The following is a 1,022,458-nucleotide window of genomic DNA, read 5'->3' on the forward strand; positions in this document are numbered from 1 at the left end:
TTCGATATGCTCGACCTAAATGCTGTAATGCGAATATTGAGAAGTTATCTGCGATGAAAGTAGCTGCAAATAAATACATTACATAACTTATTTATTGCTATTACACGATTTTTTAAATTTGTATTCAATATTCACACATAACACACCGACGTTCTGTGAATACCTCAGATGTTATTAATATATTTTAAAGATAAGAATTACTTATGTCGTGAAATGATATGAATATATATATTCAACTCATGTACAACTGATGGTATGAAAATATATAAACAACTGATGAATTGTAATGTAACTATTTTACATAATTTTCATGCATTGAGGAAAGTAGAATATCATAAAAGAATCTCACCTGAACGGGTATCGAACTCACGATTTAAACACTCGGTGGTGTACCACTGAGCTAACATGACCGCTTTTCGGAATCTGCTTCTGAAATATAACTGAGCTCATACGTAAATGCTCTTTTCCGTATGGAAATCACAATGACGAAACGAGAGTGTGAATACATAGTCTCGAAATATTGTATCATTAAGTATTTCAATCAATGTTACTTTTTTCTACACTTAATACCATTTCAACATGTCTTATTATATTTAACAGAAGGAAAAACATATCTGTACATCTTTTCCCGATTACTAAGGTTGGCTTTGGAGGTTCGAACCAGCAGCTTTAGTTTACTGTTTTCCGAAGATACCCGAAGTTGGACTTCGAAAGTGTTCGTCTCAGAACAGCTATCATCATATCGCTCAATCTGTTTGGTATATGGTATATGTTTTTATACGTGTAAAGTCAGTATAACAATTCATTCTTTAAACAGCTTTTCGTATGTATTAATATTTCTTTATAAAAACTGTTTTTAATATTATTATTACGGCTCATCATTTTCAGATTTCTTTCGCGAGTCGTTGACCAAGTCGTTCGCCACCAGCGTTGCCAGACTCACAGCTCGGAATTATTCCAAAACCTGATCGAACTTATGCTAGATTCGGTCAAATTATGCTAGATCCTCATAATTACTAATTCAGGAGTTTTAAAAAAAGGAAGTTGAGATACGATAACGTAACTTAAAATACACACAGAGGAAGAATGCATGGATAGAACTCAATACTTTACGCACCAAAATTTTAACTCAACTAAATTACTGCAGTCGTTGTCAGACTCAATGGCGTATATATCGTATAAATGAATGCAAAGTTTTTGTTTACATATTTTGAAAGAAAATTACTTCGCAGCTTAAGCGGAGTTGGGAATCGTCTGCTGGGGGGGGGGCAGATTTTTGATCGGTCTCGGAGCTGTCATTTCAGGAATAAATATGATCATGAAGTCAGAAATAAAGATGGTGAAGTTGCCAAAAAGTTGGGGGGAGAATGGCCCCCATAGCTCCGCCCATGTCTCGGAGTTAAAGGATTAGAAAACCCTGGGTGGAGCCACAAAAAAAAAAGCCCAAAGCCGTTCCGAACTTACTTCGGAAAATAAGACTGCCTGTATGGTTTACCGAGTGTATGAATCAATGGAACAGGATACATTTCTGCCGTTCTTTTTCTTCCCACGACCAACTTCTTTCTCATCTCCAGGTTTTACGGCTTTTTGATAACTTGCTGAAATTGTGCTAGATTTGGGCAGGATGCTAAAAGCAAGATGCTAGATGCTAGAGACATGCAAATTATGCTAGATCTAGCATCATTATGCTAGATCTGGCAACGCTGTTCCCCACAATAGGCGTGTCGTGCAAGTAACCAATCACACGTCAGGTACTAGCTTTTACCTATTGCTTCCTTCTCACAGCTCAGAACATTGGTAACTATGGATAGACGTACAGCAGTAATTACTTTATGGGAGTTGGAAGGTTATTCTGCAACTGCAGCTAGCAGGCGAGTAGGTGTCCCGGCCTCTACAGGAAGGCGATGGATTCGGAAATATGGTGCTACAGGTCAGACTGGTAATTTACGATCTCCTGGTCATCCGCATGTGTCAACCGAAGCCCAAGATGCGAGATTAGTAAACGAAGCCCGGTTAGACCCACTAAGGACGTCTGGACAGCTAAGGGAAGCTTCTCTCTTTCCTGGTAGTAAGCATACAGCTCTGCGAAGGCTTCGTCATGCTGGGTTACGTGGCCGTGTTGCTGCCGTGAAGGAAAAACTCTCAGACGACCACAAAATTTACCGTCTCGCGTTTGCACAGGCGAATGTGGGTCTCAATTGGGAAAACGTAGTTTTCTCAGATGAATCCATATACACAACATCAAAGGAGGGACGCCGTTTTGTGTATCGTCCGAGAGGCACCCGATATGACCATGGATATGTGGCTGCTTGCAATCGCAGTGGCCATGTGTCTATTTTATGTTGGGGTTGGATTTCCAGTCGTGGAGCAGGACAGCTTCATAGAATTGAAGGACATCTGGACAATGCTCAGTACTTAGACATTATCAATAATATCATGGTGCCATCTGTACGAGTATTTCAGCCTGATGGTGTAATTCAGTTCCAGCAATACCAGTCGCCAATACATACTTCCCGTGTGGTTCATGAATGGTTCGCAGGGCACCCTGAGATTGATTTAATCGACTGGCCGCCTCGTGGAGCAGACCTCAATCTCATGGAAAATATGTGGGCAGAAGTGAAGCGTACTCTAAGGGAAAGTTGGCCTGAGGCAGATCCACCAAGAACTCAGGATGACCTGTGGCATCTTGTTTCCGAAGCATGGCTGGAGGTAGGGGAAGGAGATAGATTTGTCACCCATGTAATAGATTCCATGCCCAGAAGAATGGGGCGTGTAATAAATTCAGAAGGGTCTTGGACACAATATTAATGTCCCCGCCTTAACTCCCGAAAAAAGCCCTTTTCAGGGCTACCTAAACGCCTCTGAAAATATTTCTAGAAGTAAACCACTCCTTGTATCCGATTTCTGTGCAATCCTACTAACAAAAGAATGATAATTAGCTGTAGGCTTTGAACTCAAGACCTCTTCAGTGGCAAGTCCGTACTCTACCAGTGAACTAACATGAACACGCAAACCCAACCTGAAGAAACACGACTTTCAATTTCTGGTATTCGATGACAATGATGCTCATATACTTTGCAAATGTTGTATTCAACTTGGGATATTCCGCAACACACACACACACACATAAACAAAGCGAAAGAGAGAGAGAGAGAGAGAGAGAGAGAGAGAGAGAGAGAGAGATGAATACACAAAAGTATATTCAACGTATTCGAATGAGACTCTAAGTAACGACATTCCGTTCTAAAGAGAATTTGTGTTTCTTCCCGTGACGTTAAGGGGATCGGGAAAAGTTATGTGTCTTGAAGCAGGATACGACTTTGGATACTCTGTTTATACACTTTCTATATCCGTAGGAATATACTGTATTTCACGAATATAAATAACATACTGTAATGAGAATATTGAGAAGTTAAATCTGTATGACAAATAGCTGCAAATAAATACACTACATAACTTATTTATTGCTATTAAACGATTTTCCTAACTTGTATTTAACATTCTCATATATAATACCGACCTACTGTGAAAATTATCTCAGATGTTATATTTTAAACATAATAATTACTATGTTCTGCAATTATTATGTTATATATAAACAACTTATGTATTTTAATGTAATTATTTTATATAATTTTTCATGCATTGCGGAAAATATAATTTTAAAAAAAAGTATTGGCCCAGACGAGAATCGAACTCTCAACCATATGATTTGAAATCCGACAGCTTACCAATGAGCTAACACAAGGACTTCTAGAACTAAGCTTCTAGCGATGTATAATGGATCTCATGATAATTATGACATTCATATCCATTACAAACGCAGTTTCTGTTCTACTTTGAGTTTTATTTTAGTACTCAGGCGATAATTATGTTCTATTTCTTAATTTTGAGCATTCTTTTACATATGGAAAGATTCTTTAACGTATTTAAATGTTCCATTACGTATAGAGAGCTAAATGACAAACAAGCATGTGCTCACATTAATAAAAACGTTTCGAAATATTGTATCATTTAGTATTTCAATCAATGTTGCTTTTTTAAACACTTGGTAACAAGTCTTATTATATTTAAAAGAAGAAAAACACATCTGCAAACTTTTACCCTTTTGCAAAGGCTGGCTTGGAGGTTCGAACCTGGCTTACTTTTTCCCGAAGATACCCGAAGCTGGACTTAGAAAATTTTTGCCTCAAAACACCAATAAAGAATGCGCTCAACCTTTTTGAGACAAGGTGTACATATGTTTCATTTATGTTATGTTGCTAAAATTCGTTAGGAAACAAGTACGGACTGCGCCTGTGTGCCTGACAAAACGTAAATGTACTGGATAATTATTTCTTCACTTTCTTCCAGAAAAAAAAGTAACCCATCTCATGTCGGCTAACAAAAGGAGGTAGCGGACCAAAGATAGCCGTTGTTTACCTAAGGTCGTTACACAGCAGGGGTTTCATTCAGTCAGAGGGAAAAGAAAAAATAATTTAAGGTTTCTACATTTGTTTTGAAGTGCAATATACTTCTTCCTTTTATTTTAAGAAGCATTTCCTTCTCATTTGTCTGCATCAGAAAAAAATGCAAAAAAACACTAGAATTTGTTTATTTACCCAAAGTACGTACTAGATCACTAGTTCAATAGTAAAATCACTAAATCTAGTACGAAATCATAAATGTGGCATCCCTGGGTTGGAGCGAAAGTAATGGTTGGAGTAAAAACTAGTCCGTATTTCTACTGCGTTCTGTTGTTGAATTCACAGAAATGTTCAAAAATAAATTCAAGAAGTAAAACACGATCCTACAAAAGACTGTTTACTTGCTCACTGGCTTTAGTATTGTGAACTGAAACTCAAGTGCGCAGTCATTTTGAATACTTCTGTCCCTTTCTACTTTACAACTTGAGGTGGGATGAGGGTCAGGATAGATCTAGTGATATACCGCTAAAGGAAGTGCTTCAGTACAAAGTCGGAAGCGGTATGTATTGTTTATACTACTTACAACGTTACCGTCCACATAAAATATAAATTCACCCTTTCTCCCTTCCCTTTTTCGAATACAATGAACCGACTCTTTTGCTGAAGAAAGATGCTAAAAGAAAATTGAAACATCTGTGTCTAAACTTTCTTTGAAGCGCAATCTTTTGTATTTGTAAGGTTTTGCGAGTGTTTTCGAGATAGTCAAATCTTTTACCATGGACTCCTGCTGCGAACTGACCGTGAGTAAACACCCGATCTCGCTGTGCTCAATTTCTCTCGCACACGTGAAATGGGTTTGTTGTTTCCAAACCAAATAGGAAGTTACCTTGTGCTTTTGCATTTCTGCACGCACACCGGTACCATTGTTCTTTTAATGATCAGAAGAAATATCAAAACCATCCGATATATATGATACAAAACAGCTAACAGGGGGAGGCAAAGATAAAAGTAGGTTTATACCAAGTTTTCCGCGTGGTACCATTATGGAGAATAAATATTTGATAAAGTCACGTAGATGCGCTTAAACCTATTCCATCTGTCCTTATAATTTTTCTGGTCTCATCAATTTCTCAGGAGAATACGAACAACATATGTCCAAATTCCATATATACTCTTTCTAAACTAATGAGTAAACTCATTAAGAACACCAACTGATATCAATAAACAGGAAAGAAAACAATACTTTATACTTCTATCATTTGGTACACATCTCTATGAAGCACAGCTTGTTTCTTTTCGAAATAGTTCCTTCGTGTCACAGCTGTGGTTAGTTTTGTTTTGTGTTAGGATGAAAGAGAGAAATGCAACATTTGCTTCGCGGTGAAGCTATATATATTATTAAGATGATGCACAATTTAACGGGTAGTTAAAGTCCGTGTTGAGAATCGAACCAAAGCTATGTAAGACATGTTAATATTGGGCTCTTTTGTGGTAAAAGTGAACTTCAGAAACATACAAAAGACTTGAAACATCAAGCTAATGTAAAGCAATTGAAAAATAGCCTACCTATCGCTGCATCTTTTTTGTGGCTAGGAACATGCAGTGTGTAGCAACAAGAATCTTATAAGGACTTTTTTTTTTTCGAACATAACATTCCCTTCCACACCATAAAAGACAATATAATGTTTGTTAAAAGAAAGTGCACATAATATTTTTAAATTTTGTTTGTGATCCTATCATGCATAATTATAAATAATGCCTTTCATACTACGAGAATGAGTTCACCTATACGTCATGGCCCATCTAAAGCGGGGCCGAGGGGCCTAAGTGGTAGATCGTTCACCTCTGGTGCTTGGGGACCCTGGTTCGATCCCAGCTCGCACCAAGGGAACTTTGTGGTGGACAAACACCGTGTGCGTGGGTTTCCTCGGGGTTCTTCCGTTCCTCCCACTTTCTTCATTCCACGATTTCACTAATTTCTCATCATCACCCCTCTCCTTTAGCCTAACCGGCATAACCGTGGGACGTAAAACTCAAAGATTTCACTTCATTTTTTCCCTCGAAAGCGATATCTTTCAAAATTATTTATTGTTAGATATTGTAAATTTACGGTATCTATTTTAGTGGACGGGAAATTTTGCATCTAATCGGATAATTTCATGGCTTCTAACAGGAATTCGCAGTTACGAAATTTGCATCACTGTCTTTTGAAAGGATGCCTAGAAAAAATACTACTAGAAAATAACTGAAAACACAAAATGGATTTGATAGCCAAATTCACGTCATCTTAGTGCGTCATCATTTTTCTTTAAATATTTGTATTTAGTATTAGATTAGAGTTTAGTGTCCCTTTCAGCATCAAGGCTATATGAGACGTGAACTTACAAATTAACGTGGGTTCAGAACCACAGGAGTTCCCATCGGAAATCGAACCTAGGTCTCCCGCACCAAAGACGCGTACGCTAATCATATGGACAAGGGTGTTCGATATTTAGTAATGTGTACATAAAGTTGTGAAATTGCGCTTGTATAATGGAATGCAATTCCTTCTACTGACATAAACCTTCACAATACTTAGCTGGACAAAGTATCTTTAAAAAGAAAATGTCACTCTTTATGTTTCAGTTCCTGGTTCGACTGAAGGATGGAACAAATTGCAATGAGCGTTTTTGGATCCTACTTTGTGTAGTTGATTCATCATAAACTTGGTATTTGATACGGATATGAACTATTACACTTATTTGGTGTTTATTTCTAAATAATAAGTCCTAATACAACTTCATAAAGTTGTAATTCTTCTTTAGTTTGTATCACTTTACACAATGACAAATCCTAAAGGTGTGTTGTATCGGTGCAGTACCAGTTTTTCACGTTTTTCAAAATGTTCCAAAACCCAAAGAATAATCTTTAATTTCTGATATTTTAGTCGTCACAAATTACAATTTTATAATGTAGTCAATGTTTATAATTACTGGGCAGTTGGGCGTTTAAACTAATGACATCATAATAAAGTCAAAACCATAATTTTGAGTTGAATTGATTCTGAGTTTAACGTCTCGTTCAGCAGCGAGGCTATGTGAGACGTGGACCTACTGATTAACGTGGAATCCGAACCACACGAACTCCCACCGGGAATCAAGCCCAGGTTTCCCACGCCAAAGGCAAGTGTGCTAACCGTTAGCCACGAAGGAGCTCCACCATAATTTTAGTGGGCGATAGGAAATATCTCGCCAGTACTTTTACAATAAATAAAATTTTATAACTATTAAAAAATAGTGGTAAGAGATTTTATAATAGCTCTTTTATTTATGAGATATGAGTATTTTGAAAAAAAAAAACTAAAGAATAGGTTGGCGGAACCACAAAAGACTCGTAAAATAAACTTTCTTATAAATACATACGCACCTTACTCACCTTTTATAATTGCTATGCTTACGTTCTCCATAAAAACATAAATTCTCTTTTAGTGATACTTTACACAAGATCATGAAGTGGATTCAAATTTAATTAAAGGCAAAATACAATACAATAATCCTCAAATATTGCCTCAAGTGAGTTTAAAGATTTCTAAGCACTAGTGCGAAACCGGGCTCTGCCGTTGCGATCGATTTACAGATCTTGAGACGAAAGTAAGAAGGGACTTACGCACACAGTAAGTAAAAACAATTAATATGCCTGTAACTTTCCCCCAAATGGGTGTATCTTAAAACTAACCTCACCATTGTTTTCCTAATTAAATTCTACCCGAAATTATGTATCATATTACCCTATTCCCATTTTGAAAACTTGACCTTAATTCAAAATGGCGGATTTCAAGATGGCTGCCATCAAGGTCATATCTACCATACGACTTCCCCCCAGGACTTATATGTATCCACATGGTTTTTCTTCACTTTTCTTCATTAACGCTCCGTTTACAAAGGGTAGTAAGGGACTTCTGTAGTAATCTCTAATAACATCACAACTCTTAAAAGTTATTTAAAAAAAAATAGAAAACATGCACCATGGCAAAAATTTGTCATCACAAGTAATGATGCATACATGTCTTCTATCAGCAAAAAAAGTTTCATTGAAATTGGAGCCGGACATTTGAGTGATGTCCCTTGTGGGATGTGATTGAACGTGACGTCAGAACACATCGCCCCCCTTCCCGGAATTTACGGGAATTAGGTGACCTGAGTGAGCACATGTGGTGCCAGCTCTCTCCAGCGACCTATCAAGGATCATTGCGTGTATGCCAAGACGTGTCGCCGTTTTTATCCATGCCAAAAGTCGACATACTGACAATTAGGTAGGTAGTCATGATGGTCTGGCTGATGTGTGCGTATATTTTAACTCGTACATTTTGTCTCGACTCGAATTTCGAGACGTCTCGACTCGAATTCGAGTCGAGTCGAGACAGAGACTGTCGAGTCGAGACACGAGTCGAGACAGAAACATATTTTCGAGTCGAGACAACATTTTCTCGAGACGAGTCGAGACAGGCTTAAATCTCGACTCGACTCGACTCGAATGCATCTCTATTTATAAGAAAAGAAGAGTACATGATGAGGCATAAAATAAAATATTTAGCCTACATCAATCGTTTCTCTGTTTAACAAGTATAGTTCGTTAAGAAAGTCTACAAATGTTAGTCAAGTTTCGAAATTTTTGGGAAGTCCGGACCCGGTGGACACCCCTCGTGGATACGCCCCTGAGCATTGCTAACTAGTCCCAAATTCAATGTGACGTTCCCCATCATACAGTTTTATGTGGAAATTATCAAGAGGATAAAATATATTTATTTTATGAAAGAAATAGGTTTATACTAGAACACAGAGGGGGAGAGCTATTCTACATACTGACTTATTAATATTTGATTCACAAATTACTGTAGAAGAAGCCTTCATTATCTATATAAGCTAAGAATTAACTTGTAAATGCGGGTCTACTTTCATTTGTTTTCTCCTCCACTAGATATTTTCTTTCTTATTTTGTAATTCTGCAATCACTTTTTTTAAATTGTCATTAATGATTTGGTACAGTATGGCCCCATAATTTAAAAATATGAATGCATAAAATTAAATTCCATTTGTTAGTTGCTAGTGAAAGAAAATTCAGAAATCTTATTTAGCGTGAAAAACCTTCTCGTTCACTGGAAACTGTGCTGTGTTGCAGAAGCGGTGGACCAGTCCCTTTAACTTCTGAGATAGGGGAAAGGAAACTTAACATTTGCTCCAATTGCCGCGCTGAAGGAATCTGGTCGTTGTATGCTCGCTGCAACACAATATAAATTAGAGACTCTGTGACAGATTATTTTTCGCTTTTTAAAACGGATTAACGGAACGGACAGTTACAGAAGTAAAAAATAAGTTATTTAAAGTGTATATATGCAAGTATTAAAAAGTATTTTTTTCTGTTCTACACTACTATTGATGATAATATTTTTTTTCTTGAAATACTTTGGTCGTTGTGCAACGCTGCAACACTAACATTAGCCGCCACTGCCTCAAATACAATATCTAAAATTGTAACCTTTATTTAATAATATTTACAGTCTATTAACAGAAATAATATATTTATTTCGGTTATGATGCGTAGTTTTGCTTCAATTGAAGATCAAGAAAAACGATTTCAAAATCTTTTTCGAGTTCATTCATTGTACTTGTATTATGTTCTAAAAGACACCTGTGATGAAATTACCTTGACAAAATTACCTACCTGCTAATATTTTGGTGACAAAATTACCGGTGACGAAATTTCCGACGACAAAATTACCGCCGCCCGTAGTGTAGGCCTACATTCTATTACACTACGCACTATGCACTTACAGACTTGAGAACTTGGATGTTTTGACGTACACTATGTGACGTCAGTTCCGGAAATAAGCATGCTTCGAATCGTAGCCATCGATACACAATCCTGAGAGGGCTGACATCACGAGGTTCATACGCCATAACCGGTAGGGCCAAGTCATTGATATAGCACTCTTGCTTGTCTGATGTTTTATTGTATATTGTGAAAATATAATACATCATTGTAAACAAAATTACAGCAATTGTGACTAAAGCAATTGTGACAATTTTGAATATAAAGTTAAAAGTAAAAAAATAAATTAATATACTTAGCTTAATCTCTAATTATAATATAAAATTCATAATTCCAGCATCATCTTTGATTTATAGCTTCATCTACGGTATAAATAGAAATTAATTTTGAAATCTGTTTCGCTTTCCTTTGCTGTAATTTATCGATAAGGATCGTGAAAATCATAAGTGATACAATAATTATTTATTCTTGAACCGGAAAATAAAAGAATTTATATTATAGCCTGGGAAGATATGACAGATTCATTATTATAGACTGTAAGCAGCCAATATGAATCAAAAGTTCTGAAATAGGCTTCAATTGAATATTGTATGCCCATACACCTACAAAAATCTGTTTTCAAGGAGTGTGCACAATGAAACCCTGCAAAGAACTTGTGTATAATTTTTTAGTGTATAAATGCATTATGAACAGTGCATACATACAGCTACACCTTGCACAATGCCTGTTCCCAGGAGTGTAGCCACGGGGTGCTCATTGGGGCCAGCCCCCCAAATCACCAGCTTTTAATACATCATCGTAAGATTACCTCGCTTCAGTCATTTAAAAATAACAAAGTATATATATAATTAATAATTTACGGTAAAATAATATGGAAAAATAAAGTTTTACCATACCAATCGAAAAATTGTATGGTATTTCTTCCTTATATCGATCGGAAAATAATATGCTGTACTTTTTGTGACAGCAGATTACACAATTTACTACGATTTATATTTGACAGTTTGAAGACAAACGTTTTAACAAGGTACTATAAATACCACCATAAAATATTGGTACTAAACTAATTGAAAATGAAATCAAATCTTTGAGTTTTAAGTCCCACGGTTATGCCGGTGAGGCTAAAGGAGATGGTGATGAGTAATGAATGAAATGGTGGAATGAATAAAGTGGGAGGAAACGGGAGAACCCCGAGGAAACCCACGCACACGGTATTTGTCCACCACAAAGTTCACTAGGCGGGGCTGGGATCGAACCCGGGTTCCCAAGCACCTGAGGTGAAATCTCTACCACTGAGCCACCGCGGCCCCTGGTACTAAACTAATTAGTATGTATATTATATTTTTATATGCTGTAACTAGTGCTTAAAAACATTTTTATTAGATGAGAAATTTGGTGAAAAATAAAGTTTTTTATTCAGTTTTTCAGTTTGGATTTCATTCGCTCTTTTTAATGCTACTTTGTGTAAAATACGAAGCGAAATATAGCTGTTAATAAAATAATTGTGTTTTATTATCACGAATAGGAAATAAATATTTTTGTCAGGAAATCTTAAAGAAATTAAGTGCAATTTCAAAGAAAATTAGTCTCATGTATAATGGTAACCAAGAAAGTTCTGTCGCTTCTTCTAGAGATCTGTGTTTCATTGGCCCTCACACCGTCAGTTGAATGCGAATGGAGATGAGGCGCAGGTGAGTTGTTGGTGTGGGTATATCCAACATACTGCCTGGTTGTGTCAGTTCAGTTACACCGTGAACTTGCGTAAGGAACAGTGAACATGGGACCTTCACAGAGCGTCATAACAGCGTGGTTGACTAACGGATGGTTATCAAAATTGTATTCAGAGTCTCTGATTAGGACGTAGTATTTGACGAAGTTAATCACATGTGACTAATTAATCTAGAGCAGAGGCTAATCTTTTTTTTTTAACCCTCGGTTTAGAGTGCGAGGCAACATTTCGTATTTCATATATTTTCATTTTTACAGACTACGCATGCGCTGATATACTTTTCCGTAGTTGCCACATTTATTTTTCTCACCCCGGTGCATTAGGGTTATATAAGAAAGGAAACAATATGTTGCAGAAAGGAAACAATATGTTGCATATAGACAAGCTTCATCATTCTATTATAATATGAATTCAGGTGTACTGCAAGGGTCAAATTTAGGACCACTATTATTTATTATATATGTAAATGATCTTCCAGCAAAAATAAAATATTCTACATGTACAATGTATGCTGATGATATAAAATTATATAAAATAGCTTCAAAAGAAAGTGATATGAAAAATTTACAAGAAGACATAAATGCCATATTTGAATGGAGTAAAGATAATTATTTAGAACTAAATGTAAAGAAATGTCATTATGTAAGGTTTGGAACTTATAAAAACATACAGAACTACAAGTATTTTTTGAATAATGTTGAACTCGAAAAGAAACATCAAGTTAAAGACCTTGGTATTGTTTTTGATAGTAAGATGTCGTTTAATGATCATATTCAAATTATTATGGTAGAAGCATATAAAAAACTAGGTTTCGTTATTAGAAACACAAGAAACTTTACAAATTTAGAGGCTATTAAACTGTTGTATTATAATCTTGTTAGAACTAAACTGGAGTATGGGTCTATAATTTGGTCACCGAATTATACTTCTTATCAGAGACAAATAGAAAATATTCAGAAAAAATTTTTACGTTTCCTTTTTTATAAGAAATATAATTTTTCATCGTATAGAATGGGAATTTCTTATAATGAAATATTACAGGAATTTCAGTTTATCCCGTTACATAAAAGGCGCAGATTACATGAACAAATGTTTCTTTATAAACTTATGAATGGAAACATTGAAAGTAGGGACATTTTAAAACAGATTTACTTTAATGCAGGTCAATGTAACTTAAGAACACGAAACTTTTTCGTAAATAAAATACCTAAGACGAACCGTTATAAAAATTCACCACTGTTCAGAATATTAAGCAACTACAATGACATGGTAAGAAATCATGATTTGGATTTCACTTTCAATGTTAACAAGTACAATATTATTATGCAAAACGCATTAAAAATATAAATTAATTCTAATACATAGCTGCAAATTTTGAATGTATATGAAAGGTAAATATGTAAACAGTGTAGAACGTATGTTTATATGTGTAAAGGTGAAGTATATATATATATATATATATATATATATATATATATATATATATATATATATATATATATACTATTTATCAAACCATATATAAATGTGTGTATGTAAAATTGTATTTATATATTTATGATTATTATTTTTTATATTCCTTTGTAAAGTTCTTTGTGTATATTATGTGTATTTTTTTTTCTTTTTGCTTAACTATAAGTTAAATTGCAAATCAATTGTAGTAAAAGCTCCTATAATTGGGGATGATTGTCCCTGTTGGAGTTAGATTGTTAAATAAATAAATAAAATAAATAAATAAATATAAGTTAATCATACCCAAATCATCATTTTTGCTGTACTCAAAGTTGACTCTGAATACCAAAAAGTTCACCTTCCTTAGTAAAGATTTAGTATTGTAACTAACTAGTTTGTGACTAACCCTTGATTAACGAATTCTCTCTGAATACCGCCCCTTGAGTCTTAGCTAAATCGCTTTCTTGTACGCGATAACGCATGTGCGTAAAATATTGTGAAGATAGTGTATTCATTTGGAAATATAATTTAAAAGCCCATAAAACTCCGCTAAAGCGATTTGTGGTAGTTGAGCCATAACTAAATTGCTTTCTTGTACGCGTCAACGCATTTGTACAAAATTTGTTGAAGATCCTTTGTTGTTTTTGAAATATAAATGAGGCGACCTGAAATAAAGCACTCGAAAACACCGCTAAGCAAGTTTTGCCAAAACTTGAGACTAAGGTAAATCTCTTTATTATACTCGAGAAAGGTAGTTTTAGGTCTATTAAATTTCATGATGATCGTAAGAAGTCTTTTAAGTTAAATTTTTTCACCCCCAAATGAAGTTACGAAAATTCCACCGAACTAATTTGAGGTATTTAAAACTTTGCTAAAACGCTTTTGAAAATACGTTTGCGAAAAATTTCAGTTGCATAATTTGTTCTTTTATAAATAATATTGAGGCGCCCCTAAAATGAAGCGCTCGAAAACGCTACTAAGCTAATTGTGGGTGATTGATCCATACCTAAATCGTTTTCTAGTACAAGAAAATGCATTTCTATAAAATTTTGGGAACATTCTTTGTTGTTTTTGTAATACAAGCGAGGTGCTCCTGATTAGATTCGTCCTAAAACGCCACTGAACAAGCTTTTTGAAAGTTGAGACCAAGCTAGATGGATTTCTCGTACCAAGAAACGTTTCACTACCAAATTTCATGTAAATTGTTTCAACCGTTTTCAATATAATGGGTTTTTAATTTTTGTCCATTGTAACACGAAAGCCCTTCCTTTGATGACGTCACATTTTTGTCCACAGGCATCGGTGGCTATGTTCGAATACGCACTTATATCTTTCGGACACGGCCTCAGTATCAGACTTCGCAAAATTTGCGGAGCGCAATGCACCACGAAACGTGTTTAAATCAATTGCAAGTGCAATATCTATAAGGCCACTCTTGGAGACACACCCCTGCTACCAGTCTAGTGAAAAATAACATACTCGTATACTAAAATGCCAATTTTGCGTTTAGTTGACGTCAATAATTACAGAATGAAGCCAATTTGTTTGTAGTGATGAATACTACACACGATAGCTTCAATTTAAATAACTGATCCGAAGAGAAAGACGAATTCAGAACGATACTTATTTTGATAATTTGAAGAAAAAGAGAAAGAGATTTGTTGTTTACATAGGGAAAGACGAGCTGGTGCATCTTACTGTTTATCCGATACTGGCACTGGTTTTGAAGGCAAGAGTTAACGACGGTAATCATTTCACATGACTTGCATGTAAAAGTCGTTAGACACGTGTGTAATGATGGTTAGATATTGGAGGGAAAATTCGGTTTTAGTTGTACCAACTATTTGACGTAGGGTACAAAGCTGTAGTGAAGAATACGGAAAATAAGACCGTAGACTGTTTAAAAATGTCTTTTGTGACTGAAGTACTGTATTCTGCAGGTGTGTTTTCTTATTATTACTACTCATTCCTACTTTTAGCTATTGCATATCTTACATTTTACTAGTATGTCGAAATATTGCATTTTATGTTAGTAAGTCTCGTTTCACATTCTGGAACTATGCTGTACTTCAATACTGTGCGAATTCAGTAATACAACTCGATGAGGTAATAGTTAAGAACAGCTACTTCTTATCTCCCGTGCACGAGGATACATCTTATTGTTGCACTACCTAAACACCCTAAGTACAAGGGCAAGAACTCAGTCTATTACCTGATTTTTAACATCCTAGATAGTCAATGAATAATTCCTGAAAGTATGGCGTTTCTCGTCCTCCCCTAAATGGGAAGTACGGCTCCTTAACTATAACCCTCGATGAAATAAAAATAGCGTGCACTTTTACTATACGGACCTATAGTATAAGTAGTAGTAGTACGAACGGGTTAGAAGCCCCGCAGGGGTTGGTTGAGTTCTGTTCTCATCATAAAATGGGCAAATTTAAGACGTCCAATTTTTCTGTATATTTTACTATCTGTGAATCCGTATAGTAAAACTGCACCAAATATAGAACGTAGGCAGGTCTTTAAGATTACCTCGACTCGACAGTGACTAACCAATTCATCTGACCGCGTTCCCGGAGCAGTCTAGAAACCATTTCCCAAGAACGATTGAATTCATCAGAACAGTCTAGGAATCAGTTCCTCGGAACAGACAGCCTGTTACTCTCCCGCAAAAATCAATCCTACGCTCTTCCTGGAGATTAGAAAAAGTCTTTGTTAACTGCTTCCCAAACTGCTCTGGAAACCGGTTCAGATTAATCAATTCTAAACAGGGTTTGAAAAAACCCGAGTTTTTCGGAAAGAAAAACACCTGGGCCCATATGTTTTTTTTTTTTCGAAATATTTCAATGTCTTTGGATAGAAATGTTAAAATGTGATTCATGTTTCAAGTTTGTCATTGTCACAACATGCAATAGTTTTCTATTCACTGTTGTTTTGAATAACAATTATGAAATTTTACACAGGATCGCAGAGAAAATGTATACAGCAGATTTAGAATGCCTCGTGCTTCTACTGTCAAAATTTGAACTTAAAAGTCCGAAAATTGCATCCTGTAGCGTGGATATGCACGCTATTTTCGTAAATGGTCGCCATTTTGAAATTTTACGTTGGATCGCCGACAAAATATATATAGCTAATTTAGAGTGTCTCGTGCTTCTACAGTGAAAATTACTACTTAAAAGACCGAAATTTGCTCATTGTAGCCTTTATACCCGCAAATTTGGAAAATAAAAAAAATGACCACCATTTTGAAATTTTACATTTGTATGCCGCCAAAATCTATAATTTAAAAGACCGAAAGTTGTACCCTGTAGTGTGTGTGGTACAGGCAGACGAACATACAAATGTGGATGGAATCATCCCAGGAGAATCAGTGACGTTCGCCAAATATGAATACCAAATATATTAAGTTAAAACAAAGATATAATTCATGTTTTATAAACCCTGTTCTTAAACAACTGTAATTCACAGTTCTCCAAAATGTGGATAAACTAATATACTTTAATGGAGTGAAAACCAGTTTCTAAACTAACATAACCCAAATTATCCATAATGTTCAACTACGATATTTATTTGTCAGCTAAAAATTTCAAAACGAAAAAATGTAAAAAGCTTGTATTCTGAAGTACATGGGGAGCTACTGTCCCCCAAACCCCTCTAAAATATAGCTGGATAAAGTAAACCTTATAAAAATATATCTCGTAATTTTAAAAAATAAAAACACTCACCGCTAATGACAGAGATCCAGCATGGCGTAAAAATTGAAAATATCTGTTTACCCAAAGCGCTGTGCCGTTTCCAGCAATCAGTAATACAATAGATTTCAGATGCACATATGATGAAATATGTGTCTATTAAACCACCTGATTCGTTAACTAGATTTTCTAAGCAGGCCTTCCGACAAAATGTGAGCCAATCGGAGGCAGTTTTAGTACAAGGTTTTCGCCATATCAGCACACTCATAAATAATAAACTCATAATTACTGATTGCACACACAAAAAAACAAGATAACAAGAACGCTTGCCCAATACTCAAGTTCACATTTCTGAAAAAATGTTCCTTTCCGCGTCGATTTATTAAAGCGAGCACAGTTCCTGTTAATACAAACAAGAAAAACCAATAAACACCCACTTTCACCATACGTTGGAAATAGCTCCAGCCTTCGACCACAACCATCACAGGTTTTCTCTAACTCAATTAAACCAGACATTGCTGCAAAGCGATAGGAATTAATATCCGAACTTAATACAAACTTATTAAAAAAAAAAAAAGAATTTTGTTGTATCAAATTCATTAAACGGTTTTTGAATCACATTTACTATCTCAATTAGCCATGAAACGAAAATTGAATTACGCACTCACATGCATTCCACCAGCACACACACAAACTACAAGCAGACAGAACATGTGACATCAGAGTAGCAAACTACCACATGACTACGTTGACACTTAGTGGAAAAAATATGAACTACCACTAATTTATGTTTCAACCAAGGATGTCACATCAAAGGCACAAACAGTTTCAGGAAGTGACTGAACCTATAAGAACCGATTTTAAGTCACTGTTCGAGTCAAAGTAAAATCTTGCCACCCCCACCCCCCACGATTGGAATAGAAGGATAGGGACCGAGATGTAACTTATTCGCTGCTTTTCGCTATTATTATTATTATTATTCCCTCACTATGGTGGTCAGTGTTGAAACCGGAAATCTTAGGTTTCGAACACTTCAGGTCTGAACTGCTGATGGGCAAAACGATTCATTTCGGAGAATCGATTCATTTTCTTTGATTCACTAAAATGATTCGATCATTTAATTCGTTCATATGAATTGGTCGTCCGCGCATTCCTTTTGCGCAAGTGAATTGGTTGGGAATGATTCGCTCATTGAATCAGATAGGTTTCCGCGCATCTCTTTTGCGCAATGAGTTATTTGATCATATGAACTGAGTGGGAATTATTCGATCATATGAATCGCTTAGGCTACTGCACTTCTTTTCTGCGCAACTTCATAAATTCCTTGTGAGAAAATGCAATCTCATGAATCATCTTTGCCACATGACACGGACAGCGTTGCATTGGGGTGAGTGGAGTGGCTCGGGAACTCTTAAGCTTCAGTGTAATTATGAAGTTTCAATAATATGCTGTTGCTCTATCCCCATTGTTGTTATTTTTGCATCCTACTTTCATATTAGAACTTGAGGCAAACACTAGAACTGTTGCAATCTCCACGTTTTTCTCTCAACTTCAATTTTTCGAGATAGTATTGTGTTGAAATATACTCCGTAAGATTTTCACGGGATATGAGCAGTTATAACAATTTATTTTTAACTTCTTATTGTTGTACATATTAATATGGGGGAAAAATATAGAGCTCTGTATATGCGACATTCATGCTTTTGGTTTTAAATACAGAAAGCATTATACAATGAGTGATTCCATTTCAAATCGTCCAGGGTGGTCCACACTACTGTCTCAGATTTAGTTCATTTTTTAAAATAAGAAACTACATACAAAATTATTAGACCCATATTTTTTCTTTTTGCTGAAAAAAATTTTTTCTTCGATATACAGCCTTCCAAAATGGCCGCCCTCCTCTCGGATTGCTCGAAAAACTGAAAAACATGTCAAATTAAAAATTTTATTGTAGAGAAACGAGTGTACTTAGTAACGTAATCGCAATAGCAGGAAGAGTGTAAAGTTGTATGTTTCGTTGGAGAGCCAAAATTCGTCTATTGGTCCAATAGGAATCGCGCAATTCACTCGCAATGTTGCCAACTTTGATGAAATTTTTGTTAACTTAAACCTTTTTTTTTTTTTTCTGTCCTCACGAGCAATATCAACCATCTGCTTCTAGCATCGAAATCTACTCCATAAGGTCGCTTGAAAATGTAAAGGACTTACGTTTCTGATTATTACATCTCACGTTATAGCATGATGAAAAGCTGAAAATTTCATTGAGACGCCATGTTTGGACGCCATTTTCTCAAAAACCTCACCTTTTAAAAATCTGAATTTTTTACATGTATTGGAGAAGTACCTAAGTATTTAATATCCGTTAACCGTTCATGCGGCTGCAGCCCCTAACATTCACAATTAATTATTGAAATTTCGATTTTTGTACTTGCAATGTAAATATTTCCTATTGGCATTTAGGTCCTATACACAAGGCGATTTGAAAGGGAGTATGAAAATTTTGAGAGATGAATCCTGTCATCAAATCCAGTAGAAAAGTTCCTATAAACATGAGTCGAATTCCGCTTCGTTTTCGAGTTACAGGGTTTCCAACTCGGGATCCAAAATCGGTTCGGGACAATAAAAAATAAAATATATATATATTTCGCGTTAAATCAGAAACTATCTGTTAAAGCTTTGATAAAGTTCAGAAAGTTGATTTGTATCAATATGTTGTTTTTTACGTGCGTTGCAATTCAGTTGGCAGTGTTGCCAACTTGCTAGAACTTTTATTTGTTTCCAAATGACACTACGTGGATTTTATTTGATATTTGGTATTCATTAATGATTGCAAACATCACACGAAGCACAATTTTCCCTCACATCACCACAGTTTTCGAAAACTTACATGTATTTCATTAAAATGTTTTATCTCGTGCGTTATTGATAGTTTGTGTGATTCGGTGACGTGAACACCGTCCTAGTGTTCTGTGGAACCATGAAATTTTTTTACACTGGTAGCATGACATTGTAGTGCAGTAGTTAAGTGTTTGTGTGAATAACAATGGGGAAGTCCTATTACAGTAAGGACCGTATTAAATGTGTTGATTATGCTAAAAGCCGTAAGATGATTGTGCACAGAAAGAATTCTAGACAAAAAATTTATCTTGCGGTAAAATATATGGATTGCGTACAGCGTGTCAGCCCAAACGTACTATTAGGGGAGGATGATTATTTGTGTCTTGTACACAAGGCGATTTGAAAGGCAGTATGAATAATTTTGAGATGTGAATCCTTCACCGTAGTCAAGGTTTCACCGATAACGGCCGTTTTAATGGGGGCACATTCATGTTTAGCATGTTAACTGTCTGGTTAATGGTTTCCAAATCCACATTCAGAGGAACAAATTCTTTATCTTGCTGGTGCATAATTTCATATTTACATCTTCTTTCGTGATCACCAATGTACCACACACATTCACGTTGTTCACGGTAAATATTCAAAGCACTCTTTACACGAATAATCATCCTTTCCTAATACAACATTTTGACAGACGCGTTGTACGCAATACATATATTTTACCGCAAGATAGAATGTTTGTCAAGAATTCTTTCTGTACACAATTATCTTATGCCTTTTAGAATCATCAACACATTTAATACGGTCCTTACTGTAATACACTGAGAAAAAAATTGTAGGCGGCGCACTTAAAAAGATAGGTTACATGCGTAATTCCTGTCATTTTTGGACAACGTACAGCAGACGTATAACTGAAAATGCATGTTTTATAATACTTTCTGTATAAGTGTTCCATCTATACGTACTTTCTGTATGAAACCATGTAACCGGTCAGGATCTCAGATACAAATGGACGTATATAACATATAGCTGAAGAAGGTAACATAAGTATATGCATGTGATATACGGAAAACTGTTGGGATATACGGACATCCTGCAACGACATGATGTAACATCTAAGGGCAGTGCCTATGTAACATACGGATAACGTATGCTCCGTACTGATTTCTATAGTAAGCAAGAGGATACCGTATATTTCTACAATATACCGCTTACGGAGAACGGATTTTTCTCTGTGTAGGACTTCCCCATTGTTATTCACACAAACACTGTAACTAGTGCACTACAATGTCATGTTACCAGTGAAAACAATTTTCATGGTTCCAGAGAACACTAGGACGGTGTTCACGACATCGAATCTCGTAATAAACTGTTTCGTGGTTGCAGCAGAACTTCTTGATTATGTTCGAACTTGATGCGTGGAGTTACGAGAGGTTTTGCAATAATAAAAAATATTTTTCTTCATCTTTTTTTGATTTTACTAATGATGGCAAACATCAAGTGAAATCCACACGTAATGTTGCAAACTATCAATAACGCACGAGATAAACCTTTTAATGAAATACATGTAAGTTTTCGAAAACTGTGGTGATGTGGGGAAAATTGTGCTTCGTGTGATGTTTGTAATCATTAATGAATACCAAATATCAAATAAAATCCACGTAGTGTCATTTGGAAACAAATAAAAGTTCTAGCAAGTTGGCAACACTGCCAACTGAATTGCAACGCACGTAAAAATCATCATATTGATACAAATCAACTTTATGAACTTTATTTAAGCTTTAACAGATAGTTTCTGATTTAACGCGAAATATATATATTTTATTTTCTATTGTCCCGAACCGATTTTGGATCCCGAGTTGGAAACCCTGTAACTCGAAAACGAAGCGGAATTCGACTCATGTTTATAGGAACTTTTCTACTGGATTTGATGTCAGGATTCATCTCTCAAAATTTTCGTACTCCCTTTCAAATCGCCTTGTGTATAGGACCTAAATGCCCATGGGAAATATTTACATTGCAAGTACAAAAATCGAAATTTCAATAATTAATTGTGAATGTTAGGGGCTGCAGCCGCATGAACGGTTAACGGATATTATTTACTTAGGTACTTCTCCAATACATGTAAAAAATTCAGATTTTTAAAAGGTGGGTTTTTTGAGAAAATGGCGTCCAAACATGGCGTCTCAATGAAATTTTCAGCTTTTCATCATGCTATAACGTGAGATGTAATAATCAGAAACGTAAGTCCTTTACATTTTCAAGCGACCTTATGGAGTAGATTTCGATGCTAGAAGCAGATGGTTGATATTGCTCGTGAGGACAGAAAAAAAAAGGTTTAAAGTTAACAAAAATCTCATCAAAGTTGGCAACATTGCGAGTGAATTGCGCGATTCCTATTGGACCAATAGACGAATTTTGGCTCTCCAACGAAACATACAACTTTATACTCTTCCTGCTATTGCGATTACGTTACTAAGTATACTCGTTTCTCTACAACAAAACTTTTAATTTGACATGTTTTTCAGTTTTTCGAGCAATCCGAGAGGAGGGCAGCCATTTTGGAAGGCTGTATATCGAAGGAAAAATTTTTTCAGCAAAAAGAAAAAATATGGGTCTACTAATATTGCATGTAGATCCCATATATATATATAAAAAAAATTAAATCTGAGACTATGATGGGGACCAATTGTGGTTTGCCTGGACGATTTGAAATGGAATTGGTCCAATGAGTCTGTAGTGTTATATTCATTTCTAGTGGGTATTATTTGCCCAGGTCATATAAACTTTGTAAAGTACACATCATGTTAATGGATTTCTTTTGTTGTTGTAAGTCAGAGTTATACCCTGTAGGGTAAAGAAGATGCGGATGATTAATTAAAGTAAATTGTTATCTCGTAGTCCATTCTATTCTATCCTAGAGGTCACCGTGGCTCACTGATAAAATTCTTGCCTCCTTTGCGCGGGGTCCCTGGTTTAATCCACTGCTAAGTAAGTTTGTGGTGTACATCATCATGTCCGTGGGTTTTATCGAGTAAACCACTCCCCTTTCCTTCCACACACTCATTCCAACTATTCTTCCATCGTCATTTACTTGCCTTAATCATTCGTTTTCCTTAGGCTAATGGACGTAAACATGGAACGTTAAACTGCAATATTTCTATTATATTCTAAAATATGTTCTATTTTATTCTTGACTGGAAAAGATACTGATCTTCGAGATTGAGAAAAGGAGGGAGTTTACACATGAACATATATTTAATACTATTGTGATAATTTTAAAAGATTTAGCTCGGGGAGACTATGAATAAACGCAAAATCAAATAAAATTTTAAAGTTTTACGTTCCATGATTACCATCGTGTAGACTAAAGGAAACGATAATGATGGAAATGAATGAAATGGTGAAATGAAGGAAGTGAGCGAAAACAAGAGAACCCCGAGAAAATCCACACATATGGTGTTTGTCCACCATAAATCCCACTTGGAGCAAATAGAAAACCAGGGACCCCATCCACCAGAAGTGACCGCTTTGCCACTGAGCCACTACTACTTCAATAAGCAAGAGATGAATGTATATTTGCGAAAATACTGGTAACCCCAATTGAACCCAATCTGAGAAATGCCCCGGGAGAAACTTCTTGGCCTGGCGGATTTTCTCCCGTACCTGTTATCATCAGTGTTTGTCTACATTTCTAAGAGAAAACCGTTAGTTAAATTTCAGTTGAGTTGATTTTCAGTTTAACTTCCGGTTCAGCAGCGAGGCTATATGAGGCGTGGAGCTACTGATTAATATGAAATCCGAACCACGTGAGCTTCCGCCGGGAATCGATCCCGGGTCTCCCATATCTTGTTTACATGGAAGCTCAGAAAACTATTTGTGTCTTCATGTATGTTTCAATAGAAGTAAAGTGAAAAGTAGGTACCACTAAGCTTCGTTCCATGTGGACAAGTGTTTTTACTGAAAGATGCAATACACTGTCTTCCCAGAAAGAATCGTTATTCGTCTTTCTACATATACATTTTTAAAATCAATTATGTACAGTACGAATAATTTACAGTGCTCTTTTTCTGTGTAAGTACTGTATTTAAATTGAGTATAATATATTACTTTGAGTTGATTATAAAACATTAAAATTGACCTTTTTGGCTACTGCAGTTGAAAGTGATGAAAATAATTTTATCCAATGCACGTACAGTATCTTAATAAAATGGATAAATGCTTATGAAGAGTATGTTGAAATTAACTACGAAATCGTAGTACATCTAATTGAGCAACACTGCCAGTACTTCACGACAAGAAGCAAGCAACAACAAAGTTTATTCTGAAAATAATCTAACAACGCGGCTTTCTTTCTTCCTAGGAAACAACCCTACCACACAGAAAAAAAAAAATCGCACGCATCTACAAAAGCAGGAAGAAAAGACGAGCGTATGGTTTTCTTTCATTTTCACTCCCCGTGAACTGCAAGCGCATTTGCAGAAGCAACCTCACCAATTGTCCCACACAAGCTGGCAGTTTGTGATTCTCATTTCATTTCGATCACAGCAAACAATTCAGTGGGAAGTAGAAATGATTCATTAGAAGAATCGATTCATTTGTGAAAAGAATCATAATTCATTTGATTCACGCCATGATTCGTTCATAATGATCGAATCGTTCATGATCGACACAACACTAGTCTGAACAGAAGGATAAAGCCCCAGTTGAAACTTGGGCCTTTATGCCTCAGATTAGGTCAAGTATGTTAGGGCTTCAATTAGCTTAAAGTAGGATAGGCTAAGTTGGGTTAGTTTAGTTTCGGTTAGGTTCGATGTTCCTGCACCTGCTCTGCAATACTTAACCCAAAACCTATTCTTGAAACACTGAAGCCATTTCAAAAAGGCACTTCTTTCTATATCTTAACCGTTTTTGCCCTGTGAAAACTAGTAAACCAATTAAAGTGGGGACTGGTTTCTACCTCCACTTTCGATTTTAGTAGAGAAATTTGAGTGAAGGTAGAACCTATTCTTGGGTTGCTTAATCGATTGCTGATAACCAGTTATCACGTTTTGCCCTATGGCTACCAACGCTAAAGACGAAGACTTAATTTCTTCGGATGACATTTAGTATCTTCCTCAACTCGTTTCATGGCTCCAGAACCGGGTACTTTGTTTTGGTCTAAATTGTGATAAAGGTTTAAAATAAATTTTCTATTTGGCAGAACAGTCTGGTCGAGAGAACTCTCCGAAACTCTTAATCTTAGCTTAAATTAATCAAAATTACATATCTAGTAAATTTTTTACACACACCTTCGTATTCCCTAAAGACCGATAACGTGCAGAAAGATTTGCAATATTAAAAAAAAAAAAAAAAAAAAAAAAAAAAAAACAGCAGGAAAGGTTTCAGAAGGTTATATATATATATATATATATATATATATATATATATATACTTGATTTATTGAGATTTTTTAAATGTGTGTAGGGAAGTGTCTTACAATCGAGAAATTTTTGGTGTTGCATTTTCTCGTTTACAAATTTTCTGAAATAAGATACCTTATGATAATAATTACTTCTATAGAATGTTGGCAATATTTATTTAGATTAACTCAGATGAGGATGAGGATTTACAGGCTTAATTAATTTATTGTCATCTCTGGGCTTATGAATGTGTACGATAGGAGGTTAGCATCGTTTAACATACAATATCTTCAAGGCAGTTGCATTTTGAACCATTCCTGTTCGGGAGAAGTCAATTGTTAGGATAGGTGATCGTGAGAGATGACGGATTAACTTATAGTAAAGTATCCAACAGGCTAAGGCAGGCGAGTGAATCTGAGAGCCTTAGAAGTACTTACTATGCAACAGGACCTTTCCTATAAGAACTGAAGCTTTTCTGGTGTCGTGATGAATATAGTTGTTCTTCGGTAATCTGCCAAGTAAACTTCACGTCGTCCAAAGTTTCCAGAACTGATAAATTATCCAATGGTGTCTTCACAACGTGGAATTCACCTGGTTGATTATCCAAGAACAACTATATTTAAGACCCTTCCTGTTTCAAGTCACTGAACTAAGCAAAGTTGTAATATTGCTGTGCAGCAAATGAGTAGCAGACATTTTATTAATGAATTCCCTCTACAACTTAAAATATTTATCTCTCATCTACATTTGAATTTGGACTTTTTATGGCTTGTGCTCTGTTCGAAAATCAGAGGCTCTCTGGGCACATTTATTATCTTTGAAAGTAATGATAATAATAATAATAATAATAAAAAGATGAACATATATGAAGAAAGTATAATAATGAAATATTTTATGTAATAATCAAATTTTCAATGCGTAATAATAGCTTCAATTTCTGTAATTTATTCCCTGTAAGGTCTTTTTTTATAATACCGTAATCCGCTGTATAAAGCAGCGTGAATGTATAAGTTAGGCAATGTAGAAATGAAATGTATTCCTAATTTGTATATTTTCGGCCTGAATTTTACTTCTTGGTACGTTTCTTTTATGTTTACGTTTCTTGGTACCTTTATCTTTAATGGTTACAAACCTGCATCCAACTAGTTTGTAATAGCTTAGCAATTATTTGCAGGGTGGAAAAAAGTCTTTTTTTAAAAATCATTTTTGTTAATTATTTGATTTCACCCTTTGACTACCACTTTTTTCTTTTTAATATAAACATTCTTTTATATGTATGACTCCTTTAATGTGGGATATTCCTGACATCTGTACACAGTTTGGAAACTAAACACAGTCTCATGGTCACATCTGACCCGATGGGAGAACATTTTAGATTTTTTAAAAAATAAATTCCCAACGATTATTCACATGGGATACATGTATCCTGTTGGTAGTCAAAGGGTTAAAGCAAATACTACTTCTCGTACAATACAAGTCGCGATAGTATTAAATGTTAATTATCCCATTTAGGTAAAAGTATTTAGGTTGAATTTTGAATTAATCCCCAATCATTGTGCACAGCAACGTTTATCAACATTATTTTTTTTTATATATATACAAAAGTTACTTATATTTGGCAGGGGCATATTTTTAAAAAAAATGGGAACTAGCTTGCGGCACGAAATACATATAAAGTACATAAATTTTGACTAAAGTTATAAAATCTTAAAGAAAAGAATCGGAGAGGGGATCTGTCCCCTCGAAATACGCCTCTGTTATCTGGAAACAAACAAACAGACGCGCACACAAAAGAATTTTCGTCTTAAATGTCCGTGGTGATCTCCCCGGTGGAATAGTTAACGGTTTAAAAACCTTATGTTACGACGAGAAGAAAGCAGGATTCCCATTACCCGTTCAAAAAGGGATTTTCCCTAATCATCCTCTGCATGACATTCGTTTTCATACTGTGCTGTGCACACATTTGAGTCTCATTGTATTATGATTTTATCTTCCATAATCGAAATAACAGAACAGAAATGGAATTTTACTTATTTTCACTTTAAATTAATTTATTTCGGAATATGGTTTAAATCAACGATTTTTATTTTAAAAATCAGGTGATACAAATCTTTATTTAAATCAATCCCTCCTGGTGTTTTGCCAATTGACATCAAGCACAAATTTTACTGGTAGCACAATACGTATTTTTATTTATTTTTCAATGAATAACCGTCAATGCTAGGTGCCGATGATAGTCAATGTTCTAATCTGGGCAACTCGTTATATAGCCCATATGACCATATCATTCGTTGGAACATAAGAATACCATTTGATCAGCAATATGATGTTCTTGTGCTTTCTCGCTCGTTCACGTGCACGGGCAAAAAGAGAAGATGTCAAGGAAAATGAAAGAGATGGGAAGCTTTATGCAGTTCATTGACATTTCAATCTTGCACCGTTCTCCATCCTTAATTGAAAGGAGTGTTTTCGAAGCATCCGATACTTAATACTGAGAAAGGTAATTTGGATAAAAATTGGGATGACATGATCAGAAATTTCATCAGTAAATATTGAGACTAAATCTTTTTTTTTTTTTTTTTTTCCTTTCTTACATACACGTATTATTAAAATAAATTTACTGAATATAAAATTATGATTGACTTGCTTTCAAAGTGTTGTAGCATATACGTTCCGTTGTACAGAAAAGGGTGCATGTCCAACCGTGATAACTAGAGACCGGATGTTAGGCAAAATGCCTATTCTTTAATATTAAAGATATGATCAAAATTAACGTTTTGAAGTTTATATGGGGGTTATATTTTCAATTTAAGCCAATTTTATTTTGCCTATTTCGCCTCTTCCTGCCTAAATAATTGCTTTAGTGCCTAATGTTGCCTATTCTATGCGATTTCTTCAAAATAAGACTTTATTGGGAAAAATATATAATTTAATATATTACGAAAGGATTCTGGAACTTTTGAGAAATGTAAGTGCTGTTTGTAGTAATAAGATGCCACAAAACTTTGGACTGCTGTGTTACTGATAAAGTACTGTAAAACTTTGAACTGTTGTCTGTACTGATAAAGTGTATAGAAATTGGACTGTTATGTGTAGTGTTAAAGTGAGTAGGCCGAGTAGACACGGGTCTACCTAAAAGTTTTGAAAAATGTATAAACGCTAAATAATACAATAAAGAGTAAATATATTTCCCACTAGTTATATTAATAGTAGATAATTATTTAACAAATAGCATCAACCACTACTGTAAAAGAAATTTCCTTCTGTAATTAATCAATCAAATGTGTATGTGTATTCATAAGCGACGGAGCAGGCCTACCTAAAATTAAAATCATAAAGCCTGTATAGAATGTAGGCTGTATAGAATGTAGAGGCTGTATAGAATGTGTTTACCAAGTATACATGAAATACATGTCAAGCTTCGTTTTTCTATATACAGTAAAAGAACTTATTAGCAAACAGGCATGTTTCTATATTCTTTGAACATTATCTATGACTTCAGTTTATTTTTTAATTATATTAAGATTTTATCGTCATTATTTCGAGTTATTTTAGTGCCTATTTTTAAAATTTTAAATGCCTATTTGCCTGCCTATTTCCCAGGTTTTTAAAGCCTAAACATCCGGTCTCTAGTGATAACGGAGAAACGAAAAGAGAGAAAAAAACGAAACTTTGCACGAGCCAACTGTAAGGAGGGGGACATCTTTGCACATGTTAAAGAGAAACATCCAACAAACAGTGTTGCCAACCAGACATAAAGTTACTTTTTTTTTTTCGAATGACACTGTCAAATTATTACGAAAACTTAAAATATCGCATTTATTATTCATTGTTGGAAACTAAGGATGTTATAATGTAAAGATTATATTATTTTGTATATACCAGAAGGGCTTTTTTTTTTTTCAGGGAAGGCAGAGATGGAGGAGTTAAATTCAGATATAGGTCAGCTGTCAGAAAAAGTAGCGTCGATGAAGATGCAAGTTCATAAATTTATAGAACAGAGGTACATTAATTTCTTTCCTCTGTTGAATGAGAATGTTGGTCTCTTGTCAGAAGTTGGTGACTTGTCTGAGCAAATGAAATCACTACAAGCCAGGATTGAAAATCAGGTAAGGTTGATTCATTAAGATTTTTAGTATATGTTAATTTTAACACTTTTCATCAGAATATTCAACTTTAAAATGTTGTTCATCGTTTATTGCTCGAATTACAAATTAAAATGGGAGTCATCTTGAACATCCAGGAATCGTGCAGTAATTTCATTAGAAGAATTTGCATACATGTGAACTTGGAAAAATTTCTCCAAGAGCCAATCAGTCTAGTCTCTCTTGTATCCCTTACTCCGCTTCCTGTCGCTCTTTTATAGTGTTCATGTTTCTGAATGCTTCTAATGTCTTAAGGTTGTATGTGCGTTACGGTTGGGAATGGGTGTGTCATTGTTAGGAGGTAATCAATAATACATACAATCTACCACTTAACAGTGTATTTTTTTCATAAATATCACAATTATTATTATAAATATTCTGTCATTATTCGCAAGGTCACTTGCCACAACTGCGATGCTTCCATGCACTACAGTCTTCAGCTAACGTTTTTGTTTTCACGTACGATTTTTCTGTTTTGATACTATTAGTTGTGGCGTCCTTCTCCCTCCCTCTTTTTCCTGCCGCCACACCGTCTAACATGAGAAAGCGCGGTGGTTCAGTGGTAGAGTGTTCACCTCCGGTGCTTGGGGTCCTTGGTTCGATCCCAGCTCGCGCCGTGTGGACTTTGTGGTGGACAAACACCGTGCTCGTGGGTTTTCTCGGGGTTCTCCCGTTTCCTCCCACTTTCTTCATTCCACCATTTCATTCATCTGTCATCATCACCGTCTCCTTTAACCTAACCGGCATATACGTGGGACGTAAAACTTAAAGATTTCATTTCATTTAATTTTTTCCGTCTAACATGTCCCTCATGATAGAGTTCCTTCTTAGCCGATGTCCCAACTTGTTTTTGTTTCTCTTTTCAGTTACCGGTACGTCTAAAATTGCTCTTTTCTCCCCACTATTTATAACACCTCATTTGTTTTCCGTCCGACTAAGTTACTTCTCTCCATTGTTCTCTACACCAGCATTTCATAGATTTCTTTTTTTTTTCTTTCTTTCTTTTTAAATCATACTGACTTTTTCGTAATGTCCTGATTTGTGCCCCCATATAGTGCAATACTCCACACGAAGCATTTATGAGTCTTTCTCAGCTTTACTCAAGGACCCACAGAATATACTTTCCTTCTTTCAAATACTTCTTTCACTGTTTCTTTCCATACTTTTTGTTCTACGTTCGCACTTCATGTCAGCACTAACAATACTATACAGGTATTGATATTCGGTAATTCGACGCAGATGTTTCAGTAACCAGTTGTCATCTTCCTCAATGCGTGCAGCTTAAGAAATTGCGCAGCTTGCAGTACTAGATGTTCTGGTCAGTTTTTTCCATTGCAGGCATATTTCTTGAATCATTGCAGTTGAAATCCTTGTTAAGAAAAAAAAAAGTGCTTCTTTTTTTTCGTACATTTTCCCTCCACAATTAACATAGTACTTATTCCCACTGTTGTTGTTTGTTAGCTTTTGTATTGGCGGGGGGAAACGGTGTATTGGTTTTATCTCTATAATGGAGTAAAGTAATATCGAATTATCTAGTTCTACAAGCAACATATTTTCTTGAACAGACATTTGTCATTGAAACGTCTGCGTCGAATTACCGATTCCCCATTTCGTTGCTTCACGTGAGTACATTTCTAATTATTAAAATATATGCATCCTCTTGCATCACTAAATAAAGTTAGATAAGTGTTTATTTCTGGTTTCTAGTTCTTCATTATTATTAGCGTTTAACGAAAAAAAAAAAAGTTTGTCGAAATCGAGTTTTTTTTTTAAATGTAAATCTAAAACAGCGTTCCCCAACCGTTTTCAACTTGCGGCACACTACTGGTGTAACTTGAATTCTCGCGGCACACTTATAGATATTATTATTATTATTATTATTATTATTATTATTATTATTATTATTATTATTATTATTATTATTTGTAAATATAAAATACCGTGGTATTTTTTGTGATTACTGATCTCCTCACAGAGATGAAAGCTCGATCACTGTTTTCCCCCGTGGTAAATCATTATGTTTATATTTCATTCTAATTTAAAAATAGAAAACAATTGCAATGGAATACAGGATTCAAGTTTTTAAAAAAATCACTTTCTTTTTCGAAAACTGTATCCAACCTTTCACCAAGAAGAAAGATCACTAAATAACGAACGAACAAACAAATCTCTAGTACTTTTAAGACGCAAGTGTAGGTAATTTGTATTCATGTTTGCTTTGTCGAAAGGACTGAATGATATTTGAAAATTTCAAGTTACGAAATAATCTGCAACAATAAAGAAGCAATAATGGTCCTAACAATGATAACAAATGATGTATTTGGATGAAAGAAATGAAGAACAGAGAAGAAATTACAGGGGTTGATATTTGATTTTGAACTGTAGGGAAAAGAGAGAATAAAATAAATAAAGAAATACTATTGATTATTCCATCGATTGTGACAGAAGCTGCTTCGTTGACATATTTTATCAAAAGCCTGAATGCCTGGCTGTATTTTCCTTTTAAATAGGGAATGATAACAAATACTTTTTTTTTACAACATAAAAATGTACAGAAAGGTAACACGTTATGAAACTTACAATTTATTAACATGATTAATATACGTTACAACTTTTAAAATAATATATGAAGGTTAGAATTGTTCAATAATATTAGTAATGTAACAACTTTTCAATAATAGCTAGGGGGGCGCGGTGGCTCAGTGGTAGAGCGTTCACCTCTGGTGCTTGGGGTCCCGGGTTCGATCCCAGCCCCCGCCAAGTGAACTTTGTGGTGGACAAACACCGTGCTCGTGGGTTTTCTCGGGGTTCTCCCGTTTCCTCCCACTTTCTTCATTCCACCATTTCACTCATCTCTCATTATCACCGTCTCCTTTAGCCTAACGGGCATAACCGTGGGACGTAAAACTTAAAGATTTCATTTTCATTTTCAATAATAGCTATTAAAAGTTACAAATTTACAAAAATAAGTAAAACAAATTGGTTCACGAAGCAAAATTAATGTGCAAATATCCGTCAATTCTGGACGAATAGTTGATCAACACGCCCTCATATCGTGTCCCCAACAGTTGTGACCTGTTCTTACACTTGATTGTGTTCATTGCAGAAAATCCTGCTTCACTTAAGCAGGATGTTGAAAAGAGAATGATAACTTTTCACAGCCTTTGTAGGATTCTCCCCGTCGGAGAGAAATCCAGATGATGCCATGTCTTGCTGTGAGTGCTGGAGGTTTAAACCTCAGTCATTCCTCACATCAACCAATTCACTTTCTTCCTAGAAATTTAATTCTGCTGACTGTAGGACAGAAAGCCTAAAGGGGTTCCTCACAGTAATGTATGTACAATAATATATTACAATTAATCTTTTCCATAGTAATGTGAAATTCAAATTCACATTTATTCTTATGTCTTCCAATTTGGTTGGCACAGAGTTAATATTTTTTTTTTTTTTCGATTTCCTCGCGGCACACCAGCAGCCCAATCGCGGCACATCGGTTGGGAAACGCTGATCTGACAGTGACTGTGAGACACTGATCTATCACTGACAGTGGAAAATGAACAAGTAGGATACACTTCCATGAGTCTTAGAATTAGTGCGATTCCAACATCAGCTACGATTGTTACTGTCAAATAAAAAAATGAACAGAAAAAATTTAGCACTAATGATGCCCATTCGGAAGTCAGTGAAAACTTCGAAAAGCGTAATGCAACAAGGAACAAAGCAATGAACTATTTCATACGTTCACAAGAGAATGATATCCTCAAGATTTTGAGTTCCATCCCCATCAATCAAAATAAAGCATACTCTTTAATCCTGAGTTTGCTTATAAACAAGCAGGTGGCATCAAGAGGGCTTCACTATCATATTGTCCAGCTCAAAATGCTTTTTTGCAGGGTGTGAACAGCTTATTCTCCAGTTCCAACAAACATGTTTCTTAAAGGTTCTGTGCTTGACAAACAACATTAAACACGTTTATCAGCGACTAAGAGAAAACGAGTCTTCCAAAATACATCAGACCAGTATAGATGCTTACATACATGTTCGCCCATGTTGTGGTTTCCAAGGGGGGGGGGAGGCAAGTACAAGTGACGTTTCAAATATAGTTTCAAATTTTTGCTGTAACTAATGTAACAATTCTATTGGGTTTTCGATATTCCCAAGTACAATTTCCTCTTAGGGGAGGCAAGCGCCCCATCTTGCCCCCCCCCCTGATGGGCGCCCTTGCTTACATATCTAACAAAAGAAAACATAATGTTAAGAAAGTACTTCCTCATGAACAGATAAAACAACGGCAGTATCAGGTTGGGAAGAACAGACAGGTAATGTGTCGAGTTGTCAAAGTGCTGACCCTCATTGGTTAAAGAGGGCTCACTTACAGAGGAAAAGGAAATGTAGCAGCCTATAGACTGGAAGACACAGCTACAGATCATGAAAACTTTTGGATATTATTCCTTTGTTAAGCAAATTTGATCTTCCGCTTACAAGTAATTTAGATAAGATTATCGAGAAGAGTCATATACGATAAAGTAAGCAGGATGATGGTCGCATAACTTTTATAAAACATGCAAGGACAATATTCGGATTTTTTCAATTCAGCTATCAGTTACACGTGTGGTTCAGTTGATTTTGAAAAATTAAATGAAATCTTTGAGTTTTACATCCCACGGCTATGCCGGTTAGGCTAAAGGAGACGGTGATGATGGGTAATGAATGAAATGGTGGAATAAAGAAAGTGGAAGGAAACGGGAAAATCCCGAGGAAACCGACGCACACGGTGTTTGTCCAGCACAAAGTGCACTTGGCGGAGGCTGGATCGAACCCGTGACCCCAAGCACCAGAGGTGAACGCTCTACTACTGAGCCACCGCGACCCCCACAGTTGATTTTGAGTTTAACGTCCCTTTCAGCAGCGAGGCTATATTGAGACGGGATCTACTAATTAACGGGGAATGAAAACCACATGAGCTCCGCCGGAAATCGAACCCAGATCTCGCACGCCTAAGGCGCATATGCTAACCGCTTAACCACAAAGGAGCTCAGTTACACATGTGTGTTATGTTTATATACTCAATCGTGTCATATATAACCTGACAAAAAATTGCATTGATTCTGTGTCATTGTTTGTTCTGCTGAATGGCTGCGATATTTATGCGTAAGTATTATCTGCGAATGGACATTTGGAAGATCAATTGTCAACAAAGGCGTCTTATAATTATTGTGGAAACAAGATGGTGGACCAAACACACTGTATTGCAGAAAAAGTTCGGTCATTTTTCGAACCCGAAAAGTGCTTTGTAATGGAGTAGAGCATAATAATGAAGAAAATTGCTTGTACAGAAAATATCAACTGAGATGCTAGTGTAAAGTGAAAGGATATATAAAAGATCTCAAGTTCAAAACAATGCGGACAGCACAAATGTTCCTGAGAATATTTCAAGTGATGATCTCTCTATGAAACTATCTCCAAATACAGGGTGCTGGTGTAGTCCTATCGGATGGTGCAGACTACTCTGTCCCAACTGAAAGAGTAGAGATTATTTTGAATCCGTTAAGAATGCAGCATTAAGCTTTTCAAAATGGGCCAGTAACAAATTAGAAGACTTAGAACGTGATGTCTTTGTTTCTACTGACCTGTCGACAATCCGCCTTCGGAGGTGGACAAAGATTTTTTTCCTATGAATGTGAAGATGAAGCTGCTTCTATCCAGTGACCAGGTACTGCATCGAAGCATTCAACACAATATTGGATACGGTAATTTTGAGTATTTCTTCAAGATTCAAGAAGCAATATACTTTGTGGATTATTTAGACCCTAGACACTTCAACCAAATAACAGAACTTCCAGACACGGCTTTCGATAAACTTACATATCCTCTGAAAAACTTCAGTAAAGAAGTTTCCAAGGATTCTATAAATGTCTTCTCTTGGACTTTTCAAGGAGGTGGATATCCTTGAAAGTCAGTTTTGATGACGAGTACAACTGAGAAGAAATGACTGTGCTGATGGTGCAAATGATTCAGAATTAGAAGAAAACATATTTCTTCCTAAGCGAATGCAAAACGTGTTGTAACTTGTCCAATGTGCTGCTTTTTATTTTGCAGAATTTGTAATTTGTGCAGCAATACATATCCAGGTTTGCTATTAGCATACAAATTTTTATTGACTTTGCCCATTACTCAGGTAATATGTGAAATAAATTTTTCAAAACTGAAATATATTAAAAATAGGCTAGCGGGTACCATGTCTTAGGAACATTTGAAAGCATTTATGTTGATGTCTATTTAAAAAGGTTTATTAAAATAATTCGAATGAAAAGATGATAGACACAGTATCATCAAAAACTAGTACGCTAAAACATCTGCTAATTTTGTAATGTAGTATACGTACTCTTTGAACTTCGTATAATATTTTGAACAATTCAGAATAATATACTGATGAAAGAATATAGGGTTCTAATTGTCAATTGTTAATACTATTGACTTACTGTAGAAAGAAAACTGTGAAACTTTGTGACATTGAGATGCTGATGGCCCTTGTGGGAAAAGCGCCCGCGCCCCTCTAATGATGCGTATCCGCCCCCTGATACAAGGGCTTCCTCTGAAAAATTTAACAGCTCCCCCGACCATTTTCCCCCCTCAAAGAATTCGATTCAATATTTTGAGCCCCTTTTGACCTATGATGGTCTGCGACCACAATTAATGAAAAAATAAATTTTAGATGTCGCTTTAACCCTAGAATCACATTTTTTTTTTCCGAAATTGTATCACGGGTACGCCATGGTCAAAATTAGCCCAAAACCAACCATATCGCACATATAAGGCGGCAAATGCAGAAAGAACAGATATTGATGTAGCTTTTGCATATTTGCTAAGTGAATGAATGAGGAATCACAACTGAAGAGCCAAATTCACTGAGGCCCCATTTGATGACCTGTGGCATCCCTATCCCCATTTTGAACCAAAGTGAAACTTGATATTGGTGTTGTGTTTATTTCATATGAGTCAATGAGCCTGAACATGAATATGAGGATAAATTTGCCATTAGATCCCCGTAAGTTCCCAATTTAGGAATGCCTGAATTTTTAGTGTAGGTGTTCATATAAAAAAATCAATGTTACTGTACCTACAGTGTCCAATCAAAGTGAAATAACCTCAGCTGGAAAGAGAGTAACCATCAACAACAACATAATGTAATACAACTTTTGCTGTAGTGTCTCCCATAGGTCCTAAGAGGGAGGATGAGAATAAGTAGATTAGTGGATAACTGCAACATTTGAATAAAAGGTACATTTCATCCAAGAAATAGAAGCAAATATAATGCAAATGAAAAATGAGTTTCATGTAAAAAGTACAAGTATTTCAACATGTGAAACAAATAAGGATGAAAGGAACATTGTAGTACGTACTTCAGTCCTTGTCACGGTTTTGATTTGTAACCACACGAATGTTGTCATGATTGAATATTTTGCTCAATACTTGTGCTGGTTTTGGGATTCTCGACAAATATCTTCCATAACTTAAGTAATATAAATAATGGCTGCGACATGGGAGCAAGAGCCAACTGTTCGCAATCCATTTCTACAGTCGCAACAATACCTAATGACACTTTTGTAACCTTCTGTATTTGGTTTTAGATGAAGCATTTGTGTCTTGCTTTGTGTATTGTTTTGGAAACAAAGATTTTATGAAAAAAGAAAAACTGGATATGCTAATCTCTTACAAGGTTTTTGGTGCTTAAGTGTGATTATTAGAAGAAAAAAACTTTAGACTGTAATCAAGATAAACTATTAATATGTTTTCCTTTTAAAAGTGATTTGTCGTGAGGAACAAAGGTGATATAACGTAATGGAACTTTTAATTGGGAAAAAATCATAGTTTAACCCTTTTAAATCCCGGCTTTCTTTAGGTAAATTTAGACTTTCAGTCAAGCGGCTACAGCATCATTCCTATTTATCGTAGGATCATGGCTCATACCTAGTTCCCCCCCCCCCACAATACAGCAGCCTTTCTAATGGTACCATTCACATTTCCCTATCATGTCCCTGAGGTGGGTAATTTTCAGAGAAATCGGGATTTTCCTCTGATTTTTTTTTAATTTTGAGCCCCCCTGGACCCTCCTGTGTTGACGCAGAGACCTGAAAATCAACTGAAAAATACTAAGGCATGTACTAAATGTGTGTACCAAATTTGAAGCTTCTATCTTGAATAGTAAGGGCGGGACAAATATTTATCAGTAATCACCACAATGCCCCAGATTACCACAAAAGACCCTGATCTCAGGTAAAAAATTGCCTGAGACATTCATATTCATCCTAGAATCATGGTTCTCCAATCATTCTCTTTAGAATAGAACTCCCTTTCAAACGGTACCATTCACATATCTCCATTGTGTATCTGAGGCGGGAAAATCGCGAAGAAAGGGATTTTTTGGTTAAAATGTCCCTTTTTTAAACTTTTTACCTCTCTGGACCCTTCCTGTGTTAGCACAGAGATCTTTAAAAGTCTGATAAATACTACTCGGTGGAGTGAATGTTTGTGCAAAATTTCAAACTTCTAGGTGCAAAAATAAGCCTGCCATAAAATAATAAAAGTATTCCTAACCCAATTTTTTTTTTTTTTCAGGATCTCAGGTAAAAATTTCCTGAGACACCCGTATTTACCCTAGGATCATGGTTCTTCAATCATTCTCTTCAGAATAGAACTGCCTTTCAAATGGTACCATTCACATGTCTCCATCATGTATTTAAGGCGTGAAGGTCGCGAATAAAAGGTGTTTTTACGTTTTTGTCCCTCTGGACCACGCAGAGATCTGAAAAAATCTGATAAATACTACTTGGTGGACTGAATGTTTCTACAAAATGTCAATATTCTAGGTTCAAAAGTAAGCCCGTCAAAAAATAATAAAAAATAGGCCTAACTTCTACATATAATAAATGTAGAGAAATTGAATTTTAGTCGGTTTTATATAAATTTAGAACACAGTAAAGAAATAACCTAGGTATTCACTGTTACCTATTAACCATTAAATGAAAGCAAATCAACTTGAAACTTTCGATACCTTTTATTGTAGTAAATTATTGTTATTTTCAGAGTTAATTACAAAGGATCATAACAAGGTAGTATAAAGTATCAAAGATCCTGGGTTTTAGGATCGTGCTGTCCAAAACATAAAACATTCCAACCTAGATTGACAGCATTTATATGTAACATAAATATTACACAGTGTAATTATGAATGTATCCAAAGAGTCATTCGCCATGAAGATGAATTTCGAGAGAAAGCGATATTAAACTCCCTCCTGGCCAACGCCATAGTGAGACCTAGTTAACCCTATCTTGCACTATCGTAATTAATCAGTTATGCATACTTGTAATATACGACTTATTGTACTTACATAATTACAATCATTCCTACACTATAAAACAAAATGTAACGACGAGTAAAATTCGCGATTACACAAAGTGGCTTAAACACAAGTACACTTTTGCCGTAAGTTAATTCAGCTAGGTGAGATAAGTCTCGGAGCTGATGTTTTACTTGCCCTACAGACCACGGATGGGTCTTCGCGGGTTATGAAGTGCGGAGAGATCTAGCTCACGCATGGGTCTGAATCGTACTGATTTTCGAACAAAGCGAAACAAGTCGTTATAAACCATCTCAATTCTCTTTCACATTACAAACCGTAACATTGACCCAAATACGTCATAGCCCTGTATCCTATTCCACTTTGGCCAAAATATTATTTTTGATATTTCTAAACTCGGTCACCGCTTTCCATCCATCTTGTAATGAGGACGCTTAGATGAATTTCCGTCGAAGAACCTGTTTCTTTTGACTGTGGCGTCACGTAAGATTTTCTGTGCAGTGTCTGTTAATAGTTTTGCGAAGAATTCTCTTCCGTGTTAAGGACGGTTATTGTTTTTGCTTTGTATAAAGTTACTTCTTTCTATTGTTCACTAAAGTTTTTAATGCCTCTCTTTTAGAAGTTTTTTGAATAAAAAAAAGAAAAATATTTTTTTCTGGATGTCGTCCCTTTTCTCCACTGGAACGTGGTATAACAAACAAAACATTTTTTAAAAGTTATGACGTCATCATCTATGTCTCGACGCAGAAATGCATGAAACTACACGTAACGTGTTCTACAATGCCTCTAGATTTTTTTTTTTTAATAAAAAGTTTTATGGTTCTTTTTTTAATCGAATAATGAAGATACTACCTTAGTATCTAAAAATAGGTACTAGAACTCCAAGGGTTGAGCGCTTAATTCCAATTTAATAACTGCGATCAGCATTGTGGCCTTAGCAATTGCCAAGATTGGAAACGGAAGAAACAAAGGCATTGCCAAACAGGGTTTGCCCAAGTGGGCCCAGCCCAAAAAAAAAAAGTTTTTTTCGGGTTGGACCCACCTAAAAAAAAAAGCTTTGAAACCAACCTGAATTTTTGAGTTTTTTGTTAGTATATTATTGGTACAACTAAGGTAATCACATTGAAAGTGATTTTTATGATCTTCGAGTTTCCTTGTGCGAATTCGATGCTTTCACGTTAAGATATACAGGGTGCGGCACGTAAAACCGGCCCGTCGTAATATTCTGGTATATTGTGTTTTTGGCAACACTTAAATAATCTACCTTCCTACCAAGAGATGGCGTGTCGAGGTCGGGTCGACTTACGTTTGTCGAAACCAGTTGAGAAAAAGGCCTCGTTGTGTTAAGCCGGGTGAGTGTCAGTGTGTGATAATGCCGTATTCGATACCCGAGCGTGTTGCCATTGTTGAAGGGTTCATTCTCACTGGATCTTTTGTGAAAACAAAGAATTTGTTTCGGGAAAAATTTCCAGGACGTTCTGTGCCAGCAAAAAGCACCATTCAGGAATTGATTGAAAATGGCGGCGTACAGGATCGGTTCAAAATGCTTTCAGGAACAGACAACCATCTGTCTGCACACCTGAATTAAAGATGCAGGTGGAGGAGATAATGACAAGAAGTCCTCGAAAGTCAACCAGGAGATTGAGTCAACAGGTTCATGCGAGTGAGAGAAGTTGCAGACGTAGTTAATCATATCCAATACATTACATTTCATTTTATATGTTCACTTTACGGGCCGGTTTTACGTGCCGCACCCTGTACAACATTCAGCATAAGACCTTTGTAAAGTTCTGAATGCACTGAATGAATGAATAAATAAATAAATAAAAACTTAACTTAGCTTGAGATAGTTATAGAGCAAAGTAATGTATGGATTATGCTTATAGCCTATTTGTAGTACAATATGCAATTTTGTACTTTAGAAAATACTTTCCGTGAATAGTGCGCTCGGCGATACCGAGGGACGTTATCCCTCATACGTTTGACACGTTGAAGGCAATAGGTGCCGGTACTAATAGTAAATATGTAAATACATTAGTAAAATTATTAGTATTCTTATCTTTGATGTAAAACACAAGTATTCTGCAGTAAAATTTGGTTTTCCAACAACAACAGTTTAGTTCAGTCATTTGTTGCTACTCTTCAAATAAGCATTCTATAGAATCAACACCAGCAAGTGTAAAAATTCTTGTCAAATTTAAGAAGCTTAATGTTCGGAGTTCCGAAGACTGTATAACGCTTACTGTTTCAAGTACTGAATTCAAATTTCCGTACTAGTGGAAGTTTCGATGTACAGTAAAGAAACCTGTATTTTCGAAAAAAAATCCGCCGTGAAAGAAGTGCTCGGGAAATTTCCGCAATTGAACGCAGAAGCTTCGGAAATAAATACTTCAACAATAAAACTATTTATTTTACGCTGGAAGTTATGTATTTAATTTCATTTGAGATATTTGGAAACAATTACTTTATAAAATATCAATTATATCTTTGTTAATTGTTTTAAATTAATTTTCGAAAAAAAAATAGTCTTGCAACAAGTGCTCGGGAAATTTCCGTAATTGAACGTACAAAGTATCGGAAGTGAACTTCAACAATAAAGTTATTTATTTTACGCTGGAAGATGTTAATTTCATATAAGACATTTTGAAACATTTATTTATTTCATACAGCATGAATTGTATCTTCGTTTTAAATTAATAGACCCCTTTTGGTATTCATATTTGGCGAACGTCAATCAGGTTTCTGGATGACTTGATCTACATTTGTTCGTTTGTCTGCCGAGCTTCTTCATGGCTAAGAGGTTAGTGTACGCGTCTTCGGCGTGGGAGACCCGGGTTCGATTCCCGGTGGGAGCTCATGTGGTTTGGATTCCACGTTAATCAGCAAGTCCCGTCTCATATAGCCTTGCTGCTGATGGGGACGTTAAACACAAAATCAACTCGTTTGTGTGCCTCTACCACATACACTGCAGGGTACAGCTTTCCGTCTTTTAAGTTAAAATTTTCAGTATAGATTTTGACAGCATACCAACGTAAAATGTCAAAATGGCGGCCATTTTGTTTTCAAAATAGCGAGTATCCACGCTACAAAGCACAATTTTCAGTCTTTAAAGTTGAAATTTTAACGGTGGAAGCACTAGATATGCTAAATTTGCTGTATAGATTTTCTCGGCGATCTAATGTAAAATTTCAAAATGGTGGCCATTTTTTCAAAACAGCAGAGTAGAAAATTGTTGCAAGTTGTGACAATAACAATCTTGAAATATAAATCACATTTTAACACTTTTACCCAAAGACACTGAAATATTAAAAAAAAAAATAAAATAAAATAAAAAAAATAAAATAATATAAAATAAAATAAAATAAAGCAGAAAAAAACAATTAAACCCGAAAAACCCCATATGGAGCCAGGTGAGTTGGACTTTTTTAAAAAAAACGTTTTTTTTTCAAACCCTGTCGCCAAAAAGCGCATTAGCCATTTGCGGCAGAACTAACTTCCGACTTGGGTTGAGAGGGTATCATTTGCACATGTAAGTCTCATTCGTTAACATTTGTTAAATTTGGTTAAAAAACCAGTCTGAGCTTTTAGTTTTAGTCTGCAAGCGTAAATAGGTTGTGGCATATAAGTCCGAGAATATGTATATGGTATTATTAATATCCTCTTGTAAAAATTAAAATTTTCTTTGTCAGTAAAATTGTAGTTAAGCATTTAGAGGTGAAACTGTTCTTTTACTTAACTTCTACAAATAAATAAATAAAACCTACCTCTTATGCTCAGTTCTAACAGGTTGAAATACTGCTTCCCAGTGAAATAACCTTATTTAAATACAACTACCAATTAGTATACCAAACTTCCATTTTTATTAATCACTAGGTCTTGAATGCACTGTCGTTTTCAATGTCTTGTCGTTGTCTTTAACATATTGCATATTAATATTACTTCTTTCATCCAACATTTCAGCCAAATAACATATCGCCTGTTTATATTGGAAGGATCCACAAAACAATCTTTTCAAATATTTTTCGGTCATTCGAGGAAAATCTTCAATATCCTGTAAAGAAATACTTTGTAGAAATAAACGGAAGTTTTCTTGTTCGCAATTTCTTCTGTTTAATAAAGGCTGCAAACTTATTTTAGTTTCCTGAAGTTTTTGCAGATTCCATGTTGCGGTGATTGCGGAGCGGTTTTTATCTGGTGTCACACGTATGGAGAATTTATTGTGTAGAAAACTAGCAATTTTATACTACGGACCGATACTAGCTATCATTTTATTGTCAATATATTTCATCCAACAGACGATACTTTTCTTTCAGCATTCCATGTGTAGCTTCAACTGCACAACGAATTCTTGTAAGAAACTTAGTATCATTTGCATCTGCAGTTGACAATTGTGACTTTTTGCCTTTAAATGCAGGCATAGGAACTTCATAATCTTTGTCCTCAATATAAGTTTTACAGGGACTATGATTTAAGCCATTGACTACTAATTTACCAATGTAAAACGTACAATTCTTACGTAGATAGGGGATCTTGTCCCACAAGAAAAATCGCAATAGACGTTCCTAGCTGCCGATATTCGTTTTTTCGCAACAAATTCACACAATCGCAATGATTCATTGTTTCGTGTTTGTCTTAAAATGACATGGGTGTTCATTCCCAAATAAATTGTTAATTATCAACAGTTTCACTATATACCAAACAAGAGATGGGGGCACCACAGGCCATTAAATGGGGCCTGTGAATTTGACACTTCAGGTGTGATTTCTCATTCATTTACTTAGCAAATATGCAAAAACTACATTAATATCTCTTCTTTCTGCATTTGCCCCCTTTTAGGTGTGGTATGGTTGGTTTAATTAATTTTGATCTTGGCATACCCGTGATACAATTTTGGAAAAAAGAATATATTTGATTCTAGGGTTAAAGCGACATCTAAAATAATTTTTTCATAATTGTGCTCGCAGACCATCATAGGTCTAAAGGGGCTCAAAATATTGAATCAAATTTTTTGAGTGGGGAAAATGGTCGGGGGAGCTGTTAAATTTTTCAGACGAAGCCCTTGTATACACCTATACATACATCCAAGTTCGTACAAAATCGAACGAGCCATTCTTGAGAAATAAATTAATTCCACTTTTCCAATTTTGCGCCATTTCTCTTGAACCAATGCGAGTTGAGGTATGAAACGACAGGGATTAATGTATCTTGGTGATACCTACATACCACCCACTTGTCTCAAGATTCGTCTGGGGCCATTCACTATACTTATCCACCCATGACCTTTCTTTTATGGTCTAACATTTCTCTCCACCTATGCAATCAAGTCAACCAACTCGATATGACTTGCCCCTCCTTTGTCATGCTGACAGTATTACTCCACTCCTTCATGCATGTTGAGCTCCTCCGTGGCTAAGCGGTTAGCGTACGCGCCTTTGGCGTGGGAGACCCGGGTTCGATTCTCGGCGGGAGCTCATGTGGTTCGGATTCCACGTTAATCAGTAGGTCCACGTCTCATATAGCCTCGCTGCTGAAAGGGGCGCTAAACTAAAATCAACTCCTTCATGCATGTTAGTCATCTATAATTCCCTTACTCCTTGTAAGAACAGTCTCTCTTTCCTAAAACCAGTCTGTAGAAATATATGTGCCTTATTATTTCCAAACAAATTGTTGACCTCCATTTCAATACACCACAATATTACATCTGCGGTGCGCAAGACACCGCTTTTCATAGCCTAACATTGAAAATTCGTCACATTCTCTCTTTAAATTAATATTTAATTTGCTTGCAGTCAAAGACTACATTAAGGAAATTTGAGAAGCTCCGTAGAAGTATTGAATTTACTTATTTAGATAAAGTGATTCTATCTTTATGTGAGGGACGGGTGCTGTGAAGGGTCACACAGCAAGTGACTGAAGCCATTCAAAAAAAGTTCTTAAAGACACAATAAACAAGGTAGATCTGTTTGCAGAGAAGGCTTATGAATAAACTCGGAAGATGTTAATTTGTTCGTTTTTAACGTACAAAGAGTGAAAAAGTGGGAGTCGGACTGGACCGAGACTCGAACCCGAACCTCCAGCATACCGTGCCGATGCGTTAACCACTATGCCACCCAGTCCGACTCCCAGAACAGCCACCCAGTCTCTCACTCTCGAGGTCGATGATCTCCACTCAGACCACGTGGGTTGTACCACAGACCCCTGCTGTGCTTGGACAATCCTTGTGTCCATATATCGGTTGTGATTTCTATAGATATTAATGAAATTGGAAACAACCGATTCGGTGTGGTTAACGCATCGACACTGCATGTCGGAGATCCCGGGTTCGACTTTTGGTCCAGTCAGTCAGTTTTTAACTCGGTACGTTGTTGAATTCACATCTATAGAGGATATGGTGTGTAAAAAAAATCGGTTGTTTCCTCTTTCATTATTCGTTTTGTTTACGTACTTTCATATTAATGTATAATAATAAATCAAACCTTGGTAGTCTTCTTTTTTAATTTTCAACTTGAATTTTTGGTAACTCTTAGCTATTACCTTTAACTAGGGACGAACAATTTCGACGAGAAACAAGATTCCTTTCGTCACATTTCTTTTGTTATCTTCAAGTACTTTCCCAAAAGAAAACTCTGAAAAACAGGATGAGTAACCAAGAATTTTGAGAAATAAGTAGAACACAACAAAAGTAATATAATCGGTAGAATTTCTCGTCGAAATTTTTCATCCCTGGGTAAAGGTAAGAGGCAAGAGTTGCCGAAAATTCGGGTTGAAAACAAAAAAGGAGACGTCCCAAGGTCAAATTTAATTTTGCTTTATTAATATACATTAAAACTCAGAAGATATTCGTCTTGTTTATCTGTCGTGTTATGATTACTTCAAAAAATCTACACAACAAGATACAGGAAAAACAACAGGATATAGAAAATCAAATTTGTGAAGTTGAACTAGCATTAACCTATTATATGCTCTGGGAATCCTAAACCGATTGTTATATTCCTTGAATGATTTCTGCAACAAACCCTGTTGCCTTCGACAGTCAGATACTAATGAAGAGCTACGGTTTTACAAATATTTTGTACATTTATCAGCAATAATTTCTTGAAATATTGGTAATCACTGCATACACACTAACAATAACAGTGTATTGTGCAAGAAATGCAAAGCTTAACTTATTGCGGAAATTGATGTCGAACGAAAGCAGCTATGCTAAGTTTATTTTAATCAAACAGTTTCAGTATGCGCTTGATAACTTTGTCGATGACTTCTGAAAAATTCTAAATTGGACTTTTCTTTCCTTTCAGAAAGTTTCCACAGGTAGGAAAAAATCTTCACACGTGTAAGTTTAGCAGTTTTTAAAAGTCATCAATAAAGATGTCAGAATACATTGAAATTGTTTTATTAAAATATAACTACTTTGTTGTACAGGATAAGTCTTACATTTGACGCAAATACAGATCAATCAATCTAATAGTTACATCGTGTTAACCGTATATGTATAATAAATATATAAAACTAATTCGTAATGGAAATTTACGGTGGAGCGCTCACATCTCCTGTGCTTTGTCGCAGTTTCTATTTCATCCATGTACGCTCAGTGCTAGGGATATACCGATATATCGGTATCGGCAAATGGACACCGATATTTATCGATACATTTTCCGAACTATTGTCAACCGGAATATTAACAGTGACACTTATATTTCATCGATTTCTTTATCCATGTGTACCCCTTTGATATGCACTACTCGCACTCAGCTGATATTTTTAGTCCTTCGATGCCAAAATAGTGAAGAAGAAAAGCCAAGGGTCTTCAGTCAGGATCATGGGCGCCCAAAGAAAATTTTCTGGAAGGGGGGGTTCCATGGTTGCTATATTACGTATACATTTTCGCAGGGTGGATTGATTTAAATCAGTCTGATTTAAATCACTTGATTTTTTAAATAAAAATCATTGATTTAAATCAAATTCCGAAATAAATTAATTTAAAGTGAAAATAAGTAAAATCCCGTTTCTGTTCTTTTATTTCGATTATGGAAGTTAATAATCATAATACAATGAGGCTCAAATGTACAGTATAGTATGAAAACAAGTGTCATGCAGAGGATGATTAGGGAAAATCCCGTTTTGAACTGGTAACGGAGCAATCCTGCTTTCTTCTTTTCGTAACATTGGGTTTGGGTTTTAAAATCGTTAACTATTTCAACGGGGAAATCACCATCGACATTTAAGACGAAAATTCTTTTTTGTGTGTGTCTGTTTATTTGTTCCCAGATAATAGGGCGTATTTAGAGGGATCCTATCCCCTCTCAATATATATATATATATATATATATATATATATATATATATATAATTTTAGGCGAAATTTATGTATTTCATGCCGCAAGCTAGTTCTGAGTTTTTAAAAATAGGCCCCTGCCAAATATCAATAACTTTTGTGAAAAAAAGTGTCATTTTGATAAACGTTGCTGTACTTTTTCCTTAATGCTTAGCCTTTTAAATTATATCACCTATTTTTAGGTGATAAGGTAGAATCTTCATTATTCAATTAAAAAAGTACCAATAAGGCTTTTTACTTCGTTTTCTTCAAGACTAGAGGCATTTTAGAACACGTTACATATGCTTTCACGCCTTTCTGCGTTGAGGCATAGTGTGTGATGACGTCATAAATTTAAAAAGATATTTTTTGTTATGCATATTATTATTATTTTTTGGCAGGTTACATTTTGCATTCAGAAGACTGAAATTTTGCACACTCGTTCAGTGCATCCCTTAACAATTTTCAGATTTTTTCAGATCTCTGCGTGGAAACAGCGGGGTCCAGAGGGGCAAAGCTTTTTTCGTGATTTTCCCGCCTCAGATGGAGACATATGAATGGACCGTTTCAAAGGCTGTTCTATTCTGAAGAAAATGATGTACGTACTATGCTCCTAGGATAAATAGGGATGTCTCAGGAAACTGTTACCTGAGATCCTGTTTTATACGGGAATCTGGGGTATTTGGGGAATATTATTTTTCGTGGGCTTAGAATACTTTTGCACCTACAAGATTGAAATTTTGCACATTTACTCAGTGTACCCCTCATTATTTTTCAGATCTCTGCCTTAAAACTGGGGGAGAGGTCCACAGAGGTTTAAAAAAAAAAAAAAAAAAAAATAATAATAATAATAATAATAAAAAGATATTTTTAACAGAAAATTCTTTTTCGTGATTTACCCGCCCGATACATGATGGAAACATTTAAAGGGTACCATTTGAAAATTTGTTTTATTCTGAAGATAATAATGTACAAATCATGATCCTAGGATAAATAGGGATGTCTGCGGAAATTGTTATATAACATCCGGGTCATCTGGGGCATTTGGGAATGTTCTTAGCTCACTGTTAAATAATTTCCTCACCCTTACTACTCAAGATAGAAGCTTGAAATTTTGTACACACATTTAGTACACCCCTTCTTAGTATTTCCCAGTTGATTTTGAAATCTGTGCGTTAACACAGGGGAATCCAGAGGGGATCAAAATTTAAAAAAAAAAAAAAAAAAAAAGTAAAAAGAAATGCCAATTACTCTCAAAATTTCCCTCTTCAGGGACATGATAGGGAAATGTGAATGTTGCCGCTTCAAAAGCTGTTCTATTCTAAAGAGAGTGATGTATGTACCATGATCCTAGGATAAATAGGGATGATGCTGTAGTTGCTTGACTGAAAGTCTATAATTTACCTTTAAAAAAGAGCCATAATTTAAAAGGGTTAAGAAACATTGCTTGGGATTGATATAGGTTAACGATTGGGGATAATTCAAAATTCAACCCCAGTATTTTCACTTAAATGGCATAATTAGCATTTAATACTAATTCCTAACGCTTTTTCTTCAGTTTGCGACTTGTATTATACGAGGAGAAAGATTTGATTTAAATCAAAAAAATAGATTTAAATCAAAAAAATCAACAAAAATGTTTTTTTTTTTTTTTTAAATCATGATTTTTTTTTACCCTGCATTTTCGTGAGCCCGTTGAGTCCCACCCTGCCCTGCTACTTCGGGTGCCCAGGGTCAGAATAGCAGATCTGTTGAATCCCAAACGAGACAGATGTTTCGATTCAGAAGAAAATACTATGGAAAAAACCCACAAGACGCTTACTTTGTCACCATTTTCTCCTACTTACTGGTTAAAAACAATTAGTTCTAAAGTTAATAAATAAATAGTGTTACCGTTTTCGACTTAGCTTAAATAACCCTCTTATTTTTGTATGGTATACATAGCAACACTTGGTTCAACAAGCATAATTTTATAAACAATACTATAAACGGTAGTATCCGTTTGCATTATATGTATGTAATAAAGACTAGTAAATACAATGTAACTACGAGCTTACACGAGCTTTTGTCCACGAGCTTCCACGTCGAAAATGGCCTGAAACAAGGAGATGCGTTGTCGCCATTATTATTTAACTTTGTGCTGGAATACGTCATAAGGAAAATCAAAGATAGCAACCAGGGCCTAGAGTTGAACGGCATTCACCAGGTTATGGCATATGCTGATGATGTAAATTTAATAGGGGATGATAGGAGAACAGTAGAAATAAATGCAGAGATATTATTAAACGCTTGCAGGGACATGGGTTTAGAAGTAAATGCAGAGAAAACTAAATACATGGAAGTGCGTCGGGACCGTAATACGGCAAATTATGGATGCGTTAAAATATTAAATAATACTTTTGATAAAGTGGATACTTTCAAATATTTAGGATCAATATTAACAGACGAAAATCATATTCACGAAGAAATTAAATGTCGACTAAAAGCAGGGAATTCGTGTTACTATTCGGTTCAAAATCTCTTGTCGTCGCGAATTCTGTCGAGGAATTTGAAGCTTAAAATATACAAAACGATAATTATGCCTGTTGTTCTGTATGGCTGTGAAACATGGTCACTTACTCTGAGGGAAGAACATAGACTGAAAGTATTTGAGAACAGGATCCTGAGAAGAATATTCGGACTCAAGAGGAACGAGAATGGGGAATGGCGGAAGCTTCATAACGAGGAACTACATAGTTTATACGGTTTACCCAACATTGTTAGGGTCGTCAAGTCTAGGAGGCTTAGGTGGGCAGGTCATGTAGCTACAATGGAAGAAAGTAGAAACGCTTTCAAAGTCTTGACTGGTAGACCCATAGGAAAACGACCATTAGGAAGACCTAGGCGCAGATGGGAGGATAATATTAAGATGGATCTCGCAGAGATAGGAATACAAAATAGAAACTGGATCCAATTAGCTAAGGATAGAAGTCAGTGGAGAGCTTTTGTGAACGCGGCACTGAACCTCCGGGTTCCATAGGCCATAGAGTTAGTTAGTTAGTTAGTTAAATACAATGTAACTACCAAAGTACATTATCACTCTAAATATCAATCACTGACTCTTAGAATTAATTTTACACTATTTAAGTATTTGCTGCTCTTTAGTTCATTTTATGTGAACTGGATTAAATTTAGAGGAAATATAGTTTTTGTGTAAAACCTAATATGAAATTATGCTTTTTGTCTTTGTACATCAAATTTTAGCCTTACAACTAATATACCCTCTTACAATGTTGATCATTTCATTATTCTGAAAATTCCTGATAATCTATAAGAAATGTGTCCAAAAGTATCGGTATTGGTTATCAGTGAAAAAGTGGTATCGGTACATCCCTACTCAGTGCGCAACTTATACCATGTTCGTATATTTTCATTAGGGCATTTCTATTTCATTTGCTTGCATACTTCCAATTCATTCAGTTTAAACAAAAAGTAGTCTTAAAATTTACTGTTGTATACTTATATATTTTCCTAATATTTTGAATTGTCTTTTCTTTCAGACCAAAGTTAATTTACAGAATTCGACAGGGGAACTCAAACAACTTTCTGAATCACTACAAGAGGTAAGCTTGACGCTTCAGACGGTTGATTATTTAGTACAAGTTGATAATAAATTGTCGGAGGCTCGAGACGCCCAACTTCATGGACATTATGTGGAGTCAGCGAAGAGTTTGGAAAAAGTGCATGAATTGTTGCAAGCTCCTCCAGATGAGATTCTGCCATTAGATATTATTCAGTGTCTACGGAAAGATTGGACTGTTCAGCGTGAGAAGTTTTTGTATGACTTGGGAGAGATTTGGCGGGAGTGTATTCGTTGGGAAGAAACGAAAGTGGACACCGATCTTACAAAAGTAGTTTTGATAGTGAAATCTATTCGACCAAGTGAAGTAGAAAAGTTGTTACAAGCGTTGAATCACTTTAATGATTTAGACTTCAAAGCAAGACGCTTTAGTATAAGGTTCTTGAATTATGTTTTGAAACCAGTAATTTTACACGAGACTGTTCTACGTTTTGAGAAGAAAGATTCGTGTTCCTTCTTGGAAGTGGAAAGCAAAATAAAGACACCACCTCGTCCTTTTCTGGAAGTAATTTCGAACTTAAAGGAAGCGTTTAATTTCTTGCATGCTCACTTTAGCATTTCTATATCGCAAGAAGTGTCTTTTTTGAACAAACTGGGAGAGTTTGTTTGTGAAGAATTTTGTGAGTGCTTCATCAAAAATTGTTTATCAGCTACAATTCCAAGCCACAGCAGTGATTTGGAAGAATATGAAGAAGTCATTAAAACAGTAGAAGATTTTCAAACTCTTCTAATGGCAATTGGTAAGTTTGTTTTAATTCATTTTATTATAGCTATGTGTATGTACAGTAAACAGTCTAACAAAGATTTTCGTCAAGTTTACATTCCGGGAAAACCCCAAGTTTAATGTTTCGCAGAAGGAAGACTTATTTTTTTATTATTAGTATGTTAATTATATACGTAAAACTGTAAATATTGGGATCAGAAAGTGTGCCTCGTACTAAGTTCCATGTCATGAAGGGATGTAGAGGAGGATGCTGTTGTAAAGCTCGACACTTTCTTAACCTCAGCCATATTGGAGGTGGACGGTCAACAGGACGCCAAGGCCTCTTTTCCTTTTCCAGGGTTGCCCTAGGTACACACATTATCTCGAGACTCGAGTGCTCCCCAGAGTTTCTAGGTGTAGACGACGGAAAATTTATCAGGTTATGATCATTCTGGAAATCGAACCGGATCCCCCATGTTGCAACCAGATGTTCTACTGCCTTAGCCACCGAGACCAGTACTGAGAACATTTTGATTCTTGAGTGTTCTACACTGAAATAGATTTGACAAGCTAATAGTTTAAGTTTGTATCGGATACAAAGTCAGGCAGTCCCTTCAGAAATTGTTAAACAACACTTTTTGTAACCCTAGACCTTAAGTGATCCCTTGTGATAAGTGGTTTAAAGTTTGGCTGATAAGCAAACTTTTTGATGCGGAGTGGATTGTTGAAAACTACATGCTTTCGTCTATTACCGTTGTCAAAGATAGGAGAGGTGTGTCAAAGAGGACAGTAATAATAGCATCCTGTAGAGACCGCTACTAAAAAAGAACATAAACTCATGATTGAGGGGCCTTTTACGATTCAAAGATGATAGTTTTCAGAAATATGTACTTTGGATGTCAATACATTATTTCTTGCTTTGCTGCATTCCAGTACGAAATAGTAATACCCTTAGTAAGGATATGAACTTTTAATGTTAGTATTAGTTAAAGTAATACTATTAATAGTAGTATGTAGCAAGAGAATGTAATAGTTACAGTAATACGGAGCAATAGCTGCGTTGCTTTTCACATCATGGATACTTTTTTTCTAACCAGTTTTCAACTTGTTACGAATTTCACCCCCTCTACTCTCGCCCGCCCCTGCGTTCTACGATACTGCTGATTGCAACCCAAATTTGTAGTATTATTTTTTCTTCCTTACGGCGTAAGTTTTATTTGCTTTCCGATCAATTATTGCATGAACTAATACGTCAAGTGTAGCAATATTACTGGCTTTTTCAATTACTGTTGGGAGGCTACCATGAAGAGCCAAACCTACTGGTCCAATTTGAAAAATTGCAACAGATACGAAAAAATGTAATAAGAGGAGAGTTGCTGGAAATGATAGGTTTTCAACCTAAAGTGTTGCAATTTTTCAAATCAAACCAATGGCTTTTTACTTTTTTTTTCTCATCATTTCATTCATTCATGCGTTGTGTACAATTTTAGATATATGCCACATCGTAATATGTATATTTAAATATGTTCAAAATGTTCAGGTCTTGCACACTTTATTGTAATATGATACAAAGTTACTTGTATCGTGGCATAGTGAGTGCTAGGTCGAGAAAATATAATTAGTCTAGGCATCAACTAACAAAAGTGCTCTTGTTTTCGAGTTTAAGAGCAAATCATATAACAAATCGGCATCCGATATTTTTTGAATATATACTCATCACTGATCATAAAAATGCCGTATGCCAGGGAAAAAAACCCTCACAAGAGGGGAGGGGGGTAAAGCCGATTTCTATTATTCACTATATCTCCGTAACCAGCTAGAGTGTCCGAATTTTTTTATTTTGTTTGTCCAATTGTGTTCTACAACTTAATTTTAGTGCATTTTTGTGCCAAATATAATAGTTTTGTTATTATTTTCATTTTTACTCAGTATTGGTTGCGCGTGATATCAGTGTTTAGCCACAGAGTCTTTACAAGATCTAATTCGGAAAAATGTTTCCTCTAAAAGTTTTTTTTTTTTCTTTTCTTCATTTTATGCTTTTTCGAAATATGTACACTTACATCAGTGTAGGACTAATAGTGCCTGAGTTAGAAGCGACTTTATTCTGTTGTGTGCGAAACTAATCATGGCGCGGTTCAAGAGTTACCTTCCCACAAACGGTAAATATTAGCAGCTGATGATGATTATTATATATATATAATCGTATCTGCCTGCAAGTAAATAATCCTGATTAAGTCTGTCTATAATATAATATAATTAAAAATGTCAATTTTAATATCAATTGAGGCGCTTTTTGCAAAAATAACCCTTGTCAAAACAAAATTTCTCTGAAGAATGAAAAGAGACCTTTCTCTAGTACACACTATGAGAAACTCTGCAAATCTGTTTCTTTATACATATCTCTGATACCTTGTAAAACATACACAAACATGCAGATTTCTATTCGTTTTTTTGAAAAAAAAAAATCTTGTTTTAACAAGGGCTGTTTTTGGTACAAGTGCTTCCATTTATGTACTACAGTGGTACTGAACGAAATAGAGCAGGAACCAGGTTCTAAATCGTCTTCCAAGAGAGAATGATGAACAATTTGCCATCCATTTTATATATATTTACCACCTTTCCCTCTTAATACTAACTGTAACGCTAGAAAAAAAGCATAAAATAAGATATGTCTAACATACTTTGTAAATAAACTGTTAAATCTTATTTACATAAGAAACACTTCCCTATTATTATGATTGTACGCAGTTGCTATAATACAATAAATCTAAAATAAGAAACGTAATAGAAGGAAATCATATGTTAAGAAATCTCTACACAAGAGAACAAATTGTTTGATTTCTAGAATTATTTCCCAGTAATGTTATGCTACTCTTATATCTCGAAAAAGATAAAGAAGTTTGTGTGATATTGAGTTGAGTTGAGTTAATTTTGAGTTTAACGTCCCTTTCAGCAGTGAGGCTATATAAGACGAGACCTCCTGATTAACGTGGAATCCGAACCATATGAGCTCGGACAGCTACACATTAGAGGAATATACACGAAACCACGATTCTTACAGTTGCATTTTAAACTTACACACTCAAGTTTTTCACTCAAGTTTTTGACGGCTACTTATGGTAATATCTAAACAAGCCTTGGGAATATCTTCGAGTGTTTTCAAAGCTGGCTTCAGAATTTGGTGCTCCAAGTACCAACCGGAGTCTTCTGGCCTTGGTAGATCGATCTTACACTTACCAGCGTTTTCCCAAATTACTGTTTGGTAATGGGATCTCTTCATAGGATTCAAAGCAGCACTAATTGGAGGTAATCTCTCCAGGCTCCATTTTGCTAAAAGTATTAACCTAGCTTCATCACAGGTCTTCGCATTAACCTTGAGGAGCTTTCTAAAAACAGTTCTACAGATTCAATAGCACTTGCTAATAAAGGAATCTGTCCTCTAGGGAAAATAAAAGGTCTCTAAAGAAAGTAAGTTCTCCTTCCATTGTACTTAGGAAAGTTCTTTCATTCTGCAGAGAAATTTTGTTTTGACATGGGTTATTTACCGAAAAGTCCCTCAATTGATTTTAAAAATGGATATTTTTAATTAGATTATAGACAGACTTAATCATCAGGATTATTTACTTGCAGGCGGATTATATATATATATTGTTACACAGTTGTGCCTCGAAGTCCTAGGCCGGACTCCAAATTATAGGGCGCTTCGTCCCACGCATTTCTGCCTTTTCTGACGTAGCTCGAAGGCGACGTCACGAGCCTCATCGAGCATGGGAGAGACTTCTTCACGCGCATGCTCAATAGTGGTTAAGACTTCTAGTATTTCTATGATTTCTTCTCTATCACGCCGGGATTGAAATTCCTATTTTACATTTCTTTTTACAGTTTTTGTTTTATACCTGGTTCTAACTACATAATAGATTTCATATATTTATTGCTCTCGTGGTATTCCCTAACTATTGCCTCTAGGACCCAGCTCTGTGATCTGAGAAAAATCAAAGCTAGGGTCATACCACTATTCCATGCGTGTGGTTTGGTGTCAATGAGACATCAGGTTGATAATTCAATCTGGACCTCACCTGACTCCGTTCTCCCTATTTCTCTTTCCCTTACTGCATACACAATTTGAAACGCGCGGGCGTCTCGCCCTATAATTTGGAGTCCGGCCTAGGACTTCGAGGCACAACTGTGTAACAATATATATATATATATATATATATATATATATATATATATATATATATATATAATCATCATCATCATCAGCTGCTAATATCTACCGTTTTTGGGAAGGTAACTCTTGAACCGCGCCGTGATTAGTTTCGCACACGACAGAATAAAGTCGCTTATAACTCAGGCACCCTTAGTCCTACACTAATATAAGCGTACATGTTTTGGAAGAGCATAAAAAAAAAAAAAAAAAAACTTTTAGAGGAAACATTTTTCCGAATTCGATCTTTTAAAGAATCTGTGGCTAAGAACTGACATCACACGCAACCAATACTGAGTAAAATTTAAAATAACAACAAAACCATTATATAGCACAAAAATGCACTAAAATTAAATTGTAGAAGACAATTAGATAAACAAAATTTAAAAAAATTCGGATGCTCTAGCTCCAGTGGTAACTGAGATATAGTGAATAATAGAAACGGCAAAAATTTCGGTTTTCCCCTCCCCTCCCCTCCCGTGAGTTTTTTTTTTTTCTGACATCCGGTATTGTTTTGATCAGTGATGGGTATATATTTAAAAAATATCGGATGACAAATTCTTACATGATTTGCCCTTAGAACTCAAATTTTTAAGCTCTGATGCTTAGATTAAATAGGAAATTATGAATGTGAAATATACTTTAAGTGTTGAATTGAAAAATACGTGGATTGTTTCATTAATAAAACTTTATTATTATTATTATTATTATTATTATTATTATTATTATTATTATTATTATTATTATTATTATTGAAAATCTCAACGCAAGATTTGCTGCAGTATTTTAAATTGGACAGTACCGGTAGATGCTTTTATATATATATATATATATATATATATATATATATATATATATATATATATATATATATATATATTCAGAAAGGGATAAGCCACTGTTGCTTTAACTCAATTGTACATTCATGTTGAAAATTTAATTCTTTCTGAAAAAAAGTCCGAATGCCTTTACGGGACCGTATTCTCTGTTTTATTATTTCAAGTTATGCCTCTGTAAATTTTAAATAATTTGTTTTACAATGAATGTCTCTTGTGCATAATGCAGTTCTACAAATTTGTGACGCATTGTCAATGAGAATATACACTGGAACGAATATGAATGAATATGAATAGGAATACCAGCAGCGTGTAACATTTTTTTTTTTCCTTTGTGGTAGAGGAAATGGTGCGTTGTTATTGTTTACAACCTCCTTTAAATCTTCTTTCCGTAGGAGGTAATTTACCAAGGGATGGTAGCTTCTGTTTGTCGGTTGTGCTAAAGTTTCGTTTAGTTTCGTGTTTGTCTCATTGATCATATCCCTTTCCCATCACCTGTTGCGTTCTTCGTACGTAGCAACTTACCTTCAGATCTATTCTGTAGAATGTATACTTTATTTTCGATTTCTCCACATGAACTACATAAATAATTTCTGGTTTCATCTTTCCGCCTTTCCATATATATGATACATTTCGTTCGAAATATTGCTATAGCACGTCTGTGTTTCCTCCGAGCTTTTCTCTCCTCATTTATTTAATTTTTACTAAGGTGCCGAAAAAATTTCCCTTCGCAATCGACTTTTAGATTTTCATTTGCCTCTGGTTTTACTTCTTTACGTATCTCTTTCGATTTCTTGATTTTTCTCTCCATCAATTTGACCATATTTATCTCTTGCAAGCAGGATTGTGAAAACGTAAATTTTCTTTTTAAACCCAACCCAGTGGATTATTGGTCAGAATTGGATTTTATTAAGTTTTCTATCTATATTTAAAACCATATTCCTACTTAAAATACTATTTAAGCATTCATATTCTATTGTGCACATGAAACTATGAAATTTCTTTGTGGTGCAGCAGTGACTTACCTCTGACGTGGGTTTCTGGTTCGATCCCAGCTTCCGCCAAGTAGGCTTTGTGGGGAAAAGACACTGCATAGGTTTCCTCGGGTTCTCCAGTTTTCTCCCACTTCCGTCATGCCACTATTATCCATCTCACCGCTACAGTCTCGTTTAGCCTTATTACATAATCATGAGACATTGAATTCAAAAAAGAAAAAAATGTCGCACAGAGGAATCCGTGAAACTCATCCGCGTTTTGCGGTACACACCTTGCACTATTGACACTCGCGCATATTTGGATTTCTAGAGAGAAGGAAGTGTTAGGGCTGAATCTGCTATAGTTTTGGTGCACATGTCTTCTTTTAAAGAAGAGAAAGAAGTAGAATGTTGAAACATTCTAGAAGTTTGTGGAACATAGTTTGAAATAGAAGATGTGATCTTGAAATTAGTTTTATACTGATATGTTTTTGTGACACTGATTAATATTTAAATACATAGTAAAAAAGTGGAATGCTGTATTCAGTAGACGTTATATAATTAATTTTTAGCATTGCGGTAGTTTAATAGGAAGGAGACAATTTTATACAGTAACAAAAAGCTGGGTAATTTCATATAGTATAATATAGGAATAAAATCATCTTAGATTCAGACCATCTACCGATCAGAGATAACTGTGGACTCCATTGTTCTTAATACAGTAACATATTTATAACAAATTAAGCATGCAGCAAACACCACAGAACAACTAAGGAGCTGCATCATTTTTCAACATATTTACTTCATGTAACACTTTCGTGTAACAGTATTAAACTTTCTAGTACAAAATTATTTTACGAGCATTGTCTAGAATTTAGTTACTACTTAAACTCATTGTTTATTAAGTTTCATTCATCATAAAAGATCGTGATCATAATTGATAGAAACACTTATAAATTATATTGTTGAACTTAACTGCTATTGAAGAGCTCCTCCGTGGCTAAGCGGTTAGCGTACGCGCCTTTGGCGTGGGAGGCCCGGGTTCGATTCCCGGCAGAAGCTCATGTGGTTCGGATTCCACGTTAATCAGTAGGTCCACGTCTCATATAGCCTAGCTGCTGAACGGGACGTTAAACTCAAAATCAACTCAACTCAATTAACTGCTATTGAAAATTTTAACACTTTTTTTTTTTTAATCGTATTGCAGGGTTTCAGAATCCAGCCAATGGAACGATTTTGGATTATGCTAAAAATGTGGATGTGCTGTTTGCTAATAAAATGTGCCAGATCATTCTGGATAAAGCCAGGAAAATTATGTTCAAAGATCTTCATGATGTGATGGATATTCATCCTGAGGTAAAGTATGTAATTACCATAAAGCACTTCTGTATCCAAATAAAAGTGTTATATTTTTTATATAATTTCGGTTCTCGCTGGAACTTTTCTTAGTAACACTTCTCTAGGTTGCACATGTTTTTCATACATAACCATCTTCGATAGGGATATTCCTGGAAGATTTGAGGCAAACTAGTCCAGGAAATCTAGAGCAATTTTATCCTCAACCTGGGCAAAATTGCAACACAAGCCTTTTAAACAATTTTCGATTCAGGAATTACTACTGAATAACATATTCAAAATCCGACAAAATCGGAACATGGGAACACCCCCAAAAACGGTTTTCAAAATGGCGGACCATGGTTTTTCGAAAAAATCGTAGACATTTACGTTAGCGGCTCTAGTAGCCCTCTTAATTGACACAGAGACATGAATTATACTTCGTTGGAACGCTCATAGACCACAAATTCCAACGAAGTCACTTTTGTACCCATCATGCCCAACCCGTAGAAGAAGAAGAAGAAAGTCTATTTTTTGTTTTTTTAAAGTGATATTTCTTGGATTCTGGCAACACTGTACGTCCTCATATTCCGACAGAAAAATTCCCGCGCGTAGACCAGAAATTGGTAACAATAATATAAAAAAATGAAGGACGTAGATTCAACAGTAAGGGAGATAAAAATTCGGAACCGCGGACCAAGGAGGGTCTCTCTGAATTCCTTTTACTGTGGTCTAACTTCTGTTTCCTAGATCTAGCATCCTCCCTAATTGTCACAGAGACATGAAGCATACCCCGTTGGAAAGCTTATGGAATCCCCTTGCCAACGACGTATCGTTTGTGCCACCTGTACCCAACCTGTAGAAAAAGAAGAAGAAGAAACCTTGAAAAAATTGGGGAAATCTACACTTTTACCTTTCTTGGACTCTGGCAACCCTAGTAATTGTTGAGTACAGGGGCACAAACGATACGTCGTTGGAAAGGGGGTTCCATAAGCTTTTCTACATGTCATAGTCTTGCATGAACCTAGGCACTGAAGAACCATGGCTGATTCCCTTACACGTTTGTGTATCATCTGCAGAAGCCTAGTTCCTGACGATAACCTCATCACACTTCAAGAAAAGGGAGCTGAAGGAGTGAACAATGCCAGTGAGGCTCGCGGTAGTAACATTCAGCCGCTGCAGGTATGGTGGTTCATGTCTCTTGTCGCAAACGTTACATTGATAAAAAAGATATTGCGATTGCCCTAAAAAGAAAAACGTCATCGCCGATTCAAAAACGAGTTAATCGCTCTTCGGATGGGTCCTTCAACAGCAACAGTGACTGCCTGTTTTGCGGAACACCTGTCTTATTTGATGACCGTCACGTGTTGAAATCAGAAAATGTGCGAGTGAAAACACAAGCATTGCCACACAGCATTTTAAAGTGTTGCAATGAACGAAACGATACTTGGTCACAAACTGTCCGAGGTCGAATTGAGTACTTCTCATCTGATCTTCATGCAGCAGATTGTGTCTATCACAGATCATGTAGTATCAACTTTCGAACAGGTAAAGCAATTCCTCAACAATACTGCACCGATAATCAGTCAGCGTCAAAAAAATTCCGGGCTGGCCGACCTACAAATGATGAGAGAATCCGAGCATTTCAGCGCATCTGTAGTTATTTGGAAGAGCACGATGATGAGCAACTAACTGTGGTAGAACTTGTTACAAAAATGGGCACATTTCTTGAAGGGACTGATCACATTGCATATGACAGACAGCACATGAAGCGTCAACTAATGGAGTACTTCGGTGAAAAAATTATAATTTCTAGTGACAGTGGAAAAAACGACTTCATTACAGTTCGAGAAACTGCCAATCACATCCTACGGGCATATCGTGATTTACCACGAGAGTATGATGAAGAAAAGGAAAAATAGAATAATTAAAACCGTAGCTCGACTGATCAAAAGCGACATAAAATCCAAACTACATATCCTTCACCGCAGCGACTTGACCATTCAGGAATCCCTTCAGTACATTCCACCTAGCCTTAAACTATTCTGTACTACACTTTTTGACGGAAAGGACAATGAAACCAAAATAGCATCGATTGGCCAGTGTTTGATTCAAGCAGCCAGACCAAGCGCTATATTAACTCCTCTGCAGTTAGATGTTGCTGTGCAGCTGCACCACCACTATCGATCGAAACACCTGATTGACACGCTGCATCACCTGGGATTTTGCTCTTCATACGCGGAAGTGCAGCGGTTTGAACGCTGTGCTGCAAGTACATTTGGTACTCATGTGATCGAAATGTCAGCAGACCAGACTTTCCTCTTTGCAGTGCATAATGTAGACCATAATCTCCAAACGCTGAGTGGTTTAGGCACATTCCATGGTATGGGAATGTTGGCGGCCATTACTCCATCCACTACTATCAGTCTAACCATTCTTCGGAAGCCCGTCTCTGATGCTGATATGAAGTCCCTTGCCAGTGTTCCCATTCATGCATATACTGAAGCCAAGGCTATTCTTGAAAAGGTCAACTGTGAACTGGTAACAGCACCATCACCGAACGAAAGCTCCCTGGATATTTTGTGGAAACTTTCCTGGCACTTTCCGTCACGCACACCAAACTGGTCAGGAATGATGCAGGCCATTCACGCAGATCCATCTCTTCATCATCCAGGGGCATCCACTGTTCTCTGCTTACCGATTATTGACCTCCATCCATCTGATATGTCATGCATCTATTTCACGTTAGTGTACCTGAATAATCTTGCGAGAAAATATAAAGTCACACCAATCATCACCTTAGACCAACCACTGTTTTGGAAAGCTTCACGTATCCTGCATGACAGAGCACATAACACCAGTATTAAGGACACGGTTCTCCTCTTGGGCTCATTTCATACTCTGATGAACCTTCTAGGAGCAATTGGTTCTCTGATGGATAGTTCAGGCTTATGTGAAATCTTGCATGAGGTTTATGGAGAAAATTCGGTTGTACATATGTTAAGTGGCAAGTCCGTAGCAAGAGCCTTCCGTGCGCACATGATAGTTGACCTCACATTAAGTGCATTGCTTATGGAGAATGATTTTCTGGAGACCGATAACGGAACACACAGAACTATCAACGATGCTTACTCTCTCTACCAGAGTCTGATGTCGGGTGAGATTACTGTAACTGGAGCTAGTTTTTCACCTCTTCTTCAAGAAGCCCGAGAAAAAAATATAACGAAAGTCAAAACTTATTAACACACCAAAAACAAGTCAGTTGTGGCTTGCATACCAGCGCATGTTGACTACAGCAAGGAAACTTGTGGCAGCAGACCGAACAGGAAGCTGAGAGGATCACCTTGATGCTATAGCAGAGTGCATTCCCATATTCGCTGCAGCAGGACACTTCAATTATTTGAAGTCTACGTGCTTGTACCTGCAAACAATGTTAACGCTGCCATCGGTTAATCCAACAGTTCACGAAAGCTTTCAAAATGGGTTCGGAGTTATTAGAAGAAACAACCATTATTGGGCTGGGTTGTCCTCTGATCTAGTCATAAAGCAGGTTCTGATGAGATCGCTAAAATCCACTGGGAGTCTAACCCATGGGAGTGCAATGTCGGAGATGCAACAATCTTTGTGGGTGCTCTCAATGCCAGCATGCTCCGAGTACAATCTGGCGATGCAAACTCTTACTCACACAGCATATGTCACTAGCGAACAACATAAAGAAGCCAAAATGTCAAGAATGTCACGTGATATCAGTGACACACGTCGCATTCTTGTACGACTGCAGCCCATCTCACATTTGACGGAGACAAATCGTTGAGAAACATTGCCACTGGCGTCACAGCGGATTCCTCGGTCAACGTCCATAATTTATTTTCAGTTGGGGCAGAGCTTGCGAAAAAACTATCTGGCAAAGACCTGTTCACTGTGAAGTGGAAACGTGCAGATAAAGTCAAAACTCTAGCATCCCCGAGTAGTGTTAATATCAGCAGCGATATCTCCGTCGATTCGAATATTTTGTTTCAAAGACTGTTAGTTGTCGCTAATGCAGGCAGCACATCTTTAGAGGAGACCTTAGCGCATGAATTATGTGCCTACCCACCAGCTTTGAGTCACTCAGCTGATGCGTAAGGCAGACAAAGCCCCACTGGCCCATACGATACTAGAATTCAGCAAGCAGCAGACCGCACAGTTTGAGGAAACGGAGCCAGACAATATTCTGTATGTCATAGACGGAGGATCTCTGTTACATAGACTACCATGGTGTAAAGGCAGTTCGTACGACAATATCGCTACATCATTTGCTGAGTATACGGTTCGTAAATATGGCACATCAACCATCGTGTTTGATGGGTATGCAATTTGCTCACCATTGTTCATTGCAACTGTGCTACCAGGTGTGCAAGAACGTATTGTACTTGCAAAAAGCATGGCCTTCTATGTGCCATTGCTTGTGGTGTGTGCCAAGAAACTGAATGTTTTAACTGTTTAAATGAATAGGATGGGGACAGTGTTAGCGTAGGCAATGACGATGTAGATGTGTAATTTGCCTCCCAAAGTCGTTTTATGTATATTACTTATATTAAAGCGACCTTTGATTTAAATAAAGAAACAAGATGTTTTCATGCGTAGAACGATTATCAGGGTTGCCAGAGCCCAAGAAAGGTAAAAGTGTAGATTTTCCCGATTTTTTCAAGGTTTCTTCTTCTTTTTCTACAGGTTGGGCACAAGGGGCACAAACGATACGTCTTTGGCAAGGTGGTTCCATAAGCTTTCCAACGCGGTATTCTTCATGTCTCTGTGACAATTAGGGAGGATGCTAGATCTAAGAAACAGAAGTTAGACCACAGTAAAAGGTATTCAGAGAGACCCTCCTTGGTCCGCGGTTCCGAATTTTTATCTCCCTTACTGTTGAATCTACGTCCTTCATTTTTTAATATTATTGTTACCAATTTCTGGTCTACGCGCGGGAATTTTTCTGTCGGAATATGAGGACGTACAGTGTTGCCAGAATCCAAGAAATATCACTTAAAAAAACAAAAAATCGACTTTCTTCTTCTACGGGTTGGGCATGATGGATACAAAAGTGACTTCGTTAGAATTTGTGGTCTATGAGCGTTTCAACGAGGTATAATTCATGTCTCTGTGTCAATTAAGAGGGCTACTAGAGCCACCAACGTAAAGGTCTACAATTTTTTCGAAAAAACCATGGTCCGCCATTTTGAAAACCGTTTTTGGGGGTGTTCCCGTGTTCCGATTTTGTCGGATTTTGGATATTTTCATCAGGTGAGGCACCTAAACAAAATACAGATGTAAAACTAAAGGTTGCAATTTTGCCCAGGTCAAACAGTATTTTGACTCGACTGAACAGGTTCATCCAGGAAACTATGAGTAGCAATATTACTTGTTACTCTGTGCATTTTTTCACTTAAATTCTGTTCATAGACTTTAAAATTCCAACTGGGAATGTCACTATTTGTGTTTAAAAGACTTATTGTGCGTCCTATTTATAAGATAGAACATCTCAGTCTGTGAGTAACGCTAATATGCAAACTTCATAACAATTAAAATTACGGTTGGATAAACACGTAGGCGAAAATAATTAAATATTCTTAATTTATATTATAAATGTAAGACGCCTTAGGTTCCTGGTTTTATCCCAGTTCCTGCCAAGTGTACTTTATGATGGACAAACACTGTGTGCGTAGGTTTTCTTTTTCGTTCCACTTTCATCAGTGCGCCATTCTCATACACGTAATCATCACCGTGCAGAATAGTGGGATGATAAAAAAAGACGCCGCAGTCTGTCAGTCACGCTAATTCTTAAGGCCCGTTACACAGTCAAGCGGAGCTCCGCGCTCCGCGTCCCGTCTTCCGCCCTCCGCACTACGCGTGTGTGCTTACACAGTCATCCGTAGCTACGCGCTACGCGTCACGTGATTATATACAGGATTCTTCTCAGTCAGTGTTGCGAGTCAACATAAAAAGTTCGAAACGACAATAGTGGCATCTTAATATTTCTGTAAGAAGAGAAAATGAAGAACACAGAAAAATAAATGTCTCAAGATTCATCCCTTAGTTTCTCAAAGAAGTTTGAAGGGAGCTTTACGTCTGTGGTTAGATTTGCGAGAAGACGAGAAGTACTTCAATAATTTCCGTACGTCAATTCAGTCGTTCGATGACCTAATTGAAAAAAAATCCATCGAAATTATAAAAATGCAATTTAAATAAAGTTCATGTGCACGCTCTTAAAATACAGCACTTAACAGATACTGTTTTTTTAACAAATGAAAATAACCTATGTTTGTACATTTGGTTAGAACTTCACATCCAATCAACTATTTAATAGTAGAGATAAATTATTTGCCTCAATTTATCTTTTTTCATTGTCCATACCTTCATTTTTACAAAAAAAAAAATCTTTTACATATCTCGTTCCATGCCTGTTCACGAATGTCACGCTTTTTGTGTTTCTCACAAGAGGGATCCCATTAACATGGTGTTAATTTAACCTCCGTGATAATTGAAACTGAAACTGAAATTTGTTGAAAGAAAGTCTAAAAATTACAATAGTCACGTACTCTTAACAGTGGTATATTAGAGGCACCACATGTACAGTTCCAATTAAGCAAAGACATTAATTGAAAGTTCCAATTAAACGAAGACAATATAGCTAAATTAAAAAAAACACTAAACATATGAAAATAGTATTATAGAACAGTATAAAATATTATTTAGCAACTCACTATCAAAAATAAGAAAAGAAATCTGGATCAATTTGCATTTTGCTTTTGCTACCATGCACGTTTCTTTTTAAACTTTAAAGAGAAGTGGCTGCTCCGCGCGCGGAGTTCCGCTTGACTATGTAAGCACCCATTTGCTCAATGGCCTTATCTGCCGCGCGGAGCGCGGATAGGGCCACGCGGAGGCCTCCGCGTGACTATGTATGCACCCATAAGAATCAATAGAACAATCTTGCCACGCGGGACTCCGCGCGCGGAGCTCCGCGTGACTGTGTAACGGGCCTAACAGTTTACAGTGAGATTGATAGTTACCGCTAACTGAACTGCCTCCTACCTGACGCCAAGAGATATCACTGTTGTACAGGCACTTTACAGAGAAGCCGAAAGCTTGGGAAGCGATCCCAAGTAGGAGTCCCGATGGGGACACTCGGTCGAAAAGATAAAAGCCTTTTCAGAACTAGCCATCCTGGTTTTTTTCCTGGGTTTTCCTCATTCCAAGCAAAACCAGGCAAATGCCAAGTTAGTACCTAACATACAGGTTCCAGGTTGCAACTTTCCTTCCCTACTTTTTCTGCTGGTGTCATCGCCGAGTGACGTCATCCATCATACATAATGAACTTGAAAGGTCGTAGATGCCTTTATTTATTTATTTATTTATTTATTTATTTATTTATTTACTTACTTACTTACTTACTGCCAGTGGCGTATTTACGCTTTTGTTTCGGGGGTGGCTTTACTAATTTTATTTCTGGAAATGTGAAAATTTTGCAAGATATTTCATTTACTTTTAAAAAGTAAATAAAATTTCGGGGAAGGCTTAAGCCCGGAAGTTCCCCTTAAATACGCCACTGCTTACTAATATTAGTATTATTAGTATTAGTATTTATAAGTAACTCATAACAACAATAAAATATAATTTTAAATAGCAAACCATTTAGTATTTAAAAATGCTATTGAATGAACGAAAAAATTGGCAGTACTCGTATATCCCAAACGTAACAGCTACTGACAGTCTTCAGGCATTCCCCAATTTTCACAACACGTATATGTTTTTGAGTTAAAATTAGTAGGAGGCAAGGAGGTGTAAATTCATCGCATTTTAAAAAACTTGTTTAACAGTATTTGTTTTTTAATGCAGCTTCAGGGCCTCTCTGGCCTTCCTTATCAATGTGTCTACCTTCACTCCGTTACGAACTACTAACTGCTCCTTCCGAAAACTGGTTAATTGTAAAATATTAAAGGAATAGAACGTTTTGCCACTAACAAGAAGGAAATGTAAGATATGAAACACCAAACTTCCTCTTAACAGTTTCACATGTGGTGCAGTTTCCGTACACCTTCAGAAACTGTGGATTGAACTAATGTATATTTTCTTAGCAAAGGTTTTCTGTTGAAGCCGCTTTTAAGGGATGAATGGAACCTATAACCATATTTTAGTTAGTAGGTAGCGAAATAAGACGCATTGATAAAGGGGCCTGAGAAATCCTGAAACTTACGTTTTGATTTTTATTTTTAGGATGCAAGGTAAGAATAGTTCCCTTTCTTGTCAGTATTCCTAAAAGTTATTAGATTTTTACGAATATAGCGCGTGCTTTCTTTGAGGCTCTCCAATGAAAGCAAAGGGCTATTGCTTGAGATTGAAATCAATTACGGCCGAGAGGAGAATTCATTCCATTTTTAAAAGAAAATGTTCAGCTGTATCTTTCCTAGAAATATCCCTATTTTCATAAAGCATGGTGTGTGTTTTCTTTGAGTTTGCCCAGTAAGCCTGTTGCTTTTCGTTGAACTCGTAGATAAGGAGTGAATTTACTTCAAGAAAACGTTGTAGACTAACTTTAGGTTATTATAGGTTATCATATGTTATTAATCTTCAAAATAAACGTATTGTTTTCCTCAGCGAATAGTTTTAATCGGATTGAAATCTTTGTTCTACGTCCCACGGTTATGCCGGCTAGGCTAAACGAGACGATGATGGGAAATGAATGAAATGGTGGAACGAAGAAAGTGGGAGGAAACGGAAGAACCCCGGGAAAACCCACGCATATGGTGTTTGTCCACCACAAAGCTCACTTGGCGCGAGCTGGGATCAAACCGAGGACTCCATGCACCGGAGGTGAACGCTGTACCACTGTGGCCCCCTTTCGTAAAATAAATTCCCATTTTCATAAAAGATTACGTATTTTTCCTGTAACGCATAAGAATTAACCGTAGTATTTGGGGCTGAAATGAGTGAAGGGTAAAGTGGTAAAATAATAATAGTGTAATATGACACATATAGGACTGTAACAAATTCCCTGCAAACTCCAGAATAAAGGGGAAAACTTAGGGAATTAGTAATAGTAGTACTTGGATAGCCAATATGCTGCTTATTATCTGTTGAGGTGAAGAGTGGAGAAAAATACAGAATAATAATAACAGAAAGAACGCGCTCGCTTCTATTGCACGGCGCCACTAGCATAGATGCTATCTTGAACACGAAACATGACCATCTCTTTTTATTGTCGTACCAGAATTTAAAATCAATAGTATTTTCTTTCCCTCAGTCGTTAGTACTTTACGGAGAGTTAATCTGTTGAAGTTTAGCGTTCGTTTTCACCACCGTAATGCGAATTCAAATTTCAATGCTCTCTCTTCAGAAATCGAATCCGGGACCACGTCCACAAAAAGCACGCGAGCTAGTCACCAGACCAGCGGGGAGAGTACAAAGGAATTTTTACCAGATACTACTAAGGAAATAGTAGATAATCTCGTACCTCTGTTCGTGAATTCTTGGCACTTCACTCATTCATAAAGAATTTTAGTTTGGATAAAATCAGGAGCCCTGGTACCTTACTCTGGAAGGTTAATTAACGTCTGTTATAGTTCTAAGTAGATGGTGAGCGTCGTCTTTCCATGCTACATTAAAAGTCCTTATTTTTTAACAAAATGGAAATGCTTTAATACACTAAAATTTCGTATTAGTTTTTTTAGTTTTATTTTTATTTATTTATTTATTTTTGTACTTTTTAAAATACTATGTTATATTCTAGAATATTTTATTAACCTGTTATGTTCCAGTTCTTGGCTTAGCCGAGTGAACGTTAGAGTAATTTCTTTAGAGGAGTCCGGACCTACAAGCGTGCCATGTACCGGTAACCTAAAAGAGATAACAAAGGTAAAGAAATTATTTTGAAATATTTGATGGAGAAATATAGTGGCTGAGAGTACTCTTCGACCGAACTATCCTGTCTTCTGGAGTGGCATTGTTGGCAAAACAATTCAAGAGCTTCTTTGGGTAGGGGGCATGGTGGCTCAGTGGTAGAGCTCTCACCTCTGGTATTAAGGGTCCGTGGTTCTGTCGCAGGCCGTGGGAATGTGTGGAGAACAGCATTGTGCCTGTGAGTTTTCTTCGGATTTACCCATTCCCTTCTACCATTTTTCGTAATCTTTTACTTTCACTAATCTTATGTATTTCTATCTACAGGGCATAACGGTGGGACGTTAAATTAAAAATTTCATTTAATTTTTCTTTAGCCTAAAAATCGTAACTATCAGTCACACTATAAATTTAATTTTTTTCTTTCTTTCTTTTCCTTCCGTTTACTTGTTGGCTGTTGCTCACTTGCAGTGAGTGAAAATTCCTCCAAGGCGTTCAACCCTCTTAAGACTCACGGTATATACGGTATTTTCCAAAGTTGTCATGCTCTTATAATCTCAGTTACAAACTTTGAGCTGTAGTGTTCTTTTATAGTATTTATTTATTTATTTCCGAATTAGGAGCCACACGCATCATTGTTTCCTGTACTTGAAGAAACCAAAGTATATGATGAGACACGAACTGAGGATGGAATAAGGCCAGATGTCTTACTCAGTGAGAAAACTTTCCAGATGCCAAAATGCCAGATAAGGTATGTACACTAGGGGGGGGGGGGGACTTCGAAATATCAGTAACCAATAAGAAGTATATTATTTAGATCAACGTTGAAATAGTTCTTTATAAATTAGTAGCGAAATTCCCTTGATCACTACTATATAGTAGTAGAATAACGTTTGCAATAGGGAGAAATCATTGCAGTGATAATAGAAGGTTAATTCTATTTAGAAATCGTTGGGATGGAAGGAATAGAAACATATAATTATTTACTGACTGTTTTTCCCGTCTTTTAAATTCACAATAATTTCAACTTGTTATGCTGCATTCTTTGTTAGATGTTAGAGAGAAGTGATCTTAGTCACAGTTCTAAGTATAGAAAAAATACACTTCATAGAGGAACATCCACCAATATCTTCTTTTATTGATTTCTTTTTCAAATAATCTATTGAATCATATTAAGCACTAATTTATATACATTATTTATTACCAGGTTGTCTAAAAAGTATTGAGCGTTTGTAGATAAAAGTTGAGAGTACATTTATTGTAATTTAAAAATACTATTATGAAACCACTTATGCGCCATTTTGTTCTATGACTTTCTGCCATTTTTTCAGCAACATCATAATCCCGTTGCTATAGATATTCAGTGGTTTCTGGTCAAAAAAGTGACACACCTCTTGTAAAACTAACCTAACACCATCCAGGGAGTTCTGCAGAGAACGAAACAAATGATAGGCTGACGGTGCCAGGTCCGGTCTATAACAATGGATGCAGTAAAACCTCCCAGTCAAGTTATCTCAATTTCTGACTGGTCGTTGAAGATGTATACGGTCTGGCATTGTCAGCGTAATATACGACACCCTGTATGTTGACCAGTTCCGGCTGTTTCTCTTGAATTGCTAGGTGTATTTGCGCTGATTATTATCGACAGTACAGGTCCGAATCTGTCGTTCTGCTTGGCAATAGCTCGTGATGCACGATTCCCTTCCAATCCCATACACATACAGGATAACCTTCTTGGGCATCAGTGTGTTCGCTTCAGCCACAATATTTTTTCGTACATTGTTGTCGTGGATTATCTATTTTTCATTACTTGTGATCGTCTGCTTTTGAAATGACCCGAGTTGATTACAGTTCAGTAGATATTCACAGATAGGAATTCGATCGAGTAAATGTTTTTTGAGTCAGATCATGTGACACCCAGACGCCGGGCTTCTTTCTGCAAATGGTTTAACAGTGTTTGGTGATGGTTATTGGAGATATCATGACTGCTTACATGCTGGTTTTGCGCGACTTTTGTCAGAGTATCATGTACTTTTGGTGTGATTGGTCACTTACTGCAAGGAGCAACTTGAACATCGAAATTTCGAGAACGAAAGCGACAGAACATCTTTTGGCTGTTGCTTTTGACAACGTATCTCGCCCATAAACAGCACAATTTCTTCATGGACCTGCGCAACGTTCGCACCTTTACTGAAATAAATTTGTAAAATGTAGCGCAGGTTTTGGATAGTTCACTCATTCTCGAGACTCAATACCTTACGTCTAATTACAAGAATTCCAACACTTTTCACGCATGTAGTACTTCAACTGTCAGTTGTCAAAAGATGTTAAGCTTGAGCAGCTGCGACTCAAGCTGTCTTGTGCGCACTAACATCGTCTCATACACAAAAGAATTAATACTTTTAAATTACCTTATATATAACCGCTTCAGGCAGGAATATTTCGTTGTTGGAAGGGTCAATTGGCCGATGGTAGTACGCTCACCATCGGTGCGAGGGGTCCCTGGTTTGATTGGGATTGTCCCATGTTTCGTACATTTTCAATCCATCAATTCTTTCATAATCATTTACTTTCTTTTATTATCTTCCTTCTTTAACCCACATATCATAATCGTGGGACACAAAGCAAGTGTTAAAATAAAAATAAAATAGTCGTTCTTTCTACTTTCGAAGTCTTCAATGTTGGTAAATCTTTCAACTAAATAATGCCACAGTCATGAAATTATATGTATCACTCTTAGTGATAAAGTAGAATTACTCATTGCAAGGATTAGTTGTATTTTATTAATAGTGTTTATAGTGGCAGTAGTAATTGTAGTTGAGCGTTCATTTTCAGCGCCGAAGCTACATAAGACATGAATCTACCGTAATTTGATTGTCTTCTGTCTAGTCTATTGCATATGCCCTAGACAGGTATTTGACAAGTTATTATTTGTACTATCAGAAATATTCAACAAATGAATATGGCTGCTGCAAGTTTGTAGTTTCGTGTATATTCACATTCAAAACATTTGGTGAAATTTCACTTCAAACCAAAAATTGTGGAAAATTGAAAAGTTCGTAACATCTTCAGTTATTAACGTAAATAAATCTTTTTGTTTAGATGTTGGGCATAGTAATGTTAGGCATTCTAGGTAAACTACAATTCAAGCGCCCTCTTGTGTGATTTCAACATTCTTGGAGGTAATGATGTGAGTGTAAATCGTAAAACTTTCTTACCAGCAGGAATCTACTTAAGTCATTCATTTTTTTTTTCTTTCTTTTTGCAGCAAATCAGCAAAAGAACTGCTTGAATTAGCCCACGAAGTTTTAAAGGATGCAGTTCAAAGTGGAACGTTGTGTTCCATAAGGCTTTTTTATACTGCAAGGAATATCTTCGAACTTTACTGTGCTGTCGTTCCGACATACCATAAGGAATTTTTAGAAACCTTACCTCAACAATCTGGTGAGCAGTGTTTAATTCATTGATATTTATAGTTAATTGTTGAAATGAAAGATGATTGTTTGTACCTGATCTTTTAAGTAATAGGATCCAGGAGGAGACTTACCACAACATAAGTATTTAAATTAAAATTACCAAATGAAGTAAACTTTCTCTCAATATGCGTTATGCTATAGGCGATCTGTTTTTCAAGCATTTGTAATAGTGTTATATATAATCTATATAAAAACTACGCGCGTAAAACACATTTTAAAAACAATTTCAACTGTCACTTCTTTGCATAACCGTATTTGCCGTCATCAAGCAGCTTTGACTGTCAAAACTGAGACTAAGGGAGGAAGATGTGAAGAGGATTGGTTTTTGGGGAAAAGGAAAGTGATAATTTCACTAAGTTACGAATCGATACAAAATGTTTCTGTCACCAAATTAATGTGTGTTAAGTGTTGAATGCTTTACGTGAAGGAAGTGGCTGTGAATTACGTTGTGCATGTACTTGAAACGGGATTTGGTCACATATTTACATCTGATAGTTTTTGATTTGTTTACAGTAATGAGTTGCCATATTCTGTTTAAAATAATGTGTTGCCGTATTTTGATCTTGTAAACTGGTCAACATAATATTTTCATTTTGATGTAGTCAGGTTAGTTATTACATCGGTCTGAGTTGGTACGTAACTTTTAAACCGAACGCACTAATATTCTGAAGGAGTGGTTTGTAGAGTTGTTGGCTCTTCTGTTGGAGAGGATTCCTGAATAGTGGGAAGCTTAAGTTAATTTTGTTTGCTTCGCCATGTATGTAGATCCACTGTTTGCTGGCAAATTTTTATTTATGGTGCGTAAGATTTATTGAAGTTTCTGACCACATTCTCTCGAGTAAGGGAAGAATAATAGAAAATAGCGAAATAGATCAACCAGTATTTGGCCTACAGCTGAATCTTCTGAAATGGTTTAGAAAATGTATACAGTCTGTTGTAATTGTTGGTAATGTGATGATATTTTAACTAGGATAGTTATGAAAATAGTATCCGTTAATGTCTTGGGACATTTGATTTAATAACTGAATAGCTTTTTACTACTTTGTGAGAAAAGACAACTGTGATAAACCGCGAACCTTCAATATACGAATAGATACGACAAAGGACCGTCAAGGCAACAGAAAACTCATTAATTTATGAAGTGTCTTCCATTGACGAAACTTACTCGATTACTGTCAATCAGGGTTGTTTTGTTTAAAACAAGTGATTAAAACGTTTAAAACAAAGTTTGTGTACATTTTAAACATTTTGTTTTAAACACGTGTATTTTTTAAGACTTGTTTTAAACATGTTTATTTTATTTTATTTCTGTAAAAAAAATCTGCCAGAGAAAGAAAATTATCAAAAAGTGCTCCCCATTCAGAAGGCTTTTTTCTTCCCATGTGAATGTTTTGATTTCTCATGGCTTCAGCAGGTCAATGTGATGATTATCTTCATTTTATTCCCCGAAGGTTGGACTACTTGTAGAACCTTATATTAATAAATAAATAAAATAATTATCATGGAAACAAATTATTGTGTTGTATTCAGAAAACAAACAAAAGGTTATTTGCTAAATTGCGGTTCTGGAATTAAAATAATGCAGACATTCGTTGATACGGTACGTGTTGGTTCTCATTCTCCGTACAACTTGGAATCGTTTAACATGAATTTTACGGGAAGAAAAAAAGGACATTATTTGGAGCAAATTTATTAAAGTAACTTAAACTCCATCACATAAGAAAACGACCATACGAGCTCGTTGCAAAACGTGCAAGAAAGAGCTGTTGGTTTAGTTTAAAGAATGAAGAACCATTATGAAAAATGCAATGCTGTGAAAAAACTTTTAAACCCAAACTAATGGTAAAAATGTTGATCAGAAAATTGTTTCTGATGATTCTAAAGTCAGTGATGTGGTTGACATGCAATTGGGAACTTCAGATAAAAATTAATTTTGTATCAACAATATCTTTTTCATTATATTATGAAAATTTTATTTCGTCTCTCTTCCCCATCTCAGTTCTAAATTTTCTTCAAAACTTTACACCTTGGCATAGCTTGTATGAAGATACCAGGCGAGAAAGCGCAAGGTATGGCAGTCGCCCGCGTAACTAACTATTAAAGTGTGATACTTATTGTAACATCAGTGCCGAACGTCAGTCTCTGGAACAATTTGATCTCAATTTGTTCGTCTGTCTGTATGTATGCACCACGCTACAGGGCGCAGTTTTCGGTCTTTTAACATTAAATTTTGAGAGTAGAGGCACGAGACATCGGAATTTGCTGCTGAGATTTTGACTGCGAACCGACTTAAAATTTCAAAATTAGTGGTTCGGATCCCACTTTAAACCAAAAGCCCTGTTTCATATAGCCTTGCTACTGATACAAGACTGTGATCAATCAAACTAATTTTATGCGATTCGTACAAACTTCTGTTGCGCGATAAATTTGACTCTACCTCAATTTTTATAAGATATTTTTAGATATGGAGCATTCAAAGCACAAGGGATCCAAATCCATTTTCAGAAAGGTTCACTTTTCTTCAGCAAACGTGGTATCTTTGTAGCCAAGGATACAAAATAAATGAAACAAAACCATGTGAAGTGTGTGGACTAGAGTTTCATAGAATAACCGCTAGACAAGGACGTTAATAGTGGAGGAGGAGGGCTAATTTCCTCCCTTCTTGCTCATAAATTTAAGATATTAACGTTTTATTGTGTATGCTACAACGTGGGAATGATTATTCTCTGTTTCACCTTATGAAGAACTAGCAGCGTTCACCCCGCTTCGCTGCGGTCACCCCGGAACGCAATAAACGTTGTTACTTAGATAATTTTTACTTTTTCGCTTTCAAGTGATATGATAAAAACCATAGAAGATTGCAGTAAATGTTAACATTATATCGCCTGTCATTTATGTTAACCCGCCCCGCTTCGCTGCGGTCACCCCGGAACGCAATAAACTTTGTTACTTAGATAATTTTTACTTTTTCGCTTTCAAGTGATATGATAAAAACCATAGTAGATTGCAGTAAATGTTAACATTATATCGCCTGTCATTTATGTTAACCCGCCGAGTGACACGGTCATGCGGGTTGCATATAAATACGTTTATTTTTACCTATGATGAACTAACAAAGGATTTGTACGTTATGGACACTTGAATGGTCAATTATCTCAAGACACTGGTAATTAAAAATTAAAGTGATATGATAAAAACCATCTAGGGTCCAAATCCTAATAACCCCCCAAAAATGAAAGAAATTGGTTCAGCCGTATTAGCGTGATGAGGGAACAAAGGATTTGTGCGTTCTCTTTTATATATATAGATATAAAACGGAAATACGTCAGATGCGTCAAACTAGTGTAGCCAGTAGCAAAAAGTGCACTTTTCTGTAAGAAAAGATTAAAAACATGTGCATATAGTCTCGTACAACAAGGTTACGGTTGCCTCTATTCGTGGAACAACAAGTGGGAAGTGAATGACACAAGTCACTTTATGTAGATATTTATAACAGTATATTTAATTAAATAACTTAATAGTGTGTGTAATACAATTTTCTGTATGGCCAAACGGCAAAGCAGAATGAAAAGATTTTCGGTTTGTATTAGACCACAATGCCAATTGAGATTGTTATCATATTACTTTGATTATGACACTGTACCAAGAAAGAAAGAAAAAAAAGTATTTCACTAGCCACTCAACTTAGAAAGCAGAAATTCGCCTTTTCTTTTCTTTTAATAAGTAGATAGCCTTGCAATTTTAGTTGTTTATAATTCCTTCAGATTCTACAGCCTTCTAACATTCAATTTTCTTACACACTCCTTGATAAAAAAAAAAAAAAAAAAAAGGAATGCAATTCTATTTTCAGATCCAATTCTATCAATCAGTATCATACAGCGCCGTAACTTAGATTTTTTTCGGGGAAGGGGGGGCAATCATTAATACGCGCATTTGGTCCTCCTAGAAAAATTGTTTTTCTAATTCTTGGGCCCCCTCTTTCCATCTTTATCTTACACTTTATGGCTCCCCCGGAGCCTGAGGGTACTCCCGCACCGCAAGGTCTGCTGGGCCGTTAGTACGCCTCTGACTCCATTCCATACATGACAATTTAATTAAGGGGACAATATTGACAAACCTCAAAGCTATACGAATTAATATTATTTCTAGGACACCCAATAGTAGACATTTTTTTACTGAAATGAGCCCACGACTTATTTTATTTATCTTTTGTGTGCTGTTTTGTTTATGTAATGTAGTGAACTTGTTTGATGCTTCATTTATAATTTCATGTTCATATCGTATATCTAGTAAGAAAATTTTGTCTTAAAATGGGCCCCCTTCAAACGGCGGGGAGCTTTCCTGGGAGGGCAGTTGCCCCTCCTGTCCCCCTTCACAAGTTACGGCCCTGGTATCATATGTTTATTAAAAGTGTTAGGTTTGCTGATTTATTAGTAGAAAAACGAGCCGGTATAAAACCAAAAATGGTTTTGGTGAATTCAGTTAGTGACATAATTTAAAATGTTTTCCAAGATTGTGGTAAAAACAAATTAAACTGTAGAGTTGACTCGCGTGGCAGTTTATAAATTGTTCGAGTGTCCAGCGTAGCTAGTACGTTCAGCTAGCACAATAATATAAGTACTGGCAACCCTAACTGTAGCCGATGACAAAAGAAAAAGCATGACGCGAGTAAGATTGTCAAATTCACTCTTACTTAAATATCAGAGTATCGAAAAACTTTTTAAAATGCAGAAACTTTTGCAGCAGATAAACAAAGCAAGTAAGACTGATTGTTAGAGTAACAATAGAGGTATGCAAACTCATTCTTTATCAGTTAAACTTCTTACGATAGGGTAAGTTTGGCAACATGAGCTCAGTTGTTGCCACGTCGCTGGTCGTCGGAAGCGCTACGCATGACAGTTTTGATTCATTTTGATCTGTGCTAGTTCAGTGAATTTTTGGTGCGCGTATCTTCTGTTTTGTTTTATTTTGTATATTTTTCTTGTTATAGTTACTTCGTGTGTTATCTATTTTATTATTAGTGTTGTTATTAGTTAATTTTGTGTTTAACTGCTATAGTGCTGTTTTTGAGAGAATGACTGAAAATTCCCCACATTGTTATAAGAAGCAAAGAAAGAAAGGGAAACCTCTTTCTACTGGTGAGAAAACAATGTTATTAAACGTGTATTCATATTTTCGAAACCAGGCAGTGAAGGGGGGTATTGAAACTGTTTCAGAAGCAATGAGGAAGACCACTGAAGCAACATTAGTGGGAATCACAACTATATCGAAAGTGCGTCAGGAATTCCATCGCACTAAAGGAAAAGTTTCTACTCCACGCAAGAAAAGACCAAGCGACAATAAAAATACAAGGCTGGAGAAATATGACTCTTTTACCCAAGCAGCAATACGCCGCAAAATTCATAAAATGTATAGGGACAGTGAGCTTCCTTCTTTGCGGAAAATTCATCGTATTATTGTAGAGGACGACGACCTGCCTACTTTATCATTATCAACGTTGCATCATCTTCTACTTGACGTGGGATTCAGCTTTATGTCTCGTAAGCGCCGATCTCTGTTGATTGAGAGAGAGGACATTATCGCATGGAGGCATCGATATTTGAAGAATAACGGAGGCAAGAAGGTAAGTGCATTGTTTATACTGACGAAACCTGGGTCAACGCTGGCCACACAAAGTCAAAGGCATGGCATGATACTACTATCAAAACAGCTTGGAGAGAAGGTTTGTCCTCAGGCGTCAAGGCACCTTCTGGAAAGGGGGGGAGGGTAATAGTTATTCATGCAATGACTGAGAGTGGGTTAATTCCTGGAGCTGACCTTGTTTTTCGCGGCACAAAAACAGGCGATTATCACGGAGAATTAGATATAGCAAAATATGAACAATATTTCCAAGAAAAACTCCTTCCGAATGTACCACCAAATTCCGTGATTGTAATTGACAATGCTCCCACACACTCAGTAAAGGACGAAAAAATCCCAACGAAATCATGTAGTAAAAAAGAAATTGTGGAGTGGTTAAAAACTAAAGGTGTTGAATGTGATTCAAACTGGAACAAATTTGAAGTAATAGAAATGTTAAATAAGGTTGCTTCTAATATAGAAGTCTCCTATAGAATAGACCGTATTGCAAAGGAAGCCGGACATGAAGTACTTCGTCTGCCCCCTTATCATTGTGAACTCTTTCCTATTGAACTTGTGTGGAGTAAAGTTAAGGGCCATGTTGCTTCAGAAAATAAAACATTTAAATTGTCTGACGTTCAGATTTTGCTCGAGGAAGGGATAAAAAAATTAGTTCAGAAGACTGTAAAAACTATTTTGAACACATTAAAAATATTGAGAAAGAAATGTGGGATGCAGATGGACTGATCGAAATTGTACATGACAGACTCATTATAGATTTAAATAGTGATTCAGAAAGTGAAAGTGACGAAGAAGCAGCCAACAGTTTCAATGAAGATCAGGACCTGGACCTGGATGAAGACGATTTGGGTGTTTCTTGCTCCGAGAGTAAATTACGTATGGTAAGAACTTAAACTTCTTCTTCTTCTTTTATTTTTATTATTATTATTATTATTATTATTATTATTATTATTATTATTATTGAGTCGCTTACCGCTGCGCTGTTTGGTTTATGTTCTTGTTTTCTCTCTCTCTCTTTCTCTCTCTTTCAAATCGGCCTCCTCATACTCATTATAAGTGGCAACGTCGCGCTCGTTGAACGTCATTTCCGTTTTATATTCTTCATAAGGTGAAACAGAGAATAGCAAGTCAAGCTCCGAATGCCATAGTCAATGATGCATAATTACGTTAAAAAGAAAAACTATGACAAGATGCAATCTCGAATTTTATATGATTGCCGCTAGAGAAAGGCGTTCGTTTACAGGTCATCCGCCGCCTACTCTGAATTTCAGATTTTGGGGGCAGTAATGTAGATCTAGAAACTTTTAGCTGAGCAAAATCCAACATTAAAAATTTCAAGTCCTTACAGAGAATAAATACGGATATTGATCAGTTATAATCCATTTCCATTGGCCGTAAAGAGATATAGGCCTCTATTGCTCTCTTGTATATTTTTTGGCCCAAAGATTCCAAATGTGTCTATATTTTCGAATTTCGGTCCTGCTTAAAATTCTGGAAATTGGGCCTAAGCAGCTTTCCAGTTTTAGTCATTTGTATGTTCTCCGTATTTATTCGGTGTAAGGACCTCAAACATGTTCTGTTGGACTTTGCTTATCAAAAGATTTCAAAAACTGCCTTACTGCCCCCAAAATCTGAAATTCAGGGTGGGGATGGGGGCGGTTGCCCTTCTGTTCTACCGACGCCCCTGTCTAGCGGCTGTCATATGAAATTATCCCACGCCCGTTTGCATGATTTTAGTTAGATTTGTTTTGGACTCTTGACTGCGAAGATATTACGTTTTGAAATAGAATTCATTTGCTGAGCAAAACTGAACTGAACTTGAAAATCGATTTGGATCTATTGTGCTCTGAACTCCCCCAAAACAGTCAATTACGTAGGCTTACAGAGAATGTTCTAAAGTTAGCACAACATGAAGTGTGCTTCAAACATTACTTTTCGAGAATTTATTATTTTAAAATAATTTTATTAGCATCAGTGTTCTGAAATAATAATCAAATTTTGCAACAAAAATCTCGCTCGTCTCTACGAAACGCGAGCTTAGCCCTAAAGGCATAATTTTCAGAAGCGGTAACTCCGAAATGACTTGCTTTAGGACTAAAATAACTGCACAACCGTATTTCTGGTATAATTCTAGCCTTAAAACATATAACATGACTCCCTTTGCATTTGAAATTTCGAATACCAAGCAAAGATGTCCGCCATGATGCTTGATAACACCATCTGATATGTCATACCACTTCCAAGTTTCATTATTCTCCCTCAACCCATTCTCAACACACAAGTATGGTAAGGACTTTTGTTTGCCATGTATATTGATAGATTATGTGAAATCTCCATAGTGGGTAGATTTTAAAATCTACCTGAAAAGCTTATTACAAGCAAGAAAGTACTTATGAGTCACTGGGAAGAGGATGTAATAAAAGGGGGTCATGATATGTAATAAGTTGAGAGTTAGTAATCTATTCTGAAATATTCTGTACTCAACACAATGTAGTCTTAACCATGATAAAATAAATGAAAAAATTGGTTGCAAGAACAAAAAAGTCTTAATAAATACGTTATTACACGATTTTGAAATATGTTTAAAATCAGTTTTAAACTGTTCAAAATGTTTAAAACGTATTTTTTCGTGTGTGTTTTAAAACATGTTTAAAACATTTTGAACACCTTTTTCATGTTTTAAACACATGTTTTGTTCTTTTTGAAAAAAAAAAAAATTTTTCCAACCCTGTTGTCAATATATTGTTTCTCATTTTGCTCGAAAAGAGATTCAATCTGAGGATTTGTATACGTTCTGAGGAATTTATGTATTGTCTTATAGGCACATTGAGGAGACTGTATATTGCCATTGATCACCGGAAACTTACTTTGGGACGCTTCTTTTTCTAGCCTGATTTTAAATGTTCATCTGTTTTTTCTGCATGCGTCTCTCACTTTCAACATTGTGCGAGGACTGGCATGTCACCACATCATAGTTTTTTTTCATTATTATTTTTTTCAAAAAGTCCTCTTCCATTGCTACGTTGTCAGCAGCGAGGCTATGTGAAATGTGGGATCCCAACCACATAAGCTGGGAACTCACGCAAGTGTTTGTATCTAGTAGAAGTATAAGATTAAAGCTCAGAAAAAAATAGTTGGTGAAAACGAGACAGAAAGTACTCTGCAAATGTGACAGCTTGTTAATGTTCATTGCACTTACATGTTAGAGCAGCGTTTCCCAACCGGTGTGCCGTAAATGAGCCGCTGGTGTGCCGCGAGGAATCGAAACAATATTATTAATTTTATAGTAATGAAATTGCAAAACGTAGGGGAAAATGTATATTTGTATTTCACATTACTATGAATCTACAATTTTAAGTTTCATACCGGGTTACTGTTCTATACATTTCTAATGCTGAAAAAAGTATTTGTTATAATTGTTATGACCATTATCGCTTCTTTATTGTTGCAGACTATTTCGTAACTTGAAAATTTAAAATATCATTCAATCCTTTCGACAAATTACCTACATTTTGTTTTAAAAGTAAGAGAGGTTTGTTTGTTTGTTCGTTATTTAGTAATCTTCCTTCTTAGTAAAAGATTGGATACAGTTTTTAAAAAGAAAGCGTATTTTTAAAAACCTGAGTCCAATATTACATTGCAATTGTTTTCTATTTCTTATTAGAATGAAAAATAAGCATAATGACTTACCAAGGGGAAAAACCAGTGAAAGAGCTTTCTTCTCTGTGAGGAGATCAGTAATCACAGAAAACTACCACTGTGTTTTATATTTACAAATAATAATGCCTATAAGTGTGCCGCGAGAATCCAAGTAACACCCGTAGTGTGTCGCAACTTTAAAAAGGTTGGGAAACTCTGTATTAGAGTAATAAGCGTGCAGTAACTGTTTTTAGACCTGTGTATGTATCACATGTGACATACTTATAACTGTTGAATATACAAATAGCTGAGTGTAGCTCGAGTCGGTCTACAGTTCATGACTAGTTCATATCTTTGATAAGATGATGTGTCTTTGTTGTATGAATCGTCCAAGTATTTTTTGAACTCAGAATGAAAAACAAATCAATTACTCTCTAAATATCAATAGACTCTTGTAATGAAAGTATGTTACTGTTTGAAACATTTAAGTCGTGCAGAAGTTAATAATGAAAAATCAGATGATACAATTACGATTATGATTTAAAATCCACAATCTAATAATTAGCTTTGTAACGTCACAATTTAAAATAATGTAACATTTGATAAATTCTATATTTCAAACTTCTTCTTTATTTTTTAAATATCATTACTTGCTGCCTGCATAGTAGACCAGCAATAAGATCTCAGAAAAGCTCCATGTACTATTATTGCTACGGAAGCTGGAAATTGCATTGAGTTAGGTGATGAATGCGTGAATTGGTTCGAATTTTTGCTAACTTAGTGTGTATCTTGTATGTTTGAAATATAGTAACTGCAGTGTATCAGTAATTTGTTTTTCCAGACCACATTTTTAAGGTATTTACTCGCACCGTTCAAATGAAAAGGCTCAAAAACACGACATTTACACTTACCGTTCAAATGAAAAAGCTCGAGAATGCGTAGTCTATTCTCAATTGACACCGCTTTAAAATATGTATTTTTACTTGAATATTCTGTAATATTACCTATTGAAATATCTAAGTCGGCTGATTCTTTCCTAACAGCAAGTGCCACCTAGATTGTAACCAGAGTGAAGCACTATTAAAAACGCAAGAATTCCAAAATAAAGTCGAACTATTGGCGCAATACTTATTTGTTTGTTGTACTTTAATTCTTTTCTTAGTTGTTTAAATAGTATTTTAACGTGATAACGAGAGAATTAATATTGTTATTTCCTATTGAATTCCCACTTTTGAATTTTTATTTACTTTTGTGTGACGTAATACGTCGGTAGATTCTCTTATACGGTATTTATGCGGAAATTTCATTAATAGACTATAAGAATAACTAGATAACATTGAAACTTCCGCGTAAATATCGTATAACAGAAATCTGCCGACGTGTTGTCACACATAAAAGTAAATAAAAACAATCCATACACCTTCATAATACTGATATACAAAAGTGAAAAATGCGCAACTGGACCGGGAATCGAATCCGAGTCTCTGATTTACTGTGCTGATTCATTAACCACTACGGCAAGATCGTCCAGGCACAACAGAAGTTGATATATTCCATGTAGTGTGAATGGCTGAGCATTGTCCTTAAGAATATATGGCTGTTCCGGAAGCATAGTGGTCACAATAAGCCAAAAAGCTGGATTCGATCTCGGTCCAGTCTAGCCTTTTTTCACTTCATATTTCATTGAATTAGCGTCTATATAGGAACTGGTGTGATATAAAATCTGTTCTTTCCTCCATATTTGATAATGTATTGGTTATAATACTATTTTTTCTTTTACAGCAATATTTCATAACAACTGTATGTACCTGTCTCACTACCTGTTGACACTGGGTTTCGAATATAAGAATCGTTTCCCTCCTGTTTTGCGCGAGCACACAGCGACCTTTGTTGATTTGGTAACGGAAATTCGAAAATTGGGCACGGATATATTTCTCAAGCAGATGCAGCGTCAGAGAAAGCAGCTTTTAGAAATATTAAGAGAATCAGGTATGTTCTATATTGTAATACTGTACAGAGAAATTCTTGGTGGAAATTAGTAATTATCTTTCGCTATGTCTTTTTTCGTATATACAGTAGCTGAACTTTTGTAGTCAGGGCTGCTTCCTTGTCCAAGTTTTCAGTTAAGGATAGAGTTCGGTATGTTGTTCAGTAAGGTTATGTAATAATTATTCGGAACCACCAATGCACGCAAGACCTAGCAACAGTATATTCTGACATTTACCTAAAGATTGAAATTGACGCATTTGTTAGATCAGATTATTAAAAAAGATGCGTGAAAGACCTTGTTGATTGCGTCTGTAACAGTTTCTTGTACCTTTCTCCCACTCAGTTTTTCGCCTTGTTCTCAATCACATGAAGATCGAATCTCTTTATAAGCACGTTTTACACGTTTGATGCAAGAGTTCTAAAATTGAAATACGACATCTTGAAATTGATTTCTTGATCTTAAACATTTGCAGGGAAGGAAATAAAATTTCACTAAAATTTACCGTAAACTGAATAACAGCATAATTTCATATGAATAACAGCGAATGAGCAGACATTTGGTTAAGGCTAACGTTTGTAAGAGTATTTCACCCAATCACATAAGTGAACTACACAGAGAGAGAACGACAAAATTAAAATATTTGGTTTCGTTTGATGCAAATAATAATCACACGAAATATATCTGCACAAATGATATAACTTCAGTTCGTCCATGAAACTTAAGATAAAAATATATATACAAGTAAAACAATGGTTAGGTTTTGTCTTCGCATACGTGCTTAAGGTCCCACGCGGCTATATGATTGAAATTGTTATGAGTACACACCTTCAGCGCAGGAGACCCGGATTTGACTCTAGGTGGGAGCTCATATGTAATTTCAGTATTGACAATGCCATGCTTGATTATTATGCATTGTATATTAGTGAGTAAAAGAAATGTACATAGGAGACAACAACACATTTTTTCTTACATCATATTCAGTATAGATGAGATTTCAGTGTAAAAATTAAGATTGGTTCCGAAAGTTACGAAGGTTAAAGTTTACTACAAAATTAACAAATACAGGATTCCCACATTCTGGGAAATCAGGGAATGTCAGGGAATTGAAAGCATGTCAGGGAAATCGTGCATTTTGCGTAAAATGTCATGGAAAGTCAGGGAACATAAATGTGGAAGACAACTCATGAAGTGTAAATTATGTTTCTTCAAAACTATCACAGCAGTGTGTGAACCATTTTAGAGGAAATTCCAGAGTCTTGAGCTTTGTCTGTTTCCTGTTTTCAGAATTTCTCTCTCTCTCCCTTAAGGAATTTAATTGAGTCGTTGTGTCAAACAAAGCATTATGAAACTTGCTGACAGTGCAGTGAAGCTTCTTGCTTTGGAATTGACTGGAAATGAAAATTTACTAGAAATAAGAAAGGTGGACATTGGTTTTAAGACAGTGAAGAACTGAAAACATCAGAAAAAGATAAACTAGCTTTCATGCTTAACTGTCGAAACTTTTTGCACAATGAGGAAGGTTGTGGATAGGAGCTATCTGAAGTACAAACTAGTACGTGCTCTGTCAATTTTGGACCCCAGGTTACAAAAGAACAATCCAGAAATTGCTCAGACTAGGATGAAATGCATTCTACAGACTCTGCATGAGCATAACAGAGTATCTGATTCTGTACCTGAAAAACAAAGTATTAATTTATGTCTTTGTGCACTGAAATCTCGGGGTCTCTTGCAGTTGACTTCAGAGAATACGAAGAGAAGATAGGCACTTTCATGCAAAAGAAATTTCCAAGAAACAAGAATATTGCGATTTGTGGCATATTGTGAAAATATGTTTAATATTATTCCATGACAATACCTCAGTGGAGGGCGGGTTCTCAGTCAATAAGACACTTATTGTAGAAAACCAAATTGAAGATTCTCTGGTAGCACAGAGACGGGTGCATGATGCAATTATGTACTGTGGAGGTGTGGAGTCTGTTCCTATTGATCGAAGAATGCTTCTCTCAGTTCTTTCAGCGCAGAGACGCTGTGATGAATACCTTAAACAGAAACGAATCCAAAGTGCAGAGGAAAGTAAAATCAAAGGTGAAAAAAGAAAACTGGATGCTGAAGTTAAGAAATTGGAAGCAAAGAAGAAACAAATGGAATTATGGTACAAACAAAACGCTCTCTTAGAACAAGTTCAAGACCTGAAAGCAAAACAAAATTCTGTTTAAAAATGTAAATGTGAGGATTAACATGTCTCGGGGTGGTAACTTTAGGAGTGATACTATTAGGCTTAGGGGGGAGGAGGTAATTTGCAATGTTAAAGTATGTATTACTGCAGTGGTTAAACTTGTTGTGACCGCGACCCATATTAAATATTAAAACTATTTTGTGGCCCAGCTACTTTTATTCAAACACACATCGTGGTGCATTCCAAACCAATTAAATTTTGAAAGTCATATTTTTAATTTTTCCATAGAAAGGTAACTCAGAGCTAACAATATTTCCAACGTAATGCCCTACCCCGTGACAGATTTTGACTTACCCATTCTCTTTCCATCCTAATCCAGCATCTCCACTGATTGTACAATCACGAAAGAAAGTATATTTCCGTTGACAAAATTTCTTTTCCTAATAACTCAACAAAAAATAGCCTATTAGAGTACTGCTTTTGGCAAGTTATTAAGTTATAACTAATCTAAGGATAGCAACAAAAATATCCAAATTAATTCATTTGTTCCCGAGTTACTGACAAAAGAAAATTTGTCAACTGGCAAATACTTCCTTTCCCATGTGTACTACAAGGCAGGGCTCTGAGCAATTCTTACTCTTCACCTCATTAACAATCGCTTCGAATTTTCATTTCCTGAATGGTACTTACTTTATAACATGTGTTTTTGCATCAAAATAAAATTTTCATACTTAATTTCTCGCGACCCACAAAAGCATGGCCCGCGACCCACACTTTGAAAAGCACTGTATTACTGTATCATACATATATTATTATATACTTATGTTGGGCTATTCAAGACCTATGCCGTGTACTTAAACGCTGATTGTTTACTATTAAAATTATCCGTATAATTATTAATAAAATGAGTATCGAAACTCGTCTCAGGCCTATTTCAATCTTTAATATGCGTATAAGTCTCTGGGTAAATACACATACACATGACAACCACTAAGGTTCAGAGACGTCAACTTCTCAAATAATACAATCTTGTATTTTATGCTTTGTAGTTTCTCCAAGCTAACTACTCATCAAATGATACACACTCAAACCTCTTTAATCATTTAAAACTACTACCAGAATCTCAGCCACATATGGCTCAATTCTTACAACTCAACCTAATTTTCATTACAAACGTAAACATGAATATAGTTACGTCCTTCAATTGTTTTTGCTATAAATTAACACCTTGCCCGATAAAACGTACACTCATGTCCAAAATGATTGTCGCATATCTATAACTGACTTCTTGTAAGATTAAAATTTGATGATTTTGCAGGGTACTTTTAATACTGATACTATGTGTATAATCGGGAAATGTATATTTGTGGTGAATTTCATAGGAAAAGAATTGTAAATACGAAAATTAGAATGAGTAAAGCAAAATGTTGCTAAATGGACAAGAAAGTTTTATTTTCGTTTTATTGTTCTTATTTACTGCTTTTTTGACATGAAATTTGCCACATACATGTATTTGCCGATTGTACACATAGTAACATTATAAGAAATACCGGGCGAATTCGTTATCAAATTATATTCCTACAAAAACATATTTATAGACATGCGACAATAATTTTGGACATGAGTGTACGTAACATCTTATCGGAATACTCACCTAAACCCTAACAACTTACATGTTAAATTTTGTGTAAATAACAATTATTCATATGGAACATGTAAATGGTAATTAAAGGTGTGTGTTGGACGACTATGGGGATGAAGGAAGCCGTTAAAAAAGTGTATGATAGAACTTACCCCATACCTTCCCATTTTTGTCAGGGAAAACAAGAATTTGTGTCAGGGAAATTGATATTCACTTTTTTTTTGTGGAAACCCTGAAATACAAAATGTAATATTCAAAACATTTGTGCTAGGAAAAATAAAAGTAGACACAGCTTTATTATATTTGGTATCCACTGCTTGAAAATTTTGTTCATTTATTTAGTGATTTTCTTTTGTTAGTATACTGAGTTGACACCACTGCAAACCGTTGACTAGCGAAAACCCATCATGAGCATATTATCATGACGAGTGGGCATTTGGCAAGTTTTTAATCCTGTGTTTGTCTTTTTTGTTGATTTTATCCTATAATTTCCCACCACTTTTACCATAACGAATAGAAGTAAAAAGTTGAACACACTGGAGATACAGTAGAACTGCAATTATCGGGATCAATTGGGACCGGACCCCATTCGGCTAATCAAAAATTCGGATACTTTTTTTCTTCTTCTTTGAAAAAGGGTTTATTTTAATTAATTAATGTATGTATGTTGAAAATAGGAGAAAAAACTAGTTTTAAAGAAAAAGAGCTTTTAATTAATTAAATGAAAAAGCAACACTTTTACACGTTAAACGTATTTACATGTAAGCGACGTACAATGCTGTACAGTACATGTTTAGCTGCGCCTACGCTAGCTTCGCGGAGGGAAGGACAATAGCGCGCGTTGACAGAACCATTATTTTGCGAATCGCAGTACGTTTCCGTCTTTTTTCTGAAATTTTGAAAGCGATTCGGATAGTCGAAGTTCAGATAATTGGAGTTCTACTGCATAACGAACTTCGGTCGTTCTTCAAAGCGGAAAACCGCAACGCTGCTGTCGCACCCGGCCCAGTCTTGTCTAGGAAAACGAATTAAAGGAACATGATTTGCTGTACTTTTCCGCAATTCCATGGTTAACATTGAAACATTTCTAGTGATATGAAATTTTATGTCAAATGAAGGTTGCACTAAAAGCCCCTCACATTTTTTTTTCTCTGCAATATTATTATTATTATTATTATTATTATTATTATTATTATTATTATTATTATTATTATTATTATTATTATTATTATTATTATTATTATTATTATTATAAGGAATATTTAGTGTAGAAAACAAGTTGAAAGCTCCCTTATGTTTAGTTTCTGATACGTGTTACAATACCATCTTGTTTCGTTTCAGAATGTAAATCTGGATATAAAAATTCAGTTAAAAATATAAAATAAAAAAGGAAGAGAACCCTGGGAAGACATGAAACTTTGCATAAACTTTACGTATGTGATGCTCATTTCTATGAGAAACTTATTTTAAAGTGATTTTTTAAAATTATTGTAACAGGAGAAAAAAAAAAAAGAAACAAATTACACGAAATAAATTAAATGTAGTAACAGGCATTGTACGACATTTATTTCCAGGCTTACCATCACTTTTCACAATTTATCAGAAAAGCAGGAAATAAATTGCCTGTGAATAGAAAAGTTATACGGTAACCAAATCTAATAGGAGCGTTGTACAAACTAAGGCTGGTTAATCTAACTCCCATGACGTAAAAATGTCAAGTAGACATCAGAATGCGACATGTCATTCTTTTATAGTCTTGACCCAATCATGACAGTAAAACCGCGGAATTGTAGAAGGTTAAAGAAAGAGTTTTGCTTATCCAAGCTCGTATTTATTGTTTACTTTATCGTGATTTTTTTTTTCATACAAGTTTCAAACAATCTGTAACGGTTATATACATTTTAATGTTTGTTTTAATACTGTTGTTTACATATAGTGTATCATGTAAGAGAGGTGGTCTGAGTTTTAGATTTGTGCCAACCATTAAATGAAAATTAATGCAAGTAAATCCGATTAAAAAAAGTATTTGAAAATCGTGTAATATATCATTTTTCGTAATTGTTAAGTAGCGTAATTTCCTTCCCTTCTGTGAGTCTAGTTTATAAGTGGTTATTATTATTATTATTATTATTATTATTATTATTATTATTATTATTATTATTATTATTATTATTATTATTATTATTATTGGCCGCAACAGGTGCACAATATGTAGTGTCTCATCATTAGTCTTTTACTTCCTAGGTTTACACACACTTGGAGATAATCCTAAATTGCCATCTTCTGTAGAGAAAGCAGTACGCCAATGTTTACGTCAATTGGAACTGCTTCATACAGTATGGCAAAATGTTCTTCCAGCTAATGTCTACTCAAAAGCTATGGGTAAGTTGCATGCTTTAGATACAAAATAAAAATATTCTTTGTAGTATGAACTTGTCCAATATTTCGATTACGATCACGAATCTGTAGTTCAAATGTTGAAAACCTAGAGAAAGCGTATTCTAGACAAGTGGAATGTAGGATTTAAGTAAAGGACTAAGGTGATAGAATAATGATAATACGTCGGCTATTTTGAGGATGTGAGCTGAAAAATATATCAATTTTTATTTTGAATTCAGTAAATTGAGTCTGTCATCCTTTTTCATTAAATACGTTATTTTTTTGTTACCATAAAATCGAATTTTGGTTGTAAGACGTTGTAGTGGAAGATTAAGAAAATGCGTACTCACCAGTCATGAGTGTTTATACAAAATTATTCCTGATATTCTAGGCTCGTACGCGACTTTATTTGAAGGAAGATGATGCGTTAAAAGATGAAAATGTATAACAGAGGCGAAATTGTAAAGACACACAGAATAAAGAAAACAAACAACGAGGAATTTGGTAGTATGTTTAATTGAAATTTAGCATTCCTTTTCAGTACGGGGTCATAGGCGGGAGGCATACTTTATTTATTTATTTATTTTACATTGAAAATGATATAATTAAACTGAACAAGTGAAATGTAGAGGGAAGAATAATAAAATTGGAGGAGTAGCACCCCTACTTTTCAACACCGAGGCTGATGAGATGAGATATTGTATTTAAAATGGGATACGAACCATTACTTCGGGGAGGAGAGGCACGGTGGGTCATTGGTAGAGCGCTTACTTCTGGTGCGTGGGGTCTGGTTCGTTCCCTGGCCAAGTAAGTTTGTAGCGGACATCATCATGTCTGGGTTTTCTCGGGGTACTTCCGTTTTCTCCCACTTTCCCCTTTCACCAATTCTTCCATCATCATTCACTTGTCTGAATCATCAGTCTCCTTTAGCCTAAAGGGCATAATCGTGGGATATTAAACTGAAAGATTTCGAACCATTACTTGAATAAATAAATAAATAGAATAAGATAGTGTGTAAATTTCGCTGTCTGTAATAACACAAAATATAAGAGAATTTGGATAAATATTACTCATTATTAGTACACAAAATCAAGAGAATTACAAGAAGTTCATTAAAACTCCTGATATTCCAAGATTAATATAGAAAAACATTTAGCTAAATGTAACACTTAATTTACCGGGCAACACAGCTTAGTGGGGTTTATGAAGTAGCTTTTAGTTGTGATAAAATTCACACTGGTAACATAAAAAGAATATAAGAAATTGAAAGAACTTATAGGACATGCAAAATAGAATTTAGTCTGTCAAAACTAAAGAAAAATCATCACAAAACTAAAAGTTTTACAAGTGTAAAATAAAATCGATAATAATATAGTAAGGCGGGCTCTCGCGGCCCACAATATTAGAATCAAAAGACTACAGTTAAATTTAGATAGTGAAACTAAATCAAACATGGGATAATTCATTAAGTATGACTTGAGTTTGTCTTCGGAAAGGAAGATAATGAAAAATATATAGTCTGCCTGCGATGTAGAGGATCAGTCATGAGGCGTTTCACATGAACATTGTGAACAGTTACAGGAATGTATTGCAGACACACTACCGCTTAAAAGTTTTCGAACACCCCAAATTTGAGTGAGCATCTACTGTGGAACGTTTTTTTGGCTTACCGCCATGTGTCCTGTATTAAGCAGTGCTTTCCAATCTCTCCCTTATGGCGACACCCTATTAGTACAGACATTTTTACACGACACTAGTTCATTCGTTTTTCTCCATATATTAAAGATTTCGGTGTAGGATAGCCTCGCTTCATCAATACAGTACGTGAAGCCCATTTTTAGGTTTTCATTATACAATTTCGGTTTCACGTTCTTACGACATTAACCCTTATAAATTATGGCTTTTTTGTAGGTTAATTATAGATTTTCAGTGAAGCAGCTATTATCCTAGGATCATGGTTCGTACCTCATTGTCTTCAGAATAGAACAGCCTTTCGAACGGTACAATTCAATTTTCTCTATTATGCCCCTAAAGCGGGAAATTTTGAGGAAAAATGGGGATTTTTGTTTTAAAATATCCCTTTTTTAGAAAACCTTTTTGCTCCTCCTAACCCCCATGTGTTAACGCAGAGATCTCAAAATCAACTGAAAAATACTAAGGGGTATGTGTACAAAATTTCAGGCTTATATCTAGAAAAGTAAAGGAAAAAATATTTACGAGTGTGCTGAGAATATCCCCACAATACCCAATATTCCCATGTGAAACAGGATCTCAGATAAAAATTTCCTGAGACATCCCTATTTATCCTAGGATTATGGTTCGTACCTCATTCTCTTCAAAATAGAACAGCCATTGAAACTGACTATTCGCCAGTGTTGGGTAAGTTACTTGTAAAAATGTAACGCGTTACAAGTTACTTTACTCTCTCTTAAAATGTAACGCGTTAGTAACGCGTTACTTGCCCCCAAAAAGTAACTGTTACTTTACTTCGAAAGTAACGCGTTAGTCCGAAACTTTAAAAATGTGAAAAAAATTATGACTTCAATTTTCCGTACTACTATTACTACTGCTATTATTATTATTATTATTATTATTATTATTATTATTATTATTATTATTATTATTATTATTATTATTATTTTATTATTATTATTATTATTATTATTATTATATTAATTATAATAACACTGTCTATAAAAAGAAAGATAGGTTGTTTGTATTTGAATACTAAAAAAATTGTTGATTGCCAACCTCGGTAGTCGTGAAGTCTAGGAGTCAAGGACATTCACGAGCTTCTGAATTTGGATTGAGGGTCTAGGTTGAGTATTCGGGCTCGAGCCAAACACTGTTAAAAGTTATAGGGCACTCGCCAAATATCTTCAAAACTGCTCGGCCCGGGTTTAGAATTGTCAACGACTCGAGCAGCTCGGCTAACAGCTCATTCACTATCGACCCGAACTGAGAAGTGAGCCGAGCCAACAGCTCACCCAACCGACTCGGCTAGAGCCCTCGGCCCAGTTGAGCCGAACCGAGCAAATGGCTCATCCCTACCAAGCCAGCTCGAGCCGATGGTTCACCGCAAGTGAGCCGGCTCGAGCCATCTTGAGTTGAGCCGAGCCGAGCTGAGCTTGTTATAAAAAATCTCTTGTGGTCTCGTTATCGAGACGAGACGAGATGCGAGCAGTGTCCCCTCTCGTGAGCAACACTAAAAGCATTCCATGGCTTTCGTTTTCGAGTGTAATCAGGCCATGATTTCAAGACGACTTAAAACAAACGAGCCATTTATCAAACTCGACTGGACTCTAAACTCGACGCGAGAAACTGAATCGGCTCGGAACTCGACTCGAGGATATTACCCTTGACTTGACTCGAAACTCGACTTGAATGCGAGTTGAGTCGAGTTTTAGCTTGATGGTTGCTTATTGTTATTCTGCTAAACTAATTATATAATAATAACAATGTTGTTATGTAAAATTAAAAATAAAGAGTATAGAGAAACATTACACTACTCTATAATCAACGGGACTCTAGGATAAGCAAATTGATCTGAAAGAACTCCAATATTACGTACCATCAGCAAACTATTTTCTAGTAATAAAGTAGGCCTTCTCATCAAAACACAGTTTATTCATATTAATCCCTTACTGTAAATCGTTAATTATGGCACCCTAGTTGTTGATAAATATTTTCCGCCGGGGCACTTCAGACAAGTAACTTTTAAATTCTGTCCACCATCATCCTCAGTTCTTAAGAAAAAAGTATTCTTTCAAATGTTCGAACGGCAAAATATTTTCGTTCTCCATCTTTATAAAAACAACAGCAATCAAGGTAAAATAGATTACCGGTATCATTGCACTCCTAGTTCACTCACTGAATGTATTTATTTGGAGCTGTCAAAATCTACGACAAAATCTTCCAGGTGCTTGCAATCAGTACACGTGATTTCCCTAAGGCTGTCCTTGATCTTCAAAAAACAGCAAGTGGCACTACTAACTTATCTGTTTCTCTGTGTGTCTGTGACTGTCAGTCACTGACATACGTAGTTCATGCTCGATTGTTTCATTCTGAGAAATTCACTTACAGGAAAGAAACATTTGTTTCCGAAAAAAACAAAACAAATATACATCTATTGCACTTACTCCGAAATGTAACGCGAAAAAAGTAACGCAAACTAGGTACGTTACTTAAAAATTTGTAACGCGTTACCGTTACAGTTACTTTGGAAAAAATGTAACGCGTTACTAGGAAACGTTACTAAAAAGTAACGCGTTACTTGCGTTACGTTACTTCCCAACACTGCTATTCGCATGTTGCCATCATGTATCTGAGGCGGAAAAATCGTGAAAAAGGATTTTTTATTTTTAGTTTTTTTTACTTTTTTGTCGCTCTGTATCCCCCGTGTGTTAACACAGAGATCTGAAAAAACAATTGAAAAATACTAGAGGCTGCACTGAATATGTGTACAAAATTTCAGTCTTCTAGGTGTAAAAGTAAGCTCGCCAGAAAATAATAAAATAGGCCTTACAAAAAATTAGTTTAAGTTCTGACGTCATCACTAGGGTCGCTTTTCCGCTTAAGCACGCTAGGCACATGCCTAGGGCGCAAAAGATTTGGGGGTGCAAAAAATTGAAGGGCGAAAAAAGAGAAAAATTAAAATACACTTGTGCAGAAAACGTCATTTCCGTTCCGGTTGAGCTACCTGATTACAAACAAACTAAATCTCGGCGGCTAATGTAAATGTGATACGTATAATTTTACTTTTGTTAATTGAAAATAGAGATGTATATTACTTGATAAATAAGAATACTTAAGAACAGTTGTCTGAGGATAACTTAGGAAAAATACGTGTTTTCTGTTATTAGCAGACAAAATTCGAGGCTGTAGAAATAATTCCTAGTACACTTTTTAATTATAATAATTTACGAGAAGCCTATAAATACAACCTCCGTCCATTTAAAACTACTAGATTGTCACTCAATATGATAAACTGAACATCAACGTGATGAAAGAATAAAATAGAAAAAAAACAACAATTACAATATACTATTGATGAGTTCAGTGTATTATTATTAAGAGCGTCCCCAATAAATTTTAATCTCCTGTACATGTATGGGATTATCTTGGCCCATTTCATTTCAAATCGTACACATGATAGCCAAATGTGTACCATGACCGTCTTGAAGTTGTATGAAATATATATATATATTAAAGATGGACATGACCAGAGTACAGAAACAAAATAGTTTTGGTCTCTGATGATTTGCAACAGTGTTGCAGCCTCTTAAAGAATCACCACTGATAGTTACTTTTGCAGCAAAGTGAAATTGGCGTTTTGAAGGTATTATTAAGAAAGAAGAAAAATGCCAGAAACCTTTTTTGTTCTTTATTTTAGACTATGTTTTCAGCTCTTCCAAACCATACCAAACAGAGACATTAGAGGTGTAACATAAACTGTAACAAAATTGTTGAACTTGGAATAAACTTTGTTGTGCACATATTTCTGATATTTCCTGTGTATAAATGAAAACACATAAGATTTGTTTTATGCTAGAAATGAATACTATGGAAACATGATATTACAGTAAAAATATTATTTCCTACTTATCTGTACACCACAAATGAGAATTTAGCGTGAAAAAAGTGAAAATTTCAAAATTTGACTATTTTCAAAAATTAATATCTCAAAAACACCATCTTGAATTTTCATAAAAGTTACACAAAGCATGCACATGACATTGTTCTCCAATCCTGTAAAGACAGACTTGGTATTATTTTTCTGTGAAGAAAAGTACGAATTTTTATATTGCACCTTTCACAAGTTGTGAAATAATAGTAAAGTAGTGAACAAAGTGTGGGATTGGCAATACTGCTTTTGATTTAAATTCCACATCCAAAGTGTTATATCACCATAGTAACAGAAATTTATGTGAAAAACAGATTTTAACATGTTTTCTGGTATTTTATATCTTGATGATATGTTAACGTTTAACAACCCGAAAATACCATATTTTGAATAGTGTTTAAGAGAACCTATAGTGGAAGCGTGTATGTAGTGATCATCGTTGTTGTTCCAACGAACAAAAATTGTGCATACGAAACCATAGTAAACACGTTTCAAAGTATAGTATTTTTGGCTCTTAAAACGTAAACGCAACAAATTAATAAAGAACTACAACATTTTCAAAATTGCTTTCTTTCCGAATTGTTATAACTGCCTTGGTCTCGTATGCGTACATCTTTCAAACAAAACTAAAATATCGTACTTCACCTTCCATAGTTTTGTATCTACTGTGCAACATCTACTACAAATTGTCATTTAGTATGTTATTTTAAGAATTATAATTAGATATATCATCTGCAGTGTCTTAGATACAAATGTCACCAAATTTTATGCTTTAGATAAGATTGCCTCTTACACACGCTTCTCGTGCCAAAATAGATGCACAGTAGATGCTCACCAAAATCTGACGGTATTCGAATACTTTTGAACGATATTGTAGTTTTTATAATTTTCTCGGTTGTTTCCTCTATTAGTGATTTTCTTTTGTTGTACCTTTTTTTTTTTTACCGCACTTCGTGGTATTGTAAAAAGGATTGCATAAGAACCCGAGATATCAGAAATAATTTTGTACATGAAGTAATGGGTATGTTTTTTTCATCTATAAAAGAGCTTCAGCACAATTTCTTTAATATTGCAATATAAAAATCTCAATAAAAGAGTATATCAGTCAGTAATTATGTATTGTTTCTTAGTGCTTCGTTCCAAATTGTTTTCTTTTCCCATCATTTTTCCTTCTTTGTCTATCTCTTCTTCGTAATGTTTTCTGAGAAAGAAGGAGTCAGTATTAACAAATATTCTTCTGTAAAGCACAATAATACTCCCTTCCCTTGTTCTGTAGAACAGTTTCTACGATAATTTATATATAATTCTGCTTGACAACTATATTAGGAACAACTACTCAGGGAACACATGATTGCAAATATTAATTTAAACAGTAGTACATTCAGTATATTTATATAGTTACCGGAAATTTCAATTGGATGCTCGCTGATGAAGGTGGGTAATTTCCATTGAAACTTCCGGCAATTAAATAAATACATTGAAGTGTACCAGAGTTTAAATCAATATATCTTGAACAATTAAGTTTTCCAGAGTGAAGATAATTTTCGGTTCATGGTTCCATTATCGCCGAGTCATTAACAGTGTCTTACATAAGCGCCATCTGTTAAAATAGGCATTTTTCAGTGTTCTCTGTGAAATCAGTTGAAAAAACTAGGATAGAAATACAAATTTAAAAGGGTTCGTAGCAGCTCTTCACCCTTGAGAGTAACTATGTGTTTCTGTCACACAGTTCAAATCAGTTGGGGGTTTATGTGGATTTTCCTGAAAACTATATCACTGCTGAATATGACCTACATTGAAATCTTGTGTGCTCAGCAGTTAACAAAGTAACTTGAATTAATATATTGTGTGAGAGAGATCCACTAATTTCAACAACTAACAACTGTTAATTAATGGTTGTCAGCCTCTGGCTTATTTCTCATCACTCTAAACTTTGCAATGACCACGTTGCTTGCTCCATAAATTTGTTCATTTTATCGTTTGAAAAGCTTAACTACAAATGAATCTTTTTCCTTTGAATAATTATGTAAAGACAGCACTTGACACTTATAATTTTTAAAGAGGCGTTTACTTTATTGATTGCGTCTGTAAAAGTTCTCTAGTCAATTTCTTTATTTTGCGGCCCTTTTTTAACTAGATTAAATCACGCACGAAGATCGAATCACTTTATGAAGATATCTTATACTCTTGGTGGTAGGGTTCTGAAACTGAAATAAGGTCTTTTGAAATGGTGAAATATTTCAGTTTTAAATCCCACGGTTGTGCCAGGTAAACTAAGGAAGACGGTGATGAGAATGAATGAAGTAGTGGAATAAAGAAAATGGGAACAAACTGAAGAACCCCCGAAAAAACTCAGGCACATGGTGTTTAGATACCATAATAAAGCCCACTTGACGATAAGACCTTTTGATAAACTGGTTGTTTATGTATAAAGTTATTTCGTGGCGATTTTTTGATGAAGATACTGGAAATTTAACAGTTCTTCTGTAATGCAAGTCTCTATTAGACAATACTTATTAATTTCTTCATGTAACTTAAACGTTGAGTTTTCTGAGCTGACAGATGTGTGGAATAATAAATTCGTGTTTTCCTTTCCAGGAACACTCATAAATGGCTTTCTGGAAGAATTGACTATTCGAGTGATCACAGTTGAAGATATTCCGGCTGATATAGCATTGGATTTAGTAACTGTCTTTAGGATTGTAATCAGTAGAGCACCATTGGTTTTCGCTGTAAGTATAATCTTAGTGTATTAACTAATTAATTAATGCAGGAAACAAGGAAAATGAATATTTGTAGACACCCTGTTGAATCCTGTGAAACATTATTATTATTATTATTATTATTATTATTAATAATAATAATAATAATAATAATAATAATAATAAATCTATGCCCGCTCACCTCAATTTTGTATTTCAAATGTCGTTACCTAAACTTCATCTCAATCCTGAGAGTAGAGATGGCTATTTTTGTAATCGGGGCTCTCAATCCTTAAAGCCCTGATTACGATCTCAGCAGTAAACGACATGAAAATTTGGGAGATCACAACTTACAGGGGACTTAACAGATATACCTACAAATAATAGTAGTCTTAATGTGTTCCATATCTGCCTAGTTTTCTTTTGTACTAAGTGACTAACGCTGCCTGCTTTGTGTGGGTATAGTCCAAGGTTCAGTGACCGGTTGGAGTACTTATTTCGAATATAAAACCGAGTAACAATCCGAGCAGTTTTAAAACGTAGGTCACATCTCACAATTTTGGTTCTGAGAAGGGATTTAAAACTCCAGAAATGCCTGAATCGTTACTAAGTTGAAACAGCGACAGTTACATCCAAGAGCTAACGTTACTTTAATTTCAAACTAAATAATTGCAGTATAATTACTAGTAAATGCTCAAGCATGCACATATAACAAAAAAGAACTCACCTTGCGTCCGCTACTATTGCGTTTCACTTAAGAAATAATGTCTTTCATTTTTGAGACCGCGATGGAGCTTGCGATGGTCGTGACCAATCCATCCGTAAACCAGCTGGAAGCAATCTCTAAAGAATTAGTGCCTCTTGGTTTACGGTCGGATTGATCGTCGTCAAAACCGCAGCACAGGCTGAAAAATCAGATAAGATTTCTTAAATGAAACGCAATAGCAACGTATGCAGTGTTTCTTCTGTAAATAATTGTAAACGTAATATAATTGCCCAAATGAAAAGGAGACTTGTGTTATACCCAAATAATAATTTATTACAGAATCTGTGAAGTGCAGTTAATGTGTAAAATGACATGTAAAGGTAATTGGCATTGATGTTGATACTGATCTCAGCGTATACGTAGGAAGTGGATGGCTTCAATGTAGAAACTCGTGGGTTGGTGATGGATCCATTGTTTCAGATTTAATCCACTTTCTTGTTATAATGGGAGTTTGTGGTGGACAAAAGTAGTAATCGCATGACTTGGCCTCACTTTTTGGCCCCTGGGTCCCTGCCTCAGGACCCATGGTCCCTGGCCCAGTGTCAATGACCTAGGGGTACCATGGCCCACCCCCTAAAATTTGGCAGGGGTACATAGGACCACCCCCAGGACCCATGGTCCCTGGCCCGTGTCAATGACCTAGGGGTACTTAGGACCACCCCTCTAGATTTTGGCAGGGGTACATAGGACCACCCACCCCTTAAATTTTGGAAATTGCCAAATCTAAAAATTGGGTGTGGTAGCCTAGGACCACAGTATGTACCTCTATCAGTATTGGGTGTCTATGTCGTTCCCTTTTATGAGTAAAAAATTGCCAAAAATTCAAATTTCGGAGGTTTTTGACCTAATTTATCCCCTTGGATGAGGTATTATTACCCTATATGGTTATATGGGCGTATACAGGGATTCATTCCCTTTTATAAGACATGGGTATATTAATGCACCCCTTGAAAATTTTTGGGAGGGGTACTTTGGCCCACCCCTTCAATTTTGGAAATTGCCCAATTTAAACATTGGGTATTATAGTATAGGACCCTAATATGTATTATGATAAATTTGGGTGGTCCACCTCGTTCCCTTCTAGGGGTACAAAATTGCCAAAAATATAAACGTAAGCAATACGTAGTACCACGTGTTTGGTTTTTGGTCGATTTTATCCCCTTTGATGAGGTTATTATCCTATATATATAGTTATATGGTCATGTATAGGGGTCCATTACCTTTCATAAGATATGGGTATATTTGTGCACTCCTTTAAAAATTTGGGAGGGGTACTTTTGGCCCACCCCTTAAATTTTGGAAATTGCTCATTTTATATATTTGGTATTATAGTACGGGACCCTAACATGTATTATAATAAATTTGGGTGGTCCACTTCGTTCCCTTTTAGGGGTACAAAATTGCCAAATTTTAGTACAACCACGTGTTTGGTTTTTGGTTATTTTATTCCCTTGGATGAGGTCCTATTACCTTATATGGGTGTATACAGGTGTTTATTTCCTATTGTAAGACGTAGGTACATTTGTGCACCCCGGCAGGAGTGCCTTGGCCCACCCCTTAAATTTAGGAAATTGCCCAATTTAAACATTTGGTATAATAGTATAGAACCCTAATATAGATCACTATAAATTTCGGTGGTCTATCTCGTTCCCTTTTAGGGGTACAAAATTGCCAAAATATAAACGTAAGCATTACGTTGTACCACGTGTTTGGTTTTTGACCTAATTCATTTCCTTGGATGAGATCCTATTACCTTATATGGTTATATGACCATGTATAGGAGTCCATTCCCTATTATGAAACATAAGTACATATGTGCACCCCCGGGAATGGTACCTTGGCCCGCCCCTTAAGTTTTTAGAAATTGCCAAATTTAAACATTTGGTATCATAGTACTGGACCCTAATATATATTACTACAAAATTTGGGTGGTCCACCTCGTTCCCTTTTAGGGTGCATTTTGTTCCGCTTTAGGAGTGAACCTTGCAATCGTCCCGAGTTTGATTCTTGGAAATGTTGAATTTAACGTCCCCGCGAAAACGGTGAGAGATGATAGGACGAAACATGAACTTACTTGACTGAGGATTGAAGCAGTGACCTCATACAGTAGAGAGACAAGCACTGAGCCATCGTACACGTGTGTTGATTACTATGCAATGGTCCCGAGTTTGATTCTTGGTGCTAGTGTTAGAAAAATTTAACGTCCCACTTGAAACGATGATGAGAAATGAGAAAACATCATAAACTTACTTGCTTGCGGATTGAAGCAGAGAACTCACACATCAGAAAAAAAAAAAACGCTGAGCCACCGTACTCCATTCAGTGCGAGCAGTTTTGCGTATGAAAAGAACATGAACAGATTATGTTACATTACTACACATTTCTGCTTGTTGTTACGCATAGAAGCTTGTTATTGTGAAATTGCAGAATCTGCTTTTACTACATCAGCATTTTTTCTCAGCTGACGGACTTTTAAAGCTCAACTTTACATTTATGTCAAAGACAGTTTCGTAACATATCGATAAGTGTTACATTTTTTCAATCAAGTTTAAGGAAAATGAATCACATTTTAGATGTGTTAATTTGAATGTCGTAAGAAACTAACGAGTCAACGGTATGATGTCATTATCAAAATTGCGATACTAGATGTCGTAACGATTGATGTGTAAGGAGAAAAAACGTGAATAATGTCACAACCAATCAGATTGCTTCTTACATCACGTTTCGGCTCATGATGAAAGCTGTGTTTTCATTGGTTCTCCGTGATGTCATTGATTCATTTTCCTCGTTTCTGATTGGCTGATAGTGATGTCACTTTATAGTTGAACACGTTTTAGACCTAAATAAATTTCTTAATTTCATTTTCAAATCCTACTTCCACGAAGATCTTGAATGAACGTAGGTGTACCTCTAGTGACAGCGTGACTTTACTCCGTTCCTTGAATTTGAGGTAAGTATCGACTGCGTTTTCTTAACATCAATGGAGTGTTTTTTGCATGAGGATAACATTGTTATCATTGTTTTATTTTAACACGAAATATTTAGCAAATGGAAGAATAACTTGACCGGGGATCGAATTAGGAAGCCCACACATTAGAAGTAAGCACAAGAAATTTGTTGATTTTGGTTTAGCGTCCCTTCAGTAGTGGGGTGCTAGGAATACAGCTTAATGTTGAATCTGAGCGCATACTGGGTGTTGAACCCGGGCCACATCCCACACATTAGAAGTAAGCACGAGAAATTTGTTGATTTTGGTTTTAGCGTCCCTTCAGTAGTGGGGGCTAGGAATACAGCTTAATGTTGAATCTGATCGCATACTGGGTGTTGAACCCGGGCCAGAGGTGCGTAACGCTAACCACTTAGCTCAGTTTCTGAAAGTAAACAAAGAAACTACGCACGAATTTGTTCCCTACAACGTGAGACGTGGACCTACAGTTTAATGTGGGATCTGATCTCCCGCCGAGAAACGAATTCGAGTCTTTCTTGCCTTAGCTCGAGAAAAGCAAGCGCATGAGATTTTGTTTTCGTTTCATGTTCGTCATACGTTTTAAAGTTCAGTGTCAGAGGAAAAAATGCTTACTACTACAATGATTCTTTCAGCACAGTTAGAAAAACAATTTCATTCATTCTTTTTATCACTACAGAAACTTAGGTCATTTACATGTTGATGTTGGTCCGGGTTTGACGACAATAAAACGTTTCAGTAGTAGAACTATTTGAGATATGATCATTCTTTTAGGATTGATCGTGTAGTCATTTTGATAATGTAGTGATCTCTGAATTCAATTTTAATTCGTGCTTTTTTTTCGTTTTAGATATTTGTTTTTCTTTGCCTATTCCTTTTTTTGCTTACCTTACCTTTTTTCCCTATTTGAATATGGCTACTTCTGGCTTTACTGTCTTGCGAGAAATCAATAGACATTATCGGCGTTTTAATCTTGAAGGACGAATGCTGGAAATTCAAATTAATGCTCCGACCAGTGGCACCGATATTGTGGAGTGGGTTCAGGCCTCCTTTCAACAGATGTTGGATTATTTATTGGAAAACGTCGACGAATCATCGATGGTTGGATTATCGATTTTATCCCACGATGAGAAGAACAAGCCATTTTATCTATCTTTCCGGCATGCAAGTAATTTGACACTGGAGACTTTATGGGCATCCTTTGATCGCATCCTTCAAAGTAACGATAGTTTTCTCATGAACGAACCGTTCATTGTCCATTTTCATCATGTGGATGTGCCCCGTGGATTTGGATTGGTGCGTCGAGGTCTTTTATCAAACGACGAAGTATTAAAACGCAAGAAAGGCATTTTACGTGTAAAAAACACCGACAAGAAATGTTTAGCGTATGCGATTGTGATTGCTATTGGCCTAAAGAAATATAAGGATACAAATAAGAAACTGTACAGACAATATCACAACCAGAGAAAGTGTGTTGTTATTCCAGCCGTACATGAACTTTTGTCCAGATCATCAGTGAATTTAGAGCATGGGGGATCCGTGGAAGAATTACGACAATTGCAACGCTACTTGACAAATTATAAACTTACCGTATACACTAGCTTTTCCGGAGAAGATATTCTGTATGAAGGGCCTGGTGGCGAAGACAAAATTCCAATCAATTTAATGTGCATCAATTCTCATTATGACATCATCACGTCATTAACGTCTGTTTTTTCTACCAACTACTATTGTGCTGCATGCCACAAAAAATATGATCATCGTACTGCACACGTCAAGAACTGTTCGGCCATGTGTGAGAAATGTTTGCAGAAACCGCCATGTAGTAAGACCAATACGGAGAAGCAGTGCCTAGAATGCAATCGTGAATTTTATGGTGAAACATGCTATACAAATCATCTGACTGTACCATATCATAAAGGCCAACCAATATGCAAGATGGTGAAACAGTGTGCCAAATGTCTACGCATTTATTCGTTTGTCCATACAGGGGAAAGAAAACATGATTGTACTGATTATTTTTGTAATGTGTGCCATAAACACGTTACGTCTACCCACCAATGCTACATGAAGCCTGATACGACTCAATTAAAGCCTGGAGTTCCATCAGTGTTACATGCCAAGAAAGCTATGATTGTTTTCTATGATATCGAAGCCACACAGGATACTTTCTTCGATGAAGACACGTTCATTCATAAGCCCAATTTACTGGTGGCCCAACAAGTATGTTACAACTGTGTTCAAGATGAGGATATACATCATCCGTGTGAAGTTTGTGGACAGCGAGAACATATTTTTCAAGATGATTCGATCAATGCCTTTCTTGCGTATTTACGTCAACCACGACCCAACATCAAACTTATTGTATCTTTGGCACATAACTGTAAGGGATATGATGGTCATTTTATTCTTAAATCTTTAGTGGAAGAACATAAATTGAAACCTACTTTGATCTTGAACGGAGCAAAAATTTTAAGCATGAAAGTGAATCACTTATCGTTTATTGACTCCTTAAATTTCATGCCAATGGCTTTAAGTAAATTATCCAAGGCATTTCATTTACCAGCGACCAAAGGATATTTTCCACACTTTTTTAATACTGCTGCAAATCAAACGTATGTGGGAAAATTACCGGACATCCATTATTATGGTGCAGATGAAATGAAAGTGGATGAACGAGAAAAATTCATGACATGGTATAACGAACACCAGAACGATACGTTTATTTTCCAAAAAGAATTGGTGAACTATTGTATCCAGGACGTCAACGTACTTCGATTGGCTTGTATATCTTTCATGACCACTTTTGAACAAGAAACTCACGTCAATCCTTTCCTGGAGGCTATCACTTTGGCGAGTGCGTGCAATTTAGTATTTCGACGAAATTTCTTAAAACCTAATACTATTAGCATTCTCCCTGCACGTGGATACCGTCACAGAAACAATCAGTCACGGATTGCTTTGCAGTGGCTTGCCTACATGGAGGAAAAAGAGGGTCATTCAATTCAACATGCTGCGAGAGGAAAAGAAGTTTATGTTGCTGGTTTTCATCTGGACGGTTACTACAAAGATCCTGACACTAAAGAGAAACACATGTATGAATTTGAAGGGTGCAGATTCCACGGCTGTCCTCTATGTGTCCCTACAGGCCGTGATCAACCCATTTATGAGAACTCCGAAGAAACAATGAACTATCGCTACGAGAGAACACAGCGTAAAATGAAGTTATTACGATCCATGGGATATAAAGTACATGAAATGTGGGAATGTGAATTTCGTCAAGTGTTAAAATCCAATCCAACATTGGCCTCTTCTTTAAGCACACATCCTTATACTAATAAGACACCATTAAATCCAAGAGACAGCTTCTATGGTGGCCGTGTTAATGCCATTAAATTGTACCACGTCGCAAATGAAAATGAAGGCGAAGAAATAAAATTCTTGGATATCGTCTCCCTGTATCCTTATGTGAATAAATGTGGACGGTATCCAATAGGGCATCCACGAATATATCTACAGGGAGATCCAGAAATGCCCGACATTCAAACTGTCAACGGATTGGTCAAGTTGAAGATCTTGCCTAGCAGAAATGTGTTTCATCCAGTGCTGCCATTTCGTTCAAATAAGAAGTTGTTGTTTCCACTTTGTGCTGCCTGTGCCACAGCATTAAATCAAGATTCTGAATGTACACATTCGGACAGTGAACGAAGCCTAACAGGAACATGGGTGTCCTATGAAATTCAAAAAGCCATTGAACTTGGGTATCAAGTCATTGAAATTTACGAAATTTGGGATTACGACATCACCGTATATGATCCAGAAACCAAGACTGGCGGATTATTCAGCGAATACATTAACACATTTTTGAAATCTAAGCTGGAAGCTTCTGGATGGCCTGCCAATTGCGTCACCGAAGAAGAAAAGCAGCAGTATATTCAAGTGGTACAACAACGGGAAGGCATAACTTTAGATGCAGCAAATATAATGACAAATTCAGCACGTCGTAGTCTTGCAAAACTCTGTTTGAATGCCTTCTGGGGACGACTCGCTATAAGAGACAATTTCAGCCAAACGACCATCATTAACGACCCCAAAGAACTGTATCAGAAATTAACTGCTCCAGATATAAAAGTCAACCAAATTTTACCTGTTAACGATTCGATGTTATACCTTTATTGGCAGTATGAAGATGATGTTCCAGTACAAAATCACAATGCTAATGTTGTCCTTGGAGCATTTACAACGTGTCAAGCTCGTCTGGAACTCTACAAATATTTAGAACTGCTGCAAGAAAGAGTACTATATTTCGATACAGATTCCGTAATATTCACGCAGCGACCATCACAGCCCACAATAGAACCAGAAGTATTTCTTGGTTCAATGTCAAATGAACTGGAATCAATTGGACCAAAAGCATACATTAAAAAATTCGTGTCTGGTGGCCCAAAACAGTACGCCTTGGAAATCTACAACCCCGACACGAAATCAACCAGTTATGTATGCAAAATTCGTGGATTCACACTCAATTATACTGCAAGTCAAAAGCTAAATTTTAACAGTCTGGAGCAAATGATCATAAATCAATCGAATGAAAAAATCTCCATTAGCACGCCGCACAAAATTTACAGAACCCACGATCATCATCTTGTCACAAAACCTGAAGAAAAGAAGTACAGTTTCAACTATAAAAAACGCCGATTAATACCAGACACATACGAGACATTGCCCTATGGGTATAAAAAAGCCAGAACAGAATAACAGCCATATTTTTCCCTAATCCCACCAACATCACCTCCCAAAGACGGGGCAAAGAATCAACGCAACACGGGACATGCTTCAACGAGGCCACAGCGGAAAAACAAAACTCAGATGACATCACCTTGCAGAAACCCGTGGAGAAAAAAAAGGAATTCAGGTACGTCACATTTGCGTTTCTTTTCTCACCTCACTCTCTCTTGATCAGTTAGTTCGATGTTAATAATCTGTTTTTCTTCTTTCACAGGAAACAAAATAAATATTACCATGTATATTCATATGTTTTATTTTCTCTTTACAGAATTTGTACCCGTCACGGACACGTCTTCCTTTGAAGAAAAAAGAAATTCTGTATTCTATTTTACATGCTAAAATAAATGTACAAAAACATGATTCTGTGTTTTTATTTCACATCCTAAAATCAAATTCTTTTTCCTGTACTGCGATTTCAATTTCTTTTTTCTGAATCAGTTTACCGATAAAATAAATCAATGTTTTACGAAAAAAAAAATCAAACTAAATTTTTGTTTCAAAAAATTTTTAGTGTACGAAAAAAAAACTGATTCAGAAAATTTTTGTGTACGAAAAAAAAAATGTTTTCAGAAAAATTTTTTGTGTACGAAAACAAAATTCTGTTTCAGAAATTTTTTTGTGTGTACAAAACAAAAACTGTTTCAGAAAAATTTTTATGTACAAACAAAATTCTGTTTCAGAAAAAAATTTTTATGTACAAACAAAATTCTGTTTCAGAAAATTTTTTGTGTGCAAAACAAAAATCAGTTTTCGTCACGAAACTGCTCCGACTAAATGAATCGATTCATTCTGATAGTGTTGGCAACACTGGAAAAATTTCGGTAAGTATCGCTCAGACCCTGAGTTACAGCGAACACAACTAGATTCGAACCAGCAACCTTACATGTCTGATTCATCTCTAAATACAGCCAACTAAACAATAAGATTATGTGTATACGTCAATGCTTTGCACTGAGTCAACAAGGTTTTCTTCAAGGTCAAAGTTGCACACGAAGTAAAAAAGATGACAACGCAGATCTTCTATCTTTCTATATGAAACATAAACCTAGTATAAACTGCTCGCACTGAAATGTGTAATGTAACATAATCTGCTCGTCTTCTTTTCATACGCGAAACTGTTCGCACTGAATGGAGTACGGCGGCTCAGCGCTTCAATCCACAACGAAGTAAGTTCATGTTTCCTCCTATCATTTTTTCATCATCGTTTCAAGGGGACGTTAAACTCAACATTTCTTAAAACTAACACAAAAAATCGAACTCGGGACCATGACATAGTAATCAAAAAACTCAACTTCTCAATCGAGTATGGTGACTCAGCTCTTATTTCTGATGTGTGAGACCTCTGCTTCAATCCGCAAGCAAGTAAGTTTATGATGTTTTCTCATTTCTCATCATCGTTTCAAGTGGGACGTTAAATTTTTCTAACACTAGCACCAAGAATCAAACTCGGGACCATTGCATAGTAATCAACACACGTGTACGATGGCTCAGTGCTTGTCTCTCTACTGTATGAGGTCACTGCTTCAATCCTCAGTCAAGTAAGTTCATGTTTCGTCCTATCATCTCTCACCGTTTTCGCGGGGACGTTAAATTCAACATTTCCAAGAATCAAACTCGGGACGATTGCAAGGTTCACTCCTAAAGCGGAACAAAATGCACCCTAAAAGGGAACGAGGTGGACCACCCAAATTTTGTAGTAATATATATTAGGGTCCAGTACTATGATACCAAATGTTTAAATTTGGCAATTTCTAAAAACTTAAGGGGCGGCCAAGGTACCATTCCCGGGGGTGCACATATGTACTTATGTTTCATAATAGGGAATGGACTCCTATACATGGTCATATAACCATATAAGGTAATAGGATCTCATCCAAGGAAATGAATTAGGTCAAAAACCAAACACGTGGTACAACGTAATGCTTACGTTTATATTTTGGCAATTTTGTACCCCTAAAAGGGAACGAGATAGACCACCGAAATTTATAGTGATCTATATTAGGGTTCTATACTATTATACCAAATGTTTAAATTGGGCAATTTCCAAAATTTAAGGGGTGGGCCAAGGCACTCCTGCCGGGGTGCACAAATGTACCTACGTCTTACAATAGGAAATAAACACCTGTATACACCCATATAAGGTAATAGGACCTCATCCAAGGGAATAAAATAACCAAAAACCAAACACGTGGTTGTACTAAAATTTGGCAATTTGGTACCCCTAAAAGGGAACGAAGTGGACCACCCAAATTTATTATAATACATGTTAGGGTCCCGTACTATAATACCAAATATATAAAATGAGCAATTTCCAAAATTTAAGGGGTGGGCCAAAAGTACCCCTCCCAAATTTTTAAAGGAGTGCACAAATATACCCATATCTTATGAAAGGTAATGGACCCCTATACATGACCATATAACTATATATATAGGATAATAACCTCATCAAAGGGGATAAAATCGACCAAAAACCAAACACGTGGTACTACGTATTGCTTACGTTTATATTTTTGGCAATTTTGTACCCCTAGAAGGGAACGAGGTGGACCACCCAAATTTATCATAATACATATTAGGGTCCTGTACTATAATACCCAATGTTTAAATTGGGCAATTTCCAAAATTGAAGGGGTGGGCCAAAGTACCCCTCCCAAAAATTTTCAAGGGGTGCATTAATATACCCATGTCTTATAAAAGGGAATGAATCCCTGTATACGCCCATATAACCATATAGGGTAATAATACCTCATCCAAGGGGATAAATTAGGTCAAAAACCTCCGAAATTTGAATTTTTGGCAATTTTTTACTCATAAAAGGGAACGACATAGACACCCAATACTGATAGAGGTACATACTGTGGTCCTAGGCTACCACACCCAATTTTTAGATTTGGCAATTTCCAAAATTTAAGGGGTGGGTGGTCCTATGTACCCCTGCCAAAATCTAGAGGGGTGGTCCTAAGTACCCCTAGGTCATTGACACGGGCCAGGGACCATGGGTCCTGGGGGTGGTCCTATGTACCCCTGCCAAATTTTAGGGGGTGGGCCATGGTACCCCTAGGTCATTGACCCTGGGCCAGGGACCATGGGTCCTGAGGCAGGGACCCAGGGGCCAAAAAGTGAGGCCAAGTCATGCGATTACTACTACAAACACCATGCTCGTGGGTTTTCTCGGGTTCTCCCGTTTCCTCCCACTTTCTTCATTCCATTTCATTCATTTCTCATAATTTCCGTCTCCTTTAGCCTAATTGGTATAACCGTGGGACGTAAAACTTAAAGATTTCATTTGTCATTTTTGCTATAACGGAATATGGAGCAGTGCGAGAGACTGCTTGCCGTACATTTCCTGCATCGTGCGATAAATTTCTGAAGCATGCACGCCTTCTGTACTAAGAAATTGGATAATAGCTCGTTTCGCTGATCTGGAGAAATCCATAATGTACCGACCACGCAAAAATAGCTTTACCCAAATAGCAGGCGATGCTGATCGCTTCAAGTTCAAATTGAAAATCACACCGCACTATTCTTCAGCAAACACATTTCTCCATTAGATGCAACGCTGTTGCAGACAGAGTCTCCTTTTCAATTGGGCTATTCTTATATAATAGTTCTGTGTAAACAATAGATTATTTTAATGTGATGCTGGAACTAAAGTTCATGTTTTTAATAGAATTTCATAATGGAAATGTAAAAATTTACATTTTTAAAGAATAGCATTGATTGATAACCTATTTTACATGTAAACTGTGTATTTCTTGGCGTTACTATAAGGAAATGTATGTGTGGGGTGGAATATCAACAGTGGTGCAAGTGGGGATATTGCTTTTCTTAGAAATCTTAAAATAAAAGTTTGTAACAAAGCAGAGGAAGGATAGTTATTTATTCAATGTTTTGCCAAATATTTTTTTGCCTTTTAGACTTATAATTTCGTAATTATTGTACTTTGAAATATTGGAGAGGTAGCGAGATTTCGAAGTTTGATTACTTATATTATTATTATTTTTAATATTATTAATGAAACTAGGGACACCCTTCAGCTTCAATTACGAAGCATATGGAGTTTCCTTTAAAATTGGGGACGTTTGGTATCCTGACCAAACTAGGTAGTTCTGCCCGTCTCTGGAACTTTACAAACTAACCCTTCTCAGGAATTCTTTAAATGTAATTCGCAAATTTTTCCGAAACTAGGTTTTCTTTCTCTGGGGGTAGGCAAGACACATGAACACTACTAGGGAAGCAGTTGCTCCTGTTCAATTAAGAAACGGAGTAGTTTTATGATGTATAACAGAGTAAAATAAAATATTTATCTTAAGTGCATTGTAATTTTATGCTTCACAAATATTTCAGAATCTGTTTCCCTGAGACTTTCATTAGGGACGTTGATCGGAAGAAAACTGTCTCATTTTTTCCTGTGTATACTGACAGTCTTTTCTCCAATCTTATAAAATATATCTGAAAGAATTTAACACAAATAATAATGAAAAACAAATAATGTTAAGTTTTTATTAGTAAATACTGAATGTTTTTGATAAAAACTTAACATTTATTTCTGATCGACAGTGATGCGGAGTTGGCGTCCGCACTGGTCCCAAATGTGTTCAATTGGGGAGAGATCAGGTGGCCTTGTTGGCAAGGGAAGAACCTTAACATGACGTATACAGTACATAGACAAACTTGCCGTGTGTGACCGAGTGTTGTCTTGTTGAAAGATTGTAGCAACATGCTCGCAGAAAGAGTAACACATGCGGGCTCAGAATTTCACCCACGTATCACTGTGCCGTCAAATTCCGCGATTTCTACGAGGGGTGACCGAAACTCATATGCAATGGCTCCAAATACCATGATAATCAGTAGTAACACCGGCATACTGTTCCACAATATGTGCTGGATGTGATCTCGCTCCGATGCCGCCATACATGAACACGATGGTCATCTGTCGTAATGCAGAATCGAGACTCATTACTGAACACGATCCGTTATTCACGAGAATTCCTTGCTACCAAATACGAGACTACTCCACACACTTTCATTTATGCACTGGTATAAAGGGCAGATAAGCAGGGTACAGTGAACCCACAATCCAGCTGATTCCAGTTGTCAAAACTCGGTGCAGGATGATACAAGGTGTTGTAGAGAGTCCACTACTTGCGTTCAGATGGCAGGCGCAGCCGTCACAGGATTACGTAATGCTTCATGCACAATGGAACGATCCTCCCGTGTTGTGTGGTCTGTCGTGGTCGATCGGAACCTTTACGTCGTGCGTTGGTGCTTTCACGTATCCACTGGCCTCAATATTATACCACAGTTATATCAGAATGCTCTACATGTTTGGCAATCGCAGGAAATACCCAGTTGGCCTTGTGCAATCCCACGATGCGGCTCCATTTCGAACGCCATCAATGCTGGTAATGCTCTCTAAAATGGCACGAGGTATTATGTGTTTCTTGACTTCCTGCACTGTGCAGACTCATTCTTTCGCGCTTCACTGCTGACTGACACGACCAGGGCTAAATTCCTTACTGCTGAAATTAAAATTACTGCGCTCTGGTGACCATTCGTGATGTTCTCGATCTTCGAAACTCTAATCGTTTACACACCCTGCTTAGCACTACACATCTACCGAATTGTAGTTAAATTAAACGATTTTGTTTTTTTCAAGTGAGTGTATAATAGATGTAAGAGAACTGTGACAGATCCTCGAATATCTTGATAGTTACGTCACTTTTAATTGCCATGGATAAAAATACCGAGGCACGTTTGGCTATTATGATTTTAGTGCCCAAGGAAAGTTGTTACAGTTGATTTAAGCTTTAGAAAACTGACGGGGAATTTATGTGCTAAACGAGGGCTCATTAAATGGTTTTACAATTCCTTTAAATTTTAGTATGACATATATTGCATTTTTAATGTTAGTGGAAGTGTCACCGTATTTACAAATAATCCATGGTGATATAAGTCTTGTTGGGTACAATAAAATATGCACTTACCCCTTGTTTGGTAAAAATCTATTAGCAAAGTGTATGTGACTATAGCAATGGTTTCCAAGCGATGTGCCGCACAGTAGAGACCTGCACGGGCCAAATTTTTCGGACCGAACCCAATCCAGCCCGTGCAGGATTGGGCCCAGCCCAATTTTGGAGATTTTCAGCCCGAGCCCGATAAATTTTAAAAGTTTCATTTTGTAACATTTTTCACGGACACACTTCTTCAACGTTTGCCTTTATTCTAATTATCATTTAACGAAAGTCAATAATTATTAAAGAATTGCAATTAATCGACCCCAGCCCGGCCCGGCCTGAAGAGAAATCAGTGTCGGCCCGCCCAAGTCCGGCCCGGCCCAAAGAAATAACAGAGTCGCCCCGCCCAAGCCCGGCCCATGCAAGTCTCTACCGCACAGTCCCATAGGGCGTGTTGGGAGATTTTAGAATTTAAACATCATGAAGTATTTAATAATTAGTTAAAATCAATTCTGAGACAAACTGTACCAGTCAACATCTCAGCAGCAGCAACAGTGCTCAATACTTTATAGAATCTTATATCTTACACGATTATAATGTATTAGTAGTACAAATGAAACAAGTGGGTTGCAATGTCGGAGACATTCAATAAAGTGGATCGTCAGTCAAGAAAGGTTGGGAACCACTGGTCTATAATGTGAGAGTAATATGATAAATAATACCTAGGTAGAATTATCTATTAATTTTCCACAATTTTAACACGAGCTTTGAATTTAACTTCTGCCCTTTTGTTCTAGGACCCTGGTGAAGTCCATCGTCATGTAACACGATGGCAGAAGTTTCAAGAGCTTGTTCTAATTCTTGGAGCTAGTCTGCGCGACATTGAAGATCGTTGGGCGGATGGCAAAGGACCTTTGGCTCATGAATTCACGGTTGACGAAGTAAAACAGCTAGTTAGAGCTTTGTTTCAGAATACGGAGAGAAGATCAGTTTTGTTAGCAAAGATAAAATAAAATTAAAAAATCTTAAATTGAAATTTCTGTGTTCATATTAAATTTATTTATAAGAAACTAACATATATTACCCGCTTCGCTGGGTTGAAATGAAAATTTAAATGGACAACTCCGTATCTTGTGTGTTTAGTACCCGTGAAATATGCTGTTTTCGTTTTTAATGGCATCGATTTAAACGGCATCGGAAAGATCATTGATCATCTCGGCGACCCCGAAAACCATGAATTCGACACTAATATTGGGCATTTTCGATCATTTTATTATCTCCTCCTCTCCCAAGTTGCGGAGCTGAATTTGGTTTTAAACGGGATCGAAATTGTCAATCTTCATCTCAGCGACTCTAAAAACTACGGATCTGACATTAATATCGGCCATTTTTGATCATTTTTATATATCTCCCCCTCCTCGTTTTCTGTGTTGCGGGACACGACATCGGAAGTGTCACCGGTCATCTCAGCGACCCCTGAAACTATGAATTCGACACCAATATGGATTATATTTGATCAGTGTCATGTACTTCGCTTTCCCCCTCCCCTAAGATGCGGGGCTGAATTTGGATTTAAACAGCATCAGAAGTGTCACTGTTCATCTCGGCGACCCCAAGAACTATAGATTCAACACTGATATCGATCATTTTTGACCATTTATATATATATATATATATATATATATATATATATATATATATATATATATATATATATATATATATATATATATATATATATATATATTTCCCCTCCCCATGTTGCGGGCCATCGCATCGGAAGTGTCACCGTTCATCTCAGCGACACGAAAAAATGGATTCAGCACTAATATAGGTCATTTTCGATCATTTTTAAATCTCTCTTCCTCCCCTCCCCCAAGTTGCGAGGTTGAATTTGAATTTAAACGAGATCGAAAGTATCACTGTTCATCTAAGTGACCCAGAAAACTATAAATTCGACACTGATAGTGGCAATTTTCGAAATTTTTATATCTCTCTTTCTCCCCCTCCTTCAAGTGACGGGGCTGATTTTGGATTTAAACCGGATCGGAAATGTCTCTGTTCATCTGAATGATCGAAAACTATGGATTAGACACTAACATTGGTAATTTTTTTATTATTATTATATATAGCTCCCCCTCCTCCGTGCTGCGGCGCACAGCATCAGAATTGTAACTGTTAATCTCTGCTACTCCTAAAACTATGGATTCGACACTAATATTAGTCTTTTTCGATCATTTTTAAATGTTTATCTCCCTCTCCTACGTTGTACCCTCCCCCTCCCCAACTATCAGGTCTGAACTTGGATTGAAATAGCATCAAAAGTGACACTGTTTCTTTCATCGACCCCGAAAACAATGGATTCAACACTAATATCGGTCATTTTTGATCATTTTTAAATTTCTCCCTCTTCCCTCCCCTACGTTGCATCGTCAAAGCGAATAGCCAGAAGTAATCCCTGCCCCTAAACTCATGTATGTTGAAAATTTGATTAAGGTCGGTCGGGTGGTTCAAGAGTGATGGTCACAAAGGCACCCATTTTATTTTATTTATTTATTTATTATTATTTTTTTTTTTTACATATATCTCCCCTTCCCCTAGGTTGGCTCGTCAAAGTGAAACGATAGAAAACACCCAAGGCCCGACCCTCATATATGTTGAAAATTTGATCGAGAGTGGTTGGGTGGTTCAAAAGTTATTAGGTTTTATTAGTTTTTATTTATACGTTCCCCTCCCCTAGGATCTACCGTTAAAAAGAATTTACAAAAATATTTCCAGATCCGAACCTCATGTATCTTGAAAATTTGATTGAGATCGGTCGGATAGTTCAAGACTTATTAAGTTACAAAAACAGTCACTTTCAGTCTTATATAAATTGATTTTTATATATCTCCCCCTCCTTCTCTCCCCCTACGTTGCTCCGTCAAATTTAAATCATAAAAATGATCCCAGGCCTAAAACTCATCTATGTTGAAAATTTTATCAAGATCGGTCGAGTGGGTGAGGAGTTATTAAGTTTTATTTATTTTTACACCCCCTCCCCTCAGTTCTACCATCAAAGTGAATAGCCTAAAACCAGCCCAGCCTTGAACCTCATCCATGTTACAAATTTGATCGAGATCGGTCGGGCGCACAGTGGAGTATTTGTGCTGAAAACCTGGCCAAAACTCTTTGCCCTGATATTGCAGTGTTAGTTTTGAATAAAAAGGTTATATTTGAGTAAAAAAAACAGTTTACACATTATAAATACTCAATACTATAATTGAAAGTGGTGATAAATAATATATTCTTAAGAAGCTAAGAATTTGTGAAGTTGGACATGAAAACATACATTATTGAATCAACATGCACTGTTATTTAATTAGAAAATGGGTGCTAGTGGAAATAATGGAATCTTTTCGCATCAAAAATAAGATATTATTTATTAATTAAAATAACGTATACATGATTAATTAAATACATACAAAATGTGTTTGAAGGAAATATTGTGTTGTACGAAATGACATTTGAATAAATTTTGCAAATCGGAACTGGAAATTAACGATATTAAACCTAGTAAACTTAATTGGCTTGAAGAACTTGAGAAATAGTTTGTAAACAAAAACGACAAACAAACAAACATGTACATGTACCTATAACCATAAAAAGTGTAGAGATGTCAATATTTACATATGCATACAGTTCTTTGGGGCTGAAGTTTAGATGTCCTCATCACTTTCTTCTTCTAAACTCCGAGAGGAGCTCCCTTCAGCTGGTTCTGGTAGAAGAAGTGCAAGTGTCTCACTGCTGAATGGTTTACTCTTCTTCCTGGAGTAGCTCATGAAGGGGTCACTAGTTAATAAAAGCCGATTGAGGACATCTCGGTTGCATACTGTTCTGTTAAATTTCCTTAAAAATTTAGTTCTGTGCATCCGGAAATGTTTGTTTCTGACCTCAGCGGCTTCCTCGGAGAGTTGTCGGTGCTATTGCATGTCTTATTACAGTTGCTCCATGCACTAAGACCTTATGCAATGTCGGTGTCATGGGGTGCCATCCATAATGCTCTACGTATAATTTGGCTGTTGCATACGTATATTTTTCAAACCTTTTCTCATCAATGTGGTATCCACTTGTTATTGTTTCCAGGATGACTTTCAGTCTGGTGATCAAATCTAAGTGTATTCCTGTAATTTGTGAGGCTGTAGCTGCATCAGGAAAAAAAAAAAAAAAAAAAAAAAAAAAATCTGGCCGTGTTTCCGTCATTGGTGCTACCAAATCCCTGTTTAGGTACATCAACTAGGAGTCCTAATTCTTCCTTACATTTCATCTGGATTTCCTTTTTTCTTTCACTAACATTCTTCTTCTCTTCCGGACTTCTCGCTTGCCACTTCTTGATGTTCAGTTTGTATGACAAATGGAGAACTGACTTGAGGAATCTAATCCTGGTGTGGAGGATTGAAAGACCAAATTTCAAATTTTCAGGGTTTACAGCACCACGTTTTTCAAGGTTATTAAAATCTTTTGACGTCAACCCACAGATATAACACCTTGCAGTTGACGTTGTTCCTGATGCCGCGTTACACACTTTTCCGTCAACCATTATAAGTAAAAGCGTGTGTTTGATGATAGCTGGGTTGTCACCTAACTGAACTTCAGTGTTCTTTAACGCTTTTATTTGGTCTTCAACATACTTGTTCTCTTCTACTGTTATGTCTGTACTTTCATGTACAAATCGTATACGTATCGGTCTGCACAACCTAGTGGAAGAAGGGGTTGGGTTTTGCCAAATAACTTTTTTCTTATCCTTTACGTTTGCCATCAGTTTAAGGGGAACAAACGAACTCTGGAAAATGTTTGCATCACTTTCACTCAAATTCTGGAACTTTTGCTTAAATTGTGACTGCTGTGACCCATCATACCCCCATTTTGAGACCAATTCTAAGTTTTGTTTCTCTTCAACAGAGACATGTTCCAATACTTCCTCCAGATACTTACATAATCGGGAGGTTGTGTGGTCTAGCAATGCCTGCAGTTTAACTTCAGAGAGTGATTCGGTAATGGTAACTGAATTCTCGGGTGGATAGCACTGCTTTTTAGCCTCCTTTACCAATGAATAGCAGGGATATATCTTTTTATTTGCATCCCGTATGACTTCATACTGATGTTTGGTTAATTCTGCATCTATCAAAATGCCTAAGGCCTCAGTAGGTGTATGTTTCTTTATTTCAATATGCTCGGAACTTCCTAATACCTTTTTGAATTTAGAAGCCCTAGTTGGGGTTTCCGTGATTTGTTTAAACAAATCTGCTGCATCAGGATTACCTGCAGCACTCAGGCTCATGGAAGCAACGAATGTTAATTCTTCAGGGGTAGTCTGCTGTCTCAACTCTTCAGTTTTCCTTCGTTTACTCCTTTCGCTGGACTCTTGAAATTCCTTTTCAGGGCGGCCTGGAACTCTAGATGAAAATGTTGGCACCTTTACACCACCCGCCAACCAATCTCCATTCTGCTGCAAAAATCTTTCCTCCTTGTTGTGTGACTATGACCATGTTTGTTTAAATTGGGTTTTAAAATATTGGAGAGACCGTTTCAGGGAACTTCTTTGAGCTTCGGGACATTTTGTCATTTCTGCTACTCTGTTTTCCATGTATAGTAACTTTTCTTCAATAGCTCTGATTTCGCATTCCTTAACTAACTCGTGGAGTTCTCACCTTTTTAAACCCTTTCTCCATTTTCAGAATCCTAAAAAAATAAAAAAAATAAAAACTGAGTATACAACGATAATAATGTTTTATACTTATTAAATATATTTTATGTGAAAGTAAATTAAAATGACGGCTAAAGGGTTCCGTTTCTGTGCATTTCTGGCTCGTATGTATATATTTTGTATATAAATACGTGTGTATATATTTACAAAATCAATGTTTTGCAGTTCTGTTATTTATATTCATCCCTTTTACGCACGTACATACTATATAATAATTTAATTTTTGTGTTTCAACCTCATTATGGGCAGTAATTATCACTTCGATTTACTGAAAATCTATCTGCATCATGTTACAAAACTATATATATAAGGAAAAAGCAACTGGTTGCGGGAAATTTTATTTTTGAATCAAGTAAGTAGTATACCACTGATTCAGAATATCAATGGGATAAAGCTTGACAGAGCTTGACACAGTGTTAGAATCACTGTGGCAGTAGCGTAGCCAGGATGTGTGTTTGGGGGGGGCCCAAGTGCTGTTATAGGTACATATAGAAAAATTAGAAACTAAAAAATATATAAACATAAAAATACATAAAAAATTACAAACATCAAAGTACCAAAGTACATTGTCGGACCTCTTTGGGGGGGGCCCGGCCCCTCTGGGCCCCCCCTTCCCTACGCCACTGCACTGTGGTAATAAATGTTCTGCAAAAATTTATAGTAAAACAAGTATTCTATGTTTAGACGAATAGAAAAAATAAAAGAAATAATAGTAATGTAAATATACGTACATAAATCAAAAGCTCTTACATTCCGTTACGTCCAAGAAAAGTATGACGTTGATCCCTTTATATACAGTCTCACAGAAAACTATAAACTGATCGAATACGAAAAGTATGAACTTGTGAAACACACATCCGCGCAGACTGATACCCAAACATCAACTGGGGTTGTGACCCACCAGGAGTGACTCAGGCACCGGAAGTGGGTATTGTGTGTCTCACAGATATGTCCCCTTGGCGCGGAAGTGCTTTTCACACCTATGTGACGGATTTTAAAATTTGCCTTTTTGGCCAGGTTTATGGCCGTAATACTCCACTGTGGGGCGGTTCAGGAGATTGAGTCACAAACAGTGATTTTCAATTTTTTTAATATATATATATATATATATATATATATATAGTTTTTGTTTGTTTGTTTGTTTGTTTGTTAAGTTTTCCTAAGCTGACGTTATCTCAGTATGCTCGTAATCAACAAAATAAAACTTTAAACTACATACTCAGTCATCATGAGACCAAGTTTACGTGACACTTTACTAAGAGGCTTTAGAGTACGGGAATCTAAATTTTGTGTAGCGAATACTGCTTTGTAACTGGTTAGTAGACTTCCAATATTAAAGAATGTGTTAGAATGGAACGGGTTTACGGGGTTCCTTTGAGCTCCATTCATTTTGTTTTATGTTATTAAGTTCTTTTACGAGATGTATTTCTGTTCTTTAAGTTTAAATTGTAGGGTTTTACGTCCGTATACAATACCAAGGTTCTGAAGGGTGAGATCTACTGCCCGCACGCCATGAGAAAAGCTGTGACGTTGTATCACATGTGTCCATGCTATCGATTTCACTGGCACGGGGATGGCCGTTTCATTCGGGCACAAAATATCATGTGATGAACATGCTATACTCTAAAATGGATTCAAGGTTGCCACGTTATAAGCAATTGTTGATTTTTAAAAAAAGAAATACCAGGAAATATTGAACTTAGCCTAAAAACCACTGAATACATTTTAGCAAGACTTTCACTGATACATGGCTTAGATATCAGCTGGAAAAATGGCTACTTTGCGTTTCTTTCAAAAAATCTCTTCTAGGGAAAGGGGGTATTTTGACATTTGAGGAAAAACTGATGTTACACATGTTGATTTCTGGTCTTTAAAAAATTCTGGGGAGAAGAAATCTCAACATCTGATGATTTATGTCCGAACCAACCCTCTTGAAGGAAAAACTACTTCTCGTATATCCCAGAAGATAACTTTCCTCTGCAGTGACCTTGCATTTCTTTCATCTGATTCTTTGCAGATCTTGTTCATTGTAGACACAGAATTACCTGTTGCAATTGTTGGACGTTTGTTGGAACAAGTGATAGGGACAATGTATTGCTTACTTTTAGCGTCTTGATCATTTAAATCGATAACTTAGTGATTTCCCTCCCTTCACGGTGCATTATTTTACCTTTCTTCCCCATGTTCTTACTAAGATTTTCAAAAAAATCATCACGATAAAAGAATGTCAACAATAGTAAGTCAGCAATAATAACAAGAGCAAATAAAACATAAACTAAAATAAATCCGCAACCGACACACTACAAGTATTAATACGCTGAACTGACAACTTACTGCGACAGTAAACTAAATTTCTATTAGCGTGTCCCCCTCAGAAAGTTTCAAATAGCGTGACAACTCTATTTAAGTGTCCCATCGTTGGAAATCATCGTTCATTTGGTGTACCGAATTATTTATTTTTCAACAATAATTGGTTTCTACTACTATGTTCACTTATTTGAGTTTTACATAGGTTCTGAATTACGTACATAAGGAACACTGTACGCAGAAAACAGTACCTCATTATTTAAAAATATTGCGGTTTTTTATTGGTACTTTCCTTGTGCAAATTTTCGAAGGTCAGTGTATAGGGTTATTCAGAAACCGCGCCGGTTCTAGTGCGAAATGAGGCACCGAATGAATCAAAAAGTGAGCTACTTATAAACAGTTCATTGAAACGGTTTCAACAGTGAACATTAAAAGTTCTGGGCGTCTCGTAGTGGTCGTTCTGAGCAAAATATTGCAGTGGTTCGTGACAGTGTGACTGTTAGTTAGGCAGTCATAGCGAATTTCATGAACGGAGTTATTACATGCCAACGCAGTAGAGGTGGTCATACGCCCAACATCATTCACCATACCTGAAATCGGAATGTGTGATAAAGATGTTTATGAATTTTATTAATGTGTTTTGAAAAAATAAAGTTCATAATTTGATGTAAAAATCGGTGCGCTTTTTGAATAACCCTTTATGTAAATTCACCGCACCGTGCTGGCAATCTTTGATACCTCAGCGCTCTCACAAGAAACAGCTAAGCATAAACCATTTTACACTCCAGATTCTGAAAATAGTCGTCCATTTTGCAACACACTACCCCGTTACCCCTCTATAGAAATTTCTTGTGGGGCGTGGGCTGTCCTATTAACGTGGGTTCCGGTCATAACCGTGCAGGTGGCGGATGCACAACCCATCTTATTAGATCAGCCCTAACACTATAGGCCATTCCCTACCACAATATCTCACGTCCAACAGAGCTGGAGTACAAGCTTACCCCGCCGACTTCGCTATTTATTATCTTGTGCGTTTATTTAGTGGTATAGAGCAGTGCCGTGGAAAATCGACGCATGGGACGAGAGTATATGACGGCGCCCCCATATATATGCTCCAAGTAATTTTTCCTTTTTTCTCTATGCCGAATTTTGCGCCCCCTTATTTCGGCGCCCGGAGCCGTCGCTCCCTCCCCTGGCACGATACTGGTATAGAGGTCATTGTATACGTACATACTGTTGTCAGTGGTGTAATGCTAGAATTTTTGGTAGGTATACGCTCGATCGTTTTCAAAATTATAGCGTATACGTAAGGCTACTTGGCGTATACGCACCCCAATATACGCCCATTCTTTCGTAAATTTAAGGTGAGTATACGCTGGACTACAAAAATTTTAGGTGGGTATACGCCGTATACTCTCGTATACCCCCCATTACATCCCTGACTGTAGTACAAAGCATATTTTTACTGGTGGATGTCATTAGAAAGAAAATATTTCATTTGAGTTCTGCACCAAGGCTGTTTGAGATGAGGACGTACGATTAACATCGGATCCGAATTACATGAACTCCCGCTGGGAATCGAACTTGTCATTAGATAAGAGTAGGAATGCTGAATGGTATTCTTTTCATAATACTAAAATATATCCTTGGATATCTATCTAACGTAAATCGATTAACACACTGAAATTGATACGAAGAACATGATTTTTTTTATTTGTTTATTACGACATTTTGTTTTGATACACTTAAGTGGATGTTTTGTTGAAGTTGACAAAAAAAAATTTTTTTTAATATATAAGAAGACATGGGCAAGTACATGAAAAAAATCAACTCTTCTTTTTGACTGATACTGAATTTATTTCGTCACATTCTTTTCCTGTTAGAAAACCAAGGAAAACTTCACGCTTTGTATCACAGAACTATAAAACCACATGAATAAGGGAATGTGAAAGTTGTCGCAATTTGTGTCTGTTTTATTACAAAAATATAAAAACATTAGAATACTAACGTGACCCTTTTTTAAACTATTTGTAGTGTGGTTGAAAGATTTCTTCCTCTCCTTCAGTGAAGGCTGAAGTGTCTCGTCTTATGCATCTTGTCTATATCACAAGGAACTAAGCACGTCTCGAGAGAACTACTGCTTTATAATATAGTTGTACTGAGTCTGACGGGCAAGCATACACTTCTTCGATCTACTGTACATACGTGTAGTGACACGTGTATACCACGTGAAGAAGTGGTTTGTATGGCTTAATATTCTCAATCAATATTGAAATCGTAAGTAATAGTAATTTCTGCCACTTCAGTTTTAGTAGAGGTATTAGATTGGAAAAAGATTATAATCTTGGAACGCTTAATTGATTGCAGAAAACAACAACTTGCTATTTTTGACCGTTTCTAGTCTTTAGCGATCACCGTTGGTTTTCTCTGCCACAGAAAACCGCTTTTCGCTATCTATTATGTTTTTTATTCTATGTTGATCAACATTAAACCCGAAAGCCGTTTATATCTGAAACTTTCGGTCTGAATGAGAGGTTAAGAAATAAGATATTTCCTATTCTTAGAAAGCTAAATGGATTTTTTTTTTTTTTTTAAGCGCGTCTCGCCATTTCTTATTTTTAGTTTTGTGTTGATCAATACTGAAACCGAAAGTTTTAATGGACTTCCATCACTTTCAATTTTAGTACAGAGTAAAGAATATAGATGAAATGGGATGCTTAATCCATTGCAGAAAACCACTTGTCCGTATACATATGTTACCGTTTTTGCTCTATAGTGATCAACGTAAAAACCGGTAATTATTCATTTTTGTTACCTGTTTGATTATTGCCTAACTAATCGAACTCGATTCCTATCTTTCCCGTGCTCGTGGGTTTTCTCGGGGTTCTCCCGTTTCCTCCCACTTTCTTCATTCCACCATTTCACTCATCTCTCATTATCACCGTCTCCTTTAGCCTAACCGGCATAACTGTGGGGCGTAAAACGCTAAGATCTCTCTCGATTCCTATCTTTCGATTTACTACTTACTAAACAAATTTGGTGGTAATGTATCAAGCAATCCTTAAGATGTTTTCATCTTGCAGGCGAACGGACAGGGTAAATATATCATATAACAGAGTTTTGGTAAACAAATATTCTTAGATTTGTTTTAATTATAGTACTTTCGTATACAGAACAAAGTTGTTCCTTATTTCTGTCCTCATGAAGATTCGAAAAAATTCTACTGGAGGAGAAGTTACCCGTGCCAGGGATGAAAATGTTCTTCTTCAAGGGACATACATTTTTGTCAAGGGGAAATCCTTGGCATCTCTCCATCAACGCTGGGAAGAATAACCACTTTAAGCGATTTTGTAGTGCGTCCAGTAAGAGAACGTCTCTGACAGCTCGCAGTGACATTGCCACTACTCGCGTGTCAAGGTTTTTTTTTTTTCGGTGCAACTGTAGTGGCAATTAATTTAATGGTACAAGACAGAGTGATCGTGGTTGGTAACACTGGTATCAAAGTAGGGGCTGCAATGTCCCACCTCATGTGGTAAGAAACGCCAGAGACCATCTCTTGTTGGCCATGCTATAGTTACAATTTAGTAGCATCTATGTACCCATATTTTTATTTTTTAAATGAATTCAGATGATTAATTTCTTTGGTGTTTGGGAAATCGTCGGATATAGATAACAATCAGAGACTTTCTAAAGCATGACTTTTCCTGAAGAAAGAAGAAAGAAAATTAATTATAAAATCAGAAACTAAACTATGAACAATGGAGAAAGAATTGAAAGCGTCAAGTGGTATTAGAACAAGATTCAAAATTTATAAATCTCAACAGAAAGAAAGAATTAAACACACAAGGCTGTTGAAACAAACTGTAGAACTCTCAGTTGTATAGTGAGGGAACTCAAAATCGTCTTTTTTCTGTTTTCTTTTGGTTAAAAAGCATGTATGTTTTCTATAACTACACAAAGTTTTCAACATTTGCCAAGGTATTACTTTGCTCTGAAACTAACATTGCATTAAGTAATGGAATATGACCTGAATATTTCAAACCGCAAACAACAAGATGTTGGGATTGATTCACTACTCCTTTTTTTTCTTATGACTTCTATTATATCGAGTGCGTTGTTGCCAAACTTAAAATTTTGAGGAACTTAGAAAAATTCAGACGCGCAAATATATTTTGGGGAAGTGTACAATAATTCCAAGGTTGACGAGGTAATTTCTTAGTATAATCTGAGACATTTATTTCATTCGATGTTCATCAGAATTGAATCCAGAGCAGTACACGCAGAATATTCCTATTAAGACTTAATAAAATGCTTGCACAATAACTCACTCCATATGCAAATAGTTATTTTTCAGGTATGTTTTCTAAAGGTTTAACATGCTATTGCTTTAAACTATAAATTTCAGAGTCTTGATATTTCTATTTGTGTCACGCTTATTATTAGCAGGTGCTTTTGTGAAGGACCTATCCTGGGATATATTGGGATATCATTGCTAATTAGGATATATTTAATATACTTAACGATTTATCGTTTAAAAGTTTATCTATATTTATGGAACGGTACATTCTTTTAAGAATAATAATAATTAAAAACTACCAAAGTCTCGTACCGGTATACAAGATTACGAGTTATCCTCCTGCCAATTTTGCTATTAAGTCAGCTTGCTGCCTTTCTGTTGTATACGTAAATATTTCATGTTTCTTGGTAGAAGAGGTTACAGTGTTTCTAATAAAGCATGTTTATTAATAAAAGTTGAATTTGTAGTTGCATATGTTTCGCAGACACAACGGAGCAGTAACTTTAGACCTGTATAGACTTTTTTTACTTACTATTTATGTGTATATGAATTAAAAGCGTCGCCAGTAGTGTATATATTTGGATTCTTGTTTTGAAGGATGTTCAAAATCGAATTTTGCTCTCCTGCTTTTGGAGTGAAAAAGCCTCTGCTTGAACATGCCAGTTAATTAGGTCTTTATATGGTCGAATATCTTATTTTCTCTGCTTCGTGTAACTTGATTAAATTCAGGTTTTATACCTTCAAAGTATCATGTGCATGAGTTTACGGTTTCTAATTTTCCAAGTTTATCCCACATCTCAAGTCACTGTAACTCAGGGATGCGAATAACCACTCGCCGAGTTGTTTGATGAAGGCAGAAATCTACGTCAATAGACAGCCAGTAGAAATAAATATCTACATATACCTGTAAGATAAATATAATAAATTTCTAATTGGATAATAATTGTGTTAAACGTACTTTCAATAATAACATATTTTGCGGAGAACGAAAAGCATTTTGAAGACCCCACACAATAGTTAGTTATTCAGAGATGTGTCGTAAACGTAAGTTACTTCGTGTAGAAATTAAAATGTCCAGTGATACTGAAGTTACAAGCACGTGAAGATCTTACTGCATAATGTTTCAATCGTTTATTGTCCTTGAAAAGTGAGTTTTCGGTTATGTATCCGAAATATTGGAAACTTTCAGCTTGTAGGAATACAAAAAGACTAGTATTATTTTCATCTTATAATGTGTATTTCCTCAAAATATAGAAAATAAGAATAAGCTTGAACAAGTTCTAATGAAGAATAAAGAAGCATTTTCTTTAATGCCGGGTAGGACTCATTTAATAGAACACTGACTCTATTAAAGGAGAGAAAGCAGTTTTATTCGAAATTAAGGCTCCTCTCGAACGATATAAAACAAATAATGGAAAAATATTAAATGATATGGAAGAACCTGGACAAATAGGAAAGACTTCTTCGTCTGAATACACGAGTGCACCAATATTACACCAAGAATCAGATGGGTTTTGGAAACTCGTTTTAGATGCGAGACAAATTAACCGAATTTCGGAAAAGGACACATATATTAAATATTTTACCGAGAATTACGGAATCTCTAGCTCATTTAGGAAGAAAGAGATTCTATGAGAAGTTGGACCTTAAATACTCCTATGGCCAATTGCCCAGTCATAACGATAGTCAAAAACTTCCTTTATCACACACAAAGGACTTTTTTTTTTCATTCAGGCTGTTACAGATTGTCTGGCTCAGAAGTGACCACTTTCACCTAACCTCACGCTCACTCGACCTCAAGCTCACCTCGCCGATCTGACCTCACGCTCACATCATTCTAACCTCACGCTCACCTCTCTAGTCTGACCTCACATTCATTCAACCTCACGCCCACTTCGTGAGGTTGAGGTCGAGTGAGCGTGAGTTCCGAAGTCGTGAGCGCCGATTTCGTGAGTTTGGGCACGGCTCTTCCCGCTAGCCTATTGGCTACCACGCGCACCTTTGGTGCACAGGGTCGTGGATAGAACTTGCGATATTTCGATGTATCGATCGATAGTTTGAAATGTCGGGATTTTTCGATAGTTTTCAGTATTGTAATGTTACTGGTCATCACCCTATGCAGCTCCTATCTTTCCAACTATCTAGTATCGTGCAACGGAAAACTTCTATTTGACAGGGATCGTAAGAACACGCATCTGTAGATTATTTCATTCCTGATTCGTTGATATCGAGTGTGACACGTCGGATTGGGAATTAAAGACGACATACTGTGGCCAACATCCAGAGGGCAGCTTGACAAGTTATCGACAAATTATTAACAAAAATCTTAATAGACAATAACTAAAATTTAGAATAGAATTGATATTGTATTATATCAAACTAATATTAATACAAGCAACAGATACAAAAGAAAACAAATGAAAACAATCAAGGATTTCTGATGTAATTCTTGGCTATAAACGTCTTCGATAAGTATCTTCTACGACGAATCTCAATTTTGTATAAAATTTCCATAATTGTTATTTAATTTATGAATACTAGTAGTAAAAAAATAAAATAAAAGGTAGATTATGAGAGGTTAGATTTCATAAAATGATGCATAACAATATCAGCAGTAGTAGTTGAAGTAGGATGGTAGATACTGTTAGTAACAGAAGTGCGATGATGGATGATGCTAAGTTTATCATTAGCGATCCAAGTAGGCTGTTAAAGTCATAGCGAAAAGTACGATGCTAGAAACAATAACATACAGATTGTAAGTTAAGCAGCTCCTATTCTCCCCAAGTTAATAAGCATGTCTATCTCCACGAAAACACAAATAAGTATCCACAGGGTGTCTATCGGTCACGAATGTCACGAAAAAGTCACGAAATCAGAAAATGGTCATGAAAGTCACGAAAAAGTCACGAAATTTAGCATTTGGATCACGATTTTTTTAAACTGTACAAATGTAAGTACAGATTGGAAAATTTCGTTCTATAAAACGTCAAAAACCACCACCAAAATGTTTATGGTCGGCTTTAGATGCTACCAAATTGCAAGCAAAGTACGTTTCTATCGCATGGATGAAAATTTGACCTAATTTGCACCCAAATTCGCTCTTGAAAATGTTAGGAAATTTTATGATTTTGTGAAGAAAAGGTCACGAAATATCATTTTGGATTTTTAGTAGACACCCTGATCCATTATTCACATATGATGCGATTTGCCTCTGCGGTCATATCCAAGTAATTCATTTGTATTTCATATTTACTATGTAATATTAAACTTCACCTTTAATATATTTTTAAAATTCGAAGATGACATATTTGTGTTCTATTTAGACAGCCTTAAGAAGAAAATCTGGAGAATGGCTACGAAATTCCTCGATAGATATATATTTTCGCTTCGATACCCATGAATCACCGCAGCACATCCAATATTTCTTGTATCTAATATACATTGCAAAAAATCCACGTAAAAGAAAGACGTATTCAGTGATACTCAGAAAAATGTACCATCATTTCAAAATACATACTGCAATCCTTATAGACATACGGAAATTTTATCACATATTATTGCATATTTAGTACTGATAATTTTGACAACATTATCCATATGAAGATTATATCCCGTTTGAAGGCTTCGGTGGTGTTAAGGGAATGGGACCCACAAGCCTAAAAAAAATAAGCTATCGTTTTGTTTGGCATATCTTTCTATTACAAAAATATTCAATTCTTACTCAGGCAATGTTATCTGGTTCACTACAAATTGAAGATAGAATTTCCTTAATAATTTGTTTCGTTGCGATCCTTTGTTTTTTAGTCAGAAACACTAAGATTTAGCTAGTAAATAACATTAATCATAAACCACCAAATCTTTCTTTATTTTAGTCAATAAACTAAATTTATTAAGAAAGGCTATGATTTCTATATGTAATAAATCGTTCCCGGAACCTGGTAGTTATAGATATGCTACTTTAATTTTACCCTAGACAAAATTAAGGCATAATTATTTAGACGTAAGTGTTAATATGCAACTTCCTTCTCGATAAGTAAAATATAAAAGATAAAGGAGGGTCACCTTCTGATTAGGTGAAGTGTAACTCCCAATTACCTTAAAATTTGTTTATATTTTCACTGTTGCGATAGTACAGCGGAAGGTAAAGGAAGGAGGAGGAGAAGAAGTAGCACTGCGCAGTTCGCACATATTACTTGTAAATGAACATTTTTGTGATGTTCCTCGATGTCTTTGTTATTGCCCCCTCTGTATTCATTCATTTCTGACCTGTAACAAATCAGGCTGAGCGGACATGAGACAGAGAAGTCAAATAAGTCAAGGACTCATTAGTTATGCTGTAAGCCAGGGCTGGATTAACCCATCTGGAGGCCCAGGGCTATATATATATATATATATATATATATATATAATTAATACGTCAGTAGCAAAACATGATATGTGACAAAATCATATTTTTTGTATTAAATAAATACGTAGTACAAAACAGATCGCAAAAAAAGTTACAATAATATTGTAACAATCAAACGTAATCGTGAAGTTACTTCGGCCCCCATTATGGACTAGCGGAGACTTTTGCTATATATATATAATTTTGAATCGTTCAAGCAGGGTTCAAATTAATCGAGGAATGAGGGTGATTCCCTTCCGGCTCTTCAAAGAAGAATTTCTGCCTTACCAGGGAAATGTTTCTCCACTTTCATATAGTATATTTTACGTTACCTTATAAGAAAATAGGTTTGGACACACCGCTTGGTATATCAAGAAAGTTCCCCTCCTAACAAGCTTGATTGAATCTCTGAGTTCAAGTACCTGTAAAGGTAATCAAAATCTATTTAAGATGAACTGGATGCGATGTTGAATAATTATAGAAAGCATATTGCATCCCAAATCTGTGAGGATTTCTATTCCTTGAGGCTGATGAAACGAAAGATAATTTACGCAAAATTCGATACCATTAATTTTGATGTATCAAATCGAGGAAAAGGCGCCTGAAAAATTTTGGAGTTATTTTGAAGTATCCGATATCTTAGCAGCAACGCTTCTTGAGTAGTTGGGAGTACAAAAATCACTCTAAAAATCTTGTGTACCAACCGTAAAATGGGGCGTCATTTATAAGTGGGTGTATGGGTGGATTGCAGTGGCGTACGCAGAATTTTGTCAAAGAGGTTCAGACACTCAATTTCATTTCGTTTTAGGACAAGCGTGATATACTCTATATTTTAATATAGTATACGTTTAATTTTCCATAACATCTCGCTCAAGGGAGAGCTTAAGCCCCGAAACTCCCTCTTGCGTACGCCGCTCGTGAGCTGCTGTGCTTGATCGAAAATAATGAACCCAAAGCAAATTACTTAGGTTGCTACTCAAATTAAGGCTCATCACTAAGGCTGCCCACCCACCCACATACAGAGACATGTTTTTGAATTTTAGTGAATAATTTAAAGGCAATGTAGAATTTAAAACAAAAGCTAGATAGTATGTACAAAATGCTATCATATGAACTAATAATTGTTTTGAAGACATTTCGTAAAGTGTATGAATTTGGGTGTCCATCAGTTATGACGTCATAAACTGAACACCCAAATTTATAGTCAATAAGAAAAGGTTTGGAAGCAGTTATTATTTTATTACATAGCATTTTGTAGATATTACTTGACCTATTTTCTACCTTTTGTATTATTTGTGTTATTTGTATTTTCTACCTTTTGTATATATATAAAACTATATGAGCTGACATAAATTATTGAGCACTTCCTATAGGGCTACAATGATTAAATTTGGCATGATTGTAGCTTTCCGGTACTAACCCACAGGAAAATTGACAAAAGTGAATATTTTTAATTTTTAAGGGGTCTAAAGAGGGGATGAAGAATTTCCCCATGTTATTTAAATGGGCATTTTTGGACCTATAATCTCATGTTTTAGGTGCTTAGAATTGGAATAAAAACATGAAATTCGGTATGCTGGTAAGTTTTCGTTAGCATTACCGAAGTAAATCAGTAAAAATTAAAAAAAAAAAAAAACAACTTTAGGGTGGTTTTATAGGGAACTGAAAAATCTTTACCATGTTATTTATATAGGACACCTTTTACACCCCCAAATTACTGAGCACTTCCTGTAGGGTTACAATGATTAAATTTGACATGATTGAAGCTTTTTGGGACTAACCGATAGAAAAATTGTCAAAAGTGAATATTTTTAATTTTTAGAGGGTCTAAAGGGGAGATGAAGAAATTCCTCATGTTATTTAAATGGGCCTTTTTTTGGACCTATAATCACATATTTTAGGTACTTGGAATTGGAATAAAATCTTGAAATTCTGTATGCTTGTACGTTTTCGTAAGCGTTGCTAAAATGAATCATCAAAAATAAAATAAAAATCCAACTTTAGAGTGGTTTTATGGGGAACTGAAAAATTTTTCCCATGTTATTTATATGGGACGTCTCCTACACCCCGAAATGTTTAGGCACTTCCGGCAGGATTAGAATCATGAAATTTAGCATGATTGTAGCATTCCAAGACTAACCGACAGCAAAATTACCAAAAGTGAATATTTTTAATTTTTTAGGGGTCTAAAGGGGGTGAAGAAATTCCCATGCGATTTAAATGGGCGGTTTCTTGGAATACAAAATCTTACCTTTCAGACAGTTGAAATAGGAAATATATATATATATATATATATATATATATATATATATATATATATATATATATATATATATATATATATATATATATATATATATATAATTGTGGGTTCAAGAGATGCGAGGCCGTAGGCAGAGCAAATACTGTGTGTGGGGGAGAAGCACCCGGATTGGCAAATGAAGGAAATATAAAGAGCACGTTCACGAAATTCACTGTTGATTCAAAGGCCGATAGATAAGAAATGTGGGGCCGTAAGCCGAGTAAACGCGGGGTGGGGTGGGGGGCGGAACCCCCAGCTAGCCAAAGGCTAGTCTTAACTATATATAAAACTACATGAGCTGACATAAATTATTGAGCACTTCCTGTAGGGCTACAATGATTAAATTTGGCATGGTTGTAGCTTTCCGGAACCAACCCACAGGAAAATTGACAAAAGTGGATATTTTTAATTTTTAGAGGGTCTAAAAAGGGGATGAAAAAATTCCCCATGTTATTTACATGGGCCATTTTTTGGACATAAAATCTCATGTTTTAGGTACTGAGAATTGGAATAAAAACTTGAAATTCAGTATGCTTGTATGTTTTCGTTAGCATTACCTAAGTAAATCAGTAAAAAAAATTTTAAAAAAATTCAACTTTAGAGTGGTTTTATGGAGAACTGAAAAATGTTTACCATGTTATTTATATGGAACAACTTTTACACCCCCAAATTACTGAGCAATTCCTGTAGGGCTACAATTATTAAATTTGGCATGATTGTAGCTTTCCGGGACAAACCCACAGGAAAATTGCCAAAAGTGAATATTTTTAACTTCTAGGGGGTCTAAAAAGAGGATGAAGAATTTCCCCATGTTATTTAAATGGTCCTTTTTTTGGGTGGAATTGGAATAAAAACTTGAAATTCGGTAAGCTTGTACGTTTTCGTTAGCGTTATCTAAGTGAATCATCAGAAATGAAAATTTCCAACCGTAGAGTGGTTTTATGGGGAACTGAAAAACCTTTCCCATGTTATTTATATGGGACGTCTTCTACATCCCAAAATGTTTAGGCACTTCCGGCAGGATTAGAATGATGAAATTTGGCATGATTGTAGCATTCCAGGACTAACCGACAGAAAAATTGCCAAAAGTGAATATTTTTAATTTTTAAGGAGTCTAAAGGGGGAGGGGGTGAAGAAATTCCCATGCTATTTAAATGGGCGTTTTCTTGGGATACAAAATCTTATCTTTTAGATAGTTGAAAGAGGAAAAGAAACGATAGAATTGTGGGTTGAAGGGGTGCGAGGCCGTAGGCGAGCAAAGAAAGTGTGTGGGGCCGAATCCCCCGGATGGGCAGATTCAGGAAATATGAAGAGCAAGTTCACGAAATTCACTGTTGATGCAATGGCCGATAGATAAGAAATGCATGGCCGTAGGCCGAAGAGACTAGGGGGGCTGGGGGCGGAGCCCCCAGCTAGCCAAAGGCTACTGTATATATATATATATATATATATATATATATATATATATATATATATATATATATATATATATATATATATATATATATATATATATATATCAGAATTAACAATGCATAGATGCATAGAACCATGATTTCAAGATCTCCAAAAAATGCTAGATCTTTTGACAAAATGTGTTTAAAAAAGATAGCTACTTTCCAACCGATAATGTAATATATTCAGCACCGTACAGCTAATACTATTTTGAGCAAAAAGAATTGCTGTACTATTACCGTGTACTATAATAGTTTGAGCAAGATAAAACACACCGAAATAAGTGACAAAAATCTTGTATTGAAGAAGCAAAAAAATTTGTGTGGATATTGGAAGATCTGTCATATACTAGTTTGGTATTACCACAAATCCATGCCGTATTTTGGTAATTTCTTTGGTTCTATGCAAAACAAAGACAACGAAGCTGTTTTAATCAGTGAATCTGAACCAATTTGTTAATGTTAGATAATGTTCCCAAAACTGTATGAAAAGCGCGTTCTTTGAAATGAAAAGTTGAAGAAAAGATAATACATCTAATATAAAAATAATAATAACGACGGGTTGGCAGCTCTTGGAGTATTGTTATATGACTAGAATATGTTTGATTCGAGTATTATTGAAAGATGTGATTAGAGTGTCACTGAAAAGGTTTCAGCTTTCAGGTCATTTGTGTGTCTCAAAATTATTTTTTGTTGACATATTTTATCAATACTTCAATGAGTTCATTGACAGTGGATTTCAGATAACTGAAAGTGTGCGCGAAAATAAATGATCCGAAATTGCGAACTGAATTATAAATATTGTTAAAAGTGGTGAATTTATACCTCTAGTGCTACGCCCCTTCTAGAATTTTTCTATTATAATAATTTTTTGCAAACATTTTCAGAGCGAGTCATGATATGTTATATCCTACACGTGCCTCGTATTTGTAAACAAAGCTACATGCTTCGCTACTATTACTACAAGCAAACAGACGACCGATATCATTATCTCCGATGGGACACGTGACTAGAGGAACAGTAGCGCCCTCGTCACCCAAGACAAGGGTATAAAAGTCGCCACTGGACCTCCAATGGCATCAATTTCGACTGGTCAACTCTCCTCTCTTAGCTTTCCTGGAGCTCTGAGATATCTAACCTAAAACAAACCACTTTGTTTGGAGCTCTGTAAGATCTTAAGCCCTCGCTTTGCTTGCTTGGAGTACTGGAAGATCATAACTATACCACTTAGCTTGCCTGGAGTTCTGTGGTTCCCTAACTGCACTCCTTAGCTTGCCTGGAGCTCTAGATTATCCTTTCCTTGGCTACGTGAGCCTAGGGATCACCCGTTTGCCAAACGAGAATCTATATAGAAAACATTGAAATGATCTTCGGACCCCAATTATAGCCATTTGTGTTACATTTGTATACAACAGGCAAGGGTGCAGATTTCTCTGTAAATTTCTTTTGGGGGGGGGGGGCATTCAGATGCAGAAGGCATATATGAGGGTTTTAAGACAAATTGTACTCAAATTATGCCAAATATTGCTTATTCACAAATACGATAAGGGGGCCCACATGAGCTTTGTGGGGGGCCCTGCTCCCCCAGGATCGCGCCCTTGAAACAGGATTTTTATAGTAAAAGGTTGTATGAGAAAGTCAAAAATCCCGTGTGCTAATTGCTCTATTTACCTCCCTAGCAGGGTGTTTTTACAATATTAAAAATAATTGTAACATATTTCAGTGAAGACAAGGAAATCGAACGTTCCTTTCCTACACTGAATAGAATAAAATATTCTTACGTAATTTCGTGAGAAATGAAAAGCTAAACTCGAGCAATATTATCAGTGATCTAGTGAACACATATCGAATTTCAGTAAACATATGGAAGAGAGAAATTTGTAACGGCCAAAGATAAAAGACTAGTATTGATTTACAAAAGATAAAAAGTAACCTTTGATTTAACCATTTAACTGGTTATGACGTAGTACTAGGTCATGGTATATGTGCAGTAGAAACGGCTACGACGTAGTACTACGTCTTGACTAAATAGTCACTAATGTTCAGTGGCAATGACGAAGGTTTCTCTTGCGAACTTTTCTTCTTACATTTAAGTCGGAATAAAATCAGTAGATGGCTCTGAATGCCCATAATGTGCAAATGACATTGGATTTGGATAACAGATGACACATTGTTGCTCTTAAGAACATTGCTGCTGCTGTAATAAAAGAAGCAGAAACTGCATTTCAAAACAGTAGCGAACTTCTTGGTGAGGTGGGGACGTCCTTGTAATAATTTTGTTTATTCTTGTGTGCTATTGTTTGTGTGAAACATGATATCATTGTTTCATAGTTGTATAAAGTAAGAATGGCGTCCACAAGCAGAAAAGAAGAAAGACGAGGTGTGTGATGAAACGTAGACTGCTTGAAGATGACAGTTCAGATGACGATATGGATGACTGGTTCAATACAGATGATGAAAGTGAGCCAAAGACGTCAGAAAGTGAATATACTGATGGTGGTATTGATAATTCCGACAGTATGAGTTGGAGTTCCAAGCCTTCGTCAAGAAGCTGCTTTCAATTTGCACAAACTACTCAAATCCGGGAGATTTTTTGAAACGTGAAACATATTGTGGGGAATGATAGCTACTTAAACACTTATTTACACCAGACTGTTTCGTAATTCACATCCAATTCACAACCAATAAAGGGTTAAACATGACCTCTATTATTATCTTAAACTATAGGTTTTTGGATGTACCCTACCCCTTTTAAATACCAGAAGCCGCTACTGTATCTGACGTGTTTCCATCTTCAGGCATTTCTATTATTTTGATAATCAAATGTGTATGATTTTTATGCTTTGACAATTTATTGTTTGCTCCTCATATATTCCCAATTGTGAGCTCATGGCAAATTTATATGGATGTTTCGTTCATCAAATTTTATAAACACATTTAGGTTCTATGTATATGGAAATTCGCGCCTAAACAGTATGGCGTTCGCCGTATTAAATTTTTCCTGACACTGTACAGTGCTGCAGCCCTAAAATTTTCAAAAAGTATACGCTGTTTTGTGAATATCCGCCTAATCTCTTTTGTGATCGCAGAGCAGTAGGGAAAATACAACAGATTTTTCGCTTGATCGATATACAGTATTTGAACAGATTCTAAAAATAGAATAGGAAACAAAGTGATATAGTCACTTATGACTGGACTCATGACCCGATTAAATAAATAAGTGAACAAATCCAAACGAAACAGAAGTAATATACGTCTTGAAGTAGAAGATATACCCTAATGGAACAGAGCGTGTACAGTGTGTAACTCCGAATACCCTCAATTACATCTTTAACTATACAGCAAGTGTCACTCCTGCTGAGATTATGATGAATACATGGACAACTCGTTTACCAAATTTTGTCCAGCCATGTAGATTATATTTGGGGATTAACATTAACAACATTTGTAGACATCAGAAACATTGCCCTTCATTCAGTTTATCCACAGCTGGGCAGTTTTATTTCTTCATTTCATGGAATGAGAATATTGGAAAACTTCTTCAGTGTATTGACTAAGTACACGTAAATATGCTATTTATCGTTCTAAAGAGTTAAGTTTAATGCATATGCGTTAAGAACTACACATAATAGATCAAAGGAGGTTGCATTTGAAGTAGGTACTGGATCTATTTGTCAAATTCGTTATCTCTTTCAAGAAATCGTGATGTTTGATATATTTTATGATGTTGAACACGTTAATTAACAATCATTAGTTTATAATAAGTTGGCAGCTTTCTTTTCGATATTTAGGACTGAAATGTAAAAGGATAAAGCGTTGCTAAACAGTGTGAAAGCCAACCCATCCATGTGACAGAGAAATTCTCTCATTTTAGAATAATAATTCATATGACGTGCCAGTAAGCTATATTTTCCTCTTGCTTTCCACATGCTAGGTAAAGCTCTTTTCGCTCTCCAGTTCTAACAATTTGTAAATTATTTATACTTTCTTAGTGTCTCAAGAATTAGCATTTTTCATTCCTTATGCTATTTTAAGGACGATTTCTCCATGTTTTTAACACCTCTTTATTGGAAAATGAGATGTAAGAAAACTTGAAGAAGGGCTGTGCAGAATACGGGATGAAAGTAAATGTTAGAAAGACAAAAGCCATGGTGATTGAAACGAAGCGGTCGGTGTCAAATATAGAAATAGGAGGGGAGAAAATAGAACAATTGACTAGTTTTCGATACCTGTGTAGTATTATTAGTGATGATATGAAGTATGTACGCGAAATAAAAGTAAGGATAGGAATGGCGAAAGAAGCCTTTAGGAGGAAGAAAAGACTATTTTGTGAGATCTTAAATAATGAGTTGTGAAAAAGACTCATAAAATGCTTCTGCTTTATGGATCAGAAACATGGACATTACGCCAAAATGATGAAAAACAATTGGAAGCTTTCGAAATGTGGACGTTGAGAAGAATGGGGTCAAGCGGGAAACGAATTAGAGAGTGTTAGAAATGGTAGGAAAAAAAAACAATTTTAGATATTATTAAGAAGAGGAAGAGAAACTGGTAGGGACATTGGTTAAGAAGGAGATGTATCATGAGAGATATGCTAGAGCAGCTTTTCCCAACCGGTGTGCCGCGGCACAGTGGTGTGCCGCGAATGGGTCGCTGGTGTGCCGCGAGGAAATCGAAACAAAATTATTAATTCTATAGCAATCAAATTGCAAGACATAGAGAAAAGGGTATATTTGTATTTCACATTACTACTATGAATCTAAAATTTAAAATTTCATACTGTGTTACTTTTTTGTAGAACATTTTTCTGTACATTTCTAATTTTGAAAAAAAAAAAGTATTTGTTATCATTGTTATGACCATTATTGCTTCTTTATTGTTGCAGACTATTTCGTAACTTGAAATTTTAAAATATTATTCAATCCTTCCGGCAAAGTAAACATGCATACGAATTACCTATATTTGTGTTTTAAAAGTAAAAGAGATCCGTTTGTTCGTTCGTTATTTAGTGATCCTCCTTCTTAATGAAAGGTTTTATACAGTTTTCGAAAAGGAAAGTGTATTTTTAACAACTTGAGCCCTATATCTGATTGCAGTTGTTTTCTATTTTTAAATCAAAATGAAAAAATAAGCATAATGATTTACCACGGGGAAAAAACAGTGGTCGAGCTTTCGTCTCTGTGAGAAGGATGTCAGTAATCAGAAAAAAATACTACAGTATTTTATATTTTCAAATAATAATAATAATATGTGTGCCTCGAGAATTTAAGTTACCCTGAAGTGTGCCGCAAGTTGAAAAAGGTTGGGAAACGCTGTGCTAGAGGATATGGTGGTAGGAAAGAGAGGGAAGGGGAGCAGGAGACTATAATTAATGAGCGACATGAAAATAGAGAAATCGTACGTGAAGACGAAGAGGTTAGCGGAAGACCAAGGAGCATGGAAGGTTCTCACTTGCGTCAAGTAACCTGCCAATAATGGCAGAACACCGATGATGATGATTAGAAAATGAAGACTCTTCTAATAGTTCAGTCAGGCTACTAGTTGTCGCTAGGTTGACTACTTCCTACCTAACACGAAGAGATGTCGCTAGCATGCAAGAATGCTTTGAGCAACAACTAGTAGCCAGAAAGATGATTTTATATTTTTATGTATTGTTATCTTTCCTTTAAGACCTCTCTATTAAAATCCTACATTCCATCCCAGATGAGCCTCCCCGCTGATGTAGTGGCTAGCGCGTGCATCTTTGGTGTACGTAATCTGGGTTCGATTTCTGGAAAATTCAACTGTCCTCGACATTTGAGTGTTTGTGTTCATTTTATATGAAACAGGAAATGATTTTATCTCACCTTTTCTATAGCAACCGGAAGTAGTTTAAAACTAGTAGAATATATAGCCTTAATAGTGGTTCCACACATTAATAGTTTTAAGAAATAGGGGACGATGGCTCAGGGGTAGAGTGTTCATCTCTGTTGTGTATGTTCCCTGGTTCGATCCCAGCTCGTAAGAAGTTACTTTAGGTGAACAAACATCCTATGAGCGTGTTTTCTCCGTGTTCTTCCATTACCTCTTGATTTTTTCGCTTCGCCATTTTATTCATCACCATCATCACCACCGTCTCTCTTAGCATCAGAGCATAATTCTGGGACGTTAAACTAGAAATTTCATTTGGTTTTCTCGCGGTTCTCCCGTTTCTTCATTCCACCATTTCATTCATTTCTCATCACCGTCTCCTTCAGTCTAGCCGGCATAATCGTGGGACGTAAAACTGGATGATTTTATTTCATTTCATTTTTCATTTTTGTAAGAGATAGGCCTATTAAGAAATTCTTTTTGCTATGGGGTCAGCCTGATGAAAAGATTCCGGTCTCCACTATTTCCAGTTTTGGTATCGAATCCGCGTAAGTGTGTGGGGTCCCTGGTTTGATCCAAGCTTATGCCAAGTTGGCATTGAGGTGGATTTATACTGTGTACATTTGATTTCTTAGGTTCTGTTTTTTTTTTTTTTTTTTAAGTGGGGGTGCACTGGGGTTACATCTTAAAATCGCGACTTTTGAAATGTGTCCTTCCTAGGGAAGGAGAGACGGAAAATGATATTATTGTATGGGACAGCGAATTGCCTAGGACCAGCCCTGAAAATCACCACAGTCAAAGGAGGAGTCTGAAGGGAGGGGGTGTCGGGTAACTCAGGCGCAGCTGCAACATGCAGGTTCTAAATTTCTATCATTAGACTCGATTTATATTTATATTTGCCCATCTGTCCGTAGATCTGTTCCACGATAACCCCGTAAAACTTTATCCGATTTTGATTAAAATTGCTATGTGCCTTCCTCACATTTGCAGAAGAACCCTATTGTTTGAGGTTGCAATAAATCAAGTGTAAGGAAGTAAAAGGGGTCAAATCCACCCCAGTAGCAAATTTACACATGTACATGCAAGAGTTTTCCAATATAAAGTACGTAAAATAATCGATTATTACAAAACTTATTGTATATTTTCTTTATGGCAATCATATAAAATCCCAACAGCTTAGAGTTAAAATCTGCCAAAAATGAAAGTGTAAATCCATCCCACCCCCTATTTCAAAAATATGTCCCACAATAATTTTCGTGAAAAGATGTTCAATTTTGGCGCAATATGCCGTACATTTTCTTTGAGGCTTCCCAATCATCCCCTCTGCAGTGAGTTAAAATCAGCAAAAAATAAAGTGGTGGTGTCGCATCCCTCTGATTTTTTCTGTTCCATTCCACGATTCAGCTAACTTCAAGGATTCAGTTCTCTTTAACAATAACTTGGGATATTTGTGATTTTATGTCTCTCTTCGACACCGAGGATGATAATACAAGCTGTGGATGATAATGTGGAACTAGAATCGCATACGAATATAACCAAATCTTAGCTACGGATTCACTACGTAACAAAACCCTACATGCAGTGGCAAGAAGGAATCCTCCTGAATATCTTTATAATACATTATTTACATGCAAAAGAAACAAACAATGAACACGCTGCAATGCTTTTTGTGGCGCATAGGAAATCACACTTCGGAATTAATATATTCATCACATTGTTTTCATATTTTAAATATTCAGTTGGAATCGATGACAGAAATGCTTGAAAAAACATAGTCGCGATATTGGTCCCTTTTTTTCGTTTGAAAAAGTTTGCTTTATTAAGAAAATGAAACAGTCCGTGCTCTTGCTCTTCCGTCTTTTCTTCTTTCTTAAATTTATTGTTTTGTCAATCATTTCTCCAGCAAGTGTATAATAGCAAATACAATTTCAGGACTATGTACCTACTTTGAGCGAAGTTTCTGTGCTTTAAGTGGGGTCCGCGGTAGCTCAGTAGTAGAGCGTTCACTTCTGGTGCATGGGGTCTTTGGTTCGATCCCAGCTCGCACCAAGTGAGCTTTGTGGTGGACAAACCCCGTGTGTGTGGGTTTTCTCGGGGTTCTCCCGTTTCCTCTCACTTTCTTCATTCCACCATTTCATTCATTTCTCATCATCACTGTCTCCTTTAGCCTAACAGGCATAACCGACGGACGTAAAGCTTGAAAATTTCATAGGAACACTCGGTATATCGGCAGACGTATATCATAAACGTATCTAAGATGCTAGGAAGTGATTTGAATATTTCTTTTGGATAGTTAGAAAATGTTTCGTATTACGTAGTTGTCTCTCTTCCCCCTTTCTTCTTTATTTAAGCAATTAGTTTTTATTCTGTTTGTGGAAAGGCAGATAAACGTGTGTAAAAAAAAAAAAAAAAAGAACTGTTGATTGTTATAACTTTCTGTTGACTGTTAACTTGTGAAAGAGGAGATGGATCACAGTGAAAGGAATTCTTTTCTTCTGTTTTGGACCCTCTTTTGAATGTTCCCAAAGGGAGAAGGGAAAATGAAAGTCAGAGCATAACACGACATCTCTTCACCTCTTTTGTGTGAAACCAGTTAAAGATGCTGGCAATGATATACTACTCGTCGACCGATTAACAGATAGAGAGGAACTGGATAGAAGACTGTTTGGGGGGGGGGTGGAAGAGGAGAAGAGAAAAGGTGCAAAGGCCATGAGAATGTTGTTTGCTCATTTTCAAGCTACTTTTACTTGTTACAGTACTTGTTCCGGTAATCGAACTGACAGCTTTCTGCGCAAAATTCTTAAATATTCCACAATATTAGCATTTAATGAAAAGAAAAAGAGAGAGGTCAAAGATAAGGCATATACCACTCAATAGTTTTCATTTAACTAAATAAAATGATGTAGGTGAGTGTACATTCTTATGCACTGTTCTTGAGAAAATTTAGAAAAATACCCCAAAAGGAATATATCGTATTAAATTTTGATTAATATAACTAATTTCTAAAGTAATTTTCTGTTTTGTGTGTGGGGCTGTGAATTTTTTGTTTGAGTAATAATAATAATAATAATTCAGTGCTGGGAACAGCTCTTAGGCAAAAAAAAAAAAACAAAAAAAAAAACAGCATTTTGTAAAATATTAATATACAATCATTACAATAAACTAGATAAAAATATTACAAAGTAATATTGCAATATAATTATATATAAGATAATGGTCAAGTATCTAGGTTAAGATCCTTGTCAGGAGGTTAAAGTATTCAAATTTCCAACGTTCAAACTCTTGGTGAATGTGAATGTATATGTATTAAAATTCTAGACGAAATGTAAATAACTAACGTAACTACTATGCTTGATGCTTTATTTACGGTATTTGCCAGTCTTCGGCTAGCTGGGGACTTTGTTCCCAGACCCCCGCACTTGCTCCGTATACGGCCTCGCTCTTCTCATATTCCTAACATATCTCTAATCTTAAGGGATTTCAAGATACGGATATCTTATTATAACAATTGCAACCCCCACTTTTTCTTCCCCTCTAACAGAAACATCAAAAAAGTGCTGAAACATGTATTTAATTAGCATGTCTCTACTCTCAAGGGATTTAGAGAAATGGTCATATCATTTTAAGAGTTACATCCACACCCTTTTTCTTCCAGCCTTTTTTTTTGTTGTTGTTGTTCCGGCCTTTTTTCTTCCCTTCTAAGTGAAACATATAAAAACGCTGAAAGCACGTCTAATTATGTATTTTAAATTAAAAGCCTGAATACGAACTTTCTGCCTCTAACCGTAAGGGATTTCGAGATATTGGCTGTATTATTTTAACAATTTGCAACCCCCTTTTTTCTTTCTTTCTAGGAGATACCGAAAACGCTGAAATCTGAAACACATCTTTGAAAATTTTAAATGAAAAATCTAAATACCAAATTTCATGTCTCTAACCTTAACGAATTTTATGATATGGCCATCCAATTATAATAATTGTAACCCCATCTTTTTTCTTCCTATGTTTTTGTCCTTCCCTTCTAGGGTAATAATATCAGAAAATGGTAAAACATGTCTCTACTTATTTTAAATGAGAAGTCCGAACACTGCATTTAAAGATTTCGAGATGCCCTTTTTCTTCCTTGTAGGTCAAATATAAAAAAGAAGTTCATACACCTAATCTCATTACTAACTTTCAGAGATTCCTAGGTATGGCCATTTTAAGATAATAATTGCCATCCCTCTTCCCCGTCGAATTTCAAATATCCTTCCTTAGTGGGACCTTATGTTACAAATCCTATGTCCTGTGCAAATTTCAAGATACACAGAAAAGTACACTAGCCATTAAGACTCAATTACAGTGTCCTGACACATTTCATGCATTTACAGATTTAATAATAGTATTATTTTTGAATCCTTTCGCTGTGACGTTTTACAGTTCTGCTGATAAGAGGACAAATTCTCCAGGCAATCAAATTTGTTGTGCAACAATTTATGAATAAATAGAACATAATAGACTAGTGTGTGAGTTTTTAGTGATAGCATTTTATAGTTAGCTAATAGATTATATAGTATCCAAATGCTGGAGACAAATATATTTGTCTATATGTTATATACGTATATATAAAAAATATTTTCTGCCTTTAAACGCTTTATTATTGTTATTGTCTGTTTTATAGCACTTGTATTGTTTTATGCCTTTTAGTGCATTTTTTGGAGTCAGTTTTATATATATTTGAAGTTTTTATTTATTTATTTATTTTGGTTTTGGAAGTGCGTTTTTGAAGTTAATTATTTTTCTTACAAGTTTTTAATTTTTTTCTATATTTTCGTTACCTTAGTGAACTAAAGATAGCACACTAACTCCTTATATAAAAAGGGTTTCCGTACTAAACATACTTGAAGAGATGCGTAGGAATTAATTAATTATTTTTTAATTATTATAGGTAAGAACCTTTCTTGGGAATAGGTAAATTACATTGCTGGAAACCGCATCAAAATATCACATAGTCTAAAAAGTAGTAAGCCTCTTGCTTACAAGATGGCGTTAGTGTTCCAAATCGCAGGGTATGTAAGTCACATCGGTGCGTCTTAACGTCATAAATGACATCTAACAAATGAGCCTAATAGATGTGCCAAAAATGTTGAAATTCTCAGGATCAGATGTATTGCGCCATGAAGATCAGTGGACCTTCCGCAAAACAGCACTGGATTTTATAATTTTATTTCTATAAAGGTGCAAATGCTGCACAAGCTCGTGTGCTCTGAAAATATCGATGTCTAAGATGCTCTTCGCATTGGGCCACCAATAACAGAAAAAGTGAATGATATTTTAGCAAAAGTTGGGCAAGAAAAGCGTGTAAACAGTTATGGCATCGACAATCGATCACTAAACAGTTTTAAAACATTTGGAGTTAATTGGCTTTAATAAAGTTTTCACCCATTTAGTTTAATGCAACCCACATGACTTTCTTGAATTTCTGGTTGCAGTATTTAAGGATAATTACTTTTCCAAATACTTTATACATACCGCTCGATCAGTGAAACCTGCATTGAAATATGACCAACGGTTCTCGATATAGTAGCGAACAGCCCTGCAAATATATATACAGATAAAATTGAGAAGCTCCTTTTTAAAGCCAGTTAAAAACTGTTTGTAACTTTTCCGTTCTGTCCATTATGCGATCTGTATTGTAGATTTTCACAACTTCCGGCCTGAATAGATAGATAAACGTCAAAACAACTCATTCTTAGAACGTTGAATACTTTTTTTTTTTTTTTTCAATATTTCGTATCGCTTTTAAAACCAAAACCAAACCACCTGGTTCAACGTATTCGCACGAAACTTTTAACTTAAGGATTCTCAAAGGAAGAAAGAGTTCGAATTTTCTTCCTTCTTCAGAAAATAAGGGTTCTTCACTGAAGAAAGAAAGTAAATAATTGGGATTTTTGGTGTCGTACTACTTGCGACAGTCTTAGGTGCGACAGGAACTGTGTTAACTGTCCTGTGTCCTGTGACCGATTCGACCTGTTAACTGCCCTATGAGTCACCGATTCGTTCATACTAAGATAATGCAAGATATATTGGTCCCCTCTTCTTTAACTTGTTTCACGTTAGTGTGATTTAGAACCTAACAAAATGTACTATGGAAGATTTACATCCCTAGAGGTCACATTCCAAAAACACGGTGTATCCCAAGAAATTATTACACAAGTTACAAATCTCTCGCAGAACTTAACAATTCATCTAGTTATAACGGATTATTTCATTGCTATACGACAAACTTTTATGTATAAGTCAAAACAAGAGGGAAGGCGAATTATGCAATTAGTTTACGTTTTGGTAGCAACAAGGGAAGGTAATTTAAAGGGTTTGTTTGCCTTTTGAATTGTTTAGAGTGTATTGCATTGTAATTGGTGGGATTGGTTGGGAATAATCAATCAAATGTAAAATATCTCAAAAGCTGTCTTTTATTATTGAAATGTTTTTCTTGTTTTATTCATAGAATCTGTGGAAGTGTAAAAAGTGAATGGTTGGCGAAACTGTTACACGTTTAATTTTCCAAAATAAAATATATTACTTTGCTTAGTGAGTAGTTAGATTTGAATTAAATTAAATACAGAAAGTGGTGCTTTTCAAGAAAGGGGATATTAAAATTGAATTTTCAATAATTAATTACATAGAAATATACTTTTCATGGAAATATCCCTATTGTCTCGTTAAGTTTGTATTTTATGTCAAATCTAAAAATTAAGATGTTTTATTGACACTTGCAGTAAAGGCGAACATATCACTGACACGTACATTTTTCATAGTGAGGTTGTTCGGACGCTAATAACGCCAGAGGCAAACATATTTTACGAGAGGGAATCATATAATCTCCCACCATCTCAATGTAAATGAATCGGTCGCTCATAGGACAGATAACAGTTCCTGACGCTAATAGGACTGTCGCTTCTAGGACTAATTGGGATTTTCGGCTCTTCTCGAAAACTGTTCTAAATATTTTGTTTACGTGTCAAATATCAATATCTCATTAACAACCCTACTGTAATGTGTCATTTCCAGTGCCGGTCTGGCTACGTTGGCTACTTGGCGATCACCAAGGGCCCAAGGCTCGAGGAGCCCCTCAGGCATCATCAGGCGCAGTATTTGTAGGCCTTGGTCGAATTTTCGCGATCACAAATGCTTTCTTGAGTCTTCCTACCAAAAAGGTTGCGGAAGCCTAAGTTCGTTTTTCCGAAGAAGTCTCGGAACCCCGTTACTCATATCAGTACGGCCCCGTGAGCAAGTTAAACTTCGTACTTAGCAAAGACCTCCGCTAGTCCATAACGGGAACCGAAGCAACTTCACGATTGTTTCAGTATTATTGTAACTTTTTTGCGATCTGTTTTGTACTACGTACTTATTTAATACAGAAAATATGATTTTGTCACTTATAGGGTGTTTCAAAACAACACCGACAACGTTTGGAAGGTGATTCCTGACACCAAAACAAGACAAAAAGTATAGACCAACTTGGGTGTACAAATGCTTCCTTTTGGAGTTATAGGCTGCAGAAAACTTGGAAAAATGAACTTTAAATGTCCATAGCTTCAATATTATGGGACCTACCTTAGTCGGTTCAAGACTTTACTTAGAAACTAGTATGTGCTCTATCCAAATATCCATATTTCAGAATCCTGCGCTACTTCTGCAACAGATTTTATGGAGGGAGTTTGAAGTACTCATCAACTACGTCTATCAAAATTGTTGCAGAAGTACCGCATGATTCTAAAACATGGATATTTAAATAGGGCACATACTAGTTCCTAAGTAAAGTCTTGAACCGCCTACGGTAGATCCCATAGTATTGGAGCTATGGACCTTCAGTTTTTCAAGTTTTTGGCAGCCTATAACTCCGAAAGGAAGGATTTGTGCACCCAGGTTGGTCTATACTTTTTGTCTTATCTTGGTGTCAGGAATCACCTCCCAAACGTTGTCGGTGTTGTTTTGAAACACCCTATATATATATATATATATATATATATATATATATATATATATATATATATATATATATATATATATATATATATATATATATGGAGGGCCTTTAGAAACCTGCACGAAGGGCCCTCAATTTGGCCAGTCTGACACTGGTCATTTCTCTGGGCTGGAAGTAGTAGTTTACGGTTTTTCTAAATAATAATAATTCAGATGATTTTGTTCATATTTCATAAATATATGTTTCATTGATAACCTGATAGTGTGACATTACTCGTTGTTCTTAAAAAAAAAAAAAAACTCTTGAGAGATTTTCCCGACGATTTTCTCAAAAAACACCCAAGTAGCTTTGTTTATATTTCATAAAGAAATATTTTATTAATAACTTCATAATATAGGATTTTTGATATGAAAAAAAAACGCAAAAGAGATATACTTTACTATTAGTATGTTACAACTATTTTCTCTAATACGATACATGCAATTTTGTTATTTCATAATTAAATGTTTTATTATTAACTCTAATAAGTCATTAATCCATTTCCCATGAAAAAAAAACAAGGGATAGTTTACTTGTGTTTTCTTTGGGGGAGGGGTGAGTTTCCTTCAGTCGAAATCTTGCCAAAATGCTTCATAATTTTGTTCGTATTTAAAAGCTTCAGTAAAAACTTCAACACAATATATTTTAGTTTAAGAAAATGGAAGCGAGGAGGTTTAGTATGGTGGCCTCCGCGTATATCTCTTATTTTGTTTGTCTTTGTGTACCGATTCACCCACCAAATGTTGTATGTAATAGGAATATCAAATCATCCTCTATATATCTACATATACTAAGTCAAATTAAAACAAATAGAAATATGTTTCTGTATATGAATGGGCAAACACCATGTGCGTGAGTTTTCTAGTTTTTAGTTTTTTTCCCCTTTTCTTCCCACTTTCTTCACTCCGCCATTTCAAGCTTGATAGTGTCCAATAAAATCAATATGTTCTTCTTGTTGGCGAAACTGTCATTATTATTATAAAATACACTTTGCTTTGTGAGTAATTTATTTTTCTAGTTCAATCATTCTCATCATCAGCGTCTCCTTTAGCCTACAACGCATAACCGTGGGACGTAAAATTTAAATATTTCATTTTTACTTCCTAATAATTGTTTTATATTTGATAAGTTCATTTATCTTATTATCCTTATTTTTTTGTATTTTTTTTTTAAAAAATATTTGTTATTGTTGACAAGGGTTAGGTATTAGCATTAATTGAATTTCACTCGTTTCGATAAAGGAAGATTAATTCCTCGTACTTATCTGTGTATTTTATGGAGATTTTACTGTAATTTGAGTTATAATTTAATATAAAATCAACATTTAAAAAGAATAATTTAATCAATTAAATCGAATTAATATAAATGTGTTGATTTCCTTTTGGATACGGCTGGCTGCGCATTCGCCGATAGGGCAATATATTATTATTACAGCATACAGAGAATCAAAACTCCAGTTCTGTCTCCGCTGCTGCGTTGATGCGCGACCTAGATAGTTTTTTGTTTCAGAACTGCACAGTGCCTCTCTCTGGCGATAACATTGGGAAGTAGCTAATGTTTTCAGTCAGTGTTTGTACTGCTCTCGGGCGAGCAGTAGCGTGAATGTTGTTAGTCTGTGCTGCGTGAGAATTCTGTTTTTGTTTTGTTTGTGTTTATTTTAGTCAATTGGTAAACATTTCAAAATGAGACGGAATGTGAAATTATTGCTCCTGTTTTCAATGGCGTGGATGTTCGCGATTGTTTATTATCTGCAAGTATCAAAGGAAAACGGCAAGGTAAGTGAAAAATCGTGGTGTTTGTCGGTGATAGCAGAATCACATGTATCTGTTGTTGTTCTAGACTTGTGTTGGTGAAGAGTAGTTGTTGGTGACCAGCTGAGTTAGTGTGCCTCAAGTTAGCACTGTAGCACATGACTGTTTGCCTTTATTGGTATGTTTCGCGTTGTTTAGCTCCATACAAGGGCGAAAACAGTACATATTATGGTAATAAATTCGTGAACGAAAATTAAAAACGATTCGTGATATGTGTGTGTGACAAAGCATTCTTATGTAGATTTTATGCAAGTTATAGAGAAGAATGTTACTGCTGGGGTAGACAAAATAAAGTAGATGGACAGGAAATAAAATGTACGCACGGAAAGATAACGTGCTCTATCCTCTTTAAAACACACATGAAGATTTATTTATCGAAAGAAAAAATGATGTTCAAAGCTGTAGATTTGAATATATAATTTATTTAGAAAAGAATCGAATTGCTAATTTTTCTTTGGCTTAAGAAATAGGAGTGGCAAAATATTTCTAATATACGTTAATGACCGTTCTTTTTCTTAGCTGCCCTGAGTTCAAACCTTATAACATACTTTATATCTTATCCAGACTTCTTATCAGAGATTATGACAATCACCAAATCATATTATATATGTGTGGAGCATGAAACAAGAAATGTCGCGTTAGCATCTTATAGCAAAGGCCCTGGGTTCCTGACTAGGTGAATGAGAATGATGTTTTTTCCTTACTTGCGCCTGATAGATGAAGGGAATTCGTTTGTTCGTTGGTTAGAGTTTTAATGTCCCTTTTCAGCAGCAAAGTGATATGAAATGTGGATCTACAACTTAACACGGGATTCGAACCACATAATATCCTGACTAGAATCGAACCCAGATCTCCCGCGCCAAAGGTACCCTATAGCGACGAAAGCTGAAGGAAGAATTGTAAAATTAGGCTAGTAGAACTACATTCATATTTTACTTATTTGCTATGTACGTATGTGGTCATTGTTAGGGATTCTCGCCTTCGCCACGATATGTGAATTGTAAATTGCGATTGATAAAATAAAACTTAGAGCTATAACTTTCAGAGGCTCAAGTGGCTTTATGGATGGACATCACCAGCCTTTCTTTAAAAAAAAAAAAAATAATAAAAAAAAAAAACCGGGGCGTTAGAGGGGGATTTAGTGTTAGATTATTGCAACAGGACATTTTTTGCTTTCACAAGACCGATACATAGTCCCTACTTAATTTATCTTAGCTCTGGGGAGAGGATCAACTCAAGGGCACCTCCTCTCCAAAGCCCATAGCAGAACATGCCGCGATCTGCGATATGATCGCAGAAAATTTGCCGTGCCTGTGCAGAAAAATTGTCAGAGAAAGAGGGAGAAAAAAAATTGCCAACAGAAAAGTATAAAAGCATGCCTGCTATGTGTAGATGTCTTAAATGCACAGACTACTTGCATAAATATAGTTTGAACTGTTTTTTACGTCGTGTTAAGCGTATTTTTAACAACCAGAAATGTTTCTTTCTGCTGGAACTGAAGATTGACGTGATTTTATATTTTAAATCTGCTTACCGCTGAAACCTTGTTTACCATGCTTCATGTAACGCTGTAATGAAAGCGTGATAGTATGATCTTGATTTTTTTATTTTGGAATTCCTGCAGAAAATTTTTGACAAAATCTTATCGCAGAAAGACAAAGGAAGTTCTGCCGTAGGGCTCCAAAGTATGCCTGGAAGAAACTCTGGTCATCATATCGGTTCCAGTAATTTGTTTCTGGCATAATCACAATTCAGGTGACTTCCTAGTTTCCTCTCGATGTCGCATCAATGCCGGAAATTCGGCCTTTACCGTCAATCGAATCGTTATCAAATATTTAAAAAAAATATATCCAATATCTAGGTTTCAAATCCACTTTCTCCTTTATAATATTAAGTTAAGGCTTAATTGGAACTCGAAGCTGCTGCTGACAATTACGGTGTATCAATGCCAGCCGATCCCTTGACAGCATGCGTTAGTCTTCAACGTTCAGCTTCACAAATGTGGAAGAGTTACTTGTCACATTTACGTAAGGTATGGTTGCTATTAGAAATATAAAATGTAATTTAACCTATTTCAATGCGTCAGCAAGGATAGGAATGTCAAAGGAAACTTTTAGGAACAAGAAAAGTGAAGTGTTTTACTAAGTGGGGCAGAAGCGTGAACATTATGAAAAGGCAATGAGAAACGTTGGAAATGTTCGAAATTTGAGTTTGAAGAAAAATTGAGAAGATTAACTGGATGGAACGAAAGTCTATTGAGGAAGAAGTGTTTGCGAAAATTTGAGCGCGAAGAGCAACACAGAAAATAGGAGGAAAATAAATAAATGATGAGATTATTTAAGAAGAAATTGTATATTAGAGATATTATAAAAGATTAGAAAGGGATAGTAAGCAACAGGCTTTCTTGCAGAAAATTGTCCGGGGAGCAAAATCTAAATGGGGGGGGGGGGCTGTACTGGGACAGTATTTGCTGAAGGGTGGTCATTAGGGTTGCCAACTCTGGAAAATAAAGAAACCGGCTCCCCCTCAAAATTCCCTATGATATAGGTCTAAGTGTGAAGTATCTCTGTTTGGACCCCATCCATGTGAAGAAAATGTACTATCGTGAACAAAAGTGGATTAGCACCTGTATTCTGCTTATCCTTAGTACATTCACTAATAAGATACATTGTGCTATAAATAAGAAACTGAACTCGGCATTGATCATTTTATTGTGTTTACCAGTAACGACCACGTCTTTAAAATTATCGAAAGAGATAAACTAAAGCATATTAATCTACGTGACAATTTTGGATTTGGAAAATGATATTTATTCTTTGAACTTATACTTCAGCTACGGGAAATTGCTTTAAGTTCTTTTTCACTCTCAATAAATGTATAAAATTCCTTACAAATAAATTTCAAATTTTCCCTGATACAGTCCCTGTAATCTCTTTAAAATTATCTAAACAAAATATATTAATCGTTGATAGATGGTGAAAGGTGACAATTTTGGATTTACAGAATGAAAGTTACTTTTAAAATCTATACTTCGAACTAGATGAAATTGCTTCGAAATAGATACAAATTTGAATAACCGGTCATAAAGGGGCTGGTAAGGAGTTTATACCAGTCACCGGCTTTAATCAAAATAACAGCAATATTTCCGGTCGGTGAAAAGCTGGCCAGTTGGCAACCCTAGCGGTCCAGCACAAGAGTGATATCGTAATATAATTTACTAGCAGCGTTCACCCCGCTTCGCTGCGGTCACCCCGGAACGCAATAAACTTTGTTACTTAGATAATTTTTACTTTTTCGCTTTCAAATTGCAGTAAATGTTAACATTATAGCGCCTGTCATTTATGTTAACCCGCCGAGTGACACGGTCATGCGGGTTGCATATAAATACGTTTATTTTTATACCTATGATGAACTAACAAAGGATTTGTACGTTATGGACACTTGAATGGTCAATTATCTCAAGACACTGGTAATTAAAAATTAAAGTGATATGATAAAAACCATCTAGGGTCCAAATCCTAATAACCCCCCAAAAATGAAAGAAATTGGTTCAGCCGTATTAGCGTGATGAGCTAACAAAGGATTTGTGCGTTCTCTTTTATATAATAGATTTTAGTTCCAGGGAGGGGAGGTTAGCTAAATTCGGTGGTTTTTATAATAAGTAAACTAAAGAGGTGACTTATTGTGTCAAAATGAAGGGATGAGCCGAGGGGTGGTGATAAGTGTATAGGTATACTAATATTTATAATGATGTATTAGTCCGATTTTTTATGGCCCTACCCGTCTCATAAATCTGTCAGTTTTATTTTATTTCCATAATTTTGTTGCATGTTGTAAACTTACCTACATGGAAGATAAGGAAACGATTGTGAATGATGCTAATTAGATAAAATTCCTCCGTCATATGCAACGTTGCATGTGAAGTAATGGCTATCTTTGAGATTGACGACTTGATTGCTATCGGCATTGACAGTTGTACCTACTCTACTGCCCTACCTACTCGGAGAGTCCATCTTACATCGTGCTATGAACATCAGAATTTGGGTGTTGCCAACTGGGATAAAGGAGATAAAGAATTATTGTGACTGATCAATGTTTGCACATACATACAGGGCTGCCAACTTTTGAAAATTGAAATACTGGACACTCTTCTGGAGTACGTATACTCTTTTGATTGTGACATCATCGATCGTCAAAAATGTCAACAACCTGAAAATGGTTAATTCATGTGAAATTGAGCGATTCCGAGTTCGAATTTAATAACTTAAGCTACTTTTGAAGCATTTATTATTAAATTTACTTATTTCAGTTTTGATTGAGTCGGCAGATGTAATTTTTGTAGTCTGTCATCAATAATACACTGTATTTAAAACAGAAAAGCAAATCAAATATAATTGGCAATATAATAATGGCATGCACAAAATATACTTGAAAAATAAGTCTTACCAGCTTCGCTGGGGTTGGTAATGTCTCATAATACATACATACTGGATCTGGATGCATTGTTTATTTGGAAGATGTAGCTGAGGATGAAACAGTGCGATTTGCGCTCTTGAAAATGTACTTTTGTTGACCTCTGGCAGTTTTGATAAGTTCAGTAAATATTCCTGCCTTCAACTCCAGCAAATTCCGCGCACAATAGGTCGATATCAAACCGAATTATAAGCTCTACTTTAGCCATGTTAATTGACAAACGATTCCTTCCTCGTCACTCCAAAATAATCTGAATAGAACAGAGAATAGGACTAGTAAGAGGAAAAATTATCGGACATTTAATGTCCGGTTTTGAGGTCGTACCGGACACCGGACAAGGAGATCAAAAACCGAACCGTCCGATAAAATACCGCAACAGTTGGCAACACTACATACATATCATTGAAGGAGTCTCCAATGCGCTTTTCCAGTTGTTACCCCTGCTTGTCTAAATGACAAAAGCATGCGCCTCTGGTGCTTTCCCGGTGGATTTGAACGTAAATTACATTACGATTGATTTGGATTCTACCTCAAACTGTAAGTCCACTTCTCCTATAGCCTTGATGCGAGTGAAATCCATCCTCGAAGTGCCTGGGCGCTAGAGACCTTCACGGGCCGAATATTTCGGCCCGAGCCCAATCCAGCCCGGGCCCGAAAAGTTTTGAAGATTTTCGGGCCGAGCCCGGCCCGGCCTGATTAGTTTTTTAAAGTTCTTGGTCCAAGCCCGGCCCGGGCCCGATAAATTTTCAAAGTTTCATTTTGTAACATTTTTCACGGGCACACTTCTTCAACGTTTGCCTTTATTCTAATTATCGTTTAACGAAAGTCAATAATTACTAAAGAATTATAATTAATCGGCCCCAGCCCGGCCCGACCCGAAGAGAAATCAGTGTCGGCCCGCCGAAGCCCGGCCTGGCCCAAAGAAATAATAGAGTCAGCCGGGCTTCGGGCCAGGCCCGGCCCGGCCCGTGCAGGTCTCTACTGGGCGCAACGACTACCCCCTAAATTTATTTTCCCTTCCCCCACGAAAAAGAGTAGTAGTAGAGGAGCTGGCGATATATTCTGGCCGTATGTCCTCCATCGGAAACAACATCTAAGGAAACTACTTTACAGATCACCGTCAGTTTTGACTAGGGTGTAGAGAATCAAAAGCTACAAACGGAGTTCGTTGATAAGCGTTACATCCAATTCATCTCAAGATATGGACAATCGAAAATCAGTCCCCCATATATTCTTATGCGATTATTATCAAAAGGATATCATCCTTTTTGATAGACAACCCGCAGTGTTGCTGAAAGTAGCGGGTTAGTATAATACTAAGGATTAAAAATTACTAATTTCTTCAAGTGTTGATAGAATACGACGTTACCGTAAAATAAAACTAAATGAATTTCTACTTGGTTTTTATTTTGTTCAATTAAGGGATTTCCAAATCCAATTTTTGAGGTCAGTTTATATTAAGATCATAAACAGTCAACAACAAAGGGGAAGGAAGTCAGCCAGAGACTATATGTAAAAGTACTTTCCCGGTGTTCGTCTGGTGGAACTGAGGAAAAAATCTGGGAAATACCTTAGCCAGGATGTTCTGTCACTATATTCGAACGCCAAACCTCTTGATTACGAAGAAGCAAGAGTACTAACAACCTTTACGACAAACAATATAGTAGTGGTACTAAAAGTGCATTGTCAGTTCTATATATGCTTTTTTTTTTTTTTTTTTTTTTTTTTAGCAACTATAGATCCAAATGTACCACTTGCAGAAAATTGTTTTTATTTTATAGTAAAAATTTACTTACATGTTAGCCAGACCCGTACTTAAATGGGTCCATTTTTCGAAAGGAGGTGGGCGGATAAGGGCCATTTTTCGCCCTTCAGACAACGGAAAAATGAAGTGTCCGATTCCGACAAGTTTGCAATGTATTTTTATACTAGAAGATATGTTACATATGTAAAGATAATAGATACGTGATAAAGAAAATAGTAAGTCATAGAAATGAGTGCCCAAAAAGAGTTCGTATCAGCGTTTTGCGACCTTTTGGTACTGTTTGCTGTCTTTGATGGAGGCTTATAGGAAGAAGGAGTCGATGAACCAAAATAAATCTGACTCGTCATAATATAACGCTGTGTAACCTTTGATATGAGTACTAATTGATTTTGGTTCAGTGTGTCCTTCTACCTATTAGAGAACAAAATGTATTGCGCGAGAGTATAGAGCGATGACTACCGTTTATACGCTGTAATGTACGAGTTCAACTGGAGACTCAATCTCTGATGTTATTTACCGATTGTGATTGAAAATACATGCTCAGTATGTCAATAAAATATATAAAAAAATGTATTGTTTGCGCGGATGTGTGTGTAGGGCAGAAAAATAGAGACAGCATGTTATGGAGTATTGAGAAAGCGTGTCATTTCTAAAAGTGGTATGAGTAAAAGTGCGAGCAGGAAAACCAGTCGCAGAATGGCATGAAATTCTGCAATATATATATATATATATAAGAATCATACAGACCACGCGATGAGAATTCATTGATACGTTATATTGCAATATTGAGGGAAAGATGAAAAACAACGACCAACAATAGCTACCAGATGCATCCGATCCAAGCTAATACATACCCATACCCACAAACACCCCCACCCCACCCCCATATATATATATATATATATATATATATATATATATATATATATATATATATATATATATATATATATATATATATAAAGCACTCCTATGCCTTAGTCTGTTGTTCAAAGAGATCGTTCGTCTACGAGTACTGCCGTCGACACTACCTGTAAGAGTCCTAAAAAAGAGTTAGCAATACCTCGTTGTCGCAACTCTAATAGCTGTTGTATAATATGTAAGCGTAAGAAATACTTAGTGGCTGTACCAAAAGCAGATCCAGCGCAGGCCTTTACAGAAACGGGAATCTATATTTCGTCGGGAAAACGCTGCTGTTAAACGCATCTTACGGAGTCCGTATTCCGTGAGGAGGCTCTGCAAGCTGTACGCCCTGTAAGTGAGAAGACAACAATGTCTGCAAAAGATATTGAAAGCCTGATAAACGATATCAGAAAGGTAGCACAGAAGAAAGGTATCGATTTCGACTCACCGGGACGACTTTCCGACTCCGATTATTATACTCTCATGGATATATCAAGGTCTGATTTTAACTGTATTTATGACCTAGTAAAGTCCAAAAATGCGTTCCTCAACACAGAGATCCTCTCGTACTTGTTTGGCAGTGTTACTTGTAAAGCTTCGAACGGGTCTCTCGAATGGTGTTCTGTCCACATTATTCAATGTCAGAAAACGAAGAATATCATCTTCTGTGCACGCTGCAGAACTTTGATGCAGAACTTTGTTCCACTATATCTTGGAACGGAACACATCACCAGAACACAGGTTATTGAAAACCATACGAGGCCTTTAGCACGACGATTATTCATTCCCGACGACGACAATGATACTGTAATACCTGTTGCTGATGGCACGTACATTTATATCCAGAAGAGTTCCCACTATTTCTTTCAGCGACGATCATTCTCGTTATACAAAGGAAGACCTTTGGTGAAGCCTATGATGTTGGTCACGATGACAGGTTACATTTTGGATGTCTTTGGACCTTACTTCGCGGATTCAAAGAACAATGACGCTAACATACTCACTCATATCTTTTAAAAAAAGATGCACACAATATCAGAGAGTGGCTGCAGCCAAAGGATGTTCTGATTGTTGATAGAGGTTTCCGTGATTGTTTGGCACTTCTGAAAGAAATGGGTCTCGTACCTGAAATGCGTAGATTACTCAATAAGCAGCCACAGTTTACAACAGCGGATGCTAACGAGCCGCTTCTTGTGACGAAAGTTCGATGGGTTGTCGAAGCCGTTAATGGACAGTTGAAAAGCTGGCGCACATTTGATAAAGTGGTACCCAATACGCAGATACCTTATATTGGTGACTATGTGCGAATTATATGTGCTCTTCTCAATGCTTTCTATCCTACAAGGATTCACAACACCAAAGATGATGAAATAATCACTCAGTGGATGCTGGCTTTAGTTAAAAAACCTAATTACTTAAAACAGATGGTCGACCAACAAGGCTGGGCGCGAAAAAAGGCAATTTGGGCTAAGTTAACCGAGACAGATCTTCAAGATTTTCCACGGCTAACTTGGGATGAGGTACGGCAATCAACTCTTGCCATATATCAACTTAAACAAAGCCAATCTTACACTCACGAGCACTTAAGTGACGAAGGTATGTACTCTCTGTACATACATCATGACGGTGCTTCTGTTCTCCGAGTTCAGTTACGATCACGTCACATAAGATCCAAAACCTGTAATATTTGGATCAAAACAGAGCAAAGCAACATCGCACACATACAGTGGTACTGTCAATGTAAAGTAGGCGCACGGGTCGTCGGATGTTGCTTCCGTACTATGGTTTCTGGCTTACTGGCGCCACAATTCCACCGCAGTTAAGAAACCAAGTCTAGAATCATCTACTCATACACTACAAGATGCCGCCGCTGCAGGATGGTCCAGTGGCGATTCGGATGACGACAGCAAGCATGATGCCTAATCTGCAAACTAGCTACAAGTGTCTCCAGCTGTCTGATTATTATCTATGCTTGATTATTTCCCATGTAATATATTGATCTCATAGTCGTAGTAGACTTCATTCTTCTTATTCTTGCTGTTAGTGTTCTATTTACTATTACTTTCTCGGATTCCAACTCATGACAGTAGTGTTTACGTTCTTTCATTAGCACACGACTTACGTCTTTGTTTATTTTTTTACCTCTCACTTATAGCGCTTTCCGTCAAAATATATTTGTTTTCTTATTTTTATGAGGTATACTATTGAAAACCATGCATTTCACATCTCGGGCCTGATGGGCGAAAAATGGCCCTTATCAGCCCACCTCCTTTACAAATAGAAAAGAATATGTCAGGGACAAATAGACCACCTGACTACATCACAGTAACATCACTGAACCACTTTATTCCTCATATATGAATTAATGTATATTAGAATATTATTTTATACGGGAAAGATCAATTTAAACTTTGATTTCCGAAAGAATTTAATACACAGCCCTCAAAGTATACATTATAATTATTTTATACGAGGCTTTTCGTAAGATCAAAAAGGAACGCAAGAGTTAGTGTTAAATGCAGACATTTCCACTGGGGAGACGAGTTTTCTGCTTGTTGGGGGAAGAATATTTTAAAGGAAAATAATTCTTAATTTTCGTACTTATACCTATCCCTCTTAACATGTGTAGCTTTGAATTATAAGTTTTCTATCCTTTGCGCAAGTTGTGTATGCTAATGAACAGAAGGCTCGTGCCAAGATTTATTTTGATAGAACTTTTCTTGTAATATAGATAGAATACTTCTTACGCTTATTGCCGTGTTTGATGTTATGCATAAAAGTTAAACATATTAAACCGAAATATGATATAATCTAGGGGCAAATTTTGAATTTCTGAAGGGGATCATCCCGTGGACCATATAATAGAAATACCACTAATTAACAGTAAAATTTTTCAAGTTTCCTAACTTCTTGCTTCGGTCGCTTCTGAGGAACCATATCGTGTAATCGAAGGTTGGGCATCTACATAAGCTAGAGATATTTATTGAGGAATTAATATGCAGGATGTTTTAATAATTCGCTGTATTTGAAAGAGACGTTTGTAATTTACAAATAACCATATTCGAGTGTGTGTGTGTGTGTTTTTTTCTTTTTAGGTTGTCTTGATACTTTATATCAGGGCATTATTAATTAATATATAAGTGAATATCTGAGTAGTGTTGCTAAGTGCTTTTCATTATCTCTAATATAATGCTATTTCTATGTGTACTTAAGTTCTCGTCTCCAGTATTCCATATACGTAAAAAATGTGGAATGCAACTAGACACCCTATCCATAATGTCCTGGCTTAGTGGTCCCACTAGAACCTGGCTTCAAGTGGAATACTTATACAAGTTGTTAAAATTTAATAAGAAAAAGGTAGTACATTTTCGCACAGATCCTAAAATTTGAAAATACTATCTTTTGATTATAAGTATAGCAGCTTGTGGAATTCTCGTCGGTGTATTCCTATTGCGAAAATACAAGCGGCGCTGTTTAGTTATGCAATGGCAATACTTGAAACAAGTTAGCAACTGGATTTTGTTCCGACAGCGAAGCGAAAAACGATGCATTTTGGCAGTGACAGAGAAAGAAAAACAGACATCGTTATACATTCTGTCGATCGTTTAGAGTGGATTTACGCACTGTTGGAAAGAAGAACTGTATGGACCAAGAGTGGAGTATCTGGACAGCGTTAAGAATAGAATGACGTATCAACAAAATAAGTAGGATATGTGTGATTTTTTCTGCCTGGATCCAGGTTCTAGACCATTTACCGTAACTTATCCAGGCGGGGCCAGTAAGCTAGTAGAAGAGGTGTAGGGTGATCTGTTTCTTTCTCCCGTGGTTCAAAAAGCGATATGGCAAGCTGGAGTAGAGAAAAATTAGAATTAGAGATACCAGATATTGAAGATCGATGCAATTATGGCTTCATTACATTGATAAAAATCCGTTATCCGGACAGCGGTATATTGTACAAATATACGGAATCCATATGTTTAATATGAAAATCTGTACGGAGGATGTGTTATCCATATGCTACCTACGTACTATCTGTTTCTCGCTTAGATGTTACATCATGCCGTTGCAATCTTCCGTATATATATATATATATATATATATATATATATATATATATATATATATATATATATATATATATATATACATCTACATCTGTATATGAGATCTTTACCGCCTATCCACAGTTCTTTCTTTCATACGGAAAGTATGTATATATTGAACACTTATACGGAAAGTATTATAAAACATGCGTCTTCAGTTATATGTTTGCTGCAAGATGTTACATATAGCCATACGCTAAGTCCAAAATCTACAGGATTTACGCATGTAACTTACGTCGCCACATACGTGCTTTTTTCTCTCTGCAGTTGTGTACATCAACTAATATAGTTACGATATAATACACTCTGACTTCATAGTGTCTGCGAGTCAGAGTCTTTATACAAATGTAGAGGTAAAATAGAAAGTGTAATCCTTTCCTATGTTCCTCGCCATTCGAGGAAAGAAAAAAAGTAATTTAACGTCTTATGTTTAATATCTGAGTACTAACGAAGATTGATGACACACTGGCGCAAATCCCAGGGGGATGAGGGGGACTGTCCCCGCCAATAATTCGATTTGAATTTTATTTTATTTTTTTTGGGGGGGATGGGGGAGAAATGTGATGATTTGTGTCCGACTTCCCCTTCATCTACATTGTCTCATATATAATACACAACAGGTTCACCTCAGAAATCAGATTTATCTACCGTAATATAAGTCTCGTCTCCCCCCATGTTCAATACAATTCTGCTCCCCTGTTCCTCCACAGTGTTGTTTTTCAACTTCATAAATATTTTGCATTTTCATAACATCGCTTAAAAAAAGTCTTACCCCTCCCCCTCCTTGCGCCGCTGATGACAAAAGCAAATAAAGGTAATAGAAGACTAGTGAAATGACAAGGGTGTAAGTACTTGGAAGACTAACAGGACCTTCCATGAGCATTCACTTACATAGCTTCAGGTCCAATCAGGGATCCTAGGTACCAGAAGTAAGATGTCTATCATTGAACCACTTTTTCCTCCGTTGAGTTAAAAAAAAAAAAAAAAAAAAATCGAATGCATTAGTAACAAGGTTACTTACTGCCATAAACTATTTTTTTATTTTATTTTATTTTATATACAGTACAGAGTAAGTGGTTAGTGTCCTGGCTTCGCATCTCGTTCTTCAATTCAATAGTTGCTGTACTGACTAAAGTTGTATCGGTGTTTTTTCATCGGTTGCCAAGGCGAACGTCAAGATGGTACATTCAGAAATAAACTCCAGTCGATTTTGTTCTATTTGCTTACTTACTATTTCGCTAATTGTTAGTGATTCCAATGTAGATTATTGGCCTTGTTAGTTGTATCAAAAAGTTAGGGCGGCTCTTGAGAGAGGTCAGATCGATAAGAATGAATATTTCAACATTACAACTTAAGGGAAGGTAACTTAAAATATGTATTGATTCTTGTGTACAACTTAGCTATAAAATATATATTAATAGCTTTAGCATGTACGGATATATTATTATTATTATTATTATTATTATTATTATTATTATTATTATTATTATTATTATCACTATTATTGCCATGTAATTCCCTTAAGAGCAGTGACTACTATAAAGTTATTGTAATTTGCTCGTGAGGGCAATCATCTTTCTTTTTTCTTTTTCTTTTTTTAAGTCTATACCTTGTTAAAGGTAACCTATATACACATAACTGTCACTCTGAGTAATGTTGCTTGAGGAAGATTATGCATTAAATCTGAGCAGATGAATCTAGAGATTATTATATTATTGTTCAGTTCTTTAAAAGCTATTGTCCTGGTTTTATTGTCTGCCTTGTCATAGTTTCGATCATTTTTTAACTGCCACTTTATCAGGAAATTAAGCCAGAGCGGGTCAATAGCAGAATCATTTCAGGAACAAAATCCCTTCTTTCTTATCTTCGTAATATAAAAAGTAGTTATGTCATGAATTATCCTTGTTGAGAATTACATCTCTTATCTTCCCATGAGATAACTTGTCACACTTTTCTCTCGCTAAAACATATATACATAACAATAATATTATTTATTAAAAAGTTAATTTGATTTCTTAAAAGAGTATTACAGAAGAAATTATGAAATTAAAATTAAATAAATGTCAGTGTGATTAGTAAGATTTCCGTGTTTCCTTAGTTTACGTCGTGTGTTGTGCGGGTGGTCTTGGGTTCAATTTTCGATGAGGAAACTGAACCCACCATCAAGAGGTAAATTGGGAAGCTACATTAGAAATGTGAATATTAAGAAAAAAAGTAGCGGAGAACGATTAGAAGCCTTTGAGATGTGGATATGTAGAAGACAGGTGAAAAATAGCTGAGTGAAAGGAGAATAGGGTGTTAGAAATAGTGGGGTGTGGGAGGGGAGCAACCATGAAATAGTATTGGAAGTAATTGTCAATGGCTAACAACGCTGAAATGATTTCTCTCATTAGATCAAGAAGTCATGCAGAAGGATCTGGTCAGATGAGACGTGGTGGGTGACCATTCGTATTTATCGGAATGCCTTGCCATTCCAACGTCATGAAGGCAATTGGGAAGATACTCGAAAAAAAAAAAAAAAAAAAACAGAACTTCAGCATTAGCGTTGAGGGAAGACGATACGCTGAGCACACATTGCTCCAAAGGCATGAGTGCCACAAGCTGGTTGGTATGCCGAGCCCCCTCAAGGGCTGTTGCATCAGGAGCTTAGTTTTTCTTTATTATTACTGGAAGTAATTAGGGTTGCGGTGGCGTAGTTGGTAAACGTCCACGCATCAACTAGTTGTCTAAATTCTACTTCCAGTGAGGTAGGAAACTTTCCTCATTCCACCCTTATTCCAATGTGACTCAGTTCACCTATCTATGTAAAATGAGTACCTTGGGGGGGGGGGTTGAGCAGGTACTGACTACTAGTGGTTCTTCGATTTTCTATCAAAGCTGATCTCGGTTTAACAGCGATTCGACTTTCTATCAAAAACTTGATTGGGACCCTTCTATGTTAACTTGTTTGGAAATGGGTACCACACAGATTGATTCAGTTATATTGAGCCAAATTTGAATGTGCCTTTTACCTAGTAAATGCCATGTCTCCTCTAATACATCAGTTGTTATTCGATCTAGAATCCACTTCTATTTACTATTGCCGGGCACAAAGTTTTCATTGCAGGTGACTTCTTTACAACTGGATCATGGGTATTACATCTCACTCCTTTTAGCAGGGTCTGCATAGACTGGAGACGGTACGGGCTTCACGATGGGACAGGCACCGCTTGAGGAGTTTGAGACACAATAGTCCCTTGAGCTGGCATCTGGACTTTTGACAAGGATGTCAGAGAAGGGAATTTCCGCTATATCAGTTTCCTGTTCTATTTGGCGATAAATTTCCAGCGATGTTTTCGCCGTGTGGCTGGATGCCTTGTCTTGGTGCAGTTCAATCTGGTTAAAGCCCTATCCGTACAATGGGAGTTCATCTAGTACATTTCAGTCAGGACATGAATCTGGTAGTAGCAGCATTGATTTTGACATTTCGCTCCGCCTTGAGATGACGCAGTTTGCCCCTGCAGGAGAAAGCAGCCACAATGATGAATCCTTTTGAGAAACGGTTCTAGCTGCTCGCGTCGGTATGGTGGACCCGAGACTCTGTTCTTCATATGTCCGTATAATAGATTTACAGTGGCTCCACCTACATGAAAATTACGCATTTTACACATCTCTGCGATGCATCAGAAAGGACCATAATGAATCCCTCCCACAATTTATTCTGTTTCGGCGGCATCAAAGTGCACTCGACCACACTGCTGTACTGCGTGACTGGTAGGATACCGTAGCTTGTCTAGGGGCAATTTCACGGGGATGGGTTGCGCATGCACGGCACAGTTGCACATAGAATTTGGCTCAGTATAACTGAATTACCTTCTATATAAGATACAGATGCTGCTTCGGGGAAAATCACACTGGTTCCAGTAAAAGCCCTGAACAGTTTCGGTGGAAAACTAAACCGGTTTTGGTGAATGCATTTTGGTTTCCGGATTTTCTAGAAACCGGTTTCCGTTTTTTTTAAAGGTTTTCCCTACCCCAGTTGACTGTACCTCCTCCTGCATGTGCCAAAGTCTCTAAAGTGTGGAAATTTACTTTCACCCAGTTCTTGGGCATCCTATGGCTTGTCCCAAATTGTGAGTATCGTTCACCTATTATTGGAAATAACTTGAAACTAGTTACAACTAAAAAGTTGTATTTGAGAAACGTTCAGGTTCTGCTGACGAGGGGAGGTATTCTTCTGCATCGATAAGTAGTTTTCAAGATATTTTTATATCTTGGATTGACAGCTGGACAGACAGACAGGATAAATGTAAAGTAATTTTGGTTAATAAACAAAACTCATTAATAAATTGTTGACATTAGAATGAAAGTTGATTGGTATTAAAATATTAACTAATCATTACTTATTTTAATTTTCCCTTATTGCTCTTGCTACATTTGCTTATTAGGATGTTTTGATACATTTTTGCCTGCGAATTACCACCAATAAAACATTCTTAATGGTATATATTTGTAAGCAAATAAAACGACAGAATCAAAGAATTGGATTCGTGCTTTCAAAGCCATGGGGTACAACACAGTAATATCTTAATTGACAATTACACAGAACTGTTTCTTTAATTCTATAAATTTTATTATGCGTATTTTGCATTTATTAGTTCTTATATTTAATGAATTGTGATTTACAGCTACATAAAAAAAGTCACTGTTACAGCTCGATTTTAACACGGCATATGAAGCAAGCAATCCTTAGAATTGGAGCAACTGAAAACGTAGGAAAAGCCGAATTTATTGGGAACGTTTATTGTAGCGATGGTCAAATATAGTCCCCGTGGCTTCATAGAATTGAACAAACATTGGTGAGATACAACACTTGATTGAGTTATTGAGCAGTGGGAACGAGAAGAGGGGAGCTGCAGCCCTCGCCACTTCGGAAGTTGTACGGTGCTTATTCAGTCAATGTTCATTTATATTTATAATCTATTTGTTTGGTCTTTCTAGATACAACATCTCAATTTGAAACTAAATATTTATATTCATTTTATTCTTGTTTCAATATACGCGTTTAACAATACAGCTTCCGCTTTAGACGAAATCCACACAAAAGAATGTATGTCTGTAGAGGGCAGTAACGTGCACAGGATATGGGTCCGGACCTCCCCCCCCCCCGAAATTCTGACTTCTCTGTAAATTTAGTCTAATTTTAGGGATGGTTTTACAAATTTTAATTAAATTTATCCTCATATTGAATTTGGACCCTCTCTCAAAAGCTTTTTACACCTCCCGAAATAAATTCCTGTATTTTGGAGGATATGCTAGTCTTAGTTTGAAATCCCAGTACACTGGCCACAGTAGAGGGCAGGCTACAAATAGTTGGAAGATTTCGATGAGTGTTGATATGTTTGGATCATAGGTTCTTGTCACTAATGCCAAGATGAAGCCAACGTCTAAGTATAATTAATTGCCGGAATTGGTGTATGGTGGGGCTGGGTTGTCGTTCTACAAAATTCCCTCGGTCGTGAGGTCAGTGGTACATCGGTGGTGTACGCAATGGAAAGCAGAGACTTCTTACAGCAATGGTACTCCAACAACGTACATATGAGAGTCTAGACAGAAAGATCGTTCGGGCCGTCTGATTGACAAGAAGGGGATTGCCAGTGCAATCATAGCTACCGCAATATCTCCTGTGGGTGCACAAACACCAAAGAATTTATTATTGTGTCTCCTCTAGCACAAGTATTCTTGACATTTCTTCATCTCCGAGAGTATCTTCAGTGATATCGGAAGAGGCTGCAGTTGTAAGGCGAACGAAGGGTAGTGGTAGCCAGTTTTATCTCTAATAGCAATGACCGTCTGTTTGTGTGTGTACGTTGACATGTGGGTGAGCGGTAAAATACAGTTTCTGTTCGTACTCGCCATACAGGACCCATGGTGGTATTCTGGTGTTGGAGTTATAAGCTATAATTTCTGCTCGCCTGTGGTCTTCATTCAGGAGTGAATGACTAGTGTGATGCATTCGTGATGTTATCAAGTCTGTCTTCCGACCTTATGTGAACACTGTAAAATCCCATCTTTCAGCAAGATAACGCATGTCCTATGCCGCCGACCCAGTGTGTTCTATTTGGTACACACTCTCTACTCTGGTCCGCTAGATACGTTAATGTTGTGTTCTGTTTTGTAGCGTCTCGATTTTGTTCTTCATATTTAATAAAATCTTGGATCAAGGTTTAATTATAGTGTTTGTTTAATTACAATTTTAATATACTAGTTACATTATAATGCTTGTTCTAGTCTTTCATAGTCGTATATATTTGGTCTAGGAATTAATTCGTGCGGTTGGTACGCACACATTGAAGCTGTAGTACAAACACAAAATACATAAATACCTTAAGAAAAATATTGTCCATCGCTAGCCACCACTTTCACCCATCTGTCAGGCAATGTACGGATTCCGTGGCGAAAGAAGTCCTCATCCTTGGAAGCGATCCAGTCAGAGACCCATGTTTCGATATCTTCTGAAGAAGTAAACCGCTGTCCAATCAAATCGTTGTTCATGCAATCGAACAAGTAGTAGTCCGAAGGAGCAACGTCTGGTGAATACGGCGGGTGGGGTAAAACTTCCCATCCGACATTTTCTAAATAGGTTTTGACCGGTTTTGCGACATGTGGGCGAGCGTTATCATGTTGAACAATAAGTTTATCATGTCTGTTCTCCCATTCTGGTCGTGTTCTGGCCAGAGCTTGCTTCAAACGCATTAATTGTCGTCGATAACGTTCTCCATTCATAGTTTCACCCGGTTGCAGCAGCTCATAGTACACCACACCTTTCATATCCCACCATATGGACAGCATAACCTTTGCACAGTGGATATCTCGTTTTGGTTGTGATGGACCTGGTTCACCTGGTTTCACCCAGGCCTTTTTTCGTTTAGGGTTCTCGTAATGGATCCACTTCTCATCACCCGTAATAATTCGATGCAGAAACCCCTTTCTGCTCTGTCGTTGAAGCAGCAATTCGCAAATGGTTTTTCGTCTTTCAACGTCTCTGTCTTTCAATTCATGTGGAACCCAATGTGACATCTTTTGAATCATTCCCATGGCTTTCAAGCGTTTGGAGACTGTTGTTTGATCAACGCCTAATGCTGCTGCAAGTTGTTCCTGCGTTTGACACGAATCCTGCTCGAGCAATGCTGTCAATTCTTCGTCTTGAAATTTTTTTGGCTGTCCAGCTCGCTCTTGGTCTGCCAAGCCGAAATCACCACTTCTAAACCGTGCAAACCACTTCTGACACGTTCGCTCAGCTAGAGCATGGTCACCATACACTTCCACCAAAATACGATGACTTTCAGTCGCACTTTTCTGCATGTTAAAGTAATGCAGCAGGACACCCCGCAAAAACACTTTATCAGGCACAAATTGCGCCATGTTCACTTAACTACAAACTGGTGTTGTTGACGCTTTAATCCACTGCCCTATACTACGAACGATACGCCATGACAGGGGTTTGCAACACATGTGTGGATACACGGAACTGTGGGACGCTCCGTTCGTTGCGCCATCTCTTGTCCACCCGCACGAATTAATTCCTAGACCAAATATGAAACGATATGTGACTTCATAGCTGTTGAATCACCGTTCAAATTTTCGACATAGATAAGCTTCGAGCCTGGGATGGTTTTTATCATTTTACTTTGAAGGTAGGAGCAGGGAGATTTTAAAAAATGATCGAAAATGGCCGATATTATTGTCGGATCTATAGTTTTCGGGGTCGCTGAGACAAACAGTGACACTACCGATGCCGTTTAAATACGAAGACAGCCCTTTATGTCCAAAATGAAACGTATTTTCTCCGTGCGAACAGTGGTAGAGCGTTCAACTCTGGTGTTTGTAGTCCCGGGTTCGATCCCCGCCCCTGCCAAGTGAACTTTATGTAGTACAAACACCATGTACGTGAGTTTCCTCGGGGTTCTCCCGTTTCCTCCCACTTTCTCCATTCCACCATTTCATTCATTACTCATCATCACCGTCTCCTTTAGCCTAACCGGCATAAGCGTGGGACGTAAAACTCAGATTTTCTCTCCGTGCGAAGAATGTGTATTCTGCTAGTAACTTATAAGAAAAATCGCTAAACACAGGGTTTATGTGGTACAGGTTGAAATTTGTCGATAATTGAGTGATTAAATATTTCGGTATTTGAACCAAAATCCTTCCAGTTTTAAATACTTTGAAGTGCATTTTGTATATCAAATTATATTAGATGTTCTAATAGTTCTCACAATGCAAAGTAAAGGATCTCGGAACAGCATTTGCCTGTTAGAATACTTAACGATGTTTAGATACAGACCATTAAACTAACTGAATGGTAAATGAGAAGCTGTCGTCGTAAAGAGAAGGCAACGAAGGATATAAGTCAACTGCATTCTCTTATCCAATGCAAGGTCAAAAGAATCTTTTAATAACGTCTGTATAATTTTAAGAAGAAAAAGAAAGTGATAACCGATTAAGCTAATATACGTATGTCATGGAGACAATTTCGTATATTAAAGGAATGAGAATTACGTGTGTTAGACTGCAATCAAGGATTTTACTAGAAGTATTTTGCAAGTAATCATAAAAAGTTGTTTGAATTCGCTGAATGGCTGAAATGGTGTAAAACTGGTCGTCAGTAGGATAAGAGTATTCATTTATTTTTCTACTTGTCTGTCTAGTTCATGTATAGTCTTGGTCAAAAGACCGTAGCCACCCATTGTTCCTTAAAGAACCTTGTACTATTACGCGAAACTATGATTAAATCGGATGACGTTCATAAGTCCTTAACTGCTTAAATTCTAAAAATTGAGCTTAAGTCCTAAATTTTAGCTGTTTTTCAATTTAGAACTTATGCAGCTTAGGAATTCTACAGTTTAGGACTTTGAAAATTGTGTGTGTTCCATGCGCTTACTTAAGTCATGGAACAATCTCATTAAGAATGTGACATGTGATGACCCTACACTAGACCAGCGAGAAGATCTATTTTAGATTATTTTTGAGTTAAGATAAAAGAGACTATAGGAAATAAATGAACGTAATAAATTAAAAGAACAACAATAACAGCTATAGCTTCAGCAGAATTTGAACTTGTGGTGGACATATCAAATGAAATGTGTATTTTAACGTCTCGCTATTATGCACCGATGCTAAGGGACATTGTGGTGATGATAATGAGTAAAATATTTGATTTTGAGTTTGGCTTCCATTTCAGCAGTGAGGCTATTTGAGACGTGGATCTACTGATTAACGTGGAATCCAAACAACATGAGCTCTCACCGGGCATCGAATCCGGGTCTCTCAGGCCAAAGGCGCGTACGCTAACCGCGTAGCCACGAGGGAGATCATAAATAAACGGAGGAATGAAGAAAGGAGGAAGTAATGGGGGAACCCCGATAAAACAACGCACACGGTGTTGGTCCACCATTATAATAATTACACTTGGGAGCGAAACCAGGTACCTTGCGTACCAGAAGTGAGCGCTGTACCATTGAGCCAGATAGACAGATCTTGTGATCGTCAATCTAATGCTTTAGATTGCGACAGTGCCAGCTGGCGACTGTATCTTATGGTTTCTACTTTGAGTTGTGTATAGTGGATTAAAGTAAATAAAGAAAGAAAGAAAAAAAACGCAACAAGTAAATTAAAGATTCGTTCCTCATCTTCGATCTTGCATTACCGCTGTTACGCTTTACAGCTCGGAAATTTTTTTTCTTTTTTTGAGGAAACAGTTAAGGAATTAATAACTTAAGTCCATCAACCGAGTACTTGACTTCGATTTAACAAGCATTAAGCCTTCTCAGTCCACGCGCTTTTCATACTTTTACCGCCTCCTCGTGGTTCAGTGATTAGAAAAAGATTACACTTCATGAATTCTTTACTTCCAAAAGAGAGAGAGAGAGGGAGGGATAAATATGTAGGATGTTTACTGTTTCTGCTGATAATAATTACACGTGTGGACTCATTGAAGTTGTTTGACAATATCGTGTGGGCTGTAAGGTAGAGGAGAAGTATAGAAAATAATGAAAGTTGAATGTGCATATAGGGAAGTCTTCAGAAGTTGTACAAGATAATCCCATTACTTGTTTATATTTTACAAATTAACGGAAAAGTATAGAGCGCTAACAGAACTTAGGCTTCAAAGTAGACTGTGCTGGCAGTCAGTCAATGAACGCAGCCAGTAGAATACAACATCAGATATATAAATGAAGAAATGGTGGAAAAAGAACCACTTCTTATTCATTCGCATTGTTCCTCTACAACTCTTTGTGTAGTTTTATCATTTTTAACTTCAATAATTAACTCTATGGCCTGTGGAACCTTGAGGTTCAGAGTCGTGTTCATAAAAGCTCTGTATTGACTTTTGTCCTTACCCAACTGGATTCAGTTTCTACTTTGTATTCTATTTCTGCAAGATCCATGTTAATATTGTCCTCCCGTCTAGTCTAGGTCTTCCTAATGGTCGTTTCCCGATTGGTCTTCCAGTTAAAACTGAAAGTGCCCCTAACTTAATTTCTTTCATCCTGGCTACATGACCTGCTCACCTGAGCCTCTTAGACTTGAGGACTCTAACAATGTTTGGTAAGCCTATAAATTATGTAGTTTCTCGTTATCAAGTTTCCGTGTGAATGTTTCTGAACAAGTGCCTTTTTTTACAGGATGAGGTTGTTAGCCTCACGCCAAATCCCCTTAAGCTGGAGGACCACTCCTTGTCGTCTGACGTATGACAGATATTCATCCTAAATTCTTAAGAGTATTCTCTTGGACCCTTAAAAAAAAAAAAAAAAAAAAAAAAGTTTGTTTTCATAGAAATACATTGAAAATCATAAATGGAATTGTTGCTTTAAAGTGTCTAGTTAAGAAGTTCTCACCAACAAGTTTCAACAAATATTACTCGTGCATGTAAACAAATAGTGCTGATCATACTTGATTTTAAAGAGAGTAGCAATATTGTTAAATCTTATTATTTTTTTTTTTTAAGTTGTTATTGAAGTTATAACGTAGGCCTAATTGACTTCTGTTCATTGATTCTTAACTTTAATTTACTTTTAAAATGAAATAAAAACAGTAAGAATAGTGCTATAAAAAGTAATGAGTGATAAAAATAAACAACTTTCACTTAAGTTTTAGAATACGGTATTTAGTTTTTGTTTTAAGATTGTGTCTAAGTTCATCTTTAAAACAAAAGCTCAACATGTTTTGGGAACAATATTGTTATGAACAAGTTTTAAAAATAAGAAAAGTTTTTTTTTTTTTTTTTTGAACTACCAATAAATATCTTTTGTTCGTGATTGTTTCTGAGTTCATTTGCTTATATATGAAAAAAAAAAAAAAAATCAATACATTTTAGCAGCAATATTGTTATAAAGTCGTCTGAAAACATAATAAATTGCGCAATCGTGTCTATTGTACATGTTATCTAAGTTCATTTATTTGTAAGTAAATGAAAAATTCAAAACATTTAGCTACACTATTAATATAAAAATCCTATAACAACAACAAAAAACTTTTTATTCAAATAAACTGTGCATATTTTTGAATTTTAAGTTCGCGTACTGTTTTTATTAATTAGAAAAATGAAATGAAATGAGATATTTGAGTTTTGGCGTTTTTTAGGCTGAGAGAGACTATGATTAAGCCAAGTGAATGAAGATAGAAAAATTAATGGAATGGGAAAGTGGGAGGAAACGGGAGTACCCCGAGAAGATCTACAGACACAATGTTGTCCACCACAAACTTACTTGGCCAGGGATCGAACCAGGGACCCTACACACCAGAGATAAGCGCTCTGCCACTGAGCCACTGAGTCCTCTTTAGAAAAACGAAAAACTTCCCCAGACAATAATGTTCAGCGGTTCAAGAGACGTTAAACTAAAAATACGATATAAAGTATGAAAAAAAAATGAAAATGTTTAAGATTCAGAAAAAGAAAAACGGCAAGAAACTAAAATGTAGTACACTTTAGCAAAGGTGAGCGTTGTATATTTGTCCAAAACCAGAAACCGAGGTTACAAGTTAAAATAAAGTAATATCAATCTCACGCCAAGGTGTATATCACTCACTCAACAACAATCTTTCAGATTAACGTCCCACGATTATGCCTTTTAGGGTAAGGGAGACAGACGATGATTAAAGCATGTGAATGATAATGGAAGAATTGACGGAATGAGAAAGTGGGAGGAAAGGGGTGAAACCCCGAGAAAACCCATGGACACGATGTTGTCTACTACAAATTTACTTTGCCGGGAATTGAACCAGGGACCCCAGGAACCAGAAGTAAGCGCTCTACCACTGAACCACAGTGCCTCCTCAGTCAATAACAGTAGATACAACCTGCTACTCAGGTTTTTTTTTTTTTTTTTTTTTTTTTTTTTAACATACACATGAGTAATCTCTTATAGCAGAATACGAAACAATTAATTTTTTATTAGAAACGAACGGCATACTTTTTAGCGTCATAAAAATTAGTTTTTTCTTGATTTTCCCGAAAAGTACGCATGAGAATTTTGCGTTCATTAACTCATTTTGTTCAGCTCGTTGTCATGTATCGCTTAATACATGTCTCATCTTTGCACAATGATATAGTTAAACAAAATGTACAGTTTTATCGATAATTACAGCTTTGCGCTCTGTCTCATTAACGATACTGTGTACTACCCTTTTTGCTAGTGTTATAACGAGAAAGTTTATTAGTGGATACATTTTTTTTTAGCAGAATATTTTCGGTTAACCCTTTTCCGACTGAATTATATTTGCTTACTATAATTTGATATGGTAGTAAATTATTGTAAATCGTGGATACATTAGACTATATAAAAGTACATTTTGCTTCTATTGTTGTTCAACAATGCTGAGGGAAAAGCGGACTTAGGAATCCTGTCAGGCGGATAGGCTTCGACATTATAACGCACACAGGATAAATAATGTATGAGAAAAAGAAAATGGGACTTAAAAATCCTGACAGTAGGAAAAGGGTTAAACCCTAATACTATTGTAGAGTTTGATTTGATTTGATTTTTAGTTTACTGTCTCTTTCAGCAGCGAAGCTATATGAGACGTGTATCTACAGCTTAACGTGGAATCCGAACTACATGAGCTCCTGCCGGGAATCGAACCCGAGTTTCCCATGCCAAAGGCGCGTACGCTAACCGCTTCGTATTGTACAATTTTAACTAATGGAGAAGTGTAAAATAAGATTTTGTTATACGCGTAACTTCTCGCCTTACACAATCGATGTTTTCCCACATACCCCCTTCTTTTTGCGGGGAAAGAACCTCCGAAGTTAAATTCCAAAACAAAACAAAATATCGGCAGTACTTACAGCAGCGTTTCCCAACCGGTGTGCCGCGAGGAAATTGAAACAAAATTATTAATTCTATAGCAATCAAATTGCAAGACATAGGGAAAAATGTATATTTGTATTTGACATTACTATGAACCTCTACTATGAATCTACAATTTTCAGTTTCATACTGACTTACTTTTCTGTACATTTTTAATGTTGAAAAAAGTATTTATCATTGTTATGACCATTATTGCTTCTTTATTGTTGCAGACAATTTCGTAACTTGAAATTTTAAAATATCATTCAATACTTTCGACAAAGCAAACGTGCAGACAAATTGCCTACATTTGTGTTTTAAAAGTAAGAGATTTGTTTGTTTGTTCATTATTTAGTGATCTTCCTCCTTTGTGAAAGGTTGGATACAGTTTTCGAAAAAGGAATTATATCTTTAGAAACCTGAGTCCTATATTTCATTGCAATTGTTGTCAAGTTTTAAATTAGAATGGAAAATATGCATAATTATTTATCACGGGGGAAAACCAGTGATCGAGCTTTCTTCTCTGTGAGGAGAGCAGTAATCACAGAGAAATAATACCACTGTATTTTATATTTACAAATAATAATAATAATAATAATAATAATAATAATAATAATAATAATAATATCTATATGAGTGTGCCGCAAGAATTCAAGTTACACCTGTAGTGTGCCGCAAGTTCAAAAAGGTTGGGAAACGTTGACTTAGAGTGTGATGCATGTTATAATTTGATATTTAAAATTACTATATAATGTCAAAAACTACAATAGATCACTTTATCGATTGAAGTAGGGGCGGATCCACGGGGTAGCCCATTGGGTCGGGACTCTCCCCAGAACTTCCTAACTCAACATACATTTGTACACTTTCTTAATGAAACTATACTTGATTAACAGGGAAATGATTGATGTAGCTTGATCTTACACTTCATCTATACTCTTTCTCTTATAAAAACAATCTAGTTCTATCATTTTTTTTCCGAAAAAAAAAATAAGTGGAAATATTTTACAATTACTTATCGTATTTTCGAATGCACAATAATACCCGTTCAATACTACATAGACATAGTGGCTTGTAGTGTTGGTCCCTCCCAACAAAAAATTCTGGGTGCGCGCCTGGATTCGACACAGTGACCCTTTTCCACAAATCTATTAAATTATCTGTTATCATGCTAAAAAAAAAAAAAAAAAAAAAAGAGGATAATGACTAATAAATCTATCTGAAGTGTTTACTCTATACATGTTGATCGCACAGTGATGAACTTTTTTTATTTATTTATTTATTTTCAAGACGTTAGAGAGCATAATCTGTATTATACAAACTCCCATGTTCACGGGACTTTTTTTCGTGCTTTTTTTTTAAGCTCTTACAGTTACTTTTCTTCTGGAAGCCATATTTAAATCACAGTTTAGGATAAAGTATGTATTATTATTTGCAGTGACAATGAGTTAGAAAATGGCACTGCTTGGAATACCTGATTTTCCAGTAGAAAACTCTTGTCTTCACTGTGAAAATATAACACAAACAGCTTGGGGAAGGTTAAATATTTACTTGTGACTGTTCAGAGGCAGCTAAGAATGTAGGGGAAGAGAGATGTAACATTTTGCAAGTTGTTTTAACTGACGTGTATTTACAGCATGGCATTCTCGAAGAATTTACTGGAAAGAAAAAAAAATGTTTTATTTTCTTTCTGTTTATTTGTGGGCACTGTTGAAACCTGAAGGAAATGGTAAATATTATTATACCTATGAAACATTATTGTTTTTGCTTTATAATTTTTTTTTCTTCCTTTAAAAATATAGTTGTTTCCAGGTTTGATATTTTCTCCTAATTTCATAACTTCTGTTGTCGATCTAGGATTTCTTTTTAGCTCCTTTAAGTAATTTCCGTGTTAACCATTCGTTGTGTTTCAGTGACTAGAATTTAGCTTTCTGTGTGAAAATAACCTTTTAAAAATATTTTGTGCCAAAATAACGAAAGTACAAATATGTACTAACAGATGTTATCATCGATTATTTAAAACATCAAGGATAGAAATGGCGAAAGAAGCCTTTAGGAGGAAGAAAATATTATTTTGTGGGACCTTGAATAGAGATTTGAAAAGAAAAACTCTAGCTCAAATGGTAGAGCGTTGGCTTCGCATTCGGGAGGTCGTGGGTTCGATTCCCGCTATCGACAATCCTGACTTGAGTTTTCCAGGGTTTTCCTCAGTCCTAACAGGCAAATGCCGGGATGGTACCCACCAAAACAGGTTCTGGCCGATACCTTCCCAAATCCTTTCCATTGTTATTATTGTTGTTGGATATCCAGTATAAAATGGCCTCTAAGCTGTATCTGGTGACTGTTAAATAAAATAAATAAATGAAATGCTTCGTGTGGAGATTTGTACTGTATGTGTCAGAATCATGGACATTACGCAAAAATGATGAAAAACGACTGTAAGCTTTCGAAATGTGGGTGTGGAGAAGAATGGAGCAAATTAGTTGGGTCGAGCGGAAAAGGAATGAGAGAATGTTAGAAATGGTAGGTTAGAAAACAACAATTTTAGATATTATTAAGAGAAGGGATAGAGGCTGGGTGGGACATTGGATAAGAAGGAACTGTATCATGAGGGACGTGCTAGAGGGTATGGTGGCAGGAAGGAGGGAGAGTGACGAAGGACATCGCAATTAATGGACGACACCAAAACAGAAAAATCGTACGTGAAGACGAAGGGGTTAGCGGAAGACCGTGGAGTATATACGCTTCTTAGTTGCAGTAGTAACTTGCCAATAATGGCAGAATACATATGATGATGATGATGATTACAAATTGTCTTCATGAATTTGTAAACATTATTTGCTCTACATATATATATATATATATATATATATATATATATAGATAGATAGATAGATAGATAGATAGATAGCATGCAAATTTCAAAACATTTAAGAATTAGAGGTTGCATATACATTTAGAGGAAACTATTTAGATGGTTTTAATTCCTATTATTATTATTATTATTATTATTATTATTATTATTATTATTATTATTATTATTATAAACTTAAGACGTCTCAGTCTGTCAGTCATACTAATTCCTTGTAGTTCAGTCTGGCTAATAGCTGTCGCTAGTTTCGCTCCCTCACATTTTATGTCTAGAGACGTCACTAGCTTGCAGGAAATTTGGAGACGAGCCAGTAGCTTCGCGGGAGTTAAACAATTAATTTTATTTTAAAAAGTATGTTTCACGATTGCTTATGTTGCAAACATGTACTGTACAGTACGCCCTTCGTAATCTGGTCATTTCTTGTACAGAGAGAGTTTGATTCTGGCTATATGGTTACTTGATATCTTGCGGGTTCCATTCCCAGTGGGAGTTTATATGGTTCAGTCCCACGTTAAGCTGTAGGTCCATGTCTAATATAGCCGCGGTGCTGAGAGACGGTAAACTCCAATGAAAGCAGTTGTACAGGGATTGATTGATTGGAGTTTAATGAAGAAGTTAGCAGTGAGATTGGGCACAGAAGGGACTGAATTAGTGAAACGTCGGATTATTATTATTATTATTATTATTTTTTTTTTTTTTTTTTTTTTTACCGTATGTCCTATGTTGTACTGTCGAGCTATGGCTTTTTACTTATATCAGATCTTGTAGTGTTACATGTAATTGTATTTTCTTATAATAATCGATTTCCTTTTTGTATTACCGTATTAATAGAGTCTGCCCGAAAAATGTATACACTGTTTAAGAAAGAAACTATATATCGTATTTCTTAATTACATTTAATTATTGTGCAAAAATGTGTTACAAACCTTCAAGTAAGCATATGTTTACATTAGATGTTCAAAATGTTGGCCGTTGGCGGCCAAATGCCTAACAGAACGACGAGCGGTCTGTGCAGCTACAGCAGTCATCAGGGCCGGATTTAGCATTTTGGCGCCCCTAGGCCCAATAATTTTCCGCCCCCTAGTCTGGTTAAAGTTACTTTCCTAAAAACCTTTATTAAAAATTATATCAGGCCTATATGTTAATTGCTTAAACACCACGATGCAATATTATCATTGCATTTTTTTTTTTAAAAGGAATTTACTTGGTTCTGGGCTTAACAAAATACCGTTAATGTATTAACAAAAAATTGGTGAACTTTACCAACAATTATTTGTTCCAATGAACTTCAAAATCCGAATCCTTAATTACCTGATTTTTAAAAATCAATTCAAAAAAATATGTTAAGTTATGGCTATTTATTTTTATTTCTATATATTTTTAAATTTTTTTTCTCTCGGCCATGCGCCCCCTGGGAGCTTGCGCCCATAGGCCCGGGCCTACCGGGCTTATTGGGAAATCCGGCCCTGGCAGTCATGTCAATGTATCAATGGAGACCGATGCACATGCCTCTGTAATCGTTTTATGCGCCTCAAACCTGTCAACAATGCGTTTGAGTGTTAGGCAGGTTGGTGATTCAGTACCAAACTCCTCTCCACTAAGAGTATTTGCACACGTCCCCGGCAATGCCGGATCCGGCACCGACAATGCCGGAACCGGAACCGGGGCTGCTTTGCACACGCAGCCGGCAAAACCGGAGCCGGATCCGGCAATGTCGGTGCCGGCGCTGCTTTGCACACACATCCCGGTAATGCCGGTGCCGAAAGGTAGTTTGAGTTTGAACGTGAAGGAGAGAACATGAGTCCGTTTTATACATTATATGAAAAGCTGCGTACATATGATTCGAAATTTTTTTATTAATTACTTTCGCATGTCTAAACAAACGTTCGATTTCTTAGTACAACGAATTAGTAATCATATTCAGCGCTGTTCAGATTTTTTTTTTTTTTTTTTTTTTTTTTTTGCAAGAGCCGTGTAATATTACAGACTGACTTGAATAAATGGAAGGGTCGTTCAATATCTGAGAAATAGCTCAATGAATCAAGTGACGTAGGAGCATTAACGTCTAAATCCCCAAATATCTTTTCTTTAGTACACAAAGGTATATTTGCTCTTTGTGTGTGTGGATGTGTGCGCACAAGGTATATGGCCTTCTTTTGGTTTCTTTCTCTTTTTTTCACTTTTGTTGCCATAATTTTAACATCTATTTAAATTTTTCAAAATTGAAACATGCTGAGATCAAGCTATTTAAAATAATAATAATAATAATAATAATAATAATAATAATAATAATAATAATAATAATAATAATAATAATAATAATAATAATAATAATAAGCTCTACAAAGGCAACATTGCGGCTGCCTATTCACTCAGTATACAATCGTTCTATGGAACAAATACCAGACAAGACAGAGTACATATTTTTATTACGATCTATAAGGCAAAACAGTATGCAACCACAAGAATAGAAATTTTCTTGTTCTGTTTGTGCATTTTCAGTTCTTTCTGTAGCTGTGTTGTAGTTTTTATTTACTTTAATTTTATTTACAACCTTTGTTATGCTTGAAAATGCCTACTTCTACGATTATGATGGATATTTATACCATACATACTGGGTTGCATAATTAACAGGATAAGCACTGGACAACTATCCTAGATTCATAATTTCTTCGTATCTCCATTTTGTTCATTTCCGCCAAGTTGATTTTTTAAAAATTATGACTTCATATATGCTAAGACATATTCTCTGTCAAAACGAATCCAACGACCCCTTTGTTTAAATCGTTTAAATAAGTTTCAGCTGTAGAAGATAACAAATTAATATACATACATACATGTGTGAAACTCACTTTACGCGTTGCCGTAGTTGGATAATTCAAACAAGATCCGAATTTCCCTTGCTGAGAATTTATGTAAATAGCAAGCCACTATATCTGTGGTACCTCACAGCCATTTTTATTATTTCATTCTTCATTATATATTCATATGATGTGAAAAAAAGAAAATAACAAACAACCTGAAGTAAACAAAAAATCCAAATACAGGAAAAGAAACAAGAATACACAACGCCTTGCCACTCACGTAGCTAGATTGAAGAAACCTATCAACAAGCCGGCTCCGTCTTTGCCGGCTGCGTGTGCATCTACGAATAATAAAACATTGCCGCCGACAAAACCGGAGCCGGAGCCGGCACCGACATGTCGGCGGCTAGTCCGGCTGCATTTGCCGGAGCCGGGAGTTCCACCGGCTTTTTTGCCGGGTCGGAAAGCGTGTGCCAGCTACCATTTGATTACATTGCCGCCGACTCCATCGCCGGCATTGTCGGAACCGGATCCGGCATTGCCGGGGACGTGTGCAAACGCTGTAACGCTGCACTTCGATGGCATTTCCAAACCTGATAAAACGCTTCAAAAGGTACTTAACGCTGCTCGAACGTCAAACGTGCTCCTGCCATTTTCTTATCTCATTATCCATGCTGACAGTACCGACAGCTGTTGAGCGAAAAACAGTATTACTGTACAACACAATTTTAACTGAAAACAATTAACAATGCCGACATCTGTTGGGGAAAAGACATACTACATCACTGGCGCAAATCCCGGAGGGGATGAGGGTGACATGTCCGGTACAATCTTGAAATTGGGGGATTGTCTCCCAATAATCCGATTTGAAATATGTTTTTTGGGGGGGAGAATGTGATGGTTGCCACAAAAGAAAGTGAGATTAAATTAATATCTCCCCAGAATAAACCTCAAATCTGCCGGCCTCCCAACGTTGAAGACAACTCTGTTCCCCTGAACCTCCATAGCACTGTTTTTTTTCAATGTCATAAATATTTTGAACTTTGCTTTAAAAAGAAATAAGGGAACGGTCTTACTCGTCTCCCCCCCCCCCCAATGTTGAAACAGATTTGCGCCGCTGTACAACATACTTAAATTTCAGAACAATTGTCAGTGTCAGTATCCTGATACAGATGAAGTGCGCGCCGAGTACGTGGGTGCTCTGGCCCGGGGCTCCATTCTAAATTGCCATTATCAAAAAAATAATAAGCAAATAAAACATTGAGACGGAAGTTAAAATTTCTAACCTCTGAAATATAATTATTTGCTTCAAATGTGTTTGTGCAAAGACAACCAAACAATACACTCCTCCCTTTCTTGCCTGTATCTGGCCTAGTCAAAGGCAGTTCGCACAATAAAAAATGGAACTATGTTTTGCAAGATTTTAACTAAAAGGAAATCAATCAAAAAAAATATCGCCACTCCCTGATATAACACGTCCCGCCATTGACATCGACCCACATAAGTGTTGTGAAAATCGGCGCTGTTGACAGATGACAAAGAATGTAAACATTTTTCTGGCGGACTCTGTATAATAAAATTACATTTTTAATGTGCTTCATTAAGCTCCTATTAGTAATATACTTATTGTTTAGGTTGAAAGTGAAAAAAAAAAGGTTTTAGTTTAACATTCCACGATTATGCTCATTAGGCTAAGAAAAACGGTGATTAAAGCAAATGAATGATGATGGAAGAATTGATGGAATTAACATGTGGGAGGAAAGCTACGAACACGCTGTTGTCCACCACAAACTTACTTGGCCGGGGGTCGAACCAAGGACCCTACGCACAAGAGGTAAGTGCTTTACCACTGAGTCACCATGCCCCCAATCGCTTACATTGAAACGTTGTATTATTTTTTTTTCAAAGAAATTCATAGATCTCGAGATACACAGTGAAAAGCGTTTTCTGGCCTATGTTAAACTGAGGCTGTGCTAGTTATTTTCATTTCCTGCTGCTGCTTAGCCTAAATAAACGATACGGAAAAACTGTATTTTTCATATCTTTCTAAGGTTCGTGACTGCACATTCTTTTTTTTTTTTTTTAATCTCGTTTTGCTGATTTTATTGGTCGATACCCACTCACAGTAATTTCGTCGTCTCATCCATCATCTCTCAGGAGTTAATCTTAATTATTCTGTCGTCTTGTTCTTTCCCTTAATGTGCTGTATCGTAGTCCTAATTTAAAATTTTCTTTTTCATTATACAATTCATAGATTTTTTTTTTTAAAAAAAAGGAGAGAAAATAAAAACCTCCACAGTGGATCAAAATGTAGCTACATCTGTTGCATTTAATATTATTTTCCATTTTCAATTTTGTTTCCACTATTTTTCTTCAGGGGGATATGTAATTACTTTTTTCACAATTCTGGTTAAAGAAAGACAATGAATAATAGGCTACAACATTCTTTGTTTTGTAACACAAATAAGAAACAGCAGGAAGAAAGACTTTTCCTTTACAGAGAAGATAAAAATGGAAAAAGTGAAGAAGTTACATATTATATTCAGGTAGCTTGGTATGCTATTTGCTGCTGGAAAGAAGGTATAGCGGGGGGGATGGTATTCAATTTCTAAATTTCACTGGCGGAAAAGGTAATGGAAATTTCCGCCCTACGGGAAAATAACTTGACTCCAGGTACCAGAAAAAGCTCAAGAAATGGCAAACGAATTTCTCTCCCCTTTTCTCCACGTTACAAATAGCATCCCTGTGTAGCACGATTATTCCTTAAATAGAAGAGGTGGAAAAGATTGGCAACTATAGGATAGCATAAACAAAATAGCTTAGACATTCCACAGAAAGAATGGAATACGTTGTTTCACTTTTCTTTTCAGCGCCGACGCGATATGTGACCTAATATTTATAAGTGGATCCGAAATACTACTCACTGTCAGATTATATCCAAAACGAGTATCACGCGATTTTACGAACTGTCACAGCAAATTTTTTTTCACATTTGTAATCATGTTTTCATAATGATAACCTGTTATTCGCAAAGCTGTATCTAATTTTGATATATCGATATTTTTAAATAAAACATACTATGTATTATTCATCGATCTTCCACATTTTATATTTTAGAATTTTTCGATTTTGCAGTACAGCATTTTCATATTTTTCGATGTTTTGATATCCGATCGATTTTCGATGTTTTAATCAAAGATGGAGTGGGTCAGTGGGTCGTGAGTCAACAGGACGAGATCAACTGTGACCCACCACCTACCATGACCCACTCTGAGCCACCGACCCACCGTAACCCACTACGATCCACAGACCCACTCTGCTCTGTGCATTGTAGACAGTATCTTCAATGGTGATTTTGGCTACGTTTTAATTTCAAGGCCTCCATTTTTTCCCTTTTTTTAATTTATTTCACCATTGATACCTGAGATAAGTATATCTAAGTGAAAAAAAAACTTCAGACACATTTTGATATTAATATATGTAATTGTAATAAAGCAATAGAACCTACTACTTGGCTTTCGAGGACAACCGAATTTTACACTTAAAAAAAAAAAAAAAAACTTTAGCTTTACCTTGATTTTAGACTTAAAATTTCATCTTATTTGCCACTGAAAATTATCTGTAATTCAACAAAGAAATAATTTACTAGCTGAACCTGCGCTCTCTACACAGCGCATCATTCACATATGAGCATGAATCTCCTTGCCATTCCTCATAACATTTGTACATGTCACTTTATAGACACAAGTGAAAGACGTGTTGATAAAAGAAATCGGCAAGGGGTACCATAAAGAGAAGATTTTTTCCGATTATTTTTTCAATATCTCGCACCGTTTGCAAGATTTGAGCCTACTTCCGGTTGCAGCTTCTAATTCATGTATGATCAGTGTTTTCTTTCTTCTTGTATGCAGTTGTAATAAGTAAATACATTTCACATACAATTAATTATAATGTCAGTGATATTTGGTATTCATTGGGCAAAACACTCCAAACAATAAAGATTCATCTTAGACTGGAGAAATGGTTATCCTTCGTTTTTCATTATAATTTGCCCAGGCAACAAACGCCTGAGAGGTATACAACCCCTGTACACAACTATGTGGTGTTGGAATGTATAACTCGCAGGGTGTGACGCTTTACTTTAAAATTTCATCACTTCCAGTGTATCCCTAAGAAAATGTAATGTAGAAATAACTGCAGTGTTTTTTTAAATATTCAGTTAGAACTGAACAATGTTCACAAATTTTGGAATCGACCAGTGAAAATGGCACGTTTCTAGGACTTGTGGTTTTGAGATCTCATTGTCAAAAGGATTGGAGACAAACATATAACTTTTCTTTGGAGACAAACATATAAACCTAGCATTTTAATATATAGATGATAATTACCGGTAAATTGAAGTTAATCATAATGTAGCTCATGACAAACACTTTACCATTTTATATAATAAAGGTCAGATCCATCGTTGTTATAACAGAGCGGTAATTGAGCGTTTTACCGTAGCAATTGAAACCCTGATTAGTGATAATTTCACAGCCTTGTTTTATTACAAGTGTAAACTCTTTAGTCAGTGGAGAGGAAGGCGTGGATCATGGATCAGAATTGATGATAGGTTTTAGTGGTTGGTGGGTCAGAGTGACTCATAGTGGGTCGCGGTGGGTGCTGGGTCAGTGGGTCATAGGTCATTGACCAACTCCATCTTTGGTTTTGATGATCTGATATCTACTGATGAGGATGGGTGGTCACGCTGTCTCCACTACCTGGATTAATGCATCAATGCGTGATAATAAACTATCAATATGTGTCTTATAGCATTTCTGTCTTCCATGTTAACACCCAAAAGTAACAATAAGACTGGCGAGAGATAATTACATTGAATTCCTTTAATTACACTCTGTGCTTCTTTTAAGTAGACATCCTGTTGTTCATTTTACAAATGTATCCTGACGGTGGGTAGTAGTGTAAACAAACACTTCGTCATACTTGAAGAGTGTCGTCAGTTCCGGCTGCCAATACATTTATCCAACACGTGATGAAATCAAAGGAATTCGACTAGAGAGCACCAACTGATGGAATTTTCCGGTGGTATTGTTCCAAACACGAGGTTTCCATATACAAGCAGAGAATTCTCAACAAATCATGTTCACATTATCACCATTAACAATGTGTTTATTTCGTGATTAATGGTTCTGATCCCTTTATTCCTAAGAGCACCAGAATAACAATACTTAGCTCTGGAAAAATTACAGGAATCTGAAAGTGAAGTATGGAAAGGATGAATACGCGAAAAAATATAGATACACGGTGACAGATATATAGATTGCTAGATTTTGGTTGCTTTCAGGCTCAATTCTTTCAGTTGGGCTTGCGTAACCGGAGATTGAACTCGCGACCCTTTAACTTTTTATATACGAGGCGTGCCCGGGAAGTAAGTACCGTTTTGGAAAAAAATATACTAAAGCAGGTTTGTTCAAGTCATATTTATTTTTACATGGAAGAGCACACAAACTATTTTTCGACATAGTTTTCACCACAATGTTCAAACACTTGTCAGATGACCAACTTTGTCACTCATCTGACATGGCAACTGGTATCTGATGAATTACTCACAACATGACAACAGAGTAACACGTGCTCTTCCAATTGTCAACTTGTTTCTTATTTTGCTCCAACTACAGAACATTTCCTTCCGTTGTTCTTATTCTCCTTACCCACCGTGGTCAGTGGTGAAAGAATGTGACAAGAAAAAAAGTTAACGTTTCTAATCCTTGGCGGTTTCACTAATTTTGTAATCCAAATTAAATAAACGTAGATAGCGAGGAAATGTAATAACCAAAGAATCCACAATTTAACTAAGTAGACTACGCCCACCAGTAACAGAACAGAGAAGGCTTTACAATACTTTGTTGGTATACAGTACAACGTGCTTGGCGAACATATAATCTTTTTCTGATGCTTCCATAGTTTATAGTATTGGCTTGTCAACAGCATACTCCAAACAGAAGACTGCGGCTGAGTCCCTGACAAGGGAAAAAGATATGTGACGTGATCTCTTTGCACTGTATTTGTCAGACATTATTACCTTTGATGCCTGAGTTTTGTGTTGTTTCTGTTGTAAGATATTTTGTATTTAATACGATAACCGAGGAAGACCTTTCGTGGCACCTGTTTATTGGTTACTTGATTTCTTTCGGTATACTCGTTTCTTGTTTCCTATCGGGACAACTTTCTTGTCACGAAATTCACAGGAGCAAGTGGAAGGAAGAACAAAGCCTTTGGTAATACGTGCTCACCATAGTTCCTTCTTTTCTGCAACCCACTTTTTTTGCTTTGTTCTTTCGTGTTTCGTTTTGTTTTAATGGCATCGTAGACGTGTATTTTCACAAAGTAACCAATATCATTTAATTTTGATAGATTCAAGTCCAATGGCTTTTCAACTGGTGATTCCGAAAGTATTCCTTCTTAGAAGGGAGAATTGTATCTTTCGAAAGAAATTTTGTTGGATTGGTGTGAAACATCCCTTTTCATTGCCGAGCGTACATGAGACATGATGCCTTTCTTCAGCTATATAAAAAAAAAAAAAAAAAAAAAAAAAAAAGTTGTTGATTTGTTTGAGTAGACGTGAGATTTCATAGAACTCTATAAAGAGAAAAAGTCATACGGTGTCTGAATTCACGATATTAATGGGCAATTGTAGTTGTCATATTATTTTCAGCTTAAAATGGAATTCGAACACCGTAATGCCCTGAAATTTGAAGTCTCTCGCACCGGAAATCGAAGACCAGTGGGGTGGGCAATTTGTTTCGAAAGAAAAGAGAACGTGCTTACAATGAAGGATAACCCTCCCCCATTCAAATAGTTCCTTTCAAAAATGAAATGAAATTTCAATTTAACGTCCCTTGCTTATGCTGTTTAGGCTAAGAGAAACGATGATTAAAGCAAGTGAATGATGATCGAAGAAAGTGAATGAAAAAGTGGGTGGAATGGTGGTGGAATGAAAAAGTGGGAGACTATGGAGTACCCCGAGAAAACTCACGGACACGATGTTGTCCACCACAAACTTACTTGGTCGGAGATCAAACCAGGGATCGTACACACCAGAGGTTAGCGCTCAACCACTGAGCCACTCTGGTCCCCATGTTTCCTTGTAGGAAACTAAGTTTGGAGAATAAGAAGCATTAGAGATGGAACTCAATTTCTTTATTTTTTTATGTTAACTGGTTTAAACTGTAGATAATGGTGATTCTGTTCTATTGGCAGCGAGCAGTTATCAGCTTTATTCTATATAAGCATATATATATATATATATATATATATATATATATATATATATATATATATATATATATATATATATATATATATATATATATATATATATATATAGGGTGAACGGTAACTATGTAAACAAACTTCAGCAGGTGATTCCGGACACCTGTACGAGAACAAGTCCTTGGAACATATGCGAGCTGATCAATAGTTTGGGAGATACAGAATGCCGAAAGCGTGGGAATATTAATTTTAGAGCTCCACTATCCTGAATGACAGAGCTAAGGCGGCAAGGTCACGTCAAAGAAACCGAACCTGCTCTATCCAAAAATGCCTATGATGAAATCGTGACATTCGTGTGCAAGGGATTCCCCAAAGGAAGTGGGGAATCCCCGGAAATTGTCTGTCGAAATGTGGGTCTAAAGTTGCACGGTTCGAAGGTTATACAAACAGTAAGCAATGATTTGTTGTCGGAAATGTCATATCGCCAACATTGTCAATATGGCGCAGGAGTGTACATTTGCTATTCCATACCAGCAACATCAGGCAGGAGTTACAACAGGGAAGAATGTGCTCTTGAGTTACCATACATGAAAGGGGGAGTCCTTTGCAATGAATAGAAATGGCACATTATGTAAGTAACTGTAATGCGAAGACATGGGACTTAGTCGTAAGAAAGATGAAAATAGGGTGCAAGAGCTCGAAACATATGGCATATGAAAGACTACTAAATAAGACAAACATGCGCGTGTATTCTACGAGTGGATCAAGTAACGAAACTAGGATGTCAGTCTTGTCTCGTTGTCTCGTCTCGAAGGCACGTCTCGGTTTTGAAATTAGACGAGACAGGAAAAGCTCTTGTCTCCTAGCAAAACTAGCAAGATCGCGAAAAAGTTTGGGTTCATGTGGACACCGAAACACTACGCTGGTAGGAATGGCCAATGTTCTGGGAAAAAATTGAGATATTGTGGGGGCCATCTAGGTCCATTTCAGTACAGATACCATTCAGGCATAGACCTGGTAGAACTGAGGGAAACCCTGACAACTGCCAGGATGACTGAATCGGAATTTAGGAATGTAAATAGTGTGTAGCATACACGTCCCTCAGCCAGCATCACTTAACTCGTATGATGTGCTTATTCCTTAAAAAATGTGAAAACTCGATTTAAGGGCCGTTCAAAAATTTTGTGGTCCATGATCCAAAAATACATCAAAAGAACCAATACATTTCAATCAAAAATTTTGCTGTAGGCTTTATATCTGGAGAACTACATACAATGTAGCCAAACCGAAACTATTAGTTAACTCATTATGATGTGCTTGATCCGTAGGAAAACTTGATTTAGGAGCCGTTCAGAAATTTTGTGGCCCCTGATCCAAAAATTAATTATTGGCCAAGATCACAATCTTTTGATGCATTTTTTGACCCTTGCTGAAATTCTCGGCCAAGATCGCAATCTTTTGACTCATTTTTTGATCATTCCTATGTTAGTGTTCCCTGCCAACTTTTACCTGCCAGTAGCTTAGATCGTCGTGTGCTTGAATGGATTAAAAACAATTTATAATAAATTTGTTATAAGTTGAAAGTTTTACATGAATGACGTATTGTTAGAGGATTTCGATCTATCAAGATCAGTGGACTGCAGAATGGTGTCTATTTGCAGAATGTCCGAGCTCGAATTCGTAAAGAAAAGTCACTCGGAATGCTCTTCATGTTGCACTTGTATATGACCCTCTTTAACAATGCGCTGCCTAGTGACTGTGTGGGTACTCCAGCTTGTTTGCTGGAAGTCTAAAGAGTTTGTGTCCATCCCTGTGTTGTGTAGCTGAGGTAAGTTTCCTACCAAACGACAAAAATTCAGACATTCATTCGTACCAACCTAATAAAGGTTTATCATTCATTTAATTTGAGTCATTGTTTATGAAATTAAATAAAATGAAATCTTTAAATTTTACGTCCCACGCATATGCCGGCTAGGTTAGAGGAGACAGTGATTGTGAGAAATGAATGAAATGGTGGAATGAAGAAAGTGAGAGGAAACTGGAGAACCCACGCACACGGTGTTTGTCTACCACAAAGCTCACTTGGCACGAGCTCTGATCGAACCAAGGACCCCATGCACCAAAAGTGAGCACTCTTATCACTGATTCACCGCGGTCCCCGAGCCATTGTTTGTGTTTTCATTATTATTCATAATAGTGATGGTATGACAGCATCTTGACAGTATTTCGTATTTATTTTACTGAATATTGACAGTCAGGGTAATGAGGTTGTGGCTAAACTTCAAAAGGACCAATGATACGACATTGTTGATCTTTGATATCATTTGCAGAAAAAATTAAGCAACGGTTTTACATGGCGCTTAAAAAAAAAAAAAACGTCGTTTTCCGCTTATGAAATCCACATTCTTGGAATTTCAAGATAATATCTGTTGAGTAGATTAAGTTAAATGGTGTCACTATGTAAGATTTGATATATATATATATATATATATATATATATATATATATATATATATATATATATATATATATATATATATATATATATATATATATATGAGTGTGTGTATATGTGTGTGTGTATTTACTGAGGAAGAATATCACGTTATCGTGATTAAAGCTATGTGCTGCACAGGAGTTGAAAACTTACATTTATTCACACACATGCACACTCTTTTATATATATATATGTAAAGGCGTCGCGTTTTGTGTCAGCGAACATTGAGTTGAGTTTTTTCCTATGTTAAAAACGTTTTTGATGTTGTAAGTTTGTTTTCACCGCACAATTAAGTTCCTGCGTTGCGCTAAATGAATTCCATTTGTGTAGTCAGACGAATAATATATATTGTCAATGAGACAATCTGATATACATATGTAGATCTGTAAGAGAGAAAGAATTTAAATGTTGTGGTGACGACAGTAAAAATTTAATGCTGTTCAGCTAATTATATAGAATAAAGTAAAAGAATGATCCTTAGTCACACGAATACAAACATCTAAGGAAACTTTTCTTTGTTTCTTTCTTTTTTTTTAAATTGAGTTATAATGTTTATGAGGACGGCTTTAGCATATGTGCAACACGTTTGCATCTGCATCATAATTATATTATTTAAAATAAATATTTTTTGTTGAAAAGATACTTCATGATTATGGAAGTTAAATGTACTAAGTTGGCCTCCTATTTGAATACTACATTCATAAATCATGTTAAGGTCGCATGGATAGTGCTAAAGCAAATGGTGAAACAAATCCCAGCACGAATTGCTTGATTGTTGTGAAATACAAATACTCAATTCGCAAACAGTAGCAAATACCTGTTCCATTGATTTGATTTTTTGAGTTTAACGTCGCTTTCAGTAGCGAGGCTATATGAGACGGGACCTGCTGATTAACGTGGAATCCGAACCACATGAGCTCCCGCCGGGAATCGAACCCACGCCAAAGGCGCGTATGCTAACCGCTTAGCCACGGAAGAGCTCCAGTAGCAAATACTTGTTCCATTTAGTTAGTTAACACAGCTTTCATATGAAAACTAGTCTTGTCTTTGTGACCAACAATTTCCTTATCATTGAAGGTGCAAATAAGTTTTCTTAATTTTTTTAACAGGTATAGAAGCAGGGGCGTGTCCAGGGGGGCGATTGCCCCCCCTGAAAAGGAAATTTCTTATTTTACATAGAGTTTGGAGGTTTTAAAAGTAGCTCTAAGTAGCAGTATTATAACCCCCCCCCCCAGAAGTCCGTCCTGGATCCGCTCCTGTGTAGAAGGAATATCAAGAAATAAAGGCAAAAGAAGTAGATATACTGGAATTGGAAACTGCTATATTGAGATTGAAGCTCGATATTGAATTCTATAAAAAGAATGACCATCTTTCCTCTGCAGGTGTGTTTGCTTTATCTTTCACTTACATAATAAATTATTATTTAAAGAAAAAAAGGCACAACGATATTGTATTTGTAGTGTTCAGCTCGTTCTGAGTGGGAGTGCTGTTTCCCTCCCCTTCGTTGTTCATGATAGAGGAGCGGGTGTCGTCCCACTTGCGATAGTCCTATTAGCGACAGGAACTGTTAACTGTCCTATGAGCGACCGATTCGATCTGTTAACTGCGCAATGAGTCACCGATTCGTTCATACTAAGATAATGAAAGAAGATAAGGTTCTCTCTTCTTTAACTTGTATCATGTTAATGTGATTTAGAACCTAACATAATGTAATATGAAAAAAATCGCTGTACCTGAATTTAATACGTGAGACTGCTCTCATTACATTAACAATATTTTATACGTTTTTTCTAACATTATATTTTTGAATTAATTTCTATGAATACACTGATTATATTAAGTGGAAAACTAACTAAATATTTAGAGTAGCTCCGCCTTTGTCTATGATTCTAATATAATTAAAAATTTCATGTTAAAATGATGCGGAACGTAAGTTTAGATTGAATATGTTTATGGCATAAGAAAGGAATCAGACAGAGGTAGGGGCGCCCGAAGAAAATTTTCTAGGGAGGAGCATCTTCATGGTTGCTGTATCACGTCTTGTATATCTGGTATTTAATATACTTGATTTGCTATATGTATTACGTATACATTTTCGTGAGCCAGGGGGGCGATCCTTGCCTTCCCATCGGGCGCCCATAAAAAGAGGGTGTCCACCACTTGAGGAAATCTGAAAACACGGTGTATTCGAAGAAATTATTACACAAGTTACAAATCTCTCGCAGGAGTTTCGTCTAATTATAAGAGATTATTTCAGATTGCTATACGACAAGCTTTTATGTATAAGTCAAAACAAGGGAGGAAGTCAAATTAAGCTATTAGTTTACGTTTTAGTAGCTTACAATAGGGGGGGGGGGATAGTTTAAAGAATTTGTTTACCTTTTGGATTGTTTAGAGTGAACTGCATTGTAATTGGTGGGATTGGTTGAGAATAGCCAATCAGATGTAAGGGATCTCAAAAGCTGTCTTTTATCATTGACATTTTTTTTTTCATTTTATTCACAGTGTCTTAGAAAGTCTAAAAAGTAGATAGTTGGCAAAACTGTTACACGTTTAAGTTTTTTAAAATAAAATATATTACTGGGCTTAGTGAGTAATTAGATTTGAATCAAATTAAGTACAGAAAACAGAGCTTTTGAAGAAAAGGGATATTACAACTGGATTTTCAATAATTACATAGGAATATACTTTTCATGAAAATATCCCTGTTGTCTCGTTAAGTTATTTCATATGTTTTATGTCAAATCTAACTTAGAATTAAAATAAGTTTTATTTGCACTCACAGTAGAGGAAAAATATATTGACGAACAGTATCACTGGCACGTACATATTTCATACCAAGGTTGTTCGGGCGCTAATAACGCCAGTGGCAAACATACTTTACAAGGTGGAATCATATCATCTTCCATCATCTCAGTGTAAATGAATCGGTCGCTCATAGGACAGATAACAGTTCCTGTCGCTAATAGGACTGTCGCTTCTGGGACTAATTCAGAGGAGCGTACTTAAAATCGTGGCTTTTAAGATAAGGGGGAGGGCAAATGATGGGCGGCAAATGATGCCATTCACGGGGCGGTGAATAGCCTAGGGCCGGCCCTGGTGTGTATTATTTATTTATTTATTTATTTGATTTCCAAACTATGCTGTGCGTAAGTATGAGAAGTGTTGTAGTACAGCTATGTTCATCCGTTGTTCCGTTTTTCTGTCAACAGATATCAAAACCAAAACGATTAGAGGTAACGAGAAATATTTTTATAGTCAATTAATGTCCCAAGTATAAGATAAGATCGATATTTCTCTATTCGAACCGGAAGTGGTCGAAAACAGGGGCGTATCCACGGTGGTACACCTCCCATACCTTCCAAACTCAACATTCATTTGTACACTTTCTGAATAAAACTATACTTGTTTAACAGGGAAATGATTGATATAGCATGAAAATTTGCTCTTACATTTCATCTGTACTCTTTCACTTATGAAATCAATCTAGTTCTGTCTTTTTTTAAAAAAAAATGTAGGTGAAATTATTTTATAATTACTTATCGTATTTTCTGGTGCTGAATAATACTCATTCAATACTACGTAGACGTAGTGGGTTGACTGAAAGAGACCAAGGGCGCCGATACTGGGGGGCCCGGGGCCCCCTATTGTGTTTATTAATATACAATATTTGGCATAATTTGAATGCAATTTGTCTTAAAATCCTCATATATATATATACCTTCTGCATCTGAATGGGCCCCCCTAAATTTCCAGACAAATCGGCGCCCTTCAAAGAGACCATTTCCGATTTTAACGGTGATCATTATAGAGCAAAAATGGTAATAGATAGTGGGTAGCAGTTTTGTGTAGTCGATTCAGCGTCTCAAGAACGAAGTTTATCTTCACTCTTTATCTCTTTAGAACTTCACACATTCCGGTTTCAATATATTATTCTAGTAGAACAAAAACAGTAATAGATAGAAAGAGAAATGTTTTTTGATATGAATTTAGCACCCGTAGAATAAGTTTCATCACGACTTTTATCCTTCTTTTCAAATCGTAAGTGGTGAATGTCTATTCTTTCCGATTACAGCACTGACCGCCACTGATAGTGAAAAATGGATGGATTCAGTATCGCGTGGATAGAAAGTGAAAAACGGAAAGATTCAATAGTGCGCAGATAAATAATGGAAAAACGAATGTATTCTGTATCGCGTGGATAGATACTGAAAAAAAAAAATTCAGTACCGCATGGATAGATAGTGAAAAAATGCAGATAGATTAAGTACCGCGTGGATAGATAGCGAGAAAACGGATAGATTTAGTGCTGCGTGGATAGTTAGTGAAAAACGGATATATTCAGTATCACAAGGATAGGTTTCCTCTCCGTCGTCTTTTTTTTTTTTTTTTTTTTTTTTTTTTTATACCTCTACTGAAACTAGAAGTACTACGACTTCCAGTTTTTAAATATTGGTTCGTATATAAAGGTTGTCCCCTAAAGAACATATCTTTTGAAATGCCAACCATTTCTATTCTATTAAGTTGGCAGCACTGAACGTTACACGATTTTCATCTCTTCTCTTTGTAGTTAAATTTTAGTAGTTACGGAGTGCCGAATGCATATTTTCGAAATACACTCAGCCCTAGCCAAAAGGCATTACGTTTGGTAACATCGTACGGAAACAAATGAATGCTGAATTGCATTCTAACCGGTTACTACTACTTCTACTACTACTACTACTACTACTACTACTACTACTACTACTACTACTACTACTACTACTACTACTACTACTACTACTACTACTACTACTACTACTACTACTACTACTACTACTTCTTCTTCTTTTGCTATGGATATTTGTAAGTACTAGGGCAAACTTACTTTAATGAAAATTTTAAAAAATAATCGTTAAATTACTTTTTGAATATTATTTTTAATCTTATTTTAACGAAAGAAGTGTTATAAAAAATTTAAAAATAATAAAGAAAACTTCCCTTATGCAGGGTTTGAACCCACGCCAACAATGATTTTGCTTACTAGCATGTTGCGCTAGCTCACTCGGCTACGAGGGTCGACAGCATTTCGCGTTTACTTTGAGCTATGACTCGTACAATGTCATGACTCGTGATGTCACCAACAGGATCGCGATATAAGCGTCATTCATTTTTCCTACATTGTTTCCAAGCGTAACCCCGTTCACAATACCTTATGGCTAGATAGAGTTCAGTGTATTTCGAAAATACGCGTGCCGAATAGCGCATGATCGTCATCTGTTTTCAGTCATGTTTTCTCCACAACATTTGTAATTAGTTTTCACTGTGGTGGCAGGAAAGAGTTGGCGAAGTTGACTACTATTAATGGATTATATTAAAACAGAAAGATCATAGTAAAAACAAAGAGGTTAGCGGAAGACCGTGGAGCATGGAAGCTTCTCACTTGTGGCAAGTGACCTGCCAATATTGGCAGAATACTTTTGACAACACACTGTTCCGTCGCTACGTACTCAATTCCTACCCGCACAGAAAGCAGATGATGTAAACTTCAGTGCTGCGAACTTGCTATTGTGCTGCCAAAATGTCTTGAGCCGTGGCAAAAATGCGAACTAAAGCTCACTTCCTCACGCATTGAGCCAATAAGGGTTCAGCTGTTGTTAAGCGAGAGAAAGCGAGTGGAATTCCTTCAGCCGATAGCAGCGCTTACAACGGAAGACTAGGGATCAAGTCATGTGGTATATCTTTAGAACAAAAATGGCGGGCATTTCAAAAGCTGCTTTCTTTATATAGACATCGTTTGGTAAGAATACTAAGAGCTAGGGGGAAACTGTTTTTAATATTGATTCATCCATCAATATCTCTAGAACAACTTCCATCTTTGATCGTACCCTCTATTGCAAACGGAGGTTATAGATCTACTACATTCGATTTGAGTATTGAATTTGCATAATTTGAAAATTGATTATACAAGGGTGGATCAAGAAGTCTTCGGCCTAATGCCGTTAGAAATAAGATCCAGCCTCGGAAATTTAATATGTTGTTTTGTAGTCTTTAGTAGGCTTGCACGTAAAATCTCAAATATCTAACTCGGTTTCTTTTCTAATTACAGGTATGTGAATGAACCATTTTGTGCCATTTGCTGAAATTGAAGCTTTCTAACCTAACACAAGTACCGTGCAGTGATAAAGTTCCTATTGAAGAAACAACTAAACACAAATCAAATCCATGAAGAATTGGTGAGTACGTTCCATGATTCTTCCTGATCATATTCAACTGTAAAGAGACGGTGTCACGAATTCAAGCTTGGCAGAAAGTCGTGTATAGGCACACCACGTGCCGGCCGCCTATGCACAGTGACGAATAAAAAAAAATCCATGATATTGTTATGGTTGATTGAAGAGTGACTATGTACAAAATCATAGAGGAGACTATCGTATCATATGATACGGTGCAGTCAATATTGGTTGATGTTCTACACATAAAAAAAATATCTTCTTTATGGGTGCCAAGAATATTTTTCATAGATCAGAAGAGGCAGCGAGTGGTTTGTTTCCAAGGACTTTTGGTCAGGATAAAGCGTAATCCAGAAAAGTTTTACAAGCAATTTGTAACCACGAATGTAACTTGGGTCCATCATTTCGATCCGGAGGCGAAACGGCAATCTATGGAGTGGAAACACCATAGTTCCCCGTACACCCATAAATTCCGCGTCGTACCCAGTGCAGTGAAGATAATAGCATCAGTCTTCTGGCATTTAAAGGAATTTTATTCATTGACTATTTATCACTTGGACAGACCATCACAGGTTACCATTACGCCAACTTAATCCGAAGCTTGCCATCAAGTAGAAACGAAGAGGAAAGTTGTCAGGCAAAGGGCTTTTCCATCAGGACAATGCTGCGGTTCACAAATCAGCAGTTGTAATGATAGCCATTCATGATGCTAGTGATTGAGCACCCACCCTGTTTACCAGACTTAGCCCCAAGTATTTCCGAATTTGAAAATGAAATGAAATCTTTAAATTTTACGTCCCACGGTTATGCCGATTAGGCTAAAGGAGACTATGATGATGAGAGATGAGTGAAATGGTGGAATGAAGAAAGTGGAAGGAAACGGGAGAACGCCGAGAAAACCCACGAACACGGTGTTTGTCCCCACAAAGTCCACACGGCGCGAGCTGGGATCGAACCAGGGACCCCAAGCACCGGAGGTGGACGCTCTACCACTGAGCCACCGCGCCCCCATTTCCGAATTTGAATGAGCTACTGCGGGAAAGAGATTTGACAGTAATAACGATGAGGAGTATTTTGACAGTCTCGACGAAAGTTTTTTAAATTATTTTTTTAAGAGTTTGCAAATTTTGGAACATCGATTGGCCAAGTGAATTGAGGTCCAGGGAGACTATGTTGAGAAATAGAAAGGCAATGAAGATCGTGCCTCTTTTCTTTCTACTATAAACCGAAAACTTATTGGTCTTCCCGCGTAGTTCCACAAATATAAAACTAAACTTGCTTGTTATTAGTAATAACTAATAGTGCAGCTAAAAGTTTAATTTCCAAGCGGATTACATTCAACTGAGTGATCTAGATATGTGGTCAGCAGAGCGGTTTTCAAAACCATTTTGCTGCCTTTCTATATCAAATTTCGCTCGCTATGCCTTAATTCATGTAGCTCCGCATTTGTTTCATTGTTTATTAACAATTCTGTGTGTTTTCCGGAAGGCGAATCCTCAGTATAGGCCGTTTCTCACCACTCCATTTCGTCTCCAACAGAAATGAATTCATGCCGCCGGCCCTGGCTATATTTATTAATTTGACTTGAAGTGGACTAACAAATCTGGCTAAATTCATTTTAGACCAACGTTTGTTTGCATACCACGTAGTGCCATATCGCGAATCTTATTATTAAAAGGGATTTGTTAAATTTAAATAAATCTCCCCAATTTGTTTAGGCTAAACAGTTATTTATTTTTTATTGTTTTATTTATTATGTTTTTAAGTAATCGTATATTAAGTTTCGACTCTTAAGTAACCAACATATTTAAACAAGTCAGTTTCTTTTGTGCCAATAAAGTTTTATTTCATCCCCATATAAGCAAATCGATTTGTTTTCCGACAGTTGATTTTTTTGAACTGACAAACATTTTTGGATCCAAAGATCCAATATACGTATTTCAATCAAAATTTTCTTATAGGCCTTATATCTGAAGAAGTACATATAGTGTAGCCAAACCCATACTATCACTTACTTCAGTATGATGTGCTTATTCCGTAGAATTACGATAACTCGATTTAGGGGCCGTTCAAAAATTTTGTGGCCTCTGAACAAAAATTAATTATTGGCCAAGATCGCAATCATTTGATCCATTTTTTGATCATTCCTAAAATCCTTGTTTGAGGGATATTTCGATAGATGAACAATGTAAAGTTTCGTTCTAATATTTTGAAGAATCTTTAGTTAGAAATAAAACACTAAACATCATGCTTTACAAGGGGGAATTTGAACCTGTTCCCTCATTTCGCCACGTCATTATCTTGAATTGGGCAGAAGATACGCATCCTATCGGTAATGCTTTTCATGAAACCGTACTTTTGTTTGTGTTTGCTTGTAATGGTGATCGTGTCGTAAGTTAATTATATAGTACAACTGCTTTGTCTTGTGTCGTCTGCCTGAGTAGAAAGCGGTTTTTGATTATTTTACCGTATTCCTCGCTTTATTCTTTTTTAGACATTGACCGTTCGGGCTATTATGTATAATCGAAGAGATAACGATAATTACTTCAGTGATTATGGTAATTACGATGTATTCATACATGTATAAGTATTGAATAGCCAGTTTCTACTTTCACCGATGAACTCGACAGATTCTGGAACAACTGCTGGTATTCGTGTTGATGACACGGACGCCTCAGAAGATAGCAGTTGGAAAAATAAACTTATTTGATTACATTTCATAACTTCCGGAATATATATATTACCAACGCAAAAGAGATAATATTATTCTGGGAACATTTTTTTAATTTTCTGGTGTACATTGTTAGTTGTTACATACGATGTAAGTTTTCAGGATTATATGATATATCAAAGAAATGAAATGAAATCTTTAAGTTTGATGTCTCACGCTTTTGCTGGCTAGGCTAAAGGAGATGATGATGATGAGAAATGGCTAGGTGATGATGAGAAATGAATGAAATGGTGGAATGAAGAAAGTGGGAGGTAACGGGAGAACTCCGAAAAAACTCACACACACGGTATTTGTCCACCACAAAATTCATTTGGCGCGAGCTGGGATCGAACCAAGAATCCCATGCACCAGAGGTGAACGCTCTACCACTGAGTTACCGCAACCCCACTATTATATGAAATGAAATGACTAGTTTAACGGCCCACGATTATGCACCGAGTCTAAGGGGGATAGTGATGATAAATGAAACGATGGAATAAGGAAAGTGAGAAGAAATGGGAGACTCCCGAAAAAAATACGCATGCGGTGTCTGTCCACCGGAAAAAAGCCCACTTGGCCTAAGCTAGGATCGAACCGGGGACCCCATGTATCTATGATTACCGTACATCGTATATTTACCAAAAAAAAAGAGAGTTTTTCTCTGTTCTATCGAAAACCACGCATGAGATTTTACGCATCACCTATACAGTTTTGTTTGCCTTAATGAAATGTTTAATCTGTGAACATTTATTTCTTGCGTTAAATGCAGTAGCGGATTTATCCCGGATCCGGGGGCCGTGCCCCCTAGTTTTTTGAGTGACAAAATAATTGAAGCTATTATTTATATTTCTTTCAAAGTTTATAATAAACTCATGATATACCTATCATAGTCGGAGTTCTGGCTGCCCCCGCAGTTTTTATCTTCTAGATCCGCCACTGGTTAAATGCTAATAATATTGTAGAATTTAATGTCCAGACATAAACGCCGCCAGGAGAAAAGGAGAGAGGGGTTTAATTACTGTAAAAATCTTATCGCATAGTAATTCCCGATAATTTTTACTAATATAGGTATTTCCTGTATTTCTTCGATACGACAAGATTCCCTTCACCTGGGTAGATGTAAGATAAAGATAATGTATCCAAGTTTACTGTATTTTATTTATTTATTTTGATTATAATAAACAAGTCTACTTGTATACGTGGACGCCTGCAGGATTTTCCCAAGGGGAGGCAAGAGACTAATTCCAAGGGGAAGAGCAAAAGACTGATATTCAAGATCAGTTGTGAATAACATATAGACAAGGGGGCAAGGTGGATAAGTGGCAGAGCGATTACCTCTGGTGCGTAGGGTGCCTGGTTCGATCACTGATGAAGTAAGTTTGTGGTGGACAACATCATGTCCGCGGGTGTTTTGGGGGGTAAATCCCGTTTCCTCCCACATTTTCATTCCACCAATTCTTCCATCATCATTCACTTGACTTAACCATTCGTCTACTTTAGCCTCAGGGGCGGATCTAGGGGGGCGATCGGGGCGATTGCCCCCCCCCCAGAAGAGGAAACTATATTTTATATATATAAATAAAACCCATCGCAAAGTTTGGAGCCCTTAAAAGTAGCAGTATGACAACCCACCGCCCCCCCCCCCAGAAGTCGGTCCTGGATTCGCCCCTGCTTAACCTAACGGGCATAATTGTAATACGTTAAACTAAAGCATTTCATTTTCAATACACAGACTTTTGATGCATGTGTGCACATAATACAAACATGATACAAAACAAACAGTTATTTACGCACATATTTTATTAGCTATAGTAAATAAACTATAGTACTTAATATAGTAAATATTTTAAGTAGAGTATAGTATCTGAGAGCAAATTAGTATGCTTTGACATGCATTCCCAAAAACTGGACATCCTTCGAAAATCCAGGAAAGGGGGCAACTGCTTGTGTAGCATCAGTTTTCATGTTACATTTATATCAACTTTCTGGAAAACGTCGGATGAGTATTACCCTCAACCATATCAGTTCACTGGGATATGTTGGTTGATTTCTCTCTCCTCTTTTAACTTTTTTATTTTATTTTTTTAACCATTGTACGGTAACAATATTATAGAAGTGCTTATATGCTAGCCGTACTGCAACACCGCATCTCTTGAGAACAGTGAAGTCAGGCAGTTGCGGGTGTGGGCATTATGGCAAGTGTCTTGAGGACAATTGGGAGCTACTTGAATGGGAAAAAAAATACTTGAAACAAAAAAATAGCCCACTTGTTCTAGATAGTCAGCATTAATCGGGAAGAGAGCCGATATGCTGAGCACACACACTTTAAAAGGCATGTGTGCTACAAGCCAGCTGGTAGGCTCTGCTCCTCCACTCCCCCCGTAAGAGCTGTTGCACTGATGAAAATAAGAACTTTCCGGTCGAAATGTTTTCGTTTCATATTCCACACACACTATTTCAAAATTACATTTGTGATAAGCATCAGTTTATCTTAGGTTCGTCACTCTGAACTGACTATGGTTTGAAAAACCTTCACTTAATCCCTAGAAGTGCCAAGCCCGTATCTGTTGTGAGTGTTACTAAGGGGGCGTCAAATTAGCCTGCTTCAAATAAATTGTAAATATATAATAGATGAAGTATTTGAGAACAAGATCCTGAGACGAATATTCGGACCCAAGAGGAACGGGAATGGGTAATGGCGGAAACTTCATGACGAAGAACTACATAATTTATACGGTTAACCAACATTGTTAGGGTCATCAAGTCTAGGAGGCTGAGGTGGGCAGGCCATGTAGCTAGAATGGAAGAAAGTAGAAACGCTTTCAAAGTCTTGACTGGAAGACCAATCGGAAAACAACCATTAGGAAGACCTAGGCGCAGATGGGAGGACAGTATTAAGATGGATCCCGCAGAGATAGGAATACAAAGTAGAAACTGAATCCAATTGGCTAAGGATAGAAGTCAGTGGAGAGCTTTTGTGAACGCGGCATTGAACCTTGGGGTTCCATAGGCCATAGAGTTAGTTAGTTTACATATAATAGATGATGATATAAAACTAACAAAAGTGAACATTACATCCAAACGAACAATATAAAAATCAAGAGCTCTTAGAAAATACGTTATCCTGTTAAAAAAAAAAATCTCAAAATTGGTCTTCCCCCATTGTCCTTGGTACTTCTAGGGTTAGTGCATTGGGACTGTCCAACTGGCTCCAGTCATTAAACCAGGAAAGTATAGTCTATTTTGTTTAACTAAGGTAGGTGACGGAGGACCAGACAATTGTTGAGGTTGATGGTCAGACGAAGCAATAGCCTACCTATTGTCCCTGTTAAGCATGGCGGAATTGTTTGTACTTTTGATAGGGGTATTGTTTGTTTCCCTGTAATGGGAGGCGTGTCTTAGATGGTGAATCCGTTTCGCAATAACGATCCAAAGACAGCGTTTTCTCTCCCAAATTGGCTATTATTCATGGTTGTGAACTTGTGGTTTTCTTTATTTTGTCTTCGGTTCAGGCTCAAGTTGACTTCTCGTGCGGAAATTTCTGCTTGTTTCTGCAATCCCCTTCCCTAACTGTAAATGTTATTCGGTAACTAACAATATATATCTTTTGCTGTTTCTTGTTGCCCGATCTATACATATCTTTTTCTTTTTTCCCTGGTAGACAGGCTCTACACATATATGTTGCCGGTAACGAAAATGTAACCTTATTCAAAAGTGTTTTCTCCCTCTTTCATCCTTAGTACTATTCTGTATTTGTATTATGTTCATTGATCGATGTCTTCAGTATCGTCATCATCATCATCATTATAGGTATTCTGCCTTTACTGGCAGGTCACTTGCTGCAACTGAGAAGCATCCATGCTCCACGGTTTTCCGCTAACCTTTTCGTCTTTAAGTACTATTTCTGTGGTTTGATATCTTTCAGTAATTTAGTCTCCTTCGCCCTTTTCCTCTCTTTCCTGCCACCATAACCTCTAGCACGTCCCTCCTGATACAGTTCCTTCTTAACCAATATCCCAACCAGTTTCTCTTCCTCTTCTTAATAATATCTAAAATTGATCTTTTCTCCCTCACCATTTCTAATACCCTCTCATTTGTTTTCAGCTGTATCCAGCTAATTCTTTCCATTCTTCTTCACACCCACTTTTCGAAAGCTTCAGGTCGTTTTTTTTTTTTTAAATCATTTTTGCTTAATGCCAATGTTTCTGATCCATACAATACAATACTACACACGAAGCGTTTTATAAGACTTTTCCTCAACTCTTTATTCAAGGTCCCACAAAATAGTAGTTTTTTTTTTCTCCTAAAGGCTCTTTCATCATTCCTATCTTTGCTTTTATTTCACTTTCACACTTCATATCATCACGAATAATACTACCCAGGTATCGAAAACTAGACACTTGTTCTATTTTCTCCTCTCCTACTCTTATATTTCGCTTCGTTTTCAATCATCGAAGTATCTAAAATTAAGATCATATTCTAGACATAGCTATAGATAGCAAGATTTTAACACTGTAGATGGTTTGCATTTCTTAGTCAAGATAAAAACCTATAAAATATAGTTTAAATTAATAATAGGAAACACGTATTTTATTGCTACTCAATATTTATTTAATCTTCCGTGCTGCTGTAGTGGCTAAAGCGCGCACTTTTGGCGTACGGGATCCAGGTTTGATTCCCAGTGGTAGAGCATTAAACGAACGGACAAATATTCAACTCATTTTACGGTATGTAGGGGACCATGGACCATGTAATTCTGTTGAAATCAAGAATTATATATTTTTTTTCACCATCGCCATTTTTCTTCTCTTCTATCGTCGCTCGAAAGTGAAAATACTGGCATTACAGTGGACGAAGGGCTTCGACCAACCAGAAATCACACATTTAAGATTGTTGAACATCCGCGTCATGTGTTGATTTGATTAAATGACATTGATTTTTGTGACATTGAGTTGATTTTTTCTTTAAATTGATTTGAATATACTATGCTTTGTGATAAGTAAATTTTTGTGATAGTTATAACTTTAAGGTTTATGAATCAAAATATTTAAGAAATATTAAATTTCTTTTTAAAAATCTACAATAATTATTTATTAGCGTTTAACGAAAAGAAAATTGTTCAATGATGAGACATATACTCTGTACAAATGTCTTAAGCTGAACAAATTTATAGGCGGATATGACTCCTCCATACTACATAGTTTATGAGAAAATAGAGAAAACTTTTTTTTTTTTCAAAACTATATCCATAGTGTCACAAGCGGATCTAGAAGGATGGATCGCCTTCTGGACGATTAATGTAGGTCTAATTTTTACATAAAATCAGAATAAAGTAGTAATGCAATATTTTATATATAGGGTGTTCTAAAAATGGTGCCCACGGACAACAGAACGCTATTCTTCAGGTCAAAATAAAGGGAAAATGCTATATAATGATATCCTTTTGCGGTATCCTTCAGCCGCGATAGAGAATTTTAAAAAATCACTATATGGCAACGTCGCATATTTACTTGGAACTATTAGTATTGCTCTGCAAACCGATCAAACAGTTACATCGATTGTTATGCTAACAAGTGGTGCTACTGTCAACGTCTATTGGCGTCTGACATCAATCAATGTAGTCTAGTTGATGGATTGGTAAATCTATACTATGTTTTTTTTTTTTATCTGCGATGTTGCCATATAGTGCAATTCGCATCTTCAGACGAGGACCCGAAAGGTAAACAATTATATATGTTTTTCGCTTTATTTTGGCGTGTAGAATAGTGCTCTGTGGTTTGTGGGCGCCATTTTCAGAACACCCAATATAGACCTATAAAACGGTAGCCTTTGAGGGGACGCCCCTGCCGCCCTCCTCGTGGATCAGCCAGTTCATGATGTACGGTAACCACGCCCCCTATTAAGATGAAAGTGAGACTGCACGCCATCTATTGAGATGAAACTGATATTGAGGAAGCTCTTCATTTATTATACTAGCAAGATGGCAGTACAGAGTATGGTTAATGAGATGTAACCCAAAATTGTGAGTACGACGAACTTAAACTTTATTTTAAAAAATGCAAGCTGTCCAAAGATCAATGAATTACATCGATTAGTCACATATGTCAATCAATAGATCACGTAAGCCACGCCATACCGCTTGAAATAACAACCATTTGTGGGCCTGAGCCGCTCCAACGCCATCTATTAGCGATCGGGTGAACTAGGGCTAGGTTAGTGACGAGTAGCCTACATGGTCAGCGCGCTGCGTCGCTCTTTCTCTTAACAGTCATAACAGAAGATTTCTAGAGCCTATAATTCCCAGTTTCTCACGATGCTGGGTGAACAATAATTGGCAAGCATTGGTCGGAAGACCCCCATTGGGAAACATCTATTGGAAATCCTCCAATAGATCACATAATTGAACAAAATGACACTTTTGATGGTAAACTGTGATGTGTAGTTTTCGAGGAACTCGAGAAATACTAATTTTTGCAGCGTTATAAAATATGGCATTGGTTGCCAATCTGAAGCAATTGATAGCTCATATTCTGCTAGACTATTTATTGATTTCTGTACTGTATATGAAAGAAATACGCTGTTAAGTATCAGATTGTATGCATTGTTGTTTGATTTTTTTCCTATCAAGTGACACACATTCCACCAACAGAGATGAATACAATCCTTACAGTGACACCCATTCCACCAACAGAGATAAATACAATCATTACGGCGACACCCATTCCACCAACAGAGATGAATACAATCCTTACAGTGACATCCATTCCACCAACAGGGATGAATACAATCATTACAGTGACACCCATTCTATCAACAGAGATGAATACAATAATTACAGTGACGCATATTCCACAACAGAGATAAATACAAGCATTAGAGTGGCATACATTCCACTAACAGAGATGAATACAATCCTTACAGTGACGCATATTCCACCAACAGAGATGAATACAATCCTTACAGTGACACACATTTCACCAACATAGAGAAATACAATCCTTACCGTGACACATCATCCACCAACAGAGATTAATACAATCCTTACAGTGATATACATTTCACCAACAGAGATTAATACAATTCTTTCAGTGACACATAAGCCACCAACACAGATTAATACAATTCTTACATGACACATTAGCCACCAACAGAGATTAATACAATTCTTACAGTGATATACATTTCACCAACAGAGATTAATACAATTCTTACAGTGATACATATTCCACCAACAGAGATTAATACAATCCTTACAGTGACACATATTCCAATAACAGAAATTAATACAATTCTTACAGTGACGTTTATACTACTTGACAAAACCATTTTGACAAAGCAAAGGATAATTAAGTTTAGCTGAAAGAAGGCTGAAACATTAGAATTCTAGTGCATTTCTATTTTTGGTGATGACTATAAAAGCATTTTCTCTCAAACTCAACAGTTTTTACGTCGTGAGATGCTGTATCTTGCAATAATTCCATTGGTTGTTTGGCAATAACGTTCGCTGAGCGCACTGTTAATGCTCTCATGAAAACATACCTTAAGGAGTGTGTATGCAACAGCTGTGTCTCAGTACATTGTGATACTTGGTTCTAGGCAATTGGCATGCAGTCAGTTCAATCGATTTTCATTACTGTTTCGTTGAATTATTGAAGGAGAACATGGATTCCTACCTCACCATCTGCCTTTATTGACAAACTTTGTACTTAGCAAACAATATACGTTTCCCTTCGAAACATTTTAAGAGCTTCTAACACTTCGGTGACAATTGCAGAGAAAATGCTAAATTAAATATGGACCTGGACTATTTTGCATTTATTGATAACAAAAAACCAAAGATCATTTTCAGTAAAATGTTAAAATAGACATAAATGTTCAATTTATATTTTGGATATGACAATTAATCCTTTATCGTCATTCGTTTGATTTTTTAACTGACTTAATAAATGGAGAAGGTTCTCAGTTCGACTCGTATGCGTATATTGCAGGCATGTTCACGGATAGCTTCGACACAAGTGCATTATGAAAGGGTATGCTTTATCGGTGATGCCATGTTAATTTAATCAGGATCTGATGATAATATTCGAAACTAGACCATGAAACTCCTCTACGGCTGACAATGTTGATACTGTCAATTATGTGTATCTTTACCGTACTTCTGTGTATCTTTACGTATAATTCCGTAATAAGGATGGCCATTTCCGGAAAAATGATTTTCCGGTTTCCGGAAATCACGTTTTCCGCTTTTCCGGAAAATTTTCCGTCTTCCGTTTCTCCGGAAATTTTTCCGTCTTCCGTTTTCAATTTTCCGGTTTCCGAAAAATATTTTCCGTTTTTCCGAAAAATGTGGCCATCCCTATTCCGTAATGCATAGACTGGTAAAAAAAAAAAAAGTTTGTTCACGCATGTTTCATAGCCAGCCCATTTTATAGGAAGTTAATGTCTTATCTTTAATTGTATATCCCTAAACTACTTGGCGTAACAAAAAAAAAAAAAAGAAAGAAAAAGAAAAAAAGTGAGAAAACAAAACAAGTGTTACAAAATTATTAACATTTTTTTAAAAAGTGTTAAAAAGTAAAGCATTACTCATTATTTCAAATGCTTTCCGATCTTTCCCTTTCTTGTTCAGATGCTAATAGTGATATGACTTTAAGTATGTATAGTTGTTAGCATCTGAGAAACAAGAAAGATCGGAAAGCATTTAAAATAATTATTGATCTTCTTAGGAGAAAGAATTAATAATGAAGGAATTCTGCTTTATTCTCCTTCAAATTAGAAAACGATGTAATTTGTAGGAAAGAACAACAGCAGAAACATTTTTTGTGTTTATGTGTGTGTGTGTTCAGAAAGTCCGATAACTCTGATAACGCTGATAGATTCTCGGAGAAAGATTGCTGATGACGTTCTTTATTATCGAGTACTCTTGACGTATTATAGAGAGAAAGAGAGGAAGAAAAAAAAAAAGATTCCATTGATTGGCTGGCGACCGAAAATTGAAGTTCACTCTTACAGGAATGGGTCTTAATTAGTTTCCCCCTCCTTTTTTTTTAATGACATCATTGGCGAGATTGTCAAGAAGAAAAAGAATTGTATTACCCTCCAAAGTCCATATTTCCTTTCTTTCTTTCTTTCTTTTTTCTTTCTCTCTCTTCTTTTTTAAAATCCTCCGGTTTTTCTGAAATCGATGAATTCCATCAACACAAGCGCCGTTGACTTTTAACAAGATTGGAAATGATTATGACGCAGGAGAGAGAGAGAGAGAGCTTCGTGGGTCTCGTAGAATTGAGAAGGAAATGAGAGTAGGCAGACTTGCTTCTGCTTCTGGATTACAAATATAATCTCAAATATGCAAAGCACGCACAGTGACACCAGCACTTTGGCGTGATCAAGTGGTTTTTGAAGGAGTAGATAAGGAGTTCTTGCAGCGCATCTCTTCCTTTCTGCACGACCATTAAAATCTATTGGAGCATCTAATCAAATTGGGTGCGAACGAACACTGCTAGCAAATACTTACAAAATTAACTCTCTAATTCTCTCGAAAATTTAAAGAATTCTATTTCTGCTTTCTCTTCCCTATATTTTGATATAGCTTATTGATTAGTCTGTAGTATTGTAGGGATACAAATTACAAATCTTCTGATGGTCTTGGTCTCGATGTCTTGATGAAAACTTTACTGATCTTGATAGTTTATTAAGGAATTTGGTTTGCCAAAACTCCGTTATACATTTACTTTGTCTGTCTGGTTTGCCGAGACTCCTTTATATATTTACTCTGTCTGTCTGGTTTGATAAAACTCCGTTATACATTTACTCTGTCTGTCTGGTCTGCCAAGACTCCGTTATACATTTACTCTGTCTGTCTGCTTTGCCAAAACTCCTTTATATATTTACTCTGTTTTGCCAGAACTCTTCCATATATTTATTTTGTCTGTCTGGTTTGCCAAGACTCGTAGTCTGTGTGTCTGATCTTGATAACTTTACTGATCTTGATAGTTTATTAAGGAATTTGGTTTGCCAAAACTCCGTTATACATTTAATCTGCCTGTCTGGTTTGTGGAAATTCCTTTATATATTTACTCTGTCTGGTTTGCCAAAACTCCGTTATACATTTACTCTGTCTGTCTGGTTTGCCGAGACTCCTTTATTTATTTACTCTGTCTGTCTGGTTTGTCAAAACTCCGTTATACATTTACTCTGTCTGCTTTGCCAAAACAGCTTTATATATTTACTCTGTCTGTCTGGTTTGCCGAAACTCCGTTATACATTTACTCTGTCTGTCTGCTTTACCAAAACTCCTTTATATATTTACTCTGTGTGTTTTGCCAGAACTCTTCCATATATTTATTTTGTCTGTTTGGTTTGCCAAGACTCGTACTGTGCCTGTCTGCTTTGCCAAAACTCCTGTATATATTTACCGTACTCTGTCTGTCTGGTTTGCCGAAACTCCGTTATACATTTACTCTGTCTGCTTTGCCAAAACTCCTTTATATATTTACCGTACTCTGTCTGTCTGGTTTGCCGAAACTCCTTTATGTATTAGGCTGTCTGTCCGTGTGAGAGACACAAAATTTCAAGAACTACTTGATGGATCTCCATCAATTTTTGTCAGGATGTAGAGGGTCCAAAGTTAGGAATCGAAGTTGTTGATGGAAGTGATTCATCCAGCGGAAGTGATAGAATTCAACCATTTCCAGTTTTAACATTAATCAGTATAGTACGAAAACAGCAAAATAGAGGGAGAAGCGGTTTCTTGCAATCGAGTAAATGTCTCAAGAGTACATTTCATGTCCATCCTTAACCATCTACTGTAACCAGAAGTGATACAACTGCCAGTTTCAATATTGATCTACACGACAAAATTGATAATATATAACGAGAAGCGGTTTTTACGACTTTCAAACTGTGCTGTGCATAAGTGTTCGAAGCTTCATAGGTCTGCGCGTCGTAGTTTACCCATTTCGATGTAGAAGGTCAAAAATTGGGAATCGCATTTGTTGATGGATAGAATTCGACCATTTCCGGTTTTAACGTTGATCACTGTAATAGCGAGAATCGATTTCTTGCAATCGATTAACCATCCCAAGAATACATTTTATCTTCATCCTTAACTCTCTCTTAAAACCGGAAGTGATAGAAATCTGCTACAACTTCCGGTTTCAATATAAAGCATAAAAGCGAGAAGCGGTTTTCTTGAAATCGACTTAGCGTTTTACGGATATGTACATCTTTGTTAACCAACTATTCAAACCGGAAGGGGCATAAATCAACCACGTCCAAGTTTTACCGTTCATCGTCATAAAGTAAAAACAGTAATACATAACAAAAAGTTTTTTTTTTTTTTTTTTTTTTTTTGCAACCAATTAAACGTCTCAAGAATATATTCCATCTCCATTCTAATCTCTCTACAAAAATCGGAAGTGGTACAAAACTATCGGAAGTTGACGCGTGCTTGGCTTTTGGCTTACGCCTTGCCCTTTCAATTCGTGCTTTCATACAATCTGCCTTTTGTTGTACTTGCAAGCGATACTTTAGATCCTTCACAGAGCGTCATAGCATAACTTACCGTTCATTGGTTATTGACTTGCCGCCAGAGTAAAACGCTTGCGTCAAGCTTGAATGGAATACTTAATGTAGTAAGGTTGCTCCCATGTAACTTCGTTACTGGAAACCAGCTTTCGACATGATTGCACGCTTTCCATCCAAGCCGGATACAAGCTTACCGACTTCCAGTGCAAGCTTACAGCAAGCAGTTTGCAGGTTGTATCTGCTATTAGGGTACTATCATTTCCGGTTTCAATTTTGAGTAAAATCACGTCATACAAACCAAATTCCTTCACGTAGTGTACTTGTTTGCACCACTAGCACTTGTTTACAATGTTAATACTTCTTTCAATAATATAAAATATATTTCTATCCTTCTAGGAAATAATATACATGTGTAAATCGGAAAATCGCGAGCTGTGTAATTGCACAATATATAGTATAGGGTTATGTACGGAATAGAATATCGGGTAGATGGCCTCCACGGCTTTGCTGTTTAGTCACTTGTTATTGTTCTAGAATCCATTCAACGAACTCTTTTCGCTGTGTTTGGTCAGTAGGCTTCAGTTCTTGAGCTAATTGAACTTTGTAAGCATGAAGATGCACATCTTTCATGAGAATATGTTGTAGAGAGCTTCTCGAAATGTCCAATTCTTGACCACGATGCCGAATTAATGTTCCTGGACTTTCAGCAACACTGTCACGAACTGCTTCGATGTTTTGTGTTGAACGACTTGTTGAAGGACGGTCAGTGTGTTTAAGATCACAAATTGATCCAGTCTCTCTAAATTTTTAAATTAATCTGTTCGCAATTGATGAAATTAAATCACTATTCCGAACATATTTTGTACAAAAATTGCTTACTGTAGCTGCCAAACCTTCTTATTTTTAAAGTATTGCTTAACAATGAAAACGCGTTGTTCTTTCATTTAGCACTCCATTTCTAATAACCTTGAACTGTCAACTGTTATGCTGTCTTTTTTTTTTTTTTTTTTTTGTTACCGCACAAATGACGCAAAATTCAAATCTTACCTGAATTTTGGGACGCCCTTTGTAGTTGTTGTTTTCTTTGTTAAAATGTAACAAAGCAAAATAAACTATAGAAGAAACTAGTGAAAAAATAATAATTTCTTCAGCTAAAATTAACAGATACAGGGGAAATTGAATAGTGTGGGTTTTAACTTATGTAATTTTTCTGCTAAAAAATTCAATCAAACGTAAATTTAAGCCATACATCTACAGTTACACACACACACACACACACACACACACACACACATATATATATATATATATATATATATATATATATATATATATATATATATATATATATATATATATATATATATATATATATATATATATATATATATAACATGTATCTACAGTTTCATGTAAACCCAAGAGTAACAAAAGGAGAAAAAAAGAGGTTATATGGAGTGGGCTGGTTTTCTCTCGTGACATTCCATGCGTGTGTGTATATATATATATATGAGTGTGGTGTATATGTGATTCTGCAGTGATAGTCTTTAATGTATTTTACGCACATGTGCACCATCTGCATTATTCAGCGGCGAAGCGATTGTAGATTAGAAGGAAAGAAAGAAAGAAAGAGATAGAGAAGGGGCGTTTATTTTTTAAAGACCCTTTTTGCGAACCAAGTGAATGTAAAGTACTCTTGGTATATAAATGTTTTTTCTTTGTTTTCTTTTTTCTGTTTGTAAAGCGCTGTCTGTGCACTGCATGTGTATGTGTTGACACGTGGTTACACTCCGGTGGATGCTCATTGAACCTCGGTAATGTTGTGCTTCCGGTTCTGTTTGGTTAAACGGCTACTTCCTTCCAGTTTTAACTTTGTCACGGATGCTCGTAATACACCCTTTCCTCCCCTATGTACTGCTCGTTTTTTCACACTTCTTCTAGATAAAGACTGCTTTTCTGTACTGTTTTGTGACATTGTTGGAAACTCTTCAATTACAATGGAAATACTAAATATTGTAGTTTTATGTCCCGTGATTATGACCTTAAGGCTAAAGGAAACGTACCACTGAATTTTTAGTTCATTCAGGTGTTCCACAGGGCTCAAACTTAGGACCTTTGCTGTTCTTCTTATGTATTAATGATTTATCTGAAGTAATAAAGTCATAAAAACTGTCATATGCAGACGATTTAAAAATTTACTGTATCATACATTCGGAAAAACTGCATTGGTTTGCAGAATGACATCAGTGCACTTCATAAGTGGTGTGAAATTAACAAGTTACCACTAAACATTGAGAAGTACAGTGTAATATCTTATACGAGAAAAAGAAATTACACGGAATTGAGTATCATATTAATGACATACCACTGCAAAGAGCTGACCAAATAACTGATCTTGGCGTATCAATAAGATCAAATCTCTCGTTTGATATTCGCCTAAATCGAATTGTGAATTTAGGCTTACAAAAATCTCGGATTTGTAATGAGACTTGGAAGTTAATTCAAGAACACTAATGTTCTTAAAATTCTATATGATGCATATGTACGTACCAAACTGGAGTACGCGTCCATAATATGTGATCCTAGTGCACAAAAATATACACACCAATTAGAAGCAGTTTAATCAAAATTTGTTCCCTATTTATTATGTAAAGACACGGGGATCCATCCTCGATACGAAAAATATCTTGAATTCTTACCAACCTATTCAATGCATTCTTTTGAAGCAAGAAGAGCTAATTTCCTTCTGTGTTTTCTGCGTAAATTTATACATAATGAGATAGATTCGCCAATATTATTGTCCGAAATGACCCTTCATGTTTCGAAGAGGAAAATGCGCTCGCGACTACATTTCATGAACCATCCCAGCGTACTAATGCATTAAATAGGGTATATCGTCCATTAGGAGAATGTGCACAATATATAATAGTGTCCAAATAAAGTGCCTTACAATAGATATATTTGATATACATGTAAAAAAAAAAATACTTTCACTACATAGTTTAACATGTAGAACACATGTAATGAAATGTATTCATTTATAGGAAATTCCAAAACATGAGAGCCTTCTCTCACACCACTACCAAAAGGGGACCTTCTTAGAACGATTATATGTATACTACTGAACACTGTCAATGGGTATATACTTGTTGTGTTCAATATACAATAAATAAATAAATAAATTATGGTTAAAAGTGAATAATAACTAAATAAATGACGTGGGAGGAAACGAGGGTCTGCTGAAAATTTCGTAGTCCAACCTAGAAGGAGTTCACGTGGAATGATGAAATTTTAGTTATTCTACAAGAGCAATACATTTCCTTGCACGGTACTCCGTACTTCAGTTTTTGCAGATCAGTTAAAACAATTCTAATGACTGTTTCTCGCACCACTGTTCCGCACCACTAATCATCTCCATATCAGACATTGAGAAACAGTCAGACGGAGATAGATCTGAGGAAGAAGGAGGGTGATATAAACAATGTCAGTTGTGTTTGCAGTGCTGGATGAACAGGAGCATTGTCCTAAACGAACACAATTCCTTTGTTCAACTTTCCGCGGTTTTGCACTTTCAGTTTTCTAGGTAGTGCAGAGTAATACTCTGCATTAAATGTCTGACCCTTAAGCAGGTAATCTATGAGTACGACTCCATCCTTATCCTAGAAGTATGTTGCAGACACTTTCTCAGCCGGATTTTGCCCCTTGAACTTCTTGGAGCAAGGGAACTGAGTGCCGCCACTCCATTTGTTGTTTCGTTTCAGTATTGTAGTGGTAGTGGTACAACCATGTTTCGTTCATTGTTACTGTTTGTGATAGAAATGTAATGTATTACAGTCAAAATGGAAGATAACTTCTTTTGATACCATCATTCTTTCACGCTTTTGATCTGCTGACAGATTTTTAGGAACCTATTTTGCCGAGAGTTTGTACATACTCAAATTATTATAAAATTATGCTATTGATGATGCGTTCCTGAGAAATTCCCACAATCTCTGCCACACATTATGCTGAGATTCTACGATTTTCAAGACTAATATCCAGGGCCGGATTTCCCAATAGGCCCGGGCCTATGGGCGCAAGCACCCAGGGGGCGCACGGCCGAGAGAAAAAAAATAAAAATATCTAGAAATAAAAGTAATTAGCCATAACTTAACATATTTTTTGAATTGATTTTTAAAAATCAGGCTAATAAAGCATTCTGATTTTGAAGTTCATTGGAACAAATAATTGTTGGTAAAGTTCACCAATCTTTTGTTAATATACTAACGGTATTTTGTTAAGTCCAGAACCAAGTAAATTCCTCAAAATACTTGCAATGATAAAATTGCATCGTGGAGTGGTGTTTAAGCAATTAACATATAGGCCTGATATAATTTTTTAATAAAGGTTTTTAGGAAAGTAACTTTAACCAGACTAGGGGCGGAAAAAATTATCGGGCCTAGGGGCGCCAAAATGCTAAATCCGGCCCTGCTAATATCATGAATTTAATACACTATTTCGGTGACCATCACTGTTTTTGGTCTTCCAGCTTGCGAAATCACAGCGTTTAAACTGTGTTACTCACTTCTTTACCACTGCATATGACGGAGGAGAGTCTCATAGTGTTTCACTGATTTCCTCATGAATCTTTTTGGAACAAAAATTTCCGACGACTTTCTTTGATGGAACAAAAATTTGTTGACAGATCTGGTCACGATGTTCGTGAAATTTGCTGGTTGACCCACATGATCATTTCAGGAGCCTGAAAAACATAATAATTTCGTTATTAATATGAAATTTTATGTTTGTTCGTACAGAGTTATGTGCTTCAAAACTAGAATTGTATCATTCTACCTGCACTCCGTTTTGGGTTGGACTATGGATTTTTCAGCAGCTTCTCGCATATATATACACAATCACTTTCAAAATATATACAATATATACAATATACACAAAATATATACAATATACAATCACTTTTATCAATTTTGGTATTTTTTACACTGTAAAGCATGTAACACTAAAGCACTAAGACTTGCAAAACACAAGTGAAATTCCTCGTCTCGTCTCGAAAACGAGAGGTAACTATCATGTCTCTCGTCCCGTTTCGAATTAAAAAGGGTACTTCTCGTCTCGTGTGCAACTCTATCTCTAGTTAGCTCCCCTCCCCCAAAAAATATCTCATCCCCTTTCTCGGGTATTTAAACCCAACTCCCTCTTTGCGTACGCCACTGGATGCACATACTCCTAACAATTGCTGGTACATATATTGTTAACAGTGACGCATATTCTGCTTGCAAATAGTTGGAAGCAGGGGCGTAAATAAGGGCCCCGCAGACCCCGCATTGCGGGGGAGGGGCGAAGCCATCACGGAGCCCCAAATCGTGATGTAGGACGTAGAGAAGGGGCCCCATTCCACGTTGTCTGCGGGGTGGCTCCCAAGCCCTTAGTTATGCCACTGGTAGGAAGCAACATTAAATTAAACATGAGTTTTTTACAAAGTATATTGCTTTCACGTGTCTTTTATGTTTTAGTGGTGAACATTTAACTAATTTTCAAATTTGTTCTTGCATTTTCCTTATTATTCTGTTATTGTTCTTTTTTTTTTTTTAACTGTATGTTTCGTGTTTACCAGATCCACCATTTGTGTATTAACATCAAACTTCGTTCCTGCCTGATAAATATTGGCTTTTAGCTTTGGAACCATTAGGGAAAAGCGAGTGGTCACTTTATTTATTTATTAGTGTTCCATGTTATATAGCCTATGAGTTGATTGGTCACGCGATGTGGTGACTGTTATGTAGACCTAAAAGCACGCTTCTGGAGCTTTTGTTGTTTTTGGAGAAAGTATATTACTTCTTTATTATTTTAAGAAGTGAAAGTTTAAAAACAGAAATTTGTAATGTTTTTAAGAAAATCGAAAAACTTGTAACTTATCCTTTTTTGTTGTTAACTTTCGTAAAATGTAAACGTCTGCAGAGTTACATTGTAGTCAGCTTGATTGATTGTGTTTTCGTTTGTGTTTTGTTTGGATTATGATTTAAAGCTGTATTTAGTATGTTTGTTATTTTTGTTATTGTGTCAGACATTAGTATTGACTTTTGTTGTTTTTGAGAACAATAGGCGCATAAAAGTGTTTTTTATTTATTGGAATAGTATAAGTAATGAATGAAAGGTATTATATGGAATATATATGGTAATTATGAAGAAAAGTCAGAAGGTAACTGGAAAGTATACAGTACAATCTGATTACAATTTTTTTTCTTTCTTGAGAAAATAAAGTAGCGGTATCACAGTGAACAAGTAGCTACTTCTTCTTGTAAAGAGCACTTAGAAAAAATTAATCATAATTAATTAAATAGTTATTAGCCAAACAATTTGTCTAGATTGATTTATTATTAACTATCTAAACAACTGTCATTGTCGGGTAAAAAAAAAAGATAGAAAAGTCCTTACTTCATTCTCTGGCGGGGCACGGTGGCTCAGTGGTCCCTGATTTGATCCCTGGCCAAGTAAGATTGTGGTGGACAACACCTCATCCGTAAATTTTCTCGAAATACTCTCATTTCCTCCCACATTCTCATTCCACCATCATCGTTCACTTGTCCTAATCATCGTCTCCCTTAGCCTAAGATTTCATTCCCTGGCACTTATCCTTTAGTGTTATATAAACCGCTTAACCATTATCGTAATGGGGCTGCATACACGGAAGGCGTTATTAGAAACTCGTTTTTTCGTATACACTTTACCCCCACCCCCTAATCGGACTTTTCCGAGCCGGAAATAGAAATAAAAAATACTTTGTACAGGGATTTATTTAGTAAAGATCTATGTACAAAATTTAGTGGTTCTAAGTATCTTTTTTCTTTCAATTCAATTTTCTGAACATTTCATTGCAAATTCACACGTTCTTACAGCTATGTTTTATGATTTCCGATAAATATGCTTATGAAACTAGACGAAAAATAACTGTGTGTGTTTGAAATGTATTCAAGAACTTTCGTAAATAATGTAAGTAACTTAAAAAAGTCTCCTTTCTATGCGCAAATCTAATGACAGATATATATATATATATATATATATATATATATATATATATATATATATATATATATATATATATATATATATATTGATTATTTGTATGCTAATATAGATCCATATATTGTGTAGTGCATATATTGTATGTTACCCTTCCCATATATGGCATTACTTATACGTGCACAATTAATATATAAACACAGACACAGACAATTAATATTATTGTTATGAACATAATTTTAATTAAAAATATTTGCTTTTAATTAAATAAAAGATGTCTTTCATTGGAAAAGAAGAAAAAAATCTGTGATATTTGAATGCTCACATCAGTATGTTGATATGAGCGAATAGCAAGCAATATACCGTAATATTTTTAAAATAATATTATGTGTTTGTTTGTAACATGATGTCATGGTATCAGTAAAGTTTATAGCCCTAACACAGTAGAAGCTCCTTTGTGATTATGTGGATAGCATACATGCCTTTGACGTGGAAGAGTCAGGCCTCGATTCCCGGCAGAAGTTCATATGATTCAATTCCACGTCTCATATAGCTTCGCTGCTGAACGGAACGCTAAACTCGAATCCAAATCCAATCTAACACAAAGGTATTCAAACTCTGGTGCGAGTATGACCAGCGATACGCAGCAGCTTCTTATGAGGGAGGGAGGATACGTAAAAAAAAAAAAAATAATTTCAAATAACATCGTCCTGTTCTGTGACAAAGTTGTATTAAATTTATGGCATGATTCTGTTGTTTATAGTAAAATTAGGCTGTGTATTGTATCACTGTTGATAATTTAGTCAAAACTTTAAACCCACTTCATGTGTATTTCCTCCCATTTTTTCTTAATATTCCCGTTCTACAAATTAATTTATCACCATTTACTTTTACGGGAGGCATAGTGGCTTAGTGGTAGAATGCTTACCTCGGGTGTTAGGGGTTTCTGGTTCGATTCTCAGCCAAGTAAGTTTGTGGTGGACAACATCTTGTCTGCAGGTTTTCTCTGGGTACTCCCATTTGCTCCCACATTTTTATTCCACCGATTCTTGCATCATTATTCACTTACCTCAATCATCGTCTCCCTTAGCCTTAACGGACGTAACGTGGGATGTTAAACTAACAAAAATAACTTTTTTTTTTACCTTTTAATTGTAGAATCACTTCTTTTCCAAACTTGAACAAATTGTTTGCTTTCATTTCACCATTGTTTTACCGAAAACTCCTTTATATATTTATCCTGTCTATTCATGCGTGTGTCCTTCCGAAACACAAAATATCTCAAGACTATTTGATGGTAGGGGCGGATCCAGGACTGACTTCTGGGGGGCCGGTGGGTTGTCATACTGCTACTTTTAAGGGCTCCAAACTTTAGGATGGGTTTTATTTATATATATAAAATTAGAAAGTTTTCTCTTCTGGGGGGGGAGCGATCACCCCGGTCGCCCCCCCTGGAATTATCCCTGCATGGATAACCTTAAACGTCAGCTAGGATGTAGAAAGTTAAAAGTTAGGAACCGAATTCGTTGACGAAGGTATATTCAAACCGAAAGTTGTAGAAATAAACCATCTTTTGTTTTAACGTTGATCTTTATAAACCGAAAACGGTAGTAGATAGCGAGAAGCAGTCCCTTTCGATTAATAAAGCGTCCCATACATTTAATGTCTATCCTTTAGCTCTCTCCTAAAACCGGAAGTGATAGAAATTCAATACATCTTCCGGTTTCAATATTGTTCTATGTTGAGCAAAAGCGTCGAAGCGATACGTAGCATACGTTATCCATATACTACATATCTACTGCCTTTTTCCCGCTTAGATGCTACATCATACCGCTGCATGATGTCTGACATCGAACAGTCTTCCGTTTATTTCATACGTCGGCTATATGTTACATACGTGAATTATGTGAGATCCTTACCGCCTGTATACAGTCTTTATCTCATATGTCGGCTATACGGAAAGTACGTATAGATGGAACACTCATACGGAAAGTACGTATAGATGGAACACTCATACGGAAAGTACATATAGATGGAACACTCATACGGAAAGTACGTATAGATGGAACACTCATACGGAAAGTACGTATAGATGGAACACTTATACGGAAAGTACGTATAGATGGAACACTCATACGGAAAGTACGTATAGATGGAACACTCATACGGAAAGTACATATAGATGGAACATTCATACGGAAAGTACGTATAGATGGAATACTCATACGGAAAGTACGTATAGATGGAACATTCATACGGAAAGTACGTATAGATGGAACACTCATACGGAAAGTACGTATAGATGGAACACTCATACGGAAAGTACGTATAGATGGAACACTCATATGGAAAGTACGTATAGATGGAACACTCATACGGAAAGTACGTATAGATGGAACACTCATACAAAAAGTACGTATAGATGGAACACTCATACGGAAAGTATTATAAAAACATACGTTTTCAGCTACATGCCTGCTGCAGAATGTTATATATAGTCGTGCATTAAGTCCAAAACTACAGGATTTACGCATGTAACCTACGTTTTTAGTACGTCACGTACTTTTTTCTCGGTGTACTTCGACCAGTTGGAAACCACTGATTTATAGTATCTGCTCACCTTCTTGTTGATCATCCTATGATACAAATATATTTCCCCCAAATTTGCGAAACATCATTCGTGTTTTTCATTGGAGCGAAGTGCCCTCCCATTCGAGGCGTCTGCGTATTGTTGTCGAGTGCTATTCTAGACGTCTCCGTTTGCTATTCGATTACGAGCAGGTTTTTTTTAATAGTTTTTAATTACCCGCCTCTTATTACTCAACATATTTCCTTAGAACTCGGTTTTAAAAACGCTAAATCACTATTCCCCTTCTCCATAACAGAGGCCATCTTTTACATCCATACAGAACGGACAGAATTATTTTAACTACATAAAATTGTATTCACTGAGAAAAAGGTCATACTTTATTTCTTCCAAATTCTTACGAAGAAGATTTTTTTTCTGCTGTGATATACTGTACTCCTGTCGCTATATACCTTTCTGTTTCGGTTTATTGTAGAGACAAAAACATTCAGAGCGATTAATCGTTGTTGCAATTGATTCTCCGGCCTCGGAATTCTTTCACTTTTTTCCCGTACGTTTTAAACAGCAACGAAATACTTCAGTACAGCTTTGATCGTAAATACACAACACACATCTGTCACAAATTGTTATTTAGCTGACGAAATTGTTATTTATTTATTTATTTTTATTTAGTGAATATTAATCATCTGCTTGCATTGAGTGAATAAGCTGAAAAAAGTTTTTTTAATGCTTGTTATATAGTGTTCATGTCAAGTTAACAAACACATCACAGCTAATATCATTTATCTTATTTCACTGCTGAGCTCCTGGGATTGTACTGGCTGCCTTTAAATAAAGTGTTCGTTTATAGAAAATATTTGTTTCCGTGTAATCTAATGCTTTATGCATAACTGACCAATACTTCTGGTTTAGTTTCTCGGTTGGGGCAGAGTTTTGGTTTGTTGAACTTTAGCGTCCTTTTCCAGTAACGAGGCTGTATGACGCGTAGACCTACAATTTAGGGTGGGATTCGAACTACTGTAATGCTTTCAAATATTCTCCCACCGGGAATAGAACCCGAAACCAAGTGCACCATAGCTACTCGCGGTAGCCACTACACCAGCGGGAAGGGTCCTGGTTCGGGTAGAGCTTTCGGTATTAGCATCGTGAGACAATCAGAAAACTACTTGCATTACAGGGAAACAATGTACGAGCTAAAGCCCATAAATAAAGATAGGAGTAGCCAGTGGACTAATCACATATCACGGCGGGAACCAATAAGCTAATCACATCACATCATCCAACAAAGAGCCTTCTGGTCAACCGTAGGTCTTTGTGGTTTGATACACGAGGGAGTTGTAAGGGAAAAAGGAAAGAACCTATTTGTTGTTATTTTTAATTTCTTCTCAATTTTTTGAACAAAGCTCTACAGTTGGCCATTAACTGGCATGCGATTCACATGCAGTGTGCCGTATGAATATTAATTCCATGCGTGCATACAAACTCCCCAGGCAATCTATTCGTTATAACCCAATCACGTCCTCTCAGAATGCACAAGCTTCCACATTACACCGGAGTTCCGTAATCAATATGAACACAGATCTTTTATTTCGTTCGTTCTGTTGTTTCTATCATTGTAATACACCGAAGTGCATGAAACTTCTCCATATTTAAAGTTCTGATATGTACGCATCGTGTGACTCAAGGTTTTGCATAGAAGTGGAGGGGACTTCAAAGGGTCAGAACTTGTTTCTCTCCAAAATTCTCTAGTTTAAACGTGATAAAATGGTATTTCTTTGTCTTTTCGTGATAAAGAGAGAGAGAAAGAGAATGTATGTGGTCTTGGTATGATACATCTTACGTAGTAAAATTGGTAATTTACTCTATTACTCGATCTTGTAAATCAGTGCACGAAACTAGAGTTTGCGAAATTTTACCTGAGTAATTTCTCGCCAAAATAAATCCAACAACTTTTTTATTATTATTGTTCTAGTTGTGTAGGTAATGTCGGTTGATAGACCGTCAATCGAATTAAACTATTGTCTTTTGTTGCGTAATGTCAACTTTAGTTATCATGTATCCTCGTGGCTTCCCACCGCGCCTGCAGAATATATGACCGAGATTTACTCAAAGGAAGGGCAGGTTGCCCAGTCCGAAGCATTAACAACGAGGGAGCTCTTATTATTCTAACTTTGTATTCTACGAAAAAAAAAAAAAAAAAAAATACTTTGTCCTAAAAACAAATGTTCGCGTTGACATGTATTTAAGCACACCTTTAGTTTTATTGGTTACCGATTTTATTGGTTATTGTTTTTCTCGGTCACAGTTAATGATTTGAAAGAATTAGTAAAACAAAATAAAATATGAAATAAAATACGTTTGGTTTAGTTTGTTTTTCAGGCCTTTCATTTATTTATTAATTAATATTTTTTCCTAAAAATTTTAACGCTATGGGACAACCATTAATGAGTGCTGAAAGTGATATTTATATATAAAAAAAAAAAGCCTGATTTATTGTGATACAATAGTTCTTCATTATTATAGAAAAAAATGCCTTTGAAAAAAGTAATGTTTTGTGGAATTATGCTTGTGATCAATAATTAGACGATTTTTGTCATTCCGCGGGAGACCACTAAATTGCGTTGTGTCATTCTGGCTTGTTCAATTGGAGAGAGGCGAATAAAAGAGAGAGGACGCTTGTTCTGATGAAGATAAATCAAAAATTGTACTCTATTTGTCAACATTGCCCAGAAGATAAATAATAATAAAAAAAAATCTTTATTTACATGTGAATGCATTTTCTTCCTATTATTATTAGTTCTTGCGCTTGAACCTTCGACCCAATATACATTAGAGGCTAAAATCGTACTTAATCAAAAGCTCCAGTTGTTTACTTTTAATTTATTTATTTCGTTTCCTCTTGAACCAACAGATGGCTACACAAATATTAATACTCAAATCTTAACATGGTCTTATGCTAATAATTAACAACGAGGTATCTTCATATTCAGCATCATCAATATTAAATCCATTTTGAAATAATTAAATTAATAAAATAGTTAGTTAGTTGGTTTAGTTAATTAATTAGTTAGTTTAGATAATTAGTTAGTTGGTTTAGTTAATTAATTAGTTTAGTTAATTAGTTAGTTTATTTAGTTAATTAGTTAGTTCAGTTAGATAGTTGCTTAGTTAGTTTAGTTAGTTAATTTAGTTAGATAGATAAATTTAAGTTTAGCATTTCGTTCAGCAGAGAAGCTATGCTGCCAGGCCCTACAGTTTAACGTGGGATCCGAACTACATGTACTCCCGCTGGGAATCGAACTCGTTTCCCACGCCAAAGGCGCCTACGCTATTCACATAGCCACAATGGAGCTCAATACAATCACAGTTGCAATTATTAATCAATCGTCACAAAATGTTACTGCAGAAATAATCTCACAAATATTAATTCTTAATTTTAAATATCAATACGGCCCTTGTCCTTGTTTAAAATAATTAAATTGAAACTAGCTGAACCTATGCCCTCTACATAGTGCATCATTCACGTATGAGCATGAATTTCTTTGTCATTTTTCACAACATCTGTACAAGTTACAAGTGAAAGACGTCTTGATAAAAAATCTATATATAAATTTGCGATCAAGAGATAAATTGTGCCATCTATAAATAAATGATGCCATCTAGAAATGAATTGTGCCATCTATAGATAAATTGAGAGATCTATTGATAAATTATGCCATCTAGAGATGAATTGTGCCATCTATAGATAAATTGTATCATCTATAGATGGATTGTTCCATTAATAGATAAATTATGCTATCTAGAGGTGAATTGTGTCATCTATAGATAAATTATGTCTCTATAGATGAATTGTGCTGAGATACATTATGGCATCTAAATATGAATTGTGCCATCAATAGATAAATTATATCATCTAGAGACGAATTGTGCCATATATAGATAATATTATACCATCTAAAGATGAATTGTGCCATCTATAGATAAATTATGCCATTTAAAGACGAATTGTGCCATCTGTAGATAAAATATGCCATCTAAACATGAATTGTGCCATCTACAGTTACAACAAATACAACATAATTCTTACTATTATATTTAAAACCTATCAGCAAATACTGCTCCAATACCTGTCCTCTGCTTTAGGTCCACTGAAAAAAAAAAGAAAAAAGAATGTAAATTATAGAAAGATAGCAGTGGTTTGAATTAAAATTAATAGAAATGTATTACTTTCAGTAGCTTTTAAAAAAACATATTCTGGAGGTTAAGAATGATTTGTAACGGTCAGTGTTTACTTTCTCTCGCATGCGTGTGGCATGTTTTATGGCTTTGACACAGCTAAATGTGACCTTCGACGTTGTCTTTCCGGTTATGTTAAGGGCAAGGTTTCAGTTAATTTCTTATGATATATTCCTATAAACCTGCGATATGATCTAATGTTAAAAATACGTTAATGGTCTCCAAAATTACAATAGAATTGTTACAGATTTTCACAGTTTTAAATTATTCTTTAAATGTTCGCCGACTTTTTTCTTAATGTGCATGTGTGTGTGTGTTAATGAATGGATCCTATAACCTGTTAATGTGGAGTTAGAAAACGTTCTAATAAAATTGTGGGATTTGATTTGTTAGTTTCCTTATTTGTTTTTATTGACTAAAATAACAATTTTGTTAGATTTCTAAAACCCTTGTAATATTATATGTATTTATCCGTAGTAATATATTAAAGAAGGTTATAGAAAGCGGTCACCCAGAGGGACTAAATCTTGTACACACGGAGATCTCATTTGAACTAGCGCCTACGAAGCCCTCTTCTTCTTCTTCTTCTTCTTCTTCTTCTTATTATTATTATTATTATTATTATTATTATTATTATTATTATTATTATTATTATTTTCGACTCGAGGGCGGGTTGAGCGTGTCGCACGTTCTGCAGATTCAAAAAGTATACAGTGTCGCCCATAATTATGTATATAATGTTTGACTGACTGTAGTATTTGTAATAGTGGACAAAAAGTTTCGATATAGCAACACTGTGTAGCCTGAGAGTGGAGATAACAGATAACGGTATCTAGAATATCTAAGAAGTCCTTCAAGTTAGACAACCCACACTACTGTATTGTATTGCAAGTTGTATAAGTTCAGTAGGTGTGTGCACTTGGTTCGATTTGAAGGTTCATTATCGATAGTTTATAGCTTCTACCGCTATCTTCATACAATTATATGTGTTTCTATTGTGTCGTGCTTAGCATTAGATTGACCTGCTACAAGTGATAATGGCAATCTGTTTCGATTGCCACCAGTTCGCCAAATTGATGCATATCCCTCTAACTCCTTTTGGGGTATTTATTAAAGACATTAATTACTCACGTCCCTCTATGATTTTCGTGACTAGATCCACATTTTATGCTGCTAGGAATTTCCCTGGAAACCAGGCGTGATGGTTAATAGCGAGGAGTTTACTGTATTACATTAACCGATTAAAATGACTAAGATTCAGCCAATTGTGGGTATGAAGAAGAATGAAGAAATTTTTTTGGTGAAATGGAGACTGGAACTGTATTGTAGATAATCCTGAAGAAGAGGAATGATAAAGTATTCAAACCACTATTTTAGAAGAATTTTTACTCTGAGGGATACGATAGAAAGTATGAAAAATCGAAAATGAGTTGGTTCGGCAATTTCAGTACCGAAGTTGTGGGAAATGTTGACTTAACAGCGTAACGTGGGATCCGAATCACAGTAGTTCCAAGCGAATGTCGAATTTGGTCTCCTGAATAGAACATGATAATGCTAACCATTCAGTTACGATATAGGATCCTGGAAGGAAAATGAGGGAGTGGAAGATGAATGAAATTGATGGTATTAACGGCGTTGAATACCTACATCATCTTTATTATTATTATTATTATTATTATTATTATTATTATTATTATTTGCAACTTATTGATTTGTATTAGGAGACATTTTTCTTTTTCTTTTGAGACAAACAGGGTTTTGATTCGATTGTAGTGACTTCCTTAAAGCTTGTTAAATGTCGTTTGTTTTCTCAAGATGCATTTGCTTACATATAAATGTAATACTACTCAAATTAAATTCGATTTCTGAATAAATATTAAAATCATACATTGTTCGAACCAGTTACCCTCAAATTGAAAATGTAAATAATTATGTTGTATTAGTACCGCTTCCTCCGCTGGAGGGGTTTAAGTTTTCTTCAACCCGGAAATATTTGGTCCTTTGGCAATCAAGATTTTGTATTTCAGCTTCGGCCCCGCCATGCATTGTTTGTTGTGTGTTCGTGCCGGGTGGATAGACATCATGGTGTATTCATCTCGCCTTTCTTATGAATTGTGTATTTCAGATCAAATCATCTTTTATGTTGAAAACTTGTAAAATACACAGTCCACTTTATTTGTTAATATTATATATTGTTATTAGTACAACAGTCATTAAAACGTAATTTAATTACAAACCCTAATGTGTAAAAGAGCCCTGTTCGGGTACTCACATACCTCACAGAATTCCAGTTTTACAAAGCATTAAAAAAAACAAAAACAAAAAAAAAACAAATAAATCAAAATATTAAAATTTTAGTTCCTTTCGAGGAAAAGAGAAAAATCCTTTTCTAAATAAATCAATAGGCTACGGAAACAAACAAAAAAAAGAAGAAGAAAAAACGGTGCAAGTACTCAACACCGAATAAGTAGTGGGTCGAGATGAAAAAAATAAAGAGGAATCACAGTTAGGACTGTAAGCTATCCAGATTTGGATATTGAAAATATATCGTAACTTGATCGATATCGAGATATCGATCAGTAAAACTTCGATATCAATATTACTGACATTTGAAAATATCGATCGATCGGTGGTTATATGCTAATACCGATATATCGATGATTAACATTTTTCGATATCAATATTTCGACATTTGAAAATATCGATCGATCGGTTAATATATGGAAATATCGATATATCGATGAATAAAATTTTTCGATTTCTATATTTCGACATTTGAAAATATCGAGCGATCGGTGGATATATGAAAATATCGATACCGTATGCTGATGAGTAAAATTTTTCGATATCTATATTTCGATATTTGAAAATATCAATCGAGAGATCAATACATTGGATTCTAATACCAATAGTGCATAGACACTCAATTCGTGGCAAGTGACTTGCTCGTTGATAGCAGAATACTAGTAATGATGGTGATGATACTTCTGTAGTTTTCCGTTTGGGTTAAAGACGCACATCTTTGTCACACACTTTTGTGTCATGAAAAGTTCTCTAATAAGTGTAAAATAGTTTCCGAGGCGCCTTAGTTGCTCACGATGTACTCATTGTATTTGACTGAAAAGGTAAAAAAGAATGAGAAGAAAATAACAGTATCTCCTCTCACTGAAGCTGTTACTGATGGACATCACGAGAAAAGAAGTTTCACTTATCAATGTAGTTAGGGAAAAAAAAAAGTAACCACCAGACATAACAATTACATTAGAGAAGAGGAATTTTTGTCATCCTTTTAAAAAGATAACGGGAATCTCATTAAAAATGTTTCTTATTGCAACATTTAAAAAAAAGCAAAAGTTATTTATTTGTAATGAAAGGAGAAAATGTCTGCCTACTCTTTTGAAAATAGGGTGAAGGGAGATTATAATAACAGCATAACAAGAAAGAAAAAAAAGAATTGACAAGCGTGCTAAATGAGGTTTATTTGTGGTCAAGTAGTTGAAGGAAAAGTTGGAAGCAGGAACTGGCTACTGTGGTGTTGTGCAGCAACCGGGGCAGCAGACCATCAAAAGAAGATTGGCCGGCCCTGCATTATTGGTGCCATCTCTTCTAAGTGAAAGTTGTTATTAGGTGCTATTAAATGCACACAAAGACATATATATAAATACTCCTATATACATAGTAAGTGGACATTGGATTTTCTCTCTTTTGTTGACTATTGTGCTCTGAGTTTCTTCCGAGTATTGTTCAGATGATTGCGTTTATTTTTCTTGTTTGTGCCTTCAAGTGATGCTTGTTCGAAATCACTTGTTGCCCGTTTTGTTTGTATGGTCATGTTTTCTTGAACGTGCGAGAAGACTTCATTGCCGGGTGAAACATTAAGAAGGATTATGTAGACCACAAGTTAATAACCCGATCAACTTTCCTTTATATTGTGTATAAGATGCATTAAGTAAAAACGAAACATCAATATACATCACTTGTTCACTGGAAAAAAAAAATGTGCTCGAGGGAGTAACGTTCCTGCTTCGTATAACATGTGTCCGGACTCCAAAGCAATGTCGAAAGGGTTTAAGTCACGTATTGTCCGTTTGCAGTTTGTGATATATTATTGATATTGAAAATACTGTCCTTCGTTTGGTATTATGGGTCTATGTCTGAATGCAATCAACAATGTGCCTTAAGCCATATTTCGTAACGTTTCTTCAGTTCTAATGGCTTATATCGACATATTTTGTAGTCTATTTCGGGTTACCTGAAAATGTATTTAAAAAAAAATCTTTTTGACAGAGCACCGAAGATATACAGGGTGTTTCAAATCAACACCGACACGTTTGGGAGGTGATTCCTGACACCAAGATAAGACAAAAAGTATAGACCAACCTGGGTGCACAAAGCTGCTGAAAACATGAAGAATTTAACTTTAAAGGTTCATAGCTCCAAAACTATGGGACCTACCGTAGTTGGGTCAAGACTTCACTTAGGAACTAATATGTACACTATCCAAAAATACATGTTTCAGAATCCTAAGGAACTCACGTAGCAATTTTTGCAGAGGGAGTTTGGATACGGGCGTATAACTTGAAGTACTCACCAACTACCTCTGTTAAAATTGTTGCGGAAGTATCGCAGGGTTCTGAAGCATGAATATTTGGAAAGTGCACATATTAGTTCCTAAGTGAAGTCTTGACCCGACTACGGTAGGTCCCATAGTATTGAAGCTATAGACCTTTTAAGTTCAATTTTTCTTTTTCTCGACAGCCTATAACTCTGAAATGAAGCATTTGTACACCCAGGTTGGCGGATACTTTCTGTCTTATCTTGGTGTAAGGAATCACCTCCCAAACATTGTCGGTGTTGCCTGTACAAAGGCATATAGCAAATAACTGAATCTGTAGTCTTTAATGGCGTACTTGTTTTGGAACTTCGCTTGAGGAAGGCACATTGACTTACTTGTTAGTAGTACAGCGCTCACTGGTTGGAAGAGTCCCTGTTCGGTCATAGACTGTGGAAGTTTTTTGTTTTCTGATGGTTAGCACCGTGTCCATGTATTTTCTCTAAGTTCTCCCTTTCCTTCCATATTTTCATTTTACCAATTTATTGGGGGACACCGTGACTCACAAGTAGAGAGCTTACCTATGGTGCCTGGTTCGGTCCCCGGCCTAATAAGTTTTGTGGTGTACAACATCGTACCCATGGGTTTTCTTGGCATACTCCTATTTCGTCCCACTTTCTCTATCCACCAGTTCTTCCATCTTCATTCATCGTCCCTCAGAGTCCAAAGGACATACTTGTGGGACGTTAAACTCAAAGATTTGAGGCACCTAGTATCAAAACTCGCCAATCCATTTCGCTTAGTTTCGAGTAATCTCGCAAAACGTGCAGTGGAGTTCCGTATACACGGGCACAAAGTCCCATGTTTTAACTAGTTTTTTAGTATGAAATATTAAACTTTTAAACAAAATTCTGTTTTCATGGAATTCCTTTAGATCAAACATATAACCAGCGACATATAACTCAATTTTGGTAATAATAATAATAATAATAATACCTGTAATAATAATAATAATAATAATAATAATAATAATAATAATAATAATAATAATAATAATAATAATAATAATAATAATAATAATAATAATAATAATAATTTGGCGGCTTTTGATACATTTGAAAATTTATTTCATTTTATTTCATTATTCCACCAATTCTTTCATTGTGATTCACTTTCATTAACCATCCGTCTTCTTTAGCCTAAAGGCCATAAACTAAAAGGTTAAAATTTCATTTCATCTCATTTTTTTCGAAGTTTGTGTAATAAATATGCAAATAAACAAAGTAATTGATATAATCGTACTCTGTTTATTTTACTGTTTTAACACATTCAAAAGTAGTCACTTATGTGTAACTAAATGGTAGGAAGTGCCTTTGGCGCCCATCGTTTCGAGTTCGATTCCTGGTTGACTCCTTGTGTAACATCAAGATCATGAAGAACTGGACTTAACAAACATTAAGATGAAATCCTAATCACGAGCAGAACTTCAATCCCGTGCAGTTGGTGGGTTCACAGACCACTATCGAAGACCATCAACCTCCACAGTATACACTGTTTCCAACAACATTATCTGGTCTTCAGGAGAGCCGGATTATAGAACGACACAACCGGCAGTGGCGGATTTAGAAACTAAAAAAATGTGGGGCAGCCAGAACCCAAACTATAATAGGTATATCATGAGTTTATGCAAATCATTTTAGTTTAAAATCCGTTTACGCACTTCGTCAACAGGAACTAGGAATAAAACATAAATAATTCCCTTCCAGTTACACTTAGACATGAATTACGAATTAGCAATTAATAAATGATAGGCATTTACAGATATGGTAGCTAAATAGATTAATCACAAGGCATTGCGCTTTATATGTCAAAAAATTGTAATTAACATTCAAATTAGAAATTGTCGCAGGAGATAAATGTTGAATATAAATATACATCTCATCACTGTTAATGTTACCCTAGAAGTGTCTAATGAAGAATAAAAGGCAACGATTACTATAAACTTTCGAAATTACCAAGCGAAGTAGCCGAAGTGGTAGAGCGTTGGCTTTGCATTCGGGAGGTCGCGGGTTCGATTCCCGCTGCCGACCATCCTGACTGGGGTTTTCCAGGGTTTTCCTCAGTCCTACCAGGCAAATGCCGGGATAATACCTACTAAACAGGCCCTGGCCGATACCTTCTCAAAATCCTTTCCATTGTTGTTGTTAGATATCCAGTGTAAAAATGGCCTCTGAGCTGTATCTGGTGATTGTTAAATAAATAAAATTAAAAAAAAATAGCTTCAGTTATTGTTGTCAGTCGAGAAACTGGGGTGGCCTAGACTCCCCCGGCCCCGGGCTAGATCCGCCACTAAGAGCGGGCCGCGACTCGATTTCCGTTGTTGACATGCTTTTTAGTTGCTATTCAACTATTATGAACTAGTTGAATATCAACTTGATTTAAGTAGTAGCCATGTTTTCCGTTTATAAAGTTAGGAATAATTGTATAGGTAGCAGAGACGCCCACAAATAAGTTTTAGGACGCAAACTGTTCCCACGTTTTTTTTTGGGGGGGGGGGCATGATTTTTTTTAAAAAATCTGAAAATGGCACAATTGAACTTTAATTATACTATAACGATGCTTTTAAGACCGCGAACTATGAAGGAAAAATTATTTCAAAATAATTAATTGTAATAACAAAGAATGCAATAATCTTTCGGTTGAAAGGACAAAATTGTACTAAGTTTGGGAGGGATAGTGATACATTTGGGAGGATTGCATCTAAGCATTTGGCGGCTCAAGATGGACATCGGTGGTTGGAAGTGAATATCCTGACTATGCATCAACTTGTTCAATGTGTGCCATTTGTCCGGCCAGGGCTCTTTTATAAGTTGAGAAGGCCATTATATTTCTTAATTTTATGATTTATCAATTCGTAAGTTACTCTCTTTAACATAGAGCGTGAAATATTGTATTCATTATATTAGCCAAAATATGTATTAGTAAGTGTTGTAATTATTACTATCACTATTATTATTATTATTATTATTATTATTATTATTATTATTATTATTATTATTATTATTATTATTATTATTATTATTATTATTATTTATAAAAGAATCCAGAAGAATATTTTTACATTGCGTATTGCTTGATGCTTGAAATCATGTTGAAAAAACTGAAAGCAACAATGAACTAGTGTAGTTTTTTTTCTTGTAGTTGAGAATGGACTCCAAATAGTATATAATTTTCGTTGGTGCTTTGTTATAATGACACATTTTGTTTTTAGCTACCATGAGAACATTTCTCATGATTTTTTTTAAAGGCATCTAAACCATTTTCTTTTCTTTCGTGGCATGACATGTACAGTAGTAATACTCATATATTTGTTCTCTAGTGTGAACAAATGTACAGCTTAAAAAGAACAAGATCTACGTAGTTAGTGCTCAGTTACAATAGAATGCTGCAGGTGTTCGTAGTTAATTAAATATTTTCATCTCTATAGATCAGCGTTTTCCAACCGGTGTGCCGCGGCACATTGGTGTGCCGTGAATGGACCGCTAGTGTGCCGCGAGGAAATCGAAACAAAATTATTAAATCTAGAGCAACCAAATTGCAAGGCATAGAAAAAAATGTATATTTTTGTATTTCACATTACTATGAATTTCTCCCATGGAAAAAAAATACTGTAATTGTAATATATTATTGTACATCTATTACCGTGTAGCAAACAGTATTTCGGTTGGTACACATTCCCACGGTTAGCTGCTATGTTACGCTTCAATTGAGAGTCATAGACTACTAACACAGAGAAATGGAAGCACTTGTACGATACGCGTCAAGTGAACGTTTGTAGAACACTCATTCGCACGTGAATGACAGAATAACACTTTGTTCAACAGGTGTGTTTTGAGTTCGTCGCATCGCAAGTTGTGTGATTGTAATAATATGCACAGGTTTTGGTTAAAACAGCAAAGTTAAAAGTACAAGACATTTGTTTTTTCGTTCGTTATTTAGTGATCTTCGTTCTTAGTGAAAGGTTGGATAGTTTTCGAAAAAGAAAGCGTACTTTTAAAAATCTGAGTCCTATATTTCATTGCAATTGTTTTCTATTTTAAAATTAGAATGAAAAATAAGCATAATGAATTAGCATAGGGGAAAACCAGTGATCGAGCTTTCATCTCTGTGAGAAGATCAGTAATCACAGAAAAAAAATACCATGGTATTTTATATTTTCAAATAATAATAATAATAATAATAATAATAATAATAATAATAATAATAATAATAATAATAATAATAATAATAATAACATCTACGAGTGTGCCGCGAGAATTCAAGTTACAGCCGTAGTGTGCCGCAAGTTGAAAAGGGTTGGGAAACGCTGCTATAGATAGAAATCTATATTATGCTTAGGATTTTCGCAGCCTTTGGATGACTACATGACCTCATACGGTTTTAAGTTATTTCTGGTATTAAAACGTCCGACGTAATAGAGTAAAAATGTATAAAGTATGAAAAAAAAATATTTATTTAGGATAGTATTATTCAATTTCATTTTTATTGTTTTTAGTTTTTCCTTCAGAAGGTTTAGTCCGTGTGTGTGTGTGTGTGTGCAAAATTTAAATGTTAGGGGCTGCATTGGAACACTATTTGCTAGAGGTCTGCACGGGTCGGAATTTTTAGCCTGGGCCCGGCCCGGTCCAGTGAATTCATAATGTGAGGCCCGACCCGAGTCTGAAATATGTTTTAGTATTTAGGCCCGAGCCGGCCTCAAATGATAAATCAGATGAGCCCGAAATAAGCCCGAATTAAGAAACTTAGTAAATAACGCAAAATTGTATTTTTATTTACAGCTATTAGAGGTTTAATTTTGCAGTTGTGCTTTGAAAGTTCTCCAGAAAGAACGGTCCAATAAATATCGTACAGTATATCTACAAAGTTAGCCTGAGAAATATGGTTGTAGATTTGAAAATTAATGGCCCGAACCAGTGCAGACCTCTACCGTGCACAAAGAGTGACACGTAATGCCAATTTAATTTATCTGAGCTATCCTTGGGGAAGAGAAGTGGGATGCGGACCACGTGATCTTCCACTGGGAATCGAACCCAGACGTACGCTAACCTAATAAATTACGGGTTCGACACTAGATGTGTGCAGTGCGGTCAGTCTTTACTAGTATTAAGGTGTTCTGACGTGAGCAGTCAGCCTTTATTAGTATTAAGGTCATAAACATCTTTAAAACTAAAACAAAGAAACCATTTGTATCGTTAAGGTTGAGTGCCTTGGTGAAATCTGCAGAGATTGTGGCTCTTAAAGAGGTTTGTTGCGTAACACAGGCTTATTGATTTCTATTGCAGTGTAGCGGAGAAACTGTTGATTGACCATTTCTTTCAATTACTTTAAAACACTTTTAATTAACACTTTTATATGATTTATTTCCTTTTCGTATACCGAGAAAAGAAATGGGTAAGCAATCACGAATACTTGCTTTATACAATATGACTTTTGTTTTATGTACGAAAGTGTTTGAGATGCTAGTGTTAGAACGTGCTTGAAGTTTACTAACTAACTAACAAGGGACTTTCTAGAAGCGTGTGGTGGATGTAAGCTGTGTTGTCAGTGAGTGCTCTCCAACTTTCTGATGTCAAATGAACGAGTTTGTTGCAGTTTTGCTGATGGTCATCTGGCTTCAAAGTAGGACGCTAGGGTTAAGGGTATAAGGAAACTCGTCCAAGAGAAGGGGAAAGGAGATTATAGACTTCCACAAGTTTTTTTTTTCTTCTTCATTTATTCTGTTCTTTCCTTTCAATAGACGGTGTTGGATTCCCTTAGGAACGACAGATCAGCGAAAGAGAGAGAGAGAGAAAAAATACTTTCCCATTTCATCTTAGTGACTGGCTGCACACGTCCGGTTTGTTCCATTGTTGCGAAAGTTAGTTATGGAGGATGTTCAGTACGATAAAACATACTAAGTTCACTTCATCTCCAACTTAGTCTTTGCTTAACTTAGCTGTATATTTGTCGAACTATGTGTGTATTGAATGGCCATGAGACATTACTGGCAATTTTCTTTGGATTAACACAGGTTTCATTGAATATTTCTTGGAGCACTCAAAATCATTCTGTGGTGATTTCTGTGAAAACTAAGAAGAAGTCAAGCGCCATTAGTTCAGTGTTTCTCAAACATCTTTCAAGTGGGGCCAATTATAAGAATGTTGTACTAACCATCCTACTCTTGTCGTCTTCGAAAGGAGACAAGTCTTGCATATGGCGGCTAAAAGATTTCACGGACTTTAGACGTATTTTCTGTAAGGGATTTGACCCTTGAGAAAAAAATGAAGAAAACTTAGAAAAGACATTTCACTCACATTCCCTCGACATTCGTCGGGGTTACACCCCCGTATGGGCGGCTCTGGTCCTATATACGTATGTTTTGAACATATACCAAGTATATCGATATACTTATATGTTTAAAATTGTATTAAATGAATTCATGTAATTATATATTAATAGCTTTAAATTATTAGCAGAAAACATTTTGGGCCTTATGCAGAGTCGTTCTGACGCGTGATTAGTACCATACTAAAGAGTTCCACTGACATATATTTTTTGCAGTAGTCAGGCCTTTAGTATGATTCTAATCATGCGTCAAAACGACTCTGCATAAGGCTCATTATTATTAATTTTGAAGACTATCAACAGTATTTTACGAGTATAATAACACAATAGACTTCTTGTTAATACGGGACCAGGCCGTGGTCGAATAATGTAAAAGTCGTTTAGAAATAAAATCACCATTTCATTGTCCCTAAATGTATAGCATCTCTATGATGGTTACAAGGTTTAAAGTATCATAATTCAATAAATTTAACTTGCCAAATCAGAATATTTTTTTCTGCTCCATTGACACTCAGTTGCGCGAAATACTGTGTATTAAATATTTTTTTTTACGTTTTTGCTCTTAAGTGTATTTATTTATTTTGATTTAAACCACCCCACCCTGTTTTTGAGACATTTCTTGAATTCGGCTTTTGATCTCGACAAATTACGTCCAAATCTAAGCAAAAATCGCCTAAACCTGTCCTGATTCAATAAATGAGTTCCTAATGGACGGACAGCTGGCTTTTGTTTAGTCTCAAACTTCATTGACTGCCCAGACTCCTGTGGAATAGAACCTGAGCTTGGAATAGAACCTGAGCTTGTAAGCGTCAAAAACTGATATACTAATCATTCTTCTGCTCTTGGGTACGGTATTTAAACTAACACAACTCTTCCCTAGAAGCGTTATAACCGTCCCATATTTAAAGCAAGGCGACTGTTCCCATGAAGTGTTAATAGCCGTTTGGTATGTCAAGAAACACAGCTCTTACCGAGAAGCTTGGTATTTTAAGCAACACAACTCTTCTCTGGAGTTACAGCCCACGGAGTGTTAGAGCCGTCTGGTATTTAAACTAACACAACATTTAATCTCTTTCCAGCCTTAGAAAAAAGTGGATGTAAACAAACCCACCTGACTACCAGTGAGTCGATGACCAGTGATTGGTTGTTGGTCTCACTACACTAGTATCCTACCGCAATATAATCCCTACTAAAATAATAATTTCTAATAAAGATATCTTAAATTATTCTGTCTTTTGTGATGATAAACGCAATATATATAATATTCAACAACAGATGTAGCTTTATTTCAACCTAACCTTTACTTGGACATGTAACATGTACTGCGCATGCGTATGCATTCGCGCGATGACCCCGCTCATTTGAAATGGTAGAATGCAGAGTTTCATGGCGACGATGAGTGACAATAATCCATTTTCGTTTCGTGTTATACAACATAAAAGAGGACAACAGGAACAGAGGCAATCTCGTTTATATAATGGTTTAAGAAAATACATATTTTCAACACAGCAGTAGTCATTGTGTTAATTACTTACCAACCAACCGTAGCCTTACACTTTGGAAATGATATGACGATAGTAAGCTAGCAGACGATCTTGCTGTTCACGTCTCTCGCTACCGAAACACGTGTGAGCCACAAAGTAATACATTTCGCTTTTTTTACGTCTACTTTGTTCTAAGGCTGGAAAGAGCGTACATAAAGTTACATTCCACGAAGCATTATAGCATGTCTTTGGTTGAATAATGTGTGGTTTGCACATTGGATATCATCCATTTCATTTCTGGCTTTCTAAGCGGGAGTTCAATACCTTGTAATTCGAGTTGCTCTCAAGTGTCTCACGTTGCCCAGGGTATTTGTTAATTAAGTTCAGCACAAACAAATACTATGTATTCTTTTGGACAGGAAGGTGTTTCGTATATAAAATTGTAATTGTTTATGGAGGATACGATATATATAAAAATTGAACTTTCTTAAAAATTTATAACACAATAAAAAAAAAATGAACTTTTTCGATACATGGATGTATTGCGGAAATGTACTATGCAATCAAGGTTTGTTCCAAAGAGTCGTTGGATTCGTAACAGTCACAAAAGATTTCTTTTCTTTTTTCTTTTTTTTTTTTCAAATTTCCTTTCCATCATTGATCTTCTTTTGTTTCCGTTTTCCTGGAATAAGCCCAATTTGCGGCTGCTATTTAGTCAGGGTTCGTCCTTGTTAAGACATTTTTCTCTTCAGTTGTGCAAAAGAAAACGAGAAACAGGTTTTAAGGCAGAAAAATCCTCTCTGTTTTTTTTTTTTTTTCATCTTTCTCAATTCAAGCGGAAATACAGGCTCTCTTTTTGTTGTTTTTCTTTTTAATAAATAATAAAAAAAAAGAAGACAGAAAGTCAATTTTCTGAAAAATTAAAGAAAATGCTCGTAAAACAGGAAGCTGGAAAAAATAATAAAATGTGGAGAGCTATGTTTGTTTTTTTTTCAGTAGAGAAGATAGTGACTAAAGAGGGTATTTTACTTGTTTCTTTACAATAGTCTATTTAAAAATAATATGGAAACAAAGCAGTTTAAAATTATGCAAGAACAACTGTTTAAATAGTATCTGATTTGAAGTCCACAAGGGAGAAACAAGGATTGTTAAAAAAATAAATAAATAAATGTAGAGGAAAACAAAAATTGATATTTGAGAAAGTAATGTTGTCTTTATTTACATCCTTGCCTAAATTTGAATAGCATTATAAAACCTGATTAAATTAAGCACTTAAATTACGGTAGAGTCCCTAAAACTCGGCACTCGACACTCGAAACTGATAACTCGGCCGCACTCTGGCAAGTCGAAAAAACCCCGCGCGCAGACCTGTTCAAAGGTCATTGCAGGGTGTTTTTCTGAGGTCTGTCTTATCAGGTAAATTACTATACAGTGTGTATTCATTAATTTTCATTTTCGTGTATAGTAAAGGCTCTATACCTTCATAAAGTCCATATTTTTCCTTTGTTTAAGAGTCTTCATCCCGGCGAAATTAAAATACCGATAATTTTACAGTAATTATGTGATATCTTCAAGTAGATAAAAGATAATTGAAATATGGAAGAAGAGCGCCCTAGACAATATTATTTTGCGTGAAGTACCGTTATCACAAGTCACCTAGTGGCTTTCCGTTTTCAGCTGTTTAGAAACGCGAAAATAAATGTCGATTTTCAAAATGGCGCGAAATCGAAAGCAGATAAGTGAGTCGTGATAACGGTTTCTTATGTAAAATAATATTGTTTAGGGCGCTCTTATTCCACATTTCGATTATCCTTTTATCTATTTGAAGATATCACATAATTACTGTAAAATTAGCGGTATTTTAATTTCGCCGGTATGAAGACTCTTAAGAGTAATTGGGCAGTTTATTCTCTGTTGTATTCTCAAGTAACCAAGACATATTCTCTATTCCATCTATACATGTGCAGTTTGTATATAAAGGATGCCGCCTTCTATGTGTGAGGGCTAGTGCCATAAATAAGTCATCGTCCGCGAGAACTTGAAGAAAACACCCCCGATAACTAAATGGCCAACCAAAACTCTCATTTCTAGCATTTGACAACTGCTCGTCAAGTCCACGTGGGGTACTTAGTTGCCACAGTTCCAAACGGTGTCCTTTCAGTCAGTGATTAGAAGATTGTTATTCAACACATATAGTTTTCTTATACATATATATTATACTCGATTATAGCAAAATATGGAGGCCTGACATCTGTTTCACATTAGTGATAGTATTGGGAGTGAGAGTAAGAGACACGAGACACAGTAGGTGCTGCGGCATTGCAACCCCGCAAATGCGGTCAAAAGAGGGATAGGGGGAGGAAGAGATACTGCTGTAAAATTCAGCAGAGGAAGTTCAAACAATTTGCCTAACTGCGCATCTATAGATGGAATACACAATACAAGTACAGTACTGTATTTTCTGAGGAAACATTCGTACTTATTCTTTTTTAAACTCATTCCCGATAACCCGACATTTTCACGAACTCGGCCAGCCTTCGGTTCATATTAGGTCGAGTTTTCGGTACTCTACTGTATATCATTGCTACCAGCGTATATCATAATGTCCCTGATGAAAGCAATGCCATTATTGCCGAAAGAGTAATATAGGGGTTGTTGTAATTAGTTTTTTTTTTTTTTTGGTTAGATTTAATTTTTATTAAAGTTCCAAACTATGCTATGCATAAGTGTCGGAAGTCTTTTATAGAACTGTTTTATATGTCTGCCCGTCTGTCGACAGATTTCAGAGCAAACCTTTAAAGAGATATCGAGATGCGTTTTTTTTTCTTCAATCGATTTAGCACGTCCCAAGAATTGGTTCTGTCTCTCTCATCCGTCGATCAAACCGGAATTGGTTAGAATTAACTACTTTCGGTTTCAACGTTTGATCGCCATACAACAAAAACGATAACAGTGACAAGAGGTCTTTGAGAATCGATTCAGCGTCTCAAGAGAGCATATCGTCACAACTTGTAGCACTCTACCGAAACCGGAAATTGTTCGAAAATAATGAAATCTTTCAGTTTTATGTCCCATGGTTATGCCGACTAGGCTAAAGGAGACAGTGATGGTGAGAAATGAATGAAATTGTGGAATGAATAAAGTGGGAGGAAATGAGAGAACCACGAGAAAACCTATGAACACGGTGTTTGTCCACCACAAAGTACATTTGGCACGAGGTGAGATCGAACCAGGAACCCCATACACTAGACGTGAACGCTCTACTGGTAAGCCACTGTGCCTACCGAAAATGGTTCGAATTTACTAGTACTTCCGGTTTTATTACTCCTTTCCATAGAACAAAAATCGTAAGAGATATCAAAAAACGGTTTGTGACAGATTCAGTGCCCCAAGAACGTGTTTTGTCTACTTTTATCTGACTGTTCAAACCGGAAGTGATAAAAATCTACTTATTTTTCGGTTACAACACTGACTGTATAATGGATAGACCAGAAATAGATAGCGATAAGTAGTTTTTTTTTTTTTTTTAATATAGATTCAGTACTGAAAAAATTTGTTTCACCTCTGATTTTATTCCTCTATTGTTATCGGAAGTGATAAACATCAATTAGCGTTTCTGGTTTCAATATTAATCTCCGTAGAACAAAAATAGTAAGAGATAACGAGTAATGGCTTTTCGATGTGGATTCAGTGTTCGAGCAACAAGTTCTATCTTTAATTTTATTCCTCTATTGCATCCAGTAGTTTGCAGATAGTCTGGAAACCTACACTAGCTTCCCACTGTAAAACGAAGCTAACTAGTTTAAGTTATTCATTAGTTCCAAAGTTAGAATGAATACCATTCAGATCATAATGCGTCTGCAGAAAAAGTGATATCTTGCCGAAAATATAATAAAACTTTAGTAGTTAAGCGCGGGAGATCTTGGTTTAAGTGTTGCTCACGAGACGAAGAATAAGATTTTCTTGTCTCGTCTCTAAATTTTTTGTAAAAGTCTCGATTCTCCTCCCGTCTCATTGTGTAAATTTATGTCCCGATGTTTTCCCCAGTGTCATCTGGAAAGGCTGTTAATTCAAAATAAAGAATCAAACAAAAATTCTCGTTGTCAATAGAAATCGCAGCTAGAGTACCATTAGAAAACACTGCTTCTTCATACTATAACATTTGTAACAATTATTTCTCTCTCTCTTTTTTTCTTTTTTTTTTTATTGTTCCTTCTTGTAAACGGTGCACAATACATATACTGTGCATGATGTGTGAATATATGTGTGAAACTCTGAATTTTAAAAATCTAAATTATATAGCATTGCTTGTGGTATCCCATGTTATAGATTATTCAAGTCATTTTGTTGGGAATTCTCTTTTGTTGAAATACGATTTATAGAATTTCTTCAGAAACGGTTTTTAAGAAAAGTGACGTGTAACCTATTTCCATGTGAATCCATTCGTTATGAAGTGGAATATCCGGTAACTGTCTTCGGCGATGCATCTTTTTATCCATTGCAATTTATTATTATTATTAAAACTGGAATACCCAGAGAAAGCCCCCACACATGATATTTTGTATATTATTATTATTATTATTATTATTATTATTATTATTATTATTATTATTATTATTATTATTATTATTATTATTATTATTATTATTATTGCATCCATATTGATTTAGCTTTTCTATATAAAATAATAAATAATAAAATTGATTGCATAGAACTAAGTTCTAATATATTTCTGCATGTTCCGAGGTCTAGAACCAGTTTGAGAAATAGTAGTACCATGTACTGTAAGAAAACACGATCTGGCATCTATATAAATCCCCTTTATGGAGCATGAGCTCTTGTGTGAAAAGATTCAATATGTCTAAAAGATTGTTTAAAAATACAATTTGTAATCTTATAAGCTGAATTAATTAGTGAAACAGTAAAAATTTCTGTATTTTTCTTTCTGTAAAAATAATGTTGTTTACCATGTACATAAAGGAACAATGTAAATTGGCAGAATATCTATTGTGTTGTTACAATAAATATATACGTGGGTCAGTCAGAAAGTTAATTGCACTCTTTCGTAAATATTTCCGATCAAAGGTTATTTTGATGAAACTGTGAGGCAACACTGCAGACATGTAGCTATATCATGTGACGTGGCTGCTTCACGAGGCAAGTGGAGGTATTCTGATAATCAGTCGTAAATATGTCTCGACAGCTGCAAGTGGCGTTCAAATTGAAATTGCGTGCATTAATTCGTTTTTTTATGAGCGAAAAGGTGTCACTGTACTGAAATTTATCGGCAGTTGCATGAAGTATATAGTGAAAATGCAATGTCACGTGAAGTTATCGCGGAGTAGTGCAACATGTTTGAGAACGGACGTACAGATATTGACGTGCGAACTTCCGACAAAGTTTAGGTGGGAACAGTGGGATCACCCTCCTTATAGCCCAGACCTTTCACCATGTGACTTCAATGTGTTTGGTTCCACGAAAGACGATCTTTCAAAGAGACGATACCATTCGGATGACGAGGTGAAAGCTGCAGCCCAAGAATTGTTATCGGGCATTGGACGGGATTTATTTGCAGAAGGCATAGAAAAACTTGTACACTTTTCAACAAATGCTTAAATAACGAAGTCATTATTTTGAAAAGTAGATTGTGAATGGCACTTTACGATATAAATAAAGTTATTGTAGAATTTATATCCAGTTTTATTTTCTTAAGCAATGCAACTAACTTTTTGACTGACCCACGTATATTACGGAAACATTTACTATAATTTGTCTTATTATTATTTGGCGTTTTAAATATTCTAGTTCCAGCAACTGTAGTCTTATTTCAGCATTTAGCCGATGCGGTGTAGTCTGACACATTAATAAAAATGAAACTTTTATTTTTACGTTCCACAATAATGCCCAATAAACTAAAGGAGATGGATTATTAATGGAAGTAAATGATTGAGAGAGATCGGTGGAATGAAAATGTGGGAGGGAAAGGGAGAATGGAAAACAGTACTTTACTCTTTGTTGAAGTTAAATTGTTTTCGAACATTTTCCCCAGAAACGACTCAGTCGATTTTGTTCGTATTTCACAAATAAATATATACCTTTAACAATCCTACTACATGCATAAATCATTTCTCTAAACAAATCCACACGGGTAATTTATTATTATTATTATTATTATTATTATTATTATTATTATTATTATTATTATTATTATTATTATTATTATTATTATTATTATAAGATTTTCTCCTTAACACGTTCGCTGCGGCAGTGTAAACCTGAGTTTGGATCTTAGTGCTATACGAGTCACCGTGTGTCTCGTTGAATGTTTGTCCGTCGGTGCTAGTAATGTTAAAAATCTGTACAAACGAAAATACCACAAACGCACAGAGGTAATACAATGCATAGAACAGCACCGCACAGAAATAAAGTATCGCACGAGCACGAGCCACTGGTGACTCGTAACGCAGCGAACGTGTTAATCACTTTAATTACTTGAATTACATTAAATTCATTGATACCAGTACCGGTATATCTACTATACGTCATGGCTACTAATGAGCAATGGAGAATCCATATCCTAGCTATTTGCTTAATACCTTGTCAAAATTTAAATTTTCGCTAAAAAAAAAATCATTGTTTCTCAACATCATTTGATTCTGTCATAAGAATAACAATAATATAATACAGTTTTCCTTATGTAAAATAATAACCTAAAATCCTCCCTCGCTGTAGAGAAGTGAACAATACCTTCTTAGGCAGGATTCCAGGCCAAAAGATGTCAGATTATTTGTAGATAGACAAAAAACGTGTCAGCAATAAGACAGTTCTTTTGTCGCCAGAGAATTTTCTGTGGGACCAATAAGTTATCGAGATGGCGTGAAAGGTAGTGGTCAATATGGGATATATGTTAAAGCAATATGGAGAGTGTAAAAGGATTTTATATCTCTGTCAAGTATTCACTTCCGACATCATAATGCTTTCGCCTGTGTGTGACATAAGTAATATCTTTTTCGTTTCACCCAGCTCAAATTTCCTTTATTTTTCTCCTGCTCAAATTTCGAACACTGCTACGGTAGTCATGTCTCAACACTTTATCTTAATTTTCTGATGGAACTTTTTTCAAAGGACTAACGATCATGCCCCATGAATAAAATTCTAATTGGGCGTTTTCTATTAATTTGTAAGTGATTAATCCAATGAAACTATTTTTAAACATATTCCTTCGTAGGATCTGTAGGAAAAATTACCTCAAATTTGGGATCTGCTGGGAATGGACACGTAATGTTACAGAATAATGGTACATCCCTATATATTGAATATGTGTTGCTAGGTTGGATTCTGTGCAAACAAATCATGTTAGATTGCAATCAGATCCAAATGGATTAGGACTCAAGAAATCTCTTGTGTTTTCTCATTTAGTGGAGTCTCTTTCTCTCATTATGTTAATATGATTATACAAGGATTAGTTAGATCACAATTAGTGACAGGAACTCTATTGTGGAATATGGAATAGAGAGTAATACATATCTCTTGAGTAAATAGTGCGTTTATATTTCGTTTTGTACAGATGCTTAAGTGTAACTCAGAGCGAAGGAAGGTACTCTTATGAATGTTGTGGTACTCACTTGTGGATATAACTTAGGAATAATTGGAACACAATTACAGTTTATATGTTCCACTGAAAAACTTAATGTTGGCATAGGCGTAATGCAGCATTTTGGAAAAGGTTTTTTTACAAGTTTTTCAAGATAACGGTCGTGCCAATAGTAAAAGTGTGTGCGCTTAGATGCATTCCTAACTGCCATTTTTCTACTAATTCGAAGATCACGAATCCAGTGGAATTATTTTCAAATATTCCATCTACGGAGTCACGAGGAGTCACGCAAAATTGGGATATTTATGTTTATTTATTTATATCCCAAACTTGAGATCACATTGGCGTACATAAAAACATAGGTTACATGTGTAAATCCCATAGTTTTTGAATTTCACCTTCACGTATAACAATATTGTGTATTTTTAACATCTTTACTTGTATTTCATCTTTATGTGTATTTACGGGCAATATGTGCTATTAAAATATGCACAAGCTAGCTAGAAGAAGAAGAAAATATAAAAAAGAACTAGAATTAATTTTCTTTTTTGATATTATAATTGATGTTCAGTTAACATAGCAATCTGACGATATGTGTTATTGGTCGTCATAGCAACGAGAGAGATAAGATATAACAAAGGATCCATCTTGTATAATCTACATGCATGTTATTTAAAAGGTATAAATGTTTACTTCATTACGTATTATAATAAAAGGTAATATCAAGATGGAGTATTTAAGTGAATTTTAGTAAATAGTAGACTAAATTTTAGACATATTCGAATTGTGGGCTATAATGTAACGCTATAAAATACATAAAAATAAGTCACATTATAAATTGGTGTTTTCAGTCACAGATTGCGTTACACACGTACAACCCTTTGTAACACCCAGCAGCAAACGTATAACTGAAAACGTATGTTTTATGCGTAATTTTCGTATAAGTGTTCCAAATAAACGAACTTTCTGTACGAAAGAAAGAATTCTATATAGGCGGTCAGAAGCTCACATACAAATAGACGCATATAATACATATAGTTGACGTATGTAACACATGTATACGTATCTAATATACGGAAGACTGTTAGATGTCAGACATCATGCAACGGCATGATTTAACATCTAATTAAACAGGAAAAGGGCAGTACGTGTGTAGCATATTTACAATGTATGTTCCGTCCATATTTCCGTAGTAAACATAAGGATTCCGTATATTTGTACAATATACCGCTGTCCGGGATTAGGATTAGGAGTTAGATTTTTGGGTTTTCGGCATCTGAGGCCATTTAGCCCGTCACGTTTTGAGCGATAACGTCCCTCGGCGAGCACACTATCCGGGGAAGTGCAAGGAAGAAAGGATTGGGGAAGGAAGGAAGCGCCCTGGGACCTATAAGTTAGGTACCATCCCGGCATTTGCCTGGTGTGAATGAGGAAAATCCAGGAAAACCTCATTCAGGGTGGGTGGCCTGAAAAAGCGTTTTACACTTTTTCGACCGGATAACGGATTTTTCTCAATGCACTTTTCTAGGCAACCAATGAACGCGCATGTTTCAAGATACTCTGTTGGATTTAGCGTCCTCAAGAAAGTACAAAAAATGCAATTAGAAAGCGTACACACTTTTACCATTGGCAAAAGGACCCAAAATTTGAGATAATTTTTCTTGTGACTCCATCGATGGATATGTTTTAAAGTAGTTCCTTTGGACTTAAGATCCTGAAATTAATATTAAAGCGTAATTAGAAATGTCTCCCAGCGTGAGTAGTTTTTACTAGGGAATGATCGTTAGTTCTTTGGCAGATGCTCTTCGATTTCTTTTACTTGAAATTAAAATAACATTTGCTGTTCAAATAAAGCAAATATTCAAATTGTAATAAACTGTAAAACAGAAAAGAAAGATTTCCAGCAGAACGCCGGAGTAAATATGGACATAAAGAAATGTAGCCTTCCCCGCACCCTTGCTTCATTATTCTATAATATAGTAGGCTCGCTGACAACAGTGCATAACTGTGACCATAAGCTCTGAAGCGTAGAAAATATTGAGTAGGCTCATTTACTTTAATGTTTTATCGTATACTATGATAATTCCCGCTAATTTCTCCCACTATAAACATGTATATACCCAACCGCGAACACAAAACGGCTGAGAAACCATGAGTTACAAAACAGATATTGCAGAAAATGAGGGAAAAGAGGCGGTGGGTCAGTCCGTCCATCTGTCCACAGAAATTAGAGCAAAAATTGTTAAGGATATCGAGATGAGTTTTTTTCAACCGTTTCAGCGTCCCAAGGACAGGTTTAATCTCCTCCGTTAATTCTTTATTCAAACCGAAAGTGGTTCAGATTAAAAATTTCCGGTTTCAACGTTTATCGCGTAGAGCAAAAATGGTAACAGATAACGATAGAACACATCACAACTGTCCAAAAATATTCTACTGAAACTGGAAGTGGTTCAAATTCCTTCAGGTTTCAATACAAAGCAAAAACTGTGAAAGATATCAAGAAGCGGCTTTTTGTAATCGATTCAGCGTCACAAGAATAGATTCTATATCCTACCTTAGGCCTCTATTCAGACCGGAAGTGGTTGAAATATATAATATTTTGTTTCAACTCTTATTGCCATAGAACAAAAACAGAAAGGGATAGTGAGTAATGTCTTTTTCATATGGATTCAGCGTCTGAGGAACAGGTTGTATCTTTGATGTTGTTACTGTATGCAACCAGTACTTATACATACACCACTTAAGTCTGACTATTTAATTTGTATAGTTTGGAAATGTTAGTTTCGCATTGTAAAACGACACTCACTTGTTTTAAATTAATTATCGAGCGCCTATTGCTTATACAACTCAACACTACACAGAAATTTGACTGGTTGCAGTCGAGTAGGCGTTCTCGTGACTTCGTAACAAGTTTCAACATTTTTCTATTTCGTAATATAAGTATGAAATGAGAAGCTATTTCCTTCCACAATACAATTAAAAATATGGAATAAATACTAAATAATAATAATAATAATAATAATAATAATAATAATAATAATAATAATAATAATAATAATACTTTTTTAAAAAAACTGAAAAATTGCTTTTATAAAATACTCTAAAAATATTTTTTGTCGAGCAATTCAGTATGTATTTTGCGCGAGCGAACTACTTATTTATCCCATGTCCATAAAAATTTTACCCCTCTGTATTAGAAAGAGTTCCCATTGCTTACTTATTGATACATACACAATGACTTTCCTATTTGGTCTAGTTTAACTTAGAAAAATTGAATTGTCAGGCTGAAGAAGGGAATAAGTCCAAAGACCAAAATGTTGAGAAATCGAAGAAAATGAATTTAGAGTGAAGCTTGTAGATGAAGTAAAGAGATAATGTAATGGTGTAATGATGTAATGTATATAAGGGCGGATCCAAGGGGAGGCTAAGGGGCTATAGCCCCCCCTTGACGCTCAGGTTTACACTGGATAAAATGGGCCTCAATTCTACTTTACACTGGATAAAACAGCAAATTATGGTTAGCCCCTCCCTTGATCATATCCTGGATCCGCCACTGCATATATATATATATCTTAGCTACATCTAAATTCAGACCTGGGGCTCTGCGAATCGTAAAAGTGTGTGAAATACTCCCGTAGGCTGCATGCCAGTATTAGATAATTAGTTTGAAAATTGAATATTTAAAAAAAAAAAATAATCTGATGATAAAAACGAAATAATGAAATGAAAATGGAAGCAAGCGGGAGAACCTCTAGAAAACCCACGCTGCACTCTGCCTCTGAACCACAGCAGTTCGGGTTTAATGTTTGATAATAAATTATTATCCATGTGAAATAATTTTACGCATTAAGCGAAACGAACTGCTTTCACACAAATTTGATTATGGTAAAAGTATCCTTTTTTGTTTTATTTAAAACTTACATACATGCCAGAAATTTCATGTAAAAGCAGTACTTCTGACAACACTGACATGTGTTTGATGTCACATGTAAACCGCGAATTTAGTTCACAATCTTGCCGTCTCCACAAATATTTCAGGCGCGTAATAGGGCCCTACTTGAAAATTACTTCAAAAGTCGTTAATTCGTTTTTAAAAATATTGTGTAAAAACGTGTTAACAAATATGGGCAACACTGACGATTATCTTTTATTTATTTATTTATGCATCTTTTAATTCTCAGCAACGCAATTTCTTGAATCTTTGCACTAGTTGGCTCAATTCTCCATGTATTCATTAAAGGCATACGCTGAGAAAAATCCGTTATACGGACAGCTGTATATTGTACAAATATACGGAATCCTTATGTTTACTACAGAAATCAGTACGGAGCATACGTTATCCATATGCACTGCTCTTAAATGTTACATCATGCCGGTGCTTGCAAAATGTCTGACATCTAACAGTCTTCCGTATATTAATACGTATATGTATGTTACATACGTCTGTCTATATGTGAGATCTTGACCACCTATATACCCTATACAGTTCTTTCGTTCGTATGGAAAATACATTATTTTGGAACACTTTTATGTAAAGTACGTATAAAATATACTTTTTCAGTTATACGTTTGCTGTACGTTAAGTTCAAAAACTATATTATTTACACATGTAACCTACGTTTTTACGTATCCCACATACTTTTTTTTTTCTTTCTCAGTGTATAGTATCTATTATACTTCAAGAAAATGTGTTAATGAACACTCAAGGTCACATTTTTGTACGACGTTACCTTCTTTCTTTCTTTCTTTCTTTTTTTAAATTTCACATATGTTGATTTTCTTTGTTATGTAGAGCTGTTTCTTGATATCTGATTGTAGAGAGTTGAGAGTTGTTAACTGGTTGTTCCATTCACCACAACTTCGCATTCACTGTAGAAGTCCTCTCCTCATTTTCTTAATTGCTCTCTCTCCTGCTCTTATCGCAAGTCTCCTTCGCTGATTGAAAATGACTCTCATCTTCTCTCTCTCTCTTGCTATGTAGTTACGAATAGTAGTCAGTCGTTAGCAGGCAAGCATTTGCTCCTTTTGTTCGAAGTTCTCTTCACAACCTTTGGTCTCACTCTAAACATTTCTCCCTTGTGCACCACTTGTTATGTCTTTCTTTTCTCTATCTTCATTGTATAGGTAAATCAACTTCGGAGTATTTTAAGGAAGATAAGGGGCTTTGGTGTTATCACTGCTCTGACATCATCATGGTAAATATTCTTTTCGTGAACGGGGTTATTTTCATCCTCTAACAGATGATGGGGTGCTTCTTGGGTTAGGTTTTTCATTACATTTACTTCTCTAGAGCAAGATTGGTCAAAGGTCTTCACTGCACTTTCTATTATTTTAGCGAAGGCAATAATATTCTTATGAAAAAGGAAAGTAATTATTGGGAAACAAATTCACTCCATTCTCTTTGCGGAGTAGGTTTGAAAAAAAAATATAACTATGTAACTATATAAAAATATAACTATAGTTTATATTTATATCGTAATATACAGTAGCTAACTATGGCCTATGGAACCCAGAGGTTCAATGTCGCATTCACCAAAGTTCTCCACTGGCCTTTGCCCTTAGCCAATTGGATCGTTTCTACTTTGTATGCCTATTTCTCCGAAACCCATCTTAATATTGTCCTCCCATTTTCGCCTAGGACTTCCTAATGGTACTTTTCCGATTGGGTTTCCAGTTAAAATTTTTAAAGTGTTTTTACTTTCTTCCATTCTGGCACCCGCAGGAGCTACACATATCTTTTTTTTTCTTTTGCTTAGCACGTAAAAGACAATAAAACTGTGCATTAGTTTTTCATTTCTTCTATAAAATATTGAATAGATGGCAGCACCTACTAATTTCATACCTTGTTTTATAATTTTTACACTTGCATTCTGAGCCAAGAAAAATGCAGAAAGAAGGCACGGTGGTTCTGTTATAATCTCTGCGCGTGAGGTCTCTGGTTCGATTTCCGGCCAGGTAAGTTTGTAATGTGACCTCGGTTTTCTTGAAATACTTTATTTTCCTCCTACATTCTCATCCCACAATTTCTTCCATCATTCTTTTTACTTGCTAAATCACGCGTCTTCGCTAGCTTAACGGGCATAATCGTGAGACGTTAAACTGAAAGATTTAATTTAATTTCATCAGGGTGTCTACCAGTCAGGGAAAGACAGGGGAAATGTCAGGGAAAGTAAGGGAATTTCATTCTCTCTCAGGAAAAATGTCAGGGAAAGTCAGGGAATTTCATTGTGTGTCAGATAAAATGTCAGGGAAAGTCAGGGAATTTAATTGTGTGTCAGATAAAATGTCAGGGAAAGTCAGGGAATTTCATTGTGTGTCAGATAAAATGTCAGGGAAAGTCAGGGAATTTCATTGTGTGTCAGGGAATAATGTTTCCCAGGCTGTGAAGAGTGAACGAATGCCACTAAAATAATCATTAATTACAGGTGAATGAATTGGTTCGTTTGTACGTTCGTAGAATATTGTATAAGCATATAAACAATGATGAAAACTTACAGTTCACTTTAAATACAAGTTATTTTTCATGAGTTATACTAAGAAAAAAAGAATGACAGAGTCAGGGAAAATGTCAGGGAAAGTCAGGGAATTTGATTATGCTTCCTTGGTAATCCTGTTCACATGTCAAGAATGCGTAGAATAATATATTAATAATAAATACCGGGACACTTCTGTTTCGAAAAAAAAAATAATAATAATAAAAACATTAAAGTTAAATGTGGGAGAACAAAACTATACAAGTTTTACATCCCCTACCTTTGTCATAAAAGCTAATAGAAACTAGACTCCCACCAATAATCGAACTTTGAGTGTGCGAATTATTTCGTTACTCGCGAACACTCAATATACCGTATACAGTATCTCTTTAAATATACTTTTATATAGGTAAAGAATGTGAAGAATATAGGTACGTAGATCAATATTTGTATTTTTAGTCGTATACATATATATCGCATCTGAAAACGTTTTGAAATGTTTACAACTTTTGTGAAGTATTATTTCTGACAATAGATAAACTTTTATTGTGAAAGAAATATATCTTTCTTCTTTTCTCTCTCTCTGTATGCATACCTCTGTGTGTAACCCTCTTCTATCGACAGCTCTTGAAAAGTTGAAGAACGAGAAAAAAAGTACTTCTTGTTATTCGAATATTAAGTGCCCCTTGGTAGCAGTAAAGTGGAGAACTTGTGTGATAGCTCTGAAGCAGGTCTTTTTTTTTTCTTTCTTCGACCGACGATCCAACAATAACATTCATCATTTTTCACATTATACTGGGTTCAAACTTCTTTTCTTTGCGAAAGGAAGAGGTTGGCGTCCTCGTAGTATCTATTTCAGAGAAACTTTTCACGATATTTTTGGTTTTGGCATTCTGTCTCCTTATTTACCTGTCCATTCTATTACACTTACAAAATATTCTGTTTTGTGCATGCATACGCGTGCAACAGAGATGAAGAGTTGCAATGTATAGAAGAAACCAAAGACCTTGTTTTTATGTGTGTGTTAGTCATAAAAATGTTTAAAAGATTCTTTTTTTGGAAAAGAAAAAATCGTGTAACTTTATACCGTTAAAAAAAAGCGTTTCGTTCATAGTTTTTTTTTTGTATATACATAAAATAAAAATAGATGTGTTCGATTCCTGAATGCCCTCCTATCTTTTTCGTAAAAGTACTTCTCCTCATTGGTAGTCCAATGGTTAGCGCACGTGCCTTAGATTCACGAGGTTGCCGGGTTCAATTTCCAGTGGACAAGCATGACGCAAATACCCTCACTACAGGTCTAGTGGTTAGCGCGTTCTTCAAAGTTGCACACTGTCCCGGGTTCAGCTGAAGTGGTAGAGCATGGAATGCATTACTGTGTTCGGATTGCATCTTAAACTGTAGTCTTAACGTCTTATATAAACTCGGTGCTGAAAAGAAACGCTAAAATTCAATAAACAGACACTAAATGAAAAGAAGACGAAACAGATTTTTCAAACAAGGTACGAAACGAGGCAGAGCTCTTCTAATAGAAATATATAGACTTTCCCAGTCGAGATAGTCTATCACTTTCACAACGCATGATAGCCTCAAATCTTGTTTTGTGACAAGCTCAGAGATTCCAAGAATGCGTATTTTGTGGTGTTCGTTGTGTATGAAAAAAATCCATCTATACTAGTGAATAAATAAATAGTATGTCTGTTATTAGATTTTCACACACAAATGACTTACAAGATCCTTAAATTTTGTACAAAGACAGATTTTAGCTAGATATAATCGTGTACGAACCAGTTCCTTCGATTTTTGACTCGAGGAGGGTTAAGGGATCAAACTTTATAGCACTTATGTGTATAGCTAATAGGCCTGTTAGTGCCTGAGAAATATGCAACATGCATTACCTCAATGTGCTGCGGGTTGTATAACCTGATATTTGTAGGGGCAATGGTGATAGCGGTGCTCATCGTTACAGATTTTATACATTTATTTAGTTTCAAAGATTTTGCATAGACATTCTCCTTTCTGTGCGAAGATTGGGCACTTGTATTATTTAATAAAATAAATAAAAATCTTTCGATTACGCAACGGAAATTATGATATAACAAATACAGTGTGTTTATACGTGGATAGCATGCGCCCCAGTATTCGCGGAGCAAATTGTATAACGTTGTGTTTGCTACAAGTTTCAAACTCGCTCCGTAGACATCTCATATAAGTATATAAAATACATCAACTTCAGATGAAGAAACTATCTGCCTACAACAGGAGCAGGAACAATGTGGTGGAAACTTGTTTCAGAGCAGCAGATGTAGAAGTGAAAATCGACAAGAACTGAATCAATGTCCAGTTTTGTGGCGAAAGAGCGGGATTGAGAATCGATTGCTATATAACCCTCTGTGCTGAACCCTCGGCTCCATTTACGGAATTCTCAGCCCGAGTTAAAGGATTTCTTTTCAGGCCGAGGTCGCTCTTTTCCTCTCTCCCGCTCTTCGCTTCCATTCGTAAGGCGATTTTGTTATTTCTTTTTTATATATAGTTTTTTTTCTTTTGGACTGCCATCAAAACCTGGTGTTTAAGAGACCATTGAAAGGCTTAGGCTGTCACCGTAGTCGCTGGGCGGTCCAACATCTGAAAACGAGCGCTTGTGCTTGCTATTCGGACAGTATAGTGGATATCTAGATTCCAAATTTCTTCGCAAGAACACGAAAGAAAAAAAAAAGCTGCAGATAGTTGAATAAGTAAATATCCAAATATCCTTTATCTAATTCCGAACGTTTTCATTGCTTCATTGTATCACTTATATGATTATTATTATTATTATTATTATTATTATTATTATTATTATTATTATTATTATTATTATTATTATTATTATTATTGCTCTTTACCCCATTCTACTGGATAAGCTTTGCATTTGGTACCGAAGAGCCAGTGACGACGCCAATTTTTAATCTCTTGAGACGGGAGCAGACGGAGGGAAAAGTATACATTTGGGGGGGGGGGTGAGATATTATGTGTATGCTGAAAAAGATAGCCTAATGTTAGTTGATTTATAATACAGTGCATTTCTGGAGGGGCAGTCAGGAGGAAGATGTAGCCAGCAAAGGAGCGTTCTTTCCTTGCCTCTTCTCTGTCATTGTCACTGACGAGAACGTAGATTTAATTCCCTGTGTGAGAACACCGAACGAACTATTGTCGTTCAGATCCCACTTTAAGGCCGGGCGTATACAGGATGACCCATAAGTATGTATATGATGTTTGAAAGACTGCGGTAAAGAAACTATAAATATACCACATTGACTTGACACCTAATCTTCCGTTTCAGGCGCTGCTATCGGCTGAAGGAATTCCACTCTCTTTCGCTAAGGCTCTCTCGCTTAGCAGCTGCTGAACCCTTATTGGCTCAACGCGTAGGTGTGTCGGGGTGTGAGCTTTAGTTCGCATTTTTGCCACGGCTCAAGACATTTTGGCAGCACAATAGCAACAACTTGAACCTAAAATTGAACATAAACACATTACTCTTATACCTTTGCTTACAAAAGAATTTTAATCTCGTTCTCTATGGTGTGGTCCACCAATGTACCATCCAAATCGATACATGTGTGGAGACGAAGAGCACCATTGTTACAAGTAGTTTTACAGACTCCTACTGGTATCCTGTGGAACTCTTCTATGATAGCTTTCCCTGGTTCGGCCAAACTGCATATGTGATGTTGATACGCCTTGTCCTTTAAAATATTGCATACGAAACTGTCAGGTGGTGGTAGATCGGGAAATCGAGCTGACCACTCCGCAGACCCACGTCGACCGATCCAGCGGTTCAGGAAAGTTTCGTTCAGCCACTCTCGCACTGATATGACATAGTGTGCCCCGTTAAGTTCCGTGTCTCAGTCCACTCTGAGGCTATACAGTGTTGCCATATCGAAACTTTTTGTCCATAATTATGGGCCATCTTTGACCATAGGACAGGACAGCTGACCGAGGTTCAGTATCGTAAACAATGCAGCAAAGCCTTTTACTGCGCCTTTCCAACGTTGTGATTAAGACACGCAGTCAATGCGATCAGGCCTCTCCCTCCGCATTCTGTCCTGCTTCCCTCTGCTTCGACGTAGCTGGCCTTCTTCTGGTCAATATACTGTCGGCCTAAGCTGTAGGTGTCGTCTAATATAGCCTCGCTGCTGACAAAGGACCTGAGTACAAGCCAATCAGTAAAGGATAGAGCGCTCACGTTTGATGGAAGGGGTCCCTAGTTCGATTCCAGGCCATGTAAGTTTATCTGGACAATATTGTATCCGTGGGTTTCCTTGAATTCTATCAATTTCCTGCTACATTCTCAGTCCATCAGGTTCTTTCGAAATTATTCACTTTCATCACTCATTCGTCCCCTATTAACCTAAAGGGCGTAAATGTGGGACGTTAAACTAAAAATGTAATTTCATGGACCGTCATTTCTTAGCTGAAATAGTAATTAGTATAATACTTCTCCAATTACCTCACGACTTTGGTTCAACAGCAAAAAAAAAAAAAAAAAAAAAAAAAAAAAAAAAAAAAGTGCTATCTTAGGAAATCAAACCTGATACTACGTATACCAAATATACGTTATCTCACAAAACAATATGCTTCAAGGCAATACACTTATTACTTCCAACTTTCTAAAGAGATATATTTACTACTTTTATTACTATTACAATACTTCTATTGAGACACTACTTTTTGCTAGAATTAATCTAGCGACTTTAATTTTACACAGTTTCATACGAACTAGAACTCTAAAATTTCGGATATTTACATTTACCCGATGACAACACAATATTTTAACATAATTTTCGATAAAACTTATCATTTTACTGTAAAATTAATATTTTTTAAAAAAATTACAGGGTGGTTCATAATTATGTACACGATGTTTGACTGACTATAGTATTTGTAATTTTGGACAAAAAGTTTCGATATGACTAAACTGTCTAGCCTGAGAGTGGGGACAACGATCACGGTACTTAGAACCGTTACCGTATGTCAAACAGGGTTGCGGAACGGTTGTCTCTGGAAGTGTGTGCGTTTGTATTCTGTGGAGTGGCCAGCTCGATCTCCCAATCTACCACCACCTGACTTTTTCGTTTGCAGTGTTTTAAAGGAGAAAGTGTATGAATACCACGTTCACAATTTGGCCGAACTACGAATAGCTGTCACACAAGAGTACCACAGGGTACCAATACGAGTCTATCAAGTTGCTTGTTACAACTTGCTCTTCGTCTCCAGGCATGTATCGATTTGGATGATGGACCATGCCATAGAGACCAGAGATTAAAATTTGTAAGAAAAGGTATGAGAGCAATGTGTTTAAGTTATGTTGCTAGATTCTTTACCGCAGTCTTTGAAACACCATATACATAATTATGGGCCATCCTGTAGTTTCTGCTAATTATATATCCTGTTCCATTATGCAACCAAGATACTCTCAAGTTGGCATGTACAGTATAACATCCAGGATATATTCGTGATTTAGTTCTGTTTAACATTGTGAAACTACAACCAACTTGAAGAGCTGATTGAATGTGAAGACAGAAAAAAAAACTCACTGATAGAACACTTACCTCTCATGCTAGGAGGTGTCTCTAGCTCGATTTCTTATCAGGCGAGTTTGTGGAGGACAATATTGTGTTCGTGGATTTTCTAGGGATCTCCCACATTCTCATTCCATCAATTCTTTCATTATTATTAACCTTCATTCATCATTCGTCTTTTTTAGTGTAAAGGGCATACTGCTGGACGTAAAACTAAAAAAAATAATTTAATTCATCTTCAATAAATAAATAAATATTTAAAAACACTTTCAAAAACATTTCTTTTATAATATGCACAAAAAAGATTTTTTGGTGGTGTAAAATGAAGAAAATGAATTAAGGTTGTAAAAGCGTTGGGCGTTCTAAGTGGTTCGCTATCCATTATAATCGATTGTAACCGTTATCGCTGTCCGTGATGATCAATTATACCCATTATAGTTATCCGTTATAATCAATTATATCCGTTAACGCTATTCGTTATAATCAATTGTATCCGTTATGATCAATTATATCCGTTATCGCTATCCGTTATGATCAATAGCACCTATTGCTTGTGTTGCCTTAGTCCCAGTTCTTCGTTTTACTACAACAGAAATATTTTTTCTTCTTCATTGTGCATTTTACGTTTTTCAATTATAATTATTTTCAGTTATTACTTTTAAAATGTCTTCAATATTTCATTAATCAGACACGGGTACAGAACTGTCTTGTGTCTCGTGTTTTGTTTCTGAGTCGATGTTGCTCGTTACCAACTTCAGGTACGTAAAAAGTAAAGAAAAAACTCTTCACCCCTATCCCACACCTTCTCCATCCTATCACCATGAAATTTGTAGACAGAAGGTTGTTTGCAATTCCTGTCATCTGATAACGATGTTAATAACTGGAGTCAATTAATATCCATTTGGTGGGACAGGTGTTTTGTGTGTGTCTGTTTTTCTCCTCGCAACGGCACACTTTGGGCTGTCGTACTTCATGGTAATTAGCAACAAAGGAGAGAGCTTGTTTCCCTCCCGATCTGTTTACTGTATTGGTGCATCGTTTAAACTCATTTGCTATTATTAATGGCAGATGAATAGGTCCCTTGTGTAGTTGAAAGTGAGACACTTGATGCATTGTATTGTTTTTAAGAGCCGGTATGAACATTTTGTTAATCATTTCCCGTAATCAGTGTTGTATATCATTTTTGGTTAAAATAAACATGGATTCACAACTAATAGCTATTCCCATAATGTGTAAAAGTGGGTTAAAACAAAGGGTTATCTATCTATTTAAAGTTTATTTCATCTGTATTTTAACCTTCGAAGGCTAGAACAAGATTATTTCTGTGTACTTTTATCTTTCGAGAATTGTTCATTAATTAACAAACTTCCATCTTCCAGGTACATTTTAGAGTCCGATTTACTTTTGAGTCATCAACGATTACATCAAATAAAATTTTAAAAAAATAAAAGAAAGAAGTTTTTGTCAGGAAAGAAATGCCAAGGCAATAATGAAAAAATCTTCTAATAGAAGCGAAGCTCATCTCATGCTCACATGGCTTAAAATCGAACCAGAGACATTATTTAGGGATCCAGGAAGGGTAAATTGCTCCCCTGGGTGTGCTGGGGGATAACATCGTGTCCGTGGGTTTTCTAAGAATAAACCTGTGTCCTCCTACATTCTCATTCCACTATTTTTTTTCATTATCATGCACTAGGGTTAACCATGCGTCTCCGGTAGCTTCCATGACATAATTGTGGGACGTTAAGCTGAAAGACTGCGTAATAAAAAATTCCCGGACATCCTGTTTGGAGTCTGGCTTCTCCAGAAACTTCTCAGCAGATGATCAGAAGATAGTTACTTATTGTTCATCATAGCTTAATGACGTGAATTGTTATCGTTAGTGTTTAATTTCATAAACTAAAAAGTAGTAGTTTTTTCATTAACACTTGATATTTTAATAAAAATAATGTAATCGTTATTTATTTTTTTCACTATTATCTTCTCCTATATGAACTGAAGGATAACCTCAATTTACCTATAACTACCATAAATACTGTCATAACTTTGGGGCAGGCTGTACATTATGTGGATAAGAGCAGCGCCACCTTATGAACTACAGAACACATGTGTTATTGCAAATTTAGGTGCAGAAGTGAAAGCCATAAACGGTCATCATTGAGTGGGACGAATACGAAAATCATGTTGCTCTAATAGCACTAGATAAGATAGTGAAGACAACCGGGAAGATTTTCAAACTTCTCTAGGAGTTGCAAATCTTTAGGAACGTTCGTCTATCATACTATCCAACGATACACTGAAACTGGAACTGTGAAAGACCGCACTAGGCAAGAAAGGCCACGAACATTGCGGATTTCAAGAGTTCGTGAAATCAGCTGCGGCGCGTGTGCGGAGAAATCCAGTATAAAGGCAATCAGTGATGACTTGCGAATTGTAAATTTCCAAGATGTCTATGTTGCGTGTGTTAATGCAAGCTTACAAACGACATACCGGACAAGCTCTCACTAGGCACAAACGAATCCCTCACGGATGAAAAATTTAACACTGTTGAGGAGGCATTCAATCCTCAAAACGATGGAGTTTATGTTACAAGCTCACAATGAGCTGCAGACAACGCTCCACGCATCCAGAGGGGTTATTATCTTGCTTCACTCAGGTGTGATGGAGGGTCAGTTATGAGGCTACTACCAGGCTCTAATTTTTAGACAAAGGGGTCAAAACATTAGCCAAAATATACCAGCAGGCTGTCTTGGAAAGAGTGGTGAAAGATATCAACATATCTCTCTCTCTTTCACGGCCAGGTTAGTAGCTTCCAGTAAGATTCGGTACCCGGCTAAGAGCACTCAAGACTGGTTGGGGAGGAGAGGAATGTGCCAGACTTAATTTCGACACCTGGTTGGTCTTGTTGTAGTCCATACTTCATTCCCCTGGACTATCAATTGTGGATTATGCTGCAGGAGATGGCCTGCAAAAAGCGACACAACAAAATTGACAGTTTGAAGCATTGTCTCAGGCAGAGAGTAGCGAATTTCCGTACAGTGCGTAATACAATTGATGCGTGAATTTTGTTCGTGCAAAGAGTGATTATTTTGAGTAGTAATTGGTGTTTCCTAATCACAGGGTATTTTCCTATATGGCATAGTATTCCGATATTACTATATCTCTCATCAAATTATGTCCGTTGATTGATTACTTTGTGACAATACTAGGTAGGAAACATCTTATGCATTTAGACAAAGATTTACGGTTCTAGAAGAAAATGTAAAATAAATAAATAAATAAATAAATAAATAAAACAAAATAAAATTTCAGGTAATATAACTTTTTAATCTTTTGAGAATATGAAGTTATCAATCATTTTTTTTATTATTTTCACTGCACTCGTCATGAAATTTCTTACCATACAAGTTTTAAAGTTAAATCGTATTTGAATTTTGAGAATTTTGCAGTGGTGCGAGATTTTTACTCATACGAGCGAAAATCCCACACCATTACCCATAAGAGTCCATTGTGCAGTTCAAAGTTCTGTAGAATTTTAGCTGTAAATGACTTCAGTTATCTGCTTCCATCCATTGTAGTACATTGTATTCCCTTATACCTTACAGTATACGCCTTTAGAAAAAAAATCACAAGAAAACTGGATAATGAATTAACACAGTGTCTTAATTTCGAGTTTACCTTTTAAAAAAAATGTTTCTGAAACGGATCGTTTGTGTTTGAGTCGAACTAAAAGCAGTGAAAGGAAAATTTGGAAGAAAATTAATAGGCGAATTGATTAGTCGCTTTCTGTTATAATCGGTGGATTTGAATAGCTCTTCTGCAGTTGACAGCCATTTTGTAGAACTTTTAAAAAAAAAAAGAGAAAAAAAAGGGAATATTTTAGTTTTCATTGTTCATAATTCTCACTCGTAGAGACAGATCCATAAATCGGAATTAATTTTCCTTCTGATTGTTTGAATTGTTTATCCAACCCATTAAGCTTTTCTTATACACTTAAATAGCATATTACACACATTATATACAGCGTACAGTTTTCTTCTGTATCCTTGTGAGGAGATTCCGTGTGAGATTATTTTCTCACTAGAATTAGAGGACGAAGAAATCAGCTGATCCTGCTGCTTGTGACTTCATTAAGTTAAATTGATATTATGGAATCTTCTTCGTTAGTATTCATAACGAGGAAAATTAATTAATCGTTTCTGGGCCAAATTTTAATTTTAGAAGCAAGATGGTTGGCTATTAATATTTTTTTCTAGTTTTTCTTCCCCTCTATTTCTTTCGTTCTTTACTTTCGGTTAATTACTTTGACTTTTCTTCCTTAAAGAAGAAGAAGAAACCCACATGCAATATCTAATGGCATTTTACTTGGATTTATGTTCCCATACTACGAGTTTTCCGCAGTCAGGTCACTCTATTCGTCTGTGTGAGAGCTATTTTTGCCAAGATGTTGTTAACTTGAGTGCCTAATCAACTCCTCCCTGTCGCCTCCATCGTTAAGGAAAAGTTTACAGATTTGGATAAGACGGTAATAGATTACAGTGTTTGTGGTCTCTTTGGAATCATCACGTTTAAAAATGTCCTTTAAGATAGTGTAAAATGTAATGTAATATTTTAAAGCTAATTCTGTAGAGACAAACAAACTAACTAACTTAACTAACTCTATGGTCTATGGAACCCGGTAGTTCAATCCAGTGTTCACAAAAGCTCTCCCATCTGCGCCTAGGTCTTTCTAATGGTCGTTTTCCAATTGGAGTTCCAATGAGAACTTTGAAAGTATTCCTAGTTTCTTTCATTCTGGCTACATTGTCTGTTTACCTTAGCCTCCTAGACTTGATGATTCTAACAATGTTTGGTAAACAGTATAAATTATACAGTTCCTCGTTATGAAGTTTCTGCCATTCCCCATCCCCACTCCTCTTGGGTCCCAATATTCGTCTCAGGATTGTATTCTCAAATACTTTCAGTCTACGTTTTTCTTTCAGAGTAAGCGACCAAGTTTCGCAGCCTGTAAAGAGAAGCATTTTTTAAAATTAAAAATTGACAGTTTTTTTATTTAAAATAAAATAATCAATCAAAGATTATAGCTGATAACGTTGCCGGGAGAGTGTTGAACTAAAAAAAAAGAAAAAGAAAATAAATAAATAAATAAATAAATAAATAAATACATGGATTAAAAAGTTGCCTTGGGACAAGGAAGTCTGAATTAATCTTTTCTAAAGAAAGTGAAATTATTATTATTATTATTATTATTATTATTATTATTATTATTATTATTATTATTATTATTATTATTATCATCATCATCATTAGGCTAAGTTTATAAAGATACAGTAGATTTTAACATACTTATGTGCGAGTATGCTTTAGCCTTATCTGCTGGTCTATAAAATTTTGTGTCCCATGGTTATGCCGGCTAGGCTAAAGGATGACGGCGAGAAATGAATGTAATGGTGGAATGAAGAAAGTAGGTGAACCCTGAGAAAACCCACACACACAGTATTTGTCCACCACAAGGCTCAGTTGGCGCGAGCTGGGATCGAACCAAGGACCCCACGCACCAGAGGTGAACGCTCTACCACTGAGCCACCGCATTCCCTCCACTGGTCTGGTAGCTAGCTCGGGCGCAGTTGTTCCGCGTGGTTCCGTGTTCAATTCCCGGACGTTGAACGCAGTATGGTGGTTCGAATTTCATCTTATATTATAGGTTCATTCTCATAGTGTATCTTGGTGCTGAAACAGAGACTTTAAGTTGTATCTATAATAATGATGTGTGAGAATATGTCAAATTGTAGAATTGTAGTTTTTAATTTTATTTGCTTAGAGTTTTCTTGTATGTAATTGTAAATGTTGAAACAACGTTCTGATTTATTCGTTCTTTTTCTTTATTTCAGGTAAGAAGATTTACAATAGATAATTAATATGTACAGTATTTATGCGGGGATGCAATACGTAAGGTATGTTTCTTTATTTCTATGTTCGTTGTATCTATAGTAATGATGTTAAAATTTGAATAATCTATTATTCGAATATTTGAATAAATGGATTCTTTGAATATTCGAACAATATTCGTTTCGAATAATTTTTTGAATACTTATTCGGATAATCAACAATTATTCGGATGTCTCGTAAGCAACATTACTTTTAATCCTTTACGTCCCGTCCAATATTGACAGTTCTTATCTAACTTGTAAAATGTTTTGTCTCTTGTACGAACAGGCGCTTGTACAGACAGGGTAAGTATCTGAAAGAGTTTTGGTAAGCCAGACTCCTTAAAAAGAATACTTGTGCACAAGCATGCACCCAGAAATTTTAGTCGGACGGAGTTCAAAGCTTAGGGGTCCAACTAGAAGACTGTCTATATTGTGTGGAACGGGTGTTATTTTGCATCGAAAAGGACGATAGTGATCCATGTAGCGTAATCGCTAATGCTCTCGCCTTTTGGTGCGAGCGATCCCGGGTTCGATTCCCAGAAGGGGTAACTCGGTCGAAAAAGTGTAACAGCTTTTTCAGACCAACCATCCTGAGTGACGTTTTCCTGGATTATCTTCATTTATACCAGGCAAATGCCGGGATGGTATCTAACTTTCCAGACCGCTTCCTTCCTTCTCCACTTCTTTGTTCCAAGTATTCGCCGAGGGACGTCATCCTTACACGTGACGGGCTAACATTGCCATAGCTGCCGGAAGCCCATAATTCTAATTCATAATACTAATCCTCCTAAAGGACGATAAGTAATTGTTAAGTGCTGCAAGTTATATTATCAGAGAAGATTGTAGAACTACATTATTTTATAAGACAAGAAAGAGTACAGATGAAGTGTAAAATCAAATGTTTATGGTGCACCAATAATTTCTCTGGTAAACAAATAAACAAATATAGATTTACAAAGCAAATGTATAAGGTGTACAAGTATACGTCAAGTTACGAAATTTTTTGAGGGACGGATCTGAATCAGGTGGATCCTTTATGTGTATGCGCCCCTGCTTCTGCTACAGTTTTGCACGGGCTCGGGCTGGGCCCGCGGGCTTAGGTCCGACCCTACTCGTGGGCCGGACTCGGGCCTACAAAGCATAGATCACTTCGAGCGCGAGCCGTATCTTTCTGGAAAACTTCTAAAAGCACGTCTAAATTTGTAACTTGAAATGCCTGCACTAAAAATCTGATTATCGTTGTCCAATTGAGAGTAAAGTTAACTGTGTAGTGGAGAGAAAAACTAAAAGTAACAAATAAACATACTTAGCTTATCTTCAAGTGAAGTTATTACATTGAATTAAAGGAACAAAAGCATTCCGAACAAGTTGTCTTTTTTTTTTATTTCTTCAAGACAATGTCAATTTTATTTTAGTTTATTATTTATTTATTTATTTATTTATTTTTTTTTTTGCTAATATCGAAAGCATTTCTTTTGCAAATTCTCCAGAAAAAAATGTTTAACATTCCAATTTTTCAGTTGTAAAAAGAGGAATCAAACGTTCTCGAAATTAAACAGCAACAATTACACTTATTCCCGTTTTTATTACTCCAACAATTCAAGAAAAAGTAAAATTGTTTTTAATTTGAAAACATGCTGGGAAGCTTTCTCACTTGTCGTTTTCATCTCTTGAGCTTAACTTAACCTTGAGCTTTTTAAGGTTTTAACAGTCATTTCTGCTTTTTTTTTAAAAAAAAAAAAAAACATTTCGCTGTAACAGTTTCATAACCATGCGGGAGAAAGTAATAGGTTGTTACAACTCTTCACGTTTCCCTTGTTACAACCATAAGAAAATAGTGAAATAAACACCAATTCACCAACTGTAATGAAATGACGTAATGTTACACAGATCTGCAACCAAAAAGCTGATAGCATAAGTTTAGCTGATTTTTACGCTTCTGGGTGCACCGCAGTCGAAAATGACCCCCGTTTCTTCCTGGGTCAAGTTTTTGCACAATCGAAAGGTAACATGGTCAAACAGGTAGCTGAAAATCGCTAAATTGCAAATGCATTACACGAAAATAAAAATGAACATGGAAGATTAAATGTATTTATGCTTCCCGAAACACGAAAAAACATGTATAGTGGTCCGGATGGGGATCACTGACACGTATCGTAATGCGTTATGAATGAGAGTACGAGATTACAAAGGAAAAACAAAAACAATAAATCTGTTCATAAAACGAATTTAGTAAGATTACATCTTAGATTTGTAAAACGTTGGTAAGTAGTTCTGGCTACACTATTTGTTGCTCAAAAAATACGAGTACGCAGGTTTTTGTTGGCCCTAATATTAGAAAACTCACATCCGACAAAGACTTAATCAGTTCAATGACTCTAACTCAAAAAGAGGCTTGGGTTGGCTTTACTGTGGACATCAAAACGTTTTTGGGAAACCGAAAGGACCCACAGGACAAAGAAATGGTGAAAAAATGTTGCACGTGTTCTGAAAGCCTAAAAGTCCATTTTCTCAACTCCCACCTTGACTACTTTCCTGACAATGTGGGAGCAGTGACTGAAGAGCAGAGGGAATGCTTCCATCAAGATATCAAAGAAATGGAACGACGATATCAGGGGAACCGGAGTGTTACGATGATGGCAGACTCCTGCTGGATATTGTTTAGGGATCTTCCGGCAGCAACCTACAAAAGGACAAGCTCCAAAGGAAGTTTGACCTTTAAAAAAAAAGACGATTTCATAAGCAACCTGATTGAAGATGGTATTATTATTATTATTATTATTATTTTGTCTTCACGTGTGTGTGTGTTTCTGTACATTAATTTGTGTTACGCTGTTAATGGTGTTTCTGTAAATCGCATATTTGTGTTCATATTTTTGTTCAACAATGACCACCCGTTTGTTCGAAACCCAGACGTCCCAGACCAAAACGGTTATCATTCCTGGGTTCAGCGCACCCCAACACATACGAATCAGTTAACTATACCGAAACAGCTTAGCATTGTTTTATTTTTGCAGACCTGTGTTATTTCTTCAGACTTTCTATTGTTGTCCAATGAAAAAAAAAATAAAAAGAAAGAAAAAAGAAAGAAAATATTGAAAGGAAAACAATATATAATTCAGTTGTTTGATTACGGTGTTTCTTGCCCCGATTTAGCGGGATTTTTATAGGTTTTATTAGGAGTTTTAGCGGAACTACGGTTTGAGAATTGACAATCCTCGGAAACAGTAGTTGTGGAGAGACGAATAGGAGTAGGCAGCTCGATATTGAAGATGTATTAAGTTATAACACTGACTACTACTTTGCATTTCTGCGTATTTTGTTTGCAACACAATGGATGTCGAAAATATAAGAACAAAAGTACAAAAAGGAGAATATGTATTAGTGGAAAATAAACGTTCCAAAAATAAACTGCAAAATTAAACATCTAATTGTTGTAAATAAAAATACAATTTTGCGTTAATTGTTAAGTTTCTGTAATTCGGGCTCATTTTATTATCGCACGCATTCGGGCCTAAAGGCTAAAACAAATTTCGGACTCGGGTCGGGCCTCATAAATTCAAGGGCCGGGCCGGGCTGGGCCTGGGCTAAAAATTCCGCCCCGTGCAGACTTCTAGTTTCTGCATCTAAATCACGGGCTTAAAAAAAAGCACGTGTGTTGAATGCCCTTAAGCGCTGGTGCTATGATCGCAGTATTAGCAACTGTTGTTAACTTTGCGTGTTAAATTGAGAATATATTCATTCACATCGTCATGAGAAACATTAATTATCATTGTCTCAAATTCAGATTTTCTGCTTTAATTACACCGAGCAGTTAAACAAGCTAAAACCTGAATTCGCTACAGTAACAATAGCAATAACAACAACAATGTCTGTCTACTAAGACAAGCACCATTCATGCTTGACAACTCTCATCTGTTTATGAGTTTGCTTGTCACCTAATTTTTTTTTTTCGTTCTTTACAAGAAATGTTGTTAACTTAGTTGATTTTGAAATGTACTGCTTACATTGTCACTGGCAAACAAGGAAGGAAGGAAAGGACTGTTTCCATTCTTGTCTTTCTCGTCGACAATGGAAGTTACACAAAATATTTTTTTGTTTTTAAAAAATGACAAACAACATGGAAACAGTGCAGTTTAGTAGTTGACGTTGCTAACTTTTGACTCGGGCTTTGCGGTATGTTTTCTCCTCAACTGTCCGTGATGGGTTCATCTGTTATGGCGTTAAACCCAGCGAGGCAGCTCTGCTGGTTTTAGTTAGCGAGCACTCTCTAATCGCGTGGAAAAAGACAAATAATAATGCGCCATGTATTTTGTTTTGTGTCTGCTGCGTGTATGCAGATGCTTTTAAATAATACAAAGTCCTTGGCACGATGAAGATATAGGGCAGCTCATAGTGGTAATTAGCATTATGAAAATTTTCTTACGTAATTTCTCTTCCTCTCTCTGTTGAGTTATAGTTCCATCCTTAGTTTATTATGTTCACCTGGAGGTGAAATTCTCATGCAGTGTAAACACGTAAATGCTACCAGCAAGGCATTGTGTACACTGTCCAGTGGCGTATTTACAATTTTGTTTCGGGAAGGGCTTTGCTAACTTTCGGGGCGGGCTTTGCCTGAAAATGTGAAAATTCTGCAAGATATTTCATATACTTTACTATAGTAAGATTTCGGGGGTGGGTTAAGACCGGAAGCCCCCTCTAAGTACGCCACTGACACTGTCTATTCCAAAGACTTTATCTTAAAAATTTCGTGAAGTTTCTAGTTTAACGTACCATGTTATGCCTTTTAGGTTAAAGGAGATGGATCGTTAATGGAAGTGAATTATTATAAAACAATTTGTGGAGGGAATAGAAAAAACTCGAGAAAAACCCATGGACATGATGTTCACCAGTCACGTGGACAGGAATCGAACCAGATACCATCAACACCAGAAATGAGTGCTCAACCACTGTGCAACCATGCTTTTCCTTCCAGCTTTATCTTAAGTTCTCTTAGGTTAGGGTAATAGAGTTTATATAAGTTCTGTATAAAAAGTAATGTCAACATTGTTACAGCACAGAATACCTGTTATATTCCTTCAGTGGAATCACCTCCAATCTCTATCACGTTCTGCCACACGTGTGGGAAGCATCGTAGTACGTCAGCACGTCAATTTTTGCCGATATCCCACAGGTACCGCCATATGACATGGATGATGGCTTCTCTTGTGTCACAGTGCTTCCCGCGAAATGGTTCCTTCATTTTGGCGAAAAAGTTGTCACGAACTCCCTGAAAACAATGTTGTGTACTCCCCTTATGTCCACTTCAATCTTGATCCACGAATGTTTGTTCGTCTTTTCTAAACATATCGTTATGATGCTTCTACTATCCTCCTGTACCAGTGTTGCCACAGTCCTAGTTCTGGAGTGGGCTTAAAAATAGTACCAAATTGAAACAAAAAAGGCTGAATTCATTATTTTATACCAGTGTATTACATGGCTCCAGAGGTAAAAGTGGATCTGAAAAGGTAGGGGGGACGCTAGACATCATGCCGTCTCCTCTGCCTATCTTTCCCCATTGTAATTTTTTTTAGAAAGTGGAGGGACGTCACATACATTTTCCAGAAGTGGGGGACGACGTCCCCCGCGTTCCCCCGCACTTTTACCCCTGCATGGCTCTATAACACGAAACTAAAAGAGGTAAAATTCTAGAACACTCCTTCTCCCCTTTCAAGAGTCCAAATCAAGAAACTGCTCTTGTAGAAAATTACTTTTTAAAAACATCCAAATTTTAAAAACACCATTTCTCACACTCCCGATGCAAAAATACACCCCCATACCATCACACTTCCTTCTCCATGCCTTACGGTAGGTTGAAGATTTGCAGGATCTAACTCTGTATATGGCTTCTGCCACACAATTACCTTGCCATCGGACTCATGCAGATTGAATTTTGATTTGTCCGTGAATAACCCGCCATTCCATCAAGTTGCGGACTTCTCAATATGAACTTTAGCGAATTTAACTCTTTTATCTTTGTTAATTTTACAAATAAAAGGCTTTTTTCTAGTTATTTTCCCATTAAACCCTTCACTTCACAAAACTCGCCGCACAGTTTCAGGATGCACCGTCTTCCCTGTGTCTTCATACAGCTCTACTGTTCATCTCAGCGCACTTATTCTGGAATTTGTCTTCACTTTCTGAAACAATTTGCTTTTCTCTCCATCATTCAGTTTTACAGGTGGACTTTTTTGAAGCACTGACTTAATTCAATCCTCTCTATTAAATTTTTGTACAATGTCATAAACGGTGCTTTAGCAAATAGTGAGTAGTTCTGCAATTTCCCTGTACGATAGACCTTTCGCATGGTGAAAAATTACTAAATGTCGTTGCTTAAACGTTGTATTTGGTCCCTTCCGCTCCATTTTCCTTTTATGCTTTCTCTCGGTCACACTAATCACTCGTAAACTAAGCAGATACACATGTCCTGTCTCGGGACAACTTAAACTGCAACTGGAACTCTTCCGCTGTCTCGCTTACTATTGATAAACAAACGTCAAAAAAACTGTCCGAATATTAAAGTGGCGTCCAAAATACGGTATATTGCAATTGCGTGCTCATAAAGTGGACTTAGTTTGCATAATTTAATTAACTGGTAGCATATTTGCTCGACCAAACCATTGCCTTTTTTGCTTGTTTTCCGTTGGGTTCCCATTTATTACTTTTTTCATGTGCAGCAAGCAAATTATGTGTAATATCTATGGTGTCCGAATATTAATGTGAGTCACTGTATAACAGAGACCGCAAATTAAAAGGGAAAACAGTTATTATCTTCGGTATGTATTGCAAGGAAACCAAACGCGTCCCTATTTCAAAGTGACCAATAAACCAAAACGGTATTATGGCCATATATGAAAAAAATATATAAAACGAGGAATAAAAGATATTGAATAGAATATTCAACATTTGATTCAACGTGTGTGTGAGTCATCGTCGTCTTCTTCTTTTAAGATTTCAGGCTAAAATTTCCACCACACTGCTTCTTTCTCGTCTCCTTCATGCGCGGCGCGGATCCGCCCATTTAGCGTCATTTGTTTCCCGTATTGTTCGAATTACGAATATTCCACACAAAGTTCGTAGCTTTATACGCTGCAACGTCACAATGAATGTTCAACATTTTTTTAAGAGTCCAACACACCGTATGAGTAACGTGAGATGTAGGAAATGTCTTACTGACACTTTTGAAGATGTGACAAGTATTTGTTAAATTGTGCTGAATTGGATAGAATTGTACCAACTTTTTCACAAATGGGGCTGAAAATGCCAGCGTGGTACCAACGGGCCGATGAATGACCAAAAGGGCTGAATTTGGTACAATTGTACCAAGTGTGGCAACACTGTCCTGTACTTTACGGTCTTGCTGCTTTGAGTGAATAACACAATTATTATCACTCGCCACATGTCATTGCGTCACATTCTCTTATCAGTTACACAGAGTAGCCAACCTCAGAGAGCAAAATTATGGATTTTCGTCTTCAGAATTATCGTATAGTACAAAAAATTATCGTAATATTCAGTATGCACGTGATAATTGTAGAAATAAGTATATTACTACTAACAATAGCAATTATATATAATAAACGTATCTAGTAATCCTCAGTTTCGAACTCCAAATCAGCGTCACTGCCTTCACCATTTTTAAAAAAATCCTTAACATTACTCTGAACAACAACAATATTTCCATCCCCTCGTAAACGTAATTGAGTTTAAAGAATGGATGCAGGCAGTGTTGTTGTTTGCCAATTCTCAAATCGTTATTGATTCATTTTAACGGGAATGACTGTTAAAAAAAAACTCAGTGTGTGAGTTTTATAATTATTTATTGGATATTACAGCGATACATTCCTATTATAATTAATCTGTACCCATTTTACCAACACTGATCAGAGGCGCAATAATTAAGCATATAGCTTAGATGTAATTAAAAGAAAGAACGCTGTTATTGACAGGACAGGTTGTCATGGGAAAAAGACTATGACAAAAAACTATCAGTTTGTTATTGACAAGATTATTAGTTGTTATGGGAAAGATCATTACTGAGTCATACACACGAAATTGGAAGATATGTACAAAAGCTATGGTTGCTGTTGATATTTCATGTACATATAAAACAGAAGAATAAATCGACGATATCTGAACACAATTCATGTTTATGGTTAGTAATTAGTAGTTGATATATTTATTATAATAACGTAGTGATTTAAAGGTACATAAACGAATCAGGGCTAAAGCGAAGTGTTTTTATAATATATTTCGTTTTATCTGGTGCCGAAGACACGGGACTATACTATACTATTTAGTTCCGAAGAATAGTAAGAACTGAGTTTATGTGTATACGTATTTTATGAGTTTCACTACTTTGAGAAGTGGGAAGAGAATCCAAAGAATTAGCAATATGCAGGATTCCGAGATTGAAGAAGTACCCAGTATTTCAAATGAAACCATATCTGGAAATGCCGTAACTGTGTCTGAACATTCCTATTCTAATCTTATTGATATGTTTAGTCAACTACTAGATGAAAAGCTAGAACAGAAATTTGATCAACAACAAAAATTGTACGATGAAAAGCTAGATGAAAAGCTAGATGAAAAGTTAGAACAGAAATTTGATCAACAACAAAAACTGAACGATGAAAAGCTAGAACAGATACTAGTGCAGCATAAATCTCTTGCAGATAAAGTACAAGGTGTGCAAGAGAATTTTGACCGCTTGCAACACAATTTGAAAGAAAATTTGCAAGTATTAGCTGATGAAGTTACCATCAAAATTACAAATGATATGACACGAGAAGTTGATACCAGGTTTCAACAATTTAGTAACAAATGGCAAGATAGACAGGATCAACTAACTCTAGAAACCGAGTCGATAAAGAAAGTCGTTGAAAACATGGAATCGACGACAGCCCAACAAAAAAGTCAGATAGCGAATATTACTGCCCAGGTCAATTCACATAGCATACTGATATCCAACATACAAGAGAAAATCAGATCGTTACAAGAGAGGGAATGTGACTACAATAATCCTATGTATAAGGAGGCTTTGGGTACTCCCAATCAACAGGAAACATTGTATCATCAACAGGAAACATTGCATCTTCAACAGGAAGCATTGCATCACTGCCCGAGAACTCCATTAATAGAAACTGACGGGATATCTTCTTCTAAGAGTTCTACTGATGATGGTTTAGTTGTGGAAAACCACAGAAGGCGATTCCAAAGTCCAGATCGCAAAAGGAGAAAGGAGATAAATAAGTGCGAAAGGGTTCCAGACCATTATCAACGCCAACAAAAACATAACTATAGCAAAATAAATGTTAAGGTCAGTGAAATTAAGGCCATGACTAAATTCAGCGGTAAGTGTGACGAAACCGCAAGCTCGTTTTTAGAAAAATTTGAAGCAGAGTGTGAAATTATGGGTGTAGATCAATCTAAATTTATGAAGTTGTTACCACATCTGTTACTTCCTCCTTGTTCCTTGTGGTTTAAGGCTATTCGCGACCATATAAAATCCTACGAAGAATTTAAACGGGCCTTGTTGGCTAATTACGAAAATGATTTCTTGTTAGCTAACCGTGATGCGATGGTGCGAACTCGACACTATTCACCTCGGGTCGATAAATCTCTTACGGATTTTACAATCAATGCATATAATGAACTTAAACTCGTCAATCCGTTTCAGCCCGAATCCAGAATAATCGCTTCCGTACGCATTCTATTGCCGTATAAATTACAACAAATTCTGTTGTCAGCTCAATGCGTAAACTTCAATCATCTCATAATTTTAGTTCAAAACTTTGAGAATCAATTCCCGAATCCTAATGGGAGTAATCGTAATCCATCGAATCCGATTGCCGTCAGAAACTTGAATATAACTAATGAAAATACCGAAAATCTTCGCAGCGATGAGAGATCACGTGACAATACTGGCATTGGAGTTAGTGAGAGATCTGTTATACGTACTGGAACTGGAGCCAATGGAAGATTCAATTCTAGCGGTAGAAATGGAACGAATTATAATAATCCGAGGAACAGTTGGACGAACGGGAGAAACTTTCGTGGAAGACGCAATTACAGTAACAATGTCATGCATACCGGTGTAACTCAAAACAGATGCAATTGGAGATCTCGAGATGGCAGGAACTGTCGGAATAGGACCGAAGTAATAAATGAAACAGGAAATGGATCAAGAGAAAATAACCAAGATTGTGGTGTTCAATGTACTTTAATTGACTCGTTTATTAATCATAATTTAAACTAAAACCCGCTGATATGGTTGGGGTTAATCCCATATCAGCTGAAGGTTCTCATGATTATTCGTCTCAATGTTCATCTAATAGTTTATTTGAGAACGACGTGATGTTAAAACGGGCAAATCTATAGGGTTTCGCAATATTGACGAACTAAAGGTATGGCAACCTTCGAAAATCACGAAAAACAAATGGTTGAAATTAGTTGAAACTTTAGTCAACCCTGATCTGTTAACTAAATTAAACTTGGATAACAATTCTTAACTTATTCTCTCAGATGTTATGAGTTGTGTTATGAATACTTCATTTGGACTTTATATTTGAGCAACATGTTATGATGTGATTAATTTATCTTATCTTTGTATTAACTTTGAATGTTATGTTTACCTTTATTTTACTTTACATGTTCAAAAGAGATTTGATTGTGTTAACTTGAAATCCATGACAGTGAACTTAAATTGAAGCTTTTAAATGTAATTATTACCTTCTGATCTTGTTGTTGACGTGTGATATGATGGCAATCTTAATTGTAAATAATGTTGTTTGTATATGAATGTTATCGCTCAATGTAAAAGAGGAACAATTAACTAGTAACTCTGTGTAAGTCATCAGTTACTTATAATTTTGAATAGACCCACAAATAATATTTTTTAATGAATCGACGCTTTATGATATGTGATTAGTAATAAAAGAAAAATGTTGTTATAAATGAATTGATATATATATGGAGAAAGAAGAGAAGAGAAAACTACTTATATTGATGTAATAATAATAATTAATAGGAGAGTTGATTTAGTAATAATTAGTACGAGGGCTATTCAAAAGGTGAATGTTTTGAAAATATACAGGGTTCTTTCCTTCACTATAATACTGTTACGGAATTCCCGTTCTGGGCGACATTCATACAGCGATACATTCCTATTATAATTAATCTGTACCCATTTTACCAACACTGATCAGAGGCGCAATAATTAAGCATATAGCTTAGATGTAATTAAAAGAAAGAACGCTGTTATTGACAGGACAGGTTGTCATGGGAAAAAGACTATGACAAAAAAACTATCAGTTTGTTATTGACAAGATTATTAGTTGTTATGGGAAAGATCATTACTGAGTCATACACACGAAATTGGAAGATATGTACAAAAGCTATGGTTGCTGTTGATATTTCATGTACATATAAAACAGAAGAATAAATCGACGATATCTGAACACAATTCATGTTTATGGTTAGTAATTAGTAGTTGATATATTTATTATAATAACGTAGTGATTTAAAGGTACATAAACGAATCAGGGCTAAAGCGAAGTGTTTTTATAATATATTTCGTTTTAATATCTACAATTTATTTGCGGATTCAAAAACTGTTAAAAGAAGCGTTCTGAAATTATCGTATATTCACTTATTATCGCAACACCATTATCGTATATAGCATTAAAGCTTAAATTATCGTATATCACGATAAAATATCGTATGGTTGCCAGCTGCAACTCCTGAAGTGCTGAGACACAGCCATCTGACGTGAGAACAGTGTTACCACCTGTGTTGGCAAGGTAATTTACTTGTTACGTATTTTACGTAAATTACGCGTAATTTACTAGTAATATACGTCATGTAGAAAACCAGTTTTTTACGCAGACGTAGAAAATTATATTTCTTTCATTAAAACTAAGATCATTTTGAATAGTCGGTTATATTGTAAGCTTAGTTTCTTATTTAAGCATTAAAACATTATTATCTTCTAAACATTATATTTAAAAGTAATGATTTCATGCCAAATCATAGTAATAAAAGATAATTTTGGATATCCCCTCGCCTGCCCACTACTACTTTCCACCTATTAGCGCACACCCAAGCACAACCATCCAATATATAAGCACACACATTAAAAATATGTGTTGGTTCGGATATGTTTGAAAGTGTCAAGTAACCTTTTGATTATAACAATTTATTGTTATACCTTTGCAGCTTTTAATATAAAACTCGAAACATTTCAGTATACTTTGAAACTTCTATTAGAAAAGAAAAAGAGATTGGCTGTTAGGCTCATTTCACCTTCATATTACACACTAACACACACATAACTAATACGAAAAATACTGATCAGAATATTGAAATAATGAAATTTTAGAATAAACTGATTTGTTTTTCTTCCACGTCTCAACGATATACCACTTCACTTAGCACTTGGACATATTGAATTTTCGATGTAAAAGTTATTAGATTCTCATTTTAAGCACACACAACTGAAAAAATATAAAAGCACCCAACAGAACATTATACTAAATTTTTCGGAATGAACTAATTTATTTTGCTCTTTTCTTCCAAGTCCAACAACACTAAATATATTACTTCAAAACTGAAGAAAATACTCAACAGAATATTGAACTACTTGTTTCTTCGTTTTGTATATATATATATATATATATATATATATATATATATATATATATATATATATATATATATATATATATATATATATATATGGATGGATGGAAAGAAACAATTTGTCTTTCTTCCTAGTTCGAATACTGAATATATTTCACTTGGTTCCAATTTTAAAACTTCATTTAAAAACTTTCTCATTTCATTTAAAACTTAGCCATTATTTTAATTCTAAAAAGAAATAAATACATGCCATTTCCATTATAGTTTAGTACAATTCGAACACAATACTCTTAATCACACTAATATTCATAACTTGAGTGGTCTTGTAATTTGAGGGTGTAGTATATTTGAAGTAGTTTCTTCGGACGTTCGAAACTGAGCCGGTTTCTTGTGACGTTATGGACAAAGGACCAATTTGAGAAAAAGTCTTTCAATTTGAGCTGAAGATGCTAGGATGTTCAGTAACTTCATAGCAAATTCCGACAACTCCTTATGTTGCCGAGTAGCGAAATACCAGAATGTGCGTGGTGTTGTAATTCCCTTCTTCATAAGTTCTTCAAAATTTCCACATTTTCCCCGATATTTCTGGTAGCTAGTTATTCCTGAAGGGCCGATGTTTTCCAACAGAAACTCCTCTACTTGTTCGTGGTGCTTTTTTCAGACATTATAGAAAGTCGTCAGAAATGGAGACCACGAAGGCTTACCACTGTTGTTATATTGCACAATAGTTTCTTTCATGGCTTCTCTGGCATAAAACTTTTCTCGGTTACAGAGGGTTTAAAACATGAAACATGATGAAATGGGTTTTGAACAGTCACGCATGCAAACCGTATTATACAATGCTACTTTACAAAGCCAATACAAAATTCCCAGTTTATGCTTACGGATTAAGTTTTGCAAAATCCAGCTAGATTCCATACAATTTTAGGAAGAATTTTTCTAAAGCTCAGCGCGTAGAACGTTTTCTTTTAATGTGTAGACCTGTTTCTAATTTTTTACGTACTTTACGTATTTTACGTAAATTACGCGTTTTTTACGCGTATTTTACACGTCACGTAGAAAACCTTTTTCTACGCGTAATTACCCAACCCTGGTTACCACTACGTTTTGAAATGAAATGAATTTTTTTTTAAGTTTTAGTCCCGCGGTTATGCCAGCTAGGCTGAAGTAGACGATGATGATGAGAAATTAATGAAATGGTGGAATTAAGAAAGTCTGAGAAAACGGGAGAACCCTGAGAAAACCCACGCACACGATTTTTGTCTACCGCAAAGTTCACTTGACGCGAGCTGGGATTGAACCAAGGACCCCAAGCACCAGAGGTGAACGCTATAGCACTGAGCCACCACAGTCCCACTACTACGTTTTATCCAACCTATCTAGTAAGATAAGGGCCAGGCTAGATTCAACGAGTAATTTACGGAAAGTAAATTTCTCCCCCCATGAGTTTGAGAAATACGAAAAACGATTTAAAATGTTTCCGCCTTTATTTCCCAAAATTTACCATTTCCTTCTATTCACATCATTTTCCTTCTAGTCTCTGGAAAAGTGACCAGTATTACTTGTAAAACGGGATAATATAATTAATTTGAAACACCATTTATTTTGTATGGTTGAATAGCAACATATCTTTAACAATCTGTTTTCACTCATTAACATTTTAAGAATTTATTGTGAACAATCATCGCTAGAACATTTCTCTTTTATTTGATTTTTGGAGGGGAAAGCACAATGACTCAATGGGAGAACGCTCAGCTCTGATGCAAGGGGTCCCTGGTTTGATCCCAGGGCATGCGAGTTTGTGGTGGACATCGTGTCTGTGGGTTTCCTTAAGGTTATCCTGTTTCCTGCCACATTCTCATTCCACAATTCCTTTGGTTAAACAAGGGCCAACTTCCAGAACCAATCATCAAGCAGGGCCATTTCGAGTATAAAAGCATATACTCTGTGTGTGTGGTGGAACTGCGAGCGATAATTAACTTTGAGTTCGTTCTTAACGATCGTACTATCAATGCCGACCTTTGTTTTGAACAATTAAAGCGTGTATATGCTCCTCTAAGTCAACTACTGTATATCTTGCATGGGTTGCACGCTGCTGCAATAAGATAACGCAAAATCGACAAAATCATACTCTGCTTGAAAATAGCACACACACACACAAAAAAAAAAAAAAATCAGGAATTTGATAAGATCAATCTGATGCCACCCCAGCATATAGTCCTGACCTTAGCCCTTCGGATTACATGGCGTACTTACTGAAATATGGATGTTTCTTTAACCAGCAGGAGCTGGAACCAGACTGACTTCTTTGTCTCACCGTATCGACGTGGAATCGAGGAACTGGGATAAAGGTTGCTGTAGAACGAGTGAGTTGAATAAGACACATATTATGCAAGCTATAATGCACATATTATTGCTATTTTCATTTTTCAGCTACCTACACTCCTTGAAAGGAAGTCTACGGAAACGTAGAATAGAAAATCGAACACATTCCTGGAATGTGCTCATTTTTGTCCTAATATGTGAAAGTTGAGGTTTTTGGAATGTGTGTTTTTTTTAAACAATCTTTCAATTTTATATAAAAAATCGCTCATCGAATTACGTAATAGTTTTATACATTACTTTTCTTTTCTTTTTCTTTTTTGTCATCTCTGCACTATAAAAATTACGGTCACATTTACTGACCGATTACCATCAGTTCTGGTTGCCAATCGATTACTCTAAAATTTACGGTATTAGTATTAAAGTTATGGTAATAGAGCATAAATACGACCTTTTTATGCCCTATAACCAAAAATTTTACTTTAAAACCGTAATTTTTTTTGAGTAATCTGTTGGCAGTTAGGATTGACGGTAATCGGTCAGTAAAAGTGACCATATAATTTTTACAGTGTGGGTCACTCCGTGCCATGTGTCTGTCCGTGTCTCCAGGTCTAGGACACGGGTCCAACTGTTTCTGAGTCACGGTAGCGTAACTAGGATATTTTGTTGGGAAGGCATGGACCCTTACTTCTGGCCATACTACAGTTTCAGCTTGTGGTCCACAATGTTCTAGGGGGGAGCAAAATACTCCACTGTCCCTGCCCCCCTCTAGTTACGGTACGGCTAGGAATGTGACGGAATTGAGGCACTGATTACTATAGCTCTTAAAGAGGTAGTAAAGTCCGGTATAGAAAACCAGAAATGATGATGATGGGAGACTATGTCCCAACCATATATCGCCTAACTACGTAGAAGTGAGTTAGCCGCTATGGCCCGTCGTGAGCTCTCAAGTCATAGACGTGTGCTGCAGTTGAGTTGGTTCCACTTAACGCGAACAGAACTTTCAAAAGGGGGGTTTGAGTGCTATTATAAACAGAGAAAGAACAAGGGGGTACTCAACAAGTTTAGTCTCTTTTGTGTTAAAGGAATGATGGCATTTCAGTTAGGGCTGCGAAATAAAGCAAGGAAAACTGCGAGAAAAGAGGGAAAGAGAGAGAGGAGTGGAATTCATAGAAAGCGAAGTAGATAATGGATGAACCGAACAACACTTGAGAATAGTTCGCTCCATTTCACATGAAATGTGTTTTGTTGAGTGGCGTACATTAATTATCTCTTCTAAAAACCAAATGAGCCTTCGTCCAAACGCCAGCGGATGATTAATGAAGAGTTGACAATAATCTTGTGGAGCAGTTTCAAAAGTTCTTTTCACTCCGTTACCTTTTAATCATTACCTCAATTAATCCGCTTGACGCTTTCCGAATTCTTCTCTTTATCTCCTGATTTAACTTTTAAAAAAATGTAAGAAAAAATTCCTTCTTGCCTTATTTTCAACGTTTATGTGATAGAAAATGTGATAGGGTTCTATTGGCAATAAACTCGGTATAGGAAGTAGCTTCATTGCTGCCAAATTAATACAATGCGATACTTCCGCCTCTATTATCAGGCAGAGGATTATTTTGACTTAAGGATTATATCAACGACTTTTGTACCTGAATTATTATTATTATTATTATTATTATTATTATTATTATTATTATTATTATTATTATTATTATTATTATTATTATTAATTAGTTTGTTTATTTATTTATTTATTTAACAATCACCGGATACAGCTCAGAGGCCATTTTACACTGGATATCCAACAGCAATAATAACAATGGAAAGGATTTGGGAAGGTATCGGCCAGGGCCTGTTTAGTAGGTACCATCCCGGCATTTGCCTGGTAGGACTGAGGGAAACCCTGGAAAACCTCAGTCAGGATGGTCGGCAGCGGGATTCGAACCCACGACCTCCCGAATGCGAAGCCAACGCTCTACCATTTGAGCTACATTATTATTATTATTATTATTATTATTATTATTATTATTATTATTATTATTATTATTATTATTATTATTATTATTATTATTATTATTATTATTATTATTATATCTGTAACAATCTTATTCGTTGATCAAAAAAGTTTGGACATCCTGGATATATTTAGTTAACAAGTTATATTATCAAATACAGTATTAATATAATTGCAATTCTTGTTATTGAGATACTGACACTGAATAGTGCTAGCATCGGCAGATGAAAGAAAATGAATGTTCAGTTAATGCTTTTACAATACAAATAATAAAATAATAAAAAAAAATATTTGTCATAAAGTTATTGTTCTTCGTGTTCAAATGCCTGTAAACGCGTACAAATACACATGCATAACCTATAAAAAAGAACTTCAATAACGACATATTTCTTTATTATGTACACTTGCAGGAGGAGGAGGAGGACGAAGAAGAAGAAGAAGGAATGCTTAACACTCACAGATGGAAGCTATCTACTTGTTTATATGTTTTAGGATCTTGTTTGAAGCTATAAATAGACTAAACGAGGGTGGAAGCAGAAGGGTTCTTGTAGTACTTCCCTCTTATGTCTTTCAACGAGCTCCCTCAAATATTTGCGCTAATAAATCCTCAAGAAATACGTACTTTGCAGTAATTTGACAGTACAAGAAATTTATTGATTTTTTTTTGTGTGTTATAATTTTCCTAGTATATATATCAGCGTTTCCCAACCGGTGTGCCGTGAATGAGCCGCTGGTGTGCCGCGAGGAAATCGAAATAAAATTATCAGTTCTATAGCAATCAAATTGTAAGACACAGGGAAAAATGAATATTTGTATTTAACATTGCTATGGACCTCTACTACGGATCTACTATTTTAAGTTTCAGACTCTGTTACTTTTCTGTATATTTTTAATGTTGAAAAAGTATTTGTTATCATTTTATGACCATTATTGCTTCTTTATTGTTCCAGACTATTTCGTAACTTGAAATTCTAAAATATCATTCAATCCTTTCGACAAACCAAACTTGCATATAAATTACCTACATTTGTGTTTTAAAAGAACAAGAGATTTGTTTGTTCGTACGTTATTTAGTGATCTTCCTTCTTAGTGAAAGATTGGATAGAGTTTTCGAAAAAGAAAGCGTATATTTTAAAAACCTGAACCCAACATTACATTGCATTTTTTCTATTTTTAAATTACAATAAAAAATAAGCATAATGATTAACCAGTGATTAAGCTTTTTCTCTATGAGAAAGAGGTCAGTAATCACAGAAAAGAATACCACGGTATTTTAGGTATAAATACAAATACATAATAATATCTATGAGTGTGCCGCGAGAATTCAAGTTATAACCGTAGTGTGCCGCAAGTTGAAAAAGGTTGGGAAACGCTGATATATATATATGATATAGGTTGTAAAACAACCAATTTCGATATCACGATCGTATGGATTCCATTTCTTAACTTAGTGCTGGAACACGCTCCAACAACATTTACAAGAAACAGTTAGAGGACGCAGTGGCTCAATAGTAGAGCATTTACCTTGCTGTGAGGTGTCCCTTGTACGTTGATAACAGACCATATGAATTTATAGTGAACATAATAGTGTCCGAAGATTTTCTCGGGTTTTCTTATTCCTTCCACATGCTTATTCTACCAAATGTTTCAGAATCATTCACTTACAGTAGTCGTCTATCGTCATAAGAACCTAACGTACTAAAAATAATACAAAATTTACCATTATTCTCTTGCTTGTTTTTCATAAGTGAAAGGAGATAATGAAATGCAACTTACCACAATCATAGATAATGTTATTTTACAACAGAAAATATGAACCTAAAGAATTTTCAGCGTTGCCATACATAGAAATTACAGTGTTCCCAAAATAACATTTCCCCCAAAATCTAAGTTAAGGCAACTGCATTTGATTACGTATCATGTTGTTTTGGAATCCTGTGAACTAATTTTTAAATAACATTATTATTTAATTTTAATAAATGTATGTTAAGACAATTTTGGTTATTACAAACTAAATACAACTATTATTTAAATAGTAGTTCACAAGATTCCCAGACAGCATGATACGTAATCAAATGGAATTGAGTTCGTTCCTCTAGTCGCTGCCTTAACTCAGATTTTGGGGGAAATGTTATTCTGGCAATACTGTAATTTCTATGGATGGCAACACTGAAAATTCTTCAGGTTCATATTTTCTGTTGTAGAATAACATTATCTATGATTATGGTAAGTTGCATTTCATTATCTCCTTTCACTTATGAAAAACAAGCAAAAGAAAGTGGCAAATTTTGTACTATTTTTAGTATGGCAGGCTCTTAAATCTAAAGGGCATAATCTGGGACATAAAACTCTAAATTGATGTAATTTCGTTAAAAAAAAAATATATGTAGTGGATTGATGGTAGAATAATATACATGACAAAACCTTTTTATCATCAGGACTATTAATTAATTCAAAAGTAAACAGTATAATTTTGTTTGTTCTACTGTGTGGACACAGAAGTTGTTCGCTAACTGGCAGAGAGAAGCCTTATTCTTATATCTCAAAGCTTGTTTTCTTCTTCCAATAGTTTTGAGAGATTTCTGCTTGTGTACTAAGTGTTTTTGCCATGCTGCTGAGCCGTAATGTATCGTATAATTTTGTTGTTCTATTGAAGTATTGATGCTTAGGAAACCAGTTATTAAAAAATTAGACAGACGCAGTAAAAATATCCGTTATTTAAATGAATATAAAATCCCAGGTACCTAATATATATATATATATATATATATATATATATATATATATATATATATATATATATATATATATATATATATATACAGAAAAATACACCTACTAGCATAAAATTCATAACCTGCAACTTAGGAATACAGTACGTCATCTCTCTCTCTGACTGATTTGGCCTCTTAGAACACATCTCGCGTCGCTGATTGGCCATGCAGACAGTTTATGAACCAAGGGCGAGAAGAAATGAAAATGATGTATCGTTAAAAGGCTGAAGGGTATCGAAAACAAAGTATTGGCCATGATAAGTATAATTCCCTACATCATAGCACTAACTGCTAAGATAGCCTATATGGATGTCTCGTCTCGGAAAGGTATTAAAATCCTGTCTCGTCTCGAAACGTATACTTCTTTCTATTGGAATAGCACTGGGTAGTCTCTAACTCGTCATGAAAATTTTGTTTCGTTTCGTCTCGTGGAAAATCCTAGCTGCTGCTCCTTTCTGATCAAACTACTATAGCTCGAAACGTTCATCTGCATTAACCAAACCATTGATACGGTTATACAGTCAATCTTGTCGTTAGTCGTCAGAGATGTAGTCAAGGACAAATCCGTGGTGTTCAGCCTCTTCTCCCGAAAATTGAGCTGAAACTGAAAGATAATACTATTTAATATGAAAATTAAATAGTAACATTCACATTAAATTATAAAAGTGGTAACAATCGGGCCACTTACCCGACTGAATTCCAACATTCGTTTATTCCTTGTATAAAAGAGATTATAGGGGTGTTTCAAATCAACAACCACGTTTGGGAGGTGATTCCTGACACCAAGAGAAGACAAAAAGTATACACCAAACTGCGTGCAGAAATCCGTCATTTCAGAGTTATAGACTTCCGACAACATGAGAAAATGAACTTTAAAGGTCCATAGCTCCAATAGTATAGGACCTTCCCCGCTTAAGTAATATAAGATTTTGATTACTTCCACCTTCCTTAACCCTACTCTTAACTGGAAGAATTGTAGAAAGTGGGGCAGGAACAGGATGAAGTCGGGTGAAGACTTCACTTAGGAACTAATACGTGCCCTATCCAAATATCCATGTTTGAGATTCTGTGGTACTTCCGCAACAATTTTTGAAGAGGTAGTTGGTTAGTACTTCAAGTTATATGCTCTTAGCCAAACTCCTTCTATAAAAATTGTTGCGTGAGTGCCTTAGGATTCTGAAACATGTGTTTTCGGATAGCGCACATATTAGTTCTTAAGTGAAGTCTTGACCCGACTACTGTCGGTCCCATAGTATTGGAGATACGGACTTTTAAAGTTCATTTTATCATGTTTTCGGCAGCCTACTATTCTAAAGCGACATATTTCTGCACCCAGTTTGGTCTATACTTTGTGTCTTCTCTTGGTGTCAGGAATCACTTCCGAAACGTTGTCGGTGTTATTTGAAACATCCTGTATATGGTATTGGCAGTATGTTTCATAGTATCGAGTTTCAAGATACAGAAAGTCTGTAACGTGTAGACTAAATGAGGTTGTGCTGTAAATTTTAAAGAATTCTCACTTCTGTTGTACATTTCTATATTGATTTGGACTTAGCTGTGTGGACATTTTTATTGCTGTTTCGTGCAATTGTCCGGGGAAAGTTGGTTCTTGATCATTTCGTTTTTTCTTTCTTTTAAGCAGCAAAGACGTTTAATCTTTCGCTTCTTTTCATGAGTACTAATTACTAGTACTTTTTCTAAAGTGCATATTATTATACAATTACCTCTTTATTTTGTTTTGTGTTCTGTGCAACTCTTTCATTTTAGCTTCCTATCTTTATATCATAGTTTTTTTTTCCCTTAGCAAAAGAACTACTTCAAAAGAAAAAGAAAGAAAGGTTCTATAAATATCGAGTGAAAGAATGTAATCATTTCTTTTGTTTGGAAAGAAACGGAAAGTTGAACAAAGTGCATGCGATTGCAGCTGTTGCATTGCATGAGTAGTGCCACAGAGAGTGAAAGTACAGTATTTGAAAAGAAGGGTTTTTAATTTTTTATTTTTTTTATTTTTTCGTGATTTGATATAGAATTTGTAACGAGAGAGTTTCATCTTCGCTATCTTTCCAGATTCCCATTATAAATCCTGTGCAAGGCATTTTGTTAACTATTGTTGTACTAACGTTAGTACTTGTATTTCCGTTTTTCTGCTTTTTTTTATCTGTTTATAATGCAGAAGAAACTAGATGAAAAATATGCCTAATTTTATTAGTTCATTTTTATTTGGGGGGGGGGGCAGTCTTTGTTATAAGAACTGATGTTCTGAAAGCGGGCTTCAGCCGAAAATATATTTGGAAATACGTACAATTCGTCATTATTATGTGTCCGACAAAAAGTACTATATAACTCGTTTTTCGTTCAAACGCGTTCATGCGCAATAAAGAAGCAAATTTTGAGATCCTATGTGAAGAAGTGAACAGAAGAGACACGCATTATCTAGACCAGTGCTATTCAACTTTTTTTTCTCGCGTACCCCTAGACAGGGGCTACCCGGAAGGGGGGAGCGGAGCGACGGCCCCGGGCGCCGAAGTAAGGGGGCGAAAAATTCGGGAGAAAAAAGGAAAAAAGATAGGAAAAATTGCTTGGAATATATGTATGGGGGCGCCGTCGTATACTCTCGCCCCAGGCGCTGATTTTCCACGGCACGGCCCTGCCCCTAGACACAGTTCACCATCCAATTGTGTAGCCTTGAAGCTGTTTAAAAGAAACTAAATCGAAATTAAGTTATTTAACTTAATACATATGTTTGGTTGATTAAAAAAGGGACAAATAGAGACCCAACAAAAAGACAATCTGTCGCAGCTCCAGTACGCGAGCGGAACGTACTTTATAATTTCGACTTCAGGATTAACAGTATGCGAGCGGTCATACGTGAATAAACAACAACCATATTATGTCTATCTTAAACTTTAGCTGCAGACAGATCCGGGGGTGCAAGTACACTTTGAATAATAGAGACGAATTTAATATCCCTGTTTATTTGTAAAATGAAGTTCAAAAGAAAAAGTAAAGTTACAGTTGAAGTCCGTCGGTTAATTTGGAGTTACAATTGCCGAAAAAGAGATTGACCGACGGACTCCCGAGCTATACAGTACGACGTGTGTCTACGAAGTTACAACAGTTTTTGGAGACACATCACCTTTATAGTAAATACTAAAAACGTGACAAGTTTCTGCAACTTACGTCAGATCTTATGACTATTTTGTACTTTGGTCACCAATGTTAACTTTCCATATACACCCTTTTGTGCACCCAACACTATAGCTGCGTGCGCACATAGACTCTAAGTATTTTCCCTTTTCGTACACATTTTTGTTATATTAAAAAAAATGACACATTGATATCCAGTGCTTAAGTCCTCATCACTTGTAAGGCCTGGTGACCATTTCCTAACAAACATCTCCAAAAATCTTTTTCATATCCTGTTCTGAATTACCCCTTTGACTTTGTCTCACCCTTGAAGTCTCTTCTACGTTATACAATGTAAATCGGAATTTTCCATTTCTATCATTGGTACTGAAGAACACACACCTTGAACAGATGAAATAAACGAAACATACATATATACAATATAAACAATTGGTAACTTCTCAATTAAGAAGGGGAGATCGGACGTCCTTTTAACATCCCATAGCATAATTAAATATGATTAATCAACAACAACAATCACATAATATTCAATTTAAGAAAAAAAGAAAAATACAATAATAAGATGTACGGCTGTGACAAATCTTTTTGCCAACCAAAAGACTATTTACAGGGGGATAAAGTGCACATCCGAAAAAAAATTAACATGGGAAACTTCAAAATATATGGAAGACATCCAGTTCTACTAAGGGGGATTTCCCCGTCATCCTCCTTGATAATTCGTACACTGAGGACAATGTTAAAAATTCAAAAACTAAAAGTAACTTTAGAATTAACCTGTCAATGAGATGACTGACCTTCCGGGACGCCAACTCCTCGATTCTTGGTCGAATCTTCGATAGTGCGAGAATCAGAGCTGATTCTGGATTCAAGCAATTTCTGTGCCTCATTTTCATTGATGTTAATGCAGAGAAACCCCTGTTCACACAAAGATGTAGATGAAAATGGAAGAAGTTCTGAAATAGCACTGTCACTAATTTCATTGTACTGTTTTCGAGATTAAATACAAAAGTCACAAATTGACAAGTTATCGAATTTCATTTGCAGTGAACTGTTAACCCCAGAAGCAGCATTACGTCCCTCCCTCCAGAAACATCTTCGCGTACTCCCAGGGGTACGCGTACCTCCGGTTGAATAGCACTGATCTAGGCCAATAATCGCCAAACCGTTGATCGCGGGAACATTTTCGGTAGATCGCGTTAACTCTCCGGTTGGCTAACCTTGATTTTTCCACTGAGCTGACGGTAATGGCAGTGGGTGCTGACGACAATAACTGCTTGTTTCTCCCGTGCAACTATCTTTGTCAGCCTCATCTCACAGTTGATTGTATATCGTGGGGTTGTGCACGTGTATATTAGACGTGTATGTTTTTCGTGTATACATTAGACATTTGCTAATTTGGATAGTTTGATTTCATAATGTAAGTTTATAGACAATAAACAAATGTAAGATTATTATTATTTTAAATTGGTAGTTCTTTTGGATGGTATTTAGCATTAGGATTTAAGGTGGATCACCACCCGGAAGTCAGTACATATTTTAGCTCATTCCCTTAATTACTGCGCAGTGAAATGTTACATATTATAAATATTGTCCTGAGTTATGTTTCAACTACAACACAGGATACTGATTCATTTGATTGTGTTTTTTGATGTCGAAAAAGGTAACAAATAAAAGAAAATATTTGATTCGTTTTACAATAAGCACACAAGATGGCACTTGCTGTCAGATCTTATTAGAAGTGCTCATTTTTATAAAAATGTTTATTTGTATGTGTAAAGTATTTTGAAGTAGGGCCGCGGTGGCTCAGTGGTAGAGCGTTCACCTCTGGTGTTTGGGGTCCCGGGTTCGATCCCAACCCCCGCCAAGTGAACTTTGTGGTGGACAAACACCGTGTGCGTGGGTTTTCTCGGGGTTCTCCCGTTTCCTCCCACTTTCTTCATTCCACCATTTCATTCATTACTCATCATCACCGTCTCCTTTAGCCTAACCGGCATAACCGTGGGACGTAAAACTCAAAGATTTCATTTTTATTTTGAAGTAACAATCTTATTACGAAATAAATATATTTTTTGACTGTTTCTCGTGTTATGTTTCACATTTTATTTAAATATTAATTTACATTTAAGGAAATAGATTTTGAGAAGAAACTTGCGCAGAATGCCATAATGCGTTGTTGCCATATTTGTACGCTTACTTGCCATATTTGTCAGTGTTTCTTCCAGACATGTTTTTGGGGGGGCACTGCCCCCCCGGAGCTCCGAGAGTGCCCCCCCCCCGGAGAGACCAAAGTAATACATCTATAATATAATAAATAGAATAGTACCAGCAGTGGGAAATAAATATTTTCAGAAGACAATAAACAGATAAACAAACGGTTTTAATTTTGCTACTTTACCAAGGTGTTCTAAAGCTCGTGCCGATAGTTGTTTTCTTTTTCATATTTAGCAATTAGGTGGTATCTTGTGTCTGTAACTGCCAACCTTGAACGGAAGAGTAACAATTGAACGTCGTGTTGCACGTATATCTGAAACGAATAACACATGTAAGTTATTCTGTTTAGGTTAATATTGGCGATTATAGTTTTGTGCTTTCAATTAGTGTGTCTTGTTTACAGGTGAGTGATTTGTTCAGTATGTCTTCTAACAAGAAAAGGAAAAACGAAAGTCAAACATCTATCTTGAATTTTGTTATAAAGGAAAAAAAGTTGGACATTAAGCTTGAAACATCTGTGGACCCTGGCCCATCGAATTCCTTGTCGACTGACTGTACAAGTCTAAGTGATAATACGCCAGATAAAAGTAAGTGTAAGGGAAATGCAAACGGATTAGAACAAGAGAAGGATGTAAGTATTGATGTTGAGCAGTCGAAATGTGTTTCAAAGTGTGCAGATGATAGGGCAAATATAAATGAGCAAAACCTTTGTTCTGTTGAGAAGAAGCGTTTGTATAATAAACAGTGGGAACAACAGTATGAGTGGCTGTACGAGGACAAAGTACGTGGAGGTGCCTTTTGTAAATATTGTGAGCGATATATGAAGAATGATCCTAATGTGCAGCAGAAAACGGGAGGTGTTTTTGTGACTCATCCATTCACAGCATATAAAAATGCATTAGGAAAAGACGGAAAACTGGAAAAGCATAATCATTCAAAAGCGCACATTGCAAGCCTTGAGATGGACAGGCTGCGAATGCAAGTAAAAAATAACCCTGTATACTCTCAAGTTCTTCGTCAAAGTGAAGCCGAAAAAGATCGAAACCGCCAATCGCTGGGAATGCTTGTTCGTGGATTGTACTTCTTGGTTAAAGAAGAAGTGCCACATACAACAAAATATGAGGCACTAGTGAATAATTTGCTTGTACAGTGTAGTTCAGAACTAGAAACGTGGAAAAATGAACAAAGTGAACGCTCTAACTACTGCAGTAAGAACACTGCTTCCGAATTGTTGAGTTGTGTTGGTGAAGTCCTACGTTCTAAAGTGACTCAAAAAATCAGAGATAAAAAGTTTTCGATAATGGCTGATGAAAGTACATCAATAAATAATAAAATGGCCCTTAGCATGTGTTTGCGATATGTAGAGGACAGTGCTCCGGTTGAAACATTTTTGGCGCTGGTGACCATACCTGATTGCAAAGCCGATACCATTGCTAATGCTATAGACATGAAAAATCACAATTTGAAATACGAAAATCTCATAGCGTTTAGTTTCGATGGTGCGTCTAACTTTTCTGGCAACAGTTCTGGTGTTCGCAGGATTCTGTCAACAAAAGCTGGCAGAGATATACCATATATTCACTGCAGAGCTCATGTGCTGTCACTTGCTGCTGCTACGTGCAGAAACAAGAATCCCAAAGTTAAAAGATTTTTCCATACATTGAAAGACATATACAATCTATTTAGTAGATCACCTAAGCGGGAAAACATTCTGCATGAAATTCAGGCAACCATAAACGATCCTATATTAAAAGTACCTGAATGCATTGAAGTACGGTGGCTAAGTCACTATAGAATTGTGAATGCAGTGAAAAGGTGCTTCTCGGGAATTTTGTTGGCTCTTGAGCATATTCACAAAGAAGGGGTTGATTTTGCGTCCCTTGCGGGAGGAATTTTAAGCGAAATAACCAACAAAAGCTTTGTTATCACACTTTGTGTTATGGATACATTACTAAGTGCGTTGTCTCACTTGAGTAAGCAGCTTCAAAATGCAACCTTGTCATTTTCATCTCTGATGTCTATGATCGATGCCACTAAAGAACATCTTACGAAGATAGCGGATGAATGTTGTAGCACCAATAGCGAATTGAGGACTATGATTTTGGAGGCCATGCAAAAGCCTGAAGAATTTTCGAAGACTTTTGTGGAAGACGAAGATCCTGAGAAAACGCTTAAGTACCTGAAGAGTTATGTGTTGCAGGTTGTCGAAGAGATATCAAATAGATTCAACGACCGCGCCCTTGGCCTAATGGAAAGTGCATCCTACTTCGAAAACATAGGCATGTTTTTAAGTATCAAGTGTGTAGATGATGTAAAGAAACTGTGCAACTATTTCGTCGATGTTGATATGGAACCGTTATGGGCAGATATAAAGTCATTTCAATTTTTCCTTCAGTCACTGATGAAGAGCACTGAAAATGCTTGTTTGGATATAGACCCCGTTCTTCCAAAAGTACTTGAAGTGAAAATTGGTTATGAAAATCTACATAAAATATGTGAATCGGTCATGTGTGTACCTATATCAACAGCCAGTATTGAAAGGTCTTTCAGCACAATGAACAGGATATTAACAAAATTGCGATCTCGTATGGCAGAAGAAAACTTGAAGCACTGTATGTTGATCAGCATTGAGGGTGAAGAAGTGCCAAATTCGAATTTTATCAATGAGGTAATCAATTCATACGCCAAAGCAAAGATAAGAAGAATACGTCTTCTTTAATGATTAAAAACAAACTACGAAGTGAATTTTTGTCATACGGACGAAGTTATAATGTAAAACTTTTATAAATGTCTATTGTATTTAATATTATTAGTACATTTCTATTGTATTTGCCAATTATATTTTTCGAACCGAAAAAAGAAAACTTTTACAGGCCATGAATAAATATTTTAACTTTATGGTGATGATTGGGATCATACACTTCAGTATTTTCGTGGACAAGAAATAACAATATTGACATTTTTACATAACTTTAGAAAAGAAGCTGCTAAGTTATACCGAGACCGCATGAAAATAATATGTGCCCCTCCGTAAACTACGTGTGCCCCCCCGGAAGATTTTTTCTGAAAGAAACACTGGTCACAATAAGAAAATTCCTGGATTCTAGCGTTGTAGTTCGAGATGCGAAATTTAGCTGTGAATTCCGGTAATGATCGAAAATTAATTTCTGCAGTAAGTATCCAAGCAGAATTCCATGATTACTTTCTTTATTATCTGGCATTAGTAAACACTCGACAATATCTGGCAACGCCACACTATGCAAGCAGCGTTTAGCATAGCACCAAGAACACCTAGTGATCCAACTTAAAAACGGTACGGTATCTCAGAAACTTCATAAGTTTGGCGATCCTTGATCTAGACTATCGATTCTAAGTCTATAGGTCACGACCCCATTAGTGTATCCTCAGTTTTTTTTAATATCCCACGGCTATGCTCCGGGGTTAAGCGAGACGGTGATGATAATGAACGGTATGGTGGAATGAAGGAAGTGGGAGGAAATGGGAGAGTCTAAGGAAACCTAAACACACACACACGGCGTATGTGTGTATTGAAGTCTATTTGGCGCGAACTGGGATCGAACAAGGGAACCCACACAATAAAGGCGAGTATTCCAGCACTGACTCTCAGCGGCCTCTTCTAAAAAAAAAAAAAAAAAAAAATGTTTCGTGGTGTGAAATTCTTTCAACAGACTGATCTGTTATATATAATTCAACTTTTTCTTTTTTCTTTTCTTTTTTTAAGGAGGGGAGGCATTAATGGAATATTCAGAAATTTAAGTTGGAACACTAAGTTGCTATAGAACTATATGAAGGGACAAAACAAGATTATTTTGTTGTATGCAAGTGAAAACTAAGTACAGAAAGAAGCTTCATGAATTTTCAGAAATGGACATTGAGTACAGCCTTGCTTGGCTTACGAAAATAAGAGGACCATTAACACACTCATTTTCTGAGCTGTTCTTTTTATACAAATTCATACAATATTTTTTAATACAAAGTTTACCCGCTAACTGCTTTCAGCATTTGAATTAATTTGTTTTAAAGATCTCTCCACCTAAAATTTTCATTAGGTTCATAATTGACTTACTAGGTATTATGAGCCTCATCTTGGGCCCTGCCTAAAGACAGATCCAGATATACTTATCTAACGTACGAGTTTAAACCATTAAACCATAAAGCAAAGGCATAGAAACCAGTGGCTTACAAGAGTTTGGGCAAGAGGCGTAGGTCTACTAAGGACTCGTAAATTTCTAATCTGACTTAAACGTTGAGCCTTTTGTTTTATTACTGTGTATATAGGTATAGACATAGAACATCTTTATTTACATGAAAACAACTACAGTGAATGATAATGTCTAGGTATTTAATACTGATATTCTGGGAAAAATGGATATCAGAACATCTGTAATTACACGGTTACGTTTAATTCCTTGTCTAGATTGCCTGGTAAGGAGGTGCTTGTATCCTTGAAAAACGGAAACGAGAGAAAGGAAATTATATCTTACCAGTCAATAAAATATGAGTCTGACATTTAGAGCTAAATTTTTATTCTCTATATCATTTTTTTTTTTACTTCATACTTTCGCACACCTTAAAAACTAATCGTGGAGTAATGAATTTTGTTCTTTAATGATGAAGACGTGTTCTTCCCTCTATACACGTGTTGACTGTGGAAGAGCAAGCATGTGTCACGCAAACTTGTAAAGAAAAGATGGAGTACTTTGGGAAATCATAATGAGAGTCTATAAAAGAATCATTACTAGAATGATTAATGGCTTTTAACTATTGATTTCGCGTCTTACAGTTTATTACTTCCGAAAGCTGTTTAAAAGAAATTAAAAAGAGACTTTTTATATCAAGCCTATTTATGCACGCCTTGCATGCATTGTTGACATCCTATCTTCCTGAGTTACTTATATACGGGTCTCCCTCATAGTGTTGTCCACGAGACAAGACCTGTATATCTCCCTCGTAGTATTGTCCACGAAATGAGACCCGTATATCTCCCTCGCAGTATTGTTCACAAGATGAGATCGGTATATCTCCCTCGTAGTATTGTCCACGAGATGAGACTCATGTACCTCCCTCGTAGTTTTGTCCGCGAGATGAGACCCGTATATTTCCCTCGTAGTGTTGTCCACGAAATGAGACTCGCATATCCCCATCATACTGTTGTCCACGAGATGAGACCCATATATTTCCCTCAGAGTATTGTCCACGAGACGAGACCCGTATATCCCCCTCGTAGTATTGTCCATATATCCGTCGTAGTGTTGTCCAGATGAGACTCGTATATCTTCCTCGTAGTGTTGTCCATGAGATGAGACCCGTATATCTCTCTCGTAGTGTTGTCCACAAAATGAGACCCGTATATCTCCCTCGTAGTGTTGTCCATGAGATGAGACTCGTATATCTCTCTCGCAATGTTATCCACGAGATGAGACCCGTATATTTCCCTTGGAGTATTGTCCACGAGACGAGACCCGTATATTTCCCTCGTAGTGTTGTCCACACCCATATATCTCCCTTGTAGTGTTGTCCTCGAGACTTAGAGTCTTTTTAAAATTCGAAACGAGAGAGAAATATGAGGATTCTCGCCTTGTGTATGAGACGAGTAATTTTTTTGCTTTCGTGAACAACACTAGTTCACCCAAACCTTAGATCTCAAACATGTTTTACTGTTAAATGATTCATAGTATGAAAAATAACATATACATTGATAAAGTGGTCGTACGAACACAGTGAAGAGCATTTATCAACGTTTAAAGATACACAAATCATTATACAAAATAATCCAATAATAAATATGGTTTAAATGTTGTTATATCACATACGTCATACACCTTTTATGATGGGGGAGGATTCTTCATAATTTCTCTAGTTGAAATTAAGAAAAAACGAGGCATAAATTGTGTACAGAGTGAGACGAGAAAAGGAATGCAATTTTCTCACTCTGCTCTGTACACTTTGTAGAATTCTCGTCTCGTCTCGAGTCTCAAATAGGTTTTCTCGTCTCGTCTCGAAAATTTTCGTATTACTTTTTAAATTCGAGACCAGAAAACTCCGAGAATTGAGACGAGATAATCATGAACACGTCGAGAATCAAGACGAGGCGAAGCGTGTACAAAGTTCACGAGAACGGAACGAGAATACTGAATTTCACTTCTCGTTTAGAGGGCAATCCTACTTCCTCATTCTTAGTCTAATAGCTATTTTTTTCAGAGGAAATCGGGTTTGATTTCCAGTAGGAGGGCATCGAATACACTACAATGGTTTGGATCTTACTTTGTTTCTGTAGGTCTCGTTTTACATATATACTCTAGCGGCACACTTGTTGACTAATGGTCAACATGGTTGGGAATCAGTTGGCCAACCAACAATTTGTGGTCGTTTATCCAACAGTTTATGTTGGCCAACCAACAATTTGCAGTCGTTTATCGAAAAGTTTCGACCTCGCGACTACCGATCACAGTTTTACTTTTTTATTAGGGGATACGTTGACAATTAAATCGATTGTCAAATGCTTGGCAAAGCAGCTAATTGCAGCGTTGGACCAGCGTTGGTAGTTGGCTAACCTTTTGGTTTCCTTTGTTGTTTCACCTACTGTCTATACTGCTAGAGTAACCTCGCTGCGTAAAAGAAATAACTGACTAAAAAAATGGTAGAACCTCGAGATATCCTACGGACATCATATTGTCCATCGCACTATGTGACTAGAATCTAACCAGGGACCTTTCATACCTGAATTTGAGCACTCTACCGTTAAAACATTTTCCTCCTGTTTTGTTTAAATCTTGAATACCACCACCACTTCCAATGATTTTTACTTGTTACGGTCAGTTTCCCGTAAACCAAACTAGAATCCCTTTGGTACAAACTTCCCCATTAAAGAAAGTAAAAAGTTTGAATTTCCAGTGTGTGCAAAATTGATTTAAAGAGTGCTCTGGAAGCAGTATCGAATACAAAAACTCTTCAAGGGTTTGACATCTGCTGGTTTACACATGAAAATTAAATGAAATCTTTAATTTAGTTACCCACCAAGGGTTTGCTTTAAAAGTTTAAACGCAGTGTATATCCTATTCTTGTCACTAAGTTCTGTAGTGCAATGTTGGTGATACAATTTGCGTACTTAAATTAAATACATTATTATGAAAAATTGAAATTTTACATGCTCATTTTTAACTGACTTAAAAAAAAGAAAGAAAAAGAGGAGATCCTCAATTCGACATATATATGCGAAGGGGACATAGATATGTTCACGCATAACTTCGACATATTTGTATCAATTTTGATTTTTCTTTTGTCGTTTGAAAGAGTATACTTTCTCGGTGAATCCATGTAAGTTTCAGAGGATCTAACAATAGTCTTCGGGCCTAGATCATGAAACTCCTCATCGACTAACAGTGTTAATAACTTATTTAACTGACATTATTGTGTGCACAGTGGCGTATTTACGATTTTGTTTCGGGGGGGCTTTGCCTGAAAATGTGAAAATTCTGCAAAATATTTCATATATTTTACTATAGTAAGTAAGATTTCGGGGGGGCTTAAGCCTGGAAGCCCCCCTAAAACGCCACTGTGTGTGAGTAGTAAGGGCGTGACTTGAGGACACTTTGGACTTTGACCCCGACCTTAATGACGTCATAGGTCAAAGGTCAATGACCTTGGCCCGGGGTCAATGACCTAGGGGTACATAGGACCACCCCTTCTAAATTTTGGCAGGGGTACCATGGCCCACCCCCTAAATTTTGGCAGGGGTACATAGGACCACCCCCTTACATTTTGGAAATTGCCAAATCTAAAAATTTGGTATGGTAGCCTAGGACCATAGTATGTACCTCTATCAGTATTGGGTGTCTATGTCGTTCCCTTTCATGGGTAAAAAATTGCCAAAAAGTCAAATTTCGGGGGTTTTTGACCTAATTTATTCCCTTGGATGAGGTGTTATTACCCTATATGGTTATATGGGCATATACAGGGGTCCATTACCTTTCATAAGGCATGGGTATATTAATGCACCCCTTGAAAATTTTGGGAGGGGTACCTTGGCCCACCCCTTAAATTTTGGAAATTGCCCAATTTAAACATTGGGTATTATAGTATAGGACCCTAATATGTATTATGATAAATTTGGATGGTCCACCTCGTTCCCTTTTAGGGGTACAAAATTGCCAAAATATAAACGTAAGCAATACGTAGTACCACGTGTTTGGTTTTTGGTCGATTTTATCCCCTTTGATGAGGTGTTATTATCCTATATAGTTATATGGTCATGTATAGGGGTCCATTACCTTTCATAAGATATGGGTATATTGGTGCACCCCGGGAGGGGTACTTTGGCCCACCCCTTAAATTTTGGAAATTGCTCATTTTATATATTTGGTATTATAGTACTGGACCCTAACATCTATTATGATAAATTTGGGTGGTCCACCTCGTTCCCTTTTAGGGGTACAAAATTGTCAAAATATAAACGTAAGCAATACGTTGTACCACGTGTTTGTTTTGGCTCAATTTATCCCCTTGGATGAGGTCCTATTACCTTATATGATTATTTGGTTATGTATATTGGTCCATTGCCTATTATAAGACATGGGTATATTGATGCACCCTTTAAAAATTTGGGAGGGGTACCTTGGCCCACCCCTTAAATTTTGGAAATTGCCCAATTTAAACATTTGGTATAATAGTATAAGACCCTAATATATATATATATATATATATATATATATATATATATATATTACTATAAATTTGGGTGGTCCATCTCGTTCCCTTTCATGGGTACGAAATTGCCAAATTTTAGTACAACCACGTGTTTCGTTTTTCACCTAATTTATTCCCTTGGATGAGGTCCTATTACCTAATATGATTATATGGTCATGTATAGGGTCCATTTTCTATCATAAGACATAGGTACATTGATACACACCGGAAGGGGTACCATAGCCAATCCCTTAAATTTTGCAATTTTTCCAATTTAAGCATTCGCTATCATAGTACATGACCTCAATATGTATCATAATAAATTTGGGTGGTCCACCTTGTTCCCTTTCATGAGTAAAAAAAAAAATGCCAAAATATAAACATAAGCAATATGTTGTATCACGTGTTTGGTTTTTGGCCCAATTTATCCCGTTTGATGCGGTCTTATACCGTATATGGTTATATGGTCATGTATATAGGTTCATTCCCTATCATAAGACATGAGTACATTGATGCACCCTTTAAAAAATTTGGGAGGGGTATCTTGACTCATCCACTCCGTTTTAGAAATTGTTTAATATAAGCATTTGGTATCTTCGTACAGGTCTTCAATATGTACCACTATAAATTTGGTTGGTCCACATCGTTCCCTTTCATCGGTAAAGAACTACCAAAAATCAAATTTCGGAGGTTATTGACCCTTTGATAAGTGTTTAGCACGTTATATGGTTTATTACCTTTATATGTTTTTGTTCTCTTTTAAATTTGGGAATTATAAAATAACATAATTTGGTAAACGTTTTCTAGGACCCATTGGTGTTCCTCTTATGGCCAAATATTCAAAATTTAAAGGTTATTGACCGGCTTTATTATTGAATAACTACAGGATTTATTACTTTTTCATAAGACACAGGTGTATTTGTGTACCAATCTTAAATTTTGGGAGGGGTACATTTCTTATTGTCATATCAATAATTGGTAATTGTTCTTAAAATTGGATAGTATTTCATTCATTGGGTAAATCATTATGATCACGTGATCAGTTATTGACCTATGATGGGATTAGGAGTCCAGGACATTGGTACATTTAAACTTTGTAGGATAATTTGAGAATGCGTCATTGGTATTGATTATTACAGCCAAATATAAACGTAAGCAATACGATGTACCACGTGATTGACCTTGATGAGGTAGTGTACAGGGATACATAGCTAACCTTATTGAATCTTATGACTCATAGTCTTAAGGGAATACATGCTACAACACTGGCAAAGTTATTGTTGATGTAATTTGATTGGTTGATCACTATCTTTCGTGCAATCTGATTGGCTGATCACTATCTTTCGTGGAATCTGATTGGTTGCTGAGTTTCAAATCTTTGCTGCATTCAGTTTTGTTTTAACATTTGAAAAGTTTGAAACTTTGGTTTGACATTTTTTCGTTTGATATTTTTAGTTTAAAAATTTTTGTTTCGAAATTTTTGTTTGAAAACTTTGTTTCAAAATTTTGTTTGAAACTTTTCGTTTGAAATTTTTGTTTGAAATTTTTGTTTCAAAATTTTGTTTGAAAATTTTTTGTTTGTAAATTTTTGTTTCAATTTTTTTGTTTAAAATTTTTTCGTTTGAAATTTTTCGTTTCCAAAATTTTTTTCTGTTTAAAAATTTTTGTTTGAACAGTTTTGTTTGGAAAATTTTGTTTCAAATTTTTTTGTTTGAAAATTTTTGTTTGAAATTTTTGTTTGACATTTTTAAAAGTTTGTGCACTCATTAGTAAAGAACCGGAACTGTTTAGAACTAAAACCTCTGGCAACATTGTGGTGCAATAGTACACGTCAGAACATGATGCAACGTCATCAGTTTTGCATCATATATAAGTATCGTTCGAGTTAGTATTCATGATATAGTATGTCTGCAGTTTCTATACACACGTGATGTGATGAAATCATTTACCAAGATTACTGATTTACAACAGAATGTACCTTATAGAATCTTAGCTAGCGAAAAAATCCCTACCAAGTTTGGATTAAGAATCGTAGTGAAGCTTGAAAATGATAAGAATATAATTTTACCAGCAAGATATTTACCCATGGAAGCATCAAAACAAGAAGAACTGCTGCGTTTCTTAAATACTGGATCTGTATCTTTATGTTACAAAGGATTCTTGGGTCGAAGTCATCAATTTGAATTTAGTACACAGCCAGATTCGTCAGCAATTGTGATGAAATCATGAATTCAAACGTCAGCACATCAGACATAGTTGTATGAATTTGGTTTGTCAGCATGACGTTAGCAACTGTGATGAAACTATAAATTCAAACGTCAGCACATTCCTTTCCAATGACGTGAGCCGTAGTTCTATAAATCAACCAATACACTGTCATCCCACGAAATCATTTGAGCAAGTGCTTTTCAGGAGGAAAGATGTGTACTTCTAACGATAAAGAGTTCATCTTCGCAAGCTATTATCCAATAAATATATTTCAAACAAAACATGTGATGATTGGTATCAGTGCTAGAACATTTGAACCAGTAATTCGATTGGGCAAAGCAGAACAATTTGGTGTACAACTGACCTGTGAAGAATGGCAAATATTATGTTCACGAATCGACCAAATGAACTATTATTTTCATGATGAGCTAAATGTGACCATAGTCAAATCATTAGGCTCAAATCATGAAGTGGTGCTGCGTACAGTCCTCGAAGAGAAGATGGTGCTGTTACGTAAAAAGAGTACATTCCATGTCCCTCGCAACATGGTGTATCTAACGGAAACAGAATGGAACAAATTTATCAACGTATTTCAGTGTGTTAAACATGCAGTGGAAGTGTGCAACAAAACAAGTATATTCCTGAAAAAGTACTATTTTGAAAAATGTGTTATGCATATTGTACAACATGTATCTAGATATTGTGATGGTTGTCAACATCGTTCGTGGGTGCATAACTGTATTGATAAACAGTTTATTTGTGATCAAATGGACATTGAGTTTCCACCAATTGATATCGCAATAGACCTTAAAAGACTTCAATTGGAATTAAAATTATACGCTAAAGACAAACTAGTGCAAGAAGCTCAAAATACATTGTATCGACAATATCCAGAACCACTATCTGGTATGGATGTATGTGGAGTGTAATAAAATGATCCATTTCAATGAATTGTGTTTTTTCATTTCAAGTACAACCCCATATTCTGATGTGTACTATTGCACCACAATGTTGCCAGAGGTTTTAGTTCTAAACAGTTCCGGTTCTTTACTAATGAGTGCACAAACTTTTTAAAAATGTCAAACCAAACTTTGAAACAAAATTTTTGAAACGAAAAAATTTGGAAACGAAAAATTCAAACAAAATTTTGGAAACGAAAAATTTCAAACGAAAAAATTTTAAACAAAAAAAATTGAAACAAAAATTTACAAACAAAAAATTTCAAACGAAAATTTTGCAACAAAAATTTTTCAAACAAAAATTTCAAACGAAAAGTTTCAAACAAAACTTTGAAACAAAGTTTTCAAACAAAAATTTCGAAACAAAAATTTTTAAACTAAAAATATCAAACGAAAAAATGTCAAACCAAAGTTTCAAACTTTTCAAATGTTAAAACAAAACTGAATGCAGCAAAGATTTGAAACTCAGCAACCAATCAGATTCCACGAAAGATAGTGATCAGCCAATCAGATTGCACGAAAGATAGTGATCAACCAATCAAATTACATCAACAATAACTTTGCCAGTGTTGTAGCATGTATTCCCTTAAGACTATGAGTCATAAGATTCAATAAGGTTAGCTATGTATCCCTGTACACTACCTCATCAAGGTCAATCACGTGGTACATCGTATTGCTTACGTTTATATTTGGCTGTAATAATCAATACCAATGACGCATTCTCAAATTATCCTACAAAGTTTAAATGTACCAATGTCCTGGACTCCTAATCCCATCATAGGTCAATAACTGATCACGTGATCATAATGATTTACCCAATGAATGAAATACTATCCAATTTTAAGAACAATTACCAATTATTGATATGACAATAAGAAATGTACCCCTCCCAAAATTTAAGATTGGTACACAAATACACCTGTGTCTTATGAAAAAGTAATAAATCCTGTAGTTATTCAATAATAAAGCCGGTCAATAACCTTTAAATTTTGAATATTTGGCCATAAGAGGAACACCAATGGGTCCTAGAAAACGTTTACCAAATTATGTTATTTTATAATTCCCAAATTTAAAAGAGAACAAAAACATATAAAGGTAATAAACCATATAACGTGCTAAATACTTATCAAAGGGTCAATAACCTCCGAAATTTGATTTTTGGTAGTTCTTTACCCATGAAAGGGAACTATGTGGACCATCCAAATTTATAGTGGTACATATTGAAGACCTGTACGAAGATACCAAATGCTTATATTAAACAATTTCTAAAACGGAGTGGATGAGTCAAAATACCCCTCCCAAATTTTTTAAAGGGTGCATCAATGTACTCATGTCTTATGATAGGGAATGAACCTATATACATGACCATATAACCATATACGGTATAAGACCGCATCAAACGGGATAAATTGGGCCAAAAACCAAACACGTGATACAACATATTGCTTATGTTTATATTTTGACATTTTATTTTTACTCATGAAAGGGAACAAGGTGGACCACCCAAATTTATCATGATACATATTGAGGTCATGTACTATGATAGCGAATGCTTAAATTGGAAAAATTGCAAAATTTAAGGGATTGGCTATGGTACCCCTTCCGGTGTGTATCAATGTACCTATGTCTTATGATAGAAAATGGACCCTATACATGACCATATAATCATATTAGGTAATAGGACTTCATCCAAGGGAATAAATTAGGTCAAAACGAAACACGTGGTTGTACTAAAATTTGGCAATTTCGTACCCATGAAAGGGAACGAGATGGACCACCCAAATTTATAGTAATATATATATATATATATATATATATATATATATATATATATATATATATATATATATTAGGGTCTTATACTATTATACAAAATGTTTAAATTGGGCAATTTCCAAAATTTAAGGGGTGGGCCAAGGTACCCCTCCCAAATTTTTAAAGGGTGCATCAATATACCCATGTCTTATAATAGGCAATGGACCAATATACATAACCATATAATCATATAAGGTAATAGGACCTCATCCAAGGGGATAAATTGAGCCAAAACAAACACGTGGTACAACGTATTGCTTACGTTTATATTTTGACAATTTTGTACCCCTAAAAGGGAACGAGGTGGACCACCCAAATTTATCATAATAGATGTTAGGGTCCAGTACTATAATACCAAATATATAAAATGAGCAATTTCTAAAATTTAAGGGGTGTGCCATGGTACCCCTCACAAATTTTTAAAGGAGTGCACAAATGTACCTATGTCTTATGATAGGGAATAGACCCCTATACATAACCATATAACCATATAAGGTAATAGGACCTCATCCAAGGGGATAAATTGAGCCAAAACCAAACACGTGGTACAACGTATTGCTTACGTTTATATTTTGGCAATTTTGTACCCCTAAAAGAGAACGAGGTGGACCACCCAAATTTATCATAATACATGTTAGGGTCCAGTACTATAATACCACATATATAAAATGAGCAATTTCTAAAATTTAAGGGGTGGGCCAAAGGACCCCTCCCAAATTTTTAAAGGAGTGCACAAATGTACCTATGTCTTATGATAGGGAATAGACCCCTATACATAACCATATAAGGTAATAGAACCTCATCCAAGAGGATAAATTGGGCCAAAAGAACAAACACGTGGTACAACGTATTGCTTACGTTTATATTTTGGCAATTTTGTAGCCCTAGAAAGGAACGAGGTGGACCACCCAAATTTATTATAATACATGTTAGGGTCCAATACTATAATACCAAATATATAAAATGAGCAATTTCCAAAATTTAAGGGGTGGGCCAAAGTACCCCTCCCAAATTTTTAAAGGAGTGCACCAATATACCCATATCTTATGAAAGGTAATGGACCCCTATACATGACCATATAACTATATAGGATAATAACACCTCATCAAAGGGGATAAAATCGACCAAAAACCAAACACGTGGTACTACGTATTGCTTATGTTTATATTTTGACAATTTTGTACCCCTAAAAGGGAACAAGGTGGACCATCCAAATTTATCATAATATATATTTGGGTCCTATACTATAATACCCAATGTTTAAATTGGGCAATTTCCAAAATTTAAGGGGTGGGCCAAGGTACCCCTCCCAAAATTTTCAAGGGGTGCATTAATATACCCATGTCTTATGAAAGGTAATGGACCCCTGTATACGCCCATATAACTATATAGGGTAATAACACCTCATCCAAGGGGATAAATTAGGTCAAAAACCCCCGAAATTTGACTTTTTGGCAATTTTTTACCCATGAAAGGGAACGACATAGACACCCAATACTGATAGAGGTACATACTATGGTCCTAGGCTACCATACCAAATTTTTAAATTTGGCAATTTCCAAAATTTAAGGGGGGTGGTCCTATGTACCCCTGCCAAAATTTAGGGGGTGGGCCATGGTACCCCTGCCAAAATTTAGAAGGGGTGGTCCTATGTACCCCTAGGTCATTGACCCCGGGCCAAGGTCATTGACCTTTGACCTATGACGTCATAAAGGTCGGGGTCAAAGTCCAAAGTGTCCTGAAGTCACGCCCTTACTACTGTGTGCATATTCATGGATAACTTCAACATAGATATACTAGTTTTTATTTATTTTTCAAAGGTTAGGAATTAAATTGTATTTCAAGGGTTAGGAAGTAGGAATTAGATTTCTGGACTTTTGGCATCTATAGCCATGTTAGTCCGTCACGTATGAGGGAGTCCCTCGGTGATCATATTATCTGGGCAGTTGCAGAAGAAATGTGGAAGGAAGGAAGTGGCCTGGGACTTATATGTTTGGTACCATCCCGGCGTTTGCCTGATTTGAATGAGGAAAACCCACAAAAAAACTCTCTCAGGATAGCTGGTCTGAAAAGGCTTTCCGATTAAGTATTTCCACTGGGGTTCGAACCCAAAACCGCTCGCACCAAAGGAAAGAGCGTTAGCGACTGCGCTGAAATTTGAAAGCTCCTTCGTGGCTAAGCGGTTAGCGTACGCGACTTTGGTGTGGGAGACCCTGGTTCGATTCCTGGCGGAAGCTCATGTGGTTCGAATGCCACGTTAATCAGTAGGTCCACGTCTCATATTGCCTTGCTGCTGAAAGGGACGCTAAACTAAAATCAACTCAACTCAACTAAAATTTGACTTCAAAAAGTGTGCTTTCTCGCATGATTTCAAAGAGCATGCACGTAAATTTTATCAGGATGTAATCAAAGTCTTTGGAGCTAGACCGTACAACTCATTAACAGCTGATAATTAATACTATGTATATGTTCACGTATAATTCTATAACGCGAAGACTGATTTTAAAAAGAAAGAAAAAAAAAAAACATTTGTTCGCGCATGTTTCGTAGACCGGCTTATTTTATAGTAAGTTAGTGTCGTACATTAAGTTTAGGTATCTATCTAAACTACTGGAGTGACGAAAAAGCAGAAAAATTTAACCAACTTGAAAAACGCACTAAAAAGCAGAAAATTTAAAAGAAAGTAATCGACTGCAATAAAAACGCTACAAAGCAGAAAATAATAAAAGCGCTAAAAGCAGAAAACAATCATAATAGAGCGCTTAAAGCTCATTACTATGTATTATTATTATTATTTTATTTATTTATTTATTTTTGAAATCTGTGCCAAAGCAAATAAATTGAGGCCTAATTTAAAATAAGCTTTGAGGATACGTAGCAAACAGCAAGTGATCAAGTCAGCAACCCAGTAGGTGCCGCATTTCTACAACGTGACACTCGAATTGACGCTTGACGTGAACCAATGAGCTCGCAATACGCTGTTGCCAAATCTCCGCGTAGAAAGTTGCTTTTAGTTTGGGAATATTGCTATATGTTGATAAGGTGCTCGTTTCACTAAGATAGGCGGGATTAAAGATTGCCTCCTGTCCCGAATTAGGGAGACATCGCGAATTTTAAGGAAATTTTCTTCCCGAATCATTTAGCTTGCAGGGTGCCAAATGATCCGAAGCACTTACAAAATATGCATAAGAAAAATCATTATTATCATTTCTAAATGTTTACCCATGATGTGTATCTGTGACTGTTTAGACGTATCGATATGATTCTATCGCTAAAAATTTTCATGCCGCAGCGGTGAAATCACCGCCAGTAATGTTATTCTTTGTCCAGTTCAATGGCTCATAACTTCGATTTAACTAATTGCCAACAACTTTATTTTTAATAAGTTGTTCCATGTTCAAATTTAGATGTGAGAAGCTGGCGATCTCCTCATGTTCGATAAGTGTGTCCCACTTTAGACCCCTACCAAAAGTGGAAACCCTACTCCCACATTACAGCGTTGGCAACGTCGGTTTAAGAGGGAGAAGGAGTGCGCCACAGCGGCCGGATTCAATTTAACATGGGATCTCAACCATTTTTTAGGCAAATCACGGTTTCATTTCGTTCTTTCGCAAAAATGTCTCAGTAGCGCACTAAATATGATGCATCTCATTTTAAAGGTGCAATTTGAACGCTGTGCGTGATATTTTCTTCTTATAAATACAGATAATTATAATCCAAATTCCCATAAGAAAATGATCAAAATCAGACGGAAAAGTCTTCTGTTTTTTTACAGTAAGGAAAAGAGCTAAAAACTCCGGACTTTTTTGAGAATGGAGTACAATCTTTGTATTTGTGCGCTACTGTACTATTTTTTCGCTGTTTCCAAAGACATCCATTTCAGAATCGATGAGAAATTATATCCTTCATAATTGAATCTACAGAAATCAGAAATCAGATTTTTTCGTGTTCACGTACTTGGCCGTATAACTGCTAGATGGCACTATAGTCATTCCTCATCCCCCTTTCCTTCTCAGCGGGAGCCAGTCCTTTTGAAAATCTACTTTGAACATCTTAACAGGGGCGGGAGGAAGGAAATCATTGTGAAGAACAGGAACTTCAAACACGAGGAATGGCAAAATTTATGACCTCTTTGGTTGATGGTTTCTGTTTCAGCAGTACAGTGTGTTTGTAGATGGTTTCTGTGAGAAGAAGTAATTTGTGTTTGTAGCGATAAAGTCAACCTTTCGACAAAAATTTGTGAAGGAGAAGCCGAACCAAAGTCTTCGTTTATCTATTCCAAGAAAGAAATGAAAACTTCCTGCAGGCTAAGAATATACATGCAAGAGAAAAAATAAAATACATTATTATAATCTTTAGGATAGATTAATTCCCGAAATATTCTTTGTTTACCTGTCAAAAAATCAAGAATAATATGGTATAAAGCTCTTTCATCAGCTTCCATCGTACAACATACTAGACACACACATTTATATACATACATACATGTACATATATATATATATATATATATATATATATATATAGTGGCGGATCCAGGATATGATCAAGGGAGGAGGTAAACCATAGTTTGCCTCTTTATCCAGAGTAAACAGGATTGAAGCCCATTTTATCCAGTGTATACCTGAGCGTCAAGGGGGGGGGGGCTATAGCCTTTATAGCCACCCTTGGATCCGCGCCTGTATATGTATACTATTTACAGTGCCGGAGTTACGTGTAAGCGAAACGAGCTATAGCTTAGGGCCCCGCTCTCTTGGGGGCCCCAAAATCTAAAGAAAAATTGGATTTCTAAAATATAAGAAAATTTAAAAAATAAAGTAAAATTTATATATACGTAGCAACAGTGCTTCCTGCTGTGTAGCCTACGTTCGTGTAATTAATAGGGCTCCTTCTACCAGTCTGCTTCCTAAATTATCTCTAGTTTCTTCATTGCTGTATGTAGGGTGCGTATGTTCATCTGGACACATAAAGGACCCCATTACCTTCAACAGCTTGGGGCCCCACTAAACCTAAATCCGACTCTGACTATTTATGCATGTTTGCTCCCTCTTTTTTCGAAGCAGTGCTTCTTTGATATTGCTTCCAATTTCGGCAGGTTTTACCAAGGGGGAAGAGTCCTTACTCATTCCAGGCATTCAAACTAGCGACTGGATTACTTGCTTCCAACATTCTGTCCCCCATGTTTCCCGGTCTGAATCAATTGTCTAAAGCCCATAAAACATTCAAATTCATATGTAGATGTTGCTCATCAGTGTCGACACCTAAATATTTTTCAATCAACGGTAGGGGTGTTTGGTATCCTCAATCTGTCTCCCTCTTATTAGCGGAGCGGTAGTAATATTCGTAGTAATTCTTTTAAAAAAAATGTTTTTTAATGTATGTAGTAACGCATAGGAAACTAAATTTTTATATACCCTAGTAGTATAGAAACGTACCATACGGTACCTTACCAAAATAAACACCCTATGCCAAGGACGCAAACATTAACAATAATAAAAAAAAGATAATAATAAACATTTTAAAGATATTCTTTCATTAATCAAGTCGCACTTAAAAGTTTAAAAAAAATGTTTATGCGTGACTAAAAAAAAAGGGATGCGCTCTCATATAGGCTTACAGTTACTTTATAAATTCTTAAAATGACGCGCTCCATTCTTTTTATTTAGTCTTGCATAAACAAAATTATTTTTAACTTTTTAGTGGGAATTTATTAACAAAAGAATGTCTTTAAAAGGTGTCTTATCATTTTTTTTAATTCGTTGGACACCTTTTCCAAATCCTAAAGTGATATGCAACCAGGGATACCAGGGCTGGTTAAAGGCTAGTATTTATTTTAGAATAAGGAAGTTGAAAATAAAAACATATTAAAATTTGCTTTTAAAATAAATAGATATATTGCAAAGTATGAAAGTAAGAATGGAATATTGTATTGTCACCGGACTTACATCGCTCTGCAACAGTTCTTAGTTCTATGACGTCAGGAAATAAGTTCAATTTATACGAACACTTATTTAATGTTTGAAACAAACACCTGTTACATCCTTGTACACTCATGTCTAAAATGATTGTCGCATTTCTATAACTGTCTTCTTGTAAAAATATCATGTAATAATGATTTTGCAGGAGACTTTTAATACTGATACTATGTGTACAATCGGGAAATATATGTGGTAAATTTCATTGGAAAATACAGTAATTATAAATACGAAGATTAGAATGAGTAAAATAAAATGTTGCTAAATGGACACGAAAGTTTTGTTTTCGTTTTATTGTTCTTATTTACTGCTCTTTTGACATGAAATTTGCCACATACATGTCTTTGCCGATTGTACGCATACTAACATTATAAGAAATACCGGGTGAATTCGTTATCAAATTATATTCCTACAATAACATATTTATAGACATGCGACAATAATTTTGGACATGAGTGACACATCTTTTAATTCTATTGTTAATGAAGTGGTCTATTTCCCCCAATAAAAACCAACATCAAGCAGGGCATGTGCTCCCTCCTGTCCTTCTAAGCCGGCCCCCAAGGCTGAATGTAACATTGCGGCTTTTTCCTGTTATAATAGGAAAAACTCAGGATGGTCAGCAACTGGTATCGAACCCAGGACCATTCGAATGTGAAGGCGAGAGAGAGGGTAAATCTGGTGGTCATATTTTGAAAAGAAAATAAGGAAATGGACTCCACTAAAAAAATGATTCACATTGTCAATACATTTCAAATCTTTGTCTGGGTTTTCTGCCTTTCAATTCCAAGTTTTTTTTTTAAACCACGAAGGCTCTAAATAAATTAGAATATCGACTCTCCCGTGTTTGTGTGTGTGTGTGTGTGTGTGTGTGTGTTTTAATATTGGCATGGTTCTTCATTTTATATCAGATTCTTCCCGCACTATTCTGTTATTTACCATAGGTAGAATCCTTTGAGAAAGATACAGGCGACAAGTGCTTTATTTCTCTATGGTATGTTTGTGACCGTTGTAGATATTTGAGTGGCTCTCTGACAGGGAGCTGACGGCTGATATCATGTTGGTCCCTCTTATTTATTTGTTTCTTCAGTTCTGTTTCTCTTTTAGCCAAAAGAAAAGAATTTCACTCTTCTGTCCCATTTACAGCCGTAACCATCCCCCTCCTACGCTGTCCAACTTTGACCACATGCAGGGGAAAACGAAGGAAAAGGACGGGTGCATTTGCTTTGACGGCATTTCAGCGACAACCCCATCTGTTGCCAAAATAAGGAAACACTTTGCACTGCGATATCTTCGATTTGTCAAGGTCACTTGACTCCCGCCGGCTCTTAAGCGGATTGGTCAAGGCCAAAACCCAATTTGACTACCGCACACATTAATTGATCGTTATGAAGCGTGCTATTACAATGTAGACAAAAATATATTTTCTTGGTGTGGAGTAAAATAATTATGGGAATTGTGTTGCTGTGACAGAGCTACATAAAGTAGGAAATTCAGCCTTGGGGGTTTTCAACATGCTTGAGATTTTTAGATGTAATACCTATGGGCTGTCGTAAGATATACTAAGACTGGACGCCCGATAACAAGATCGGACCGTCTGGTAACGCAGTGGAAGCTCGAACTCGTACAAAATTCGCTCTAATTTTCCTGCCTCTCCTTCCCCCTAAATTAAAGCAGGCGTACTGACTTATCTGTTCCTTAACTTTTGGAAACAGAACAGCAGCCTTTCTCAAGAAGGCTAGTCGGGAAGAACTGTTCTTGTAAAAATTAAATTATGTATGGATGTGACACATAGACTCTAGAAGAGGAAAAATGGAGCACGGAAACTTTGGTAATATAGTACATAGAAGGATGCAAAATTTAGCTGCATGGATAAGGTATCAAAATGATAGAATATTGGACATGGTTAAGAGGAAAAGCAGTACATTGAAAAATATTTCGAAAACGAGAGATAGGGTGATTGGACACATTATGAGACATGGTGGAATGACGCTGTGGTAGAAGTATAGAAGAACAAATATACCATAGTAAGGCAACGATTGAAATATGCATACCAAATAATACAAGACGCAGGGAAAGAAAGATAATGGAAATGAAAAGTCGGGCTCAGGATAGGCAAGAATGGAAAGTTGCTTTAAACCAGGGAAGAAAGATGTGTGAAAATGGAAAGTCTGGCTCTAGAGTGAAAAGCTGCATTAAACCATGGAAAGAAGGGTACATGGGAATGAAATCTGGCTCAGAATAGGGAAGAATGGAAAGCTGCGTTAAAGCAGGGGAAGAAAGGTACGTGGAAATGAAAAGTCGGGCTTAGGATAGAGAATCGAAAGCTGCGTTAGACCAAGGGAAGAAAGGCTCATGGAAATGAAAAGTCGGGCTCAGGATAGGGAAGAATGGAATGCTGCTTTAAACCAGGGAAGAAAGATGTGTGGAAATGGAAAGTCTGGCTCTAGAATGAAAAGCTGCATTAAACCATGGAAAGAAGGGTATATGGGAATGAAGTCTGGCTCAGAATAGGGAAGAATGGAAAGTTGCGTTAAAGCAGGGGAAGAAAGGTACGTGGAAATGAAAAGTCGGGCTCAAGATAGGGAAGAATGGAATGCTGCATTAAACCAGGGAAGAAAGATGTGTGGAAATGGAAAGTCTGGCTCTAGAATGAAAAGCTGCATTAAACCATGGAAAGAAGGGTATATGGGAATGAAGTCTGGCTCAGAATAGGGAAGAATGGAAAGCTGCGTTAAAGCAGGGGAAGAAAGGTACGTGGAAATGAAAAGTCGGGCTTAGGATAGAGAATCGAAAGCTGCGTTAGACCAAGGGAAGAAAGGCTCATGGAAATGAAAAGTCGGGCTCAGGATAGGGAAGAATGGAATGCTGCTTTAAACCAGGGAAGAAAGATGTGTGGAAATGGAAAGTCTGGCTCTAGAATGAAAAGCTGCATTAAACCATGGAAAGAAGGGTACATGGGAATGAAGTCTGGCTCAGAATAGGGAAGAATGGAAAGCTGCGTTAAAGCAGGGGAAGAAAGGTACGTGGAAATGAAAAGTCGGGCTTAGGATAGAGAATCGAAAGCTGCGTTAGACCAAGGGAAGAAAGGCTCATGGAAATGAAAAGTCGGGCTCAGGATAGGGAAGAATGGAATGCTGCTTTAAACCAGGGAAGAAAGATGTGTGGAAATGGAAAGTCTGGCTCTAGAATGAAAAGCTGCATTAAACCATGGAAAGAAGGGTACATGGGAATGAAGTCTGGCTCAGAATAGGGAAGAATGGAAAGCTGCGTTAAAGCAGGGGAAGAAAGGTACGTGGAAATGAAAAGTCGGGCTTAGGATAGAGAATCGAAAGCTGCGTTAGACCAAGGGAAGAAAGGCTCATGGAAATGAAAAGTCGGGCTCAGGATAGGGAAGAATGGAATGCTGCTTTAAACCAGGGAAGAAAGATGTGTGGAAATGGAAAGTCTGGCTCTAGAATGAAAAGCTGCATTAAACCATGGAAAGAAGGGTATATGGGAATGAAGTCTGGCTCAGAATAGGGAAGAATGGAAAGCTGCGTTAAAGCAGGGGAAGAAAGGTACGTGGAAATGAAAAGTCTGGCTTAGGATAGAGAATCGAAAGCTGCGTTAGACCAAGGGAAGAAAGGCTCATGGAAATGAAAAGTCGGGCTCAGGATAGGGAAGAATGGAATGCTGCTTTAAACCAGGGAAGAAAGATGTGTGGAAATGGAAAGTCTGGCTCTAGAATGTAAAAGCTGCATTAAACCATGGAAAGAAGGGTACATGGGAATGAAGTCTGGCTCAGAATAGGGAAGAATGGAAAGCTGCGTTAAAGCAGGGGAAGAAAGGTACGTGGAAATGAAAAGTCGGGCTTAGGATAGAGAATCGAAAGCTGCGTTAGACCAAGGGAAGAAAGGCTCATGGAAATGAAAAGTCGGGCTCAGGATAGGGAAGAATGGAATGCTGCTTTAAACCAGGGAAGAAAGATGTGTGGAAATGGAAAGTCTGGCTCTAGAATGAAAAGCTGCATTAAACCATGGAAAGAAGGGTATATGGGAATGAAGTCTGGCTCAGAATAGGGAAGAATGGAAAGCTGCGTTAAAGCAGGGGAAGAAAGGTACGTGGAAATGAAAAGTCTGGCTTAGGATAGAGAATCGAAAGCTGCGTTAGACCAAGGGAAGAAAGGCTCATGGAAATGAAAAGTCGGGCTCAGGATAGGGAAGAATGGAATGCTGCTTTAAACCAGGGAAGAAAGATGTGTGGAAATGGAAAGTCTGGCTCTAGAATGAAAAGCTGCATTAAACCATGGAAAGAAAGGTACATGGGAATGAAGTCTGGCTCAGAATAGGGAAGAATGGAAAGTTGCGTTAAAGCAGGGGAAGAAAGGTACGTGGAAATGAAAAGTCTGGCTTAGGATAGAGAAGAATCGAAAGCTGCGTTAGACCAAGGGAAGAAAAGCACATGGAAATGAAAAGTCTGGGTCAGGATAGGGAAAAATGGAAAGCTGTATCAAACCAATCGTAAGATCACTGACTTGAGAGGAAGTGTCCAACTAAGTGAATTCATTTTCTAACTGAAGTGTACTTAGTATTAAACATCTTAAGTAGTAATAACGACTGCACAAAGTAAATAAAACAAACAGAATATTGTATTAGTGGAAATCATTAGGGCCTTTAATGTAGAACGTTCTTGTGTCAATTAATTAGGGTAAAAAGAGAAAGTACATTTAAATACACATGAGAAAAGTAAAATGCATACATACGTCCATTGATTGTAACATCAAATTATCAGATATATGAAAGCACTTTATAATTTCGCTTTCTCAATGAAAGAGAACCAATTAATTTATATGTTTACAACACATACCCGTGGTAGGTAGGTACTTATGTGAGATTTTCAAAAAGATTGTTCTGTTTGTGTTTGTATAACATATACATGCATTTAAGCAATTAGTTATGCGGGTGCGAATTACAGCAATAACATTTTTTTTTTCAAAGTAGTTATAACGTGGGCAGAATTCACATGTAACAATTGCACTAGCTGTATAGAGTTACACCTTTTGAGCGAAGAACGTTTGTAATTATCCATGCATCACTGGAATTGTAGATAGTTTTACGGAATGTGATGGCGTGCGTATGTGTATGAGAACGGTGATGATGATAATGATTCTTTGCTAGCAAAGCACGAAATGTCGTTTGCATGAGCTACTTTAGCAAAAAAAAAAAAAAAAAAAAAAAAAGTAATTTGTTCTTTTATATAGTTTCTTTTCTGTAAGTTTATGGGAAAACTGTTGTCTTTTCGTTGTGAAATTAAATGAGAGCTTATGGAAATAACCCTGTTTCATGAGTTCTCCCACTGACAGCCAGATCAGAAACTTAACGCGTTTTTCTCTTGTCGTGCTGTAACGCCGAAATTAGTGCTTTTTTTTTCTGGACGCATTATTTACCCATTATTTATTTATTAGTTCCATGGAAATACTTCTGTAGTCCTTACCGATCACTGTTTACTTTGAAGAAAATTTTAACATTTCCAGAAAGTTAATAATGTTTGAAATAATTTTAAAATATCAATCCAACTAAAAGAATTTAAATATATAACTATTTCTTGCGTTATTTCTTTTACGTCCGTATGCAACACTGTCTTTTATGTCCTTATGCAATGGGTTTTTCTCTTTACGTTCGTATGGAACATTGGGTTTTTGTCTTTTACGTTCGTTTGAAACACGGATTTTTGTCTTTTACGTCCGTATGCAACATTAGGGTTTCGGTCTTCTACGTCCGTATGCATTGGGTTTTTGTATTTTATTACGTTCGTATGCAACACGGGTTTTCGTCTTTTACGTTTGTATGCAACTCTGGGTTTTTGTCTTTTACGTTCGTATGTAACACTGGGTTTTTGCCTTTTACGTCTGTATGCAACACTGGGTTTGTGTCTTTTATGTCCGTATGCAACTCTGGGATTTTGTCTTTTACGTCCGTATCCAACATTGGGGTTTTGTCTTTACGTTCGTATGCAAAACTGGGTTTTTGTCCTTTACGTCCGTATGCAACATTGGGTTTTCGTCTTTTATGGCCGTATTCAACATTGAGTTTTTGTCTTTTACGTCTGTATGCACTGGGTTTTGTTTTTTTTTTACATCCATATGCAACATTGGATTTTTGTCCTTTACGTTCGTATGCACTGGATTTTAGTCTTAACATTGGATTTTTGTCTTTTACGTTCGTACGCAACACGGATTTTTGTCTTTTACGTCCGTATGCAACATTGGGGTTTTGATCTTTTACTTCCGTATGCACTGGGTTTTGGTCTTAACACTGGATTTTTGTCTTTTATGTTCGTATGCAACACGAGGCTTCGTTTTTTACGTTTGTATGCAACTCTGGGTTTTTGTCTTTCACATCCGCATGCAATATTGGGTTTTCGTCTTTTACGTCCGTATGTAACACTGAGATTATAAATAATAGTGGTTAATATTAATGTAAGCTACGAAGCAAGACAGGGGCTTAAATCATCAGCCAAGATCAAGATTGGAACAGACCGTAATCCAAGATCAACCTCCACAATATAGGCCGTTCCCCACCACACTCTCTCGCCTCCAAGAGAACTGGATTATAATTTCTGTGAATTTGGTTTGGTAGTAGTTTTGATTGATTATAACGGCAACGGGGCTTCTAGAATACCTATGTTGTTTTCTATTATTCTCTCCTTTCATAATATCATTATTAGCTTTAAAATCATGATGCAGTCATGAAATATTAATTTAGGTTATGCAGTTGTACATCTAATTTAAGAAAAATATGAAATAGGTGCAGCCACAATTTCATGACTACGACGTCATTAGGATTAGAATTAAGAAATAGATTTCCGGGCTTTCAGTATCTACGGCCATGTTAACCCGCCACTTATAAGAGATGACGTCAATCCGCGATCACACTATCCGAAGAAAGGGAAGGAAGGAAACGGCCTGGGACCTATATGTTAGGTACCATCCCGGCATTTGCCTGGCGTGAATGAGGAAAAAACAGAAAATCTTCACTCAGGATGACTGGCCTAAAGAAAAGCTTTTGCAGTTTTTCGACCGAGTGTTCCTACTGTGAATCGAACCCTGTACCGCTCGCACCAAAGACAAGAGCGTTAACATGCTCTATGCTACGCAGATCCACCTGTGACGTCATTGTGGAATATGTAAACAATTTTTAGTACATATTTCATTATTGTTCCGTGATAGAGATATTACGTCACATCTTGAAATGTTGTAATAACTTGAAGGCGTAAAGTTGTGGCTTTAATTGTAACTTAATTATCTTTGTTACTGAGAACTTGTCTTTTGATTTCAATACTTGTTCGATTAGCTACAAGTTTTAATCTTATTTCCTTTTTTGGAATTCGGGTAACGGAACAACGTGGGAAGTTCTTTATAAGAGACTCCGGGTACTTTAAGAGTGGTAGCGAGATGTAAATTCCAACAATTCTATTGATAATAACTCGCACCTCGTTTAATTGAGATATGGAAGATTAGTTCGGGTGTAATTAGAGGTGGGATCGATACCAGAGATTCTCGACATTCGATAACATAGGCATGTGCGCACGGAGGGGAAGTTACGGGGCAAATGCCAAACTTAATGCTTTGGTATGCTATTTGGAAATTCTGTTAGGAAGAAATGGTTATAACCAGATTGAACTCTTGAAAAAAATCTGAAATCCCTTCCTAATTTGAAGGATAGAGGGTAACAATGGCTCAGTGGCTGAGTGGTTACTTCTGAAATGAAAATGAAATCTTTAAGTTTTACGTCTACTGTTATGCCGGCTAGGTTAAAGGAGACGGTGAAGATGAAAAATAATGAACAGATGGAATGCAAAAAGGGAGAGGAGACGGGAAAACCCACGCACACCGTGTTTGTCCATCACAAAACTCACTTGGCGCTAGCTGGAATTGAACCAAGAACCCCATCCACCAGAGGTGAACACTTTACCACTTAGCCACCGCGGTCCCCACGCGTTTACTTTGGTGCGGGGTCTCTGGTTGATCCCCGGCCACGTATATTTGTAGTAGACAACATCGTGTTCGTGGGTTTTCTCGAAGTTCTCCCTCTCCTCCCGCATTCTCATTCCACCAATTATTTTTTAATCATTCACAGGGTGTCTATCGGTGACGAAAGTCACGAATATCATGAAAAGTCACGAAATTTAGGTTTTGGGTCAAGTTTTTTTTTTTTTTTTTTTTTTTTTAAACTTCAAATGTAAACACAGATTGGAAAATTTTGTTCCATAAAACGTCAAAATTCACCACCAAAAATGTCTATGGTCGGCTTTAGACGCTACCAAATTGCAAGCAAAGTACGTTTATATCGCATGGATGAAAATTTTGCGTAATTCGCACGCAAATTCGCTCTTGAAAATGTTAGGAATTTTTATGATTTGGTAAAGAAAAGATCACGAAAAAGTCTCAAAATTTCATTTTGGAATTTAGTAGACACCCTGATTCACTTTCATTAGTAATACGTCTACTTTAGCCTAAAGACCATAAACTTGGGACGTGAAGCTAGAAACGTACTTCATGAATGAATAAATAATAATAATAATAAAAATGAAATTATAATTTAAACCAAAAACACATGTAATAGAAAATTCGTAGCATCAGCTTGGTGGCGGTTGTTAAAGAAAAATTATGAAGCATTGAAACGGTGAAAGACTTGGCCGTGGTTTAACTACTTGCACGAAAAATTTTTAGAGGTACAACCATATCGGTATCCTGATAACGATAGGTGCACATCGTGGATCAAAGTTTACAAATTTCGGGATTTCTATAGCATATTTTTGTGTTCTCGATAATTTGGGTCTCGCAATATAATGCATCTCTTTTAATCGTAATTAGGTACGCAATAAGTTTTCTTAAGATTCGGAATAGGTGGCAGTCCTACTTTCAACGGATAACATTTTTCTTTTTAAAAGGTTAGCAAAAATTGAACCCACTTATCACGGTTATAATGAGCTTATTTTGAGTTTTTAATTTTTATATTAATTTTGCATTTTTTAATAAAAAATAATACAAATTACTTTATGTACCATTTCATTTACATAAATGTAGAAAACACTTAAAAATTGAAAATAAATCATATATGTAGAGAAGGTCGGATCCAGGATTTTGTAAGGGGGTGCACCATAACTACCAAAATAACGAATCTCATTGAAACTCTTCAAAGTGGCATGTAACGATATTCTTTACACCTGACAACGCTGATACATAGAACGGAGGAGGGTGATTTTAAAGAGAGGGTCGCAAGTGATGTACAGGAAAGATTGTTTCCTCTTCCTGGGTTCTGTTTGCTTCCCTACTTGACAAATGTATTGTTTTGCGTGGTGAATCTTTTTCCTTCAACTTTCAGAAAATCGACTTAAACTATTGCTTTTGCAAAACTCCGTTTTCTTTTAAACCTCAAACGGAAACATGACGGTAGAAAGTTTCGGAAAGTGTTACTATTTTCACTGCAAGCTTCTCATTTTAAATAGTGTATATTTACAAGGAAGGGGTGGTGGTGCACGTGTACCGGTGCACTCCCCCTAAATCTGGCCCTGTACGTAATTATATTTAAAGAATTGAAAGAGATACGAGACTACTTACATTAATAATAATGATAATGGATCTAAACTACATTCTGATTATCCCTTTTCAGGCATATGAAGCGTAATGTTTTCAGCTTAAACCTACAGCATCTATAGTAGTTACTAAATATATTGTTTGTATTGACCGCGTGAGACCTCATTCTTCAACATTTGACAAATGCACGCGTGAAATAAATTTGCGTGAGTGTTTAAGCTTCCATGCAGTTCTAAGTAATCCAAACATTATTTTAACTAGGTTTACTGATTTCGAATTCCGTGAACCCGAGAACTTGTTTAAAATTGCGTGTGTGTATGAATTCTTTTCTCATAGATCAGATAACAGCTTTGACAGTTCTTAATCTCAGTATAATAAGAGGTTTGATTGGGAATCTTTGGTATATTCCCAGTAATCATTACAAGTTGTCGTTACTTTTTAACGCTACTTTTATGTAAAGTTCACATATTGATAGATAGCAGGAATAGTTTTTGTGTTGTAATGATCGTTGTTACTAATGCGAAAGGGAAAATGTGTAAAATCTCATTTACATGAATATGCTCCTTAAATATGTATGTATGTATGTAATGTCATGTCATGCAACATGAGATTCTTAGTTTTTTTTTAATTATGTATCATAACATACTTTATTTCACTTTTATGCATGAAACGGAAAAATTACAGAGAAAATGAAACGTATTCAGTAACCGCAAATCCTGTACGTTATATTTGCTGGAAACTTGTACAAAAATATCTTTCTCAAAGGAATTAATTCTTCTCTTCTTCCGACGACAACAAACCTAAATGGAAATTGAGATTTTTCACCTGCGTGTCTGTAGAATCTAAACCGCGTGATAGAGTATTATGAATGAAATTCAATAAATTTATCGTAACTACCAGGAGTAGTACTGATTAAATGACGTCATGGAAAGTTCAGTATGGCGGACGCCAAGCGCCATTTTATTAAAACAAATTGTCGCACCTAAAACCTAAATTGCTCAATAGAATTTGGTGAATAAGTTGGCGATACATTTTAAAACAAAATCAAGCAAGCAGACAAACAAACAAAGCAACAAAACTAAGGCATCATCATCCTCCTCATCATCGTAGGAATTCCACCATTATTGGCAGGTCACTTGCTACAACTGAGAAGCATTCTCTCGTTCCTGCCACTATATCCTTTAGCACGTCCCTCATGATACAATTCCTTCTCAGCCAATGTCCCAATCTGTTTCTCTTCATTTTTTCAATTACAACTAAAATTGTTCTTTTCTCCCCCACCGTTTCTAACACTTTCTCATTCGTTTTCCGTCTATCCAATTAATTCTCTCCATTCATTTTTACAGCCACATTTCGAAAGCTTCCAGTCTTTTTTCAGCGCTTTGGCGTAATGCCCATATTTCTGCCCCAAGTACAATACTCTGGACAAAGCATTTTATGAACCATTTCCTCAACTCTTTATTTAAGAACCTACAAAACCGAGGAAGGTTATACAAAGCGACCGCGTGTGTAACAGTCTGAGTAGCTCCAAAACTAATTCCATGTTGATACGTAGGGATTGGAAGGCCATAGCCCTTGAGATGTCTTGTGGTTCATTCTGATATTCATGAAACCACGCCTCAATGGCTTTATCAGTGGGAAGTGACTCATTGTTCTCTTGGAAAATCGCATAATCAGCTGGAAATAATGTCTGGACATTTCTCGTCTCACGAGACGAGATAGTGCCCTTTGAGGTGAGTCACGAGACGAGACAGACTACTTGTCTCGTCTCGTTTTGACACTCGTGAAATGACTTGTCTCGTCTCGTGTCTCGAAAATGGAAACAGTTTTTGAATTTGTTTAATAATAATTTCTTAACTCCGAATAAATTATTTGCCTTCGAAATGTATGCCAGCGTTTATTATTTCAAACCAGATCCCACAAAGAACATGGGATAGCTACCATTTTTTTAATGATTCATACAGACAGCTTTTATTTCCATTTTTCAATAGATTCAAGTTTAATTATTTTGTAATAGTGCTCCAGGTTCAAGTACAATGTTAAAGCATTCACCAACGTCAGTGTTTTAGATTTCATTCCGGGGGCTGGTGGGGATATCTATATATGAAAATCGTCTTAACTACAAGTTCTCTTAATGGCAGTTTTATCAATAACTAACCATTGTTTCATGATCTTTCTCGTTCTGAACAAAGACAGAAACGTGTCAGCCTTTTTCGTACTGAGCTTTGAAAGGATTTTGGTTTGACAATAAAATTTAGTTTTTGTTTTTTTTTTTTTAATATTGTTTTATGATGTTATTCGAGCCTAAGCCATTTTTGAAATCGGAAAGTCACATATGCCTCCTTATTTGTTGAAGTGGCGCCACAGGTTCTGAAAACAGGATTTCAGAATAAGTGGGGAAGGCTTACCTTTCGAATGTACCGACGGTATTGACAAATATTCCTGTCGTAATAATTCATTACTGGTTCAGTCGAAACTAAGCAGCCGTTGTGTCTGTTAACTAGACCAAACTTCGTTAAAAGCTGTAATTTTAACCACTTGGTACAACAGCTCTTTTTTGTTGGCATCATCCGCTCTAGTGTTGCCACGAAACGATACATTTCTCGTGTCTCGTTTACGAGACGAGACGAGCACATCTTTTCGAGACGAGACAACCTGAAGTCTCTTCTCGTCTCGTCTCGTGGCAACACTAGTCTGGATCACAGGATACATGTAATTACCTAAATTGTCACTGACGGTAATGCGTCCTGTGAGCGTATCATAGGACCCACAGAATGTCAGTAAAATGCCGCATATGGCATCAAAGCGACAGCATTATACTTCACAGAAGAGATGAGAGAATTTCGTGCCCCAACTTCTTTGAGCATCAGCCATACATAAATACGGCGTGTTGTTGAGAGTAATATCGGAGAGGACACATCAAATCTTATTATGCGTTTCCAGTCATGGTAGTCCAGTTTGGTTGTTCTCGGCACCATTGTCTTCGGGTTAAAAGATTGTTGGCGGTGATCAGCGGTTTGAAAAATGCAACCCATTCTCTTATGTTCAGGTTATAATATAACTCACCTCAGATTGTGATTGTAATAGTCTGTTCCATGTACAGATTAAAGTTCATCAGTCACTTTTGCCGCTTTCGCTTGACGGACCCCTGTGGTAATCCTCTTCAATGCTTGGCTATTCCTGTCACTGAGGCTTGTCTTCGTTAGAGATGCAAAAAAGCCGGAGTTTTTTCAAAGAAAGCATTTTTAAAGGAAAAAAACAGAAATTTTCGCTTTTTGTTAAAAAAAATATGATTTTCTTACCAAGTATCACTTTCGTTTTGCTGTAATTGATTCTACGATTTAAAAAGTTTTTACAACATTCACTACTTATCAGTCCTATGTTGAACCTGGGATTCCTTGTCTTTATTGATATCTGAGTGGCTAAGGAAAGTAATAGTAGTAATAGTCATATTGGCGACTCAAGAGGATCCCTATGTTTCCCCACATATATGTATTACTTATTGGTTTGAAATTTGACAGCCTTCAGGTGTATGACAAAGAAAAATATCTATTTTGCATTTTCGTCTGTGAATAAGAAGCATTGCAATTTAACCTCATTTTCTCTCCATCTAGACCTCACGTTTCCTAAGCATCATTCAACCTCTTCAACCATGAGATTGACTATGTTTACAGTAAAGATGTCATAAATCGATTTATGATACTGATTGCCTAATCATGAATACTTTGATGTTGCTTAATTTATGCATTTCACTATTTTTTTTTTCTTTTTTCACTGTTGCTTGATAACATTATAATAGAAGGTAAGAGCTTGTATCTAGTTCTTTTGTTTGGCTCAACCATCTTACAGTTAGCTTATGCAATATTACTAACAAAAAGTTTCATAGTGTCAAAAGGTTGTGAGTCGTAAAACGTTCTGGGAGTGTTGCTACGGACACGTATAAATGGATATACCTAGAAAAGTGTTGTTTTTAATTTCGCACTAAACTCAAAATGATTTACATTTGTTACAGAAAGGAAGAAAGAAAGAAAAACGAAGAGAGGAAAGATAAGTAAAAGTAAGCGCAATTCGTGGCTTTCATTTTGTTTGTGATGCATTTTGAAACGGTAAACGATCTGCTTGATGTAGCGTATAAATTCGCTTGAGACTTTCTCTGTGCAGAAAGAATATGGTGTTAGATTATCTTCAAGGACATTTGTTGAAGACGCAGACGTGCTTCACTTAACCATTTCCTCTGTCCGCTTCTTTTTGCATATATTTCGTTCACAATCTCAAGTTAATGGTACAGTCATTTTGGAATCTTTCACACTTTTTTTTCTTTAACGCAAATAAATTAGGATCCAGACTTTGGGAACCAAGACAGTACGATTTCCCATTACTCTTGTTTCTTTTTGAAAATTACGTACACACAAGCTTTTTTTGAACTCATACTGTCTCTGCTTTTCGAAAAAAGTTTAGTTGGATTATCTGCCGAGGCTAAAGGAGACCGCGATGGCCGTAATGAAAGAAATAGTACAATGAAGAAATTGGGAGGAAACGGGAGAACGCCGAAAAAACTCACGTGCACGTCTTTTGTCTAGGAGCCCACTTGGCACAATCTCGAACAAGGGACCCCACGCACCAGAAGTGAGCACTCTTAACAGTGAACCATCACAACCGCCATTATCTACTATACATATAGAACCAAATATACACACACTTCCCATGTTACCGTATACTACGCACGTAGTTCTTAAACTTGACGCAACGCTGCCACAAGTAGTTGCACATTCCGGCCGTCTATACGTCTAATAGTAACTACTTGCAAGGCAATATATTTTAAATCGAAAATGAAAATGAAATGAAATCTCTAAGTTTTACGTCCCGCGCTTATGCCGGTTAGGCTGAGATGATTATGAGAAATGAATGAAATGGTGGAATGAAGAAAGTGGGAGGAAACGGGAGAACCCCGAGAAAACCCACGAGCACGGTGCTTGTCCACCACAGAGTCCACACTGCGCTGGGATCGAACCAGGGACCCCAAGTACCGGAGGTGAACGCTCTACCACTGAGCCACCGCGTCCCTATTTTAAATCGAGTTTAGAAAATCTGAAATCTAGACTCAATGGGTCCTATCCAGAATCGTTTTGCGTGTGATTAACGTCATACTAAAGGCCTGACTACTGCAGGAAACATATTTTAGTCGAACTCTTTGGTATGGCACTAATTACGCGTCAGAACAACTCTGCATAAGGCCCAATAAGTCTAACAAAGGTGTAACTTGTAGCTACTAACAACCACAAATATTGTTGCACATATATAAGTTAGTATTTATTATTCCATTAACATCACAAGTTAGTAAGGACCTTATGCAGAGACGTTCTGACGTGTGATTAGTGCCATACTAAAGAGTTCAACTAACATATGTTTACTACAGTAGTCAAGTCTTTAGTATGACACTAGTGGTACGTCAAAACGACTCTGCATAAGGCGGCAAGAGTTTCCACCTTCAAGAGATTTACTAAATCCAATTTTCAGGCTTTTAAAACCAGTTTTATTATTCTGAATCATTCCGTGTGACATAGTTAATTCAAAGAGAGAAAAAGAGAGACCCAGCAACTGTGAAGTTGTTTCACCCTGGAAACAATAAATAACATTACAAAGGATAGGATTTTAAAATTGACCATGCCCTTTATATAGATAATGGTGTCATCCCATTCCTTTGCTGAAGAGATTGAGATCGGGATGGTGTCCTAGGTCATTGAGTTTTCGTTGGTTTCCTTGCACTTTCCCGTGTCTTCCCGTATTCTTATTGCACCAATTATTTCATCATTCACTTTCATTAATCATTGGTAAGGGCGCCCATGTTGTGGTTTCCAAGGGGGGGGGGGCAAGTGTAAGCAACATTTCAAATATAGTTTCAAATTTTGCTGTAACTATTCTAAAAATTCAATTCAGTTTTCGATATTCCGAAGTACAATTTCTTCAAGGGGGGCAAACGCCCCACCTTGCCCCCCGAATGGGCGCCTTTGATCATTGGTCTTCTTTAGCCTAAAGAGCATATACGTGGGACATAAAACTAGAAATGCCATTTTGTTTTCAATCAGGATTGCCAGTGTCGTAATCCAAACTTGGAAGCTTCCGATTGAGAAATGGGAACGCGACGGTCCAGCTACGTGTGAACACGCTCATACAGCACCTCGGTAAAGCTTGTGGCGTTGAGAGGACTCTTACCTAAAACAATATAGTTTCTCTATTTTAACATATAGTTCAAGGTAGAGGCTCTCTAGAGAAAAAAAGAAAAACTATGAAGGTTGAAAATTTGATGCTGAAGACAGCACATAATATCTTGGACAGGAAGGACTGGAAAGTAATAGAAACATATTAAAAGAAACAAGCACAAGGTATTTTGTGGTCAGGTGAAGAAAAGGAAAGAGATGTAATTGCCAATTTAGACTTTCTTAACTCAATGCTGCACGACAAAGAGAAAGGAGTGAAGTTGGAATCAGACGTGGAAGATCAAGAACAAGATAGCTGGACGATGAGAAGGAAGGACAATCATTTCAACGTGGCAAACAATATGGTACTGAGCTGATAGAAAGCTGAAGCCTTTTCTGTTACCCACCAACCTTTAATTGAGGAGAAAACAAAGAGACCCTTTCCCATAGAACTCCTCAGTCTTAGGCTCTGTTGGTGAAATTTTGCAAGAAACTGTTCTCTGATACAGCTTAAAAAAAAAAAAAAAAAAAGTATTATTCCACTCCGATATATCAAACGCTGATGGTGTAATTCTATCTATATTAACCAACATGTTCTAGGTATGTGCGGTAAAAACAAGATGTACTTATGCGTGCCAAAACAGTTGATGGAATTGAGTTACTTGGTTGCATTAGAATTTTGCATCCCTCTCAACACGGAGGTCATATGAGACATGGAACTACAGTTTAAGGTGGAGTCTGAGCCACCATAATGCGTTCAAAGTTTAAGCCTCCCTCACTGATAATCGAAACCAGGCCTCCGCCCACCGAAGGCGCGCGCTAGCCACCAGGGGAGGGCTTGATAGTTTTGGTTTGGGTTGATTTAGTTTAACTTCCCGTAGTTATGCCTGCTAGACTAAAGGAAACGTGGACCTACTGATTAAAGTGGAATCCGAACAACTGGGAATCGAATCCGAAACCACGCAAACTGAAGTCAAGCGTACTTTCCACTAAAGAAGCAGGGGTTCAAGAGGAGTTGATGGAATTAGAAAGTGAAACAATTTTCTAACGTGCTATAAGCTTGGAAAGTAATGTGCTCTTGTAAATGGAGAAATATAATTGACAGAATGCATACTCATACCATAGAATACCTATATTCTTCCGGTAAGTTATTTGTTTGTAGTGTACTCTAGTTTCCGACCTGTACATTCCCTGTTCAATTATTCATGACTCGTTTTCAGTTGCAGCGATGCTCTTCGAAAGTAGTAAGAATGTAGGGTACGTGCAAGTAATGCAATATTTGAACTTCGAATGTGTAACGCATATTTCAGGAAGGGATTTTGTTCTCGACATCTTTTTACGGTAGTACATTGTTCACTGACCTAATTGCAATTACACTTCGGACAGACGCATCGTAATTAGTTACTTAAAGACACAATTTCCATGATAAGAATGCAGAGTCCACGTCAGAAAGCAACAATTGAGTAAAAATTGGGCTATTTGTCTCATATTGTATAATAAATTGTTTTGGTACTAATAGCTCACAGTCCTCATTCTTATCCTTACGTTTAAAAGAACGTGTGTGTGTGTCCATCATCAGATTTTTACATTTAAAACACTTTCCTAGAGCCACCAAATTTTGTGTGCAGATAGATTATCAGGAGGTCTTACCGCGTACAAAGCTGTTTTTTTTTTTTTTTTGTCAATTTTCGACAAAAAATTGAGGGGGGATTGAGGGGTTCACTTCTGGAGGTTCAAAAAGTATACAGTATCTCAATTTAGAGAACCCAATCTGTTCTACGATGTTGCAGTTGTATACTGTTAAATAAATGCGAGAAACGGTCACTTCTGGTATTAGCAAATAAATGAGGCGTGCTGCCGAACAAATGAGGAAAGCGTCACTGAGTTTACTTTGTAACAGAATATACAATTTGATAGCCTTGAGCTCATTTTGCACCCACCTAGGACGACAGAAGAAGCACTTTAAAAGGTTTCATCTCAGTTTGAACCTATCTAGGTCGACAGGAGAGGCACTTAAAGGCTTCAGATTGTTTTCACTCAGCTAGGACTACTAGAGAGGCAATTTAAAAGTCTTCAGCTCAGCTTGCACTAACCTAGGACAACAAGAAAGCAACCTAAGAGGCTTCAACTGATTTTGCAGCCACTTAGTACGATTTGCGAATATGTCCCGTTGTTCAATTCAACTCCACATAAACAAAAAGGTTACAGTAATTATCGAGAATAATTTTTCATCAATATCTTGACGTTTCACTCACAATTCCAGCATTTCTCAAGTTGGCACATCTTGCTATTACTCATTTACCCATTTTACTCTCAGATGTACCCATTTAGAAAGCCTGTGGAAGGATGAAAAGAGAGTGTACGTTCGCACAAGTCAAAAAATGGTCACATGGGAAACTTGAATCTTATAGTGAACACATCTTCGATATGGTAGGTAGACAGATTGCCAATTCCAAATGTATTCGATTGATTGATTTGTATTTGCGTCTATTTATATGTGCACGAACCGGGGCGAACTATGAAAATTTACACTAAAAACCAGGACACACTCTGAAAATTTACACTAAAAGCTAGGATACACTATTAAAATTTACATTAAAAACAAGGATACTCTATGAAAAGCACCAAAAAACCGGAACACACTATGAAAATATACACTAAAAATCAGGATACTCTTTGAAAATTTATATTAAAAACCGGGACGCACTGTGAAAATTTACACTAAAAACGGTACACTATGATACTTTATACTAAATAACGGGACACACTGAAAATTTACACTAAAAAACGGGACACATTATGAAAATTTACACTAAAAACTGGACACAATGACAATTTACACTAATAACAGGAATACATGAAGATTTCCATTAAAAACCAAGACACTATGAAAATTTACACTAAAAACCGGGACACACTATGAAAATTTTCTAGTGTGTAATTAATATTGTAATTAAATAATAGGTGAATATTCAACAATAATGAGTAACGGAGAGTAGATTATTCCTGTTAATTAAGTATTGATGACTAATAAAAGCGATATTTTTTGAAAACATCTCACGCATGACATTAGCATATGTTTTGTAGAAAAATCAGGGCATTTGGAATTTTGAACTTTTTTTTTGGGGGGGGGGAGTGCGAACAAGTTTATGATGTGTATCTGGGAGCCCTGTGTTGGTGTCATAATGTAAAGCTCTATTAGGATATGATATACTTCCATATCAGTGTCATGTTATTAGGTGGCGCAGTTATCGTACAATATCAATTTTTGGTCTGAGAAATGTGTCGTTGGACGTTCGAAAACGATTTATTAAGACCCTGGTATGGAGCGTGGCGCTTTACGGATCGGAGACGTGGACATTGAGAAAAGCTGAAATATCCAAGCTGAAAGCATTTGAAATGTAGTGTTGGCGCAGAATGCTGCGCATATCATGGACCGAAAGGAAAAGGAACGAAGACGTACTAAAGTAAGCTAATAAAGGACGACAGATCATGAAGATAATAGGAAAAAAGAAGAAACAGCATGCTTGGCCATCTTATTCGGCACTCCGATTGGATCACCGTGTTGATAGAGGGAAAGGCAGAAGGAAAACCAGGAAGACCAAGGATAGAATATCTAGATGCAGTTACAAAGAAAAGCCCTTATCAAAGAATAAAACATCTCATTCCCAAAGGAGAGAAAAATTTTAAATTTACCATGTTACCCACCAACCTATGGTTGAGGTGAAAAAGAAGATAGTTTTTGTAGATTATCTTGAAAAAGACGCATGAAGATTTACACTAGGGATGGCCACAGAGATCCGGTTCCGGCGGAACCGGTTCTCGGAGATCCGGTTTTCAGAACCGGTTCTGGAACCTGTTCCGGACCTGGATCCGAAAAACCGGTTCTAGAACCGGATCTTAGGAACCAGTTCCAGACCTGGATCCGTAAACCCGGTTCCAGAACCGGATCTTAGGAACCGGTTCCAGATCTGGATTTGAAAACCCGGTTCCAGAACCGGATCTTAGGAACCGATTCCAGACCTGGATCCGTAAACCCCCAAAGACCCGTAAAGGAGGCACAAAGATCACCTTCAAAACACTGCAAAGAGGACCATGCGCATATGCCGTCCCCGCCCAGACCCGCTTGTGCCCCCGAAAAAAAGAATTTGGTCCACCAGTGGGTGTTTAGCCAAATGAGTTGGCCAGTTTGCCTGTTTAGCCAATGAATTTGCCAGTTACCCAGTTTATTTAGCCAAATGAGACAAGCGGCCGCCGCCTGGGCGCCTGCCTGTCGCTTCCTCCATTTCATCTAGCACACTGTTCATAGCCTGCCAGCAGCTCCGGTTTAGCGTAGGGATGGTCACAAGTTTCGGTTCCAGCGGAACCGGTTTTTGGATATCCGGTTTTCAGAACCGGTTCTAGGCCTAGATCTGAAAACTCGGTTCCAGAATTGGATCTTGGGAACCGGTTCCAGACCTGAATCCGAAGAACCGGTTCCAGAGCTGGATCCAAAAAACCGGTCCCGGAACCGGATCTTCTAGAACCGGATCCGTTCAGACCCGAAAACCGGTTTCACCAGAAACCGGTCCTGACCGCCTCTAATTTACACAACACATCGATTTGTTCAGTTCAATGAGATTTATTAATTGGTATGTGTTTCATCTTTGATCAATTTTGTTTTTCGTTGTACGCTAATATAGGCCCGTTGCCAACCCAAAAACGTAGGGGAAGAGTCCGTAGAAGTAAATAGGGGGCACCGATCCAACCATATTATAATTAAGTTGCAAGCCTACCGTGAAAATTTTAGGGGTCAGTGAAAATTTAGGGGACCAGCCCCCTGTGTCCCCTGTGGATACGGGCCGGCGCTAATAATATTCTAGAATCCATATATTTAAACATTATAATGAGGAATGCACTTTCTCAGCTTTCGAAATCGCATAAGACAGAAGTACTGTTAGTGACTGCATCACAAATCATTATTGCGTAACATTTTGATGTCTTCTTTTAGAAGTTCTGCTTTTCATTACCCGAGCGAGCGTAATCCGGAACTTGTTACGACACTTTCAAGTGTCTCAACCTTAAATAATAATAATAATAATAATAAAAAGAAATGTGTAGAGACAGAGAGGCGTTGCCGAATAACTATAATTCATTCAGCACTTGCCTTAATGAATGTATTGTTTTCAAATGCCATTAAACATGAAAGTTAATGGTGGTTTGTCGTGGCAAATGTTCTCTTTCCGCTACAGGAAGATGTAGACTAGTCCGCTCCATTAATTTTCTTGTTTTCTTCATTTGTGCCGTAACGCTGGTTTAGAACTCGGTAGAATTTCCTTCAAGCGTCTGGACGGAAGTTGGCAAAAGTCTTCGCGGCTTAGTTCTTCTAATGGTTGTCTTAAGCGTGGAGTTCGATTCCCGTGGGTCGAATTTAGACCATGTAATCATTATTCAGGGAGAACGGTTACAAGAAATTTTTATAATTTCAAAATAATTGCTTTACGACTTAGAGAAGCTTCAGTGCGAGATTTTCTTTCTTTCTTTCTTTTTCTTTTCTTCTTCTTCGTCTTCTTCTTTTGTTCAAATATGCTTTAAGCGTAGTCTTGGAATGCGTAGATCAATGTTTACTACAGTGTGTTTGTTGACTGTTTTGGACTTTAGTGTTTCTTTTCAGCACCGACTCGATGTAAGACGTTTACCTGGAACTTAACATGGTATCCGAACTGTTGTGAACTTGATAGTTGACTTGCGTAGAGGCCAGATGTGCACGCTGATTTGGTATATTTATATTTCCAATGTGGCCAAGAACGTAGTACAAGGCACAATTTGGTATCACTATAAAATGATAGTGTCAAGCAACCTCGCCTATTTAGTGATTTCCATGGCTTTCTAAAGCAGAATTAACCTGTTAACTGGGGAGTTTCCGAATGAAAAAGTTGCATCTGAATGGGGAATAAATTTGTTAAAAATACGTATTATGAAATGAAATGAAATATTCGTTTAAATGAAATGAAACGAGTTTTACGTTCCACGCCATGCCCAATATGAACGTATTAATTCGTCACGCCCATTACGAATCTTATTAAAAGGAGCGTAGTCGTCAAACTGCAAATACAAGCGAAATTCTCATGACGAGTTTAGTTATAACGATAAGTTCTTAAATATAATCGTTACTTTTCCCAGTTCGCTAATATAATGCCTATAGGATATCACGTACAATGGAATCACACAACATAATCAATCACTTACTACTTTGAAATAATACACAGTTGTTTTAGACAGCATCGGCTTTCATTATCTATATTCTCTCTTAGTATCACAATCAATAAACAACTACTGGTTGTCATAGCAACCCCGAAAAACGACGAATCTGGTATTACAATAGCAACGGTTAAATATCATATTTTTTTCTTTTATTTCTTTCTCTTCTTCGTCATCACAGTTTATGCTATTTTAAGGAATACCTTTTGCCCATAATAATTAAAATTACAAAAATGGAAGTGTAATGGCAGTATTACAAATATACAATATCTTTGTATATATGGCTCCCGAACAAGACTTCTTAAATTGTCCACAATTAAAGAATCCTGGACCGACATTTCAACTAGTCACCTTACTTTTCGAATAGCCCTCATATATATATATATATTCATTTCATCTCAATGTTGTTTTTATATTCATTGCATAACTCATTTTAATTCTATAAAATCATAGATAGGGAGAACCTTTTCAAAATGTGACCAATTTGTTAATTATTCAAGTCCTACAACATATTCTTTAATTCGACAACATTGAGGCTTGTTGACAAAATAATTAGTATAAGTTAGAAATTCATCATGACCTAATTCTTCCATTTGTGACATAATTACCAAAAACTCAGATAAATACACAATATTGTTGTAAGTAAATATGTGATTGCTTATAACATAGAAGAAGAGCGAATTACAAAGAAGTCGTAACAATATTCAAAGTGAAACAAAACAATAAGTAATTGAATATATTTTGTCGGACGCCATAACTTTAGCTCAAGTTACATTACCACAAGACTCGATTAAGGTTGAATTGAATGACACAATCTTGAGTACAATCAGCTCTTTGATTCCTATTCTGAAAATTTCTGCCCTCGATGTTATTACTGCGGAATCTAGGATTACGTAGATAATTAGATCGATTATTTCCATTATTCCTAAAATTTGTAGAATTACCATTTCTGTTCCTTCTAAAATTAGATTCGGTCATATTTCCGTTACTATTAGGTTCAGTTATATTACCGGTACGAGAAAATCCAGAATTACCTCTTACATTATATTTACGATTTTCCTTAGCATTAATATTGCGAATAGGTAGTGATTGGCTTGACTTCGGTTAGAATTACTTTATAACTTCATCTGACTTTCAAAATTTTGAACTATGGCAAGTAAATGTTTCAAATGAATACACTAGGACGATATTAAGATATGCTATAGCCTAAAAGGTAACAACATTCGTATTGACGCGATAACGCGTGGTTCAGGTTGATAAGGATTGATCAATTTCAATTCATTATATGCCGTGATTACAAAATCAGTGAGATTTTTTAAAATCTACTTTAGGATCATAATGTCTATTTTTAATAAGCGCCTCCCGATTTGCCATCAAAAAGTCATTTTTAAAATTGGAAACAGAGCAATTTTGAAATCTGAATAGGTACGTAAATTACTTCTAACAGCGTTAAACCATGCCGAACAAGGTGGTAATAAAACATGTAGTAAAATTTTAAGGAAACTATGTTCACATACGCCGATCAATGCACATTCTTGTTCAATTTTTTTCTAAAAATATATTGGTCGGGATATCCTCGGACCTACCACTGATTTGGTCAACGACTTAAATTTACTAATTTTGAAATGTGTATTAGAATACTTTGTTTCTAAATTTGTCGCGATTGTCAGTTTTTAGCCTTAATCTTCTTTCTTGGTTTTCAGAACTGGAAGCAGCGTCCTTTTCTTCGTAATAACATTCTGGTGAAATACTGCTCTCCTCACGTAGTCTGGTTCCGTTGGCATTTTGGTCTACACAAGTCATGTTGATGACTGGGTCAATGGATCTATCTGCTGTCCCCAATCTTTCCTTGATGTTCTGCATTCTGATACAACTTGCCTTGCAACTTTATTATCTGATTCTGATGGTTGTTGACTCTGGTTTCTACTGCTTCGACGGAATTTTGTACTATTGCAAAACTGTGAATAATCTGTTCGATTCTGTTATCGGTTAGTTCCAGTTTGGTATCAATTTGTTTGGATATTTGTTCGATCTTGGTATCTGAACATTGTATCAATTGTTCCATCCTGGCATCTACTTGTTCCTTATTGTTGTTCAATTGCTGGGTCACTTGTTCGATTTTAGCATCCAATTGTTGCGTAATTTGTTCGTTGTTGAGATTCATCTGTTGCGTAACTTGTTCCATTTTAGCATTCAACTGTTGTCCTAACTGTCTTATAAGCTCAGTCATATTCATTGACGAATGGACATCTTCGATTCCACTATTGGTGCCTTCATCACTGTGAATATTCATTTTTGGATTGCGATATATCTTTCTCTTGTTCCTTAATAAAATGTAATCCGTGGTGATCAACAAATATGAGACTGTTTACTCTGAACTTCTAACAAGACTCAAGGTCCTGAGCGGAACCACCATTTATTTGTAACGATAAGTTCTTTAATATAATCGTCACTTTTCCCAGTTCGCTAATATAATGCCTATAGGATATCACGTACAATGGAATCCCACAACATAATCAATCACTTACTACTTTGAAATAATACACAATGGTTTTAGACAGCATCGACTTTCATTATTTATATTCTCTCTTAGTATCACAATCAATCAACTACTGGTTGCCATAGCAACCTCGAAAAACAACGAATCTGGTATTACAATAACAACGGTTAAATATCATATATTTGTTGTTTTATATCTTTCTCTTCTTCGTCATCACAGTTTATGAAATTTTAAGCAACACCTTTCGCCCACAATAATTAAAATTTTAAAAAAATGGAAGTATTACAAATGTACAATATACAAAATGAAATGAAAACTTTGAGTTTTACGTCCCACGGTTATGCCGGTTAGGCTAAAGGAGACGGTGATGATGAGTAATGAATGAAATGGTGGAATGAAGAAAGTGGGAGGAAACGGGAGAACCCCGAGAAAACCCACGCACACGGTGTACAATATACAATATCGTTGTAGAGTCGTCATTAGCAGTTAAGAGGTTTAAAGGAAATGGTACATGTAAGGTAAGGTAATACGATAAATGTCTTATAATTCTGACATCTTTGATAACAAGGACTCTGCAAACTAAAAGGATGGTAAACACAGAATAGCCTATACCTAGGTATTTTGTATATATACAGAATCTTCAGCCTGACAACATCGTGTCCGTGGGTTTTCTCGTTTCCTCCCACTTCCTCATTCCACTAATTATTCCATTATCATTAACTTGCTTTAATTATCGTCTCCTTTAGCCTAACATACATAATCGAGGGAAGTTAAACTCAAAATATTTCATTTTATTTTGCATAATTCTTTGAAGACTGTGAACCTGTGTCATGTCGTAAATCATGTAGGTTTTACGATAAAACAATATTTTTTTGTTAAATTATGTAATTTGAAATTTGCTCCATAGATTATGTGTAAACTAAAATTTAAAACGAAATTTTGTAGTTCACTGTAAAGTTACAAGATAAAAATATGAAGGGATTTATACATGTGTATGTGTGAATCCATATATGTATTTGGCGAAACTATTCCATGTAGAAAGAGACTAATATATATATATATATATATATATATATACAAGGGCGAATCTAAGGGAGGCTACGGGGCTATGCCCCCCTTCCCCTTGATGCTCAGGTTTACACTGGATAAAATGGGTTTCAATTCAGCTTTACACTGGATAAAACGGCAAATTATGGTTTAGCCCTTCCCTTGATCATATCCTGGATCCTCCACTGTATATATATATATATATATATAAAGAAAAGAGAGCTTATATAATGTATTTATGCACTTAAGGTTTCGGCCAAAAATTAAAAAAAAATCCTCTCCGTAATATACCTCTGCCAAGGAAAGGGTGATTATTTTTATTGACCGAGGCTGGATAAATATATACATATAAAAAAGCTGGTTCAACTATCTTTTTAAAAAATACTGGTTGTCAAGATTCTTGGGGTTCAAACCAGTCGACTACGTGAATATCTCGAGCAAGAATTACGAAAAAAAATAAGCATTATCATTTAAGATATACAAAACCATGAAATGATTGAGCTTGGAAACTTGACCTTTCCTTTCCCCTCTTTTTTTCCCTTGATGAAATTCTGCGTACTGTGAGCTGTAAGTAACTTTCTATAAACCCTATATGGAAAATGAAGGATTGAGTTTAAGTTCCAATTTCAGAACCAAGGCAATATAAGACAGTACCTACTATGTATCCGCATCAGGATCGACGCCAGCACCACATGCACAGAAAACACGCTCGTTAGTCATTCTGTTACGAATGGGTGCTGTAAAGACAATAACTCCCTGTCTCCTAGAAGTAGTTTTGTCCACGCCATAGAATATGAATAAAAGTATTTGTTAAAAGGAAAACTTATTAGAATATCAAGTAAGGCATTTGACAGCACATATGTCTTTTAAGCAGTAATTGTCATTAGTATGAAACGAAACGTTCGAGCTGTGTGGCATTCCTGGGGAAGACAATAAAAATAGTTTCATTTAGTATTTACTTTCAAACAACAAAAAATTAAATCTTTAATGTGAGACATGCTTATGCATTGTAAGCTCAGAGAGACGGATGATTAACAGAACTGAATGAGTAGAGTGAGTATGTGGGAGGAAAGGGAATAGCTGACAAAACGCACAGATGGATTGTTATCCACCACAATCTGACATGATCTGGGATTGAACCAGGGACCCCTCCAACCAGAACTGTTGCTCTTTTATTGGGCTTCTGTGCTTCCAGTATTTGATTTAGTGGCAAAGAACATTTTAGGAGTTTTAAGATTTATTTTACAGACGACTTATTGACTTGTGTATATGTACGTTAATGGAGCAACACTGTTCTATAGATGACAGAAGACTCAGCTTCCACCAAGACTTGAATCTGCGACAACGTGCATTAATGGTGAGTCCACTAGCCACACTGCTACTCACAAATCCTTTGTATTAACGTTCGTGCTTCCATTTGAAATTTGAAGGTATTACGAATGGAACTTGATATTGATAAATACGGTAACTGTGAGGAATGCACTCTTTTTTTTTTTTTTTTTTTTTTTTTCGTTTTTCAACCCATGTGATGTAGTTAACCGCATACCAGCTTTGTTAACCATAGCCAGGCATATGGCAAGCAAGAATTCTATTCTGTCAACACATTGTAAAATCATTTATTATATAGATCATAAGCTTGCAGTTTGTTACATAACATTTTCAAATATGCGTAATCAAGTATTAAAAGGCTAGCAGAGTTATTTATTTCCTTTGCTCTATGATTGTTATTATTTTTTAGTACATATTGTAGAGAATGAATTATTTTTTTCTAAATGGTTTATTGTTTATCGGCGTGAACATATTGGCATTTTATGGTCTTTATACGCTGTTGAACAATCCTTGCAAAGAGATTCTTCACATAATAACAATACTTTTCTTTCGATTATACTTAGTCCGGATGGCATAACAAGTGTGAGGCCCGAAATATCCTACGGTTTTTGTCTTACTGTATTTTTATTCTAATGAATCTCGAAATAAACGTTTCTTTTTACTCACCGCGCACGTGGTTCCATATTGAATTCTGTTAAAGACAGGAATTTTAATGGTGGCCTAGCGTTTGCAGTGCTGCCCTTGAGAGAGGTCACAACGGTTTTTTTTTTCTATTAGCTCAGAAGAAAAAAAACTAATTTTTGTTTACAAGAATTAGTACATTAGATAAGTTTGAGTAATAAAATTTTAACTTTTACCAATGTAACTTCCCTGAATAACTGTCACTGTCGTGAAGGAATTTTACGGTGTTCCGCGAATTAAGAAGTGGTTGGCTATAGTTGAAGAAATCCAAAAATAGCTGAAAGAAAACAAAAATTAAATATAATTACAGAAGCTGAAATAAAATAACAGACAATAAAATACCAAGACTTCATTAACCTAATGACATCTGTCTCTCTACCTGGTAGAAAGTCTTGGCCATTTCAAAACATCCGACCCTGCACAAACTATACATAGGGACTTTATAGTCTAGTAATTACAGGAATCATCATACGATTTATTCACGTAACTCCCTGGCCTGCCTCACGACCCTGAGTGGACGCTGAATATTGAGGTGTCTCATCAGAAATTGAACTCAGGCACAGAGCGGCGTAACGGACTGACCACACGTCCATCGTTCAACCAGTCGCTAACAGATGGCGTTGAAGTAGGCTCAAGTCCGCAAAGGACTGTTACGCGGGTAGTTAGTTTAATACAGGCAATATTCAGCTACGGCAAGCATTTGTCGGTAAGGTAAGACATTTATCTATCGATCGGTTCCGAGTTGTTGGTATTTCTCAAAGACGATTGTTCATATCTCGGCGTGCAAAATTAAACGCTCATGGAAGTGTTAATAGGACTTGGTTTTATGCTCTGATTTGAACACATAAATCCGTTTTGTGTTATTTTTCTTCTTTCTGAGCCAGCGACAATACGCTCAATAGAACGATGAATTTGGACGTTTGTTTGGTAGAATATACAACTTTTAAACATATTTTCGAATTCTACGTTAAATAACTATTATTGTTCATTTTATCCGAAACCAAATATAAATGTGAAAATGGCACATAAACAACTCGAAATTAATTTTGGACTTTATCAAAGGTACCTAAATGAGACATATTTGCAGATAGTTCTTAATTCATTTGCGAAGGGGCAAAAATAGATTGCAAGTAGTGTTTCCTTGTGACAAAATAGTGTTAGTTATCTCTAGTATGACGACAAAAAACACAATATGTAGTGTACATTCAGATGTTAAGTATACAGGACAGTTTTCTTCACTGATCCTCACAGGTCAATCCTCAATATCTGTGGATAAGAATCTTCTCTCAGTTATCTGTAATACTGTGGTAAATTTGATGAAATTTTCTTAAAAACAGAAAAGAAGACTAAGAGAAATATTAACAAAACAAACGCCTAAGTAAGCCAGAAAAAAATTGGTTGCTTAGCAAAATATATAAGTACAAAGTTATTATTAAAATTTAAAGAGCAGTGTATTTTTTTTTATTAGAATTCCCAGCAAAAAGTAATGATGTTACTGGCTACTTCCACTGCATTTCAGTTGAGTTGAGTGTGAAAGCAAGGAGAAAACAAATTGTATGTACTATCCAATTGCCAAGTATAGAATCTTTCCATTTCAGTAAACACGCTTCGAATATGTTGCTTTAATACTTGAAGATGCCTAATTCCTTGCGGTTTTCGAGAAACGAGAATAACATGATCGCATTAAGGAAAGTGCTGTCTACTAAGATTCTATATATCAACACGTAATACAAGCAGAATTTCCAAAACATTATTCTAGTTTTTCATCATCATCGTCTTATTCTCTTATACCGATTTGGGTGTTGGTTTGAGTGGTGTCTTTTTTTTTACTTTAACCATTGCCAGTTCGTTCTTTATGTATATATGTACTGTATAGATTTTTCTCCTTCCTTTTTGCTCCTAAATCCAACTGTAAGAAGATTGAAAGTGATGTTTCATTCCGAAGCAGTTTGCGTAAAAGAGAAACATCTTAGGTTTTGACGTTGCTCAGATTTGCTAATGGTCTTCGCAACCTCCGGAGAACGAGACTGCAGCGAATGGTAGATCCCTAAAGCTTCTTTTCTCCACCAAATCTCTTTCGTCCTTTCTTTCACTATCTATTTCTCACACACATCGTACATTCTAGAACAGACATTTCTCAGACTGTGTGGTTTTATTTTTAGACTTACATTGAACTCCCATTAAAATTTGAACATGGTATCTGCAGTACCCAAAATGTGACTGCACTTTGGAGAGAAATTTACTCGTTAGAAAAAAAAAAAAAAAGTTGAAGATTCGTCAGCGGGGAAATATTATTATAGTTTAACGTCCCCTTTTATGCTCTGAGGTTAAGAGAGACAGTGATGGTGATAATTAACGAAATAGAGGAATGAAGAATGTGGAAGCAAACGTGGAACCCCGAGGAAACCCGAACACATTGTTTGTCCACCACAAAGCTCACTTGGGCGTAAGCAGTAATCGAACCAGGAAGCTTATGCACCGCATGTAATCGCTGTACCACTGAGCAATTGCAGCCTTGTCACAGAAGCAAAAGGGGGCACGGCGGCTCAGTGGTGGAGCGTTCACCTCTGATGCGTGTGAATCCCTAGTTCGATCCCAGCTCGCGCCAAATGGGCTTTGTGGTGGACAAACACCGTGTGTGAGGGTTATCTCGAGGTTCTCCCGTTTCCTGTCCCTTTCTTCATTCCACTATTTTATTCATTTCTGATTATCACCGTCTCCTTTAGCCTACACGGCATAACCATGGAATTCATTTTCATTTTCACAGAAACAAACCTTAAGGATTGAATCTATCCTGTACCAAGCTAATTCAGTCGAGGTTGTTATATATCAGCTGGAAATCCCTCTTTATGTAGGGTGGCGCGTATTGTATTTACCTACTTGAATTGGCGACACTGCCAGAATTCACGTGTATATGCATGGAATACCTACAAGAGATGTCCAAACTCTCGAGTGCAAATGCTGTACGCGGACAGTAAACCAGTGCCGGAGTCCGAGGGAGCGCATTTTCCAGTGAAGTTCGTGAGATCACGCAGGAATAAATGCGAACTCAATTTAGAATAGTGAGCGCAAGCCCAGTAAGGTTACTGAGCACGAGATTGAGGTAGCTTAAGCCTTATTGAAAATAGCTACTGTGCGCCCGATATAAGATGAGATTCATTGACGATAGTGAGCCCTAACGAGCCTCAAACGCAAAATGGCCATTCGTGATACTGACACCTTTGGACGGTTGTGAGTTAGGCAATTAGTATACCATGGGCATATGTGCATGATGTTGGCCGGTGCTCGGACTGCCAAATCTTAAGTTATCTCTGTTAACACTACAAATATAGTTATTACATCATAATCTTTAATCACCTGATGGGAATAGATAGTAACAACATACAAAGGAGTCTTATGATGATTTTAAGTTTATATTACTCACGTTTAAGTCACGTTTTAAAGGAAATTAGCTGAACGCTCTCTCATCATGCTTACCGTTACCGTATGCTTAGGAAAACGAAATCGGAAGCCGGAAGAGGTTGCGTGATCCTGTAATCCATCTGCCATGAAGATAAGATAATGTAGGAAGAAGAGCCCGCATTGTGAGATTTGATCTTCCATGATGATATATGTATCCGCCAACTACAACTCATTCAATCCCTTTTCTACTATTCGGAGTCAATGCTGGGGGGTTTTCCCATAAGATTTACGTTTTTTTGGCATGTTTTGTACATTTCCTTACAGGCAGTTTTACTTTTTTTCTTTCTTGGAAAATGATTCCTTCAAGGTTAGATATCGCTGGAGAAAATACGGAACATTTGGAGTGTTGAACAATTTTTGGTGTAGAGGCAAATGATGGGATTGAGCTGGCTAGACTGAGACGCTTGGGAGCCCTGCTCAATATCTTTATTATTTTAAAGCTATGTCTTACGTTATAGTTAAATTCATATATGATTATTGTCAGAACGACATATCTATAGGAACAGACATCCACAAATGACATGACCTCCCTCTCCGGCCTTTTGCTTATGGCGCCTTCCCAATGCCTGTACTTCCACCTTTTTCGATGCGCAATCCAATATCTATTCCACAGTCAATCCAATAGAATCTCTTTTAAAACCAGCTTCAAATAGTAGACTTGGGTTTGAATCCGGTGCAGTTGGTGGGTACGCATACCATCATGAAATATCAGTTCTCACAATGAGGGCTGTTCTCCTCACATCATAGGTGCCCAAACTCACGAGCCCGATGTTCGCAAGCTCGGCACCCGCGCTCAACAGAGCTCAGGCTTAATAATTGAGCGCGAGTCAGAGTGAGCTCGAGTCCCAGTGAAATAAGTGTGCACAAACTCAAGTGAGTGCAATCCCAACTGAGGGAAATGAGCGCGAGCCCGAGTGAGCACGAGCCCAGTTAAGAGAAAAGAGCGGGAGACCAATTAAGATTTGTTAGCGGGAGCCAAGTAAACGCGAGCTCACTTGAGTGAAGTGAGCACGAGCCCAGTGCAAAATGACCATCTATATATTACACTATCTTACTTTCAGGACAGCTGGATTGCAGGGCCACACAACCTGTTTTGGCTTACGATTTCGTATTGCTGAGCATATGGTAGGCATGGTGAGCAAGATATTAACTAATTTTCTTTAAAACGTGAGTTTAACTCAACTTCGATATAAGCTTATAATCATAGTAAGATCCTTTAGGATTTTGATTTCCGGAATTTATGGCCATTTAGCCTGCCATGTATGAGGGATGACGTCCTTCGGCGAGCACACTATCCGGGGAAAGGGAAGTGGCTTGGGACCTATAAGTTAGGTACCACCCCGGCATTTGCCTGGTGTGAATGAGGAAACCCAACCTCATTCAGAATAGACGACATGAAGAAGTTTTTTGTACACTTTTTCGACTGTGTGCCCCCACCGGGAATCGAACCCAGGACCGCTCGCACCGAAGGCGAGAACATTAGCTACTACGCTACCCGGGGTCACTAAGAGTCCTTTGTATGTAGATACGAATAGATATATTCCCATCAGATGGTTATATTTAAAGATTATGATATAATAACTAGGTTGGTAATGTTAACAGAGATAAATTAACTATCGTCCAAAAAAGAATTCATTGTAAAATACACAATAAAAAATTAGATGAGTGCAGAATATAAACTAGGTCTTTTCCTGTAAGTAACGCCATAATATTGTCAGATGAAGCTACCCGACTTGTGTGGTTTCAGTACTACGGTAGGTAAAGAGAGATGGGTAATTGCATGTTTCGCTTAACTAATTGGCCTTGTGAAAGTTGTTTATTGCCTGTGGTATTAAGTACTTTTTTTTTTTTTTTTTTGTGATAGAACTGTCACCAGTAATGTGGTGATTACAGGTTACGAATTTTTCAGTTTCTTCTGTTAGTAGAGTGAAAGTAAGCAATCAGTGAGGTTTGTCTGTTCTTACATTATCTTCAGTTCCTAACTAAAAGTCTGGCATTACAGTCCGTGAAAAGCTATGGTCGGCAAAGTGGCATTAGTTGGGCGATGTGTGGTCAGTGCATTACCTACCATCGGCATTATTTCTGGTTTTCTGGTAGACCAGAGGAGTTCGCTATCTCTTTATTGAATTATCTTCCCAATCAATTATCTTTATTGATTAATACTGAGCCCCCATCGGGAGTCCAACCTAGAACCGAATATACAAAAGAGCTTTCCTACTAACTATTCTGCTACTCGTAAGCAACTTTTGGCTTTTTCCATCATTAACTATTTGGAGTGTGTTAGTTCATGATTTCATAGTTACAATGCTCTACATGTGATAATACAGTCGCGTTAGCTCTGGCTTAAGCTTAGAGTAGGGGTTTGCAGTAGTGGCAGAGGGAAGGCTGATATGATAATAAGCTTGCTGAGACCGCGAGTCGTTTGTCATCTGTATAGATTATTCATGAATATTTTTTTAACTTTCACCCAACAATACAAGTACGTTACGGAAACTTGTATGTCGCACAGTAACATAAAAATCCGCTTTGTGTTCCTAACAGATCGTTCAATATTTATGCTGCACTTAATCTTCCAACGAACAGGCTGTTTTAGGAATGGATATCTTATTAACCATTTTCACGAAGAAATTAAATGTCGACTAAAGCTAGGGAATTAGTGTTAATGTTCAGTTCAAAATCTTTTGTCGTTGCGAATTCTGTCGAGGAATTTGAAGCTTAAAATATCTAAAAAGATTTCATGCCTGTTGTCTTGTCTTGTATGGTTGCGAAACATGGTCTTTACTCTGAGGGAAGAACGTAGACGGAAAGTATTGAGAACAAGATTCTGAGATGAATATTTTGACCCAAAAGGAATGGGAATGGGGAATGGTGGAAACTTCAACCGTTTACTAAACATTGTTAGGGTCATAAAGTCTAGGAGGTTCAGGTGAGCGGGTCATGTAACCAGAATGCAAGGAAGTAGGAATACTTTCAAAGATATAACTAAAAATCCAATCAGAAAACGACCATTAGGAATACCTAGGCCAGCGTTTCCCAACCTTTTTCAACTTCCGGCACACTACGGGTGTTACTTGGATTCTCGCGGCACACTTATTGATATTATTATTTGTAAATATGAAACACAGTGATATTTTTTCTGTGATTATGATCTCCTTCTCACAGAGAAGAAAGCTCTATCACTGTTTTTTCCCCGTGGTAAATCATTATGCCTATTTTTCATTCTAATTTAAAAATAGAAAACAATTGCAATGAAATATTGGACTCAGGTTTTTAAAACTACGCTTTCTTTTTTTAAAAAATGTATCCTACCTTTTACTGAGAAGGAAGATCACAAAATAACGAACGAACAAACAAATCTCTTTTACTTTAAAACACGGGTAATTTGTCGAAAAGATTGAATGATATTTTAAATTTTCAAGTTACGAAATAGTCTGCAACAATAAAGAAGCAATAATGGTCATAGCAATGATAACAAATACTTTTTTCAACATTAGAATTGTACAGAACAGTACCATGGTATGAAACTTAAAATTACATATTCATAGTAGAGATTCATAGTAATGTGTAACACAAATATACAATTTTCAATACGTTTTGCAATTTCGTCGCTATAAAATTAATAATTTTGTTTCGATTTCTTGCGGCACACCAGTGGTCCATTTACGGCACACCAGTGTGCCGCGGCACACCGGTTGGGAAACGCTGACCTAGGCGCAGATGGAAGGACAATATTAAGATGGGTCCCACAGAAATAGGAGTACAAAGTAGAAACTGGATCCAGTTGACTAAGGACAGAAGTCAATGGAGAGCTTTCGTGAACGCGGCATTGAACCTTCGGGTTCCATAGACCATGGAGTTAGTTATCAGCTACCTTCGCATTTCTTTGGATTTTATCCATTTCATAAGTATATGTTGCTCACAATAGATACATGTTATTACCTAACAATGGTACTTTCCTGCTACAGAAAACAAATATTTCACCTCTATTGCGAGGTTTCGGAAAGTTCCACGATGAGGATAGTCTACTGTCGGCAGTGTTCGAATGATTTCGTCGCTGTACTAGATACAGTACGTGGACTAGCTGCTCCACATACCTGGTCTAGAGCATTACGTGTAATGTTTGCTGCATAACTTCCTCTTGAAACGAAAATGTTTGCCTTAAAATAGCACAACAGGTTTGTGCCTTTGTAGTTCAGAGTCGTTCACTTTCAGTTATGAAGCTATATGATAATGCGATCCGAACCAAATGTTTTACAATCGGTAACTGAAGTCAGTTCTCCCGTACTGACGGCAATAACAAAGGGGAAGTTCTAATAAGCAATTGGAGAAAAATACATGCATCGTATTGTAATGCTGACATGAACTTAGCAGTGAAACATGATGACCTACAAGTAACAGAGCTTATAGTCCCATCTGCATCGCAAGGAGTTGTAGGTTTTATTCTAAGTCATATGATCTTACGGTGGACATCATCGTATGTGCATGTTTTCTCAGGCTTTACAACATCTCTTTCTATTCTCTTCGTTCCACTAATTCTATGAATAAATTCTGTGTCTTCATGCTCCGGAGTATATCATACTAATTTAAACTAAATATTTTATTTAATTAGTCTTTCATGGGCTCATCATGCTTTAGCTTGTTCCCAAAATACACAGAAGTAGACAAGTCTGATTGGAGGCTCTTTCCCGTCTTATGAACATTAGAAGACATAAATATGTTTCTGTATTACTGTAATGACGTCATCCCTGATCTATGAAACGCTCCCACCTAAATTTTCACCCTTCTTAAAAAACAAACAAACAAACAAAATGAATTTCAGTAATCTCCATGAAATAGAATTCTGTTTCATCACACTGACTCTTGTGATGTCAATGTGATGGAATAGAACTGCAATTCCGTTCAGGTTATTTTTGGAGAGGTGATCTGGTAATAACATGCAACCATGAAAGTATAATCATCCTGTTCTATGAAGTCCTTGTTATCTGTTATAAAACTAATTATTATAGCTGAAAGACTAAATCTATTCATCACATTAACTTGTTATATTTTATGCACCATTCCATGTAATCCTGCTTTGAAAAGTAGTAGTCGAATATTAAATAGTGGCATAATCACATCAGGAGCTTAAAGTTGAACTCTACCAGGCGACTGGGAGCAATACTGGATCTGTTTTGAGTTTGCTGAGGACGAAAGGATCAGGTACTCTTTTACTGCTTATGGTCATTTCCGATTCTCTGGAGTCAGCTCTTAAGATTTGTAAATCTTTGAGCATCTAGGAAAAGGACAACGGAGACAACATTGAAAGTGTGTAGATGATTTTTTTTTTTCTAAAATTAAATTTGTAAAGCTCTTGAAGTGACTTATGTAATAATTTAAATGTGTAATGAGATAGCCCTGTAATAATATTATGGTCAGATGTAGTTTTAGGATATCGTTTGTTACGATAAAAGATATAAAAAGGGGAATTAACGTAACCTTTTCTTGAAACAAGTTTGCCATTTGAACGTGGAGATCAAGGGGTCAGTGTCCAACCTACAGTATCCTACCCATGAATTCTGAAGGATTTGTGAAGGTAGTTACATGATGTCGAGTTTAACCGCACTGCATTGCAGGGGAAAACGGAAAAGCAAAATGCAACAGGTTTTTTGTGGCAATCTTCGTTGAATCTTGAAGAGAATTGGGAAGTCGTTTAGCGTTGAACAGGAATGACAAGATGGGGGAAATGAAGGGATTAAATTAGGTTATTATCCTGTGATGAATTGCATTCTCTACTGGAAGCTTGAAATGCCTTCTTTAAGAGGAACTATAAAAAATGATAATCGTCGACGAGAAATGGAAAAATCACAGCAAGATTGTCTTAACGAGAAAATGAATGCCTTTGAGTTATAAGGAAACTGGTACATTGTGTATATTAATATTCTAGTTTTTCATAAAATGGTACTACAAATGTCCATTGGTCAATAGTTAATCAAAAATGGATTTATATATATCATATGAGTATAAAGTATATTTTGTTATTGTCTTTTAAGACTGGAGATTTAATCACTAAAGGGTTATGTTAATTCGTTATGTGCTAATAAAGAATAAATTGAACCAGTCTTCCTTTTCTTCGGGTTATTTTTGTGTCCTAACCTAACCTAATCTAAGTAAATAGAATTAGCTACAACCTACAATATTTGCAATGATAAGAATCTGCAATCTTGAGGATGTACTTTGAGAGACTGATTTGTGATACGTTCGTAGTAATTAGTGGAAAATCTGAAGAGCGTGTACTAGAAATAATGGTGATTTCAACCCTTAGAAAGGATAAAAGGCATTCTCTCGTCCCTTAAACAAAGAATTAACTAAAAGAAATGTAGTATTTAATTTCACGAACTCATGGTTGTCCTTTAGGCAATGGTTTCCAAATACTTCAGAGTTGCACCTCCCCCTCTTTTTGTTTTGTTTTTCAGGCTAGATGCGGATCCCACACACTAATTTTTGGTATCTCTGGTAAGTAGCAATATTAACATCACTTAAATTACAAACTTTTACTTGATACACATAAGCCTGCCAAACAGTATATGCATGCAGGTGGTATAGGGCATTATTTGGGCCGCTGAAAGCTTTGTGGTGTTAGTCATAGTTTCCTGTCTGGCTATCACCACTTTTCTACTAAACAAACCAGCTATTTCCTTTATGACTAAGACTTTGACAGTCATCTGTTTTCTTCAAGAATGAAGCTCTAATTTCACATTTTCTGTTAATAGATTGACTTATCTAGTTCTGGCTTTTCTGTTTAAGTCATTTTTTGGGGAGGTCAAACTGACTTGCACCACTTTAACTTTCACCTGTCCATTTGTATATTTTATAAATTATGTAAACAATTCCACGGTCTCCTAGGGATCCGCGAACCACCAGCTGTGAAAGATGTTTTAGGCTAAAGAAGACGATGATTAATTAAAATGAATATGGTGTAATGAGAATGTAGGAAAAAACGGAAGAACCTCAAGAAGACCTACGAACAGACCCGTATCCAAGAGTGTCTAGGGGGTCGCCCCCCTAAATTTTTGCGGGCCCCCCTAAAATTTTCACGGTAGGCTTGCAAATGAACTATAATATGGTGATGAACTATAATATTTTTGGATGCCCCCCTTAACTTCAGCCGCCCCCCCTACATTTTTGGGCTGGCTACCGGCCTGCCTACGAATACAATATTGACCAGTAGTAATTCATATCTCCTGAGATCGAAGCAAGAACTCGCGCAGTAGAGGTCAGCGCTCCGCCACTTTTTCCTTTAATTTTAGTTCTACTCTTTCGTACACTATTGAATTTCTACTGGACTCGGAAAGAATACGAATACATAAACATCGAAGCTAGTTAAGGACGCCCATGTTCTTCAGAGTATTCGAACCCCTCACTCATCAGTCTAACACTTGAGACTGTTCGACTATCAAAATGTTGTGTATTGTCAATGAGCCACTGTGCCCCTTATTAAGAAAAATATTCCAAAAAGATTCTTCGGCACAGAAATATGCACTAAGGGATGAGCGTTGAAAAACAAGAAAGAAGAGACTAGATCCTTCGAAATGCAGACAATTTACCGATTTAAGACTATTGTGAAAAATTTCATTGCAACTTAACCGGATTCAATTCCCGGCGAGAGCTCATGTGGTTCGGATTCCACGGTAATCAGTAGGTCCACGTCTCATATAGCCTCGCCATTGAATGGGACGTTAAACTCAAAATCCACTTCTACTTTATTTGGAACTTAAGGGCCGTAACACTTTTTAGGTCTGCGTATTAATAGATCTGTTTGTGTGGTGGACAAACTAGATAAATAAATAAATTTGTTAATATAAACAATTAGAACTTTTAATTAAGTACAATTTAAACGTATATAATATATATAGCAGGCCGAAGGCTCGGGCGCAACACGTAGTTATTTTGTTGTTGAAACACTAGGAAATTAATAATATATAACAATAAATTGCTTTACTGTTTCGAATGTGTTTAAAATGGTTAGCTTCTGCTACTAGCGTTGATATTCCTTCAGTTCAAAGGGTTCCTTCTTTTCCAGCTTCCCAAGGAAGCCAGCCGTAGATATGTCGGTCCGGCCAGACGACCTTGCTCATTGTTTTATGTGTGTGTGTGTGTGTGTGTGTGTGTGTGTGTGTGTGTGGTGGTATTCTTTATAGCGTTCAGAGGCTGTTACGCCTGCTCTTGCATACGTAATGATGTTTCCCTCCACCCAAGCAGGGCTTTCACTGCATCTCCTGACCCACTCATCTGCTATGGTAATGAGCAGTGAGTGTGTGTGTGTGTGTGTGTGTGTGGAAAAGGTACTGTTACTCTTCCTTGCTCCGTTTCGTGATGAGAGTTTTGTGTCACATTGGAATCTACACGTGATGGGAATTGACCTATCACTGATTACTTGTTCTACGAAGTCATCTCAATGCAAGAATATGTACGTATTTGTACGCTGATAAATATTGATGTGTCGCAGCCTAATGTAGTTATTTCGTTTTGTCTACCCTCATTCACGCAAATCATTATATGGCTTCACTTGTCAAATGTTATCTCATGCGAGGAAGATTTATTGGATAAAAAATACTTTTGAAGACACACTTGTGCGAAGTTGGAAGCAAATTCATATATAGTAGAGAACTTATCTAGAAACATCTGTTATACACATAATTATGTTATTAACACACTGATTACGTTACTAATGACAATGAACAGTGACATACACTTCTTCGTAGATCTGGAAAGGCAATAGTTGGTAAGGCAACTGCTTAGTAATTGCAAAGCCTGGGTTTGGTCACAGGTGAAGTTGAGGATTTTTCACGTTCCAAATGCGGTTCAGTGGTTCAGCCTGCCTCTGTAAAATGGGTACCTAGTGAAACATGCGAGGTAAAAGCAACTGATCGTTGGCTAGTCGATTGATTTAATTTATTTTTTTTTTTTCAGTTTAGCATTTCGTTCTGCAGCGAGGCTATATGAGACGTGAACCTACAGTTTAACGTGGGGTCCGAAACACATAAGCTCCCACCAGAAATCGAACCCGGGTCTTCCACACCAAAGGCGTGTACGTTAACGCTTAGCAGCCACGAGCGAGCTTGTTATGCTAGTCAAATATTAACCAGAGAAGAAGATGACTAAGTCAACAATAAAGGAAAAAAGAGTGGACAATGGAGCAAAGGCTTGTACCGTATATTACCCAAACATGTGCTAAACAAAGATCGTTTAATTGAGGCACACGTTCACACTCAAGCCCCTCATTCCGTATCCTCTCCTGTGCCTCTTTGCCTTGGCTCGGCTAGCCTGTCCTTTGATCAATGAACGGCTAGCCTTTGTGTTGATCAAAGACGCTTGAACTCATGAGTTCATAACTTATGCTCACTCGATCTCATCCTTACTAAGTGAGCGTAAGATCAAGTGAGCGCGAGTTCCAAATCATGATATGAGCGTGAGGTCGAGTGAATGTGATATTGGGTTGATCATGAGAGTGTAATGACGAAACAATATGAGTGTGATGTCGCGTGCCGTTAGTTGAAAGTAGGAATCAGAAACAAACCCATATTCGTTTTGGTAGAGAATTTCCTTCTTCTCGTTCTCTGTTCGCGAAACATTTTATTATGAGCTTCAGATATTGTATTAGGAATGAGATGAAATCTTTCCGTTTAACACCCCGCGTTTATGCCTGTTAGGCCAAGCGAGACGGATAATTAAGGCAAGTGAATGATGGAAGAGTTAGTAGAGTGAAAATGTGGGAGGAAACGGGAATACCCCGAGAAAACCCACGGATACGATATTGTCCACCACAAACTTACTTGGCCGGGGACCGAATCAGGGACCTCACGCACCAGAGGTAATCGGTCTAACATTGATCCGCCGTATTCCCCGATATTCTATTAGAGTTCAGTTTACAAAATAAAACCATTTTCTTCGGAGTGCAGTAATTAAATGCTTTTTCGTGTTATAATGCTAAATGAAAGTGGAAAATTCTGTTGTTTCTTCTGAAAACGCTAAAATTTCCCAAGCAAAAAGACTGTGGAAAAAAGCCATTTTTTCCCTACCACTTGCATCACTACCTGGAGTTAACGCTCCTTTCCGCACAGAGACCTACAACTTAACGTAGTATCCGAACCACAAATAGCAGACAGGATATTCTAAAATCTGGCCACGTAGAGTAATTGTATTGCGTATACATTATAAAATGGGATTCAGATCTATCAATTTTGGCATTGTTCTTTGTTTTAAACACAGTACTTTGAACGTTATGGAATCGAGTGTAGTGACACTGAACATCTAACAAAGAAAAAAGAACTGTTTTTATGTTAAAACTAATAAATGAATGCTATTTATGATGGATGGAAAACATTAGTCGAATATCTCAGTTCTCTTTTGTTTGTACCGCTCCACCCGCTGTTTCCCCTCATAAAATCCGAAAACTATTTGTCCGTGTTCATATTGCACTTTGTCGCAACTATAAATATTTTAATGTCAATGATTCAGAATTCGTTCCAAACGGTTTATTATTTTCAAGCCGGATTCTGCAAGCATTCGGTTAGTTTTTTTCTCTCTCTCTTGGGAAAGGGTTCAGCTCTCAGGACTAGGTTAAGTTTAACGATGCTATGGATTAAAAAGGAAAGACGCAAAATACTATTCTTTACAGGTCACTGCAGTACCTCCAGATAGCTATATATAAAATTCACTGCGTGGCCGATCATAAGCTTTGTATGAGAGCAATTCGTTTGTTGTTAAGCTATCAATCTGTATTTCAGTATATCATTTATACTAATTCTCTAACACAGAGTGAATCAAAATTATGTTAATACTCAAATTATATAAATATTTATGTATTTTGCAAGTATACACCAAAAAATGTATGGTATTGAACGTTTGTCATCCTTGCTTTCCATTGTTTATCTCTTCAATTGGCTCACCCTGTTTTTATTGTTTTCATAGATTAGCTTCTATTGTTTACCTCTTCAACTTGATTTAACATGTATTTTTTAATGTTTTCATAGATTAGATTCTATTTTTTATCTCTTCAACTTGATTTAACATATATATTTTTATGTTCTCGTAGATTAACTTGTATTATTTATCTCTTCATCTTGATTTAACGTATACAGATGGTGATCAGAAAAATGGAAACACCAGTAGTTGGCAACACGTCAGATGTATGGGTTGGCAGTGGTGTCGTGGCGCCCGCAGCGCCGGACTGCTGGTGGTGGTGTGTTAGGTTGGTATCCATACTACGTCAGGCGCAGTGGAACAGCAGTGTACAGTGCCTGCAGCAGACGGAGGTAGTGTAAAATGGGAGACCTCTCAGATTTTCAAAGAGGGCAAATTGTTGGTGCGAGGTTATGTGGAGTGAGTGTGACGGTCACTGTGTTAAGTGTGTCGCGTGGGACAGTGTCGAAGGTAATGACGGCCTACTCAACACACATGAAAACCACATCGGGGAAGCGGAACAGTGGGCGGAAGAAAATCATGAGTGACAGGTCACGCCGGGTATTAAAGCGCATTGTCACGCAGAACCGTCGTGCCACTGCGGAGCAAGTGACGGAGGAACTCAATCAGCACCTCCCCACCCTGTTTCGACAATCTCAGTCCGCCGCGAATTACATGACATGAACTTACGGGGTCGTGTTGCACGGACCAAACCGCTCATCAGGGACCATTACGCTTTCGCACGCCGCAAATAGTGCCGCGACCATGCAACTTGGACCGTTGAGGACTGGAAACGTGTGATATGGTCGGATGAGTCATCCTTCACCCTATTCCCAACCACGGGCCGTGTTTATGTGTGGAGAACGTCCAAAGAAGCTTATGATCTGCAGTGTCTCCGCCCAACTGTGAAACATGGCGGCGGCTCGGTGATGCTATGGGCCGCCATATCATGGTTTTTATTGGGTCCTGTGGTCACACTTAGCGGACGAATCACTGCCAACGATTATGTCGCAATTTTAGGAGACCACTTGCATCCTATGGCATCTTCCAGGACGCCATCTTCCAGGACGATAATGCACCCATTCATACAGTTGGCCTTGTCGCAGCGTGGTTTGAGGAACATTGGGATGAAGTTCAGCACCTCCCCTGGCCCGCCCAATCTCAGATCTTAACATAATTGAACATCTGTGGTCCGTCTTGGAAACACGACTCCGGCGACGATTTCCACCTCCATCCTCTCTCACAGAACTGGCCGAACCCCTGGACGAGGAATGGTGTAAAATTCCACTTGCTACCATTCACGACCTCTATGCCTCCATCCCACGTCGCATCAAGGCTGCTCTGAAGGTGAAAGGTGGCCCGACACCATATTAATCTGGTAAGTTGAAATTTCGTTCAGGTGTTTCCATTTTTCTGATCACCATCTGTATATTTTTAATGTTTTCATAGATTAGCTTCTATTGTTTATGTCTTCAACTTGATTTACATGTATTTTTTTAATGTTTTCATATATTAGATTATATTGTTTATCTCTTCAACTTGACTGGCCTTGTTTTTCTTGTTTTTGACCGATTAATATTGGAGCAAAGAAGAAAAAAGTGCAAGCTTGATGGAAGTGTGTGATTCTTTGATTGTAGTCCGTTGAATGTTTCGGCAGCGATTTGCATGTGACTCAGCAAACGTTTAACAGTTCGCCACATTTATCAAAAGTTTGTAGAAACTGGATCGGTAGGGAACAACTATCAAGGAAATGCAGGACGCACAAGATCAGAAAGATGTCAATTGAACATTGCTGTTGTGCAACAAGTCCCATTGCAGAGTCTTTCGAAGTCAACAAGACGGTGTTGAAACAGGGACTCTCTCCTCCCGAAAAGCAGTGTAAACATTGCAGTAGTATGTCATTGATAAACTACTACTACAAATTCGACTTGTAGGGTATTTCCAACAAGATGGGGCACCACCGTATTATGTCCTATTTTTCCTGCCTTTCTCGACCACACATTTCCCGGTCGATGGATTGGTTATAGTGGACCAATGCACTGGCCTGCACAATCTCAAGAATTGGCATCGTGTGTGCATAACAAGAAAGCTCACAATATCAGTGATCTAAAGAACGTGATGTGATATTATTCTTCTCCCGCGAAATGTGTGTACGAATTTTAAGTGTTACTGCTAATTTCTGGTTTTTATGTGTTGAGCATGATGGCAAACATCCTGAGACTGTCATATAAGTTCTTTGTCCATTTGATGAATGATAAATTTCTATCATTTGAATGGTAAGATAATTCTGACTCACATATTTTTCACATTATGAAGAATAAGTTTCAGAAAATATTTGAAAATATTTCCCTTTCCCCTTCGAAGGATGAGTATTTGAATCGAAATAAAATAAAAACTCTTATCAACGTGCTAACAATTACATGGTTAAACCATTTCCTCATTTCCGCAATCGTGTTGCCCCGTGTAGCGTAGTCGCTAACGCTCTCACCTTCGGTACGAGCGGTTCCGGATTCAATTTCCGGTGTTGGCATTCGGTCGAAAAAGTGTAAAACGCTATTTTCAGGCCAGCCACCCTGAATGAGGGTTTCCTGGGTTTTCCTCATTCACACCAGGCAAATGCCGGGGCGGTACCTAATTTATAGGTCACAGGCCGGTTTCTTCCTTCCCTTTCCCGGATAGTGTGATCGCCGAGGGACGTCATCCCTCAAATGTGACGGGCTAAATGGCCTTAGATGCCGAAAGCCCAGAAATCTAAATCCTAAATTATTTCTGCAATTTTATGAATACAAAATGAGGAATTAAAATATTAGAAATTGCCTATCTTCCCCCTCCTTTAGAAACAGAATTTTGTAAAACACTAGGATACATGTTCAGTTATTTTTATATATATATATAAGATCCCGTAGTTTGTAGGGAGGTTGCTGTTGTGGATAATCCATAAAGGGAGAGCCTAGCTCGTCCTTCTGCTGTATTATATAGAAGCAGGTTCCTCATTATTAAAGACAATCGAGAATATTTTGACCAAACTGGTAGAAATGCTAGTAGATTTCCAGTTCCCTCTGGTAAACATAAGCCTTCCTGTTCGCAGACATAGCATTATACATTGTATCTTACTGCGATATTCTCACTTGTTCGACATATGGACGCGGGCAGTACACGACCAACATTGTCAGAGAGAATGTCGTTTGTTGTAAATCCTTGGACCATGTGCTCATAGTGTGAATACGACAGATTGATTGCCTGTCTCTAACAACTTTTTATTCCAATTCGTAGGTTGATTTATCATTGTGAGCGATTGTTAGGGAAATAAATGAGTAAAGAAAGACTGATCATACGTTTTTGTTCGCTTTATAATCAGTGTTTGATATATGTTCATTTTAATATTCCAATTGTCATCCTGCTGTAAATAAATGATATCATCATCCTTTCATACATAGCCTAATAAAGGGAGCACATGTGGGAGGAAAATTTACAGGAAGTGATTCCTTTCACTGAACGGAACGAACACTGATCTGTTGAAAAATTAATTCCTGGTTTCCTAGCAAATACGTAAAACTTTTAAATAAAATGTAGCCTACTTTTTTAAAAATGAAACTTACAATTAATGGGTGTGTGGTTCCCCTTTCAAGTAATATATATATATATATATATATATATATATATATATATATATTTGGTCTAGGAATTAATTCGTGCGGTTGGTACGCACACATTGAAGCTGTAGTACAAACACAAAATACATAAATACCTTAAGAAAAATATTGTCCATCGCTAGCCAACACTTTCGCCCATCTGTCAGGCAATATACGGATTCCGTGGCGAAAGAAGTCCTCATCCTTGGAAGCGATCCAGTCAGAGACCCATGTTTCGATATCTTCTGAAGAAGTAAACCGCTGTCCAATCAAATCGTTGTTCATGCAATCGAACAAGTAGTAGTCCGAAGGAGCAACGTCTGGTGAATACGGCGGGTGGGGTAAAACTTCCCATCCGACATTTTCTAAATAGGTTTTGACCGGTTTTGCGACATGTGGGCGAGCGTTATCATGTTGAACAATAAGTTTATCATGTCTGTTCTCCCATTCTGGTCGTGTTCTGGCCAGAGCTTGCTTCAAACGCATTAATTGTCGTCGATAACGTTCTCCATTCATAGTTTCACCCGGTTGCAGCAGCTCATAGTACACCACACCTTTCATATCCCACCATATGCACAGCATAACCTTTGCACAGTGAATATCTCGTTTTGGTTGTGATGGACCTGGTTCACCTGGTTTCACCCAGGCCTTTTTTCGTTTAGGGTTCTCGTAATGTATCCACTTCTCATCACCCGTAATAATTCGATGCAGAAACCCCTTTCTGCTCTGTCGTTGAAGCAGCAATTCGCAAATGGTTTTTCGTCTTTCAACGTCTCTGTCTTTCAATTCATGTGGAACCCAATGTGACATCTTTTGAATCATTCCCATGGCTTTCAAGCGTTTGGAGACTGTTGTTTGATCAACGCCTAATGCTGCTGCAAGTTGTTCCTGCGTTTGACACGAATCCTGCTCGAGCAATGCTGTCAATTCTTCGTCTTGAAATTTTTTTGGCTGTCCAGCTCGCTCTTGGTCTGCCAAGCCGAAATCACCACTTCTAAACCTGCAAACCACTTCTGACACGTTCGCTCGCTAGAGCATGGTCACCATACACTTCCACCAAAACACGATGACTTTCAGTCGCACTTTTCTGCATGTTAAAGTAATGCAGCAGGACACCCCGCAAAAACACTTTATCAGGCACAAATTGCGCCATGTTCACTTAACTACAAACTGGTGTTGTTGACGCTTTAATCCACTGCCCTATACTACGAACGATACGCGATGGCAGGGGTTTGCAACACATGTGTGGATACACGGAACTGTGGGACGCTCCGTTCGTTGCGCCATCTCTTGTCCACCCGCACGAATTAATTCCTAGACCAAATATATATATATATATATATATATATATATATATATATATATATATATATATATATATATATATATTGTTTGCATTTGATTAAACAAAATGTGAAGCAGTTTATACGTGTAAGTCACTGCCTACAAAAGTTATGAGATTAGGAATGTTGGAAGCTGGTTGATGTAATATAAAATTAATCATGGTATTGTTTCATCTTCATCTTCTAAATTATTTGGACACTTTAAGATTTTTTTTTTACGCCATTAGGGTTTGTATTGTAGCTGTCTGCTTGGCTACGTATTTTAAGAGAACTATCGAAGTTAGAGGACTAGGGTCAGAGACGTATGCAGGCTACGGTGCGTCCTGGGGTTCGGCCCATCGAAATCCCGATTTTGTTTTCACAAGTCTAATTTAAAGGATACGTTTACAAATTTTAATATAATTCAATTTATCCTCATATTGAAATTGGACCCGCTCGAAAGGTTTAGATTCCGTCTAAATAAATGTATGCGTACCTGCCTGACTAGGGTGCTATTTTCATGAGGTTCTTGCATTTAAATTTTATACTTGTGTTTTTTATACCCAAATCATATATATAACTAATGTATTGCGGTTATACCGTTTAGGCTAATAGAGACGCATGAAACATGTAAGTAAATGGTAATGGAATAATTGGCGCAGTAACGTAATGGGAGGATACTGCAGAACATCGAGAAGCTCACAGACACGAATGTTAGCCACCAGAAATCTGTGGTCTGAAGTCGAACTAGGAAAATTTCACATCAGAGATGAACGCTGTACGCGTTATTTTGTTCATTTCTGATGCATACATATATAATATTTTGAGCTTAAAATGCCTGCTTGTGCGGATAGCCATCATACTTCAAAATTTAATTAATAGGCTATGCTATAAAGTAAGATAGGGGAATGTAGAAAATAATATGCTGAATTAAAAAGTTTTTGTTGTTGAATTAACCGAAATTTTAAATTTTAATTTGATACAGCTGACTGAATGCCTTTTTCTAGTGTACAGAAGAGAAACCTCATTTCAAATCTGATTAACATATAAGCACTGACATAAAGCCTTAGTTTGCAGAATTATCAAGCATCTGAGCCCACCACATACGATTGACTTTTGTTTTGAGGTTACACATGTTGTTACAAGTATTTTGAAACTTCAAACCACAAGTTTGCTTTGTGTTTCACGTTGTAGCTGGAAATAATAATAGCAGCAGCTTTTTGGAACGATTTTTTAAAAAAAGGGTTACAAGTTGATCTAAGCTGGACCTGGATGAAGAATCGTAGCCTATGCGTTTCATGCATAACTCTGAAAGCTACTCACGTTTTTTTTTTTTTTGTTGTTTTTTTTAAGTTGTCTTTAAATGTGGTTTAATGAAGTTACCAGATTTCGCGTATGTGGAATAGCAGGAGGTGCAATATGATGCTGGATGAAAAGTAAAGAGAAGTTGGGTACATTTGTCTTCTGTCAATGATGATGTTCTACTTCAAAGGAGAAGAAAGAAAAACTCGAGTCGGAGAGAATAGTGGAGTTGATCTCTGCTTTATAAAAGATACGAAATTTTGTTAATAAAACTGTGAAAATTTATTTTAACTACTATACAGGTACAATATTTTAATTACATCGCAGTAATGTGGGTGTAAAGCATGTCTTCCAATACCTGCGATATAACGGGTTTCTACTGTGTATATATACATATTGCTGAACACTGAAGAAGGAGATATCGGATTGAATGATCCTATACTTGAAGAGCGTATAGAGAATGGAAGAACAGTAAAATAATTATTAGTATTGCAGCTCCGCGACACATACACCGACCCTGCCGTTTGGATACATTAATCAAAGACAGGCCTGATTCAATGGTGACCAAGTGTTGGGGTGGCACGAGTGTGTTTGGATGGTCAAACACAACATGATCATCAAATGCAGCAGTAATTCTAATACATTTCATGTTTGCTGTATCTTTTGCGACTGCGGATTATCCTTCCGTGACATTGGTGTCAGAACTGAATGAAATGCAGCTATAGTGATATTGAGATGCAATTAATGTCACCAGAAAAGCAATACACAACGATGTACAGAATCCCTACGACCGCATCGAAACACTGATTGAGGAGCTACATTTTCATCACTGCTGCACAAATTCTTGCTCAAAATTCAATATCCTCACGAACAACGCGATGTCGTCTGGCGGAGTGGGACATATTTTCCCGACGCCATTGCTACAGCTTCCTCTAACTACCGAACGTAGGCCTATGCCCTGTAGTGATGAGGAAAACGTTACACTTGAGGAACCGTGTAGTACACGTCCTCTTTTCGGAAGAATTCCGTTTCTGTCTTGGCTGCAGTCTTATAGTAGCTACATCCATGTCTTGTGTTACTGTGGCAACAGACTGGGGATACCTGAATTCTGTAGCTACACCTGGTTAGACACCGATCATTATGGTTTGGGTTGCCGTGCCTGCTATTGATATGTCGCCAACTAGCGTTGATATATTGAACTCAGGTAAATCCTTTTCTGCAGGGCCCAGAGTAATCCACTTTCCAACAAGATAACGCGTAACCATGTGTGGAACGCAACGTTCTACATGTCCTGGGAAGATACGATGTTCCACAGCTTCCTTGTCAGCGTATTCATGTGATTGAACACATCTGATTCATGATTGCACAACGCCTCTCCCAGTGGAGCTCCAACTGCAATTGATGAGCTTTGATAAGTTGATGCAGATGAATGGCGTGCCAAAACCGAGAAGCCCATCCTCTCTATATGATCCGTCGTGTTGCAGCTATTTTGGATACTCAGGAGTGGGACTCGTGCACTGAACTTTGGGTTTTTTGGTAGGTTCTCGCGGCGTTATCTCACACTCCATACAGCGGAAACAGCAATCATTTCACACTCCTACTTTAAGCTGTGTGTCTTCCTCATTTAGGGCTGATACCCCTTTTCCTTCTTGTTGTTACATTAATACCCGGCCGTATATATACGAGAGCTATGTTTTTGCAACTTCTGCAAAGCCATCTAAGAAGAAGGACGTGAGATGACGAAACGGGGACAACAGAAAACTGTTCATTGGACGTTGCCAACTCTTATACCAATATACAGACTCTGCGATTGAATCATTGTGAAATAGCGAGCTTTGAAACATTATTTTTATGTGGGCTCATATTACCAGCACAAAACTTCGTTTCTAAAAATGACGCTTTGATTTTATTTATTTGTTCATATTCTTGAAGTTGGTAAAAATGGTTTGTATTTTAACAATAGTTTTATGAAATATTGTAGTTAAAGTTTTCTTAAAAATTGAACAAAAAACTTAAGACTCATTTTTTAAAATATAAAAAACAAAATTGGAATTCATAATTCCACCTGCACCTCTGATTATAAAAAAGAAAGAAAAAAAGAAGATATCCCAAACCTAAGTTCACGTAAAAATGACCAAAATATCAAATGTGTAAAAGGGGTATATATATATTCAGTGACATTCATCCTTCATAACGATAAAGCCTATTTCGTCTCAGTGATATACTGTAGGAACAAATACATTTTAAATGAAACACCCTTGTTCTTTGATATAATCTTGAATAAAAGCGAACAGCATCTGTGTAATAAATTAAAATTTTCTTTGTTCCTCTTTGTCATTACTTGTTCCGCTGAAGTATTGTATGCAGAAGAATTACAGGTTACACAATGGTTGGAGAAAGGGAAAGTAAACAGCATTTAATTGCAGTCAGGTGATATTTTTAAAATTCTTGTGATATAATGCTTGGAGAAACCAATTGTATGAATATGCTGTAATATTCATGTTTATGCTTGTACTAAAGTTATTAAAATTCAAATAATCTGGTATTCAAATATTAGGTCAATATATTCTTCGCATTTTTTAAAACAAAATGATAATTCGAGTAATCGTAAGAATTCGTCGTTAGCATAACGAATATTAAATTAATGATAGTAAAATGAGTTGAATGACTATTCGTCATCTTCTACAGGGTGTCCCATAAAGAACGCAACTCTAGACATGGCCGCCATTTCTGTTCTAGTACGAGGGTCGTACCAAAAGTAAGGTTCCCATATTTTTTACCAACAGAAAAAAATGTTTATTGTTATTAATTTATACATCGTTCGAAAGCTTACAGTTTTGTCTATTTTTCAACGTAGTCTCCATTTTTTCAACACAATTTTGAAGACAGTGTTCCAGCTTTTGTATTGCTAAGTTGAAGAAGTCTCCCGGCAATTCGTTGAGGAAGCGTGTGACCTCTGCTCGGACTTCATCGTCGCTCTTGAAGCGTAAGTGTTCCTTTAGCTTGGGGAAAAATGAAGGACAAGTTCACGGACAGTGACCCTCCGATCTTTGAGCAGCTCACTGTTGATCTTCTGGACAATCGCATCCGACACCGGCGGTCTTCCACTTCGTTCTTCATCGTGAACTTCGGTGCGACCCTCAGAAAAAGCCCTGTACCATTTGCGGACATGCTGCACGGACATGCACTCTTCACCATAAACCTTAGTCAGTTGCCGATGAATCTCCACGGGCGGTAACTTCCTTGCGTAGAGAAACCGAATTACTGCTCGGACCTCGCACTTGGCGGGAGCGGCAATCAGCACTTCCATCTCTGACGGCTGCCAAGCGAACACTGAGCGACCTGAAAAAATGAAGACTATATTAAAAAATAGACAACAGTGTAAGCTTTCGAACGATGTATAAATTAATAATAATAAACATTTTTCTAATTGTAAAAAATATGGGAACCTTACCTTTGGTACAACCTTCGTAAGTTGGCAGCACTGAACATTACACGACTTTCATCTGTTCTCTTTGTGGCTGCAGTGCCGGACTGGCCACGTTGGTTACTTGGCTATCGCCAAAGGTCCCAGGCCACCCGCAGAGATCATGAGGCGCAGGTCCTGTTGGCCTTGGTCGAATTTTAGCGATCCCAAATGCTTTCTTGGGTCTTTTTACCAAAAAAGCTTGCGAAAGCATAAGGTCGTCTTTCCGAAAGAAATCTTCTCGCCCCCTCCTCCTTGCTCATATCAGTACGGCCCCGTGAACTAGTAAAACTTTGTACTTAGCAAAATAATAATAATAATAAAAAAAACTAGTTTATGTTTACAGAAAAAAGATTGATTCCAGAGAAAAAGTAATTGCTTTGATTGCCTCATCAAGTAAGGAACTGTGTAAAAAAAAAAAAAAAAAAAAAAAAAAAGCCAAAGTAACTAAAGTAATTTCACGATTACGCTTGATTGTCTCAGTATTATTGTAACATTTTTTTGCGATCTGTTTTGTACTACATATTTATTCAATACAGAAAATATGGTTTTGTCACTTATCATGTTTTGCAACTGACATGATATATACATAAGGGCGGATCCAAGGGAGGCTATGGCCCCCCTTGACCCTCAGGTATACACTGAATAAAATGGACTTCAATCCTGTTTTACACTGGATAAAGCGGCAAACTATGGTTTAGCTCCTCCCTTGATCATATCCTGGATCCGCCACTATATATATATATATATATATATATATATATATATATATATATATATATATATATATATATATATATATATATATATGGGGGGTCTTTAAGGACCCGCGCCAAGGGCCCTCAACCTGGCCAGTCCGGCACTGGTGGTTAGTAATCTTGGAGCGGCAAATAGAGCATAATCGTCATCGCCAAACATTTACTAGTCTCTGCACATCATTCACTATACTTGTAATAAGTTTTCATTATGACAATATACTTTTTCGGTAGTGAAGAGCTCCATTCGTACTTGTACAGAAAACATATGATAAATCATGTGCTATTCAGCGCTCCGTGATTACTAACCATAAAGACAACAGATGAAAATTTAGTGCTGCCAATTCACTAGAACAGAAATTTTAAAAATGCCGTTCTTTGTGGGACACCCTTACCTTTAATCCTGTTACTCATGAGTGCCAGAACTGTATGATGTAGAGTTACTATAAATTTTGGTATATCCAGGGGCAGATCTTGAGGGAAAGCGCATCAATAAAAAGTATAAATTTATCGCTATAAGCTAAGAGAAGATTCCTCATGTAATGTTCTACAGGGCGAGGGGAGGCGCGGTGGCTCAGTGGTAGAGCGTTCACCTCCGGTGCTTGGGGTCCCTGGTTCGATCCCAGCTCGCGCCGTGTGGACTTTGTGGTGGACAAACATCGTGCTCGTGGGTTTTTTCGGGGTTTTCCCGTTTCCTCCCACTTTCTTCATTCCACCATTTCACTCATTTCTCATTATCACCGTCTCCTTTAGCCTAACCGGCATAACGTGGGACGTTACACTTAAAGATTTCATTTCATTTTTTTTCTACAGGGTGGGGCAAAAGTCCAGCATCATCCTTTTATTTTTCAAACGGCTTGAGGAAAGATGACAGAACTTTGGATTTAGGTAATTGGGGTGGGGACTGATTAAAGTTAGATGAAAAATAACTTCATATTCGTATTTCTGATGAAATTGTAGCCTAAAATTACGTCTCGTGTCCCCTTCCCATTGGAGATGTTGAACCTGAGTTCAAAATGGCGTATTTCAAGATGGCCACCTTGATGCCAAATGACATCGTTTGGTGCGCCCTCAATTCAGTTGCTAACATTCAAAGTTTTATCATATTTCCTCAAGCCGTTTCAAAAATACAAGGGTTGTGAGGGACTTTTGCATCATCCTGTATTTCTCACAGACAAGAATTGGGATATTAGGTAAAGTTTCTTTTCCTTATCTGATACCAATAGAATTTACTTTTTACCATTATGACTTCCATTAAGAGCCATCACAAGTTATACCTAAACCAGGATTAGTTAAGATAAAGAAGGCAGATGTATTGAAGGAATATGAGAAAAATAAACTCTGGTAAACAGTGAAAAGGATCGTCCATTAGAAGTTTCATTTGGTCTGGTAGACTTCAACTGCTGTATAATGTTTCCTGTTCTGTAACGACGCGCTGTATAACTTCTAGTATTCCACAGTTATACACCTTTTTTCAATAGTAGAAAATGGGATATGAATTGGTACCGTTAAAGTTACCGTTACCCTGAAGATATTAGCGTATTGACTGCATTAACTAATCGGAAGAGATAATGGATTTAGTAGCTATCTATTACAGAAAAGATCATTCAAAAATCCGTTTTTGTTCAAGAATTACCGTGTGAAGTAACGGATGGACGGAATGACGTATTAATCTCTTGTAGTCCCTAGTTACGTATTCCCAATAAGAACCATACATAGGGAACTTTACAATTTCTCTTCTCCCCCCTGAGGCTGCGGTTTGCTGAATGTAATGCATTTTCGGAATAATTGTTCTGTTCTCTCTTTTTTTGATGTCTTAGGTCATTTAGGGTCTGAGCTATATGAAATCTATATATTTTTTTAAAATATTGACCCGTTACCTACAGTTTTAACTGGCAGAATGGGCTAGAAACCAAAAAAAGGTTAAAAAGAAAATATGTTTATACTTAAAAGTCAGGTCTCGACTCAAGTATGATGGCTACACGCCTCCTGTTATGCATGGATTTTTTTTAAAGAAAAAAGCAAATCATTTATTTTCGCGAGCCGGGTGAAAGATACTCGCGGGCAACCATTTATCCACCACTACAATACGGTTCCTGCTATTCTGTTATGAATATAAGCAATTGGAGGTATCTCTTCGTTTTTTTTTAAATATATGTATTTAAAATTTATTTGAGTTATGTTATTTTATTTGTTTTTGACATTTTACATGTTTATGAATCTTTACTTTATTAATAATGTAACGTTTTATTTATTTCTCTAACTGCGGAATACGGCACGAAGTGCTTAGTGATCTGCGGATCATACTTTTAGAAACACTGCTTTATCACTATTTAATGTACGTCTCCTGTTTAAATTCCGAATCCGTTTCTATAGGCAGAACTAACGTCTGAAGATGAATCGTACTAATTAAATGATTGTGTAGACGTAAAAGTGAAGAGAAAGAAAGAAAAGATTTATTGAGTGAATTCAGTCATCGACTTGTACTTTAAAAACCATTAAAACATTGATACAAGAACTGAATCTGTAGATCGATCCATTCGTGGGTCTAATGCAATCAGTGATAACTTTGTGCAACTTTCCCTCATTTCATTAGATGCATGTAACGAGGGAGTTCGCATGCAGCTGTCTTTGTTGTTCAAGAGTCGTTAAAGAGAGAGATGATGACATCTCGTACAAAGCAGCACTGGATATATTACGGGAGACATGACAGTTATTCACACATTTGAGATCGAACATGTACGTTTAACATTCTTGTTGTGTCCTTCCATTATGGGAAATACGTCAAGATTACTCAACATGAAGGTTTTTTTTTGTTAAGTTTGATAAAGGAGACTTTAACTTGTATCTTTTCTTAGCTTGATTACCTGTATGTGTTTATTTTGTTTATTTCCTGATTAGGTTGGTTTTTTTCTCAGTTCTATGTGGTCTTGTAACTAGTCGGAAGGAAATACTAAACATGTAGTAAATACACCGTGCGTGATTGTACATTAGGGTTGCCAACTTTTCTGTATTATATGTAGTGGTGGAAACTAAAACAGGTTTTTCTAATTTAAAATTTTCTAAAAAAAAAAAAAAAAAAAAAAAAAAAAAAAAACTGTTTCAAAAATCGGTTTGGGTATCGCAAACCGGCACTTTCAGTTTTTAATTAAAAAAAAACTATTTGCTTCTTCGATAACTTGTTTGGAAATTAATACTACAAGAAAAACAGTTACTGGTTCGACGAACGTCACACTGTTTCAGAAAAAAAACAATCCTTTTTTGAAGAAAACGGCTTTGGTGAAGAACCGAACCAGTTTTTCGCAGAAAACAGAAACCGGTTTTGATTTAAAAACCGAATTGATTTCAGAGAAACCCAAAATATTGTTTTTTTCTGTTTTCTGCCGGTTGTTAACCAATGTGTCGCGACACATTGGTGTGTCACGCAGTCCCCTAAAGTGTGTCCCGAAATTCTAGAATTTAAAAATCCTGAAGAATTTTATAATAATTAGCTAAATCGAAATAGATTGTACCAGTCAACACCTCCAGCAGTAACAATGATGCTCAGTGCTATATATAGAGTCATTATAAAAACGAATTGGTTTTACTATTATACGTGTAATAGATATTATTATTATTATTATTATTATTATTATTATTATTATTAATATTAATATTAATATCAAACAAGTGTGTCGCGATGTCGTAGATGTTCAGTAAAGTGTGTCGTCAGTCAAAAAAGGTTGAAAACCATTGTTCTAAAGAACGATTTCCGATTTAAAAAAAATAAATAGTAGTTTTTCATCCCTAATTATGGTTTGGGTACAAAACCTCGCCTCCCAAAACCTCGCGGCCCAAAATCTCGCCTGGCGAAAACCTCGGCACCCAAAACGTCGCGGGCCAAACTCTCGCGGGCCATTTTTATTAAGCTGCAGGCGAGATTTTGGCCCACACGATGTTTTGGGTGGCGAGGTTTTGGCCCGGCTAGATTTTGGGCGGCGAGGTTTTGGCCAAGCGAGATTTTGGGCGGCGATGTTTCGGCCGCGAGATTTTGTCCGTATCCCTAATTATATGCAGAACCGGTAGCGTCGTCTTCTAAACCATCTGTCTTGAAGGCGAGATAATGTGGTGGAGAATGCCCAATGCTACAATGCTATGTGAATAGAGCTTGCATGATGTGAATAGAGCATTGAATTTTACCCCAGGTCGTGGTTCAGAGCCAACCTCAATAGTTGGTCTTGTTCGTTAAAAAATTGGTATTGCTTAAGAGCGTGACATATAAAAATAATACAAAATTCACCATTTTGCTTTTGCTTGTTTATTCATAAGTAAAAGAAGATAATGAAATGTAACCTACCACAATTGTAGATAATGGTATTCTACAACAGAAAATGTGAAGAATTTTCAATGTTGCTATCCATAGAAATTACGGTGTTACCAGAATAACATTTCCCCCAAATTCTAAGTCAAGGCAGCGACTAGAGGAACGAACTCAACTGCATTTGATTATGTATCATATTGTTTTGGTATCCTGTGAACTACTTCTTAAATAACATTATTATTTAATTTTAATAATTATATTTTAAAACTTTTGTTTATTACAAACTAAATACAACTATTATTGAAAAAGTAGTTCACAGGATACCAAAACAACATGATACATAATCAAATGCAGTTGAGTTCGTTCATCTAGTCGCTGCCTTAACTTAGAATTTGGGGAAAATGTTATTCTGTCAACACTGTAATTTCTATGGATAGCAACACTGAAAATTTTTCAGATTCATATTTGCTGTTGTAAAATAACATTATCTATGATTGTGGTAAGTTACATTTCATTATCTCCTTTCACTTATGAAAAACAATCAAAAGAAAAATGGTAAATTTTGTTATTTTTAGTAAATGAGGCTTTTAAGGTCGAAAAACAGAAACATCAACCATTCTCCCGTATTATACGAGAGCTCTGGTGCTTGGCATAATTTTTAAATTTTCTCCCGTCTCTCAATTTAATTTAATCCGGAAGCTCATATCCCTTATCTTAAAGTTATTTTATTTATTTATTTATTTATTTATTTACACAACGCATTTTTCTTATATGAACAACAAATGGTCTGATGATAGAAACCACTGTATGTATATTCAATGTAAGCTGAGTTACAAATCGCCATGAATTTTGAATACACTTGCAGAGAATTTGTCAATTATGTAAGGAAAAAATCCCGAAGTTCAGGCTGCTTTCAAAAATGTAAACAAATAAGCTTAAAAAAGGGAACCTCTGTACTATGCAATCATTTTATTGTGTAATTAGAGGTTTGAAATCTTAGCATTTTTTATTCATATATAATAGCCGCAAAGTCGTAACAAAGTCTCCTTTACACTAGTGTCACTCCCTTACTTACATAACATTAAAAGTAAGTAGATCAGTCTCTATCATGTAAAACTTTATCAAACGTACGCCTTAACATTGTCTATTATCATTGTTATAGGTAATTCAATGATTCATTTTCTCATATCGAAATTATTTATGGTTTCTTTATTAGACCCTATTCATAAGAATATATAAACTCTAAAAATGCTCTAATGTAATTTACTGTTATACATTTTGGCAGTCAGGGTATTAATGATTTGGTTGGTTTGGAATTTAGCATGGAGGCTATATGGACGTGAATGTACGGCTTAACGTAGAATCCGTACATTATGGGCTCTCACCGGGAATTGACCCCGGTTCTCCTTCTAGTCCCTCACCAAAGACGTCTACACTAACCATATAATCACGATGAGCTCTATTTAATTCGGGTAGTTTCTTAATTTTGGGAATGCTGGTAAGCAGTGAGAGTTGTACCTCCCCCCCCCCCCACACACACAGGAAACCGAATCCAGGCCCGTGAACACACAATGTATACAGAATAACCATTCTGGTTTACATTAGAATCATCTAAATGGACTTATATCCAAGATTTAAGTTACAAAGCGTGTATATGTGTATGTGGTGGAATCCAAATCTTTTGTTTCCTACAGAATGCTCAAAACATATTTGAGAGAAAAGTTGAAAACGGACATTATACTTAAAAGAAGAAGCTAGTAGTGGCATAGTTATCTCGGGTATTGCGGTTGTGGTTTCTCACTTCGTTTGGGATGAGTTTGTTATTGTGTTATGGATTTTCAGCATTGCTATTGTACTTTTTTTTTTTTTTTTTGTTCTTTCTTCCTTTTTAACGGAGCCTTAATTATCGTAGCTTGTGTAGCTCGTTAGCACTTTTGATCAATTAAGCTCTTTATGGTGAAACTCATTAGGCGGTCAAGGTGAAGAGGAAAACACAGTACGTTTGTTGTTCCTGTAGTGCTTTTGTACCTACCACATTATTTGTTTTTCATGAGGGTTAAATGTAACAGTTTTATAGAATCTGATTACTGATTTCCTTGGTGTTTATGTTAGTCACTCTAGTAATTTTAATTAATTTAAGCTGCTTTTATGATGTTTCCATTAAAGACAGATCATTCTTGAAGATTTTATTTTAAAAAATATATATATACTGTACTAACATCTTCAAAAGAAGCTTAGTGGTGTGTTTTACCTACCTAGGTAAGTGTTCTGAAGTTTCAGCCCATTTACCTGACGTAACTAGAGAGGATCGTGCTCCTGCATAAGCATATGGCAAGCGCAAAGGTGGTTGTAGAATGATTGGTATTGAACCAGGGTCATCAGATAATTATAAAACTACTTTAGTTAAGAGTTTTTTGTTTACCTATTTATTTTATGATACTAGTTTTTGATCATTTATATCAGAGCCTAATTTTTACTTTCTCTTCCTTTTTTGGTTAATCCTTTAATTGGCAAGCATTGATAGCATTACCATTTAAATATTTAGTTTGTTTTTATGGTTGAACCATGTCTTCCTGATCGTAATTTAGTAATTTTTAAAGTATTTTTGTTCTTTGGTTACAAAATATAGGATGTTTATTTCTAAGCAACATTCCCATAAGATAGGTCTTATGTGTTGCTGTTGAACAGCATTGCCCTATTATAGTCAAATATCATAATAATATTTGCAGTAATTAGCAACAATTTCGTTGAAATGTCTTCCTACAGAGCAAGAAATCACAAATAAAAAGAATTTAAAAAAGAACTTCCGCCCAACTTGGAGATAAAGCTTTTACTATACTCAATTTGACTGTCCCATGTTGACGAAGATTAGAAATATCTAAACAAGCGACCTACAAATCATGTATATGAATATTGTATCAAAGCAATAATGCCAATTAAATGATCACTGAAGTTATAATTCGTGCGGATAACGCAATAGAATGCGATGTTGCTTGTAAGCAACAGTGCCAAATAAAGGGTTAATATACTTACTTATCTTTTTAGACGGAAAGTATTTGAGAACAAGATTTTGAGACGAAAATTCGGACTCAGTAGGAACGGAAATTGGAAATGGCGGAAACTTAATAACGAGGAACTACATAATTTATACGGTTTATCAAACTTTGTTAGGGTCATCAAATCTAGGAAGCTCAGGTGGGTAGGTCATGTAGCCAGGATGAATGAAAGTAGGAACGCCTTCAAAGCTTTAACTGGAAATACAATCGAAAAACGACCATTAGGAAGACCTAGGCACAAATGGGAGGACAATCAGATGGATTTCGCAGAAATAGGAATACAAAGCAGAAACTGGATCCAGTTGGCTAACGATAGAAGTCAGTGGAGAGCTTTCGTGAACATGACATTGGACCTCCGGGTTCCATAGATCATAGAGTTAGTTTCAACACAAAGGATCCGGTGTTACGGTTAAGACAGGCCTGGCGATACTGACTTTACACAGAGATTATATTGAGTGATGTGAACATATCACCGCGGAGGAATTGCAGAACTATGAGAATGAACGGAAGATCGCGGAAATAGAACAGCGTCGCAGTGATCCATATATGCCATGTATTGTTACTAACATTCCAGCTAGCATGGCAAACGCAATCATTGAGATACTAGTTCTAATATAGATCTAGCTATTCGTCATTGATCAGTGAGATCATTCATTTGCTAACAACAGTGACGTAGCAAATGTGTCAGAGCGCCTCAAAATAGTGTGTATCAGATACGAGGGTGGTTCAATAATTATTGTCCCTGACCTAGAAGGAGTATTATTTTTCCAAAAAGTCTCCTTTCATAGTAATGCACTTCTTCCACCTATGCTGTAAAGCCACTTCAAAGAAGGTCTCTGGCTAAGCCGTGAGCCATTCCTCCACAGCTTTAATAACAGCTACATTTCAGTGAAACTTCTTCCCCTTGAGAAAAAAATGAAAGTCACTAGGGGCGAGGTCGGGTGAGTAGGAAGGATGTTCCAACACATCAAAAGCAGCAGCATGGATTGCGGCACCAGTAAGATGGCTTTTGTGGGCCGGAGCATTATCTTGGTGGAACAGCACTGTTCGCTGCAACATCCCGCGCCGTTTTTCCTTGATTGCTTCGTGTAACTTAGGGATTAGGGCTGCATAATAGGCCCCTGTGATAGTGTGTCCAACCTCCAGGTAGTCAATAAGGAGCACACCCTTCGCATTCCAAAAAATTGTGGCCATAACGTTGCGTGCTGATGCTTGCACCTTGAACTTGCGTAGGGGAGGCAAACTGCTGTGCCGCCACTCCATGCTCTGTCGTTTGGACTCGGGATCATAGTGGTGGAGCCACGTCTCATCCACTGTCACAAATCAATCACAGAACTGTTTCAGGTCTGCCCCCATAACCTCCAAATCAGCGCTTGAACATTAAACTCTGTCTTTCTGGTGTTCACGAGATAACATTTTGGGTACCCATCGCGCTGACACCTTTCTGAATCCCAAATGTTCATGCACAATGGTTTCCCCTGACCCTACAGAGATGTGCATGATGTCTGCTAAGTGTTGCACCGTGATTCGTCTGTCTGCTATAATCGTATCATGCACAGCATCAACGTTTTCTGGGGCCCTGCTGTTGTTGGACGGCTAACACCAGGGGCCTGTTGACAGCTTTCTCTGCTGCAACGGAAGTCGCGGCACCAGTTCTTTACCACCTGGTCGGAAGGAGCCCCATCACCCAACGCACTGATCATGTCCTCATGAATCTCCTTTGGGCTTAACCCCTTTTTCTGGAGGTACTTGATGACAGCTCGTTGTTCGGTTTTCTCCATTTTTCAAGCTAGGTGCCACCTCACACACCTGAAACGACAAAAAAGAATATTAATATAGCAGCTATGGTTCTGAAATTTAGCATATAGGCAGCTAAGACATTAGGCTACAATATCCCCATCAGACATCCCAGCTCAAATATTTTAAATATGCCGGGGACAATAATTATTGAACCTTCCTCGTAGATCTCCGGTATTTTTTTAAGGATCATATCGTGTCCGTACCCAGTTTTCTTTCTTCGAACGCAATCTTCATGCTAGGTGGACATTGCAACTCCTAAGAATATGCCTTGTTATTGTTTTAATATACAGGGTGTACGAAAAGAACACCGACAACGTTTGGGAGATTTCTGACACCAAGATAAGACAAAAAGTATAGACTAACTTGGGTGCACAAATGCTTCCTTTCAGAGTTACAGGCTGTCAAAAACATGAAAAATTGAACTTTGAAGGTCCATAGTTCCAAAACTATGGGATCTACCGTAGTCGGGTCAAGACTTCACTTAGGAACTAGGCCTAATATGTGTGCTATCCAAAAATACATGTTTAAGAATCCTACGATACTCACGCAACAATTTTTATAGAGGCAGTTTGGCTACAGGCATATAATTTGAAGTACTCACCAACTACCTCTATAAAAATTGTTGCGGAAGTACGCAGGATTCTGAAACATGGATATTTGGATAGCGCACATACTAGTTCCTAAACGAAGTCTTTGACCCAACTACGGTAGATCCCATAGTTTTGGAGCTATGGACCTTTAAAGTTCTTTTTTTTTTCTTTACTCTTTCGGCAGCCTACAACTCCGAAAGAAAGCATTTTTGCACCCAGGTTAGTCTATACTTTTTGTTTTCTGTTGGTGTCAGGAATCACCTCGAAAACGTTGTTGGTGTTGTTTTGAAACACCCTGTATATAATGTTTCAATTTCGTTTTAAGTATTTTCTAATGTTATGTCAAAAAAGATTATAAATATTATATTAATTTAGGGTCTGGTGTAATTTTGACGCACCACGTTTTGAAAATTTATAGGTAAAATTGAATACTTTGCATGAAGAGACATAAGGAACACATATCTGCAGGGGACAGAATTAAATACAAAGTAATACAGTTGTATTTTAGGTTTACACGTGTAGGGTTACTAGTATAAAATCATTACAAGTGCGTTACGATGGATAAAATAAGTGAATGTATATGAAAGATGACTCTATTATATGCTATTTTCCACCGGCGTTGTATTTCCGCACAGTGTACTGTCTTTTATTTTAGAAGTGGAGCGTTACTAGTATGAAACCATGACAAGTGCTATTGAAACTCGTATCACTGCCAAAAACCTCTTCTTTTCACTACCCTCGCATACGCATATACCAACCATCGCTGCTGTGCCTGTTCCCTTCGGACGCACTCGCGCGCGGACCCACCAGCTTCATCCAGCTCTTACTCGCTTAGATAGCATTCGTGCTTTTTAGTGCTAGCACAGATTTTTTTTTTTTTTTACTGTAGTTGTTATGCCATACGATCAGAAACAGTATTTATACGCAAATCGTAAAAGAATTGTAATTTTTTGACAAATACTTCTGGTGTTCCCTTGAATATTACCTATGCCAAGTAAGATTGTTTTTTTTTTTTTTTTTTTAATGTTTCCCAGCGCAGATCTTTAGCAGACAATAAGACGTAAATTAGTGAAAGAAGTATATATTTTCAACAATTATTTCGAGTAGTGCGCAAAATGTAAACCTACACGTAATTCAGTTGTGTTGTTAATGTCTATGCTTTTTCGTACATGTTTTCAGGTGTTAATGACGTATTTTGTTAGATTTTGGGCTGACAATTCCCTATACTTGTTAGCACACACTTTCAGTGTTTTCTTCCTCTCTCACTAGTCACAGATGTATATAATAGGCGTAGAAATTTATTTCATGTTTGTTGTTTTTACATTCAAAAATCTCATCTAATTATTTGTTAATGACTATATCACCTGAGCTCGTGTCAATACGTTGATAAACTGTAAATTAAGTTTTACTCTAAAGTAAGTTTTACTAAAATACATATTTACATTCTTCTCTTAGTGATTTGGAGTTAAACGTTTATTATAGTTTTTTTTTTATTTACATTTTTATTTTTGCATTATAGTGTAGTGTTTTCAAATGTAAACCATTAAGCTTTTAGGTATTTTGAGCACAATTTACTTCAACATTTATTTAGTTCTTCTTTTGTCATTGTATTTTATAAATTCTTCTAATTTTGTCTCATAATTATTTATTATTGTTTGGTGCAATTGCAACGTTTATATTTATGGATACCTTTTTATGCGATACAGTGTAACTTTTTTGTACGTAATCGATATAAAACTTGAACGTAACACTTATAAAGGTTTACATGAAACATATAGCATATATAGTTAATTGCATATGAATATATCAAATAACCACATGAGTTTTTTCTCTCTTTTTGGCATCTCCTCTCCGGGATTCCAAAATGTATATCAATTGATGTTTCCAATTAGATGCCTAATACGTATAATGTTACACACGATTAATGTAATATACACAATAATACTATACATACACCAAGGATCTTACAAAATAGAGGATCTGCCCATATGTATCTTCATGCTATTAAATAAATGAAGCCAAAAAAAAAGAAAAAACAATCGTGCATCGGCACGTCTGATTGGTTACTCTTGTTTCTGCCATCGTCTGATTGGCTACTTTCGTTTCCGCCATGATTGTTGGCTCAAAACATTGCGATCCTATTGGGCGGAGTGGGCATAGTAGGGGTGGTGAAACTGTGACGTATGGCTTCAAGATTTTGTTGTAAATGCAGATCCTCTATTTTATAAGATCCTTGATATACACAGAAATTTTCCTATACACCAGAAGATAACATCACTCGACAAAATTATTTTAACATACTATTGTAAGGTATTTACAGATAACTAACATTAATATATCAGTTATGAATGATCATCTGGATACCCAAAGTAGTTCTAAGTTAGGACTTTTATAATTATTTTGTTCAAGTAATGCAGAAAATGTATTTGATTTTTATTATGGAAGATTTAGCACGATTTAATTTGGAAGTAGAATTAGGAACATACTTACGAGGGTAAATAAAAAATTATCCGCAATTTTGACATAACTTTTCTTACATTTTTCATTCTGACCTCTGTCGTTTATTTTATTGTTATGCTGTTATGGTCATATTGTAAAAGTTTGATCCAAATTCCTTCATTTATCTTCCATTTCTTGCTGATAGATCATGGCCGCCCCTTTAGAAGTTAGCACCAAAGAGGAATAACAAGCAGTGATCCGGTTTTTGTGGTCGGAATGTGTATCATGGAACCGTAATCCATCAAAGATATTCGTCACAATACGGGAACAGTGTTTTGCCTCAATGAAGTGAAAAATTCAAATATGGTCGCACAAGTGTTACGCACGAGGAAGGACCCGGACGACCATCTACGATCACAAATGATGACAACATCAAGCGTGCACGTCACATGGTTCTGTTAGACGAGTAACTATTCATGAAGTGGCACATCGTCTGGTCTCTGATAACACCTTTCGATTACAAAATACGTATCATCCTTGACCTCGTTGTCCCTCTTTGATGCAAACTTCTAATGGAGCGGCCATAATCTATCTGCAACAAAAGGGTGACAAATGGCGGAATTAGGATCAAACTTTCATAGCATGACTACAACAGCATAACAATAAAATAAACGAGGGCGGAGGTCAATTTGAACAACGTAAGAAGACTTATGTCAAAATTGTGGATAATTTTTGACTTGCCCTCGTATTATATTTTATTGCTTGATTCTGGAGCACTAATGGGTGCATCCATCTTATCTTCCGTTTCTAGTAGGAGTTAGCGAACTCCTGTCTGGAAAACCAGAAAAAAATATATTTGGAGCCGATCATTGATTACTGAGTCACTGAGTTGAGTGCACTGACTAGCGGGCCATAGCTTTTTATTTAATGAATTGTAGCGTCAATGAGTAAACTTATTTGTATCTTTCTGAAGAGACAGTGAAGTTATTGTGCGGTAAAGAAAATGAAAGGAGGAAGTCAAGATTTGTGGTTTTTCCACGCCTTTTGACAATTTGTTTCAGCGGATTATTATTTTTATTCTTTCCTTCTTCTTCTTTTCTTTTAATTTTTCTTTCTTTTTTTTTTAAAGCATAGAGATTTCAGGTTATTTTTTTCAAGTTGGCAGCTGACAAGCCGCCTCCACTAACACCTAAAAAAAGAAAAGAACCGTTAATAATATGAGGCAGTGAATTGCCAAAATATAATGCATTCTGGTTTCATTATTTATGGAGAAACCATAAAGAAAGAAGAAAAAAGACGATTTATTTTCCACAAAATGGTCTTTTATACTAGGTGTGATAGAAAGAAAAAGGCGGGTCCTAAAATATTTTTCTTTCCTTTTTTTTTCGTAGTTTTATGTAAACAAGACGTTGGGGTAGGTTAACTTAAGAGAATATTCATTTTATCTTTTTTTTTCTCTCTTTTTTGACAGGTAAGATTTTTTTTCGATCTGATGAGAAAGGCTACAGATGCAGTTTATGACTACCTCACGAGGTTGGAATCCGAAACTTCAAGTTGGTTGGTAAGAGACTTAGGTTACATTGTAGAGACGTAGATTTGTTTAAATATTAGAAGTTAATAATTTCATTTAAGTTCTTGTAAAATTTTATTTATTTATATTAATCACACATTAATCTCACGTAACATTTTCGTTATTCACTAAACTTTAGTTGTCTCTATGAATCTCACTTCCCGTTTTAGTTATTTCTAAATATTAGTTATCTCTGTTAATCTCGCTCTTCCTTTTTTTAAACTTGAGCTATCTCTATTAGTCTCATTTCCCATTTAGTTATGTTCTAAACTTTGGTTATCTCTATTATCTCACTTCCCATTTAAGTTATTTTCTAAGCCTGTTATGTCACTTCGTTACATTTTCAGCTTCAAATACTCTATTATCTCACTTCTCATTGTAGTTACTTTCTAAAATTTACTTATCTGCTCTGTTAATATCACTTTTTCCTTTTTATTATTTTGTTAACTTTAGATAACTGTAAGTAAACTTTGTGGTGAACAAATACCACGTACGTGGGTTTTCTCGGGGTTCTTTTCCTCCCACTTTCTTCATTCCTTATTTCCTTCATTTTACGTTATCACCGTCTCCTTTAGCCTAGCCGGCATAACCATAGAACGTAGAATTTAAAGATTTCATATTCATATTAATTTCTTTAGATAACTATATTAATATGACTTCCAAATTTCTTACTATCTAAACTTTAGTTATTTCTATTTATCTCACTTCACTTTTTTGTTATCATCTAAATCTTAGTTATCTCTGTTAATTTCACTTTTGCTTTTTGTTATTTTATTAACTTTTGTTATCTGTATTAATCTCACTTCGTAATTTCGTTATTTACTGAACTTCAGTTACCTTACAACTTTAGCTCATTTTAGTTCATTTTAACCCTTATATCTATTGATATCACTTTTCCTTTTAATTTTGTCAATTTTAAGTATCTGTATTAATATGACTTAACCAATTTCATTACTGTCTAAACTTCAGTTATCTCTATCTATCTCACTTCACATTTTTGTTATTTTCTAAACCTTAGTTATCTCTGTTAATCTCACTTTTTATTATTTTATTAACTTCTGTTATCTGTATTAATCTCACTTCCCAATTTTGTTATTTTCTAAACTTCAGTTACCTTAATTTCTCATTTTAGTTATTTTTAACCCTTAGTTATCTCTATTAATATCACTTTTTATTAGTTTGTTAACTCTAGACTTCTGTATTAATATGACTCACTAAGTTCGTTACTTTCTAAAATTTAATTATCTTTATTCTACCTCACTTCACATTTTTGTTATTTTCTAAACCTTAGTTATCTTTATTGTTCCCATTTCCTATTTTAGTTATTTTTTAAAATTTCATTATTATTAATCATACTGTCGTTTTCGTTGTTTTCTAAAACTTCAGTTATCTCTGTTATCTCCGTTCATTTATTTTAAAACTTCAGTTATTTCTGTTATCTTCGTTTATTTTAAACTTCAGTTAGGTCTATGTCTGTTATTTCCGTTCATTTATTTTAAAACTTCAGTTATTTCTGTTATCTCCGTTTATTTTAATACTTCAGTTATGTCTGTTATCTCCCTTTATTTATTTTAAAACTTCAGTTATTTTTTTAAAATCTCTTTTCCCATTTCAGTTACACTTTCATGTACAGTTATCTCGTTTAACTCATTTTCACAGTTTCTTAAGCTTTAATTGTTTCTATTAATTTCCCTTCACACTTATTATTCCCTTCCATTCTTTCATTTCTCTTCGTTATTTTCTAAACTTTAGTTATTGTTAATTTCACGTCCCATTTTTGTTATTTCTTAAACTCAGAATGATCTAATGGAATTTATTTAACATTTGTTAGTATATTCCTTTCATGCTGTAAATTTAAATGTAAGTATTTTAATCTAAAACTTTATTCTTAGATAACATAAACATGTTCTATTAGATTCATTTTCATAGGTGCTCAGTAATGCCGGGCTTTTTACCTTTGGCCTTTTTGACCTTATTTAACTAATGGTCCTGGTAGCCTAAAGTAAACTAATTATAATTCTAATAACAAATGACGTAACTGATGACAGGTGACTTTGTTATTATGTGTACAGTACATATAGAATGCAGATATCTGCAAATAAATACTTAAATAAATAATCGAATTGGAACTTCCAACAGCATCTTTCATAAAAGATACATACGTGTCTTCTACAGATTGTAATACTGTATTACTGAAAATTTGTTTTAACACTTTCAATCCTAACTCGGAATAGGACTCGGGATACATTATTAATGTAAACGGACGGAGCCCAAATCTAGCTCGGACGGTAATCTAGGTATGTATCTCTCAGATACCTTTCGTGGTTGGCAAGGGCGCCCATGTTGTGGTTTCCAAGGGAGGCAAGTATAAGCGACGTTTCAAATATAGTTTCAAATTTTGCTGTAACTAATGTAAAAATTCTATTGGGTTTTCGATATTCCCAAGTACAATTTCCTCTTAGGGGGGCAAGCGCCCCACCTTGCCCCCCTGATGGGTGCCCTTGGTGGTTGGTTCTCGGCTATATGGAAAATTTATTCGGGTTCAGCTAAAAGAAACCTTTATTTGCTTGACCGTTGAAATTGTGAAGATATAGTGGAAGCTGTGGTCACTTTTTGTTGGTTTGCGGTACTTTGTGTATGAACATAAATGCATACTTTGTGTTAAAGTAGATTTTAAAAGAGTAACAATGGGTGAAGAAATAATAACCATTGTAGCAGTTTCATCCAAGGAAGTATTGTATCTTCTTCGCAGTATATTTCTGCTGTACATATAGATACATCCGAAATAGATGATACATAATAATTTCATTTTGAAGATGGATACAATAAGATACTATTAAATATTGTATCCATCTTCAAACAAAAAGATTTATGTATGATTTATTTCGGATGTTCGTCTACCTTTTCTTTAGCATCTGATGGATATATATCTTAGAAATCTACTAAACTAATAGCAACCTGTAATTTACATAGCTATAGAGGGAGTTTCAAAACAACATCGACAACGTTTGGAATGTAATCCCTGATATCAAGATAAGATGAAAAATATAGACAAACTTGGGCGTAGAAGTGCTTTCTTTCAGCGCTATGATTAGCAAAAATTTTGTGGCAAAAAAATTCAAAAACAGCCTTAACTCGAGAACAAACATGGCTATGAAACTTTTCTCTATCAACTCCAGATTTCTGTAACATCTTGTGTAAATATACTGTAAGGAGGAGTTAAACCAAGTTAAATATGTGCACAATATATAGATAATTACTTATAATTTTAAAACATGCGAAAGTAGTGTACGAAACTGTTCGGAACGAATATAGAAAATGAGCATTGATGAAGTAATCAAAATTTTGTAAAAATTTAGTCCTCTTAAAGATTAAGGAGGCGCAAGTTCAAGGCAATACAGTGCAATGCACAATTGGTTCTTTGGTGCAATGCACAATTGACTCTTTGGTGCAATGCACAGTTGACTATGTATAACTTTTTCTCTAATGGTATTATAAAGGGTTGCCAACCCGATTTGTAAATATGTCAAAGAGATAAGTGACTGCACTTCTCAAATAAGCTGTTTTGAGGTTATACACAACTAAATTTACGTTATTTATCGAGTTACCCTCTTTAATAAAGAAATTACATTAGTTTTATACGAAAATTTTTATTGTCGAATGTCCTGAATACTCAGATCTCAGGAACTGCTAGTTACACTTAACCGTGTATTCAGCGATGATATTGATATTATTAAGCATGTACTTGCTTTTGTGCACACTTATAACGTTGTTTACGTTCTCTGACTTTTTTATCGTTTGTTTTTTCATTTATTCTTCTTGCATTTTTATATTTTTATTCTGACTTTTATTGTTTTTTTTACTATTTATTATTATTGTTATAGCTTATGTTCTCTCTAATGGTAGTATTATTACTATTATTACTATTTGTTGTTAATGTTATATATTTGTCATTCCCACGTATTTATTATGTTCTTTTTTTTAGCGTTTTGGAGTTATATCTATTTTGCAGCAGCTTTTTTGTTATATTTTAATATATTCTTTTTCAAATTTTGTATCATGAGGGACGTCCTAGAAGGTATGGTGGCGGGAAAGAGAGGAAGGGGGCGAAGGAGACTACAATTAATGGATGATATTAAAACAGAAAGATCATACGCGAAGACGAAAAGGTTAGCGGAGGACCGTGGAGCATGGAAGCTTCTCAGCTGCGGCAAATGACCTGCCAATAAAGGCAGAATACCTATGATGATGATGATGATTTACGACAGTCGGTATTTTTGAGCTTGTTGATCGTGACGGGGACAAATAGCCTCGTTGTTGACGTTCCCCTCAGTGCCGTGCCGTGGAAAATCAGCGCCCGGGGCGAGAGTATACAACGGCGACCCCACACATATATTCCAAGTAATTTTTCCTATCTTTTTTCCTCTTTCTCCCGAATTTTTCGCCCCCCTTACTTCGGCGCCCGGGGCCGTCATCCCGCTCGCTCCCCACGGCACAGCCCTGGTTCCCCTTAAAATTCAATCAATTAATCAACGAAAATTTTATTAACAACATTTTTTGACCGAAATAGATTTTTCTTTCTTTCTTTTCTTCTTCTTCGTTTTGTTTCTTTATTTGTATTATTGAAAGTGATGTCCTTCATGACAATCTTCATTGACAGTAGTTGAGAAGGAAATATTTATTTATTTGTCATCAACACAACAGGCATAAGCCCAACTATAGTGTTGGTGTATTACAAAATAAATTTACAGTAGTTTTCTTAAATACATGGTCAGGGTAAAAGTGGATATAAAAAGGTAGAGGGACGCAAGACGTCACGCCGTCAACCTTGCCTACCTTTGCCCATTGTAATTGTCTTAGGAAGTAGGGGGATGCTATAAATACTTTTTTGGAAGTGGGGTAACGGCGTTCACTCGCGTTCCCCCTCACTTTTACACTGCATATAGTTCATGTTACATGTGTCAGTTTCTTTGTGTTCGATACATATTTTGTTATAAAAAAAGAGCATATACTCCAGATTGGTGATTTCAATAATACGTTGGTCCTTGTTTTTTCTGCAACAGAACAGGCCAGAGTTGTCAGCACAAGTCACCTAGTGGCTTTATGTTTTCAGCTGTTTAGAAACGCGAAAATAAATGCCGATTTTCAAAATGGCTCGAAATCGAATGCAGATAAGTGAGTCGTGATAACGGTTTCTCATGTAAAATGATATTGTCTAGGGCGCTCTTGTTCCACATTTCGATTATCTTTTATCCATTTGAAGATATCACATAATTAATGTAAAATTAGCGGTATTTTAATTTCGCCGGGATGAAGACTCTTAAGATGGATAGATTCCAGCTCTCTTGTATGCCAAGTATTTAATAAATTTAGATTGGACTTTTCCAGTTGGTGTCGGTATTGCTGTTGTGATGGGTACCAGATCACAGCATCATATTCCAGTTTTGATCGGAAATAGGAACAATACATTGTTTTATTACATAATACATACATTACGTTTCTTTTGTATGTAAAGGAGAAGGAATTGTAAGAAATGTTACACCAACATCTTCAGACGAAAGAAGTGACGCCACCACACAAGAAGAAGACCTAATTATCATCGAGGGCACAGAAAACACTGTACCTCATCGTTTATTCCTTTCCAATTTTCATTATTTTTTTACCTTCTTCACCTCTTTATTCCTTCTGACTTTTGTCATAAAACTAGGAGTTAAAATGGCTATGTTATTTAGGTAATGGAATTCATCTTCTTCAGTGTGCTTATTGAATTAATGCCTTCTGTTCTTCTGAATGGAAGACAGGTAGAGACATTAGAGAAGTATATATATATATATATATAAAACTGTCAAGACAATGAGAATGAAAAGACTCAAGCATCCATTAGAATAATTGCTGAAGGTCGTTTCTTTTCTCCCATTTCCATTTTTAGAAAGAAAAAAATCTTCCTTTTTTGTAGATCGTGAATTGTTTCTGCTACATAAGGAAGGAGTTCAGTTCTGGCACTTGAACCTTTTTTTCTTCTTCTTCTTCATCTTCTGTTATTTCAGCAGAAATCGTATATAGCTTTTATCTACGTTAAAAGCTTCCTGCTTACCGTATTGTTATATACCAGCGAAACCATTGCCTTCAGAGCGACAAATGACATGATTTTTATAAAAATAAAAAAAAAAGAAAGAAATATTCCATTTTCATGGATGGAAAATGTTAAATTGGAGGATAACGGAAGCTGTCTTTCAATCGTGATGACTTGGCAAATATTGAAATACAATTCAAGCTATATCTGCCCTCAAAACGTAAGTTTGATTCCATAATCATCTTCGTTGGTATAAATATTCTGTCATTGACAGTCTGTTCTCAAGATTTAAAATGTTTTAGTGTAAATTTTCTTTTATCAGCTTTTTTCCATTTTGTTTTCCTCATATAGGTTTCGCTTCTTTATTCATTCCACATCTAGATTTTTCTCTCTGTAAATGTCCTTAATTTCCTAGATCTTTAGAGGGTACGGTGGCTGAGTGGTTGAGCACTTACCTCTGGTGCACGGTGTCCCTGGTTCAATCTCTGTGCAAGTAAGTTTGTGGTGGACAACATTGTGTCCGTGGTTTTCTCGGGGTACTCTCGTTTCCTCCCACGTTCTCATTCCACCAATTTTTTCCATCAACATTCACTTGCCTAAATCCTCATCTTCCTTAGCCTCAGGGGCATAATCGTGGGACGTTAAGAGGCCCCATCACAGCGAAATTAAAATACCGCTAATTTTAAATTAATGATGTACTTATGTGATATCTTCAAATAGATAAAACATCATCGATAAGTGGAACAAGAACTTACTAGACAATATTATTTTGCATGAGATACCATTATGAGGATTTCCAGCCGTTGAGAAAATCGGTATTTATTTTCATGCTTATAAATGGCTGCAAATGGAAAGCTACCAAGTGACTCGTGATAACGATACCTCATGCAAAATAATATTGTCTAGCGCGCTCTTGTTCCACATTTCGATCAACTTTTATCTATTTGAAGATATCACATAATTACTGTAAAATTAGCGGTATTTTAATTTCGCAGTAAGTCTTTTTAAACTGAAAGATTCCATTCATTTCATTTTGAACTAACTCCTTGCATAGATTAATACTATAGAGTGAATGTAAAAGAGGATCAGATGATGCTGCTTCCTTGGGGATCAGATCTGTTGTATTGATATCTTTGTATGCTTTCCTATGGTTTTACAACTCTGGAAGCATGCGATCAAGCATCACTAGGTAAGCACCCACTTGGAATTCCTCCCTCGGATCAAATCTTTCCTTGTTATAAGAGTTGAGTCTATAAAACTGGATATGAAACGAAATTGTTTGAGAAAATTTGCCCCCCTTCAAAATGTGCTGTCCCGAGCCATAGCCCGTGCTAGCCCATGCAACTAATTAATTAACTGTCCATCCCGAGTTGGACTGTACCGTCAAGAAATTTAATTTATGGTATAATGTAAATGAAGATATAAAAACATTATGTTTGAAATGTTTAGTTTTGAGTTGAGTATCGAAATCGCTTTCTTAAAAGCTATAATTACTTTCTCTTTGTATAGTATTTAATATATTGCTTCCCTTTTCATTTTCGATGACTTATTACGACCATAGTTCCCATGTGAAAGGTGATCATATTAAGAATTCTTCACACATATGTATAAATACATATGTTACAATCAGGGATTAGGCCATCTTCGTGATGCCTTTTTTTTTTTTTCTAAATTTTAATTTAATAGAGTAGAAAGCAATGACGCCAATATACTTATAGTCCTCTCTCACACACTGCTCTCTTCTGTAAGATATAGAGTTACCAAGTGAGTGTGTTGCTTCATCTGCCATGTCCTTCCCTTACACTTGGAAATATCTTCACGCGAGAACTATATTTGTTACTGAAACCATCACGGAATATTTAATTGAAACTTCTTCGGGCCATGGAGAACCACTTTCCTTTTACCTGTGACACAAGTCAAATTGAAGAATGCCTACTGCCTCCTCCCTCTCTCTACAGTATCATTACGAAGTTTAGCTTGCTTTATTTTATTACTTTCTTTTTGCTGTAATGTAATTAGTTGTTGAGCTCATCTCTGTTCAACGGAACTATTTCGCAATTTCTTGTAAGCATGAAACACTATCTGTATTCGTACGAAGTGTGAATCTAAATTACGTACTTTTCTGTGACTACTGTTTCAAACTGAAATTCCCGCGAAACGAAGTGAAAGTGCCCGCTGCGCACTAAATATTCCCTCCAATTCAAGTATGTAGTTCATTCCTGTTTCACCGAAGAGGACCAGCTTCCCCCAGGTGTGCGATAATTGGGTAGTTTTAGACGTTTGGCTCCCGCCCCACCAGGGGCCGTCTGATTGGTGGGTAGATGCCTTGCCAACCACACCACCGCGGCTCTTATTATTAAATTTGATTTTTTTTTTTTTTAAATATTTGTAGATAAGGGTGATACTATAAATATAAGGCTGGTTTTATTGTACTGACACCCTCGTCTCCGTGGGATAGACTTCCATCAATCTCGTCTGACGAGCCATCTTCCCCAAAGCGAAAGAAAGAGCAAGAAAAGAAAATATAATAATTTTAGAGGGACAGTGAAAATCCCGAGAACAATATATGGTTCTCGTCTTCGCCTTCTTCATGGATCATCTTCCATCCAATGATCCAAAAGAACCTACAATCAGATTTCAGAAGATTTCTCCCGGGAGTGACTTTTAATCAGGCCCATAGCTCTGCCCTGTCGCGACAAAACGCTGTAACTTTGGCGGAGCAGTTTTGAGAAAAACAGCCGTAAAGTCGCCACAGACCGGCTAATTTCCCACTTACATCGAAATTCTCTTTGGTATATTTCCACAAGTATTTGACTCAGCTCAATGCTGGGCCTGGTGAACATAAATATCGGTGGCGGGAAATTCAAAAATGCTTATAGCGACAAAACGATGTAACTCAAGTTACAGCGTTTTGACGCGACACGGCAAAGCTAAGAGGTGGTTAGAAATTTCCAATTATCTGTTGATATGTATTTATAAATATAAGATGAACTCAAGGTACGATTATCACCAATTATCCAGTGGTGCCCCCCCCTTTATGTCCATGACGCACCCCCAATTGTCTATCCGTAGGTGTTCTTCCATGAAAAAAATATTTTCGATTAATTTTTACACCCCCTCAAACATATTTAAATGACGCAGTTTGCGTCATAGCCCCCCCTTTGTGGGCGCCCCTGAATTATCACCAATTATCTCAAGCCCCTGTGTTTGATTCTAGCTACTGGCCAGCCTTCAGTACACGGTAGGAAAGAAATAGTACTGCGCAAATATTGGTAACTCATTTAGAGCATGAAAGGATATATTGCTACGGGAGGAGGGATACTTTACAAGTCACTCTTGAAATCATCACTGCCTACAGTCTCATAAAAAATGCCTAGCGACAAGGAAGCGTAGCTGTTTGCGGGTAACTGAAGAAGACAAGTAACGTTCCATAATTATGATAGGTATGTAGTAAGAAAAGACAATTCAAACCCTTTGACATCCCTCCTTTGATTTTATATGTTGTTTAAAGATGTTTTGTGTCGCTAGGGAATTAAGGTTGACAGTGCCTCGTTTAGAGTGTGACAGAGTGCAACATTAGTACTTGTGACAGATAGCCTTAGCTTTCTTTTCCTCTGTTAATGTGTTACTTGAGTATTCAATGTAGTTAGTCGCGTTGCACTCTACATACCCAGTTTTGTAACAAGCTACCGGAAATTGCTGAAGCGGATTTACAAGACAACATAGTCGTGGTGTCATTTCAATGTCATGTCAGGTGTAAAGCGAGAAGTCTTCACTGTCATTCCATCGAGTAGAACGATATCAACAATGCTCTTCAAGAATTGTTACAGGTAACAGACGATGTCAGCGACAATAAGCTGCTTTTTTATTCACTCAATACAGGTAGTGGAGTTTATATATAGCCTATACAAGAGAAATACAATTTTCTGAGAAATATGATTTTCTTATCTCGTCTCGTCTCGATTCTCAGAGAATTCTTTGTCGTCTTGTTTTGTAAATTTATGTCTAATTTATGCCCTAAATTTCTTCTTAATTTCATCTAGAAGTTGTCAGAATCCTTCTGCGTCACGAGAGGTTCACGAGATCATACATTTAAAACATATGTATTATTGAAGTACCGTACACAGCAAAAAATGAGGTGTTGAAATAACACAAAATGACTACCACTTTAGCGTGTTACTTGTGTGCCAATTCAACACCAAGCACATCGCCTTCAGAGCACATCAGAAATACCTCGTTACTGGCTATGAGTATTTGCATTGTTTTTATTGTTTGGTATGAGCAAAGTTTTGCGAAATTCGCATTTAAATAACTAATAACATTCTTTGTTTTCTGTAATCGGTCTCAATATTATTGTTGTAAATCTGTGAATCACCTGACAACAGTTACATAGATACAGGCCCGTAGCCAGCCCAAAAATTTAGGGGGGCGGTAGAAGTTAGGGGGGGGGCGACCCAATCATATTATACTTCATCACCATACTATAGTTCATTTGCAAGCCTACCGTGAAATTTTATGGGGGCCATCCAAAATTTAGGGGGGCCCGGCCCCGTCTTGCCCCCCCCCGTGGATACGGGCCTGCATAGATAGCAGTGCTTTTACCTATTTTGTTTATCTGTTATTCTTGTGTCTTAGCACATATGAACAGAAGATGGCAGAACTGTTACCCATGTAACTGTTCTCACACGATTCACAGGTTTACAATGATAGCTACTACTGTGACTGATTACAGAAAACATAGAACATTATTCGTTACTTGGCATAAGTGCCAAATATATTTTGCAAAGCTTTGTTCATATTAAACGATAAATACCAATGCAAATTCTCTCAGGTAGTAAAGTGTTATTTTTGATATGGTCGGAAGGCGATGCGTTCGGTGCTGAATTAACACACAAGTAACACGCTAAAGTGGTAGTCATTTTGTGTTATTTCAACACCTCATTTTTTTTTTTTTTTTTACAGTGTATATTGTGTAATAACTTCCATATCCTTAAACGTTGATAAATATTCTTCATTGTGTTTGTACAATCACGTTATATCGCTTTGTAGTTTATTAATATGAATCATAAAACACTAAAACAGCGTTTGGGATCTAAAGCATGAGTGAACCAGTGTTGCCCACGAGCCCCAAGAAATTTCTCATCTCGTCTTGGTTCTTGACTCAAAAAACGTTGTGGTGGATGTTATCGTGTCCGTGAGTTTCCTCCCACATTCTCATTTTACCAACTCTTCCGTCATCATTTACTTAAGAGTCTTCATCCCGGCGAAATTAAAATACCGTTAATTTTACAGTAATTATGTGATATCTTCAAATAGATAAAAAGATAATTGAAATATGGAACAAGAGCGCCCTAGACAATATTATTTTGCGTGAGGTACCGTTATTACAAGTCACCTAGCGGCTTTCCGTTTTCAGCTGTTTAGAAACGCGAAAATAAAATGCCGATTTTCAAAATGGCTCGAAATTCAAAGCAGATAAGTGAGACGTGATAACGGTTTCTCATGTAAAATAATATTGTCTAGGGCGCTCTTGTTCCCCATTTCGATTATCTTTTATCTATTTGAAGATATCACATAATTACTGTAAAATTAGCGGTATTTTAATTTCGCCGGGATGAAGACTCTTAACTTAATCATTCGTCTCCGTTAGCCTAAAGGAACATTAAACTGAAAAGATTTAGTTTCAGTTTTCGACTCGAGAACAATATAAAAATTATGCTATGCCGTGCTCGTCTCATGAGCGGTACTAGTGAAGCCACAAAGCAATTAATTGGAAATGGCAGCATCGTGGTAACATTTCATAAACAATCATTTTTTAAAACTCTAGTATCAACTTGCAAATTTATGAAACGTTACTATCAGATCTTGAAATTTTAAAAATAAATAAATAAATGAAAATAAGATTCTGTGTTGGTCTATAGATTGCCGCATATGTGCTGGATCACTTAGGCTTATACACATGCATGTGAATCCGCGTAATATTTTTTAACTAAATATAGATTTTGGAACGTTCTTATGGTTATTGGCATTAAAGAAGCAAATATATTTTTATGTGTACTGGTTGAAGTGCACGTTTAACACAAGGGAAGAATAGCTGAACTTAATGGAAATTTTTTGAGAATTATATTTGAATCTTCTTTCTCTAACTCCCAAGATATGTATCCACCTTAAGATGCGTTTTTCACTCAAAGTGAAATTATAGAAAGACAGCTGGAATCCAAGTGCTATGATTAAAAGTCCACTTCAAACGGTTCAATGTGCTCCCTTGAAAGGCAATATACAAATCCAAATATATTGTACAAATTGTTCCTTCCATCCTTTAAAAGTGGAATTTTCGAAAACGCTTAGTAAACAACACATATTCAGTTGTATTTACTGAGAAATGTACAACATTTGTTGAATTTTAACTTCCTAACTCAAGATAGTTTTTAACGTAAAAAATTGAATCCCCTTTACCCCTCCTCCCCTCTCAGAACACGCATTGTAATGAAACTGATGCAATAAAAACCGAACTGAACCAATACTAATTATGTTGAAAAATTAATTTCAAACGATTCGGCTGTTTTTCCGTTTGTAGATTATACAGGGTGGCCCAAAAGTAGGTATACACCCCTGCATTGATCAAGTATAACATTCTAGTTTATGGATTTATTTGCTTCGACCGTTTCGGACTTAAGTTATAAGTAAAAAGACGTTAAGAACAAATAATAAAGAAACTAGGTCTGCCTGTTTGATAACAATAAAAAATTATATAAAATACAAGATGGGACTGTATATCTACTGGGCCACCCTGTATATGTGAAAGAGACTTCAATGACAATTTATGTATTGCAATTTAACTAATAAACCTGACTATCATGTATAAATGTAATACTAATTAACGGCCAATAATACAATTAATTTGATATTGTTTTGGAATGATCGGTTGAGTTTATACCATATTAGGGGTCTGACATACTAAAAATAATACAAAATTTACCATTTTTCTTTTGCTTGTTTTTCATAAGTGAAATATGATGAAATGCAACTTACCATAACCACAGGTAGTGTTATTCTACAATAGAAAATATGAACCTGAAGAATTTTCAGTGTTGCCATCCATACAAAGTATAATGTTGCCAGAATAACATTTCCTCCAAAATCTGAGTTAAGGCAGCGACTAGAGGAACGAACTCAACTGTATTTGATTACGTATCATATTATCTTGGAGTCTTGTGAACTACTAACAATACAATAACTAATACAATACAATAACAATACAATACAATACAATAACAATACAATAACAATACAACTACTAACAAACTAAATACAATAATAGTTGTATTTAGTTTGTAATAAAGAAAGTAGTTTTAACATACAGTTGTTAAAATGAAATAATAAAGTTATTTAAAAAGTAATTCACAGGATACCAAAACAAAATGATACGTAATGAAAGGGAATTGAGTTCGTTCCTCTAGTCGCTGCCTTACCTTAGATATTGGGGGAAATGTTATTCTGGCACCACTGTAATTTCTGTGAATGGCAGCACTGAAAATTCTTCAGGTTCATATTTTCTGTGGTAGAGTAACTTTATCTATGAGTGTGGTAAGTTGCATTTCAATCTCCTTTCACTTATGAAAACCAAGCAAAAGAAAAATGGTAAATTTTATGTTAATTTTAGTAAGTCAGGCTCTTACGAAATGCACTTTGAACAAGGTAGGTGATAATCCTAATAATAAATGGCAAACATCTCAGTGTGTGCATCACACTAATCGTAATAATGTAAGTTACGGAATAGGTGTCGCTACCAGTACTTTCGTTTACCTGTATAACCAAGTTATTGAATAATTACGTAAATATGGTATGGAGTTTGGGATAACTGGTTTACAAATTAACCTGTTAAATATAAACAAATTGAGATTTTAATAAAGCACTATTTTAATCTATATAGTGTGCAGCGGGCCGAAGGAACTCTGGTGAAAATTAGTGTAAGTTAAATCAGCGCAGCTTCATTACTTGTTTAGTAGATCCCTTTTATAGTTTTTACAATAAGATATTTAAGTACATTTTATATAAATACAAAAAAAAAAAAAAAAAAAGTTGAGAATGGTCCAAGAGCATCGCCAGAACGAACTTAAAAATAATTGACTTCTAGAGGCTTTATACCAATTGTTCTATGTACTTTATTATTATACTCATTAAACAATTCTTGTAATAAATTTATCCATTTATAATTTCCATGAGTCCTAAACTTTTTCCACATGTTTTGTTTGAGTTCTGTTATTGTTTTACGAAGACACATGCTCAAAATTGAACCCGAAATATGGTTCCATAAATATCCAAAATCCCAACTTTTATGGCCAATATCTGGGGAACCAGTGGCTACCGCTTACTATTTGATGCCAAAATGTTCAACTTCTTACGTATTGATCAACACGTACGGTTCCCGAGATATGGCTCCTTAAATATTCTGAAATCGGAACTTTTTGGCCAATATCTCGGTAACGTAAGAGTGACGCGCAAAATTATCATTTCTTTCAGGTAGTTTTTGATTCTATATCGAATGGAGAGCTCAAATCTGAATCATCAACAACAATATGATCTCTGTATGACTTACGGCTCCCTAGATATGGCTCCTTAAATATCCCGAAATCTTAACGTTTTTTTTGGCCAATATCTCTGGAACGGTAAGAGTGCCGCGAAAAATTCCATAATTTCTTTCAGATATTTTTTATGCTGTATCGAATGGAGGGCTCAAATTCGCAAATAACACACACACAAACACACACTCATATATATAATTCACACATAAACACACACTCATAAATAAAGAATTCAGTAACGAAGTTTTTAAGTTCGTTGATTATTGGCAACGCCAGTATTTCACAAATGGGACTTTATTTGTAGAATCAATTATTTCCAGCTTCCCAACTTGGTTCACTGTACTTCGCAAGTATAAGATACTCTAGATCAAAATTCTTCATATTACTTTTAATTTCTCATTGTGTCGAAAGATATTCTGAAAAACTAATTCACAATCTTAGTGTTTGACTGTTTTCTTATTTCACAGTCAACATGCTTATTTAATAAGTATATTGTTTTTACAGTAAAATGAACAGAAGTGAAAAGTACGTAAAGTAGTGTTGGCTATGCACATTCCTTTCCTTTTGTCCTGAAAATGAGTGCTATCTCTCTCCTTGCTACAGTACAGAGGCCAAACGTAAATCGATTTTCGAGATTTCCCAAGCATGATTCCCTTGGCGGATTCTCAATGGCTTTTCCTGTGCCAACACCAGCCGACCAGTTTGTGTGTTTGTTCGTGTGTGTTGGTGTTAAACAACTCTTCCAATTCTCTTTTCTCTGTCTCTGAGTATGAATGTGTGTGTGTGAAGTTCATTTGTATGCTTCTTGAACAATTTCCCAACCAGCTTAAAGGATAAAATATGCATACGAGTTAAAAAAAAAAAAAAAAAAAAAAAAAAAAAAATTACGAAAAATGTATCTTTCTATTTACTGGTTCGGATATTTCCTTCATTCATTTTTCATTACGTAAAAACCATAAAACGCACTCTTTCCATATTGTATTTTGTCTCGTCGTCTTCTACAAAGGTGCTTCCACTACTGCAGAGGAAATTTCTTTATTGTAGTCACTCTGTGCGAGTTATCTAACTATTCACTATCAATGTTTCGTTTTCAAATTGTAAATGCATGTTGCATCTCGTAATTGCTATCAAGTGAACAAATATATTAGATTTCTTTTTAACGCACGTGCCTTTGCAATTTATTTAATAATGTTGGTTACCTGCTCCGTCTTTACTTTTTAGCCCATTGACTTATATAGGAAAGTAGTTTTCTTTTTTCTTTGAGATGAACATGAATCCTAATGAGTTGAATTTACTACTTTCTTTACCGGGTCTATTTAAGTGGCGGCTGGTGCTTTGTCAAAGTAATAATACATAAGTTGGATAAACCATACTGGCAACACTGATCTCACGACAGAGGGCTGTCTATAACATCACAAGTTTTCCGTAGCAGCGATGCCAACCCATACGAAAAATCTCAGTTTGTGGGATTTTTTTTACATTAATTCCTCGAAACGGAATAAAGGGAATTTTCATAGTAATTGGCAGCAAATAGGGGATTTTTCATCGATAACAACAAAGTTCTGTATGTATGGGCCAAAAGTAGACCAATGACTCTTCAATAATTGTGAAATCAGTGTCTAATTTTGTTACCGGAAATGCATGCTAGTGCAACAGTGACTTGTGATTCTTAAAAAAAAGAAAGAAAGAAAAGAAAAAAGAAAGAAAGAAAAAGCTCAAAGACATGTCATCTCCCTATTCCGATACACTGAAATATTTACTTTTTCCTGCAATAAATTCCATTGCTTTAAGCGTGACGCCAAAATTTCGGCTTTGCTTTTCGAGAGGTCCAGGTCTCTGATTAGATCACTTAGTTCCTCTTGAGTAAGTCTATGTGGTTCACATGGAGGTTCTACAACAAACGTAAGGTCCTTCGAAGTACTTGATTCAGGAGCTTCAACTTCTTGATCATCATCAGAAAAAAGATCGTATTCTTTAGGTGGGTCAGGAACAGGTAGTCCTTCTCCATGGGGCATTGCATGTGGAACAGGGGACATTGCAGAAGGAATGTTAGGATAGATCAAGGCCCGCTTCTTCTTCGTGGAAATTCCCTTCTTGACGGAAGGAACCATACAAAAATAACAGTCTCTGATGTGGTTGCTTGGCTCTCTCCAAATCATGGGCACTGCAAAAGACATTGAGCGCCCCTTCCCATTAATCCAATTTCTTAGATTGCTGGCACAAGTGTTACACACAATGTGGGGTGCTCAAGATTTATCTTGGTCTCCAATTTTACAACCAAAGTAATATTGATAGGCTTTTCTTATTAGTGGTGTTATAGTCTGCTTTTGTGAGGATAATCTATCGATACTTCTCCACACACGTAGCAGAAGCTATCCGCACTGTTTATACAATTTCGCGGCATTTTTGTTTATTGAAATCCTCAAAATATCACTTGAAATAGTTCTGACAACTATTTAAAAATATACATTCGAAATACCAGTATTTTTGTGTACTTGTAGTTGTATTTTTATGTCCTGCACTACACAAACGTCACACCCAAAACGCTGATAACTGCACTAAACCTGTCTTTTCTAACAATAGCAGAACACTACTGAGATAAGGAACACAATGAAACCAAGCGTTCATATAGTTTCTCCAGTGTTGCCGGAACAGTGTAACATTTTACCCCAAACGAAGCGAATATATTTATTTTTAAAGCGTTATTATTAGACATGCCTGTAAAACGAAAAGTAGAGCTAATATTCGAAAATAACTTTCAAATTCGTGATCAGCACCACAAAATCAATAAGAATTACCTGATTTTGTTCAATTTACATTTTCGTTGTTGAACAGTGTACTTCATTCATTAAATTCTCTCAATTCATATAGGTTCTGTGTGGTAATTTGTTTTACGAAATGGCGTTTAGTGTCAGCCATATTGAATTTTACGTGTCGCTACATGCCCATTCTCATTCCTGAGAATTTGACAAATCTATCGATACCTCATTAAATTCTCCCAGCTGTTTAAGAATCATCTTAACGCATGGACCCGATAGCCACTTGACCGGGGGGGCCCACGAGCAGAATTACATGTATTACATGTAAGACTTAGTTACACACAGGGGCCCCGACACACTGGCTTGCCCAGAGGGTCATAATACTGTTAAGACGGCGCTGGCTATGTGGAGATTTGTGTTTTATGGCGTTTAGCATGGGCCATTATAATTTTACGTTACGCTATATGTCTAGGTAACTATGACAAAACTATTGATACCTCATTCGTTACATTCTCTTAAGCTGTTTAGGTTCTACACTGGGATTCTGCATTGCGTTTTACATAATTGCGTTGAACATTAGCCATCGGTGAATATCTACGCAACGCCATTTCTACGCCAATGTTACTCCTGAATATATGACAAAGCTGTTGATACCTAATTCAGTAAATTTTCTTAAACTGTTTTGTGTTCTACGTGTAAATAAAGATGTTTACAAACTTATCCACGTGCATGTATACATATTAATAGACCTGTAAATATGCATTGCAGTCTTTTTAACTTTGCCGCAACGATTTCTACGATTAAGTAACGGCTAATTCAGTAACGAAGATTAAGTTTTCTCTTTTTCCTTTTCAAGGAGAAATGCCGGTATAAATCTAGATGTCTTTTATGGGCTGAAAATTAATAATTCCTTCAACATCCATAACTACACAGTAGAGTAAGTAGTCAATGCTTCTACAAACATATCTTTCCAGAGTATGCATGTTTAATGTTGCTATTCCCATAAAATGCAATAAACTGATATGTATACTTGATATGAGCAAACATTAAAAAAAAAAAAAAAAGTTTTCCTTCTTAACATTTATACAACACTATATACATATATTTCGCTGTTATTGGATTTTAAAAGAAGAGATGCATGTGATACTGTCCAACTTTGTGTGTTTGTAACTTCGGAAGTTTGAATATGGTTTTTCAGTACTTTTAGAGATAATTAGGTTTAACCTCCATACTTCTTTTAAGAGAATCCCTCTCCGCTAGTTTAATGGCGTCTTTGATACACGAGGTTTTGGGTTCGATTCCCCGGGGGAAGAACCTCGAAAATTGAACACATTCACGTCCTGTATAGACTCGGTACTGAAAAAGGCCGCTAAACCACTCTGTTTGTAAGAGAATTTATTGGATTCTGATTCGAAATTTCTCCTAATTCGTTGCTGTTTACAATTAGCGTCCATTTTCAACACCGAGACTGTGAATCTTCAGTTTAAGGTGAAATCCAGACCCGTGTAATGCTTTTAATACAGTACTGTACCAGCGGGAATCAAATCCTTGGGAAGGTGTATGCGCTAGTCACTCAAACAATGCAGAAGGCCGTGGTTCGATCTCAGAGCTTTAGTGTACAACATTTGTGCCTGTGTTTCTTCTCATCATGTCCGTTTGCGCTCACTTTTTGAAACTACTAATTCTTCCACCACCTAGTTGCATATACACTCATGTCCAAAATTATTGTCGCATATCTATAACTCTCTTCTTATAAGAATATAATTTGATAATGATTTTGCAGGGTACTTTTAATACTGATATTATATGTATAATCGGGAAATGTATATTTGCGGTAAATTTTATAGGAAAAGAATTATAAATACGAAAATTGTAATGAGTAAAATAAAATGTTGCTAAATGGACAAGAACATTTTATTTTCGTTTTATTGTTCTTATTTAGTGCTCTTTTGACATGAAATTTGCCACATACATGTCTTTGCCGATTATACACATACTAACATTATAAGAAATGCCGGGCGAATTCGTTATCAAATTATATTCCTAGAACAACATATTTATAGACATGCGACAATAATTTTGGACATGAGTGTAGCATTTATTCCTTTTAGCCTATAAGGCGCAGGTCAGTAGACAGACTCTTGGCTAGGATTAGGCTTTCGTTTTTCTTTTTAAAAAAAGAATGCCTAGGGAGGGGAGAAACACTGGCTAGGATCATATCTACTCCCACACCCAGTCATCACTTCCATCTTTCTCACTGGACCTGACAGGCCATACAATGATTTAATTTTTTCCATGATCCAGCATCATAATGTGCGTTTAGTGTATGTGATCGTGCGTGGGTATAAGATCGAGATAAGTAATTTATTTCTCATTATCTCTTTAGATTAGTAGCTTGCGCCTGCGCTTTCTTACTGATCTTTCACTTATTCTCTGGAGGGCGTCTCAGATTGGACTTTACAGTATATCAAAGAAGGTTTAAAATTTGTCCTTATTTAAAAACTTTATTGAAAACAATACGTAGATAGGAAAGTCATGTAGAGTCATGTGGAAAAAAAAAATTGACTACCTACGAAGCATTTAACGAAGCGTTATTTAGCATTTAACGAAGCGTTATTTAGCATTTAACGAAAAACAAATACAAAGCTGAGACATTGCAATCGATTTGTTTCATTGCGCTGAACAAAATAATACGGATGAGTCTAAATCTTCATGCGTAGTTTTTGAGAAAATACATAAAATCAAGTTTTATTTGTAAAAATGTGTTAATTAGTGCTATACGAAACACGCCACCTATGAAACATGCTCTGGGGGTGAAGTGGAAGGAACTTTTAGAAAATATGGGGAATCCCGTTTTTTATTGCGGATTCGGATTCTACAGAGGAAAATAAGTAACGTTTTATTCCCGGGGAAATATAAGTAGCATTTTATTTGAAACATTTTTCTCGATTCGTGACATACGCCACTGTAATCAATGAAAACTAATGTCACTAAGGTTTCTTCAATTGGCATCTTTATTCACAGAATAAGTCTGCGATAAACAATACAAATCATATATATATATATATATATATATATATATATATATATATATAGGTATATTAAACGTTTGCTCGTCTCGTTATAGGTGGGGCATGGAAGATTGCTCTGCATTCAGCGTGAATTTGGGTAATTCAAATGTAACATATAGCTACAATTAGGTGCATCCAAACATTTGACTTGATTTATTTAAAAAAAAATGTTCAATATATTTACGTCAGGTTGAAATTTAAATTGCCCTACATATGGATCTGAGAATACCTTTTACAGAGAAGTAGATGGCGAGGTTTATTTTTGAACAAGATTGTACACGTTGATTACATCAGATATTTGTCACATTTTCATTTTCTTTAAAACGTGTTTTACGACAACAGTAACCGTGAAAAATGATCTTCTTCGGAACTTTAGAAAAAAATATATAACTTACAGCGTACTAAAGAATATTATTACGATGGTAACATGTGGTACAATGTTGTAATCTATTCTTCCGTTTCTATATCGCATTGAGTTCTTGTGTAAGTTCTCATAACAGATAAAAAGCTATTTCCTCAGTTAATAGCGTGGAAAGTGTGGAAGTTGAAAAAAAAAAAAAAATCATCCACAAACAATAACATTGAATGCAGGCGCCTGCATGAAGATTTAACTTACTACATGATCGCAGCAGTGAAAGCTATTTTTTCCTCTCTTTTTCTTTTGTATTTTACGTTCCGTGTGAATTCACACTTAACCAACACATCTTTTATAATACATAAAGAAAGAAGAAGATACAAAGATTCCGAAATGCAGGAAAAGAGAAGAAAAAATAATACCGGGAAACATGAATTTTACTTCGGAATATGATAATGCCTGAAATAAAAGAATCTTTCTCATCGTAGTCGTGTGACGGTTCTTTCAATCCTTTTCTCTCTCTGTCTGTTTGTGTCCATAAAATTGCGAAACTGAGAACATGAAACTTTCTAATTTCTTTTTGTTCTTTATTTTTATCCGTGAAAGGCTGTACCGCCGTCCCAGGAGAGATGGACATTGTTGAATTAACTAATGAAATCATTAGCTTATGAAATCATTAGACTCATTGCAGCAAAAACGAAAGATCCCTAATGGGTAATTCTATTGCGCCAAGCTAATTCCTAGGAAGGTTCTGCTTTGTGTTATCCTTCCACCTTCTTCATGATGTTCCCAAAGGTCTCTTCTCAAAGGCTTCCTAACTAACGGATGGGCGTGTGTAACTTTTTAAATACTTAACTAATTTTCAAGAAGCGAAAATCATTTTGTTCATTACAATGGTAGAATTCTTATGCATTCCAAGCATCAATATTATCCACTAGCTCTCCTAAACGTTGACGATATTTGCGACAGATTTCTACAGATATTCAAGCAATATACTTGCGAGAACTTGACGGATTCGCTGCTCCAATTCGTCAAGGTTTTTCTTTTTCTTTCTTTTCTGTTCTGTTTTGTGCGATAAACTTCCTCTTTCGCTCACCCCCAGAGGAAGAAGTCGCAGGATTCCTTGCTGGCCATTCAAGGGGAACACAACGTCCAACTAGTGTCCTGCAAAATGAGCCAGGGCCTCATCTTGCATAAAGATTAAGTCGTTCCAATTATCCCGGGTGGAGACAAAACCCTGAACACAATCTTAAGCTTAGCAAGGTACCTATCAGCTATATCAAGTTTTATCTTCCTAGCTTGAGAGTTCGTGAGAAACTAAATTTTTTTGCTTAAATTTTGATCCTCGCTCTTCCCTTTAGGGTTCGCCTTTTAATCAAAGTAACATGATAAAATCCCAGTTCGAAGTAAGTGATAACTATGTCCAGAAATTCATTTCAAACGGTTCAGCGCTTTCCCGTGATATAATCACAAACAAGAACCTTTTCATTTTTCTACCTAAGTATAACAGACACAAAACACATAATATTCTTTTACACTGCCTTTTGCTGTTAAATTACTCACGGTAACAATGGACCTCACTCCATAACAGTTTTCGCAAATTTTACTTTGGGTTTAACGCAAACCGATACAGAATAGGGTCCAAGTACAGAAATGGTCAACGAAAATATTGGATCATTGGAATTCATGGTTGCTAGGATCATCCGAAAACACATCACGTAGCACTTTCTCAAGCATGTGTTCATAGTATATAAATGATAGATAAACATTAAAGACAATAAATAAATTGTTCTGGCAACGGTGTTAGTATTTATGTAGCGTGCATCGACAAGAACTATACTTTTTTTCTCTCAAATAAGTATTGGTTGGAATGTAAACAGCTTCTTATTATCATCATTTAATAAATTATTAAACTATTTACTGGGTAATCTGATTACTAGATATGCATATAGTAATATTTTACAGTGTATTTTGTTTTGCAATTGTAGCTAGGAAAAAGTTTTTACATTGTGGCTTAACAAATAGATTGCCATTTTTTTCATTTATCGTGATTTTTTTAAGAGTGGGATTATTCTGATTTCTGTGTAATACATATTTGGAAATAAAGGAAAGTAGAACATATAAGAAAACGAGCTTGAATAACGTTAATTTTCTCGATCGTAGATCTAAAGAAGAAAAGAAAGAAAGGAAAAAGGAGAAAAGAATACCTTATAAATATTCAGAAGGTTATCTGAATGCACGTACTAAGCAATATCGAAACATACTCTCAAAAAGCGTACGTGCTTGATTAAACACAAGTGATTTTGGATTCTACTTCTGTTGCACTTTGGGGACAAACCGAAATAAATAACGAAAATATGTTTTTCTTATTCAAAGCACAATCGTAGAATATTTAATAGCGTTTCTTCAGCTTTTAAAACGGTATACTCTTATCGTGTTTGTTTGTCTGACTACTATCCACGTAGTTTTCTCTATAGCTGCTTCTCATAACGAACCTTATTGCTCCGTAGAGGTCCGTACTCTTTTTTTTTTTTTTAATTCATTCTTTCAGTGTGCACCGAAACATGTTGTTCTATAGAACTGTTTGTAGAAATGCCTTCAGTGAGGGCACAACTATCTTTAGTAAAAATGACTATGAAGAGGTATCTTTGGAATTCCATTAGACACCTGGTCCTTTGTTTTCACGAAATAAAAACAAAAAGAAGTACGTATCAAGGTATACAGGGTGGGCAATAATTTTTCAAATTGAAGGGCCGCGGTGGCTCAGTGGTAGAGCGTTCACCTCTGGTGCTTGGGGTCCCGGGTTTGATTCCAGCCCTCGCCAAGTGAACTTTGTGGTGGACAAACACCGTGTGCGTGGGTTTACTCGAGGCTCTCCCGTTTCCTCCCACTTTCTTCATTCCACCATTTCATTCATTACTCATCATCACCGTCTCCTTTAGCCTAACGGTATAATCGTGGGACGTAAAACTCAAAGATTTCATTTCATTTTTTTTTTCAAATTGAAAATTGTTTATAACTCTTAAATCCTTAAGCAATGTTAATGAAACAAAAATACAATGGATTCTCTCTTAACTGCCCTTTCTTCAACTGTTATCTTTCAAGAAATGTCATTTTCGTTATCCCGTCTCGATGCTTCATAACAATAATAAACATACACCCAATAACAACAAAATAATGCTACAGTGGCTAATTCAGCATTATTGACTCAATCGTATTTTTCAGTTTTATGTGTTTCAGTCAAAATCAATACACACACACCGTAAATATGTTCGTTTTGTATCATAGTAATATACAGTACTGGTTTATTCAATATACAGTTCAAATAAGTGTCACTGGAGCAGCTTGTGATCGAAACTTTTTATTTTGGCAAGTTAAATGTATTGAATTACAGTATTGTAAGCCTTTTTTTTTTTAACTCCTATAGAGTTGCTATACAATACACGGACTATTAAATAGTTACTTTCGTTTGAACTGACATTTTCGTTATCCAAGCAGTGCTCGATCCGGTGGCGATCTGTTAACGGAGAGTCTACTGTATTTTTTTTCTCACAATAGTAAAATTATTATGCATTGACAAAATTAATGCATTGGTAGATTTATTACATGATATCCAGTGGTGCTATTCAGCCGGTTCGCAACGGTTTGCTAGAACCGGTTGTTAAAATATTTTCAGTTCGTTGAACCGTTTGTTATACCTAGACAACAGTAAACTTTATCTAGTCATGCAAAGGAACAGTAAATTTTAGTTTAAGTATGTGTGTTTTTAGAAATGCTTACAGCTACAGGGTTAAACATATGCCGCCTTATGCAGAATCGTTTTGATGTATGATAAGAGTCATACTAAAGGCCTGATTACTGCAGGAAACATGTGTTAGTCGAATTCTTTAGTAAGGCACTAATCACTTGTCAGAACGACTCTGCATAAGGCCCATGATTTCTCAGAAGAAGGTATAAGCGTTTATTTCTTAATCTCACATGCTCACAAGGAACCTCTTGAGTGCGAAGTCGCAAGTGAAATCTCTAGTAAGGCTCATTTTAAAGTGTAGTGTGAACAAAGATGACAGGAAAACTATTAGCTGCTAATGACCCACCATGTGCATGAGGAGGGCGACTGGAAATATGTGTCGGGAAGGTACACCAATATGATTCTATATGCATTATTTAAGAGTGGATACCTAGCTGAATGCCCTGAATGGTTTGTAACTCCCAAGGAGTTCGCCTTTGATCTTGATGGTGCGAACATTTGTGATCACTGTGGCGCGGCATTTTTCATTCGGTGTTTATGTTGCAAGTTAATGATTTATTTTGAACTTTTTGTGAATGTCGACGATGTCCATTTTGTGAAGTGTAATACATATATCTCATAGAAGGTTGATCTCTGCACCTCCCGGACACGTATTTTCTGTCGCCCACCTGATGCACATGGTAATTCATTAGCAGACAATATTTTTCGTGTTATCATTGTTCACACTACACTTTCAAATGAGCCTTACTAGAGATTGCACTTGCGACCTCGCACTCAAGGGGTTCCATGTCAGATATCACGAATGAGAACTGGGATCATATCAGTGTAGTGGTGAGGGTTATTTATATTTGAAACGGGTACGTACCATTATCAATAATTGTTGATCCATTGCTGGATTAAGGTCTTTCTAATACTTTTTACGAGCATCTATCTTGGATAATTCATTTCCAAGATATTTGCAGTGTTATTTAATTTCGTGACTCCACCTTGTATTAGGATTACTTGCCAGGTTATAGGGAATCCCTACGTTCCTTTGCGGAATCCCTCACACACATCTTGCGGAGGTTTGAAACATACATTTTTCAATCGAGCAGTTATGACTTCGAGGGTCATGTTCTAAACCGCACTCTCTACGTTGCATTGTTTTTGAATTATAGCCCTCTGAATTTCATTTTTTCCACGCTTTCGGCACCTTATATCGCCGAAACTATCCCTCACCGACCATAGTTCCAGAGGACTTTTTTTTGCTTGTTTCGGTGTCAGCAATCAGCTCCCGAAGTTTGTTCAAATAGTTTCTCACCATCTTGTATATATCAGCGTTTTTTTAAAAGCGGTATTTCATCGCAATTTGCGATGCAAAAATATGGAAATGGGATACAAATTGAAAAATGTATCGCAAATTGCCTTGCTTCTTTGCATCTTTCATTATTAGCACAGAAGTTAAAAAATAAGGAGCAAGCTGAAAAAATATTACTATTATTTCAAGAAACTTCGATGAAGGCTCGCTTGCTGCAAGAAAAAATGCCTCGACTTTGGGTTACAAAATAATTGTCCACTCTGATTTCCCTCCCTTTGTCGGGTTTATTGCCACTGAGTCATCCTTCAGACCTTCTTAGGTTTCGGGTTGTACTATCCTTGTTTCTGAGTGTGTGATTAAAAAAAATGTTCCTTGAAGAAAAGGCGCATTAGCAGCAGAGAAAAAAAGTTCAAACTATATTCTATCTAGCCGATATATGGTGTAGCATGAATGGGGCTTGGATATGGTTAATAAACGCAAAAGTGGGTATAGTAGATCACTGAAACAATAACGGCATTCTTCAGTACCTCCCCCCCCCCAAAAAAAATAGAAAAATAGGAAAATACACTTTCTTTCTCTTTTCGTTTCGCTTTTCATTCGAAGTACTGATATACCGTATGCCCATTTACACAACTTGTAAAAACCAACATCCAGTATTTGCAAGATTTCTCCTCGAAAGACGCCACGAACCTAACTCAAAAAACATCTCGACCAAAGGGTCTTCCTCTCTATAATTACTCATTATAGTACAGAAAATGCGACACAAAATTTACAATTTGTGATACAAGTTAAAATTTGTTTCCCAATTTGCTACACAGAATGTAAAGTGTAAAAAAACGTTGATATATATGTGTACAGAGATTATGGTGAAATGTGAAGTGATCTCGTGCCCGCGGAAGATGCACAGATCATAAGGAATTACGAAACTAATGGATGCAAGTTCTGTAGCGGATATTAGAAGATACGATCGCCCTTTAAAAAATCCAGGATGAACGAAATGTGCAAGAGGTTCGGGAAATGTTCAGGTAAAGTTCGCAGAAATGGCAGAGACGGGGAAATGGTTTAACCTGATGCACACTCCGAACCGCGTTGTGAAGGAAAAGTTGAATGTTCGTCCATGAAACTACATGACTGCCAGGCATTATCGGCGGAAAACAAAATTAAATGATTTTTTTTCTACTCGAATGTCCAAAATTGTCCTTTAGGCTAAAGGAGACGGGTAATTAATGAAAATGAATGATTATGAAATTAATTTTTTTGTGCTCTCCCACCGGTAATCGAATTCAGGACCACATGCATTCAAGGCGCTCGGGGCGATGGATCTTTTCACAATGTCCTATGGAAGATGATGCCATGTTTTGTGTTGGAGATCTGCTTATCGCACAGAAACCATGAACTAATTAGCCAAGTCCTTATAAACATACCACTGGGAAGTCTGTCGTAACCATCTCCAACCATTTACGGAAACTGGTGGTGTATATGGTGTTGCTTACGTGGAATTTCAGTAACATTGTAAGACACAAAATCATTTTATTAACTAAAATTGATTAAGAATTTAAAACGTTGTATGAAATTTCAATGGGAGTTAATTCCCATTCATCTTATAGACAAAATAGAAAAATATGATAAATGGAAAGAAAGAAAGAGAGAGAGAGCTTTATTGATGACAATATGCAATTGTAACCAAAGCTTTTGCACAGTCTTGTATTTTCTCGTTGTTTTATTTTGTTTTTTGTTTCTTCAGTTATCATGCTATTTTCGTTGATACATTTGTTTCAGAGTTTGGGTTTCACAGCACTCTTGTGTGATGGACAACCAAGTTATTTTTTCAAGATAACTTAGTTGTCTGGTAATAATTTTTAAGTATGTATGAAAGCCATTTTTTAAAAAGTTTCCTCTTTCACCTCATTTCTGTTATTTTGAAAGTTGTAAAAGAAAATTTAAAAACCGAATAGTCAAAAGATATTTTATATCATACATGTACATAGGCTTTATTTCGGGAGAGGGGTCCAAATTGAATATGAGGATAAATTACATTAAAATTTGTAAAATCACCCCTGAAATTAGAGTAAATTCACAGAAAAGTCGGGATTTCAGGATGGGGTACTGACCCGCAGAACCCATCCTGTACGTACATCCCTGTCTTATATTGTGGGGCCACACCTCATTCACAATGATGAATAGCGTTGCCCACGAGAAAAGACGAGGCGAGAGAGAATTTTCGTGACGTTAAAGAGCTTTTCCAATAGAAAGAAAAATATACTTTCGAGACGAGACAGCCCGAAATCTGTTCTCATGGGCAACAGTAGTGCTGGAAAGAGACGTTGAAACACTAAACAAAAAGCTTCATTAAGCTCTTCTAGAATGCGTTCCATAAGGAGCCGTACTCAAACTTAAAAAAGATGTTATTTAGTCCAAGTTACAACAAAATGCACTCAACTGTCATTGTTCCCAAACTATATATATATATATATATATATATATATATATATATATATATATATATATATATGGGAAGTGGAAAGTCAAGACTTTTTCAGTGCATCTACAGTGGCAATTTAATTAATGGTGTAAGACAGAATGACCATTGTTGGTAACACTAGTACCAGAGTAGGGGCTGCATTGACCCAACGCATGTAGTGAGAAACGTCAGAGACCATGTCTTGTTGGCCGTGCTATACCCTCACTGCAAAACTTTTGAGAAAAGAAATTGTAATAAGGATTTACGTTTATTCTTATATGTTTGTCTGAGTTTGACATTTCAGGAGTATATAAGGTGTTGCTTCGGAGTTTAATGTGGAATCCAAGTCTTTATAAAGAATCGAACCTGGACTTACTACACCAAAATATGTTAACCATTTACCCATGAAAAAAAAAAAAAAAACAAAAACAAAAAACAACAACTTGAAATACTTTTGTTGGGTCTACTTAGCACATGACCGACGTCTAGGATTATCAACTTTTGAAAATGGAAATATCGGACACCCTCCTTATATTCTTAAGATTGTGACATCATCTCTCGTCAAAAATGTAAAGAAAGTGGTTAACTCACATAAAATTGAGTGATTTGAAGTTCGAATTTAATAACTTTAGTTTCTTTTGATGCATTTGCTAAACTTACTTCTAAATCTACTTTCCACGGAATTAAAAAATAATCTGAATATATCAGAGAACAGGAGTAGTAAGAAGAAAAATTGCCGAACAATTAACGTCCGGTTTTGAAGGTGTACGGCACACCGGACAAGGAGGTCAAAAACCGAGCTGTTCAGCAAAATGCCAGACGGTTGGTAACCCTACCGGTGTCAGGGTAAACTTCTAGCGTAATAACTTAAAAGGAATTTCATTTGTAGAGATGCAGTCAAATAGAAATTTCAGATTTAACAAACATCTTTCGTAAAATGTCCTGTCGATGCCTTTAATGTACTTTAATCTGATAGAAAGGAAGATGTTTACGACACTTACTACAGCATGGCATAATATTTGGGATTTTGAAGGTTTTTTCCATTTTTTGTGTTATCTACTCCAGTCGGCTTCACCTGATGGACGAAAGCAATTATAGACTAACACCACAAACACATACGAATTAAAAAGAGAGAGAAAGAAAGAAAGAGAAAACGAACGAAGAGAGAAAATCAAGGCCAGTGGTAATGATGAAGGATTCCCTTTCAGTTGTTGGTTGAGGTGACCTGGAATGCGGTCGAAGGAAAATCGTTGCTGGACAGATTCCATCAAAAGACCGCTCCTCCAGCAACTTCTGACGTAACTAACCTAACTACAGACATTCTCTCTCTTCCATCCCACGAAATGCCAACTGACGATGAAGAACGCTAAAGACATTTAAGAAAAAAAAAGTGTTAAAAGTGCAATTAACATGTGCAACAGCAGGTAAACAAGTTATTTGAAGTGAGACTCGCGTGTACGCCGTACCTCTTATTGCTCTTCTTTCAACAATATGTATTCACGCCTCCCACGACGTTTCGGGCAGGTCACCCGTCACTTCTTCAACAGTGCTACTACGTCTTTTCAATCTACTTTCTATTGTTATTACGGTGAACGTAAAATATCCTCAGGTAGCATTGATTCTATGTTATGCGTGGGAATAAGAACTGAGAACTTAACACAGTTACTGGAGAAATTACACAATAAAGGTAAACGCATGAGACAAAGAAAAAAATGATAATTTGATTACAAGAGCTTCCACCATTTTAGTTCCGCGTTTCTCTGTTGTTTGAGCTGCAATTGTTGACGAAAAGTTCGTAATGTGTGAGTATATAATTACTATTTACAGTATTCAAATCAGGCTTGCCAACCACACGATAATTTATTGTGATATAGATAATTTAAGCCTTAATGCAATATACAATAATGCCCTTGCGATAATATGTGAATATACGATAATTTTAGAATGAACACTTTTTCTGTTGGCGGTTTTGGATATGCAAATAAATTGAAAATGTGCATTAAATAATTATAAAACAGTCACGCTGAGTTTTTTTTAAAAATTCCCGCTAAAAATAAATCAATAACAATTTGAGAATTGGCAAATGGCAACCGTGTATTCATTCTTTAAATTCGGGGGCGCGGTGGCTCAGTGGTAGAGCGTTCACCTCTGGTGCTTGGGGTCCCGGGTTCGATCCCAGCCTCCGCCAAGTGAACTTTGTGGTGGACGAACACCGTGCTCGTGGGTTTTCTCGGGGTTCTCCCGTTTCCTCCCACTTTCTTCATTCCACCATTTCACTCATCTCTCATCATCACCGTCTCCTTTAGCCTAACCGGCATAACCGTGGGACGTAAAACTCAAAGATTTCATTTCATTTTCATTCTTTAAATTCAATTCCGTTTATGTGAGGGTAGAAATATTCTTGTTCAGAGTAGTATAAATAAAGATTTTAAAAATGATGAGGACAGTGACACCGATTTGGAGTTCGAAGTTGAAGATTACTAGATAAATTTATTATATATTATTGATACTATTAGTAGTATTATACTTGTTTTTACAATTATCCCATGCATAGCGAATATACGATATATATATATTTGTGTGTGTGTAATATACGATACTTTTAAAGACAAAAATCGATAATTTTGTTCTCTGAAGTTGGCAACTCTGGTATTTATAACTGCCAAATGTAAAATTACTTTAGAACGAATAACTGTTTGTTCAATTTTAATGCTGTTAATTCTAAACCTATTCCTCTACTCCATATCTTTATTGCTGCTTTCCACATCCCGTGTTCACTTCAGAGGAAAGGAACTTGCACCATACCCTTCTGTCTCATTGACTTTAGTTTCCTTATTCAGTTTAAGTGTCCTTCCTTGAGCTTGTCTTCTTTTAGAATTATTGGTCAATACTTAATTATTAACAAGACTCAACTAACGCCATTACTTGTAAATTCTTGCATGAAAATATTTCTAAAAGTTTCCGGCCTTTTGAACCTTTTACTAAAACAAAATACGAAATATAATAAACTAAAAATACAGAATGCTATATAATAAACTAAAAATACAGAATGCTGAGCAAAGCAACGTTTATTTAAAAATAATAAATGCGTAAAAGTTTCGCGAACGAACTTGACAGTGTCTCATTAAGCAAATATGTTCAGCTAGTTCGCGAAACTGTTACACATTTACACATTTATTATTTTTAAATAAACGTTGCTTTGCCCAGCATTTTGTATTTTTAGTTTAGGTTATTTAAGATAGCAGAACTATAGAGGTAACCAAGAAAGTTCTGTCGTTTTTTTTGAGGAGGTCGGTGTTCAATTGCCCCTCACATCGTGAGTTGAATTCGAATGGAGATAAAGCAAAGGACAGTTATTGGTGTAGGTATATCCAACATACTACCTGGTTGTGGCAGTTCAGTTACACCATAACCTTGGGTAATGATACAGTGAACATGGAACTTCCATAGATCGTCATAAGGGTGTGTATGCTGTACGAGTTCAAACTGGGGTCAAACACCGCTGCAACGGGGTGGAAGATATGCAAGGCCTTTGGTGAGGGTGTCGTGTCTACGCGGACAGTGCAACGGTGGTTTAACAAGTTTAAGGACGGTGACGAAACACTCGAAGACGCACCACGTGCCTGAAGACCAACACAATGAAGATCTTGAGGCAGCAATTGAGGCGAACAGTGACCAGATATGTGAGGAACTGGGGCTACAATTCAGTGTGAGTGGAGAAACCATTCGACAGCACCTCTATCAACTTGGGAAGCACTACAAGTTGGGTCGATGGGTCCCACATGATTTGACTCCGGGCCAGGAAGTAATGCGAGCAGACACCTGTGTTTCTTTGCTGTCTCGTCTGAGGAAGGAGCCATTTTTGGATAGGGTGCATGGGCGTAGTTAGGAATTGTCTGCTGGGGGCAGACCACGGGGGGCACGGTAAAAATAAATGAGAATTGAAGGATCTTGTAAGTGGCATTTTTTTTTGTCAAAAAGTTGGGGGGGCAGTGCCCCCATGTCCTCCATAACTCTGCCCATGACAGGGTGGTAACATGTGATGAGAAGTGGGTCCGGTACGAATCTCCACGGCGCCGTTTCATTAGTTAGCATCCCATGAACCGGTTCCAAAACAGCCGAAACCAGCATTACACTAGAAAAAGGTCCTAATGTGTGTTTGGTGGATTGTTCGCAGCATCGTGCATCGAGAACTGCTACCAGCTGGTCAGAGCATCAATGCAACTGTGTACCGTCAGCAGTTGAGCTGTATTCAAGAAAAACTCAAAACTCTGGAGCCAGTACTTCTCAATCGCAAAGGAGTCCTCCTATTACAAAAAAAAAAAAAAAAAAAAAAAAAAAGAACGCTAAGGCCCATGTGGCTAGGATGACCCGGGACACCATTCTTCGCCTTGGATAGTAAATTGTTGTATACGCCATACTTCCCGGACATTGTACCGTCCGATTATCACCTATTCCATTCTTTGGACAATCACCTTAGAAAACGCCAGTTCAAATCCCTAGTAGAGGTGCAAAATGCACTTGATACATTCTTTGCTTCACGGTTCACTAAGTTCTATCGCAATGGAATCCATGGCCTTCCAGAACGTTGGCAGAAAGTCGTCGATGCTAATGGGGACTAGTTTTGATCTTCCAGGTGTCTTAGGTGACATATCGATCTTCGAAAGTGGTGAGTGAAAAAGCGACAGAACTTTCTTGGTTACCTTTATAGTATAAACAAATTAATTGAAGGAAATATCAGAGTATCCACATTGGCATAGTAAGTAAAATCTTGCTTCCGACAAAATACTCAATACAAGAAATGACTAAATACATTCCACCTTCAGTGATACAAGTCATCATTATCAAACCATAGGCAGAAACCTCTATCACAGGGTTAAACCTCTATAACAGGGTTAAACTTCTATAACAGAGTTTCGCAACCTGGGGGTCGCAAGGGGGTTTCATGGGGTTCGCGAAGATACGCGAAAGAGATAAATATATTTAGAATCTAAACACGGAAAATATTTGTAAGTATTACTTTGAATTTTGTCCTGATAGTATATTTCTATTTTTATACATACTGGTAAGAACAACAAAAATAGGTCTACTAAACATTTTCAACATGGGCAGAGTTGTTTAAAAATCAATTTAAATGAAAGAGGTACAATATAAAACTCATGAGAACTGGATATTGAAATACTAGAAAAATATAAATGTAAAAAACCTGCATTTTGTGTATCCACTGTATACAAGAAATGGATTCTACTATTATAGAAATAGTGTGTATCATGAGATTTCCTCATAGGTATACTAAAAGCCCCTCACTAGCTTATTACAAACCAGAAATTATAAGGGGGTCGCTGGCAAGAGGATATGATAAAAAGGAAATTATAAGGGGATCGAGATAGGAATTAGGTTGAGAACCCCTGCTTTACAACAACAGAACAACCATGTTCTTTATTCCGACCACAACCCCTTTTTCCTTCTTTCTTTTGCTTGCAACGAAGTAAGTTACTCCTACTGTATATAAATGTCGTTACTGTGATTTCTTTTTAAAAAAACATATTTATCTAAACAAATAACGAAGTTTCAAAGAGTCTGAATGTGTACACATGAGTTGTGAGCCTTGTGGCTGTCCCCTAGCCATGACCCTGTTTTCTGTGGAAAATAATTAAAATTTTAACTTCGGTGCTTGGTCATTAACATATTACGTATTAGATTGGCTTCGTTCTTGCATGTAAGAGAGGATGCTAGAAATAATGGCATTGATAGGGACAGATAAGCTGTATTGCTTCAACTTGTTCATGGACAGTAGTGCCAGGGAGTCCAGTTGTTTAGTTTCTAGAGAAAATGATCTTAAAACAGTGGCGGATCGCCCCCTCCCAGTTTTTTGAGTAACAAAAATAATTTAAGCCATTATTTATGTATTTTTGAAAATTTATAGTAAACTCATGATATACCTATCATGGTCTGGGTTTTGGTTCCCCCTCCCCTCCCTTAGTTTCAACTTCTGGATTCGCTACTGTCTGAAAACTCCTTATTTCGTACTTTCATCTTAGATGAACTAGCTTTACATAGTCATACATACATACCTGCACACACAACTTTAGAACATCAGCTAACTTTAACGTGGTGACGCGAGATCCACGGAATTTATGCTCGACTTGTTAAAGGGAGTGCTGATCTTGTTAGAGGCATGAGATGCTCTTTTTTTAAAAAAAAAAAAAAAAAAAGTTTGCCTGTTCCTCGGGCATTAATGTACTTGTGGTTACGAGGTGGTTACGAGGAAAATCAGAATTAGGTGCTTGAAAGCTCTTCCGGTGAAGAACGAATTGAAGACGAAACGAAAGGTGATTAGTTAGGATTGAAAGGAAGAAGGTGTTGGTTCGCCTTCGTACTTAGCCATGCGCTGTCCACAACACGAATCCTCTGCTCTGATTAAGTTACCAAGTGCATATAGGAGGCTGGGTAAGCGGAGGAGATTGATCAAACCAGAAAACTCTCGTGCGCCACCTCGTTCGAGTGTTGCTGGTAGTCGTCAAACGTTATCAGAGCGTGCTGTCCGTTTTAATTAACAACTTCTTTTGCAGAAAGGCAGTACCATTGCCGCCGACAGTACAAGTTTCATTGTATTTTTTTTTTCATTTCCTTCCGCGTTATGTTTGTGGATTTTTTTCTTTCTATATTCATTTACACTTTAGCAACTGTGTTGGTGTATTTGTAAAGAGAAGTAAACATGATATTCATGTCTTGGAAAGAAATAACGCTGACCTACATTTCTCTCTCTTTTAATTTTTCATATCTAGGAGTTCAAGGTCATGACTTGTATTCGTAGAAGTTGTCTCTTTCCTTAAACAAAAACAAAATATTTATTTTCATGTTTTTTTAAAGGATGTTTCCCATGCTTGGGAACGTACTTTGTTGGAGCTTCTTCGTTTATGTTCAATGTCGCACAAAAAAACATGTTACAGAAATACGTGGCATATAGGCTTGTCTTTACCTTGCAAATCAATAATGTTTGTAAAAACCTAGGGACATGTTATTGTGTTATTATTGAATTGTTTACACAAAATAAAGAAAAAATGGCGATCAACGTAGTGAAAACCTTTGAACTAAAGACCAAGATATTTTTAGGGGCGCAAAGTGAAGGACATGAGCTGCTCAGGAAATGGACAGGAGACAGAAATATTGTCACTTGTAATTTATTTTTTAAATATCACTAATACTATATAGATATACACTAAGGTTTCTCAGACTATGAACCGCAGGCTCCGGTGCATCTCGTCTGGCTTACAGGCTCCGCGAAATATTTCATATATCCAATGTGATTCCACGATTTGAGAAGATTTACAACGAACAGCACACTCATCTGTCCCACTAATTACGAAAATGAACAGTGATCTTATGTTTGTCTTCTCAAAATTGCTCCTATTCCCCTCCCCTAAGTTCTATCGTGAAAGTGAAAGATTAAAAAAAAAAAAATCTCAGGCCCAACCCTCATCTACGTTAAACATTTGATCGAGATTGATCGTTTGGTTCAAGAGTTATTGAGTTTTATTTATTTTTTAACTCCTCCCTCCCTCACCCCTAAGTTCTGTCGTCAAAGTAAATAGAGAAATACCATGCCAGGCCCAAACCTCATTTATGTTGAAAATTTGATTGAGATCGATCGGATGGTGCAAAAGTTATTAACTGACTAACATAGTAATTTATATATATATATATATATATATATATATATATATATATATATATATATATATATATATATATATATATATATATATATATAGATAGATAGATATAGATATATAGATATATAGATAAATAGATAGATTTTAGTATATCTTCCCCTCCTACTCCTCCCCTACGTTGCTTCGTCAAAGTGAAGTGATAGGAAACATTCCAGGCCCGAACCTTATCTATGTTGAAAGTTTGGTTCAAGAGTTATTAAGTTTTATTTCTTTTTTTATAATTCCCCCTCCTCCCCTCCCCTAAGTTCTACCGCCAAAGTAAATAGCTAAAACACTTCCAGACCAGAACTGCTTCTACGTCAAAAATTTGATCGAGATCAGTCGCGCGGTTCAAGAGATTAAGAATCACAAACATAGACACTTTCAATTTTAAGATAAAATAACACTAAATACAAATAATGCAATACAACAATGAGAACGACTCACAATTAAACGTACAACAATTAGATTACTATCTTTAAAAAGAAGATACAGGATAAGTACTTATATCTCTCATCGTTCACCATTGATTGTTAATGTTTCCAGTGTAAGCTGTAGCTGGTCTCACATCTTGTTTTCTTTATATTTGTTAAATAAATAATAAATTTCCGCTTTCATGAAAAAAGTAAGTTCGCATAATAATACACCCGAATATTATCTAAGAAGACGCTGACTAATAGGCCTACCTAATTCCTTGCAATAACTGAAAAGTAATGTTAAAAAACCGAATCCTGTTCTTTGTTCTGAAAGGCCCTATATTTCATTTATAGTAGAATGTATATTCAACAAAATAAGTTTTCGTTCTCTCATTCAAACCCTTTTTCCAAGTCTCTCTATTAAAATATTGTATCTTGATTGTGAGCTAAAGGCTTTTAAAAGAGGCATGGAACCATTTTTTCCCCCAGGAATTTAGTTTACAAAAGTGTCTTTATATAGTACTTACTGTATCTATCCATGTCCGTCCAGGAAACACAAAATCTCAAGAACTACGTCATGGATCACCATCAATTTTGGCCAAGGTGTAACAGTTAGGAAGCAAGTCCGGGTTCGTTGATAAAGATGATACATCCAGTTGATCTCAAGATACGTAGAATCAAAAATCGGTTCTCCATGGACTCCTATGGGATGGATAGCATCCTTACTTGATAGACAACCCGCAGTATTGTTCGGGTAAGCGGGTTAGTATAATGCTCAGGGTCAGTGTTCGAAGTGGAAAAAGAGCAGAGGCGGTATGTTTTATTACGATTTTGACTAGACATAAGGGCTATCTAAATGTTGAAACGCAGTGAGGGTATGTTCCCTAAAAGATTACATTTCTATTTACATATTGACTGAAAACCATTGGAGAGCTTCTCTGTAGTAATGGGCGGGGGGGGGGGGGGGGTATGGAGAGACTTTGATCTCCCGCCAACAACTTTCTGAAAAAAATATCCCCTTATGTTGTGTGATAGAGAATTATACACGAAAATGTTCAAAAAACGAATGAGGATAATAACAATTTCCTGCGGGAAAACTCCCGGTCTTCCCACTCGACTGTGGGGTAATCCAAATCCCCAGAAGATCCACAGCACAGCAGACAACCCCTAAATCCACCCATGCTCAAAACACGGCATTTATATGCATGAAGGCAAGAAAACACACACCCACACACTTAGGAAAGAAACAATTCAATATAAACTAGATGAGCTTCTTTGAAGACATTTCATTTTAAAAACAAAATAAGGTTGAAAAAAATAACAAAAATGTCGGTGTTGTTAACTTAGAAATTATTTCTACATCAGAAATTATATCTTTTTACCGTCAATTACTGTCTAGCATCTATTTTCCAGTGACGGTATGTTTTAATCATTGAAAACCCAGTGATGGTATGCCTTCATCACTGAAAAACCAGAGGCGGTATGGCATACCACCTCATACCATCTCACTTCGACCACTGCTCAGGGTGCAAAATACTAATCTGTTTATGGAATTCAATGCTAAAATGAATCTAAACGATTTTCTTCTCGACAAATGCAAAAACTTAAATATTTTGTATTTTTACATATTCATTGATCTTAAAGTATATTTCATTTAATTTTCTATAAAGTGTTAGATTTGGTAAATTGTATCTTAATAAGGAGTTTGATTTACCAAAAACCGAACCAAATTCCTTCATGTGGTGTACACTGTGACACTGTCACTTCTTTTAAACATAGCTATTTATTGACAATTGTAATTAAAAAAAAATACAGTGAGTGTAAGTGCACAGTACATCTATCGATGTTGTATTCATTTGAACTAGTAAGCCCGGTAGCCTAAACCTTTGGTACAGTCAGTGTCGAGTTTGAACGAGTTGTGACATGTTAGTTGGCTTCCAGGGGCAGAAGAGTGGGGACGTGTGAAGAGTGTTTGTCGCGCGCCAATAGATATTAAGTTTTGTTCCAAGCTGCAAAAAAGTAATTAAATCTTTAAGTTTTACGTCCCACGGTTATGCTGGCTAGTCCAAAGAAGACAGTGATGATGAGAAATGCATTAAATGGTGGAATGGTGGTGAAAAGAACCCCGAGGAAACCCACGCATACGGTGTTTGTCCACCACAAAGTGCACTTGGCTTGAACGGGGCTGCAAAAAAGTGTCAAAGAAGCTTACGAAACGTCAAAATCAATGTATGGCGATGAAGTACTGGCATTGAAGACTGTTTACAAGTGGTATGAGCGATTCAAAAGTGGCAAGGAGTCGGTTGAAAACGAGTAACGATCGAGACATCTTCGATGTCACAAACAGATGAAACCATGCAAACAGTGGCACAAATGATTTGTTCAAACAAGCGAATGACTATTCGAGAGCTTTCCGAAGAACTAAACATCTCGTATGGGTCCGTGAAAATCATTTTACCCGCCGATTAAATGGGCAAACGGCTTCATTCTTCACCACGAAAACGCGCCGTGCCACACCTTTCTTTTGATCCACGAGTTTTTGGCCGAAAAAAAATATTCCTGTTTGCTCACATTCGTTATTCTCTCCAGATATAGCACCATGCGACTTCTGGCTCTTCCGAAAAATAAAAACCATGCTTAAAGGAAAACGTTTCGACACCGTTCCTGACATTGAGAGGGCCACGACAAAGCAGCTGAACGCCCTTCCAAAAGAAGCCTTCCAGAAATGCTTCCAGTCATGGATTCAACGTTGGGATAAGTGCATTGGTAGCCAAGGACAGTACTTTGAAGGAGATTAAATCAAATTCCATGTAACTTAATATTTTGTTTCGAATAAAATTATTCACTGTACTTTTTGATCACACCTCGTCAAGTACAAAGAAAGAACATTTTTGTATCTTTAGCGTTTTCTAAATTATTTTCTTCATTTTTATTTCTTCCTTCCTTTACCTTTTCTTCTGCGTAAATAATTTTCTGAAGCAATTTTGTTATCAATAGATTTTGGGCGTAGAATACATTTCAATATAATCACGAAAGCTTCAATAACAACTAACATTTTGAAATACCAAGGTTGAGTAAGCAAACGTAAAAGAGGTGCTCATGGCTTAGCAAAGCTTTTCGTCAAGTGGAAAATCGCTTAGATGGGAAAATCGGGAAAAGGGGTTGCAGCAAAGCTTTTTTTTTTTTTTTTTTTTGTCAATCGGTGAACTAGATGTTGACAAAATGGGTTGTCTGTTGTGTTCTGTGCACCAACGGAAAATTTGACGCTCTGAAGTGTGTATAAATTACACAATTTAACTGCGTGTCTTTTCCACTTGAATAGAGTCACAAATGTGCTGTGCGTGCTTTCAACCATTGGGAGTGATAAAAGCTTCGTAGACCTCGCATAGAGAGGGAGGCAGTAGCGAAAGTAGGAATTTCTGTGAACATTCTATGTACAGTATATGCTAATTATACAGGATGTTAGAAAAGTGTGGAACAATATTATGGAAATAGACTCTCTACATCAAAATAAGAAAAAAAAGTTCATATGGACCTGTGCTCAAACGTGGATAGTTTCGGAGTTATAGGGTGCCGAAAACGTGAAATAAGTGAACTTGAAATGTTCATAGCTGCACTACTATGGGACCTATTGTAGTCGGGTCAAGACATCACTGAGGAATTGGCATGTGAACTATTCAAATATCCATGTTTAAGAATGCTCCAGTACTTGCACACCAATTTTTAGAGAGGTAGGTGGAGAGAGAGCAAGTACTCCCAAATACTCTCTCTAAAAATGATTGTGCAAGTACCGGAGGTTCTGAAAGATGGATATTTGTATAGTTTACACACTAGTTCCTCAGTGATGTCTTGACCCCACTACGATCGGTCCATCCATAGTAGTGGAACTCTGGACTTTTAAAGTTCAGTTTTTCACGTTTTCGGTACCCTATGCATACGAAACTATGCACTTCCGACCGTAAGTCTATATGAACTTTTTTTCTTATTGTGTTGTGAGGAATCTATTCTCAAAATATTGTGACTAATTTTTGTAACCCCCTGTATATATGACTAGCTGAAATGATTGTTCTTCGGACGGGGAGAATAGGCTTATAGAAAGCATTTTAATCCTTTTTCCCCCCTTAGAATACGCACTTCAATGCAAGTGTATCAAAGTGATATGATAAAACCAGCTTTTGGTAGGAACCATGTTTTAAACTTCATTGCAAACGGGTCAGCCGTTTTCCTGTGATACGCCCACGAATTGTGTAATTCCATGCTCCCCTTACATGTCGAATTTTATATATATATTCCGGTGTCGTCATATACGTGTATATATGTAGGGTGGTCCAAAAGTAGGTATACACCCCTGCATTGATCAAGTATAACATTCTAGTTTATGGGTTTATTTGTTTCGGCTCTTCCTAGCTTAAGATGTAAGTAAAAACACATTAAGAATAAATAATAAAGAAACATGTATAACAAAAAGAAATGGTGTAGAATACAATGAGCTGATCAGTACAGTACTGTATACCTACTCTTAGGCCACCCGATATATATATATATATATATATATATATATATATATATACATATACAGTAGCGGATCCAAGGGGGGCTATAAGGGCTATAGCCCCCCTTGACGCTCAGGTATACACTGGATAAAATGAGCTTCAATCCTGCTTTACACTGGATAAAACGGCAAAATATAGTTTAGCCCCTCCCTTGATCATATCCTGGATCCGCCCCTGTATATATATATATATATATATATATATATATATATATATATATATATATATATATATATATATATATAGTTGTGGTACCTTACATCACAAATCCCATAAACTGCCGAAATTTCAAGTTTCCACTTGTAGCTTCAGCAGTTTGGCTTAGGCGTTGGTCAGTCAATCAAACGGGATTATTTACGGGTTTATACATATATGGAAACTTCAAATCTTGAACTAATGTTTAACGTTTGAACATATCAAATATTTTCACACTTTTTTTTTCAGAAAGATAATTTTAAAACATTTGTATTAAAATTATGTATCATGTACATAATGAAACGTAGTTAGAATCTTAATTGAATATCCATCATGGAACCAATCTTTCTCGGAAATTTTTGCAAGATTCTTTTTGGGTTTGATATGACGCTAAATTTCTTGAGCGTTTGCCAGGTCTTTTTTAATGCACCACGAAAAGTTTCAGATGCGAAGAAGTAACTCTGTAAAGTTCGGACGACCAAAATAGGAAGAAGAAAGAAAAATGAAAAAGAGAGATGAATTTTAGAAAAATGCTAAACGTTGTGAAGTTTATAACCTTTTATCCTGTCCAAAATCGCTTAATTCTATTAGTTTCGGAAATTAGCACTCGAAAACTAAGTAGATGCAGGTACAGTCAGTTGCCCTCATAAAGGCGTCATAAATTCTGTTATCTCCATTTTCTGTAGCCATGGGATATAACTAATAGGAGTCAAGACCCAACGAGGATACACCATTTCCAGATAACTTACTAGGTGCAACTAATCATCCGAAAAAGCAGACGGGGAGGGAAAGTGCGGGGGGGGGGATGAAGTGAGATGCAGGATGAAATGGATGGCGTGGGTCGAAAATGCGATTAACTCCTTCGATGTCTTTTACTTTTGCCGGATGCTGGCAAGGAACCAGCAACAAGACAACTAACTCTGGATTTCATGTTACTTTCATTCCCACTTATGCGATGTTTCTCGTTTTCGTGAAAAATGTAGTGCTTTTCGAGTTTTCAAAACAAACTTTAAAAAGAATCACATTTATTCATGTTTTTTTTAAAAAATTTTGTTATTGTAAGTCATCACTGCGGGTTGTGCTTAATTTAAGAACAAACATGGAATTAAGCTCCATGTGCTTATAATACAAAGTAGGAGGAAGAAGAATAAAATAAAATGAAATGAAATTTTTCTATTTAACGTCCCACGTTTATGTCCGTTAGGCTAAGAAAGACGATGATAAAACAAGTGAATGATAATGGAAGAATTAGTGGAATGAGAAAGTGGGAGGAAACAGAAGTACTCCTAGAAAATCCACGCACATGATGTTGTCTACTACAAACTTACTTGGCCGGGAATTGAACCAGGGAGAGACATGAGGAAGAAGAGAACTAAGAAATTTTTACTATTAGTCAGTGGAGTTAGTATAAAAAATTTAACTTCCGGACACCAGTATGATATTTTGCTCAGAGGCCATAAATTCCTGTAGTGACGTAAGCAAAACGGTGATTTTGGTTGCCTAGAAACTGGGTGAGAAAATACTGCAGTGATTGGCGAACAAACTTCTCCTCTTTGTTTTGTTTATAGCACATGCAGCTATATGTCTGATGCCACCTTTCATTAATTGTGCAATATTAAAATGTGAGTACTCTTCGTTTGTGTGTGTGTGTTTTTTTAAAGTTCCAGATATGCCTAGGAAACATTTTTTTTTTTATTGGATAGAAAGTGACAAGGGTTTTAGAAGGTCAGCGTTGATAATTCTGGTATTCTTCTGTTGAGACTCAGGAAAAATCTAACAAGAAACTCGCCGGATGGCTAAAGCTAGGGATGCGCACGAGACAAGATTTGAGGCTCTCTCGTCTCGAAAATGTGCTGTGAAAGAGATGTCTCGACTCGAAAAATGTATTCTTCTCTATTGGAAGAGCTGGGTCTCGACTCGAATTTTGTCAGGAAAATTCTGTCTCGACTCGTCTCGTGCGCATCCCTAGCTAAAGCTCTCGATTGGGAAGTACCGTTTAGTAAATTCTTTCAGTTTTACGTTTTCACGAACGTGCCCCATAGACTAAAGGAAACGGACGATTAATTGGTACATTGAGAATGTAGGAGGAAACAGAAGAAATCCGAGAAAATTTATTATACACAATCAGTGATGCCGACCTGGAATCTTATAAAATCCCATCTCGAAAAGCAGAAATTCCCATTGTACTCCTAAATTGTCCACACGCTATGCTAATTATCAAATTTTCAAAATTTATTAAATATGAAAATTGAAATTAGTGTTTGTAACGTTCTTTCTTCAATATTTGAGTGAATTATTCGTAAATCCCGATCTTTTAAATTCCTAATAAGTATTTTTTGTAATTAAAAGAGATTATTACAATTGTTGGTGAAAACAAGAACATTTTGTTATTAGAATTAGTATTTCAATCACGCTATTGTGTCACGATCTTCTAGTGAGTGTGCAACTATATAAACTTCATTCTATAGTTATTTGTGTGGGATGATTTTGAAATGGGCTATTTGAAGTTCGCTAATTTACTTTCCTGACTTCATGACTTTTAAAAAAAAAAAAAAATCAGAGTACAATTTACCATTCATGGTGCTTTTATTTATTTATTTATTTGTAGATTCACAAGTTTCTGGATAAATCACTTTCCAACAACAATATTTGGCTATTAACATTCATTTCACGTTTATTTAAGCGTCATTAGCCAACTTCTGGCTCATAGAAAATTTTTTGACGTCGATAAAATAAATATGTGAAAAATCCCATATATGCTGCCAATTTTCACGAAAATTCCATTACTTATTATTCGAAAAACTTATGTTAAAAATCCCACAAAATGGGATTTTTCCCATGAGTTGGCATCACGTGACACAATGTTATCGACGACAATTTCATTTGGGATAGAACTAGAACCAGAGTGGGATAGACTCTACCACTGAGCCACCGTGCCCACATGCCATTTAGTAATCAGTTTGAGATATGTAATGGGAATCATAATGAATAGAACGAAGAATTGGAAAATAAAGCATGCACGAAATGGACAAATGAATATTCGGGTCTTAGACATAAAGGAAATTCTTTCCAAGTCAGAATTCGTGACTTTTCATGGCCACGTGGCTTCGTACGGGCGGAATCGAAGTAGAAGGCGTGAGAGATACAGTCAATGATAATAATTACGAGTCAAAAGAGTCCAGTTGCGGCAATGACTCAAGACCTTACCAGTTACGTAACTTCTGTTATTAAAGCAACGACATATCTCGTTGCTAATCAGTAAGAGATTTAAAAAGAGAGAGAGAAAAAAATGCATGTATGCAACAGCAAATATTCTGAGATTGACCCAGTTATTATGGTAGTACGTGCTTCAGAATAGTTGATAAAAGAGCAATTAAGGAGTGAATAGCTTTTGCTTACGATGCAGTTCCATGCTTGATTAAAAGTTTTCTCGCACATATATTTTCTAAGATATGGAGAAGTTTCCGTGTTCAGTAATTAAATGCTACATGATCAAACTGTGTGTATGTGATAATAGCTGTATAAGAAAAATATTAATGTGTGAATATTGTCTTTATATGCATAAGAGTAAAGTTTTGTTACAACTAAAGCTGGGTAAATTTAGTGGAAGTTCTTTCAGCTTTAGCCATAGTATTTAAACTTGACTGTACGAAGCAACTGCATATTTTTTTTCACGCGCTACTCTAGCCAATAGTTAGTCACAAAGAAGCGGGTGAGGGTAGATTTACATCGAAGTTTCACCCCCCGAATGTGACTTAATATCACGTGGTATTATTACGGAGGGTTAAGAAGAAACAAAACCAGCCCTGTGGGGCTTCTAACCCCCTTTGCTCGCTGACGCTCGCTCAGCTGTTTCGTAACGGAAGTAAAGCACTTTTTATGCATTACATATTACGTACAAGGGCAAACGAGTATTATTTTTTAAATCTTATTTTAGTGATAAAAATGTTATGAAAATTTTAAAAAAAATAAAAAAAACTTTACTTGGTCCGGGTTTGAACCCACGCCAAAAGCGACTTTTATTTATTACTAGCCCTACGCTAGCATGCTTGGCCACGAGGACCGACAGCAGTTGGCGTTTGATTTGCCCTATACGTATGCTACGTGCCGAGAAACGGATAGATTCAACCAATCAGAACGGTGTATTTAGCTCGCATGGCTAGGGCCGAGTGTAATGAAAATATATGCGAAACAACTATTTGATCAGAATGATAGCTTTTCGCGCCAATTGGAGACAGAGCCTTTTCTAAATCCACATACTTTCGCTCTATTTCTTCCTCCTATTCAGATTAACTAACATCAAATTGACAGATACAGAAATGTGCATTGATACAGTTTTATTCTTGCAAAATAATAGCCTATAATATTTTCTTTATTGTTTTGTCTCTTTCTGCTCGAAGGTAAATTCTAACCACTCACCTGACGTACTTAATGAGACCTCTTCCCAGCTGGTCTAGTAGCTATCCTGCGTGCCTTTGGTACACATGGTCCTGGATTCTATTCCCGGTGGGAGATCGTTAAACTCGTTACGGTGGGTCGAATCCCACCTTAAACAGTAGATACACGTCTCATATAGTCTCCGTGCTAAAAATGACCTCTAAGCGTAAAGGAACAAATAAATCAGTTGTGAAATACTCGTAGTATTGGAATTAATTCCCTTACTCTGTGATTCAGAAAGGTGCATGGAAACTTGGTGGTTAGGACGATGAAGCGAGAGTATAGATTGAGAATTGGGATTAGAGACATGGGCACCGAACCCGGGGGCTGGGGGCGAAGAGTCTACATGAAATTCGCTTGGGATACGCAATTGTATTAAAATTCTCATTGATGTCTTGTTAAATGATTTGTTACAAATCTGAATGGACTTCCTAAAAGTTATGCAGAAATCGGAACCACTAATTAGAGATATGTGTACAATTATAAGAGCCGGGACATAAGTGTAAATGCACAATGTTATTTCACACGTCTGTATGTTTCATACTCAAAAAGCTAGGTTAATATGCAGACGGGGTTCTATTTCCAACTATTTTTTAAAATAACTCTGAAAACAAATTTTCTTTTCAAAAACTTTCGTCAATTTAAAAAAAAAAAGTTTAGTTTACCAAAACTCCTTTATATATAGTACTAGCAGATTGTCCATTCTTCAGACGGGAGAATACATCTCAGTTTGGACATAAATGGCAATGGGGACTGAATTTGGAGTTAAACGGCATCGGAAATGTCACTGTTCGTCTCAGCAACTCCGAAAACTATGTAATCGACACTAATATCGGTCATTTTCGATCATTTTCAATATCTCCTCCTTCCCTCCCCCTAAAAGCAAAGAAAGTGTCTGGGGGCGAAGCTCACGAAATTCACTGTTGATGCAAAGGCCGATAGATAAGAAATGCAAGGCCGTAGTAGACCGAAGAGACTCCGGGGACTAAGAACGGAGCCCCCAGCTAGCCAATGGCTAGTTTTAATATATAGATAATAATTGGAAAAGTTTTATTTTTGAGTGCTTTTTCTTCTTTTTTAATATTCGCAATATTGAAATTTCTGAACTTATATTTTTTAACCGTTAACAAAAATAGATTCCATTACTAGTAAAATTATTCTAATACAAACATTTTATTTTTTAAAAAAATCCTATTTTTCCAGAAAGAAATCGATTTTTTTTTTTTTTTTTTTTTTTTTTTTTTTACCAACAGGTTCAAACTTTCCGTAAATCTTACAACACTAGTTCAGACTCACTTGTACTTTGCCCAGCATTAAAGTATGATGTTAGTTGCGACATAGTTCGCTGCCTGTCCTATTTTACCAGTCTGCCCAGCCTACGATGTTCGACATCTGTAATGATGAGGGGTCGCCCAACCCCTCGACGTTTGAACGTCGTTTCCCCTTGGTTTCGGCACTTGTAAAAGACACTCACCATAACACTCCTCGAACCCCCGACAAGTCCTGCAGTTTCCGAAATTCTCGTGCCGAGTGTTTCTGAGTGAATACTTTCTTCAAAATAATATTAAAAATTATAGAAAAATTTTCGATACGAGTCGAGATTTTTACGAGCTGTCTCGACTTGAGTCGTGTCTCAAGTCGTCTCGAATTTTACAAAGTATATCTCGACTCGAATTCGAGTCGAGATTCGAGACATGTCTCGACTCGTGCACATCCCTACGAATTATTATAGATGAAATTATCCTTAGTACTATACAACTTAACTGTACCTGCAAGTCTGGTTGGTTGCATACCATACACTTGTTTTCAATATTGTAACCGAAGTTCACGTGGTGTGCACGTGGCACTGCTTCTAATTTATACTTTAAGGAACTTTATCGCACTTTATAATTTTAGACATTGACATAATGTATACATTACCATCTCGCCATTGAATTGTTTATTAGGCAAATACTCATTTGCATACGTCAATTACTATTCCTCCGATAAACGACTGTCTAACCAGGCCCGTAACCAGAACACTAAGACCAGGTAAGGAGATTAATTTTTCGGGGGTAAGTCGAGTTCACCGTATGTTCATAGTTCCTTAATGAGAAAATGCTTCTATTATTAGGAAATATGATTTTCTTGAATGAGTTACATGGAAACAAAAGCACTTAAAATGCATTGAACAATTAGTACGTTTAATGTGATTTTAACTGTTTCTGAAAATAGAAAATGGGTTATAAAATAAATCGCGTGAATATAAACCATGCCTGTGTGCAAAAGATAACGCCATCTGAAACTTTCATGGAAAGCAAAAAAAAAAAAAAAAAAAAAAAAAAAAAAATTATTAATAATAAAACGGAAATACCGGAGCCACCAGATTAGCACAATACGTGAATGAAATTCTGCTTCCGACAAAACACTTTAACTTCTCTTCTGTAACTTCTGAAAACAAGAAACGACAAAATCCTCCTTCAACGATCCATGGAATCATTGTGAAGTCAGTAAGGATATAAACCTCTACAAGAACAGAACGATTACTTTTTTAAAACTGAAAATAGTAAAATTTTAAATTGAGTTTTCTATGAGACCCTCAACCAAATGGATACTTTTTTTTTTTTTTTTGCTTCCAAGAAACTTGACCGTCTGTTTATTTCCGACCATGTATTTATCTAAACAGTGTGGGAGAGTTTCAAGTGAGGGGCTGAGCTCCCTTGGCATTGGCGCAACTAGGATATTTTGCTTGGTCCCTTACTTGTGAGAGCATCCACAGTTTCAGCCTGGGGATTGGGACTAGCAGGGAGTTTATGCCTCTTGGCCACCTTCTAAGTACAGTCCAAAGTCTAACTGATAGCTGCATAAGTTAACTGGTGATAGTTTTCCTGTTTGAAAGAAGATTCTACACAATAGGGTGGTTGTAGTAGTGGCCCCATTATATCTCGCTCGGCTCTGATTGGCTGAAGGGACGTCACATGATCTAATCACGTGCTATAATATCGTAGGGGTCAACGACTTCTAAATTTTTGTAGGTGCACTACTGTGGTCAGTTCTTTACCCATATTGTTCAGAAAGGTGCATAGATAACTGGAATTTAAGTAGCTAGAGTGGAGGGTTAGATTAATAAACAGAATAGGGATTAAACCTTATTAATACTGTCGAATATGTAACTGATTGGGGGACTCAAGTTTATAGCCTACAATGTAGTAATAAGTACATTTCAGTAAGTAATTTTGTCCTCATATTAAATCATTATCGTGATTTAAATCAAAGTTCGACTGGGAAGGTATAAGAGGGAGTGTTCAAGAGAAAAATCGTTTGATTTTTTTAAACAATTAGATTAGACGATAGTAAGTATACTTTCGTTTTCTCATCGTTTTTCCCCTTGCATTTTTTTCTGATCTTTCTGCAATGATAAAAAAAAAAAGATTAAATTCACCACTTTCTCCGATATAGAAAGGTGACCCAGGCCACTCCATTAGAAAACATGGAATTTATGCCAAGATAATTTTCCTCGTATAAACAATTTGAAGGCAAGCATTGTGATCGTGAAGGCTATAGGGCAAGAGGCGAATTATGGGTATGTGAAGTCGATAAGTGCATTCAGCCATAGCGAGCGAGTCGAGTCGGAGCAGCAAAAAGAGGTTCGTTCGTGATAAAATGCATATCCGTGACCTTCCATCTTGGCGCATCGTGCTGCATTTAACCGGCCCAGAAGACAAATTTCTCTTGTTCGTTTTTTTTTTTTTTTTCTGCACACAACTTCCACTTTTCACTTTGGCAACAACCTTTTCTTTCACTTTTGCTTGTATTATAACTTTTCCTTTGTTGCAATTTTGCGATTTTTAAAAGCAATTTCTGCACACGTGTATACCCCCTCCTCTCGTCATCTATTACGAAGCGCTTCATTGTCGCATGTTACTTAGCTTCACAAGGTCCAGCGAGAGAAGAGGAGACAATGGTATTGCGTCCAAAAAAGTAACTTAATAGACTGTCTTAATAATTCATTTTTATTGCTACTATTTCTTATTTTACTATTGTCCCATTTCACAATATTAAAACAAATATGATAAATAATAATAAAAATATTATTTATTTTTTTTTCAACGTACATACATTCATGATTATAAAATTTAAAAAATCCTTATTCCTCCACTAAAAATAGTTCAAATGAAATTTATAGTTTTACATCCTACGCGTACGCTCTTTACGCTAATGAAATGGGTCCAATAAGAAAAGAATTGGTGAAATGAAAATGTGGAAGAACCCCGAGAAAACGCACGAACACTGTGATGTCCGCCAGAAATTCACATGAGCTGGAATCGTACCAGAGACCCTTCGCAACAGAGTGAGCTCTCTACTAATGTGCCTCGTGCTCTTGCCTCCCCCCTTTCCCACAAAAAAATCTGACTCCACTGCTGTATAGAGGGCAATGAACGGGAAAATAATTGTTTTTAAGGTTTTGGGAGCGTGGTAGGTAAGTGGTAGAGCGCTCACCTTTCGGAAATAGGCCTTTTGATCCTGTCATATGAGATTTTGGTGCAAAACATCTTACCTTTGAGCTTTCTTAAGGTTTTGATGTTTTCTCCGTCTTTCTTTATTCTAACAATTGTCATCATTCAAGTGGTTATCATTCAGCCTCTTTAACCTTAAATAATAATAATAATAATAATAATAATAATAATAATAATAATAATAATAATAATAATAATAATAATAATAATAATAATAATAATAACCATGGGACTTAAAAAAAACTAAAACTATATTTTGCTATATTTGAAACGATTTTTTTTAACTGCTTCACTTTCGAGTTACTGTACAAGAAAAACAGCCTTTGCAAATAACAATCTGTTTATTTCATAGGATTTTTAAATACTAATTTTTTTCAGAATCAGATAAAGGGAATTTTTACCAAAATTAGTGACAGATAGTATTTGGAATACTTTACCTATCTCCGTCAAATCACTCAAGTCCAGCAATATCAAGGAAATTATTCTTTAATATATTAGCTGCGACATATTCAACCATGTGTTCTGTGATTCGCTACCAGAATACACCCATAGATTACGTACTCAAAGTGATTATCTCCAGTGTCGATGGTAATGGCCCCGCAAACTGGGCGGTGCGGAAGGAGAGATCAAAAACTCGATTTAGGAAACGGGGCTCAAGTTATAAAGCGTAATTATTGTGTTACTTTTTTTTTTTTTAAGGTGTGCGGGTTAAAGCAAGTTGGTTTCGCCACCACTGTCTGTCATTAATCTCTCAAGTTTTCTAAAGGGCCCATCGAAAAGACCATCCCGTGTAAGAAAATGTGTATATATATTCTAAACATGATTTAACGTGTTATTCCCCCAAATTTCCAGTACAGCTCTCTAACTACAAGATTCTGGATAGACTAATAATTACTTGTTTTGTTGCGAAACGCTATATGTGTGAGTTTTATTTTTCTTTCTTTTTCTATTTGCTGTTGCGAAATTTCTGCAGTGTGGAAATGCTTCATGAAATGTTTTAACACTTGGAAGGACAAAATCGGGTCAAAGTGACCTAGGCAGTTAAAAATGTCACTTTCTGTATGATTACTGAATTCCCATGTAGTCTATTGTTCAAGCACTTGTTCAGAAGTCTTGTTTCTATTCTAGGAAACAAACTATTTTTTCAAGAAACGTAGAAATGTAGAAATGAGAGAGAGAGAGAGAGAGAGAGAGAGAGAGAGAGAGAGAGAGAGAGAGAGAGAGTATGAAAGAGAAACTGATCTGAACATTTTGTAGGATGCTGATCATTTTCTCTTTCCAAAGATTAATTTATATGTTAATCCCTGGACTTGTATAACTAATTCTTGTATACAACCAATATTCGTAGTTTGAGGGAAGTTTCCCTAGTCTAGGGATATTTCATAGGTACATTTAGGAAAAGGGAAAAAGGAATTTTTTTTTCGATAAAATGTGAAAATCTAGGTGAATTATCACACTGGCTGATTGAACAATATAAATGCTTAAAGGTTTCATTGTTCTTCAAAAAGAAACAAATACAATAGCAACAGACCCGTAGCCAGTCCGAAAATGCAGGGGCTGCCAGGTGGAAGTTAGGGGGGGGGGGCGATCCAAAAATATTAGTTCATCCCATATTGTAGTTCATATGCAAGCCTACCGTGAAAATTTTAGAGGGGGCCAGTAAAAATTTAGGGGGGCCCCCTAGACCCCCCTGGATACGGGCCTGAATAGCAATAGTATGTGTGTGTGTGTATCTGTTTAAAGTAGCATAACTTGCACCCATTGTTGGTTGGGTGTATTTGTATCTTTTTTTTGTAAAAAAAAGTGAAGAAAAAACTAAAAAAAAATAAGCAAAAAACAAATGTGGTTGACACTTCGTATAGCTAAATTAATAACTTCTGTCACAGGGATTGGTCACTCAACGAAGTAGGGAAAATTTGGTAAGGAAAGGAAAAATTTTGTGTCAATCGAGTTTTTAAAAAATTTTTTTAAGGATATCTACGATCACTGTATACAACTTGTAGGCAGGGCAGCATTAACACACTCTGGCTCACTAGGTATACTTTCGGACCCATTGCCGCCCCACACAAATGTAGTTCTTGTGTTATAAATTACAACGAACAAATTGTCATCGACAATGGATTCAGCATTCAGTCGCGACTACAGTCTACACCAAATTCCATTATTGAATACACGTTTATATGGTAAGATCACTTGAAAAGGGACAACTATATTATAATTTGTCATGTGAAAACGCCCACGGGATAGAAGGGTCAAATATTTTGCCTATGTCGCTCTAGGCTTCATTCCATTGACGATCCGCTGGCGGGCCGCCAGCAGCCAAACAGCGGGCATCGGGCCAGTATCGTATCGACAGCGCCCCGCCAACGACTTTACACTTCTTCCGCCGGCGGCCCGCTTAGCAGTAACTCTCTGGTGTCGCTAAAATGTCGCACGCGGGCACTTTAGCGAAGCAGCTGCTGTCGTCGCTGGCGGGCCGCCAGCGGGAAAGTGCTGCAAAACGACATAAAAGGGAAACGCCCATATCCCGCCTTGACACCGCCTGTGTTAGCTGCCTGGCCGCTGAAGTAGGAGGCGGTCCGCCATCGATGGCGACAAATTGTCAATGGGTCAGTTAGTCATCGTAGGCACTAATCTGGGCATATTTGTAGGGTTAAAATGCATACTAATTCTCTTAGCTCGGGCGGGTCGGTACCGTTAGTTTGTGATTTTCCTCATGAGTTGCTACTGTAGGCATAATTACTTCACGTACAAGTGTTTTTGGCTTCAGTGTCGTTAAACTGAACTCATGGGGAGGGTAATTTAACATTAGAGGGTATAGAATTCGTATGGAATATATAGGGCATGAAACAAAAGCAGTTTATGCAGTATTCACGGTTTTAGATAAGTATACTCGATTACGCACTTTCTTCCATCGTTGTCAGGGTATGAATTACCACGCATACAGTTACGTTGAGAAACGTTTTCCAAATTTTTGTTCATGTTTTCTTTTTTATTATGCTTTTCGTTGTATTCAGTCAATAATAGAGGAAAACATATTATTGTGGTAAGTTTTGCTCGTGACAAGGAGTAATCATAATTGCTTATGTAATAATAACTGCAAGAGTAATAATACCTGTACCAATAGAAACTGTTATGATAAATTTTCAAAAGTTTTGTAGCATATATAATTATTTGGTTTGGTAGATCAATGTTGTGTTATTTCACAGTGATAAGCAAGCTAATGTTGAATTGTCGTGATATGGTTTTTCAGCTAATAAGGGTGTCGACCTTTGTATGGGCATATAGTATCTCCAACTAAGAAAGGAAAGAATACTTGATATATGTTTACGAAAAGGCCATTTTGTAAAGCATATACGTATACGGACCGGAAACAATTAATGATATAAGATAACATCTGACTGAAGAACTTGGAAACAATGCTTTTTTTTTTTTTTTTTTTTTAACGTGCTGTTTGTATTGTTGTTTGCTCAGACTGCAAAACAATAAAATAGTTGACGCAAATAAGTTTTTGTTTGTTTGTTCTAAAAGAAGCGATCTTGTGAAATAGAAACGATGCGAGATGTATGTTCTGTAATATGTATGAGAACAATCTGTATGTATAATATTCTTTAGTATATGTGGTGATAAATTTTGAATAAAAGTAAAGTGTAGTTGAAAATTTCTTCATTTTCCCAGCTTATTAGGCTGTAAGGTCTATGGAACTTAAATGCAAATGTTTTAATTAAATCGTTTCCTTACGTATTAGTCTTCCTCATTCCCATTGTTGGGCAAGAAAATAAGATCTCCCACCTTTTCACAGTAGCAAACAAAGAAGTAATATTACTATAACTTGAACTTTTTAACTACTTAGAGGTCAACTTTTATGCAGAAAATATCGTTTTAAATCTGTCATAAGTACCCACTTTCATGACCAATTTTAATTTTCATTTAGAGGTAAATTTAGAGACTTATAGCTGCTGAAACAATTCATTCTGAAATGAAATGAAATGAAATCTTTGAGTTTTACGTCCCACGATTATGCCGTTTAGGCTACAGGAGACGGTGATGATGAGTAATGAATGAAATGGTGGAATGAAGAAAGTGGGAGGAGACGGGAGAACCCTGAGAAAACCCACGCACACGGTGTTTGTCTACCACAAAGTCCACGCGGCGCTGGGATCGAACCCGGGACCCCAAGCACCAGAGGTGAACGCTCTACCATTGAGCCACCGCGGCCCAACACATTCTGTATTATCCCGAGTTATTCAGGCACAGTTCAAAACACAATCACTTCAAGAATAGAATGAAATATGCACTATCTTTGGTTAAAACTCTTTAGATACTTGTTATTGAAGATAAACTGTGCAAAAGAAAGTGTAACGCTACGCTTCGTGGCTATAATAACTAAAGAATGTCACAGGATCTGTTGCGACAGTGACACCCCCACTTACTGTTAAATCAGTAAAGTACAGGGTAATACTTTCAATCGAGTACAAAGAGCCACTCTGTGTAGAGGTCTGCACGGGCCGGAATTTTTAACCTGAGCCCCCGTCCGGCCCGTGAATTTACAATGTGAGGCCCTACCCGAGTCCGAAATACGTTTTGGTATTTAGACCCGAGCCCGGCTCGAGCTCGCGTGATAATCAAATGAGCCCGAAATAAGCCCGAATTACAGAAACTTAATAACTAATTCAAAATTGTATTTTTATTTACAGCAATTAGAGGTTTAATTTTGCAGTTGTGCTTTAAAAGTTCTCCAGAAAGAACGGTGTAATATATATTGCTGTACAGTATATTTACAAAGTGTGGCACGAAAAGGCCCGAGAAATATGGTTGTGTATTTAAAAATTTACGGCCCGATCCCGGCCCGGCCCGAAGTTCTATATGCTTTGTAGGCCCTTGGGCTCGGCCCGAGCCCATGCAGACCTCTAGCTCTTTGCAATGTGTAAATCACAAGGAAATATTTCGAGTTAATCCAATCAGAACGAAGAAAGAACAATGCCTGCAATAATTCGGGTTGATCTTTTTTTTTTTTTTTTTCATATTACGTACTAATTCGAGTTAATCCGGGAAGTGATTAAGTAAAGGTTACCCTCCCACCTGCTTGACAGGCCATCAAGTTCTACTTCATAACTTAGGTAGGCGTTCATAGAGGTCATGTAGTCAGTACCACGCTCTCTGGCCCCTGTATTTCCCCAGATTGGCCTAGGTTATGGTTACCAATGTCACGACGACACAATTAGTTGCTCGTATTCTAAGTAAATCACATCGGGAGAGCAAGGAAAAATTAGCAAACTCAGCGTTGATAGGAAACACTGAAGAGAGGTTAATCAGGCGTAGGCGATAGTTTTGCAGATAACACTAGTCACGGATTCATGACTAATTGCACACTGCCAACACTTGTGTTTCTCCATTCTCTTACCTCGTTCTCTCCTCTCCTTTGCTCAATCTGTTCTCTCTGCCTGGCTCTGATCGTAAAAGTCCGCTCATACGTCATACAGTGGTCATTTGGAAATGTCTGCTCTAAAGTAAAGTTATCTCTTGATTCAAGTAACTCTCCAACTGAATCATAATGATAATCAACACACAAGTACAAGGCACCCACCGGGAATCGAACATGGGACTGTACTATGCACTTACGTATGAACATTTACAAATTTAAGTGAAGCTTTGTTTTTAATACTTAAATACTACAGAAATAAAAGTTTTAAAGATTTTTTTTTAAGAAAGTGAGACGACCACGTGGCGTCTAATATTTCATACATTTGATGAAGTCATAAAAATACATTCCCTACTGATCTAGTAGCTAGCGCGCACGGTATCCTGGACTCGATTCCCGATAAGAAAACTTAAAATTTGTAAGTATTACAGTTATTGGAATTCCGCCTTAAACTTTAGGTCCCCAGTGATACCCGGTAGCAATAGATGAGGGTCAAAGCATTCAGCTTTGGAGCACGAGGCGCAATCTATCGCGAGTTTGAGTCCTACTACAGAGCATGGGTGTTTTTAACTTTCCTCAAAGTTTCTGTGTTGTGTTCGTGTCCCTGTCGTGAAGTACAATTTTTAATAAATTCGATTAGAAGAAATGGAAACAAAGTGTCCTAGTTGGATTCATTTTTTAATAGTGATTATCACAGGCCTATGGCGCACGGGATTCCGGTTCGATTCGAGTAGGAAAGTCTTGAAGCCTGAATCCAACTGTTGGTCCTTTCTTGTAAAGCCTTGGTGTTGAAAAGGAGTGCTAAACTCCAACTAAGTAAAAAAAAAAAAAAATGACTGGACGAAGTCATAGTTTTTTTTTAAATCTAACATTTTTTTCGTACACATTTCACTCCTGACCAATATGACATTTATTTTATTTATTTTTTTAAGAAGTACAAATTTGTATTTGTTTTGTCATGAGGAAAACAAGTTGGTTTGAGATCATCGTAATAGAAAAGTTACCGGAACTCATAAATACATCTTCTCAATTATCTAAGACTATAAACTATAACGTGTTAAGGAAATGAGCTCCGAAACGTGCTTGAGTGATGCTGAGAAAGATGTTGGAAGATGGGATATCTTATCTTGGTGTAGTACTTAATATTGTAGACTGGGGTTGGATATGGTAGTTTAATATCAAATACGTGCCTTTGGATACTTACTGTAGCAGCTATTACATTACATTTTTTGGGGGGGAGGGGGCAAGAGGGGCGTGACATCTTATATTGTATTCAGTTTAACATTTTTAAAATGAAAGACAATGAGGTTGTGCTTTGTAGATAAATGTTATGATGTAAGACTAAAATAGGCGTTGATCTTCAGATGTTAAGGGTACGTGATTTTGTTGCTATTAACCGAATACATTTCTCTGTTTGTATTGCATATTGATGTTTTGTGTTGCTATTTTTATTCTGTTGTTAACAATGCTAAATTTCTTGTTTGAATCACATGACATAAAGGACTATAAAGTGCGGCATGCTAATCTGTTTTGATCTGTCACAATGGCGTGCCGATGTTTGTTTCGTTTTTCCACCTCCAGTCACTCGTTCTATAATAATAATATCTTCTTTGTAGTTTGTTTGGCATTGGATTGTAGAAACTTTCACCTTTATTCAATATATGTAGAATGAAACCAGTCTAAATCGGTCAGTGTTCTATAGAAAATGTTCATGCAACCATGCGGAGTTAACGTGGTCGCATAATTGTGTAGTAAAATTAAACTGGTAATCAAATAATCCAGTGGCTAACAAGTTTTACTGTATATTGAATATAATATGCAATGCTACATTCCCTTGTACTAGAGATGGAGTGGGTCGTGGATCAAGTAAGCCAAGTGAGTCAAATTTTTGAGCGTGGATCAGTGGGTTGTGAGTTGTCAAATGTATGTTACCCACAACGATCTACTATTCATCATGATTCACTGTGATTCGTGGGTTACAGTAGGTCTTGGTGGGTGGTGGATAGGAATGGGTCATAATGATTCGTCGGCCAAAGTGAATCCAGATGGAATTATGATTTAGAGTCATGGTATGTCTTGGGTCAGAGTGGGTCGACGGTCGTGGTGGGCTTGAATCAGTTGGTCATGCGTACGGTTTTCATTGGCCGACTCTATCTCTGCTCTGTACAGCACGAGGAATATAAAATGAAATGTTTAAAGTACCTAAATATTATCTAGTAAACTAAAGAAAGTGGATTATAATTGTAAATGGAATGACTATGGATGGAAGAATTGAAGGAATGAGAATATAAGTGGAAAGGGAGAACCTCGGAAGTTCCTAGAATATGATGTCCCTCACAAGCTCTTACAATGGTTTGGGAACAAACTAGTGACATCGTCCACGGAAAAGTCTGGGTAAAAATGAACTTTTAAAGAACACAGCAAGTATTTGGAACAATCGTATAGCATCAATGAGGGACACTGTAGAGCGGTTAGAGCGTTGAACTCACGTCCGATTCCTAATTTTCGGAGTCCACTCGGCGTCGTGAGGAAAACTGGGGAGCCACGAGAATGAAAGATGTGACGGCCATTAGGTCTAGAAAGGTCCCGATACGCCGGTCAGTGACAGGGCGACGCAACGCGCTGAACACCTGCTCGTCGCTAGGCTGGACGACTTAGTTCAGCCGGTCGCTGACAGATGGCGTTGGAGCAACTCAGGCTCTCAAATGGGCTGTTAAGCCAAGTGGTTTTGTTTGGTATGGCATAAATGGTATGGCATATATATATATATATATATATATATATATATATATATATATATAGTGTTTGCAAACACCAACACATGGTTTAGCAAGAGGATTCCACACACCATATGGATCTACTATCACCTACAGACGAGGGGCTTCTGGCCCCTCCCATGGAGCAGACGATAACAATGGAGCAGCAGCGCCACCGCCACCCAAGGACCTCTATAAATTGGCTGGACGACGGCAATTCTGTACCAGTTCACTGGTGCTCCTCCTATTGTTTGCTTCGGAACATTAGGAGTAACCTAACCCCAGGCCCCTAGTCTGCTTCAGGACTACGCCTTTCCTTTCTCCTGGCTTAGCCTGCTTCGGGGCTTTATCGGGAATCCCAACCTCAGCCGCTTAGCCTGCTTCGGAGCTCTGTGGTCACCTAACCAACCTACTGCTTGCTTCGGAGCTTTGGGCCCCTAACTCCACTCAGCCTCGCCTGCTTCGGGGCTTTGCAGAGATCCTTACGGACAAAGATTACCTATAACTAACCTTGTAAATGTGGAGAGATTATTTGTATAGTATTTTGTAAAAATACTTCTATAGTGAAACTTTTATAAGCCGGTAGTGGGAGTCGATTCCCAACACATTTTATTAACGCTCTACCTATAACCTATATGGGACAAAGTTTTACAATATATACGAGGGTCATTGCAAAAGTCATGGCATATATTTTTTTCTTGAAAATGGGAACAAATAAAACAATTCTGAAATATGCAAATGGAAAGCTAGTTCATACGTAAAAATTACATGTAGGAAGATGGATGAACACACACACCACCATAAAGATAAAGCACGAGAAAAAAATGTCATTTTTAACGTATTTTACTGTTAATTGTAACAGTACACAGGGCAGAAACACGTTCCTAGAGAAAAAAAAATAGTTGCCATGAAGTTTGCCACACGCTCATCCAATGGTTTTACGGTTCTTTATTTAACGTATATCGGAAGCGATAGACAAAGTCTGGAGCAGCCGATTCACTTTGAAAGTTCTGATTTTAAACTAAAAATGTTAAATAAAAATGCTTATGTGTACGGTGAACAAGTATTTAACAATATCATATTGGATAGTGGGCTTGGTTAAAAATACAGTGCTGTATTATTTCTCTTTCTTTCGTAATGTAATTGTGGAAATAAGCTACAACACTTGTAGTGTTTGAAATTAACAAACAATCAGCAATATCGAAGAGCCATTGCCCCCTTTTAGTCCGTTAAAACAAGGGCTGAGTGTGTGTACAGCATTTACTCACCCCGTTTTAATGTAGAACAAGAATTTTAGGAATGATAAAAAAAAATGGATCAAAAGCTTGCGAATTTGGCCAATAATTAGTTTTTGGGCCAGGGGCCACAAAATTTTTGAACGGCCCTTAAATCGAGTTTTCGTATTTTTTACGGAATAAGCATATCATACTGAGTTAAGTGATAGTTTGAGTTTGGTTACACTATACGTATTCTCCAGATATAAAGCGTACAAGAAAATTTTGGACTGAAATATATTGGATCTTTTGATCCGAAAAGGAAATAATAGCGGCTTAATGTTTATCTATAGAAGAGGAAAATCTGTTTATGTATATTAAAATACCATTCTACCCACTCAATGTTAGACTTCGCTAGTAAAATAGGGGAGCCTCCTTCAGATAGAACACTCAAGGAAGACCATTCAGGAAATTTTTGTCACATGCTAACACATAAAAAGATTTCTTCGTCATTTTCCCAAAAATGGGCATTGGGCAAATTATGCAAGTTCTCAACATTTTGCTGTAAACAAGAAAGAAAAAGAGAAAGTAGCGCACCTTCAGACACAGACAAGATTCATATAGATTGTCTGAATAAAGCATTAGAAGTCTAAGGTAATAAAAGGAAAAAGGAATACGAAGAATATCCAGTGAAAAAATAAATAAATAAAATAAGCTATAGATTACATAGAACTCCTTCAATATTTAAGCACAGTAACTCCGTGTTTAAAAGACTGCTCTTTCCTATTCCAATTTCGAATCCAGATCACCTGTTTACTTATTAACAAATTTCCAGATTCGAGCGAGGCATCTTACAGTGACACTACTAATAGCGAGAGATTGTAAGAAGTTCGGCTGTCTTTCTTATATTCATGTGATGGAATTGAGAATAAAAGATCAGGGGGAGGGGTGTTACAGGATTTAATTCTCAACCACAAAACATAAAACATACTGGACTCTATGATCGTAACATATGTAACACTATATTTGAACATTGTGTAATTATTGCAATGGTATTACAGGGAGTGGTAATACCAGTAATTACAGAATTAATTTTTACGTTTCATATAATACCAATATACATTACATAGATTTGTAAGTATATGTATATGTATTTCCCAACTAGATTCTCTGACTGTGCAGGCGGAACCTCAGGCTTGGTACTGTAATTGCAGCTCTCTTCGAGACTAACTAGTGTGATCTAGTTATGTGTGCTCCCATCAACTAGATCTGATTAAAGTCCTGGCGCGGTTCGGAGTCCACACAAATAGTAGATACCGTATACTGTTGACCTTAAAATGGCAAGGCTAAGAAAGGGAGAAGCTAATGGCACAAATTATAATGGTCAAATACTTTATGATACAGAGGTGAAGTGATTTTATTTACCGCTCTGTGCGTTTTGCGGTGACACATGAGGAAAGTCATAAAGCATATCGCTTGGAGCCATCATGAACGTCAATAACTATACCCTGGCCGGTGAACGATGATTTCTGACAGCTCAGCTCGCGAGGACGACTGAGGAGTGCGGTGTTGCCATGTGCTTCTCGCGCAAGGGGAGAATCGTCTGCTCCCTCGTTGAGAGTAATAGGGGGTGAGTGAAAGTTTGGCAATGTGCGGTGGTTACCATGGAGACGCAACAGATTCTGAGCCTAAGGTTGGTTGACCTGCTGTCTTCTGCTCGCTCGCCGTGGCTTTGTGCAAAGCTGTCAGAAATCATCGTTCACCGGCCAGGATATAGTGCGACACGGCGAGGCTCAGGGTAGAGACATTGAATAACCTAATGTATAGTAAGTAACCTCTGCGAATCGTTGTGCTATCATGCATCAAATGTACTCAATAGGCAAGATATAAGGTGAATACGACTAAGAACGCAGTAGAGTAGTCTACATCCAAGAATTGTCTCATGGTGCGTACTATATGCGGTTGCGCATAATCCTGTAGGAAAACGGCTCCATTCAGTTGCTGTGAAAGTGGGACCAAACTATCTCTAACATCTCAGTGATGTAAAAGTACTGTACGTCTCGCTAATGAATATTAGGCGCAAGTGGAAATGGAATCCAACGACACCCATAGCAGCCCAATCGATGTAGCGATGTCCAACTTGTCGCCATCAAATATGGGTACAACCGTAATTTAGTTGCTGCAGATAGAAACCATCGAAGAAAGAGGTATGCTATTTGACTGATCCTATAATTGGTTTTGGCGCTATTTTAACCATAGACACCTATAGACCTAATATGCACTCAATGAGAACCTCAACAACGGGCGTCGTCTCCGATACACCAGACGACGCCGAACTCCGCGTGCGGACATTGGTCACTATTCAATATCCTTGAACCTTTTTTTTGAAATTATTTATAATGTCGCTGTACCATCCACAGTATTATAAACTACGTTATCTAAGGTTAGGTTAGTAAGAAACTTAATGTTTGGGGAAGCGAAAAGTTTATCGGTACAGAAATCAAACCTCGCTCTTGGAGTCGATCCTGTTCCGAACATAGTATGTACTCCGTCTTATGCACATTACCTTCCATTGCGCGTTCATTCAAGAAGTTCTTCGCTTTTCTTGTATTGACTCATATAGATAATTTTTGAGTTATTCTCAAGTATTCATCGTCGGGGTATTACAGAAATATCTGATTTGGTTAACTCCAGAGCTAATTCTTTGTTGCCATGAGAATTTTCATTTTTTCCTAATCCTGTATTCTCAAGCAAAGTTAGGAAGTAATGTCAATGTGTTTCTTCTGCGTCAGACATGCATTTTGAATTAATGAAACGGGGTCACCTTTGGTGCTAGGGGTCCCTCGTTTGATCTCAGGCCTAATGAGTTTGTGGTGTTGAACCTCGTGTCCGTGGATTTTCTCGGGGCTCTCCCTTTCCTCCCAAATTTTCATTCCACCAATTCTTCCATTATCATTAACCTTAGTTAAAAATTCGCACCCTGTAGCCTAAAGAGCGTAAACGTGGAACATAAAATTAGAAGTTTGATTTATTTCAGAAAGAAGTAAACAACCACCTTATATTGTGTTTTAGTGAGATATTCATCGCCAACATTACATTTTTCTTATATTAGGCATGTTGTTCGGAACGGAACAAATTAGCCTTGATGCTGACGTACCTATTAAACCTTAATCAATAAAACGTTCTTCTTGGAAATTCTGGATTCTTGGCAAAAATAAAATAGTATAGTAGAAAAGTAATTATTATAAATGGAAATCTGTAATAAAATAACGCAAATCATTTTCTTTTTAATGAATCATATTATTTTAAAGTATATTAAAGGTAATACTGTAGGTTTTTTTTTTTTTTTTTGCTTTCCTTAAATTTTTGATACTGTTTTTAATTTTTTTAAAATGTTGTTTTCAAGCTTTCAAATGTGATTAATTGACGTCATCATCATCATCATTATAAAATTTTTGCTCTTTGAAATGTAAGGAATAATAGAATGTTATCCCGTCTTCTAATTTTCTTCCGAACAACAATGAGCTTTGTCTTGTATCTGTTGCAACAGTTTTCGCGAAATTTATCGCTTTAATTAATCTTCGTAATGCCTATTGTGTGTCTGGAGCAAGCAAGGTCAACCCAAGGGAGAAGTTTTTAATTACGGAGAATGTTACCGGAAGTGTTTTAGATGTCATTCCGCAACTGACCTCCACAAGTTCCAGATGACAAATTGTCTCAAGCTGTATTATCCGCAGTGGCTCGTTTTAGTTCAGTTCACTGCACTTGAATTTATTTAATGGACATTGCTTTCGAAGTTGGTTATTTACTTCCAGACACTTTCTTTCCCTACCAAACAACTTTGTTTCTTTCCCAACTCTCGTATAACCTTATGAGGTCACGGGAGCTAAATGATAAAGCGCTCATCTTCTTGGGAAGTATCCCTAGTTCTTTCCCAGCCATGTGTGTTTGTGCTGAACAGTTTGTATTTTAATTCTATCAGTCTTTCGGTGAGAAGAACAACGCTGAAGTGTTTTAAAATAGAAAAAGTAATTGATTAGTGTTTCATTCTTTTTTCTTTTTTTCTTCTCCTCTAATTGCTCCCATAATCCTGCCGACTGCGCCATTTATTGATTTGATTTTGAGTTCGTCTCTTTCAACAGCGAGACTATATGAAACATGGACCTATAGCTTAACATTGGATCCGAACCATATGAGTTCTCGCCAGGAATCGGGCCCGAGTCTCCTGCGCCAAAGGCGCGTACGCTATCTTCATAGCTACGAGAAGCTCTGCATAATTTGCTATGTTATAAAATCCCGTATATGGTACCTCGTTTCAAATAGAACGTCTAATGCTTATAAATTAGAAGCGGTTGGAAATAAAATAATAAAACAAAATAAAATACTAGGTTTATATGTTTGTGATCAAGAAAAATTTACGTGTTTGTGGACGTTTATATGTTTGTGGGCAATTCTGTTGACAACGATATCTCGGAAACCCCAAGTTTTAGAAAGATTAGCTTTCACTGATCGATTGCAAATTTTGTGTAGATTGTTCAGTTCTAATTGAATATTTAAAACAAGTGCCGTTATTTCTTTATTACATTTTTAGGGGTACACTGGAAGTATTGAAATTTTAAAAAAGTAAAGCATCGCATCCTATAAGTTATACATTCAGCACCACACATTTGTATACAAGGTTAGTATATCTATCCGTCCTTTGTTTCATGGCCAAATTATAATTGAAAACGATGGATAACTATTTCTCTAGTCTGAGATGAACCTTTATTGTTTGGAGTGTTTTGCCCAATGAACACCATATTTCACTAACATTATAATAAATTGTGTGTGTGATATATTTGTTTATTATATATTGCATACAAGAAGAAAGAAAACACTGATCATATATGGATTAGAAACTCCAACCGGAAGTAGGTTCAAATCTTGGAAACGGTGCGAAATATTGAAAAATAATCGAAAAAAATCTCCCCTTTATGATACCCCTTGCCGATTTTTTTCAACACGGCCTTCACTTGAGTCTGTAAAGGGACATGTACAGATGTTGTGAGGAATGACAAGGAGATGCATGCTCATTTGTGTAGAGAGTGCAGGTTCAGCTAGTAAAACAAAAAAGTCAGATAGAATAATAATCAAAAGACACATCGAATGGACTGCTCTTCTTGCCCCATAGGAACCCCTATCATGGAGACCCGGGGAATCACCTGAAAATGTTACATTGTAAGGTATGTAATTTGATATGTCATCGAAATGATTATGAAAACAAAGCAAATAACTTTTGTAGGAAAAAGTTTTTTTCGCTTCGGGCATCGTTTACGAAATTGCCACCATTTAATTGTGAAACCTTGTACAGTCAGATAAAATGTGCAATGGTTATAAATCACAAACGACTTGAGATAAAAGACTGAAACGAAAAGTGAGATAGGAAATGTTAGGAAACAACGCGCTGCATTCGATGTGCCCTATCTCACTTTTTGTTTCATCCTTTTATCTCCAATCGTTTGTGATGTAAAAGTATCAGATATTTTATCTGAAACACCCAGTATATGTATTGATTTACTTTTCGCAGATTGTATAAAAGCAGAATATATAAACTTGAAAGAAGGTAAATTCAAACAAGTCTCTAACATAATCAACATCATGTTCCATTTTAACAAAAGAAATACTGACCAAAGCTTAAAACCCACTGTATTTTAAATTATAATATGTAACGGTTTCGGATATCTAACATATCCTTCTTCACACACTATTGAACATAAATGAAAATACAGACATACCAGTATACATAGTAATTATTATGACAAAGTGAAGAAAACTTTGTCATAACAATGACTATATATATATATATATATATATATATATATATATATATATGTGTGTGTGTGTGTATTTTCATTTATCTGTATTTTCCGTTGTTATTCCTTAGCCACGAAGGGACGCATTATTTATTTGTTCCAGAAGTAACTATGAAATTTTACTAGAAATTGGGCTTCTCACAAGAAAGTCTGTCTTGATTCAAAAGGTATGAAAGTGGTGTCTCGTCTCGGAAAGTGCATTTCCTAGACCTCTCTCTCGTCTCTTTCTTATCTTCTATCGAAAGCAACTCTACTGGAAACACCAATAAAAGTTTGAATCTAAATGAAGCATCCCGGCATTATGTGGTGGGTTGAGGTTAAAAGAAAACTGTAAAACCAATTAGGATGAACAAACCCATTAGATTTTGAACTCGAAACCTTCCAGTTTTGAGGCGAGAATGCTAACCGTTTACGTTGATCCTCTCAGTTCAAACAGAATAAGCAGATATACTTAGAAAGTGTTCTTAGATAAGAAATAAATATAGTCGAGCAATCGATTTATTTGAGGACCACTTCAAATAATGAATCGACTTTCATATCCGTTATTTGTTGGAAGAAACCATGCCATTAATAACAGCCATTTATTTTTGTAGTTGTTTTTATTTTTATTGGAGGCTTGTATGAATATTGGTACTGCTTTTATTGTAGAAGATATATTTGTACTCTTAAAAATTTCCAATGCTTAACCGCAAGATTTAAATTCATAACTGCAGAAAGTTCTGAAGAAAATTGCATAACTGTAGAGGAAAATGAAAAAGAAATATGAGAAACGGCAAGCATTTCATAAAAATGAGGGATTATTTCCAAGCAGAGGCAAAGGTTTTCTTCTGCAAGAATGACCTTGTATTCATCCCTCATCTCTGTGGAGGAGATTTCCCTTTCTTCCTGTCATTCTTCATCTACCATTTCTCTGTCTTTCTCTATGTCTATTGTTTTTCTCAGGAAAAAGGCGAAAAATAATATATCCTCCAGTAGAAAAATAAGAAAGTGGAACACGATAGATAGATGAATGTTGCATTGAAACATCTGAGACAGCAACAGCCAACCAACTACACTAGTATCTAGGCAACATATTTATATCTTTTCTTGTACCGAATGACGCAACGGATATGGACGTCCCTTGCATTATATGTTTCTTTCAAGGGTTGCCAGACTTCCAAACTGAAATATGCCTTCTTTCTCCATTTCAAAATGAGAGAGATGTAGCAGATTTAGAAATACTAGGTGAACCTGCGCTCTCTACACAGCGCATCATTTTACATTTGAGCATGAATCTCCTTGTCATTCCTCACAATATCTGTATATGTCTCTTTACAGACACCAGTGAAGGACGTCTTGATAAAAATCTGCAAGGGATTCCATAAAGACGAGATTTTTTTATTCTTTTTTTCTTTCAATATCTCGCACCGTTTGCAAGATTGAGCCTACTTCCGATTGGAGTTTCTAACTCATTTATGATTACTGTTTTCTTTCTTCTTGCATGCAGTATGTGTAATAAGCAAATACATTACACGCACAGTTAGTTATAGTGTCAGTGATATATGGTGTTCATTGGGCAAACACTCCAAACATTCATCTTAGGCTGGAGAAATAGTTATCCTTTGTTTTTTTTATTGTCATTTGGCCATGAAACAAACGCCGGAGAGGTATACTAACCCCGTATAAAAATGTGTAGTGTTGGAATGTACAACTCGTAGGATAATGACGCTCTACTTTTTTTAAAAAAAAAAATCAACCTTTCCAGTGTACTCCTAAAAAAATGTAATAAAGAAATAAATCAATTTTGAAATATTCAATTAGAGCTGAACAATCTACACAAAATTTGCAATTGATAAGTGGAAACGGCATCTATCTAGAGCCTATGGTTCTCGAGAACTCACTGACTGTCGAAAGGATTGGTCACAACGAAAACAGAACTGACCCCCTGGTTTAGAAACCAGGAGTTTTTATATTTGCGTCATTCGTTATTTTTCTTTCCTATGTCCTTCAAAACCAGTGCATTCTAGACTATAAAATAATAGTTTTTGTAACGTATGCGGGAAAACACTGCTTTCACATTTTCACAAAACACAATGTTTTTGTTATATAATTGTTTGGGTTTTCTGGTGTCCTTCTTCAAGTATGTAATCATGCCAATAATAACTTATTTCTGTTTCTTGGTTTTTCCAAAGTGACACTATCATCCATTAAAATAATGTTGAAGTTTAAGTTTCGAAATTATAAAAATTTCGATCAACTCGAAGTTCTTTACGTTTCCGTAATAATTGCATGAGAGTCTTCAAAAATTGTTCACAGCTTTCGTTCGTATTTTGTTCATTCCGTAGATTTAGTATAGATAGTTGTTTAGTTCAAATACATTTAGACATAATAATAGATCTATGCCATAAAGTGTATCATATCCCATAGATATAGCTATTGAAGTGTCTTTCGGCTATCTTAGACTCCTTTAAGTAAGAATGTCTATAAATACAAATGAAAATTGTCTCTTTTTGTGATTACATTACTGGCAAACGGCTGAACCACGTAAAGTGAATTTTTGAATATACGTAGTTAGGACCTACCTCAGCTAGATTTTTGATAAATCACTTTAATTAAAATCAGTATCCTAAGGGGGAGAGAAGGTTCAAAATTTATGCTGAAAATATAGTATTTCACGAGCTCCTCACTAAGTTAGAAAGATAAAACTTGGTATGCATACTCATTGTGTATCTATATATATAAAAGAGAACGTACAATTCTTTGTCCGCTCATCACGCTAATACGGCTGAACCAATTTCTTTCATTTTTGGGGGGTTATTAGGATTTGGACCCTAGATGGTTTTTATCATATCACTTTAATTTTTAATTACCAGTGTCTTGAGATAATTGACCATTCAAGTGTCCATAACGTACAAATCCTTTGTTATTAGTTCATCATAGGTAAAAATAAACGTATTTATATGCAACCCGCATGACCGTGTCACTCGGCGGGTTAACATAAATGACAGGCGATATACAGCGGAAAATAGCTTGAATCTTCTGTTTAAAATTTTTTAATTGATTTGCTTATTTTTACAGACACTTTTACAATATGCCAGCACCGGGATGACCGCAGCGAAGCGGGGCGGGTTAACATAAATGACAGGCGATATAATGTTAAGATTTACTGCAATCTTCCATGGTTTTTATCATATCACTTGAAAGCGAAAAAGTAAAAATTATCTAAGTAACAAAGTTTATTGCGTTCCGGGGTGACCGCAGCGAAGCGGAGTGAACGCTGCTAGTTAAAAATAAAACGTTTCAAAAAAAAAATCCTTCTAAAGGAACGACAGAGGCAACTTCTATCATATTTTAATTTTCTATAATTCATAAAATGACAAAAATAAAGGAAGAATTGAACCGTTTAGAATGAATTTATTTTTTGAACACTTAGTACTTGAACCTAGTAAAGTTATTATACTTTCATTTCAGTTCATATGCTGAGTGGGTGAAAAATGACTAGCTATTTTTAATACACTATAAAAGTTATAATATTATTGATTTCATATTGAAAACAGTGCCATAATATGAAGTATTTATAAAGATTCCGCACTGCTTGCTTCACTTAGTTCAATTGTTTATCGCTGAACGCATCACGCACAATATAGACAAACATGCGTACCGTTTGTTTGTTTATGAGGGACCTCAGATCGCTGCGCGTTACGAAATATGGAATTTGATCGATCATTTTAGTGCAAAGATGGTGGCGTACAGTGAACAGTGTGAATGCTGCAATTCGTTCAAGGACATGGGCAATTAAGAACTGTCTTTCAATGTTTATGATCACAGACTCTGTAAAAGATGCAACAAGAATTGGCCACCCATCCACATTATGGTCAGAGAAAAATATGGTAAGACTTCAAGAAATGTTTACCCGCTGCCCGAAAAAATCAACATACCGGGCATCTCATGAAAGTGGATTATCAAGACATACAATTCATGTTATTTTGTATTAAAAAAAAAAAATTAAAACATGGAAAACCCATTATGTACAACAGTTAAAATTCGAGAACTGTGACCGAAGGATGAAATTCTAGGAATTAATGTTGGCTTGGCGCGAAGATTTGCCACAACTATTTAGAAACATTTTATGGAGTGACGAGGCCGTATTCCGTGTTATCAATCACCATAACTGCCATTACTGGGTATCACGTGATAATGATCCGCATATGGCTGTTAAGAGAGTGCAAACTCGTCCCAAAGTGACCGTGTGATACGAAATGACAAGACTCGTTGACTCATACCTTCTGTTTGATATCATGATTGCCGACCGCTACCTTCAGATGCTTCAAGACCACGTGTAGCCTACAGTATCGGAATGAGAAAGCATTGATTACCTCATTTCCACATAATGTGTTAAACTATCCCACTTTGCAGTAATTGTTCGACCAGAAATTACAAATGGTTGGACCAGAAGTTTTGTGAACGTTGGTTTCGATGGCGTGGACCTCACAAATGGTCAGCACGAAGTCTAGATCTCAGTCCGTGTGATTTTTTCTTGTGGGGCTGTACTAAGGAGAGGCTGGGGGTGTACGAGTCCAAACCTGTCACAGTGAAGGAATTAGAGGTACGGATTCAAGAGGTTATTGCCAACGTTCCAATTGCTTTCCTTCCGAAAAATATCATTTGTATACGTGGCCATTTGAGGAAGCTGGTTAACCACACAGGTTCCTATGCTGAGATTTAACATATGCTTTTGAAAACGAAATGAAATATTTCAGTTTTACGTACCGCTGATATGCTGGGTAGGCTAAAGGAAAAGGTGATGAAAAATGAATGAAATGGTGGTATAATCAAAAATCAAAAGTCTTCCGGTAAAGTTCAGACTCTGGCAACCCAGTTCCTTCTGCTTGCTTCTCTATCTTTCTTTGATACTATTTTCTTGATTTTTCGTCTCGTCTTGCGCAGCGGAAGTTGGGAAAGAAGAGCGTAGCGTTTTGTTCGAAGAATGTGGAGCAATGCAACACAAGTAGCTGGGAGCTTCCTTCCTCGACTCAATTCAGAAGAGGTCAAGAAGAGCTGACCTATAGAAGGTCAGTCAGTGGAATTGTGGGAGGAAGCTCCTAACCACAATAGCTAGTGGCATAATGACCAGAAATTCGCCTTTGAAAGGAATGAGGTTGAGCGGATGAGCCTTTGAAAGTGAATGAACTGAAGTTGATTCTGAGGTCACGAAATTACCTCTTCAGAGTTTCTGTGCTTGAATAAAAATAGATGGTCCTTTGTAACTGGTGTCCTGAAGCTAAATAGTACATATGGCTTTTGTGATAGTATTTCAAAGTTGATCAGAGAATTTTTGGTTATTGGTTGACTGATTTGGAATTTAGCGATGCTATACGAGAAATGAACGTACAACTCAACATGAGATTCAAACCACATGAGCTTCCACCAGAAATCGAACCTGTGTCTCCTGTTCTAAATGTTTACGGTAACCGTATAGCTACGAGAAAACTGCAAAGAATTTTTGGTAGAACGCTTACTTCTTGTGACAAGGGTTCTTGGACAGGATCCGGAACAGGTAACTTGTGGACAGTATTGTATCCATTGTTTTCCGTTCATTCTTTGTTTTCCCCTCTTAATTCCATATTTCTTACCTAATCATTTACTGCACTTTCATATGACTCTTAGAGCACATAGAAATTGTTGTATATTGAACTAAAGATTAACTTTTTAATATAATTTTTAATGTTTCATTAATGATAAGACGGTTGGGGAGGTAATTAAGAAATAGTATTGGGTTGATCGGTTGAGCATTCTTCGCCTAGCTGAACATCAAGCTAGCCAAAGTTACTTACGTACTTTTTAGAAATGGCTGCGTGTTATCGGCAATTAGACAGTAAAGATAATAATAATAAAATGGTGTTTATATTGGCCACCATCGGCTCCTTTGCAAAGTTACCAACCTAGACATATGACCAACTTACAGGAAATAAATGTATTGTGAAGAAAAAGCTATTATAGATTGCAACATTCGCACTTCTGATGCAGTAACCAGTCATTACCTACGTACTAGTTTGTATCATATTCAGCAAATAATATACTATATAGTAAATCTGTTTTTCAATACATGTATAAAGGTATTGCACGCAATGAATAACTGCTGATGGAGCATTGAACACATAATTGTGATTCGGATTCTACCTTAAGCTGTAGGTTCAAGTCTCATATAGTTTGGGTGCTATAAACGGACGCTAAACTTGAACAAACAAACAAACAGGAATTACAATATTAGGTATTTTTTCTCCTTAGCCTTTAGCGAAAAAAAAAAAAAAAACAATTACCGTTGTAACTTCCTAAAAATCGCTGCTGAATATACGCGACAGTTGGATAACATCAAGTAAAGCTTTTTGCTAGGTTTTTGTTAGTGTATAGGCTTATCATTATATACAGGGAGAATTGATTTTATCTAAAATAATAATAATAATAATAAAATTATCTCAAATTCTAACAAAACGTTCCGTACAGTATTAAAGAAATGAGACGCAATTATGAAGCAGTTGTCATAATTGCGGGACATAATATGCTCATTTTATGTCCCGAACCAACCTAAATGTTATTTATTACATTCAATTTATCCTCACATGCACCAAGTTATGAACTTGACAAAAATGGATAACCAAGGATAACGAAGTAATCATGCCAAAAGAACACTATATGTACACATTTTCTCTTATTGCATCTTCTTTGGAACAAAACTGACATCCCCATCATATGCAAAACAGACGGCTATGGGAGAGCCAGTTGTATCGACCGTAAGATTTGTCGTTACGAGTGCGGCAGATTGTCCGTCATTTGTTTTCATAAATCACATGGAAAAATGTCCTCCTCCATGAAGAAATTGCATTTGCGTTTTCCGTTTTGAAGTTTCATTTGCTGAGAAACTTCTTGCCGCTTCTCATATTGAGGGAAGACTTAAATATATATTATTGTCAGCTAAAGTTTCAAAATATATTTTTTAAGTTAATGATGGCGACCAAATTTCTTATAACTACATTAAACTAGGTTAAAGACATTTTTTTGAACCTGGAATCATTTTTTGAATCACATTTGTGATTCTGGACTAAAACAAGTAGCAGTGCCACATGTACACCACGTAAAGGAGTTTGGTTTGTCTGGAGTGATGTTTTCTAAATACTGAAACCAGGAGTAGTAGTAGATTTCTATCACTACTGGTTTTAATAGAGATTAGAGTCGTTTTCTTCCTCTTCTAAGCCTTTTTCCCAGTTAGCTGGGGTCGGCTTTTCGCATCGCTGTCCTCCACCTATGTCTATTTTGTTTCGTATCCGCTGTGAACCCACATTGCACCATATTATTCTTAACACAATCTTTCCACTTCTTTGGCCAGCCTCTGATTCACTTTCCATTCAGTTCTATAGCATCAACTCGGTGAGCTAGGTGTTCCAAAGGTCTTCCTTCGTCTGACATGCCCAAACCATATAAGCCTCTTTCTCGCAGTTTTTCTACTATACTGGTCTGACCTTTACTATTTTACGGATCACTTCTAATTTTGTCCTTCCGCGTCACTCTACACATAAACCGCAGCATCTTCATCTCCATAACATGCAACTTTTGTTCCTCTCTCTTCTTCGTCGTCCAACATTCCGCACCTTATAATATGGCAGGTCCGTCCAACATTCCGCAGGTCTCACTACTGTTTTGTAATCTTTTCCTTCAAGGCGTATTGGTATGGTAGGACCATACGGTCACACAATACTCCAGCCCCGTCTCTCCATTTTGTCTAACCGCTGCTAATTGTGCTCTTTACCTATTCTATTCCTGCATTTTCCTACAGTATTGATCCCAAGTACTTAAATTTCCTCATTATTTTCTCCTTAAATTTCCACCTCTTCGTCCAGTCGTTGAGTTGAGTTGAGTTTAGGGTCCCTTTCAGCAGCGAGGCTATATGAGACGTGGGCCTAATGATTAACGTGGAATCCGATCCACACGATCTCCCGCCAGGAGTCGAATCCGAGTCTCCCACGCCAAAGGCGCATACGCCAGTCACTTAGCCACGAAGGTGCTGTCTTCGTCCAGTCGTATTCTTATGTTTTTCCTGAAAAGAATATAAATATTATGTCTTGGTTTCACTAATTCTAAGCCCTTTGCTCTCCAATGCTCCTCTTCAGGCATCTAATTTCTCTTGCAGTGCTGCCTTAATCCCACTCACAAACACGATGTTATCCGCAAATAGCATATTTCAAGGTGCTAACTCTTGGATATCCTTTGTAAGTTCGTCCATCATAATTGCAGAAAGGTATGAGCTAAAATTCCCTGAGAGACTAAAGTGCAGATTAAATATATTCTTGAAATGCTTAATTGATTACAGAAAACCGTTTCTGGCGATCTATTATGGTTTTTATTCTGTGGCGATCAATTCTAAATAATAATAACTTCTTACTATCTTCTATCGTTTTTGCTCCATGTAGACCAATATTAAGACCGGAAGTAGCAGTAGATTCGGGTTTAGTAGAGAGATTAGAGTGAAGATAAAATATACTCGTGAGACGCTTAAAACATTGTAGGAAATCATTTCCCATTTTCTGTTACCAATTTTACTCTATAGTTATCAACAATAAAACCGGAAGAGGTTGATATCCGCCACTTCTGGTTTGAATAAAGAGTTAAGAGAGAAGATGCTACCTATTCTTAGAACACTAAATCTATTTTTTTTAAAAAAAGTTTCTCGCTATCTTTATGTAGACCAATATTGCAATATTGTTTGCTCTATGTAGATCAGTATTAAAATCGGAAGTTATAGTATATTTCTATCACTTCAGGTTTATGTGGAAAGTTAAGTGTAGAGATGGGATGCTTAGTCGATTGCATAAAACTGCTTCCCGCTATCTACAGGGGGCCCAAAAGTAGGTATACAGTACAGTACTGCATTTTATATCATTTCTTATTGTTATCTATCAGGTAGACTTAGTTTCATATTATTTGTTCTTAATGTGTTTTTACTTACATCTTAAGCTCGGAAGAACCGAAGCAAATAAATCCATAAACTAGAATGTTACATTTGATCAATGCAGGGGTGTATACCTACTTTTGGGCCACCATGTATTACTGTTTTCACTCTATAGTAATCAAAGTTAAAACCGTAAATGTTGATTTCTATCACTTTCGGTTTGAATATGATCCCCATTAACGCACTAGGTTTTTAACTTTTGGCCGTCTATGTTTTGATCAAAATTGATTATGATCCATCAAGTAGCTTTTTTTTTGAGATTTTGTCTTCCGGACGGACGGACACGCGGACAAACACGCGGTCTGTATTGGTTTCCTAACTTAAAATTTGAATGTGAGTTAAACCATAGTGTTAAGTTGTCTGTAGTTTGATAGACAAGTTTGGTAGTGGGATTGTTAATAATAATAATAATAATAATAATAATGCAAATCGACCGACTTCTTCATCTTGGGATTGCATCAGTCTAAAATTATACTAAGATACGTATTATTGTGATACATATAAATATATTTTGCTACTTGTGAAGTATTGATTTGATTTTAGCATCAAATTTGAACTTGTTTATTTTGTTAGTATGAGTAAATGTTTGAATAATATGTCTCTTCTCGTTCTGCCTACTACATATTTACATGTCGTATCTGATTTTAATTAAATAAACCTTTATTGTGACATTTCTAAATGACTTGGCTCACTGTTTTAGTCCAAGAAGTGAGCGTTTGTATTTACAGTAGTCTTCTGGTATTGTGTAGTTACCCAATGAGTTAACAGGGTTGTTGATTGTTTTGGCTGATTGGTAGAAATTCCTTAATAAATACCAGGTGAGCAGATAAGTCCGGCTAGGTTTCTTAGCCTATCTCTAGCTTAATTTCTTTGAGTGTACATGTGGTGTCTTAGGGAAAGTCGTTTGTCTAATATGACTCTCAAGTATTTATCTTCCTATTCTATTGGTGTATTATAAAAGTTAGTTGGTTATCTGGTTTTCATCCTATTTCCTAGTGAACTGTATGGCCTCACACTATTCAGCGTTGATTTTCTAGAGTTTGAACTAGAATTTGAGTTCATTTAGGTGTTACTGTATGTATTTTGTGACTTGATTCGGCATCATTGATAATGCATACACAATTGTATCATCAACATACATTGCTGTTTGTATTTTAGGTGTTTTTGGTTTGTCGTTGACGTATAGTAGATAAAGGAGTAGAGAAGAGTAGAGTAGGATATTATCTGGGTACGTCAACGCCGCGGTCTTTTTTTGCATACATGCAAAGACCTAACAAACACAAGAGTAAACTAAGACAGTAAAACTAGAAATAAGTTCATTAAAATACGAGAAGAAAAGAACCACACACGACTTAAAATTAAATTGCTTGCAAAATGTCAAGTTCTCTTAAAAGCAGCAGCAGTCCAGGGAGAAAACGAGTGTCGTCACCTAGGAGCAAGTGCAGGTCTTCAGGAAACTTGTATCGTTGTCGATGCCGAACCAGAGTGGGGCAATTGACAAGAAAATGACGAATTGATAAAAGACCCCCCCCCCCCCAAAAAAATTCTGGAACTGCAAGGGAGGGGCGTCACGAGTGCGACACCTTGAAGAGCTGCATCATTTGTCACAGAATCCGTCTGCGCATTACCAAGAATGCCAACATGGCTATGAAGCCATGAAGCTCTTTCTATATAAATTTATCATTAAAAATAATTGGACGTGTGTCCCAACATTTTCGAATATTCCTCTTCTATGGGATGAAGAAGGACAAATCCTACTATACCTAGCTATTTATGTGGCCGTCGGTTTCTAATGGATACGAGGGTGCACTTGCCTCAGAAGTAAGCATAGATATTTGCGCCAATAGGTATTGTCAGACACAATCAGAAGAATCATTAGGGCAAAAGAAACAAATATTTTGATAAGAGAAAGTTAATATGATGAACTTTTGAAATTATATTAGAAAATTCTACGAGCTGATGGCTCGATTACAGGTTAAATAAAAAGAAAGGTTACGTCCAAAATCCCTCCGTCTGTCTTTGTTGTCCTAGGACTCGCTTCGTCTTCACAAGATCCCCCTGTTCACATGGTCCTCTACCCTGATGTCGTTTACTGGAGATCTGCCTGCTTTCTAGAGCTGGAGACAAAAGAAGAGAATTCTTCTTGGGTTGCAAGAAGACCGCACTCAAGGATCTTTTAAATAGAGGATCTGCCCATATGTATCTTCATCCTATTAAATCGATAAAGCCAAAAAACAACCGAGCATCGGCACTTCTGATTGGCTATTCTCGTTTCCGCCATCGTCTGATTGGCTCCTTTCGTTTCCGCCATGATTGCTGGCTCAAAACATTGCGATCCTATTGGGCGGTTTGGGCAGAGTAGGAGTGTGCAGACTGTGACGTATGGCTTCAAGATTTTGTTGTAAGGGCAGATTCTCCATTTTATAAGATCCTTGACCGCACTGGTCACCTGTGCTGCCGCCTGGTAGCCGCTTCTGTAACTGACAATTGACGATCGGCACGCGAAGAGGCAGATTTTAGTCTGCCGTCCACATTTGTTTGTCTCACCATCATGGATAAATGGCTGAACCGTTTCAAACAATGTTTTGAATATCGTTATCACTCACCTCGATAGGGATTTCTATCATGCCACTTTGATTAAAATATGTACCATAAGGATATAGAGGGGAAGGGTTCAAAGTTTATACCAAAAAATAGAGTATTTCATCAGTCGCTAGCTACATAAATTTCTCATAAAAAATAAGATTAAACGAGTTGCAGCGTTTTCAAAAATTCCGGTTTAAGGGGGGCTAAGAGATATTTTCTATTTTTTTTTTTTTTTTTAATTTCTCTCGCTAAATTGAGATCAACGTTGTGTGTTGCTTATAATCGTGTCACAGGAAAATTGCTGAACCGTTTCAAATGAATTTGGGAACAGTTAGTAGACCTACCTATCTCGAGCTGTTTTATTTATTTATTTATTTATTTATTTTTATCAAATCAGTTTGATTAAAATGCGAATCATAAGTGGTGTAAGAGTTTAAGATGTGTGCTCGAAATGGATCATCTTTCTAGCCCCTCAAGTTAGGAAGATGAAACTCAGTACATTAACTCTTTATTAAAAGTATTATAATTCAAATACATAAACAAGTTACAATAAAATAACAAACAAACAAAAGAACAAGAAAAAAAGAAATGAATATATCCAAAAGAAATTTTAATCCAAATTTCCTACGCTTTATATTTGATAGTAATTATTTACAGAGAAATCAGTAGAATCCAGATTTCTTACACTTTAGTAGTATATTTGGTTATTTTTTATTATTTTTTTTTTAATCAAAGGAAACAGTCTTGTCCAGAAGTTTCCATATCTTATATAGAGATAGGTTGTAAAAAATTGAAAGGTTAAGAATAAGAATTAAATTGTCCCAACGGGCATTAGCTCACATTAAGGGACTATACTTTGTATTGTGTAATAATTTTCTTATTTTAGTGTCATAAATATCTTCACGTCTTTTGTATTTTGTTTCTATAACTTATACTTTATTTGTAGATAACATGATAATAGATGCTGATTTATTATTAACTAACTAACTAACTCTATGGCCTATGGAACCCAGAGGTTAAATGCCGCGTTCACAAAAGCTCTCCACTGACTTCTATCCTTAGCTAACTGCATCCAGTTTCTACTTTGTATTCCAATCTCTGCGAGATCCATCTTAATATTGTCCTCCCATCTGCGCCTAGGTCTTCCTAATTGTCGTTTTCCGATTGGTCTTCCAGTCAAGACTTTCAAAGCGTTTCTACTTTCTTCCATTCTAGCTACATGACCCGCCCACCTAAGCCTCCTAGACTTGACGACCCTAACAATGTTGGGTGAACCATATAAATTATGTAGTTCCTCGTTATGAAGTTTCCGCCATTCTCCATTCTCGTCCGAATATTCGTCTCAGGATCTTGTTCTCAAATACTTTCGCTCTATTTTCTTCCCTCAGAGTAAGTGACCATGTTTCGCAGCCATACAAAACAACAGGGATGATTATCGTTTTGTATATTTTAAGCTTCAAATTCCTCGACAGAATTCGCGACGACAAGAGATTTTGAACCGAATAGTAACACGAATTCCCTGCTTTTAGTCGACATTTAATTTCTCCGTGAATATGATTTTCGTCTGTTAATATTGATCCTAGATATTTGAAACTATCCACTTTATCAAAAGTATTATTTAATATTTTAACGCATCCATAATTTGCTGTATTCCTGTAACGACACACTTCTCTAACTCACTCGTTACGGATTTTAACGCGCCTACCTTATAAAGACTCCTAATATTCCATGTTCCAAATCTGATGTCCATTTTCTTTTGCTGAGGTCGTGCCAAGTTATCAGTCCTTGTCCGAGGCGATTTATTATTATTATTATTATTATTATTATTATTATTATTATTATTATTATTATTATTATTATTATTATTATTATTATTATATAATTTCGAAAATTGAATGTGGTGATAGCATCAAGACATGCTCCTAAGACTCATTAAATCAGCGAAACTTTCCAGTGCTCCAAGGCACTTGATATATAGCGTATAGTTTGTGAAGTGTTTTTGTTCATATCTAAACGGACAATTAAGCATATGTATATTAAAAAGAAAAAAAAAGAAATAAATTAAGAAGAACAATAAAAGTTTTTTTTTTTTTTTAAGTCTCCAACGTGGCTCTTTCAATTGAAGTCTTTTGTGTGGATGTTGAACAGAAGAAAAAAAAACTTCATTCATGTAGTTTCAAATAACACTAGCTGCTGTTGCGGCTAATTTCGGTGGTGAAACCGTGATACAAAAGGGGACTGCATACACAGAGTTACTATACTATATAGCCACTATGCACAGCGAAAAGTAAGCGTACAGCAGAGCGAGAGGGGTCAGCCAGCGAGGGTGAAATTTATTCAAAGACAATGACTTTGAAGTTTCCGCTCGAGTGAGAGAGCAGGAGGCAGAATTTAATAGGATGCAGAAAAGCGTCACAGGTCAGGGTCCTCCAACGACAGGACAATGGCGCTCTTTCACGTAACGGAGAACCCCGCTCAAACTTCTGCTTTTGAAAAGTACCTTGAATATGCACTTGGGACAATAGGGTTGTCGAGAGAAGGTGATGCAAATATTTAATTACGGACAGCGGCCGTGTTTTCTTTTCAAAGCCCTTAACTGGAATCCCATCTCCTTGTAGTACTTAATCCAGTATGCACTTTATTTAGATTTACACCTCTTTATTCATTGTAAAGCGTAAGATGCAATGGACGTAATAAAACATGATTTACATTATAAATAATACATTCATAAATACAAATTAAGTAATTAAACATAAATCGTAGATCGTAGACATAAAATAAAATATTTGATGTTAATAATTATTAAATGCTTGTTAAACATGAGAATATTCTACTGTGAACTGTCTTCAGAACTTAAACTTTCATAACCAAACTGAAAATTTTGGGTCCCTTTTGATAGGAAGAGACATAGATCTGCTACCGCATTATATGCTGTATAGTAATTTTTAAATAATGTGATCATAAAATTGTCCTTTCTGAATGAATATTAATCGTATTAATCATGAAAATCTTAGCATCAAATAGACTTTATTAATATCGACCCAAAGGTAGTTGTATCAAAATCTAGATTCCACTAAACCTAGGGTTGCCATATTTTTTGATCCAAAATACGGACAAGCCTTAAAATGACAACTCATCAAAGGTACAGTGCCCAAACACAGAATAAATATTTTGAAATTTCTTATCTAAAAATCACCTTTTTAGGTTATCACACAATTCTTTATTGTAATACTTAAAACATTATTGGAAACTAACATGTTTTATTATTATTTTTTTCATTAACACAAACATAATAAATCATGCAATTAAATTATGTATATTAAATCTAACCAAAAGAACCATGGAATCAAAAATTAGGAACTTTTTAAAAACATAACTAAATAAACAATTTAGTTATTAATAGTAACTAAATATATAAGTTATATGATGAAAACATGATTCTTTTCGTCCAAGATTTTAGCGATTCCTGACACGAAAATTTTCGGGCAGCTCCAAAAACTGTCAAATACGGACATTTTCTTATTTCATGCTTTGTACGATACGGACACGGACCCAAAAATACAAACAGTCGGTACAAAATACGGACATGGCAATCCTAACTAAACCGCATCCTATCAGCTAGCACCCAAAATTGCAGATTCATATAATTCTATAAATACATTAACTTCTACAATACATTATCGTAAAACAACCACTAATTTTCCTCAAAGTGTAGACTTATTATCTTTTCCACACAATAGGGCGCAAAACGGCTGATTTTATTTTTAGTCATTATTAAATCGTTAAATGTCCCTAAATAAATTGCTTTTTTCGTACATACCCCTAAATATGATTTCACAAAGTCTAAACCTTGTTAATTCTTCCATGAAAATACTTAGAATTGTTTTTAAGATAATTTTCAGGTATTCTGGAAATGTCTTTTTTTTTTTTTTTTTTTTTTTTTTTTACAGGTGCCTTTAAGTGAATTTTCTCCAAATCGAGTCCTATTTAAATAACGTCCTCTTATTCGTATATATATTTTCTCCAAATTTGATTATAGTTGTTAGAGACGTTTTTATATTAAAATGGTAATCGACCAGGACTGAGGAGCAACCAGAATTAGTTTTCTCGCAGAAGCTTTTATGAGTAAATAGATTTTTTTTAAATTACAAAGCTGAGTCATAGCTAAATTTTTGTACACAAAAGACGGGTATCTACAAAATTTCATGGAATTTATTGGAATTATTTTAAAGATAAAATTGACCAACATTCAAACATCCAAACAGTTACTCATTGAAACATAAAACTGCCTGCTGTAGATTTATAGGATGTTTATTAAGGCGTTTATTACTTTAGACATGTTACTATTCTTCACCGAAATTATTACAATCACTTTCTGAACACACTGTTACACAGTACTGGTTCCTGATTTCTATACGAATACTGTTCTTAGTCATTTTTTGCGTATATAGAGTCTTGGCTGTATTTCAAAATTCTATTTGTGGTTCTTTAATTCTCCAGCCCATTCGTAAGAAAAGTTAGTATTAAAAAAAAAATCAGGATAAGAATACTTAGAGCTTGAATTTTTGTGCTCTTATGGAACGTCAAGGTTATGAAGGACGGACCTAAGGAAGGTTGAGAACCATTATCAGGCCTTCAATCCGGTCTATAGTAACCGCGAGGACTCGTGAAGTCTGGACTCTACACCAATCGTAGAACTGCTTTACCTCACGTGTGATACATCGGAAGAATTCGGCATGATTCGTGCAGCTTACGTACCGAACGCACACTTGAGAAAACCTGAGAAAACAGAAGTGCATCAACAGTGTTGTCAAACTTAGAAGATATGGCGAACGAGCGACAAAGAAACAGCACTTAAAAACACTACAACACGAACACTAACGCTTATTCGAATTAAATAGTAACAATAATAATAATAAAATATAAAACGATAGCAACAATAACAACAAAAAATAAACAAAACGAAACTTAACGGCAATCCGACAACACTGTACCCTGGGAAGATATTCTACTTATAGCGCGAGAGACGGCAGTGGCGAAATTTTATGGATTGGTTTGACGACAGGGACACAATCTCGCATTCTATTAAATGCTAAAACTGGTAGATCTAGGTCAAGTTTCACGACTTCGTGTGATCACTATAGTTGCCAGATGCACAGACCGTCATGCAAGATCAAGCCTCCCAATGTAGGCCGTTTCCCACCAGATTATTTCGCCTCCAAGAGACATGAAGTACAGGACCACGTCAGACTTGTTTTCATTTCTCAATCAGTTGATTTATTTTAAAAAGATAATAGTATAAATTTCGCTTATTATTCTTGTTTGTTGTTTGGCCTTTTTCAGCATCGCGGCTAAACGAATATGAGATTGGTTCTACAGTTTAAGGTGGAATTCGAACCGCAGTAATAAGTCCAATGCTTTCCGACCATGAATTTAATCAAGAACCATGTGAACTAAAGTCGCACGCGCTAGCCACTGGAGTATCGGAAAAGGCCAGTGGTAGTAGCCAATGGTTGTTGGTCATCGTCCTGGATTCATTTCCTGGTTGGGGACAGATGTGTGCTGACCACCAATTGTCAGTTAAACATACGAAGTTTGACTCGTCGTAGTCCTTCATAGGCTACACTGTAGAGTAGAGAATTTGGGTTGGTTTGTAAATATATAATACAAGAGGCGTTTATGTGTGTGTGTGAATCAATGTTCAAGCAAACTATTTTCAAAATAGCCCATTTTCTTTTACCAACACGCATAACTTGATTCTCTGTGTGTAATATTAGAACCGCAGTATTAGAACCCATAGACCATAATGGAGCGTGTAAACAAACTTCTAAGAGGTAATGATATATTCTAAGTTGTGTGTGTGTATGTGTGTTAAACAGAGGGGGAAGAAGAAGGAGACATTCAAGTGTAAAGAAGTTTCCCTATCTTTAGGAAAAGTTTCCCCATTTCTTCAACGTTAACCATCTAACGTTCCTAGTTACGACGAGCCACTTCTTCCCCTTTAATAGAAACTGACGCTTTGCTGTCGCTGTTCAAATATTTGGCATCCATCCGTTGACTGCAGAATGTAGTTTTCTTGGGTCTTTTTTTTTTTTTTACCACGTTATACACACACACACACACACACACACACACACACATATATATATATATATATATATATATATATATATATATATATATATATATATATATATATATATATATATATATATATATATCACTTTATGGGGAAAAATGACTATGAAAAATCGATAGTGTTCCCTTCGCCGTGTGTGTGTGACCCGGTTCTAGAGTTATTGAGTTGGCTTTTTTCCGCGAGGGTGTTTATTGTATTGCAATGTTCATTCACGCGCGTCCCCGGGTAGCATCGGGAGTCTACTCGCTTAATTGACTTGTATGATAGAAAGAGAGAAAGAAGGGGGGGGGGACACATTAACTAACCGTGTATGATGTGTTTAATCTTCATTATACCCAACAGTAATTCTACTAGTTGTGAAATAACCTATTCTCATGGATTTTTCCAGTGGAGTATGATAGATGTATGTGTTTTTAATGAACTATGTTTTATTTCAATTCATGGTGTGTTGAGCGTTTAAATAATATTTCCATACTTCTTTGTACTTTTGGTGTTGTTGAAATTTAGCAATCCCTTTTGAGCATGGAGGCTATATGAGACGTGGACCCAGGGCCGGATTTAAGGGGGTGCACGTGCATCCCCTTTCGTTTCAAATATACACTATCTAAAATGAAAATCTAGAAGTGAAAATAGAAAGATTTTCGGAAACTTTCAGCCGTCATGTGTTCGTTTTGGGCTTAAAAGAAAGCAGAGTCTTACAAAAGCAAGCTTAAGTCGATTTTCTGAAGGTTGAAGGAAAAGGAATCACCAAATATTCCTCATTCAAACCATAGATTTCTAAAGGCATTTTTTAAAAAAAAAAAAATCAACTTTAATTCAAATGTAGTGGTAGCTATTGGTGCACCCCTTTAGAAAATCCTGGATCTGCCCCTGCGTGACCTATAATTTAAGGGAAAATCGGAACCACCACAATACGTTCAAATTTTAATACTGCCTCACCGAAAATCGAACCCAGGACCACGTGCATCAAAGGCGAATGTGCTAGTCGCTAGACAAGCCGGGAGGGCCACTTGATTTATAGGAATTATTGTGTTTGCTTCAAAGAAAACGCAGAGTACCTTAATAAAATTCCTTGAAAGAAGCTCCATTCCAAAGCATGTTGAGAGCACAAATTTCCAAATCAAGAAGTGCTTAGTTTTATTACGTATAACACACTAAGTGTAGTTTTCATGGATAAACCAAGTAGAAAAGATAAAATCGAAAGCAAACAACAGTTTAAGAGTCTTCATCCCGGTGAAATTAAAATACCGCTAATTTTACATTAATTATGTGATATCTTCAAATAGATAAACGATAATCGAAATGTAAAACAAGAGCGTCCTAGACAATATCATTTTACATGAGAAACCGTTATCACGACTCACTTATCTGCTTTCGATTTCGAGCCATTTTGAAAATCGGCATTTATTTTCGCGTTTCTAAACAGCTGAAAACATAAAGCCACTAGGTGACTTGTGATAACGATACCTCACGCAAAATAATATTGTCTAGGGCGCTCTTGTTTCATATTTCTATTATCTTTTATCTATTTGAAGATATCACATAACTACTGTAAAATTAGCGGTATTTTAATTTCGCCGGGATGAAGACTCTTAGGAGAATTTAAAATTGTTTAGCCTTTAAACGCCCATTGACGCAACTGCTGCGTCGGGGCTTTAAAACCAAAATAGCTCAGCCCCTAATTAAGGTAGGAAGATCATTTTGGTACAAATGTATTTCTGAAGGATGCAGCTTCCCGCCGGTGTGCATTTTATGTATGTGGTGGGCACCACAGCGGAGGGGGAGGAAGAATCTCGTTTTTTAATTTTTTTTTTTTTTTGATACACAGGGCGTTTTTATAGAAATTTCATGTCACAGTTGTCTGCCCTGCACATTAGCATCATGTTGTCAGCTTTGGGTGAGTGCAAGGGTTGCCAGGGCCCGCAAAGTCATTTTTTCATATTTTTCGTGATTTTTGTCTTTTTAATTCTTCTACAAATATGGTGGGAATTGCACGAGTGTTACCTCGTTACAATGTATTGTTTGTAAGCTTTCCAATGGTGTATGAATCATGACTCTGTGGTATTTTAGTGGGGGTCTCCAGAGCCTCCAACGTGAGAGTCTATGATTCGGTTAAAATCCATGGTGGGCGTCTAAAGCTTAAGCACCCCAAACATTAATAGCTTTACAGAAACAACTTTTCTTTTGGATTCAGTGTTGCTAGAAATGAGCTAAATGTCTTCAGAAACCAGCAAATGGCACAAAGAATGCAGTTAAATTGAGTTAAACTCTTATTAAAATATTTATGACTAAATTTATAACTAACCAAATTTACAGTAAAACAAGTAGAATGTGTCCTAATTTTAGTATACTTATCTGAAGCATACTGTAATATATATATATATATATTAAGATGTTCTCTAATTAGACACTGCCACCTTGATTCACACAAGGTAAATGGCACGACGTCCCTTACCTTTCCAATGTATTTTGTAAACAACAACAATAATTCAATCAAATTGAGGAGATGAATATTCAAACTTAACATGAATATTCTAAATGACAAGATGAATATATTCAGAGCGTAATTCGTGCAATGTTTAATTATCTCGTTTTACTTATTGTTGAGAGCATTTAATTTTATTCTTCAAGAAACATGGTCTCAATAATGAAAACTCTTTCAACAATGAGAAAACCAAACCAAACCACTTGGCTTAACAGTCCTTTTTTTTATAGGCTTAGAGCCGCTCCAACGCCATCTGTTAGCGACCGGCTGAACTACGTCCAGCCTAGCGACGAACACGTGGTCACGTGACTCCCACTTTTATTCACGTTGACTCCCAGTTTGCCTCACGACGCTGGGTGGACGCCGAAAATTTGGAAGCACCGCCAAGAATCGGCGCGGACGTGAATTCAACGCTCTAGCTGCGATGTCCCATTCAACAATGAAAGAAATAAGTTAATAATTAAAGACCTGCACAGTTTATTCTCTGGTTATTGATTGCATTTGTTTTTAGGCAGTTTCGAAATCTATCTCTTGATTTTGACTGGATTGTTGCGAATATCATTTCCTACCAAAATAAATTAAAAATAAAACGTCGTGCCACCTGTTGGTGATTATTACTCCTTTAAACCCACCTTAAAATATTTGCAACAAGCTATGCTCACATCATTAACTAGCTATAATAAACATGTCTTGAATTAGTTCCTTAGTTGCCAATTCATGTGGTACTACTCTTGGCTATATATCAGTGTTTTATTGGTCTTAGACTAGCACGTAACAGTACACAGTCCTAGCAAAAAAAAAATAATAAAAGTCTTGGCAGCTCTTATATGTATGTTAGAATTACAAACTAAACAAACTTTTCTTATCAGCAGTGAAATAAAAAGGGCATAACAACCACGTGTGGACTATCAATGGGTCAAGTCTTGCCAATTACAAAGGATTATCAACCTGCCATTGTCATCGTGGACCACAAGAAGATTGACTTGCTCTTCGCTTGAATAATGTCATCCGTAGGTCATGATCTTCGTGTAAAAAAGTTTGTGTGGGATTTTTAATATACCTGCTGCGGAGATCTCACGATATCCATCTATTTCTTTAATAGTAGAATCCATTTCTTATATACGTATAGTGGATACAATAACTTCTCTAAAGCCGAATGGATTAAAACCAAATTAGTTGAGTTCATTCATATTACAAATATGGAATCCGATCCGTCATTATGTTTCAAAAATGGAGTCTGTTTGAAAGTTTTGAAACTTTAACTCCCTTAATTTTGAGTCATATGATTAAAAAAAATAAAGTGATTTCTAATTTTGATTTAAAAACTTGGACAGTTGTTAAAAAAGTTACTGAGTATTTTAAATGACTTGATAATGTGCGTCACGAAGATTGAACCCGACATTGACGCACTAGTAAAATCACACCATCCTTAGGTATCTCATTAGTTTTCAATTTTAATTGTATTTCAATATGCAGGTTTTGTTGCATTTGTATTTTTCTGGTATTTCAATGTGTTGTTCTCATTAGTTTCATATCGTACCTCTTTCACTTAAATTAATTTTTAAACAACTCTACAGCTGTTGAAAATGTTAAGTAGACCTAATTTTTGTTGTTCGTAACAGTATGTATAAAAATAAAAAAAATATGCCTATCAGAACAAAATTCAAAATAATATTTAAAAACATTTTCCGGTATTAGATTCTAATTATATTTCTCTCTTCCGCTTCTCTTCGCGACCCTCATGAAACCCTCTCGCGACCCCCAGGTTGAGAAACCCTGCTATAGAATACAACCAATATGTATATAGTTTGCTATAGAGTAGACTATAAAATTTATTATACTCGAATAAACTAGACCATAATAGTGAAAAATAGTATAATGACAGATTATATTCATCTACTGGGACTTTCTCTTAACGAGATGCAGAGAAAGCATGATTTAAGAACACTATAATTTGGTAAGCATGTGTAGTATGCGTGTATTTAAGCATGGTATTTAAGCATTTGGTAAGCATGTATTTAAATAAATGAAACTTAAGATTTCGTTTCATTTCATTTGTGGTAGGTATTTGAACTTAACTGACAATATGCCCTTGTTTGTGAGGAAAAAGCCATTTTTTATTTTCACGTCTCGCTAACTTGTAAACCTCGAAGCATGGTCTAACACGGCATTGATTCCATGGAGTTGAGGTTTAATGTGCCCTTACTCATAGGGGAGGTTTCGTTTTTTGCAATAAAATACTGTTACAACACTAGTTAGAGAGCCAAATCCCTACTCGTCATGTAGAAAAAAGCTCGTGATAACATTCTAAGTTGTAAATCCTCCATTTGACAGGCCAAACTCATCTCGACTCATAGTATATAAACTTGTTGGAAAATTGCCGTCCCTTGAGATCAATTCATGCAGCACAAATACAAGAAAAAGAGAGAAAAACAAGCCAAACATGGTTGAATCTACTACAAAATAAACACAAATTACACTGACACTTTTGACGTGCTTGACAAAACATACGAATACTTCATTTTCATTATTGGATGATATTTTGCTTGAAGTTACTGTATTTTAACTTTTTGCTTCAATAGTGTTATTATTAATAATTTATGTATTTTAATTGGAATCAAACTGCTTATTTTTTTCTTAGAAGAAATATTGTGAATGATTTGCTAGTGCTTATAAAAACAATACAGTACACCTCAGTTTACCAGTTATGTTAATTGCTAGTGGTTCATAATCAGGCTAATAGTTATCGCTAGCAGCGCTGTTTCCTAACTGTTGCCAAGAGATGCCGCTACTGTGCAGACAGTTTGCAGACAAGGCAAAGGCTAGGGCGAATAACTAGTTAATTTAATTACAATAAGAAAAATAACATACAAATTAATGGTTAAATAAGCGTTACTTTTCAGAGTGTAGGATAAAAAATAAAAATACGATTTTTGTGAATGCACTGCATTACACTACTCTTATCCGCGCCTCTAATAGAGCGCCGAGGCACGTGTTATCTATTCTCTAACCTAGTTGCGAGTTCCCTGAAGACAATATAAATGATAAACTTATAGTTGAAACTAAAAAAAAAATTATAATGTATTGTGAGAGTCTCTAACACATCTATTCATCACAACAGATACATGAAACGTATTTACTTGTATATGTTTTACTTTTCAGCAATTAAGTATGGCTGTTTTACTGTTTAATGTCCTTATTTGCTCTTATCATTTCTTATCTTTTTTCTTTTCCTTTTCCTTTTTCTTTCTTTCTTTCTTTCTTTCTTTTTTTTTTTTTTGAATCCGTTGATAATAGCCTTGGATTAGTTTTTAGTTTTGGTATTTGGTGGGAACATGGATAAGATCCTGGAAGGACAAAAAGCTTATATTTTCCTCCCCCTTCCTGTTTTTAACCCTGTAGTAAGAAACGTAATTCTTGGCTTTCAATGCTAAAAAATCTCTAAGAATATTAACTGTAAGATGAAATCTTAGTTAAATGCTTCCCGATAATGCATTTCAAGTTAAGGTTGATGGATCACAAACGCAAGTGAATTACAGGATTAAAGCGAGCAAGAAGAAATAGCAGAACGCCGAGAAAATGCACGACACGATGTTGCCTGCCACGAACCTCGAGTTCTTGGCATATGAAATGTGAGCTCGACAACTGAATCACCATGTCTCTTTATGAAAATAGTTTTTTTTTCTTTCTTGTATGATTACTAACAGAAGTGCTCCTTCTGCACACGGGGTGGAATAAAGTTTAATGAATATAAAGCAGAAATTAAAATATTGTAGAATTGTCCTCCCCTCCCTTTTCCCTTTTAGAAGCAAAATTTTTGAAAATACTGCAACACGTGTTCGCTCACTTTTTAGTGAAGTGTTTATATATTGAATTTTTTACCTCCAACTTAACCAAGTTTTCATATTGGATATTTTTTTTTTAATAAAGAATCAGAAATGTAAATATTATAGAAATTGCCCTCTCCCCCTTAATTTCACGGAATTTCGGAAAAACATGGAAAATATTTATTGAATTATTTCTAATAAGAAGTTTATATTTCGAGCTTCATCTCCCTAATTTTAGGGATTCCTGAGATTCTTGGCAAAAATTTGGACTCCTCTTTGTTCCTTAGGATACATGTCTTTTTTATATACTGCTTCCATGACAAAAAGAGTTTTCTGTACAAATTTCACGTTTCTGCTTGTAGTAGGAAGACCCTTGTGATAATGAATGCGTCGCTTTTATATAATAATAATAATAATAATAATAATAATATAGATTTGAAACATGGTTTTAATTTGAAAATATAGCGAGTATGAGTGATGAAATGCAGATGAAATAACCCAGTCGTATGTCAAGTGCGTATCGTTTAGCATTCAAGAGACAGATTGAGTTCGCTGTGTGTTTAGAGCTTCCTGAAACATTACATAACACATTGCAACAGCTTTGTCCCGTGCATCAACTCTATGGTAAAATCCTCATTTCTATGCGTGACTGTAAATAGCTTCGCACAGAGGCACAAAGTGGTGTGTGTGTGTTCTCAGGTTTAAACTTGCGTATTCCATGAACAGTTATGTCTTTTGTCTTGCACCGGCTTTTGACTGCATTAATCTCATTGCAAATGCCAATTAGCACGATTTACAAACAGTTAACGCATTACGACAAACGTAGTTGCTGATATATGAATGCTCTCTGTTTTGCGGTAATTATGCAATTGATGCTGTGGTTCTAGGCTGTATATCAATAGTGTTAATATTTTAAGATAACTTAATTATTTTTGTTTTGATTTCTTTTGATACAATATTGTAACTTGTTTCTTGATTGTAACTGTCGAGAATACAAATAGATGGTCTTTGATCAAGATATAGGCAAAGGACACCAAAACTTAGCTTTTATCTCAGAAATTTGTTGTAAACCATAATGTCCTGCTCATTTGCCGCAGTAAGCCAGTAATATCATGTTCATTTACCGCTGTTGAACAGTACAGGGTGCTTCAAAAGGATTTACAAATTCGTAAATTCATATAAATTTTTATTCAGACTACAGACGTGTGCAAATTATTAGACTAAAGTTTGAAAAATGAAAAACCTGAAATGCAATTTCAAATAAATCATGTATTGCTGTGCTCTTTCACTATGTTACAACCTTTTAGTATTTTGTGTGCATTCCTTTCGATTTTATTACCATTTCTATACGCTTTGACATACTTTCCATTAACTTTACACAATTATTTTTCACTTCCTCATCGCGATGCCATATTCTCATAAGTGATGCGATGAGATCAATCTTGTTGGTTATCCTTTCTCTCTTCAGATTTTTCTTAACAATAGCCCACAAGTTTTCGATAGGATTTAAGTTGGGACTATTTCCTGGCCATGGCAGAACCTGAATACAATTTTCCCTAAGAAAATTAGTTACAGTCTTTGCTTTATGGCATGGGGCCCCATCATGCATAAAAACAAAATTCCATTCCGGAAACCATTCTTCATTTGTGGGATAAGTCTGGTGTCTAGCACCGCTTGATATTGTTTTTCGTTCATCATTCCTTTCACAAGATACAGTCTACCTGGACCATACACTGACATGCAGCTCCAGACCATAACTGACGTTGGGTGCTTCGCTGTTTGGGAAAAACAGCTTGGAGAAAATGTTTCATTTGACGTTCTGTGGATTTATTTTCTACTTTCCTCTACTTACAACGTTTAGTCTAATAATTTGCACACATCTGTACTTACGAAAGTTGTTTCGGTGTTTTTTTAGCAAAATAAATCAAGTTTTGACTCACGTAGTGCATAGTACCAAATGGTACTACCGCAAGAGTTAACGACAGTTGTAACAAAGATAGCTGCCTTCACTGGTCCCGAGTGTGCACTGTATGTTTTGGTGAATCGAAATGTGCGACAATTGTGCAATAAAAGTTTTGTTATCGAGTGTGGCGAATATCCTCCCAGTAGGCCTACCATTTGTATCTGGCGTAAGTGTTTTGTTGAAACCGGGTGTTCAGTAAGAAATAAGAAATCCTCAGAATGTCCCCGTGCTCCTGACAATGTCGTAGAGCAAGTGAGGCAAAATTTTGTTAACAGTCGTACAAAATCAACTCGGCGTGTTTCTAGTAAGGTATATATATATGAGTGAATCTACAGTAGAACTATCCAGTATGGCGTGCCACAAGGAACAAGGAACATGGTAATGTATATTTTTGTTATTTTTCATGTTTTATAATTATTTGTAATTATCAATTATCATCACGCGGTGAATTTGAAAACAATATGGGAATATTTACTTTTTAAGATGTGATCGGTGTTACCACTATTGGACGGAAATGAACGACGTTGGAAAAGAGCGGAGCTAGGATGCATTAAAGAAACGGTGTAGTAGATTGTATTTTAGTACATAGGGTATTGGGAAGATATGGTAATTCATTGGGAGTGCTCACCTCTAACATGATGAATAACTGATTCGATCCATTAGTCAAGTCAACGATCCGTTGCACTATTGAGTCTCTGTGCTTTATCTTGGTGTTCCTGTTCCTTTACACATTCTCATACCATCTATTCTTTCATCATCATTCACTTTCTCTTATTATTCTTTTGCTTTAGAACTATCTCTAGGGCATATAATAGTGAGTCATTCAGTTAAAAAGTACTCTGGATAATAACCTTGTTCGTATGTTCACTCCACTCTGTTTCTGCTTTTTAGGGCCTTTTGCTAAGTTCACCCTGACTCTTTTGAATTTTAGTGACTGACTTAAACACAATGAACACCAAACGCTTAGAAAGTGAGAAATGAAGAAGACTAAACGTTTAGAAAGTGAGACAATGAAGAAGACTAAACTTTTAGAAAGTGAGACAATGAAGAACACCAAACGTTTACAAAGTGAGACAATGAAGAAGGCTAAACGTTTACAAAGTGAGACAGTGAAGAACACCAAACGTTTACAAAGCGAGACAATGAGGAATACCAAACGTTTAGAAAGTGAGACAATGAAGAACACCAAACGTTTATAAAGTGAGACAATGAAGAACACCAAACGTTTACAAAGTGAGACAATGAAGAATAGCAAACGTTTAGAAAGTGAGATAATGAAAAACACCAAACGTTTAGAACAGGGATGCAATTAAGAAACAAAACTTTACTAGCCCAAGAAAAAAGCTACTAGCCCACACCTCACAATTGAAACAATTTACTTACCTTTGAAATAGATAATAGTTATATTGAAAACTCGCCGCACCGATGAATCTCTGGTCCCGGGCGAGTGGTTATTTGCATCCCTGGCTTACAAAGTGAGACAATGAAGAGCACCAAGCGTTTAGAAGTGAGACAATGAAGAATACCAAACGTTTAGAAAGTCAGGCAGGCAGTATCTGCAAAATGCTACTAAATCTAATACCTTTTAAAAAAATATCTTTCATGTAGAGCAGTGGTCGCCAAACTTATGAATCTTCTAAGCTACCGTACCGTTTTTAAATCCTATTGTGAGCTACCAACCAAAGCAACTTCCAACTTATTTTTAAAACTTATATTTGTTTATGCCTATAAACTTACATTTCTAAACTAAGTAACTAAGTCTATGGCCTTTGGAACTCAGAGGTTCAATACCGCGTTCACAAAAGCTTTCCACTGACTTAGCCAACTGGATCCAGTTTCTACTTTATATTCCTATTTCTGCGAGATCCATTTTAACGTCATTCTTCCATCTACGCCTTGGTCTTACTAATGGTCGTTTTCCGATTGGTCTTCCAGTCAAGACTTTGAAAGCGCTTCTACTTTATTCCATCCTGGCTACATGACCTGCCCACCTAAGCCTCCTAGACTTGATAATCCTAACAATGTTTGGTAAACCGTATAAATTATGTAGATCCTCGTTATGAAGTTTCCACTATTTCCCATTCCCGTTCCTCTTGGATCCGAATATTCGTCTCAGAATCTTGTTCTCAAATACTTTCAGTCTATGTTCTTCCCTCAGAGTAAGCGACCACCATGTTTCGCAACCATACAGAACGACAGGCATGATTATCGTTTTATATATTTTAAGATTTAAATTCCTCGACAGAATTCGCGACGACAAAAGATTTTGAACTGAATAATAATATGAATTCCCTGTTTTTAGTCGACATTTAATTTCTTCGTGAATATAGTTTTCGTCTGTTAATATTAATCCTAGATATTTGAAAGTATCCACTTTATCAAAAGTAAACTTACATTTCTAGTGAAATCAATTTTAATTAAACTGTATGTAAGAAAAAGAAACTGAAATTGATTTGTACATAAGAAAGAAGTTGAAGTGTAGTTAGTAATAAATAACAAATGTAATAACAGTATTTTAATCAGACTTATTAACTTTAATGAGATGGATGGAACTCAACAAATATAAAGTGCTTCCAACCAATAATGTTTGATTTGTTCACAATACAAAAGTCGCTAGATTTGTAAATGATCGCTAAATCGTCATTTAAATATCACCCAAAAAATCGCTAATCGGAAGCATTATATTTGGTCGCTATTCTGGAAGTCGAATCCCATAGATTTAGAGACTTTTACCCCAGATTGGCAAGACTGATCAAGGTTAGCTAACCGGAGCGTTAACGCGATCTACCGACCCCGCGAGCTACTAGTAGTTCGCGATCGACGGTTTGGCGATCACTGATATACGTTGTAGAATATAAATTTGACGACAATAATAATTGTGAATAATAATAATTGTGACGTCAGAAATAGCGCACCCAAATTTCTAGTCTATAACAAAATGTTTGGGGAAAGTTATTAGTTTATTTGACCTAGCATTTTGTGGATACTGCTTGGGTTACTTTCTACATTGAGATATTTTCCATTAAGTTATTCCATATTAAAAAAAAAAAAAAAAAAAAAAAAAAAGTGGTCCTGAGCTTAAAGTTATTCAATATATATATAAGTGATCCTGTGCTTAGCAAAGGCCGTAAAAATAAATACATTATATCCTCCAAGACAGATCCACTATTAGTACAGACATCTTACACGAGATGAAGTTAGCGAGTCACTTCTGCAAACATCTACTTTTTCATTTAAAATTTTAGCAATGACGGAAAAAGATGGACATTTTTAAATAGAAACACCCCAAGACGTGGTTTTCATTATTTATCATCGTTCTGATTAATGTACTTTATACGCAGGGATAATATGATACGCACATCATTTCGACGAATGCACTTCGTAGTGGAGACACTTTATATATATATAAGCTCCACGGCTGTGCTGTGGCTTTGTCTCAGGTTTTCTTCATCCCACAATCTTAATTAGGCGTGTCATGACAAGTACAAGCTAGGTTCTGTTCTCTTCTCATGCATTCAACGTTCGGATAGGCTGAGGCTTTTTCAACTAAATTATAGTACAACCACACTGAGATCTTCCAGAAACTTAAAACGTATTGGTTCTTTGTACAGTCGCTATCTAAACTTCACACCAACACCTCCATACATATTTTGTCAATAACTTTAAGACGAATAAAAGACGTGATTCCATGGATGGGATATGATAGCCATTCGCACTTATCCTTTTATTATAGGCAACCAACATTACTGTGCTAATGTGCAGGTTGCATAGAAGGTAGGAGATATTATAGATCTTAAACGGGCTATGGACAGTCACCGTTATTCGTGAAGATGTTAATGGATTTATTCAATTAATGGATCGGCCAACATATTCGCTCTGGTTGTTTATTGCAAAAATAAATAAATAAAAATAATAAAAAAATAAAAAATTGCTTCGTAGAATTCAAAAATTTGTTCAAGTTATCGTGTGGAGTTTGAAATACATGCAGACCAACTTTGATATGCGAGTTCACCTCAGTAGCATCTTCCAAGAAGACTGTCTGTATCCGAATTCGTATTTTCTTTATATTATTACGATTATTGCAATGTACGTAAGACGCTTACATGAGGGACCGTGGTCTAGTGGCTAATGGCCGTTCCTTCTGTGCTCGTGGTACCCAGTTTGATCCCCCGTGGGAGTGAGCTCAAGAAGGATGTTAAACGATACCCCAATCAATCAATAATAAAATAAAATTTTAATTTAGCGTCCCAGCGTTATGTCTTTTAGACTCAAACGCGTAGATGATCAATGAAAGTTAATAATTATGAAATAATTGGTGGAATGAGAATGTGGGAGAACCGCGAGAAAAGCCATACAAAACTTTATGATATCTCCTCGTATATAGATAATGCATAACATTTGTCTGTGTGTATGTAAAAGAAAGAGTTTATGTTTGAAATCGTGACAATGGATTATACATGGCGTAATCATGTATCTTAATTTTTTCTGTATACTATTACTGTCATTAGTAGTAGTAATATTGCAATATTGTAACATGGTTAAATCAGAAACTGAGACTTCCTTATAGCTTTAACTCCAATATGTTACGTAGGTTGAAAACCAGCGGAAACGAATTAAACAAATTCTATTCTTCAGTGAGGAAGGTCCCATGGTGTGTGGATAACTCATCAACATCATCACTCAAGTACTATTTGTATCTGGATGATTAAAAGAGATCTGCTCCGGTGTTAACTGAATTCGTTGACTAGGTGATTGATTTAAAAAGGAGGTTGTGAAGGATAAGAACCTACAATTTACATCAAACTCTGGATCACTGGACGCTAGGACGAATTCGGTTCATTTGGCGCGTACCTAATGTAACCATGATGCGACTTCACCTTGCGCAGAGCAAGTCGTTCCCCACGACGCTATGTCACCTTCGAGAAAGCTGGATTACAGACTTACCACGTTATAGATCTCGTTAGTTGAATTTGTGAAGTACCATACATGGCAGCACTACAGTACCGTACGCATGATTTCATCAAACGGAAGGGGATAGGGGGCTCAAGCTCTCTAGTTCGTATCATTTCAGGTGTTTATGTATTTACAGTATTTTAATACGGTGAATATTTTATTTTTGCATTGTCTTGCTCAAGGGAAGTTAAAACCCTGAACCTGTCTCCTTTTGGGTATGGCACTGGGTTACAGTATAATTGTTCAGAGAAATCAATGAAAGATCGAAAGTAAATGTGAATAAATTTTTAAAACTTGTCCAGATATAGAATTTTTTGTGTATGTCATTGAAAACTAGAAAACTGGAAGTAGCGTAGCCGTCCTAATGAGTACTAACAAAATAATGTAAATAGAGTAAATATACATGTTTTTTCTATTGACAGTGTAATCTAAATGAAATCGATTCTTTGTTTTTTCTTAGCCCACAACACAAAACAGTCAATAGACAGCGTAACAGGTAGTGTTATGACGTCATAGACATTGCATGATCTAAGGCGATTACTCCTACGGAGGAAACTTAGCGTGAGGAGTTTCTTAGTTGAAATTGATGCCTATCTTGATTGGCCATCAAAATCATTGTTGACCATTTGAATTTCTCCTGTGGATACATCAATTTCAAATTTGTTTCCTAGCCATATATATATATATATATATATATATATATTACGGTTTTAAAATGTGTATTTTAAAAAGAAGAGCTTCATAGAAACTTCACTATCTCATTATAAGATATAAAAGTAGTACAACCTTAATTTTAATTAAATGACGAGTATCATGTCTGAGTTTCCGTCACTTATTTGAGAGAGATCAAGGCATTTATGTTTATCAGTTGCTCTTTCCTTCATTACAAACATTACATGGACATGTATGAACAGCAGTGGCGTATTTAGGGGGGGGGATTTCGGGCTTAAGCCCCCCTCGTGAAATCTTACTTACTATAGTAAAGTATATGAAATATCTTGTAGAATTTTCACATTTTCAGGCAAAGTCCTCCCGAAATTTATCAAAGCCCCCCCGAAACAAAATCGTAAATACGCCATTGATGAGCAGTAATATATAATTAAAAAATTGTACAATAGTATTAGCATTTAACAATAAATAAACAAATAAATAAAAAATAAAAGATACGAGGGTAAGTAATAATATTGTCCGATATTTTGAGATAACTCTTCTAACACTGTTCATACTGAGGTTTGTCCTCGTTTATTTTATTGTTATGCTGTTGTGGTGATGCTATGAAACATTGATCCTAATCCCTCCATTTGTTTTCTTTTGTTGCAGATAGATCATGTTCGCTTCCTTAGAAGTTTGCACCAAAAAGGAACAATGAGCAGTGATCCCGTTTTGGGGGACAGAAATTGTATCAGGGGCCGCAATTCATCAAAGACTTTCGGCACAATACGGGAACAGTGTCTTGCCGCAACAGAGTGTGTACGAATGGATTGAAAAATGGTCGCACAGAGACAGATGACCATCTACGGCCACAAGTGATCACAACACTGAGCAGAACAATGTCACGTGGACGTCCACGTGACATTGTTCTGCTCAGTGTCTATTGGTGAAGTGACACATCATCTGGAAAGTAGTCATGGTTCCTGATACATCTTCCGACCACAGAAACCGGACCAATGCTCGTTGCTTCTCTTAGGTTCAAACTTCTAATGTCCGCAACAAAAGGAAGACAAATAAAGGAATTAGGATCAAACTTTCATAGCATGACCACCAACAGCATAACAATAAAATAAACGATCATGGAGGTAAATTTGAACAACGTAAGAAGACTTATGTCAAAATTGCGGATATTTTTGAATTACCCTCGTATATATATATATATATATATATATATATATATATATATATATATATATATATATATATATTGATAGATCTAATTGAGCTGAACAAAATGACACGCGTGAGTGTAAAAGCTCATGCGTAGTTTTCGAGAAAATAGATAAAAAGCAATTAGCCTCATTTGTAAACATAAAGATTGATATTTTACGAAAACGTTGCACGTATTGAGGTAAAACTGATATTGAATTATTTCCTCATTGTGCTGTTCATTACAAAACTAACAGGACGACAATACGTAGTATCATTAATGAGATATAGCCTAAATTTATCACTAACTCTTATATTTTAATTACTGTTTTATTAAAATTCTTGTAGATTGCCCGTTCTTCACACGGGGAGAATATATTTCATCTGGGAGAAAAAGAGCAATGGGGGCTCAATTTGGATTTAAACGGCATCGGAAGTGTCACTGTTCGTTTCAGAGACCCTGGAAACTATGTAATCGACACTAATACAGGTCATTTTCGATCATTTTTATATATTTTCCTCTATTCGCTTCCCCAAGTTCCAGGGCTAAGTTTGGAATTATCTCTCTCTCTCTCTCTCTCTCTCTCTCTCTATATATATATATATATATATATATATATATATATATATATATATATATATATATATATATATATATATATATATATATATATATATATCCTTCCATCCCTTCCCCAAGTTGCGGGGCTGAATTTGGATTTAAACAGCATCGGAAGTGTCACTGTTTGTCTCAACGACCCCGAAAACTATGTGATCGACACTAATATCGGTCATTTTCGATCATTTTTATATATCTACGCCATCTCCAACTTGTACTGTCGAAGTGAAATGATAAAAAAAAAAAAAAAAAAAACATCCCAAACCCGAACCTCATCTCACCGGGTGGTTCAAGAATTATTAAGTCACATAGTCACTTTCAATTTTATATATTAGATTATCATAATGTAAGACATATATCAGTCGATAAATTCTATCGAGTTGTGAAAGATAGTGTGCTTGAGGATAAATTCTCATGCGTAGTTTTCGAGAAAATCTAAAAGAAAAACGAACGTTTGTGGCTAAAAAAAAGTCATTCGTTGCCAATAATGTGTAATAGCTGTTTATTCTCCTGGTAACAGGTCGTTTATTTGTTTATTTATGCACCGTGCATGTTAAAAAAGAAGAAAAGCGCTGTTACAAAATCAGATTGTGTCTATTATCGCTTATCATCTCCTAATAGTGACACACATACTTTTTACGCACAAACTACTTGTAAGATTAAATTCATAAATAGTTCTAAGAATACACAGATGTATCACAGTTATACTTTAAAAGTAAATGATTATACCATACCTTTAGAAAATAATAGATTTTATAAACTTTATTGTTATTTATTTATGGAAAAGTACATTATATGAACATTACTTCCATTACATTGTCTTGAACTCACTAAATAAAGACACATACAGTAAAACCACGATTATCTGCGGTGGTAAGGGCACTGCGGATAGCGAAAATCGCAGATAACACGAAGAAAGTATTAAAAATAAGGTGTAAACAGAAAAAGAAATCAGCATAAAAACTATGTTTTATTGTACAAAAAGCATAAAACTTAAAATGTGTACAGAACAGTAGAAATCTTTACTCCACTTCTAAATCACTAAAACAAAAAAATAGTAAACACAGTATTATGCATCAATTAACCAAACGCAAGCGCCATTTTTCGATTTTCGAGATTTTTACATCAGTGTGTAGGAAACAATGCAAATAATGTATAAAAGATAGTTTGAAACCATATTTGTTTTAACGTTCAGGAAAAGCTATTAGACCAAGCGCCAAGAACTGGATCGCAATAGTAACATGTTTGTGTTTCCTTCAATATCTCAGAACCGTGTTTTGGCGCTTGGTCAATTGATGCATAACACCGTCCAATTTATTCTTATGTTTTTAGAATATACAGTACTTACTTACATGCGGAGTGTCAGTCCGCAGCGACTATTTATGAAAAATAATTGAGCATGACTTCACTAGGGTTGATTTTTTATTTATTATTATTATTATTATTATTATTATTATTATTATTATTATTATTATTATTATTATTATTATTATTATTATTATTATTATTATTATTATTTTGCGGCACTCGCGGATAATCGGATAATGGCGTATTTGATACAGCAAAGGATTACATTCTTTTACTGTATCAGATACGAGCATATCAACATTATGGATTAAACGAAGTGAAGTCTTTCAGTTTTACGTCCTACTGTTATGCCGGCTAGGCTAAAGAAAGACGGTGATGATGAAAAATGAAGGAAATGTTGAAATGAAGAAAGTGCGAGGAAACGGGAGAACCTCAAGAAAACCCACGCACACGTTGTTTGTCCACCACAAAGTTCACTTGGCATGGATTAGACGAATTTCACATTGTAGTATTTTACATCGTTACTGAATGATACCCAAGTTCTTATTACTTGAATGTCGAAGGTAACGAGTTTGAAAGTATCAGTTCACGTCTTTATCGTTTAATAGTTTGTAAATAAATACAAATAAACTCAATGTCATTGACTTATCATATGGATTTCTAATGATGTTATTTTATAGTTATCTATTTGATTAAAAATAGGATTCAAACTTTGGACACTAATATATTTGCCTTAAGTGAGACGTCTGAAGAAATTTACATTGAATTCGTTCAAATTGTTTCTGTATGTTCAGATTGCATACTTACTAAGCTATAGTGATCGGAACTAGTCTTGGAGCTTGACCTAGATGTATCGATTTTACCACCCAATAGAACACGAGAGTGTGTTCTGGTCGTCAACTCCCATCCATGAAATTTTAGCAGTGTTGTCTCTCGTGCTATACAAAGAACATCTTCTGAGGGTATAGTGTTGTCGAAATGTCGCTGATTTCGTAATTTTTTATGTTACTGTTTTTATCGTTGTGTTATGTTTTTACTGTATAATTCGAATAATTTGTGCCGTTCGTGCTATTGTTCTTTGAGTGCTGTTTGCTTGTCGCACTTCTGTTGTTTGGAAGGCAGCTCCGAATTGTACCCAAATTTTCCGATGTATCACACGTGATGCAAATCAGTTCTATGATTAGTGTAAAACTCAGGCTTCACGAGTCGTTGCGATCACTATGGAAGTACAATGACTTAGTAATAAGGTGCTCATCTCTGGTGAAAGGGGTCCCTCATTTGTGAGTTTGTGGTGGACGTCGGGACAACATATTTTCGTCCCACATTCTCATTCTACCATTTTTTTCATAATCTTCACTTTCATTCATTCATCCTCTTGTTTAGCCAGAGCCGGATTAGGTTTGACGAGGCCCTAAGCTGTTGAAGGTAATAGGGACCATGCAGAACGTGGAGACCCTATATAGATACAAAAATGAGTGGTATTTTAGGGAGCATGCTAGCAGAAGGGGGCTCCACTACTTACATCATAGGAGGTGCACAAAGCATATTACTGTTGCTATATGCAGTGGCGTAAATAAGGGCCCGCAGACCCCGCATTGCGGGGACCCAAGCCATTGAGGGGCCACCAAATCGTGAAGTAGGACGTACAGAAGGGGCCCCACTCCACGTTATCTGCGGGGAGGCTCCCAAGCCTTTAGTTACGCCACTGGCTATATGTATATATTTTTTTCATCTTACGGAGTATTTTGGAATTATACATCTAATTCTCTTTTCCTTTAATTTTTTTGGGGGGTCACCGAGAGAGTGGGGCCCTAAGCTACAGCTTCTTTAGCTTATACGTAAATCCAGCGCTGCGCTTAGCTTACAGGGCATAACAATGGGACGTAAAACTGGAAATTTCATATTAGCTAGAGAAGGCTATGATCAATGCAAATGAAAGTTGAATTAAAACAATAAAATAGTATGGGCAATTGAGATTAATTACAAATTGAAAAATTGTAAAGAAGCTTGATTTGCTGTTATTTCCTCTCCCCCTCTTCCTTTCAAATAATATCGAAAAATCGAAAATTGCTAATACCAAATAAGGATTTAAAATTTAAGGAAATCTCTTGTTCCCATAAAGGTGTTAAATTCTCATAGGTGACCAAGTGGGAAGAGATAGTGTAGTTTTCCAGGTGAACAATTTCCCGAGATATATCCAAATTTAGTATCAAATTAACTAGTGTTGTAAGCTTCATATGACAGTTTCTGACAATTAAACCTCATTAAATTTCGCCTGGTTTTTATCTAACATGAAAAGGCTCCTATAGAACACATACATGCTAATAATATCCTGAGAATTTCGTTTGCATCTGAATGTTAATGTGTCTTTCTTCTCTCTTTTCGTTTCAGGAGCAAGAAGCAAACCGAGCACTGCGGCTAAAAGAGGAAAGTGTTCGTGAGGAGCGAGCGAGTGGTTCACAGGCCATGGATACAAGACTTACGTGGAACTACTTCGATGAACGAGCGTATATTGAGAGAGGGCGGCTCCTGGCTGGCGAAGACCCGTATCGCCGGAACAAGTTCAATCAAGCGGAAAGTGACAAGCTGCGGAGCAACAGGGACATCCCAGACACCAGGCATCCCATGTAAGTATTATAAAGATTAAAATGAATAAAAAAAGAGAAACGAAGTTTCTTAAGCGAATTGAGCGCAAGAAACTAATGTCTTAAGTGTTGCAAGATGTCACTTGTCCCTTCTTGCGAATAAATTGAAAAGGTGATATGGGCTGTTATAATGGTCTTGTATAGTATTATATTCCATTATCTGAATTTTCGACGTACCAACTGCAATCTTTTGGAAGTTTATGCTTCTCGTGTACGGTAGGACTATTATATCCATAGAACTATAGTGTTCATTAGCAATTGGCTTTCATTACTCTTGTACTCCTGTGCTCTTATGCAACACGGAAAAGCAATAACATATTGCGGGTTGCATATATATGTGAAAAATTGATTTGAAGACAATGTTTGAAGAAGACACTTGTAATCGAGCTATGTTCTTTTCTTTCTTTTTTTCTTTTTTTAGAGGGGGTAATGGAAAGAAAACTGATTATTTTTTCGTGTGACCTGCCCAAAGATACATTCAAGTCCATTTATTCTAACATAGCTAGGTGGGGCCACTAATTTAGTAAGAGGTAAGGTTACAGTGAAGCCAAAACTAAACTTCCTGTCGTCACAGCCTAATTAACATTTAATGAGTAATAAGTAAACTCATAGGCTCCAATACAAGTTTATCTCTGTTTTTTTTTTTCCAGCCCGGATCTCACTACATGTTGATTCAAATAACTCAATGTCTAGTGATATCATATCTTTTATTTATTTATGGATTGTGTCATTTAAATCCATAATCCTCTCATCTTATTATAAGGAAACGATGATACCTTGTCACTGGAATGAAGACTTGTGATATGGAACTCTGATTGTACCATCTTTGTTGGAGTAGCATTTGTATTTATCCGGAGAAAAGATGCTTTGGGAATTTTGCTCTCTTTCTGAGCGAAAATACCTTCAAGTAATAAGTTCAAATTTGTCGTAATTGTTTGGTTGAGGCAATCTCCTATTCTATAACTACTTTCAAGGATTCTTCCATTTCACTCTGATAGTGTATATGCTAAAATTGAGTAATATATATATATATATATATATATATATATATATATATATATATATATATATATATATATATATATATATATATATATATATATATATATATATATATATATATATATATATATATATATATTGTATTCTTTAATGGTCAGGATGGAAGATTTTAACTTACCAGCCGAGTTGCTAGTATGCTTGCAGATGAAATTAATGATCTCTATCTTAATGCCTAGTAGAGACTACACACCCTTATACTAACAGGAAATACATATGAGGCGGGAGACAACAAAGTAAGCTATGGTTTACTTTTGATGATCTTTTAAGAATAATAAAGTATACAAAAGAGTTAAATTACATTACGTTTATTTTTAAAATGTTCGTTAGAAGTATTGGGCTAAAAAAATCGTGAAATTTCCATCTATCCGTTGATTTATAACAAATTAGGAGCTATTTTATAGAATCTTATGACTCAGTGTTTAGCCAAATGGGGTATGACGAACGGTATTATGAACTTAATTCTTTTTTTATTTTTTAGTTCACTTTTTAATTTTTTTTTGAATAATTATTTCATGTAACGATTATTATATGCCTTATTTTCAGAGTCGTAGCTACGGGAGGAGGCTCGTGGGGTCGTTGCCTCGAATGCTGATAGCAGGAGGACGCCGAACGAGCAAAAAGAAAAAAAAAAAACTGTTGAAAAAGAGTAAACGACACGGCACCGCGTAAAAGTATTGGTGTTCTATTACATCAACATTGTTTTTCGTTTGCAAATAAATAATTTGGTAAAAATTTTCTTGCTCACTCCACTCGCAACTCAAATGTTTCAATAAGAGTCTCAACAAGCTTTTATATATTACTTTTTAAAAAGTTATTATATATGATTTTTATGACTATATGATATTCAAGGTGCCGAGTAATGACTTATAGTGTACGCAGAAGCATTTTCAAAATTAGAAACGTTAAAAGTTTGAAAAAAAGACAGAAAGAAAAGCTGGGTGAGATGAGTATAGGGGGTACCGAATTCTACTTCGCCCCTGGCGCCGAAATATCTAGCTACAGCTCTGCTTATTTCTTGTTTTAGTTTAGATATGATGATCTACTTTGTGAATTATAACAGTGAAGACAATACTAAGCTTCCAAATTATAAAATCAGACATTTTCTGTCTGCACGCTACACAGTAAAAGATGGAGGGATGAATGTTAGAAATCATCTAAAGGAAAAAAGAATCACATGAATCAGAAAGATATCAGTAATATTGGGTATTATCGTGAACATAAAGACAGATGATTGGACATATTGAAAGAAGAAGTTGTCATCGTAACGTAGGAAATGTTCTAAAGGAGAGTGTCGTGACGAAACAAGAAGCGTTGCAAAGTAATACTAAAAATAATTTACTGAAATAGTTGGGTATGGAGAAGAATTTTAGAGACCAACATTCGTTGTGGGTTGGTACTAATTATTTGGTTTTTGTTGTTGATAATGATATGCGCTTGTGTTAGTCTTCCTGCTGGATAGGTCTGGATAGGTGACTATCACTGAGTAGAAAAGCAAGGACGGAATTCCCCAAATTATCCATCAAGATCAAAGAATAAACCGAATATAGTAAGGGACTTCTAAATAGATTTGCCATCCGCATGAGGTCTATTGAAGTTGAACTGGTAGTGACATCTCGTGTTGGAAAAAAGAACCATTGGTATGACAAACATTCGTGCAGACGTGCGGTTTATGTTAGTAGTATTCGATTTTTCAAAAAGTCTAGTTTGCCCTAATTTATGCCTTGAGGAGTCTAGATCGAGATAATTGAAATAGTGTATTGCCAACAGATATAAATCACTAATGCAGAATTTAAAATGAAAGCCGGTCGGCAGAAAAGGGTGAAAAACAAAAAAAAAAAAAAAAGGTAAATTTGCCCCAAACAGGAAGAAATCAAAGAAAATGAGTGTTGAATAAAATGTAAAAAGATTTGTTGGTATATTATAATATAATTGACCTTATTGAGTATTGAGTGTCAGTAATTAACGTTATTGAGTATCTACGTTATTATTATTTTCTAGTCCATTGATTTATGTGAGGAATTATTTTTGTGTTTTCTTTGCAATGAACTGGAATTTTAATGATGAGATTTTACTGAGTTCTTTTTCAAGTCTAGTTTAATATTACATGCTTTTTGAAAATGAATTTGCGTTACATATAAATTTAGTATTACTTAAAACTTGAGGTTTACAAAATGAATTTGGATTACATATAAATTTAGTGTTACTTTAATTTGAGCTTTTTCAAAATGAATTTGCATTACATATAGATTTAGTATTACTTAAAACTTAAATTCGAGATTTTTCAAAATGAATTTGTATTACATATAAATTTAGTATTACTTAAATGAAATTTGAGCTTTTTCAGTGAATTTGCATTATTATATAAATTTAGTATTGCTTAAATGAAATTTGAGCTTTTTCAAAGTTAATTTGCATTACATATAAATTTAGTATTTCTTAAATTAAATTAGAGCTTTTTAAAAATAAATTTGCATTACATATAAATTTAGTATCACTTAAATTAAATTTGGGCTTTTTCAAAATGGTTTGCATTACATATAAATTTAGTATCACTTTTATTAAATTTGAGCTTTTTCAAAATGAATTTGCATTACATATAAATTTAGTATTACTTAAATTAAATTTGAGCTTTTTCAAAATGAATTTGCATTACGCATAAATTTAGTGTTACTTAAATGAAATTTAAGCTTTTTCAAAATGAATTCGCATTACATATGAATAAATTCAGTATTACTTAAATGAAACTTATTTTTTTTTCAAAATCAATTTGCATTACTTATAAATTTCTTATTACTTAAATTAAATTGGATTATTAAGTATTAAAATTGTATGTGACAAAATTTAATTTTCACGAAGTAACGGACTTCTAAATAAATTTTAAGAAGAAACCAAAAAATTAAATTATTAATACTCTAACTTTAAAGAAAACAGAAAAAAATATTTTTTTTTTAATAGAAACTAACGAACTAGAAAACACAAGATGACACAGTATTCAACGCCATTAAGTGTTAATATCTTAATTTGGTATTTATTAATTTTTTTAAGAAGTTTTGCTTACCAAAACTTCTTTGTATATTTAGTTTATCTGTCGTCTGTCCGGGAGACAAAATGATCTCAAGAACTAGTTGATGGATCACCAGTAATTTTGGCCAGGGTGTACAGGATAAAAAAAATAGGAATGTAACTTTCCGGTTTTAACATCGATCACCATAAAGGAAAGAACAGCAATGGATTGCGAGAAGCGGTTTCGGACAACCAATCAAGTGTCTCAAGAGTACGTTTCTTCTCCATCTTTAACTCTCTACTAAAACCGGAAGTAGTAGAAATCCGCTACAACTTCCGGTTTCAATATTGATCTTCATAAAGTAAGAACGATAATAGATAGAGAGAAGCGCTATTTTGAAGATCGATTTTGCGTTGTAAGAATAGATAACCATTTTCTCTCTTATCCCTCTACTCAAGTCACAGTTGGTAGGAATCAACCACTTTCGGCTTTAATGTTGATCGCTAACGCTATAGAGTAAAAACGATATTAGATAGCGACAGGGCGTACTGCAACCCAGGGGCTCACCAGGAAGGTACTTTCCAAGGTCCCACTCACATATACGTACTGCCCCCTTTCCCAGACAATAAAAGGAAGTTCGGGAGTGTCACTCGGATCAAGTATGCTGAAAAGTCTTGAAATGCAGATTTAAGACTTTATTTTAGTCAGTAATTTCTCCCCTGACACTGACTGATCTGATGTAATGCCCAATCCCCCATTCTTCTCTTGCAACTATACATTCATCCCTAATATAATAATGGCACACCTGTGCTGTGAACCCTTCATATGCGCCACTTGCAATACAAACACATATATGAAGCATCATAAGTAATTTATGCAAATGCAACACTTCACCATTGTCCTGTATTAATAGTAGATTCCAGACTTCGTAAAGATGATAGAACGAATGAAATTCTGATGTTCTTCTATCATCCCCTGAAGCAACACAACCTGAAAGTATGCATCTAGTATGAATCCTTGTAGAGGATACGTCTCTTCCCCCACTTTCACAAAACTTTAAGCGTTCATTCCGTTACTTCCTATGTCAGGAGTGTGTGACCTATGCCATTTTGTACATATACCGCTACTTACGATACGAGGCGGAGGACTCACTAAAAACAATTCACCGTCCAGGACCCATAGGGAAATTTCCCGGTTTCCCGCCTGGCCACTACGGCCCTGGATAGCGAGAAGTTTTCTGCAATCAATTAAGCGTCCCAAGAATATAATCTTTTTCCAATGTAATATCTCTACTGAAACAGGAAGTGATAGAAATCTACTACCACTCCCGGTTTAAATATTAATTGATAAAATGTCACGCCATACAAATTCCTTCACATAATGCACACATGACACTGTTACTTAATACTAATCTTGTGTAGATATATTTGCACTGTTGTTGTGGAATACGCATTGCAGTGTGAGCCTGTAAAAAAGTGTTCTTAAAAGGAAAGGTGTATCTACCTTTCTACTGTTTGGAGACAGAAAGAGCTCCCTTTCTACCTGGCTCATCGGCGCTTTACTGCTGTGGTTACCCAACTTCGCCAAGATGGTTCGGGCTATAAATTGCACCAAAAGAGGCGTCTTTTCGAGGTTCAGAGGACGCATCAAAATTCGCTGCTTGTCTTCTGGGCTGAATATCTCCTTCTCTTTCTGCCTTTCGTTCTTTCTTTCACTATTCTCAGCTGCAACATTTTAACCTACTACGTAGACGGCGTTCCTCCCACAGGAGTTTCAACACATTTTCACGTTCTTCTGTATGTATATGTGTCCGTATATATGTCTGTGTGTGTGTGTTAAGAGCGAAAAACACTTTGGCCAGTTGTTTCTAACAGAAGAATTAAAAAGAGAGAGTGCAACGCATTTAAAGGATCTTATTCAACGTGCTTGCTCTATTTTGATTCAACTTTGTAATAAATTTTTCATCCATGCGTACCCATCTGATTTTCTGTAAATTTCATGTTCATTTTTTTTTCTTTAACGATAATATGATATGTCCAATCTGAATTATCTATGACATGTTCACCCAAATGGTTCCTCAAATGTTGCCCCCTCCAAAGGAAAACAATATCTACTTTTATTCGTTCTCGATTCATTCCTCACTTCAAGTCGTCCCACCTGTGGCTACAATCTTGAATAGAACAGATAGTTCTTGTATAAACAGAGCCGTAGCTAGAGGGGGCAAGCGGGGCAGTTGCCCCGGGCGCTGATAGCAACGGGGCGCCGAACGAGCAAGAAGAAAGAAAAGGTGTTGGAAATGAGCAAAATACGAGTCGTCCCTAAAAAGTATTGGCGCCCTATTAAATCAATATTGTTGTCAGTTCGCAAAGAAATAGATTTGTTTAAAATTTTCTTGCTTACTCCGCTCGCGATCCAAACTTTTCAATAAGAGTCACAACAGCTTTTTACTCTTACTTAAAAAAAAAAAAAATATTATATATGATTTGTTAATGACGATGTGAAATACAAGATACCGAATAATTACTTATAGTGTACGCAGAAGCATTTTCAAAATCAGAAATGCACGAAGTCTGAAATACACCTTCGGCGTTTTGATGGTGATGAGTTTGCTCAGTTAATCACGCTTTTCTACCCAAACGGATTAATCACGATGATGAGAATGAAGGTATGAAAATGAGAGAAGTGGAAAGACACACGCAAGCTGCTGTTTCCGCGGGAATATTAAAAATGAAGGTAAACAAGGAAAATAATAACATTTTCGAACTTCAAGCAATTGTAGAATAGGGGATTCAGGGGTCAGAACTTAACCCAACAAACTTCGTCTTTTTTAAAGACTGATCACTTTCAGTGCTTTTATTATTCCAAGATATTTTTATGTGCAGACATATCTAATTGTGTGTTATTCATACATACAAACACGATGACTGAAAAAAAATCTTGACAATTTTCAGATCACATAAAATTGTATTGAAATAACTTCTAAGAATCAATATAGGTGTCGATTTGTAGCAGAACACTTTAGGTTTGACACGCGTATTGTCGTAGTACCACATTTCGTTGCAGCGAGCGCCACCGTAGTGCATCTATAAAATGGCGAGTTTCACTGGTGCGAAGCGTGCTCGTTGTGTGTTATTATTTCATGAAACGAACTCTGCAATAGCTGTTCAGCGTAGATTTCATAGGGACCAAGGTAAGGAACCTCCAAGCAGTACTACAATTTACAACTGGAACAAGAAATTTGTTGAGACTGGTTGTTCTGTTCGTCATGTGAAATCATTAGGTCGCCCGCCCATTGCTGATGCTATTATTGGAAGGTTAGGGAAAACTTCGGCTGTCCTAAAAAAATAAAAAAAATAAAAAATAACGCGGCGTGCGTCTCGCGAGACAGGCATTTCACAAAAGACGGTTTGGCGAGTGCTACTTAAACGTTCATACGTGAAACCATACAGCTTTATAATGGTACAACAAATTACTGACGTAGGTAAAATTGCTCATGGAGAATTCTGTGTGGAAATTGGATCGGATAGAGGAAGATCAGACATTCCTTAATACAATTATCTTCAACGATGAGAGTACATTTCATATCATTGGCATGGTGAAATTCACAACTGTAGAATCCGGGGAAGCGAAAACCCTGTCAAACCATTGAACACGTCCGTGACAGTCCAAAGGTAAATGTGTTTTTATTCCTTAATGGCAAATTTAAAATGTAGGTCTTTATTTCTTAATGGAGAACACTGTCATTGGTATTGTGTATCTTGATATGTTGGAAAATGAATTCCTCAGATAGATGAAGACGAAAACAAGGCGTGACCTACTACCAGCAAAGCGACGCACCTCCTCATTTTCTCAAGAAAGTTCGAGATTTCCTTCATATTAGTTTCTCACGACTGTGGATTGGCTGTGCAGGTCCAATTGCATGACCACCTCGCTGCCCAGACTTGACACATAATGGATTTCTTCCCGTGGTATTTTATTAAAGATCGAGTGTATGTTCCGACCCTACCAGACAATCTTGCAGACCTGAGAAACCGCATCTACGCTGTTGTTACGGAAGTTACGCCCAGGAAAGAAATTGAGTTCCTGTATGATGTTTGCCGCATCAACATCGGCAGTCAGATCGAGGCAAAATGAGACCTTGATGTTAAACTTGAAGTGTTTTGCTACAGATTGACACCTCTCTCGTTCATGTAAGTAGTCTCAATAAATTTTTTTATGTTTTCAAATTTGTAAATTCCTTTTGGACTCAGCCTGTACAAACATGAAACATATTCTTCACCTCCATCAAGCAATATTGGGAAATTCGCAGGAAAGCTCCTTCTGAATTTCCGTTACATTTCACAAAATACTTTTACCGTAAAAGAATATAAATTAAAATCCTATTTGTGTGGTCACATACAGAATAAATTTACAAAATTTTACACTTATTACTGGAAATTAATGCTGTCACCCAGTTCGAACATTTTAAAAGCACGTAGTTTCTAATGTATTAAAATTTAATTTCTTATCGATAGTATGAAACATTATAAATAGCCTGGTTGTAAATTTTCATAACGTTCACCAAGTGGATTTGTATACAACCAAAGATATTTTTGTCAGGTTTAACAAAAAGTCCAAAATAAGCATCTTAAAAACAGCTCTTATTTGTAAAATAATATATTATGATCGCTTTTGGCTGTTGCAATGGTCTGTTCAAGCAGCTCGATAAAAGTTCTGCGTAGCATAACAACAAAAGCTGCTCCTCTTATATGAAAAAATAGGAAAAGTTTGATAAAGTGAGCTTAGGGGGGGGGGGGGCGAATTCCACTTCGCCCCGGGCGCTGGAATCTCGAGCTACGGCTCTGTGTATAAATAATACTAGTTGTTTCCTTAACGGCTGTGGTTCGCTGTAGCTATCATTTGCTGGCATCACGCAGACATCCCAGGTGACGACATCTATCAGCTCGTAAACACGAATTCATTACTTGATTGATCTTTAGTATGCATAAATAACACAAAAATACAAAGTACAAAGAAAACTGTTCTATGTATGTAGCATATACAGTAGTTCTTACAGCACATACCTTTGTCAGCAAGAAGGCTTGATGGCGGAGAATTATGTCGGTTGTGTTGTTACGAATTTCAACAACAATAAAGAATGCGCAAAAGCTGCGACAAGAGCAGTATAGACAGACAGACAGGAAGAATTGGAATCTTTCTGGTTTCCCAGAATTGGAATGTCATCTATGAAGAGGTCGAACTAGAAAGAAGAAAGGGAACTCCGCAGCTTAAGAGTCTTCATCCCGGCAAAATTAAAATACCGCTAATTTTACAGTAATTATGTGATATCTTCAAATAGATAAAAGATAATCAAAATGTGGAACAAGAGCGCCCTAGACAATATAATTTTACATGAGAAACCGTTATCACGACTCACTTATCTGCTTTCGATTTCGAGCCATTTTGAAAATCGGCATTTATTTTCGCGTTTCTAAATAGCTGAAAACGGAAAACCACTAGGTGACTTGTGATAACGGTACCTCACGCAAAATAATTTTGTCTAGGGCGCTCTTGTTCCATATTTCAATTATCTTTTATCTATTTGAAGATATTACATAATTACCGTAAAATTAGCGGCATTTTAATTTTGCCGGGATGAAGACTCTTAAGAGGCCCAATAACTGCGAAATTAAAATATCGCTAATTTTACAGTAATTATGTGATATCTTCAAATAGATAAAAAGATAATCGAAAAGTGGAACAATACCTCCCTAGACAATATTATTTTACTTGAGATATCGTTATTACGACTCACTTATCTGCTTTCGATTTCCAGCCATTTAGAAAATCGGCATTTATTTTCGCATTTCTAAATAACTGCAGACGGAAAGCTACTAAGTTAGTCGTGATAACGGTACTTCATGCAAAATAACATTGTCTAGGGAGATCTTGTTCCACTTTTCGATTATCTTTTATCTGTTTGAAGATATCACATAATTACTGCGAAATTTTAATTTCGCAGTAATAGAACCTCTTGAAAGGGAAGTTCAGGAGAAAGTACTTGCCTGCGTAGAAACTAAACATACCATTTGAAAGACCAATGCATGCTGATTACAACAAGCTAATAAAATTCCTGTACGGTTCGAGAGATTCAACTTGGAAGTTTATATATATATATATATATATATATATATATATATATATATATATATATATATATATATATATATATATATATATATATATATATAAAATTAGTATATGTCCATTTAAACTATGTATTACAGAAAACATAATTCAAAAATTTCCGTATGTGTGTGGGATATGGACTATAGATAGCGACCGCCGGGAGCTCATGTAGTTCGGATTCCATGTTAATCAATAGGTCCCGTCTCATATAGCCTCATTGCTGAAAGGGGCATCAAACTCAAAATCAACTGTAGATAGCGAGCGTTAAAGTCGCCGTTATCCGTTAATATGTTAACGAATGACTCTATTTATGAACTTGATCGAGATAATTGCTCTAGCTATGTGTTGCAGAAAATAGAATTCAAAAATTCGCTTACATATATGGGATGGCGGGCTATATATAGCCATTGTTAAAGTCAACGTTATCCATTAAGATGTTAATAGATTGGCTCCATTAACGAACTTGGCCGAGGTAATTGCTCTAGCTATCTATCGAAAAAAAAAAAATCGCATCCTTTCAAGAGTTATCTTGCGGGGTAATGGAAGAAGGTACTAATAACACAATATTGAAAATCTCACGGCGTGATCTTAATAAATATCTGGAAGACCAAGCATTCTTTCTGGGGTGGATAGGGATTCGCACAAGACAAGATTTGTCGCTGTCTCGTCTCGAAAATATGCTGTAAAAGTGATGTCTCGACTTGAAAAATGTATATTTCTCTATTGGAAGAGCCGTGTCTCGACTCGAATTTTGTCAGGAAATTCCTGTCTCGACTCGTCTCGTGCGCATCTCTAGGGGTGGAGAGATGACATAACGAAATTGCCTTTCTGTACCCGAGAACGATAGATTCACTCTTTATTTTCTGAAAGAAAACCAAAATCCGTCTTCTATATTAAATATACACATACATACAAAATTGTTGATAGATCATTTGATCTGTTAACCCTCGCAGGTCAAGCCTCAGAGCATTTTGACATACCATTTTTGAACTCTTATTATTCACAAAGAAAAAAGGGGAAAATATTTGTCTCTTGGAAACAAATGTTTTATAAACTTCTTAACAAAATAAAAATATTGAGTATGGGACCACATACATTCACGATTAAAATCCCAAATTTCGAAATTATGGTACTTTGTAGCTCCCATTGATCCTGCTAGGTGCAAAAAGCAGTAGAAAATTAACTCATTTTGGGCTATAGTATCAAATATTTGGCAATAGTATAATTACCAAGATAACTATGTTTGTACCTACCCTCATAGAAGAAAACCACCAACACCGGACAAAGTAAAGAAATAATAACCAGATGAAAATAATGGAAAACAGTATACATAACCATCTGTACTAAGAGTACGCATGTTTCGGATATATGCTTTCCCGTGTTTCTGTAGCCGCATGCTGAAAATAGACAGACATTCATGAAACGAACTGTTGAACGAGAATATATATAATATATTTTCCAAGAATCAACCTCCTCGTGTAAGTAAAACAAACAACTAATGTTGGTTTGATGTGCTATCTCTCACATACACAATTCTAAACTACCTTTTAATTAAATTACCATTTTCGGATGTTTCTGAGAAGAACGATGCTTTCCATATTTTATTTGTTCCAGGAAATTTCAAACACAACCATGAGGCGGTTTTGCAGTGAAGCAAACTTTGGATGAAAGTCATACAGAACTTACATTTAAAGGGTCGTCTAATAGTATTGTGAGAAAATATTAAAAAAAAAAAAAAAAAAAAATCGGGGTAGATGGTCGCCGGATTTGAGACCGGGACCTCCCGATTGCGAAACAATGCTACCAATCATTTGCGCTTGCTCAGTTACAGGAAGCTGTTATTGTAGAGTTGATCTATGAAATATGACGAAAATCGTTAGAGCTGTTATGCAGGAAAAGACAGGTTTTGTTCGCGAGGAGCGTACCTTATTTGAGAAATTAGGGTCCCATAAGAAAAATAAGTTTCCTCTGAGGAACCTCCTTAAAGCTCAAATTATAGAAATTGCTTACGATCTATTCAACAGGGTTCATTATTTATCTGTACTTTTTTTTCAAAATATCATTCAAATCTTTTATTTAGGGTTTGCTGGGTGTGAGATTTTCTGAGACGATTTTTTAAATTTATATTTTCGTGCTTTGTCAGCAGCGAGGCTATGTGAGACGAGACCTACAGTTTAAGTGCGATCTGAACCATTGTAATGCGTTTGATGCTCTCCACGGGAAATTGAACCGTGACCTCGTGCAACAAAGCCATGCGCACTAGCCATTAAACCAGTGATGAAGGCATAAGATAGCTACCTCCACAGCTTTCTTTCTACGTGTATGAGAAAGATACCCAAGAATATTTGATCTAATTCATTCTATGGTTAATGAAAAGTATACAACGAAAAAATCGTTATGGTTTAAATAAAATTATAATGTGAGCAGAATTTTAATAACAAAAAGTTATTAAAATTACACTTTCTGTTTATTACAAAATAAATACAAATATTATTTAAAAAAGTAGTTACCAAGGAACCAAGACAACATGATACGTCATCAATTACCGTTGAGTTAATTTTCTTAGTCGCTGGCTTAAGCTAGAGTTTTGGATAATTCATATTCTGGTCACGCTGTAATTTCTATGGATGGCAATACTGAAAATTCTTCCGATTCGTATTTTCGGGTGTGGAATAACATTAACTTAATTGTGGTAAATTACATTTCACTATCTCTTTTCATTTGCGAAAAACGGGCGAAAGAAAAATGGTTAGCTTTTGTATCATTTTCAGTAGTCTGTCACCTTAAAATGTATCCAAAATTCTTATTTAAAACAAAACACGTATAGACAGCTATATGCCAGTGATGGGATGGGTTATAAGCCACTTGGGTCACATCTGTCCAGGTCATCTGGGGGTCACTCTTGAGACCTGATCTGACATGGAGACCCAGACAGACCCGGTGACTCGAACAGCCAAATTATCAACTTTGCATCATTACTATAGAATTTCATAGCGGATTAATTGCCCCACTCACTACTCGAATAATTCATTTCTTTGATTCTCTTGACATTTCTTGAATCAAGGTACCCTGTCTTGAATATTTCAAATATATAATATGTTTATTCGTCTTCTACTGAAAAATAATACGGAACTTTGTGAACATAGGCTATACAAAAATATATTTAAAAAGAAAACTGTTTGGGCTGAACGACAAGTATTATGCTTTCTCTCGATTAAACTTTGACCATCCCTCATACGAAAAAAATGTAGACCTAGTTTATTTATTCTGTGATTCTGATTAACCTTAGTTACCTTCAGTAAAAAACTTGACACACAGTGACGCAAACAAGTTAGAAGTAAAATTAAAGATTTATTGAGATGACACATAGAGACAGAGAGACAGAGAGAGGAAAAAATTGTGTTTGTTACAATTATATTTGCAATCTCACACATACTATTACTACCGATGTACGTATATGACGATGTTTCATCGTCCCCGGGCCATACTGGGCCTGTCCGGGTCATCGGGTCACTTCAGAACACGAGTCTGTCCGGTCACCGGATCACTTCGGAATATATTCTATCCGGGTTAGCAGTCAGTAAAATCATGAGTCAGAGCGGGTCACTCTGAGTCATGAGTCTGTCCAGGTCATACCGGTTCTGCCAGGGTAACTCCGAGTCATGGATTTATCCGGGTCACCGACTCACTTCAGAACATGGGTCTATTGGGGTCAATTCAGAACATGGTCTATCCGTGTCAGCGGTCACTCGAGTCACTGGTCAGACCAGGTCACTCTGGGTCATGGGTCTGCCGGGTCACACCAGTTCTGCCCGGGTAACTCCGAGTCATAGATTTTTTTGAGTCATTGGGTATGGTCAGTCATGGTTCTAATTGCCTCTAGATCTTCTGGATCACAGGTCACGAACTTCTTGACCCGTTTTATCACTGCCATATAGATTACAAGACATTTAAAAGAAACTTTGAAGAAAAACAAATGCATACGCACTTGTATAATATACAAAAGTGAATGTTTCTATTTCTTCGTGAATGCTGTTGGTTTTTATTTCACAAACAATGCAACATTTATATCAGGAAAAAATATGTACTAGTACATTCATTGTGTGTAAATTAATTGTTTACACACAAACAATGTTTGTCAATTGAACATTTTCCTCATCTTATTCAAATGAAATCTCAAATAAGTAATTCCACATACATACAATAACTGCAACCTTTTGTTGTTAATTCCATTTTCAGATCTAGTTGCAGAACTTTTCAGATTTAAGCAAAAAAAACTTTTTTTTTTAAAAAAAAATGCTGTTATTCTCAAACAATCTGAAATTAAGCGAACAGCTCCGCAGTAGATAGCCCTATTTATTTATTTTACATGCAACATAACAATACACCCTAAAACAAAATTAAATGGAATAAAAGGTAAATAGAATTATTAAAATATCATAATTAGTCATATAGTTTTTTTTATCGTCTGCTTCCAGTACCAAGATTTATAATATCTGTATTTGCTGCGTAAAAGTTTTTAAGTCCAAAATTCATAAATCGTAGTCATTTGACAAAGATTAGGATTGAAAATTTTCTGCTTGTGGAAAGTCTTTAAAAAAATGTTTATTAAGCACTTTACACTGCTGGCGAAGTGATGAATATTTTATATCTCTGCATAAATTGTTCCCCACAAAGTATTATAAAAACTTTTTTTTTTTTTTAAGTTCAAACATTTAGAACATTTTGGACTTAAGACCTTTTACGATAGCAAACACAGATATGTAACTTATTCTGGACTTCAATCAGGATTTAAAAATATATATATATATATATATATATATATATATTATAAGCGTAAACTGATTAGGTTTCTCAAGAACAAACTCTGGACTTTTTTTTTTTTTTTTTAATAAGTCTTGAGAAGGTTAAAGAAATTATTTCGCATTTATTCAAGACAGCGTTCCATATGTATCCAGCACATTTTGAATTACCATAAGATTTCAAAAACATTCGCGAGTATAACTCGCAACTAGATGCGTACCCAGAAATTTTTGTTGGGATGAGTGCAAGCTTTAAGAGGGTCCAATACTACGTCTTCTATGTAGTACTCAACGAGTATGGTTCTGCACCCGAAAAGATGGTAAGTAATTGTAAAATATTTCCACCTATATTTTCAGAGAAAAATGATACAACTAGATTGTTTTTATAAGAGAAAGAGTGCAGATAAAGTGTAAGATCAAGTTTTCGTGCAACATGAATCATTTCTCTGTTAAATAAGTATAGTTTTATAGAGAAAATGTACAAATACATGTTGAATTAGGTTTTTTTAGGTGGGGGAGTGGGGTCCGGACCCGGTGAACGCCCCTGTGAGTGAGCCCCTTCTCAGATCTATATTTTTAAGTCTATTGAAAACAGCTGAAGATGAAAACGAAGGATGAAGACGAAACGTGCACTTGGTTCTACATAACTTTATCACAGATTCCTTAAAAGGCATTCGCACTAATTATTCAGTAATAGACAAGCAAATTATTATTATTATTATTACAAGTAGTATTTTGTCACTGTTAGGAGAAATCAGACCACAATAAATACAATCTGCTTCATAAATATCTGTTCTAGCAGAAACTATCAAATGTATCAGAATTTATCCTCAAGCATGCAATTAGATATATCTCGTTCAATGTGATCTAGTGATTGATATATTTCTTATATTTGGACATTAAAGCTTAACAGCCAATCACAGTCTTGGATTGTATCTTATAAACCATAGTGTAGACAGGAAAAAAAAATACGTTAAAACAACTCACAATGACTACCACTATAGCAAATTACTAGTAACTGGCAGTGAGAAGTTGCATTAGCTTTTATTGTTTTATAAAGTATGAACAAAGTTTTACTCAGTATATATGGCATTTATACCAAGTAGCAAATAACATACTATGTTTTCTGTCACGAAAATAGCCTTATAATCCTATGAATTGTCTGACGTTTACATGAGTAACACTGCTGCCATCTGTTGTTCTTATGTGCTAGGAAGTTAATGCAATAATACGTTGTTCGTTACTTTTTAGTACAAAAATACGTTGTTTCATAATTAGCGTTAGTGCACAAGAAAGTTACGAACAATGTATTATTGCAATAAGTTCCTAGCACATAAGAACAACAGATAGCAGTACTGCTACTTACATAAATGATGTCAGACAATTCATAGGCTTACAGAACTTTTTTCGTAACCGATGACAGAAAATAATATATTATTCATTACCAGATATACTGCGTAAAGTTTTGCTCATATCAAACAATAAATGCTCAGGCAACTTCTCACTGCCATTTACTAGTTATTTATGATATGCTCAGAAGGGGATGTTCTTGGTATTGTAATAACACAAAAATAACATATCTTAGTGGGGTAGTCATTTTAAGTTGTTTTAACACTCCAGCTTTTGCTATGTATACTGTCACCTTTTAGTTTCATAGTTAAAAATGTAATAATTTGTACTTTAGTATTGGTTATATCTTACATTCACAGCATTCATTACATTTGTAATAAGTTTTCACTATGACAACCAGTGGCGGATCTAGCCGGGGGCCAAGGCCCCCCAGTTTTTTGCGTAACAAAAATAATTTAAATTCTTATTGATGTATTTTTGAAAGCTTAGTAAACGCGTGATATATTTATCATAGTTTGGGTTCTGGTTGGCCCCCTCAGTTTTTCCCTTCTAGATCCGCCACTGATGACAACACGCTGTTCCGTTGTGAATCGCTCCATTCCTACCGGTACAGAAAACAGATTACGATTAAAAAAAAAAAAAAACTGTTCGGTGCTCTGTGACTACTAACTACAAGGTTAACAGATGAAAACCGTGTAACGTTCAGTGCTGCCAACTTACTAGAACAGAAATGGCGGGCATTTCAATATTTGCTTTCTTTATGGGATACTCCTTACAATGTGCGTTATTGTTACAAGTATTTGTGCCACCGTTAGAGGAATAATAACAATAAATACAATCTACAACGTAAGGGTCTATTTTTACATATACAGTATGTAAATAAAACGAACTGTTTCTAAAGAAAAAACTATCAATTATTGTTGAAATACTTATTGTTTTTCTAAAAAAGTACGCATGAGAATTCCCCTTTGAGTGTGTCATCTATCGATTGATGGACTAATATATCTGAGTTTTGGACATTAATGTAGTTGAACAAAAATTAAAATTTAACTTTGACCTATGCTTCATTAGCATACTCTTCTGCATCATCATTATCATCACCATCGGTGTTCTGCGATTATTGGCAGGTTACTTGACGCAGGTGAGAATTTTCTATTCTCCACGATCTTCCGCTAACCTCTTCGTCTTCATGTACGATTTCTCTGTTTTGGTATTGGGGGCGCGGTGGCTCAGTGGTAGAGCGTTCACCTCTGGTGCTTGGGGTCCCGGGTTCGATCCCCGCCAAGTGAACTTTGTGGTGGACAAACACCGTGCTTGTGGGTTTTCTCAGGGTTCTCCCACTTTCTTCATTCCACCATTTCACTCATATCTCATCATCACCGTCTCCTTTAGCCTAACCGGCATAACCGTGGGACGTAAAACTCACAGATTTCATTTCATTTCATTTTTCTGTTTTGATATTGTCTATTAATTGTAGTCTCCTTCACCCTTTCCCTCTCTTTCCTACCACCATACACTCTACGACGTCCCTCATTATACAGTTCCTTCGTAGTCAGTGTCCCAACCATTTTCTCTTCCTCTTCTTAATAATATCTAAAATTATTCTTTTCTCTCCCACCATTTCTAACACCCTTTCATTCATTTTCCTTTAATTCTTTCCATTCGTCGTCACACCCACATTTCAAAAGCTTCCAGTTATTTTTCATCCTTTTTGCGTAATATCCAAGTTTCTGACCCATACATTAGAATACTCCACACGAAGCACTTTATGAGTCTTTTTCTCAACTCTTTATTCAAGATCCCACAAAACCTGGGGCGAATCCAGGGGGGGGGGGCGATCGAGGCCATCGCACCCCCCAAAAGAGGAAACTTTCTTATTATATATATATATATATATATATATATATATATATATATATATAAATAATTCATCCCGAAGTTTGGAGCCCTTAAAAGTAGCAGTATGTCAACATACCGCCCCCACTGCATTCTTCCTCCTAAAAGCTTCGTTCGCCATTCCTTTCCTTGCTTTTACTTCACGTTCACATTTCATATCATTACTAGTAATATTTTCCAGATATCGTAAACTAGTCTCGTGTTCTAGGATTACCAAAAAAAGTGATTTTTCTCGATTTTCTCGAAAAGAATACATGAGGATTTACTCTCACTACTCGTTTTGTACAACATAATGAGATCTAACGATAGTAATATCTCATTTTTGCACTTTTTTTTTAAAAATAATAGTGTTGCAGAGTAATTAATCTACAAAATGACAAACTGTTGATTTATTAATAGGGTAAGTGACAGATAAAATAAAACAGTTGCCTTCTTTCAAATTTTGCATCTAAATTATTGTCTTTCCACTTCCTCTTGTAGAAAGAACTCTTTTTTTTAAAAAAATGAAAAACTTAGCTATTCCCGATTTTCTTTCCCCGTCGTGGTCTTAACCTCATTTCTCGTTTTCCCACTTTTTAAATGAGTTCATAGAAAGTCGAATTAAAAAAAAAAAAAAAGGAAAAAAGATATAAGAAGTCATTTCCTGGTCATGTTTCTCCCAACTAACTTCGTTAAGCCTGGAGGACTTGTGAAGGAAACATTTAAAATTATCAGATATTGTTCTCCGAGATTAAATGAAGTGTACTTGGGGAGTGTCTTGTTATCTTTATAAAACTCGATACTGGCTGCTGAAGTAAACCTTTCACAAGGGGTACGTACGTCTTTTGAGCGAGAAACTTTCTCGCTTGTTCTTTCCTCGAACGGAAAAGAGAAGAGGCGAGAATCAGATTAGAAAAGTCGTCGTGTAATTGTTGCCATTAACGCACACCCGTGTCTCTGTTTTCAAGTTTTTCTTCTTTCTTCTTCTCTCAAAGTTTGTTCTTCAATTCGAAGGAGTGAAACCTAGAAACTTCAATCTTTTAAACATGTAAAATAACTTTAGAAACTCCATGAAGTTACGATTTACCATTCATTTTGTAACAGAGTTTTCTAGGTTACCAGAATTTTTGTACAGCTAAATTTGTTTTCTTACATCTGAAGCACTGTTGTTAAAAGGTAGTCTTAAAGTTTAATGTTGGCTAATAAATGTCAAACTGATTTACAAACTCTTGACAGCCGTCCTTCCTAGTCTATTTGGTTGGTTGGATTCGATTTTAGCGTCCCGTTCAGCAGCGAGGCTATATGAGACGTGGATCTTCAACTTAAAGTGGGATCCGAACCACATGAGCTCCCTCCGGAAATCCAACCCAAGTCTCCCACACGAAAGGCGCGTAACGCTATTCACATAACAACGATGGAACTCGCTTTCCTAGTTAATGACTGCAGTGCATGCCTTTGGTGTACAAGATTCCGGGCTCGATTCCCAATGGGAGAGCATCAGTAGACAAATATAAATCAATCAGCAATCAGTCCTGACTAAGATGTATACTTTCATAGCATAGTTTCTAATGAGCGTGCTCTCCATGTTTGTTTTCCCGGGTGCTACTCTAAGTTTGGGGTGCTTGCCCTGGATATAAATACGAGTGATGACTGGGATGGGAGGGGACTTTAAGCCGTAGATCTCTTCTTCCATAGACTCGACTCTGAGGACACTAAACTTCAACAAACAGATCAGCTTGACAATTATATCGTAGGTTTTAAAGACTGGTGTAATGAAAGTAACATATATTCTAAGTAGTATGCAGGACTATTGCAAAAGAAGTAGAGGGATCCAACGTTGTAAATACAATATTAATACTGTGATATCGAGATGTATTTTGCGCTTTTGGATTGATGAACTGTGGAAGTACGCGTATGAAGAGGCGGTGGCTCGGTATATGTATCACGCAGTCTCATAAGGTGTGTCACAAAACTTTTTATCTAAATCAATCTACTTCAAAGTAGACAGATTTGATCTAAACCAATCACTACTCTTCTTTCCCTGTTTTCAATTAAAAATAAGGCAACTTAGCAAAAATAATATTTCTGGACCAATGCTATGTAACAACTCGATGCGTTGTTTATGGACTTCTTGCCAGAGTTTGAAACAACTAGAAGGGCAGAAAAGAGGGTAGAATTACTACTCAAGTTCCGTGTTTCTGCTGGTGATCTTTTTTCCAGAATGTAAGATTGAATTTTACATCTCAGAATCTGATTAAGGCTCTTTATTTCCAGATGCGATATATTACCAAAGAAAACACATATCTTCGCCGTCATTTCTATGGTGTCTCCAGTAATATGATGTGTAATCCATAGTGAGTTGGTTTGTATTATTGAGAACCTAATAGGGATGCGCACGAGACAAGATTTGTGGCTGTCTCGACTCGAAAATGTGCTGTAAAAGTGATGTCTCGACTCGAATTTTGTCAGGAAAATCCTGTCTCGACTCGTCTCGTGCGCATCCCTAGAACCTAAAATACGCACAAAGGGGAAAGTTCGAGATTTTGAGCGATGGAATATTTATCCCTGAACGTTTACTAGTAGAATATATGTGACATCGAAAGGAAACCATTCTACTGCCTTGCAGGAAAGACAATGATATTATTATTATTATTATTATTATTATTATTATTATTATTATTATTATTATTATTATTATTATTACAAAAGCAGCTAATTTCTGTAATAAATTATAATCAGAAGTATATTTCATTTGCATTGCATTTCTGTGATTTTGTTTCGCAAACTGCGATGTAGTCTTTATATTTGTAATATGCAACACGTTCAGGTAGAAAGCACTATTCAATACTATTTTGTTGTATCAATTTGTCTCGGACAGTTTAATTTATAATAAATTTAACTGTGCACAGGACCGAGAATAATATCGCATGAAGTCAGTGATTATCAGTAAATAATGTATTTAATATCATATTAAGCTATGTTTTTTTGAAATTGAAAATTTGAATCGGAAGAAAGAAAGCAACGAAACATAATAATTATAGTCTTTATCAAGTCAATATGCTACATGCTACGTCATGTGGGAAGAGAACGATCCTTTGTTTTATTATAACCGTATAGCGTTCAAAAGGCAGAAAGAAAGAAAAAAGTTTTTAAAAGATATGCATAAACGTATCGACAATTAGTGGAGTTATTTCAGTTCATAGTTTAGTATTCATAAAATATTTGTTGTGTGGACTTCGATGTGTTAGTACCCATTGTGCCAGGGAGTCAGAAAGGATTGGTGGACCATAGCGAATCAGTTCTTCCTGTGGACCACCACGTAGCTATCCTTCTATTAAAATTTGCTTCGGTTTTATTTTAAGGTAGCACAAAAAATAAAAGCAATGAAAAACGTTGACAGAATGCTCTTGACTTCCCATTTATTTTATTTATTTATTTATTTATGTATTTATTTATTTTTGACAATAGAAGGTTCACTCTCGTTACAATAGATTGCATTACTATTTAACTTAACTCAAGAACTGAGAACCATAAGTTTGACCTAAGGTCATTGCAAGCCAAGTTTAAAACGATCTATTTATTTATTGTAGGTGTGAGCAAATGCACGAAGACCAAGACTTCAATCTTGGTCTTGGTTTTGCTTTCAAGAGTCTTACTTTAAAGAAATCTTACGTTTTTCATAGATAAATTTTACACTGGATGTGAGAGATATTAGAACCTATACATATCATTGCCTGTCTTAAGGTTGGTTTAAAGGGACAAGTTTCGCCGATAGATGTCACTAGAGTCTTCGTATCTCTCATTTTTTTTTTTTTTTACCTCTCACGGAAATTCACGATTTCTCTTTAAAATTTCAAACTACAGGCTTCAAACTTTTAGAGAAAGAACTTCATAATGTATCGAAGGCAACAATCCGTGCCGATTTTTTATTTAAAATTTTCTTCATTGTTGAAACAGTATATTATTAAGAATTTGGATGTCCAATTTCAACAATTAACCCATTCCAACACTGAAGAAAATTCTAAATAAAAAATCGGCACGGTTTGTTGCCTTCGATAGGTTATAAAGTTCTTTCTCTAAAAGTTTGAAGTCTGTAGGTTGAAATTTGTAAGAGAAATCGTGAATTTTCGTGAAAGGTAAAGTATATATGAGAGAGAGGTGCGAAGACTATAGTGACATCTATAGGCAAAACTTGTCCCTTTAAACCAACCTTAATGTATCAACAGTAACTGAAATGTGTTTTATTTATGTAATATTGTTTACCTTCAATGGAATGTATAGAATATATATGTGTGTGTACAGAAAGTGTACAAATGCATGTTGAGTTAGGAAGTTCTTTCTTTTTTTCGGGGGAGGGGGGGGAGTAGAGGTCTGAACCTGGTGGACTCCCCATGAGTGCGCCTCTGATGTAGAGAATTATTGAAGTTCAATCTTACATTTCGCTTCAGTTTTAGAAGAACTCCCACAAGTTTTGTTGGTTTGCTTTTAGTTTACCTGCTGTCTTAAACACACAACTATTTTTCGTAGGATTTCACAGAATTCAATCATGGGCTGTCGTAAATGAATTAAATTATAGTCAAAGTAAATCAGACACTGAAGTTCTTACTTTGCAATCATAGAAGTGTGTTTTGTCGCTCTCTACACACCGTTCTAATTAATTGCTATTCTCCGTGCTCCAAGTTCCAAAGGAAGATCTGCATAGATACGTGGAGATTGTATTTGACTAACACTTACTCTTGTTGCTTGATTTTACTAAGGAGGACTCGTGCCCACAACTCCAGACAAGTAACTGCAATGAAACTAGTCATGGCTCAAGAGAGTTCTGGGAGGAAGAAGCGACTGATCGGAAGTAAAATTACTTTTGAAATTCTGGAGTAATATTTTGTTGTGGAATGAATGTATCATTGTAAGCCTTCTGAATTTGAAGCCTTTCCGTGTCAATACATATAATTGTTACGACTTACTCGCTTTAAACAAACTTTTGTTTTTATTGTGAATGTAGTATAAGTGTCCAGAAAAAATGACCGGTAAGAGCAAGCGCTGCGAGAATTTTCCAGAGTTGTATTGAGTGAAACGATAAAAATCTGGAAAGTAATTATATATCATATAAAACGAAAAGAAGTCTTGTAAAATTGCATGGGATCTATAAATTTTATATTTAGCTTTGATTATTACAGTGTATAAATTTTAAATTCGTACTTCGTATGGACTTTCTGAAATGAGTACAAAACAGAGAATTATGTGTTTTAGTTGCCAACCACTAATAGCAATAAATACACATACATGTCCTTCAACAAAACATAATTCCTTCGACAAAGATATTCGAGTAGTAGCTACTTGTGCAAGACTTGCAAGTTGGTTTTGGTCCTGCGCGAGTCTTGCAGATGGTCTTGGTCTTGGTCTCTATCTTGCATGCGAGAGCAAGATCAAAACCTTGTGCTCATTAGAAATTTCTTTCATTATTTATTGAAATAGAACCGGTTTTATATCCAATTACAATGCCTGTCTTTCATAATGTAATATATTTACAATTTCATTTTAAATCTTGTAAAACGATAAGCATAAGCATAATTATCTATATTACTTGTCCTTTTTGCGAATCTATTGTTCGTTGCACCCCTTCTTAGCGTTGGTGAATTATCTAGCATTTTGGTTCTTACTTATTTTTTTTCTTAGAAAAAAAAAACCTATCAGTTTGCGTCAACGCAACACAAGTTTTGAGTTTTAGTCTGCGACAGTTATAATTACTTCTTGCATTATTTGTGTTGCGGTGCGATCTGCAAATTTTGATAAGATCGTTACGGAATGAAGTCCCTAGTGTAGCAGCCCTTAAAGGATCACAGCTGATTTGTAACACTCATACCTTTCGGGGTGATGTGGAGTCTGTATATCATGTCCCCTATCTAGAGCTGAGTTCCCTACTTCTTTCATGTAGTTCCCCAGTTGTTCTCACGACGCTGGGTGGACGTCACAATGCCAACACCATTTGGTAAGTACGAATGGTCACTTCATCTTCCCTCTATCAGAAACAGCAATATTTAACTTCGCTGATCAGGAGAAGAGGAATTCGGGTGCGGCTAGGGCGTTGACAAGTGGTTTTCTACGTTTGCTCGAAACCAGTTCGCTGTACAGGCTACTTTGTTGTTAAATATTTTGCGCGACTAGCATGTCATATAGTGCTCTGAGAAGTACAACACTTAAGGAGGCAGGTAGTGATCTACAAATGAATATAATGATGATAACGATAAGATTATGATTAAAGTTCGATCCCAGTTCTTGCCAAGTGGACTTTGTGGTGGACAAATACCAAATGCATGAATTTTTTGTTTTTTTTTTTACCGTCTTCTCCCACTTTGTTTATTCCACCACTTTACCATCATCACCGTGTACTTAGCTTCTGTGCGTAAACTTGGGACGTTAAAAACAAAGACAAATACATGTAGCTAATGACACCATAGTATCTTGATCATGTCCATACACATAGAATTCCCAGAGGCTCATGCATTCGTACCTTGAAATATTGTTCGTATCGTAAGTCGAGCGAAAAATTGTTCACAAACCTTGCTATTTGTTAGCAAACCAAGAGGTTCGTAGCTCGTTGGTATACTGGACATATTTTCCACTGAATAAGTTTTGTTTTCATTGTGTAAACTTACATCAATTATCCTTTCAGATTTTATATTTTACTAGTAGCTCATGAGTCTCAATCCTTTAGAACTGTTAATAAATTGTACTTAAATTTCAAAACTTTTAATACTTTGATCTCTATCTGCAGTCCGTCACATTTTTCTAGCAGAGAAAAAAAAAACATTTAGACGTAATCCTCTTATTTAATGCAGCGGTAATTCATCAAACTAAATGCCAGACTCATGTTTCTATTGTGTTTGTATAGTGGATCTGGCTAAAACAGTAAAAGTTGCCCATTGGAGTTAAATGACAGGTGGAAAACTTTATTCCACACGAAGCTACGGAAAGCACGACAGCCTACGATTTTTTGTTTAAATTAACTCTCTCAAAAAAGAGGACATTATTAATGTTATGTATTAATATAAAATTCATGCCTCCTGAAAGAGATGCATTCCTGAAGTCATCACTCATACAGTATATATGTACAGGACCACGTTAATTTATTTTTTGTATTCATGCAGTTAAACTTGTCTTTATAAATAAATCATATTCAATTTCGCTGCACGAGCTTAAAAAAAGGTTTATTTTGTTTAGTCAGGTATGTTGTCGTATTTGGACAGGACGAGAACAGTTTCAAATCCACTGTGGTAATCACATCATACAGTTATTTACTTCAGCATCAATCCTGCCTAATACGAAATGCGTGAAAGTTTTACACAAGCTTAGATATAATACAATTGACTCTTGTTCAAAACAAAGGCAATATTAAATTGCAATTCGATGATACATTTATAATATACTTTAAATTATTTATATGTGTACAATATATATATATATATATATATATATATATATATATATATATATATATATATATATATATATATATATATATATATATATATATATATATATATATATATATCAGTTTAACGGTTTAACGTGACACGATTATGATAACGAAGTGTTGGAGTGAAGAAAGTGGGAGGAAACGGAAGAACTCCGATAAAACCCACGCACATGGTGTTTGTCCACCACCAAGCCTATTTTGCGTGAGCTAAAATCGAACAACACAGAGTCCTCACATGCCAGAAGTGATTGCCCTATTACTGAGTCACCGCGGACCCATGTAATGTAATATGAACTTGTATGATAAAGTACATTATTTATCAAATATTGTATTTGTGTTTCGTTAACGATACACATCAAAGTGCATTATTTAATACTTCCAGTGATGACTGCTGATAGAAACAAGTATTGAACGTTAGATTACTAAGAACATCGAACATTACGTATTCATTGAACCATTAACAATAACGTCCAGAGAAGATTTAAGTTTCCAGATTCAAAGAACTTCATAGTGTAATACCCTAATCCCAGTACTCGGAGCATAGCCCTTAGCAGTCTAACGTTTAAATACTTGTATTAGTAGTCACAATCATAGTGTCAAATATTATTGATACACTTTGATGTATTTTGTTAACGAAACAAACATATACTGTACAATATTATTTCGTCGAATTATTCTGCACGTACAAAATTTAACAAAGAAATTTTCTTTGTTTTCTTCCCGTGGATATGCATCTATTTTTCTAGGATTACCATTATTAATGATAAACTCCTAATATTGTTATTTTAAATAGAAGTCTCACTTTGAATGTTCTGACATTTTGTGTGGATCATTTGACTTTCCAAGGCCCTAATTTTTTCATACGAACAAATACAGAGGTGTGTGGAGAGGTCCTATTTCTTTCCCTGTGAAAGAGGTCTGCACGGGCTCGGGCCTACAAAGCATATAATATTTCGGACCCGGGCCGGGCTCGGGCCGTGAATTTTTAAATTTACAACCATATTTCTCGGGCTTTTCGGGCCTAACTTTGTAAATTTACTGTACAACGATTATATTGCAGCGCTCCTTCTAAAGAACTTTTAAAGCACGACTGCAAAATTAAACCTATAATTGCTGTAAACAAAAATACAATTTTGCATAAGTTTCTGTAATTCGGACATATTTCAGGCTCATTTGATCATCACCAGAGCTCGGTCCGGGCTCGGACCTAAATGCTAAAACATATTTTGGACTCGGGTCGGGCCTCACATTGTAAATTCACGGGCCTGGCCGGGCCTGGGCAAAAAATTACGGCCCGTGCAGACCTCTACCGCGCGTGTAGAGACCAATAGTGCATTTTAGATGGAACGCTTCATCTGGTTTATCTAAATAATCTATTAATGCTTTTAAAATAATTCTAATAATTAATATTTTAATTTCGAATATTTTTTCTCCATTAGTTCTAATACTCGATTCACTTAGTCACGAAATTCAAATGATGGATAGGATTTGAGTTTAGAGTCTGTTCAGCAGCGAGGGACTTACAGCTTAACGTGGGATCCGAACATACGCACACCCATGAACTTTTGTTAGAAAGGCTCCAATACTGCAAGACACGTCTCCCTACAAGAAACACAGCTTCGTCCCTCCACATATTTTTTTCAAGCAGGTGTGGATGATCTTTATGCCATGCGAGCACCACTTTACAAAATTCAATAGACCTATCGCTATCATCTGGATACAACTTTTGGACATAGTGAGTCTTCCATGGTCTGTTAGAGACCTGCACGGGCCGGGCCTGGCCCGAGGACCGAAGCCCGGCCCGGCCCGCGGGCCGGGCTTGGGCGGGCCGACTCTGTTATTTCTTTGGGCTGGGCCGGGCTTGGACGGGCCGACACTGTTATTTCTTTGGGCCGGGCCGGGCCGGGCTTGGGCTGGCCGACACTGATTTCTCTTCAGGTCGGGCGGGCTGAGGCCGATCAATTGCAATTCTTTGATAATTATTGACTTTCGTTAAACGATAATTGGAATAAAGCCAATCGTTGAAGAAGTGTGTCCGTGAAAAATGTTATAAAGAATGCAATAGCTATTTACAGTTTGTGTTGCTTAGCGGCTCCACTTTCACTATAGAGGATTGGAGGCATTATGCGGTAAATTGAGCTCTGACCTTGACCTTCACTGAACTCAAAATATAAGAAGAAGGGGTGGGAATGTTTTGCCTGTCGCTAAACAATATTGCCATCTTCACTTTATGCTAAAAATCAATTAAATTAGATTTTTGTTACAGGGAATGGAGTTTTTGTTCTCTCGATGACAAGCAAAGTTCTAGGAGGCAATGGTACCATTCGGGAGGCAAGCGTCAGGTTGTAAACCAGAGTTTAGAAAAGGTTTCTGAGGTTAGGTCAAATTTAGTACTAAATTTTGAGAAAGATTGGGGCTCGAGCTAAGTTTTTTAAAAAAAAAAAATATCGGGCCGGGGTCGGGCCAAAAACTTTTAAAATGTATCGGGCCCGGGCCGGGCTTGGGCCAAGAATTTTAAAAAACTTATGGGGCTGGGCCGGGCTCGAGCCGAAAATCTAAACTTTTCGGGCCCGGGCTGGGCCGGGCCTAGGTACGTTCGGGCTGGATTGGGCTTGGGCCGAAAAATTCGGCCCGTGCAGGTCTCTATGGTCTGTAATGTAACTCTTTCTGGAGAATTGCACGCACAGAATAGAGTGTAATGCCACTCTCTATTGCAGCCTGCCTTGTTGATGTTGAACGGCTTCACTCGAAGATCTCCCTCACTGTGACCACTTTTTCCTCTTGATACCAAAGTCGAGGGTCTACCTGATCTAATGTTCACGACACTTCCGGTGGTCGTTAATTTTCTGTGGGAGTTTTTAATTGTTTTTGCTTCCAGAATAGCTTGCCTACCATGTTGACCCCTCCACAATTGTTGGACCTGAATTATAGACTGCCATACTTGAAATCTTACTGCAATTTTGGCTCTCTTCAATGCTTAATCGTCCTGGCATCTCTGTGGCTTCAAAGGAATAACAAAAGCTTCACAGGATCTGAAAAAATAGGGGGAAATGGCATACTTTAGTCTATAAAACAATATAACTTTCATTGCTATCTACACATAACATAAATAGAAATTCACAATTCAAAATAGGGAGTTACTTTCCACTCACCCTGTAAATGTGGTTACAGCCTGTTAATGATAGTATGCTTCATGTTGGTTGGCGGTAAATCTTGTTAAATATTGCACTATCCTAAAAGTAAACAGAACTACTGACTGTAATTGATATATTATATTCATTGTGCCTTTAGTTAAGTAAATTATATTTATTGTCTGACATGTAATAAATTATTATGGACTTTATATTAGTAAGATTAAACCTTATTTACATGTAACACGACCTCTTGTTTTAATACTAAGCAGGAAAGCACATTTTCATGTTCAGTTCACCATCATTACTATCCATTTTCAAATAAAGGGAGGAAGGTAGCCAGGCAACGAATGTAGCGGAACAGCGTTGGCATTATTGACATTACTCACAGACTGAGATGTTTTTGTATTATAGATTTTTTTTGCATATACCTTCGATATATGGTTTTATAGCGTTTGTTCTTGTCTAAATGAGAACATATATTTTCAGCAGTACTATTATAACTCCTTATACTGATCTTAAAACGGTTTTTTAATACTGCTTTTATTAATATCGAACTCGATAACCTTTTCCTTTTGGTTAAAAAAGAGTTTGCTGGAAAGATAAAATATTTGATAGTTGAGCACCCATTAAAGTGGAATAATAATAAGAACCTATCAAAGGTGTAACGATTGATGCGATTCGATGCTTCTCTGATATTGGAGAAAGGTTAGATGAAAGAGTGCACACGTATTCAAGGAAATACAATATAATAAAACTGACATCGAACAGCGAGGAACTCACGATATGAGGGACGAAAGAATGAAACACGGAGGAAAAATATAGGAAGTCCCATTCTACTACTATACGTTATTATGGCAATATGATTTTTTTTTTTTTTTTTTTGTATTCTATAGCCTCCCATCTCCGAAAAAAAAAAAAAACTTTTCAATTTAGGACTGAAGTCAGCTATATGACTTTCTTCTGAAATCGGAAAATCTTAACCTGTTTCCTTTTTTTTTCTCCTTTCGTTTTTTTTTTTTTTTTTTTTTTTTTAATATTTTCCTTTTCTTTGATATTCTATATGGTTGGTTCGTTTACATGAATTGAAGTTGTGTATCTGGAACTGTCAGCAGTTTTGTACAACGAACAGTATCCGGATGAATAACGGAAGTTTACGCGGTCGTAATAACTTATTAAATTTATTTTTTTTTTCTTGTAAACATTTTTGTTTCGATATACAGACATAATAAATCTGCGAAGAACATGCATCGCTTTACCAAAACGTAGAATGCTATATACCATTGTGGCTCTATCAGAAAAAAAAAAAAAAAGTCGAGAATGTTCCAGGAGAATTGCCAGAGCGAACTTAAAAAGAATTAATTTTTCTTATTAATTTCTATAGGCTTTATACCAATTGTTCTAAATACTTTATTATTATACTCATTAAACAATTCTTGTAATATCTATATAAGAATACCACTTATAATTTCCTTGAGTACTAAATTTTTCCACATGTTTTGTTAAAACGTCCTACAATATATAGTTTTACGAAAACACATGCTCAAGGTACAAGATTGAAAAATTCGCAAAATATCATCTCTCTATGATTTACGATCCCCGAGATATGGCTCCTTAAATCTCCCAAAATCCGACCTTTTTTCGGCCATTATCTAGGGAACGGTAGCCATTTGACTACTGGCCACCAGCTAGAATTTGATACCAGAATGTTCACCATCCACTTAGGTATTGATCAACAATAATATGATCTCTGTATGACCCAGGTTGCCGAGATATGGCTGCTTAAATCTCCCGAAATCGAAACTTTTTTGGCCAATATCTCGGAAACGGTAAGAGTGACGCGAAAAATTCCATCACTTCTTTCAGATAACTTTTGATGGTGTATCGAATGGAGGGTTCAAAATTGAAAAAATCGCAAATAATACACACAGACAGACAGACATGGACAATCCAGTATCGAACTTTTAAAGTTCGTTGAAGACATAGAATGATGGATTCCATTGCTACTCTATGAAAAAAGAAAGTGAAGGTAAGTTTATTTGATCTGTAGATACGCGTATATTTGTAGAATAAAAGTCCACCATTTTGGGGTATAAGAAATTTAGATACATCTCCCTACGGGGAAATTTATTTAGGAATGACTTTGAGAAAACGCACAAGCGAAGAAGCTAAAGATTTTGTGAAGTTCAGTGGATTCAATTTTTGGGCTTTCAGAAAAAAGCAACTTACCTTATCTCGATATCCAGTGTAAAATGGCCTCTGAGCTGTATCTGGTGGTTGTTAAATAAAATAAATTAAATTTCTAAAAACTCGGAAAACATGTTTAGGGACAATTTATCGATTTTCATGAAATGCGACGACTCTACCGTTTTCAAATGTAAGAAGACGATTAGATCTCGACTTCGAAAAAAAAAAAAAAAACATTTTAAGACATCATAACAATTTCTAGAGGGTGTTCGGAAAGTCTCTTTACATCTGATACGTGACATATTCAAACCTACGAAGAGAAATATTTTACGCGAAGGTTTGCAACACTGCTTTGTTACCGCCTTGCGTAGAGTTCCTTTCTGCAAAGTTGTCCAGATGACCTTGAAGAGATTGTTGCGTTAGATCTTCTTAACTTATTAATGTACAGTGATTAAAATTAAATAACATTATTATTTAATTATAATTATTGTATGTTAATAAAAGTATTCTGTTTATTACAAACTAAATACAACTATTATTTAAAATGTAACTCACAGGATTCCAAGATAACGTGATACGTAATCAAATGCAGTTGAGTTCATTCCTCTAGTCGTTGCCTTAATTTAGATTTTTGGGGAATTGTTATTCTCGCAACACTGTAATTTCTATGGATGGCAACACTGAAAAATCTTTCAGGTTCATATTTTCTGTTGTAGAATGACATTATCTATGATTGTGGTAAGTTGCATTTCATTATCTCCTTTCACTTATGAAAACAAGCAAAAGAAACATGGTAAATTTTGGATTATTTTTAGTATGTCAGGCTCTTAAAGGTTTGGATATTCTATTCTTTGTCAGAATTCTGTATATTGAAGCTGATAACTTCCACATAACTATGATAATAAATAACAACTTTTAATAATAATAATTAATCAATTACTTACGAGCTATCAGAAAAAAAAAAAAAAACTTTCAAGTTTGCAAAGCAGAACCATATATAAACGTCTAAACAATTGTTTGATTCCTGTTACTTGTGACCTAAACATATCATATATCCGTATCTATTGAGTTAAGATTACTCGTGGAGAGAATCTACATGTAAGAGTGAAAGATGCAGGGTATATTGTGTATGTTATCGTTTATCTCTGAAGTACATTTCATCTCGCTTCTATTTAAAAAACCCTTAATTCGGACAATGGATACTATGAATTTCATAGCAGCGGTGATCGTAGTTTTGAACTCGCTGGCACTGGTGGGCAGCGGCGCAAATCCGTCTTCAACATTGGGGAGGACGGGTAAGACCGTTCCCATAATCTTTTTTTTTTTTTTTTTTTTTTTTTTAAAGCGATGTTCAAAATATTTATTAAGTTGAAGAACAATGCTGTGGAGGATCAGGGGAGCAGAGTTGTCTTCAACATTGAGACGTGGGCAGATTTGAGGCTTATTTTGGTGGGACATCAATTTCGTCTCACTTTCCTTTGTAGCAATCGGACACAAATCATCACATTTCTCCCCCAAAACACATTTCAAATCGGATTATTGGGGTACACACCCTCTTATCCCTCCGGGATTTGCGCCAGTGCTGGTGGGTACCCTCGTCTTTTACTGCCTCCTATTGATCTGTACAATGACACCACAGGCGGTAGATCGGGAAACCGTGAAGACCACTTGAAGAATTCTTGTCGTTATCTTTTATACCGTTGTTATTGGTTAGTAGCAGTGTGGTAAGCCTGGCTCACGCCAATAAAATGGAACCTACTCAATGGTTGAGGTATATTGCCCACAATAGTTGCGATATTTCTGTGTAGGTTGCATTTTGTAGGTTACATTTTTCCATTACCTTTCAGAGCTATACCGGTACTTCAGAACAACTACAATTATTTATACGAGACGTTATATAATTAAATTCGTTAGGATTCTTCTTTAAACAAACATAATCATTCGCGCCGAACTGAATTCGAACCCGGGACAATGATATCTAGTTAGCTAACGTCTTAGATATCAATATTCAGTATGTGATTGAAAAGTTTTAAATTGTGGACAAGATTCTACCTTATATGTTGTTCGCCCTATGAACTTCATCCATATCTTTAAAAAGTTTAAAACAGCCTCCGCCAATGAAATTTGATTTTTTCTTCGTTTTCTTTATACCAGTTTATCTTGTTTATATAATTTCCAGCTTTTCCGAATTTCTTTGAAAGTGTGATTTTGTTGAAGAGCTTTTCCTCCGCAGCGACTGGGTTTTACTATTTGTATTTTTTTATTGTTATTTTATTCTTTATTCGTGTGTGTGTTTGTGGGGTTGGGGGAGAGGAGTAAGGGATCCTTTGTGTGTTGTCTTGACAGAAGAAAGGGAGCCAAGAATGCGGCAGAAGTGTTCCTTCGATATTGATTGTGGGCCTCCTCCAGCACTTGGAGCATAAAGAAAGAAACGAGCTTCTCTCGCTGTCCTTCAGTTCATCATTGAAAACATCTGCCCACATAAGAGAGTCGAAGGAGGAAAGAGAGTTAGTATTTTCCCCCTTTGATATAAACTCTCTCTCTGTGCCCATGGCTGTGGAAAAGAGATCTCTTGCGTTTGCGGATAGTGTCTTGATTTTTTCCTCTCTCCTGGTCTCTCTGGAACTTTATCTATCTCCACCACACTGCAAAAGAGATTCTTTCAAATGAGGTGCCCACTCAGATAAAGAATCAACCCACACTATACGGGCTATAGAAGACTGAATGAGGAAGTTGCGAAGGAACAATTTGGGTTTAGAACTAGGAAAGGGTACAAGATTGTTAGTTTGCTTGATAGAATGCGAGTTTTCAGACGTTTAACAGACGTGATAGACACACAGTGTAAAATGAAGTTCGAACCATATATGAGAGCTGATCAACTGAAATCTGTTCGTTGACTATAACTACAATATAGTGTGATGAAAGGAATGAGTAGTAGTATTTGTTTATCCTGGCATATGGCCATGTTCATATACAATAGAAATAATGGTTTCATGATTTTTGTTGTTGCACGAATAATTGTTGAAAGATGGTGCTCTGCACCAACAACCCGTTCAAACAAGATTAACGTGGTGTCATACAGTTCCTCACTGATGATGGATGTGCATGGCAACCATCTGAAGTGTTTCGTGGGATGAAGATGTGCATGACGACTCACAGATGTCGAAATCAATAGTAGTAAATTGGTCAAGAATATTTCGGGAAGGATATGGGACAAGGTGATTATTCTGTCCTGTACAAGCTCACGTTGTCATTAAGGACAAATTTGCAAAGGTGTCAGAATCTATTTGTGCGAATAACTGAACATGAATTATGGTGCTAGCTAGTGAAGGCTGCCGTCCGTCAATGGTTCGAATGCCAATCTTTCAAATTTTACATGTGCGGTATTCATAAATTGGTCCTACAATGGGACAATAGTTTCAACGCGTATGGTGACTTCTTCTGAAGCACAGATGTTATGACATACTCATGATAGATACCATTACATTGCGTATAAAAGATATTGTTTATAAACGGATTTCAGTTGATCACACAATATATTGCAATATAGCCTCATATCACGTGCTTCAGCACAATCATCTACAAGCAGCCGACGGATGTTGACACCGAGGGAACACGAAGAGATACGAAGAGGACCCCTTCAACCCCTCCACAGTTTTCGCTTCCAAAGACTGGCTATAAAAGCGGACACATTGAGGCAGAAGACATCAGTTATCAACAGGTCACGTCCTACCTATCTCTCTAAGCTGCATTGGGCGGGAAAGACTCTCTAAGTTTACCCCTGAGCTGCATTGGGAAAGGTGTACCCTTACCTAACTCCGTGCTGCAACGGACATGAGATACTACCCTGCCTCTGAGCTGCATCAGGCACGAGGTTCCTTTAGATCGAGCTGCAACGGGCAGGGTCGTTCTTAACCAACAATCCTTAAAGCCTCCGAGCTGCTATGGGCAGGAGGCCCAACTTATAGGGGAAAGAGCTGTTAGAGAAATTACTTATATGTAATCTAGTATACAAACTAAATATTTATAATAAAAAGGATGAGGGATAACACGTGTACTGTTACTCTATTGAATATTTAAATATTGTGTGACGGGGTGAAATATAGAACGTAAATAAAATTTGAGATAGTATTAAGCTAGCCACTTTATAAAATTAAGAGCATGAGATTAATATGATACAAATAATATTCTCGAGTATATATTACGTGATGCTAGAAACTTAGGTGACTTTGCCGCAGAGTTACAACAATGAGACAATATTTTGACAACTTTATTATCGAAAATAATAAAACAGCTTTTTTTTTTTTTTTAAAGTAATTAGATCTTTGATCGCCCAATAGTTACTTAATTGTGTATACTACACGATTACAGTTTTTCACTGAGTTCCGTTGATCTACTTGGATCCCGTGTGATGCACTAAAAATTAGTCTTCTATTATGTGTCACTTTGACTTCACATCCGCCCTGTATGGTTGCCTTTCCACAAGTTAACGCTACACATTCATAAGATGATTTATTGTACACTTTGATTGAATCGTCGTTTCGTCACTCTGATATTACGTATATGTATAATAGGGCTAATGGAAAGTTTCTTCTTTTTGCACTGTTCACGATGGTCACTGTTATTTATTGTAACAATATTGCCGTCTGGTTAGTAATTAATCATGTTGGTGCACTAACATTAGCACGGTTGCCTTTTACAGTTAGAAGAGATTTTGTTATATTGCATTTAAAACAATTGTCATCACAAACCACTAGCATCTTCGCCGTTCTAGATCTTTTTCGTTTTGTCTGTTCGTTACGATTTTTTTAAACATGTAGAAGACTATCCTAATCCATAATTTCACTTCCCATGAAGATAGTGTGAAAAAATGACTGTTTCATTAATCATGCCATTTATAAAATTTCAATGTTTTATCTCCAACGGTTTACAATGTAGAGTGTCCTGAAATCTTCAAAGAACTTCAAATTTTGGAACTGAATCACTCATCAAAACCTATAGGGCACTTCCTGTAGACATGGGCACTTGAAATTTGGCAGAGATGTAGGATTTGCAATAGAAGTAAAGCAAGAATCTGAACTGGAAATATCTCCCACCAATGGGGGAAAATTAAGGGTCAAGTCAAAATTACGGAAGTATACAAATTCAGTTTTGAAATTTACCGTACTTCAAACCCATCTTTATATTATCTTTGACAGAATTAAAAGTTTCTCTGTAAGTATTCTAAAACAATGCGAAATTCTATGGAAATTCCAAAGTCGGAAAATAAAATTTGCAATCTTAGTGCTGAAAACAAGTTCTAATTAGTATTACCTTGAGATCCTTTTGCCTAACAAGTTCTTCTTAGCACTAAAGTTACAAATTTCATATCTCGGTTTCCGAATTTTAATAGAACTTGACATAGATTTAGACCTCTATTCTTGTTCTGGTCCAACAAAGTGTTAATTGTACGAGAATTTGGCTATATTTTTTTTAACATTTATCTTCTTAGTTGGATTATCTATATCAGAAGATAAAGGAAAGAAAAGTTGTTGTATGAAATATTTTAGAATCAGGTTACTAAATAATTCGAAGATCATTAAGCAGCCATTGAAAGATACAAAAGTCTCTCCTTAGTACAAACATACTTAGTTTTGTAAACCATTTATTTAAAAAATACAAAAATGTTCTAAATACAGCGTGGCCCAAAAGTAGGTATACACTTCTGCATTGATCAAGTATAACATTCTAGTTTAAGATATAAGTAAAAAGACATTAAGAACAAATAATAAAGAAACTAACTGTACCTGATGGATAACAACAAGAAGTGATATAAAAAGCAATGAATTGATCATTACGAACTGTACGATATATCTACGTTTGGGCCACCCTCTACTAATTTATAAAACCAGTAAGTAAAAATTTCCATAATGCAATTACTCTTCACGTTCCATTCGTTCCCAACATCAAATCATTTTACAGAATTATTGACGTACAGTGAGTTTTTTAAAAAAAGTGAAAATATGAAACATTCGTCGAAAACTAAAAATACTGTATGGTGCTAAAAAAAAATACTGTATGTTATTTGTGACTGACAATCATAGGTTCATATTATTGAGATGAAACATGCTTCATAAAATCTTTAATTATGGGACTAGCAAAAGGTCACTACACACTAAATTATATTATATTTTAACAATATGTTTAAAAACAATATCGAAATAAACATCTGAAATATTACACGTAAATTCGTGAAATTTAAATCGGTAAAATCAAGTTTTCTAACCTTAAGATCATAATTCAATTACTATAATATACCGTATACGGTCTAAATAACAAATCTAAAAAGTGTAAACAATATAAATGTTAAAAATCTTAACTCTGAAAAGTATACTTGTCCATTTCCACGTATTTACTAATTCAAAAATGTTGAAACGAACATGGTGGGAGCACCTAAAGCGTCGATGACGAGTTCACGATTCATTATTAAATCATTTAAAAAGTCACGTACAATAGTTTGCGTTTATGTGTGTGTGTGTCTAAATATATAATACCTTCAAGTTCAATAGATTGTGTAGTCAGTATGTACGTGGTTTTGTTGAATGTGGTCCCAGAAAGAGATGTATTGAATAGTTATTTCTTATAATCCCCTACGGCACAACCCTTGCTGGTCCTTCACGCCGCTAACCTCAAAGTTGGAAACCGCTGCCGTAAGCGCTACAGAAGTGTCAGCATTATGTTAGAGGAAAGAACACGCTTCAATTATGTCCTCGTTTCATTAGAAATCTCGGCTGAGATTATGGGGAACATAGAGAACGAATCTTGTCTCTGTAAATTCACTTTGATCTCTCTGTCTGTCTCTCTCTCTCTCTCTCTCTCTCTCTCTCTCTACTCTACTCTTTCTTAGTCTCGTCTCTGTCCCAGTTACTGTACCACCATCATAGACAGGACAGCGTTACTTGAAACGGAACCAAAACTAAGATATAAAAAGGTATTTTGTACCTTGTGATGCACAAGAAATGAGAAACTTCTCGTCTTATCTTGAAAACGAAACGAGTATCAAGACGAAAAGTAATTTTTAAATTCGATTTTTGTTATTTGATTCGATTTTTGTTTAGTGCCCCTTTCAGCAGTAAGGGTACGTGAGATGTGGACCTACAGCTTAACGGTGGATTCCGAACAACAAGAGCTCCCACCAGGAATCGAACCAGAATTTCCCACGCCAATAGTGCATACGCTAACCGCTTATCCACTAGGGAGCTCATTTTTAAATTCGAGACGAGACAAGACGAGACGAGACATTTTACGACTCACTCAAGTCTTATATTTCAAACTCTATTTTAGTGTTTCATGATTCATAGTACAAAGACTGTAGATTATTAGAGTGATTGTAAATAAAATAAAAGAATATTTCAGCGTTTAAACGACCAATTATAAATATGATTTAAATGTACATGTAGATCATACATTTTAATACATTACAATTTTATTGTATTTCCTATATACTTTATTATCAACTGAATACATAGTGCATTCCAAATATATAATTTCTTTTTGTAAATAGATTAGAGGAGAAATAAATGAAGGTCCGAACTTAAAACCTTGACATATGTTATTAAATGATTTAATGGTTTAGACTTAAACTATTTATGCAATACTATTTACCTCTTAAACTTCTTAAAATTGTATGATATTCAATTATCTATCTATATCCCATATCTATCTATCTATGCTATGTTTGTGACTTCGTACCTTTTGAACCACGTGACCGACAATGAAATTTGTTACGTAGATCAGGTTCGGGCCTGGGATGCTTTTTATGATTTCACTTTGACGGTGCAACTTAGGGGAGGGGAAGATATTTAAAAATGATCTAAAATGGCCGATATTAGTGTCGAATACATAATTTTCGAAGTCTCTGAGATGAACAGTGACAGTTCCAATGCCGTTTAAACCCAAATTCATCTCGCAATTTGGAGGATATATATATATATATATATATATATATATATATATATATATATATATATATATAGATAGATAGATAGATAGATAGATAGATATAGATATATATATATATATATATATATATATATATATATATATATATATATATATAGATATATAGATATATATAGATATATATAGAGATAGATAGATAGATAGATAGATAATGATTAAAATGACTGATATTAATGCAGAATCCATCAGAGACGAACAGTGGCACTTACGATGTCGTTTAAATCCAAATTCAGCCCTTTATGTTCAAAACAAAACGTGTTCTTCCCGTGCGAAGAACGGGTATTCTGGTAGTATCTTGTATTAGGGAAATTAGTTCCATATTAAAAAGTAAGAATCCTACTTTCTAAATGAATTAATTTTTATTGGAACGCTGTTGTGCAACATTTTATTAATAATTACTATTATTTCTGTTATTACTTACGTATACCTGTAAGAAGTCAGAAATTTAATCGGTATCTTTGCATTTCATATATGGCTAAAATATGGCATGTTGAAAAACAATTAGTAGTATTTCTGTGCTTGAATGACCTTTATGTTCATTTGGGTATAGATGTTGATTAGGAACCTGAATGGTTTGTATTCTTTTTTAATTATTATTAGTTATTCAACAGTAATATACAGGGGTTGGACAAAAAAAAATAATCTAAAACATTTGCAAAAGTTTGAAAATCATACCTAGTGTGGTGTGGAGCCTCCTTTTGCGTCAAAAACAGCTTGGATCCGACGTGGAATGGACGTATACAGCTCCTGAATCGTGGTGTGGTGAATTTTGTACCATTGTTCCTCCAAAACATGCTCCAGTTCCTTAAGGGATGCTGGTGGAGAGTAATGAGACCGAACACACCTTTCTAACTCAGACCACAATGGCTCAATGATGTTCAGATCTGGTGATTGTGGGACCCAATGGAGGTGTGATAGCACCTGGTCATGCTCCTCAAACCATGATTTCACCGTTTTTGCAGCGTGACAGGGTGTCAAATCATATTGGTAGATGCCATCACCATTAGGGAGCAATATTAGGGTCATGGGTAGAACCTGGTCCCCCAAAATGGCCTCATACGCCTTAGCACTCATCATTCCATGCAGGGCTATGATGGGACCTGCGTAAAACCACGATATCACTGCCCATACTGTAACAGAACCATCCCCATGCTTTACAGTTGGGAGCAGACAGTCTGTATCATAGGCCTGCGACGGTGTTCTCCATACGTAAACAGGACTGGTTGTTGGAAACAAGGTGAAGGTCGATTCATCGGACCACATTATGTGTTTCCTTTACTCATGAGTTCAAACGTAATTTTCATTACAGTGGTCTTCTTTTTAGCTGCTACAATCCGTTTAAATGCTCTTAGGTCCCTATCTGACAGGATTGTCTTTCGACCACTGTTGTGCTTTGCAGACATCGTTTGCCCATGAATTGTGTATGCCCTCGTGACATTGGACACAGTGCCTTTCGATACCCCTACAATATTCGCCACTGTTGCCACTGAGGCTCCAACCAGAAGGACACCAACGATCATGCCTCTTTGGAAGTCTGTCAGGTCGCCCATTTTACTGCACCACTTTTACACCACGACACTCACAGGTGAACTGGTTACTGCTGACGGAAGAGGAAGGTCCATATGACACATTGAAAACAAAAAACGATCGGCAACCGCAACACGCGTTGTACAGTGGAGGGGCCACACTTACGTGTCCTGTATGAAGTGTTTTTCGATTTTTTTGTCCATCCCCTGTATAATACTTGGATTTCCTATTACTAAGTGGAAAATTATACCAAAACTACTTCCAAAAGACAAGCATGTAAATTTACGAACGAAACGAAACTTCCTCAAAATTTCCATGACGAGACGAGAAAACCTTATTTCTTATCTAGTCTCGTGGACAATACCATTTGTAGCGATCGGTTCTCAAAGTTATTTTTTTCAGGACAGCTTCAATAACGGTGATTTAAAGAGACTCATTTGATTTTGGAATAGAAATCACGACACACAGTTTCTATCGTTTATTTCTGATGGAAAGTGTCCAAAAATTATATAACCGGTGCATTCATTTTTTGCCAAGATATCGAAAGCAACCTTGAGGGAGGAAAATATAGTCATATAATAGAAGAATAAAATATCCTGGGCTGAAGCCAGAAACACAGAGAAGTAAGTATCAGTGCGTTTGGCTGTCGAATGCAATGCCTTTGTGCTTCCTACCATCATTACAGTTGTGAATGATATGCATTAAAAAGGACTATATTCGACGGATTCCTTTACTATAGGTGACAAGCAGCTTCTACTAGCAAGAAGTACGTCGTCTATTTTAAGCTAGACGGTTCTCTCTCTTGCCCCCACCCCTCTCCCCTTACGTCGGGTACGTACTACATTACATTCTACTCTCGTCCTTCCTGGTGTTCACAAGCAGAAATTGTCTTTTTCAAGCAATACTGTAATAAGCTATGTGGTAATAAACCTCTATCACTAGTGGTGGTAAAATTCTTGTAAATACGAGGGATGATCGAAAAAAAGGTTACAAAGCATAAAATTTTTGTTATTCACTGTTACGTAACGAAAATTTATTTCTAGATTTATAGTATGTCTGTCTTGGTGTAGATTTGAAGACTTCGGATTCTGATCATGTATACCCAAGAAGCAGTGGCGTAACTAAAGGGTTGGGGGTCCTCCCGCAGAGAGCATGGAGCGGGGCCCCTTCTCTACGTCCTACTTCACGATTTAGAGGCCCACTGATGGCTTGAGGCCCCCCGCAATGCGGGGTCTGCGGGGCCCTTATTTACGCACCTGCCAAGAAGCGAACATTGAAAATGACGACTCGCCTGGAAAATGGGTGAAGAGTAGAAGGGAGATTTCTCTGGGCCAAAAACACTACACCTGCTGATATTCATAGGCTGGTTGTAGTGGTGTATGGGAAGGGCGGAATTTAAAAGCACTTTGTAGAGAAGTGATATTGTGCCTTTAAAGAAAGACGGGCCAATATTTCTAATCACAACCCAGGACGCAGCGGTAGATCCTGTACGCTTGGAATGACTAGAGTACCCCTTCTACACCCGTGACCTAGCTTCAGTGATTTTCACCTTTTCCCTGTTCTAAAGCAAAAAATGACTGACCACCATTACTTGGCATATGATTATGTCAAAACCGCTGCCTCACGTTGCCTACGATAACTTGACACAGATTTCTATGTAAATGGTATAGAAAATTTATCTGCCGTTGTGATAAGCGGTTGTGAACAAAAAATGTGATTACACCGACGACTATTGCTGAGTGCCCTCTATCATCAGATGTGTTAATCGTGCAGTTATGTCTCACACATAAGTCATAATAGGCTTTGTATCCTTTTTTCGATCATCCCTCGTACGTAATCGAATTTTCGAACAGTGCGTTCGTCGTTCGAAGAGTTTGTAAAAAGTGTGGGTTACCAACGAAAAGGTCCAAAACTGTCTTATATATTTACCCTATCTGGCTGTCTCCGTTTGTCCGAGTGGGGCCGCGGTGGCTCAGTGGTAGAGCGTTCACCTCTGGTGTTTGGGGTCTCGGATTCAAACTCTGCTCCCGCCAAGTGAACTTTGTGGTGCACAAACGCCGTGTGCGTCGGTTTTATCGGGGTTCTCCCGTTTCTTCCCACTTTCTTAATTCCTCCATTTCATTCACCTCTAATCATCACCGTCTCCTTTAGCCTAACCGGCATATTCGTGGGACGTAAAACTCAAAATTTTCATTTCATTTCATTTTCCGTTTGTCCGAGAGGCAAAACGTGTCTAGTTGTGTGTCCGTCCGTCCGAGAGAATACATTTCTCGTCTCGTGATCAAACGCTATCAAAATTTGATTTTCTCGAAAACTACGCATGAAAATATACTCTCAAGCGTCTCATGTGTTAGAGCAGTATGAACTGGCGATTGACATATTTGTTATCTTTGTTTAATATTACGCTTAACCAAAAATTGCAGTTTAAGAATTAACCATAATTTTGTTCCATATCTCATTAATCCTAGTTTATATTGGCATCTTTTTAGTGGTATAATGAAAAGCTTAATGAGTGTATGCTACAATATTAGTTTCATCTTATAGTAACCGCGAAGACTCGTGAAGCTTGGCCTCTACACGGACCATAGAACTGCTTTCCCTGACGTGTGATGCATCGGAATGATTCGTGGAACCGCCTTCAGAACGCACACTTGAGAAAAAGTGAAACAACAGAAGTACACCAACAACGTTGCCAAACTTAGAGGATATGGCAAACGCACACACACACACACAAAAAAAAAAAAAACACTGAAAGAACTATAACACAAACATTAGCAAACTAGTATTAAACGGTAACAATAATACTAGCAAAATATAAAACGATCACTACAACAATAATAACAAAACGAAACTTCGTGAAAATTCCACAACCCTTCACTCTCAGGAGATGTTCTCTGTACAGCGTGGGAGATGACATGAGTGGAGGTTGACGACCGGGACACACCCTCGCGTTATATTCGGTGGTGAAATTGTTAAAACTAGGTCAAGATTCACGACTCATCACGATCACTACAATATTTGGTGAACATCCTCGTAGCTATATTGTTAGCGTACGGGTATGTATGGTTCCTGGTGGAAGCTCATGTTATTCGGATTCCACCTTAAACTGTAGGTTCACACCTCACATAGCGTTTGGTGGTGAACGTGACGCTAAAATCAAAATTAACCAATCAGCCAATTAAAATTTGGTATGATTATCGTATAGCGCCAACATTTTAGGTTTTTTTAAAAAAAAGAAAAAAACCGTCAATTTTCTTGGAAACTACAAATAAGGACTTACATTCACCGATATTATTATTTAAAACAGGTAGGAGAGAAGATGACACTTTTAGTCAGCATCCTTCGTAGGAAGGCCAATTGAGTTGGACATATCCTGCGAAAAAGTTGTTTTCTTCATACCGCTATAGAAGGAAAGATGGAAGGAAAGCGAGGAATAGGAAGAAAAAGAGCACAGCTGATCGATGATTTGAGAAAGAGAAGATAATATTTGGAGTTAAAAGAGGAAGCTGATGATGGAGAAACGTGGAAGAAGCATTTCCAATCCCAAACCTAAAATTGAAAAAAAAAAAAAAAATCTCATTAGTCCCAGGACTTGCCAAAAGGCAGAATACTTAGTACTAATAATAATACCATTATGATAAATTCAATAAAATCCAATTAGTATACATGTTAAATTAACCCCGCCTATTTACTTGCACCCTAGACTCTACAAATCGACGAGACGGCTCTGATCGTTCCGAAGCGAGGATGCTTTTTCTTTAATGTATATTACATAAATTAAATTATTACACTTCGAAACTTTAGATAAAGATATGAAGTGCCTCTTCTCCGCGCGCTTCTATCTTTTTTTGCTGCATTGTGCCCTCCGCGGATGCATTGCATGTCTGAAAGAAAATGGAGCAGAACTTTTGACTCACACACCTTGTGGAGGAGAAAATATCTTCCGGTTGGACCTGATGGCGAGGTTCCCAGGAGGAGGAAGCATTCGTTGTCTGCCATTTGTTAGGCGTTGATTACCACTACAAAAGGACGAAGCGTGAGAGAATGTTATTTAACGTGATATTTACTAGATCAACGCTGCCAGAAGGAAATGAGAGAAAGTGTCAAGTCTTTGTCACTTGGATCAATCTTTCTCTTTCTTTATTTTATTTGTCTTTTTTCTCTTTCTGCTGCCAAACAAAATAACTTTACTTTCTTTCTCAGTGAAAAAAAAAAATCATTCTGTAAAGAATATTGCTGCAAAGAATGGTCATTTTAAACATGTTGTTAAGATATTTTATTATTTATTTATGATATTAAATGGATAATAAAAATCAAAATAGCATTTGTTTCGCAAGTCAGAATATGCATTTTTTAAAAGTTTCGAGTCTTAATAGAAACTTTCAACATGTTTTAAGTTTTTTTTTTTTTTTTTTTTTTTAATGAATAATATGGAATGAAAAGACTATTGGGTGCAGGGCCGGCTCAACCATATGCATAGGGCGGCTACATCTGCCATAACAATACTATTTAAAATAAATATTTCTTATTGGAAACATACTTCATGATCATAGTAGTTAAATTTACTAAGCTTGCCTTCTATTTGAATACTACATTCATAAATCATGTTTAGGTCGAATTCGTATAAGATCACATGGACAATACTAAAGCAAATGGTCAAACAAACCCCAGCATGAATTGCTTAATTGTTGTCAAATACAAGAACTCAATTCTTGAACACCTGTTCCATTTAGTTAGTTATCACAGTTTTGATATGATCGCAAACAAGTTTTTATATTGAAGGTGAAAACAAATGTAGATAAAAACAACAAATGTAGAGTTGATTGAGTTGATTTTTAGTTGAACGTTCCTTTCAGCAGCGAGGCTATATGAGACGGGACCTACTGATTAACGTGGAATCCGAACTACTTGAGCTCTCACCGGGAATCAAATGTAGAAGGAAAATCAAGAAATAAAAATAAAAGAGTTAGTTGCACAGCAATTGCAAACTCATATATTGAGATTGAAGCTCGATATTGAATTCTATAAAAAGGATATCCATGTTTCCTCTGCAGGTGTGTTTGCTTTATCTTTTATTTACATAATAGAATAGATTATTATTTAAAAAAAAAAAACAGACACAATGACATTGTATTTGTAGTGTTTAGGCTTTTCAGAGTGCCGGTACCCTTTCCCACACCTTCGTTCTTCATGATGAGATAACAAACTTAAAATCATAGCTTTTAAGGTTTGTTCTTTCTGAAAAAAGGAAGCGCCAAATGATACCATTGTACAGGGAGGCAAATTGCCTAGGGCCGGTTCTGATTGGATGGTGATTAGAATGAAGAAAACTCTGTTATATAAATTGGAGAGAAAAAATAGAACAAATTGTAGTTTTTGGCGATATCAATATGCATATAAGGAGTGTGAACTAGAAATAAAAATAAAACTTAAAAGGAACTAATATGGGATCCGAGCAGTGTTATTCCGTTAACAAAGGGGAAACACGAACTGTTCATCTACACCTTCTCATAGAGTTAAGCATGGTTTATTTTGAATATTAGTGAATACGCCTTATCTTACCTTCTAGAATATGAGTTTGAGTCGAAGTTGAGACAAGCTCGTTACAAAATCGAATGATTTTTCCCATATTCTAAAGAAATTAAATAATTAGTGAAATTAAGGTAGTACTGGCAAATAAAAGAACCCTCTGCACACTGAGCCATCGTGCTTCACTTAAGCTTACAATTATTCTAGATCAAAATGAAGTATAATAGTGGTGGCGAATAATTGACACAATTTTATACTTATTCCGAAATTCAGGCCCATTAACTAGGAACCAGATGCAAGTGTACGAGGGTAAGTCAGAAATTATCCGCAGTTTTGACATAACTTTTCTTGCATTGTTTATTCTGACCTTGTCCTCTGTCCTCGTTTATTTTATTGTTTGCTGTTGTGGTCATATTATGAAAGTTTGATCTAACTTCCTTCATTTATCTGCCATTTCTTGCTGATAGATCATGGCTGCCCCGTTAGAAGTTAGCACCAAAGAGGAACAACGAACAGTGATCCGGTTTTTGTGGTCGGAATGTGTATCATGGAACAGCGATCCATCAAAGATGTTTGTCACAATACGGGAACAGTGTCTTGCCGCAATGAAGTGTCTGCGAATGGATTGAAAATTTCGTAAATGGTCGCACACAAGTGTTACGCTTGAGGAAGGAGTCGGACGGCCATCTACGGTCACATGTGATGAAAACATTGAACGTGGACGTGACATGGTTCTGTTAGACAGACGAGTGATTATTGATGAAGTGGCACATAGTCTGAATATTAGTTATTGTTCCTGACACACCTTCCGACCACAAAAAACAGATGACTGCTCGTTGTCCGTCTTTGATGCAAACTTCTAATGGAGCGGCCATAATCTATCTGCAACAAAAGGAAGGCAAATGGTGGAATTAGGATCAAAGTTTCATAACATGACAACAATAGCATAACAATAAAATAAACGAGGACAGAACTCAGTATGAACAACGTAAGGAAAGTTATGTCAAAACTGCGGATAATTTTTGACTCACCCTCGTAAATAATCAGCCAGAAGGAATTGCATCTAGATTTGAAACCTACTCCTGAGTGTCGGATTACTACCCTGTAGTATCAGCGATAATTAAATTTAGGGCATTTAAAATAGTTCTATATTATCTGGAATCGCAAAAAGGCATGACTTAAATATTACTTGTATTGTATATTGTGAAGACAGTAATAGTTGTTACTCTTTCTATGGTCAGTATTTTTTTTTTTTTTTTCCTGCTTGCTGTAGACTGTATCTGCTCTGCTTAAGAATACTTCTGTGATTTCTGCATATCAAATTTCTATAGGGAACTCAGGTTGCTTCCGTTTCAAACAGAATATGTCACCATGCAACTTTCATGTTTGTATTGGCAAAGTTCATGTCACATTTAAGTTTTAACGCATTTTCACCTCGTTCTGCGCTGCCGTTGCTTCTTCCAGATTATCCATCATTCAGTTTTGACTTTATCACTGTCCATTCTTTGTGTTATCTTTGGCTGTGCGATGGTTCTGTCACTTAACGTTTTGTGTGTTACAGCACAAAAACTGTTAGAAATAGCATTCTGCTGGCAGCGACCGTAATGATGACGGCTTTCATCAGGTGTTACATGTTTGCAGATGTTACTCCTTTTTTTGTTTTTGGTACAGCATTATCACCGTGATGCAGAAGTTTCACTTGTTCTGTTTGTGCACACGTGCTTCTATTGATACGGACGGCTGTGATTCAACATTTTTCGTGAAGTCTGGTTGAGCGACATTCAAAGCAAGGTTTTTTTTTTTTTTTTTTTTTTTAATTTTCAATCTTTATCACATCCAGTTTGTTACATAAAAATAGAACTTCCTGTCTGGCAACTGTGTTCAGTTTATCTGCGAAGTGTTTCCTTTTATTTGTTTATTGTTTCCATATCTGATTTTTTTAAAACATAAAACTATTATTATTAGTGGTGCTGTGCAAACCTGTAATCAGTGAAAGTTTGCACTTTTTTAAGAGTAGATTTTTTTAAAGTATATTGGGGATTTCATCACAGTTCCCAAAGAAACACAAGCCTGAAACATTTTCCCAATCATGCGGGTAAATACACACATTTGATGCGGACTAATTTCAACCCCAAGGAACATAACTCATTGGGAAATTTTAAGTAAGCATTAAGGTCTGTTAATTTGTAAGAACATTATCATATACTATTTGAAGGATATAGAAAAAAACAACCCAAAGATATAATGCTAGTGACTATAAAGAAGATTACGCGACTCGACGTGTGGATATATTTGAGCGGTCATTTTGTAGTGAGAAAGGCTACTTGTACTTTTTATTATAGGCAGCCAACATTTCTTTGCTTTTGTGTTTTTGGAAATAATGCTAACGGTAGTATTGGTAAATCAATTTATTAATTGGGCCAGTGGCGTCTCGTGACTAAATCCCGCATGATTCGCGATACAAAATGAAGTGGCCATTTTCGTGGAGGCTTCCAAGTATTCTAATGAACTGCTGCAGGGTATCTCCATGTCCTATTTAATTGGGTTGTACAAAATTAATATAACAAACAATTCGGGTACTTTTACCTTGACCTATACCAGTATCCATAAATTATGCTGGCTGTATACATTGTTAATATCATTCGAAAGCACATGTTTGTAGATTGTATGTGCACTTCATAGGAAATATATCTGAGCATTCTTCTATTTTCATGCCTGAAAAGCTAGAAAGCCAAAACACAATTTTCGCAAAATCTACTTCGGCGTGTTTAAATTAAATCGCAGAGGAACCAAAATAATTCGAAAATTAATGAAGGTAAAGGTTAAATTAAGGCAGTGTGAGCAAATATATATAATCTAATAATAATGATGATGAATTTTATTGTCGAATCAACTACATAGCCATAGACAACGTCAAATTATATCTTACTACAATAAGTGCACTGCAACAATGATCGTTCATTATCTACAATAAGTGCTATAGTGCTAAAGTTCACCACAAAAACATAACTTAAATATTATCATTTTACAAAAATTAAATATTATCGCATTCGAAAAACTAATCAATTGAATGAAATGGTGTTTCAACTAACCAACAGTATAATCTATTTTTGAAACTATCCATAGGTAGTTGTGTCAGTTCCATAGGCAATTTGTTATACAACCTTACACTCATTGCTTCATAGCTATTTTGTGATTTTGTCAATCTCAAATATGGTACATTGACACGCTTGATATTTCTAGTGTTATATGAGTGTATATCATGCTTACATTGTAATTCTGACGTTTTGGCCTTGATATACATCAACATGTTGTATATATACAAATTGATTACCGTCAATATTTTTAATCTTATGCATAATGGTTTATAATGGCACATATACTCTGCATTCATTATTATTCTCATGATTTTTTTTTTTTGTAACAACAAAACGTCATTCACATGGCTACCATATAATAAAATACTTTGAAAAAATGCCAAATATATGGATCTTACATAGTTCTATGGTACCTGATTTCTCAGATTTTTAATCAAATATATTACTCTAGAAAGTCTTCCTGTAATATATTGAATGTGCGAGTTTCATGATAATTTGTTATCAATTACAATACTCAAAAATTTTACATTGTCTAAATTGTTCTCGGTTGCCATATCTCTTAACTTGAAGTTTAAATGTTTCGTTTTACCTTCATTAAGAAAAAAAAAACATTCTTTTTAAACCATGATCCTGCTTGAGATAGTGTACTTTCTGTGATTTCTTCTAATTTTTCCAAGTCGTGGCTAAAATTGAGAAAAGTTGTGTCATCTGCATATAAAATTGAATTACTTGTTACATAATTAGAGAAATAATAAACACTTCTGACCAGAGTATATACACTTGTTTATTAAAAACTAAATTCCAGTGTAACAGTTTCAACAACGTAACGTTGTCTTCATCATACACTAACTCTGAGTTAGTGTCTGATGAAGACAACGTTACGTTGTTGAAACTGATACACTGGAATTTAGTTTTTAATAAACAAGTGTATATACTCTGGTCAGAAGTGTTTATTATTTCTTTACTGAGTTCCAGCGTCATGATGGATAGAGTTTAACCATTATAGTAAAAAGCAAAGGTCCAAGTACTGAGTCTTGCGGTACATCATATACAACCTGTGCTACTTGTGACTTTTCCCTTCCCACGCATACCACTTGTCTACGATCCATAAGGTAAGTTCTGAATAAATTGATACCAGCATTTCCTACACTATAATACGCCAGTTTATTTAATAATAGAATATGGTCAACACAGTCGAAAGCCTTGCTTAGGTCACAGAATGTTGCCCTTGCAAAGCCTCTAGACTCAAAAACTTGTAAAACCTTGCTTACTAATGAGTCTATAGCATCAACCGTAGACCTTCCGGTCCTAAATCCAAACTGTGACTCACTAATTATATTAATTTGTTCCAAATGATCACATAACTGTATTTTTATAATGTATTCAATAATTTTCGAAAATATAGGTACCACGAAACAGGACGATAGCTAGCTGTATAATGTTTGTCTCCCTTTTTATAAATTGGAACAACCCTAGACAGCTTTAGCACGTCGGGGAAAGTTCCTTCATTTATACATCTAATTATGCAATATATAAGTGGACTTACAATGCAATCAATTACTTTTTGAATAAGAGTTGTTGGTAAGTCATAAATATCTACACTATCCGAGGATTTCATCCTTTTAACAATATCTAAAACAACTGCGGTTGTTACCCCGGTAAAAACTAAATTGTTCTACACCAATTTATGAGCATGCGACTCAGTTATGTCAGAGACCCTTCCATTTGTATTTTTGCGTATTTCTTCAACCGATTTAATAAAGAAAGTGTTAAATTCCTCATCAGGGGAAATGGATATACTATCCCTAGTACCAACTTTAGCTACCTCGTTAATTAATTTCCAGGCCTCCTTATATTTATTGGGTGCTGCCTCAATTTTTGCTACATTATATAATTTTTTGCTTGATTTAACGCGAATTTATAATCCGTTTTGTATTCAAATACTTTTCTTTATTGTTTTCATTTTTATCACTTCTGTATAATGCCAATAATGTCGTAACTGTACATTTCATAGTTGCAAGTTAGATAGTATACCAATTTGCATTACCTATTAGTTTTTTTTTTTTTTTTTACATTCTCTTTATTATTCTGACCTTGAACTTTTCTTTGAGGAATAGATGTATTAAACACATTCAAAAAACTTGCATGAAACTCTCAGACGTACTATTAGCTGATATATAGTCCTCAGTAGATTTCGTAGATGCAGGTCCAGTTAACATATCCAACCAATTTACGCTATTCAATGAATTTCTAAAATGTAAAATTCTTCCCCCGGATATTGGTCTTGTAACTATTATTTTACTCTCCTCCACTACTTATTTCGTAGCAATTACGGAACCTACTTTAATCCAGAGTCATGATCTGCTAGTGGAAAGACTTACATCACTAGATATACGATCTTTTGTTATGTTTGTAAATTATTGTCAAGACAAGCTAATCCTCTACTTGGTTTGTCACTCGTATAGTAGAAATTGTACTCTCTAAGTAAGTTACATTATTCGGATACACTGCATTTGACCTGCCTTACATCAAAATGGGAGTTTATATCGCCCCCCACAACAACACTAAAATGCTTCCACCTAGGTCTACTTAAAAATTTTAATATTTTCTCAAGATTTTCTAGGAACATACCAGGGTTTCCATTAGGTGACCTATAAACAGACACTAACTTGAGCTCGTCAATACAGATACCTGTAACCTCAAAATGTACATAAATAGTTTGTCTAATTTACTATATTTCGTCACATAGGACTTTTTACATAAATTGCTACACCTCCGCGTTTATGCTTTTCTCTACTATAACTATTGGCTACATAATAGTCATCCATCACAATATATGATACTTCATTTTCATGACACCAATGTTCACCTATGTTCACCAATGTACACCAAGAACTTCGAACATATTATATTTAGCATAAACATTTACAGCCACCTGTTATTTAAACCTTGTACATTAAGAAAACCTATTTTTAAGTCAAAATTCATATCACACTCACTCAAGTCAGTTATAGATGTATTATTATTATTATTATCAATAGACTTCCTTTCTGAATTAGTATATTGTTTTATGGTATTATTCCTAATACTAATGTTATTTATCTTGTACGATACCGGCCAAACTTTATCTTGAATCAGTTCGGCCTTTACGTTTCTCTGTTCATTACTCAGCGTAATAATATTATGGTTCATATACAAGTACCTGTTTTCAATAACTTTATCTATAGACTCGCACAATTTCCTTTTACCATAAGCATTAAAATGTTGACCATGTCTAGTATGAAGCATTCTGTCGACCTTATTAATATTTACCACCGTTACTTCTTAAAACGTTTACATATCTTACTGTACACAATGTTTGCTTTTTCCCACTTCCTTATTAACAATTGACCAGTTTTCAAGATCATGTCGATGTGGAATATCCATAACGATCACGTTCGTGTGCGTTAGTCCTGCCAAAGTTTCCCGGAGTGTAGCAGCGGCGGCTTTTGTCTCGTTACTAGCAACATCATTCGCACCTCCCACGAATACAACAAAGTCTTTATCCGTTAGCGTAGCACAATCATTCCTTACCTCTGATAAAATTTTATCGAATTTCGCCCCTGGTTTCACCCATGTTTCCGTATCAAACTTGTTACCATGACTCATATCTCTCAATATTGTAGAAATCCCTCATAACTATCTGTGTAAATCTTGATTTTAGTGTTTCTTACTTTTATTCTATTATCCTTGCACTTTAACTTGATGACTGTGTCGCCTTGCACTACCGGCACTGAGTTATTTTCGTTTACATCTTTTATTTAGGTTAATACGGAATATTTATTCGACGTAAAAACACTAACACCAGGCTCATTGTTTGAAGATTCTATATGCCTAGACCTACGAGGTTTTATTTTTTGCCAATCGGTCTCTACTACCATACTATCATTAGTATTTGTATCCACATTCGTTTTCCGGTTACTCCATGCAAGTATATTCTTGCTTGATTTTCGTAATATCATCTTTCAAAATATTAATAACTTCTTTCAAATACATAATTTCGTCTAGTAATTCACTTACCAGATCTCTATTGTCAGATTTACAGTTCGATTTTCTTTTGTTTTCACATTTTTAAGTTGACGCCATTGTCGTTTGTGAGCATCCGTCACAATGCCAGTCATTTTTTGGAATATTATCCGCTCTAACTTCACATTTATCAAAATGATACCATCTGTAACAATTAACACAAATAATTCCGTTTCAAACTATTTTGTAGCATTTCGCACAATTAGCATTCTTTATAACTCTGCCTTTTTGCGAGTTCGATCTTGATACCACTGCACTATACGACGCCATCTTGTTTCCCCGAACGAAAGGTTCTTGTTTACAAGGAAAGATTAGCTTTGAAAATTCTCTTGTGATGAGTTACGCTTGGTGAATAAGAAAGATTATACTAAGATTTCGTTTTCCATACTAAGGATCTGAATTCAATGAAACTATTCTGAAACATATTTGTCCATGTCATCACGAGAAAAATAATCTTAAAGTTGAATACTTTAAGTTTAACGTAGTTTCTGGTTTCTGATTTAAAGGTAATTTACTAAACTCTCTCTTACCTGAAACAAAACACAAATATTGTAACTTCAATTTATAAATTTCATTGAGAAGAAAAAGTGAATCCCCTTTATCTGCTGTGACTTGGTCAGATTCGAGAAAGCAGCTGCACATATTCATTTATTACATTTGTTTCTCTTTGACAAGAGTATGATTCAGATTATCAGAAACGGCTGTAATTAATTTGTTTCATTGCTCACTGTCACCCAAAGTGTTTATCCTGAGAATGGCTTCAAAAGTTATACAAATATTTCTCATTTCTGCACATCCAGATACGATTTTGTGTACGGTTACATTATAAATATGGACTGATTATGATAAGTGATGATTTCAGAAGATTTCCCTCCGGGAGGATTGTCAATGCACAGGGGATACTGCGAAAATACCGGTCAGTTATGTTGAGCGCAATCTGAGATGTGTCCCGGGGAAATTTCGTAGTCCATCTGAGCCACCACCTGAAATTATCACTGACTATGATAAAAGTTACATTACTTCTTGCATTATACGTCACAACCGCTAGATGGGAATATAACCCTTTTATTGCACAGCATCACAGTACATCTGTCAGTGCTACTCTTCTTTCTGTTCAGTATTAGCAGTTGCAGTATACACAAAAATATACCTAGATCAACAGAAATTTGCTATGTACAAAAACCTTATAGATTATATAATACCCAACAGGAAGAGGGTACAGACCGCCAAAATATTTTACTGTTTAAGCTAGAAGTTAACTTACAAGAAGACGATATATTTTTTTATAACTATAATTTATCTTCCTTATGACTATACGCTTCGACTGTGTCTATACTATTTCACAACCTCAATTTGCCGTCGGAAATTAGCGTCTGTAAACGAATGTAGCCCACACCTTTCGTTGACGTGCTGCTCCTACGAGAGAAAGATCTAATAAAAAGTAAATTGAAGTTTTGATTTTTCATTAACCTTTATTTCATACATAGCAAAACTTGATTCATATTTAAGTCAAGTTCGTTTCAAAAAGAAAGAAGAGAGTAGCCATAAGAACAAGTCAAGAATTCGCTTTCACTACTCCCCCCCCCAAAAAAATTGATTTTTTCTGATCTTTATATACGGAATATATTAAATGGACGTCTCTTAGGTTATGGGGAAAGCGAAAACAAAAGCCCATTGGCATATGCTGTATAACCAGTATATTGTGCGTAGTAATTATATGTAGTAGGGCTTTTAGGCGTGTGATCATCAGGCGATGGAAAATCGAGGGAGCGAAAGTGAAGACAGGAATGCTGAAGGTGGACTAATCACAGGTCGGTTTTACAAGTTAGCTAAACCGCAGTAGATAGCGTTGCCAACTACAGTGCGGAAATTACTACGGTAATTAATAATAGTACGTATAATTCATGCGTTAATCTGAAAATTAATTCTTTCGCTTCCTAGAACTGTTATTGACAAAGAACCAACGGTCATGCCACTGATAAAAAGTACTCATACTTGGACCCAGAATTTTGTTGAGTGTGGTCCAAGGTGTTTTGTGGGGAGTCCAATGCGGCTGTGTAGTATTAAACCTCTGTTGTTCTCTACTATTCTCTGGAAAATTGATAAAACAAGATTATTTTTATAAGGAAAGGAAGAGTACAGATGAGGTGTAAAATGAGATCTTTAGCCTCCAGCAATAATTGCTCTGTTAAACAAGTATAGTTATGTTAAGAAAGAATACAGATGTTAGTCGAGTTATGAAGATTTGGGACGCGGTGGAACCCCTCAATGGGCACGCCCCTGTAGATGGATAAATTTTTAATTGTACATGTTATACAAATTTGAGGCCATTGAACTCAATTCAACTGTTTTTGATTTTTAGCGAATCTGTCTATGGAGTCACGAGAAAAATGACAAGTTTGAGCTACCATTTATGCTAATGGCGAAAGTCCCCACTCTGTGTCTGTAGCACTGGTCTCTCCTCGTAACATTATAGTCATTTTAGTGAAGTTTCTGGTTTCATCAAGTGTAGTCCACGAGGCGAGACGAGAAAAATAAATTTTGTACAAGCCTCGTCTCGATTCTCGAAGAATTTTCTCGTATCTCGATTGTCGGAGCGCTTTTCGTCTTGTAAATTGAATGCAGACTTTTTCTTAATTTCTTCTAAAGGTTATCGGAGCCCTTCCGCGTTACGGGAGGTCCACGAAGGGTGTGATGTAACAGCATTTAAACAATATTTATGATTTGAGTATATTGTGTAATGACTTGCGTATCTTTGAACATTGATAAATTTTCTTCTTCATTAAGTTCGTATAATCGCTTTATCAATTTACAGTTTTTGTACTATAGATCAGATCTATATAAACTATGTTACAGATCTAAGACTTGAGTGAACTAATGTTGCCCATGAATCTCGAAAACTTTTTCATCTCGTCTAGACTTTTAGAATGGTAATGTTTCTTGTCTCATCTCGAGTTTGAAAAAGTACTTCCCGTCTCGTTTTCAGGGCCAGACGAAAAATGTCTCGTCTTGTGAGTAATACTAATTGCATTTTACTGTAAGGAGGAGTAAAGGCTACGTGTTTGGCAACATCTTTAAAATGGTCAAAAGATATGGATGATTTTCTACGATTTAAGAAAAGAGTGAAACCTCTAATGAATTGCTTCCCAACCTAGGAACCGAGCCCTTTGGAGGGAGTTTGAAAAGCGAGCAAGAGAACGCGAGCTACAGACAGAAATAAGCTCTGAAATTATGAATAAAGCATAATTTATAACAGTTTACAGTTTAGCTTCACGAATACTATGTGTCTGACATTTTGTCCTTGTCATGGGTAAGAAAATAACGTGAAATTATCTAGGATTTAGAAAACGGAATGTCAGCCAAATAAAATCATGAACCATCGCTTTAACATAAAGAACGGTGATTATCAATTTGTGCAGAAAATACTTAAAAAATGTTCTTCTTGAACAGTTGGTAGTCGCTGAAAAAAAAAAAAGTGTATAATCATCCCATGAATTTTGTTTCATCAGCAACTTCGAGATATTAAACCAATTAGAAGACATTTTTTTGATTTGTAAATTCAAATTCATTAATTCTTTCCGGTTATTGGCAAAAGAACATATCAGCCATTATTTCTTCCTGGAATACTTCCGAGGATTGGTTTTGCCAACCCGCTGGAAATATCTAACCTCTTCTCCTTCAGAACTACACTGAGAAAAATGCGTTCTCCGGACAGCGGTATATTGTACAAATATACGAAATCCTCTTGCTTACTACAGAAATCAATACGGAGCATACGTTATCCGTATGGTACATAGGCACTGTCCTTAGATGTTACATCATTCCGTTGCAGGATGTCTGATTTCTAACATATGTATGTTACCTTCGTCAGCTATATGTTATATACGTCCATTTGTATGTGAGATCCTGACCACCTATATTGTTTCTTACGGAAAGTATATACAGATGGAACACTTACACAGAAAGTATTATAAAGCGCGTTTTCAGTTATACGTTTGGTGTATTAAGTCCAAAAGCTACAGGATTTACAAATGTAGTATACGATTTTACGTACGCCACGTACATGAAGAGATTTTTCTTTTTTCACTTTAACGACCCAAGGTTAGGTTAAAGTAGGCGGATGATTAATGGAAGTGAATAATTGTGAAATTAAATTTTTTATGCTCTCCCACCGAGAATCGAATTTAGACCCATATAGAACCAAAGGAACACCCTCTAGCCACTGCACGAGCGGGGAGGTCCCTCTGAACCTAAGATAAGTTAAACTTACTATTGCACGTTACTGTTATCATGCGTCACTACTTTAGAAAATAGTATCCCCACGAACAGAATATGCTGGAAGAAAGCGTGATCACTGATCGCTCTTGAATTTCTTTTGCTGATGTCTGTACAAAAATGATTTTTTTTTAGTTTAACGTTTCACGATTACGTCCTTTAGGCTAAGAGTCGATGATTAAAATAAGTGAATGATGATGGAAGAATTAGTGGAATGAGAAAGTGGGAGGAAACTGGAATACCCCGAGATAACCCATGGACACAATATTGTCTATCACAAACTTACTTGGATGAGGATCGAACCAGGGACCCAACGCACCAGAGGTAAGCACTCTACCACTGAGCTACGTCCCCCTGGTGACTGTATAAATGCTGGATACTTAAGGCTAATAATGTTATCGTCATGTACAAGAGTAAGGACTTGTTCGTGAAGAGCATTGTCGAGTTAGCTCGTCGGAATGTCAATTACTATTAGTGTATTGTTATATAGAGGAAGTCATTTAACACACATTAGCGCGATGAACAATGCGACATGTAATTAATGGATCTCTGTTAAAGACTAATGGACTGTTTGATAATTTTGGTCTATGACTTCCTTCGTGTTTTTACTGTTCTACAGACTTGAATTTTTCTTATTAGTTCGTTCGACGGGAAGTTCCTCAATTTGGATTTATTAGTATGTTCTCTGAGATCCACGTCAAGGAATTCTGCCTTAAATGATTTTGACAGTGATGAGCTCTATTTAAAAAAAAAAAAAAAAAAAAAAATGTTCTTTTCGAGGTATCGGTTACCAATGAGAAATATTCAATACTGTATCTCTGTCGCTATAATTTCCTGGAAGATAGATTGTGCTTGTTAGTAAATGATACTGTACTCTGAAAATTCTTACCACAGAATTTCATAGAACTCCGTATTACCTGTCTTTTGATATATACGGTATACTTTACATTTCTTCCACACGAGAAACTTATGCAATGTAAATGCTATCTTGTCGTAATACAGCATCGCTATGAGATGGTCATGAGAGAAGGTTTGTTGCTTAGAAGGAAACCCGATGGAATGTATTCGTATTACTTTGCCAGTTTTCAGCGAAACACAAAGTCAAGCGTTCTTTCTCACCTGATCCTGAACCAGCATTTTTTTTTTTTTTAATGTAATTCCACAAGCCGGATTTGGTGTCGAAAGGCTGAGGTTTATAATCTATTGATCTAGAAAGAAATGTTCCGGAAATTTCGAAGAATAGAAGAAAACGGTATAAGGAGTATGTACACCATGGAAGAAACTTGTTGGCAAAGATGATTTCAGGGGACGTCTCAGGGGAAATAAATTCTCCCGGAGCCATATTTCAAGATCATCCTCAATGTGAGTTGCCAGTATATTGTAGTACTATTTTCACTATAAGTCTATTAAAAGTCCCTCCCAGGAGAAATCTGAGATCACCACGCCTTATTGAAAAAGGTAGGTTGAATATAATCTCACGTAAGTGTTTTATTTAGAATGTAGATAAACCTTATACATATGGCAACAATGATTGCCTGGTCAAACAGAGAAGAAGAGGCATTTATTAAGGTTCCTGTGAACTCCCCCTTGTCCGAGCACTTCGCCTTTTCGCCACCAGATGCTCACTTTTTCATTTAGCAATCACTGCTGGCACCTCTACTGGGAAGAATTGAAAGATCGTACCGCTCAGTTTGAATGTGTCCAGGATATCCACACTTGAAGTGGGCGGGGAGAGGAATCCAACAGGTTTTTTTTTTTTTTTTTTCGTGCACCTGCAGTCAGAGTCTATTTATACAAGCCGTGTTGTTCAGCCGCAGGGCAAAACCTCAACCATTGATGAGTAACATAAATATTTTCTTTTTGCAGGTAGGAATAGAGTTTTTGTACGAAAAACGGGAATTAGGTTGCAGAGAACGTCATTCGCATCGCGTTGACAAATTATCTTTCGTACGTTTATCACATGAAACTCTTTTCTTTTTTTGATTATTACCAGAACATGAGATAAAAAGAACCTAAATGGTTCTTTGTATACAGAAAACAAACAAACAATACTAATATTTTCTTACATATCAGTATTATATGATTTTTTTTCTGAAGTGTATGATGCATGAAAAATGGACAAAATGAATTTTGACTTTTCTATTTGTCCCTATCCTTCTGAGTAGAGAGAATGATGTGGCGCATTTCAGTTTCGAAGTTAAACTTTATAATGTTAAGATGTTAAAAATTATGTGATGTTCCAACTATATCTCATTTTTACCTATGAAGACGGTAACACCTGAGCGATTATTTAGTAAATTAAATGCCAACAAAACTTTTACTGACCAGCGAAAACATTATGACCACTCGCTACTTTTTCAACGAAATCATCGGGCTGAGATAAGAGCTACAAGGCATAACACAACCGCGCGCCAAACACGACAAGAATCTCACTCGATTAGTCAGTGTGATGCTTGTGCCTTGAATGGGGAAGGACGACGATATATCAGGGTGACTAAATGGCTGGGAGCTTCATTTCGGAAACAACGCGACTTGTCGAGTTTCCGCGATCTGCCTTGCTTATGTATTTCAAAGATAGGAAAAGAACAGTGAAACCAGCATCGAACCAAACAACAAAAAGTGGGATGACCACACCTCATTAAAAATGTCGGATGTCGTAGATTCTCGAATTTGGTATAGCAGAATAGACGAAAACTATAGCACAATATAATAATAATAATAATAATAATAATAATAATAATAATAATAATAATAATAATAATAATAATAATAATAATAATAATAATAATAATGCGCATTTTTTGCGTATGAGCAAGTTGTGACTCACTAGATAGAACATAGAAAGTCAAAACTGTTCTCTGTAAATTTTACGTGACTCATGAATGTGGAAAGAGGGGGTCCGTTTAACATTTTTGCGGGGAGGCCCATTCGTCCTTACTTACGCTACTGAGAGAATGTAAGGTAAAATAATAACACCAATATATATAATATAATCCTGGCGCAACAGTCCCTTGTGATCTGAGCCTGCAGCGGGCTTATGTTAGTAGTAAGCACAACCACACCCAACGTCGCCGGCTATCTAGATTGAAGTCCGCTATCTTTTAGTTTCCCAACTTTTCTCTCGATATTTGGTCAACACAGAAATGTTTGAGTGCCACACCGGGAATTAAACCCTGGGCGATGCACACTGTATCACTTTCGCTAATCATTTGGTAAAATTCAGGTTAGGGTGGTACTGAATTACTTTTGGAATATACCATTTCTCATAAGGTAAAGTTCAAAAGTATTGTGACATAATTAAAAAGCTCATTATCAACCACGTATTCTTGCCTCTAATATCTCTAAAAGTTTTCGAGTTATGTGTCAAAAATGGTTGAAACACTTGAAGTTAGTTTAGTAACTTGAAGAAGATAGTGGACTTATACATACATGATTAGAATTGCTCCAATTTTTATTTTTATTCTTCTTTTTCGTAAAGAAATACAAAATCATAATTTCAACCATTTTGGTACATTTTTCATAATTTGAAGCACGAACAGCCGGTTTCTTTCCTTACGTTTTGTACTTGGGATTTATATTCTCCTTGTCACTTATCGTAAAAGTCATATAATAACATGGGTCCCAAAGCTAGAATATCTTATGTGACAGAGGTAATGACAATTTTTGTCATTTCATCTCTCAAGATCTGTTAAATTTGACATTTATTGAATGATATCGGTTTTATAATACGAATAAATTTTTCACAATAAGGTGCGTATAGTGGTCGTAAGAAATGACAAAAGCTACCACTGACCTTTATAGTTTGACTCATGCTTTTTCGATCATGGTATTCCCCTTAAATTTTGTAAAGGACAGTATCATTTTAATTATCTTAACCTAATTTCCTAAAGCATCTCATTCGTACGCTAAAAGAAAGATTTCTATTTTTTTATGTATAAGAATTCAAGGAATGCAAATTTATTCAAAATTCCTTTACAATTAAAGCCGCCTAAACAGATATTCCTTCGAGATTTCTGTATTTTGAAAACAATTCACGATTTCAGTTCTTTGTATTTACTTGTTTTCATGTTTATTTATATCAATGCTGTATGATCAGTTCCCAGAATTATTTTAGTTCCCCGGTAAATCCATTTATAACAAGCTCCAAATACTGCTACAATTTTAATGTGGTTTCAGAAGAATCTCATATCTCATCCTTTTGTTACTCTCTATATATTCATCTACGTAAACAAACATCAGTGAAAGAAAGAGGCTCAGAGCTAACATGTGCTCCGTGAGGAACGTTGTCATACCTTGCACTGATATATCTACAGCAGATTTCAGATGAGAAGCGGCATGGCCTTGAGTTGGCTTTACGCGGCGTCCAATTGGCTTTGAGCGGTGTTGACAATTCGCGACAAGCAGTTCTGCACGCTGACTTCTCGCGCTACTGCGAATCTTGACAATAGCAGAGGCGCTTATTAGAAATATTGTATTAGCACATTAACTGCTCACTTTACGAAGTAGAGAAAAGAATTACGAATACATACGTGAAAACTACATCTTTTTATGACAACTGGTTGTCATGATACACGCTTTGAAAGGTTTCCATATACAACAATTAGTAAAACGAGCGTTGAGTCCCGTCTAATTTCCAGTGGAGTTTTCTTCGATTTGGAAATGGAACTCAACTTTTATTAAAGGATAATCAGGGGTGTAACCAACAGGTTGTTCTAGGGGAACATTACTTTCAGGGGGAGGAAAGCTTTTCACACATTAAAAACAGAACAAATGACCTCTTTCAGAATATGAAAGCATTTTAACTCACCATGTATACTATACACATATTATGTTTTCTCGATGCTACCTTAACAAAAGACGGATCTTGACAGTACTGAAGTTGTAAAGCGGATTGTAAGAGATAAATCAATAAGCTATTCATAAGAAAACAAATGCTGTTTCTAGCAGTCTGTTTATCCGACTTTGTGTTTATGAGGTTAAAATACTAAAAGGAAAAAACTCGAAAAAATATCAACTCAGATATTATTATGCAACAATATTGTAGTGAGAGATCCTGGGGGGACTGAGGGAGCCAGGGCCCCTCATTTTATTTGTAAATGTGCAATATTAGGCACAATTTGAATGCAATTTGTCTTAAAATCATCATATATGCTTTCTGCATCTGAATGCACCCCCCCCCCCAATTTACAGAGAAATCAGCGTCCTTGTAATTAGGTACAGAAACTGTATTGATGATGTTTTCTTTTTTCTTTTTTTAAAAATCTTATTTTATTATAAACGTTCCTAATTTGCATTAACTATTAAATAAGTTTACTAAACATATACAAGATGAACCTCATTTCGGGGCTGGAAATAGTTTGGAAAGTGAAGGCCCTCTTTTCCCCCGTTTCTACACCCTTGAGAATAGTAAGCGATCGAATTAAATACCAAGCCTCTGCAATTTGATTCATATATATATATTCGATTCCCGGCGGGAGCTCATGTGGAAGAACAGAAGGTATGGGACATTCGTAACATTGTTTTGAAATTGCCTTCATGCAAGATTCTTCCTTATTCGACAGAAGAAACACAGTATGATTTTTTTTCTTCGTTTCAATACCTTACGTATGTGTGGCCAATTACGTACTCCTTCTTTACTCCTCTAGCAGGGATGCAAAAGCACCAGGCGTCTGAGTGGTGTCATAAATTATTGTAACCCAAAACAAACTCGACCATATCGTGTTGCTTACGAATCAGATGGATTGTTGTTGTGAGACCTACATAAAGTATAAGAGTATGTTATTATAGGAACAGACATGGAAGCAAAGGAGCTGATTGTGTGTGTAGGAACGCAACTTCTCTTCTTCTAGCATAAACAGAATTCATCAGTGTCTAGGTTGCTTTCTTTCGTGGTAGTTCATTTGTTCTCCAAAATTATAGTTGACAATGTCTTTAAGGAAACCGAGTACAAGTGCGGAATTTTCTTAAAAAAAAAAAAAAGAAAGTGCTATGAAGTGAAGCTCGAAGAATTATTTTTTGTGTTTACAATTTTTGGAACTCATAATAAAAAATTTACAAGAGTCAGATTCAGACAATGGCGAAATATTAATTGACATAGACGATAGTGAAAGTAGTGTTGAAGACGAACGTTTAGCAGTTCCACTGGAATAAGTTAATAGGTAGGTTATTCAGTTGCTATATATACTTCTAGGATACACAGCCAAAATCTTTGAGTTTGCTGGAATAGTATATTTACATTCTGAATAATGTTGCCAATGTATGTGTAATAATCTCAACTAGAGGAAGAGCGAGAAGGGAAAGGGGAGTCCGAAATCCGGCAACACCGCGCGGAATATCGCACAGCATTGGCTACTGCCCGTGATGCTTTACATCTGAAAAACACAATAGAGAGTCTAGTGTAGCCACGAGACGAAACGAGACAAGACGAGACTTCTGGCTGTGTCGTCTCGTCTAGAAAAGATGTGTCCGTCTCGTATAGTATCGAATGGTTCTGTCTCGTCTCGTGGCAACACCAGAAAGGCTGAGGCCCACAAAAGAGCTGTCAAACCAAGTGGTTAAAATTATAACTTTTAAGCAAGTTTGGTTAACAGAGCACAATACACAACACGACTGCAATCTTCCAGCAACGACTGCTTAGTTTCGACTGAACCCGTAATTACTTCGATAGGAACATTTGTCAATACCGTCAGTACAGACGAAAGGCAAGATTTTCCCATTTATTCTGATATCCTTTTTTCAGAACCCCTGGCGCCACTTCAACAAATAAGGAGGCCTATGTAACTTTCCCATTTAAAAAATGGTTCATCTTCGAATAACATCATAAAAGGATAAAAAAGGTAAATTTTATTGTCAAATCAGAATCTTTTCAAAACTCAGTATTGAGAAAGGCTGACACGTTTCTGTCTTGGTTCGGAACGAGAAATACCATGAAACAATAGTTAGTTACTGATAAAATTGCTACTTCTACGCGTACTTGTACTTCTATTAAAGGATTTTTATACGTAGATATCTCCACCAGCCCCCGGAATAAAATCTTCTGAAACACTGATCTCAATGAACGCTTTACATTGTATTTGAATCTGGAGCACTATCACAAAATAATTAAACTTGAATCGATTGAAAAATGGAAGTGAAAGCTGTTTGTAAGAATCATTTTTAAAAAATTCTTTAGGTATTCCCTGTTCTTTGTAGGGTTTGAAACGTTGAATCATTTGGATCATTTGAAATAATAGAAGATGGTATACATTTCGAAGGCAAATAATTTATTCCGAGTTGATAAATTTTTAAGCAAATTCAGAAACTGTGTTTGTATTTTTCGAGACACGAGACAAGACGTTTTACGAAACGTTTCGTATTGTATCGTGTCTCGCTTCAAAGAGTCCTGTCTCGTCTCGTTGCAACACTAAGAGAGTCTTACGCATTATCTTTCCAAGAAAATGAGCTAGAAACTTGAAAAGCACATTCAGTCAATTGTTATCATAGAATATACTATGGGCATAGCCGCTGATGTGTAGAAGGTGACACAGGCGGAATTTGTTTTTGGCGAGTTGGAGCCGTGGGGCTCTATTATTTGGATTGGAAACATTGGTTCAAAAATATTTTACATTTAGCATACATACATATACACATATCATACGTACACACACACACACATACGTACATGTGTGTTACATATACTTTAATTAATGTGTGGACCTAAGGACAAGGTCCGGTTCGCCCACCCAAAAACCGCCTCTGGGAGGTGGATTGGAAGCGCACCCCTGAAACATAGAATTATGCTAATCGTAATCTTCTGAGATAGACTACCCCCCGAGGAATAAGTAAATAAATAAAAATTAGTTTATTAATGTTTATCTTCCGTATACGATTAATTGAAAAATTTTGGTGTCTCAACAATGAGAGCTGTATGCAGATGATTCTGCGTTCCTGGCGGAACTTCCCTAGTTCCGGCCCAAACTTTCACACTATACCCTCTTTCGGCTCTCTCTCCCATGGTAGTTTTAAGAATTTTTATCTATTATCTACTCCCTTGGAGTAACTGTTGCTCTGTATTTTCACGGGCTTGCAACCGTCAGAATGAATATCCTGGCTGCTTTCCCAGCTACCTATTCAGCATGCAATAGATACATGCAATAACAATCAAATCCCACACAAACTACTCTGCCCATCAAATATTTTAACATGGAAAGTTCTTTTACGCAACGTATTTCGTTTGTTTAAAATGGAATAGACCTAAATACAACTTTTTAAAAATGTTCTTCTGGAAATTCGATAGCGAGATCGCTCACATCAAAAAATGAGAGAATTAGTGCTCTGACAATCTGGTAGAAATACAACATGCCATATGTACATTATTGTGATTACATTGCTATTTATTCAATGATTATTTTGCTTAGAGTTTTCTTACTCTCCAGGGTACTCTTCAAGGATATACAATTACTCTTCACTTATGTCGCGAAAAAATATTCAGCTTGCAAATTTATTTCGAGAACTTCTCATTCCCTAATTTGTGCGTACAACTGACAAACTTACACAGAATCTCAACAGAGTTCAAATGTGAGGTGTCTGCTGTGAAACACAGGTCAGTTATATGGGAGGGGCTTTTAGAGTGCAGCTCTAGGAACACTGTGGGCTTTTAGAGTGTAATTCTAGGAACGCTGTAGGGGGCCATCCCGCTCCACCTGAGACAAAAAAAAAAGAAAGAAAGTAAGAAAAAAAGAAAAGAAAGAATGAAAAGAAATCTGGCGGAACACAACTAATTCACACTCGTTACAAAGCAGGCACAACAAAGTTCTGAATGAAATATGTTTATTTTTTTGCACTATTCCATTTTCCGAACAATAACATTTACCGATGACTTGTTAGCCCCTCCACCACAGCCACCATGAAAACAAATTCAATCGGAATTTGGCCAGCTCGTTTGATCACGAATAAATATCGTTTGATCCCAACGCATAATGACGTATTACACACAATTTGGCTAGGGCTTGTTAGCCCTTGATAATCGACATGTACCATTCCATAGACATTTCAATCGTAAATAGGTAAGCAAAGTTTCGTTAGTTTCTGGTAGAAAGTATGACAGATAAAGTTGATTGTTTGTTTAACAAAGGTGGCCTCTAACAATGAAACTAACAACAACAACTGAAATCGACAAGTACCATTTCATAGATAACTCAGTGGTAATCCGATGAGTGTGCCAAGTTTGGTCAGTTTCTGGTACAAAATATAGCAAAGTTGATTCTTTGTTTAACGATGGTGGCCTTCAACAATGAAACTAACAACAATATGTGGAATCAACACGTACTATTTTCTAGATATTTCAATCTTAAATGGGTGTGCAAAGTTTGGTTAGTTTCTGGTAGAAAGTATGTAAGATAAAGTTGATTGTTTATTTAACAAAGAAGAAATCCAATGATTGTTTATTTAACAATGGTGATCTTCAACAATGAAACAAAAACAGTATGTGAAATCGACACATACCATTCCATAGATATTTCAATCTTAAATGGGTATGCAAAATTTGGCCAGTTTCTGCTAAAAAGTATGGCTGATAAAGATTATTATTATCGTTTATTTAATAATGATTGTTTATTTAATAATGGTTTCCTCTAACAAGAAAACTAACAACAATATGTGAAATCGACACGTACCATTCCATAGACATCTTAATCGCAAATGAGTGTGCCAAGTTTGGTTAGTTTGTGGTAGAAAGTATGGCAGGTAAAGTTGTTTGTTTATTTAACAATTTAGAAATCCATCGATTGTGTATTTAACAATGGTGGTCTTCAGCAACGAAACTAACAGCAATACATGAAATCGACACGTAGCATTTCCTAGATATTTAAAACTTAAATTTGTGTGCAAAATTTGGTCAGTTTCTGGTAGAACGTATGGCAAAGTTGATTGTTTATTTAACAATGGTAGCCTATAACAATGAAACTAACAACAATTTGTGAAATCGGCAGGTACCATTCCCTAGATATCTCAGTTGTAATCCGATGGGTATGCCAAGTTTGGTCAGTTGGTGGTAGAAAGTGTGGCAGATAAAGTTGATTGTATACTTAACAATGGTGGCCTTCAACAATGAAACTAACAACACTATGTGGAATCCACACGTACCATTCCCTAGATATCTCAATCTTAAATGGGTGTGCAAAGTTTCTTCACTTTCTGGTAAAAAGTACGGCAGATAAAGTTGATTGTTTACTTAACAACGGTGGCCTCTAACAATGAAACTAACAACAATGTGTGAAATCGGCACGAACCATTCCATTGATATCTCAATCGTAAATGAGTGTGCCAAGTTTGGTTAATTTGTGGCAGAAAATATGACAGATAAAGTTGACTGTATATTTAATAATGGAGAAATCCAACGATTGTGTATTTGACAATGGTGGTCTTCAACAATGAAACTAACAACAATATGTGGAATCCACACGTACCATTCCCTAGATATCTCAATCTTAAATGGGTGTGCAAAGTTTCTTCACTTTCTGGTAAAAAGTACGGCAGATAAAGTTGATTGTTTACTTAACAACGGTGGCCTCTAACAATGAAACTAACAACAATGTGTGAAATCGGCACGAACCATTCCATTGATATCTCAATCGTAAATGAGTGTGCCAAGTTTGGTTAATTTGTGGCAGAAAATATGACAGATAAAGTTGACTGTATATTTAATAATGGAGAAATCCAACGATTGTGTATTTAACAATGGTGGTCTTCAACAATGAAACTAACAACAATATGTGGAATCCACACGTACCATTCCCTAGATATTTCAATCTTAAATGGGTGGGCCAAGTTTGGCCAGTTTGTGGTAGAAAGTATGGCAGATAAAGCTGATTGTTCATTTAAGAATGGTGGCCTCTAACAATGAAAGTAACAACAATAAGTGAAATCAACACGTTCCATTCCATAGATATCTCAATCGTAAATGAGTGTGCCAAGTTTGGTTAGTTTGTGGTAGAAAATATGACAGATAAAGTTGACTGTATATTTAATAATGAAGAAATCCAACCATTGTTTATATAACAACGGTGGCCTTCAATAATGAAACTAACAACAATATGTGAAATCGACACATAGCATTCCCTAGATATTTCAACTTTAAATGGGTGTGCAAAGTTTGGTCAGTTTGTGGTAGAACGTATAGCCGTTAAAGTTGATTGTTTATTTAACAATGGTGGCCTCTAACAATGAAACTATCAACAATATGTGAAATCGACTCATATCGTTCCATAGATATCAATCTTAAATGAGTCTGCAAATTTTGGTTAGGTTGTTGTAGAAAGTGTGGCAGAAAAACTTGATTGTTTCTTTAACAATGGTGGCCTTCAACAATGAAACTAACAACAATATGTGAAATCGACACATACCATTCCCTAGATATTTCAATCTTAAATGGGTGTGCAAAGTTTGGTCAGTTACTGTTAAAAAGTGTGGCACATAAAGTTGATTTTTTATTTAACAATGGTGGCCTCTAACAATGAAACTAACAATAGTATGTGAAATCGACACATACCATTCCATAGATATCTCAATCGTAAATGAGTGTGGAAAGTTTGCTTAGTTTGTGGTAGAAAGAGTATAAGATAAAGTTGATTGTTTATGTAACAATTTAGAAATCCAACGATTGTTTATTTAACGATGATGGCCTTCAACAATGAAATAACAACAATATGTGAAATCGACACATACCATTCCATAGATATCTCAATCGTTCATGAGTGTGAAAAGTTTGCTTAGTTTCTGGTAGAAAGTATGACAGATAAAGTTAATCGTTTATTTAACAATAGAGAAATCCAACGAATGTTTATTTAACAATGGTGATCTTCAACAATGAAACTAACAACAATATGAGAAAACGACACATATCTTTCCCTAGATATTTTAATCTTAAATGTGTGTGCAAGGTTTGGCCAGTTTCTGGTAGGAAGTATGGCAGATAAAGTTGATTGTTCATTTAACAATGGCGGCCTCTAACAATGAAAGTAACAACAATAGGTGAAATCAACACGTACCATTTCATTGATATCTCAATCGTAAATGAGTGTGCCAAGCTTGGTTAGTTTGTGATAGAAAGTATGGCAGATATTGTTGACTGTTTATCTAACAATGGAGAAATCCAACGATTGTTTATATAACAATGGTGGCCTCGAACAATGAAACTAACAACAATATGTGAAATCGACTGGTACCATTCAGTAGATATCTCTGTGCTAACCCGATGGGTGTGCCAAGTTTGGTCAGTTTGTGGTAGAAAGTGTGGCAGATAAAGTTGATTGTTTATTTAACAATGGTGGCCTCTAACAATGAAACTAACAACAATATGTGGAATCCACACGTACCATTCCCTAGATATTTCAATCTTAAATGGGTGTGCAAAGTTTGGTCAGTTTCTGGTAGAAAGTACGGCAGATAAAGTTGATTGTTTACTTAACAATGGTGGCCTCTAACAATGAAACTAATAACAATATGTGAAATCGACACGTACCATTCCCTAGATTTTGTAACGTCCATTAACCGGATTATATCCGTTTTTGCTTAATTTTTGAACTGTTTATTTTATATTTGATTGTTTTAATTTTATTAGTTGTATATGTTAACATTGGTGACGGTGGCGCCATCTATCGTTTTAGACACAAACTGTTTGGACGTTCTGAATAACCTTAAGGGCTTTTAAATTGTCTGTTGGCAGTTCATCTGATTCAGATAGAGAAGCCAACAGCGGATACGAGAATAGAAAAGAGTGTGGTTCCGAAGTTAAAATGGAAGAATGCAGCAGATAATTATAATTCCATTGGAGATGACTGATTCCGATAACCTGTCCATTCCGGTTCGTCATTCCATTTAGCACGGCACGTGTGACCACAGGAGAGAGAGAGAGAGAGAAAGAGAGAAGAAGAAGTAGAAATATAATAAGATGACAATCGAAAGAAAGAACAATATATGGGCATGTATGTTGAATGGGGTCAGTGACGGGTTTGCCCAATATCAGTCTTTCTTTCTTTCATATTCTCATCTCATAAATGTGATCTTTCCGGTTCAGTGGAATGTTTACACTTTTAAAATAACTTTCCACTTCTATCGTCACGTACTGCTATTTGAGCTATTACTATCACCTTCAGTTATGTTATTACTTTCACTCAGACAAAATTTTTGTTGTGAGTTATAACAAGACACGTACAGTAGATATTTTTAAACGTACTTATTACTTTCTTTCAGGTTATTATGTTCTGCTGTACACAGTGATAGTACTCGAAAATACGATCACATGTGTAAAAAAAAAAAAAAAAAAAAAAAAAAAAAAAAAAAGTAGTGTTCACTCTTTTAGTTAATCTTATAAGTCAGGTGTTTCTTACGTGTCGTAAGAAACTGCAAAATGCTCAGCAGAGCATCCTGGAGATGTGTAACAATCGAAATACAATTTGGTTCAAAGCGTCGGCTGACGGGTGTCACCAAAGTAAGTGAGAGTTACGACATACCAGCTATTGTGGGACTATTTAGGAATTGTTTCTGAGAGCTTGATTGCCTAATCTTCTGTTTGAGCATTTTTCATTGGTTATTCTATTCCTGGTTAGAGAATGGGTTGGCATTACTCGTACAGCTTCCATTTATTCGTGGTATTATTAACAGCGACCAGGCACGTAGCCAGGATTTCGTGAAGGGGGGGGGGGTCCGTGACATGAAATACTGTGGTCATCACATAAGGGGCTCGATCACTCTAAACTATTTTACTGGAACATATATTGGTTCGTTTATCCATGATTTCGTATTCAGGGGAGGGGGAGGGAGTGACATGAAATTCTGAAGGCTCAGGAGCTCGATCAATCAAAACTACTTTACTAACAACATATATTGGTTTGTTAGGACAATAAAATGAGGATATGTTGCCAAGTATTTTAATAACAAACTATGAAGAAATTTCGAGCAAAATAATAAAAAAAGGTTTTGAAAAAGATTTTGCAATATTTACGTCCTTCTCCTGTTTATTCAAATATAACAATTTTCCTTTCGTTATGACTTCAATTATAAAAATTACATACTGAATACTGTCTTGTAAACTATCTTCTAATATAAATAAAATAAAGAGTTTGTGTGTTTGTCTGTCTGACTGTGTGCGGCATGGGGATCAGACGAGTGGACCGAGAGTTACCAAATTTTGGTCAGGGGTACCTTGGCCCAGGCCCCAGATCAAGACGAAGCGTTTTTTTTTCAAATTTCGAAACAATGGGGTCTCAGGAGGGCGTTTACCGGAACCGGCTTGGGAATCAGACAAATTGACCGAGATTTACCAAATTTTAGTCACAATACCTTAGTCCAGGCTCCAGACTAGAGTTAAAACTTTTTGTCGAAATTCGAACCAGGGGGTCTCAGGGGTGTTTACCGGGACATGTAAAAGTAGTAGAAAATGACCGATATTTATTTATTTATTTAACAATCACCAGATATAGCTCAGAGGCCATTTTACATTGAATATCCAACAACATTAACAATGGAAAGGATTTGGGAAGGTATTGGCCAGGGCCTGTTTAGTAGGTGCCATCCCGGCATTTGCCCGGTAGGACTGAGAGAAACCCTGGAAAACCTCAGTCAGGATGGTAGGCAGCGGGATTTCGAAGCCACGACCTCCCGAATGCGAAGCCAACGCTCTACCACTTGAGATATTAGTGTCGAATTCATATTTTCGCGGTCGCTGAAATCAATGGTGAAACTCCAGTCGCATTAACTTCCAAATTCACGCTATTCGGCTCCGGGCCGGGGGTCACCGGAGGGGGGGTGATATACCAAGACATATAAAAGTAATCTAAAATGACCGATATTATTGTCAAATCCATAGTTTTCGCGGTCGCTGAAATCAATGGTGACACTTCCATTAGCGATGACTTGCAAGTATGCGGGCCGGGAGTCAGCGCGTGGTGGATACCGAGACATGTAAAAAATAGCCCAAAATGACCGATATTGGTATCAAATCCACAGTTTTCGCGGTCGCTGAGATCAATGGTGATACTCCGATATAGGCGTTGATTTTCAAATACAGCCCCTGTGCGAAGCATGTGTATATTCAACTAGTTTTACAATATATGCGTTCCTTTCTCTGTTGAATCAAATGCTAACAGAACTTTCTTTCAACATATATATATATATATATATATATATATATATATATATATATATATATATATATATATATATATATATATATATATATAATTTTATTATTCCGTCAACTACTGTCGGTTCCAAATGACAGGTTAAAGGAGCAACAGAAAATTGTCCTTGAAATAACATGTTTGATACTGCAAGGATGCGATGACGAAAAGTTATGATTAAAAATGTCCGCGCTGTTACACAACGGCACTTATGCTTTCGAAAGCTTGAAATCTCCCTGACTAGTAGCAGGAATTCTGAGAATTGCATAACTTTTCTTGAAATTTCAAATTCCCTGACTCTTCCAGAATACCTCGCTTACCTCGCCACCATATTGCAAGTAATACAAGTAATACATAAGAAAGAGTAAGCAAAAGGTTCCTGTAGTTTTCTTTTTAATTTTTAACAAGAACAAGAAAACTGATCCTTCTTTTTGTCATTTCATTTTGTTTTATCCTTCCTTAATTTTTTCATTTCTGGTCTCGAAGGGGGGGGGGTCCGGGCCCCCTGGATCCCCCCCTTGGCTACGTGCCTGCAGCGACGCAGAAACATCGGCAGCTTTTAAAAGCACCAGCTTTTGCATTTTGCTTCACATGCCACTTACAAGGATGAATCATAAGTCTTGCAATATTCTCGCATAAAGTAATTTTCCCGTTTTGCCTTACGAACTTTACGTTGGTAGGCTTGCAAATGTATTCATAGATACAATTTGATTTGTTTATTCATTTAACAAAATAAGTACAGCACATCTATATGTAAGATGCTATTTATCTTCCATATGTATACAATGAGCAACAGCGTGTAAGTATTGCATGAGAGAAATCTGTTTACTACTCAATCTACATTTCAAAGTGCGCAGGGGAATGTTTAATTGTCACCACTTATATTTCTGATGTCTTGCAACATGTCCTGCTAAAAGCATGACCATCGAAGCTTCATTTTCTGATTGTTCCTGTCTCAATAACTCTATTAGCCTATATGTATTGAGGTGAGGATTTTATACACTTAAAAACACTTGCACTTATGAAACTACTTGAACAACGTACAGACCTTTAAATGAGGCATCTAATGCGAAACCTGTTCCCTGATCAGCCTCTAAGAACCAATCATCTCATAGAAAACGAAGTTCCACAAAAATTCCAAAATCTCTTTTCCCCTTCCTCTATCTTTGCAAATGCATACAAATAATTTAATTACATGAATGTATACATTAATTCTTATGCCTTTTCAATTTTTCCCACTGAAAACGGACACCTACCTGGCTACCCGACAATCGCTAAAATGATAAAGAAAGTATATATTTCTAGGAAAACATTTTGTTTGTCATTTTAATTACATTTATATTTGTTAAAGCAAGGCTGCCAATATATGAAAAGTATTGAAGGCGAAACGGGAATTCCCGTTGTGCCTTACGATGACAAATCTTTAAGTACCAATTTTTGATTGATGTTTCCTGGGATAAGAATCATAAGGCAAAACGGGAAAAGGCGAACAGTGAAGACAGTTCCAGGAAGCAGTCACACATGACCCACTACACCCTGTGATCGGGAAGCCCCAGTGAGATTCAGAGACAATGAAACATCTTTATATAATTACATGAGGCTACTAATGTAATTCAAACAAACATGAATCTTCCCTCTCTCTTTCCTCACTAAATTGATAATTTTCTTTCTGTGTTGTTCTATGCGTTTGTGTGTCAAAAGAATTCTCTAGCCGAACTAAGAGCCGAACTATCTTTCATTTTAATCCACCCCACTATTATTCAATAATCTGTTTAATTCAAGTACTACAGGAATACGAACATAGAAACTTTACACAGGACATTTAAAATTTCTCTCACTCTTCATAAGGCATCGAAATCCCAAATGGGTTTCTGCTCTCGCTCGTCAGCCTAACGCCTCAGATCACTCGGCTGCACCCAAGAGCACACCCATTGAGAGGGGCAGGGGATCCATCGGTCCGGACCCTCCTTTCCAAAAACAGCTTCCTAATTCAACATACATTTGTACACTTTTATCAATAAAACTATAATTGTTTAACAGAGAAATGATTGATGTAGCATGAAAATTTGATCTTATACTTCATCTGTACCTTTTCTCTTATAAAAAGCAATCTAGTTCTATAATTTTTTTTCTGAAAATATAGGTGGAAATATTTTACGATTATTTATTGTCTTTTCGGGTGCAGAATAATCCCCTTTCAATACTACATAGACGTAGTGGCTTTTAGTATTGGACTTCCCCCGCAAAGCTTGTACCCCTGCCCCCCCCAAAAAAAAAGAAATATGGGTACGCGCCTGACACCACACTGCCAAATCATTAGTGCACTACGCTAAATATTCGAATATGTAATTAAATTATCTCAAATTTTAACTGCACATGGAAAATGTTAGTTTTGGGGACCTGTGTGAAAGAGAACTTCGGGTAGACAAAAGAATATAAAGGAAAATTATGTAAAGCATAGTACTTAAGACGGGGGTAACACTAACACTGTATTTGTTTGGCTTGACACAAAATAGGATCAATCTGCTAACTTTATTTCTTCTAATGGACAAACCTGTGAATTCAGTGAATAGGGATAATTAAATATTTCTCGGCAGTCGCCTTCTGAATCATGAGAAGTGGTTGCTGCCTTTAATAGGTTGAGAATCACTATTTTAAAAAAAATGCTAAACACATTGGCTTTATAATAATGGAAATGTTAAACTCTTTCTATACCGTACGTATAGTATTACACCGATTTCGCACTTTTCAAGAGACCAGAAGGAATAATCCTTGAAAGTGTAAATTTAGGGCAAGGAGGATGAACTCGATAATGTATGCTCATATCCTATATATACATAACGAGTTTTTCATAACTTCTACTTGCAAAATTATTGCTTGGGATTATACTTTGTATGTAATATTGGCTGCACTGAAATTGGTCAAACTTTCGCTCCCTTATCTGTTGGCAGAGATAAGCCTTAATGAGCAGGCACAAAATTGTAAATTGCACCAAAAATATGTGCAACGTCGCCATCATTACCATAAGCATTTCGACTAATAAAAACAGTCACAAAAACGATCGTCGTTTTAGGGGAAAAATACAAAGTAATGAATGACAATAGCAGTTTCAGGTATCCCTATTATATGTGTGCAATGGCGTCGTTAGAGAGGGGGACGGGGGAATATGTCCTAGTCAATCATTTTCTCTATCATGTCTAAGATTGCCTGTAAGCATAGGCGCCGACTTTTGGGGGGGCAGAGCACTTTTGGCCCCCCCAATATTTAAAGGTGGGGTCCTCGCCCCCCCCCCCCAATATAATCCAGTTGAGGAAGAGCCTTCAATATTAGGAACAGCCTTCTTATTCGATAAAAAGCACCGTTTTCAAATCGGCGTTTAACCCTTTTAGGATTTCCACTTTTTGAGGTAAATTTTAGACTTTCACTCAAACAGCTATTGCTTCCATACTATTTATCGTAGGATCGTGGTTCATACCTCGTTTTTCTCAGGATAGCTCATACTTTCCAACGGTACAACTCTCTTGTCCGTATTATACACCAAAAATAAGAAAATTAAAAAAAACGAGATTTTTTAAAAAATCGAAATTTTTGTGCCCCTCTGACCCGGGCCTGGGTTCACATAGGGATCTGAATCTTTTAAAAAAATCTTGTTATGCGCAAAATTTCGTTCTTGTATCTTGAAAACTGAGGTCGCGAGAAATTTTTGAAAGTCTGAAGGTGACCCATCTTTTCATATATGTATATAAATAGAGGAAGTTCGGGTATTATGGAATAGCCGGATAATATGGAATACCTCATTAGCTCGCCTGTGATGTGTTGCTTCCAAGAGGAGAGGAAAGAAACTACTACCTCACGTCCCCATGATGCTCTACAATCAGTCTCCATGTGATTGTGACATTCGTTGTGTTGGTAGACGTGAAAATCTGATTTCTTATTCAGGAATACTTTTACAGATGAGTGGTTTACAACCTGTATTTTCCTATTGAAATGTAATAGAAAACAATTCTTTATTTACTATGACGTTGGATATACAGAGGTAGTTTGATAAGCGTCATTATCCTATACGTCTTCGAATGCGTTTAACAGCTCTTTCGTTTCCAAGGTGGCGTGGAGGGCAATATGGAATACCCGCAAGAAAAGCATGGTATTCCGTATTCCGTATGGTATTCTGATTACAAAAATAACTATCGGTATTGGGCAATTAATCATACATTTATGATGACAACAATGCTAAGTGTATTTTTTATTACAGCAGATTTTCTGATGATACAAGGGGTGAGCTTGGTTCCAGCGTTCATCATGTTTAATATGACCACACAATGACTGTGCCGATCCTGAAGCAGAGTATTATATTTGTGACTTTTGCAAGTAATCACATTCAGTTATGGCTTGGCATTCAGAAGTTTCATATATTGTTACTGTATTCATTGTATGTTCAACAGAAAACTCATTTCTTTTCTGTATAGCATTTGTATTCCATGCTCGACTATTTCATATTACCCTCCAAAGTGGTTTCTTTACAAGTTATAAATTTTGCCCAGCCCTGTAACGAAACTTCTTTATCAAGATATGCATAAATAAAGCCAAATATGTAAGGCGTATACTTGTTTTCCTTTTTGTTTCAATGTGCAATTATTAACTGAGTTACAAGCGAAACAAAAATGATATTCCATAATACCCGAACTTCCTCTATATATACCTAGGTATAAAATATTTTTAAAATGTACTGCGTCATTCCTATTTAGCTTAGAGTCATGGCTCAAACGCCATTTTCTTCAGTATAATAAGCCCTTTCCAACGGTATCACTCACATGTCCGTATCATACACCTAAACCAGATAATTAGGGAAAAACTCGGAAGTATTTTTGCAAATCCAACCAAAACATTTTGCCCTTCTGGCCTACGCCTGGGTTGACGTAGGGTTCTGATTTTTTTCTGAAAATACACTGTTATGTACATAATACGTGTGCAAAATTCCAATCTTGTATCTTAAAAACAAAGGGCAGAACAATTGTTGAAAGTCTGAATTTAGGCTCTCTCTTTATACACACATATACGTATATATTTATTATAAAAATTTACTGCGTCATTGCTATTTAACGTTAATTTCTTTAGTATAACAAGCCCTTCCCAACGGTACCAAACAAATGAAGGTATTGTATTCCTGAACCGGAAAAATTGGGAAAACTGATTTTTTTCTGAAAAAATCAGCCCCTCGGAACATTCGCGCCCCTCGTGCCCGGACTGGGCTTCACGTAAAGATCTCAGAAAAATTTGAGAAATATCCAAAGGTACATACAATTCCAACCTGATATCGTGAAAACTACAGGCGTGAAAATTTTTTGAAATTTGCCTTAAGAAAGAGTAAAAAGTCACGCCCTTCCGTCCCCACTTGGCGCAGCCAAGTTGACCATCCGGTTCCAAAACGCATCTGGGGTGTTCTTTGGTCTATCCTTGACTTGACTAATAAAAAACGACTCAAGTACCTGTTATAGAACCTAAATAAGAGGTCAAAGACCATAGTACGCCATGGTAACAAAAGTTACCAAAAATCCTAAAAGAGTTAATAGAGCACTGAAGCTTCAACCAACACTATGATAACACTGATATGAGAAGTGAAGATCAATGTGGTGCAGTGAAGTTTACAGAATTTGAACTTGTTTTAATGCGTTCACACAAATTTGACTTAGGTCATGAATTTAGGAGTGGAGCGGATGCAGCAGACCGAGATCTGGAGGGAAGGGGCCTTTATCCAGCAGTTGGTAGAAAACGGCTGAATATGATTATATATTTATTCATTGTTTTTGGCCCCCTCAATATTTTCTTCAAGTCGGCGCCTATGCCTGTAAGATTATAGTTACGGGAAGCAAGTAGTTATTGGAAAACTGTAAGGAAAACAAATTTATACAAAATGAACAAAAAATATAAATATTTCTAGAAGTTCCCTTTAAATATCTTGGACAGGCGTTCGACTAATCAGAGATAAGGATTCGTTTACATTTTCCAGTTTTGGCCAGTCATAAACAAGAAATTGTTTACATATTTCAGCTGTGGCTACCGTGTAGCTTAGTAACTGTCCTTTCACCTTTCTATAAATGATCCTTTTATTTGTATTTGCATCTTAGTTACTGTTCTTAGGTGCTGTGAGAAATATTTATTATACGTATATTATTATTATATAGATTGTTACAAGAATGAGTGGTCAGTGTTCTGCTTGCGGATTTAATAAGACAAGCCAAGGGATGACATTTATACATTTTATTTCGGTGCAAAATTTCAAACAAGTTCCTGAATCCTGTTGTTGGCAACGTCGCGGTGGAAGTTTGCGCAGTTTCAGCTATTTCTACTCCTCGTTAATAAGTCATAGATTACAGGGATTATAAACGATTTAATCCTTAGAAAAATTTGCGCAATGTCATTGCACCTATAATATTGGCTAAATATGTAATCTGCCTTTTACACTATTATGAACTTATATTTTGTTCTTGATGCAGTACGTAGTTCAGCATGTATTGTTGCTATTATCGTTTCGTCGTCTGTAAAGATGTTCAGTCACTGATGAGAGTAGGTCTATTTAGAACAATGGAGCTGAAAAGATAGCAAGTTTTTCGCGAGCTAAATGTAAGGAATCCGATAATAGCTTACAAATCTCGAACGTCACCACACATCACTTTCGAGAAAAAAAAAAAAAAAAAGGGAAGCCCTAACATAATTTGTCTCTCATTACATATCTATCTATGTACTCACACCACAACACAGTTTTTTTTTCTTTTTTAAATGATAGTGATGGCGAGTCTGTGAAAAAGGTTCCGTAGAATATATGATCACAAAAGCTAGCATTTACGTTACTGATATCATGTCACAAATTCGTAAAATCAATACGTAATACCGATTATCGCAAATTGAAATGCATATTTTGCGTTACTGACGTCACTTCTCAACTTCACTTCATAATCAATATGAAATACCTATTTTTGTAAACTGAAACGTAAATTTTGCGTAATGATAACGTCAACTGTTATATAAATGGGGCCCCGGTTCTACTGTGTATTTCTCTGATTCTATCTTGTTTTCATGCTAGTGATCGACATTATATTACGTGAATAGCTTGAAATTAAAAATTCATAAACCTAAAAAATGAGCATTTTTGAAGGGCCCTTTAAGAAAACATTGTTAAGGCGGGAAAATGTTAGATGCGGTAACGTAAAAGCGCTAAGCAAAAGGAACAGACAAAACGAAAATGTATAACTTTTTCCTTTCCCGCAGTACAGAAAGTAGTTTTCTTTAAACAAAATTTTCTGGATTCTTTTTCTCTTTCTTTCTTGGTAATGGTATCTATTTCCGATATTGTTATCTTACTAGGTTCTTCATTTTCATGTTTTTTCTCTTCTTTTCTTCTTCTTTCTTTGACTAACGTAAGAGTTTTTCGAGCGGAAGAACTCTTGTGAGTTTAGTTGGCTGGAGGCAGGGTGGCCGGACGGTCTTCTCTGAATTGGATTCCAATAGGACAACGAAAGGATTCGATGAATGTAAAGAGAAGAACCTCGTTTGGTATGCATTGTACGAAGGAACAACTTCGAAGTGTCTTGGAAATTTGAGGGAAGGTCGTAAACAACCAGACGTGCTCCGGGTTTTATGTTAGAGTATATTGTATTGCTCAAATGGGAGGGCTTGTATAAAAAAAAAAAAAAAAAAAAAAAAAAAAAAAAAAAAAAAAAAAAAAAAACTTACATAAATGTGCATACGAGTTAGGTTTTATTTGTAAGTCTTATTTACGGCAGCAACAAATTTACGAGGGCGTTTGAGGCTTTTGTTTTCGTATAATTTGCTTAAAATGGCTAAGAAGGATTGAATATTTTAAGAATCAAAGTTGTTCTCCCATGGAACATGTTACTGAATGAAAAATATTCTGTACTAGAATTGTTAACGAGAGAAGAATTAAGGATGTCTCGTCTCGAAGTGGCGTCGTGAAATTAATATCTCGTCTCGGAAAATGTGTCTGTTTCTATTCGAAGAGCTCTGGTTCGTCTCATGGGCAGCCGTTTTCTGCGCTATCAATATATTTATATGCTATGAATGGAGAATACTGAAAGGCATCATGACAGAACTATTGCTAGTCGAACCATTGCGACTCAGGTTTATTTCCAAAGGAGGTCCGAATGACTGAAGTGGATCAACATTCGGAGCCCTAGCGTTTAGTTGTTCTTGAGAGGAAACATCGATCAAAGTAGGTATGCAACCTGAAGCTCCGTTGGGATAGGAGTGATGCATAACCGTCTGAGTATCTACTACTATTTATTTCATAAGGATAGGCCCCTGACTTCGCGGTGCTGCCTTGACGTTCACTCAAAACGTATATAGCAACGTCGTACAGTCACGAAAGAAAGTATTTTTCAGTTGACAAAATTTCTTTTCCTAATAACTCAAGAATAAATTAATCTATTAGAGTACCGTTTTTGGCAAGTTATCAAATTATAACTATCCTAAGGATAACGACAAAAAAATACAGATTAATTCATTTGTTCCCGAATGATTGGGAAAAGAAAATTTGTCAACTGAAGAATACTTTCTTTTCCGAGTGTACCTCGTTAGAATTGTTAGAATGTTGTCTTTTTCAATACTTAAACATTTTCTTTGTACTGTGTAGTGAGAAAAAAAATAGAAATTAATGAAAAGTGCGTATTTTTTCGTACTTTATTTTGGTAGATTAATGTTTATACTACTATATATCGGGAACGAGACGAGGTGAAATAATTTCCTGTGCACGATATGTAGGTGCATCTATTACCTGTAAGTTCAGAAAATTTCATTACTCTACACAAAGTAATTTTCTTGTTATTCGGTAAAAAGTGAAACATCATTATCTTCGAATTGCTGGGGCGTATTATCAATCTGAAAAAAAAAAAAAAAAAAAAAAAAACTTTCAGCAAGATCTTAAAGTACCTTTTTCAACCAAACTGTTTCGATTTGTTTTAAAAAATAAAGAATGACAAATACGACATTACGATTTTCTATGCTCTGTGCCCTTCGCTATCGCAGTGAAAATCGTAATGGCATATTTGTCACATTATGCCACATATTCCTGGCATGTATACATGTTTAGCGCAACGGGTATTTAAACTTGTCACGCACACTGTCCAGCACTTTGCAGAGGTATTTTTAAAATTTCATTTCTCCAAAGATTTTAAACCAGATATTTTTAAAATGTCATATCTCCAAAGATTTTAAACCAATTTCTGAGAAATTAATAGGTTATCCAGTAAACGTACCAATTGTTTAAAATTAGAGAAACGAACTATTTATCTTGTTTGGATTTGTATGTGATGGTCCTCGAAAATTTATTATTTTTTATCACTTTTTTTTTCACTTACTGCACGCAGTACAAAATACACTTGCACCGAAACAAATACACTCACAAAGTTGGGATGACAAGGTTTGGATATAGAACTTTGTTGAGGATAAAGAGTCATGTTTTATTTTATTTTATTTTATTTTTCTTGTTCCCATTGTTGGTTTGGGTGTTAGGATTGTTCTGTTTCTCTTTTTAGATTCTCGATCGGTGTAATTAGAATTATTTCCATGGAAGTCAATCTTCAAAGAGAAATTTTGCAGTTCCTTTTGTAACTTTTGCAATCTAGTATTTAAATCCATAGTTTGTCCTCTTGTAGACGGAAACCACCAATAACGATAATGGAACCAACAATATGCGTACCAATGCTGTTAAAATTCGAATGATTCATTACTCGAATATTCTAACAAAATTCGTTATTCAACTAAAATTCGTTACTTTAAATAATTGTTTGAATAATTATTCAGATAACGAACATTATCCGAACAGTTCTTTGAGTGTGGAAAACTTATGTTCAAATAACAGAAGAAAAATATCCGAATTATCTTATCAGCACTATTCCTTAGAAGACATTTCCGTATTTCAAAATACCGACTGGTCGACTTAAACCTTTCGAGGTTTTATGCCAGAGAGTTTTAAGTTTCGTCACTCAAAATTCTCTGACTACTTACAAAACTTTTTTTTTTTTTAATGCAAAAATCAATAAGTAAGGTTCGTTTTACTCTTTACGGAGGAGAAATGTAAAATTCTAAAATAGAGAAAATATTAGTAATCTGTAGACTGGGTATTACTGATCAAATGGCTTTGAGAAATAGACTTCTGGTTGAAACTACCTTCTCTTCTTTTCTTTTCTTTCTTTTTTTGGTAAGACCATATCATTTACGTGAAGCACCAACAAATTCTTGCATATGAAGAGTAGGAGCGATTTTAGTATGAAAATATAAAAGTAGAAGCTGGGATCGAAACGAGGCGTAAGTTGCTCGAAAGTCTCGTTCCTAGTTTCCTTGTATAGAATGAACGAAGCCGTAGTGAAGTGTTATGCCTTGCTGATACGTACAGTACGTAATGGAAATATGAAAATGGGAGCTTGTGTTGGAGCCGAATGTACACCGAGACGATGAAAATGTGCTCATTTCTCTGCTGCCAACCGTTTTATGATGAGGAATGTTTGCAGTATTTGGCCCGAAGGGCTTTTCCCAGTTTTCATTCCTGTTTCCAGAGACTCCTCATCATCAACCGTCAACGTCAGAGAATCTCCGGAAACAGGGAGCAAAGAGGAGGGGAGGAGGAGGAGGAGGGGGATTTACTTGTTACAGCAGCTGCAGATAGGAGGTAGGGAAACTAGGATGCAACCAACTGATACCTTCCGCAGCCGTTTAATCTATTTTCCATATTGGAAGAGGACAAGGAAAAAGTGATGACATGGTCGGCATTATTAGTTCTTTTTTTTATTTTTTTTTATTTTTTTTTAACACACGGTAGAAGAGGAAAAAATACTAAATTATGACGAGGCAATAGTTAATCCACCACTGTCACAGATTTATTTGAAATTAACGAAAGTATAAATAAGGGCATCAGAACTTGCGGGAAAAGAATATCGCTTACACTATAACGCCTCTTTTCTCACATTTTTTTTTTTTCAGAATATCGCAAAAAATGTGGGAATATTGTTAAATTTCTGTTGTATAATTTTCTAACATTTGCAAAATCTGTGATATTACAGTGTTTAGAACTAGAGTTCTGTAAGGCTTTTGTAGTCGAATGTTGTGTGTATCGATCATAGTGTGAAGTTATGTTATTATGTCAGCCGGCCCTGAAACAACAATATATACAAAATAACAATATACAGTATGAATATATATTATTATACCAGGTATTTAGCCTATGGGAAGTCCAATGCTTATTTCGTTTTTGTAAATATGTGTGTTTTGCACAAAAGCAAGTTGTGTTCTCAGGCGTGCACCCAGAAATTTTTGTTAGGAGGGTCCAGGATTGGGTCCACTACACGGAGGATCCACTACAAGCCACTAGGTCTATGTAGTATTGAAAGGAGATTATTTTGCATCTGAAAAGATAAGTAATTGTAAAATATTTCCACTTATATTTTCAGAAAAAAAAAATGATAGAACTAGATTGTTTTTTATAAGAGAAAAGGTACAGATGAAGTGTAAGATCAAATTTTCATGCTGCATCAATCATTTCCGTGTCCGTGTTAAATAAGTTTTATTGAGAAAGTGTATAAAGACATGTTGAGTTAGGAAGTTTTTTTTGGGGGGGGGGGTTCCGGACCCGGTGGACCCCTGTGGGTGCGCCTCTGTGTGCTCTTCGCTGATTGGAGTTTACGTTCCTTTCCAGGACCGAGGCTATACGAGACGTGGAGTTTAAAGTTGGAGTCCGAACCAGCGTAATGCTTTCAAATTTGTAGATTGTCCCACCGGAAATCAAACCTGGGACCCTGACACTAGATCAGGGAAGAGCTCTTCTATTCGCGTAGCAGTACTAGGGAGCTACTAAAGCAGTAGCAGTAGGGGTAGGCTTCTTATTCTCCTGTGATTAAGGACTATTAGACAGACTAGAAGTTAGAGCAAGGGGTCAACTTCGCTCTAAACCCACTCAACCTCACTGTTACGGCATCAATGGAAATTCACCTACACTCAACCTCATACTCAGATGCCATTTCGATTCTCTTCTTAGTCGACATCACACTCACTGAACTTCACGCTCATTTAGTGAGGTTGAGGTTGGGCGAGTTTCGAAATTGTGAACCTCATGAGTTCGGGCACTTTCGAGTTAGAGAGTTGGAGTACAGAGATATAGTGAGAATTGAAAGAATTATGCATACAAGAACTGACCAATAATGGCTAGCTTTCACTGATATTCAATGTTGGCGGAAAATGAAGTTTTGGATTAATTCCAAAATTGGGTGCAGTCATTTAGGTTTGGGAACAATCCCTTCTGAAAAAAAAAAAAAAAATAGAAATTTCCAAATTACAGAACACAACACACACACACAAATGCATACCGTGTAATGAAGCATATGGGAAGCTGTCTTTCATTGCCGATCTCTTTGAAGGCACCTTATGTTCGTGCCAGGGGCTGATTCCAATGTATGGTGTACATTAATGCCCTCTGCAAATAATATTTGGAAAAGAAAATGATCTTTCTTGTGTACACATAAATGACATTGTAAAAAGTGCAAATTGTGCCTCTTTCTATGAAATTAACCCTCATTTCTTTCTTTTTCTTCCTTTCTTTCTTTTCTTTTCTTCTCTCTCTTTCTCTCTTTTGAATGTTATTTGTCGCAAATGAGAATGGTCACCATTCTGGTTTGTAACTATTATTTCCAGAGGACATTACTGTATATAATATGTTCAATCAACTCCCTGGCATGAACGTAAGGTATTTTAAGAAAAATCGGCAAGGAGTGACGGTTTCCCATATACTCCATTATAAAAAATTATAATGTTTTTGCAGTGTACGTCGTGGTGTGTTTTGCAATCGGGAAATTTCTATTTTTTTTTTTTTTTTCGAATGGGTTGTCCTCAAACCAAAATGACTATACTCAATTCTGATATTAATTCCAAATTTCATTTTCATATGTGTGTGTGTGTGTCTTATTACGTTCCAGTGTAAAATAGTCAAGTTATATTTGGGAGATTTGGATCAATAAATGATGAAACAAAATATTTTCAATCGTATCACCAGCTACTAGCTTACGATCAATAATAATATCTCAAGACACGCGTTGTAAACAATGATGAAATGGGTTATATTTTAACTTGCAGAGTTGCAATTGGAATACGACCTTCTGAAGATCCTATATGATTTATGTATAGAACTAATATAAAGTTCGGCTCAAACTTCTTGACGTCTGTCGAAAGCCAATGATGTGCAGGTGCGACATTGTCGGATTTCACTTTCTTTCGTGAACAGGCATAACGTGAAACATTAACGCGAGAAATTAAGATATTAAAAAAAATCATTCTTACAAATTTATTAACGCTACAATGACGTATGTCATAAGGACGTACCATTAAAATTGCTTTCTGCTAATCCAGGACCAACATCATAAGACAACGTCACCCAACTTGCATTGGATACTGTGAAAAGGACACGCCGTAAATATCAGGAGGTTTGAGCCGGACTATATGTGTGCAATTATACGTATACCGTTATTTCTTTAGAACACTTTTTTCTTTTTGTAATCTATTCGTAGAATCATCTACTGGTGGAGAACATGAAAACAAGATAGACAATAGTAGGAATCTTCTTACAGCAGAATTTCACTTTTTTTTTTTTTTTTTTTTTTTTTTTTGAAAAGAATACGTTAGTTATTTGGAAAGTGATCCTCAAATGGTGTTTTCTGGTTGTGGTTAGTCAGGAGATTAAACTGATCGTGTGAGAATGTGTTGAGTTTGATTATATCTGGAGGATTGATTAGGTGCTTAGTAGCATTGCTTAGAGAGGGATTGGTAAAAGGCTAATCCCTCTAATCCATTCCAATGTTGTTGGGTGATATGCATAACATTAATGAAGTTCATGTTATTACTAGAAAATAATTAGTTTCCTCATACACATTGTGTCAAATGTATTTGGGATCTAATTTAGACTAATGGATGGATAATGGTTATAAGTAGCTAGAAATAATTAAGTAGCATATGTAATTGCTCATACCTTTCAATGTAACAGAAATACGTAATTTCATTCGATAATGCGTTTATCATGTACCATAAAGCCGTATGAAGATAGCAGTGTACTTACTTCGGCGAAAAGGAACTAAATTATTTACAAGCAATATGTGCATCAAATATATGTGTCGTTGTCAGGAATAAGTGCGTCACAGTTGGGTGTACTCGTATGTGTGTCATCATTAAATGACGTTATAGGTTAATATATTTGCTTAGAAGAACGGTTCCTTTGCTGGTCCCTGTGGGTGGCGCCATTACTTTGACATGCTTCTAATTGGCTGTATGTAATATCCTGTATTTTTATGTATCTTACGAAATGTTTTCGTGGATAATTTATCAATTTTACTGAGGGTAAAAATGACATATTCTGGTAATTCTATTGACATTACTGTATTGCTAAATTTTATATACAGTATATACGTATATTAAATATTTTTTTTTTCTGTATAAGTACACTACGTTTCTTGTAAGACATGTTTGTAGCTAAACGCAGAAACGTTGAGTTGAATTTAACGTCCCTTTCAGCAGTGAGGTTATATGAGACGGGACGTACTGATGAATGTGGAATCCGAACCACATGAGCTCCCGAAGTACCGGAAGGAAACGACAAACTTTGTACTCAAATTCAGAATCTGAAAAGTATTTATCGTGTATTTCACTGAGAGACACATAGTTACAGAGCTAGGACCTAGTGTTAGCTAAATAGTACATTATTTCGAAAACTATACTCACGCACAATTTTCATTGGTATAGTTCCATAACCAGAGCCCTCTTATTCTATGATCCAGATGGGCATCTACCTGGGGACCGCACGAGGATAGGGACCCATGCTAATCGACCATTTACATGTTATTCCTGTGACTGATTATCGTAGAGCTCTAGCATTCTAGTTTTCCCAGTGGCCCATAGTCCTGTTAATAGACCCTGCCTATAACCATGTGATTCTCAACGAATGCAAGCTAATATATTAAATCGTATTTTAATGTGAGAGCTTTAAGTGCAAATTTTATCAGTTTACTCCTAAAATCATGCCGTAAAACTTTATATATAGGACTCCGTGTATGTTTTCATTTCTTGGAGATGTTCATCTCCGCCAGCTGATGTTATCTTAATGGTATTCAAGACGAGCTCTTGCTCCGTGGATCTGTTTTCTTCTCATATTTTATTTACTTTTCATTTGCGTCAAATTGTAAATGCTTAGCCTCCAAGAAGACTCAAGACTCATATTGTCGTAAGCTATATAAAAAATGGAATATTTAGAATTGACGACATACATGTATCAATGAAGAAAATAACAATATGAAGTTCATATGACGAAATATTGTAGTTTTGTGGTAAGTATGTAGTCACACTTTGAAAAGTAAACTGAACTACTTCTAAAAGATAGCTAAACACACACGCTTGTATCCTAATAATCTAATGGGGTGGGTAAATATTTCTCTTAATGAGGCGTGTGTATTGGTATGTGTGCTTGTTGAGTACAATATTATGAATTGATAAAGATTTTAATTTTGTTTCATACTAGACAAACTGTAGTAATATGATTTCTATCTTTCCAAAGTAAGTGATTTAATGTGCAATTTGATATTGTATTCTTGATAGTCATAAATACATGCTTTCATAAAACATAACCGAATATTATTTTCTGTGGCCTTGTTACCGATTAGGCTCAACGTAAAACCGCTGTACTTTTCTAATCAGACTTCCTTTTATTTAAATGGTTATCTCTAACTCGTATAATCTTTGAACACCTTTAAAACATATTTACAGGACAACAAATTCTTGTTCAGCCATTTAGTAATATATCAAGTTATCTCCTGAATAAATAACATCACAAGGATATAGTGACTCAAGTAAACACTTACGATTCGCGTCAACTCCTATTTCGATTAAAGAATATGTTAACTTCTATTTCAATATAAAGAGTATACTAATTCCTCTTTCAGTGTAAGGAGTATATCAAATTCTTTTTGTAATATAAAGAATATGTTAATTCCTATTTCAATATAAAGAATATATTAGTTCCTGTTTCAATATAAAGAATATATTAATTCCTATTTCAGTGCAAAGAATATATTAGTTCCTATTTCAATATAAAGAATATGTTAACTCCTATTTCAATGTAGCAAAGACGAACAAAAGTATGTAAAGTAATTCTAGTTTAGAAATATCCCGTAATAGCTGCATTTTTCTGTTCTTGAGTCTCGTGTTTTAAAGTTCTGCGAGTATGTACAACACTTTTTTTTTTTTTTTTTAATATTGTGCACAAGATTTTTGAAGGGGCATTGTACATGAATTGTCATGCATTACGCTTAGGTTTAAAAACAGCGAGAAATACCAGCATGGTAAATAGTAGCTACATGAAACTAACAAGTCATCTTTCCTGCAAGAGTTCTTAATAGACTGGATCGCTTTATGGAGTTTTTTTAAAATTAATAATTTGCTGTTTGTCATTGTTTTAAAAATAAGAGCCATGTCTTGTGAAAGTGAATATATTGGTTGATAATGAATTATATTTGCAATATTTCACAACACAAAATGATAAATTGAGTTAGATTAATAAACAGTGGAAAGACATAGGTTATATAGTGTTTTAAGTAATGATTTCTTTGTAATACATACATGGAAAATGTATCACGTGGATGTATATACTAACAGGTATAAGTGCGAGTTATATATGAATAATGGACGCTGTCAATTCGTCTTGTCCATTAGTGCAGCGTATATGTATCTATATACTATATGCACGGCTCACGCCTTAGTGATATCAGTTGAGTAGATTGGCAACGTTGCAACCCCAGTTGACGGATGTAACTATCAACTCTTCAGTCATCGATAAATGTGATTAGTAACCTCATAAGATAAATCTTCGGGGGTTGACAGGCCACAGCGGTGCGATCAGTCCTTGTGAACTGGTGGTCGACGGGAACTTCTAGGGAAAGTGGATAGTATACGTACATAGATAGATTGAGACAGTTCGGTGGTTATTGGAGATTCTGAAAGACACTAAATAAGTTTCAAAAATATTGAATGATAAATGACTGTATGTACTATCATTCATTCATTATTTTAAAATTAATTTGTTGTTTTAGTATCGCTCTAAAACTGATAAACTTTTTTCTTTTTCTAACAAGTAGAATGTGCCGCTATCGAAGGAGCGAGTTATGTATATTGAATTGTATAACATTCACAGAATCGTTGATAACCGGCCAATTCTCGTTGCCATGGTAACGATAGAAACAATGCATTTAAACACAGTCAAAAATGAGCAACAATGAAAATTGCCAGAAATTCTCAGCATAATAAACTCACATATTTTCAAAAGTTCAAAACTAAACAGCCTATAACTCCCTCCCCGCTAGCCCAGTCGCTAGGGCGTACATCTTTGGTGCACGGGGTCTTGAGCTCGATTGTCGGTGGGAGAGGATTGAACATATAACAGAGATTCATATTCTACGTAGGCTTACTTCTCATATAGCCTTGTCAGTGAAAAAAAGACGCTAATCTTCAACAACAACAACAAGGCCGTAAAGTTTGTAAACAAGTCATTTTCACACAGATTAAAAAAAATGTAGGTAGCGTACTTAAAAATTTAGGTTACATGCGCAATACCTATAGTTTTTGGACTTAACGTACAGCAGACCTATGACTGTAAACGCATGTTTTATAATACTTCCCGTATAAGTGTTCCATCTATACGTACTTTCCGTATTAAACAATATAGGCGGTCAGGTTCTCACATACAAATGGACGTATATAACATATAGCTGACGAAGGTAACATAAATATATGCATGTGGTATACGGAAAATTGTTAGATGTCAGACATCTTGCAACGGCATGATGTAACATCTAAGGGCAGTGCGTATGTAGCATATGGATAACGTATGCTCCCTACTGATTTCTGTAGTAAGAAAGAGGATTCCGTATATTTGCAAAATATACTGCAGTCCGGAGAACGGATTTTTCTCAGTACAGTTAGACAAATGTATAACGTCTGAGAGCCTTTACGTTTAGAATAGTAACAGGGAAACAATAAAATAGCCAACTAGAGCAGGGAACGAATTGGAAGAGAAATGTTAGCAGAGTATAAATAGTTATAGCAGTGGCGTATGCAGAAGTGCGTCAGGAAACGGGCTAAAACACCCAAGCTTATCTTGTAATATTTTGTGTGGGTAGAGACAATGACAGTCCGGGATTCTAGCCCTTCACCTATTTTATTTTACAAAATGTTACAAAATAGTCTTTGTGTCTACAAAGTTAGTATCTTAAATCTTCCTTATGATCAGAGAGGTGAAGGAAGGAATGTTTTATACGGGAACCCATTTAGCTCACGGCAGTCTTCAGGGATTTTAGGCAGGGTAGAGCTCCTTCGTCCTACGCGACCTCCAGAGCAGGTATGGATTAGCGATCAGTGGTCAACTAATGCCTCAATCTTCTTTGGTTCAACTTTTATACGCCATTTGCAGTTGGCTCGTTCCTCTTCGGTTCCCATCGTTCTGTTCTTCTTGTCTTCCTGGTTTTGTGTATAGTCTGGTGCTTATAAACAGTAGCATGTGTTGCTTGAATGAGGTGCTCACGCTGTGAGGTGAGAATCCTTACAATACAATTTCATGCATTTGTATACATATCTTATAATTAGACTTCGGAATTTTAGGCACCAAAAAGTTTAATTTTAGGCGCCTAAAATAGGTACTAAAAATAGGAAAATAGGCGCTAAAAATTAAAAATAGGCTCTAAAAATAATAGTATAAATTATTACATACCCCTTTTTATTAACATCTTTTGTTTTCAGTGAATCAGGTGATTCATTCAGTACACAACTTGCTCATTCGTAATTTTGGAAACAGTAAATTACCAACAGTTTCTCAAAGTTTTCGACTGTCAATCTCTCTCTTTTGTCTGTAAGGATCATCTTTGCTGCCGAAAACGATCTTTCCACTGAGACAGATGTTACAGGAGCATACTTAAATTTCGATACATTTTTCATTTCCACTTCGTCGGGGATGGTTTCATCCTCTCCCATCAAAACTTTCCCTATACGAGCCAACACAAGAAATCCCTCATTCTTCTTCACTACACTTTCCCACTTACACTGCACTTTTTCCCCAACTTTCCCCGTAGCACTTTGGATTTTCTTTTCGGCTTCGTTAACTACTGACACCTGTTCACTAAGTGGCTTTCCCGTAGCTTCCAACTTAGTGATCGTCGTAGGTAAGAATGAAAAATTTGACTTGATATATACAAGATCTCTTTTGAGAATGGGATCTTTGAAAAGTTCCTTCAAAACTGAAACACTTGCAATGTTTTCCACACCAGGAAGTTCGCCAACAACACCAGCAATAGCGTCCAAGTTCTCTGCGTAATACAAAGCTGCTTCAAGCCATGTTCCCCAGCGCGTTAGGACAGGTTGTGGAGGAAGAGAAATGCCAGGCAGTTTTTCTTTAAAGACAGCGATTCTCGATGGGGCTTTGCAAAAAGTTTTTTTCATGTTAGAAATGAGGGCATTGACTTGAGGAAATTCGTTCCTGATTGTTTCAGAAATTCTATGAAAAGCATGTGCTACACAGGTAACATGGATGAGGTTGGGGTAGAAAGGTTTTAGGTTCTTAAACGCAGCAATCATGTAAGAAGCTGCATCTGTGCAAAGAAGAAGAATTTTAGAATCATCCACACCACTAGGATACAGAAGTTGCAAACTTTTGTTCACGGTGTAAGCAATTGTCTGGGCACTCACTTTCTTAATTTCCTTGCTACTTAACAAGTGAGGAGTTGAAGGTCCATCTTCATCAAGTTTTCCTACAACAACATTCACTATGTATCTATTGCATGCATCAGTAGTCTCATCGACGCCTACCCAAATGCTGGAATCGCCAATATCCTTTCTGATTGTATCAAGTGTATTGTTGTATTCAGAATCCAAACACGTTTTCCTGAGTGTTGACTCACACGGTATCGATTGCTGGCACCACTTCTGTAAAAACTGTCGGAATGTTTCATTTTGAAGTGTGTTCCATGGGATGTTGGCAGCGACAAGGGCTCTAGCAAGATCCGCATTAAATGTGTTCGCAGTTCCAGATTCAGATCCAGATCCAGAAGGCTGAGTTAACTGTGTCTGTTTCTGTTGTTTCTTCGCTTTAGATTTGGCAAGATGTCCAGCACCATCAATGTGTTGCTTTAAGTGGCACTTCTTTTCCTGAGAAACCTTAAAAAAAAAAAAAAAAAAAAAAAAAAAAAAAAAAAAAAAACGCTTAGAAATATATTTTCAAATGCTTCTTACAAAACTAGTGAAGATGGTGGCGTTTTAACTTTAATTTCGGTTTCAAATTCTCTAATTTTCTTCGTGTACATTGCGACTAGTATTTTCAAACGGGTCAGTTCGGGTCAGCTTATTGTTGGACACCCTCAGTAACGGGTCGGGTCAGGTCAGCCTAACTCGGGTCACGAGTCTGGTATCGTTAGACCAACTCAGTTCACCAGTCGGGTCGGGTCAAACTATCTCGGGTGACCCGACTCGACCGGTGAACTGAGTTGGTCTAACGCTACCCGACCCGTGACCCGAGTTAGGCTGACCTGACCCGACCCGTTACTCGAGGGTGTCCAACCAAAAGTCGACCCGAACTGACCCGATTGAGAGCACTAATTGCGACAACTACCATCACTGTTTGCTTGCCTTTCTGGTCGTAATGTGCTTTTTTTTTTTTTTTTTTTTTTTAATCGGTGAACGTTACATTATTGATTTAAAGTTGACAAAAAGGCAAACTTGTTGGTCTACCTCGTTAAAGACCAATATACCCCAGTCCCATTTCGAATCAGAACAGATCAAATAAAAGACTAATCGATGAGCATTTTACTTCAGAATAATCCCCAATTTACAGACAGAAGCAATAAAATTGTATATCAATATCTGAGAAATAATATTTAATTTTAAGCACTGTAACTAATTTAATTTTAAGCACTATATTTTATTTAATTTCGAATGCTGACACACTCCAACTTGGCAAAAATTAAAACATAATTTGGCAATATTTTGTTTGAGATTTGGATGCCAAAATAATTGCATGAAAAATTTCAAAATATCGTCCCTTTAAAATTTTCTTTAAAACTGTAATTTACAAAATTTTTAACTGATTTGAACCAAATTTTCCCCAAAATATGATTAAAATGTTTCAGTGTGAAAATCAGTGACCTGTCAAAAATTTAAAATAAGGGCCGTTTTAAAATTTCAAAAATTCAAAATTTTTGCAACTATCAACTGACAGAAACCAAAGTTAGAACGAAAATAAAGTATTAGCAATGCCTTAGTTGAGCGTGAACATCAGCATGATACAATAAATAAAATTGGCGTTTTTTAATTTTTTTTTTTTTTTTGGAAATTAGTTGTCTCTTGCGGCCCTGCGACAAAAGGTGTATGGATATTCTTCATCAGGAGAGAGAGAGAGAGAGAGCAATCGATTAGAATTCCTTTTTTTTTTTTTTTTTTTTTTTTTTGGCTTTGGGGAGAGAACATCAGAGACAAATTCTTCCTTTCTTAAGATCTGTCCTAAAATAAAATTATCCGCAATTGTAATTCTTGTTAGACGAGTGTCAGACTGTTCTTTTCTTGCCCCTGTGTGGAATTTATTTGTCTGTAACTATGGATGGAAATCAATAGCATCTTAAGACAATAGACAGTAGCACCTCGAGCAAAATTGATAAATAAAAAAACAAAGAGACAAACAAGTTTCTGCTTCGTAAAACAAGTTCTGAGACAATCTATGAACCTCAAACGCCGTTATTTAACTATTAACAGATCTTTTCTTTCTTTTTCGAGAAAAATAACAAAAAAAAAAAAAAAAAAAAAAAATGGCCTTTAAACATTTTTCCTATCTTTTATGCTTTTCAAGATATTGACATTTCTAGTTTTTCTTTCAAACTGAAATCCTCGTTTTTAGATATTTTCGGGATGAAAGGATATATCCAGTTTCCTTAACTTTTTAAAGATAATCAATATTGGCATTGCACATTTCTTCTTTCAAACTTTTGGAACTGTTGGCATTTAAAAAAAATTGAATCCCGCCTTTCTTAACTTCTTTCGTATTTTTTTTTTTTTTCTTTTGAAAAACGAGATAGCAAAAATATGTTTTCTTAAGCTCCTGAAACTGTCGAGTAATTGCTGGCATTAAACATTTTTCTCCGAAAAGAGGACCCCTTTTGGAGTTACTGACACAATATGTCAACTTTAACTTACATTGTTTTTAACCTTTACCGCTTTTTTTCGGGGGGGGGGGAGTCCTTCGGAAAGAACCGAGAATGCCATGTCCGCTTTTCTCAAGATCCCCGAGAATCCCTAAAACTGTTGAATGTGTAAGTCTAGACACTTTCTTCCATTAGCACTTTCAAAACCATCGTTCATATATTTCATTTAAGCAGGCTGCTAGAAGTCTTTACATTTTAAAGATTTTCCTGTGTTACAGGATTATTTTTATGTTTTTTCTTAACTGATCTAAATTCCATGTAAATTAGATTTTCACGAGTTCAGCAGCTCAGTAACGTTGTCTCTTAAAATAGTTAACCTCCCATTGATAAAGGTTTTACTTTAGCTAGCTATACAGAAACAAGGAGGGGGGGGTGTACAATTGATTTAATTAAATTTATAAATTCTGTAAATAAAAATAGCTTTTCTTACCTGCTTGCTGCACAATGGACAAAAGATTATTCTTCCATCGTATGTTAGATCTGGAAATTCTTGCAACCACTGGCGAATCAAGGTACTTTTTGAAGACTTCTCCTTTGGCATTGTTGCGTATGATACAAAACTTCTTTTTAAGAATCCTCAAGATCTGTGACTGGGCTGTAAGCCGTTGAGTCCAATTGTTCATGCGTTGTAGAGACGATGTATCGTTCTTGAACTACGTGTTTAAGATAAATCACTGCACTGACCCGAAAATGATACATGGATGGATACTCCAGTCAACTGAACCGCGTCACTTCATGAATCGTTTCTGTTCGTGGACTTTGGTTTTTCCCAAATATTGAAAGCGAAGACCCGAAGAGATTCTTGCTTCAATAGAGCTGTGTGTTGATTTGTGAATGTGTGTGTGTAAACTATTGTCCAAATTCCAGAGAGCTGAACGGATCACAGAAGAGCTGAAGTGAGCCGCTACAGAAGAGAAAAGGTGGAATAGTTCCAAGAATGCAGAACGGCAGGGAGGGGAATATTGGTTACTGCGATATGCACTTAGCAATAGCTTTGGTTTTGCCCCTGGGGAAAGAGAGACAGACAGAAAGAGATAGAGATCTTTCAGTACAGTGTCTGCAGGATGCAAAGGGATGGTTTGTCTTTGTCTTTCACAAATGGGCTTGACCTTGAGCAGAAATAGCTCAACTTTTAGAAACAATTTTTTACATACAACCACCCTCTGCGTTTCACTTCTTCATACGAGTTAGACTAAAATTAGCCTCGACAAACACACTCACTCTGCCTTCAGATTTGTCAATTAAATTTCACTCAACACTAAAAAAAAAGTTTATTTAAAAAATACAGGAATTTTGTATTTTTTGCAGTTTTAGGCATTTTTAGGCCAAAACGGCCAAAATAGGCGCTAAACTCCATTTTAGGCATTTTTAGGGCACTTATAAAGTGTTTTAATAGGCTTAATTCCTCATGATTCGTAAAGATCCGAAGTATTTTTTACTTCCTATAAAGGGAACAAAATAGGCATTTGCCTTAAAATCCGAAGTCTACTTATAATAAATGCTATTTTTTGTATATTTTACTCTAGGAGAGTTAAACCCCGAAACCCTCTTGTGTACGCCACTGAGTTATAGATCACGAGTAATGTACTTGAAAAAAACATGAAAACCCATCGATTCGTCCATCGATTTTTTTTGGGGGGGGGGGTGCTTGTCAGCATTATCCTTCCTCACGTCATTCGTCAGATTGCTCGGTCTCTGCTCCTTATGCATGTAGTTCATCTGGTTTACTGAGAGTGGAGGAAGCGACTATGACGTCAAAGAGCGTCGAGTTCAAAGTGACTGCAGTATATTCTTTCCGATGGGAATGTATTGTATTTCATAATGTATAAAAGCGTTTTTTTTTTTTTTTTTGTGAGGAATTCTTGTATCCGCTGTTATTTACTAAGGAAGAAACCAGAAAAAACAGGACAGTGTGTAATACCTTTTATTACTTGTTCCGCAGGTGTCGGAAGAAAGAATGGCGGGAGGATTTGCCAGCAACGAGCGTTATCATCACATTTCACAACGAAGCCCGATCTACCCTCCTACGCACCGTAGTCAGGTAAGACATTGTCGTTTCACGCTTCCTCTAATATACTCATTGTCACGCCTAGGTGGGTGCTTAGTTGGTTCGTTCTTTTTTTTTTCGTTGTAAAGCTATACCTCTTTGTTTCTCTCACATCCATTAGAACAAAAGTAATTATTTTTCTCTGAACTTGGTTTTGTTTTTATGTTGTTTCACCTTTTGTTTTTTGTATTCTGCATGTAGATTGTTTGTGGGAGCATAGGATACTGACCCTCCTAAAAATGCATTTTTTTTTTAAACTTTATTTATGTGGGTGAAATCTAGATTAACATAAAGAATTGCTTCGCTGTAATTCATTGGTCGAGTACTCAACTGTGCTATGCAGTATTGCATGTGGGCTCATGGTATATAAACTGCGCATGAGTGGGCAATGTTCACAGTGAATCACAAAAACTCGGGAAGTTGATCTCCTTCACTGTAAATATCTTAAAAAAATCAGTAGGGAGGGCCCCAGGAGTATTTTAAGCGTATGATTATGTAAATTTGTTGGGGGATGATAGAAGAACGATAGAAAGAAATGCAGAAGCCTTATTAAGAGGCCTCATCACTGGGAAATTAAAATACCGCTAATTTTACAGTAAATATGTGATATCTTCAAATAGATAAAAGATAATCGAAAAGTCGAACAAAACCTCCCTAGACAATATAATTTTGCGTGAGATACCGTTATCATGACTCATTTATCTCCTTTCGATTTCCAGCCATTTAGAAATTTCGGCATTTATTTTCGCGTTTCTAAATAACTGCAAACGGAAAGCTACTAGGTGACTCGTGATAACGGTACCTCATGCAGTATAACATCGTCTAGGGAGGTCTTGATCCACTTTTCAATTATCTTTTATCTATTTGAAGATATCACATAATTACTGTAAAATTAGCGGTATTTTAATTTCGCAGTGATAGGGACTCTTAAACGCTTGCAGAGACATAGGTTTATGAGTAAATGCAGAGAAAGCTAAATACACGTTTGCCTGGATCGGGATTATAATAGGTTCTGCAAATTATGGATGTGTCAAAATATCAAATAATTCCTTCGACAAAGTGGATACTTTTAAATATCTATAGGATCAATACCCACACACCAAAACCATATCCACGGAGAAATCAAATGTCCATTGAAAGCCGAGAATTCGGGTTATCTCACTTCAAAATCTTTTGTCGTCGCGAATTCTGTCGAGGAATGTGAAGCTTAAAATATATAAAACGATAATCATACCTGTTGTGTTGCGTGGTTGCGAAACGTGGTCGCTTACTATGAGAGAAGAACGCAGAGTGAATAAAATCCTGAGACAAACATTCGAACCGAAGAGGAACGGGAATGGGGAATGGCGGAAATTGTATAATGAGGAACTGCATGATTTATACCGTTTATCAAACATTGTTAGGATCAAGTTTAGAAGGCTTAGGTGGGCATGTCATATAGGGCCTAGTTAGAATAGAAGAAAGTAGGAACGCTTTCAAAATTTCAATCGGAAAACGACTATTAGGAAGACCTAGTCGCAGATGGGAGGACAATATTAAGATAGATGTCGCAGAAATATAAATACAAAGAAACTTGTTATGGACAGTTTGCTATGGACAGAAGTCAATGGAGAGCTTTTGCGAACGCAGCATTGAATCTTCGGGTTTCATAATAAGCTATAGAGTTAGTTGTATAGGCTTTCATGGACGTTATTTATGTCTTTCTTAATTCAAGTGCTTCAGGAAGTTGGGACAATATTTAAAAATTATTGTGCTTGCGCCAGGTACCAAACCCGGAACAATGTGCTCTGTCTTCTTTATATATATAATTAAATTTAAAAGTAGAAAAAGTTAGTGAGTAGATAATGTTCACAGATCAGTGTATATGTTTATATTAACTTGACTATAGTATGGCAACACTGTTTGCCAAAAAGTTTTGTAGTTCTGTGGCGAAACGTATGGTATACACAGTATATGTGGTGGTTTCTCTCGGTTTCCGAGGTTGGAGAAGGAAGAACGGCCCTAGTGGAATGTAGTGTTATTGCGTGTAATGCAGGATGTGAGTGATATGGACATGGGAAAGAATTAAAGTGTTGGGAATTGGATTTTCGGAGAGAAACCGTTTATTTCTGCTCCCACTAATTTCCATCTACCTGTGGGAGAAATGGTTTCAGTTACAAATGAGTTGATGGAAGCTAGAGCTGCGTTTATACACAAATCCTCTCATCTCTCTCTTTTTTTGTTCTCCCTGTTGTTTGTGAAAGAGGGCGGGAGAGGAGAAAGTACAAGTGAATTATACTTGTACACAATAGCTACAAGAGTGCTCGAAGTGTTAATCTGGATTATGTGTTAATATGGTATCCATTACGTTAATGAGTTTACTAGGCATGGTGCTAGAATTAATGTTATTAAAATATTGTATTTTGATGTCATGGACTTTGTAGTCACTAACAAATATGGAATATCCACCTAATAATATATTTTCTCAAGTTTTCGATGTAAAAGAAACTTTTGGGATAATTTTTAATCTGGAGAGGACATGGTTTTCTTCAAGTAGGCCTACTCAGATTAGCTTTCATACTGTTATGTTTTCTGAGAAAAGAAATTATGAAGATAGATGGATATATATTTTTGCTGGCAACTGAACACTACACACAGGGCTGGCGGAAGAGATACAATCAGGGCTGGATCCAGAATTTTCTGACGTGGGGTGCACCAATAACTACCAGTTTATTTAAATTAAATTTGTATTTTTTAAATGTCTTTAGGCATCTGCGGTATGAATGAAGAATTACCCTGGAAATGATCAATGCCCGGTTTTGGAAATCGAACCCACGACTTTCCGAGTGTAAAGCTAACGCCTTACCAACTGAGCCACCGCTGTTTTGTATCGGTATAATTTTTCAGCACATAATTAGCTTGCTGCTTTAGATCAGAAGTTTCTTTAATCATGGACACTTAGAATAAGATGGATACTTGTATCGTACAAAATAATTATGGAAGTGTTGCTATTTTCACTGGTAGCTTCTCATTTTAGATAGTGTATATTTACAACGAAGGGGGGGGGAGTGCATATGCACCGGTGCACCGTCGTAAATGCGGTCCTGGATATAACTGCTTTTGAAGAAGCTGTTAGTTTGGAGTTCCTTCGTCTCTATTCTTCGTTGTATTATCTGTTCCATCTTACTTCTAAATAACCTAAAACAAAGCTACGTGCCACTAAAGCACGGTGATTTGCTGCTGAGTTACTGACGTATAGACTCTTACGCAAAATAGTTCATCACTAGAATCAGAATTTTACTATAACACTATAACGAGAGGCAACACCAAAATAGAAATTACGTATGAATAGTGCAATCAACTGTACCGGGTATTTAATAAAGAAAAATCACAAAGTATACGTAATAGTGAAGAAATAGTGCTTGGATTTTTTTTTTGAACTCCTGTTTTCAGATCAATTCAGTTTAACATCCCACGATTATGCACTGAGGCTAAGGGAGATGGCGATGAGATGGATTTTCATTTTCTGATTTTTGATTCAATTTGTTTTGCAGGAAACCTTCGAACTCTATCTCTTCATTTTTGATTGACTTTCGCGAATATTGTACCTCCCTACGAAAATACATTGAAAAGATAGGGGAAACGTCTATCGTTCCTTTAAACTTACCTTCAAATAAACTGGAATTAGATGGTAAAGTGGTTGTAAGGGCGAAGAGGATGAAGCCATTAAATGAAAGAAAGAAAGACTAGAAAGCATAGTAATCGGTTTCCTTGTGTTACAGCCAACGAAGCCTATGGCGAACTTGACTTCTTTCAATTGAGTTTGTGTGGTCAGTTGAGTCGGCTTCCATCGCTGCTATTTGTGGTTTCCGGGTCGGAGTCTAATAGCGGCATAATTGCCTTATGACGTTGGATTAACACCGAAAATCGTATGCCTTCCAGAATCGAACCCGGAACCACACGCATTAAAATTTCAAGTACGGGAGCATCCTTTAAGTATAATGTAAATAGGGAAGAAATTTTAGGTAGAGCTTAGCTCATGAATCTCTGCCGCGATTGACGGCAACGAAGAATTAGAATCGTGGCAGAGATTCGTGAGCTAAGCTCTACTGTGAGCATGGGGTCAGGAATCTTGTGCTTAATGCTGCACCAGGCAAGTTACATAAAAGTTACAGAAAATATAACTTCATATTCTTCATGCTTTCATTTTATATACAGTTTATAACATTCTTATTCGTACACCTGAATTTATGAGAAAAAATGTAACATATGTGTACTTTAAGTTTATTATTTTTATATCTACTATGTGTATATGAGTAAAGGAGGTGTTGATCAAAGATTTCAATTTAAAAACCAATCCAAAGTAGTATCAAAAATTATTCAATAGTAATAAATAAAGAAAAACACCATGTTTTCTTGCAACATTTCTATTCGTACAATAATATGACGTGTCGTGTTAATCGCAAATAATATTATCATTCACGAGTATTCTTCGTTTTGGATTGGAGCAGTGTGGGTGGTGTAGGTGACCTGTGTTAGTGGTAGCTGCAGCGCGTACTTTCTTTCGAACACCACGGATCAAAATGGGTAAGCAGAAGGAGCTGACTTCCAACCTAAAAGAGGTAATTATAAACTTAGCACTGAGAGGAAATTCTTTACGTCAAATAGCACGTACCGTTAATAGCTCACACTCCACTGTGCAGTACATAGTACAAAAATTCAGAGAGCACGATTCAACGAGGATTTTACCGAAGAAACCAAAGGAACGTAAATTAAAAGCACGCGACGAACGTTTCATTCTGCAAAGAGTTCGAGAAAATCCCAAATTATGTGTCCCCGAACTACATCCATTATTGGAAAATGTGTCCAGGAAGCAGATGTGTCACCAAACTGTCCGAAGTGTGTTGTGGAAACATGGGTATCATGGTCGAATCGCGCGAAAGAGGCCGTATGTAAGTAAGGAGAATCGAAAGAAGCGCCTTGCGTTTGCAAAACAACATCGTGATAAGGATCAAGAATTTTAGGATAGTGTTATATGGTTCGATGAGACGAAAATAAACCTTTTTGGGTCAGATGGGGTATGTAGGGTATGGAGAAAACCAAATACAGAGAATAATAATATGAACACCACCCCCCACAGCTAAACATGGTGGAGGGTCACTTATGATGTGGGCCTGTATGTCATACACCATCCAGTTTACTGATGGCATTATGGATGCCAATGTATATTGTGAAATATTAAAGAACAATGTCAAGCAGTGTGCAAAAATTAGTTACAGATTTCAACAGGACAATGACAGTAAACACAAGGCTAGACTTAGCATGTACCAAGTTTGTGTTGTTCTTATGATTTCTTTATGGTATAATAGCCTGTGTGTACGAATAGGAAAGTTGCACGAAAACAGGGGTTCTCTCATTGTTTGCTTTTATTAATTAATATTTAATTTGATACGAATTATTTTTTCTATGTTTTTCTGTTTGTAAAGCCCTAATGTACCCAAACCTGACAATTAGCTAGCACAATATTGTAGTTTAATGGAGAAATTAAATATTTTGTGTGAAAAAACAATGTGTACGAATAAGAATGTTATATACTGTATTTCAAAATGAACATTGGCATAGTCTAGTGACTAGTGTGCTTGCTGGGAATACAACGCCTGGAATAAAATTCTGGCAATGGTTCGGAATCCACTTCGAGATCTGACCTTTATGACATCGCCATTGTATAAATACGTAAAGTAAAGTCAATCAACATACAATAAAATGGCGCTTAACAACCAAAATAGGATATCTTCATCCTACAAGACTTTAGACAACGTCTCAAATCGCATGATTCCGTTATCGTAGCCCTGATTCCGTAGTAGACTTTATTTGGTATCTGATCTCAATCGTGGAAAATTATTTTTCTCTCGTTGTAGAGTGGTATGTGAGCAGTCGTACATAAAAGTTTCACTTAAATTGTCCATAGACGCAGCTAATTGCTCACCTACTGACCGCCTATTTGGTCGATGGGCAATAAGATTGTACGAATATTGCCCAGTGTGTGGGGCCGTTTCGACCAGACTGCAGGCAAATTTCGTATACTCGTCATCGCCTAGTAATGGTTTGAAAAGTTCATTCGATCCACCAACCACCACGTTGCCGAGCGATCTGGGCATCGCCAGGCGATGGGATACCGAGAAAAATGGCTTGTGTGGCGGCAAGTAATGATATCGGGAGATCACTGAGAGTCTGCGCACGCGCAAAGCGGCCCAAACCACATGTTCACGCATTATGAACTGATGAAGTAGAGATTGCGTACTTGATTGCTTTTTTTAAAAAAAAGAAAAGAAAAGAAAAAGAAAAAAAATGACCGGTAATTCCATTGTCCATCAACATAATTGCCGCTCGCTGGGCGACGAACTTGCCATCTAAATGGCCAACTTTAAGTATATAGCTATACCTATTACCGTATATATTCTATTGTACAGTTCGAAGCATAGAAAATGTTACAAAAAGTTTAAGTCCAACTTAGGAACAAACTCTTGCGCCATGTGCTTATGCATTCCGAAATACACTTCTCATCAAATAATTATTTTCGGTATTCAACACAACTCACCCCCTCCTCCACCTCTCCTTGTCTAAACTGTTGTGTGACATCCATATTTTTAGTTTTGTGCTGAGATCGGCTCAATTGTTAAGAATGCTCGCCGTCTCAAAACTTAACCAATATCACCATTATATCCTCTCTCTCATACTGCTTTTATTTCTCCCAATGTTGTCACATGAATCAGCCGTGTAATTAAAAGATACTAACAAAAGGGAGCAAATATATCAATTATTCAAATCTAAAGTAAAAATGCAGATGGACAAGGCTATAATAGACTTAATTTTAAAATATTAATAACTTTTCTGCTGAAAAAAATGAGTAATTCCGACAAATAATGGAACCTAGTAATGATAGAGCATTAACTTGCATTTTTCTCTGCAATACGCTGCAAGTAATTATAGTACATTTATAGTTTCTTTAAGTTTTTGTTAATAGTTTTAGTGGGCTCGAAATTTATTTTTTCTGCATGCGGACTCGTATAGTTATTATTACGTTATGAAGGAAGTGTATATCCTTTTTCTGGTGATTGTACCTAAATTTTGACTTTATGTGACGTCACATGTCCAATATTTTTTCTTTATAACCTAAGGTTAAAAAATGTTTTTTCTTATTTTCACCAATTTTTCTTTCCCTCTAATGAAGTGAAGGTGACTTTTTTTTTTTTTTGGCTGCACAGGAGGAGATATTTGCCAAGATGATGCATTCTCTGTGTGTAAATGTCGTGGGCAGCTGCAGCCCAGAGAAACTGTGCATCCATTTCTTTCAAGCAATTTATTTTTGTTTTTTTATTCCTGCGAGTCATTCGAAGTAATTTCACAGCTGGTGTTTTCAAAATGGAAAAGAAAAAGCAAAGGAAAATGAATTTCAGGTGAATGGATTCCTCCCACTTTTGCTCTTCTTCAATAGGAGATCAACACAAACATTAAGTCTATAATGATGCAAATGAAATAACAAAAGAAAGGGAAAATGTTATTTTGATATAATTCATATCCAGTGTCTGAACTTACATGTTATAAGAGAAATGCACAATCACCAGAGGGCCTTCATTTGTACCAAAGTACAGTTTATTGACTTAGACAACTTCTTGGTTGGCTTCTTCACCTTTCATTTTAGCTTAAAGTTATCAAGAGTTTTTATTAGTCTACATATTTGCTTGTATTTTCACGTATTGTATAGTCTTAAATACCCTACCTAATTAGATTAAAACAAAACTCTTTGATCGCTTTTAGTGCACGGGGTCTCGGGTTCGACCCCAGTGGGAGATCCTTGAAATTTGAACGAATTACAGTGGTTCAGATCCCACCTGATAAGAAAACAACGACTGGCTTAAGCTGGCCAGTAAGAGATTTTAAGTTGGGGATGTGTAGTCAGCGTATTGTGCAAGGATGTTATAAAATAGAGGATCTATCTTTACAACAAAATCGTGAAACCATACGTGACAGTTTCGCCACCCCCATTATACCCTTTCTACCCAATAAGATTACAATGTTTTGAGCCAACATTCATGGCGGAAACGAAATAAGCCAATCATACATGCCGATGCTTTTTTTTTTGACTTCATTGAGTTAATAGGATGAAGATACATATGGACAGATCCTCTATTTTATAATATCTTTGGTATTGTGAGTCATCTTTCCATTGGTACTGATTTTCATCACCAGATCTTGTCACTTTCATTTATGTATGATAGTTCCTCACTTATCCTCACGATGCTGCATGAAAGTCGCATTACTAGCATCAGGCCGGGCTGAATGTTAGTTCGATCGAAAGCTATTTTTTTTGGTTGTTTGGATGGTTGGAGATTAAGAGTCTCTTTTCAGTACCGAGGCTATATGAGACGTGAACTTACAATTCAGGGTGGAACCCTAACCACTGTATTGCGTTCAAATTTTAAGATTTTCTCTACCACCGAGAGTCCGTTCCTTTCCATACTCATATTCCATGAATTTGTTCATAATAATTCTTTTTCATTAATCATTGTCTCATTGAATAAAGGACAGAAAAAAAAACTGGAATGAAAATTTTCAGTTTTGCGTCCAACGATTATACCGGCTAGGCTAAAAGAGACGGTGATGAGAAATGAACTGAATGATGGAATGAATAAAGTTGGAGAAAACGGGAGGACCCCGAGAAAACTCACGCACATGGTGTTTGTCCACCACAAAGTTCACTTCGTGCGGACTGGAATCTAACCAGGACCTTATGCACCAGAGGTGAACGCTCTACCACTGATCCACCGTGGCTCCTAAGGTCGGGAATGTCTAACGTTAAACTAAATATTTTCATTTTATTTAACGGACAATCTAACAGGCTGTTATACATAACTACAATTGCCAACATCAGTATACAATGATGCATTTCAGACGTCATATATAGGTCTACTTACAATTAGAAATTTCTTTAAAAAAGAATCGTGTGTAGATACCATGTACAAAATATATAAACAGAAACCCCATAACACACTCAAAGTCATTCGCAATACAAATTCCGAGATAAATAAGCAACAGCTGCTATGGATCTTTTCTATAGTACAAATGCAGCTATGACTAATTTTAAGCATGTCTCATGTAACAGAGATTCCAATTCCCAACACTTGTAGAGTAATGGAAAGTAAGTGGATGATTATTTTCCCTGAGAATAGCGTCAGCTATAATTTTGTCTTCCCTCATAATTATAGGAAGAAGCTAAACTTGCTAGTCATTTGCATTTACGATTGATAGGATAATGAAGATTTGGGTATGGATAGATGCTATTCAAAATAGATATTTATACATTCACAATTAGAGTCATTGCTAGGTAACAATATAAAGTACTGCTTGTGTAGAATTAGATGACAAATTTTTGGCTGTATATTTAACAGTCGAAAATAATATGGGTAGATTATCATGTTAATAGAATGTGGGGGTAGAGGATATAAAGCTTTGTCCACAAGTAGAGAAGTACGCAGGGTATGGGTCTTGGGGTCCGGGTCCCTCCGAAATCTCGACTTTTCTGTAAATTGAGTCTAATTTTAGGGGTATTTTTACAAATTTTAATATAATTTATCTTGATATTGAATTTGGACTCCCCGAAATAAATTACTGCGTCTGTTTACAACATATGAAAACTGACCAACGCAGTTAGATGTTTATGTTTACATAGTTAAAATTCTGTTTGAAAGAATACAAACCAATCAGAACAACTAGATATACACGTTAACGTAATAACTCTGTCTAGAAATACTCGAAAATAATAAAAACAGCTGGACAACTTACGTTGGTAGAATTAAAAAGGACAGCACTTACTTATGTCTAAAAAATAAAATATACAGGGTGTTTTAAAATAAATATCGGGGTTTTCAGTCTTTGTAGTATTTATTACATTTAACGTACAATTATAAATGTATCAAATGAAAGAGTTTTTGCTACAAGTGTTCAATATGAGCACCATTCGTCACACAGCACACATCTAGTCGCAGTGCCGGTCTGGAGCAATCACGGGCCCTCGGCTAAAGTTGGTTCTGGGCCCCTTGATCGAGAAACTTTTCACAGCGTATCTTCGGTACTTACAACAATGATTAAAGGTTTGTTTATGAAAAAAAAGTTTCTGAAGTATTTTAAATCTACGTTACGATAAATGACAAGGCAAAACATACTTAAGCAATATAACGTAGATATAAATCATGATATAGGTTTCGGCGTCAGTTCAGCATTGTACTATATGATGTAATGAGGCTATGAGTGAAAAAGATAAATGTGTTGATATGGCAAAATTATGCGAAACCCGTATAGTTATAAACCTTTTTTTTATTCTATGAGAACTAATGACAAATATTTAACGTGTATTACAACAGTTAGAATATATGACCACATATAACTGTAAAAAGACGAAAATATTGATATGCACTAACAAAGTGAAGCTTATTCTAGATTTATATTAATACAAATAGGCAAATTATTGATTACTACTAATAAATGATTACAATATCATAAAGCACATAACTGTAAAATTGAAAATGACTCAGACACACACAGGAATTACAAAGTATCAGGAACATATCAATATATTAATTTTCTTTTCAAAACTTCGCTTGTCACCGCAATTTCATCAATGAATTTATTTTTCTCCAAATTTATAAACAACTCTCTCTCAACATTCAACATCAAAGGAAATAGTAAGTTCGAGTCTATTTTTTACAATTTTCAATTTCGAAATAACTCGTTCACAAGTCACCTGAGTGGATGGAATTATCATTATGTATTTAAACACAGTATATAAATTACTAAATAATCAAAACTGTGACGATAGTTAATAGAGAATGGGAAATGCCCATGAGAGACATCTGAAACATTTCCTTTTAGTACCATATTGAGTTTGAGACTTTTTTCCTTTTATCTTCAGATTCTTCTTCAGATATCACACTTTCATCTGAATCACCATCACCATCATTATTTGTAATTCTCACAAATTTACATACTTCTTTCTCTTCTGGTTCTTCAGACTTGTCACTAAAATCTGCACTCAAATTACGATACTGGCTTGCAAACTGTTTCAGTTCTAACAACAACTCACTTCTATTCACGTTTGCTAATTGAGAAATAGTTTGCAAGCAATCATCTGGAAAATCTTCTACCTCCATTGCAACTATATCCTTGTACCTTTTTGAGTCTAACCAGAAACAATCAAGCAGTAGAGTCTTGTTGGGTACAAACCGTTCTTCTGTACTTTTACCCGCATAATCGAGAATGTTCAACTATAGTGCTTTGTATTTCTGGTCATGTGACAAATTTCTAACCTTGTCAGAAACTTGTTCACAAGACATTTTCTTCACCTTGGGAATTCTTTTTTTTTTTTTTTTTTCTGGAAAATCACCTTCTATATAAATTTCCCCATTCCTAAAATAAGCTTTGATGTCTTTAACTAGGGATTTACATTTGTCATACAATCTTTAAAATTTTTGTCACTTCTTTTTCTTCTAATTTCGTCTAATAATGCATCTACCGACTACCAGGCCTTTGCATAGTCTAAAGACTAGCTTTGGAGAAAGGTGGACTCAGGAGAAGTAACTGAAAACATGTCGAGCATGACTACAGCTAGAAACAAATTTTCGAATTTGCACCACTGTCCTAGAAGGGAACGCACTGTAAATTTTGCTTTGCAATCGAAATTGCCTGTTGACATATCTAACAATACTGACAAAAATGTAACGAATTTAGAAGATTCAACAAGCTCACCCCACTGTAAACATCCAATAATAGACTAAGCTACTGCTTCAATCTTTTTTCTAATGATTAAATGACTGTTTTAATTAAGTTATACATGCAGAGAACACACACACGAAAATATCTTGGAATTAAAAAAAAAATGTTTAGTAAACTATTTCACTCGTTTGTGTCGGGAATTAATACAATTTTAATGTTAGAGAATTTTAGGAAAACCTGTGAAAAATACGAAAAGAAAGGAACAATAAATCTATGAAAACTGTCACAAAGGAAAGTGCGGCAACTATAATGTCCGAAGGGAAATAGTATAACAGATAAATAGTTTTCGGTACTGTATCTAGGTAATGTTATTAGAGAAGATACCGTATGAACTGTGAACTGAAAATTAAAGTTAGATAGGAAAAAATGTCATTACATCCAACTTACTTTATTAATATTTTGGGTGCCCCTACAAGAGTGGCGCCTTAAGCTATAGCTTGTTATGTGAAAATCTCGTACTAGTTGTTTTCAAACTGGTTTTCAGGCATTACATTAAACTATGTTGTTGTGTTTTAAACTAATCAGTAGTTAATTCTGTGTTTGTATTCTAAACATCTGATAATTAAGTTATTTTTTAAGTTTTAAATATTTATTTTCCTATGTGTCCGGGCCCTCCCAAAGGCTCTCGGGCCCTTTGGGCCCTCGGCGATTGCCGAGCAGCCGACCTAGCCAGACCGGCACTGTCTAGTCGATAGGCGAGAAAGGTCCATAAACTTTTTCCCGGGATATGACACAAAACACATTCAATTTAGAGGAGTCTCGTTGCAATTGTACCATCTCATGGGGATTTCCTGACCCCCAAATGCGAACATTATGTGTGTTCACATCGTCACTTAGGTGAAGTATCGATTCATCACTGAAGATGACACGATCCACAAAATCTTCGTCATCATGCAGCAACATTTCATTTGTTAAGTTGGCACGTAAACTGTAGGCTTTAGAGCTTGTAGCAACTACAATCGATAAGGATGTAGTTGTAAGCATTTCCTTAAAATTCTCCACACAGACGGTTACACTGTAACTACAGATTCAGTCTTTGCAAAATGTAAAACAAAAAAGCTTTCTGCTCATTAGTCATCATCTTTGTTACTAGCGCTTTCTAACGGCAGAGAGAGGAGACAGTGCATGCGCATGAGTGCGTATAAAACTGAATTGTTCTTTCATTTCATGTATTACTTGTAATTATGAGTTAATTGTCATAAATACTACAAAGCCTTAAAAACCCGATATTAATTTTGAAACACCCTGTATTATTTAAAATTGAAATGAGAAGGACGTCCCATTGTTATATACTTTAGGCCAGGGGATCTCAACCTTTTTCACTGACATACCACATAATACCACCAAAAGTCGTACATACCACCCAGCAGAGGCTCGTGTACCACAGGTTGAGAACTCCTGCTTTAGGCTAAAGGCAAAGGATGGTTATGATAGAATTGATGTAATAACAACATGGGAGGAAAGAGGAGAACCCGGAAAATACCCACCGAACACCGAAAATACTCATGGAAAATGTTGACCATAAATTTGTATGGGCTGGGATCAAACCAGAAATTCCTCGTTCAAGAGGTAAGCGCACCTCACTTGACTCCTGTAATAATAGCTTTTGTCTGAATTGATATTTAGAAACATCATCCCCCCCCACTTCTCCCTCAGAAAATAAGTAAGTCTTAAGATGTCGCGATCAACCGTGAATTTCGCTTGTTGAAGTCATAAAATTTTTGATTGCCACAATTAACTTCAACTTCTCATAAAGAAAGTGACATATTGCGGTATAATTGCCCGACCACTTCATTAGATGAAAGAAAGAAAAACATCTTTGTGTGAGAGAGTGTGAGCGTTTCAGATTCTTCTGTGACCTTCAACTTTTGGCTTTGTTTTACATATTGATTACTTTGCTATCGGTGTACTTACGGCAGAGCATTACGTGAATAACCATATAGATTAAATAACTGACTAGGAATGCGTTGTCGCCGTTTGTGTGATTTATAGGTGTAATTTTCTTTCCAATGTGATCCTCACTTCTAACGAGGTCTATATAATATCCTAACTCTCCTATTTATTGCGCATTATGCATTTTATATGAAAAATGACAAACGAGATAATTACAAACTTAGTTTCTACTTTATAAGACCTCTAAGGTGACTGCAACTTCCAAAATCATAAAAGTGATCTGTTGTGTTGTTTTTGTTTTGTCTTTCCTTGACCTGGATTCGATATTTTAACAGTATATTGAGTTGCTGGATAATGTTGTTTCTTTACACATTTTACATTGAATTCGTTTTAGTCATTATATACTAAGTATTTATAAGTAGGTGTGTGGAGCATTGTTAAGAGTATCTCAGTGATGCCAACCTGAAACATTATAAAATCTCATCTCGAGCGGAACCCGGCGGGAGCTCATGTGGTTTGGATTCCACGTTAATCAGTAGGTCCCGTTTCATATAGCCTCGCTGCTAAAAGGAGTGTTAAATTCAAAATCAATTCAATTCAACAATATCTGGGGAATTGAGGAGGGAGAAAGGAAGGAGTACGCGGGACCACTAATAATAAAATGGAATATCATCATCAGCAAAATGTGCTTTTAATATTGTAATGTAATTATAATAAAAATGTCCTTATAATAAATTTTGAAACAAAACAATACTGTCTTTGTGTGCAAAGCAAGCATTCGTGAACACGAGTTATTTTTCGTAATATGAACTCGAATGTATGATGTAAACGAGAGGAAACACAAACTGTGACAGTTTGAAGATGTTGGTGTTTGATGCATTATATAGCTTTTTCTTATTTTTTCTTTCTTTTTTTTTTTTAAAAAAAAACTGTCTCCTCCTGAAAGTAAACGACGTTAGTATCACGTGACTTGCTAATCCATCATCTTTTTGAGACAGAGGGAACATTAAGAAGGAAATTTCTGAGCCCTTCCAGAGGAAATGGAGAGTGCTTGATGGCAGCACTAATTCATTTACATGCGGCTCACAAGGAAACTATATTAGATACGGTACTACATAAGGAGAATTCTTCAAGCATAAAATTGAAATAAATTATTCATTTCTAAGAAAAAATATTTAAAATCATCTATAAACGTGCATGTATACACGAACACGTATATAGTATACAAGTATATATATAAATCAATGCAAATATAAATCGTATGTGCTTTGTATATGTGATTTGTGTATGTTTTCTCACAATTTTAGAAATGAAGGAGAAGAATGTAAAATTCCACCTTTTTTTTACAAAATTCTTGAGCCGACGCCCCAGCCGCTTTACAACGCCGTTTCTCGTGAGATCAGCAAAGTCAAGCAGTACAGTCTGGCTAGAGGAAAGATGTTTGACCTTTCGTACTCCCCAGATGATGTTAGTAGTACAGCGTTGTGAGGACATTTGGGGAGCTATATGAAATAAAGAAGTAGAGAGCTTCGATTTAGGAAGTCGACGAGGGAGGCACGGTGGCTCAGTGGTAGAGCGCTTACTTCTGGTTCGTGGGATCCCCGGTTCGATATCCGGCCAAGTAAGTTTGTGGTGGACAACATCATGTTATGTTCGTGGGTTTTCTCAGGGTACTCCCGTTTCCTCCCACATTTCACAAATTCTTCCAGCATCATTCACTTGCCCCAATCGTCGCCTCCCTTAGCCTAAAGGTCATAATCGTGAGACGTTAAACGGACATTTTTCATTTATTTTTTTTTTGTATTAACGACGAGGAGAATCGATGTGCTGACCACACATTATCCCAAGAGCATGAATGCCACAAACCAGCTGGTAGGCTTTATACTCCCTTCCACCGTGCCCGAGGCGTTGTTACGCCAGGAGTTCAGTGTTCTTGCGAAACGCTTGTCTTCACCTTTGTCAATTATTCTTTCCCAAGTACGTAGATTCTAGAGTATTTATGTAACATAGGAGACAGTCACTGAACCAGTAACAGGATAGGATGTATAGTTTTCTTTTACGTATTTGTTGTTAAAAGGTAACACGAGAAGACGGAAACTGAGAGGCTAGCATGAAAAGGTAAATTGAGAATGGGAACTAAGGATACCATGAAGGCAAGAACTTATAATAATGACTTCATTACACTGATATTTACTTTCATAAGCCAATTAATTTTCTTCAGGTTTTAGACAGTCTGAGCTCTTAATGACAAAATATTTAATGCTCGACAGATTAAACGAAATTATTACAATCGTCAAAGTATTGCTTATCAGAGAGAAATATCTAAGCCGCTTTTCCGACATCATATTTAAAAACAGAAAATCAAATTTATTACTCGTAGCAGTAAACAACGCCAAGGCGTCAGTTTTGCATTCTATTTCATACCATTTTGTATGAGGTAAACAATTTCTAAGACAATAATGTACAATTTCGTTTTGTTTCTTTGTTATTTTCATGTGAATAGCTGCGACTCTCATTGTTTTTCTAAATATGGGAGTAAACTTAATATATTTTTTGAAATGCAAATTAAAATAGTATTTTACATATTGCAAAGAAAGAATGTAGAGTAAAGTTATATGACGTTTGGCTTACATTTGTTTTCGTATCTACGTAAAAACTCTAGCTAGACATTTTCAAGAAGTGTCAAATTATGTTTGAGAATTTTAGATATAATAAATTCGCCAGCTTCCACTATTATAGATAAACCTATCACGAAGTGACATTTTGGGTGTTTGCAGTGCATTTCTAATTCAAGAAGTAGTAACTACTAATGCAGTGAAAATAGTTTATACTTTGGAAAATCATTGGAGAAGGGGGGGGGGCTGCCTCCAGAATCACCAAGTCACGGCCAACTAGTTTTAAAAATCGGGAAATCCCAGACCAATGCTTGTAGTAAAGGGTTATTGTTGAGGCAATAATTTGCTTTAAAATCTTTTTTTTTCTTTCTTTCTTCAAAACCGTCAAATTAGTATCTTCAGCATTCTTAATTTTGAACGCCATATTACGGCATATACGTAATAGGTAAGTGAATATAGCATGTGCAGTAACGTGCTCAAAAATGAGCTTCCGCGTTTTAATCATCCTCTTGGAATATGATATTGAGGGAAAATATTTATCACGTTATGTTCTGAAAACAATGTAAATTTGGCAGTTTGAAACCCTTTTCCCTTGATTAAATTCTGTGTACGCAGCTGACCGCTGTAACTTTTCATATTGTTGTCAGAGTCATGTTGCTCAGGCAATAGTGTACAATATGTTTCCCACAATATCAGAAATTTTGCTGATTTGCTGCACTGTATTGGAGTTTAGGGTCACTTTCAAACCCGAGAGTATATGAGACGTGAACCTACTGCTTATCATGGAATCCAAACCACATGGATTCCATGATAAGTAGTAGATTCACGTCTCAGATATATCGTCAGGTTTGAAAGGGATGCTAAATTTCAATACAGTGCACTCAACGAGCAAAATTTCTTATGAAAAAAACATATTGGAAACATTTAATTCTGAAACTGCATATAACTCTGCACTAAAACATTTAATTGATAAATTCTAGTCAGTTATTGTGAACCTTTCTTGTTTTTACTTAGATGGTATTATTATTATTATTATTATTATTATTATTATTATTATTATTATTATTATTATTATTATTATTATTATTATTATTATTATTATTATTATTATTAAGTAACTAACTCTATGGCCTATGGAACCCGAATGTTCAATGTCGCGTTCACAAAAGCTCTCCACTGACTTCTATCCTTAGCCAATTGAATCCAGTTTCTATTTTGTATTCCTATCTCTGCGAGATCCATCTTATTGTCCTCCCATCTGCGCCTAGGTCTTCCTAATGGTCGTTTTCCGATTGGTCTTCCAGTCAAGACTTTGAAAGCTTTCTTCGTCCATCCTAGTTACATAGCCTGCCCAGCTGAGCCTCCTAGACTTGATGGCCCTAACAATGTTTGGTAAATCGTATAAATTATGTAGTTCCTCGTTATGGAGTTTCTGCCATTCCCCATTCCCGTTCCTCTTGGGTCCGAAGGAATTATTATTATTATTATTATTATTATTATTATTATTATTATTATTATTATTATTGCCTTATGTTATCATCTCTTAGATTTGTTAGACATTCCAGTGTAAATTGGCATTCAGCTCAGTGTTCGTAAATTTATAAAGTAAATTAAAAAATAAATATAGTACATTACTGTGTAAGCGTCCCTAATGCAACCATATGAACTTCCGCCTGTAATGGAACTTCGTAAATTTTGCCTAGATAACATACTATGTAACAATTATAAATATTTTCCTGAACAAAGTTTGTGTTTCCGCAATAGTCACACAAGATTAAACTATTTATAGTTATAATAACGTTACTTTTTTTTTGTAGAATATGTTCGTAATCAGAAATTCAACGTTTGATATCAACATTGAGCAATCAAGAACAAAAAAGATTTTTTTTAAACAGTTGATATTCATATATCGTTTCTCTCGTATAGCATATATGGATGGTGGATTTCTTTTTGTTGTTTTTCATCTGAGTGCCCCTGTGTCTCTGTGCACTACATTGTCTATTGTGGTCGAGTGATGTTCAACTGCTATTCTGGGACAGCCATGTCGAACAAAAGAGTGTTAAAGCAGACGAGACTCTACATCGGAAACTGCATCAAGCATGAACTAACTGCTCTCACATATTAAGCTCGTCACTTATCACTTGATACAATAGCTCCGCTTCCATCTGTATATCTGAATGCCCTTTGTTTCATCCAATGCGACATTGATCCTCACACACACGTGCATATACACATATATATAAATGGCACAATAATCATTTATGCTTCGTCAAATACTGTACTCGTTAGGAGAATCTGAAAATATCGTTGATACTTCCGCTTTTTTCCTAAGTGTAGATTATACGATCCTCAAGACTGATACCATGAGCATACGTACGACTATACCATATTGTTTACAATGTGACATATTGTATATATCATAGTATTCACATATATCAACCAAGATGAAGATAAATCATTGCATTGAGCGTCTACAAATGATAAGTAAAGCAAATAAATTGTTACTATGAAATCTAATAAAGGAACGCAAATATATGTTCATTTAAGAATTTAAAATACAAAGGAAATAACCACACCCTCCGAACTCTCATTGCGACACTACTTCATCTACATTGGAAAATAATAAAAAGTATTGACTACTTAGATTGTACTTGTTTTTGCTCCAGTGATGGAGCGGGTCATGGGCAGCAAGTCACTTGAGTCACGATTTTTGTCCGGATCGTCTGCGTCTGGGGATCACTTCTCAGACTCAGGCAGACCATGAGACCCAGACAAACCTGGTAACTCGGACCGGAGAATCAGACAGACCCGGTGACATGAGCAGATATTGGGATCCGGGAATAGCCGAATTATCAGCTCCACAAAATTGCTGCAGAACTTTATAGTGGATAAATAGTGTCCACTTCTCGAATTCCAATATTCATTACTTTGATACCCCGTGCGACAATCTTTAATCAAGATACCATGTTTTGAATATTTCAAAGGTAATTTCGTGTTTATTCGCCTTCCCACACTGAAAAAACAACCATTTTTGAACATAGAGCATTCGAAAAGATTTAACAAAACACTGTCTGTCCTGAGCAACGTCTTTATTTTAAACGACAAGTTTCATAGGTTCGATTGAACTTTGACGATCACTCATAAGGGAAACATGTAGCATATCTTTTTTGTGATTCTCACTTATACTGTGATAAACCTTGTAGTTATCTTTCAGTGCATTGCTTTGACCAACACCACAGGCGCAAACAACACGAGAGAAAGAAACTTATAGATTTAGTGAGATCGTTTCTTATAATTACTTTAGCATCCTACGTCTCTTATAGCCTTGGTTCTGGAAAGAGACAAAACTTGAAACACATACCACAATCATTCAACTTTTCATTATAATAGACGGGGCGTATACACGAATTTTCAAATTGTAGAACTTACAAAAATATGTTTCTTTTACTGAGAAAAGAGCGTTACTTCGATCGAAAGAAAATTCGTGGTACCTAAAGAGTCGAGGCGTACACTATTGTTGTGAATTTCAAAGTTGCTAATTTCCGTTGCATGTTGCCCTTTCTTCTTTCTTTCTGTCCATAATTCCGTGTCGAGTTGTTCCAACCTATAAACCAAGTACATGCTTCAACATGAAGAACGAGAGAGAAATTACTGTTATCAGCGTTATTACGTAATTTTTACAACTATAACAGTACAAGCGAAACGAACACAATTGATGGACCCATTCACGAAGTTCAATCATTCATTTCACCCATGACTGTGTTATTGAGGCTTACAAAGATAGGACCGGATTGGTCTATAATCATTGGAATAGTGAATAGCAAATTGGTGAGGCGAGGAGGATACATTTTAATATGCGGATTGATGTCCCGTGTCGTTCTTACGAGACAGGAGAGCGTAGGGACGAAGAACGCAATTCTTTCCCACAAACGAAGAAAATGACTGACTCTTGAAAGACCTTTCATAAATACAACGAATAGTGGGTAAAGGATGAGATAAGTAACACTTGTAACTTTTTATTGAGCTGTTTATGAACATGCTATATAAAAAGTGGGATGAAATTCAGTTCATTTGAAGTAAAACTTTCTGGTTGGTATTTCGTATTGAATGTTGAGCGTTCATCCGTTTCTTTAAAACGACTATGAAAAACTAATTTACATTAGTACTAATCTATTTTTAACCGACTTAAAAAAAAGTCTCAGTTTGACCTGTATGTGTATGTATGATTGTATGGTTGTACGCGATTATCTCTGGAAGAGTTGGTCACATTTCAATGTGGTCTTCACTAATTGAATAAGCTATTCTCAAGAAAGGTTTATATGTATTAAAAAATTTAAAAAGTAGTAATTAATTAATAATTTCAAGAATATATGAAATAATTCCTGCAACACCTGTACGAAACTTATCCTAAAATATAATGTAACCAGAAATTCAACAAAGTAATGCGGGTTGCGTACAACCAAGAGTAAATAAAACTGGATAATATCACAAACAATGGTGCCTTGCTAATGCCATATGAAAAGCTTCACTAGTGTATATTTCAGGATAAGTTTTATCTTAATAGGTGGCGTGGTTATCGTTTAACACCAATTTAAAGGTTTTTAAAAAATAATCCCGATTTTCTTGAAAACTACACATGAGGTTTTACGAGGGGCGTCCAATGATTTATCTACTTAGACAGGGAGCATAGTGACGTCTGACACGCATACCAACGTCCCTGTGTGGAACCCCGATGCGCATTTTGAGGGCAGTCGGAGCAACGCACTGGCCATGAGCAGAGTGTTTGTGTTGCGGCCAGTGATGCTAGGTCCTTAAGTTACAATTTCCCTCAGAAATGCTCAAAAATTCCCTTTTTAAGATAAAATTTCCCTAATTTATATATATATATATATAATATGTAATTGTTTAAAGAGAATATCATCGCGTATTCATGGATTATTATACTGTGCTCATATCTCCACAACATACATTTATTATATTTCTGCTTTTAATGATCTGTTATTACTTCAATGTTATTATGTATAATGGCATTCTCAAGCCAGGCCGCGGAAGGCTTGTGGGGGAAAAAAAAGTTTGCCACTATGTGTGTGTGATTCTGGAACGAATGCCACCGTCTTCCGTCATATTGCCCCAGTGCTTAGTAACATATTTGTTGAAAAGCTAAATTTCCCTACATTTTATCTCATATTCGTAAAATCTCCCTTTTTCCCTTCTGAAAAAAATCTTTGCTAAATCTCCCTACGCCGTGGGAAATTTCCCTCAAACTAGCATCACTGCACGCGGCGTGTAGCGAATATTTGTGTGACGCCGCGAACAATGGATTTGCAGAAGTTGGAGCACCGTTCGGACGCAGCTGTCCCGAGACTTGTTGGACTTCTTTGAGGACGACCAGGGCAAATTCCTGGTTCAACTGGTGACAGGGTACGAACCTGTCGGACAACGAGGTCTAACAGGCTGTTTTCTACTGGTTTGCAGGCCATGTTAAAGAATATTTTTTTACTGTGATTTCTTCGCTACCCACAAAGTGGCAACGATACATAGACCTCCATGGAGACTACATCAAAAAAACAGTGATGACGAGGTGAGCCTATGTGCATTCCTTCCTGTTTAGATATTGGACGACCCTCGTACACTCATCCACTTAATTCTTTTGACATTAATGAGATCTACCAAGTACTCATCTTCGGACATTTCTTTTTCGCTAAACAATAACAATGCTGTAGAAATAAGCCAAACGGTAGCTCATTTGCATGTTTTTCTCTTCCCTTTGAGTAATTTTTAATAAATGTTATCACGGTGTTAGAGGTCATCTACAGAAATGCTCTTTTGCCGAGATTTTAAAACTGTACATAAGTATACGCGTACTGGATATATTATAATATACTATATTTACGCCCCATATTCTTGCAAAACTGTACGTGGCACTTACTATTATCATATTGCATGAAGATGAGCTTTGAAGATTAGGTAACAAACAATTATTTATCTAACTTTTGCCCAAGGGCGCCGATTTCTCTGTAAATTGGGGGGGGGGGCAGTCAGATGCAGAAAGCATATATGAGGATTTTAAGACAAATTGCATTCAAATTATGCCAAATATTGTAAATTTACAAATGTAATGAGGGGACCCACATGAGCTTTAGGGGGGCCCGGCCCCCTCGGCCCCCCAGGATCGGCGCTCTTGGTTTTGCCCAACTGTTTATTATTAGTAGAGTGTTGCACTGCTGTGTGAATAGGAATAGAATTGAATGTAATCCTTCAGTTGAACGTTCTACGATTATGCTTTTTAGGCTGAGAGAGATGAATGATTCATGCAAGTGAATTATGAGGGTAGAATTGGTGGAATGAGAGTGTGGGAGGAAACGGGAGTACATCGAGAAAAACTCACGCAGACAATGTTGTCCACCACAAGCTTATTTGGCAGGGGATCGAACCAGGGATCCTACGCATCAGAAGTTAGCACTCTACCACTGAACCACCGTGCAAAGTGTATGGATAGGAGACACGTGTTTCAGATTCTGCATATTTCTTGTTTCCTTTTTCGTTTCCTGCTTTTTAAAAGCTCGTGCAACATTGTAACCATAACAATCGGAAGCAATTTTCTTCTTTTAAAATAGACACGCAAACAGTGTTGCTAAATATAGGGATATTACTTTTGCTCGTAATCAAATTCAGATTCTCTTTATTGTTGTGAATTGTTACTCTTTGGTTGAAATTTTAACACTGATAAAGTGAAGGTAGTGAAAGTATCATTTCCAAAATGTAGAAAAGGGGAGAAATTCTAGAATTTCATACCTCTTTTTGAAGATTTTTAGCTTTGCTATTCTAATAGGCCTATATTGGATCAAAGAAAGATAGTCAGCTGGTAATAATAATATAAACGCCGTGAATGTCACTTTATAAGATCTGACTGACAATAAAAAACTTGGGAGAATATGCATGATAATGATGTATTTTTAAAGCAAGGAAGCGAAAGTAATGAAAACAAAAAATACTAAATATAAAAAAGGAGAGAAAATAGATTAACAGAGGGTTGGGGGAGGGATTTCTTAATGAAGATATACGGAGTGGACGCTCATAAACAGTTAGCTCATGTGCTCTGCAATGGAAGAGTCCGCATCCGACCATTTTTATTTACGTGTTTTTCAAGGATTTCCTCGGTTTCAATTAATAGGCGAATTCTTGGATTGTACTTGATTTAACTACCTTGCTACTTCTCAGTGTGAAATTTATTCATTTGTATCCATTAAGTAAATGCACGTAAACGAAAATTGATAGATTCAAATTAAACATAGAGTGTCGTCCTACTTGCGACAGTCTTAGTACCCGGCTATTTGAGGCGATCGCAAAGCGTATTTATTGCTCATGCGTACTCTTGGAATACGCTGACCATGTATTTAAATGTAGATGGCTAATCATAAACTCGAAAGCAATAAAATCGCTGGGAAAACGTCAGCTTGAGCGTATTTGGTGCGGGTCGGAACAATAGACCGCTTGCTGTTTAAAAGATTTCAAAAAGTAGGGAAAAAAAGGAAAGACGTGTTGCCAGGCAAAGGGATTGTAGCAAGAAACAACTGCTTGGAAGATGGTTTGTGCAGAGTATTGAAACTGCTATTACACACCTGGACCTGGCAAAAAGACATGGAAACCCTGACTGGCTCACAGTATGATTTACACATATGGTGAAAGTAAAATTACTGAATAGCCACTTTGGTCGCGTTCGCTACAGGGGGTAACGCTTACTCAAATAGCCTACTGTTAACTGTCCTATGAGCGACCGATTCGATCTGTTAACTGGCCTATGAGTCATCGATTCGTTCATATTAAGATAATGGAAGAAGATAAGGTTCTCTCTTCTTTAACTTGTTTCACGCTAGTGTGATTTAGAATCTTACAAAATGTACTACGAAAAATTTACGTTCCTAGAGGTTTCATTTCTTCCAGTCGTTTCACAATTACAAGGAACTTACACCCTTACCAATTAACAATTAAAAGAAAATTAAACGTTAATGAGATATTAAAAAACTGGAAAAACTTCAGTCCCCTTCTTTACTTTACATACCTTTACAAATAAACAACATCTAAACATAAACAATTTGTTAGCAAACACCCTTAACAATTAATCAGATATAAACTTACCGTTCATTAGTCTTTCTTCCACTTTTTTAATTCTTCTTGCTTAATAATAAATTTCAGATGTAACCTTACCCTTACATTTATAAGTATAAATCATTCTTTAACAAGCATTGCATGGAAGTATTAATAACAAACCCTCAAAGAATATGATGTATAACTATCCCTCACACTTTATCCAGCCTTGGGACTGGTAACGTATTGGTTATGGCGTTGGCGTGTTTAAAAGTTGTGGAACGTAGAATTTGTCAGAATAAATAATCTCTAATACGCACATACAAGCAACCGCCTTTATCATATTTAGGAACTTATACTGAGCAGTCTTCTTTCAAAATAACTTCTACATACACATATGTCACCTCCTTATCAACTTATAAAAGCAGTTTAAAAAAAAAATCTAAAATATATCTTACACATCGCTCCGTATCACACTTAGAAAACAGAAAACCACATTAAACACTCTTTGTCAAAATTATACAATATATACACGCACACTTTTCCCAGTCACACTCATTAACATATGCTGACCAGTTCTATCAAAATTACCACATACATGAACAAAATATTAGTGAAGCTTTTGCACATACGCAATTAACTGCAAACTCTTCTTCACATCCAGTGTAAACTCGTGTTCATCAAGAATGGAAGAAATTCAGTGATCTAACATTACATATGTCTTTTTCGTTCTTTTTCCATCCAAATTCAGAACCCTCCTATCACAAAAGATCATTTTACTGAGCCTCGCTCTTCAGAGCAGTTATTAGATGTATGAGGCTGGTATGTGGTTTTCCTTGCAAAAGATTAAGCTTATGATTCCCGTCCCCCACTGCACTATTTTTTCTGTGTCTCTTTTGATAACAGTTCCACATTTCAATACTAACATGAGCATTCTCCAAAATAAAGCCTATTGGTTTGCTTAAGTGAATAATTAGATTTGAATTACACTAAGTACAGAAAGCAGAGCTTTTGAAGAAAGAGGATATTACAATTCGATTTTCAATAATTAATTACATAGGAATATACTTTTCATGGAAATATCCCTGTTGTCTCGTTAAGTTATTTGATATGTGTAATGTTTTATATCAAATCTAACTCAAGATAGGTTTTATCTGCACTCACAGTAGAGGGAAAATATATTAGACGAATAGTATCACTGGCACGTACATTTTTCATGGCAAGGTTTTTCGCACGCTAATAACGCCAGAAGCAAACATGTTTTACGAGAGGAAATCATATCATCTTCCATCATCTCAATATAAATGAATCGGTCGCTCATAGGACAGATAACAGTTCCTGTCGCTAAAAGGACTAATTCTTTCGGCATCGCACTATAAGATTGGTTAATTTGGAATTTAGCGTTCCTTTCAGCATCGAGGCTATATGAGACGTAGACTACAGCTTAATGTGGAATCTGCATCACATAAACACGTCACTTTACCATAAAAACTACAACGAAACATATAAGAAATTTCCGCAGAAGTTCAGGTTCTATATATACTGTTTGTGATATTGCTTTTTTTAAAAGGAAAAAATCAAGTGAAAAATGAAAATAAGTCCGTTATTATTAGGACACTGAGCACAATAGTGTTTTTTCAGAGTAAAGTCGTTTGTATTTAGAAGCGTTTGCTGTAACTTTTTAATTTTATTTATTTATATAATAATAATATAGAAAATGAAGGCTATTCGTTCACTTAAATGACTAGGAGTAGTGACTATTCGAAAGTCATAAAATATAAACGTTACGGAAAGAGGTAGTTGGTCAGCATGCAATATTCTCGTCGAGGTTTCCCCCCCTTTTTTTTGTTTTGTCATCACCAAGAGAACTGCAATTGAAACTAACAATAGACCCTTCTCACTGTTGTAGTTGTTTTGGCATGGCATGCATTAAAAAAAAAAAAAAAAAAGAAACGGTCTCCCAATTCAAGATACAATGCACGCAAAGTCATCGTGGGGTGCTTATTACACCAGCTAGTAGCGAGTGTCCTTCCCTGGGCTGTGAGTCTGCCTTGCAAGACGATTACAGGATATAAGAGTTTCTAAATTAGCGTTTATTATTACCTTCCGAAAGAGGACATTCCTTATTTGAGCACAATTAATGGTATCAATACATTACGAACAAGATATTTTATTTATTTATTATTATTATTATTTTTTTTTTTTTACTAATATCTGCGTGCAGAATTTTTTCGAAGGAAGGCAAAAGACTGATTCAGGGGAACGGGGGAAGGGGGGCAAAAGACTGACACACAATCACAATCGTGAATAGACATACCTTGGTGCAAGCATACACATATTACATCATATAAACATTGCCGTCGTCAATCATTGCCAACGATTGGCAAGTGACGTAAATTTAAGCAGTCAGCAACATTTTTGGATAAAAGGAGACGGAACACCGCAGAAGGCATCAATCTCCACCACCCTCTAAAACGTGTGATCATTAAAAATATATCCTATACTCACTAAGACGCGTGGTCATTAATACACACACACACACACACACACACACACACACACATATATATATATATATATATATATATATATATATATATATATATATATATATATATATATATATATATATATATATAAATCCTATACTTTCTAAGACGCGTGATTATTAAAAATCTATCCTATACACTTTAAAACGCCTGGTCATTAAAAATATATATCCTATACTTTCTAAGAAGCCTGGTGATTTAAAAAATCTTATACTCTCTAAGACGCGTGATCATTAAAAGATCTATCCTATACATTTTAAGACGTCTGGTCATTAAAAATATATATCCTATACTTTCTAAGAAGCCTGGTGATTAAAAAAATAGTATTCTCTCTAAGACGCGTGATCATTAAAAGATCTATCCTATACACTTTAAAACGCCTGGTCATTAAAAATATATATCCTATACTTTCTAAGAAGCCTGGTGATTAAAAAAATAGTATTATCTCTAAGACGCGTGATCATTAAAAGATCTATCCTATACACTTTAAAACGCGTGGTCATTAAATATATATATCCTATACTTTCTAAGAAGCCTGGTGATTAAAAAAATCCTATACTCTCTAAGACGCGTGATCATTAAAAGATCTATCCTATACACTTTAAAACGCCTGGTCATTAAATATATATATCCTATACTTTCTAAGAAGCCTGGTGATTAAAAAACTCCTATACTCTCTAAGACGCGTGATCATTAAAAGATCTATCCTATGCACTTTAAAACGCCTGGTCATTAAAAATATATATCCTATACTTTCTAAGAAGCCTGGTGATTAAAAAACGCCTATACTCTCTAAGACGCGTGATCATTAAAAGATCTATCCTATACACTTTGAAACGCCTGGTCATTAAATATATATATCCTATAGTTTCTAAGACGAGTGGTGATTAAAAAAATCCTATACTCTCTAAGACGCGTGATCATTAAAAGATCTATCCTATGCACTTTAAAACGCCTGGTCATTAAATATATATATCCTATACTTTCTAAGATGCGTGATCATTAAAAGATCTATCCTATACACTTTAAAACACCTGGTCATTAAATATATATATATATATATATATATATATATATATATATATATATATATATATATCCTATAGTTTCTAAGACGGGTGGTCATTAAAAAAAGAACTATCCTATATTCTCAAAGACACCAGGTCATTAAGAGGCTTCTTAACCCCCGTTCTGAGACGCCTGGTCATTCAGAGAAATTACCTACGCGTACACCTAGGCCGCAAGTGCCTTAGTTCCTACCGCCCTAAGACTCATCATCATTAGGCTCCCACTAATTCACCAACAAAACACCAACTTAATTGAAAAAAGTTATATTTTATTTGTAATATTTATTACTATTGTATATAAAAGAACTTCTATAATTAAAAGGTGATAAAAAAAAAGTCCAAATCCCCATGAACCATCTTTTAGCTCTACCCTAAAAGACAGCATCTTTACAGTACTGTTTGATTGGATTTGAATTTAGCGTCCATTTCAGCACCGCGGCTAATATATTACGTGGACCTACAACTTGATCCGGACCACATGAACTCCCACCGAGGATCGAATCAGTGTCTTTCGCGCTTACCAAATAGCTATGTTGAAAAAGTATTGTCTCGCTTATTTGATAACTTAAGCCTCTGAAAGAACATGCTATTAATTTTTGTTTCTTTGTTTAGTTTGGTAAAATGTTTGCGTGTTTTCATTTGTAACTCACCTTTACGAACAGGCTGCATAAATGTCCAGTTTTCTTAGCTATTACTTTTTCATGATGCAAGTGTTATCTTCTTCCTCGTAAAAGAAGCGCACAGCGTCTATGTGTATAGAACATAGAAAAGGATAAGCGAGAGGGTAACATAGAAGGATCGTTTACTAGCATGACAGTTTCTTAAACAGCGAATCGATATTTAAGATGAAGAGACGAGAGGCCGAGGCCGCACTTCTTTTAGCCATCACATACAGCTGCAGAGCACTCGTCCTGCAGGCACACACTAGTCTCTATTCTCTACTGACTACATTGTTTTTAGTTTTCTTTTCCTTTAGCTGTTATCTCTATGCGGGAACTTATATCTATAAGAAGAGAATTGAATATTCAAAGACAAACTTAGAAACAACAAAATGTTATGACCCAACAAAAGAAGGTTGTTTTACTTATTATTTTTCTTTTCATTTCATTTTCCGTCTCCATCTTTTTAATATTATTTATAAATCTACATCTACCAGCAAAAATAGTTACCTCACTAACAGATGGGCTTGGTCGTGGGCATAGTGTGTCAAATTTTGAGCATGGTCAGTGGATCGTGGGTCAACATTATGTGAGCCACAAACCACCATGACCCAGTGTGACTATCATCCACCCTGAGCCACTGCGATCCACTATGACTCTGACCCACCACCCTCTGTGACTCACCATTCATCATGACCAATTGCGACCGTGTTTCACTCCATCCTACCACCCACTATGACTAGACCCATCATTCATCGTGACCCACTGATTCGTTTCTTTCAGAAAAAGTTAGGCACTAGAACAGTGGTTCTCAACCTTTTTTGATTGACGGCACACTTTACTGAACGTCAGGACATCGCGACACACTTTGATATTTTTATTATAAATAATAATAATAATAATAATAATAATAATAATAATAATAATAATAATAATAATAATAGTGAAACCAATTAATTTCTATAATGATTCTATATATAGCTCTGAGCATTATTGCTATCGCTGGAGGTGTTGACGGTACAGAGTGTCTCGATTTTAACTAATTATTATTAAATTCTTCATGACCGTCGCGACTGGTTGAAAACCACTGCACTAGAAGGACAAGTGGTCGATCGTCAAGTTTGTTACGAGTATATTTAGAGACAAAGGATTACTTGACTTGTTTTTTTAATCGACTGAACTCACTTGTAAGCTAGCTTGTGTGTTTTAGATTTATTGCTTAGGAAGGCTGCAACTAGGGGGAGAAGATGGAACACGTGGAGTCCACATTGTCTCTTGCCGTTAACTGGCGTACTACACTAATGAAACGCCTTCCCTGCTAGCCTACTGGCTTGGCGCACGGGGTCCCGGATTTGATTTCCAATGGGTGAATCGTGACATTTGAACCCATTACGGATTCCACCTTAAACCGTAGTGCATCTCATATAGGTAACTTCGGTGCTGCAAGAGGCATTGAAGTCCAATCCAACTAACACTAATGAAGCAAGATTTTCTGGGAGTTACAGGAAGCTTGTACCTAGGTATTTAGAATCTCATACACTCTGATGTTCATGGAGTATATCACGTAATAGCATACACAAAAATAAGAACGTCTCACTCAACGAAGCTGGGTTTTAAGGCTCAAGGTCTCCCAACACTGTTAAACTTGTGGTATTACAGGATGCCAAACCATGTCTTTCTGTCGATATTTGCATTGTACAACACTTCAGTATTATTTGTCTATTAGTTCAAAAGTTATAAGAGCGTATCAAGATAAATGGTCCACCCTGTATACATCAAGTTTTTATTTTATTTTATTAATATGTATATATATATATATATATATATATATATATATATATATATATATATATATATATATATATATATATATATATATATATATATATATATATAGATATAGATATAGATAGATAGATAGATTCACTGCGTTCACATCCTGATCACATAGTCGTTTTAATATCCATGTCTTACAATTTTTGCTAAATGAGTTAAATTCAACCATTATTGAATAAACAAACATATGTTTCTTGAGTAGGAGCATGAAATTATAATTTTCTCTATATACTTTCCTAAATAAAGCATGAAAAGCAGGTCTCTTTCTTCTTTCATAAGTTTGTGATGTTTAAGTGTGTTCTTGACAAAGCCTGGCTACTGCTATGTCTGTTGCTGTAGAGCTGTGTGTTTATTATAGATATTCGTATTGTTAAATTACAATATTCATTTTGAGGAATGACTTAGTTGTTCGCTCCGGCAAGTAATTCACGTATTTATTGTGCTCTCTTTAATTATTTGATTTCTTGTGTATTCTAAATAATTTGTGTTATAGTTATTTGGAATAAACATCTGTATATGAAATAGTTAATCGTTGTGATTGACATGTTTGTTTTTGTCACCAAGCTCTTTACTGTGTATACTACCACTTATTTAAATATAAGTATAGGCTTAGAAACACTGTCAGATTTCATCGTTGATAAGGTCACATTACACTGAGAAAAAAACGTATGTGACCTAAGCCGAGCCTAAGGGAGACCGTGTGATGATAAAATGGTAGAATGGTGGAATATAACATGGTGTTTCAAAACAACACCGACAACGTTTGGGAGGTGATTCCTGACACCAAGATAAGACAAAAAGTATAGACCAACCTGAATGCACAAATGCTTCCTTTCGGAAGTATAGGCTGCCGAAGACATGAAAAAAGGAACTTCAGAGGTCCATGCTCCAAAACTATGAAACCTAGCGTAGTCAGGTCAAGACTTCACTTAGGAACTAATAATATACCCTATCCAAAAATACATGTTTCACAATCCTAAGGTATTCACACAACAATTTTTATAGAGGAAGTTTGTCTACGGGCATATAATTTGAAGTTCTCACCAACTGTCTCTATAAAAATTGTTGCGGAAGTACGCAGGATTCTGGAACATGGTTATCTGGATAGGGGACATACTAGTTCCTAAGTGAAGGCTTGACCCGACTACGGTAGGTCCCATAATTTTTGAGCTATAGACCTTTAAATTTAATTTTTCCATGTTTTCGATACCCTGTAACTCCGAAAGGAAGCATTTGTGCACCTAGATTGGTCTATACTTTTTGTCTTATCTTGGTGTCAGGAATCGCCTCCCAAAAGTTGTCGATGTTGTTTTGAAACATCATATATATATATATATATATATATATATATATATATATATATATATATATATAGAGAGAGAGAGAGAGAGAGAGACCATTGTGCTTATTTTCCTATCCATATTTCTTTTCTCTGGGCATTTCTATTGGACCGTATAGGCATGTTTTAGTCCTATAAGAGAAAATATATTGCTCTGAAGGAGGCATATGCTTATAATAAACTTACCATTACTTCCACATTTCCCCCTGTTTTTCTTTCGTAAGTTCCGTTTAAGGCAGTTCCCGAGGGTTTCACTGACCTCAATTGTGCCAAGGGATAGAGAAGGAGAGCAATGTATTTTCCTCCTCTCACATACATTTCTTGCACTTGTATGTGTGTGTGATACGTATGTGTGAATGCCAAGGGAAATAGACTTGTGAAGGCAGACATTTTCATACAGACGATTGCACTTGTGTGGATATCCTTGGTCCTTATGCAACCAGCCTTGCGTAAGTGTATGCGACGTCCTCTACAATCGCGTGTTGTGAATTGATTGCTTCGGAATAAAAAGAAATCAATGGAGTGGACGAAGGAAAAAATAAACCCCTGAAGGAGTAAAAATAGAGATCAATCACTGGAGGAGACAGTGGAATAGAGATGCCATATATACGTTTGTCAGCTATTAATTTTCCTTTTCATTTTTTGAAACTTTTCTTTATATATATAGTTAATCAATCTACTGCATTTATCCTTTACTTACTTACTTAGAGCTTTCGGGACAAATCCTTTGCAAGACCTTGATTTATGTCAAGTCTGTGAGTCACGACTGTCTGTCCAACAACATACAATATATAGGCAATATGGTAATATAAGTATAGGGTATTCGGAAACAAGGCAAAAACTATTGACCAACGTAGGTGCACTAATGAGTCATTTCGGAGCTATTGCCCGCCCAAATTTCGTCGAAACGATACAGAAAGTGACATAAATCGAAAACGAAAGATCGGATCAAGTTCAGATAAAGTAACATAGTGATTATTTTGAGGTATTGGTTCCATTAATGCAGCACTGGATATGGAATGTATCAGTTTACACTTCGTGATTTGCTTCTATTACCTTTCGTTTGTATAAAGGTAACCAAGAAAGTTCTGTCGCTTTTTTGTGGAGGTCTGTATTCCATTGGCCCTCACACCGTGAGTTGAATGCGAATAGAGATAAGGCGAACGTCAGTTGTTGATGTGCATATATCCAACATATTTGATTGATTTGATTTGTTTAACGTTCCACGGTTGTGCCAGGACGGCTAAAGGAAACGTGGTATATCCAACACACTACCTGGTTGTGGCAGTTCAGTTACACCGTGAACTTGCGTAAGGACAAAGTGAACATGGGGCCTCCACAGAGCATCATAAGGGCGTGTATGCTGTACGAGTTCAAACTGGGATTAAACGCCGCTGCAGCGGGGCGTAAGATATGCAAGGTCTTTGGTGAGGGTGTCGTGACTACGCGGACAGTACAGCGATGGTTTACTGTACTTTCTTGGTTTCCTTTATAGAATACTTCATGAGCTGTGTCCTATTCTGGAAATAGACTATCGCCTCCACTGCTTCAACATTTTATTTACATTTTTTTAAAGAAAGTACACACAACTCTGAAAAATGTTAATTGAAAGATATTTAAAACTGAATATTTAATGATAACTAGCCTCAATTAGCCGCTTCGCTGGGTTCAAATGAGGAAAATTAGTAAAATGTTCGTTTAGTCACTTTTTTACTATTACTGAAGTGCTCTCTGGTAACAGTAATTTCCGATCATTTTTATATATTCTAGGTCCTCCGTCCCCCAAGTTGCGGGGCTGAATTTGGAATTAAATGGCATCAGAAGTGTGGCGCGCAATGTGGAACATTGAAATTTTAGGGGGTATAGAGAGAAAATTATTTGAAGTAATGAGAAACTTAAAAAGTATAATCTGTAGAACAACAACATGCTTCCGATCAAAGCACGTCCAAAAGGTCTAAATTATTTGCTTGTTTTGCAATAATTTACAATACTTGTAATAAATTCCTGAAACAAAGGTGCGTCTATTTTAGTTTAGTGTCAGATCATTGGGAAGTAATTATTATTTATAATGTTACCGAACTAGTTACCGTATTAGGCCTAACTATATAACAAATATCTCCATGTACAATGAAACTCCAAACGCAATAACTTCATTAAAATATGCTATATAAAATAATACCAATTATCCAATAACAAATCTTTGGAGTAAGTTTCACAGAAAGGTCTAGAAGTAACCTATCTTACCTTATCATATAATATTTTACATTTTTTAAAGTTTAACGTCCCACGATTATGTACCGGAGACGATGATAATGAGATGAATGACGATGGTGGAATGAGGAAAGTGCACTGAGAAAAAAAATTGTAGGTGGCATACTTAAAAACGTAGGTTACATTCGTAATTCCTGTAGTTTCTGGACTTAACGTACAACCGTATATAACATCCTGCAGCAAACGTATAGCTGAAAAAGTATGTATTGTACGTACTGTCTGCATAAGTGCAATGACGTCATTCGTGTGACGTCATCTGCAGTAACAAGTATATACGGAGGTGATATCTAGCTTTGTGACGTCAGGGTCGTATGTAGCATGTGGGTTAATAATGACGACATACACTGACTATCAGGACGGAGCATGATTTCAAGAAGTATGCAATATACGTTCTGTACGTATGTTTCTTGCGTTCAACCCCGAGACAGCATCTATATTGTACTTGTGCCCCATACGTACGACTAGATACAGTATACGTATTGTACGTATGTATTATACAAATTTTCCTTATGTCGCACACAGCTTGTCCAGATACAGCATACAGAATATCCGTATGCACCATACAGAGTGTATATATGTAGCTTACAGACTGTCTGCATGCAGCATATAGATTATACGTATGTCGCGTACAGGTTGGCCATATGTAATGTATAGATTGGATGTATACAGTCCAATTGTATATAGCTAATAGGTTGTCCATATGAAATATACAGATTTTACCTGTATCGAATACGTATTGCCTTCTTGTAATGTATGGATCGGACATATGCAGGATCTAGAGTGTACGTATAGTGCACCATTATTAAAGTGCTGCAACATACTGCAAAGTGCATGATACATTCTTACTGTAATGTTGTCAAATATTGTTTTACTCTGTATGAAAACAAAAATAGCTTAAAATATGGTTGATCTCCTTTGTGCCAATAATAATAAAATTAACAATACTACACTTTTCAAATCTTAGTTTGGAGCAGTGAAACTGTCCAAAGAAATGTATTTACCTGCAGGGTGTCCTATAAGTTTGGGCTTCCTGCTAATTCGTTGGAAAGCTACTGCAAAGTCAAGTGTTGAAAAGTGACAAACGTTAATTTTAAAATTATGGGCACAAAGCAGGGGCGGATCCAGGACGGACTTCTGGGGGGGGGGGCGGTCGGCGGTAATACTGCTACTTTTAAGAGCTCCAAACTTGTTATGGATGGGTTTATTTATATATAAAATAAGAAAGTTTCCTCTTGTGGGGGGGGCGATCGCCCCGATCGCCCCCCTCTGGATCCGCCCCTGGCACAAAGGAGGTTAACCATATATTAAACTATTTTCGTTTCCATACAGAGTAAATCAATATGTGATATATTACTGTAAGAATTTATCATATGGTTTGCAGTTAGTTAGTTGCAGCACCTCAATAATAATGCAAAATGCACAGCCTTATACAATCCTATATTCAAACTCAAACAAGATTTACGTACAATCATTTATTAAGCTGTTATCATCCATTGCTTGTACGATATAAAGATTATTTTACCTCATTCTTTTCCTTAATAGTATCTTCTACTAAAGTGCAGTTGTTACCACAAGAGGCCTGAATAGAATTTTCCAGAAATAACTTCTCTGTACATTTTAATTAACAGGTATTTTTTTTTAAATGTCGCAATAATTAAAAGTGTGGTGTCAGCCGGAAACGCATTCGCTTACAATATTATTCCTACTCAGTACTCGCCATTAAAAATGAAACACCAAGAAGGAGACTGGGTAGATGCGCCAAAGTTCCCAGGCCGATACCTAATAGTAAGTGCAGAATACTCTTAAACGTTCGCTGTATTCGCTGTGTGACAACGTGGTGACAGCGGAGGCGTTGTGCAGCCATCGACTAAACATATTTATTCTTCCCTGCTATAGACATTCTGCAAATTTGGACTTTCCTGGATGCATCCTTCTTAGTGCAACATTTTAAGGAAAGAGCAATTTAACAGTCTCATACATTGCTTAAAGAAAGAGCAATGATTCTCAGAATTACTCGGAAGATATATATACACAATAATTTAAAACGGTTATTTCAAACTTTGCAATTCAAAGCACGAAAAGAACTATAGATAAAGGAACACTGATTTTAGCCAAATAGTAATTAGTAAACTCAATCACACTCAGTACCATTAGTTGCTTGGTGTTATCCGTAAGTCAGAGATCACGGTATCTCATTTCGTGTAGATTTTTGCATTTGTTTAACGCTAAAAATGTATTTTATCGCTAATTGAACCCAGTACCATATATATACCGACAGGACGTACCTTAGTCACAAGGTGACATGAGTGAAACACTAAACTATTCGATTGACACCTGCGGCCTTGTCAACACTAGAGAAAGTTACAAAGTGATTAAGTAAATACGGAACATAGTTCATACAAAGTATAGCGATGTATGAAGTCTCCGTTTCATACGACTTGGATAAAGGATACATCTGAAATAGCAACAAAGAAATATATAATGATTTCTCTGGATAATTTGGATTAGTCCAGAATTCGAACACACACACGCTGGTAAGTCCAACATTTTTTTTTTTTTTAACTTCGTTCTTCGGATTCCCAATAAAGTTGACTACTGAAAAGCTGAGTTATAGATTCTGTATTAAAACAACACCTTCGCTAGACATGTTCAGTATACACATTGTCTTACATACAGAACAATACATTAGTTATTAATGCATGTCTGAAATAATAGTGCTTCGTATAGAATTTTACTTCATCCAATCGCAATAGCAAAAAGATAAAAAATATTGCTAGGGATAATGTTCTTATTACAGAGAAAAATAATTAAAATGACTTAACATTAACAAATCATTTTCTTTAAACAGAGATAATATTTTATTATAATTTATGGAAGAAAGAAATAATTTGTAGTACAGTATCTTTATTAGGGTTATATATTCGTACAAAATAATGTAAGTACAACTGAGTCTGTCTTCAGAAAGGGCGTACTTTTAGCCACAACCTACACTGCTTCTTTTGACTGTCTTTCAAGCAGAATTCTGGTTTGATGCACGAAATACCTGCAACAAAAATCAGAAAATATTTAAAATGTTATATTCAGTGTGCTTAATTTGGTTGTACTTAACAATACAAAGTATCTTAACATTTTTGAGATTAAATGGACAAAATATGTTCGGTCAGGTATGGACTTTTGGGTTGCACGTAGAAAAACTATGAAGTGTTTATTGATGCTGAACAACAACTCAAAATGTATTACCATTCAAAAGTAAGTGGGTACCTCAATGGTGTTCGGGCTATCATGGGGTACCTAATGTCTGTATTTTTTAGATATATGAAAATATATGTCTCTAAAATGTAAGGAACTGACATCTGTTTACCGAAAACCTCAACTCGGTAAGCCTTATGGATATCGAGATATGGGAAAATAAAGAGCGACACTACAGAACTGTGGAGTTTGCGTACTAGATGGTGCAGTTTCGGAAACGTAATTACGAGGGCTTACAACAACCTCAAAAGTAGTTTCAATTAAATACACTACACACACGCCCTGATGGGGGTTTTCGGGTACCATGATATTCCCAGAACTCTCATTTCTAAATATTCTAAAATATGTCGTAATAACGTTTTAAAGAACGTTAGAGGTGTGTGTTTACCGAAACCGCAAGTCGGTACGCCTAACAGTTACCGAAATATGGTGAAATAAAAAGCGACACCATAGGTACGTGGAGCTTGCATATTAGACAGTACAATTTAGAAAATTAATTAAAATATGACTATCAAGATATTGTCAAATAAAGGGAGGATCCATATAGTTATGGGGTTTTCGTGTTAGGTGGTAAAATTTCCGAAACCGGTCATGTAAAGTTAATAAGCATCAGTAGCAATTTCATCTTAAAATAATTAGGTATTTCCATGGAGTTTAAGAACATCATGGGGTCTACCAAGATTAAATTTTAAAAGTTTTGTAAAATATATTTTGACATTTGTAAAGAGTATTAGAAATATGTATTTACCTAAAAGTTCCAGCTAGTACATCTAGCAGCTAGAGAGACACCATACAATAAAAGCGTATTAGATCTTGAAATTTCAGAAAACAATTATTGATCCTAACAAAAGTTAAATAAGATGGTACTTATATGGGTTAAGTGAGAACCTCAGACTCGTCAGTACAATTTCGATCGAAAGATTAATTCAGCTCTAAATTTTCTTTGGACAATTCCAAGCGTTCATCGGGCTCTGAAATAAAGTGAACATTTTTTGTCAATATCTAATATAGCAAGCGAGATATAAGGAATTATGTATTTTATGACGTCGTAAAAATAGAGACCCACATGGATTTGTACTTTTGAGTATTTGCTGTAAGAAGAAGAAATTTCAGAAAACAACCGTATATACCTTAATAGACAATTAAATGGGCGGGGGCACAGTGGCTTAGTGGTAGAGTGCTTACCTCTGGTGTATTGGGTTCTTGGTTCGATCCACGGCCAAGTCAGTTTGTAGTGGACATCGTATTCGTGGGTTTTCTCGGGGTACTCTCCTCCCACCTTTGCATTCCATCAATTCTGTCAACAACATTCACTTGCTTTAATCATAATCTCCCTGAGACTAAAATGCATAATCGTGGGTCGCTACACTGAAATATTTCCTTTTATTTAATTTTAAAATTAAATAGGGAGTTAAGTATGATCGTATCTCTACGGGTTAAGTGAATACTCCAATAGTTTCTGCAAAAAAAAAAAAAAAAGATTAGTTAAACACCCTACCACTAAGCTACTGTGTCCCCGCCCATTGAATTGTCTATTAAGGTATATACAGTAGTTTTCTGATTTTTTTTTCTTATAGGAAAGACCCAAAAGTACAAATATATAAAGATCTCTATTTTTACGCCATAAAATATATAATTCCTTTTATCTTGGTTACTATCTTAGATATTGACAGCGAATTTTCATTCTTTTGTACAGCTCGATGAACCATTGGAATTGCCTGAAGAAAACCTAGGACTGAACTAATCTTTCGATCGAAATTGTACTGAGGTACTGATTTAACCCATAGAAGTACCATCTTATTTAATTTTGTTGCGACCAATAATTGTTTCCGAAATTTCAAGCTTTTATTTCACAGTGTTTCTCCAGATGTTAGATGTACTAGCTGGAAGTTTTGGGTAAATACATATTTCAAATACTGTTTACAAATGTCAGATTATATTTTCAAAAGCTTTTAAAATTTAATTTTGGTAGACTCCATGATGTTCTAACACCCCATGAAGATATCTAATTACTTTAAGATGAAATTGCTACTGGTGTTTATTAACTTTCCATGACCGATTTCGGAAATTTTAGCATCTAACACGAAAACCCCTTAACTGTGTTGGTCCTCCCTTTATTTGACAACATCTTGATAGCCGTTAGTCATATTTTAATTCAATTTCCGAATTGTAGCGTCAAGTATGCAAGCCCCACATACCTATAGTTTATTCCCCCCCCTAAAAAAATCAGTTCTTTACATTTTAGAGACATGTATTTCCATAATCTAAAATGCAGAAATTAGGTACCGCATTGGAACCCCATTGGAGTACTCACTTACTTTTGCATAGCAAGGTAAAAACGCCAGTGGTTCTCACTTTAAGTTTGAAAACATACTATTTTGTCTCTTCTCTGAGCATCGTGACTCTGTCGGAGCTGTACCATAGTTGGAAAGACTCACTGATCCTTCCTATAGTGACCATGTAGTCAGAATTCAAAAAGGAGTAGCCCTTGAAGGAAAAACAATATTTTAAAATCCTTGCACCAGTAGTCGTCACCTTAAAATCAAAATGTTCCAGTAGTAGTCAGGATTTTCTACCAGTGTTCATCACTCAAATAACTTGACAATTTATTCAAAAACGCACTGTGTATCAGTTTAGGGTTGAGAATACAATATAAAGTAGTAAGCTTAATAACTTTGCATCACTTTTAGCACTCAAGAAAGAAAATAAAAACGTTTTTACATACTTTTTAAAGCAATTTCAGAAAGAAAAATGTTTACTGAATTCAAAAGTTAACTGTATATCACTTCCACGTTAAGAGTACAATATTAAATACTATGTTTAATAACTATACGTCACTTTAAACTCTCGAGAATGAACATAAACAATTGTACATACATTTTAAAAACAATCTGAGAAACAAAATAAGTTAACTGAATTCAAACTTTAATTATACATCACCTTAAGCTTAAGAATACACTATAAAATGCTGAGATTAATAAAAAATGAAATCTTTAAGTTTAACGTCCCACGGTTATGCCGGTTAGGATAAGGAGACGGTGATAATGAGAAATGAGTGAAATGGTGGAATGAACAAAGTGGGAGGAAACGGGAGAACCCCGAGAAAACCCACGAGCAAGGTGTTTGTCCACCACAAAGTCCACACGGCGCGAGTTGGGATCGAACCAGGGACCCCAAGCACCGGAGGTGAACGCTCTACCACTGAGCCACCGCCCCCCTGAGATTAATAACAATGCATTACTGAAGAATGAAAACAAAAATGTTTTAGCTACCTATATTGTATTTACATGTTATTTCTCATTAACATTTTTTTTTGATAACTCATGATCAAGTCTAGGGATGCGCAAGAGAAAAGATTTGAGGTTGTCTCCTCTCGAAAAGGTGCCGCGAAAGTTGTCTCGTCTCGAAAACTGGATCCGTTTCTATTGGAAAAGCTCTATCTTGCCTCGAATTTCGTAACAAAAATTGTCTCGTCTTGTCTCGTGCGCATCCCTAATCAGGTCCATAGCCAAAAACTTCATTTCGGAGGGTGCTCGATAGGGCTTTGGGATATCCGAATTTAGATATAGATAATCGATGTCGACAAACTATCGAAACTTGTTCGAAATATCGAAAAATACAGCAATATCGAAATATAAACAATATCAAAAATCGAAAATATAGAAATATGAAAGAGATCAAAAATATGGATATATCGAACAAAAATGGATATATGATCTTGGAATACGATTTGGTGGAATAATGAGGGAGAAAAATAATCATTGATTAAATATTAAATTGAAAAGAAATAAGAGCCTGACGCTCAAATACTTATCTATCCGGCACCCATCTTGATCCCCATAAAATATCATGAAGTGCTTCATTGATTCTAAACCCAATAATAGTAATTTAACAATAAACACAATATATAATTTACTACGCACCTTGAAATGTAGAAATTAATGATTGTAATCCCCAGCTTTCCAATAGACCTTTGATTTCTCCAAATGAAGATTCGGATATCTTGTTTCTTCTCAAGCAATAATGGGTTACAATAATCAGTTGCAGTCCAAAGCCAAGTCACTAAGTTAAGCATAAATATAAAAGAATTCATTAGTTAGATGCATACAAAATCCTACGCATGTAAATCCGAATCTACTTGTATTAAATTGTAAATTTAAACAAACTAAATTATACTACAGTTATAGTGACATCAAACATACATTAAATAAGGTATACAGGGTGTCTCAAAAGTCCCCTGACATAGGGTAACTCTGTTATTATCAGAGTTACAACAGAATGTAGGAGGGAAAAGCATATCCAATTATGATGTTTTCAATCTAAAGTGAAGGAATTTTTAAAATCGGATGACCCGTTTGCGCTGTACACTCTCTATGCGCCCAATGTGAAATGAAAATGCAACGTTGCCATTTACCTGGACCCACAACAGAAGTGAGTGAAGTTACTGTCTTTTACGCTAACATGTCGATGGCCAGCCCCCGTTTCAAACAGTAACTTCATTCACTTATGTCGTGGGTCCAGGTAAATGACAACGTTGCATTTTCATTTAAAATTGGGTGCATAAAGAGTATACAGCACATTCATCTTGTCCGATTTTTTAAAAAAGTGTTCACTTTAGATTGAAAACGTCATATTTCGAGATGTTTTTCCTCTTACATTTTGTCGTAACTCTGATAATAACAGAGTTACCCTATGTCAGGGAACGTTTGAGACATCCTGTATACATCATAAGAGGTTCCTTTCTTAATTCTACACGGATGTGGTTTCATTGAATGTGAGGTGGGTGATACACATTAGGCCTTTTGGGAGTACGTCACACGGACGACCGTAATTTTGTGTTCAAAATTTTTATGAACTGGTGGGATATGTGATACATATGGCCACGGGCTAGAATTTTCTCAGTATGTCAAATATGCAATCAGATTTCATGCAGCTTAATTTGGTGAAAAGCTATTGCCAATTGAACGTTACATTTACCTCTTTCTTGCAGATGTTGAACCATGCCGTTAGCACGTGAGGAATGGATCGAAATAATCAAACTGTGGGGCGGGAGGAGTATATGTGCAGTGGTTGCCGATTGCAGAGTCATCCACAATGTGACTCTGTGTCACATGTTTCAGTGTCACAGTAATTAACTAAATTTGAGAAGACGGGCACATTCGTAAACATACATCGTAGCGGTTCAAACTCGCGGGACCTTGTTCCTTCCCCATTTTGAACCGGTACATGAAAATGCCATTTACTCCATGTTTGCCTGCGCCGATTTTGAAAATTCCTTCACTAATCGATTTCTCCCGTTGAGTACTACAAGAACCAGTTAAAATCTCGCGGGCCCTTTATTCTTCCCCATTTTGAACCGGTACATGAAAGTGCGATTTTTTTTCATGCTTGCCTGCGCCGATTTTGAAAATTCCTTCACTAGTCGATTTCTCTCGACGAGTACTACAAGAATCAGTTAAAATCTCGCGGTCCTTTTTTCTTCCCATTTTGAACCGGTACCTGAAAATGCGATTTTCTTCATGTTTGCCTGTGCCGATTTTGAAAATTCTTTCAGTAATCTATTTCTGTCTTCGAGTACTACAAGAATCAGTTAAAATCTCGCGGGCCCTTTTTTCTTCCCCATTTTGAACCGGTACATGAAAATGCGATTTTCTTCATGCTTGCCTGCGCCGATTTTGAAAATTCCTTCACTAGTCGATTTCTCTCGACGAGTACTACAAGAATCAGTTAAAATCTCGCGGGCCCTTTTTTCTTCCCATTTTGAACCGGTACCTGAAAATGCGATTTTCTTCATGTTTGCCTGTGCCGATTTTGAAAATTCTTTCAGTAATCTATTTCTGTCGTCGAGTACTACAAGAATCAGTTAAAATCTCGCGGGCCCTTTTTTCTTCCCCATTTTGAACCGGTACATGAAAGTGCGATTTTTTTTCATGCTTGCCTGCGCCGATTTTGAACATTCCTTCACTAATCGATTTCTCTCGTCGAGTACTATAAGAATCAGTTAAAATCTCGCGGTCCTTTTTTCTTCTCATTTTGAACCGGTACCTGAAAATGCGATTTTCTTCATGTTTGCCTGTGCCGATTTTGAAAATTCTTTCAGTAATCTATTTCTGTCGTCGAGTACTACAAGAATCAGTTAAAATCTCGCGGGCCCTTTTTTCTTCCCCAAGCCAATATTTTTTTGTATATTTTGAATGTATTCAAGTATGGAACAAAAGTATTATATAATTCCCTTAGTAGGCTTCTCAACTTAATATTTTTCAACTTAAATTTTATTTATTTTAATTATTTATTTTCTTGTGACTCAATATTTAATTGCAATCGTTCATTGGGGAGAAGGGTGGCCATTCTCAAATATATAAATATAGTATTCTTAAAATTTATGTGTTCTCGTACTATTAGTTTCTTCCACTAGACCTGGAAATTGCAAAATTAATACCTGGAAAACCTGCAAAATTCAGGGAAATTGAGTTCCATATTTATGTATGAACACTGCTATTTACAATTTTTTTTTTTTTTTTCGAATAGGGAGAACTGTACGAAAGGGTGGTTTGAGAATAGTATAACAGTAGGTTTCTGGGAGTGTTGTTCGAAATGAAATCTTTAAGTTTTACGTCCCACTATTATGCTGGCTAGGCTCAAGATGACGGGGTGTTGTTCGGTGGGGGTCAATGTTGCCAATTTTGGGTAAAGTCGCTAAATAAGGGGAATTCGACCTCAACGATAGCGCAGGGTGACCATAAAATTTTCAGTTAGAAACGGGACAGGTTCTTGCAACACTAGACTTTTAGATCTACCTTTGTTCTTATCAGTGCCTTGATATCAGAGTTCCCCCTCTCTCTCTTCGTTACAGAGCGGGTACTTATGAAAAAGGAAAGACACGTTGAAGTTTGTTTAACACACAACCAACTGCTAAAACCTCTGCTGCCTTTCGAGCAGTACTGCGAACTATAGAGTACTTTTAATATAGGGATTTTCAGTTCAATTTTTGCCGCTTTGTTATTATTAATACTTTTAAAAGGAGTAAAGGTACTGGGTTTGTTATTTACTTCTTTCATTTACATAAAACGGGACGAATACTACTTTTTTCCATCTACTGACGGGACGGCCGCGACACGCCCCTAAAACGGGACTGTCCCGGTCAAAACGGGACGTATGGTCGCCCTACGATAACGACAAAAAAAAAAAATTCCGATTGGAGACTTTTTTGGGTGATTTTTAAATAACGATTTACCTACTTACACATTTAGCGACTTTTTGCTGCAAACAAAATGTTCATCTGTAGAGAAGCATTATTAGTTCAAAACAGTTTTTACGTTCTTTTTTTCTGTTTGTTTGTTTTAATCAGCGCAAGTGATGAAGAGTTTGGAAATACAGCGTACTCACTACTCCACAATCCTGCATTGTTATGTTACCCTGAAGAATAACTACAAACTTGATGTCCTTTAGTTCGCAGAGTTTCCGTTGAGAGACACACGTAATACATCATTACCGATAGCAACAAGATTAGCTATAGATGCGTGAAAAAAGGCGAAGAAGGTGTTTGTTATATTTGTCCTCTGGGGTCTTTTAATTATTCTGCACTTTTTCTTTTACAAAAAATTGCTTAACGTAAGTACTGTAGTGTTAATTATTTCGGAACTATTTTGACCACAACATGAACAAAAGTACCCGAAACAACCTGAAATGATCCCTGAATTAAAGGATTGGTTGCGCCCTGTTTACAAAGATGTGAATAGAACCAGCGGCGCAAATCTGTCTTCAACATTGGGGGGGGAGGGTAAGACCGTTACCATACTTTTTTTGGCGATGTCCAAAATACTTATGAAGTTGAAAAACAATGTTGTGGAGGATCAGAGTTGTCTTTAGCGTTAGGAGGCTGCAGATTTGAGGCTTATTCTGGGGGACATCTCACGTTCCTTTGTAGCAATCGGACAAAAATCATCAAATTTCTCCCAAAAAACACATTTCAAATCGGATTATTTGGGAGAAGTCCCCCTCAGTTCCAAGATTGGAGGGGACATGTATCCGTCATCCCCCCCCCGGGATTTGCGCCAGTGAGTAGAACATATTGTTTAGTTTACATCTACAACTTTTACAATGCTTATAGACAATGAATTTCTCGATTATTTCTTATAGCGACTTTTCACCCAAAATTGGAGTCGTCACCTCTCGTTTCGCAAACTTATTGCCAACATTTTAGAAACTGGTTGCGGGGAGAGCTACAATGGATGATTCAAGTTATTTCGTCGCTTCCGCTGTGAACCTAAGTACAAGATTCCAAAAGTCACATTTTTTTGGTTCCAAACAATATGTCTGCTGGGTGAAAGCATAGACTGGAATGTGTTGCCTTTCCTACCTTAACTTTAATCCCATAGTAGCTCCTTTCCCAAAGTTAAAAAAATGCAATTCTTCCTTTCTTAATAGTACTTATGACCATGGGCGGCGATTAGGGGTGGCAAAGGGGGGCAGTTGCCCCCCCACTTTTCTCAAATGACCTATTAATGTATATAGTTTCAACCAGGGAAGTTTGTATATTAACATTGATATACAAATATTCAGATCATGTCTTGCCCCCCCACTTTTAACGTCCAATCGCCGCCACTGCTTATGACCCAAAGTATTACGTAAGCATTGTATGTTACTTATGTAGCTCACAGAGCCGCAGCTATGGGCAAGCAAGCAAAGCACGTGTCCCGGGCGCGTGGTTGGAGGGGCGCCTAAAAGAGAGGTTATATATTAGTACTTTTCCTGGCGGTATTTAATACTTTTCATCAGAGTGCGAAATCATGAAATCAAAGTGAGAGGAAAAAATGAAATGAAATCTTTGAGTTTTACGTCCCACGGTTATGCCGGTTAGGCTAAAGGAGACGGTGATTATGAGAAATGAATGAAATGGTGGAATGAAGTAAGTGGGAGGAAATGGGAGAACCCCGAGAAAACCCACGCACACGGTGTTTGTCCACCACAAGGTTCACTTGGCGGGGCTAGGATCGAATCCGTGACCCCAAGCACCAGAGGTGAACGCTCTACCACTGAGCCACCGCGGCCCTAAAAGTGAGAGGAGACTGGAGGAGTGAAGAGAGAGAGAGAGAGACAGAGAGAGAGAGAGAGAGAGAGAAGAAAACGCTCGCACTTTTACACTTCAAAGTAAATTAAGTCATTTATTTTTTCTGTCCCCCTCCTCCCCCTCCCCTAAGTTCTACTGTCAAAGTAAATAGCTAAAAACACTCCCAGGCCAGAAGCGCATCTACGTTGGAAATTTGATCGAGATCGGTCGGTCGGTGCAAGAAATTAAGAAAAAATGAAATGAAACCTTTGAGTTTTACGTCCCACAGTTATGCCAGTTAGGCTAAGGGAGACGCTGATGATGAGCAATGAATTAAATGGTGGAATGAAGTAAGTGGGAGGAAATGGGAGAACCCCGAGAAAATCCACGCACACGGTGTTTGTCCACCACAAGGTTCACTTGGCGGGGCTAGGATCGAATCCGGGACCCCAAGGACCAGAGGTGAACGCTCTACCACTGAGCCACCGCGGCCCCCGGCCGGGAATCGAACCCGGGTGTCCCACGCCAAAGGCGTGTTCATTAACCACTTAGCCACGAAAGAGCTCATCTGTGAGGCAGTGTAAACCCCCCAAAAAAGAAAGAAAATAAACGCACACTGGATGTTTGCGCAACTGAGGATCAAAACATTCTCAATGGAGTATGAGAAATAGTAAACGTCAATCAATGTGTTCTTTTGCTTATTCATTACTTCGTTAATACTTAATTCCTTCTAGAAATAGTGAAACAATACTATGAAGAAACACTAATTAAACTAATAACAATTACGTTGTATTTCTTACCATACCGTTTTTACCACCCATAGAATTTCAATCTAGCACTATACTGCATTATCACGCCGTAACGAAAGCTGAAATTCAAAGACATGGCACTCGTTAACTGTTGAAGCTGTGTTGTAGCTACCTGTATATCACGCGGCCTTCGTTGGTACTCCTCAACATAAATACGTCACAGCCCAAAGCCAGGAAACATCACAAACAGAAGACAGGGGCACAAGCAGTGCCTGACACTTCACGAACTCAAACCCACCAAGACTCAACTCAACATGACCTTCAATTACGTTCTAGAAACCAAACCAGTGCTAAGGCACAAACTCACCAACTTCCTATATGAAAACACAAGAAAAAAATCTAACGTTTTGGTTCCAAAGTGATGACATAACAATAATACTAAAAAGGTTTTAATTTTCAGTAACCCAAACATTAATTAACTAGGGAACATAACAAAGCAAAAATAAATAAATAAAAATAAATTAAATTAAAAAATAAAAACCTGACAAGTAAGCTCTCCCTGACTACTTTTTTTTTTAAATTTCAGTGAGGCTGTAAAATATGTCAATATCTTCGTTATATATATATATATATATATATATATATATATATATATATATATATATATATATATATATATATATATATCATTGTAAACAAGTTCTTTAAACAAAAGAAAGCTCTGAGAGCGCTTACCTCTGACGCGGTAGGTCCCTGGTTCGATTCCTGCTCCCGACAAATAGGCTTTTGGTGAACACTGTAGTTGTGGTTATTCTTAAGACTTTCCAGTTTCCTTACATTTTCTTGATTCCACCATTATCATGTATCTCATCGTCACCTTCTCTCTTACATTGATGTACAATCATGGGGCGTTAAACTAAAAGAAAAAAAAATCTTGCAAATATCCTAGTAAAAATGAGTTTTCTAAACTACACTAGTGGCCCCGCGTAGCGTATTCGCTAACGCTCTCGCCTTCGGTGCGAACGGTCCCGGGTTCGATCCCGGTGGGGGAACTCGGTCGAAAAAGTATCAAACGATTTTAAGTCCAGCCATCCTGAATGAGGTTTCCTTGGCTTTTCCTCATTCACAGCAGGCAAATGCCGGAGTGGTACCTAACATATAGGTCCCAAGCCGTTTTCTCCCTTCCGAAATCCAAAAATGAAAATGAAATCTTTGAGTTTTACGTCCCACGGTTATGCCGGTTAGGCTAAAGGAGACGGTGATGATGAGTAATGTATGAAATGGTGGAATGAAGAAAGTGGGAGGAAACGGGAGAACCCCGAGAAAACCCACGCACACGGTGTTTGTCCACCACAAAGTTCACTTGGCGGGAGCTGGGATCGAACCCGGGACCCCAAGCACCAGAGGTGAACGCTCTACCACTGAGCCACCGCGGCCCCATTTTTCCCCAATCCATTCTTCCCTTCCTTTCCCCGGATAGTGTGATCACCGAGGGAAGTCATCCCTCATATGCGACGGGCTAACAAGGCCATTGATGCCGAAAGCCCAGAAATCTAAATCCTAAATCTTCACTACACAAGGGAATTTTCGCGCTGAAAACGGTTTATTAGCAATTATGTTAAGCAGCCCTGTAGTAAATCTGCACCAAGTAATAAATCGTCACATATAAAACGGAATGAATAAACACATAACATTCATTTTGCTACCTTGAAATGTAAAATGTTTCAAAACATTAATATTCAAAGATTTCTCAAAATTCAGATTCACCCATTCCATTGTCCTCAATCATTAACGAGTTTTACAATAGTAAGAATTGTATTCGTAAACTACATTACTTACTTAGTACTATATTAAAGCAAGTTACACTAAAAGAATATATAATTAATGGAATATTTAACTAAAGTAATAGTTAACTAGTGTACTTACCCAAGCATTTTTCCTTCCTCTCTTCTTTTCCGTTTGTAAACAACCTCGTTTCGCAAGCAAAAGACGGTAGTTCAATGACGTCAGCCATGGCGAAAGAAAGAGGTGTCTATAGGCGGCCTGGATCTCACACACAGATGGACGTATATAACATATAGCTGAAGTATTTAACACGTATATGTATGTAAAATACAGAAGATTGTTAGAAGTCAGACATCCTGCAGCGACATTATGTAATATCTAAGCGGGTAAAAGGCAGTACCTGTGTAGCATATGGATAAAGTACGCTCCGTACAGATTTCCTTAGTAAACATAACGAATCCTTGTATTTGTACAATATACCGCTGTCCGGATAATGGATTTTTCTCAGTGTGGGCGGAAACGACAGAACTCTGAGAAAACCTGTATGTCCGCTTTTGTCCACCACAAAACGTATTTGGTGTGAGCTGGGATCGAACCGGGGATTCCAAGCACCAGAGATGAGTGTTTTACCACTGATCCACCGCGACCCCACCATACTCCACTCTACTCTACCCTAACTTAAACTAATCTCAGTATATAATTTTAAAGACACATGGAAAACCCTCACTTCTATAAAAATTAGCACAAAATTACTTCTTTTTTCTTTCAACTTTTATTTTATCTGCTCGTGTTTATATTAAAAACCAGTTCTTGCCAAGTTCTTAACGGGAGATGAGGTGGGGCCAAATCTAGTATCGAAGTCTGATTGAAACTAAAGCGTGGGACAGACTTAATAACGTGTAGGATAAACGAGTGAAACTAATGCTGTGATATAATATTGCCATGTGGTAAAAGGGTGTGGGTAAGCACACGCGGGCACATAGACTACATGAATGCGGAGGGAAGTGGCAACACTGCAGCCCTTTCATTTCTTAACAGCATTTAAAGCAGGGATACAAATAAGCAACAAAATTTTACTAGCCCAAGAAAAAAGCTACTAGCCTACATCCTAGTCTTTACTGTTTAAAATAAATAAGTTATATTAAAAACTCGCCCGCACCGATGAACCACTCGCCCCGGGCGAGTAGTTATTTGCATCCCTGATTTAAAGGGCACTCAGAGCGCCACTTTCAAACCTTATCAAAGTTTGTCTCACGCTTTAGTATAGCGGATTTTGTGTCCAGCTGATTTCCTTATTATAAAAGCAAGATGTCTCAGTCGGTGAGTCACGCTCCTAGAAGTTCACAGTCAGACTAATAGTCTGACTGTGAACTTCTAGGAGCGTGACTCACCGACTGAGACATCTTGCTTTTATAATAAGGAAAAAAAGCTCTGCTCGCTAGCTGTGCTGCCTCTTACATGACGCCAAGAGATATCATTAGCGAGCAGACGATCCATAGGCTTGGGGTAATAACTGTTCTTTTTAAGTTTAATATCCCACGGCTATGCCCTTTAAGCTGAGACAAATGGTTAATACAAATGAATTATTATGAAATTAAATTTTTGTGCTCTTCCACCGGCAATTGAACTCAGGACCAGGTACACCGAAGGCACACGTACTAGGTACAAGATCAACAATTGGCGATGGGAACAACTAGTTGTTGTTCTGAAGCAAGTTTTGAAGATGTAATTAAGATTACCTAAACAAATGTTCCAGCTGTGAAGTTAACGGGGCCGAACAAAACGAATAATTATAGATCATTATTTAGCATTAATAGCATTAATAGCTGAATAAGCAATATTCATTCTAATTATTTATTATTGGAATCAGTTTCAGCTCTTACGGGATAACATCGGTTAAAAAAAAAAAAAAAAAAAAAGAAAAGAAAAAGAAGTGAAATTTTGTAACTACAAGCTAAGGAGAGGGAAGTTAAATATTTAGTTTTTGAGTACAAGAACTAGTATATACCAGGGGCGAATCCAGGACCGAATTCTGGGGCGAAGGCGGTGGGTTGTCATACTGTTACTTTTAATTGCTCCAAACTTTGGGATGGGTTTTATTTACATATATATAAAATAAGAAAGTTTCTTCTTCTGGGAGGGCGATTGCCCTGATCGTCCCCCTGTTTCCGCCCCTGGTATATACGAGGCATGTCCAGAAAGTAAGTGCCGTTTTGAAAAAAAAGAAAACAATTGCTAAAACAGGTTTTTTCAAGCCAAATTTATTTTTACATGAAAGAGCACACCTTAAACTATTTTGCGACATAGTTTCCACCAATGTTCAAATTATTATTATTATTATTATTATTATTATTATTATTATTATTATTATTATTATTATTATTATTATTATTATTATTATTATTATTATTCACCGATGTGACTTCTCTCAATGTCCGCCACTGTTTCGAATAATGAAACATTATTTGAACTACAAATATTAGAGTAACATTAATAGCTGCTATGAACATATTCTGATTATACCAGAAACCGGCGTTAAGAGATTATAACATTCCGCTGTCTCTGTTGCCTATACTGTAATTACATCACATGTCTTTAACGAAGGTAAAAAATAAAAGAAATACGAGGCAATGTCATCGTATAGTTCATTTTAACTGCTTTTTATTCCCCACTAATGAAGTCACAGTATACTGGCATTAACAACCAATGTTGATGGCTGGCTACAAATCTCTTTATGTGAATAGGTTGGGAACTCCACAAACGACGCGAGGACTAAACAGTTTTTAAAAAGGGTTCTGGCACCCGGTGCACTCTGCGTGTTTTCATGCATCCTGGATCTTTTGATACGCTTCTTAATTGTTCTGTGGGGGGAGACACAACCTTTTGTTTATAGCATTCTCTGTTGGAGCAAAGGGTGGATTTATTAACTTTTTTTTTTTTCACTTGCACCTGGCTATTTTTGCTTTCTCGTTCTGACTGCTCTGCATGAGATTACTTTCCTTACCACATTTGTTTTTGTATGTGAAATATTTAGTTCAGTGTTTCCCAGTTACGGAGGGTTTTTTTTTTTTTTTTTAATTAGGTCTTTAACAGGAAATTGCTAACTGACTGCTTTCATTCTTGCTTTAGAACTGAATGTTGAATAAAAATAAAATCTGAGAGAAAAAAAGTAATCTGCATTACAATTTTAGCGATATATCATTGCCTTATCTATCAGAGAAAATACATTTTATATTTATTTATGGAAGTTATTACATATAAAACTTACATCAAGCCCAATGACATACAGTCGTCACTCTGGTCGTCATTTATAAATTTTATCACCTTTATTTCATTACATCTTCAACTCAATAATACCCATTATCAAACCGGAAAACACCAACTTTCTTTAAAAGCTTTTTATTGGATTAAAAATACAAGGTGCATATATGCAATGCCAGTCGCCTGTGTCAATTATAGGCATGGCAGATCAGAGTTGCCAATTTCAGGGAACAAAATTGTCAATTTTAATCTTTAAAATTATCGTATATTATAAAAAGAATATCGTATTTTCGTTATGCACGTGATAATTGTAGAAACAAGTAAAATACTACTAATAATATCATAGTAATCTTCAGTTTCGAACCACTAAATCGGCGTCACTATCCTCATCATTTTTTAAAAAAATCCTTATTAACATTATTCTGAACAACAATATTTCCATCACCTCGTAAACGTAATTGAATTTAAAGATTGGATGCAGGGTTGTTGTTTGCCAATTCTCAAATCGTTATTGATTCATTTTAGCGTAATGACTTTTAAAAACCTCAGTGTATGTGTTTTATAATTTATTTAATGCACATCTACAGTTTATTTGCACATTCAAAAACTGAAAATTAAGCGTGCGTTCTAAAATTATTAGACCATATTTATCTATTATCGCAAGAGCATTGTCGTATATAGCATTAAGGCTTAAATTATTGTATGGTTGTCAAGCCTATGGCAGCTTGAAGCGGAGCGCAGGAAGAGGAGGGGAGAATTGCCAGTCCTGAATTTTTGAAGTTTGTTAAGTTCTTGAAAATATATGTCAAAACATAATAATTTACTTTCACTTACTACAGTATTTAATATTTATATTAAGTACTATAATACATAGTTTAGTTTATTCATTGTAGTTAGGGATATGTGAGTGACGCCCCTTCCTAGATGTTATGTAGCCTTGACTGACAGTTTTGTAATGTTGGTTGCAGGAAGGAAAGGGGTAAAATGATAATTGGTTATAATAATGCTAGTTCCTAATAGCTCTCAGTGTGTAATGCTAGTTCCTAATAGTAAACACTGGCGCTAGTAGACGTTGCTACATGTAATACCGCTTGCCTGCATCATACTAATGTAATTGTTAATGCATAATGGCGTACTTGAATAACTGCATAAAAAATATAAAATGGAGTTTTAGGTGATTGGTAGATAATCGAAAAGAAAGAAAGAAATTTGTTACATAAAAACAATTAGAGCTTTCAATTAAACGCGATTTTAACGTATAATGTACAGCGAGTGGAAGACTTGGACGCAACGACTAGTAACTTTTAAAAACAAAGCATTTTTTTTTTTTTTAATCGATACGATATTCTGTGCCAAACGATGTCATATCGGTTACAAAGTAATTTTGTATTCCTACGCTCCGAACAATATTGTGTAGCAAGGCAGATGCAATAATTATGTATAATCTTAAACCGGACTATACAATCTAAGATCAGGTAGTTCCTGTTACCACCAAAAGCCATGTATTGTAGTTCGAACTCTTCATCCAATCTAATCTAACGGACTAGAGTCAAATTAAGTAAATTCATACAAAATATAAGAAAAAATAAATTCGCACCATGTTGTCTTATACGAAAAATATACGTAAATTTTTAAAGTAAAATTTCAGTGTCTTAGTGACAATCATATTGTCATTGTATCGTTCTTAAGTTACAACCTTATGTTACATAATAAAAAAAGTTTATGTAAGTAAGTTAGCGATTGCTGATATTAAAATAATGATAAATTTTTATATATATAAGATAAATTATTGATCGTTTTATCGTCCATATTCCTCATTTTATCCATCGCCATAATTTGACTACGATTTATTTGTGTGGTTCTACATACAACACGTTGATCGTTTTACGTCGACATTTAAAGATAATAGTATAACAATAAAAGATAAACAGCATAAGTACTGCGTAATACAGAAGTATAGTAAATATCACGTGATATATATTTACAATATTTACAATTCAATTCTGCATAATATGGACTGCATCTTTTTTCAAGGGTTAAAAGTGTCTGTGGTAGTGGAATTTAGTGGAAAGCTGGGAAGATGTTGATAATGCCCAATAGATAGCTTGCTTTATAGGTACCATCCCAGGTCAGTCGCGATGACCTGTCAATGGATTCGAACCCGGGACCTCTCTATTGTAAAACGAGAACGCTAACCATAAGAAACCCTCGCTCTGTTATATTATCTTCCTCTACGCCTACCATCTTTATCTACTTTAAAATTTCTTCTCCTAGATTTCCTGATTAGAAGTCTATGTGTCATGATTGTCCGGCTTATGTTACACGTCTCAATTTTACCTATATTATAAAATTGAAAGTGACTGTTGTGAGTCTTAATCTCTTCAAGCACCCGACCGATCTCGATCAAATTTTCAACATAGATGAGGTTCGGACCTGGCATGGTTTTACCATACTTTGATGGTGCATCTTAGAGGAGGGGAAGGGTGAAATATTCAAAAATGACCGAAAACAACCAATATTTGAGTCGAAAGTATAGTTTTCGGGGTTGCTTAGATGAACAATGACACTTCCAATGCCGTTTAAATCCAAATTCAGCCATGTAACATGGAGGAGGAGGAGAAGAAGAAATATTAAAATGATCGAAAATGACCGATATAAGAGAGCGCTTTAGTAATAGTAAAAAGTGACTGACTAACGGAACATATTATTATTATTATTATTATTATTATTATTATTATTATTATTATTATTATTATTATTATTATTATTTAAAAATTTAACTCAGCGAAGCGGGTAATTGATGCTAGTTTAATAATAATAACAATAAACTGGTATAGAATTCGTACTTTTCTATATACGTTAATGACTGTGCCTAATCTATAATATGATAAGGCTTCTACTGTGAGAGTTTGAAGCTTTGGAATTTGGAATCATGTTCCATTAAACAAAAAATACATATAATTGGGACGATTAAAAAAAAAAAAAAAAAAAAAGATTTTAGTGTTTGGAGTCCACAACCTTTGGATATTCTTTTTCTATTCTATTCCGCGAAAGTCGTAGCAATATGTGTCGCATCATGAAATACTCCTTATTACTTTTTAATTTGGAAATGAAGGTCGTTAAAAAGTAGTTAGATGCATACAAGAACATTACTTTCCACTATGTTGTGAGGCCATCTGTCACACAGAAACACATACACAGAGATCGAAAGAGTCGCCGTAAAAGATAGTAATAAAGTGATCGCCCGCTTTTGCATAAATGTGGCGAAGGAGGAGTGTTTGAATGCAGGGAATCAAAGCTGATCTATCAGTATTGGTGTAACTGGCGAAGTGGACATGTTTCACAAGGTGGCATAGGAATGGTGGAATAGACAATGAAGGTGAAATAGGGAATTAAAATTAGTTGCGAGAATTAATATGTATTATTAAAGGAAGTGTATTATTTTATTCTTTTTTCCTTTTTCAAAATTTAAACAAGGATTGCATATAAAGAAGAACAGTGAATTTGCTGCAATATTTTCAAATGGAATAAACATTAAAAAAAAAAAAAAAGTCCTCGAAATTCAGAGAAGTCTTCAAATCTTAAGGACAATTCTGAACAGATTTATCATTGCTTTCTGTAGACCATTCAAGTAAAATCTACCAGATCGATCAATCTCTTATCAGTCTGTAGAGTGCAGATTTATTCTGAAAAGTAAACTTCATAGCCTAACATGGATTGAACCAAACTAAGACTCAAAATTTGAACTTAAGAAAAGGTCAAATGAAAATGGATATGGTGGACGAACCATTGTGAGTATTCGTATTATATGTTTAACCAGTTGAAAATTCTCCAAGAGCATTGCCAGACCGAACTTAAAAAGAATTAATTTTTCTTATTAACTTCTAGAGGCTTTATAACAATCGTTCTATGTACTTTATTATTATGTTCATGAAGAGCCTGTATCATAGAGCCGTTCAAAGACTCTCGAAATACCCCTGAACGTTATACAGTACCGCAAAACATCGTGGGAAAAAAGCTATTTGGGCCAATTCTAATTCCTCCCCTGGTAAGATTCCGTAATAAGAACAGACTTAGCGGCGCCGCCCCAGATGGGGACTTACTTCGTAGTTTGTTGACATTTGTCAGACCTAAACGTCTACGGAAAATAAAGATACGAGCATGGCGAGAAGTTCCTGTGAGTACAAGAAAGGAACTGATACCGTCCCCCGTTATGAAAGGAACTGATAAATACCATTCCCAAAACACACTTTTGTTCAGTTTTCCCTACTCGAAAAGCCCTGTAAATAGAAAGTCTTACAGCAAAACAGAACTGAAATAAGCTATTCTTGTCCTCTATATTAATATGATCACCTTTTGTTTCAAAGCGAAAGATTTATTCACACACAAAGCATATTCACTCTGGTATCAAAATCTACTTCCCTTTGACATTTTACTATTTAAAAAAAAAAAAAAAAAAAAAAAAAAAAACTCTTAAATTTGTCAAATTCACACACTGTACATAGTAAAAAGTTTATACTAATAAACCTACCATGTTTTCTTTATGGGAATACGGGACACTTTAGATCCCCTTCCCCCCAAACTCTCCAACACAATCCAATAAACTGTACCTCTGGTTATGTATAACAGTATAATAGGCCGCGTGGTTCAGTGGTATAGCGTTCACTTCTGGTGCATGGAGTCCTTGGTTCGATCCCAGCTCACTTCAAGTGAGCTTTGTAGTGGAAAAACACCGTGTGCGTGGGTTTCTCGTGGTTCTCCCGTTTCCTCCCACTTTCTTCATTCCACCATTTCATTCATTTCTCATCACCACCGTCTCCTTTAGTCTAGCCGACATTTATTTTTTCAACGGGTCTAGGAAAATTCGGTGTAAGAAAACTCGGAGTACAGAAAATTCGGTGTACGGAAAACTCGGTGTGGGGAAATTTTGGTGTACGGTAGATTCGGTGTAATACATATTGAATATTACCACTTACGATAATTTACGACATTTCATATTGTGAAAACGAAAACCATATAATGTAACGAATAAAATGTTATTACCTATTTCAAGAAAAGCAAATTTATTTTTCTGCCTTGAGTCCAATACCTCTTGCATGTCTTTTGCTGGATATTACTATAAACTACTTTTCATCACACAATGAAGCTGACATTTTTGTCAGAAATAAAACAATTGCAAGTTCAGAGAATAGTTATAGGAACAACTAAAAACACCTTTCCTATATAGTACATCATAGAACATATACAAGGTGATTCTTTTAAAACTCATGGATTTCATTTGGGTCTAGAATTTCTAACTGAAGTCCGATTTTCATGCGGTTTATGGCAAATGATCAAGGAACGTTGGAAGATTTATGGAACTATGCTTACTGGTTTAAATTCATTTGGGGTAATATCGGCCACGCCTCTAGAAAAGCAGCAAATATTCGCCACTGTACCGAATTGGAATTAGGTGAGGTGCGGTGTGGAGATTTGAGTTTCTTAGTTAGATGGCAACCTCGCGACGGCCAATAAGAAACAGGAAACTGGGCCGTTGTATTGAGAATTATGCTGTGCTACTGTACCAATATGATCAGGACACAGTTACAATAATGTACTCTTTGGAACAAAGTGATTTTATCGTTAAAAAGATTTTGGAGACCGGGATCTGTTGTTGCTACGCAAAGGGTAGTTACACGCAACTTTGCCTTACGTTCTGTCCCAAACAGGAATATAATATGGTCGCTAGTGAATAAATTGCAGGAAACGGGATCGCTTCTGAGTAAGGCAGGGAAGCATCGGACCTCGCTGGCGGATGTTGTGGAAGATGTCAGTCACCCAAGAAATCCCTCTGTCATTTGTAGCGAGAAACCGGCTATTCAACATGTGATTTATGTGTGTTACCACTAACACTTAATTTTGGGAGGCGTGGTGGCTCAATGGTAGAGCGTTTACCTCCGATGCTTGGGGTCCCTGGTTCGATCCCAGATCGCGCCGTGTGGACTTTGTGGTGGACACACACCGTGCTCTTGGGTTTTCTCGGGGTTCTTACGTTTCCTCCCACTTTCTTCATTCCATCATTTCACTCAATTCTCATCATCACCGACTCCTTTAGCCTAACCGGCATATCCGTGGGACGTAAAACTTAAAGATTTCATTTCATTTAACTAACACTTAATTTGTATTCTTCAATTTCGCTTCAAATATCCAATATTTCATTCGAACTGTAACGTACAATGGCGAATATTTGCTATTTTTCTTACGGCCTGCTCGATATTACCCCGGATGAATTTAAACCAGTAAACATAATCCCATAAATCTCCCATCCTTCCTTGATGATTTGCAACAAACCGCAAGTAAACCGGACTTCAGTTAGAAATTCTAGAGCCAAATGAATCCGTGAGTTTTGAACATCTGCATATACATATCTATGTAAGATGCAAAAAATATATTGATCAAAAAAGTCTTAGTGGAAAGGGCAATATAAAGCAGGATGGTTTTATCAGATAACAGTTGTACAAATAGTTGAATTCTCCTCCAATCAGACACTTTAGTTAAGGTAAACAAGTACTGCAACCCTATTGACTCCTTATTGACTTCTCCTTCAATCAGGCGTAGATACTTTAGTTGAGGCATTTATTTTTACACCTTTGAGCAACATAAATAATCTATGTCGTTTTTGAAGAATTTAGATTTAAATATTTATTTATAAAATAGACATAAGATCGTCAGGACATTTTTAAAAAATCTACAATTTTCAACTTTACCCGTCTAGTAACCTACATTTTTTTTTAAGTAGAAAATTCTAGGAGACATCTTCCAAAACAGCATAAAAACTTAAGTTTTAAATAAAATGTCGATTGGTATCGATGGTCGCTTCGCTGTCACAAGAACGGACATAAAAAAAAATTCTTGTCATGTAAGGGCCATGAAATGTTAAAATCCGTCGAAATCTAGAATTCAAATTATTTCACGATCACAATTTTTCAAAATTTGGTATAGTAGACAGTAAAAGTACGTTCTACACAAAGTTTGAACTTAAAACTAATACGCTCATTTATCCTCAAAGTTGAGTTTTTAATAAATCCTACGGTCTACCAACGAATCTTTCTTTACACCGAACATTCCCCACACCGAGTTTTCCGTACACCGAATTTTCTGTACACCGAATTTTCCTACACCGAGTTTTCTTACACCGAATTTTCTTACACCGAAATTTCCTACACCGAATTTTCCTGCTCCCTTTTTCAACAATATAAGTTCCCTAAGTTGCAGATACTTTTCTCTCGTCTTTCCCTGCAATTAACTTTACGGACTGAAGATGTTTACAATCCAACTATAAAAAAATTTCCTTAAAAACTTATAATGTCTTATAAAAATGCTTTACAGAAAAACAATATGCAAACTGTTTAAATCAGCGACACAATCTACATTCAATATTCTTCGCGCGTTTAGCAGTATTTATTTACATGGTAGAATCTGAAAAAAAAAAAAATACGTTTGTCAGTTTAATCTGATGAAAAGTTGATTTTTCTCCTTGTGTCGTGTATAATTGTCAGGACCAAATTTACATATTTCTAAGCCCTGGACCAAGTACAATTCTGTGCCCATAACCTCTCAAAAATATTATAATTCTTGTTACTTTATTTAGTGTCTCTCTGAAGAAAAAGTCACTCATCTTTCCTGTGCTTGTATACATGTAGAAACACTCAAAGCCATCTTATTTTATTTTTTTATTTTTTATTTTTTTTTTTTTTTTAATGTTGGAGTGTGTTCGAGTTTCCACCAGGTACAATGGAAAAGACAAGTGTTGCAAATTTCGCTCGCTATCAAGTCGGACAGGGTATTGTGATAACTTGCTCAAAACTGTTACATGCTACACTTTATTGTTCACTCACATTATCCCAGCCACTTTATTACTTTTCGAATAAGCTTATATTGATAACAGAAATGGGATGGAATTAAAATATGGGACATTTGCCTGTCCCGACTAAATTTATTGGGACGCGGGATTCTCGGGTCCAAAATCGGGACTGTCCCGTTTTTTTACGGGACGTATGGCAGGCTTAATACTAACCAGTCACTGCCTTGTTCTTGTTTTATTAACATCAATTCTGCCAGTCACTACCTGTTGCCTTGTATACGCTCTTGTATCAAATGCTTTTGCGTCCAATGCTCTACTTGCCACCGAAACGCCTCTTCTGTCTGTCTTTCCATGCCAACTCTATTCTGCTTTTGTCAGTGGTACGTACAGTTCCCGATTTTCATTAAAGATTCTTCAAAATGTTTACGAATATCAAATGAACAAAAGTGAAGTGTAATCACTTGCAACAAGTAAAGAAAGTTTAAACGAATATATCAATTTATTTCAAGATTGGACACTACACAAAACTTATGTCAAGTCTATAGGAGAACATAATTTGCAGCAGCTGGGTACCTAAGAAAATGTTAAACCGGATAAATCAATTGAACAAACTGGCATTCTTCAAATTGCCAACTATGTATTTTAATTTGCCAACTTGTCAAGAGATTGGGAACTTTGGGGGGAGGCTCCCCCCTGTACCCCCCTTTAACGACGCCCCTGGTGGTGTGATACTGATGCGAACATAAAAAAATCAGTGATCCATTGTAAGATTCTCATGTATTGTAGTGTGATACTGATGCGAACATAAAAAAATCAGCGATCCAATGTATGATTTTCTTTATTGTAGTATGATGCTCATGCGAACATAAAAAATCAGCGATCCAATGTATGATTTTCATTTATTGTAGTATGATGCTGATGCGAACATAAAAAATCAGTGATTCAATGTACGATTCTCATGTACTGTGGTGTGAAACTAATGAAAAATGTAGATATTACATATCTTTGTTTAAAATGGAATGCTGTGAGAGAAAAAGTCATTTTGTTGTCAGTTTGTAACAGTGTCATCTCTGAATGAATAAAAATATAGGCCTAAATCATTACATGCATTTCTGTTTCTTATTTAATTTATACTAAACATTGTTTACTCATTGTTCATTATCCTAGTAAAATGATATTTTGCTTTGTGGAACATAATGAGGTGCCATCCAAAACAGTAATAGAAATACCAACTCCTGACTATAAATAAAACTACCATTGGAAAATCATTAAAAAAAGCACACACTGTACTGCTCCAAGGAGATAATAATAATAATAATAATAATAATAATAATAATAATAATAATAATAATAATATAATAATAATAATAATAATAATAATAATAATATATCGTATGGAATTAAGAATCACACTTTCATCTACATTTTCCATTAATACAGATACTTATCTTTGTACATTATTTCTTACATACCTACGTAGTATAGGTTAAAAACAAAATAATTTAGATATAAATGTTATTATGTAGTCATTGTATATTTATTTCAATATGTTTTAAATTAGAGTAGCTTGGTTTCAGTTCAAATTTTGTACTAATAATTTTGTATTTATGCTATACTTTATTATTAAATCTTTTTATAAGTGTTATTTAGATTTTAAAAAATTCTTATTTAGAATTATATATATATATATATAAGGGCGGATCCAAGGGGGGCTATAGCCCCCTTCCCTTGACCCTGGTATACACTGGATAAAATGGACTTCAATCCTGTTTTACACTGGATAAAGCGGCCAACTATGGCTTAGCCCCTCCCTTGATCATATCCTGGATCCGCCACTATATATATATATATATATATATATATATATATATATATATATATATATATATATATATATATATATATATAACTCAGTCATATTGAAATCTGAGGGGGACATTCTCCCTTGCCCCGGCTCCTCCCTATATCACGCTCGAGTTTGAAACATCAAAACTTCTTTAAACCTGATTTAGTTCCATCTCAACATTTTCCTCCACCATAGGACTGGTTCCGAACGATTGACATTTGTTTTGTCCTTTCGTTTATTGCCTTTTGCGCCACTCACCCTCCTGCAGAGTTATCCACCCCTCCTGCTTCCTGTGTGCTTCTAAGGTCTTCACGAAAAGGCAAGGTTCCTCTGTTCTTCACGGGGTGAGGAGAGTGAGGAAGCTTGACCATACCAGAGGGGGAGATGGATTTCACTTTGCTGATCACAGACGGAAAACGAATGACACAATAATTTTGAATAAAGTACTTCGCTCCTTTCGTGTTTATGAATATACGAATTAAATAATTATGTTTCTTGTGCTTGAACTTTACAGATGAAGACTACTTCTGTGGTGGTCTTGATCAAAATTCATGAATTTACTTCTATTTTCACGTTTGTAATGTTCGAAAAATTGACAACTTTAGGATAATAATAATAGCAGAAATAAACAATAAATTAGCAAAATGTATCAAGACCACCCTTCATTCAACCTTCAACTTGCTCTCCTCAAATTTTGATGAAGATTGGTTGTGTGAATTGGCTTCAAGGATGAAAGGAGATAACCTCTATTTCGCATTTTACAGAGAGGGGTGATACAGACTCTTAAACAATTCTTGTAATATGCTGTATCTATCCATTTATAATTTCCTTGAGTACTAGCCTAATTTTTTCCCTCATATTATGTTTAAAAGTTCTGTTAAAACGTTCAACGATATGTTGTTTCACGCAGACACATGTTCAAAATGGAGGGCTCAAAATTGGAAAATTCGCAAAGCATCATCTCTCTATGGTTCCTAATATATATATGACTCCTTCAATCTCCCGAAATCCGAACTTTTATGGCCAACATCTGGGAGAACAGTGGCCAGTTGGCCAGTGGCTACCGATTACTATTTGGTACCAAAATGTTCACCATCCTCGTAGGTACTATCCGATACAAATATGATTTCTCTGCAACGTAAGGTTCATGAAATATGGCTCCTTAAATCTCCCGAAATCGGAACTATTTTGGCCGATATCTCGGGAACGGTAAGAGTGACACGAAAAATTTTATCACTTCTTTGAGATAGTTTTTGATGCTTTATCAAATGGAGGGCTCAAAATTGGAAAATTCGCAAATAACACACACACACACACACACACACACACACACACACACACACACACACACACACACGCACGTAGAGAATTCAGTAATGAACTTTTTAAGTTGAAAATACTCTTTGAAAGATGTAAGGAAATTATACAATTTGTTATTATTTATTTACATCAACTTACAGATCATGAAATTTGTAAATTGTATAAATTTTTAAGAAAGTAGTACGAATAGTCGAGTTAACGTTTCGGGATTAGGGGACTAGCATTTGAGATAATACCGTATATTCGATTAACTGTAAATACATAATAACAAAGAACTTACTTATGAAGCTAGAATAGCGCGAAATTTATTTTCCATAAGATTGTTAATAAATGAGAATTATATTGTTGATATCTGTGTAACTCAAAATTTATTTTGTACTTTCAGCGTTCTGAATCGAAGTCCTGAGCATCTGATAAAGGAGATAATTCTTGTAGATGACTGCAGCGATGATCGTGAGTATTTTCTTATCACAATTTTGATTTCTTAATTTATAATTACAAGAAGTAGGCTATGTTCGTGTTTGTTAGAAGAAATCAAATAACAGTAGATACAGGGTTAAGTAGAAACAATCTTTACTAAGCGGTTCATATATTTTATGCAAATTAATAAACAGAAACTATTCCAGAAGAAAGAAAACTATGAATTCTATCAGAATTACAACAAATAACATACTTTTTAACGCCATAAATATTAATTTTTTGTCGGTTTTTTTTTTTTTGAAAAGTACGTATGAGAATTCACCTGAAATCAATTGATTTTGTTCATCTCGACATGGTGTATACATTGATATATGTCTTATCAAAGTTAAACAAAAAATAAAGTTTCAGAGTGGATCATAACTATGGATTACGTATGTACTTTAAACTATGTACACTCATGTCCAAAATTATTGTCACATGTCTATAAATATGTTGTTGTAGGAATATAATTTGATAACGAATTCGCCTGGTATATAATGTTAGTATGTATATAATCGGCAAATACATGTATGTGGCAAATTTCGTGTCAAAAGAGCAGGAAATAAGAACAATAAAACAAAAATAAAACTTTCTTGTCCATTTAGCAACATTTTGTTTTACTCACTCTAATTTTCGTATTTATAATTCTTTTCCTATGAAATTTACCACAAATATACATTTCCCGATTATACACATTGTAACAGTATTAAAAGTACCCTGCAAAATCATTATAAAATTATATTCTTACAAGAAGACAGTTATAGATATGCGATAATCATTTTGGACATGATTGTACTTTTAGGCTAATCAAAATCGTGGATGTTATAAAATTCCGACACATCACAAAATTTTGATTAGTCTGTAACTTTTCACCCATGGTTTCTAGTTTTGGAAAAGATACACTCATCATCATCATAGGTATTCTGCCTTTATTCGCAGGTCACTTGCCGCAGCTGAGAAGCATCCATGCTCCACGGTCCTCCGCTAACCTTTTCGTCTTCGCGTATGATCTTTCTGTTTTAATATCATTCATTAATTGTAGTCTCTTTCGCCCCCTCCCTCTCTTTCCCGCCACCATACCCTCTAGGACGTCCCTCATGATACAATCTCTTCTTAGGCAATGTCCCAACCAGTTTCTCTTCCTCTTCCTAATAATATTTAAAAGTGTTCTTTTCTCACCCACCATTTCTAACACTCTCTCATTCGTTTTCCGCTCGACCCAACTAATTCTTTCCATTCTTCTCCCCACCCGCATTTCGAAGGCTTCCAGTCGATTTTCATCACCTTTACGTAATGTCCACGTTTCCGCCCCATACAGTACAACACTCCACAGGAAGCATTTTATGAGTCTTTTTCTCAACTCTTTGTTCAAGGTCCCACAAAACAGACTTTTCTTTCTTTTAAAGGCTTCTTTCGCCATTCCTATCCTTGCTTACTAACATTGGTGAAAATCGAATTAATGTAACCAAATGTAACATACTAAAGTAGTTTGTTTATAACTGCTAGTTGTATGTGCATTACTGCTACAAATGTCTGTACTCTGTATCATTGCTAGAAGTGTCTCTACTCTGAATCATTGCAAGAAGTGTCTCTGCTCTGTATCACTGCTAGGAGTGTCTGTACTCTGTACTACTGCTAGGAGTGTCTCTGTTCTGTATCACTGCTAGAAGTGTCTGTACTTTGTATCACTGCTAGGAGTGTCTGTACTACTCTGTATCATTGCTAGGAATGTCTGTACTTTGTATCACTGCTAGGAGTGTCTGTGCTCTGCATCACTGTTAGAAGACACGATCTGATATTCAACCAGAGCATTTTTAATAAATACAGTTCATAAATATGGCTATAAACAATCTGTTCCAGCAGAATTATCAATTATTATCAGCATCAAACAATGTAACTTTTAGCTCCAGAAAAGTAATATTTTCTCGAAAAACTACCTATCAGAATTTACCCTTAAGCATACCATTTTATTTAGATTGCGGTGAATTATCAACTGATACATATCTTTGGACGATACTTGAGTAAAAATAGAAATTAAAATTTGAGTTAATCACAGTTTTCAACTATATCTCAATAACTATATACTGTTGTCTTGCTAGCGTCATAATGAAGAGTTTCATAAGTGTATACTTTAGTATCAGTTTCATCTTAATTGGTGGCGTGGTTTTTGTTTAGCGTCGTCCTTGATTTTGTCGAAAATTACGCATGAGTGTTTACACTGACACATATCATTTTGTTTAGCTCAATGAGATTTATAGATTGGAATATGTCTCATCTTTGGACAAAATAAAATTCCATTAAATGCTAAGAATATTGTAGAATTTGATACGCTTTTTAACCGATTCAGTTCACGGTACATATTACCGTAGAATTATTTTATGTCTCAGCAGTAGAAACTTCATTATTTGTTGTGCCTTAGGTGAAAACAGGAAGAAAATTTACTATTTCATTTCATAGTACACACCTTACAATCAAGGTTTCTCACCTCCAGGGCTTTAGTGCAAACTTCGAAATTTACCATTCTTCCCCAATTTACCCTTCTATACCCAAATATACGATTTTGATCCCCAAATATGTCTTTCTTCCCTCTCCCCCCAAATTAACCATTCGCCAGTTTGACGGTTCCATTTTGAATGAAAAACTGTTTCCCTATAAATAATTTCATGTCGCAAACTGTGCCCTAAAACCAGCCTGTGGCCACCACTGCTCAAATTTTATTTCATAAAAGCTCCCTTAACATTTAATTTCGTAGTATTTACCTTAGCATTCCATTTCATAGTAGTTTCTAAGTTCTAGAATGCAGTTGACTCCAAGTTTAAGTGAGTGAGTACTGTCCCGTAATGTTCGAACGCTTATTTCTGGCATTTAAGAGTTTCTTCCTGGATCCCAGACTACATAAATTTATGTCCAAAAATATTTTTGTGACGTTTCCTTGTAGAAATTACGAATCAGCGAAACCGTTTGTGGAAAAAACGAAAATCAACTAAAAGAAAACCGAGAAATCGACGTTTCGTTTTCATCAAAACAGGTTTTTGATACAAACCGAAACTGGTTTTGATACATTATCGACTCGGCTTTAAACCGGAACCTGTTTTTGATACAAAATCAAACCGGTTTCAGTAGAAAACAGAACCTGTTTTTTTTTAAAAAAAAAAAAAAAAGAAAAGAAAAACGATTTTTTAAAAACTGTTCAAAAACTGGCTTCTGTGCCTATCACTCGTATAAATCCTTTCATCACTTCGCTTTCCTCTCATTTCCTGTACAGCAGTCGTTTCCAACTGGCCGATATTTGAATTAAAGAAGCGTGCTTTTACAATACGAGAAAAGCAGAGAGAAACACTAGAGCAATGGAGGAAGGGATAAGATAGGATATTACAATAAGCAACTATTGGCAGTTATGTGCGTATTCATGAACCTATGAATAGTCTGTCTGCAAAACCAGCGACTACGCTATCAATATTCTTGTTTGGTATAACCACTGTCAGCTATTAACACGAGCCACATTCCCTCTTCGTCAGCTTTACTGAAAAAAGGAGTTCTAAACTTTGATCCACAGAGCATTCGGTTGCATATGACTGGTCTACAGGACATAATCATGGATTTGCTGTACGTTGAATTAAGGCAGTTGTGACAAATAAGGCCCAGATGGAAATAAGGCCCAGTGCAAAATTTCCTATGTTAGAAGCACTGTAGACAAAATCTGCCAATGTCGCAAGTAGCAATTACTCACACAATGCCTGCTTGCGAGAACTCGTCTGCCTGTCCCTGGTTAAACGGAACGCTGGCAGTATTGAATCATCGGGAAGTCAGTTTCCATGTGTTGATATAATTTACGGAGGCAAGATAAATTCATCTTTTGTGTGTAGAGTAAAGCCACCGCGAAATATCTTGCATATTTGTGATGATCATAGTGTTTAGTATTTGGGATAGTTGTTACTTCGTTTTAGTCCGAAACATGTTTGTAAATAATGATTTATAAAATGACGAGTACGTGGTCTGTAAATAAGACCCATCAAAAATCTACTGGCCCTCATTACCCTACAGTACATGTATACGTTTTTCAATACTTAGAAACTGGCGTCTTGAATGTGTGTTAGTTTGTTATTCTTTCTTGGCCAATGCCAGCCTCTGTAGTAGGGCGGTCTATCATTTTCGAGCCTAGTTGCTGACTATGGGGGTTCGCAGGTTCGAATTCTACATTGATGTCTTTCATAATGTAAATCTCTAATTATAATGCATACGAATGGCTCATACCATTGTATTTGAGTATATTCTAAGCACATTTTCGTGCGGTTCTGAGCGTTCGAGGTATCGTGATATCGTTCATTTATGCGCCAAAGAATGGATCGGTGACATGCTAAGCTGTAAACGTTGCGGTGTATGGGTATATGAAGTATAAACATTGTTGAAAGTTAGTATGAAATCTGTTTTCAATGGTGACTTGTTTATTATATGTCCAAGCTTCAGTTAAAATTCAGTTAATTCCCACGACTTAACTAACGACTGCATAATACATGGAAGATTACCTACATCCTTGTTATTTCATATCCACATTATTACTAAATGTCCTTCTATTATTAGTATTTAAAGTGCTGTAAAATTATTAGGTGTTAATTAAGTTCCAGTGGTCTCTTAGGTCGTAAAATTTTACTTTTCAAATAGTGGGCCTTATTTACCTACCATGCGGGTAATAAGGCAATTTTGTATGTTTCTCTTTCAATATGTTTTTCGTATAGTTAGCTCAATGTTTAAGTTAAAGTAAATATACCATAAGATAAATAAAACATTGACAAATAAAATGCATATCAAGTTAAGTCTATTACATTACTAGCAGCGTTCACCCCGCTTCGCTGCGGTCACCCTGGAACGCAATAAACTTTGTTACTTAGATAATTTTTACTTTTTCGCTTTCAAGTGATATGATAAAAACCATAGAAGAATGTTAACATTATATCGCCTGTCATTTATGTTAACCCGCCGAGTGACACGGTCATGTGGGTTGCATATAAATACGGTTAGATTTAGCTATGATGAGCTAACAAAGGATTTGTACGTTATGGACACTTGAATGGTCAATTATCTCAAGACACTGGTAATTAAAAATTAAAGTGATATGATAAAAACCATCTAGGGTCCAAATCCTAATAACCCCCCAAAAATAAAAGAAATTGGTTCAGCCGTATTAGCGTGATGAGGTAACAAAGGATTTGTGCGTTCTCTTTTATATATATAGATAAGTATTTACGTAATGAAGCAGTTTTTCTTAGGTGAACCTTATTTGCCGCAAGTACCTTATATATGTTTACCCATCGCCCTAGCACCGCGCTGTTTCTGTGAGATCACTGAAGTCTAGTAGTGCGGAAGCACAGTGACTCAGTGGTAAAGCAGTCACCTTTCGTGCTAGAATTCCCTGGTTCGATCTCAGGCCATATAAATTTAGTAATAGATAGCATCGTGTTCGTTTTTTTTCGGGATAAACCTATTTCCTCCCACATTCTCACTATACCAATTCATTTATAGTAAAACCACTTTCGTTAATCATCTGCTTCCTTTCGTCTAAAAAAGCACAGCCGTGCGACATTAAACTAGAAAGAACATCCGGTCATAGCATTAGTAAAATGCGTCCACGCTTGGGTACATTTCTAATTGCATTTTCTGTACTATTTTGGGGATAGTGAATCCAATGGAAGTATTTTAAAACATATCCATTCATGGCGCCACGAGAACAATAACCTCAAAGTTGGAGTCTTTGAAACGCCGCTATGTCAATATTAAAAGTGACCACGCTTGGATACGACTCTAATTGTACTTTCTGTACTCTTTTGAGGGTGTTAAATCCAATGAAATTAGTTTTAAACGTATCCGTTCATGAGGTCACGCGAAATGTAGTACTACTTCAAAGAGACTAATTTTGAGGTCGTTTTTTTTTTTTTTCGTGACGCCATTGGACAGTGAATTTAGCGTCCTCAAATTAATATTAAAAGTGTAGCTAATTAGAAATTGTATCCGAACATGGGCACTTTTTTTTCTTTAATACTAGTGGGCCATGATCGGGTGTGGTGTTCTTTCATTTCGTCAACATTACTTCATTTCTGAACATCAGCGCAAATCTGTCTCCAACATTGGGGGGGGGGGGGGTTAAGACCATTTCCATATACAGTAAAACCTGCCTTCAACGGAACCTTTATTAAGCGGAAAACTGTCTTAAACGGAAATATTTCACGTCCAATGAATTTGGAAATAAAAAACGTGTAAAAGTCCCCTCATTAAGCGGAAACTATGTTATGCGGACAACGGAAAGCAAAATAAACCTTTCACGGAAAATTCTAAGTTCCGGACTACAGCATTTAGAAAATTTTTAGGCATCCTGTGAAAGGGCAAACATATACATTACAATATCTGAGAGAAATTCTTCGTTCCTTTGTTAAATCTTTCTGGACAGTGTTGACCTTCCCTAACCACTAATCATATTCACCCGCCACAATTTTCGGCTAGTCCTACGTAGCATGTTAGCTGTCAGTCTTTGTAGGCGTAGTTGTGTTCGGCTTGTGTAACGACTACCGACAACCGACAAAAATTAGAAAACTGACAAAATAAGGTTCTGGAAAAAAAAAAAAAAGGAATTGAACAGGAATCATAATCACTATTATGTGTCGTGAAGACAAGCAGTGAAGGGTTCAGAGGACTTTCAGAATACAAGAGAAAATTTTTGTGTCCTGGAGTATACCGCGCGACGTTTTGAATGAAATGCATCCGCAGAACACATGAGACAGTTTTAAAGAATTTTGTGGTGAATCGTGTGATGTGAAATATTTTTGATGAATGAGTTGCTAAACTACCTTCCATAATCAAAGAACATTAAATTGAATTGTATTTTTTTCTTTAAGAAAATGTCTATCTCCATTAAGCGGAAACCTGACTTTAACGGAAATTTTTGCCAGTCCCGCTCGATTCCGCTAAAGACAGGTTTCACTGTATATATATATATATATATGTTAAGCAATGTTCAAAATATTTATGAAGTTGAAAAACAATGCTGTGGACGATCAGGGGAGCAGAGTTGTCTTTAGCATTGGGAGGCAGGCAGATTTGAGTCTTATTCTGGGGGAGCGAGACGAGACTCATATTACGGTAGATGAATATGATTTCTGAGGTGAACCTGTTTTATATTATACAGAAAGGGACATCAATTCCATCTTACTTTCTTTTGTGGCAATCGGACACAAATCATTACACCCCCCCCCCCCAAAAAAAGATACATTTCAAATGGGATTATTGGGGGACAATTTTCCAGTTACAAGATTGGAGGGGACATGTCTCTCTTATCCCCTCAGGATTTGCGCCAGTATTCTTAAAATAAAGCGAGAAAATTTAGTGCAGTGGCACACACTTTTTATTTATTTATTTTTCTTAGAATAATTTAGGAAGAAGAGAATTTTCCGTGCAGTAATAATTGTAATAAAAGAATCCATTAGCGTAAAAAGTTTGAACTAATTACTATTTGTACAATTAGAAATCCTTCTTCGTCCTTTCAAAAGCTTTTCCGTCTTTTCATAGAATCAACAAATCACAATTGAATAACGAAGACTGAACTATCTCTTATAAACTTCATGGACAACGCTTCTGTAGAAATTTCTAAGAAAGGAAACGCGACTTTTGGATCAATACATTGAAATATTGCACAATCTTAATTTGTAGCATTCGGGATGACTTCTTCTATCTGGTTTTTTCCATTGTTTGGGATGCGTTGATTGTAGGTATACGAACAAAGGATTGTGTGAAAAGAAGTTCCTTTCCCTTTTATTGTTTGTGAACTGTAAATAACGGTAGCCATATACGTGGAATATTCTCAGCGTAAATCTCTGATACGCTACGTGATATGGAGGTGCTCCAGCATTTATATAGCAGCAGCAGCATTGGAAAGGCTCTTTGGTCTCCATCGGAAAGTCATCAATTGTGCAACACAGCGGGGCCTCCTTCAATAATGTCGCTCCACTAATAAAGGAAGGACAGTCTCCCTTCCTTCACTAATGCCCCTGAGAAACTGCATTAAATGGATCATACATTTAAAGAAGGAATAATGTACACTGTCATTATTTTACCACGCTTTAAAATATTTAACAAGTTCAAGGGAAACTTTTAAAATGTTGCCACTTAACATTGTTATATGAGCCTTACAGAATATTCGTATTTACGGGATATTATTAACGGCGTTGAATACTGGCCATCTTTTGTTTTGTAGCTCATTGATATCTATTTGGAATTATTTTTCTGTTTTCCGTAAATTGAACTGGCCTTTTAATTACTTCCTCCCAAGTTAAATTTTATTAGAATCGCTCAAGTGGGCCTTATAATATTGTAATGGAGCTCATTCGTGGCTAAGTGGTTAGCGTACACGCCTTTGGCATAGATGACCCGAGTTCGGTTCCCGACGGGAAGGTCATGTAGTTCGGATACCACGTTAAGCTGTATGTTCACGTGTCATATAGCCTCGCTACTGAATGGGATTCTAAATTCCAATCCAATCCAATTCAATCCAATATGATTGTAATGACACAAGGGATCCTAATAAGATTGTAATATTAATACGTATGTACATTATTCCACGTGAGAAAAATCTTGAACGAAAGCAAATTTTTTTGTGTTCCCGCGTAGCGTAGTCGCTAACGCTCTCACCTTTGGTGCGAGCGATGCCGGGTTCAATTCCCTATGGGAACGTTCGGTCGAAAAGGTGTAACAGCTTTTTCAGGCCAGCCATCCTGAATGAGGTTTTTCCTTGGTTTTTCTCATTCACACCAGGCAAATGCCGGGATGGTTCCTAAGACAATAGTTTCAGGCCGCTTCCGTCTTTTCTTCCTCTCTAATCCCTGGAGCAGTGTGATCACTAACGGACGTCATTCTTCGTATGTGTGGCAGGCTAACATGACCATAGGTGCCGAAAAGCCAAAAGGGCCGCGGTGGCTCAGTTGTAGAGCGTTCACCTCTGGTGCTTGGGGTCCCGGGTTCGATCCCAGCCCCCGCCAAGTGAACTTTGTGGTGGACAAACACCGTGTGCGTGGGTTTTCTCGGGGTTCTCCCATTTCCTCCCACTTTCTTCATTCCACCATTTCATTCATCACTCATCATCACCGTCTCCTTTAGCCTAACCGGCATAACCGTGGGACGTAAAACTCAAAGATTTCATTTTTTTTCGAAAACCCAAAAATCTTAATTCCTAATCCTAAAATAAATTTTTGAACTCTCCCTTTTTCAATAGACAACTGGAGCGATTATCTCAGCCAAACTCGTTAATGGAGTCAATCTGTTAAAATCTTCACGGGTAACGATGACTTTAACGGTAGTTGTCCATATCCCATTTCCTATTGTTGAAGCATACGTACTAGAAGTTACATATCACGCCGTAAGATGGCAGCAGACTTCCTTCAGCGGGTGACATCTGTCGGACGAAAATGAAGTTTCTGGTGTGTGATTCTTTTCATTGTCCTACCAGAGTTTATGTATAATGTTAATCCTTATTAATTTATATAAAAGAACATGTATCTCTATTTGTCACAAGATTTTTTTTTCATAAAAAGAAGTCGAGTAGAGCCATCATATTTTGTACAGAGATACATCGTCACCAGATTTAATTGCTTACGTGGCAGTTTTTTTTTTTTCGATTCGAGATGTCATTTTTTCTGGAGGTTCCAAAAGTATATTGTATCAGAATCTCTGCAAATTAGACAACCCAAATTACTCTGCTATGTTGCAGGCTGCATAATAACTAACACTTCCAGCATTAATAATCAAATTAAATTTGAATGGTAATAAAATAACTTTATATGTATTGTTAATTTATTTTAACACAACAAACGTTTAACTAAACATTCAAGAAGGGATCAATAAAATCATTTAATTAAAGTTCCAGCTCATTTTAAAGAAAACAGAAAAAAATAATTCCCCACGGTGACGTATGCAGAATTTCATCAAGGGGAATTGAAGACTCAATTTCATATCTTTTCAGGGCGCGTGATTTTTGTATATAAAGTATGTTCCAGGAATAAAACCAGCTAACTGAGTTTGCGTGTTCAGGACCTCAATACAAGAAAAAATATCCGCAACTTTGGTTGGAAACATTTAATTACAGAGATGGAGTCAATGTAAGATAATTCGTCGTAGGGTGGCTACACTGAATAAAACAATTGGCAAATTAACTTCACATTGCAGTCTACTATGGAGATGCGAAATCTGTCGATTCTTTTATTCAGTGTAGCCACCCCACGACCAATTACACCAATTAATTTAAATTACCCCAGCTCCCTAATCAGGCGTTCTAATCGAAGTCGCATTTTTTTTTTTTTAATTGAAGTCTTGAATATATATATGTGAAGTTTGTCCGTTTATTCCTGGAACATCCTGTGTACCTTAGTATGATAAATGTTTATTTTCCCATTATATCTTGCCCAAGGGAACGATTCAACTCCAAATCTTCCTTCCTTACGCCACTGATTCCCCATATGAATTAATGATGTTAAAAATGAGATGACGTAGGTACTCCAGACCATTAGTCGGGCAAATAAACATTTTAGAATAGTAGAGAGATAGTAAAATTTAAGAATTTTAAAAACATGATACGAACAGCTTAGTAAGGCCCTGAGGTCGACCCTACCCTGTTAATTTCTTATATTAATACAGTAGACTATTGCTAATCCGACTTTCAGTAGTTCGTCCTGTCAATAATCCGATCCCAACATCTGGCATCGGCCACATATTGTTGCAACAATCTTATCACCGATTGTATTTATTTATACTGTGACTGCGGGAAAATACACACAGTACAATTGTAGCTTCCGTTTATTGTTGCTTGGAAAGCAGTTGCGTGATAATTCATGCTGCCGCTGAGCATCGTCATTGCTTCAACTAAACATTCAGAACGTGTTTCATGATGATTATACTGAGTGATAATCTACGTGCAATCTCAACCATTAAGTTTCTCTATTTTTTCTGTGATAATGTATATAACGTTACATTTAATAAAGTATAACGTTTAATAAAGTATGTAACGTTTAATAAAGTATGTATTTAATAAACTATGTAACGTTACATTTAATAAAGTACTATAGTGTCTTAAATTCAATTACAGACTCAATAATCCAGTACTTTCGCTAATCCACCAATCCTCATTGCAAGAAATGGCTGGATTAGCGAGAGTCTAGTGTATTACGGCTGCAGGGAAGCAAACTGGTTCACACTGGTTTTTCATGAATCTAGTAAATTGGACCACGAGAAACATGAATTAGAAGGAATTTTGACGATTCGAATTTCGGAACTCGAAATATTCGAATTTGAAGTCACCAGGGAAGCAAACTGGTTCACACTGGTTTTTCATGAATCTAGTAAATTAGACCACGAGAAACATGAATCTGAAGGAATTTTGACGATTCGAATTTCGGAACTCGAGATATTCGAATTTGAAGTCACGAGGGAAGCAAACTGGTTCACACTGGTTTTTCATGAATCTAGTAAATTAGACCACGAGAAACATGAATCTGAAGGAATTTTGACGATTCGAATTTCGGAACTCGAGATATTCGAATTTAAAGTCACCAGGGAAGCAAACTGGTTCACACTGGTTTTTCATGAATCTAGTAAATTAGACCACGAGAAACATGAATTTGAAGGAATTTTGACGATTCGAATTTCGGAACTCGAGATATTCGAATTTGAAGTCACCAGGGAAGGAAACTGGTTCACACTGGTTTTTCATGAATCTAGTAAATTAGACCACGAGAAACATGAATTTGAAGGAATTTTGACGTTTCGAATTTCGGAACTCGAGATATTCGAATTTGAAGTCACCAGGGAAGGAAACTGGTTCACACTGGTTTATCATGAATCTAGTAAATTTGACCACGAGAAACATGAATCTGAAGGAATTTTGACGATTCGAATTTCGGAACTCGAGATATTCGAATTTGAAGTCACCAGGGTAGCAAACTGGTTCACACTGTTTGTTTCATGAATCTAGTAAATTAGACCACGAGATACATGAATTTGAAGGAATTTTGACGATTCGAATTTCGGAACTCGAGATATTCGAATTTGAAGTCACCAGGGAAGCAAACTGGTTCACACTGTTTTTTTTTTTATTTGTTTTTTCTTCTTGATTATCGTAAATTACACTACGATGAATATTGATTCCAATACTCTCTGTCGATTAGACTTTTGAAGTTGAATACTTGCAAATTTGAAATTTAATATGACATAATGGAGATGATTTTCAGCATAATATTTGAAAGAAGTTCTTTTCCTGTTTCTGATTCATAAAAGGTTTCACTGTTCGTATGCAGAGTAACTGGAAATTCGATGTATTAATTAGAGGGTGTATTCTACAACTAATTTGGAACATTTTTGCCTACATAAACCGAGGGTCGCAAGTGAATTAATTTTGAGGTTTTTTTTTTTTTTTTTTTTTTTTTTAGCATTTGGGGATTTTTTTTTTCAATTTTCGGAGCTATAACTAGAGGCTGCTAGTTGTAAACAAAGTGCCTCTTTATGTCTTTTTAAATTGACACATTTTGAGTAGTCGTCGACTGAAATTATACTGTGAACAAACAACATATCTGAAAGTACCATAACTCCTCGGGAGGCTCAAAGTTATTATTATTATTATTGCTATTGTTGTTGTTGTTGTATATCACTACCAGAGTACTGTATTATTGCTTTTGATTTAGATTTTTTTGAACAACTACAGGCATTCTAGGATTAGCAATTTGTGAGTCAATCGTGTATTTATTCTACTTTCGGGCATGTTGTTTGTTTAGGGTATGGGTATTAACTTTCGTTGAGTCAACAGTTTTTAATGCAAGACATTCAGTCACTTTGTAAACTAATGATAATTTTGCGGTTCTTGATAGGTTGCTTCACATGTTCCTACATATAGATTTGAAAATTACGAATGGCACTTGTTTAAATGCTCATACATCCTCTCTGTATTCTAAATTTATGCAGTTTAATTAGATGAATGGCATGCAGGTACAACATAGATATAATATACAGAATAACAAATTACACTATATAGGCTAGGTTTAATGTATAGTAAGTACCAGTCTCAAAATGTTTACAACTCAAGAAAATGAGGATTCAAATCTTCTCGAATCTTCAATATGTGCGTCAAGAACCCAAATTCTTAAGGGCTCATGTTTATTGTTAACATCAAGTGTATATCGGTTCCCGCACCTCAATAATTCTTCTACTTTTTCTTGAATAGTTTGACATTGATCAATTGCTGGTAATCCTGTTCTTCTACTCGGACTATAACAGTGTATTGGTCTGCAAAGTGCTCTTGCCAGAATGGCCATATGGATATTTGCTCCCCAGCCTTCTCGAGCTATACCTCCTTCATTCATATTTTCGTTAGTAACTACCTCAGAGCTATGATATATATAGTTTAGGAGATCTCCTTCGTTGTCAATAAAGAATTGGACGCGTTGAAGTTCATCTTGAGGATCTGCTCGAGGAGTGAGTATCCAGTTTCGATTTTCCCACATACATTTGACGGTGTAGAGTCGTAAAAAATAGGCGTAAAACTCATGACCAAAGAGAGCAAAGCTAATTGCGTTGAACAAACAGTTACCCAAACCATTTATATGTGGAATTGTGAAATCACTAAGTAAGAAAGCCAACTGAGGGTGTCGCTGCATATGATGTGTATCTCTTGAGGGATGATTTGGTGGAATTTGCCAGCCGCAGATCTGTTCTTGATGTTGAACAGTTTGGAAAACTTCACTAACCCAATGAAGAGTTGGGAGAAAAGCATTGAGATCTTCAGCTGCGTGATGAAAGCGTATCCATGTGAGAGCATCACGAGATCGGGTGTTCAGCTCTTCCAGAAACTGACCCAATGGCTGGGAAGATGAATGTTGATCTGGCTTGGCTAGTGTTTCAGAGAATGTCACCTCCTTACGTTGTACTTGCGTTCCTAGTGACTCTAAATGAGCTTCAGAAAGATCCATCTCAAGTAAGGAAGGGTTGTGTCGACGAGGCTCCTCGACCAAATAGACATCAAGTTCTTCTTCTACATCTTTAGGGTGTTCATATCGCACTCCACCAATGCCAGGGTAAACGTTCCGAATGTCGATCAAGAACTGTTGAAACATTCGCCGCCAATCTTTTAATGTATAGCCTTTATGATTGTATTTGAAAGGCCTGAGAATATTCTGGAAGTACACAAATTGATCGCAATACGTGGATGCGAATTCGATGAGCTCTCCTTCTTTATTTCTGTATACGCGGACACATTTGATGTGAGGTCTCATTTTCCCCCACATATTTTCGCAGTGATTTGTTGTTACTTTTACAAGGTCGGACTTATATGAATCCCCTTCCCTCGTGATTTTTACATTAAGTTTTGTAAAGCACTGTGAATGATTTACTCTTTTGTGGTTAACATGGCAATTTTTGGATATATTATTATATCCAGACCAATGATCTGTTGTCACTGTTGATCCTTCTTCAATATTATCACGGATTATTTGCTCCAGGATTTCTGCATTTCTCGTTTCTGTAATTTCCACGAAGCAGTATCCAGTGTCTTTTTCAACAGCACCAACGGCCCACAGAGAATCTCCTCTCAGTTTCCGGCCTTGATGATTTTTACGAGTATACAGATGACATTCATCCATCTCGATTTCTCCGGTGAGTTTTCGCCGCTTACCGACAGCATAATGACATATTTCTCGGAACACTTTTGTCCACTCTGAAATAACACGTGGGGTAACGTTAGTTCTTTCAAAAGCATCCATTCGTCGTGATTCGTCTCCTTGTAGCCAAATGTAAATGAGATGAAGGATCTCCGTAAATTTCAAATGGGTGTTCTCAAAAACTGTGTTGTGAAGAGGGGAGTATCGCTGTCCACATGGTGGTTTGCACTTTCGCTTGAGACGCTTACATTCTGAACAATTTCGTGATCTGCATCCTTGGTTCGAGCAGCGAAAGCCCCAACCCAATTTCAGATCTTTCTTATTTATGACCCGTAAGTGACTGTGGCACACAAAGCAGGTGAACTCCTCCCTGTACTCATCTTCTGGACGATGAACTAACTGGTATTTCTGCAGAAATTTAATTGCGAACTCTTCAGAATTGAATATGCTAAGAAAGTTGTCCTTTGTCAAGTTTACCAGTTCGGGCCATATGCCCTCGTCGTTCTTTTCTGTTGTAATCATTGGCTTTCGCCACTGCTTCATCTGTTCTTTTTTGTTTAACATAGTATGAGTTTGTTGAAAAACCAAACTGCTGCCTGAAATCAATCACCAAAAATTGGCATGCACTCTCAACAACAGGAACAGAGACAAGATTTAAACAACAGAAATTATATACTACCAGGATACTGTAAATATAACAGTTTGTTTTAAAGTAGTTCACATAAACTTCACAATTCATGCAATTTGTATTTAAATATTAATTTCCAGGAAATAACTAATTATTACAAAATAACCTGTAAGTTAGTTACAAATTACATCAAACATGAAGCTGAAACTTTATGTACCGGAAACATTATTTCTTTTCTGCCATCTATACGGCATCATATATAAAATGCTCCTATAGTTAATATTTTCCACTAGTTTCTTGAACTCCACATAACATAAGAGTAAAACAAATTATTTTCATATACAGTGAAATTTGTATTAATCAAAACTTAAATAAGGCGAAAATTTATCTATATCGGAAACCTTTTAAAGTCCCAATGGTTAATTTTATTTCTTCCCAAATTTGTGCAAAACGGAAATCTGACCCAAACGTAAGAAAATGTTGAATCCAATACATTCAGTTTCATACAAGTTTTACTGTAATAATAATAATAATAATAATAAGAAGAAGAAGAAGAAGGAGGAGGAGGAGGAGGAGGAGGAGGAGGAGGAGGAAGAGAACTTTTACTCCAATATATCCAAAGCAGATGAACATGATTACTTCTGATTGATCGTCACTCGTTTTATTCACTTGTAAATATTTCGATCTTTTTAAGTATATTATGCTTAGGTAGTGCCATTTCCTATTTTCTACGTTTCTACTTATGTTGCTTCAGCGTGCCGCTCAGTCAATAAAATATAAAGGAGTACTTTAAATATAGTAGGCTAGTAGAAAAATATATAGTAGGCTACGTGCCAAAAACTAAAAAGTAGAATATTCGATAAACAAGAGTTATTTGTTATATACACTACTATTTATCAATAAATCAAACAAACTATTACGATTCGGAAAGTCCTAATTACTACATACGAAAGGAAAAGGGAAACAAATTTTCATGTATCGGAGTCCACAGAAAGGTTCATATCAAAATTATGCAGGAAACCGTCGCAACGGCATCCATATTTCAAAATCAAGTATCTTCAGTTTCAAAAGTGTGATCGTCAAATTTATTTCGAATCAATGTTTCTCACAGTTTAATTTACGATAATTGTCAATAACCGGTGTGAATTAGCTTGCTTCGCTTGTGACTTCAAATTCGAATATTTCCAGTTGCGAAATTCGAAACGTCAAAATTCCTTCAAATTCATGTATCTCGTGGTCTAATTTACTCGAATCATGAAAAAACAGTGTGAACCAGTTTACTTCCCTCGTGACTTCAAATTCGAATATCTCGAGTTCCGAAATTCGAATCGTCAAAATTCCTTCAAATTCACGTTTCTCGTGGTCTAATTTACTAGATTCATGAAAAAACAGTGTGAACCAGTTTGCTTCCCTGGTGACTTCAAAATCGAATATCTCGAGTTCCGAAATTCGAAACGTCAAAATTCCTTCAAATTCACGTTTCTCGTGGTCTAATTTACTAGATTCATGAAAAACCAGTGTGAACCAGTTTGCTTCCCTGGTGACTTCAAATTCGAATATCTCGAGTTCCGAAATTCGAATCGTCAAAATTCCTTCAGATTCATGTTTCTCGTGGTCCAGTTTACTAGATTCATGAAAAACCAGTGTGAACCAGTTTGCTTCCCTCGTGACTTCAAATTCGAATATCTCGAGTTCCGAAATTCGAATCGTCAAAATTCCTTCTAATTCATGTTTCTCGTGGTCTAATTTACTAGATTCATGAAAAAACAGTGTGAACCAGTTTGCTTCCCTGCAGCCGTGTATTACATTATTTTAAATCAGTATATTCTTAATTATATATATATATATACATATATAGCCACTACTGTTGCAGTCATTTCTCTGGGCTTCATTACTTCCCTCCAGAAGCCAGCGGGATATGTTGTTCAAAGTAGGAATGGCAATTTTCTCAAAAATATGTTTCTTGATTTTTTCACAGTTTCGAAGAATTACCCGCATTTTGTTTTCGAAAAAACGTTTTTTGGCATGGTATGGAGTTTAAAATGCTATTTTGCCTCCTTTCTGTAAACAATCTTTTATTGGCACTGAACTACGCAGTCACAGCAAGAATAAAACCATGGATCTAGTTAAGGCAAGTAGCTGGAGGCATTCTCAAATAGTCATTACGAATAAAACACGCCGTATCAGCGCAATATATGATACTATTCAGTTGCAGTCCAGGAGTAGAACTTGTCTCTTTCTGATTGATATTCTGTTTCTTTTTGTTTGTGGTTTCAAACAGATAGGTTAGGAAGGGAAACGCTGCTCTTTCACGACTTCAGAGATTCTGTTCATTTTTGGTTTCCTGAACATTTGTGTGTGTTTAAAGCCTTGTCCCTCAGTTGCTCAATGAGTTATCAAATTCAAAACAATTTAGTTTCATTCTTTAAAAGCCTTTCAACTTTCCGTGAAGAATTTACACTTCTTTTTTCGAAAGATTTATATTTTTAGCTTGATTTTTTTTTTTTTTTTTTTTGCTTTTCGAAAATATTTCGTTTTCCGAAAATTTTATTTGTCGATATGATATTTTTTGAAATAACGTGGCCATCAAGAAGACAAAAATGAAATGAAATCTTTAAGTTTTACGTCCTACGGTTATGTCAGTTATCAAGAAAACAAAGGGATATTAGGATGACAGTAGAAAATAAGAATGGAAAGATAGTCAGCGAGAGGAGTGAAGTCTTAAGGGTCTTCACTACAGCGAAATTAAACTACCGCTAAATTTAGAGTTTTTCTGTAATATCTTCAAAAAAATAAAAATATTCGAAAAGCAGAAACGTAGTGAACTACACAATACGATTTTGCATGTTATACCGTTATCACCCTCCCCGATAAACACCACCTTTCCGAAGACACTTATGTGTCGGGTGGGGAGGATTGCGTGCTACAGTGAAATTTAGAGCTGTGTCGGTGGTAGTTCACTACCAGAAGGGCCACCCCTACCGAATTGGTCTAAATAGAGTAGCCAGACGAAGAGTGTTCTGGGAGAAGGCAGCAGTTCCCCAGTAGCCAAGTTGGCGGAAATAATAGTGATTGGTACGGCAATTTGGATATTAGTCCCAGGCGTGGTCAGAGTGACTTTAACGGCTGGGATACTGCGGGGTGGAAGGCAACGGGAAACCACCACTCTATTTTCCCTAGTTTGCTGGCAGCAAAAAAGAGAACATATGAACAATGGTCTTTCGCAGGTCAAAATGTAGTTCCGGAGGTAAAATATCCCCCCATTCGGATCTCCGGGAGGGGGATGGCTTGGGAAGGACTATTGGACGAGAAAGTAATAATGGGGGGAAGACAAACAGAGAAAGAAAGACAAAGAAGAGCAAAAGGTTTAGGATAGGGACATGGAACGTGCGTACTATGTTACAGGGAGGAAAATTAGAAAATCTTAAAGAAGAAATGAAACAAAATAATTTAGATTTGGTAGGCGTTTGTGAAGTTAGATGGGAAGGTAATAGGGTATTGAACAGCGAAGAATATAGAATGTTTTACTCAGGTAATGAAAAGGGCGGTCATAATGGCGTAGGAATAATTCTTGGAAAGCGCTTAAAGGAGAAGGTAGTGAAAGTAGAATTTATTGATGATAGAGTTATGATGTTAAGACTTAAAGGGAAAACGAAGGATCTAGTGGTGAAGGATCTAGTGGTGATACAGACATATGCACCGACGACTTCGCATGCAAATGAAGAAGTAGAGGAAAATTATGAGAAAATAGAAGAAATTATAGATAGGGAGAAGAAGGGTGCATGTATAATTCTAATGGGAGATTTCAATGCAGTTGTGGGAGAAAAACTGGAAGATGGTATCGTAGGCAAATATGGTTTAGGCGAAAGAAATGAAAGGGGAGAGGGACTGGTGAATTTCTGTAGACAGAATTCACTAGTAATTGGGAACACTTGGTTCAATCAGCACAAGAGAAGAAGATATACATGGAAATCACCAATAGACGGCGGAAGATATCAGATAGACTATGTTATGATTCAGGACAGGTATCGGAATAGCTTAAAGAACGCGAAGACCCTTCCCGGGGCTGATATTTTCTCTGATCATAATCTTGTGCTGGCCGAAGTAGATATTCAACTGAAAAATGTAGGCAGAAGAAAAGAAGGTAACAAAGTGTTGAATACTGAAAAGTTGAAAAACGAGGAAATAAGAAATCTTTTCGCTGAAAAATTCGAAGAAAAATGTTCAAACGAGGAAAGGATAGGCGCAGGTAGTAACGCACGGTGGGAACATATTAAACGTTGCTTACAGCAGGCTGCAGAAGAAACAGTAGGTTACCGCGAACACAAAACTGCTAAGAAACCATGGGTTACAGAGCAGATGTTGCAGAAAATGAGGGAGAGGAAGATGTGGAAACAGGTTGATACAGAAGAGGGCAGAAAGATGTACAGAAAGTTAAATAATGAATTACGAAGAGAAACAGACAGAGCTAGGGAAGAGTTTTACAAAAGAAAATGCGAGGACATAGAAGAATTAGAAAGAGTTGGGAAATATGAGGAAATGTACAAGGAGGTGAAATCTATGGAATTTCGGAGGAAACAAGGGAGTATTATGATGGCAGTATAAAATAAGAATGGGAAGGTAGTCAGCGAGAGAAATGAGGTCATAGGAAGGTGGAAAGAATACGTTGAAGACTTATATGGGAGTAGGGATAGACCGTGTAGCCTAAATATTGAAGTGGAAAAGGAAGTAGGCGAGGATGATAAAGGATTTAGTATTCTTCGGGATGAGTTTGAAAAGGCTATATCCGAGATTAGGAATGGAAAGGCAACAGGAATAGATAACATATCAATCGAATTCATCAAAAATATAGGAGACAAGGGAAAGAAAGAATTGTGGCGACTATGCAATGAAATATATGAAACAGGAGAATGGCCAAGAGACTTTCTGAAAACGATCATGATACCGATGGCTAAGAAATCGAACCTAAAGAGATGTGCGGATTATAGAACTATTAGTCTCATATCTCATGCAGCTAAAATTCTGCTCCGAATACTGAACAGAAGGTTATATGAAAGAACAAATAAAGATGTTGAGGAAGAGCAGTTCGGGTTCAGAAGAGGTAAGGGCACAAGAGATGCTATTGGATTATTAAGGGTGATCGGTGAAAGATTTATAGAAAAAGTGAAAGAGATGTATGTTGTATTTATTGATCTAGAAGAGGCTTTTGACCGCGTGAATTGGGAATTGTTGTTGGGAGTTCTAACAAAGATAGGGTTGGAATGGAAAGATAGAAGACTCATAAGAAACTTATACATGAACCAACAAGTAAGTGTTAGGATAGGGGAAGAACTGACGGAAGAGAGTGCAATTGGAAGGGGAGTTCGACAAGGATGCTGCCTCTCGCCAACACTATTTAATATCTATCTAGAAGAGATAGTGAAAAAGAGCCTACATGATGATGATGGCATTTCGGTAGGAGGTAGAATGATTAGATGCATAAGATTTGCAGACGATATGGCGCTTGTTGCAGAATCTGAAAAGAAAATCAATAAAATGTTAGAAAAAAATGAGAAAGGGCTTTGAAGAATATGGGATGAAAATAAATGTTAGAAAGACAAAAGCCATGGTGATTGGAACGAAGGGATCTGTGTCAAATATAAAAGTAGGAGGGGAGAAAATAGAACAAGTGAATAGTTTTCGATACCTGGGTAGTATTCTTAGTAATGACATGAAATGCGAAAGTGATATAAAAGCAAGGATAGGAATGGCGAAAGAAGCCTTTAAAAGAAAGAAAGGTCTGTTTTGTGGGACCTTGAACAAAGAGTTGAGAAAAAGACTCATAAAATGCTTCCTGTGGAGTGTTGTACTGTATGGGGCGGAAACGTGGACATTACGTAAAGGTGATGAAAATCGACTTGAAGCCTTCGAAATGTGGGTGTGGAGAAGAATGGAAAGAATTAGTTGGGTCGAGCGGAAAACGAATGAGAGAGTGTTAGAAATGGTGGGTGAGAAAAGAACACTTTTAGATATTATTAGGAAGAGGAAGAGAAACTGGTTGGGACATTGCCTAAGAAGAGATTGTATCATGAGGGACGTCCTAGAGGGTATAGTGGCGGGAAAGAGAGGGAGGGGGCGAAGGAGACTACAATTAATGGATGATATTAAAACAGAAAGATCATACGCGAAGACGAAAAGGTTAGCGGAGGACCGTGGAGCATGGAAGCTTCTCAGCTGCGGCAAGTGACCTGCCAATAAAGGCAGAATACCTATGATGATGACCGTTATCACAACTCATCTATCTGCTTTCGATTTGAAACGTAGATAGATTTAGCATTTTTTTACGAGTTCTGTAAATAACGGCATACCAAAACCAGATAGGTGAATTGTGGTAAAGGTATCACATTCAAAATCGTATTGTCTAGTTCACTATGTTTTGCTTTCCGAATATTTTTATTTGTTTTGAAGATATTATAAAAAATCTCTAAAATTAGCGGTAGTTTAATTTCGCTATAGTGAAGACCCTTAAGAAGATGGAAAGAATATGTTGAGGGTTTCTATGAGAATAGAGATAGACCGCGTGGCCTAGATATTGAAATAGAAAATGAAATACGAGAGAGTGATAAATGGTTTACGAGTAGTATTCTTTGGGATGAGTTTGAAAAAGCTATGTCCGAGATTAGGAAAGGGAAGGCAACCGCATAGATAATATACCAGTCGAATTCATTACGAATATGGGAGACAAAGAGCAAGAAAGAATTGGCCCGACTCTGCAATGAAATATAACAAACAGGAGAATGTCCAAAGATTTTCTGAATCGATCATTATACGATTAACTATGAAATCGAACCTAGACAGATATGAAGACTACAACTATTAGTATCATATCGTATGCAGCAAAAAGATATGTTTTGAATACTGAATAGAAGGTTGTTTGGAACAACAAATTAAGAAGGTGAGGAGGAACAGTTCGGGCTTAGGAGAAGCAAGGGTACAAAAGATGCAATTGGCTTATTAAGGGTAATCGGTGAAAGGTTTATAGAAGAAGAAAAAGAAAAAGAAGTGTATGTTGTATTTAGTGATCTGGAAAAAGCTTCTGAGCGTGTGAACTGGGAATTCTAGAGAAGGTTGGTTACAATGGAAAGATCGAAGACTCTTAAGAAACTTGTATAAGAACCAACAAATAAGTGTTAAAATATGGAAAGAAATGAGAGAGGAGAGTGCAATTGGAAGGGGAAATCGACAGGAATGTTGTCTCTCGCCAATATTATTTAATATCTACCTAGAAGAGATAGTGAAAAACAGCCTACATAGTGAAGACATTTTGGTAGGATGTAGAATGATTAAATATATACAGTTTGCAGATGATATGGCGCTTGTTGCGGAATCTCAAAAGAAAATAAGATGTTCGTTAAATATTAGTGATTATTCAAAGTGAAATAAAGCAAAGATTAAAAGGAAGATTAATTAAAAAGATACTGGTTAATGGACAACATCAGAACAGAAAAACCGTACGTGAAGACAAAGAGAATAACTGAAGACCATGGAGCATAGAAGCTTCTCAGCTCTGACAACTGATCTGCCAATAATAATAGAATATTTGCAATGATGATATTATTTAATGATCTTAAGAGGGAAACATTTTTTATTTGCCCGAGGTGACAAAAATAGTGTTGTGAATTAAAAAAAAAAACGTTCGTATTTTTTCAGAAATGTACGTTTTTTTTAAAAAAAAAAACATTGCCTCTCGTTTTTTTCTAAATTTCTTTTTTTTTCAAATAGTCATTTGTAATGCATCTTACGTCTATTTAAGTATGAAATATTTTTATGTAGTTGTAATCATCGTAAAATGCAACATAAATTAAACGCTAGATACTGATACGCTACAAATATTTTACAATTTACATGAATACTATACCTATTAACAACTCGGGTTTCAGCAGTTTTCATCAATATCAACTAAGAAATAAAAGTAGAAATGAAATTTTGTTTTTTTCGTGAAAGCAATCCTTTAATATGTACGAAAATAATGTCACGAACAGTATAAAATTCAAATAACTTGTCTAAAGGTAAAAACTAATACTAATTTGCCTAATAGTACTTTTCTAAATATCATATATAAATAATTTGTCGACTAGATATATATGATATGCAGAGCAGGCTCTACCATATCTGTAACACGTGCATTTGCATGGAGCGGTAAGTTTGGAGGGTCCGGCAAAATCTGTTACAAGTAGAAACCGAATGTTTAGGCATTAAAAACTTGGAAAATAGGCAGGCAAATAGGCACTTAAAATTTAAAAAATAAGCAGTAAAATAGGCACTAAAACGTAACTCGAAATAATGCAGATAAATACTCAATACAATTTAAAAAATAGATTCGTCATAAATAGTGTTCAAAGAATATAACAACATACCCGTTTGTTAATGTCTTCTTTCATTCTATATGTAAAAAACGAAGCTTGATATGTATTTCATAGAGAGAAAGAAAGAAAGATAGATAGATAGATAGATAGATAGAGAGAGAGAGAGAGAGAGAGAGATTGTAATGTACCACGTGCTTGTGTTATTTACAGTATATAAATTATATACGTATATTTCCCAATTAAATCTTATTTCAAAGAAAATGCATAGAATACGCAACATTAGGCACTAAAGCAATTATTTAGGCAATGAGGTACAAAATAGGTCAAATAAAGTTGGCTTAAATCGAAACTATACCCGTAATCCCCGATATAAACTTTAAAACGTTATTTTTGATAATATCTTTAGCATTAAAGAATAGGCATTTTGCCTAACATCCGATCTCTAATTATATTATTTAAATTAAATATTTCTTGTTGGAAACAGACTTCATGATGATGGTAGTTACATTTACTAAGCTGGCCTATTTGAATACTACATTCATAAATTATGTTTAGGTTGCATTAGTTTAAGGTCACATGGACAATGCAAAAGCAAATGGTCGAATCAATCCAAGCAGAAATTGCTTGATTGTTTTAAAATGCAAGAATTCAATTCTCGAATAGTAGCGAATATCTGTTCCATTTAGTAAGTTATCACAGTTTTTATATGACAACTAGTCTTGTTTTTGTTAGAGACAAGTTCTTTATCATTGAAGATAGAAACAAGTTTTTTTTTTTAAAAAAAATGTTAACAGATGTAGAAGAAAAATCAAGAAATAAAGATAAAAGAACTAAAGAACTAGTTGCACTGGAATTGCAAAGCGATACATTGAGATTGAAGCTCGATATTGAATTCTATAAAAAGGATTACCATCTTTCTTCTGCAGGTGTGTTTGCTTTATCTTTCACTATCATAATAGATTAATATAAAAAAAAACAGACACAACTGGATTGCATTTTTAGTAAGTATTTAAGCCTTTCTGAGTGGGACTGCACTTACCCTCCCCTTCGTTGCTCATGCTGGAATAGCATACTTAAAATCATGACTTTTTAATATTAGGGTTTTGAAACTTTGTAGTATCTACAGTATTACAATTAACTTGCAATTATAAATATTATATCAAATGAAAGAGCAACTCAAACAGTTTTGTACGCACGCATGCAATGCATTGTTTCTTCTGTTTGCCGTTAGAAAGAGCAAGTAGCAAAGATGGAGACTAGAGAGCAGAAAGCTTTTTGTGTTTTAATAAAGACTGAATCTGTACAGTGCAACCGTCTGTGTGAAGAATATTAAGGAGACGCTTGCAACTACGTCCTTATCGTTTGCAGTTGCTACAAGGTCTAAAGCCTACAGACTACGGTTTACGTGCCAATTTCGCAAGTGAAATATTGCTGCATAACAATGAAGATTTTCTGGATCGTGTCGTCTTCAGTGATAATCGACATTTCACCTAAAAGCTAATGTGAACACTCATAATGTTTGCATCTGGCCGTCAGCAAATCCTCAGGAGGTGGTACAGTTGAAACGAGGCTCCCCTAAATTGAATATGTTTTGTGCCATATGGCGGAAAGTTTATGGGCCTTTCTCGCCTGTCGACTAGATGTGTACCGTGTGACGAATGAATCTCACATCGAACACTTGTAACAAAGACTGTTTGAGGTGATCTTTTACTTGATGCATTGTTTATAATTGTACGTAAAATGTAATAAGTACTACGAAGACTTAAAACCCCGATATTCATTTTGAAACACCCTGCATTTCTCACTACCAGTGTTGGAATTAAGATGTAAAAGGGAGAGAAAATTTTCCTTATACAGTTACTGTTTACAACAACGATATTATTATTAGTCGAGACTATAACTACAAGAACAACACTGGTTAGTAGTAAAAAATATGCAATCAAATGTACACTAGGTGGCCCAGGTAGGCAAAGTGGCACACACGGGTGTGTCACTTTTTTAAAATCCGCTCCTGTGTGGACACTAATTAAGATATCGGGATATTATTCTTGTCAATTATGGTTGGACCATAGTTTATCATATTAATTTCTTTTTCTTCTGGTGTCGAATTTCCTTCTCAAATTTCACGCCAGTCAAAAATTCGAGAATTTTCCAATTTCGAATTTCCTTTACTTCTTTTTTCCCTGTAGCTTTCTTCGTTGTAGAAAGACCTCCTTAAGACTTGCCAGATAGATACCTCGGATGGATACCTAACTGTTGATGTCAATTGGACGGGCCTGCGCGTAGTGTTGCCAATTAGGGAAATTAAAACTTCCCTAAATTTGGGCAAAAAATTCGAGATTTTTGTTTATAAATCCGTACCTATACGTCCGAGTGCAAGTCAACTTACGCCAATTGAACATTTGTCCTTACTTAACAAACGCAAGTACAGATCGTAACAATTGGGTAATTAGGGGGCGCACGAAAAATTCGTATTTAGGTTCTAACCCTTGATTTTTCTAGTTTTTCCCTACTTTTCTATTTATCGTAGTATATTTTTGGTAATTAGAAGCTTTGTTCCTTAAATATCGCCATAATACTTGTAGGATATATTAGTAGTGTACCAGTATTTAATTTAAGATAGTTTGCGTTTGTCTGGTAGCAGTGTTGCCAGCTACAGAAAATTTTAATTCCAGATTTTAGGAGGAAATTTTGGGAAAATTATCTGTTTTGTCTCTATTATTTCCCTCTTGTTGGCTACATCGGAACAAACGTACCAGTATCTGGAAGTCTCCTCTTTGCCCTACACAATGCACTATAGAAAGTTTCGATAGGATAATTAGGGGAAGTACAGTTGAGGTTTACAGTAGACCTTGTTCTCTAATTGCAAAAATAACTGTGATTTTTTTAAAGGTAGAATGAGATATTTTTTATTGACATGCTTACTTTATTAGATATCGTCACAATACATCTAGGATATATTAGAGGGGTACCAAAGCTTATTTTAAGATAGTTTGTGTGTGTGTGTCTGATAGCAATGTTGCCAGCAACAGAAAATTTTAATTCCAGATTTTAGGGGCAAATTTTGGAAAAAAATCCCTTTTTGTTTCTATTTCCCTCTTGTTGGCTACACTCGAACAAACGTACCAGTGTCTAAAAGCTTCGTACTTAGCCTACACAGAGCACATAAAAAGTCTCACTAGAATAATTAGGAGAATTACAGTTGAGGTTTATAATAAAAAAATGTTCTGGAACTGGTAACAAAATGGTTAATTTCTGAGGTAGAATGAGATATATTTTTAAAATTTCATGCTTACTTTGTTAGATATCGCCATGATACGTGTAGGATATATTCTTGGAGAACGAAGGTTTATTTTCAGATAGTTTTCGTCTGTCTGATGGCAGTGTTTCCAGCCAAAACAATTAATTCCCGATTTTAGGTGAAAAATTCGGAAATTTTCCCTTTTCCCCTCTGTTATTACCCTCTTGCTGGCTACATTGAAACAAACGTACCACTACGTGAAAGCTTCCTCTTTGGCCTACAGAACGCACCATAAAAAGTGCCAATAGGATAATTAGAGAAGCTGTAGCCTCGGCATATCTCTTGATTTTTGCTTCTGAGGCGTAAAATGTGTCAAAATTTCATGTGTATGATGACAGAATTTTTTCTTTCCCTCGTGGAATGGAAGCCAGCGACTTCCGGATTTCATTGTACTTTGTCAACACACCAAAGATTTTTTTTTTAGGTGACTTGAACCCATATAGCAGCAGTGGTACTAGGTACAAAAAAATTGAAATTCGGTTAGGGAATTTTTTGTAAATTTTCACTCCTACATTTCCCTCAATAATTTCCCACCCGTTGGCAATACTGCAATGCAACTTATACCAAAAATAGCCACATCCTAACTAACTAACTCTGTGGCCTATGGAACCCGGAGGTTCAGTGCCGCGTTCACAAAAGCTCTCCACTGACTTCTATCCTTAGCTAATTGGATCCAGTTTCTACTTTGTATTCCTATCTCTGCGAGATCCATCTTAATATTATCCTCCCATCTGCGCCTAGGTCTTCCTAATGGTCGTTTTCCGATGGGTCTACCAGTCAAGACTTTGAAAGCGTTTCTACTTTCTTCCATTCTAGCTACATGACCTGCCCACCTAAGCCTCCTAGACTTGACGACTCTAACAATGTTGGGTAAACCGTAATAGCCACATCCATTTTCTTAAAAAAAAAAGGGGGGGGGCCTTAACCGTACCAATCTAATGAATAGTTTTTGAGCAATAAGTCACTAACTGAAAATGTAACTAACTAAAAATGTGGGTCCGAAAGGAATAATCACACAATTTTGCTCGTATAGGTAGAAAGAAACAAACGATTTTTAAGTTACGAGGGCTTCGACTCAAGTTCTGTTGATTATTTCAATAATCTGCAACATAAATCAATAAATAATAGTTGCCAGAAAAAAACAGACATTTGAAAAAACATAAAAAAAACGATGTTTTTTATTTAAAAAAACTTCACAGAAAAAAAGTTTTTTTTTACAACACTACACAAAAATGCTAAATATGGTCCTGCTTATGAAATAGAAGTACAGTATATAACTATTTGAGTATAAATGTCTGGCAATCTTTGTCGTTGGTACAGGAAATTAATATATTAAATATTTACTGCTTCTTTTTCAAGCTAAGTTTAACATTTGAAGATATGACAATATTAATTTAAATTGTGTATTTGCATCCATTAAAATTAAAGTTTTTAACAAACATTTGTCAATTTTTCTTTCAGCTTCTGATGGTCAAGAATTAGCCAAAATCCAGAAAGTTAGAGTAATTAGAAATGAGAAAAGAGAAGGTAAGTTTAATGAGGAAGGAAGGAATTACAATTATTGCTAGTTAAGATAATAATAAGTAGAATAAAGTTTTCTAATTTCTTCCATCTGTCATTCCCAGTTCTCAAGAAAACATCCTTATGAATTGTATTTAGTCTTCTTACTTAGAATTGATATTTTTACTTTGCGTTTATAGAGTACATATAAGCACACCGGACAAGCAATTAATCACGAGGTTTTCTTCCAGAAAAAAAAAAAAATGTCCAGAGACAAAATCAGAATGTAAGGGGCTGTACTTTGACAGTATTTGCTAAGTGCCATGCTTTTCTCAAGAGTGACATGTAGCTTCGGGGGAAGCAGTTGGCTAACTCCAGAAGGACTGCCCCATGGAAGTATATCCAGAAGAAACGCTGTTATTCAATCTAGGTAGAACTGACCTAATACCAGGTAACACAACCTCTGGCTTAGGTTATGTTTGGAAGTGGTGCCAAGGTTAATATGAATCAACACGTTTATTATTATATAACGCAAGTTCCAGCAAAGTACGGGGATGCCTATTGCTGCGTTTCCGATGCTCAAATAGTAACAGATTTTAATTATATTTAAATCCAGGGGTAGAAGTGCGGGGGAAGCTGTTCCCCACCTCCGAAAATATGTACGGCACCCGCCAGATCCTAAAAGACTACAATGGACAAAGATAGGCAGGGGGACAGCATGACGTCATGCCGCTACCTACCTTTGCAGACCCACTTTTACCCCTGTTTAAATCTGGAAATTTGGCAGACTAGACCTGGTCTGACGGTCTGACAAGGTGATAGAATGTTTCTCAAGCCATGTAAAAACTTTTTAAGCCTTCTGATCACGGCAGTTATCGTCTTGGAAGATGACAGCCTCAACTGAATATTCATCATGGAAATGTAGGAAAAATGGTAACATCTGGTCGAATGTCCAAATAAATATGCTGGTTCATGTTCACATTCACATGTATGAGTAAAATGAAATTGTTGTATGAAATATATCCACACACCATTTCAGAATCTCTTCCAGCTTGAACCACATAAGTGTGGGTGAAATGTTTCATTGCGTTTTCGTTGCGCTTGACTCCTTACATCACTGCAATACAAACAAAACTGCAACTTGGACTGCACTTCAGTGAAAAAGGTGGCCTCTCATAGTACATGATTGCAAATGCCATGGCATGAAGCTCCCTTCGTAATGTCCTTTTAGATACTGGTTGGGATGGATCTGCATTCATGCACTACAGTAACTCCTGTCAGATTTGAAAATGGTTTTCCTTGATCAGAGGCAGGGAACATGCCTGGGGGTCTTTCTGGGTTAGAATCTTTTCTTTGCAACCACAGTTCTGACACCGTTTTGAGTTCTGACCATTCCTTGTAGACACACTGGACAATCCATATTCATATATCAACAAATCGGACTTCATTTACGGTGTGCTCATAACCATTTTATCACATCTTGCCATCTACCTGTGTTGACGAGCGATTTCCATAACACCAACTGGTCCACTCCCTTCAGTTAACTCCATACAACGGGCATGGGTATGTGTCAGTGTGGATAGGCCATTTAGTAACGTATTATAAATGGAATCATATCTACTTATATACCAGTGAAAGGACCAATGTTAGGTGGGGTGTACATTTTCTGTTCGGTGTGCTTATATAGTATTTATATAGGTTGTTTGAAAAGTATTGGGCCCTTGAAGATCAAAATTAGAATAATATTCTATATTATTCTTCTTATTATTTGAAACTAGAATTATGAATACACATATGCATAACTTCGTTCGATGACCTTGTCATTTTTCCAGCAACACCACGACCCCATTGCTGTAGCACTTTTGTGGTTTCTGGTATTTTTAAAAAATGGTTTTCACTGATTTCTTTTGAAATTAACTTAGTGCCATTCGGGGAGTTCTGTTGAGTCCGAAACAAGTGATATCCTGACGATACCAAGTCCTGGCTATTCTAGAGATGCAAGGGCTCGAAAAAAAAATTGTTTTGCAAAGAATCGCGCTTTTTTGTGCTTTGATTCATAAAACAGACTTTGTTTCGCTTCTCTACAACACAAAACTTATTTAATTAGTGAGTGACGCAGATAATAATATAAAACCTCGAAAATAAACCATAAATGTATTTAGAATCGGGAGAATACCGAATTCTCTGTTTATGGATTATGTGCGTAATAAACTGTTCAGCTGAACGTGTGGTTTCAAGACTCTAGAACGTATAACCACCGTCATGGTTTAGTCAGTCCTGAAAGTTTCTGAATTTTTAACAAGAGGAAATCAACATATTACGGAGCTCCTCCCCCCCCCAAAAAAAAGAACTAAGTCAAGCATACTTCACAACAACCATGAGTGAGTGGTTAGCTTTTGCACTTTCTGGGATTCAAACCCGCACTCGACATTCCAACAAAAAAATTTTCTTAATTCCATCTATAAATGTACAAATACTGCGTGTACTGTGAGTGCTGGCAGACTTCTTTTTTTTTTATTGTTTTTAAACTGTTATTACTAATTATCAGCAGTGACGGATTTGCAAAGGAGGTTAGGGTGAGGGGGTTTCTTTCGGACTGAAGCCTGTTTCCCGAAATTACGGAATTTCTAAAATAAACAAATATTAGTTACGCCTTTACTCATAAATTTCAATCTCTCCTTAAATAAAAGTTTGGATTTTTTTTTTTTTTTTTAGAAAAATTAAATATTGATAAGAAAAATCCCTCTCAAAATACTTTTCTAAATCTACCACTGACTATCAGTATAAAATGGTCTTCAAGGTTGTATCCGGAAGAATATTACTAAATCATCGCACAGCTACAGTATAACGAAGTGTGGAAGTACGCTCTGACAGATATATTGAAAAACAAGTTTAACTAAGAAGCTAGAGTACTAAGCTGTAAGAAATAAAACACGGATGTTTAAAAATGAAATGAGCTAGAGGAAAAAAAAACGCCGATAACTCAGAAGTTAAAATAAAGTTAAATAGCGTCTAAAACTGCTCCCAAATACTACGTACTTTATGTTTACTTAAATTCATAAAACATGTGCTCCATTCACCATGATGGTGAATTTCAGAGTGAAATATGGCGTTTAAGTCATGAAATTTTATTTAACTATAAAGTATACTATAAGAAAGCTGTTTAGATAAAAAAAATTGTGAAAATGAAAAATCCAAAATTTCCGTTTTTTTTTCAAAAAAGCAGACTTTTTATGTAAGAAACGCCTATTCAAAAAAGCCGCTACTACGCTGACAACGCCAGACCAGATATATCTTTGACAACTGACAGAAATTAAGACAACTTGCCTGGAAGGTTTTAATTTATCACCATACGTCGATTCAAAAAAGCCGGCTTTTTTGCATGTTTATATAGTGGATAAATTAAAACCTCCCAAGAAAGTTGTCTTAATTTCTGTCGGTTGTCAAAGATATATCTGGTCTGGCGTTGTCAGCGTAGTATACGACTCCCTTTCTGTTGGCTAGTTCCTGCCGGTTCTTTTGAATGGCAATATGCACTATCGCTAGTTGTCGATAGTACAGTCTATAGGTCTGAGTTTATATTTCTGGCTGATGGCAGCAGTTCCTCGCAATCGACGATGCCCTTCGTATCCCACCAAGCGCACAGCAGAAGTGCGCAAAAGGCTCAGTACTTTTAGATTACCTTATATATATATATACACACACATACTCCAAATATTCGTATGTAAAATTCATTTTGTGTTGCATAGAAATGGTAAGTCCTAGGAAAGGGAAACTTGGTGGAAATACAGACAAAGACCCCGAGTTTTATGTGACACTAAAATGAAGTCGAGTGCATCACGGATTAATGAATTACAGGGCCAAAGATCAAAATGTGATTTGTTCCTTATGGATTTCAATGTTAAATTCTGGTATTATATACAATTTTTCAAAATATAGCGATCTTTTAACCGCACAAATTAGCATATTTGCATAACTTCCGATGTGAAACAATGTGGTAGTGAGGAATATGTGGAATTGTAACTTTTGACCTCTAGCAGGCCATCCTTGACTTGTTGTAATAGCACTTATTTTGGGAAATGCCCGAAACAAATCAATTCAGCCGAACATAGTGTATTATTTCAGCATACATATAAAGAACGTACTCAAGATTAGTGGAAACCCAACAATTAGGTTACCAATCATAAGATAGGTGAAACGTCAGAGAGTTTATGGTTTATGTGTCCAACTTCAGGTACTGAAAAATATCAATATACTCGACTGATGGAACGATAAATTGATTATGTACGAAGTTTCATTTTGGAAAAAATACACTTCCATTAGTTGAATTGAAAACTGTGACTTTTAAGCTCTACCAGGTCACTTGTGACCTTGCTTGGAATAACGCAAAATTCAACAGCTTACCATATAAAGATAATTTATTCGAGTAATATGTAACATAACATACAGATAAAAGGCCTACCCAGATTAATCTAAGCGTAAGAGTAAGGTTTGTTTCCCCGTCAAGTTTGAAATTATCTTACCACCAGTTAACTCCTGTATCTATTTCTTCTCAGCTTTTCTTCAAAGTTGCGAACGAATCTTTATGTCATTTTCGTAAGTGAAAACTTGCCTTTTCTCCTGACCACAGTTTTCAGTTGAATTCCACAACACATGATTGTGATATGAAAAAATATATGCTTCACAAAGAATCTTGCACTTCTGTCCTGTATTGTTATATACTCTATCTTTTTTTCCTCGAATAGAGACTTCCAGGTCTATCTTCTTCTCTTGTATTGATTGAACCACATATATCTTATCATCATCAAGTTCTGTCGGCAAAAGTTCATCAATCTCTAATCTCTTTCCCCTAAACCATATTTATCTTCACATTTTCTCCCTTTCATTTCCCCTTTCATGATACCAGTCATTAAAATATTATCCATATGCTCTTTTCCATTCTACGATTCATTCTACTGTACTTTCTCGCTATTTTATTTTACTATAATTAAATAAATTATTCATTAGTTCCAACGTGCAGCCAAGGTGAAAAATAGATTAAGGTTGAAAGTGCTTATATCAAATGAGTAAATAGATAAGAACAGATAAATTAATTATAATATGTTGTTAAGTGTTTGTATAGTATATGCTGCGTTGTTAGGTACATGAAAGCGAATGTTTTAACGAAAGATCATCAAGGTAAAAACAAATGATGTCATATCTGGAAAGAAGGGCCGCGGTGGTTCAGTAGTGGAGCGCTCACCCCTGGTGCATGGGATCGTTGATTGGATCTCAGCTCGCACCAAGTGAGCTTTGTGGTGGACAAACACCGCGTGTGTGGGTTTTCTCGGAGTTCTCCCATTTCCTCCCACTTTCTTCATTCCACCATTTTATTCATTTCTCATCTTCACCGTCTCCTTTAGCCTAGCCAGCGTAATCGTGGGACGTAAAACTTAAATATTTCATTTCATTTCATATCTGTAAAGAAGAAAATGGGATAGAGTTCTGGAAATAGGGAGATGATTTATTTTATTCTTATTAGCTTTAAAGCATATTAACTTGGATGTAGGTACACAATGAAGTATATACTACAAATAAAGAATAAATACTGTAGAATATTCATTTTTGTTTACTTATTCCATATACGCACTTTCAGCGTCAGTTGTTTTTCTGTCCTGCGCAAGATATTTGGAAAGCACATTCCCCCTTTCCTCTCATTAGACGCTTGTGGGTTGAGACATATGATGTGTATTAAGGAGTAATTTATTTGTCTAAGTGCAAATTAGCACGAAATATTGAGCAGAATTCTTACGTTCAGCAGTTTAACTTCGATTACATACATTAGAGCCCTCCGTGCTAAGAGGAAGGATAGGAGCCTTCTGTTGTTTAGGTCATGAAGGTAAACTATAGATCCACGTCACAGTACTTAAAAACTGGAAAATAAAAACTTTGAAACAAATGATAACATACAAAGTATGCATAGGAATACCAGGGCAATCATTTGATATAAATTGTTCTGTACATGACATGATATTAATGTGTTTTTTTCTTTCAAAGGTTTAATGAGATCCCGAGTGAGGGGTGCCGACGCTGCTACAGCGAAAGTCCTTACCTTCTTGGACAGTCATTGCGAATGTAATGTTCACTGGCTGGAACCATTGCTTGAGAGAGTGGCAGAGGTAACTTGCTGAAAAATGATGATTTTTAAATGATTATAATAACGTCTGTAAGAAGGTGATTGTTTTGTAGTGTGAATCTATGATACTTTACCTATTAAAACGTCTTTACTATATTTTGTTAGAGGTGCGCTTGGTAAACAAATCAAATTCGAGAGCGTTATATTTGTAGTTTCCAAAATTTTAAACTTTCTTAGTGCATCAATATGGACAAAAGTTATGACTAGCTATTTTTATACATCCTGTGTTTATTTTGAGTGGATGTAATGTTTTGGCATCTTTGTATTATTACTGAAGTTTCTTATAAAGCATGAGCATATCAAGCCAGTTATTTGACAGTTCTTTTAAAAAAGCGTAGATTACATCATTTTAGTTCATATTCAATAATTAATAATGATAAATGAAACTTCCCATATTTTTGTAACCGAAATTCATTCCCATATATTCAGTATTCATTGCTGTGGAGTGTAATTATTCTTTTCGTGTACAAAATTTCATATATGCTGCTACAGATTTAGGAACTGTTTGTTATCTTAGTTCTCTAAAAACAATTTTCTTGGAATCATTGATTCAGTTGCTGACCTGAAAAGTTTTTTTTCTTTCTTTTATAATACGCACTTATACTATATGCGTATTGGAGTTTTGTTATATGCCGATCATTCTGAACTAGGTTTTTGAAGAATAACAATCTTTTATAATTTTTTTTTACATATTATTAGTTGTGCAATTTTCACAATGAATTTCAGTGATTTAACTGTTTTGGAAATTTCAGTTCAGTTAATAGAATTAAATTTATACATCTGATGATGAAATTAGACCAATAATGTAAAACCAAGCAACTCGGTTAGAAGTTTCAATGTACTGTTAGCCCGAAAAAAGATATCAATAGATAAGTAAGATCTCATGTGATTGACATATAATAATAAAGTTTTTTTTTTTTTTTGTCATATATTGAAAGAAAATATTGAGATGATTTCGAAAATTTGAAGTTGAAGAATCGCCACTTTAGAGCTTTCTACAATATAACTTCGCTGTTTTATCTTGTGATAGATGATATCAGACAGCATATAGCTTTCTACACTCATTTTCAGTTTGATGTCAAAGAAGTAATACAACAGTACTACTTCAACATTTCGCAACATAACCCTACAAAATTTTGAAATAAAAACATTTTTATTTTCCAGGACCGGACTCGCGTAGTGTGTCCTATAATTGACGTGATAAGTATGGATACCTTTCAATACATCGGGGCTTCAGCAGACCTTCGAGGTGGCTTTGACTGGAATCTAGTCTTCAAATGGGAATATTTAAGTAACGAGGAAAGGAACAGACGACAAAAAGATCCCACAAATGCTATCAGGTAAAGAAGTACTATAGTGTAGTACAAGGGAGAACCAAAAAATAACTGGAATTTACTGATAAAAAGTATGGACTTTGTTATTATTATTATTATTATTACTATTATTTAGAATACGAAGTTTTTTTTTTTTTTTAATATAATTTTAATCACCCTCAAAGTACTCTCATTAATACTAATGCACTTGTCCAAAAGTTCATTTCATTGTTGGAAGCTCCTTGCAAATTCAGCCTGTGATACCTGCTAGTGCCGTCGTGACATTGTGTTTGACTTCGTCGACATCGGCTAAACGCTTGCCTTTCATTCAACGAAACAGGAAGAAGTCCACCGGAACCAAATGTGGCGCATAGGGCACGTGGATCGTCTGTAACTGCGTCCTTCGTTGGACGATATGTTTCTACGAGACGATCTCTTTGCTTTTCGGTGAGAAGTCTGGACACAAACTTAGCAGACACTTGTTGCATTCCCAAATCTTTGTGCAAAATGCGCTGAATGGAGCTCCAGAATAACTCAGATAAGTCTTCGAGTTGGTCTATTGTTCTTCGTCGATCTTCCCTGATGAGATGAAGGATTTTGGCGATGTCCTCGGTTCGCGCACTTGAAGGACGACCGGAACGGAGCTGATCTTGAATGGTCATTTCCCCCTTTTAAACCGAGCAAACTATTCGTACACTTGTGTTGTACTGAGAGCATGTTCTTCGTAAGTTGTTTTGCATGATCACAACAGGTTCTGCAAGTTCCTGCCGAGTTAACAAGCAAAGTTCACAGCCGCACGTTGTTCGTGGGAATCTGTCATTTCTTCATGTCACGAGTACACTACATATGAACACACACAAGGAACTGCCAGAGAAACCACACGCGTCGTTTCGGTTGACGCCACTGGCATACTGATTCAGGAGAGATCCTCCCACAGCGTCCTAGCGGTGCAGCCACCTCGTACTACAAGTACACGATGTGTGTGAGTATAATCCTGGTTATTTTTGAGCCCCCCCCCCCCCCTTCATATTTGTCTAAGCTAATCAAATCAATAGTTTTAAACAAAATATTTCTATAACCTAACAGTAGCTCTCAATTCGATGTTTTTTCTACTTTCTGACATCAGTGCTCTCTATGATTATCTAACTTATATATATATATCTTAAAGTAGAGCAGTTTTTCTATTTTTAAGATAATATTATGTCTTTTCTTGCCAAAATAATCAGGAATTAGAAACAGCAAACAGTCGCTTGATCGACTACAATTATTAAAAGAGTTGATATAAGGTTGGGATAATTAATGAATTAATATCATATTAATGAATATTATAATGGCACGATGCTGTGAAAGATTTTACTGTAGAATACAAGCATACAGATAGTATAATAGCGATAGTGGTAATGTCACCATTAAGGAGTGTGAGGGAAAACGGAGGAGGGATTTTTTTGCGGGGGGAAATAGTTTATCCCAGTGACCTACATTACAATTGTGAGGCAAGAATAGCCGCCGGAGACACTTGCCCTTTTTGACATTATCACTGGGTAGCAACCGTGCTACAAAATATGTAATTCATGTAATATACAAGGCTTATTCAATACATAACCGGAATATGTTTTTGCAGAATATTTATTACAAGTAACAAAATAACTACGTTACTATTTGTCAACATAGTTCTCCCTTTAGTTAAATACACCTACTCCAGCGTCTGATTCCACAGAGAGAGAGAGAGAGAGAGAGAGAGAGAGAGAGAGAGAGAGAGAGAGAGAACTTTTGGATGCGTCCGTAACTACTCATACACTACTGACTGGGCTTTGTTGACTGAGTTACTGTCAATAGTTTGTGCACGCTATTGATTTTTCAGAATTTTCCAAATAAAAGACACTGTGTCCATGCAAAATCAAGTTTATTGGACTCATTTTTGAAAATAAACAACATTGTTCATATAAGGATACGAAAAGCCATGGTTTTGTTGACATTGAGACATCTAGTTAGTGGTGGTGTATGAACCCTTGTCAGTAGTTGTCTATTTCAACGAACAGTTGTGTATGCGCTATTCAATGTTCTTGTAATACTGGATAGTAAGTAAAACTGGCTAGAAATCTGTGACATGCGATCTTACTGTTTTCATTCGCGTGAACCAGCTGAATAGTGCGAAGAACATGCAAATACTATAAAATGTGGAACAGAAAATGTTAACTAAGAGTCGAAGCACGTGTTCAAGTGGTTATTCTGAAAGAAGAGAGTCATTCTCTGCGAAAAATCGCTCAGTGATCGGGCGGAACAGTGCATCGGACTCTTGAACGATAGTCACAAAATGGTGCAAATATTACACAGAAACGCATTGATTATCCAAAAATAACACGTTTTCTTAAGGACAAATTCACTGGAAAAACAAGCAAACAGAATAGACGTTAACCACTCCAATAGAACTATTGCAGATCCAAAAGGTATCAAATACGTTGGTGGCCGAGAGCTTTAGATCTATGGTCTTTGGGATAGAATTGCGATAAAGAAATCATTCCTTCAAGCAGGAGACATTACAAAAAGATACTCCTGGACACACACACACACACACACAAATAATAAATAAATTTAAAAAATAATAAAAATAAAAAATGAAATAAAGACTCGAACGATGAATAATGGAAGAGCGCACTCTGGACCGACGAATCTAAATTCCAACTTTTCATCTCGCAATGCTAGAAGTTTATACGTCGCCGTCCCGAAGAGCACTTTCATTCTGATCGTGTAATACCTACAGCAAGGCATGAAAAGGTAGGGATTAGGAATTAGATTTCTGGGCTGTCGGCACCTAAGACCATTTAGCCCGTCACGTATATGAGGGATGACGTTCTTCGGCAAGCACACTATCCGATGAAAGGGAAGCAAGAAAGGAGTGAGGAAGGAAGGAAGCGGCCTGGTACCATTATGTCATCCCGGCATTTGCCTGGTGTGAATGAGGGAAACCTCATTCAAGATGGCGGGCCAGAAAAAGCTGTTGAACTTTTTCGATCGAGTGTCCTCACCAGGAATCTAAAGAAGGTAGCGTCACTATTTGAGGATGCTTTGCAAACTACAAAGTTGATAATTTAGTTCGAATTAATGGAGTAATGGACAAAAACGTGTTTTGCAACTTTTAAGTAAGGCATGGAATTCCATTAGGAACACGGATTTGGGGCAGTAACTTTATACTATAACAGGATTATCATCCCAGACATTCTTCTAAGCTATGCAGTAACTATCTGCAATTCAAAGAGGACACTTACATCACATCAATGGAATAATCATCACAGTCATCAGATTTGTTACCCATCGAGCTCTTGTAAGATAAACTTGACAGGGCATTTCGTAAATAGATAATAATGAATATTGAAGGTCTTTGAAGGCTCTTCAGAACTACTGGAATCGTATAGCTTCATGCCCTGTTTGAACTTAACCAGTTCGTAAACTTGTGTTTCACTCATACGCTGTCATGCTGCGATGAATTTTATTAGTCTCATGTTTCCATCAACAGAAATCTAAGGACACTAAGAAACAGTAATTTCAAATTACAGTTTCAAATGCATTTAAGTGGAGCGTTTATTCTATACTTGTACCAGTCTGTGTTTAAATGGTACGTTTCAAAAGTAGATTATGCCATTCAAGTAACCATTGTAATTAGTATTCTCAGTTGTGGTTATGAAATTATATAATGCGTTTAATATATATATTCAGGCCAATAATAACTAAATTACCATACTCTACATAGCTGCACATTAGCATTATTACGAAAGAGTATATTTAAAATCTAAAAAAAAAAAAAAAAAAAAAAAAAAAAAAGGACAGGAGACATATTAATGACAGTAATTTACAATAAATTCATAAATAAGCATAGGATGAATAATATTCACGGGACTGCAATCTAAACAGCAGAAAATAGACGAAAAGAATGAAGACAAACACATTTGTATTTTGTTACATTTTAAAGAAATTAAACAATATTAAGTACTCTTTTTGTGAGATTATTAACAGGAATAGAACAAAATGCAGATTAAATATCATTTTCGGGGCAATAACTGATTAATTGTTATAGAATATTCATAGAATCTGGTGTGATCATTTAATCATTTATTGATATTCAAATATATGCAGCAAATATCGCGACTATTTTGTGTCGAGATCTGTTGGTAGCTCTAATGTGTAATGCCAAGGTTGAAGCGCCATAAAGTTATTACAGCGTAAGTAAAAATTTGTATGCATATGAAACAGAATGAAATTGTTTTGGGCTAATATCTACGATAAAAATGTGTAAATCGTCTAAATTAATCGTTACGTAATTTAATACCTTCTTGAAAATAGAAAACATTGAAAAATCTCGAGTGAACCATGGGACTATTTTGACATGAAAATAGTCATCATGTGTTGCTCACGAAATCGCGGATGTATTCGAGGTACTTTGATGAAGTTTGAATGAAGGAGGCGTGTCCTTTATTTATAAGCCGGTTAACAATTTGTGTAAAAATGAAGATTTCCTCTCTAGATACAACTGATATAAGGTAACAACTAGAATAATAAGTGTTACTGAACCGTAATAAGTGCTGACTAATCCCGGTGCTTGTATAATTTCGAAAGTGAAATAGAAAGCAAAGTAGGGCTCGTAGCTAAACTTTGATTACACTGCCATGGGCAGCTTAGCCATTAGTTTGGGCATTACGTAGATTTACTCCCTAATATCATGTGCAATTAAGTCCAGCGTTATTAAGAGCGATGTAGCCTCTAAATTCCAGTAATTTGAGAATTTTATGTCTCCCTTCACAAGTTTCGGCTGCTAATTCAAAATTGCAATTTGAAGAATTCAATTAAGCGTTGGGCAAAAAGCAAAATATTAAATATTATGGTATAGATTGATTTAGTTTCAGCACAGTTTCCGAATTATTCTTCTAGTACGTTGCCATGCCAAAAAACGTAGTAGGTTAGTTTAAATTTCTGTAAACGATTGTGCATGTATATGTGAGTAAGTGAATGTGTGCATGTTAGTGATTGGTGTATATAGGGAGTTTCTGGTTTCTTGTGTTTTAATAGTAATTTCGTATGTTATCATGTCCATAAATGTATTTCATCGTCATGTACATAATCATAATGTTTGTTCGAGTTGAATGTAAGTGTAGCCTGATATATGTTCCCTTCAGGAACTGACACTAGCTGGCTAAACTGAGAATTAATGCACCTGTCATAAGTTGTATAATATATTAGATTGTTATACATAAAAATACAAGAATAAGCATATTGCAAACAGGTGTATTCCAGTATATATCTGTAGCTCACGGAGGGACCCTAGGAAGTCCACGAGCTAGTTACAATTAAAAAAAAAAATTGCTACTTTCTTATAGGTAGTTGTAGATGAAACTCCTCATAGACACCAATCACTATTTGTCTTAGGTTAAATGTTTATAACTTGCATGAATATGTGTTAGTTGCATGTACAGTGTATGTTAATTTTGTAATTTAAATATAGATCAAAGTACCAATAATTCAAAGTACTAATTAACTAACTGCAGATTGTGAAACTGTGCTTAATATTTAATACAAACGCTACTAAAAATGTATATATAAGAACTGTACCTTAAAAAAAAAAAAAAAAAAAAAAAAAAAAAAAAAAAAAAAAAAAAAAAATCCAAGGAAGTTTTGAGAATACATCGGAAAACTATGTCAAGATTTTTTTGTTGCGTGGACATATGACGTTCTATGTAAGCATATGTTAAATGATATCACGACAATCTACGACCATTAAAATAATCCTACTTTGAACCCAGTATTATTATTATTGTTGTTTATTATAAGCTATACGAATTTAGATCATAATATTAAAATACAGTAAACTTTATATTTAGGTCTTACGGTGCTACAATGAATGGGTATAGATTAAATTAGTATAAATGGATTGAAGTCTCCATGGGATGGGGGAATGCTGTCCTTGGCAAGAACCTGGAAGCACTTATTTCCGTATTGTGTTCCTATATATATATATAAAAGATCAAGTGAGAATTCCGTTGCGTGACACTTCTTTACAGTTAATCATGTTGAGTGTTGTGTTCGTTAGCTATTTATTTTCTTTCTCCCCCAGTCTTATGGACTACTACGCTTCTTCAGTGTGTGACGAATATGTATATGTAATTAACACGTAGAGAATCAGCATAAAAGGAAAGCTGATACATGGTTGGCGCCCATGCGTATTTTCTCAGCCATGAGTAGATTTCGGCTATACGATTACTCATTCGAAATTCTAAATTATTCTGAAATTTTAAATTATTTCGATATTACCATTTTGTGACAACGATAATTCATTTTGATAGCTAGTACATACATCTTGAGCTCACATTGGAAAAGGGTAGTGGTCCAGGGAAGAATATTTCTTCTACCTGCGTCGAAGGAACTTATATTTGAGAGCCATAGCAACAACCGTCGATAATGAAACATAGGATAGATTCCAAATCATAATTCTTTTCCATAGTATGAATAGTCATATGAAATGTAGTCTATCATTCGGGAGATATATTCGCTCTCCATTCTTTGTTCTTTATTTACATTTATTTAATTTTTCCCTATTTTATTTACTTATATTATTATTAAATATTTGCTGTTACGGTTTCAATAGTTTCTCCCCCTGAGTATTTCTTTTGCAAGTGAGACAGTGATTAGGTAAATTTTAGTCAACTGTTACAACTGCACTCCTTCAGTTAGGAGCAATCCTGTAAGGGAGCTGCCATCTTTTGTGTCCAGTGTCCCGTCGTGACGCATGAGTGCTAGCAAACATGTAAGAGTCATGGTCGTATTTTAGGATTTTATGCAACTTTCCCGGTTATTTATTGAATGAGTTATAAAAACAATTGGGTCTGAAATGTGTTGAAAGTAGGCAATCTTTTCATATTTTGTTTTAAGTTATACAATAGTTGAGACACAGGTAGCCTCAAAAACACAGTAGTAAACTTATAATAACAAATATTGTGTTGTTAGTACCACAAAGATAAATAAAAGTGTTAATTTTATTTATAACTTGTATTATCTTTTTGTTTGATTATTTTAAAAGTTATATTTGAAAATAATCAAGCGTTGATCGTTACAGGACACCAATGATAGCAGGTGGCTTATTTGTTATAGACAAGGCATATTTTGAAGAACTTGGAAAATATGACATGGAAATGAATGTGTGGGGTGGAGAAAATCTAGGTGAGAAATTTGTCGTAATTTCTTTAATAATTGGAAGCTACTTTTTTGTTTATTTAAACCAAACACAAATCTGTACTTTTATATTGCATTGTTATTAATGTTTGTTCTATTCATTTGTAACTGACGAGGGATCCTACTTGTTTGGCGACCATAAATTCCCTGACTTTTCTAGGTCTATATACAATGTACAAAGTCAACTATACTTCTTCTGACCAGGGGGTTCCTCATCTACTATGCATGTACATGTATATATAGTGTGCATATGTGTAGGTAGAGAAGTTCTGCAAAAACAAATTTATTTTATATAATATACCCTACCAAATGGCCGGGTAAGCGAAAAAGGAAAATGGGTTCTCAAAGGTAAAACTCTGTTCTTAAAATTCCCTGATTTTTCCAGGTCGGTGAACCTTGCTGAATGACATTGAATATAGATCTTAAAAGTAAAGCTTCCATTATGATAAATTTTACTTTATTTATTTATTTATTTGTTTATTTGTCTAATCCTTTTAATAATCTGTTAATAGCACGCTTTAATATACGATCGATATACATTCTTCAAATAACCGTCCAATGTTTCCTTCAGGCATATTTTAGAGGCTTTAAAATTAATTAATTTGCTTTTACATGTCAATCTTATGGAGTGCACATCCTTTAGCAAATAATGTCCCAGTGCAGATCTCTCACACTTTGAACTTTTCCTCCCCGGACAAAATTTTGATTGATTGATTTACTTGCACTGCAATAGGAAGATTGATTTACTTGTACTTCAATAGGAATGGTCCCAAATGTAGGAGTACGTTGTTCACTTCAAAGAAAAATAAATAAATAAATAAATAAATAATGATGAAGAATGGTAAACACACAAATACAGAAGGAAATAAAAAAAATAATAAAATTGTCAATGTAAGGAAGATTATATGTCAGCAATTTATTGCGTCTTCATTATTCATATCTGATTCTGACGAGTCTTTTAGTAACATTCAGTAAATGTTTCAATTGTTTAACTAACAATCTATTAAGATGGTTCCGGCCTATTAATTCTTATTCTTTAAGATATATAAATACAGGGTCTTTGAGGGAAAAAGTGGTGGGGTTTCATGGAGCTGCTGTCCAGGAGTGATGGTCCTTGTGTGATTGTTCGGGATTTAAAAATGGCGCGCACAAACAACAGAGCGCTATTCTACAGGTCAAAACAAAGCGAAAACGTTATATAATGATATATCCTCCGAGACATAATGATATATCCTCCGAGACCATTATAGTAGGTGGCAAACAATGCTCTCCTGTCGATATTTTCATGGTATGAAATTTCAGCGTCTTGTATCTTAAGTTTACAAGTTACAACAGCGTTTCAAGATAAATGGTCCACCCTATATCTATCTATCTATCTATATATGTGTGTGTGTTTGCTAATTATTGAAAAAATGAAATCTTTTAGTTTAACGTCCCTCGATTACGCCCTTTAAGGCTAAGGAAGACGGATGATTAAGATAAGAGAATGATAATGGAAGAATTGGTGGAATGATAATGTGGGAGGAAGTGGAAGCACGCCGAGAAAACCCTACGGACTCGATGTTGTCCACCACAAATTTACTTGGCCGGGGATCGAACCAGAGATCCTATGCATCAGAGGTAAGCGCTTTACCACTGAGCCACCGTGCCTCCCTTGTTACTGATTGAGATCTTGAATTAAAATCATGTTTGGTTTGTTGTTACGCGCATTATGTCTTTCACTAAATTCGAAGACCTAATATTTGTTCAGTATAAACATTGTTATGGACACATTTTCTTGAGCTTGGTAAGCCTGAAATAACTTTTCTTCTTTTTCTTTTTTGTTTGTTTCTGTCTGTGTGTGTGTAAATGAAAATGAAATTAAATCTTTCAGTGTTACGTCCCACGGTTATGCCGGTTAGGCTAAAGGAGACGGTGAAGATGAGAAATGAAAGAAATGGTGGAATGAAGAAAGTGGGAGGAAACGGGATAACCTCGAGAAAACCCACGAGCACGGTGTTTGTCCACCACAACGTCCACACGGCGCAAGCTGGAATCGAACCAGGGATCCCAAGCACCGGAGGTGAACGCTCTACCACTGAGCCACCGTGCGCACGGACACCACGTCAAGCGCAAGGACAATAGACGAGAAGAACAGAGTTTCTTTTTGGAACACAACTTGGGACCAGCCTTGAGAAAGAAGCAGCGACACTTTTAGCAGAACCCATCCATCATTTTGCTGGACGACGCTCAGGCACACACAACACAAGGTGTGACTGATTTCCTTGATAAATGGGGGTGGAAAGTGCTATACTATCCACCCCACCTTCTGGACTTAAGTCCATGTGACTTTGACCTGATTTCTAAGATGAAGGAATCTCATCGTGACATTCGTTTCAGAACTGTTCAAGAGATTCTTCAGGCAGTAGAACGGTCCATTAGAACTAGCAACACACAGATGCTGCTATAAGTATCCCAAAGACTTCCACATCGTTGGTAACGGGTTATATACAATGCTGGTGACTATATTGAAGGACTGTACACCTTTGTAAGACGTATCTTTATCAGTTGTAAATAAATAGATGGTCACTATTAAAATTCCAACCCTCGTACTTGTAAAACTGCAAAATATACATAATTTGTTAGTGTGTATTTCTGTAAATGATGTATGAATGTGTTCTTGCGATTTTCAGAGATATCATTTCGAGTTTGGCAGTGTGGTGGAAGCCTTGAAATCATTCCCTGTAGTCGTGTGGGCCATGTATTTAGGAAACAACACCCGTATTCGTTTCCTGGAGGCAGTGGCAACGTATTTGCACGAAACACTCGACGGGCTGCCGAAGTATGGATGGATGATTATAAACAGTATTATTATGCTGCAGTTCCATTAGCCAAGAATGTGCCGTTCGGAAAGTAAGTAATAATTACATTTGTTTCAGGCTAATGCGTCAGTAATCTCATTTCAAGCTTCTAGAATGGTGTTTAAAGAATATTATTAAGGGATATATGTCCATTTATTTTACACAGCCGATAACCACACATACATTTTAAACATAAATTGTTCAGACTCAATAACATATTTATAAGTACAGTAATCGTGGAGAAAAGGCGACGAACTAAATAATAAATAAATAAATAAAAATAAAAACCCTTTGCAGGTCATCCTAAAAAAATGCACTTAAGTAGAAGTTTTTTTAAAAGAAAACTGAATAGCCAAGAATAAAACTGCATATACATATTGATTTGCAATCTAAATTTTTAGTTTATCAATTTTATTGAAATATAAATTAGAAATTTCTTGTAGCACTGATAAATTTTATCTGTACATTTTTTACGTAGGCATATCAAAACTAGCTTTTCACGTTTTTGATGCTATTATAATTTTTCGTTCTTTAACTTAACAATATACCTATGTAAATTTATCTGTAATCTATTATATGTATATGTAATGTATTATATGTGCATACATGAACTGTTAAAAAATATTAATTGTTTATTTTCAGTATCCAAAGCAGGCTGGAACTCAAAGAAAGACTGAAATGTAAGCCATTCAAGTGGTATTTAGATAATGTGTATCCAGAATTGAGAATTCCAGACTCGATGGATGTGGCATTTGGCTCCGTGCAACAAGGAGTGATGTGTATGGATACTATGGGTCATCTTATTGATGGAACTATTGGACTTTATACTTGTCATAACAGTGGAGGAAATCAAGTAAGAAGAAGATGAATTCTATTTTAACTATAATTATATGAATAATATACTCGAATTTTAATTTAGAAGTACAAGTACTTAGCTTATTTCTATTTGCATCCAGTCTACTTTATAAAACTTGAGGTAATTGTTATATAGCTTGAGAAATTATTTTTCATTACTTTCGAGATTTTAGAAAATCCCTTACAGCGAGAATAATGTTCACAACTTAAATAGTAATAATGATATTATAATAATACGTAACCTGTTGCATAGTAGTATACTTCATTTTAACTTTTTTAACAATCGTTTGTGTGATACCTAAACCGTCTAAAATTTTAAGTAAAATCGGTCCAGACGGATGTTTTCCTAAAGAGGATTTTTTTTTTTTTTTTTGGAGGGGGGATTTCGGCATCTGTGGTCATTTTAGCCCGTCATGTATGAGGGATGACGTTCCTCGGTGATAACAATATCTGGGGAAGTGGAGAAGGAAGGAAGCAGGGTGGGACCTTTTTTATGTTAGGTACCATTCCAAAATTTGTCTGGTGTGAATGAGGAAAACCCAGGAAAACTTCACGATGGCTGGCTTGAAAAAGCTGTTGCATCTTTTTAACCGAGTGTCCCCTCCATGTTTTCCTAAAGAGGTTGCAACTCTAGAGCTTACCAATGTTTCTTTTTTCTCATTTATCAGAAAAATGTTAATTAATAATGAAAAGATATTAGGGAATTTTGTAAATATTGTATTACTGAAGTGGTAATAATAGAAGGAGCTTGAGATTGTCACTATTATTCTTCCAGTCAAATGCTTAATTCTTCGTTGGAATAGGCGGGAGCTCATGTGGTTCGGATTCCACGTTAATCACTGCCGTGTCGTGACAAAACGCTGTAACTTTGGCGAAGAAGTTTTGCGAAAATGAGCCTTAAAGTTTTCATCCGAAAATATGATCTGTATCGTGTAGAACCAGTGTAACTAGGCAATAATGGTTAACCAATCAATTTTCACCAAATTTAATCACACAACATGCATTTACGTAACATTACATGTAACCACGTGTTTCCAAAGTCAAGATACACTATTTCTACACGATACAGATCACATTTTCGGATGAAAACTTTAAGGCTCATTTTCGCAAAACTTCTTCGCCAAAGTTACAGCGTTTTGTCACAACACGGCAGATCAGTAGGTTCGCTGCTGAACGGGACGTTAAACTTATTTCAACTCTACTTATCGTTGGAATAGGCATATCTCAAATTTTGTGATTTTGAGGTAACACCGGTACTTTATATGATTTTACAAGATCAACCGAACGCTCCGTTTTCTATCAACTTGATATTTTAGAGATGAAGCTTTCGTCGGCTACGACTTTTCCAGCGATCGTTAGATATCGTAAAATCAGATAACGGTATTAAGGTCAAAATGTACATTTTGAGATACGTCTATTGGATATTCAAACGAAAAACTGCCTACTGCACTAAATTTATCAGATTAAATAGAGACAAAAAGAGAAACTAATTATATTGGAAGTGTGCACCATACAGATTTTTTCTAATAATATCGTAAGATCATACAACAAACTCTTACTCTTTCTTGCCTACGGTGTCTGTTAACTTGAGCATGTAGTATATATAAATTATTGTAGTTTAACTTGTATTCCTGTCTCTGAACAGAAGTAATTATATTTTTCTTTTTAACATTAAAGATCCTAGACGTAAATTTGAAGAAACAAGAAATATTAAGACAGATATTTCTCTTTAGTTTTTAGCAAAGACAAATTGAAAATCATTCTGGTAATCCTTATCCCAGCTAGGGTTACCAGAGTGGAATGAACGAAGTTGGGGGAAGTATCCTTTGTAGTTGGTTGTTTATTAATTCTCGGATTTTTTTTTTCTAAAATTCAATGCTTACATGTTGGTTGTTATTTGTTTAAGCAGGGAACTTGCATTTATACTTCAATATCCTTGAAATACTGAATAGGGGACGCCAAAAGCTTCGTGCTAAGATGAAACCATGTCTCTTTTATGAAACTGACTATATTTATGGTTAGTCGCCGAATTATTTTTATGATATTTTCAGAAATAGGAGTTGAGTTGATTTTAAGTTTAACGCCCCTTTCAGCAGCGAGGTTATATGAGACGTGGACTTACTGATTAACGTGGAATCCGAACCACATGAGCTTTCACCGGGAATCGAACCCGGCTCTCCCACGCCAAAGGCGCGTACGCTAACCGCTTAGCCACGAAAGAGCTCTATTTTCAGAAATAATAATTATTAACTATTCGCTTCATCAGCTCAGGTTATTTAACATTATTTGGCTGCTATTTGTAACACAGTGAATATATCAATTGATAGAACACATATACTGTTATATGTGCAGTAAAGTGATCATTTAAAAAGGGGTAAAACAACTTTAGGTACAAAAATCTGTGGTCGCTGGTCAGTTATAATACATTGATCTTACTAGAATACAATTGTGTACCAGTAAAAATCATGTGATAAGGAGTTATCATCCAGAGATCTTTCTCTGTAACCGTTGACAAGCATGTTTTGGTTGATAATTTCATGTTTTTACTATCAAATTGGACAAGTAAACGAGAAAAGGAAATATTTAATTCCTTCACTTCCAGCTGGCCGATATATGACTAGGAGCGTGCTTTTACTATCTTAGTAAAGCAGTGTGAAACAATAAAGTAAGCAAGGAGGAAACGGTAGAAATATGCAAGTGTTGGCAGTATTCACGTAGTTATGGATTCACGAGTAGTACCTCTGCAGAACCTCGACTATGCTATTGATGTTGTTTGCTGAGAAAGGGAGCACAAACAGTGATGTGGGTCATTTAGTTGAAAGTGACTGATTTGATTGAACTGCTCTTTAAGAACAAACAATGTGTAGGCTAAATTTTACTTACCTTATGCCATTTCGATTGGGAATTTTCTGACTATTTCCAGTCACTAATAACAGGTGTCTTTAAAGTAAGTTCCACTTTATAAAAATTTTATTATTAAAGATTACTGTACATACCATGAGTTTGTTTGTGTCACATGATGTATAGGTCCTTAAAAGTTTTATGGTAGAATGAAGAGAATATATGGACTTAATGTGTTCACAGTACGTGACGCGACAAGCATCGATGCGGTATTCTAGGTCTTGCCAGATTCTGGTTAACATATCTGACCGTAGTTGCACCTTCTTCAATCCTCAATCGCAGATCATGAAGGTCTCGTGAAAGAGGAGACACGTAAGCACGGACCTTAATGTACACTTGCATAGCGCAATGGGTTTTCTCGAATTTCATCAACATCAAACTCCATTATTGCTTTGATAAGCAGTGTCTTATGCGGTCATCTTTGAAACTGCAGAAACCTATAACGAAACAAAACAGAACGAAGCAAAACAAAAACCTGAGGGACCTGTGCCTCATATCCAACTAACAACATAAACTAAAGTACAATAGTTTTCCAATAATAAAGTTTTTAAAGACGGACTCACTTTAGAGACATCTTATGGTAAGTATTTTTTTAAAAAATGAAATGAAATCTTTAAGTTTTACGTCCCACGGTTATGCCGGTTAGGCTAAAGGAGACGGTGATGATGAGAGATGAGTGAAATGGTGGAATGAAGAAAGTGGGAGGAAACGGGAGAACCCCGAGAAAACCCACGAGCGCGGTGTTTGTCCACCACAAAGTTCACTTGGCGGGGACTGGGATCGAACCCGGCACCCCAAGCACCAGAGGTGAACGCTCTACCACTGAGCCACCGCGCCCCCCAAGTATTTTTTTTAAAATAATAATAAGCATAAAACAGTAACAGCTAATTGTACTGTAGATTCTTTTGATATTTTCTTTACATAATGTTTAATGTTGTATTGTACTTATTAGGAATGGGCATTTACACAAGACGGTCTTATCAAACATCATGACATGTGCCTCACAATGATCAAAGCCTCTCCTGGTACATCACTCAAACTAAGGCTGTGCAATAACTCTATGAATCAGGTAAGTTTATATTATACAACTTCTCATCTTTAACGTCACAATTACAAATAGAAAGGAACTTTATAGTATAAATATTTAGCAGTTTTTGTCTGGTATTTAAATAATTTTATTAAATATACACAAATATTTCATCTTCCGTATCAAAAAAAGCAATCAGCATTATGTGCATTGAATACTGTCATTCCTCCATTAATATATTTCTAGTTCATCGCTATGTTTTCAATAGGCAATAGTTCGGTCAGTGCAATTTGAAAAGACTTGTGTTTAGACCATGGTATACTGGCTGCAACAATCATTTTACGTACTGCATAATCGTATAGGGAATAACTTAAGCCAACATCACTATCCGTTTCAGTAGGCATACCATGTTGCTGGATGGTTCTTAATTACCGTCTTTTTGTATGTAAATATGAGCATGAAACAAATTCGGGTATTAATTCAACACTCCACAAAACTAATTTCAATATTGCAAACACTGCCGCACCTACTATATGTTATTGGTCTTCGGTCTATGAATTTGGTCTTCGGTATGTACTAGTGCAGTATTACATATTGTGCCGGTGCGACCGACAGTTCCATTACCTCAGATATTAGATTTCAGTTTATTAACTAATTACTATATAATCTCAAAGAAAGGGATGTAAGAAAGAGGTGAGAACTGATGAGTCAGACAGAACTTATATAAGAAACGGTTACGTTTATGCATAAATAAAACACAACTAATTCAAATCGATGAAATAAAGACTAGCTTAAGTAGAAGGTAAAACAGGGTGAAAAGACAATATTAACTGAAAGTATAGGAATGAGCACTAGCCTCAAATATTCCTTGTCCGTGTTGAGATTGTTGTTGTGAGGAATGACAAATAGACTCCTCTCTGCGTTTTCCCGCTTCCTGGCTGGAAATTAAAGAAACCAAATGGATTTGCGAAGTGGTCTATTGTCAATCACTGGATGGTGGCCTGGAGTTGACTAAACTCCAATTGAATCTGGCTATTCTCCCTTTGATGTTACACACTTGACACATCTACGACTACTTCTTGAAACGTGTCTCCAATGGTTTAGTCGAAAGAGAGCATTGACAGTAATGATCATTTAACTCGCAAGCTATTGCAATCGGAAAAGAATGTCATGTTGTAAGAAAGGAACACTAGTCTTTCATATCTTGGCTAATTTACGATGACAAAGTGAATATAATGATTTACAAATTCTGAGGATGTGCACTCAAGATTAAAAGTTTTGTAAAGCTGAATTAATCAATTAAATGAAATTTAAAATAATTTGATTTTAAGAATGATTAAAACAGTCCAATATGTATGTTACTGCTATATTGTGTGAAAACTAAGAAATAATTACAATCACAATTTTTGGACTATTCAAAACTTTCCTGGTAGGACGAAAATTTGAGTCAAATGAAGGGCTTATATGAGAAGTAAACGGGTATTTTGAAAGCCTCGAAGAAACTCATTTCCGCGAATAAACTGCAAAGCTGGACAAATATTGGGGCAAATGCGTTAAACTTCGAGAAACTATGTCGAAAAATAAAGTACGTTAAAAAACAACAAATTGTTTCTTTAATATCAAACCACCCTCGTATAAACCAAAATATTTTGTTATGCCAGTGTTCAAATATACTGGTGTCCAAAAATTAAGCATGATGGCTATTTGAGGACAGGACACAAACAAGATAAATAAATCGCACCAAAGGGTGCCATAATACCAAAATACCGCACATACACCACACGAAACAGGTCACATTTGTAAGAACCATGGTAGTAGGGGATCACACAAGCCACATACAGACATTCAGAACCTTGTTCCTGTTCCTCTGAGCAGTGATGGATCCTGCATCGAAGATGTGCATATCCGTACGACTATAACATGCCTACCCAGATCATTATGCCGTTTTCATCGTATTGATCCCTTTCTACAATGGTCATGGGATGCAAGCGAGTTCCTTATTCGCGCCAGATCAATGTGTGATAGCAATCGCTCTGGAAACTATATCGGGATTTATCCGTAAATAGTACGTGGCTCAATTCATTGCGGTTCATTAGTGATCTTCTCGACACCACTGTAAATTGATTCTTCAGTGGGCTTCAGTAAGTGGAACATACGTTACTGCTGGTTAGGCATACAGACCACTGGTACCGAGTCTCCGGTACACAGTTTTGAGCGACACTATCACCCTTACGGTGGCTGCAAGCTCCGCTACAGTTGTCTTACAGGCGTGGTTCGGATGCGACGCGCAGTTACTGTCAGATATCGGTTCTGTTGTAAAGTTGTCCCACGTGGACGACCTCCATGGGACCTGCATATGACGTCTCCTGTATCGATAAACTGTTTCCACAACCTGGACACGAAACTTTGTCATACATTGGTGGCTTATGCTACTGCTGTCTGTGTTACCTTATTCCAAGCGCCCGATGATGCGACCCTTGATAAACGCATTTGAATGACGTTTTAATGCCATATTTGCTGTCTTTTGCCACATTCAGTCCTGCACTACCTTCAGCTCAATTAAATAGATCTACACAGAATGCAGACATTTTGGCTTCAAGCATTAGTGTTCAATTTCTTCTTATAGAGGGTCAGGCTGACGCTTATCACGGCCGGTTCAATCTACCTCACATGTAATACGCGCTGTCCCCTTCTCGTGCGTGCGACATCCTCCCCGGGTCTCACATGCAATTTCACGCATTTTGTTTAAGTTTCAGACGCCAGTGTAGATCTCAGATAAATAATACTTCTACTATTTGGTATAATTAAGATATCATTTAAAACAGTAAAATGCGACATTTTTGGCAGAATTAAACAAAGAAATAAAACTCTTAAAAAGAAGAATCAAAGTATAATACAATGCTCATAAGTATTAACTGTTATTTTTAATTACTAATATTATTATCTTTTATTTCTTGAGGAGTAACTTTTTTCTGTTTAATATTTCAGAAGTGGCAGCGAATAGAAAACAATAGTATGTTAAAACATTCAACGTATGATTTGTGTGTGGACTCCAAGTACGAAAAGAAACGAGGATTGACTGCAGAAAAGTGTGATTCTACATCAATAACTCAAAAATGGAAGTTCTCTCTTAACCGATTGTGATAATTTAGTTACTAATAAGTAACTGAAATTGCTTGAATCAAGTAACGGGTCATATTGAAGACAAAATAATGTTTAAAAAAAGAAAAGGTTGTTTAATAAGGCTGCATCGTTTAAGATGTAGTGTATAAATGACTGGAGATTATGGTAGTGTTGGTAAATCTTTAGTACTCGGAACTCATAATGGGAACCAATTCTGTGTGGTATATATGTGTGTGGGATTTGAAAAAAAAAATATATATTAAAAAGTGTGTGAATGCAATCATATGAGCTTCCACAACGGTTTTTGTTGTATATTATATAGTTCCTGCCTTGATGTTCCCATATGCTTGGAGAATAGTGACGTTTGATCTCATACATATGGAAAAAAACATAACGTAACTTTGCCGTTATAATGTTAAATGATAAAATTTCAAATTTGGTAATTCTCATATGAGATCACATTCTAGAAAATATTTAAAAAGAAAGAAAAATTTTGTAAGCATATTAGAAGCAGACATTCCAGTTGGTGTGTGTGTGTGTGTTCTATACCACACAGAGCATTTGAGTGTGTCGTGAGCAATTGGCAATGTAGATATCAGAACATTCCGAATGAATGAGTGTTGAGGAAGTTCTGAAGCCGATTTTGGGAGCAGAATATGTCGTTGTTTTGTGTAAATGATAATAGTTTGTGGACTATCAACATTCTGTGAACTTTGTTATATCACATCACAAGAGAAACCAAAAATCTTCAGTGAGATGCCTGTGAAGTGTGTAATATGTATGTAAATTTTTTATCTGCTTTATTATTTTTACTTTCGATTTTATGTCTTTTATTCTTGATAGAAAGTTGGAATGATAAGTATTTCCCCGACAATTCTTCTCTTAACATATACGTATTGTACACCGTGGTAAACTGTAGGAAACATCCAGTACACTTCAGGTACAGAAGAATACTCGTGAGAAGACTGGCGTGTATTTTGTTAAGAACTAATAAATACTTACCAAATGAAAATAAGTAATTTGAATTATGTATATGCCAAATACATAGTTGTGTTGTACATATGCTAGAACTCTGTAAATAACAAAGTGATTTGCACTAGGGAAACTCGGTATAAATGGATTGAATATGTAAATAAAGTAAACATCTGTCTTAATGCTGAAATTGCCTAGTCTTGAAAAAATGTGCGCCAAATTGAGAGCACTGTTGGTGTAGTTAAGTAAAGGCGCGACTGAAATTTTGTTACCATTCAGTTTTTATTTTTAATAATGAATTTATGTGGGATCCGTTATGCAGCACTCAAGTTTTATAGAGAAATGAAACAAAACAGGGAGTATAAGATATTAAGTTTCAGAGTGAGATATTCTCTGATGACAAAAAATGATAAACGAATAGTTTGCCAGAAGAGTGGTTTAAAATATAATTTATAAAATAATTGTACATAAAACTATATCTTGACGATATTTTAAGGTATACTTTTCTGAACATATTAATTTATGTAGTGGAATACAAAGATAACCTTTCTATCAATTAAAATTCATATTTATTTCGGATAGTTCAGCATTCTTTCAAACAAGAATTGAGGATCAGTGCAATTACATTTAAAAATGCCCCGAATATAGTGTTCGGTATTTCTAACATTTGTTGGTCGTGCATAACTGTACAGTACAAATAGCAAAATATTATTTTCAGAACTTTTATAAGAACTAATATTCAAGTACTTTTTTTCTTATTATTTATAAATGTGAATTTAGGCTAACTATTTTGTTTTTAGAACATTTTCGGAATAATATCGGATGATTATGTTGCGAGTAAATATGTTAATTTGGTTAAGATCTAAGATATTGTTTTACATTACTGACAACAGGCAATATTTAAAATTAGTACTAGGTTAAGTTTGTATTAACTCGCATTGTCATACACACACACATATTCTTAAATATCTAATTTTAAGTCAATATTATTATATTATATTTATTTTGATAGAAGAAAATTTGATTAGAACTACCAGCAGACGAAATTATGATGCTGTTAATGAACTGATTTACCTTAGTTAACAATAGCATTCTATGCTATAGACGTTTCTTATAGACTCGTCTTTTCAGCAGTGAAAAGTGTACATAAAGTATATTTAATTAATAACATGAAAGAAGTGTGCAATCACCAGGCTTAAGACATGTATTAACAATATGATTTAATGAATGCCTATTGTAAATTCTGGTTACGAATTGTACAATGACAAGAAAATTTTATTCATTCGAAGGAGAAAATTTTAATCACACATAGCAAAGCGCCAAAACAACAGAAAACTGTTATGTCGCTAGTAGTTTAATTGGTACATTAACTACCAGACAAGCAGGCCAAGGTTCGAGTCTCTATCAGTCCAGCACCCAAACCTTTCTGTTATCCCATCGTTGTTTTCTGCTTACTACTAAAGTACATTTGAAAAAAAAAATATATGAATACAATATTTCTATAAAATACTTAGCTTCGCTCACGAATTTGTCTAAAACGACTTCTGAATACTTTTAAAAATCATGGAGAACGAAATATGTAGACGTGTTTGATTTTATAGTAATTTCTTAATAGGAAGCATTTATAACAAATCTATTTTGTCTTATATTTTCAGCAATTTAATTTTATTCTTGCCTGTTCTACCTTGAGATTAATTGTAAAAAAATGATTTTTATGTTGTATATATTCAGTGCTTACTTCGTAATATTTAACAAAACAATGAGAGATTCTAATATGGTGGTAATTTATTCAGTGACTATTTTTCTTGCCAATATCTTCGTGATAATGCTAGATACGAAACAAGAGATGTTTTTTTGTGCTTTTATAAAATTAACAATGAAACAAATGCACATGTTAATTTCAAAAGTAGATTCTAGTTCTTTCTAGAGGTTTTTTTACTGAATAAATGACTGAAGTAAACAAATTTGGTTGATGTGCTGGGTTTTTATGTGTATATTATTATTATTATTATTATTATTATTATTATTATTATTATTATTATTATTATTATTATTATTATTATTATTATTATTATTATTTTTGTCTTCAAATTATGAATGGCAATTGATTAGTTAGTAAAATAGAAAGGAAAGATTGGATGAAGTATGTAAAGAAATAGAACGAAATTAGGGATGCACACGAGACGAGGCGAGACAGAATTTTCCTGACAAAATTCGAGTCGAGACATTCTTCCAATAGAGAAATATACATTTTTGGATTCATCACTTTTACAGCACATTTTCGAGACGAGACAGCCTCAAATCTTGTCTCGTACGCATCCCTAAAAAAAAAAAAAAAAAAAAATCTCTCTCTTTTTACAAATATACATTATCAAGAGATATCGGATATTTTGTGGCTTTGCATCACATTATTAAGAGTCACAGTGGTAACGAACATATTTGTAGGAGTATTATCACACGGCAGATATGTTTTTGGAGTCGAATCAGTAATTAATTGCTAGCAGTTAAATTGATTAATTAATTAATTTGGAGTCGAGTTTAATGTATCTTTTCAGAACCAGGACCATATAAGTCGCAGCCCTATAGCTTAATGTGGGATCCGAAGACGAGTTCTCATCGGAAATCAAGCCACGAAGAAGCTTTCCTAGCATTTAGAATTTTATGAAATCACGATATATATTATATATAAAATACAAAGCGTTATATAGTTAAATGAAGATGACAGTAGATAGAAATAATTTATTCTGAATAAATTCAGACGCCAATACAATGCTGCATCAGTGTAATAATGGGTCAAGTTCCAGCGGTTACAGGGTCATCAAGACCAACTCATTTAGGTCGGTTCATATAAAATTGTATTCTCCATATTTGCAATTCTGGAAACCAATGTAAAAAGCTCCAAAATATCACGGCTCTTTGTAGTGTTACAGTACTAATTTCTGTTTTGTTTTTTAAAAATATATATCTCATATGATGATGATATGCTTACTTGTTATTACGTAATAATAACTAAATTAAATCATAATATATTTAGATGCACATTTTTCTTTAAATATATTTTGCTTGACAATTATTCAGAAATATTAGTGGTTAGTAAATCGGTTAATCTTTCAGAAGAAAGGAACTTCTATTGATCTGTGCTTAAAAAGTCCTTAATTTTCATGAATAAATGACTAGTAAGATAACAGATAACATTTAGGATATATTTTTCCTTCTTCAAATTATCAATTTAGTTTTAAAAATGAATTATCATATTTCTGTACAGACTTTAATGTAATGTATTTTCCTTCCTTATTTTCCGTTATTAAATAATAAAAAAAAATCTCTCGTCAGTTTCTTTATAGACTTACAACTTTTGATTATAAAATAAGATAACAAAAGAAGTATGTGCTATACAGTACAGGGTGTCACAGAAACCTCTAGTTCTAATTAAAAAAAAAAAAAAAAGTGTTACTCAAATTATGCAAATTTTAAATAAAACGCAGTTTGGCGTCATTGTTGTTCAGTGACATGGTTCAATATCTCACATCTAAAATTATGGAATAATAAAAAATACAATTTATATTAATTCCAATCAATTTTCTTGCTATAAGCATAGAATGTAATTGTGTTGACTTCAGTTATTCTTTCTTCCACTTACATCATTTACTCTACTCATTTTTGTTAAGAAAAACTTCCGAATACTTAATTTCAAATTTATATTATTTTTATGCAGAAAATTTAATAACTTATAGAAGGACCTTACTATTTGGAAGTACCTTGTTTATTTGTCACAGCAAAGTAGATTTAGCACAAGACAATCCTTTCAGCTTAAGCATTTAATTTCGCCATGTTATGTAACCGTCCAAGAAAAAAAAGAATAGTCATTATGGGCTTCCTTTCACTCACTGTAACATTGTTGATAAACAATATTTACTCTGTATAATGATACTGTGTTTTCTACTTTTAACTTGCCCTACATGTTCTTCAGAATCAATGTGACGAAATATTGTTATACGGAAATTTTGTTTTTTATGGTGGGTATAAATGTTAACGTCGCATGATTTATTTTGTTTGTAATTCATGTGATAAGTATGGTTAATACTTTTATGGTATATGAGTGGGAGGTTTAAAAAAATATATTTGTAACTTCGAACGAATGCAGAGCTGAGAATAATATATATATATATATATATATATATATATATATATATATATATATATATATATATATATATATAGAATACTGTATGTATGTGCATGTGTGTATGTGGTTATTCTTAATCATAAACAATGAAATATTATTAATACTGATGTTTAACGATGTACTTAATGGATATGTAAGTTTAAAATGTGGTTAGTTTAAGTCAACCACATTTCTTGTTTTGATATTTTAAATGCAAATTTAGAAGATTAGAAAAATCAGCTGTTAATGTTCTTTGTTGTACGAATTTGCGTTACCCGGTAAAATAATTGGTGGTATAAAGAGGTAAAATTGCATAAAATTGAAACTAGATTCACTAATAATACAGCAAAATCAAGCACACATTCGAAATATAGATACCTATAATTGAAAGAAAGAAAGAAAAAAAAAAACATACGCAGATTACCGCTTGATACCAGCAGTTATCTTCCAGGGAACGTTGAATTATAAGTATCTTCTTTCTGGAAAAAAGTATAATTAGCTCAAACTGTTGATTTCGTTGCCTAAAAATATATATATTTGAAAATGACTCAAGCATGACATGTACGCAGTATAGAAGATATGCATAAAATAAAATAAAAGAAATAAATTGCTTGAGTCAATCACACATTGTAATCGAAAATTATATGAAGTTAGGAACAAAAATAAATTGAACACATAATGACCATTTCGTTAAATATGAAATACATCTGAGATTTAAGTAAGTTCTACTCACTGATGATGAGAAATTACGAATAGACTAGAGAAATTATAAAGAAAGGCTTGCAATGGTTAATAGATGATGTTTCGACAATAATGTTGACACGTCTTTATATTAAAATTTATAATTGTATCGCATATGTTAACTGATACTCTAAAACAAACAAAAAAATTATAAACACATGAAAATTATATAGGTATATTGTGCGTGCAAAGCACTATTGCTGAAATTTCCTGTGTTTCATTTTCTTATGATAAAAGGAAAATAAACATTTATGACATTATTTCCTTGTTTCAGTAATTTATTTCGGTAACACGCAAAAAAACATTTACAATAAAAAGTGACATAGAATTATATTAAAAACAATAAACGCATTTCGATGGTTGAGAGCCAGAAGGGCGTAACTGCTTTTTTAGTACTTTTGACTTTGAAAACGATATTTAAGTTATAATTCAAGTTTCGTTCTGTCATATCAAAATTCAATCAATGATACATGTCCTCATAGCTCAGAAATCAGAATTTTAAAATTCGGCAGTTACGCCCCTTTGGCTCTCAACCATCGATTTGTACTCTTGTCAGGTATGAAGAAAAGCTAAGGAGGTTTACCAATCGTTTCTCTTTGTGAAAGATACTCAAATATAATCAATCAAGACATTACCTTCATAGGATTAACTTTTCTTCTTCTTTAACAACATCCATATCGTAGCGACAGTCAGAACAATACTACTAAATATATGGATTATGTCCAAATCTCAGTAGAAGTGGAATATCCCTTCTAATACCTTTCTCACACTTTAGTAACGAAGTGTGGGAAGTTACCATCCACAATAATTTCGTATTACATACATGCAAAAAATCTGATGCGTAAGTCTGCACTTCCTTTACAACTGAAAGTATGAATTTCCCAACGCATGTAAATGGATTGGAACACCACCACTTCAGCTTCTGAATTTTATTGTAGTGTTTTAAATAATAATGATTAGAGTATTATAATAATGTAACCAACTATATAGCAACTGTCTTGCTCATTATGTATTTGGACGTATAGCAGAAATTTAAATTTCAGAAGTGAAGAATATCTTCATTTTTGAAATATGAAGTTTAAAAACAACATGGGAACAATACAATTTTTCAACCCATTACGAACAAGGATAAAACGGATACACAAGAAAGGTGACTAAATCGAATACCGAAACTAGAGCGCCATCACAGTCACCAGCGCATACAAAATTAAAATATGTGAATATCAGTGTGGATTTAAAAACAGATCAACAATAGACCAGTTATTCACAATGAAACAAACAACAGGAAAATTCTAGGAGCAAAACAAGCACATTATCATCTATTCGTCACTTCCGTACAGCATAAAACAACGTCCAGAGAAATAAATTGGGAAGGTTTACATAAGCTGGAAATCCCTAACAAACTCATACGCCTGTGCAAGATTGCTACCACAGATGCGTCTGCCTCAGTCAAAATTGGAAAATACATATCCAACAAATTGTGTTAAAAAGGGAGTCAGGGAAATGGGCTTGCTCCAATACTACTCGACCTAGCTTGAGATAGCGATGAGGAGAGCTAATATGAAGCGAAAGGGGACTCTTACGATTAACAGCTGTCAAATCTTACTTACGTGGACGACATCGACATCATTGGTCAGAATCTCAAGGCCATTAAAGAATCATTCAGCAATCTGGACCAGGAGGCGTGGAAAATAGGGCTATTTTTTTAAGTGAACAAGGACAAGACAAAATTACTAGTCATATCTGGAGACAAAGGAATAACTAGAAGGCTGGGATCAAACTTTAAAATAGAAGCACACAATTTTGATTCACCTATCTAGGAACAGTAATAACAACGGACAATAACAAGATAACAGTAATGGAACACCGGATAAACATAGCGAACGAACAGGGCATACTTCGCTCTGCTACCGACCCTCCGATTAAGAGCAGAGCAAAAAATGAAATGAAATCTTTGAATTTTACGTCCCACGAATATGCCGGCTAGACTAAAGAAGACGGCGATAAGAAATGAATGAATTGGTGGAATGAAGAAGAAAAGTAGGAGGAAACGGGAGAACCCCGAGAAAACCTAAGCATACGGTGTCTGGCCACCACAAAATCCACTTGGTGCGAGCTGGAATCGAACCAGGGACCCCAGGTACCAGAGGTGAAGCTCTACCATAAAAGCAGAGGAACAAAAATCGAAATTTATACGACACTAATTACAGCAGTTGTTGCGTATGGCTTAGAGTGCTGGATACTTCGAGAAAAATAAAAAATAGATGTTAGGTACCTCCGAACAAAACATCTTGCGAAAGATATTCGGACCAATAAAACTAGAAGACAATCAGTATAAAATAAAGCACAACTACTGCAGCAACAAAGACAACTCACACATATTTGAAAAAACCGACTGCGGTAGCGCGGACACGTAAACAGAATGGACCAAGACATGAAATCGAAAAGAATATTTGAAGGAATTGGGGAAGGGAAATCGCTTGCGAGGCCAACAGTTGGTAAGATGTTGGACGATATGAAGCAGGGAAGAATTGAGAACTGAAGAATAGTGACGAAGGAACGATATTTGTGACGGCAACCCTACTGGAGGCTCATCTCAGAGTTGTCGAGCCATGAGAGAAGTATTATAAGTATGAACAAGGATTTTCAAAGTAATGTCTTGGCGATACGGAACAGTATATATGAGATGTTCCGGGTAGTAAGGGGAACTAAACAAAAGTTAGGCGTAATATGATCGCTCGGAAATTCCATTTAAGGTACTCAGCTAGTAATGCTAAACTGTTCTGTGGTAGCCGATTCTCGTGCTTATATTTTAGATTGTGGACGTCGTTCCACTCTCCCTTATAAATTACAATTTCAAATTGATCAGGACTATTATTTTGAGTATTCAGAGTGAATTTTCAGAATATGTATGAACGTATAAACAAGAGCGATCGAAACAAGCATTTGCCGAGATCTTTCTTGACTTAGAGTTCGTTCGTTAATGCAGTACCTCACTAACTGCGTTATGATGCTCGGATAAATATACTCAATTGCTGTGCACCGAATCCAAAATCACACATTCCGAAAGAATGCGCTGTGTTATACAGTGGTCATAACAGCTGCTATGATTCAACTTTATTTTTGTTCAAAAAATGCTATATAAAACGCAGGCAGAGGAAAAAAATCCCAAAGTACTAATATTTGAAGTATCACTGGCCTAAACTCTTTAACTGTACCCATCAAATAAAACAAAACATGAAACTGATGTACAGTCTAAAGCAAAACTTTCTTTCCAACGCTACATTTTATCGTCAATAACTTCGCAATAAATTTACCAATTTAATCAGAATGGGGTCAAGGGGACAGAGGTCCCAGCTCGACCACTTCCAAAGTTAATGAAATTTGGTGGTAAGGTTCTATATTGTCTTTGATAATTATGTGCTAAATGTCAGCCAAATATCTGCTTTGGTTACATTGATATGAACTTTCGAAAACAGGCCACTCACCTTCGCTCTGCGTGAGAGGTTGCTAAGTTTGCTTAGCGTTTCTGAACGTTGCAATAAGCATAAAGACGTCTTTGGATGGTATGTAGTCTCCCCCAAATCCATCGACTACTTCGAGCCGGTACTGACTTATAGTGAACTGTTGCAAACTACATGGCTGGCGCGCCTGTTTCTTACGGACGCATACAATTGCTGCCGGTCGGGCTCCCCTGCTGCGCTCCTGCCTTGACTCGGCATTCGTGCTGTTTAGTGGTCACCTAGCACGAGTTGGTTCGTGTTTTATGCGCTGTAGTTTTTATGCCATACGTCTAGTCTATTTATAGTCATCGCATTACAAATAAAGAATCGTAATTACTACCAAGTGATTTGGGGGGAGAAACTAAATAATATCCGACGTGTTTTGCGCACTTGGACAACTTCTGAGGTTTATTCAGAATAGGTTACCAATTAGCCGCATAAGTATACCTGAGTATAGATACAACTCTTCAAAGTTGAAAAAAAAAAAAAAAAAAAAAAAAGTATTTGCGGATTCAGGGTGCCCACATTCAACACACTGTAACTACGCTGTGAATGCACGAATTAATCAAAACTTGGAAGCACGATTCCCACCTATGATATAAGTGTGTGAATTAAATTCAGTTGCTATTGTCCAGCTAGATCCAAAGCTCCAGAGTACTTCTTATTTGTTACTATGAAGTCCACCGCTAAAGCAACCCATAACCGCGATAGACATAACAAAACTTCAGTCATATGGTTGCTACCCTGAACATAATTGTTATCTAAGGGCTCAGATAAAATTGATTTTAAAAAATAAAGAATAAAAGTACAATACGTAAAACAAAACTCAAAATACTAACTGCTTATTTAATTCTTAATTTAGTTATTGTAAACAAGAATTGAATTTATTATTTTAAGTTTTTATTTCTAGCAACAGTGAAAAGCTAGACATATCAACAAAACGGATATTTTAAAAAACACTATTTTCAAACATGCTATATTGAAGTTCTATGACGAACAAGACAACAATTACAATAAAATTACAGTATGTAAAGTTTAACAGTTTCATTGACAGTGCACACTTTGAATCAGAGCAACATCTCATCATCTGTGTCAGGTGAGAGAAGCTTTTTAAATTCTAAAAGATCGTTCTCACAGGAAAATCTTAAGGCTCATCTGAAATTTACAATTAACAGGCTGATACAGATGAAGAAACTGAGAGCGACATACACGATTATATTGCTATTTTTAAAGATTGCTGCGATTATCTTACAAACTTATTTTATTGAAAAATAAATAAATAATTTAAAAAAACATAATTTGATTTCAGTTTATTAGTACGAAAGTATCTGTTTTGTATTATATATCCGTTAACTCTGTTCGAGAAGTTTCAATCTCGTCCGGTAGATGTCAATAGCTGGAGGATTTTGCTGCCACCTAACGGCAAGATGTGTAACTTCTTAACTTCTACTACTTTTGATTCAATAGTAAAAACTGGGATATGGATGCTACCGTGAAAGTAACCGGTAACATGATGTTAGATATCTATTGTCAAAAACAGAATTAGAAAAGGCTTTCGTTTAAGAATTATCGAGTGAAACAACGGACGTGATAATATTATAATATTGTGTCCCACTTGCGTGATTTTAATAAATGGTCGAAAAATAGGGTAGTTAGAATAATATTTGAGTTTTAATATTTATGTGAAAACAAATTTTAAGAAAAGTAAAATAAAGCATAATTTACAAAAAGTTAAAGAACAATAAGAGTTGCTTTACCCATCACATAAAGTTTCATCAAGACTGAAGGATTAAGTAATGACTGATAACTGTCATCCGATGACTGAAGGATCATCTGATAACTTTCTTTTCGACTGAAAATACAGAAAGATGATCCAAGTCTTCACTTCAATCAAGTCCTCAAAATGAAATAAAGTCTATAATTCATCCATAGAAGAGCTAGCAAGAGCAAAAAGGTAATAGCAAGAGAAGGTCTTTGACAGCTCACACTGGCCTTGCCACTGCTTACGTGTCAAGGCTTTTTTCGGTGCATTTATAAAGGAAATTTAATTAATGGTATAAGACAGAGCAACCGTGGTTGGTAACACTAGAACCAAAGTAGGAACTGAATTTTCCCTCCGCATGTGGTAATAAACTTCAGAGACCATCTCATGTTGGCCCTGCTATGTTCTATACGTTGAGATGTATATTCTACGTATGTTCTGCTTTGGTCAAGATCCAAATATTGTATGAAAATCCTTGTAATACATGAAATACTGAATAAAGTATGTATGTATCTTTTTAAAATATGTTTTCAATTTTTTTAATAGCCTACACGATGCTAAACTTCCATGTGATAGTTATTTATCAATTCAATAGTTGTAAATGTGAAATACAGATACAATTCTCAATTCTCTTATATGAATACTTTCTTCAACATAATCTGGTATTTTCACTGCAACCCATGGAAACAAAATAACATCTTACTGGATAAGCCGTTACCAAATACTTAAAACAAAGTAACTTATTTCTTACTTATATATTATTTTTTTCCTGAACAACGCATAAGATTAATTATAATTAATGTAATTCAACAATATATTCCTACGATTTCTGTGTATAAAATTTGAACAGTTATTACCTTTTTAAAAAAAAATACTAAACGTGCTGATGATTGCCTAAAATTTGAACGACATAAAAATTACATAGTTAATATCATGATTGATGAAAGCTGTTACATTTATTTTTTGTACATTAGTTTGTTTTCATCGTCATTGAAATACAATACAAATCAGATAAAATTCTTCAGTTTCTTCCAAGGCTGCACAGATATAAATTTGGAGAAACTTAATGTGTTCGGATTAACATTAATATATTCTAACCATAGCTAACCATATTTACAACTATGTAAAATATGTATTAAAATATAAGGACATGCAATACTACAACTATATTAAAACAGAACTACTTCACCGTTTCACAAAAGAGAAAGTCTCAATTATTATCTTCGAATCAATGAAAACCTCTTGAACATTGACGTTTTCATGTTACTAGTGACATTTCTGTCTGGTATGATGTCTCTCCGTTCAGCATTTCCTATTGAGAAAAAGAAGAAATGCCATAAATAACAACGTCTTTAGTATAAGTAATTCATTATTTTCAGAACAAAATCGTTTTATCTTATCACCATTGTAATTGCATTCTTAATTTATACGTATAGTGGAATTATCAACTAAACCAACTTTATTTATCAGCAGTAAAACTGTTGAAAGGGCATTAGTGGACTACCAATGAATCGAATATTACTACCGTTACAAAGAGCACTATCAGTGAGTCGAATACTGCTGCCGTTACAAAGATATCTACCAGTGAGTCAAATTTTGCTACCGTTACAGCGAGTTCTATTAATGAGTCGAATATTACTATCGTTTCAAAGAATACTATCAATGAATCGAATATTGCTGCCGTTACAAATAGTTCTGTCATTGAGTCGAATATTGCTACCATTACAAATAGTGGTATCAATGAATCAAATATTGCTGCCGTTACAAAGATTTCTATCAGCAAATCGAATTTTGCTACCGTTACTAAGATTTGTATTAATGAGTCGAATATTACTACCATTACAGAGTATTATCAAAGAGTTGAATATTGTTGCCGTTATAGAGTACTATCAATGAGTTGAATACTGTTGCCGTTATAGAGTACTATCAATGAGTCGAATATTACTACCATTATAGAGTACTATCAATGAGTTGAATATTGTTGCCGTTATAGAGTACTATCAATGAGTAGAATATTACTACCATTATAGAGTACTATCAATGAGTTGAATATTACTGCCATTTTAGAGTACTATCAATGAGTCGAATATTACTACTATTATAGAGTACTATCAATAATTCGATTATTGCTGCCGTTATAGAGTACTATCAATGAATCGAATATTACTACCATTATAGAGTACTATCAATGAGTTGAATATTGCTGCCGTTACAAAAAGTACTATCAATGAGTCGAATACTGATACTATTCTCATTACAAAGAGTATGTCATTTGCTCTTATTACCACGAAAAGAGGCTGTCTTAGTCTTCCCTTGAATTGTTACCTTTAGATGTTAACCCACAATAGAGTTGCTTTTGTTTGTTTGCAAACTATACTTGACTTTTAAGAAGGAAGGAACGCGAACGATAACATAGGTATGCTAATACTCAGTTTTTTCTAGCAATTTTTGAAGCAATTTACACAGTAAAGAAATGGAAATGTTTAGTTTAACATTTCAAAGTTGTGCACTTTAGGTTTATAAAAAAAAAGCTAATGATTATCGGAAATGAATGATTGTAAAATTAAACATTTGTGCTTTCCTACCGGGAATCGAATACAGCACCACATAGAATGTAGCAGTTACACATCTCAGGTAATATGGACGTTGAAAAGATTTGTTAAATACCAATCAAAACTAAACTGTCAAAGCAGCTTATATACAACATTAACATTTTGTAATGAGTAGATTTTTCAACAATTTCAGTTTATATATAACTCCGTTAAAAAAGTAAAGCAAAACTTTATACAGTCAGTAAAAATCATGAAATATGTCGGCATGTATACAAATTTTCTCAGAATTTTTTAAATATTTGAAAAGAATAATAATTTATATTTTTATTTGATAACCTGACTACTAAACAGAAACTCCATAGAACAGAACAAATACCAGCTGATCAACTACTGATGTAAATTTGAAAGAATGAAATGACATTTTTAGTTTAACGTTCCACAATTATGTCACTTACGCTAAAGGAGATGGATAAGTAATGGAAGTGAATGATTATGAAATTGATGGAATGAAAATGTGAGAGAACCTCGAGAAAACTCATGGACTCGATGTTGTTTACCATAACCCCACACATTATTGAAGATGGCGTCGTATAGCGCAGTAGTGTCAAAATCGCGCTCGCAAAAAGGCAGAGTTGTAAAGAATGCTAGTTGTGTGAGATGCTACAAAATAGTTAGAAACGGAATTATATGTGATAATTGTTATACATGGTATCATTTTGATAAATGTGAAGTTAGAGTGGATAATATTCCAAAAAGTGACTGGCATTGTGGAGGATGCTTACAAACGACAATGGCGTCCAATCAAAAGTGTGAAAAGAAAAGAAAATCGAGCTGTGAATCTGATAATAGGCATTTGGTAAGTGAACAATTAGATGAAATTATGTCTTTGAAAGAAATTATTACTTGAAAGGTGATATTGTGAAAATCAAACAATATAATACTTGCGCGGAAGGGAGGCAAGCTAGGCATAGTGTGAGTAACCGGAAAACGAATGTGGATACAAATACTAAGGATAATATGGTAGTAGAGACCGAGTGGCAAAAAATAAAACCGCGTAGGTCTAGACATGTAGAAAGTACAAACAGTGAGCCTTGTGTTAGTGTATCTATATCGAATAGATATTCCGTACTAACTGAAACAGATGTAGAAGAAAAAAACTCAGTGCCGGTAGTGCAAGGCATAGTGATCAAATTAAAGTGCAAGGATACTAGAACAAATGTAAGAAATAATAAAATCAAGATTTACGCACGTAGTTATGGTCGTGCAATTTCTACAATATTGAGAGATATGAGTCATGGTAAGAAGTTTGATACGGAAGCATGGGTGAAACCACGGGCGAAATTCGATAAAATTGTATCAGAGGTAAGGAATGATTGTGCCAAGCTAACGGATAAAGACTTTGTTGTACTCACGGGAAGTGCGAATGATGTTGCTAGTAACGGAACAGAAGCCGCTGCTGCTACACTACGGAAACCTTTGGCAGGACTAACGCACACGAACGTGATCGTTATGGATATTCCACATCGACATGATCTCGAAGAATGGTCAATTGTTAATAAGGAAGTGGAAAAAGCAAACATTGTGTACAGATAAGTAAACGTTTTAAGAATGTAACGGTGGTAAATATTAATAAGACCGACAGAATGCTTCATACTAGACATGGTCAACATTTTAATGCTTATGGTAAAAGGAAATTGTGCGAGTCTATAGTTAAAGTTACTGAAAACAGGTACTTGAATATGAACCATAAAATTATCACGCTGGGTAATGAACAGGGAAACGTGAAGTAAAGGCCAAACTGATTCAAGATAAAGTTTGGCCGGTTTCGTACAAGACAAATAACATTAGTATTAGGAATAATACCTTGGGACAATATACTAACTCAGAAAGGAAGTCTATTGACAATAATAATAATACTACATCTATAACTGACTTGAGTGAGTGTGATATAAATTTTGACCTAAAAATAGGTTTTCTTAATGTACAATGTTTAAGTAACAAACAAGTGGCTGTAAACGTTTACGCTAAAAATAATATGTTTGACGTTCTTGGTGTAAGTGAACATTGGTGTCATGAAAATGAAATATCATATATTGTGATGGATGACTATTATGTAGCCAATAGTTATAGTAGAGAAAAGCATAAACGCGGAGGTGTACCAATTAATGTTAAAAAAAGTCCTATATTATGAAATATAGTGAACTAGTCTTCAATATATTTACAAACATAGAAAAGATCGTATATCTGGTGATGTAACAGTCTTTCCATTAGCAGATCATTACTGTGTCTGGATTAAAGTAGGTTCCGTTATTGCTAGGAAATGTGTAATTGAGGAGAATAAAATAATAATTACAAGATCAATATCAGATGAAAGAATTTTACATTTTCGAAATTCATTAATGTAAATTGGTTGAATGTATTAACTGGGCCTACATCTACGAAATCAGCTAATAATACGTTTGAGCGTTTCATGCAAGTTTTTTGGATGTGTTTAATACATCTATTCCTCAAAGGAAAGTTAAAGTTAAGAATAAATAAATAAATAAATAAATAAAAAACTAAATGGAATGCAAATTGCTATACTACCTAACTAACAAAAGTGTAAACAAAGAAAAGTATTTGAAAGCAAAAAAGGGTTATAAATTCGCGTTAAAACAAGCAGAAAATTTATATAATGTAGCAAAAATTGGGGCAGCATCTAATAAATGTAAGGAGGCCTGGAAATTAATTAACAAGGTAGCTAAAGTTGGTAATAATAATAGTATACCCATTTCCCCCTGATGAATTTAACACTTGCTTTATTAAATCGGGTTGAGGAAATACGCAAAAATACAAATATAAGGGTCTCTGACATAACTGAGCTACATGCTAAATTGGTGCAGAACAATTTAGTTTTTACCGGGGTAACAACCGCAGTTGTTTTAGATATTGTTAAAAGGATGAAGTCCTCCGATAGTGTTGATATTTATGACTTATCAACGACTCTTATTCAAAAAGTAATTGATTGCATTGTAAGTCCACTTACATATTGCATAAATAGATGTATAAATGAAGGAGTTTTTCCCGACATACTAAAGCTGTCTAGGGTTGTTTCAATTTGTAAAAAGGGAGACAAACATCGCACAGCTAGCTATTGCCCTGTTTCATTAGTCTCTATTTTTTCGAAAATCATCGAATACATCACAAAAGTACAGTTATGTGATCCTTTGGAACAATGTAATATAATTAGTGATTCACAGTTTGGTTTTAGGGCTGGAAGGTCTACGGTTGATGCTATAGACTCATTGGTAAGCAAGGTTTTACAAGGTTTTGTAAGCGCCACATTCTGTGACCTGAGCAAGGCTTTCGACTGTGTTGACCATAATCTATTATTAATTAAACTGGCGTATTATGGTGTAGGAAATGCTGGTATAAATTTATTCAGGACTTACCTTAAGAATCGTAGACAAGTAGTAAGTGTGGGAAGGGAAAAGTCACAGTTGCCCAGGTTGTATATGGTGTACCGCAAGGCTCAGTACTTGGGCCTTTGCTTTTTACTTTAATGGATAATGATTTACCAAATTGTGTAACTAGTCACTCAATTTTATATGCAGATGACACAACATTTCTCAGTGTTAGCCACGACTTGGAAAGATTAGAAGAAATCACAGAAAGTACATTATCTCAAGCAGGAGCATGGTTTAAAGCGAACGGCTTTTTCTCCTTAATGAAGGTAAAGCGAAGCATTTAAACTTCAGTTTAAGAGATATGGCAACCGAGAACAATTTGGACAATGTACAATTTTTGGGCATTATAATTGATAACAAATTATCATGGGACTCTCACATTCAATATATTACAGGAAGACTTTCTAGAGTAATATATTTGATAAAAAATCTGATAAATCAGGTACCACAAAACTAAGTAAGATCCGCATACTTCGCCTTTTTTCAAAGTATTTTACTATACGGCATACTGTTATGGGGAAATGGTAGGCAAGTGAATGACGACCTGTTGTTACAAAAAAGTCAAAATAACGATGAATGTACAGAATACGTGCCACTGTAAACCATTATTCATAAAAATTAAAAATATTGACGGTAATCAATTTGTATATATACAATGTGTTGATGTACATAAGGCCAAAACGTCAGAATTACAATACAGGCATGACATACACTCATATAACACTAGAAATAACAGGCGTGTCAATGTACCATATTTAAGGTTGACAAAATCACAAAATAGCTATGAAGCCATGAGTGTAAGGTTGTATAATAAATTGTCTATAGGACTGACACAACTACCTATGGATAGTTTCAAAAATAGATTATGCTCTTGATTAGTTAAAACACCATTTTATTCAATAGATTAATTTTTGGAATGCGATAATATTTAATTTTTGTAAGGTGATTATATTTAAGTTATTGTGGAGAACTTTAGTATTATAGCACTTATTGTAAATAATGAACAATCATTGTTGCAGTGCACTTATTGTAGTAAGATATAATGTGACTTTGTCTATGGCTATGTAGCTGATTCGACAATAACATTTATTATTAATATTATTACAAACTACATGGCCTAGGATCGAACCAGGATTTTCGCTTTTTATTATACTTTTTATTAGAGAACTTAATAGAAGACAAAAAGTGAAGACTACCAGTGCAGAATACGAAAGAACTATGGAAGTGATTGAAAGTGAAATGTGGTCTGAAACAAGGCTGTGTGCTGTATTCTATACTATCCAATATTGCTATGGAAGGCAGTTAGAAGGAAAAGGATAGAGCAATGGTTCCCAACCTGGAGCGGACAAGTGTGAAGAGTGAGCAAGTGGGGTGCAAGCTACTGACAGAAATAAACTAGATTCGTAATCGACATTAAGAAATGAAAAATCTTGTGGCTGATCGAATCATGGGGAAGCAGCTGAACAGTTTGCAATGAAATTTTGGATATAGCTATCAATTACTTCGAACTGGATTTAATCATGTTACCTGGATTAAATTACCTATACTAAAGGGGAGGTGGGGAGTCATAGTTTATGCAGAATTTGTATATCTCACGAGCCAATTAAGTTAGGAAGATGAACCTTGCTATATAATCTTCTCACTATAAATAAGGGAACCTATGTTTTAGAGTTTTTGAAAATTTAATTTTAAGGAGGGAGGCATTATCTATATTTTTTTTTTCTCCACAGTGAAAGCGACGTTGCCTGTTGTTAGTGGTCGAATATCGAAGAAAGGGTCAATATTTTACGTGTTTTTATGACTAATCTTTCATTGAAATGCGCATCCAAAGAAGGAAAGAGGTTTCAAATATTTTCCATAAACATATTTCCTCTGTACAGCTGGTTACATAGTTGAGTTGATTTTGAGTTGAACGTTCCTTTCAGCAGCGAGGCGATATGAGACGTGGACCTACTGATTAACGTGGAAACCGAACCATATGAGCTCCTGCCGGGAATCAAACTCGGATCTCCCACGCCAAATATGCGCGTACACTAACCACGTAGCCACGAAGGAGCTCGTTCAGTTGGTTACAATCTTACACATGTTGTAACAAAGAGACGTTAAAATAATTAACATAGAAACATAAAATAACTATTGAGTAAGAACTGTGGCTCTACTAAGAAAAAACTTGTAAAAAAATAAAACTGTACTACAATGGTATGCAGAAGTTTCGCTAGAAATGAATATAAATTGGTGAGAATTATTATTACTTAAGATTTGAGAATTCAACGCTGCAGCTGAGATCGCAAAGGCGATCAGATCAATAAGCGGCAAACATGAGAAAGGGGCGTGAAGTATGCAGGCTTCACAAAAGAGGGCGCCAAGTAAACAAGTTTGGGAACCACTGAAATAGAGAAATAGAACCATGTGTACTACCAGTCGACATAATGATTTGGGGAGAAACCCAAGAAGTACAAAGACAACTGGAGTTTGGGGCAAATGCAAACAAGGATATGGTCTCCATACAAGCCATATAAGAAAAAAAAAAAAAAAGCTTTGGTAATTTTACGAAACAACCACCAACGAAACAAACAAATAAAGCTATGAGGGAAATCACTGAAGACAAGAACCTGGATTTGTAAGTAAAGACAGATGGCCGAATTACAGAAGAAATCACTAGCAGACTGTAGCCTGGCGATCTTTTTCTTCCAAAATGTGAAGATCTGATATGAAATAAGGACACAAGTACTTAGGGAATCTTAAACTTAGTATTCAACACTTACGATGGTAATCAAAATAATAGAAACACCTGAAGTTTGAAACACGTCAGGTGTTTGGCTTGATAACGTCAGACGGCGATTATAACGCCGGGCTGTTGGTGATGCTGTTAGGGAAACACGGTACCACGCGACAGTAGAACGGCAGTGTGCAATGAACTGAGCAGATGTGATAGTGTAAAATGGACGACTTCTCTAATTTCCAAAGAGGAGAAATTGTCGACGATCGGTTATCTTGTGCGAGAGTGGCAAGTATGTTGGGTGTGTCGCACTGGTGGATCTAGCCCGGGGGACCTAGGCCCTCCAGTTTTTTGAGTGATAAAAATAATTTAAGCTATTTTTTAATTTTTTTATAGTAAACTCATGACGTACCTATCACAGTTTGGGTTCTGGCTGTCCCCTCCCAGTTTTTACCTTCTGGTGTGTCGCGAGGAACAATGCTCAAGGTTACGAGAGTCTACAAAACTCAGTACAAAGCCATATCGGCGAAGAACATCACTCGAAAGAAATTTCTCAGTGACACGTCCCGCCGAGCATTATCACTGAGATGCGTGCGACTAACTGCAAGTAAAGAAGGAACTGAAGCACCACTTCCCATAGACTGTATCGACAATCACAATCCGCTTCGAGCTAAATAACATGGACATAGGAGTCGGATTAAAATCACTGATAAGGAACCATAACGTTAGTACAACGTCAATGGTGGCGCTAACATGCGACAAGGACTGCTTATGACTGGAAACGTGAGATATGATCGGATGAGTCATCATTCACTTTATTTTCAAACACGGGCCGTGTTTATGTGTGGTGAATGTGTAAAGAAGCATGATTCGCAGTGTCTCCGTCCAACCATGAACACGTTCGACCCTAGCCATAGGAGCTAAATACACAGTTCTGATTGGTTGGAGTTATTCGTTTCTCGGCACGTAGCATTCATATAGGAGAAATCGAACGCCAGATACTGTCGGTCCTTATAGCCAAGCATGCTAGCGAGCGGGCTAGTAATGAAAATCGCTTTTGGCATGGGTTCAAACTACGGATGGGCAAAACCGGTTTTTAGAAAAACCGAAATCCGAAAACCCAACATTACGGTTTTCTTCAAGACCAGTTCGGTTTTTCACCGGAACCAGTTTCGGTGAGAACTTTTGGTAAACACACAAAACTATTTCTGTGGAAGCGGAATCTGTTTCCAGAGAACAATGAAACACTATTTTGATTAGAAATAGAACCAATTTTGAAAAAAAAAATGAAATCGGTTTTGAAGAAAACGGAAACCGGTGAAAAACCGAACCGGTTTTTGGAGAGAACCGGTTTTTGGAGAAAACCGGTTTCAGTTTTTCTAAAAACCGAAAAACCGGCTTTTGTACCCACCACTAGTTCAAATCCGGCCCAAGGAAAATATTTTAAAATTTATTTTCAATTTTTATAACATTTTTATCATTACAATAAGATGAAAATAATACTCATCTGTCTTTTACGTAATATACAATGCATAAATTGTGTTCTTTCCATCATTTACCTAACCATTTGGGATGTAAATTTACATTTAAGTTGCACCATCAGGTCGTGACATAATGTCACGTGGTAATTAGACCACTTTACACACACAACTTTATTGATAAAATGGTGATTTACTTACGTTAAGAAACATAGCTGAGCAAGCGTCAGCGAGCGAAGGGAGTTAGAACCCAACAGGGCTCGTCTTATTCCACCTTTGCCCTCATCATAATACCACGTGACATTACGTCACACTTGGGTGGTGCAATTTCGATTAATGTGTGTACTACGGTGGCAGGCCAACAGATAACTCCAACCAATCAGAAACATGTATTTAGTTCCTATGGCTAGAGTCGAGCGCGAAAAAATATGCGTGTAACATCTGTGATTGTGTCGCCATTTTAGGGATCCATATGCATCCTATGATCCAGAAGATGTTTCCGGGCAATGGCGTATATCCCAGAATGATAATGCACCTATTCACACATCTTAAGCTGCTGAGGCGTGGTTTGAAGAACATCGGATTGAAACTGAACACCTCCTCCGGTACCGGAACATAATCGAACATCATCTGCGGTGCGTTTTGGAAACACGAATTAGGCACAGACTTTCGGCTTTATCCTCTCTTACGGAACTGAGTGATGTGCTGCACACGGAGTTGTATAACATTCCAGTTCCTACCATTTACGCACTGGCGCAAATCCGCGCGCGCGTGTGTGTGTGTGTGGGGGGGGGGGTGATGAGGAGGATATGTTTCTTTTTCCTTTTTTTTTTTTTTGAAAAAAAGTGATGATTTGTGTCCGGTTGCCACAAAGGAAAGTAAGATGAAATTGATGTACCCCCCCCCCCCCGAATAAGCCTCAAATCTGCCCGTCTCCCAATGTTGAAGACAACACTGCTGCCTGATCCTCCACAGGGTTGTTTTTCAACTTCACAATTATTTTGAGCATCGGTTAAAAAAAAAAAAAGTCTTACTTGTTCCCTTCCCAATGTTAAAGACAGATTTGCGCCGCTGCATTCACGATCTTTACGACTCCATCCCATGCCGTACCAAAGCTATTCCGGGGGAGGGAGGAAGGAGTAATAGTAATCAGGTAACTTGCATTTTTTTCAAGTGCCTTCATTAAATTAATAAGTTCCTCTGTTTTGTCCCATAATAATCTACGAAATATGGATAATAACAGAGAAAGAGTGGAGCAGAGTCCAATAAAGAATCCTCAGAAGTATTCTCGGAATAATATGGGAAGAGGAAATAAGAAATAATCAGGAATATAAACAACGAAGAGAATATTTTAGAAAGTATAGAGTCTATGCTAGTATGAGTAAGTAGAAAGCACTTACCTGAGAAATCTCTACAAACAAAAATGATAGGCAAGCGGACCCGAGAAGTAGGTGGCGGAATGAAATATAAAAGGATGTGGAAAGAAGGGGAGGAGATGGAAACAAGGTTTAGGATGAATAGCGGAATGAAAAGTCTTTGAAGATGGCCCGTACATACCTAGACTCGGATGGATATTGGTAAGGAAAGTTATTATTATTATTATTATTATTGAACATTTAAGGGTAGCAAACTATGAATGAGAATATTAATCTAATCAAGATATATATTCGAAAATTCTATGAGCCTTCTCTTACAAAATATAGTAACTCTCAGATTTTTAGTACTTCTATATATTCTGTAAATTCTAGACTCTCTCAAACGTTACACAATCTTAAAGATAATTACATATTACTTACCAACTCTTCGTTTATTTAACGAATAGTTTGATTCGATAAAGAAAGAAGTATCACCATCATCATCATCTTGACTATTTTCGCTATTTCCGCATCTTTCAGCAAAGGGTTCATACGCAGACGAGGTACTAGCAAAAGTTTCGTGTCCTGACTTGGTATGACTTCTGACGAGAGACTTGAAAAGCAAATTAAATTATATTATTACGATTAAATTATATTATATTACTCATATTTACATTAAGATTAATGACTAGTTTTCGTCCGTATATAATATGACCTATGCATTTTATTCTCTAATACTCATTCATCTACATCTACTTGTTAATACAGGAGTACTTCATGTGATGTGTGTGATATGTCAAGGATACTTTACTATCGACATTTAACTTTTAAAGAAAATGAAGATTTGTGAATTCGAAGTAAAAATAAATAAATAAATAAGGAAGGAGTATCAGAATTCAAGCTTCAATGCTACTGGAGATAAAGCATTTTAATATTTTGTCAAAAATCACACACGTGAGAAATGGCGCCCGAGGCCCATCTTTGGCCGCTTGTATCTCGCGCCAGGATTATTATTATTAGAGAAAATTAAAAGATACAGGTTTCTTACTTTGTCCTAAATTTTAACATCTATTAAATTCAATAACGTTTGATACTATCCCCCTCCCTGAATTGATATGGACTATGCCATTTGCATGTTTGGTGTAGATCAAAGTTTAACTCTTGACAAGGAGTGATGAATTTTCCAGATGTAATAATATCATAGAAACAATCAGTGAACTTCCGTAATGCAACGAATGAAAAAGTTTTCTAATCTATGCTCAGAGGAAAAATGAAACAATTACTCGTAATATAGTCAGTTAAGGAAAAATTGTCATGGTAGTAAAATATAATTTCTAATTCATAATTTGTGAAGAATTCTACAAATACTTGTTACAAGAACGTAATAGATTACTTCTATCAAAACTGAGAGTTGTGGACAAGTACAGAGGTTGTTCAGCCTACGTTTGGCCGATTTCGTTCCTTCTCCGTCCCGGGCAGAATGAACTCACCCGACCTGGCTCGTGGCGTCCTGCAATGTTGTGCAGTGGCTTTCTGGGAACGCAGTTTTTATCCGCGCGGACGACAATAACGCACAAAACAGGACCATTGTTGTAAGTGTTGTGTTAAATTTGTTTCCAAGTGTGTGGGTTTCCGCTCTGTGACCAAAATGTCACCCAAACTAAGCCGGTTTTGGGAAGGCTATGTTGCGGCTCTTTATGAAGTCCACTTTAGTGTTTCTGTCATTAGAAAACAGTGCAAGAAGAATGGTTGCAACATCAGTTTAAGTGGAATAAAAAATGTTATTAAAAAGTACAAGGGCAACGAAGCTCCACCATTTGGATCACCAATGAAGTTGCCTAGGAAGCGGGAATGCACCAAGGCCACCTCCACTATGCAGAGGAAACTTCGCAAAATGGCAATGCAAGAAAATTCGCCAACACAAAGGTGTATGGCTTATCATCTTGACGTGTATTTGGGAACTGTGAGCCGGATGCCACTAAAAGGAACGAAAGTGTAACGCCCGGAAGCTGTACGAACGGCATCTGGCAAAACAAAGGTGGATGTACGTCGTCACGCTCGATGAAGCATAGATTTACCTTTCCGACTGCGGCAAACCGAGAGCCATGATGTACCGAGAGAAAGGCGCCAAACTTCAACTTCAGAAGGTGGGTCCGTGTCTATAAAGAATCCTTCCCAAAAGGGTCCATGGTAGTTACTGGCTACTGTTATCGAGGTAAACTGAAGATTCGTAGGGTGGCGAAGAACTGCAAAATAAATTCGCAGTATTTTCAGGAGCAGATCATGCAGCCGATCTACGAGCATGAGATTCCAACAATGTACGGAAATGACGCCAATCTGGTGCGCATTCACATGGACAAGGCCTCACGATCCTCATCACATACCTCACGATCGTCCCTCGCATTCTACAGGGAGATGGAGGAGGCAAGTGGTATACCGGTGATACCTTTCAATGAGGTACCTGTTAAATCTCCAGATGCAAGTCCTACGGACTATTGTGGATTTGGATTGCTGCAGCGGGCTTTGGGAAAACGGCGTGTGACAACTGTAGAAGGACTTCGGAAAGCTGTGCAAAGGGAATGAGACAAGATTCCCCTCCCAGTTCTTCAGAGAAGCCTATTACAGTGGAAATTACGCTGTCGGGCTATTGTTAGGAATCAAGGGAAACACATCGAGCACTTACGGACCTGGCGCCATGCATTCTTCTAAATTTTTAGGTAAGTCGAAATTGGCCAAATGTAGACTGAACAACCTCTGTATCATTCTGCTCCTGCAACCGATACAGTTTCAGCATCGTCAACACAATAATAGTGTAAGTTCTTTCCGAAATTATAACAAGATGTCTGGCTTTTTCATGGAAAATCAGGCATTTTCTGAGATAAGGTCCAGTATTCGATAATTTACATACGGTTACTCTAAATAAACCTCTTGTATAATTTGTTTACTTCGTATACGTCTACACTGTAAGTAAATTAATATTGAAAAATATACAGGTTTCACTTGGTCCAATTTTACATACAACTTGATTTACATACAGCATACTCACTTCGCTGGGTTAAAAATAAGAAAAGTTAGTAGTATGTTCCGTTAGTCAGTCACTTTTTAATATTACTGAAGCACTCTCTGATATCGGTCATTTTCGATCAGTTTTATGTATCTTCTCCTTCCCCAAGGGTATGTATCACCCTCTCCCAATTTGCGGTGCTGAATTTGGATTTAAAAGGCATCGGAAGTTCACTGTTGATTTCAGCGTCTCCAAAAAACTATGGATTCGACATTAATATCGGTCATTTACGATTATTTTTAAATATCTCTCCCTGCCCTAAGTTGCACTGTCAAAATAAAATGATGAAAACCATCTCAGGTACGAACATCATCTATATTGAAAATTTGATCGAGATCGGTCGAGTGGTTCAAGAGTTATTAAGCCACAAAGATAGTCACTTTCATTTTTATTTATATAAATATAATAAAATGTCTCCAAAATGTCTCCAAATACTTTTCGATTCAAATGCCTATAAATACTAGCGCATATAATAAATATATTGATCGATCTTACATTTTCAGAATTTTCTTTGCTTTGTAACTCTTTCTTCTTTTCTTTACACACATTAAATAGGTCCTTGGCAGGAAGTAAAGGCGCTTCTAGTTTCCTTCTTTTCGTTTCGTGTTGGACTGAAATAGAAAAGTACAACGAAAAACTTTTAAACTTTTACTAAATCTCTTTCTACAACGCAATTGTAGAAAACAGATAACAATTCATATCATAACTGAAATGATCGAAAATTCAAGTATTTTTATATATGAGCTAGATTACGAAACAGGTGGTGTGCATGCAAAAAACAAGATACATTCATTCTTTTTTTTCCCTCTCTTTACTACTTCTACTTCATGTTCCATACAAATTATGAAACACTGAATACCAGCTAGCCTTGGAAATGATTTTATTGGGAGAATCATTTACAAAGATTGCTCAGCAACAAGTTTTAGGCAGAAGGAGTTACTAAATAATGTTTATGCGCTAGTAGTAGTACGGTTTATCGCTCAACAGATGTCGTTACTGTCAGCACGGTTAGTTAGAAAGAAAATGGCAGGAGCAGGCTTGACGTTCAAGCAGCGTAAGTACGTTTTGAAGTGTTTTACCAGATTTGGGAATGCCATCGAAGTGCAGCATCAGCGGAGAGAGGAGTTTAATACTGAACCACCAGCCCACCTAACAATCAAACGCGTTGTTGACAAGCTTGAGGCGCATAGAACGACGAGCGGTCGCTGCAGTTACAGTGGTCAATGTATCAATGGAGACCGATGCACATGTTTCTCTAATCTTCTGGTGAAGGCTCTCGAGCGTCCCAAGCAACAGCCAACATCTGTTGGGCGAAAAACTATACTACAACATACTTAAATTTCAGAACAATTGTCAATGTCAGTATCCTGATACAGGATGACAAAGAGTGTACACATTTTTCTGGCGGACTCTCTCTCTCTCTCTATATATATATATATAAAGTAAAATCCGATTGCCAGTACATTTTTGGTTATTTCCTCAGTTTCTCTCTTTAAAAAAAAAAAAAAAAAAAAAAAAACTTAGATTAAATTACTTTTTAAAAGTAAAGCATATCTCTTAAAGTGTACAAATTAAGTATGAACATTAAATATTTTAAATTCAAGTTAATAATGAACCGAAGTATAATTTGCCTACTGTATTTGCAGGGAATTTCTCAAAACAAAAAGTTTCACGACTAGATAGCTATTATAAACTACTGCGTTAGAAACTGTTTTTGAAATCAATTACGTAATAAAACAAAGTTTAGGAATCTAATATAATTTAGCCGTTATCTTATTACCTATAATTAAACTAACTATGCAGATTCAATATTTTATATTCGCGAAGATTTCTACCTATGTTTATGCTCTGTAAAATTACGGAGACGAATGATAATGCAAGTAAAAGAACGAAAATCATAGGAAAGACAGAACAGCAACAAAGCTCTCAAACACGATGTTGTCCACCACTAACCCACATGATCTGAGATGGAACCAAAGATTCTTTGCAGCAGAAAAGAGTGCTCTAAGTATCCGCCATTTACCCAATGTAGATTTTCTTAGTCCCACTTCTTTCTTTCAATATTATGCCACACGGATATATATAACTAATAAAGGGTGAGAAGCCGGGATCACACTCATGACTCGAAACTGAAGCCGGGATCACACTCATGACAAGAGAATGTAACAGAAACAATATGAAAAGTGATCATAGTAAAGTACATTAATAGCTCTTTATCGTTAGAAAGAATATTCTTTTCAAAGCATTACCATTTTTTAAAAAGATAAAAAGCACTGACCAAAGCTTAAACCCATTGTATTTTAAATTATAAGGTAAGCTCCCTGTCCAGTTGAACCGCTACTTAATATAATTTAAAATACAGTGGGTAAGCTTTGGTCAGGCTTTTTATTAAAATAATCAATCCAAAACCATGGATAGTCTTACTAAAGCATTACCTATAAAAACTTCCATTTCCTTTACTACTTCTGAGCTACGTTTTAGTCTTTCTCCATTCTTTACATATTTTTCTCCCTAAAAAATATAAATAAATAACAAGTGATTGAAATATAAATTCTTCAATCTACAAAAAACAAACAAACAAAAAAGATTATAAATTAAAATCTATTTTATACAACCAGGAAAGGTTCATATGGAAAGCACAAAATTATAAGGTGGAAGAACTGAATTTAATTCATTTTCATTACATATAGTAATACTAAATTTATTACAATAGCCTAAATTTACGTATATTACGTGCTTTTGAAATTTTATATCATAGCCTTCAATAGTACATTTATATGTTGTGAACGGCAGAAATCCTCTTTTAAACAAAGTAAAAGTCATGTTCATGAATCTGAGATAATTTCAAGTGCAATGAGCAGATTCGAGTGAATTTTACCAAAGGATATTTCGTTTTTTTTTAAAAAAAAATTTATTTTATTTATTCGAATAATACAGTAGAGCATATACTATCTATAACATAATTGGCAGAATCTGAAAATATTCTAGCAGAATATGCAAAATACTTTTATAAAATCCATGTCCATGTAAAGATGAATATCTTAAACTTAGTTGTAATGTACATTGTTTCATTTACTTTTAAGGAAACTTTGAAGTTACACATATGATTTGAACTTCAAGCCAACATTTCAACTGTTAAAATTCTCCTCTCTCTTAATTTACTTAATTAGCTATAAAAAGTTCTAAACATTATTTAAAACAGAAGAAACAGTAATTTAATGTATAACGTAGTGAATATGTACAAATTTCACACAGACGGTTGAAACAACATATTGATTGGAATTTTTACAGTTAGCGAACAAGATCAGTAGACCTACTGACAAGAAATAACAGCGAAAAACAAATTCACCTTAGTCTCAATTCCATCAACTATTGAAACCTTTTTCTTATTTAAATATCTCTTTAAATAGGCGAATGACTTACAATTGTTTATTAGTACTAACCTTTGAGAAGCTTTTACTTCGTGTATGATTGCTGTCTACTGCTGCCTTCTCATTGGCTATGAATTCTGAATATGATTTTGATAATCGTGCAGTCTCAAAGTCTAATGATGCACCAGAAATATTACAATCATTCCGAAGTTTATCAGAGTTTAATGAATTACTGTTGTTCTTACAGTCAATAGTTGAAGTTATTTCATTTTCAATATTAGTGTTTTGTTTTATACTATTAGGTTTCATTTCAGATTTTTTCTTCATTTCTCTTGTTGCGTGTGTTGTTGTACTCTTTTCTGGAAGAAATGGAAGTTAAAATTTAACCAAAAGTGATTAAAACATATTTCTAAGTTTCCAACACAAAATCACGATACTCCGAAAATAAACTAACTTAAGGGAGGAAAAAAATAGAAAGTAGTTGTAATATTGTTTGCAAAGTATATATATGCATGAGCGGTGTTGCCTCTGTCAATAAGGAACCGAGTACAATAAATAAAGACAGGTAACGCCTTCCGCGTTGCCTCAGTCGAAAGCAAAGAACTGAATAAAATACATAACCACAAAGAATGTATTCTGCGTTGCCCTTGTAAATTCCCGAACCAGTTGACATGCCCATTCTTGCCTAAACTTGGACTTAAATATCATCGGGATTGGCATTGAACAGCGACTCAAAAAACATAGTAATCGACTGACCCTGACCCTGATGACAGCAATCTCGGTTATCTAAGATATTTTACTTTTTACCCTTTCTTACCCTATGCCGGTGGGTGTTTAATTGGGACTTTTAATAGTATCAGGAATGAAACTATTCATCTGAGCGCTTCACAAAACTGTTGATTCGACACTAATATCGGTTGTACTTTTTTTTACACGTTCTCCCCTTTCCCACACCCCTAGGAACGCTAGAGGGTCTTACTGGCTGAACCTTGGACTTAAACAGCATTGAGATTGTCAACAATTAACTCAGCGACCACGCAAATTACTTATTCGACAGTAATATCGGTCGTTTTCGATTATTTTATATGTCATCCTTCCATCGTCCCAGGGGCGCTTAACTTGGACATAAACGAGACTGGAAGTGTCATGATTTATCTTAGCAACCCCGAAAACTACGGTTTCGACACTAATATTGGTTATTTTCGATAATTTTTGTAAGTCAGTTCCTCACACTCTCCCTAGGTGCTAGGAGATCCTACCGCCACAGCATTCTTTTCCAGGTTTAATATGTGTACCAAATTTGGTTTAAATTGCTCCAGGCATTCCAGAGTTATGCTGAAATATACACACATCTTTATATATTTAGATAGAATTAATTTCTCTTTCTCAGAACCATTTTTAAAGGGGCTCCTTGTTTTTTTTTTTTTTTTTTTTTTTTTCTCATACTTTCAGTAATCACATATGAAGTCACCACTTCGAGCCCAAATGTGTTCCAGAATTGATGTGACATTTTATCCATTTGGGCTCTTTTGCATCGAAGTATTTAGTTACTTAGTAATAATTTTATTGAAGTGAGATGGATACACTTTGATTTCGTGATAGCTATCTATAACTCTGAAATACAACACACCTTTTGTTCTTGTCGTCTGTTCTTTGCAAATTCGACAGTTCGTAATTCTTGATCAGCTTACTCACTTTCTATGTTTGTTCTCCAAGAGGCCTACTGGAGACCTCCAAGAGGCGATATGTTTCTAGTATATCGCCTACCATTATATATAGAAAGTCGGACAGTATCAATTATACTTAGGAAATTTTATTAATTAGTGTCCGCTAGTTAACGTGATCGGCAACAAACAATTTCATTTGTATAAAATTATAAAGTACTCTATTAGAAGTTTGAGGAACATTTACTTAACGCTGTTTACAGAAAACTTAACTACGAGGATTACATCTCTCTTTCCCCTATCTCTTCCCACACCACATTGTCATATAGTGGAATGTTAGAGCAAGTAAAAGATCGAGCAACACGAAATTTATTCTTCAAGTGTGTAAGAAAATATCTATTATAATGATCAACGGTAATCTACGTTTCTGCAGTATTATAAATACAGTTCATGAAAATATCATTGTCAAATATATTTTATTATCTTAGTGTCTGAGAATTTCTTTTTCTTTCTTTTTTGTGTATGTCTAAAGTATTCAATTCGTACTAATGTGGATTACAATAATATATGTTTAACCTACAGGTAAACTTTTATATTTTCAATCTATATAATTGCTGATATATTGAATTTTAGCCGGTCTTACATGTATGTTTGTATATTAGTCAAGCAACCTGTCTATTCAAGGACTATTGACAGGAAAAACAATTTGTTTCTGTTGGGAGTGCAAATATAGGGCAGAAAGTTGAACAAAACTTACACATTAATAAAAAATTGGCTACTTACCAATGAATCCTCCAATTTTTTGTTAATTTTGAATATCCCCCCATGCGCCCATGTAATTATAAAACTTACACATGTCTAAATGTTGGTTGGCATTTCATTTTAATGAATAATCTATTTGATAATAGTTGATTTTCAGCTATTAACAATATAATGAATAGTCGACTTTCAATTTGTATTTGAATTAGTGTTAATGGTGGGATGCATAAATATTTGAGATTATCAGTTGTTTATTTTGAATGGTAAAGCATCCACTGTATGTAACCTTATATAATGTTAGTGGAGCATTAAAGTAATTAATGAAGACGATTTACGTAGAATTATTGTTTGAGATATACTTCTAGTAGCAGGTTAGATGTTACGTAATAAGTATTAGTAATAATGGTTGCTTATGAAAAAAGAGCGTTTTGAATAGTTGTTTAAATGTTCAGGAAAAATTGGTTTAAGGTACAGATTGGTTTTGAGTAGACTCACGTTTAACGGAATTCTTAGTTTCACACGTTTAACAGTTTTACGCCAGTGTTTCTTAAGTATTAAATATTAAATGTCCAGAAATTAGAATGAAACTGGAACCGTCAATATACATCAGCGCTCAGACAGGAACACGACTCCAGGACATGTCATACATCTTTGAATTTTGAATTTATTTAGTTTATTGTGTTCAATTAATAACTTTTTTGATCGATAAGAATAGTTTACAGATCCACCTGTAATGTTCCTTCAATATAAATATATATTTTAGCTTATATTTTAATTGAACTATTGGTAAATCTTCCTCAGGGAAAAGGGAAGGGAACACTTGTTAAATTATTATTCTATGTACACCTTCACATAGTTGTTGTAACTAACATGGTACGTAGTGAAGAATTTTTATATTATTATACGTTCTTACATGGAGCATTTACGAACTTTTTTTTTTTTTTTTTTTTTTTTTTTTTAATATTTATTCTTACCAGTTAAGAGCTCTTAACTTTTTACTGTTTGAATAAATTCAATTATTTTTATGTTTTTTAGGTGTCACTAAATGCGATCTTCTTGCACCAATCTTTATTATGTCCATCAACCAATGAATGCTTCGAATTTCTAGAAGTTCAGAGATGAACATAATGAAGATTAGTGCAAGAAGATCGCATTGAGTGATTTCTAAAAACTACAAAATGAGTTGAGTTTATTCAAATATTGAAAGGTTAAAAGCCCTTAGCTGGTAAGAAAAAAGAATGTTCGTAAATGCTCCATATAAGGACGCATATTAATATAAAAATTCTTCACTACGTACCACTGGTAGTTGTAACAACTATGAGAAGATCTATATACAAAAATAATTTAAGCTATTTGCCCTGAGAAAGATCAACCGATAGTTCAATTAAAATGTAGTCTAGAAAATATGTATTGAAAGAACATTACAGATGAGTCAGTCAGTATACTATTGTTATTATTGCAATGTGTTTCATATGCTCATATCTTGTTTGATTGGCATTTATCTCCACTAATCCGTCTTTCTATATTATTATTAATTTATGTAACATTTTTAATATCGCGTTGAAAAAGTTGTTTGAAGGCCTGAAATTATTATTATTTGCTCTTGGCGTCTCTAAAAAGGGCATGGTTAAAAAAAGGCGGGAAGCAAAGAAAGACTGGCAACCTATGTTAGGATATGACAGATCATAATCACCTTACCTCACCCATCTACATCAAAATCAATATTCTCAAAGCAACTCAAACCGCCTCGGACTAGTTCTATCAGGGGCGAACAGATTGTCATTAATCTCTAATTACGTATGCCGGACAAATATACAGCTTATCTCAAGAACATCATTATCTCTAAATACTTTGCTTCAAATCAGAACTACTATGTTCTTCGATATCGGAATGTATGGCTATTTTATGACTTCATGTAGCATATTGATTCAGTGTTCCGAATTCTGACATAAAAAGAAAGTGCTTGAATACATTTGAACACCCTGCGAAGTTTGATAATTATACGACAAACAAGTCTTTGAGAAAACAGCTAGGAAGCAACGCAAAATAGAAGTATATTAGCTTTGTATCGCTTAGTTTGACAATAAGAACGGTGTTAACATTACAAATTTATATTTGTCGTATAAGCTTCTTCTTCAAAGATAGGAGGCTGATTTTTAAACGAAAAGGAACCTTTAGTTTAAAAAATTTACATTCATGCTATATAGGCCAAAAATGATGGATGATAAGACAATAGTGGAACAACGAAGTGAAAGGATAAGTGAATCTTAACAAAACTCACGGATACGATATTGTCCACCACTTAACTTATTTCACCTATGACCTGGGAACGAACCAAGCTAAAATGTCTCCATATAAGCTTTCGTAGTCTTACGGAATTCTTTCAATGTTACGTTACACGAGTATATTATGTGAACCAAAAGAGACTGACTGAAAATCGAACCAGGGACTACGCGCACCAAAAGAGAAAGTAATAGCTGAATGAGTAGTCAGAGTCGCTCGTTAAGTTAAACACTTCTTAAACAGTTATTATTCCCTAAGTAATCTTATCTTATGATCTATTAGGCAATTTCCTTAAAAATAGTTACCTGTGCAAACTTCCCTTTCTTTTACTTCAACGTCGCGTTTCAGTCTTTCTCCAGTCTTTAAATGTTTCTCCACCTAAATAAGTAGGTCACATTTCAATTAAATATACACTTAGCTGACTTTCTCTAATAAACTAATAGCTACAGTAAGCTAATATTACAAAAATTCTATGTAACCAGGACACGTTCTAAAATAAAGTACAACAACAGATTAGCTACAGAAAAAGAATTAAATTTGATTAATATTAATTACATACAATAATACTCAAAATCCTCACAGCCGGCTAAACTTACGTTCGCGCTTCTGCAATTTTATAATACATCTTTCAAATACATTTCTGAGTCGTGAACAACAGAAATGTTCTTTAATATTAGAATATACGGTTTATTTTATGGCTTCATTTAGTGTATTGATTCAGTGTTCGGAATTCTGACATAAGACGAAAAAACTTGAAGAGATTTTAAACAGGAAAATGTAGAATCTCTTGTGAAATATAATTTAATAATACAGTCGAAACCGTTATAACGACTTCGAAGGGATAGTAAATTTACGGTCGTTATAGGTGATAGTCGCACAAACCGGGTTTTACTTTTCTTGCTCAAAATTTCGTATCTAAGTTTTAGGCTGTACACTTACATGGTTAATGAACAGAATAAAGCTAAAACTAAAAAAGTAACTGAAATACAGTACATATAATACAATATTTGTGGAGTGGGACTGAAGAGGATTTTTTCTTCTAATGTTTATACAGAATGTACAGCAATAATACTGTATGGCAATAACATATGCTGGAAATAAGAGTTTGAAAATAAACCTTACATTATTGTTAGCAATTTCCAAACACGTAACAAACAAAAATCAACATTGAATGTTATAGCCGATACATTTCTCCGATAATGTGATAAAAATAAGTCTTTTATATGATATGTCGTAATAAGCAATTGTTTAAATACAGTTTTTATATAGAGTTTAGACGGGACCGTTAGATTTTGCCGTTATACCCAATACGTCATTAAAAACGAGGTTATAAAGGGTTTTGACTATAATAATAATAATAATAATAATAATAATAATAATAATAATAATAATAATAATAATAATAATAATAATAATAATAATAATAATAATAATAATAATAATAATAATAATAAGAAGAAGAAGAAGAAGAAGAAGAAGAAGAAAAGAAGAAGAACCACCACCCAGTCGGAACACTTGTGGAAATCAATATGATTCATACCACGCATTTTAGAATTAAAACAAAGATACCTTCTTCATGGACCTGACATACCTTGAACAGTATTAATGGGAGTGTAGTTAGTTTTAATATATATATATATAATGATTAGAGACCGGATGTTAGGCAAAATGCCTATTCTTTTTTAATATTAAAGATATGAACAAAAATAACGTTTTAGAGTTCATATGGGGGTTATAGTTTCAATTTAAGCCAATTTTATTTTGCCTATTTCGCCTCTTACTGACTAAATAATTGCATTAATGCCTAATTTTGCCTATACTATGCATTTTCTTCAAAATAAGACTTCATTGGGAAAAATATATAATTTCGTATTTCAAAAAAGGATTCTGCCTCTTCCGAGAAATATAAGATTAAGAGAAACTAACTTATGGGCAGATCAAAGTCAAACTTCACCCCGCTACAATAGAAGAACGTCGCCGAAATCAATGACACAGTATGATCCATATTTTTCCCTCCCACTTCCTCCTGTTTGCAACAGCGTTGCATTCCACAGATGCACAAAAGAATTAACGTTCTTTAAGTTCTCATTTCAGCATAGTGTTCGTCTTGTGACCGGCCATGTGGTTTCTGATATCGTGTGTGTGTGTTTTTGTGTGCAAAAGAAGTTGTTCTTAAGATGCCTAAAGAAGCCACATCTTTGAAGAGTAAATTGAATAATTTTGTGAAGATTTTCGGTTGTGATGTGTTTTCAACTGACGGAACCATACTTTATTGTAAAGTGTGTGAAAAGACAGTGAATTGTGCGAAAAAATATCACGTTACACAACATTTAGAAACTGCCAAACATAAATCTGCTTCAAATGCAAAACAAAAATTAGCAAAACCTTCACTGATTACTACGTACGCTACCACTAGTCGGCAGTCTCAGTTTTCTGCAGATTTGTGTAAGGCGTTCTTAGAAGCAGATATACCTCTGTGGAAATTACAAAATGACTCCTTGAAGCGTTCCTTGTCGAAGTACATAGGTGAACAGGTACGGAGTGAGTCAACACTGCGCAAAAATTACGTAGACGGTTGTTATTCGGGTGTTATTGAAAGAATTAGGAAAGAAGTTAGTGGGGAAAAAATTTGGGTTTCGATTGACGAAACGACCGATGCCACGGGACGGTTCCTTGCTAATGTTGTAATTGGTACAATGGAACATGATCAACAGCCCAAAATATTTCTTCTAGCATGTGAGGAACTGCCAAAAACAAATAGTACAGCAATTGCTCAGTTGTTCACTTCCTCACTGAATTTACTTTGACCGGATAGTGTAAAACATTAAGATATTCTTCTGTTTATTACGGACGCAGCACCATACATGAAAAAAGCTGCAATGGCACTTAAAGTTCTTTTCCCAGCTATGCTTCACATAACATATCTTGCACATGCTCTGCATCGAATCGCTGAGGAAATCCATGGTTTATTCCCCGAAGTAGATGCTTTAATCTCCAATACCAAGAAAATATTTCTCAAAGCTCCATCTCGAATTCAGCTATTTAAAGAAACAGCCCCTAAAGTTGCTTTACCTCCAAACCCAGTAATAACAAGGTGGGGTACTTGGATTTCTGCAGCTCTATATTACGCAACCAACTTTCATACCGTAGAAGAAGTAGTAAGCTGTCTGTCTGAAGAGGATGCCTCATCAATTCGCATAACACAACAGCTGTTGAACAATGGTGTGCGAAACGATTTAGCTTTCATTGCTACCTACTATTCAATTTTGCCAGGCGCGATAACGTTTCTGGAAGAGAGAAATAAAATCTTGATCAACTCCCTGGAACATTTTCAATCTGTAGTGGACAAAATTTGCTGTGTGCCAGGTGCCAAGGGCCAGGTGGTTCGTGAGAAATGTGAGAGAGTTATTGCAGCCAATAAGGACTAGAATAAACTAAAAACAATTGCACAAGTGATGAAAGGGGAAATGTGCCCAATGAATTTGATCCACATGTTCTTTCTTGCTTCAAATATGCCCCGGTTACATCCGTGGAAGTAGAACGATCGTTCTCAATTTTGAAATATGTGTTATCCGATCGAAGACATAATTTATCACCTGAAAACCTCAAAAAATACCTGGTTGTCATGTGCAATCGGAATGAATAATTCCTCATGTCGACAAACTATAAGAATGTATTGAAATAAAATACGCGGAACAATTTATATTTTTATTTGAAATCTGCCAATATTTCATATTTTGACTGTTGCGTGTTGTGATATGAACTCCTGTGTGTACAAACCAAATGTAAATTACGAACTGCTGTTTGTAGTGATAAAATGCCGTAAAACTTTGGACTGCTATGAGTACCGAGAAAGTGTTGTAAAACTTTGGACAGCTATATGTACTGATAAAGTGTATAAAATTTGGATTGTTATGTGTAGTGATAAAGTGTTGTATAGAACATATTTACCAAATATACAAGGAATGCATGTCAAGCTTCGTTTTTATGTGTACAGTAAAAGAAGATATTAACAAACAGGTATGTAATTCTTTGAACATAATCTATGATTTGAATTTATTTTTTTTAATTGTATTGAGTATTTATCTTCATTGTTTAAATTTATAAGTGCCTATTTTACTGCCTATTTTTTAAATTTTAAGTGCCTATTTGCCTGCCTATTTCACAGGTTTTTAATGCCTAAAGATCCGGTCTCTAGTAATGATGTACTAAAGCACATATTGTATGTTACATACTTAGTTCAATCATGAGAATATTGAATACTTATTTATATAACCTATGCTTTACATGAAAATGAATCTAGTTGTAAGGAACACTGTTTTATTTACTTTTAACAAAACTGGAGTAATAAAGCATACCTTTAAGATTTTAATTCAAAAATATCAATATTTGCACTATTATTATCGTGTCTTCCTTATTAGCTGATACTCACTGGATACATTCACTTGAAAAAAAGAAAGAAGAAGGAAGAAAGAGACACACACATAAGAGGATACAAATGAAAATAAAAATAGTCATTTTCTCCAGGTTCTATCTCAAACTTACATATAAACCACGTAACATGTAAGTTCTAAACATCATTTGAAACATACAAAAAATAGCAATTTAGGATTTTTTTTTAATCGATGTAGTAGATATTTCATGATGGATTGTGACAATATATATATATATATATATATATATATATATATATATATATATACATTCCTCATTAAATTGACGAAGGAGGTAGTGTATTGGTTTGATGAGTTCAGATCTACCAAAGTTAACGCAGCTACTTATTAATAAGATGTAAAATTTTAGAAATGAATACCTTTGAGTTTCATTCAACTAACTTTGTCTAAAATGTTTAATTCCAACTACGAAGAAACTTTTCTTGTTAATTTGAGAAATAGTTCTCAATCATTCTTTCTCAATTACTAACCTTTGAGAAGTTTTTGTCTTCTGCACGACTTCTGTTTACTGTCACCTCCTCTTTGGATACGCATTCAGAATACGACCCTGATAATCGTAAAGTCTGGTATTCTGTAGTAGTTGTCGAACACATTATGCTGTTATTTTTTGAGCACCTATTAATGTTACAGGAAATGTTACACTCATGTTGATGTTTATTAGAACTACATAAACCTTTGTTGTTCTTAGAGTCAATAGAAGAAGTACTTTTACTTTCTTTATTAGCAATATTGCAACTCACACTAGGTGGCACTTCATTCTCTTCTACTTCCGTTGTTTTGCGAGTCCCTGAAAGAACTGACAGTTAAAATGATAATAAATTAAATATATTTGAAAGTAATAGAAATAAACTTCATTCAATAAAGAAACTACTTCAATGGGAAAGAAAATAGAACCTGAAAACAATTGTAAAATATTTTCTAATATATTTTAGGCATACACTTATTATACTCAGCGGCTGCGATAAGAGTGCACGGTGCAGATGTAGATAAGAGCCAAAAAGAAATGACCTAAGTGCTAGATAAATGTTACACTACAAACTACTGGGGCTCCATTTTCAGTTCTGCCGCGGAAAAAGAGCGAACTATTCGCGCTTAATGTAACTTGTTTTGATTCATAGAGATATCCTATAAAGTTTTTATAAAGTCGAAAATCCTACGTCTTTGTTACAATCTCAGTTAAAAATAAGAGTATAGAACTTGTCGTGACAAAGTCTTTTGAGTGTCAAACTTCATTATTGTTTCTACTGTGAATGGATTCTATTCAAGCATACTTTCTCTCTTGCTTTCTTTAATAGTAATCTCATGGACAGTACCTACTGTGAGGTAGCGTCGTTGTATCAATAAGTTTGATTTATAATAATAAACTTATTATTATTATTATTATTATTGAAAATAACTGTGCATAACACTTTTTTGCTGTAACGTACAAGCGAGTGGCTACAACATGAAAGCAGACATTGTAAAAAAAGAAAAAAAAAAAAAAAGCTTTATAAAACATGCACTTGAGACTGAAATACGAATTCACCAGTCATACCTTTAGAATTTTGGGTTTATTAAGTTTGTTGTCATCAGTTAATAACTTCTTTGATTGATCCCGGTATATCGATTTGGTGTCCCTCTGTCGCTTGTTCCAATTCGTATGCCATTTTCCATGATAAGATACGTATATAGGAAAGATATTACGTTACTTCTCTGAATTCTTGATACCAGAAACTTAGTTATAAAATAATAATAATACGTACATATACCAGACGAACTCAAAACGTCTTCTATCAAATTATTCCATCTTTAGCTTCTACTGTCGCAAATTCAACTGTAGTTCCTTGATTCTAACATCATATGCTCCAAAATTATTATCGGTCCTATGTAACATATTTTATGTCATGTTGAAAAAGTGTCTAGATGGGTCTGAGACTGATTACTTATTCTTGGCGTTTCTATGGACATGGAATGTACAGGATTTCCGGAAAGAAGTGGTAAGTAAGGAAGACTGAAAACCTATACTCAAGAACGATTGATCATAATTATCTTGCCTCAAAATCACCACTGCTCGAAGTCGCTGAAACTGTTGTTCGAAGTGGCTCACACCATCTCGGATTAGTTTTAGCAGGAACGAACGGAACTATCCTCAATCTGCTAATGCTAAGTATGCCGGGTAGATTTTGGGGATTTTTAAAGGACGCCATTATTTCTAAGCACTTTGCTTCAGAATCATTTACACTATAACTACTAACCACTGTGCGAAGTTTGGTAATTATACGTCAATCAATTCTGCAGAAAAAAAGTTAGGAAGAAACGCAAAGCAAACACATAAAAGCTTTGTCTCGCTTAGTTTGATATCCGAGTTAGCGTTAAAATTACGAATTTATAGTTATCGTATACGATTTTGTTTCAAAACTAGGAGACAGACTTTGAAACAAAAGACAATAAAACTTCATTTCAAGTTTTACATTGGAATCACTAATTTTAAAAGCATTTGTGGGAGGGGGAAGGGCAATTTTAAACTTGATTTCTACCATAGACATTCATAATTTTTCTGTGACGAACTCAGAACATAGTTTTATTAACTACAACTTTTCCTTTCCAAACCCAAGAACTGTGACATTCTCGCACAGGTGTTCATCATTTCGAACAAAAGATTAACTATTATTATAAAGATAAGAAGAAAGGTCTGTGTTCAATTGGCCCCCACATCGTGAGTAGAATGCGAATGGAGATAAGGCGAAGGTCAGTTGTTGGTGTGAGTATATCCAACATATTACCTGGTTGTGACAGTTCAGTTACACGTGAACTTGCGTAAGGACAGAGTGAACATGGGACTCCACAGAGCGTCATATGGGCATGTATGCTGAACGACTTCAAACTGGGGTCAAGCGCCGCTGCAGTGGGGCGGAAGATATGCCAGACCTTTGGTGACGGTGTCGTGACTACGCGGTCAGTTCAGCGGCGATTTAACAAATTTAAGAACGGTGACGAAACACTCGAAGACGTACCGCGTGCCAGAAAACCAACACGTGTACAAAATGAAGATCTTCAGGCAGCAATTGAGGCGAACAGTAGCAGACATGTAAGGAAATGAGACAATTCAGAAACCATTCGGCAGCACCTCCAACAACTTGGGAAGCACTACAAGTTGGGTCGATGGGTCCCACACGATTTGACTCCGGGCCAGAAGGCAACGCAGGCAGACACCTGTGTTTCTTTGCTGTCTCATCTGAGGAAGGAGCCATTTCTGGACAGGGTGCTGACATGTGATGAGAAGTCGGTCCTGTACGAAGCTCCACAACGCCGTCATCATTGGTTAACATCTCATGAACCTGTTCCAAAACAGTCGAAACCAGAACTGCACCAGAAGAAGGTCCTCCTGTGTGATTGGTGAACTGCTCGCGGCATCGTGCATCGGAAACTGCTACCAACTGGTCAGAGCATCAGTGCAACTGTGTACTGTCTGCAGTTGAGCCATATTCAAGAAAAACTCAAAACTATGGACCCACAACTTCTGAATCGCAAAGAGATCCTCCTATTACAGGACAACGCTAAGGCCCACGTGGCTAAGATGACCCGGGACACAATTCTACGCATTGGATGGGAAACACTATTTCATCCGCCACACTCTACGGACATTGCACCATCCGCTTATCATCTTATCAATTCCTCGGACAATCACCTTAGAGGACGCCAGTTCAAATCCCTAGTACAGGTGCATTTTGCACTTGATACTTTTATGCTTCACGTCCCACCAAGTTCCTCCGCGATGGAATCCATAGCCTGACAGAACGTTGGCAGAAGGTCGTCGATGGTTGAGAGGGGGACTAGTTTTGATCTTGCAGGTCCGTCTTAGGTGATATATCGATGTTCGAATGTGGTGGGTGAAAAAAGCAACAGAACTTTCTTGGTTACCTTTGTAGTGTATTTCGTACCGTGGGAATCCGGTTATTTTCAAAATTTTATAGGTTTCGCAGGCAAATCGTGACGTCTAGTCTTCTGACGTTGCATACTCAATCAAAACTTGCTTTCTACAACCTTTGCCTACCTGCAATAGCTCACTTACGGGGTGATGCTGCAGTTTACTTGCATTGATCGTGTCACTAACACGTCACTAGTGAATCGTTCGTAAGGCGCGTTTAGCCGGAATGTGTTTTTTAGCATAAAGTTTTCATGAGCATAAGTACACACCTGCTTGTTGAAACACTAGTTCCGAGCTATTATTGTGAACATTATTAGTCCGAGCTATTATTGTGATGACTAAGAAAAGCGAAGTACCACCGTTAACAGCATTCTAATCGTTCTTGTTGAATAATTATTTTGAAAATGTAATAGTGAAATATTTTTGTAAAGTACTGTCAAAGTAAGTTTTGAAAGTGGAATCATATTGAACGAGAAATGAAATCTTTTAGTTTAACGTCCAACGTTTATGCCCTTTATGCTAAGGAAGATGGATGATTAAGGCAAGTGAATGGTGATGGAAGAATTGGTGGAATGATAATGTGGGAGGAAACAGGAGTACCCGAGAAAACCCATGGCCACGATGATGTCCAGTACAAACTTACTTGGCCGGGGATCGAACCTCGGACCCCATGCACCTGAGGTAAGCGCTCTACTACTGAGTCCCCACATATTGAACAAGTGTCATTGGTTTTATTTTATTAATAATTACTGCACGTCAACCGTATAACCATTTTAAAAGTGATTCTTATAAGGTTCCAATATGTGAAATAGAAGCATAAAACATTTGTGCTTCTTATTAATGTGTAATTCTACCGATTTATCTTAAAAATCGCCGAAAGCATAAACTACCTAATTGGATGCTAATGAATTTGCCTAGTGCTTGGCTAAGATTTTTCTACGACGGAACTATGAGTGCTAACTACTGTTGGAACTCACCCACATAATACCACTGATCAACTGTTCAGGAGTATTCAAGTAAGTGGTATCTGAAAATGAGAGAGAGAGAGAGAGAGAGAGAGAGAGAGAGAGAGAGAGAGAGAGCGCAAACGCGTCTGTGTGTAACTAATCATTAAAATCAGTGATGTACCGAAAATTTCAAAAGACAGCAGTTTTAAATAATAAGCCGGGACTCTTCCTAGCAGAAGTGAAATCTAACCTATCTCCGACGTAGGTTTTCGTAGTCTTATGTACTTCTTTCAATATTATGTTACAAGAAAATATCATGTGATCACTGGATTCACACCGATAAACGAATCAAGCACTACATACACTTAAAACGAGTCTGATAAAGACACAGACATGGTCAAAGTAATTCGTTAAATTACTCGTGCCTTAAAAAGTTACTATTTTCTAAGTACCTTTATGTTATAATTATTAGGCAGGGTTTTATTTACAAATAAAGTTACCTGTGCAAACTTCCCTTTCCTTTACTTCAGAGTCACGTTCCAGCTTTTCCTCAGTCTTAAGATGTTTCTCCACCTAAAATAAGTAACGTCTTACTGAAACACAAACTACACTACACTATACTGAAACACAAACTTTCTTTAGTATACCAACAGTTACAAAAAACTAATTTTGAAAAAAAAAAAATCCAGGACAAGTTCAAAATAAAGGACGAAAACATATAAGCTACAGAATTAATACATTATCCATAGTCGTAAAAAAAAGAAAAAAAAATGATCTTCAATTGACTTTTACTTTGTGTATAACTTAGAAACCAAAGTTCTTCACACATTAAAATTTCACAAGCAGGTTTACTACTATGCCACGTTTGATCCAGATTGGATGATACTGACTGAACTCATACGATATATTATTTCTTTTTGATTGCTTTTCCAGAGAAGAGCCAAACGAAAGAGAAAAAATAATTAAATAAGTAATATTCAAAATTCCTTCAAGTAGTCTTAACTCGTGTGTATTACTTCGCGCTTCTAAAATTCGATATCACTAAGTACTTAAAATATTTTTACGGTGTGAAATGACAGAAATTTAATAAATCGTATGGCTAATTTATGTTTTCATTTAGCGCATTAAAAAATCATTGCTCGATTTTGACCTAACATGAAAATACTTAAAGAACCAGATTTAAAAAGAAAAATGTAGACATTTTCAGTGACAGCAAACGTTTCGAAGAAGGACACAATAATTCTGTGGAAACATATGTGGAAATCAATATGACCTATACCATGCCTACGCTAAAATAAAAATACTTTCTTCAGGAACCTGAGATACTTTGAACACCATTGGAGAGAGTGCATTGAATCTTACGACAGAATCTATTTTTCCCTTATTGTAATGATGCACTACAGTACATATCTATTATATAATTGGCTCAATCCTGAAAATATTCTAGAACAACAACTATTTATACACTCTATGCCCCATGTGAAAATGGATCTAGTTATAATGAACATTTATTTACTTATAAAAAACTTTTGAATAATACATCATATCTTTAAGATTTTTATTATGAATATCAACATTTCCACTATTAATATCGTGCCCTTTCTTAATAGCTGACACACCTACACTGTATCTAATATTCACTATTCACTTAAAAGAGAAAAGGTAGAATAAAGAGATCTTTGATTTTACGTCCCACGGTTCTGCCGGTTAGGCTAAAGGAGACGGAGATGATAAGATATGAATGCGATGGTAGAGTAAATAAAGTAGGAGGAAACGGGAGGACTCCGAAAAAACGCAGGCACCCGGTGTTTGCCTACCACAAAGTTCACTTAGTGTGAGCTGGAACCAAATGAGGGACCCCACGCACCAGAGGTGAACACTCTAAAAACGGATGAAAGGCAAAACAGAAGAGGAATGAAACAGGTCATTCTCTCTACATACCTGTCCTAAAATTCTCACAATTATATATACAAACAAATTCTAAACATTATTTGAAATATAGAACACTTTGGAAAATCTTATTGAAGTAGTTGGAAACCTCTATTCCATAAATAACACATTTGGGACAACACAATGTGTATATATACTCCACACCATATACATGAAAGTAGTGTATTGGTTTGATACTTTTGCAGCATCATAGATACCCATTAACAAGAAGTAAAATTTCAGGGATAAATTTCTTTGAATCTCACACCTCCCCATTCATTACACTAACTTTGTATAAAAATGTTGATTTCCAATAATGAAGACATTTCTCCCGTAAATTAGGCAAACAACTTTCAATTATAATAATTTCTTTATTACTAACCTCTGAGATTTTGTCTTGTAAACGACTTCTGTTTAGTGTTACCTCCTCTTTGGTTATGCATTCAGAATACGATTTTGATAATCGTGAAGTCTGGTGATCTGAAGTGGTAGACAAATACACGAAACTATAACTTCTTGACTTTCTAGTAATATAACAGGAAGTGTTACTCTGATGTTTAATATCAAATAAACTTCTGTTGTTCTTACACTCAAGAGACAAAGTACTGTTATTGCCTATAGTATTATTATTATAACTCACATTATTAGGTTTCACTTCAGTGTCTTCTTTCGTTTCTGTTGTTGAGTGAGTTGTTATATTCATCGCTGGAAGAAATAACGATCAAAACGTTACTAAATTAAATATACTTGAAAGTAACATAAATACACTTCACGATACATATGTAATAAACAAACTACCTTCATGAAAAAAGAACAGAATCTAAGAGAAGCTGTAAAACATTTTGTAATATATTTAGGGCATAAGATACGACATTTCTTTAAAGAAAGAAAGTCTATTTACGTTTAGTTTGACAAACACAATTATAATTAGTGACTCCGATAAGGATCACGTAGTGCTGAGATTCTAGCGAGAACAAGAGACAACAAGAAATGATTTATATGCTACATAAACATGACATCATTCATTATTGGGGATTCCATGGTAACAGGGTTTGAAAAAACGCAGGTATTTTTTAAAAACCCCAACCCACCTGGGCCCATATGGGTTTTTTCGGGTTTAATTGGGTTTTTTGTAAAATCTCAATGTCTTTGGGGTAAAAGTGTTAAAATGTGATTTATATTTCAAGATTGTCATTGTCGCAACTTGCAACAATTTTCTGTTCACTAATGTTTTGACAAAATGGCGGCCATTTTGAAATTTTATATTGAATCGACGAGAAAATCTATACAGCAAATTTAAAACGTCTCTTGCTTCTACCCTCAAAATTTCAACTTTAAAGTCCGAAAATTGCACCCTGTAGCGTGGATACACGCTAGTTGAAAAATGGCCGCCATTTTGAAATTTTACGTTGGACCGCCGCCAAAATACATAAGCAGCTAATTTAGAGTGTCTCTTCTTTTGCTCTGAAAATTTGTTTTTAAAAGACCGAAAACTGCTCTTTGCAGCGTGGATACCCGCAATTTTGAAAAACAAAAATGCCGCCATTTTGAAATACTACGTTTGTATGCCGCCAAAAATTTATGTAGGAAATTTAGTGTGACTCGTGCTTGTACCCTGAAACTTTAAACTTAAAAGACCGAAAATTGTACCCTGTAATATATGTGTCGTACAGGCAGACAAACGAACAAATGTAGATCGAATCATTCCAGGATCCTCAGTAACGTTCGCCAAATACAGTATGAATACCAAATATATTAATTTAAAACAAATATATAATTCATGTATTATAAAATAAATGTTTCAAAATATCTTATATGGCAAATATTTTCCAGCGTAAAATAAATGGTTTTATTGTTGAATTTCTCTTCCGATACTTTGCGCGTTCAATTACGGGAATTTCCCTAGCAAGACGGTTCTTTCTCGAACAAGAATTTAAAATATAGGGTGGGGGTAAGTGGGGGCACTCGCCCCACCCAATGTTTTGGCATTGCGTTTTTTTTTTTCTTTCTTCGATTTTATAAAATAATTTTCTCAGCTAATAAGGATTATATTTCATAAAACGTCTGTAATCATCGCTATACAAACTAACACTGAACTTTGCAATACTCGACCAAAATTTCCCGATTTAATTATATTTTAGTCTTTCTTTCGTTTGTTTCCTCCCAGCAGTATATTATCACATACAAACAAACACACCTAACACACTATCTGTAGGTGCCGACTTTAAAAGGGGCGAGGGGAGCTTTTCTGTTCCGTCTCTCCAATCTAAAAGCAGAGCGGTTTTGCTCTTATATAATTATAAAGTAATGATTACAAGGTGGTTGCATATCTTCAGGAGTACCACTATTGATTCCCCCCCCCCTTTAACAATTACTTGTGTTACCATCTAATGTATGAAATAATACTAATAGCTTTACTAATGTATTTACATATTTACTGGAGGTACAGGCACCTATGGCCTTAAACTCGTTAAATGTATGAGGGATAACGTCCCACGGCGTAGCCGAGCACACTATTCACGGAAAATATTTTTTTAAAATATAAAATTGCATATTTTATTTCAAATAGGTTATAAACACAATCCATACATTAATTTGTTCTGTAATTATCTCAAGGTAAGGTAGCTTTCTGATTTATTCAGAACTTTATATAGGTTTAACATTGAATGTTGTATACTCTTAATATGAAAGCATCTAATTCGCCCAAGGGAAGTCCAAAATCTGATACAAGTCACTTTCAATGTGATCACCTTAGTTGTGCCGATAATATACTAACAAAAAGCTCAAAAACCCAGGTGGGTTTTAAAGTGGGTTTTTGAGGTGCGTCCAACCCGAAAAAACCCAGTGGGTTTTTTCGGGCTGGGTCCACTTGGGCAAACCCTGCATGGTACAGATGTAAACTAGTCACGCCCAAATGGTACTTGTTTTGACAAATAGGAGCCTCTATAAAGACTTCATTAAGTCGAAAATCTTATGTCTTTATTACAATTGTAAGTAACAATAAGAGTATTCGATGCATCAAACTTCTTTATTGTTTTTGGTTTGGAAGGATTCTATTCAAGAACGCTTCCCCATCTTTTTTAAGGGTACATACATCGTTGTATAAGAAAGTTTAATTTATTATACTAATAATAACTATTATTATTACGAAAAACTACTGTAAATAGTACTTTTTAGCCGCAACGTGCCAGTACGCGGTTAAAAGAAGCAAGAAGATACTGTAACAAACTATTATATCTTTGGAATTTTGATTTTGTTAAGCTTTTGTCTGGAACTCAAAACTTCTTTGATTGGTCCGATTTATTATTGTTGCATCTATTTCGTGTCACTTTCTCGCTTGATTGAATTCGTATGTGAATTTCCATTGTATAGGTAAGATACGTCTACACTTCACATACAGGGTGTCTCAAAACTCCCCTGACATAGGGTAACTCTGTTATTAGCAGAGTTACAACAAAATGTAAGAGGAAAAACCATCTCCAAATATGATGTTTTCAATCTAAAGTGAAGATTATTTCTTTTTAAAATCGGACTAGCAATTAGGGCTGTATCCTCTTTATGCGCCCAACGTTAAATGAAAATGCAACGTTGCCATTTACCTGGATTCACAACATAAGTGAATGAACTTACTGTTTGAAATGGGGACTGGCCATCGACATGTTACCGTAAAAGACAGTAACTTCTTTCACTTATGTTGTGGATCTAGGTAAATGGCAACGTTGTATTTTCATTTAACATTGGGCGCATAAAGAGGGTACAGCTCAAACGGCTCGTCCGATTAAAAATATCCTTCACTTTAAATTGAAAACATTATATCTGGAGAGAGTTTTCCCTCTTATATTTTTTTATAACTCTGATAATAACAGTTACCCTGTCAGGGGACTTTTGAGACACTCTGTATATCGGAAGTGTACTACTACATTATTACTCTAAATTGTTCATGCGAGAAACTTAGTTATAATAATAATAATAATAATAATAATAATAATAATAATACGAAACGTATTACTCAACACGCGTTTCATCATATTATTATATTACTTGCTTAATATTCTAGTATCGAAATTTAATTGTAGTATTTTTATTCTGACACTAGCAGCATACCCGTTCTTCGCACTGGAAGAATACCACTTTGTCACCACTTTGGAATAAAGGAGTGAAATTGGATTTAAGCGGCATTGGAAGTGTCACTGTTTGTCTTAGCGACTCTGAAAACTATGGATTTGGCACTAATATCGGCCATTTTCTATCATTTTTATGTATCTCCCGCTCCTCCAAGTTACGGGGCTGAATTTGGATTTAAACAGCACCGGAAATGTCACTGTTCATCTTAGCGGCACTAATATAGGTCTCTTTCGATCATTTTTAAATCTCTCTCCCTTCCCCTCCCCTAAGTTGTACCGTCAAAGTGAAATGATAAAAACCATACCAGCCCGAACCTCATCTATGTTGAAAATTTGATCGAGGTCGGTCGGGTGGTTCCAGAGGTTATAATGTTTACTCCATAGGATGGTGATCCAGATAGAGCAAGCATTATATTTGATAGTCGTAAATAGGACGTTTGCTCGAGCGTTGACGATGAAACAAGTTATCCGAAGAAAGCTCCTTTCAACGCCAACTACACATAAGCAAAAATTCTACGTACAACTTTTAGAGACACAAAAGATTCAGCATCATATTTTCGGAAAATTAATGAATTACACACATAATAAATAAAGTAGATTTTGCACCATGTACTCAAATAGACAACCACGATGCATAGGAGATCTCATGCACAATCGCAGAAAATACTCGTCAATCGATTTGAAAATTTTAATTATATTGATACTTACATAACTTTAAACAAGGAGATATAACAATTAAGGTAATAAGACATATAGATGTTTCTTATGTTGTGAGGAATAATTCGATTCGGTTAAGTGCAGAACCTGATTACACAGTGTCTTGTTGCAGCAGGGTAGAATATGCTGTTATACAATCATCTCTTGGGCGCCAAGTAGTTTGTCTCCCGCTAAATCTCTTCAGCTCTCGCTGTTCGCGTGGGTTTCACGTGTTAAGTGACGTAAGAGCAGACAGAGCTGTGATTGGCTGAAGAAGTGTTGATCAAGGTCACTCCGCCCACATGCATCCGATGAATGAGAACACACACACACTCACACATAGAAACGTCGTCTGCTAGTATATGCTAGTCCCTTTAAATTAAAAAGAGAGTTAAACTGCTTGAACTGCATATTGCCAAAATGATGAATAAATGAGTTTATGACAAGGTATGCTGTCACAAACATAGTCACTTTAATTTATACATATATATATAGGCACGTAGCCAGGATTTCGTAGTGGGCGGGGCAGAGGGAGGGCGTGACATGAAATACTGTGGTTATACATCAGGGGCTCGATCAATCTAAACTATTTTACTGGCAACATACCCATATTGGTTTGTTAGGACATTAAAATGAGGATATGTTAGTAAGTATTTTAACAAACTATGAAGAAATCTCGAGTGAAAAGTATTCAAAGTATAGTCTTCCAAGGTTATTCGAACTCGGTTCTTCTTGTCATCTTTCTTTTTCTTTTTCTTACCTTCGTTTAATACCGTCAACGATAGTAATGAGATCTCTTTCGGCAGTAAAGACAACCTATAAAATGGATTAGTTTTGTCGCGAAATTGAACATTTCTTTAAGAAGTGTAACTGGAATCTATATTGTCAGACTCAGATTATATTAGTGATTGTGGGCATTTCCTAAGTTCTACCTGAGAGTCTATCTGATCGAACTGTTTATCGATCATCATTTGTAGTCCATAGGATTAGCATAGAGCTACATGGAATTCGGAATGTTCCGTTACAATAATATCCATTTTCAACTTAACCCTCCTTCCCGTTTCCTCCATACAAAGCTTCTCATAAGAAAGGATAACCAAACACTAGCTGTAGCTTTATATTTTTAAGTATAAATTCTTGTATTTCTTTTTTTTCATCCTTCCTTAATTTTTTTCATTTCTGGTTCCGAAGGGGGGGTCCGGACCCACCCCTTGGCTACCTGCCTGATCTACATATATATATATATATATATATCCCGGTAATCGCTTATTCCAAATCAAATTAGTACGAGCTTTATGCAACACTTTAACATTATTAATGAGACTCAGGATTTACGAAAAAAGAATGCCAGGTACTGAGGACTGCAAATCGATGCTCAAGGACATGATAGATCAAAACCACCTTGCTTCAAACCAACTACATTAAAATCACTATTGTTCAAGGTATCTCGAACCTTCTCGGACTAGTTTCATCACCGGGACGAACAGATTCATATTCAATCTGATAATGCTATGTATGCTGGGCAGATATTTGGCATGTTTCACACACTACTATATCTTAAGCACCTTGCTCCAAAAAATTTAGTCTTGTAGGTAACAGGTTAAGAAGAAACGCTAAGTAAACACATAAAAGCTACGTATCGCTTAGTTTCATAATCGAGACTATGTTAAAATTGCAAATTTATGGGTTCTACTTTAGGCTATATTGGTTAAAGGCGACGGATTATAAGAGATTAGTGAAACGCAAAAGTGGAAGGAAAGAAGAAATAAAATCTTTGAGTTTTACGTCCCACGGTTATGCCGGTTAGGCTAAAGGAGACGGTGATTATGAGAAATGAATGAAATGGTGGAATGAAGAAAGTGGGAGGAAACGGAAGAACCCCGAGAAAACCCACGCACACGGTGTTTGTCCACCACATAGTTCACTTGGCGGGGGCTGGGATCGAACCCGGGACCCCAAGCACCAGAAGTGAACGCTCTACCACTGAGCCACCGCGGCCCCTGAAAGGAAAGAATAATTTTAACAAAACCCATAGATAAGATGTTGCCCACTATTAATCCTACATGATCTGGTATCGAACTTGGGACTCTTCGTAGCAGTAAGGAAACTTCCAGTATCTCCGATGTAGCCATACCGGGTGTGTTAGTTGAAATTTGCCGGTTTTACCGTTAGATGTCTCTAGCAATATGTATACATTTCTATGATGCGGCATGTACGTCATTTGTTTCTGTAAACATTAACCTTCAAAAATACACAAGTCACATTTGACCAACAGAATAGCGTCAGAGTTGTTTATTTCAGTGAATATGGCGAGTTTCGTTCCAAGTAAATCGCATTTGCGGCATGCATTGCTGTTCTTATTTCATCAAAAGAAAAAAGCAGCTGAAGCTCATCGGTTGCTGGTAGAAACCTACGGTGAACATGCTCCAGTGATTAGAACATGCGAGACATGGTTTCGTCAATTTAAAAGTGGAAATTTCGATTTGACAGACAAGGAACATCCCGGTACAGCGAAAAAGTTCAAAGAGAGGAATTGCAGGCGTTATTAGATGAAGACCCAAGCTAATCGCAAGCAATATTAGCACAAACACTAAATGTGACTCGAGGAGCAATTTTCCAACGTTTGAAAGCCATGGGAAAGATCCAGAAGTATGGAAAATGGGTGCCACACCAACTGACGGATAGACAAATGGAAAAGCGAAAACCCGTGTGTGAATCCTGCTTCAACGGTTCGAAAGGAAATCGTTTTTGCATCGAATTGTCACGGGGGAGGTAAAATGGATTTATTTTGAGAACCCGAAGCGGAAAAAATCATGGCTTGCACCTGGTGAAGCCGGCCCATCGACGGCAAGGCCAAATCGCTTTGGCCGTAAGACAATGCTCTGTGTTTGGTGGGACCAGTGTTCTGCGGTGTACTACGAGTTATTAAGACTTGGTGAAACAGTGAGTACGGATCGCTACAGACAACAAATTATTAATTTGAATCCTGCGTTGATCGAAAAACGGCCGGAATGGGCCCGAAGACATGGCAAGGTTATCATGCAACATGACAACGCGCCGTCTTATACCGCTAAACTGGTGCAGGACACATTAAAAACACTTAATTGGGAAATATTACCGCACCCGCTGTACTCTCCAGACCTCGCCCCGTCGGACTATCACCTTTTCGCCTCGATGGGACACACACTTGCAGAGCAGCGCTTCGCTAATTTTGAAGACGTCGAAAAATGGCTCGTCGAATGGTTTGGCTCGAAAGGGAAAAAGTTTTTTTGGGATGGTATTCATGATTTGCCTAAAAGATGGGCAAAGTGTGTAGAACCCAATGGTAATTATTTTGAATAAAGAAATTGTGAGATTCCCTGATTATTAAGTGTTTTCTTTCTAAAAAAAACCGGAAAATTTCAACTAACACACCTGGTATATGTTTCTTTCAATGTTAGGTTACACAGATATACCAATATGATCAATGGATTCACGCTGAAAATTGAACCAAGGATTGCATGCACCGAAAGTGAGTGTGATGAAGACGTAGAAGTGGTCAGAGTGGCTTGTTCAGTTAATCGCAGCTTAGTAGTTGTTATTTTCTCATTAATACTTCTATCCTATGGATCATTACGATTATTTTTTTCAAAAATAAAGTTACCTGTGCAAACTTTCCTTTCCTTTACATCAGCGTCACGTTTCAGTCTTTGTGCAGTCTTTAGATGTTTCTCCACCTAAAATAAGTAACATCTTATTGAAATATGACAAAATAAACATGAAATAAAATCTTTTAGTTAAAGGTCCAACGATTATGCTCGTTAGGCTAAGAGAGACGGATGATTTAGGCAAATGAATGATGACGGAAGAATTGGTGGGATAAGAATGTGCCAGGAAACAGGAGTACTCAGAGAAAATCCACGGACACAATGCTGTCCACCACTCATGAAATACGAAATACATTAGCTCTCTTTAATATACAGTTACAGAAAACAAATATCACAAGAATTCTACGCATTCAGAATAAGCTTAGAAGTAAAATATGACATAAGGTAAGCAAAAAAAAAGTAATAATAATAATAATAATAATAATAATAATAATAATAATAATAATAATAATAATAATAATAATAATAATAATAATATAGTGAAAAGGAGCCTACAAAATGGAGACGGCATTTCAATAGGAGGTAGAATGATTAGGTGTACCGACGGAGGACCCAAAAGAGACTTTCTTTCTAAAAAAAATAATTTATTACATTTTGTTACAAAATTCTTTCAGTTTCCTTCAAAGTACTCTCCATTAAATGCGATTTATTTCTTCCATCTTCTTTCCCACTGTTTGAAGCACCTCTGGAACTCTGGAACTTTTATATCGTCCAATGTGCTCTGCGAAGTTCGTTTTACAGCCTCTACACCATCAAAACATTTTCCTTTTAGATTTTGTTTAATTCTTGGAAAATGTCATCATGTTGGTCAAAAAGTTTGGATCACTTTCAATCTGATTTTTCAAGTCCTGGCTCAAATTCAGATGAATGATTTGATCCTGTGTGAGCAGGCGAGAAACAAACTTAGCGGCAACATGTCTCATTTGTTAAACCTCACGCTGGCACGAGCTCCAACTCACTCCTACCTGCTTTGAAATATCATCGATCATGAAACGACGATCCTCGCTGATTTTGGGGCAGATTTGTTCGACGTTTTCGTCGTTTCGAAATGATGAAGAACACCCAGAACGAGCATGATCTTCAACACTCATCTCATAACACTTAAAGCGCCCAAACCAGTCAAAAAATTGTGTGCGGTTCATAGTATCCTTCTTGAAAGCATGTTGAAGCATTTGGTAAGTTTTCGTTTCCGATTTTCCAAGTAGGAAGCAAACATACTCCTTGTTCCTTTGAATCTGCCATAACGATTTCGCAGGCGGCAAACGAGAACAGTTGAGAAAAACAATAATACGATCAAACGTTAACCTCCTACGCAGACGCCGCTTGGCCAACTGATGTGGGAAGGTCTCTACTAGACCCATCTAGCAGGAGAACTCTCTACTACACCTAGGAACGGCAGCGTTCTTTCAATCCGGTTTCTTTTGGGTCCCCCCTCGTATACGGTTTGCAGATGATAATGGCATTTGTTGCAGAATCTGAAGAGAAAAGATATTACAAAACTTGAGGAAGGGCTGTAAAGAATATAGGATGAAAATAAATGTTAGACAAAAACGATGATCGGAACAAAGCGGTCGGTGTCAAATATAAAAGTAGGAGGGGAGAAAATAGAACAGATGACTTGTTTTTGATACCTGGGTAATGTTATTAGTGAAAATACGAAGTGTGAACGTGAAATAAAAGCGAGGATAGGAATGGCGAATGAAGCTTTTAGGAGGAAGAAAATGCTATTTTGTGGGACCTTGAATAAAAAGTTGAGAAAAAGACTCATAAAGTACTTTGTGTGGAGTACTGTGCTGTATGAGTCAGAAGCATGGGCATTACGCAAAAGCGATGAAAAACGATTGGAAGCTTTCGAAACGTGGGTTGGAAAAGAATGGAGAGAATTAGCTGGGTCGAGTGGAAAACGAAAGAGGAGTGTTAGAAATGGTGGGAGAGAGAAGAACAATTTTAGATATTATTAAGAACAGGAAGAGAAACTGGTATTGGCTAAGAAGGAACTGTATAATGAGGGATGTCCTAGAAGATATGATGAAAAGAAAGAGAGGGAAGGGGCGAAGGAGACTACAATTAATGGACGATATTAGAACAGAGAAATCATACGTGAAGACGAAGAGGTTAGCAGAAGACTGTGGATTATGGAAGCTTCTCAGTTGCAGCAAGTGACCTGCCAATAATAGCAAAATATCGATGATGATAATTAGTTATATATAGTAATACTCAAATTCCTTAAAATAGTCTTGCGTTTGTATTTCTGCAATTATATGTTACATCTTTCAAAGTATAATTCTACATTATGAATGACAGAAATAATCTTTTGAATTCAAGGTGATTTTACTGTTTCATTTAACGAATTAGACGTGTCTCGGATTTTGATCTAAGACGAAGGAAGTTCAAAATTTTATAAAGAGAAATGTAGAAGCTCTTTGTAAAGAGGAAACATTTTGCGTATAATAATAATAATATCGAAACGCTTTTAGAAATCAATACGACTCATGGTATCATTCTAGGGTTAATACAAAAACACCTTCTTCAGGAAACTGAGATACTTTGAAGAGTGTATATAACATTATAAATTACAAGTAGATTCATTTTTACTTGGAGCCACAGGCGTTCTGCTAGAATATTCTCAGAACCGATTTAATTATGTAAAATACAATATGTGATTTCATACATCATTACAATCAATATATATAGCGCTCTGATGTCTGTGGGCGCCATTTTTAGGGCGCCTGAAATATATATATATATAGATGAAAGTAGCATATTGGTTTGATACTTTTCAAACATAGATACTTACAGAAATCAACATAGATACTTATTAACAAGAAGTAAGATATCGGAAATAAATTTCTCTGAACCTAATAATATTCATTAAACTAACTTTGTGTTAAAAAAAATCTCTCGTTAATTAAGAAAATTATTTCCAATCATAATCACTTTTTTATCGGTACTAACCTTTGAGAAATTCTTGTCTTGTGTACGACTTCTGTTCATTGTTACCTCCTCACTGGCTGTGTATTCAGAATGAGATTTTGCTAAACGTGAAGTCTGGTGGTCTGTAGTAGTAGTCAAACTCACGACGCTGTTATTTTTTGAGTTCTTAGTAACATCACAGGAACTGTTACCCTCACTTTGGTGATTATTAAAACTAAACGAACCTTTCCTGTTCTTACAGTCAACAGCTGAAGTATTTTTATTTCCTTTTTTGGACAAATTGTAATTTCCACTATTATTTTTCACTTCATTCTCTTCTTTTGTTTTTGTTGTTCCATGAGTTATTACATACTTTCCTTCAAGAAAAGATACTTTAAAAAGTTAATACATTATACATATTTGAAAATAACAAAAATAGACTTCTATAAGTAAAGAATTGTAAGTAATAATCAAATTATCATCATGAAAAAGATAACAGTATATAAAAATTTCAGTAAACCATTTCTTAATATATTTAGGACATGAGGTATACATTTTTACAGCCAAAAAAAAAAAAAAAAAAAAAAAAAAATGCCTGTTTCCTTTTAGTTTGGGAAACACAAGTTATAATCAGTGACTGTGACAATCACGTGGTGCAGAGATCCTGGTTAAGGTACGAGCCATCAGGAAATGACATTTCACACTATTAGGAGCTTCATTTTCGGTTCTCCCGCGGAAAAAGAGCGAACTATCCACGTCCAAATGTAACATGTTGATTTATAGGGCAATTCTACAAATACTTCACTATGACGAAAATGTTACATCTCTCTTACAATCCTATTTAACAATATGGGTATAGATTTTAACGCAACACATCTTCGGATGCGTCAAGTTTGCTTATTGTTTCTAGTTTGAATACATTTTATTTAAGGAGGCTTGCTCTTTTAGTAATTTATTTAAACAGTAATATCGAGTACGGTACTAGGGGTCTCGGGTTCAAACCCTGCTTCCTCCAAGTGAACTTTGTGATGGACAAACACCGTGTGCGTGGGTTTTCCCGGGGTTCTCCCGTTTCCTCTCACTTTCTTCATTCCACCATTTCATTCATTACTTATCATCACCGTCTCCTTTAGCCTAACAGGCATAACCGTGGGACGTAAAACTCAAAAATTTTCATTTAATTTCATTTTCGAGTACGGTAGTTACTGTGACGTGGTATCGCTGTATCAAAAATTTTTATTTATACTAATGATGATAATAATAATTATTATTATTGAAAATGTCTGTGCATAGTGCTTTTTAACTGTAATATAGTATTGCGTGGTTGCAAGAAGCAAGTAGACATGGTAACAAACCATTTTCAGCTTTATAAAAGATGTACTTGATATTCAAATTCGAATTTACTTCTTATACCTTCGGGATTCGTTACATTTGTTACCTTCAGGCTTCCTTTCTTTCTTTCTTTCTCTCTTTTTTTTTTAAAAAAAAACTTTAACGTCCCACGATTATCATCGAGACTAAGGCACACTGTGATCATGAGACGGATGATAATGGAATGACGAGATAAAGGAAGAACCACAAGAAAGTCAACATGTACACGTTGTTTATCCACCACAAAGCTTACTTAACGCGAGCTGGGATCGAATCAATAATTGCACGCACCAGAGGTAGATCCTCTACTACTGAGCCACTGCTGCCCCTTGTCTTCAGTTATAGTTTATTTCTTCAATAAATGTGCAGTTCGGCAAATTGTTTGAACTTCTCCTGCTGGATTTTACAACAGCATCCATCCCTCTTTTGACCACATTTGCGGGATTGCAATGTCTCAACACCCACTGTGTCTCTGTCTCTCACTCTCTCTCTCCCAATAATATCGCTAATGTGAAATAGATGTCAGGTCTCCACACTTCGCTACAATCGAGAATTATATATATATATATATATATATATATATATATATATATATATATATATATATAAAAAGAAAACTAAATATGTTAAACAGGAATCTTCTAATCACTAACTGAAAGGACAGCGTTTGGAACTGTGGCAACTAAGTGTCCATGTGGACCTGACGAGCAGCTGTTAAATGTTGGAAATGAAGGTTCTGGTTGGCCATTTAGTTATCGGGGGTGTTTTCCACAAGTTCCCGCGGACGATGACTTATTTATGGCACTAGCCACAACACGTAGAAGGCGGCATCCTTTATATACAAACTGCACATCTATTGAACAAATAAACTATAATAATGTCTTTGACCGATTTTGTTTCTTATGGTTCCAAAGATTTTGTCACTCTCTCGTTTGATTGAATTCCTATGTAAATTTCCGTAATAACAAACATGTATACTTAGTATACCTAGTAAAGATATTACGTTATCTTTAAATTGTTGTTTCCAGAAACTTGTTTAAAAAAGAAAAAAAAAATACTATCATTAAAGATATATCAACTGCGTTTTATAAAATTATTCCTTAAGCATTTTTGGCTTAAAATTCTACTATTTAATTTAGCTGTAGTCTTTTTATTCTATTAGTTTATCCTTCAATAATTGGTCTTTCTAAATTATCATCAACTTTATGTAACACTAACGTAAAATCGTAATGTCATACTGACTTTTTAAAAAAGTGTTATGATAGGCCTGAGATTGTTTCTTATTTTTTGTCTCTCTCAAGAGGACATGGGGAGTGTAGAAAATACGGGAAGAAGCAAGAGTGGAAACCTATGCTCAAGGATATGACAGAGAATAATAAACTTGCCTCAAAATCATGTACATTAAAATCACGTAGCTCAAACCCTCTGGCTAATTTTCTCATGGACAAAGCAATAGTCTTTAATCTGCTAATGCTATGTATGACTGGCAGTTTTTCTTCAGCATTTCGTAAGGGGAGCATTATTTGTAAGCATCTTGTTTTAAAACCATTTACATCATCAGGGCTGGTCGTTTCATTCTTATGGTAGTGAACTGCTCCCGCCTGTCCTAAGTTGTAAAAACCCCTTTTCCACGACCGATATATGTTCAATATGATGGCCCAGGCGATGAGCAATTTTACGTATCGGAGCTTCCATTGAAGCAAGCTTCTATTCAGCACAGCCTGATCTAGTTTAGTCCACTTATCCCTGTGTACTTTCCAGACTCCTTCAAAATGTTGTGGCACGGAGTTTTGTGATGTTCCGTTTTAATACAAAAAGTCCAAGGGTCATGCATCTGGCGATGTCTACATGGGATAGTTTTGATACCTGCCTCCTGTTCCATATGTGGCATGTAGGCCCCGTTGTTTTGGCGGTGTGACTGCTGGACTTCTTTTGCTGGATGTGGGCTTTGTTAGTCTCATTGCCGTAAACAGCACGGGCATGTTGGCGGTATATGGAATCTAAAGCTGTATATAGTAAGCGGCATTCCCCTTCATTAAATGTCACTCTGAGTATACAAAGCTTCTCTTAATACAGAAATCCGCTACAAATAAAGTATTTGAGGACCTTCCGTTGCACGTGCGAATCTACTGTGTGTGCTTCTTTTCATCGACAGGATGGTAGTGAATCGCACACATCTGCTTTGACCTGATGAAAAAGGCCCAGGCCTAATCTAGGGTAATGACATAACGTCATTTATCACCCATTAGGTAGCATTGATACAGACATTTACATACCACTCTCTGATCGGTGATGTGCGTTGGTACAAGGACTTGGCATTTGTGCGTCGTTTTCAAACCTAACGCCAGTCGGATGATCCGATTAACGGTAACTGGTGACCATCGGACACGTGTTGTTATTTTATGTTGCTGATGTGGGTTCTCGTTGGTCACATTTTACTGTACTATAGCAATGACATCTTGATTGCGTTTCGGACTTGGTTGCTTCTTCTGCGGCTTCTAACCGGGAGTTAACCCTTTATCAAACCTTTTTACATACACTGTTTGTTTATTATTATTATTATTATTATTATTATTATTATTATTATTATTATTATTATTATTTAAATTTAGCTATAGCATTGGATTGAATTTCGAGTTTAGCGTCCCTTTCAACACCGAAGCGTGTGAGACGTGGACCTACTGATTAATGTGGAATCCGAACTACGTGAGCTCCTGCAAGGAATTGAATTCGGATCTCAACACCAAAGGCGCGTAATTTAGCTATAGCTTACGTTGGAGTCACTAGGTAACTCCCCAAAACGAATGCATTTTTGGAAATAATGATCCCACAGACCCTTAATCTATCCTAGTTTGTAGATAAGTCTGTTTCACATGTGGCATGTACGAAATGGCATAAGGACAAACGCAGCGCCTCTGGCGGCAATAGCGATTCACCATCATAAGGATGAAACAACCTTCTGTATTATCATTATGTGAAATTTAGTAATTATACTTCAAATAACATTGGAGAGAACGGATTAGGGTGAAATGCAAACTACACACAAAAAATTACATATCGTTTAAATTGATAATAGGGATAATGTTAATATTACAAATTTATGTTTCTAAGCTTCTACTTCGAAGATAGGAAGCATTCTTTGAAACGATGAAAGGAAATCTTTAGTTTAAAGACGTACATTTACGCTATAAGGTTAAAAGTGATGGGTAATAATACGTGGTCTGTTAGAAAAGTATCCGACCTTATTATTATTTTTCGAAAACCTGATGGAGTTGAAGCAAGCACGTTTGCGTGAGCTGACCTTGAACCTTCGTGAATTCTTTCCTGCCTGTCGATAGCGTCAGTTGCTGACAAGTGGCAATTCAGTGAAGTAGTGTGAAGTGCTCGCGTCGGTTTTTCAGTGCAAGTGAAATGACGGAAATACTGGAGCAGCGCTACTGCATCAAATTTTGCCAAAACCGGGGTGACAGCCAGGTGGAAACCATTCGGAAGATTCAGACGGCTTTTGGGGACGATGCTACGGGTGTCGTACAGATTAAAGAGTGGCACTACTAGTTTAAAGACGGCCGAACATCGGTAGAGAGCGAGCCACGCTCTGGTCGCCCATCAACATGCTGAAATGACCAGGTCATTGCCAGCATGAACGCTGTGGTAATGCGGGACCATCGTATGACTATTCGAGAAGTGGGCATAAGCACCTTTTTTTTTTTTTTTTTTTTTTTTTAAATTCAATTTTGACCCAAGATTTGGCCATGAAGAGAGTGGCTGTGAAATTCATGCTGAAGCTGCTAACAGTGGAGCAAAAGCAACTTTGTATTGAAGACGCACAGGATATGCTGGACTCCGCAAACAGTTTCCCTGACTTCTGGCTGTTCCCCAAACTCAAGAGGCCATTGAAAGGAACGCGATTTCAGACCAGAGAGAACATTATGGCAGCAACAACAGCCGAGCTCAACTCCATTCCGAAAGAGAGATTTTCCGCATGCATCCAACAACGGCGGCACCGCTAGGAGAAGTGTGTGGAGTCCCAAGGAATCTACTTTGAGGGTGATTAAGTGTCTAAAGCACCAGATAAGCCAGTTTTTTTGTTTTTTTTTTTTCGGCCAAAGGTTGGATACTTTTCTAACAGACCACGTATAATAGCGGACGCGAAAGTGGAAGAGAAGGAGAATCCTAACGAAACTTACAAATGTAATGTTACCCACAGCTTAACTCATATGCCCAGGGACCTTCGCAGTAGAAGTGAGATCTAACGTGTCTCCGATGTAGGCTTAAGTGTTTCCCTCAATGTTAGATTACGAAGTTATACCATCTGAACAATGGGTGTTAATCTCAAAATCGAACCAGGGACCATAAGCACCAAAACCGACTGTGATAAAGACATAGGAGAAATGGTCAGAGTTGCTAGTTTAATTAATCGAGCCTTAAACAGTTATTACTTTCTAATTAGTAGTTTTATCTTATGAATCATTAGGCTGAGTTATGTTTACAAATAAATTTACCTGTGCAAACGTCCCTTTCTTTTGATTCAGCGTCATGTTTCAATCTTTCTCCAGTCTTTAAATGTTTCTCCACCTAAAATAAGAAACGTCTCATCGAAATATGAGCTATACAACAGCTAAAGCTTTACTACAATAATAGATACAAAAAATGAATGTTAAAAGTTTTATAGCTCCAGGACGAGTTGAAAAGTAAAGCACGGAAACAAACAAGACTTAATAAATAAATACAGTTACACTGAAATTTCTTAAAGTACTCTTAATTTACGTGAGAGTTTCTACAATTATATATTACAACTTTCGAAGTATATTTCTATGTTATAAACGATAGAAATACTCTTTTCAATGCACAGCAATTTTACGACTTCATTGACATGTTAAATCTTATTCCGGAATTCAATCTAAAACAAAAGAACTTAAAAACACACATTTTAAGAAGAGAAATGTAGAAGCTGTTTGTGAGAGTAAGCGTTCTGCGATATTAATAATAATAATAATAAATAATCGTATCTAAACAATTGTGGAAATCAATATAACCTATTCTATCCATTGAAGTGTTAAAACAAACATACCTTCTTAAGGGCATCTGAGATATTTACTGACGAGAATGCAGTGAATCTTACAATAAAATTTATTTGTTTCTAAAGTAATTACGTTCTAAAGCACGCATTGTATTTTACATAACTAGTTCGATCCTAAGTTTAATAATTCTAGCTAACATTTAGTAATTCTAGCAGAATAACTGTTTATACAGTCTAAGGTCCAAGTGAATAATTTAAAGAAAATTTTGGATTGAGTGATTAAAGTTTAATGAGAAAGTCCGTAGCAAGATTATTTGTTCTCGTCAAGAAAAAAACGTAGAAGTAATAAAATATATTTTTAGGCTTTTAATTAAAAATATCAACATTTACACTATTAATATCATGGTCTTCCTTAATAGTTGACTGTATCTAAAATATTCATTTTAAAAAAAAGTGGACTAGAAAAAACGGTTGAGAGGATAAAAAAGAAAATAAACAGATTATTCTCTCTACCTATTTACCTTAAAGTTCTAAACAAATATTCCATGTAGTTGGAAATAAATAATCGGCAATCTATATACCATGATGCATTGCTACTACACCGTATATACTATGTCCACACCAAATAAAAAATGAAGGTGGTGAAAAGATCCCATATTGTGGGCCTGTAACAGCAGTGTATTGGTTTGATGCTTTTGCAGCTACCACAGAAGTCAACGTACACACCTATTAACAAGAAGTAACATTTCAAAAATAAATTCAACTGAGTCTCATATCTCACCATCATTAAACTAACTTTGTCTAAAATGTCCATTGCCAATGATGAAGAGATTTCTCTCATTAATTTTTAATCATGCTCACTTCTTTATCAGTACTAACCTCTGAGGAGTTCTTGTCTTGTGTATGGCTCCTGTTTATTGCTACCTCCTCTTTGGCTTTGCATTTTGTATACGACTTTGATAATCGTGTATGGTGGTCTGTAGAAGTAGTAGAAGACGTGACGCTGTTATTTCCTGAGTTTCTAGTAATATCACAGGGAATGTTACACTCACTCTGATGTTTATTAAAACTAAACAAATTTTTGTTGTTCTTACAGCCAGCAGGTGAAGTACTTTCATTTCCTTTATTAGTAGTATTGTAACTCACACTATTAGTTTTCATTTCAGACTCTTCTTTTGTTTCTGTTGTGTGTGTTGTTATATTCATCTCTGAAAAAAAAAAAGGGTTAAAGTATTATTGGATTAAATATACTTAAAAGCAGCAGAAATAGGCTTCACGATTCTCAAATAATAAACGAATTACCTTTTATGAAAAAAAGAGGAAGAGACTGAAAGCAAGTAGTGCTCTATTACAACAAACTCTGTATTATTTAAGAAGCAATAAAACGACACTGTGCAATGAACTAAACAGATAGCGATGGCATAAAATGGGTGACCTCTCTTGACTTCCAAAGAGAGAAAATTGTTGGCGTTCGGTTATGTTGTGCGAGCGTGATCAAAGTGGCAAGTCTGCTGGATGAGTTGCGAGGGGCCCTACAAAACTTACGACGAAATGATATTGGTAAAGAGGAACAATGGTAGGAAGAAAACTCTCAATAACAGGTCCCGCCGAAAATTAAATCGGATTTCCACTCAGAACCGTCGTGCGACTACGGTGTACGTGATGAAGAAACTAAAGCAGCACCTCCCACAGCCTGTGTCGACAATGATAGTCCGTGTCATAAGTTACAGATATCGACACGCAGAGCTGAGTCGCACGGGTCAAACCGCTGATAAGGAACATAATGTTTTAGCACGATGCCAATGATGCAGCAAACATGCAACATGGACTGCTGGTGACTGGAAATGTGTAATAAAATGAAATAAAATCTAAAAATCTTTCAGTTTAACGTCCCACGATCATGCCTGTTAAGCTAAGAGAAAATGAATTTTTTCAGTTTTACGTCCCACAGTTATGCCGTGTAGGCTAAAGGGGACGGTGATGATGAGAAATGAATGAAATTGTAGAGTCAAGAAAGTGGGAGGAAACGGTAGAACTCCGAGAAAACCCATGCACACGGTGTTTGTCTATCACAAAGTTCACTTGAGCTGGGATCAAACCAGGAACCCCATGCAACAGAGATGAAGACTCTACCACTGAGCCACCGCGGCCCCTTAAGCTAAGAGAGACGGATGATTAATACTCAGTGGAATCATAATGTGGAAGGAAATAGCAGTATCCCGAGAAAACCCACAGACGCGGTTGCTCACCACAAACTTGCTTGACCGGGAATCGAACCAGAGACTCCAAGCGCCAGAGGTAAGCGTTCTACCATTGAGCCATTGTGCTCCCTCGGAAGTGTGTAATAAGGTCGAATGAATCGTCGTTCACCTTATTTCAAACCACGGGTTGTGTTTATGTATGGTAGGAGTCCAAAGAAGTGGATAATCTACAGTGCCTTCGGCGAATCGTGAAACATGGCGGCGGCCCTGTGATGCTAAAGGCCGCAATTTCGTGATTTTCAGTAGGTCTTGTGCTGATTCTTATCGGTTTCATCATTGCCTGTGATTATGTCGCCATGTGCATCCTGCGGTCCAGATGTTGTTTCTGGATAATAACGTCATATTCCAGAATAATAATGCATCCATTCCCACAGCTGGAGATATTGCGGCGTGGTTTGACGAACATCGGGATGAAGCTCCCCCCCCCCCTGACAAACATAACTGAACATCTGTGGTTTATTTTGGAGACACGAATCTGGCTTCGATTTCCTTCCTCTTTTACGGAATGGAGTAATATTCCACCTGCTGCTATTCAGATTCCTATGACTCCATTCCACGTCAAATTAGAGCTGTTCTGAGGGCGAAAGGTAGTCCAATACCATATTAATCTGGTAAGGTGCTCTTTTCTTAGATGTTTTCCATTAAATTGATCAGCATCTGTAAGTGACTGACAATCTGCATTTTAGATAATGCTAATGAATTAGAAACAAATTTAATATGAAAGACTTGAATTGAGTTATATTTTTAATTTTCTTAAAAATTTGCTCATATTTTTAAAATTTTCTTTACATAATTGAATTCCCAAGCTTCATAATCTGCCTATCCCGTACGTTAGTCACTTATTTCATTAACTAATCAAATCCCATAGATATACATTTTCCATTACCAACTGGTTGCACTAAGTGTTACTCTACATAATATATTTCAAGAGTATGTGCATATTATCTTACCTTCATATATGATTCTAAATAATGAATGAGTCAGAAAAAACTTGGCCGCTTTTCTCCCGCCATATTTTCTAGTATATAAGATGAACATTGGCAGCAGTGTGCATAAGGACAGACTGCCGATCTTACTCACGAATAGATTGTCAGTTGTGAAGTGCGCGTGGTGTGGTAAAGAACGATGAGTCAGTTAGAAAAACAAAAACTAATTGTGAACAAATACCTCGAAATTCCAGGTATGTCCTTAAAGAAATTAAGCAAACTCGTAAAGTACCCTCGGTCTACTGTGCAAAATGTAATTAAAAAGTACACACAAGATTGGACTGTTGAAAGAAAACGTGGCTCAGGTAGAACACCGGGGACTAGCCACCCGAAGCTGGAGAAAAGAGTTACTGCATTGCTGCGTCAGAATCCGAATTTATCGGAAAGAGCAGTTGCTGGTGTGGTCAAAGCGTCCCAATCTACAGTGCACAGAATTAAAGCAAGGAAAGGTTTACGATCTTTCAAAGTGCAAAAGGTACCTAACCGAGACGAAAAGCAACAACTGACGGCAAAATCCAGAGCAAGAAAACTCTATGATTAGTACCTTACTCAATATGAATGCTGCATTATGGACGACGAAACCTATTGTGTCGCTCAAATTCCCGGAAAGGAGTACTACGTGGCACTGAAGAGGGGAGATGTGCAGGATAAATTTAAACAACGGAAAGCTTCCAAATATTCCAAAAAATATTTGATTTGGCAAGCTATTTGTTCATGCGGTAAAAAAAAGCAAGGCGTTCATCACAACAGGGAAAATTAAAGGGCGAAATTTATACGAAGGGGTGTTTACAAAAACGCTTGTATCGATTTGTGATGTCGCACAGTAACTCTGTTTTCTTTTGGCCAGATCTTGCTACCTCTCACTACTCTAAAGCAGCCACTGATTGTTATAAAGGAAAGGGTATCGTCGCAGTTCGAAGAGGGCCAAATCCACCAAATTGCCCTGAACTTAGGCCAATTGAAAAATATTGGGCCCACATTAAAAGAACATTGAAAACATCAAAAGGGAAGGCGGCTGACTTGAAAACTTTTCGTCGCAAGTGGACTGCAGCTGCCAATCAAATAACAGAAGAAGATGTGCGAACTCTTATGAAGCGGATTAAAAGTAATGTACGAGCATTTTTCCATAATTAGTTTTTTATGATATCTTTTGTGTGTTTAATTTTTTTTACTTTATAGTCAACTAAAGTATTAAAACGACCTTTCTTCTTTTCATTTCTTTACCTACTTTTTTGGTCAAAGTTACTGGCTAAGTTTTTTCTGACTCATTCTTTAATTCTTTTGGAGTTATCGCATGTTCTAAAATTGGCTAATATATATACGTACATATATCGGGTGTTCTAAAAATGGCGCCCTTCGATTACAGAGCACTATTCTACAAGTCAAATTAAAGCGAAAAATATATATAGCTCTATACTTTTCAGACCTTTCTCTGGAGACGTGAATTGCACTATGTAGCAACGTCAGTGATAAAGAACCACTGAGAAGATTTAAAAATCTATCAAATAGTTACATCAATTCTTTCCAGATTGTAGTTAGCGTGACTTATTAGCGTAACAATCAATGTAACTGCTTGATGGATTCGTAGAGCAAGGCTAATGGTTCCAAGTTAATCTGCGACGTTGCTAAATAGTGAAATTTTGATTCCCTATAGCGGATGAAGGAGACTCTGGAGGGTATGTCATTATATAGGATTTTCGCTTTATTTTGACCTGAAGAATAGAGCTCTGTTGATCGTGGGCGCCATTTTTAGAACACCCGATATATATTAGCTTTTAGCTTCGTACTTACCACAATCGTTAATAATCAGTTTAATGGGTTTCAAATTATTTTCATTGTCCTCAAGTATAAACGTTGTATCATCCACTCTCTTTTTATATATCATGTGGTTCGGATTCCACGTTAATCAGTAGGTCCACGTCTCATATAGCCTCGCTGCTGAAAGGGACGCTAAACTAAAATCAACTCAACTCAACTCTCTTTTTATATACCATTTCTGACTTCGTTTTTGCCCCTCCTTAAAGTGAGAAAGAAAAATACATTTAAGAATAGAAAATACGTATAATAAAACAAGTTGTTCATAGTCATTTGAGGCTTAAGCGGAGTCAATATATCAACTTCATCATTACACAGGGAGTGGCAGTTGTCAGTAATTCTCACAAATCGTATACTGTATTTATTTTTTTATATATTAAGTAGCCTTAAAATGTGTTTATATCACAAGACAATGGCAGAGGAGTACCTAAATGTATTTTGATAAGATTTAAAATAAAACCTTGTCAATTTTCCTAAGCAGTATAAAAAAACATACATGAATTCGAGTTTGGATTTGTATTCAAAGTAATACTACGGGGTGACTTTTTATACACGGACCCACTGGAGTGATTCACAATTTACAAATCATTGATTACAAGGCGTTCTTACTTCTCGAGAATAAACTCAAGATTTGAGAGTTTAAAGCATAATATGTTCAATGTGTGACCCTTGCTTGGTACAGACATGGTGCCACTTGAGAACACAATTGCACATTACTGTGAATAATGTCCCAGAAATGTCGAAAATTTCTGCCTCTAGCTCGTTCTGGCCCGTTTCAGTTCATAAATTGTTGCAGAGCTCGTCTTACCCACTCTGTATTTCAAGTAACCCCAAAGATAAGTCATATGGAGTCATATCCGATGACATCAGTGGCTATTCAAACTCCTTCTCGTGCAATCGGGGATAACGGTTAGACAATACACATTTTTCAAACATCTCATGACGATAATCATGGGCTATTCTTGCTGTGAGTTTTCATGACAAAACTGACAATAGCTTCCTGGTTCTAAGCTAGTCTTAACATTAAATTATTTTCGCATGACCCATCTCGGGCATTAATCTGACTGCGATAGTCAGTCTGAGTCTAAACAATAACATTTCACAATGACTGCCCTCTGTTCTGTACTGTATCTTTCCATTTGTCTCTTATTAGGGAATCACAGTTATACCGAAGGAATTATGGTTCTAATTACTTTCCTCAACCCTGTTCTTTCTAAAAATGCTAATACAAAACATTAATACTGCATATTCTAATTTTTATGAACGAAACAAATGGTTACATGTGTTAAAAATCACTCTATAGTTATGACATTAAATTTTTGGAAAATGGTCACAATAAGTGTAGAATTCTTTAGTGTTTATCACTATCAGGGACGTAGGTCAGTTATTACCAGTGACATACGCGATTACTGTTTATGATAGGTATATTGCGATATCGTTATACCAGACATTACCTAACAACCCGGCAAAAGTTTAACAGACATGTAATATAAAAAGTTATTATATATATATATTAGAAATTTTAGACTTCTGAAGACAATTAGAACGATGTAGTAATGGTCCACTTGATCATTAATGCCAGTATAAAACATATGCATGATTTCAGGAAATTTTCATCCGTTTTGGGGTTTTCAGATAATTTAGAGAGCTTCAACTACGTGATTCAGGAAAAGAAAATAACTAATAGTACAGACATTTTTTTTATTACGGCAAAAGAACCAAAACTCAACTTTGATACAGAGTAATTTACAACTAAGATGGCATCCATTGATTGATCACGTCATTCACTGGTCATCTGAGTCACAGTTCATAGATACTTGTTCAATGTTAACTCCAAAGAAATTAAACATTGTCATTCTCTAGACATTTATGACGGTTAAACAGAACACTATAGGAAGGTGTCATACTTTAGCTTCTAAGCTTTTAACAATTCCTTTCTGCGTCCGTATGTGTTGTCTAATGCAAATGCACATGTGTTGTCTATATCACTTCCACTTGTCTTCCTGACCCTGAAGATAAGCACAGAATCTTGACTAAACGTATCATACGAGGTGTGTTAGAAAAGCAATGAGAGACTGACTTTGTACTAACTAAAGTTCTTGTGTTTTTCAAACAACAATGTTATCCCCTTGTCATAAACTCGTTTGTGCATTATTTTGGCTGTATGCGGCTCAAGCAGTTTAATTCTCTTTTATTTGAAAGGACTGCCGCTCTCAAGCAGACTCCGTTTCTATGTGTGCGTTTTCCCGCTCGGAAGGCGCAGACGACTGGCTTGACCTTGGCCAGTGCTTCTCCAGCCAATCACAGCTCTGTCCGCTCTTACGTCACCCAGCACGAGAAACTCACGCGAACAGCGAGAACCAAAGAGATTTGGCGGTGTGCAACACTATTCGGCGCCAAGGGACTAACAACGCAAAAGCATGATTTTCTAGCTGCGAAACATAATCCAATAACTATGTAATTTATCGTTTTATATTACAATATTTAGAAACCATCGACATGTAATTATAGTTTAATATCCAATACCCATTACTGGAATATGTAAGTATGCTTAATTATTAAAATTTTAAGTCCATTTGTGCGTACTGATTGTGATTTGCGTCATGTCCTCAAGCCTCGTGCTAATCAGTTTATGTGCGTGGTACTGAAAATAATTCTTACCTATTGTTTGTGGTGTTTATTATCTTTCGAAAAATGTGATGCTGAATCTTTGGTGTTTTTCAAGGTTGTATTTAGAATTTTTGCTTATGTGTAGTTGGCGTTGAAAGGAGCTACTACTTATAATAACTTGTTTCATCGTCAACGCTCGCGCAAACGTCCTATTTATGACTATCTAATGTAATGTTTGCTCTATTAGGATTACCATCCTGTGGAGTAAACGTTATACCCTTCAAAGTAGTCCCCTTGGGTAGCTATACACCGGCGGAGTCGTTGTTCCCACTCTTGGTAGCAGCGCTGGAAGTCTTCAACTGGTATAGCTTTTAACTGGTCGGTCACAGTCTTTTCGAATGTTCTCCAGAATTCCAAAATGACGTCCTTTTAGGTCATGTTTCAATCTCGGGAAAAGGAAAAAGTTACAAGGACTCAAATCAGGTGAATAGGGGGGTTGAGGAACAACAGTAATGCGTTTGAGGTCAAAAATTCACTAATGGAAATGGCCGTGTGACATGGGGCATTGTCATAATGAAGCATCCACTTGTCTGCAATGTCTGATCTCACACGAATCACTCTTCCTGAGCCTTTCAAGGACACTTTTATAAAACACTTGGTTGACAGTTATCCTGGTGGAACAAATTCTTTGTGCGCGATACCTTTACTGTCAAATAAAAACAAATCAGCATCGTCTTGATCTTTGATTTGCTCATTTGACATTTCTTCGGCCGAGGAGATGACAGAGTGTGCCACTCTTCGCTTTGCCGCTTTGTTTCAGGATCGTACTCAAATATCCAGGATTCATCACCTGTGATCACACAATTCTTGGTCATTGGCAATCCTCTCAAGAAGATCAACGCACACGTTTTTTCGATTGTTTTTCTGTTCAGTTGTGAGGTTTTTCGGCACCATTTAGGCACAAATTTTTCGCATGTTCAAATCGTCTGTCAAAATTTGATGTACGGTGAAAGTGTTTAAATTTAACTGTTCACTCATCATCCTTATTGTTAAACGACAGTCTGATATCACAAGAGCCCTCACACGTTCAAAGTTTTCGTCAGTTTTTGAAGTTAAAGGTCTCCCTGAGCGAGGTTCACCTTCAACGTGTTCTCGGCCTTTCAAAAATGATTTGTGCCAGCGGAAAACTTGTGCTCTTGATAAGCAATGTTCCCCATAAGATTGTTACAACTTTTCAAAAGTCACACTCGCAGATTTACCAAGTTTAACACAAAACGTTTTTACACAACGTTGCTCTAAATTCCGATGCTCCATTTCTGTAACAAACAACAAAAAAAAAACAACTTCACTGATGGCGCGGTCAAAAATAGTGTGTTAGCTGTGCGGAGTTGTAACTCGGACTGAGGCAGCGGAAGGGATAAACAAACCGGTCTAGCACAGGCCGGTAAACACAACGTTGCCAGTCTCATTACTTTTCTCATACACCTTGTATTGTTTGTATGTTGTTATGGAAAGTGTCAAGATCTTACATTATACATCTTACATTATATCAAGATCTTACATTGGCTTATATATTGCCAATAAAATATCGTTGTTTACTGATTTTTAACACTTTCTACGTTTACAGAATATCTGCTCAATTCGATTTGTTTCAAATTGCATTTCCAAATCAGTTTATCGTAAAATCATTTAACTGACATTTCTTGGCTGATTCATATAGATAAAGGGTGACGAAAACATCGTTCAGAAGTAACATGAATTTATCTAATCTATACAATTAGAGTACAGGGTTTATATAATAATAATAATAATAATAATAATAATAATAATAATAATAATAATAATAATAATAAAACGAAAACTAGTACAATTGTTGATTGGCGAACTTTTATTCTTAACTGGATTCTCTTATGTATGTCCAGAAAGATCATACTATAATGGACATATTTAAAAGATTTGATTCAACTGCTAATAGATTATTAAAAATTTTCACGATCCACCTTCCAATATTAGTAATCTTAATTGATTAGTATTATTACAATGTCACACTATAATTTTTTACTAACTAAGATATCAATGTATTCGAGTTACAGTATACATTAACGTTTGTTGCAATTGAGCAATATTTCTAAAGACGTAGCACTTTTCCAAGGCTGAAAGTAAAACTATAATATTGTTTTTAATTCACAATGTTTAAATCATGAGATCTCGTCTTATAACTGTATGGGATTTTTAAGAACAGTAAATTGACTTTCTTTATCGTTTTCTTTCATAAATAGAAAACATATTCCTTAAATATTATTACACTGTTCTATAATAAAAAGTAGTTTTCTGTGATTCGTTTATACAAATTAAAATATCAATACCAAGTTGCCTAAACGTATTATACATAAGAAATACTTTACCTCCAGAATTAATGGAATTTAACACTGGTTTTCTACATTCAAGATCCACGATATGACTCTTTCTATTCTTCCCCTGAACCTAGAAAAATAAAATTCAAAATATAGAAGAAAAATTCAAGAATCATAAAATGTTTATATTACGTATTTGTTAGTTAGTAGAAAATTGTAATGACGGTCTAATAAAGGATCCATATCAACTAATACAGAAGGTCGTTTCACGTTTATGGCAATGAATTCTAACACTAGGAAGCAGCATGTGTTCACAGTAGATAGCAACTAGAGCTGGTAGCACGAAAGTATTGTATGTTGACATGCAAAGAAGATGGATCATGTGTACATGAGTAGTTACATGGCATCGAAAATCCCAGTCTTTTGGGAAGGGTACTGTAATGTGCCATTACAATCAAATTTTTGTTTGGAGGGATCCAATATTTTTCAAACGTAGCGCGTACTGTATCTTTTTCCCGCACATAATTTTCGATCCATGTAGTAAATTCATTTGTTCTCTACTTACACCAAAATTAATCTGGGAGCTTCGAAAGAATTATATTTCGGGGAGTAATATCTTTATTTATACATTATTCTATTGTAAACCCTGTATATGGGCATTTCAAATGGATGAGTATTGAAATTATACAATTTAATGCTATACGAAAACATAGGTCCGCAATTGTTCAGAAATTCTTGAAATTATCCACCAATCTGATATTTGGCAGAATAATTTAGATCCCCTTCGTTCCTCTAAGATGCCCATATCCTCCCAAAATCCGGTTTCATCCAGTTTTTACTATTTTTTTATTCGTTTTATATTTTCTGCCGCCAAAACTCTTTGTTCTGATTTGAACTGTTTTCGACGCTCTAGTATTAAGGCGCGTTTCTTGTCATTCTCTACCTGGAAACGAATCAGGAATCAGGCAACACCACGTCAGTTTGCTGCAGATATATATATATATATATATATATATATATATATATATATATATGGATTTTTTGACGAAAATGCAGTAGTATAAGGTAAAATCAGTTTTAATTAATAAATAAATCCGTTGGGAGAGTATAGAGTCCCAGAGATATTGAATTTTCATTTTAAAACAGCAACAAACAGTGAGATATGGACTTCAACCCAAGCGACGCCATGTTCGTTAATAGAGATGGACAGGATTCATCGTAGTGTATGATCTTTTTCTTTAAACAGTTTGAAGATTAGTGTTTCCCTTGATAGCTCCCGTTATCCTAAAAATTTTCCTGTTAGCTTGTGATAGGCCTGTCCTAATATAGCTTTTGTCTGTGTATGTAGTAAATGTGATTTTATTTATTGTAACATGGCGGTAGGTATAGATTTCTTCGTGGTTGAATTTATCACTATAATGTCAGTGTAAGTTAGAACAGGGACTGTCCCCCTTATTCCTGAGTTGATCACAGCTTCCAACGATAATGGGCTAAGTCAATAATTCATAAGGGGTCTTGTCCCTTCAGGAAAGGGACCCTTTTCATTAATAGTTTCAATATGTCCCTCTTGGGGCATTAATATAATTCTGTAATTGACAAACCATGATTTAGTTGATAGAAGGGCAACCTGACTCTGACCCTCTCCCCCATTTCTTAGTTCCCGAGCCGGTTTAGAATGGTCAAATCAGTGATTTCTTCAGTGTGCATATAGTGAATTCGTGTGATAATATGGATTAATATGTTTAGTGATGTGTTAGCATGTACAACTTTCTTAGTTGATGTTTGATATGTATTTAGTAGTCGTGGTGTGTGTGTGCATGTAAACTTAATCTATTTAAGGACAGTTGGTTGGTTTGTTCTTGGCGGTTGTGTTATGTTCGAAGTTTCGGGCTGTTGCCCATGCCTTCCATGTGTGGTGTGGCTTGACGTTGGTGTAGCTAACGTATGTGAGCTGAGGGATCGCAACTGTCGCAGATCCCTAGTTCTTCATCGTGGTTGGTGTTCACTCTTGACTTCTTGGCATCCTGTACATGTTTCTCGGTGGTTCTCTCGTCCCCAAGCTGTTGACTGTTGGGTTTTCTGTATTCCGGACGTTCCTCCAAAATTTGGCGGAGTGTTGTTGACGTAGATCCTCTAACATTGGGAGTTCCAGGTCCTCGTGGATTTGGGCAATCCTTGTGTCCCTGGAGTGCCCTGTGATGGTTCGGACTGCGTTGTTTTGGACCACCTGGAGTCGGCGGAGGTATGTGGGGTAGGTGTGTTGCCATGCGGGATGGGCGTACATGAGGATAGGGAGGATACACATCTTGTATGTATGACGTCGTGTTTCTAGGGTTAGCTGTGGGCTGAGGAGAATGGGAAGGAGGTGCTTGAGTCGGATCGTGGCTCGCCTTGCTGTTGCTTCCAGGTGGTCAGCGAAGTTCAAACGTCGGTCCAGGATTACTCCTAAGTATTTAGCCTTCAGTTTTGGAGGAATTGCAGCTCCATGGAGGGTGAAGTGGTAGTCCTTTGCCTTGATATTTTTGGTGAAGTCTACAAGCGCTGTCTTCTCGGTGTTCACCTTGATCTTCCAGTTATTGGTCCAGGTCTCCAGAAGCTCAATGTGGCGTTGGAGATAAAGTTCTGCATATCTGAAGTTGCGGTGGCTGGCGAAGATCGCCGTGTCATCCGCAAATGTGGCGGTGGTTGTGGTTCTGGTTGTGGGTAGATCTGCGGTGTAGATATTATAGAGTATCGGGGACAGGCAGGATCCCTGGGGTACTCCGGCTCTGATTCTCCGTAGTCCAGTTAGGTGTTGTGCATGGGAGACTCGGAAGGTCCTGTCGGTTAAGTAGCTCTCTATTGTTTTGAGTTGGTACAGTGGGAGTTGTGCCTGGTAGAGCTTGTGGAGCAAACCTTCATGCCACACCTTGTCAAAGGCCTTTCCTATGTCTAGGAAGAGTTCCAAGGTGTGGCCTTTTTCGTTAAATTGGTATGTGATCTGCTCCGTTACTCTGACCAACTGCATTGTCGTTCCATGGCCTGGACGGAAGCCGTATTGATGATCAGGTAGGATGTTGGCACCATCAATGTTCCTCATCAGTCTTCGGTGTAGCACACGCTCTACTACTTTGCTCGTATGGCTGAGCAGACTGATTGGTCTGTAATTCTTTAGATCAGTCCTGGTGGCGTTTGGCTTAGGAATGAGTATTACTCGAGCTTCCTTCCAGACTGGGGGAAAGTATCCCATGCTGAAGATTGCGTTCGTCAGTCTGCTGAGGAGTACCACCACTTTCCTTGGCGCGTTCTTCAGAGCTAGCGGTGGGATCCTGTCTGGGCCCGCTGCTTTGTTCGGGTTGAGCTTCTGGATGACCTTCCTGATTTCCCTGGGTGTGACTCGGTCTTCCACCGGAAGGAGTGATGGTTGTTGTCGTATCTGCTGGAGGCTGTGTCGGACTTCTTCCTGGATGTGTGGTTGGATCGGTGTGTTGTTTTCTGTGAAGACTTCCTCCAGGTAGTCAGCGTGCAAGTTGGCTTGATCTTCTGGGGTGTACGCTAGTCCATGCGGCCCCCGTATTGGTTGCAGCTTGGGTGGTGCGGTCGTCTTGGATAGAGAACGGAGTAGGCGCCAGAAGTCGCGTGACGGTGCTTCAAGGTCTTGGAGTCGTTGGTTCCATTGTTGCAGTCGGAGCCTGAGGAGCCTCTTCTTCACTCTAGCTGTAAGAGCATTCCATAGTGTTTTATACCTTGGGTGGCGGGTGGTTTGCCACTTCTTCCTCGCCCATCTCTTTAGGTGGATAAGTACCGTCGTTCGAAGATCTGGCTTCTGCTGTGTCGGTGGTTGCACTCGATTTGTTGTTGTTGCCAACCTGTATGCTGACTGCATGGAAGCAGTGAGTGATGCTACGGCTTCGTCGAGGTCTTCAGGTGTGTTCAATGGTAGTCTTGGGTCCACCATGGCTGCCAGACTTCTTGTGTACTCGTCCCAGTTGGTGTTGCGGATTGGAGGCAAGTCTGCTCGTGACACATGGGTGCGCACTGTGATTGTGTACACCACTGGAATGTGATCCGACTGCAATGCTGTCACCGCGTGGGGGCCGTCCGTTATTGTTGTATTCGCTGACAGGATCATATCCAGCACGTCGGGGTTGCCTCCATTCCGAGGGAAGTGGGTTGGATCTGGCGGTGCTGTTGCCAAGAAGTCGAGATGTCGGAGGGCTCGGTAGAGCGCTCTTCCATTGGTGTTGGAGACTCTGGAATTCCAAGCGGGATGCTTGCAATTCAGGTCTCCTCCCAACACTACCCGTTGTCCTAACTGCCGTAGCTGGTGCAGATCTGGTGCATGGAGCCGTGCGTCTGGCTTCTTATACACTGAGATCATATGGAGTGGGCCGTCCGGGGAATGGATGAGGACACCAGTTGCTTCGATACACTGGAGGGCTGGAAGTTGTATCAAATCGTGTGGAATTTGCTGCTTAATTAGGACTTCTGTGCCGCCCCTTGGTCCTTGCCTGTCAGTCCTGTACAACGTGTAGTTCCTTATTTTGAAGGGTGTTGGTTCGTGGAGGTGGGTCTCGCTGAGGAGCACAACGTCGATCCCCTCCCGGGTGAGGAAGTCGGTGAGTTCTTCTTTACTGTCTTTAATGCCTGCAGCGTTCCAGCTCGCTACACGTAGATGCCTGGTAATATGGTGTTTAGGCCGAGCCATCATCAACGAGTGTTGCAAAGACTTCCAGGAGTGTCGTCATTTTAACTATTGGATCTGTTTCGGTGGAGATTTTCTGTAGTCCTGACTTTAGTTTCGTGAGGAATGACTTGATGTTCAGTCCGTGGAAGAGCTGCATGACTTCCTTGATGGTGGAGGCCAAGGATGGTTCACTGCTGGTCGTATCGGTCGTTGCGTTAGACTGTGCTGTCGTGGTGTCAGTGGTGCGTTCGCTGGCTGCGGGCTTGGTTCCCTTGGGAGGGTCAGCTCTATCTCTGGGTTCTTGGGCGTTGGTTGATCTGGATTTCTCTGCAGGTGTTTCTTGTGTCTTGCTGCTGCCTGGTTGTGGGGGAGCTATTGGTGGGGGGTGGGATCCCCGGGCGGCTGTTTCTTGGGTGGTTGACTGGCCCTCTTCTGGTTGGTGCGCTGGTTGGAGATTGCGTTGCTTGGGTTGCTTTCCCGTGCTTTGGCGGCCTTGAGGTATGCGCATCCCTGGTAGTTGGCGGGGTGTTCCCCTCCACAGTTTGCGCAAGTGGCTGGTGTGTCTCTGTTGGTCTTTGGACACTCTCTTGTGTGGTGTGGGCCTCCGCATGCTCATCGATTATTCATCTCCTTTGGTCCGTTGTAATAAGTACATTGATTCATAATGAAAATTCATAGTAATTACGTACCGTAACTACATTTTATATTGCTTATGGCTAACGATAACAGAGTACAAAGAGTATTTAATTGTGCACAGTTTGTTTTCGTACTACTAATGCCATCTCGTGTCGGGGTGAGAACTATTCACCGCTAGGTTTTTGTTAATCCGAGACTTAACCATCTAGTCCGCCCGAAAATTACCCTTATTTTGTAATTATTGGTGCTTAAATATTACTTCTGGTCCATATGAATTAATTCTGGTCCATAAATATGTAGACAAATTACATTAAAATTCGGTATCTGAAAAGCACAATCATTTATATAGTCCAGTAATCGAATTATTAATAACAGTAAACTTTGCTTTTTCCCTTAATCTGAAGTTTGTCTATATGGCTTTATTTTGTTGTCTGGCTGCAGTTTCAAATTCTCTCTCTCCGTTGCTTTCTATGAACGATTGCATTGTTGACATTTTCTGAAAATATAATTGCATGTAGTTAATGATATTGAATTTTCGTTGCTTACGAAATAATTTGAAGCCGCAAAGTGAAATATACTGTAATTTGTTTTGAAAGAATCTAATGTCAGTTCATACAAAATCACGCGTATTGATTAGTGTACTATAATAATTTGTTGATTTTAATGTATAACAAGACTGCTTTGTACAGTCTTGGGCGTAATTGTAGAGTATAGGGTGTCTGAAAATAAATCTACGTCATAGGAAAATGAATAAATATATACGTGAGTAATGATAATATTAATGATATATATTAATGATATATATATATATATATATATATATATATATATATATATATATATATATATATAGTGAGAGTGAATAAATAGCACACCCATGCATATGTGCCCAGTTGTAAATTTTATTACGAGGTATTGATTGTATTTGTATAATAATAAATATATTATAAATATATTAGTACATTAATCATTACGTTAGAATATTGTGTGAGGAGAGTATGTCATGGAAAAATGATAGATTGTATTTTCACTTTGTGGCTTGACCTTAATAGTAAACGGACATACTAACTGATCATCCAGCCTGACGATACGAATAGTGATCATATAGCAAATGATTCCGGATATTTTTTCAGTTAATCACAGAACCGAATAGCTGTTTGCAAAATTGGTACAATTCAAATATACGCGTTCAGGTTACATTTGCAATACTACTTTGCAACTCTAATTTTTTTCCACGTCACCTGATTAAGCGAAGTTCGTTGCTGTTCGTAGAGGTGGCAGAGTGGATAGGGTTGAATAATATAGAAAATTTATTACAGCAGACTCTCCGTAACAGGGCGTCCAAAATCCCCTATGTCCATGAATTTTCATTTATTCTACTTCTAGTAGATATAGTGTTCTGAAATAGTTGACGCCTCCGCCTTGCGGATTTGGTAGCTACTAGTAAGATTTGGCAGACAACTTACTAGTACAAAATTTATTTTATTTTTTTATTTTTTTTTGGCAAATCCCTGTTAGGATTTCTTCTGTTTTATTGACTTTAGTCTAGTTTTCCATACTTTACTCGTAACTCTTATGTTTCTGAGGGGTCGGATATTTTTTTTTTTTTGAAATTCTAAATTAAGAGACTACACCAACCTTCCGGCCGTAATCTGAGTGAATTGGTACCGGAAACGGTTAATAGTCAATCATTAAACAAGGCTTATTCCTTGTGAGATGGTTTCCTAGAAGGCACGGACTTGTACTTAGGCACTCAGAGAGCCCGTTGGGCCACGCATTTTTGTAAGCCACCTGTTCCGGCACATATGAAAGTATATTTTGCTGTGGATTGTTGTATGTCAAAATTCGAACACTTATCTTTGTAGTTTTAGTGTCCTAGCTTATTGGACATAGGGGATTTAACTGCGCATTTGGCCCGCCGCTTTTTCTTTCTCTTCTCTACCTATCCCTGTATTCTCTTCTTCAATAATTATTTTTTTAATTTTTCAACCTTCCGCCCCAAGCTTTGAACTCGACATATATCAACCATTTAACATATCTTTTGAACCTGAATTATCAACTGAGATGTTGCGAGACACGATTAGTGGAGGTATTTGTCGATGTGGAATATTATGGAAACTTTTTCCATCATATTTTGACTCACTGCAATAGCGAGTGATAGTTCAGCATACGATTAAATTTTACTTTCTTTAAATCATTATCCATTTGGAATTCTCCGTTGAATTATCAGTTATTTCTATTTTTGTTTCCATTGGTAACCTTAAACTTGAATGTTGTTGTAGTTGTTTGGGCCCAAAAGTAGTATTAACATTTTAGAATCATATTTATACATATCCTGTGTTTACGTGCCTGCTATGCGAATTAAATGTCTATTAGTCTAAATAGAATGCTTGAGAATATTAATTTTATCATTATGTGCGTTCACTTAGTTAAACTTGTGATATATTCGGATTTTCTTATGTTGCAACCTAAAAATTTAATTTGTCGGGATTATTAATTTGAAAGTTTAAATAATTAATTAGTATATGTATATTAAGATGTAAATATGTGTGGAATATAAATATGATATTAAAATAAAAAGTATAATGGTGAATTGAGTAAATAAATATATGTAAAGGGTCTTTGTACCTACCCCAAAGGGTTCTTGGTTGCCATAGTTCCTAAATATCCGATAAATGTAAAATGTAAATGTTAGAAAATACCGCCGCATGTTAGATATTCGCTCTAATCTTTGTAATATTATTAAGTAACATATGTAACAGCTAACATCGTCTGTATTACATTAATTGCATGTAGCATGGGATTAAGGCAGGTCATCGTAATCCTACTGTATTATTAAATCTACCTTCAAATTATTAAACTGAAATCCTCCTGTAGAATTACATTTCGATTCCTTCCCTTCCATGGAATCCTCAAACTTGACCAGTGTTTCCACCTCAGTAGTCGTGTTCTCAATACAAACAAAAATCCTTCTGGACTTGGAAAATTCTCGTTTCTTTATACATTGTCTGAATCTAATGATAAATGTGTGCACCTGGTAATACAAGGTGATATTGACCGAAAGATAGTCAGTGAATGGGATAGTAAATGGAATGACCGAATAAGTAACATAGTCACCGTGATATTAGTGACAAAACTTTGCTCTCTTAATCCAGAAATGGGAAAAATGTGTCGATAAATACTTCTACGAACCGAATATATGTCGGTTACGATTAATAAATACAGCCTCATGTGTGAATCTTAAAATGAAATGAAGTTAAATGCATGGACACCAGAAAGGGTGCTTTAAGAATATGTGAAATTATTGCTCGTTTAAAGGTACGGGAGAGGACTCGTAGAATTAATTAAAATTCTTTATATATGAGATAGACACATTATAACCCTCCTTTCAAGTTTTTTTTTTTCTTTACTCAGAAAATTGTAGAATGTAACGATATTTACGGACTTATATCATATTTTACCAGCAGTTAATTTTGTTTATATATATATATATATATTATTACATTGCTGATGTTCAATTTCATATGTGGATTGATACATTTATACGTATACTTATTGCATGTTCACAAAATTCTGTGTTTAATTTCTCAGTAGATGTAATAAATGTTCACCAAATTGTAGTTAGATGGTTTCTTTTAAAACTATTTTCACCCGTATCGATACGCTGTCCTGTATGTATGTGAGTGTGCGTGAATGAATTACAAACTTAGTTGTAAGTGGTAGCATTTAATATTGATTTACTATGATAGTGTTTATAATAAGTGTGTAATAGCATGTTATATGTATTAGGGTATGATGGAAGTTCTGAAAGATAACCAATCCTAAATTAGTCTAAATCGGCTCTGGGAGAAAACTCAAAATAACAGGGTGAGCCTGAATAACGACAGTCTTTTTAGAAATCTCAAAACTTCTATTTGTGGAAAATATATACATTACTTTAATTTTTTTTTTCTTGGCTGATTCAAATGTGTTCGATCTCCATTATGAATATTCAGATACTGGATACAGGCTATTTAACATGTCGAAATAATAGACAACCAATTAATTTAAAACTACTCGTCATCTGGGCTGGGTTGGGGTAACTCTCACTTGTGTAGTTGCCTGGATCCAGGTCGGGGTAGTATGAGGTAACGTGTCTCATCGGAATCATTTCAGAATTGATCCTCAAGTAATAACCTTCGAATATGAATCACCTTTTTAATCACTATTCAAGTTTCTTTACCATACTTCCATAATTATCCGATAATCCCTTATCTCTAGTTCATTTTTCATTTCTCCTTTTCCTTTTCCCCTTTTCCTCCTTTCCCCTACCTTCTCCTCTTTCTCAATCTTTCTTTTCCTCTTTCTAATAAAACTGAAGAGGGGTCGTGACTGGGAGTTGACGCTATAGACACGGTCATTAAATTGCTTTGATGTTTCCTCTTCGGAAGTCCGATATGAATTAGTTAATCCTAAAACATACATACGAAGTAAGAATTCCAAAATTCATTTATTATTTTTTTTATTTCATATTTGGCTAAATTATCAAAATTAAAAGATTTCAGTTCAAGTCAGCGACTAAATTTCCCAATGCACGATGACAATAGCTCTTCAGTACATATGTGCCCTCTCCAACATTGATTATAGTATAGCCAGTAATTAAACAGTACAAGACGGAAGTCTTCCATGGTCAAAAAAGGTCATCAACGCAGTGTTTTATCGCAGAAAAGCGTGCACCGTACTTGTTGATGGAACCAGTCAAAGTAGGCCTCAAACATATCGGAAGTCTAAGCGTCTCCCCGCTCTTGTGCGGAAAGTGAGTTCTCTGGTGCGACGTGAAAACCCGGTAATATAAAGAGCGATTGCACAAGCTGTGGAAGTTAGCCCGCAACTGTAAATCGCATTATAGGCTACGTTTTACAACTCGTGCGGAAGCACAAGACTTAAGATCATAAGCTGCCTGCTTCACATGTTCAGGAGAGGAAGACCAACAGCCGAAAGCTCTACAAACGCCATCTGGTTGGTGACCTCTGAAAGTATATAGTGTTACTGGGTGAAGCATGGGTGTATCTGTCGGGATGTGACTGAAAAAAGGGCCATCTACTTCGTCCATGTGATTCCAGAGATCGATCTGACTCGGAACGTGAATCTGGTGAAAGTTTTCCACGTGAGTTCATGGTTGTTGATGGTTATTGCTATAATGGCAAACTTCCATTGCGCAGAGTGGACAAAAAGTCTAAAATCAATGCTACCTATTGCCAGAAAAACATTTTGGAGCCAACCTACAGACATGATATTCCTTCTCTCTATGGCAGCGACACATCTCGTGTTGTCATCCAGTCATACGGCAAAGTCCACGCAGACATGGATCGGATGGCACGTGAAACGAGCATTCATGCAATAGCCTTTACAGACATCCCTGTTAAATCCCCCGATACGTCTCCCATGGATTTTTGTGAGTTTCTGTTTTGGAAATGGACCTTGGGAAGCAGGCGTCCCGCAGAATTGAGGGTCTTTGGAAAACATGTTAGGAGGAATAGGATCGCATGGACCAAAGTGTTCTTCAACGCAGTCTCCTGTAATGGAAACTACGCTGCAAGGCCATTGATGCAAGACAGGGGTATCACGTGAAACAATCGCTGGGACGTCACGGTAAGGGTTGATGAGCTGATTAGGGAAGATAGGCATATCACTGTGAATGAAATCGCTGCAAAACTTGGTGTTGGACATAGTGCAGTGCAAGAAATGATCCACAGCTTAGGTTATCGGAAGATTTGTGCAAATTGGGTCTCCGGTTTATTAACCGATGACCACAAACGTCACAGACTAACCATTGCCCAAACCCTTCTTCAGAGATTTCGACATGAAGGTGTTGACTTTTTGACGAGTATTGTGACTGTAGAAGAAAGCTGGTTCCATTATTATGAACTTGAAACGAAACGACAGAGTATGAAATGACACTACTTGAATTCGCCACCGAAGAAAGCGAAGACAGTGCAATCGGTAGGAAAAGTTATGGGGAGCGTCTTCTGGGATGCACAGGGTTGCATTCTGGTTGACTTTCTTGAGCCTGGACAAACCATAAGTTCTGCCCGCTACATCCAGACACTTTTGAAGCTCCGTCGTGCCTCATGGAGCAGATCAGGAGATTTGGGAGGGAAACACTTCTACATCCTCCCTACAGCCCCGATATGGCACCACCACCCCACCCCCACTCCCGCGACTACTATCTTTTCGGTTTTGTGAAGGAACAGATGCAAGATCATCGCTACGAGACACTGGAGGATATTCGGCAAGAAGTACGTCAATGTCTACGGGCAGAGGGATTGGAATTCTATCGCAAAGGTATTTTCAAACTTGCAGAACGATGGGAAAATTGTGTGGGAAAAAGAGAGAGAGGCTATGTGAAAAAGTGAAAGAAAGGTCTGTAGATTGAGATAATATATTTGGTTTCATTACGGTTGTGAAAAAATGCCCCTCGTAGCAGTATTCCAACTTTTAATCCAATGCTCGATTCGAAATTCATTTAGTTTGAACCCCACATTAAGACGCGTTCGTATCTTAACTAGCTTTAATACGAAAACGAAGGTTAAACTCCAATACAATCAACTAATCAACAAAGACAAGGAAATAAGTGGGTCACATCATGAAGAAGTCAAAGACCAATGATGAATACATTTCAGTAATCACAAGTTGCAGCACGTAGATAACATGTAAAGCAACATGTTTCTGTATGAATTCTTCTATATGATTGCATCTAGTATATGATTGCATCAGAACTTTTTTCAGAATGTCACAACTAGTTTTTCATCTTTTGAATGAGTTAGTATTAATTTTAGTCTGTCCTTTATCCTACTTATAAAACAAGAATACTGAATACTAACCTTATTTGGTGTCAATGAATTTTGTTTTATAAGTTGAACAGCTTGTTTTTGTTCACTATTATTTCCTGAAAGGAACCTTTTAGACTTTCTTCTACCTTTGAAGGTGTTAAATTTAGGATGCAAACTGCTTTCCCGAGAATTATTTTTCTCTTCAATATAACTCTCAGATTCTGAGTGCCAATCCTGAATAAATTCTAAAATTTCATCCATCCCATTATTATTATTTCCTACACTGGTCACTTTCTCATCATCAGATAAACCTGCAATAACAGAACATGTGTTTAATCTTTGATTCCTAAATCTCTGGTGAAAAACTAAAGAACAAATGTACATACCTAACACTGCTAAAGTTACAGCATGTAACATATACAAGAAAAATAATATTGTTGTAAAAACAATTGAAGTAAACATATTTGGTACAAATTTTATTTCTTAGTTTAGCATTCCACGATAATGCACTGAGGCAAAGGAAGATGATGATGAGATGGCTAATAATGGAGAGTGACGAAAGTGGGAGAAAATGGGAGAATTCTGACAAAACGCACGCACATACGATGTTTGTCCACCATGAAATCTACTTGGCGGTAGCTGGAATTGGCACAAATACTAAATCAGCAATGATATAGTGAATGAAAATTCCAATTTCTATTTCAACTACTTTCCTCTACCATAGATATTATCATTCGTATACAGGAAAGTTCATGAACTCATATGAACCGGACTTATTACATTGTCTCCCACTCTTCATTTACAAACACTAATTTTCCTTTATTTTTCTTAGCTTCTTTAAGTAGCAAAAATGACGTACAGAAAGATAAAAAGAATATTTAAAAAAATAAAAGAAGGATGTAAATATTGAGCTCTCGAAGTCAATTTTCGGAATATCTTAGTATTGAACCCATAGTGATAGTACTTAGAAAAGTGAAACTCGGGTATCTTGGTCTCAAAGAAATGCAAAATATTGTAAGACGATAAAAAAAAGGTAAAAAAAAAAAATTTAATACACAAAGAGTGAAAAGGAGACCGACTGGACCAAGACTCGAACCCGGGACCTCCGGCATATCATACCGATGCGTTAACCACTAAGTAACTCAGTCCTCCTTCCAGAATAGCCACTCACTCTTCAACTCTCGAGGTTGGTGCTCTCATCTCGGATCATGTGAGTTGTACCACAGACCCACGCTGTGATTGCAAAATCCTGTGTCCATATACCGAGCACATTATAACGGTTATTTCACGTACATACTAATAAAAGAAGGAAACAACCAATTTTTTTTTCACACATTAGATCTTCTATAGGTGCGAATGCTACTATAACTAGTGGTAGACACAAAAACCGGTTTTCCGGTTTTCTCCAAAACCGGTTCGGTTTTTCATCGGGTCCAGTTTCGGTTTTCTTTAAAACCGGTTCTAGTTTTTTTCCAAAATTGGTTTTATTTCTGACCAGACTAGTGTTTCGTTGTTCTCCAGAAACCGATTCCGTTTCAACAGAAAGTTTTATATGTTTTCCAAAAGTTTCGGTGAAAACCGAACCGGTTTTGAAGAAAACCGAAACCGGTTTCAGTGACAAAAGAACAGATTTATGGAGCAAACCAAAACAGGTTTCGGTGAAAAAGCAAACCGGCTTTTAGAGAAATCCGAAACCGGTTTTGGTGAAAACCGAAATGTCGGCCGGTTTTGCCGATCCCTAAGTATAACACACAGAGTGAAAAAGTGACCGACTGGATATATATATGTACTAATGAAAGAAGGAAACAACATATTTTTTTTTCACACACCAGATCCTCTATAGTACGAATTCTGTAACACAAAAAGATCCCTTGTAAAAAAAAAAAAAAAAAAGTTGTTTTCTTCTTTCATTAGTATATATAAAAAATTTTCATTGCTAATCCATGTTTTGAGGTATGAATATCCTCAAAATCGAAAATAACTATTTTTAAACATGTTTACGAGGTACAATAAGGTTAGGATTTCATTGTTTCAAAGGAAGAAACCTGATGTTTTAGCCATTTTGTACGCGTGGATTTTAAACTAAAATTAATAACATAGACATATGTAACTGATATGCTCAAAAAAGGCCATTCTTAAAGAATTTCCGTTGACTATAATGGTCATAAGGTCCTAAACCTGGATTGTATTCTGTACGAAATGAACAAAATCGGGAAAATACTAGCAAAATACGAAATTAGCAAGGTACCTCTCATTTTCTAAAGGGTTATGTAACCACAATGAAATTTGCATATGCAGAATAAAAAGAAGCATTAAAACTAGGATCAACGAGCATAGTAGGGATACTAAAAATAACACTTATTCCCAGTTTATCTGAACACCTGCAGAAATCTAACCACGAGAATCATGTCACAAATCAAAGAAATTTTTCCAAACATTCGATTTAATCGAAAAACGATAAACTGAAGTACAATGTAAATATTGAATTCCTGAAGTAAATGAATTGAAAGTGGAAATGAGCAGATTATACGAAGCTTATAGTTCTTATACATGGTAACTTTTCTACTTCTGGAAGAAACGAAGGAAATGTTAAAGTTGTATCTTTTAGAAAATCTAGGTAACCTGGGTAAAGTGGGACTAGTAACTAGTTTTTGGTGCAAGAAAACGTTTCACCATGTGTAACATTACGGCTTAACATTTCAATGCATATATTTGCATAGATCGCTGAGTATATGTTTAATTAAATGCAAGCAGACAGGAAACCATGAAAGTTGCAAATGGTTATTCTCACTCGCTTTTCCGTACAATCACTTTTCATTTTCTTTAAAATGAACTGCCAAAGACCCACTTTTGAAGTTTTTTCTTTTTCTTTTTTTTTAAAGTAACAAAAACTCTTTTACAACTGGAATTTTATTGGCTTCTAAAAAGTTGCGTGTATTAGGCTGGAAGTGAAAGAAGGGAAACTAATAGCTTTTGAGTAGTGTAATACAGAGAGGGTGGCGGAGGGGAAGCGGTGAAAATGATTAGAAAAAAAACTTAATTGAAAGGCTGTAAAGAAGAAACCAGCATCTGCACTATTTTACGGTGGGGGGAATATAGGAAAAATTACTAAGAAAAGGCCAGCATCTTTAGCATTTTACGGGGTTAAACAAAGTGAGAAAAAAATCAGCATCTCCATCATTTTACGGGTGTTTAATTTGAAAAGAATTTTCAAAGAAAGCTGTGTTGTTAATGAGAGTTTTTTGGGATGTTTTTTATAGGTAGATCGGGTCCTGGGACCGGACGACACCAGTTTGATTTTAAGAGAAATAAAAGTGAGGATTTTTAGATATTTGAAGAGAGAGAGAGTGAGTACGTGAGGGCTGGGGGAAAGAAGGGATGAAATTTGATGTTACAGTACTTGTTCCATTTTCTCTGCTGGGCTTGCTGATTTATATATATATATATATATATATATATATATATATATATATATATATATATATATATATATATATATATATATATATGATTGTTTGATGTTTCGCCTGTCGTTGACCGAATTACTGATCGGTTGGCTCGTTCACTAAATTACTCTCTCCGATGTTCTCTAGCCTGACTCCAAAGAATGTTCCCGACTGACTCCCGTGTTCTCCCCGGACCGACTCCGTTGACAGTCTTTCGACAACTTTACGACTGACTAAAGATAACTCCGAAGACCGGCTCTCGTCTGACCCTGGAGACTAACTCCCCGTTTCCGGGTTGAAGAGAGTATTTAAAGACCCAAATTTGCTGGTATTTTTGCTCACTCCAGACACGTGTAGATGAGATGATTTCGACTTAACAGGTACTTTTGACGTTAGAGATGGTTAGATAATTGGGAAAGGAGCATTTTTTTAGTTTTCTTATATAAAATACACATTGACATAATACATTACATAACATAAACAAACACTTCCACGATTTAGCAACGAAAACATAAAACTACGGAAGAGAACATTGACTGCATTTTTAGACGTAAATGAATTTTACTAGCTAAGTCTTCCGAATCACTAGCGTTTTTGATGCATACAAAACAGTTTTATGTAATTAGAAAAAAAAAAAGAATAGTCTCACATCACTGATGATAAGTCTTAATAAAAATTGTTTCTCAGGCAGTCAATAAATGAATATGTGGACATCCAACATAAATCAATAAATAATAAATACTGGACTCTTTACACAAGCTGACAAATCAGATTCATAAAGCTGTGTATGTTTAGAACTTTGCATGAATTAGCAACTCTATTTGAGATTCAGTAGGCACGTGTCCTTTATATTCCCCTCTTTAATGTTACAATAAAACATAAAAAATATATAATTTAGTTCATTATTATTATTTAGCTAATTCTCTGCTAAATAAGATATACTCCAAAGTAATATTAGGATAGTGGCATATCTTTATAATAGTACACACTCAAAAATGGATTTTGACAATTATATTTTTTGAGTAGATAAGCGAAATTCAATGCAGTTTTCTACAAATCAATGACACACGTCAAGAATTTAACATAGAAAAATAAATAAATAAATAAAATAAAATGGTAAATCTCTATGACCTATGACAGGTATTTTAAAGAAATTAACCAAGCGAGTTCACTTTCAAATGTAATGTTAACAATATATAAATTGCATCTATTTGTAATGTAGAATAAACATTAAAACATGCAATAAGAAACAATTTAAGGCAGTGGTTCCCACCCTTTTTTGACTGACAACATACTTTCCTGAATGCGCACAAAATTGTGACACATTTACTTGGTTTCATAATAATAACATAAAAAAATGCTAGTGTGCGAGTAAGTTAAGTTCATTAAGTTTCTATGAAGCAGTGACTCTATGTAGTACTAAGTATTGTTGCTGCCAGTGGAGACATTGATTGGAAGTCTGTTTCAAAATTGATTTTATCCAATTAATAAATGCTTCATTACTTTCAAACCTAAAATTTCACGACACACTATCAGACAGGGTAGATTGATTTAAATCAAATGCTGAAATAAATTAATTTAAAGTGACAATTAGTAAAATCCCGTTTCTGTTCTATTATTTCGATTATGGAAGATAATAATCCGAATACAATGAGACTCAAGTGTATGTACAGCACGGTATAAAAACGAGTGCTTTATGCAGAGGATGATTACGGAAAATCCCGTTATGAATGAGTAACGGGGAAATCCTGCTTTTTTCTCTTCGTAACATACGGTTTTTAAATCGTTAACTATTCGAACGGAGAAATCCCCATGGACATTTAAGATGAAAATTCTTTTGTGTGCGCTTCTGTTTGTTTGTTCCCAGATAATACGGGCGTATTTAAAGGGGATCGATTCCTTTCTTTTTTTTATTTTATAAGTGAAATTTGTGCATTTCATATATATTTCGTGCCGCAAGCTAGTTCCGATTTTTTCAAATATGCCCTTGCTAAATATCAGTAACTTTTATGAAAAAGAAAGTGTCATGTTGATAAATGTTGCTGTACTTTTTCCTTAATACTTAAGAAACATTGTTTGGGATTGAAATAGGTTACCGATTGGGGATTAATTCACACTTCAACCCCAATACTTTCATTTGAATAGCATGATTAACATTTAATACTAACTCCTGTTTTTTCTTCAGTTTGCGAATTGTATTCTACGAGCAGAAAGATTTGATTTAAATGAAAAAAATCGATTTAAATAAAAAAATCAACAAGAATGTTTTTTTTTTAAATATATCATGATTTTTTCCCACCCTGCTATAAGACTGCGAGACGCAATGGTTGGGAAATACTGATTTAAGGTACAAGATGACATAGAAAATAAAACTTTTTTAAGACACCACAAAATAACAAAATTCTTTAGTGTTATGCCGAAGATATCTTTTGCTTACTCATAGTGATACCAGCTATAAGTAAATACACGTAAATAAATAAAATTCAAAAATAGCAGTGTCATGTACACACATGCATGAAAGAGATTGGTTGGTATGGCGTGATATTTTGGCAATTAATATCGAAACAGGAAATGGCAGTATATTTCTACCACATCCGGGTTTAGTAGAGAAATTGGAGTGAAGGTTCTAAGGATGCTTGATTGACTGCAGAAAACAGCTTCTCGGTATCTATTATTGTTTTCACTCTATAGAGATCAATAGAGCAACCCACATTATGCTTTATTTTTTAAAATTAGCTTTATTGTTAATTTCAATCATTGTTTTACATTAATAGTGTATAGTGTATAATATTTACTATACATGAAATATTCTAATAACTTGATCTATTTATTATTTTATGCAACCAGTTTCTTTCATATTTAATGAACTTTCTACTTAATGCATATATAACCGCTACCAGGTTATAGAAGGATTTTTTGTGGACACTCTATATATTTCGTCAAGACAGTGATCATTATTTTCAATTTATACTTTATTCTGCAACGCACATAAGTTCTTTCTTGGTGGGAATTGCTTCTTTCCCACACAATTGGACAAAGAAGTCTTTCATCGTTTTCTCATATATATATTTAAAACATTGCTTTTGCTGAGAACATTTCAGTTAGTGACTAACCATTTCAGTGTTTCTCCCTGACTTATTATATGCACAGTATATATTCTGCAGCTATTTGGAACTGAATTAAGTGCTTTCGTTAATCGCTTATGGAAACATTACAATAGATTAGAGAAATACGGGCTGACCAGATGTCCCAGTAGCCAAAGTGGCACCAGCCTCACAATTTTCGTAGTTCGTTATCTGTACTTTCTCACGCCAGTGTTATCGCCGTGTCTAGTGCATTATAGGCAGTTGACTAAAATTAACAGAAATTGTTTTCCATATTCTGTTTGTATGTGTATACAGGTGAGTTAACTGCGTGATTTTTGAAATGAACTGCCAACACTTTTCCGTTGACCATTGCAACCCGTAGCTTGAGCTTGGATGCTCGAGGAGTTTGACTCCAGGTCTGGAAGATGCAACCACGCATCTCGCGTTGAACTTCAAACATAAGTTGTGTTAAGGGGCACAAGCTATTTAGCCGGTGAAGGACGATTTCTTACGGCTAGCCCCAATCAGTGAAATCCCAGGTCCTCAGACCTTGTGCGTTTAAAATGTTACATACGCGCCCTCCAATATCTGTATTCCATTGTGGAGATCTTCTTTTGTGTGTTTGCTGAAGATTCACCTTTACGCTACAGGACTGTTCAGCGTAACAACTGGATTCATCGTGGGACGATCCAGACAACTTTTCCCCAGTGCGAATCCCCCAAGTGTGTTAATGGTGTGAGCAAAGTATTTATAGTGATACCTGAATTATAATCATATATATAGAAAGGGCTCTATTTCCCGAAAAGGGCAAAACGTAATTTCAGCGGCAAAATTTATTAGTGTCCAGTGTTGTGTTCATTTCTCTTCGTTATTTTTTTTTTCAAAATAGTGTTCTAATAAATAAGTATAGTGTCAATTAATCCAGTGTGTTTTCGTTGTTTGTATGAGTGATGTTTGTGTGCGTTATGGTCTGGATGACCGTCTGATCGTCCGTGAGGTTTCCGAGACGAGACACCCGAACCTCTCGGCGCCTAATGCTCATCTCATTATTGAGACCGACGAGCTTTTTGGGAAACAGTTTGTAACCTTTCTTGGAGAGGTCTTCGTCGTCCTGTCCAGGTAAGTTAAAGTATCAGGAGTATACTTATTGGTAATACCACGAGCCGAGGACAGCGAACAGAACTACAGCAGGTTACAAATAAATGGCGCCCGAACTACCGACCCGAATCGAGACCGTTGGTGCTCGAATATACACATAAGATTAATATTTTAATATACCATTTTTTTTCTTCAGCTCAGTACCAGGAATTTAAAAAAAAAATCTCTTTCAGGTGATTTTAATCATATATTCTTGTGATAGTTCATTTTATTCTAATTGTATGTTTTAAGCTTTATCTTGTTCAAGATGGCACACAAGGAAGTAGACTTGGCTACTAAGCTAGATTTACTTTTACAAAAAGCAGATAAAAATGATGAGAATTTTGCTAGATTAGAACAAAGTAATAAAGAGAATATTGATAGATTAGAAAAAGAACTAAAGAGTGAGTTAGGTCAGAAGTTAGACGCTGTACAAAGGGAATGTCGCGAAAATAACCAAAGATTAGAACAAAGTATTAGGAATGTGGAGGCCGAAAGCAAACGAAGGAACGAAATCCTCGAACAAAAATACGACGGCATCACACTTAAGATTCATGACCAGCTTCACGAAGTCAGTCATAGTACTAAACAGGCAATCGAACTCGCCACACAGACCAGCGTCGAAGTTAGGCAACAGACTGAAGAAACATGCCATCGTGTAGAACAAATAGAAACAAAAGTCTGTAAAATTCAGAATCATTTAGGAGGCTTGCACGATTACACACAATCCCTCCAAGGGCAGTTGGAATCAGCCCGAGATGTGTGTCAGGCTAATAAGGAACGCTGCGTTAGTTTACATATAGATACAATCGATAAATTAGATGAGATGCATGACCGTGTTGAGGAAATTTCTGAACGCGTAGAAAGGCAAGGTAAAGACATTAAAATGGTATTTGAAGAGGCGAAACTGATAGATTACAATATGAAGGTAAAAAATGAATCTAACGCAGAATGTCGCGCCGAAATACGGGCAATAGATAAGAATATAAAAGAAATTAGACGTGATATGGTAGAGCTCGCCCAGAGAGTAGAAAGTAACGAAAATAGAGCGTCAGAATTCGAACCCCGAGTAGAAGCAGATGCTCCTAGACAAGTTAGGCATTATAGTGATTCGGCTTATTCGGAGTGTAAGAACACCAGTAGTAGTGACAGTGCAAGTGATGATTCAGAAATCAAGGTTGTATGTGACCGAAGGCGTAAGCGCGACAAAAATGTTACTTTCACTAATCGCCAGAGAAAAAATACGAAATTAAAAGACGATGTCATGCTTAAGGAAATACAGTGTTTTCCTAAATTTCAGGGTGATCCTTCCAGTGAATCAATTCACAATTATTTGCAAAAGCTAGAGCTTACAGCTCAATTAGCCAACCTTTCTGATAAAGCTCTGTTTAAACTCATTCCACATTTGTTGCAAGGAGTTTCGTTAAGTTGGTACAATATCAGGAAAGACGACTTTACTAACTATGAGCAAATCAAACAAGCACTTATTGAAGCTTTCGCGGGAAAAGCTACAGTACAACACAGGCTATCAACCTGTAAGAGTACTAGGTTCGATCCCAAGGTACATAGTTCCGTACACGATTTCGCGCTAGATCAATTCAATAAACTTCGTGAATTGACACCGCAATTGCCTGAATTTCTCATACTTACAGATGTAATACAGACTTTGCCTAATAGATTTAAAACTGAACTCTTTCTTCATTCATGTAATAATATCAGGGAGTTTTTGGCCGCAATTCAAAAATTAGAAACTTTACATGCTCAGCAAAGTCGTAGAGAAGAAAGATACAAGCAGGGTAATAATTATAATGGTAATCAAAATTTCAGTTTCCAAAGTAACCAACGAAATTTTTCGTATAATAAGAGTAATAATCAAAGGTACCAGGATCAGCGTGTAAATAATATGAGAATTGATAGGAATCAGAACCGAGGTCGTACGCGACATGACAATAGTAGAAATAATAGGAACCGACCCTCGAGATCACGTGATCAGAGAAATAGTGAGGAACGGAACAGGAATCGCAACTCGCGCGATAATTCTAACACTAGACCTGAACGAAAGAACAATAATTCTAGGAATCGGCGAAACAATAGTACCAATAATGAAAGGAGGAATAATAATAGTAGAAATAACAACAATAGGCAAAATCATAACAATAGGAACGACTCAAACCGGTCAAACCGACGTAATGAATGGAATTCTGGCCACTCGGAAAACAATTAGAAGGCGGTACTGAGGACCGGGTACCGGTCAATACATACTATCCCACTGTAGGTCCAACTAAGCATTTTCTGGTATCGCATACTCACATTTGTAGTGTAAATAATCCTGATTTAGCTAGAAGTGATTGCGAATCGGACACAGACTGTCTAGACCATTATATTAATGCGCAACCCAACTCTATCTCTGCTAAACTTAAATTTTTAGTTTGTAATACTGTAGTTGAATGTCTGGCGGACACAGGCTCCGATACGTGCCTCATGTCTTTAGCGCTTTGGAAACGCATTAGCGCAGATGTGACGTCACCAAACTCACTCCAGCTGATGATGTACTTTTAGTGGATTTCAGTGGGTCAACCAGAAGAAAAGTAAGAGGTTACACATTGGTCACTATTCAAATTGATAACATTTCTGTTTATGTAAAAGTTTATGTTACAGAATCTCTTAATCAGGATCTTATTTTAGGACTTGATGCACTTACTGCTTTGAGAAGCCAAATTAATCTTTCGGATGGTACGATTTCCATGGAATATAATAATTTGAAAACCATTATTAATCTTTTACCAGAAAATTTTGACTTTCAGGAAATCTCCGAAGATGAAGAGAGAGATACGATAGACAACAATTTTTCTATTTCAGCTGCCACTTTTGTAAAACAATGTGCTACAGACGAGCAGATTAGAGATGCTGTTAACCGCACTTTTAATTTAAACAACCGACAGAAAAAGCAATTATACTCTCTTTTATCACAATATAAGGATATTTTTACGAATTATCCAGGTCTCTGTAAAGACTTCGTTTATGAGATGGAGGTGAAAACTGACAAGCCACTGGTACGTAAACAATATCCCATCCCTCATAAGTATCTCCAAGATGTACGAGATGAGATTCATAAGTTATTAGAATTAGGATTAATTTGTCATTCAAATTCTGTTCACAGCAATCCTATCCTTGTAGTTCCCAAGAAAAACGGGAAACCAAGAATATGTGTTGATCTTCGCTTGCCGAACCAGTTTGTGGAACTTCGTCAAACAAAATCTGAGGGCATACAGGACTTATTATTAAAAGTAAAATGTAAACCTTTCCTTAGCTCCCTGGATCTTGTAAGTAGCTATAATCAGGCCTTGCTTACTCCTAAGTCCCAGGAATATACAGCATTCAATTTCGAAGGCCAGCATTACCAATATCGAGTCACATGTTTTGGTTACAAAAATGGTAGCAGTGTTTTAAACAGTATGCTCCAAAAAGTATTGGGACCAGAGTTACATGCTAAAATCTTACGATACATTGACGATTTGGCTTGCTTTACAGATAGTTTCGAAGAACATCTTGCATTGCTGAGACAAATCTTTGAAAAGTTTAGAGAACACAACCTTACTCTCAACATTGAAAAATGTTCGTTTTGCACTAATTCAATATCTTTTCTAGGTTTTTTGATTACTCCCGAAGGCATCAAAAAAGATCCAAAAACCATAGAAGCGGTTCGTAACTTACCCAGACCCACCAATATTAAATCTTTACAATCTGTAATCGGTCTCTTTAATTGGTCACGAAATTTTATTCCTCATTTCTCAGAAAAAATGCAACCTCTTTTTCAGCTTCTCAAAAAGGGAAAACGGTGGCAATGGCTTGAAGAACACGAACAATCTTTTCAACAAGTTAAAGACGATATTTGCAAAGATGTTCTCTTGTCACATCCTGACTTGAATTTACCTTATTACTTAGAATCGGATGCATCCCGCTTGGGAGTCAGTGCAGTCCTATATCAGTACAGTGATGGACAGAAAAAGGTAATCCAGTTCGCTAGTCGGACTTTAACACCTGCGGAGTCTCGCTATAGTGTGAGTGAGATCGAATGTCTTGCAATCGTATTTGCGGTCCGAAAATGGCGTCAATTGCTAATTGGTCACCATGTTATTTTTATTACAGATCATAAAAATCTCAGTTGGTTGGATAAGGCTAAGCCTTGGAACACTCGTCTTCTTAGATGGTCCCTGGAATTACAACAGCTGGAGTACGAAATACGTTTCCAGAAAGGTTCCGAGAACCTTTGTGCAGATGCGCTTTCACGTCTCTTCCCCTCCAAAGAATTACCAACTAAACGTGTTCATCTTTTACAGGCTATTCAAGACGAAATCACAAATATTTCAGTTGAAGAATTACAGAACGCGCAAAAGGAAGATCCTGATTATTTCCCCATTATTTCTTTTTTAGCAGGCGAGGAAATAAAAGAACTTCCAAGGAATTCACGCAATTGGGAAAAAATTTTCAAACTCGATAATGTTATTCTTTTATACAGAGATTTTCATTTCCCAGATTCATATAAAATTTGCATTCCCAGGTCATTAGTGAATAACGTTCTTACAGCTTACCATGACGATTTAGATCACCCGGGAGTAGACAGAACGCTTCGGATCATTTCAAAATCATTTTATTGGAGCAAAATGAGATCAGATGTGAAGAAACATTTAAAGGATTGCGTGAAATGTATGCAATTTAAATCCGATCACCACCCACCAGCTCGTTTCTTGTCCACTAATCCTTATTCAGAACCTAGAGCTTTATTAGCCCTTGATTTTTTAGGCCCATACCCATCAGGCAAAAATGGTGCGCGCTTCGCACTGGTTACTGTTGATGTGTTTACTCAATATTGTACAGCTTACCCCTTGAAGAACGCCACTGCTACTTCAGTCATCAAGTGTTTATTTGATATATACATGCTACATTTAGGTATCGTTCAGGCAGTGCTGACAGATAACGCTGCAGTGTTTCATAGCAAAAAGTTTCTATCTAAAATGCAAGAGTACAATATTAAAGTCCATCATACAACACCGTATCACCCAATGAGTAACATCACAGAACACTCTAATAAAATTCTTGTATCTACTCTTAGGTTATTAAGTTGTCAGTCACATAATAAATGGGCCGAGAACCTGACGCAAGCAGTTCTCTTACATAACTACTCCATCGTTGAAAGTCTTGGCGTTTCACCAGCAAGTTTGTATCTTAATATTCATTTTTCTCGTCCCATTTTTAAGCATTTTGGTTTACAGGTATCTGAAGATTTTGATAAGGAAGACGGGATTAGTTGGTCGAATAAATTACTTATGGCAGACCACCGACGAAAAGCCATCATTGAAAAAAGGAACGCACGATGGAACGATAGTCAACAACAGCGACGACGTTTAAAACAAGGAAGTTTGATTTTTCTCAAACAGCGTAACATCAGTAGTCTATTGAAAGGTGAAATATCAAAATTTTTTGATTTGTACCGAGGACCCCTTTTATGTGTTAAGGTCATTAATGACCGTGTTGTTGAACTTGTTGACCCTTCCACAGGTGAATATTTAGGACTTCACTCGATAGACAGGACCAAGTTATGGGAACCTACCCCTGAAACCCGTGAAATTTGGATGGCCTTGGCACGTCGCCAACTACCAGATCTTTTGCATGACCTTAATTTGTCACCTGTTAATGAAACTCAAGAACCAATCTCTTTTTCCCCTAGTGGAGAAGTCAACTTGTCAAAATCCGAAAACGACAAGTCCGATGAGAATAATTCAACTCCTTTACAGGTTAATAACTTATCAACCACCCGTTTGTTATCTCTTTATTTAGGAGATCCTTGGTTACATTATTACTTCAATTCAAAATATTGGGAGCCTACGTGTATCCCATTAATCACACCTAACCTTACCGGTGGACTACAATTACGTAGAAGCTATACAGAGAGCAGGAATTAAAACAGATGTTAAGTGAGGTTCACTTCATTAAAAAAAAAAAATCCTACACTGATACGAATTTTCTTTCAGGAAAGCAACGCATTTCTTTTAATCTTTCTTTCAACTTTTAAGCGATAGACATTCATTCATTTTTCTTCCTTTTTGCTTTTAGTTTTTGATAGAACACCTGGATACGAAAAGAAGAACTACGCATTTCTCTCAAACTTATTTTTGCTTCTAGCTTTTAACTGTTCGGCAATGAGCAGATAACACGTTTTTCTTTCTTTATTTTGATAAGATAGTCGCTGCATTCTCGACCACCTGTGCTTATGGTTACGAATGACGAACGACACACAGCTGATTCTTTTCCGCTTTTGGTCTTTACTCCGTGTCGCGCCTCACAATTGAATACTAATGTTGCAAACCTTATCACTGACTTACTATTAGTTTAATGTCATTAATTTTTTCTTGTTTTCATTTCAGATGTTTGAATTTAGATCTTTTAGTAAATAATTAACGTATCACATACGTAGGGGAATTGCATTTTAAAAGCAATTTGAAATCTTGGCGCGATTTCCGTATCCCCAGCTAGTGGGAAGATATTTTAGCGTTATAATATATTTCTATTGTTTTTTAAGATTAAAAAAAAATCTTTTTAGAATCCCTTCCCACTTTCCAAATCCTTAAACATGTTATCATACGTATGACTCACAATTAGTTTGATTTCCCTTTAAGAAAAGTAGAATGTATAGATAAGAAAATTTTTAGTTGTTAATTATATATACTGTACACGTGTATATTTGTCATTGAAACTTAGTATGTAATCTCATGCGTAGAATATGGAATTTTACACTTATAATCAATGTTAAATTTATTTTTCAGTGTAAATCTTAGATTTTCGTTTTCATTTTGAAGTGTTTACTGTAATTTTATTGAACCTCATTTACGTCATTTACCCGATTTTGATTTATTTGAATTTCCAGGATGTGACATATATTTTGTTCGAAGAGAAAAGTTTAGAACGGAAAGTAGGCTAAGCCTTAAACAAGTGATAACAGACATTTCCTTGTTGGTAACAGAATGTGCAGGAATGTCGTGTGAATAGTATAATTCTCCGAACGAAAGCAGTAATCTTTTTATTCTAGAAGGAACTATATGAACAGATATTCTGATGGTGAACGGTCGTTTTTCCCCACATATTAATATGTATGTGGAAATATGTTTAACTTCTATATTTTCTTGTAATTTCTAATTAACATTTTTTTTTCGTCTTCTCTAGACCACTGAACGACCGTAGGGAAACTTCTTCGGGTAGGATATTTTATGGGGATAAATATAATTTTTTTTCAGGGAGGCAATATTTCCTGGAATTGCAGATCTGTTGCAAAAATGGATGTGGCTAATCCATTGGATATTCCATAGCTAACTGTATTTTCGCCATCAATCGCAAAATATAGTTTTTCATTTCCCTTCTTCTTTTATAGTAACCCGTAACTAACCATGTGTATTCTTAGGTTAGATTTTTTTTTAGTGTATGTTATTGTCTAGTAACATTTCAGCGAATATTTTAACGTTTATGAATCGTAACTATATTGTGTACTTGTATGCTAATGAGTTGTAATGTTTATTTTTCATGTTAATTTTGAGAAAGTTATATTTTAGTCACAGTATGTCCCAAAACTATTTGGAATTTTTTAGTAAAATTGTTTTTGTTATGGAGGATTTCCTTCAGAAATCAACATGGCCAAAGGTTTTGAAATATAAATCTTTAGGTTTCAGCCATAACAAACAGTATGGAGGATTTCAGAAATTAACATGGCCAAAGGTTTTGGAATACAAATCTTTAGGTTTCAGCCATACTGCCAATGACGGATGATTTTCTTCAAAAATCGACATGGCCCATTATTTATGAGGTTTCAGCCGTCTCTGAGATATTGATATAGATCCCGAAAAAATAAACTTATTTCCTTTCTTTCCAACAGCATGAAGCCATAACGTTTTATAAAAAATTATTTTCTATCAATTATTTCGTATGCTCGATGACTTTGAATTTTAATGTGTTAATAAGACCATTTCGAATATTTGTAGCGAAGATGCCTAAGAAAGTTTAACTGTCGTGGTATGACATAACCGTCTTGTAGGGAATTTAATTTGGATGTTTTCAGACCAACCAGGAAGTTGTAATGTCGTTGACTATATTTTTGTTTGTATCTCATGTTTTTCTTTTCACAGGTCTCATGTATTTTGTCTTATAGAGACATATCTTTACGATGCTAGGAGAGCATTTGTATTTTGTGTGTTTACACATCTTTTTCCAGGTGGATGATGTACGTTATGTTCCAGGGAACATACGCGCATTTTACTGAATATTAGTGTTGATATTTCAGTTATGTATAGAAACATTTTGTAAGTGCCTATGGTTGCAGGCCTACGCTCGTTTCTAGTCTTGCCTCGCAGGTGTCGATGGCATATTTTGTGTGTAAGTACGTGTAGTATTACACATTTTCCCACCTATGGTTTTGGTCAATTCATGGCATAATGACCATTTATTTTCAGGAATGTTTGGACTAGCGAGTCAACTTCCTTGATTCAGACCTTCGAAAAACTTGGATCAATATTGAATAGTTTTCAACACTTTATTAATAAATTTTTTGCAGATAATACCCATCTATTCTGGTAACCCTACAATGTTTACGTTTTAGAAGTGAACAAAACCATTATTCTAGGCCTAAGCTAATAATAACTTTGTTTCAGAACGAAACCATTTGTTGTATTGAGCATTACTGAATTAAAGTCTCGATTTTCACGACGAGCAGATGGCATTTGATCTTATGGCGTGCCGAATTTTCTTCATACATGTCAACGAAATCACGATCTTTTCTTTGATATGCAGAATCATGCTTATTTCTTGGAATTACTATGAACGTCAATTTTGACACTTAAGTTTATTTTTTTTATTTTTGAAAAACGATTTTTCGTTCTTTTCTGCCAAACAACACGAGGCACAGTTAAAAAAAAAAAAAAGGACATACAGGTGAAAATCTTATTTTGTTTATATATTGTCAGTTTATCATGTGTTTACATTTCCATTCATTTTACTTTTTCAATGATTTTCATATTTTTCAAATATATTAGAGTGATATCGAAACTTTAACAATAATTTTAATATTTTAGTACCTTTAACATGTTTTGCTATTTGCTTATTCATTCACATTTTGATATTTTAAATACAGATATCAGTATATTTACTAATTTTTATTGAGATATTTGATAATTCTTTAGGTCGATGCTTTCATGAATAGTTATTGAGTGTGCATATTTATCTCATATTGCAACAAAATAAAGTGATCGAAACGGAACTCTTAAACATTTTACGAAAAGTATTTGCGTGTTAAAAAAAAAAAAATAATAATAATAATAATAATAGCCCTACAAACGCTTTCTGCGAACTTTAAAAAAAAAAAAGTTATCATACAGGTGTTTCAACCGTACCTCGTTTCTCATACCAGTGTTAAAAGAAAAAAAAATCTCCCCTTCTCCCCTCATCAACTCATCGTTGGAGAATCATGGAGGATACTCAGACAGGAAGACAGCATGGTTTCAACATGTGAAGTAACGGAAGATAAAGAAACTCAACTGCACCAATTGTTCAAGAGGATCTTATTACTTAATGGAACATTTGGATTGGACATTGCTCATGCAGGAACCTCATCATGTTGTAGTGAGTGGACTAGTTATTTAACTATTTTAAATAGCCCTTTTTCAGGTGAAAAACCATTCATCGTTTATGCACGTAAGTCTCACACCATATGACAGTGTTGCCAACTAACTTATTTTAAATTTTCAGGTGAAAAACCTAATTTTATTTATATTTCGTCATACGGCCAAGGGTTCTCAACCTGTCTACGTGTGCACTTGACAGGTCGTTCCACTTTCGGACACCATATATAACCGCTACCAGGTTATAGAAGGATTTTTTGTGGACACTCTATATATTTCGTCAAGACAGTGATCATTATTTTCAATTTATACTTTATTCTGCAACGCACATAAGTTCTTTCTTGGTGGGAATTGCTTCTTTCCCACACAATTGGACAAAGAAGTCTTTCATCGTTTTCTCATATATATATTTAAAACATTGCTTTTGCTGAGAACATTTCAGTTAGTGACTAACCATTTCAGTGTTTCTCCCTGACTTATTATATGCACAGTATATATTCTGCAGCTATTTGGAACTGAATTAAGTGCTTTCGTTAATCGCTTATGGAAACATTACAATAGATTAGAGAAATACGGGCTGACCAGATGTCCCAGTAGCCAAAGTGGCACCAGCCTCACAATTTTCGTAGTTCGTTATCTGTACTTTCTCACGCCAGTGTTATCGCCGTGTCTAGTGCATTATAGGCAGTTGACTAAAATTAACAGAAATTGTTTTCCATATTCTGTTTGTATGTGTATACAGGTGAGTTAACTGCGTGATTTTTGAAATGAACTGCCAACACTTTTCCGTTGACCATTGCAACCCGTAGCTTGAGCTTGGATGCTCGAGGAGTTTGACTCCAGGTCTGGAAGATGCAACCACGCATCTCGCGTTGAACTTCAAACATAAGTTGTGTTAAGGGGCACAAGCTATTTAGCCGGTGAAGGACGATTTCTTACGGCTAGCCCCAATCAGTGAAATCCCAGGTCCTCAGACCTTGTGCGTTTAAAATGTTACATACGCGCCCTCCAATATCTGTATTCCATTGTGGAGATCTTCTTTTGTGTGTTTGCTGAAGATTCACCTTTACGCTACAGGACTGTTCAGCGTAACAACTGGATTCATCGTGGGACGATCCAGACAACTTTTCCCCAGTGCGAATCCCCCAAGTGTGTTAATGGTGTGAGCAAAGTATTTATAGTGATACCTGAATTATAATCATATATATAGAAAGGGCTCTATTTCCCGAAAAGGGCAAAACGTAATTTCAGCGGCAAAATTTATTAGTGTCCAGTGTTGTGTTCATTTCTCTTCGTTATTTTTTTTTTCAAAATAGTGTTCTAATAAATAAGTATAGTGTCAATTAATCCAGTGTGTTTTCGTTGTTTGTATGAGTGATGTTTGTGTGCGTTATGGTCTGGATGACCGCCTGATCGTCCGTGAGGTTTCCGAGACGAGACACCCGAACCTCTCGGCGCCTAATGCTCATCTCATTATTGAGACCGACGAGCTTTTTGGGAAACAGTTTGTAACCTTTCTTGGAGAGGTCTTCGTCGTCCTGTCCAGGTAAGTTAAAGTATCAGGAGTATACTTATTGGTAATACCACGAGCCGAGGACAGCGAACAGAACTACAGCAGGTTACACATATATACAGAAAGGGAAAGTAAAAGATGCTACCATAAAGTACAGAAAGTGCTCAAGTTCAAGAGGTACACATAACAATATAATGTAGAATTGTTCTGCACTTTTTGCACATTTCGAATCATCTTACATAACTGCGCAGTTACACTTAGAATAAAATTATTGTTTATTCATTGTTGGCGGAAAGTTTTCTTCTTGTTTTCCTTATTTCCTTACTCCACTTTAAAGGATTACACCGAAAAGTTTACAGAAATAAAAATAAGCCTTTCATTGTTGCATTGATATGTTCTCAAAGATCTTGCATTGTATGTTAAACTTGCAGTTAAACAGAATTTTCCAAGAATTGTTCTAATAGAATTTTCCAAGAATTGTGCTATATATTTTAAATTATGCTATATGCTTTATTTTCTAAAATTATGCTTTATTATGCTTTTAAAATTAGTTTCTTCTGGACCCTTAGACAACCATAATCATGTTCAAGGTACCAACCATATGTGTAAATTGCTATTATGCTTTTTATGCTTTTGGATTGCCCTAGTGATCAATGTTAAAACCGGAAGTGGTTGATTTCTCTCACTCGGAGTTTGAGTAGAGGGTTAAGAAAGAAGAATGCGGTTCTTAAAACGCTAAATCGATTTTAAAAAAAGTTCGCTATCTATTGAACCCGGAGGTGGTACTGTTGTAGAAGAGTTAACGATGGAGATAAAATGTGTTCTTGGAACGGTTAATCGATTGCAGGAAAGCGCTTCTCGCTATCTATTACCATTTTTGTTCTATAGTGATCAACGTTAAAACCGGAAATTCTACCACTTCCGGTGGATGAATTCTATTACTTCTATCACTTCCATTAACGAACTCAATTCCTAATTTTTAACTTTCTATATCTTTGGACAAAATTAATTGTGATTTATCAAGTAGTTCTTGAGGTTTCTTTGTCTCCCGAACGGACACACACAAACACATGAACAGACAGGTTAAATATATACAGATATTACAAGTTTTTTGTTCGTAAACCGAACTCCTTAAAAAAAAAGGTTGGTTGCGCGTTACAAGCAGTTACTTACCTGTCAATCTGCTCGTTTCCAGAACTGGTTCGGGAAATTTTAATTTCCTTTCATCTGTCATTCCAGTTGCCTGCAAATAAAAGCATTTTCATAAAACAATATTATCTTCATCATATACAGACGTGTTCAAATTATTAGACTCATGTTCGAAACATGCAAAATTGATGTAGGAGTCCTAATTTCAGAGTCCTGGAATATTTGATTTAATGGTTAAAGCACCAATATAGGATCCTTCATTTGTTTACCGTACAGTTGAAGTAGTGGTATCACCGTTGAACAGCAGATGATATTAGTGAGGGGGGTGGGGTGGGGTGGTGTTTCAGTTGTAGATAGCTATTGAGGTTCCTATCAACAAGTTACAGTCTGAAGTGTTGTTGTTGCTGTCGTAAGAAGTTAACGACACTCAAAGTGTTCAACAGTTCAAATGGGTCAGTTTTTAAAATGATCGTGACGTGTTTCGTGTATCAATCTTTTATTCTGTGTAGTCCTATAATTGCAGCATAATGGGAAAAGCAAAAGACCTTTCTCCGCGTAAAATGGAAGTTAACAAAATACTTCTGGTGGAAATAAGATATACAAGGCATCACATTGCTAGTAGAGTTGGGATAGAACAAAAATCTGTGAGTAGAATCTCTGTTGAAATGAGCAAGAGCCAAAATAGGGTTGTGAAGTGTGGGCGAAAACCAAAGCTATCGCTAAGAGGTAGCAGAAAACTAAAAAAGATTGGCTATGGAAAACAGAAGTGCAACTTCTAATAGACTTAAGCATAAAAATAGCTGAATATGGCGCAGACATTTGCCCTGAAAGTGTTCGAAGGATTCTTTGTGCCGAGGGAATAAAAGCACACGGTCAAGAAAGAAAACAAAAATTAGAGTCTACTCCAATCATGGCAAAGAAGCGCCTTAAATGGGCACGAGGCCTAGAATATTGAACTGCTGACGATTGGAGAATAGTGTGTTTCAGTGATGAATCATGTATCTTTGTGTCTGATGAATGTTTACAATATAGTAGGTATGAATCCATATCCTAAATTGAGTTGGGAGTTACCGTGAATGTAAAAGTTTGGACCCCACTGCAGATTCATTCTTTGGGTCATATACAAAAACAATAGAAGGGGGGCCAGGCTGGCGTTCCAGTATATTGAGAGTTATGACGTCATCAACATGGCCGCCCGTGAAATATCCAATAGGATTTTTAAACACGTATAATTTCCCTCAGAATAGAGCTAAAACAGTCGGTTTTGTCCTAAACCAAAGCAAATTAACCGCAAATTATACACAATTAGTTGTAGTATCTGTATATGATGCCATGTTTGAGATTTATTGAAGCAAACTTGAAAAAAGTAGTTTTTTGACACTCGGTTTTAATTTTAAATCTGAATAACTCCGTAATTATCAATAATTCTAAATATTTTGTAGTAACAAAAAATGTAGATCTTATTATGATCTATAAGATGATACCAATATATTTTCTGTATCATTTTACATAAGGTGGTTATGTGATTTTATAGAAGACATAGTGTAGTGGCTTTATAGCTGTAATTTATAGGTATGTTATACTTGTATGATTAAATAAGAGTTACAAATGCTCCACTATTGCAGATTTAGTGTTTAGATTACCTAGTTAATAACATAGGGTGGCAGAAGTGACATTCTAATACACCGAAACTTATGACGTCATCAATATGGCCGCCCGTAAATATTCTAGTAAAATATTTAAAACCGTATAACTTCCCATAGAAAGAAGATAGAATCGTATTCTTTGCACCAAAGTAAACCAATTAATTGCATTTATACAAAATTAAATTGTAATGTCCAGAATCCCCGCTTATATACTGCTATCTATAAATTTTGGATACAATTTTCGGAGTTAAAAATTATATAAGAAATGATTGTGTTGACAACCTTTTATTTTTACAGAATGAAGTTTCATAATATTTCAGTTAGCAATACTGTTTTGCATTGTAATTATTTGTATCTAAAATATCTGACAAACTAATTATGGAAACATTATTTTTCATCTGGGAGAAACTAAGCTTATTTTCACTTTCCCGAACAATTAAGTGCTGGAGTTACTTGGTCAGCCTATCATAAGGAATTAGTAACGAAAGTGCAGCCAAGCAATAGTTGATTGTTATCTTTATTTAAAGAATCTTCTAGTGATCCATGAATTATCCTTTACGCAATGGAGTTAGTTAAGAAAGCCATACATAATTTAAATCCAGAGCAGATATCCGTGGTAACTGGGGATCAGCCAATTGATTTTATAATGAAGAGACTTCAGGTTAACTATGATTCTCTTAAAGATATTGTGATCATGCTTGAGGCATTCATATACAAAAGCAAAGTGCAAAGGCGATTGGAGATATCTTGCAGGAATCAGGATGGATTTAAGCTCTTGTGGAAGCTGGTTTAACCTCTCAAGAAATCGCAGATGGTATTCTTAAGGCCGTACATGTTATAAGGGCTAGATACGTCCATTAAATAACGTATGTAGCACTGCAGGCATTCCTCAATGAAGCTTACGAGAAGTATCACCGGAAACTGATCTTTGTACGTGCTTAGAGAGAGGAAAATTTTGAACTTTATGTTGCAGTCTTGGAACATCTCAGAGGTGTCTTTTTTGCATGTGACAACTACCACTATGATAGGTTGTACCTATCCATGTTAATGACATGAAAGAAGTACCAAAATCGGTCCTTAATGAGTTCAAGATTGGAAGGTTTACTATCAATAGTCATTAAGAAACATTTCTTTTCCATTGCAATCGATAAGGCCACGAACCGCTACACAAGATACTAAAGGGAACAGAGGAAATAATTAGCTTAACTCAAGATCGAATTGCTCTTCTGAACTGGTCTACGTTGGATCCTGAAATAAATAAGCTACTTGAAGACTTTAAAATTTCTTTTGGAAATGAAGACAACGAATATAATGAGTGTGGCTATCATGATGAAATGGCAAAAGGACAAGAAGATTTTCTATGTAATGTGAAAAACATGATTAAAGCGATTCAGAAGAATGGAAATCCATTTCTTCGGTTCGGCATGAACTAGTGAATTTTCAAGAAGGCGTTAGCGAAGACAAAGAATCAGTGACAATCCTTTTGGATAAAGGTAAACAACAATATGACAGTTTCGTGAATCAAGTCCTCAATAGAAGTAAACCATTTGACACCTCAATACAGAAAAAATAATTTTTGCTGTTCAAAACACCAAAGCGTAAGCGAGCACAAGAAAATCAAGTGAGAATATTAAGATCACATGTTTCTCTTTTGGGCCAAATGTGCATAGCTACGCAATCAACAAAAGGTAATATGGACGAAATCTTTGCTTATGAATTTCAAGAATACCCTCCTTCAATTGCGAGCAGTTGACAAGATGTACCGTTCCAAGAAATCTGACAGTTCTTGTGTGCCTCCAGAATGAGGTTCAGGCCAATGAAGCAACCGATGTTATTTCAGCCGAGCCTTTAAATTATCATGCTATTATTTGGGATGGTGGAGCCTTAATTCATTTTCTTACTTTTACGGTCGGTTCTATAACATTTAAGACTACTTTTATATTGTTTCTTGAGGCAGATTAAAATTGAAATGAGGAAAACATTAGTATTACATGTTGTCTGGAACACTTATTATGAAACTTTCATAAAAAGCGAGACGCGTGAAGATCGAGTTCATGGAATGAGACAGAAAGTAGGCCCAAATGTGGTGATGCCCAAAGATTGGTCAATGTTTTTGCGTCACTCACAAAACAAACAGGAATTATTTAAATATCTAAGTGACGAATCCGTTTCAAATCTTAAAGATACGAAGTGATTTCTACATAACTGAAGATGATACCGTTTGCCATGTTGGGCCTGGAAACAACATGACAAAAAGATGCAACCATGAAGCTGACAACAGGATTGTATTACATGTGTTGCATTCATTAAGAGAAGGAGCAAGGACAATACTAGTACGAACCTTGAATTCCGATATATTGTTGTCATTTTAGTTGATCATTTTAATAGCTGCAGAAGCCTGCCAACTGCTGATACATTTCGGAACAGGAAATAAGACAAGAATAATTGACGTACAGAAGATCACAGCAGCCCTCGGACCACTTAGTAGTAGTACTCTGCCACTATGGTATGCTCTCACTGGATATGGCAACTTCTTCACTAAGAGGAAAGTCAAAAAGTATGGAATTTACAGCATGGAAGAGAGTCCTAAGTCAATAACTGAAGCATTGGTAAACATGATGGATAATCCTTTCACTACCCTGGATTTTACGCATCCGAAATCAAATCTATTGAACTTTTTTTTTTTTTTTTTTTTTTTAAATCAACTATATGGAAGTCAGGAAAAAGACCTCATCAACGATTTCAGGAAAACAATATTTTCCCTGAAAATCCAAAATCCAGAAAATTGCCTCTTACACAGATTGCTCTTCTGTATCATTGCAGGCGTTCTATTTACTAAGCAAGTATTTGGGCTTCTGCAAACATGGCCGAAATTACACTTCCAGATCTTTGCAAACGTGGGTGGAAGAAAAAAAACAAATAGACACCTACCAATATGGTTCAACATTCTCAGCTGCTGCTAATACCTATCAGAAGGTGGTCAAGTGTAGATGCAAGAAGTGTTCAAAATCATGCGGATGCACGAAGAAATTATTAAATTGTACTGCACTTTGCAAGTGTTCATGTAAACATAAATTATTGGCATTATGCAATGTAACAGTTATTACTTGTATTACTATTATGGTAATTTGTTAACGTTGTAACGGGAAAGTAAAACTAAAGTTAGTTCCTTCCAAAACGAAAAATAATGTTTCCATAATTAGTTTGTTAAAGTTTAGATACAAATGATTACAATGCAAAACAGCATTGCTAACTGAAATATGATGAAACTTCATTCTGTAAAAATAAAATGTTATCAACACAATCATTCCTTATATAATTTTTAACTCCGAAAATTATATCCAAAATTTACAGATAACAGTATATAAGGGGATTCTGGACATTACAAATTCAATTTGTATAAATGCAATTAACTTGCTTTACATTGGTGCAAAGAATACGATTCTATCTTCTTTCTTGGGAAGTTATACGGTTTTAGATATTTTACTAGAATATTTACGGGCGGCCATATTGATGACGTCATAAGTTTCGGTGTATTAGAATGTCACTTCTGCCACCCTATGTTATTAACTAGGTAATCTAAACACTAAATCTGCAGTGATGGAGCATCTGTAACTCTTATTTAATCATACAAGTATAACATATCTATAAATTACCGCTATGAAGCCACTACACTATGTCTTCTATAAAATCACATAACCACCTTATGTGAAATGATACAGAAAATATATTGGTATCGTTTTATAGATCATAATAAGATCTACATTTTTTGTTACTACAAAATATTTAGAATTATTGATAATTACGGAGTTATTAAGATTTAAAATTAAAAACGAGTGTCAAGAAAACTACTTTTTTCAAGTTTGCTTCAATAAATCTCAAACATGGCACCATATGCAGATACTGCAACTAATTGTGTATAACTTGCAGTTAATTTGCTTTAGTTTGGAACTAAAACAACAGTTTTAGCTCTATTCTGAGGGAAATTATACGCGTTTAAAAATTCTATTGGATATTTCACGGGCGGCCATGTTGATGACGTCATAACTCTCGATATACTGGAACGCCAGCCTGGCCCCCTTCTATTGTTTTTGTATATGACCTAAAGAATGAATCTGTAGATATGGCCAAACTTTTACATTCATGGTAACTCCCACTTAATTATTCATACCTACTAAAATGTGCGACGTTGACCTGGGAGGAATTCAAGTTGGAATGTCTTTAATAAACCGTGAAGCATCCTACTTTAGTCATAGTCTGAGGTGTGATCTCTGTCTTCGGGCCTGGAAGACTGTATATAGTAGAGAGGACAATGAAGCACGATCAATACCTATAAGTTCTTCAAGAAGAACTGCTTTCCCAGACTGCACTCTGGTTTGATGACGTACAATTCATCTTTATGCATAATGGAGCCCCATGTCACCGGGCCAAAGCTGTGACAAAATTCTTGGAGCACAACGAAATTAGTGTTCTTCCGTGGCCAGGCACTAGTCCTGATATGAACCCAATTAAAAACTTTTGGAGCTTCATGAAAGACAAGCTAGAGAAGAAGCACATTAGAACCAAACTTCAATTGATCAAGGAGATCAACAATTTGTGATATCACGATGCTGAATTGAAGGCAAAATGTGCTAAACTCGTACATAGGATGCCACAAAGGATAAAAGACTTAATAAAGAATAAGGGATTTCAAAAGAAATATTAATCTTTGTGTGAGAGAGAATTTTGTTGTAAGTATTCCACTTTATTTTTGGTTTCCAATTTAGATATACACACTTTATAGTAATTATATTTGAATGTTACGTACGCATTTCTTTTATTGATATTGAAAAGCATACGCCACACCCACTAGAAATTAGAACAGAGTTACAAAGTAGTAATTTGGACTAAGTTCGAACGTATCTTCCCACGTAATATTGTAAGAACAGTAAAATATTCAGAAACTGAATGTTGAGTGTAATAATTTGAACACGTCTGTACAAAATTACACACACAAATTCCAAGTTACTTACAATTTCATTATCGTACATGGACGTTGAGTTCGTTCTTTCACAATGTTTATTGTGGAAAATGTATTTTGTCCATAAAGATTCTTTTAAAATTCGGCAAAGTCTGATAAATCAATAAGAGCACATTTCACAAAGGGCAGGATTTTCATACATTGAAATTATATTTAAAAAAAAAAAAGAAGGTGAGGTAAAGCATGAACTATAGAAATACATGTTAAATGTTAGAAGTTAATCGTTAGTTAATCGTTAACGAAATTTGAAAATATTTGTGTTAATATTGTAGTGTAGAACTTATAAAGAAAAGTTATCAAAGCTACCTTTTCTTGTCGACTACGCTCTTGATTCCACGGTTCTTTTGCATGCACAAGGGATGCATTGTCCATTAATTCTGAAAGAGTAGAAAGACTAGCCTCAAGAGAACAATCTGTAACATTAACATCCTGAGGTTCCTGGAGCTTGCTGTTGTGAAGTGGTTCATTGTCAACGTTACTTATTTGGTTATTCTCATGAACGGACTGAGATTTCGCATTTGATTCTTCATTATTTATTTTCTTTTCTTCATCTGAGAACAAACAACACAATATAGCTAATATTAGTAAAAGAAATTTGAATCGTGATTCTATTCAAAGCACATCAGTATTTTACACCCAATATCTCTACATTTACTAATTATCCTTAGAGCAAGAGAGAAATATTACCTTTTAAATCAACAAAAATAATATAATTACTTCCACCAACAAGATAACCAAGAATAATCAGCAAAGGAAAATCCGAGTCTTGACACTATCAATAATGAGAACCCACTGTTATTTCTAGTCTTAATTTTCTACAAGGTTATTTTGATGTTTAAGTAATTCTTGGTTTATTTTTGGGGACCTCGATGGCTCAGTGCCAGTGTCCACCTCAGGTGCGTAAAATCCCTGGTTCAATCCCATCTCACTCCAAGTGGGCTCTGTGGTAGACGTGGACTTGAGTTCTCTGATTTCCTTCCACTTTTTTCATTCCATCATTATCATTCATCTCATTATCACTGTCTCCCTTAACCTCGGAGCATAATCGTGGAACGTTAAACTCAAATAAATAAATCTTAGTATATTTAAACGCTTTAAAGTAAAATTAAAGAAAGGGGAAATTAAAATTAAGCTTTTCAATTACGTATGAGAATAATATGATAGAAAACTTAGGCAGAAACAAAGAATAGAAACGAGAAAATAGTAGAATAACATTTTACCCTACGCAGTAAAATTATTACTGTCTTTCTAAAAAAAAAAGAAAAAAAGAAAAAAGAAAGAAAAAAGAAAAGAAAAAAAAGAAAAAAGAGCATTCTAGAAATGAGTTTTATGACTACAATAACGCACGGATGGATAATGAAAGACAGTGATTAAGATGCCGGCAACAGAAACGAGAAGGGTAGTAAAATCAGGGTTGGACCCACCTAAAAAAAAAACACTTAAAATCCACCTGGGTTTTTGACCTATTTGTTAGTATATTATTGGTACAACTAAGGTTATCACATTGTAAGTGATTTTTATCACATTTTAGACTTTCCTTGGGGAATTAATTAGAGGCTTTCACGTTAAGGTATACAACAACATTCAACATAAGACCTTTATAAAGTTGTGAATGCAGTAAATGAATTAAAAAAAAAAAAAAAACCTTAGCTTGAGATAGTTATACAACAAATTAATGTATGGATTATGCTTATAGCCTATTTGAAGTAAAATAAGCACTTTTGTACTTTAGAAAATATTTTCCGTGAATAGTGTGCTCGTCGACTTCGTGACACCGGGGGACATTATCACTCATACGTTTAACGGGTTTAAGATCATAGGTGCCGGTACTAATAGTACATATGTAAATACATAAGTAAAACTATTAGTATTATTTCTTACCTTTGATGTTAAACACAAGTTTCTTCAACAAAAATTTGGTTTTCCAACAATAACAGTTCAGTCATTTGTTGCTACTCTTCAAATAAGCATTCTGTAAAATCAACACCAGCAATAGCGTAAAAATTCTTGTCAAATTAAAGAAGCATAATGCTCGGGGTTCCGAAGACTATGTAACGCTTACTATTTCAAGTGCTGAGTTCAAATTTCCGTACTAGTGGAAGTTTTGATGTACACGCTGCGAAAGAAGTGCTCGGGAAATTCCCGAATTAAACGCAGAAGGATCGGAAATGAATACTTCAACAATAAAACTATTTATTTTACGCTTAAACCTGCCATACGTCCCGTAAAAAACGAGACAGTCCCGTTTTTGGGCCCGAGTGTCCCGTGTCCCCGTAAATTTAGTCGGGACAGGGAAATGACCCGTATTTTAACTCTATTCCATTTCTGCTATCAATATCAGCTTATTCGAAAAGAAGGGCGAAGTCATTTTTCTAACTAAAAGTTACTTTTTTTCGTTGGTCACTAAAAGTTACTTTTTTTTCAAATTTGTCACTAAAAGTTACTTTTTTGGGGGGGGGGGGAGGTAAAGTGACTTTTTCGTGTGAGTTATGTTTTGCATTGGCAGTTTTCTAAGAAAAATATTATAAAAATAAATGGAAAAAGCCAGAAACTTCTTACTCATTACTCTTCTGAAAGCTTCAGTACTTGCTGCCACGTGTGAAACAAGTCAGCTTTATTCTCACTTCAGCTTATTCGTTCTAAAGCACAGTGGATGGTTGGGGATGCTTAAACTCTCAAGGTGGGGTTGAGGACCCTTCTGTGTCTATTCTTTCTTCTATCATAATAGTCTTTAGTTCTTTTCTCGTAATAGTTAACGCTCCGCTCAACGTTGTGTGTGTATATTTGTGTGGTTCATCATGTTCGTCTTGTGTTATCAGGGTGCCTATCGGTCACGAAAGTCACGAAAAAGTCACGAAATTTAAGCTTTTGGGTCAGGATTTTTTTTATCTGTACAAATGTAAGTACAGATTGGGAAATTTTGTTCTATAAAACGTCAAAATTTACCACCAAAATTGTCTGTGGTCGGCTTTAGACGCTACCAAATCGCATGCAAACCACACTTCTATCGCATGGATGAAAATTCGGCCTAATTCGCACCCAAATTCACTCTTGAGAGTGTTACGAAATTTTATGATTTGGTAAAGAAAAAGTCACGAAATTTCATTATGCTTCTTGTATGTTCTTCTTAAGAGTAGGTATGAATTTGAATATTTCATGGCTTTGAGAACTCTCAATGCTAAATTAAATATAATGTCTGGGATGAAGAAATTCGGAAGTAGCCTAGAACTGGTTTCACTTACTCAGAAGCTTCTTACATCTGCTAAGTTTGCTTACCGTAACTAGAAAGCATAGGCCTACTTAGAAGAAAGGAGGAAGCTCAAAAAGAAGTAAAGAAGAAAAGGTGAAACAAAACAACAAACAAAGAGAGGTGATGGAGAAAGTGACAGATGAAAAAGGGGACATGATGAGATTTTGGTCACTTTTTGGTCACTTTTTCGTGTGTTTTTGGTCACTTTTTCGTGTGCTTTTGGTCACTTTTTAACTATTTACAAGAGACCAGACCACTACGAGCCCTGGAAAAGTGAAAAACAAAAAAATCTGACATTGGCTGAGAATCCTGTAGGTAGTGAATGAACAGTACGCTGTTGCATGTAACAGTTTCGAGGAAGTTATTATATCACCTTGTTCGACTTAATAGCGAGCGAAATTTGCAATACTACTTTTTCCATTGCACTTGATGGAAACTCGGATACTCTCCGAAACATTAAAAAAAAGAAAAAAAGAAGGCTTTGAGTGTTTCTAAATTTACAAACACAAGGAAGATGACTGATTTTTTCTCCAGCAACACATTAGATAAGTTAGCAAGAATTATAATCTTTTTCAGAGGCTAGGGCGTAGAATTATGCTTTGGTCCAGGTCTTAGAAAAATGTAAATCTGGTCCTGACAATTACACATAACACAGGGAGAAAAATCAGCTTTTCATCAGATTAAACTGACGAACGTAATTTTGGCAAACACACCCATGTAAATAAATATTGCTAAACGCGCGAAGAATATTGAAGGTAGATTGTACCACTGATTTAAATAATTTGCATATTGTTTTCCTGTAAAGCATTTTTATAGCACATCTTGAGTTTTTAGGCATTTTCAGTCTGTACAATTAATTGCAGGGTACGAAGAGAAAAAAACAGCTGCTACTTAGTGAACTTTCACCTATTATATTCTTGAAAAAAAAAATTAAATTAAATCGTTTAGTTTTAGTCTCACGGTTATGCCTGCTATGCTTAAGGTGATGGCGATGATGAAAAATGAATGAAATAACCAAGGATGTTATAAAATAGAGGATCTGCCCATACAAAATCGTGAAGCCATACGTCACAGTTTCGCCACACCTACTCTGCCCACTCCGCGCCACTAAGATCGCAATGTTTCGAGCCAACAATCATGGCGGAAACGAGAGTAGCCAATCAGATGTGCCGGCTCAGACGATGCTCGGTTGCTTTTTGGCTTCATTGAGTTCATATGAGGAGATACGTATGGGCAGATCCTCTATTTTATAACATCCTTGGAAATGACGGAATGAAGAAAGTGGGAGAAAACGTGAGAATCCCGAGAAAACCCACGCACAAGATGTTTGTCCACCACAAAGCTCACTTGGCGCGAGCTGGGATCGAACTAGGAACCCCATGCACTAGAGGTGAACGCTCTACCACTGGGCCACCGCGGCCTATTATACTTTTGTTCATAACCAGACTACAGTTCATTGCATTGTGTTGGAAAGTTGAGGGGGAGGGATCTGAGGTGTCCCGTATTATTATGGAGAAAATATGGCAGGTTTATTTACGCTGGAAGATGTTAACTTCATATAAGACATTTTAAAACATTTATTTATTTCATACAACATGAATTGTATCTTTGTTTTAAATTAATACACCCCTTTCGGTATTCATATTTGGCGAACATCAGTCAGACTTCTGGATGACTTAATTAACATTTGTTCGTTTGTCTGCCGAGCTCCTTCATGGCTATGCGGTTAGTGTATGCGTCTTCGGCGTGGGAACCGGGTTTTCTTCCCGGAGGGAGCTCATGTGGTTCGGATTCCACGTTAGTCAGTAGGTCCCGTCTCATATAGCCTCGCTGTTGAAAGTGACGTTGAACACAAAATCAACTCAACTCGTTCGTTTGCTTCTACCACACACACTACAGGGTACAATTTTCGGCCTTTTAAGTTAAAATTTTCAGAGTACAAGCACGAGACACACTAAATTTCCTGTATAGATTTTGGCGGCATACCAACGTAAATATCAAAATGGCGGCCATTTTTTCAAAACAGTGAGTATCCACGCTACGAAGCGCAATTTTCAGTCTTTTAAGTTGAAATTTTGACGGTGGAAGCACGAGATATGCTAAATTTGCTGTATAGATTTTCTCGGCGATCGAATGTAAAATTTCAAAATGGCGGCCAACTTTTTCAAAACAGCAGTGAGTAGAAAATTGTTGCAAGTTGTGACAATGGCAATCTTGAAATATAAATGACATTTTAACACTTTTACCCCAAAGACATTGAAATATTTCGAAAAAACCCGATTAAACCCGAAAAGCCCAATTAAACCCGAAAATACCCGAGAAAACCCATATGGGCCCAGGTGGGTTGGGCTTTTTCAAAAAAGCCCGGGTTTTTTCAAACCCTGAGTAAAATACAGGTATATTAGATGAGAGAAAAAGGAAAAGATTAAGGACTTCAAGATAAAAGAGAAACAGTAATGCTTAAATGATATGGACATTTCCAACAGTACGAGTGCAAATTCATTGAAGCAGCTGATTCAAGAGTTGGAGCCAGTGTGGTATTTATTAAATTTTAAGTTGGGATGGGGTGAAGAAATAACATATTTTATACTTAAGAAATTTGACATGAAAAAGTGCTTCCTGTTTAATATACGAGGAGAGTGCCGAAAGTTTTTTAATATTCTTTGAAAAATCAATTTATTTAGATAAAACTTTTACAATTTCTCAAAATAGTCCCCACAAGTATCAATACACTTTTGTATTCTTAAAAACTACGAATCAAATATTTTTTTAAAAAAAAAAATCCGTTTTTGGAATATCGAAAATGTCATTATTATACGCTGCTATAGCCTGCCTCTTTACTTGTTTGAAAGCGACGTCCTTGAAGCTTTTCCTTGAGTTTTGAGAAGGTAAAGTTACCCAGAGTTAAATATGGAGAATAAGCCAAGTGCGGTAGAATACAGACCCTACTTTCCTGTAGAAACTTCAAAATTTTCGTTGCTGAATATGGCCGTGCACTGTTGTGATGAAGAATAACGTGAGAGAGTGGAGACTTTCGGTGGGAAGATCTCCAAACTTCAAAGACACTCACAAGACAAAATAAATAACGTACTACTCTGCTGTCATTGTACGTCGATCATCTAATTGTATAGTTGCTACATGGTCGATCTTAAGAGAAAAAAGATGCCAACATAAGTTTACTCACGTTAAGTGCTCGTTTAACTTTCGAAGGTAGTGTTTCATTTTTAAAACATCATACTGTTAACTGTTGTTTTATTTCGGGATCATACTTGTAATTCCATATTTCATCACCTGTGACGACACAGATTGTTGTTCGCAGTATATCCGACCGTTTTCGATTCGGTGTTGCTATCTGACATGCTGGAACTACGGGTCTGCAGGCGAGAGCAGTGTTGTGTCTGACCTTGTGGGAACTTGAATGTTGGTAATGAATGTTATCAAATGGTGTCGAAAATTAACTGGTATTGGGAGAGTTACATAATGGCCCATTTCCATGCTAAGGTATCGTATGTACGCATTGTGAAAGTGTCGGGAGAATGGGTTAACACTCTGGGTGACTACTGGGAAAGATATTGTGGCCTGTTCACACAACAGGCTCCCCTTGTGAAATATTCGCCCACGAAAACCACTAGGAGAAGGGCTGCAACCAAAGTGACACAGTTGTGCTAAGGGGGATCCGCCGATTGGCGTGCTAGGAAAATCGCCTGACGCAACATTATATGGGACATAGATTCCACCGTCAACTGTGAACAAAACAATTCTCAAGCGCCTCAGGTTCAAATGTGTGCGGAAGGCTCATGTACACCACCTGCTACCGCGTCACATTGCTGAACGTAAGATGAACTGGAGGAAACTGTATGAAAAGTATCTGGCGGGTTTCAAACGGAAGAAAGTTGTCACAGTGGAAGAATCATATGTCCATCTCACTGCTGGTGGTCGCATTCCGGCGATCACACACCGTGACATTGACGGCAAGGGAAGCAGCAACTTTGTTCGTCAGTGCAGGGAAAAATTCCCTCATGGCTTTATAGTTGTTACGGGATTCGGATATGAGGGTAAGTTAATGATATGTAAGGTGGACAAAAACGTGAAGATGAATGCAAGATACTTTCAAGAATCCATTCTAACACCTATCTATCAAAGAGAAATCCTACAATTGTATCGAATGGACGCGAACCAGGTGACGATGCATATGGACAAGGCTTCGAGTCATATCGCCAGAATATCACTACGTTTTTATCAGGAAATGGCAGACGAATTAGGAATTCGTGTCATTCCATTTGAAGACATTCCTGTGAAAAGCCCAGTGGATTTTTGGCCATTTAGACTGTTGAAACGCCGTCCTCAGTGCACCCTGGATGGTCTATGGAAAGCTTGCAGGAAGGAAAGGAACAGAATTCCTATCGTGCTCTGCGCCGGAGCTTGCTGCAATGGAAACTATGATGCCATGTGATAGTCTATAATATTGAGAGTCCAACAGAAAATGATCAGTGTTGACAGCACGGTATCTCTTAAGGTGAGCACCCAACAAAAATGGTCGGATATAAAGTGAACAACCTTCTGTAACTTCTTTGCTTTAAAGATAGCGGGACTACTCCACGAAGTTGTCATTTTGCTCAGGCGTAAGTACATGTATGACCCAGCGACTGCAACGCTTGGAAAAGACAAGATAATCTATTATCATGTACTGGGATCCAGTGATCCAATCCGCAAACCAATTAAAAACGGTTGCGCGTGAAGAGGCAGAGTTTTCGAAACACTTTTCTAAATGAACATGGCACTGCTCTTGCGTTTAACCATACGTAAAATTGTAAAAGATCATTGCACGAAAATCATGTCACTCGAGCTTCATTGTTGCCGATTAACAAGCTAAAACTAACCTACACTTCCAGTCCTCTAATTTTCAAACAAAGAAACAAACCAACCACCCTGCAGTCTTGCAGTTATACCATTCACCACTACAGGGCATACGCTTTTAAATGATACGTTTCAGTACGGCAACGCTATTTGAATTTTAGTATCTAATAACTTTCCGCATGCTCCTCGTAATTTTCCTCCAGAGCACAAAAGGCAATAAATAAATTCATGGGGAAAAATTAATTATGTTCTGTGTGTAACTTTATAGTGATTATATTTATATGTATGATGAACAAATACAAGATGTGGTAATTCCAAAAACAACAGAAGGTGGGATGAAAGGTGAGAGCTTTCTTGCTATATATCTGTTCAATCTGTTCATCATCTGCTCCTTAGATTCATACGACTTTTAACTTGTAGTAAAATTTGGTTACCCGTCTCTGTGTACAAATGCCCATTATGTACTTTAATAAATTTACATATAACCTGATGTCGGCATTGTGATTATATTACGTAAATGATATTTATGCTGAATATTTTTAGTTAGTGTTTACTATGTTGCCTGCAATCGTATGGAAATTTTATCTTCTTCCAGATTATCATCATCACTACTAACATCGTTATCTTCACGGGCTCTATGTTCTTCTTCAGCGTTTCTTTTTGCAACAAAGCAAAGAGGAGATATTCTAAATTAAGGGATCTCAGTAACCAAATAATGATTTCAAATATGTTTCGTTGTACGGAATGCATAGTACGTATTGTTCTGATAAACCATGGTATTGAGACATAGTGGTTTCACCGAAAGATGCTATGTTGTGAAAATCTTCGTTTTTACTGTTTATGTCTGCCACTTCCATCACACATCTACCTGAATATGATAATAAATAAGTACTTCCACTTGAATTAGCCTGTTGCGTAATAGTATGATCCACAAAATTCTGAAGTTTCACTTCTGCTGAAATTTCAATCATTGAAATAATATTTTTTCACAGTGGGGACAGGAAAAAATTCGAATTATCCAAAAAAAAAAAAAAAACTCATTTTTAAGTAAAAAAAAAATCAAGGGAACAAAATAACTATACTGTATATGAAAAACTAATTAAGATGCAATGTACCTTACTTTAAAGCACCATATTTTCGTAAGGAATTAGAATACGCGCCGCGATTCGACATTGTGTATAATGCTCGCCAATAGTACGAATCTGCTTACCTTTTTGTCACTGTTTTTAGTACAGTTAAAAATTGCACAAATGTCTCGTACAAGTCATTTGCTAGTGGAGGACAGGGCTCAAAGTTGTTCACATTTATACAGAAGGGATGGACTCTTCCAGGTTATTGAGGAGGAGGAAAGACATCAACCACGTTCTGCCGGATTCTCTATAGCGGGAGGGAGTCCAGCGGAGGTGGTATTAACAAAGCGCCTCTTTCCCACGGTCGCCTCTGGATAAGATAACAGATAAACAAAAAATACTTGAAATTGCATTGTTCTGTTTGCAATCTGTCGAACACTGCAAATTTTTCCACTGTAAATACTTCGAATTATCCAAACAGGAGGTTCAAAAGCTCGATTTAACCACGATTTTTACGATTGTTTTGAATACAGTTTTTAAGGGAAAAAAAAACTTTTGTTTGAATTACCCAATAATTCGATATATATATATCGCCCAATACACTATCTAAAATGAGAAGCTAGCAGTGAAAATAATAACACTCCGAAACTATCTGTCGTCATGTTTCCGTTTAGAGCTTAAAAGAGAGCAGGATTTTGTAAAAGCAATAGTTTAAGTCGATTTTCTGGTGGTTGAAGGAAAAGGATTCAACAAGCAAACCAATACATTCGTCAGGGAAGAAAACAAAAGCCAGGAAGATAGAAAAACATTTTTTCCTGCATTTTACTTGCGACTCTCTTTAAAATACTCCCCCTTCCGTTCTATGCATCAGCGTTGTTTGGTGTAAAGATCAAAAATATTGTCACATGTCACTTTGAAGAGTTTCAACAAAACTTGTTATTTTGGTAGTTACGGTGCATCCCCCCTCAGAAAATCCTGGATCCAACCCTGTATGTGTATATTGTCGGGCCATAATCTAAACTATATACTTCTGTTTGGCGAACTTTTTCTAATCAATTGCATGACCCCTTCTGTTGTGTGGAGTACAGGGAATAAACTACGAGGATGATACATTTTTATGTGTATCCATATGTTTTGGAGTTAAGTTAATTGCTGGAGCACGTCCTGAATCTCTTTTACCTACTGATCTTAATGAAAGATGACTAACAAAAATTATTTCGTCTTTCGTATGCTACTTTGGAGGAGCCTGATTTACTTCAATTTAGTTCTTCAAACGCTTTCTCTGTACACTCACATCCTGGAACATGGCATGGACTGTTGGGGAGAAGATTTTGGTAATTTTCAAGCAGCATACTAGGAAATTTTCTAATTCACTTTCCGATCACATTGAATGTTTAAACTATAACCTATTCCTTTCCCGAGAACGACACCGGAACCTAAAAAATTCAATTCTAATGTTTATACAAATTGCTTACCTAGAATACTTTTAAAATATTCATGTATATCAATTGGGTTGGTGCGACTGAAATTACCATAAATATGTTTGGTGGATAGGTTGGTTCGAATTTGTATGAACCATTTCAGAACCGATGCTATAAGAGGTATGGATTCAGTTTAAGATAGAATCTGAACGTTGTAATGCGTTTCAAGTATCAATGCTCTTCCACTCGGAATCAAACCTGGGACTTTGTACACCTTAGGCGCATGACGAGCCATTAAATCAGCAGAGAGGGCTAACGTCTAGTAGGAAAGCACTCTCTGTAACGTAACCAATGAATGGACCGAGGTCAGGCATATGTCACAAACTTCATACAAGTTCAGAAACCAGGCTAGGTGCTCAGTAAGTTAGGAGAGGGTGTGCTATTGAACAGTTTGAGTTTAGCGTCCGTTTCAGCAGCTAGGCCATATGAAACATGGACTTACAGCTTAATATAGGATCCGAACACACTATTCGCTGCCGCCGGGAATTGAATCCGGTCTCCACGCAAAGGTGCGTACGCTAACCGTCCCCTGGCAGGAAGAAGCTCTGTTATTGAACATGATCGTTGAAAGTGCAGCATAGAGAACGCACAATTGTGAGGAATTTTCCTTTACAAGTTTAAACTGGGACATTCTTCATATCTATCTACCAGCGAGGAACATCAACAGTACATTTGGGCTAGAGTGCCGCTGAGCGCACCACACGCCGCTGGGTTTCTAGAAATTCGTGCCAGTGATAACATTGAAAAATGAGCTCTACGGCCACCGACCAACATGTTCTCTTCAAGAACACCATAGAAGCGCACCCTCGGAAAAGTGTCCGTTCATTTTCAGACAAGTTAAGTATATACAATACTACTGTCGTTGAGCGTACCTGCGCAATCGATAAGGTGAAAACATTGGATTCACGGGTGCTATGAGTTGACACCGGTCAACAAGGATCGCCATCTGGAGGTGTGTGTGCACTTTTCTGAGTGTACGGAATAACCGGAAATGTTTCCTGCATTGAACTGTTATTTCTGATGATAAAATGGGTCTTCTACAATAATAATAATAAACGATCAGAATAATGGTTGGATCGTGATCAAAATTCACGTTGGTTTCCAAAACCGCTCCTCCACCTGCAGAAACTGTTGTGATCTATTATGTCTTTCTACGTCGAGGCGAAACCATCACTCCGGATCAACACAATGACTGCTCTCTTCGTAAACTTGTCCTCAAGCATCCAGCAATGGTCAACAGACAGAATATCCTCATGCTGCACGACAACCTAGTTCATATATCGCTCAAAGAACGGTGTAGACTCTCCATGATTTGGGTATGAAACCTTTCCTCTTCCACCACATTTTCCTCAAATCTTAACAACCGAATATAAATCCTTTCGACATCTCGATCACTCCCTGGCAGGGAAGAACTTCTCTGATGACCAGATGGTGTAATATGCGGTTGAGGATTTCTTCGCATCAGATTTCTTTCTCATTAAATAAAATCATTGACGGAGTAATGGCAAAAATTTGTGCTGCAGCCGGCGACTACTTTGACTATCCAGATATTGTAGTTTCCCTTTTCTTTGGGTTTTGAAAGTGACACGTCAGTTGGACATTTCAATCTCACCAAACCAATTTTTTAAATAATTAATACTTTTCTGACCAGAGTATATGCTTAATTTTAATAAATAAGTATATAATCAGTGGGGAATATATATAGAAATGTGAAGTCCCCCCCCCCCCCACATAATAGTTGATTTTTTAGAATACATTACTTCGTTTATAAATCAAATATTTCCATTGATGTTGAAGGTATAACCATGTGAAGATCTTACTGCAAAATATGATTTAAGCCTCTCTGATCCTTGGAAATACATATTCGTTAAAGTATTCGAAATATTGGAAATTATTTCAGTTACTAGGAATACAAAAGAGTTAGTACAAATTTTATCTTGTAGCACTATGAAACTTGTACCAGTTACAGTATTGTGGGTAGGTTATTATCTTTACAATTTTCAGTGCTTTTTTTCTTATTATTACGAACTTCAAGTTTCCCATAACAGGTAGGAGTTTTTGTACTTATTGAACTGTATGGATAAAGTTACAAATCAGTTTATTTCGCACGTCTTCAATAAATGTGTATATTTATTCTTATCGTGAGAAGTCAATACTTCATACAGTTCAATAAATACAAAATCTCCTACCTGTTATGAGAAACTTGAAGTTCGTAATAATAAGAAAAAAAAAGCACTGAAAATTGTAAAGATACTAACCTACCCACAATACTGTAACTGGTACAAGTTTCATAGTACTACAAGATAAAATTTGTACTAACTTTTTTGTATTCCTAGTAACTGAAATAATTTCCAATATTTCGAATACTTTAACGAATATGTATTTCCAAGGATCAGAGAGGCTTAAATCATATTTTGCAGTAAGATCTTCACATGGTTATACCTTCAACATCAATGGAAATATTTGATTTATAAACGAAGTAATGTATTCTGAAAAATTAACTATTATGTGGGGGTAGGGGGAGGGGAGACTTCACAATTCTATATATTCCCCACTAAAATTATTCATATGTTAGCGTGTAAAATGCACTTAACACAATTATTACCGATTCCAAATTTGTTATTTTTAACTTGCAAGTATATGAGAATATTAATAGCTACTTAAATTCGTCTGGAAGTAGTCTTCTTCGTCCGTAAACAACAATTATGAAATCCATGCGAAGTTCAGTGTTGCTAAATCGTATTTTCATATATACTGGTACTTCGTTTTTTCTAACTTTCATATACGGCCAAAACTTCTAAAACGAAAACTCGAAATACCGGTAATAAAGAATTAAATGTATAAATTGTTAATATTAAATGATATAAATTGTTAATATTGTAATCTTTTCTTACTATATGGACTATTTACTTCCTTCAAGCCCTCGGCTTGCTATTCCTATAGATTAAAATCGTGCTTAATTAAAGCTTTAAAAGTTTACGTTTAATTTTATTTATATATTTATTTTTAATATATTCAGCAAATAAGCTGCGCTTACACAACTGTTAATGTAGAAATCTATAGGTGGTTACGGCCTGTTAATAATACTGATTCGATAAAGCTTAAATATTGCATTGTTCTAAAGATAAACTGTAAAACTATCTGTAGTTTATAAACACTGTTGCTTATAGTTACAAAATTATATATTGTGCTTAGGGATGGCCAAAATTTTCCGGAATCCGGATTCCGGAAAATTCGGAAATTTCACTTTCTGGATTTCAGAAAGTAAAAATTTTGGAACTGACCATTCCTAATTGTGCTTGGCATAGAATTTTATATAAGTACTTAAACAACCTTACTCACTTTTAATACTGTCCTTGTATTAAAAAACAGCAAAGCACGTGCATATTCAGCATCATTATTATAAATTTTCAAAGAATGGCGAGCAGATAGACAGGCAGCGGAACGGCGACTGTTAATTATTAGGAATCCTTTCAGTTCTTCACAGACTGAGACCTTTCGCTTTTAGAGTAAGGATTTACAACAAAATTCGTACTAAGAAATCCAGGTGTAATAAAGGCATATGTTTACAAGAATGGACTATTTAACATTTGTTTATGAAATTAGTAACAATGCTATCCCATTTCCTTTTTCGGTGTTGAATTTTGGTTGTTTCGTCCTAATGTACTCCTCTAAAACTTTTCTTTCAGTTAGTGAGGTAGCACGGTATAAAACCTTGATATCCTGCCTACTATTGTTTAGTTTACTGTTTCAATCTAGTTAATATTGACATGATTTTTTGTCACAGTCATATGAGTATCTTGGCAGGAACACGAAATTTTGTAAATGCCGCGTAAAGAGTTTTTATCCATGGAATAACTTTTGCAATGTTTCCAAATTCCTAGATAGCTGAGTTTTTAAGTTATGTTTCGCTATTTTTCGGTCTAAACGAAAAATTAGGGAATGATGGGATTCCCTATTATTCGTAAATATACGTTACTCCGTTCATACATTAAGAAGTTCCACTGACGTTGAAGTTATAAGCATGTGAAGATCTTACAACAACACACGATTAACGCCTCTATGATTCTTGAAAATGTATAGTCGTTAAAGTATCCGAAATATAGCAAATTATTTCCGCTATATGGAATATAGGAAGGTTAGTACAAATTTTATCTTGTGTAATATACATGCCATATATTCTACAGTGCTGGTTGGTCTAAGAAATCTTGAACCTCTATTCGAACAGAGGGAAAGCCGTTGATTACCCAAATCCTTCATTGCACTTTAAAAAGTATCTCAATTTTTTCAAAATACAATTTAAACATAATTTAATTTTAGACTTTACGTGGGAAATTATTGCCCATTTCTCCTCCTTCCACTATAGATACCACCATACAATGAACTGTCAGAAGAAACAGAAAATCTATCAAATACTAGACATATCCAATAATTGCAGTGCTAATATAATGATCAATAAAGGTCAAATTTAAGGAAAATAGTGTATTAGCAGATGATTTTTTAAAACTCGAAGGTGATTTAGAAACTAAGTTTTACCGTGCAGCTGTCCAAGAGTTCTACTATTTGTCTTCAAGGATTGAGCTATACTTACCTTTAACATATTCTTCGCATACTTTCTCTTCAACATTTTCTTTAATTGTCTCACTTTTTACCTGAAAAATAAGGAATTTTTAAGTTCTCCTGTTTTGTAACATGCGATAAAACACTATCTATAATGCTATTTGAAGTGCCCAATTAAACAGATTACCAGGATCTTGTAACCAAATATACAATTGTATGTTTTATACTTGCGAACTAATGGCACTACATAGTCCATACTGAAATTCTGATATTGAGCTCTCTGAATTTCCATGACTAAGAAAGAAAATTTTCCTTGACCCGCGGCACTATCATTTGTGGTGAGATCTAAACTAAACTAAACAATAATTAATTAATTAATTAATTTAATAATAATAATAATTATATTATTATTATTATTATTATTATTATTATTATTATTATTATTATTATTATTATACTGGCAACCACCTTTCTCATGGCTGTCCAATGTTCGTTTTTTATTTTATTTATTTATTTTTCAATATAGTATAAGCTGTAATAAACCTCGTCATAGCTAGTCACAAGTCCGTGTTGAAAAAGGGGGAGGGGAAAAATTTCTGTCCATATGTAATATAAATACATAGAGCAAATTATTTAAACCAAAAAAAAAAAAAAAAGCCTGGTTTAACCCCCCCCCCCAAAAAAAAGTTTTTTTTTTGTTTTTTTCAATAAAAACCATGGTTTTTGCCAACCCTGTCTTGCACACAATTCCTCGCGACACATCTAACACACTAATCACCTCATACATTTGCACCAACTAACCACACAACAACAATTTGGCCTCTACCAAATTCGCATTTTGCATCACCATCGTCTCGTCGCTTCAACACATGCTTCTGTTCTACCTCGCCTGGTGGTATATTGCAGACGATCATCTAACTCACTACTAACAACGGCCAGGCACTGCGCCGCGCTTTCAGTTGCAAACTGAGGTGTTTCTATTATTTTCAGAACCGTCTGTGTAAGGATAATGCACATTATATTATACTTTCTATGTAGAACAGTACAGTCTGAATGAAGAAATTTTTACAACGCAGTCACAATAAGGACTAATACGACTTTGGAAAGAATGAGGCACTTGTCTTCGATCACCAGGAGTAAAACATTACATCACTAAAACAAAGAGTAGTGAGGGAAATCCAAAACCTTCCTTTTGAATTGTTCATTTGTACATAAAGATTTTTACTATTTTACAAATATGTAACTTGGCTTAGATTCTTATAAAAAGAAAGAAAAAAAAACTATATGAGGAGAAAAGTATTTGGTGCGTGTTGACCTTCGAGGGGACTATGTCGAAAAATAAAGTACGTTAAAAAACTCAAATTGTTTTCTCTAATATCAAAGCAAGTTACTTATCAAAGCACCTAATATTACTTACAGACAATGACAAAATTCTCTTTCCCTAACGCTTGATTATCTCATCAATCATTATTTTAAATGCCGTAGTTTATATTTCGATTATTCAAAACCTTAAAGCAAAGAAAATAATACACTACAGCCTCTTTTCAGCGAATCCTGATTAATCGAATTTCCGGGTTCAGTAAATCAGTAAAATATAGCATTTTTTAAAAAAACATAAATAAATAACGTGATGCTAACGTCTTTTCACGCTGAAAATTTCTGTACACAGATTTAAAAAAATTAACCTTTATTGCAATCTAACAAATTTTCGTTCAATAAAAGCACCATCGGTCCCAACAAATTCGTTCAAACGGGAGTCCAGTGTTCTGTGATACTAGATTAATATTTAATAGCTTTTACAATGATTATCGCGGGCAGTTATTTTTATATTGCATTATACATAAAAGAAGACTTCTAAGTTGAAAACCCCTTTCACTTCCTTGTCCTTCACCGATTTCAACCACAAGCAATGGAGATAATCGGAAATCTTTACGAAAATATTCATCTTATTGTGTCTTAGTTATAGTGGAAAATTCTTTATCATATTTCGTAGAAGTGCACACTTAGAAAATGGGATTCAGTTTACCCTTCTTTAACCCCTTAATCTTGAGAATTTCAACCCGAAATGATTTAATTTCCTAAGCTTTGAAAGAAGCACACACCAGTTTTTAGAGCGCTTACCTCTTGTGGTAATTCTTTGGTTCGATTCCAACTCTCACCAAATGAGCTTTTGGTGACCGAATACTGGTGCGTGAGTTTTCTCGGAGTTCTCCCGTTTCCTTCCACTTTTTTCATTACACTATTTCATTCATCATCATCATCATCATTACAGTATCCATTGGCCTCAGAGCATAAATGTGGGCCGGACAATGTTCAGGATATTATTCTACAGCTCATTTTTCTGCTGCATCTTTCTTGCTGACTAGTAAGAAAACAGTCAATGTTTTAGGATTCATGAGATTCGGTAGCGGTTGAAAAGCTTGTTTAACAGCTTTCCTCCTTTTTCTCCTAAGATTCTCTAGATAATTCATTTTGAATATTAAGACATCTCGCAGATACATCGAAAATTCTAGTACACAATTATGGGTTTGATATTCGATATGGGTTTGAAACTTAATAGCTCGTCATTTCTAAACTATCACAACAAAATATTAAGAGATAATACATAATTGTTGTGCTTACAGGAAGTTACATAAAAAAGGATTTTTTAAAGTAGTTTTTGAATATTTTTTAGGGCCCAGTCATGTCCATTTTACTAGTTTTAGGGTTCCATTTAAATGGCTATGAACTGTATATTTGGTGTAAAATGTAAATACAGTATATATTTATATACCTTACAGAGGCTGCGTAAGAGGATGCATATCGTCCTTTTGTTGCAATAATGCTACTAAAAATAGGAGTAGAACCCTCACCAGAATTTGATCACTTGTCTCTGGCAGCTCTTTAGTTGTTATCTTGAAATACGAAACACATTTTATAATTAATTTTAAGGTACCCAATAAATCAGGGAAATAATTAAACTAGAAAAATCCTACCCGAGCCCAGATGGATTAGGTTTTCTCAAATCATGGCTATATTCTTTCGTGATCTGTAACTGCAGGAAGTTTTAGTTTTTCAAAAGGAATAAAAATTAAAAAATACGAAGAAAAAGTTATGAAAATACATTTACCTCGCCAGCATCTACTGTCTGAAGGCTCTTTTCATTTTTGTCATTATCTGGATGTTTTTCACGAATATTTTCTATGGCTGGAAGCGGCAGAACAGTTACGTTAACAAGAGGTTCTAGTTTAAGTTTAGGATCTGAAATATAAAAGAGAAGTTTCACTACACCAATTATCTTATTATGTAAAAATAAATAATAAAAAAATATAAGAAATTTCTGGGATTATCCTGAATTCAACACATAAATACATTAAAAAATAGGTAAGTTCCCGATCACCTCATTCTCATTCTCAGAGTATAGAAAAATTTAAACGGTGTGTTAAATTGATAGATAACATCGAATAGTTTTTCAGTATAGTATGTCATCTTGGATGACAACGTGTGGAACGCTGAACGTAGTTAAATAACGGAAATTAATTTCAAGAAAGAAAAGAAAAAAAATGCTACATGGGCGTGACTTGCAAAAGAGATTATAAGTTAGCACAAAAGAAAGGGTAAAATAAATCACATATCTAATAGCTCTCTATATATAAAAGAAGTGGTCTTCAGTGAGTGAGTAAAGCTCTAAGTTGAAATTTGAACAGTGCATAGAATTTGTGATACAAGATCCCACTAAAGAAGTATTCCAGAAATTTGACGAGGAAGAGGGTGGGGGAATAAGGATGGAAATTATTACATTAAAGTCAGTATCTCGGAATACCTGAAGTTAGGGATATTAAATTTGGTATATGGACTTCATTTAAAATAATACGAAACGTGTTTCTTATTTCGGCCTTTAATAAAAACAACACCGACAACATTTGGGAGATGATTCCTGACACCAATATGAGACTAAAAGTATAGACCAACCTGGGTGCACAAATGCTTCCTTTCGGAGTTATAGACTGCCGAAAATATGAAATTTAAAGGTCCATAGCTCCTGAATTATGGGACCTACCGTAGTCGGTTCAAGACTTCAGTTAGGAACTAATATGTGCGCTATCCAAAAATACATGTTTTAGAATCCTAAGGTACTCACGCAACAATTTTTATAGAAGTTTGTCTACTACCGGATTCAATTTGAAGTACTCACCAACTACCTCTATAAAAACTGTTGCTTAAATACCTCACAATTCTGGAACTTGGATATTTGGATAGCGCACATACTAGTTCCTAAGTGAAGTCTTGATCCGACTACGGTAGGTCTCGTAGTTTTGGAGCTATGGACCTTTAAAATTCATTTTTACATGTTTTCGGCAGTCTGCAACTCCGAAAGGAAGCATTTGTGCACCCAGGTTGGTCTATAATTTTAGTATCATATTTGTATCAGGAATCATCTCCCAAAAGTTGTCGGTGTTGTATATATTTGACCTAGAAGTAGAGAAAAGGAGTGGAGATTACAACTATTATAATGAGGTGCCTATACTTCGGAATCTCTTAAGATCATGGACGTGAAATTCGGTATTGAGTCTTCTCATTTAATGTAATTAGATTCACGTTTCAGCGTTCTTCATATTTGATCTACAAAGGAAAAAAAAAAAAAAAAAAAAAAGGAGTGAAAAGAAAAAGGGGCGGGGATTACAACTGGGGAAAAAAGAAGGAATGTCACAAAATTGCATTTTCGAGAGAACGGCGTTTTAATATTGAAAACAGCGTAAAAAGAATAGGGTTAGACAATTTTATTGCCCCTTTTTATATGCCTTTTTTTTTTTGCCCCTTGCCCCTTCTACATCTACGCATGCATGGCATATACAGTCAAATAGTACCAAGAGTCACCAACAGATAGGACAAAGCACACACATGGACATTCCTTGTTTTTCCCCTTACCCTTCAAATATTATAATAAGAGTCCATAATTCGGAATAGCTTAAGGTTAGAGGCATAATATTTAGGACTTGTCATTTAAAATAATAAGACATGTGTTTCAGCATTTATTGATCTTTGACTTAGAACGGAAGAAAATGAAGGCGGTAGGGAAAATGGGGTAGTATTACAATTACTATAATAAGATTCCATACTATAATGAGATGGTCATATCTCGGACAGTCTTAACATTAAAAGCTTGAAATTCGTTATTTGAACTATTTAGAATAATACAACAAGTGTTTCATGGCTTCTTAGGTTATTTGTCCTAGGAGAGAACAAAGAAAGAAAGGAGGGTGGGGGTTACAATTATTACAAAATGATGTCCAAATCTGGGAATTCCTTAAGGTTAAAGAAATGGAATTTGGTGTCTGAATTTTTCATCTAAAGTAACTAAACACGCGTTTCAACTTAAAAAAAAAAAAAAAAAAAAAGTTTGACCTACAATCGATTAAAATGGGGTGGAGTGCTTCCCTAAGATGTTCATACGAGATGGTCGAATTTTGTACAAGATTTCAAGTGTTAGCCCTAAATTCATTATATTATAATTTCTGGAACTAATTAAAACGTAATTTACTCTCTAATTGTTCAATGATAAAACTTAAGATAAAATATATTAAAGCTGACGTATTTTCCGAAGATTTTCTACATTTACCTTTCCATTTTTCACAAAATTCCTTCTTTATAATTGAGAATACATTCACTATTATTGGCTTTACGTATTATATCAGAACTGTCTAGAAAAAACATGTTTATACATGTATGGCCACAAAACTTAGCAAGTTAAATATTCAGGTCTGACCATAGAAGAAATTGCTATCATACGTTACAGATTGTTACTCATATCAACATAAACATATTTATAAATGTTATCGTTATAAGTTCACAAAAAATCTATACAAAAAGCGCAAAAGAAAGAACGCACAATGTTGCCCACGGTAAAATGTGAGGACATTTGCTACTGTACATATATCCAAAGATAGGCTACAGAACGACATAAAGAAAAAACTTAACTATAATCATTGAATAGATGTCTGGATGCTTTCGGTCGTTAATGATTATCCTCAACAAGAAAGAAAATATAAAAACCATACGGAAAGGGCAGTAGCGTCTCGTGACATAATTTTTCGGTAGTTTACAGTCGTTAGAAAATTCTATTCTAGAATTCTTTCAGTATTTTAAATAAGAAAAACTATAAATAGTCAATGAAAGTAACCATATATATATATATATATATATATATATATATATATATATATATATATATATATATATATATATATATAATGGAAAGTACCAATTTATGAATAAATGCTTTATTTCATTCGTATAAGAAATTACTTCTCATGTTCTTCTGGGCAACAACTTGTCAATAAATCTTCTGAAGTTTAGTTCTTTCAATTTTTTTCTCTGTTGATACTATAGCTAATGCACTGAAACTATTTTGAGCTACGGTACTCCTTTAAGTGCTTTCATATGCTTTAATACGGTAACACAACTTTCAGTTTCTGAAGCCAACTTCGGATTATTTGCTATGATTTTCACGAATTTTATTGTATGACATTCTCTTTCTACAGACTCACCATCAATTTCACAATATACTAAATGAAATCTCCATTAGTATCAAGACTGCAAACGTCTGCTATCTCGTATATTTGAAGAGCTCCTTCGTGGCTAAGCGGTATAGCGTAAGTGCCTTTGGCATGGGAGACCCGGATTCGATTCTCGGAAGAGCTCATGTGGTTCGGATTCCACATTAATCAGTAGGTCCCGTCTCGTATAGCCTCGCTGCTGAAAGGGACGTTAATTGCCATGTATGCTCTTTAGTGAACTGTTACCAGTGTATACACGAAACATGCAATGTATCAAATTATTATGATAGGTGCAGAAGCACCTTTAATTAGGAACACTTTTTGTCCATGTACTTTTGCATTGTTACCTCAAGACACTTCATTACTATTCCGCTCTCTCTCCAAAGAAAAATCCTTTCCAGTTACAGCTGAACGTACGTTACTGCAAATCTCAATACTCGTCTTTTTCTATTTTGCATGTGTTAAAGACGAATGTTGAAAAAAAAAATCAATTCCAAAATTTCCTTCAGAAGATAAGAGTTTACCATTGTAGCAATATTACCAAGTACAGCATGTTTTGATAAACTATTCGCTTTTCTTACAAACACAGCTTATTTAGGTAGAAAAAACAGTAGCCTAAAAAATCAGAGATTATACATATTAAAAAAAAAAAAAAAAGCTTGAAAATAAATTAAAATTTAATTTTATTCTGCATTAACTTAAACATTTCTGGGGAAGGGTTTTAAATCTCCCATTTCCTTTGGTACGACCTCGGAAATCAGTAATTTTGTTTGTTCCATTAGTGTATTTTCATTACGAGAACTTGAGATAAAAAGAAATGTAGATAACTGATTTAGAAAAAGGGGTTATATGGTACTACTATATTCTCCTATATATTTTAAGTTGCAGTTCATTGTTTGATTTTGTTTAAAGCAACATGCTACTAGAAATTAGTTAACAACAGCTGTCAACGCAGAAGTTCATTCTTTGATTCTGTTTAAAGCGTCACATTACTAGAAATAAGTCAATAACAGTGCTGTCAACGCTGCTCATGCAAATTTGGATTTGAACGTCAGGAGACTGCAGTTCCTCCCCTTAGCTGCCCGCGTTTCCCTTGCGTTACTACACACAGAGCAGCCTACCACGCTCGCTCCTCTGTTGTGAACGTGGTATGATGATGGAATGCATATACGCAATGGATAAAGCAAGCGAAGAATAGAAACGAAACAATATAATAATATTCTAAATATTATTAAACATCTTAAGGAGCAACAAACAGTCCACGATACTTGGTAGTTCACGTGCTCTTCCGAACTGCACAAGGCGACGCCACTGGGAAAGGGCTAGAAGTCTATACAGAGATGGTTTGAACGACACAGAGATAATATAAATCCCCTTCTTTTTGCCCATTGGTCTCCACGAACTTCTACCATATTGTAAACACCACATCCACACAGATGATTTTCAGATATATACCTCTTTTTCCCAAGCAAGATATCATGAATGTAATTGAGAACATAACAGCGACTTACGAAAAATCACTAAATATTTGTAACAAAAATAAATAAATAAATAAACATTGTGTTTAGAAATTCTATTAATTTTACGAAGAATGTAGCATTCATTACCTTCTAAATTATTTGTATGTGTAGCCTCAGCCTCCTTCACATCAAGTGTTTCCACATTCTCCGTGTTAGTAATCTGTAAAAAATTTGAAATCTACTAACAAAATTTATATTTTTCTCATTAAAAACCAAATAGATATCTTAAAAAATAATAATAATGTGAGCTTTAACATATTTATTAAAACCGTATTTACCCAAAACATTATTTTGTTTATTTAACTGTGTATGCTTCGGCAAATGGTTATTGCCATCTTCAGCACAGGTTCTTTTCAAAAAAAAACTATTGCTTGACGAAATACGTCACCGTTGGTTATCTTTGCACTAATCAGTATCTCGTAAAGTTGGTAATTTGTAATTAATGAAATCCTGTTTTGAAATTCTTACCGATTTTTCATCTGTACCCAAAAACGTAGTCAACAATGATGTAGTTCGTCAAGCTTTAGTTGTTCTAGAAAAAAAAAAAAAAAAAAAAAAAAAACTGCGCTGAGAATGGTAATATTCATTTGCCAAAATGTATACAGTTAAATGAGGGAATGATTTTGATTAAGTACAATTTTAATAGGTACCGTATTTACGCGAATCTAAGGCCCTCAAATGTAAGATGCACCCTTGGCGAAAATGAAAAAAGCCTACACTGCATTGATTTTAAAGAATAAAAAATAATAATAATAATAATAATAATAATAAACATGGAAAAACAAATAAGAAATATTGAACGTACTGCTGGAATTTACGGTATATTCATGTGCATCTGCTAGCATTTTTTATTCCTAATGTAATTACGATACAATACGGTACAGTTTTATAGCAATCTATTATCGGTATCATATTATACCAGTATATATATATATATATATATATATATATATATATATATATATATATATATATATATATATATAACAAACGAATAATTATTCAGCAATTATTTAAACTTGTTTCTTTTCTTCTGTTTGGCTCTCACACTCACAAAAACAACACTGACAAGTTACTACTCATCATCTGTTTCCTCTTCGGCATCACCATCTTTTCCAATTTTTCCACTTTTGATGGTCACATACACCTTCTTTACAGAGTCGCGACTAACGGGATTGGAAATTTTTAGCAAAACTCCAACTAATCTGACCTAAATTTGCGTAACTCAAATCTAAAACGCACCTTAATTTTGGAGGAAAAAAAAAAAAAGACAAAACAATGGGTATTAGAATCGCGAAAATACGGTATTTAATATGCACCCTATTGAATCAAGTGGCAATCTAAGTTGTATCATGTTCATATTCTTCACTATCCTTCAGATTACTGTTTAACCTGTGAAAAACAAAAGTAGATAATGAGGAAATTATTCTAAAAAGTTACGTTAAAGCCTATATTAAAAAAAGGGAAAAAGAAAAGATAAAAGTAGACCCTACAAAGTTTTACCTGGAATGTGGATCAAAATGGGCAGAATAGATATTATTTTATTTATTTTCCATTCTGTAGCTCTGCAAGGTTGTCCATTCAATAAATAAGCAAACTGGGTAGTTTTCTAAGTTTATAAAATAGAACAATTACTTGTGACATAGTGATCGTAAGTACAGTAAGGAACTCAATATTTTGAATACGAACGGTAAGTACAAGTGAACATGAGTTTAGACCTGCTAGTAGGCCCATTAAACGAACAGAGCACACACATGAAAGTAGCTGTGATTCCAACATTCTATACTAGTTCGCAGCTAGGAGAAACGTCAGAGGTTGATATAAAATAGTTATGGCAAACTGTAGTTTTTGGTCACTAACATGAACTCCCTAGTATAGGAGGAGCGAATGATTATAGTCATGATTAGCTGTAATTTACAGGAGCAGGGGAAATTTGAGAGATGATTCTACTCCTCTTCATGGTGGTGCGTGTCTGTGTTTATAGACTAATTCAAAAGATTCAGGAACGAGAAAATGCCTCCTGGTCCTGCTATTATAAACCCATGCCACTTTATTTTTCTTGTCCCACGTCTCCTCAGTCTGTTTCGTCATTTGTTAGTACAGTATTACGAATAAACATTATTATTTAATTAGTTGGCAACATTTATACGCTGCAGACTGCATTGTTTACAAAGGATGCAAAACGCTTCCTGAAAACCATTTTAGGTACAATAAAATTACATTATCTTAAACGTTTTAATAAATCATGACCACGAAGTAAACAGATATGAACTTCATAGATTATATTTTAACAGAAAAAAAAAATCTGTTCTATATTTTGTTACAGATTAATTTTAAAAAATCATGTTAAATGTCAAGTTATTACTGACAGCTTTCAGCAATGTCAAGATATAAGAGAAAAGATGTTAATGGGGATAGGATAATTACATAGGAAATAACAATAAATATTGAAAAATTTACAATAGTAAACGCTAACTTTTTGAGGCTTCATAGCATACAGCTCTGAAGCCATTGTGCTTCTGTAATGGTCACAGAAGACCAAGGTGAGTACCTTTTAAGTTTAATCACAAGATTGATCTTCAAGAGCGAAATACATTATAATATATACAGTAAAGACACGATCATCCGCGAACGGATAATTCGAGGTGCAGACTATCCGCGAGTGCCGCAAGAAAATCTTTTAACCTTGCTGCAGTCGCACTCAATTATTTTTTTCATAAGTAGTCGCTGCGGACTGACACTCCGCATGCAAATAAGTACTGTAAGTTTTAAAACATAAAAATAAATTGTATTGTAAAAAGCAATATTTCCAACAATAGTGCGCGTTTCGAAGTGCAACGCTACCCTGATAAGTATAAGCCGTAGTGATTAGTGATTTAAACATAGAGTAAAGATTTCTCCTGTTCTGTACATATTTTAACCTCCTGAGACCCTGCGTATTGCATACGTTTTTCGAACGCCCATCATGGCTACGAATATTTAAGAACATGCCCGAATCTCGGTTATTGTATTCAGGAAGTGTCGAAATTACTACACAAAAGGCAGCTGGTTTTTGTTTTTACCTACAGGTGGCTCTATTGTCTGCTGAAGGCGGGTAAAAGACAATTGGGGTTATGGACGCATCTGATCCAGGTACATTGATTGAATAGTTTCTCAGAAAATAAAACATAGTGCAGTAAATTTCAAGTTTAATGATTTACATATTTTATGCTTATATTACGAAGGGAAATATACAATTTTCCTTGTGTATTGTATGCAATACATAGCAATTTGAGACCCAAAGTACTGCATACAATTCGACCCATTACCGATCAATAGGAAAGCAGTATGACAAAATGGATTCTAAATATGTACTATTGGGTCTATTGTTACCTAATATACAAAATTTCATCAAAAGTTCTTGACAAATAAATGCTCGGGTCTCAGGAGGTTAAAAGTTTTTTGTTTTTTGTACAATAAAACAGTTTTTAATGCTGAAATATTTTCTTTCGTGTTTGCACCTCATTTTTAGTTATTTTTCGGGTTATCTGCGATTTTCACTATCCGCAGTGCCCTTGCCACCCAATTCCGCGGATAATCGTGGCTTTACTGTAGTTTCCATTTTAAACAAATAATAAATTAATGAGCCCTTTTCAGTCCAAAGGCTACGTGAGATAGGACTTAATGTTTAAAGTGGGATCCGAGGTACTTGGGTTTTTATTAATACATATCATTATTGACATCTACGTTTTCACAAAAAGTCGAACCATTTTTTTTAAATATAAAGATATATATATACGGGGTGAGTCAAAATAAGTGTTACAAGCCAATATCTCGCGAACTATATATCAAATAAGAAAAATGTTAAGAGTCAATGTACAATACAGAGGGCCCTAAAAAAATGAGTCAAACACGAGGGTCGCCCCGCCGCCCATTTTTGGGGGAGGGGGTGTACGTGAAATTTTCAAATGGAAACATAGGTCGAGTGATACCTCGTTCAAAAGAGTTTGGAAAATTGAACAATTTTTGATATGGGGCACCGTTTTCAAGATGGCGCCCAAAAATGGTCCTATCAGATAAAATTTCCAGTACTTATAAATCAGAAACGGTTGTGTAGAAAACGATGAAACAAAAAAAAAAAAGAAAAAAGAAGAAAGCCATAGGCAACATAGAATGGTGTTGCTGCGGTGTCCCCAGGATCCCCATCATGGCTCCCGGGACCAACATGAAAATTTCAAATGGGAATATAGGTCGAGTGATACCTTGTTTGATAGACCGTTGAAAACCAAACAGCTTAGAACGAAATTTGTTTTGATTTCGGGCAAGCCTATTTTAAAATATTTCTGCGTTTCTTTCTTTTTTCTTTTTCTTTTCTTTTCTTTTTTTCTTTTCTTTTCTTTTTTTTAAAATTAGAACTTAGAACTAGTTTTACAACCTGAACATTTCTTGGGAAATAAATTGGTCTTAGTCGGTAGTAAATAATAGAATACAGGATCTAACGAAATGAGCCAGAATTGCCACTCATGGTACGCGAGTATACGAATATCAATACATGTTTATATATCTCACTAAATTTCTGAATATATATATTCTCAAATTGAATGTAACTTAGACTTATGTACTAGAACTGGACCAGTGACTGAGACCAAACACTTCTACGCTAGATATTAAGTCTTTACAATATAATCGAAATTTCTACACAAACAATATTGGATAAACCGAAAGTGGTAATTTGGAGATTTTTGACAAAAATTATTTCCAAAAACGGATGATAATCTTAGGTTTTCATTGTACTTTATAGAAAGGACAAATCGGATTGACTTAGTTTCAGGTCATCGGAGGATCGGATTATGCCTCTGGGATCTTCATTTGAAACTAAATCATTTTCAAATTTATATTCTGAATTGGATTATTCCACGTAACTATGAAATCAGTTTTACAAAATATTGAATATAAATTAGGTTTTATGTAGTGATTGAACTTGGCGTGGACCAAACTATAGCCAGTATGTGTCAAGTAGAACAGTATTCTGCATATGCGCAAAGAACTGTGCGTTCAATACTGAATTATAAAAAAAAAAAAAAAAAAAAAAAAAATCTTTTTTATTATTATTATTATTATTATTATTATTATTAGCGTTTGAGAAAATTCTATATTCACGGAACTTAAATCCCGGATTATGGTACGGGCCTATGCCTACAGCCGTGTTCAGAGTGTGGGACATGGATAACGGATTGTCTCCTTGACAATGTATTGTGTTACGACCATAACACTATTCAGATAATAATGCTAACGAACTTATGTTCATATGATAGTATCGTAGAATATTTTAAGTCGCACAAAATGTAACCAATTGTTAGCTTTATGCTTTTTGTGGAATGCTTTATTTTAATTTTAATAAAATCGTATGGAATTGGGAAATTTTAATAAAATTGTATGGAACTGGGAAACAGGGCCAAGTTTCAAGTGGACTTATTCTATGCGCTCATCATGAGACAGGGATAGACTAAGTACAATGTTAAGTTTTAGTTCAGGAATGCATTGATGTCCAAAGCTTGACAGATATTACTCTACAACAATGGAAGAACAGCAGGTATAAAGTGTAACGATCCTGTGCTCATTACCACACACTCTAAGCTGGAGCATCCCGCATTACGCAACCAGTGACGACACATTATCCGGCCTTTGGATTGGTCTGACTCCGGATATCCTCCTTGGAAGCTCGGACGACACGGATCCAATATTATCTGGCGCGGTCTGTCAGATTGTGACGCCAGCCAGTTCTGGGATTCTAACGTATGGGGTTTGAGTGCTTCTAATCGCTCTCTGTGCCACGTTGTCACATCAAATCCGGTATGGGGAACTGAGAAAACATCTTCCACCCCATATCGAAATATTGTCTGGTCACGTACTTGGAACCACGCATTGAATGCACATTAGCCTCTTAACCAAGTAAAAACTAAACTGAAGTATTTAGTTCTACGTCTACACCTTGTAGGCTGAAAGATACAGACAATTATGAAAAGTTAATAATAATGAAGGAATTGGTGCAATGAGAAATGCAGGACATGGGGGAATCGCAAGAAAATCCATGGATATGATAGTTCACATGACCCAGGATCGAACCAAGAACTTCTCACAGCAGGAATGAGCCCTCAAACACTAAGTCACTGTATTCTTTATTTGATCACGAAGCGGCACCTGTAAGGTAATGGAGAATTGCTTCCAAGTATTAAGGTACTTTAACCAATTCTTCTTCTTCGTTTCTCAAATTATTTCAGCAGTATCTCACTTTCTTTGACATTTTCGGAGTTTTTGATAGTTTTATGTCATAGAAAATGAACAAAATTCCTTGTTTGGATAGAGTACCACATACAACTGTATACCGTAACATTTAACAGCCTGTAAAGTATGTCGAAAAAAGCAGTCTTTTTCAATATTTTAACACAGAATGCACAGAAGCTAGCAGGTTAAAATAAATAAATAATAAAAGAACAAGAGTAAATGTTTTCTGGACGTTATTTTTCCCAGAATGCCTGTCGTAATACACACTTTGTATATATATATATGCCTTTATTCACCTCCCTTATATTATAAACACTTTTCATTTTTTTTCTCGAACTAGCTAGTTTTTCAGTGGATGGTCTGTTAGCCCTATCATTACCTCTACTCGGATAATGGGGCTGCCATCTTGAAGGGTTTCGAAGGGAATTTTTACATTTCTCCACTATTACACGATAATTTCCAGTACATTTTCAATATTTCCGATATCGGTACAAATTTTCAGTATTGCAAGTATCAGTAGACATCCTGACAACAGCAGCGAAGGAGCCCGCCTCGCTGATCCCTGGCTAGAGCACGCACCTTTGTAGCACGAGGTTCATGGTTTGGATTCAATTTTATACTGTAGATCCAAGTCTCATAAAGCCTGCATACTTAAAAAACTCCAACCAAAATAAGCGAACGAAATATGTTTTTGTAAGTTGGAGACAGAGATTTCCTTCCCTTAATCGATTTTAACAAGAAGTAATAGGTACTTCCTAAAAAACACATGCTATGTTTCACGAAACTGAAATTGTTTTACGAAACGTTGTGAAACATTTTGTTTTTAAATTGGGAGAAATGACTTCGTTCTCTTATCCCTGACAAATTTCAATCCCACGCAACAGATCTACTGGGAAATCTGAAAAAATATACACCATATTTCATGAAAATCAAGTTATAGGATGATCATAAAGAAAACATGATGAATTTATCAAAATCAGACAACTTTATGCAAAATTATCGTAGAAAATCATTATCAGATTATGTTACTGTATCCCTAATTTTCAAAATTTGGCTGAATCTATCTGTTATCCTTAACCGATTGCAACCACAAGAAACATGGCTGATTAAGAGCCTTAAAGTAAACTGGATAACTTACTTGGAAAGTTATCGTGAAACAGATTTACACACCAATGCATATCGTGTTGAATGATAGAAGCTTACTTGAATTAATAGAAAGTTTAAAAAGTACAAAAACAATATGTAGCACAGATTTAAAAATATATTACACGATAGGTGTACATGTGAGGATCAGGACAAGTCTAAAGATGTCTGAAATTTTGCTAGTGTTCATAATTTCTAAGGGAATACATTTAAATTTGCCCTTTATTACCAGACTTGGTTAAGGTTAAACGAAAATTTTAAATAATACTTTAGAAAATGAAAAATACTGAAAAAAAAAAAAAATACATATTGACTGGTTTGTTTATTCAAGAAGATATTAATCTGAAAAAGAAAAAAGCCAATGAAAACTGAATATGTATCAACTATAATCATTAAAAATCCGTAATGTTTCTCACGTGTCAGCGCTCCCATCTCCAAGGAAATCCAACAAACAAACAAACAAACAATAAATAAATAAATAAATAAAAGTAAAAACGAATGTAATACTAACCAGCTAAGGGGAGCTTTGACGGAAACTATACAATTAGTAATTTTCACCACTAACCTTTGCTTTCCGTTTCGAGGTGCGCTTCCCTCTTCGTTTTCTCCTATTTTTCTTTTTACTTGAAGTGCCTATGTTGTCACTCTTTAGCCCAGTTTTTAATTTATGTTTGGCACGACGTATGTGAAATTTACTGGAACGACTGGACTTTTTTCGTACGCTTTGTGGTGCTTCTTCATTTACCTTTTCTTTTGACTTATTCAAATGATGGTTTCCACTTGTTGTTGCTGTAAAACGTAAGCAATTAGAAAATTAACTATACGTACTGTTGTACAAGGCAAGAAAAAAATCTGTTGAACGGATACAATCCTTATATCGTATAAGACGAAAGTTGCGTACATACCATCTTGCGATTTGTTAAGGGGTATTTCGATATGGTGTTGCACCTTACAAAAAAGTGACAAGAAAATTAAGCTCAACAATTCTGAAACTAATATTATACTTATGTTGATTTTAACATTAATAATAATAATAATAATAATAATAATAATAATAATAATAATAATAATAATAATAATAATAATAATAATGAACATATCTAATATAATTTAAGTACTATGGAGGTTTTTCTACTCCCATCTCTTGGGATAAAATATTACAAATATCTTAGAATTCATCTCGTGAGCAAGAGGCCGAGGTGCCTCAGTGGTAGCGTCCACCTCTAGTGCATGGGGTTTCTGGTTCGATCCTACCTCGCGCCAAGTGAACTTTGCGGTGGGCAAACACCGTATTCGTGGGTTTTCTCGGGGAGCGTTTTCCTCCCACTTTCTTCATTCCACCATTTCATTCATTTCTCATCATCACCGTCTCCTTTAGCCTACCCGGCATAAACGTGGGATATAAAACTCAAAGATTTCATTTTCCTTTTGATCTCGCGAGCAGCCCGTGTCACTATTAAATTCACGAAATACAGAATGTTACCTTGATAAATGTTGAAACATGACAATAAAATTCTTTTATACCGCGAGGGATTTTGTTCTACTACAAGAACCTTAAGGAATATTTGTACACAATTTTTGTAGCGAAGTTTTAAAATCAACTTTGTCCACTCTTCTCCCACAAAAGCTTCAAAACAATTTTATCGCGTCCTTGTAATAAATTTGTCAGACAAATTTCTTCAATCAGCCAAAATATTGAAGAAATTAAATTTACTCACATACAGATGATAGAGCGAGGAAATGCTGTTTTGTTAAGGTGAATATACGAATGTAGGTGTAATACAGATACAAATGAGAACCAAGTGTAAGAAGATATGAACTATACATTATAGGAATACTATTAATTTATGCAAAACATTTTACTGTTGTGACTAAGATCGAAATCAGTACTTTTAAAAAGGATAATTCAGACCATCGTATTCTATGGACATAAGATATAAAGTAAAAAGAAAAGAACATTATTTTATTTGTATTTAAATACTGTAGTTTTTTTTTTTCTACAATAGAGTTTCGTAAATAAAGATTGAACAAAAAATGTTTGGCTCGGAAAGAGACGAAGTAACAGATGAATTTAGAAAGTTTTACAATACAGAGCCGATTCTCATACACATAATGGAATCAAGATATCTTAAGTTAAGCGGAACACGTCTCTCAAACAAGAAATAAGCACATAGTCCTAGTAGGAAGACCTAGGGAAAACAGAACTTTACGTAGAATAAGGAAAGACATTAGTGAGGTGGATTATAACAATCCAGATTTGATTGGCTAAATACAAGATGGAATCCAATAGCAGGTTTTTTGTTCCTGCAACCACAACCTTTAGGATTTTTAACCCATATAGTAAAATAACTTATACATAAACTTCCTTACCTTGTACCCAGGAATTTAAATAATTATTTTTTCAAACCATTTCGATACTCTCTAGAGGGTTGCTAGACATCCGTATTTTGTATGGACGGTTTGTATTTTAAGACTTCTGTCCGTGTCGGTATCGTACTCGTGACAAAATGTCCGTATTTTTTGTTTTGGACTCGGATAATTATTGTTTCTTTACCACTGCACCGACCACATGCTCACCAACGAAAATAGCGAGTGTATTGTACTCTTTCATTTTAAAGATACGTGAAAGATTGTGAAACAGACTGTGGCCTCTGAGAGAATTGCAGTGGCTTACGGGGTAAATTTACGAACGGTGCAGAGAATTTTGAATGCGGAGAAAAAGTCTCTTAGTAGGAAATAGGAAATACGTTATTTCGATTTCCAGGCAAGAAGCTACGCCTTGAAAGCCGAATCACAGATAGCCTCAACAGCTCCCATGAACATTTCACTGCTTAACACATTTGAAAACATAACATGTAATCCACCAAATATAATTTAACTTTACAAAAAACATTTTAGTGTCATATCTGACTAAATAACATAAACAGATTAGTCTTGCCGTTTTAACTTTCAGATACTAATTTTATGACAGTAGAATATTAATTTCAATGTCAAGCTTATTACATATATTGTAATAAGTAGTTCTACTTTAATTAAATGATTTTAATTTTCAGTAAAATCGAGTGTTCGTATTTTTGTATCCTGAAATCTGGCAACCCTAATTCTCTAGCACATCTGTCAATATCATCTATTCGCTTTTAAACTGGTTACATGCGGGTAGGTTCTAGGTTCCTATCTTCCTGTGAAACCCTTTAATAGAGAGAGTAAATTAAATCCTCACTTCGTATGTTGAATTTGGCTTCCTGAAGGAAGTTATTTTGAAATACGTTACAAAGTAGATAAGCTTTTCATTGTTTCAAGGTTGATATGTACTTTTCCTGTCCGTAAAAAAGTTGGTGCAATGTTTTTAATCACATTAATTCATTTGTCTAGGAATTGATTTGGAAATGACAAATGTAAACTCAGGAAATTTGTGAGCAATTTAAAGTTAACAAGAATCTGCCTTCTCAGGCTTATCAATGAAAAATGGAAAAGCGATTAATACTATGCTCGAGAAATTACTCTTTACGCAGCTGAGATTTTACGGCAGGGTAAATATTTTCTTGATCCTGAAAAGTCTGATAATATTGCACAAAATGAATTATTGTAAAGATTAAATGTGTAAAAGTGTAATAAAATGTAGTTTCATTTATTGAATCATTCCTTTCTTGAAATCCAAGATTATGTCATCCCATCTATGATCTAAACCTTCTTTATCCACACTTAGAGCGGGATCTTCAGTTGTAGTGAAAAACGATTTCTTTAAATCTCCAGATACAAGGTAAGAATGTTTATATCTATGTCATTCAACATGTCTCTTATAGCTATATTAACAATTAAATATAGTTTGACTTACCTCTTATATATTTTGAATACTCCTCGTCATCTGAAATATCTACCATTGACTCTTCCCTTGATGCCTAAAAAAATAAATTTTATGAATTTCAGAAGATTCAACATTTGCCGATTTCCACGATAAGATTTCTCAACGTAAAGAATAAACTCAATAAAATTTTGTCACAAGTAAAATCGGAGTAGATATGTCTTAGAAACTAACACTTCATTCTTATGAAATGAATGAATGCAAATAAAAGATGAATAAATAAATAAATAAATAAATAGAAATAAATCATTGCAAAAGTACTATATGTACAATTTTGAGTTTTTGCAAGTAAAAGAAAATTTTAGTTCGAAATCTCTTCGTTTCAGATATAATACTATCTAACCCTTTCCGTTTGAAAATCACAATATAGAGAAAGTTACACCTGGTTTGCCAAAAGTATTAATATAAATATACCTAGAGACAAAGATACACTTTAAATGCTAATAAATATTTTCACATCCGATGACAAGAACGTTATATGCAATTTCTTGCACAGTTCTTTAAAAACTTTATACTATGTATGGATAAAAAAATTATTATTTTTCCTGCATTGTGTAGCATCCTTCCTTTTCCCTGATTTCCTTCATCTTAAATGAAAATAAATGAAATGAAATCTGTCAGTTTTACGTCCCACTCTTATGCTGGCTACGCTAAAGCAGACGATGAAGATAAATTAATGAAATTGTGGAATGAAACGGAAGAAAATGAGAAACCCAGGGAAAACCCACGCACACCGTGTTTGTCCATCATAAAGTTCACTTGGCGTGAGTTGGGATCGAACCAGGGACACCATGTACCAAAGGTGAACGCTCTACCACTTATAACAAGATGGATTGGCTTGAAATTTTAAATCAACCCTCGTATTTCCCCAGCGTCAATTCTTAGAAATATAACGCAATCAGCTAACAGTTGGAGGAGAACAATGCTTAAGAATTTGTCACCCAAAAGGTGCCTCACTTCTCCAGACAGTCTTGCTTCCTCCCGTCAGCCCATATATGGAGGAGGAATTTCGCTACTCTCGTGCTGTCCGCCTACGCACCAAGCCCTCATGACGATGACAGATTTTTACGTGACAATGTGAAAAACTATTAATAATCGTCAATCATACGACTTATTGGAACTATCAGTGTTTTAATGTGCTTTCTATTAACCTATGGACCATTCATTATATATAATTAACAATATCATGAAGCAAAAACTTAATGTTTTCTACGAACTATATTTTAATTTGTTAGTGTATTCTTGCGCTGCTAACTGGCAACGATGTGAAGCGCAGAAGAGTAGTTTTCACTCGTTATGTAAGAGTCAAGGTGTGAGTGTGTTAGTAGTTTTCACACAAACAAAATCTTCTAAGAACTCTCAAAAGAGAGAGGTCATTCATTCTCTTCCAAGATGTAAAAGTGCTAGTGTTTTGACTTTGGGAACGAACAAGATTGTTCTCAAGATACTCTCAAAAGAGAGAGTATTATTCTTTCAAAATGTGAAAATCAGAATATTTTACAATGTCAAGCTAGTGCAACGTACTGAACTTACATTCTCAAAAATTAATCTGCATCAAGTACAAGTATAACCAACAGGAAGAATGTAATGAACTCATACTACGTAAATTCTGATAGTCTACTGTTCAAATAATAGTTTCCACGCCTCCTCATGAAAACAAATATGTTTTGTGAATTTTATACAGCGATCGAAGTGAACTGCATAGCCACTAACCGATTCATCATCTTCGTTCGGTCGAAACTTCGCGTATTATTTCGCTTACGTATCGGTTCGTATTCCATAGTGATTGGGCCATTCTTTTCGTCTAAGTCAAATCTTATGTTTTGTGTTCTCATACATTTGTAAATGTTTTATATTCATTGAAGTGAAAAGTTAAATATAAGTGTTTCGCAAATATTTCTTTTTTCAATATGCAGTGAAAATAATATTTAATGGTTTCAAAGTGTGTGATCCATATTGTCTCTTTCTCAGCAAATGGAGAATATTACCTTCTAATAGTGTATATGGTTTAGAGTATAATTGAACAGGTAAGGTACTTCTAAGCAGCGGAGGGCAAACATTACTTTCGTCTCCCACTACTCGTCTGGTGTTAATCACGCATGGCTGTACTACCTTGCACTCTTTTACAGGTATTGACCAGTGTATCTTGGAGCTGACGCAACAGCGATGGTGGGTATACGGCTTATGCCTCTGATATGTATAACGCCCGAATCTTAGGACCGTGGAGGAGTGAAGACACTTGTTTTGTTGCCAGTCTCTTACTTCAATTTATTAATTTGTGCATTTGAATGATGTAAAGGAAGACTCATAAAAAGATCCAAGGTTCGGATCCCAATATATAATTAATTGGTCTTCCCTCACGGGAACAAACTCCTTTCATAAATGGCGCCCGAACAGGGACAGATGTTTTAGGGGGGAGAAAGCGAATTTTTGAACTCCACTGTTTCCTATTCAATGCCATTTTAATGATTTGCGTGTTGTGTTTTGTAGTATAATATTTTACAATGTCAACGCTTAGTGAAATGGAAACACTGCTCGAAGCAGTGAAAAAATTATCCGCAGACTTGGCTGCAACTAACCAAATATTAAAATCAAATCAAAAAGAGTTGACCAAACAATTTGAGAATCTAAAAATACAAGTGGTTGAATTACGTGAAAAGGTTGAAAGTAATTCTCAGGAGCTGTTAAATCAGCCAAACACTGCTGTACAAACTCAGGTAGGTCTTAGTTTATGCATACAAGAATGCGAAACAATCATTGAAATTTAAAATGTGAACTTAGCAATTAATATTCTGCGAAAGAAACATTTCTTCACATTCTTTTATATGTAGTGTTACTTACATTTTCATATTTTTGTGTTCGTTTTAGAATATATAATTCATAAATCCACGTACAAAATGCTAGCGCTGAATTTAATGAATGTAAGAGCACAGATAGAGTCAGAGTACGCTAACGTAATAAATGAATATAAATATAGTACTGTTCCATTTTGTTTAGAAGAGTTTCAAAATGTTTTAGGCCTCAATGTAGAAACTCATAGTTTCAATAGAGTAGCGAAAATTGCCATTTGTGAATCTATATTTAATTTTAATTGTGAATATAGGAGAAACATCCATAAAGAAATTGATCTCCGTGTACGTGGTATTAGGAAATCACTTCAGTACGAAAAATTGAAAGAGAAGTGTGCTCGCGGCAAGTATATAGATTTTAATTATGTAGCGAAAAAGTTGAAACTTCAATGTGATGACGTTAATGTCAAGAATAAAGTTATTGAAATAATAGTTCAACAGCTACAGAAAAAGTATTCTGATATTAGTTCTCTTAGTGATCATGATAGTACATTCAATGGAGAGGAAAAAGAATTATTTTCAAGTAATGTTGAAAATTCTCCTAAAGTTGCTCCTGGTGGTATCAAATCTATCCTCAAAAAATATAGCAAGGATGTCAGTTTACATACTATGTCAGGTAATGTGGGTCAAACCGAAAAGGAAAATAAAATTCCTAAAAAGGTTAGATTTATAGATGAATTTAATGTGGACCCGTTAGCACATGTTCGTCATAGTTGTCCTTCTGAGGTTAGAACTAAAAGTTGTAAGAGGAAATTGGAAAATGTTACCGATGATATTGATTTTTATCCAAATCCTGTTAAAAAAGGTAGGTTATCTGAAGTCGAAGAGTCGCATTTAGTTCAAATTAATGAAAGTGAAAATGTTAGGTGGAATGAATTGTTTAAGTTGTTGGATAATAACACTGAACAATTACAAAGCATTACAACTAAGCTGGAAAGTATTTCTATTTTACAGAGTAATAATGTCTTTGCTCAGGGAAATGAAGTAAGTAATGAAAATGTCAGTGTAAATGTAAACACCGTGCAGGTTGACTTCATGGAGGCTACCTCCAATAGTACGAGTGTGGTTAACGTAACCACCACTAGGGAAATAAAAAGTGATACTATTGTAGTATTTTTAGACGAGATTAAAGTCTGCACTTGTCCCTTATGTGAAAGGAAGTGGGTGGATCAGCTGTTTCCCCCCTCCGGCTCAATGCTACTTGTTCATAGAAGATGTTTGTATATAAGTCCTGTATTTTTTGTGGTGTATACACAGCATGTTACAAGATATCCCAGAGTAAGATTCATTAGGCAACCAATTTAGAATGGTGAGTTGCATTATTTTTCCAGTGGTAATATATCTTTAGTGTTGCTGGAAGATACAGTATGTATACTCGTAATTGTATGTTTTAGTAGAAATGAAACCATTCCACGTTCGATTGGCATACATCGTGCAACTAGTAAATCTATGAAATTTAGGTTCAGAAAAGGTAAGGAAAAGTGTATTGAACTAAGTCAGAACGTTCAGATTGATTATCCACCAACCAACACTTCGTACTCAACTCGAAATGTTACTAAGAAATTTAGAAACAGATATTTTTGCTTGGAAAGCAAAAAGGCTAAGCAACGGTTTTTCCACCGTGCGAAAATGAAAAATAACCTAAAAACTTGCAAAGATATTCGTAAATTAGGTAAGGTGTCGCCCGAACAGGGGAATGGGTTTCGATGCTCGTTTGTTCCAGTTCGAGAAGACCAACTAATAATAATATTGGGATTCGAACCTTGGATCTCTCAAAAATCTCCTTTACAACATCATTCAAATGCACAAATTAGTAAATTGACGTAAGAGACTGGCAATAAACAAGTATCTTCACTCCTCCACGGTCCTAAGATTCGGGCGTCATACATATCAGAGGCATAAGCCGTATACCCACCATCGCTGGTACGACAGCTTCAAGATACACTGGTCAATACCTGTAAAAGAGTGCAAGGTAGTACAGCCATGCGTGATTAACACCAGACGAGTAGTGGGAGACGAAAGTAATGTTTGACCTCCACTGCTTAGAAGTACCTTACCTGTTCAATTAAACTCTAAACCATATGCACTATTGGAAGGTAATATTCTCCATTTGCTGAGAAAGAGACAATATGCATCACACACTTTGAAACTATTAAATATTATTTTCACTGCATATTGAAAAAAGAAATATATGCGAAACACTTATATTTAACTTTTCACTTCAATGAATATAAAACATTTACAAACGTGTGAGAACACAAGATTTCACTTATATTGAAACGGATGGCCCAATCACTATGGAATACGAACCGATACATAAGCGAAATAATACGCGAAGTTTCGACCGAACGAAGATGATGAATCGAGTAGTGGCTATGCAGTTCACTACAAACTCTTCACTTCGATCGCTGTATAAAATTCACAAAACATATTTGTTTTCATGAGGAGGCGTGGAAACTATTATTTGAACAGTAGACTATCAGAATTTACGTAGTATGAGTTCATTACATTCTTCCTGTTGGTTATACTTGTACTTGATGCAGATTAATTTTTGAGAATGTAAGTTCAGTACGTTGCACTAGCTTGACATTGTAAAATATTCTGATTTTCACATTTTGAAAGAATAATACTCTCTCTTTTGAGAGTATCTTGAGAACAATCTTGTTCGTTCCCAAAGTCAAAACACTAGCACCTTTTACATCTTGAAAGAGAATGAATGACCTCTCTCTTTTGAGAGTTCTTAGAAGATTTTGTTTGTGTGAAAACTACTAACACACTCACACCTTGACTCTTACATAACGAGTGAAAACTACTCTTCTGCGCTTCACATCGTTGCCAGTTAGCAGCTCAAGAATACACTAACAAATTAAAATATAGTTCGTAAAAAACATTAAGTTTTGCTTCATAATATTGCTAATAACATATAATAAATGGTTCATAAGTTAATAGGAATCACATTAAAAACACTAATTGTTCCAATAAGTCGTGGAATTGACGATTATTGATAGACTTTACATTGTCACGTAAAAATCTGTCATCGTCATGAGAGTTCACTGCGTGGGCGTTCAAAACGAGAGTAGCTAAATTCCTTCTCCAAATATGGGCTGACGGGAGGAAGCAAGACTGTCTGGAAAAGTGAGGCACCTTTTGGGTGACAAATTCTTAAGCATTATTCTCCTCCAAATGTTAACTGGTTGCGTATCGTTTCTAAGAATTGACGCTGGGGAAATACGAGGGTTGATTTAAAATTTCAAGCCAATCCATCTTGTTATAGATGGCGGCCAACGGAATGTCCACTGAAGATACCACAGAAGTGGGCAAGAACCCTGGAATCCAAGTCTTCATAATCACACTGCAACACAACAGCAATCACCGCACTCCATTAGTCCATAGAGGGTTAATATCATTTAAGTTCGTTCACACTGATGAATAGCAGTTTGTAGCTTCACCCGGACGCACATGATCGCGAAATTCGAAGAATAACGAACGCGAGGGCCATTTACGATAACGCGAGGGCCATTTCGTAAATGTCTTTCAAGTCCTTTTATTTTTAATCTTCCTTTGGAATGTAAACACAAATATAATTTCAATATTTGAATATAAATTAATAGTTATTTGTAATTCAAAATACTACTCAACATCGTATTTCATAATGTCTTTCAAAATTCAAACCAATTTATACAAACAGATTAATATATTCAATACAATAATGTATTCAATGAATAAACATCATACTTAATAAAATATTATGTTTGGTAAGGTATCGTATTCAATGAGGTATTGTATTCAATGCCATATTTAAGAATACACAACAAAATATAAATAGTACAAACTAACTATATACCAATAAATTTAAAATGGTAAATTGCTTTGATATTTTGCAATAATACTTCATAATTCTAAAATAGAACACACAATATTACTCAAAAATGATATATATCACTAAAAATTCAACATATCATGATTTTATTTTTCATGAAGATGAGATATTCCTTCCTACTCTATGTGTAGAAAATTTATTACAATGAAAACATCAACATTATTCATAAAATTCAAAAATGTACTTTCATTGACATGTTAACACAAGACATTTATCGAAAATATTCGAAATAATTCAACATAACTAAAACGTATGATATAGTGCACACAATTGATGCATTTTATTAAGATTACATATTAAAAGCACATGTGTAAATATAACACTAAAAATATTTCATTTACTATGAAATGAAATAAACTGGGCATATGCGAGCTCGTCACGCTCGAAGTATATAAAAATATACTGCCTGCATTAAGTTAAGAAGACCCTACCCCATTTATTAATTATTATCTTTCCATCCCCGAAGCAAAGTGAAAAGATAGGATATTTGGGTAAAATTCAAAACTAATATAGAGGGGACTAATAAGAAAATTGCCTACTCCGGGCATTACATAATGTGAATAACCCATAATATTGGAGGGACCTTTGCTTCAATGTCTTCAAGTACTACTTGAAATGTTTTCGTATTCAACGAAAAGATTAATATAAAGTGAGCGCAACAATAGTTGCTAACAATTAGCATGTAAGTGTTCATCTTGCTAGTCTCACATTTGCATTCGAATATTGATTCTGTGATTTTTTTTTTTTTAATTCTCCCGTTTGTGACTCAGTGGTTCACCACGTAGGCGTGTTTAGTTGGAAAACAAGTCTGCGGTAGCCCACCACATCAGTAGGAGTCAGTCATCCTAAGTTGATCACTGTGATCTTACCAGAATGCTAATTAAACAAAACGAGAGGGTTAATAAAATTTATCAACGTAAACTCTAAGTTATGTACGTTACACCATGATGATTCAGTGAGATATTTTAAATATGAATCTAATTCTAAAATTTCATCAAGGATTTTGTCAATTCTATTCAAGTTAATTTTGAAATCACACTGGTTTGAAAGATTTACCCTTACAGCATTGATAGCATCATAAGTTACTTCTTCAATACAACTATTCAACTCTGAGCTTTTACTTTGTTCTTTTAGGATTTCATCACTTTTGGTTCCACAGTGTTTAGTAGCTAAATTAAGCCAAATGCTCTTTGTTTCTTTAGTAGGTTTCCAAACTTTTAATCTGTCAACTGAATGTAATCCTAAACATTTACCAGTGAATGGATCCGTTAACTCAAAAACCTTTTCTGAGACCTTTTTTAGAACACAACAGGGTACCTTTGTACAGATAAAGAAATTTTGAGATTCTTTTGTCTATGGCTGAACTCAAATTTGTTTGCTTCAAGAAAACTAAATCATTTTCCTTTACCTTATATTTACTTTCTTGTTTCAGGTTATGCTTAACATTTCTTTTACGAATTACTTCAGTTCTTTTCAGATCTGCCATAAATAATTTGTTATCCCACAAAACGTGTTCATCTGTGTCCTTTTCAGTAACCACAATACCAAAATGTTTAAATACTGATTCAGAAGGTTTTACATTCAAATGCAAGCTGGCAGGGCTTACACCTAAACTACTTGAGATCGAATAATTTAACAAAATTACAATTTGAGGAATGAATTTTTCCCAAGCAGTGTGATCCTCACTACAGAACAATTTAAACAGACGATTAGTCTCACGATGGATTCGTTCAACTGGGTTAGAAGAAGCGTGATATGGTGTGACGTAATGTATTTTAATTCCATATTCTGACATTTTTTCTTTGAATTTTCGAGAAATGAAACAGCTACCATTATCAACCAGAATAGCACTAGGAATGCCTAAATGCAAGAAATACAATGATTCTAAACAACGTAAAACACATTTAGTGGTAGCATTTCGCATAGGATACAAAGTGTAATATCTAGTGAAAACATCTAAAATTGACAATGCATATTTATAACCTGAGGAAGAAGAAACGTATGGTCCTAAAATATCAATTGAAATGAGCACACGAGGACCATTAACAGTAATACTTTCCATTGGTCTAGCCGGAGGTGATGTTTCTACTTTCGTTTCTTTACATACAATACAATCATTGATAAAATTACTGATATCTTTTCTCATGGATTTCCAATAACAAATTTCATTTACAAAACCAAAGGTTTTTTCAATTCCAAAGTGACCTCGTTGACAATGCATGTGTTCTACAACAGTACGAACTAACGAAGGTGGAATACAAATTCTCCAAGAATTTGGGAAATGGAAATTTCTGTTCAAAAGTACACCATTTTCAAGTTTATAAAATTTTTCAAGATTTCGGTTTTTCACCTTAGAGTATGGGTCATTAGGATTTAGAAGAAATTTCATTATTGAATCATATTCTGTATGTTCACGTTGTTTTTCGACTAGTTCCTGTATGGTCATGTTTCCAAAAAATGACGGTAACACTTCGAGGTTATTCACCGTATGAGTTTCAGTTTTAGGAGCTAAAACAATACGTGACAAGGCATCACTGGCTTTATTATCAATTCCACGAATATGAACAATTTCCAAATCAAAACTTTGTAATTCAAGACTCCAACGAGCTAAACGAGAATTCCAATTTCTGATCTTATGTAAGTACACTAAAGAGTTATGGTCAGTATACACTTTAACATGTTTACCATACAGTAAATGTCCCCATTTACGAATAGAAATCACTATTGCTAACGCCTCTTGTTCAGTTGTAGTATACGCACGCTGCGCTTTGTTTAAAGTTTTACTACAGAATCCAATAATGTTACGTTTACCATCAATTTCTTGAAAAAGTAGGCCAGCCACGGCCACCTGTGAACTGTCGGTGATCAATGAAAAATCGGAATCAAGTTTTGGGTGAGTGAGTAGTACATCTTGAACCAAACTATCTTTAAGGGACTGAAAACTATGTTCACATTCTGGAGTCCAAATCCATTTTTTCCCTTTCTGGATAAGTTCAAATAAAGGAACAGCTAATTCAGCAAACTTGTGTACAAATTTAGAACACCATTCGAAAAGGCCTAAAACTCGTTGCAATTGTTTTATATTGGTTGGACGAGGTAGTTGGCGAATAACTTCTACGTAAGAAGGATCTTTACAAATACCCTCAAGTGTTACGACAAAACCTAAAAAATTAAAACTAGTTTTACAAAATGAAGATTAACAGTCATATTAGCTTCACTCAGCTTGGTAAATAACTGATCTAATAAATTTAATTGTTCCTCAAAAGAAAAAGTTGGAATACTTAAATCGTCAATGCACGAAACAAGTTTATTATACAATGCATAACCTAGCACCTTCTGTAATGCATCTATGAGAGCAACAGAACCATTTATGTATCCAAATGGGATAACAGTAAATCTGTACATATGGCCATTCCAAGAGAAGGCAATGAAATCACGGGATTCCTCAGACACAGGAATTTGTGAATACGATGACACGAGGTCAATTGAACTTACAAATTTAGCACCCTGAAATTTCAACAATAAATCATCAATTCGGTTTACTTTCAATTGTTTTAATTTAACATGCTTATTCAGCTCAGTCAGGTCAACTACGACTCTATGTTTAGTTGTGTTTTTCTTGGGTACACAAAAAATTGGGTGGCTATGTATCGACACTGCTTGTTCAATGACATCTACTTTTAACCATTCATTAATTTGCTTGTTAATGCTTTCTTTGAAATGGTAGGGTAAAGTATATTGTCTTTTTACTATAGGGTCACTAGTGTCAACATCTATGGAATACTCATATTGATTACACCTACCTGGATAATCTGTGAATATATCACGGTGTTTTATCAACAAATCAAATAATTGCTGTTTTTCTTCATTATTTAAATGATCACATTCATGTACCTTTTCCCTGATTTCGTTTATTGTTGCTACAGCATACACATTTTCAAAAATAGCATTATCATTTGATACCTTATCCCCACAACTTTCCTGTTTACTTTGAATATTACCATGAGCATTTTGAATCTCATTATCAATTTCCGATATTTGTAAACCATAATACTCGAGTAAAAAATTCTCTTCTACTGCTTGATTTATATTAAGATCTTTTATTCGAAAATCTTTCGACTCTTTTCTCAACTGTGAATACGCCTGATCTCGTTCATGTAAAACACGGATCCACTCTTGTTCTAATTTACCTTTTTGTGAAACCAAACTATTAATTACAGGACATGTTGAAGATGTATAGTCATGCTTGGGCTCGAACTATGAACTCTCATCTGACAAGTTATTATTTTCTACAGAAATACCAAACTCAGTGTCAACAGGTTTATTTATTCGATCAGCATAAGTCAAAATCTTCTTAGGTTGACAACAACTATTTTCTTTGCTATGTGTTTTTTCAATGAGCATAGGAACAACAACAATTTCTTTTCCGTCCGAAAAACTAATTACGTTTTTCGAAAAATCTATCATCGCATGGGCGATTGTGAGGAAATTACGACCTAACAAGCATTCTGTGTTTAATTCATCTACTACCAGAACTCTTATGTCGAACATCAAGTATTCTATTTCCACACAAATATTTAGCAGAATAATCTACCAAGAGAATATGTGGTGCAGGTTTTAATTGCGGATGTGAAATTACGGAAGAAATACGTTTCCATGCCTCAAAACTGATAAGGGATGCTGAAGCACCTGTATCGCACAATGCTTTCAACTGAGTATCTAATACTTTACAATAAATTTCTGCAGTGCGAGTGTTATTACCCTTACATACATTTTCATCAATTTCTATTTCATCTTCAGAAATATCTACGTCCCAATTAACAACATTATTGACATTTTTACTCAACATTACGTATTCTACAGGAAAAATTGGGGTGAGTGCATCTTCATTACTAAGATCGTGACTATTATTAAAGTTTTCATAAGCTCTACCAGAAGCACTCTCTCGGCAGAGCGTTTCTAGTTTAACGGTATTTGTCTACTCTGATTACCTGATGATGTAGGAGGAGGGAAGGTACGAGGTTGACTTAAATTTGAAGTAAAAGGTGGTTGGTGACCAGGATGAAAAGTTGGAAATGGTTGAGGCATGTGCCCACCATTATCAGCGCGCCTAGTATCAGTGTAAAGTATAGCTTCTTGGCTATCGTACTGATTATCGTTTTCAGGGTTACGCTGGGGATAAACGTTTTTTGGTTTATTCTTATTCTTAAAATGTTGATTTTTACCTTTGCTGTGGGGTTGCTTTTTGCCTTTGTTTTTGCTTTGATGTTGGGATTCTCTAAGATTATGTTCATTACTTTCGTCTTCTTGGGCATTAACCTGATTTACACGAATCTGTTTCTTATGAAATCCACTATTTGTTCTAAAGTTGTCATTGTTTTTTGACAATGTTTCAAGATTTTGAACAACATTTAACATAGTCTGCAAATCCAAGGATGGTAACAAAACCAATTGTTTCTGAAAATAATTAGGCAATAACAATTTAATTGTATTCAAAATAAAAGCTTCACTAACGTTTTCATTCAATTCTCGAATTTTATGGTAGCGATCTGCTACAAATTGGTAAACTGTACCGTCGACTTTAGGGTCGTACCTTTTCGAGTGTTTTAATGTGCTTTCTATTAACCTATGGACCATTCATTATATATAATTAACAATATCATGAAGCAAAAACTTAATGTTTTCTACGAACTATATTTTAATTTGTTAGTGTATTCTTGCGCTGCTAACTGGCAACGATGTGAAGCGCAGAAGAGTAGCTTTCACTCGTTATGTAAGAGTCAAGGTGTGAGTGTGTTAGTAGTTTTCACACAAACAAAATCTTCTAAGAACTCTCAAAAGAGAGAGGTCATTCATTCTCTTCCAAGATGTAAAGGTGCTAGTGTTTTGACTTTGGGAACGAACAAGATTGTTCTCAAGATACTCTCAAAAGAGAGAGTATTATTCTTTCAAAATGTGAAAATCAGAATATTTTACAATGTCAAGCTAGTGCAACGTACTGAACTTACATTCTCAAAAATTAATCTGCATCAAGTACAAGTATAACCAACAGGAAGAATGTAATGAACTCATACTACGTAAATTCTGATAGTCTACTGTTCAAATAATAGTTTCCACGCCTCCTCATGAAAACAAATATGTTTTGTGAATTTTATACAGCGATCGAAGTGAACTGCATAGCCACTAACCGATTCATCATCTTCGTTCGGTCGAAACTTCGCGTATTATTTCGCTTACGTATCGGTTCGTATTCCATAGTGATTGGGCCATTCTTTTCGTCTAAGTCAAATCTTATGTTTTGTGTTCTCATACATTTGTAAATGTTTTATATTCATTGAAGTGAAAAGTTAAATATAAGTGTTTCGCAAATATTTCTTTTTTCAATATGCAGTGAAAATAATATTTAATGGTTTCAAAGTGTGTGATCCATATTGTCTCTTTCTCAGCAAATGGAGAATATTACCTTCTAATAGTGTATATGGTTTAGAGTATAATTGAACAGGTAAGGTACTTCTAAGCAGCGGAGGGCAAACATTACTTTCGTCTCCCACTACTCGTCTGGTGTTAATCACGCATGGCTGTACTACCTTGCACTCTTTTACAGGTATTGACCAGTGTATCTTGGAGCTGACGCAACAGCGATGGTGGGTATACAGCTTATGCCTCTGATATGTATAACGCCCGAATCTTAGGACCGTGGAGGAGTGAAGACACTTGTTTTGTTGCCAGTCTCTTACTTCAATTTATTAATTTGTGCATTTGAATGATGTTGTAAAGGAAGACTCATAAAAAGATCCAAGGTTCGGATCCCAATATATAATTAATTGGTCTTCCCTCACGGGAACAAACTCCTTTCATACACTGAGGCACCGCGGTCCCGCTATAGCATCTTTAGTAGATGGAAAGATTTTTTTGACGATTTGCTTAGCATGCAGACAAAAACTAATGTTCGTGGTGAAAGGGAAATGCACACAGCAGAACCGTATATCCCAGAGCTTAATCGAACAAAAGTAGATATCGCTATAAAGAAATTAAAGAAACATAAATCTCCGGGTATAGACAAAATTCTAGCTGAATTAATTTTAGCTGGAGGGAAAAAACTGTGGAACAAGATAAATAAACTCATTCTTCTTATCTGCAACAAGGTGAAATTGCCAGAAGAGTGGAAAGAATCCATTATTGTTCCAATTCACAAGTAAGGTGACAAAACTGATTGTAATAATTATCGAGGCATTTTTCTTCTGTCAGCATCCTATAAAATCTTCTCAAACATTCTATTAGCAAGCTTGACCCATACGCCGATGAAATTATTGGATTATCAGTGCGGATTTTGACGAAATTGATCAACTATCGACCAGATACTTCGACAAATACTCGAAAAAAAAAATGGAAATACAACACCACGGTACATCAATTTTTATTGATTTCAGAAAAGATTACAACTCGGTTAGGAGAGAAACATTGTACGACATTTTTTATAGAATTTCGAATACCGAAAAAGCTAGTTACATTAATTAAGATAGTTTAAATGTAACTCGAGGTAAAGTCCGGGTAGGGAAATTCATATCCACGAACTTTCATATTGAGAACGACCTCAAACAAGAAGATGCGTTGTCACTATTATTATTCAACTTTGTCGTGGAGTATGTTACAAGAAAAATCAAAGATAGCAACCAGGGCCCAGAGCTGAATGGTATTCACTAGGTTATGGCGTATGCTGATGGTGCAAATTTAGTAGGGGGTGATAGGACAACAATAGATAGAAATGCAGAGATCTTATTAAACGCTCGCAGGGACATGGTTTTAGAAGTAAATGCAGAAAAATCTAAATACATAGAAGTGCGTCGGGACCGTAATACGGCAAATTGTGGAGACGTTAAAATATTAAATAATACTTTTGATAAAGTGGATATTTTCAAATATTTAGGATCAATATTAACAGACGAAAATCATATTCACGAAGAAATTAAATGTCGACTAACAGCAGGGAATTCGTGTTACTATTTGGTTCAAAATCTCTTGTCGTCGCGAATTCTGTCGAAGAATTTGAAGCTATCACTCTGAATCTGAAGCTAGGAGATTCGTCCTAAAATGTTACAACACTGAAGCGATTTCAGTTACTAATATTAATTGGTGGGAACTTGGAGCGCTGCTCTGAATCCCATTTAACGCTGTCTTTTATCTTAACATCTTCGGTTGTTTCAAAAGAACTTTGTTCTTTCTTTCATTCATTTCCCTTAAATCTGGGCTGTACGAGGACACCATCCATCGGAAATACGAAAAACAAATTTAATTAAAAGTTGATGTAGGCCTGAAAGTGACAAAATACGCATTAGTTCTCCAGTTTGAGTAATGTAATATCAAATAAGTACTTACAATGCCGTATATGATATAGTCAAATATGCTACTCCATTCTTGTTTTCTTCGTTCGTATCTTTCTGGCGATACATCAAAGTTGAGTCCTGTTATCCTGAGAAAAAATATAAATATTAAAATCAAATGCAATTTGCTTTCTATGCACACAGGAAATGAGACAATGGAATTTAAAACATGAAATATTTCAGTTTAACGTCCTACAGTTATGCCGTACAGGCTAAGGGAGATGATGATTAAGGCAAGTGAATGATGGGGAAAAAAAACGGTAGAATAATAAGGTGGAAGGAAACAGGTGTACCCCGAGAAAGCCCATGGGCACGATATTGGCCACCACAAACTTATTTGGCCGGAGATCGAACCAGGGATCTCACACATCAGAGGTAAACGTTTTACCACTGAGCCACCGTATCCCCCTCACATTGATTAAAGAACGTATCCCAATGGGGTAGGGGAGTTCAAAATATAAATCAAGAATACAGTATCTTATGGGCTTTTATAATTACACTTTCAATAAAATGTATATCTTAATGGGGAAAGGAGTTCAAATATTTTCCATAAAGCTATTCTTCTCGTGCCCGTGCATATATATATATACAGAGTGTTGATTAATTTGTGTGTCAGTTCATTTGTTCACTGTGCAAAAGTGGTATGAGGTAAAGCCGTGCAATTTGGTGTAACTTTAAACGAATGACATAAGTTTTGTTTCGCCATAGAAGCATGTCACTTGTACTAAAGATTGAAGAGATATAGGGTCAACGGTCAAATTTCGATTTTTTGCTTATGGGATTGCAATGGTAAATTCTGAAAGAGCCTGGAAAAACGTAAATCGGACTGATACCAAAGAAAAAGCTGTATGGTATGATTTTATGTCGCAAGCCGACCAAATATGCGTCAATCAAGTGTCATGGTCAGAGGTCACTGTCAGATCAAGGTCACAGGTCACTTTGAGAACCCATTTGACATTGCGTTGTTTTCAGTGAATTCAAATGGGTTCTCAAGATGACCTGTGACCTTGATCTGACCGTGACCTCTGACCTTGACACTTGATTGACGCATATTTGGTCGGCTTGCGACATAGAATCATACCAGAAAGCTTTTTCTTTGTTATCACTTCGATTTACGTTTTTTCAGGCTCTTTCAGAAATTACCATTCCAGTCCCATAAGGAAAAAATCGAAATTTGACCTTTGACTCTATATCTATTCAATCTTTATTACAAGCGACATGCTTCTATGGCGAAACAAAACTTATGTCCTTCGTCTAAAGTTACACCAAATTGCACGGCTTTACCTCATACCACTTTTGCACAGTGAACAAATGAAACTGACACATGAATTAATCAACACTCTGTATATATATATATGAATGTGTACATGTATATAATTCAAAATGTTGATGAAATTTAGCTTAAAATAGTTTTCTTGGATCTAATTTAAAAACAGAAGAATATCTTTGTTCAGTTTAACGTCTCACGTTTATGTACCGAGGCTAAAAGAGACAGGAACAATGAAATTGAAGATAATGGTAGAATGAAGAAATTGGGAAGAAACGAGAGAACTCTGAGAACACCCACGCTCATGGTGTTTGTCCACCATAAAGTCTAGGAACCTCACGCTCCAGAGATAGAAGTAACAAACTAATCATTATATGTTTTGTAAAAATTCATAATTTTAAAGATTCTTCACATTGTATTTGTATGTATGTATTGAATACTAATTACAGAGTTACTTGCTGAAGGACTTTACAGAAAATAAATTACAGAAGTTTATATCTGCTTTCCTGACAGAAATATTATTTCAAAAGCCCAGCTTAAAAAAGGAAAAAAAAAAAGTAACTTATCCTATGCACAGCAAAATTTATTCAAGTTTTGGTATATTTTAGGCTAGGTTGTAATATTGACGATGCAAATAAATGTGATTTTACTTTGTTTTCTGAAATATAGTTCCCTCTCGACCTCCTATGGAAAACACGGGTAGGTGAAACACATGTTATACTAGGAAAAAAGTGCCAGACCTAAAGGGAATTCGTAAGGATCTAGAGTCATTTTTCCGGAATTAGTCTCTGGAAAACAGTTTCACTTTTGTGACCAGAACTGTACCCTTGAACAGATCAACACCACCTGGACGCAATTTCCAGGTTTCTGAAAACTGTTCGATAACCAACACACATATAACTACATATTTCATCAGTTATTGTGTATAGTGTATTAATGGAGACTTGATATATGAAATACCAGAGGAACCGATATCATACCATATTAAAGAAATGTAGAAATGGTAGGTACTTCTTTACTTCTTCATCGTGATATTGTGATCAATAAAGGATGAATCCGATAATATGAATTTGAAGAGAAACGTGAATGAAACAAATAGCATGCAACATTCCGTCGTTACACCCAAAGAAACTTAAGAAAGAACTTAGTATATATCTCTTACTACCTGGAACACCATCTTTGTCCATCAGTTTGGAGGAAGAAGCTATTCTTACGTCATTTTTTTCTAAAAATAATAATAAATTAATTAATTAATTAAAAAACGCTTTTGTTTAAAGACGACAGTCCCAGGATAAACTTACCTCTTAATGTGAGGAGTGTAAGAAATACTTGCGTTGAGATCCACCTTCATATTGATTATTTTCCGTCATAACCTGAAACAAGTATATTGCATGTAAGTTTGTAAAATTAAACTATGGGCATAATTAACACTTCAATTTTTTGTTCATGTGGAAAAAAGAGTTATTTCGATCTGCCAAGGTGAGTAACTATACGTTCTTAATATTAATTCCAGTACTTTTCTTTGATTGTTTGATAAATATAGGAAATGTAATTTCTATTATGTAAAATTGCAAATGGGTTAGCACCACGGTTGGCAAAAACCAGGTTTAAAAGAAAGAAAAAAAAAACGTTTTTTTTTTTTTGTTTGTTTAAACCAGGTTTCTTTGATTTAAATAATTTGCCTTATGTATTTATATTGCACATGGATAGAAATAAGTTTGTTTCGCCTTGGTGTTATTATGCAATAATGGGGTTATGCTGAAAGGGGTCACATAAGCTTAAAGCGGAATCCAAACCGCTTCTCGGCTTATATCCGAGAGAAATTGCCCTCCATTTGGACTTGGAACAGCAGAAAGGAAGTTCCACCCACTTCATTCCATCACCAATAGTATATTCGCTTATTCAGAAATCGGAACTGTCCCGTTTGATTATAAAGTTGCGTGGTCCGGTCAGTAAATTTGTTAAATCGGGAAACTCCTGCCTTAGCCACCGGGAAAGTCCTGTTATTGCTTTGCATGTAAAATTTTACGGTCAACGTATCTTAATCAGTACGCTAAAACTGAGGTACTAAATTACAAATTTAGTATGCAGATATCATTCAATAAAATTAAAATTGAAATATACTCAAGCAACCTTGGCTTCTTTATAAAACAATAGGCATTCCGGTAAACAGAAATATACAATTTGATTTCGTTCCGTATGTTTAAGCTTAACATCTTGTGTAGTAACGAGGTTATCAAGAAATGGACTTTCACTTAAAGTAACATCCGAACCGCTACTTGGTTTACACTTGAAAGAAGGTTTGTGACTTGACTAAGAACTGAATATGGGACGCCTTGATTAAAAGGTGAAAAGAAGATAAAACTATACACTAAAAGACAAATTCTGACCAAAGCATACATAATTTAATAAATAATAGCGTTAAAATTTCGGAAAAATGTATTTGCCTTCATCAGACACATTATCTGATGTATAATGTATGAGATAATGTATCTGATGAAGGCAAAGATACTTTAGCGAAACTGTAACGCTATTATTTATTAAATTTTATATGATTAGGTCAGAATTTGTCTTTTATTATATACAAGAAGTTCCAAAGCTAGAATGAGTGTTATTCAAGGGATAAAACTAATGTAGATAGTTTGATATGCGGAAATGTCACCATGAAGTTGACACGATTTAAAGCATTTTTCGTTTTTTTAAAAAAAAAAAAAAAAAAAACTTAAAAAAAAAAGGTGGAAATATCTAGGGATGTACCGATACTACTTGTTCACCGATACTTTTGGACACATATTATCAGGAAACTTCAGAATAATGAAATGATCATTATAATAGCATATATTAGACATAAGGCCAAAATTTGACATACAAAGACAAAAAGCAGAATTTTATATTAGGTTCCATAGAAGAAATATATTTCCTCTAAACTTAACCCAGCTCACATAAAATGAACTAAAAGGCAGCAAATACTTACAATGATAATGTACTTTGATAGTTACATTGTATTTACTAGTCTCTATTACATGCATATAATGCAAATGGATATACCATTACAATTTTTTATTGTTTACAAAATTATGTGTGCTGTACCAGATGTTGCTGCGTATATCATAAAAAATAAGAGGGTTATTTAAGCGAAGTCGAAAACGCTAACTATTTATTAACTTTTAGAACTAATTGTTTTTAATCAGTGAAAATTTTCTACAAGATATTTCCAATAGATATATGCATTGTTATGAATTAATTCTTAACCTCCAGTTCGCTTTTCGGAATTCAGTTTTTACAAAAGGATTGTTCATCACATTAAGGAAATATGTAACACATCCGTCTCGCATAAAAACTATATACGGTAATTAAAAAATGACATACGGAAAACCTGTTGAAAACTTTCTTCCAATTCTGAAATTAATGTTATTGTTTATTTTTTTTATTTATTTTTTATTTTATTTTATTTTATTTTTTTGTATGAAATAAGCTATAATATATTTAGTAGGAATTCAAGAGATTACAGAATTGTTTATACTAGAAAAAGGAACTCAACAAGCATGTAGACAAATTTAACAATGCAAGACAATTTAACAATATATGTGTAGAAACAGACTATGAGAACAATAATATTGGAAATTGACAACACCTGCGGAACAATTGTTGCGATATATAAAAGAATAAGCAAATGAACATAATTACAAGAAAAACACATATAGGTTAATTTAAAATGATTAACAATTATCGAGAAACTTTAAAACAACAGCACTTTCAAACTTTCGCCAAGATGATTACAGAAAAAAGATCTCCAGTTCCTTACCAGAGGGTAGCGTTCCCAAAACTGATGCAACGTTCCCTCTTTGTATTGCCATACTTATGCGTTGCAGTACAAAAGAGGTTGCTCTAGCGTCTCCTGACGATAAATAAATGCGGTGTCCGACTTCTTTTATAAAGTTAAGGCCTTCGGGACCCCAGGAACCACTTGATTCGATTGTAAAATTATATTTTTTGTAAATGCAGTGTTACAAGCCCCTTGATTGTAATTGTATAACTTTGAAAAAGTAACATCAAAAATTAACAAGAAGAAATTCTATATTCTATTCAAATTTTGTAAAAGGTTAGTAAAAATACAAGCTACAAAAGTGTATTTAAAAAAATGTCATTCACTTGTAAGTAGTTTCGAAATATTTAAACACAATTTAGTAATTTGCGACATCACTTGTTATACTAACTCCATTTTCTAGTAGTTGAAATTCAGTAAACGCAAATCACAATGAAGAAACGTAAGTATTTCATCTGTTTCAGGTTTCATTCTATATTTCTTCACAAGTTGCACAAGTAAAGGAAACTTATTTGCATGTTGTTTTCACTACGATAGAGGATCATCATTTCTTGGGTTTGCTATCCTGACTCAGGTCGTTTGGCTTATCTTCACTAGTATTTTAGCATGGAGGGACAAAAATATCATCTGAGTACGAGTACATGCATAAAAAATCGATTGTACAATTGATAATAATTCAGATCAATCTTAAGTCTAACAGAAATCGATGAAATATAAGTGTTACTGTTCTTATTAAAGAAATTGAAAATAGTTCGGAAAATGTATCGGTATGTCCATTTGCCGATACTGATATTCCCAAAAGTGGCCGGTATCACAGATCGATATATCGGTACATTTCTAAAAAAATATATTTTTATATTATCTAGCAACAAGGCTCGTCTTTCTCCTAACTAGGGTACTAACATATGTGACCTGGAAGCAATAACCAATTCACATTATGAGAGTTTCTTAAACTCATTCATCGTGTCCGTGGGTTCTCTTATTCTTATCCCACCAATTCATTCATGATCATTTACTAATATTGCCAGTTGCAAGCACAATTCTCCACATTGCTTTCTATGTTTATTTGGCGCTTTTTAGCGTACAATATGTCGAATTTAGGTGCCAGTCGAAATCAGGCGCACTTACCTTAACGCAAGATTATATCTATATCTATCTATATATATCTATATCTATCTATATATATCTATATCTATATCTATCTATCTACATATATATATATATATATATATATATATATATATATATATATATAACTTTGATATTTTATACGATATACACTTGCGTAAATCAAAATGAAAACTTTAACATATTAAATAAAAATGTAGTTTCTTACGAAGTTACACTTATGCAATTTACAAATTCGAATTACGTAAAAGTTTACAGAACGTACGCACACGTAAGTCGGGAGGTTATTATACTGTACTTTATTGATCTATATAGAAATAGTAGATAATATTTTGCGCAAAGATATTTATCAATACTTCAATTCATTGATTCATAGGAGCGATCTCCGTTTACAATTAGCCTTTTCTAATTCTATATAGTATGCATGCTGCGGATCATGTTATTTATACAGGGTGTCCGAGAAGTCCTTCCCTGATTACAGAAATTGATAACTCGCTGAGGATACCATCACATCTGCAGTGTACCTGAATATGTTGCAGCTGTATGTTGTTCCTCAGCTGCTTCAGTATCGCCCCGATGTCGTTTTTCAGCAAGACGGTGCACCACCTCATTGGGGTTTGGACGTCCGTGCCTATCTCGATAGGACATTTCCTGGGCGATGATTGGTCGTGATGGACCAACAGCTTGGCCTCCACGCTCTCCTGACATAACCCCATTAGACTTCTTTTTATGGGGTTATGTCAAGGATGAGGTCTACCGAACACGTGTACCAGATCTTGAAACCCTGCAGCAACGAATAACCACAGTCGTTGCATCGATCCCTCCAGTGATGTTGGCTAATGTGTGGATGGAAATTGAATATCGCCTAGATGTGCTACGTGCTACCAAGGGTGCTCATGTGGTAGTGTACTGATGTGACCAAATCTTTTATAGTTTGTAAACAATTCAACACCAGTTTCATATTTCTATCTTATTTCTAGCCTGAGTTATCAATTTCTGTAATCAGGGAAGGACTTCTCGGACACCCTGTACGTTTTTCACGGTGTGTCAAAATTAGTATTAATAGAGTTTCACAAATATATAGAGTTCTCCTAAACTAGCTTCCCGAAACGCATTACCGGTGATCCAATTTTTGATACATTAAGCAACGGAGATGCAAACAAATCAGGTCTTTTGGGATGATTTTCTTTTCCCTAAAATATAATTTTTTCAATAACGGATAATCTTTTGCTTTTTTTATGAGTTCCTCATGCAATCACTAGCATATGATTTCTTGCCTATCTTTACAAGATACAGTATTTATGGGTGCTAGATTCGATCCGCAGCAGACAAGCTTGACTGTACCACATTAAATTATACAACCCACCTTATCACTGCTGCTATTATTAAGCTTGAAAATTATACGAATATAGCTTGTTTCCTTATTTCTTTCTTTCTTTCTTTCTTTCTTTTTTTTTTTTTTTTTTTTTTTTTGCCTAAATTCAAACTACGTGATAAGAAAATCGAAATTACTTTGAATGTAGAAATATACACAAAACAAGGAACAAATACTTTTTTTGGGGGGAGGGGGGGGGACATAAATTATGCTTCCTTGTCAATTAAAGCAAACTCTTCTGCAAGCTTCAAATATTCCATTTGAAAATTAAAAATACGACTTCCATAATTAGTAATAGAAGATAAAAAACATTATATAAAATTGTGCTAATCTTTCTATATTTCTATATGGACTTCTCTAGTTTTCATTTTGGAAAAATTATGAGCCTATCACGGTACTAGATCTACACCTCTTTCTTCCTTTCATTATCATTACGGTATATCGTGTTAGTACCTTAGAAACAGTCGAATTTAGGTCTACATATATTAAGGTTTTCATGTTGTTTAGTCATGCAACGGACATAATGAAAATAAGTGCAAGAAAATCGCATTGAGTGACTCCTAAACAAGATTTAAAAAATAAATAAATAATAAATAAATAAAATAAAAGGATCAAAAGTTTACGATCTTGGCCAATAATTAGTTTTTGAATCAGATGCGACAAAATTTTTGAACAGCCCGTAAATCGAGTTTTCGTATTTTCTACAGAATAACTGAGTTAACTGATAGTTTGGGTTTGGTTACACTATATGTAGTTCTCCAGATATTAAGACCTACAAGGAAATTTTGCATTGAAATATATTTGGATCTTTGATCCAAAAACATAAAAAGAGTTGAGTTTATTCAAATATTAAAAGGTTAAGAGCTCTTAACTGGTAAGATATATAAAAAATAAAGTTCATAAAAATCTCACATAAGGACGAATAAATAATATAAAAATCCTTTACTTTAGTTGTAACAATATGGGAAATTGTACATAGGAAAATAATTTAAGCCCTTTTGTCCTGCGGAAGATTCAACTGGAATATAGGCTAAAAAATATGTATTGAAGAAACGTTACAGGTGAACCACTATACTATTATTATGTAAAACCTTCTATTGTCTATATTCTAGGAATAAAAACAACTAATTACTTAGTTCATACTAAAAGCAGTAATGATAATACCAAGCAGGGTGGAAAAAATCATGATTTTCTTTTTTTAAAAAAAAACAATCAGTTTTGTTGATTATTTTGATTTAAATCGAATTTTTCGATTTAAATCAAATATTTCTCCTCGTATAATACAAGTCGCGAACTGAAGAAAAACATTAGGAATTAGTATTAAATGTTCATTATTCCATTTAAGTGAAAGTATTGGAGTTGATATATTTAATTAATCCCCAATCGTTAACCTATTTCAACCCCAAACGATGTTTCTTACGCATTAAGAAAAAAAAAAAAACATACAGCAACGTTTATCAACAGGAGACATTTTAACAGAACTCTTAACACAAAATATGTGGAAAAATTTAGCACTCAAGGAAATTATAAATGGGTAGATATACCGGTATTACAAGAATTGTTTAATAAGTATAATAATAAAATACATAGAACAATTGGTATAAAGCCTGTAGAAGTTAATAAGAAAAATTCATTCTTTTTCTTGGAACATTCTCAACTGGTTACTCATTAACATTTCATTAAGACAAAATCTGTCTGAGTGAAATAAAATTAAATTTGTAGTTTGACGTGTCATGAATAGGCCTAGTAGGCTAAGGAAGACAAATGCTTAATGAAAGTGAACAATTATAAAATCATTTTTGGAAAGAAATGTAGGAGGAAACAGAAAAACTCCGAGAAAACCCACGGCCACAATGTTGACCACAACAAACTCTCCTGACCTAGTATTGAACTACGGATCCCCGCACAAAAGGCGAGAGCACTATCAGAGCTTAATTAAAATTAAGTTCTATCTATCCATTAAGAAAAAATGATTACATATATGACGAACAAAAACTTCACAACACACTTCCGAAGTTTCAAACAAATAATTTATATTTCTCTTCTCAACATGTTGGATACATAATACACTAAACCACAGAGTATTGGTAAGGTTTAATGTAGCCACATAAACCGACATCACAGGACACTGTCCGGTTCTCATGTCTGTTTAGTTCAGGTATCCGTACAGTTATATTTTGTTGTAGTTTGCTAAGTAGAAATAACCCTAACTTAATTATTTCTAGGTAAAGAAATAATGTCTACTTCAAAGCTGAAGCCTTTCTGATGCTTCCTCAAACTGTTTCTGCAGGCGAAGGCTGTGTTTTTATCTATTATTATTTATTTATATAATGTTGTCGACTTGATGCATATCGGAAATTGTCAATATCCTGATTTGTATGCAGATTTTGTAATGTACATTTCATTCGAAATTAAGGAGGCCGTGGTGGCTCAGTGGTACAGTGTTCATCTCTGGTGCATGGGGTCCTTGGTTCGATCCCAGCTCGTGCCAGGTGAGCTTTATGGTGGACAAACATTGTTTCCTCCCACTTTTTTCATTCCACCATTTCATTCATTTCTTATTATCACCGTCTCCTTTACCCTAGCCGGCATAAGCGTGGGTCGTAAAACTTAAAGATTTCATGTCATTTGTTCATTCTAAGTTAAGAAAGAATATATAAGCATGTTGAGCTTCCTTATAACAAATATTTCATGCGTGTTACTTCGGGGTTATTCATTGAGGATGATACAAAATTTTATTTCTTGTTCACCCAACTTCATAAGGAAATTATGGTATTACAACTGCGATATGGAAATCCCGAAATGAGCAACATTGGAAGTCGGTGAGCATATAATACGAAAAATCAAATCACTTAGCATAACGGCCAAATTTCATAAGCCTGAGCTTCTCCACGCCATCTGTTAGTGATTGGTTGAACTACGTCCAACCTAGCGTATCGGGAGCTTTCTAGACTTAGTGGCCGTCACCTCTTTTATTCACGTGACTCCCCAGTTTTGCCTCACGACGCTGGGTGGATGCCGAAAAATTGAGGAAGCACCGACCAGGAATCGAACCCAGGGGCGGACATGAATCCATTCAAACCACTAGGCCACGGTGTCCCCCCAAATCATATATCACCCAACTAAAAACCATCTAGTCGGCAATAGCCCTTCCTAGGCAATAATATACCATGATTAATGCTATCCCAGTTAATATCCGTAGATAAGTACAATACAGAGGAAATATGTTAAATGTTTAGCAGAAGGGACAGGGTTTGAAAAAACCCGGGTTTTTCTAAAAAGCCCAACCCACCTGGGCCCATATGGGTTTTTTCGGGTTTTATTGGGTTTTTTGGGGTTTAATTGGGTTTTATCAAAATATTTCAATGTCTTTGGGGTAAAAGTGTTAAAATGTGATTTATATTTCAAGGTTATCATTGTCACAACTTGCAACAATTTTCTATTCACTGCTGTTTTGAAAAAATGGTCACCATTTTGAAATTTTACGCCGGATTACCGCCAAAATATATACAGCTAATTTAGAGTATCTCGTGCTTCTACTCTAAAAAGTTCGACTTAAAAGACCGAAAATTGCGCTTTGTAGCGTGCGTACCCGCTATTTTGAAAAAGTAAATTGTCACCATTTTGAAATTTTACGTTGGTATGCCGCCAAAATCTACACAGGAAATTCAGTGTGTCTCGTGCTTGTACTCCAAAAATTTACACTTAAAAGACCGGAAGTGGTTCCCTGTACTATGTGTGGTACAAGCAGACGAACGAACAAATGCAGATTGAATCATCCCAGAAGCCTCATTGACATCTGCCAAATATATTAATTTAACAGCGTAAAATAAATATCTTTTATTGTTAAAGTTCACTTTCGATACCTTGTGCGTTCAATTACAGGAATGTCCTGAGCACTTGTTGCAAGAGGGGTCCTTCCAGAAAATTAATTTAAAACCATTAAGAAAGATATAATTCATATTTTATAAAATAAACTAGCTTTTCGCTAGCTGGGGGCTCTGCCCCCAGGCCCCCGAGTTTGCTCGGCCTACGGCCTCGCATTTTTTATGTATCGCCCTTTGCATCAACAGTGAATTTCGTGAACTTGCTCTTCATATTTTCTGAATCTGCCCATCCGGGGGCTTCGCCCCCCACGCATTGTCTTTGCTTGGCCTACCGCCTCGCATCTCTTGAATCCATAATTCTATCATTTCTTTTCCTATTTCAACTAATTAAAAGGTAATATTTCGTATCCCAAGAAAACTTCCATTTAAATAACAAGGGAATTTCTTCATCACCCTTTAGACCCCTAAAAATATTTAAAATATTCACTTTTGGCTGTTTTCCTATCGGTTTGTCCTGGAATGCTATAATCATGCCAAATTTCATCATTCTAAACATTTTGGGGTGTAGAAGACGTCCCATATAAATAACGGGAAAGATTTTTCAGTTCCTCATAAAACCATTCTACGGTTGGAAATTTTTATTTCTGAAGTTTCACTTAGGTAACGCTTACAAAAACGTATAGGCATACCGAATTTCAAGATTTTATTCCAATTCTAAGTTCCTAAAACATGAGATTATAAGTTTTTTTTTTTTTTTTTTTAAAAAAAAAGAAAGAAAAGAAAAGGCCCATTTAAATAACATGGGGAAATTCTTCATCCAATCTTTAGACCCACCTCAAAATTAAAAAAAAAAATTCACTTTTGGCAATTTTGCTGTCGGTTTGTCCCGAAAAGCTACAATGATGTCAAATTTAACCATTGTAGCCCTACAGGAAGTGCTCAATAATTTGGGGGTGTAAAAGGTGTTCCATATCAATAACATGGGAAAGATTTCTCAGTTCCCTATAAAACCACTCTAAAGTTGGATTTTTAAATTTTTACTGATTTACTTAGGTTCTGCTAAGAAAACGTACAAGCATACCGAATTTCAAGTTCTAAGTACCTAAAACATGAGATTATAGGTCCAAAAAAGGCCCATTTAAATAACATGGGAAAATTTTTCATCCCCTCTTTAGACCCCCTAAAAATTAAAAATATTCACTTTTGGCAATTTTTCTGTCGGTTAGTCCCGGAAAGCTACTATCATGCCAAATTTAATCATTGCAGCCCTACAGGAAGTATTCAATAATTTATGTCAGCTCATATAGTTTTATATATAGTTAGGATGTTTCAGAATGTCTTAAATTAAATTAAATATCTTCCAGCATAAAATAAATAGTTTTATTGAGGTATTCAGTTCCGATGCTTTGTGCGTTCAATTGGGGGAATTTCCCGAGAACTTCTTTCGGGCCTTTTTTTTTTTTTTTTTTTTTTTCTCCTCCATCGAAAATGCAGCTCCCTTTACTGTACATCGAAACTTCCACTATTACGAAAGTTCGAATTCAGCATTTGAAATAGTAAGGGGTACGTAGTTTTCGGAACTCTGAGCATCGAGTTTCTTAAATTTGACGAATTTTTACGCTTTTGTTGGTGTTGATTCTACAGAATACTTATTTGAAGAGTACATACAAGTAACTGCACTAAACTGTTGTTGTTGGAAAACTAAAGTTTACTGAAGAATACTTGTGTTACCATCAAAGGTAAGAAATAATACTAATAGTTTTACTAATGCACTACATGTTTACTGGTAGTACCGGCATCTATGGCTTTAAACGCGTCAAACGTATGAGGGACAACGTCCCTCGGCGTCGCCAAATTGGCGAGCACACGATTCACGGAAAGTATTGTCTAAAATATAAAATTGCATTTTTTCTTCCTTCAAATAGGCTATAAGCATAATCCATACATTAATTTGTTACTTAATTATCTCAAGCTAAAGTAAGGTTTCTTTTATTCATTCAGTGATTCAGAACTTTATAAAGATCTTATGTTAAATGTTGTATTCCTTAACGGGAAAGCATTCAATTCGCCCAAGTCCAAAATCTGATAAAAATCACTTTCAATGTGATCACCTTGGTTGTATCAATAATATATTAACAAAAAGCTCAAAAACCCAGGTAGGTTTTAAGGTGGGCTTTTTCAGGTGGGTCCAACCCGAAAAAACCCGGTGGGTTTTTTCGGGTTGGGTCCACTTGGGCAAACCCTGAGAAGGGGTCCAGAAGTACGTAAGAAATACAAAATTTAGGGGGAAATGGAAGATGCAAGTACTTAGACCTAATATGATCTAACCTAAACTAACTTAAATTAACCTAATATTAATAGAAATAAGAAAAATTATATCATTTTTTCGAAAATTATGGTGGACTCTTACAATAATATAATCTTACATGTACTAACCTAATGTGAACAAAAGCTTCCGAAATTGTAATATTAAATAATAATAATAATAATAATAATAAGAATAATAGCTGGACCCCTTTAAAACGCCAATGTATAAGTAGTAAAAATATAAGAGGATCTCACTTCTGAACCACCTACTGTTAAAAACGTTACGGTATTTAAATTGTATGCTTTTAAGCACGTGTATAGTCCATAAGGAAACCATTGTAAACTAAATTCCTGTCAACTCAGTGTTTCCACTATCCTTGCTCATCTACAGTAGCTGACCAACCAGCTTCGGGGAACACAGGCCCCCCTATATAATTAGTAGCTAGGTTGGATCCTTTCTGTACCAAAGTTTAATATTTAATCCATATAATATTGCCGAGCGAGCGTCAGCGAGTGAAGGCGGGTTAGAGCCCCGCAGGGCACGTTATTTTCTATCACAGCTAAATGGGAAGGGGAAACTGTTCTAGAACCTTGCCCCAGCTTCGCCCTCCTAAAGTGAATCTACACTAGTAAATGGAACTCCCCATGAGACATAATGTATATGGCACTGAAAAAAGAAGTCATAATTCATTAATTCATGTATGGATACCTAAATTAGAGTAGTGCCCCACGATTAAATCCTGTTAAATTCACGTTAATATTGCCATAGAAAAGTGCCTTGTACTTTATTTAGAATTTAGTTTTAGTTCAAGTACGTGATTTTATCAACTCATTTACTATTTTGCCAATATCGTAAAGTCACGCACGTTATAACTTAATCACATTTTTATTTATTTTCATTTTTTTTTTTTTTCTGCGGAAAACAAATACTGCATACTATTACTCTTAAAATCTCTTTTATCAGCCATTGCTCGGAATAATTTTCTTGTTATTTGGAAGAATTACTAATTGAGATCGATATTAGTAAAGCGAAACATGCTTCCACAAGTGCTCTCTTTAATCATTTTACTATCAAGGTTCACTCTGGCTCCAAATAAAACTAACTTAATACTCTCAGGCACATACCTTGAAATTTAGTTATAATAAAAACAACGATGATCCATCATACCATCTGTTTCAAGAACGCGGCATTTCAGAGTTGCCAGTTGATTGTCAACATCATTATTCAACGGAGGTAATCACTAAACTTTGCTGTACTCAATCAGGGATAAAAGAGGCAACTGTGAATACGAATGCAAATTTCCCAAGCTGCCGGGCAAGTTTATGTACACTATATTTTGCCATATTTACAAACCAAATCCTCTACATGAAGACATGTTTATAAGCAAGAAATTTCTGCAGTCACCATAATTAAATAGTAATACAGTTGTATTTAATGTTTATAACTGTAGGGCTAAATTAATTACAAATGCTTTACCTTGGTTAAAATAAGTAAGTGCATATGAAAGGTGACTGTATTAGATATTATTTTATTCCGGTGGAATGCTTCTCCACAATGTACAAAAGCTGTATTTTGTGTTTACAAGTGTAGCGTTACTAGTGTGAGACTATTACAAGAACTATAGAAACTCGTATCACTATGAAAATGTGTTAAGTCATAACGATAAACTTGTTTAATACATAATAAATCTAGTAACATGAGAAATACAATGTATTTCTACTACCCTTGCTTACGAGTATGCCCACTCTTCGGACGCACCCGCGCGCTCCTGTGTGATCTCACCGGCTCCGCCCTTGGCTCGGTTAAATTGTATTCATGCTTTTTAGTGGTCACCTAGAACAGGTTGGTTTGTGTTTTTATACTATAATGATTATAGCATGAAAGAACTGTAATTTCATCTATGCTAAATAAAGTGGCGGATCTAGTCCGGGGCCGGAGACCCTAAACCCCAGTTTTTTTTTTTTTTTTTTTTTTTTTGAGCGACAACAATAATTGAAGCTATTATGCATATATTTTTGGAAGTTTATAATAAACGTTGTCTTTTATTGTTTATTGGAAAATTTTTTAAGCATCTGAATTTTTGAAACAAATAAAGTTCCAGTTGCAGTTTTATTATTATTATTATTATTATTATTATTATTATTATTATTATTATTATTATTATTATTATTATTATTATTATTGTTGTTGTTGTTGTTGTTGTTGTTCTACACAATGTGTAGAACAATACTTGAGGTCCACAATCAACGTCCAATGTATCCATAACATCCATTGGGATAGAGTTAAGTTGGAAAGTTCTGCAGGGTCCATCAAAAATTGTAATCCTCGGTTTTGGTTGGCTCATCCAGTTTTTATCTTCTAGATCTAGCAATGGTTAAGTGTGGTATTGTCATGCCTTCTAGCGCAAATCTTTTGCAAAACACTAAAGAGGAAATTGGTGGAAAAAATCATAACTTACAGCAAGTGTGATGGCTGGAAAAAAAAATGGCAACATATAAATATTTATCGTACAATCACCTTCAACATAAACCCCTGTAGCAGGTTGCACCTGTTGCCAGATATGAGAAAGTCGCAAGATACCAGGCATTGGTACCCTCTTTGTTGATATCTGCAAGAGAGCGCCCTATAGTTCGAAGTATGGCATCTGGTACGAAAACGCATCGCCCGCAGTAGTTCGTTCATCTTAGGGAACAGATGAAAGTCACATTGACTCATGTTCGGTGAATAAGGTGGGTGCTCTATAACCTTCCACCCCACCGCGGCAACAGGTTCCTCACAGCAACTTCGTTGTGATAATGGGCGTTGTTGTGAAAAAGAATAGCTGGGTCCTTTATGAAGTTTGATCGTTTCCTGAGTAGTGAAGTACGAAGATGTTCCAGAAACCTGCGGAAGTACACTGCATTTACGGCCTGGTTCTGAGGAAGTGATGCCGTAACATGACACCATGTACAGGGCGATTTTTTTTAAAAAACTCGCGTATTTCATTTGGGTCTAGAATTTCTAATTTAAGTCCTATTTTCATATGATTTGTGGCAAATGATCAAGGAAAGATGGGAGATTTACGGAACTAAGTTTACTTGTTTAAATTCATCCGGGATAATATCGGCCACCCCACAACTCAAGAAAAACAGCAAGTATTTGCCAGTGCACCTTACAATTGAAATGAGGAGCGGAGCGGTGTGGAGATTTGAGTTGTTTTCTTCGTTAGATAGCAACCTCGCGAAGGTCAATAAGATGCAGAAAACTGAGCCGCTTTATTGAAAATTGTGCTGTACAAATCTGTGCTACCGTGTGAAGGTGATCAGGACAGAGAGAATAGTGTACTCTTTGGAGCAAGATGAGTTTATCGTTAAAAGTTTTTGGAGAACGGAATCTGTTGTTGCTATGCAAAGGACATTTAGAAACAAATTTGCTTCAAGTTCTGCCCCAGACAGGGACATAATATGATCGCTAGTGAATAAATTGAAAAAAACAGAATCGCTTCTGAATGAGACAGGGAAGCATCGGACTGTGTTGTGGAAGATGTCAATTATCGACTCCTTAGGTCGCCAAGGAATCTCTCCATCATTTGTCGCAAGATACCGGCTATAGCTATTTGACATGTGATTTATGGGTGTTACCACTAACACTTAACTTGTATTCTTTCTAACACTTAATTTGTATTGTGTAATGTCGCTTCAAATATTCAAAACCTCATATGAATTGTAAGGTACACTGACGAATATTAGCTGCTTTACTTGAGGCGTGATCGATATTATCCCGGATGAACTTGAACCAGCAAAAATATTCTCATAAATCTCCCATCCTTCCTTGATCATTTGCCATAAACCGCACGAAAATCAGACTTCAGTTAAAAGTGCTAGACCCAAATGAAATCCGTGAGTTTTAAAAATATCACTCAGTACATTGTATGCCACTATCAGCATCACTTTCTCATTCCCCGGTTCTGACGCAGCTTCTTGGGACGGGGAGATGATGGGTGGTACCATTCATTTGATTGACGTATTAGTTCTGACTCATGACAGTGCGCCCATGTTTACTCAAGTGCAATGATCCCGTCCAGGCACAGGCGACCTTTCCGCCTGTAACGTGCCAAATGATCACCGGAGAGGCCGTTCTGTGCCATTTTTGAACGTCTGTAAGATTGTGCGGTACCCACCGGGATGCAATTTTTCGGTAACCAAGGACATTGTTCAACATATTCAACACAATAGGTGGAATGTTCTATCTTCTTAGCAAAATTCATATAAGTCCACCTCCTTCCCATATGCAACAAAGATTACATCAATTCAATGATTTGCTTGTCGATCCCATGTCTACTTCCATCTGGTTCCTGTTGCACACTATCATGTCCTGCACGAAACGCTGCAACCCAACATACCACAATACGATAGGCAATGCCTCATTACCGCATGCTTCACGTAGTCCAGAGTGACATTTCCTGGTGTTTTTTTTTTCAAGGCCCACTTCGATCTTTATCCATGCGCATTGTTCTAACTTGTAAAACATTCCGCTTAGAGTGGTGTGATTTGAAAACCTACATTCAACACACTCCACAAAGCAGAGCATGCCAAAGGTCAAGAAAGAAAAGTTGCATGCACTTGCAGCAGAATTTAAGAAGAAATGCATTGAAAGAGATGGTATAATTCTTCGGTGAATAGTTTGCGACATAAATATTCACATTGATGAGAAACATCAAAGAGAGAATAAACCAGCATTTTCAACCATAGCAAACATATTAAGAACATAGAACTTCGCAGGTCACAACCAAAGCAAAGTACCTTGATAAATGTTTTCGCTTCCGGATCTGAAAAACAGCGATCATCTGTGTTTTACGCAGATCTTACAACAGCGTTAATCCAATGAGGAATTCCAGCGATTTAGGATTTAAATTTCTGGGCTTTCGGTATCTATGACCATTTGGCCTGTCAAGTATGAGAGACAACGTCCCTCGACGAGCACTCTATCCGAACAAAAGGAAGGAAGAAAGGATTGAGGAAGGAAGGAAGCAACCTCGGAGTTATGTTAGGTACCAGCCCGGCATTTACCTGATGTAAATGAGGAAAACCTCATACGGGACTGCTGGCTTGAAAAAGCTTTTTACACTTTTTCGACCGAATGCTCCCACTAGAAATCGAACCCGGGACTGCTCGCGCCGAAAGCGAGAGCGTTAGCGGATACGCTACGCGGGGCGACATCAGATATTCCAGTCTACAAAGTAAACAATCTTGCATTCAAATCATTTCTGGAAAAGTATATGCAAAGATCGGTACCGGTACTGGTCGAGAGCACCCTAAAAAAAAACTATGTAAAGCCGATTTATGAGGATGTTTTCGTAAAAATCAAAGAAGTGGTCGCGAAACACGAAGTGGGTTTCATGTTAGACGAAACAACTGACGAGCTGCAAAGATATGTACTGAATGTATTGATGTTTCCATTATCTGGTGAATGGGTGAATCCGATGTTGTTCAAGATGTGCCAACTCGAGAAGACAAATGCCTGCACAATAATGCAATCCTTCAATGATTCACGCATGAAGCTGTGGCCAGAAGGCAAAAAATACGATAAAGCCAGAATGGTTGTCACAGATCAAGCACGTTACATGCTTTCGTATTTTCAACAATTATGTACCCCAACCTTCATCAGGTCACATGTATTGCACATAGTCTGCACCGTGGAAGTGAACATATAAGGGAAGAATACAGTAAGGTAAATGACTTCATTGCTGCTCTAAAGAAAATTGTAAAAGCGCCTAGTTCTCAAGCTCTGTACCAAGAAATCACTGACCTCCCTCTGCCACAATTTCCTGTCATAACCAGGTGGATAAGATTTGCAGTTTTCTTGTGTGAAAACTTCGACAAGTTCGAACAGTTTATATCTGCCCTAAATGCAACAGACGCAACAGCCGTCAAACATGCCCAACCAGTGGCGGGATTGGACGTTAAAAGTGGTGGGGCAAGATGTTAGCTGAATATGAATCAATGTTATTTTTCCTGGTTGTTTCTAACACTTTGTTTGACGAAAGGTTGTATAACTAATGAGATACTATCTTTTTTAGTTAAAATACCGTGTATCGCATTTCATATTTTAAGTATATTGGTAAAAGCAACGCAAATATGTACTAGCCCTTTGTACTCCTAAACAACGAAAGTGTAAGAAGAGATTTGATTCCTTCCTTGGGATTAATAAACAACTTATATTTTTAATTCCATACATGTTATTAAATCTACGTTATCACTCTTAGAAAATGAAAGACAAAAAACACTACAAGCATATGCTACGACATTTAAACAAATACACAATTGCAATATTAATTACTTTGAATTGCAATTAAAACGTAATTCCTGTAGCTTTCTTAACTCCACGGGAAGACAAATAACCGATACGTACTCACGCAACGGCAAATGTTTTATGGTACAATTTTTTCTATGAACCAGTAATCATACAAAAATTTACATTTCCCAATGAAACTATATTCATTAAGAGGTCACTTCAAAAAAGTGGAGGGGCAACTGCACCTCTTGCTTCCCCCCTAATTGCTGCCTCTGTGCCCAGCATATGCTCAACGATCAAGACCTCCAAGTGGAACTTTTCAAAGTGCATGGCTACAAGTATTTACCAGATGTGATTCAGAGTTTAGAAGAGGAAGGTATGGAGAAGAAGAAACAGTAAAAGAAGTTATCAAGTGTAAGGGACAACCTTGGAGGATTTGCTAGGGTCAGATTTGAACTGAATTTGCGAAAAAATCCGGACGTATAAACCTTTACAACGTCAACTGAACTTTCTTTCTGTGTGCTTACAAGATATGCAGCACGACTGGTTTTCGTTGATGTCAAGCATAGTTTCTCCGCATACAAGGATCTCCTGAGCTCCAAGCGACAGAAACTAATATTCGAAAACATAACAATCAAGTATAACCAGTTTCTGAAAACCCAGTAGTATGTAAGTTTAACGGTTTCTCAAGCCACAATATTGCTAAATTAATGTTCGAAGTTCTCTAAATATTTCTTCTCTAACTTCCGTAATGTTCAAGTCTATGAACCATAGTACTGGGGAGGTTTGAGAAAAGCCTTCGAGTCTCATCCTAAACGTATGGAAAATCCCAATCTACACCTCCTCGCGGGAGAAAGCGGGCAACGTCGGTGGGGACCGACTGACTCCTGTGATAAGCAGTCAGTCTCTATCAGGTGCCAACGGCCTTTTCGGAGAACAGATGAGCATATGGAGGTAAGGGCAACTTCTTGTCTTTAGGAGGACAACTGTTCTAAAAGGCAGATGAACCATAATGTGGTCAACAGCATGGAAATGTGGAAAGGAAATAGGAATATATCTTTTCCCAGGAGGAGAATAAATATAATGATGGTTCTTTATGAGATTGAATAAAACAACTTTTGCAATTTATATAAAATGTTAAAAGCCAAGATTTTATCAATATTTGCTGGTGTAATGAATAAAGAATATTCATGTAATTGTATACTATAGCACTTAATAAAGATATCCTATTAGCACATTTTTTGCACCTTGTTGAATGGTTTTACAGCACCTTTTATTCCCTTTCCCTACCAAATTTTGCACCTTAAAATCCAATCCCTATATATAATATTATATTATCAACATTATCTAGGTATATTAGAATGTAAGATAAATTAACGAAGTGGCCAATGACATTATCATGCTCTCCAGAGGAAACTTAAGTCCTTACAAACAGACTATTGCAGTTTTTAATTGACATTTAGCGTCATTTTTCAGCACCAAGACTATATGAGACGTGGATCTACAGTTTAAGGTGAAATCCGACTACCTTAATCCATTCAATGCTCCCCGTCTGGGAATCAAACCCGGAGCCACAAGCACCAAAGACAAAGGGGAGGACTACTTTCTAAAACCATCAGTCACATTGCTGTTATTGAGTTTTTGCAAAATAATAATAATAATAATAATAATAATAATAATAATAATAATAATAATAATAATAATAATAATAATAATAATAATAATAATAAATTAATAAATAAATAAATAGATAAATAAATAAAAATGAAATAAGTGAACAAAGTTGTGAAGAGTGTAGTAAGACCCTTAATGATTTTATTAAATTGATGAGGAAGGTTGCATTACACGTAAGAATGAAATCAATAAGTATTTTTTTCTCTGGATAAGAGAAACGCAGGTGCATAATGGCTCCCCGAGGAATCCACTGTTGCTTTTTACGTCTACGTCGTTATTCAGGCACAACATAGAAATAAACATTTATTCTTGGGTCATGTGATAAACTAGATTCGATCTTCAAACATATCCTGGTGAAAACACATATAAGTACACCTCGATGCGAACAAAATTCTCAACTCAGAAAGTGAGATTCTAGACGACATGTTGGCTTGATTTGAAGGTCTCAGCATACCGGCTACTGTAGAGGGCATATGAATGTAGTGTCTGTAGGGAGCATCATACTCATAGTAGATGCAGCTAGGTCTACGTCGCACGATTACTTTTCTTACTTGCTCAGCCCTGAGAACGAATTCAGTGGTTTCAAGAGGTGGTATCAAGAATTCAGTATTGGCTTGACGGTGGCGAAAAGAATGGAGGGTACCAGTATTTTAATTAGTGCTGTAAATAGAAAAAAACGGTTCGTATTTTTTCAGAAATGTACGTTTTTTTAGAAAAAAAACATTGGCTCTCGTTTTTTTCTAAATTTCGTTTTTTTTCAAACAGTCATTTGTAATGCATCTTACGTCTATTTAAGTATGAAATATTTTTATGTAGGTGTAATAATCGTAAAATGCAATATAAATTAAACGCTAGATACTGATACGCTACAAATATTTTACAATTTACATGAATACCATACCTATTAACAATTCGGGTTTCAGCAGTTTTCATCAATATCAACTAAGAAATAAAAGTATAAATGAAATTTTGTTTTTTCGTGAATGCAGGCCTTTAATAAGTACGAAATAATGTCACGAGCAGTATAAAATTCAAATATCTTGTCTAAAGGTAAAAACTAATACTAATTTGCCTAATAGTATTTTTCTAAATGTCATATATAAATAATTTGTCGACTAGATATATGTGATATGCAGAGCCGGCTCTACCATATATGCAGTGGCGTATTTACGATTTTGTTTCGGGAGGGGCTTTGCTAACTTCCGGGGGGATTTGCCTGAAAATGTGAAAATTCTGCAAGATATTTCATATACTTTACTATAGTAAGTAAGATTTCGGGGGGCGGGGCTTAAGCCCAGAAGCTCCCATAAATACGCCACTGTATATATGCAACACGTGCATTTGCGTGGAACGGCAAGATTGGATGGTCCGGCAAAATCTGTCATAAGTATATTATTTAAATTAAATATTTCTTGTTTGAAACAGACTTCATGATGATGGTAGTTACATTTACTAAGCTGACCTTCTATTTGAATACAACATTCATAAATTATGTTTAGGTTGCATTAGTTTAAGGCCACATGGACAATCCTAAAGCAAATGGTCGAATAAATCCGAGCACAAATTGCTTGATTATTGTCAAATGCAAGAATTCAATTCTCGAATAGTAGTGAATATCTGTTCCATTTATCACAGTTTTGATATGAAAGTAGTCTTGTTTTTGTCAGAAGCAAGTTCCTTATCATTGAAGATAGAAACAATTTAAAAAAGAATGTTAGAAGATGTAGAAGAAAAATCAAGAAATAAAGATAAAAGGGCTAGTTGCACTGGAATTGCAAACTGATACATTGAGATTGAAGCTCGATAGTGAATTCTATAAAAAGGATTACCATCTTTCCTCTGCAGGTGTGTTTGCTTTATCTTTCACTATCATAATAGATTAACATTTAAAGAAAAAAACAGACAACGTAATTGCATTTTTAGTATTTAAACCGCTCTGAGTGCGACTGCACTTACCCTCACCTTTGTTGTTCATGCTGGAGTAGCATACTTAAAATCATGACTTCTAAGATTTGTTCTTTCTGAAGAAAGGGGGAGGCGGCAAATTATGCCATTGCACGAGGCGACAAATTGACTAGGACTTGAATATAGGATGACTCAATTTCAAGTAATGCAGGGTGTTTCAAAATTAATATTAGGGTTTTGAAACTTTGTAGTATCTATTAGAATTAACTTACAATTATAAATATTATATCAAATGAAAGAGCAACTCAAACAGTTTTGTACGCACGCATGTACATGCATTGTTTCTTCTGTCTGCCGTTAGAAAGAGCAAGTAGCAAAGATGGAGACTAGAGAGCAGAAAGCTTTTTGTGTTTTAATAAAGACTGAACCTGTACAGTGCAACCGTCTGTGTGAAGAATATTAAGGAGACGCTTGCAACTACATCTTTATTGTTTGCAGTTGCTACAGGTCTAAAGCCTACAGACTGCGGTTTACGTGCCAATTTCGCAAGTGAAATATTCCTGCATAACAATGAAGATTTTCTGGATCGTGTCATCTTCAGTGATAAATCGACTTTTCACCTAAGAGATAATGTGAACACTCATAATGTTTGCATCTGGCCGTCAGCAAATCCTCAGGAGATGGTGCAATTGAAACGAAACTCCCCTAAATTGAATGTGTTTTGTGCCATATGGCGGAAAGTTTATGGGCCTTTCTCGCCTATCGACTAGATGTGTGCCGTGTGACGAATGAATCTCACATCGAACACTTGTAGCAAAGACTGTTTGAGATGCTCTTTTACTTGATGCATTGCTTATAATTGTACGTAAAATGTAATAAGTATTACGAAGACTTAAAACCCCAAAATTTATTTTGAAACACCCTACTTTTCTCACCAACAGTGTTGGAACTAAGATGTAAAAAGGAGAGAAAATTTTCCTTATAAAGTTATTGTTTACAACGATATTATTATTAGTCGAGACTATAACTACAACAACAACACGAGTTAGTAGTCAAAAAAATGTAATCAAATGTATACTCGGTGGCCCAGGTGGCCAAAGTGGCACACACAGGTGTGTCACTTGTTTAATCCGCTCCAGTGTGGACACTAATTAAGATATCGGGATATTATTCTTGCAAAATGTGGTTGGACTATAGTTTAACATATTAATTTCTTTTTCTTCTGGTGTCGAATTTCCTTCTCAAATTTCACCCCAGTCAAAAATTCGAGAATTTTCTAATTTCGAATTTCCTTTACTTTTTTTCCCCTGTAGCTTCCTTCGTTGTGGAAAAAATATCCTTAAGACTTGCCAGGTAGATACCTCGGATGAATATCTAACTGTTGACATCAATTGGACGGGCCTGCGCGCAGTGTTGCCAATTAGGAAAATTTAAATTATCCTATATTTGGGCAAAAAATTAGGAATATTTGTTTATAAATCCGTACCTATACGTCCGAGTGCAATCAACTTACGCCAATCGAACATTTGTCCTTACTTAACAAACGAAAGCACAGATCGTTACAATGGGGTAATTAGGGGGCGCACGTAAAATTCGTATTTAGGTTCTAGCCCTTGATTTTTCTAATTTTCCCTTACTTTTCTGTTTACAGTAATATATTTTTGGTAATTAGAAGCTTTGTTCCTTAAATATCGCCATAATACTTGTAGGATATATTAGTGGAGTACCAATGTTTAATTTAAGATAGTTTGCGTCTGTTTGGTAGAAGTGTTGCCAGCTACAGAATATTTTAATTTCAGATTTTAGAGGGGAATTTTGGAAAAATTATATGTTTTGTTTCTATTATTTCCCTCTTGTTGGCTATATCGTAACAAACGTACCAGTATCTGGAAGTCTCGTCTTTGCTCTACACAACCCACTATAGAAAGTTTCAATACGATAATTAGGGGAAGTACAGTTGAGGTTTACAGTGGACCTTGTTCTCTAATTGGAAAGATAACTGTGATTTTTTTAAAGGTAGAATGAGATATTTTTTATTGACATGCTTACTTTATTAGATATCGTCACAATATTTGTAGGATATATTAGAGGGATACCAAAGCTTATTTTAAGATAGTTTGTGTGTGTCTGATAGTAGTGTTGCTAGCTACAAAAAATTTTAATTCCAGATTTTAGGGGCAAATTTTGCAAAATATTCTCTTTTTTATTTCTATTATTTCCTTCTTGTTGGCTACATTCAAACAAATGTACCAGTGTCTAACAGCCTCATCCTTAGCCTACACAGCGCACCATAAAAAGTTTTACTAGAATAATTAGGGGAAGTACAGTTGAGGTTTATAATAAACCATGTTCTGGAAATGGTAAGAAAATGTTGAATTTCTGAGGTAGAATGAGATTTTTTTTAAATTTCATGCTTATTTTGTTATATATCGCCATGATACTTGTAGGATATATTCTTGGAGCACTACGGTTTATTTTCAGATAGTTTTCGTCTGTCTGATGGCAGCGTTTCCAGCCAAAACAATTAATTCCCGCTATTAGGTGAAAAATTCGGAAAATTTCCCTTTTCCCCTCTATTATTACCCTTTTACTGACTAGATTGAAACAAACGTACCACTACCTGAAAGCTTCCTCTTTGCCCTACAGAACACATCATAAAAAGTTTCAATAGGATAATTAGAGAAGCTGTACCCCGGCATATTTGATTTTTGCTTCTGAGGTGTAAAAAGTGTCAAAATTTCATGTGTATGACAGAATTTTTTCTTTTCCTCTTTGAATGGAAGCCAGCGACTTCAGGATTTCACTGTACCTTGTCAACACACCAAAGATTTGTTTAGGTGACTTGAATCCATATAGCAGCAGTGGTGCTAGAAAAACAATTTTTTGAATTTCGGTTAGGGAATTTTTTGTAAATTTTCACCCCTACATTTCTCTCAATAATTTCCCACCCGTTGACAACACTGCAATACAACTTACACCAAAAAATAGCCACATCCATTTTCTTAAAAGCAAGGCCTTAACCATATCAATCGAATTAATAGTTTTTGAGCAATAAGTCACTAACTAGAAATGTAGGAAAACGCCAAAAATGACCTGGGATCGAAAGGAATAATCACACAATTTTGCTCGTATAGGTACAAAGAAACAAACGATTTGTAAGTTACGAGGGCTTCGACTCAAGTTCTATTGATTATTTCAATAATCTGCAACATAAATCAATAAATAATAGTTGCCAGAAAAAAAACAGACTTTTGAAAAAAACATGAAAAAGAACGATGTTTTTTATTGAAAAAAAACTTCACAGAAAAAAAACCGTTTTTTTACAACACTAATTTTAATATCATAACTGTTTTAGTCTTAGACATAGTGACAGGTCATACAGTTAAGCGTACAAAACCAGTTTGTATTCGAATTCACCATACGGGGCCTACACCTGGCATTTCCATAGGAGGGAATATAAGCTACACATCCTCTGTTCTGATCTTCTTTCAGCGGAAGGATGACTACTAAGCTATGTGATATAGTCGCGGCGTTGTTTGTTATATTCTCCGATCCTGTATGGACACTTCGCGGAATCCCATATTTCAGTGCTACAACGCGCGTCCCAACACATTAACGTGCTGTACTTGGTATGAGCTTTCTACTCTGCCTGCAAGGCAACCGTACCTAAGCTGTACCGAGAAGTGTTGTATATGGTAGGACAACGCTCCATTGTCAATCGGATTCCAGTAACAACCATTGTCTAGCTACATCAAGATCTACAGCAAACGTAAGATGCCATACTCCAGGTCCCCATTCACCATCTGTACAAAAGAATACCTCCACGGTTTTGTTGCCACTCGGTGTAGTTGCAGATGCTTATGCGCTTACTAGGTAAATATTTATGTTTCTTAACACCCTATAGAACATGGTGTATTAGGCATATCTCTCAATGTTTATTATAGGATTATTGGCTAGATTTGCATACCAATATTTATTTTTTTAATAATTTGAGATTTATATATTATTTTTTATCGTACATATTATTTTTTACAAACACATTTTGTATATTAGTTTTTGTTTGCATAATGAAAGGGGATGACTGAATTTGGTGATAAATTTATATATGTTAAATTTATTAATTTAATTATTATCATTGTGAATAATTTCAAATATCGTTAATATCTATTGACAGTACTAAATTTTTCTTTTCGTCGACTTTGGATACAGCAAAATTTTCCTATACACAGAAGATGCATTTCCGTATGAAAAAAGATTCAGAAAATGCTGAGGAAAACCACACAAGTTGTGGATAGCAGCGTATCTATCCACAAATGAAGAAAAATATATTATTAGAGGAAATTTCAGTTTATTTTTTCTAAAATAGTAAGGGATATAAAGAAAATCAAAATCCAGAATTGGTTTGAAACGATGGTTTATATGTCGTACTGGGCGATATCGAGACGGTGAGATCCTTTGTATTCCTAGCTCTCGAATTTCTCGTGGCTTTCTGTGAAAACACAAGAAACGAAAGGTGCGAAATAAAATATACTTGGCCGTTTTTAGCACTCTCTACGAGCTACGCGTCTAAGATCCCCGCCACCCGCTTCTAACCTAGAATTTTGGTTTTCTATCTCTTGTTCGGTTCGAACGATTCTAAAAGGGCTATTCCATCAAGCTTCTTTCACCCCCGTATCCAGTGAAAGCTTTCAGTCATCTATCATTATTATGTTTACTTGAAAATATATTGAAATTCTAGTAATGTTCAGTCTCACCTATGCAATTTATGTTTCATTTTATTACAAAACCACAAAGCTTATTTTGATCGATATTTGCTTGCTTTTTGTTGCACTGAGTGGGGGTGGAACCTGTTAGTTGTAACTGAAGTAAACACCATCACGTGTGTTCTCTCTCTCGTAGCAGACAGTTATTTCCAAAAGATTGAGTTAGTTATCATTTAATGTGTATCTCAGTTTGTATTTATTATTTTTACATGATGTTTGTGTAATATATCATATGTATTCATATAATAATCAATGATATTTCTATGAATTAGAAGTATTATACATGTAAACGTTCATTTACAGGCTCTGCGCAAGTGAATGTATGGGGTAGTTTAGTTTTGAATTTGGCCGTCAGAGGTCAATGACTGACAGGGACATGCGGTAGGAGCAGTTGGTCTGCTAACAGTTGTTTTCTGAGTCGCAAACAGAATTAATAGCAAACCTTAACAAAATGTAAATATAATGTATCAGATAGTAACAAAAAGCCTGAAGTTTGCTCTGCAGTGTTGTTAATCTTGATTAACAGGTCAACGTAAATTAGAGCCAGTATAAATGAAAATAGGTGCATAGTTGTGTTTCCAGACATCCTGTCGCTAGGGATGATAACCCCTTTCGTCTCTTCACCCTGTCATAAAAATTACAGGTAGCTCTATGCGAGTCTATCCTTCTCATAATTTTTGGGTGTTTGTAAATAGACTGCAGGAGGTAAAGAAAAGTTAGTTGACAGTCAATTCGAGGAGATACAACATCGCTTCCGTGTGGTAGTCTACTAGTTAAAAGTGGAGTTAGTTTAAAAGAGTAGATCTACTTAGTAAAAATGAAGTATTTGTTTAATTTCAAGCGTGTTTGTTAGTTATTGTAGTGATATTTGATTGCATATTTCCACGAAATACCTCAACGATTATCATTAAGTGATTTATTCTAGTACCAGAGAAAAACTCTTCGTAGAGATTTTAAAAAGTTTCGAGTGGTTAAAATTTTAACACATAATAGCATATGTGGACAGTTTAGTTAGCTGATGGCGTTCAGAATAGAACTGTTTGGTATTATACAGTAAACCTAAGAGACATAACCGGGATATTACTGATCTTCCAATATTATCCGAGTATAATGACAAGGGAATTTAAAAGTTCTCAACTCACAGTTAAAAACAATTAAAGATAATCTTTACAAGTCGTTAATATCAGTGGTCAGTTGCGAAAAGTTCTATGAACAATGTTATAAAAGTATTTAACGGCTGTTTAAGTTGAAACTTTAGAAATAATTCCAGAACTATGCCTTCGGAATATAGTTTATTATCATGTTTGGCAGATATAAAATAAACTTTGTGGATTCGCCAAAATATTAATTTACTTCATATTTAGTTAAGTGCAGATAGAGTATTGCTGTTTCATTTCCAAAGACAATTACTAATAGTTATCGAAGCTGATCCATTAACTGTAATTAATAGAACGGTTACCAACATTCTTATTTGTTAGCTAGTGCTTGAATCCAGCAAACAGGAGATTAAATGGTGTTATTAAAGAAGACTATGTGTTGGCTTGCCAATTGGAAGGGGCAAGTTCTGCAATGGACAGAATCGTGGTAGCCTTGTTTGGGAAGACCAAGGCCTTCGAGAGAGTAAGAAGAAATTCAGGATTATAATTTGGTGCACAAACTAATTCTTTATTAAAGTTCCCAAAATTTATTTTTTAAAAATCATTTTGTTAGTGTATTTTCAGTGAGTCTGTTCTTTAAAATTCAGTGTTTGTGAATCTGTTAAAAAAAAAAAAAAAAAAAAAAAGTTTGGTGCTTCATTAAAATTTTATCAAAACGGATTTGGATTGCACATCTGTCTACCCTGAGGAGACAACAAGGTATGTGATACATCATTTGAACATATTCCTTTCTTTTCAGGCAGCAGGACGTGCAAAACTATTAGCAGTTTATAACTTTGTCCTTATCTTTTCTGATAGCTTGTGTATGGCATGTTCGGCATTCCTTTGCAAGAAGTAAAACCACAGGAAAAGGCACTGAGATTAAAATTAAATTCGTATAATTTTGTTCAGGTTAATGAGATTAGTCAAAATTAAACTCCGTCAGAATTCTATCAGTTTAACTGTTAAATTATTTGATATTAATATGTATTTGTAAATTAGAAGTTCTATTCTTTGTTCTACCGACATTAATTTAAAACTTTGAATATTAATTAGTAATTATACTATCTCATAACTTGGGAGTACCAGCGTCCTTTCACACTGGCCCTCCACAATGGTCAGGTTGTTCCACTGGTACCATGGAATCATTACTATCTACCATTAGTTGCTTGTGTTCCAACAAGCAACACCACATTCTTTTGCGTTATCCGCATAAATTATAACTTCAGTAATCATATAATTGGCATTATTGTTCTCATATATTCATTATACATGATTTGTAGGTCGCTTGTTTAGATATTTCTAATCTTCGTCAACAGGGGACAGTCAAAATTAGTATTGTAGAAGCGTTATCCCCTACATTCCACGAAAGTTTTTTTTCTCTCTGTAGGAAGATATTTTAACGAAACTGCTGCTAATTACTGAAAATATTCTTATGATATTTGACCATGATAGGGCAATGCTGCTCAGTAGCAACACATACGACCTATTATTTATGGCAATGTTGCTTTGAAATAAACATCCTGTATTTTGTAATCAAAGTACAAAAATACTTTTAAAAGTACGAAATTATGATGAGGAAAGCATGGCTCAACCATAAAAACAAACTAAATATTTAAATGGTAATGCTATCAATGCTTGCCAATTAAAGGGTTAAATGCGTTTCAACCAATGCATATACTCAGCAAGCAATGATGGTGCTCAAACAATTCTTTTAGGATTAGGATTTTAGATCTAAGGCCATTTAGCCCGTCACGTACATGAGGGATGACGTCCCTCGGCGAGCACACTATCCGGGGAAAGGGAAGGAAGAAAGAATTGGGAAAGGAAGGAAGCGGCCTGGGACCTATGTTAGGTACCTCCCCGGCATTTGCCTAGTGTAAATCAGGAAAAACCAGGAAAACCTCATTCAGGATGACTGGCCTGAAAAAGCTTTTATACTTTTTCGACTGAGTGCCCCCACAGGGAATCCAACCCGGGATCGCTCGCACCGAAGGCGAGAGCGTTAGCGACTACGCTAGGTGGGGCCACAAACAATTATTTTGTCTACCACTATTAGCATGATACTTCAACATCAACACCTCGCCTTTCGACGTAATAAATATCTGGCCACTGACAACGATAATTGGAACTATTTGTTACATTTTGCTATAAGCAAAACTTTACACAATATATATATAATTACTTTTCCTTCACGAAAATAGTTTTGTGAGCGTATGAATTTTCTGATAACGTCAATTTTCTAACCTGTTCCGAATTAGGTGAGCATTCCGAATTTTAAGAACATTTTTAGCGTTCCTTACGTCTAAGAGAGACTCATTATATCGCGGGACGCCAAATTATCCAAAATACTTACAGAATATGCAACATAAATTCTTAGTGACAGTTGTAAATTTTGACTGACAATGTGTTCCTATGATTATCGAGATATCAATATGGCTCTAACGTTAAAAATGTTCATGCTGCCAGCAGTCCACCAATTTATGTTGCTCTTTGATTGGTTGAATGGTTCGTAATTCCTGTTCAACTATCCACCAATAATCTGACGAGTTTTCTATTTCGTGTGTGTGTTTCTTTTTATTTTTGCAATTTTCATTCACGAATATTTGTATTTCCGTCTGCTATCCTTAATAACATGTTCAATACACAAACTTGTTTTTGAGGAACTGGCGATCTGCACATGTTTGGTACGTGTGTCCCACTTTAGACTTACCAAAAGGTTGCCCACTTTAGGCTTACCAAAAGGTTGCAACCCAAGAAGAAGACCTGCCATCTGTTGTTCCTATGTACAGTAATAGAGTCAAGCGCTACAAGTGAAGAAATTCGTAACGACTATAGAAGTACACTGATGGAGGTTGTTAAGTGACCGCAACTACTTATCGATAATACGATATGGAAAACGTTATTGGATGTAGTTGGCTACGTAAGCTGCTCATTTTCTTTCAATTCTTTTTATGAATTTTTGAGAAATGTATCAATATTTCCTTGCGCTGATAAGCAAAGGTGTATTTTTACTCAAGCACTACTTTCACTACAAATTAATTGATTTATTTTTTTCTTAGCATGGATTATCCACAAAGTACTGACTAGGTATGCAATAATTGCAAATTTGGAGTCAAGCGATCGACCTTTATTGATTATTCATAGAATTTGTTAGTACATCAATATTGTTCTCGTGAACGAATACGATATGCAAATAGTTGAATATGGCATATCAGCGAAAAGCATAATGGTTTTGAAAAAATGTGTTCGCAGAAAAAAAAAGAAAGAAAAGAAAAGGACTTCACCCTATTTCTAATGCTGAAAATTATATTTTCCATTGTTTACAATGAGAATTCGCGCCCAAGAATGTTTTTCAGCATATTTGGGATGCAAAGACATTCCAATTTTCGGTGATTATTCCTCAATAATGTGTCCGATCCGGACGTACAACCCCTTACGACACTACGCACACTCTCGAATTACCATGTCAAATTTGGTTAAAACCGGTTCAGGCATTTCGGAGAAGTATCCAGACAAACGAACGCCTAAGTAAAGAGAAGCTTCGCTCCAATAAGTGATTTAATAACTGTTTTCAGACATTTTCTGATGAACTAGAAATCTGAGACTAAAATATACGACATTATAAACTAAAACTAGACTTTTGTAAATCATTATATGATATTAAAAGCTATAAACGAATACTAAATTTTACATGCTATATGTGAATATTGTCCAGCTATACTACCATGAAGAATAACCATCAGCCAGTTATACTGTGGTAAGCACTACTCTAATACTCTGCATCTTATCTTCCAGTCGTCGTTCATTGTCCTCGCTCTTCGTTGTAGGTGCGAATGAATCCGATGCTTTATGGTACCATCTTTTTAGCAATGCTCAACTTCACTTCTCGCAGGAACTCACAACGATGTTATGAATTTAAGATGCCATGTCGTCCTTCGGGTAAAATTTCCATCTACGAAGAAATGGACATCCGAAGTCCAGTGGATACACCACCCCATTTTCCTAAAAATGCAGAAAATTCTAAGCACGCGGTAATGACGTAAGTCGATGTAAAGAAAAACAGATTACAATGTAAGATTGATGGGTTACAACAACAACCAAAATCCTCTAAATTTTACTTTTTTAATTTTCTTTTTATCCATAAAAGGGAACGAGATAGGCCACCCAAACATATAGAATATGAAATGAAAAAGAAAATCAATTTGACGTTCCACGATTATGCCCTTAAGGCTAGGATTACATGCGATTAAGGCAAGTGAATGATAGACGAATTGGTGGAGTGAAAATGTGGGAGGAAACGGGAGTGCCCGAGAGACCCCACGGACCCGATATCCAAATTTATAGAATTAAATTATCCGGTCCTATACTACCATACCATTTTTTTAGTTTTGACGATTTTCAAATAAAGGGAGTAGTCCTATGCACCCTTTCCAAAATTTAGAGGGTGGGCCAATATACCCCTGCCAAAGTCAAGAAAGGTGATCTTAAGTATCCCTAGGTCATTGTAGCGAGGAACCATGTCCTCTGAACAAGGAACCCAGGTACGCACAAGTCTGATCAACTGCCGCCATATCACTCTCACAGTAAGAAACTTTCTGCTTCAGAAATTCTAGGCAGATGCATTGACCATACAGTACATGTATCATGGCTCGCACGGCCGCTGGCCTGACTTCGTGTGATTTTTAACTGATATCTACAGCCATCACTTGTATTTACTATGAACAGTGCCAGAAACTCATTCTGGGTATCAGGACAACATTGCAAGAATGATTTGGATCGGTGTGAATGTTGTCCAGCTAGAGGTGAATGCACTGGCATCTCTGGCATGTAAATTTTGGAGGGGGGGGGGCATAAAAAAAGCTATTTAAATGGTACTACGTAACCCAAGCTATGTATTATCTTTGATTCCATTTGTTACTTTCCCGGACCCCCTGAGAACTCCGAACTCTGTTATAATCGTTTCACAGCCTATTCCAAATACGGTCGTTAGTAAATAAATTAAATTAGAATAAAATATGAAATATTTTGTACTTCAAAATATTGAGGGGACGCGTCCCCCTCGTCCCCGCCGCCAGAGACGCCCATGGGTGAATGGAGCAGAGTTACCGAAAACTTTTTTAGTTTCTCTTTCCATTCATACGCTACCTCTTTTATGTATGTGAGTGAAATTATTGTCAGTTATGATTGTTTCTAAACGATAAGATAATTTTATAAGAGACCTGTATTTAGTGTAAAATCCCATCTGAGAAGACAGCTGATAAATAGAAATAAATATTGATCGAGAATTGGTGGAAAAACATAAGCAAAAAAAAAAAAAAACAAAAAAAAAACAGATGAATCCCGTTGATATCCACTGACACGATGATGTCCACCAAAAGTCACGTGACCTGGAACTCAACGAGAAACTCTTCTTCAAATAGAACATTTTACCATTCCTGAACCTCCGTCATGCCTCCTTTTATTAACAGATTGACTGATTGGATTTAGCATCCATTTTTAGACCAAGGCTACGTGAGACGTGAATCTACAGTTTAAGCTGGAATTCGAACCATCATTAATATGTTCAAATTTCAAGGATCTTCCATTGGGAATCGAACCCGGAACCCCATATTTCAAAGACGCATACACTAGACACTATACCAGTATTAGACACTAGTAGAGTGTCCGTACGTTTCATTTTGAACATAAAAAGCACCAAAACTCTCACCAATCAACTTAGGGACCCCAAAAACTATTAATTCAACACTACAATAAGCCATTTTCAATTATTTTTACATGCCACCATCCGCTCTTAGGACTACTAATGGGGGCTGAATTTGAATTTAAACGGCATCGGAAGTGTCACTGTTCGTCTCACCGATCCCGAAAACTTGGATTCGACACTAGTATCGGTCATTTCCGATCATTTTAAAATATCTCCCCTTCCTCTCCTCTAAGTTGCACCGTCAAAGTGAAATGATAAAAACTATGTCAGGTCAGAACCTCATCTATGTTGAAAATTTGATCGAGATCGGTAGTATGGTTCAAGAGTTATTAGTCACGAACATAGTGACTTTTATTTTTATATAGTGCCTATATAGGTTTCTTTGTTATTACTCTGACAATATTTCATTCTCATGTATGGTGTTGATAAGAAACATTTAATTATATTATTTCTAGTAATATATCTTTAATGATAGGAGTGCGCTAAAATAGGAAAAAAATATACCTTTACGATAATTTTTCGTAATTTCGCATGATGGTTATTTACATATAATTTGTATTAGATCTTTTATGTATATTTATCGTCAAAACCTTCGATCACATACGTGTATACGTATAATTGAAGGTCTTGATGACAAATGACTTTATAAGGATGTAGATAAAATAAATAAGAATAACACATATTGATCCATTTCGAACGAATAATAGCGAAATTCTTGTTTTGTTCCTAAGTTAACAATTCCCCCCACGTTTATCTTCCATAATAGCTTTAAAATAAGTGTGGCAAGAGAAAGGAAGTATTCTATTCGTCGAGTTTAGTGTGATAAAAAAAAAAAAAAAAAAAGGAGAGAGAAAAATCGGATATTTTGTTTGCATTTGTCATTATATTTTTGTTCTTAAACTTTTTTTTGTCCTTAATATTTTTACTCAACTGTCCTTAAATTATTTGTAATATTGAGCTAATATACATACTATAAGAATTATTTAAAACACAATATAACACAAATTTAACTAGAAAAGAGGCGTTTTACTCGTAGAAACTTGATACAAAATATTTTTACTAGTTTTGACAGGAGTGTGAGGAGGTATTAGGTGACAGGAAAATATTGTCGTGCCATGACTGTTACAAACACATATGATGAAACTTATATATACACACCCGACTATTATGAATACTGGACTGTAAGGAAAGATTGTGTTGAAGATAAAAGTATATAGATGAAAGTGTATAGAATTGCCATTATTAATGGAAGCCTTCCGAGAAGTCAGTATTGTTTAATCATAACAGAAAATGTGTACTTAGATAAGGAAATAAGATTAGAATGTAATTTCTCTTCTTTCAGTACAATAAACGACAAATATAGCTTCAAATACTCTTCAATATGTATATATTTTTGTCAATTTGCGTGAAGTCGAATACGAGAAGTGCTAAATACACAATAAAACAGTCTATTATCCGCTTCAGTAAACAGCAAAATGGACAAATAGTGCATTTCTGCTGTGTACTTCATGGGCGAATCGATGACGCCATATGTATGACCTTCTATCTTATCTGTTAACGAAAGGAAGTTTTCTAATGATCGTTTTCGTGCACAGTTAAACGATCCAAAGATATATATCTCACCAGTAAACGTTAAGTTCTGAAGTTCATTATGCACTATGAAATAAGTCTGAACTCGAAGGACTCTTGTTGAAAGGTATCTCTGTGGTGCAACCAATTTAATAATTCTTGACACGAATGACACAAGTTGCTTTATGTGAAGTGTATAAGTCTCAGATAATGTAGTAAACACAAGTCATGATAGTGTGGTATATGACTACTGTTGACAGTGAATGTGTTCTATCAAAATTGATTTGCAAGAAAAAATAGCTGGATTTTAGTGTAAATAAGTTATAAAAAAACAATTACGTTTGGGTGAAGAATAACAGTATTGGTTTCAAAGAATATTAATGTTTTATCACAGTCTACAGGAGATATTGCAGAGTATAAAATGATGAAATTAGTAAAAGGGCTGACAAAATGTAAATCAACTTAGAATTAAACGTGATGTAATACCTGGAGAGGGTTGTAATGTATAAATTAGATCATATTTGTCATGAAATTATAAAGCAAAGAATAGGAACGTTGATATGGTAACAATTTTTGTTACGCTTTCCATATGTCTAAGCTTTAGAATCTTAATCTTTCCAAATATTTAATACTTCAATAATAATATTCCAATGAAGCACACTTATTATCTTTGAGATGAAAAGTGATACACTGTAGTAGGGGGAAGTGCACAAGATTATTAACCAACATCTTCAATGGTCATCATGAGATTCTTCTATATGTGACTTACAAATTGAAAATAATATTTAAGAATCTTTCAAGTAACAATTATTTCGAAAAAAAAAAACACAACAAATTACTTCGAAGCTGAATACGGATTATTACTAAGACTTTTTTATGCACATTTCGAAAACAGTGATAGAATTAACAGAATTTTAAAAAGATAATTACTTCATCACTAATGTGGTCAATTTAGAATGCAACCGTTCTCTCTAAAGTGTTTAAGAATTCAACGTTCACTGCAAAGCCCATGTCCTACAGAAAAAAAAAGAATATTTACACACTAAAGTTTGCGGCAGTGGTAAAATGAAACTGAGAGATATAGTTTCGGTTTGCTGTTGATTTGAGAGCGAAGAACAGCGCTTCGTTACAGTCACGTATAGTATATATCCTCCGCCAATGGTGTTGACTTCTTTTGTTGTTGTTGTGCGAGTACCGAAAGTTGATAGCAATAAGTTTTTATTAAATTTATTATAGTATCAAAAGAACAATATATTGTAACTTTATATGGTTATATAATGAAAATGTTCATTAACGTAAATGGAATTATATCTATGAACAATGATAAAATCTAGTAAAGATATTTGTCCGAGAAATCAAATTCTGAAATAAAATTTCAAAAAACTATATCAGAACTATCGAATCTTTATTATTATTATTACTGAATTGATTGAAGTTCCTCTAAGAAAAATCTGAAGGTTTGTAAATCACAATGTATCATCCAAGAATATTGTCCAATTATATGATACGCAGGTCAGAAGGGAAAATACCCTCCTCGTCATCATCATCTCAATCCATAAGAATGAGGAAGCTGTTAGAAGCTTTAGAACTTCCGAGAGATGAAAGCTGCAATTGGGGAAACTTCTCGTCCTTTTGTAAAACCACATCATGCCATGGATTTAGTCATTTGGAAGCTAGCAGCACTTTAGGTGGAAAGTTGTTCTGGGCATCCATCATAGTGGCATTCTCTATTGTTCTTTTCTTACATATTGCAAGTATGACATACAAATTAATGTACAATCCAGAAGTAAATTCGCAAATTATTTATGAGTATACACCACATCCAACGCTGCCCATTGTTACGATTTGCAATCAATCTCCATTTTTCAAATCCAAGATTATAGGTAAGTTTATTATTATTATTATTATTATTATTATTATTATTATTATTATTATTATTATTATTATTATTATTATTATTATTATTATTATTATTATTATTATTATGGGAAATGTGTTTTGAACGCTGTTCGAGTTGCCACAAAACCAAAGGTTTCATGCAGAGAAAATTAGGAATTCGCCTGCTGCAAAAAAAGTTGTTTTAAGATTTTTTAAATTTTAAAAACTCTTTCTTCAATAAAAGCTTAACGAATAAAATAAAACAAATTGAACTAAATATTTTTTAAAAAAATAATTCTGGTTTCAACAAAATTACTTTTAAAAAATCTATTTATGCATGACAAAAAGAAAAGTATGAGAAAAGCGCTTACATATTCGATCACTTGATTTACATGAGCAATGAAAAATTTATAAATTGATTGGATATGAGAGGTGCTCCCCATGTTCTCATTTTTAGTCATGCATAAATAGAAAATATTAAAAGCAATTCTTGAAAACAGAATTATGTTTTAATTCTTAGTATGCTTTGCTTTATTCTGTTTCTTTTTTTAAAAAAATGCTTTGAAAAATATTTGTTTTATTTTTTAGTTCGATTTGATTTATTTTGTTTATTATTTTTAAAAAGAAAGAAAGAATTTTTATAATTTTCTTCAAAGGTAGTATGAAAATTTGTTTGGATTTGTGAATGTTAACTTCTTACACACTACATAATACAAGTATAATCAATACTAAACCTTGTTGCATACGAAAAGGCTGATATCGATATTTAAAATCAAACCAGAGATCTAATTTTAAAATATATAAATATATAGAAATATATAAAAGTAACAATGGAATATTGTATTTGACATCTAATGTACGTATGTTGCTGTGCAAAATGTCATAATTTTATGTATGACGTCGGGAAATGAGTTACACGCAAGATTTGAAGACACAGTTTAATTATACTATGCTAAAGGAAAACATAGGTTTTCCATGGAAATAGTGTTTCTGTGAATGTATCTAAATTGGAAAGTTAAAACCCATTTTTAAAAATTATTATAATGTTTTTTTAAAATATTACTTTTCTGTTTATTTGTGTCAAAAGTTGCAAATTAAATTTCGCATACTTCCATATTAACAGAGTTCAGAAATTTTGTTCACGTACGTAAACCGGATAACAATACAATATTTTAACAATTTTTGCTCTACTTTCCTCATTTTATTTTAAAATCAATTTAGTTATTACAAATATATTTATATAGATTGCATACAGAGATTTCGAGATATTGGTATATTATTACAATAATTTTAATCCCCACCTCATTCTCTTTCTATTCCTTCTACACTAAATATCTAAAACACTGAAACTAGTGTCAAAGTACTTTAAATGAGAATTATAAATACCAAATTTCATGTCTTTAACCTTACGAAAGTCCGAGATATAGACATCTTATTATAATAATTATAATTCAACCTCTTCTTTCCTTCTGGGTGAAATATATATATATATATATATATATATATATATATATATATATATATATATATATATATATATATATATATATATATATATATAACACCCTGAAACATGTGTTTATATATTTTAAATGAGAAGTCCATATACCAAATTTCATGTATCTAACCTTCACAGTTTGGGATATTTGGGATATTACTACCCCTGTTTTCTTCTTTTCTCGTCGAATTTCCAAATGTCCTTCCTTAGTACTATCATATGTTACAAGTTCTATGCACTATCCAAATTTCAAGTTTCTAGCTCAAGTGGTTTGGCTTAGGCATTGATCAGTCAGACACTCACTCACTCAGGATTCTTTTATGGAAAAATATACCGATAGAGTCAAAATAACATTTAAATTATTAGATCGTCTTTTCTTGAATTATAGCCCCCCATGTCAAAAAGCGTAGCCCTCGCTGTGGTGTTAGATTTCAAGCTAGGTTATTCAAAAGTGATATGACGAGGTTGACTTCCATTAGATTACCAAATGCAGTGGTGGATCAATCCTGGGACCGGAGGGCTAGGCATCCAAGTTTTTAGAGTCAAAATAATTTAAACTATTATTTACACATTTTGGAAGTTTATAGTAATCTCATGATATGCTGTACCTACCATACCGGTAGTTTGGATTCTGGCTTCCCCCTCCCCTCCCCCCCCCACAGTTTTCACTTTCTAGATCCGCATCTGACCAAATAATCCTTACTAAATCTATCCTAATCCCAAATCTCCTATTAAAAGTTTTCTGTAGCATTTCTTAAAAAAGATATATTATCAGGTGGTTAGCTTCAAAATAGTAATCTATATTATTATATAAAAATTACTCATTTGCCGATATCACCAACCTCCATACTACTGTAGCTAGAAATGAATATTTGACAGAATATTGCATTAGTTAGGAAAGTAATATGAAAAGATATTTTAAAGACGTATTCTAAGGAAGTAAAAGAGGAAATTATGTTTTCAAGAATATATAGTTAGTACTTGCCTGTACTTACTATCTCGCAAATTTCTGAAGTTAGGGAGATGAAACTCAACATATACATTTTTAATTAACAATAAGAGCATATGTGTTTCAGCTTCATGGAAAATTCTACTTCTAAAAAAGAAAAGTATACAATTTCTATAATAATGAAATTTTCGATAATTTATTTTTAAAATTCAGTAAGTGGAAGATGTAAAATTATGTATATAATCATCAATTAAAAATGAAGGAATACGTATTGAAGCATTTTCAAATGTTCTGCTTCAAAGGTGGAAAGGAAGCTATAACATTCAAATTTCCTGTTTTATATTTATCAAACCTTATTCTGTGCAAATAACTTCTACTTACAAAATAATAATCAAAGAAATACATGAAATAACTTGAACCATGAGCAAAAAGTAAATTTAGTATCTCAAATAAATAAATAAATAAATAAACTCACCCAGACCCGTATTTAGGTAAGATCTATTCTACGCTAGAGCACAGGGCGGCAAAATTATGGATTTTTAAAAAGATTTACAATAAAGTAATATTCAAAAAACTAGCAACCCACATAGTCCCGTGCAAGTGTGAGAAAATAAGTTAATGTGTTTAACTTGCTCTAATTACAGTAGTTAGTAATTAGCTAGCTTACCTGATTATTTTTAAAAAGTTATCCTCCCATCCCCACCCAAGGGGTGAGGATGAACTTGAACATCATAAAAACTGATACCGTTAAACTCAGCGACCTCCAAAACTATGAACATTAATATCTGTCGTTTCGATTACTTTTAATACCTCGCCCCCTCCCTGGGTTGCGGAGTATTGCCTTGAAGTTAAATTGAATTAAAACTGTCACTATTCATCTCAGCGACCCCAAAAACTATGAATTCAACTCTAATGTTGTTCGTTTCCGATTATTTTTAAAATGCCCCATGTTATTCTTATGGGAACTATGCACCTTCATATCTCAACTCAGGTATGACCTAGGGACCTGGAGCATGTTGTTTGGATCATTTCTCTGAGTGCTTTAAAACATTAAAATTTTATATTTCTATCTATTATGGCTCATCTATCACCACACCATAATTCATCATTGAGATATTTAAAATTACGTTTTAACTTTTGTAACCTATAATACCTAAACTGCTAGTCAATAAGAAAATGAAATGAAATTTTTGAGTTTTACATCCCACATTTATGCCGACTAGGCTAAAGGAGACGGTGATGATGAGAAATGAATGAAATCCTGGAATGAAGAAAGTGGGAGGAAACGGGAGAACCCCGAGGAATCCCACGCACACCGTGTTTGTCCACCACAGGTTCACTTGGCGGGAGGAGGGTTTGAACTCAGGACCCCATGTACCAGAGATGAACGCTCTACCACTGAGCCACCACGTCCATCCCCTGTTGCAAAATCACGGCTTGTTTCCTTGTTTGAGACATAAGTTTGTGTGGGGTGAGGGCGGCAAGTTATTTAGAGCACTGGGGGGCACAATATATAAATACGGGCCTGAACTCACCCCCACCCACCCACTCACCCAAACGAACGTTTTCTGAGCATGGCACTGCTGTTTCCAAACTGAAGTGAAGGATTAATTAATTCTTTCAAATTCTGAATTCGTATGTTTTAAGTCCTCCCCGTTGGTTTAGAGGCTAGCGCGGGCGCCTTTGGTACATAACGTCCAAGATTCAATTCCTGGTTAAAAAATTCCTTGAAATTTGTATTAATTACGGTAGCTTGAAGAAATGAAAATGAAAAGAAATCTTTCGGTTTAACATCCCACTATGATGGCCTTTAGGCTAAGGGAGACGGATGATTAAGATGAATTATGATAGAAGAATTGGTAGAATGAGGATGTGGGAGGAAACGAGAGTACCTCGAGAAAACTCACGGACACGATGTTGTCCACCACACATTTACTTGGCCGGGAATCGAACCAGGAATCCTACACACCAGAGGTAAGCGTTCTACCACTGACACGGTAGTTCGGATTCTACCTTAAACTGTAGATTCACGCCTCATTTAACCTAGGTGTTACAAGAGATGCTCAAACCTAATTCAATCAATATAATTATGTTTTCAATAGTAGTATTTATGAGTACCCGTAGTTTATCTGTAAAAACAATAAATTTTTACATGTTTTCCAGAGCACAATCTATCTGTAAATGCAGTAAGTCTTCTGGCTCTTTTCCTCAGTCCCTTGACTAATCATAGACCAGTACAAACCACAGACTCAGCAGTCATCATGGCTTACAAAGAATTGTTGGACAAAAATTGGACGATAAAGGATTTCATGACTAACTTGGGACCTAGGTAGGTATAAATAGAAGTTACCTTCTTTCTTTTTTTTTTTTTCTTTTTTTTCCTCACTGTAAAAACTAATTAAGTGAGAGCAGAGGAAGAGTTGGATTAACTTCGATTGAACTCCTTCATAATATCAAGTCCACATATTAGCGAATTATGTCGAACAATAGTTTAGAAGGTAAGATGTCGTCCTCTGTACATCAATCATTTGTAGTTGGCGTAGAGACTGATGAAGATAAATTTAATTTGAATTGATTTATTGATTGTAATTCTGTCGACTGTCAGTGAATTATATGAGACATGGCTATATGACATCGAAGTTATATGAGTCATGAGCTGTACACAGATGGATGATCGCCCGACACATCACTTTTCACTGGAACAAACTACAAGCATAAGAATTCCATTCCATTCCTTTCTACATGTTTTCCATAGGCCAGTAAGGACATGTTAAAGACGTTGTTTCAACTGTTCAAGTACACAGAAAATATTAGCATCAGGACCTTTTTTAGGAATACACCTAGGTAATGGAAGGGAAGGGATGACCCAGAGGTTTGTTCATGTGAATCCAGATCTGGCTCTTGATAGCTCCGTACATATGAGGTTACAAATGAATGGTTCTTTGTGGATTTTTAAACCTTTATAGCAGTGCTAGAGGACACTCAAGACGGGCCGAAGTCCTTCGTTACTGAACAGGCCCAACAACACTACTACTAACACTAATCACATTATTATTATTATTATTATTATTATTATTATTATTATTATTATTATTATTATTATTATTATGAATAATAATAATAATAATAATAATAATAATAATAATAATAATAGAAAGCCGTTTTTGTATTGTGGTTTCAGCCTGTCCCTTTTTTCCAGCGGATAAACGTGTTCGTTTGCAACTTACGATCGGTGTATCGTATCGTGTTCCATTTGACATCGGTTCGCATCAATAACGTACTAGAAATCCTAATCACCACCGCCTGTTATCATCTTGAGTTTGCAATATTTGCCTTCGTGAGGAAACAGGTTTCAGTGTATCACATTCTGGTATGTATGACCAGAGTACATAACTTTCAGGGGCTATGCAGGGAAGATCATTCTACTTCCTGTTCGACGACGTTACGAATCGTACGAGTAAGCATATTTCAATCTTTCAATATGTCCTTCCACTTGTGCTAGTTTCAATACGATAGTCGTCGAGGAATTGGATAGCTTACCTTGTTAGTTTCTGTTGAGGCATCCGAAGTTTCGATATTAATATTTTCCAGGAGCTGACACCTTTCTCCGATTTCCTTTTCTTTCGGAAACTAATCCCTCGAAAGTATCTTTTATCCTTTCTTTTTTCTTTTCCTATCAACTTCAGTATGCTTATTTACATTGCAATAGTACGTAATATTGAGGTCCTATTTTTCGTTAATAATAATAATAATAATAATAATAATAATAATAATAATAATAATAATAATAATAATAATAATAATAATAATAATGGTATTAAAATTTTTAAAGTTGCAATAAAATTAGGCAAAACTTTCATATAAGTCAGGATTTCGGAGGGTGTTTGGATCTCCAGGACACACCTCTATTACTACCAAAATTTTAAACGAAAGTGTTCCACTGAAATTTCACGTACAAAGTATTGTACTGTACGTTTTAAGGAAAATAACTGTAATAAAAATAACTGAATATCAATTAACATTTAACAAAAGAGACACTGACCAAAGCTTAAAACTTTACTTTATTTTAAATTATAATTTGTAACTGTTTCGGATATCTAGCATATCCTTCTTCAGACACGATCGAAATTAATGAAAATACAGACATATATATATAAATGGGTTTGTTAAATCAATTAACCCAAAGCCATGAATAGTCTTACTATCAATTAACAGTAAGGCATATAATAAACTAACTTTAGCATATGCAGAGGTAACTATAAAAGCTTTGCTACAAGTACCTACACAGACCATAATAAATTCAATGACCTCCGAAATACAAAGTAATGAAATAGCGTATGAGATTCAGTCTACAAAGCAATTGTTACTTAAAGAAAGGACATACACTATTTCGAGAATGAAGATAAAACGAGAAATCTTTGCGATACTCTTCGTCTCGTTTCGATTTCCATCTCCAAAGCGAGATGATAATTTGAGTTAGCCTTGTTCCGTCTTGAATACAAAATATTAACTCTCGTCACAATTTTGTTTATTTTGTTTCAGAAACGAGATAAGAAATTCCTCTTCTCGTGAGCAACACTAAACAAAACCGAAATGATCTTGCCAAATGTTACATTTCTGGTTGCAATGTTATGCCGTGAGCGATAATAAGCTCCTACTTTTTAATCTTCTATGAAATAATAATAATTATTATTAGTTTATTATTATTAATAATCCCGAAGATTTGATAGTTCAATTATCGAAACATCCGAGTATTCAAATATCTGAAGATAATAAAATGTGTGTCATCGCCGATCAATCACCACCAAAAATTCTAAAGTAAAATAAAAGTACTCGTCGTTCTTGGATCTGATTCGATTCGACTACTTTCAGATTACTGGTCGAGCGCCTTGACCACTGAACCACGATTACTACGCAGCAATTGATTCGTCTTTAGTTTGTTTACGAGTATAATACACACACCGTATTTGATTCAAAATAAAAGACTTTTGTATTTTGTTTTTTAGAAATCTGTAATGTTGATAATTTAGTGAATACAGTTTTATAATGCCCTCCGACTCCTCAATTACATATTTCTGTGTTTTGCCAATCAATCTGACTATTAACAAGCTACTGTTTTGAGCGAACAGAAAAGGCTCTTTATTTAGGCGAGCCGGAACAAGCAACACTTTAGAGTAGTAACACTTTAGTGGTTAGCGTTGTAGTTTCGTAATTCAGCAATCCGTTTTCGAGTCTCGCCTTCGCCGTTTTCAATTTTTAAAGTGTTTCATTTACAAGGCTGAGCTCTAGTTGGATGCTGCTAAATGAAAGATAATCTCCAGTGGAGAAATTCAGTGATTATGTAATTCTGAAAATAAAAGGAAAAATGAATGGAGAAAACGAGTTACAGAGTTAATTCTGTTAATGATTCTATATTTGGTATTAACCGTTAATTTTGTGCATTTTTAAATTGTCGTTTATTGACACTATATTCTCTTCTTTTCTCCTTGTGTCTCAATCTATAAGTTTGTACGAATATTAAACAAATCACGAATCCTCAATTATATTTGCAACCTAAGGGGAAATGCGCTTAATACGGATAAGTTCTCAACTCGTTTAAGTGTTATCGAATTTTGCATTTTAATATTTACAAATAATTTACTGCATAACAATATTTAGCATTTTCAAGTCAATTAACGAATAATGACAAGTTCTTCTTTCGAAGTAACTTTACGTATCAATCAGTAGCGCCGGACCTTAGGAGCTCAGGCTCTGTTAGACACCCAAATTTTTTATTAGGGACTGGGTTCTTCCCCTGAATGATCAATCCATACTTTAATTGATTTGCAGGCAGGACTACTGTTAATAGTTTTAAAACTCAGCGCAAGGCTTTGTGCTTACTTTAATAATTCATATACCGCATAATCTATCCGTATATTATTTAATATGCATATACATATAGTCATTTGAAGTAAGTTAACTTGTCTATATAATCCCTCATTTGAGTTAATTATAAGATTATTTAAGTCCCCCGACTGTTATCTTCTCATCGGCGCCTCTGGTGTCCATATATTTTTTCTGGTACTATGCTCTATGCTGTGAGTATAAGTATGCAAAGACTCCCTTTTGTCATTTCGTCAGCCAGCGTTTGGCCTCACTCCTGCACAAAAACACTCTTTTTAACATTTTGTTCTTTTAACAGGTGGGGGGCAACTTCATGCTGCTGTTCTAGCTGCTCTACCAGGCGTAATTAATCTCGGAGCGGGCGTAAGTTGGGTTACGTAACTCATGGATTTTGTACCTTAAGAAATTCTGTGGCCCACTGTACACGCCAATGCAATTGTCTTACGGTATCGAGTTTTCACTGAAGAAGGTATCAAGCAGAGAAAAATATGTAGAGGATGGAAGAGGTGTGGAAAACAGAATATCTTCAAGAAAAGAACCTGAAAATTCGTATCACACAGTTCGTCGTTAACACAAATAATCGGCAACGTCCGTGGATTCATCAAGTTGTAACGTGAATTCAGTTTGGCTGAAATGTGAAATTAACGTGTCTATAACATCACTTGATAAATTTTGATTTCGATTACACACAATATTATTTGATAAGGACACACTGGAAACCAAGTTCGCTGTATTTTCGTCCACCAAGAACTTCACTATTTTCACCAACAGTGATTTTATAAGAGTTTCAGCAGGGAGGTAAGGTTTATCAGCAAGAGCTAGATCAACTACGATACTTTAAGTGCTTTCTCGCTATTTGTCTTTCATGCGATACAAATTTTCCCTGATTTGCATGGAATCCCTGCTAAAAAATTAATCTGCAGTTTTATTTATGAAGTCAGGGTGAGTTTCTAAATGCCATCTAAGCTTGGCAAGGAAAGTAAGAGCTATTGGACAAAACTTTACCTATCACACACTATGGACATTCATCAGCAAACTCAGTGAATCTCATATCCAAATGTGATTCGAAACACTTTCGTTTTTACTTCTTGTTGGTACTTCTTCACTAGGCATTGTAGGCTCTGAAGCAGGATGATATGTAGCGCGTTCAGAAATCAAGCTCAAGGAATTTGCCCTATCTTCTTCCAAAGTAAGGCTACAACCTTTTGTTTGAGCATTGTTGATGGCTGAAAATGAAAAAAAAATGAAATGAAATCTTTGAGTTTTACGTCCCACGATTATGCCGGTTAGACTAAAGGAGACGGTGATGATGAGAAATGAATGAAATGGTGGAATGAAGAAGGTGGGAGGAAACGGGAGAACCCCGAGAAAACCCACCAGCATGGTGTTTGTCCACCACAAAGTCCACACGGCGCGAGCTGGGATCGAACCAGGGACCCCAAGCATCGGAGGTGAACGCTCTACCACTGAGCCACCACGCCCCTACTGGTTGATGACTGACTGGTCCCCAGTCTTACGGAGTCCGTTTTAAGACACAGTTCCATTTCAATGACAGTTTAGCACCTAACAACTTCTACAATAAACAAATAAATTAAATTAGGGATAGTGATTTTTACGTATCGAGAGTTTTTAAATGAATAAAATAAATAATAAATGCTGCCTGCCAGTAACGGACGCAGAATTTCGGAATTCGGTGCAGGTTGCGTACATATTAGACAGAGTAAAACAAAAATACTAAAATGTGCATAATAAATACGTTTATGCATATATTTATAGAAACTACATTCATACACTTAACACACCTATAAACTATGATAATATATTCAAGAAAATATTTCAGAAAATCTATCACGGGATGTACTTGAACCTGAACCCACAAAGTGGGGGTGATGTATATATTTCCTGAAAGCTTGGGTCAAGGTAAGATCAAAACCGGTTACCAAAATTGGGGAGGTCTCAAGCAATTTGCGTGAGGGCAGCACGTTACTCATTTTTATTAACACCTTTAAGCGTGTCTTGAAGTCCGTTGCAACCCCGAAAAGTCTGAAACGATGAGACAAATATGAAAACAGAACAACATATCTTTCATCATTCCAAAAGTATAACGTATCAAACTAAAATAAATTGTCCCAGGGTCCTCCGCAGGATCCCAGACGGGGTCCAATTTAAAATTGTTAAATGAAAAGGGTGATGAACTTGCACATCGTATGAAAGTTGGTGTTAAATAAAAGAAGATAAATCAAGTCGCGACTTTCTACGATAAGCCTGTGCAAAATAGCTGAAGGTCAAAATATCAACACAATCTTCATTGCAAACTCTATGCCCACTCGTATGTATCTGAAACGGTGGAATAGGTGTAGACACAAAAACACGGATATTTCATTATTTCAAAAGTATAATGATTCAAAGTAAAAAAAAATGTTCCAGGGTCCCAGACGGGGTCAAATTCAAAATGTTGAAATAGTAAGGGGTTCAAATTGAGTAACGTATGAAAGCTTATGTTAAGTGAAAGAAGAGGAAACAAGTCTCGACTCTTGATGAAAAAGTCTATTGCCACTCCTATGAATCTGAAACGGTGAGACAGGTGTAAAAAAAATATAAAAAACTAGAATGTATCAAAGGAAAAGAGAAATATCCCAGTTTCAACTGCAGGATCGCAGACGAGGTCCAACTCAAAAGTTTCAAGTACCAAGGGGGGTAAATAAGCACATCATGTGAAAGCTCGTGTTAAATGATACAGAATTGGACATTGGACAAGTCTCGACTGTCGATAAGCATTGCAAAATGGCACGAGTCATTTCCTTTGATACATTCTAGTTTTTGTTTTGTTTTTGCACCTGTCTCATCGCTTAACGTTTTTAGCTGAGATCATCAATCCCTATATAATAACATGGTGAACTTCTTTTCAAAGTATTGTGAAAACTATTTGTCTTATGCAGTTCAAACTTTCTCCAGATGTTAACCTACCCAAATACTACATGTTCACTTTTTTATTTTTAATTTAGCTCTTATAGTTCATTAATATTACTTTTTACAAATAAATATGACAGCGTTGGAAAGCACATAAGCAGGATTTCTTTTCCTGATCGTGGAGGTGCATATACCTGATCCATTCACACCATTGTTCCTCAGTGATCTTCAAAAAGTTGGTAGGGGAGTGAAACAAGTTACGAAAAGAGATAACATCATTTATTTAAAAATGCGGAGAGTGCATATCTTCGAAGTTATGTTCGTTGAAAACCTGATCATATGGTCGGAAGAACAAAAGGTTGCGTGAGGCAAGACTGGCTGCTGTCAGAAATGAGATAATCTTATCTATCTATATATCTTTTTAGTTGTATTTTGTAATAAGCCTTCTTGTCAAACAGCGTGCGCTTTCCCTACTTTCCTATTTCAACTATTTTTGATCCTAAATCTTGATTCTTGCGTGGTGAAGAAAGAAGACCCAAGGGAATCGCAAAACTAAAATCACTATAATCAATATTTTGCTTTCCAAAATAAGGAATATAATTTTAAAAAATAAAACTTTAAAAGAAATATCTGGGAAGATGAAAGAACAAATCACGGCATTTCATGCGTGTGCATAACAGTAATAGGCGTATACAAAATAAATAAATATTACAATATTTCTGAGGGTCTAGATCATTTGGATCCGATAGAGGTATTCCAAAGATAAGCAAGTGAAATATTTTTCACTTGATTTTGACTGAAAACTTGATTTACAGAATTATATATATATATATATATATATATATATATATATATATATATATATATATATATATATATATATATATATATATATATATATATATATATATATATATATATGTGTGTGTGTGTGTGTGTGTGTGTGTGTGTAGGACATAATTTCTTAAAAACATAAATTACCAAAACAGAACAATAAAATGTCGAGACAAGAGCGAAAGAAGTCTTCGAGGATCGGGACGTGACGAGACCTATTAAATTTAGGAGACGAGACGAGAAAACCTTACTTCTCGTCTCGTCTCATGGGGAACACTATTTGAACGAAATAGATAGATTCTTGCTTGTAGTGATTACCTGGCAGATATTGGTGCAACCTTTTTTTGACATGAATAATAATCGATTTTGTGGCATATCAATCTGGTGCTATTATTGGGGCATTAGCCAAGAACAGAACACTGTAGAATGCATTAACTTCCTGCCATTTCGTCCGCTGCCATTCCGTCCGCTGCCATTTTGTCCTCCTGCCTTTATATCCTGCCATTATGTCCCATGCCATTTTGTCCTCCTGCCATTCTGTCCTAAATTCGATATTTTGACCAACCTCTATTTTGCACAAGCTTATCGTAGAAAATCGCGACTTGATTTATCTTCTTTTATTTAACACCAACTTTCATACGATATGCAAGTTGACTCCCTTTCTATTTAACAATTTTGAGTTGGACCCCACCTGGGATAATTTATTTTACTTTGATACATTATACTTTTAAAATGATGAAAGACATGTTTTTCTGTTTTCATATTTGTCTCGCCGTTTCAGATTTTTCGGGGTTGCAACGGACTTTAAGACACGCTTAAAGGTGTTAATAAAAATGAGTAACGTGCTGCCCAAAAGCTAAATGCTTGAGACCTCCCCAATTTTGGTAACCGGTTTAGATCTTATCTTGACCCAAGCTTTCAGGAAATATATATATCACCCCCATTTTATGGGTTCAGGTTTAAGTATATACATTCCTTGTAATTATAAAGCGTATATGTTTCGCAATGTAAAGTTCTGAAGTAGAACAAGTACAATAGATTATGTTGAATGAGACTATGGCCTTAAACTCTTCAATAACATCTTCAAAATTTATATTCATAAAAATCGACTCTTCAGCAAAAAGCAACATGATGGAGCAACATGAGCCAAACACAGAGAATAATAGATATTCAACATTGATATGAATAATTATCTTTCTGACCAGAGTATGTACTTCTTTATTAAAAATTTAAATATTTCGTAACCGTTTCTATAACGTAATGTTATCTTCCTCAGACATTAATCTGTGTGTTCATATTAATGTAGGTAATAGAGAGATTACGGAATATGAAATTGTGATTTTTCCTTGTCAATCTTACTGTTTAATAGGTTTATATAATAAATTAGCGAAGCACTTCTTTTTTAAATTCTTTTTTACAGCTGTGAAGACATTATTCTCGGCTGTTACAACGATTTCCGTATTTTGTCAGCAGCTACATGTTGTGACATAATGAAACCAACGTATGGAGTTCGTGGTAAATGTTTTACCACAAAAGAACCTATTAAGAGGAGATCTCCGCTTTTGTTTGAATTTGCATTCATTTTACAATACAACAAGGAAGAAGAACCTGGTACGTTAAATAACTCACTTCGTAGAAAATAAGAAAATTAAGATGATTATTTAAAATTTAAATATAAACTATTGGTTCTGTTAGGGTTAGTTATACATATAACTTTGTAATAGGCGTTAACTGCGTTCTTATCATTGATTTGATTTGATTTAAGCCAGAGATGCGTGGGTCAGTGAAAACTTGACCCACGACTCATTGACCCACCATCCACCATGAGCCACTCTGACCCACCCAAATCCATCGTCATAACTAATGTCCGGATTTGTATGTAATTACATATTTTTCCTTCATATGTAGGTTCGTCAAATCCTTAAATGTTTGTGATTCGCACATGTAGCGTGCTTGAACTCAAGTTTCATATTACATATTTTTATCATATTTTGACCAATATTACATATTTCTATGGTTTCTACATATTTTTACATAAAACTATCTTAAAACTTTGCGTTTACTGAAATTTTAATTTAAAATAAAAATAAACTCTCCAACTGTGCAAGGCTTGCATCTAGATTCACTTTTTTCATGTCTATCTTTTCGTTTCTTTACCGAAAGAGACATCTCTATATCTTTTTTTTTTTATTTGTCAAACCATGTTTCGCAGAATTTTCGCCGATAACAAAAGAAATATAAGAAGAAACAAGTAAAAATCCTCCCTCCGGGGTACATTAGCAGCGCCCTTTATTCTTAACTCTGGAGTAAGACAGATCACGTGCCTGACAGGCGACTGGCCAGGAAATTCCTAAAACGAAGTCTATTTGATTGTTATCGGAGGTCGGACAGGAAAAAAGATGAAAGCAAATCCTGCAATTTAAGTTAAAACTGTATGGTAGTGTGCTTCCAGGAATTTACTGCAAGAGTTCGTTCCAAGAAGCAGGCAACAATGGCAATATCATAGCAGGTAACCTAAGTTTACAAATAACTTCGCTTGTTCAAGTGAATGACAGGAGGACAGTACTCTAGTATTGCAGTCGCAAAACGCACGTGTTCTATATTGACCATCGAAGTTATAAATGGCTCCGGTTGCCTCAACTTTACCCGCGAAATATCGGTCGTGGGTAACTATCGATGATGCGTTTACTAAGGACGGTAAAGTGGTGTTGTGCCAAGTGTGTGATAAAAAAAAAATTCTATGTTCAATGAAATCTCAGTTGGAACATGTACGAAGTGCACTCCATGCAAGAAATAAAAAGTTGCGAACTGAAAAAAAAAAAAGTACTCTTGACACAAATGCATTAAGATACTTCAGTAAGTGAGTTTTTCAAAGAATTGTGCCAAGCAATGACAGCAGCAAACATTCCTTGGAACAAAGTTCAAGTATCAAAATACCGTGCTTTTCTGGAGAAGTACTGCGGGCGTCGAATTCCTGACGAATCCGAAAGTGTTATCTCGAAGTTTGCTATAGGGAAGCTATAGATACCATTAGGGCAGAAATAGATAGTTCATATATTTGGATTTCTGTGGACGAAACAACAGACGTTTTGGGACGTTATGTAGCTAATTTAGTGATTGAAAAGTTAAGTGAAGATGCTCCATCTAAATTCTATCTTATTGCTAGTAAATTGCTGGAACACACGAATGATTCCACGATTGCTCGCTTTGTGAACGATGGTCTTAAAGTATTGTGGCCGGGAGGAGTTCAGGAAGAAAAGTCCTTGTTCTCTATACAGACAGTGCAGCGTACATGTTAAAAGCGGCTAGAGCACTTACAGTTTTTTACAATCACTTAATTCATTTCACCTGTATGGCCCATGCTCTTCAGCGTGTTGTTGAAGAGATGAGAGACAACATTTGCGAAGTAAATCAACTACTTTCTTCCACGAAAAAAAAAAAATGTTTGTTAAAGCGCCACAACGTGTTCAAGTTTACAGAGATCAACTGCCAGACATGCCACTTCCTCCGGAGCCTGTGCTAACGCGATGGGGCACTTGGATACAGGCAGTACATTTTTACAATGAACATTAAAAAAAATTAAGCCTGTTGTTCATTCATTTCCATCGGAGTCTGCTGTGTCAGTTGGCATTGCTCAGAAACTGTTTAATTACTAAAAAGTAGCGTGTGATATCGCATACATAGACAGCAAGTTTGGTTGGCTACCTACAAGCATTAAAAAGCTAGAGATTGTTGGGCGGCCTCTTCGGAATCCATGGAAATCATAGAGGATGCAAAGAGACTGTTGCAAGGTCTGTGTGGAGATGTAGGAGAAAAAGTTCGAAAGAAACTAAATGCAGTGCTGAAAAGAAACCCGGATTACGACAGCCTATTGGCAGTGTGTGAGATTCTCAGTGGTGAAACAAGAACCTTCCCTGAAGATACAGATACTTTTCAGTGGAAAATAGGATAAAAATTGTAAGTCTCAAATCAATGTAAAATAGGCCAAGGTAAAGGAAAAAATATAGTGTAAAATGCGACTATCTCGAAAGCCAAGTAGTTAAGTCCTATTGCTATTATTACAATTACAAATAGAAACATCCAAAATTGCCTGAAGTTCTTTTTTTCACTTAGATATACTCATCTCAGGTAAGTAAATAGAAACAAATGGAAAAGAAAAATGGAGACCTTGAAAGTAAAACTAGACAAATTCACCAGTGTAGTATTCAGAAAATGCTGTCTACAGTGCACTGAGCAGAGTGGGTTAGTAGATCAGAATGGGTCATGGTGGGTCTGTGGGTAAGAGTAGGCCACGCTGGGTGGTGGGTCGTAGTGGGCCACGCCGTTGACTCACGACACACTGACCCACCTGACTCACTTGACCCACGACTCACTGACCCACTCCATCTCTGATTTGAGCGTGCTTTTGAGTAGCGAGCCATATCAGACGTGGATCTATAGGTTAACGTGGGATTCGAACCACATGAGCTCCTGCTAGGAATCAAACTTCGGTCTCCCATGCCAACGGCGCATATCATAACCATTTAGCCATAAGGAAGCTCTACGTTCTGATCATTTTACTTAAAGTGAGATGTAGTTCAGACATAAAGAACAAGACAGAAAAAAAAATGTTGCGATAAAGTTTGGAAGAAGGAAAGAAAAACACAACCACGATGCTCATTTGAGGACAGGGTCGTTGATACAAACATTTAAATCGATATACGTATGACATCGAGCTGAACATAGGTAAGTCTGTTTCAAATGAAAATACTACACCAATGCCGTGCCATAAGGGCGGGAAGAGCGAGCCGAGGACCTCGGGCGTCCAAGAAAGGGGACGCGAAATTCGGAGGAAAAAGAAGGAAAGAAAGATTACTTAGAATATTTTAGATGAACAGCAGTATTTTTGAATTGAAAAAAAATATATATATATATTGAACAGAAAATAAAATGTGCTCAAAATGAAGGAAAAGCACGGTTTATTTTTGAAAAGTTTCTTATGCTTCGCGCCAACCATGGTCTATCGACCTCATTCGTATGTACGGCGAGGCCATCGTATACTCTCGCCCCGGACGCTTATTTTGATCGCCACGGACGCACTGCATTGTACTACACGAACAGTATACTCACTCTACCCATGTCATATATTAGTATAAATATAGTATAATACTTTGGGGCGAAGTAAAGCTTGTAAACGTAATTAGTATAGCAAAGAAAGAGCATTAGATTTATATTGTTAGTGCAAAGCCAATGGAATCTCGTAAATAAATATTTGACAAAAGACAAAACAAAATTGCATGCTTGAGTGTAAATTCTCATGCGTACTATTCGAGAAAATCAAGAAAACAAATTTTTATAACCCTAAAGAATACATAGTTCGTTGTCAATAGTAATTGATAGTCTTTTATTTTGCCAGAACAAATTGTGTATACACTAATATACGGATATTGTCTGTCTATATAAACGAAGATGTCTTAACTGACTGACCAACGCCGAGGCCAAACTGCTTAAGCTAGAAACCTGAAATTTGGATAGGGCACAGGATAAGTAAAATAGGTTGATACTACTAAGAAGGATTTTTGGGAAAATTCGACTGGGAAATAACTGCTCATTTAAAACCAATTAAACACATGTTTTAACGTTTGATATGTATATGGTTGGATCCAGGATTTTCTGATGGGAAGTGCACCAATAACTACCATTACACTTGAATTAAATTTGATTTTTTTAAAAAGAGAAATATCTTTAGGTATCTGTGATGTAAATGATATTGTTTTGCTCGGTGAACTCTTTTCCTTCAACCTTCAGGAAATCGACCTAAACAATTGTTTTTGCAAAATTCCTCTTTCTTTTAAGCCCCAAATGGAAACATGACTGCAGAAAGTTTCGGAAAGTGTTAGTATTTTCTCTACTAGCTTCTCTCATTTTAGATAATGTATATATAAATTTGATCTTATCTATCTATCTATTTCACCCCCATCTATAGCTTTCCACTAAAACCAGAAGTAACTCACTACAGCAGGGTTTCTCAACCTGTGGTACGCGTACCACTGGCGGTACGCGAGCTGCTTTTGGTGGTACATACGGCTTATGATGATATCAATAATTAACCCTGCACTACAGTTTACGATTTCAATGTTGATCTACAGAGGAAAATCGATAAGAGAAAGTGAGAAGCAATCATTTGGAATCGATTTAATGTTCTAAGTATATCCCCCCACCTTCTCTCTCAACCCCGAGAAGCCAAACATTTCCGGTGTTAACATTTAACACCATAGTTAAAAAAAAAATCGCGGTCTTCTATAATCAATTAAGTGTCCCAAGAATATATTCCATCTCCAATCTAATCTCTCTACTAAAACCAGAAGTGACAGATATCAACCACTTCCGCTTTTAGCGTTCATCGTTATAGAATTAAAACCGTAACAGTTAGCGAGAAGTGTTTTTTTGCAATGAACTAAGCGGTCCTACCAAGGTAGTCTATGTTCCATCTCCACTCCACTCTCTCTCTCTACTAAAACCGAGAAAGGTATAAATATATTACCACTTATAGTTTCAATATTAATTAAAAAAATTGCACGCCGTACATTCCAAGCTTCTTCACGTGGTGTACAGTGCTACGTGTTATAGTTACACTTTCGTTGCAATCTGTATCCTAAAAGGGGAAGTAGGTTCAACTATTTTTCATAAATCTATTTTTCCCGTCGAAAGAAGGATTATAAGGTCTGTTCCTGTTCGGGAAAGACAGATATAAAGGGAATGGGGTTCTGGGTTCGAGTTCCGGATGTCCGTATTCGAAGCGCCAGATGTAATGGGGTTCGATACTCGTTTGTTCCAGTCCGAGAAGACTAACTAATAATAATGTTGGGATCCGAACCTTGGATCTCCCAAAAATCTCCTTTACAACATCATTCAAATGCACAAATTAGTACATTGACGTAAGAGACTGGCAATAAACAAGTATCTTCACTCCTCCACGGTCCTAGGATTCGGGCGTTGTCCTAACTAGAGACATTTGCCGTTTACCCACCTTCGCTGCTGCGTCAGCTTCAAGGTATACCAGTTAATACCTGTAAAAAAATACAAGTGGGACAGCAATGCATGGTTTACGCCAGATGGATAGTGGGAGACGAAAGTAATGTTTGTCCTTCACTGCTTATAGATACCTTACCTGTTTGGTTCTAATCTAAGCCATGTACACTATAAGAAAGTAATATTCTCCATTAACTGAGAAAGACAATATAAATCACACACTTTGACATTATGAAAGACTGCTTTCACTGCATATTGAAAAAGAAAATATTTTGCATAATATTCACATTTAACCTTTAATTTCACTGGAAATAAAACATTTACAAGCGTATTACAACACAAAACACAATATTTCACTTAAACGAGAAGATGGCCCAATCGCTGCGATATGTGCACCGAAACGTAAGCGAATTAATACGCGAAATTATCGACCGAACGCAGTTTACTGCCGGCACTTCACTTCATCACTATATGAAGATAAGTTTATTTGATATTTTCATGGTACGGCTCACAGTGACACTCCTCTCTGTGTATGTTCATTCAAAAGTCGACCATAAATATGAGACGAATATGCATTCCTCACACAACAAAGTTACAAATTACTAATTTAGGTAGTTATGCCATTGTAAATATTGCGTGAAACTTATAAGGGAACTTAAGAATATACTGAATGGTTCACTTTATACATTTGCTAATATGATTTCCATGTTAGAGAGCTGGTATTTTTGCGTTTTTCTTGCTTTGTAGGTGTTGACGCTCTCTCTCTGCTCTTTCGCGCGCACTGTTGCCAGTTCACAGCGCAAGAATACACTGACTAAACTAAAATATAGTTCGTAGAAAACATTAAGCTTTGACTTTATTCTATTGCTAATAATATATAATGAATGGTTCATAAGTTAATAGAAATCACATTAAAAACACCGATTGTTCGAATAAGTTGTACAATCGACGATTATTGATAGACTTCACATTGTCACGTAAAACTCTGTCATCGTCATGAGGACTTGTGCGTGGGTGTTTCTCTCGAGGGTAGCAAAATTTTTCTTCTTAATATGGACTGACGGGAGGAAGTAAGAGTGTCTGGAAATGTGAGGTACCTTTTGGGTGAGAAATTCCTGAGCATTGTTCTTCTCCAACTGTTGATTAGTCGCATTTCATTTCCAAGAATTGATATTGGAATAATACGAGGGTTGGTTTGAAAATTCAAGCCAATCCATACTGTTACATATGGTGGACGACGGACTGTCCACTGAAGGTACCTTAGAAGTGGGCAAGAACCCTGGAATCCAAATTTTCCTAACTACATTGCAACACTACAGCAATCACAGCACTCCATTAGTCCATAGAGGGTTAATGTCATTTGAAGTTCGTTTTCACTGAAGAATAACAGTTTGTAGCTTCACTCGGACGCACATGATCGCGAAATTCGAAGAATAACGAACGCGAGGGCCATTTACGATAACGCGAGGGCCATTTCGTAAATGTCTTTTGAGTCTTTTCATTTTTATTATTTGTTTATATTTTCTATTTATTTCAATTATTCCTTGAAATATAAACACAAAATAATTTCAATATTTGAATATAAATCAATAGTTATTTGTAATTCAAAATACTATTCAACATTATACTTCATAATGTTTTTCAAAATTCAAACCAAGTTACATAAACATATTAATATATTCAATACAATAATATATTTAATAAAACATTACATTTGGTAAGGTATTGTATTCAATAAGGTATCGTATTCAATGCCATATTTAAGAATACACAACAATACAAACTAAATGTATACCAATAAATTTAAAATGGTAAAATTGCTTTAATATTTTGCAATAATGCTTCTTAATTCTAAGATAAAACACATACTATCACTCAAGAATAGCATATATCACTAAGTAATTCAACTTATCATGATTTTACTTTTCATAAAGATAAAATATTCCTTACGGCTAAATGCATAAAAATTTATTGTATTTGAAACACCAATATTATTCATAAAATTCAAAAGTGTACTTTCATTGACAGGTTAACACAAGACATTTATCAAGAGTATTGGAAATAATTCAATACAAGTAAAACATATGATATAATTCACGCAATTAATTCGTACTTTATTAAAATTGCATATTAAAAACACATATGTAAATATAACACTAAAAATATTTCATTTACTATGAAATGAAAGACTGGGCACATGTGAGCTCGTCACGCTCAAAGTATATAAAAATATACTGCCTGCATAAAGTATGCAAGACCCTACCCCATTTATTTATTAATATATTTCCATCCCCGAAGCAAAGTGAAAAGATAGAACGTTTGGTTAAAATTCAAAAATAATATAGAGGGGACTAATAAGAAAATTGCCTACTCCGGGCATTACATAATATAGATAACCCATAGTAGTGGAGGGACCTTTGCTTCAATGTCTTCAAGTACTACTTGAAATGTTTTCGTATTCAACGAAAAGATTAATACAAAGTGAATGCAACGATGGTTGCTAACAATTATCATGTACACAATTTACTTGATACTCATTTATAGTAATGTGTCTCATTGTATATTCTTTTCAACTGAACAACGCGCCATGAAGGTGGGTACAGGTAACTACCATAACTTACCACACCAAACTTCAAGTATCCTCAGCTGATTAGTAATCCCAGAGGCATACTGATGAATTAAAACAGATAACTTGACATAACACATAGTAAGTATACGTTACTATTAATTGATGCATGATTGTTATTTAAAAATTGAGAGATTTAACTCATTAATTTAAAATATGATCATTCAGATTTATTACCGAATGGTTTCTCACCAAAATATTTAAATTTGTGATTCAAAACATTTTTAATTTTGTAAAATTGCAACACTGTGATGGAATATTCTGTAAAGATTTCCCACATCTTCACTATATATGAAATTTTCACTGCGCAAATTTACTCTTGCACCTCGAAATGAAATACTATATTTTCCATGATTCAAAAATTAAATTTCGTGCTGAAGCATTAACGAAAAAATATACTACTACAAATAATTTCGTAGCAGGTATTTTTGAAATATCAATTTTTTTTTTAAATGGTATCTCTCATTCAACATTTTCAATATCTTATGAGGTGCAACAATATGTGAAACAAAAAAATTAATATTCAAAATTTTCCTGAATCTATCGGCTACAGCCATTAACGTAATACATACAATAAAATATTATTGGTTTTGTCTAAAGATTCAAAATTTTGGTAAAACACTAACAGTGTTGAAAAATCTTTATAACATGAAAAATAATTACCAACAACTGAGAATTTTGTACAAAATTTTCTGCAATGTAACCAGAATTTATTTTCATTGCCATGTCAAAATATGGGAAATGGGCAATCCGGCTATGTAATAATGTCGTTTACCCAATTCCTTTTCGTATTGGATTTAGGACAACATCGTAGAGTAAAATTCTCATGCATTCAAAAATTTTGAGTTTAACTTCCATACTCGGCATCCACCGATTTTTGTTAATGCAAAAACGCAATATTCTATAAGCCGTAGATTTTTGTGCTATCTTACTAAGAGAACTAGCAGTTACTTTACGAATGGTTTGTACACTCGGTACATTTATTATTTGAATGTCATTACAAATGTTGGTAGCAAAGAATTTACACTTTCTACGTATGTGTAATATCTTACTTACTTTACGCATCTTTTTGCGAATCTTCAAGTTATTTTTCATTTTCGCACGGTGGAAAAACCGTTGCTTACCTTGTTTACTTTCCAAGCAAAAATTTCTGTTTCTAAATTTCTTAGTAACATTTCGAGTCGAGTACAAAGTACTGGTTGGTGTATAATCAATCTGAACGTTCTGACTTAGTTCAATACACTTTTCCTTACCTTTTCTGAACCTAAATTTCATAGATTTACTAGTTGCACGATGTATGCCAAGCGAACATGGAATGGTTTCATTTCTGTTAAAACATACAATTACGAATATGCATACTGTACCTTTCAGCAACACTAAAGATACATTACCACTGGAAAAATAACGCAACTCACCAATCTGAATTGGTTGCCTAATGCAGCTTACTTTAGGGTAATTCGTAACATGCCGTGTATACACCATAAAAAATACAGGACTTGTAGACAAACATTTCTTATGAACAAGTAGCATTGAGCCGGAGGGGGGAAACAGCTGATCCGCCCACTTCCTTTCACATAAGGGACAAGTGCAGACTTTATTTTCGTCTAAAAATACTACAACAGTATCACTTTTTATTTCCCTAGTGGTGGTTACGTTAACCACACTCGTACTACTATTGGAGGTAGCCTCCATGAAATCAACCTGCACGGTGTTTACGTTTACACTGACATTTTCATTACTTACTTCATTTCCCTGAATAAAAACATTATTACTCTGTAAAATGAAAATATTTTCCAGCTTAGTTGTAATACTTTGTAATTGTACGGAATTATTTTCACTTTCATTAGTTTGAACAAAATGTGATTCTTGGACTTCAGATAACGTACCTTTCTTAACAGGATTTGGATATGAATCACGATCATCGGCAACATTTTCCAATTTCCTCTTACACCTTTTAGTTCTAACCTCAGAAGGACAACTATGGCGAACATGTGCTAACAGGTCAACATTAAATTCATCAGTAAATCTAACCTTTTTAGAGATTTTATTTTCCTTTTCGGTTTGATCCACATTACCTGACATAGTATGTAAAGTAACATCCTTGTTACGTTTTTTGAGGATAGATTTGATACCATTGGAACTAGTTTGAGGAGAACTTTCAACATTACTTGAAAATAATTCTTTCTCCTCTCCATTGAACGTACTATCATAATCATTAAGAGAACTAACATCATTAGGATACTTTTTCTGTAGCCGTTCGACTATTATTTCAATGACTTTATTCTTGACATTAACGTCATCACATTGAAGTTTCAACTTTTTTGCTACATACTGAAAATATACATTTTTGCCGCGAGCACATTTCTCTTTCAATTTTTCGTACTGAATTGATTTCCTAATACCACGTACACTGAGATTAACCTCCTTTTCTACGTTTTTCCTATATTCACAATTAAAATTAAACACATATTCGCAAATTGCGAGTTTCGCTACTCTATTGAGACTGTGAGTTTCTACATTGAGACCTAAAACATTTTGAAACTCTTCTAAACAAAATGGAACAGTACTATACTTATATTCATTTATTACGTTAGCGTACTGTAACTCTATCTGTGCTCTTACATTCATTAAATTCAGCGCTAGCATTTTGTACGTGGATTTATGAATCATATACTCTAAAATGAACACAAAAATATAAAAATGTAAGTAACACTACATGTAAAAGAATGTGAAGAAATGTTTCTTTCGCAGAACATTAATTGCTAAGTTCACATTTTAAATTTCAGTGATTGTTTCGCATTCTGGTATGCGTAAACTAGGACCTACCTGCTTTTGTACAGCAGCGTTTGGCTGATTTAACAGCTCCTGAGAATTTTCAACCTTTTTGTGCGTTTCATACTTTTCACGTAATTCAGCCAGTTGTATTTTTAGATTCTCAAATTATTTGGTCAACTCTTTTTTATTTGATTTTAGCATTTGGTTAGTTGCAGCCAAATCTGCGGATAATTGTTTCACCGCTTTAAGCAGTGTTTCCGTTTCACTAAGCGTTGACATTGTAAAATATTATACTTAAAAATACAACATGCAAATTAGTGGTGGCATTGAATACAAAATAGTGAAGTTCAAACATTCGCTTTCTCCCCACTAAAACATCTGTCTTTGTTCGGTGCGTCAGATATAAGGGTGCCGGGTTCGTTCATTATTGGTCCCTGTTCGGGCGCCAGATATAAGGTCTGTTCCTGTTCGGGAAAGACAGATATAAAGGGAATGGGGTTCTGGGTTCGAGTTCCGGATGTCCGTATTCGAAGCGCCAGATGTAATGGGGTTTGATACTCGTTTGTTCCAGTCCGAGAAGACTAACTAATAATAATGTAGGGATCCGAACCTTGGATCTCCCAAAAATCTCCTTTACAACATCATTCAAATGCACAAATTAGTACATTGACGTAAGAGACTGGCAATAAACAAGTATCTTCACTCCTCCACGGTCCTAGGATTCGGGCGTCGTCCTAACTAGAGACATTTGCCGTTTACTCACCTTCGCTGCTGCGTCAGCTTCAAGGTATACCAGTTAATACCTGTAAAAGAAAATACAAGTGGGGCAGCAATGCATGGTTTACGCCAGATGGATAGTGGGCGACGAAAGTAATGTTTGTCCTTCACTGCTTATAGATACCTTACCTGTTTGGTTCTAATCTAAGCCATGTACACTATAAGAAAGTAATATTCTCCATTAACTGAGAAAGACAATATAAATCACACACTTTGACATTATGAAAGACTGCTTTCACTGCATATTGAAAAAGAAAATATTTTGCATAATATTCACATTTAACCTTTAATTTCACTGGAAATAAAACATTTACAAGCGTATTACAACACAAAACACAATATTTCACTTAAACGAGAAGATGGCCCAATCGCTGCGATATGTGCACCGAAACGTAAGCGAATTAATACGCGAAATTATCGACCGAACGCAGTTTACTGCCGGCACTTCACTTCATCACTATATGAAGATAAGTTTATTTGATATTTTCATGGTACGGCTCACAGTGACACTCCTCTCTGTGTATGTTCATTCAAAAGTCGACCATAAATATGAGACGAATATGCATTCCTCACACAACAAAGTTACAAATTACTAATTTAGGTAGTTATGCCATTGTAAATATTGCGTGAAACTTATAAGGGAACTTAAGAATATACTGAATGGTTCACTTTATACATTTGCTAATATGATTTCCATGTTAGAGAGCTGGTATTTTTGCGTTTTTCTTGCTTTATAGGTGTTGACGCTCTCTCTCTGCTCTTTCGCGCGCACTGTTGCCAGTTCACAGCGCAAGAATACACTGACTAAACTAAAATATAGTTCGTAGAAAACATTAAGCTTTGACTTTATTCTATTGCTAATAATATATAATGAATGGTTCATAAGTTAATAGAAATCACATTAAAAACACCGATTGTTCGAATAAGTTGTACAATCGACAATTATTGATAGACTTCACATTGTCACGTAAAACTCTGTCATCGTCATGAGGACTTGTGCGTGGGTGTTTCTCTCGAGGGTAGCAAAATTTTTCTTCTTAATATGGACTGACGGGAGGAAGTAAGAGTGTCTGGAAATGTGAGGTACCTCTTGGGTGAGAAATTCCTGAGCATTGTTCTTCTCCAACTGTTGATTAGTCGCATTTCATTTCCAAGAATTGATATTGGAATAATACGAGGGTTGGTTTAAAAATTCAAGCCAATCCATACTGTTACAGGATCATTTCACCTAATGTTATTATTATTATTATTATTATTATTATTATTATTATTATTATTATTATTATTATTATTATTATTATTATTATTATTATTATTATTATTATTAAGGTTTGGGCTTAAAAATGTTTCTTCCACATTTCTCAATCTTCACCTTTCCACTTTAAGTCCCAATATTTTGTTTTACTTTTCAAATCATCGATTAGTTGTGTTCTTCTTCCTACAATCCGCTTTAATTTCATCTTTCTCTCTATGGCTGTACGAAGACAATTTATTTGTAAGATGTATCCAATCCAATTGTCCTTCCTTCCTACGAAGAATGCCGGCTAAAAACGTCCTCTTCTCTCCTATCCGTTTTAAAACATCTTCGTGTGTTACTCTCTCTGTCCATTTTATCTTCTCCATCTTTCTCGAACACCACATTTCGAAGCTCTCTAAATATTTCTTCTCTAACTTTCGTAATGTCCAAGTCTCCGAACCATACAGTCCAATACTCCATACATAGCAGTCAAATATCTTCTTCCTTAGTCCAATATTAACTTAACATTATTAAGCCTGTTAGTTAAGAGTGATCTTTCCTAGCTGAATGCCTCTTTGGCTACTGCAATTCTTGATCTGATCACTTTGGTGTAGTAAGCGACTCTCTTCAAAATACTTCCCAGATACTTGAAATTATAGACCTTTTCAAGTTCTCTTTGTTCTACTCTAAGACGTAAGGGCGTCTTTCTATGAATATTTTCATGACTTTCAATTTTTCGACGTTGATTTCTATTCCATGTAGTTTTCCAACTACTTTGTCAATCATCTCATGTAGTTCTTCTTCGGTTCTAGCTATAATAGCCGTATCATCCACCCGCCAATCAAGACCTCATCTTATTAATAATCTACCCGCCAATCTTGAAATCTCCAATTCCAATTAATGCTTCCTTCATTAAACGTTGAAAAATTGTGGCGACATACTACATCCTTGTCCGACTTCTCTTCCAATCTTCAAGCTATTGATTTCGCACACATTCAAGCGCAACTTCACTAGTTGTCCTATGTACAGGTTGCTAATGAGTCGTCAGTCTCTACAGTAGACCCTATTTCTTTAAGTATTTTTAGAAGTTTTTATCCAAATGACCCGGTCGAAAGCTTTTTACAAGTCGATGAGGCACAAACACAGATCTTTCCTTCATAAAGTCAAGAACTCGTTCTGATACCATTCTCACCAACTCAATAGCATCTCTGGTACCTTTTCCTGTTCGGCATCTAAATTAATATTCCTCCAATATCTCTTTTATCTTACTTTACAGCTGTAAAGTATGCTCCCAAAAATCCTTCGGGAAATAAGGCTAATGGTTCTGTGATCACAGCATTGCTTTATCTGCTTTTACTTAGGTAATGCAACCATTCTAACATCAAGAAAATCCTGTGCCCATTCTCCATTCTGGTAGATCTTGTTAATAAGTGAAGTGAGTACATTCATTGCATTGACTGCTCACCCCTTGAGCAAATCTGCTGGTACATCGTCTTCTTCAGAGGTCTTCTTCTTTCGCATGTCTTTGATAGCTTTTACTACTTTACTTTTCAATATACGGTTTTTCTTTCTTCATCATCCACCTTTCTCTCTACTTCGATCGCAATATTTTTTGGGCGGTTCTTCTTGTCAGATAGATCCTTTATTTATTCCTCCCAGACTCCAAGGATTCTTTGATAGTCAGAGACTGCAAGACCTTGTTGATCTTTGATCCCAAAGAATGCCTTTTGGAGATTAGATAACTAACGGAAACACGGATTTTCCCCCTTTCCTGTTCATGTGTTGTTTCACGCTTTGGAATAAGGGGTTAATAAATGAAAGATGTGCATAGTTATTTCATAAAATTGATTCCGAAATATCATTTTGCTACGTCCTTGGGTTTTCACTGTAATGACGACAGAAAAGTAGATTGTGGTTTTCAACATTCAAAAAATGAAAAAGAAGCATGATCAGCTCATTGTTGGCTACAATATGAGTTAGGAAATTTACACTTGTGTGAAATTAAGTTATTATGTTACGATAATTTAATAATATAGTAAGTTGCAAAATGCCAGTTTCTCGTTTCTTGACGGATTCAGTGCATAATAAAAGCTCCTTTGAACACATTCAAATTTAGATATCTTCTTAGGCAATCTGTAGAAGGACAGTGTTATTACTTAAAAATAAATATTAAAGGATTGTCATTATTTTTCTCTGTTTTAGTTTTTATAATCATAGATGTTTGTTATATACTAAGATTGTTTTTATTATCTTATATCCACTCGAAACAGTAAAACATATTTTCCTTTTTATTGCTGCCGAAAATGCTATAGGCTACAAAAATTATGATTTACGATAAAGATTTAATTTTGTTTAAATTGCTACTCAAACAGCTAAATTTAAAAAAAAACTTTATATTTATGGGTAAAAGTGAGAGGAAACGCGGCGTGATGCGTCCCCCTATCTTTCCAGATCCTTGTATATATATATATATATATATATATATATATATATGTGTGTGTGTGTGTGTGTGTGGTACGTGTTTTCGGTGCGAGAGACCGAGACTCAATTCCCGATGGGAGCTCATGTGGTTGGGATCCATGTTGCACTGTAGGAACATGTCACATATACTCTTCATGTATATATAACTTTAAATATGGATCTTTGTATAATTCAAAAACAAATAAACTTAATCGTTAGCATATCGCTTTACCTATTGAAATTATCATTAATAACTTTTGTTATAAAATCACTGTTTCATTCTTCTTTATGTTCTAGAATTTAACCGTTCCATAACGCAAGAAACAGGAATGACTGACGGATATCTGTATTATTTGAATGATAATATGTCACTGCCAGAACTCTCTATAATGACAAAAAAGCCTCACGTTATTTTCCCAGGTCACAAACTAGTGACTAAGATAACTATAGAAATGGTAAGAATCATAAAATTATTATTTTCTTAATTACAGGATTCTTTAAAGAGGTTACATTTTAATAGTTCTTTTGTAACTAATAAATAATTTTAGTGACAAAATGCTTTCTTATACTGTATATACGTATTTCAAGAAAGCAAATCTCCATGGTAAGCAGGTTTGCATATCCAGACTCCTAACTATAAAAATATTTACGATCACGCCAACCCCAAGTACTTCACGGATTCAATCTGTTCTATATAAGTTATTAGGGCTTAAAATCGAGTGTAATTTATTCGAAAAACACTTCTGTACATTGCAAGAACTCTAACTTCGAAACATTCATCGCAAACTCATAATCGTATCGGACTAAACAAAAGCAAGTGTGGAGCAAAAACTATTTTATACAAAGTCAAAAGCTTTGCGATTACATATGAAACGGTCAAGTGGTTGGGTCAATAGTCTATCAACCAGATGTTTGTGTATGTTATTGGAATAAAACGTGTCTTTTCAATCAGGATTATACAGAGAAGACTTACTTTGAAGTGCAATCCGGAAAATATTCGAATTTTAATCTGACAAGAAATCAGTAACTTATAGGATAATATTTATGTAATTGGTATTATAATTCTTTGTGCTTTTATTTTAATTCTCTATAAGTATGATTATGCCATTTCAAAATGTAGAACGAGAAACAAATATAATACTCTATTTTTAAGAAAACCTTTTAAACGTGATGATTTCAGAGAGTGATCTAAGGGAGCATTTGAGACCCTGTCGAGCACAGAAATTTTTCCCTTTGGAGCCATAACTTTGATCGTACTCAATGTGGACTACCAGTGTTTTTGCAGTACGCCCCCACGAATATTGAAAATCCCCCGAGGAGAATCTTCTGAAATTATCACTTTTTATAAATAGGTTTTTGTTACAAATCAGAGGATAATGACGGAATAATGAACATACTTAATATTTTGTTTTCAGCTAGGATTTTAGATTTAAAATACAAATAATGTTCCATTAAAAAATCGTATTTGAAAGAAAAAGAGTTACCAAAGACTTATTCAAAAAATGTTCTCAGTCTCCAAAATAGGAACACACTTAAAACAAAATTACTTCCTACTGAATTTGAACACCCAAACCACTCGACTATTTCATATGTAATCGCAAAGCGTAAATATTATCCTGTTTTTTGACTTTTGTGTAAAGTAATTTCTGCTCCACAATCACTTTTGTTTAGCATGATACGACTATGAGTTTGTTATGAATATTTGAAAATTAGAGCTCTTGCAATGTATAAAAATGTTTTTCGAATAAATGTCACTCGAATTTAAGTCCTAATAATGAATTCGTGAGATGATTCAGGTTGGCGTGATCGTAAATGCTTTTATAGTTAGGAGCCTGGATATGCAAACCCGCTTAATATGAGGATTTACTTCCTTGAAATATGGTACATGTACAACCTCCTGCAAGGTGTGAGATTATAACGCTAACACATGCCTCATACGCTAGTATATGTTTTGTATAAAACAGTGGTGTCCAATTATAATGAGCCTGAGGGCCATAACCGTCTTTGCTAGCAAGGTGGAGGGCCGCAGCTAATAATAATAATAATAATAATAATAATAATAATAATAATAATAATAATAATAATAATAATAATAATAATTACTATTATTATTATTATTATTATTATTATTATTATTAGTAGTAGTAGTAGTAGTAGTAGTAGTATTATCATTATTATTATTATTATTATTATTATTATTAGTAGTAGTAGTAGTAGTAGTAGTAGTAGTAGTAGTAGTAGTAGTAGTAGTAGTAGTAAACATATAAATGTGTATTTGAAATATTACAATCAATGTGATAAATGAGGGTGACTAGGAGAGTTTACAAGGGCTGGGATATCTACATGCAATCCTGTTGTTGCGAGCCGCAGACGATGTAAAAGAGAAGAATCTCCAAGGCAGCTTCTGGAGCGATTCTTTAGAATTTTCATGATTAATTGGTTTGGTTTGGTTAATTGAAGTAATCGTTCCTTTCAGCAACGATGCCTTGCCTATAGCTACATTACCGACTCCAGTGTTGCCTTGGATGTCCGGGCCTTTTTGTTGTACAGAAGCGCTAAATGGATGCTTTATTATTTCGAAAGAAGAGTGAAAATCAGCAAGTTCACTTCCTTGTCCAGTGCATAATTGGTTGAAAAAAACTGACTAACATCTCTAGTAACGCAACTAATTACTCGTCAATGATTTCGTTGCAACTGAAATAATTTATAATAATTCTAAAGTTCGAAGAAATAAGCTATTCCACCTTCGAAAAAGTTTCAAGCTTAAGATTTTCCAATTAAAGATTAAATTATTGTTATAATATACAATATTTGAGTATACAGAATAGAGGGAAAACATATAAATCGCTAGATGTAAAATTTTGACGACTCTTAAAATATACACATAAGTTAGAACCGCACATTTTCTGCCATCAGATGTTATTTATCTTTGCCAATATTTCTCCTAAAGTTACGTTTCGATCTAATTTTCAGCATTTTAAATACATTTCTCTAAATGGATAAAAATATTTAGCAAATCACAAGATGCACCGGATATGTTTTCAAGTACACCGTACGTGCTTTTAGTGTGGGAGACCAAAGTTTGATTCCCAGTGGGTGCTCATGTGGTTCGAATGCCAAGTTAAGATGTAAGTGCACGTTTCATATCGCCTCATATAGTCTTGCTACTCAAAGGCACGCAAAACTCCGATAAACCAAATATTTGTTTTCCCCAATAAAAAGTAATCATAGGGGATGTTCATGTAGGTCTTTCTGTGAGTTCTCGACGGCCTATGCCTCATCCAGACAAAATGTTCATTGAGTCAATTCCTAATACACTAGACAATTGCAAACGAGCACTATCTTGATAAAGTTCTAGCATTTCTTCCCATGAAAAGCAAAAAAATCAAGGTCCACAACATTTCCAAGTAAAGTTTAGTGTTTATGGTATCTCACAACAGATAAAGATCAAAACTGCGAGAGGTTACACTGCACCAGACTGGTTCTTGCCGCTTGTTCCTACTCTTTTAACCGTCTCTAGGAGATGCTCATCTCCCAATAGTAATGATTTAACATTTTCCCCGGGGAGGATTCCAATAAATTGAGGGTGAAAAGTAATACCATCAAAATACTGGGAATCCACATTGAGGACGATAGAAGATATGGCTCCGGGGAAAATTTCGTAGCTCCGGAGTGGAGCGATTCCTCCCGGGCCATCCCGTGTAATTATCAATGGCAAGTACAACGCCTGTTAATTAAACCTTCCTAAATTAAACAGAGCTGCCTTCGTCGTTTGTCAAACAGGCCGGTATATTAATCTTTCCATGCGATCATCGCCCCACGAAATTCCCCGTGTCAGTCACAATCTTTCGGGTTAATTTCTTGAGGATTCCATGTTCTTCATGGAGTCCAACAATCATAGTATCTCTTACAACCTGCCTTAACAATTTGGAAAGTGTTCAACTGAATATCTCTTTCAGTTATCCTGCATTTTCCTCAGACTGTGTAGTTGAAGAGCTATTAGTTCTCTGGACTAACGTTATACATTAACATTCATGATATTTCTTGATTCTTTCTGCATCTTGGAAAGCTTGACTATAATGTTGACTCCGCCACCATTGATTTGTTATATACCTTATATCTCACAGCAATTTTACTCCTTTCTTCAACTGGCCACTTTTCATATCTGAAATAAAGCATTAAAAAATTAATCATACTAAACACGCAACAAAGGAAACAGCATACAGTTGAACAACGTAGGTTTCACTGTAATATCTTCTTTACTTTATGAGATATAAACATTTGAAAATTGAGAGTTACTTAAAGCCCTCTACTTAAATATTAATCACAGAAACATATACAGAAACGCGAAATAATGTATTAAGAATAACAGCAAATGGGTACGAAATAGACACAATGAAGAACAAATTATGTTTTTTATTCTCTGTAAATAACATGAAACTAATTTAGCTTATTATACCTGAGATCGAATTCATTAACTTGAATTCACAAGAACGTTTTATTAACGGTAAACCAGTGTTGCATAATCCCTTTTGTCTTAAGTTTAACGTCCCATGATTAGGCTCTGAGGCTAAGGGAGACGGTGATGATGATAATGTGAAAGAAATGATAGAAATCAAGTCAAAACAATATGTTCTTGAGAAAACCCATGCACACGGTGTTTGTCTAGTTATTCACCACAAAGTACGCTTTTGCATTCTTTCTAAATGTATTTTATGTAAGTATTAAAAGCTTTAATATTTAGTAGATTCGATTACATTAATACTATAATCAATAAAAATGATGTGAGTGAATGTATACATCATACGTAATTTGGTTGTAGATCGACAGCAGCGAATTAGCTCAAGATTTCTTTCGCCCGGAAACATGTTCTTCAAAACTGGACAACTCAAGAGATGTATGTTGGAGCATAAATGCCCAAAAAGTGGTGGAAAATTTTTGCAATTGCTCCACTGCAAGCATTCCATACACTAGTAAGTATAAGCTGATTTTAGATTATTATTATAATTACTTAAGAATACATATTTGTATAAAATTTTCATGATTTTCTTGCTCTCAAGTCTTGTCTCAGGTCTGAGATCGCTGGTAAGTCACACTGACTCACAAGGAATGTTTCCGAACTGCATAACGGGTTTAGAGTATTCGGAAAGTGGACTCAGCAAAATCCTTGACATTTTTATGGGAGTGGATTTAAGATACCCTTTGAATGTTTGACCTTTTACAAAACTGTAGATGCTAATGGCCATAAAGAACGAAGTTATTGCACAATAAATATTTGAGGATCGTGAAAAACAAATCATTGTTTTAATAAATTAAACAATCGACGAAAATGACATAGTAATATTATACTAGCTGAACCTGTGCTTTCTACACAGTGCATCATTCATATATGAGCATGAATCTCCTTGTCATTCCCCACAACATCTTTACATGTCCCTTTACAGACACAAGTGAAAGACGTCTTGATAAAAACTGGCGAGGGGTACCACATAAAGGGCAGATTTTTCGATTATTTTTTCAATATATCGCACAGTTTGCAAGATTTGAGCTTACTTCGTGTTGGAGTTTCTAATTCATATATTATCAGTGTTTTCTTTCTCCTCGCATGCAGTATGTAATAAGCAAATACATTACATACACAATTAATTATAATGTCAGTGATATATGATGCTCATTGGGCAAAACACTCCAAATAATTAAGATTCATCTTAGGCTGGAGAAATGGTTATCCTTCGTTTTTCTTTATCATTTGGCCATGAAACAAATACTGAGAGACATGCAACCCCTGTATACAACTATATGGTATTGGAATGTATAACTCGTACCATAGGATTCTTCACTTTTTTTAAAAAAAAAATTCGATACTTCCAGTGTAAAAATGTAATAAAGAAATAACGGTCACGTTTTTAAATACTCAATTAGAACTGGACAATCTCCGCAAAATTTGGAATCGACCAGTGAAAACGGCATGTTTCTAGCACTTGTGGTTTTCGAGATCTCCTTGTCGAAAGGATTGGAGACAAACATATAAACCTAGTATTCGTAATATATAGATAGGCTATCTGGAAACGCTATCACCAATATCAAGAAATATAATGCTGATATTTTGGTAAATATTTATTCTTATTCAAATAATTGTGTTAAGTTGTTGTGACGTTATTTTATGCAAATAATGATGTTATTTTTATAATATAGAGATACTATAGCTGATTATAATACGTATTATACTTGATGTTTGTAATTAAATAATACAGTTCTTCGTGTGTAATGATTTGCAAAAGTAAATCAAATATGAAATAATTTCCATAACTATAAAAGACTTTCCTATAGACAGTAAGACAATAGTTGAATTTAATGGTAAAGTATTATTTATGTCACCTGTTTAGACCCAACCTACTGGTATAGGCTAAGAAGAGTAAGTTACACCTGCTTGATATTAGGAAAAATACTTTTAAACAATCGCCGTAATGAACAGTCTGGTTTTATTATATACTTCGATTATAGCCTCGCTAGAATAGATATTCTTTTTCATAAATTATAAGTTTAATGAAGAGCACACACAAGATTTTTAGTGTATACATCGGGGATTTAGTGTATACATCGTTATTGATCAACTGTTAATTCAACATTCTTTAGAGTAGCAAAATAGTCAGTTTATTTGTCAAAATAGAATAAAAATGAAGTGACATCTTTGAGTTTAACGTCCCACTATTATGCCCTTTAAGCTAAGGGAGACGATGATTAAAGCAAGTGAATAATGATAGAAGGATTGGTGGAATGAACAGAAGGATTGGTGGAGCACCTCGAAAAAACACGAGCACGTTGTTGTCCACCACAAGCTTACTTAGCCGGGGATTGAATCAGGGACCCCACACACCGGAAGAAAGCGCTCTACCACTGAGCCACCTAGGTGGTAGTTGCTCGAATCACTCCACAATCGGTCAGATATAATCTATTCCTCGTCTATTATGACTACAAACTTCACCGAGCTTCCGGTAAGTGGCGCTGGTATAGCTCTGTGCAGTTGGATTTCCGTTGCACTCTATGGCTAACTCTCCGCGCATTTACATTCACCTTATTGACCATTGAGATGTAGCTTTTTGTGAATGGCATAGTAGTTGATTAGTTGAGACACATGAAATGTGGTAGTTATAGCACACTGTATAGGTGGACTTATCTTAATTCCGCGGGGCAGCGGTGATGTCAGCTTCACTGGGATCGTTCTAGGATGTGGCTTAGTCGATAATACCCTGTGCGGGATGGACGCGCTGCAAATCATCAGACTATGACATCAAAATGAAGCGTACAACAGCAAATCTGTGTTTGTGGCACTGTTTAATTATGTTGAAGCAACTAAAATGTACACTGGAAAGTGCTACAACGTAGTCTTCCCAGAATCGATTTACGTAAGGCACCACAACTTCGCACATCACGACTACCTTGCTAGCAGATATATCACACACTATTGCATCAATCGTGCAACTTTTACGTTTCTGAGCTGCGTAACTATGCGCAACTATGATTTTTGCATTTCGTCTATATGGGAACTTATAAGCATCTGTATATAGATATGTCTTGCACAAAACACAGTTGCAAGCTTTGAGACACGATTTATAGCTTGGTCAAGTGTTGATCCACCATCTACAAAACACATGATAAAAGTTGATTGATATGGATGATAGTAGAAGTATTCTCCAGAATAGAAGAAACAACAATACAACCCACAAACTTTTAGACAGCATGGCACAGTTACGTGGACAGGATTGACTCGTCACATGTTATTCATTTGACCGGTAACAGCATCGGAAAACCTTATTGATTATTAGAAACAAGACAGGTAAAAAATAATCCGATCTTGGTGTGCTGAGGATTAAGAAAGTAAAGTCAAGTTTGAGGTGGATCTTATAAGTGTTCAAGTAAATATTAAAGATTTTATTTAAAGCAATGAGGCATTCAAATAGTTCTTGAATATTAAGTATAGAATCGTGTTCTTACTGCTGAGGATTTGGTTGTCTTTTTACATTGTTTTATTGTTAGCATATCAACCACCACTTCGGAAGAATCATGGTTCCTCTAAACTCTGTTTAATATCTTTGGTAATAAATTTATTCTCACTTTTTATTGACTAGCCTTTATTTGAGCAGTTGTTACGTTACGGTTGTTACGAGAGAACTCAGCGTACAACATTAGCGTAAACCTATTCCGATGCATAAAATATTCATGTGATAGTCTTGAATTATGCTTTCTTTACAGGTTGTGGAAGACCAACGTTAGATGAAACATTAGAACCTTTACAGATAGAAAATTGCAATCTGAATTCAGAAGAACGTAAGTCAAAACACGGTGATCGCTTTTATACTATCGAGTAGTGTTTAAGGAGCCTTGCTAGTTATAAGTGTAGGTTACCGTCCTACTTTAGGGGTGCATAGATTTGTAAGATTTACGGAAGAAATAAGGAATGTTATTTCACAAGAGCAAGAAATCAGCAATTTATAAGAATCTAACCTGATATTCTTGACTCGGTTAGATATACTTCTTGCTTTTAGTGGTCACCTATCACAAGTTAGTTGGTATTTTTCGTATGTTGTTATTATGGCAAATTTATTTATACCCACGTTGTATATATATATATATATATATATATATATATATATATATATATATATATATATATATATATAGTGGCGGATCCAGGATATAAACAAGGGAGGGCTGAACCATAGTTTGCAGTTTTATCCAGTGTATAGTTGAGCGGCAAAGGGGGCTATAGGACCTATAGCCCCCCTTGGATCCGCCTCTGTATATATATATATATATATATATACTCATAATTCTTTCCACCTAAAGCGAATCTGCAACCATGAATCCATGAATAAAACTGGTCCACTAAGAAATAAATTGTAAGGCAATTGGGGCTACTTTTGTGGTGAATGAAATCCAAAAGTAAGTTATATATTGCAAGTGACACTTTTGGATCACTTGCTGGTTTTTATGTTTAAATAATGTTTTTAATTTTATATATGTTTCATACCTTAATATTGGTACTGCTTTATATATTTTAAGTTATTATTATTAGGTTAAGAAATCCAGATCTGGTCAATGGGTGATTAATTATTGTTATTATTAATTGTATGTAAATGTAATTGTTGTATTTACTATGTATATTTATATTATTTCTATTTTCAGCTATTACAAAAAATACCTCTAGTAAAAAGAATAGTTAGATAGCAACTCTGTTTCAGGGAATAACAGTCAGTTTCAAAGCATTCAGAGAAAGCTTCTTTTTGGTAGGAGAACACCCTCCTCCCTACCACTCGTTTTTTCTACATAGTTATTGATATGATAGCTTTCCTATATAAACGGAAGATTTTTACAGGAAAGGGGTCAGTTGACCGTCAGTCTTGGGGGAGACTTCGAACAGTCTCCAAAAATGTAGTCTATAGGACGGACTCGGCTCGGTGAGCCGAGTGGGAACTTTTTCTCCCGTAAGAGAATACTAGATCTTCAAGTAAATGAAGGGGGAGTATTACGGTGGTCTTGCTTAGACTCGTCAGGTTCTCCGAGTCTTAAATAGGGCAGAAGGCATGAGCTATATTAGGTTCTACCTTCTAGTAGGTTTTTATTTGTAAGGGACTTTCTTTCTTGGACTAAAATGAGGTCCTGTGAGAAGAAGGGATATAGAAAAATAATTCTTATACTAATTCAAGAAAGAATTTTGCTAGGGAATTAGGCCCTGTAGAATAGGGACAGGATTTGATCCTTGAAATGCTACATTCCATATTTAAGTGGATATGGCATTTAGATTAACAATTCCCAGATACTAGAGTTTTTGAGTACGTGTTCAAAACTGAAGCTGTATACGGTTTTGGTCGGTTAGGTAATTTGTTCCTCTTGCAGGACACAATAGGTTTTTATGAACACTCTGAACACAGATTCCTGGGTTCGATCCCTCGTAGTGGACTCGTAAGAGGCTACTGATAGAGTTTTAGATATTTTTTTTTAATCATATCTCCTAATTCAGGGAGTATGGTTCTTATCTAACCTTTACCTGTCAGATCTATTTAAGGATCTTTCGCTACTATAAGGCGAACTCATTTTCCTTACCTACCTATCCCTATAATAAGTATTTAGATAGATATCCTTCTAGTGCATCTCCTATTTAAGGGAGTACACGAAATAGGGTCGTAGGCCAGGGCTTTTGATGTAGTGAGTCAATGCCCTTTATAAGTTAAGGTCGACAGAGGACGCTTTTAGTGAGGGCTAACCCTTCTGTCTGCCACAGGCACATAATTAGAGAAACCTTAGCTTTATTAAGTTTACTAAAACTAGAGAAATTAATTAAGGAATTAGAGAAGAGAATACCCACAGTATTTCTCATGCACTTTTAAAGAAAGATATTTCATAGAATTATCGACATTTTCTAAATAAACTTTTAATAGAGGTAACTCATGTGTTATGATTTCATATGTAGATAAGATCCTGAGTTATAAACCTGTTTATTAAGTTAATTACCCTAGACATTATTTTGTTTTAAGATACGAGTCTGAATATAATTTATTATATTCTATTTTTTAAGTTTGTCGAAAATTTTGTCCTAGAGACGGAAAGAGTCTGTACGCACAGTCTGACGGATTTCAGAGTTACATATAATAAGTGACATAATCTTTAAATTTTTTTCTTCGACAAACAATATACACCCTTTAAATAGGATAGTACGAAGTTTATTTTTCAGGTCTTCGTAAAATGCAAACTAATAAGAATATTAAAATTCTACATCTTTTGTTTATAAACAATACTGGAAAATACAAGATCGTTCGCGTCAAAATCTGAATTTTATGTTTATAAGAATGATCTAAGCTTTCGAATGTTATTATCAAGGCATACAGCCACATAATTTATAGTCACTGGTATGTGTCAAAACAAAAGTAACCGAATATTGACGTTAATTTTGCACAATCCAACCAAATTGGACATGGAGAAATCCTGCAGTCTATTAGAATATTAATTATACAGTGAAACCTGTCTTTCGCGGAATCGAGCGGGACTTGCTAAAATTTCCGTTAAAGTCAGGTTTCCGCTTAGTGGAGGTAGACTTTTCCTCTTTTAAAAAAATACATGCTTATAAAGGGGCATACTGAGAAAATATATTGCTGTATGTACATTGTTCGATTACAGTACTTCTTTCTCCTACGAATAAATACACAAAAAATTAAAACTAACACAAATTATGCTATGCACACGTTTTGTTTATTTTTCTGATAGCCAAGCAGGGTTTTCTGTGTACATTGCTGCTTGGCTGCTTGACTTTCCGCATATAGCCTGAGAAATTATACTAAGTGAATCAGAATCATTTTTCGTAAGGCCAATTTTTGCAGTTTCTTTAAACTTCTGGGAGAATCTTGATTTGTATTTATTCTATACTCTTCTTGGAACTCGGTATCGTATTCCTCTTCTTCCTCTATCTCGTTTTCTTCTTTCCGACATTCCGTATGATTCTTGATTAAGTTGCGGGGATTAAGGATAATTTGTGGGGCTGAATATGAGTACCGGTAGTGGTTGGGGAAGGTCAACACTGTCCAGAAATATTTAACAAAAGAACGAACATTTTATCGCAGACAGTGTAATGTATATGTCTCACAGAATGTCTAAACATCTTCTAAACGGCGTAGTCCGGAACTCAGAATTTTCCGTTAAATGTTTATTTTTCTTTCCGTTGTCCGCTTAACACAGTTTCCGCTTAATGAAGGGAGTTTTACACCTTTTGTTCTCCAAACTTCATGGGACCGTTAAATATTTCCGTTTAAGACAGTTTTCCGTTTAACAAAGGGTCCGTTGAGGACAGGTTTTACTGTATATTTGGAAGCCTCCAGAAAAATGCTATTTCATTTCAGCTGCACCAGTCATACTGGATTTAGACACGGGCTGTCACTGATCTTATTACTAAATTAATCTACCAAAAGTACTGTTTGCACTATTTCCAAAAGCCAAGCACAGTAGACTCTTGAATATCCGGCTCGCAACTATCTGGCCTGTTTTTTATATATATATATATATATATATATATATATATATATATATATATATATATATATATATATATATATATATATATATATATATATATATATATATATATATATGTGTGTGTGTGTGTGTGTGTGTATAAGGGAGAGAAATTTTGTAACAAAATGAGGAATATTTTTAAATGATTTATTTGAATTATGACGCCTTCATAAAAACGCGAATGTCAAATGGAAGCAGTTATTTATCAAGATTATTTTCAAACACTAAAAACTGAAAGTTTTAAAACTTTTAGGCCCACCTTTTCACATTTATGTAATCATTTATCAACGATAATGTTTTATTTTAAATTTATGTACTGGATGTACAGTATACATTATGCTTTCTCAACCTGTGGCACGCGAGCCGCTGCTGAGTGGTATGTACGATATATGGTAGTACGCCAGTTAGTGTGTCCAGAACCCCTGGTTTACATTATTTCATATTTCCTGCAATTAAGTTAGACATTATTTTTCTTAAAATGCGTATAATATTTTTATTCTTGGAGTTCCTTTTTCTCTAATATTTTTTTTAAATGTAGAGTGCAATGAATAAGAAATATTTATAAAATATTGGTCTACACTAAGAGGTCAGAAAATGTGAATAAGAGCTGGATTTGATGTAAAAAGTGTAATTTTAATGGTTTGAGTGGCGCAAGTACTGAGTAATTATAGAATTCTGGCCTTCCCATCCACCACATTAGGACGGATAGACGTGAGTCTAGTGTATAAGTCAAAAATTATCCGCAATGTGGCCGTAACTTTTCTTTCATTATTCGTACTGACCTCTGTCCTCGTTTATTTTATTGTTATGTTGTTGTGGTCATGCTATGAAAGCTTGTTCCTAATTCCTCCATTTGTATTCCTTTTGTTGCAGATAGATTATGGTCACTCCATTAGAAATTTGCACCAAAGAGGAACAACGAGCAGTGGTTCGGTTTTTGTAGTCGGAAGATGTATCAGGGACCGCAATCCATCAAAGACTTCTGGCACAATACGGAAAAAGTGTCTTGCCGAAACGCAGTTTTGTCAACAAATGGGTTGAAATATTCAAAAATGGTCGCACAAGTGTTACGCACGAGGAAAGAGCCGGACGAGTGACTTTATGAAGCCCACAAGGGCGCCGACCCTGAGGAGGCCGGGGTGCTCGGTCCCCTCGAAACTCATGTGGGACCCCCTATTGTATTTATGAATATACAATAGGCCTATTTGGCATAATTTGAATGCAATTTGTCTTAAAATCCTCATAGATATATACCTTCTTCTTCTGAATGGGGCGCACCAAATTTACAGAGAAATCGGCGCCCTTGGAAGCCCAAGTCTATTGTGGATGATTTCGTACGCAGAACCATGACTAATTTCTAGACGATGTGCCACTTCATCAATAGTCACTCGTCTGTCTAGCTAAACTATGTCACGTTCACTGCTCGTTGTTCATCTTTGGTACCAACTTCTAGTGAAGCGGCCATGATGTATCTGTAACAAAAGGAAGAGAAATAGAGGAATTAGGATCAAACTTTCATTGCATGACCACAACAGCATAATAGTAAAATAAACGAAGACAGAGGTCAGTATGACCAAAATAAGAAACGTTATAGCTACATTGCGGATAATATTTGACTTACCCTTGTACATTTACGAGACGAGGCAAGACAAGAGATTTTCGAAACGAGGCCACAAAAGCAAGTCAAGAATGAAGACGAGACGAGAAAAAAAAGCCTTCGAAAATCGAGACGAGAAGAGACTTCTGCAAAAAAAAATAAATGACAAGACGAGACAAAAAAAAACTTCTTTCTCGACACGTCTCATCTCATGGGCAACAGTATTTAGAATTTTTGGAAAAGTAGGAAAATGAACTGGGTCCAAGTAGCGTTTGGCTATACTATCAGTTAGGAAATTAACTTACTTTTGTCTTTATTCTAAAAAATAACGATTTCACTTCGTGCACTGCAAAATTCAAATTATTCGTTTTATGACAATGTTACCGATCCGGCAGTTAATAGAAAACTCGATATGGACGCAGATTCAAGACAATCTATAGGACAAAGTTGGCACTTTTAAAAAATCCAATTGTAACAACTTTTTCTTTGGGTTACTTTCCATTAACATTGTCGTTAATGATATACAAAAATTTGTTACTTTTTAATTTCTATCCACACAAATAGTGAAACATGATAAAATTTTCCTACATTGTCGAGAATGTAATACAATGCTTACAAATTCCTACGTAAATTTAATTTGGTTTAGCAATTTGTGACGTGAAAACCAAAATCTAAAAAAAAAAAAAAAAAAAAATCGAATTGAGAAGCTCGTCCTTTTTTCTGAACTCAATAAAAAGGGATCGCTAATTGTAGGAAAACGGTTTTAATGAAATGTGTTTACGCATACATAGCATGAAATTTGCTATATATTTGTAAAAGGATTTTAGGCATCATTTAATTATGAGGAATTTAGTGATTATGTGCAGCTTGTACGAAAGTGATTGTGAGTTTGATTCCCTGTGGAAGTACAATTTCTTGGATACCAACTCGCGTAGCAGCTAGAATCAAACTTTTAAGCTGTAGCTGGAAAGTGCGGGGTAAGCATAGTGAACAAGTACTTCACTTCATAAAATATCGTAACGTGTGTTCTTCTTCTTTTAAAATGGTTAATATGATGCCATTATTCCAAAGATACAGCAACCGTTATATCAGCCTTCCCCGAGTTTTCTGACCTATTTCGAATTTAGTACGGTCTAATTTCGAATATTTTTAAATATAAAAATATTATTTTCTTCTAAATACAATATGTAATAAATTGCGTTATAATAAATAATAGTACAACTAACCTATCTTACATCAATTTTTTTCAAAATCTGGATATAGAATTTTACCCTTAGGAGGCCTTCTTCGTAAATCTAGCAACCAAGTATGTAGTTATAGATATACATATAAACAAGAATTTCAGGATTGATCCCAAAAAAATGGATCAAAAGATTGTGATCTTAGCCAATGATTAGTTTTTGGATCAGGGGCCACAAAATTTTTGAATGACCCCCAAATCGAGTTTTCGTATTTTTTACGTAATAAGTACATCTACTGAGTTAACTGACAGTTTTGGTTTGCATACACTATATGTAGTTCCTCAGATACAAAGCGTACAAGAAAATTTTTGATTGAATGAAATGTATTAGGTTTTTTGGATCAGGGACCACAAAATTTTTGAACGGACCCTAAATCGAGTTGTCGTGTTTTTATGTAATAAGCCATCATACTGAATTAAGTAATAGTTTGAGTTTGGCTACACTATATGTAGTTCTCCAGATATAAGGCCTACAAGAAAACTTTTGCGTGAAATATATTGGATCTTTTGTTTCAACAAGCAAGTTACGATGTTTCAACGTTGTTCATTGAAGTATTCATCTACCATGGTTGTGTAAAATACGTATGGGAAAAAAAAAAAGTTATCTCTCTTCAACTTGCAGAAGCTTGACATGTCAAAGTAAAAGCTTCACTTGACAATTTGAATCTTGTAACAAATTTGTTATACATGATGAAACCAGAAGAAAATTTCTTCTTGCTTGATGGGTAAAAACTTCCAAAATGGCTACCATAACAAGCTCGTTTTCATGGGACAAAGATATAACATCATACACCAACCAGGAAGTTGCTATGAGTACCTTGATTTTCTTTTAAAGCAGTTATTCTGCGTATGGACAGAATATGTAATTTTAACCTCAAAAATACAAGAGATATCTAACCACAAAACAAAGAGTTTAGCGAATGATCATAGTGCATATTTCTTCTAACGCTAAGTGGTCTGGTAGTGATGTCAGAATACTTACAATATGATGCCTTATCTTTTTTTGTACTGTCTTTCAGCTCCAAATCTATGCGATTTATATAAGCTGCCTTGCCAATTGGATAACATTCACAACGTTATAACCGGTTTAGACGCAGGTATGTGGGCAAGTAGTAACAACTTCCAATAATAATAATAATAATAATAATAATAATAATAATAATAATAATAATAATAATAATAATAATAATAATAATAATAATAACTGGATGTTAGTTTAATTTGTTAACAGATCAAAAGTATTTTAGTTTTGCTACTAACACAGGATGTACTTGAACCTGAACCCATAAAGTGGGAGTGATGTATATATTTCCTGAAAGCTTGGGTAGAGGTAAGATAAAACTGGTTACCAAAATTGGGAAGGTCTCAAGCATTCCGCTTGAGGGCAGCACGTTACTCATTTTTATTAACACTTTTAAGCGTGTCTTAAAGTCCGTAGCAGCACCGAAAAATCTGGAACGGTGAGACAGATATGAAAACAGAAAAACATGTCTTTCATCATTTCAAAAGTACAACGTATCAAAGTAAAATAAATTGTCCCAGGATCCCCTGAAGGGTCCCAGACGGGGTCCACCTCAAAATTTTTAAATGGAAAGAGGGGTCAACTTGCATATCGTATGAAAGTTGGTGTTATATAAAAGAAGATAAATCAAGTCGCGACTCTCTACGATAAGCCTGTGCAAAATAGCGGTGGGTCAAAATATCAACACAATCTTCATTGCAAAGTCTATGGCTACGCGTATGAATCTGAAAAGATGGAATAAGTGTAGAAACAAAAACACAGATATGCCATTATTTCAAAAGTATAATGATTCAAAGTAAAAAAAAAAAATGTTCCAGGGTCCCAGACGGGCTCCAACTCAAAATGTTGAAATGGAAAGGGGTTCAAATTGAGTATCATATGAAAGCTTATGTTAAGTGAAAGAAGAGGAAACAAGTATCGACTCTTGATGAAAAGTCTATTGCCACTCCTATGAACCTGAAACGGTGAGACAGGTGTAAAAACAAAACAAAAACTAGAATGTATGAAGGGAAAAAAGAAATATCCCAGTTTCAATTGCAGGATCCCAGACAGGGTCCAACTCAAAAGTTTCAAGTGCCAAGGGGGGTAAATAAGTACATCATGTGAAAGCTCGTGTTAAATGATACAGAATTGGATATTGGACAAGTCTCGACTGTCGATAAGCATTGCAAAATCGCACTAGTCATTTCCTTTGACACATTCTAGTTTTTGTTTTGTTTTGTATTTCACCGTTTCAGATTCATACGAGTGGCCATTGACTTTGCAATGAAGATTGTGTTGATATTTTGACCCGCCGCTATTTTGCACAGGCTTATCGTAGAGAGTCGCGACTTGATTTATCTTCTTTTATATAACACCAACTTTCATACGATATGCAAGTTGACCCCTCTTTCCATTTAAAAATTTTGAGTTGGACACCGTCTGGGACACTGCGGGGGACCGTGGGACAATTTATTTTATTTTGGTACGTTGTACTTTTGAAATGATGAAAGACGTGTTTTTCTGTTTTCACATATATCCCACCGTTTCAGACTTTTCGGGGTTGCAACGGGCTTTATGTACACGCTTAAATGTGCTAATAAAAATGAGTAACGTGCTGCTCTCAAGCAGAATGCATGAGACCTCCCCAGTTTTGGTAACCAGTTTTGATCTTACCTTGGCCCAAGCTTTCAGGAAATATATATATCACCCCCACTTTGTGGGTTCAGGTTCAAGTACATCCCGTGTAAATCCTGAGACGTAGTAGTCAGTGTGATTGCTTTAATACTTCTTTTTAGAAGCAACATATAGTGGATTATGAATTGCATTAAAGGCTAAAAACTATTTAAATACCACATTAGCAGTGTAGAGCCTTAGTGTAATTTACGTATGTAGTCGATTAACATATGTAGTTCGCAACTAATTGTATGCAGAATTGATTAGTGAATAAAGGAAGAGAATCACGCTAGTGGGCTTTATAAAATAGTAATGTTGTTAGGATTACATTAGTGGATCTTGTAAGATTATAATGTTATTAGGATCACGCTAGTGAGACTTATACGATTGTAATGTTATTAGGATGACGCTAGTGGGCCTTATACAAGTGAAACGTAATGAGTTTCTCGTCAAGTACTACCAAAACTGAAGGACATAATGTAAGTAGTGGTTATATAAGGTATTAATCAGCCACTTATTCCAATAGGAAAATACTGGATTTGGAATTACATATATCTCTCGAAAATAGAAAAAATTATTACATGAAAACAACAGAACTAAACGTGGATAACAACAAATGTCTAACAACTTCATATGTATTAATAATTAATAATCCGAAAAGCAAAGTGAAATTTTGTATGCTTTGCAGTTAGACATTTTAGACATTGGTTGCATAAAAGTGGGAAAATTTTGTCCAAAATATTAAAATCTTCAAGTTTAAATTTAAATTCAAAAGATGAAAGTAATTTCTACACACACACACACACACACACACACACACACACACACACACACACATATATATATATATATATATATATATATATATATATATATATATATATATATATATATAACATTAAACACAATACAAAGTTCATTGGGCAATCATTACCCAACCAAATGTGGAATGGGACTATGTCAAACGGAAACAAATTCTGAAACAAAAACTTGAGCGATTTTGGATAGAGTGCACACACGTTTTCCGCCCATAAAACGAATTGACACGGTCAATCGTTCTATGGTTTCGAAATTTGGTTTCTGTGTAACAAAATACATCGAATCTTTGCCCTGGGGTCCGCTGAACAGAACTTTCGTTTTTTGCATAGCTGTATTACGTGTATCTTCCCTATAGAAATTCGATAAGTTTTTCGCCCATAAAAGGGACTTAACACGTTCAATCGTCCTGGAGATTTGAAATTTGGATTCTGTGTAACAAAATATATCAAATCCATACCCTAGGGTCCACTGCGCACAACTTTTATTGTTATTATTATTATTATTATTGCAAAGCTGTATTACGTGTATCCCCCCCTCTAAAATCGTTCGAATTTTTCACCAATAACAAAAAATTGACATGATCGATCATCTTGGGGTTTCGAAATGTAGATTCTGTGTAAGAAAATACATCAAATCCATACCCTAGAGTACGGTGCACAGAACTTTTTTTAATTGACATGATCGACCGTCCTGGGGTTTCGAAATTTGGATTCTGTGTGACAAAATACATCGAATCCATACCCTGGAGTCCGGTGCACAGAATTTTTTTAATTGACACGATCGACCGTCCTGGGGTTTCGAAATTTGGATTCTGTGTGACAAAATACATCGAATCCATACCCTGGAGTCCGGTGCACAGAATTTTTTTTAATTGACACGATCGACCGTCCTGGGGTTTCGAAATTTGGATTCTGTGTGACAAAATACATCGAATCCATACCCTGGAGTTCGGTGCACAGAATTTTTTTTAATTGACACGATCGACCGTCCTGGGGTTTCGAAATTTGGATTCTGTGTGACAAAATACATCGAATCCATACCCTGGAGTCCGGTGCACAGAATTTTTTTTAATTGACACGATCGACCGTCCTGGGGTTTCGAAATTTGGATTCTGTGTGACAAAATACATCGAATCCATACCCTGGAATCCGGTGTAGAGAATTTTTTTTAATTGACACGATCGACCGTCCTGGGGTTTCGAAATTTGGATTCTGTGTGACAAAATACATCGAATCCATACCCTGGAGTCCGGTGCACAGAATTTTTTTAATTGACACGATCGACCGTCCTGGGGTTTCGAAATTTGGATTCTGTGTGACAAAATACATCGAATCCATACCCTGGAGTCCGGTGCACAGAACTTTTTTTAATTGACACAATCGACCGTCCTGGGGTTTTGAAATTTGGATTCTGTGTGACAAAATACATCGAATCCATACCCTGGAGTCCGGTGCACAGAATTTTTTTTAATTGACACGATCGACCGTCCTGGGGTTTCGAAATTTGGATTCTGTGTGACAAAATACATCGAATCCATACCCTGGAGTCCGGTGCACAGAATTTTTTTTAATTGACACGATCGACCGTCCTGGGGTTTCGAAATTTGGATTCTGTGTGACAAAATACATCGAATCCATACCCTGGAGTCCGGTGCACAGAATTTGTTTTTAATTGACACAATCGACCGTCCTGGGGTTTCGAAATTTGGATTCTGTGTGACAAAATACATCGAATCCATACCCTGGAGTCCGGTGCACAGAACTTTTTTTAATTGACACAATCGACCATCCTGGGGTTTCGAAATTTGGATTCTGTGTGACAAAATACATCGAATCCATACCCTGGAGTCCGGTGCACAGAACTTTTTTTAATTGACACAATCGACCGTCCTGAGGTTTCGAAATTTGGATTCTGTGTGACAAAATACATCGAATCCATACCCTGGAGTCCGGTGCACAGAACCTTTTTCAATTGACACGATCGACCGTTCTGGGGTTTCGAAATTTGGATTCTGTGTGACAAAATACATCGAATCCATACCCTGGAGTCCGGTGCACAGAATTTTTTTTAATTGACACGATCGACCGTCCTGGGGTTTCGAAATTTGGATTCTGTGTGACAAAATACATCGAATCCATACCCTGGAGTCCGGTGCACAGAATTTTTTTTTAATTGACACGATCGACCGTCCTGGGGTTTCGAAATTTGGATTCTGTGTGACAAAATACATCGAATCCATACCCTGGAGTCCGGTGCACAGAACTTTTTTTAATTGACACAATCGACCGTCCTGGGGTTTCGAAATTTGGATTCTGTGTGACAAAATACATCGAATCCATACCCTGGAGTCCGGTGCACAGAACTTTTTTTAATTGACACGATCGACCGTCCTGGGGTTTCGAAATTTGGATTCTGTGTGACAAAATACATCGAATCCATACCCTGGAGTCCGGTGCACAGAACTTTTTTTAATTGACACAATCGACCGTCCTGGGGTTTCGAAATTTGGATTCTGTGTGACAAAATACATCGAATCCATACCCTGGAGTCCGGTGCACAGAATTTTTTTTGATTGACACGATCGACCGTCCTGGGGTTTCGAAATTTGGATTCTGTGTGACAAAATACATCGAATCCATACCCTGGAGTCCGGTGCACAGAATTTTTTTTTAATTGACACGATCGACCGTCCTGGGGTTTCGAAATTTGGATTCTGTGTGACAAAATACATCGAATCCATACCCTGGAGTCCGGTGCACAGAATTTTTTTTAATTGACACGATCGACCGTCCTGGGGTTTCGAAATTTGGATTCTGTGTGACAAAATACATCGAATAAATACCCTGGAGTGCGGTGCACAGAATTTTTTTTAATTGACACGATCGACCGTCCTGGGGTTTCGAAATTTGGATTCTGTGTGACAAAATACATCGAATCCATACCCTGGAGTCCGGAGCACAGATTTTTTTTTTAATTGACACGATCGACCGTCCTGGGGTTTCGAAATTTGTATTCTGTGTGACAAAATACATCGAATCCATACCCTGGAGTCCGGTGCACAGAACTTTTTTTAATTGACACAATCGACCGTCCTGGGGTTTTGAAATTTGTATTCTGTGTGACAAAATACATCGAATCCATACCCTGGAGTCCGGTGCACAGAACTTTTTTTAATTGACACAATCGACCGTCCTGGGGTTTCGAAATTTGTATTCTGTGTGACAAAATACATCGAATCCATACCCTGGAGTCCGGTGCACAGAACTTTTTTTAATTGACACGATCGACCGTCCTGGGGTTTCGAAATTTGGATTCTGTGTGACAAAATACATCGAATCCATACCCTGGAGTCCGGTGCACAGAATTTTTTTTTAATTGACACAATCGACCGTCCTGGGGTTTCGAAATTTGGATTCTGTGTGACAAAATACATCGAATCCATACCCTGGAGTCCGGTGCACAGAACTTTTTTTAATTGACACAATCGACCGTCCTGGGGTTTCGAAATTTGGATTCTGTGTGACAAAATACATCGAATAAATACCCTGGAGTCCGGTGCACAGAATTTTTTTTTAATTGACACGATCGACCGTCCTGGGGTTTCGAAATTTGGATTCTGTGTGACAAAATACATCGAATCCATACCCTGGAGTCCGGTGCACAGAATTTTTTTTTAATTGACACGATCGACCGTCCTGGGGTTTCGAAATTTGGATTCTGTGTGACAAAATACATCGAATCCATACCCTGGAGTCCGGTGCACAGAATTTTTTTTAATTGACACGATCGACCGTCCTGGGGTTTCGAAATTTGGATTCTGTGTGACAAAATACATCGAATCCATACCCTGGAGTCCGGTGCACAGAATTTTTTTTGATTGACAGGATCGACCGTCCTGGGGTTTCGAAATTTGGATTCTGTGTGACAAAATACATCGAATCCATACCCTGGAGTCCGGTGCACAGAATTTTTTTTTAATTGACACGATCGACCGTCCTGGGGTTTCGAAATTTGGATTCTGTGTGACAAAATACATCGAATCCGTACCCTGGAGTCCGGTGCACAGAACTTTTTTTAATTGACACGATCGACCGTCCTGGGGTTTCGAAATTTGGATTCTGTGTGACAAAATACATCGAATCCATACCCTGGAGTCCGGTGCACAGAAGTTTTTTTAATTGACACGATCGACCGTCCTGGGGTTTCGAAATTTGGATTCTGTGTGACAAAATACATCGAATCCATACCCTGGAGTCCGGTGCACAGAACTTTTTTTAATTGACACAATCGACCGTCCTGGGGTTTCGAAATTTGGATTCTGTGTGACAAAATACATCGAATCCATACCCTGGAGTCTGGTGCACAGAATTTTTTTTAATTGACACGGTCGACCGTCCTGGGGTTTCGAAATTTGGATTCTGTGTGACAAAATACATCGAATCCATACCCTGGAGTCCGGTGCACAGAACTTTTTTTAATTGACACGATCGACCGTCCTGAGGTTTCGAAATTTGGATTCTGTGTGACAAAATACATCGAATCCATACCCTGGAGTCCGGTAAACAGAACTTTTTTTAATTGACACGATCGACCGTCCTGGGGTTTCGAAATTTGGATTCTGTGTGACAAAATACATCGAATCCATACCCTGGAGTCCGGTGCACAGAACTTTCATTTTTTGTGTGCGGATGTGTTATTTTTAATTTCTTATTTTAGTAGACACATTTTTATATAGACACATTTTTATATACTTATTTACGAATACAGCAAAACATTTTTTTAAAAATGAGGCTATTTAAAAATCTTTTAAAGAAGAATTAGAATAAAAGAGGAATAAAAGTGATGAAAAACGGTATACTAAAATATAAGAAAAATATTGTATATACAAATACAACAAAAAATTGTATAGCAAGATACAATTCGAAATGAAGGTTATACATATATATACAACTGTATGCGATAAGCAGAAAAACTTCAAAAGCTTTTACAAACTGGGAATTACTTATGGGGTTCGTTGCTAAGAGGATATGAAAGAAGGTCTTGAAATGGACTGAGCTAGTCTCTTCTACCAGAACTCCTTGAACGTAGTATACATGTGACACTGCCCCTTTGTTACTTGGTAATGAGACAGGCTATCCAAAATTCATAAGGACATTTTGTGACGTTTCAAATCTACAATATATTATAAAATTATCAAATCTTTATATTATATAAAAATGAAATTGACTATGTGACTTAATAACTCTTGAATCACCCGATCGATCTCAATCAAATTTCAATATAGATGAGGTTCGGGCCTGGGATGGTTTCTATCATTTCACTTTGACGGTGGGGAAGGGGAGGGAGATATATGTAAAAATTGTCGAAAATGACCGATATTAGTGTCGAATCATAGTTTTTGGTCTCTGAGACGAACAGTGATACTTTTGAACCCGTTTAAATTCATGTCACTCAACACACACACACACACAAAAAAAAAACATATTTCACGGGTACCAAACACATGAGATAGGGAGTTGTGCATTTAGTTTTTTTCTTTTTATTTTAACCCAGCGAAGCAGGTAATCGATACTAGTAAATTAATTAATTAAGTAAGTAAGTAAATAAAGTTAAATGAAATTGGATGATACGATCAGTATCGACGCGATCTGGTCCATCCATCGTCTTGAGTAAATACCCAGTTGGTGGTTTTAGATTTAAGAGCCATGAATAAAAATCTAAAGATAAACTGTGTGTGGAAGACTTGTACTCGTATTGTGCACTCGGCTATCCATCCATTAGATAAAATGACTAATTCTACTGAATTGAGGATAAATTTTCCATGTTTGTTAAATTTATAATTTAAAAAGAAATACCTGAACAAAGTATGATATGAGGACTACAAATTACACGTTCATGTCGCATAGTGGCTCCCACAGACTATTGAAAAGACAACAATAATGTTGCAAAAACTATTCACAACTTCTAGCACCTCATATTGTAATTAATCACGGATACCAAACTGCACTACAAATATCAGCCAAATCCTGTATTTGAAAAAGATAAATACAAACTCTATTACGATAGAGAAATCAGAACAGATGTAACGGTACCTGAAAACAGACTCGACAACAGTTACTAAATAATATTAACATGTTTTGGCCAGACCGCTAAATTGAATACGCGAACTCGCCGTCCGAAGTAAAGCGAACTATTATAGTTGCTGGTAATCTATATTTTGAGTCAAAATTTAACTTCAAATACTATTCAGAAATATCTCAGAACTTCAGAACCAGTCATAAAAAAAAGACAAAACTGATGTGTATTTATAATTAAAAAGGGCGATTTGCTTCAAACGTTCCTCTATTGTGAATTTTACACTTTTCAATATTAACTTTATTTTCTATTTACCTAGCCTTAGCTACATCAGGATGCATTGATAACTGCCTGGAGTACATCTTCGTTCAAGACTTAACAATTGAAAGATTTACAACAGAATCCATTCAAGCCTATATGAAGGGGTTCAAGAAGACGGAAGTAAATAAGACGTAAGTTCATTTCTAAACTAATAAGTAATAGTTTATTTCTAAACTAAAGTAATAAGTAAGTTTATTTCTAAACTAATATTTACAGCAATGATGGAACGGGTTAGAAACTTAGTGACCTGGAAGCAGTTTGACTGATGATCCGGCTAGATCAGTGACCCGAAGAGACCCAGAACTCGAACGAAACATAAGTCTGCTATACACTATGACATAAGTCATAATCTTATATTAGGATTTATCTGAGAAAAATTGTTATGACGTATCTGGTAGGAAATCTACCTTTTTTGTGTCATAAACGTAAGTACACTGCATATCCTACTAATAGTGATACCAGGCGCTATATTGTTCAATTGCACACATTTAAAAAAAAATTTAAAAAGCATAAAAATCAGAAGATAAATTAGCAAAACATACCTCATCAGTCCGTGCCCCCACTCTTTATTTTGTCGAGTATTTTTCCTCTTTCACCCACATACGGCTGGCGGGAGAAAACAAATTTGTTTTCACTTCCTCTCACCTGATGTCGCTTAAATCGAAATCTTACGAATTTTCTTTCATAATTAGAGCGTGCTCTAAACACGAAAAATCTGATAGGATCGTTCAGAACATAGGACATGATATGCGATCTGATGCCATACACGTTGAGAACTTGACTCTAGGAAAAACCGTAAGAGATTTCCTTTAGGATCTAACTCGGGGACTATGTATGAGGCTCTAATGTGGTTCTAATAAGCACTATTGCTTTCCCCTTTCTCTTTTCTCTACCAACGCACTGCACTGAATAATCAGTGCAAGGCCAATACAAGTGTAAGCATGTTAGAATTTCAGAAAAGAAAAGCTACTTGCATCTCTTATGAGGGATGTCAAAGTTTAATCAAGCGAGTCTACCAAACTTCTCGTGTAGAATATAAAAAATGCCGCTAAGCTAAATAATGTCTTGTTAAATCTTTTGTATAGTCTATGTTCAATACCCCTGTATTCTCTGTTAATACGAGAAGATGAATAAGCATGAATTATATTTGAAACATTGATTAAGGAATGTCACATCGGAAATCACACAAATGAGTGTTTTAGCTCAAGTAGGGACATAATATATTGTAAGATTCTACAGTAGTGCTATAGAGCTGATACTCTATATCTACTGTACTTCCGTGTCCGAATCAGTCGGATTGCTGGGTTTGAGAAGTGAGATCCAGGCCCTGGAGTTCCTGGAGTTTATGGTCCTGAAATCATGACTTCAGTAACCAAGGTGATTCGTGTTTTGCAGATGTGAATGCTCTTCTTCCAAGATGTCAGGACATTTTAAAATATATTAAAAGAAATGTATCAACTAACTTAAGGACAAGATTATTAACTAATAACGAAACAACAAACAACGCGAAAGTTTCAATTTTTAATAGCAAACTTCAAAGTTTTTAAAATTATCAAGGCTACTTCCACCTTATAGTTTTATTTTTGATTTAAGTAAGCTCATGATCAGGCTTACAAAAAGTCCCAAAAGTGGGTAGAAGCAGAAGGTACGGAGTACACTTTGCAATGTATAGCATGACTTAGCTAATTAGGAAACATTACAGCATCGCGAACACATTTAGGAATTCGGCTTTTACCAGTAGCTGTAGTTTCTATTTTCAAAGCAAGTAATTCCAGATAATGAAAGTGCGATCAATCCAGTTTTCAATAAGTTTTGTATAATATAGAGAAATTGTCTACACAGTACATATACCTAGGTAAATTTATCTTACGATACTCTCTTAGTTGACAAAACTTCTGCTGCTCGTCTGAATAGTACTTTTTAAAATACAAGACTCGAAAACTGCATTTTTAAATTCTCCATGAGAAATATGACCATTTTCGCATCGTTTTCGAGTCGAAATTCATAACGCAAGAAATTTCATGAGTCTCATGGACTAATTCACCCAAGTCCTAGAACTTCAAAGCAAGTAATTCCAGATAATAAAAGTGCGATCAATCCAGTTTTCAATAAGTTTTGTATAATATAGAGAAATTGTCTACACAGTACATATGCCTAGGTAAATTTATCTTACGATACTCTCTTAGTTGATAAAACTTCTGCTGCTCGTCTGAATCACCCTTAATCGTGAAATACATTTAGTATTCCAAAGGACAGAAGAATTTCTCGTCTCGTCTCGAAAACGAGACAAGAAGTACTTTTTAAAATACAAGACTCGAAAACTGCATTTTTAAATTCTCGATGAGAAATATGACCATTTTCGCATCGTTTTCGAGTCGAAATTCATAACGCAAGAAATTTCATGAGTCTCATGGACTAATTCACCCAAGTCCTAGAACTTCAAAGCAAGTAATTCCAGATAATGAAAGTGCGATCAATCCAGTTTTCAATAAGTTTTGTATAATATAGAGAAATTGTCTACACAGTACATATGCCTAGGTAAATTTATCTTACGATACTCTCTTAGTTGATAAAACTTCTGCTGCTCGTCTGAATCACCCTTAATCGTGAAATACATTTAGTATTCCCAAGGACAGAAGAATTTCTCGTCTCGTCTCGAAAACGAGACAAGAAGTACTTTTTAAAATACAAGACTCGAAAACTGCATTTTTAAATTCTCGATGAGAAATATGACCATTTTCGCATCGTTTTCGAGTCGAAATTCATAACGCAAGAAATTTCATGAGTCTCATGGACTAATTCACCCAAGTCCTAGAACTTCAAAGCAAGTAATTCCAGATAATGAAAGTGCGATCAATCCAGTTTTCAATAAGTTTTGTATAATATAGAGAAATTGTCTACACAGTACATATGCCTAGGTAAATTTATCTTACGATACTCTCTTAGTTGATAAAACTTCTGCTGCTCGTCTGAATCACCCTTAATCGTGAAATACATTTAGTATTCCCAAGGACAGAAGAATTTCTCGTCTCGTCTCGAAAACGAGACAAGAAGTACTTTTTAAAATACAAGACTCGAAAACTGCATTTTTAAATTCTCGATGAGAAATATGACCATTTTCGCATCGTTTTCGAGTCGAAATTCATAACGCAAGAAATTTCATGAGTCTCATGGACTAATTCACCCAAGTCCTAGAACTTCAAAGCAAGTAATTCCAGATAATGAAAGTGCGATCAATCCAGTTTTCAATAAGTTTTGTATAATATAGAGAAATTGTCTACACAGTACATATGCCTAGGTAAATTTATCTTACGATACTCTCTTAGTTGATAAAACTTCTGCTGCTCGTCTGAATCACCCTTAATCGTGAAATACATTTAGTATTCCCAAGGACAGAAGAATTTCTCGTCTCGTCTCGAAAACGAGACAAGAAGTACTTTTTAAAATACAAGACTCGAAAACTGCATTTTTAAATTCTCGATGAGAAATATGACCATTTTCGCATCGTTTTCGAGTCGAAATTCATAACGCAAGAAATTTCATGAGTCTCATGGACTAATTCACCCAAGTCCTAGAACTTCAAAGCAAGTAATTCCAGATAATGAAAGTGCGATCAATCCAGTTTTCAATAAGTTTTGTATAATATAGAGAAATTGTCTACACAGTACATATGCCTAGGTAAATTTATCTTACGATACTCTCTTAGTTGATAAAACTTCTGCTGCTCGTCTGAATCACCCTTAATCGTGAAATACATTTAGTATTCCCAAGGACAGAAGAATTTCTCGTCTCGTCTCGAAAACGAGACAAGAAGTACTTTTTAAAATACAAGACTCGAAAACTGCATTTTTAAATTCTCGATGAGAAATATGACCATTTTCGCATCGTTTTCGAGTCGAAATTCATAACGCAAGAAATTTCATGAGTCTCATGGACTAATTCACCCAAGTCCTAGAACTTCAAAGCAAGTAATTCCAGATAATGAAAGTGCGATCAATCCAGTTTTCAATAAGTTTTGTATAATATAGAGAAATTGTCTACACAGTACATATGCCTAGGTAAATTTATCTTACGATACTCTCTTAGTTGATAAAACTTCTGCTGCTCGTCTGAATCACCCTTAATCGTGAAATACATTTAGTATTGCCAAGGACAGAAGAATTTCTCGTCTCGTCTCGAAAACGAGACAAGAAGTACTTTTTAAAATACAAGACTCGAAAACTGCATTTTTAAATTCTCGATGAGAAATATGACCATTTTCGCATCGTTTTCGAGTCGAAATTCATAACGCAAGAAATTTCATGAGTCTCATGGACTAATTCACCCAAGTCCTAGAACTTCAAAGCAAGTAATTCCAGATAATGAAAGTGCGATCAATCCAGTTTTCAATAAGTTTTGTATAATATAGAGAAATTGTCTACACAGTACATATGCCTAGGTAAATTTATCTTACGATACTCTCTTAGTTGATAAAACTTCTGCTGCTCGTCTGAATCACCCTTAATCGTGAAATACATTTAGTATTCCCAAGGACAGAAGAATTTCTCGTCTCGTCTCGAAAACGAGACAAGAAGTACTTTTTAAAATACAAGACTCGAAAACTGCATTTTTAAATTCTCGATGAGAAATATGACCATTTTCGCATCGCTTTCGAGTCGAAATTCATAACGCAAGAAATTTCATGAGTCTCATGGACTAATTCACCCAAGCCCTAGAACACAAACAGTTAGTGTTACATGATTCATAGTATAAAAACTATAAATTGATAAAGTGATTACATGAGCATAAAGAGGAACATTTATTAACATTTAAAGATACGGAAGTCATTACACAATATAAGGTTAGTCACCACAATGAAGCCTGGAGTGAATTCCTCAAGAACTATATAAACTTTTATCAACAGGTGACACCATCAAGTGTAAGTTTATGATGTCACCTGTTTTGGTGATTCTCGCATCAGTCTGTTATAGCAGCAATGTATTGCTTGAAAGTTTTCGTATAGCCAAAAATACTGTTGTTATGATTTATGCAACACGAAATTATTTCAGATTATAAACATTGTTTAGGTTACAGTTTCCTCCTTTCTGAATTTCTGCTTCGTGTTCTTTGTTCAGGTTTTATATTATTCTTACCTCTTTATAGTTTACTTCTGCTTCATTCAGAATTTTAAACATTTTGTTTCATTTTACATTATCAAACCCTTTTTCCAGGTCCACAGTTGCTACGTAAGTTTCTCTACCCACACAAATTCTTTCTTCTAGTAATCATTTTAATGTAATGTTGCTCTCCTCCTGGATCGTGCCGTGGAAAATCAGCGCCCGGGGCGAGAGTATACGACGGAGCCCCCATACATATGTTCCAAACAATTTTTCCTATATTTTTTTCTTTTTTCTCCCTAATTTTTTGTCCCCTTGCTTCGGCGCCCGGGACCGTCGCCCCTCTCGCCCCTCCCATGGCACGGCCCTGCTCCCCTCGTTCTTGTTTACTTTCTGAATCCAAATTGGTCATCTGCTAGTACTTCTTCTATCTTGGATTCCAATCTTGTATAGAGTATATTTGTCAAGATTTTTGAAGCGTGCATAAGAAAGTTTGTCGTTCTGCGATTCTCGTATTTATCAGCAACTACAGATTTTTTTTTTTTTTTTTTTTTTTTGGGGATTGCCACTATCTTGCTGATTTCAAAATCTGTAGGCACCTGCCCTTGTTCATAAATGTTATTAATTAATTTATACAAACTATTCAGAACTTTCGGTCTCGCACTTTGTAAGATTTCTGTGCTATTTAATCTATACCTGGAGCTCTTACACGCTTTACGTCTTGAAATGCTTTGTCGTCATCGTAGGCTCTGAGAATAAAATCTTCTCTTGGTTCTTCTTCTACTTCCTTCATTTTCCTAATTCTTCTAATTGTCGCTTCCATAGAAGCCTTTTCAAATACTTCTTGCGCGTTTTCACTTTATCTTCAGCTCCAGTAATGGATCTTCTTTCTTTATGTTTTAGTGCATTTGTCTTTGGTCTCAGTGGTTTGAAGTTCATCTTAACCTACTTATAACCCACATCTACTCTTCCTCTGTTTGTAGCCTTTTCTATTTATTCACATTGTCTTATTCACTCCTCCTTGGCAAGTCTGCATTTACGAATGATCTGATTCCTTATTCTTTTACACTGTGTCTTAGCCTTACGTTCTTTTGTCATTATCATCACCGTACATTCAGACGATGACCTAATGTTTTATTTAACAATAGACGCTATTTTAAATATTCAATTATGGAACTCATGATCCGCGAGGGGTAGAAATGGAGAAGGTAGGGGGGCGTATGATGTCACCATCTTTGCCCATTGTAAATTTTTAGGAAGTGGGGGACGCCGTAGCTATTATCTGAAAGTGGAGGAACGGCGTCTCCCCGCCTTCCCCCTCACTATTACCCCTCCCTCAAATAGCATATAGTACAGTAGTATTCTGTTACAATGGTGTTAACTTTCCTTTTTGGGCGCTTCACACACAATGGAGTTTAGGAAAAAATACTACTGATGATATATAAAACTAAGTTTTAAATCCAGAGAATGATTTAAATAGCGGATTGCAGAAGTTTCACAAATTTAACACTGTATTATATCTATATGTAATATCCTATTATATACAGTTTATCTATATATTACATCCCAATGAGACCAGATTTGTTAATGAATTTTCATTTATTTGATTTTTTAAATTGTTCATTTATTTATTATTGTTTTCAGATCTACTGTTTCTTGTCTGTTGCTCTACTTGTCGAACGATCCGTACAAGATAGTTATTCAACACCCGGAAACAGTACTCGAGTGGATAAGTAAGTATAAATAATGTTTATATTAAATCTTCTACTGTTCCTGTTTAGTTATTTAAATTGCTGAACATTTAACTCTTTCCAGCACGGTGTTAATAAAATGTTATCTAAAAGGTGGTATAATTAAGTTCCGCCCTGCTTCAAAGAGTTAATAGAACTATAGATTTTATTTCTTATCTCTTTCGTACTTCTGAATTCAGAATACATCGATACTGTAAACCCTCGATTATCCACAATCTTCCATTTCTTTGTTTTTCTTCTTTTTCTTTGCGATGATATAAAAACTTTGTGACAAAACGTTAAAAAAACACTTCAATCACAAATCAAAAAGAGTGTTTTAACGCAAAAAAGCAAAAATTGTTGACCAATTTTTGTTCCTTTTGTGTGGAAAGGTAAGCCAACAAACTTTGGATAGGTGCTGATTGCCACGGGTGCTGACTGCCACGACTGTCGCTGATTGCAAATATGAAGGTGCTGACTAACACGACGGCGTGCTGACTGCCACGAGAATGGGAGAAACTGTATTTGGAAAGAGAGGAATTAATCCCTCATACTAAATTTATGATTATTAATTAATTTAGCAATCATCACAGCAAATCTATGTGGCATCCTATAAGTTACAAAGTTGCTCACTAAGTGGAACGACAAACACTTGGATGTTTATAAAGGGATTGTCTTTTCTGTTGTATGTACAATTCGCACATTTCATTGTTTATATTAATTGTTTTATTGTATTATTAAATGGATATGATGGTCTGAAGCCAGCTGACAAGGGAAGTTTGGGAGAAGCACTCGCCTGCAGAGAAATAAGCATGTCATTTGAAGGACCAATTCATGCTGATTACAACAGGTAATAAAACTCCTGTACGTTGAGAACTGTTCGAGATATTCAGCTTGGAAATTTATATCAGAAAATGAGTGGATGCACGTTACAATGCGTTAAGTATTCTCACCCATGGCGAAGCCTGGTGGTTTGAACTTGCTATTGCTTGATCACTGGGGTCCATTCACAGACAAATTGTCCATTACAAGTTGCATGACGGATGGCAAAGACCTAATGGTTGAGAAGATACCAAAGAATTGCACACGATTTGTGCAACCATTTGATGTGTTTTGATTCCGATCAATCAAAGATTATGGCAGGAGATTTGTACATAGTATGAAACTTCTTCATCCGGACGTTATAATGTACCAACGAAACAATCAAATAAAGTTCGTGTCCATACGAATCACTTCCAATCACCGCGATACATTGGATCAGTGTTGAATTCAGACATTTTCACCCGGGGGGGAATGTCAACTCCTCGGGGGGAGGGTTGTTTTTATGTATTTTTGCAAGAAAGCAGCATATTTAACAATTCCATCCACATGCACATCTTACCTAATATTGACAAGGTACATTCGCGAAGTGTCCCCTCGGGATTCGTCTAAAATTGATTTAAATGCAAAGTTTTCCGCGACCCAAAGTATATTGTACTAATTTTAGCGGCCCATACGGGTAATTTGCATATTTATGGGCCTTCATGTATCCGGAATTCATACACTACTATAACGCTTGGTCACAAAATTGCTTTTAGTTTCTTTAGATGTAACTGAATATAAATGTGGGCATATGCAAAACAAATTGGATCAAGTACTGCTTCTCTGACAGGTTTTTTCCACACCGACCGTCATATTGGATTCAACTTTCGGTTTTTCAAATGGGAATAGGTGTATGTGATTCATCAAATTCATACAAAATTTTCTCGGAAATTCATTGGTGTGTTGAGATTTACGGTAGCTTGTACCATTTGCAAGATATTTCATGTTAAATGTGAGGTACTTAACAAATTCAACCATTAAAAAGTTGTGCAGGGCCTCGTATGAATATGTGATCTTTTACGTGATTCATTGTTGACGAAATGACTTCTGAACGTACATACATACAGACACACAGACGTAAATAGGATATGTTAGATCTTCGCCGAAATCTGGTCGCATCTAGATTTACATTAGGCATAATGTTCGTAATACAATACTTCCTTCTTCGTAGAATAACATGGAAGTAATAACAATTACTCACAGAAATGTTGTAAGATTATGACATCAATGTTGTAGAGAGTTTGTTTATACCTACAGTATTTTCCAGTTAGAAATTGTTTTGATTTGTCAACATCAAAAACGTAAGCGTAACTCACATTACTCTATAATGTCTATTCGTGAAGTGCCTAGAGGGATTTAACATGTAATATCTCGCAAATGGTACAAGCTACCGTAAAACTCACTACACCAATGAATTTCCGAGAAAATTTTATATCAATTTGATGTATCACATGCACCAATTCCGATTTGAAAAACCGAAAGTTGAACTCAATATTGCGGATCCAAGATGGCAGCCGGTGTGGATAACACGAGCCAGAGAAGCAGTACTTGATCCTATTTGTTTTCCATATGCCCACATTCATGTTCAGTTATATCTAAAGAAACTAAAAGCAATTTTGTGACCGAGCGTTATAGTAGTGTGTGATTGAATTCCGGGTATATGAAGGATCATAAATATGCAAATTACCCATATGGGCTGCTAAAATTAGTACAATACACATTAGGCCATGGAGAACTTTGCATTTAAATCAGTTTTACATGAATCCCGAGGGGACGCTTCGCGAATGTACCTTGTAAGATTAATTGCTGATAAATATTCTATGTGAGATTACAATTGAAAAAAACAGTCCTTTAATTTTATCTAGAACATTAAATAAAGACTGGCAAAAATATTTTAGACTAAACTTTAACTGCTATTTACAGTAGCTATTTTTGTTATTATTTCCTACATTCAGTAGTTACTGTTTGTTACTAATGTAGAAGTTTTTAAAAAGATTTAAATTAACTCAAATATTTTTTGTCCTAAAACAAACATACATAGGAATATCTTAACAAAAAGTTATCATTCTTTCTCACACTTCTGATTCTAAATCAAGCATATTAGCCTTGGTTTCTTCACTGCATACACATCAATAGTTTAGTTTACGAAATCTTTAGTAGGATTAGTGCCGTGTCGTGGAAAATCAGCGCTTGGCGCGAGTGTATACGAAGGCACCCCCGTATATATGAGTGAGGTCGACGGACCAGCCGCGAAAGGTAAGAACATTTTAAAAAGTAAACCCTGCTTTTCCTTGATTTTGAGCACTTTTCATTACTTTTTTCCTTTCATTTTATATATGTGCACATGACCACATCGCACTTGCTTCGGCGCCCGGGGCCGTCGCCCCGCTTGCCTCTCCCACATGGCACGGCATTGAGCAGGATCTTCATCACCTTCAATAGCAATCTTTCACTTAGAAATATATACTACCATTATGTTGATAAATTCTATATAAATCTCTAACCCAGGAAGGATAACTGTTCCTCCCTGATCCCTCTAAATGACGCCCTCCGAATCTCACCCTTTAACTGACTTTTTTTTAATTAAAGAAAAGTGTGTTTACTTTAACAATTGTAAAACACATTACGTCTGTTACTTCCGATGCGAGAAATGGGATTTAGGCGCTCTATTTCAGATAATGCAAGAACTGTACATTTTCAAGAACTGAAGTCTGCTGACATCAGAGATTATATAGAATGATCGAAAGATCTTCTCTATCTTTCCTTTCCTATCTCAATCTGTGCTAGTGCTACCTACTAATATACAATATAGGGCGAGAGTATAGTACCTACTAAAATACAAAACTTTCTTCAACAGTTAACAATTTCATGTTCTGCCAAACTCGGTCATAGCGTTAAGAAATACAAGTTTTATTCACTCTTTGGTATCCTATCTTAGATGTTACTTGTTTAATATTTGTGTAGAATGGGTCTGCGTCATTTATATGTATATTGAGAGATCGGATTTCGTCTGCACGTGCACGGAAAGAAAAGCAAATAATTGGGTGAAGTAATTTCTACATTTTGTGACTGAAATTTTTTGAGTTTCTCCGGGGGGGAATAAACTTTCTTCGGGGGGGGAGATTCCCCCCGGGCTACCCCCTGAATTCAACCCTGCATTGGATTGTTTCAGTTTGCGTTCTGCAAGGCAGGTTACGAACAAATTATAGGCCTATAACTTTTGAATCACTTGTCGAATTTGCTTTTTGCTTTGGTTCTGCGAACTGTTCGCTTGACGGATGCAACACAATTGCACATATAAAATGTTCATGGTGCAAGGGAGTATTTTGCCTGCGTCATTTCTTCATAAAACAGAAGAACAACAGTGATCAATTTTCATCTCTAACCTATGATTATTGTGAACAATGTAATGACTAATTGTATTTAACAAACCCGTTAGTTATTGCGAAACACTTTTTTTTTTCTGTTACTTCCGATAGCTTTCAATTCGTATGTCAATATTCGTTACTAATTATGTTGTACTTAACTCGTATAAATGCGCATGGGCGTCTCTGGCGGGGGGACGGGGGGACGCGCCCCCCCAATATTTGAGTGACATAATCTAAAATTCCGCTGAGATACTAGCAGTTAGATAATTTCCTTTGATGTCCCCCCAAATTTTACATGCTAGAGACGCCAATGTAAATGCGTATATCCTCATTTTCTCATATAAACTTCCAAGTTGAATATCTCAAACCGTTCTCAACCGTACAGGAATTTTATTAGCTTGTTGTAATCAGCATGAATTGGGACTTTAAATGGCATGCTTAGTATCTCTGCAGGCGAGTGCTTTATCCTGAACTTCCCTTGTGAGGGACAGCCAGTAGTGCTTTTTTGATGGAACTTTCAAGAGCTGCTCGAAACAATTTGCGCAGCTGTACACTGTTCATGCTGACATAGGGAGTTCAAGTGAGAATACATAAATCGTACCAATTTTGTACGCACCGCTCCCTGACAAAACTGAAAGTACACTCATGTTCAAAATTATTGTCGCATATCTATAACTGTCTTCTTGTAAGAATATAATTTGATAATTTTGCAGAGTACTTTTAATACTTATATTATGTGTATAATCAGAAAATTTATATTTGTGATAAATTTCATAGGAAAAGAATTATAAATACGAAAATCATAATGAGCAAAATAAAATGTAACTAAATGGACAAGAAAATTGTATTTTCGTTTTATTGTTCTTATTTACTGCTCTTTTGACATGAAATTTACCACATACTTGTCTTTGCCGATTATACACATACTAACATTATAAGAAATACCGGGTGAATTCGTTATCAAATTATATTACTAGAACAACATATTTATAATCATGTGACAATAATTTTGGACATGAGTGTACATACAGAGACCTGTTTACCTTTGTTAGGTGTTGGTCTGAACAACACGGTCCTAAGGATAATCTAGTTTCTTTCATGCTTCTTGGCGTCCGGTAATGTTACGTCTAGCAACTTTCTCTCAGGCTCGTGGCAGTCAGCACGCCATCGTGGCAATCAGCACCTTGATATTGGCAATCAGTGCCAGTCGTGGCAATCAGCACCAATAATTGGCTGTGGCAGTCAGCACCCGTGGCAGTCAGCACCCCACCCAAACTTTTAGCCTAAGTATAGAAAACTACTACTTATTAAGTCACAATTGTATACGTAGGACCTCTAGTCCCAACTATAAAGAAATAAATGTTCAAAAGTATTTTAGTGTTGATTTGTTTCTTTTTTCGGACATTTTGCAAATTATTCGCGGAATTGCTCTACTTGTCGAACGATCCGTACAAGATAGTTATTCAACACCCGGAAACAGTACTCGAGTGGATAAGTAAGTATAAATAATGTTTATATTAAATCTTCTACTGTTCCTGTTTAGTTATTTAAATTGCTGAACATTTAACTCTTTCCAGCACGGTGTTAATAAAATGTTATCTAAAAGGTGGTATAATTAAGTTCCGCCCTGCTTCAAAGAGTTAATAGAACTATAGATTTTATTTCTTATCTCTTTCGTACTTCTGAATTCAGAATACATCGATACTGTAAACCCTCGATTATCCACAATCTTCCATTTCTTTGTTTTTCTTCTTTTTCTTTGCGATGATATAAAAACTTTGTGACAAAACGTTAAAAAAACACTTCAATCACAAATCAAAAAGAGTGTTTTAACGCAAAAAAGCAAAAATTGTTGACCAATTTTTGTTCCTTTTGTGTGGAAAGGTAAGCCAACAAACTTTGGATAGGTGCTGATTGCCACGGGTGCTGACTGCCACGACTGTCGCTGATTGCAAATATGAAGGTGCTGACTAACACGACGGCGTGCTGACTGCCACGAGAATGGGAGAAACTGTATTTGGAAAGAGAGGAATTAATCCCTCATACTAAATTTATGATTATTAATTAATTTAGCAATCATCACAGCAAATCTATGTGGCATCCTATAAGTTACAAAGTTGCTCACTAAGTGGAACGACAAACACTTGGATGTTTATAAAGGGATTGTCTTTTCTGTTGTATGTACAATTCGCACATTTCATTGTTTATATTAATTGTTTTATTGTATTATTAAATGGATATGATGGTCTGAAGCCAGCTGACAAGGGAAGTTTGGGAGAAGCACTCGCCTGCAGAGAAATAAGCATGTCATTTGAAGGACCAATTCATGCTGATTACAACAGGTAATAAAACTCCTGTACGTTGAGAACTGTTCGAGATATTCAGCTTGGAAATTTATATCAGAAAATGAGTGGATGCACGTTACAATGCGTTAAGTATTCTCACCCATGGCGAAGCCTGGTGGTTTGAACTTGCTATTGCTTGATCACTGGGGTCCATTCACAGACAAATTGTCCATTACAAGTTGCATGACGGATGGCAAAGACCTAATGGTTGAGAAGATACCAAAGAATTGCACACGATTTGTGCAACCATTTGATGTGTTTTGATTCCGATCAATCAAAGATTATGGCAGGAGATTTGTACATAGTATGAAACTTCTTCATCCGGACGTTATAATGTACCAACGAAACAATCAAATAAAGTTCGTGTCCATACGAATCACTTCCAATCACCGCGATACATTGGATCAGTGTTGAATTCAGACATTTTCACCCGGGGGGGAATGTCAACTCCTCGGGGGGAGGGTTGTTTTTATGTATTTTTGCAAGAAAGCAGCATATTTAACAATTCCATCCACATGCACATCTTACCTAATATTGACAAGGTACATTCGCGAAGTGTCCCCTCGGGATTCGTCTAAAATTGATTTAAATGCAAAGTTTTCCGCGACCCAAAGTATATTGTACTAATTTTAGCGGCCCATACGGGTAATTTGCATATTTATGGGCCTTCATGTATCCGGAATTCATACACTACTATAACGCTTGGTCACAAAATTGCTTTTAGTTTCTTTAGATGTAACTGAATATAAATGTGGGCATATGCAAAACAAATTGGATCAAGTACTGCTTCTCTGACAGGTTTTTTCCACACCGACCGTCATATTGGATTCAACTTTCGGTTTTTCAAATGGGAATAGGTGTATGTGATTCATCAAATTCATACAAAATTTTCTCGGAAATTCATTGGTGTGTTGAGATTTACGGTAGCTTGTACCATTTGCAAGATATTTCATGTTAAATGTGAGGTACTTAACAAATTCAACCATTAAAAAGTTGTGCAGGGCCTCGTATGAATATGTGATCTTTTACGTGATTCATTGTTGACGAAATGACTTCTGAACGTACATACATACAGACACACAGACGTAAATAGGATATGTTAGATCTTCGCCGAAATCTGGTCGCATCTAGATTTACATTAGGCATAATGTTCGTAATACAATACTTCCTTCTTCGTAGAATAACATGGAAGTAATAACAATTACTCACAGAAATGTTGTAAGATTATGACATCAATGTTGTAGAGAGTTTGTTTATACCTACAGTATTTTCCAGTTAGAAATTGTTTTGATTTGTCAACATCAAAAACGTAAGCGTAACTCACATTACTCTATAATGTCTATTCGTGAAGTGCCTAGAGGGATTTAACATGTAATATCTCGCAAATGGTACAAGCTACCGTAAAACTCACTACACCAATGAATTTCCGAGAAAATTTTATATCAATTTGATGTATCACATGCACCAATTCCGATTTGAAAAACCGAAAGTTGAACTCAATATTGCGGATCCAAGATGGCAGCCGGTGTGGATAACACGAGCCAGAGAAGCAGTACTTGATCCTATTTGTTTTCCATATGCCCACATTCATGTTCAGTTATATCTAAAGAAACTAAAAGCAATTTTGTGACCGAGCGTTATAGTAGTGTGTGATTGAATTCCGGGTATATGAAGGATCATAAATATGCAAATTACCCATATGGGCTGCTAAAATTAGTACAATACACATTAGGCCATGGAGAACTTTGCATTTAAATCAGTTTTACATGAATCCCGAGGGGACGCTTCGCGAATGTACCTTGTAAGATTAATTGCTGATAAATATTCTATGTGAGATTACAATTGAAAAAAACAGTCCTTTAATTTTATCTAGAACATTAAATAAAGACTGGCAAAAATATTTTAGACTAAACTTTAACTGCTATTTACAGTAGCTATTTTTGTTATTATTTCCTACATTCAGTAGTTACTGTTTGTTACTAATGTAGAAGTTTTTAAAAAGATTTAAATTAACTCAAATATTTTTTGTCCTAAAACAAACATACATAGGAATATCTTAACAAAAAGTTATCATTCTTTCTCACACTTCTGATTCTAAATCAAGCATATTAGCCTTGGTTTCTTCACTGCATACACATCAATAGTTTAGTTTACGAAATCTTTAGTAGGATTAGTGCCGTGTCGTGGAAAATCAGCGCTTGGCGCGAGTGTATACGAAGGCACCCCCGTATATATGAGTGAGGTCGACGGACCAGCCGCGAAAGGTAAGAACATTTTAAAAAGTAAACCCTGCTTTTCCTTGATTTTGAGCACTTTTCATTACTTTTTTCCTTTCATTTTATATATGTGCACATGACCACATCGCACTTGCTTCGGCGCCCGGGGCCGTCGCCCCGCTTGCCTCTCCCACATGGCACGGCATTGAGCAGGATCTTCATCACCTTCAATAGCAATCTTTCACTTAGAAATATATACTACCATTATGTTGATAAATTCTATATAAATCTCTAACCCAGGAAGGATAACTGTTCCTCCCTGATCCCTCTAAATGACGCCCTCCGAATCTCACCCTTTAACTGACTTTTTTTTAATTAAAGAAAAGTGTGTTTACTTTAACAATTGTAAAACACATTACGTCTGTTACTTCCGATGCGAGAAATGGGATTTAGGCGCTCTATTTCAGATAATGCAAGAACTGTACATTTTCAAGAACTGAAGTCTGCTGACATCAGAGATTATATAGAATGATCGAAAGATCTTCTCTATCTTTCCTTTCCTATCTCAATCTGTGCTAGTGCTACCTACTAATATACAATATAGGGCGAGAGTATAGTACCTACTAAAATACAAAACTTTCTTCAACAGTTAACAATTTCATGTTCTGCCAAACTCGGTCATAGCGTTAAGAAATACAAGTTTTATTCACTCTTTGGTATCCTATCTTAGATGTTACTTGTTTAATATTTGTGTAGAATGGGTCTGCGTCATTTATATGTATATTGAGAGATCGGATTTCGTCTGCACGTGCACGGAAAGAAAAGCAAATAATTGGGTGAAGTAATTTCTACATTTTGTGACTGAAATTTTTTGAGTTTCTCCGGGGGGGAATAAACTTTCTTCGGGGGGGGAGATTCCCCCCGGGCTACCCCCTGAATTCAACCCTGCATTGGATTGTTTCAGTTTGCGTTCTGCAAGGCAGGTTACGAACAAATTATAGGCCTATAACTTTTGAATCACTTGTCGAATTTGCTTTTTGCTTTGGTTCTGCGAACTGTTCGCTTGACGGATGCAACACAATTGCACATATAAAATGTTCATGGTGCAAGGGAGTATTTTGCCTGCGTCATTTCTTCATAAAACAGAAGAACAACAGTGATCAATTTTCATCTCTAACCTATGATTATTGTGAACAATGTAATGACTAATTGTATTTAACAAACCCGTTAGTTATTGCGAAACACTTTTTTTTTTCTGTTACTTCCGATAGCTTTCAATTCGTATGTCAATATTCGTTACTAATTATGTTGTACTTAACTCGTATAAATGCGCATGGGCGTCTCTGGCGGGGGGACGGGGGGACGCGCCCCCCCAATATTTGAGTGACATAATCTAAAATTCCGCTGAGATACTAGCAGTTAGATAATTTCCTTTGATGTCCCCCCAAATTTTACATGCTAGAGACGCCAATGTAAATGCGTATATCCTCATTTTCTCATATAAACTTCCAAGTTGAATATCTCAAACCGTTCTCAACCGTACAGGAATTTTATTAGCTTGTTGTAATCAGCATGAATTGGGACTTTAAATGGCATGCTTAGTATCTCTGCAGGCGAGTGCTTTATCCTGAACTTCCCTTGTGAGGGACAGCCAGTAGTGCTTTTTTGATGGAACTTTCAAGAGCTGCTCGAAACAATTTGCGCAGCTGTACACTGTTCATGCTGACATAGGGAGTTCAAGTGAGAATACATAAATCGTACCAATTTTGTACGCACCGCTCCCTGACAAAACTGAAAGTACACTCATGTTCAAAATTATTGTCGCATATCTATAACTGTCTTCTTGTAAGAATATAATTTGATAATTTTGCAGAGTACTTTTAATACTTATATTATGTGTATAATCAGAAAATTTATATTTGTGATAAATTTCATAGGAAAAGAATTATAAATACGAAAATCATAATGAGCAAAATAAAATGTAACTAAATGGACAAGAAAATTGTATTTTCGTTTTATTGTTCTTATTTACTGCTCTTTTGACATGAAATTTACCACATACTTGTCTTTGCCGATTATACACATACTAACATTATAAGAAATACCGGGTGAATTCGTTATCAAATTATATTACTAGAACAACATATTTATAATCATGTGACAATAATTTTGGACATGAGTGTACATACAGAGACCTGTTTACCTTTGTTAGGTGTTGGTCTGAACAACACGGTCCTAAGGATAATCTAGTTTCTTTCATGCTTCTTGGCGTCCGGTAATGTTACGTCTAGCAACTTTCTCTCAGGCTCGTGGCAGTCAGCACGCCATCGTGGCAATCAGCACCTTGATATTGGCAATCAGTGCCAGTCGTGGCAATCAGCACCAATAATTGGCTGTGGCAGTCAGCACCCGTGGCAGTCAGCACCCCACCCAAACTTTTAGCCTAAGTATAGAAAACTACTACTTATTAAGTCACAATTGTATACGTAGGACCTCTAGTCCCAACTATAAAGAAATAAATGTTCAAAAGTATTTTAGTGTTGATTTGTTTCTTTTTTCGGACATTTTGCAAATTATTCGCGGAATTCACTTATCCGCGGTTACTGAACCACCCAATTCCGCGGATAACCGGGAGTAAAGTGTATTTTGATTTCCTTTGGTATTCGTGGAATTCAAGACTTACATGTTAATAAGGTCGTAGAAACAATTTCGCCTTCAGTACAAAGCATGCTTTCCCTTTTAACAGTAGCACTTATGGGCTCCTATTGTTATTATAAGTTTCTAACATAAATTTTATTGAGTTGAGTAACTATATTAGACGGCAGCTGAATTGAGTTTAATGAGAACCAAAGAGAGCACAGCACGCTACTGCCAAACTTCCGGCAAGAAATGGCATTCAGCGAGCGAATACATTGTTAAGTTCTCGTCTTAAGGCATGTTGTCACGCTACATGAATCTTGTAGCTGTCATAAAAAAAATCTTGAAACTCTACCATATTTCCCCATGTAAACATAGTCTTGAAAGGATCATACAACATTTTTTTCCCATCTTGCAAGGAGTTGAACCATGTGCAACTTTCTAGGTCGTCTTGCTTGCTACCTGCTATCGCTCTCCTGCTGACATAAAGGAAAAACAGGTTTCGCCGCTTCCGAAACAACAGATTCTTTTGGACAGGGAGGGAAAGTGTGGCAAAATACACGTTTTTAATGAGGAGGTTCATTGTTTGTCCACTAGAGTGAAGTGCTGCATGGGTGGAGGTAGCTTTCTTGCTTTCAGGAAATTGTGACGTCTAAACAGTAAATAGAAAGATGGGGTTGCAATTTTTTTTTTTTAAATGACAGCTTGTAGCGTGTAACAATGTGCCAATGAGACAAGATTCATGTAGCGTGACAATGTGCCTTTACTCAAAAATATGCAGTATGTCGACCGAAGTGAATTCCCACATCATTGCAATGTCAATATCTCTATAAGCAGACTGATTTATGTGAAAGCAATTTTCAATGTCAATTCGGCTGATGCACAGAATAAACCTTAACAATTGTCAAACAGTATATTATAGATTAACATTATGATATTTTAATTTTCCCAATGCTAATAATAAGAATACTACTACATCCACGAGCTGCTATAAAAAGAATGTTATTACCAAGAAACGGAGGACGAGGAATAATCAATATCCGAAATCTACATTACAAACAAATTTAAATATTAAGAAGTTACCTTTATAGAAAACAAGAAGATTAAAAACTAACATTTATACTCTTTCATTCATAAATTTAAGAAACATTAATTTCTTAAATTTGTTTTTCTCTGCCATATAAACTATTTCACTGAAATTTTATATTTTACCTATATTTCTTTATGAACACGGTTATTCTCTTTTTAAATTTTCAGGTGATGTAGGAGGTCTAATGGGAGTGTTCATGGGAGCTAGTCTAATAACATTCATTGAGTTCACTATCTTTATCATTACATTTTTCAAGAGTTATATTTGGGTAAGTAGTTTATTGTCTTTTTCTTAACATTATTTATGCTCTTTATAACATTAAGTTAAGTACTAAACTTAATAAACCGGGTGGAGTAAAAATCAACCTCCCCATACAAAAAATTGAAGTTTAATTACAAAGATCAGTTACACTTTGTGTTACCAGTTTCAGTTGTATTCAGGGGTAAAGTGGATCTGAGAAGCTGGGTCACTCCGTCCCTCGTGCCTATCTTTGCCCATTGTATTTTTTTAGGAAGTGGAGCGACGTCATAGATATTATTTGGAAGTGGAGGAACGACGTTCCCTGTGTTCCCCTCACTTTTACCTCTCCTTCAATTATTTTTTTTTCACAAAATGTTTGGGTAACTAACTGTATGTATTCTTCCGTACGAAAACTTCTTGTGGTCCAGACCTCGGTGCATCTGCAACGCCTCCTGTTATTTTATGTTTCTTTCAATATCACAACTGTACGCATCAGGGAAGTTGGCACGAAAATCTTCTTCTCTTTGGTTGCATCTTCATTACGTTTTCAAAACAGTTGAAACGTTTTTACACGTTGTTCTGTTGTTCTCTTCTACGTATGTGTCATTGCAATTTTCAACTGTCACAGAAAAGAAACCTTTGAATAATCACGAAGCACTTCCTAGACCACAACAAATCTAACAGTGAGCATTATCTGCAGAGTACACTGCAGCCAAGCTCACTCGGCAATGTGACCAAACTCATCGCTTAAACATATTATTTGTCACAAAGTGTGATTAGATTAGATTATAATATAAATGTCATTTTGGTGGGAGGGGGTAAGCTGATTCTTTTCTCCGTCCTGCATTACATTTTATTTAATAAGAAATAAGGTGATTTCAATATTCATTGCTCGTTTGTTTAAAATCTGGTATTTAAAGAAGTGTAATCCATGTGTGAGTGTTTAATACTATGTAATCCCATGTATTTAGTTTCAATTTAGATCTTTTTATTTTGTTAAGGTGATTTTCCGTTATTCTGTAGAATCGTGGAGCATTAAACTAAGATCTTCCTTCTTCGATCCTAAAATTACTTTTAAAAAATGTATTTAATTCAATCAAAGGTACTTAAAATGTTTTGAACACTTTTTTTTTTAAGCATTGTGTAGAAACTTCATAAATTTACATTCGATCAACTGGAAGTTCCTACACCATGCTTGCTGTTCGGTTAAAATATTGTGCTATCGTTGAAATGGCATAAAATGGACTTTCATGCTATAATTCGACGTACCATTATTGGAATAATTGGAGTGTTTAGGGGACAAGGAAAAAGAGATGTTACGTTTTCTCGCTCCGTTTAAATATATGGAAAAGTGAGCACTGTCTTTTACATTATAAGACTTATTTACAATGTCCAGACATTAATCTTTGAAGTACTGAAGGAGCTGCACGTAGAGAAATATGAAATATTTGCAAAATGTCCAAAATTGGACTTGAATGCCTTGCGCACTCAATGTCTCAATTGTGAATGTAATGCCATTGTTTAGTCATATTTTTAAAGATCTGTCCATTCCCTTTTCTTTTAAGGTGAGTTAATAGGAGGACTAATAATGAATAGATAGCAGCACGTGCTCTCTAGGTTTTCAATGCATTGTATAGGTAGAGTTCACAACTGCTCGGTTTGGGCGGGATTAACGAGAAATTCTATATGTTGTTCCAGAGAATTTTTTGTTCACCAGGACGGTTAAAAATCCCAGAATTCAATCTTCTGTTTCTTAAATATCTATGGTATGTTGGTTATAAATAAATAAATTAATTAATTAAATGCAAATTTGCAACTATCGCGTAGAAATACAGATTTATAAGTTCAGCTGAGGTGAAGACGACTGGTCTTCCCAGAAGCAGTGGCTGTAACTGAGAAAAATTAGAATCAAATATAAAACAATAAAACACGGTTATTTTTAAAATAACAATATAACCATCAAATGATAAAAACGATAATGATTGTTTATATTTTAATAACAACTGTATTTATTCTGTTATGATGGATTGTAATTTAACAGACATATTTACATTGATTACTTGTAACTATATTTATGTTGAAACGTTTTACAACGTCTAGTGATTACAAAGTTGCAATGTTAATGTTTACAATGTGGCATTTTAAGTGTAGTGTTTTCAGTAAAGACATTAATTAAGGGAAGAGTAATCGAGTCTTAAAACCACTCTCAACCACGTTTATTTAAGTCTTGATTTTCGATATTTGGATTAAAACCTGGAGAATTTCGGTCTAGAAATTTACAAACAGGGGCGCTCCGATCACCCCCTCCCAGAAGAGGAAACTTTCTTATTTTATATATAAATAAAACCCATCCCAGAGTTTGGAGCTCTTAAAAGTAGCTCTAAGTAGCAGTATTACAACCCACCGCCACCCCCAGAAGTCCGTCCTGGATCCGTTCCTATCTAGAAATAATGGTAAATATGAGTGGATCTGCTGACCATACATCAATCAATTAAAAAGATATTAAGCTGACTATAAATATTTGTAATGGCACGAAGTTATTTCATTTATCTCAGGTTTTATTTTTTTATTAATGTGTTTTAGGGATCCATCAAAAGAAAAATGGAGAAGAAGAAAAAAGTTTCGCCAGGTCGACGACTGCCCACATATGTAAGACGAGCAGGAACAAACAACTTCTAAAATATAAAGTGGAGAAACATAATACGGAATGCTCGTAAAACATCAACGGATCTATAATTTATTCTACGTAAATCTTCCGTAGGACAGGAAAGTTTTTGAATTGAAAATACTGAAATTTATATTTATATTTACTCCTTCATATTGTATGTCGCAATTTAGGAGTAACCCCAGGGAAGGTGTAACCCCAGATATTGAAGTGCCGAATGTGCTGGATGGTTTAATGCTTAGACGTTTTGTGAAAGAAAGGACTTTTGTATAAGATATACACAAAATTCAAGATATGACTGACAAATACAACATATAAATACACGAATTACGTATGCTTTCAAGAATTTTCAGGAAGGATGTAAGAACGTGCTCTTGCATTACATACAGGGTGGGTGCGAATAGAATTCCTCAATAATAACCTCTTAAAAGTGTTCAACATGCAGAATATCTAAAGTGCAGAACATCTTATTCAAAATGTTGAATATTTTCGAGCCCTTATTATTGAGGAATTCAATTCGGTTTCTATTTGAAAATGTTAAATTACATCTTGAACCTTGCATTGAGTTAAAAGAAGCTCATTATGTGAAGCTCATTAGTCATTATGTGAAAAACAGATAACATTGTCATTTTGATGTCTAAGCTACCCTCTGCAAATAAAACAATATGCCAAGCTTATAAATATGTTGTCATTGATGAATGATCAGAAGGTGCACCCTTAATTTGTTTCTATGCTGTATAGTGCTCCTAAGCCTTACAATTTTTCTACATTATAAAATTGCAACAAATTATTAGAAAATGTTATGGTTTTCATTCATTGTTAACCGTTTTAGGATTTCCACTTTTCAGGTAAATTTTAGACTGTCCCTCAAACAACTGCTTCCTTACTATTTATCGTAGGATCATGGTTCATACCTCTCTTTTTCTCTCTCTCTCTCTCTCTCTCTCTCTCTCTCTCTCTCTCAGGATAGATAATATTTTCCAACGGTACCACCTGCTTGTCCATATTATACACCAGAAACGGGAAAATTGGTGAAAAAGGAAGATTTTTCTAAAGAAAAAATGAAATTTTTGCGCCCCTCTGGCCCGGGCCTAGGTTGAGGTAGGGATCTGATTTTTTTTTCTGAAAACACATTGTTATGTTAATAATACGTGTGCAAAATTTCAATCTTGTATCTTGAAAACAAAGGGCGGAAAACATTGTTGAAAGTCTGAATTTATCTGTATACAAACACACACACACACACACACACACACACACACACATATATATATATATATATATATATATATATATATATATATATATATATATATATATATATATATATATATATATATATATATATATATAAATGTATTGCGTCATTACTATTTGATCTAGAGTCATGATTCAAACGCTGTTTTCTTTAGTATAATAAGCCCTTTCCAACGGTACCACTCACATGTCCATATCATATACTTGAACCGGAAAAATAGGAAAGAAACGAAATTTTTTCTGAAAATATCACCCCTCGGGCCCGGGCCCGGTTTCACGTAGGGATCTCATAAAAAAAAAAAAATGAGAAATATCCAAAGGTACACACAATCCAAATGCAAAGTTCCAATCTGATATAGTGAAAACTAATGGCGTGAATTTTTTTTTTTTTTTTTTGAAATTTGTCTTAAGAAAAAAAATTAAAAGTCACACCCCTCCGCCACCACTTGGGGCAGCGAAGTTGACCATTCGGTTCCAAAATGCATCTGAGGTGTTCTTTGGTCTATCCTTGACTTGACTAATAAAAGAAACCCGGTTTAAATAAGCGATCAAAAACGATACTACGCCATGGTAACAAAAGTTACCAAAAATCCTGAAAGGGTTAAATTATCCTCGGAAATATGGATGATATTAAAATGGTAATGATTTGACGCTAAAATAACGATGAACGATGATAACCCCAATCATAATTTTTTTAAAAAATATTAACAGTATTTTTTGTAAAGCAACATACTAACTGCTCTGTTACCACGGGATCCCAAAACCAAGCAATGCTATAGTAACCTATGACTTTGGATGATTGACTACTGAGAAAACCAGACAGACAACGTTGGCAGTGCAAAGTTCACCCGATGTCGAGAAGACAATTGGGGAGTTGTTCGAATGGAAGAAGCAACGGACTCCAATCAGGAAAATCAGAAGCAATAATAATCTTGTTCGAATGTGCGTGTAATGAATATTGGAGAAATATGTTGTTCCAATCTTTGAAGATGAAAGTGTTCGAATTTTAAAATCACTAGTCTAACCCTTTGTACAGTATTTCCTCATTGATATGATTAATATTTACAGAGTCAGAAAGTAGTAGGACTATTTTTTATATATATATTCACAATTTTGGCACATTGAATTAATAATTTTCAAAATATGTCCCTTCTGCATCAACACAGCGTTTCCAGCGCTTCTGCCAATCACTGAAGGCTCCCTGGAACGCAGGAACTGGAATGCTCTTCAGCTCCTTCGTTACCACCTCTTGAATGGCCTGGTCTGAGCCGTGGTGCTGTTATTTCATAACTCTTCTCAGTCGGGGAAAGAGGAAGAAGTCTGCAAGAGCGACATCTGGGCTGTAGGATGAGTGGGAAAGCTGTGTGATGCCATGTTTGATCAGGAAAGTCCATGACAGACAGGCGGTGTGGCTCGGCGCATTGTTGTGATGACGCTTCTATGATCCAGCGATTGCTGGACGAGCGCGGCTTATTCGTTTTCTGAGTATTTCAAGTACTTCCACGTAGAATGCAATATTCACAGTTTGACCAGGTGGTACAAATTCTCTGTGAACCACTCCTTTGCAGTCAGAAAAAGATGATCAACATCAATTAATTCCGAAATAATTTGTGCCACTCAAAAACACTTGATTGACCCATGGCATCACTCCCGTAAGCAGTCTTGATCATGTTACGGGTCTCACTCCAGCTTTACCCAGGTTGACGCAAAACTTCACCGCGTAACGCTGCTCTAACAAATGATTCATTGTGAAGATAACAAGGCACCTTGAAGGGGGTTCACCTTAAACTCGATCTACATCCGTGAAGGATTGGAGACGACTGGTGACTGGTACGCTGCTAGCTAAGACCCACCATCACTCATCCTTTACCACGTTTTGGCCTTTAAAAAATCAGCCCTACTACTTTCCGGACAAACACTATACGTCTTCGTCGCGAGAGATCTGGGTTCGAATCTCGGTAGGAGCTTATGTGGTTCGGATCCCATGTTAAGCTGTAGGTCTAATATAGGTGCCCGCAGCGGGAGACAAGGGAGGGCAATTGCCCCTCTCCCAGATTTTCGAAAAGGATTCAGTTTTTCAAAATACATGTCAAAACATATTAGATTTGCTTATTCACCCATTACACTATTTAATATATTTACGGTAGTTAATGAAGTTATACAATGGGCGTCAATAATAGATGCATGAAGGTGTGTATATTCGCGATTTCGCTTTGCGTCGGTGTTTTCCCCTCCTTTCCCAGCTTGGAAAAATTACTGCGGGCGTTTCTGATGTCCAGTGTTGCTCACAAGATGAGAAATTTCTCGTTCCGTCTCGAAGACGAGAAGAACCTTTCCAAAATTCCAGACGAGACGAGAAATTTCCCAAGTTTCTTGGATAACACTAGTTCATCCAAATCTTATATCTCAAACGTTGTTTTAGTGTTACACAATTCATAGTACAAAAAGTATTAATCAATAAAGTGATTGTAGAAACACAATGAAGAATATTTATCAATGTTTAAAGATACACAAGACATTACACGTTATACTAAAATAATAAATATGGTTTACATGTTGTTATATCACATCCTACGTGAAACGGAAGGATTCTGATAGCTTCTTGATGAAATTAACAAAAAAATCAGAGCATAAATTTTGTACATAAATTTACAAATCAAGACAAGACGACAAAAGCTTTTAGTGAATTGAGACGAGAATTATTCGAGAATCGAGACGAAACAAGCTTCAATAAAATTTGAGAGACGAGACGAGAAAATCTTATTTCTTGTCTCGTCTCGTGGGCAACAATATTCATTTCTCTCAAATCATATCTATGCTATATTTCAAATCTACCTTTGCGCCCGGACAATATATATAAAACAAAGAAATGTTGTAGTTTCATTGTTCCCAATCATGCTCTTTAGTATATGTGGTAATGAAATTAAAAGTGCGATCGGAGGCAAGACAAGAGTAAGGAAACCCACGCAAGCAATGCTATTGGCACACAAAATTTCAACAAGGGGGAAAGAGCTTAAGCTCCCAAGTTCAGATCGATTCAGGATTTTTGTATATCGGTACCTTAATATGATATAATTATTTTTATTTTTTCATAATATCTTGTTCAAAGGGCCTTCATTTACGTCACTACTGTTCACTGCAAAATGCATATAACACGTTGCAGAATTGAAGTAGCAATGTTAAACATTCCATTTTTATTTTATTTTATTTTATTTTATTTGTATGTCAGTGCACTCGTGCCCCAAGGCAAAAAATGGTCAGGGTGCTAAAACTTCCTGCGAGAACTTAGGATTCCTTGCAACTTTTAGTTGTTTGTTGGTATATACGTATGTAAGGATGTAAGATAAGTCAGCCCCCACAATGATCTCTCTTCCTTCTGTTTTAGAGTTCTGGCTCCGGTCTAGTGCGCTCTACTCAGAATTTCACGAGTACGTCTTCTTTCAGGATCTGATACTGTTGTTCTTAGAAACCAATATATACTCATTTAAATAATAATAATAATAATAATAATAATAATAATAATAATAATAATAATAATAATAATAATAATAATAATAATAATAATAATAATAATAATAACCTAATCAATTACAAACAGCAAAAAACATACTATGACACAGAAATCAGTAGAAAAATTTGTAGAATTGACGCTCTGGATTTTTATCTTCAAAAATGAACATCTCATACTCAACACCAAATCACCATACAGAACAAATAAATGTAAACTGGCTGTGGTCAGAATAAGAACAAGCTGAATGACACCAATCGACACGACTAAACAAGACATTTTATTATGAGGAAAGCCATTCATTACTTATTATTGTAAAGTTGAAAGTTTCCAATCTGGACTTTAAAAATTATTGTTGTTGTTAAATAAAAAAAAAAAACTATTGTGGATGATTCCTATCATATATCTCTGCATTCTCTGTTTTGTAATCTGGGAACGGTGAATGTCTAAATTGGTAAGTGTCCAAGTCTCTAACCCATATGTCAAAACAGCCGTATACATTAATTTAGAATTTTACGCTTTAAACTCACTGGTATTTGATTTTCAGTATGAAGTTTTTCTTTCCGAATGCGCTCCAGCTTACGTCTACGAATTGGTCTGTCTGAAAACAAACCGAACTAACTACATTTTCGTGCTCGGGGAGTTTAGTCTTTATGGAAATAGTGGCAACTTAACATGAAATGTTGCCAAAAAAAAAAAAAAAAAAAAATAATAATAATAATAATAATAATATATAAAACTTTTTTGCTTTTGTTATTTCTTATCTACGTAAAACAGGGAAACAAACAATAATAATTATACCGTACTTAATGATATTGCTATTATTTGACCTGTCTGAAATCAGAGTGCACTAACTACATTTTCGCCAATTTCTGAGTTTAAAATCATTTGCGATTCCATTACTTAACACTGAATCTTATGCCACAACAAACTAAGTACTGTGAAGCAAATTTCCCACTAACAGCATTTTGTGTCAAGTTGTCGGTGTTTCCATAAGGGCAAAATTCTCACATCACGAAAAAAAAAAAAAAAAAGTAGTTCGCTCTGGCTTCAGACAGCTCAATTTCTTCTTTAATGTTACCCTACATGAACATCTCCTGTCTCAAATACACTTAGGCAGGGGTACCAATCCCCCCAAAAGCTCTGACGCCAATTCCCCCTAATTAACAAAGTATCCCACTTACATTTAATTTTACACCTCTTCCTATCACAACACGTGAGATTATTGGTTTAAAAAAAGTACGACTCAAGACTCACATTGCAATCACATAAATTTTAAATTTAAATGTAATTTATTTTAACTTAAAATTGATAATTATTCTTTGTACACTTTAGGATGTTTCATTTTATAAGGCAAAAAATGATATGTAAAATGTTTGCAGACTTTGCTTATCCTCCGAGTCTCAGTGATATATTACTGTGATAAGATAGATATATTACAAATTTCAAGAAGATTGGATAATATTTAGAGGTTGCACCCTTTGATCAGTTTTGTAAAAGTAGGCAAAATATGCGATATTTCCATGGTAATTACTTTTATTTTTAAAACTAGACATCACAAACTTAAAATAATGCTAAAACTAGGCACTAAGATTAATAGATAGTATAATAGGCAAAACATGTGTTATATTAATCAACTTTGAACGATGTAATCACTTCTTTTGTTTGCTTGGTGACGACTTTACTGTAATGCTCAACAAGAATTTTTGTTGTTCGTCTCTGACTTTAAACTTTTACATTTTTTATCAGAGCAATTCATCTTTCTTCGGTATACTTAATTAAAAATTATTTTCATTTTACTTTTCAACTGACCTAAAATTCCCTATACACCTCAATATTCACTTGTAATCAGTAACTTACTGATTTATGTTTTGCACTTATGTTTATGTTAAAATTATCCTTTATTTAGGAAATATTGTTATATTTATTTTGACAACTATTAACCAAGAGCAAGTATACATGATAAAAAATAAGAAAGATACAGAAAAAGTTTTATAATTCCAGAAAAATTCTAAGATGTAAAAATTACAGGTTACAAGTAATAATGAATAACAAAAACATTGAACTTAATGACAATGTCTAACGTCAGAATGTCTAACGTTTTGACAACAATTCTGGAGGGGGGAAGAGTTTGATTATATGGTTATATGTTTAATCGAAAAAATCGGATTAGAAAGCAGAAACATTCATTAAAATGGTTAGGGTGTTATGGGGGTAGGGGAAGGGGAAGAAGGGGGAACAGGAAGGTATAATAATGTAGTAATTGACAGAGTAACTAGTTTTTACTTTTCTTTTCTTTTCTTTTCTTTTTTTTTTTTTTTTTTTTTTTTTTTTGTATTTGCGTGAAAGAAGGCGATTTTAATTATTTTACATTAAAAATCCCCCCAAAATTTTTAATGACGCCATTGGCGTCATTCTCCCACCTTGTTGACACCCCTGCACTTAGGTATTCACTTCTGTTTGCGAAATTGTTTTGTTGGACATCATTTTTGTATTTTGTTGTTAGCCTGTTGTTGTTTACAAAGTGAACAATGCCATAAGAGAAACGAAGGTGGGTCTCTGATGTTTCAATTTACATTTATCTCTTTGTTCTCCCTCTTCAGAGATCGAAAAACTTACTGAAGTTCGTTTGTGAAAAAACCTGGGAAAAATAATATCACCCTGACGTACCCTTCTCTAAATATCCTTATAGTCTTTGTTCAGCAAACTGTTAGATATTTGCAGTAGCTTATTTATAGACATTATCATAAACTTTTATATAAACTTCTTCGACACCACTTGCTTTAACAGTATGAAAACGGCCGAAGTCTTCATGGAATCAAAAAACTTGTTCATATTCAATAACCGCACCTCATAAGGATACTTAATATTCGTTTGACCATTCCATAGTTTTCTCTTCACTTGAGTATGGTCTACTGTGCTGTTTCACGTCTAAATGCAGCCTGCTTATTGGTCGGGCAAGGTTTAAATACTACTAATAGGAGCCTCAGTGCCTTCGAAAAAAGAAAACTGCAAACCTTAAAATGTATAGCTTTATAAAGTCAGTAGGTACTTTTTTTTTTTTTTTTAATGCAAGATGTGATCATGTGGTTGTCATTTTGGACCTTTTTTCGGTTCTTCGTCAGTTTATTTTATTACGTCTGATAACTTAAACGCTGGTACCTTTTCTTGTTTCATGTTTCTTATGTTGTATTCAACTTCATCCTACAACAGTAGGGTAACCTACACTGAGAAAAATCCGTTCTCCGGACAGCGGTATATTGTACAAATATACGGAATCATCTTGCTTACTACAGAAATCAGTATGGAGCATTCGTTATCCATATGCTACATACGCACTGCCCTTAGATGTTACATCATGTTACATCTAACAGTTTTCCGTATATCACATGCATATACTCATGTCACATTCCTCAGCTATACAGTATGTTATATACGTCCATTTGTATGTGAGACTCTGACCACCTATATTGTTTCATACGGAAAGTACGTATAGATGGAACACTTATACGGAAATTATTATAAAATAGGAGTTTTCAGTTATACGTCTGCTGTACGTTAAGTCCAAAAACTACAGGAATTACGCATGTAACCTACCTTTTTAAGTACGACACCTACAATTTTTTTCTCAGTGTATCTCTGTTTCTTTATCTTCGCTTTATTTCACTTCAGGTTCACCGCTTGAACATAATTTGTTTCTCAATAGTCGCTATGTCCATTTTTGTGGTACTTTTCCTAAAGAAAATTCGTAACGTAAATCTTCTCAGTTTTGAAGAATTCTACTAAGAAGTTTCTACGTTTTTCTTTTCCGCCATTTCCAAAATTTCTTTTTGATTTTTCGTCTGTGTCTTTAGTTCTATTCTGGGATTGAAGTTTCCAATGATAATGTTTACGCAATTATTTTCTTAGTTATTAAACACAGTCATTTCTTGCACCTCCTCTCCTAAATGGCATGTCATGGTAGCCTGGAAACGGTAGCTGACATCCGACAAACAGAAAGGAGACACTAAGAATCAGTTGAAGATGTGCGAAACCGGTCAAATCAACCACTAAATATCTTGTCCGTACCTCCCAGTTGTGCAAACTGGAATTTTCCATTACACGGTAAAACTTACAGGTTTAACTAATGATAAGAGAGCAAACAGAGAGTGTTATCACCAACAAGCTTGGCCAGCACGGTGATTTTTCTCAAACAGCTAGAAACTTCTTTTACCAATCATGACAGGATAAGTAAGGTTCTCATTTTCCAGAAGTCAAATTGTGAATAAGTAAGGTAAAGTTCACAGTCATATGCAGGCAGAGGATGTTGAGAATACTTAGCTACAGAGTACGTTACTACTTGAAACTGACCATTGCTACGCATAATGCGAAATTTCTACCATCAGAAGCAAAAACGCCACGGAAGATCAACTGAGACATTGTGGGATTAAGAAGAAAAGGAGATGAACTAATCGAGGTGAAGCAGGGTTATAAACGCTCAGTTTGAAATGAGCTTAGATCAGCTCAAACTCAGAGTGTAAAAAGTGAGTTAACTCACGCTCAAACTCAAAGTTTTTAAAGTGAGTGCGCTTAACTCACTTAACTTCCAGGTCCAGCTCAACATAAGGAAAACACGCTCTGATGATTTAATAACTAAAAATATTAACAATGGTGCAGATTGAGAACGGTTCGGATGACAATATAAGGGTAAAATATATTATTTTACAAAGATAGAATAAGTCCAAGGATCTCATTTCTGCAACCAGCAAATATGTAATTACAGAAATAAAGTAGAACGTGACTTCTATATGTGCCTCCATAATAGAAGCACTGCATCTATACATTTTATGTATTCCGACACCCAGTGACGTATTCAGGGGGGTGGCTTCCGGGCTTAAGCTCCCCCGAAATCTTACTTAGTATAGTAAAGTAAATAAAATATCTTGCAGAATTTTCACATTTCCAGGCAAAGCCCTCCCGGAAAGTTAGCAAAGCCCCTCCCAAAACAAAATCGTAAATACGCCACTGCCGACACCTAATAACCATTTGCCTAAAGTATTGAAAAAACTGTGTGACTTCGACACCTTTACATTATATCACTCGCTTGCCTTTGCTCGCTGAATCCTTGCACTTCTTTGTGTGTATTATGAAACAAATATCTTTGTCCAGCACGTTTATCGAAATTACAATTCACTAATAGATTAATTAAAGCATCAAAAGACTTGTCTGGCCAAGAATAAACTTTATTTTGCAGCCATATTTTGTATTCTGGGCAGTTCTTAACCTATATGCTGTATGCTGTACGAAAAAATTAAATCCGTCTACATTATGCAAGGTTTCAAATACCATAATAAATACTTTAAACATCGATCGATCCATATGAAATTGGTTGGCATTAATGAGGGTTGCTTCAATATTTTAATTTTTAGAGATGTTTTATATATATTATAACCATATACATAGGGAACATTAAAATGTTTTTTAAAAGTTGTATTCGAAGCTAGTTTGCGAGTGGCGGTCATTTTTGTTGAGCACTGCGTGCCAATAAGTGACTCTGCAGACGTTAGCTTAATCTTGTATATCTTAGGACCGGACTATTCAAAAACATTGCAACAAACACCATTTTCTTCAATACTTTCTCTTCTTTAATTTTGCGTCTTAGCATGAAAAGCCCTAATTGAACCCTAATAGATAAAAAATTACTTGCTAAGTTTAGTGTCGAAAGTTAACAAATTTTCCTTCTTAGAGCTGAGGTTTGTAACGAAGGGGTGAAATATCAAAGTTGATATTATAAGTTCATATAGTACTATAGTTATTATAGCTAAAGTACACTGAATTTTTCCTACAATTATATATATATATATATATATATATATATATATATATATATATATATATATATATATATATATATATATATATATATATATATATTAAATTTTAAATTTTGTAATTTTAGCAATGTTTGATATACAATACCTGTAGTGGGAAATGGAATTTTCTGCAGGTGTATATATATAAGAGAAAACTATAGTAGAAATTTCAACTTTGATATTTGACAGTAAACGAAGTTGTGAATTTTCAAATGTTGCACGGAAAACATGTTTATGCTACTCTCAACTACTTGATTCTGAAATAAATACTTAACGAATTTGAATCTTAGAACACATTTTGCTTTGATTTATTATTTCTATTTTAATGTTGAATTACTTACACTTTACAATAAACTTACAATATTCAAATAAACAAGTTAATTATGAAAATTAAATAAAATTGATCGCCAATAAGGAATAACAATAAAATATTAAAAGAAATAAGAAATAAACAGAGCATTGGAAGATATAAACTGATTATTATAATTGAATTAAGAATACGTTCAGTAGGAAGGACCATGTCTCTGCATGTTCATTATTTACTTTTCGGATAGAAGTGGGAGCCGATTTAAAAATAAAATAAATCAAACATTTGAAACAACAAAACAGATTTTGAATTAGAAACACTTTTTTGCCTCTTGCTATAGGAAGAATGTCTGCGATGGAGTAGGAGACACAATAAAGCGTGAAGTAAGTAAAATCAGTTTCCAAACAACAGTACAACTTACTTTTGGTGGTGTTGAGTTTCTTATTCACGAAAAACTGAAGAACAATGTTTTGGAGATAGTTCGAGTCGAGTAGCAAGACTTGTCATCGAACTCTATCAAAGATTCTCCAATAAATGTCTTTCTGACTTGTTCCAAAAACCAGGAAACACAATAATATGAACATAATTTCATACTTAGTCCTATATGTTTTATTGTCTAGGTACTAGACTCGCATTTTCAGTCGCAATGGTGCCCTGGCGCCCAGGAATCTTCGAGCTCTGTGAATGAAAAGAAAAGCGAGTCTATGTTTCACAATATCAGCTGAGATTAAGGTAGTTTTTCTGGGAGCCAGTTGCTTCTACCGCCCCCATCCGTGGATCTGCCACAGATTAGAACTTTCGAATAGTAGCTCACCGAGTGAATGCTACAGAACTGAAAGGAAAACAAGCGCGAGGCTGACCAAAGAAGAGGTGGATTGATTGTGTGAGAGAACATATGCACAGGCCCGTAGCCAGCTCGAAAATTTAGGGGGGGCCGGTAGAAGTTAGGGGGGCCCGACCCAATCATATTATACTTCATCACCATATTATAGTTCATTTGCAAGCCTACCGTGAAATTTTATGGGGGCCATCCAAAATTTAGGGGGGCCCGGCCCCCTCTTGCCCCCCGTGGATACGGGCCTGCATATGCAGTATGGTGTATCAGTGGATATGACACAAGCTAGAGAAAGGTAGAGATTACCCGTAAAGCTGACCGCAGCAAAATCGGCAAAAGGTTTTAGGAAAAGACAATAATTCTAATCGCAGTCACACACAAAATATAAATTTGAGAGAAAAGGAGAAAAAATGAAATATACGTCTAATATATTGCAGTAGGCTAAAGAGATTAAAACATTATGAGAAATGGAAATATTCCGAATTATGGACTGTGCTATCTAAACGTTACTGCAGAGTTTCAAATTTTATTAAAATTCACCGCCAAGCCAAGGGTGGAATTTCTACGCATCGAAATACTTTACTAACAGTCAGGTAACTCAGAAAACTGTCAAGAGATGGCGTAGACAGTTTTCCTGAAGATGTGAATGAGAAGGCGGAACATAGATGTCGTTAGCGTTGCTCCACTCATTTCAAGATATCTTACAGAATTACTTTTCACAAAAAGGACATCAGTCCTCAGTTCGACACCCAACATTAGCGAAATTGGCATAATACATTTTAGTGATGATCCAGAATCAGGACACAATTGTACTGCTTCCTGATATAAAAAATACTGAACTTTCGTTTAGAAATAAATAAATAAAAAGTATTACAAGTCGATCTTAGAAAAGCTGAATGTGCGCTACGCGGTGCTACACAACTCTCTGTATAACCTGTCTGTAGCATTCGAACTTATAGTTTATGTTCTACAAAAAATAATTTAGAATATTAAATATATAGACTTTGATTAATATCTTTTCGCGTTGCAAATACAGAGAGTTATTCAAAAACAATATTTAATTGTGTAGAAAATAATAATAATAAAAATAAAATTATATCTTATGGAAATGATTTTACATATAACAGTGTGCTGTATATCTTGTGATACGACGAATGTCTTACCTGTAACTGATTTCTCCCAAATCGTAAGATTTTCTTAAAATTATTATTTCTGTTTCCCAGACCTGCAATTCGTCTACATTTCTAGGGAGAGAGAGAGAGAGAGAGAGAGAGAGAGAGAGAAACTTTTTCTTAGTGTAGTCCCACATAAAGAAGCTCCACATGTTAAATCAGGTTGTCTGGTCCCACCCGTTTCGTGTTTCTAGTACTGTGAATAAAGCTGCGCGTATAATGGGAATTCCAATTATGAAAAAAGAGAAGAATTTTCTGTTTGTTAAAGGCAGAATACTACCTAACTCAAAAACTTTTGACAGCAAGTAGCTATACTTTATTGTAATCATATTGCAATGTGAATTTCAAATGCGCTTCTCTTTAATAACTAGAAAAAACTTCAATTGAAGTCCGTAGTCAACAGTAAATTCTCAATGTCGTTTGTAAGACAATTTCCTAATCCCTTATTTAATCTTCCTGGAAACAAAGAAGATTAAAACCTTGCCATAAAACAGCAAAAATACGGTTATTAATATTATTTTCTCTATATAACAAGCACAGTAAGAACTGGAGTAGCTATGGCCTTGAGTTTCAGAAAACATTCAAATGGTCAATAATAAAAACCATTATTGGATTCTGGCTGTGTAATTTTGCAATTCATTCTACATAAGTCTAACCTAAACGGAAACGGTCAATCTGGTTATTGGTGGGATACGCTTCTCACGGCTTTCAGCAAAAACGCTTCATGGACATGGTAATACAGCTTAACTTGGGATCTGAACCACATAAGTTCACCTCACAAATTAAAGTCTTGTCTCCCACTCCGAAAGCACATATATTAATCTTATAGTCATAAGAGAGTTCTACTGGTATAGATAATAACGATAATATCGATAGATTATTATTATCTATCGTTATTATAATACATGAATATAAAATAAACTAAACTATGTCATTAAAAAAAATACTTCGTCGATATGTATTTGGGTTGGTGCTATTGAAATAAAATTTACGATTTGAAAAATAAATTAAATGTCTACTTTAACATTCCACGATTATGACCCTTAGCCTAATGAAGGTTAATGAATAATGGAAATACATGATTATGAAATAATTGATACGATGAAAATGTGGGAGAAAATTAGGAAACCCAGAGAAAATCCTGGAAACTATATGGTCTATCACAAACTCACATATTGTGAAATCAACATGGAACCCTTCACACCAGAAGTGAGCGATCTAACACGAAGGCACCGCGCCCCCTATCCGATTTTAAGTCTGGTGGGAAATTTTCCATTCTATGGACGTCAGAAACTCCGAGTGTGGTTAGAAAGCAGGTTTGGATGCCCACTTTGTCAACAGGTAGTGTCTGTTCACTAGGTTTATGTGTAAGTGCAGCATGGGGAAAACACAATTATAAGTGATTTTCCTTTACGAGTTCAAACTAGGACATTATGCATTTCTAGCCGCAGAAAGCACCAACAGTGCATTGGTGAATGAATGAACCACACGCCATTGACACAGATACTGGAAATCAATCCCCTTGACTACCGACCAAGCTTGTTCAAATAAGTTCCTGAAGCCAATGCAGACGAAGTTAGGTATACACCATAACACTGTCGTTTGGTGGCTCCGTGCAATTGTAAGATTATATATATATATATATATATATATATATATATATATATATATATATATATATATATATATATATATATATATATACAGGGTTTGTATGATAAGTAATGAGACCAGGTCTGGAAACATTGTTTTATTGATCTGATCTGTACAGGGACTTAAAAGCTTTCGAAGTACTCTCCTCTTGCGTCGATGCACTTCTGCAATCGATGTTTCCACGCTGCAAACGCCCCCTGGAAGTCAGCAGCCGGCATGTCCTGTAGAAATGTGGTCACGGCTGCTTGGATGGCTGTGACGTCTGCAAAACGGGTTCCTTTCAAGCGTGGCTTCAGCTTCGGGAAGAGGAAGAAGTCGGCCGGGCTCACATCTGGGCTGTAGGGTGGTTGTGGAAGGACTTCCACCCCAATCCGGGTCAAAAAGGAGGTCACTAAGAAGGCGGTGTGGGCAGGGGCATTGTCGTGATGCAACTTCCACCGGCTAGCGATCGCCGGTCTTTTCCGCTTGACGCTCCTGTGCAGTCTCTCAAGGACTTGTTTGTAGAAGGCGGCGTTGACGGCTTGTCCTTGGGGTACAAACTCCTTGTGGACCACCCCCACATTGTCAAAAAAAACAATCAACATTGTTTTCACCTTTGACTTCGACATTCTGGCCTTCTTGGGGCGCGGGGACGCAGGAGTGTGCCACTCCGCGCTTTGACGTTTCGTTTCAGGGTCGTACTGGAACACCCACGACTCGTCACCTGTTATAACGTCATCTTCAAAGTTAGGGTCACTGTTCATGAGGTTCAACAGTTCCTGACAACAATCAACACGTCGTTGCTTTTGTTCGTCAGTCAACACTCGCGGCACCAGTTTCGCACAGATTTTTCTCATTCCCAATTGTTCCGTCACAATCTTGTGCACTGTTGTGTGGTTCATATCGAGTTCATCAGCAATCAATCTCAACGATAATCGACGGTCTGAGTTCAGGAGATTCCTCACTTTTGCCACAGTTTCGTCCGTAGTCACTGTTGTCGGGCGTCCAGCCCTCTCCAGATCCTCAACGCTTTCCCGGCCGTTCCGGAACGCACTGTGCCAACGAAACACCTGGGCTTTGGATAGGGCTTCCTCTTTGTAGGCCTCCGTGATGAGAGAAAGCGTCTGAGTAGCCGTTTTCCCCAGGCGAACGCAAAATTTGATCGCATAACGCTGTTCGATGGAACCCTCCATGTTTGTTGATTTTCCGCCGTGACAAGAATGTTCACAAGGGCTTTGTCCAAGGCTTGTCCGCACTCCACTAAGGCTCGGAGCCAACTGACGCGCGGTGCGTTGCTTTGCTCGGACCCCCCCCTACATCCTCCATCACCGACAAACCCGCTCCAGCGACACGCGCGCCGCGGCGCGGCGAGTCTCATTACTTATCATACAGACCTTGTATATATATATATGGGTGTCACAGTAATTGACACTGATAAACAAGGATTGTCGTCCGGAGATCTGGAGTTCTCTGAATGTATGGAAAAAACGACGAAGGTTTCCTAAATCGGACTGTGACTTTTGATGAAAAATGGATCTACTACCACAATCGTACACGCTCAGAATAATTATTAACGTCCAGACTAGTTTTCAAACCTACCACTATGGTGAAGAAGATCCATTATGTCTTTCTACGTCAGTTCAACTAAATTAAGTGCACTGGAAGTTTGAATGCAATATACAGCAATAATTAACAGCCATGTTGCTCAAAGGATGACGCAGACTCTTCAAGAGTTGCCGTATGACACCTTACTCTCCTGATGACTTTCATGGATTACCACCTAGATTACTTATTCACAGGAACTTCCCTAATGGCTGGGCGATGTAACGTAGGGCTGGGGGCTTTGTATCGCAGACTCGAGTGTCACTGCAGCTGGAGTCTACTTTGATTAACTAGCATTGTGCTAATAGTTTTCATATCTTTGACCTTTGAGATTGACACACGTCAGTTGAACATTTCAATCGCTGTAACCCAATAGGAGTAACATGAAATTGTATCTGATTGACTGACTGATTCATTATTGTGTCTTTTAGAATGACTTTACTGAATGAGATTAAATCTGGATAGTTTGTTATTCTTAATTTCTAGGTGTTCATTAAGAAGGATTTTTTTAAAAAATCTTCTCTCTAGGGGGTCAAGTGCTCTTTCTTAGGTGAACTTCTAACGAGTGGGTCCCAGGTTCGATTCCTAGTGGGGGATACTTGCCTTCTATATAGACGTTTGGATCCCACTTTAAACTGTAGTCTTGTGTTATATAGCTTCGTTGTTGAAATGGAACGTTAAACTCCAATCAATCACCTGATGGGGAACTAAAATGAATGTGGCCCCTTTATAAACGTCTACATAGCTTCTTGAGGGATCGACATAAACAAACAAAATTTCATGTATGGAATTTTTGATAAACAGAATGCGAAAATGTGATGCATTTGCATTATTTCAATAATGTAAGATGCATAAAAATGGGAGTTCGTTTTTTCAGTACCATATTGTTGGTTTGTCGATTAAGTTTTCCACCACCAAGTCAATATAAGATATGAATCTACAGTGTGAGGTAGCATCCGAATCACCATAATCAGTGGTCGAAGTGAGACGGTATGCGGTAGTATGCCATACCGCCTCTGGTTTTTTGGTGACGAAGGCATACCGCCTCTGTTTTTTAGTGATCAAGACATACCGTCACGGGAGAATAAATGCTAAATACGTTTAATAAATCCGGTAATTCAGGACCAGCTGACAGCTGTGCACCTAAAAAGATTTTATTTCTCATGTAGAAATAATTTCTAAGTTGACAATACCGAAATTTTTGTTTTTCCCTACCTTTTGTTTTTAAAATGGGGTGTCTTCAAAGAAGTTCGTCTAGTGTATATTTTGATGTGTCATATTGAATTGTTTCTTTCGTATGTATGTGTGTGTCTTCTTAGGAATTAGGAATTAGATTTCTGGGCTGTCGGCATCGAATGCCATTTAGTCCGTCACGTACATGAGGGACCACTTCCCTCGGTGAGCACACTATCCGATGAAAGGGAAAGAAGGAAGCGGCCTGGGATAGTTGTTAGGTACCATCCCGGCATTTGCCTGGTGTGAATGAGGGAAACCCAGGAAAAATCCCATTCAAGGTGGCTGGCCTGAAAAGGCTATTACACTTTTTCGACTTAGTGTCTCCACCGGGAACCGAACCCGGGACCGCTCACACCAAAGGCGAGAGCGTTAGCGACTACGCGTGTGTCTTCTTTTCTTAATTCATATAAATGTCGTGTTTTGAGCATGAGCGGATTTAGGGGTTGTCTGCTTTAGGGGCGAGTCTTCCGGGGGTTTGGAATATCCCTCAGTCCAGTGGGGGGGTCCGGGAGCTTTGTTGCAGGAAATCGTGAATATAAAAACTCGATTTTTGAGCATTTTCGTATATAATTCTCTATAATACAACATAAGTTTTTTGTTGTTGTTGTTGTTAGGAAGTTGTTGGCGAGGGATCAAAGTCTCACCATGCCCCTCCAGTAACTAAAGAGAAGCTCCCCAGTGGTTGTCAGTGGTAATGTAAATAGGCATGCTAACTTTCAGGAAACACACTCTCACTGTATTTCAACATTTAGATAGCCGGTATGCCAAGTTAAAATCGTAATAAAGCATACCGCCTCTGCTTTTTTTCCACTTCGAACACTGACCATAATGCATTCAATGCTCTACAACTGGGAATCGAACCCGGGATCTCCTGTATCGATGGAGGTCGCGTTAACCAGTGAAAGAGAAAGGTGGACCTTATTTTGAATCGTTATGCATAAATGTTTGAAATTTTGTATCTATAGACTTCTTTAATTACATGTTAAAAATCAGATTGACGCAAACTCAATATGTAGTCGTTTCTTATGCTGAAATGGAACAGAATGTCGCTTCCTTTAAACTGCCAGACGTTAGTTTTGAATAACCGTACTTAACGGCACGAACTGACATTTGAGTTATTTTGCTCTAGCAATTAAGATTTTGTAAATCATTTTTTTCAGGAATGTGATATGCTTAAAGCTGCCAATGAGAAGATAAATTTCGGATCGAGAGTCGAGACTTTTTAAATTCAAGATGAGACGAGAAATTTTATGAGTCTCGCGGGAGAAACTACCGTATCCGTAAGAGGTCAGAAGTTGAGTGAGTATGTATGGATTTCATGTACGACGTATCTCGTATACTCCGAAATTTTGTCTTGTTAAAATAAGTTACTAGTAAAGTTGTGTGTTCAAAACGACTTATATGTCATATTTTTCGCACACATTATGATCTCCGCTCCCCCTTAGGATATACAATACATTTTAATCAATTTAATTTCATAGTCCTTGGAAGACCTAAGGTTGATAAATCATCCTTAAGGTTGAAATATCATTTTAAGTGTTTCAGTAGTTATTGCGTGATCAGGTCAGACAGAAACTCACATTCGCTTTTATATAATTGATTTTGTTTCGTATTTTACTAATAGCCAAAGATTGATATGTCTGAATCATTCATTCTTGGTTCTGTTCCATCCAGGCTTCAGTAGTCCTTTCTATCATGTGACTAATATTCATTTGAAACATTTACTTCAGGACACACCTTAAATGCAGATGCTTCTAGAGATTAACGTTAAGTCCCAGAAATGAGCTTGTGTCATTCCAAATTTCCTCAGATTTCTTTACAAAGAAAAATATTTTCGCTCGTTTTTATGAACGACAATAATATACATATTACATGTACCAAAAATATAATTGGCATGTACAGAACAAACTTAAGAAATTGTATAAAAAGAATATAAAAATCAGAAGCTTGCGTATCGCATGAAGATGGTTCAAGCATTTAAAGGGTGTAATGTCATCAAGACACAAAGTAAGCGCAGCTGGTGTAATAGGGATGTGTCAGACCTACATGCATGCATTCCTGTTTATCACGTGTGAGAATCCTATTTACGAAAAAAAAACATGTAAAGAACCTGCATTATCTTGACAAGAAAACTCGTCAATGAACATAAAAAGTATGGAACAGACAACATAATAAATTAAAGTATATATATTGCTATAGATAATTTGATATTACTTAAGCATGTATGCTCTTGTCTAATATTGTGAAATTTGCTACAAAATCCACCTAATCAATCTTTGTTTTTCTTAAATAATTGAAAAGTTACAGTTTGTTCGAAACTAAAATTCTCAAACCGGGTTCTCACTTTGTAAATGTTATATGTTTGAAAAAGAAAGCCAAGAACACAACAATTACAATTTTTGTCATATGAAATCCAACACAGCGAAAAGTGAGAAGCATATCGGTCTTCGTAGCGTAAATGGTTACTACATTGGTTTATTACCTTGAAGGTTGAGGGTTCGATTCTTCTATAATTTTGTTTTATTTTGCTTATTTCTAATTTAACCGAAGCTTGCTTATATTCCTATTTCATATTGTAGCCAAGAACATCTGCAAATAACAGATTACAGTAGTTTCACTTAGACTTTGGTGCTATGTTACCACATTCACAGTGACAAATAAAAGAGTGGTGTGTCGAACTAGTTCATTTCATTTTGAATCGAAATTGTAACTGTTTAGATTTTAATTTTCTGTTTTAAGAAAATATCTCTGACAAGGAGGAATTTTAGCTTAGAATGATACGTCTTGTGAAGATGGCATAACTTCTCAAGTATTTAAATAGATATATAATGCCTTATATATGTGCAGTTATTGGTTACAAGAGAACAAGTTCCATAGTTAAATCACTTGAAATACACGAGACATATATGAATTCCCTTGTGTCAGCCAAGCGCATTACAATGGCGGTAACGTTTTGGATGCGTATCTATATCTCTTCTTATTTTTGTTAAAATAACCCTCACATGCATTGAATTATGAATATCGGTTTAAAATATACAGAGAAACTATAAAGCTCTACCCGAGCGGATTAGTAGGCAGTGTATAATAAATAATCCATTGTATATTTGCCTCAAGTCTGCAGGTAATTTGAATTTCATTTTAAACTAACTGTATATTTTTCTGTGAAATATGATGCTCATCCAATGTTTATGAAAATTTTGAAATAAAATTTAAAAAATTATCACAACTCCTTGTGAGTTTCAATCCATGTTAAACTGTAGGTAACGTCTTTACATAGTTTCAGTGCGAAAAAACGTAAAATAAATAAAAATCCAATTATACCCTATGCCAATGATTGAACCAATCGATTCAAAACGTTTTGAGAATTCCACACGATAAGAGACTAAATTAAACATTATCGTATTCGTGGTAACGCAAACTTAACTTTTATCATCAAAATTCTATCGTCAACATTAACAGCACGTCTATCTTACTTTAAAGTAAAATATTAAAAGTTTTGCATCTTTTATCAAACACCGTAAATTTATAAATAAAAAAGTTCCTTCAGTGCACTTAAACTGTTGGACTTTAGGTTACTAATTTTTGCCTTAACCATCAGCGCACGACTACTTTGCCCTAAAGGAGTTGTCATTGACGTCCTTACAGGCAATTCCAATCTATGCCACTACTCCTAATCTTCTCCGATGTTTTTCTTTCCTTCATAGATTTTCTCTTCTTTCTTTTATGTTGCTCTCACTTATCTCTGCTATGCATAATTTGTATTTACAACTTCTGTCCATCTTAAACATGTGCTTCAGACATCCATTGCTTCTCTACATCAATCAACACATTTGACTTATTTAATTCTCATAGTATCCCCCACACCAGTCAGTTACAGGGATGCCAGGCTCACAAACAGGTGCATTTACTTGTTTGACAAATGTAACAGATTTAGTGAAACAGTGGGAAGAAAATTAATGCACATATTAGAATGATGCGCTGTGTAGATATCGTAGGTTCAGCTAATTATTATTTAAAATCGGTTAGGCTAATGGAATCATTATTTTCCAGCTAATGGACTAATGTAGTTGTAAGGGTGAAGTAATTTGAAATTTAAAGAAAAAAGGCGGAAATAATTTTTTGTTCTATAATATCAAATAAGTTATGTGAGATCGACGTTTGAAATATGTGTTGCCTGTGTGTATATTTTACCTAAATATTATATCATATATAACCCTATTGCCTATCATTTTATTAACACTTTACACCTCTTCTTCGGTAACAAGTTTTTAATTTGGTCGCTGACTATTCTCAAAGAAACGGATATTCTGTTTAAATGTTTCATTATCTTTAGTGTGGACTTAGACTAGTGATCTTAAATCATCATTTATGTTGGAGCTTCGTGACCGGATAAATAAATGAATAAAGAAATGGTAATAACCTGTAATAACATAAATTGAAAGAACACTTTCATTAATGTGCTCGTTATTAAGAAATGGAAACAAGACAAACTGTCACGCGATATCCCTAGACTTATTATCAATTTTCTAAAATCTCAATTATTATTATTTCCAGGCAATCCAGTATGAATTCACTGATGGGAGCTTGTAGGGGCCATGTCCTTTACGAATTGTTCTCCTCCCCTCCCTCCTCCGAGGAAAGACATTTATAAGAGTGCATGTATAAAGAAATTCTGAACTCATATTTCGCAAATTCGTTATCACACGCTCGAAAGATATTCGTGACCTAGCCTTTGGGCTATTGCAAAGAGCAACTTTCTATAGCTTACAAACATTTTTCGTTTGCTCATATCTTTTCGAACCAAGCATAATTTTGCTCAAAACTTAGTTTTTTTTAAAAAAATTTTTTGACTCTGTTCTTTTCTTCTTGTCAGCGACCAACTTTCATATCCATGCCACTCACGCCAGTGTACAATTTCAGAACATCATACAATACGACAGACATAATTATACTTTTTTTATTTTTTACTTTATATTTCTTCCTTACAATTTGGGACTTAAAAGAGTTTATACTTAGATGTGGGCTTTCTACTCTAGCCAAACGCCAAGAAACTTGGTAACCAAAGCATATTTCAGCGTTTTATCAATAATTATTACGTTAAAGCTTACTCTTATTCTACTTTGCACTACGTGAAAACACGTACTGCTGAGATAAATGTACAGTAATAGAGAATTATTAAGCTCTGCAGTAAGTGTACGCTGTATAACATACATTTGTACTTAGAACTTGAGCGATTTCTTCTCGTAGTTTTAATATTTCTGAAATTTATGAATGTAAAATTTTTAAGTGTTTTAATGAGTAAAACGAGAAAAGCGCATATGTTGTATGAAATATTATGCATTAATATTAACCAAGCAGAAGATCATTTGATACATTTTTGACTGTGTCCAGGAGGTATTTTCTTGTCCCATACGAATGCTTATAGTCAAATAAATAATGTGTAACCTAAATCCAAATCAAAATGGTGGAGATGACCGGGTTTAGAATAACTTGATCAAAATGTGTTCTGTGCGTAATATTTCTCAAAATTTACATTTAAGAGAAAATCAACTATAACTTCCAACCGTAATCAGCAGAATTAGTGAGAAATAAAGACACAAATAAGAATGTTTCTTAATTCTTGATACAAGTTTATGTTATCACCAATCTGATACCATAGTGATTAGCTGATTGGATACCTTTGAAATCCTTGTAGTTTAGGTTGAAAGTAATTATAACAGAGAAGCGAGAGCCATTATCGTTTTATATTCCGTTCTTTATCTTCTGCACTAGCAGCTCCAGCTATGGAAACAAAGGCCAATAACCCTATTACCATAGAAGCAGCATCCGACTTTGGCATCACTTCTCGCCTCGCGTCCACTGGACAGATCTCTTCCCCATGCGCAGCCTCCCCATTCATTGATCGTCTCCCGAGCCTCCGCTCGGAGTTGGAGAGCAATCGATAACATCCAGCCAGAGAAACCCAGAAAAGCTTTTCGTTTGTTCTTTGGATCGCAAGAAATGATGATGGATCACTTTACCCCAGACCATGACACACAATGACCTTCTCGTTTATTTCTGAGACTGATTTGAGTTTAACTACTAGAGTGACTAGAGTTAAACTTAACGTTTACCTTTGGTTAATGTTAGGAGAAAACGGTTGAACATAACTACTACTTCTCTCATATTAAGGCAATTCTAAATTTCGAAAAGACTCGTCGCGTTGTTGCCAGTTGGGCGTGGTCCGATGTATGAATTGACTCCAGCAACATTCATGGTCTAAATTGAATGTCGATGATTTTTTAGTAGAAAAATAAATAAAAATATAGAAATACATTTAATTAATTGATATCTTCCTAAACCAAACGCATGATTGTAGATGACCTTAAATTATTTTTCCAAATTAAATTAACTAAAAACTGTGGGAAACTTCGATTAGATTGTACAATATTAAAGATAAAAGAAAGTATTATAATAAAAAATTAAAGTGAATAAATCAAATCTATCTCGTTCTCTCTTCTTTTACTTCCAAAAATACTATTTTCAATACGGCTCCTCGGTTGATAAAACTATTTCGACATTACCTAATTTCATACAAGACATAAAAGTCCTTTTTTATTTTGAGTTGGTCTTCATTTACTAGGGTCTGCACTAGAACAAGTCATGCTTAAAGAAAGGTTTGCATTATTACGAGATTAGAAAAGATTCCATAATAATATAGTACTAAAGGAAGTTTATTTCTATTCCCGGAAGTAAAAATTAACATTTGCTTGACTTGTGTGATCGTGAATAGTCAAAAATATAAAATAATGGCATGATCATATAAGGATTTGAGAAAATATAATCAAAGTTTTTAAATTTACATAATTACTAACAATATTCAAAATATAATTTGTTACGAGTAGAGAATTAACAGGAAATTTCAACACACACTTTAAAGAAGCCGAAGGAGCCAAATTATCTTCTATTTTTATATATATTTTTTTTAAAGAGGCAAAATTGGTTGTCCCGATCTCTTAATTTAAATTCGAAACTAGTTTCGTATCACATCACGCAAAACTCAAGGATGAAATAATAATTATATTTTTACTAGAACAAGACGACTATAACTATCGTTTCCAAATGGCCTATATAAAAGGCACTAAGTGGAGCATCCTCCTGGTTTTGTGGTTAGCGTAGGTGCTTTTGGCGCGGAAGACTGGATTCGATTCCTGGTGGGAGCTTATGTAGTTCTTATCCTAGTTAAGCTGTAAATCAACGAATCTGTCCTGAAATGGATGCTAAACTCGAAGATGAGTGCTATCAATGTAATGGAAAAGATCCCAAAAACTCGGACACTTTCATGTGAAGAAATTTTAAGGTTCTTTGGGGAGGGAAAATTATTCCGCTTTTCTAGTACTTTCTCTGCTTACCATATGGAATAACTGTGAAATATGGCTTTTAATTCGTCTATGCTAATGGACCGAGTCGAGTCTCGTAAAAATATCACTGAGTAAATTTGTGTAACTACAAACTGGCTAACTATAGACTAAGTATGTAGCATTACTAACAACATAAGCGTAAATATAGATATTTAGAAGTTACTTGTTTTAATGTAACATATAGTGAGTAACAAATTGATATACAATAATTTAAGACATATTTCAGAACTTTTTGATAGAAAGATTCAATATATTTCAGGCAAAAATTTTCTTGTATGCCTTATATCTGGGGAACCACATGTAATGTAGCCAAATCCAAGTTCAGTATGACTTAACTAAGCAAGATGAGCTTATTCTGTAAAAAATACGAAAACCGAAAACATTACTTAGGGACAGTTAAAAAAATTTGTGGTCCCTAATTCAAAAACTAATTATTGGTCAAGATCGCAATCTTTTGATGTATTTTTGGATCATTCGTAAAATTCTTGTTCAATATTTCTTTTGGAAAGGAAGGAAAAAGGTGGGAAAAGAGAGTGGGTTTGCACACTACTAATCCATATCTCGAAAGCTCTTAAGATGGCCGTATCTCGAAAGCTTTGAAGATTAGAGATATTACACCAGCCATACACTGACGTATTTTTCAGCCGTAGCCATAAAATTTCATGCGCTAGTCTTGTTAGCAGCTGTCAATACGTCAGTTTATGGGACCTGGGGTACGTTTACGTACCGAATTTTTATACGCTTGAAAAGTCTGGCTGCTTTTAACTTCGAGCGTAAATACGGCGCGTAAAAACGGCTCAGATGAAAGGGTTTTCGAGCAGCAGGTGGTCTCTTGCCCTTCCCACGGCCTTCTCCCTGGTCTGGTCTTATTGTTTTCAGAAGAGAAAACCTGTTCTTGAGTTGTCCTCGCGAATCGTTGCTGAGGTTTGCTGGTAGACTCACCAGAAATCTTCATTCCAATCTAGTTTCAGTCTTTCTATACAATACATGATTTCGGCTAAATTAATATTTTCTATTGCACAAAACGAGATATTATTTCCTAATTAAAATTCATAATTAATTTTCAGTACATAGAGAAAAAGGTATTTAAATCCAATACTTTCTAATTAGAATTCCCAAATGATGAGAGCTCCTCCGTGGCTATATGATCAGCGTAAGCTTCTCCGGTGCAGGACATCCTGTTCGATTATCGGCAGAAGCTCACGCAGTTTGCATCTCACTTCTCATATAGCCTCGCTGTCTGAGAGGTCGCTAAATTCAAACCCAATCCAATCGAACATGATGTCTTTCGACTACGAATTTAACATTAAATTTAATATTTGACAATTCCCCCCCCCCCCCCATACACAGAGAAGTCAAGATGGTTATAAAAACGAAGTCACACCTTTAGAGTTGCTCATATTCTGATATTAAAGAAAGAAGTATAACATGACTTTTAATAGCATGTGACCAATTCCCGCCAAACTAAAAATGTCATCCTATTTAGAAAAGAGAGAGAAAGCAAGAGAAGGGAAAGAAGGTTAGGGCAACCAACAGAACGCAGGAATTTATTTCGGGAGGGATCCAAACTCAATATGAGGGTATTTTATAATAAAATTCCTAAAGTTGTTCCTAAAATTAGGCTCAATTTACACAAAAGTCGAAATTTCGGGGGGTTCGGACCTCCAGGACCCACCCCCTGTGTACGTCCTTGGCAAACAACATAAAATGTTACTTCCAGACATACTTTCTCGTTCACTTGGTTCTCTCCGGTCGAATATGAATAAAAATGTCACCAGTAGCAAAGATAAATTACATTTCACTCTTATGAAGAACACTCTTTCACCAAATAATGTTCAAATTCAGCTTTCTGATATTTTGTTTTGTCCCACGCTACCCGTACAATATTTTTGAAAGAAATCACTACCAGCATAGAGGCTACAGGTACCTACTAGGTATATTTAAGAATAAAAATTAATAATAATCCTGACCTTCAACAAGTTATTATCTCGATATCTTCCTGACAAAACAGCAAAAAATTGCGTCTGACTATCGAAATTCGGTGAAAAAGTTTTGCTATTTCGACCACCTGCTGCTTGTTATTTTAAGTACCTTCTCAATTTTACAAGAACTTGTAACAAAATAGGTTCAGAAAGTCACTATTTTTTTCCCGTGATCTTAACACTACTCATGAAAAAGAAAATGTGAGAAACCGCAATACATGGCCTAATGTTTCTTTCTTTGTGAATTATTTCAAACCTCAGATTGTACATATAGTTAAATTTAATAGACCTAATAATCCTATTTCACCTATAATGCTCACATACTAAGTCTAAATAGCACAATCATTGTACTGCTCGCTTTAGTGTGCTTGCTTTTCAGCCTAAAAGTTCAAGTTCAATCCAGGGTATAGCTATGTTGAATATTTTTCAACATTTTATTATATCTCGTCATGATGGGGACTGTGCCAACACTTATTTGAAAAGACAGAACATACCTAATGCCAAAATTGAAATGACACCCATTTGAAGGAAATAGGATTACACTCATAATAGTTCATGTTAACTCGTAGTATGCCATTAAAGCATTTCTCAACCTTTGTGGTGTGCTTACTATCAATTCTCCCCAGATAAACGTTAACTTAAGGTCTATTATCACAAAATATTAAATAACAATGAATATCTGACACTTAAATAATTTCTTTCACGAACAACTCAATCATTTTACTGAGCTCCTCTGTGACTAAACGGTTAGCATACGTGTCTTTGGCGTGGGAGAGCCGGGTTTGCTTCCCGGTGGGAGTTCATGTGGTTCGGATTCCACGTTAATCAGTAGGTCTCGTCTCATATAGCCTCGCTGGTGAAAGGGACGTTAAACTCAAAATCAACTCAACTTAATCGTTTTACTATCTTTATAAGTAGGATGTCCATCCTGTCAGGAGAATTTATATAATAATTGACTTAACAGTGTACTATTTTCTTCTTACTTAATAGTGTATTATTTTAGTGCCATTTTTACTACTAGAGCTTCGAAATTAATTGATATTTAATTGTTTTCAGTTTCGTATAACATACAAGTTTGTTTACATTTTTCTTTTTACTTTCAGCTTAATTCATTATAACTACGCTTTCTTACAGTGAAATATCTCTTATGTAATGAATATAAGAACTATGAGTATTAAAAACATACAATACGACGGGCTCGTTACACTGAGAGAAATGAAAAATTAAAATAAAACAAATTGTTTATTTTCTGAACCAGTAAATGGAAACTCTTCCGACATAGATTGCTTCAAGTCATTGGTTCATAAGTAGTGAAACAAATGTAATAATAATAATAATAATAATAATAATAATAATAATAATAATAATAATAATAATAATAATAATAATGATAATAATAATAATAATAATAATAATAATAATAATAATAATAATAATAATAATAAATTTAAACGAACGAATGGATTTGGTTCAAAGTGTCTTTAATGAGTTAACAGTTTAAACTTCATTTGAAAAAGAAATCTGAACTAAGATTGGGTAGCTGAGTTAATTTTAATAAGCAGTTGGATGTTTGTACCAACATGTAGTGAAATTTAAACAAACCAATCGTTCAGAATAGTTTGACTTTGTTTGAAAATAACCTAATCTGAGTTGAACTGGAGAATAGAGTGTTGTGAATAGCTAATGTTTGGACCGAATTTGACTAAGTTCGAAATTAAATAAATTAAGGTCTATATTGTGGTAAAGCTTCGTGATAATATGCCAAATATCATAGCTACGCCAAATTCAAGAAACAGCTATAATCATTTGTAACAACTCCACATTTTATTATTTGCAGTTCCTTATGTTCCCATATAACATACACGTGCAAACCCTTTTTTTAAAGACAAATTTAATATTTAGTATACTAAATAACTATAATAATTTTAATCAAGTATTAAATTTATGTTACTTTCCGTAATCAATTGTAGTTGCGCAAAAACACAGACCTATTTGATTGCAATGGAAAGAACCAGTGACGGCAATTGGGTATGAACACTAAAAACGGGGACAAAACACTACTAATAGTAAGGGGGCATGTAATTAGGTTATAGTGTAAAGCCAAAAAAGTGGGGGCAACAATTACCTTCACGCCCCTAATCGCCGATGGACAGCACATTTGTTAATAATATTCCTAATTTAAGTGAATTTTAAGACTTTGTTGAGCAATAATTTTAGTAGTATTTAATTAGATCTATACGCTTTTATTTGAATCACTTCACTTCCGATTTACAATTAGTTTCATTATATTTTCATTAACTGTTAATCATCCAACGATGCGTTCAAACGTAGAATATTCACTAATAGTTATTACATTGGCCAACATCTCAAATTAATTTGTTTACAATTAACTAAATTATTAAAAAAAAAACACCAAATTTGTTATATTTAATTTGAACATGTGGTTTGGTCCAGTCATTTGAATCAATCATTTTTTTATTTAAAAGTTGATTTACATCGATCAAAAGTGTCTGCTTACTGTGTCAAAAGCTTTTCAGTAGATCTTACATTGAATGCTGTATGTTTCTTATATCGTATACACTAACATGAGAGGCGGACATAAGGCGTATTGTGAAATTATATACTCAGAAAAAATGTATGTGGCGTACTTAAAAACGTAGGTTACATGTGTAAATCATGTAGTTTTAGGACTTAACGTACAGCAAATGTATAACTGAAAAAAGTACATTTTATACATACTTTCCGCATACATGTTTCGAATAAACGTTCTTTCTGTACGAACGAAAGAACTGTATATAGGTGGTCAGGAACTCACATACAGATATACGCATGTAACATACAACTGGCGTATGTAACATACGTATACGTATGTGATATATGGAAGACTGTTAGATGTATGCGGAAAGTATGTATAAAATGTACGGCATGATGTAACATCTAAGCGGGGAATGTCTGTAGCATATGGATACCGTATGCTCCGTGCAGGTTTCTGTAGTAAACAAAATGATTCCGTATAATTGTACAATATACCGCTGTCCGGGTAACGGACTTTTCTCAGTGTATTAATTAATAAGAATTTGCGTCCGGTGAAGGAGAATATTAAAAGTTCGAAAAATTATATATACACTCACCTTATCAAGTTTCCTTCCTTCCTTCCTTTATTTATTTATTTATTTACAAATAAGATAAACAGCTGTTCTTGTTATGCTACGTTGAATTTTTATCATGCTGCTTGCATAGACTATTGCAACAACCGAAAGTAATCATTCTCTATTCGTTTACAAATAAAAGCTGTTTTCAAGAAGCTTATTCTGGACTTTTTGTTAAACTTACAAGACTGCCTTTGCTGTACACAAATCTACTTTGAGAAAAGTTATAAAAATTTACAACTTTTTACGTTTCATACTATATATAAGAAATGAAATTTTAATACGTTAGAAACTACGTGATTTAAAAATGTTCGAAATGGGTAACAGCATCAATTTCCAGTAATAATTGTAAACTTTTGTAATTTTATTCTGTATGTGACCACATAAAGAAGATTTTAATTTTGATCGTTTTACGGTCAAAAATATTTTGTGAAATGTAACGGAAACTCTGAAGAGACCTTCTTTGCAAATTTCTTAATATTGATCGATGGAGGTAAAGAATATGTTTAATGTTCGTACTTGAAATTCAAAATGTAGTTTGGCCACTACATACACTAGGTGATCAAAAGTATCTGGACACCCCAAAAACATACGTTTTTCATATTAGGTACATTGTGCTGCCACCTACTGCCAGGTACTCATTATCAGCGACCTCAGTAGTCATTAGACATCGTGAGAAAGGAGAATGGAGAGCTCCGCGGAACTCACGGACTTCGAACGTGGTCAGGTGATTGGGTGTCACTTGTGTCAGAAGTCTGTACGCGAGATTTCCACACTCCTAAACATCCCTAGGTCCACTGTGTCTGATGTGATAGTGAAGTAGAAACGTGAAGGGACACGTACAGCACAAAAGCGTACAGGCCGACCTCGTCTGTTGACTGACAGAGACCGTCGACTGTTGAAGAGAGTCGTAAAGTGTAATAGACATACATCTATCCAGACCATCACACAGGAATTCCAAACTGCATCAGGATCCACTCCAAGTACTATGCCAGTTAGGCGTGAAGTGAGAAAACTTGGATTTCATGGTCGAGTGGCTGCTCATAAGCCGCACATCACGCAGGTAAATACCTCGCTTGGTGTAAGGAGCGTAAACATTGGACGATTGAACAGTGGAAAAACGTTGTGTGGAGTGACGAATCACGGTACGCAATCTGGCCATCCGATGGCAGGTTGTGGGTATGGCGAATGCCCGGTAAACGTCATCTGTCAGCACGTGAAGTGCCAACAGTAAAATTCGGAGGTGATGATGTTATTGTGTGGTCGTGTTTTTCTTGGAGGGGGCTTGCACCCCTTGTTGTTTTGCGTGGCACTCTCACAGCGCAAACCTACATTGATGTTTTAAGCACCTTCTTGCTTTCCACTGTTGAAGAGCAGTCCGGGGATGGCGATTGCATCTTTCAACACGATCGAGCACCTGTTCATACTGCATGGCCTGTGGCGGAGTGGTAACACAACCACAACATCCCTGTGATGGACTGGCCTGCACAGAGTCCTGACTTGAATCCTATAGAACACCTTTGGGATGTTTTGGAACGCCGACTGTGCCAGGCCTCACCAACGTACATCGATACCTCTCCTCAGTTCAGCACTCCGTGAAGAATGGTCTGCTATTCCCCAAGAAACCTTTCAGTACCTGATTGAAAGTATGCCTGCAAGGGTGGAAGCTGTTATCAAGGCTAAGGGTGGGCCAACACCATATTGAATTCCAGCAGTACCGATGGAGGACGCTACGAACTTCTAAGTCATTTTCAGCCGGGTGTGCGGATACTTTTGATCACATGGTGTATGTATAAAATTATAGTACTTACTTAATTTCTTAATGACTGAAAATTCTGAATTTAAGTTTACTTTTATTAATAAAAATATTAAAATACACACACTCAAACACACACACATATATATATATATATATATATATATATATATATATATATATATATATATATATATATATATATATATATATATATATATAGAGAGAGAGAGAGAGAGAGAGAGAGAGAGAGAGAGAGAGAGAATGTGTGGGTGTATTTTGTATGTATGTAGATAAATAAAAAATATCACACAACTAGATACGTAAGCACAAAAAAGAATCCTGGCCATACAAGTAGTTAATGGAGAAATGATCCCAATAAATTTCTTTAAATTGGAAGCATTTCATATGTCAACGAAATAAAAAAAAAAAAAAAAAAACTGGTAGCGATCAGTCTTTGAAAAAGACGAAATTCCTGGAGTAAAGTTCTGACCCATTAAGCCCCTATTCTACAACTGTTTCAAATTCAAGAACGTTATTATTCCTCTTGTTTACCTTCATTTTTAATATTCCCGCGCAAACAACAACTTGCGTGTCTCTTCACTCCTTTCATTTTTCATACCTTTATTCTCACCGTCATGATTAAAAGGATTGGTTAGAAAAACGATTAACTAACCAAACTCATCATCATCAAAATGCCGAATACGTACGTATTTAAGACTGTGACCGTTTCTGATTTTGAAAACGCTCTTGTGTACACTGTAAGTCATTACTTGGCAGCATGTATGTCGCATCGTCATTAAGAAATCATATATAGTAGTTTTTTTTTTAAGTAATAAACTTGTTCTAACTCTTATTGAAACATTTGGATTGCGGTCGTAGCGAGCAAGAAAATTTTTAACAAATCTATTTTATTTCCAAAACTTTCCTTTCTTCTTGCTTCTTCGGCACCCTCTTGCTATCAGCGCCCGGGGCAACCGCCCCGCTGGCCCCCCAACTTAGCTACGACTCTGATGAGAACTATTCTAAATATAAAGCAATCTATCCTACAGTTGCTAAATGGATAATGGATAACACAAGCACTTATATATTTAAAAATTAGTTGTATTTAAGGTAAAGTATTTTTTATGTTAAAAAGATATTTTAACTTCCAAAAACTTCTTATTATGAGCAAATGTAATATCCAATGTAATGTAGCATGGTGCATTAATATCGTCACTGTTAGAACAAATGCTATGCTTCAAAGATTGTGAAAGAAAACAGGAGATTGAATTAGTTGCCGCATTTCATATTAGTAAAGTACAACAATACAATTGATATTGTTTTCATTTGGTTATGTTATATTCCAGATTAAGTGTTAATTCATTTTCTAAATATAAAATTTTAATTATTCTAGATATTCTTTGTAACTTTTAAATAGCTTGTCAAGACACACTTCGAAATTAAAACTTGGTTTGTTTGTACTTGGAGACGGTTGACTTTCCTTCTTTTTGTTGACCCTTTCATTAAGGACTAGATTCTACAAGAGCAGCAGATGTGCTGAGCATATATTACCCAATAGCAGTGCGCGAATTAGGTTGTGTATATTTGAAGGGGGATAAAATAGTTCCTAACAGAGATAGTTGATTGCTTTGTGAGGGACCAATGTTTCAATTTGTTGCTTCTGGAAGGGACTAAAACAAAATAGAAGGAAATTCCGGCCGGGGATTCGCACCCTGCCCTAAAGGCATGAGTGGCACAAGCTGGATGGTAGGCCCTGGTTCCATGAGATATGTTACGCCACAGAGGGTAGATTTATTTATTTCTTTATTCGAGAAATCTAACAAATTTAGTGAGAAAATTTATTAAATTGAATTACTGCTTTCGCAAAATCATGGATTTAGCTTTTGTTTTTCTTTCATTCTTTTTTTTTTTAATCTATCTGATTTAACTTTGTTAAAACATTCTATGGGAATTTTCACATTCTGATACTATGAAAAGAAATAAAAAGTACTCCTACATTGAATATCACTTGCTAGTCCAAATGTTTTTATTGTTTTGTTCTTTCTTTTTATTCGTTTCCTTAATAGCATAATGTTTATAGGACCAGCATTTAAAACATATATCTCTTCTGTTCAAACAACTTGAGCAAACTGGAAAACGACCGCGTGCTGAAAAAACAGGCAAAAGGAAGAGCGAAAACTGACCGCTTCTTTTTCTTTTTCTTTTACGCGCCTATTTTTACGCTAGGTGTATGGGCCAACTTACGGACCGAAATTTACGACATCATTTTACGGACCGAAAATGCGCGCTGAAAATACGCTAGTGTATGTTGGCCTTTAGAGGTGCGAGGCCATAGGATGTCTGGGGCTGAATTTCCCAGCTAACCGACGGCTAGTAGTAGATAATTCTTGTACTGTTAGAGCATATTATTTATATCAATCGGTATTTGTTAAAACAATACCAGTCACTATTATAACGATTATAATTTTTACTGCTTTTAAAAATCTGTATGTACAGGTTCATTATTTAGTGATAAAACCATCACGTGCTTTTGTTATTCGTAACTGTTGTCTTTCAATGTTGTGTCAGCTGTAAATAATAGCCGTTTACATACAGACTCCACAAATCAGAAAAAAAATGGAAATCTTTAAAGTAGTAACTGACCTTGTATATGTAAAAAAAAAAAAAAAAAAAAAAAAAAAAATACACAGATTGTATCTTTGCTGTTTTTATTCTTTTAACATACTCCTAAGAGTGACACACTACTTGTAAAATCGAAGTGAAAGAAATGTAAACATTATATGTATAAACATTGAAGTTTAGCGTCATGATAACCCCACAAGAATTGTAAACTCGAAAGTATGGATTACATTTCTATGGTGGAAATCTCCAAATGTGCTGAAATATCTGTGACTATTACAAAACCCGCAATAGTAGTTATTCAGATGGTAGATAAAAAAAAATCTGTTGTACCGTGTATCCTTTTCAGTTTCGCTTGTCATATTTCCAGTCGATTCGTTCCTGTGCCAAACTCACCATGAAGAAAGCGAAGTCAGCTATGGAATACAACGTTCTCATGAAGAAAGACAATCTTCGCAAAAAAAAAAAAAAAAAAAACACTCAAAAGAATGATAAAAAAAAGGAAACAGTGCAAAACGTGCGCAAGAATTGCTCAATGAAATTACTGAAATCCTGTTTTGAATAAAATGAACACAAGAGAGAAAACAGAATTTGATATCCGTATGAGGAAGATATTAATTTATGAATTTAAAAGAATTTAAAAAGATGCCTACCCAATAAAAAATATGAATTTTATCTCGTATTTGAACATTTATTACACATTTATTACTTGTTCCAGATATGTCATATTTCACTTTTTTTTTCAATGTTTCAGTTGTGATAAGGGATCTAAATAACTTTCTTCTATGTTAATTTTTGATAAAGTTGCATTAACCAATTATATATATATATATATATATATATATATATATATATATATATATATATATATATATATATATATATATATAATATTCTGTCTGTTTGTCCATTCCAGAGACACAAAATCTTAAGAACTATTTGATGGTAGAAAGTCAAAGATTTTGTTGACAGAGATGATTCCAGGCAGTTGATTCCAAGATATAGACAATCGAAAATAAGTTCTCCATATATTACAATGGGTGTAATTATAGATATAAGCCTTGCTTATAGACTATCTCCTGTGCTGGTAAGATTAGCGGGCTAGTATAATGTTCAGGATACAAAATACTAATCTGTCCATAGGATAAAATGCAAAAATAGAGCTAAATTATTTACTACTTAACAAATCTAAAGACAAATACTTTATTTTTATACAGTGTGTCCATAAAGTCTGGGTACATAGGGAATTCTAATAATTTGTTTTTGTTTTTCCAGATTGAATGATAGATCTACGGATGGGCTCGAGCGAGTTTTCTTTGAAACTCGACTCGACTCGAAACAGACATCTTTCAGCTCGACTTGAGAACTCGGCTTGAAAAATTTCCTCGGACTTGGCTCGAATTCAGGTCGAGTTTCGAGTTGAGTCGAGCCAAAACGAGCCAAATCCTGTGTGTAGCTTCAAGTATTTGCCTCAAGAATCCTATATAGACAACACAATTATTATCAATGATGCTACTACTATTACAAAATAATAATAATAATAATAATAATAATAATAATAATAATAATAATAATAATAATAATAATAATAATAATATAACAACACCGTGTATAAGCATGAAAGATAGGCGGTTTTGTATCTGAATACTAAAAGCAAGTTGACTGCAGACGTCAATAGTCGTGAAGTCTAGGAGGCAAGACCATCGTTCATGAGGTTCTAGGTTTGAAGTCCGGAGGAGCAAGTATTCAGGCTCGAGCCAAAAATTATAGGGCGCCGGCCAAACATATTCAAAACTGCTCTGCCCGAGTGAGCCAAATTAAGCCAATGACTCATCCCAGCCGAGCCGGCTCCAGTCGATGGCTCATTCGTATCGAGCCGAACCAAGCTGATGGTTCACCTCAACCAGATATTCGCTCTGTTGAACCGAGCTGAGCCGGTTGACATCATTACTCGGGTTGTGTTTCTGCTTGGGCTCAAAAATTACACTGTACAGACCTCAATCTTGATGGTAAGAACTAAACTATATACTTACATTTGTGCTCACGACTTTTGAGACTGTCTCGTCGTAAAAATTCATTATCGTCTCGTTATCGAGACAAGACGAGATGCGAGGAATGTCCCCTGTCGTGAGCAACACTAAAAGTATTCCACATAATTGCTTACATTTCTCATGGCTTTCGTTTTCCATGGCCATCAAGAAATGATTTCAAAACGAATTAAAACGAGCTGAACGAGCGATCCATTTATCAAACTTGACTATACTCGAACCTCGACCTCAAAAACAGTGACTCGGCTAGGAACTCGACGACTCGAGAAAATTATCTTTGACACGACTCGGAACTCGACTCGAATTCAAGTCGAGTTTCGAGTCGAGTCGAGTTTTAGCTCGACTCGTGGCCAACCCTAGATGGCTCTGTCTACAGAAGAACGAGTCGAGCTGATACTCTTAAGTAGACGAGAAGGATGGTTGTATAGCAATATTGCGGAAAAATTTAACCTTCGACACCCTCGTCTTCAACCGATTTGTTTTACTGCCGTTGGGAAATTAATCACCAAGTTTAAAAAACAGGTAGTATGTTGGACAAAATCAGTTCCGAACCAAAGACTTCAGACGAAACTAAAGAGGCTGTCTTGGCAAAGGTTTATGCTAGCCCAAAGAACTCGCTTCATCGGACACCCACGGAGTTGGGTATTCCAAAGTCAACCATACACAACATCCTGGCAGAGGAGAAGTTTCATCCGTACAAGTTACAGATATTGCATCACTTCAATGAAGATGACTCCGATAGGCGCATGCAAATGTGTGAATGATTTCAGATAAATTGGATGAAAATATCAATTTTACTAAAGACTGTGTGTTGTTCAGTGATGAAGATGTGCTGTATGTCAATGATGAAGTGAACAGAAAAAATATTCGATACTGGTCTCAAGGCAATCCACATTGAATGAGTCGTCCATCCAAACAGCAGAGCTGCCATAAAGTAATGGTGTGACGTGGTTTGTGGAAAGCTCATGTGTTAGAACCTTTCTTCCTTGATGAACATGTAATGGGTGAGACTTATCTGAACATCCTGAGAAACAAATTGATCAATTAAATTGAGCATTTGGGTAGGGACTTCCAGACCGGTTTCAGCAGGATGAGGCCCCTGTCCATTTTTCTTGCAGCTGTTAGAGATTGGTTGAATAACAATTTTCCTCACTGGATTGGGAGAAGAGGTCATGTGGAGTGGTCCCCTCGTTCACCAAATCTTTCACCCCTTGATTTCTTTTTCTGGGGTATGCTGAAAGAAAAAAACTTTACTCGATTAATGTTAGAAATTTAAACCACCTGACAGCAAGCATTACCAGTCAGTGTGCTGAAATCGGCGACAATTCAGACCTATTCCATCGAGTTTACCTTAATCTTGCAAAGCGCATCAAATTATGCACTGAACAGCACGGAAATCAGTTGAAAAAATATTATTCATTAATATTAAATTGACTAAAATGTGCTTTTTCCCCATGTATCCAGGCTTTGTGGACACCCTGGATATTCAGTCATCTTATTTAATTGAGAAAATGCTATAATTAACTGGTTTATGTTCACTTTACTATCTTAAATAATTTAAACTAGAAATACAAATTTACTAAACAAAGCAATGTATATTTGCTTTGTATTATTTTCCGTTCAGTGATTTGTACTTCTAGTTTAAGCATACTGTTATATTTAAGACTAAAGTTGGTAATGTTTATTTTGTTAAAGAGTTTGATTTACCAAAATCCAAACCAAATTCCTTTATGTGGTGTACCCTGTGACGCTACTAGCTGCTATTATTATCCTCTGACGCTATTTATTATTTCTGAAAGATTTAAGGTATTCCTGCTTTATTACCTTCAGTTTATGTATAACTCACAAGTTGTGAGTTTCGTGAGTAAATTATTAAGAAATACGCATTTAATCATATCTACTTGATAACGTGATCTTAATAAAACTTCCTTAGAAACGAAATAGTGTGGTGCAGAAAAGGCGTTTGCTGTGAGGATTACTACTGAACAGTGGCGTAGGGAAGGGGGCCCGGAGGGGCCGGGTCCCCCCCAAAGAGGTCCGACAATGTACTTTGGTACTTTGATGTTTGTAATTTTTTATATATTTTTGTGTTTATATATTTTTTGTTTGTAATTTTTCTATATATACCCATAACAGCACTTGGACCCCACCCCCAAACAGACATCCTGGCTACGCTACTGCTACTGAATAATGATCTTTGCAAGCCGTATATTGACAAGAATAGAATAAGAGAAAATACCCGGTTCATCTAGGTGATAGGTAGTATTAGCCTTACTAACTATCTCATATATCGATGTGCATCGAGAACTGTTTTCTTTCTATTTCAGACAAAAATATGTTAACTTCTGGCCCAGATTTGCTCACAATCAGCATACGTATTCTGTTGTCAGTGACAGATCATTTGACCAAACAGAGAAGTGTTCAGTGATTAAGATGCTCTGCTAATAACTTTATTGTGTCGTAAGAATTGCTTCCTTAAAAAAAAAAAAAAAAAAAAGTCTTTCATCAATTGCTATATTCTTATTTTCCTCCCGATCTACATTTTACCACATCCTAAATAAGAAATGTGAATTTTTCTTAATTAATGTGAAAACCATATTTTTTTTTAACTGTTAGAAATATTGTTCATCTCTCCGAACAATTCCACATTACTTTTTTCTGTTCAACTCAGCCAATTTTTATGTTCATCTCCACATCCACATTTTCAAACTTTCTAACAGCTTTTCCATCGTATTTAGTAGGACTTCTTCCTCTTTGCCTCGAATTACCTTTCTATGCATCATATGGTTTCGTATATATCATAAATGAAGGGTTTTAAATATATGTATATTTGAAGGATCAAGAGACAATGTGAAAATCTCCGATAGTATGAAAATGAATAGAATATTCCTTGTCTATATAACAAATATTATATTTTGCCCATTGAATTTTCGGATCTTTAAATGTCTGCAGAAATATTTCTGAAAAAATGAAAATAAAATATTAACTTCCCACTACTATGCCTTTAAGACTAAGGGAGACGGATGATTAAAGAGAGTGAATGATTAGCGAATATAATTAGTGGCATTAGGATGTGGGACCAGAGAATACCGAGAAAACTAATGGACGAGATGTAGTATACTTCAAATACGCATGGCTTGGGATTGAAACAGAGACCCCTGCACTAGAGATGAGAACTCTACCACTGTGTTTGCTGAGTAAAAGTTGTTAAGTCCAAAAATCATAAATTGTAGTCATTTGACAAAGATTGAGATTGAAAATTTTCTGTTTGTGTAAAACCTTAAGGAAAAAAAAAATATTAAGCCCTTTGTACTGCTGGTGAAGTGTTGCATAATCTCTGCATAAGTTGTTCCGTACAAAGTATTAGGCCTATAAAAAGTTTAAGTTCAAACGTTTAGACCATTTTGGACGTAACACCTTGCACGCAGCAAACACAGATATTTACTGATGGTTGGCATGTGCATTCTTATCAATTGCATTAACTAGGCCTAGAAGAAAAATAAATGAGTGAAAACGAAGAAAAGATAATAGTTACAATTGTGCTATAATAAAAAAGAAAACATACATATATATAAATAGCATATTTAAGAATTATAATTTGACATATCATCTGCAATATCTCTCAGACCTCGATTCAACTGTCGTCAAATTTGATGCTGTAAGCAGGAGTATCCCTCATACAAGGCGGTAAAGTTCTCGTGCCAAAATAATAGGATCACAGTAGATGCTTTTATATATATATATAGTGATTCTTCCCATGATTCCCATAGTTGAACATGATTCTTCCTATTCTTCCAATGAAACTTGGAAGAAATCATTAAGTTTTACGTCCCACGTTTATGCCGGTTAGGCTAAAGGAAATGATGGGAAATGAATGAAATGGTGGAATGAAGAAAGTGGGAGGAAACAGGAGAACCCCGAGAAAACCCACGATCACGGTGTTTGTCCGCCACAAAGTCCACAAAGCGCAAGTTGGGATCGAACCAGGGATCTCAAGCTCTTGAGGTGAATGCTCTACCACTGAGACACCGCGCCCTCCATTTCCAACCTTGAAAAGGTGATAATAGACATGTAACGTCGCAGTTTTGGGAGTTAAATTTCTATTGAAGACAAAGGCTCGTGTTTTGATAATGGATATAATATGAAGATATCTTAGTGTTAATTGTATGTGTTTTGTAACTTGCGTGATAGTTTTGGGATTAAGTAATTATAAAATTTGTCAATATGGCATTTGATGCAGAGACTAACCCCCCCTCCCCCCCAAAAAAAGAAATGTGTCGTTGGATATTTGAAGAGAAATAAACAATTCGATCAAAAGCTGTTGGATACGTCAGTTTACTTGCAAACATTTCCAGATATTAAAAATAGATGCTAGTACTCGCTTTTACTAGCAACTAAACATGGTTGTAGAAAAGATAGAGAGGATTGAAAGAAGGGAAGTTAATCCGTTGAAGGCAGCTTCAGTGTGCTTTCTAATTTAAAACCCTTCGTTCCGTGCGTTGTTGTCAGTCAGTAATTTCCTGAGCACAGTTATCTATCGTTATGCAAGGAGGGATAGTTGTATCCTGTGGTGCACGCCAACCGCATCATGTCTTTCGTGGTTTGTCCGGAAGGTAGCGCCAGAGTCGCCATGCTTGTGAAGTGCGTGCCTTGCTGCGATCCAAATCGATCAATAGGCTTAACAAAGCCTCGCATCCAACCAGCCAAGCGAAGCTTTTTCCTCCGACGCTTTTTTTCCTTTTCAGATTCTGCATTCGAGCCTTTTCTAACCCTTCATCTGGAAGACGACGAATTAAGCACATCCCCGTCTCATTGGAGAGGCTTGAAGGGCTACTGAAGATTTCTTTTATGTACTAAGTAAGAGGAAAATTGAGGGAGAAAAAACAAAAACAGTTTTCTCTAAAAATTTAACTGGCTTTTGTTTTCCTTACTATTGTATATTAGTGTGTGTATGTGTGTGTGTTTATGTAAGAGCTGTTTAAAAGGTGGTTCGATATAGAAATATTAACACACCACTTCTCAGTAATGGCAACTCATTTATAAACAGTATGTGCGTAAATAGTACTGTGTCACCGTTAGGAAAGAATAAACTACAATTTGGTTAACAGTACATGAATAAACAATTTCTTCCAACAAAATTAAGTTGTCAATTACACTGTTAAAAAAACGAAAGGAAGAGAGTTATGATTCTTATAGATATTAGAGAGCTATAAGAACACATTCAAATATGTGTTTAAATTTTCTGTCAAGGATATTTTAAGAGTAATCATCATCATCATAGGTATTCTGTCGTTATTGGTAGGTAACTCGGCGCAACTTAAAAGTTTCTACGCACCACAATCTTCAGGTAACTTCTTCGTATTCATGTAGAGAATTTCTGTGTTAATACTGTCCATCAACTGCAACATCTTTCGCCCTCTTTTTCTTTTTACTGCTAACACACCTTTTACCACGTTCCTTAAAATACAGTTTCTTCTCAGCAAATTTGTGAGTCAATTTCTCTTATTCTTCCTAATTAAGCTTACATCTAAAATTATTCTTTCCTCACCCACTATTTCTAATATCCCCTAATTCCTTTCTGTTCGGCCCAGATTATTCCTTTCATTCTTCTCTACGCTCACATTTCGAAAGCCTCGCGTTTAATTTTATTGCTTTTGTGTAATGTCCATCTTTCTGCTCAATAGAGTAGAATAACCTACATGAAATATCTTACGAGTCTTTTTTTTAACTCATTATTCCAGGACCCATAAAATAGACTTTTCTCATTGTTTTAACATAAAATTAATCGGATTTTTAATGTATTTGAATATTTTCTTGTAATTCTTTTGTATTCACATATATACTGCCTGAAATTGAAGAAAAAGGCCTATAACATTTAGAGAGTAACAAAAGATAATATGTGACATAGCGTTAAGCAGTAACAGGTAGGGTTTTGATCTCTCTCCTTTTAAGGTCCCTACTGTTCGAATGGGGTCCAACTTCAAGCTAAAATTGTCTTACTCTACGTGAAACAATACATAAACGTATAAATGAAGCATGAAACATGTTTACTATATCACAATAGCAACATGCAAAATGTCTAAACTGAAAGAAATATATAATCTGGGCCCATTTCCGTAAAATATCTTCTATCAAGACTCCAGAAATAATATGCAAAGCATGGAATGAGCCCACAATACAACTTCCAAAAATAACAGAAAATAATTTAAGGTGATGCTAGCCTATAATCAGATCAAAATGTACTTCCGTAAGATAGTATATATGTTAACTGGGTCCTACTTTAGTGAAACACCAACAGTGGCCCCCTAGAAGCAATAAAAGTGTTCATTTAGGTTTTATATTCCAGGGAGAAAGACAAATTTAATATTTTTTCTAGGGAAGGCCAAATTCATATTTTTCTAGGATGGTAAATATTAATTCTTGCCATTCAAAAAAAAAAAAAGTTCCAAGTTACAGTGCTTGTGTTTACATACATATTAAGTTTTTATCAGTTATTATAAAGAAATATTTACCAGGAATAGACAAAATTTGAAAATAACGTCTTGCTCCTTCTCTTCATGCTGCGCGTTCCTCTTGTTTCGAATTATATAGTCCTGTAATGTTCTGTTAACATTGTGGGCATCAATTTCCTTTCATACCAATTTTCCGTGGTAGCTACGTCTTGTAAAATATCTTCCCATGATTGTCCGATATATCATTACGATTTTCTAGAAAGAAGTCCAGACTTGAACGCTGAAATGTAATTTCAGGGACATGTTCCATCATAAACCCTTGTAAGCGTTGATCACTTCGATTCACAAATTCCTTTTATTTGCAGTCTCTTCTTCAAAAGAAGTTTTGTGTTATTTTGTTGTAACACACCCATGTTTTACACAAATCGATGCTTTCTCACTGTAACTTTAAGGATAACATCCTATACTAGATGAACAGAAATGACAACTTCAATAATAATAATAATAATAATAATAATAATAATAATAATAATAATAATAATAATAATAATAATAATAATAATAATAATAATAATAATAATAATAATAATAATAATAATAATAATAATAATAATAAATCCAAAAGTAATATTACCAATTTACAATTCTGCATAAATTCACTATATTTGCTGCAAATAATGATGAGTCATATTATCTATACGTTCAAATTACACTTACTAGAGTTACTGGAATTACTAAAAATTACTGCAAAACTCTCCCTGATAGCAAGAATTCTGATTTCAAATTTGAAGAAAAACTACCCTTGGCAGCGAAATTCTAATTTCAGACTTGAATTTACCGTCATAAATTCTTTTATAATTATTAATTTTCGTCCCAGAAATAGAACTCTTGTAACACAATGTTATCATTGGTAATGAAAGACATCTTTTAGCGCCACAAAAGTTGGTTTTCTTTTATTATCTCAAAAAACTATATATATACATTAAAATTTACCTTCAAGTATGTTCTCTTCTTGAGCTCGATATGATTTATCGACTGATATCGATTGAGCAATATTTTAGGGTAGACAAAATTAAAATTTAAGAGTTACTGATAATTTTAGGCTGTATCTCATTAACCATAACATGTACTGTCATCTTACTAGTATAATAATTAAGAGCTTAATGATGATATTTCAGTGTCAATTTCACCATAATAAGAGGGATAGTTCTCCTACAGCATCAGTTATTAGGTTTAACTTATTTTATTGTTTCTTTTTCTCGAACACTAGCGCATGAGTTTTTACATTCACGCGCGTAATTTTATTTAACTCAACAAAATCTATCAATTGGTAGCCTATATGTCTCATCTTCAGACATTTTTTCCTTTAAAAGCTAGTAATACAAGGTTGAGCATAGTTATGCATATGATGTTTCAAAGACTGCGGTAAAGAAACTATAGTGCTGCCAAAATGTCTTGAGTCGTGGCAAAAATGCGAACTAAAGGTCACACCCTGGACACACCCACGCGTTGAGCGAATTAGGGTTCAGCTGTTGCGGAAGAGAGTGAAATTCCTTCAGCCGATAGCAGCGCCTGGAACGGAGGACTAGGTGTCAAGACAATGTGAAATATCTTTAGCAACATAACTTGAACATAAAATTGAACATAAACACACTACTCTCCTACCTTTCCTTACAAGCATTTTAATCTCTGTTCTCTATGACGTGGTCCACCAATCCACCATCCAAATCGTTACGTGCCTGGAGACAAAGAACGATGTTGTCATAAGCACTTTGACAGACTCGTACTAGTATCCTATGAAACTCTTCTGTGATAGCTTCAAATAGTTCGGCGAAATTGTTTATTTGATGTTGATACACTTTGTCCTTTAAGACAAAGAATAACAAAAATCGGATCGGGAGATCGAGTTGGCCACTCCACAGCCCCGTCGACTGATCCAGAGGTTCAGGAATGTTTCGTTTGGCCACTCTCGCAATGCTATTGCATAGGTGGCGTTGCTGTATTTTGCTGCCACCACAGATTATCCTCTCTCTCAGGGTACATAGTATTACCATATCGAAACTTTTTGTCCAGAATTACAAATATTACAGTCAGCCAAACATCAAATACACAATTATGAACCACCCTGTATATATTATGGTTTATAATTTGATATATTATAATAAAATAGATAATCATATCTTGACTATACCTTTGGGTAATCACTTTCCTTCTGGGCAAGAGTTTAAAAGCGAAGAACAAGTTGAGAGTGTTTGAAGTCATTTTTTTAAAGTATACTAATGATACTTGAACATTAAAAAAAAAAAAAAAAAAAAAAACGACTTGTCTAACTATTTATATACTCATTTATCTGTATATATGAAATGATCCTTACTGACTGATAAACGTCTAGGCCTAGTTATTTAGGATAGAAACTTGAAATTCGGAGAGTATTCAGAATTTGTGACGTTAGGTACCACTAAGGATATTATTATTATTATTATTATTATTATTATTATTATTATTATTATTATTATTATTATTATTATTATTATTATTATTATTATTATTATTATTATTATTATTATTGAAAATTCGGCGTGCAAAAGGGGATGAGATTTCCAATTATTATAATAAAATGTCCATATCTCGAAATTTCTAAAGGATTAAGAATTTAATTGCTCTAAATAAAACAACACAGAAGCTGTAAGATAACTGGTTTGAATCCTTGGTAACAAAACAATATCAGGGAAAATGTATTATTTAAAAGAAAATGATTCTATAGCAAACTGTTCCTTGTTTGGTGATAGTTTGTTACTAGATAACAGGTATGTATGTCGATGCTATAAAAGTACGTATTAACACGTGCGGGATACGCATAGCGTTAGCAAAGGCTCAAGTAAGCTATGCAGAGAACTTTTACAAACTAACGTCCATGTAGTGGGAAAAATGTATCTTCTCTTCCGTGTCAATAAAAGAATATATAGTCTTAATGAGATTATTGCATTGACGAACATTTTTGTAATAGGGTAAATTATAAAGTTGGAAAACAATTAAATTTTAATGTCTGTAGTGAAAATCTAAAACCTGATCTAGCAGTTGAAACAATTTAAGTAGGTGTATAATTGATATAATTGTTCAATTTGAGGGGGGGGGGATATGAGCATAAGAGCACAGGAATATAAGTAGACAAGCATCTATAACAAACTTGAAACATTATTTGTAGATAATAAAAGGTTTCAGATTTTTACCTTTAAGAATTGTCACGAGACACACTGACAGAGCAATCTAAGAATAAATTTTAAAAACTGCGTAAATATTCACAGATACGGAAACGAATAACTATGACAGCATTGAGATAAATGACATTTCTTGCATTTGCATTATACTTGTTAGGGCATGTGGAAGAATTTTAACTCTTAAAAACCTTTGAAACAAGAACATTTCAGACCAATTATTTTAATGAAACGTGTATTGTGTTGATGTCACGGTTTATGTTTGCATATGTGTTATGCAGAGGTTAAAAGATTATATATAATTGATTAAAATGGTATGTAATACTGTTTTAGAACATGAGTGGTGTATTTATCGAATAAAATTAAAATTTTAAATAATTTATACATTATAATATAATTTAATGATTTTATGGTATGTTGATGTTAATGAAACTAGAGTTGTATATTTTAAATATAATAACATTTTTTCCTAATATTGTATATCTCAACTGTGTTATAATTTAGTGTACATACAATTAATAGGAAAAGAGGCCCGGGATTAGTTTTTCGCACTATCAGCAGCATCATTTCAAGGGTGTTCGTTTGATATTGAATGTATTCTGTTGTGCAATTGTATTAAATGTATGTGTTTAGTTATGTAACTAGGAATGCAATGGATGTACCCGATTGCAATGAAATGAGCTGAGCGAGCTTAAACTACGTAATCATTCCTGGCCATTATGCAATAATAAATGCCATTTTTAATTGTTGACAAAAAAATCGCGTGAAAACTTTTTCCCCATGTTAAGTCTATGCAAGCGTTTTTCGGTGATTATTCCTCCATGGTACATCGGATTTTTGATTTCGACCTATGTTGTCACTCACCACGACATACTCTATCAGCGTGCTAAGTTTGGTTGAGATCAGCCAAACGGTCTAGGAGGAGTTTGCGGACAACCAAACGGCTAACCCGAGTATATGAGCTTAGCTTCGCTCAGCTCAACTAGGAATGCAATGGATGTACTCGATTGCAATGAAATGAGCTGAGCGAGCTTAAACTACGTAATCATTCCTGGCCATTATGCAATAATAAATGCCATTTTTAATTATTGACAAAAAATCGCGTGAAAACTTTTTCCCCATGTTAAGTCTATGCAAGCGTTTTTCGGTGATTATTCCTCGATGGTACATCGGATTTTTTATTTCGACCTATGTTGTCACTCAGCACGACATACTCTATCAGCGTGCTAAGTTTGGTTGAGATCGGCCAAACGGTCTAGGAGGAAGCGTTTTTCGGTCATTATTCCTCGATGGTACATTGAATTTTTGATTTCGACCTATGTTGTCACTCAGCACGACATACTCTATCAGCGTGCTAAGTTTGGTTGAGATCGGCCAAACGGTCTAGGAGGAAGCGTTTTTCGGTCATTATTCCTCGATGGTACATCGGATTTTTGATTTCGACCTATGTTGTCACTCAGCACGACATACTCTATCAGCGTGCTAAGTTTGGTTGAGATCGGCCAAACGGTCTAGGAGGAGTTCGCGGACAACCAAACGGCTAACCCGAGTATAAGAGCTTCGCTTCGCTCAGCTCAATTATTATGTGTGTTATACAATTTTCATTATAATTTTGAGAACTTTAAATATTGGAGGGTTACGAGACGACTTAGACAAGGCGGCACTCTGAGTACCATCTTCTTTAATTTAGTTATGGACAACGTAATAAAACTCTTATTTAGGAATAATGAGGGATACAATATTCATTTTACTAAAACATATATATTAGCCTATGCGGACGATATCACTTTAACCCTAGAACGCAGAACATGGGTCAAAAATGACTCAGCAGTAATTTATGTATAGATTTTTGTCTGCAATATTTGTTGTACAGTAGTTTTTCTCCGTGACATCTTTTATTGGTTTGTTTACTACATAAAAATAATGTATTTAAGTTTTTGGTTTTGTATTTATTTTTTACATTTTTTTATATATATTTATATACGTAGTATACATAACATGGGTCATTTCTGACCCGCGGTATATTTTAGTATTAGATTACTATTATATATTAGTATTAGTATATAATACTAATACTAATCTTTATAGTAGTATTAGATTAGTTCTTTACTATAACAAATTAGTATTTGTTTTACTGAAATGTTATTATATTTGTAGTAGTATTATTACTACTAGTCTTGCATTTTGAATTGGATTTTTTTAGAAATATATACTCTGAACAGACTAATCTTATGGACCATGTTATGGACCCATGGACCCATCATAAAGACCCATGTTATGAAAACAAAGATACAATTCATGTCATGCGTTTAAGGGTTAATAGAAAATTCTGAATTAAAATTGAAAAGTTATTTCTAGCGAGCTCAGCAATGTGATAGAAAACCTTGAGCATGAAAATCTCGATAGATAAGAATATGGCGTTTGGTTGGTGTTACGTAGTCGATCGTAGAGAGTAAGGAACTGTGGATTATTTTGGCAAGGTGATACAATTAAAGCTCTAGAGGTTGATGAAAGCTTCAAATACCTGGATTGTAGATAAACCCTTGGTAAAAAAATTGGAAATAATAATCATGTTGACGAGTTTGGTAGGTTGCTGGAAGTGGTGTACAAGTTAAGTTTGACACCTAAACAAAAAGCTGTCTTGATAAACCACCACGATATATGCGCGTAAATATTGTAATCAAGAAAAACGACCTTGAAGTTGACTGAGTTCGTAAGTTTTTTAAGGAATATAAGTAGTTGTGTATCTGGCAAATAACATTATTCTGCTCAGATCTCTTTGCCACTCTTATGAGTTGTCATCATTTATGCACTTACCTCCAATTTCACTACAATATTAAGTATACCGTTATGGTTGTTGTCACCCATTCAATTCTAAAGTAGTAAAGTTTTTTTTTATTTTTTTTTAAACTGTATATTTCCAGTATTACCTCTTCACTTCCCCTTTCGCATTTTTATAACAGCACTTAAGCTTCACAGTTGTGGGTTTTACGGATTTATATTTAGATATTTTTTCCTTTAGTTATCGGCAGTTACATCGTCTCTAGCTGTGAAACATGATGCTTTAGATTTCATTATAGCTTAGTTGATGCAAGAGATTCTTATAATAGCTTTGACGGAAGATATAATACACAAGTTAACATATCAGAAAAATAAATAAATTAAAGTGATATTTCCGTCATTGTTGGCTTGAGTTGCTTGGCAGCTACATAGTTACTGCCCTTCGGTGATGGAGACAAGAATTTGATTCCCGACGAGAAACATGTTCATTCTGTAGGTCCGTTTCCCACATTGAATCGATGCTGAAAATGCACGTTAAAATCCAAACTAACCTCCCAGTAGCCACTGTGCTGACATATTGTGTAATAAATAGTAAATTATAATACATAGTAAATAGTAAATGTCTTTTCACTGCCACTTATTGCACTTTGCTATTATTCGGTGTTTCTTCATCAACATCACTATTGCTACATACACACTTTTATTTCTGTCCCCCCGCCAAGTGAACTTTGTGGTGGACAAACACCGTGCTCGTGGGTTTTCTCGGGGTTCTCCCGTTTCCTCCCACTTTCTTCATTCCACCATTTCACTCATCTCTCATTATCACCGTCTCCTTTAGCCTAACCGCCATAACCGTGGGACGTAAAACTTAAAGATTTCATTTTTTTTTTTTTATTTCTGTCTACAGTTCAAAAATTTCTTCTCCTTTCGGATTGGATTGCAAAAAGGCTAATAATAACTAATAAAAAATGAAATGATATCTTTAAGTTTTACATCCCACGATTATGCCAGCTAGGCTGAAGAAGACGGTGATGATGAGAAATTAATGAAATAGTGGAATGAAGAAAGTGAGAGGAAACGGAAGAACTCCGAGAAAACACATGCACACAGTGTTTGTCCAGCAAAAAGCTCACTTTGCGCTAGCTGGGATCGACCCAAGGACCCCATGCATCAGAGATGAACCCTCTACCACTGAGCCGCCGTGGCCCCCAATACCAACTAAGAGATTAGGTATCTTGTCAAATTCAACTACGAGTCTACAGCCCGTAAGCTACTTCCAAAGGCCTCATGTGTGACCACTAACTTACTTTGTTCAGTTCCTGAATTTGTTGTGGCAAAGATTTTGCTGTTTCAAATGTTTTGGTCTGTCACTATCATGCACACATCTTTGGTTGATAAATTTGGTACTTAGAGTCCCATTCAACACCAAGGCTTTACGAGAGGTGGACCTAGAACTTAACGTGGGATCCAAAGCGCTTGAGCTCCCACCAGGAATCGAATCCTGGTCTTCCGCGATGTATCACGGAACCATGTTTACACCAAGTATAATATAAATTCTATTAAGAAAAGCTACATTACGCTGCGAATAGGATTACGCTGTCAATGTAATGACCAGTAATAATTAATCATTATGCTTGTAAGTTCCGGCGTTTTTAACAGTGTTTTCTTTAATAAGTGTAGTGAGGATAGTCTTAAATTCCTTAACTAAATTTCTGGTTTTTGGGCGAGACAGGTAAGGACTTAAATCCTCATCTCTCGCTACCACGGAAGTTGCACAGAGAGGCCTCCGTACTTTGAAGAAGTAGATCAATCCCAGGCTATTCTTATCATAAACAAACACATGCAGATATTTTTTGTCTTAATTTTTTTGAAAAGAAAAGTAAGGGAGAAGAGTTGAATTGTGAGAAATGGTTGAAATGTGAATGGTGCAAAACAAAGTGTACCAAAGAAACTGTTCAAAAAGAAATTGGACAAAGCATTCATTGTTTGTACTTCAAAAAGCACTTTTTTTCCTTCCTCGTTCTCTTTAGTTTGAAAGAGTGAAGCAGCAACATCGTTTCTGAATCCCTTCAACTTTCTACATGTTTCCGATTTGGAAGACTGCGAAAAAAGTGTTCTATTTGTTTCTATTTTTGGTTTCGATGGAGCAGAGACGCAGATGAAGAATCCTTACAAGCGAATAGTAGATTTGAAACGAAAAAAAAAAAAAAAAAATCAGAACGGAAATGGTGGAATATGGATGGATGGAAAATAACAATTTTTGATCTTCCGAAACCAATTTCCGTTCCTACTAAGAGAATTTCCGTTTGCTGACGAAGTTATCACAAGGGATAAGGTAGGGGTGACATTCGACAGAGACAAAATTGGCTAGTGTGGTGTTAAATATTAGATGAAATATTAACATAAAAGATTCGGAGTTGAGATCTGTATTTATCTGATTTGTATTTCACTCCAGAGAAACATATTGGTGCTAAGTACTGACAAACAAGAAATTATTCTGTACTTTGAATTACAACATAATTAGAATTGTCTATAAGAATTTTAGTAATGAAGTGAATATGCGGGTTAATGGATAAAAGAATAAAAATAAATGTATTTTTATAATAAAAGATTGATTAAAAAGTTAAAAGCGGAGCAACGTTTTCTGAAAGAGAAATACACTTCCTTCACAAGTGACACCTAGTTTGTAACTGGAATCGGGCCGGTAGCCAGCCCAAAAATATACGGGGGAGGTCGGTAGAAGTTGGGGGGCCAGATCCAACCATATTATAGTTCATTTGCAAACCTACCGTGAAAATTTTAGGGAGACCAACAAAAATTTAGGGGGGCCCGGCCCCTCTAGACCCCCGCGGATACGGGTCTGACTGGAATTGCAAGATTGGCTGTTTAGAGTTTATATTATTCATTTAGTATAATTAAGGAAGATCTAATATTTGCTGTATGATAGTAAAATATTCTAGAGTAGGGAGAACGGGTCGCCCTCAGGCGCTCTTCTATCAATGTCGAAATTAAGAAATTTCCGAAAATTGCCGTAATTTTGAATTTAAATCTCCACTGACTTAACAGTAAAGTCGCTACTTACTTCATGTATAATATTCTCCTGCTTAGATTCCATTAAATTAATGTCGAATTGTTGTAACGGTTTGAATATAAAGGATTATTAAATGTGGAGTTTAATATTAGAAGTATAGTAACATCAGAAACTAGAGAAAGTTATACTTTAATGGAATTTGGAGTTTGTCCCATTGTTTTGTTAATAGGTGCTAAAACTGAGTATAATTACTTGTGAAACTTTAAATTAACATTATTTAACTGTTCAAGTTATTAAATACGGTAATGAATTGAATTTTTAAACCTGTATATTCCGTATGTACACTGCTGACTTTGATAATTCAGGTACTGCGGGATTACATAATAAATCAGTCAAGGTTATTAAAAATTGCTTTTTTTTTTTTTTTTGTAAATAAATGATAAATTAGTTCAATGTGTTATTTGGAATTTATCTTTTATATATGAAATCTAAGGTAATCTGTTTTCCTAATTTTGACTACAGGCTTGAAAACTCTATTTGAGTATTTAATTGCGTCAAACATTTCACACTTTTCTCTTTCGGAATTTGAATCTCAAACTTTCGGAGTTTGAATTGCTGTGACGGTGTGGTGCAGTGTAACAATCTTCACTGGTAATAATGACTTCAATGGTGGCTTTCCGTGTCGCATATCCTATACATGAAAATATGTGCTAAGGTTACATTTTTAAAGTTAAAAAGTATTTTTTTAGGTTAACAGTGCTTTAAGATTAAAAATGTTTTTGTTGGTTAATAGATGTTTTGGTTAAACCTTTAAAATATTGGTGAGGTTAAAATCTCAGTACTTGGGATATAAGAAGGTATATACCTCATATATATGAGATGTGAGACGTTATATGAAGCCTAGAGTATTGTTGTTCATTGGCGTCAGTATAACCTCAAATTTAAGATTCTTTGGCTAAACCTCAAAAAATATTCATGAAGTTAAAGCGTCACTTACTTGGGGTATAAGAAGATATATAATACTGACAAGGGTGCCGATTTCTCTGTAAATTTGGGGGGCGGGGGACATTCAGATGCAGAAGGTATATATTTGAAGATTTTAAGACAAATTGAACTAAAATTATTCTAAATATTGTATATTCATAAATACAATAGAGGGCCCATATGAGCTTTGAGGGGCCCGGGCCCCCTTGGACCCCCCAGGATCGGCGCCCTTGAATACTGATGTCTTTAACTACTAGTACACGTTCATTCATAAATGTACGTTTTGTGTTACCACCTTTACTACTTTACCAGAGTTCATTATTGCAAATTATAATAGACTTTTTATTTTATAATTGAGACATGGGAAGCCTCAATTATAAAAGCCTATCTCAGAAGGATTCCTGCTTTCAAGAAAGTCATTTTCAATTAAAACCGTTGGGGAATAATTGGATTGGATGAATTAGGATTGGGTATATTATTTGATGCATAGAACTTGCATATATCAATTTTATTTCGATCCTGAAAAGAGAAAATAAAAGGAAAAAAAAGAGAGAAAGAGTGGAAGAAAGATAGTAAGAATGAATGTTTGCATGGAAACTTTGAAATTAAAAAGTAATAATGCAAAATAGACTTAAGCATATTTTAATAATGATTTCTCACGTAGTTCTGAAGAAGAAAAGAATGTAATTGAAGTGAACTTAAGTAATCTCCTTCACTCCCTAAGACATGCATTTGTGTGTCTGACATCCGATTTTAATGAGATTCGACATGCACTTCCTTTAAGGCTTTCCAAGTACGCCTTGAGAGAGAAATCAAGTTAACTGACTATATGTGGGCAAATTTACACCAACTTGAAAGTTTGTGTATATACTACCGGTACTATTTTCTATGGAAACTTTTGTAAAATATGTTAGATTTTAATGAAACATAGCTTACATTTTCTTTGTGGCTTAATAATCATCTGTATCGCTTGGAGTTATAATAGATCAAGAATGAGGAGTGAAATATACCCCATCTTAAAACAAAAAGTGTTCCAGGATAAACTTTGACAAAATTATCTGATTTTCATTAAAGAGTACATGCTTTCTTTCAGAACAGTTTTTAAAAAGAATGTTTAATGATAACTTTCCTATAAATACCAAATTTTAACGAAATATATGTTTTCCTTTCTTGTTTGGGTGGCCTTTGATTAAGATTAAAATAGGTGGAAGATAAGGTATGAATTTGCCTCCCCCCCCCCCAAAGTCAAGGGTAGCTTCCATTAAAAAAATCATCCAATCGTCATGAACCATGATGTGTATTTTCTTTAAGTTTAGGGATTACTTCTGTTATTTGAGATGAAAGCAGCCAAAAGTAAGAGGTAAATTATAGTCCGACATAAAAGAAAGAAAGAAAAAACACTTCGTTCGTTTCCACTGTACTTCTATTATAAAACAGGATTTTGAGAAGGTGGAAAATAACACTTCAATTGAATTGAAATGGACGAGGATAGAATCCATTCCCATTGGCCAGCTTGCGATGAATCTTTACGTTTCTTAACCGAAAACGCTTTAAATAAAAATGAATGTAACGATGTTTGTAGACCAACTCTTCCTAGATCATTCCATCGATTTTCATGATTTTTGGTACATGAGTAGGGATGGCTAACTTACGTTTTCATCACATTAGTTCTCCAGAAAGGGTTTACTAGAAGAGGAAGATTTCCCTAGTAAGCATTTCAATACTAACAATATGGAATAAAATTTAACGATAATGGGTTCTTCTCGTTTATTTGAATTTCACAACAACCATTTTTCTTTATTTTCTCTTTTTCTAACACATTAAAATTTTATTTCTAGGGTTTTAACATAATCGATTATGTTAGAGCCAACTGCAATTACGATTCTCCTTTAAATAAGCAACTACAAGATTATTAACTAGGAACGTAATAATGGTTGGGAGTTTGTGCAGGCGAGTTCCAGCGTAAAATGTTGTAAAAAAAAAAAAAAAAAAAATCCAAATCCTATTTTGTGTGTGTTGCTATAAAGATAGCCTGTGAAAATACTTCAAGAATTTGATTGTTTAAATACAAGATAGCGTGTTTAATTTAAAGTTGATTGGTTCTTATCTTGAGTGATTAGCAGAAGAAGGTAAACAGCAGTAAGATAATTATGTAAACAATATATCGAATTATTGGATTGTGTATACTTAGTGGGGAAGTATAAAAATAAAATAAATTAGATATCAGTTTAAGTATGTGGCTGAAAGTGATACTGGACAAGAGGACAACTGGGTCATTATCACTGCACTTTCAATGAAGAGGGTCCAAATACTTCCCTCAAACCTATTCCTTCCGTGCGAAGAACGGCATTTCAGCTAGTCCTCATCTATGAGAGTACAGGGTTCTTCCAAAATGATCGGGGGCCAAAGTTTTGACACAATTATGCATTTAGGTAAAAATACATAATTGAACGATATGAGAATTATTAACTGGCCTTTCACTAGCAGTAGAGTAGAGGGGGGCAAGAATATGTAGGGGTAAGGATACGATTCCCTAAAATCAGGTGAATATATTCGCGTATGGCAATAATGCGTCACGTGGAGTTTGATGTTAATGGCGTCTAGAACCTAAACAAGATTGAGTGTGCTGCGGCAAACTACAAGCTATCTAGGTAATTATTTATGTTTTTCTAATAGTTTGATATAATATTGGAACATAAGTAGTTAATTAATAACTTACACAATTTTTTAACGATTTCAAAGTACTATAAAGCGTTAGTTTCTAACATATCCATTGTTATGCAGGATGGAGTAAATTGACTTTCTTCCAACAGTTGGCTGTACAACATCACGGAAAACTCAATTGTGTAGTGAGGGGGCAAGGGTACGCAGACACCGACGGTGCAAGGGTACGCGTGCGTACTCTTGCCCCTTCTGTTCTATGAAAAAAGAATCTAGTTTGATTTAGATCTAACAATCAAAAAAGAATGTAGATTCCGTTGTAATAGAGAGTGACGGCAAACTTTACGAATACTGGTTCCCATATGTAGCCTCTAACGTTAAGAATTCTGAAGAATCCTGATATTTTCTTATGTACGAGGGATAAATTGTTATTCTAAATACCACTTCTTACATAAAATATCTAAGGCGGTGTTTGAGTTTTCGAAACAGATAAACGTGTGAGATAGTAAATTTGCAGTTATTGAATAACATTACGCTTGCTTATTTTATTCAGGTTTCAGAAATGCTACGCTTTGTCCTCTTTTATCTTAAATGTCAGTAGTTTTCAGTAATAAATTTCAATGGGCCTTATGCAGAGTCGTTCTGACGCGTGATTGGTGTCATACTAAAAAGTTCGACTACCATATGTTTCCTGTAGTAGTCAGTCCTTCTGTAATCATACGTTAAAATGACTCTGCATAAGGCGGTATCAGTCCAATGATTGGTATGGGATCCTATAATGATATGTGAAGCTAACCTAACCTAACATTTGACAATATGTAGCTTCATCAAAGATAGGTCGAGAAGTTTTCAAGTTACCCTCGTAGGTGACAAGCATTCTGTAACTGATGGAATAAGCCAAATTTGGAAATATATTTTTATAAAGGGTCTAAATAATATTTGATTTTTTTGTATTCTATGCATTCCCATTACTGATATAAGGAGAATTAAGGATTTTTCTTTCCTTTTTTTTAAATGAGAATCTGCAACGTCTTTAGGCACAATAAAGCCAGTAGGCATATTTACTGAAGAAATGGAGAACGAATTAGTGCAATATATCACATTACTGGGTCAAGATCTAAGAAGAATGGCATACAATTTTGCTGAACGTAACTAGTTGCCCCATATCCTTTAGCCATGCGAATCGAATGACAGGAAGAGATTGGACAGAGTCTTTCCGTCGTAGACATATGACGACGAAACTGGCATAAATACGGTTCCTCATAAAGTTCCAAAAGTTGACTAAAATCAATTGTGAATAAAACTGTATCTAATGATTTTGGAGTTAACATAACAGCTGTTTCCTGGTGAGTGCATTTGGTTCCTTTATTCCCCAGATATTTCCCAGAAAACGAATGAAACAAGAATTATTCGATGGTTCGCCGCCGGGTTCTGTGGGAATGATATCTGATTCTGGTTCATCAACTCACAACTTTTCGTAGAATGGTTATATTATTTACACCAATATGTGCGGTCAAATTCGGTTACGAAAACGGTATTGTTACTTGTTGACAATCAGACCTCTCATATTTCAATCGAGGCGATTGATTTCTGCAGGCAAAATGGGATAGTGATGTTGAGTTTACCATCCCATACCAGCCATAATTTGAAACCATTAGATCGCTCCTGTTTTTGCCCGCTGAAGTCCTGGTATTCAACAGTGTGTGATAAATGGATGAGGAATCATCCATCCCGCCTAATTCCA

General features: G+C 35.8%; 5 protein-coding genes and 1 long non-coding RNA gene across 13 annotated transcripts; 4 read left to right on the plus strand and 2 right to left on the minus strand.

Annotated features, from left to right (window-relative positions):
• The first annotated feature begins 14,971 nt into the window (after positions 1–14,971).
• On the plus strand, positions 14,972–113,476 carry Zw10 (Zeste-white 10 kinetochore protein). Of its 3 annotated transcripts, none has more exons than XM_081758534.1 (10): positions 14,972–15,124; positions 29,237–29,439; positions 50,690–51,509; positions 58,697–58,845; positions 69,318–69,448; positions 71,966–72,141; positions 83,235–83,441; positions 89,505–89,642; positions 97,861–97,994; positions 113,238–113,476. In XM_081758534.1, the coding sequence occupies exons 2-10, from the start codon at positions 29,248–29,250 to the stop codon at positions 113,451–113,453; spliced, it is 2,163 nt and encodes a 720-aa protein (XP_081614660.1). In that variant the 5' UTR covers positions 14,972–15,124; positions 29,237–29,247; the 3' UTR covers positions 113,454–113,476. The 3 variants fall into 3 exon arrangements, with proteins under 3 accessions (XP_081614660.1, XP_081614657.1, XP_081614659.1); XM_081758531.1 differs by having other exon boundaries at positions 14,977–15,335; XM_081758533.1 differs by having other exon boundaries at positions 14,983–15,140.
• Positions 98,018–106,019, plus strand: LOC145684544 (uncharacterized). The gene is made up of 3 exons (XM_081756939.1): positions 98,018–101,680; positions 102,546–105,895; positions 106,011–106,019. Exons 2-3 carry the CDS (start codon positions 102,608–102,610, stop codon positions 106,017–106,019), a joined length of 3,297 nt encoding a protein of 1,098 aa, XP_081613065.1. The 5' UTR covers positions 98,018–101,680; positions 102,546–102,607.
• Positions 113,477–148,348: 34,872 nt separating the features above from the next.
• Positions 148,349–695,440, plus strand: Pgant2 (polypeptide N-acetylgalactosaminyltransferase 2). Its single transcript, XM_081758540.1, has 12 exons — positions 148,349–148,566; positions 474,426–474,661; positions 571,605–571,703; positions 635,322–635,389; positions 663,812–663,877; positions 669,887–670,008; positions 671,190–671,365; positions 678,441–678,544; positions 681,229–681,448; positions 682,039–682,249; positions 686,105–686,221; positions 689,168–695,440. Exons 1-12 carry the CDS (start codon positions 148,474–148,476, stop codon positions 689,321–689,323), a joined length of 1,668 nt encoding a protein of 555 aa, XP_081614666.1. The 5' UTR covers positions 148,349–148,473; the 3' UTR covers positions 689,324–695,440.
• On the minus strand, positions 608,731–619,266 carry LOC145684633 (uncharacterized). The gene is made up of 3 exons (XR_014131342.1): positions 619,054–619,266; positions 613,007–613,145; positions 608,731–608,877 (listed from the first exon to the last, which is right to left on the minus strand). It is a non-coding gene; the product is annotated as an uncharacterized LOC145684633 (long non-coding RNA).
• Positions 695,441–697,804: 2,364 nt separating the features above from the next.
• LOC145685873 (uncharacterized) lies at positions 697,805–865,588 on the minus strand. 5 transcript variants are annotated; one of them, XM_081758538.1, is made up of 25 exons: positions 865,452–865,588; positions 853,165–853,236; positions 850,592–850,685; positions 835,460–835,523; positions 832,190–832,413; positions 824,305–824,377; positions 819,271–819,401; positions 816,193–816,253; positions 801,250–801,494; positions 794,302–794,371; positions 774,336–774,595; positions 762,222–762,300; positions 753,024–753,352; positions 751,627–751,699; positions 745,796–746,130; positions 742,837–742,909; positions 735,014–735,078; positions 732,945–733,017; positions 728,061–728,377; positions 723,442–723,514; positions 718,503–718,789; positions 717,495–717,570; positions 715,555–715,670; positions 712,437–712,608; positions 697,805–701,757 (listed from the first exon to the last, which is right to left on the minus strand). In XM_081758538.1, the coding sequence occupies exons 2-25, from the start codon at positions 853,212–853,214 to the stop codon at positions 701,663–701,665; spliced, it is 3,435 nt and encodes a 1,144-aa protein (XP_081614664.1). In that variant the 5' UTR covers positions 853,215–853,236; positions 865,452–865,588; the 3' UTR covers positions 697,805–701,662. The 5 variants fall into 5 exon arrangements, with proteins under 5 accessions (XP_081614664.1, XP_081614663.1, XP_081614662.1 ...); XM_081758537.1 differs by having other exon boundaries at positions 728,061–728,386; XM_081758536.1 differs by having other exon boundaries at positions 734,756–735,078.
• A 12,088-nt stretch (positions 865,589–877,676) lies between these two features.
• Positions 877,677–965,893, plus strand: LOC145684634 (acid-sensing ion channel 1C-like). Of its 2 annotated transcripts, none has more exons than XM_081757024.1 (11): positions 877,677–878,052; positions 893,843–894,008; positions 902,727–902,917; positions 918,490–918,647; positions 923,015–923,165; positions 926,446–926,520; positions 934,112–934,189; positions 942,983–943,115; positions 949,725–949,813; positions 962,495–962,595; positions 965,151–965,893. In XM_081757024.1, exons 1-11 carry the CDS (start codon positions 878,034–878,036, stop codon positions 965,244–965,246), a joined length of 1,257 nt encoding a protein of 418 aa, XP_081613150.1. In that variant the 5' UTR covers positions 877,677–878,033; the 3' UTR covers positions 965,247–965,893. The 2 variants fall into 2 exon arrangements, with proteins under 2 accessions (XP_081613150.1, XP_081613149.1); XM_081757023.1 differs by lacking the exon at positions 877,677–878,052 and adding an exon at positions 888,852–889,237.
• The last annotated feature ends 56,565 nt before the right edge of the window (positions 965,894–1,022,458 follow it).

This window comes from Thermobia domestica, chromosome 5 (assembly GCF_964235325.1).
Source record: "Thermobia domestica chromosome 5, izTheDome1.hap1.1, whole genome shotgun sequence".
Taxonomy (NCBI): Eukaryota; Metazoa; Arthropoda; class Insecta; order Zygentoma; family Lepismatidae; genus Thermobia; species Thermobia domestica.

Coding starts and splice junctions, on each gene's coding strand:
- Zw10 (XM_081758531.1), top strand. CDS start 15,302: ATGTCTTTTGTGACTGAAGTACTGTATTCTGCAG. Junction 58,846..69,317: donor TGATGGATATTCATCCTGAG/GTAAAGTATGTA, acceptor TTTCCGAATTAG/GAGCCACACGCATCATTGTT. Junction 69,449..71,965: donor ATGCCAAAATGCCAGATAAG/GTATGTACACTA, acceptor TTCTTTTTGCAG/CAAATCAGCAAAAGAACTGC.
- LOC145684544 (XM_081756939.1), top strand. CDS start 102,608: ATGGCTACTTCTGGCTTTACTGTCTTGCGAGAAATCAATAGACATTAT.
- Pgant2 (XM_081758540.1), top strand. CDS start 148,474: ATGAGACGGAATGTGAAATTATTGCTCCTGTTTTCAATGGCGTGGATG. Junction 474,662..571,604: donor CCAGACACCAGGCATCCCAT/GTAAGTATTATA, acceptor CTTGTTCCGCAG/GTGTCGGAAGAAAGAATGGC. Junction 663,878..669,886: donor TAGAAATGAGAAAAGAGAAG/GTAAGTTTAATG, acceptor TTTCTTTCAAAG/GTTTAATGAGATCCCGAGTG.
- LOC145685873 (XM_081758535.1), bottom strand. CDS start 853,214: ATGAAGGTGGATCTCAACGCAAGTATTTCTTACACTCCTCACATTAAG. Junction 832,414..835,459: donor GTATTCAAAATATATAAGAG/GTAAGTCAAACT, acceptor TACGTTTTACAG/CAACAACAAGTGGAAACCAT. Junction 701,758..712,436: donor GTTAAATAAACGAAGAGTTG/GTAAGTAATATG, acceptor TTTTCTCAATAG/GAAATGCTGAACGGAGAGAC.
- LOC145684634 (XM_081757023.1), top strand. CDS start 888,856: ATGATACGCAGGTCAGAAGGGAAAATACCCTCCTCGTCATCATCATCT. Junction 926,521..934,111: donor CAATCTGAATTCAGAAGAAC/GTAAGTCAAAAC, acceptor ACTGTCTTTCAG/CTCCAAATCTATGCGATTTA. Junction 962,596..965,150: donor TTTTCAAGAGTTATATTTGG/GTAAGTAGTTTA, acceptor AATGTGTTTTAG/GGATCCATCAAAAGAAAAAT.